Source organism: Lissotriton helveticus, chromosome 6 (assembly GCF_964261635.1).
Source record: "Lissotriton helveticus chromosome 6, aLisHel1.1, whole genome shotgun sequence".
In the NCBI taxonomy this organism is placed as follows: domain Eukaryota; kingdom Metazoa; phylum Chordata; class Amphibia; order Caudata; family Salamandridae; genus Lissotriton; species Lissotriton helveticus.
In genome coordinates this window covers 358,351,192-359,504,624 of record NC_136067.1, presented here as the reverse complement: position 1 = coordinate 359,504,624, position 1,153,433 = coordinate 358,351,192, and the positions used below count along the sequence as shown (strand labels likewise).

Genomic DNA, 1,153,433 nt, shown 5'->3' with positions numbered 1-1,153,433 from the left:
ACTGACAGGGTACGAGCCTGCATCAAAGAGGAAGTCTCGAAGATGTTTGCTCTTGGGGTGATTGAGTCCTCCAGCAGTCTTGGGGCCAGCCCAATGGTCTTGGTCCCGAAGGCTGCGACGCCCGGAGCCACGCCCGAACTACGGTTCTGTGTGGACTATCGAGGACTCAATTCGGTCACGAAGACTGACGCGCACCCCATCCCCTGAGCTGACGAGCTCATCGATCAGTTGGGGGCTGCCCGGTACCTCAGTACGTTTGACTTAACGTCTGGGTACTGGCAGATGGCCTTAACTGACGGGGCCAAGGAGAGGTCCGCGTTTTCAACCCCTGATGGGCACTACCAATTCCGGGTTATGCCCTTCGGGATGAAAAATGCCCTTGCCACCTTCCAGAGGTTGGTCAACCGGGTGTTGGTTGGACTGGACGCGTTCAGTGCCGCCTACCTGGACGACATCGCAGTGTTCAGCAGTACGTGGGAGGAACACTTGCGATACCTGTGGGAAGTGTTGGCGGCTCTGCGCAAGGCAGGCCTCACGATCAAGGCAAGCAAGTGTCAGATCGGGCAGGGTTCAGTGGTGTATTTGGGACACCAAGTTGGGAGCGGCCAGGTGGCGCCCCATCAACCCAAAATCCAAACCATCCTGGCTTGGGAAGCCCCCAAGACCCAAACGGAGGTGAGGGCCTTCCTCAGACTCACCGGGTACTACAGGAGGTTCGTCAAGGGATACGGCACCATCGTTGCCCCCTTGACCGAGCTGACTTCGAAGAAGCAGCCCCGGAAAGTGATCTGGACTGACGCCTGTCAGGTAGCCTTTGACACCCTGAAGACGGCCATGTGCACGGCGCCCGTGCTCCTGGCTCCTGATTTCTCCTAAGAATTCTTAGTGCAGACAGACGCTTCAGAGCATGGGATTGGGGCTGTCCTCTCACAGACGACTGAGGAGGGCTGGGATCACCCTGTGGCCTTCATCAGTCGGAGGTTACTTCCACGGGAACAGAAGTGGAGTGCGATTGAGCGAGAAGCTTTTGCTGTTGTCTGGGCCCTGAAGAAGCTAAGACCCTACTTGCTTGGGTCTCACTTCCGAGTTCAGACGGACCACTGGCCCCTCAGATGGTTGATGCAAATGAGGGGTGAGAACCCGAAACTGTTGAGGTGGTCCATTTCTCTACAGAGTATGGACTTTACGGTGGAACACCGCCCTGGCATAGACCACGCCAATGCTGACGGTCTGTCAAGGTTTTTCCGCCTTAGTGATGAGGAACTCCCTGGGCAAGGGTAGTTCTCCCCACATTTCAGCTGGAGAGGACACGTGTTAGACCTGGCACCTTGGCGTGAGTCTCCCTTCCACTTTTTTGCTGATGTGCCTCAGATGTTTTGCTGGTGCTCGATGCTCAGGGCACTGCGCCACGGCCAATCCGTGCCGCAGTGCAAGTGCTCCCAATATAAAGTGTATCTGTAATTGATTTCCACGATTGGCTTATTTGGTTTACTGTCAGTCCCCAGTAACGTGCACGAGGAGTGCCGGGGCTTGTAGATACAAATGCTGCTAGTGGGCCTGCAGCGCTTGTTGCGCCACCCACAGAAGCGGCCTCGTAAGACTTGACTCGGGTCCGCCATTGCAGACCCCGGGTACCGTCCCGTACTGTCACGCTGACTGCGCAAGTGCCCACACTTGCCAGTCCCTGAACCTTCCCTAACCTCCATATCAGTCGCCCCTATGGTAGGCCTATGGGCAGGGTGCATTGAAGTGTAAGGTAGGACAAGCCTAGAGTGTGGCATGTCCTCATAGTGAATTACCGCCCTTTTCGTTCTTCACTATGGAAGGGCTACCGGTTCTCTTAGGCCAAGATGAGCTGTCGGAACTATTACACGCTATAGTCCCGGCAGACTCAGGGAACACGGTAGCATGTCGAGTTTAGTATGCCTGAACTCAGAATAATAAAATACTTCCTTTAGTAAGGTTTATTTTAATATCCTGTGTTTGCAAATGCTACTTTTAGAAAGATAGCCTTTGCGCGCCTAACTATTTAGCCCGCCTCTGCCAGGATGTGTATCTGTTGTCTGGGTTTGTGTGAGTGACAGGGCTGGGAGAGTCCCGGGGACAGTTGGGACCCCAAGGTGGTGAATAGGGTGCTTGCACCAGGATGGGTGGGCGGAGTAGTCCTTGACTCTGAGTAGGGTTGTGCTCCACCACCACAATGCTGGCTCCACCCCCCTGCGGAGCGTCTGATGTCCCTGCCCGCACTCTGAAAGAAGACGGCAGCTTCCTGTAAACAGAGTACTCCAGAACCAGGTTGAACTAGGCTCAGGCCCCCTGGCCTGCAAAGACAAAAGAAATTCAGTATAAATATAGGAGATACGCTCCTTACAAATCAGATCCAGTTTTGACCACGACGAACCTCTGCCTGACAAGAAGGACCAAGAGAAGCTGAAGGACGGAAACCGGTCTGAATCCTGTAAGACTGGCCTGCAGTGGTGCCTTGCTGAGAACGGAGAGGAAAGGACCAGAAAGGACTTTGTAGACTTGTGCCTGAAACGATCTCCAAGGGCTTGATCGAGAGCTTGCCCCCTGAACGGAACCCCAGGACCATTGGGTTCTATCTGCTTGTGCCCGTCTGCTGTTGGGCCTTAGTTCTTATTCCCTCGCCGGAGTTGTGACTCGGGTGCCTTCGCCCCCTCCCAGGTCGTGACAGCTCGGAGCCTGGTCGCCCCGCCGTAGAGAGCCCGCTCATCCCTGAGTCGCTCTCCGCTTCAGTGCCGGGCCGCCCGCTCTCCTGTCACCTCGCCGCTAACGGAGCGCGTTGTGCACCTCTCATCTTCTCCCGCCGGAATCTGCACAGAGCGCATTCCATAGCCTCGGACGGTCCGTACGTCGTAATGTACCCGACTGTCTCGCTTTGCCCTCCTGCATACCAAGACCCGTGCCGCACCTCAAGAAAGGCCTCCCCGTACAGTGGTACCGGAAGCCTGGTGTTGCACCCGTCTGCCGTAGAACGTGACGCCCCTCACAGATCCACGAGTAAGACCCGGCGTGCTAAGAAGTAGTACGCCCGCAGGCCTGAACGGCGCCTCGCCCCGTGAGCTGCATCGACCCCGGATCGCCGCAACCCTCCACAGTCCTGCTCCTCCACCTCGCACCCCGAGGGGGACCTGAGCCGGAGAGATCCTCTGGAGAACCGTCGGCCTCATTCGGAGCCCGCCCTCACCAGCCGTGCCTGAAACGCCTCGGACTTCCACAAGCAAGGTACACGTGAACTCCGTCCCGAGTTCATATCGGATACAGGGTCCGCAACGTTCTTATTTCCCTGTCATCGTACCTTGCTGAACAACGAACATTTAAAGACTAAAAGCTTGCCTAGTACCATCTGTTGGCCTCGAATCGTTACATGTTACATGGTCTTGTGATAATCCTGCTTGAATCTATCTTTTATATAAAGTATACGTATTTTTGATACAACTACACGACTGGTGTCCATTTGTGGTGGGTCAGTGGGTTTACTGTGTGTGATCATAAATGCTTAACTTACTATCGCCCTGAGGATTAGCCTTGTCTGCTCGCGCCACACTACCTAGAGGGTGAGCAGAGGGTTTTTGAAGGAGTAGTTCCCTTGCCCTGATGTGGAGCTGAGGGTCCCTGCTTGTCACAATCGCATACCTTTGCCAACCAGAGACCTCCGGTTCCAACAGAATGACACCAACAACAGATCAATGGATGAAGGCTGGATGAAAACTCCTATAAGTAATAATGTTATAGACATTGTTTTAGTAAAATCAAAAGGTCTTGGTTAACACAGTCCTAAAACGTCAATCAGTCTGGTGTTAGCCATAAGTCTCTTGCTTTTGAGAAAGAAAGTAGGAAAAAAGGAAAGGAAGAAAGAAGGTAAAAAAGGAAAGAAGGAAGGGTAAGATGAGGCGAGAAAGAAATAATTCTGAAAAAGAAAAAAGGCAAGAAAGATGAAAGTAAGGAGATAAAAAAGAAAATATGGAGAGAAAGAAAGAAGGATAAAAGGAAAGAAAGAAAAAAGTAATAAGAGGTTAACTTAATACAGAACACTTTCAAATGGACACAATATGGTATGCTGTGAAACAGCAGTCAGAAAAGCAGGAGATGGAATCTGATAAAGATAGAATGTGCCGTATGGTCACATCAGAAGCGTCCTATCACATTAGGCTCTAAAGACAACACTAAAGTAATATTAAAGTATTAACAAAAATACTGTTTATAAAAACTTTCGAGGAATGTTCACCGGGTGAATCGGAGTCTGAGGCATCAGTGGCCAGTTTGAAAAGTCTCTGAGGCAGAGTCTTGGGACCTCATTTATGAAAAGTGGCGCATCGCTGCGAGAAAACAGCGATGTGTGTCTTTTCATTGCGCCCTTCTTGCGACACCAATGATGCATCATATTTACAGTATGACGCATCATCACGCAAGGAGTTACAGATACGTCAGTATTTCTGACGTATCTGTAGGCGCAAAAAATGGCGCATTGCGGGAGTGTGTTACAAAAGTGACGCAACTCCAGCAATGGGTCACTACACATGGGCAAGTCCCATGTGAAATGTGGCTGCGTCAGTCTTACGCCTGCCATGTGGCGTAAGATATTGACGCATTTGCGTTCTAGAAGTGATGTAGTGAAATCTCATAGATTTCACTGCGTCACTTCTACGACCCTTTCTTGCGTCGGAACGCCCCCCTGCATACGTTATACCTGACGCAGGTATAATGTGGCACAGGGGTTTACAAAGTGACGCATCTAACTAGATGAGTCACTGTGTAAATATGACGCAACATGGCACATTTTTTACACTGCTGGTGCGTCACAAAAAGTGACGCACTGGTAGCGTAAAAGTACCGCAAGGCCTCATAAATGAGGCTCTAAATGTCTTGTGACCTGCGTTGCCCAATTTGTTTAGGTTGAGGTATGCAGATGTACACAGCTGTGCCTCCATGCCAAAAATAGCAGATCGATCAATCATTCAATCAGTAAATTTGTAGAGCGCGCTACTCACCCATGAGAGTCTCAAGGCGCTGGAGGAGGGGGGAGAGGGCGCCGCTACTGCTCGAACAACCAGGTCTTGAAGTGTTTCCTGAAGGTGAGATGGTCTTGGGTCAGTCGTCGGTGAGCGGGGCGGGAGTTCCATGTCTTAGCTGCCAGGTAGGAGAAAGATCTTCCTCCGGCTGTGTCTCTGCAGATCCTTGTGACGGTGGCGAGGGCGAGGTTGGTGGAGCGGAGCTAGCAGGTGGGGGTGTAGAACGAGAGACGGTTGTTGAGGTATTCGGGGCCCATATTGTGGAGCGCTTTGTGCGCGTGGGTGAGCAGCCTGAACGTGATCCTCTTGCTGACGGGGAGCCAGTGCAGTTTTCTCAGGTGGGCGGAAATGTGGCTGTGGCGAGGGATGTCGAGGATAACACGCACAGTTGCACATCAGTGGTCTCTGGGATCACAGAACTAAGAGGCGGGCCTTGGAGCAATGAGAAATATGATGTTGAAGTTTTGAACTCCATATTGCACACCTGTGGTGATCTTCGCCACAGTATGTGACAGGTTCTATGAGGCTTTACAGACACAACAGCAGCATCACTAGTCAAGTATTTTATTCAGGTGCCCTACCAGGACAAGAATAACCACCCTTAGAACCAGGCTTTTCTTAAGGTTAGACCATCAGCAGACAATGGAGTCCCAGGAGAAGACTAGCTTTACAATCTAAAAGTGCTCCCTCCTCCTTTCCAGAAGACCAGGGTGAGGTCAGCAGGTCACGTGCATCCAGGGTAGTTTGCTGCCTCAAGTGCCCCTCTGTTCTGTAAGAACTTCGGGGCATATTATGAAGGGGGTTTATCTCTGCTTTTTTGGCTTTAAAAGCCAAGAAAGCGGAGATAAAATGATCTCCCTATTACCTAGCTGTCGCTAACACCAGTTAGCGACAGCTAGTAGGAGATAGCGACCATCTTGGGCCCCACTTTGCATGTCAGTGATATTTATCACTAATGACATGCAAAGTGGGCGTGCCAAGATGTTAGCGACTGGAAACAGTCGCTAACATCGCTAACTCTTATTACCAACTTATGGAGATATTCTCGCTAAGCGCGAATATCTCCAAAAGCTAACACCTGCCCTGAGCAGTTCTTAGCCATGTTATCCAATGGGAGGTGGATAACATGGCTAAGAGCATTAGCTCGGTAATGCATGAATATCACTGACTTTTCAGCGATATTCATGCATTGCGGGCGATTTTTATCGCATTTGCGATAAACCTCGGTATACCAAGGTTTATTTGCGATAAAAATCGCCGCAGCTCAGCGGTAAATTTTTGTCTCTAACCTAGCAATAGCGATAATTATCGCTATTGCTTGGTAATATGCCCCTTCATTTCATACTCTTCTGTAGGACCATATGACACCAGCGGATACCGCAGAACAGGCAGCCAGTCCTCCTTCTCTGTCCATGCCCACGTTTACCTTAGGTTTAGCATTTTCTGTGTCCTATATCCTGGAAATTTCTGAATCCTCATTAAAGCAAGGCTTTTTCTACAACTCAGTTGATTAGGGCAAGAGTGTTGCTAGCATGAACCTAACTCTCGTACAGTAGACATTCCTAGGCCAGTGGTAGCTGGGGGGAGGGTGGCGGGGTAGAAGGAATCTAGGGGCATATTATCAAGATGCAGCGATAATTATCGCTGAACGAGCTTAGCGCGCTTTTTTTCTATTGCCGGCTATTGCTGGATTATATCGTCCTGATAGCGCTGAATTAACAACGCTTAGCGCATTGGCGATATAAAATCCAGCGATAGCGGGGAAATGGGCCAACATCGGTGCAAAAGCAGAGATAATCAATGTAAAACAGAGAAAAGCTTGCTGATACGACCATGTGGCCTTAACCCTATAATCCACCTCCCATGTTAAGTATGCCTTAGTCAGGATTTTAGCAGCTGTTAGATTCCTGCGTTAATGGCGAGTTAGCGTGATTATTGTTATCGATACGATGGTCGGGGCCTCGTTGTAAATATCGCAAAGCTGCGTTAGTGATATTTTCCCGTGAAGGTTCGTGAGGCAAGCCTACTTTGCATCTCATTAACGATGTGATGCGTGAGTAAAACAGGTGCTAAAACATGGAAACATGCGCTAGCGTGTCCTTAATAATAATGCAATAAAATGATCGCCGCTTTTATCTCCCCCTCTTGATAATATGCCCCCTATAGTCTATGCTGGGGCTAACACCCCCAACCCCCAGCTTGCCCAAATCTGGAGATGCTATCCATAAGGTATTCATTCTGTGCACTGTAGTGTCTGGTTTGTGGTGCCCAGTACTTTTCAGGGGCCCTTCCGAACCAGGTAATGAATGGGTCAAATAAACCATGCACTGAATTTACTAAGGATGACTGCTGCAACATGTTATCAACTGCTGCATTATATATTAAGTTGGCAAGTGTTTACATAAAATAGCATTTATATGTGTAGTTTGTATGGTGTATTTAATGTCCTGCTGAAGTAGGTACACACAGGTGTCGTTTCTGTGTTTGCAAGTATTAATATCAGATTTACAGGGGGGTGATGTGGTCGTAAATGGGTGTCAAGAATCACTGGAGGTGCTTTTTGCTGCAAGGTAAGTATCTGCCACCTCTTGAAAGTTAAGGTGTCTCTAGAAAGACTGTTAAAATCTGCCACACTCCTATACAGTAAAATTTAAAAAGTGTTTCTTTCTACAGGTTTATATCCACAGACTGCATGCTATATAAAAATCTCACAGTTATGTTCCTAAAACCCTGCATGAAAAAAATATTCTTGACTTAAATTTTCTATTTTTTCCACCCATATTAATTTTGAAAGCCCCCCTCCTTCTCATCTACCTTCTACCTTCTGCATATATGGACTACTCTAAATTGAATGCCTAACTTAGGGCTAGATGTACAAAGCAATTTTGCAGAAGCAAACGGCCGGATTCACAGAATTTTGTACTGTACAAAGTCCAAATTATGATTACCGAATCGCAGTTTGGATCTGCAAAGTAAAACAGAATCACTATTTGGAAAGGGCATGTTCAGAGAGTCCCTTCCGAACAGGGAAACTGAATGGTATGTGACCATCTTTTGTGACCGAAATGCAGTCGCAAAACATTCATACTTGACCACCAACTAGAAGTTGATGGTAACCCATTTGTAAATGTGAAGTTGTCCCCTTGAGATCCCTTCCCCTTTGAGAATGGTTAAAAATATTTTTTAGAGCAGACAGTAGTCCCAAGAAAAAAAAAATCAAACAGAAAGATTTCACTTTCATTTTTAAACGCATATCGCTTTCCTTGAAGGAAAACGGGCTGCGTTTAAAAAAAAAAAATCTTGCTTCATTTAAAAGCAATCGAAGACATGGTCGTCTGCTGACCCCAGCAGGCGACTATCCCTGCGTTGTGAGCGAATCCTAGCGGGTCACAAATTGCAACCTTCCTCATTAATATTCATGAAGTAGGTCTATTTGCAACCCACTAGGAATCTCTTTTTTTTAAATCAGGGCTAGATAACCCGTTTGCACATTAGTAATAGCGATTATCAAATAGTGAGTCACAAAAAAATCACTATTTGGTAATCGCTATTTCTACTGTTCGTACATCTAGCCCTTAATCTCTCTTTCTTTGAAACCATATCCATGCAACCTAACACTATCTATTCATTCCATCAACCGTCTGCTTCTCACATAATCCCCTTCATTGATCAACCTAAGTAATTATTGCACAACAAAGAAACCGGGGTAAATGCATGGAATAGTTTCTTTGAGAGCATAAGACTAATTCCAATAACCAATGATTGACCAGAAAATGTGGGCTTCTGCGTAGCATGCTACTCACCATAGAGCGCTTCAACTCCTCGTACGTGGTAGTAAGCGCTATATAAAGGAAATATCAATGCAGTGCAATAAGCCTTTAAAATCCCCTCATGATAGGCCACCTCCAGTTACTGCTGGTTGCATTACAGTACAGTCTTGTTTCAAAGTCATCGTTTCTTCATAGTCACTTTTTCTGGCTAGTGGAGCACCGCAAAAATGTATTAAGGCACTTTACAATTTCTATAAGCGTCCAGCATACATATTTGAGGCCATGTCTTTATAATGAACTTAATAAGCGGCTGCAAAAATCAATAAAATATTAAATACTTCTCTTTATATTGGAGTTCTAACGAAAGAAGAAATTCGGTTTTGATAGTAAATACAGGCTAGAAGTAAGACAGTGTTTGTGTAGGGTACATTGATAGTCTCTTGAATGCTTGAAGTTTTTGATTGAAAACAATCTTATTTCAAAACCTTACAGATTTTGGCCACTAGATGGCAATGCATAACAAGCTATGTGTGAAGGAAATGTTCCGTTTCAAAAAGATGAAACAGTTACAGGACGCATGCCTACATTTAATTCACTATACTATTGGGAGGGGCGTAGCTTCCGGGAGTGTGTTTGGAGTGTGACACTCCCAGATAAATGCATTTTGGGCTTTGTAGTTGAGTCAGGGGGTCCTGAGTCGGGTCTCCTATCTCTGTGTCGGTTTTTCTATTTGTGAGCCAAAAATGAATGACAAAAGAGTGCCTTTTGATGTAAACAGGAGATACCCAGCGGGTGCCTAGATTCCAAAATGTGAAGTCAGATAACATAAAATCAATCCCAGCTTCTCTGCTTGTCCAATTTGAGTGATCCAGGTAAATATTTTATTTTACAGAGCCTCCTTTTTTTTTCTTATTGTGAAATGTGAGGCTACTTTTAAGTACTTGAGTTCAGGACGTGTGCTGTACAAGCACCTCTTATCATTGATTTAATAGACTGTAATGTTGTTCCGTCTACAACAAGACTTTAGGTCACGTTTAGGTTTACATGACTACTGACTTGCCTCTTAGTTAACTAATGACATTGTCATTAGAGGGTGAGCAGTGAATATTTCTGAAAACTTTTAATAAATGTCTATGCAGTGATATATTCATGCACTGAGGTGAAACGCTTCTGCGTATTATAGAAATACATATTTTTTCATTTTGAAGAGATTGTATCATATTTTTACATAGGGGCAGATTTACGTTGCCTGACGCATCTCTGCAAATCGGCAGAGATGCGCCAGGAAAGATACGGCACGCAAGTTCATCCTTGCGCCACCCATGATGCGCCGCATTTACAATGCGGCGCATCATGGCGCAGGAATGAACAGATGCGTGTCGCATCTTGGGCGTAAAGTTGGCGCAGTGCTGAAGTTGTGTTGCGTGCGGCACGCAACTCCAGCACTGTTCCAACTTGCCCTATCTTTAACGTGGTGCATCAAGCCTTACGGCTGCTTCAAGCAGGCGCAGGGTTTTGACGCATCAGCGTTGGGAAAGTGACTCAGTGAAATCTTGTAGATTTCACTGAGTCACTTTTCAGGGGCGTTCCTGCGACGGAACGCCCCCCCTGCACCGGAACGCCTACATGAAACCTGACGCAGGTTTCATGTGGCGCAGGGCCTTACACCGTGACGCATCTCCATAGATGCGTCACGTTGTAAATGCCTCGTAGGGATGCGCCACGTTTACGCCGCCTTGCGTGACGCAACAACGGCGTAAATGTGGCACATGGGGCTTGTAAATCTGCCCCACTGTATGTTGCACGATATCCATGCCAAATATTTTCAAGGCTCAGCATGTGCACGGACTATTGGAGCCAAGCTAGACCCATGGTTTGGCTCTGGCTTGATTTGCCCTATTCATTTTCCTGCACGTCCTCCTCTACTTGCGACTCGGGCTCAGTGCATGGGGCCATCAGTCACTCAATAAAAGTATCTATAAGAGGCGAGTCCTAGAAATCTGGAGCCCTTCCCATATGAACCGATGTAACAGCACTACCATCAATGCTTCTTTTAGCAGATTTGAAGAAGTGGGCGTGCGGCAAAAATACATTTAAAACAAGCGATCCCAGCGCAGGGACTGCCTGCTGTTGTGTTGTATGTGACTGTCATGAGTTCCCAGGGAGATCTACCTGGCCTAGGTGGAATGGGTAGGGGTGTAGCTTCCGACGGAGTGTTTGGGGGGTCGATACCGCTCAAGTACATTCTTGTTCGTAGTTGTGTCTGGGGGCCCTGAGCCGGATCTGCTATGTCTGTGTCGGTTTGTATTGTTATTCTCATGTCACTAAGAGGTTTAACTTGCTCATTTTTGGGATCAAAATCTTAAATAAATATACTGACCGGGTTACAAACAAAGTAGTAAATCTGCACCTATAGACGTGCTCCTTGAATGGGTGCAAATATATTACTTTTTAGAATTCCCAAACATTGGCAGTAGTAGGCTAGGAAAGCTGTGCCAGTCTCAAATTTCCAGGCATACGATGCAATAAAACAACAAAAAAGTGATGAAATGAATGCTTGCAAAAGGTCTGACGATTGGCAATCACTGGGAGTAGCATTCCAACACATCCCTGTGTCCTACTATGCCACTTTAGACAGAGACCCACCTAATGCCAATCAGTACTGACCTTGTTAGGCACTGAAACAGCCTATCCTGAACCTTGATCCTCTCACCCCTCAACTCTGCAGCCCACTACTTTTTTGTTGGGAAATTTAAGATTCACACCCCAGAATTTCACTGACTATGCCACACCCCTGATTATTGGGAAGATTCACTAAAATATAATGCAACTCGGTGCAGCGTGGCACAAGCGGACGAGGGCAGTTTACAATCATACTTGTTAAATATGGCCTGCTGCAGGCTTTCTTTCCCTGCACTGGCGCACACAAGCAGCCTGCCTGGGGCCCAATATGCACACACCTATGCGTCATGGCATAGGTGCTGTAAGTAGGGGTGCCGTCGTGCTGCAGCACCCCAAAAATAACCATGCTGAAATTCAGAATGTGAATGAGTAGTAAAGATGGCATTTTGTGTTTATCTTTTCATATGGGTGGTGCATTAAAAAAAAAAGGTGTAATATCCATCTATTTCTACTAACAAATTCCTGCTTATTTGGAAACTGGTGTTTACTTTTATTAATATGACTGGGGAGTGAGAGGATTTTGAAAAAGTGACCTAGGTTGCTGGGGTATAGGGAGTGCCTAATTTATAAATAAATGAGTGCCTGTGCCCAGGAGCCCGCGGCAAGTGCCATAAAATAAGAGCATGCCGAATACCTAAGCTGGTTACTCCAGATTTATCGAGTCACGCAAGGTGACCTTTCATGGCTTGGTAAATCTCATTTAAGATTTTGGCCCTAATTATAATGCCAGTCGGATGACCGCTTAACTGGCATCATGTCAGAATGGAAACCAACCGACTAGTAGTCGGTGGTTCCACAACGAAATTGGACGCGCCTGCCAATGAGATGGTCGTAAACATCCATATATCTATTGCAGCTTGTGCAGCAGCCAGAAAAGGGCAGATGTTTGGGGGGGCACCACAGGTGCCGCCAAGGCCTCTTAGCTGAGGCTGCGAGGGTACAGGGGCCCTGCTAGGGGCCCCTTGAGGCAGTTGCGGCCCGTGGTGGGAGTGCTGCCGGGCACTGACATGGGGCAGGGGAGGGGCATGGTGGGGGTAGTAAACTACGGATTTCACTGCGCCACTTCAAGTACGGCACTGCATCAAAACCCTACGCCTGCTTGGAGCAGGCGTAAGGGGTGAAGCAGTGTGTTAGGAATAGGCCTCTCCATGCATTGCTGGAGGTGCGTCGTGCTTGCGACACGACTCCAGCAATGCGTTAGTTTTGCGCCGACAGCTGCGTTAAAATTTCTGCTTCATCTGTCAATCCTTGCACCCAATTGTAAATACGGCGCATTAATGGTGGCACAGGGGTTTCGCATGCAGGCACAGGGAAACTGATGTATCTATACAGATGCATCAATTTCTTGTAAATAAGCCTCATAGTGACTAACCACTTCCTTGTGAAGGCCACCAGGATTGGGAAACATTCAACTATTCATGTGACTGGCCCTGTCCCATCCCCACCAAACTTAACAAGCATGTGTGAATGCATTAGGTTTCACCTATGTGAGTAATAATAAAGAAATGTAAGTTTTAGTTTGGTGAGCAGTTATGCAATATAATTTAAAGGAATTCCGTAAAAGTGTTATGACTTGTTTATTGAGAGAGGCAACATATTGTGCAGTAACAGGTGGTAAGGCAAAAACCGAGGGGAGTGGCTCATGGCTGAAAGCAAGGCTTGGAGAACGATGCGTTCCAAGCCTCGTAGAAGAAATGAAAGTTACGGTGCAGAGTGAAACAGAAACAAAAGAAAGAAAGAAAAGACACCGGAGCGAACAGCAAAAACGATTGACTAACCAATTAAGACTCCTAACAGAAATGCCAGTCAAAAGCACTGTGTAAACAAAACCTACAAACAAATTGTTCCACACAAATGAATTAAAGACCAGTCAGACAGTAGAAGAAACACTGCCACAACAGACAGCGTAAAGAGATGGGTCCCTCACAGGTCTGTCTGGCAGTAGTTAGTAGGATAATTGCTGCAGACAGTGTACAGTGATGTTTTCTTCCCAGGGCGTTCGCACCGCAGAGACATCACTGTGGACAGTCTACGGTGATGGACAACACCCCCCACCTCCCCATGAGTGTTAAGCACTGGACGGAAAAGTGTCAATACGCACGTAACATACCGTGATTGGCAGCCATTTGGGTGTGGTATTAGGGTCACTGAACATATTGCAGGGCCATGTCATGCACTGTTAAGTGACAAGTGCCCTCTCCAGTGCTGTTGCAACAGGGTCACTGACTCTAAAGTACAGTGATAGACCTACTCACTCCATGATGCTCGCGTGGACACTGTATGCAGGACACAGTCCTTCCAAAGGGGGCGGGGCTTGTAAAGTAAAGGTATCATGGTCAATGCAGACTCCCAGGCAGGGGCGCTGAGCTCAGCGCCCCTCCCAGGACACGCCTACCAGGGGTGGCTCTAGGCTCTTGGCGGCCCTGGGCAGGGAGTGTAGGTAGGGGGGATCAGAAGAGGGGGTCTGGGTGGGGCGGAGGCCAGTGAAGAGGGGGTTCAGGGTGTTTGGAAGTGGAACAGAGCCAGAGGCCGCCAAATCCCTACCAGTGGCCACCAGGCAAATATGTATCCATCCTCAGAGGATTATTATATTAAGGATATATTTTGGCGTGGTGGCCCCTGGGGTTTGGTGGCCCTGTGCAGGTGCACAGCTTGCACATGCCTAAGGCCGCCCCTGTGCCTACCGTCGAAGGAGGAAGGCTGCGTACCTTGTTCTGCGCTGTGTACCGACTATGGCTGTGACACTGCAGAGGTAGCAAGGTCACTGCTGGGATTCACATCTCACTGTAATTGCATTCTGTGTTGTATGGAAATAATGAATGAAGTGATCTAATTTTTTTTAACTCGACAGTCTAGATCAACAGTGTTGGCAGCGGTTCATACTCACTGGGAAGCGATGACCCGTAACTAGCATTACCACCTCCATTATGTAACCAACTTCAATGAGGCATATACATTGCCTTCGCACATATTATGTCTTGTTAATGAGTAAGTGACTCTGAAGCGAGTGCTGAGCATGATGTAGAATTAAATGGGATAGCTGTACTGATTTTCTGCTTGCGTGATGTGATATCTATTTATTCAGCAGTGACTCAGACTCTATTCAAGTGTCTGCCCGTAATTAAGATTCAAATTAAAATGAACAACTCCATTATGTTAATGTCTCTGTTGAAGGGAGCCCGTGATCAACAAAAGTCAGATACATCACAGATGGATAATAATCTCTGTGCGAGTGCTAAGAATATGCATAGATTAGTGAGATAACAGTGCACATTTAACAAAGAAAGAATGAAGGTGAATGTACCTTATGTGTGATAACGGGCACATGAGAAACGGGAAGGAGACAGGATTAAATACAAAGGGGCTTATTTAAGAGAATTAGTCAAAGGGGAAATCCCTGGAGTCGAATAGTCTACTAATCACAAAAGGCCTTTCTTGTTGTAAAAAGAGAGGTCACAGTATGCCATAGGTATTCGGACAAACATAAAAATAGGTTTCCACAAAGAAATAGTCTTGTTTACAATCTAGATTTATTCAAATTGCATATAAATAAACAATAAAGACAAGATAAAATCATACAATTCTTCCAAAACAATTAAAATCCACGATTAAGTATCTTGGAGGGATAAAAATAATTATTCAACAGTGTTACATAAACATAATATTACGGTACGCAATAAATGGAAAAGCAATCAAAATATGTTCACAATAAACAACAGACTAAACATAGTCACAACAAACCCCTCATGTGTAAGTGGCCCACTTGATATCTCTGCCACTATATTTCACTAGATCCAATGGCCATAGACAATTTGGTTACTCTAAAGCTTTAGTGGAAAGATTTGGTACCCATCTAAAGCTTTATCTGGCCCTAACTGGATTCTTTTAGACCAAACAGTGCGTCGACGCGTTTCGGTGCTTAACACTTGATATCGTGGCACCTTCCTCAGGACTTCTTGTTTCTGGGGTTTCAGGGAACGGATGGATATACCGTATCCTCGGGACCGTGTAGGAACCGTTCCAAGATGGGGTCTACTTGAAGTTTCACTTATTGGTACTACAGATATAGTTGTTGGAGCCTTCTCTCTCCTGTAAAAGGAGCTCCTTTTGATGGGGTTCCTTGGTTTTTTGTTTGTCAGGCGATTGCCCACTTGTCGTGTACCTCAAATGTTTTTAAAACGTACTTAGAACGGGCATATATAGTCGTTGGTCTACTCCTGAACTGGATATGTTCGGTTTAGAGCTGTTTGTTGGCTTCTGCCTCGTTCCTGCACTCGATCATTTAAGAGCCCTTGCGTCACTTTTGCGGCACCGGTGCGTCACTTTTTGCGCCGACAGATATGTCAGAAATACTGACGTATCTGTCATTCCTTGCGACATGATGCGTCATATTGAAATTATGCGCATCATTGGTGTCGCAAGGAGGGCGCACTGAGAAGTGGCGCATCGCTGCTTTCACGCAGCGATGAGCCACTTCTCATAAATGAGGCCCATAGTGTACATAACACTGTAAAAAGAAGAGTGATAATGTTGTAATAACGTTAAATTAAACCAGTATTCAGGAAAGTTGGTAAAGAGACTGGTAGGCCTACTACCAGGCTCAGATCACTGTGTCTAGATATTACTGAAGAGGGTCGCTAAATCAACACTATTTGTCCTAAATTTAAACGAAAAAATGCAAAGAAAAGCATGATGGAATCTCGTCATGTGATAGGGGTCCCTATCTGTGAGCCTCCGTTCCCCAGAGGTGGTGCCGGCTGTTCCCTCTGTGGAGCTTGGTGTCTGTGCAGTGAGCACCAGAATGCTGCAAAGCAATCGGTTTCACTTATGTGATTAATAATAAGTTTGTTTTTGTTGTATGTTTTAGCTTGGTGAAACTGCATAAAAGTGTTAGGACTTGAAACTGAGAAAGTCAAGTTCTAAGACTACCTAAACGTACCCCACTTTTACCGCTATTGTTACATCTAAGCATGAAGCGTACAGACCACATTGCAATCCTATGCCCACTTTCTTATTGGGTGAGACTCTGGTGTACACCAGAACTCGGAGACTATAGAGATGGCCTCTTAGAACTAATGAGTCTGGATTTGTACAATTCTAATGCATGGCTGAAACATGTCCGAACATGGTTCTGTAGAATTGGGCAGTCTCATTTTTGGGAAGAACCCTTATGTCTGACGCAAAGCTGTAAGAAACTTGTAAAACCTAAATTTTGGGCTTGTATATCATGTAATCTCCCAAATAGCCACACAGGTGGATCCATTATAAGTAGTTTTTGGCATACAAGGACCTTTCATACTTTGAGGACTTTCTAGATGAGATCCGACCACCCTTAGCAAAAAGCCTATATTTGAAATTTAGGTATGGAATACTTAAAACTAATGTAACCCTAGCAAGGTGGTCCAAGACAATAGGGCCTCCAAAAAGTGAGAAGGGTATGTGTTGTCAGTCCAGTCCTAAAGAGGATGATAATCATATCCTCTTTTTTGTGCAGCATACCTATTAGCAAGGAAAAAGTGGATTAAGCCACTGTGTAATGTCATAGGTGTACGCTCTTATAATGAAGCATATAGGATTATCAAAACTGACACCAGACAAGTGGTTGTCTTCTGTGTCAGCAGATTTTTATTGTCAGCAAGTTATGCTCGTAAGAAATTGGGTCTGGATTTATAAATGGCTAGGTCTGTGTCCAAATATTTTGTACTGGATAAGGTTGTTCTGATCATTAATTGGTTGCATATTAATGAATTGCTCCTGTGAAACCAAACTACTGGAACTGTAAAATTGTTTTTAAAGTATATGTTTTCTACATGCCTTCTTAATTAAATTATGGATTTTATTGTATTTCCTGCAAACCCCATCCGACACCATGTAAATCCTTCATTCCTCTATCATGAATGTGATATGTACTGTTGTTTTTATGTATCTTTTATGGCCACAATGTGCCGAAATAAAGATTTATATGAAATGAAAATATATTGTGCAGTAACTGGTGGTAATATTTGTGTAGGTATTCAGCAGAGTCACTGAACTATGCTTGGGAGTATGGGACCTTAGTAGGCAGGGACTGAGGCATCCTACCACCTGAGTAGCCATGAGCCCGAGACCGACTAGCTATAGTGTCTCATTTGCCCTCCTACTCACTCACAGAGAAACACGTGATTAGACACCCCAAAACACAACACTCCCGACCCTCTCAAGAATCGCGGTTGCACGACATACCCTTTCGCTCACACACAGTCATACTAGTTCACAATAAGTACTGAAAGAGACACGAGAAAAGTTTACAATTTTTATTTTTAACTGTTGTGCTCTAGTATGCAATATACGTGCCACAACAAGTAGTGCAAAACATGCTACGTGAGTCAACCTAAGCGCACACCACCCATTCAAGCAGACACTTTTAGAACCTACCTACATTGACAATCTAACACTAACAGAGCCCCTCAACTCTCAGCAAGCACCCATCACACTACACCAGCAACCCAACACTGCATGAGCATCACTGCACAAGGCAAACAAGCAAACACAACACAGATATTCAAGCACCACCCAAGCAGTCCAGCACAATAACCTGTACAATTCTGTGCGTGTATTTGTTCCTTTTTTTGGTGCCCTATTGATTTCGCAATTTGGATGTCCCTGCCTCTCTGCTAGCCATCACCCCGAAAAACTGCACCACATCCCCTCTGATGTTCCTCCATTCCCCAGTGCTTGCTTTCTGTCTCCAAGTGGAAGGACCCATTTCACAGGCACCCGCTTCCACTCATGTGTAAGGCCCATGTCCATGGGTGCACCGATTCCACCCCTTGCATGGTCCTTCCTTGACCCTTCAGATATTGAATTCCCTCTCGCTCTTTCTCAGGAAGTATTGACTCTGTATGTGTGCCCTGCTGGGCTACAGCTCAACTCCCTGGCTACAGGCGTGTCTGTGTACAGCTTTCTTATCTGTGCATGTCTCCCACGCATGTCCACATCACCCCTGTATGTGCACGTCTCCCACATCTAAGCGTGCTCTGTGCCTGGCCCTCTCTCTTCCCTATAATTGTCACTTAACAGTGGCAGACGTGATGAAAAGTGAAAGGCTGGAAACTAATTTTGTCTTCTACATTATTTTTTCTTTTTTAATAATTTTGCAGAGAGGAAAAATAATAAGTCATTGAGAAATGAGAAAGTCAGACTTTCAGACAGGTGCTTATTGAAAGGTGGGACTAGCAGTAATATGACTGTCAGACGAGGAGTGCGGCCATCAGCAGCAGTGGAGCCTGGTGGAGTGACACCCCCTGCACCCAGGAAGGACTTCACCATTTTAAGTTTAAATCAGGCTTCATTGTAGAGGGGACGCTTGCTGCCAGGGAGGCAACGGGGCTGTCAATATGTTGTCTTTATGATAGCAACACCCATCATTAAGGGGCAAGGAACGGTAAGAGGGAAGGTTTGAAGTGCTGTACAAAAACAAATTAGTGTAGTCAATTTCCTGCCACCAATGTTCCCAGAATGGTTCCTCCCCTCACCCCCCCTTTGAAAGCTGCTCCCATGGTTACTGATCAGCCATGCTTTGTGAGAGGGTACAGCCCTCTGCATCGGTGCCAGCACCCCCTGGGTACTAGCTAGGAGGAGGTTATAGGACACACTGTGGAAATAGCATATCTGACAGCAGTGACAGCTCAACAGGTGGCATTACCAGCTGTGCCAGTGTGCAGCTTCCTCCGGGAAAGCAAACAAAGCCACGCTCAGTGATCAGAGGGGGTGAGTGGTGTTGTGCCCTCTGAAACGGTAGACAAATGCTATGCAGTAACTGCCCGCGGGAGTCTGTGCTGTAGCACTCTCTGCTCCATGGAAGGCTTCAGTCACTAGACTTTGTGACTGGCCAGTGGGTGTCTGCAGGGTCGGCTTCTGACTTTGGCGAGCTGGGCCCAGGCCCAGGCACCAGTCCTCAGAGGAGACAGGTGGAGCTGTCTGCATTAAGGCCAGGCGTGTGGTTTACTATGCATTCACCACCACACTCACCTTCTTCATCCACGCGTAGTAGATGAGCCGGGCGTAGGCGCTGGTGCCGGCGATGATCAGGCACGGCCGGAAGAGGCGGGCCGTCACCTCCAGCTGCTCATAGTCCATTTGTCCGGTGGGAGGCTGAGGCGAGCACGAGACAAGGCTTCACGCGCACACACACGTGCAATGCAGGCGTGGGGCAGCAGTTCGCATCAGCTGTGCACAAGGGCCTCTCCACCAGGAGTGACACCTTGACGGACTAACCCTGCCCAGAATGAGGGGGCTTTGATGTAGACGGACCGCCTGCCAGGTAACGTTAAGACTGAAGGGGCAGAATCCAGCTGCGGAACCGCAGCCCTTCATCCCACCCAGGTTAGTAAGGCAAGCATCACAAGCAGTGCCACCCGTTATTTATAGCGCCAGGAAATAACGCAGTGTGTGCTTAGGATCTGGACTCTTGTCATGGCTGGAAGTACCCACTGCTCCAGGCTACTGAACGTATGGTACTGCAAGTTAATTCACTTCTGCCATAGGCGCTACCTTCTGTATTAGTAGAAGCTAATCTGAGGACTGCCGAACCAAGACCCCCAAAACCTGGAAAGCACCGCTTCCCAAGACGCGTGACTGCTGCCATGGCCTGCCAAGAGGCAAGGCCTCCATCGCACCCTGTGCCCGCTAACAAGAGGCGCTGACCATGCTGCCGTGAAGGGCTCAGGGCAACAACCTCCCCTCCAGACAGGCAGCACTAGGCCGCAAAGCAAGCCTTTCTCTTTCAATAACAAGCGTGCGCGGGGAAAGAGGAGGGGGCCTGCGCCTGATTCCCTTGCGGGAGCGAGCAGGAACCATATGGTTTCAAGGCTCACTCTCGCAAGGGATTGCCAAACGCGCATGCATTGCCTTTGAAAGCAATGCAACGTGTGCATGTTTTTGGGGCAAAAACTGAATCGATTACAAGAGGTCATTTTCCTATGCGGTGCATGTGCGCTGCATAGGTGAGACCTAAAAATGCCTAACACCAATACGGTTAACATAGCAAGTAGTCTCTAAATCATAAATGGAGATGTCATTATATATGTCAGGATAGCCTAGCCTCCCTCCCATTCTACAGAACCAAAACGATTAGAAGATCTTTAGGTGTTAGCAGCAGACCCTGTACCTTTCACATGCTGTCACAATCTTTTCCCTAGAAAAGTCCCTCTCTAAATGTGTGTTACCTCTCTGTGCATACCTACATGACAGAAGTATGTGTTACCAAACAACAGCTGCATTTGTGTGTTTTGTCTAGGTGCTAGGGCCTGACCAGAACAGAATAACAAGGTGAATTGTTGTTCACCTTTGTCTCCATGTTCAGACTAAATCCCAGGAAAAGAACAGAGTGCATAAAAACTGCGTGGTTTGTGTGAAAGTACATTGCAGCATAAAACATAATGTATCCATAAGGTAATGTCTGCAAAGCAAAGGACAGTCTACAACATGCTCATGCTAACATAGAGAAAATGACAATGGGCATGCACGGGACTTACGACACCGCCCCTTGGGCAGGACAGTAGGACTGAATGACAACAGAAATAAAATGATAAGCAGAATGAAGTGCGTAAGCAATTGCAGGGCAAGACTGTCTCCAAAGATTGGTGCACTGTCGAATGCGATGTAAATTTTGGTGCACATAAATATATCCGTTTACAGTGAGGTTCCGTGACAATTCGAAACCCGTGTTTTCGACGTTGTCGTAAACCTATAATTTCGGTACCAGTGAACCGTAAATGATCCATATAGTATACCCTGGTGTTTTCGCTATGTTATGAGCAAGAACACTCATGTTACAAGCACATTTCCGATACATCATGGCATCCATTTTAGAATACAGCATCCATCTTGTATTCTTGCCCTCACATAGTCAATGAGCAAACAGTGACCTCCGATCAATTCATTTCGCTAAAGGACACGTAGGCTTTAGCCGGCGATTCACCTTGTGAATGACACGTGCACCCTAGTTCAGAAACGCTGTGGCCGCATGACTCGGCAGAAGCTGCCCCCTCTGCCTGAGGCCAGTCCTGCTATACTGGTTCTCGTGCTCGTTGGACTGATCATGATTAGGCGGCCGAAAACGGCAGCCGTGCCCATTTACGACCCACAAACATCTCTTATCCTGTTTTTCTATCTTCTACACCTGGCTCTGCTCCCTTCCTTCTGGGCCTTTATTAGGGGGAGGTAACGAAATTTACGATGAGGCGGTCCGGCTCCTGAATGAGAAGATGACATGAGATTTTGATCGAACAGTGGGAACCCCTCATTCGTAATGTTGGACATCAGAAATTCATGGACGGTTCCTGTTTAACGCCAAATATTTATTGTTTAGGATACAAAGTTTAAGAAATGTACGAGTATGTGAAGGATGTTGCCTACAGCTAGAAATTGTGTATTTAAGGAACAAACCCACCTCGTACAAATCGAACAGGCTCCTAGAATCTGCCCGTGTGTAGTTTCTGTGACTTCTGTATCCCTGCAGTAATAAACCTTTGGTCTTTGACGCCACCATCGAGAAGCCCGTGTTTCTGTTTTATTTGTGCACCAAGACAGGTAGAACTCAGGGGTCTTCGGGTGTTATCCCTGACACCTCTGGACCGTAATTTAGTCCAGAACTCCAATTGGCGCTCCAACGTCGCACGACGTCATTCGGTATCGGTCCAAAAGCCTGAAGATTTCGAGAAGCTTCGTGTGAAGATTCCAGAGGGAGGCGCCCCACTTCATCGATCCCGGTATATCGCAAAAGTGGCCCGACGTTCTCTTCCACGAGGGTTCCCGTTCAGACGGCTACAAAGGTCCGCTGCCTTGACTGTCGCCCTGTCTTGGACCCGAGGTGCAGACCTTAGTACGGCGAGACGTGACGGGTTTCTCCTTGGTGACGTCTACAGTGCCTCAGTTAAGTATTAAGTGGTTGCTGGTTGTTTTTGGTTACTTTGTAAGGATTTATCAATTGGTTGCTCCTGTTCGGATGATCCTTTCAGTTCTCTGACTTGACTTGGTTTGGTAGATTATCACTGGTTGTTCTTGTTACGATAATCTTTGGTTTGGTTTGGGTGTCGATACATTGGTTCATTTGATAGGCCTAAGTTCTCGATTGCGCATCTTTGTCTGTGTTTGTTCTGTGTTCTGGTTTTTCAAAATGGTAAATCGGAAAAACTGTATGTTTTCATGTTTTGGTTGCTACAGGGATTCCCGGTTGGAGGACTCATGTCCGGTCCCTCCAATTGGAACTCCTACTTATGAGCTCTACTGCAAGCATGGTGTGGGGCCTATATCTTATAATGAGGTGTGGGTCCGCTACACGAAAAAGGATGGTGTCCTTAGTTGGCCACTACATGGTAGTTTTGAACCCGAGATCCTTGATAATTTGGAAATAAAACTGTTTGAGAAGAAAGCCCGGCCGGCAATGTTTGATTCTTTCCGTTGTTGGCGAAAAGAATCCAAACAAAGAGAGCTTAAGAAATTGAAGAAAGAGAAAAAAGAGCAAGAGTTGACCTTAATACAGTCTGCTAAGCAGCTACAACTCGATGAAACTGAAAAAGCAATAGAGATATCTGATAGAGAGCGTAATTTGGCAATTGATAAGTGCTACCCTGGCCTGCCATCATGTGCTGCTAAGCCAGTAGAGGACCCTGAAAAGGATCCCCTTTTGTCCTACTTGTTGAGGTCACCTCCACTGTATGCACAGGGTGCTACGGCCCCGCCATTACCACATGTTTTATTACCGGCTGCTGGACAGCCTGGGATACCTGCTCCTGCTCCCTTGAATCTAGCTCCTGCACTCCCTGTGGTTAACAACGTTTTTCCGGCAACCCCTCTTCCAGGATTGCCTGCTCCTCTGCCTATGCCTGCTCCGCTCATACCTGTTATTTCGCAAGTTGCTTTGCCTGCTACCCCTACTCTTACTGTTTCATCTGTTCCAACTACATCTCTACTCAAACATTCTGCCAGCTTTATTTCTCCGCATTCTGTTCGTCGGAAAATCACCGAATCTGTCTCTAATATTCTATCTCCTTTTTACAAAACTCTAATTAAGACTCCTGCATCTGAATCTACTCAGAGACGTAGTCAGCTTCCGAGTGTTGAAGAACGAGGAATATTTGATTCCACAGCCCTTAGGTGGATTTCGAAAGTTGGAAGGTATGATGTACAAGATGTATTGGATACATTTATGCAATGGAACGAACCGACACAACGTTATGTGTTCGATGTAATGTGTTCCCTTTTGCGTGAGGATTTGGAGGAGGACGACTCTGAATCAGTTCCGGATGAATTAATCCATGTTCAACAAAAATTTGCCGCAGGTATGATAGTAGGCCAGGATGTAAAAGAAGCGATGGAACTGATTTTAGGCTATAGGTTTGATCCGTCTCTCCGCTCACCAAGGGACCTAGAGAAACGTAGCTCAAAACAAGGTCGTCAATATCCGATGAGGGAGGTTCCGCCAATATGGCGCGAAGCCATTCAAGCTGATGCGGTCAATGGTATTGCAGCCGCTCCAGCGCAGTTCCAGAGAGTGTGGATACACATTCCGTGGAAACGAGCTGAAGTATTAGCAGTAAAACAGGCTTTGCCAGACCCGCGTAAAAACCCAGCTGGGTATTATAAAGAGCTGACTCAGACGGTTAAAGCTTGTGTCATGAACTTAGCAGACATCGACATGCTATTTGGCAATGTAGTGCCGCAACCTATTTGGGCTAAAATTCGTAACGAAAATCATCCAGTTGCTCTAGGTGATGATTGGCCAGCCATAATAGCGGCAGATGGTCAACAAATTGGTGGTTCCAAGCCTGAACCTGTAATTGCTAATTTGCCTGGTAGGATAATCGATTTAATGAAAACTTTGATGCCAGCATTGCGCGTTAATTGGGACAAACTGTCCGCATGCAAGCAGAAGAAAGACGAAAGTGTCTCCGACTTCTTCACTAGATTTGAAGAAACTTTCGTAGATCACAGTGGTCAGGATATGAGCACGGAGGGAGGCCAGAGATTGTTTGTCGATAAATTTGTGCATAACTTGTTACCAGAGCTTAGCAATAAATTAAAAGATTCTGAAAGTGCGTGGGCTGTCTCTACGACTGTGCAAATACTTGCAACTGCTCAGTACTATGAAAATAGGGATAAAGAAGAGAAAGAAAAGTCAGAAAAGAAAACAAAAGATTTAAAAACTAAAGTCCTTTTACAACAGGCATATCCACCTCGCACGAATCAGACAAACTCACAGCAAGGGCCACATCAGAGAACCGATTATGGTTCCCAAAGACCACAGTACCAATGGAATCAGTGTGCTTACTGCAAAAAGGAAGGTCATTACAAGAATGAGTGTCCAGTCCTAGCACAAAATAATGGCGTTCCAGCTCAGAGAGGTCGTGGTGGTTTTACGCAAACCCCTAGAGGCCGAGGACGAGGTACTATGCCTCCGCAGACTAATGATCGCCCTTCTAATTATTTCGATCAGTGGAATGGACAATCTGCACAGCCTGGTAGACCTCAACAGTACCATGTAGAAGATTACTGTGAGGTTAGCGAGGAACTTCAACAAAATGGGTACTAGGACAGCCATGGACAAAGAGAGGGAGTAGTATCAGTTCCAGTAGATCAAAGTGGGCCTTATGTCGCAGTAGCTACATCAGGTGTGGTCGAACCGTTTCTGTTGGATACTGGTGCAGCAAAAAGTTCTATCATGCATGCGAAACTCCCTGGCGCACCTTTGTCTGGCTTAACAAACGTTTCAGAGGTTTTTCAGGCGCCCCTGTTCACAATCCTGTTTCTGGTCCTTTGTCTATTTCTGTTGGGCCTCGTCAATTAAAAGCACCCTTGATTTTGTCGACCGGGTGCAATGAAAATCTGCTTGGTTTAGATCTGTTAAAACGCCTGTATGCGACACTGTACTGTTCTCCTTCAGGAGTACAGCTCACGTTGGGTAAGAGAGTCATCTCCCCAATATACTTGTCAAAGGACGCACTCCCACTGGAGCTGCGTTCTCTCCCTGATACTCTTTGGGCGACTGGTCCTAATGATGTAGGTCTTTTGGAAATTCCCCCTTATGTAGTAAGTTTGAAAGCAAATGTTAAATTCCCACGAATCCCACAATATAGGATCTCTAGCGAAGGCGAGCGTGCGCTCTTATTGATAGTACAAGATCTGATCCAGAAAGACGTAATAGAAGAAACTAGAGGGAATGTCTGTAACAGTCCTGTCTTGCCGATTCTAAAACGCACTGATCCTTCAAAACCTCCAGTCTACAGATTTGTAATTGACCTCAGAGAGGTTAACAAAATTGTGATTCCGCAGTTTCCTGTGGTTCCAGACATTACTGCATTGTTGACGCTGATTCCTGCTACGGCCACATGGTTTACAGTGATTGACTTGAAAAATGCCTTTTTCAGCATTCCGATAGCCGAGGAAAGCAGAGATATTTTCGGCTTCTCTCTAGGAGGTCGAAGTTTCAGGTTTAAACGCGCTCCACAAGGCTATTGTGAAAGCCCATCTATTTACAGTCAGGCATTAAAGAGCCAGTTAGATTCTTTTGTACTTCCTCCTGGTTCTGCCCTGGTCCAATATATAGATGACCTTCTAGTGGCTGCTGATGACAAGGAAACTTGCAAAACAGCTACAATTTCCTTACTGCATCATTTGTCGAATTTTAATCACAAGGTGTCACCTTCCAAACTACAATATTGTTGCCAAGAAGTGACCTATCTAGGTCATCTCTTGTCAAAGGAGGGAAGAAGGTTGACCCCGATGAGGATAAAAACAATTACTCAGATGAATGTTCCTAGCACACAGAGAGAAGTGCGTGCGTTTTTAGGCATTACTTCATACTGCAGGCAATGGATCCCAAATTTTTCTCTCTTGGCAAAACCATTGGGGGCTCTGACCGGAAAAGGTGTTCCGAGTCCGGTGCCATGGTCTGACGAATGTCAGCAGAGTTTCTCTGAGTTACGGAAAGCACTGTGTTCAGCTCCTGTGTTGGGTACACCTGACTACAGCAAACCATTTACACTCTATGTTCATGAACGTGAAGGTTGTGCATTAAGTGTTTTGACGCAACGATTTGGGGATAAACAACGTCCTTGTGCGTATTTCTCATCAACATTAGACCCGGTAGCCAGAGCGTTGCCAAGTTGCTTAAGAGCTACAGCAGCAGCTGCAGTGTCCATTCGACAATCTGCTGGTCTGGTCATGAACAATATGCTAATAGTCATGGTTCCACATGCCGTGGATACACTCATGAACCGAACAAAAACTCAGCACCTCACCAGTGCTAGATTATCAGGCTATGAGCTGATACTACTAGCGAATCACATTCAGATTAAAAGATGCAATGTACTGAATCCAGCAACACTGTTGCCGACTGGCCAGGAGTCGAGTGATTCTGAACCCCATGACTGTTGTTTTAGAACAGAGAAGGAGACAAAAGGACGGATTGATCTTAAGGACACTCCGTTACCAGATCCAGATGGCACGTTATATGTTGATGGGTCTTGTTTTAAATTGGAGAATGGTGATGTGACAGCTGCCTACGCAGTAACGACCTTGAGTACGATTGTGGAGACTGCAAGGGTGAGTCAGAATTCTGCCCAAGCTGCAGAATTAATTGCATTGACTAGAGCGTGTGTTTTAGCAAAGGGAAAGAGAGTGAATGTGTTCACAGACAGTCAGTATGCGTTCGGCGTAGCGCATAGTTTTGGTCGACTGTGGAAAGAAAGAGGTTTTATTACGTCCCATGGGACTAAGATCCAGCATGGTCAGCTAGTCAATGACTTGTTGGAATCTCTAACCTTACCGACTGAAGTTGCGATTGTGAAATGCAGCGCTCATCGAGCGGTTACGGATGATGTTGGTCGTGGAAATGCTTTTGCTGATGAGATAGCTAAACAGACAGCTAGGAATACGATGAGTGGGATGTATGTTGCATCATCTGCGAGATGGGTTGCTGAATCCGGAATGTGTGAAGACACAGTGGAAAGTGTGAAAGCAATTCAGGAAGAAGCGACTGAAGAGGAAAAGATTGCATGGAAAGAGAAAACGGGTAAATTGGACTCGAGTGGATGTTGGATTGACTTGTCGGAGCATCAGCGTTGGATGTTGCCTGATGCGTATGTGCTTGCGGTGGTAACGATGGCGCATGGAGCAGCGCACATCAGTTCTAAAGGGATTTGTAAAATGTTGGCCCCAGTCTGGAAGAATGATGGAATCAGTAAGTGTGCAGAAAGAGTGGTTAGGAACTGCATGGTATGCCTGATGCATAATCCTGGTAAGGGAACTCCCACACCCGCTGGACATTTCGCTCCTCCCTCTTGCCCCTTCGAAGTGATTCAGTTGGATTTCATCCACATGGACCGATGTAATAACCTTAAATATGTCCTGGTGGTAGTCTGTGCTTTTTCGAGATGGATCGAAGCATATCCGTTAAAAGATAACACTGTCTTGTCCACTGCTAAAATCCTCCTAAAAGAATACTTCCCCAGGTATGGAATGCCACGGATCGTATGGTCAGACAATGGGAGTGAGTTCGTAGGGAAAGTTATGCAGAGTGTGTGTGCAGGCTTAGGGATTAGGCAGAAGTTCCATAGTGCGAACCACCCCCAGTCAGCAGGTTTAGTTGAAGGGTACAATGGTACACTTAAACTGAAACTTGCTAAAATCCAAGCTTCCACGGGTTTGTCCTGGCCAGATGCACTACCGCTGGCCTTGTTATCCACTAGAGCGACTGTGCACTCTCGAGTAGGGCTTAGCCCATATGAGATTGTGTTCGGTCGCCCCGCAAATGTCTGGGGGGTACCGAGACCACGAGAATTTAAGCAGCTAGAGTACCCAATGTTAATTGATTACCTTTTTGACTTGACTGCTAAATTGAGCCTCATTCACCAACAGGTTTTCGATGCATTGCCAAAGCCTCCGGAAAGTCCAGGTCATCAGCTGAAACCCGGAGATTTCATCGTCATCCGAAACTTCGGACGGACCAGGAATCTCCAACCGAAGTTTGTGGGCCCTTTTCAAGTGCTCTTGGCGACAAGGACTGCTGTACGTGTGGTTGGCCGGAAAAATTGGGTCCATGCTACTCACACTAAGCGTGTACCCCTTCCACTCCCCTATGACAACTGGGTTAGACAAGGAATTGGTGCCTCTGATACAGAACCTGTTCCTAGATATGTTCCTTTCAGCGATGCAGAACTGACAACTGATTCACCAAACTCTGACTCCCCCCCTGAAGCTGTTTCTGTGATCATTGACCAAAACACTGCATCAAACAAACATTTGTCATCTACGAATACGAACATAGTTGCTCCTGCCGAAAACGAACTATTCCCGGTTCAAACAACGTCAGGAAAACTGAGATACAACCTTCGTTCTCATTCTAAGGACAAATAAAGCAGAAAACTGCCTATTTTTCATATTTTATTACATTATTTTCCAGCCAGGAAGTTTGCTGAATATTTTGTATTTCCCTGTTTTATTTTTGTTGTTTCTGTTACCTTGCCGTCTGGGTCGCCGTAGGGTCGTGGCTTTGTGCCTAGTTGAATCTGCGGGGGCTAGACACAAGGTCGGTCTTTCTGTTAGTTCTGGGAACTCCCAGGGCTGATAGAGGCATTTTCAACTACGTACAAATCATCAGTGGTCACGAGCGGTTGTAGAAGATGGAGCTTCCTGGGCTGCACCCAGAGAATGTAATTTATGCTCGCAGAAATAGATTATACGAAATTTTGCATAGCAAATGCTTTCTGATGCAATGTGCAATTACATTTTTGATTGTTTTAATAACGTTGATGGGTGGAATTGCCATTGGTATTCATTTAATCTTTGCACCGATCACGACTACAGTACCTCCCCATGCTCCTGTTTCCCCTACTGATGCTTCTTTTCATTCCTTTCATCCGTTTCCCGAACATGAGCAAGCTCGACGCTCAGAATTCATAAATAACACTTTTGTACAACTCTTGCACCAACACCAACTGGTAGTTAACACAACAGACTGCTGGGTGTGCAGTTTGATACCACACACTATGGATAAAGGCATCCCCTACCTGGTCTTGCCTTTTAGCTATAATGGATCATGTCGGGCCTTTCAGACTGTGTTCGTCTATGCCCTCGAGACCTATCCCCCGCGTCCTCCACGTTCCACCAAGTATAACTCCGCTAATAAAGCTTTGTTAAAGGGAATAACTGACATGATTAAAGATGTCAATAACACCCCATTTATACCTAAAGATGAGCTACGAGTCTATTTGAGTTGGAATACTACGGAGTATAGCATTAGTTTGGGTGAAAACAAGCATAAAAGCTCCACTCCAGTTTGGGTCGTACCTCACCGAGGTCAAGTCTGTTTGCAAGGTAATGGGAGGGATCCAAGAGCTCGGCTAGGGAAGAGTGACTGTGTTGAAACTTACGTGTATCCATCAAACTCTTCCCCTGCCTTCCTAACCGCTAAGGGTACCTACTTCATCTGTAAAGACCGGGCATATACATGGCTGCCTGCGGACTTTTCAGGCTCATGTTATATTGCTCGACTGTTGCCTCCGACATATACAGCTGCCCCAAATTATCACAGAACCAGAATGATAAGAGGTGTTTTCAGCAAGGAAGACACAGCTGGTCAGGAAGCCAGAGACTTCTTCAAAGGCTTCCTTCCGTTCTGGGGGCCTATGGCCAATAGTAGAAATCTACGTCAGCTAACACGGGTAGTTGAATCTACTATTACAGAAACTGCTGGTGCCCTTAGTAACTTAACAGCTGAGCTTCAGGCGGATCGTCTCATGACATTACAGAATCGTATGGTTCTTGATGTAATACTTGCAGATCGAGGTGGGGTATGCAGAATGATCCAATCGAGCTGCTGTGTTTATATCCCCAATAATGCTCCGACAGTATACTAAGCGATCTCTAAGCTACACAAAATTTCCGACTCTATTCACGTAGACAAGGGAAATTGGTCGCTAATGGAATGGCTTTGGACTCTATTATCAGCATGGGGATGGAAGTTTCTGGTGGTCATTGGTATTGCCTTAGTGTTCCTATTCTCGTGCTGTCTTGTTATCCAGTGTGGCCCTGCCTTGTGTAGTCTCTGTGCTGCAACCTGTTTAAGGAGACCACCTGTGTTGGGAGACAAGGTGCGAGAAAGAATAATGCTACAGCAACATATTACTGATCTGATGAACATCGAGACAGACTCTGACATAGAGTGAGTAATTGCCTATGTAAGGGCAAAAGGAGGGTCTGAGGTTCCGTGACAATTCGAAACCCGTGTTTTCGACGTTGTCGTAAACCTATAATTTCGGTACCAGTGAACCATAAATGATCCATATAGTATACCCTGGTGTTTTCGCTATGTTATGAGCAAGAACACTCATGTTACAAGCACATTTCCGATACATCATGGCATCCATTTTAGAATACAGCATCCATCTTGTATTCTTGCCCTCACATAGTCAATGAGCAAACAGTGACCTCCGATCAATTCATTTCGCTAAAGGACACGTAGGCTTTAGCCGGCGATTCACCTTGTGAATGACACGTGCACCCTAGTTCAGAAACGCTGTGGCCGCATGACTCGGCAGAAGCTGCCCCCTCTGCCTGAGGCCAGTCCTGCTATACTGGTTCTCGTGCTCGTTGGACTGATCATGATTAGGCGGACGAAAACGGCAGCCGTGCCCATTTACGACCCACAAACATCTCTTATCCTGTTTTTCTATCTTCTACACCTGGCTCTGCTCCCTTCCTTCTGGGCCTTTATTAGGGGGAGGTAACGAAATTTACGATGAGGCGGTCCGGCTCCTGAATGAGAAGATGACATGAGATTTTGATCGAACAGTGGGAACCCCTCATTCGTAATGTTTGACATCAGAAATTCATGGACGGTTCCTGTTTAACGCCAAATATTTATTGTTTAGGATACAAAGTTTAAGAAATGTACGAGTATGTGAAGAATGTTGCCTACAGCTAGAAATTGTGTATTTAAGGAACAAACCCACCTCGTACAAATCGAACAGGCTCCTAGAATCTGCCCGTGTGTAGTTTCTGTGACTTCTGTATCCCTGCAGTAATAAACCTTTGGTCTTTGACGCCACCATCGAGAAGCCCGTGTTTCTGTTTTATTTGTGCACCAAGACAGGTAGAACTCAGGGGTCTTCGGGTGTTATCCCTGACACCTCTGGACCGTAATTTAGTCCAGAACTCCAACAGTGTATCGCCAGAACCCAAGATGGAGGATGCCAAATGGAATGACATCAATTCTAGTAAATGGAATGACATCATTTCTAGTAACATATCAGTACCTTCCAAATTGGCAATAACTGTCATCTGATTGAGCAGGTCAAAAGAGCAAACATGCTCCTCATTTCCAGTTGTAGATAGAACTATCCATGGAGAACCTGTGTGAACTTCGATGAAACTGAGATCCAAGAGACGCTGTGCATTTGCACAGGGGCTACCTCCACGAAGTGTCCTTAACGCAGGGTTGTATACAAGCCGCATATCCAAGGAACAGTTCTGATTATGGGCCACTAAGGGACGGGAAACATCCTTTACAACGCAACTTTTACCACGCAGTGCCTTTACGACGCAACTTTTACAACGCAAACCATTACAACGCATTGCGCTGGGGGGCGCTCTAGGATAGGGAATAGGTTTAATTCACTATCCAACACCTTCCCTACTATCCACGGGGACTGGAGTTGGAATAGTAAATTAAACTATTCACTATCCAGCGCCCCAAAGCACTATGCGTTGTAAAGGCATGCGTTGTAAAAACAGCGCTGTAAAGGCTTGTGTGGTAAAAGCATGCGTTGTAATGTCATACATCCCTAAGGGACCCATCAACAGTTTGAAATCCAGGACAGCCCAAGATGGGGTGGCCAGGCAGACATCCAGGGCCCACTGAAAGGGGCAACGGATATAATAAAGCACAGGTTGCAGACAGGTGAAGTAAGCATATCAGAAGGTTAGATAAAATTTGGCATCTAGAGGCACTATTCCAAAAAAAGGCAGCACCCGCTCATAGTACAGTTGCAGCGATGCCTGTTCGGGCAGGACCACAGACAGAGCAGCCATTACGGAACAAAAGGAACAACACAGATCAAGGAGAGCAGCAGAGGGAACCCACCAAATACCCTGGAAAAGATGGAATGTATAAAAGCTGGAATGACTCTGAGAATAGTTTAAAAAGAAGTCATGAGGCCAGAACCCACAAGTTTAAAAAACTGTGCTTGGCTTGTGGTATCAGACGCATTAAATATTTGATGCATTGGTTCTCTTAAATGCAGGGTTAGATTTGTGTTGTGTAATTTTTGTATTTCACTAGACGTTCTAGCCACCTGCAATTCGAAGGTCTCAGTAGCGGATGTGAGAGCCACTTCTTGTTGAAACAATAGCGCTTTGAGTTTTCTTAGCTTATTAAAATCTGTTTTCAGGGTTGGAATGGAAGACCCCAACTAACTATCTACACTCCCATTTGAAGGGGTGTTGGAAATGGGGTCTCTAGTTGGCAGGGATAGGTACCTTTGTCCAAATAGGGACTCTTCTTCCTAGTCAGGATAAGGGAGTTACACTTCTAAAATAACCCCTGCTCACCTCAAAATAACCTTGAAAAACAGTACCTCGAAGTTGATAGTTCCCTCTGGGGCTATCTCAGCGTCCTGAACAAACAAATCCAAAGAGTTCTGGCTGACCGCGGCGTCATGGGCCACCTACAGGGTCGGGACAACCCGCAAAACAGCACCTTTAGGAATGCAGGATGTCAGTGACATCTCCTTGAGCTCCGAAAGCACAGTGTCCGCAGGTGTCAGTTCTGGAGGTCAGTGCAGGAGTCGTCGGGCCCTCGAAGTCACAAGCGTTGCAGATCGACCTCTTTGTGGTTTAAGTCAGGAGCATTGTCAGGCATCGGGTGCTGCAATGCGAAGTGCAGCGGCACTGCATGCGGTGCCCTCATGTCGCAGTGCGAGCAGCGGCTCGGTGGCGGTGTCAAATGGCATCATCGGTGAAGCGCTGTCGTTGACTGACGAACTGGAGTAGATGGTGCTGGCGTTGGTAGGCCAAGGCTGCAGTGAAGGATGAGGGCGGTGCTTTGTGTAACTTTACGAGAGGTGCCATTGAACCATGGTGCAGGCAGCGGCATTGAATTCGGCATGGAGCAGCGTCGTCGGGGATTCCAAGGCGGCGTCATGAGGAGAGGGGGTGCAGAGGGCGGTGCCCACAAGTCGTGGTGCAAGCAGTGGCTCGGTGGTGGCATCAGCAGTTGGCATCTGTGAGACCAGAGTTGCAGTGCGGTGATGCAGGGGCGCCCTCTGCGGTGCCTTCAGGACACGGAGTCAGCAGCAGCATTGTGTTGCTTTTTCTTCTTTTGCAGTACAAAACACACAGTTCCCAGTGCTTAGGGCAGAAGAACTGGAAGTCTTTGCTGTTCCTAAGACTTCTTGAACAGGAGGTAACAGGGGGCAAGCTCTACCTCAGGCCCTTGGAGAAACTCACAAAAAAAGATTGCAGAAAGTTCAGTCCAGTCCTTTCACTGCCCAAGACAGAAGAAGCCACTGATGGCCAACACAGCAAAGCACTCAGCAAAGTGGTAGTTCCTCCTCACAGCTTTTCCAGCTCTTCTTCTCTGCAGTCTTCTTGGTCTAAACGAGTTCGAATGTTTAGGGGTTTGGGCTCCACTTGGAAGAATCCTTTGTCCTCTCAGGCAGGGAGTGTCTGTGCCCAGCCAGAACCAGTTCTGCCCTCTCTGGTGTGGCTTCCTTGCAGGAGGTGGAGACGGCATTGTCGGAGGCAGACCAGGCACATTCAGGTGAAAGGAAATCTCCTCCCCCTTTTCTAAATGCAGCCCAGGTCTATTTAGCCCTTTCCTGACCCACCTAGACTATCTGGAGTCACTGCTCTTCCGCCAGCCCCTGTCATCCCAAAACCAGACAGTCAATCCACAAACCCAGCTGAGGCCTACTGGATGGCTGAGCAAGAAAATACCTACTTTCTAAAAGTGATATTTTCAAACACAGAATGTTAAAATCGCTGTTCACTAAAATATGCATCTTTAAATTCTGAGTTCAAGAATACTAAACTTCATTTCTTTACCTAGTTCCCAGGGACAGTTATGTTTATAAGATGTTATAAACAAACTCTCCATTCTGTCCTATGGGAGCAGGTAGCCTTGCAATAGTGAAAAACGAAATTGGCAGTAATTCACTATCAGGACATGACACACACACCAGGGCATGTCCTACCTTTCACATAAACTGCACCCTGCCAACAGGGGTACCTTGGGCCTACCTTAGGGGTGAGTGACATGTAAGAAAAGGGAAGGTTAGGGCCTGGCAAGTGGGTGCACTTGCCAAGTCAACATGGCAGCACCAGACTGCACACAGGCTCTGCAATGGGAGGCCAGAGTTACATATACAGGCTGTTTGCTTGGGTGGCACCATCCAGTGCTGCCGCCCACTAACGGCATTTGATTTACAGGCCCTTGCACACTCAGTGCACTTTACTAGGGATTGACAAGTAAATCAAATGTGCCAATCTTGGAAACTCCAATCCATAACACAGTTTACAACAGGAGCACTTGCACTTTACCACTGATCAGCAGTGGGAAAATAGCGCAGAGACACTAAACCAGCAAAAACGTAGCTAAAACCGGGAGGTCAGAAAGCAAAAACTCTGGGGAAACACGCCAAAACATGCTATGTCTAACAAGGAGGAAACAGGAAGTTGTTGAAACTGCGAAACAGACACTACATATGGGATTCCCACCCGCAGACTGCAGCCGTAACGATTATTAAGAACAAGATAACCGCCGTTTGAAAGCAATGTGATTGTGGGAATAAAAGTGGGAACCGGAGATCCTTTCAAATAACAAGCCAGATTTTTAGGGGCAGAAACATTACAGGTGTACTGGATTTTTACTTGCTGACAGACAAGGGAATGGCCAGCGTAGGAATCGCACATTTCCCCTGTTAGAAAAACCTCTTTCTCAGCCTATTGACAATGATATGTAAAAGGCAGGGACCATAATTCATTAATGTAACTACTCCCAAGGGGTTCATATCTACCTATAGGGTAGTGTTTCATACAGGCAGTAAATTCAAACATCGAGATGGACAACAAGATAACCCTGTGTAATAACCAAACTGCTGAACTAGTTTCTGTTACAGTGAAGGGAAGCTGTTCAGGTTTTTCTATATATACATGTTATAACTCGCGTCTTTCAGAGCTATTAATTGCTGTTTACGTGTTAAATTGAAGGGTAAGAACAATGCGGTACAATTCAGGTAATGCAAATGTACGCGCCCATTTTTAAGTGTCTGCAGTGTCCAACAAAATTTCATAACTGATCTGAATTGATGTTGATCATGGTACAAGGTAGACACTGAATTTTATACAACATTGATTACAGATGACGCAATGTTATCAAACATGTAAATTAGAGATGACAACGTATTAATGCTTTTGTCAACAACAGCAAGCACTTTGTCTAAATTGTCTTGATCAATTTGACGTAAACGCACTGCAGCTTTAATTTGCGATAATATCTAAAATTCATTATATGCAGCATAAACAAATCATTTGGCACGAGGGGATTTGGGGCCTAAAAGGAAATTAGAAAGGTTTATGCCAGACGATAGGAGAGAAAGATGCATTGACACGGCAGACAATGTGGAATGTTATAACCATTGTTGACACAATTTACTCACCGAATAAGTGGTAACAGTGTTGGAATGTGGGTAACATGGATTAGGACTATTTAATGTAAACACTGAAGTAGCATTCACAAAACAAGAATGACAAACATTCATATTAAGAGGCCATAAGGACCATCCAGATGGGGAAATAGCAGTGGAGTTATATGTACCATTTTGTATCATACTATTTAGCTGGTCTCCAGTATAATTGGTATAAGATTGCCTAGTTTCAAACAGGGCCAAGGAAGGAATAGTAGTAATAGTCAATTCTTTAATCTTAGCCAACCCCAGACAAGAAGTCTGTTGGACAATGTAATCAAGAAAAATAATTTGAACAGCTATCAAACATGCATGGAATAAAGATTCAATACCTTGGATCTGCCAGGACCTAGTACCACATCCTGATTTCAAATCAATGTTGTCTTACCCAATAATCGTATCCGTTTAATGCTAAGTTCTCAACAGAATGAGATGGTGATTCACGCCTCAGGTAGGCTCAAGGTACTCCTGTGATCAGGGTTCAGTGTATGTGAAAGGTAGGATATGTCTGATGTGTGTGGCATGTCCTGATAGTGAAATACTGCCAATTCCGTTTTTCCCTATTGAAAGAACATCTGTGCCATATCATAGAATAGGAGCTCAATTATAACATCTTATTAATATAACTTCCCATTGGGACATAATTAGAAGGCAAAGTTTAGTATGTCTGAACTCAGAATGTAAAGATGCATCTTTTAGTGAGGATGAGTTTTACATTCTGTGTTTGAAAATATCACTTTTAGAAAGTAGGTATTTCCTTGCATAGCCATCCTGTGTACCTCTGCTAGGGTTGTGTATTTACTGTCTGGCTTTGGAGTGAGAGGGGCTGTGGATGTGCATTCTGTTCAGACAGCGACTTGGTGGGGTGAGGTGTGTCCTGCCTTTCCAGAGTGAGTCAGGGCTAGGCCGAATAGACCTGGGCTGCATTCAGAATAGGGGGAAGAGATTTCTTTCACACCTGAATGAGCCTGGTCTGCCTTGGACAATTCTGCCTCCACCTCCTGCCAGGAAGCTGCACCAGAGAGGACAGGACTAGTTTTGGCTGGGCAAAGAGCTCCTCTGCCACCAGAGAACAAAGGCATTTGTGAGTATCGCCCAGACCCAGGACGTTTAGACTAATTCTGGAATTCAAGAGGAACCTCTGCCAAGGAGAAGAGCTGGGAAAAGCTGGAGGAGAAGTACTGCCCCTTTGCTGTGTGCTGTCTGGGGTTGGCCGGTAGTGGCAGTTTTCTGCAAAGGAGAGGACTGTGTGTGTATCCTGCTTGTAAATTGTCTCCAAGGGCTTGAAGTGGAGCTTGCCCCCTGTTCAAGAGGCCTAAGGACCAGCAAAGACCTCACCATCCTTCTGGGTACGGTCTCTGGAATGGCTGGTTTTAGTCACCCACAGAAGGAGCAGCGCACTCTGTCACCGAGTCCGTTGCAGGTTCTGTGGTGTGAAGGCACAGCAGAAGGCCCTTCCGCAATTCTCACCTTATCCTTGGTCTCACCGATGCCATCTAGACGATCGTCACTGAGCTGTTGCGCACCTCACTCTGCACCTTCTCGCCTCACCCTGCTTGGACATCACCGACACCGTGGCTGCACGACACGAACATCGATGCCTGCATCGTAGCCTACCAGAACCACATTGAGCACCGCCTCACCCGCACCGTAAGCCTTGGTCTCACCAATGCCATCTGGACGATCGTCACTGAACCACTGCCTGCACCGTGTCGTGAGAGCACTGCACAGCTTCGATTTTGCAACACAACCGCAATGGTTGCCCACACCGACTCGTACCAACGTGTCAGCCGCAACGAGAAATGTACTGTTCATGAGTCTGTCAACGCTTTAGATGCCCCATACCAATGCGGTTGGTTGGAACTGTTAGACTCTGTTGTTTTCAGCATCGCGGTAGCCCCAGACGGAGCTACTGGCTTGGATGAACTGTGTTTTGTGGATATTCTACAATTTTAAGGTTTTCTTGCAAAATGCATATTTTGTGGAACTGTAGTGTGGATTTTTGTAGTTTTTGGTCTTATTTGGTTAAGATAAAGATTTACTTACTTTTCTAAACTGGTGTGGTGTCCATTTGTAGTGTTTTCAATGTATTAATGTATGTGTGCACAAATGCTTTACACACTGCCTCTGAGATACACCTGTGCTTGTGCCAAGCTACCAAGGGGGTGAGCTGGGGTTATTTTAGAAGTGTATCCCCTTTATCCTTACTAGGAAGATTGGTCCCTACTTGGACAAAGGTGCAAACCATTGCCAACTAGAGACCCTCATTTCTAACAGTCCTGAAAAAGGTGGTAGTGTAAACCTAGAACCACTGAAACATGAGCTGACTGCTGGTGTGTCCAGTCCATGGCCACCACACCAGAAGGAGAGAAGGAAATAGACTCCGCCAGTGTATGGAGGATGTTGTTTTTTCTGGATAGTTATCTGAGGACTGGGTATGTGGTATGGATGGTATGTTAGAGAAGAATGTGGAGTAGATGGGACTAATAGGGATGTATGAGTTTTTAAAAACAAATGTTTTAAAATGATGTAAAGAATTGTTCACAGTTTGATCACAGATGAAGTCTGTGATAAATGGTTAATATTAAAGAGTAAATACATGTAATTGATATTATTTAAATTGTAAAATGTGGTTCAAAGAAATAAGTGGGAGAGAATAACAAAGAGTATATGAAATATGAAAAGAAAGAAATATGTCAAACTAAGTATAGAGTGTGATCTGGATTTGTTATAGTATGATTCAAACCTCTAAGATAATAATTTCAGGCTGGTAGGACCTCTCTTTTGACTGTAAATGTTTGTTATCCCCAGTCCTGAGCCTGCATTGGAAATTAAATCCTGAGGGAGTTCCCATTTAAGAATTATAGCTGCCAAGTTTCCCTGGTACATGCATGAGTAGTTAGTCCAGGCCCATTTTTAATTTAATAGAATTCTGGGCCTGTCTTAGAATTGTAGTACTAGTTTAATACTGGGTTTAAATAAGACCATAAGTGCCAGAATTCTAAGAAAAATACAGGACTGGCCTAACTAGTCATGCATGGACTTTGGAACCTTGGCAGCTATGTACTGGGTATTCACCCTCCTCCTGGTTTAACACCCCCATGCCCCCTCCTTCCCTGGCCCAATTCCATGGCTTTGTTAACAATAATCACCCAGGCTCGGGTTCGGAGGTGCCTTTGAACCTCCAAGGCTTTAAGTGGGCTGGGTCCTGCCGGTACTGAGCACCAGCTGTTTTTAAAAGGGGGCCTTGAAACAGGTCCCTATCTGGCTTTGATTTACGCCCTGGCACAGGTGGTTCATATTTTTTCTGGACTGCAGTGACAGCATGCACATCGATGTGTGCATGTGCATTTAACGCACTTCTCACTAGTATACAAGTTACATCATTACGTCATGCCAGGTGAGCATTGTAGGGGAAGGGAAATCCTTTCAAGAGGGTCATTTTCTCTCTGGCTTTCCTTTCTCTTTTTGCAATGCAGGAGCAGCAACATCGTCCTGGTGTCACCTGATGCATTTTAACTGAATCAGGACACCTTAATTCCTCTCTCGCTTAACCCACTACAAAGGTGCCAGTTCCACAGAGAAAAAACGACTCGCTTGCTCTTGTATCCTCAAATGTTAAGGTGTGAATGCAAGCTACATGCATAAATCCACACCTACAAAAGATCAACTTTGAACAGGAAACATCATGTTATTTGTCATGTTTATTATGTGAAGCCAAAACGTTACATTGGGGTGCATAGTGAGAGGTCCTCCTAGCACCTCTATATTTTACATGGTTGGTGGAGGCAGGAATAGTGAAAAGTTGCAGCCAGCTACCTTGAGTGATTATATATATTTGCAAATGAGTTTGTTAAAAATCCATCGCAGAGAAATAAGCGCAGGCCCTCTACTCTCGAACAAAAGTGGGCATTATCAGTCCTGCCAAGTACCACGCATCAGGCGTTATACTAATGCTTTTTTGTGTGGTGATCCGCATCACCACAGTAAAATGCATTTTTTAGCACCACTGGCGCACTGAGAGGGAGGCGATACGTGTGATCCCAAGCGTCAGAGAGGAGCTGCGTTAACAGCAGGCCGGCAAGCGCGGTGCAGGCTGTTCTGCAAGAATCGTACTGTGACATTCAGTCAGTCTGTGTTAAAAAAGTGACTCTAAACATTAGCAGCGTGTTCCCACCATTGGCCCTCAGAGATGTTACCAATGACCATTTCACGTGGCCTCCAGTTCCAGACTGAGTGAGTGTAGAGCCAGTCAAATGAATCCAACAGGGGTGGCGTCTTCCCGGCCTGTGTTGCTTTATTTCAGCAATTGGCGCCACCACACACACTCCTGTTACTGTCACTGGAACCTTTTGGCAGCCAAGGGCGGCATTATCAGCAGAGGATCACAATGGGCACTGAAGCTGACTGTTCTATCTTTAATCAACGGCCTCAGGTCTGTGCACTTGGGCAGATTGTCTCTCTATGCTGCAGGCAGGGCCGGCATTAATGCAGTGCGACCGGTGCAGTCGCACTGGGCGCTGACATGTGGAGGGAGCACTGATCTTAGGTGGGGGCCCTGTTTTTAGCAATAACTTATGATTGAAGAGATGAGGGGCACTTTTGCCTGGTAGTAGTGAGAGAATCAGAGGAGGGTTGTGGGGGTGTCGTAAATGGTTGTCGGGACTGGCACCACCATCGCTAAAGATGGCCCTGGCTGCAAGTCCCGAAGTTGGCGCAGGTTGCGGCAGCAGGATGTGTTTTCAATTTCCTGCCGATGGACCTGAGGCACCAGGAAATGCTGCAGCCAGCCGGAGTTTGGCTGTGCTCCCTAACCTCGACAGACGGACACTTCAGGGCAGCAGCCCGCTGCAGCACAGAGTTGTGAGACTATGGGCTTTCTGGGAAGGTTGCTAAGGGCTTCCCTCACTTACAAGTGCAGGGGCCTCCTTTTCGCAATAGTTTTTTGTTGCTTCAACATTTAAGGATACCAAAGCGGGGATGATGGACGGAGTGCTTGAGCAACTCAAACACTCACCCCCAGTCAACTGATCTGGGTTTAATCCATCATCATTCTTTAGCTCACTGCACCTAGACGTGGGTCCCTTGCTGACTCTACCACTGGATTCAAGATAGCCTGGCTGATGAGGATTATGAATCCCAAACCAGTCCCAGGATGCTTGTTTCCGGTCGAGGGAATACATGGCTTGGCAGTTCGGGCTGGACTGTTCCCATGAGGCACAGGGTCAGACTGATTTGCAACTGGGGTGGTGGAGTGAGCTAAAGAATGGTGATGGATTAAACCCAGATCAGTTGACTGGGGGTGAGTGTTTGATTTGCTCAAACGCTCTGTCTATCATCCCCTTTGGTATCGCTTTGTTCGCCCTAAGTTGGCAGGGTATGCCCAGACGTGGGTCCCTTGCTCACTCTAACACTGGATTCAAGATAGCCTGGCTGATGAGGATTATGAATCCGAAACCGGTCCCAGGATGCTTGTTTCCGGTCCAGGGAGAAAATGGCTTGGCAGTTCGGGCTGGACTGTTCCCATGAGGCACAGGGTCAGACTGATTTGCATATGGCCATGTCTGAACTGGGGTGGTGGAGTTAGCTAAAGAATGGTGATGGATTAAACCCAGATCAGTTGACTGGGGGTGAGTGTTTGATTTGCTCAAACGCTCCGTCTATCATCCCCTTTGGTATCACTTTGTTCGCCCTAAGTTTGCAGGGTATGCCCAGACGTGGGTCCCTTGCTCACTCTAACACTGGATTCAAGATAGCCTGGCTGATGAGGATTATGAATCCGAAACCGGTCCCAGGATGCTTGTTTCCGGTCCATGGAAGACATGGCTTGGTAGTTCGGGCTGGACTGTCCCATGAGGCACAGGGTCAGACTGATTTGTATATGGCCATGTCTGAACTGGGGTGGTGGTGTGAGATAAAGAATGGTGATGGATTAAACCCAGATCAGTTGACTGGGGGTGAGTGTTTGATTTGCTCAAACGCTCCGTCCATCATCCCCTTTTGTATCGCTTTGTTCGCCCTAAGTGTGGCAGGGTATGCCCATACGTGGGTCCCTTGCTCACTCTACCACTGGATTCAAGATAGCCTGGCTGATAAGGATTACGAATCCAAAACCGGTCCCAGGATGCTTGTTTCTGGTCCAGGGAAGACATGGCTTGGTAGTTCGGGCTGGACTGTTCCCATGAGGCACAGGGTCAGACTGATTTGCTTATGGCCATGTCTGAACTGGGGTGGTGAGTGAGCTAAAGAATGGTGATGGATTAAAACCCAGATCAGTTGACTAGGGGTGAGTGTTTGATTTGCTCAAACGCTCCGTCCATCATCCCCTTTGGTATCAACATCTAAGGAATCATTTGTTTTTTTCTTTGAATATCAAGAGTATTGTTAGTTTCAGCTGTTATTGTGCAGGGGCCGGGCAGCCGGCCCTTGTAGCATACGCCAGGTTTTCCTATTCTGACTGTTTCAGATTACTTACTTGTACTTTACATCAGGCAGTGGAGAGGCTTGAGTGTTCTTGTATTGTAAGCAGTTGAAGTGCATGGCCCACTTTTGTTTTGAGAAGGACGCTGCTCTCCCTACTCTTTGCTCTCTGCACGGATACAGCAGGTAATGGGGCCATGCTCAATTTCGGTCTCTGTAGGCGGTCGGTACGCTTGGGAATTGGCTCTTCTAACTACAATGATGTGGGGACCCCCTCTCCCCTGAGGCGGGGTGTACTCTGAAATATAACCACCTTTTGCCGAATTCCTTGTGGATCCAGAAGTTTTCAGGCAGCAATTAAAATGTCAAGATAAATCTCATGAATAATGTTCCTGCTGGAGCCATATAAGCGTTTTGTCTAGTGGCAGTTTTCACGCATCGTGAAATAGCTCAGAGGGTTAATGTGTCTGCTGCAAAGAACATGTGCCAGAGAGATCCCTAAACTGAATTTAATGGGGCTAGCTCAGTGGGTTACTGCTGTTGTCATAGAGATCCTTTTGTTACTTGGAGTTAATAATTTATAATCCTAATATAACACAATTACTCATGAACTGCACTCTTGGAGCTGCATTCAAACTGTATGGTATAGGTTACAACGTTAATGCCCCACCCACAGTCTTTTATTATCTTAATGTTTCTAAAAGGGGTAGTTTGGGTAGAAAACATTCTTTTCAGTAAAACCAACCACTGTGGTATGTTTAAAATCCTGAGTGTGTGCTTCTATCGACCAAACACACTTAAAATATACAGCCTACTAGTATGGATAACAAAGAAATTCTACAACTTGTATTCCTCACTGGCATATGTAATATTTCCTATAGACTGATTTACACACTTATGAGTGTTTGTCTCTGTATACCTACACTGGTATGGGGAGTGCTATAAACCAAATTAAACGTATGCAGAAGAGTGATTAGTGCCCTTCCATTTCAGGTGCTTTGTAGCAGTTTGAAGATCTTACAGTTTCTCATTGCTCATATTGATGTAACATCTGGTATTTATCTGATTCCATGGACTTCTTTAATTGATTTTACTCGTGAGAAAGTGTCACACATTTGGTTGTTGAATGTCACTCATAAGTACACTGAAACTATAAAAATGTCACACATAAGCAATCTAAAACCTTGGCAGCTAAGGAGTTGTCGTTATTTTAGATGGTTGTAATCAATGCATAGGTGAGAAAAAGTCCTTATGTTACCATGCTGTACATAATAGTCTTGAAGGAGGGCAACCATACTCTCTAGTCTAGTGCTAACCAAACTGTGCTTCAACAGTTGCACCGTTATATTGAGGCAGCTCACAATGCTTGTTCTCATGATGTAGGCCAAGCCCCTAATTGGATTGCCACACCTTTTTAAGAGGTTTGCCACACCACTTTTTAGAAGACCCCCAGTTGTTTTTAGGTCTAGCCTAGAGTCAGCGATCATGCGCTGCTCTGTGAGATTTTCTCTCTGGAGATTGGACACACGCCCACCCCTTTTCATTGGCTGCTTGGTCTGCCTTTATAAATTCCAAATTTTTCGTTGGTGAATGGTATACCGACCCTGCTACGGGGATCCTTTCACAGTGGGCCATATGTTTTGTTTGACTGCACTACTTTTTTCCCTTTCATTTCTCTCCTGCCAGAGACTCGCTGGCACACTGTGCTACTTGCAGTTCAATTAATCTTACCCCACCAACACCTCCTGCCCCTCAAAGCTTGTTATTGTCAGTGTCATTTTTCATGATCGCACCACTACCCTCCCGTTGCTGGTTTATGGTTGTTCGCTCTATGTCTCGTGTTTACATGTAAACAAAGCAGCTGCATCCTATCGTGTCTGGTGGCTGCACTCTTTGCTGGTTCAGTAACAATTTGTAACAGACTGCCTCAGCTCGCACACTTCGGGTGCTGCTACTACCTTCCAGGCACAGGGAGCATCATCATCTTAGAGGGCGGAAAACGCACCACGCAGCAGTGATCCCCAGCAGTCCGAGTATGCCCACCCCTGGGTGCACGCAGACAGCTCTCCGCCATTACTCAGGAATATTTTTACAAAACAGGAATATATCAAAAACACCCATTTTGTATTGAAACCGACTCCCTTACATAAAAAACAAAATGCGCTCGGCAGGAGATAAATAGAGTGATTTCATGCGTAGGAGGGGTTGAGCTGTGAGCTGATTTCAAGCCCATAGTGAAACATAATGCAGAGTTAAAGAGAGGAGCGCCAGCGATAATGCAGACTTTCCTACTCTGCTTCGATATGGTCAGATGATTAACCAGGCTCCATGATATCACTGCGTGGAAACTTTTTGACATGGAGAACATACTTTTATGAATATAACGTGCAATTCCTAATCACACACAGTTGACGTGGGAGCTTGTTGTTGACCTGGTAATAATATATAATGCATTCCGTGGTTTTCAACACTTTTAAAAAAAACGGGCAATGGGAAAGTTCAGGTTTCCATTGCAGGTCTTCTCCCCTCTCCCTGTTCTCATGTTCCCTTTATTTTAGCCCATTCGTTCGTGCTCCGAGCCCTCTACGCCACTCTCTCCCTTTTTAGCTCTACTCCCCCAGCGTGTTTGTTCTGCAGCAGGAATGTGCTGCTTGCTTAGGGCTCGGGTCCCAAGGGGGCGGCACTTTTAAATTCCCATTACCAAACTGCAACAGGACTCATCTGGTGTGGCGTAGCACATTAAAAATATGCTAAAACTTGAAATGTCTTGTTACTTACCGGTAATCTTCATTACCCCGATTAGAGTCCTCCCCGTCCCAGTCCTTACTACGTGAGGCAGTCCTTCCCACACCCAGCCAATCAAAACGGCAAAATTCAAAAGCTTACATAAGCCCATCCCACCTACCGCCATGCCTGTTATCAATGGACTCTGACACAAACACAGTGGGAGGGAGGGAAGAGGACTGGGATGGGGGACCCTAATTGGGGTAATGAAGATTACGGGTAAGCATAAAGACATTACCTCCTCATGGGTCGTCCCAGTCCTTACTACGTGAGGAACTCACAAGCAGAAAAACAAGAAAAACGCACGACACCAGGGATCTATGCAAAAGTACAAAACTTTCATCAATAAATGATCAACGAACAGCAGCGTTCAAGACGCCAACAGAAAAACTGTCAGCAAAGGCATGTAAAACATCAAGCTGATAATGTCGCACAAACGTGTGATGGGACTCCCTGGTGGCCGCCCTACAAATCTCCTGGATAGAGACCCTGCCTCCTCAGCCCAGGAAGCAGACACAGAACACGTCAAACGACCCTGCACCTGAGACAGAGGAGGTAGATTCAAAGACTTATAGGATTGGCACACCACCAAACGCACCAGCCGACTGATCGTAGAAGTGAAAACCTTCTTCCCCTTAGCCACACCTCCACAGGAGACAAACAGGGCAGGAGAAATCCAAAACTCCAGCGAACGTTGGAAGTAAATCTGGAGAGCCCTGCGAACATCCAAGGAAGGGGGAACAGGGGAATCCCCCTCAGCTGGCAAAGCAGGAAGTATCTCCTCCTGCTGCAAATGAAAACTGGAAGAAACCTTAGGCAGAAAAGCCGGATTAAGCCGCAAAACAACCCGATCCCGCAGGAACTGCAAATAAGGAAACAAAATGAGTAAGTCACCCAACTCACCTAACCGGCGAGCGGAGGTGATGGCCAGCAGAAAAAGCCACCATCGCGGACAACCACAACAAATCTGCATCAATCAAAGGCTCAAAAGGCAGCAACTGCAGACCCTGCTCATCCCAAGAAGGCACGAGCAAGGGCCGATGAAGCCGAAAGCTCCGAAGAAGCTGGCTCACCAAAGGAGCAACAGTCTCAATGGAGGCCCCAGGACCCCGACAAGCATGAACCGAACACACTGAGCAGATATAGTGGAAGGGGAAAGGCCCTTTAAAAACCATCCCTGAGAAAATCCAAAATAGAAGCAGGACCCCCAGCACAGGAACCACCCCATGGGAAGAACACCAAGAGACAAAGGAGCCCCAATGATGACCATAGCACTTAAGGGTCGAAGGACGACGTGACAACTGGATGTCACGAGCCACCACAGAGGAACAGCCTAAAGATTCCAAGGTCAACCGCTCAAGAGCCAAGTCGTCAGCTGCAAACGATGAAAACAAGGGAGAGACAGGAGCAGAAACTGAAGAGGCGCCGAAACCAAAGGAAGCCGGACAAACCGACCCTCCGCCAGCAGCAACAGGAGAGGAAACCAAAGGCGGCGAAGCCGGGAAGGAGCAATCAGTAGGACCGAAACTCTTCCACCCCCCCTCCGCATCTTCTGCAGCACTCTCAGGAGGAGGGGAATGGGAGGGAAGGCATACAGAAGGCCCGAAGGCCAGGGAATCGAAAGAGCATCCACCCCCAAACCTGAGGACACACAACCTCTGAACAAAAATGGGGGAGAAGAGCGTTGTGAAGAGAGGCAAAGAGCTTGATCCAGGGAGTCCCGAACCGAAGACAAAGGGACTGGAACAGAGAAAGAGAGAGATGGTACAGAACATAGAACGGAATATTGCAGCTCAGAGCGTCCAAATGAAAATTCAACTGTCCCAGAATGTACACCGCCCTCAACGGCAACAGTTGAGATTCCGCCCATGCACAAATCATGGAGGCCAACAGGTTCAGAGACGCGCACCTGGTCCCCCCCTGACGGCTCAAGTAACAATGAGCCACCTGATAGTCGGTACGAACCAACAGATTTGTCCCGTGGAAATGAACCTAAAAGAACTGCACCACCTCCCAGACAGCCGCCAACTTGCGCCAGTTCGAGGAGAGGGTGCTGTCCCCCCTGAGACCACGGACCCTTGGCATCCAAGGACCTTAACGTGGCCCCCCAACCCCAAAGAATGGCATCCGTCGGCAACAAAAGGGGAGGAGGAAGGCAAAACCGCACCCCCTTCTCCAGATTGGGAGTGCAAAGCCACCAGTCCAAGTCCAGAACCAGAGCAGGAGAAAGAGGAACCAGAGTCTCGTAATCCATCCGGGAGGAGTCCCACGAACCAACAGATGAGTCACCAAGGGCTTGAGATGGAGACGAGCCCAAGGAACCACAGCAGTGGTGGCACCCAACAATCCCTGGACCCGCAACCAAACACGAGCCGGGGCAGATGAATGACTCAACAGATCGCTCAACAGAACTGCAGGGAAAGGATACGAACAGGAGGGAGAAACACCGCCCCCAGAGTGGGACCCCCGATGAACTGAAATCTCTGAACAGGATCCAAATTAGACTTGGCCAGATTCACCTTGAACTCCAGATCCTGTAACAGGGTCAATGTAGCCTCCATCGCCAGAAGAGCTTTAGGAAAAGAGGAAGCAGAGATCAAACAATCATCATTATAGGGAAACACGGAAAAACCCCGATGCTGCAAAACCCCCACAGCTGGAGCCAATACCTTGGTAAAAGTCCTGGGAGCGGTGGAGAGGCCGAACAGCAGAACCTGCAAGTGGAAATGCTTCCCTTGGACCGCAAACCTCAGGAACCGCTGACTGGCAGGATGGACTGGAATGTGAAAATAGGCGTCTTCCAAGTCCAGAGAAGCCAAAAAGTTGCCCTCCTGGATGAGGGGAAAAACGGACTGTAACGTGACCATTCGAAAATGATCCAACCACACCAACTTGTTCAGGGAACGGAGATTCAGTATTGGGCGGAAGGAACCATCTGGGTTTGGCACAAGAAACCGATTGGTTCTTCCTCCACTGGAACGAGCACAACTGACCCCTTTTGCAACAACATGGCGACACCGGACAACATGGCAGACCGCCGCACGGGATCTCTTGATAACGGGGTAACCAGAAAACAATCCAGAGGGGAAGGGCAATGAAAGAAAATCTGGTAACCCCACCTGATGACTGACAAGACCCACTGGCGGGAAACCAGAGCTGACCAACGGTCCTGAAACAAACGGAGTCGAGCCCCCACAGCAGCATGGTCACTCCTGTCCCGCATCAGAAGGATTCTGCTACTGCTGCTGCTGAGGCCAACACTTAAAATGGAACGCGGACCCCCAACCACGGGCCCGACCACGACAGGGCTGAAAAGACAAAGCCCCTTGAAAAACCTGCTTATGGAAAAAGGAATTCTTCTTATTTGCAGGCAGAAAAGGTTTCAACAACTTCTCCTCCGCAGAGCGCTCCACCATCGCATTCAAAGCGTCCCCAAAGAGACGAGGACCCTCAAAAAGGCAGCTTATGGACCAAGGCCTTCTGCGCAGCCTCAAGACGCCAAGGTTTTGTCCAGAGAGACCTCCTACCAGCCACCGCCACCCCAGCAGCCGAGGAGAAGGCCCACAAGGAATTAAAAGTCACATCCGAGCGGAATTGCGCCAAGACCTCCATTTGAAAACAGATGAGACTGGGTAAGCTTTATAACTCGGACTCAGCCCGACCTCCCGGATCACGACCTAACCGATTGTGGATAAACCCTTGCACTGATTGCTCCTTCCACCGCGGACTTCGTTTCCCCCTGCTGCCGGTGATTTTTGCGCGCCAAGGTAAGACCGCTTTACTTGACAGCTACGGTCCGACCTCTCACTGGCTTACCGCCCCATCCTTGTTAGTAACCCCTGTACGTGTTCCCATTCCTTCTCTTTCTTTAGACCGCAGATCCCTACACACCGGTCTACATTTGATTGACGTCCTACAGGTAACTCCCAGGTGGGCACCTGCTTTGTTTTGACACACTGCGTCCTCACTCCTTTATCTTGACCACATGTCCCCTCTGTTCTTACAGCAGTTCCAGCCAAGCGGATTCTCTCCCCTGGATTCTCCTTCTCCCATAGTGCCATAAGGTATCCCTTACAAAAAACAACAAGTGATGGACTGAATGTGGATCAATGTCACACACTCCCCCAGTCAAAAGATCTGGGCCCAAATCCATCGTTTTTTTGCACTCCACACCACCCTGGGTCAGATAATGGCTTTATGCAAATCAGCTCTGACCCTGTTGCCCCATGGGAACAGTCCAGTCCGAACTACAACAGCCATATCTTTCCCAGACCGGAATCAAGCATCCGAGGACCGGACCGGTTTCGAGGTAACACCTCTCTTCAGCCCGGCTAGCTTGACTCCAAGTGGTGTGGAGTGCCTGGGACCCACGTCTGGGCATCCCCAGCGCACTTAGGGCGGCAATTGCAAAAAACAACAAGTGATGGACTGAATGTGGATCAATGTCACACACTCCCCCAGTCAAAAGATCTGGGCCCAAATCCATCGTTTTTTTGCACTCCACACCACCCTGGGTCAGATAATGGCTTTATGCAAATCAGCTCTGACCCTGTTGCCCCATGGGAACAGTCCAGTCCGAACTACAACTGACTGGGGGAGTGTGTGACATTGATCCACATTCACTCCATCACTTGTTGTTTTTGCAATTGCCGCCCTAAGTGCGCTGGGGATGCCCAGACGTGGGTCCCAGGCACTCCACACCACTTGGAGTCAAGCTAGCCGGGCTGAAGAGAGGTGTTACCTCGAAACCGGTCCGGTCCTCGGATGCTTGATTCCGTTCTGGGAAGGGCATGGCTTTTGTAGTTCGGACTGGACTGTTCCCATGGGGCAACAGGGTCAGAGCTGATTTGCATATCGCCATTGTCTAACCCAGGGTGGTGTGGAGTGCAAAAAAACGATGGATTTGGGCCCAGATCTTTTGACTGGGGGAGTGTGTGACATTGATCCACATTCAGTCCATCACTTGTTGTCTTTGCAATTGCCGCCCTAAGTGCGCTGGGGATGCCCAGACGTGGGTCCCAGGCACTCCACACCACTTGGAGTCAAGCTAGCCGGGCTGAAGAGAGGTGTTACCTCGAAACCGGTCCGGTCCTCGGATGCTTGATTCCGTTCTGGGAAGGGCATGGCTTTTGTAGTTCGGACTGGACTGTTCCCATGGGGCAACAGGGTCAGAGCTGATTTGCAGATCGCCATTGTCTAACCCAGGGTGGTGTGGAGTGCAAAAAAACGATGGATTTGGGCCCAGATCTTTTGACTGGGGGAGTGTGTGACATTGATCCACATTCAGTCCATCACTTGTTGTTTTTGCATAAGGTATCCCTTAATCACTTACCTAGCGCCTTCTCTGTTTTACTGCTTTTGCTCTGGGCTCTACTCATTCTGATTACCCCTTGTTTTCCTCTCTGATTCTATGCAGCACTATTCCAGAATTAAGTAACCATCGTCCTGATGATGACCTTGAATTAAATAGTTAGAAATGCCGTCGACTCCACAACGCCATTCACGGCCCCAAAGTGTCAATCGCAAAAAATGAAATTGTAGTTGCAATTGCAAAAAACATTTGTTTGACCCCCACAATTTATTGTTTCACTTTTTTTGTGCCGCTTCACTCACTTGTGTCACTGCGCCTTTCACTCACTGCAAACCATCCAGTGCACAGTTGGTTTTTATGGTTACTGCAATCTAGTTGTATTATAGTGCTACTATAACTACTTGCAAATAACAACCTTTCCACTCTACCTTGGTCTCCCTCGTTCCTTTTTTCCCCTCTTGTGTGATTGCTACACCTTCTATGAACAGTCCCCCCGAATGATATACCAGTTAAGACCTCTATTTGAGCCAACACAGGAGTAGGAATCCCACTGATCCTGAAGACAGTCAAACAATTTCTCAAAATCCTTCTGCAGGACCTGCGAGGCATAGGCTGCATAAGTGCTAGCACGCACCCCAAAGTGCACAGCGGCGTAAGAACGTTTAAGAGCAGACTCCACCTTTCACTCCACCAGATCTGTCAGGGAAGCCTCCTACGATGACAAAGAGGAAGAGGAGGCGGAAGCCATAGAAGACAAAAGAGAATTGACCTTCGGAATCGCAGGAAACTGGGAGTCTAAGTCCGCCAAGCAATACCGCTTCCCCAGAAAGCGAGGAATACCCTGCTTATCCGCCTTAAGCCGTTCTTTAGTCAGCATATCCTTCAGGACATCATGGAAGGAAAGGTCATCCACCACAGAGGAACTATACTGTGCGTAACAACCCCTCATCAGCCAGGTACTTAGGGTAAAAAGCAAGCACCTCCTGAATATGGACCAGCATATCAGAATAAACCTTGACCTGGACGCACTTCCCCTTAGGGGAATTGTCCATGTCCTCCTCATCATCCTTAGCCCTCTTCGCTACAGGTTCCAGCAGCGCAGACTGGACAGCTGAATTTATCAACTCTTGTAAACCAGCCCTTGAAATCTGCAAAACGTCATCCTCCTGCAGCTCCAGGACATTATGCTGCTTGGAAACCGCCTTCGCAGGTACAGGAGAAAAAGCCACTAATAACTAATACACGTAGGGGCCCCCTGAATCTGATGCAGGGCAGACCAGCAGGGAAGGAAATACCAAGAATCAAGAAGAATGAGTCTGCCCTATGTTTTTTGCTTAAAGGCTCGCATAGAGTCCAGAAATATTTTTTAAGTTAACACAACTTTGAGCTCACTGACAATAAGTACCGCTTACTGTGACTCAGACACGAGATGAAAAAATATATATCATTTTATTTTTAGTAGATATTTTTCATAATGTATATAAAAAAACGCAATCATCAAGGGTGTACACAAATAACAATAATTCAATCCCATGGACTTAAATAGAGCGCTCAAGTCTCCCATTCATCTTCCATTCATCATCACAGACATTCTATTGGTCTCACATCACACATTCATATTCATTTCAATCACTCCAACACACTTTAGTACATATCGTACACAGATACACTGAAGATATCCTGCGGAGTCCTCTCAACGACTTGCTGGGGAGCAAAGATGGCAATAGCAGGACATAACGTAACCACGCCAACGCGCGTTTCAGTGCTAGGCCCGATCTACGCCCGCACCTTCATCAGGGCATGTATACGATGAGAGACAAACATGGGCAGTGATACATCAGAACAGTGGCCACTCTCATATAGGAGAGTCGCACGCACTTATCTAACACCCTTGGCAGTGCGGAGTTATAGGAAGAAGCACTTCTTCTTAATGGGGGTACTCCTTTAAACAGATAGAATCATAAACAAGCCCCAAAGAAATGAGGCTTTGTATGCATCAGAAGATATATGCACAAAACTGCGTCGTGAGTGTAATTTCCAGGCGAAGATAAGGTATACAAAGACAGCTTGTATGTAAAAGCTGATATATTAACACGGTTTCGTGGGCGTGATCTCCCGGCAAGGTGAACTTTAAACAGGTCAACCCTCTGGCTGACATGCGCGGATCGAAAGTTCTATTCTTGGGATGTAAATTTCACATTTGTTCACAATTTCGAGGGATAAGCAACCGGCAGGACGAACGTCCAGGATTGGTGTGTTAGGATGCTCGGTGGAGCACCGATTCCAGTCTCGCCATTAAAAACCGTCCATTCGGCATGAGCGCGGGTTCAGCTGCTTCAGGAGAAAAAGCCCCCTCACTCATGGTGAGTAAAACTGAAGTAAACCAAACAGGAACTCACCACACAACAAAAGGAAGTGCTCAGCAACCCCCAATAAATACTACCTCAAACACCAAGTCTTGCAACGTGAGACTGGAGAATATAAATAAAAAGGGCAGCTGTGTAGTCTCCACCCACAGCCACACAATGAAAAACATGGTCGCGGGGGCCGAACGCTGCACTAAAGCACCAGCGCCGGAACGACCCGAGGCCAGGACAACAGGAGAGCTCCCAGCCCCAGCCCAGCACATGAGCGGGGAGCATCCTGACCCCAGAACAGGAGAACGGGCGACTGGAGGTCCGGAGCGGCCGCGCCGTGAGAAATTAAAGCAAAATGACACAATCAACAAACACTCACTGCACTGTGGAACCAGCAAAAGAAACCTGGAGACAGGAACCAGCAGCATTCGAATCTTGACCGCCATCGGAGCAGAAAAAAACAGGCATGGCAGTAAGTTGGAGGGGCTTATGTAAGCTTTTGAATTCTGGCGTTTTGATTGGCTGGGTGGAGGCAAGACTGCCTCGCATAGTAAGGACTGGGACGTGGAGGACCCATGAGGGGGTAATGGGTTCTGCAGGTTTAAGTTCAGCAGTTCGAAATGGTATGTTATGTCTTTTACCAAAAACAATCAGAAGAATGTCATTTAAAACACAGATACATTAAATGCTTTACATTTCTGAGCAATGGAATTATTCAATACCAACCCTACTGGCTCTGTACAACGTAAAATGTATTCAAAAATAAAATGTACCATGTCTTCTTTTGTTTAATCGTTAGCCTGGAGGTTCTTATGTAAGTGGTGTTTTTGGGGGACCTCTGTGAGTAACTGCAAATCATATCCAGGTGACATGTGGGATTTCTCATACACATTCTATGCAGACTACGATTTCCTTTCCTAGAGCTGGGCGTTCAGATGCTACAATAATATAGGAAGACTGTTGTGCTTAAGCTCCCGCCGACTCTGATTTATAGGATTTTTTTGGCTAAACTGATCTGCCCTGCGTGGCTGCCTTTCACGCTCACAGACATTTAATGGTTTGTTCACTGCATAAGAGGGTGCCTTCTTTGCCAGGTGAACCTATTTATCCAAAAAAGAAACGGGTGGGTGGTGGGGTATATATTGCACAATTTGATATACCTAAATGTAATTCAAACCCTTCATTCGTTAGGCTGCTTTTAAGGACATCGAACAACGACCACCTAACGTTGTTAACTGGGTGTAGACAAAGTCAACGCACACATACAATATCAAACAAAATCAATGTCCTGAGCAATATTCATATTAACGACAATAGTAAATCCACACAATGGTCTTCTTAAATGTTCTTCTCAATTTATTTTGCCAGATATTTGTCCGAATTCACCCAAGACTTCCTCAGGGCACGGTCCCTTTTTTCCAAAAGAACTAGCTACATCACTTTCAACAGTATAAGTTAAAACCAATTAGTAATGACATTCTCAAGTCACCAAATTTAGGAATTCCTGCAAGGTTATTCTTGTCAATGAGTCGAAGATCCGTTATATCTAGTGCAGACTACGATTTCCTTTCCTAGTGCTGGGCGTTCAGATGCTACAATAATATAGGGAGACTGCTATGCTTAAGCTCCCGCCGACTCTGATTTGTAGGATTTGTTTGGCTAAACTGATCTGCCCTGCGTGGCTGCCTTTCACGCTCACAGACATTTAAGGGTTTGTGCACTGCATACGAGGGTGCCTTCTTTGCCAGGTAAACCTATTTATCCCAAAAAAAATGGATGGGTGGTGGGGTATATATTGCGCAATTTTATATACCTAAATGTAATTCAAACCCTTTATTCATTAGGCTGCTTCTAATGACATCGAACAACGACCACCTAACGTTGTTAACTGGGTGTAGACAAAGTCAACGCACACATACAATATCAAACAAAATCAATGTCCTGAGCAATATTCATATTAACGACAATAGTAAATCCACACAATGGTCTTCTTCAATGTTCTTCTCAATTTATTTTGCCAGATATTTGTCCGAATTCACCCAATACGTCCTCAGGGCACGGTCGCTTATTTCCAAAAGAACTCAAAGTCGGAATGTCTGTATTCAGAGAGCAACAGCACTTTCAACAGTATAAGTTAAAACCAATTAGTAATTACATTCTTAAGTCACCAAATCTGGGAATTCCATCAAGGTTATTCTTGTCAATGAGTCGAAGATCCGTTATATCTAGTGTTCGTAAAAGAGAAGAAAAGGGAAGAATAGCGTGTTCAGCGGAGAGTACCCCGTTTCCGAAATCTGCGTTTTCAGAGGAGTACTTGGGTGAATTCCCATGTAAGACGAAACACGTGTTGGCTTGTTGTGGCTATCAGTTGTGGAAACAAAAAATTATGAAAGCTGAAGTACTCATCGGACAAATATGTGGCAAAATAAATTGAGAAGAACATTGAAGAAGACCATTGTGTGGATATACTATTATCATTAATATGAATATTGCTCAGGACATTGATTTTATTTGATAACCTATTTATCCTCCTGTTTGATGTTCTTGTTCAATCTGTATACTCAAGCTATTTTTGTTTTAAAATCCCAATGCCTATTATTTAACCCATGTATTTGGCGATTTTAAGCTTATTTATTTTCCCGAGTAATTGACTTTAGAAATGCCTGTGTTTTTACTGTAGAAGATACCAGGAGGACTTGTATATTTTAGGTTTCCCCCAAAACTTGTAGACGCATAAAAAAAATACAGACTGGATAACTTGGGATGGTCCTCGAAAATTTGGGGGCAGCGCTTAGTAGCAACCGGAAGAGGCATACAATCATGTTTCTGCCTGTCTGTGCCTTGGATGTCTGCCCTTTGTCTAACTCTCCCCGTCCTATGAAACAATATTTCAAACTCACTGCGCAGTCCCTTTAAACCCAGCGTCCTTTGTTGCACCACAAAACTCTGCCTGCCTCTGTTCTTTAAACTCTCTCCCTCACACGCACACTCCCTCCCAAAACTCTGTCCCTCTCTTTCTTCTAGTTTCTCCTCTCCCTCACTCCCAACTCTGTGTTTAAACTGACTGCTATCCTCCAAACTCTGTTGGTCGCTATTTATGCTATCCCATTGTCACCACGTTTACTCGTTCTGCAGAACTCTCGCCCTTTGTCACAATGCCCCAAACCCTGTCCTTAAAGTTTACCCTAACTCTGATAGCTTTTTATTCAACACAGCGGGTCTCCCCATTTCATGCCCCTCCCCTAAATGTGCTGAATCGCTAAATACGTATAAGGTCCCAAAGGCGAGACCGATTGCATTGCAAATGCTTGTTTGCTACCTCTTACATTTTGTTTGCTTTAGATACTTGCACAAGTGCCACCATTGCCTACGTAACGTTTGTTGCTGTTTGAGTGTCTGCCATTTATTGCAGTATTATACCTCTACTTGTACTTTGTACGCTTTTGTAACTTGCTCACATATCACTTTTTCCTCCTTTAATGTACCGTTTGCTACCTCTTGTATTTTGTTTGCTCACAATTGTCACTTTTGCCTCATGTAACTTAACGTTTGCTTTGGTAAGTTGTTCACTTGTAATTTTCTCCTCATGTATCATATTGTGAAGCGCTCTGATACCTTCGGGCAAAGTCCGCGCTATATAAAAACGCATAAAATAAATAAAATAAAATTTTAAAAAACTGGCCACCGGACTGTTGTACTTCCTGCATTGTATTCCAATTGTAATAACATTAGTGCATTTTCTATCTCCATGATCTGGCATCCTATGACAGATCATGGAATGTTCATTGACTATTTATATGACGTCAGCTGTCATTGTCAACCACTTAACAGCTGGCGCCCTTAATTGCTTGTTTAATCTGTTCCGCTCCCTGCGGGTCCTTTTACTTTATTAAACTACATTCTTGTGACATTCACCTTGTGTTCTCTACTATGTCACACTACAATTGGCGACGAGGACGGGAGATCGTTTAAAGGACCTGCGGGTATTTTTTTGAAAATTCCTGTCGGACCAGGTTTGATTGATGAAACCTGTCATGACGTAAATGAGGTAAAGCGGACTTGCTGTATACTTCTCAGTGTGAGTTTAGCCACGCGCATGTGGTGTCGCTGGAAGCGCTTCATTAACTATTTCAATTGAAGGATTTAACGGCGTGAGTCAAGATTTGAGCGAGCGCTCATTGAACTTAACTTGAACTGCATTCGGAGTCATCGCGGCTGTGTGTGATCATTCTAAACAAGTCAAGCTTGTGTTTGAGAGTGTAATTGATGAAGCTGAAGCGAGCGCAGAGGAAACAATCGGCGTTATGTGATGAAAAGTGAACTTACTTGCTGACGCACAGTCCAGTCAGAAGCAGGCGTTCACTTGAGTTTAACAATCTCCTCAGCTGTGACGCGTGAGGCATTCTGGGAGGCACTTCGTCAGTTTTGATTGGTTCTCTCAAGCAAATCGTCATATTACATGGCAGCGTGTGGCCATTTTGAAATTGCTTCTTACTAAAAACATCGGGAGTTATTGGAAACTCTTACAGAGCACTGACTTTGATGTTATTTTATTCAAGTTTGGAGTGAAATTAACTCTGGTGAAGTGATAATTCAAACAGATTATATTCTTTTCTTAATCTGAGCAATTAAATATTTTGGAACAAGTACTGTTGTGATTATTAATTTTTTGAGGATACAAATATTTTCATTGGCAATATTTACACAAGGAAACATGGCTGAGAGCAACAATATTTGTGCACCACCCCGTTTCTTAGAAGAGCCTGGCAAACCCACTATGAAGTGGAAGAAATGGAAAAGGGCTTTTGAAAACTATATAATATCCATTGATGGGAAAGCTTTTGACGCAGAGAGGAAATGTTCCTTATTGTTTGGCCTATTGGGAAAGGCTGGACAGGACGTTTTCGACAGTCTGCCTGAATTTGAAAACCCACCTGGAGTTTTTATACCCATGAATGAATATGATGAAGCCTTAAAAAGACTTGAAAAACAATTCGATGAGGAAAATAATATAATGGTGGCGAGACATAGGTTTGCTTTAAGGAAGCAACAGGAAGGGGAAACTGTTGATGAGTATACAGCTTGTCTGAGGATACTTGCTGTTGAATGTGAATATGATGAAATGACTGATATTTACATTAGAGATCAGATCGTTTTCTATTGTTTCTCAAAGAAAGTCCAGGAAAGGTTGCTGGCTTGCAAAAGACCTACGTTGCAGGAAGTTTTAGATATTGCTAGGGGTATAGAAAGGTCACTTGTATCTACAAGAGAATTATCTCATGCTGGGAATAACACTAATGTATTTTATTTACAGGACAAAAAGAAAAGTGATGGTAAGACTTTTGGAAAGAATGTGTGGGATAAGAAATTAGGAGGTAAGCATATGAGTTGTTTTAGATGTGGATCCAATGATCATCTAGCGGATTACAAAAATTGTCCCGCTATTGGAAAGAAATGCGTAAAATGCAAAAAATATGGCCATTATTCTACTTTATGTAAGTCCAAGTCATTTGGTAACAACATGAATATTAACATGGTGGGAAGTTTTGATGAGGAAATGTGTTCGAATATCATTCTTTATGTTGAAATGATAGATGGTAAAATTGTAGGTCCCATTGGGGATGTTAAAATAGGAAATGTTGAGCTCAAGTTTACTGCTGACTCAGGTGCACCTATAACAACAATTTCTGATGTTCTATATGAGGAGAAATGGAAAAATGTACCACTCACTGATTCTGATATTAACCCCAAGGCGTTTGGTGAGAAGGAGATTAACATGCTAGGTTACTTCAATGACACAGTGACTTTCAGGGGTAGGTCCATTGATACCAAAATATATGTAGCTGAAAAGGGGAGGATATTGGTAGGGTGGAGAGATCTAGCCCAGTTAGGTGTCATATTAATACCAGGAGCCAAGGATCCAGTTATTTTAAGAGATGATTGGGTTGATAATATAACTGTTGAGAGTGATTATTCTGATTTGAAAAGCATTTTGGGTAAACATGTTGATGTATTCAAAAACAGTATTGGGTGTGTCAAAGGTTTTACTCATGATATAAAATTGAAAGAGGGTGCCATGCCATGCAAACATAAGGTGAGAACTGTACCTTTGTCAATCAAAAAGGAGCTTAAAGATGTTCTAGAGAAACTGACCAAGGAAGGTGTGATTGAAGAAGCGGAAGAATCCGAATGGATTTCTGCAATTGTCGTTTCCAAGAAGAGGAAAACGGGAGACATCAGGTTGTGTGTGGACCTGAGATCTTTAAATAGGAACATTTTAGTGAATTGTCACCCACTACCTAAGATTCAGGACATCCTCCAATCGGTGTCCGGTTCCAAATTTTTTTCATTAATTGACTTAAGAGCTGCCTACCATCAGGTTTGTCTATCTGAGAAGTCTAAGGAGCTGACTACTTTTATTACACCCTACGGAGCTTTCAGGTATGTGAGGTTACCTTTTGGGTTAGCATCCTCTTCAGGAGTGTTTCAAAAACTTATGGACTTGCTGTTTGGTGGAATGAAAGGTGTTGAAGCCTTTCAGGACGATATTCTTTTGCATTCGGGAACTGAAAAGGAGCATTTGCAACTAATCGACAAGGTTTTGGGTGTCCTTAAAAAGAGAGGCATGACTGTGTCAAAAGACAAATGTAAATTCCTGACAAGTGAAATTGAATACTTGGGGCATGTGTTGTCTGCAGACGGAATTCATCCTAAGGATGACCTTGTTCAGGCCATAAGGGATGCTCCGGAACCAAGCAATAAAGATGCTCTTAAAAGTTTTCTGGGACTCAGTGAATATTATTCCAGGTTTTTGCAGAACTATTCTGAAAAAGTTGAACCACTCAGGATGCTTTTGAGAAAAAATGCTGTGTTCAAATGGTCGACTGAGCAAGAAGTAGCTTTCAAAAGAGTGAAGGAGGAAATAGCTACTGCACCTGCACTGAAACCCTATGATCCACAATTAATGAATATAGTGACTGTAGATGCTAGTAATGAAGGGATCGGTGCTGTATTTTGTCAAAGATCTGGAAATGAGGAAAATACTATTGCTTTTATTTCAAGGAGACTGAATGAAACGGAAAAAAACTATAGTACCATTGAGCGTGAGACTTTGGCATGCGTATGGGCTGTGCACAAGCTCAAAGACTATCTATGGGGTAAAAGTTTCACTCTTGTGACGGACCATAAACCTCTAGTTTATATGCTGAATGGAACGGGACGTGGCAACGGAAATGCTAGCTCAAGACTACTGAGATTGATGTCTAAATTACAGGAGTTCAATTATGTGATTGAACACATCAAAGGAGGAAAAAACTGCAGAGCTGATTGTTTGTCACGATTGCCAATTCAAAATTTAAAGGAAGAGTCAATGGATGATACCGAGTGTGTGGTAGCTCTGATAGATGCTACTATCATGTGTCAAGGATCCATATCGGAGGAGGATTGGCAGGAAAAATTAGCTAAGGACACGATTTTAACCAAGGTGCAAGAGTATGTGCGCAGTGCTTGGCCTCCCATTAGGAACTTACCTAGTGAACTAAGGAGCTACCAACAAGTGAGTGATGAGTTGACGATGGAAAGTGGTTATTTGAAAAGAGGCGAAGTCTTTGTGCCGCCTTATGAACTACGACAAAAAATCATAAGTCTTGCTCACAATGGGCATCCTGGCGTCACTGCCACCAGAAACATTCTCAGATTGCATTACTGGTGGCCTGGGGTAGACAATGAGATAAGGAGCTATGTGGACAAGTGTGAACAGTGTTTGAAGTCTGATAAGCACTGGAGAATGGAGAAAAATGTGTTGCAGGAGGTGGTTATTCCCAATGGTCCGTGGGCTAAAGTCGCAATCGATTTTGCCGGACCTTTTCATGTACTGCCAAATGTCAGTAAGTACCTGATTGTGTTGACGGATTACTATTCCAAATGGGTTTGTTACAAATTCGTGCACACTGTCACAACTGACATTGTCATAAATTTTTTAAAGAAAATTTTTGATAGGGAAGGACAACCAAAGATTCTGGTGTCAGACAATGGTTCGCAATTAATTTCAAGTACAATGACAGATTTTCTTAAAGTGTCAGGCATTGCTCAAGAGAAAACTCCTTTGTATAGCCCCAAGAGTAATGGCTTGGTTGAGAGACTGAACAGGTTCTTTAAAGAGGGAATTCAAATGGCAATCGCCAACAAAATGGATGTGAAAGAATTCATAAGAATGAAGGTCAATACCTACAATAATACTCCGAAAGATGCCACCAAACACACTCCTTTCTTTCTGATGAGAGGGAGATCGTGTAACAATATATTGACGCCTAAGATTGGCGGATGGAGCAGTGTTGCAACTGAATCTAAAGTGATTAATGATGAGGAGTTAGGTGTGAGAGAAAACATTGAAAGAAAACAAAGGTCTACAAATGCATATGCCGACATGGTTAATAGGGCGAAGGTGAAAAGTATAAAAACTGGTGATTGGGTTTTAGTGAAAAGACCAGGTATGGTGAGTAAGGGAGAGTCCAAGTATAGTAAACCCAAGAGAGTAGACAAAGCTACTAATGGTGCAGTTTTAGTGGAAGGAGAAGGATGGCGAAGTAAAGACCATGTGGTGAAACTTAAACCAGGACAAGAGTGCATTATAATGAGAGGTGAGGAAAACCATGAAAGTAGCGTCGATGATAGTGTTCTTGAATGGGATGACATGCAAAATAATTCTATGACAGAACATATCAACGACAGTTACAGAGATTCTTCAGAGTTTATAGTAAATTCAAGAAGAACCTCTATGGATGAAGATGACTCTGTTACAATACATGGTGGCGATAACATGTGTACTGGAAATGTTGAAACTGATGTATATAGTGAGCCTGCTCATGGTTCTGTTCAGACAACTGTAGAAGAAAATTATTCTAGAGGGGGAAGAGTCATAAATCTTCCTGGAAGATTCAAAGACTATGTAATGGAGTGATTCTCAATATATAAAGGTCGTTATTCACATGGGAAAAAGGGAGATGTTGTACTTCCTGCATTGTATTCCAATTGTAATAACATTAGTGCATTTTCTATCTCCATGATCTGGCATCCTATGACAGATCATGGAATGTTCATTGACTATTTATATGACGTCAGCTGTCATTGTCAACCACTTAACAGCTGGCGCCCTTAATTGCTTGTTTAATCTGTTCCGCTCCCTGCGGGTCCTTTTACTTTATTAAACTACATTCTTGTGACATTCACCTTGTGTTCTCTACTATGTCACACTACACGGACCAGCTGCACAGTTGGGCATGTCAGCAGGTTTGGCAGGACGCTGTACATACGTCTCCAGCAAGGCCCTGGGGCAGCATCGAGAGGCCTCCTTCGGCTGCACCCTCACAATGCCTGCCCTTCCGCCGCGTCACTGGAGCAGACCACGCCCCCTGGGCCGAACAACAACAGAGGGAGGAGCAGGAACCGGCTGGGCAGGGATGCTGCGGTCGGGCTTTTAAAGCCGCAGCGCGGGAGTGGCAGCCGGAGACGGAGGTGCACTACTTTACTGCTCCCCGGGATGATGGCGACCTCAGAGTTGCTGGTGTTCGCCAACTGGAGCACCCTGCTTGTGTGCATGGTGCTCAAGTTCCCGCAGATCCTGGCTGTGGTGTCCGCACACTCTGCCCGGGGGCTCAGCCTGAATAGCTTGCTGCTGGAGCTGACCGGGTAAGAGATCCGCGCAGCACCGCCCGAGGAACTGCAGCTGTACACAGAGCTGCACAGTGACGCAGCGCGGCAGGCTCAGTTATTCAATGTGTGCATCTCTGCTTCCGGGGCATCCTTAGGGGCAGGCCTGGGTACTTGAGAGTTAAAAGGCAAAGCTTGTGAAATGTATGCTCAGCACAAAAAACTGTCAAGAATCCAACTTGAGTACTTTTACAGTCCTAGACCACGTTGTTTCCTTTTGAATCTTTCTGGGTCGCAAGTGATTTTTTTTTTGATTTTTTTTTTTTACTTTTTCAAGTTTGTTTCACTGTGAGATCACCTTTCTGGGCACTTTTTTTTCGTGAAAAATTAGAAGCTTTCTGACTGATCAAAGTTGATGAACTGAATTTGAAGGTGTTCCTCTATTGGTGTTATCAACTATATTTGAATTATTCATATATGCAATATCCGATACATTTTCATGTAAATGAGTCAACAGTGAACTACTGTATTGTTGATGTTAGTCCTGGCTTTTCAGCTGACTGCATGTTACATTGTGGAGCTTGCAGTTTTGCTGTAGCACTTCATTATGGGCTCAAAACCCCTGTAAGCAAAGTGCTGTTGGTTAAAATGCCAGAATTGGCCAAAAGTGTTGATAAATCTTGTCTGTTATGGTTCGGCTAATTCCGCCATTTTGTGAAGTGTTATACAGGTTGGGGCAGATTTATCAACACTTTGCACCAGTGCAAAGTCACCAAACTGGTTACAAACCGGCTCAAACTGTTAATTAGGGATTTAATTGCTGAAAAGTTGCCTAAAAATAAACACTTTGCATCAAGAGGGTGTTCCATGGGTGTTGCAAATGCGTTTCCATGCAGCTACCCATGATTTTTTATGCAAAGTCCTATGTACTATATTGACACAGACTTGCGCCCAAAATCTATGCTTCCCAGAGGAAGGCGCAAAGAAGGAAAAAAGTTTTTTCTTTTCTCCAAACCAAAGTGTGAGTGAGTGCAGAGTGCAGAGTAGTGAGTCCAAAATGTGGGAAAATATAAAGGATATCTAAGCATAAATTGTGCACCTTTACTATAAAAAATGTATGTTAGACTCTCGCAGACACCTTTGCTCTATGTTGCAAAGGTGTGTTAGTGGCGCTAGGCAGCCAGGAATTGTGCCATCGCTTTGAAAGAACAGCAGGGTCATATCTTAGTAGGGATGGTGCTCACCTATTCTCTCTCTCTTGCGCAGAGCAACGCAGCGCAGCAATGTAACCGACGTTGCTATGCTGCTTTGCATGATATATCAGTAAGTCTGCTTAGACCTGTAGTCATTGAATAGCTGTGCTTTAAAATTTTATGAAACTGCCATCTTCACTTAAAAAACTATGTGTTAACCAAAAGTAAACTCTGCTCACATATTTTGTGAGGATTAACTCTTTCATGTATATCATGCATTGAAAGAAGCATTGGCAATGTAAATCATTTTGTCCTTGTGTTGTGAAAGTTGTATACCAAGATTCATAACAGTTACAACATGGACAGCATCAGTGCAACTTTACCGAAGAAAAGAGCAGGCGCCAATAGCAGAAGGAACTCAGGATTTACCTGATTTACCACTCTGGAATCTGGGCTACCAAATCATTGTATAATAAATAGTTCCTGTTAGAAATAGGGGTCTCTAGTTGGCAATGGTTTGCGCCTTTGTCCAAATAGGGACCCTTGCTTCTAGTCAGGGAAAGGGGGATACACTCTAAAAATAACCCCTGCTCGCCCCCTTGGTAGCTTGGCACGAGCAGACAGGCTTATCGCAGAGGCAGTGTGTAAAGTATTTGTGAACACCTACAATAATACAGTGAAAACACTACAAATGGACACTAGAGTAGTTTAGAAAAATAAATAATCTTTACTAGACTTAACTCAAGACCAAATAACAAAAATCCACAATACACTATTAAGAATATGACTTTAAAATGGTAGAAATAGCTTAGTTCAATGTAGATGGTAAATGCAACACTTTACTCTCAAAGTACCTTGGATGCGTCACGCAAAACAAACAAAAAGGTTGGAGGGAAAGTGATGCGTCGGTTCCTTGATTCGGGGGAGGTGATGCATTGTTTCCTTACTGCAGCGCAAGGGAGGTGATGCGTCAGTTTCTTACTGTGATCCAGTGCGATGCGACAAGATGGATCCTCGATGTGATGCAACGATCCGGTGCGCAAAAATGGCGAATTTGATGCGATGCTACAACTTGGTGGTGATGTGTGCACGGCCGTGCGGCAAAATCGATTGTTTCTTGAGCTGCGATAGGCCCTGCGACACACTTGCCCAGTGATGCAGCGGCAACCTCTGCCGTGGCGATAAACTTCTTTGGCGATGCGACACGTCTCGCCGATGCGTTGGCAAACAGCTGCTGCGGTTACATGCTTCTTCCTCGTTATGTCACGCTTCCAGCGACACACAGTCTCCAGAGGGCCCAAAACAACAGAAGGCACCTCACTGCAGGTAGAATTCCCAGCAAGGAAATTCAGGGGGAGCTGGTGGTGAAGTCCTTGTGTCCCTGAGACTTCAGAACAGGAGGCAAGCTCAGCTTCAAGCCCATGGAGATCCTCCTCATAATAGTAAAAGGACACACAAAGTTCCTTTTCTCCTTTCCTTGGCAATAAGTAACCCCTGCATGCAAACAGCACAGGGCAGTCTCCTCTTTCAGCTTCCTTGGTTTCTCTCCTTGGCAAACGGTTTGTCTTGATTCCCAGAAGTGATCTAAAGTTCTGGGGTCTGGGCCCCAATATTTATACTGCAAAATCCTTTGTCCTCTGAAGGCAGAGGGTGCCTGTGCCCAGCCAAAACCAGTTCTGTCCTCCCTGGTGCAGCTTCCTGACAGGAGGTAGAGACCGCATTGTTGAAAGCAGACCTGGCCCAGGTAGCTGAAAGGAAATCCCCTCCCCATCCTCTCTATTCAATGAAGGCTCAGGCAAGTGAACAGAAATCTCTCCCCCCTACTCTCTATTCAATGCCGGTCCTATTCAGCCCAGCCATGACTGCTGGAGCTAAGGCCCTCTCCAGTCCCCTGTCACTCCCAAACCAGGCATGTAATACACAAACCTAGCAGATGCATACTGGATGGTTAGGCAAGAAAATACCTACTTTCTAAAAGTGGTATTTTCAAACACAGAATGTAAAAATCACCCACACTAAAATATATATTTTACCATTCTGATTTCAGGCATACTAAACTTTATTTTCCTATCTTGTTCCTAGGGTCAGTTAGGATCATAAGGTGTTCTAACCAAACTGCCCATTCTGGCCTATGGGAACAGATGACCTTGCAATAGTGAAAAACTAAATTGGCTGTAATTCACTATCAGAAAATGCCCCACACATCAGGGCATGTCCTACCTTTCACATACAATGCACCCTGCCCATAGGAGTGACTTACATGTAGAAAAGGGAACGTTTAGGGACTGGCAAGTGGGTGCACTTGCCAAGTCGACATGGCAGTCCCAGACTGCACACAGGCTCTGCAATGGCAGGTCTGAGCCACACTTTAAAAGCTGCTTCTGTGGGTGGCACAACCAGTGCTGCAAGCCCACCAGCAGCATTTGATCTAAAGGCCCTGGGCACACATAGTGCAATGTAGTAGGGTCTGACAAGTAAATAAAATAAGCCAATCATGGAGTCACTAATTCATACAACAATGTACAATAGGGAACACTTGCACTTTAGCACTGACTAGCAATGGCAAAGTACCCCAAGCATCTAGACCAGCAAAAACACAGGAGGTAACAGCAACACATGAAATGTCAGGGAGACCCATGCCAATGGTTCCAGGTCTAACAGTTCCCTTTGGGATTGATTTGGTCTATTGGCAGTTTAGCTCAATATCGCATAAATCATTGTTGGTTTATTATTTAAACCCATATTTCTAATATCATTTTAAAGTGTTTTGCACCTGTGTATCCTCGGATCTCATTTGTTGTTAAAACATATGGAACCATGGCTGGTCATATTATTTACAACACAGTATAGCTCTCTCAGTTAAATGCACAATTTATTCAAATAAGCACACTGAGTTATGTTATTTTGGGAAGACTTGAAAGGCACAGCTCAGATGAGGGACAACAGAGCTTTCTGTGAAATTGTAAACAGTCCTTTCTTTTCAGATAAACTCGCTACCGGTATAGAGTGCCATATCCCCAATAGCGATTAGATTGCTCATTTCTCCCAGATATTCATCTCTAGCATTATGTTAGTGAATCAATCTGTACAAATAGGGGTTCAGATCTTGCTCCAGGTAATGATACCTGATTTGAGGGATGGATTAGTGTAGCTGATGTATCAAAGGCTTTCTTAAGTGCTACGGCTAGGAAGGCCCCTGGCCCTAACTGGGTACCAATTGGTTTATTTAGGCACAATCCAACTCTTAGGCCCCATTATTGACAAACTTGATGAGAGCTGCAATTAAAAAAGGTCCACTTCACTCCTGGAGGGAATCATATATAGTGAGAAGGGTGACAGGAGCGTCCCAGCTTGTTACCGTGCTATCTGATTGTTACATTAGTCTGCAAAATTTCTAGGGCATGTAATTCTGGGAAAATTAGAGGAATCTGTGGAGGAACACTCCTTCTTTTCAGAAGTCCAGTATGGATTTGGTCCCTGTTTAGGCATTGTTGAACAGGCATTAAATCGATCTCTAATTCTGGGGAAATACGTCAAGGCCAGGAGAGGTGCCATTCATATGGCCTTCATGGACCTCTCCTGTGTCTTTGACTATGTTGACAGGGAGAAGCAATGGGGGCTAATGGAACAAGCTGGTATCAACCCTTTTCTAGTGGAACTACTGATGCGCCTCAATTGGGATATCTCCACAAAAGTCAGTTACATACAAAATGGTGACTGTACAAACCCCATTAAGGTTACAAGAGGGGTAAAGCAGGGTTGCATTTTGGCACCTTTTTGTTTGTACTTTATATAAATGCCCTGGAGTATTTTTTAGCATCTGGTGTAAAGGATGTCCATAAGATAGGCCCCTGCCTGGACCCTGTACTTTTATGCGCAGATGATACAGTTCTTATTGCACGTAGAGCAAATGGATTGCGAGCACTTTTAGTTGCTTTTAATCATTTTATGGGGAAGCTAAATTTGAAGTTCAACCACAGTAAATCTTTTATAAAGACCTGTGGGTCTAACTAAAGGTTTTTTTTATCGGGACAACTCTGAAGGCTAAAGTATCCAGTTTTAACTACTTAGGTATTTTATTTGATGCAAACTTGATTTGGGACAGGCTAGCTGTGTTGAGAACACAAAATATGGTGGCTTCATGTGAATCAATTTGTAGATTTGCCATAAGCCCCCTGAGAGAGATGTGTACACTTTATAAAAGTAATGTTTCTGTTCAGGAACACTTGCAGTTGGTGGATGGGATATGCAGGCTTGGGTAATTCACAGACTGCTGAAAATACATTTTTGTGCAGACTTTTTACCATCCCCAAAACCACGTCTAGTTTTATCTCACATCAGGAACTGGGCCTTGGTTACTTGGAGGACCCAGTTTGATTGACCCCTCTACTACTGTGGCTGAACCTTTGGTCTACTCATGAGACTACATTTTCGTGCAATGTAATAGTGGACTGTATGAACTCTAGCCATATAATGGCGTCTTCTGGTTGGCATATGTTAATACCTTTTCCATCTTGAGTTTGAGCACTATCTTTGATTGTCCATGTAGTATTCACTCCAGGTCAAATGCATTGGTAGAAGAAAAGTTCCTGGAGGGCAGGGAGAAGGTGAGAATTGCTAAGGTGCTTGATATAGCTACAATAGTAATGTATGTGCCTATCTGTACTTCCATGGGGATTGCACCATACCTAACCTTGATAACCAATTCTGAGCATAGAGTTACGACTGAATATGGTCTCTTTTTTAGTAGCATTTCCAAAGGCAGGATCCTGGTTTGCTAAGCTTCCATGCTGCCCATGTGATGCTGTCTTTATTCAATCCATATTGCACTTCATGCTTTTGTGCACATTGTTTTGTACTATGCAAACCTGTTTCTCAGGCCCCATTTTAAGTAGTATGAAGTTAATGTAATATTTGGAAGGTTTACATTTTTATACAATGATTGTCTACCCCAACAATGTGTTTCTCTGTCTTAAATGATATACTTGCTGCTTTAAAACTGAGGAAAAAATATGCTTCATAAATTTTGATTTAATTTTTAACTTTTAGGAGTACATGTCTGCATAAAAGACGTGGCTGTAACCTTTTAATGAATTCAAAATGTGTATTTGGGGTCTTGTATTGAATTTAATTATGTATTGTCTTTTTTTACTGTGTTTTTATGGTTAGGCTCTGACTGAATGAAGAACTCTTTGAGTTGTGCTATTTTATAGCCATATACCAATTCTAATGTTATACTCTTAATAATGTCTGGCATCAAAGCAATTGGACAGAACCTTTTTTTTTTTTTTAAACTAGCTTTAAAAAATGCATTTTCTCACCTTTTACACCTAGCCAGTTTGTGCACGATCCAATGTAACTGCCCTAGAGTGTCAGGTCGAAACTTGTAATCCTTTCGTCTTCGAGAAGTTGTTCTAGAAAAAATTACTAGAATGGATTGATTTACTAAGTAAGTCTTGGGCCTATAAATGAGTGAGTTCTGAGGACTTTAGATATTGAACTTCCTCAGAATGTATTTCTGGACCCTTGAGATAGCTACATACACTCCTTGTTAATGATTACAACAGACTTGTTATTTTAAGATTTTGTGAAATCACTGCACTGTATGCAGTTGCACTTTTGATGGAAACTAGAGATATTATATGGCAGGGAGATAGTGATACTGTTATATCCCCAGTATTACATTTACATGTAATCAGTCTAGGTCCTCCTAGCTGCTCAGCCAGAGTGAGAGATGGTAACGGAATGTTGGTGTGACTGTGGTGAATGGAATGCCTGGGTGCCTGAGTGGATGAGTGGTGACAGTTAGAGATGGGCTGAGCAGCAAAGAAGGCTGCTCTTGGTGTGGCTAGTACATGGCTAGTACCTGACCAGAGTTGGCTAGACAGAGATTGATGCTACCTTGACATGGAACCAATAAAGAAGACTTGAAATAAACTACATGGCTACCAGTGTCTCTATGTACAGGGTACAAAAGTTATTCACTGTGTTTATTTAAATAAATTGTGCATGAGTGATAAGGCTATGCTATGGTGTAAATAATATGTTCAGCTAAGGTTCCTTAGCTTTCCATAAAAAGTGTGCTCTGAGGGCACACAGATGTAAAACTCTATAAATTAAAACTAGAAATAAGGGTTTAATAAATAAGCTAATAGTGATCTATTTGTTATTGAGCTAACCTGCCTACAGGGCAAATCAATCCAGAAGGGACCATTTATTATATTAGCAGCACTAACATCACACAATTATCCCGCGCGTAGATCCCCAATAGCTAACACACAACAGAGGGAGTGAAACAGTTATTTGCTATCTGTAAACAGACATAAACATACAAGATGTACCAAACTCCTGGAAAGAGCTGTGGAAACTGTCCCTAGTATCATCTTACACCTCCTAAAACTTGGGGGAGGCTGAGACGGAGGGGACCTGCCATTTGAGGTACTTAGAGGCTTTTGTAGCTGGTGATTGACCCTGGTGAGAGACCTTATGTGGCTGAGGTTGTCAACGGTAGGCACAGAAACAGCCCATTCAAGCGCATACCTGTATACGACACTGGAATCTATTGCGGCCAGAAGAAAAGACGTCCACAACTAGGAAACCAAGCTACTTTGTAGAGTTTTAGACATGTGATCTGGCAAGTCACGGGGGCCTGTGGTTGCTAATGAGAAACGGAGGAAGAGGATAGATCTTCCTGTGCTCCCTGTTGTGCAAGACCAGATATTCTAATTGACTCCAGCTACACCAATTAGAGGTCACCCGCCTGACTCAACAGCAGATGCATCCATAATCTGCACTTCTGAAGGGGTCAAGCACTGTCCGTTTCGAGCCCAAAATTACCTCCAAATTCAACGTTCTAAAAGATGCTGGGGCATTCATCTTTTCCAGTAACAAGAACCTTAAGTGCCTGCCCATCCCCTTCAGCCCCACTATGATCATCTGCAAAGGGGCCCCAGCACCCGCCCAGCTGGAAGAGATCTCAGGAACTGGTAGGGCCCTCAGGAGTCCTAAGGCCTCTAGGGACCTCTCCCATAAAGAAGGGGCCCTTTCTGCCCGGGGCAGGGACAAGGAACAGCCTGTACATTTTGGTGCAAGTACTCTCCTTAGCCCTTGGGATCAAGTAGATCAAACAGAACAAGAGGAGCCAGAGAAAATAGCCTGGGAGGCTGTCTTAAAATCTAAGACTGAACACGTTAGCTTTGTACGTAGCCAGAATCGCCAAAAATATTTAAAATCTCGACAATCTGATAAAAAGGTTTCAGGCAGATGCAGTGGGTCCCCGCCAGGTATGTAATTGTTCACTAGTTCCTGATAAGGTATGCAAGCTTCCAGAGATGATGACAAAGCTTGTGAGTTATTTGAAGAAAGCGGTCGATGTGAAACCACAAGAGAACAAAGGTTGGGTGCAAAAAGAAGACGAAGAAAAAAATTAAGATGGAAGCCAGGCCAGTCAAGGAGACAGCACAAGCATAACCATAGCAGTTGAGGCTGGGAATCTGCAGCATGCAAATTCAATACATAGTGCCATTGAAGGCAACAGTTTGAGCATATCAATCAGGGGCACCGATTTGTGGGACATATCTGCCTCTTTAGCTGGACCTAGCGATCTTGGCAGAGAACATCTCGTAGCAGAAGGAGAGTCCAAATGCAAGAGATCCAAAAAAAAAAGTCGGACAAATAAAAATCTAATTCAGAATCATAAGATGGTGTACTACCGAATCTTCCATACTAGAAAAAGTCCTGCTCTCATTGCCATGGCTAAAGAATGAAATTCCTCTAGTTACCTATAAGACCCGCCTGAAGACGCAGGCCCAACCTCAGAACCCACTACCATGTCTCAAAGGATCAACACTACGAAATCTTCCAAAGTAAGCGCCCCACAAGACATTGCTGAGCTAAACACAATAGATAAAGGAATCCTATCACAACTTATCAGTCAAGGGGGACCGGTCTAATCTAGGCTTGAACAAATCAGCTGGGGGCCCTAGCATCTGGTTGAACAGCCATCATGGCAACAAGAGCGGGATGACTGAGCACCAAAAGACCTACATCTCCGAAACCCAACCAATCAAGTGTCCTGTATAACATTAGTGGACCAGCCACAACGAGCTCCATGGAGCCTCATATATACCCGCCCCCTCTGTCATCTAGATTGGGTAGCTCAAGCCTAGACTCCAACTCCCATGAAGTGGCCCCTATTTCATCACTCAATATCGCGCCTAGCAATAAGAGTGGGGCAACAGTTACTTTCCACGATCTCATGGGGGAATCACACGATCTGCTTGTTCCACCCGCCTCTGCCAGAACCAATTTTATATCCTCCACTCATCCGGACATGGATGTTCGAACACTTACTAAAGCACATGCTGGCTGTTGTTACAAACTTAGGTCGGCAAAAGAAGATTCACTGGGCTACTATCTTTGGATAACTGGAAACAAAGCAAAGGTCTTTTGCAAGGTCCTACTTGTACCAGGCCTTGAACATACTTGGTTAACAGATGTCTGGGACTTAACCATTAGCCATCAGGAATTTAAAAGGGTGCCAAAAACTAGCACAAAACTGATCTTACTACTAGAGGACAAGGCCTGCCTCTCTCAAAGTAATAAAAACGGCTGGACTGATAGATGTTTGAAACCACAGTGTTATCTAAGCAAATTGATAGGTCAAAGGCACAGTTTATGAAACTTAGGATGGGGGTAATTCCGTACCCCATTTATTATCCTGCTTGTAAAAGAGGTGAGGAACAGGAGAAGTGTCTGTTATGCAAACAGAATAAGGAAGATATCATTCATGTACTGTGCTTGTGCTCCACCCCTATGGAGGACAGGAGAGAGCTGCTACGAAGAGGGTGGATCTCCCAGGGCTCAAGGCCCTGCAAGGAGGCAGTGGTGGCCTGCTTTGATCCGTCGGACACTAATATAAACTATGCACTGGTAACGTTTTTTTCATCGCTTCCTAAAAAAGGTGGCCTTGGCTCCAACAGCTGAAGGGATGAGTGCGATTAGACCTTTTACAGCTTGGTTTTGGTGCCCTGAATGTACAGCTAAGGTCTCCAGTCATCCAGACCTTTTGTACATGTACCTTTTTTAATGACAACAGTTTTTTGTCATTGTTGTCTGCTGTACCCGCATTTTGTAGACTCGTTGTTTGCAATTAACTGCATATGTGAATGAGCAATGCTTTGAGGCAGAGGAGTTCATCAAGAAAACTGGCCACCCTCTATTAGCTTGTTTTAATTTTTTGCACATCTCCATTTTTTGGTGAGACCAAGGGTACGATCAGGCTTGGGGCAGTTTCACCTTGATCTGTAGGGTAGGTACAAAAACTCTTTCTGGGGTTGTTTTTAAAACAAAACTAATTGCAATGGGTCCATGTGTGTGTGTTTTATAAATACTTTTAATATGTAATTTGTTGATATTACTATATTGTATTTATTTTTAGTGTATTGCAAAGGTTTTAGTAACCAAGCAATAAATATGACTTACCATAATTTCTGGAAAAGTAGCAAAACCACCTGTAGATTGCCATGCATTCATGTACTCATATAGGATGATGAATTCTCCATGCCATGTGTAGTATACATCATCTGTGGGCACCATATCTAGCTCTGGGAAACATCGGAGAGTACTACTGGTTGTACAGTCTTCTAGTTAAGGGTTCCCTACTACAAAGTTAAAAAAAGAAAATAAGGAGTATCAACCAGTGTACCCTGCTTTTATTGTCCAGTTGACAGGTTTAAGTACTCAAATATTGTCCATATGAGGTCAGGCGCCTTTCTCACGATTGTAGGCTTCCCAAATCAAATAAACAGTCCCTGAGTTGTAGGATATGTTTGGTACTTTATGCAAGTGTGTTCAATATATCCTTTGTTTTTTCACAAAATGGGGTGACTGCACTAGAAATTCCCCTTCTTAATTGAACGGGTATACCTTGAACTGAACAGTGCATGCTTCCCTCCATCAGAGTGCAGGTACAGCTATGGCAGAAACAGCACATGCTTTTCCCATCACAGAGTATGGGAAAATCGGGTGCTAGCAGTGCAAGCTTTGCTTCCTCATAAAACAGGTACAGCATTACAGTAGCAAAGCAAGATTCCCTCTTTCACAGAAGGCAACAAGGGCAATCACCATTCCCCACAGAACAAAATCAGCAGGGCAGACTAGTACAAACTTTATTTGCTCACAGAACATGTAGTTAAGGCATGAGTGACATGCAGGTTACTGACAGATGTGTTGAGCGGGCACATAACTCAATGATGAAAAGAATGTATCTGTGATTTCTGACTTAATTCTCACTTAAGTGATATTCCACTTCAGCATCCTAAAAGACTGGCTGCTGTCACTCCGAGACCTGCTGTTTGTGTTGATTCTTTGGTTTTCTACATAATGAGGGGTAGCCTTTGCCTAATAGGCCATTGTTATTTGGAGCAGTCGACGCGCGACCTAAGTATCGATGCTCTAGATTAGCGCACAGGCATGTGAATGCTTGCACACCAGACGCTGTCAAACCATATCCTTGGTGCTGCAAAATGTTGAGGGCTGCCATTGTTGCTGTGTGAGGCGCTGGTACTATCCCATTTCCTTAGACCACAGACGACATCCAGATTTCTTTTGGCTAAAATGTATTATTAGAATACCTTAATGTAATGCACGTGATGGATTTAACATTTTATTTATATAAACTTTGCACTCATGGTAATATACAATGTCTTGTGTTTTCCTAAAACATGCAGGTGTTTCCTTACAAATGACCTCCTGTATCTCTGTCAATGCTGGTAGGTTGGTGTACCCCAGGGAATGTGCGTTTAACTCATATTTTGGCTTGCTAGGAGACTGCATGAAATGCATGGATACTAACCTGCATTTTCAAGAGTGAGCTGGGCATGTACTGAACAAAATATTTAATTTCCTTTTTTTTCTTTTTTTATTAAACGTGCAATTCATATTTTTACACCTATTCACATGTAAGGCAGATAAGGCAGTTCTGCTTTCGTTTAGGCATTGTGCTTATTCACTGATTACAAGAAAGTCATAATGGCTTTAATTGCCATCTTAAAGCATAGGATTTTTACTTCCATCCATTTTTTTTTTTTAGATTCATTTATTTATTTTTAAATTTCCCATAACCATTTCAGTGGACCAAGTGTTCGGAGATGCATTTCGAGGGCAGGGCGTTTATGGGGCGCACCCACTTGGGAGCTGGCGATCTGGGTTTGAGTCTCGGCATTGGGGCAACATCCTACAATTCTGGGCAAATCACCTAGTCAGCCCATGCCTATGGACGGTGCCTAGATGCTATTGGAGGGAAAATGTATTGAACAAACACCCAAAAAACATATTGATACAGCAATATGGGTGTATTACAATACTGCAGTGAAGATCAGTCACTACAGGAGGGATCAGTTCTCCTCCGAGGAGATGCAGCTTGATGTCTGAAGTTCCAACTCCGAAGCAGCCCTATTTATTCCCCCAAACCACAAAGGAAAAGGTTACAAGTTCATCATTGACGTAAGCAATGTTCATACAAGATAGTATCGGTAAATGTAGCAATTTCTCAGAAACAGAAGCGCAGGTAGATGGGCTTAGCTTCACATGATGAGCCTGGAAATCCCCTAGGTGGGTTTCGGTTCTCAGAATTTAAGCGGAGCAAAGATCTATTTATCTAACTGCACAGCCTGTGGTTAAATTCTGCTCAACGCTGATTGGCCAAGCTTGTCTGACCCTTTGTATGTGGTTTCTTCAATCAAGCCATCTTGCGGGTTAGGTGTGGAGCTGTGGTTTCTGCAGAAGCGAGTGACCAGCTATCTGACATTTAAGTGTATTAAGCGTGCACAGTATGTACTAAGTCAGGATGTGCACCTGGTATTTCTTCCTATGTACTTGTTCAAGCTGAAGGTGTAAAAAACACAGCACTTCAGAGGAAGCGGGCTCTTATGTGATATTTGCATCTTGGCACGTTCCTCTAGGAGATGGAGGTTGTGGAACCTATTTTTGTAGCCTCTCATGTTTAGCACTACTGGTTTCCTGAGTCTGGAGGGAGATATGATCTAAGCTTCATGCAGTAGGTCAACTTGCTAACCGCAAGATGTTTCCTGACCTTCTAACAAACAATGTGACCTATTTATCTCTGCTTGACATATTGTTCTCCTAAGTTGCTACTTCTGTGCAGAGGCCTGTGTTCCTACAGGGGCCTAAAACTGTCTCTAACCTGTAAACTTTGCATGGAAATCTCAAGCCTCGGATCTGTGTGGGTCTTTGTTTAATGTATCCCATTTTCCCTATATCAATACCCATACAGGTGATAAGCTGCGCTATATACATCTTCAAACTTTAACTTTCTTATGGATGGACAGTGCATTACATAGAGAAAACACTCCACCAGAGAAATTTGAAACAGTGCCCTGCAACTAGAATTTCTCTCCACCAAAAGTTTAAATTAATTAACCAGAGCAAGTGTACGGTTTACACGTTCGGTTCAGTGATTTATGTATTTATTTTACACCTGGTCCCTCCGATATAACTTTCTTCATGTAACTGCGTAGTTCCACAGTAGTGAATGGAAAGACAATAACAAACACTACTCCCTTTTGTAACGCAAAGCAATTAAACTGATTCCTTGTCGTCACCACTTTACCAGTGATAAATGTCAAAATGCCAGCCGCCATTAACTACTAATGAAATAATGTGAGAAAATAATGATGTTTTAACTTTATACATTTTGTCTGGTGGTTGGTCTGTAGCTTAATAGTAATGTGCTTGTGGCAGACTTTAGTCTCTTCCCTGGTCAGGCCAAATAGGAATGGGTACACTTGCGTTACATCATAGTGCTATTTTTAATGTATTGAACCTATACCTTTACATATTGTCATGTATATTAACTTGTTTTGTATACATCTCTTCATTCGTCAGTTCTGCTATTTCTATGTAGTCTAAATAATAGTATCACAGGACTCGCCAGCGGTGCGCATTTACCTTGCTGAACCAAATTGACTATATATACTCTCCAAGAACGGAGTTACTACTTAGCACTTACATTTGGGCATTTACTGTAGTATCACATTCTTCTCTGCAATTTACTCAGCAGGCTGCAACGTAATTTCTGGTGTTCCTCGCACAGGCATGATTTTGCAAGGAATCTCTGTATTTCAATTCATACAAAAGCCAAACAACTGGTAAAATATAGACGCTCAGAACATTGAGAACCTGAAAAAAGCTAAACCTGCAGATTACACTACAGAGAGCCTCTCTGGGAAGAAATTGGCCAATTATCTTTCTTGCCCATTGGCCAAAACAGTGAGACAACGTTTATCCAGATCTGCTTTTTATGCACACTCCAAATGGAAACTGTCCAAAAAGCTGTTGTTTGTGCAGGTTTTTTATTGTTACATCTCTATGTACTCTTTCTCTTTTAAGATCTTGCTGAATATTTTGATGGTGCTTTTACAGCTTTTATTTAGATTAGAATTGCAATCTCTGGCCATTACACTGTAACTCATTAATTTTCATTGAAGCAAATCACATATTGTAAAATTGTTGTTCATTTTTACAAATAATACATTTCTAATAATCTAAGCGTGGTGTGTATTCCGGGTGAGATGCAACATTTTAAATAAAGGAAGCAGCTTTGCAAAATGTTGTATTCATGCCTGCACTGTGCTATCTGTAACCCTTTGCTCTACCTGTCCCTCCATGCACCATGGGTCCACAGGGCTGGATATTGTTCTCTTTCTTCAAATGGACAATAACAGGGAGTGCAACTGTAGGTGAAAAAGGACTCCTGAACCTTGTCCATTTGAAGAAAAGAAAACCTTTTTACATGTTCTGGAAAGGGCTTAAAACGTTAAGGTTTAAAATGAGTTGTCCGATGTATTTGAAGGTTGAGACAATCCTTGTACATTTGAACGTTGACCTCTACTGTGTGTGTTAATATTACGTTAATACTTAGCAATCATTTACACCTGTGAGTAATGTGTGGCAAGAGATGATGTCGTTAATTGTGTGTGTTCCCTCCTTCACAGCCCCTGTAAAGGAAACAGATTCCACTTGTTTTGGATGAAACCAAATCATTGTACAGCAACAAATGATGATTTCAGTGCATAATGTATCATGGTGGTTTATCACTGCTGCAAGTAAGGATATCCAGTATAGAATCATGCTCAAGTGAATGACTCCAATCGCCTGTCCTTTCATTAGACTTCAGATCTTTGCTAGAGTACAGACTGCCACTTGCGTTTCACAAGGGGAATCTTGCATAGAGGACTTCCTCAAAGCCCGATACATAGTGTTAAATACAGTAGGCAGACATTGTTGTCTTAGTGCATGACCGTGCAGCTCTACGACCAACCAAGTTTCGTGTGGAGAGCCACTGCCCCCCTTGCACGCTGACCCTTTACCTTTTTCACTCAAACCATGTGTGGAATCCCCAAGGCTCGATCCATCTGTCAGTAATCTTAGAACTATACATTGAGCTCATGGAAGTCTTGTTGGCAAGAATAGAAGTATTCACAGGTATGACTGTGCTCTACCTAACGGTTTCCTTGAGAAACTCCGAATCTCTTTTTTTAGCAACATCTAATGATACATATTTATACATTAAAATTAAATGCTGCTACACCCTGAAGAACCTCCTATTTCTCTTACAGACATTCGGAACTGGAATTTGTGGTTTAGACAGACGCTTCAGACCAAGGGATCGGGGCAGTGTTGTCAAAGGTGAATGAGGAGGGCCTTGATCAGCCAGTTGAATTTATTAGCAGGAGACTTCTTCCCAGAGAGCAGAGGTGGAGTGCCATTGAGAGGCGCTTGCTATAGTTTGGTCCCTGAAAATGCTGAGACCATATTTGTGTGAGATTCACTTTCGTGTTCAAACTGACCACTGGCCTCTCACATGGTTAATGCAGATGAGGAGGGAGAATCCCAAGCTATTGAGGCTGTCCATTTCCCTACAAGGAAGGGACTTTCCAGTGGTACAAGGACCTGTGGTTGCCCATGCTGATGCTTTTTCCACTTTACTGATGATGACTATCCGGGTGTAGGTTAATAACCCATCTCCTTTTATTTGGGGGGAGGGGGCATGCTATGGTGCAAAGTCATCCTGTGCCCTGGCCACCCCAATTTTGTTTGTTGACTCTTACTGGTGGTAAATGACTCTAACTATCCCTGGACTCTGCCTAACGAGGCCTAGGGCCAGTGCTATGGTGAAAACACACACACATTAGGGTACACTAGGTGTTAGGGTACCCCTATGATTTGCATGGCCTACCCTATAAGTCCGGAGTACATAATAGGGCAGGGGGATTAAAAGTACCCTTATGTCCCTAGTATATAATGGGACATGGCACTTTAGAGGCAGCAGCCCTTTCTCCACTTGCATGTATACACTGCTGAGAGCCTGAGGTCAGTTCAAAGCAGCCTTGTGTTGCAGCACTGCTTTTGGATATAAATTGTGCCCAAACTCGTCTTTGGTGGTAGGGGCACTTAAAAAGTGCTAAACTACAATATTTTGACTTATTAGGTACCCTCAGGATCTCCCCTAGGTTTTCCGGGGGCGGGGTCAGGTACTTCTAAGGAGGGTCCTTATAAAAGAAGTTTTATATGCCTTTAGGATTAGAGAAAATGCACACTTCAGTTCCCCCCCCTTGTCTACATTAGGTTTGCATATTCAGGACTCCTAAAGTCTCCCCTAGGTGTCCCAGGGGTTGAGGGGCGGGGGAGGGGGGGGGGGGGTCATGTAGCTATAAGCAGGGTTCTTATGAAAAATGTTTTATAGGCCCTGGTGTTGGAGAAATTAGACATTTTATTTTCCCCATTGTCAATCCCCAGCCACATAGGTTAACATTGCAATCGTTTATGAACTCATAACTATTGCTAGTGATTACCGAAAATATTAGTCAAGGACTTAGGAGTATGGTATTGATAAATCTAACAATATGCCAAAATTCAGCCTTCCTGCCCTCTTCACTGATTGTTTTTTCAAAAACACAAGAGAGACCCATACGTCTGATAGAGCGCGCAGAGACCAACTAGCTCAATTTTACCATACTCACCTTGGGCCCATATAACTACTCACACTTTGAACTAGTAATCCTGCCTAATCAATTTACTAATTTATTCACTCTATCAGTTTGTCCAGAGGTCCAATTTAGGACTTATACCTGTAAACCATGACTTACCAATTCTTGTCACCTTACTATAAGTCCTGTGCATCGGAGAGTTAGCATAAACAGGTAATCTTTAAACACATTTACCTTTCTTATAAGAACCAACGACTCGGTGAAAGTTTTAAAACCTTTTATCTATGATAGATTTTCTGAGTCAAATGAAAAGGGCCACAATCTCATGACCATAAATTTTGCAAACATAAATATAACCTGCAGGACATACAGTTTGTAAGAAGTCACAGTAACACTTTTAGACATTGGTACCTGGGTAGGGTAAGAATAGGAAATAGCACAAGGACATACCATTTAGATTATATTTACCTAGAATGGTGCAGTGACCAATCCTGGCCATGGGCTGGGGCAAAATTCGGACCAGGACCAGGACCAGGCTCTCGACTAATCAGGTGCCCACGGGAAAATACCGGTGCAGATCAGGACAGGTGACCTCAGCTAAGTGCAACGCAAGCGTCACACCCCTCTCTCTAGGAAAGCCAATTAATACACTGATTGGGTAATCAATTCTTCTGACGGAGTGCTCCACCAGCACCTCTGCTCTCGATCGCCTATTGAGTGCGTTGGGTCAGTCGGACAATTTCTCTCTGAGCCTACCGTAGTTATACCATTTCGAGGGCAATGTATCACCCCTAAATGTTGCAAATCTATGTGTTCCCCTTCAGTGATTGGTTGCAAAGACGAGGAGAGGTCATCACACCATACTAAGATGATGTAATTTCAATTCAAATTATATTGATTGAATCCCCACCCACAATTTTATATTCCCATGATTTTATTCCGCCCAACAATATTGGTACACATTTTGAATACATTGTATTTGGTAGCTTCCTTTCTAGAGGTCAGAAGAGCAGGTTCCCAGGCACATCGTGTGTAAGAAGCAAATTCAGAGTCAGTACGCATGTTCAGAATCATCAAAGATGGAAGATGTGTCAGTAATCAGGCCCAAAGTACGAGCTAGTAGCAAAATCAAAAACAAACATTTTAGAATACATAAATGCACTGTATACCACTTATCTCTACTCTATCCCCATTACTTTATTTTAACTAGAGCATTAATGATTAAGCGGAACAAGCAAGTTTAGTACAAGCTGCAGCATAAGCATTAGCATGTGAAATTTAAAGCAGCCATTTCTGGCGTTCGTGCGCAGAAGCAAAGTTTTCCCACCAAGCAGAGAGGTACGTCATGCCACGTAGATGTGACAGACGAATGTGCAGAAGGATTCCCGCGTTTTCCGTGGCCATTTTAATGCATTAGAGTTACTGTTAGTAAAAACACATTGAAAAGCTTCCCCATGATACTAGAAATGTCGTGAAATGTAAATATTAGTAAACAAAACATGTTGATTAATATTTTATGAGTTATTTAGAGCGGGCTGAATACAAGCAAGTTTCGGAATATGTGAAACCTTGCTTCATCAATCCCCTCTTTGATGATATTTTATATCATCACAAATTAAGGAACCAGATGCCAACTTCAACACTCTCCTAACTCAATTTCTTCAATTACTTGGGGAGTTTTCTTTTTACCATTATTCTGATAAACTTTCATTCTTTTATATATGTCTCCCTTTAACTCTTCCATTTGAATCGCATCAATTTTTCTTTTCTTCATTTTCTCATTAATAGTGTACCTTTTTCTATTTCTGCAGCATTTGCACCAAATCATTATCACTAATATTATTAGTGATATTCCCATCAATGGCATCAGTACTTTACCTACAATACTTCTACCTACATTAGATATCCAAGTAACAATAGAAGAGAGTCCATCAGTAAGCCTCTTCCATGCACTATCAACTTCCAGTGGTTTCAGTTCTTCTTCCAGATGAGTAATGTTCCTTACATACCTTCCAATTTCAACACTTTTATCTGGTATGTAAGTGCAACAATGTTGCGCTTTCAACATCCTACAGACTCCGCCCTCTTTTGCCAATAATATGTCAAGTATCAAAACAAAGACATTGCCAATACTGTTCACCTTATTTGTTCTATAAATTCTTGACTGCATATGAATTAAACACTATGTGTCATGATACCTTGTTTCTGGATTGAATCTTTTCATTTTCTCAATTGGTTACATTTTCACCAGTTCCGTATTTAGAAAACATACCTGTACAAAACATACATCACTTTGATCAAAATTCAAAAAATCCTATACATTCCTATTCATACTAATCACAAGTCCAGACCTCACTCATACCATCTCTAGCATACATACACAACAACAAATAATTTACATTACAAATGTATTATTCAAAACAATAACCATAGATCAAATTGTTTGTTTGTCAAATTTATAACAATTGGGGGTGTTCAGATACTCTTATGGCTGATATAGCGGTCTATGCATTTCGAACTCAGAGGTGTTTAGAGAGTTCTCATCAGGACCATGTTGTGAAGAAAGAAAAACCTATCTTTAGTGTTTTGATCTTGTATCAGCAGTTTCTAAACTAACTCCTCCACCTTACGTTCCCACTTCTTACCTCTCTTACAGAGAAAAACAGGGCTTGTCAGTTGCCCACGACGCTGAACAATCAAAAGAATCAATAAGGGACCACCTTTCACCACAAATGTCTAAGCATTAAACTTATCTTATTGGTCACCCAAGTCTTGACACTTACGTGAGAATCAAGCAGTCAGCATTCATACCTGTTATTTAGGTACCAACCCAGCCGTCCAAGACCTAATAGGGGGCAAGAATGGCCATTTATTATGTGCTATGTGTCTGGGTTGGTTTTGCAGCAATATAGAGACATATAGAGATAGGACATCAACAAAATCTTACTTTAAGTTGTTGGATCGGCGGTATGTACAGGAATGATTATTATGTACGCCGTCTGTAGAAAGGAACAAGAGTTGTATTAAAACTCATACCGGTACAATTTAAGTTCAATATCTGTCCCCCGTGGGTCTAAAGAGAGACTGACTGACCTCCAAGTGACAGCGATTGTCCACGAAGTGAATTCGTGTCCGATGGTCAGAATACAATCGGTGATTTGTTTGAGCCGAAGCGTTCGCTCTTCATGCATATGGGTCACTTCCTGATTTCCGACATGCTCTTGGGTAATGTAGTTTGAAGCACTAACGTTTGTCTATGACAAACACGGGCGCCATCTTTTAGTGTCAAATAATGTACTCTATGTTCTCTAATGATATGGTAATTGTTCCTTTCAGCAATGCTAAGTGTAGTTTGCTATCAATACGCCTAAACAATTTTTTTGTAAGGAGTTGTTTTACTTGCAATGGATCCGTCTTGGTTTATTTCGATCTTTGGACCAATCAGGCTCCTTATCATCACGGTACACGTTCTGTGATATTTGATCCTTTTTGGAATTCGTTGTATAAGTGCTAGAATCACTATGCGTATGCTGAGGTAGCTATACATTATAACTGCCGGCCCCTTCTCATTATCAAAAGTGCTTCTGGGTGCTGTAGTGCCAAATCCGGATTTTCTAGGGTGTCTAATACATTCGCCATATTTTACCATCCAAAGGTGGACTTGGCGCTCTCTATTAGAATCCTTGGTTTGTGCCCAAAGTGTTGTACAGCATGTGTGGATCTATTTTATATGCCGCAGCGTCTAATGTCCTCATGTTTATTTCTCTATGCTCTTTATTGTCTCCAGGGCTCTAGTCCCATGAGATTGTGATTGTGTCATGTCTATTCTATGGCTCAGGTGGATTTTAGTCCTTTACCTGACCCGACTGCTTCTCTGCCACTTCCTCACTTTTATGTCCGTGTACAGGTCCCTTTTGTCTCAAGATTGTATGAGGCCATTCATTATTAGGTCCAAATAGATTCAATTTAATTTGTAAATTTCTGTAAGTTCATTTAGGCCATGGACGACTGAATTGAACTTCACTATCAGCATGGCTTCTCTCCTTGATAATTTTGCTTCAAGATCGCCACCTCTCCAGTCTTGCTCAACTTTTGAGATTACCGTCCAGCGCAAGTCAGTGTCAGAATGGTTGTTCAGACGCCAATGATTTACCAAAGGGGCAGTTTGTGCGTTCTTTTTTTATTCTAGATTTGTGTTGTTGAATTCTTGTTCGTACTTCCTGGTTCGTTTTTCCTATTTATAATAGGTTACAAGGACATTTGACTCTGTAGATTACGAACCGGGACTTGCAGTTGGTGAAGGCCTCATGTTTCCATATCATATCATTATGTTTAAAGATGATACCTTCTTCTGTAGATGAACAGCAAATACAACCCCCACATTTGTGATGACCTTGGACCGGAGGTAAACCAATCATTGTTCTTAAAGTCGTCCGTTCTTTTTTTGGAAGAGCTGCTCGTACCAGTCCTTTGGCTATTCTGGTGTCTTTTCTAAATGCAAACAATGGTGGATTGTTCAAGGAAGCATTCAGATTCCGTATCAAGTGCCAATTGCTGTTCACTACTTTCTTTTAACATATTTGAATTTGGGCAATATGTTGATACTAATACCATTCTGTCTTGTTCTTTTTTCCAGGAGGCTCTCACATGGTGTCCACCACGCTCTTTTCAGTGATCTCTTTAATAGTTTTTTTGAGTAACCCGTTGTAATGGATTCTCAGTCAATTTTGTAGCATGCTTCATGTATTCATCCTTGTATTGGCAATTTCAACAAATTCGAAGATATTGTCCATACGGAAGATTTTCCTTGAGGCTGCGAAGGTGGTTACTCGAGAAATGTAGTGATTTATTGCGGTCCGTAGTTTTCTTAAAAAAATAATATGTCAAGAGCAAGTCGATATTGTAAAATCATTGATCTGATCACAACCAATTCGGTATTGATCAATAAGAATCCTCCAGCAGTGTCAGTCGATAAGCGATCTACCACTGTACATAATTTGCAAATTCTTTGAGTATTCCGAACCACTCCCACTGAAGGTATCAATGCACTAAATATATCGCCTACAATTTCTGCAAAACTAGCTCTTCTATAACGCGTTTGTTCTTTTTCGTGTTCATTGTTTCCAGTGATTCTTTTTACATGGTATACTTTTGGGAATGCTATTCTGTAATAGCAACTCCCATACCAATGATCAGGCAACTTAAAGTAAGCTTTATTCCCACAGATATAATAAATTCCAGGAAATACTGGATCATTTTCCCCTTTTAGTCCCCAACCACCAATTATGAGGAAATTGTGTTCACGTTCACTGGAACCAATGAATACATTGTTATACTCAGTTTTCCTTCTATGGAGACAGATTTTCCCCATATTTTCGAAATCCAAAGATATAGCAGCATGAGGTTTGCCAGTTGCCATAAATTCTTCCCTTTCAGCCCATTTGGGTATCTGGGGTTTCGTTTCAGTGGCTTTTCTATGGAAATCCTGTCTCCTTTCCCCTACTAAGTTTAAAAATACCTTTTCTTCTTTGTGTAAACTACATGTTAGATTGCATTAGCTACATCTATTTCTTTCATTGTTAGGAAAAATTCACCAAAGAATTGGGCATCTTTAGCACTAAGGACAGGATTCATTCTCCTACGTATAGGAATTTCAGGAAAAATAACATCTATGTTAGAATAATAATACTGCAACCTTCCAGTTTTGTAAAACAGACTTGTTAATGTACTATAGGAAATACCATAAGTCACGGGTAAATGATGGTATGTTACACCTTCAGCTACAGAAGTAGGTAATTTCATGCAGACATAACAATCACTAATTTGCATAGTCTCTACATAAAGTACTAATAGACTAGCAAATACATTAATTTCAGTTTCATTTCTATTTATAATGTGATGTAATTCTATCTCATCTGGTGCTTCTAAATCTACTCTATCTTGTTTATGGTGCGCTATCTTTCTGTGTATACTAGTGTCATTTTGCTTAGCAGCCATCAAGTACGGTATTGCTATTGTCAGTCCTAGCCATACTATAAGTACTATCAATACACTACAAATGCATATCCTACAGCATGTCTTTATACTACTTATTTTCGAGTTTCCAGTAACTCTTTTATAAGCCATTGTTGACTAAGGAGGCTTAACCCCCTCTTTGAGATTTTTTTCACAGAATATTCCTGTGTTTTATCTCCAGTTTGCCTCACTTCTTCAATATCTTGATCAGCAATCCATTCTTCATCACTGTCATCACTGATTTCTAGATTCTCGAAATCTTCATGGATGATGTATGTCCATTCAGGGCCTTTGAATTTATTGTTCAGCTTCTTCAGGCGTGGACTTCTTCTTTGATTGCTGGTGGATGGTTCAGTTTGACTTACTTCGTTCACCTGTTCAAGTTCTTCATCTATTGTCACTAGGCGATATTTCAGTCTTTTAACAAAACCATGCCATTTATCACCTTTTCTGAGACTTTTGACTGGCACTGTGCTTTCTGATTCTTCAAGTGTTCTTTTGTTTTCTTTAAGTTGTGGCACAACTTGATTTTCGTCAACTTCAGGTTTCCTCTCTAACTCACCTACCCCAGGGCTTAATGCAGTTGACTCTTCTGCCCATACTGATCCTTCTATCCTAATCTGCCTGATTCAGGATATGACTTTTTTGGGCCTGGACATTTTTCTTCGTCCTGAATCCTTTTGACTAATCCTGTCTGGTCCTGCACAGGTCTTGCAGATTCTTGATTGTCTTCCGCCTGTGTGTTTTGACTAGTACCTATCTGTCCCTTCTCAGACAGTGGAGTTCTGGTAGGTGTGTCGTTGGTCTGAGTATATTGCTCTTTCTTTATCTGGTCCTCCACACAATTACCATTGACTTGGGTTTCTGTAATCTGAGTACATTCTTCTATACCTATCTCGTCTTCACTATCAGTCTGACTGTCTAAGTATGTTTGGCTTCTTGTTCTCACTCTGATTTCAGGTATGTCAACCACGGGGATCCATTCATCCTGACTGGTGCTCGGTTGCTCTTCGTCAACTACTTCTGGATCAACTTCTTGAGACCCTTCAGGTGCACAACCCTTAGCCTCAAATTCGTCAGGTTCTGGTATCCGCTTGGTATGGCTTGCATGGATCCAAATTGGGATTCCCTTGCACTTTACAGCTGTGGTGGTAACCAATATCACTTACTCTGGCTTTCCCCACCTTGGTGCTAGGCAAGATTCCCGAGTATGATTCTTTATCACAACCCAAGCTCCAGGGTACAAGTCATGTGCTGGAGTTGAATGTCTGGCTTCTGCGTCTTCTCCAACTTGGTGAGAGATAGAACGCACTTGGTCAGCCAACTCTTTGCAGTACTCCAACACTAAATCATGCGATATTGTTAACAGTTGATTTCTTGGCACACATGCTTGCCTCATTGCCCTTTCCATGAGTATCTCATGTGGACTCAAGCCTGTTTCCTTGTCTGGAATGCTTCTGAGTCCCATTGTAGTAGTGGGCCTCAGCAAGGCCTACCAGTGCTAGGGGTTCGCCCTTCTCTGCACAGAGTCCTCAGACCAATAGGATAGAAGTTGGCAAAGAAACTGGAATAGAAAATACAAGATTTATTAAACCTCATGAGGTGGAACTACATTCACACAGCACCCTTCGGTAATGTATGAAGTAGCACCCTGAATGGAAGGAGCTTGGTCCTTTTATACCCACACAGGGGATCAAGAGAAGGCGGTACAAGTACAAGAAGAAGGTTTTAGGTACATATAAGGTCATACAGAAAATGCACAGTCAACAAGTGGGAGGAGCTAACAGTTGCTAATTCTGGTGAACACATCCTGACAGTTACAGACTAAAAGCAGCTGCATGGACAGCTGCAAGCTCAACTGAGCATGTGCGAAGCAGAAGAAACTAAATATAACCTGTCTCTAGGCAGATTCCAAAGAGCCGACAACAGCAAGGTAGAACAGAGCACATGGCACGCACGTGGTAGCACATGACAAACAAGATGGCTGCCAGAAATACAAAATGGATTCCACAAAACGGATAAGATAACCTTTAAATACAGAATGGCTTCTGCTAATGCGAACCCAATCGCTGCCAAATTACAACAGACGACCCTTTTAGCATTAGCTGAAGACGGTCGTTCATCTGGGGTAATCTAGATATGCATCCTGTATATCGATGCTCATCAGTTCAGTGACCTCTTTATTTAGCATTCGTTGGGCTTACATTTGTGCAACATTTCTCTTGGCAGGTGTACAAACAGTGATGCAAATAGAGCACAGCATGGGACCACATTGTATACATATACAGCATGTAAATAGTATCACCAATAGTATACATAGAATAGTCAGTAGCTTCCAGCCCCAAGTAATAAAGAGTGTCCACATCCAGTTCGAAAAAGTCCATGTACCAGTCTCTGGGTGAATCTCTGCAGCAATCTTATGTAGTTTAGAGATTGCATCATATACTTAAGGCGAGTGATCCGGAATGAAAACACAACAGCTGCTGCCGATGATGCGACATGCACCACCTCGATCAGCCGAAATCACATCTAGCACCATGCGATTCTGGAGTGCTACAATCCTCGCAACTTGCAGCTCCTCTGTAATGTTCCCAAGTGCCAAAGCTGTCTGATTGGTAACAGCTTCCACAACATGGGTCAATTGCCCTATCTTTCTGCTGTTCAATGCAGCACCCACGAAGAAAAACCGACCCAAATTGAAATCAACGTATTGTTGCAGAGTGGTGTCAGTCTGGTCCACTTCATCAGTACTTATTGTCCTCTTATTCCTGCTTCTGGAAATGTCATTGTACATTCGGAAATCACGATGATACGATGCAGGTGCCAAAAACACAGGGGGCAACAGAAAGGACACGTAGCAGACCCCTGACCACCCAACAGGTAGTTGATAATATCCCTTATTGCCACAAACAAAGTAAGATTTATGTGAGGCTGTAAAACTGCTGTTATTGGTACCTTCAATGGTTTGAATTACAGTACATTCACTTCTCCCCACTGGAATTCTCCCAACACTACTAATACATAAATCTGCTTTAGCTCTAGTAACAGAAATCACAAATGGTCCATTGTTCTTGATAGTTCTCATATTCGTGAAGACATATGGTATCGAAATATTGTCCGGTTGATACTCTTCCCATTCGGTCCCTTTAGCTGAGGATAACCATCTTTATCTTGATAGCATACTTTATTGAGGTGAAACTTAATCCCACCTACTGAAGGCTTTCCAGATGCAAACAAAAGCGCATACCAAGCTCGACAAGAACAATTGTGCGAGAATGGAAGAGGAATGAAAGGTGCTCCTCCCTTTTTCTGGTGAGCAGGTATCATCCCACACACCCAACAGTTGGTAGTATTTGTGGCATTATGAGTATGATGCAACATCTGGATGAATGTATTATTTAGGTAGGATTGTCGATGCTTCTGCTCATGGTAGGGAAGCGTAAAGTAGTGGTGTTCAACTGGCACTGGAGTAGTGGCGATCAAAAGCTGTCGAGTAGGAGCCACTTTCTCAACAAACCAAGCTATTATTGCCATAACCACCATAGCAACAGCAAACCCTACAGGACAAATTATTTTGTTATTGCAGATCTTCGCAACTGTTGATCTTTCAACAGACCTAATTACTTCGTCAAAAACAATCGTTGGAGCTCTTATCCCTGGGCAGCCGTTGATTTCTTCACCGAGGGTCAAGACGGGTGTCACTACATTATGCAGGACTGATAATACCCCTCCCCCGCCTCCCTTGCCACATCGGCATTCGGTTTCACCAACCCAGGGCGGTAGCTCAACCAATCTTTTTTGGCAAAGCAGATTCTTTCCTTGGTCTCAGCTGATATCGGGATTCTCCATCAATCGTGTGGTCTGGGAAGACTTCAGCAGATTCGTCAGGTGAGATAGCTTGACCTTTCTCCGTCTCCAGAATCTCTCTATGGTCGGTCAACACAGCAGGTTCCACCAAGGTAGGTAGTACTCTCTTGCAGTGGGTATTATGGACCCAATTCTTTCGATTCGTCACTCAAACTGCAGTCCTTGTCGCAAGGAGCACTTGCTCTGGTCCTCGTCTCCAAGCTGTTCGATCTGTTGAAGACCTTGACCATCACATGGTCGCCAGGACGGAGTTTGTGGGCCTCACCTGTAGATCTGTCAGGAAGAACTTCTCGAACCTGTTGATGAATAGAGATCAAACTGTCAGTTAACTGTGCCAAATAATCATTCATCAGACCACATGGAACATCATGTATGGGGCGTGGCTTAGGAACTCCCCAAATGTTCATCGGTCTCCCAAACACCACCTCATATGATGTAAGCCCAGATCGTGAATGTGGCACCGATCTTAAGGACAACCATGCCAAAGGTAGTGCATCAGGCCATTTCAGAGATATGGAAGCCAGTATTTTTTCTAACTTCAATTTCAAAGTAGCGTTGTACCTCTCCACTAATCCTGCTGATTGTGGGTGGAAGACTGCATGGAATTTCTGTTTGATTCCTAATCCTTTCAGAACATACTCAACAACTTGCCCAACAAAATGAGGTCCGTTGTCACTCCACAAAAGTTTGCAAACACCATATCTTGGAGTCCGTGTCCCTTTACCAGGATTATACTGCCAACAGATCAAACAGGACTGTGCTACTCTCTTAGCTGTGCTGGCAATTTCAGGATGCTCCCAAACTCGCGTAAGCAATTTCGTTATTGCTAGAGCTCCAACATGTGCCAGCCCATGTGCCATTTGAACCATAGGTTGTAAATAGGCTGCAGGTAGTTTCCATTTCTCCATGTCTTTGTTGCGTAAAAGAAAAAGGTTTCCTTTTGGTGTTGTCTAACCTGAAGACCAATCATGCCACACCAGTTCACTCAAATCAAATTCGCTAATTGAACCAGCAACAAATTCTAAAGCACTTACAAGAAAAAGTTATAATCAAAAAATCATATCACAAATATTTATATATCATTTAAAAACATAGCCCCTAATATACAAATACATTACAATTAATAACATGCGAAAATGTCATTAAAAACCACACTGCATATCTGATAAAAGCTAACCGGAGAAAAGCAGACCATTAACTTTGTCTTGCTGATGTTAATTCAGATTAACTTGGTACAACAGAGTGCATGAGTTTTTCATTCCCTGTCACCACAATACTGTTGACCCTTCCAAATTTAACAGGAAATAGAGCGTCGACGCGTTTCAGTGGTGTTAGATCGATAAAACCACCTTCATCAGGACATATTAAGTATATTCTCCTTAATACTGATGTTACCTATGCAATCGCACATGTGTGAGAGTCTTCCTTGGTGTTGTTAAAAGGGATATTTCAATATCACAGTTAAAAAATCTGTGGATTATTGCGAAATTGCTTTAGTAAGTTCTGTATTAGTTCTTAAAACTGGTTCTCTTGGTCAGTCAGTGGAATAACTTTAAAGCCACCCTGTCAGTCAAAGCATAAATACACATAAATATGATAATAATGCCCTCTAAGTTTGGAATAACCTAAATAGGCTGCACACATTTTTCATTCTGGCATTGCGATAAACAGTACGCCACAAGCCGACAGCGGGGAAAGTCGGTTGTTGGATAAAAAAGCCACTGCCATACCATACCCTTGGTCTCAGATTTATCATATGTAGGCCCATGCAACCTGGAAAAGGCAAACCAATTGATGACTGTGGGAAAAGTAACCGCTCTGCCTAGTGGTAAATAGAAGATTACCATGTACTAATAAAGAAGGTAATATTAAAAGATTTGATACCGTGCAGCCTATTTAGGTTATGCCAAACTTAGAGGGCATTATTATCATATTTATGTGTATTTATGCTTTGACTAACAGGGTGGCTTTAAAGTTATTCCACTGACTGACCAAGAGAACCAGTTTTAAAAGCTAATACAGAACTTACTAAAGTAATTTCGCTATATTCCACAGATTTTTTAACTGTGCTATTGAAATATCCCTTTTAATAACACCAAGGCAGACTCGCACACATGTGCGATTGCACAGGTAACATCGGTATTAAGGAGAATATACTTAATCTGTCTTGATGAAGGTGGTTTTATAGATCTAACACCACTGAAACGCGTTGACGCTCTATTTCCTGTTAAATTTGGAAGGGTCAACAGTGTTGTGGTGACAGGGAATGAAAAACTCATGCACTCTGTTGTACCAAGTTAATCTGAATTAACATCAGCAAGACAAAGTTAATTGTCTGCTTTTCTCCTGTTAACTCTTGTCAGATATGCAGTGTGGTTTTTAATGAAATGTTCTCATGTTATTAATTTTAATGTATTTGCATATTAGGGGCTATGTTTTTAAATGATAAATACATATTTGTGATATGATTTTTTGATTATAACTTTTCCTTGTAAGTGCTTTAGAATGTGTTGCTGGTTCAATTAGCATGTTTGATTTGAGTGAACTGGTGTGGCATGATTGGTCTTCAGGTTAGACAACACCAAAAGGAAACCTTTTTCTTTTACTAAACTGTATTTGGTGCTCTATTCCTTTTGGTTAAAAGAGCCCCTCTCCTTGTTTGAGGACATGTCTTTGTTGTGCCAACAACCCTCATCGTCCAATATTCTTTCTTTAGACCTTTGCTCAAGTTCTGCTACAGAAGCAGATCTCTGTACATCTAACACTTCCTGTCTAGCATCATGCCATTGCTCAGCGTGAGACTTCACTACGGACATAGAAGTAGTGCTTCGTTGCATTGCAGTCTCACGAGCTACGCGATCTGCAAAGGCATTGCCTTGTCCTGTCTTATCAGTTACTTTCTTGTGTGCACTACACTTCACAATAGCTATCTTCTTTGGATATGTTAGTGCAGTTAAGAGATTATGCACTATCTCTCCGTGCATTATCTGTATCCTGTGGGACGTAAGAAAGCCACTTTCCTTCCAATGCAGGCCAAAATCATGGGCCACTCCAAAAGCATAGCGGCTGTCTGTATAGATGTTCACACGCAAGTCACATGCTCGTGTTAAAGCTATTAGTTCAGCTGCTTGAACTGATTTCTTAGGTATACGAGCTGTTTCCACTACTGTCGGAAGTGTCGTAATTGCATATGCAGCTGAAGTCGTGCCATCTGGTAACTTTAAACAGGACCCATCAACCCACAATTCCCCATCTACATCTGAAAGGGGCGTAGCTTGCAAATCAACACGACCCTTTGTCTGTTCCTCAGTAAGGAATATACAATCATGAGGCTCCTGTGACTGAGACTGAGTCACAGGATATGGCAACAAAGTGGCTGGGTTTAAAGTCACACATCTCTTTAGGGTAATATGAGGGGCCAACAGTGTCAATTCGTATCCTGTCAGACGAGCACTAGTCAAGTGCTGCGTTTTGGTCTGGTTTAGAAGGGCATCTACTGCATGGGGTACTAGCACCAACAATTTATGTGACAAAACTATCCCTTCACTCTGACGTATGGACACAGCTGTGGCTGCAACTGAACGGAAGCATCCAGGCAACGCACGAGCAACAGGATCAAGTACTGCTGAAAAATATGCACAGGGACGCTGCTTATCACCATGTGTCTGCACTAAAACTGACTATGCCCATCCATCTTTCTCATGTACATAGAGTGTAAAAGGCTTTGTATAATCTGGAGTACCTAACACTGGTGCATAACAAAGAGCTTGACATAACTAATGAAAAGCATTCTGACATTCATCTGTCCATGGAAGAGGCATTGGAGTGTCTTTAGTCAAAAGCGCTAACAGGGGTTTAACAATGTGTGAAAATCCTAATATCCATTGCCTGCAAAACGAAGTCAGACCAATGAATGCATGGACATCTTTCTGAGTGGAAGGCACTGGTGTGTCTAAAATTGTTTGAATGCGATCTGGTGTAAGTGCACGGCCCTCCTTAGACAGAAGGTGACCTAAATAGGTTACCTTCGATCTACAATATTGCAATTTCTTCTGTGACACTTTATGATGGTGCGATGCAAGGAAAGAAAGCAAAGACAAAGTACATTTTTCACATTGTTCAGGAGTATCGGCTGCCAACAGGATGTCATCGACATATTGTATGAGAGCCACTCTTTCAGGTAAAGCGAAAGAATCAAGCTGTCTTTTCAATGCTTGGCTGTAAATACTAGGACTCTCAGTGTACCCTTGAGGAATTCTACAAAATCTGTACGATCGATTATTCAAAGTGAAGCCGAACAAATATCGGCTATCAGGATGAATAGGAATCGAAAAGAAAGCATTCTTCAGGTAAATCACAGAAAATGTAGTTGCTGTCGGAGGAACCAAAGTAAGAAGTGTCGTTCTGTCCAAAACCACTGGGTATTGTGGGACTACAATCTTGTTAACTTCTCGCAAATCAATAATGAATCTGTAAATCCTATTGTCAGTATCTTTTTTCAAAATGGTAAGAATAGGACTGTTGCAAACATTGTAAGGGACTTCCTCCACAACCCCCACTTTAATTAAATCATGAACAATGCATATAAGTGCTTCTTCGCCTTCCTGTGAAATTTTGTATTGAAGCAAGCATGGCAATGAAGCGCCCTCCTAGACACTAATATGCACTGGTGGAATAACCATTTGCCCTACATCAGTGTCTGAAGTAACCTACAAAGTACTAGGGAGTGAAGCTAATGCAGTATCCTCTTTAACAAGACAAGCTCTCTCAATTGTGGGGTAATGGTCACTCAAAATAACACATACTCCTTCAGGAAAACATCATATCGTAGCCCTGAAATACTTGAGCATATCAAGACCTACAATATTGTCTGGTGTGTTCGGAGAGAGCAAAAATGGATATGGAGCAGTGAACTTATCAACATGGAATGCAAGTGGTTGTGACAATGGGCTAAGGGAGGGTGTTCCATCGAACCCTATCGATGTAATGGTTGAGCCAGACAGGGGAACCCTTGGAACCAATTGTTTAGATAAGGCGCTACGAGTAGCTCCTGTAGCAACCAGAAACTGATCAGTAGAACCCAAAACATGTGCTGTAACATAGGGACCCCTCTGATCTACTGGAACTTCAACTGATTCCTTACCCTATCCTAGGCAATCCTATGCATAAGCAGAATCTTGAAAATAAGACGGCACATAGTCGGACATTTGATATTGGTTCTATCAAGTGTTAAACCCATCCTGCCCATGTGTATTAGCATCAAACCTAGCACATTCACCTGTGCTTCCTCTAGGCCCTGAATAGCCCGAACGATTCCTCATTTGTCCCCGTCCACGTGGATACTGCTGAGCACGCAGTGCTGGACAATCGGAAGCCCAATGTCCAAATTTCTTACAGTACGCACACTGGTCAACAGACAAATTCGAACGAGTATAAGAAGGAAAAGACGAACCATAAGATCCACGTTCACCTCTGTCACTACCTCTACAAGGCGGACCATAAGCCTGAACCATCATAACCTTAGTTTTTAATTCCTTAGTCTTCTTATCCTCATTACCCGTTGCTTCTAATTCCTGGCGTTCATAATACTGAGCCATAGTCAAAAGGGAAACCGGAGAAGCGGAGGTCCATGTTCTCTCACTGGCCTTTAGGCGATTAGCTATTCCTGGCAACAGGTTTGCGACATATTTATAGACCAACAGATGTCTACCCGTGTCATCTGTCAATGACTGGCCACTAAAATCGTTGAATGCCTCCTCAAAGCGTGTAAAAAAAAAAATCAGAAACTGATTCATCTGCCTTTTGCTTACACCACGCCAATCTAACTTTTTAGGGGGAATAATCGTCTTTAACTTAACTAATATAGCTGCAGGAAGATCCAAAATCAATTTACACGGTTTCTGTGCAGGTTCCCGCTCTACATCCATTTGTTCTAACTCTTTCCATAATGCCCCAAAAGTCACACGATCATCTACTTTGCGCACAGTTCTCCACATGTCAGGCGGTAATATCAACCCAAAGAACATGTCTATATCGGGCAAAGTCATAGTACAAGAGCTAATGGCTCCCTCAACTTCCTCATAAAAAGCTGCTGGATTTTTTCGCGGATCAGGCAATGCAGTTTTAAGGGCCATAACATCCGCTTTATTCCAAGGAGTGTAGACCCAATTATAAATAAAATAACCCTTTCCATCAGCAGAACTTTTATCATCATCTGTTCCCTCGCCTCTAGGAGGAACATACAAAGGCGCGGCTTCCCGCATAGGTTTCGCATGAACTATCATAGTCCTATCTGTTCCGACGATAGAAGCTTGTACCACGCCGGTCGGAGATGTTAGTGCAGCTGCTGCTGCCTTTTTCTCCTCTCGCAAACGGACTGCATCAGCACGCAGTTTAACAAAACGCCTGATTGTATCAGCCACCTGAGAAAAGACAAAAAGAGCATCACGAATTTGCTTACAATCAGTTGCTACATCATCAGGTTTCAATTCATCAGAATGTTTCCTAAACCACTCAACAACCTCTGCGGCAAATACCTCGGTAAAATATATTTGCTCCCTTTCCGGACAGTTTTTTATGTCATCTAAAAGCTCAGAAGCTGGGGCGGTACTACAAAGGGCCCTACGAGCAGTAGATCTAAGCTCAGACGAAAGCTCAGTGGACAACATAGAACGAGTTTCCCGTGCTTTCTCCTGTTCGTTAGAAGAGTCCTCATCTGACTAACGAGGGGCAGAGGGAAGAATATACGGAGGTGGAGAACGATCTAATAAAAAGAAATCATCTTGAGATTTATTAAGGTTAGGATAAAGGGGTTGCCTAACAGCATACTGGCCAGTTACCTGTAAATGACGCTCCCTATCCTCTCTCTTTCAGTTCTTTTATGTCCTTATTTTTCAACTCTAATGCTTTCACATAAATGTTCTTTCGCTGTTCTTTTTCAATCAAGGCTTGCTCACGCTTCATTCGTTCACGCACTTCTTTCTCCCACATTCGTGCACAGTCGAACATATCTTGCCTAGTCTTCCGCTTAAACATACATTGTTCTACATACTGAATCTTTCGCAAATCAAATGACCCATGCCTAGGCCAACGCAACTCAGGATCCTTACTAGTATATTTATTCCATAACGTGCTGTACATTATAGAAGAAATACCATATTTAATATACATATCCCTATTAGGGGTCTCCTCCGGGGGGGCCGGGTTTGCTTCACCATGTCTCAAACTGGTGCCACTACAAAAGCAACACATCCTACGAAGTGTGCTAGAAATAGGCATGCCAAAAATAGTGCAGAATATGCAGTATTTTAACCAAAGTAGCACGTAAGGTATTTTTAGTACGATGTGCCGTTCAAATCAATTCAAATAGAGAAAATTCTCCTCATTACCTGCCTATATAAATTGCAATTTATATATACATCACATACAAATCCAAAGCTGGCCAACACAGATCCCAAAATTGAAAAGCCACAGTAAGTGTTACTAAACTACCTTACCAATCCCAGGCATCAAAACCAACACTAAGCGCCGTAGAACGACTCTTACCAATCACTTGGTGTCCAGGTTTCAACTGCCAAGTTCTCAAAATCAACCAAATGGTCACTCCACGGCGAATTAACAGAAGAGATCTCAGTCGAGGACCGGCACCACCTGGATGGTCAGATCAGAAAGAAAGGAAAAACGCCGTGGTTGCCAAGACTCTGGTCTCCTCGGGCAGCGATAGCGTCCAAAGCAAGATTCCAATCCTTCGTTTCGACCACTCCTTCGGGCATCTGAGTCGCCGATGTGCCCCGCGTTAGGCGCCAATTTGTAGTAGTGGGCCTCAGCAAGGCCTAACAGTGCTAGGGGTTCGCCCTTCTTTGCACGGAGTCCTCAGACCAATAGGATTGAAGTTGGCACAGAAACTGTAATGGAAAATACAAGATTTATTAAATCTCATGAGGTGGAACTACATTCACACAGCACCCTTCGGTAATATATGAAGTAGCACCCTGAATGGAAGGAGCTTGGTCCTTTTATACCCACACAGGAGCTCAAGAGAAGGCGGTACAAGTACAAGAAGAAGGTTTTAGGTACATATAAGGTCATACAGAAAATGCACAGTCAACAAGTGGGAGGAACTAACAGTTGCTAATTCTGGTGAACACATCCGGACAGTTACAGACTAATAGCAGCTGCATGGACAGGTGCAAGCTCAACTGAGCATGTGCGAAGCAGAAGAAACGAAATATGACCTGTCTCTAGGCAGATTCCAAGAGCATACAACAGCAAGGTAGGATAGAGCACATGGCACGCACGTGTAGCACAAGGCAAACAAGATGGCTGCCAGAAATACAAAATGGATTCCACAAAACCGATAAGATAACCTTTAAATACAGAATGGCTTCTGCTAATGCTAACCCAATCGCTGCCAAATTACAACACCATTAGAACAAGAGGTAAAGCATCAGGCCATTCCAAATGGGTAGATTCACACATCTTTCCCAATCTTGCTTTTCATGTGCCATTCAATCGTTCTACCACTCCAGAAGCCTCTAGGTGATATGTACATTGCAGTTTGTGCTCAATTTTGAATGCTTCACAAATTAAGCTGATTATTTCATTATTAAAGTGCCTTCCTCGGTCTGGTTCAATCGTTACTGGAAAACCGAATCTTGGGATGAGTTCCCGCAAGAAAAGTTTTGCTACTGTTATGCTATCGTTCCTGTGAGTAGGGTATGCTTCTACTCACTTTGAAAATAGGCAGACAACGACCAAAATATACTTTAATCCTCGACAAGCAGGTAACTGAATGAAATCAATTTGTAGTCTAATGAAAGGGCCTTCTGCTTTACCAATTTTACCAATTTTACCAGGGCACACTACAGTTTTCTTACCAGGGTTTAATTGTTGACATGTAAGGCATCTCTGGCAAAAACTCTCTGCTATGTTCCTAAACTTCGCATTGAACCAGTCTCGTCTAAACAACCTCACCATTGCATCTCTCCCTATGTGTGTGTGTCCATGGTACATTCTAGCCATTGGTGCAAGCATACAGTCAGGTAACACTGGTAACACTGGTCTCCCATCTAAGTAGACTATTATGCCATCCTCAGGTCTCACTTGACACCCTATTTTCTGCCAGTCTTCCTTTTCTTTGAGCTCTGCTTCACCTTGTAAATCTCTCACTTCCTCCCATGTATTCACACCACACAAAAGCATAAGTTGGCAGCTGTTTTCACATGCTTCAATGTTCTTGTTTATTGCCATTTTATACTTGGCACAATGTTGAGCCACTTGGTCAACACAATAATTACTGGCTGTCACTCTGTCAGTTCCAGATTGATGAGCAGCACATTTGACCACTGCCAATTCTTTAGGTAATTGAATTGCTTCAAGTAATTCCTTCACATATTGTCCATTTTTGACAGGAGTTCCTGAAGAAACCATGAACTCCCTTTGCATCCAGAACTGGCCAAAGTCGTGCACAACTCCGTAACCATACCGGCTATCAGTGTAAATGGTTACTCTCCAATTTTTCCCAATTTTGCATGCTTTTATTAAAGCAATAAATTCGGCTACTTGTGCAGACTTGACTCCGGGTAAATAGAATGCTTCGACTATGTTTGATAAGGTACACACAGCAAAAGCAGCACTTAGTCCTCCTTCCTCATGGCGCATACATGAGCTATCTACAAATAACTCATGGTCTGGTTCTTTTAAAGGTTCTAATTCCACCCTTAATTTAAATATGTCCAATACCTTTGGTTGCGTTTTAGGCTTCTCTATGTTTCAAGTCCATCTGTCTAATTCTTCCGGACTTACTAAAGTTGCATGCCTCGTTCCCGAGGATGTTTCAGTCTGTACCTCTTTTGAACATGGGGGTGTAATTTTCCTGTTTGAGTCACTTACTGGTTCTCGTATAGGTAAATCGATAAAGGAAATTACTGACTCGCATTCACTTGCTTGATCATCAACTATTAGGGTTTCTTTTCTTGGCTGAATTATGGGTGTAGTCCTAACGGGAGGTTTAGGATTTACTTGCTTATCTCCATACAAAGGAACTACGGGACTTTTGTTACAGGTATTGACAGAGCTTCAGGGCTTGTATTTAATTGGGAGATTTTCTGAATTAATTCACTATGCTGTTTATTTAATGCTTCCTTTTCTCTTTCTTGACGTACCTTTTCTAATGAGGTTTCATGTATAATTTGCGGAACTAAAGGTGGGTGTAAAAACGGAGCACTAGGAGTAACTCTCGAAGTTTCTTCTTGATAAGATAGAGGATTTTTCATTAACAAGTCATCTAATAAATCATCATCCGAATCACCACAAGTCTTTACATATTTAGTTTTCCCTGTATCTTTACTTCCTGATGGGTTCTCTGTGGTAAAAACAGGATATAATCCTTCCAATAGCATGGACTGTCTCCACCTTTTCAATTGCTTATCTCATGTCTCCTTTGGGAATCTGGGATAAAACTTACTCCAATTACTGTCCCTTCTGGACCTGTCTCGCTCAAACGCCTCGGTCCCCCATTCTTCTAGAGCTTCGTATTGCGTTATACTTGGTCGGGGATCTAATTTATTCATACGATTTCTTAAATTGTACAAAATTCTACCATTGAAGGTACCATATTCTGGAAATGCCAAAACTCCATCTTCCTTAGTATCTTCTATCCAGTTTTCTAACCACACACAGGTGTGGTAGCCCCTTTCTAACATCATGTATGATGTGGGCGTATTAGGTGGTGGAATAATAATCCCTTCTCTAGTTTTAATAACTTTGTCTTTTTTGAAATAATTCTTTATTCTACTGAAAAGTGACATATTTCTTCTTTCTCCGTACATATTATAAGGTCTTCTTCTAATTTGTTGTTCTCTCGCAAATCCTAAATATTTTCTATCTGGACCGTTTCCTATAACTGCTGGATCTAAATTCCACATATACCGCTATTTAATTTTGTACGTAATGTCATTGAATTTGATTAACTCAGTTTGTTTATTTTGCAGAAATAATTCTCCAATACCAGCGCGTTTCTTAATTCTAATGACCAATGTAGGTTAGACTTACAAGCAGCGTTAACCAATGATTGCGTGGCTTTTCTGTGACGTGAATCTCACTCTCTACACTCACCCCTCCTTTACAATTTTCTCACGGCTACACACCCGCTGTTTCTACCAATCCCAGCACGGCTCTCTATGACATCAGTTCAGCACCCTTCACTGACTCCCTCCTTTGCAAGGTAATACGACAATTCAGTATCTTTTCAAATTCAATTATACATTTCATTAATTAACAACTTGAAACATACGCTACTGTGCCTGATTGACCAAATTCCAAGGACAGATAATTTTGTTCACAACGAGTAAACCTAATTCCGTCTACTCTTCACACACTGCGAGTAAAACAACCTTCCGTTTAATCTTCACTTACCTGCTACTTCTTCAGAATTACCCTTTCTAGGTGATATAAGACTAAAGTTTCACCAGCGAACTCTTTGCTACCAACCACTCTCACTATTATACTTAGAAAAAATAAACACTAACTAGTGCTTTAAGTTTTACCTAACTTTACGCACCTATTCCTCAAGCCAAGTAACCTCACAACAGTTTGGCTTCTATTTACCAACTGTTTTCTTTATCCCGGGATATTCCAGACAACATTTAACAATACGAGCGGATATTGGTTAGTACATAAAATCAATAAACAATCAATAGTTGATACACAACTAACTACCTATTATTAACTAATCCCTAACCATACTACTTCTACCAAGAAAAGTATACTGATCGAGCGTGCAGAGACCAACTAGCTCAATTTTACCATACTCACATTGGGCCCATATAACATTCACACTTTGAACTAGTAATCCTACCTAATCAATTTACTAATTTATTCACTCTATCAGTTTGTCCAGAGGTCCGATTTAGGACTTATACCTGTAAACCATGACTTACCAATTCTTGTCACCTTACTATAAGACCTGTGGATCAGAGAGTTAGCATAAACAGGTAATATATAAACACATTTAACTTTCTTATAATCACCACAGACTCGGGGAAAGAGTCAAATGAAAAGGGCCACAATCTCATGACCATAATTTTACAAACAAAAATATAAACAACAGGACATACAGTTTGTAAGAAGTCACAGTAACACATTGAGACATTGGTACCTGGGTAGGGTGAGAATAGGAAATAGCACAAGGACATACCATTTAGATTATATTTACCTAGAATGGTGCAATGACCAATCCTGGCCATGGGCTGGGGCAAAATTCGGACCAGGACCAGGCTCACGACTAATCAGGTGCCCATGGGAAAAGACAGGTGCAGATCAAGACAGGTGACCTCAGCTAAGTGCAACGCCAGCGTCACACCCCTCTCTCTAGGAAATCCAATTAATACCCCGATTGGGTAATCAATTCTTCTGACAGAGTGCTCCGCCAGCACCTCTGCTCTCGATCGCCTATTGAGTGCGTTGGGTCAGTGACAGGTCAGCTATTCGGACAAGTTGGACAATTTCTCTATCTGAGCCTACCTTAGTTATACCATTTCGAGGGCAATGTACCACCCCTAAATGTTGCAAATCTATATGTTCCCCTTCAGTGATTGGTTGGAAAGACGAGGAGAGGTCATCACACCATACTAAAATGATGTAATTTCAATTCAAATTATTTTGATTGAATCCCCACCCACAATTTTATTTTCCCATGATTTTATTCCGGCCAACAATATTGGTACACATTTTTAATACATTGTATTTGGTAGCTTCCTTTCTAGGGGTCAGATGAGCAGGTTCCCAGGCACATCGTGGGTAAGAAGTGGGTTGGCAGGGGTTCAATGCCAGTGCTTCAGCAAATTCAGAGTCAGAGTACGCATGTGCAGAATCATCCAAGATGGAAGATGTGTCAGTAATCAGGCCCAAAGTACGAGCTAGTAGCAAAATCAAAAAGAAACATTTTAGAATACATAAATGCACTGTATACCACTTATCTCTACTCTATCCCCATTACTTTATTTTAACTTGAGCATTATTGATTAAGCGGAACAAGCAAGTTTATTACATGCTGCAGCATAAGCATTAGCATGTGAAATTTAAAGCAGCCATTTCTGGCATTAGTGCGCAGAAGCAAAGTTTTCCCACCAAGCAGAGAGGTACGTCATGCCACGTAGATGTGACAGACGCATGCGCAGAAGGTTTCCCGTGTTTTCGGCTGCCATTTTAATGCATTAGAGTTGCTGTTAGTAAAAGCACATTGAAAAGGTACCCCCAGATACTAGAAATGTTGTGAAATGTAAATATTAGTAAACAAAACATGTTGATTAATATTTAAGTTATTTAGAGAGGGCTGAATACAAGCAAGTTTCGGGATATGAGTCCTTGAGTCCTAAAATGTTCGTGGACTCGACAATTCTCGCTCCGGTGCCTATTCGATTCACGGCTTTACACTCTGCGACTCTGGGCAATAGCTTGCTTAATCTCCACAACGGCCCCTCGCGGCGGGATGCCTGGCTTTCACCTTGCGGATACCCTGCTGGGGATATCTCGCAGGGGAATACCAGGACGGGTTCCCTAAGCAAGCACTTAGAAACCGCTTGGTGATTTTGCGCTATATAAATTCCTGTACATTTACATTTACATATGTGAAACCTTGCTCCATCACGTCCATGTGAATTGGGTATTAGCTGTTTAGCTAGCAACAATTGTTCACCAGGAACTCATTTTAGAATTTTTTTATTTTCATTTCTGCAAGTTTTAATCCTTTGCAATGATCTAATCTTAAACTGGAAATTTAAAATGAATATGATACAATCCATACACCTATATTAGTTAAATAATTGCAATATTACTTGATGTTGTGAAAAAGTTAGCCCAGACAGTATACCGATTTCTACTCACTTCAACCAAAATGAGTAATCTATTTATTCATCATTACAATTTCTTTTATTATCAAAAAACACACACATCAAAATGTATTTACAATGCATTAGCAGTAATTGGAAAATTAGTGACCATTGTGACCCCAGTCAAGTGACCATAACCAACTTGTATTAAAACATAAAGTGACTGTATTTTTTTTAAAAACAACAGGTTATTGGATGTCTTTTGTGATTTTGGTTCCCTATTCCAGATCAAAGACCAGATACTTTTGTAGTGCTTTTAAGATTATCCTTAATGGTTTCAGACGACGTTTCAACCCAACTGTGGCTATGACGTACTGTTCAGGACTGGGAATTCCTGGGGACTAGGGGCACTTAAGCTCCTGTAGCAAGCGCCGCTTCGACTACTGCATACATCTTCTTACTCACCATTTCTTTCATTAGTTCAGGCAATTCAGGGTAGGTTCATACCGTGTAAAATGAATTTCAATTTCTAGCGTGGATCGCCAATGAATGAGAATCAAGTCTGTTGTTCTAAATGTGGTCCTAAGGACAGAAGCGTATGATGTGACTTTACATGAAGGACCCAACCATGCTAAGTGCAGTGATAAGGAGCTCACCGCAAGTTGTGCAATGCAACGGCTTGTTACTGGGCATGATTAGGCTAAAGAAGACATTGGAAAATTCCAATCACCGTAGCCTCAGGAGATTCACTTCTCCGTCCGTTTTTTTTTCTGATTGGTCAGAGTTGATCGGATTAGACGGGATGCTTTGATGAAGTGATAAGTGGCACCTGGGGAGAGGGGCAATCTGGTAGGAGAGGGCACTGCTACAGAGGAATGGCAGAGCAAGGGGCTGGGTCCTAAAGCATCATCTTCAAAGGAAGAAGGGGCAGCCACAGATTGCCAGGTCCATCTACCCCCTACCTCTCTGAAGCCCAGCCAGATAACCAGCTTAAGGAAGGAATGTGCAGATGTCTGTGGGAGGAGAGTTATGGACATGAGCCATACTGAAGGTTGGTTTAACTAGTTCTTGTTCCTTTGCTGAGATTTCAGCCATATTGAATTTTGGAGGATAGTTCTTTCTGGGAGACCATTATGCCACACTTTGGAGGAAGTGGTCATCCTCTGGGGTGTTGTCCTGCACCTCATTGGACAGGAGTGCCCTCCTGCTTGATCCCGGAGAACACTGAGTAACTATCTGGGAGGATCAGGGCATCTCAGATCTGTTGCTTGAAACTAAGAAAAAAGTTCATGCTGGAAGTTTGATTTGCACCAACCAGGCCCTGCACTCTGACCTGACTGCACCTGCTGCACAATCTGGAACTATATCCCTGTGGACCTAACTTGATTCAAGAAGAATAAAGAGTGGACTCCCTGCAAGCTACAGGTTAACAGAGCTCACCTGCACCATCACCACCAAGAATCCACAGCCTGGAGTACGTCCAGTGGATTTCTAAGGGTTTTGTCCAAGTAGATTGTGGGAACTGAAGTCCCAGCCTTTCAAGGACCATCGTGGAGATTCCAGACCCTCAGATTGTGTTTTGGGACCCCTATAGGAACTTCAGGAAGAATGTCCAGAAATTTGGAGAACTTTGGGAAAAAGCTCCAGGGGGTGACGACTCAACAGCGAGAGCCAAGCTGGTGACCTTTAACCGTGAGCCGGCCTGCCCTGCTGGGTCATTCTGCTGGAAAGCTCCGGAGGTCCAACTTCTAGAGTTTGACGAGAGCTCCCTGAAAAGCAAGCCGGCGAACCCTCACTGGTGAAGAACATCAAGGGACTATTGCAGAAAAAGTTCCAGAAAAGTTTCAAAGTCCAAAGGTAAAACTTTGTACGAGGGCTAGCCGTACATGGCTCCATTGTGGTCGGCCTGAAACTTTTACTTTGTCCCGGTTTAGCGCGACCAGATGCCCCAATAGGCGCTATATGTGCTATATAGTGCTTAAATCTTTAAAAAATCCATATCCCCTGTTCCCTACGTTTTTGCTTTGTTTTAAAAATCAACATACTTCCTATGTTTATGAATTGGTGTTCGATTTTTATTGGCTGTTGTGTCTTAATTATGTGCTAAATTTGTGTTTTTAAATGCTTTACATACCTTTCTCTAAAGTTAGGCCTGCCTGCTCGCAGCCATGCTACCAAGGGTTGAGCATGGGAATACGTTTCTGAGAGCTATTCTGAACCCTAGGCTGTAAGTGGCCTTGTTGTCAGTGGCAGATGCATATTTACCACTATTAATAATCCATTTTCCAACAACTGCCACATTGCAGATTGTATGGGGAGGGACAGGACTGCATAGGTTTTTGTGCAAGGTGAAAGGGACCCTTCAAGTGAGACCCAACCTTTGTCCTCCTCGATCACAGCCAAATGTAGACACTCACACCCTTTTGTGCAGGCTTCAGGCCAGAGATCACCCTGCTGTGGGAGGCATCACCACACTAAGGCTGTGTCTGGAGAGCAGCAGGAAAGCAAATTTACATTCCTCTACAGTCGAGGTTGCTTTGTCAGTTATAAATAAAATCAGGACTTCCATTGCAGGGCACAGAGGAAAAACTAACAGTAAAGAGTTAACAACGAGATGTTTAAAATGTGATACCTGTGAATTGAAATATCTCAGTACTGCATGCTGCAAGGTTTAATAACGCATATATTTTTATACTGTCCATAAACACAAATGGTAAATTCGGTTTCAATAGAAACCATTCATAACCGGTCAAAGTGACATGTACTCTGGAAATACGCTCAGTTATTCATGATTTGATACATCACATGCTCCTTTGTTTCACATTTTAGACTTGACAGGATGTTGGCTTCCCTCGTTCTCTAATGCTGCACACAGCTGACCATTCCTTCTCAAAAGTCAATCATGTGGCATATACAACCATTACACAAACAACTTTTACCGCCCTGTTACCATGTCCTCGCAGCCCCATACCATCATCCTGCTTGTGCATACATCCAAATTCTAAAGACCGGTCAAAAAGCAGCATGCCTTGGAGGTGATGCAAAGTTAATGTTGATGACAGCAAGTAAGCAGAAGATAAGGACTCTCTTGGGGTCTATTTCCATGAAAATCTGAATGACTCATTATATGAGAAACCATCAAGATTAATGATCCCTTTTGGGATACTTTTTAAAACCTACAGAGCATGTGTAAAGGACATCAAAAGGAAGTTCCTTCTGTTGTTGCAGCATTGGAAGTCAACAGATCCTTAACACAAGGTCTTTTAAGTCCGTATGTACATTTATGAACATTAAACGAACGTGTGCTGTGCCAATAAAGTCAGAGCTGTGGATGAAGTGAGGTCTGTCTAGTTACTATGACTAGGGGATTGGAAGAAAGGGGAGGGTCCGACTTTGAATAGCATTGGCTATTCACGCACACTGAACATGTGCCTGTGATAAATACTAAAAAGTCGGTGATAATACTACATAAACATCACCCCCACCAAGGTTTCAGTTGATTTTAAATCCTCAGTACGTAGGTCAGGAAATCTTTTCAGAAAATATAGGAAATGTGATGCCAGTTTCACAACAGCAAGTAATCCAATACATACAGTGACGACAATAGTGCTACACTGCACATCCAGAAGCTACTACACATTAGCCAATGTAGTTGGAAAGCGTCATTGCTTCTACTTCAGACCTTGCAACTACTTCCAAAATACAAAAGGACATGATCTCCTCACTCAGGTTTGGAGGGAGATCTATTGCTTGCATGCAGCATAGACGAAGTGCCCCACAAGTGTCTGCCAAAAAGCCAGCGTGCTTGCAATACCTCTTTACCTATGCTGCAGTCCCACCGGCCCTAGAGTGATGGCACCAGTCACTTCCAGTTTTGTTGCCCCCTCTTCAGTGGTGATGCATCCGTACTTGACCCTAGGAGCCTGCTACTTCCCAGGCCCCTCATATTGTGCTGCACAGTTAGAAGAGACTGGACTTCCTCTGTGTATTTGACCAGACCACAGGCTTTTCAGAAACGGTAAACCTATTATTAGTAAAGAGTTTTACCTGTTCAGTTTTTCATTGCTGCTTTATTTGCTGAGCTTACTCGTATAAAAGTGTTTTCCAAGGGTAGCATTATGCCAAACAACATTTGGAAATAGCCATAAGCGATATTGACAAAACACAAAGGGGATACCTTTCCATTTACTTGTATTGATTTTTAGAGCAAGAAAAGTCAAATGAAAATGATATTTTTTCTTTTCAAACGAGGAGCCCCCCCCTTAGCAATCATGCTTGTGTTTATGTGACAGGAGCAGCCCATTAACAAGATATTCCGCTGTGTTTGGATCCAAATTTATTCACAATCACAGTTTCTAAACACTCAGAAATGCAACTGTGGCAACAACGATTCACAATGTTAGCACTAATAAAAATAAGTATGACACTGCACATCAGACAAACTGTCCCAAGCACATCCCCACCCCTCTGTACCTAAAAGTCAGACTCCATCTCGTACCTCCTCAGAACTTCAATACTCTTCGACCCCCTTCCCTTGCTGAGAAACAAAAACATAGCAACTATACAAACTATAGTAAATACGTTAATGCAGTTGGCACTGAAACAGCGGGCAAAGTCATCAGCAGACAAACTAGGTGTGTGCACATCTATCTCGAAATGATAAATACAGACAAACATACTGTGATTCAAACATTTAATCTCAAAAGAGAGTGCCTACTCATATACATCAACGTGTGGGAACCTTTCCCTGTGCTGGTGTATCCAGCATTAACAGATGCATACATGAGCATTGGAAAACTGCACTGTTTGCTGCATAGCTTGTTCACCAATTCAAAGTGACCTCAATTCACAAAAATGCCATGCACCATTTTAAAAGATCTCGGGCCGTTATCTTTCTTCGCCCCTCAGGTTCTTATTTGATGTTAAGGGGAAGGTACAGACGAAGAACAGACTTGGCTGAAAATAAACAGACTTCTTAGCACACGGTTTACCAACTATTCCTGTCTCTGTTACCCTTTGCTATTCCTTAGCTCAAGTGCGGCATAGGCCATTTGTTGCTATCACCAACTGCTGCATGTTCTGACTATGCATGACATTAGCAGTCCTTAACTCTGAATACTACATACATAATAGCACAGTAGATCCAATGGGTCAATGTATTGTGCCAAGGTCATGTGACCATGTATAGCTGGTACCAAGATTCTTAAAGCCAATTAACTGTACACCTAGGCTGAATAAAGAATAATATAGTCCCTACTTCTATATAAAGATGGAATCATATAGAGCAAAAGCAGGAGATACCACTTGTCTACTTCTGCGGTGGATGGCCTTTTAATGGCCTGTGAAAACATTGTTGCGTTACCTCCATCCTGCTTGATCTCCATGGCATTCCACAGTGACTAGCAGTGGACCCCATATCATGTGAGATTATTAGCTAGACCAACAGCATGTGTGATCTGGATCTTGTTTTAAAGTATATGTTCAAATATCCTGCTGCTGGCTAAAAAGACACTGGTGAGTTAAGGTATTACAAAACGGCACCACGTGAAGCTGCCTTGCCTAGGATTGCAGCCTTTATCCATTTTATAGTCTGTTGAACTAAGTAGCTGTTTCATATTTATCTCCTGCACACTTGATCAGGCAGTTGGGCTTGGTCTTTGTCTGTTGTCTAGTATACCAGGTGGATGCCACTGCTAACGCACTATCCATACACAGAAACCTTTGAAAACTGGGTGCAAGCTCGGTGTCAAACAAGACATACCTACACATGCTCAATCATCACTTGGCCTCTTGAATCCTTAATCCCCCTCTGTGTCACTCCTTGGCCAAACCATCAACATTTCTTATCTACACTCCATACTGTTGGGCAAGCACTCTGCTTTGACCTGAGTGCCAATCCCTTGGATTCCAAGTTCACACCTCACATTGCACATCAATATTTATGGTTGAAAGGCAACCTCATTTAGTTTCCCAAGCAGCTGCCTAGCAATGAATTAATCTATAGCCAGTCCTGCTAGAAAGTCTATTTTTTTAACATCTATTTAAGATGTAAAAGAGGTTGGCCTGTCTATATGGGACAAGGTAAGGGTGCAAGAGTTAAATGGTTATCTTCCTAAACTAGACTTCAATAAGTCTTTACTTCAACCATCTAATACTTCTCACCACAGCATACAGGGAACAGAATCACTGCCTCTCCCATATCCAGAAGTCAGAGAAACTTACACACGATTGTGCCACAGGGCACTGGCAAAGATGCCAAGAGGATCCTTCTGAAGCCCCAGTAAGCACTCTGCACATCACTAGTGATGCCCTGCAGTCCTCCTCAAATGGTTCTTGCAGCACTCACCTTTATAAATATAAGGCTGTTTAATTTCTGCACTTGCCTTAGTTCTGAAATTCTGCCACGAACATCCAATCACACTGAGAACCTAGTGAATTTCATTGAAGAGCATTCACACTCTTCTTCCACACACTCCATGCTGTAATCCAACCGCAAGTTAATCAAGGGGGGGGAGAGAAATACAGCAAACTATCCTTCCAGTAATATTGTTAATACTTAAGGAAAACCATGAGTTTTCCTAAAATATCCCTCACCCACCAAAAGGTCCCTTGGTGGCATGTTATATCATCTGGTTCTTCCTGCCCCGCTGCGGGGTGGGGCACGCTGCGACTGACAACCGACAGAGACGTGGGAGCACTTTAAGGTGTGAGCTATAAACTAATGTGAGAATGGAAGGGTCAGCGGAACTTGTGAGATTAAAAAATACCTGGGTGCTTGGAACCTAAACTTTATTGAATCCTGTGGCTGGTATTGTTAAGAAAAGGGGGCCCTGAACCCCCTTTTATAACAGTAGCAGCCACAGGATCCAATAAAGTGCTCCTGGTGGGGCTCCTCTACATGGACTTTATAACCTACAACTAAGACCTAATTAACCTACTTAAACTACATCTAGGCTACTGGACTTGATCATTACAAACTGTTTCCTTTAGTCTGTGGTGGTACGGGTGGGGCAGCACAGCATTTTCATTTTATAGGGGCACATCCTATTCAGCATGTAGTGCCAAATCCTCTTCTTTTTTATTCGAGAGGTTTCCAGCACTCGACCATGAGGCTTTCTGCACCTTTTAGCCGGAGCAGAAGTCTTTTTACAGTTGGACTCGTGCGCCCATGACTGAAGCCTTGACACTTTACCGTATTGGTGGTTAGCAGTTTCAAGAATGGCCCTGTCCACGAGGCTGCAAAGTTGTTTTTCGCTGCTGCACTTTCACATGCATACAATCTCCTGGATGAAGTTAATGACGGGGTCGACTGGGCTCCTTGGGCAAAGCCCTTGATACCTGTGTATGGATGGTCTTTACATAATTTATTAAAGCATGTTAATAATCCAAGAGAATGTCATCACCCAAATATATATCTAATGCAGATACGGGTACCGGTAGTGTGAATCAGTCTCATCAGTTGGCCCATTAGGACCTCATATGACCTAAGGCCTGTTTTTCTATTTATAGTAGCTCAAATGCTCGTGAGAGTGATGGGCAATGCATCAGGTCAGAACCTGTTCAGATCTATGCAGGTATAGTTTTAAGCAGCCCATTACGTCCCAGGTGACTGAGGGTGATAGGCACAGAGAAAGTTCTGTTGTATTTGGAGAGCCTTACAAATGGCATGCACTATTTGGGCAATGAAGTGAGTTCCATTATCACAGTTTATTAATAGTGCAGAGCCAAACCGAGAAGTAACGTCTTTTCGGGCACTAAAATCTGTAAAAGAAAAAAACACTTTACTCAGTAATACCAGATTCATACATTTTCAGAACTCAGTATTCATACTAAACACCCTGTATTTCTTGCTCATACCTTGTATCAATCTATATTCATACCTTACCTGTACTTTAGGACCCTTAGAACGTAAGAGCCTAGTGTCTTAAACCTAGAACTTTAAACCGAGCATTTAGAACTTAGGACTTTGAACTTAGCACTGCGACCTTAGAGCTTGAAACCTAGCTCTTTAAGCCTTTCACTTAGAGCCTAGCACTTTGAACTTAGCATTGTGATTCTAGCACTTAATAACTAGCGCTTTGCACCTTGTGCTTTGAACATATCACTTTAAACTGAGAACTTGTATCCCTCTTTGCATTTACAAAAACTCTTGCCATTGCATGTCCTTACCCTCTTTCCCATATGTATTCTGGAAAACTGAGTCCCTGCAGTCGTAGGACTTTAGTGCAGAGAACAAGCCTGCAGTCCCAGCAAAGTCCTCCAAGGAATGACCAACCAGGTTATCTTTTAATAAAGCACTTAACCTTTTCAAGATGTGAGCATTTGGTTGTTTAGGGGAGATTCGTCTGCTCGGCATCCCTTAAACTGGCAGCACTTGGTCACCCGAATCACTGTACCAAAATGTGTCAAAGAAAATCAACACTTTACTCAGGTGTTTTACCTGACTAGAGTGTGGGAGAACTTCAGTCACCAAACTCCTCCTGAGACTGAAAACACAGGCAGTATATATCCAGATCTCCACGGTGAGAGTTCATCTGGTTTCCCATAATAGGAGGCATGTACAAACCAAATGTTTTACAGCAAAACAGGGCTGGATGGTGTGTGGGTTATCATATGTATCTTTGTATCAGGGAAAAGGGCACACCACCATATAAAGTGGGGTCAGGCACCAGTATGAGGTTTGTATGGGTGGTACGGAGACAGGATTACAGATCTGAATGGTGGGGGCGAGAGAGCAATATAGTTGTCAGGGTCGTGTAGACGAGTGGAGACAAAGTAACAGAGGTATGGGAGTGACTGGAGGAGCTAGCACACCAAGAGAGTGTATTTGGTACTTGGCAAAAGGGCTGGTATCTGTAGGATTACTAGAAGGTTTTACACAGGGCTTTAAGTGAGCCGGGTCTTAGCACCGGTAGTTTTTTAAAAGGGGCCTCGAAACGGGTCTCTATCGGGTCCTGTTTTGTGTCCTGGCACAGGCGGTAGGTGGAAGCTCTTTCAATATTATATACATGCCATAGTTGCTGCTTATTTATCTTATGCAACGAACAACCATTGACAAAGCCAATTGTCCTGACCAGGTAAGATGTTACGTGTTGTATCATATATCTGGATGCAATGACATAAATATCAAAATACAAGCCGGACGACACACTAAACATAGATTTTTCGCCTATGTGTTTTTAAGCAACACCCTTAATTTCATTAGCCACGCCCCTTTGAGAGACCCCACCGTTTTTTCATCCCATTTTAAGCCCTGGTTTCACCCCTGGTTTCACGTAACAAACACCCTACTCTCCCACTGCTGGGCATTCATTTAAGAAGCTTTTGTGTTTCAGTAGTTGTATTCTTAGTTTCTTCAGTTGAAAATCATGGATTAGAATACCTCATAAATAACTCTTAAAGGAATACCCAGCAATGGATACTAAGGGGGTCATTAGTATGGCAGTCCGTCCGCCATACCCCCGGAAATCGGGACTGCCCGCAATGCTTGCGGCGGTCCCGCACCCACAATTAGGATGCGTCCGCCACACTGCCAGGCGCATCGCGCATTTATAACATTGGGCCGGCGGTGCTGAAAGCACTGCCCGCCGCAATGCCACAAAAGCAAGTTGTGCCTTTCAATGCACAACGTGACCGGCACCGCGCAGTGCCTGCCACGTTGTACATTGAAATGCAGGGGGGTACCATAGGTCCCCCCCATGTGAAACCCCACCCCCCAGAATCCCTGGGGGCCCGCTATGGGCCCCCAATGACGAAGATCGCATGCCTTTCCGTGGCAGCGTTGCCTCCAAGGACAGGCATGTCCCCGCCTGCATACTAATATGGATGGCGGTGTCTACCAGACACCGCCACCATATTAACAGCTTTTCCGCCCGGTAGGCAATCGGGCAGATTGCCTACCGGCAGAAAACCGGCGGACGGTCTTTCCGTCCGCCAGGGTCCACCCTGCCATAGTAATATGGGGGTGTAATTGTCATTCGGGCAGCAACAAATGTCGGGTGGATCGCCACCGCCATGTGGGCGGTGGTGATCCGCCCGACATGCTAATGGGCCCCTTAGTATTCCAATGAAATGGAGTCACTATGGAAACCCGAGTTTATGGGCGGGCACTACGATGGAGATAGAAAGAAATACCACAATGAAATTTCATGACACAAAATGTCTTTTCTCTCACAAAAAACTTTGCAACCCATGTTACAATTTCCCTGTGAGTCTGATAGCATGTAATGAAAATAGGTCACCTGTGTACATGTTTAGCTAAAAAATCTATATAATCGAGAAGAATCATTTCAGAAGAATTGGTGATAATAAAAACTCAAAAATGCTCATAAAAAGTAATTCTAGAAAGCGTGTTTTTATGATTTCCCCTTTTTCCTCCCAATAGATTCATTGTTTTTCTCAGATACCAAAATTACTATGATTATCCTATTGAAACCTATCTGGAGTATCCAATCATTATTGCGCAAGGTAAAAATGATTACTATTTCTTACCACTGACTTTATTAAATTTAATTTCTGTTATCATGTATATCCTGTATTTACTTTTATCCATATTTTTTTCCAGATGTGATTCTCTTGCTCTTTATTTGCCATTACAGTAGCAGCCTGAAACATGCTGTGCCATATCTAGTGGTGTATCCTTTAATTGTAAAATAAGCATATTTTGCCTTTAATAGGATAAAAGACGCACAGACAATGTAAATGGAAGCAGAGAGGTTTGTGGCTTACAGAACACTTTTAAGACACAGTGACAAGTTCTTGCCTTTTTAAAGGAGTAGGTGGGTGCTCATCACTAAAGACGATCTTTCCAAAAAGGTAAATAATTCAAGAAGAATATTAACTTAACATACTGTAATGCAAAGTGGGCTAAGAATCCAGGTAGAATTAGAACAATAAACATTTGTTGCTGACACATGATGTGTGGTGGAAGTCACGAGTTTGAGTTCTGGCAAGGCATACTCTGCTGTTATCTTTCCAAGGTGTGTAAATTAAGGGCCATAAATGTGCCAAAAAAAGACAAACAAAATATTACTGCCCATATTGTGGAACGTTTGATAGTTTAGAGCCTGTGGTAAGCTACCACCCATTTTGGGAAGACAGTTGGGGATGCAAAACACAGTATTTGTCCACTGCAAGAGCATACCACTAATATTCCACTCTGGTGATGGACCACATTTGTATGGGGCATGAAAATCCAGGTCAAGTCCCCCTGCTTACTCAATTTTACTACCACCCTACTCTCCTGCTGGATTATAGAGCAAGTGGAGACTGAGGAAAACATCAGAAAGAAGACCGATCTTTTGCTACTCCTATCCTGGATATGTTTTTGGTAGCAGCGTACTCCAGAAGTCCTGGGGTCCTATCATCATTCTCCTACCACCCACTGTTGAGTGTACGTCATCTGACAGAGTGTAATTCTAAGGTCCTCTCTCCATCATGGACCAATAAAAGCATACTCCTTGAAGAAAGATCCTCCCTGTTCGTCCAGTGTATCCTGCAACCTATTTCTTTTGGCAGATTACAAAGCCAAAGGAGGCCTGGAAAAACATGCTTAATGTAAAACCAGCCTTTTATGGGTCATGTCCTGAGGATTTATAGCATAGGTTATGAGTTGTCCTCTATAATGTATATTTATTTAGCGCACTTTCACCCAAGGGTATCTTGGCGCTGAATAACAGATGGTCTGTCAGACCAGCATAGTTGTGTGGGGGGGGTAAGTGGGAAGTTTGTGGAGCAGAGCAGAGCTCCAAAGATTAGTAATGTCCTCTCTTCTACGGGGACACCGTAACCCTCTGGTCATTGTGGCTGTTTTACTGCCCGAGATGTGCAGAACATGAGTGTCACATGAGGGATGCCCACCCGTGCAGTGTCTGACAGAAGATACGAGTTAGACCACAACGGCTTAATGTGATTGGATAAAAAAAAGTTTGACAATCTAAAGGCACTAAATCACACAGTGTTTACAGACTATCAGTGTCACATTTTGCTGGAGCTAAACTACAAAGGAAACCATGAAACGCTTATATTATTGTATACGATGAGCAGTCGCAGTCTAGAAAACACAAAACCTTTGCTGCAATTCAGGAAGCTGTATATAGTAAGGCTCATCATGTTAAGAATGCTGCAATTCAGGAGGCTGTATATGGTGGGCTCACTCTAAGAATGCTGCAATTCGGGAGGCTGTATATAGTAGGGTTTATGCTAAGAATGCTGCAATTCGGGAAGCTGTATATAGTAGGGCTCACGCTAAGAAGCCTTGTTGGCATGTAGACTACATTTTATAGATGGAAGAGCAGAGAAGACCCAACTCCGAGATATTCCAGTAAAGACCAAAAAAAGCAGTGTGTGATTTAGAAATTGTTAGGTCTCGCCTACGCAGCGCGCAAGCAATGCTTAGGAGGGGACCTTTTAGAATCGCTCAGGACTTTTGCTCAAACTCCTGCATGTTTTGCACTGTTCTCTATTGACACTCGTGCACGTTTGGCATTTCCCTTGCAGGAGCGAGCAGCGGCGCCATCTGTTTTCAATTATCTTGCTCGCGCTTTCGAAACAGATGGCGCTGTTGCTTGCTCCCGCAAGGGAAATGCCAAACGTGCACGAGTGCCAATAGTCAATTGCTGTCCCATGTGTTGTGTATTCACCTAGGCCATTCCTGTGCTCGTAGTTTAATTTATCCCACTACAAAACATGGATCACAAGCTCCACAATGGTTACTTTCGCCACCACATCCGCAGACCCTGCGCCCTCCCCACCTCTCTCATTCACCAGCCCCCCCTATCCCCCTAACTCTCCCTGGCCCCTCACTCGATGCGCACCACTCCCTGGCTTGTTACAATTGCGGTCTCTGAACAAATCAAAGTGGATACACTGCTTTAAGAAAGGGCACGTCGGAACAAGCCGTGCCTTTAGATCATCACTAGGGCTAGGGAATTCTGTATCTGTATTTGCCTCTGTCAGAAGATGGGAGCGGCGCATAAAAAAATCCTTCCAGGTGAGGGTCTCTTCCAGTCGACCTCCGTTTGACTTGGCACTCCAATCTGCCACGGGATCTTAAAATCGTCTTGTATTGCAGCGAAAGCTTTGGCACTTTTCTGGCTTTCTTAGAGCTTACACCTTCGGTGTGCACAGCGCAGACTACAAATGGTTTTAGCGTGGAGGTCAAGCAGAGGATGTATAGAAAGAAATTTGTTTTTTGTTTTGTTGAAACGATGCGCTTTGGTTCTATTCACCTGAGAATATAGGCTCGCATGATGGCATCAAAGCACCCAAGCCTTAACAAACTTGTTAAATGGAGAGTAGATAAAGGAGGCTCCTTTAAGGAGCTCTTTCACTGCGCATCCAGATTACCCTGGTGCCCTACCCTTTTGTTGAACTGGCTATCGGAATTTGGCCCCATTCCACTAATCTGTATTGCCCGCCTCCACAGCAAGCGTAGTCCTACAGCAAACTTACTCTGAGCTTCCTGAGCATGAGCAGCAAGGGTGTAGGAGACATCACATTTCTAGAGGGCACGCACCGCCTTGGAGAGCCGAGCCAGGGGTCTGATGTGGCCCAAAGAGTCAAAGCACAAGCCATCAAATTATGTAAATCCGACATCACGTCATGAAGAAATTTGATAAATTTGACTACCTTCCCACAAATTAACCAAAATGCCAGTTTACTTTCTCTTTTTATATGGCCTATATTCCTATTCAATGTAAAGCAAGATTGTATTATGTTAAACAGATTGCCTTACTACCTTACAAGGGATAGCTTTAAGATACTTTATATACACGAGTCAGAGATGTTGCGCATGCGCAGTCCGTGGTTAACTCTGGGTTTGCTGTTCTGTTAATGGATATCTGCTAGAATCCACCGAGTCTCTTTTAACAGGCTGGTTCTTTAGATCCTTTGTAATGTTTGCGACATGCTAAATTGCGGAATTTACATTGCTTCAACAGTCGACCTTTCCGCAATTTCCCTGTTTAGAATTAAGAGGAGCTGCACTGCGTGTACTCACGCGAGGAGATAGGGGTGCATTGAGATTGTGAGGGGCTAGGGTGGACTTGTATACACTAAGGACACTACGCTACAGTGCCTCACAGATCGTACCTCCAGAACCCTAAAGCACAAGCTATAAGTGAACTCTCCGATTCCCCGGAGGGTAACAAGAAGACGACGCACCATGATACTGATGAGATTAAAGCAAATTACACATTGTTGCCAAGTGGTGCCATGATAGGCACGTCCCTTTCCCCCAGCCAACTTCACTCAAAATACTGAGGGGCAGATTTATGTTAACTGGCGCATCCCCAGGGATGCGCCAGTTAACATGCGCCACTGCTCCGCCACCCATGGTGCAAGGCAGTGAGGATGCGTGACGCATCTCTCGGCGTACGGGCAGCGCATTGCAGGAGTCATGTCGCAAGTGCGACATGACTCCTGCAATGCACAGGAGCCACCTATTCAATGCATTGTGCGTCACCCTTACGCCTGCTTCAAGCAGGCGTAAGGAATTGACGTAGAAAGTGGCTGAGTGAAATCTCATAGATTTCACTCAGCCACTTTTAGGAGGCGTTCCTGCGCAGGAACGCCCTCCCCTGCTCAGGAATGCCTCCTTATGGCGCAGGGGTTTCCAACGTGACGCATCTCCTAGATGCGTCACGTTGTAAATAGGGCGCATTGTTTGCGCCGCCGTTGCGTCACATTACGTGACGCAATTGCGGCGCAAGGAGGCGCAAGGGCATCATAAATCTGCCCCTGAGAATTTTGTTCCTCTAAACTAAAAATCCCAAAATGCAACTGCATTTCCCACAAAACCAGGACGTGTGGATTCCTGTTGGATTAAAAACATGAGATGGGCCACCGGGCAGCTGTCCTCAGCAGATGGTTCTGTTGTCTCGGAACACCTCCCCTACAGTCGCAGCAGGCACTGGTCTCGTTTCAGAAGGCTGCTTGAATAATATTTTTACGGCCTAAACTTCCATTAATGTTGCCTGCTGTTAGCGGACGTGCCTGTACTCCAGTTCCCGCTGAGTGCCCTTTCATTCAACCCTTGATGCTCCATCACGGGGCAGACGGCTAGTGGTAGATCACAGAAACACTGTACCAACTTCCAAAATTAAAAAGTACCAAGGTTTAGAATGGCAATAGTTGCTTGTTCAAACTCCAGCTTTCTTAACCTCCTTCCATATCGTTTATCAACGCCCACCTCCCTCATCCACACAGTGCAATTCATGGGAACCTCTCCTGGATTAAATATCAGACATTCCCATTTTCTACCCACACCTCTGTTTCTTAGGCTATCTCAGCATTTGGTTTGGCAATTTGGCACCACATCAGACTCAGAACTCAAGCAATGAAAATTAGGGAAACATATACATATTGGTGATTACACCTATTTGAGCAATGAGAAACTCTAAAAAGACTTTAAAACTGGGGCAAAATAATTACAATAAAATTATGAAAATATCACACATATCAAATTTAAAACTTTGGCATTTATGCACTTAAAGGCTTCTCTTTACCAACTGACATTGAAACTATTCAAAACAACAATGTAAAGTAGAACGCGGATTACTGTGCATCATCCACGACTTGTCCATAGCCAATAGGTCTCGCTGTTGAGACCTTATAAGTATTTAGTTATGCAGCACAATATCCTTGGTGCAACAGCATCAACCGTTGCATGGCTAAACGCTTATAAGGTCCCAAAGGTGAGACCTATTGGCTATGCCAATGCTTGTTTTTCATATGGAACCTTGCTAATGACCGGCGTGGTTCTTTGCATTTGAAAAAAAGATGATTTAATGGCTAGTGAGTGCATTTAATAAAACTTGAGGTCAAACGACTGTCCATATTTAAGAACAGCAGCTTAAACCCTCAGAGCAAAATACTCTACCTCTGAAATTGTCAAAAATTCCCCATGAACTGTTCAAGCAAAATAAATCTGCCCCTCCCAGCCATGGAATCTCCTGCACTCTGTGATGAACTAATTTGCTCCTTAATAACATCAGTAACCAAATGCAAACACATGCAAACCAAACCAAACTTAACTTCCTACCTCCAAAAATATGCCGCTGCCTGATTAAAAAACATATTGTTAGATTCTTCCATCTCCTGTAGCACTGCTTATCCCTTGGCCAAAAAGCATTTATGACTGCTAGCAAGTTCATCCCCTACAAATCTTAAGAGTTTGCGTACATCTCACCTCCCCCCAATACACTATCCATACTTCACTTCAAAGTCGAGAATTTATAGCTCACTTTGCTTTAAAATGTCAAAATATTAAGACAGACTCTACGTAGAATCTCTACGTAGAATCTTTTTTTCTAATCGACATATTACTTTGTTATTCCAAAGCCCCATCAGGTCTGTCATGATAGGTGCTCCCTTGCCACCGTAGATATGTTCACAATTGCACAATTCCAAGTATGAAAAATGTAAAGAGTAATAGAGATAGAAAAAAGCCAATCTGTATTTCCTGGATCCACAGGCTATGAATATTGTAAGTGTGTGCCCCTTAACTTCAGGCCAGCTTTGCTGCAGGATGGTATCTTCTGGCTCTGCAGAAGTGGATCATTGACCTGGCAATGGTATGTACAGTGCTCCTGACCCATGACTGAAGGTGGCATATTCATTCTTAATTTCAGATGGGAAATACAATGGTCAATGAATGAAAAATGTTGAATGAAGTTAAATGTCAATTCGTCAACTAAATTAATAAATTAAGGTTGTATTGTATTATACCTTCTAGGTACAGATGTTGATTACAAGTAGTCGCCAGAAGGATCTATGCATGCTATTTCATTTTGGTTGGCTGACAGATAAAATAGGCCTACTTGTGATTTTATGTGGTTTTGTTGGTTATTTCTTGTAGACATGTTGCACCTTCATTAGTGCTGCTAGCAAATTTGTCCAGCTTCAATGTTTGTGGCAGACAAAGGATTCCGGACAAGTGAGTGCCTTGACATGGAGTATGGCCTGCTACACCTGTGCAAGTAAGGAAACTAAGTTGTTGTATTTGAAAATGGAAGTGGTTTAACACATTCTGTATATTTAAGAGGTTGCAATACTGTTTTGGCAATCTTAGTTGCATATATGTGGGCAAGGAGGTGATGGGGTGGAGCTAGTGACTGGGCTATTTCATTGCTCAACCAGGCAAGCCCTACTAGTACAGTACAGTAGTGCAGCACTAGAGCGTCCCAGGAGGACTGGCATGTAGAGGAGAGTACTAGCACTCTCAGTAGGGCTGCTATACGTTTGTTCTGCTATACTTGCTCTATCTGAAATGTCCTTCTGGAGTGTAAAGGGAAGTAGAGACTTTTAATGTCTTAAAGCTGGGGCTGACAAAGAGATTGTCTTTAGTTGATCAAATGTAGTATTGGCAATATAATCCCTTATCAAAGTTTGCCCTTTTTTCAGAAGTCTATTGATTGGTTAACGTAAGATGAGAAGTTCCTATAAAAGTTTGCAAATCCAAAAAAGCACTGAGTTGGCCATTTCATAACTGCAACTACCTTCTTTGGATCCATAGGCATATCTTCAGCAGAAAGAATGTATCCTAAGTACTCTACCTCAGAGGCGTCAAATGTAAATTGTTCTGGTTCACAAGCTTGCTGATGACATCTTAGACGATTCAGTGTCTCATTAACATGCTCAACATGTTGCTCAGGATTAGATGAACATATCAAAATATCATCCAAATGGGCAATTACAGAATGGTTTAACAACTCATAGAAGACTGGAGTGGTTGGTATTTATAATGTCCAAAACAAGTACAAAATGAAGACTTCTATTGGTCTATCTTTCTGATTCTTAGCAAGAGATAAGCCCCCCTCAAACTTTGTTTTGTAAAATTCTCTATTCTCTGTGCCAATTTTAAAATGATTTTAATAAGGAGAATCAAACAACGGTCTTTAACAGTTTCATTGAATCTGAGGAGTCTTTCTAGGCCACAAAGAAAAGATGTTCTCCTGCAAGGGAACAAGACATAACCATCAAGCCATTCTGTAAAATCTCCTCTAAATTCACCTTAAAGGTCTTCTTTTCAGGTTCTGGTAACAGGGGTATTCTATCGAAAGGAACTACAGCTTCAGGAACAAGATCGATATGACAGTTGTATTCTCTTGAAACTCTTAAAATGTACCCTGTAGGTTTTAAGAACACATTCTGAAACTATACATCACGATGAAATGTGACATCATATTGATATCGCCTCGAGAGTAGGTCTTGAGAGAATATGCCTGAAGGCCAGTATTAAACAGCTTGCACACAATGCAAGGAGCAAGATTCGAAGGGCAAAATAAGTACCAGGGTGGTTCAGTTTATATAAAGAGTTTGGTGGCTTAGATTTGATCTCTAATATTAGTGGATGATAAGGAGAAGCTAATAAGTCAAAGGAACAGATCTCTACATTTTCTCCAATGGACACAGGTAATGGTGCAGTTTTTACAGTAATAGGTCTTGAACTCAGAAACGAACCTTCTATGGCAGATGCCTCCAACTTTTTTATTAGCAAGAGCAACTTCTGTTGAATGAAAATCGTCCCAAGCTACTAATAGTATTAATATTGTACAGCTCAGACAGAATTACATTAGTGGCCATCCTGTGCAAGATTACCACACCTGATCGCCTTAGTGCAGGATTGCCATAAGTAATTTAAAAAAGACTTAGGAGCATATTTACAAGCCCCGTACGCCACTTTTGTGCCGCGGTTGCATCACTTCTGTGACGCAACAGCGGCGTAAACTCAGCGCAACGTGACTCATCTAGGGTGATGTGTCACGTTGTAAAGCCCTGAACCTCATGAAACCTGCTTCAGGTTTCATGTGGGCGTTCCAGAGCAGGGGGGCGTTCCGGCACAGGAACGCCTCGCAAACGTGGCTGAGTGAAATGTACACGATTTTACTTAGTCACTTTTCCGACCCCGCTGCGTCAAAGCCTTGCGCCTGCTTGAAGCAGGCGTAAGGCTTGATGCACCGCGTTGGACATAGGCAGGGTTGGAACAGTGCTGGAGTTGCGTTGCGCCCGCGACGCAACTCCAGCACTGCGCCAACCTTACGCTGGCAGATGCGACACGCATCTGGTTATCCTTGCGCCATGATTCGCCGCATTGTAAATGGGGCGCATCTGTGGTGGCGCAAGGGTAAACTTACGTGATGCATCTTTCCTGGCGCATCCCTGGTGATTTGCAGGGATGCCCCAAGAAACGTAAATCTGCCCCTCAGTCAACTAGAATACTTCTGCAATGATAATACACAGCAGCCACAGCTACAATACCCCCTGGCACCAAGGTAATAATACCAAGTTAAAAATGTTAGTAAGTCTCCCAATGCTACTCAATTTATCCTCCGCTTTAGAAACAGTTTGGAAATTATGGGTTCTGAAAATACATACATATTGCATATTATTTAATTCAAGCCAAACCTTCTAATTTAGTAGGCTGAGCTGCTTACTGGAGAGCGTCTCATGCATAGCTGGAGAGCTACCAGCAGCTCATGAGTTACTAGTTTGAGAAGCCTAATTTACAGTCTCCCTACAATCAAACATCTTCTTGAAAGTCTTTAGAAATGTTGGAAATGCTCTAACACATAATCATTTGTAGTTCTAAAAATGGTTGCCCAAGGCAACGTCCAACCTTGGATGTAGCCATTCTAAACTGTTGGAGTGGAAACGTAAATTTAATTGGACAGGCATTTAAAAAAATGTTTTAGTTGTTTGAGGTTGAAGGATAATCTGTCCCATAGAAGCCACACCTCCAGTAAAGTGATCTTCTCTCCAGGTAAGGTCTGAACTCACTGGTTCAAAGATTGAACTGCCATGAGTAAATCCTGCTTTTGATACGTATTGGATCCTTCAGGTTAGTGGAATCTTTGGCATCCTACCCTAGTAATGGCAAGTCGCACATCTATTATCTTCTCATCCTTCCTTGAAGGATAGAAATGGTAACCTCCTTTAACCACTCATCACTGTCCTGCAGATTCACTGTGAAGAAAAAGAAGAGACGCCAAGTAAAGCACTTAGAAAACTGTTTGCACAAGATGGACTGGCAGGCAAAGAGAAAGGCAGCGAGGAGAATAAATAGTAAGAAGTTGAAGAACAAACCTCTCTAAACCCATACAAAGTAAACATTATACAAAAATACTTCAAGCAAAAAAGATGCTGTAAAAATAACAATAACCCAAATGTGCACGAAAAAGCAGAAACCTGGGAATGCAGTGCAGCGGATGAAAAATAGAATGAAGACGTATCCTTGAAGTTGAGATTCAATAAGGGATATGACTTCATCTCATATACGAAGAGATTCTGATCCTTCCCTTGTACAAATGAAGTAATATTCTACCATACTGTATTTGAAGCTTCGATAGGAATTTTTTTTATTTCCTGTTAGCTTTATTCATGTAGTTTCTGTCCTCTGACCACTAGAGGTCTCCTATTTTTAAAAATTGCAAGTTCTCTTCCGTCTTCTCCAAGTGCCACGGAAGTGTGGATGAAGAAAAGATGGATTTTGTGTTAATGTCACCCTTGTCTTCCTTCCAAACAGGCAGGATCACCACTGCGAAAATCCCTTGAACCACCTGCGCCAACCTATAACCATGCTCTTGAGCCCCATGAAGACCGACGCTAGTTAAGGCCATGTAGTGTCTGCCATCCCACTGCCATGAATCCTCATCCCCAACACCCAGCCAGTGCACACTGCTCCCAGCAGCACAAGGTGAAACATGAAAGCCAGGACAATGTTTTAAACAACATCCAGAAGATTTCAACAAGTTCTGAAAGTCCTCCAACCTCCAGGGCCGGCACTTCAGACACCAGTCATCCTTTTTCTCAATAACCGATTCCCTAAAAACGAAACAATCTGGACCGCGAGAAATGTTCAGTCCATCTGGACAACAGGAATTGCTCAAGGAAGGCACCCAAGACCTCATCCTCTTCTGCAGCCTCCAGAGAAACATTCCACAGAGGCAAGCACAATTCACTGTAAGGACCTTGAATCTGTTACGCCTGTTGTTCAAGAGACAAGAGGCTGGAAGTAGTAGTTCAGGCAAAGCAGGAATCACACCTACTGAGGTCTCTGGCATACAGACAGGAGTTCTGTGGTCAATAATCCGAAATAGCAATGAGAGCGCGGCCACAGTAAATTTAATATAGCAGGAGATATGTCCTACTAGAAACACTGCTGGACTGCATCTCTATAGTGAAAGTGTACACATACAGCTGCCTTACTAGAGTGTAGGGTATGGCAATTTGGGAAGAAAAAAAAGTCTATCCTTTTAAGCAACGCTTATGAAGCTAGGCCTGGATAGTAGGCTGCAGCGACTGTGGCGGTCAAATCAAAAGGTGTCAAGAGCAAAAAAAAAGGTAACGGGGCAAAAATAGCAGAAAAGGATAAGTGGGTAAGACGTCTCCTGATGTTGGCTGGAAAAAATGGTCCAGTCACTTTCAGCACAGAATTCTTACAGTCCATGGTGTATGGGTACTCTTTTAGTGTATTTTGTGCCAAACCCAGTTGAGAGAACTTTGAATATATCCTCCAACAAGGTGGGCAATAGAGATTCTGTCCTTAAAACTCTTCATATTGAAAGGCAGGGTGGTATAATAAATAGTAATTATACTGACAATGTTCCTGATGCATAGAGGTATACTTTATTTTTTTAGAAATCTGCATGAGGAGGTTTATTTTAGAGAACTGGAGCATTTGCTAGTGGATTTGACCTACACACAGTGATAAATTTAGAAAAAAGTTGACTTTAAATTCTCTTTCAGATGAGCGCAGGTACTTCCTGTCCAACCAACACAATGTTCTTAAGAGTGTTGAGGGGACCTAGAGAGCCATTCACGAATATTATCTGCGTTAATGTGTAGGAAGGAGGCGAGACTGTCATTGCGTAGCTTGTCATTGCCACAGCTGAGTCCAAGAATTTGTAATCTTCTTGTAGATTTTGTTCATGAATTCTGCGACGTATTAAGGGCAAAGTTAATCCGAACAGAATAACTGACTAACTTGGCTGAATGGTTAGCCGTTTGTACCCTGTCATGCTCTTCGGCTGCCTGACAGTAGTTTTGTTGTTCTAGCTGTTGCCACTTTATGTAAGGAAAGCTCATGCAAAAAACAACGAAGCACTAAACTCTTTAAAAAAAACTCCAGGCAAGGTAATCAGGAAGACTGTGGTTGGTTACTGACTGACAGATTTCAGTGGGTGTGCAGATTGAGGAAATTAATGATTGGCAATATTACATCACAGTCCCAGATTTGCTTCTTATAGACAGTGGGCCTGGTTCACAAGGGGCCTCAGGCCCCGCACTCGGGGTGAAATCTCTGCAACGAAAATTCTAATTACGGGGATTCTGCCCCAAGTGCGTAGACCCCGCCACAACTGCGGGTCCTCCGCCACGAGTGTTGAGGTCCTTGGTGAATGTCAGGCCTTCATCCGGGCCAAAGGTATGTAAGTGAGTGGCGCAAATCACGTGCAGATGGAGGACAGAACCCCCACGCACACCTTTTGCACGTCGGGTGCCCCGCGTTCACTAGCGTAGGCAAAGCTACTGAAGGCAATTGAACATGGCTGTCTTACCCACTGGATTCACTCTCAACCAGTCTGTGTACAGTGAGTCCACAGTGCAGCTGGCAAAAGGGGAAGAGGGAACTTGAGACGGCATAAATTCGGGAAGAACCAGAGCATTGGAGGCAAGAATACGGTCCACAACAAGGGAACAAAAGCCTTGAGCGAACAAGCAGGGAGCTGGAGAAGGACAGGGGAAAGAAGCGGACTGGCAGAAACACAAGAAAGGCAAGGAGAAGAGACTGGACCTGTTCTTCACCAGTTGCAGCACCCCACAGCATGATGGGGTCCCAGAGCCATGGGAGAAGCGAACTTCACGTTCCCCACAATCCATAGAAACAGGTGAACTGGAAATTCATCATCATACAGGGTTTATTTTGAACCTACAAACTCTTAAAACAATACAATAAATGCAAAACAAGCATCACAAATCCTAATAGAAAGTTTAACATTTTGATAAAATACAAATATTAATAAAAATAACACAAATATTTGAAGCACATAAATGTGAATGGTACACAAAAGATAAAAACACCCCAGTACATCGTGAATAAGCCCTCACTCAAAGATTAAGTTTTTAATCATGAACATAATTAAAGTAAATAGGAATGTTCTTAAGAAGCATTTAGCAAAGGCTTTGGCACAGATACCATCAATAAGGCATGGCAAGATCAAGGGTGTCTCAAAAGAATTCAAAGGTGACTACAGGGCTAGCCGTGTATCTATATATGTTCAGTGCCTCACTGTGGCTGTTTATTTGAATATGAATCATAACTGGAATTATTCATTTCGTCCTGATATATGATACAGGATAGTCCGAAAATGTCCCTATATGTTCTTACTGCAAAAGACCCAAGAATCGGAAAACAGACGGCCAAGGCCCTGTTTTTAGGTTGAGCCTGAGCAGGCGCATTCGCTGCTCTGCAAGGCATGCTGTGTTGAGATATGGCATAGAAGCGCGCCCATTTTCCGCTCATCTTTTCAATTGGCTCCTGTTACTGGTCTTGCGAAATCATTGCTTTTCATTCATGAATCGGCTTAGTAGTCCCTCCTTGGTACCGCCTTATCTGCATTTGTAACCTCCCATAACAACTGGACTTTTTACTTGTGTTGTTACATGGTCTGCGTTATGAAGGCGGTAAGCACTGTTTTCTTTAATGAATAATGCGGGACAATAGCGTCCGCTTCGTGTATTTGCAGTGCAGCATGCGCGCTTTCACTTTAACAAGCATTTGCAATGCAATAGGTCATTTGCGAGATTGTGAGCTATTGGCATTGTAAATGACAATGCCTTTTTTGTGCTTAAGTAACCTGCACTAATAAAAGGCATTGTCATTTACAATGCCGATAGGTTAACTGTTTGAAAATGTGAGACCTATTGCATTGTAAATGCTTGTTTGGTATTGTTGGCAAGCAGCAGGACTCCAAATCTAAATTTCAAGTTGAGAAGTTTTTTTTAAAAGTCCTTTTTATTTAGTTTTTAATTTTACAATACAACATAAAGGAGTATGGGAACAGTTGTTCCTATCTTAGTCTTCTTAAAGGAAAAGAAGGCAAAACTTCTAAATATCTGTATGTGTTAAAACATATAACTTATTCCCACCCCTCTCTCACCTAAACAGAAAAGGAAAACAAACTTTAGAAAAGCCAACAGGTCTGGCTTTTGATGCCAGCCTTTTGAATTTATCAGTGCTTGTTTTGTTATGGTTTTTTTCAAATCTTTATTGATGGAGACTCTACAAGTACCAGCCCTCATCAAGGTAAAAAAAAACTGTCTAAAAGCAAAAATACTGTTTGGGTCTCTAAAGTCATATGTTCCCACCCTATAGTTGTCGCTAGCACCTAAGGGGATAACTTTAACTTTGTGTGCGGATGTACTCCTTGTGAAAGGACCGAATGCCATCACTCACAGTGAATTTAACCAACAGCTGAAATGGGCTGACCCTTTGCCCAATGTCGTAACCTGCAGGGGGTGGGAGAACAATGTGATGAACACAATAATAGGCCAATAGATGAAGAGGTCTTATGAAAGCCCATATGAGTAGCTTATATTAAACACATGATTTTACTAAAACCAGGTCTTGGCTATCTCCATACCTGAAAGGATTCCTTACAGCGGTGTGCCAGGAACTCATCAATTTAAAAAGAAGTACCTTTAAAAGATGTTTTTGGTTACATGTGTGGATTTCACCATGGTCGATTGTGGATATTCTACAGTCTTTCGCTGCATCACCATTTAGGGGGGCATTGGGAAATCACATTCAATAGGTAAATAGACTTGTGGCTCGCAGTAGAGGAGAAAATGGATAGCATGGTTGGGAGACCTCGTTATAAGTTATCAATGGATTTTGAGTCTTTTGAGAATGTTTGTGATGGTGTGGCTGTGATCTCTTAAGCCTCTCCATTGCCATAATCATTCACAACCTTAACCACATGCGCGCGGCAGGTTTTCCCGCTGCGCGCTGAAGTTTTTAAAACCCCGCGGTTCATGACGAGCTCAGCTCATCATGAGCGCACGACAGATAAACCTCATGACGAGCTGAGCTCGTCATCCGCATCGAGGGGGTTAAATAGCAATATGAAATTAGGGGGGGGGCTTTTTCCAGTTTGCAACATAATGTAGAATCATAAGAAAACCTAAAATTCAGTCAGCCTTTGGTGTTCTTAGAGGGTAGCTTAGAGTTACCACAAAAGCCAACAAAATTAGATATTTCAAAGTTGTTTTCATGGCTTCTTATCTTTCCACCAAGAACACCTTGATATGTGGACAGTCCCACCAAGTGTGATGGAAATCCCGAATGGGACCTCAAACCCTCCATCAGTATGCACTTGTACAGGGGAAGATCGTATTAAATTTCGCTGGGTATGCATAGCATTCACTGCTTACTTTGCAATGTGCTCCCGATCTAGGATACTATGTGAGTTTTTTTGTGATGTCTCACTACAAGTGTTTCCACTAGGTTTCTTCTATTTCCCATCCCAAGTCCTTTTTATTTTACCAGTGCAGCTTATGTGCCTGGCGCGCAGGAGAAGGCCTTCATTAAAAAATTATATAGGACCAGTATTGTCCCTCTTGTGCTCCCTCCTAATTTCACAATTCTTAAGAAGGTGCCAGGTCACAGGTGGCTGCCCCCTTGATTATTGGATCCATCACCCATCCTCAGAGCTGATCATAGTTGAATCTCTGTGCTTCCTCAAGTTTATATATTTGTTTGCATGTCAGAACCATACCCTTATGGCGCATGTTCAAAATATGAAGCTAGTTCTCTTCGTTTCACTTACCAACATTTCCAGGTCTACTGCTGGCCTAAAGGTGGGATTGTTGTGGGGGTTGTATGGAGTGGGGAATGGGGCTAAATGTGATTATTTCATCATAGTATCCTGTACCGTTAGTGTCGTGTTGGTAGGTGTGCTAACATCTGCGTTTTGGGGGCTTTCTTGTTGAGGTTTCCGCACTAGGGGCCATACGTATCAAAAAAGAGTATTGCGGTTCTCTAATTGCGGTTTTTAGCGAATTGCAATTAGAGAATCACAAAATGCAATGTATGTAGGATTTGCTAAAAAATTTGCGAATCCTACATATTCCTTATTTGCGAATCGGAAATTGAGATTTGCAAATAAGGAATACCTTCCCATTCATTCCTATGGGCTAGGAGGCCCATAGGAAGGACTGGGAAGACATTCTCAATTTGTGATTACCAATTGGAGAATCGCAAATTGAGAATGTAATTTCAAGGTTGCAAGAGTGCCAAAAGGACACCCTGTTGCACCTCTGTAATATGCATGTGTGCACATTTTGCGCACATACATGCCCTAAGGGGATTTATTTCATGATCTTTTGTGTGGTGTATACATAATAATTGTAATTCTTTCCTTGATTTGCAGCTCGAATATTTACAACCCTGATGACCACCAAGGACATGATGGGTGCGTATATGAAAATAAGAACCAAAATATTTTCTTATGCATTATGCCCTTTCTTAAAATATAGGTTGTCTGAGGAGGGCAGCGGTTAAATAGGTACAAATGCATGAAATATAAAAATTTGTTAAGTTGGCGTTGCAATCATTATCTGGGTCACTCAAAATGGAGTGAGTTGTTGAGTGGGGAACTGCTGCATCTACCTTGTACTGAAAACAGTACTTAATCCTTAGCTGTTCAGCTGAAAAGGTGTGAAATGCGCCATATTCTGTAGCGGTATTATTTCACCATATTGTAATTTTAACCCATATCAGTACTCTATGGGCAAACATTTCACCTCATTAGAACCGCTTTAACACTCGAAGGCAGCAACCAGTAACTGAAAGCTGACCACATATCCTTTGCAAAAGTGCTTGCCACGGAGTTGCACCATATGTGACACTCCTTTTAAAAAACGTTTGATCCGTTTGAGCTGACACAATGTTGAAAATTATGAAGCAAATGAAGGATTATGCGTCAAATGCTGTAAATCCATATTTATATGAAAAACTGCATGAAAATGGGAAGGTTTTGGTTTGTGTTTTTAAATTTATGATTCCACCATAAAAGATTTGGACTTGATAGCAAAAGTACGCATTTTCATAAACTGTTAAACAGATGTTGCCAACTATGGGGCAGATTTACAACACCCCTGTGCCACCAGTACGTCACTTTTTGTGACATACTGGAGGCGCATTTCACTTCTCAATATTTACAAGGAGGGGTAAAGCCACCCTGCGTGACTTTTCCTCTCCTGCACTTTGCGTGGAAGGGGCGTTCCATGGGTGTTGCTGTGGGTGTTCCCACGCAACACCCATGGAACAATACATATTTCCAGATTTACGAGCAATCGCAAATCTGGAAATGCGTAGCGAGGCGCAACGAGGAGAAATGTTTTTATTTCTCCTCGTTTTTCCTCTTCCAAAGCGTGCTGCATTCTACAGCACGCATTGAAAGAGGAACATGCCTGTAGTGATTGTTTTTGTGCAGGAAGGTGCCCCTTCCGGCACAAAAACAATCTCCCCATGATGCAGGCATTCTTGCTCCATGGTGCAAGGGTGTCTGGCTGGCGCATGGGAGAGCACAGGAATGTGACATATTGTTGTAAATATGTTGCATTCCTGTGCTTAGGAAGTGCTGCAGCGTGGCGCAGCCAAAAGGCATGCGTTCCCGTGCTGCAGCACTTTCTTGTAGATCTGCCCCTATATATTTTGTGCTGATTTTGGAGTGATATACACTACTGTTGTAAGATTAGTGAAACCTCTCTGCTGGAAGGTCTCAGCATATTACATTCTGTAAGTATTGGAATTACTCACTTTGGAAAAATAAAGAAAAACTTAGAATAAAAGACATTCATATCTAATTCAACGTTTTCTTCTTCATCTTGAGGTAGGTAGATCACCTATTCCTTGAGGTCCAAATTTACTAACATTTTATGCAGAGCAATACAGCAAGACATCTTCCTACGCTGCATCAAATGGGGAGAGTAGGAATGCACCATAATTACCAACATATAGCACATTCCTGCTTTCAGTCTGCCCTGCACCTGTGGCTGCCATGCACCCTCGCACCAAGGTGCAAGGGTGCCTGCGTTACAGCTAGGATTATATTTGTGCAGGAAGAGACACCTCCCTGCACAAAAACAGTCCCCAGAGGTATTGTGCAGCACACGTAGAAAGAGGAAATAACAAGGAGAAATAAACCTATTTGTCCTCATTACGCTTCACCTGGAAAGGCATAGCATTTTAACCCAGTCCCAGGTTTACTAGTCTTAGTAAATCTGGGAATGCGCCAAAAAGCATGGGTGGAGGGAAGGGAAGACCCAAACTCCACACATGGAACACCATCCCCACGCAGAGTAACCCAAGGCAGCCACTTGTGCTACCTTGCTTTACTCCAGATTTACCATGCCATTCAGAGCCTCACATGGTGGCTCTGCGTGGCATAGTAAATCTAACTTAAGGACAACACAAACCTTTGCTAAATCTGGGCCAAAATCTGATGTGGCCCAGCTGCACAGGGAAATAAACATATTTATTTATACGCAGATACATGGCTTATCAGGGGATCTTTGGAAATGTGTATCTTCCAGCTATTGGAACGACTCTTAAGGGAATTAATTAATTGGTTTGCACTGTGGTAGACGTGGTCACCCTTCACCAACAAATTCTGGGCAATGCAACTCTTGACTCTGCTTCCCATCAGTCACCAAGTCCGACAAGGAAGTCTTTTAAGACCAATTCCTGTTGATGGGTTTGTTCAAAAAGCCGCCCAGCTTCACTGTATGTGGCAACCACACAAGAAATCTTAGGACCATTAGTTGGTGCAACTGCTCAGTAAAATGAAGATGCAGAGTTAGCTGCAAGAAGCAGACTTCCTATAGCGGTGGGCAAGTGAAGAGAAGCTTTTGCTGTGAGTTCCATTCAGCCTGCCTGTTTAGGTCTCATAATTATGAAGTACTTTCAAAATGGGCCACCTGAAGACCAGCTTGTGCTTGTTCTTTGTTCTACATTCTGTCCATCAACTGTGTTTTTTGCAATTTTCACCCCGAGTGGGCTGGGTATGCTCAGACGTGAGTCCCAGGCTCTCCACACCACTGGAGTCAAGCTATCCAGGCTGATGAAGGCTGATAGCCACAAACCGGTCCTTGGATGCTTGATTCTGGTCTGGGAAAGACATGGCTTGGTAGTTCGGACTGGACTGTTCCCATGAGGCACAGGGTCAGAGCTGATTTGCATATAGCCAGTGTCTAGCCCAGGGTGGTGTGGAGTGCAAAAAAACGATGGATTTAGGTCCTGATCCTTGTACTGGGGTGAATGTATGACATTGTTCTACATTCTGTCCATCAACTGTGTTTTTTGCAATTTTCACCCCGAGTGGGCTGGTTATGCTCAGACGTGAGTCCCAGGCTCTCCACACCACTGGAGTCAAGCTATCCAGGCTGAATGAAGGCTGATAGCCAGAAACCGGTCCTTGGATGCTTGATTCCGGTCTGGGAAAGACATGGCTTGGTAGTTCTGACTGGACTGTTCCCATGAGGCACAGGGTCAGAGCTGATTTGCATATAGCCAGTGTCTAACCCAGGGTGGTGTGGAGTGCAAAAAAACGATGGATTTAGGCCCAGATCCTTGTACTGGGGTGAATGTATGACATTGTTCTACATTCTGTCCATCAACTGTGTTTTTTGCAATGTTCTTTGGTTGTAGCAAGGATACATGTTGTGGCCATCTTAGAGTTCTTTCTTGCAGTAACCAGCAAGTGTTTTACTTAGTTCTTATTTTCCTCAGCCCTGTGGTCCAAAATACTGTTTTGATCAGGCGACTACAGAAGTACCACCACAAAGAATTTTGGCACTTAAGAAAGTCCCATTTAGCTGACCTTGCATTAGCAGTAATGCCAGTGGCGGCTCTTCTGCTGAGGCAGATGAGCATTGCCCCACTACTCGTTGAACAGTGCAAAAGAAAATGAAAATAACAAGAAGTTATCATTTTATTTTTCTGTGCCACTCAATACCATGTTAGGTGCAGGTGGGGCTACCCGCTGTCAGAGGGGGCAGGAGTGGCTTGCACTCCTTATGTGCGCATGACGGCTTCTCCGGCCCTCTGGGGGTGGCCAAACAGTCATGCGCACTTAACATGTTCTGCACTGGGCTGTGTTGCACAGCCTGGTGAAGAACATGCTCAGCCTCCCAGGTACTGCCTGAGTGACCAAACAGACCACTCAGACCAATCATGATGCTACTCATGCAGCTTCGTGATTGGGTGAGAGAGTCCGGGAGCCTGGGTGCTTCCGGTGCTGCAGAGTGAGGACGGAGGAGAGAAATGCCTTGGTGAAGAAGGTAGGTTTATTTTTTAGTTGTTTTTTTTTATCCCTCCCCTCTGCATCACCACCTCCATTCCGTGGCAGCCGCCACTGAGTGATGCCGTACTTCATACTTCCAGGTGGAGTCTGGCACAGCCTTGCCAGTGATGCCTTGGTTGGATGCATTATATTGTCTTGCTGTAGCACCAGCTCTGGACAACAGTATGTTACATCCTCTAGACCCAGCATGGTATTCTATGACATGCAGCATTTGGTGATCCTGTGGCTAGACCATCTCACAAGTTTGAACAATAATTTGGGAAACTACTTCTGTCGCCCCTGTGAGTCTCACTAGGTGGGGATACTTCCCAACCTACACGGTTCTCTTCTGGACGGCAGCACTCTTTGAGTGGATCTTTTTTTTCTTAATGACACACTTTGGCTCAGATGTATACAAGCCTGGCATTCTGCACAATCCAATTTGTTTAAAGGCTTTCTTGAAAGCAGGCAGTTCACTTAAGCAGTGAATCCCACCACCTAGATTCGAATGTTTGTATCTTGTTTGTTAGGTCACTTGCATTTGTCGCTAATGCGTGAACATATAAAGACCCAGACACAGATGCGGTAAGATTTTCCAATTTAACCAACATCCCTGAACCGGAGTATATGTCATCTACAGAGTTAAGGTATCATTTAAGTTGGAGTGATAGACATGCCAGGAGGGTGGAGGCTATGGCTTCTGCTTCTCAGCAGAAGACAGCCCACCGGATTTAAAGGTCCTTAATTATTGCTAATCCAGTACTTGCACTGAAGGCAGTGAGAACTTTGTTGCCCCAGCTTCATGTTTGTTTCAACCATTCAGCAATGTATTAAATCAAAGAACCTCCTAAGTGGATGTTTGTTTTTGAAAGGGAACACATAGATTGCCATGACATTCAGGGATTTTTCTCTGTGTGCTGGGGCCATTAATTAATTTGGTGACCATAACAACCATACCTTGCACAGGGAAATCTAGTGAGGCAAATATCTACTGTGAGATGACACCCCTGTAAGGGATTTGCCGTCGGGTCAAATGTTTGAGGATCGGAGCGAAGCTGAGGCTTGCATAAAATCCTGCTGGGCAGTTCAGACAAACTGACCCTCCTGCTGGACCTTACTATGGGGGCAGTAGTGCTTAATTAACGTATGGAGTTACGGTGTCATAGCGAACTGGCACACCACACACTCATGCAGTTGTAGCAACCTTCACTCTGGTGGAGTGAGCATTGAAGCCTTCAGGGTGTTGCTTTGTAGCCAGTCCATAGCAGGTCTTGATGCATAACTCAATCCATCAAGTGATGATTCTGGTTTGCACTGCTTTGCTTTTCCTAGCTCCAGAGAAAATGACGAAAAGTTGGTCATGTTTTGTATTCTCTGCTCTGATCACATAAAAAGCTGGAGGCCCTCTTAGGTTTGAGACAATAGAACTGATCTTCTTTGGAAGGATTAGGCAGTGCATAAAAAGCCACCAGAGGATGGACTGCCCTATGGGCAGGAATAAAGCTTTTGTCCAGTTGTCTAATTTCTCAGGAAAGAAAGATTTGTATGATGGTACCACAGAAAATGTCTGGAGTTCACTCACTCGCCTGTCTAATGTTATGGGGATGAGAAATACAACCTTGATGGTTAGTAGATGAAGAGGGGAGCTGTTCATGGGTTTGAAGGGAGTGCACATTAGAGAAGTGAGTACCAAATTAAAGTCTGACTGCGGCATCATAAACGGTGTTGGCAGGAGCATGTTGATCAGTCCCTTCAAAATACGCATCACAACAGGTGACTTGTAGAAGGATAGATGATCCTATAAATGTAAGAAGGCCTAAAGGTAACCTTTAACCACCACCACACAGCAAGGCCTAGCTTGGCTAAGGACATACTAAACAGAAGAACATCAATTGCTGTGCATGAAGGGGATGGAAATCTCTGGAGGAACTTCAGACAACATACCTCTCCCAGCATCCTACGTAAATAGATTTAGTAGCTGGACACCTGGTTGCTAGGATGATACCAATCACCTAGAGCTGAGTTCTTCAATCTGTGGTGCACGCCCCCCGGGGGAAGGGGGGGCGCAACACGCTCTCAGGGGGGGCGTGCACTCCACCCTACACTCTTACCTTTGTTTTCCACTGTCCCTCCAGAGCAGCAGCTAATTAGCCCGGGGGTTCGGCGGTAACGGAGGGCTGTAGGGGGAGGGGAAATCGCTGGGGCCCGATGTGCCCATGCTTTTGTTTATTTTGAAGAGCTAATCTCCCAAAACTGTGTTAATTCCTAGAGCTGAAATGCTTCAGCTGCAGTAGAATTCAAAGAGTCTCAGCTGTTATGAAACCGCTGTTATGAAACCGAAAGCAAGGAACATTTCAGCTCTAGGAATTAACCCCGTCCTGGGATGGTTAGCTCTCAGCTTTTCCCAGAATGGAGTGAACGTTTCGCTATTACACAGGCATCTCCTGTGGTATCAATGCCCCTGTTTATAGCCTCATTCCAGGGCTGCGATAACTTAAGAATCTGCAAAAAACAGTGTTTGTGCCCAATTTATAATTATGAATTCTTCACTGAGAGAGCTTGGACTTTAGATTTTAACCACTTAAATTCCAGCAGGGCACTTTATATAAACCACACCCTGGAGTTCCACTGATTATACTGCAATGCATGTCCTCTTCTTCCACCTTCCACACGCCATGCACGGTTTGCTTCTATGAATGTCTACATTTCCCTAGTTCCATCTCAGTTTGCATTTTTTTCTATTCTAGCATTATCTTAAAGTGCTCTAAAGTGCCAAAAGGTGACAAGACACCATCACTGAATACAATATGTAAATAGGGAGATCAAATCTGCGGTAGCGTCCACTGTGCTACACCTGCGCCACCCGAATTGCAGTAGTTTCAAAATTTATCAGAACATTAAGTCAATAGCCTTCTCTACAGGAATAATTAGACAATCACAGAGATCCCTTTCCTTTCCACTGCTTCTGGCTCAGGTTTCTATAACCTTTTCTGTTTATTCTACCCGTACGACTTTCATACTTAAGTAAGCCTGCACCTGAGAAATACTAGGAGAAAAGGGGAGGAGAGTCAAAGTGACACAGTTGGTTTAGGTCTTGCTTTCAGTTATCGCACATCTTCCTTCAGTATAGGACAGAGGGACAGCAACACCCATGGACTCTTGTTGTGAAATGTACCCTAAACATTGGTTTACATGCCATTCCCACAATGTATTGCACATTCGAAGGTGATGTCCTACATGTGTGATGTTGTCTGTGCTTCGGTCTCAGTGCCCCTTCGACCTGTGCTGCCTCATGGAGCCGTAGGACACCATCAGGTGCGCAACACCCATAGGGCTAAAAGGGCTTTAGCCCCCCACCCCATTGTGCCTCAGCCCAGACTGCTGCAGCCAAGGCTGGCTCTTGGGTGGTGCGACCAGTGCCACCGCACCTGGGAGCTGGCTTCTGGGGGTGCTGAGTTTGCAAGTACTCTAACACTGTTGCATCCCTCACCGTGCACTCACATGGGCACTCCTGCCTCCCACACAGCGCAGAGGGTTAATGTGCCTGCTACAAAGAATGGATAGCAATGTTTGTCAGAAAGGTGCTATAGAGAGATGAGGTGCATTGTTGGTGAGTGGTACTGAGGGATTTCACAGAGGAGGAGGAAATGGGGGAGTGTACCAGATTCCAGAAATGTGTCCGGTGGTAGGAGGGCCCGACATCTAAAACAATTCAGCTAGGTGGCTCAACCTACAAAAGTTTGAAGACCTCTGACCTAGAGGGTAAGATCAAAAGCTATTGACTGTTGCCATTCAATCTCCAGGTATGAAGGTGCAGGTTTTGTATGCTCGGGTGTAAAACTCTGCCCTGCTGTTGTAACAGGAGGTTTGTTAGAAGGGGCAGTCGTATTGGAGGACACGTGCTTCTCAAACAGTCCAAAGCCACTAGACCGACCCGCCCTGTTTCTCTTGATCTTTTTCAGCACTTTGGGTACGAGCTGGAGGGGTAAAAGGCATCTCTGAGGCAGAACTACCTTCATAACTCCAGTATGCAAACTGTCACAGCATGTTCTCTGAAGTGATGACTAGATTGAGCCAGGGTTGTTCCTATTGTTGGAAAATGCTCCGTGCCACCTCTTAGTGGAACTGCCATTCGTGATCTGCTAGGCATTGTAGGCTGAGTTTGTCTGCCCTGGATTTGAGAGATCCTGGCAGGTATTGGGAAATCGGGGAAATGCCCTGTGCATTTAGCCACTTCCAGAAATGTGGATACTCCTGGCACAGGACCCAGGACTGCCTACTACCTCATTACTGCAGTACTACATGGTGGTCATATTGTCTGTGAGAACTTGTACCTGTTACCCCTTGATGGCTAGAAGGAACGCCTTTAGGGCCAAGTAAATCACTCGCACCTCCAACAATTTTTTTTTTTCTTTTTATATTTTATTTATTGGCAATGATTCAAAACATACAACTCAAGAAGCCAGCATATTATCAATACATGTCAGGATTTGAAATCATCACAGTTAATACATTGCAAGACAGTTTTCTACATGTGTCCCACTCGCCCACACCTAATAGGAGCATAGCTATTCACAACCGTATTCTAATGTCCGGTAGGAATAAGCATAACAAAAAGTTATATTCAGGGTCCAAAATTCGTTAGATGTGACTGATCATTCGTGCCGATCTCCAGGGATTTGATAAAAACAAGGGAAAAAAGAAAGAAAGAGGGAAAAAAAAAAAGAAACCACTGCCAAGTCACAGCGAATCACTTACATGAGTTTCCCCCGTCTGTGCTTCCTCATTAGTGCCCTGCTTCTCTCGAGCCCAAACAATAAATGGTTCCCAGATATCACATGTTCGTGAGGTAGGAGGCATGAGTTCCCAGAAAGTATTCAATTGTATATGACCATATGTAACATCTGATTCACCCAACCCCCCACAGAAGGCACCCTTCTCCGACCCCAATGCACTGCAACTTGACGTTTAGTAAAGAGCAGGAGAAGTGCATGTAATTTGCGCATCTTAACTGGCGTGTCTTTTACATAGCTCAGTAGGCCCAGCATGGGGAAAGGGGAAAGTGTTGTTCCAATGATTTGATTCACTGATGTGAAAATTGTGGGCCAGAATGTGGCAAGCTTTGGGCAGTCCCATGCCATATGTAGAAAGGAGGCTGGAGTGAACCCACAGTGCCAGCAACTATCACCATCCCTGAGGCCCATGCGGTGCAAACCAACAGGCGTCCTTTAAAGCCTGTGGAGGTATTTGAAATGAATCAAGCAGAGTCTATAGCTAGGGGAAAGTTCAGTAAGCTGAACACAGCTAAAGTCCTATTGATCCTCAGTTAACAGAACAGGGAGCTCATCATTCCACCACTGGAGAGCTCTAGGTCTCACTAACTGGGCAGTGTTTTGCGTGTGTGTGTAAAGACATGTAATAAGTTTGCGGGGTGATGGAGCGCAGCAGGTTCCCCAATGTGGACAGGGACGGTGGGGCCCCTGGGAAACCATCGCAGAGGGCGTGGCAGGCAGCGCACAGCTTATGATATAGGAACAGTTCGGCAAATGGGACTCCCTGATCCTCGGTTGCGACTGGGGGGGTACCTGAACGTGTTCTCCGGATACAGGTCAGCGAACGTGTGGAGGTTCATCTTCTGCATCATTTTCTTGCCAATTCCATCCTGAACGCAATGCAACATGGGATTGTGGGCCAAGGAGATGGAAGGGGCATATAGTATCAGAATGTCCGCCCTCTTGCGCAACTCGTCCCATGCCCATCGCAGTGTCTCGTAGTTATCTATATCGCTGTGTGGCCGTCGAAATGACTGATACAATGCCACCTTGAGGGGGACAGGTGCCACGACGTCAGTTTCAACTGTACATGGGGGTTGGAAAGGTGTCTGGTGAACCCAATAATGTAGGAATTGGGCATGTGCACAAAGGGCATATAGTTGCATATCCGGAGCACCCAACCACCCCTGCTTCAGCGGGAGCGTCAGCAAATCCCATGATACTCTGGCCTGCCTGTTTGCCCACACCAGGGAAACCAACTGCGATCTCAAGGACTTGAAAAAATGCTGTGTAAGGGGAATTGGATTAACAAATAAATACAGAAACTTCGGTAAAATGACCATTTTAGCTAGTGCAATTTTCCCTGCCAAGGATAACGGGAGTTTAGACCATATTCTAACCTTCTCCTCCCACCATTTGACGGCACGACCATAATTTAAATTCCACACCTCCAGCGTGTCGCGACTTACCCAAACGCCCAAGTATTTGACCGCCTCAGCCTCCTACTTCAAAGGAAACTCAGAGGTCACTTGAAGTGTGTTATCTGTCATTAGAAACATCACAGTTAATAAAGACACAGTCCAGGCCCCCAAAACATATAAATTCCTTTAAAATGGGGTCTAGGTTCACCGCAGGATCGATGATGTTTAAAGTCGCATAGAGCGAAATGAGAAGGCTTCTGGTGCTGAATCCTATTCCCAAGCCGTGTGGTGTTGTCTGATACGTGCTGCCAGGGGATCCATCGCTATCGCAAAAAGCAAAGGAGAGAGGGGGCACCCCTGCTTGGTGCCTCGCGCTATGGGGAAGGGTTCCGATAGCAGGCCGTTCACCCTAATCCGAGCAGTGGCCATAATGTATAGCAGCCGGATACGGTTTATGAAGAGTGGGCTAAATCCCATGCGACCTAGTATAGCAAATAAATATGGCCACTCTAATGTATCGACACCTTAGTGGCATCAAGGAATACCTCCGCGACTTGCACATCAGGGTGTAGGTAGTGCAGCACCGAGAATACAGTCCGCAAATGAGATGTCGACCACCCAGGAATAAATCCCGAATGGCCATAACTTGCTATGAGGGGAAGCAAGGGCTGTAGCCTGTTGGTTATTAGTTTTTGCAAGGATTTTAAACAGCTCCAACAAGTTGATATGGCCGGTGAACCTCAGCTGGAGACTAGGGTCCTCTGATGTCAACCTCTCCCATATGGTCTCCCGTACCCAGCAATGATGCAGCAGCAAGTCATTGACCAGGATATCTTAAGGATTTTGGGAGCCCTGGACCAAATTTATTTTTGGGGCCCTTGTTTTTCAGCTTTCATGCCCTCTTTGGCTAGGTCGCTGACACTGCATTGGCAGACTTGTTTAAATTCTAAGGGCATCATTTATGGGCTTTTGTCGTAGGGCAGCACCGCAGGCCTTCCTGCTCCAATGCCCTATGGTAAAAGAAAAGGGCTGGACTGTGCCATCTCTATGTGATACGGCGCATTCCTGTCCTTTAACCCAGTGCCGGCGCACACTGGGCTGCCGTGCGCCAACGCAGGCACCTTTGCACCATGATGCAAGTTTACCTGCATTTCGGGGCTGATTGATTTTGTCCAGGATGCAGCACACAAAGAAAAAGAAAAGCGCGGAGAGAAAGGTCATTTCTCTTCGTTGTGCCTCCCTTATGTCACCCCTGGAGTGGCATTAGGTTCTGACGCATTCACAGGTTCGTGATTTCTTTTAAATCCGGGAATGCGTCAGGTTCCATGGGTGTTGTGTGGGAACACCCACAACAACACCCATGGAACGCCCCTTTCATGAAGTTTTCTACGTGAAAGTGGGCACATATTTATAATGCCATGTAAAGTGGCTGTATGTGGCCTTATAAATATGTGGTAGCACATTGCGCCACCGGAAGGTAAAAAAAAGTGATGTTCCACGGGCGCAAAAGTGCTGGTAGGACCTCATAAATGATACCCTAAATGTGTTTCCATCTAATATTTAGGGATAGTGATGCGTGTTTTCAATATTGTAACACAGCAGCACCTCACTAATATTACTGCAAATAATCTGTTGAAGTGAGATCCTGGTTTGATCTGAAAGCAATTTTTTTTATGGATGATGCATGGTGGTAAAGATCAAACACAACATTTCTCACCAAAAGTCTGTAATAGACTCCCACACATTACTCGCATGAAAAATAATTTTAAAAAAAATGGTATTGAGAATAATCATTCATGGTCATCCGGGCAGGAGTGTGAGGAAAACGGTGCTGATTCTGGCCCACTAAAAGCCTGGGGCCCTGGGCCAGAGCCCACTTTGCCCACGCCTTAAAACGTCTATGTTCATTGAGGTATGAAAAGGCTGGTATCCCCAACCTCGACAGATGCGCTGCAACTGCCACCATCACTTTTGTGAACACCCAAGGTGCACTGTTAAGGCCAAAGGGGAGCACGGAGAACTGACAGTGCTTGTGGCCTGCCTGAAACCGTAGGTAACATCCGTGGGACTGAAGGACTGTAATGTGAAAATATGCGTTCTGCAAGTCCAATGCTACCCTCCAGTCTCTTAGAATCAGGACAGACAAAACTTGAGCCAGGGTAAGCATCTTGAACTTGTCTTTCTGTTGGAAGAAGTTCAGAGGGTGCAGATAGAGAATGGGAGCAAAGGCCTCCATCTTTTTTTGGCACCCGTAATAACAGGATTAACAACCAGTCTCTATCTCTGATGTAGGAACCCTCTCTATTGCTTACTTGGCTAAGAGAACCCGAACTTCTCTGTGGAGTATGGACAAGTAATCCTTTAGAGGTTGTTGTGGGGGTGATGGTGTGTCTGGGTGGTAAGAGTGGAATGATAGAGAATCCATGGGGCACGATTTGGAGCACCTTTGATCGGACATGGTGCTCCTCCATACAGGGAGGTGAAAAGTGAAGCAATATCCTACTGGGCAATTTTGAGCCACCAATGGGTGTGTTGCGGTGGCTGCAGAGGGAGTGGTTAAGAAGTTTTTTTATCCCTGGAGGCCTAGGTGCTATAGTGTCTTGTGAGTTAGAGATGATGGGACCCTTTTGGTTACTGACGCACTTCGTAGAACAGTGACGTGGGTGTGGGTAATACAATTTGTGATGTTGAATGTTCAGTTAACAGTCACACAAGGAGGAAGAAAGATGTGTAATACTAAGTTCCATGTGTGGCGTGATCATTCCCATGTATCCGGGATAGGGTAGGATGCTACAACTGATGATGAGATAGGGGATTACATAAACCCTGTGAATCAAAGAACAGAGGGGTCAGTTTACTAAGGAGCATATCAGCAAGACAATTATAATTGTATAGCCCTATTAGCAAGGTCACGCTATCGCGTGAATCCTTGCCTCAGCGCCCTTTCCCTTAACGCCCAGCTTTGCATCTCCAATGAGATGCAATGTGGGCGTTCCTCCCCAGAATAATGGGAGAAATGTGGCTAAGCGACATTTCTCCTATTATCAAGCCTCACACTAACCTGCAGAGCGATAAGAAAAGTTGCGCTAACCTCGGTTATCGCTACTTTCCTTACACCTGCTTTTCATCTGACTTAGCCGTGATATCCAATAGAAGGTGGATATCATGGCTAAGTATGCCCTCTCCTATCCCAGCGATAATTGCACATTTGGCAGCTAACTCGGTTGTTTTTATCGCTCTGGCGATAAGCATCGCTGATAGCGTGCTATCTCTGCGATGAAAACAAGCGATAGATGGCGATAATTATCGCCGGTTGTTGGTGATATGCCCCTAAGATTTTATGGCGTGTTTGCGTCACGAGAGTAACACAATGGATGCAAAAACCTTTTTTTATCAATTTTCTTTCCAGCGCTAACCTTGTTTGATTTAACTATATGGAACATATTGTATTTGTCCCTGTTGGTACCCACCTTCCACAGTTTCAGTTGCTGTTGAGAGAATTGCCAACTCAGCTGAGCCAACTCCAGAGAGCTGGCTGTAGCCTTACTCTCTTTAAATTATTTGAGGGCATAGTTCGTCTTCACTTCGAACAGCCAGGAGCTCCTCTTTTTGCGTGACTCTGCAATTTTTATGATGACCAATCTTGGAAACAAGCACTCTACTTCAACTAGGAGTGCTTCTTTAACTTACAGGGTTCCATGATGGCAAGTTATGGTTTCCAGTTGTGGATGGCCATCTTGTTCATCTTGGTGCAGCACGGACACAACCCAGAGTCTTGCTTGGAGCCGAGCCACCATAGACAAACATCATGGGTGTCTGTCACCTACATCTGTGGGTATAGTTAAAAACCTGTAGACTTAGGGGTGACATTACCTGCAACCTGAAGTCAATTTGAAGAACAAATCTTTGCCAGAAGTAACAGGATTAGAGAAACTCTGGATCCACGTCGGTAGGCACAGACAGAAAGGAACTGACCTTAGCACACGGAGGTGGCACAGATATAGTGGCCCGGATGTCACCTCCAGAGCGGACGAACCAGATGCAGAGCCACACAATACCACCTACTGACATGCAAGAGAATTGCTACGAAAACCTCCAGATTCACTCTGAAGCCTGGGGAAAATTCACAAGGTGAAATATTTGTGTTTAGAAGTCTCTATGAGAAGGAGCATTACAAAGAACGTGTTGGGACAAACCATATGCCCCCTTTTAGGTCTACTGGATGGCCTGGATTCTCAGTCATTCAGATAATAGATTTGTAGGGAATTGGCATGAATCACCCCAATATTTGTCGTATATGGGGAGGGGGTTCATTTGTTGTGTTTATGAACCTAGACGCAGTTTGGACTCCCCAAATGTGAATTGTGATACAGAACAATGATCACAGAGATATGGCACATATGGAGGATAGCGGATTTAGAGCCACTAATGCACTAATTTGTAGAAACAATAATTCTATGAGAAACAGGAGGAAACAAAACACATGGCTGTATGAGCATTGCTGAGGCAGCAGAAACTACATTGGAATCATTAATAGATAAGTGGGAAATGGATCTAGGAAGAGGTATCTTGGAATGCTAGATTCAAGTACATCCAGTACAGTGTATTGCATAGGGCATGCATGACCCTCCTAGTGATTGATAGGATGTGTGAAGCAGCACACACAAACTGTCTCTAAAGCGGGGGGAGCAGGCTGAGTTTAAACATATGATATGGCTGCGCTCAGAAGTGGTACTACATTTGCAGGAGGTCACGGAGGTACTGACAGAGGGTGGGGATGAAAGACTTAAATACAATTGAGAATATTGTCCTGGACACAGACATGCACCCCAAAATAGACGAGAAGGGCATAACATTTTTGGACCATGCCCGCTTATTATGAAAGAGAAACATCACCTTACACTGGAAAACAAACACAGTTCTGTGAAAGCTAAGTGGTATAGAGCAATAACACGATGGGCTGCATGTGAGACTCAAGCCCTTCATAAGGAAGAAGCATAAAGTCTTTGGAAACATTTAAAAGCACACAATGGGGGCCTATTAATGAACCGATTTGCTTCGCTCTTGCATCACACTACGTGGTGCAAGAGAGACGCAAACCTTACATGGAATTTATGACTCCCCACAAGGCCACTATTTGTGGCTCCATAAATCTGGAGTAAGGCAACACAGTGCAAATCGCTCTTTTGCCTTACTCTGCCTTGGGAAGGTGTTCCATAGGCGTGCATGAGTGTTCCCACGCAGCTCTCATGACTTTTTATGTGTACTGCATTCTGTAGTAAAAGAGGAATATGCCTCTCCCGGTTGTTTTTTATGCAAGAAGGGGTCCCTTCCTGCACATAAACAATCCTGCATGCAACACAGGCACCATGGTGCAAGGGTACCTGCTTTGATGCTAGGCTGCCAAAAGGGCGCCTGCATGGGGGAAAAGGCAGGAATGTGCAGTATTGCTATAAATACAGTGCTTTCCTGCCCTTTCTCTGTCATGTAGTGCAGCACAGCAACGTGACTTGCTGCACTGCATGAAATTCTCGTAAATAGGCCCCTGGGTGTTATTTGCGCAGCTATTATGACCAGTACCCCGGCTTATCTTTCAGTCAAGCTCGCGATCTCTGGAGGATCTTGACACTCCCACAGCCAGGACACTATCTAACTACAGACTAATTCCCAGTTCACGATAAATGGCACCTTTTATGAGTTTCTAGGGAATAACGTGCGGATTAGGATTTAGCTTCAAGGCCCCTCAGCTTTGGAATTCGCTTCCGATGGTTTTACGTAGCACCTCTAATTTGCTTCAGTTCAGGAAGAGCTTAAAGACCTGGCTTTTTAACCTCTAGGCCTTCTATTTTCTCTCCTTTTTAGGTTTTGCCTGGCGAAAAGATGCGCTCTGCGCATCTTTTTCGCGCAGGCGAAAACCTAATGAGAACTGTAGTGTGGGTTTGGGTCGGCCCTCGTCATTCATTGGCTGGCTCCATAAATGGAGCCTAGCCATTGGACGAGGGGCCTGTCCGTCAATGCCGGACCAGATTCGGGGGCGTTCCCGAGATTCTTTGGCTTTTGCCGACGTCACGCGACGTCAGCCGAAAGCCGGGAACGCCCCCGAATCAGGTCCGACATGGTCGAGTCACCGAAAAGGCTTCTGTTTTGGTGAGTGCTTTGTTTGCTGGGGCTAGGGGAGGCTCCCTCCCGCTACCCGTGTGTCCGTTCCCGCCCCCCCTCTCCGTGTGTCCGTTCGGAAGCCGTCGTTGAGAGTGTCTGCTGGTTTCAGAAAGTATGCCCGTGCCATTCGTAATGCAAAGCATGCAATTAAAACGATGAATCTGAGGAATTAGATGCCCATGCAAAGATAATTAATCTCACTAGTTGGGACCAAACAGGGAAAAAAGTACACAACTCCTTACCTAAGAGAACATTTGAAAATAGTGTGCTGCGTTTATCTAAAACGGGGCACTTTGCACTGTATTTTGACTCCGCCTTCCTGCCGAAGGGAAGCAGCCGTCCGTCATACAGCCAGGGCCGCGCTGGGATTGGCCCAGCCGGCCGAGCCTCCGCCGTGTCATCGGGAGGAGGAGGAGTGGAGAGCAGGAAGCAGCCTGCGTCGTCTGTCCCGAGGCTCCCGAGCGAAGGAGGAGCCCCGGGGAAAGAGCAAGTCCCGCCTCGGCCCCAGAACGAAGTCCAGGTGAGTGCTTTGTTTGCTGGGGCTAGGGGAGGCTCCCTCCCGCTACCCGTGTGTCCGTTCCTGCCCCCGCCCCCCCCCCCCTCTCCGTGTGTCCGTTCGGAAGCCGTCGTTGAGAGTGCCTATGGGAGGCGGGGGCTGCTAGGGGAGGAGAGTCGAAGTGGAAATTTCCGTGTAAGCCGGCTCCTTATAACACTAGTGGCTGCATCAGATCGCCTGATTGTCGTTGAAGGGAAAGTGAGGCATCGTTTGTGCTCTTTACACTGTCAGACGGCAAGCAGCACATCACAAAAACCAGGCAGCTGGCAATACACAGACAGTACAGCAGGCGACATTTTTTGTACCCCCTAAAACCAGAAATACCTCAAAATTAACTGCCTCGCCCGCGCCACCCTGCTTTGCTTTTTAAGACCCACCATGTCACATTACATTCATGTCCCTACCGGCTCCCCAGACGTGCCCAAGATGAACCTGACTGTAGATGAGCGCGGGTGCCGCGAAGGAGCGATGCGGCTGCTTAAGGAGCTACGGCCACATTGGAAACCGGAGGAGGTTACCACGCAGGTAAATACAAACTAATCGCCGCGGACTATAACGCCAGCAGCCCATTTGACTTTTGAGTTGGGTTACGTATAATTGGAAGTCTCGGGCACAACCGTCAGATTAGGGGCGCCACGCCCATCCCCCCACAGGATCCGCAGAGAAAGTGTCTCCTTGGAGGCCCCACCTCTCGAGTCTGAAGCACGCATGTATAGACAGCGACAGAATATTTTTAATAATCATTGTTCTTTATTTTGTCAAAGACAATTGTAGAGAGATAATCTACCCTCCACCGTTGTGAAAACGTTATCAATTGTAACTCCTCTGCTTTAAAAAATAAAAAAAATATTGCACCGATTTATCCGGAAGCATTGTTTGGAGGGTACGTGTAAAAATACTGTAAAACGTAAGATTAAAGTCGGATGCGGTTTCCGATAGTAATGACTCATTGTAGCAAGCCGACTAGCAATCGTGATGGGCGTGTGAGGCCATTGAAAAGGAGCGCTGCATTTACTTCCGCCTTAGTAACGCGTTGGATGGTGACGTCTTCTTAAAGCCCCAGCCATGTACTGGTGTCCATCCCCGTTGTATTGAAAAACGTGTTGCTATAGCTCGTCAAGTTTACTGTGTATGAAGTGGCATGTTTTCGATGTGTTATGTCTTAAATCACTTTTAAATGCTCGAACTCCGTCCAGATCGTGGGTTCTGGTAGCAAGGTGAATGTAATGCATGTTGGTCCAGTAGCCCCAGCACCATTTTGGTCACTTTGTATCACATCTTAATGCCAAACAATACCAGGCGCACACACAGAGCATGCGTAATAACACATTATAATCTTACACATGACGTGTCATTTTGACAAAATTACTCATTTTAAGTACCTTATACTTGGGGGGGCTTTGTGTGGCTGTGTGTGTGGGGGGCTTTGTGTGGCTGTGTGTGTGGGGGGCTTTGTGTGGCTGTGTGTGTGGGGGGCTCTGTGTGGCTGTGTGTGTGGGGGGCTCTGTGTGGGTGTGTGTGTGGGGGGGCTCTGTGTGTGTTTGGGGGGGCTCTCTGTGGGTGTTTGTGGGTGTCATTTGCGAGATAAAGCTAGTGGCATTGTAAATGACAATGCCATTTATTTATGTTATAAAAACATAAATAAAAATAATGTAAAGAGCAATGCCAATAGCTCTAACTTTAACAAAGGCAAAACCATTGCATTGTAAATGCTTGTTTGCTGTGTGGTTTGTTACTTGTCTGTTGTGTTATTTACACTGAGCTGCATGTGGAAAGCGCCGGGACACTCTTTTAGAGTAGCCGTGAGCTATATAAACACAATATAACATAACATAACATTGTGGTGTTGAGCACATCAAAATCCGCACAATCACCATATGCAATTCCCTGTTAAATTTCAGCAGATTTGTCCTGCCCAAATTTAAGGAAGATTGAGATATTTACCGCATCCAATAATTATTGGATGTGTTAAATAGCACACAACTCATAATTCGAACCCATGTGTAAAAAGAGGTTTACACATAGGTCAGAATTAACCAACCCACTCGTAATCGGGTTGTGAGAAGTGTATAAAAGAAAAAACATAAAAGGCTTTTTATTTATTTATTCAGATCTTGAACACCATCCTTGTATCCTTGAGGACCTCCCCATTGCTGCTCCAATTTAGAAAACATTTGAAGACTGAAGGGCATATTTACAAACCATTTCATTTTTTTGGACGCTCTGGTGGCACACAGTGCAGGCACTTATCTACAAGGTTACGTGAAGCCACCCTACGTAGCCTTGTAGATAAGGTGTAAGGCCACACAGCGCAAGTCGCTACACTGCACTACATTGCGGCAGGGAAGCATGCCATGTTTTTATTCTGTGGGTATTCCCACACAACACCCATGGATTTTGATACTGACCCAGATTTACAACTTGGGGCCAGATTCCGATCTCGCTAGGAAAGGCCTCTGTATGACTTGGTTCTGGAGGGCTTTCCTAACGAATCACGCTGTGAGAGTCCGAAAGAGTACGGTGCATCCGTATGCTGACAGACTCAGTTCGCTCGGACTCCTATTGAACTCTATGGGAGCCTGTATACTGATCGCGTACACCGGCTCCCATAGCAAAAGGGGGTGGTTGGGGAAAAGTGTACAGCCTGTGGTGGGCACCCGCTGGTGACCACCACACTGTGCATGCTTGGATCAGGGGGACCTATGGGCACCTCCCTACGACCGATTAGGAGGGCCCTGGTTGAAGGGGGGCCTGGCTCTAAACGAGTGGAACTGGCAGGTTCTGGTTCAGAAACGATTTACGATTTAGTAGACGCGGACGAGATCCTCGCATCGCACTTGGTCTTTCGGAATGATTCTGTCGGAAACATAGGCTCCGTATATGTTTAGGCAATTCCGAATCCAAGCCCTTCTGACCGAGATCGGAATCGACCCCTAAGTGTGAATCTTGGGCAGCGCCAAAAACGTACACCTCCCCAGAGCAGGCATAACAAGGAGAAATGTTTACATTTCTCCTCGTTTTTTTTACTCTTTCCACATGTGTTGGATTCTGCAGCACACATAGAAAACGCCTCTTATGATTATTTTTGTGCAGGAAGGGGTACCTCTGCCAACATCAGACACCCTTGCACAATGTTACTAGTGTGCCTGTGCTAGCACACAGCTGCAATGTATGCGCCTGTGCTCACTGAAAGGACAGAAATGCACTATGTCTTGTAAATACGTGCATTTCTGTCCTTTGGAATTGATGTGGGGCAGTGCAGCAAAATGACTTGTGCAGCTGCCCTATGCCAATTCATTGTTTATATACACCTCAGCTCTTTAAAGAACACTACATCACAATGCATTATTCATTCACATCCCAGCTTCCTCTCCTCTTACTCTATGCACTCTATGATACTTTGGTTAGTTTTGCACTATAGAAATACCATTTACATACATGCATATATATTTATTATATTAATTCACGCAAAGCACCAAAAACCAGGATACATTCAATTGTTCATCTTCCTAAGTGATGTTTATTGAACAATGCTCCCAGACTGGTGATGCATTGTACAGAACTTGTGTTAGACTGCAAAGCAGTATCTATTGATTATTTGTCTCTGCTTGGTTTATTCTTCTAATTTGCAGGCACCATTAGAAAGAATACATACTTAGGTCCTGATTATAAGTGCAGGGCTAAATTCGGATCCCTGTGCAGCACAGGGGTAAGAATTATGAGCTGTGTGATAATGATCACACCCTCTGAGTATTTCCCTAATAATTTCTGGCAGGTCAAGCCTGACGAAATTTATTGGATGGAAAAAACTTGTAAAACATGCGGAATTCAGGGGCATATTACCAAGCAATAGCGATAATTATCGCTATTGCTTGGTTAGAGACAAAAATTTACCGCTGAGCTGCGGCGATTTTTATCGCAAATAAACCTTGGTATTACCAAGGTTTATCGCATATACGATAAAAATCGGCCGCAATGCATAAATATCACTGAAAAGTCAGCGATATTCATGCATTACCGAGCTAATGCTCTTAGCCATGTTATCCACCTCCCATTGAATAACATGGTTAAGAACTGCTCAGGGCAGGTGTTAGCTTTTGGAGATATTCGCGCTTAGCGCGAATATCTCCATAAGTTGGTAATAGGAGATAGCGATGTTAGCGACTGTTTCCAGTCGCTAACATCTTGGCACGCCCACTTTGCATTTCATTAGTGATAAATATCACTGACATGCTAAGTGGGGCCCAAGATGTTAGCTATCTCCTACTAGCTGTCGCTAACTGGTGTTAGCGACAGCTAGGTAATAGGGAGATCATTTTATCTCCGCTTTCTTGGCTTTTAAAGCCAAAAAAGCGGAGATAAACCCCCTTGATAATATGCCCCTCAGTGTTTTAAATACAGATTCTTCAATTTATGGAGAGCCGGACTAGCCGCAGCGGGCGTTTCCCCAAGAAGCTGGAAGGGAGGGGACTGGTTTTGCAGTGGTGCTGCAGTTTCAGCCCTGAGTAACAAAAGCAGCTTGCACACCCCTTTGGGGACTGGTCTGAAAAAATTGCCAGGACTGGTTGTCCCAGTCCTGCCCTGATTTTATGCCTCCTTTTAAACAGCACAATTTGTAATGGGCGATAATTTGCGCAACTTTAAATTGCGATCCCAATGGGATCAGATTTATTTTAAAAGGTGCAATAATAATTGCCTTCCCAGCCAGGCACTCATATGGAGGGCCTTAGTGGTAATAATGTATCGATTATTTATTGGCAACCCTCGTTACACTGCCTCCCTTCATTCCTAGTGGGAGACTTACTAACCATCCTCCTGGTGTGGTTTGTTGTGGGTCTCTACTGGCGTTACTGCCAGGACTAACGGCTCATCCATTTGTCATCATGGGAAGAGGCGGGGCAAAAAATATTTACTAAATTGAATGGGCTGGCGTGGCTGCCGGTTTCGCAACAAGGCTCACATTCGTAGTGTAAAGATTATGATGGGGGTGTTTAATGAGGATTATCGATGAGTAATCCGACCATTATTATGTGAGATGTCATTGTTTGCACAGCTCGTTCCCTCACACCATGAGCAGAGGAGCTCTGTCATATCTCAAAATACAAAAAGAATGGTTTCTTTTTCGGTGTCTGCATTTGCATGGATTGATTGCTTGATTTTTAAAAAACAAAATGTTTTAATGTAAAATATTTTTTTCTTTTTAGTGCTAGCCCGGTTCATTATTATGCTGTTGCTGAACCTATGGGTCATTGTCACAGTATTGCGCTATCGACGGACGTCAAAGAAGACGGACTGATTGCTGGCTTCAGAAGTGCGCGGGATTTGCTCTGAAGGTGGCCGAACAAAACGAACCGTAAAATCGTATTTTAAAAGGATTATGGTCAATGTATACGGTACATGCAGTATGCATGTATGTCAGTGTTGGTATCGTTTACATAAATGAATGGCAAAAAAAGTTACAAGACCAAAAATATGCGTATAATAATTGGATCCTGGATTGTAATTGGATCATGGATTGTGGGACCACGTGCAATCTACAAAAACGGGAATGCTAATTTCTTATGCGTAATATTTCTGTGCATAATAAAATTACAACCTGTTGTTTTATTATATTCCTATTTTGTATTGTGAGATGCCAGAATATACAAAACATGTACAGCAGTTCAAAGTCTTTGTGTCATAGGTGCTGTAACTAGCAAACAGCTACAATGCGTAAGAATGTTTTCAAATGTAGGGTACGTGTTAAATGAAATCCAGTATTTGTAAAGAGTGAACAATTACCTGAGGGTGTCAAGGCGCTGGGGGTCGTCGGGAAGATTACGCGAGCTATTGCCCAGAGTCACATGGTGCTGAGCTAGCCTGCCGCCGGCGCCGTGGATCGAACACTGAAACCCTGTGTTCCGGAGTAAGGCGCCCTGGCCGCTGCACCACACCTCTTCCCTTACAAAGTAAGCGCTTACTTAACTCACAAGAGGGTTCAAGAGGTCTTCTCTGTGAGGAACCAACTTTGGGTTCCATGACTTTAGCATGACGAGGCCTAGGTACATGCTGAACAAACGCTGGGAAGATCTTCAACTTTGGACGGCATGGATTCCTTATTTTTTATGATAGCGTTCTCATGATGTCATTGCATAGACTATTTCCCAGAGACTTACATATGGGACTTTGTGAATAGTGCATATTTCTCCAGTCCAAGGGCCGCACTTACTAAAGTCTTGCACAATACAAAAGAGAACGCGTTTACTTACCATTGTAAAGGCTTGCAAGTGCAGCTCTAAATTGTGTTGCGTCCTGTGAGTGCCTGCGCGCACCTTGCTTGTATTTAAGTAAGTGGTATTCGTATAGCTTGAATCCAGCCAACACACCTGTACAGGGTGAAAGACAAAGAAAGGTACATTCAACAAATAATTAAAGCAGTAGCTGGGTTCTGGGATCAGAAACACTTGATTAGTGCAGAGGTGAGACTTCAGTTCTTTCCTATTAGGAGCAGTGTTGGGACAGTTCTGATGGTTACAGCGATGTCCTTCCAGATCCTGGGTGCATAGATGAAGATGTTGCCTTTTAAAAAAAAAATGTAAGCCTCCAATCGGATGGTGTCTTGACTGCGATATGCCAGGAATTACTGGAAATGATGAATTTGTCAGAGAGATACTCAGACTTTGTTGATGATGCAGCTGGTTTTAAAGACAGTAAGGCAACAGGAGACAATAGTATTGCATCAGGGTGGAGTGACATGGTCACCTTTCTTCAGACCATGGTTGAGATGCGCTTTGTCATGTAGGATGCTCATAAGGGTTGTGGGGGGGGCAGTGTGAAGGTTGGGAGGCCATGGGATAGGGTTGAACAGCAGTTCTTAAGTCTCCTTGTGCAAGGAAATGTTTCACTTTCTAAGTAAATCTGGATCCAAGTGATTTCTATGATTACGATTTGGTCATTGGTGAGGAAATATTTCCCAACATTGAAGCACCCATCGTATGAAAGCAGCTGGTGGCTTTCACTATTTGTGCATACTAATAGTGTGCTGCAGACAAAATGGCTGCCAATGGTCTGCAGTACACCTGGGGGTAACACTACCAAACTACACATCCAATTCTCACCCAAGTGTTCAGGGCATGTTTCTCATAATGAATTGTAAGATCTTTTTCCAGGTGCACCAGTCCATAATGAAGAACAACCTTCTAGTTATTAACCTCTGCAGCTCTCTCAGGGTTGAAACAAAATCAATACTAGGAATGATTTTCGTTCACCCCAAGCCAGGGTTTGGCTTTCCTTGATGCAGTCAGAGTGGGTGGGCGAGTAAGTAGCAATACTGTTGTAGCGTACCATACCCAGGTTGTGTCAGGTTCAAAACATACAAGAAGCTCCTGAAGAAACAAGCATTGAACCTCCACCTAAAGTTGGTTTGTGGGTGAAACTCCAGCAATGAATCCTCTGGAACACTCCTTTGGTATAAGTGGAGAGGGGACATCCCAGTTGCAGGCAGGAGAGGATTTGCATTATTTTTACTGTCCACCTGGGCCTCACTTGCCTTGTTCAAATTTTTTTTACTTCTATCAGTTGTTTTGTTTCTCAAGGACAGGATAGAACTGTGGCCGCCTGAAATTAAAGAGAAGAGGTTATGTTCTGAAGACCAATGATGTACTGTTGTGATTTTTATAGCACATTAAACTCCAAGCGCATGCTGTCTAGTAAAATGTCAGTTGTTATAGACACTTCCACAACAAACTTCCATCAACAGTCATGTGTGGTCTTTAGGTAATACTGAACTTGAGCCCGACACCTTATATAAGCCTATACCTTCTCTTTATCCAACCAGCAATATTCAAAGTTTCAACATTGTTAGCACCTCAAACATTCACACATTTTGTCATATACCATGGCCTGGGAAAACGGAGAATGACTCACTTGCTCAAATGGTTGTGTATTTTGCCCATTTTAATCTAAATGGATTTAAAAGTTTTGCAGAAACAGTCCTTGTTCCACGTCAATCAATCAATCAAGTGACTTGTAAAGCGTGACTACTCACCCGTAAGGGTCTCAAGGTGCTGGCGGCGGTGGGGTATGAGGAGGGGGCTGCTGATCTGCCGAAAGCACTGTGGTTCAGTCGAAGAGCCAGGTCTTGAGGTCCTTCCTGAGTTGAGGCAGTTACAGTCTTTGCTGCGAGGTAGGAGAAGGACCTTACTCCAGGCGTGGTCTTGCGGATACGTGGGATGGTCGTCAAGGCCAGATGGGAGGCACGGAGGTCTCTGGTGGGTGTGTGGAATGAGAGCCAGTGGTTTAGGTACGCAGGTCTTGCATCGAGTAGGGCTTTATAAGCATGTGTGAGGAGCTTGAGGGGGATTCTTTTGTTGGCTTGGAGCCAGTGGAGGTCTCTCAGGTGGCTGGTGATGCGGCAGGGGATATTGAGGATGAGTCTGGCAGAGGCGTTCTGAATGTTCGTAAGTTTCTTGAGGAGTTTCTGGTATAACGCTGTGGAGTGCATTGCCGTAGGCGAGTCTGCTGCTGATGAGTGCATGTGTGACTGTCTTTCTCGACTCGGTGGGGATCCACTTGAAGATCTTTCGGAGCAGGCGTAGCGCATGGAAGCAAGATGATGAGACGGCATTGATCTGGCGGTTCATGGGGGAGTGCGGAGTCCAGGATGAATCCAAGGTTTCGTGCTTGGTCTGTGGAGGGGCGGGAGGGGGAGATCCAAGATCTGTGGGCCACCAAGAGTAATCTCAGGTGGAGGGGGTGGGGCCCAAGATGAGGCTATCGGTCTTCTTGGAGTTGAGCTTGCGGCAGCTGTCCATCCTGGTAGCAACAATCTTCATCCGTCGTGGAAGTTGTTCTTGGTGACTGTGGGTTTGTTGATGAGGGAGAAGATCAGCTGGGCATCGTCGGCGTAGGAGACGATGTTGAGGCTGTGGCTTCTGACAATGGATGTGAGTGGGCATGTAGATGTTGAAGAGGATGGGGCTCAGGCAGGAGCCCTGAGGCACTCTGCAGCTGATCTCTGTGGGTTCAGAGTGGAACAGAGGTAGTCTGAACCTCTGTGTTTGACCGGTGAGGAAGGAGCAGATTCATTTCAGGGCTTTGTCGTGGATGCTGGAGTTGTGGAGTCTTGTGCGTAGGGTGCGGTGGGAGACCATGTCGAAGGCAGCTGAGAGGTCCAGGAAGATGAGGGCTGTATTTTTGCCTCGGTCGAGGAGGGTGCAGACGTTGTCTGTGGCAGTTCGGATGGCTGTCTTTGTGCTTTGGTTGTTTCGGAAGCCGGATTGGGAGAGGTCCAGGATGTGGTTTGCTTCAGCAAACTCGGAAAGTTGGGTGTTGATGGCCTTCTTGTTTACTTTGGCTGGGAAAGGGAGCAGGGAGATGGGTCTGAAGCTCTTGAGGTCTGTTCAGTCGGCAGAAGGTTTCTTCAGCAAGGCGTTGATCTCTGCATGTTTCCAGTCGTCCGGGAAGGTGGCATAGTTGATGGAGCATCAGAGTATGGGGACGATGGAGGTGCTGGCTCTGTTGAAAATTTGTTGAAGAGGGGTCCGTGGGTGCTCTGGAGTGGATACTCTTCATGATCTTAAGGGTGTCGGCAACAGTGAGGGGGGGTCTGGTGTTGTTGGGTGGGTGGTTGCAGGCAGGGTGCGAGGGTCTTGGGTAGCGAGGCTGTTAAAGCTGTGAAAGACCTCCTCAATCTTGTGCTGGAAGCAGGTGCAGAGGTTGTTGCAGAGGTCTTGGGATGTCTGCTGTCTGTGCTATTTGTGGCAAATTCTTTGACCGTGGCGAAAATCTCTTTGCTATTGAGTGCGTTGGCCCTTTCTCGTCACTGAATAAGTTACAGCCCATTCCCATATCACGTACAGAAATGTACCTGATTCTCTCTGGCTACTTATACAAGTTAGATAATTAACTAGTACATACATGCAGTCTATTTTTACATTATGTAATATGTTCAACTAGACAATCTAAAAGAGGGCTGCTTCTTTGGTTATGCTAATGCCTCATCCCTATACTAGTTAATGCACCTCAAGGCCCATATGTACTAACACTTAGCACCGGGTTTGTGTTACTTTTCTAATGCAAACCGGGTGCAATATGTTGTTGTCGTATTTACTTTCCAAAGCAAATCAAGATTTGCATTGGGAAGTTGGCCAAAGTAGCACAAAGTAGTGCAATGTGCTACTTTGCATCAATTGGGGGACCATAGGTGGTATTTGGAAATTCCCATGCAACAAGCATGTAAATCCCTATCTCCTAACAGTGAGAGACCGGTATTTCCATAAAAAATGTATACCTCCTCAAACCAGGTATAACCATGGCAATTTTCCGAGCTTTGCATATGTGCTGCATTGTACAGCACAAAGAAAAAGTAGGAAACGTATTAACGCACAGTTTTAGTGCTGAAAGGTCCCCCTCCAGTACCAAACCTGTGCTTGATATAATGCACAATGTGTGCATTTGTAGTCTATTATACGCCAGTTTAGGGCGAGAGGAAAACAGCGTATCTTAGATTTGGTGCTGTTCTGCTCTCTCCCTTACACGAAGCACAACAGCAAATTTGGTTGCTGTGTTACATAAAATAAGAAAAACCGTCCCTAAGGGTTTAGGCATGTCAGAACCCCTCTGAGAGGACCACAGGGGGTTATGGGGTTTTTGGGCCAAACGGTGGTGGTTGAGGCTTTTTACTCCTGATGTCCCGGGGCCCAACCTACTATGGATCCTGAGCAAATGGGCCAAGTGCCCCTTCTGCACTTGACTTTCAGTGGTAGTTGAGGACGAGCATTCAAAGTCCTTCGAGGAAGGGAGGCGAGTGTGGATACAGGTAAGTGAACTCGACTCATAACTCAAAGCTCAGAGTACTAACAGTAAATCAGTGTCCAGACAATAGTTACTTTTAAAAGAAAAATGAGTATTATATTTCTAACACCATACATTCATGATCAATAACAGAGTCCCCTTGAGGTAGGGGCTCTAGTATTGTCAGGCAAATCACTGTCCCAACGTCTTCCATATATCAGGGTAATCCCCATTCACTGATGGCGGCATCCAGTAAATGATTACTAATAGGCCGTATTTAAGAGTTCCACTGGGACTCTTCAAGAATTAGTGTTTATTGTGCCACAGCACCGTTAGCAGCGAGTTCCCACGAGGCCTCACAGGCCCAATTCTAGTCTTACTCGCTCCGGCAGTATGGAAGAATTCAGCAGTGCATAGAGTGTCCCTTCTGCGGGTGCTCACAAGTCCCAATCCTGTTTGGCTAAGTGAGGCTGCCCGCGGTACACATGATCCAGTATCCATGTATCCAGTTGCAGTGCACGCTTGTCCCAGCGATTGGAGCTGCTCCTGTTCCTCAAAGACTATGTAAGTCCCTCTTCCCCTCACAGAGAGGGGGAATTCAATCCTCTGGCTCTTGACTGGAGCCCAGTTAGGGTGTGACATCTCAGGCGGCGTCTTTCCTGGTCCTCTGGGTATCCGTCAGGGGCAGGCCTTGGTGTGTGAACTTGACTCGCAGATCACAGCAACAATCTCCTGCACAAGCAACGACCCGAACTCTTGAAAATGTAAGTAATGGCAGCCTCTTGTAGCATTGTATGCTGAAATACTCTCCACTGAGGCTCAGATGTATCTGCTATGCTCGCCTTCACCACGGCGGACACTCATAGCATATAGGGTCACTGATGAAGGTGGTAACAAGTCTTTATGCTTTTGGCAACAAATAATTCAACTGTAGCACTCGATGGAATACGGGTTCACTGCAACAAGGCGGTGCAGGCCTGACGCTTCGAGCATGGCACTGGCAATACGCATCACGTCGCAGCAGACTTTTCCTGGCCTATGCTGGGGTCGCTAATTACTTCTGCAATCTGCACACAGGCAATGACCCAATCAAAGCTCAGCTATTCCCTCACACCTCACTCAGGGAGTCCTGTCAGTAGGGATCACCACTGGGCCCTACTCCCTCCAATGCTCTCCTCTTGCTCAGAAGGCACACTGGTCTTGGCAAGCAGGGAGGAACTGGTGCTCGAGGTTCAAGGGAAGGTGATGTTGGTTTCCTTGGGCGATGCCGTCTCACTAAGCAGGAAGACCAGCAGGCCTTTGCCCTGAGTCCTGGTCACAGACAGAATTCTTGCAGGGCTTCCCTCTCCACACACAGCATGTCTGTCTGGCTGGTTGGCAGATAACGTTTGGGATCTCACCCTCCCCTTCTTATAGTCCATTTCCGGACACCAAAATGTGATTTAGGGTCGGATTCCTTGATGTTTTAAGTTGGGGTTCAGCTACTTTTGAAAGGCAGTCACAGCAGGCAACATTTACATCTTCCATGTATTGTACTGTTGCATGCCCACTTGCACTACATTCACAGCACACCAAGGGGCATATTTACAAATGTCATGCAGCAAGGAATCTGGCTGTGCTGCATGACAGGAAAAGGGCAGGAATATGCCGTATTTAAAAGCAGATGGCACATTCCTGCTTTTGTACCTGCGCTGGCGCTGTTTTGGCTGCCTAGCTCCATCACAGGCACCCTTGCACCATAGTGCAAGGTGCCTGCTTTGTAAGGAGGATTGTTTTTGTGCCGGAAGGGACATCTTCCTGCATTAAATCAACTCAGAGGTATAATCCTCTTTCTATGTGTGCTGCAGAAAGCAACACTCATAGAGGCAGTAGTAAAGAGAAATTAAGATATTTCTTCTCGCCTCCCCTGGGAAAGGCGTATCTTTCTGGCACATTAACAGGTCTACCACTTTTGGTAAATCTGGGAATTCGTTAAAAACCATAGGAGTTGTGTGGGAACACCCATGCAACGCCTTCCCAGGGCAGAGTAACGCAACAGAGATTTGCACTGCGATGCTTTACTCCAGACTTACGAAGTCATTCAGGACCACGCAAAGTGGCCTTGCGTGGCTTTATAAATCTAATTTTTGTGTTCCGTCGGTCTTGCACCACTTTGCGTGGTGCAAGAGCGACGCATCTGGGCTTATAAATATGGCCCTTACTCTTAAGTACTGTTATCTCAATGTACTCTACCACTACAGGCAAGAATACATTTAGCACATACATTCAGTTCAGTACTGTAGCTTTTCTATATTGTAACATTATGTGCTACTTGCAAACGCACACTACCACCACCACACACACTAACCATGTGCGTGCTGCCTAACAGTTCACCCTTCATGTATTGTACTTCATGCAAGCGTACATAAACCCAGCACATGCTTTCACTGCACAGCACTACATCTCTCATGCAATATATTCCTCGCAGGCATACATAGACTCTGTACGTTGCATTGTATTTTCATTGCATTTATATAGCGCTTACTACCACAGACGAGGCGTTGAATCGCTTTTTCGGTGAGTAGCATGCTACTCAGGAACCCAAAAGGATTAGTGGTGAATTAGTATAGTGAAATATGAAATCATTTGAGTGGTGGATATGTAAGTCTGTTATTTGGATTGAAAGGATAGTGGAGGGATGGAAGAGGGAAGGGTTTGATTTATATAGTGCTTGCTACACCTGATGAGGTATTAAAGCACTTTTCGTCGAGTAGCACGCTACTCCGGAACTCAAACAGGATTAGTGGGAAATTAGTATAGGGAAATAAGAAATTAATTTAAGAGGTGGACATGTTAGTCTGTCATTTGGATTGAAAAGGAATAGTGGGTGGATAGAAGAGCCAAGGGCAAGGAAGGTTTTTCTTGGGGGGGAGGGAGTGCATAGCAGTAGGGGTGATTTGGGATGAGTAAAGGGGAGGTGGAGAGAAAAGAGTCAGAGGGAAGGGTTTAGAAATGCTTGTTTGGGAGATCTGAATAGTAAAAGAGCAATGAGATGATGCAGGGTAGTGGAGGCGAGAATGTAGAAAGGGTTATTTTGGGATTGTGGTAGTAGAATGGAGTTTGGGATGAGTGAGAGAGCTGAGGTAGAGGCTATATTGAGAGGTATAGGGTGAGAAATAGGGTAGTGCATTGGAAAGTAGTAAAATAAAGTTTGAGATGAGGTAGAGAGTTGAGCCAGAGGATATATTGAGAGCAGTATAGGATGAGAAATAGGGTAGTGCATTTTAGAGAGCAGTATAATGAGGTTTGAGAGGAGTCTGAGTGGAGGTACAGGGGGCCACATTATCAAGAACGGTGTTAACATTAACATTGCTTTAGCGGCAGGAAACTGCCGCTAAAGCGGCGATAATGGGCTTGATAATATGCCCTTGAGAATTCCCATAGAAGCCCATGTTCTGGTGTGAACCTGGGCTTCTATTGGAATTCACAAGGGCATATTATCAAGCCCCTTATCGCTGCTTTAGCGGCAGTTTCCTGCCGCTAAAGCGGCGATAACGTTAACGCCGTTCTTGATAATATGCCCCAGGATATGTTACAGAATTCCCTTCATAAATGCTTGTGGAAATTGGAGGACACTGACGGAGAATAAGCCACAAGCAGCTTGTTGTGATTTCCCTCTTCTGTATGCACTGTATTACATGTTTAAAATTAATAATTTAAGATGCTCAACCCAGGAAAACTCTGGTTCATTTGACCTATTTTTTAAAGTTACAACAAATTTACATGCTGATTTTCTTATTCCTCTTTGTGAAGATGTGATTTCCAAAGTACAGTAAAAAGCAAAAAAAAAAAAAAGAAAAGACAGTAACTATCTCAAAGATAGCTCAAGATGTACCAAAATAATGAAGACTGAAATATAGAGATATGCCCGAACTTTGCAACTGGTAACCTTAATCTCCTGCCCAGAATATTAGAGGCAGCAAATAACCTGAATAATGAGGGAAATGGCAACAATTTACAGGCTAGAAACAGATACATATTTGACTAATCATGCCCAAATGAATTAGGATGAAGTTCGACAAGACTCTTCAGCAATACATTTTAGACTTTGCATTTTTTCGTTCTAGTAAAAAGAAATGTACAGAAAATGGATACTGACTGAAGAGCCCTAACAACCAATAATTTATTCTTTTTGTTTATATACGACGTAATTAGTTATGGAAATTGCTGCTCTTACTCAGATATAAGGGACTTCTGAAAATGATGGGAAAAATGTTGCTTTGGAAACAGCAATTAACTTTCTTACCTCACTTTTAATACTAAATTGTGACGGTTTTTGGCGGCTTCAGTTTGACCTCCTAACCTCACAACATCAGGGTGCTCTTCCAACATCATCTTCACGTCTGCAAGCCAAACTATAGGACATACTGACCTCTTGTCCCACATTATCAACCGTTCACAATTCGTTTATTCAGAAGCTAGAAGGAAGAAATCAGATATTCAAGCAAATTGGATCCTTTCGGTGACAGTTCTATGTCTATTATAAATAAATAACTAAACAAAACAGTGTGACTTTCCTACGGGTAAGGGAGTGCTAGGAAATAGAAGTTTCAAGGTGCCTGCATTATGAAAAAGATTATTTTTGTGTAGAAAGAGACACCCTCTGGCAAAAGGAAAATCCTTAGAGGCATTTTCTTTTCTCTATTTTGTGCTGCAGACTGCAGCCCTCATGTAAAGAGGAAGTAACGAGAAACAATAAAGACATGTCTCCTCATTATGCCTTTGTCAGGTAGGCACATCATTTAGGCGCAGATTTAGCTTTACAAGTTTTTGTAAATCTGGGTTTGCGTCACAATTCATGGTTTCATGCATGGGAAAATCCATGCTCCACCCATGTAAAGCCTACCTGCAATACTATGCCTACCTGATGCAAAGTAACACAAGGAATTGCTATGCACTGCCTCGCATTACTTTTAATTTACTAAACTACACAAATTGGCTTTCTGTGGCTTAGTAAATGCCAAAAATGATTTTGCATTGGAGCTGCACTTTAAACAAAGAAGAAACTCCAAAGAAAAAGTATCGTACATGCGTGCCGAGGCACTTAGCAGAATCTTTTTGTGAAGAACAGTCCTGCATGGTTTGCCTAAAAGGGGAAACAGCCTTTACTCTGAAGTTTTTATTACTTTGTATAACATTTGCCACACATTTTTTACATCGTAAATACTGTTGGCACGCAAGTCTTTACAACTGAAGACTGTATCACACACTTGAACAGTAGGTGGTAGCGTTTCACTATGTGAGACACTTTATATATTTTTAAGGGTAATTTAAAAAGAGGCTTGGGGCTTCTTCCCCCAGAAGTATAACATTTTATAATAGTACCAAACCTATAAACGATAAATGTAATTTGTTAAAAAAAAGAACATATTTATTGTTAATAACATTTATTAAGAATTAATGTATACTTTTTGAACAGTAGGTGGCAGTGTTAGCCTGTGACAGGATTTTTCAGTAACAGTAAGCATGGTAAAGGTATCCTTGGTAGTGGATTGTAAGGTGAAGGTGTTTCCAATGGGAGTGAATGTAAATGTCTGGTAGTGTAAGTGTGTGGTGAAGGAAGATGTGGTAATGTCATACAACCACCTAGAAGATATGTTGAAAAACACTTATAAGAAGCGATTTAAGATTACCTAAGGATATACATAATTTGTTTTGCTTCCTTCAGTAATGTTAAAAAGCTGAATCGGACTTGGAGGGATTAAGTAGTCCCCTCTAGCCCTTACTGGTCAATATCTTTCTGCCTAGTATCACCTATCCAGATCAGGGTCTAGTGAGGCAGCGCTCTAGTGTTTGCGTGCAGCCTCAAGTATAAATAAAAGGACCGCCTGCCACTTGGGGCGTATTCCAATACAGTACCTAAGTTACTACTGTGTTACTACTTTGGCTTTGGTGCCAGCGACCATCCAGGCCTTGCTACCCAGCGTGTCTGTGCCAGTAAGACCACACCACATTAGCGACGAGGATCTGGCCCTGTACCTGGCAGCCTCTTCCATGTCACAGCTGCTCTCCACAAGTGCAGCTCAGCCTGCTGCTGCCTGCTACGGTGCACTCCAGCCCACATGGTGAGGCTTCTCTGCTGGCTTGCTACTCAGCATCGCTGAGCTCCAGTGTGGTGGCACCCATGGTCCCCACAGACAGGGCAGAGCTCAGCAGGCCACACCTATGCCTCTCATTATGGGCCAGCTGCAGCCTTACACCGAGCATTATCAATGGCCCACTACCACCGATGCCTACCTGTGCCCCGCTGGGTGGATCCACCAAAACGAACACATCCGGGTGTGTTACGGCCGCCAGTGCTAATTCGCCTGCTGCGGCCCTCCAGGATGTGCTCCACCTGTTGTGACCACAGTATGTCCGAGGACCCTGCCAGGCCTGACATGTCTGCTGCTGCCCCAGTCACAGGGCCCACAACCCCTGTGCCTGAATCACACCTTCCTGCGTCGGACACCATACCATCCTTCAGTGAACTTGCTGACCCTGCCACCTGCTTGAAGACTTGGCTTAGCTGACTCACTAATTACTTCTGTGGTATGAGGGAGAAGGACCAGGTCATAAAGTACAAGTTACTTATCTTCGGTAACGATGTATCTGGTAGAAACGATTCTAGCCGCAAATATCCCCAGGCGTGAGAATGGATTCGGAAAATGTTTTGCCACATCATCTCTGTGGGCTGGGGGGCGCAGAGGCCGTCCTGATGTTGTCCGCGGACATGACGTCAGTGAGGTCACATAAGTCCCACATCGGCGCGCTGACGTCAGTTTTCTTCGGAGAACTTTTCCGCGCGCGGAGCCATCACAAACAAAACTGTGAGAGTATGGGAACTGCAAAACAATCAGTGAAGCGAATGCTGAGTGTTAGACCTGTCAGCCCTAGGGTGGTCTTACCCCTTTTTTTTGTCCCTGTCACCTTATTTTTGGACCTAGGTCTCTAGGCGCCTTACCACTGCCAAACAGTGCTGAGGTGCAGGTGCTCTCTCCCAACAACATGGCTGCCACAGGCCCCTGCTACTGCGGAGTGGCCTTTGTAGACACACACTAGTAGTTAGGAGTAGGCTGGGACATTCCGATACAGTATCACTACCATCCCGCCTTTTTGTTCCATAGCCTAGAATGTGGAAGCTCCTGGAACCTTCCAGCCATGGGAGGGGTTACGCTTTGTCACCTTTAAAGGAGGGTCACCTGACCTAGGGGTATAAGAGTAAAGGAGGGAAACCTGTCAGTTGGGGCATCACTGGACCTGAGGATCCTCTGCAGGAGTTTAGGCGGTTGGGCCTAGGGGAGGAACCTACACTACTGGGACTGACTGGGCCTAGGCACTGCTGTTCTAAGTTAGATGAGGGACTCTGCCAGCCTGCTGATCTAGCCCAGCGAGGGGGAAACCACCTCCAGTGTGCTAGAGGGAACCATCCTGCCTCTGAAGCCCACCAACTCAACCCCTCGTCTTCCCCCCCAAGAACCTACACTGGGACCTGCCATCCATCCTCCCAAGAAAGGCGCTGTGACCACTAAGTGCTGTCAGGAAGCACCTGACTGTTGTGAGCACTGCTGGGGGATCAACAAGGTCATCAGCGCTCTACCCCCTGGGCGCTTTACTGCTGGAACTGTGCCCCCCTGCGCTGTGATCCTTAGGCTGTGCCCCCTGTGTGACAGACTCCAAGCGCTGTGACTGATCCTAAGCTGTACCTCCAGCGCTATTCTGTCCAGAATTGTTGCTGCCAAAACTGTGCCCCGCCCGTGCTGTGCCCTCTAGCGCTGTGCCCTTCCAAGCGCTACCTGTCATCACCGCCGCAGCCCCGGACTTATCTTCACTGGCCTGCTGTGCAACGCCACGCGCGAGTAGCGCGCGACTATTGTCCCAGTATCTGCCCCCTAGCGCTGGGCCCCTCGAGTGTTCACCTGCCGAGGATCACCGCTGCGGCCCGGGCGCTGGGAGTCCTGAAGTGCTGTCGGTGGCCCCCCCTAATCTGAGCTGGAGTTGGACACTCCCCCGGATTGCGCCTGGGTGCCTGTCATCACGACCGTGGCCTAGTGAGCAAAGTCACCGCTGCTGTCCCCTTCACCGCTGTAGCCCCTGAAGCCTGGGGAGGACCGCCGTGGTATTCCTGAAGGCCGCACTGGGCCTCTGAAGCTGCCGCGGCCACCGTCACATGATGGGGCGTTAGCTGTGTCATAGGCCACACCCCCGACAACGCCACCCAGCCATTGGACGAGGCTGCCGTGCCCCCACAAGCCGCGCTGCCATTGGCGGCTGCGGGCACGCCTCCGGCAAACCGCTGCCTGATTGGCCCTGATGCCTCGAGAGCCCCAGAAGGCCAGGTGTCGCCCGGAACACCGGCGAGGGGGCTCACAGAAGAGCGCGAGCCCCCCGACCGGCCCACGCCTTGCCCGAAACAGGAGTAAGCCGCAAGGGCCTAACATGGGGCCGCAGATAAAGGTACCATCCCTGAGGGCGGGCGGAGGCGCCAGGAGGAAGCAGGGGCTGCCGAGGGGCCTCGTGTGAACAGAGAGGCAGCCCCGCGACCGCCCCTCCCCTCAGGAGTCTGCAGCTGGGCCCTGCAGGCACCGGTTAATCCTCGGAGGGGCCTGTTGGTCCCTAGGAACTGAAGTAAGTGGGGAACTGCCCTGAATAACACTGGGCCTGGGCCTGCTAGAGTTATGAACGTTCTGTATTCTTAATTAGCCCTATGTACTGTTTTGGGGTGCCCCCAGGCATAGGAACTGTACCGGAGTTTAACCCATATAGGGATTATCCTACTTTGAGATTGAACCTGCAGAGGAATTGTTACTGCGACATGTTGATGCTTTATGTATTCTTTTGAAATGTTACCCTGAATAATGACAGTGTTGCATGTTCATGATCCAACTCTTTTGATGTCTCTGTTTATTGGGAATGTTATAGCCTAGACTGCCCCTACATAATAGCGAGGTATTGACAGAGATATTCGCCTGATGTTTAAGAAATGTTCAATGCTTACCTTGATGCCTAGTATATAAAAGAAGTTACTTACCTGCCCTAAAAAGTCTAGATAAAAGAGTCTTGTTGAAACAACAATCTGGTGTGATGTCATTTTATTGAGTGTGCCTTCCTGTCTCAGTGTGAGTGTGTGCTGCACTTCTGCTTTACACATTACCTTCAGGTGCCTACCTGCCTCGCACCAAGCTACCGTGGTGGAATTGGTGACCCCAGTTCTAACACTGAGGAACAGCACCATTAGGGAAAGTGCCAGACACTTTGTTACTGAAACCCATGGAAGGGAAAGAGCAGAGCACCGCTCCGAGAAGCAACCTCGCAAAAAGAAGGCGATATCCTCCCTGTAGGCAGTAAAAAGCATATAAAAAATGGCATAGCAGACGTCAGAAGTCTGCACCCACAATCTATAACAGTGAGGGGCAACAAGGCAGGAAAAGATGAGTAACAACAACCTACCCCAAGACAACACCATCAAGGAATGTCATATCCCGTGTAAAGAGCCATGGGCTGAGGCACAGACAAGAGACCCCCACCCAGAGGACTGCAGAGGAGTTAGAAACGCCAAGCAATGAAAAAGGAAGAAGATTACGAACAGGCCCCACACTGGAAAAAAACAGGGTGTAGGGATGCAGAAGTACACATGAACCTACCAGGAAGGAAAGAGTGGAACAAATAAACAGAACGAAGCACCCTGCCAGGGAGGAAGTGAAAGAGGGCACTCGCAGAAGACAAGCCACCCGGAGAGCGGCGAGTACAGAAGACCAAGCTGAAGGCCCTCGTAGAACGGGGAGGAAGGGCGGGCCGTGAAGGAATCTGCAGCTAGAATCCTCTCTACCAGATACATCGTTACCGAAGGTAAGTAACTTGTACATATGATAGCGACTACTTCCCACAGATTCCTTAACGTAGAATAGATACCCTAGCCATACCCACAGGGGGTTGGGGGGGAGGGTCTGCGAGAGAAACTCACCAGCTTGGAAGAACACAGAGCCCCAACAGGGAATGTGTCATGGGGACAGGGAGGACGGCCCAGCCCCCACCAAGCAGAAGTAAGCAAGAACAAGGAGAAGGGAAGGCCAGGATACCACAAGCCTACCCGAGGGGCAAAAGGGCGTCCGCCAGAAACCCCGGAGGGGCGAACGGCACCAAAAGAGTACCAAAGGAGGAAAAGAACCACCCACAAATCCAAGGAGAAGAGGTGGAAACGGAGGCAGAGCCCGCTGCAGAAGAACACACCCAGCGAAGGGGACAGCTGAACTGGCATCCGCCCCGAGGCAGCGGGCAAGGCAGGAACGGCCCCACAGCCGAGAAATGCAGACGGGAGAGGGAGACACAGTTCCGCAAAGATCCAGCAGAGCAAGGAAAGGGGGAGCACACAGGTACTATGAAGTAGTGTGCCCAGAGCAAGCCAAACGCAAGATGGAGGCAGAGGCAAGGGAACCCCCGAACAAGCCCCAGAGAAGGACCGTCCCAGAGGCACCATCCGACCCACGAAAAGTAGTGGGACCGGCCAGAAGCTAAGGAGGAGAAATCTGTATTACAGACCTAAAGCCGTCAACCAGAACACAGGAGAATACCAGGAGTATCCCGGCCCCCCTGGAACACAAGGCAGAGGACCAGGCTGAAACGCCAGATAACAAGGCGAAAACACCACGACACAACGCTGTAGATGGCATGACAAAAGTCAGTCTGGCGATCCAGAGGTTGAAGAGGGACAAAAGGCATGACAGGCAAGCCCTGTAGACGAAGGATAGGAACACCATCGGATACTGAGCAGGACAGAGCCTGGAGCAGTGCAAGCTGCATGCACCAAGACAGAAGAAAAAAGACCACACCAAGTGGTATACAGTGACACCAGGAAAGGCGAGGAACCCAAGAAGGTATCCACACCCATCCAGCTTAAGACAGAGCTATACAATAGCTACAAGTACCCCACCTAGGGTATGACATGTCCCAAAACAAAACATGGGAACACCTCTTAGGGAATAAACCTCGCAGCAGAGGTCAAGAGCATAAAGGCCCTGTGGGTAGCACCACAGGCGGCTTACCAGTCAGCCAAAAATTACACAGATGGTCCAACCTGAGGACCTATACGGCGACACTAACAGCCAAAAAACACATAAGCTATAGGGCTGTACCAGCAGCCAACATTACATGGGAGCAAACTTAAGAACCCTGAAGGCATTCCAAGTCACACAGAACACACAGACAGGCCTACCGAAACACTACGTCCAAAGAGAAAGGTGGGATAAACGCCTCCCATAAGGCACCTGAGGACCGACAAAGCGAAGCCTATGGAGGGGGAGGAGGATGGAGCCCCACAAGGAGTCGTTGAATGGCGTAGTCCGCATGGGTGTTAAATAAAAGAATCCCATCAAAAGGCAGGTCAACAAGACTCTCCCTAATATTTTCCGGAAAGACGCCATCCTGCAACTAAGCATGGTGGTGGAGGGCCACAGAACTCGCCATTACGCGGCTGAGAGAATCAGAAACATCCGAGGCCGAACAGAGAATAAATGCAGCTAACTCCAGACCATCCAGCACATGGTGCCGCAAATCAGAGCAGGCACCTTCATTGGAGGACCGAGACAGAAGGGACTCCGCGGAATCCCAAATGCCAGAGGTAGCCCTGGCCAACACACAAAGTGTGTTGAGCACGCGCAAAGCAGCACTAGTGGAAGCAAAGATGTTACACCGCCAGGGGTCTAACCACCGGGCCTCCCGCAACAGAGGCAGCAGCACTGAAGGCAAGGAAGGAAAAGCAGATTGCAGGACAGGGCCCTGGGCCGAAGGGTGGGAAAAAAGGCAGACTGGATCGTCAAGGGCAGGTCAGTGATGGGGTAGGAGTGGCTGAGGCACCGGATCTCCCATAGCAGGACGCCCCCAGAAGAGAGTTGTGAAGCAAAGCTTCAAATGGAAGCAGCAGCTCCCTTCCACCAGAGCCCTGGTGGAGAACCTCCAACAAATGGTCCAGAGGGTGTAGATTTACCGGGGTGCCCATTTGCAAAATGCCAGCAGCCGTGGAAGTGGCCCGGACAAAGGCTACACTCGCCTCCATAGGGCGTCGTGGGGGAAAGAGCAACTTTTCCATGGGCGAAGGCTGCAAACCAAGCCACCCATCCCCCAGCCCAGCTGGAGGGAGAAACGGCCAGCCCCTGTAGGATGGAAGACCCATGGATGAGTGAGGGGCCTGAGAGGCCTGTGGGGTCTCCGGAGAAGCCTGCAGGGCAACCAACCGCGAGGTGCGGGATAGGGTCCGGGGGCTGTGGCTGCGGAGATGGCGTAGAGCCCGCCCTGGAAGACGCCGGGGAAAAGGCAACAACGCGGCGTCCAGTCTCTGGTGAAGAGTAGACAAGGAGATGACAAACCTCCGGAGACGAAGGGAATATCCGGAGACAAGTCGAGGACCCAACGCCGGGACAGCGCCGTGGAGTCTGCCATGGGCACCGGTGTGTCCTCGATCAGCGCCGAAGTGGCCCCCAGGGGCGCAGAGTCGACCTCCACCACCACGTGCTTGACAGGAGAAAGGGGCGGGGTCGGAGCGGCCAATGAACAGCTCCAAAAAGGCGCCTGCTCGACCTTCGACGAGGCAGCCGCCTGCGCAGAGGACCGAAAGGGACTCGGGCAGCGCCCCGGGTCCCGGCCTCCACCCGCGGCACCGCCAAGGAGGAAAGCCATCGGCTCGGCCTCTGGTAAGACAGCCGCCTTCCCAGAGGACCGAGGGGGACTCGATATCGAACAGGGAGTCCTGGCGACCTCCTGCGACACCACAGGGAACCCCATGGGGTTTTGCGGCGAGGCCGGGACGCCGTGGGTCAAAGAGGAGAACCCGGTAGGGCCACACCTCTACAACACCACACCTCCAATACCTACAGCCAAACTCGTCGGCCCCGGGTTCGGAGCCAAGCTCCAGACCGAGCCTAAATGATCCTGTGCACACAGCTGCACTGCGGGGCCATCCGGGGCGATACTTCACCTACCTACCACGGACTACTGCTGGCGAGTTAGGTGGTGATGGAGGAGAACCTGTTCTGGGCACGGTGAGTTGTGCCGGCTACCATTGGCATTGCTGGCGGTGGGGCCTCATCGAGCTGAGAGGCAGCGGTGCTGATGCATTGCGCTGCTCTGGGCATGTGACATGTATCCGAGCCCCTGGTGCTGGGACTAGTGGACAGCACTGGGGACGTGCCGACTGCACCGGGCGCGATTGGCTGCCACAGAGCCGACCGTGCCATGGCCTGTATAGTCAGGGAGCATGATTGATGCGGCCTACTGAGTGACGGGGCGGAGGCTCTGGACCTCTATGTGAGCCTAGAGACTTGAACTGCTGCAATGCCCTGACCGGCGGTAAGTGCAAAGTCGCCATTGGGGCGACTTTGCTGATTGAGCCGTGGAATCCCTGGAGGCTCCTTGAGAAGGCGGGCTCCCACTGCGCGGAAAACCGGCGGAATCTTTACCTGCAGCTGGGACACGGACTTCAGCACCCAGGCTGCACCGGGACCCACTCACCTGCCGCGAGTGAGGAGGAGGCGTTGCCATTGTGCTCAAAAGCGCTGCCTCTCCCCCGTGGTGTAGGCGACTTTGCTGATTGAGCCGAGGAATCCCTGGAGGCTCCTTGAGAAGGCGGGCTCCCTCTGCGCGGAAAACCGGCGGAATCTTTACCTGCAGGCTGCAGCTGGGGCACAGACTTCAGCACCCAGGCTGCACCAGGACCCACTCACCTGCTGCGAGTGAGGGGGAGACGTTGCCATCGTGCTCAAAAGCGCTGCCTCTCCCTCCGCAGTGCGGGACGACGACCGGGACGAAGCCCAGGACCAAGGGCGGGCCTGTTTGTGCCTGTTCGTGATGGGCAGTGACTGGACTGGGCCACACACTCTGGTATTTATCACTATATTTACTCAAAGCTAGGCTTTCTCGCCACTATTGTGTATAGCCCACTGAACTTGTGTTTTAAGGGTGTTACAACCTTCAAGCAATTAGTTTCCTTTCTTTTCTTTTTTTCTTGAATTTTAAGCTTTGTTGTCCTGTTACTCTGTATCCACAAGTAATCAACGTTTAGTATCATGGGTACAACCAACCCCCCAAATTCCCGCCCACTTACACGGCAAAAAGCAGCTTTAACAACTCCAGTCCCGAGTTTAACGGCTATCGATAAAATGCTACAAAAAACAATTGGGGTGGTTTCATCGGCTATACAGAATACAGAAAGATGACTTTCTCTTACACCTGCTATGCCTCCCCCCTTGCCAACCGGGAACGTACTTTCACCCACTGCCAATTCGTCCGATTCTATGTTAGTGTCTTCTTTTGCTGAGCTTCCATGCGCTCAGATTGTCCCAGATGCAGCTCTCCCATTAACCCTGCACCCCCTATAGCTCCCCAGGTGGCTAAAAAAGTACCTAAGTGCCGCTCTAAAAATAAGAAATTGAAATCATATATAAAACCAGCGAAGGCAACAACACCTCTAGACACCCCCCAGGTTGAGCCAGGTCCCATCACTACCACTCCTACCCCCCCGGTATGGGCTACTCATTTATTAATTGATTTCCAAATGCAAATGGAACAGCTCATCAAATCTCATTTTAAAATCTTGATGAGTAGAATTGATAAAGTTGTTTCATTGTTAAATATTAAGGGTGGAGGAGGAGGACAGCTACCCGTCCCTACCGGGAATAACAATATCGAGAAACCGGACCTAGGTAATATTAATCTGGTAAACCAAGGTCCAAGTATAGATGAAGGCCCTCGATCTGACAATGTGGTACCTGGATCGGATCCAATGAATACGTTTAAACATAGTAACACTACCGGCCCCGGTTCCGTTATTCCACCTAAGGCGCCTTCAGTTACAGCCACTTTTGCCCCTCAAGCACCATCCTTAATACCACAAGTAACTATTAGAAATCAGCCAGACCAGGTTATGGCCCCTCCCAAGCCTGCCATGAAATCGCCCACCAAGGGAATTCAACACTCGCTACCTTGCCCCCAGTTACCCTCTGCGGCTTCACCGTATGTGGTGATATTAACTGGAGTTCCTTTGCTGCCAGGTGAGCGAGGTGAATCATTCCCGAGCTGAAGAATAAAATCATTTTTTGGTTGAATAAATATAGACCATTAACAGGAGCGGGGCAAGGAGAAATCGTATTCGCTAGAAGAGTCAGCTGGCTGGGGACTAAACCTAAGGATATTGGAGGGGACTGTGTGATTGTTAATTTTAGGGATCCCGGAGTGGTAAAACATATTCTTCACTGGGGAGGTCCTTGCCAACTGGGCACAATCATCCCACTCCCTCTGGGGTACTTTTACACACAGGAATTAGCACCTGGTGGCTTTGGATCAACCTATTTTCACCAAGGTGGACAGGAGGTAGAATATAACTTACCTGTAGTCAACAGATTCAGCGCCCTGAATAATGTAGATTGACTACACCATCCATGTTCTAATGTAACGGGGTGTTCTGTGGAGGAGTGCCAGAGGGTTGAGGAGGGTCCACCCCAGATGGGTTTCGGGGCACAGGAAGATGGAATATTAATGACCCCATTAAGTATAAATTTACCATCTCAAGGAGATGGAAGTGAGCTGGACAACCTGGTAAGAACGCCCCCCCCTTAATGGGTTTGTATCTACTCTAGCTAGTCTGTCTAGGGCCGAACCCCACAGAACATTGATCGGGTCATGGAACCTAGCGGGGTTAGGTACTAAGCTAGCCCATCCAGAATGGGGTGAGTTGGTGGACCAGTACGATTTGTGCTTGTTCCAAGAGACATGGATGGTGGCTGCCCCTATAAGGGTGGGCTATGCAACATTCTATATACCCGCTGTACAGGGACCCAGAGGGAGAACCTCGGGGGGACTTTGTATTTGGGTAGCTACGCACTTGGGGTGCTCAGTGAAGGTCATAGAATCCCACTCCCCGGATATTCTTTGTATTGCCCTTAAATACTTGGATGGATCGAGTGTGGCGGTTTTTAATGTTTATTTGCGTCCCACACCCCATACGTTGGGGGCATCTATGTTAGATGCTCTAGATGAACTTCTTACATTATTTCCCTTACCGACACATAGAATTATCGGGGCGACTTTAATTGTCATTTTGAACCCTTGGCTGGGATCCCTTCGATAACGCAAGATGAGGATTATACTTGGCACATTCAGGAATGCTTTATGTACCTGGCAAAGCGTTTGTTGCCATTGGCTCTGCAGATTAACAAGCTCTTATTAACCCATTCCCGCAGAGCTTGTAATGGTAGACTTCCTCCCGATGTCCCAGGTAAGATTACTTACAACAGAGTTGGGAAAAGCATAACCATTGACTATATTATGGTCAATGTAGAATTTTGGTCTCAAATTAGGGCCTTTAGTGTAATCCCAAGGGTTGACAGTGACCATAACCTTCTGTCGCTTGAACTAAAACACACAGTGGGATACCGATATAGTTTGGGGGAGCCGGAGACCCACGCTGACACAAATTTAATCATAGCCGCAGGTGGCCGACGTATTAGGTGGGCCAAGTTTGTGCTAGCTCCCGAGAAAATAGCAGAGCTATATCAACACGCTGCCAGCTCCCTTGTGGAGGCTTTCGAACTCCCGGTTGCTAATTATGATTCTTCCTATTGCCAGGAGTTTGAGTCCATCCACTCTAATTTAACCTCTACTCTGGCCGCCTATTTTCACACTACAGTTAACAAGAGGCCACGGCCAAAAAATAAGGCCAATATGGTTCAACAAATCCTATAGGGCTGCTAAATGTGCACTCATTAAGGAAGCTAAAACTGGTTCTGTACCGAACATTAGAGCAGCTAGACTCACCTACAAAAGTATAATTGCGGAGTGTAAGTCAGAATGGGAGGCTTCAAGGTGGGCAGGTATAAAAGAAGCACTGGATTGACGCGATTATAGGGCTTTCTGGAATTTAGTTTGAACAGGCTCGCCAGAAGGTACGACTGCTTTAATACCTAACCTGAGCGAAGAGGTGTGGATATCACACTTTAAGCCTTTGTTTTCCCATACAGATATTGCATCTTCATTAGCCCTAGTTCCACCAATGAAGGGTACACTTGCACTAGAAGTATTGGACATAAAGGTTTACGATTACCCACCTTGCACCATGCTGGAAATTCAGGCGGCCCTCAGGAGCTTGTCCTCCAGGAAGGCTCCAGGATTGGACAGAATCCCTGGAGACCTATTCTTGAGTGAGCAGAAGGTGTGGGTTCCCTATATCTGGTTATATTTTAATGCCATCCTTCATGGTAAGGAAATCCCCCCTACATGATTGGGGGCAGAGATCATCCCTATCCATAAAAAGGCTTCCCCTCTCGACCCGGCGAATTAACGCCCCATTAGTCTGATCAACGTCTTGCAGAAACTCTTTGCCCGCCTTTTACTAACGAGATTGCAGTGCTGGATTGATGAACACAACATCCTGACCTCCCTCCAAGCGGGCTTTCATGCTAAGGTCTCTACCATCGACCAACTGTTTAAACTACAATTGGTCTACTGGAAGACGGTGACTATGGGAGCTGGTAGCCTCTATCTGATCTTTGTAGATCTTCGATCTGCATTTGATCTGGTCCAGAGGGACAAGCTATGGGCCATAATGTTAGAGATGGGTGCCCCAGTATACTTGTGCCAATTGTTTAAACGCTTACATTTTGCGAGGGTGAGGTATGGGAGGAATGGGGCGCTTTCGGCCCCCTTCCCGGTGGAAAAGGGTGTTAGGCAGGGGTGCGTGCTGGCCCCCACGCTCTTCTCTCTGTTCCTCAATGGATTGATTGACCATCTTTTGGGTGTGAGGGATTTAGATTCTCCTAGTTTAGCTGTACGTAAGATACCAGCCCTGATGTTCGCTGATGACACCCTTTTGTTATCAAAATCTTCTATGGGCATTCAGCGAACACTGGAGGCGTTCTGCTCTTTTTGCAGGACTAGAAATTTGGAGATCAATCTTTCCAAAACCAAATACATGGTCTTTAACGTTAAATCATCCAATTGTCCTCACCCTCACTTGGATGGCTTGGTGTTGGAAAGAGTCTCTACCTTTGACTACCTGGGGGTAACATTGAACGATACGATGGAATGGGGGTCGCACATGGTTAAGGCAAACATGAAGTTGGCCCAAGCCTCTGGTGGTATTTTGAAGCTTTATAATGAGTGCGCACTTAAAACCTTGGGACCGCCAGTGGAAATCTATAAAGCCCAGGCGAGAGGTGGTGCGCTCTATGGAGTAGAGCTGTGGGGCACGCTAGCGCTACCTCTCTGTCCACCACTGAGAACAGCTTCACTAGGCACCTATTGAGACTTCCCCCAGAGCACACCTTTGAACCCACTTCGTTTAGACTTGGGTTTGGCCCCTACACAGGAAGTTATGGCTAACCGTCCTCTGTTGTATTGGAGGCGACTCTGGACCACTCCAGAGCTGCTAAGTTATAGGGAGGATTTAAGGGATCTATTGACTATAAGGGGAGTGGGTAAAATCCCCTGGTTAAAACATGTTAAGCAGCTTTGTCACGCTTTGGGTAGGGGAGACATGTGGCTTTCTCCAGAACAAACTTGTGCCTTGATCCCCAAAAGGTTTTTGGTTAATGTACTCAAGCAATACCGAATGGACCTTATGCTATGTAGTCCTACTCTGGGTAAATTGACCAATAGATTACTGGAGGTCAAGGATAACTACCATTTTGAGCAATTCCAGCCCCTACTGGCGAAAAAACTATATCTACAATTTAGACATGGAACACTCCCAGTGAGGGTAGTAACAAATAAGTGGTTGAATGTTCCCCCCTCAGTTAGTTTATGCCCAGGGTGTGAAAGTAGCGAAGAGACGGATCTGCATGTTCTGCTCCCCTGCCCCTTTTACTTCAAGGCTAGAGCCAAATGGATCGTACAACTATGCAAGAATATGGGTCTCAGGGATTATAGGGAAGTATTTAGGGGCAGATTTATGAGGCCCTTGCACCACGTTTACGCCGCTGTTGCGTCACGCAAGGCGGCGTAAACGTGGCGCATCCCTACGAACGATTTACAACGTGACGCATCTAGGCAGATGCGTCACTCTGTAAAGCCCTGCGCCGCTTGTGGGTGTTCCGGCGCAGGGTGGGCGTTCCGGGGCAGGGTGGGCGTTCCGGGGCAGGTGCGCCTCCTAAAAGTGGCTGAGTGAAATCTATAAGATTTCACTCAGTCACTTTCAGGCCAATGCTGCGTCAAAAGCCTGCGCCTGCTTGAAGCAGGCATAGGTCTTGACGCAGCATTGGTCAGATAGGGCACCCCCGAGCCTTGCTGGAGCTGCGTCGCGCTTGCGACGCAACTCCAGCAATGCGCCGCCTTTACGGCACAGATGCGTTACGCATCTGTGCCGTTTTTGCCCCATGGTGCGCCGCATTGTAAATGCGGCGCACCATGGGTGGCGGAGCTGTGGCGCACGTTAACTGGCGCATCCCTGGGGACGCGCCAGTTAACATAAATCTGCCCCTAAGAATTTTTAAATATAACACTACTCCCTTGATTGTGTTTGCGACCTCCAGATACCTCTTGTCTATGTGGTGTGCCAGAGGCGCGAAAATTAAATAAAAAAATGTCAAACTGTGAGATCTGTGCTATCGTGATTACTGTAACTTAGAAGGAATTTTTTAAGCTCAAATGTGAAGGGATCGATTTTTTTCTTTTTAAACTGTACCAGGACTCCCTTATGCTTTTAATGATGTATCTTATAATTGTTTTTAAGGTGTATGGTTTTTTACTACGAGTACATTGTATTCTTTTACATTGGTATGGTTTTTAAAAAAAAAATCTGTATACATGTGCTTTTATGGCTCTTAGCCGATAATAAAGCTTTTGACTGACAGACTGGCATTGCTCCAGCAGAGTTGTACGCCGCGGCCGGGCCTATAGACTGCTCCACGCCACGCTGCCACCTGCAATTTACTGCGGTCCTTACTGGGAGCGGTGGCGGCAACGAGCTGGACATTCTTCGGAGGCGCTGAAGTGCTGAAGCTCTTACCTCCGCTCCTGGCCCCTAATCTGAGCTGCTGTGCACTCGCATGTTGCTGCACTTGGTGGGATCCTCTGGGACGCCAGTCGCCGCCTGGGCTGAGGCGAAGATCTTTGACTACTGTGCGGCGCCCCCGGACAATCGGAGACTGCGGGGCGCAGGCCTGAGTCCTGGTGACCCCCCTGTGAATGAGCAGTGGAAGGACTAAATCGCTGGCCTGCATTTTTGAGAGTGGCGGTGGCAGCGCACTGACTTTCCTGGGGAGGTGCAAAAGGGATGAATCCCTTACCTCAGCTCCTGGCACCTACACTGAACTGCTGTGTCCATCCATGCATGTTGCCGCGGTTGTTGGGACTCTGGACGCTAGGGGGAGCTCTTCCAGCATGTGCCGCGGCAAAGATCTCTCAATACTGTGCGGCACCTTGGAGACTGCGGGGCACCGGTCTGAGACCTGGTGGGCGCTGGCGAGGTCTGTGCCCCACTTGCTCCTGAGCAGTGGAAGGACTGGAGCGGTGGCCTTCTAAATAAAGACCAACGAGCAATGCCTGGGCACAAATGCCTGAAAGGGTGCCGTGATAAAGGGTGCAACTGCTGGTCTGACATTGTGCTGGCACGGCGACTGTGTGGGCGAGGAGCCCATCTATCTTCTCCCCCTGAACTGGGACACAGTTACAGTAAATGAGGGTCTGCGCTGCACCAGATACCAATCTTAGCTGCCTGTTGCGGCTGTTGGACTGAGGGAGTGCCCATCAGATAGGGGAGCACCGTTATTTCCCTCCTCCCACCCCATCTCATCTCATTCTGCTCTCAGCAGCAGACACCGGGGTCTCTCCATATCCGGCGATGGGTCGCACGAAGGAAAAGCAACATGACCCTTCGACACTGGGGGGCGCAGACCACAGTGGGCAAGATGATGCGACCCAAGTACCTGCCACAGATTTAGGGTGACCAACTGGCATTGGTGCAAATTCAGGACAGTGAGTGTAAAAATTCAGGACAAAGGGTCAAAATTCAGGACACAAATTCAGGACAGGAGGTCAAAATTCAGGACAAAACTTCAGGACAATAGGTAAGTTTTACAGACACATCAGAGGTCGCGAAATAGTATATAAGAAAGCCCAGCCATTTCCAAACATATTCAACCATTTGCAAACCTATCCATCATGTATCCTTCCATCTATCATTTCACTCATCCATCCCTTCATCCATCCTTTCACTCATCAATCCATTATCCATCCATCCACCCTTTCACCCTGTCCATCTGTACCACTTATCCATCCACTCTTCATCCCATCCATCCATTCACTCATCCATCCAGCCATTTACCCTTTCACCTATCCAGCCATCCTTTCACTTAGTAATCCTTCCACCCATCCACTCTTTTAGTCATCCATCCTCCCTTTCTCTCTCCATCGACCTTTTCACTTAGCCAACCTTCCTTCCATCATCCATCCACCCACCCATCCATCCATCCATCCATCTACTCATCCACTCATGAATCCATCCATTGACCCTATCACTCATCCATCTATCATTTCACTCCTTCACACATCTATTCATCCTTTTGTCCATCTACCCTCCCTTTCACTGACTCATCCATCCTTACATTCACCCTTTCACTTATACGTCCATGCATTCACCCTTGCACTTATCAATCCATCCATCATTTCACTCATCCACCCACCCACCCATCATCCACCCAACCATCCACCCACCCACCATCCACCCACCCATCCACTCATCCATCCTTTCACCCACCCACCCACTCATCCATCCTTTTACCCACCGACCATTCACTAATCCACTCATCCATCCATCCATCCAGCCACCCACTCATCATCCATCCATCCTTTCACCCACCCACTCCTCATCCATCCATCCATCCTTTCTCCCACCCACTCTCCATCCTTTCACCCACCCACTCATCATCCATCCATCCTTCCCTTGATCATCCATCCATCCTTCCCCTCATCATCCATCCATCCATCCTTCCACCCACCCACTCATCATCCATCCATCCTTACCCTCATCATCCATCCATCCATCCATCCTTCCACCCACCCACTCATCATCCATCCATCCATCCATCCTTCCCCTCATCATCCATCCATCCATCCATCCTTCCACCCCCTCATCATCCATCCATCCATCCTTCCCCTCATCATCCATCCTTTCACCTACCCCCTCATCATCCATCCATCCATCCTACCCCTCATCATCCATCCATCCATCCATCCTCCCCCTCATCATCCATCCATCCATCCTACCCCTCATCATCCATCCATCCTTTCACCCACCCATCCTTCCATCCATCCTTGCCCTCATCCATCCTTTCTTTCATCCATCATCCATCCTTCCCCTCATCCACCCATCCTTCCCCTCCATCCATCCTGCCCCTCCATCCATCCCCTCATCCATCCATCCTTCCCCTCATCCATCCATCCTTCCCCTCATCATCCATCCATCCTTTCACCAACCCCTCCATCCATCCTACCCCTCATCATCCATCCATCCATCCTTCCCTCATCATCCATCCATCCATCCTTCTCATCATCATCCATCCATCCTTCCCTTCATCACCCATCTTCCCCTCATCATCCTTTCACCCACCCCTCCATCCATCCATCCTCCCCCTCCCTTCCATCCATCCATCCTCCCCCTCATCATCCATCCATCCATCCTTCCCCTCATCCATCCTTCCTTTCATCCATCATCCATCCTTCCCCTCATCCACCCATCCTTCCCTCCATCCATCCATCCATCCTTCCTCTCATCCATCCATCCTTCCCCTCATCCATCCATCCTTCCCCTCATCCATCCTTCCCCTCATCCATCTTTCCCCTCATCCATCATCCAGCTACCCTTCCACCCATACATCCAGCTATTTACATTTTCTCCCATCCATCCTTCCCCTCACTCATCAATCCAACCATCCTCTCTCATTTTTCATTTATTCACTCTTTCATTCAGCCATTTACCCTTTCACCAATTCATCCAGCCATCCACCCATCCCTTCACTTACTCACTCGCTCACCTTTCTATATTAATTTTGAGCTGAGCCCTTTTGAGAAGAGGCCCATCAAGAACTCCACCCTCGCTGCAGGGGCCATTCCAGGACTGGGACAGAAGCCACCCAGGGCAGACACATGAATGATCCACCACAGGGGGGACAGGAGCCATCACAGGTGGGGGGAGGGGGGACAGGTGCCATCACAGGAGGGGGAACAGGATCCACCAGGGTGGGCACAGGGGTGGGAATGCAGTATTCTAGTATCATCTTGTGCTTCTCGCCACCTCGTGCACAAGACAAGGAAGACAGGCTCTCTGTCCAAAATGCCATCCCCCACTGTGATGTACAGTACTTACAGGAGAAACTCTAAGAGAACTGATTGACCTCCATACTTTGTTAATAAGTGTGGGTGCGATTATGCCTTTTCTTTATTTTATTACATTATACACTGCATGTTTGAAGAACTGAGGTTTGCTTACAATTTAATGACAGTAATTAAGCTCTGTGAAGAGATCCATGTGCTGCTTCGGTGTAATCTGGCAGAGTCTAGGATGTTTGGGGCCCTTGGCTGAGGGGAATGTGTGAGGCCCCCTCTAAATTGCAGTGACGTGGCCATTCAGGGCTGTTTGCATCTGAATGGATGTCCCTGCTCCTGCTCCTGCAGCCCCTCCCTCTCAGTCACCATCGAGCACCTCTTAACAGCTCATCAAGGGCTGGAGGTGTGAGGGGTGCCATCCCGCTGTGCCTTTCCAATGCTGCGGGGTATCTGAGCTTTGATACAGCATCGGAGTCAAGAAGGGAGGTGGGTGCAAGCTGTGCCGGCGTTAGGGTGGGGCGACCGGTGCCCGGCTAAAATGACGGACAAATGGCGTCCGTTAAAGAATCCTTCGCGGACAATGGACAGACGGCCAAAATTACGGACTGTCCGTGAAATTTACGGATGGTTGGTCACCCTACACAGATTGCGTACATCCAACAGCCCTGGAGGCCCCCCTCAGATAAACTGAAGATCATTTTGCAGGAGTTCTGTGACTCGGGGAAGGCAATCGAGCAGCAAACAGGCACAGTAACAGGCTTCACACTGCTTAAGGCCGATCACGACAAGCTTACCACCACTGTGAAAAGCAATAAGTTGCTCCTCACCAAGATGATTCCACAGCACAAGGCCCACACAGAACAACTGTGCAGCTGCAACGCGGGGGGGCATCCTTCAGGACAGAATCGAAGACGCGGCGGGCCATTAGCGCAGACATAATGTCCATCTTGTGGGCCTGACAGAACGTTGTGAGGTGACTAACCCAACACGCTTCGTAGAGCAGTGGTTCTGCTACATGCTAGCCCCGAAGGGGCTGACCGGCCTTTTCAGCATCGAAAGGGCACATAGAATCCCTAGAAGGGAAAATATTGCTGGAGTCCCACCCCAGTGTATTATTGTCCGAATACTTAATTACAAGGATCGCGACACCCTACTCCGTACTACCAGAGAGAAGTCCCCTATCCTATTTCAAAACCACCGCCAAAGAGCCTCCTATCTGGAAATTAAAAAGAAGCTCAGAGCCCTCAACCTCAAATATACCTTGCTATTTTTCAAGTCTGCCTCAAAGTCATGAATGAACAGAAACCATACTTCTTTGGAAGCCACTGAATGGCTGTTAGTCATGTTCTCTATCACATCGCAGGGGTTGATGCAAAACCCCAAACAAAGCTCTCAGCCATCACGAAGGGGAACAATGATTCAAAGGAAAACGTGGGGTCAAAGAAAAGCCCATCTCCAGAACAAGTCAGAGTTAAAAATCGGCTCTACTTACGGCGGCGGCGATAAATGAGCAAGAACCCCTCTCCTCAGAAGAAACTAATCTACAATCAGACTCTGGGAACAGTCTTTCTGTCTTCCCTTACATTACCTCGCAACTTGTGACTGACTACCTGGGATAACTTCCCCATCCGGATACCGAGACAGATCATAATGTACCAGAATGTAGGTGGGGTGCCAGTTTCAGCGAGCTCCCAGCCTGGCAGTGCTCCTCCAATCCTGTGATAGGCAGCGGTCCGGTCAGCTGTATTGCACCCATGCTGCCCTTGGTTCTTTAGACACCGCAGGGCACTGTACCCACACCCCCATAGCGACTGCATGATGGTTAAAGATGCACTGTTTGCAGAACTGGTTCTTCTTAGTTTGGTCCACCGTTGTTCCTTGAGTAGACCTAGTATTGAGTTACAAAAAGGGGAATTGTTTGCCATACTCACTTCTAATCATATCCTTCAGACATCCCGGTTTACAGGAAGTGATAGGGGGTGCGAATCTGCACACACATTTATGGCTTCGTTGGGAAAGTACGCCATAATGACGTGGAATGTCCGGGGCATGGGATCCGTGCACAAGCGACACAGAATATATGCCCAGCTGAACAGAAGAAAGGCACACATTGTTTTAATGCAGGAAACACACCTCACCAACTCGGAGGCTAACAAACTACACATCATACTTCGCATTTGCGAGAGGGGCTGCCATACGAGTCAGGAACTGCACTCCTTTTGTGGCTTTAGAGCAGCGAATAGACCCTAATGGCAGCTATGCTCAAGTTCATGGTACACTAGATAGTACTAGACAGCATATATGCCCCGAATTATGAGCAGGACAAATTCTTGGTTGCCCTAAACACAGTGCTAACAGACTGGGTAAGCACTCCCTGGATCTTGGGGGGTGGGGGATTACAATGCAGTCTTGGATATAGGCTTAGACCGCTCTCATCCTCCGTTACACGGGACGAGCGCCAGGAAGCAAGCGGACTTCTCTGCGGAGCTGGGCAGAAGGTTGGTCACTGTCTGATGCTTGGCACGTCAAAAATGTAGTCTGTCACAAATACTCTTTTTACTCTCCCCCCCTCACGTGCTCCACACGCTTTCCGGCCCTTATCGCTCAAATCACACACACCACGTATTTGGGGAAAACGATATCAGATCACAACCCTCTAGAGATTACAATCTCCTGGGGGGGGAGGGGGAGATTCCCGCTCTAATCTCAACGTGGAGGCTGCATCCGCAACTGCTTGAGGATCCAGTATTCCGCAATACTATGGCCACAACGATTACTATTTCTCTGAAAACAAAGACATGGCGTCCTCGCGCCTAACGGGGTGGTAGGCGTTCAAGACCATCATGAGAGGGGTTGCTATAAGCGCAACAGGGGGGGCCTGACAAATTATTAGCAAAGAGTTACAGGAAGTGGAAAATAAATTGAGGAGCTTGGAGCAGGTCTCCGACCCTACTAAGGCAATTTTCCAATCTTACACACAAAGGCAGCATGCAGAAGCCAATAGATAAGGCACGCTACTCGCTTGAATCTTACGTGACACTCCATCCCCCAACAGTGAACACGCAAGCGGATATAAACCTAGAGTTCTGGGAATACCACAAAACACCGTATGAGGCCCCTGAAGACTCGGATGAGTTAATAATAGAAGCATTTCTGGACGATGTTGAATGTCCTCAGTTATCGCGGGCAAACCAACAGGATCTAGCGGTTCCCATTTCTAAAGCTGAGATCAAGGCAGCTATTAAGGAGCTACCGCGCAACAAAACTCCGGGGCTTGATGGCCTTCCAGTGGAACTTCATGACACTTTCTCAGACACGCTGGTCCCCCACCTAGATCGGTTATACCGAGAAGCGTTGGAAACTGGGTGCCATCCCCCCACTACGATGCAGGCACTGGTTACTATACTATTCTGTTTGAGGAGGAATGGTGATACCACACACCTAGAGCTTTGATTCTACACTTAGCGGAAATAGCCTTAATGAGAAATTTCTTTGAATTTGAGGGCACGATGTACCTACAAACCCATGGTACCTCCATGGGGAGTGTCTTTGCCCCCAGTTTGGCTGGATTATATGTGGGGGCATTTGAACAACTTACCATCCTTGACACCACAGGCCCTTGGTTCTCTCATTTGAGGTTGTGGCGTCGCTACATTGAGGATGTCTTGGTGATTTGGAGAGGTGATGAGACATCTGTGGGTTGTTTCCTTGAATGGCTAAACAAGAGAAACCCCCTCCTCCATTTCACCTCGACCGTCACTAAGACCAGCCTCCCCTTTTTGGATTTGCTGCTTGAACCTAGCAAGGGCATTCTGAAAATTAGGGTTTTCCACAAACCTACAGACAAGAACGCGTTGCTGGCATCCGAAAGTTTTCACCCTAAGTCCCTACGGTAAAATTTACCGGTGGGACAATTCTTTCAGATACGCCGCAACTGTTCAGATCGTGTAGATTTTGTCACAGAGGCAAATGATCTAACACTGAAACTACAGCACAGGGGGTATCCATTGAATATCATTAAGAGAGCTAAGAAATGGGCACTGCACGCCAACCGTGACTCCCTTCTTGCCATAACAACTAGACCCAAGACAAATAAACCTGTCTTTGTCTCGACCTTCAATAGAGCATCCCAGCAGATTAGACGACTGGTGTTGCGGAATTGGAAAATTCTAAACACAGGGGGGGTTACACATGGAGAAGCCTCTTTTCTCGTTCAGACGAAGCCAGAACCGGAAGGCCTTGCTAGTCCACATGAGACCCAGAGTTACGAATGCCACCAGGGATATTGTGTCAGTGACTGGTCTTCCTAGACTGATGGGCCATACCAAATGTGGTTCCTGCAGTGTATGCACTTAGACGTCCAACACCAAACATATTGACTTGGGCGTTCCCACCCCCTGGGAACAGAGATCCCACACCAACTGTAATTCCCCGGGGGTGATCTATCTCATCATGTCGGAAGTTCACACTTGGATGGATGAGTCAGCTCTTAGGCTGAATGGCTCGAAGACAGAAATAATGCTGTTAGGGAGTAAAATCTCTTCACTCCCCCTGACCAGCTGGCCGAGTTGCATGGGAGACCTCCCTAGCTCGAAAGAGGTGATCAAGAGCTTGGGGGTCTGGTTATATCAATATTTATCGTTTAGGACCCATGCCAAGAAAACTGCAGGAGTGTGTTTTGCCCTGCTACGGTCAGCTCGCAAAATTTTTCCTCTTCTGCCTGTAACATCAAGGAAGCTGTTAATCCAGGGTCTGATTACATCAAGACTGGATTACAGTAATGCAATCTTTTTGGGCGCCCCGGAATCCACTTTGAACAAACTCCAGCAGGTCCAAAATGGGGCAGCAAGGCTGCTCATGGGCATCCCCAGGACACAGTCTGCCAGACATGCTCTAAAGGCGTTGCACTGGTTGCCAGTGCGGGAAAGAGTCAAATTTAAAGCACTCTGTACAGCCCACAAAATCCTCCTGGGGAAGGGCCCCCCAATACTGAGGAATTTAGTGGTCCCATATAAAGCGAGCAGAACGCTGCGCTCTGATCAAAAACACTTTCTCTTAGTCCCCAGAGTTAAAAGGGCCCGTACCGGTGGGAGAAGGTTTTCAGTTAACACAGCGAAGCTGTGGAACTCGCTTCCTTTTGAATTGCGTGCCGAGACTTGCACTTTGCGATTCCGCAAATGTCTTAAAACTCACTTGTTTCCTGCTTGACTGCACTAATCTTGCCATTTTTATTATCTGATGGTGTCTGGAAAAGCGCTGGGATGCCCAAGGGTAACTGCGCGCTATATAAAATTTTTAAATAAATAAATAAATCATATGCCCTTGCAATAAATTTTATGTGGGGATGACAATTAGGAGGGTGCGTACTAGGATTACAGAGCACCGGAGTACAATAAGATGTGGCAGGTCAAACACCAGACTGACAGCACATTTTTTTAGAAATGGGACATTCTGCTGATGAATTAAGATGGACTGTCATTGAGAAACTGAACTTAGTTAGGCATATGGCAGATGAACAACGCATTTTACTTCATCGGGAATAGAAATGGGTTTACCGCCTGAGAAGCCATATTACAGGTCTTAATGATGACATACCTTGGCAATCATTGGGAAGACATTAGTCAATCCATCACGAATAGGTTGGTATTGCAACACTAAATGAACCTGGATATCGTGTTGCACCTACTCAGGATTAGATAATTGATGGTGATGGCTACTGGATCTGTTGCCTTGTTACCCCACTATAATCGGGACTAGATATATACTTCCTTCTTTACCATGCTACCTGCTAATATTGTCATTGTACACTGTCGCGGGGGTCCCTCAATACTTTTTTACATGGCGGTAAACTTGGCTTTTGCATTAGGATATATATAAAAAATAACCCTGTATCAAGTACTGTTTCAGGCGATCTGAGGGGACTGTGATTTTTTTTTTTTTAAATATGTTTTTAATGCAGATTCCTAAATTGACATCAAAATAAGGCAACCTTCCAACCTCGATCAATATAAGGTACATTTCAAGAACAAAAGTACACACAGCCATTCAGCCCACATCCCGGAGGCTGGGCGGCATTCGTGCCTGATCCGTCGAATATAACAAAGAGAACCCCACACAGAGGTAGCCGGTTAACCATACATTTGAGTAACTGCTTTTTCAAAACCCCTAACCCCGGTCCCAGCACAAACCTCCAAATACAAAGTTCGAAAGGTGGTAAAGTACGTCAAGACCCATACAGCATGTTACTACCCACCTTTATCTTACGGTTGGCTCGGAATCCCTATACTACCCTCTGATCCCACCCCCCCTATCCGCTGCTGACGTGGGCCCCATTCCTATATACACGGTTAAATCTGTGCTGCCTGAAGGATCCATACCTGCTGATCTTCATGTCTCTTGGAACCTCTCCCACCAGTCATCTCCTAATCCTCCTCTGCGGTCAGACAATCCTTTAGAGCTTGTACTATCGTTTCCCAGGCCCTCGCCATGTCTAGCCCCTTTGCATTCGCTGTGCGAGTAGCCTGCTGCAGCCGCACCACCCCTTCACTCCTAGCCCATTTCTGCAATTCGTTCCTCCATCTCTTGGATGAGGGGCCCTCCTTCGACTTCCAGTGCCAGGTGATCTCTCTCTGGGCCAATATAAGTCCTAAATCAATAAATTTACTCGTAATTTTCGTCTTGGTCGTGTGAGGGAACCAAAGCAACAAACATGTTGCCATATCATATTCCACTCGTCGGTCAGTAACTGCATTAAGAAGCTCCCCCACTTCCGACCAATACGTCCCCAGCCTCGGGCAGCTCCACAGCAAATGATCCAGCTCCACCTCAGGCTCCAAGCACGGCGGGCATGCTGCATCTAACACCTGGAAATACAGTCTTATTTTCCCTGGGGTCAGATAGGCCCTATGTATCACAAAGAAATGCACTTGTTGGAAGCGGGCATTCCTGCACCCCTTCCATGTCCTTTTCAAGATTTGGCCCCAGACCATATCCGGTATAAGTTTCCCTATACTCTCTTCCCAGGTTGCTTTCAAAGACGTGAGCGGCTCCAGGCCCTCATGTAGCATTCTAGAATGGAGGCAGGTAACCGCCTTAAGTGTGCCCGTCGCCATTACTGCATATTGACAGGCCATGGTCGTACACGGCTCTGTCAATCCTGTCTTCCAGTGCTTCTGGATCGCGGCTGTCACCGCCGCATGTAGGAGGAAGCTCCCATCCGGGAGGCCCTGAGGGGACTGTGATTCCATATTTTTATCGACTGTGATGCTGTCTTAACCACTATTTCAGGCAGTTTGCAGCTTATGTTTATACTCCAAGTTATTGTGATGTCTTCACCTTTCAGAATATATTAAGTCGAATAGCATCGGTCAATTGGCCTGGTTGTTTTTCCCGGCATCCGCGACTTGGAACTCAATCTCGCATGACTACCGCGGTCTCCACGTGGGACGTAGTGACGTCGGACGTGAAGCCACGTGATGCGCGTAATGCGCAAACCAATGGCAGAACACAGAGGGTATTTTAACGAATTCCCGGAAGCCGCTGTTAACTTCGCGGCGACCCGGAAGCAGGCAGTCGTACGAGGTTCTTCCCTCGGAACAGTAAGGAGTGTGGAGGGGGGCTGGCAACTGTTCTACCTTCTGATACGGGCGCTCCTCTATGGGCTAACGCTGGGTGACTTAGCTATTCCTGGCTCACTTACATTTTAGAACCACTAGGGGTGTGGCTCCGCACTCTGTTAATTTTTATGCAAGTTCCCAATTTATTGAAATTTCAGCAGTGTAGTCGGTGCTCATGCGATACTCCCACTGAGCATGGGAGGTTCTATAGATAAGATGCGCGTTACTTGATCCCAAGCTCCCCAATCACATCGCACTCAAAAGTTCTCTTCATACAATGTAAAACATATATGTTCTTCACATATTATTCATGTTTATATCTTCTTTAATTTTCATTGTCTTGTTAATTGTTTATCATTAACGTTTCAGTAATTCACATGTTGATTTCACAATTTTTTATATATGCCCAATGCATTTCAAGCAAAAAATGCATTGGGCATATATAAAAAATTGTGAAATCAACATGTGAATTACTGAAACGTTAATGATAAACAATTAACAAGACAATGAAAATTAAAGAAGATATAAACATGAATAATATGTGAAGAACATATATTTTTTACATTGTATGAAGAGAACTTTTGAGTGCGATGTGATTGGGGAGCTTGGGATCAAGTAACGCGCATCTTATCACTTACATTTTGTCATTGTTGCCTGGATCTGAGGCTCATCATTTTTCGAGCTTGATATGATAGAGCGTGTTAGGTGCTATCCGTCTCTCTTACTTTGTTTCCCGTGCATACAGGTTGTGTTCTTGGGACACCTACCTGCAGGGCGCCATATCGAGTTTACATCCTTAATAATCTCGGTGAGTACATGAACGGGAGTCACATTATACATCTCTCAGTGACGTTGCATGTGAGTTATATATCCTGTAAGCTAATACCACTACCGGATATACGTTCCGGACTAATGAAGATATGTAGATTTCTGTATGTTTATAGCATTGCACATAATCGTTGTTTGATTCAAATTGATGGGTGATGTAAACATTATCCCCTTAAGCTACATGAAACGGACCAATCCTAGGATTCCTCTTGTCAAAATCAATGGGGTGGCTGAATAATATTGGGCACACACCCTTTTACAACATACTTATGTAGGATTATTATCATTCCAGTTTTTGTTTCCCGAGTTGTTGGGATCCCCTCCACACATGTTGATTCAATTGGAATCCCGTGTGATCAGTTATTTGGTACTTTGACCGAACTACGGTTTGACCAATAGCAGGACTGGTAGCAACATATGTGCTGAAGAAGACCGGGGTGACCTTCTTGGCGCAGTAAGTCGGTCGAAACATGTTGACACTAGCGGTATCAGGAGGGTTGTTTTGAGAACTTCATTTTCTCTTGGAAACACTTGCCATCCTTTTTTCTCCTTTTAATCCTGGTTATGGAACCTATTAATAAAGTTTTGTTTGGTATCCCCAAACCAGTTGTAAACATTTCCCTATTAACTGCACGTGTTGTACACCAGTTCTAGTCACAGGGTGACATTCACTGATCCCTTTTTGTTGAGTATATATGTTGTTTGGTTTTGTATTGTGTCCTTTGGTCTTTTATGTTTAACCCCTCCCTTATGCTCCGTCCAGAGTGTGGCTACACCTGGGCGTATTGTAAGCAGACCCGATGATGAAATATGTCATACACTTCGGTGTGTGAGTGAGGGCAGTATTTTCAAACAGTTACATTTGTTCTGTTTTGTGGCGTTATATGTGGTTCCTTTGTGTCTCTCCACCCCTTTATGTGTGTATGGCACTGGTTACTTCCCTTCCCAAGCCAGGCAGGTACTTATCTGATATTTCTGGATACCGAACACTCTCACTACTAAACACAAATACAAAATTTTAAGGAAAATGTTGTCTCACTGCTTGCTCCCCTCTTTTCCACACCATAAACAAATAGACCAATGTGGTTTTGCACCAGGCAGTAGTACCTCTCTTAATGTCAGGCGTCTTCACCATGTGATGACTGCCTCAACTTCAGACTTCCCAGGGGCTAGGTGCATCTCATTGGACTTGAGATAAACCTTTGACACCGTTAGCTGGGAGTACATGTTGGCAACACTCATGAAATTTGGCATCAGTGTTGGCAATACTATGCATGCTCTTTCATTATACCTCAACATTATCCCTACCTACACAACCTTCAGGGTGACCTTGGGCCCATTCCACACATCTTCAACCAGTTCCAAAGTGTTTCTGGCCTTACCATTAATGAGATCAAAATGTGATAAGTAGATCACTGTAAGGCGCGCTAATTTTACATGGAACCAATGGGGTTCTCGATCAGTTTCGTAGTATCTAAATAACTTTTGATTGGCTTTTTCAATAAAGGTTAGTTAAATCAGGTTCATTTTTGATGAGGGTCCAATGTTGGTTAATAATTTTCTTAATCTTTTTAGTTGCTGTAGAGAATTTTAAGACACATACTGTTCTTTGTTCTGTGGTCTGTGGCTTGGGTGTTAATAAACTCTCTCTTGAGTAGGTGGCAACTTTCTCAATTGATTTTTCCAAAATCTCATTGGGATATCCGCGGGCCAGATATTGCTGTTGTTGCTCTTCGATAGTTTTGTCCAAGATGTGTTGATCAGAAGTAATTCTTTTCAAACGAATAAATTGAGATGTTGGAAGATGTTTTTTTAAAGTTTCCGGATGGAAGCTTTGAAACAATAAGCTACCTCACCATCACGTGACCATCCCACAGACTTATAACACGCCATCCGATTGGTCCAGCTTAAGCGATTGATTCCGCGTTCGGAACACTGAGAGCACCGCGCGTTACTATCCCGGTAAGTCTGGTACGACATTTTCGCACTCGGCTGTTTATATTCATGCTTATTTTTACGCTCCTAGACCCGCATGCTACTCCCTGCACCATTTTAGATTTAAATGCTGCACGCTCACTCTGTTGACCGTTACTTGACCCACACTCGCCCCCGAGACCTCATACAAGATATACATAGGCTAGTAACCTGTAGGCTCCTTTTTGTTACGATATACGACAATGACAAATTATGATGATTCTCCCTTTGGTTAATCAATGTCACTAAACTCAGTATGCATTATGTTTTAATTTTATGACTGTTTCGTTAGCTTTAAACGCTTAAGGTTCGCACGCTGAATACTAAGGTCCTGTATGCTTTCATTTTGATTTTTTTTAGGCCCCTGACGAAGGGTTACCCCACTTAACCCGAAATGCATTGGGCGGGCATGAAGTAATGCTATGGAATGTTCATGAATAAAATGAATTTTCATCGATTCTAATAAAAATTATCCATTTGGAAATGAATAAACATATATGATACACTCAAGAATGATCAGAATGCTTTATTGAAAAAGCCAATCAAAAGTTATTTAGATACTACGAAACTGATCGAGAACCCCATTGGTTCCATGTAAAATTAGCGCGCCTTACAGTGATCTACTTATCACATTTTGATGTTATGACGTAAAGGCACTAACAGGCACAGTGCGACAAGGTTACGCGCCCAAAAATCACTTGAACTCACATCGAGTGCACGGAGATACAATAACCTGACTTACCATTAATGAGACCAAACCATACACCTTCTATTTTCATTCTGTGAAGTAATTTGAGCCTATCCGCTGTGGCCCTCTAACCCTCCCGATTGCGCCCATCACCTTCAAAGGCCTAGGCATACAAATATACAGAGGTCAACAGGAGTTGTTAGATGGCAATCTTTCATGGGTAGTCAAGACCCTCAGAACCCAAGTAGCCTTTTGGACATCACTACCACTCTTGGTGGCGGGTAGAATTGCCATTGCCAAATGGTCATGCTCCAGAGATTGCTTAACTACTTTACTAATCGTCCAATATTGATCATGACGGTTATCTTTAAAACACTAAATACACTCTTGCTGGAACGAATATGGGGCAAGGGCTGTAGGAGGGTGGGGCTCTCGAACTTCAGCTGGTATCAGACAAAGGGGCCCTTGATGTCTCTGATTTTTGGGCATACGGCAATGCGATTCAACTGCAGTGGTTGGCGTACTGGATTGCCGGTCATAAACTCCCCGAGATAGGGCGCACCCCACAAGCCTTGGCCCGTGGCGCCCTCCATTCCCTATTGTTGCCCCAGGGGCGGGCCCACATCCGCGCCCCCCCCCCACTATTGCAGGTAGCCCTTACCTACTGGAGACAAACATTGCAACACACCAACAAGTGACTCCCTTACGCCCCCAACATCCCAATAGTAGGGATTCCCACACCAAAAGGGGTAATCCCGACCGAGGCATCTCAAAATGGGAACGGGAAGGAGTGAACACAGTGGGTATGCTGTTTGGGGAGTGTATGCTACTGGGTCACAAGAACTTTGCTAGAGAGCAGGGTGTTCCACGTTCCCTATATATTCTGTATGCAAGTATTACTAAATATAATAAGAAGCATTAGGCACCAGATAATAAAGAGCCTCCCACACACGAGCCAGAGCATACACTATACCTTATGGGTGATGGCCGCCACCTGATTCAATGGTTGTACTTAGAGCAAAGTGGAATGCTGACATAAGGAGATAATTGTCAGATAAGAGCACCCCAGGAGGTTGTCCCACATTGATAAACTTAAACTCATACTGCATATGGTGTAACATAGAGGCCTACCTTATGCCGTACCTGCTAAATAAAATTTGCCCGGAAGCGCAAGATTATTACCCACGATGTCAAGCACCAGATGCTGGCCTCCTACATATACTGTGGGCCTGCCCTCTCCTCTGCCTTCTGGGACACCATCATAAGGGTCTAAAAACTGTAGCGGGAATTGCCGATGGGGATACGGCTGCATATTGTATATTAGGTCTGCAGCGCCGCCATAAGCTGCAGAAGGTACAAACCCGGTTTGCAAACCTGGCCTTGCTTATCGCGAAACGTTCTATTACCATGAAATGGAAGTCCGCCGTCTCCCCCGCTGCACTTAGCTGACATGGAGATGTTGTCAGATGGGGAAGGCAGACGGTGTGGTGATACGGCGGGAGGAACATAGGGGCTTACAGAAGACGCTGTTCTCAATGAATTGGGATGCGATGAACAAGTTACGTACCTTCGGTAACGATATATCTGTAGGAGACATACATTAGTTATGGATTTCTTACCTCAGTTATGGATTCCTTACCTTAGAATTACCCCCAGGCATCAGACTGGATAAGTAGAATTTTTCTTCAGCAGTCCCCCAGCGTGTCGGTAGGTGGCGTCGGTCTACTCCGTGTTCATCGTTGGCATCGTGAACGCCGGAATGACATTGCGGCATCTACTTAGACGCCGCCCCTGCATGCTGACATCAGTTGTTTACACAACATTCCACAACAGAAGCGCAGAGCCATGCAAGACACTGACCACTGGTGCAGAAAACTAGGGCCCTGATAGGAAGCCCCTTACCCTAGAAGTCAGTTCACAGAACAGGGAGGATGGATGGGGCGGTAAAGAATCAATAACAAATATATGTCTCTTACAGATACATCGCTACCAAAGGTAAGTAACTTGTTCATCTGAAAGAGACTATTAGTTATGGATTCCTTACCTTAGAATAGATACCCCAGCAAAACCAACCCCGGAGGTGGGTCTGCGAACTAAGTTCACACCGGAAAGTCCTGGAGATCTGAACGGCCAAAGAAGCGGTCTCTCCGGACTTGGCTGTCCAGGCAGTAATGTCTGGTGAACGTGTGCAATGAAGCCCATGGGGCTGCATTGCAGTTGTCCTGAAGGGCAACTCCGCGTCCCAAAGCAGTAGTGGCCGTTACCCTGTTGGAATGGGCACGCAGCCCAAATGGAGGTTGCTTTTTCGCTAACGAATAACATATTTTGATGCAAAGAACAACCCATTGAGAGATGGTTCGCATTTTCTCGGCCCGACCTTTCTTGGCAGCCACATAGCCAACAAAGAGCTGATCATCCACCCGGAATTGTTTTGTGCAATCCAGATAGAATGAAAGCGCACGTTTTGGATCCAAACGGTGGCGCCTCTCCTCCTGCTTAGAAGGATGCAGGGGCGGGAAGAAGGTGGGCAAACTGATGGTCTGTCCTATGTGGAAAGAGGTAACCACTCTGGGAAGAAAGGAAGGTCTAGTGCGAAGGACAACCTTGTCCAGGGCAACAGCCAGGAAAGGAGGTTTCGAAGAAAGAGCCTGAAGCTCATTCACCCTGCGAGCAGAGGTGATGGCAACCGAAAAGGCAGTTTTGAGTGTCAAAAGTTTGAGAGGACAGTTATGTAGCGGCTCAAAAGGAGTGCATATAAGGTAAGTCACAACAAGGTTCAAGTCCCACTTGGGCATAACGAAAGGAATAGGAGGAAACAGGTGGGTAATGCCCTAAAGGAACCGATTTACAATAGGGAACTTGAAAAGAGAAGGTTGATCTGGAAGGCAAATTAAGGCCGAAATATAGCCCTTGAGAGTGCCCAGAGCAGAGACCTGCTGAGCAAAAGAAAGAATGAAGAGGAGAACCTCTGAAAGAGGGGCAGAAAGGGGATCCACAGCCTTTGCTGCGCACCTTGCCACAAATGTGTTCCATCTACGATGGCGTATACTGTTTTGGTGGAGGGACGCCTGGCTGCCAAGATAAGATTATAGACTTCGGGAGGCAGGTCGAAAGCTGTCAACTGTCGCCGCTCAATCTCCACGCAAGGAGGACAGATTTGGGTGGAGGACCGTCCCCTGCTGCTGCGACAGGAGATCCCCCCGAAGGGGCAGTCTGATCGGAGGATCCATGGCCATGTCCAAGAGCTTGGGATACCAGACTCAGGTATAGGTGGCAAGGCGTATAGTAGACCGCAACTCCACTTGCGACGAAAAGCATCGCCTAGCGAGTGCCGCCTTGGAAATTCCAACATGCAGAACTGCTGACGGGCGTTCTCTTCAGTGGCGAATAGATCTAACCAAGGCTCTCCCCACTGCTGAAAGAGACCTTGCACCACCTCTCAGTGAAGATGCCATTCATGATCCATCATGCACTGGCGGCCGAGTTAGTCCGCCCTGGGGTTCAGAGAACATGCCAGGTGTTGAACCACCATGGACATGCACCGACATTTCAGCCACATCCAAAGGCGAAGTGCTTCTTGACATATGGTCCACGACCCCACCCGGCCCTGTTTCTTGCAGTACCACATGGTGGTGGTGTTGTTTGTGAACACCTGCACTACTCTTCCTTTGACAGAAGGAAGGAATGCCTTCAGTGCAAGACGAATCACCCGAAGCTCTAGAAGGTTGATGTGGAGCCCGGACTCTGCTGGAGGCCAGAGGCCTCTGACCTCTGCCTCCCCATGTCGCCACCCCACCCCAGAAGTGATGCATCCGTCACCACTGAACTCTGGTTGGGGAAGGGAGAGGGATCTGCCGTTGACTCAATCCTGGTTTGTGAGCCATGACTGCAATTGGTGTGCCGTGCCATCTGAGATCTGGACGCAATTTGAAAGATTCCCCTGATGCTGTGCCCACTGGAACTTCAGGTCCCACTGCAGAGCCCGCATATGCCACCAGGCATAGTCCACCAGCAGGTTACAGGAGGCCATGAGACCCAAAAGCCTCAGAGTCATTCTGACAAACCCGGGACAGAGGCTGAAAAATCAGAATCATAGCCCGAATATCCCGGACTCGCTGCTCAGGAGGATAGGCCTGAAACCGTGCTGTGTTCAGAACCATCCGATGAAAAGAAGCTTCTGAGAGGGAATCAGGTGTGACTTTGGCACGCTAATAGTGAACCCCAGGGAATGCAGAGGTCTACCACAGTCTGGAGGTGGGAGACAACAGCCTGGGGCGAGTTCACCTTCAACAGCCAGTCGCCGACATAGGGGAAGACTGGAACACCTGATCTGAGCAGATGAGCTGCACCACTGCCATCACTTTCGTGAACACCTGAGCGGTGCTGGTAAGGCCAAAGGAGAGCACGGTTAACTGAAGATGCTCGTGGGCTACCGTGAACCGTAGGTAACGGCAGTGGGCAGGAAGGACGGGGGTGTGAAAATAGGCATCCTGCAAGTCCAACGCTACCATCCAGTCTCCAGGGTTGAGGGCAGACACGACCTCAACATGTCAACATTTTCAACTTCTCCTTCCAGAGGAAGAAGTTGACGTCCCTGAGATCCAAGATAGGATGCAGGCCTTTGTCCTTCTTTGATACCAGGAAGTAGTGGGAATAACAACCACAACCTACATCTGGCACAGGAACGTGCTCGATGGCTCTCTTGGCCAAGAGAGACATAACTTCCTGACGGAGCAGGGCCAAGTGACCTCAGACATGCGATGGGATTGCGGTGGTATGGATGGAGGGGTAGTCTTGAAGGGGAGGGAGTAGCCCCTTAGAACTATCTGCAAAACCCACCTGTCGACGTGATGGTTTGCCAGTGGGGTAGGTTATGGCAGATACTGCCGCCCACTGGCAATTGGTGGGCGGTAAAGTCGGACTAGAAGGGCTTGGAGGCTGCTGCAGAGGGGGCGCTGGTGGACTGGCTTGCCCGCTGGCCCTCAGACCCAAGACGATGGCACAGCTTTTGCAGGCCTTTGGCTCTGGGCGGAACATGGCAGGGCACCCCACCCTAGCCACTGAAGGGGCGAAAAGCAGACTGCACGGGGCGAGAGGTGGGAGCGAGGCCCAAGGATCTGGCCGTATCCTTGGAATCCTTAAAGCGCTCGAGCGCGTTGTTCGCTTTGTCGCCAAAAAAGCAACGGTCGTCAAAGTGCATGTCCAAAAGTGTTGAATGGACATCACCCGAGAAGCCAGAGGACCTCAGCCAGGTGTGGGAAACTCAAGGTTCAAAGCCTTAGCCACCCTATGCAACACCACAGCGTAAGAGGCACCCTCCTCAGTAGCCACGGTAGGGGGAGGAAGTGTCCAGACCACTGGCCTCTCCCAACTCCTCTCTTCAGTCCGGATCTTCCAACTGGTCTGCCAGAGTGTCCACATACCCCTCGCAATCCTCCTCTGGTAGCCACTCAGAGCGATAGGGAACACCAGGAGAGAACAGAGGTACAAAAGTACCAGTCGGTGCCGGTACCGACGTTGGTCGATGTCCTGTGCCCAGTTCTCAACCAGCCAATACTGCAGGAGCGAAGATAAATTCCACTCCTCTCCCTAGCACCCGTCGCCAATACCACCAATAATCATTGTGATTGCAGACTTGTACCATAGAAGAAGGTGGAGAACACAAATGTTCGGATATCCTTGGACTAGCTATCAGGACCAGTAGACCCCAAGATACCTGCAGAAAATACAGAACAAAGAAGAAGGTATAAACAAAACATACCCACAATTAATGTCTTACCCCTATATGAGGTCCAAAATGCTTCTAATCTTTCAGAGAGCAAAGTCTTTTGTTTTTCTTCAAGATCTCGTGAACTCCTCAAAGTCGGTATCCTTCCAATATCATTCAAATGTCCAAATAGACCATCAAGAATATCCGATAGTGAATCTATGAAAAAGGTTCCTAACGTAAAAAGGGGAAAAAACGCCAATAAAGAGGACGCAAAAAAAACCTTCTTCTACATATAAATCTATCCACTTAAAGGAAAAAAGAAATAAAAAGGTTGCACCCGATCTTGCCACTAAGATACTTGGTGGCTAAACAGCTTGCTTAACAGCGTTTGCCCAAGGAAGAATGAGGGAAGAAGAAAATATAACATGACTCGCTCAGAGCAAACACAGCCGCGTTCCTCCTATAGAAGAGTCTACCGCTTACAGGATCTCCTAACCGCGGTGCACGTGGTTCACAGAATAAAAAACACGGAACCACGAGTAACGGAAAAAAAAAGAGCAACCTTATCGATCGAAATACCAGTCCTCAATCTTCAAATAAATGCCAGCAGTTTCCCCGAACAAAGTCCCTATACTCCAAGACAAAGGTGGCTTGCGGGTATTCAAACAACCGGAAGTCAGGCAACAAGATCCTCACAGGAAAACCAGAAGGAAATCGGAAGAGCTAATGCAAGACCTTCCGGGTCACAGGACCGGGTCCGGAACCAAGCGTTGATACTTTGGAAACAACGCATTTTAAACCCGAACCCAAGCTCCGCTTAATGCAAGCACACATAACAGGGACATTGAAGAAAAGAAAAGAAAAGAAAAAGGTGACTAATTTCACACTAATTCCCAACAGTCGACGCTGCTCCATTTCCATTTGGAGGGGAGGCTGGGGTCGACGTTGGTGGGGGATACAACCGGCATTGGAGGGGCGGAGGTGTCATCAATGGTTTTTGCGCCGGAGGTGTCATAAGGTTGAAGGCCTAGAACCCCCAGCTGAGTCCGTGGGGCCCAAAAGCGCGCCAGTGGAGTCAGGCTGCTGAGTATCCTTGGGATTAAGATATTACCTGACTCCTGGTCCACGCTGCAAGTGCCTAGAGACATTTTGGTGATTGGCGCTCTACAAATATAATCTAACATAACGTAACATCCAAAGCTGCCAATCCAGCATCATGAGATGATTAATCCTTCGAAAACACAGCATGAAACTCAGACATCTTGAGTGAGCTATCCCATAGCCGCGCTCAATGTATGCATGGAAGAAGTCTTGGCGAGAACCTCTATATCGCAACGCAGAGAATAGGAACATTTTACATTTTGCCCAACTCTCTCAGTGGATTAGCCTCCCTATACACCAAGGGGGTCATATCCTCGACCTAATTTGTACCAACTTTCCCATCTGGGTGGAAGATCCTTTTCCGGTCCCCTGGTCGGACCACTTTTTAACGTATTTTTCTTGGGTGGTTGCCAACGCCGAACCGCCAGCTCACTGCTATCGCAAACTAGCATTTAGCAAAATGTATCTGCTTGTGTTTAACCAGGCTTTGGCGGCCTCCAGGCCTGCCCTCCCATGTGATCTTGAGGGAGGATTTGCAGGGTTTACAAGTTGGGTTTCTAACACCATGATCCTGCCCCCCTAGGTTTTCTAGGGAGTCACCCTCCAAACCATGGTTTACGCCTGACCTTAAAGTGCTTAAACATGAATGCAAGAAGCTGGAGCTGGATTGGCGTCTTAGTGACTTCTGTTCTTTGGCCAAGCATAAATTTAGGCTTAAACAAAAAATGTACTACAATGCAATAGCCCAGGCCAAAAGGTGATTCTATTTGGCCCGCATTGATTCTGCCAAATACAACTCTAAAGAAATGTTTGCGATTGTCCAGAGCTTTATGTCCCCTACTGCCCAATCGAGTACATCACCATCCACAGATTCCTGGTGCTATAATCTCTCCAGCTTCTTTATGGATACAATCTGCATTATTCAGGCGGCTTTTACTTCCTGCAGCAGCGCTTCAGTAGTCTCCTTGCCTCTGGTGCCACCACCTGTTAATCTCATTCACTCCCTGCATGCTTTTACTCCCATTGACCTGCCAAGTTCTCTTAAAATTCTGAAGGGCTTGAAATCAGGCTCGGCTTCTGCCCCTGTGCGGCCAGATTGTTGGCAGCTGCTGCAGAAACTATCAATTTTGAAGTGAAGAGCATCATTAATCTGTCTCTTCAGGAGTCCCGCGTACCGGAGGTCTGGAAGCAGACCAAGATTCTTCCTCTTTTAAAAAAGCCTTCTCTGGATCCCCTCAGTACATAGCATTACCGTCCCATCTCCCTTTTGCCTAGTTTGGCTAAGGTGTGTGAAAAGGTGGTAAATAAACAACTCACAGAGTTCATCGAAAGTTCAAGCCTCTTGCACCTGGCCCAGTCAGGGTGTAGGGCCTCCCATAGCACCGAGTCAGCCTTGGTTGAGGTCTCGGAAGCCATTAAGGAGTGTCTGGACGCTGGCGGGAAGCGGCATTGATTTTGCTCGACCTGTCGGCGGCGTTCCACACTCACTGCTCCTTGCCGAGATTGGTGTTTCTGGCACTGCTTGGGGCTGGCTCAGGTCCTTCCTTGAGGGAAGGATGCAACAGGTCTGGCTTCCGCCATCCTCTTCATCCCCGCAGACAGTGGCCACAGGTGACCCGCAGGAGTCTTCCCTTAGCCCCCTTCTCTTTAACATATACGTTACCCCTTTGGTCTATCTGACGGAAGACTTGGGGGCTATGGTTATTGCCTACGCTGATGACACCCAGCTCCTTTTTACCTGGGGAAAAAATGTGGACTCTATCTCCTCTGCTAAACACTGTTTTTCTTCTCTTTTTTAAGTGGCTAGTGCAATGAAGAGAAGTCGGAGATTCTCCTCTATGGAAAAGTGCCCCCCCTCACCCCCAAATTTCAGAGAAATGCTTTGGCCACCGAGTTCTCTTTGCAGACATTGAAAGGGAAACCCGCCAAGAACCTGGGGGTTTGGTTTGAAGAGAGCCTCTTTCTTCACTCAGGTCAAGAAGCTTGCTGGCAATTTTTTTGGTCTTCTTAAAACCTTAAGGAAATTTCTCCCCCTTCTTCCTAAAGCTGCAAAAGAAACAAGTCATCCGTGCTGTTATTTTATATTGGCTGGACTATGCCAATGGTCTGTATGCGGGCATCCCTGGCTATCTGCTGAAAAAGCTTCAGGTTGTCCGGAACACAGCAGCCAGGCTTCTTCTAGACATTCCTATTAGAAACAATGCGAGACAACATCTGCGCTCACTCCACTGGCTTCCTGTGGCAGAACGGGTCAAGTTCAAATCCTTAGTTATTGCCCACCGCGCTCTCCATAGTCTGGGCACTATCTGCAGAAGCGGTTCTCCTTTTATGCCTCTTTGAGACAACTGCGCTCTACGTCTCAACTTCTAGCCCAGGTTCCCCGCTTCAAACACCAAATGTTGGGTGGCTGCTCTCGCCCTAAAAGCTGCATTGGCATGGAACGCCCTTCCGTTTGCTTTACGGAACATCAAAGATACCTTGGTTTTTAAAAAAAAACCTGAAAACGTATCTCTTTTGTTAGAGCTAGCTTTTCTACCCCTCTTGGTTCACGCCGGGACACTCTGGAGTATCTGTGCGCGCTACAAAATAGCATAACATAACAGGAACCGTGATTCAATTTAGAAACCATTGATCAGATCCGCACAGCGAAACCAGTTCCTATGCCACCCAACCAGGAGGCCTGCAGTGTGACTAATGTGGGCAGGGGACTCACTCCCCAGCACAAGGCAAACATGCTCCAAGTGCGACAAAGCCAAACATTTTGCACGAGTGTGCAGCATAGGTGCCAGAACACCTCGCAGATGTGCCAGGCCATGAATAAGAGCCCCTGTGTAATCCACTGATCTGGATGCCCTTGAAGCATACCACCAGCAACTATGCAAACACTCCATCACGGAGGACACATTTCTCATCTCCTACACGAAATGCAGTCAGAAATCCACCAAACCGCAACCATGCTGCCACTTTGAAATCAATGAACAGAGCGTACCAGCTCTCATCGATACAGGAGCCTCTGTTAACATTATGGACCACAGTCAAAATGGCCTGTTGCGGAACAATCCCAAACTGGCCCCAAACAAATGAGAATATTTGTCTAAGAAAGCAACTCACATTTTCCCCTGGCAGGTCTCTTTGAGGAAGTAATACACCACAAGCGCCATTGAGTGAAAGCCAAATTCTTTGTCTCCATAAAATGGAGTGACACACTGCGTAGTTCCCAGATGGCCGAAGAACTAGGGCTCATTGCATTCGCAAAGCAAGTCCACACCACAAGAAGGCGGCCTCGGATGCTTCAAGGACTATGCATTCACGTTCCACATGCACAAAACCACATGGACAAAACCATCAAGCCAGAAGCCCTGAGGCACTGCAGAGTTCCCTTTCACCTCAGGGGAAAAATCAAAGAGGAACTTGCATACCTTGAGAAGCTAAGGGTCATAGATAAAGTCTCCCGCCCAACACCATGGGTCCCCCCTATGGTAATCGCTCCATAATCGAAACAGCCAAGAGTGGTGAGACTATGTATTGACATGCGCCTTCCCAATACTGCCATTAAACGAGAGCACAAGTTTACCCCCAAAATAGATGATATAGCCGATCTGGCAGATGCAAAATAGTTTTCCAAGGTTGACCTCCACTCTGGATAGCATCAACTCCTCCTCAATCATCACAACGTTTTTGACTTATCCGGAATTGCAACGTTAAAGACATCTAAACTTTGGCATTTCCTTGGAGCTGAAGTTTTCCAGAACATTGTCCAGGCTACAAGGAGTCCTTAACATCAGCGACAATGGCCTGATTTATTCCAAAACACGCAGGGCACCATGTCCGTGCAGTCCTCCAGCGACTGGCGAAAAAGGCCTTACCCTCATCAAGTCTAAATGCTCCTTCTTAGATGATCCATAGAATTTTTGGGCTACAACTTGGCAGATGGCATCATAGTTGACCCCAAGTAATTGATGGATATAAGGTAGGCCCCAGCTCCAACCTCAGTCACTGAGGTTAGGGGTTTCCTGGAAATGGAAAACTTTTTTGGTTGGTTTATCCCCAACTTGGCCACCCTCACTGAACCACTACGAGCCCTAACAAAAGCGAATGCTCAGTGGAAATGGATCTGTAGACAAAATAAAGCATTTCAGAAGACTAAGAAGGTTCTCCTGCATGACGTCACAATGGCCTACTTTGAACCAGTACTGGAACCTGAACTGGTAGTTGACCCCAGTCCTGTGGGCTTTTGGGCAGTACTCATGCAAAACAGTGCCCAGATTGGTGGTTCCCTGTCACGTTTGCCAGCAGAGCCCTGTTGGCTTTAGAAACGCGCTACACTCAAATTGAAAAAAAAAAGAAAACTTGCCACCAAATGAGGCTGTACCCATTTTCATCTATGTCAAATAGGGCGCGCTTCAGAGTGGTCACCGACAACAAACCCTGTGAGCACCTATTTCTGGGAACTTCGCAACACCCACCACACCGTATAGAGACTGGGTCATAAAACTCAAGCACTATCAGCATGACATGTCCTTCAGGACCGGGATCTGGAAACCCCCTGGATTTCTTTTCTAGACACCCACAGCTTGACACTACTGCTGCAGACTGCCAAACAAGAGAAACTGAGCACTATGTACAGTTTTTCTCACAAACGGTGCGCCCGAGGGTGCTCTCGCTCAAACACTTTATCTAGGTGACAAAACATGATGAGTGTCTCTCCAAAGTAGCTAGTGCAATAAAACAGAACAGGTGGGTGTCCTTCCTGGACGAAATCCGGCAGTAAACCCAGTCGTCTCGTAAGACCCTCAGCTGTTAGGTTTCATATAGGTACCCTAATATAGGCCCAGAGAACATCATACCCCTTCACCTACAAAACCTATAGGCCCAGGTAACATCATACCTCTTCACCTACATTACCTACACTACACTGTAACAAGCCTTTTTAGGATTGAACCTTTTACCTAGTTCTAGTCCTGGGTGCAGAAGGAGGGTTTCTCCTAACCAATAGAGTCCTATAACTCCATCAATAGACTCAAACAGTATGAATGGATATTCATAAGAGTTCCTGGAAACCAGGGAGGGGCTACACCACCTTCCTCCCCCTATATAATTACCCTGGTTCATCCCATACGTCATCTTTAAATCCAACAATGGCTGATACAAGCAACAAGGGACAAAGGAGCCCAGATACTTTCTGTATAAATATAGCACCTCTTACTAGTGTTAGTGAGAGGGAACCGAGACTTCCAGGCCGACGCACTGACCAGAGACGCTGAGGCTCCTACATGCACACGCTCCAGCTGACAGTGGTCTGAACATCCCTCGGTGAGTGTTCAACTTGAGACCAAGAAGGGCTCCGACATTCTCACACTGCAGGTAATGGGGTTCAACTAAGTCCTAGAGGGATTCTTGGCTTCACACCTACTCACATGCTAGGTATACTTGGGTACATCTAGATAAGCATTGTAGGAGTACACACACTTTTATCATGCATTTTATATTCATGTATTTATTCATGCTTATTGCAAGATGGTAGAACTGTACTATCCTTTTATATTCACTGGACTGCTAATCAAATATCTCTGCTACTGTCTAAGGGTTGTTGCAGCTCATATATTTTACACGAGAACAACAACTGTTCAATAAATCCTTATTGAAACGCCCAGGCTGTTTATTCTGTGTATCTCTGAATTAAACTAAAAGAGAACGAGTAACTGAGTGAAAAGTAGTACATTTTTTCCACGATCTTGAGGGATCAGTGTTGTCATGTTCTAAGGTTGCTAGAAACTAATCTCTCCTAGAACATGGTTTATCAGCAAGGGGTGGCTTGGTAGCCTTTGTGACTGCGGCACACAAATCAAACAAAACAGAAGTATTCTATTTGTGGGTTACATTCCCAAAAGCAAATGCTAGAACACACACATTTCACTCTTACACAGAGGGAGATGCACCAGTGGAATATGGTCCTAGAGGTTCCACTCATGTACCAGGAACATTTTTACTGGTTTAAACGTGCCCTTCACCACTTAGGAAACAGGGTAAGATTAGGCCCACTCGGAGGAGACGGAGAAACATGGCCTGTATTAGCAGGCTACACACCACATCCTTAAATTGATACAATGCCACAACCAGAATTACTCATACAACACAAAGATTTAATTAGAATCTACAGAAACCGTACGCAATACGTCATTAGGACTTTCACAGTCCAAACCACAATAGTTGCTACAAATTGGACTAAATCTCAGGGTACAGCAATTAAAATCACTCCAAAAACGTTCCACGCAGTAATGGGCAAAATGCCCACAAAACGCGAACAAATGCGATTCTGGGTAGCTCAGAAAATAACTTGGTTTGAGGCAGTATTCACGGATACTACCCCATTTGAAAAACACAGAATGCTGACAATCTGCTTGCCCATGTGGATAACACCTCAGTTAGAGGTCTGTACCACTTCGGGTACAGTCTTTGCTGCCATATATACCAGAACCCATGGTATTCCTTCATTAGCGGTCATACCCCATGTATTGAGACAAATAAAGAACTAGTACGGAGCAGAGCCTGCTCTGGACTTGGGGGTGAAGTTATTAAATAACTACGACCAGGTATAATCAACAATACTAGCTAATATCAAAGGGGCAGCAGCCTCAGTGGCAATCCGCCAACGCCTAAAGGGAGTTCAGTCCACTGGATCAATAACACGAACTGCCCAAAAGTATCGAAACTGCATATGCAGAAGTAGGCAGAGACAGTTTGGGTGGGAAAGCTTTAAAACCACAACTGATCGGCAGTCCTTAAAAGGACACTTCTAAGCAGATACCTCCTTCTTTTTATTTGTTTTTATTTAGTGATTTTATATAGCACACGGCTACCCCAACGGGGTGTCCCGGCGCTTCTGAGAGTGTAAATAAATCTTACTCCTGAGGGATCTAGCAAAAGAGGAATGTTTTTAGTGCCTTACGAAAAGGAAGCTCCTCCTGGATCATCCGGCTGTCAAGAGGGAGTTTATTCCAGAGGGATGCGGCACAGGCCTGGAAGGTTTTCCCCCCAGAGCGTGTTTCGTTAAATCTAGAGGTGGTAAGAAGATTTTTGGAACTAGAACGCAGAGATCTGACATTCCTGTAGGGGCGCAAAAAGGTAGGCAGAGCCTTTTCCCTTAATTGCCCTGTGAGCCAGTGTGAGGGCTTTGAATTCGGCTCTCTTCTGTATTGCCAGCCAGTGAAGCGAGCACCGGTGTGGAGAGATGTGCTCTCTGAGGGAAATGCCACATACCAGATGAATTGCTGCGTTTTGGACTGTCTGTAGTCGATGGCAGAGCCCTGCAGCCAACCCAATGTACAGACCATTAGCATAGTCCAGGTGAGAGGTGCTCAGCGCCTGGGCTATGGTTCTCCTGGTGTTATTAGGGAGAAAGTTGAAATTTTTTTTTACCATCCTAATTTTGGAGAAGCAGGCTGCCGAAACTGTCTGTACTTGGTTGTGAAAGGAAAGGTTGGAGTCCCATCTGACTCCAAGATTTTTTACGGATTCCTTAGGTAATAGGGGGGGGGGGCACAGGTCGAGTGGCCACCAAAGGTTAGGGTCCAAGGGGGACGGCTGATGGAAGAAAAGAACCTCGGTGTTCCCCGCGTTAAGTCGAAGGCAGTTGTTGTCCATCCAGCAGGCAATTTTACGCAGACAGTCTTATAAGGGATCAAAAGAGGATTGAGAGAGTCTGTCATAAGAGAACAGGAGTTGGATATCGTGCGCGTATGAAGTGGCTTTAATTCCAGACTGAGCAATCATCTCAGCAAGCAGGGAGAAATAAACATTAAAAAGAAGAGGGCTTAAGGAGGAGCCCTGAGGGACTCCCCACCTTAATGGCCGGCTGTTGGAGGTGTACGGAGGGGTAAAAACCGCCTGAGTTCTGTTGGTCAAAAAAGAGGACAGCCACTTCAAGGCCTGGCCCTGAATGCCCTTGGAGTGGAGACGATCGAGGAGGACAGAATAAGAGACGGTGTCGAATGCTGCCGACAAGTCCAGCAGCACCAACATCGCCCTTGATCCTCCATCAAGTCTCCAGCGCACGGCATCGGCCATCTCTATCAGGGCCGATTCCGTGCTGTGACCCTGTCTAAATCCATGTTGCGAGTCATGGAGAGACCCGTGGGTTTCCCAAAAGTTTGCAAGTTGTTTCTGCACTAATTTTTCTAGTACCTTGGCTGGAGCCGGCAACAGGGAGATGGGTCTATAGTTAGCTGGCTCGTTGGGGTCAGCGTTGGTTTTTTTCAGAATAGGGACTAGTTGTGCATGCTTCCACGAGTCTGGAAAGATACCAGTCCTGAGCGAGTCATTCCAAATGCTATTCAGGAAAGGGTTGAGAAGAGGGGCTAGAGCTTTATATTGTTTGGCCGGCCAAGGATCGGTCGGCGATCCGGATCTACATTTAAATAGTTCTGCTAAAGAAAGATCAAGAGAGATGTCTTCAAAGTTAGTTAAGATCTGGACAGGGTCACGGGTCGAGAATTGTGTTCACTGTGGAATTGTGGGTGAGGTCAGAGCAATTTTTTTTTGGAAAGGAGTCGTGAATGGTGGCAATTTTATCCTCAAAGTAATCAGAAAGACGATTGCAAAGTGATTGTGAGACAGGGGACTGATGTTTGAGGGCCAGAGGATCGGTAAATGATCTCACAGTGTTAAAGATCTCTCTTGTGGAGCCATGGGCGCTGTTGATTTTTTCTTCTAAATAGATTTTTTTATGGTCTATGATCTTTTTCCTGTAACCTTTGAGGGCTGATTTATATTCCATTTTACTATCAAGGGAGTATGAAAGTCTCCAGCGTCTTTCCAAAAGTTTACAGGCAGACTTGCACTTGCGTAGTTCTTCAGAGAACCAAGGTGCCGAGGGGGCAGAACAAAATGTTTTAATTGGCCTCATGGGAGCGATTGAATCAATAGCAGAGACAATACAGCTATTGAAGTTGTCCAGCATAGAGTCTAGATCAGTGGCGTCCTTCGGGGCAGTGGAGCCCAGAAGACCCCCAAGGCGATCTAGAGAGATATTGCTCCAGTTACGACCGAATGTTTTGGTCTGAACACAAGGTCTTACTTGATGGAATAAACAGATGGAAAATGGGATAAAAAAATGGTCAGACCAAGTCACCGGATAAGGATCATCGGTATGTAAGTCAGGTAAATTGGAACAAATCAGGTCAAGAGTATGTCCGGCCTAGTGAGTGGGGCTGCAAATCCATTGCTTTAAGCCTCCATCAGAAAGCATGGAGAGGAAATTGAAGCTTGTGGAATCCGAGGCGTCCTCCACATGGAGGTTAAAATCCGCAAGCAAGGTGAAATTAGCATAGCGCGAGCTGGGCTGGAGAACATAATCTAAAAAGTCCGGCAGGGAAGAGGTCTTGGATTTAGGGGGTCGGTAGACAAGTAGGCCTGTAAGGGTAATGTTAGCTGGAAAATGAATGCAAAATGGGAGTGCCTCAATGGAGTCTATTTGAGTGTAAGGGAAGGAGGAAATGGTCCATACTGATCTATAAATTATAGCCATGCCTCCGCCGTGATTGCGACTTTGTCTGTTTGCACAATGAATATTGTATCCTGAAGGGATGGCCAGCGATAGTGCAGGATTGGGTTCCTCCCCTAGCCAGGTTTCCATTAAGAAAAGAATATCCCAGTTATTATCTGATATGGATAGGGCTATATCAAGCGAATGTTTAACTAGCGAATGACAGTTTATGAGGCCTGCTTTAATCCTAACATTTTTATTAGTGGGTAAAGGCCGCATCGGATTCAGGCTGAGGGGGCATTGAGATACAGGAATGCTATCTGCCTGATCATAGTTGCAGGGCACACAAGGGAAGGTGGAATTTGTAATATCAGTAGGAAGGGAATACGCAAAAGTACAGTGGGATGGTCTGAGGTTAAGTAATGTCTTTCTGTCATACCTATAAAAGGAAGGTGCAGCATGATCTCTGGCCTTGGCCACGTCCAGGTCGCGGGCGGGCGCAGACGGGCAGGACTCTGGCACGACTCCGGCGCAGGTCCGGCGCGTCCGCTGTGCGCGCCTGCTGCGCGGAGTCATGCCTTTCCCTTTTTATACTCTCCGCTACAGTGCGAGAGTAGTCTTCCCCAAACAAAGATGGCCGCACTAAAATTCAGCCCGACCGGAACACCACAAACTCAGCCCTGAGTCGGCTGATGTAGGTCCGGGTCGCAGGGGGTGCGGGGGAGGGTCGGTAGGCTCACCGTGCTTCTCTACATCAAGCAGGCGGCAGCTGGTGTAAAAGCTAAAAACCGCTTTCAATATCAGCGGATTGGCAATGGGCAAAGTGAAAAAATTAAAAGCTTAATAGTCAAGCAGACAAAAAATACAGTGCAAGTTGTTTTTTAAAAACGAGCTACAAATTACAGAGCACAAAGTAACACAACCTCTCGGCTTCCGCCTCAAGAGGGAATAAGAACACAGCTAAGATACGAGCCTTCAGCTGGGTGCCCTTCTATACTCTCCGCTACAGGGCGAGAGTAGGCTTCCCCAAACAAAGATGGCCGCACTAAAATTCAGCCCGACCGGAACACCACAAACTCAGCCCTGAGTCGGCTGATGTAGGTCTGGGTCGCAGGGGGGTGCGGGGGAGGGTCGGTAGGCTCACCGTGCTTCTCTACATCAAGCAGGCGGCAGCTGGTGTAAAAGGTAAAAACCGCTTTCAATATCAGCGGATTGGCAATGGGCAAAGTGAAAAAATTAAAAGCTTAATAGTCAAGCAGACAAAAAATACAGTGCAAGTTGTTTTTTAAAAACGAGCTACAAATTACAGAGCACAAAGTAACACAACCTCTCGGCTTCCGCCTCAAGAGGGAATAAGTGTGAGAAGTTGGCCTGATATATGATGCTCACTAGTTCTAGTGATCACCTTGTATCAGTCCAAACAACCCTTATGGTGATTGGTTGTAAGTCAACCGTATAGACCAGCTATCCTAATGGTAGCATGGACAAAGCAGTCTTAGGCTAAACTCTTTTGGCATGTGAAGCCAGCTGTTTTACCACAATATAACCCCTTGAATACCAAGTGAAAGGACACCACACAGGTTGTTATGAAAATAAACAGTATATTTATTAATAACAACACCTCTGAACTCTTTATGAGGTCAGAGGGCTAAGCACATGACAATCTCTTACGAAAAATACTACAAGTTGCACAAAATTACAATGGTGCCCTAGGGGCACGACAAACCATATACTGATGGAGCGAGACAGAGAATTTCTTTTCATTCCAACTCGCAAAGTCATACTTCCATAAAATAAAATAATCCTATTAATGATTTGTGATGTATTTGTACTAAATCAACTTAGATTAAACTTTTACACGCGGGAACATTAACATATGTGCTCATAAATGTGCATTACTGTTGCATCTTTTGTTCGTGCAAAAATAATAAATTAATTTTGTCGTTCTGTCATGTCATAACTAACTGCAGCTGAATTTTAAAAGTGGTATGTGCTTATTTTGCCTTCCTTGTCTATGTGATGTCATTCTACTCTCTATAGGTGCATTAAAGATTTCGTGGATTCTTGAAGACTGGTAGATATAAAATGCTGCTTTATCTGTTTGCTTTTTGCTAGGTAACCTTAGACTAATGGGTGGGTTAAATAATTAGTAAACAAAGGGTGGAAACAGAATGAATAATATTTATTTTATTAATTATTTTCTTGTGTTTGTTTATACATTAGAGAAATTAAATTGACTGCTTTGGGCCTAGTTCACTCGAGTTTACTAAAATGATGAATTTAATTTCTGCACGAAGCCTGAGATGTCCTTTCTAAAGTTTTCCATCGAAGTAACATTTGTTGAACTACGATGAGGCTCTGACATTATTCTGGTCGGACGTGGCCAAGGTCAGGAACCGGCAGAAGGAACATTTGATAACTTGGCATCCGAGGAAGTGGAATGAAACCAGTGAAAAACTATTACAAAATGTTGCAAGCAAAGGAAGCCTCGGAGCACGTACAGTAGAGACAATGGAGTCTAAGAAAGTGACGGATCTGATGTTTTGAAATAATGGGGTGACATGTCACTTGTCACTTTTGAACCAATGGGACTTCGACTTTTGCAGAAAGTTTTACTTTTACTTAGATTAGCTTAGTGCAGAAAGGTATAAAGATCCATGCCCCGTGGATGGGTCACGCTGCTGCTTTCTAACCTTTGGATGAGGGTGTCGTGCTGTCGGACTTTACTTGGAGCACGTAAGAAACCCAAAAGACTTTACTTTATTTCCATTTATTTAGCTTATTTAGGGACTTAGGTTTTGAAAAATGCTAAACTTATAATTCTTTGCAAATAATCTGAATTCTATATGATGCTTACAAATATGCTTACAACGATTCTAAAAAAATGCTTAAATAAAACTATATTCTTATAATTCGAATAAATAGCTAATAAAATCTTACTTTTGAAAACAAGCTGGTCTTGTCATTTCGGGAGTGCAGGTTATCATTAGCTAGATGCCATCGCCAATGGTGGCCAATTAAATAGTTAGGATTTGTTTAAATAATGTCATTTATTTACCGCGGATGTATATAAATGTATATAAATTGTATATAAGTTTAATTAGGCCACATGATTCAGTTGGTCAAAATATGTCAGGTTTTGTTAATGGGTCCATGTTTTTAAGTGGTGATTTTTAGAGTGTGTGGTGAAGTTAGGTAGTGTATTTTATGACATATTTTCTATAGGCCGCTGGATCAATTCTTCTGGTAGCAGATTTTGATGGTTGCTATGGTAATCAATGCGTTCTGATATGAATATAGGATCGATGTTTAACACATGTTGAGTTTGTTTTCGTGCTATATGTGAGTTGTACCGGTACAGATAGTGTGATGAGAAGGTAGTCACACAGTACATTTGATCTGTTTCAGTGTAGTGGTATCGCCGTGTATCACTAGTGTTGTGGCCGTGCAACACTTGTTAGGGCTAGGTGTGAATGTTGTATAGTGAGGATTATCTAAAAAATTTGAACAGCATGAGTATAGGGACAATGAGCCTGCTATAAAACTCACTGTGATAAAAGTAACAGTATATATTCGAGCTTGAATGAAGGATAGGATAACGTCGGTACATGATTATCTATAAACAGGTGAGAGTCCTGTAGGGATACATGTTTTATATCTATAAACAGGTGAAAGTCCTGTACGGATAACGTCGCTTGTTTTATTAACAGTGCATGATATCTATAAACAGGTGAGAGTCCTGTACGGATTTCATGTATGTTTGATTTTAGGGTCTTTCCGTTGAAATTGCGTGATTGTTTTGTAATTGTGTTCAAGTCGAACTTTCGAATTGTCACTTAGTTGTGCATTCTGAGGGAAAACGAGTTCATTAATTACTTGCTTGAAGGGTAGAGTAAAAAGATTACTTTACTAGCAAATGTATATTCTGTGAGAATAGCGTCGTCTATTCCACGCAAAGAATTTCTTGTGTGATTGAAATTCTGTCACTTATTAGTGAAACAGACAGATGAGTCTTTCTTGTGGTTGTTGAATTAATTTTCACTAAAAATGCGTTTTCAAAATGGCGCTGTGAAAAGATTTTGTGAAGGAGGGGTGAGAGCTGAGAGTGAGATGCGAGAAACCGCAGCTGCTGTGTACGTCACAGAGCCGCGCTGTGATTGGGCGACATACGTCACAAGCTGTGTCCTGATTGGTTCTTGAATCTCTGATGAGCTGTAAACTGATTGGCTCTTCAGGAAAACTTCATATTTATTGGTTGAGCAAAATAGTGACGTAGCTCAACTCTGATTGGCTTGTTGGTGTGTTTCGCGCACGGATTGGCTGACTTTGCGGAACATCCCGGAAATATTTTACGAACAATTTTATTAATTGAATTTGACTTTTAAAAATGAGTTATCATTTTAAACATGTGGAGAAAAAGCCTACGTTGCTTCAGAAACTTAAAAATTTTATTTCACCGGACAAGAAAATTGAAACGCGAGGTGGTAAATTACTTCATAAATATAAAACACCTGCAGCGTATATGGAAGGTGAATATGGTTATCATACTGTTTTGTGGTTTGATATTTGGAAACACTACACAAAAGATGATGGTGTTTTGACTTGGCCGGACGATGGTTCTTTTAATGTAAAGGTTTTAAGAAATTTAAGAGAAAAGATGAATGCTCTTATACCTACGCCGAGACCTACTCAATTTGAAGCTTTAGTTGAATGGGAGGATGAAATGTTTCAACTACAGAGAGAAGCGAGTGGTATTAAAAGACCTCCTAAAATACCAAGCTATAGAAGGGAAACACATGAAGACAGAATGCGAATGTGGAGACAAGGAAGCATGAGCGAAGGACTTTATTTAATTAGAGAAATGGTTTTAGGATCTCCTAGTGAAAAAAGAACTGAAAAGAAAAATAATGCCCCATTAGAAAGTGAGACTGAATGCAGTTTTAGAAGAAATTTTCCCTTCTAATAAAAGAAATGAACCTTTAAGACCTCCTCGATCATGGTCTACTCCGGTGGTTTCTACAGAGATTACACCGAGTGCACCTCTGATTAGTGAATCTTCTAAATTATATCCAAATAATTCTGAATCTTTTGAAACTCCAGAAAAATTAGAAACTGGGACAAATGCCGATGTCTGTATTGGAGGTAAACATTTTTCGCTAATTCCAAGAGAAAGGGAAGCTCCAAAAAACTATATGAGAGAAGTTAAAAATGAAGGAGTTGAAAATTCTTCTGAATATTTCCGATCAAAAGAAGAATTAATTCGGCAAATGACAAAAGGCATGGAAGCTGTGACAGTTCCAGTAACGATTGGTCCTGTTCAGCCCGTTTTTGAACAAAGGGAAATTAATAAGCCAGGTTTAACAATTCCTTTAAATGCAGAAATTCAAAAAGTTACTGAAAAATTTTACTCAGATATATCTGAAATTAATTCGGGAAAAACGAGAATGCCTGATCTGACTTTTAATGAGGGTTCTTTTTCCAAATCACCGATGGGTGCAGAATCTGATGCTGAAACTTCTGACATTAGAAGATCAAATACTACACTTGATGTTCCAAAATTAAAAGCAAATCTGGAGGAATTAATTATTGGTACAATTGGTCCTGACAGTTTAAAATTTTATCGTGATGATGAACTCCTGTTCATCTGTAAGAGTATTCAGTGGAAAACAAAAAACAAATATGATCAATTGGAAGAACTGGCAGGAGAACTTGAAATTGATTTGAACAGGCAAAAGAATTTTGGAAAATATTATAGATTAGATTTTACAGAAAAGGATATTGAAAACTTGAATTAAATGGGAAGAATAATGCATATAAAAGAATTAATTGTTTACATCAAAAAATTAGGTGAGTTGAGTAAGTGGAGAGTGAAATGGACAAGAAAGAAGGAAGATGAGAAATTAGAAAAATTGCCAAAACAGTTTCCAATGAGAGAGATTGCAGGTGGAGGGTATGTTCATGTCCCTTGGTCAAGACAAGACATTCTATTATTTACAAATGACTTTCCTAGATTAAGAGAAAAGCCTGTTGAGTGGTACCGTCAGGTAGACAGGTTTATAAAAGTTTCAAAGGTTCTGTGGATTGATCTGGATGGATTTTTTGACATTGTTGTCCCATCAGATCTTTGGACAGAATGTAAAATTTCTATAAGTTGGCCAAAAGAGGAACCTGAACGAATTAAAGAAACAGGTGCTCCAGCTCCGATAGTAATGGATTTTTATGAAAAAGTGATTTACTGGTTAAAACAAAAAATTCCGCCAAAAGAGGTTGATTGGGTTAAAATAGATAGAACAAATCAAGAACCGAAAGAATCAGTTCATTCATTTTATGAGAGGTTATTGTTAGTTTTTAAACAATACAGTGGCTATGAGAAGCTGGATGAAAAGGATATGAGTCATTTCATCTATAGATTTGTTTATGGTCTCAGACCAGAGGTTGGAGAAATGATCAGAAATAATATTGTCGGTTGGCAATCACTTTCAGTTGATGACATTTTAAGAAAAGCAAAATATTGCAGTGATGAGTTAGAAGTGAAACAGAAGAAGCTCAAGGAGAAAGCGATGTGGGCTCAAGTAAAAGTGGCTGAGCAACAGATTGCTAGTCTTGGAAATAAAAATACTAATTTTATTCAAACTCAAAATTCAAATCAGGGTCAAGGAAAATTTAAATGTAATATTAACAGAAAATTTAATCCTAAAGTTGAGGAATTAAAACAGAAATTACCTTGTTTCAATTGTGGAGAAATTGGACATTGGAGGGACGAGTGTAAGAAACCACCTAGAAATTTAAAAAGTCCATTGTTAAATCCACAGATGCAGAGTGATGTTGATCTGCAGCGACAGCTACAGTTGCATCGGAATTTAAATGATTTGAGTCTTCAGCGACAGCTGCAAAACCAATTGAATCACCAGCAAAATCAAATACCGCAACCTCCTTTTCCCAATTGTGGGGGAAGTCAAAAATATAATCCGAGTGTGGGATTTCAAGGAGATGATCAGGTAATAAGAACCCAAAGGCAAATTGTGCAAAATGCATCAGGACAGTTTTTGTTAACTGAGCAACAAGAAAGTGATTCTGATGATTATTTCTGACGGGGCCCGAGAGAGGGGGAAGAGTGTGTTATTGGAGCCACTCTTGAGGTTGACCATTCTGGTCCATTTGTAAATGGGAAAGTTAATGATGTAGACATCACTTTCTTAGTGGACACTGGTGCTACCCGTTCTACTGTTAGATCAGTGGAAATTGAAAACCTACCTCTCTCTGGGGAAACCATCCAAGTAGTTGGAGTAAGTAATCAACAGATCAGAACGGATCTAACTGATCCAGTACCAGTTGAAATTGGAAATTTTAAAGACAAACACAGATTTGTGGTTTGTAATAGCAGTCCGGTGAATCTGTTGGGGAGAGATATATTGTGCAAAATGAATTGCAGAATATATTGTTCTCCTGAGGGAGTTGAACTACAAACAATGGAGGAAGATGGTTTGTATCGAATGACTATGATGTTGGTAGAAACAGAAGAATCGAAATTGTTTCCTACATTTGAAAAAGATAATTTACCAGAAGAGCTCAAAGAAACAGTAAACGCTGAAATTTGGGATTTGACTGGAAATGAGATGGGTCTGATGAAACATGTTGATCCAGTCAAAATTACTTTTAAGCAGGGAATAGAATTTCCAAATATTCCTCAGTACAAAATGAAAGCGGAGACAATTGAGGGAGTTATTCCTGTGATCGAAAAATTTATTAAGCAAGGTGTTTTAAAAGAAATTGAGAGTAGTCCTTGTAATTCACCTATTATGGGAATTAAAAAATCGAATGGAACATATAGGATTGTTCAGGATTTGAGGAAGATTAATCAGATTGTCGTACCTTGTTGTCCTGTGGTTCCAAATCCTGCAGTTATTTTATACCAGATTCCACATGATGAGGAATGGTATACTGTTATTGATCTTTGCAATGCGTTCTTTACTGTACCATTACATCCTGAGAGTCAAGAAATTTTCGCTTTCAGATTCCAGAGTAGGACCCTCGCATGGTGTAGAATTCCTCAAGGGTATACAGAGAGTCCTTCTATCTTTAGTGAGCTGTTAAAAAGATCTTTGGAAGATCTAGATTTACCTGGCAGGTCAACGTTGGTGCAGTATATTGACGATTTGTTGATTGCTGCTAAAACTAGAGAAAATTGTGTGACAGACACGATTATACTGCTAAATCATTTAGCAGATGAGGGACATAAGGTGTCTCCAGCTAAATTACAGTTTTTTAAACAAGAAGTAAAATATCTAGGTCACAGAATTGCAAAGGGAAAGAGGCATGTGACAGTTGAGAGAATTAAAATGATTCAAGCAATGCAACCTCCAAGAACACAAAGACAGGTCAGAATGTTTTTGGGAATGGTTGGTTACTGTCGACAATGGATAAGTGGATTTTCGGTAATTGCAAAACCACTACAGAGATTGACAAAATCAGATGTAAAAGACCCAATTGTTTTAAACGAAACTGAGTTTGAGTCCTTTGAAAATCTAAAAAGAAGTTTGTGTGAAGCTCCAGCTCTAGGCATGCCGAATTATGAGAAAGATTTTGAACTGTATTGCAGTGAAAGAGAGGGATGTGCTTTGTCTGTGTTAATTCAAAGACATGGGAATCTAAAGAAGCCCATTGCATATTTCTCTGCAGTTCTTGATCCAGTTGCTAAAGCCTTACCAGGCTGTTTAAAAGCAGTTGCTGCAACGAGTGTCAGTCTTGAGCAGAGTGAAGGAATCATAATGGGATTTCCTGTGAAAGTTTTTGTGCCTCATTCAGTTGAAATATTACTGACAAGAGGTAAAACTCAGCATTTAACTAGCAGTAGATTGACTAAATATGAGAAAATAATTCTGGGAGCAGATAATGTCTATTGTAAGATGTGTGAATCTGAATCCTTCCACATTGTTACCTGATTCTGAAATTATTGATGAAAATGATGTGGAACATGAGTGCTTGGATGTTATGGAATATTGCACCAAGCCTAGGCAGGACATTAAAGATGTTCCTTTGCCTGAATCAGATTTTGTTTATTTTGTGGATGGTTCTTGTTTGAGGTCAGAAGGAGGTGTTTTAAAAGCAGCTTATTCAGTTTGTACAGTTGCAGATGTTGAAGAAGCATCATGTCTTGAAGGAATTCGTTCAGCACAGGTGGCTGAATTAATTGCTTTAATTCGTGCTTGCGAAATATCAAAGGATTTGAGAGTTACCATAATAACTGACAGCCAGTATGGGTATGGAGTTGTGCATGATTATGGACAGCTCTGGTCTCAGAGAGGCTATTTAACTTCAGCAGGGTCACCAATTAAAAATGCAGTGTTTATCAAGAGATTGATTGACGCTATACAATTACCTAAAGAAATTGCTGTGGTTAAATGTGCAGCACATACAAAAGGTGTGGATTTTACCTCCAAAGGTAATGCTTATGCAGATGAAACAGCAAAATACTGTGCAAAAAATTGTCGTGCTTACAATCGGGGGAAAAGCAAAGAATGTGATTCAAATTCATTGATGCTAACATCAGTAGTGGAAACATGGCAGGAAATTAGGGATTTGCAAAATGAAGCGGATGATGAGGAAAAGGATTCGTGGTTAAAGGCAGAGTGTAGAGCACGTGATGAGGATGGAATATGGACTTACAAAGATGGCAGAGTAGTCTTACCAAATTGTTTAATTGCTGACATGGCCAGATTATATTATCGTCCTGGCCATATTGGAAGAGATTCCATGATCAGACTTTTTAAAGAGACTTGGTTTAATACCAAATTCAGGACTAGTGCGGAGTCTTTTTGTCAGAGGTGTTTAACTTGCCAGCAAATGAACCCAAACAGAAAGTCAATTGTAGGTACAGGAATTATAGGTCGAGAGGGTGGTCCTTTCACCAGATTGCAAATGGATTTCATTGAGATGCCCCTACACCAGGGGTACTCAAAGTACGGCCCGCGGGCCAGTAGCGGCCCGGCAAGCCTTCCCTGGCGGCCCGCGGAGCTTGAGACACATCGCACCTGTGTGTGCTGTGTGTGTTTTGTTTTTTTACTTCAGCAAACACCTCGCTGAGCAGCAGAGCGAGTCAGAGACACTGCTCTGTGGGGGCCCGGGCGATTCCAGCCACAGTCAACAGTGGAGCTGCAGGGGCGCTAAGAGGTGAACAAAGCCTCATTAACAAACAAATGGTTTGTTAAAGACATGTTAAGTACTGGGGTGCCCGGGAGGCTGTGTCAGCCAGGCTGACGCACAGGGGAGAGGGGGTGGGAGGGGGGAGGTGAGAGGTGAGAGGACAGCAGGAACTGAGAGCTGGGTGAGGTGGGAGGGCAGCGCAGGGAGTGAGAGCCCGGGTGAGGGAGGTGGAGGGCAGAGCAGGGAGGAGTGAGAGCCTGGGTGAGGGAGGTGGAGGGCAGCGCAGGGAGTGAGAGCCCGGGTGAGGGAGGTGGAGGGCAGCAGGGAGTGAGAGCCCGGGTGAGGGAGGTGGAGGGCAGAGCAGGGAGGAGTGAGAGCCTGGTTGAGGGAGGTGGAGGGCAGCGCAGGGAGTGAGAGCCCGGGTGAGGGAGGTGGAGGGCAGCAGGGAGTGAGAGCCTGGGTGAAGGAGGTGGAGGGCAGCAGGGAGTGAGAGCCTGGGTGAGGGAGGTGGAAGGCAGCAGGGAGTGAGAGCCTGGGTGAGGGAGGTGGAGGGCAGAGCAGGGAGTGAGAGCCCGGGTGAGGGAGGTGGAGGGCAGAGCAGGGAGGAGTGAGAGCCCGGGTGAGGGAGGTGGAGGGCAGAGCAGGGAGTGAGAGCCCGGGTGAGGGAGGTGGAGGGCAGAGCAGGGAGTGAGAGCCCGGGTGAGGGAGGTGGAGGGCAGAGCAGGGAGGAGTGAGAGCCTGGGTGAGGGAGGTGGAGGGCAGAGCAAGGAGGAGTGAGAGCCCGGGTGAGGGAGGTGGAGGGCAGAGCAGGGAGGAGTGAGAGCCCGGGTGAGGGAGGTGGAGGGCAGAGCAGGGAGGAGTGAGAGCCGGGTGAGGGAGGTGGAGGGCAGAGCAGGGAGTGAGAGCCCGGGTGAGGGAGGTGGAGGGCAGCAGGGAGTGAGAGCCTGGGTGAGGGAGGTGGAGGGCAGAGCAGGGAGGAGTGAGAGCCCGGGTGAGGGAGGTGGAGGGCAGAGCAGGGAGTGAGAGCCCGGGTGAGGGAGGTGGAGGGCAGCAGGGAGTGAGAGCCTGGGTGAGGGAGGTGGAGGGCAGCAGGGAGTGAGGCCTGGGTGAGGGAGGTGGAAGGCAGCAGGGAGTGAGAGCCTGGGTGAGGGAGGTGGAGGGCAGAGCAGGGAGTGAGAGCCCGGGTGAGGGAGGTGGAGGGCAGAGCAGGGAGGAGTGAGAGCCCGGGTGAGGGAGGTGGAGGGCAGAGCAGGGAGGAGTGAGAGCCCGGGTGAGGGAGGTGGAGGGCAGAGCAGGGAGGAGTGAGAGCCCGGGTGAGGGAGGTGGAGGGCAGAGCAGGGAGGAGTGAGAGCCCGGGTGAGGGAGGTGGAGGGCAGAGCAGGGAGTGAGAGCCCGGGTGAGGGAGGTGGAGGGCAGCAGGGAGTGAGAGCCTGGGTGAGGGAGGTGGAGGGCAGAGCAGGGAGTGAGAGCCCGGGTGAGGGAGGTGGAGGGCAGCAGGGAGTGAGAGCCTGGGTGAGGGAGGTGGAGGGCAGCAGGGAGTGAGGCCTGGGTGAGGGAGGTGGAAGGCAGCAGGGAGTGAGAGCCTGGGTGAGGGAGGTGGAGGGCAGAGCAGGGAGTGAGAGCCCGGGTGAGGGAGGTGGAGGGCAGAGCAGGGAGGAGTGAGAGCCCGGGTGAGGGAGGTGGAGGGCAGAGCAGGGAGGAGTGAGAGCCTGGGTGAGGGAGGTGGAGGGCAGAGCAGGGAGTGAGAGCCCGGGTGAGGGAGCTGGAGGGCAGAGCAGGGAGGAGTGAGAGCCCGGGTGAGGGAGGTGGAGGGCAGAGCAGGGAGGAGTGAGAGCCCGGGTGAGGGCGGTGGAGGGCAGAGCAGGGAGTGAGAGCCCGGGTGAGGGAGGTGGAGGGCAGAGCAGGGAGGAGTGAGAGCCTGGGTGAGGGAGGTGGAGGGCAGAGCAGGGAGTGAGAGCCCGGGTGAGGGAGGTGGAGGGCAGAGCAGGGAGGAGTGAGAGCCCGGGTGAGGGAGGTGGAGGGCAGAGCAGGGAGGAGTGAGAGCCCGGGTGAGGGCGGTGGAGGGCAGAGCAGGGAGTGAGAGCCTGGGTGAGGGAGGTGGAGGGCAGCAGGGAGTGAGAGCCTGGGTGAGGGAGGTGGAGGGCAGCAGGGAGTGAGAGCCTGGGTGAGGGAGGTGGAGGGCAGCAGGGAGTGAGAGCCTGGGTGAGGGAGGTGGAGGGCAGCAGGGAGTGAGAGCCCGGGTGAGGGAGGTGGAGGGTAGAGCAGGGAGTGAGAGCCCGGGTGAGGGAGGTGGAGGGCAGGAGGGAGTGAGAGCCTGGGTGAGGGAGGTGGAGGGTAGAGCAGGGAGGAGTGAGAGCCCGGGTGAGGGAGGTGGAGGGCAAAGGAGGGAGTGAGAGCCGGGTGAGGTGACAGAGGGCAGCAGGGAGTAAGAGCCGGGTGTTGTGAGACAGATAGCGATAGAGACAGATAAAGACATATAGAGACAGATAGAGGCAGAGACAGAGACAGGGACAGACGGAGCTAGATAGGGTCAGAGACAGGGACAGACGGAGACAGACAGCGATAGAGACAGACAGCGATAGAGAGAGACAGAGAGAGACAGAGGGAGAGAGGGAGACAGAGAGAGACAGAGGGAGAGAGGGAGACAGAGAGAGACAGAGGGAGAGAGGGAGACAGAGAGAGACAGAGGGAGAGAGGGAGACAGAGAGAGACAGAGGGAGAGAGGGAGACAGAGAGAGACAGAGGGAGAGAGGGAGAGAGACATAGGAAGGGATGGAGACAGAGGGAGACAGACATAGGAAGGGATGGAGACAGACAGAGGGAGACAGACAGAGGGAGACAGACAGAGGGAGACAGACAGAGGGAGACAGACAGAGGGAGACAGACAGAGGGAGGGAGACAGACAGAGGGAGGGAGACAGACAGAGGGAGGGAGACAGACAGAGGGAGGGAGACAGACAGAGGGAGGGAGACAGACAGAGGGAGGGAGACAGACAGAGGGAGGGAGACAGACAGAGGGAGGAGACAGACAGAGGGAGGAGACAGACAGAGGGAGGGAGACAGAGGGAGAAAGGGAGACAGACAGAGGGAGACAGAGGGAGACAGACATAGGAAGGGATGGAGACAGACTGAGAGAGACAGACAGAGGGAGACAGACAGAGGGAGACAGACAGAGGGAGACAGACAGAGGGAGACAGACAGAGGGAGAGGGAGACAGAGGGAGAGAGAGAGACAGACAAAGGGAGGGAGACAGACAGAGGGAGAGGGAGAGAGAGAGACAGACAAAGGGAGGGAGACAGACAGAGGGAGACAGACAGAGGGAGACAGACCGAGGGAGACAGACCGAGGGAGACAGACCGAGGGAGACAGACCGAGGGAGGGAGACAGAGGGAGGGAGACAGACAGAGGGAGGGAGACAGACAGAGGGAGGGAGACAGACAGAGGGAGGGAGACAGAGGGAGACAGACAGAGGGAGACAGACAGAGGGAGACAGACAGAGGGAGAGGGAGACAGAGGGAGAGGGAGACAGAGGGAGAGAGAGAGACAGACAGAGGGAGGGAGACAGACAGAGGGAGGGAGACAGACAGAAGGAGGGAGACAGACAGAGGGAGGGAGACAGACAGAGGGAGACAGACAGAGGGAGGGAGACAGACAGAGGGAGGGAGACAGACAGAGGGAGACAGACAGAGGGAGGGAGACAGACAGAGGGAGGGAGACAGACAAAGGGAGACAGACAGGGAGGGAGACAGACAGAGGGAGGGAGACAGACAGAGGGAGGGAGACAGACAGAGGGAGGGAGACAGACAGAGGGAGGGAGACAGACAGAGGGAGGGAGACAGACAGAGGGAGGGAGACAGACAGAGGGAGGGAGACAGACAGAGGGAGGGAGACAGACAGAGGGAGGGAGACAGAGGGAGAAAGGGAGACAGACAGAGGGAGAGAGGGAGACAGACATAGGAAGGGATGGAGACAGACTGAGGGAGACAGACAGAGGGAGACAGACAGAGGGAGAGGGAGACAGAGGGAGAGAGAGAGACAGACAAAGGGAGGGAGACAGACAGAGGGAGGGAGACAGACAGAGGGAGGGAGACACACAGAGGGAGGGAGACAGACAGAGGGAGGGAGACAGACAGAGGGAGGGAGACAGACAGAGGGAGGGAGACAGACAGAGGGAGGGAGACAGACAGAGGGAGGGAGACAGAGGGAGGGATGAGACAGAGAGGGAGACAGACAGAGGGAGAGAGAGAGACAGACAGAGGGAGGGAGACAGACAGAGGGAGGGAGACAGAGGGAGGCAGAGGGATAGAGGGAGACAGACAGAGGGAGATAGACAGAGGGAGGGAGACAGAGGGACAGAGGGAGGGAGACAGAGGGAGGGAGACAGACAGAGGGAGACAGACAGACAGAGGGAGGGAGACAGACAGACAGAGGGAGGGAGACAGACAGACAGACAGAGGGAGGGAGACAGACAGAGGGAGTGTGACAGAAAGACAGAGGGAGGCAGACAGAGGGAGGGAGACAGACAGACGGAGGGAGGGAGACGGAGGGAGGGAGGGAGACTGACAGAGGGCAGACGGATGGAGGGAGACAGAGGGAGATGGACAGTGGGACACAGAGGAAGACAGATGGAGGGAGACGGACAGAGGGAAGGAAAGAGAGGGAGGGAGACAGAGAGAAAAAGAGAGGTAAGACAGAGAGACAGAGGGAGAGAGAGAGAGAGAGAGAGATAGGAGGGAGGGAGAGATAGGGAGAGAGAGAGAGAGAGAGAGAGAGAGAGAGAGAGAGAGAGAGAAAGAGAGATGTGTGTGTATGCTGGTCTGTTGGCTCAGTGGATGAACGCGTCAGCTGCAGGTGCCTGTGTCCAACTTCATGGTCACAGTTTTTTTCTTTCTAGCCCCGCCCCCTCCCCCAGTGACCCCGCCCCCACCGGTGCGGCCCTCGGCCACAAACCACACTGTAAATTTGGCCCCCGAGAGAAAGTTTGTGAGTACCCATGCCCTACACAATTGTTTGAAATATGTTCTTGTGATTGTTTGTTTATTTTCAAGAAGGGTAGAAGCTTTTCCTACTCGACATTGTGATTCAGTTACAGTTGCAAAACTGTTGCTAAGAGAAATCATTCCAAGGTACGGTTTTCCTGTCACTATTGAGAGTGATGGAGGAAGCCATTTCGATAAACTTTTGAAATTAATTTGTGAAGCATTAAATATTGAGCAGAAGATTCACTGTGCATACAGACCAGAGGCATCTGGAGTTGTTGAGCAAATTAATGGAACAATCAAGAACAGGATTGGAAAAATGTGTCTAGATACATGTGTAAAGTGGACAGATGCTCTTCCACTGGTTCTAATGTCATTAAGGAGTACACCTGATAAGAAGACAGGTCTGAGTCCTCATGAAATTTTAATGGGCAGGGTCATGAGACAAGCTTTTGTTCCAGTTGGCAAATTGTTGAGCATTAATGACAGTGCTATTTTAGAATATTGCAAGAGACTGTCTGACGTAGTGACTTCTGTGTCTAATCAGGTGGGAACTGAAGCACAATCAGATGAAAAAGTACAGACTCATGATTTGAAACCTGGAGATTGGGTCAGGACAAAAGTTCATCGAAGAAGAAATTGTTTGGTCCCTAGGTGGCAAAAACCTAGGCAGATAATTCTAGTCACTACAAATGCAGTAAAATGTAAAGGATTGAAGAGGTGGATACATCCAAGCCACACTATTCCAATTCCTACTCCTGAAAACTCTGATGAAGAGAGTGATTCTACAGATGATTCTGATTCTGAAATAGAAGGTGAAAGAAATCCAGATTCTGAAGATCGACAGAGAGGTCGACATCTGGAAAATCTGCAAGTGAATAAAGACTTGAATAAAGAAGATTTGGGAATCATTGAAATAGACTCTGAAAGTGATGAAGATCTGATTAAAAGAAATTCAGCAGAAGAGTCTGTCAAGAAGGTGAATGGAGTAGAGACTATTGAAAATTTTGAAGACAGAGAAGCTGAATCAATTGAAATTTCTGACCAGTAAATGTCGAAAAGCAGAGGATAAGCTCTGGAAGAAGGAACAAGAAACCAGAAACTGGGAAGTTGAAGGTAATTGAAGAGGAGGAGGAGAACGAATTGCCAAGTACCAGTGATGGAAGACAGAGTATAGTTCCTAACGGAGTGAAACTGCCGAGTAGAAAAAGTCCTGTGTCAAGAATCGAAATTTCTGACAGTGCTGGAAGCGAAGTGCAGGTTCGTTCAAGATAGCCGGTCCCACGTGTCTCGTCGCACCCACGGGTCTCAGCTTTGCTGTAGATGCAGGTAGAGGTCGGAGAGGTCTGGGAATCCGGGTCTCGTCGGGCTCTGAAGTCTGGATCCTCGAGGGAAGACGACAAAGTGAAGCCGCTGGACGCTTGATGGTGCCTGCAGTTGCAGGGTGGACACTCCTTGTCCACAAGGGAGATTCTTCAGTCTTCTGTGGAGCAGAACGTCGAAGGCCAGAGTTTCTTCTTGTTGAATAGTTCAGGATAATCTAATTTAGAATGGGACCAGCTCCTACCTTTATTCTCCTAAAGGGGGCTGCACTACTGACTAGGTCCCTCCCTTGGGTGGGACCAGAAAGGGGGGTGGTTACACCCCCTATCCTTTGTCCGGTTTCCCGCCAGAGCTGGGGCTGGGATGCCCCAGCAACTGGTTTGAACCGGTGTATGCACAGGGCACCTTGTGTGCCCCAGGCATGTCTCATTCCTTTCAGGCCTCCCTACCTCAATACACAAAATCCTGTCTGGGGTGGTGCTAGCACCTCCCAAGGCAGGAAACCCTTTGTCCAAGCCATCCTTGCTGGAAGGACTCCCAGCAGCAGGAGGTCAGACTTGTGTCTGTGGTGGCAGCATACATTTTGTGATGCTGAGGCTCGAGTTAACTTTAACCGGGGTTCACAGTTACATACATGTCGTGTCCCTCTAGAAGGGTGGAATGCTACCCCCGTCGCCAGAATTGGCGAGGGGGTAGTATTCCAAATCGTATGACACCTTACTCGACATGTTTTGATAATGTTATACCAGAGTTAGCATTTAACCGCGAGGTTGATAATGCACTTAAGAGTATATGGTATAGCGTTATCATGGAACAGCTATTAGGACTTGGTTCCGCAAGCTGCAAACGGGCTCAGCTCATGCCAGAGCACCATCTCACATAATTCCAAGCACTCTGCCTTCCGGATTGTTAAGGCCTTCCATAGGAGTGACTGATAGGAATATATGTGTCCATTTTAGGGTTAGATATAGGTATACTATATCTACAGAAAAGGGTGTTTACACCACCTTGCCCCAGCTGTCATGCAGCCAGTTGTGTCAGATTTAGATGGGCAGCCAGGGGTGGCATAATACATGCTTCAGCCCCTGGTAGGCCCTGGGTACACCTATGCCCTGGGTACAGGGACTGATAATGTGGCCCAGTACCAATTGGTAAATGCACCTAAAGTACATGGTTGTAAATTTAGAGAGTGAACAGCTAGGCTGTGGGTCTGATTATCAGGCCCACAGACAGGGAAAGTCGTAAACCAGTGAAGCAAAAAGCAAAAATCTGGGGTGACCATAGGATTGCAGACCCCACTCTCCTACATAACCCCCCAAACTTAGGGACATTAAACTAACCTTGACCAGGTGAGTCTTCCTGTTCTAAGTGGAAATACCTGGAGAGACCATCTGCATTGCCATGGTCAGTCCCTGGTCTGTGCTCCACTGTAAAGTCCATCCCCTGTAGGGAAATGGACCACCTAAGAAGTTTGGGGTTTTCACCCTTCAACTGATTTAGCCATAAGAGGGGCTTATGGTCGGTCTGAATCTTGAAGTGAGTTCCAAACAAGTATGGCCTCAACTTCTTCAGGGCCCAAACCACAGCAAAGGCCTCCCTCTCAATAGCTGACCAACGTTTCTCTCTAGGGGTCAGCCTTCTGCTTATAAAAGCAATGGGCTGGTCATGACCATCAATATTCAGTTGATAAAGAACAGCTCCCACACCCAACTCAGATGCATCTGTTTGGACAATGAAGGGTTTGGAGTAGTCAGGACTCTTGAGAATAGGTACAGTACACATGGCCTGCTTTGGGTCATCAAATGCCTTTTGACAGCTAACTGTCCACTGAACTTTCTTTGGCATTTTCTTGCTTGTCAGGTCATTAAGTGGTGTCACAATGGACCCATAATTTTTGACAAACTTTCTATAGTAACCAGACAGGCCCAAGAAAGCTCTGACCTGTGTCTGGGTGGTTGGAGGAGCCCAGTCCTTTATGGCCTGTATCTTGCTCTCTAATGGTTGAACCTGGCCTCCACCCACAAGGTGGCCCAGGTACACAACCTGACTCTGCCCTATCTGGCACTTAGTAGCCTTGATAGTGAGGCCTGCCTTTTGCAGGGCCTCCAAAACTTTCCTCAGGTGGATCAGGTGATCCTCCCAGGTGGAGCTAAAGACAGCAATATCATCTAGATATGCTGCACAAAAGTCATCCAACCCAGTGAGAACTTGGTTCACCAACCTTTGAAAAGTGGCAGGTGCATTTTTCAAACCAAAGGGCATCACCACAAATTGGTAATGACCTCCTGGGGTAGAAAATGCTGTTTTGGCCTTGGCATCCTCAGCTAACCTGATCTGCCAATAACCAGCTGTGAGGTCAAATGTACTTAAGAAAGTTGCAGAAGCCAACTTGTCTATCAGTTCATCTGCCCGGGGTATTGGATGGGCATCTGTCTTAGTGACAGCATTGAGACCCCTGTAGTCTTCACAAAACCTCATCTCTCTCTTACCATCCTGGGTGTGAGGTTTAGGCACTAGAACTACAGGACTAGCCCAAGTGCTCTCTGAGGGTTCAATGACTCCCAATTCCAACATCTTTTGTACTTCTTTCTTTATGCAGTCCCTGACGTGGTCAGGTTGCCTGTAGATTTTACTCTTTATAGGCAGACTGTCTCCAGTGTCCACCTCATGTGTGCACCAGTTTGTCTGACTGGGGGTCAGAGAAAACGTTTGCCTGAAGGATTGAAGAACCTGTTTACAATCCTCTTGTTGATGAGCAGAGAGGCTGTCAGAAAAGACTACACCATCTACTGACCCATCATCAGGGTTCTGAGTGAGCAGGTCTGGGAGAGGGTCACTCTCTTCCTCCTGCCCCTCATCTGTGGCCATGAGCAAGCCCATGTCCTCCCTGTTGACAAATGCTTTGAGCCTATTCACATGAAGTACTCTGTGAGGGCTCCTGGGAGTTCCCATGTCCACCAAGTAGGTGACTTCTCCCTTTTGTTCAAGGATGGTATGGGGTCCAGACCATTTGTCTTGGAGAGCTGCTGGGGCCACTGGCTCCAACACCTACACCTTCTGTCCTGCACGATACACAGTTAGGACAGCCTTTTGGTCATGCCAAGCTTTTTGAAGTTCTTGGCTGGCCTCAAGGTTTTTAGATGCCTTCTCCATGTACTCTGCCATCCTGGAGCGGAGACCAAGTACATAGTCTACTATGTCAAGCTTAGGCTTTTTGAGAGGTACCTCCCATCCTTCCTTCACAAGACATAGGGGTCCTCTTACAGGATGCCCAAACAGAAGCTCAAAAGGGCTGTAACCAACCCCCTTCTGTGGGACCTCTCTGTAAGCAAACAGGAGGCAGGGTAAAAGGATGTCCTGAGCTTTTCAGGTAACCCTTTTATCATCCCTTTGAGGGTCTTGTTGAATCTCTCCACAAGCCCATTGCACTGTGGGTGATAGGGTGTGGTGAATTTATAATTGACACCACATTCCTACCACATTGCAGTCAAGTATCCTGACATGAAGTTTGCACCTCTGTCAGAGACAACCTCCTTAGGAAACCCCACTCTGGGGAAAACTCCAAGTAGGGCCCTGGCCACAACAGGAGCTGTAGTGGTCCTAAGGGGAATAGCTTCTGGATACCTGGTGGCATGATCCACTACCACCAGTATAAATATGTGCCCAGATGCTGTTGGGGGGTCCATTGGTCCAACAATGTCAATCCCCACTCTTTCAAAGGGAACCCCCACCACAGGTAGTGGTATAAGGGGGGCCTTTGTTGTGCCACCTGATTTGCCACTGGCTTGGCAGGTGACACATGAGCGACAAAACTCTTTAGTGTCCTCCGACATATGAGGCCAGTGAAAGTGTGGGGCAAGCCTGTCCCAAGTCTTGTTCTGGCCTAAGTGACCTGCAAGGGGAATCTCGTGGGCTAAGGTGAGAAGGAAACCTCTAAGAGACAAGGGGATGACCAGCCTCCTGGTAGCACTAGGCTTGGGGTCTCTTGCCTCAGAGTATAGGAGTCCATCTTCCCAATAAACTTTATGGGCACCTGTAGCATTCCCTGCAGCCTCAGCAGCAGCCTGCTGTCTGAGGGGTTCAAGAGAGGAACAATCTAATTGGGCCTGCCTCAAGTCTGCCCTGGAAGGTCCCCCTGTCCCAAAAAACTCAACCTGTTCAGGTTCAAGCTCTTCTAGGACAGTTCCTTCTGGGGTCTCTGGGTCAGCCTCCTGAGAGGGCTGATCCTCAACCTGAGGCAAGGGGGAAGGCTCTGCCTTAACCCTACCATTCCTTCTCTTGGGTAGTGTCTGGTCCATTCTTCCAGGATCCAGCACTTGTTCAGCTGGGCATTTCTTGGCCTGTGACCTAGTCACAGCAAGGACATGTGAGGAGAGACCTAGCATTTCTACATGAGTCCTGTACTCCACATCTGACCACAGTGAGGATTCCAAATCATTGCCCAAAAGACAATCTACTGGGAGGTCTGAACTAACTACAACCTTTTTGAGGCCAGTCACCCCTCCCCAGGAGAAGTTAACAACTGCCATACTGTGATTGGTAGTGACATTGCTAGCATTGGTCACTAGGTAATCAGAACCTAGCATGATCTGGTCAGGGTCCACAAATGTTGGTGTCACCATGGTGACACTGGCACATGTGTCCCTGTAGGCCTGAGACATTTTTCCATTGATTAAAGGTGTTTGCCTGTATTTGCCCAGAGTACTAGGACTTACAGTAGGGGTCATATCCATGTCCCCAGTACAAACAAGAACTGCCTGAGTAGGAATTCTAACTAAGTCAGAACCCACCTCAGTTCCCAGGGTTAACCCAACTATAGCCTACACTACCACTACTAACTGTACTACGGGGTACAGGTGTCTTAGGGACAGTAGTGATAGGAGTTTGGCCTTTTTTGGTGCACTCACTAAACCAGTGAGTCTTACTTTTACAGTATTGGCACCATGGTTTCTTAGGACCATCATTCTTCTTCTTTTGGGAAGTTTGGGACCCACCCTCCTTAGGTTGTTGGGGCCCCGTTGAAGACTTCTGGTCATTTTGCTTATTCTCATTACCCTTCTGGTCTGCTTTCTTCTGGCCACCACCCTGGTTCTGGTTCTGCTGCTTGAACCTTGTCCTGACCCATCTGTCTGCCTTCTTTTCCAATTCTTGGGGAGAGGTCAGATCTGAGTCAATCAAGTGCTGATGCAACAACTGGTTCTGACAATTATTTAAGATTTGCTCTCTCATAATTAGATTATACAATCCTGTGTAATCAGTAACTTTACTTCCCAGTAACCAGCCCTCCAGAGCCTTAGTGGCACAATCAACAAAGTCAGTCCAATCTTGAGCCTGAGTTTTCTGGGTATCCCTGAACATCAACCTGTACTGTTCAGTGGTTAAGCCAAACCCATCAATCAGAGCAGTTTTCAAGACTTGGTAATCATTTGCATCCTCATCTCTAACAGTGAGGAGCTTGTCTCTACCTTTACCTTCAAAGGAGAGCCACAATATAGCTGCCCACTGACTCTGGGGTACCTGCTGTACTTTGCAGGCCCTCTCCAAAGCAGTTATCCACTTGTGGATATCATCCCCTGTCTTATAGGGGGGCACTACTTTACTCAGGTGTCTATTATCAAAACTCCTGTCTCTATCCCTAGGGATATTGCTGCCACCAGTGGGGACTACCCCACTCAACTGTAGCTCTCTAGCAAAGGCAAGCTTTTCTTTGGCAAGGGCAAGTTCTTCCCTCTGGATCCTCAGATTAGCCTTGCTTCATGCTCTCTCCTCTGAGGGGAAGTCATTCTCCTCTGGGAAGAAGTCATTCTCCTCTGAGCAGAGGCATGAGAGTGCACAGATCTATTGGAGTCCCTAGAATGAGATCTATCTCTCCTAGCTCCAAAGTTAGGCCTGCTCAGGGTCAGTACTGGGGTTCCCCCAGATCTTTCCCTATGTAGGTCCAAGTTGGCCCTGGTTAGTCTGCTGACTATCCCTGAACCATTGTCTGCCTCATCCCCAGACTGTTCTTCTTCTTCCTCCTCCTCTTCTACATTCTCTGTTTCAGGGAGGTCTGGATATCCAAGAGTACCTTCTAAGGGGGGCATACTCCTATCTGGATAAGAGGGTTCTGTGTTGGCAGCCCTTCTGGCATCATATGTCTCTAAGAGACCTAACAGAAAAGGAGTGGTAGGGTTAGAACCCTGTTTCAATTTCCTGGAGGTACACAATTGTCTCATCTCCTGGAAACTGAGAGCTGCATATCTGGAAAGGACCTGTGGAGGGTCACTAACCACAAGGGGAGTCACTGAGGTCTCTCCTGTGGTAGACATGCTTTCTAGTGAGGTGTAAGTGGTGCACTTACCTACACTATGGGTTTTCCTACTGATCCCTTGCTAAGAGTTGTAGTCAGGGTATGCTAGGCCCTTTCTACTACAACAGCTGGTTCAGTAGAACTCAGAGTATTTCTAAGCTTGTTATATGTACCTAGGTACCTTATGTGATCTTTCAAATGATATTTCAAGATTATATTTGGTAAAAACAACAGCAAGCTCAAATCCCAACCGCTGCACACCAATGTGAGAAGTTGGCCTGATATATGATGCTCACTAGTTCTAGTGATCACCTTGTATCAGTCCAAACAACCCTAATGGTGATTGGTTGTAAGTCAACCTTATAGACCAGCTATCAGTCAGTCAAAGTACTTTATTCGATAATTCAATATCATAAAAAGACAGTATTCATCAATATATAAATTACAGTTACATACTTCAAAAAAAATTGCACAGGATTTCACAAGATTTCATATATATAAAAATAGTTAGAAAAATATTAAAAAGGTCAATACATATACAGGGTAAGTGCTATACAAGGTTGCATGAGCATAGGTTATAAAAATACGATCAAGTGTGGAGTTTCAACATCTTTTTTCTCTCCCTGACAGCCCCCACCAAAAAACTTGCAACATGAGAGATGGGAGAGCAGGCCTCACCTGAATAAACCCTGCTTCCTTGAGAATAGGGACAAGAAACTTCCTTCTTGCCGCCATATAATGGCCACAGAATATTAAAAAATGCATCGTGTCCTGCTTAGAGAAATTATCACAGGAACACGGGGGCGCTTGATCGGAGGTACACCATGCCTTTAATTGACCTAAGTTCAAATAAATCAAATTAAAACGAAAGCGCGTTAAAAGAAATCTATGGTAGGGTCTGTTAACTAAAACCAGGTAGGGCTCAGGGCCTGGAGGACTAGAAATCAAAGTTGGATCTGACAGTAGTTTTTCTGAGCTCCTTCTCTACACAATGACAACCTTTGTAGCATTGCCACTTTTGTTAAAGCTACATCCTTTGCGGTTATGTTTTCTGGCTCAAAAAAGAGCTCTGGTCTTCCAATGTTCTGAAAACCTTTCTTAACGTAAGATAACCACTTAATTTTGCTTATGTTGTCTAAGTGGAGACAATCCTTGAGCATGGAGTGATTCAAGGAGAGTTCTTCATTTAGCCAGGTCTTCAGCCAGGTTATTAACGGCGCTACCTTTAATAAATCAGTAATAAAACCAGCGCCCAGCTCTGAGTGCACTGAGAAAGAGGGGGTTGACTGCGGGACTGATAAAATTGTTCTCATAAATTTATTTTCAGTAATTTGCAGGCAGTCTGTCGCGCCATGTCCCCATAGTGAACAACCATATGTCGCTACCGCCAAACACTTTGCTTTATAAATGTTTAACAGTGCTTCTATGGGCCTTCCCCCGAGCTTTTTGCTAAAGGCCATAATTGCCATAGATGATCTTGCGAAAGCAGTGTTTCTGGCTTTAATCTGTGTACTCCAAAGCCACCTCTCCTCAAAGATAATACCTAGGTAAGGGAATGTTGGGACTCTGCTTAGTTCCTCAGTGCCACAGAAGAAAGTTTTCACGTTCTTCTTTCGGGAACCTTTCCCAGTTATCATAATTTGGGATTTTTTTACATTAATTTTGAGGTCTAATGAGGTCATGAAGCCCTCAAATGCATCCAACAGATGTTGAAGCCCCACCCCAGTTCGTGAGAGAAGGACAGCATCATCCGCATACAGGAGAACCGGTATGCCCAGGTCTCCTGCATGTGGTATGTCTGCCTTCACCTCCTTAAGCATCGATTCAAGGGCGTTTATATAAATCGTGAACAAAAGAGGGGCCATGATACACCCCTGCCTGACCCCCCTATCAGAGTGAAAGTGGCTAGAACAACGCCCCTCTGTATTTACCCTGACGGTGGCCCGCAGGCCAGAGTGTAGAGCCGCCAGGAAGTTTACCAAAATTGGATCAAGGCCTAGATCAATTAGGATCTGCCACAGTTTCGGGCGATTCACAAGGTCGAAGGCCGAGGAAAGGTCCATAAAGCCTAAATATAAGGACCCTTCCCTAGCAACTGTGTATTTGTCCACTAACAGTTGTAAATTGAGACACTGATCCAAAGTACTTCTTTTGGATCGGAATCCATATTGGACATTTGATAAGATCCCTTTGTCATCGAGCCAATTCTGCAATTTACGCAGGATGACCCGCCCCATGATTTTAACAGATGAATCTATTAGGGAGATTGGGCGGTAACATGCTGGATCTGACCGATCCCCCTTCTTAAATACTGGGACGATAATAGACTCTTTCCAGGAAGATGGAATATTCCTGTAGTTTAATGCATTGAAGACCTTACTCAAGATTTTTTACCATAATTTTGAATCGCACTTAAAGATGTCTGCTGGGACCCCATCGGGTCCAGGTGCCTTATTTTTCTGCGTTTCGTCTATAGCCCTTTCTACTTCTATGACTTCAAAAGTGACATAGTGACCCTCAACTCTCTCTTTAGTCATAAATAGTGACTCTTGAGGAGTGGTACTAGAGTATATGTTACTGAAGTGCGTGATCCAAGCCTCGTCAGCAACGTTGGATTCAAGAACGCTATTCTCTACAGGAGCGAATAGGGGTTGATTTACTACTTTCCAGAATTGAGAACTGTTTTTTTAAAACATCTGGATCTAGTAGCTGTGACCAAGCATGATCTTTTAACACATTTTTTCTTCTTTGTATGGCATTTTTATAGATTACTCTTAGCCTGGCTACTAGTGCCCGATCTTTTGGATCAGACTTTAAGGCCTTTAACAGGTCAGCATGAGCCTTGGAGCAAGAGCGATCAAACCATCTCTTGGCCTAATTTTGTGGGCAGCCCTCAACCACCGTTAAGCTCTGCTTGATCTGTTTACAAATATTGTCAAATGAACTAATCACTTGGTCGGTATCAGCCTGGGAGTCTAAGCACTTTGCTACATCGTCATCCACCTTATTCAGTACATCCTGTAAGACGGCCTCTGGGTTTATATTTGCCCATTTTAGTCTGCGGCCCTGATCTGTCGGGATCACTTCCTGTTCACCCTTATGTGACGCTATATTAAATGATAAAAAACCCTTAGACAGAACCTCCAGTAAAACTGGATTGTGGTCACTAAAGACTGAGATTTCTGTTCTGTACTTAAATACCTTTCCTAAAATGTAACAAGACATAAAAATAAAGTCAATAACTGTACCATCACCTATACCTTTAAAAGTAGGGACAATCAAGTCACCCTCCCTGCAACTTGATTCATACAGGTTCCATGTCGCCAAAAGTTCTTCAAGAGCTTCCCCCCTATTTGTGTGTTCAAAGTGCACTACAGCAGAACATGGAGGACCCCCTTCTACTGAACTGGCACATGGATAATTACACGGGTGAATGTTGAAGTCCCCTAAAAGAATTATCTCAAAACCAGTTACCCTAGTTGTGTAGACTGACAAAAATGTGTCTAATTGATCCAGATTAAGTCTGGTGCTTTCGTTTACAGTAGCATTATAAAAATTTATAAATAAGATACTGGTGGAATCTGGGGGATTCAGTTCCACGATTAAACAGTTGCTACATCCTGAGTCAAGCTGAGTTAGCTTTCCTTTTAGCTCTGTTTTAAACAGAGTTAGTAGACCCCCTTTCGCTCTTCCCACCCGACTACCTATGGCAGGGATAAAAAAATGAACATATCCATCAAGCGAGAAACAGTTCAATTGGTCCCATGTTTCCTGTAAGGCCACAATATCAAAAGTTTTTAGATAGTCAATCCAAATTTCATTTCCCATTTTACCCCTTAGTCCAGCAACATTCCAGGTCATTATTCTACATGGTTGAGCTTGAATCTTTGGATTTTCTGCCAGTCAGTCATTTTCCTCCAGAGATGTTAAAGGAGCGAACCGGTTAAATAATGGCAAGATTTGCTCAGGTGGAAAGTTTGGTCTGCATGGATTGTAACAATAAGACTCTTGAGTTGTTGGATTAAAGTGACCAGAGTGGGCATGTGGCATTGTGCTTTGCACAAATGGAGATGTTAACGGATAGTGAACAACTTGTGGTTTCGTGGTTTCATTTAGGTGATTATAAAAAAAAAACAGAGGGCGGGCACATACAGAATTGTCCGTCGACGGCAAAGAGGCTGCCCTCAACAAAACAGTTGCAACATGCTGAGGGTGCCTAAAGTTTATGACACAATCTCCCCTGCTGGTCTTTTTTGAATTGCCTATCCAGCCCACTCTTCGTGTTGACAAGATATCATTGCAGTAGGCAACAGGAAAGCCACAATATTTACTTAGCCAGGCTATTACTTTATGATTTAAGGAGTCACGCGTTTCACCTCTAGCATCATTTAGATGTGAATCTAATCCTGGCACATTAGTCAACACAACTATGTAGGGAGCACAATCGGGTGGGAGGTTGACTGTTGGTTTTGGCTTTCCCTCCCTCCACCCAGTAGGTTCTCCTGTGACCTTTACCTGTGTATTGACTCGTAAGTTTGGGTGAGTAATAGGTATCTTAGTGGGAGGATGGTTGCTAACTACAGCTGAGACCAAGGTTTTGTACGTCCCACAATCTGTGTTAGCTCTCACCTCCTTCACCATTGCGTCTGGGCTGGGGGGCCTTACTGTTTTAGTGGAAGATAGATGGGTGGATAAAAGAACACTCAGTTTAGACACTTCCTTGACAACCTGGTCAAGTTTAGCTCCTTCCCCTTTACTTGGAACAGCAGGACCCTTGTGAGTTTTGCTAATTGCACCCAGATTTTGCGGTGCTGCTATGGGGGGAGTCAGGAGAGTGCTTAATCTAGAAACTTCTAGAGAGACCGATTCGACTTTTTCTATCAGTGGCCTGATCATGTCTTCCAGTTTGAGCGTAAACATATTTACTAGAAAGTCAAATTGGTCTACGGTCAAAGTGTCCGCGTCATGCTCTTTATGGGTAACAGCAGTAGACTTTAATTTAACAGCAGTGGTATCCACCTTTTTAACTCTGTGATGCACTGCACGTTTATTCTGTGTCCTTCTACAAGCCCTAACCACTCTGCGAGCAGGAGGGGACACTTGAGAAGGTGCTGGTGAAGTAACCGAGGAGCATGAAACAACAAAGAAAGAGAGGTTACTTATTTTTAGATAGCCACAGAGGGGGAGCTATGTCAGAGAAGATTGTCAACACCCAATTTGGGTGGATAAGAAAGCCCTCACACACCGACCTAGTCAGTGTCATGCTTCATCACTGGGCCCCACCGCAGAGGCCGAGTGCCTCTTTGGTGTGCTGCGACGCCAGAAGACTGCGGAGCTGGTTGTGTGAATAGGTGTGTAGTGAGGGAAGTAACCGAGGATACAGATGGTGATCTCGGAGATATATCTAACAGCGTAGAGGGCAGGGAGTTGTTAGTCTCCTCAGGATTTAATTGTGTTGAGGCAGTTGTACCTGGATCCCCTCCCAACTCAGCGCTGGAAGACATCTCTGGGACTGTTAGCTCTGGGAGTGCGACGCTACTTCTTGGTGAAGCAGGTGGACTGACACGACCCAGTGACATGCGGCGATCTGAGTTTATTTTAGAAACAACTTTAACCATGTAATTTTCTATAGTGCCGGTGGGAGTTGGCATTTTGGATGAGCGCAATTTAGTCATGACACAAACTGAAGGATTAGTCACTCACAGTTCAGCAGGATATCCCGATCGGCAAGTTCAAAGTGTGTGGCCCACCCCGGCCTCCTTCGGCCGCAGACGGTCCCGCCCTTGTCCCGGGCTTCTCTCTCGCGCGACTCGCGGGACTCGTGGAGCGCGAGCCTCTTCAAGCGCCTCCGGGCACGCTGATGACGTGTGAGGTGCGCCGGCCCCGGGTGGTGCTGGGAAGTGTAGTCCCCCGATGGGAACTACAGCCGTTGCCCTCACGGCGTTCGCGGTTCGCCTGACCGCCTGCCGTTCCCCTCACGGCGTGTGGCTGACCCAGCGTTCGACAAGCAGCAAGGTGGGTCCAATTCAGTTAAGCTCCCCCAGCCAGTGTGAGGGCTTTGAATTCGGCCCTCTTCTGTATTGCCAGCCAGTGAAGCGAGCGCCGGTGTGGAGAGATGTGCTCTCTGAGGGAAATGCCACATACCAGACGAACTGCTGCGTTTTGGACTGTCTGTAGTCGATGGCAGAGCCCTGCAGCCAACCCAATGTACAGACCATTAGCATAGTCCAGGTGAGAGGTGATCAGCGCCTGGGCTATGGTTCTCCTGGTGTTTTTAGGGAGAAAGTAGAATTTTTTTTTTACCATCCTAAATTTGGAGAAGCAGGCTGCCGAAACTGTCTGTACTTGGTTGTGAAAGGAAAGGTTGGAGTCCCATCTGACTCCAAGATTTTTTACGGATTCCTTAGGTAATGGGGGGGGGGCACAGGTCGAGTGGCCACCAAAGGTTAGGGTCCAAGGGGGACGGCTGATGGAAGAAAAGAACCTCGGTTTTCCCCGCGTTAAGTCGAAGGCAGTTGTCCATCCAGCAGGCAATTTTACGCAGACAGTCTTTTAAGGGATCAAAAGAGGATTGAGAGAGTCTGTCATAAGAGAACAGGAGTTGGATATCGTGCGCGTATGAAGTGGCTTTAATTCCAGACTGAGCAATCATCTCAGCAAGCGGGGAGAAATAAACATTAAAAAGAAGAGGGCTTAAGGAGGAGCCCTGAGGGACTCCCCACCTTAATGGCCGGCTGTTGGAGGTGTACGGAGGGGTAAAAACCGCCTGAGTTCTGTTGGTCAAAAAAGAGGACAGCCACTTCAAGGCCTGGCCCTGAATGCCCTTGGAGTGGAGACGATCGAGGAGGACAGAATGAGAGACGGTGTCGAATGCTGCCGACAAGTCCAGCAGCACCAACACCGCCCTTGATCCTCCATCAAGTCTCCAGCGCACGGCATCAGCCATCTCTATCAGGGCCGATTCCGTGCTGTGACCCTGTCTAAATCCATGTTGCGAGTCATGGAGAGACCTGTGGGTTTCCCAAAAGTTTGCGAGTTGTTTCTGCACTAATTTTTCTAGTACCTTGGCTGGAGCCGGCAACAGGGAGATGGGTCTATAGTTAGCTGGCTCGTTGGGGTCAGCGTTGGTTTTTTTCAGAATAGGGACTAGTCGTGCATGCTTTCACGAGTCTGGAAAGATACCAGTCCGGAGCGAGTCATTCCAAACGCTATTCAGGATAGGGTTGAGAAGAGGGGCTAGAGCTTTATATTGTTTGGCCGGCCAAGGATCGGTCGGCGATCCGGATCTACATTTAAATAGTTCTGCTAAAGAAAGATCAAGAGAGATGTCTTCAAAGTTAGTTAAGATCTGGACAGGGTCACGGGTCGAGAATTGTGTTCACTGTGGAACTGTGGGTGAGGTCAGAGCAATTTTTATTTGGAAAGGAGTCGTGAATAGTGGCAATTTTATCCTCAAAGTAATCAGAAAGACGATTGCAAAGGGATTGTGAGACAGGGGACTGATGTTTGAGGGCCAGAGGATCGGTAAATGATCTCACAGTGTTAAAGATCTCTCTTGTGGAGCCATAGGCGCTGTTGATTTTTTCTTCTAAATAGATTCTTTTATGGTTTATGATCTTTTTCCTGTAACCTTTGAGGGCTGATTTATATTCCATTTTACTATCAAGGGAGTATGAAAGTCTCCAGCGTCTTTCCAAAAGTTTACAGGCAGACTTGCACTTGCGTAGTTCTTCAGAGAACCAAGGTGCCGAGGGGGCAGAACGAAATGTTTTAATTGGCCTCATGGGAGCGATTGAATCAATAGCAGAGACAATCCAGCTATTGAAGTTGTCCAGCATAGAGTCTAGATCAGTGGCGTCCTTCGGGGCAGTGGAGCCCAGAAGACCCCCAAGGCTATCTAGGGAGCTTTTGCTCCAGTTACGACCGAATGTTTTGGTCTGAACACAAGGTCTTACTTGGTGGAATAAACAGATGGAAAATGGGATAAAAAATGGTCAGACCAAGTCACCGGATAAGGATCATCGGTATGTAAGTCAGGTAAATTGGAACAAATCAGGTCAAGAGTATGTCCGGCCTAGTGAGTGGGGCTGCAAATCCATTGCTTTAAGCCTCCATCAGAAAGCATGGAGAGGAAATTGAAGCTTGTGGAATCCGAGGCGTCCTCCACATGGAGGTTAAAATCCGCAAGCAAGGTGAAATTAGCATAGCGCGAGCTGGGCTGGAGAACATAATCTAAAAAGTCCGACAGGGAAGAGGTCTTGGATTTAGGGGGTCGGTAGACAAGTAGGCCTGTAAGGGTAATGTTAGCTGGAAAATGAATGCAAAATGGGAGTGCCTCAATGGAGTCTATTTGAGTGTAAGGGAAGGAGGAAATGGTCCATACTGATCTATAAATTATAGCCACGCCTCCGCCGTGATTGCGACTTTGTCTGTTTGCACAATGAATATTGTATCCTGAAGGGATGGCCAGGGATAGTGCAGGATTGGTTTCCTCCCCTAGACAGGTTTCCGTTAAGAAAAGAATATCCCAGTTATTATCTGATAGGGATAGGGCTATATCAAGCGAATGTTTAACTAGCGAACGACAGTTTATGAGGCCTGCTTTAATCCTAACATTTTTATTAGTGGGTAAAGGCCGCATCGGATTCAGGCTGAGGGGGCATTGAGATACAGGAATGCTATCTGCCTGATCATAGTTGCAGGGCACACAAGGGAAGGTGGAATTTGTAATATCAGTAGGAAGGGAATACGCAAAAGTACAGTGGGATGGTCTGAGGTTAAGTAATGTCTTTCTGTCATACCTATAAAAGGAAGGTGCAGCATGATCTCTGGCCTTGGCCACGTCCAGGGCGCAGACGGGCAGGACTCTGGCACGACTCCGGCGCAGGTCCGGCGCGTCCGCTGTGCGCGCCTGCTGCGCGGAGTCATGCCTTTCCCTTTTTATACTCTCCGCTACAGTGCGAGAGTAGGCTTCCCCAAACAAAGATGGCCGCACTAAAATTCAGCCCGACCGGAACACCACAAACTCAGCCCTGAGTCGGCTGATGTAGGTCCGGGTCGCAGGGCGTGCGGGGGAGGGTCAGTAGGCTCACCGTGCTTCTCTACATCAAGCAGGCGGCAGCTGGTGTAAAAGGTAAAAACCGCTTTCAATATCAGCGGATTGGCAATGGGCAAAGTGAAAAAATTAAAAGCTTAATAGTCAAGCAGACAAAAAATACAGTGCAAGTTGTTTTTTAAAAACGAGCTACAAATTACAGAGCACAAAGTAACACAACCTCTCGGCTTCCGCCTCAAGAGGGAATAAGTGTGAGAAGTTGGCCTGATATATGATGCTCACTAGTGATCACCTTGTATCAGTCCAAACAACCCTTATGGTGATTGGTTGTAAGTCAACCTTATAGACCAGCTATCCTAATGGTAGCATGGACAAAGCAGTCTTAGGCTAAACTCTTTTGGCATGTGAAGCCAGCTGTTTTACCACAATATAACCCCTTGAATACCAAGTGAAAGGACACCACACAGGTTGTTATGAAAATAAACAGTATATTTATTAACAACAACACCTCTGAACTCTTTATGAGGTCAGAGGGCTAAGCACATGACAATCTCTTACGAAAAATACTACAAGTTGCACAAAATTACAATGGTGCCCTAGGGGCACGACAAACCATATACTAAGTGGAATGTGAAAGTCGATAAAGGAAATGGAGCTGCCCAGAGGCTGTAGGATCGATGGGACCACACTATACTAACTTCAGGTAAGTAATAGGAGGCCCACGGAACGCGTGTGCAGAGTGTGAACTCACACGCGAGATGCGCAACAACGTCTATGGACAGTACAGTTCAAGTTAAAGGTGAGTACGGACAATCCTGACTAGATAGGACTAAAACGACTGTGGAACTGGACACTAGGACAGTTAAACTACCCTTGAGCACTGAAATGCTCTCGTTACCTCACCCACGGGCTGCGGGTGCATAGGTGTCAAAGTGCGTCGGGTTCTCGCGTTGAAGTCTATGGAGCCTGAAAGAAAAGATGCTGCAGGCGACCAGGAGGAAGATGTCCGGTGCAATCCAAGGGTGGATTGTTGAAGAAGAAGACCTGAAAGCAGAGGGGACAATGTGACTGGAGTGGAACCAGGAAGGAACCAGATGTCGTTGTCGCGATCAGGTGAAGATTGGACGCTTGACTCTGCAGCCACGTGGACCAGGAGGTGTCTTCGACGACCAGGATGGAGGCACGAGTTGTACCACGCAGGCTCTCGCTGTCGGCAGTGTTGGATCCGGGATTGGAGGCAACAGGCCTTGGCAAAGGCAACCCACGCGGTGAGTGAAGAAAGCGTCTGGTGCGGACTAGGAGAGTCCGGGGTGCCCCTCTTTTGGAAGGGAGCAAGGGCCAGTCTGGAGCAACCAGACCAGCAGCAAAGATTCAAAGGTTCGTCGTCTGGGAGCCCACTAGCCAGCCGGCAAGTGACCAGACAACGCGTCGAGCAGCAACAAAGCAGAAGGGCCCCACGCAGATCTCGTGGATGCTGGAGGGCTGATCTTCGGTGCAGGGGCTGCTCGGGGTTGGGGCTTCTCAGTCCCCAGAGCACTTGGTCGAGTTTACTTCGGGAGTCGTGCTGGAAGCGAAGTGCAAGTTTGTTCAAGATGGCCGGTCCCACGTGTCTCGTCGCACCCACGGGTCTCAGCTTTGTTGTAGATGCAGGTAGAGGTCGGAGAGGTCTGGGAATCCGGGTCTCGTCGGGCTCTGAAGTCTGGATCCTCGAGGGAAGACGACAAAGTGAAGCCGCTGGACGCTTGATGGTGCCTGCAGTTGCAGGGTGGACCACAAGGGAGATTCTTCAGTCTTCTGTGGAGCAGAACGTCGAAGGCCAGAGTTTCTTCTTGTTGAATAGTTCAGGATAATCTAATTTGGAATTGGACCAGCTCCTACCTTTATTCTCCTAAAGGGGGCTGCACTACTGACTAGGTCCCTCCCCTGGGTGGGACCAGGAAGGGGGGTGGTTACACCCCCTATCCTTTGTCCGGTTTCCCGCCAGAGCTGGGGCTGGGATGCCCCAGCAACTCGTTTGAACCGGTGTATACACAGGGCACCTTGTGTGCCCCAGGCATGTCTCATTCCTTTCAGGCCTCCCTACCTCAATACACAAAATCCTGTCTGGGGTGGTGCTAGCACCTCCCAAGGCAGGAAACCCTTTGTCAAAGCCATCCTTGCTGGAAGGACTCCCAGCAGCAGGAGGTCAGACTTGTGTCTGTGGTGGCAGCATCCATTTTGTGATGCTGAGGCTCGAGTTAACTTTAACCGGGGTTCACAGTTACATACATGTCGTGTCCCTCTAGAAGGGTGGAATGCTACCCCCGTCGCCAGAATTGGCGAGGGGGTAGTATTCCAAATCGTATGACACCTTACTCGACATGTTTTGATAATGTTATACCAGAGTTAGCATTTAACCGTGAGGTTGAGAATGCACTTAAGAGTATATGGTATAGCGTTATCATGGAACAGCTATTAGGACTTGGTTCCGCAAGCTGCAAACGGGCTCAGCTCACGCCAGAGCACCATCTCACATAATTCCAAGCACTCTGCCTTCAGGATTGTTAAGGCCTTCCATAGGAGTGACTGATAGGAATATATGTGTCCATTTTAGGGTTAGATATAGGAGTACTATATCTACAGCAAAGGGTGTTTACACCACCTTGCCCCAGCTGTCATGCAGCCAGTTGTGTCAGATTTAGATGGCCAGCCAGGGGTGGCATAATACATGCTTCAGCCCCTGGTAGGCCCTGGGTACACCTATGCCCTGGGTACAGGGACTGATAAGGTGGCCCAGTACCAATTGGTAAATGCACCTAAAGTACATGGTTGTAAATTTAGAGAGAGAACAGCTAGGCTGTGGGTCTGATTAGCAGGCCCACAGCCAGGGAAAGTCGTAAACCAGTGAAGCAAAAAGCAAAAATCTGGGTTGACCATAGGATTGCAGACCCCACTCTCCTACAATAAGAACACAGCTAAGCTTCTTCTAAAAAGAAGTGGGATGATATACAACAAACATATACAGAAAAGAGATCCTAATCCCAAAATAGATCTCCTCCACAGGAGCCCTCTGAAAAGAGGTATAATCTCAGGAATAGGGATAACATTAGGAAACCTGACAGGTATCAGGATACTGATACACGTTCCTTTCAGGGCTCAACGAAAACCTCAGAGCGAGGACGGTCAGAACACAAAGAAGAGCGTACAAAGTCCAGAGACAAGCAGCACGCTCAAGAATATACTTCCAAAAAAGAAGGCTAGCCAAACTCAAAACCTTAATTTAAGAAAAATAAAGTCGCAGGTCTAAAGATCAGACATGCCCAGAATTCGGAGGACACAGCTTCTGAACGGGCAATGGGCTCTGAGGATGCTAGACAGTGCAGCAGAAGTAACAATAGCTCACCAGAACCTGAAGGAATTTCTGGTGATAGCAGACTTGAATGATTACATCACGGTGGAAACACCAGACACGAGGGTGGGCGTCCCACACAAGTTACACAAGATAACTCTCCAAATGGAGGGGGACAAGCCCAGGAAAGTTAAGGGTCTCTTTCGGGAAAATCCGTCATCTGAGTATGACATCCTATTAGCAGAACAAGATTGACCGCCAGCATTCGTTATGGAGTACCCTAGGGGGGAAAAAGTAATTTTTCTAGCATTCTCCGACCTCGTTCCCATACACCTTAAACATGCATATGCACTAGAGTGGGCAGTAACCCTAGCTCCAGCATTATATAGAAAACATGCAGGGTGGGATGAAGAGTCAACCCACCACGTAATCCAGTTGCACAAGTTACTTACCTTCGGTAACGATATCTCTGTAAGAAACAGTAGTTAGTGTTAGATTCCTTACCTTAGAATATCCCCAGGCGTCAGACTGGATCCAGAAAGTTTTCATCAGCAGTACCCCTGCTCGTCGATTGGCGTCGTCTGGGGCTCCACGTCCGTCGTCGGCGTCGTGATCGCCGGGATGACGTCGAAGTACTTAGACCCCCGCACTCGCGTGCTGACGTCAGTTCTGTACATAGCTTTCCGCGCCAGGAACGAAGAGCCATGATAAAAACAGACACTGGTGCCATGAAACTAGGGCCCTGAAAGGGATGTCCTTAACCATAGATATCGGTTCGCAGAACGGGGAGGATGGGTGGGGCGGTAAGGAACCTAACACTTACTACTGTTTCTTACCGATATATCGTTACCGAAGGTAAGTAACTTGTGCATCTGAAAGAAACAGGTTAGTGTTAGATTCCTTACCTTAGAATAGATACCCCAGCAATACCAACCCCGGTGGTGGGTCTGCGAACCAAGATAACGCCAAAAAGTCCCGGAGAACGGAACGGCCGAAAAAGCCATCTCTCCGGACTTGGCTGTCCAGGCAGTAGTGTCTAGCAAACCTGTGCAGCGAGGCCCACGTACCTGCCTGGCAGATGTCCTGCAAGGGGACTCCCCAATCCAGGGCAGTAGTAGCTGCCGTGGCCCAAGTGGAATGTGTGCGCAGCCCAACAGGAGGCTCCTTTTTTGTCCAGGAGTAGCAAACCTTGATGCACAAGACGACCCACCGAGAGATGGTCCGTTTGTGCACCGCCCGTCCCTTCTTAGCACCCACATTAACCAACAAAGAGCTGGTCGTCCACCTAGAGCTGGCGTGTGCGATCTAGATAGGAAAGCACGATTTGGGTCCAGACGGTGGAGCCTCTTTTCCTCTTTCGAGGGATGCGGAGGCGGAAAGAAGGTGGGCAAGGTGATGGACTGCCCGATGTGAAAGGCTGTGACTACCTTGGGCAGGAAAGAAGGACGAGTCCTCAGAACAACTTTGTCCGGATGGACAGAGAGGAAAGGAGATTTTTAAGATAGAGCCTAGAGCTCACTCACTCTCCTGACAGAGGTGATGGCAACCAGGAATGCAGTTTTAAGAGTCAGAAGACGAAGAGGACAGTTATGAAGTGGCTCAAGGGGAGCACACATCAGATACGTTAGAACAAGATTCAAGTCCCACTGAGGCATCACGAAGGGAATAGGAGGAAACGTGTGTGATGCCTCTCAAGAATCTATTTACAGGGGACTTGAAAAGAGAAGGCTGATCAGGAAGCCTTAAGAAGGCTGAAATGGCCGAGAGGTAGCCCTTGATAGTGCCCAGAGCAGAGCCCTGCTGGGCAACAGAAAGAAGGAAGAGGAGAACCTCTGAAAGGGGGCAGAAATTTGTTCCACCTGCAGGCGTATACCGTTTTTGAGGAGGGACGCCTGGCTGCCAGAATCACATCGCAAACTTCAGGAGGCAAGTCAAATGGCCTCAACTGCCGCCGCTCAACCTCCACGCATGTAGGTGGAGACTGGACAGGTTCGGGTGGAGGACCGTCCCCTGCTGCTGCAACAGAAGGTCCTCCTGAAGAGGCAGACAAATCGGGGGATCGACTGACATGCTGAGTAGCTCGGGATCCCAGTATCTTCGTGCCCAGTCCGGAGCCACAAGGATGACTTGGGCCCGGTCTCGCCTGATCATCTTCAGCACTCTGGGCAAAAGTGGTATAGGCGGAAAGGTGTACAACAGACCGCAGCTCCGAAAAGCGTCACCGAGCGAGTGCCGCCTTGGAAATTCCAACGCGCAGAACTCATGACATCGCGCGTTCTCTTCGGTGGGGAATAGTTCTAACCAAGGCTCCCCCACTGCTGAAAGAGACCTTGAGCCACGTCCGAGTTTAGACGCCATTCGTGATCCATCATGCACCGGCGGCTGAGTTTGTCTGCCCTGGCGTTCAGGGAACCTGCCAGGTGTTGAACCACCAGGGTGACGCCCTGGTGTTCCAGCTATTGCCAGAGGCGCAGAGCCTCCTGGCAAAGGGCCCACGACCCCACCCGCCCCGTTTGTTGCAGTACCACATGGCGGTGGTGTTGTCCGTGAACACCTGCACTGCACTTCCCGGGACAGAGGGAAGGAATGCCTTCAGTGCAAGTCGGATCGCCCGCAGCTCAAGAAGATTGATATGGAGCCGGGACTCCGCCAGAGACCAGAGGCCTCTGATCTCCCTCTCTCCCATGTGCCCCCCCCATCCCAGGAGGGACGAATCTGTCACCACTACCAGCTCTGGTTGGGGTAGAGAGAGAGAGAGATCTGCCACTGACCCAATCGCGGTTCGTGAGCCACCACTGCAACTGACTCGCAGCGCCCTACGAGATCAGGACTTGGTCGGACAGGTTGCCCTGATGCTGTGCCCACTGAAACTTCAGATCCCACTGCAGAGCCCGCATCCGCCACCTGGCGCGATACACCAGGAGGATGCAGGAGGCGATGAGCCCCAGGATCCACAGCGTCAACCTGACCGAGTCTCAGGATAAAGGCTGAAAGATCGTAATCAGAGCCTGAATATCCCGAACCCGCTGTTCGGGGGGGAAAAACCCAAAACTGCGCTGAGTCCAGAACCGCTCCAATGAAAAAGAGCTTCTGAGAGGGACACAGGTGTGACTTCGGCATGTTGATGGAGAACCCCAGCGAGTGCAGGTCGGCCGGCCGTAGTCTGGAGGTAGGAGATGGTCTGGGGCGAGCACGCCTTCAACAACCAGTCGTCAAGATAGGGGAAGACTGAAACCCTAATCTGCGCAGATGAGCTGCGACCACCACCATCACTTTCGTGAACACCCGTGGGGCGCTGGTAAGGCCGAAGGGGAGCACGGTAAACTGAAAGTGCTCGAGGCCTACCGTGAACCGCTGGTAAAGCCGGGGGGGCTAGCAGGACGGGGATGTGGAAATACGTGTCCTGCAAGTCCAACGCTACCATCCAGTCTCCTGGGTCCAGGGCAGCTAGGACCTGAGCCAAAAGCAGCATCTTGAACTTCTCCTTCCGGAGGAAGCCGTTGACGCTCCGTAGGTCCAAGTTAGGGCGTAGGCCTCCTTTGCCCTTCTTGGGTACCAGAAAGTAGTGGGAATAGCAACCACATCCTACTTCTGGCCCAGGATTGCGCTCGATGGCCCCCTTGGCCAAGAGGGCCATAACTTCCTCCTGCAGAAGTTACAAGTGATCCCCCGACATGCGGTGGTACTGCGGTGGCATGGCTGGAGGAGTCACCTCGAAGGGGCGGGAGTAGCCCCTTTGGACGATTTGCAGCACCCACCTGTCCGACGTGATGGTACACCAGTGGGGGAGGTGATGGCGGACCCTGCCCCGCACTGGCGACGAATGGGCCTGAAATGCCGTACTAGGAAGGCTTATTGGCAGATGTTGCAGGGGCCGGTACCGCCACGGCGGTAACCACGTCCGCAACCGCAACCGCTTTGAGCCTGGGTCTGCGGTTGGGTGGTCGTGTGGGGGCGCCCCTTCCTTGGCCACGAAAAGAGCGAAAAGCGGAAGTTTGCTGGCGTTGGCCTAGGCCCAAGGACTTGGCCATAGCCCTTGAAACGCTCCAGCGCACTATCCACCTTGTCGCCAAAGAGGTGACGGTCATCAAAGGGCATGTCCATGAGGGTGGCCTGGACATCGCCCGAAAAGTTGGCGGACCTCAGCCAGGTATGGTGGCGAACCGCCACAGTCGTTCCAATCGCCCAACCCAGCGAGTCCATTGTGTCAAGTTCACACCGTATGGAATAGCGTGCTGCGTCCCGCCCTTCTGCAAGGGCTTGGGCGAGCCTTCTCCTGGCACTGTGGAAGCACCTCCGCAACCATATCCCACAGAGTGGGTGTAACGGCCGAAAAGGCACGTTCTTCCCAAACTGATCGTACCTTTTGGATTCCCGATCCGGAGGAGCGGTCGGGAATGCAGTCTGGGAGGTAGAGGCCTGGATCACCAGGCTCTCTGGGGTTAGGTGAATGGACAGAAATCTAGCTAGGGTCGCCCAGAGCCGGGCGGTGGCGTCGGGCCATGTTCCATTCCACAGGGAGGCCTGTGGAGGGCTTGGATCAGGTGCCCAGAAGAACGTAGGTGAGGGCTTCGTTGAACAGCAGTAGAGGCTCCGAGGAGCTTGCCTGCGGTTTGAGCACCTCAGTGAGGAGGTTAGTCCTCACGGCCATGACCGGGAGCTCAAGAGCCAAGGCCTTGGCCGCCCTGTTCAACACCAAGCTGTAAGCAGCCCCCTCCTCCGTAGCTACGGAGGGAGGAGAGACGAATCCAGTGTCGGGCGAAGTGTCCAGACCACTGGCCTCCCCTAGCTCGTCTGTGCAGTCCTGGCTCAACTGGCATTGCAGTGCCAGAGGGTCCTCAGACCCCTCCCAGTCCCCCTCGTCATCCATCTCCTGATAGTCAGGGAAAAATGATGGAGCCGGGTCGTAGGTGAATCGCTCACCCATCAGCGCCGGAGACACCGCCGCTCCGGTGCCGGACCCGGACTGGGACTGGGGACGACATCGTCAGGGGACGACGCCGTGGGCGCCACCCTTGGGGTTGGCGCCAGCAGAGGAGTCGTGAGGTCGACTGGCGACGACCCGGATCCGGGCCCGGGTCCTACGGCGTTGTGTTAGGAGTCATGACAGCTCAGATCGCGCAGGCAGGCGTTGAGCGGGGAAAGACTTCATTTCCCGGCCTCCTCAGCACGCCGCCTCGCGTCGAACATTTCGTCCTTGCCGCAAACCACGTGATGTGGAAGGACTAAAGGACGAGGCATGGAGATGGGCGCTGCCAATTATTCTTGTGCTTCCTGGATCTCTGTTGGCGGTATCTAGATTCCGGGTCTGGTAAGGGTGCCTGTGGCACTACTTATTGCTTTTCTGTGCTTCCTGGTGTTCTAATTTGAAGATTACTATCGCACTCTTCCTTTGTTCTTACGAGTGGAGCGTGCTGTAATCTACCCGCTGTTACCATTGTTTGAGAGCCTTGTTTTTCACTTTGGATGCTCTCATGTACAATTCCTGATTTTGTGACTCACCATTCATAACTTTAGTTCGGTGCAGATCTTTTCCTCCGGATACCTCGTGAAGGCTATATCGCTTTCTGGTGATTCATGGCTTCTTTCCCTGCGTTGGCGAACTCTGCACCAGTCTAGTATTCAGAGTTCATGCGAGGGAAGATAGCCTAAACCTTTATGTTTTAAGGGTTTCCTTTATCGACTTTGCAGTATCAGAAGGTGTCTATGGTAATAGGAGTGACACAACTCTACTGATGTAATTTGCTTTTTCTGGATTGCTATATTGAACCATTCTTGTGAGTCTCATTGAGCATTGATGAACTTCTAGCAACATATTGGCTATTGACTACATCTCACCCATATTGTTTGCCGTTTTCTTTCATCCTCCACAGGGGTGTCACTATTTGTGTCTTAATTGAGCAGAGGATCAGGTATAACATGGCGCAAGAAATGAATGTCTGAGACATGCTATTGAAACACAGGGTTGTTCTTATATGTTGTTGTGTAATTTCAGCTTATTGAATGAACGGAGGTTCTACGCTCAACACCCCTGTTAAAAAGTTACAGTTATTTTCCTTTACAGGTTAGTGAAGTATGGGTACCAAGGGTTGGTAGAGAAAGAAAGATATAAGTGATAGATTCCTTACTTAATCCTTCTTATTTATGTCTTACTACAGGTCTCCCTCCCTGCTGTCCCCATCCTTTCCTTCCCCCGCTTAACCACCCTTTAGTCTGTGTTATTTTGGTATCCAGACTTGGGGCTGTTGAGAGGTGGACCACTAGAGCATCAAGTCGATTCAGAGGATACGTTCAGGCCTGAAACACGTCAGGACTGAAGTAGACGACTGCGCCAGGGCCGAAGCACCCGACGGCGCCGGGGCCGGAGCACCCGACGGCGCCAGGGTCGGAGCACCCGACGGTGCGGGGGCCGGAGCACCCGACGGCGCCGGGGCCAGAGCCGCCGGCCCGCTAGGACTCCCAGACAGACCCGCGAGGCCCGAAGGCACCTCGACAGGGTCCGACGGAGGGAAGTGAATCCTCATAGCCACGAGGAAGTCACGTATCTCCTCCGGCGTCACGTGCAGCCCAGGGACCGGCAGGTGTGGAGCTGGACGCGGCGCTTGCGGCTCCGGTGGAGCCACGCGGGTGGTGTCGCCCGAACCCCCGGCCGCGTCGCGCGAGCGTCGGGGGGGGGGAGTCGGAAGAGCGATGACGCCTCTTCGACTTCTTTTTTGAGTGCCTCGACATACCTGAGGACTTGGAGCCCGACGAGGGCGGGGAGCCGACTGCCAGAGCTCGAGTCGCTTACGGGACCGCTCCCGTCTAGCCTTCGAGGTGAAGGCCCGGCAGTCGTGGTCGGCCCAAGACAATAAAGGCACCGACGGTGGGGGTCGGTCACCGACATCAAGCAGTGACAGTCCTTGCAAGGTTTAAAACCAGGCATCCCTATCGGTACCGCGAGTCGAAGGTCGACTCGAGAAGTGATTAAAAGTGATCCAAAAGGTTAGTCAAAAAATGACTAGGAGTACTGCCCTTCCCGGACCTGCGCTTGCTAGCGCGGAAAAAAGAACTGACATCGGCGCGCGAGGGCGGCGTCTAAGTACTCCGACGACATCATCCCGGCAATCAGGACACCGACGACGGACGTGGAGCTGCAGACGACGCCTAGCGACGCGCAGGGGTACTGCTGACAAAAACTTTCCAGATCCAGTCTGACGCCTGGGGATATTCTAACCTTTACCATGCTCATGAAGAGCTGAGCTCGTCATGAGGCACGGTGCTCCGGTGCTCATGACGAGCTCAGCTCGTCATGAGCCGTGGAACGCTCTGCTGCGGGGAGAATTCCCCTGCTGTGCAGAGCGTTCCACGGGAGCCGGTGCACCTGTGACGAGCTCAGCTCGTCATGAGCACAGGAGCGTCGCGCCTCATGACGAGCTGAGCTCGTCATGAGCATGCGGGCACTGTGCGCGCCCCCTCCACCCCAGCACAGCGGGGGAATTACCCCGCAGCGAAGGGGCTAAGGTAAGGAATCTAACATTAACCTGTTTCTTTCAGATAAAAGTTTCACCAAATTCTCAGAGGCAATAATCTATAAAGCAAGAATCTAAAAAACAAGTCTGGGAGATCTTACATCAACTTGAATACCAATGGGTGATCAAAAATTGTACCTCACCAATAACCAATCCTTTGTTTCCCGTATCAAAACCAGATAATTCATATTGTCTAGTTTTAGAACACGGACATTTAAACACTTGCACAAAGACATTTGCTGTCCACAATGCACACAGTGTTGCACTGATGAATGACATTGTGCAGAAAAAATACAAAACAACACTTAATATCTCAAATGGATTTTTCTGCCAAAATATAGTGCCTGAAAGCAAGTATTTGACTGCATTCTCGGCATTAGGGTCCTAGCGAAATGTTTGTCGTCTTCCCAAGGGGTATTAGAACAGCCCGGGGGTATTCTCAGCAAGAGTAACCGAGTTACTCCAAAATTTTGATGAGGAAGCATTGTCCTATGTGGATGATATTTATCTGACGGTCGATGACTTAATGAGGCACTTGACCAGGGTGAGCACCATTATTATGGGATTCGCTTCTGAGGGCTACAAATTTAACTTTAAAAAATCAAAAATAGCCCACCTCAGTGTCCTATTTCTAGGATACGAGCTTTCAAGTGAAGGGAAAAGCCTGCGGCAACATTTTTTTTAAAGCATGCGCTGCTCCAACCTCCAAAAACATAAAAAAACTTACAATCAATACTGGGATTCCCGAATTTCGGCAGAACATACATTTTGGATCACGCAGAAGGAGTAAAACATTTCTGCGACTTAATAAAACTTGACTATTAAGTTAAATATTGGACACAGGAAGATTCAGATATCCTACGTTCATTGCAAGAAGACATGATTGCTTCCAAACACTTACAGACATGTACACCACTTGGTGATCAGTGTAATAGCGGGTCAATGCGGGTACACTTACTTAACCTTCAATGAAGGCAAAACGGTACCAATCGGATACAACTCACACCTGTAAAGAAATGCGTTTTACTTCAACAGAAAGCAGTTCAAACTACTGTAGCAAGAGAAAGAGTACTGGCTCAGGGGAGGTGCATAATCGTCATCACCCCGGTACCAGCCTTAGAGGCTGTTACAAAGGCTAGCATTCCGAATTCAAAAGCCTTACATCCGAGATGGATACAATGGGCTAATTCTCTCACGGCAACGGACGTTGAATACAGATTTGATACAAGATTAAAAACACAAGCATTCCTGCAATACGACACGAATATCCTCTACCAAATGAACTCTTGCCTCTAGATCAGTATCAATATGTTATTTATACTGAAGGATCTGCTCAACCGGCCATAGGGAATAAGCAACAATACAGCATGGCATGTGCTATTGTTAAAGGTCGCATGCAGGATGGAAAATTATATTCAAGTTGCACTAAAACGTAATCTCTAGGAGACTGTACGGCTCAATTGGCAGAACTAAAAGCACCGATACTAGCACTCGTAAATACAGATCATGAATTCCCAACACTAATTATGTGTGATTCCTTTTACTGTGTACAGTCGTACAATGAGTACTTACATCATTGGGAACTAAACGGTTTTAAAGATGCGAAAGGTGACACAATTAAGCATAAAATGCTATGGGAACAGGTAGTTGAGTTGAAAAACAAACTACCACAGGCTCATGCGATACACACATTGAGTCATCAGCGTGATGGCATTCACCTTGAAGGGAATTCATTGGCTGATGAAGCCACAAAGGGGGCTGTACGCACAGCTTCCATAGCTGCAATCACTCGTTCTAAAAGGAAAATAGACAGTGATATTAGGATGGCTGTCATTGCTGCTCACAAAAGCAGCTCAGCAGTACCTAAAAAATGTCTACTCAAGTACTCCTACAAGTTAGATGCACAAACCATTCCATATGCTCGGATTCCTGGAGTGGGGGATAGAGTAATACCAAATATGGATAATAGGCAAGGTTTAATACTAGGAGCACACAAGGGTTTGGGCTCTGCGCACACAGGCGTTAGAGCGACTATTTCGCCCAAGCAGAATAGATTACATCATGGTTGACAAGAGGCTATGGAAATTTGTGAGTGACATGGCTGTCATTCCATCTATCCATAGCGATCATAATCCCCTGTCCCTTTGTATGCGGAACCAGTTGTTTAATGGGAAACCTCAGTCTAGTAGCAGACTGAGGATGCTGACCAGTAATAATACCTTCTAATTGTAGAAGATTTATCAAATGGCAAAAATTCATCTTAGATGAACAAAAAACCAGCGCCCTTGGGGAGATCGTAAGAGACCAGACTGAGAAGCTTTCCGCAATTTGCATCAACGAATTGGGACCCAGTCAGGTTGATGTAACCTATGCTGAGACAATTGATATGATGGGCGCTCTCCTCCTTGATACTCGGGTCACAAGCCAACCCAGGAGCAGGAAACCTGCAGCCAAGTGGTATAATCAGGATTGCAGGGGGGCAAAATCAAAATTAATATCTGCCATTAAAACTCGCGATGCCGTTGAGGTTCGCTTAGCACGATTCCTGTATAGGCGAGTATTATTGGTGGCAAAGAGGGTTTGGGACGACACTCATTGGGAGGAGCTGAAGTTGGCTAGTCAGTCTAAGAATGGTGAGCGGTTTTGGGCTTTGGTCAGAAGCTCAAATGGTGGCGACACTGATCCAATACCCAATCATATCACTGATGGGGAATGGTTTGACCACTTAAGGAGTCTGTATGAAGGGGCTGGGGTAATGGATAATAGTGGGCCCTTTGAACACGATCCATGACAAACATTTTATCCTTTATTGACCCTGTAGGGCAAAAAGAGGTCGAGGCAGCCATTAACAAAATTGTATCTGGGAAGGCACCGGGCCAGGACAGCATTCCAGACGATCTATTCCGTGTCAAAATCGAGCTATGGGCTAAGTTCTTTTCCGTTTTGATTAATGCCCTTCTTCAGGGGTCTCCGGTTCCGAGCTCCTGGAAGGGGGCTGAGGTGATCCCAATTTACAAGAAGGGACCAAGGGGAGACCCTGCCAACTATCGTCCAATCAGCCTTATTGATGCTGGTCAGAAGGTGGTTGGCAGGGTCCTTCTGGAGAGGATCCTTTCATGGGCGGAAGAGAACAACATCATCTCCCAATTCCAGGCAGGCTTCAGGGCATGCACAAGCACTGTTGACCAGGCATTTAGGCTGGTTTTGTTGCACTGGAAGATAGTAACCATTGGCAAGGACTGTCTGTATTTGGCCTTTATTGACTTAAAGACCGCGTTTGACCTGGTTCCCAGAGAGCGCATGTGGACGGTTCTGCGGGAGATGGGGTTTCCCTTGCCCATTTTGAATCTTTTGGCCCGTATGCATGATGGAAATTATGCATGCATCCGGTGGGGTACACAGGAGCAGAAAACCAATAAAATCCCGGTAAATAGAGGTGTCTGCCAGGGATGCGTCCTGGCGCCGACCCTCTTTTCGTTATTTGTTAATGGGGTTGTTTCATTTTTGTCTGAAATTGACGCTGACGCCCCTACTTTGGCTGGTGTCAAAGTCCCTGCCATGCTCTTTGCGGGCGATACGTTATTGGTATCTAAAACACCAATGGGGCTCCAGAAGCTCTTAGACCGTTTTTATACATTTTGTAACTTAAGGGGCTTGGTAATTAATACAACCAAAACCAAGCTCCTTTATTTTAATCCTTGCAGGAAAGCCAAATCTATGCTTGCAATTGACGAGGTGCCCCTAGAGCGTGTTAAAATATTTGACTATCTAGGGATAAGGATATCAGATCAATTGAAATGGCGCCCACACATTGAGAAAATGGCCTTAAATCACAAGCGTGTTCTGGGAGTCATTGGGAGGGAACATAGAGCCTCAATATCCAGTCCCATAGCACCAGCACTGGAGATTTACGCTGCAAAAGCAGTAGGTAGTGCATTGTATGGAGAGGAGCTCTGGGGTTTCAACAATGTTGATCCCCTTGTTACAGCTGAAAATAAGTTTTTTAGAGAGCTTGTTTCATTACCTAGGGGTACTCCAACTAAGCCACTCCAGTGCGACATGGGACGCCGATCAATTAAAGACCTTATTACTTTGCGCCCGCTTCTCTATTGGGCCCGTTTGTGGCGCACACCCGAGCTATTTAGCTATGCAGATGGCCTAAGAGAAGTCATGAATATGCAGGGGTCCCATAAAATTGTTTGGCTTACTAGGGTAAAGAAGCTTTTATTGGATATTGGTTTTAATATTGCATGGGAGTCAGGTGTATCGGTGTCAAAACTGGAAATTATGAGAGCTTATTGGACATGGGTTGATGCCCAAGATTTTAGAGTTACCAACCTGGGCAGGTTGACAGATGAGTTCCGCCTACACAAGACAGTACATCGTCTTGAACCCTACCTGGCTTTCATTAGGAAACCCAGAGACAGGGCACTTTACATCCAGTTCAGACTGGGAACTCTTCCGGTTCGTGAATGCACTTGTAAGTGGAAACCACCCAACCAAACACCTGTTGTACCTGAAACTATCCCACATTTTTTCTTTGTATGTCGCGCTTATAATAAACCTAGGTCGAAATGGTTAAAACCTGTTTGCCGCCAGCTTGAGACCAAGAATCACTCTTCTGCCCTCAGAATATTGGAGACAGATCCTAACACCACCCTAGCTTGTGGAGTGGCCAAATTCCTTAGTTGGGCCCGGGTGATCAGACTGAAAGACCTACGTTAATCTTAAAAGGCGACTATTTTTTAACTTTGCTCATAGCTGTAATTGGTTTAATGATCTTTTATTGTTGTATTCCTGATTAAGTGCTTTTTTGATGCCTTTTACAAATGAATTGTATTTTTAACTGTAAATGTGCTTTTTAAGATATTTCATATCGAAATAAAGCTTTGTACTACTACTACTACTACTATTTCTTTATTGACTCAGCGCTATTGGTGGCCAGGACTAAGCAAACAAACTAAAAACTATGTCTTGAAATGTGACATCTGCCAGCAGATAAAGGGGTCCACCATAACACGCCCGGCAGACACCACTATTAAAATCAGACAAACCTCTCGCATGTGATTATTTGGATCACTGCGGCCCCTTACAATCTGATGGGGCTAAAAGGTATATCATGGTTGCAGTGGATTCATGCTCCAGATTCCTATGGGCTTGGCCTCAGCGCTCGGCTGATGCTCAAACTGTTATAAAAGATTCACGAGTTTTTATAGGGACAAACGCAGTTGGCACGTTACATTCAGAGCGTGCCGGGCGTTTAGCTCTCAGGCTTACAAAGAGGCCATGGAAAGTATGGGCAAAGCATTGCGGTACTCCTCTCCGTACCATCCTGAGGGAAATTCAGTCGCAGAGAGGAAAAACCGGGACTTGAAGCAAACTTTAACAGCTAGGGTATTAGGCAAGGGCGGTAGTTGGGTCAATCACTTATATGGGGTACAGAGGGCCCTCAATAACCAGCCAAGAAGTTCTCTAGGGGGTGTCAATTTATATGAGGTCATATTTGGGACGAGAATGTTGGTATCTGATCCTGATTGTGAAGTCACAGTGGCGGATGGAAAAACGTTTCATATCCATGATCGTTTGACTGTTTTACAGGATCTAAATGAATCCAGGACAAGACAAAGTAACGTCCTCTCAAAACAGACCTCCACTGGGAAAGTCATGGCAGTCGCGGCAAGACCTGTCTGGATCCCAAAAGTCGGGGATCTGGTAGGAGAAAAAAAAGCAGACAAGAAATAATTCAGGCCTCCCTACAGACAGCCTGTACCGGTCCTAGCAGTACAAGGAACAAGAACTGTACTTCTGCCGCCTCTTGCCGGGAAGAAGGAGAAAAGATTTGTCTCAATTGACCTAATCAAACCACACTATTTGGCCAATACTGAACAGTCGGCCTCATGGACTCCACAGTAGCAGACGCCCTCCTCTCGCTAAAATCCAATAAGTTCAAACAGAAAGACTCCTCACGTTTGAGGAGCTACCTGTACAGAATGAAGGACCAAGCAACAATGCTATGGAACTCGTTCCCCTTGAACCTGAACTTCAAAATCAAACTCAAAGCAACACCCAAGTTACAATTAGACCAAATACAGACATCTACATCAACATGCCTCGACGAGAGCAAAACATAATTTCAACAAATCCCGATGCAATTCCAACAATTGATAGAAATTCTTCTGGCTACTTCATAAACTTTGATAACTTTTCTTTGGATCCAAGTGAACTGGAATCGACGCCAGCCCAAAAAACAATCAAGCTACAAATTAGGAACTTTCTTCATTTTCTTCAAAAGACATACCTGGTATCGCCTTGGGTGGAACTCTGGGTAATTACTGGGATACTGTGTTTTCTTTTCTGGCTAGGCTTAGTAATAACTTGTAGCATGCTTATTAATGGACGATATCTTCAGCAAAGCTCTACAGCCCAAAAAGTCAACTTGATTATAAAGCCACTTCAATCATCACACCGTGAACAAAGAGGCTTGTCATCAGTGAACATTACAGCAGTTCCTATACCAGACGGTATAGTATGGGACAAGGTTGATTTTGATATATTCGGCCCGACCAAACTTTTAAAAATTCCTCATTTATTTGAAATGTCATTAAGTGATATTACCACCAGTACTTTTTCTGGTGATTGGGACACTGAAACTGTTAATAACATGTTGTCTGATTTAGAAAAAACTGCAGCATTTCCGAATACTGAAATGTTATAAGGAAATTGCGATTCTCCTATTAGCATGACCAGAGAATCTGGATTTCATTAAAAACATGGAGGCTAACATTATGTTCATTATTTTTTGCACAAATCTATTTCACCTAGAAAGGTTTATGAATACCATCAATGGGAGCATTGCCCTACACCACCAAAGAGTAGTTCACAAACCTTTGCACAGAAATGTTCATACTTTTCAGGGTTTAACACCACAGACCTGACCCGATTATTAGAAGGTTACACCAACATCGGCACTGAAAATTATGCTAACACCAAATAGAATTACTTTGCTTACTTTATTGCCCAATTGTCTGAACAAGGTTATGACCTATGGAAGGATACTATAGACTTGAAATCAGTCTGGGGATCTAAGGACTGGCAAGTCCAGGGAGCAGTAGCGCTATTTAGAGCATGCCTCATTTCACAGCAGATGATATTTCGAAGTGAAACCGTGCAACCAGTTTCAGGACATCACCCTTGAACTGGTGGACAAACTAGGCAGAGCGGCTGCTACAAGCACCCTTACAGTTCAGCTTTCTGGCACTACCACTCCTAAATGGAGGTTGCAGAAGCACAGATGGAAAGGCAGGGGGAAGAGGGACTTACCCCTGGCCTCTATTCAACCCGAGGGTACAGACCCTGTGTTGAAAGACCAGTTGCAGGACAGCAAGCCTAAACTGGTGGGGGGAGAGAGGAGAAAGCATGCAATGCACCTAAGGCTAAGGCATCCCACTCTGGGAAACCCCAGAGGATAGAGCTCTGAATGGCTTGTGGCAAGGCTCTTCATCCTGACAACTTTCAGTGGTCTCTGGTGGTTGCTGTCCTTTTGGACAGAATTTTCCCTGGGGTGAGAACAGAAGTCAGACCCCAGGGGTGGAACGGGCCACCACACTTATTTAGCTTTGTGGCCCCCTAGGAGCATAGACAGAGGGATCCCCCTGGGTCAGAAAGGCGTAGACATGGCAAGTACTTCTGCAGTAGTGGGCCATTGTATAAGTTCTATTGCCCTAAGCAGGGAACTTCATCAAGGTATTGATTAAACTACCCTGGCTTTAGGCTGGGGGGTGTCATGCTGGAAAGAGCCCTTATAGCAGGGTTACCCCAAAACATTTGCCTTCCTCCTCTTTTTCTGACCTTATTTCTGTTGGCCTTTGGACTGTGAGCACTTTACCACTGCTAATCAGTGCTAATGTGCATGTGCTACTTTCCTAAGCATGTGTCATTGGTGTGCACATGATTGACATATTTAATTACTTATACGTCCCTTGTAAAGTGGAATACTATATGCTCAGGGCATGCAGGTTAAATGCTACTAGTGGGCTGCAGGACTGATTGTGCCACCACAGAAGTAGCCTTTCAAACCTGTCTCAGGCCTGCCCTGCATGGTCTGTGTGCGCAAATTACTGCCATTTCAATTTGACATTTAAAAATTACTTGCCATTTAAAAACGACTTGCCTAGCCTTAAACATCCCTTTTAATTACATATGTCACTCTTAAGGTAGGCCCTAGGTAGCCATAAGGACAGGATGATGTGCAAGTAAAGGTAGGGCATGTATCTTTATGTTTTACATGTCCTGATAGTGACAAACAGCCTATTTCGTGTTTCACTACTGTGAGGCCTACCCCTCTCATAGGGTAGCTTTGGGAAATCCTTAATCTTTTAAACTGTATTTCCTGATCAGAGAGGAGTAGCTTCTATATGTTTCATATGTTTGGAATGGCACGGATACATACTAATTACTGGTGAGGTTGTGTTTAACTTTACTATTTTAGAAATGCCCCTTTTAGAAAGTGGAATATTTACTGCACTTGTGTGCCTGACAGCCTGTCTCAAATACACGTCTGGGCTAAGTGACAGCTACATTTGTGCATTCCCTCTGGACAGCCACAACACAGGACACCCAACCGCATCTGCATACTAATGGATCATCCTGGGCAGGAGGGAGGAGAGGAGGTAGCATTTTAGTTGAATAGGTAGTGTCCTGTCTCCAAACAAAGGGCTGATTTACTCAACAACCCCCCTCCCCCCATAGCTAGGCTGGCAGAGAGGACTGGACTGAAAGGGGACCTGTGCACTTTAGACTTCTTCTGAAGTCTCTCTCCTACATCAAAGGCACTTTCGGGTAGAAGTACAGGGTCCGTGAACCCATCTAATCAGAAACTACAAGGTGCTAATAACCAGACTCTGCTGGCTCTCCATCTGCACATTGCCAGAAGGACTGCTGTGCTGCTAGGAAGGACTGCCACTTTGCAAATGTTTGGCATTGCAAAATAAAAAAGGCTATTATCAATGCATAAGTATTTAATAATACACACTTTCAAAATGAAAATACATAAAAGATTTTGTTCTCTAGTTTTTAATGCCACCTTAAAGTCAGAAATGCTTGATGGCAATACTGTGGTGTAAATGACACAATTTAAGGGTTGCTTATGCACTGATGAGGTTAGAGCGACTGAGGTAAAAGTTTGCAGGCTGAGAGCTTAGTCATATACTGTTTGTCTCTCAGCAGCCGCTGGGGCTGAAGTTATAGACCAGGACCTTCCATTTAGTTTTTTGAACAGGGCTGATCAGTAGATGTCTACAGGGCACCCATACAGCGATCGTTGGACTAAGGCACAATTCCAGGGCCACCTAAACATGTAGATGGTGTAAACGGGTTTTTAGATCCAGAAATGGATTGAGAAACTGGCTTATATATTGTCACAATAACACCCATGAAAACAGAAACATCCCCTCATGTATTCGAGGGTTTTGTAAAGTATTGGTAATAACTTGTAGAGCTTCACATAGACAGGGTCTGTAGCAAGGGTGTGAATCATGTCTCTCACCTAAAAGAAGGGCCAGACATGGTTGGAATGCACCTCAGTGACTCTTGCTGAAAGCTAGGTGTTTGGTCCCTTTCCCACCTTAATACCACAGAAGTAGGAGTCAAGCATCTCAGCAAGTACAGCTGCAGAAAGGTTAGGCTGGGGAGGCCTTGCAATAAGCAACACATTTAGGCTTCTCACGCCCACTAGTTCTAAGGCTGCTATATTTAGTTGGTGTTACGTATTGAATATTGTTCAGAAAGAACTCTGGTAGAGCAAGTATTGGCAGTCTTGCAGATGAATAAAACTGGTCCTGATGATATAAAATTGGCAGCTAAGAACTGATCACCTGATCACATGGCATGTCAAGAAAAGACCATTGCCCTAGACCACTGTTGGCTGAGCTATCTAGTTTCAATCCCCTAAACCAGGCTTCTCCAATGACGAGCCTGTGGGCTACTGCTGGCTCTCATGCTACCTAGACGTAGTTCTTCTATGTGCAGCCCAAGTTAATAAATAAGAAGCTTTTGCTTGACTGAGTTACTAAACATATAGTCTAATTGAAAAACATGTAATTGAGATGTAAATGTGTGTATTTTCAGACCTCATACTCTAGATAAATTATTGAATTTCCAGCATCTATTTATAGCTGATATTTAATTGATAAATTATTCAGGAAGACTGTAAAGCGGTCTAGGTTATTTTTCTCACTCTATCACTAGACACCCTATCCTTCTAATGCCAGAAGGCTGATTAGCTGGCACGCATCGTCAGTACATAGACAAGGCATACAGAATGAATGGGGAACAAGAACAAATTCTGCAAGTGCATTGCATACAGTTTATGAAACCTGAATAGTCAGGAGAATCACATCTTCTATAAATCAGAAGGAAAAATACAGTAAAGAGCAAGAAGATGTGCAGCGCAGTATCCATAAAGTGCTACAATAAGGTAATAATTGATGGAGAATACAACTTTTACCTATATCAACAATGCTGCAAGCATCTTCGGTAATATATGCCACCACCTTGCATCTTTTGATTTATAGGATAGCTTCTGCATTCAGTGGAGATATTTCAAAAGAAGAATGTGGTAGAAGAAAATATCAATTAGGATTGTTATGGCAAATGTAGGCGGTATATCCAGAACCATATACTACTAAATGTATGCATCTAAGGGACCAAAAGATAGAGGGCAGTTACAACAAATTTACAACTGAGCAGTTTGTTGCATTCCCAGGGTTCTCATCGTTAAGCGCTTCATGAAACTATACAAGCAATTCCAATAGGAGCAACACATAAATAAAATACTAAAAAGGAGGCTACATGTTTTCATTTATTGTCGATATGTGTAACATTTTAGCATACTGTAGCTGTATAAAACATGCATTTTCTGGGATACTTATGAATGAATGAGCCCACATAAATTATATTATTTTTTGTATAAGACCATGTAAAAAAAAGAAGAATTCTGAGTGCTTTGGAGGCTCTCCGTTCTCAGCTGTAAATTCGATAAACAAGCTAGTGAGGTTTCTTTCTATGCCTACAGCTAGGTGTCGGGAACCGCAGCAAACAATTTTAAAATACATCTACAGTATGTTTACTTGTGTGACATTCCTTGTATATGTGCTGTGAAAATGTAAAAATAGTCACAGATGTTTTCTTTAAAGAAATAAAAACACATCTAGAATAGTACACAAAAACAAGGCAAACGAAAGTCCATAGCACTTACTGAGCGTGATATAAATTCAGTGAGTAACGCGGATGTCTGAACAAGGGCTGGATTGATAATTAAATATAGTCTTAAGAGGTTATAGTAATTCCAATGCAGACTGATATTCCTGTAACAGATACAGCTTGTTTCCTCCTAAACGTTGTGCGATACATTCAAATCAGGCAGACAACAATGTCTATTGAGTGTAAAAATAGTGCACTAATAATTTCCTTCTCCTCCTTCCCCTGAACAAAAACAAATGTATACCCTGGGAGCTGGTTACTTTCTTATGGAATGGGCGAAGACCTTGAAAATTAAATTAAGGCATCAGGATAGGAACACAAGCAAAAATGAACAAAAAAAAAACAAAACCCAAAAAAATCTCATAAAAAAAATAAATTGGTGTAATTGATATACTTCAACTTTTTTCCTTATACTACTGTAGCTGCTGAGCAAAAACACAGCACTGATACAGGATCCATATATAATCTGTTCAACATTATGGCTTTTTACAAGTGCATACTTGCCACTGCAGTAAGAAATGGTATCCAATACGGTGTATAAAAATAAAGTGTGAAGTTCTCAAAACCCTTTTTGCAGTATTACAGTACAATATAAATATATACACAGTATAATGGTCACTTCTTGGAGATGCCCTCTGTTCTGGCTTGGTGGACTGTTCCTCCAGATCCTTCCGACCAGTTGTCCTTCTGGGCCGGCGGCATCCCTTGTGAAGGTTGAAACCAGGCAACATTGTCGGTCCTGATTCGCACTCTTCTGAATCCTTTCACCGGCTGTAGTGTAAATTTCTGCCAAGAGCTTTTCGCCGTGCAAACCTTTGCAAGGGCTACCCGAGGTGTCGGTGTGCCAATCCCATTCACTCCCAGTCGGATCAGTTTCCCATAGGGACTCTAGGCCACTCTTCAGGATTAGTATTTCTATATTGCATCAAACACTTTTGTAAACCTCCAATATATATAGCACAGTCTCTTAGGTTAAAATATAGATTTTATACATTTGGGGATATCTTATGTTTTTCAGTCTTTTTTTGAGCAGGAAGAAAATGATTCATCTTAATTGGAGACTGCATTCACAGAAGGCAGTTAGCTGAAAAGAAAGATAATAAAAATTGTGTTACTGTTAGAACAAAAACAATGATTGGGTCTGAAAGGTGGTTGATGCAGAGACTTCCAGCCACAAAACAGGTTAAACACATTTTACAACCAACTTTTGTTGATCCAGTTCAACTAATGTAGCCGCAATGCAGATTTAGCATTTAAAAACAGACTTGTGATCTCTCTGCATAAACCTTTTTGACTTCCCTTACAAGTAAAGTTACTGAATTGGAAATATGAAGTACCAAATACTGTCTCTTGCTGTTATATTTTTTTATTTTTAAATTAGTGGCTTTCAGGACTGAAACTCAAATGGGCCAAGGATTTTGAGTTATCCTCTTCTCGAACCCCTAGCCCCCTCCCCCCACTTTATTTCTTACATCTCCTTAAAGGAGCAAGTTTCAAAATGCTAAATGTGCACACGTTTTGTAAAATAGCGCTAATACCCAAAATAAACATCTCACACAGGTTTTGTCACACAGAAACGCTTCCACGTGCATGCTTCCGTGAGACACAGGTCACATGTAATCCAGAAAATGAGTTTTCCTGCTGTATTTTAAAAAACTTTATAACATACTCAATAATTCCAAAACTATGGTGAGAAGTACACAGCGAAAGAACAAGCATTCTAGTTCAGAGACTAGGAGAAGCAGCCCTTTGATCATCTGAGCACACAGGCAGCTTTTTATCCTGGGTTACCCCCTGTAGAGCATTCACTGGCAAAGCCCATAGGCATGGCTTAAATGTGTCACCACACGTAAACACAGGTATTTGCAAATGCTGTTCACAAGCTGCATGCACAAATGCTGTTCATAACATCCATACCTTGCGCTTTGCCTTTGCCAATGCTCAGAAAACTATATTGAAAAAAGATGTTTTTCTTATATGTAGATTGCATGGCAGAGATAAAGACGTGAATGTGACACACCGGGTGATAATTCAGTGATCATCCCAGATGCAAAATAGTCCCTCTTGCACTCCAGTGAAAGTATTTGCTGAATGGCGGAATGCTACACCAAACTGATAATAACGTGAGAGAGTTTTACTCCACTAAGTGAAGTCAAAGACCAATCTATATTTTAAAGAATTGTTAACAGGCAATACACACAGCAATGCAGGTAAGCCGGACCTAAAAACGACAGTATTTTCCTTACCCTTTGTATACCCTTACTGCGAGTATTAGCACACAAATTTTTAAGTCGGCTACTTAATTCCAGGAACCGGAGAACTAAACATTTATTACTGCATAGGACACACCCTCTCTGCTTTGGCGCCTTGGTGGGCCAACAGATTTTCTTAGTAATTCAGATTGCTCCAAAATCTAATGCAATAGACATTTCTTTTAACTGACTTCAATAAGAAGAACCAGGTCTTCAGATATTGTGTATTAATGATCTTTAGATCAGGAATGCCAAGATCTATGAGTATTTTTGGTAAATGACCATTTTATTCTCTCAAAGGCAATCGTTGAGGAAATTTTGCTGGCCGCCATGTTTTTCTAGGCTGGTCATTCATAACAAAGAATGCTGGTTCAAAAGACTCTTTTTCTTCTGCTGCTTAAAGAAGCTCTGATTCTCATGCCCAGCTTCTAACATACTACTGCATTTGGGATTAACCAATAGTGTACTTTCAGCTCACCCCATTCCCGTTTTTTCTTTTCGAGCCATTTTACTACGCCACCACCATCCCGTGCAGTTCAGCATGATATAGAATAAACAGCACTACTTTCTTGACAATTTTAAGACTGCTTCTAGCAACATATTTACATGTCCACAATCTAGATTTAACACAGGATACATCCCTCTTGATGCCCTTAAAAACACTGCTGTTTACTATGCAATGACCAACTCACACCTCCGTATTAGTAACTGAATAGACCAGCTACCTCTAAACTATTACAATCTCAACAGTATTCTGGAGCATCATAACCATTGTGGTTTTTTATATTAGTTATTCTTTTTTGCGGGTAATCAGAAAGGGTCCTCATAGAAAATTTGCATACGCATATGTTTGGGACTCATCTGGAAAAATGTTAATACTGCATAAACCGCACCTTCAAAGGCAGAGAAGAGCACCGACACATTTAACAACAGCATGTGCAGCTGAAGGCCTTTTATAAAATGTATACATTCATGAGTTGATAATTAAAGCTTTTGAATGCACAGTAAAGACAAACCGGGAAAAGGTGTGAGTTTGCAGATAATTATTTTCTAGAGTGATCGGGTTAGTGCATCTTGAGTGGAACTTGCTACAATTTCACCTCGTCTGTTTATATGTCTAGCATAAGCTAGATGTAGAACAATTCCCTAGCTCTGTGCTATAATTACACTGGCTCTAGATTCAGTGGGCACTGGTACTAGAGAAACATTATTTTGAGGCTTGTTTCATCTAAGTATCTGGTGATGGCATCTTGGGAGCATCATAGCTGGAATCTTCTAAAACCAGGTACAACAAAGAACGGCTAATGCGACTCTTGCATCTAGAAAACGTCAGAGGTGACAATAAAACTCCATTTAAATTAAGAGCAGATTTGCTAAATAACTGCATAAGTCTCCTACGAGAATCTGAGGTGCTCGTGGCTGGAACAGGTGGATAAAAGGAATGAAGCCAGGGTTGTAGGAGGTGTCAACATTGGGACTGGGGAACTAGGTCTGAATGATGGACTCTGATTAACATCTTGAGAAAGTCACAAGCTCCCTGCTTCTTAAAACGGGCAATGTCTGCTTCTCTTGTAAATTACTCTGATGTCGACGGGACAAGTTCCTCTATGTATGTATGTATGTGTATGTATACACGCCAAAACTTGAAGCAATATTATAGGTGCACAATAGCTATATTATGCATCCGTGATGTCAACTGAAAATGGTTTCCAGAGATTAACAAATGTTGCATGAATATATTATCCATCAGACACTCTTTGTTTTTAAGTTAGGGATCCATGTGCACCAGAAGATTCTACCAAGTGTCTAGTACATAGAAGAAAGAACCTGCTTTTCTAACAAAACAAAAAGACAGTTTTTTTTTAAAAGTGTATGTTAGTGTGGTTTACTGCTGTAAGACTGCCTTCAAGGAGAATTTATCCAATCATCTATTCTGAGAGAGTCTGGGGCCGATGGACTTTCCTTTTAAAGCAACTCTTGCCCAGTTAGTCACGAATTTCATTTTTCATGGTGAGATCTAGGATTCCTCTCCTGTGTGGGAGAGCAGAAACTGGAGGAAATCTAAATACCACAACTCACAAAAGTCAGTCAGAAAGCTGCATGAGATATGAATGCATCACTCTTGGACCTGGACCTAGTTGCAGGATTGTCCCCAAACTTTTTGCCTTCCTCATGTAGTTTGTCTGACCTGTGTTTGTTGGCTTTAGGACTCTAGCACTGAATATCAGTGGTAAAGTGCCCAGAGTGCACATGCTCTCTCCTTTAAACATGGTAAGATTGGCTTGCACCTGTTTGCCATATTTAATCTATCTGTAAGCCCCTTGTACAGTGGTATTCATTATACCCAGGGCCTGTAAATTAAATGCTACTAGCGGGCCTGTAGCGTTGCTTGCGCCACCCTCAGAAGTAGCCTTTTAAACCTGTCTCAGGCCTCTGTAAGGCCTGCATGCACAGATTACTGCCACAGTGACTTGGCATTTAAGCCTGAAACCCCCCTTTTACTTCATATAGATCTCCCCTAAGGTGGGCTGTAAATAGCCCTATGGACAGGGTGCAGTGTAGGTAAAAGTTAAGGACATGTGCCTTCATTGCGTGGCATGTCAGGGTTGCAACAGGCTTGCATTGGGAATTCCCTGATAAGTTTTCAGTGGCAATTTCTGATCGGAGTAGCGTTGCCATGTTTGGTATCTTTGAAATAGTGGTGATAAATCCTGCTTATATGTGAAAGTGGATTTTTTTATTACTATTGGAGAAATGCCACTTTTAGGAAGTGGGCATTTCTGTGTGCTTATGACTCGGTGCTGTGCAGGCTGACTCCAAATCCCATCTAGGGTAAAGTGACAACTGGGCTTGTACGTACTTTCCAGACAGCCACAACAAAGGAAGGGCAGTGGTGAGACAGGTGACATGTCTGTGTCCATTTGCATACTAATAGTCTTCCTGGGCTAGGAGAGAGGGAGGTGGGGCACACTTAGATTTGAAAAGGATAGGTCCAGCCCTCACCAAAGTACTGTTTTATCCCGAACTGATGTATGGTGCCAGGGCTGGAGTCGAAAGGAGGGTGTTGTGAGGGTGTTGTGCAGGTGTTGTGCACTTCTAAAATTCTTTTGAAGCTACCTCCAAATTAAATACATTTTGAGTATAAATACAGGCACTCTGACCCCATGATTTTAGACACTGCGTGGAACTTGTAACCAGACGCTGCTGGCTATACATAAAGGCACCAGAGGATTGCTATGCTGCCAGGAAAACCACCACTTGGACTCTGCTTTATTGTGCTGACCTGCTGGAAGGACTGCCTCTTTGCCTGCAAGGATCACGTGTGCTGGCCTGTTGCCTACTCTCCTGCTTGTGTGCCCCACAGTGCATTCCAAGGAGGGCTGTTCAGGCTCCTTGTCCTTGCCAGTCTAGTGCATAGTGAGCCCTGTGGACTGCTCCTGGTTTATCAGCACATCATGAGTGCTATAAATAGAGTCTTGTGGATCTAACAAGTGCAGTCTGAGCGCCTCCATTTCAGCCAGAGAGGGACCAGGATTGCTCTTCGCTTGCCCCGGTGTGTGCCAAGCACTTCATTTTTGGATTTCAGTTTATATTAAAGAGAAGCATGTGGTGGGTGCCTTCTCTTCACACAACCAGTTTGGTGCTGGTTATATTATCAGCACTGCTCCCCTTTGAAGAGGGCAGCATAGCACAGTGTGAGGTTGTCTTATAAGGCCCCCGGGACCTTTCTTGCTGCCGTCACCTTTGTAGGAGGATCGCTCTCGACTAGCGCAAGTCACAGCATTCCTTACCGATTGCCCAGGAAATAAACCTGTTCCTCGAGCAGCGGAGTGCCCCTCCTCCGACAGATGCCATCTCCTAGGTCAGAAGAGGCCTACAAGGACCTTGGGACGAGCAGGAGTGTGTGTGGGCAGCTGCACAGCAGTCCTTGGGTGCAGCCGCGACTTGTGTTTCAACTGAGGGAGAGCAGATGAGGTCTCTCCATGGTGTTCTACCGTTGGTGTCCCCCCCTCCTTTCACCAGTCTCTTCGGGATTGTCGGGCTGTTTAGTCTGTGGAATTTTAGAGGGTGGAACGTAGAGGACCCTGAGCACTACATGGAACTGCCAGGGAGAAGCTAAGCAGGTTGGGGAAATCTCTGCAATTATTGTATCCCCGGTAGCAGGCGTGCAGGTTCTCCTGCGGAATACGTGTTACATCCGCAAGCCATCGGTTCTTTTACAACGAGGCTCACAAGGATTACAGCCGTAACCCAGCTAATAAGAGTGCAGGGGTCCTGGCCTGTATGGTGTTATTGTTGCTGACGTGTTTATGGTGTTTACTCAAGTCAAGTCAGAATTTGTATAGCGCACTACTAACCTGGAGGGTCTCAAGGCGCTTGGGGCGGGGGGGGGGGGAAGGGGGGGTTTGCTACTTATCAAATAGCCAAGTTTTGAGTTGTTTTCTGAAGGAGAGGTGGTTCTGTGTAAGGCGGAGGTGGGTGGGGAGAGAGTTCCAGGTTTTGGCCGCTAAGTAAGAGAAAGATCTTCCTCCCATGGTGGTTCTTCGGATGCGTGGAATCGCGGCGAGGGCTTGATTGGACGATCGTAGTTGGCGGGTGGGGGTGTAAAAGGTCAGGCGAGTGTTGAGGTATTTGGGTCCTAGGTCGTAGAGGGCTTTGTGTGCGTGGGTGAGGAGACGGAACGTTATTCTCTTGTTGACGGGGAGCCAATGAAGGTCTCTCAGGTGACCGGATATGTGATTGTGGCGGGGTATGTCTAGGATGAGTCTGGCGGAGGAGTTCTGAATGCGTTGGAGTTTTTTCTGTAATTTGGCTGTGGTTCCGGCGTAGAGGGTGTTTCCATAGTCCAGTCGGCTTGTGACGAGTTACTAGTTCTGATGGCGATACCTGGTGTTTCATGTGTTTTCTCCCAGTAACACAACTGCTTTATTGTATACTCTGATTTATTTTGCTTATGCCTTGCAGTGTCAGGATAATGAGTATTATTTCAGAAGTTGCATTTGTTGGTGCAGTGAGGGTTTTTATTTTTTGACGAATGCAACATATATATAATCCAGTGTGGTGTTTCTTTTGTCGTGTATTTATTGTGTCACTGGGGTGTGTGTGTTGTGCAAACACTTTACACACTGCCCCTGGGAAATGCTTTCCTGCTCTGCCAAGCTACCATGGGGGTAAGCAGAGGTTATCTTGGGTATGCAACTCCCTTACTCTGACTAGAGTGGCGGGGTCTGCCTGGCTTAGGTGCATACCCTAGCAACCAGAAACCCCATTTTTTATCAATCACTGGCAAAGGCATGTTCAGAAGCAAGGGAAACTGGAGGGGGGGAGGGGTGAAGTCATACAAATGTAATTGACTACTCTACCAAAGGCTATTGCACTTGAAATTATTTTATGCGAATCGTGGTGTTATTCATTTTCTTCCATTGCAACTATATTAACTTACTGTCATTCTGATTTTGAGAAGATATTTTCAAGAACCTCATTGTTTAATACACCTTGTAGATGACAGAGTAGGTTAGTTTCGAGTATTAAGACCCTGTACGATGGCTCCAGCAATTAAGATGTTACTCACTAGGAGCAAGTGCAAGATCATATGTGCTTTTCTTCCGTGGACTTCAGCCTCCTGAAACAGCACATGATGGTGGTGCTGGTGGCAGTATTTTGTAAGAGACCCAAATTAAAAGTTATCACCAGAAGAAGAGATGTTAGAGCTAAATATACTATTTTAAGTTCCAGCACACTGTTGTCCTATTACCCTTGGTATCCACCTTCTTTTGAATCATAAGAGCATACACACCCATGCCACATTCTTTCCATTGCACCTCAACGACTATCTTTTTATCATTGGATAGTTGTTGCTATATGACTCATTACATCAGGGTTTTCTTCCCACCCACCATGAAATGCACTGTTGGGATGTGCTGCTCACTCGAAATCTTTATGCTTCAAGTTCTTTACACTACAGCACAACTGGACTAGGATTCCCGGAGAGGTCTCAGGTGCAGTTTGTGCAAGTGAATGAGACACACATCATGATGACTTAGGGCCAGATGTATCAAAGGGTTTTACCCATTCTGTGTCTATGGGAAAATGTGTTCATACATATGGCCCTAAGTGTTCTTTCCAGGTGAAAAATAGTCCCTCTTGCACTCCAGTGAAAGTATTTCTTGAATAGAGGAATGATACACTAAACGGATAATAGCATGAGGTGAGAGTATTACTCCACTAAGTGAACTCAACGACAATTCTATATTTTAGAAAACTGTTAACAGACAATGCAGTTAAGCTGGAACTAAAAAGGCCAGTATTTTCCTTCCCCTTTGTATGACCCTACTGACAATAATAGCAACAAACATTTCTGTCCTAGACTTCATCCCAAGGCCTTAGATCCCAAAACTGAGATTTGCACCTGACTGCTGGGTAAGATATTATTCAGAGGGGGTGGCACTTGTTCTGTATTCAAGAAGTGTTCTCTAAAGTAAACACTCTTTCGACCCTTGCATCTAAATCAGTTTCCAAGTACTGAATGTCTTCAGGTGGAAAGTCTGATAAGTTGTCTGCCTGATGTGGAATCCTAGGACTTGAGTAAATAATCCTGTAATGTTTGAGTAGTTGGTCATGGGGATAATGCCACTTTTCTTGTTTTTGTAAACAGATTTTATTGAAGGTGTTTATATTCAATAGGGTTAAGGCCACTTCTGACCCAAAGTACTAAGGCGACGCTGGTAGTCTTTTTTTTTGTAGCTACAGACATGTCTGTGTACGGGACAAACTGGGATACACAATTAAGTGTTTCATAAATCTGCAGATGCAAGATCTAACATCTCTACTTTCTTATTCCTGTCCCCATGTTCAATTTTATTCAGATCGGGAAACTAACAATCATTCTTTTGCACCATTTTTCATGCATGACAAGAAAGTTGGATTAGATGCCTGCAAGAGCATTCTTATCCAACACAGTCTGAACCTTCTGTATTAGTTTTAGAGGGAACTCTCTTAATCTCTCAGATCTGAGTGCTTTAGACTCCAACTTAATCTTTTGGGTTTCATCATTTGTGCGACAACAAAAGTCCAGGACTTTCTCCTAGACTTGACCATTCAAGGTATTGGTCGGCCTATGCCACTCTGTAGTTCTATTCCAGGAAATCTACTGAGTGGGTGACTGAAAAAATTTGTGAAAACTGACCGCTGCTGGTTCTAGAAGGTCAGGAAGCTACAAGAGCAAAATGTTCCTGTTATTATCTGTTTTTCAATGTTAGGCAGACGACGAATATCTGAACTTCAGGAGTGACTGTCTCAACATTCAATACCTTTGCAGCACTAATGGTGATCTCCTGAAATATCATGATGTCCCCTCTAAGAGATCACCTAAAAAGAACGGAGTCTGCTCACTTAGGGAGCCATCCCCTTTACCCCCGCCAACGTCAATTCGCCTGCTGCAAAATGGTGTTTCCCCTACGGAGTTCAGTTGCATGCCTGTGTCTGCCATCTCTATGTGTGGTACAGTGTTATTTTGATAGACCTTCCCTCAAATGTTGGTCATGGTGGGCCTTAGCGGAAGGATTTTTAGTCCTTGACATCACGTAGTTAAGCTTGGATGACATGGGCCTCTCTTCATTGTTGTGGGTTGGTGAGGAAGTAGTAGCACTGGGAAAGTCACTGGCATTGCATGCATGAAAGGAGGAGGTTGCATGTTTTTTGGTGGTGGGCATGGGAGACAAAGGGTCTATTAATCGCCTGCATCATACAGAATGAGTGTAAAATGATAACAGTTTTAGAAGGAAAACAAGAGCTTGATCCTGATTAGGGAAGAGGTGTGGTGCCAGTAGCCAGGGCGGCTGACCCCAGAACACGGGGTCTTACGGTTCGATCCCTGGCGCAGGTGACCGGTTAGCCCAGCACCTTGTGACTCTGGGCAATAGTTTGCTTAATTTTCTCGATGGCCCCCAGCGCCTGGGCACCTCTCCGGAAGTAGCTTTGCGCTTTACAAATGCTAGTATTTCTTTTTCCTCAAAGACCTTTGGATCCATACGGTGAGAGAAAGCTCTGGATTTTGGCACTCAATGTTGAGAATAACCTCAACAATAAATGCTCACTTCACAAGAAACCTTAGTATTCCTCAACATCAACTCAATGTTGACATCATGCATCAGAGATTCAAAAGCAGTCCAACCCCTGGGGGAAAATAAATTACAGACCTAGTGCTTTCAGGCAGGGGGGTGAAGTCACCCCAACTTGCCTGAAAGTGATCTACATTCCCCCTTCCTCTCCTGAACAAAAAGTACTCCGCAGGAGTTGCCTCTTCATTTAACAAGCCCTCCTTGCTTGACTCTAAACTTCACAAGCTTCCTATGCCTCAACCTATTCTAAACCGTTTCTTGACAGATGTTACAGTTCCTAATGTTGTGGGAGACCTGAAGACATAGAAAACAAGTTACTTACCTGTAACTACAGTTATCCAGTATTGGTGTCTTTCATAGATTCACATGCCTGAAGCATTCCCCGTCGTCGAGGCGGGAGTCCCACGGTAAAAATATATATACAATAGCAGTGCCTAAAACCATTAGTAGTAGGCTAGAAAAGGATAAAGGCCCAACTAGGCCCAAAACTTAGCAGCCTATCTACCTCATTATGTAAAAAGAAATGAAAATGTAGCCTCAGCCAATCAGCTAACCTCACCGTCTAGAACCTTCCCAGCCCAGGCAGTTCTCCTCAGATTTTCCCAGCACAAGTGAGAAGTAGTATCCAAAATAAAGAACTGCCCTGCCGGGGAGGAGGGTGGGTGCATGTGAATCTATGAAAGACACCAATACTGGATAACTGTAGTTACAGGTAAGTAACTTGTTTTCTTATCCAGTATTGGGGTATCTTTCATAGATTCACATGCCTGAATCAGAATAGCAAGCAGTAATAACCATATCTGTCGGTAGAGGAAGGTGGGAGACAATCCAAAACCATATATCCCCACACAACCTGGAAGGTACTAGAGCAAGAACATATTTCAGTACATATGCATAATCATGAAAATACCTTCATATAATATACAATGTATTAAAAAACAGTATTTCAGAATAAATTTAACAATAGAAAACAAGAAAACACCATTAAAGTCTAACCTCAGTGAAGAAGATGCTGCAACACTGCTTCTCCCACTGACGTATCTTCATTTACCACCGACTGCAGGCAATAGTGCTTGGTAAAAGTATGCACACTTTTCCATGTAGCAGCACGGCAAATGTTTTCCAGGGTCACTCCTGCAAATAGGGCTGTAGACGCTGACATCATCCTGGTGGAATGCGCCTTAACCCTTCTAGTCAGGGGTTTGTTCGCTTTCTCATGGCAGAAGACAATGACAGAGGGAAGCCATCTGGCTATAGTTGCCTTCGTCACGGCCTGACCACGGGTAGCTTGGCCATAAGCCACAAACAGTTGGGTAGATTTGCGCAAATCATTTGTCTTTTGTAAATAGAATTTGAGGCATCTTTGGACATCCAAGGAATGCAGCATCCTTTCGGCTGGAGTCTTGGGGTCTGGAAAGAAAGTTCTGAGTTTCACCGGTTGATTGATGTGAAACGGAGTCGGAACTTTGGGAATAAACTTAGGATTAGTTCTAAGTGTCACACAATCCTTGGAAAAATGTAGGAAAGGCTCCGATATAGTGAACGCCTGTATCTCACTTACTCTTCGGGCTGAAGTAAGGGCCAACAAAATAGCCACTTTCCAAGTCAATAATTTAAGTTCTGCTTTATGAATTGGTTCAAAGGGTCTTTTTAGCAATTGAGATAACACAATATTGAGATCCCACTCAGGAGGAGGAGGCCGCACTGGAGGGAAAACTCGAAATTAACCTTTAAGGAACTGTTTTATTAAAGAGGAAGAGCATAAAGATGGTTTGCTGTAACTCTTTCTGAATCTTGATATGGCCGCAAGGTGAACCTTAATGGAAGAAAAAGCGAGACCAGAGACAGCAGATAAGGTAGAATCTTCTCCGGAGGAGCCTGTAGTGGATGGACATCATGTTCTCCGCACCACAAACAGAATCTCTTCCATTTGAAGCGATAGGTTCTGATGGTAGATTGGGCACGAGCCTGAGAAAGAACAGCTCTACAATCTGGAGAAATCTCAAGGTCCTTAAACTCTAGGAAGTCAGGAGCCAGGCGTGCAAGTGCAGCGATTGAGGATCTGGATGCAGTATTTGACCTTCCTCCCGTGTCAGCATTGAAAGTGTCGGCTTGAGGCGCAGTGGAGGTTGATGAGAGAGTATTAGAAGCTCTTGGAACCAATACTGTCTCGGCCAGCGAGGAGCAATTAGGATTAGAGAGCAACGCTCACTCTTCATTTTCTGTAGAACCTTTGGAATGAGAGGAATCGGTGGGAAGGCATACGCAAAAATTCCGGACCACCTCATCAACAGGGCATTTCCTCTCGACCCTTGCTGGTGGAACCTGCTGGCAAAATATAGGCATTTGCTGTTCTGTTGTGTGGCAAACAGGTCCAGCGTTGGTGTGCCCCAGAGCCGAAAAATTGTGTCTACTTGGCGTTGTTCGAGTTCCCACTCGTGACATCCTGAGAACGACCTGCTGAGATCGTCGGCCAGAGAGTTCTGAATTCCCTGTACATGCTCCGCTCTGAGGGAAATTTTGTGATGGATTAACCATTCCCACATTTCCTGCGCTTGCAGTGACAGGGCCAGAGATCTTGTGCCCCCTTGTTTGTTTACGTAAAACATGCTGGTGGTGTTGTCCGTGCGCACCAGCACTGCAGAGCCTGCAATTCTTGGCAGGAAGGTTCGCAAGGACAGAAAAATGGCCCTCAACTCGAGGCTGTTGATGTGTTTGTGCTTGTACTGATGAGACCATCGTCCCTGCACTTGAAGGTCTTGTAGATGGCCTCCCCAACCCTCCATGGAGGCATCTGTCGTCAGAGTAAACTCCGGTATGGTCTGAAGAAATGTGAGCCCCGGAGACAAATTGTTCTTTGACGCCCACCATAGAAGAACCTGTTTCATCTTGGGCGTGACCTTGATGCGGTCTTCGAATGATCCGTCTATCTGCCGCCACTGCCGCTGCAATTCCTCCTGGAGGGGCCTCATTCTGAGTCGAGCTAGTGGGACTAGATGGAGTGCAGAGGAACACATCCCTAGCAGGGAAACAAACTGTCGGACCGAAAGAGACTTTCTTGTCCTTATTTGACTTGCCAGCTTTGTGATCCTGTCCTGACGAATTTGGGTCAAGAAGGCCTTGCACTGAAAAGTGTTCAATACTGCTCCCAGAAATGTCAGAATTTGTTTGGGTTGCAGTTGAGGTTTTTTGACGTTGAGGGTCAGGCCCAGATTTGAGAACATTGATAGGGCACTTTTGACCGATTGTCTCGTTGAACTTTTTGTTGGACTCTTTATTAACCAATCGTCGAGGTACGGGAACACTTGTATTCCCTGAGACCTCAACGCAGCTGCAACCGGAGCTAGAGTCTTGGTAAAGATTCTCGGTGCAGATTTCAGGCCGAAAGGGAGCACCTTGAATTGAAAATGGACACCAGCCACTGTGAATCTCAGATACTTGCGGTGATTTGGGTGTATGGGAATGTGGAAGTAAGCGTCTTCCATATCCAGGGAAGCCATGAAATCTCCTTTCATGAGGCAATTGAGGACAACCGTGAGCGTCACCATGCGGAAACTCTGCTTTTTCAGATATTTGTTTAAGTTTCGTAGATCCAAAATTGGACGCCACTCTCCTGAAACCTTTTCCACAAGGAAGAAGCGAGAATAAAACCCTTGATTTTTCTGGGATGTTGGAATTCTTTCTATCGCATTCTTGTGCAGCATCTTCATGGCTTCCATGTATAACAAATGAAGACGAGGGGGGGAAGGACCCCTGGGCGGTGATGTTGGAGGTTTCTGCAAGAACTCCAGAGTGTGTCCGTGTTTGACTATGTCCAGAACCCACTGATCTGAAGTTATCTTCCGCCACTGTTGATAAAAGACGGAGATCTTGGCGCTCACAGGGAGGGAAGGAAGGAAGGATGGTGTCCGGCAAAACTCACTGGCGCTTATTTGAATCGCGTCCCTGGTAGTTAGAACATCGTTTCCCTCCTTGACGAGAGAAACCCGCTGATGATGACTGCCGATAGGACTGTTGGTAGTACGGCTTATTCTGAGTTTGATACTGGCGGTTTTGCTGATTCTGATAATGTCCTCTGGAAGAAAAACCACGGCCCCTTGCACCTCTGAAAAAACCTCGCTTATACTGTAGTGTACCAAGCGATTTGGCCGTATCAGTATCCGTTTTGATCGCAAGCAATGCTTCATCTATGTGCTTGCCAAACAATAACTCTCCATCATAGGCCATGTCAAGTATTTTGGTCTGGACTTCAGGTCTGAAAGAAGTTGCCCTGAGCCATCCTTGCCGTCTGAGAACTGCCGATCCAGCCAATTGTCTAAAGGCTGTATTAGAGATATCTAGGGCGCAATCGATAATCTCTGAAGCCGCCCGCTCGCCTTCCATGACAACCTTCCGGACTTCTTGAACACAGTCCTCGGGAATAAGGTTGATTAATTCCGACAGATCTGACCACATTTGTCTGTCATAACGTGCTAAAATTGCCAAAGAGTTAGCAATCTTAACAGTAGCAGCGGCATTAGCTGAGAACTTTTTTCCAATCGCATCCAATCTTCTGCCCTCCTTGTCAGGAGGTGCTGAAATTGGTGCCGCTGGATTCTTGGATTTTTGTTGAGCCACCTGTAAAACTACTGAATCAGGTCGTGGGTGACCGATCAAACACGAAGGAGTATCCGGTGGTGCTCGATACTTCTTGTCAATTCTTGGAAGAACCGCCGGGATGGAAGCTGGCGTCTTCATTATGTTAATCCCTTCCTTCCAAATATATTCAATGATAGGGATAGATCTGGATACCCTTCTATACCCTTCTTTGAAATCATGGAGAAAACAGTCAGTCTGCTCAACCGAAACTGTAATTTGAAATCTAGCAGCTGCTCGGTGCATGATGTTATGAAAACCTCCAATGTCTTCTGGCGGAGAATCTGAAGGTTGTGGTAAATTAGGAGAGGGCATAGGAATGATGTAATCATTCCATGGCTCCGTAGGCGTGGAATCCGGAATTTCACCATCCTCTCTTTCATCCTCATCTGGAGAGGAGACGTCAACATCATCACCCACAGTCCCGGGGTCAACCTCCTGCCTTGGAGACTGTGAAGGATGTGGGGGGGAAGTCCTCGGCAATTCCACTGGCACAGGATTCGTATTAGGCAGAGTTGGCGGAAACCTCTGACGATAATCAGCCAGCATGGCCTGCAAATCCTGAATCAGAGAAGACGGAAGATGGGCCGTGTCTTCTGCGTGTTGTGGCTCATGATGACAAGGAGTTGCTAAATTCTCCTGATAATAATGAACATCATCATCATCTTCATCCTCTTGATATTTTATGTGCAACTGGGATGGGTGATGGGCCACTCCAAAAGGTTCTTCATCATCCCCTTCATCATCAGAGTCTTCCTCCACGTAGTTTTCCAAAATATGTGAAGGCAAAAGGGGAGATATATGAGAGTAACTCTGCCTCTGAAATGACTTCATCTGGAAATGGGTGTATTGTACCCTTACAGGAGATGTGGGCAATAGATGCGTAGACGGCACATTCAAAGAAACCAGTGCTGCTGTCGACGGTAGAAGAGAAACAGATGCGTTTGTCAACGGTATTGTCGTCGACGGCATCGTCATTGCTGTTGTAGTCGACGACGAGGCCTTCTTTGAAGTCGTCCTCGTAGACGAATCCGTCGACGGACTCTTCGTCGTCGAGCCTGTCGTCAATGGAGCTGAAGTCTTCGTCGACGGGCTCGTCGTCGACGGGGACTTCGTCGGCGGGGACTTCGTCGGCGGGGACTTCGTCGGCGGGGACTTCGTCGGCGGGGACTTCGTCGGCGGGGACTTCGTCGGCGGGATCTTCGTCGACGGGATCTTCGTCACCGGAGTTGAGGAAGCCTTCGTCGACGGAAGTGATGACGAATGCTTCGTAGACGGTGATTTGGTCGTCGACGGAAGACCCGTCGACGACGGGCTTTTCCCCGATGATTTTTTATCAGATGAGGAAATCCTGACGGACATCACAGGAGACGTAATTGCTGAGGTGGTAACCGTACTTGAAGAGGTAGAAGACGTAGAATAGGTGGTGACAGTAAGAGAGGACACCAAAGAGACAGCTTTAGTGCGGATTGTACTTACAGTTGGTGACTCTGTTGACGCAGCACTCTTTGTGGAATCAGAGGTTTTGTGAGAGAGTTTAGGTTTCTTCAGTCTCTCAGGAGAACACCTCTCTTTGGAACTGGCTCTCTTACTTGAGGTAGAGGCTCTGTCCTCGTCATCTGTGGCAGACGACTTTAACCACAAAAGAACTCTTGCCTCTCTATCCCTGATGGTCTTAGGAGGGAAGGTTCGACATATCCTGCAATCCTTCACAACATGTGAAGGGTGCAAACAGTAAATACAATCAGAGTGCTGGTCGTCCACATGTACCCTCTTCTTGAAGCAGGAACCACAAGCCTTGAAAAGAGCCTTCTTTTCAGACATCTTGAAGAAATTTGAAGAAATTTGAAGAAAAAACTGAGTAGGAACTCACGGAGACTCCCTTACACACGAAGTGCGGTGAAAATCTGAGGAGAACTGCCTGGGCTGGGAAGGTTCTAGAGGGTGAGGTTAGCTGATTGGCTAAGGCTACATTTTCAGTTCTTTTTACATAATAAGGTAGATAGGCTGCTAAGTTTTGGGCCTAGTTGGGCCTTTATCCTTTTCTAGCCTACTACTAATGGTTTTAGGCACTGCTATTGTATATATATTTTTACCGTGGGACTCCCGTCTCGACGACGGGGAATGATTCAGGCATGTGAATCTATGAAAGATACCCCAATACTGGATAAACATTATACCTTGTGGTTGTCTTTCTTAGATATCATAAGAGTAAAGGAAGGACATCAGTTGAATTAAGCTGGCAGGGCGAGTGTAAGAGCATGTGATGAAAGAAAATACACCATCAACCACAATTCTATGTTGTGCAGAAGCACAAAAAGACAAAAGTTTTTCTCAGTAAAAAAATAGCCTTTGTTGAAAGAAAACAGTGCTGGAGATTGTTGCTGAGTGAGCAGAAAAAAGGAAACACTATTTATGAAGCCACCCGGCATCTTCAAGAATCCTCAACATGGTCATATTACTGTTCACTCATTTACAACTGAATGTGTAGGGTTTGTCAGAGTTATATCAACCCTATCATAAGATCTTTGAATTGGTTACCAGTACATTTAAGAGTCCTGTTTACATCACTAACCATTGAATGCAAAGTCATTTACCGATCTTCTGATTGTTTTGGGCAGCAAAGAGTAATAGCACAAGCCACAATGTTCTCTTTGTTCAACTCATCAGGGCTTCAGGATGTGCCAAAAACCCAAGACAGTTGCCTTGGGCGGCCGAAGTTATGGCCTGGAACTCCTAGCACAACACCATCTAGCTAAAACGGTCTCTAAATGTTCTGCAAAGCATCATAATACATGCTAGTAAATCCCTTCCTCAATGTTCCTCTCCACTCTTTAGTGTACCCTTTACGGTTATGTTTCTCAATTACGCTCAAGATGCTACAGTGAATGTTGCATTCTAAATAAAATGTAACATATCGTAAGAAACGTGTTCCATTTGGGCAATCTTATGGCCAAGGAATTTGAAATAAAAGCAACCCGATAAGCCAAAAAGTTCGTTTTTTAACATTTGAAGAAAAATAACTTGAAGGTGTTGTCATTAGAGCAAGGGGGTATAAGGCAAAGTGTAATACTCTTGATGTTGTTAAGTCAGGAAGTAATAAAAATAAACAAATTCCAGCAAATTCAACTAGAGAACAAACTAACACATACATACTTGCGGTTGTTGGGCAACTCACATTTTCTCACAAGTAAAGTCAAGAAATATTTCTTTACAATATTGCAGGGAATATGTAACAGATGAAATCAAAAGACACAAAATAAAAACAAACTGCACACAATCTGCATGCCACAATCACTATGCATTCAATATTTCACTGCAATATTTCAAACCTCTAAAATGGCAAACAGCTTCTTTAATGAACACCTCCGGTGCACAATGCCACTCTACATTTTATTTCAAAAAGTATGGTGAGAACTTTTACACCAAGTCATCCTCCTCTTTATAACATTTAGACTGCATGCCCTTCAAATGCTACAAAGAGGATGCGCTCTCTTTCACAGATTATATTTCTTTATTTGCATCAATTTCTTTTGCCTTTTCTAGCATTGGTGGTTTTCATTTCGTGAATACGAATTGCTATATAGAACACACAATCAAAACTTAGAAAAATACATACACAAATCAAATCATGCTTTAAATACAACCCACATCTCACTGCATGATTACCTAGATTACCTTTTCAGAAATCAAACACATCGTCATCATCCTCATCATCAATATCATCAATTGACCAATCCCAGTCTCTAAATGCCAAATCAAGTAATCTGGAATAGGAAGTTGTAGGACTTGACAAAAAGGTTTGAGACTAAAAGCATGAGTTATAACATTTTGTATTTCACTACAATATCTTCAAAGGGGAAGGGAGGAGCAGTCTAGCTTGGTATAGAAAATAAAGGACATAATTTTCACCTAAAAATTACCTAATAACAATCAACGTTCAGATTAGTTTATTGAAACTATGTACATGACTGAAAAATGGTACATATATGCCATTCTTCTAAATTTATGGAGCTATAAATTTGAGGCATGACTTCAAACCACTCCCCAATAAATAGTACGTGGATCAACAATTTATTTGTCTTATAAGGAATATAAGATGGTGGCAGTGTTTACATTTTAAGGGAAGCAAAAACATTTAGCCACACATTCTAAATATACATTTTATTCACTTCACTGTTGAGCACAGACAGATGTTTGGTAGAAATATGTAGTCTGCATTTGCCTTCTGTAAAAAGTTGATTATAACTCAAAAATGTGCAATTTGTCCTTTGGCTTCTAATAGATCGTTCAAAGAATTGTTTGCACTTGGGCACATTCGGTTGCAACATTATGTACACCATGTTCACTTTAAGCCACAGTGCATGAAAGTTTTCTACAAAATGTAATTCGTCTGATGGACCACATTCCATAACCCCATCACCTCAAACGAAATAAATAGGTATATTGTGCGCACCTGCCACATTGCAATGTGATACGCAACCAAGGGTAGTATACATTCCCTAAGCTATTGTTTTGTTTAAACCATCTCAGCCTTCGACCATACACTATTATGTGTCACTCTGCCCTGAAATGTTATCCGTTGCTCACTCCCACTGTTTTTAAAGCATTAGGCATAATCCATGGATGGCTCAATAGAATAGCCCAAATTAACCCCACCCCAGTGTTTTCTTTGGAAAGCAGTAATGTGGAAAACATATCCCTGAACTCAAAGATGACAAGGCGATGTTTTGACATATGCCAGTGCTTTTCTTGCATATAACTCACTCAAGAAATGTTAGTGATACTACTGTTATTTGTTGAAATGCTATGAGTTAATTGTTAATTAGTAACTTTCAGACCAATTGAACATTTCTTAAATCCTCCAGGGTGTAAATAAGTGGGTGTCTTATTGTGGGCAATACTAGCAAAATCAAGTGCATCTAGTTGCAGGTCAGTGTGATTTAACCTTTACTTTTACACTAGGAAGCAATGCCTTTGCACGTAACAAAAAGATAGAGGCCCCGATTATGAGTGGGTTGGTTAATTCCGATCATCAGCGTGTAAACCTGTTTGTACATGAGTCAGAATTACGAGTTTTGTTTTATTTAGCGCATTCAATAGTTATTTGATGCTTTGAATACCTGAAGGCATGTTAAATTTCAGCAGGTCAAACCTACTGAAATGTAACAGGGGACAAGTTTACGGGATTAACCATATCATGCACATTTTTGTGCATTAAACAACCAATTCTGTTATAGGTGCTATTCTTTGTACCCGATAAATAAAGCACCCTGTGGTATTGTTTTTATCATTAGGTGCTATAAATAGCACCTACACTCACAATCAGGGCCAAAGACTTCTGGTTTGAAGAACGTTTTGGATGTATTTATTACCATTTGAAGGCTGTAACATCTTGACTTTCGGAGGAATGCAAAAAAGGTATCAAACCTAGTATTTATTTTTCCGACTCCTACAGATTTTTTAAATCTTGTATGGTGTGGGTTAATTAGAAAATCTGATTCATACCACATCTGCCTCAATACAATTTTAGCCACTAAAGACCACAGAAGCTCTGAATCAGCCCACCCTGCATTAGAAAGGTGCTGGCGAAAGAGTATCCTGAAGATGAAGCATGGCATGTAGGTTAGGCGAGGGGTCGCAATCTTTTATTTTAAATAGATTTATTTTCTGTTGTTTCTAACACTCACATTTTTGGATTCATGACCAGTGTATCAGAGCCTTCATAAGATTAATTAACTAAACTGGAGCATTAGGAGTGAACATCTTAGCCCCCTTTTGAAGGGAGCCTGCAAGACCTTTAATGTCATGTATGCCAGTAGAATAGGCAGGTAGCACTGGATTTTGACTCTTTAAACTAATCAACACCTCCCACCTCTCCCCAGGCCCCCTCCCAAACTGTTGCTGTATTACTGGGCAGGCAGGATGGCCTCACACATGAGATTCTTTAAAAGAAAGCTAAGAAAAAACACAGAATTTATAGTCAAGCACTGTCTTACCTCACCTTTGGATCTGCAATGGATTTAATGTTTTTGAGCCTCCGATCTGGCAGCCGCTTCCATGCAGTAGTGTTACAAGAAAGTGTTAAGGAATCTCCAATTAGCCGATCTAAAGCCATTAACTCTACCACTGTCCTGGAATGCACGTTAAGTCTAACTGGATGAGGTCAGCTGTCTTTGGCATAGCACACTATATTGTAGGCTATGATTCCTCACCAATCCTTTGCTTGAATAAGAGTTGTGAATCTGAAGAACCAAGAGTAACATTGGTGTGGTGTACAACAGATCCTTTTTTAATAATGATATAAAACTCCCTAAATATCCAGTCTGCAGTGTGTGCTCAACTGGAATAGACTGATTAGTAAAGATTCCAGATGGTTAAAAAAAATGTTGATAGGATTTTCTAGACAATTTTAAGGATGGATCTTCAGAATAAAAAATTTGAATTTAAGTGATGCACTGCTGTAGTCTGGGCTATTTTTTAACCTATTCAAAGGTTCAATGGGAACAGACAGTCCTAATACAAATATGTTTACCTGCACATACGGGTGTGCCTGCACACTGTGGGGGTAAAATCATAGTGCAGTTTCTAAGGAATACCTTGATAAGAGAGCTAATAAATAGGTGTTTGATGACTCCTCTACCAGGATAACGATGATATGTGTACTCGGGTAGAGGACAGCTGAAATCCAATTTCCCGAAGTTCCATAATATTGTTAGGTATTTGGTGAAGCAAAGCATGCAGGGCACACATGCTGTTGCCCTCATTTAAAATAATATTGCTCCCATTTTATGGCATAGGTACCCTTCATTAAAAGGGCCTAAGGTTGTCTATTGACCACCATGCAATTTAAAGGGATGTCCAAGTGTCCACATTCAAATAAATCAGGAGCCAGTCTATTAAGCTCAGAAAACCTTGGTCATGGTTCAGTAACTTTGTTGCCTCAGTTATGGTCAGGGTGGACTGCCATTATGATTCAAGTCGGAGTCAACATTTTAAGGGGGTTTGGAATCAAAATTGTCTGCACGCTATAATGGCATAGAGAAGCACTTTTCAAGTATATCTTGTTTGATTATACAGAATAATCTGGATTAAAGGAACGAGCAGAAAATTGTCAAAAGATCTATTCAGTTTGTGTTGTGGAGGCGGATAAACATGGTGGGACACCTTTAAGGATCTCAGAGGAAAAGAATCTTCTATAGTCCTGGGTTAGGGAGGCACTTTGAATCACTAGGCATGGGAAACATTGTACATCAGCGCTTTGCATTTGGCTTGCTGTTCCTGGCGCTGCTACACTACAATGAGTCACCTTCCTCTCCCAGGTTTCGTCTTACTGAGGGAGTTACACAATTACTTTCCTCCATTTTGTCCATCTTTGCTGGGGGACCAGGACATGGTGAGAGGGTCTCACCCAGCCTGCTGCAAAGAGCGGCTCGGCAGCCCTCTACAGCAGTGCGTGGTGGTCAGTGTTGCTGCAGTGAATATCTTAGTTGTATGTGGCTGCAGGGATGTTCATCAGCAGAAGGTGGCGTGCGATGGTGCTGTGTTCACCATTGTGATCTATTTGCTTTTGTTTCAGGAAATGGCAGGGCCAGGAGACTAAAGGCCATTGCTTAAAAAGACAGTGCAACATTTTTAAGTAGTTCAGCAACAACATATTTACATTCAAACCTACTACAGCATCCAGGAATGCCTCCTTCGAATGCCCTTCAAAAGCTCTCTTAACAAAGAGTGAAATACTGACCAGGTTTCACATAATTTATTAGCAGTTTTGTAAACAATAGACTAGATCCTGAGGGTGACACGGCTCAATCAAAGCTAGTGGAATATCTAGATAACATCAATGAGACTCGTCACAAATTGGGTTGCTGTTTTGGCAAGAGCAAAGTGGAGATTTTCTCTATATATTTAGTATGTGGAACATTCAGAAGACCGCAGAGAGGAAAAATGTAAGTTTTAAACCCTGGCGGAGTAGAACCATTATCTAGAAAACAGAATGGAGACCCCGGAAAATTTTAGGCAAAGTCTTACAATTATTGGTATAACGAGGGCCGTTGGATTTCTCTCAGATGTAGAAGTGTGTGATTTTAAGGTGGTGTCACAGGATGTCTCGCTGAATCTCTGGTGCCAGACCTTAAAACGTTTTAGACTAACAGGTAGGAAGAAAGGCTGGAGGAAAGGTGTTGATCAATTCATTACAGAATTGTGATTCAATGAAATCAGTGATTATCAAGACGGCAATGGGGAGCCAGGTGTGTATTCAACAATCTAGGATTCTCCCCTTTCCCGATGTGAGCCAACATACAAAACAGAGGTATCAGAGGATTGAGAGCCAGTGTTGGAGTTCAACAGAAGGGACCAATGGCAAGATTGTTGTTCCCAGTAAATCCGTAGCTAATTATTGATTTGACACATTATGTGTTCTGAGCTCCCGAAGGTGCAAAAGCGCTGTTGAACTTTAGGGGGGAGGGAGGGGGGTGTCACAGCAGTGCAAATATCTGCACCTTAAGCTCTCTCTCAAAGAAGTAGGACATAGATCTTTGAGCCAAAGGGAAACCTGCAGGCAGACAATGCATGAGATGGAGGCGTGGCACATAAGGAGGTGAAGGAGATAGCATTAAAATCAGATAAAATGAACACACATTGGTTAGATGTGAAGAAGGCAGACACAGAGTATGTAAAGGGGGCGGTAAAAGAAAAGACTAGAAAGAAAGAAATGGAACCTTGTTTAGTCTATTGTTTTGTGCTAGAGAACTTTTCTTGATCCAGTGTCAAGGAATTCTTTGGTCATAACTAGCTATCTCAAATCTTCCATTCTTCTTCACCTTAAAAGATAACATCCAGAATCATTCTGAGACACCATCAGAGGTTTAATCCTACCAACTGTATTCCTCAATGTTGTGCGCATAGAAAGTAATGAGGTTCTTCTTAATGACATACTCCAGGATGCTGTTTCCTGTTGACGGTGTGTAATCTGCGGTTGTTCTAGGTTATCCAAGTCAAATGATTGAAGTTTTTGATGGAGTCAATTTTGTGATTGAATACAAGAACACTCTTGAAGGCTATGTAGAGAGATGTGGAGCTGCTCAGTATTTAAGCTGGAGACCATGCCACTAGGGTTGGACCACTTACACTGATGAAAAAGAGCCTGAGTGGGAGAGAGCCAATACCAACAAACAGATTGTAGTGATCAGAAACCTTGTACAAAAGTTTCATGACAGAAAGAAAGGAGAGGCTCTGTAGCAGGTTTCTTCTTGGTCAGGGCAGACTATTCCCTTTTTTTTTAATGTTTCTTATTTATTTTGCCAGGAAAGCCTTTCTCTTGAGGGCATTAGGCAAATGTAGGTGTAATGGAGTCTACTTGGAGGATGGCCCTCCATGCCCCGTGTGCACTGGAAGACTTATACCTGTCACTGGTGACGTCAGGGGGGCGGAGCACTGAAACGCTACTGGTCCCGGAAGAGGATCGAGGCAGGTCCTCGGAGGCGAGCGTGGAGAACACGGAAGCAGAGCGGGGACAGAGGAGAGCAGCGAAGCAGAGCAGGAGATGGAGGAAGCCTAATCGGGAGGCGGAGATCGGACGACTCGGACGGAGGATGGGAACACCCAGAGGACAGGAGAGGCGTCCCCGGATTAAGGCACCAAGGGCGAAGCAGCAGTAACCCTGTCATTGGGTCACAGCTTCAGCAACTGCTGCGGGAGACAGGACACTTGCTGGAAAGAAGGTGTGGTCACAGGTGACTCGCTAAGGGCTCTAGGGAGGGATAAGGATGGAGAGGGGGGAGACGGTACCGTTCATCATTCCCCTCTCGCATAAGGAGTCATTACTGGTCTCCTTTCGCCTCGAGACCAGCACCCAGGCACCATCTAGTCAAGAAGAAAAGGGCACATCACGTAAATAACCGCACAAAAGGGGGGGAGGGCACCTTGACAAAGGGATCACATAAAGGCAAAGGACCCTCTTGAAACCGGCCCTCCCCGATCGGTGTGAAGAAACACCTAGGACCCTCACTGGTTCTAAGGAGGGACAGGGGACCCCAGGAAGGGAGGGATGGCACTGTAGTCAAAGTGTAAGAAGGGCAGAGACGAAATCACTGACAGCCTCTCCTTACTCTTTTTCCAGAGGGGATGTGTGTCGCAAAGAGAGACAGCAGCGGACACAGGTGCAGGACAAGAAGGGAAGGCCAAACAGAAAAGGAGAAGAACATGGGGAAAACACAACAGAGACTGTCGTGCCTGAACCGCGCTCCTGGCCTCCGTATTCACAATAAATCCTTTAAAATACGCAACCGGTCGTTTGTGGTACTTGGGTCGGTGACAATAGGAGACTACCAAAGGAGGGGAGGACATACCTTCTTGCATATCCTGATCAGAGTAGACATAAGCACTTTTGCAATAAGTGAAAGTTTTGTAGTCGTAATTCTAGATGGAGAAACTCAATAGTAGAGATGCCATCTGCATTCATACTTCAAGCAATAAATACAAACTTACTGATGATGCTGAGCTAACCACACTTTTTGCAATACTCAATCCAGTTTGATTTTGAAGTTTCAGACACTGCAAGTTGTAATGAAAAAGGAGGTTCTTGACAGGAGTACAGGGTCAGAGAAGAGCAGACAGCAGTCCCCACAGGCTGCTGCACGCTTTCAAAGTATCTGTGGATTATGGCAATCAAATAAAGGTGATGTATTGCACCCTTAAACAGAATTGAAAATGGTTGAATCAGGCAAAAGATAAGACGATCTACTGTTGGTTGACTGACTCGAATCAAGTTATCCTAGCCTTTGGATACAGCTTAGCCATCCAACCATACGCTGAAGTGAAATGGACAGCAGTGACCTTGATAGCATTCTGTTGTGATGTTATTTATATTGCCATTATTAATATTTATTTCCCGTCTGGGGAGTGGAACTACTTCAAATGCTTGTACATCTAGGTATCTTCCACAGATAGAGAAAGACAGTTACGTGTCTGTAAATTTAGAATATTGTTGGGAAAGAAAACTTAACGCCTAGATAAGTTAGGTTATTCTCTTGTAAACACAACTAATAATTGCCTGTGGGCTTTCAACGTGCTTTGAGGAAGAAAACTAAAACAAATGTTACCAGTAAGAGAAAAGCATGTTAAGGCACACAGGTATAGGTACGTTTTAAACCACTTCCTCTTTTAGAACTGAAGAGTAGAAATCAACCTGACCTCTTCCTGAAAAGGGTGAGCTTGATCATACTCCGTAAATCCAATGGCTGTGAGTTACACAATCGGTGCTCAAACAGAAATGGTTCTCAGCAAAACTGCCCTCAGGGATGGGCATTAAACAGTTAATAGCAGAGCACAGGTTTTTTGAGTATCTCTAAAATACTTTTATTAATTAACTAAAGTTTTTTATGAATCGAGAAGAGAACTTTTTAAGAAACTATTTTCTCAAGAGGAATCCAATGGAGTTTCTTTAAAAAGAGAGAGAAACAACTAAATCTGGGAACTATAAGAGTAACACCACGGCTTACCATTTACTGACATTGTGCCTTGATCGGATGAAGCAAATATGCATTTACACAATTTGGAGCAACTATTAGCTCCAGCCTGGCTTGATAGGCACACTGGTAATGGAACTAAAGAAGATTCTGAATAAAGTGAGCAAGTGCTAGAACTAAATCTTCTGCGTATTCATTCTGGGGAAGTTGTTCAAGAGATGGAGAGCTGGGTAGAATTGGGGGAAGGATGATCATGATCTTCTTGTACTATACTTTTTCTGATTTTTTCAATTTCTGATAGCATAATTCTTTGTAAGTTGTTACAAAAGACACTTACAATATAATGTCTAACAAAGGGAGAGACTTACAGTGCATCAAGGTACACCATTGTTGCTCCAAATAATTTAATAGATGTATGTGGTGCATGCAGTTCCTAAAGAAGAATGAGTGTCTATGTGGGTCAATGGCTATTCTGGACCCTGCAAGAATCAAATGCCCTCACACACCTGGATAGGTGTCATACTTCATCATAGGGTCTTTGCTCTTTGTCAGGCCGTCGCTTCAATGCCCAATGGGCACCCTCAATGGGGGCTCTTTGCCCGAGATCTTCTTGTCCGCCGTTTGGTGAAGTGTGGGTGTGGGGGCTTAAAGAGTAGACTGGTGTTTAGGTGTCAGGTTTAAAACAGGGAAAGAGGTACTTCTCAGGAAAAACTTTAATGAACAATTTCTCTTACTTATATTAAAAATGTGCGGTGCTATCTTCTATCAGACTTTAGTTATCTTAGATAGCTATAGGTCAACATGTTTCTAGCTTCTGTGTAGTTATAACAATGATCTGGTACCTATTCGTCAGGACCAGTATCGACCTTATGTACTTAGTGATTGGAGTTTTAATGTATGAGTTTATTGATTTTCTTCCAATCACACACACCTTGGTTTCTGTATTGATTTGTGATTCATTTAGCGATGACCCAAATTGGGTAAAAAGTCATGCCGCCTTGTGGTGTGCACAATAGCATGCTGTTTGTGCGAGTTTTGTCAGGACCGGCTCTCTGAACTACCTTCCTTGTGTGCCGACTCTGGACGTACAATATAATGCTAGACCTTGTTGCTCATAATAAACTGTATTCACAATCCAGAAGAGTAGTTTAGGAAGTCAAAATGTGCCAAGAGAAATATATTAGATATGTTTTCCTCAGTTCCAATTTATAGGCCTTCAATGTGGTATGCAAATCCTTATAACTGTTGAAACACATTATTCATCATTGTCTTTGGCTTTTCAAGCTCTTATTTTCTTTTAAGCTGTGCTTGTTGTTCAGAATGCCAAGGGCTACAATAAACGTAATGATAGATTTCTTTGCCTAAATAGATAAAATTGCACCCATAAACAATTTTATATCAGAAAACCAAAAATTAACTAATGACTGAAAAACTACAAAGAAAGGAGATTTGGAAGAACTTGGATTTTACACAATTCAAAAAAGTCAGATTAAAAAAGGATTATTTTGTAGTCTATTATAAAGTGATTCTGTATATTTACCTACACTTATCACATATTTCAGTGGTGCATTTATTTGTACACGTTAGGTGAGGATTAGATTAAATATTTAGTAAATCTGAAATTGGATTAAATGCACCGTGGTAAATGTAATCATTAATCATTACAGCATCCCACGGTCTCACTGATTACAGGGGACACTTGTGAGAATGATACATGTATGTTACAGCACACCAGGCAGATACAAAACCAGTGCATTAATAAATACCATATTTAAAACAAGCCATGTGTATGTTAGAACTCATTTTTGAATTTTACTTCAAAAACGTAAATTTGGTTTGTTTTGGAATTTTAGATGCTACCTATTCAAAGCACATAAACACCTTTAGTTAGTATACATAGTAAGCGCATGCTGATCAGGACATGACTGACATTACTTACTGTTATGAAAAATGTATGACGGAATATCAGTGAAGGATGATTCGAAGGGGAGGGCCAGAACTAAAAAAATTGCAATAAGATGTTAAAAGCCAGTGTTACTACAAGTGCTGGCAAAATAAGCAGCGGACCATTATGACGCATTATGCAGATTATCGTTTCAACATCTCGAAGCAGTTTACCAAGCCTCCGAAATCTTTTATGGACAGATCCTGATATATTATTGTTTCCCACTGAAAACATTTGTCCTTAGACAATGAAAATGATAGATGAGATGGAAATGGAAAAACAAAAGTTAATATTAGCATGCTTTGTATTGCCAAGAAAAAAACGAATCACGCGAGGTTAAATTTGCCTCCCAGTGTGATTGGAAACTGTGCAACAATTATGCTAGAAGAAAACATCTTAAACTGTGTAGATAGTCTTGGCAGCACAATGACAATTAATGGATTATTAATCTGTATCTTCTGTATCAAGGAATACTACAAAAAGAGTATGTATGCACAGCAATACCTTGCTGCCTCTAAACATCAGAAACACAGTCCCATTCATCAACTTTATGTTCCTGGTAGTAATATGAAAAATATCTAAATACATCACAACATAAAAATAAAGTGAGTAATCAATATGGACTCAAAATACATAAAAAGGCAAACTGTCATAAAATAGCCTTGGGAAATGACAGGTAGAAAACTGTCTTTTAGGGGTGAGATATCACCATTTTAGTTGTAGTGACTGATATCACTAGAAGTGCTGGTCATAGGTCAATTTTATATGTGTGGTTATCTAAGATCAGAAGGTGGGTTATATATTTGTTGCATTTAAACTAGTACTTCTACATACTTTAATTACCACGAGGCATTGCCCAAACGGAGGGCCAGACAGTGGATATAAGACCAATTTGAATTCCAGGAGAGATATTCTTATAGCTTAAAAAGAATATATATTAAGAAAGTCAAGAGAGTAAAATATATATAGTGGAGAGAAAGCTAAGACAAACGTTTTGGAGCACTCTTGAGATTAGAAGCAGCAGGACTATTCTGAAATCTATCAGTAAGAAAAGAACTGCACCATTTTAATTTTTTATCTGTGATTCACTGCGGACTAGTTCAGAAGGTACCAGTTAAATATTTTACTGTGGTTTACAATGTGAAAATAAACGAGCCAAAGTGATCCTCAGAATTCAATACAGGAGTCCCTCTGTTCTGGTGTGACAAATTGCAAATAGTTTAGACTAAGCACCAACAGGGCTAAATAAAATATTATCTTGGACGTTATGTAAAGAATGGAGTGCCCTCTATGAACATACGGGTCGTAGTGACAGGTTATGTGCAGGCAATGGACCCATCAATTCCGAAAACTGGTTCACACTAATATCAGCACCTTCTACAAAATCATACAAGATTTGTAAAGGGCAATATCATAACCCATCAAGTAATATTAAGTAATCATGTTCCATCAAGAAGAGTGAGAAATTGCAGTAATTCACCTAGCCTGAATTTGCACCTGTTTTCAGACTGCAAATTATCTAACATCACTGGAAATGTAGACCTTCTGAAGAAACAAGGGAATGGGTACCCATTGTCCAAGAGGGTTCCACGATACCTTGTCATAGTTTCAAAGATGGACTAGCCTTGAGGGCACTGCCAAGCCACATGGCTGACAAGATTTAATTTTTTAGCTTGGCCGCATTTTTCGGTATACTGCTGCATCCTGACCCGGAACACTGGCACTGACAAATCTGTGCCCTTTTCCCCTGCCCACATATCCTGAACAAGCCAAATGCAGAATTCTGCTCTTGGTTGCCCTGAAGAGATGACGGAAACAGGGGGTACTCTTGGAGGCAGTATGGCTGCCTGCTCGAGTCAAGAGGCCTCGCTAAATTTTGCGGCAGGTTATGGACAATCTGGAGGGCAGCATGAAGCAGCCACAGTTGTAAGGAGGCAGACCAGTGATCCCTGGTAGCTCTGTGTCTGAGGTTGGTCGCTATGTTGAGCGGAATGAGGGAGGGGGGATCCATGCTGATATGGTAGAAGCACTGACTTTGTCCGATGTGGCCCGCGTGGGCAGAAGTGGCCTTAACGCCATTTAGGCTGCTTTCTATCTGGGACTCTGAAACCGGGACTTGGGGAGAACATTAGCAGCGAGTGTGGCTAGCCCTTTCACCTCTGAAGCCAAGGCCTGCCGACAAAGAGAGAGGCGACCTGTATTATTGCTGGCTCCAGGGACGGTTGCTGCATTGAACTTCTTTCTCGCCTGCACATGTGGAAGGGATAAAAGTTTATTCATTACTGCAGACAGGCAGCATAGGGGAGAGAGCTGCCTGCCACCAACTAATTCTGTGGGTCAGATATCAAGGGACCGTGCTTGAGGGCAGTGAGTGCAGTGCTCTCGTGTCCGTCCAGAGGTCTGACCGTTTGGCTCGCCATGAAGTAGATATTTCCCTTTATAGCCTTTGGGGCATGAGAGCACTTGGATTAACTGAGCTAGAATCTCATTGCGGCACGCGAATGCCCTGGCAGTAACGTTGAAGTGTATATAGACTCGAGGGCTAATAGTCCAAATCTTTGGGTGACAGCCATTATTGACTATCCCACTTGTAGTAGTGTGCTGATTGCCCTTGGGGTGTACCTACCGTCCTTGTGCAATGAATGCAGGGTCCTGAAGGGGGTGCAGGACCCACGTAGGCGAACCCCAAACATGTCACTATAAGGTCTAAGCACTGAGCTGATCCCATGGGAACAGAGTACGAGACAACCTGAAGAGCACTAAAAATGTATTGCAGTTTTCATTTGTATAAAGGTTGACGGCAGGAGTTGCTCAACCTTCCAAGGGGCTTATTGACACTCTGCCCTTTGTTTTTTCATGAATGCCCATTGACGGAGACAATCGGAATGGCGCTGTACAGTCCAATATGGCGAATGATAATGCAACCAGCTCTCCAAAAAAAAATTAAACGTGCTTACGTTTGCTACTGGTACGAAGGGCACATCGAAGGCTTCGGGTCCCTTCTGGATGCAGAGGAGGAACCCACGGATGCGCAGATACTAGATGCTATTTAGAGGTCTGGCCATAATCTGTAGATAAAGATACATGCTATTGCTATATCCCTGGAGGTTAATCTACTGAGAACAGATCTACAAAAGGTTAGTGAACAATCTGAACAAGTGAAGCATAAACTCAGGGCTAAGGAATTAAAGTATATGCTTCTGTTCTTGGCCAAGCTGTGAGTACTTCACAAAAGGAAATCTAATTTTTTATGGAACAAAAACAGATTTGGGACTAGCTTAACATTGAGGCTCACACTGGCACACAAATAGTCGTTGCTAAACTGCGAGGCTCTGGACAGATGCCTCCACAGTTGATGCACCTTCGCTCCCGGCAGGAGAGGCATTGACCAGAGGTGGGCAGGCTGGTGGTTGAGCCAGATGGAACTTTGAGGCTACTGTGGAAAAATACAAACTGGGGGGGCACTACCAACCAGAATATAAGATCCTTAATTATTGCCCGGCGATGTCGCCTCTTGAACCCACAAAGAAGTTAAACTATTGAAGAGGCAGGCGCTGGAGACTGGAAGGCAGGAAACAAGGTTTTTATTCGCTCCGGAGGAGAACACAACGAAAACGGACAGAAGGTATCGTTCTGAGGTGCTCTAACTGCATCCCTGAGGCCTGGCCTCTTATACACAAGTTCATCTCTTTATTACATGTAACACATTCTCGTTGATACTTTGATGTAAGGAAAGACATCCTCAGAATCCCCCCTTCCCAGCCCGTTCCCATGCAAGGCTACAGTGGAAGTCCCCGCCCCGTTCACAACAGGTGATGATCATCGCGCGCAGCTGGGTATTCCGCCGATTCACGGAGTGTGCGGGTTTCGATCGGATCTCGTGGGATGGGGGGCTTTGATCATCTCGGGGGTCCTTTGAGGAGGGAAGCTTCCTATTGTATGGGGAGGGGCAAGAGATTGGTATCGGCAGAGCTAGGTGTCGGCCTGGGAACGGGGAAGACAAACGGGCACACGGGGAAAAGGGGTTTGCATCAAAAGGGCCGGAGGTCATGACGGGGAAACAGGGAGGTGTCGCGCTGGGAACAGGATGAGGGCCTGGGGCAGAGCAGCGCCGAAGAGGGGTTTATGACTCAAGGCAGGTGCAAGCAGGGGGGGGGTTGCCAGCGAAGTTAGGAGAGAGAGAGAGAGACGCGCTGGCTCTCGGCGAGAGCAGGGAAGCCATGGTGTCCAAAATGGCGGCTGTTTTACGCGCACAAAAGGTTTAAGGAGAGCAAGAGGGCGCCGATAATGTTGACGGTTTTCAGCCTAACTTTTAACAGTCCTCCCTTTTCAACATATCTAGCCAACTTGCTTACTCAATGTCAATTTTCATCAAATTCCTAACTTCGGTATCATATAATGCCCTCATATGTTCGCTTCCAATGTCCACAGTTTTGGGAAAAATACAACTCGCACATAAAGAACACATAGGTGGCAAACATTGAATTCCTAAGCATAGGCCACATATTACAACTACGGGAATCAGGATAATGGTGAGCAGTCTCCAGCCCCAGCTTTTGACGGTGTCCCAGAACCAACCACCAAGCGACCATTCTTCTTGCTCTTGGTGAACTTCCGAAGAGAGTCTGTGAAGATGTTCGATGGCTTTGTACACTGAGGGTGAGTTGTCCGGTATGTATGTACAACAGCTGGCCCCAATAATGCGGCATGCTCCTCCACGGTCCGCCAGAACCACATCTAGAACGAGGCGGTTCTGAAGAGCCACCAAACGGACCGCTTGGAGCTCGGCAGTGTTGTTGGCAAAGATGCCCGCTGTGATGTTCATGGTTGTCTCGACTGCCTGAGTCAAATGTCGGATGGCACGGCTGTTTGCCATCGGGCCCCAGAGGGGGACGAGTCCTTTCATAGCATCGAGGAACTGTGCCCCTGTTGAGTCGGCTTGCTCAACGTCTTTGGCTCGTTTTTGTCTGTGGTGATTCGCTGGGGCCACATAAGTTGGAGGAAGGACGAAGGAGATGTAGCAAGTGCCCCCCCAGCCTTTGGGGAGCCAGGTGTAGGCCTTCGTGCCACAGATGAAATACATGTTTGGGGATGACACAAAGGAAGGTGGATCCGTGGAGTCCAAAGTTCTGGTAAAGCGGCAAGCGCTGTGACCCACCAGCTGTGTCCCAAGTCCTTCTACACACATGTGGCCTGTGACGTTGATGACCGTCAGGGCCACAGTCAGAGTGGCAGCCGTTCGTTTCCGCAGATAGGAGAAGGTGGGTCTGGTTGGATTGTTGAACACCTGCATTTCGATTCGTTCTTTGGCCGGAATGTCCATTTGGATTGAGTCGCTGGGGGTCAGCGGGCAGAAGTGTGTCTTTGTCTTGTTTCGCTTCGCCCGGCCCCATGAGAAGAATGTGCTGCAGCTCTGCTGGAGGTGGCATTTCCCGTATAGCTCTCTTGCAGGAGGATCAGCCAGGCAAGGCAGGAGCCGTGGACGGAGAAGGGTGAAGGGATGAATGGTATTGAATGTCCAGTGGCATGGGGTAGCAGCCCACAGATCCAGCAGTTGGTGGCGTTGGTGGCAAGATTGTGCTGGTGAAGTAGCTGCACGAAAGAGTTGTTCCAAAACTCCTTTCGCCTCTCTCTTAGTTGAGGAGAGAGCGAAATTAGATAATGTTCCTTCATGGTGGTAGGCTGAGCAGTGGTTAGGAATGTTTCGTGGGCAGGTGCGTGTTCTTCCATAATCCAGAGCGTAGTCATGAGGAGAAAACAGAGGAGGATTACGATGAAGAGTGCAATTGTCTTTGAGCTATGGAGTCTGTCTGTTCTCGGATTTCTGTAGTGGGTATTTCCTGTTGTCTCAGTCGGCTTCTTGTTTGGCGCTTCCATCATCTTCTTATTTGGCGCTTCCATCATCTTCGTCTTCAAGGTGCTCGGTAGTGGGCAGGACCACAGACTCAGTCTTAGCTTCTCTCCAGGTAACCCTTGGTAGTTTGGGTCACCGTTCTGAGATTCTTTAACCTAGTCCGTGGCCTACTTAGCCGAAGCTCCCTCCTTTCGACGCAGGAAATACCCTTCTCGAGATGGCACAGTGGGGTCAGGATGTTTTGAAAGTTCAAGTGTCTCTGTATCAGGGTAGCAGTTCAACGATGGTCGGTCCCGGTTCAGGAGCTCTTCTTGGGTGTTGACGGTGTCTGTCGTGGCCAGGGCTGGAGAGACCTTTTTGCAGTGATGAGCGTGCAGCCAGTGTTTCTTCCCCTCCACTCGAAGTGCGGTCCGAGTGGTGATCAGCACTTGCCAGGGGCCCGTCCACCGGGGTTCCAAACTCTTTGATCGCTGAAAGTTTCGGATCAGCACGAAGTCCCCCGGCTGGATGGCGTGACCCGGACCCCTGGAAGCATCGGGGATGGCCTGCCGCACCTGCTGATGAAGGACAGACAAAGTTTCAGTCAATTTGTACAGATAATCAGACATTAGGACATCCGGAACGTCATGAATGGACGTTGGTTTCGGGGCAGACCAGACGCTCATGGGTCGACCGAAGACAACTTCATAAGGGGTTAAGTGATGTCGGGTGGGGGTAGAGCGCATCGATAGCAATGCCAATGGGAGGGCGTCTGGCCATTTCAGGCCCGTCGTAGCCACTATTTTGGCCAGTTTAAGCTTTAGTGTGGCGTTGTGTCGTTCGACAAGCCCAGCAGATTGAGGGTGGAAGACTGCGTGGAATTTCTGTTTGATACCCAGCCCATTTAGGATGAGCTGGATAACGTTGGCTACGAAGTGGGGGCCATTATCACTCCATAAAACACGACAGAGGCCATAACGGGGGAAAAACTCCTTTAACAGGACCTTTGCAGTGGCCATAGCGGTGTTGTCACGGGTTGGATATGCTTCCACCCATTTGCTAAATGCGCACACCACGACAAGTACATATTTCAGGCCTTGGCATCTGTCTAGCTGGATGTAGTCCATCTGCAGGACTTCAAATGGGTGGTTTGGGACCCCAAATCCCCCCCGGGGTACTACAGTTCCCTTCCCGGGGTTGTGTTGCAGGCATATTAAGCATTGTTGGACCAGGCGTTTGGCGGAATCTGGGATCTTGTCATTGTGCCAAACCCTGGAGACAAGTTCGATCATGGGGGCTGATCCTATGTGGGCTGGGGAGTGTGCCATGGTTAATATGGGAATCAAGTATGAATCAGGTAGCAACCATCTGTTCGTGTCTTTTGTCCGCCAGCAGCCTTCATCGTCTTTCAATCCCACCCGTGCCCATTCAGTCAATTCGTGTTGTGTGCTAGCCGTTTGTATGTCTCTAATTGTGTCCTTGGCGTCAGTCCAGTTTTCTGCTTGTGACCTGGTCACGTACATACGTGTTGTCGTTCTATTTTCAGCTGTCGTTCGGGCAGTGATGTCGGCTAGTGCATTTCCCTGTCCAATAATGTCTGTCACCTTCTTGTGTGCCTGGCATTTGATAACGGCAAGTTTGTTGGGGAGGAGGACAGCTTCGATTAAGGCGGAGACTAAATCCCCGTGCAGAATGGGTGTGCCGTGTGAGGTCAAGTATCCTCTCTCCCTCCAGAGGAGCCCAAAATGGTGAACCACCCCGAAGGCATACTGGCTGTCGGTGTAAATGTTCGCCGTGGTTCCTGTTGCCAGGATGCAGGCTCTCGTCAAAGCAATCAGTTCCGCTGCCTGGGCAGATCGCTGGGTGATGCGGGCTGTTTCTACTATAGTTCGAGCCGTGGTGACTGCATAGGCAGCGGAAGTGGTACCATCGGAGAGTTTGATGCAAGAACCGTCCACCCACAACTCCCCGTCGGGGTCAGGGAAAGCTGTGTCTCTGAGATCGACCCTACTCCTGGTCTGTTCGTCCGTAAGAGTCACGCAGTCATGTACGGGGTGCACATTGGGGTCGTTCTCTGGCAAGGGTAACAGAGTTGCTGGGTTCAGTGTGGTGCATCTTTTCAGGGTGATATGGGGGGCAAGCAAGGTTAGTTCGTATCCAGTCAGTCGTGCACTCGTCAGATGTTGCGTCTTGGTTTGGTTCAGGAGGGTGTCGACTGCATGGGGTACCAGTACCGTGAGGGAATTCGAGAGTACAATCCCCTCACTCTGTCGGATAGAGACTGCAGCAGCAGCTACAGCTCGAAGGCAGGCAGGCAAGGCTCTGGCGACAGGGTCAAGAGTGGCAGAGAAGTATGCGCACGGTCGTTGCTTAGGACCGATGGCCTGGGTCAGGACAGATAAAGCGCACCCCTCCCTTTCGTGAGTGTAAAGGGAGAAGGGCTTTCTGTAATCAGGGGTACCCAGGACAGGGGCTGAGCAAAGGGCATCTCGTAGTTCTGTGAAGGAGGTTTGACACTCAGGAGTCCAAGGGAGTGGGAAAGGGACGTCTTTGTTTAGGAGAGAGAGCAGTGGTTTTACAACGAGGCTGAAGTTTGGCAACCATTGTCGGCAGAAGGAGGTGAGGCCTAATAGGGAGCGAACCTGCTTCTGGGTTTTAGGGACAGGGGTGTCTAGAATGGTCTGGATTCGATCAGGGGTGAGTTTCCTTCCATCTTTGGACAGAAGGTGGCCTAGGTAAGTGACCTGGGGTAGGCAGAATTGCAACTTCTTCTTGGAGACCTTGTGGCCATTTTCCGCAAGGAAGTGCAAGAGTTGAATGGTGGCGGAAACCGCTAGAGGGGTGGTGTCGGCTGCCAAAAGGATGTCATCGACATATTGTACCAACACCACCCCGTCGGGTAACCGGACTTGGTCTAGTTGCCTTTTGAGGGCCTGGCTGTAGATGCTAGGGCTCTCCGTGTAGCCTTGAGGGGCTCGGCAAAACCTATATGAGCGGGATTTTAGGGTAAAGCCGAAGAGATATCGGCTGTCTGGGTGGATGGGGATGGAGAAGAATGCGTTCTTGAGGTCGATGACGGAAAAGGTGGTGGCAGTGGATGGAATCAAGGTCAGGATGGTGGTGATGTCTGAGACCACAGGGTACTGGGGTACCACCACTTTGTTGATCTCTCGGAGGTCGATGATGAAACGGTATGCTTTCTCATCTCCCTCTCCCTGCTTCTTGATAATGGGCAAGATAGGGCTGTTGCAAACGTTGCTAACCACTTCCTCTACCACTCCTGCGTCTATCAGTGACTGGATAATCATTACCAATGCCTTCTCGCCCTCTGGCGATATCCGATATTGTGGGAGTTTTGGGAGTGTTGCGTCTGGTCGGACAGTAATGTGCACTGGGTCAATTAACATACGCCCTACGTCCGAATCCGCTTTGGCCCACAGATACGGAGGTAGGGTGTCAAGCAGGGACGCGTCGACGTCGGTGATGGAAAACATGTGTCGGGGGGAACAATGTTTAAGCAGAACGGGGTTGTCGTAAAGAAACACTCGAACTCCGTCTTGAGAACACCTAATCGTCGCTCGGAAGTGTTTCAGTAAGTCAAGTCCCATAATGGCGTCAGGGCTATTGGAGGAAAGCAAGAACGTGGTGTCGGTGGTGTTGTTTTCTACGTCAAAGAGAATCGGGGAAGACAAAGGGTTGGTGGAGGGCGTTCCATCGAAACCTGTCGATGTTATGAGTGAGCCAGACAAGGGTGCCCTTGGAATCTGTCGTTTAGATAACGCACTACGTGTTGCGCCAGTGTCTACCAGAAATGGAGACTTGGTACCCAGGACCTTAGCAGTGACATAAGGGCCCTGCTGGTCAACATAGAGCTCGACTGGATCCCTCCCTCGCCCTTGGCTGTCCTATGCAAAGGTGTGAGTGTCGTCATAGTCAGATTGTTGATATTGGTTCTGTCTGGGTCGATCGAACGTATTCGGTCTGCTTGATCTGTCATTAGTCGCGTCATTTGGGGGCCCTCGTTGTGGTCCCTTAGGTCTCGGTCCGTTTGCTACATCCCTGGGGTCTCTGTTCCTGATCATTTCCAGGAGAACTGGGCACTGGGATTTCCAATGGCCAGTCCCTTTGCAGAAAGCGCACTGGTCATCTCTAAGGTCTGTGCGTCCACTGTAGGGAGTCAGAGTGCGGTCCTGGGGAAAGGCAGTCTTAGGGACGTTTGTCTGGTAGTTTCCCCGGTATTGGTCTCGTCCTATAGTCACCCCTTGCAGTTTGGCAATCATCACCCTCTCTTTTAAGTCTTTCTTCTTTTTCTCTGTCGCCCTATCGTTTTCATTTTTCTGATGCTCATAATATTGGGCCATTTGGAGAATCGCTGTAGGTTTGGAGGCTGCCCAACTACTCTCGCTGGCCTGTAGTTTCTGGGAGATGTCCAACGATAGGCCCTTAACATAATTCTGGACAAACAGATGGTGTCCGGTTGCAGTGGTCATGTCCTGGCCGCTGTAATCGGAGAACACCGTTTCAAACCGGGAGAAGTATTCCGATACATCCTCCTGGGGTTTTTGGCGACAGGCTGTTACTATCGACCAGTCCACTTTCTTTTCTGGGATTAGGGTTTTTAATTTCTCTACAATTTTATCTGGGAGGTCTAGAATGGATTTCAACGGCTTTTGTCCTGGTCCCCGTTGTTTGTCCAAGTCATCGAGTTGTGGCCAGGTATGTCCGAACAGCTCAAGGTGGTCGACTTTCCGGATTTGCTTCCACACATCAGCTGGTAGACATAACCCGAAGAACAAGTCGATGTCAGCCAGGGTCATGATAGTTGAACCCAGGGCTGTACCCAATTCAGTATAGAAGGCAGTGGGGTTTTTACGTAGGTCGGGTAGAGATTTCCGGAATGTCAGTATCTCTTGCCGGTCCCATGGCTGGTAGACCCAGTTGTATACTACCCTTCCCTTCGCATCTTGGTTGTTTGCATCATCGTGAGTCCCTGTACCCCGAGGAGGAACCCAGTAAGGGGCCGCCTCACGTATCGGCATCATGGTGTTAGATTGCTCGGTTGGTGGTTCGGTCACTACGGGGGCCGCGGATTTAGCTCCCGGCTTTCGTTCAGTGAGGTGGCGGAAAACCTCAAGCGTACGCGTAAGGAGGTCCGACACATCACACTCGCCCTCATCCCCGATATCGACCTTCCGGTACAGAGTCCTTAGGCTCTCGGGACCTTTGTCTCGATATCGGTCCTCGTATGCATTCAAGACATGATAACACAGTCGTACGGTAAAATGTCGCCTGTGACTCCCTGTATACGAGCTGAACATATCTGTGATGTACTCTTCATCATCCTTCCTTTCTACCAGTGTCCTTGCTATTTTGTCGATCCCCGCTCGCTCATCTTTGTCTAGCCTGTTTGTTCTTGCAAGGCCAGCCCCTCGAGTCTCATGCTCGTCTAACGTTGTCGTTGATGCGGGTTTTAATACAAGGGGTTCGGCTGGCACAGAGGCCATTGGGGCCGACGCTGCGGCGGTACCTTCGTTTGTACCTGGGGGTGGCGCGTGCTGCGCCAAGGGTCGAGAAGGGGCGTATGGAGGGGGCATGTAGATGATAGGAGGACCTAACAGCAGGTCCTCATTGGCTTGTCGTTTCGAGGGTAAATCAGGGTAGAGCATGGAGGGGGTTCTAACCGGACACTGGCTTGGCGTTTCCCTTTCTAGTTTCTGTTTAGCTTTCTCTCTTTCCTCTATCTCCTTTTTTTAGTTTCTGAGCAGCTAGGTGGGCTGCTTTTTGCAGCTCTTTTTCCAACCTACTCTCAGTTTTCTTTTTACGCTGTTCAGCTTCTTTTCGCCACATGCCGAAGCTATCAAGCATAGTAGGTGTTGTCTTGTTTTTACCTAGGGCAGTTTCTAGCGTTTTTATTTTATCATCATCGAAGGATCCTATCAGGGGCCATTGACTTTCTTGACCCTGTTTTGTATATTTATGCCATAGTTTACTATAGGCAATAGCGGTCAATCCATGCTTCATGAACATGTCCTTATTAGGGGTGCCTTCCAGTGGGGCTGGATGGTCCATCTCTAATAAGCGGTCCGGGCTAAACAGGCTACCAATCAGTGGGGAGAAGACAGACATGACGGCTCGTAACGAGGGACTAAAAAGTCAGCACTGCCTATCTTATCACTAGGTGCAAAGACTAGACAGAATATTTCTATTCTACGTTGTTTGCAGGCAGTGAATACCTCATGGATCACAATAACCAAAAGACCGACAAATGACAATGGGGAGAATGAGTAGGACCGCAAAGATCTGCGTTACCTACCCTTTTCACTATCTGCAAAAAGGGTGGTCACTTCCCTGTTTGCAGACAGGGAATCTCCAGGAAACAATATTTTGCGAACAACAGTTCAGTTTCAAGCAATTATTAAGTGGGGGAGAAAGAAATAAGCACGGCTGCTACCCTACCTATCCTCCACTGCTTGCAAAGAGAGAGACCTTTGTTTCTCCGTTTGCAGACAGTGAATCCCTCATAGATCAAGATAACAAAAGACCGATAAATAACAATGGGGAGAATGAGTAGGTCCGCAAAGATCTGCGTTACCTACCCTTTTCACTATCTGCAAAAAGGGTGGTCTCTTCCCTGTTTGCAGACAGGGAATCTCCAGGAAACAATAGTTTGTGAACAACAGCTCAGTTTCAGGTGATTATTGAGTGGGGGAGAAAAATAAGCACGGTTATCTGCCCTACCTATCCTCCACTGCTTGCAAAGAGAGAGAGCCTGTTGTTTCTCCGTTTGCAGACAGTGAATCTCCAAATAAACAAAAAGAGCAATACTAGTATTTAACAATCAAGCAATTTTTTTTCGCAATTTGTCGTGGTAACACGACCTTACCCGGACCGCATGGACAGTTTCCTGACTTCCGAATCCAGCGCCCGATCGTCCTCTCTTCTTCGTTATCCTCGCGGCACTCCTGATGGTTCCCAGTCAGGACCGTAGATCACTCGAGAGAGGTCTGTTCGGAACCAGTGAAGTTCGGATGATCGGCTGTCAGACGAGGGTCTATCGGACAGACGCGTTCCCGATCGTTGCAGTCGTTCACTTTGTCGTCAGGACCTCTCCCACTGGATCCATGGGTCGCTGATGGGCCCCACGCTTGGGACGCCAATTGTGGAAAAATACAAACTGGGGGGGCACTACCAACCAGAATATAAGATCCTTAATTATTGCCCGGCGATGTCGCCTCTTGAACCCACAAAGAAGTTAAACTATTGAAGAGGCAGGCGCTGGAGACTGGAAGGCAGGAAACAAGGTTTTTATTCGCTCCGGAGGAGAACACAACGAAAACGGACAGAAGGTATCGTTCTGAGGTGCTCTAACTGCATCCCTGAGGCCTGGCCTCTTATACACAAGTTCATCTCTTTATTACATGTAACACATTCTCGTTGATACTTTGATGTAAGGAAAGACATCCTCAGAATCCCCCCTTCCCAGCCCGTTCCCATGCAAGGCTACAGTGGAAGTCCCCGCCCCGTTCACAACAGGTGATGATCATCGCGCAGCTGGGTATTCCGCCGATTCACGGAGTGTGCGGGTTTCGATCGGATCTCGTGGGATGGGGGGCTTTGATCATCTCGGGGGTCCTTTGAGGAGGGAAGCTTCCTATTGTATGGGGAGGGGCAAGAGATTGGTATCGGCAGAGCTAGGTGTCGGCCTGGGAACGGGGAAGACAAACGGGCACACGGGGAAAAGGGGTTTGCATCAAAAGGGCCGGAGGTCATGACGGGGAAACAGGGAGGTGTCGCGCTGGGAACAGGATGAGGGCCTGGGGCAGAGCAGCGCCGAAGAGGGGTTTATGACTCAAGGCAGGTGCAAGCAGGGGGGGGGGTTGCCAGCGAAGTTAGGAGAGAGAGAGAGAGAGACGCGCTGGCTCTCGGCGAGAGCAGGGAAGCCATGGTGTCCAAAATGGCGGCTGTTTTACGCGCACAAAAGGTTTAAGGAGAGCAAGAGGGCGCCGATAATGTTGACGGTTTTCAGCCTAACTTTTAACACTACAGGAGGCCTCCCAGAACAGGTCGTCAATTCAGGCTCCGAGTATGAAGTGTGAATGGCATCAGGAAAATTCAGGAGAATGATTCTGCCTATATGAGTGGGTCAAACACAATTTCCATACCTTACATGGGGGGGGGGACTCATTGGGTTCAGCTAAATGGCACAATATAATATAATAATTAGGCTGCAGAATATTAAAAACTCAAGTTTGTTCCTCGACGTAACTGGAGTGAATGTTCTCTTCTCTTGACCGCGTTGGGGGTTGGATGACAATTACTTCCACATAATACACCAACAAATAGTAATACAGAACAACCACATTCTAATGGGTTGAGGGGGCTTTCGCCAAGAGGCAGTTTACCAATCACTTTGGGCTCCAACTGATTGAGGTAGACAGGCCACATTTACATGAACGTGAATAGTGTCCACCTGGGTCGAGGGGATAAGTTGATGGATGGAAGTTAAATGTTTTGTAAGAGGTTTGTTGAAAAGAAAAAATGCCACAGTCAGATCTCATAAGGCAAATACAAAGATACCATCACACAGAGCCTGGGTTTCTACCACTACAGTGGTTGGTACTGTTATCCTGTTACAGATTCCCGTAGAATCGCTAATTACAAGTACTGGATTACATAATGAGGGGAGCGGTCAAACACCCTTCACTATTAGGCTCCTGCAGGGAATTCTAACAGATCATGCCAGCATGGACTTATGAAACAGAGATTGGATCCATTTTAGAGAGGAGTTAAGCAACCCTGACTAGGGGAAATGTGAGGAAAGAAAGAAGGGAATGCTGTGGGGCAAGGAGTGAATGTCTAGGGTAGATACACAGGATTAAGGGGCAGCTTCAGAAAGAAATGAGGGAGCAGGAGAAAAAACTGCCAGTGGTACAACAATGATTGCTCACCTCTGCGGGAATACTAACAGCTGGGAGGGACCTAAGAGAGCGGGGATCGGCTGGACATGTTTACAATGAAGGAGTATCATCAGCAACTACATAAAGAGGGGGATGCCTGGATACTTTCACAGGAGTTTCATATTCCCCCTATTAGTGGTGCTACGCAATCCTGACGGCACAGGTAGTCCTAAACATAACACTGGCCATCCATTTACAGACTATCTATCGTAGTGCAGACTCGGTGACCACTGACAATTTCGCAGGATATTTAAACCATATTAATTTTCCACAGTTTTGCAAACCCCATTGGAAAGAGCTAGAGAAGGAAATTACTTTAAGGAAGCTGTTAACAATGGTGCTGAAGGGCAAAACACCTGGATTCTCAATGGAGAAGTATCAGGCTGTGACGACTGAGCAATTATTGGAGACTCTCAGACTTACCCTACCACAATGGGGGAAGGCATCATATGTATGATGCTCAAGCCTGGGGGTGATTCAATGGACCTGTCAGCATACCACCCTTTGACTATGATTAACTTGGACACTAAAACATTATGCAGGATACTGGCCACTCGAAAGAGTCAGGTGGTTGAGGAACTAGTACATGAGGATCAGTGTAATTTTATCCCTGGCAGGAGTATGGCAATTAATATAAGAAGGTTAACACGTGATGCATTCTGATAGAGATTTGAAATAAATTCTTGAACAAATGGTTTTTGGTTCAGTCTTTTGTAGCTGGATGAATCTACTATATACAAGGCCCACCGTCCCTTTACGCATTGGTATGGTGGCATCGGGTAGCTGTGAGGTGGGGAGAGAGACTTGGCAGGAAAGTCCTCTCACTACCCTGTTCTTTAATTTGGCTCTAGAGCCGATGGCGATTCAACTTCAAGTGGAGTTCGGGGTTTTTGGGATTATGGTTGGGGAAGTCATGCACATTGCCTCTTTCTACACCAATGACCCACTGTTTTATGTGCAACTCCTCTGGAATCCTGTAGCTCAGCTCTTCCCATATTTCGAGAGCTTCCCATGTAAAGAGAAACACATAGAAAAGTCTACTATTTCCGTTGGGGCTGATGGCTGATTGTTAAGCAGAAGAGCTGCCAAATCTGGGACTACAAAGCCAAGTGGCTACGTTTCGGTGCCTGGGTATTACAGTAGCACATACCCAGGAGAAAGAGTATGACTAACTCGGGCAGGTTCTAAAGGGTCTGGAGGCATACGTGAAATTCTGGTTTCCCTTCCTTTTTCATTCATGGGTAGCATGGCGGTGGCAACAATGGTCTTCTTTCCAACGTGTCTCTGGATCCTGACTGAAACCAGGAAGACGGTCACCCAGGCCCTCGTCACCAGCCGATTGGACAACGGGAACACCCTCTACGCGGGAACCACAGCCAAGCTACAGAAAAGACTCCAGCGCATACAGAACACCTCCGCCCGACTCATCCTGGACATCCCCTGACGCAGCCACATCTCCGGCCACCTGAGGGACCTGCACTGGCTCCCCGTCAGCAAAAGGATCACGTTCAGGCTCCTTACCCACGCACACAAGTCTCTCCACGACCTGGGCCCCAAGTACCTCAACGACCGCCTGACCTTCTACACGCCCACCCGTCAGCTACGTTCTACAAGCCTCGCCCTCGCCGCCGTACCACGCATCCGAAGAGCCACCGCCGGAGGAAGATCCTTCTCCTACCTGGCAGCCAAGACATGGAACTCCCTCCCCATCCACCTCCGGCTGACACAGGACCATCTCGCCTTCAGGAAACAACTCAAGACCTGGCTGTTCGAGCAGTAGCAGACCCCTCCCCAAAGCGCCTTGAGACCCTTCCGGGTGAGTAGCGCGCTATACAAATGGTATGATTGATTGATTGATTGATTCTTTGGGAACTCACACTGCCTACTGCTGTATTCTACTTTCAAGACCTTTATTAATCTCCCTTTTGTGGGCAGGAAAGAGAAGCAGGGTGGCGGTGGATGTCCTGAAACTGCACCTAGAAGAGGGAGGTATTGGGAGTCCCAAATATTGAGATACATTTTTATGTAACACATTAAGCATGCTGCTCGCTGGTTGGCTGACAAAGACAACCGGGGAAAACACTTGTTAAAAGGGACATGCTGAGCAGTCTTCCTACTGGAATTACATATGAGGTATATCCTGAGGGAATAACTATACATAGTACGACAGACTGGCAGCATATGGGAAAGAACTACTAAAGGAGTATTCAAACGAACACCCTCTGTGAGGAATTGAGATGTTTGGGCACTGCAACTGTTCAAGTGCATTGATGGGATTATGATGGTGGATGGAGGGAGGGAGGGGGCCCGTAGTATCCTGAGAGATGTGTACCTTGGAGAGGCTTTTATCACTTTCCACCAAGTGCAGGAGTATTTGGTGTGGACTCTGGGCATATGACACTATGCTATACTGGCCAGGATTGCGAGGAGAATCTGGACAGGATTTACCGCTACAACTACAAATACTCTGGAGGTTGTATTGCAGTTGGGTTGCAGCCGACATAAGGTTACACATCTATTGAACTATGGAACAGGAAAACCTAAAATGGCAGCTTGGGACATAGGGGCCTGTGAAGTTGATGTAGAGGAGCAGATAAGTGACAAACAATGGGATACGGCATGTGCACAGGTGAGGGCGGTATCAGAAATGTGTGACGTATATTGATCCAATATAATTTTCTGGATTGCAGCTACCTGATGCAGATTATACTGTAGCCAGGGAGATCATCCAAGTGGCACAAGTGTGACACAGCGGGAGTAAAATTCCTGCATTTAAGCTGGCAGTGTACTCTGGTTGCAGTTTTTTGGCAAGAAGTGTTTGCCAAGTTGGTAGAGTCAACAGGTATACCCTTGTAACTTGTCCCACAGTAGGGCCTGCTGGGTGTAGTTCCCAAAGTAAAGAATAAGATGATGCAATATAAGTACCCAAGACTGGTGCTAGGGCTGGCACGGAGGCGTATGGCAACAGAACCTCAAGGAAGAGATTGTTTTTCTCACAACCAAATATAAATTGGAGTGGTTAAGGGTGATCAAAACATCTATTCAGTCCATACTGTTTGATTAATAAGACTTTGAAACTTTGTAAGAGTCATTTACTGATGGACATACACTTTTAAGCTTCTTGTGAACGACACATTTGCTTTCCTTCTAGGAAAAGATAAACCACCTTCTTAAAAAATATTAACATTCAATTGGACAAGACTCCAATATATAAATAATGTCAGAATCAAATTAACCAGTTCCTCTTGAGACTGAACTTTAAAGGGAAACAAAGCAGCTTTCTGACTTTCCATGGAAAATTGTAGGTTAATACCAGAGAGAAACTGAAACTAGTTGGTATTTCACAAGGCTTGGTGAACCATCTTATTAAAAAAGCTTTAACCAAATTAAAACAAGCCAGCCTACACTGGATGATACTGTAATTAATCTTGGAGTATGAATTGGTGGAAACAGCCTTTAATTTATAAATGGACAGCAAGGAAATTGTGTGACTGGATCGGTTTTGTTTAAAGTAAATCACTATTGAAATATATACTATTCCAGTTTATCATATCCAATCACAGCAGCTGTAGCAATTGTTACTCTAGTTTTAAACCATCTTCTCTCATTTTGTAAATATGTCAACACATATACAATTGACAATTACAATATCGTCATGTACAGCAACTATGCCAGGTACGGTCTCTCAGGGTCTATTCAAAAACTGAACAAAAGCTTTCTTATTGTAGTTTAACCTTGTGATTATTCTTCTAATCATTCATATAGCTGTGTTCATTAACCATAATCCTTCAAATAGTTGTGACTGCCATATTTTATTTCTGCCAAAAGAATTAGCCTTTGCTTGCGGTTTTAAAAAAAAAACAAAAAAAGAAATTTAGTTGAAGTCAGAAAAAGAAGACACTGTGCAAAGTCATACTATATTTCCAAACTTAGCTTATTTGAGTAGAGTGTAGAAAGGAGGTTACAGTTTGACAAAAGGAAATTGGATACTAGAATCTGTGCATAAGCCTCAGTAGGGGTCAAGGATCGCACAAGTGTTTTGGGGGAGAGGGACAACGCTATTTATAGAATATGATTAGAAGATAAGCTTCTGATACCAAAAGTATATTAATCCACAATAGGAGGATAGGAAGGAAATTATAAAATAATTATTCACTTTCTGTTTAGATACAACATTAAAGCATATAAAAAACTCTAAACTGCGGCTGACCCAAGGTTCAGTACCTCAATCCCTTATATAAGAGTAATAAGTGTCCTGTGCATCCACTTCCTGAGCTTGTTAAGCTCAACTGGCATTCATAGAGATGCATTTTGTTGATAAGAGGTAGGTGCACCAGGGAAGGAGTCAAACGTCAAATTAGTCCAGCAGTTTCTTTTATTCATAGAAAAATTCCTTAAAACATGGATATCAGCCAAAGTGTTTCGTTCCCTTGGGGGAACTTCATCAGGGCTTGGAATAGATGCTGAAGGATATTCTCATTTAACAATTGGTCTCTAAGAGAAACTAATCCCATAGACACAAATCCAGAGTAAGCTGAGATAATTCTCTGACAAGTCAGGTGGGAGTCTATATCTCCAGTCACAAGATACTGTGCGTGTCAATATGCATCACGGGAACCCACACAATCATGGTCAGGATTATCCCGATTGGCCCCTTGATAAGGAAAAGGAAAGTCCGTGTCTCATGTAAGTCCGATTTAGAAAGTGTTTCTAACTCGGACTTACGTGAGACACGGACTCTCCTTTTTTAGGTCTCTCCTGGCGAATGCAGCGCTTTCGCGCTGCTGCCAGCGAGAAGTATTGTCACTGAGGTGCCACTCATATGAGACAAGAGATGGACACGGGCAAGAGACGGACTGGAAATGTCGATGCACACATGAACAGGAGATGTTCACGTGCATAGGGCTCAGCTCGCTCCCTCTCTCCCCCTCCCTCCCTGTCTATGCGCACGCGTCCACTCCCCCCCCCTCCCCCGCACCCCTGTCGGGTCCACGGAGCAAGCTTTTTTTTGCGCTTTCACTTCACATACGTTGAACTGTCACACTTTCGAACCCTCTGCTGTACAGAGGGAGTGCAGGAATGTGGTTGATGTCTGTCTGTAAGACTGAGAGAGGCCATGTCTGGGCAGGGGTTTAGTTACACTGATGCAAATCCCTTTAACCTGAATCTGTTTTAAATGGGAAGCGTGACATGGGCAGTTTGGGGAAATATAGTTGTAAATCAGTTCAGTATCCAGTTTTTTTTTTTACAACAACAAGCTGTCTTGTACGTTAGTTGTCATTATTAAGCCAACATATATTTTGGTTGTTTTCTTTTGTTAAGGCCCAAAAGTCGACAGGACAGACCTGTTCAACGTTTCCTACTAAAAGACTGCCTTAAGAGTCAAATAAATGAATTAATGTAAGAAGCATAGGTAAAGCCTTTAGGTCTGGCCTTGGCAAGTTAATGTTATGGCATTCTTTATTTGCACACCATGCCACCATTGCTACAAAAATACATACACATTTTTTGGGCTTATAATTTATAGACTTTAGTTGCAATATTTAGCAATGCCAATAGCTCAAACTTAATTAATGTGAGACCTATTGCATTGCAAATGCTTGTCCTATCAAGGGGCCAATCGGGAAAATCCTGACCCTGAACTGCTGGACTATTATGACTTTTTTTTTTACTCCTTCCCTGGTGCACCTTTCTCTTAACAACACAACATTAAAGCATGTACGATGTACATAATAAATGTAAAACATATACATAATAACTAAAATAAGTATTCAATACTTGCAAGTTTGAAATTACGTAAGTTAAAGAATGACAAAATGAAAGAATGAGATATGATTTACTTTAGGACTCATTCACCAAAGCGAAAAGTAATGAATTAAATATTAAAAGAGTGAAAATAAAAAAGTTCAAGTCAAATTATATGTTGTAGTACCAAGCAAAATGCCCTACCTTGTTTCTAGAGGCAATTTAACTATTACGGAATTCACATCGTCTTCCTTCCTGAACCACTATGTTCTTTTTTCAAAACAGTGCACATTACTTCATTCTTTATCATGCATTTACCTGGGTTTGTTTGGAGGACCCGGTCGACTTGGCCGTCGCATAGACTGGTTTGGCTGTACCTTCATGGAAGTTCTAGGAGACGATCGAGCAAATGGATCCGGCACTGGAGGCTTTTTTGGAATCTTTTTCACCAGACGGCTCACCCACTTTTGCTGTTCATCTGTGGAAGTTGCTAATAACAGTAGATTCTTTGCCGTAGAGATATCATAGTTTACTGAAAAGTAGAAAATATGGGTAAATACTTAAACAAGCATAGAATGAAAGTGTAAAACACTGAAATGTAACAGTGCATAATAGCAAATCTACCACTGCCTTGTTTCTAGCATAACCATTTTACAAAATATGTCCTGACTGGTGGAAAATAAATAACCACCCATTTCATGGATCAGGAACTATAGCTTAGAAATCCGAATAACAAAAATTGTATGTAAAAATACAACCCCCCCCAAAAAAAAGACTTGAAGAATCTAATATAATTGTCATAGCTGTGACAAAGTCGTCACATTGAAACCATGCTATGTATAATTATAATAAAAAAAGTTCAGAAAACTATAAAATGTATATTTCTTTAAAAAAAATGTGCTTTACAAATAAGATAAAACCAGCTCCAAGCTATAGTTTGCAGACACCTCTGTCTGAACCAGCTGAACTTCTGGTTAATATATGCCTCACAAATATGTTTCAGAAACTCTTCCTATTGGCACAGATGGACAAGTTCAAGTTGTTCTGTCAGTACCTTTGCAAGGTGCTATGATTTCTTCCTTCTTGTCCATGTGATCCTTGTGGCATTTTATGTGGCAGCGCCGGCATTCAAGGGCGGCCGGTGGTTTGAACATATGCCACAGGGGCTTCATGCAGGCTTCACAGTTGGTCGGGAAATGATACAAAGTTGGTATGAACTCATGTCCCTTGTGACAAATGTAATTTGATTTCTCTCCCATCGGATCCACTGGGAATTCTTGCTCTTTCTTGCTTTCTCCTTCATTTGCATATAAAATCTAAAGATGCAAAACAAAATTAAATATGCAAGGAAAAGAATTGGTTTGCAAAGAAATGAGACAATATCAAGTGCTAACCACACATGCACGTTTACACACATAAATGAACATTCCAACTAACGTTATTCCATGAAGAACTTTGACAGCTCAATAGATGCTGCATAATTTGGGGCAGCAAAACACACAAAATGATGGATGGAATGTTGCACAATGGCAAAACATTCACCCCCAGTCACAGATCTGGGTTTAATCCATCGTTATTTTGCTCACCAAGCCACCCCAGTTCAGACATGGCCATATGCAAATCAGTCTTGACCCTGTGCCTCATGGGAACAGTCCAGACCGAACTGACAAGCCATGCCTAGGGCCGGTTTCTGGCTATCAGCCTTCATCAGCCAGGATAGCTTGACTCCAGTGGCGTAGTGAGCACGGGACCCACGTCTGGGCATACCCTTCCCACATAGGGTGAACAGCAAAACACACAAGATGATGGGCGGCATCACCAAATGTTGCCATCAAGACACAGCTGGGCAAAGACCTTTGGTACATTTTTGTAAATGCTAACAAATCCTAAAATCAATTTAAAAAACAACATCCACAGAAAAATAAAATACCATGAGAATATTTACACTCAACCTTTTAGGTCATGTAAGTTCAAAAAGACAACAATGCTCACAGGAATGAATAACTTGTAGGCTGAATGTGGCCTTCATGTACCCTTAAAATACCCCAATGCAGGTCTTTTTAATAGCCCCTCTTCATGCTTCTATTAAAGGCAGTCATCCAGAGAGATGTGGCCTCAACTGAACAGGACAGGATGTGTAGAAGAGCCTTATCATGAACTAATAAAGCAGCCAATGCCATTGTATTAGACAACATACATAACAAAATGAAATGCAAACCATAAACAAAAATCAAGTAAAAAATTAAAACAAGTATTGATAGAACGGACAATCCAGCACAAGTTACTTGTATTCATATCAAGGCACTTCAGGAGTTTCAAATTATTCAAGTAGAGCAGTCGGTCTTGCGTTTTTGACACATGTGGACACCCACTTAGTCATTACTGAAATACACTGAATTATTATTAGAATCCAGAGACACAGAGTCATTATTGATTTCAGGGACTTTGGCATAAGCAATTTTGAGGATTTCAACCACAAAATACACAAAAATAGACAAATTATGCAAAAATGTGCAGATAAATATATATTTTTTAAATCACATTTTATTTTAATACAAAAGTTTACCTCTTCTAAATTCAACTGAGGTCACCAAACTATTTTCAGATAGACTGCTCCTATGAACCAATCTGAGGATACTAGCTTAATGTTTAGGCTCCAATTTCAAATTCCTTCCCATTTTTACAATTTGCATCTTCATTTATAAACATCTCATTAATCTGTTAATATTATTTAATTTTCTAAGCAGTCGGGGACCCCCTGAGTAGGCATCATGGACCCCTAGATGTCCCTGGACAACAGGTTAAGAACCACTGATGTAGGGTTTACAAGCCAGCCATTCTCTCATCTCAAGCCTTGGACAGCTTACAGATATTTTATGAACAAGAAAAGTGTTCCATCATAAGTAAAAGGCATTCTAGAAATATGCTATAGCCTTCTCATCTAGATCAGGTCCTGTCAAATCAGATACTGACGTGCTAATGAAAGACGTCAGTGCATGAAATATTCTTATCTGCAACAACCACGTACTACACAGAGAACAGGTTTTCCATCCAAACTGGCTGCGTCACTTTTCATCCTATCCTTAAACTGAGCTATGGCATGTAACTTTTAGCAGCAATCATCCTGCACAAACACAGTGAACAGTAACATTGTACGATGCATCAAATCCATTACCACAGTAAGCAGAACAGGGTGGAAAAATAGGAGACTTTCAAATTACCTCCAACTAACCCATCACAGTGAGAGCAACTATTTTCTACTGATTTGAGAAAATAAAGTCCAAAGTTGATGTATTAGCTGCAGAAGTATGTGTTTGGTGTTGTAATGAATAGGTGAACTTAGTATTTGGTTGTCACATTTGAGACAATATTTAAGAAGGATTTCCTTAGTTGCTGAATCCTTACTAAGTGGTGCCCTTCAGTTGATTACAGCGATGGGGGTCTATTAATAAGGTGGGAGGCTATATGTACACCATTGCTGCCCACTCACTAGATCACTCAGAACCTGGCTCAGGAAAAGAAAATCTGAGAAAACCCTTATATATATTTAATAGGGGTAGTCATTATGTTTCAAGTACTGTATCAGAGGAAAAGTAAAACTGGTTATAAAAGCTGCATTTGAAACAAATAAACGTAGTATAACTTGGAATTGCATAAATGTATGATGGATCATTTTTGCCCTTAGTTGGAAGAAAATTTGCTTAGAGATCCAACGCTATGAGTACCTAGCACTCATAATAGATCCTAAATAATTAGTTGCAGTGATCTTTTCATTGTTATTTGGGGTGCCTGGAGGTTTGCCAGATTCCTGGTAGCAAGTTCCAAACAATCTTCAAAAACAACTAAAATATGCAACTCCTGATAACTATAAGATTATTATGTTTCTGGACTCTGTAGGAAAATGTTGGAAGCATTAACTGACTAGTAGAAGATTTACTGTTTAATCGTACATGTGTTTGGCATTGCAGTTCACCTCTGCACAATGAATGAAGTGGATCTTTACCGGCAGGTGAGGTTTTGCTGCTTGGCAATATAATTGTGATTTATAACAATGCAACATTTCTACGTTGGGCCTTACTGATATTTTTCGAAAGCCTGAAATATTAGCCAGCCTGCTTTGGAAAGTGGTTTTGGTGTACAAGTTACTTACACAGTTGGTAATGATGTATCTGGTAGAGACATAGACTAGCTGTAGATTCCTTAAGTTGTGAATTCTCCCCAGGTGTCAGACTGGATCTGGACATTTTTCAGCAGTACCTCTGCGTGCCAGGGGACAGCGTCGTACAGCCCCATGCTGTTGACTCAGGATGGGATGTCAATGGAGCCATATTAAGCCCCCTCCGGCACGTGGATGTAAGTTTCTTCTGTGAAACGTTCCACGCAGAACGCAGAGCCACGATAGAAACGGACTGTATGCCAGATAGATTAAAATATGTTTGAAACAATAATTATGTAGTAGCAACAAATTAAATTTTAACACCAGCCAAGGACTTAAAGGCTAAGAGAGGAAGGAATCACTAATCACAAGTTATGTGAAACCTGGGCACTGGTGTATAAACCAGCATTGCAAAAAATAACATCTTTCAGTCTACCAGTCACTTCCAAATGGAAATTAATGGTATGGGAATTCCAGAACAAGACCTAAGGGGCAGGACTACGTTCGTCTATGAAGTCATACCACTTCCCGAAACAGTGATCATTGGGGTAACTAACCAGTACTAAAAAAGGGAAATAACCCATACATCATATGTCCTTTGCAGACGATGGGCAGGAAATGAGGAATCTGCTTCTAGACTATGTCTCTACCAGATACATCGTTATCAAAGGTAAGTAAGTTTTCCATCTGATAGAGACATCCGCAGATTCCTTAACTTGGGAATTAAATACCATAGATATACCCACTCGGAGGAGGATCTGCGATCTAATCCTACAAAAGTTCGAGAACCAACTCAGGTTCCGCACCGAGTGCTGATGAGGGGGTGGGGGCGGGGCGCCATATATTATGATTTTGAAAGCACCTGCTATCATGCTCCTTACCTCCACCAATTTTCAGCCAACAATAAAAATGTCAAATAAACTCCTGTGATTCATTTTCTTCCTGGAGAGAGAGAGGTCAAAGTTTTGTCTAGTTGACGTTTTTAGTCATTCTAAGGTAGGGCAGAGGGTAAATATACCTGCTGTAAAGCACGTGCATCATTCAGATCACAAAGTGCATATAATGTAAATAGGTCAGTAGGTTACTGCTTTTTTCAGAGAGATCCTATTGTTGCATGCACTTTATAAGTTAAAATCCTAATGTTGAACAGTGATCAATTAACGTCTTTCAAAGAGCTGCATGGAAATTGCAAGGTATAGGCTGGAGTGTTATGATATTTCCCCAGTATTTCATTATCTAATGTTGCAAAATGGGCTCATTTGGATAGAAATCAATTCTTATTATTAAAGAGAACCTCCCACGCTAGATTTCAATTAGTGCACTTTTATGTCCTGCATAGAGCGTACTTGACACCAGCTAAGATGAATCAGTATTTCAGTGCGGCCGCAGCTCAATGCCCGAGGTGCGACTTAGAGGGCGCCAATTTCCAGCATATGATGTAGGGTTGTGAGAGGTTAGGGACGTACTGGGCAGAAGTGATGGATCGGCTATGTAGAATAACTGATCGTACTATAGAACCGGAAAAGGGTACTTGTTTATTGCACTGGTTCCATACGGTTAAAATAAAAGTGACAAGCAAATTTATAGGTTTGGGTCTCGTATTAGCTAAGAGGGAAATTACAATACAATGGAATTCGGCGATGGTACTAGCTGTGGGGAGATGGCAGGCGGTATTCCTCAAATGAGCATTGAGCGACAGTACCTTTACACTACAGCAGGCACTCCTTACTAATAATGAAAAGGCGCAGGAAGCGGCAAGGGCATAGGAGGCCTTAGTTGCACTATTACAGGCTCCGGAAGAGGGCTCGGTCTTGGAGGACCCAGAGGATCCAACTGAGACTCTGGCGCACAGTGAGTGAAGCCAGGGTATGCTCTGTGGCACTACTATTGAGCTCCAATGACAGTTTATCATCAGCACTGCGCTTATGTTGTTACACTCTTTATTACGCACAACTCAGATGTACCTCTATTAGATAGGATATAGGTACTCAAGGCACACCAGTGGCCGGAAAGGAATGTGGGTGAGGGGTACTGAGACGAGCAGCTTGAGATTTGTCATATTAGAAGAGGTTCAATTGATATCGCAATGTTGCTTTCATCCTTTTTCTTTTGTTGTTTGGAAAAAACAATAAAAATATTTAAAAAATAAATAAATAAAGAGAACCTCCCACAACCATGGTGTTACGGTCTGACACCCTACAGTGGTACGAGTGGCGCTATAAAACCAATTAAATGAATCTGATAGAGAGTGATTAAGGAGACTTGAGGGGTACCGTGAAAGGATGGAAGTGAGGGAATCCGTGGTGGAGGTTGTCACTGGGGTGGGGACGCAAACAAACAGTGTCGCACCGGGCACCACAAGTGCTACCGCCGACCCTGAACCAACTGGTCGGATTGAACCAAGACCAGACATAGATAGGATTTATATGAAAAAGAGCATAGCTCTTTATGACAAACGTGGCAATGACCACAGACAATGTAAATAGAAAACAATCCTACAGGCACAGAAATGCCAAAGCCTCAAGGGAACCAGGAAAAACTCTGTCAGAAGACATGTAACAACAGTCAGACAATGGAATTCAATCCCCAATGGGTAAAACACTAGAAGGACCAGCAGGTGTAACTTAAAAAGAGACCAGCACCAGTAAGTAAAGTTAAACCTCTTGCAGGTACAGCAAAATGTGACTGCAAGAATTACAGGCTTCATCCATGCCCAACCATCAGCCGTACCAACAAGTACATGACCCAAAGGGTGAAGTGAAACCATGAATTAGGAAGTTCAAAGGTGAAACGAATGCCAAATCAATGTAAGGTTTCAATAGCGATAGCAAACTAGGGACTCACAACGGACCGCTGACCTTGAGGGAAATCAGCAGGAACAGGATGAATAGAGTGAAATCATAGCCCAAATGTCCCGGACTTGCTGTTCGGGAGGATAAACCCGAAACTGCACCATGTCCAGAACTGCTTTGATAAAGAAGAGCTTCCGAAAGGGAATCAGGTGCGACTTCGGCACATTGATGGAGAAATCCAGCAAATGCAGGAGGTCGGCCATTGTCTGGAGGTGGGAGACGACTGCCTGGGGCGAGCCCGCCTTCAACAACCAGCCGTCAAGATAGGGTAAGACTGAAACCCCTGATCTGCGCAGATGAGCTGCGACCTGAAAATGCTCGTAGCCTACTGTGAACCTCAGGTAACGCCGGTGGGCCGGCAGGACGGGGATATGAAAATAGGCGTCCTGCAAGTCCAACGCTACCATCCAGTCTTGTGGGTCCAGGGCAGACAAGACCTGAGCAAGAGTGAGCATCTTGAACTTCTCCTTCTGGTGGAACGCGCTTGATGGCCCCCTTGGCCAAGAGGGCGGAAACTTCCTGCTGGAGAAGTGTCAAGTGATCCCACGACATGGTGGTACTGAGGCGGCATGGCTGGAGGAGTGGTCTCGAAGGAGAGGGAGTAGCCCCTTCACACAATCTGTAAAACCAACCTGTCCGTAGTGATGGTGTGCCAGTGGGGGAAGAGATGGCGAATCCTGCTGCCGACTGGCGTCTGGTGGGCCTGAAACACCGGACTAGGAAGGTTTGGAGGCAGTGGTGGCTGGGGAGGTAGTGGACAGACCCGCCCGCTGGCCCAGTGACCCATCTCGGCGGGTCCCACGTCCGCGCTGAGACTGTTTATTTTATTTTGAAAGTTTTATATAGCGCGAACAAGATCTTTGCAGATATCAGAGCGCTTTACCGACGAAAGGAACAACGTGTGAGTAAATAACAATTGGGGTGGGGAAGGTACATGTGGGAGCATAGTCAGCCAGATACATCAATAATGATACAAGTACAAATAATTGATAGCGTAAACACTCAGGCAGGTCAATAACACGAGTCATACAAAAATGCAAAAAAAAAGATCAGTAGAACTGAATGGTACAACGCCTGTAAATATCATCCCCAGTAATAATTCAAGTGTATTTAGCCATGAGGATCGCTTTTACTTCTTTCTTAAAAAGTATGGTAGAGGATATGAGCCTGATTTCAGGGGGGAGTGAGTTCCAGATCCTGGGTGCCATTCCTGAGAAGGAGCGTTTATACGTTTTTTCCTTGCGGAATCTTTGGGGCTTTAGCAGGAGATTGTTTGTGCCTCTAGTGTTTCTAGAGCCTCCGGAAATCATCAGCTTTTGGGCGAGGTATCCGGGTGAGCTCAGGTGGACAGCCTTGTGCGTGATGCAGGCGATTTTCAGATGAATTCTGGCTTCAAAAGGCAGCCAGTTCAGGGCTCTCAGGTCAGGGGAAATGTGTGAGTGTTTTCTTGATCCGGTGATGAGTCTCGCTGCAGCGTTTAGAGAAGGTCTTATGGGTGCCGTGGTAGTTAGGGGAGACCGCAGAGGGCGATGCTGCCGTAATCTATTCGAGGGATGACTAGAGCTTGTACCGCAGTTTGGAAATCTTTGGCTGGAAGGAAGGGTTTGAGTTTCCTTAAGGTATTGATCTGGTAGTTCGCCCCCTTAGTTGCTTTGTTGATGTGTTCCTGCATGTTGAGGTTGGTGTCAAGTGTTATGCCTAGAGATTTTGCTGAGTCCACGATGGTGGGATGAACATTGAGTGCGGTTAGGTGTTTAAGCCAGATTTGAGTAGTAGTGATCTTCGCAGGAGGTGCGATCAAGAGGAACTCTGTTTTAAGAACATTGAGCTTGAGATGATTAGCGGCCAACCATGATTGGGTGCTTCTGATCGTTGAATTCAAGAGCATAATGTCTTTGGGTGATTGTACTTTGAGATAAAGTTGGGTGTCATCGGCGTACATGTGGAATTGGACATTGGATGCTTGTAGCAAGGTGGTGAGAGGTTCCATAACTAGGTTAAACAAAGTTGGGGATAGGGAGGATCCTTGTGGGACGCCTAGCGATACCGGTATTGGAGAAGACATCAAGTTGTTACTCTTGAATTTCTGCGTTCTGTTGTGTAGAAATGACGTGAACCACTTGAGCACAGTTCCAGATATACCCATTCTTGAGTTTAATAGATCGAGTAAGTTCTCATGTTTGACGGTGTCGAATGCAGAAGAGAGATCAAGAAGGATAAGGAGGCAGGTATCGTTTTGATCTAGGATTTGGAGGGCGTCGTCAATTATGTGAATCATAGCAGTTTCTGTACTGTGGTCCGCTCTGAAGCCTGATTGATGAGGGTTGAGTAGATCAAACTGTTTAATGTGTCTAGTCAATTGGGTTTGTGCGCATTTTTCCAGCAATTTGGCAAGAGTCGGAATATTGGTAATGGGACGGTAATTATTTAGGTCAGAGGGGTCGGCTGTAGGTTTCTTTAGTAGAGGTGTGACTTGTCCAACTTTGAGGGAGTCGGGGATGGTCCCTTGTTGAAGTGAGCTGTTGATAATTTTAGTCCAAAGTGGGAGGAGCGACGGGTAAGGTCTTTGAGAGTGTTGGCAGGAAGGGGGTCCGTGAGGTGATTGGCTGGTTTCACAGTGCTGAGCAGTCTACCAATTTCTTCTTCCGAGTAGGTGGCAAAGGATGACCATGTAGCATTGTTTTTTGGTTCAGTGGGTGCTGTGCAGAGGGGTTTGGGGTAGAGACTTACGTCAATGAGGAGATCGTTCTTTATGTTGTCTGTTTTTTGGATAAAGAAAGAAGCGAAGTCTTCACAGGAGGGTGCTTCGCCCAGAGTACTGAGTGGTTGGGGTTGTTCCTTGGATTGTGTTCTGATTAGCTCAAACAGCTTTCTGGGACGATTTTTGGATTGGTCGAGCTGACGGCTGAAGAAATCCGATTTTGAGCGTTTTATTTTCCTGAAGTAGGCGTTTCTCTTTTTCTTCAGCGTTTTTAAGTGCAGTGCGGAGGGAGCTGATCTCCAGGTGCGCTCTGCCATTCGCATGGCCCGTCTATCGTCATTGAGACTCCCGTCGTACCAAGGATTGGATATTTTTGTGGATGCTCTTTTTAGCTGCATAGGTGCAGCTTCATTAACTAAAGAGGTCATAGCGTTGAGATAGTGATCCGTCAAGGATTGGACATCCGTAACGCCAGTGGGAGGAAGTAATATATTGCAGCTATTGGGGGGTAGAGAGTTTGGGTTGAGCTTTTTCAGGTCTCTTTTCCAGACTTTGGGCTTGGAGGATTGAACCGGGTTAAATTTGACTTTTTCGTTGATGAAGAACGTGACAATGTGATGATCTGACCAGTCACAGGGTTTGATAGATTCGAGTTGGATAGAGTCCTCTTTGGAGATGATAAGGTCGATGATAGAGCCTTTCTCGTGGGTCGGGCTGTTGCATATTTGGGTGAGGTCAAGGGCGTCGAGGAAGTTTTTAAGACTATTTACCACCGCGTCATTATGATCGTTCCAGTGGAGGTTGAAGTCACCAAGGTATATTTGTGTGAGTTGTCGCCCTGAATTGGATGTGATCAAATCCATGATTTGTTGCGAGAAGGTAAAGTTGTCCCCTGGTGGGTGGTAAATGCCGTGAAGAGAGCATATTGGTTTGCCCTCACTGATAATATTGAGGCAAATGTATTCACAGGAGGTTGGGGAGGGTAGGGAGGGAGAGGTTACTTTCATGACAGAGAGGTTGCTCCTGTGTATACATGCGATTCCCCCACCTTTTTGACCAACCCTGTCTAGTCTGGTGATGTGGTAGTTGGGGGGAACCAGTATGTCCAATATGGGTGTAGAATATTCAGTTAGCCAGGTTTCAGTCATGATGATGAGGTCAAGGTCCAGTGATAAGATGAGATCAGCGATTGCAGAGGAGTGCCTAGAGGCCGATCTGCAGTTGAGGAGGGTGCATTTGAGACGGGGTGTGTCGAGGGTGGAAGGGGGTTCTAGAGAGAGGGGGACTTTTCTCAGGTTACTAAGGATAGAAATTCTGTTGTTTTGCGTGGGGGGTCTAAGGGGATTTGGATGAATCGTTGGAATGGCGCGGAGGGTGGAGGGTATGTTGTTAAGGGGAGCTGGGTCGTAGGAGCGGAGGAGGGTGACTGTGTCGAGGTCCGATAGTGTGTTGCAGGTGCGATGGGGACGGTTTTCCCGATTGCGAACAGGGATTGAGGTCCATTGCGGGGGGCGTGGAGTGCGAGAGTCAGCCGACCAAGTGGAGGTCCTGTTAGGAAGGGTGGTGCTGGTGAAGGCGGGTGAGGGGTGTCTGGGATGTGTGCAGAGTAATTGTTTGATGATGTGAATGTCTTGTTTGAGCTTGAGGAGGGTGGTGGGTGAGGAGTGACTGGAATGCGTGCAGAGTAGTTGTTTCATGATGTGAATGTCTTCTTTGAGCTGGAGGAGGGAGGCCATAACGTAGTCTAGTGTGGGATTTGTGTTGGTGGTGGGTATTGGAGGGTTGGGTGAGGATGACATAGTATGGAGGCGGGTATTGGTGGTAGGTGGAGTGTGCATGGTGGGGGATGGGCGTATGTTAGTGGTGATGGGGGCGCATGTAGGGTAATGGGGGTGAGAATGGGGGGGAAGTGTGATTGTATGTGGTTCTTTTTTGAGTAGGCGGAGTTGAATTGATGGAGGCGTGCTCAGTGTGGTTAGTTAATGTGTGGAAGTGGGGCTGAGGGGGGGGCTAAAGTGTGGGGATTGTCTGTGTGCGTGTCGGTCTGGTGCTGAACTCGGTTAGGCGGATTGTGGGTGGGAGCTGTGGTGTCATGGGTGAAAAGAATGGGAATGTGGGCTGGTGAAAGGGGGGAGGGGGTACGGTTGGTGTATGTGGGTGACAGATCTATGTCTGTGATTGAGGGGTGTGAGGTATCAACCGTAGGTGGGTGTATGACTAAGGTGCCGGTGGTAGAGGGGAGGTGCGTGTCCTTTTGGGGCTGAGGTCTGTTAGAGGCGTTGTGGTTGGGGGCTGTGGTGTCAGGGGAGAAAGGAATGGGAGTGGTATGAATGGAGGTCAGGGTGTTGGTGGGATGGGAGGGGGTGCGGCTGGTGTATGTCGGGGAGAGATCTAAGTCTGTGATTGAGGAGTGCGAAGTGGTTGCAGTAGGTGGGTGGATGACAACGGTGCCGGTGGTGGAGGAGAGGTGCGTGTCGTTTAGGGACTGAGCTGGGTTAGCATCGTTATGGTTGGGGGCTGTGAGGTCAAGGGTGATCGGACTGAGTGGGGTCCGCGGATTGGAGAGGTGCTGTAAGAAAGTGTGGAACAGGTTGTCTAGTAGTTCCAGGTGTCTGTCTGTGGATTGGATTAGTACAATCCCGTTGTTATAGATAGTGATGGAGGTTCTGCCTGGGAAGAGTTGGGATGGTGTGATGGAGTGTTTGGCCATGAGCGGATTTCCTGGAATTGGATACGGTGAGTAAAGAGAGGAACGTTTTTCTCCATTGAGCTCTGCGTGCGGTGTGGAAGATGATATCAATGTTTACGGCACCATTGACCGGTGAGTAGTAGGTGTCTGCAAAGGGTATTTCAGGGTGGGACCTCAGAAAGTTGTGTTTGGCGGCTTTTTTGGTGAGTGCGGGTGGGTAGTTGATTCTGTATGTGTGCTTGCCGATGAGCTCCATGTTTGGGTGACGGAGTCGGTAGGTGTGAGAGGGTGCCCAGTAATCGCCGGTTGCATGGAATGAAAGTGACACTAGTGGGCAGCCAAAGTGTATGCGGTAGTAGTCAATGCAAGCAGGGATAAGATCTGTAGTGGGTGCGGGTTGCACAGATGTAGGGTGCACAATAATGATATACTGGAGCAGAATACAAACAAATACAATAATACCCAATTGCATGTAACAACAGTGGCATTAATGAGCAGCCAGAGTATATGAGGTAGTAATTGGTGCATAAAGGAATGAAACTTGAAATGGAAGCAGGTTACATAAGTGTAACAGGTCAATATGAGCAATTAATCGGTGCATTACAGTAAAGTCGAAGTGGGTTACAAACATGTACAGCATAGAATATAGGTATAATACTGATGATATACTAGACTGAAATACCGATGCAGATAGTAAAATACCTGAATCAAAAGTGACAATAGTGAATAGTCAAAAATGGGTGTTTCCAAATAAATGAGGTGCATGAATCAGTAGCAAGATAGAGTTACAACAAAAGTTATATGCTATATAACAATAGTGAGTAGTCAAAAATAAATGAAGTATATGAATCAGTAGCAAAATACAATTGCAACCATAAATTATATGAGACCTAAAGTGACACTAGTGAGCAACCAAAGTATATGAGGTAGCAATGGTGCATAGAGGTGAAGAAAAAGTGGGATGTGCAGTATACCATTAGGAATATAGACATATAATACCACCGTAAAAGGCAGACACCCTATCATAATCTTGCGTGTAAACATATGATGTAAATATATGAGGTAGCGACGGTGCGTTACAGTTGAAGAAAAAGTGAGATGTGCAAGATACAACTAGGCATATACATAAAGTACCACTGTAGTAAGGCAGACATTTAATCGTGAGGAATGACTAGCCATGATGGTCGCCATGGATAGACAGTCTAAGATGGCCGAACCGCCAGGGGAGATAGAGAAATTAGTCCTCTGTCTGCTGCTATTACTTTGTGCACAGGGAAGGGCAGTTTCACTTTCAATTAGAGCAAGCACTGCTCGTAGCATGCTGAGAGGGAGGCTTATCTCTACTTCTGGTGGACTTGTGTGGAGGAGTTGAGCTGAAGAGCCTCGTGGACATCAGGGGGATCGGTGGTATTTATTGCTACAGTTTTATGGCCCCAGCCATTTTGAACAAAGGAGATAGTTTAAGATGTGAGCAGGCGGGTGGGGTGAAATAAATACCTTATATACCAGCTGCACCGTGTGCATGTTGAGTTTGCCAGCAGAGATTGTCAGGTTGCTGTTGTAATGTTTAATCAAATTGAATACAGGGCTGGAGGGGGGTCTCTCTCTCAGCCCTCCGCTGTCTCTGTCTCTCCAGCCTCCGATGGCAGGCTCCACTCATCAGGCGTCCCTCCTGATCCCTCCTGGTCCCGTTAGTGTGCCGCGTCTGAGGACTGAGGTGTGGGCTGATCGCAGCAATCGATACACCAGCCCCCTTCTGCCGAGGAGCGAGCAGGGGGGCCTCTCCCAGCCCTCTAATGCCGCCGCGCTTCCACCGCTGTGGAGCCGTGTGTGTGTAGCGGCACTGCTTCACTAGTGATCCCTGCTCAACCAGCGCAGCAGCCCGTGTCTCCGCCGCGGAGCGGGCGGGGGGTGGGGGGGGGGGGGGGGGGGTTAGGGGAGGGGGGTGGGCCTCCCGGTCCTCCGAGGCCGCCGCGATTACTATGCTGTGGTGCGGGTGGCTCCTCTCTGCCAATCCCCGCCGGTCGCAGCAACCGGCGCAACAACTCGCGCCTCTGCCTTGGAGCGGTCGGGGGGCCTCCCTCAGCTCCCCAGACCCGCTGCGAATCCTCTGCTGTGGTGTGGGCCGATCACAGGGCAATCCACGGTGCAGGCTCAGCAGGTTCCCGGAGCCCCAGCCGCCCAGACCCGGCGGCGCGAAGGGGGAATGTCCAGAGGCAGGTCGCGGGGCTTTGCAGGCACCAACCTCCGCCAGGCAGCCTGACTCGTCAACCAGCTCTGGCTCTGCAGTCTCGCGGAGCCCCAGCCGCCCAGTCCCGGCGACGCGATGTGGGTGCCCGAGGCGAGTGTCCAGTGGCAGGTCGCGGTGCTCCCCAGGCTCCAACCTCCGTCAATCCGTCGATCAGGTCAGCAATCCAGTTACTTGTGGTAATCCAGTTACTTGTTGACTATTCCAGTTACTTTTTCTGCGTTCTGGTGTGTGCTAACCGGGATAAAGCCCGAAACAGGATCCCCAGCACTGGGAGCTCTTCACAGGAGCTCCTACCAGGCGGCCATCTTGGTTGCGTATACTGTTGCTGCGCAGGCCTTTGGCTATGAAACTAATGTGTCTGGGCACCCCTTCCATGTCTACGAAAGGAGCGAAAAGCAGACCCCAAAGGAGTGCGCGTGGCCGAAAAGGCCCAAGGACTTGGCCGTAGCCCGCAAGTCTTTAAAGCGCTTCAACGCACCATCTGCCTTGTCGCCAAAAAGGCAAGTGCCATCAAAGGGCATGTCATTCAGAGTGTTCTGGACATCCCCTGAAAAGCCAGAGGTCCTAAGCCAGGCGTAACGGCGTAGCGCCACTGCCGTGGAAATCGCTCTGCCCAGCGAGTCAGCGGTGTCAAGGCCATAACGAATCGTGAACTTGGCAGCATCTCTCCCCTCAGCAATAGCTTGGGAGAGCACCGTCCGGGCCTCCTCTGGACACTGAGGCAGCACCTGTGCCACCGTATCCCACACGGAGTGGGAATAACGGCCCAAGAGGCATGTGTTCACAGACCGCAGCCCTGAACTGGCAGAAGAGAAAAACTTCTTCCCAAACTGCTCCAGTAGCTTGGATTATCTGTCCGGAGGTGCGGAAGGGAATGCGCTTGGGGACACAGAGGCTTGGACAATCAAACTCGTAAGAGGTAGGGTGTTAGGAGAGGATAATGGGGTCGCCCGGGGCCGGGTGATGGCGTCGGGCCACGTTCCTATCCACAGGAGCCCCTGTATTGGACCTGGACCAGGTGCCCAAAAGGACATCTGAAAGTGCATCATTAAAGGGCAGCAGCGGCTCCGCAGGGGAAGCCTCCGGCCAAAGCACTTCTGTCAGGAGGTTAGTCCCGATGGCCATTGTAGGGAGATCGAGGTGGAGAGCCTCCGCTGCTCTACGCAACACCACTGAATAAGTACCACCCTCCTCCGTAGGCACGGTAGAAGGAGACAGTGCGCCAGGTTCTGGGGAGTAATCCAGATCACTGGTGTCCCCCAAATCCTCTGCCCGGTCTGGGTCTAACTGTCATTGCGTTGTGAGAGGTTCTTCAGACTCCTCACAGTCCTCCCCGTCCTCCATAACCTGCTGGGCAGGTGAGAAAGATGCAGGAGGAGGGAGATCAGGCTAAAAATTTCCCATCGGCGTCGATCGACACCAGTCCGGCACAGTCTCCACGCCGGGGTGGAAGGTGGGGACGACATCGGTCAGGTAGCCGGCGGATGCCAATGGAGGTGCCATAGACGTCGGTGGAGGTCAATCGACATAGGCTGGGATCCTTGCATGGATCCATGGGGGTCTCACGGCGCCGTTGACGTCGCTGGGGCTGGAGCAGCCAATGAAGGAGGGCGAGGACCCCCAGTCAGACCAGCGGGCCCGAAGGTGCACCCCGACTGGCCAAAGCGGACAGAAATTCCCGCAGCTGGGCCGAAGTCGCCGACGGACTCGGCAAGGGTGGGTAAGCCGACTGCGTAGGCTCCGCCGTGTCGTGGAACAGGCTAGGAGAAGGCGAAGAGCGACGTCGCTCCTTCGACTTCTTGTGCTTTGTCTTTCCTGACCCCCAGTGCGAAGACTTCGTCGACCTCCCACAGGACCGGGATCGTGAACAGCGGCCGACACCCGGACCGCAAGCAACATTCAGGACCGCTCCCGCAAAGTTTTCGGAGCCATGGCCTGGCAGTCGGGGCACAACATGGGGTCGTGGTCACGCCCCAGGCAGTAGCGACACTCGCGGTGCGGGTCCATCACCGACATCATGCGGGGACAAACCTCGCAAGACTTGAAACCGGGCATCCCTATACACCAGGAGTCAAAGATTAAAAAAAAGACAGAAACAATAGAACCAAAAAACTCAGTCAAAAATTGACTGGGGGTACCGCTCTCTCCGGATCTGTGCTTGCTGGCGTGAAAAATGAAAGAACTGACGTCAGCGCGCGAGGGTGGCGTCTAAGTAGCTGCCGCGACGTCATCCCAGTGATCACGACACCTGCAACAGACGCGGAGCCGCACAACGCTACCTTCCCACGCGCATGGGTACTGCTGATGAAAACTTAACGGATCCAGTCTGACGCCTGGTGGTAATTCTAAGGTAAGGAATCCATCAATAACGTGCCTCTTTCAGATATACTCACTCTAAAAATAGAAAGGAGAGAGAGCTCAACAACAGGACATAATAACAGAACACGTAAGGGAGAAACGGAGAAGAGTCCTTCCTTCAAACAACTAAATATCTTTAGCACATCAGGAACTCAGATGAAGATCACTCAAAGAAGGAAGGAAAACATTGCCACCCACAAAAAGTGGTAATTGGCAGCAACCTAGCATTTTAAACTTGAGTGATAAGTGTAACATGTTCTTAAGGAATGACACTAGAAAAGATATTTCCTGTAAAAGAAACCACCAAAATAAAACACAAACAATGTAAGTAAGAAATATCAAAAACCACATAGATGCATACACCCTTTATCCTAAAGAACGAGCATGGCAACCCTGCAAGAATAAGAATATTTTTATGTCATACAAATGGAAGGCATCAAGAATAAATAGGTTGCACTCTGCAAGGATTTAAGGATACACCTCCGAAATAAGCAGAGGAAAAAACGCGTAACGTATAACACTTGCTGAAGTAGTGCAATAGGTTAACAACAGAAACCTTGATCCAAGAAATGAAAGTTCCAATGAAATAACAGGTCGGGTCCTGCACCAACAGGGACCCATACTTAGTGAAACGAAAAGGCAATTAGCCTACTGCAAATGCTTCTACAATCAGGTAACACAGGTAATCGATCTCACTAGAGAAAGGAATCATAGAATCACATCTCTTCTGTGAGGCTCTCCTCAGCAGTGATAACCAAAAAACCTAGCTACGGGTGGGCAAAAACCCAAGGAAAGAACTTGTCATCGACAGCAAGAATACTCCTAAAAAAATTAAGACCTGCAAAGCCAGGTACATGATATCTGGGGACGTTACGTTATGTTAAGAATTGCTTAGTACAGCGCACAACTCATCCTGGAAGGGATATCTCAGCGCTTGGAAGGCAGATAGCTAGCATAAGGATGGTGTTTTAGAACAGCCAAGGTTTAAGGTGTTTCTTGAATTGCATAAAGCTAGGACGTGTTCGTACTGTCAGTGGTAATTTGTTCCAATGAAGTGGGCTCAGGTGAAAGAATGCAGGCCTCTGTATTTAGCCATAAGAATTCAGCAGAGGTGTAGAAAGAAAAAGTTGTTGGATCACCAGTTTCTGCTGGGAGTATAGGGAGGGAGCCTTTTATGTTAGTACTTAGGGCCAGAGCCTGAGAGGAAAGTTGTACATAGTTATTGGAACAGGGCACTCTTGTGGATAGGGAGCCAATGTAAGGGTCTGGGTGTGGGGGCTGATAGAATCCTTGAAGGCAGGTTGTTAATCAGATGAGCCGCTGAACGTCACACTACAAAAAGCATACCATAATGCAGTTTTGAACCAAATTGCAAACCAAGAGAAGCCTTCGACTCAGGAACAGTTGAAAGAAGGGAACAGGGCTAAGAGTCTGGGCCACACCGACTGTCCCTAAACCTATACAAAGCAGCATCTGCATGGGCATCAAACAAATGAACACAAGCAAATAGCATGTCAATTGAAGCTGACTGGACTGCCTCTTAAAATCCAGAAGAACGAAGCCAAGCTCACTGATGTAACATCACAGTAGACGCCATGCCTCAATCAATCAAATCGGTGGTGCTCATTCCACACCTAATGATTAACCCAGCCGCCTGTTGCCAATCTGAAATCAACTGACTCAGTTCGTTCCTATTAGCATCCAGAAGCAATGGTAATATTTGCAGCAAAGAATCCCATAAGGCTTGAGAAAAACGACTACGGACGCTACCTGTGTTCATGGAACAGAACGCCGCACTGGTGGAGAACATACATTTTCCACAAGTCTTGCTTTCGGGAATCTCTGTTAATCAGAGTGCAAGGAATCTTGAGGTTTTTGTGGGCAATAGTATGGTTCACAGGCGCACCAGTATGAGGTCTAGCCGATGCCCCCAGTAAAATATCATAAAAGCCTCCCAAAAGCGTAACACTGGCCCAGTCGCTGACTGGCACGGATGAAGAACCCCGATGAGGGGGTCTATAGACTTCTCCACCGAAGGCAGAGTTAAATACAGAACATCAGCCACCCTTTTTAACATATCTGCCAAGGAACAGCTGGCTTCCAAGGTAAGGATGTGGAAAGGGTCTTGAACCATTTCTGACGTTCACTGGATGGAGAGCAATGCCCACGAGTCCGCCCTATGGAGTGGCTCCGTTGCCAAACCGCAGTAAACCGACTTGTAGAAGAACTGGAAGTCCTCAACAACAGCGCTGTTAGGAGCTTCATCTGTTGCTCCCGCATGCCTTTGATTTTAGCAGCTGGCAGGCCAAGCATCACATGCATATGGAATGAGGATCCATACCCAACATCGGTTGAGTACAAGTCCCACAGATTTAAATCCAGAAGGCATAGAGAGCTGGCACACTGTTTCAGTCACAGCAGTCCGAAAAAGGGCCAGGAGATACGCTTCTCCGGATCCGGGTAGCAGCCGGAAAAGAAGAAACAGACTTCCGCACACCGGATTGGATTTATAAGTATCAACTGACGTCGCATCAGAGTCAACGTCATCACAGAGCCGCACAAGACTGTCCCCCGGCATGCAGAGGCTGTGCTGAAAATTTTCTGGATCCAGTCAAATGCCTGGGAAGAATTCACAAGCTAAGGAATCTGTGGCTAGTTGTCTCTATCTGATATCCTATGCTAGGACTATGAAGGCTAGCTAGGTACATGGCAAATCCATCATCTTACTCAGCAGGGGATGGAATGAGTTGAATAAGTCGGTTACCAGGAAAGGTTACAAGAAATATATCACTTTTTTCTTTCGATAACCTAAGACTGACAGCAAAGATGAAATCTAGACTATTAGTTGTTAACTCATACTTTGATTTAAAGGTGAACAAGTTCTTGTTAAGCACAAATATTAAGCAAGAATGTTTGAGGTTCAAACTGTTAAACTTGCCATTTAGTTCTTTTAGCTCAGGACCAAATAACGGTGAGTTAAGATATGGATTATGCCAGATGGCAAAGGAAACTAACTCCGATATGGTTTTGTGTTGCTACAGTTAATGCTGAGAAAGAAATATTGCAATCTTGTCAATGGAGGATTTGACAGGCTTGGCAAACAAATGGCATTTGTGCCACACAACGGAAATGCGGAAGTATGGCAAGTAACCTGTTTGCGGATCATGGTGGCCTGCCAAATTAAATATCATGTGGAGGCAAACCATCAACAAAGGTAGAAGGTAGAGTTTAAAGAGGATTGAGTATGTGTTTACATTTTTTTAAGTAAATGTATCTACGGGACTCTTTCCCTGGCCATGCTTTAAATACATTTTGGAGTCAATTTAATTGAAACTGCAATTAAAGTAACTAACTAACTGCACGGTATAAACAATGTTTCACAACTTTATCTAGTTTTTAGTATCTATTTTTTCTATAAAATAAACGTTTGTGTAAGACAAACAAGGTTAATTTTACCCAATTAAAAAATGCAAAAATGCCTCACAGTAGCCATTCAATTAATGAGGTCAGAACCCCACATTCCACAACCATGGTATGTTATGCAGATGCGATGGAATTTGGGATAACTAGGAAAATAAACTGTTGTTGTTCACTGGGACTGGACCCACCAGGTACAATACATTTTAAGCCTGTTAGGCGATTGCTAACCTAAGGCATTTAACCTGCAGCCACTCCGCTCCGAAGTCATAAAACTCCATAATCAAGCAAGAGCCACACTTTGTGAGTTTCGTGGCATTTAATTTCAACGTTAAAAACAGAGATTGACAGTGATGCTAACTTTAGTATTAAAAAAAGAAAATCAATGCATAGACTACACTTTGGCAAGTCAGATGAAAGAATTAAGTGTCTTTATTTTTGATAAGTCATTGTCTATTTTTCACCATCCTGTTATGGGCAAATATATTCTTGTAGTTGACAAATTACATCCATAGAGTGCGTCATGCCTATATTTGTGCAACTTACCCTACTCACATGGTGGAGGTGGAACTTACTGATAGCAATGACATATTCAGGAGGCACTTGCATGCACAAGTGACAGATGATGCATTTAACACACATTAAACGAGCTTCCAACCACAATACATTTCAAAGCAACATATACACATCTTTAAAACCGCAATAATGGAAGCCTTATCAATGAAAACATGATGTACGTCCTCCTATTGAGACACTGAAATGAGAATACAAATTGTTAACTATTTACCTGAAATATCCTAGGGATTTCTTTGGAATCTGCTCTGTACACGTCAGTCTGAGTCACTGGTCGCACATGGAATAATTTGCTGTAAAAGTAGAGCATTGTTTAAATGAATGCACAATGCCAGAGAAAGAAAGATCACCCACACTGCGATGTTACAAAACTTTGTGTAACAACACATTCATAAATTGGATCTATAGTCTACATATTGAGGCTAGTCCACTTTTGTAAGCGTTGGAGACTTCGCTTAAAGTGTCCAATACTGTACAGCTATTTCCTTAACACCCAACAAATGCATCAGTCATTCTCTCTTGCTGTGATTGAAAAACACTTTGTTATCAATGTTTTAACATGGCTGACAATCAAACAAGAAAAAATTGACATTACAAGTTACACAGTCTAGAGGCTCCTTCCTCTAGACATTCTTGTACAGTAGAGTCACGTTTTGGGAGGCTTGCGCGTAGATGTTCCATGCCCTTGAGTGCCTGTCTGCTCATACCTGTGGAAATTATGAATTATGGTGCTAATAAAACATGCATTTGACTTAATTCTGGCGGTGGATTCATTTCAGAGAAATATTCATTACAAAGAAGAAAAAAAAAGATGAGTTTTTGACGTTCTGGGGTTTTGGAAGGGAGAGGTAATCAGTCAGACTCTAAAGAGAGACCATTCTACTGAGTAGCAGCACAATATGGGAAACAGTGTGCTACGTCCCGTTAATAGAGGACACAGGAACAAAAAGAAGGCCCTTAGTGGTAGATCTCAAAGCACGGAAGGAGTGCAATGCAAAAAGTTGCGAAGCAGGTAGGTGAGGCAGCAAAAGTGTATTACCTGGATTATTACACCCAGAGACTAAAATATGGCATGATTCTCGACCACAAGCCAATAACGTGTGCCAAAATGAGAGAAAAAGAATCCTGTATGTTTAGCTCCAGAGAAGATGGGGCAGCCACTTTCTTTACAACAGGAGTGGACTATGACCAACAAGGAACATACAACTCACTCATTCAAAGGTGAGAACAACAAGCAAGAGCTAAACCTTAGCACCACTGGTGACCAGCATTTCAAAAGTGTATGAACCAAACTACACGGAGGTCTCCGACTATGGCATTCTCCTTCCAATTTCCCAATGGCTCCTATTGCTGATGAGCAAACAGTGTTAACATGACCATTACCTAAAACAACAATGTTTATTTAGTAGCACATCCACCTTATTTGAAGCAACCCGGACTTCAGCCAAAGAGGTGGAAGCATCAGCGCTCCTATTCCTCTTAGAGGCCACCATAGCTCAGATTTCAATGCACAAGTGTGAGAGGAGTATATAACAAGCCTCTGACCAGGGAGGAGGGACGCTTGCATGTGGACTATATAAAAGATTCACATTTTAGAGAACTGGAGTTGCAGGTAACTAATTTCTTCTCCTACAGTGGATCTTTTATATATTGACGTGCTAGAATCAGAAAGGTATCAGTAGACCTTATAATACATAAGAACGTGGAAGCAGGCTCACCTTTATCAAAATAGGTTTCTGAGGAGTGCCTTTCCCACTGCCGTGTCAGTAGGTAGTAGTGCTCCATGAACGTGTGCTAGCTCTTCCAGGTGGCAGTACGGCAAATCTCTTGCAAGAGCATACTAGCATAGAGTGATGTAGTTGAAACCATGCTCTTGGTGGAATACACCCTCACTATTCCCTGGAGTTGCCACTTGGCTTCAATGTGACAGAAGGCAATGCAGGTTGAGAACCAACATGTTATCCCCTGTTTGGAGAGGAGATGACCTCTTTCTGGCTGCAAGACACAAATAGCTGATTAGATGTATGTATGTCTTATCAATGCAGATCCTGAGTTATCACTGCTAAGTCCAATGAATGCAACTATGTTTCTGCTGACGTAGATGGATTTGGAAAGAAAGATCTCAGAAATATAGGTTTAGTCATATGAAAGTGAGCAGGAACTTTGGGTATGAACCTGGGATTGGCTCTCAGGATGTCGCTGTCGTTTATGAACCGGAGGAAAGGTTCTTTGAGGATGAATGCTTGCATCTCCCCAGCTCTCCCTGCAAAGGGTAATGTTAGAAAAAGCGTGCCTGAGATAAAATATTTATACAGTTCTGCGGTAGATCTAAATGATCGCACTGCAAGTACTCAGGTGACATGCTGGCAGGTTATGCAATTTAGGGTCATGGTGCAGAATCTCTTGATGGTGTCTGGAGAGGAGATTGGAGTGCAACTTCAGATAGATGACCGGACATGCGGACAACTACAGCCGACCGCTGTATCAGTATCGGCATGGACATGCCAGCGCAATAAGGGTCAGGGTGCAATGATCCATCTTCCCCTTCTTCAGCACTCTGGGTATCAGGGGAAATGGAGGGAAGGAGTAAGCAAAGATTTTAGTTGAATTGATTAAAAGGGCATTGTCCATTGTCCCTCCATGCCAAAATCTAATTCCAAAGTATTGGTATTTCTTGTTGCCTGGTGTGGCAAAATAGATTGATGTATCATAGTTCGACCCCTTTACCTTAACATGTAATCCACCTAATCCTGGTGTAGTTACCACATGTGGCAGTATGAAAGTTATCAGCAATAGTGCATCCATCTGATCATTTTGGCATCTAGACAAGTGCTCCACAGCAACGTCGATCTCGTGGGAAATTGTCCAATCCTATAGCAGTTGGGCTTCTTCTGAAAAGAGGCTGGGACAGCCTGTTGAAAATGACAATGTATATGTACATAAGCAGCGTTCATTTGTGTTCACTGTACCCCTTGTTGTAAGCAGAACGGATATCGCTAAACACTGACTGTGTTATCCCGCCAGCATAGACCCATGCACACACGTACACGACAGCCATTTTAGGCACCATGGCCTCTCTGCCCGTTTGTTAAACCCTCGGCACCCCTCCCCGCGCGCACTGCTCATGCATCGGCCATAAGACCCTCTCCCTCTGCGTGACCCTGCTCTAGAAGTAGCACTCCTGCTTGACCCACACCCCCCCATTTCCTCCCAAGAACACCCTTCCCCCTCAGCTGACAACCCCCCCCCCCCCAGGCTGCACTTGGCCTCTCGACCCAGTCCCAAGTCCTGAGACCAAACCTCGTGGATGTACATCCCCCTTTTTCCTGCCCAGCATAACAAAACTGTGATACACCAGCCGAAGTGCCCGATCTTATCGCCTGCCTAACCTTTGATCTGATCATCCCCTCCTGCCCTCGTGTCCTGTAGGAATGTCCGGCTGAGAGATCACAATCTCTTGTTACATTCAGGAGGGGAGGATGACATCTGAGCGACTGGTATGGGAATAGGCCCGAAGCTGGGATTCCAAGCATGCCTTTTCCTACTTCTAAGCGTCTCTATTGTAATAAGGAATGTTTGTGCATCATAAACATGTGTATAAAAGACGAAGCCTCAGAGAAACTGGTGTGTGTGGCGTGGGTAGGAAGGAGAGAGCTCCTCCTGAAGACACTATGCGGGTGTCCGAAATGACAGGCTCTCCTCATGAGAAATAAAACTCTATTCTTGTTTTCCTGCTTCCAGCGCCCGTCTCTTTATTTGGTAATTGCTCAAGATGGGAACTAAGAGGCGTCCTGCGCCAGCAGCCTGGGCATCAGGTGCGTTATGGGCTGACTTTTCCACAATCCTACCCCTGGTTTGGCTTTGTAGAACATCAATGTTGTATTCTCCAGGCTTAATAGAATTGCTAATCTTGAAAGGAACACTTGCAGGGCCTAAATGTATGGCTTGAGCTCTAGCACACTGATTTGAAGTATCGTTTGTGCATCTGACCAGGGGACTCTTGTTCAGGGTTCTTGCAGATGAGCTTTTTATCCATCCACTGATGCATCAGTTGTCAGTACAATTCTTTCCGGTGGAGTTTGAAAAGAGACCTGCTTTGAGATTTTCTAGAAATCTCCACCACAACAGTGCATGTTTCAGTCGTCTTGTGACTTGGACTATGGCATCCCATGAGCCTTTAGCTTGCTTCTATTGCATGTCCACTTCTTGTTGGATGGGTCTCTTTTGGAGTCTGCAAAAGATAAGGAGGCCTATACACAATGACATTAGGCTTTACAGAGACGTGTACAGTCTGACTAACAGATTGTTTTGTCAATAGACTTTCTGCCATAGCTTGGAGCTTTACAACTTTCTCTAGTGATGGAAAAGCCTTCCCAGCTATGTGTCGAGTATAGCACCCAGGAAATGGATTTTCATCTGGAGTTGTAGAGACAATTTCTCCCTGTTCACCGTGAGACCCAGGTTCCAGAAGAGGTTGATTCAGGCTGTCGTAGAAAAACTTGCCTCTTCCCTTGATAGCGCTTTAACGAGCCAGTAGTCCAAGTACAAACAAATAAAGTGTATTTACTGGCCAGTTAATTAAAACTTCTACAGGCGAGCATCACGTCATATATCCAGCAGTTAAAAACGGACCTTAAACCACTATTAGGACACAATAAAGATAAAAGGATACCCCAGGACTCCCATAGTGATTAGATAAGACCTTAAGAGGGCAAAAGCAAAACAGAAGTTTTTTAACAGTGACTTAGCAGCAGAACAGGAGAAGCGAACCTCATAAAAACAGAAACTTAGCAGCAGAAAAGGTGAGGAAGCACAAAACAAGGTGCCGAAGGGTGCAGGAAAAAGTGCAAGTGCAGAGACAACTTTCTTTTTTTGGCCTGTGCTGTAGTTCAGATTTGGCTACGCGTCCCCCAAAGCATTCACTTTTGGGAGTGAACGACAGCCAGTTAGTCCAGGATTGCTTCTAATGCTGGCTCAGAGTCATCATTGAACCCTTGTTCTCCCAAAGGGTTTCGATAGAACCTTACGAGGACAAGAGTGAAAAACATGTAGGTTTTGTAGACACAAATTAACAGTAGAACAGTAGAAGTGGTCCTTATTAACAGGACAAGAGTGAAAAACATGTAGGTTTTGTAGACACAAATTAACAGTAGAACAGTAGAAGCGGTCCTTATTAACAGGCTCTTAGCAGCAGAGTAGCTAAAGGAGCATAGAGCAAAGTGCCAAAAAGTGCAGGAAAAAGTGCAAAGACGAGTTTTTGGTCTGTGCAAAAGTAGGTATTATTGCCCTAACGACCCCAATAGCATAAATCTTTTGATTGCCCAAGCTGATATGCAAAGTACAAATGCAAAGGCTGCACAAATTACCCCAAGGCTGCTGCCAACGTTTCATATTTAGCAGTAGCCGAGCAGCATTATTGTCTGTGACCAACTTCTTGGGAACTTGTGTGATAAAAGTGCAAAGTGCATTAAGGCAATTGATTGTCCCTGTAATGTTTCAGATACTCAGTAGCAGTGTGTTTAATGTGGAGGGCTGATTTTAATACCAAGTTCTGCAATACAGGAGGTGGTTGCACGGCCCGATTTTGCAACATCATCGGACAGTCATTCTTATGGCCCGAGCCAATATGGAAGTGCAAATGCAAAGGCTACACAAGTTACCCTAAAGCTGAGCTGATGTTTAATGTTTAGTAGTAGCCAAGCAGCAAATTTGTTTGTGACCTTCCTCTTGGGAACTTATGCGATAAAATTGCAAAGTGCATTAAAGGAATGGATTGTCCCTGCATTGCCTCGAGTACTCAGTAGCAGCTAGTTAATGAGGAGGACAGATTTTAAAGCCAAGATCTGTACCAAAAAAGGTGTTTGCAGGGCTCAATTTCGCTACAGTCATCTGGAGTAATTTTACTGTTTTTAAGGTGAGTGTGATATTCTCTGGGTTTAGCCTGGCGATTACAGCCTGACGGAATGTCCGGACTCCCAAGCGAACATATTCTCTGTGTAGTAGATGTTTCCCTAGATGTATCAGGAAAGGACAAATGCATAGTATGTGAAGAATGGTTTCCTCGCTTAGGCCGCAAAAACGACACATTGCTCCTTGAGTTGCAGTGTTTCAACATGGAGGGAAATGAGCCCGCAGGTTCCACTACCCCAGCCGAAGAGCTGCAAATCTGTCTTTTAGCCATGGCGGACAGGTGCAGGTGATGTATTTCTGCTTATTCTCGGGGTGCATGAATTGATTACTGCCCATATATGTGAGTATTTGCTCAGTGTAGCCATGTCTTCTGGTCTTGGCAATTTTTTCGCGGAAACCACAGGACGCTTTTTGAATGCCTGCAGAGGGAGATTTTGTTTCCCCCCCATGCAAGTTATTTTAATTCTTCTTGGGTATGGCGTTTGGATGAGGATGGAGTAGTTTCTTACCTGTAACTCCAGTTCTGTAGTAGGGGTATCCCCGGAGCAATCAAAAATAATCTCTTAAACTGTCTTCTTTGCAGTCCTGCATAGACACTTAAGAGAAAATCAAAGACACATAATGCAGCCAATAATAACAAGGCTACACTGGCCAGCACTTCAACTTAAAGTGAAAAGGATAGCCAAATAAAATCAAATTTTACACATATTGCCAAGTTTCACCCATAGAGAAACTTCCCTTCACCAAAATCCTTGAAATGATAGAGAAGAAGGGTTGGACAGACAAGCCCCCATAGGCTGCCATTATGTGTCTGGAAAAGGGATACCGTGCCTTAAGGAACATTCCAGAGACCCTCGGCATCCCAGGATGCACAGCCAAAAAGTCCTTTTACTTTCAGTTCTTTTTGAAGGTGTATAAAGCAAGGCCTGTAGCATACAGTACATTATTATTTTCTCCACCGTGGAGGAGGGCGGGCGCTTATGACTATAACAGAGATACCCCCTACTACAGAACTGGAGTTACAGGTAAGAAACTACTCCTTCTGTAGTAGGGGATCTCTGTGTCTAGTCATAATCTAGTGAATAGAATGGCAAGCCCATCCCAACAAACCAATCCGGTGGTGGAGGAAAGACAACACCACTACTGTGCAAACAGATTTCTCAACGAAGCCTGCCCAACCTACGCATCTGCCCTGGCATCAGAGTCCAGACAGTAGTGTTTAGCAAAGGTATGGACCGACTTCCAAGTGGCAGCCCTGCAGATATCTGCAATGGGAACATTACGTAGCAAAGCCGTTGTAGCTGCTTTGCCCCTGGTTGAATGAGCCTTAGGCTTACCCCCTATGGTCTTGTTAGCTTTCTGATAACATAACTGGATACAGGATACAATCCACATCGAGATGGACTGATTTGAGGGGGCAAGACCAGTCCTGACCGACCCATAATTGACAAACAATTGGTCTGACCTACGAACGTCCTTGGTCTTATCCAAGTAGAATTTCAACACCCTTCTGACATCCAGGGAATGAAGAGACCTTTCCGCTGAAGTGGAAGGATTTTGGAAAAACGTAGGTAAAGTTATAGTCTGATTGACATGGAAATCAGAAATCACCTTAGGAAGGAACTTAGGGTGAGTACGCATCACAACCTTAGCAGCATGAAACACAGTATAAGGTTCTTGGCAACACAATGCCTGAATTTCACTCACCCTGCGGGCCGATGTAATGGCCACGAGGAAAGCCGCCTTCTACGATAAGTGCTGTAGTGAAGCCGTATGAATAGGTTCAAAAGGTTCCTTCATCAACCTGGACAGCACCACATTCAGCTCCCATGAAGGCCAAGGACGCCGAACAGGAGGAAACACTTTCTTCAATCCTTCCAAAAAATCTTTAATCACAGGAATCTGGAAGAACGATGTCTGTGAAGGGCATTTCCTATGCGCAGTTAATGCTGCAAGGTGAACCTTAATCGAATGAGAATTAAGGCCAGACTGAGCCAAATGCAAAAGGTATGGAAGAATTACATCTTCCTTGCAGGTCGTCGGATCATAGTTCTTGGAAGTGCACCAGATGCAGAACCTCTTCCACGTGTAGGCATAGGAAGTCCTAGTAGAAGGTCGCTTAGCCTCCTTGAGTATATTCATGCAATCGTCAGGCAGATTCAGGTGTCCATATTGCACTATCTCAGGAGCCATGCCGCCAAACTCAACGATGAGAGGTTGGGGTGCACCATCTGCCCCCGAACTTCGTGAGAAGGTCCGGCCGACACGGCAGCCGCAGGTGGGGTAGGAGAGACCGGTAAAGCAGGTCCGTGAACCACCACTGTCGGGGCCACTCTGGAGCAATGAGGATCATCCGTGCTCTGGACTGAGACAGCTTGAGGAGTACTGCCGGAATCAGGGGAATGGGTGGTAAAGGGTACAGAAAGCTGTTCGACCTGCTGATCCATAGCGCGTTCCCCAGAGTCCCCAGTTGGTAATACCTGGAGGCGAAGTCTCTGCATTTTCTGTTTTTGGCGGTGGCGAACAGATCTACGTCCGGAGTGCCCCACCTGTCGAAGATGTTTCCTAGCACTTCGTCGTTTAGAACCCACTCGTGGTTTTCTTGCACCAGCCTGCTGAGTGCGTCCGCCTGAGCATTCTGCACACCTGGCAGATGGGTAGCCGTTCTCATCAGTCCACTGGCTAGCAGCCAATGCCAGATCGCCTGCGCTCCTTGTGACAGTGTGCGCGATCTCGAGCCCCCCCTGCTTGTTGAGGTAATACATTGTGGTCGTATTGTCCGTCTATACAAGCAAGGAGTTGGTATGGCAGGACGGATGAAAGGCCTTCAGTGCCAAGTGAACAGCTCTGAGTTCCAGGAAATTGATGTGATACGTGGATTCCGCCGGGGACCACATTCCCTGGATCTGTAGATGGTCTGAATGCGCTCCCCAGTCGTGGAGAGAAGCATCTGTGACAATAGTCTGAATGGGAATGTCCTTGTGGAATGGAACCCCTTTGAGGAGATTCTCTGTTGAACACCACCATCTCAGGGACTGTTGAGCGTGAAGGTACAGCCGGATCCTCCGCTTCTGGTCCCACTGATCCTCCAGACATTCCTGCAGCGGCCTCATGTGTAAATGTAAATGTATGTAAATGTAAATGTATAGGCATTTATATAGCGCACTACTTACCCGTAGGGTCCCAAGGCGCTTCGACCGCTGCGAAACCCTTCCTGGCTTCCCTGAGAGATGGTCCCTTAATGGGTATCTCCAGGGTGAGACCAGGCATCCCCGGCAGTCTGGTGGGGCCGTTAGTGAAGATGAGGCAAGCTAATGCCCAGAGTTGCCGAGTGTGAACGCTGATCAGAGTGGGCACCGAGGCGAGAGAATTATCGAGTCCGCTGACCCTGGTCCAGAAACCTGCCGCGCCGGGAATCGAACCCTGGTCCCGGGCCGCCCTCTGCTCTCGGGTCTGCCGCCTCTAACCAGTGAGCCACACTACTTCACGAGGCGTGCGTGTGGTGTGAGGAAGATGCAAGAGGCCATCGACCCCAGTAGAGAGGACACCGTCCTCACTGTCATAGATGGAACAGTTATGAGAGCCTGAGCCTTCCGAAGGATCGATAAGCGTCGCTCCTCCGAAGGAGACACGCTTGCTGAAAGAGTATCGATGGAGGCTCCCAAGTACTGTAGGCACTGGACAGGAATCAGAACAGACTTGGACATGTTTATGTGCAACCCCAGTTGGTTCAACAGAACGGCCGTCCTGTTGAAGTGCAATTGCGCTTCCAGGAAGGTGGAGGCTTTGATCAATCAGTCGTCCAGGTACGGGTAGCCAAACACCTTGTTCTTTCTCAGGTGCGCTGCCACCACCGCCATGCCCGTTGAAAAAGTCCTGGGTGCCGACTTCAGTCCAAACGGTAGTACGGTGTACTGATAAGTGATTGGTGCGGATTAGAAAGCGCAGGAACTTCCGGTGTTTCCGTGCAATGGGCACATGGAAGTACACATCCTGTAGATCTATTGCGCAAAGCCAGTCTCCTCTTTGTAGCTGAGGATAAATCTGGTGCAAAGACAGCATGCAAAATCCATTTGTTTGCTTGTCGCAAATCCAGAATGGGCCTGAACTCGTTCTTGTCCTTCTTGCGCACCAGGAAGAACCGTGAGTAAAGACCCTTTCCCCTTTGAGACAGAGGGACGTCTTCTATCGCACTTTTTCTTAACAGGGTATTGGCCTCCGCTTGGAGCTTGCGCAGCTGGAACTGCGAGCGAACCAGTGGAATTGCTGGAGGAGGGCTGACAAAACGAAGACTGTATCCATTGCAAACAATATTCAGCACCCACTTGTCCGGAGTAATTTTTCTCCACTCTGGCAGGTAATTTTGTATGCTTCCCCCCACCGGAGCGGGTAACGGACGAGGGGGAAGTAGCACCTCAGGGCTTAGACCCAGCCGTGCCCTGCTTCGCCGAGGACTGCTGGCCGCCTCTGCCCCTCTGGCCCTTCTGGAAAGGCTGCCGCTGATACTGCTGCTGCTGTTGTTGCTGCTGGCCAGCCTGACAACCTTGTCCTCGCTTCTGGGAACCATATCTCCTCTGGAACGGGCGGAAGGACTTCCGTTGTTCCTTTGGTTTCACCAAACCAACGGCCTTCAATGTCTCTACTTCCGCCTTCATGCGGGTTCCTCCAGTCCTGGCACCAAGGGCAACAACGGGCAAGAGAGATGCCGTTTGTGCAAAGTCTCAAAGATCACAGAGGTAGATGGCGTGGGTACCGTCAATGTGATCCCTAACTTCGCTGCCCCCGTCAGCAGCACCTCCTGAAATGTCACAATGTCATCCACAGGTGACACCCTCGTAGGAGGGGAATCCGATAATGTTGGAGAATACCTCCGGTCACTTGAGGAGCCTGTGTACCGGGACCGCGACCTGTCTCTCCGATGGCGGTGACGGGACCTTGTGGAGGAGCGGTGTCTACTGCGAGTGCGACCCCTTCCTCTAGATCTTGATCTAGATCTCTTGGGCCTCGCCGGAGCCGCCAGTCTTAGAGGAGGCAGAAGCGGAGAAGTCTGAGCCGGAACCTCAGGCCGAGGTTGTGGAGGCGGTGGAAGAGGAGGCAGGGGCGGTGTAGGAGGCGGTGGAAGTGGAGGAGGAGGAGGAATCGTTGCTGGAGGAGGAAGCTGTGGAGGAGGCATCCTCGGAGGCAGCGGTGGAGGTGGAGGCGTCCTGGGACTAGAAGGTGAGTAGGTCCGTGAACCGAGTCCGATGACCTCACCACTCTCCTCTTCTTCTGAGCAGGCCTCGAAGAAGATGTTCTGGAGGCAAACCTCTTCTTGGCCGAGTGCCGGCGCCGCCGCGACCGGGAGCTCGCCAATGAAGATGTCTCCTCGACGTCGAATTTTCCTTCCTCGATGTCGACCTCTTCGACTTTTTACTTTTCAACGTCTATCTTCTAGACTTCGACGCACTCCTCGACGTCGAATGTCTTCTCTTCGACGTTGACTTGTCTCTTCTCGACGTCTACCGTCATGTCGACGTTGACGGCAACTGGCGGTACAGCCTCGACGGCGAACGCCGTCGCCTCCTGGACTCATCTCGACGTCGATGGTGTGTCGACGCCGGTGCAGTCCTCGACGACGACCTCGTCCGAGGTCTCGACGTTCTGCCCCTCGACGTCGAGCGGCAATGCCGCTTGGACCCAGAGCCCTGGGTCAACGGGGAGCATATGGTGGTCATACCTCTCGACGCCGAAGCTATTGACGTCGACCTGGATCTGTGCCTTTTCTGGGCCTTTTCTTATTTTTTTTATTTTTGGAATTTATACAGCGCACTGTTACCCGTAGGTGTCCTGGCGCTAAGTAATACTCCAAACGCAGAGGCCAGAAAGAGATTTAGCGAGCAAATAGCCAAGTCTTGAGACCTTTTCTAAAGGCCATCAGATTCGTAGCCTTCCTAAGAGCCAGGGGCAGGGCGTTCCAGGCCTTGGCTGCTCCCAGCACAAAGCTTCTGCCCCCGCCAACGTGCTTTTCTAATTCGAGGCACCGCAATCAGCCCTGCCTCCGATGATCTAAGGCGTCTTGCAGGAAGGTAACAACGAAAATACTGCTTAAGAAAAGACGGCCCTAGGCCTCGCAAGGCCTTAAATACCGTGCAGAGAGCTTTGAAAGAGATCCGCTTTCGCACCGTGAGCCAGTGAAGTTTAACCAGCTCCTGAGTGACAGAGACGTACTTAGGAATGCCCGTAATCAAACGAGCTGCAGCATTTTGCAGAACCTGCATTTTATTCAGGATGCTCTGTTGCGCATTCAAAAACAAGCTGTTACAGTAATCAAGACGCGATAATACCAGCGTGGTGACAACTATTTTCTTGCAGCTTTCTGGAAGGAAGGGGAGAATTTTACGGATTGTCTTGATAAGAAAAAAGATGGAGGACAACGCGTTGACCTGAGGACCGAAGGAAAGCTGGTCGTCCATCAGTACCCCTAGGTTCTTGACCTTGGATACAGGTAAAGGGGCATTGCCCATGCCTCAAGGCCACCAATTTGGACTCCAGAAATTAGCGTTTGAACCAAACACTATAACTTCCGTTTTAGCCGAGTTCAATTTCAGGCAATTTCCGGCCATCCTGTTCCCCACTGCCAACATGCAATCCTGACATTTGTTTGCAACTCCATCCTCTTTGCCCAGTAGCAGTGACACCACTATCTGGGTGTCATCGGCATAAGAGGTAAGTTCAAAGCCAAAAGCTCGAATTACTGGAGCTAGTGACGTGACGTATATATTGAACAGAGTGGGGCTCAGGGACGAACCCTGGGGCACCCCACAAGGTAAAACGAAAGGTCTAGAATCGTATTCACCGAGTGCCACTCTCTGAACTCTGTTGGTAAGGAAAGCTTCCAAGAGGTCCAATGCTTTCCCTTGTACCCCACAAGCCTTCAAACGGTCCAACAATATTACATGGTGGACCGTATCGAAGGCCGCGGAAAGGTCCAAAAGGACCAGCGCTGCCCTCCCCCCAGCATCGACCACTGCTCTGATCTCCTCAGTGGCTTTAATTAATGCTGATTCAGTGCTATGACTGGCTCTGAACCCGTGTTGCGATGGGTCTAACGCCCGAATGGCCGTTAAGAACGCACTGAGTTGGGCTTTCATCACTTTTTCTATGGCTTTAGCTGGGAGGGGGGAGTCTCGCTATAGGGCGATAATTGTTGGGATCCCCAATATCCAGATTTGTTTTTTTTAGTAGAGGCAAAATAGATGCTCGTTTCCAACAGGACGGGAAGTCTCCGGTCGCAAACATGTTATTAAACAAGGCCGTCAACGATGTAGCAATCGGGGTTGAAGCCAACTTAACAGTAACCAGGCATGGGTCTGACAGTGAGCCTGACTTTAACACTTGAAGCAGTCCCTTTATATCCTCAACCTTCACTGGGGTAAAGCACTCCAATTTTGCCCCCAGGGGATCTTCAGTAGTATTTTCCGCTCTAGTGAGCGGGCGCTTCAACCTATCCAGGCAAGAAAAGGCCTGGAAAATGGTCTCTACTTTGTTAGAGAAGAACTTTGCCAGCTCCTCACAAAGCTCGAGGCTCGGGCGTAGCTGCGGATTTGGGGGGAGGCCAAACAGGAAACCGTTTTGAACAGTTCTTTAGCGGAATTTTTAGCTAGGTTAATACGGTTGGTGAAGAAGCCTTGTTTCGCCGCTGTCACCATTTTTTTTTATAAACTAGCAGACTGTCTTTGAAGGGCCTTTTATCAGTGTTCTTATAGTCTTTGCGCCATATCCTTTCCAGTCTCTTGCAACCTAATTTCTGCATTCTTCCGAGAACCAGGGAGCTGAAGGCTGTGATCTGGTGGGGAGGCAGAGTTTGGGAGGGGCAAGGGTGACACAGGCCTTTTCAATCCATTTTGTGTAGGCCAAAGCAGCCGCCTCCACCTCCAGTGAGAGTGCCTCTGCGGATGCGGACAGGAGATCCTCCAATAGTGACCCATCTATTTTGTTCCAGGCCCAAAACGCCTTGGCAGGTTTAGGTGTTCGATCCGACCTCAGTGGCTTCAGAACTGTGATAGTAAACAATACGGCCGCATGGTCTGACCACGTAACCGGTATTATATTTGTAAATTCTAGGGCTGAGTAGTTAGAAAAGATACCATCCAAGGTGTGGCCCGCCTTGTGGGAAGATCCCATCACCAATTGCTTTAATTCAGCGCCTTCCATCAAATTAATTAGTGCTCTAGAATCAGCATCGGTAGGGTTTTCTAAATGATAATGAAAATCCCATAACACCGTAAAGGCCTTGGCTCACAAGCCCTCCTCCAAAATATTTCCCACTGAGCTAAGAAAAGTATTTTTCGGACTAGGAGGTCTATATACTAGACATCCTCTAAAAAAGTGGTGATTAAAAAGAGTAAAGTTAAAAGCTAAGGCCTCACATGTGTCCAAGACTAGTGGTTGAAAATTTACGTTAAGAGATTTGTGGTAAATTATTGCCAATCCCTCCCCTTTCCTCTGTGGTCTATCCAATGTAAAGATGAGAAAGCCTGGCGGAGTGGCTTTAACTAAATCCGGACCCGAAGCCTCATCGGTCCAGGATTCCGTGATAAACGCGATTTTAATCTCTTCATCCTGCAATAGCTCAGTGCAATCCAGACTATGCCTCACCAGAGATCTAGCATTCAATTAAAGGCATTTAAGATTCTGCACTGTTCTCCCAGCTCCCTCTTCTTTGGCTTTAAGCAAAGCCTGGATCGGGGACCTTAAAATTGCGGGAATAGGCGTATTACAAGCTGGACAGACCAAGAAACTTGTAATTAGGCCTTTGTCCAGTTCCAGGCAAAATACAGTTTATTTTCCTCCCAGCAGTAATACATGAAGGTATCCAGCAATTACCGCCATCAGGGGTCCTGGCGCTAAGCGCGGGCCGAGCGCGGACAGGCGAAGACGGGCTTGCCTTCGCGCCAGCCCTGCTTTTACCTAGTTCAATGGTGGAGGACTAGAGCGCTGACCCTGGACCACCTCCAAGATGGCGTCCGTCCGGGTCCCTACACGCCCGAGATCCTTCCCCTTGAAACCTCAGGAGCTGACTGGGACCAATTTAGCAGCACAGAGCCCAGGTAAACATTAAAATCATGCAGCTCTGATTTTAAAAAACGAAGTTAAAAACAGCGAAAATGTGCAAAATCAAATGCGCTTTACAGGGTGACTGTTACAGCCTAACCTCTCCCGGCTCAAGCCTCAGGAGTATACTTGACTGGGGAGCCCCCCAGAGGCCAAAGCACGGGCAGAGGACGATGACTGAGTCCCTCCATGCCCAGAAGTCCCATCTGGTTCTTCATGTCTCCTCTGCTCCAGGCCTTGGAGACGAATCTTATCCCTGTCACGCAGGGTCCTCCTGGAGAAAGAGTGACAGATATCACAGGAGACAGGGACATGGGTGGAAGGAAGACAGAGTATGCATACTCTGTGTGGGTCAGATTTAGCCTTCTTCCTACCACACTCAGGGCACTTGTCGAATAAAGCTGGCATTTTCGACAAAAAGAGGTGGTAAAACTGGTTAAAAAACACAGCAAATGGAAGAGGAAGACCCCAGACGTCGAGTGAAACACTCAAAGCACTGGGAAAGTGCCAGAAATTGAAAAAATACCCCAAAAGGGAGAGCTCAATGCTCCAGGGTCCTGCTACAAGGAGCCGGAAAAAAGAACTGAAAGTAAAAGGACTTTGGCTGTGGATCCTGGAATACCAAGGGTCTCTGGAGAGTTCCTTAAAGGCACGGTATCCCTTTTCCAGACACATAATGACAACCTATGGGGGCTTGTCTGTCCAACCCTTCTTCTCTATCATTTCAAGGATTTTGGTGAAGGGAAGTTTCTCTATGGGCGATGTGTAAAATTTGATTTTATTTGACTATCCTTTTCACTTTAAGTTGAAGTGTTGGCCAGTGCAGCCTTGTAATTATAGGCTGCACTATTTGTCTTTGATTTTCTCTAAAGTGTCAATGCAGGACTGCAAAGAAGACAGCTTAAGAGATTATTTTTGATTGCTTCAGGGTACCCGCACATGGGCGGGACGATTCACTAGATTATGACTATACACAGAGATTCCCTACTACAGAACCACAGCTCTCCATCTCTGGCCAGAGTGAGACATTTATAGTGCCTTGCAGAGCAAGTTGAAGCCTATGGCACAAGTTTAGAAATGCGCTGCTTCTGGCCCAGGACTGCTTTGTTATGATGAACTCTAGCCTCATTTGTGCTGGTGAAGCGGTCTTTGGCAGCAGAAGGGCAGCTTTATAAATTTGAGTGACAGAATTACCCAGCTGCATAGGCTCCAAGCCCAAGACGATTTCACTCCCATATGACTGCGTGGGAGTTCCTTTTGCCTTCTACACAATTAAGGAGTCTAGGCTAGATCCCAAAGTTTCTGGGCAAGATTAGTGCAAACGAACATCAGGCTAGTACCTTTTTTTCAGGGAGAGCAAGTGGGATTTGAAAGTGCCTTGACTGTCCAGATAGATACTCAGATATTTATACTCAGTGCCATGCTGGAGCCATTCCCCGTTGGGGTGCCACCTGCCATGACCTGCTTTTTTCCTTCCGACTGTAACCATCATGGTTTCTGCTCGGTTTATTTCAAGGTTATACCTAACAGTATAGGAGTGCAGGGTGGAGAGTTGGGGCTGAAGGCAAATATTGCTTTGGCTTAGTAGCACAAGGTTGTCCGCGTACAGCAGGTGTGTCATACGCTAGTTTGAGCCGTACGCCAGGTGTTTGAATAGAGCTGCTCAACTGATCTCAAATTAGCCTGAAGACCCTAATCCTGCAATTTACGAATAATGGTGGCTCTGGAGATGCTGTCAAATACAGCTTTCAAATCTTTGAAGCAAGTGTAGAGCGCAGATCCATTCCTGAGAGCTTTGTCGCACATTAGGGCTAGCATCATCAACTTTGTCACGGTACCACAGTTGTCTCTGAAGCCAAACTGATTTCTAGGAATAATCTGTCCTTCCTCTGCCCAAGCTTTGAAGTCATTGAGCAGAAGACTGGCGAAAGGTTTAGCATAGTTATCGAGGAGCGCTATAAAGCGGTAGTTGCAAGGTTCCGATTTCAATCCACCTTTGAAGATTGGCCGAATAATCAATCCTTTACAGGAGTCCGGAATACAGTTGATTGCCAGGCAGAATCCTACAAGAGGTGACATTGCCATGGCCCAGAATGAGGGGTCAAATATAAAGAGGGTTGATGGCAGCCCGTTTGGGCCAAGGGCGCGGTCTTTCTGCATTCTCTCAAGTTTGAGTCTGCACTAGTCTTCTGTCAAAATTTTACAGTTCTTAAGGATTTTATTCTCTGAGCAGTCCTCTGGTAGGTCAGACGCATCGGGGTATCCGAGTAATCATTGGAACATAGCTAGGGAAGAAACGGGGTCACAGGTATATTGTCAATTGCAAAGTGCAATGACAAAATTGAGACCTAAACAGTTTCAGGAATATTTCCATTGGTGCCCTTCTAGCCTCCAGTTAGCTTTTGGTTGCCCATAGACCAGAACTCTTTGACATTCTTTTACTTGCTCACATACAAGAGCAGAGCCCAAAAGTCATCTTTTTTTTTTTTTTTAGACAGCCAGGTCGATTTTCTAAAGTTTGCCCTGGAGCTTTTTAGATTACGTTGCGCAGCGGATGTAGGATTCTGTAAGAGGAAACGCATGCTGTGACTCACTACATTCTTCAGGTCCTCCAGAGTCCTTGTTAATTTGAATCATACAGTGGGCTTGGAAGACTTTGTTTTAACATTGTGCGTGTTGTGGAAGTTCTGGGGCATACGATCTGTGAGAGTCCAAGTGCTGATTTTAGTGTGAAAGAAAGTGCCTTGAACTGGTGGTGGTGTCCTGCTACCAAACGTACAGCTATTTCCTGTAATTTCAGTGGATGGGTATGTGGAAGTATGAGTCCTGAAGATCCAAGGCTGCTATGAAGTCGCCTTTCTGGATCATAAAAAAGAACTCCTGAACAGAGTTCATCAGAAATGATTATTTTTTTAAATACTTGTTCAGCTGTCTTAGGTACAGAAATGGTTTCCAGTGTCCCATATTTTATCTTATTATCAAAATTAAACTTGAGTGAAATCCGTTTTTTTTGGTAGTTGGAGACTTTTCTATTGCTCTCTTGAGGAGGAGAATTCCCAGTTGCAGTTCCCTCGGGTGGAGATAATTATCTTGTTGGGTTGACATACAGGCGGTCAATGAACAAATTCTATGACTAGTGTAAACAGTTTGCCTCACCTATTTGTCAGATGTCATGGACACCGAAGCGGGAGCAAAAGGAGAAATCCACCCCCTCCCCCCACCTTCGGCCCCCAATTCTGTGTATGAGATGGAAGGGAGGGGCAAAGGTTGAGAGTCAAGCCCTCTTTCGGTTGTCACTGAAGCATGACTGGGAGGGTCTTCCCTTTCTTCCTGAAGATCTTCCATAACGTTGTTGATTGGGGTAGTAGGTATATCCTTGGACGTATTGTCTGACCAGAGTTGACTTCCATATTGAATGAAGCGTCTTCTGTAATTTTGTGATCTTCAGGAGCCCAAACAATTTGATGATCTTGCTCTGCGGTGCCTTTAGACCAGACATCCTTGGTGGGGTCTTGCCCCCAACCTTTTGCCTTCACCCCTTCTATTTCCAGAATTAGTTTTTGTCGGCATTAGTACTCTGCACTTTACACTTTTAACCAGTGCTAAAATGCATCTGCACTTTCTTTCAAACATGGGAAAATTAGCCTATACCGGATTGCCACATTTAATTTACTTGTAAGTCCCTAGTAAAGTGGTACTCCAGGGCCTATAAAGCAATTGCTACTAGTAGGCCTGCAACACTCATTTGGCTACCGACTGAAGTAGCACTTTAAAACAAGTCTCAGGCCTGCTTTTGCAGCCTTTAGTGCAGTGTTAAACTGCCAATTCGACCAGGCAAAATAAACCTTTTGCCAGGCCTCTACCTCCCTTTTTAATATGTATATGTCACCCCTAAGGTAAGTTATAAAGGCAAATAAGCCAGGGTGCATTGTATTTTTTTTTTTTAAGTAGGATATGTAGTTTCATGTTTTACATGTCCTGGTAGTGAAAAACACCTACATTATATTTCGATACTGTAAAACTTATCTCCATTGGATAACATTATGTTAAACAATTTCATATTTTAAATGCGAACTGTTGATTGGGAAAGTAGAAATGTCATGTTTTGACTAAACTGAATTGTAATTTAAAATCCTCTGTAATGGTAAAGCCAGATTTAAAGTCACTATTCTGAAAATGCCACTTTTAGAAACGTTCTTGCCCATTACATCTGGTGCCTGCTGCCAGTGTCCTGGGTCATGTAACTGAATAGCTCTGCTATTGGGGCGTGCGTATTTCCACCAGACAGTGAGATAAAGGGGACTTGGTGTAAGCAGGATAGGCAATCCTGCCACAGTGGCTGGGAGCAGAGCTGTTCCCTGCCTTCCTTACACTCCAAAGGGCTTGCCTCCAGCACACACACTCAAACCAGAAACCAGCCAGAAGAAATGCGTTACTTACCTGTAACTGCAGTTATCCAGTATTGGTGTCTTTCATAGATTCACATGCCTGAATCATTCCCAGTCGTCGAGACGGGAGCCTCCGGTATATAAAAAAGTAATGTCCTAGAGACATACATAGAAAAGAATAGGCCTAAGGGTCTCACCTTAGTAGCCTATCCACGTCCTTTTGCAGGAAGGACCAAACAGAGCAGGCCCCAAGGGTCCTACCTTGGTGGCCTATCTGGGTCCTTTTGTAAAAAGGACCAAATAAAGAAAAACAGCCAATCAGCTACTACCTCCTTCTAGAACCTTCCTGCCAGGAGCCCAAGTCTCTCAGATTTTCGTACGCACCAAGCTAGTTAGGCGTAAGCACATTAGAGAGAAAGGTGAGCCCTGCCAGGGGAGGCGGGAGGGTTGCATGTGAATCTATGAAAGACACCAATACTGGATAACTGCAGTTACAGGTAAGTAACGCATTTCTTATCCAGTATTTGGGTGTCTTTCATAGATTCACATGTCTGAATCAGAGTAGCGAGCAATACATTATGCACATTCTGTATGGAACATCAGGTATGAGTATGTAGATAATACATATCACGTGACTATAAAGCACAAAATGCAATGGCATATAAATACAGTCAGAGAATGTGCATACCAGTAAAGGATGGAGGGATGTAGGAAGGCTCACCTCACTGGAATAGATGGCGAAGCACTGCTCGGCCAACTGCTGCATCCTTCATCAGCTCAGTATCCAGGCAGTAGTGCCTGGTGAAGGTGTGCGGGGACTTCCAGGTCGCCGCTCTGCAGATGTCCAGTATCGGCACTCCGGCGAACAGTGCCGCAGACGTGGACATGGCTCTCGTCGAATGAGCTTTGGCTCGTGAGTCTAAAGGCCGTCCGGCCTTGTCGTGACAAAAGGTGATCGCAGAAGAGAGCCATCTTGAGATACTCTGCTTTGTCAGGGGCATGCCTAGCCGTGGTCTACTAAAGGCAATAAACAGTTGGGATGACTTCCGGAAGTGTTGTGTCTTGTCAATGTAGAATTTAAGACATCTCTTCAGATCTAGTGAATGCAGTGTTCTCTCGGCTGCAGTGGTAGGATTTGGGAAGAATGATCTAAGCACCACTGGTTCGTTAAGGTGGAAGTCCGAGGGGACTTTTGGAATGAAACGAGGGTTAGTCCGCAGAATGACTCTGTCTTCCCTGAATTGCAGAAAGGGATCTTGGATGGAGAGAGCCTGCAACTCACTGACCCTTCTGGCAGAGGTTAACGCCAGGAGGAGGGCCGTTTTCCAAGAGAGGAACTTGATCTCCGCCTTATGGATGGGTTCGAAGGGATGCTTCATTAGTTGATGAAGAACCACATTGAGCTGCCACGAAGGAGGAATTGGTCGTGGTCGTGGAAAGGATCTGAATAGGCCTTTTAGGAATTGTTTGATGAGTCTGTCCGCCCACAGAGATGGGCCCGTAGACGTCCTTGTGAACCTTGAAATCGCCGCTAGATGTACTTTGATGGATGCATGCGCAAGGCCTGATTGCGCAAGATGCCATAAGTATGGCAGCAGCTGCTGTGGAGTGGCATGGAAGGGGTGCAAACCATGATCCACACACCAGAAACAGAATCGCTTCAATTTTAGTGAGTAGGTTTTGTTAGTGCTGTCAGCTCTAGCTTTCGCAAGGACATCTCTGCACTCCTGCGGGATGTTCAGGTGGCTGAATTCGCGGTATTCAGGAGCCAGGCTGACAACTTCAGAGAGCTCAGATTCGGGTGGAGGACCTGCCCTTGGGACATCGTGATCAGGGCCGGAAACTGCTGCAGGCGAAGAGGGGGCCGGGCAGAGAGGCGATGAAGCTCCGTGAACCAGTGCTGCCTCGGCCAAGACGGAGCAATCAGGATCAGAGTGCAGGGTTCTGATTTCATCTTCCTGAGAACCCTGGGTATCAGTGGGAATGGCGGAAAGGCGTACGCAAATACGTTGCGCCATGCGATGGAAAATGCATTCCCGAGGGTTCCTGAGTGGTGATGCCTGCTTGCAAAGCTTGGGCATTTGGCGTTCTCCCTGGTGGCGAAAAGGTCTATTTTCGGAGTGCCCCACTCCTCGAAGATACGGTCCAGCACCTCCATGTCCAGTTCCCATTCGTGGGAAGGAGATCTCTCCCAGCTCAGTGCGTTCGCCAAGACGTTGTCCTTGCCCGGGACATACTCCGCCTTCAACGTTATTCCATGCTGCAGAAGCCAGTTCCAGATTCTTTGCGATTCTCGAGATAACGAGATCGAACGCGCCCCCCCCTGTTTGTTCAGGTAGTGCATCGTCGTGGTGTTGTCCGTCCTGACGAGCACTGGGGAGTGTTGAATGCGTGGTAGAAACGCCTGTAGAGCCAGGAACACCGCTCTTAATTCCAACAGATTGATATGGAGCTTGGTTTCCTGTGTCGTCCATTTGCCGTTGATCTGGAGTTCCTGGAGGACTGCTCCCCAACCTTCCAGGGATGCGTCCGTAGTTATTACATGTGGTTCTGCTGGGAGCAGGAACGGCAGACCCTTTGACAGATGGTTGAGTGATGTCCACCATTTCAAGTGGTTGATAATGGGTCGAGTGACTCGTATGCGATCCTCGAAAGAACCTGTGGCTTGCGTCCATTGCTTTGTCAGTTCCTCTTGGAGTGGACGCATTTTCAGGCGGCAGTGGGGAATGAGCAATATGCATGAAGACATCATGCCGAGGAGGGACTTGTACGTGCGGACCGGTAGAGTCCTCCTCGAAGCCACTGCCTTGGCCAAGGAGATGAGTTTGACCTTTCTCTCCTGAGAGGGGAAAGCTTTGACACGCTCTGTGTCCAGAGTCGCACCAAGGAACGTGATGACCTTGGTGGGTTCCAGAGTCGACTTCTCGGTGTTGAGGGTCAGACCCAGGCGGTGGAAAATATCCAGACAGGCGCTGGAGGATGAGGCTGCGGCGGCCGCTGTCGGTGCCTTCACCAACCAGTCGTCCAGGTATGGAAACACCTGGTGGCCTTGCTGACGAAGGAATGCTGCCACGGGTGATAGGCATTTGGTAAATATCCTCGGGGCAGATTTGAGGCCAAATGGAAGGACACGAAATTGGTAGTGTTGTCCTGCCACCGCAAACCTGAGGAACTTCCTGTGCCCTTTGAGAATAGGTATATGGTAGTAGGCGTCCTGAAGGTCTAAGGACGTCATGAAGTCCCCTTTCTCCAGAAGACCAAGGATTTCTTGCAGAGTCACCATACGGAACGATTGTTTCTTTAGGAACACGTTGAGTGCCCTGAGGTCCAGGATTGGCCGCCACTTCTTTCCTTTTTGGTGGATTAGGAAGAAGTGAGAGTAAAAGCCTTGTCCCTTGCGGGCCCGTGGAATCTATCGCTCCCTTCTTTAGCATGGAAGCAATTTCCTGAAGAAGTAATCGTAGGTGCCTGTGGGATCGGTGTCGAGGTGGTGTCGTTGGGGGAATTGAGGTGAATTCTAGGGAATGTCCAAATCGAATGAGTTGGAGTACCCACCGATCCGTTGTTATAGTTTGCCAATTTTGTAGGAAGTATGACAGCTTTCCTCCAAGTCGTAAAGAATGTAGTGGTGGAGGGGCTGGCCGGGGAGACAAGTCATTGTCTGTTGACCGCAGGTCGTTTTTGGCCCTTTCCTCGGTAATTGGATTTGCCGTAGGAAGACTGGCGTCCCTGTTGTGTTTGCCTCTGTTGAAATTGCGGCTTGGACTGTGAATATGAGTAGGAAGACCGATTTTGATAGGAACCTCTGTACGCAGGTTGTCCTCTTCCCCTGTTGCCACGAAAGGACTGGGTCCGGAATTGTAGAGTACCCAGAGCCTTGGCGGTGTCCGTGTCCTTTTTAATGGTGGTGAGGGCTGCGTCGATCTGTTCACCAAAGAGGTGCTGGCCATCGTAAGGCATATCTAATATCCTGGTTTGCACCTCCTGGCGGAAAGTGGTAGCCTTGAGCCAACCCTGTCGTCTCAGGACTGCAGCCCCTGCCAGTTGCCGGAAACCAGTCATGGCGGCATCAATGGCACAGTCGATGAGCTCTGAAGCAGAGGTCTGGCCTTCTAAGAGAAGTGAATGTGCTTCCTCTCTGAGATCCTCCGGCAGATTCGAAAGATAGGGCGCAATGTCCGCCCAGAGTTGGCGATTGTAACGGCCCAATAGTGCAATCGAATTAGCCACTTTCACCGTCATGGCCGACGTGGTAGTGAAGCGTTTGCCAACGGCGTCCAGTTTCCTGCCCTCCTTGTCAGGTGGCGTCGACAGAGGCGAGGCTGGATTTCGTGAGTTCTTCTGCGCCGCTTGAGTCACCACGGAATCTGCCTTGGGGTGACCTTTCAGGCATGCTGGTGCCGATGAGGTGGCCTTGTACTTTTTATCAAGTCTGGGCACTACCACCTGTATAGAAGCAGGAGTTTGCATGAGTTGTTTGCCCTGCTTCCATATAAAGTCAATGATAGGGATTGACCTTGTGGACTTCTTAGTGGGCTCCTTGAAATCGTAAAGGAAGCATTCAGTTTCCTGAGTTTCCATGGACATATGGAACCTCTTGGCAGCCCGCTCAATGATGTTGTGGAATCCACCGATGTCTGCGGGTGGAGACTCCGAGGTCTGTGGATCCGGAGAGGCTGGAGAATGTGCCACATAGTCCTGGTCCGCATCCGGGTCCGACTGGTCGTCATCGACTTCACCTTCCTCCTGTTCCCTCTCCTCTTCGTCAGAGGAGGGAACGTCCTGAATTGGTACCTGTGTCTTTTCAATGACCAGGGGAGCTGGCTTATGGCGAGATGAAGGAGCTGGCGCCTGTGCAGCTGGAAGTGCAGGCGCAGAGTGTTTCTCCTGGAACCTTTCCTTATAATCCTTTATGAGGAATTGCAGGTCTGAGACGATGGATGCGGGGAGACACACCATAGGAGTAACATGTGTCTGTGTTGGAGGTTGGACCGGTTGTTGTACAAGGTCTTCCTCCTCTTCCGGCTCCTCGTCTGTAGTTTGGCATTTCAGTACCAGGTCAGATGGACTAGTAGCCTGCGTAAAGGAGTCCTCGTCCGACTCCTGACCTTGCAATAGACAGGCCGGAGGTAGTTGTTGTACCCTACCGGGCGACGTCTGAAGTGGCGTGATAGGCCGTTTAGTAATTTTCACCGTGACATGGCTCACTTGCGGTGGTAAGGCATCCATGGTGTGTGACAAGAGTGCAGACTCCTTCCACGGTCCTGAAGACGTCGACGCTGGAATCGCCAGCGCCGTGGCAGGTATTTTCGCCGACTGTAAGCTACTAGTCGTCGACGGTGGTTGCGACGACGGTGTCTTCATCGGCACCATTTTCGTCGACGGCAATGTCCCCGCCGGCGACGGCTTTCCCACCGTCGACGGGATGTTTCTCGTCGACGAGGTAGACTTCGTCGACGGCGTTGTTTTCGTCGACGGTGTCGTCGTCGTCGGTGTCTTCGACGACGATATCTTCGTCGTCGATGGAGTGACCGGGATGGTCGACGGCGTAGGTCTACTCGCCGACGATGAATGCGTCGTCCTCGTCGTCGAGGAGGAAGCCGACGATGCCGTGGTCGTCGACACTGTCGTCGTCGACGTCGAGACAGTTTTCTGCGCTGAATGAACCATTGACACTGTCATCGTTGTCGGGACCAGCGGCTGCTTCCTGGGGACAGGAAGGTCCTTGCCAGACACGGATGGCTTGCCCTCTGAGGACTTTTTAGAAGTCTTCATAGGAGGGGTGTCTGTGGGGCTAGGGGAAGAAACCCTTGGCCTCTTCAAGGAAAAATGCGACGCTCCACACACACTCTCACCTTCCGACACCAAGTCATCAGTCTTGGTCTTGAGTCTGTTGAGCCATAGTAGAAGTCGACCTTCTCGGTCCTTGAGGGTCTTGTTGGAGAAGGTCCGACATATTTTGCAGTCCTTTGCCTGATGGTGAGGGTAGAGGCAGTATAAACATGTTTCATGTTTATCCTCTATATGAAGTCTTTTCTTGCTGCAGTTGGAACAGGCCCGGAAAATACCCTTCTTCTGGCTATCAGACATAACTTTATAAGACAATTAAATGCGGTTTGAGAAGAAAATAGAAATTCCTGAGGAGAACTCAGGTGGAGACTCCCTAGCACAACGTGCGGTAGAAAATCTGAGAGACTTGGGCTCCTGGCAGGAAGGTTCTAGAAGGAGGTAGTAGCTGATTGGCTGTTTTTCTTTATTTGGTCCTTTTTACAAAAGGACCCAGATAGGCCACCAAGGTGGGACCCTTGGGGCCTGCTCTGTTTGGTCCTTCCTGCAAAAGGACGTGGATAGGCTACTAAGGTGAGACCCTTAGGCCTATTCTTTTCTATGTATGTCTCTAGGACATTACTTTTTTTTATACCGGAGGCTCCCGTCTCGACGACGGGGAATGATTCAGGCATGTGAATCTATGAAAGACACCCAAATACTGGATAATTCCAGAATTCGATGTGGGTGTAGCCCAGAACGCCCCCCAGTTCAAAGGCTGCCACCAGTTACAGATCAACTGGTCAGTATACTCCCGGACCTGTGGAAGACTTCAGAGAACTGACTGGACCCCCAGAGCACTGCCCAGCTGCCTGAAGGCCTGTCTTGCTGCTTGAAGGACAATTGGACCATCTCCTTGAACCCAGGACCACCAGAAATGACTACAAGGACTTTCGTGGCTGTCCTTCAAGACTTCAGGAACATGACAGGCTCCAGAGACCTTGAACTATGCTGCTGGCCTCTGCTTGAGTGAGTCCTACACCCCCTTCCTCCCCAAGTGGTGCCCCCAGATTCTGAACCCTTGGAACTGCTGCTCTTGCCCAACCCTAAAATGTGAGATTTATAAAAAGTGTCACCAAAAAGTGTCCTGAGAACCGTCCAAAGACCAGGACCTATCTGCCAGCCGATTCGCCAGTAGTGGATTGCCGGCAGGCCTGACTTCCCGCTACGTTCTGCAGCAGCAAACCCTGTCCAGTGGAACCTCTTGGCAAAAATATGCAGCCTAATGGAGCCCTCACCAGCTACAGCTTCCTCCTGTTGGAGATTTTCAACTTCCCAAAAAAAAAAAAAAAAAAAAAGTTAAAAGTTAAAAGGGAAACATCTTCAGTGCGACTACGCCCAGTGGCTCCTCCACAACGCCATCGTCTGCTGCCTTCTCAAAAACTTTCCTTAAAATTTCTTCTAAGTCCAAAGGTAAGCCAAGACTGGGCCCAATCCACCTTGTGTATCCAACCCGCACTCCATCGCGGTCAGCCTTCACTTTTAAATTTGCCCCGGTCTCATGCGGCCAGATTCCCCGCAGTTGGCGCCGTCATCTTTTATGCGCTATTTTGCACAAAAACATTTAAAACTCATAACTCCAGTTCTAGTTATTGGATTTGATTAGTTTGGAATCATTTCATTCCTTAAACTTCACTCCATTTTTAGGGCTCGGCCTCCGCCCACGTAAGTGGGAGGAGTTTCGAGATCCTAATGTTAAAGAAAAAAAAAAAGTATCTCCTAGGGCTTTGGCGAGACAAATTCCACACATTCCTTAGTGTGTTATGTCATCTGGCCAGTGATTCGTCTTCGTTGTGGTGTCCCACAACGAAGTCCCGAAGGCCCCGCCGGAGAAGACCTCGCCCTCATAGCAATGAGGAAGGCCTCGATCTCCTCACGCGACGCGCCTTCCCCAGGGACCGACGGGTATGGGGTAGACGGCGTCGGCGACCCACGCGGGGCCGCGGGGGTGGGGTCACCCGAGCCCCCGGCCGCATTACGCGGGCGTCGGGGGGAGTCGGGGGTGCGATGGCGACGCCCCGACTTCTTGTGCTTACCTGACGAGCCGGAGGAATGGTGGCGACTCCCGGAGCGCCCATGGCGGCTCCGCGATCGTTCCCTCGACCGCTCCCTCGACCTCCGACCGGACCGGGACCGCTCTCGACGCGGGGCCGACACCCGGAGCTCGAGAAGCTTGCGGGACCGCTCCCGCCTAGCTTTTCCAGTCAAGGCCCGACAGTCGACGCAGGACTCCACGTCGTGGTCCGCGCCCAGACACCGGAGGCAGAGTCGATGGTGGTCGGTGACCGACATCATGCGGTCGCACTCGTCGCAGCTCTTAAACCCAGGCATCCTACCGGCACCGTAGAAAGATTAAATTTTTTTTTTTACAAACACTTGGTCAAAAGACCGGAGTACTGCTCTTCGGATCTGCGCTAACTGGCGCGGAAAAAAGAAGAACTGACGTCAGCGCGCGGAGGCGGCGTCTATATACTCCAGCGACGTCATCACGGCGCACGACGCCGACGACGCGGAGCCGCAGGGGACGCCTGCAGACGACGCCTACCGACGCGCAGGGGTACTGCTACGCAAAAGTTTCCGGATCCAGACTGACGCCTGGGGATATTCTAAGGTAAGGAATCTAATACTAACCTGTTTCTTTCAGATGTCGTTTTAATAGCCTTGAAGTGATAGGCTAAATGTCGTTTTCGTCGGGCATGTGTAGCATTTTTCGTGCGTGTGCGCGCAAAGAAGTACATTAATTATAATTAGGAGCTGTCAGGGTGCCTCCGTAAGTGAATCCAGATGGCCGGGCGTGTTCACCATTCAGCAGCGCTCAGCGCGCAGCTGCTCCATGCCAGGCCGGGAAAGGGCTTCATTAGTTCAAGAACAAGAGTCTGACGTTCTGTCATGGGCTGTTCTTTTAATCTCAGTTTCATTTTTTTTCTGGAATGGTCCGTGGCCGGTGTGAATGGAATTGTTCTCTCGAGTTTATAATGTGTTTCTTTGCAGCAGCTTTTGTTTTCGGAGCTGAGGTAATGAATAGCAAGCTGGCAGGCAGCGCCTTTTAGAACGGTTTGCTTTCTGGGCAGAGTCCTGCAGCGGTGTTGAACTTCAGCATAGTCTGACAGCCTGCTGTATTGTTTGTATTTTCCCATACCGCCTGCGTCAACTTTTTTCCACACACGAATTTCCAACAGTTTTGTTCTCTCTGAATAATGCGCCTTGTTACTTCCTTCAGACAGCAAGCAGAGTTTTAAAGGAATGATTCAAGGAGCCCGTCAGTTGTTGACACAACGAAAGGTGAGGTAACTGTTTGCTTGCAGTTACGGACCTTCGTTTGGGGTTTTTATTGGTATTGTTTTTCCTAATGGGATTGGTGTTTGCGAGAAAATTGACTGCCCACAGCTGCGCTTGTAAGACGCGCCTGGCAAAGCGTGTCACGAGGGCTGCGTGGGGCTGATACAGATGCTCGCGCCCTATCAACATTGGGGACTGTATATTGACCGTCGTGCTGAAAGGCGGAGCAGCAGAAGTAGATTTCCGTTCTTGACTTAAATTCTATTCTTCCGAGCTCTGGGAGAAACCCCGAATGGAATCTAGGTATCCTGCTAGTTGCAGCGTTTGCGCGATGGCAAAAGAGGAAGTGTGCTAAGTTTTATTGTTTTTATTTTTTATAAAGTAAAGAACATTGGTAGGAAAGTTTGTAGAACTCCCCAAGTCTAGCAACTCGGAACACATACTTTGATTATGTCGTTTTTAGAACAGTCTGCCAAAGAATTCATTTCACAACTTGTAAATGCAGTTTGAGAGTTGAGAGTGCAGTTTGAGAGTGCAGTTTGAGAGTTGAGAGTGCAGATTGAGAGTGCAGAGTGCAGTTTGAGAGTGCAGAATCAGAGTGCAGTTTGAGAGTGCAGTTTGAGAGTGCAGTTTGAGAGTGCAGTTTGAGAGTGCAGTTTGAGAGTGCAGTTTGAGAGTGCAGTTTGAGAGTGCAGTTTGAGAGTGCAGTTTGAGAGTGCAGTTTGAGAGTGCAGAGTGCAGAGTGCAGATTGAGAGTGCAGTTTGAGAGTGCAGATTGAGAGTGCAGATTGCAGATTGAGAGTTGAGAGTGCACATTGAGAGTTGAGAGTGCAGTTTGAGAGTTGAGAGTGCAGTTTCAGAGTTGAGAGTGCAGTTTCAGAGTTGAGTGCAGTTTCAGAGTTGAGAGTGCAGTTACAGAGTGCAGCATGAGAGTTGTGAGTGCAGTTTGAGAGTTGAGAGTGCAGTTTGAGAGTGCAGTTTGAGAGTGCAGAGTGCAGTTTGAGAGTGCAGAGTGCAGTTTGAGAGTTGAGAGTGCAGTTTGAGAGTGCAGTTTGAGAGTGCAGTTTGAGAGTGCAGTTTGAGAGTGGTGTTTGAGAGTGCAGAGTGGAGATTGAGAGTTGAGAGTGCAGTTTGAGAGTGCAGTTTGAGAGTGCAGTTTGAGAGTGCAGTTTGAGAGTGCAGTTTGAGAGTGTAGATTGAGAGTGCAGATTGAGAGTGCAGATTGAGAGTGCAGTTTGAGAGTGCAGTTTGAGAGTGCAGTTTGAGAGTGCAGTGTGGGAGTGCAGTGTGGGAGTGCAGTGTGGGAGTGCAGTGTGGGAGTGCAGTGTGGGAGTGCAGTGTGGGAGTGCAGTGTGGGAGTGCAGTGTGGGAGTGCAGTGTGAGAGTGCAGTGTGAGAGTGCAGTGTGAGAGTGCAGTTTGAGAGTTGAGAGTGCAGATTGAGAGTGCAGATTGAGAGTGCAGTTTGAGAGTGCAGTTTGAGAGTGCAGTTTGAGAGTGCAGTATGAGAGTGCAGTATGAGAGTGCAGTATGAGAGTGCAGTATGAGAGTGCAGTATGAGAGTGCAGTATGAGAGTGCAGTTTGAGAGTGCAGTTTGAGAGTGCAGTTTGAGAGTGCAGTTTGAGAGTGCAGAATCAGAGTGCAGATTGCAGTTTGAGAGTGCAGTTTGAGAGTGCAGAGTGCAGAGTGCAGATTGAGAGTGCAGATTGAGAGTGCAGATTGAGAGTGCATTTTTAGAGTGCAGTTTGAGAGTGCAGTTTGAGAGTGCAGTTTGAGAGTGCAGTTTGAGAGTGCAGTTTGAGAGTGCAGTTTGAGAGTGCAGTTTGAGAGTGCAGAGTGGCAGTGAGTGCAGACTGAGTGCAGAGTGACAGCGAGTGCAGACTGAGTGCAGAGTGACAGTGAGTGCAGAGTGACAGTGAGTGCAGAGTGAGTGCAGAGTGAGTGCAGAGTGAGTGCAGAGTGAGTGCAGAGTGAGTGCAGAGTGAGTGCAGAGTGAGTGCAGAGTGGCAGTGAGTGCAGAGTGGCAGTGAGTGCAGAGTGGCAGTGAGTGCAGAGTGACAGTGAGTGCAGAGTGACAGTGAGTGCAGAGTGACAGTGAGTGCAGAGTGACAGTGAGTGCAGACTGACAGTGAGTGCAGACTGACAGTGAGTGCAGAGTGAGTGCAGAGTGAGTGCAGACTGACAGTGAGTGCAGAGTGGCAGTGAGTGCAGAGTGACAGTGAGTGCAGAGTGACAGTGAGTGCAGAGTGACAGTGAGTGCAGAGTGGCAGTGAGTGCAGAGTGACAGTGAGTGCAGAGTGACAGTGAGTGCAGAGTGACAGTGAGTGCAGAGTGACTGTAGAGTGCAGAGTGACAGTGAGTGCAGAGTGACAGTGAGTGCAGAGTGACAGTGAGTGCAGAGTGGCAGTGAGTGCAGAGTGACAGTGAGTGCAGAGTGGCAGTGAGTGCAGAGTGACAGTGAGTGCAGAGTGACAGTAAGTGCAGAGTGACAGCAGAGTGACAGTGAGTGCAGAGTGACAGTGAGTGCAGAGTGACAGCAGAGTGACAGTGAGTACAGAGTGGCAGTGAGTGCAGAGTGGCAGTGAGTGCAGAGTGGCAGTGAGTGCAGAGTGGCAGTGAGTGCAGAGTGGCAGTGAGTGCAGAGTGGCAGTGAGTGCAGAGTGACAGTGAGTGCAGAGTGACAGTGAGTGCAGAGTGACAGTGAGTGCAGAGTGACAGTGAGTGCAGAGTGACAGTGAGTGCAGAGTGACAGTGAGTGCAGAGTGACAGCAGAGTGGCAGTGAGTGCAGAGTGGCAGTGAGTGCAGAGTGACAGTGAGTGCAGAGTGACAGTGAGTGCAGAGTGACAGTGAGTGCAGAGTGACAGTGAGTGCAGAGTGACAGTGAGTGCAGACTGACAGTGAGTGCAGACTGATAGTGAGTGCAGACTGACAGTGAGTGCAGAGTGACTGTAGAGTGAGTGCAGAGTGAGTGCAGACTGACAGTGAGTGCAGAGTGACTGTAGAGTGCAGAGTGGCAGTGAGTGCAGAGTGACAGTGAGTGCAGAGTGGCAGTGAGTGCAGAGTGACAGTGAGTGCAGAGTGACAGTAAGTGCAGAGTGACAGTAAGTGCAGAGTGACAGCAGAGTGACAGTGAGTGCAGAGTGACAGTGAGTGCAGAGTGACAGCAGAGTGACAGTGAGTGCAGAGTGGCAGTGAGTGCAGAGTGGCAGTGAGTGCAGAGTGGCAGTGAGTGCAGAGTGGCAGTGAGTGCAGAGTGGCAGTGAGTGCAGAGTGACAGCAGAGTGACAGTGAGTGCAGAGTGGCAGTGAGTGCAGAGTGACAGTGAGTGCAGAGTGACAGTGAGTGCAGAGTGACAGTGAGTGCAGAGTGACAGTGAGTGCAGAGTGACAGTGAGTGCAGAGTGACAGTGAGTGCAGAGTGACAGTGAGTGCAGAGTGACAGTGAGTGCAGAGTGACAGTGAGTGCAGACTGACAGTGAGTGCAGACTGACAGTGAGTGCAGACTGACAGTGAGTGCAGAGTGACTGTAGAGTGAGTGCAGAGTGAGTGCAGACTGACAGTGAGTGCAGAGTGACTGTAGAGTGACTGTAGAGTGACTGTAGAGTGAGTGCAGAGTGAGTGCAGAGTGAGTGCAGAGTGAGTGCAGAGTGAGTGCAGAGTGAGTGCAGAGTGAGTGCAGAGTGAGTGCAGAGTGAGTGCAGAGTGGCAGTGAGTGCAGAGTGGCAGTGAGTGCAGAGTGGCAGTGAGTGCAGAGTGGCAGTGAGTGCAGAGTGGCAGTGAGTGCAGAGTGGCAGTGAGTGCAGAGTGGCAGTGAGTGCAGAGTGGCAGTGAGTGCAGAGTGGCAGTGAGTGCAGAGTGACAGTGAGTGCAGAGTGACAGTGAGTGCAGAGTGACAGTGAGTGCAGACTGACAGTGAGTGCAGACTGACAGTGAGTGCAGAGTGACTGTAGAGTGAGTGCAGACTGACAGTGAGTGCAGAGTGAGTGCAGAGTGAGTGCAGAGTGAGTGCAGAGTGAGTGCAGAGTGAGTGCAGAGTGACAGTGAGTGCAGAGTGACAGTGAGTGCAGAGTGACAGTGAGTGCAGAGTGACAGTGAGTGCAGAGTGACAGTGAGTGCAGAGTGACAGTGAGTGCAGAGTGACAGTGAGTGCAGAGTGACAGTGAGTGCAGAGTGACAGTGAGTGCAGAGTGACAGTGAGTGCAGAGTGACTGTAGCGTGAGTGCAGAGTGACAGTGAGTGCAGAGTGACAGTGAGTGCAGAGTGACAGTGAGTGCAGAGTGACAGTGAGTGCAGAGTGACAGTGAGTGCAGAGTGACAGTGAGTGCAGAGTGACAGTGAGTGCAGAGTGACTGTAGAGTGAGTGCAGAGTGAGTGCAGAGTGACAGTGAGTGCAGAGTGACTGTAGAGTGCAGAGTGACAGTGAGTGCAGAGTGACAGTGAGTGCAGAGTGACAGTAGAGTGCAGAGTGACAGTAGAGTGCAGAGTGACAGTAGAGTGCAGAGTGACAGTAGAGTGCAGAGTGACAGTAGAGTGCAGAGTGACAGTGAGTGCAGAGTGACAGTAGAGTGACAGTAGAGTGCAGAGTGACAGTAGAGTGCAGAGTGACAGTGAGTGCAGAGTGACAGTAGAGTGCAGAGTGACTGTAGAGTGCAGAGTGACAGTGAGTGCAGAGTGACAGTGAGTGCAGAGTGACAGTGAGTGCAGAGTGACAGTGAGTGCAGAGTGACAGTGAGTGCAGAGTGACTGTAGAGTGAGTGCAGAGTGAGTGCAGAGTGACAGTGAGTGCAGAGTGACAGTGAGTGCAGAGTGACAGTGAGTGCAGAGTGACAGTGAGTGCAGAGTGACAGTGAGTGCAGAGTGACAGTGAGTGCAGAGTGACAGTGAGTGCAGCGTGACAGTGAGTGCAGCGTGACAGTGAGTGCAGCGTGACAGTGAGTGCAGCGTGACAGTGAGTGCAGCGTGACAGTGAGTGCAGCGTGACAGTGAGTGCAGAGTGACAGTGAGTGCAGAGTGACAGTGAGTGCTGAGTGACAGTGAGTGCAGAGTGACAGTGAGTGCAGAGTGACAGTGAGTGCAGAGTGACAGTGAGTGCAGAGTGACAGTGAGTGCAGCGTGACAGTGAGTGCAGAGTGACAGTGAGTGCAGCGTGACAGTGAGTGCAGCGTGACAGTGAGTGCAGCGTGACAGTGAGTGCAGAGTGACAGTGAGTGCAGAGTGACAGTGAGTGACAGTGAGTGCAGAGTGACAGTGAGTGCAGAGTGACAGTGAGTGCAGAGTGAGTGCAGAGTGACAGTGAGTGCAGAGTGACAGTGAGTGCAGAGTGACAGTGAGTGCAGAGTGAGTGCAGAGTGACAGTGAGTGCAGAGTGAGTGCAGAGTGACAGTGAGTGCAGAGTGACAGTGAGTGCAGAGTGACAGTGAGTGCAGAGTGACAGTGAGTGCAGAGTGACAGTGAGTGCAGAGTGACAGTGAGTGCAGAGTGACAGTGAGTGCAGAGTGACAGTGAGTGCAGCGTGACAGTGAGTGCAGCGTGACAGTGAGTGCAGCGTGACAGTGAGTGCAGCGTGACAGTGAGTGCAGCGTGACAGTGAGTGCAGCGTGACAGTGAGTGCAGCGTGACAGTGAGTGCAGCGTGACAGTGAGTGCAGCGTGACAGTGAGTGCAGCGTGACAGTGAGTGCAGAGTGACAGTGAGTGCAGAGTGACAGTGAGTGCAGAGTGACAGTGAGTGCAGAGTGACAGTGAGTGCAGAGTGACAGTGAGTGCAGAGTGACAGTGAGTGCAGCGTGACAGTGAGTGCAGAGTGACAGTGAGTGCAGCGTGACAGTGAGTGCAGCGTGACAGTGAGTGCAGCGTGACAGTGAGTGCAGAGTGACAGTGAGTGCAGAGTGACAGTGAGTGACAGTGAGTGCAGAGTGACAGTGAGTGCAGAGTGACAGTGAGTGCAGAGTGACAGTGAGTGCAGAGTGACAGTGAGTGCAGAGTGACTGCAGAGACAGTGTGTCAGGGTGCACATTGTGTGAGTGTGCAGAATGAGTGTGCAGGGTAAACAGTGTGTGACTATGCAGGGTGACATTGGGAGTGTGCGGGTGAGCAGTGTGTGAATGTGTAGGGGCAGTGTGTGAGTGTGCAGAAAACACCACACACACATACACCACACACACAACGCACACACAAACCACACACCTCAGTCTCTCAACACCACACACTTGTCACCACTCAACACAACACACTCACCACCACACTCACTCCCCAGGCTCACCCCCACAGACTCACCACCACACACTCACCAGCACACAGAAAACAACACACACAACAACACACCCCCAGCCGTCAATGAATGCTTTCACCATGCACAAACACCAACAACCATCATCCATCTGTGCACGCTTTTACCAAGCACACACCCACCAGCCGTCAGTGCACCCTTCCACCAGGCACACACACCTCCAGCCGGCAGTGCACTTTTCCACCAAGCAATCGCAGTATGGTACACTTTACTTTTAAACATATTCATATAAAGCACAGCATGCCACCATTGGTAAAATTACAATTCAACCAAGATACTTCCACTACACACCACATGCACACACTCCATAACACATGGCAAAAAGACATTGGCATTTACAATGCCATTAGCTCAAACTCAAATAAATCCGAGCCCGATTGCATTTCTAATGCTTGTTCTAAATTGGTATGGCATTTATTTTGTGCTGTGTTTTCACTTTATTACGGTTTGTGAGCTGCAAAAGTACTTTACACATTCCCTCTAAGTTAAGATTGACTGCTTTTGAGCCAAGCTACTAGAAGGTTAAGCACAGGTTAATCTGGAACATAGCACACATCAAATACATTGGGCTATGTGCAGTCTGTGAGGTCTCTAGCATCCTCTTCCTATTCAGCCTCCAGACTTTGGGGTCGAAGAGATGCGGACATATTTAAAGGTAAAAACATAGGTATAGTATATAAAATAGTGGACGGTGCTATAGTCAACCTTGTTGGTGTTGTCATCAACATCGCCATAGATAGGCTCAACGTCAGGGGTTTCATAGTAATCGAATCCAACAGCATAGGCAACAGTGTTACATGAGACATACATAGCACTGCTTTTGCCGTTCTCTGCATTGACTGTCTCGTCTTCGATGAGGTCTTTCTTGCAGTTGTTACTGACAAAGATTTCTCAGGTTTCTTGATTTCTTTGCAGCGGGCTGTTCATCTGTTCAGCAGGAACCAGCATTCTGGCTGAGAGACAGACACAGAACTAGGCCCTTTTGTTGGAAAAGAAAATCCAGAAAAGCAAAATCAGTTTGGTTAAACAGAGGTCAGCAGGGTCATGAAGCATCCAGGGGGGGTGGAGGGTTTCTGAAATGCGGATCTTGATTGGGAGAGTATTGCTTGAAACTGGTTGCTGCGGGCAAAAACAAAAAGTAAGGCACATCTAAGGAAGTAGGAAACAAAATGATGGGGAAAAGGCATAAAACATTAACTTTGCAGTTTGAGGACCTCAAGTTCCGGAAACGACGAGGCAAAGGAGGGAGCATGTCCTAGAGGGGAAACCGCATGTGGTGCATTTTACAGAACAAGAATGTTTCATAGAGGAGGAGCTTCGCGATCATCCAAGATGGTCGCGTGAGCACAGAGCTCCCGGGACCCTCGCCGCCCTTCGCAACTGTCCTGAAATATATCCTGATTTCGAAGATGGGCTTTTGAAGACGTGCTTGGCTGATCTCAAAACTTTTTCGAGAATTTCATTTGGACGTCGGGAACCACTGCTACGTCGACTTCGACTTTTGCGGCCTGCCCCAGGACGTGGCCAGTGGCTCTCTTAGCCAGCAAGCCGTGGAGTAGTTGAATAACATCGGCCGAAGGGGTTTTCCCCCAGACGGCCTCATCTCAACTTTCGGTTTCGCTTTCCTACTCCGGGCCTCGTTCGATTGGAGAACGGCTCAGATCTACCCTTGATCCGGCCTGGCTTCGCCCCTCCGCAACGTGTTTCATCTGTGAGCATTTTGCCTTCAACTTTACCGGCACTTATCCCACTGTGGCTCACTTTTGCTGACTTTTGGCCTCGCCATAAACAGCAATTTTCACCAGGTCTCGCGGGCCCCTTCGGGGCACCCTTTTCAATATGGCCACCAGACCTGACCCAGAGAAGCGCAAGACTAAGACGCCTCTCCGAGGGGGACAGATTCAAACCAATGTTATGGATCGTTACACCCATCCTAAGGGATCCCCCTGGTGGTACCGGCCGTACTCCTGAAGATCCTGGGGCTGAATCTGCCGCTTCTCCTGAACTTTCCCTACAGGATGTCATGAGTGCCATCGCCAGCATGAAGGCTTCGATGGGTCAGCAATACGAGGCCCTTGCCTCGAAGATCGACACGGTGGCCGTCGACGTCACTTTGATTAGAGCGGACCTGGCGAAAACTAATGAGAGGGTCAAGTCCTTAGATTTGAAGACCTCCAGCCTAACTACCGACGTCTCCGACATAGAGACTGAAGTCGGCAACCTACGTTCCTCGAACGACTTGATGGCACACCGGCTTGAGGATTTTGAAAATAGGGCACGGCGTAATAATGTACGCATTATTGGAGACCCTGAGAACCATGAACATTCTTCGATCGATCTCCTGGTGGAAGAACTTGTTTTCAATCATCTCGCCCCCTCTGGGCTCAGCAAATTCTTCGCCGTTGAGCGAGCCCATCGAGTTCCGGGTGGAAAACCGAAACTGGGTGCCCCACCGAGACCTGTCATTGCAAAACTTTTTCACTTTCGTGATAGAGACGCTATCCTGCAGGCCTCTCGGGTGGGCGGCCCGGTGAAGTTCGAGAATACGTCCGTTCACTTCTACCCGGATTTTACTCAGTTGGTTCAAAGGCAGAGAATGGGTTTTCAGGGAGTGAAACGGCAGCTACGTGACTTGGGCCTTAAATACGCCATGCTGTTCCCAACTAGACTTCGGATCGAATATGAGGGTCGGACATTTTTCTTTGATCGCCCGGAGAGTGTCTGTGACTGGCTTGACTCTTTGCCTAAAAAGGATGATCGATCCGAACACCCTGGTGGTGCCGAGGGTGGTTTGCCGGAGCAAGAGTGACACTGTGGTTCCCGATGTCTGAACTTTTCATTCGTATTTCAGCTGAGTCTAATATTTGGGTCTTCTTATGTCCTGTTCTATATTGGCCCGGGGTGGCGGGGGGGTAAATCGGGACTCTTTCCTCCTCCTAGGTTTCTTTGTTTAGATTAGTTTAATGACTGGGCGACAGTTGGGGTGGCTATTGAGTCTCACGCAGGGGTGCAGGGTGGGGGGAGTTGTAACGGGTTCCAGTTAGGGGGTGGTGGGGGGTGTTTGTTCGTTTTTTTTTCGCAAGGCATCGTATTGTATTCCTTATTGTTTCGATGGATGTGTTCTTTGTGGGGTGTGCTCTGCAGTCTCTTCGGGAATGGGGGTAGTGAGTTGAGACTGCTGTCTTGGAATGTCAACGGGTTGGGGGACAGGATAAAACGAGGGATTGTGCTGCAGTTTTTGAGACGTCATTCTCCTGATTTTGTCCCTCTGCAAGAGACACACTTAATTGGTAACGCTTGTCAAGCCATTAATAGACGAGGCTATCGCTTGGTTGCTCATTCCGGATTTACTTCTGGCTCTAGGGGGGTGGGTATTCGGGGGTGGGTATTCTGGTCCGGTCTTCCCTCCCCTTTGAGAATGATGACGTAATACTTGATGATAGGGGGCGCTACGCCGCGCTCACTGGTAGATGGGAGGGGAAGACGCTCTCCATACTCACGATCTATGTCCCCCCTGGCCTGCAGACTCCCACCTTTGCTGATATTGAACGGGTTGTTCTAGGGCTTCCTGAAGGTCTTTTAATCCTGGGTGGGGACTTTAACTCTGTCGTCTCTGGCTCCTCGGATCGCTACCCTCCCAGAGATTTGGCTAGATCTCAGTTATGGATGAGTGGGTTTTTGGAAACTTTCGGGCTGGTGGATAGTTGGAGGTTGATGCATCCTGTGCAGTTACAATATACCTTCCATTCAGGAGCCCACGGGAACCTCTCCAGGCTTGATTATCTCCTAATGCCAGCGGCTCAATCCTCCTCTATCAGGGAAATCCGACACCTTCCATGGGGCATTTCAGATCATTCCCCCTTGTGGCTCTGTGTGGAAGCTGGGGTGTGCAGTGAGGGCAGGGTTGCTCCCATCAACCCCTGGTATCTCCGGAATCCTAAGATCCGCTCGGAGCTGATAAAATCTATTGATCATTACTTCTTCGATAATGTGGGATCTGTTTCTTTATCTGTGTCATTGTGGGAGGCTTTCAAGACTGTTATACGTGGACATTCTTTGTCGTTAATTGCTGGCACCAAGAAGGCCAAATGTGAGGAACTGGTGCGCATTGAAGCTGACATAACTGTCATTGAGAGTGACCTCGAGGCGGGTTTCACCCGTGCTAAACTCCACTCCCTCAGCTTAAAACAATCTGATTATAAAGCTCTGGTGACCGACGCTGCCAAAGTAATGGACAGAGAGCAACAGGGTAGGCTGTATGATGTGGGTGACAAGGCTGGTAAATTGCTTGCGTGGCTTGATAAGAAGGAAAGAGCGAATCGTGTAGTTCCTGCGATTGAAAGGTCGGATGGAGTGTGTGTGAATGACCCGGCTGGGATCATTGACTGTTTTATGGATCATTTCCGCACTGTGTATTCTTCAGTTTGTGATAGGGACGTGGAGGATTCCCAGTTGTTATTGCGGGACATTGCATTGCCCTGTCTCTCTGATGTTGATAGGGATTTTATGGACTCACCGCTTACGACAGATGAAATAGCGATTGCCATCCGCTCCCTTCGCTCTGGTAAGGCTTTGGGCCCCAATGGCTTGCCTATTGAATTGTACAAACTGCGGCCTGACAAAATGGCGCCCTATCTGAGGGATATGTTCCTTGAGGCGCTGAAATCTGGTTCCCTCCCCGCGGATCAGCGGCTGGCCTCTATCGTGGTAATACACAAGGAGGGTAAGCCGCGCGACCTTTGTGTCTCTTATAGGCCCATCTCCCTTTTAAACGCCGAACCCAAAATTTTAGCCAAATTGTTAGCTAACCGCTTGGTTAAGGTGATCTGTGATTTGATCCATCCGGATCAATCCGGTTTTATCCCGCATCGCAATACTGCCCTTAATCTTCAGCGGCTTCATGGAGTTTTCGCGAGAGCCGGGACCCTCTCTGAGCCGGCCATTTTGGCTTCCTTGGATGCCACTATGGCTTTTGATACTATCGAATGGCCTTATCTCTGGGCGGCTCTCGCCAAATTTGGTTTTGGCCCTATATTCATTGCATGGGTGAAACTTCTTTATGAGAAGCCTCTGGCTCAGGTGGTGGTTAATGGGAAGGTATCTGGCATTTTTACTCTTGGACGGGGCACTCGGCAGGGCTGCCCGTTGTCTCCCTTGCTTGTTGCCCATGCGCTCGAACCGCTGGCCTCATGGCTCCGCTGGGAGCCCTCGATAAGGGGCATTAGGTGGACCCCTGACTTCGAGGATCGTATTTCGCTTTATGCGGATGACATCCTTTTGTACCTCACATCCCCCCAGAAATCCCTGAATGTGCTTTTTGACGTTTTAACTTCATTTGGGAAGAATTCAGGTCTTGTTATTAATTGGACGAAATCCTGTGTCTATGTGTTAGCAGGAGGGCTTCCCACGCTGCCTCGCAGATTCCTGATCCAAGTCACCGAGTCAGGGTTCAAGTATTTGGGGATTTAAATCTCCCTGGATCCTGTGGTTCGCTACGAGCGCAACCTGCTTCCCCCACTCCAGCGACTGAAACTTATTGTCTCGCGCTGGCGTCGGTTACCTTTATCGCCGCTCGGGCGTGCTGCTCTTTTTAAGATGATGTCGCTGCCGAGATTCTTGTACGCACTCCAAAACTCCTTTGACCCTATTCCCTCCGGGTTTTTTCGGGAGGTGGAGAGCCTACAGCGTCGTTTGTTTTGGGACGGACGCGCGCGTATTGCTCTCCCAAAGCTTACGCTCCCTTGGTACGATGGGGGCATCGCTTTCCCAGACATTAAGCGTTACTATTGGGCCTCTCAATTGAGTGCGATTAACCATGCCACCTATGCACCGGGTCCTTCACCGGCTTTCGAGATGGATAAACACCTTTTACCGGGCGTGAATTATAGTAGGGCGCTTTACTCCAAAGGGATTTGCAGGACGTTAACTGGGCCCACTAAGAATGCTGTGCGAGTTTGGCGAGATGCGAATGCGGCTTTGGGATGGGGTGATAGATTGACTCGGGCGGCTCCGTTGTATGACTCTGAACGTTTGGGTTACTTATGGAGAACGAAAGGTTTTGAGAAATGGGACATGATTGGTATCAGCAGAGTGGGTGACCTCTGGACCAAGGGAAATGTTAAAACCTTTGAGGCGCTGAGGACGGAATATGAGCTCGGAGACAAGGAATTTTTCAGATACGTGCAGGTGCGCCATGCCTTGCTGTCGGTTTTCGCTGCAGTCACTGACGTCCCCGAGTCCTCTCCTCTCGAGGACCGTATACTGGACGGTTATGTCCCCGACAGCACGATTTCATTGATTTATAAAAAATTGATCAATAATCGGACTGATCTACTTGTGCTTCTCAGAGCGGTATGGACTGAGGATGGATTGGAATTAGATGACGAAGACTGGCAATCCGCGTTATCGTCACCCAAGGAGGTTGCTATTCCTGCCCGTCTTCGCTTTGTCCAACTTAAGATCCTACACCGTATATATGTTACTGGTCCGAGTCTGGTGCGAATGGGCTATTCTCTGGATGGGTTGTGTAAACGTGGTTGCGGCATGCCTGGAACCTTCCTTCACATTCTGTGGGAGTGTTCGGCGGTGGCGGGGTTTTGGGCCCGAGTGCATGCGGTGATGGAAAGAGTTACCGGAGTGCCGTTGTTACCCTAAGCTAGGCGCTGCCTGCTGAACGTGTGGGAGCCGAATGATTACACTGTTGCTCAGATCCGTTGGGCGACCCTTGGTAACATGATAGCGAAGAGAGACATCGTACAGTTGTGGGGTTCCCAGAGGTCGCCCACAGTCTTGGCGTGGAAGGAGGGCATGGATTGGTGCATGTTTAGGGAGAAAACGGTGTATCTGGCTAGGGGTAGACCTAGGAAATGGAACAGAGTCTGGTCTCGAATGCCTATCGTGGGAATATATGTACTCCCCCGCAAGACTTACTACCTGACATTCCCTTATCCCCCTAAATGACGTTCCATGTACTGTTTAATACTATGAGTGCTGCACTGTTTCCCCACTGCCCCCCCTCTCGACGGATTAGAAGTGTAAGATTTTTCCTGAATATTTGGAGTAACACTCTATGCGGACACATGATCGCTAGTACTGTATATAAAGCCTTGATTGTTGTTGTTGTATTTATTTATCAATAAAAGTTAAAAAATAAAAATAAAAAAAATAAAAAGAATGTTTCATACTCTTACCAGTGCTCCGGCATCTCATGAATCTGGAGGATAGTGAGACTCAACATATCAGTAATTAATGTAGAGCAGATTAAACATTCTCAAAGAGGAACTCAAAAGATTCATAACTTAGAAACAATTATTTTCCTTAGAAAAATGGTCTAAGACTAGGTAACGGAGAGGTGCTAAATTGAAATGTAATGGGGTAATAAAATGCAGCCTTATTGTTTGAAAACTAGCCACAGTTATCGAACATTCAGCACAAACACCTTTATAACAGTCTTCCATTACTCTTGGGTGCTATACTCCCTAATTTACGACCCTACCATCTATAGAAACATTCCACTATTTTTTTTAATGAATCCATACCTTCTGCATCAGACAATGTGTGGATAATGAGAGATCTAGAGTAGCCTGCATCAAAGGGACAGGCCCAAAATCGCTTATGCATTCTAGAACCTGTATGTAACCCGTGTATAAATTAACCAATATTTGGTTCTGAAACGGTTTCATAACACACACCGACAAGCATTCATTTTCCTGATGTAAAAGAAATGTACACAATGATTAATATTCAACTTCAAATGTTATAAACATCACGTTTTAAAAACTGTAGAACAGGGCATTCTTTTAACAAGCACTTGCCATAATATAGGATCATAATAATATGTTTTAATAAGCTCTGTCAAAATACTCACTCAATATCCAACACCATGTATGGGTTTGACTGCTCTTTATCCTGTTCGCTGTCATAGAACAAAATCTTCTTGCTGCTTACGACAACATACTATAAAGAAAAATAGCAGGGAATGGGTTTTACTAACACTCAGCTTTTTCAAACAAACTTTGTTCTCATGAGGATTAAAGAAATATGATAAAAAATGTTAAGTAATACACAAGAGTTTATGTTCTTGTATTCCATCTTTGTACTTTAAATGTTTTGTTTCCATAATAAAATATTTTGCGACTATACAAAAGCTAGATTACAGCTCCACTCTTTGGGGAAACAGTTGCAATGAAAGTCATTCAAGGTTAATTGAATACAACACCCTACCTTTATTTGCGGTCTGTAATTTATTTCGGCTACGTGGCCTTAAATCAAAACTGGGGTAATGAGCCTCAAGTATTTTGTTGTTATCCAAACAAAGTGAGTGTTAGTGTCTGCTCAACTGGAGGCCAGTCCTGATATGCCCCATCGTAAAAAAGCTACTTTTATGAATTTGAATGTCACCCTGAAAGCTTGCCACTGGTTAGAATATTTGCAAGTATTCATCCCATCTCCTTTGTTATGTTACAGGCATTTATGGTGCGCACAGCTGCTCCAGCAAAGGAGCGTCCTGGCGCAAAACAAGGTAAAACACAACACCGCTAAAAGCAGGAACAGAAAAAGGACAACTGAGGGGCAGAGTTAAAATAAGAAAGTTTTGATAGCCTTACGAAACTGCAGAAGATCCTCCAACAAACGAATCTCAACCGGAAGAGAGTTCCAGATAGCCGCAGCTCTCACTCGAAAGGATCGGCCCCCGGCACGGCAAAGCTTGAACCGGGGAACCACGGCGAGAGCCTGGCCCAAGGATCGGAGAGAGCGTGTCGGGACATACAAAGATAAAAGATTAGACAAGATCTGAGGGGCAGTGCCTTTCAAAATTTTGAAGGCCAAACAAAGGACCTTAAAATGGATTCTCATCCTCACCGGTAACCAATGTAGAGAGCGAAAGGTGTTAGAAACGGGTCAAAATCTGGGCAAGCCAACTATCGCTCTGGCAGCAGCATTTTCGACACGCTGCAGGCGGGTGATTTCTGCTTGGTTAGCCTCCACCAGGAGAGAGCTGGCGTAATCAAGCCGGGAAATTACCGTCGCCTGAATCACCAGCTGCCTGGTCGGGGCATCAAAGAATTTGAGGACAGGTCTTAGGCCCCGAAGAACACCAAAACAGCAGGCCGCGGTTTTCTTTGTATGGCCAACAAAGTTAAGGCTAGAGTCCAGCCAAACTCCCAGGTTTCTTAATTCCGAAACCGGAGTCGGAGATGGTCCCAATTCCGAAGGCCACCACCTGTCCCCCCAGAGCTCCGCTCTCTTACCGACAATCGTGATTTCTGTCTTCCTTGCGTTGAGCTGGAGACAGTTCGCAGTCATCCAGCTAGCCACCGCCTTCAGTCCGTTCTGAAACCTAGGGGCATCCAGCTCCGCATCCCCACTGAGAGTAACCGCCAGCTGAGTGTCGTCGGCATATGAAACCATAGTCAGGCCCCACTGCTTTACGACCTCAGCCAGCGGTCTCACGTAGAGATTTAATAACGTGGGACTCAGCGAGGATCCCTGCTGAACCCCCATGGCCAGAGGATGGAATTTGGACTGATAAGGTGGGATGGCTACGCAAAAAGAACGATTGTCAAGGAAGGAGCGGAACCACTGCAGAGCAGGCCCCCCGATGCCGATCTCCTCCAAACGGTGCAGCAGAATGCGATGAGAGACGGTGTCAAAGGCGGCGCTGAGATCTAATAGTTCAAGCGCCGCCGTCTGACCAGCATCCAACACCGCACGCAAATGCTCCACCATGGCGAGAAGGGCCGTTTCCGTGCTGTGACCGGCACGGAAGCCGTTCTGCGTGGGGTCCAGGACATTGGCCCGAGTGCGATGGTCTGAGAGGGCCAGATTAACATGGGCCTCCGTAACTTTCGCCGGCCAAGGGAGTAATGAAATAGGGCGGTAGTTCTCGGGTTTCAAAGGATCCAAAGAAGACTTTTTCAAAATAGGAGAAACCACCGCCTGCTTCCATTTGGTTGGTACCATACCCGAGGCCAGCGAAAGGTTAACTAGGGAACACACCGTAGAGCGTCCCAGAAAAGACTGGTCTCTAAAGAGAGCAGGTCTTAATGGATCCGCGGGAGAGCCGGACTTAATTTGCTGGGCCAGTTTGTTGAACCCCTCAGGTGAGAACGGGGGGAAAGAGTGCAGGATGGTATGACCTTGAGCGCAATCTGGGACTCCCGGAACTGGCCCAATACTAGGGAAGGCCTGGTAAATAACCTGGACCTTCTCCAGAAAAAAAGATGCCAGAGCCTCACAATGAGAGATGGAACCGGTTGCCAGAGAGGAAGTCCTTTTCGCCAGAAGATCTTTAACCACTTTAAAGATAGTTTTAGACGGGTTCGAACTGTTGCGGAATTCCAAAGCATAGAACGCCGCGCGAGCTCTACAGATGGCTCGATGGTAGAGCTTAACGGAGGCAACATATGCTGCTTTCTTATCGACCTCATAGGCCTTCCGCCATGCTCTTTTCGCCCATCTACAAGAACCCTTCAAAGCACGTAAGGCACTATCATACCAGGGACTCGACTCTCTAGAGCTCAATTTGCTCAAAGTGATGGGTATCAGAGAGTCCAGGGCCCTGGAGATCCACCTGCAGAACTGATCATAGCCCGTTTCCACGTTATCCAGAGGGCCTAACGGCTCTTCCACCATGATACGATGCAGATCATCCAGCCTGAGTATCTTCCAATGCCGCCTAGGGACCTGTCTGACAGATGGAATAGAAGGGGTCTCAGGCAGAGGGTACCTAATGGACACAAGGAAATGATCCGTCCACCCTAATGGGGAAATGGACAGAACACTAGCCTCGGCTAAGTTAGTAAAAAAAGGGTCCAGAGTATGGCCCCCTACGTGGGTAGGCTGAGATACCTGTTGGGATAGCTGAAGGGCCTCTAGGTCAGCTAAAATACTATTAACCGCCGGGATGGTGTGGTTGTCGAAATGAAGGTTCAGATCCCCCAAGATGGAAAAATTAGCACATCCCATAGCTAACGCACTAACAGGGTCTGGAAAGGCTTCTCTAAACACTACATCACTACCCGGAGGTCGGTAGACAACCATCCCAGAAAGCGTAAACTGGGGGCTGATTAAGATCTTAAATGAGGCACTTTCGCAACCAGCGATGTTAAGGCCATTCCAATTACAGGAAAAACAGGACCTAACTATGAGGGCAATGCCACCACCTCTGGTAGGCCGGTTCAGAGTGTAAATAGAATACTCAGGGGGACAGGCCAAGTTGATAGTGGCCACATCAGCCTCCTGAAGCCAGGTTTCTGTAATGGTAAATATATCCGGAGACTCGTCCTTAATGAGATCATGGATGGCTTGGTGGTGTTTCACCACGGACCTAGCATTCAAATTCAACACCCGAAGCGTACGCACGGAGCAGTTGCTCCGAGGGACAGATATAATATCCCTCTGGCGAATAGGCATAGGGGAGTCGAGCATCCATCTCTTGCAGGCACAATGGTAAGGGCCGCATAGAGGATGAATTGGTGCAAGGTCACATCTCGGGACGGCCTGCCCAATAGACCAAAGGCTCTCTCTAGAATAGGTGAGCATAGCGATACACAAAGGAATTTTACCTCAGATGGCCATGTAGCCCGCTGTGCCCCGCGCGTCCTTAGCGCGGACGGGCGCAGACGGGCAGGACTCTGGCACGACTCAGGCTAAGCGAGGGCGCTCCCGCTGCGCGATCCCGCTGCGCTAGCAAGGGAGCTTTATGTAGGCGTGCCTGAGAACACCCGGAGCGCTAGTCCGCTCGTGGCGACGCCCCCCTCACACCAAACACCATTCCAAGATGGCGCGCGATGTTTTCCCACCCCAAGAGCCGGACCCGCAAAATAGCGGTGCAGTACTATTATAATGCAGGTAAGGGGGCAAGGAGCAGCCTGTAGTTAAAAACAGGGAAAAACGAAAATGATATCAAAAGCAAATATTCTCAAAGGTAGTTTTAAAATAAGGCGCGATGGAAATAGCGCGCAGCGCTATGCAGCAGTAGGGGTTTACCTTGGTAAGGGAGAGCTCTGAGGCAGGTCGCCTTATGTAGGCGTGCCTGAGAACACCCGGAGCGCTAGTCCGCTCGTGGCAACGCCCCCCTCACACCAAACTTACACCAAGCTTACTACTGCCAATGAACATATATATATATACATATATATATTGTTCCTTGAATGAGTGACTTACTACTTTTTAAAATTCACAAACATTGGCAGTAGTAAGCCTGGAAAGCTGCACCAGTCTCAAGTGTCCAGGCATACTACTGGCAATCAAACACCCAAAAAGGAGATGGGATGAATACTTGCAAATATTCTAACCAGTGGCAAACTCTTAGGGTGACATTGCAATTCATAAAAGTATATGAGTATGTATATACATACAGGAACAGTGAGAAAAAAAACCAATACAGACATAGCAGACCTGACTCAGGGCCCTCATACCAAACTACACAACCAAGAATGCATTAGATGATGGTTACATCCCAAACACCCCCGCTGAAGCTATCCCCCTGTCCATTTCACCTCATCTTAGCAAGAGACTGAGGGCTCCATGTACAAAGCCCAAATTACAAATCGAGAAGGGGGCTTATGCAAGCCAAGCCAGAGCCAAGCCATGGGCTTTGCTTGGCTTTAGGAGCTCATGCACGAGCCATGCCATGAAAACATTTGACACGTACATTGTGTAACAAACAATGTAAAAATATGATACCATCTCTTCAAAAGCGTAAGTACTTCTCCTTAGTACATCAGATTATATCACTGCCTCGATAGGCATTTATTAAAAGTGCTAGTCTTTAGAAAGATTCATGGCTTGCCCCCCAATGACAATGCCATTGGTGAACTAAGTCAGTTGCCATGTAAACCCTAAATGTGCCTAGATTCTCTTGTTTACATCAAAGATCACGGTTTTGTATTTCATTCGGGTCTCATGCTGAGAAAAGCCAACACAGATAGCAGGCCCGACTGTGGGCTACTAAGCTAAGAAAAATGTATTTGAGGAGGTGCTGCACCCCTACCTCCCCAACACCCGGAAGCTACGCCCCTGCAACTGATTGACAGACACAGCCGTAGGCTTTTACCTTACCACTAGAAGATGCTTCTACTCTGGCGAATTTCTCTTTCACCTTAAGCAATGCCATTCCCATTTGGTGTATCAAAATGCCTTCTATGAAGTGTTTGCTGTGTAATGCAGGAGAAACTATTTTACATCCACAAAGTACAGTGAATCATTACACATTAAATTACTCATCCCAAAGGTACACAGGATACAATGTTTTTTATTCAATGAAGTAGACATTTAAAAAATGCTTTGGTGAGAACTCAAAATGCAAGCCAGATGTATTGCTTTGCAAATGTTTGCTTTGGAATGCAACTTGCATCGGCACCATAACTCGGCCAGGAAACAATAGAAATAGCTTAACTGGTTTGACTGCTTGGCACTCCTGCTTTCAGATCTGCCTGTATATAGCTCAACTCTTTCTCATGGTGACTAGGCTATATGGGGTCCAGTCCAAATTCCAGTACCCATTCACTTCTTTGTCAGGCAAAAGGAATTCCCATATTGGAAGTCTGGCCTTTTTTCTCCTGAATAAACATTCCTTGTACACTTGGCGCATACACCTCTACTTTTCAAAACGCCCCTAGAGATGTGCCCTGCTATGGATTGGTGACCATGACTTCCGAAGGAGGAACTCTTTCTCACTGGCCCATAGCTCCCTTCTCCCATTAAATGGACAGGAAATGGTCCCCTACGTAAGCTCACTGTATTTACTCTGAAAGTGGAAGGAACTCTGCTGTGCATCGCCAGGAGCAGGATACCCAAGGATGAAGTATCACCGCCGCCTCTTCAGGATGGTGCCCAGCATGGGGCAGTAGAGCCCTCCTGTTGTGTCCTGCCTGTAAGGGAAGACGAGATGATGGACTTCCCAGAAAAGAGAGGAGTAAACCAGACCAGTTTAACAAACCTAACTGAAGAGATGGGCAAAGGATACCTTACAATGTGAGCTGCTCAGGAACTATGAGGACCTTGCTAGCTGTACCAGAACAGAAGTCTCAACATCCAGAGTGTCAAGCACATCCTGAGACAATCAAGGATGAGGACTATGAGGAGCCTGGAGTACCTACGCACTCCTCATTCCACAACTTGTCCAAGCCTTCAATGTCCCAATTCCTGGCCAAGAGAAAACCAGGGTTTTTCTCTTTTTTAGCTTCAGGTACACTGAGTCAATGTATCACTGGCTGATTGTGGTCCCTCTGATTTTAGAATGTTCAAAATCATCTATCCAAGGCCTACCATTCTGGAGATAATGCATCATAGAAGGAGCATGTGGACCCTAGCCCTTTATCACAGATCTCAAGTGACAGATGGCATTCAGTGGGCCCACCGGGGACCAGAGATCCAATGTGTGTCCACTATCAAAAACAGAAATCTGAAATTATCTTCACAAGGTATGAGCGCCTGAAGTCTGAAATATCCAGGTGCCCCAGTGGGTACCCTGGTCTATTTCTATTACTAGAATGAATTAGGACTTTGCAGCCCAAGTGGAGCAAAGATTGATCTTCATGAAATGTGCCCAGTGTCCATTTGACGTGATAGACCAGGTAGACCAGTCATCTCAACATTGGACCTAGTGCCATCTTAGAGGTTTTTGGGGCCCTAAGCAAGACAAATTTTGGGGTCCCCTGTTTAGAACAACTTTATAACAAGATAATGTTTTTCAAGAGCAATAGTAATACATATACAAATAGGAGTTGTGCTTCAAATGATAATACTATGCCATTGTAACTAAGAACCCAAATTCCCTGTAGTTATAAAACTATAGTTCTCTAGTAGAAGGAGGAAGTTGAACCCTCAACTTTTCCTCCCAACCCTCAAACCTTTCCCCGCCCACTCGCACCTCTGAGGGAAGATGTGTCCATAAGAAGACAAATATATAACTGTGTCAACTGTAACCACAGAACAACGAGTATCATCTCTATAATCTAACGACATTAGGCAGACAATACCTCTGTCTCAGCAAGTTTTAGTAAACTAACAGTTATCTAGTATCGTCCTCCCTAGATCAGAAGAGATTAGAACTTTTAGTAAGGCTGGCTAGGCTCTCACAGGGGATCTCTCTGATAGTTAATTAAACAATCATTCCAAACAGGACTCGCAGGCTGTAGTGGAACACCTTTACATTTATTACACACTTTCAGCCAATTCAAACCTAATGATGCTAAAACATAATAAATGATGTTACAAAAAAAAGGCAGAGCTCAAGCTGCCCACAGTCTGCCAGCCACATGGTGCTAGAAGAAAGCTTGAACGTACATTAAAGAAGAAAGCACTTTTTATGTTAATTTCATGTTATTTCAAACTACAGTGCCTAACTGTGTTAGCACTAAAACTATTTGGGAATCCTATCTCAGACAAATAAGGTTCTAGCACCTTTTGTTTTGTATTGTAAAAAATGCTAATTTTGCAGAGAAAATGAATTTAAGAAACTGTGACACTGAGTTTAGACATACAACTTCTTTAAGCATACAGTGTTATGAAATGAAGTGCATGCTTCCACTGGGAAAGGTTACAACAGACCAACAGGAATGAAACGGTAATAAAGGTATCAGGTAAAGAGAGGTAAAGTAAAAGAAGATGGAAATTAATTTTGACTCAACTTTGCAAAGGGTTTGAGTAGTTGGTGGGGCAGGTAGATTTCTTTTAACCATTTCTTGCGGTGTGATAAGATTCAGACAATACTCAACATTATTGTTACCATAACAATTGTATTTAATTTGCTGATCGTCAAAATTGCCTTTTTATGTGAAGCTATCATTCATTATAACTTCATGAAACAAAAGTAGCAAGTCCAACAGGCAGCTTAGCCTCTCTTACCTTCTTAACCCATCCAAATTTCTTCGTATTTCGGACAGGGAGGGAAAGCCAACCCTCTAGCCTTGACTCTACAATAAAGCCATTAAAAAAAGTTAACTTTTAAACTGTAAGTTAAGGGTTATATTATGTCGTTAAACTATTTTTAGTAGCTTCAAAGCAGACAAGACGGACGCCACAATCTGCAACAAAAGTGCTTAGTAAGATACATTGCAGACAATTTTCAGGAACACAACTGTAATGCACAGCCAAAAACAACATAATGCAAACCAACCCCGCTTCAACAAAACTGAATAAAATGCACAAACAGTGAAAACTTAACTCTGGGCATTTACTACCAAGTATATAATCTAAGGGAACACTGTGTTGTAACATTAAACATTCTATACATATAATAACTCTACAGCACAAGCAAAGCGAAATCTTGAATAGTCATAGAATTTTACACTATACCACACCTGCGGACTACTCTGCAGGCCTTACCTTGAAAATTTGGCTGTGCACAGATGCAAGGATGAAATATATGGTAGTCTATCAAAGCTGAAGGAAGTTTAGATAGCTTGAGTTTGCCATTAGAAAATCGGAGTTAAATGGTTCTATTTTCAGAAATTTGGAAACAAAATAAAATACCACAAACTGATATGCTCTGGACTGAGAGCTTTCAGTTCGGTGTATCAGCTCTTTTATTCTCACACAGCTAAAGTAAAAATTATCTTCTGAGAATTAGGCAGGTTTGATTTTGACACATTCCAAAATGAGCTGCTATCAAAATATATATAAAAACGTATTCTAGTCATCTTTGTTCAACTACACTAAAACATCAGGTACAGTTGGTCGTCCATACTGCATATCATGCTGTGCACAAGGGCTCGGCCAGATAAACCTAACTGTAAACTGCAAACATAATTTTACAGGGTTTTATTGATTGGCTCAGTTAGCTGAACAGATGTCTTAGAAAAACGTTTTCAAGCCACAGACCACACTTATCATAAAATATAATGTAAAAAATAATGTAAAAAAGGTAGCAACTTTGAATACACCATGCCTGTCAAAAACTGTGGCAATAAAATTCACAACTGCTAGAATGTAGTTTCTGAACCTGCAAAAAATAAAATTAAATGTATTATTAGGAATTGTGTACTGCGCCGAGTGCCTTGTTTGTAGAGCACTGACAGAAAGAGGATGTCAAACTTGATGGTTTGGTGGAACCTTTGCTCAGGTAGGTAATATAATCCAATATTCTTCAGGTACAACCACTGTGCTATGTTGAGTTCAACTGAAAGCAAGCTTGAGAAGTGCAGTTTTCAGAAGTTTCCCAACTTAATGTAGTTGAATTAAGCTCGCAGTATAGTGTTATGGGCATTCCAGAGTCTCGGCCCTTGAACTAACATAGATTTGGTTCTATGTGTTCATGAGCTTCTCCTCTTTAGCTTAGGGGATGAAGCACATAACTTGAAATGTAATCCCGGTATCCTCTGGGAGCCAATCGAGTGACTAAAAGGCAGGTTTTATGCAGTCCACCTACTGGTAGTTAAGGCAGACTCTGGCTGCCTTGATATAACGTGTTTGGAGCCTGTTAGTGATCTTCTGGGGGAGCCCAGAGCAGGAGATGCTGCAGTAGTCAAAGAATGTCAGAACAGAAAAAACTCCTTGTGTAAGAATGAAGGACAAGGTTAAAAGTCCGGAGAAGCCAGAACTGTAAATTCATATCTTTGAATACAGTTTTAATTTAGGTAGCAAAGGGATGACCAAAATCAAACAGAAGTCCCAGGTTCTTTACTTCTGCTGAGGTGTACAAGTTATTCAGAACCCTGACGATTAGTCAGAAGTCAGTGATATGGGCACAGGGCACCCAATCACTAGAATCTCACTCCTAGTGTAATAATGCATAGAAATATACAGGAAGGTATCTCTGGAGTGAAACACAATCATACATAATGTATTTTCTTCCTGTTTATTCATATATTGTGAATGCTCCATGACTAACTGAACATAACACTAAGCTACATATTTATATCAAACATTATTAAAAGTATGCAACCCTATTTTAAAATCTTGGTATGTTAAAATGAAATGAGTGGAGGAAAGCCAGATTACCAATACAACTGATCCATGGAAAATGAAACAAAAAAGGACTCATTACCGAACAAATGCCAAGTAAAAACACCAGATACAAGCTAAAAGGTTATAAAGTTCTACAATGTCCTGAAGCAGGCCTGTAAAGTTCTAAAGGGCCAAAACGTATCAATCATATTAGGAGGCTGTGACAACCTTTACAATTGTACATATTTTACAATTATCAACATTAAAAAATGTATAATTAGGGTCATTGACTCTAGATGTACACCAGATAACACTTGCTTAATCTGTTGTCTGCTGACCTCCTTTGAATAGGTATTATAATAGGACTAACATGTGTTCCCTTCCTTCAAGTAGTGTAGCCTCGAAAGACTGTGTGGAAACAGCATGATATTGAATTTAACACTTGCTTAATCTGTCGTCTGCTGACCTCCTTTGAATAGGTATTATAATAGGACTAAAATGTGTTCCCTTCCTTCAAGTAGTGTAGCCTCGAAAGACTGTGTGGAAACAGCATGATATTGAATTTAGATTGTAATTCTTTTTATGTTTAAAATACTACAGAAAATTAATAAACCCTACACATGGCGACAAACTTTATTAAAAATGATGTACAATTTACAATAACGTTTAATAATTCCTAGAATTCCTAGACTCACATTCTGTTGTTTTTTGCATAGTTAAAGTCACAGAGAATGCACAATATAGGAAGAAAGAAAATTCAATTATAGCATGAGGCTAATGCCACACTTTATGTATGTGAGCTGGGTTTAGACCGTCGTGAGACAGGTTAGTTTTACCCTACTGATGATGTGTTTTTGCAGACAAGTGTGTGTGTATATATATATATATATATATATATATATATATATATATATATATATATATATATATATATATATATATATATATATATATATATATATATATATATATATATATATATACACACACACTCGTCTGTTTTTATACAGAAGAAGTGAAGGCGGGTATTGGAGTGATATATATATATATATACCACAAATACCCCTCCTTGTAGAGAAGAGCAGAGGACACCAGGGGAGGATTTCAGCTGTTTTAATGATGAACAAACGGCAGACTGGTTTCGGCTTGACGCCTTCTTCAAATGCCTCAGTTCCGTAGCAAGTGTACTGGAAAGTTCCTAAAATAGGCTCCTCCTATCATGTGAAGAAGGGCTCACCTGCAACCACTTGGCTGGAGTTGTGTCATCACAGTTCAATGCCAGACTGCAGCTCCCACAATGCAGCGGGATGGCAAATACCTGGTTGCAGCAGTGAAACTCGCGGAAATTGCTGGACTTTAAAACAGCCTCAGGTCCCCAACTTTCAACCAGCCCATTGCCAAGGCTGGAAAGGTATGGCAAAATCCAAGCGTCTCCCCAAGCAATCCTGGGCCACCCATTGACGCAGTCTCACGGTATACAGTAGAAGGGCATGGCGCGCCTCGAGTATCAATCCCTCGGCTTAAAATTAGAACAAAGTTCATTTTTGCCCATGCACTCGAGACTGCTTTGCGAAAGGGTCACACTGTTGCGCACCATGAGCTGCGCACCAAATATGCCACAAACACTCCTCCTTGCAGAGAAGAGCAGAGGACACCAGGGAAGGATTTCAGCTGTTTTAATGATGAACAAACGGCAGACCGGTTTCAGCCTGACGCCTTCTTCAAATGCCTCAGTTCCGTAGCGAGTGCACTGGAAAGTAAAATAGGCCCCTCCACTTGGCTGGATATATATATTAGAAACTTCTTCTTCAGAGGCTCGGATACAATGAAGACGTGCACACTCTGGCCCCGCCCACTCCTCAAGTACAATTATTGCCCACCCTGGATGGGCTGCTCAGGTGAGTCTCTGGACTACCCGGCTCAGAACGCTTTGCACAAACTCACCTGAGCAGCCCATCCAGGGCAGGCAATAATTGTACTTAACAATATATATTTTTTTTCACCACTCCTGGGATCCCTTACTATTAAATGTTTGCATCTGATTTCCAAAAGAACTACAGGGGTACCATATACTGTTATGTTCATGCATTCATGAACATGTATAGGAGGCACTTCTCCAGCCTGAGGAACATGCAGTCGAAATACGAGATAATGATCGCTGGGTTATTTGAACCGTTTTCCAAGTGGATAAGTTTAAGGGAATTTGTGCATCATCAGTGTATATTTGGAGACTCAATCGGATTCAATTCAGAAAATGTACTTGTGGGCATTCAGGGATCCTGAAAAGGCATGTCAGGGATGATCAATGCATACCTCATGCTCAATGGACTACGTACACTCCAGAGGTGTTGGCAGAAAACACGTCACTTCCTGCAACAAAGTATTTCTCGATTGTAAAAAAAAAAAAAAATGAAAAAGAACAGAGGGACCTTCAACTGCAATCACAAAATATTTTCTTTTTTAAACTTGAAATGACATTGTGAACAGGTAATACTCCATAATAGAATTGCTTGTTGAAAGGGGGCCACACCTTACTCTTTTTGTGGGCAATTTTAATAAATAAATAAATAACCACATGATAAAACATCACTAGTTTGGAAATTAGAAACCACCTTAGGACGAATTAAACCTTCGTACTGTAAAAATAAAAAACAGCATCATCTGCCTCTTTCCTCTTGGAGGAAAAATAGACCATTTTAACAGATACGTATACTATTCCAGGATATACCAATCCAATACATTGGAATGTCAAACAATGTTCAACATAATTATTTACTTCTAGCATAGATTACATTAGTTTGCCTCAAGACTGCAGTAGTGCGAGGTAGATGTATGTAATCAGAATGTTTAGGGATTGAAATGGAACGAGACTTAACCAGTTGAAGACACTGAAACGTGCCAAAATTGTCTTGAAACCATTAGGATGTTGGTCCCTCTAAGGCTTAGCTTATGATCACTTTGCACCATCATTAGAAAAGTATGAGTGAAGAGCTACAAAACTCATTCAGCTAAACAATATGTTTAGTTAAGTTAAAAAGAAGTCTACAGAAAGCTTGCATTTCAGACTTCCAGATAACATTCTAACAGCCTATATATTAGAAAGTAGCTGGATGGGAGCATGTGAGGGGAGGGACGGAACGATATTCAACCTATGATATTTTTCTTGTGTTTAGAGATTATTTTCTATGTCATATTGAACTTGTAAGTTTGCAAACCCTAATAAAATGTGTCTATAAAAAAGAAAGAAAGCAGCTGGATTGTGGTAATTTTGATCCCAACATTTCCAAGAATAATGTTCGCTATATGAATATTTAAATGAAGGTTGCCACCAATTCTGAAGGGATTTCAATCAAAGACTAAATTAATTTTAACCTTCATGTTTATGTGGTCCGAATATTGTTGCATGGTTACTAGGCCTGGGCGGTAAATTCCGTTCTGTTCGCGAAATTTGGTTAATTTCGCGTTCCGCGGAGAACGCGAAATTGCCCAAACTTCTGTGTTCCGCGACTTCGCGAAATCTTTTGCTTGTTCTCGTTCTCAAAATGCGTGTTCACAAGAGATTTCCCCCCCGAGCACGCAAACCGCGAACAGTAAAAAAGCATCGCAAACAAGCAATTCCGCGTGTTCGCCGAATTTCTGCGTGTTCGCGGAGATTTTTTACCGTTTCGCGGAGATTTGCGTAACGCGATTACGCAAATTCCGCCCACCCCTAATTGGTTACCATGAACATTTAATATTTACAAATAACTAACACATTAAAACACTATTCTTGGCAGCTACAAAAATACTTATTTAAAGCCTCTGCAATGGACCACAACTACTTTTAGATATATTTACAGGAGAGTAAGGAGATAAAAGGACTTGTTCAAATGTGTTCTGAAAATAAAAGATGACGTCAAAGAACATTCCTTGTTATTAGTCGGGTGTGATAGAAAATCTGTTGCCTAATGCTAATCAAGAAAGGATTACTAAAGAGGTTCCCAAGTGTGCAGTGCTTCAGTCAAGCTGTTTTAATACACTTCTAACAGGTTATCATTGGTGCAGTACTTCACATGGAATTAGAAAGTATTTGAGGCACATGCAACAGCATGAAGGAAGTCATTTATATATTCAGGTACAATAGTCTTAGCTGAACGGACATTTCAAATTGTACACAGTGTATGTGTATTACATGGTAACTAATATTTGGAAAAAATGTAAGCTTCCAAATTAGGCATGCAAGTTGAAGTTACTTTGTGGCAAACAAACGCTTGACATGTGAATCTTATGTGAAGAATTCTTTAACTGGAAACTGTGCTATATTTTTACTGAATTTAGATGATTTATAATTATGACTCCAGAGAGAAGTCGTCTATTGCACTAAGACTGGATAAAGGTACTTTGAATAGCAAGCATTTCCATAACACAAACAATTCTCAATCCATGCATCATTCTTTACAACAAAGTCCATTTTAGTGGTGGGACATCAGTGCTTTCAACACCGTGCATTAAAACAGTGTTAGCAATGGATGGACGTTTAGCGTAAAACACACAGTGCACTACAATATTTTCAGGCATGTCACCTGCACTATCTGGCTCTGAAGGGACTTGAGAATCTTGCTCATCATGTGAACAAGACTCTGGCTCTTCATCTGAGTCAGAGTAAGGATCGAGAAGAAAGTGAGACCTGGAGGGTTTAGTGGCAATGCTGTAAGAGGTAGAGGAGCGCTGGTAGGAGAGAGACATGGACTCCATAGTCCGGGACTGAGTGATTCGAACTGAAACAGTAGCATAGATCGATGGGGAAAAAGTGCAGACAAAGAAGTTATCAACGAAAGAAACAACAGATTAGTCATTTATAATACAGGTTTTATACTACATCAAATTGTTGAGTTTCATTTACTCAAAATACAATGCTACAGGTAACAAAATCATTGATTAAGATCCATATAGTAGGTACTCTACTGCAGTAATATATAGGCTGTGTAGACACAAGTGCATTCATACATTTACTACACCTTGAATCTCACGCAACATCTAGATACAAATGAAATTTACTATCAGAATTCCTCTTAAAAACTGTATTTGCACTTGAGGTCTTGGTAAAGTGTAAACCTAAAGGAATGTCTGTGCTCTTGCTTGGACAAAAATGGCTCACGCAGGGACTCTGGGCCATGTGAATGATGAGGTAAAATGTACCATATTTATGTCATCAGCACCATCCAGAATGTATAAAGGTACACTTATGTTCTCATCTGAATTAGGATCTTGTGCCAAACAAGTCACCAAGTTAATGTTGATATTGTGTCCCTAACTACATATCTGGGATGGTTGGGTTAGAAGTGGTATGGTAAACGTAAGAAATGCACAGGGTTATACATATAGCTCTTAAATAATATGACATCTGTATTAACCTCATGTGTAAGGGTTTGCAGTTTAAACGTTATCTGGCCGTGAACGGGATATTGTGAACCTCCTTAAATCTCTAGGAAGCTTTCAGACGGGTTTGCCTCCTCTACATGACGGTGAGGCTGGTAGCAATTTGGGGAGACCGAGTAATATTTCCGTATCTAGCTGCCACAACTGAAATGCAAATGGCAGTAGTGGCACATATCATTGATTCCAATATTAAAGAATATCCTGGTTATAGGATGTGAAAATACAGACTGTAAAAACAAACTGCAAACACATGGAAACAAAAACATCACCTGCCACAGGCCCACAAATATAATAAGTCTGGATTTACGATAATAAATAGCAAATTGATCAGATCCTACAACAGGTTTGAAAAGGAGGCAGTCGACAATTCTAGATATGTAAAAAGGGTAGGTTTTTACATACAGCTATATTCATGTATGATGAAGACTTTGGCAGTTTATACTTATGTATTGTACTTTTTGTAGTTCGCTTTTTGCTGTAGTTTTAAGATGGGACATACATGGGCTGGGTCAAATGTAAGGTTGTTAGCCATCTGCTTTCTGCACTAAAAGGCTCGGTGCTTTATGGTGCAAAACTGAAACATCCAACAAAGTGTCATTAGTATTTGAGTACTTTTGTGATCGGACAGTAGATCTAAAAATAAATAAGTTTGCCTGCACAAAATATTTTGTGTATTGTGAATTTCTGCAAAAGTTTCTAATCATTCCACCCACAGAGGTGAAGATGAGAACCATACCAGGGAAGCTGTCATCAGCATCTGCATCCCCATGTCCACTTCCTATGCTGGTGCTGTCAAAACCAAGCATCTTTGACCGAAGCTGTTCAATATCACTGTCTTTGCTGTCAAGAGCCATCTGCAGCTCAATCCGTACCTGGCTTTCCTCTGCTATTTGCTGAAAAACAAGATATTTTAGCAATAATTACTGCACAGTTTTGTCAGGGATGATAAACAAAAGCAACACTCAACATGTACCAGCACTTCTTGTCTGTATTCAAAAATAGCAGATGGAAAGTATCCAACAAGAAGCATAACGTGTTGAAACAAAAGCATAAAGTAATCTACAAAGTATTTTAAAACGTAGAGCAATACTCACAAATAAACTATGTTTTAAAAAGCAGATCAATACCAACAAATAAACAATCTGAAACAAAACTGTAGCACACTACAGACAAAAGAAAAGACTTGATTAATAAACAAATGAGAGAGAGGAGTTAGAATATAAAACGATTCAGCAAAACATGACCACAATTGCTGTTCGAAGCAGAAGAACAAATCGCACACCTAGTGTTTATTGCACATAATGGGGCACATCGTCTACAGAATGGCAGTCCCTGAAACGTAATCTTCAAATGGTTTGAGCTCTCCTAGTACTAAACAACAGTAAGTGTGTGTTCGACTGATGGATGTTCATTTTCAAATTAGCTATAAAGGCACCAAATAGATTTTAAAAAACTGTGACGCTATGTAAAATGTATATTTTGAGCATGCTATGACTATACCAAGAATATTTTAAGACAACAGAAAGGTTAACAATAGAATAGCTCAATTCATTTCATTCGCTTTGGGAGTAAAAACACAACTCTCGAACGTAGCTCAGAGTAATTAAAATTGTCTAAGGTTAATTTAAGAACTCATTCGATCACCTTTCTAGTTTTAGATATTATAAATGCTACTCATATGTCCAGACCATAATTTTTTGGTTTTCAAAGAATGCTGCTTTAAACCAGGTGTCATTTTTCAGGTGCTATCTAGACACAGGGGCAGCTCTAGGCTCATGGCGGCCCTGGGCAGGGAGCGTAGGTAGGGGGCCCCGGAAGAGGGGGTCCGGGCGGGGCGGAGCCCCCCAGAGCTCAGGAAGGTGTTTTAATAAAACGTCCAGAAAAGGTGTTAGATGACCAGTACCTGCAGCTGCTCCTACCCTTCCGAATTAGTCTCAGAACGATAAAATTTAGGTGGAGGGTATTGTGACACACGACGTGAGGGAGTGGGTAGGGAAAAAAAGAAGCCAAGAAGCCAATCAGGAACCAGGAGGAACGCAGGTGCGGAGGCCAGTGAAGAGGGGAGGGGGGGGGGAAGGGGGGGAGGGTGTTTGGAAGTGGAACAGAACCGGAAGGCCACCAAATCCCTGCCAGGGGCCCCAACGCAAATATGTATCCATCCTCAGAGGATTATTATATTAAGAATATATATTGGCGTGGCGGCCCCTGGGGTTTGGCGGCCCTGTGTAGGTGCACAGCTTGCACATGCCTAAGGCCGCCCCTGCTAGACATTAGTGACCCAAAAAAGGCAACATAACAAACATTTTTGCATCCTGAGTAGGCCATTTGAAAGACTCACTAGAAAGAAATGTATTTCTTTCTACTTGGCTCTTAGAACGACACACCTTACCATACATGTGGCAGAGGTTCTGAAAGAGCATCTTACATGGAGAGACAGTCTTCCATCCTATCTCAAGCGTCTGGAGGTAGGGGAGTTGGTAATGCACACATGCCACAATTACAAGAAGGATGAACATCTTTTCACAAACACGCTCAGGACACCAGGCATAAGTTACAGAGTACTTCCTGGTCGCAAGCTGCATGCCTGGTATAAAAGACTGCCAGAATTCTTTACGAAAAGTATGGCAATAATAAATGTAATGCGTGTGACCCTTAACATCAACTTCAATTATTATTTTGCTCCACTTCCTCCTCCCCCCCCCCCCCGTTTCTGCTGCTCTGCCTACAACTATCTGATTTGGTGATGTCCTTCCCAAAGATATTCTTCGAATACTGGATCCTATTTGATGCCTAGATCCTGAAGAAGCTCCTTTAGTCACATTATATGCTCTAGATATACTATGAAAAGACTTGAGAAGAGGAAGCCGGTAGGTGAGCATTATTATGTCAAACAGACCAGCATTTCTGGTTTGGTTTTAGAGTTCCAGTGTATTCCATTGCCCAGGTTTCACCATGCTTCTGATAACAATTGTTTTCTGTTTAGAAATGTGTCCGACATCCTTTTCCAGAGCACTTATTGTGAACTAGACAATGCTTAACGGACAAGAGGTAGCAGATGTACAAGTAACACAAAACATACACTCTCACAAAAGAACACTAAAGCAATGGCATATATTCATGAACTCCTTACCGCCTGCATCTCATTCATTTCCTTCTGATACTTGATCACCAGGTGTGTTAACTTTTCACGCTCTGACTTCAGGTCTAACTGGAGCTTCCTATTTTCCTTCTCCTTCCGCCGCACGTCGGTGTCTGCTCCACGTTTATGCATAGGATCCTTACGGTTCATGATCTCTGCCAACTTGTTCACAGCCTGCAATAATTAATTCAGATTGTTAGGATGCAGAACTGGAGTATTATTACAAATTAAAAATTTACAAAAGTTCTTTATCTGTACTTTAACAATAAATAATTGATCCTAAGGTACACTTTACAGAAAGCCCTGAGGAACTGATAACTTGACCACCGGATTAAGTTGATAGTTGAGGAATGAAAATGGAAACCACAGTACCAATCAACAGAAGTGAACATAACAACACACTTCTACAGCTAAATGTTAGAGGCTGCATTTAACACCATATACACTCAACATTTAAGCAGCACACTATTAAGGTGAGCTAGTATGATGTATTTGAATTTCAGTAGTTTAAACTAGCCTTAAAGTAATCCACTCTACAATACTGTGTTTAAGATAGAGGAGGGGAGAGGGCTAGACCGATGTAGAGAATGCCCTCCTTCAAAGAGCTCTCCAACCAACCATTAGGTCACCCTACTGCAAGGTGTAGCTTGAAGGGTACGGTTTAAGTGGGTTTTTTTCTCAAGTGAAAATTTGGTGCCTGGTGGATTTTGACTGAGATCCAGTTCTACACCTTTGCACCTGTAGGGTGAAGGCGTAGGTTCAAGTGTTTCCATTCCTGCTCTTCCTAGATTGTAGCTTGTGATGTTTATTCTGCGCCTCTTGTAGTAAATCACTTCAGATGTCTTCAAAGTGCCACTGTTCACTAGGATCAGACTGGGACAGAAAATAGGAACAGGCACCAAATTAAAAGTGGCCACCTTTAGTAAATCAGATACCCCCAAAACAGTGGCACACATTTGCATATCAGGGCAGTTTTAAACCTTAAAGACAACCTGTATAGGTTTTTGGTAAGGTATAGGAGACTGCATGCATTTGTGCTTTCTGCAGTCAATGTTTCTTGTCTTCTTTCTTGGTTAGGGGAGGATGTAAATAAAGGTGCTTTAGGATAAGCTCTAGGAGTCTTATAGTATCTCTCCAGACACTTTAACACTGAAAATTCCCACGGCACATAATGGAAAACTTTCCAAGTTTGTGAACCCTGCTCCTATCCTAAAGAAAGAGTAGCAACATCTTGAAAGTAGACATGAACTGCAGGGACTGGGCAAACAATGTATTAACCCAAGCTTTGAGGAAAATGGAATGATGAGGAACTGAGAATGTTTCACCCCAAATAGACTCAGTCAAATTAATTGTTGTAATATGGCACTCTCCTAATCTTTCAGACTCTTTCTATGTTGCAAAGAGAATCCGCTTTCTGAATATAGCAGGCAGTCCATTACTGAATTGCAGTAAGGGAGTCCGATCATTTGGTTTGAATATGGGATCAGATCAGTACGATGCCTACAAGGCAAGTATTCTGCTTGTGCTTACCAGGAAAGATAGGATGGATGAGTGTGGAGTGATCCACAGGAGGATTTGATGGGACTAGGCATTCATAAGAAATTGAGACACATTGTTGACCACCATTTACATGCACGGCTAGACGGTTAGACTACATTATGGAAAGAACATTTTAGCTGAACTCTTATTTACCATTTTACTTCTTTTCAGGGTCCCTTGGAGCTGATATTAAAAATAGCTACTGACCAGAAGACTTATTAATATCCAGTTAAAGTAGATTCCTGATGGTGGGAAACTGAGCAGAAAAAGATAGATCCTGCATCTTATGTGAGGTCGATTATGGTTATTTTATGGAGGGTTTGGACCTTACTTCCAAAGTACCGAAAGTATACGGGGGGTAATCCTGGCAACAGATTACTTACTGATGGATTAGTTAAATACTTTTGTGCCAAACGGGCTGCCTTTGATCCAGTTCACCTCCAAGAGCCTGTAGGAGAGTAGGGTCTGCTTCCTATGGTCACCCCTACTTTTTGCTGTGATTCTCGGGTTTTTCGACTTTAGTGTGGCTGTGGGCCTGCTAATCAGACCCACAGCCCAGCTGTTCTCTCTCTAAATTGATACCATGTACTTTAGGTACATACCAGATTAGGTATTGGGTCACCTTTGTGAGCTCCTGTATAGTGTACCATAGGTACCCAGGGCATAGGTGTATCCAAGGCCTACCAGGGGCTGCAGCATGTATTATGCCACCCCGGATGGCCATCTAAACTGACACCACAGGCTGATCACTCAGCTTGGGTAAGGTGGTGTAATCACCCCTTACTTAGATATAGTATATCTATATCTACCTTATATAACACATATAGAAACCTATAAGTCACTCCTATGGCAAACCAAGAGTGCTTGGTTTTATGTGAGAGGGTGCCCCCGCATGAGCTGAGCCACTCTGCAGCTTTCGGAACCATCTCCTTATAGCTGTTCTATGATATAGCCATACCATATACTCTTAAGTGCATTATAATCCTCGCGGTTAATGCTAACTTTGGTTTGGCTTCATCAAAACATGTTGTGTAAGGTGTAAAACACTTCGGAATACTACCTATACCCCCCCAACCCCCACCAGTCCTGGCGGCAGAGGTAGCATTCCACCCTTCTAGAGGGAGAAGACATGTAGTTACTGCTTTACCCGGTTAAAGTTAAACAGAGCCTCAGCATCACAAAATGGATGCTGCTGCCACAGACACGAGTCTGACCTCCTGCAGCTGGACGAAACTCCAGCAAGGGAGGCCTGGACAATAGGTTTCCTGTCGAGGACCTCCCCAGACAGCCTGTAGTGCATTGGGGCAGGGTGGGTTGAATGGAAAGATGCTTTTCCAGACACTGCCTGGAGCACATAAGGTGCTCCATACATAGCCCGGTTCAAACCAGTTGCTGGGGCACTCCAGCCCCGCTCTGGCACGAAACTGTACAAAGGGAAAGGGGTGTAAGAACCCCCTTCCCAGGTCCACCCATAGGAGGGACCTAGCAGATAATCCAGCCCCTAAAATCAGTATAAAGATAGGAGCTGTGTCCCCAGGACCTTAGATTATCCTGGAACGAAACTCGGATACGAAACTCTTGGACCTTCGACATTCTATTTCGACTAGAAGACTGAAGACATCTCCCTTGTGGTCACAGAGTGACCACCCTGTGCAAACAGGCACCACCAGTAACTTGCCGGTTTGCTTTGTCGCCACTCCTATCGAAACCCGAAGACTCAGCGACACAGGAACTGGACTTCCAGACTTCTCTGACTCCGATCCACCTCCACAGCAAAGCTGAGACCCATGGCGGACACGACAGATGTGGGACCGGACACCCTGGACTTCCTGCATTTTGCTAACGGCATCGACTCCTGAGGTAACTCGCAGTTGTGCATTGGGGTTCGAGAAGCCCCAGACCAGAGCGCCATTTGCACCAAAACTCAGCCCTCCACACTCCACGAGTGCCGTGTGGGTCCTGCTCCTGCATTTCAGCTCGACGCGTCATCCCGGTTGCTAGCCCGCTGGCTAGTTAGCCCTCAGAAGACTTCTTTTTGAATTTACACCGCTGGCCTGGTTGCTCCAGCTTCCCACCAAAGGAGAAGCTCCCCAGACCTTGCTGGTCTGACTTGAGGCCAATCTTCACTTCTTGCGTGGGTTGCAGTTGCCAAGGCCTGTTGGGTCCAATCCGGATACCGACGCCGCAGTCAACTAGATCCTTTGTGGGACAGCTCGAATCCAGCTCCTGGTCGTCGTCGATGCCTCCTGGTCCTCGTGGCTGCAGAGACAAGCTTCACCTCTACACCTGAAAGAAACTCGACATCGCCTGGTTCCTTCCTGGTCACTGGCTAGTGACCAAGACTCTGTCGCCTCTGCTTTAAGGTTCTTCAGTTCCTTGAACCACCCTTGGATCCTCCCGGACACTTTGCATCTGGTCACCTGCAGCACTTCTTTGCAGATCCCCATTGAAACAATCGACGAAACCCGACATCAAAAGGCACCTATGCACCCGGCTTCCCTGTGTGAGGTAACACGAGTACTCGGGTGCTCCCGTGGGGCTTGACTCTCGAAGTGTCCTACTTCAAAGTGGTTTTGTTGTAGTCCATCTGGAAGTGCCCTAAATCTTTAACTTTGTAACTTTTACGTTCTCCATTGTAAGTCACCGGTAACTGGCGACTGAGTTCAGACACTGCATGCGTCTCCCGTGGGCCTCCTACTTCCTAACCTTTGGTTGTCTAGTGTAGCCCCAGAGATTTCCTAGGCCATAGGCCTATTCACTATTTCTGAAGTGGTCCTTATACCACTTACTTAGTATATGGTTTGTGAGGCCCCTAGAGCTTAACTGTATTTGTGCAACTTATAGTATGCTAATTGAGTAACTTGTGATGTACTTAGATCTCTGACCTCATAAAGAGTGCAGAGGGGTTGTGTTAGAAATAAATACATATATATTTGATATATACCTTGTGTGGTGTCCTTTCATTTGGTATTCAAGGGATTATAATTGGCAAAACAAACAGCTTCACATGCTCTTTGGAGTTTAGCCTAAGACTGCTGGTCCATGCTACCACTAGGATAGCTTGTCTATAAGGTTGACTTTACAACCACCATCAATAAGGGTCGTTTAGACTGGTGCAAGGTGCCCACTAGAATAGTGGACATCATATGCCAGGCTAACTTCTCACAGAGCCAATGAAGTGACTTATCAGCAAAGTGGAGAGTTTTCAAGCATAAATGTATCTTTATTTATTTAGTGATTAAACATCTTGGAAAATAAACGTTGTTCATAGGATAAGTATGCCAACTGAGCGTAAGAGTGAGAGTGAGAGTGAGAGAGGAGAGGAGAGGAGAGGAGAGGAGAGGAGAGAGAGAGAGAGAGATTGAGAGAGAGAGAGAGAGAGAGTAGACGGACAAGTAGGAAGGCATGTGGCATAGCAGAGAACTTTACTGTAAGGCAAAGTGACAGAACAGTAATAAGACATTCGCAATGGTGGTGTTTGTGGTCTTCGAATAGTGAAATCAGATAAAGGTGAAGCTAAAGAGGAGGGGGCTGTGATTAAGGATGGCAGGCAGATGCAGTTTCCATAGTGAACCCTTGTGTGTTTCCATAATGTCAATGAGATAAGGGATATGAGATATATTGTCCGGTGTTTGGAACAATGAGTGCATGGTGGACATACAGTATCAAATTACAGTGAATGACAGGGAGGGCAAGAGATAATAATGTGGTATGATCAACTGTAAGATACAAATAGGATACATGTTTCAGGATGGTAGTGGTAAAGAATCTGAAAACACTGGTGAATGCTAATTACATATAGTGGAGTTGGCCGAAGTCTCATTAAAGAGATTATATTTGCTTAGAGGAGGAAGGAGGATCTGTTAAATAGTAGTCTGCCAGGATTTAAGCAAGCATTAAATAGATGGGAAGGTCATGGTGTGAATGGTGGAATCCGCTGTATTTGATGATCAAGGGGATGAAGATTCCTGATCTGAATCAGCAGAAGGACTACTGCAGAAATATAACAAACAGGGCAAGACTATGTGCAGCTTAAGGCTCTGATTAGATTACATGCATGGGCAAGAAGGGTCGGATGGATCTGCAAGGAAAAACTATGCACAGAATTTGATTGAACTGTCCAATATTAGAAAAACTTAAATACATGAAATGTAATTTACAACATGTTTATATCAACACGAGTTCTTGCTTTAAGTAGTCATGTAAAGATTAATAAATTATTGAAACAAAAGAAAAATGGGAAAGCAATGATGGCCTTTACCTGTGTTTTCAGAGTTCTCTCATTAATCAGCTGCTTCTCCAGCTGCACTTTAGAAAGTCCTATGTTTGCTTCTTCTTCCATAACACTCTGGATTTCTGAAAGCGAATAAAAAAAAAGTAATTGAACAAATACACATATTACATTTAATGCCAAAATTACTTTACTAAGGAGATTGCAACTGTGCTAGTGGATACACACCTTCCTGGAGATCTTTAACTTTATTGTTAAGTTCTTCCTTTTCGTTTGCAAGATTGGCAACGTCGCTAGTTAGGGTTCGGTTTGCTTCCTCCAACTAAGGTGATAAAAGAGGCAAGATATAATGGTGCTGAAAAAAATTCAACGTTTTTACAGAGAAAAGACACGGATGAAAAAGTAACGAAAGATAAAACTGAGATAGCATGTAAGCAGATATAAGTAATTAAATGTTGACTGCGGAAGGATGGGTAAGCCTTGAAGCAAAGTGTCATGTCCTGAAGAGATCCATTCTGTGCGCAGCATCTCCACAGTTTCCATTCTAACCGTATGCTCCACACCTAGACCTTTTCTCACTTGTGACAAGCATTTAACTCCTGGTTGACCCGTGGTCTGAACCTCCGTGTTTGATTAACGTAATATGATGTCAGATCGTAGTAAATGGTTTACCAAAAGTTAATTGATCAAAGAAGGCTATGTTCAACCTAAAGAGGAAGGACCAAACAATCATTCTATTGTGATACCGCTTACAAACTTAAATCCAAAACATGTGAAGTCAATACAGCAAGCAGAAAGGTTTCTGGCATCAGTAATGCCTCAATACCAGGCATCTGAAAACACAAAAGCTTCAGGTTCTTAACTTTAATGAAACAGCAGGACGCTGCCCATGGAAGGATAAATAAACAATTGAGGGACGCTTCAGAGCCTAGTTGATGTTGTAAGTAGTTAATCCGCAGAGTGCTGCGATTAAGAAATCTCTCCCTTAACAGGCACTCACCTTCCATGCAGATTACCAGATCCTCAAATTCACTCAGTCTTACCACAGAGACGTTAGGAACTCTCAAAGTATCCATTATCATACCATTAAAAGTGAACATGTCAAAGTGGTTAAGTTTAGCACAAATAGTAATTTTATTCGGTGGTTACACTCCTAGCTACAACCTGGGCCTTGTGCCAACATATTATCAGGATGGAGTCTTCTTCTTTATCCTAATCCAATCTCATGTAATCCCTACCTTCCCTCATCTACTCTGCATCTGCACCTTGAAGCAGTTTAAGCTACTGCTTTACATTACAGTAGACCCTGTTAGGACAGTTCTATCTGAAGAGATTAAAACGTTTGAGAAATGGTACGATGGTGGTAATAGCCACCATAAACATTAAAAACTATTATTGGGCGGCTCACCTAGCCTCCATCAACCACGGTACATATGCCCGACCCGAGGATCCAGGCTATAACATGGACAGATGGTTGCTTTCTGGTGGGAACTACAATAGAGCCCTTTATTCCAACCCGCAACGATTTCCACTTCCGGGGCCCACCAAGCACTCAGTACCAGTGTGGCACGCAGCCTCTAAGGGCCTGGGTTGGGGCCGAAGACTCACACTTGCGACACCACTATGGGACTCGGAACAGCTGGGTAGTTTGTGGAAAAGGATTAGTTACTTACCTGTAATCCTAGTTCTCTTCCAGGGGTATCCTCATCAAAGTCATAAGCATTAGAATATTCCCGCCCATGCGCGGGACCCCGGAAACAATATATTATATGTGCCCCACATATATATAGACATATATATAAATATACGATGGACGCCCAGCCGCTGTTGTGGACCCGGTTCATGCCACCAGGTGTGTACTAATGGGACGAGGTGGTGCTTTGGGGACTGGCCGAATCAACATCGTTTGCTGCACCAAAAGGACAGCCACCCACTGGGGATTTAATTTAATTCACTGCATGAACTCACGTTATTGAACTGAAGGACTCACTCACTTGAGGAATACCAGGTAAAACTACCAGTACCAGGATGCTGCAGGCGCGGCAACGCCCATCAGGGCGGGTACTTGAACTTAATAGAGTCCTTGCAGACTGCGTGTGCTCATTTGAAAGTCAGCCTGTGACGAAGGGCGGGAGCCCGAAACGCGTCGGCGTTTTGACTTTTATGAACTGTGTGCTGCTGGCGGTGCATATACCCTGTTGCAGTCTCCAATAAAAAGATGCACAAGATTTCACCCGTGTGGGCTCCATCTCTTGAGGCAACTCTGTGTGGCAATGTTTAGCGGCGAGCCCAGCCGCGATGGACGCCCAGCCGCTGTTGTGGACCCGGTTCATGCCACCAGGTGTGTACTAATGGGACGAGGTGGTGCTTTGGGGACTGGCCGAATCAACATCGTTTGCTGCACCAAAAGGACAGCCACCCACTGGGGATTTAATTTAATTCACTGCATGAACTCACGTTATTGAACTGAAGGACTCACTCACTTGAGGAATACCAGGTAAAACTACCAGTACCAGGATGCTGCAGGCGCGGCAACGCCCATCAGGGCGGGTACTTGAACTTAATAGAGTCCTTGCAGACTGCGTGTGCTCATTTGAAAGTCAGCCTGTGACGAAGGGCGGGAGCCCGAAACGCGTCGGCGTTTTGACTTTTATGAACTGTGTGCTGCTGGCGGTGCATATACCCTGTTGCAGTCTCCAATAAAAAGATGCACAAGATTTCACCCGTGTGGGCTCCATCTCTTGAGGCAACTCTGTGTGGCAATATATATAAATATATATATATATAAAAATAAGCAATTGCAGCCAAATAAAACAATAGAGCTGGAATATGCCGTGAAGAATTTCCACCATACAGTGTATTTTGCATTAGAAACATGAGAAACAACACCAATGCTTGTTTAGAAACTGTTTTAATGCTTAGAAAACAGTAGAAATTCTCATAACACACTGTAAGCATATACAGCTCCCAGGCTGCATTGCAAATCCCCAGTCTAAAAAAACTGAAAAGCTAACCTGTAGCTGAATGTACTAAAACTGACGCCGTGCCTTTAAGGCACCTCTGCCCCTAGCTTCCCATCATGCCTCAGGGGTTACAGTTAGGTCAGTTGTTCTTTTCGGAGACTGAAAACCAAACCATGGTAATAACAGGTTAAAAAACATCTCTTATGTAATAAACAAAGTCCTTTGCCCGGGGAGGGTTGCTTATGACTTTGATGAGGATACCCCTGGAAGAGAACTAGGATTACAGGTAAGTAACTAATCCTTCTCTTCCAGGGGATCCTCATCAATAGTCATAAGCATTAGAATAGAGTAGCGAGTCTCACCTCATCCCTGCGGGCAAAGGAATCAACAGATAACATTCATATCCGTAGGCCCAAAAATAGGCCTTATTCTACCCAAATAGGTTTCTCAAGGAGGCTTGCCCTACTTGAGAATCCGCTCTGGAATCAGACTCTAGGCAATAATGCCTTGTAAAGGTATGGACTGATTTCCATGTCGCAGCCTTGCATATTTCTGACATAGGAATGTCATGCAAAAAAGCTATTGAGACTGCTTTCCCTCTAGTGGAATGAGCTTTGGGTGATTGCAACAAAGGTTTGCCAGCCAGCTGGTATGCTAGTTTGATACAAGAGACAATCCATCTGGAGATGGATCTTTTGGCTGCTGCAAACCCGGTCCTCATTGCACCATAATTGACAAAGAGTTGGTCTGTCTTTCTGGTGTCCTTCGTTCTTTCTAGGTAAAACTTTAGCACCCGTTTAAGATCTAACGAGTGCAACGACCTCTCAGCTGGGGTCGATGGGTTAGGAAAGAACGAAGGAAGGGTAATCGTTTGATTTATATGAAAATCCGATACCACCTTTGGAAGAAAAGATGGGTGAGCCCTCATTACCACTCTGTTGTGGTGAAACACAGTGTAAGGTTCCTTGGTGCAGAGTGCTTGTATCTTGCTAACCCTGCGCGCAGAGGTTATTGCCACCAAGAAGGCCGCCTTCCAAGTGAGATGCTGCAAGGAGGCCTTGTGTATAGGCTCAAACGGTGCAGACATCAGTCTGGAGAGAACCAGGTTCAACTCCCAGGGAGGAGAAGGATTTCTCACAGGGGGATAGACCTTCTTTAATCCCTGAAGGAAATCCTTCACCACTGGGACCTGAAAAAACGATGTTTGTGTAGGTGATTTTCTGTACGCTACTATGGCGGATAGATGAACCCTAATAGAAGCGTATTTCAACCCTGATGTCGCCAAGTATAGGAGGTATGGAAGGACTACCTCTTCTTGTCCTTTGGTGGGATCAAAGCCATGGTCCTTACACCAAATGAAAAATCTTTTCCACTTGAACGCATAAGACGCCCTTGTGGAAGGTCTCTTTGCCGCTCTTAAAATATTCATACATTCCGGAGGCAGATTTAAGTGTCCATATTGCAAGACCTCAGGAGCCATGCAGTCAGGTTCAGCGACGGGAGGTTGGGATGCAGGATCCTCCCGTTCATCTTGCTCAGCAGGTCTGGCCTGCACGGCAGACGTCTGTGTGGACACAGCGACAGATGTAACAGGTCTGGATACCACCATTGTCGCGGCCAATCCGGAGCAATTAGGATCATGTCCATGCTCGATCTGATGAGCTTGGCCACCACCTTCGGAATCAGTGCCAGAGGGGGAAAAGCATAAGCGAACATTCCTGTCCACTCCAGCAGGAGAGCGTTCCCTTGCGTCCCTGGCCGGTGGAACCTGGACGCGAAGGCGTGGCATTTGGCGTTTTCGTCGTCCGCAAATAAGTCTATGTCTGGACGACCCCAGCAACGGAAGAGTTCTTCGACTACTTCGTCGTTTAGCACCCAGTCTGGCTGATCTTCGAAGTGCCTGCTGAGTGCGTCCGCTTTTGTGTTTAGCTCGCCTGGAAGGTGTACTGCCACCACCGACAGTCCCCGAGCCAGAAGCCAGTGCCAGATTGTCTGGGCCTCCAGAGACAGAGGGCGAGATCGAGTTCCTCCCTGCTTGTTCAGATAGAACATAGTTGTAGTGTTGTCCGTCTGAACCAGGATTTTGTCCGTTGTTATTGCTGGAAAGAACACTTTGAGCGCCAGATGAACTGCTCGAAGCTCCAGCATGTTGATGTGGCATGTCTGAAGGTTGGTCGACCAGCGACCCTGAATCTGAAGATGACCCATGTGCGCACCCCAGCCTTCTAGAGATGCGTCCATTACCACAGACAGCGAAGGAAGAGGTTGCTGAAAAGGGACTCCCTGCAGGACATTCCGAGGGCGAGTCCACCACTGTATTGAGGTCAGTGCTGCTTGAGACAGGATGATTCGATCCTCCCAATCCCCAGTCGCTTGGTCCCACTGATCCTCCACAGACTCTTGTAGAGGCCGCATCCTCAACCTGGCGTTCGGTATTAGGAAGATGCAGGACGCCATGGAGCCCAATAGAGACGCTACTTCTCGCACCTTTGGACGAGGAAACTGAAGTAACTTTTTGTATTTTTGCCCCATGGAAGATAGTCTCTCCTGCGAAGGAAACGCTCTTCCTAACTTTGTGTCTAGAACTGCTCCCAGATAGTGGATAGTTTGCGTGGGCTGCAGGACCGATTTTTCTGTGTTCACGTGGAGGCCGAGCCTGTGTAGTTGTTGGAGACACAGGTGACAGTCTTTGGTGGCTTGACGAGGGGACGGACTCTTCAGGAGCCAGTCGTCTAGATATGGGTACACAAAGAGACCTTTTTTGTGTAGACACGCCGCTACCACTGCCATGCACTTGGTGAAGACCCTTGGTGCGGATTTGAGTCCGAAAGGAAGCACTTTGTACTGGTAATGCTTGGTCCCTACCAGGAACCTCAAGTACTTTCGATGACCTGGTGTAATAGGAATGTGGAAGTACGCGTCTTGTAAATCCACCGAACACATCCAATCTCCGATTTGTAGATGAGGACATATTTGGTGGAGTGCCAACATGCAAAACTTCTCTTTGACCACCACTTTGTTGAGGAGTCGAAGATCCAAAATCGGTCTGAATTTGCCTTTTTGATCTTTTTTGGGGACAAGGAAATATCTTGAGTACACTCCTTTCCCCCTTTGGGATAGGGGTACCTCTTCGATTGCGTTTTTCTTTAAGAGGACGCTCACTTCCCTTTTGAGGAGCTCTAATTGGTACGAGCGAGGCTTTTTTGGAGGAATCGGTTGTGGTTTCTTCCGGAAACGTAGCGCATATCCATTGCGCAGTATATTCAGCACCCACCGATCTTTTGTGATGCTGACCCACTCTGCCAGGTGTTGTGCAGCACTTCCTCCCACTGGAGTGGGTAACGGCGCCAGAGGAAGCCAACGCTCAGGCCTTGCCTCCTCTAGGCGTGGTAGAGGACTGATGATGTCCGCCTCTGCCTCTGCTCGACCTTCCTCCTCTGTATTGCGGCTTTCCTTGTGGCTTGTTTTGAGACCATTGAGGGGTTTGAACCCTCTGTTGGCCTCCCCGGTTCTTGTTGGTCTTGAAGCGTCGTTTGAACGGCCCTTTCTGTTTTTCCAGACCAACTGCCTTCACTGTGTCTAACTCAGTCTTCATACGGGTCATTTCCTGATCGGCATGCTCCCCGAAGAGTGAAGATCCGGAAAAAAGTAGATTGAGGATGCGCTGCTGGGCATCTGGTTTGAGTCCAGTTAAACGTAGCCAAGAGGATCTCCTCGCACATATCCCATGTGAGTAGGCATGTCCTGCTAGAAGGGCGTTATCTGCTGATGAACTAATCATTTGGTTTGCCACCAAACAGCCCTCCGTCACTGTCTCCTCAAAGCCCTTCTGGTCCTCCTTGGGCAATTTCCCTTTGAATCGTTCCATGGAGTCCCACAGGGCTCTATCGTACCTTCCCAGAAGGGCTGATGCACTAGAGACTTTCAGGGATGAAGCTGCTGTGCTGCATACCCTGCGTCCCCAAGAATCTTGCGTCTTGCTGTCTTTGTCAGGAGGAACTGACGAAGAAGGAGCGACTGTGTGATTCTTCTTAGCTGAGGCTACTATAACTGAGTCCGCCGCAGGCTCTCCTTTAACAAAGATAGGATCTGAGTCGGCCGGCCTATATTTCTTCTGGATACGTGCCGGTACTGCCCTGATCGTTGCTGGCGTGAGGAAAACCTCTTTGATTGGGTCCATTATCCCTGGAACCAATGGGAGCAAAGACCGTGTATATGATTTGTGATGAAGGGTCTCAAAAATCACAGTAGTGGACACCTCTGGAATAGCCATCTCTATATTAAGTTTGTGAGCACCCCTTTGCAAGACGTCCAGATACGTGTTGACGTCGTCAAGCGGGGAAGCTCTTGAGCGAGGGCTGTCTGCCAGCGTTGGAGAGTAATCCCCTTTAGAAGATCTAGATGAAGATGAAGAGGAGGATGATGGAGTTCTTCTTCTCCTGTGGTGAGAATTCTCCTTCCTCACTGGTGATCTCCTAGGTCGTTCCTCCCTTCGAGGAGAACGTGATTCCCTCTGATGCACTGGAGATCTCGATCTCTCAGTCCATACCTCCTTTCTCGGTGTTCGAGATCTGGGTTGTTCCCTCCTTGGTGATCGGGAGACCCTGGGGGTATGCGACCTGTCCGCTCTTCTCTCTCGTGAGCGTGATCGGTGAATGGTAGGACTCTGTCCATCTGCCTCTTCTGCCAGCTGCTGAAGAGGGGACCTGTGGACTGGACTCAAGTACCTTTGTAGTCTCTCCGTTGCTCCAGAATCCTTCCATTTACTCAACGGACCATACCATCTTGGCGAGAGTCTTGCCTGTGTGATGTACCGCCGCTGGGGACTCTTTTGCACAGGACTCCTACTCCTAGAAGAGGACCTCGATGAACCAGAGGCACTTAAGGAGGAATGGTGCGAAGCAGATTGTGTCACTAGGACTGTCGAAGGCACTGAAGGAGATCTCCGTCTCACCGGTGTTGGAGGACGTCTCAAAAGCCTTTCCCTCGACGTCGAACGCCTCTGCGGCGTCGACGGAGACATAACCTTCGACGTTGAATGCTTCGACGTTGACCTGTGGTCCCTCGACGTCGATCGGCGATGATGAGCCGACGACGGAGTCTTCTCCCTTGACGTCGAACGGCGTCGTTCTGCCTTCGACGGAGGTCTCGACGTCGAACGGCGTTGCCCTGCCGTCGACGGAGGTCTCGACGTCGACCGACCTTGGTCTGTCGGCGACGGAGATGTCAATCGACTTTGTCCTGTCGTCGACGATGCCCTCGACGTTGACCTGACATGTGGCGACGGCGGAGGATCGGACATCCTCGACGTCGAGCGCCGACGTGCCTTCGATGACGATCCCTTCCTCGACTGCGAGCGTCCGAGGGGGCTCTTACTCCTCGACGCCGAGCGCCTCCGTGGAGACGTCGGCGGAGGTGTCACACTCTTAGAAGCCTGTCGACGTTGAGACGACGGCGGGTGTGATCTGTGCCTCGACGCCGATCGTCGCCTGGTTGACGACGGCGGAGGTGATTTAAATCTTGACGTCGATCTTCTCGTCGACGGCGATCTCGTGGCTTCTCTCGACGCCGATCGTCGCCTAGTTGACGACGGCGGAGCTTTCTTCGTCGTCGGTGAACTTTTCGACGACAACTCCCTCATCGACGCCGGTCCCGACGTCGACTGAGCTTTTTCTCTCGAACTGTCTATCAGATGCCGTTTTTTCAGCGCCGAGCCCGGTGCTGAGGTTGATGGACGCTCTGACTTGCCTTTGGAGGGAGTTCTGGGTCTCTTTGAACTCTTCCTCTCTGTAGATCTTCCTCTCATGGATCTCTGGGCCAGACCAAAGAGCCTGTTCCTCTCTCTGTCTTTAAGAGTCCTGTCAGACAGATTTTTACAATGTGAACAGTCTTTAGGATCATGATCCTCTGGCAAACATAAAATACAGACCTCATGAGAGTCTGTTTTTGCCTTCTTGTGGCCACAAGAAGGGCAATCATCAAATAATGAGGGCATCCTGACAGGAAAACCTCACAAAAAATCGACTGCTAAGCAGCTATTTACTTGACCCTGATGTTAAAAGTCAAAGTAAATCAAAAAATTGTTCTATAGAAGATTTTCTGACTGAAAAAGGCAGAAAAATGTGGAGCTGTGTATCCAGGGTCCTTCCTGAAGGAGCCGGAAAGAACAACTGACCTAACTGTAACCCCTGAGGCATGATGGGAAGCTAGGGGCAGAGGTGCCTTAAAGGCACGGCGTCAGTTTTAGTACATTCAGCTACAGGTTAGCTTTTCAGTCTTTTTAGACTGGGGATTTGCAATGCAGCCTGGGAGCTGTATATGCTTACAGTGTGTTATGAGAATTTCTACTGTTTTCTAAGCATTAAAACAGTTTCTAAACAAGCATTGGTGTTGTTTCTCATGTTTCTAATGCAAAATACACTGTATGGTGGAAATTCTTCACGGCATATTCCAGCTCTATTGTTTTATTTGGCTGCAATTGCTTATTTTTATATATATATATATTTATATATATATGTCTATATATATGTGGGGCACATATAATATATTGTTTCCGGGGTCCCGCGCATGGGCGGGAATATTCTAATGCTTATGACTTTGATGAGGATCCCCTGGAAGAGAAGTAAGGGTTTACACAAATGGGACCTAATAAGCCTCTCTTATGGGACAGATGTTAAACCATTCTCGGCACTGCAGAAGCAATTTGACTTGGCTGATTCGGAGATCTTCCGCTACACACGTTAGGCACGCCCTGGGCTCCTGCTTGCAGCGTGGAACTGCCCCTCCCGAATCCTCCCCACTGGAGGACAGAGTTTTAGATGGTCACATCCCAGATAGGACTATCTCGCTGATATACAAAAAACTCATCAATAACATGCCAGACCCTCTTCACGTACTTCGAGAGAAATGGTCCAAAGATGGTATTGAGATGGACAACGAGGAATGGCAAGATGCAGTTTCCTCGCCCAGGGTAACTGCGATACCTGCTCGCCTCCGACTGGTCCAGCTTCAGATCCTCGATAGGGTGTATGTGACTGTACATCAGCTGGTACCGATGGGGAGTTTGGACGGGGGAGAGTGCAGGCAGGGGTGTGGTCAGGAGGCCACCTTTATGCATAGAATTTGGGAATGCGAATCTATACAATCTTACTGGCGCCTCATACACAACACCATTAATGCAGTCTTGTCCACACATCTTCGCCTAAAAGCCCGTAGATGCTTATTAAATATATGGGAGCCGACTGATCTTAATACCTACACGACACAGTGGGCTACTTTGGGGCTTATGATTGCCAAGAGAAACATTGCTCAGAGGTGGGGGGCGCTACTCCCGCCTACAGTGCGAGACTGGGAGAAAGACTTGGACTGGTCAATGTTCCGGGAGAAAACAGTGTATGTGCCCCGAGGGTGCCCTAAGAAGTGGACTCGAATATGGGGTTTGTGGAATGCTTATCGGGGGGGATATATGTCAACCTCCCCTTGCTACATGCAAAGAAGATCCCCCTTCGGCCTAGACTTTCCGGGCTATATTACGTTATGATTCCAATTGCCTATTGTAGTCATGACGACAGATTCCTCCCTCCTCTGTAATGCGATTATAATGCTGATGTTTGTTAATAAAAAGTATTATAAAAAAAAAACTTTGAGAAAAGAAACTCAAGTAGTGTTTAAACCTAAAATGCAGCTTTGACAATGGTAGAGGACTGTTATTCCAAATAGTTATTAAGCAATTGGAAACTTGTTATCACCACCTACAGGAATTTCAGTTATGAGACCTTGAGAATATGAAAGGGTGCGCTTCAGAGCATTAAATTTCTGAGGCCTTTTGCAATGGTTAGATGGCTTAAACATCAGAGAAGATGTCAAATCTTCAGCAGGTTGATGCTAAATTTGTTTATGAAGTAAATATGGATGCTAGCACAACATCTGTACCCTCAAAGCTGGCATGGTTAGGTTGATTTAAAGCCCTTTCTCCAAAGGAGATTATGATCACGCATCACTGTGGAAGATGCAGGCATGGCTGTGAAAATCTATACAAAATGTATTCATTTTTAGGGATTCTAAAAAGCACTAGACAAACAGAAAATGCAAACACTGCAACTACTGCACATGACGTAGAGGCCACAGAGAAATAAGTATGCAAAGAAGAAATGTATGAAAAATGCTTACAGTTAAAGAAACAAATACATCTACCCCTTCTTTGACAGATGAAATGTCACAATATTAAGGGTCAAGAACTTAATAAATCCTTTTATGAAAATATAGCTGTTCATGCCTGTTTGAGCAAACAGTAAATATTGTAATTCTTGAATTGTGAAGGTTTAAAGTTGAATGAGATCAAATGTTAATAGGTGGATATTGAAGAGGATAAGCATTGTTCTGCTAGATAACAGACTTCAAGAGTCAATGAAAATGATGGCACATTAAATCCTAATTTTTCTGTTCAATTTGAGCCGGATGTATAAGATACTGGTTGCAGCACAATTTCTGCATCTGATGCAAGAAGCATATTCCTTAGTAGCGAGAGGAATGCTCAAAGCCCTGCAGCATTTAAGGGTCTTATTACAAAAGTTGCAAAGTGCCCAACTAATGAATACTAATTGAGGAGGAACTCGATTTGGATGTCCAATAAAAAGTAGTGAATACTGAAGTGGGACAGAAAACCTTAATTTCAAAATTGCAACAATTCTATACTATGCAGGCATGTTAAACTTGTGCTCACTTATCCCATTCATGATAGAGAACCTAACAGCGGGTGTCCATTTCTATGAATCAGATAACTAATGTGACCCAGGAGCTGAGAGTTTACTTTTCAAGAGTGTTTCTGTTATAGGATTACCTAGTTTTTAAAACACTAGGTTTTGTGAATGATTGAATAGGAAAAAGATCATAATTCTAAACAAGCAGTATCTATCCACTGTGGGTAACAGTCTTCTTACCGAACCAATAGTAGCATCTTTCTCTGCAAGCTCCTGCTTGTGCCTGGCCATCATTTCTTTTATTTCTAGCTCTTTCATAATCTTTTCCTTCTCCAGGTCAGAGTACTGCTCTTCAGCAATGGAGCGAGCCAGCTGCTCAGAGTCTGCTTTTGTCAAGGTGATCTCCAGCTGAGCAGCCAAGGAATCCCTGCAGGACCAAAAGATACACACCGTGACCATCAGATATAATTCGTATAGGCTCACAAACACTTGCACTTAATGTCTATGCAACACTGCCGCACCTCTCATCTTGTAATTCCTGAACCTTTTGCTGGATTTCTTTGCAAATTTTGGCCTTCTCTTCACACTCTTCCTTCAGTTCTCGAACCTGTGTCTTGTATAACGTCTACAGACAAAGATGGAAAAGAAAATGTACAATTACAGTTTTGCCATGACACACTGCTCCACTGAAAGTCATGTTATGCCTCTATTTAAATCAACTGGCTGTAAAATAATGCAAATGCGATGCCTTGGGTTTAGTCACAAGTAAATTTCAAGGGAACATCTAAGTAAGAGAAAAAGGTTGGGTCAGAAACTGTAGCCTTGGCAGGAAAAACTATTTTCAAGCTATGAAATCATAAAGTGCAATACCGGAAAATCTGCTTCAACATGGGGTGGGGGGGAGAGGAGTCAGAGGGGAGAAAAAAAGTGGGCTTTGGAGGGGATAGGCCACATTTGTCCTGCACTCCCTGCAGGTTAGTGAGGTCTTTCAAGCAATCTGGTACTGCCAGGGGGGCAGCTTCAAAAGGCCAGTGTGCAGGCTATATATATTATCTCTGATATGGCCCACAGAACCAACATTCAACACACTGGCCTCTTTAAGCTTGACCATTTCAGTGCCAAGCTGCCCAAAAGGCCAGTACAACACTGCATCCTGATAGGTTTTCGTCTCATTGACTACTGCAGAAAGCGGAACAGCCATTAAAGATCAAGAGCTTGGAGTTCACGTTTATGTTTAAGTGGGTTTGAAATGCGTGTCTATGATATTAGAGGTCCCGCAATATTTTTTCCATGGGGCCTCATTATTATTGGGATATCTACTGTGTTTGGCAATGGGAGCTGCTGCTTGAAGGTGGTGTTGGCCCTAAAGACCAAGAAGCTGCTAGCTCCAAAGGACATGGTATCTGTGTGCCCGGATGAGACTCCCCTGGCCCTGCAGTCGACATGACGAGGATGTACTTTGTGATAACAGCAATGAAAGGTAAGTGGGGAGTGACTGAAAAACCTGCGACGAGCAATAGTATACAGGGGAAAAGGAGAGTGGTGGATGGGAAGGGATAGTGGTGGATGCAAGGTGGGGGGGGGGTGATACATATGATGGGAGGCTGTTGGTGTAAGAGTGGAGGAAGACTTAAGCGGAGAGTAGTTAAGGTGGTTGGAGGTTGATAGAAAGGACAAGTACGGGTAATGGGACTGATGCAGTGGTAAGTGGAGAGTGCCAGGGGTGAACTGAAGTAGACCAAAAGTAGACTTAAAAGTAGACTTAAAAGTTGAGAAGACAGCTAAATGAAGGAGAAGGGGAAGTGGATAGGGAATGTCATACGGGGCTATGGACAAATGATGGATGGGGATTAATGGAGAGTAAATACAGAGGAAAGAGTGGTAGGGGTCATGAGATGAGTAGTGAGGGGTACTGGCAAACAGGACTGGGTAGCGAAGAGATGGTATTGGGTTTGGGGTGGGTAGTCACTCTGATTTTTTTTTGGCCTACAAATGTTTGTAAGATATACAATGCAGCCCTTGTACTGAAAAGCTTGGTGGCCCCTTTTCTAGCCAATTAAGAAACATGCTTATCTTTTATGCGATTCCAAACAATACAGATGACAAATCACATACAAGATGCAGAACATACAAATTGAAAGGGGGAAAGGACAAGAAACTCAATTTTGAACCACCATCAGATTTTTGTTGAAATTTCTGTCCCTCTAGCAAGGCTTCACCTCATGAAATACTGCTGTAGGGACCAATTTGCAAAACTTTCAACACTCATGTCAAAGAGGAGTCATTTAGTCTTCTGTTTTACCTTCCACAATTTACGTTTTACATACTCTGAGTTTCATGGTGTTTTATAACTTAATTTACTATAAATAAAAAGGTGGTTAGCCAAATCCGATACTTGTTTTGAAGCAAATCCCAATTAAAAAACAAAAGCAAAAACAAAAGCAATACATACTGAGAAATACTGTTCCGCTTCGAGCTGGTCCTGAAGTTCTTTCATCTGCCCATCTGCTTCCTGACGTTCTCTAAAAAAAACAAAGATTGTAAAAATTGTAGCAATGAAAGTAGAAGGGGTGCACCATTGTGTTCACAGTTTTATTGTGAACAACCAAATTCTGTATGCATTTTCAACATGACTTTGGTAATAACGTTTTAACTACCTCATTGCTAGTGATGGACTCTGATTTTTAAAATGCCTCAATTTTCAAGTTGAAAGCATATCTGCATTTTAATGCTAACCATATGAATCTAAGCACAGAGACCTGTTAAGGCACGAGGGTTGGTGCTGTAAATGGGACCATAAATAGAAGTTGACAACTCTAGTCGGATTTTACTCAGATGCTTAAATTGTCCAGTTTAAATGCAAGGTAAAACATGCAGCAAATGGTGCAAAAACACTGATTCCCATGTTTTTCACCATTCCTCCCACCAAGTTAGTGTGCGGTGTCTAATTCCTGGGGAGGGAAGAGGTGGATATAATTGGACCATTTTTCCAAACACTAATGATACCCTCTTCACCACTGCTTCTCCAGGGCATTTTCAACAGCAGTAAGCCTTTATAGCAGAGAACCTAATGCTACCTTGGAATGAACTTTGCTTTTTTCATTTTTCTTAACAACCATACATTCACATAAAAGTAGACGGACATTTAGCACCAAAAAGTGATGTAAAAATGCAGGGACCAGCATAAAAAGTGGCAAGGACATTTACAACAATAGGTTTAGAATAAGAAATAATAAATTATTTAAATAAACAGCGTGGGGGGGCCTAAAGAGATAGAAAAGGGAAATATGGCATGGGTATGACAAAGAAAGGTAGGTGCAGAAAGTAAATGAACATGGTTTTTAAGAGGATGGAACATTTTGTGCTGATTCTTGTATCTGGTGCTAGCCCCATCTGTCCACTCTATGCAGAAGCAAGTCATCCTTTCATCAACTCAATACTGCATTTGGTCCATTCATAAATGTCTGATGCAAATATATATTGAAGTGTCACACTCCACCAAATCATGACAGGAAGAGGGTTCTTTCCGAGTCCAACACAGCAAACTTTGGAACTACCTAGCCCTCCACATAAGAGAAACACAAAACCACCTTGCTAATAGGAAGGTTATAAAAGCCAGCCCTACATGCTTTAGATCCTGGTGTGATTATTATTATTTTCTTTAAGTAGCTTTTATCACATTTTAAAATCTTTTCTGGTGATACTTCCAGCATCATTGAATAGTGTCATAGCCTGAAAGGATCGCTTGTTAGTCACTTGTTCACATATATTTGTTAGGCATGCTCAGTCTAATCTTCATGCAGTTTACCAGCAGAACATCTGTATGTGTAGTATGGTGTCCGGAAGAATTGGTAACAAAATGAAATCAAACTTATAACAGTGAACGCTGCCATCGAGGCATTCTTTTTCCATACTATCTTCCCCTGCATGGGTTCTTCTTCATGTTTAGTATATCCGATCACATGTGCATTCGCTGTTAGTGCCTGTCCAGGTGTGCCACTCTTGTCAGGGGAACTGTGGCTCCCATTTTCATCTCTCAAGGAAGTCTAGGAAGTGCTCAATCCTCCGTCAGCCCGTGGAGCACTCTATTTTCCTCATAGCGCAGTGCTAATTTCTCATTTCGTAAATTACATCCTCCACCTGATGTGCGGTGGTCCTTCCAATGCATCAATACTTTTCTCTTGCCAACTATGAGACCCAGGTCTATGAGCCTAGTGACTGAATTGCGGGGTGAGGGCTTAGGGCCTGACCCAGCATGCACCTGGCCAGCTCTCCTATGTGTGGGAGCCCCGTTGCGCTCTTAAGGTCTTTAGTGAACTTGCCCCAGAATGGGACTATGGTTTCGCATCTCACCATGTGTAGAAAATCTGCATATCCTCTCCCGCATCTGGCACATGTTTTACCCATTGCACCTGCTATGATGTTCAGTGTATGTTGTGTCAGGTATGTCACGTGGAGGTGACTAAATTCAGAGTATTTGAATTTGGAGTTCCTGGACACCAGACAGGTGGACTGTAACGTGGCATTCCATTCTCTGTCAGTCAGGTGTTTTCCTAGGGATTCCTCCCAGGAGGCTCTAGCTTGTTACATGGGTGCCAGGGTCATCGAGAGCATAGTCTTATAGAGAAATGAGATTAGTTTATGACCCTCGCCGATGTGAGGAGTGTCTGTAGGGTGCCATCTGTCCGAGGTTCTGCTGATCCAGATTTCCATATGGCCCATATTGCCCCACTGACTGCCCTGTAGGCTAGGAATTGGGATTGTGGCAGGTTGCCTTGGTCCACTAGGGAGTCAAAGCTCCGAAGTTCCCTGTTGGTGGATATCTCCACCTCCCATTCAGCTCTCCAGTCTCGGACTTTGGGAGTCCCACTAGTGGCAGACATAAAGACGCTAGTCTTTTGATTCTTAATGACCTTCCTACACGTCCATAGCACTATAATTAGCAGTTTGGGACGTTCCATCGTGGCTGTCTGTCTACCTAGTAAAAGCGCCACATGAGCTATTTGGCCCAATTCCTCTCCTCTCCAAAGAGCTACCAATGTATCTGTGCAATGGCGTAGTCCTAAGGAAGATCCACCGTGATGTTTTCATAATTACACGTGCATCCTGGGTCAAAATGTCGATGCACAGGTACTTTACGTCTCAAGTCACTTACACTTTTAGACCAGTGCTACATAAAAATAGGGTGGAAGTTGAACTGCACTGATTTGTCACAATTCATGTCATGTCAGTTTGTTAATTTCCTTTTGCAAATTTGACTGTGTACCAGCCATATATAACACGATACATTCAAGTGATATATATAGTATACTAAGTGTGTGGTGTACCTTTGACTTATCCTTCAATTGTGAATTACTGAGGAGATTGATTATGAATTATCATCATGTAAACTAAGCAATTGAATGACCCAACAGAACACATTGAAGTACTTGTCTACTATACCCAGGTTCCGAGGGTTAACATCACAAATATTCTCATCTGAGTGATACACTTTCACGCCCAAGTATTTCAACATTGTTGGCTCCCAGAAAATACCCTGTTCAGTGACCGTTCTCGGAGCTGCCCCCGTAGTGGGGTGCACAGAGAAAGCACATGTCTTGCTCCAGTTCGCAGACAGACCCGAAATTAACCACACCGATTTCAGCTAGCATTTGTATTCTGCAAGGTAGGAATAGTTGCAAGTCATCTGCATACAGCAAGATGCAGTGCTCTCGCCCTCTCAGTAGGATGCCCCGTCCCAGGCACACTGCGAGGATTATGGCCACTAAAGGGTCAATAGGAATTGAGAATAATATCGGTGAAAAGGGACATTCTTCCCTAGTGCCTCTTCTTATTTCAAATCGGGTTGTAAATCAGGTGCCCTGTGCATGGTCTAACCAGCGCCTGTATATAAAAGCATCACCTACCGTGTCCACATTTTACCCCGGTTCATGTATCTCATGATGGCCATGAGGTAGGGCCAGTGTACTGTGTCAAAGGCTTTGTGTAAGACGAGAAGAGAACCACTGCAGAGGCGTGGTTGTCCAGTTGAGACTCCCATATCACCTCGAACAGTGAGCGTACATTAAGAGACGAATTTTGGGAGGGAATAAACCATCTGGTACATGTAAATTAAAGTCCCATTAAAGGGGTAGAGCAGACTTGCAAGAATTTTAACTAGCATTTTGTAATTTAGGTTTAGCATAGAGATTGACGTGTATGAAGCCATATCCGCAGGGTCTCAATAGCGTTTGGGGACAAAGACCAAAAAAGCCTCCCTCATTGTGCTGGAGAGGAGGCTTTGTTCGTAAACCTCCGCGTACATACCAGTCATCCTAGGAGCCAAGAGTGTGGCATACTCTCAGTAGAATTCTGCAAGGAAGCCGTTGGTTCCTGGCATTTTCCCATTGGTCACCCAGGGTGCTCCAAAATCTTCACCTCCATAAGGGGCCACCTGCTGTCTCTCTTGCTTCCTCCGGAAGCTGTGGAAGTGTCGTCCTGTCCAGAAAGGCCTCTATTGCCTCATCAGGGATAGTCTCTAGAGGCTCATATAGTTCTGCGTAATGTCTTGTGACTACCTCATGGATGGCCATCTGCGTGTACCTCACTGCTCCCCCTTGGTTCTGATGTGCAAAGCAAGGGTGCCTTGATAAGTGTCTTCACCAGCAACCAGGGAGGTGTTAAAATACTCCTGGCTCGCATGCAGCCGCTGTTGTTCTTGCAGTGCCAGATACTGTTTCCGCTCATCTCCTAGTGTTTGTCCGGTCATCGCATCATGAGGAGTGGATCAGTCCAGCCATCTTATGCCACCCTCTAGTTCCAGGAGTTCACACTCTAGGGACCTACTCACCTCCACCACCTGCTGATTGAATGACCTCCTCAACACCACCTTAAATGCTTCCTATTCTTTATGGGTGTGGTCTGTGGACTGCTAAAAATAGTCGCTAATGGCTTTGGCGATCGTGTCTCCGGTCACCACTTCATGTGGAAGTTGTCGGGAAAAAGGGCATGTCGGGATTAGTGCTTTATGTCTGCCCAACTGCATCTGCTTGAATAGCAGATTGTGGTCAGAGATGGTGCGGGAAATATATTCAATAGACGTGGTAGCCACTCCCAATGTGTGCGTTTCCAGCAGGGCATCTAAACATACGTAAAAGGCATGTGCAGAGGGGAAAAAAAGCAGTATTCCAGTTGTCCGGGATAGTTTGCGCACAATATATCATGGAGCTCCCACTGTGTGAATCACTGAATGAAATCCCAGGCCTTCCAAACTGAGGGCTAATCTGAGAGGAGTGGGGTCGACCTATCCAGGTGCACATCGGCTATACAGTTATAATGTCCTCCTAACAGTGTTGGCAGGCACTCCTCTCTGGCCAGGGTCTTAGTGATGGTTACGAGAAAATGTTGTTGTTAACATTGGAGGTGTAGAGACTACTCAGGAACACCTCAGTGCCATCTAGTCTCCCTTGAACTAGAACATACCGCCCCCCAATGTCTATGTGCATAGTGATGACCTCACAGGGGTGTCCTGGTTTGACCCAAATTAACTTACCCATGGCAAATGCCGAGCATCCTGCGGCAAACATGTCCTATCCAGCATCTCCCCGATTTTAGTATTGTGGTGCTCACCAGGTGCATCTCTTGTAATAGTGTATTATCCACCCTCCGTCTCAAGTTGACTGGTACCCTGCAGCGCTTCCCACGATGGCACATTCCCCATATGTTCCAAGTTACTTACCTGGTGTGACTGCCACGTGGGTGGTATGATATGGTATGTGATGGAGGTTTTGTGAGTGGCACAGATCTCATTTGTGTGTGCAGCATAGTGGAATAACGACTTAAACAAACTTTCACCAACTCCTGCTCCCCAGTGCCAACTGGCCAAACTTAGGCAACTTTACCAATAGTCTATTCATCCTCCCAACCACTTGTGCACATGAGTCTATGGTGCAGCAGGTCATCCGCCAGGGGTCATCAGTACCCAGCCCCCATAGGGAGTGATCACAAAGTCAGAAAGGGGGTGTGGTAGTCCTCTAAATAAGAAGCCTTCAGTAGTTCAGTGCGCATGCTTGGGACCTGCATAAGGAGCGGTGTCATCCAGGGTCATTGGCTGTACTATTAGCGTTCTCCAGTCACCAGCATGTGGCTTCTTCACAGGTCATCCTCCATTTGAGGGGGTCAAGAGTTGTCTGTTCCAATGTTCCTCATAGGATTAATCCGTTGTGAAACCGTCTGGTTGTACGTCCTCTGATGTGTCACTGTGAGAGTGCGTTGACAGGCAGCATATGGTGGAGGCCAGATCCACCATATCTGTCTGGGCTGATTTCCAGCCGCAAATTGCTATTGATCCGCGCCTTCTGGATGATCGGGTGTATGCCCTTGTAGTGGAGGAGGTGGACCAACATAGGCGTTGATGAGGTCCCTGGTGGCGTGCAGCGCGCCAGGGCCCCGTGGGCACGCTCTTGTGAGAAAAATGGGACAGTCCCTATGGGGTGGTCTCTGCTGACAACCAGGTCTCAGAGAGCATGTCTTTACCCTCCACATTCTCAGGGAGGCGAGTCACTCTGATATCACCATGGCTGCGTTCTTTCACGTTCTCCGCGCCTCTTATCCAGGTGTGCAACCCTACTTGTAAGGCCTGCTACCAGTTTCTAGTGCTCAGTCATCATCAGGTGCCTCTCCCCTATTGCGTCTTCATGACGCTTTAACTTGTCCACGAACCGGAAATGATCGTCGTGGAGGACACTCAAGTTTATCACCACCTTATCAATTCAAGGACTTCTATAGAGGTTCTGGCCGCCTCCAATATCCCATCCAGTTTGTCAACCATGCCAGTCCTAGGCTGATCAGGGGCTCATGTGGCACATCACTGTGGGGAGGCATAGTGTCCTGGCACAATTGTGTACCTGATTCCCTTGGAGATCTGGGTCTCCCACATTGGGGTGTGCTTCGCTGGCCCCCACTTTGTTGTAGTATACCCAGGGCGACCCACATCCCACCAATGTCTATCCAAGGCCTGCTAGATCGGGGAGTTCGAGGAGCTAATGTGACTGCGTGGGGAATCTGCCTCCCACTTGGCTTCACCATCGCAGAAGCTGGAGTATGCGAGCCAAATCGGGTAGAGGGTCCAAAGCACAGCGCATATCACTCCATCCATTCTTCTCTACCCCCAGAGTAAATCAGCCAGCCCGGCAGTGCCTGGGTCCCCGCTTCACTCTACTTTAGGGCACTAAATCATCTTACACATGGTGCAGCTTGGCATCCCATGGCCGCCACTCCGCCTCCCAGGCCTCGGACAGCAGAGCTGCTCTGGAGGTCCATGCCCCACCAATCCAGGCCTCAGCAGTCACAAAGCCTCTTCGATCCTGGCAGGAGCCTAGGCAATCAGTCACCTAAGGGTCCCCAGCAGGGGCAGTGAGTCACTTTCCAAACCCTGGGGTGTGGGTGTCATGTTAGCTCCTCCTGCAGCACTCCTCCAGCTAGAAAACGTTTGCTTACAGTTCCACCCCAGTCCCAACAGGTATCAGATCTCTACTCTGCACCAACAACCGGGCACTCACCATGTAGTGCTGTCTCTCCATGCTCTGTGCCTGTTCCCCAGAGCCTCAGGCAGTAGGGCCTTCTCAGTTTGAAGCTGCTGAGGCACTTAAGGTAGCAGATGGACCCATGGGGAGAAGGGGTTCAGCTGATATCTAATCCACGTTGGTCTCCAGGCTTTCTCACCATGGATGCCGCTCCGAGTCTCAATTGGCGAACCACTAACAAGGGAGGGTACCCCCGTGTAACACCAAACCATTTCTGCAGTCCGTCACTGCCAGCCCCTCAGACCTTTTTGCTGCACCCAGTCATCAAAGGCCACCATCTTGGACCACTGGGCCGGCTTGGCTCGGCTCGAATGTGCCCACTGTGTCTCCAAACCCTGGAATCGGAAAATCCCAAGAAAGCTCCAAAAAACCCAGAAAAAAAACACAAGCTAGCCAGTAAATGGTTGCTAGGAACACATTGTTTTTAAGTTGCCTACTCTGCGCTGTTCACTTCTGAATATTGATGAAGAGGAAAAGGCTCAACTGTGACATGCGAAAAACGAAAGAAGAAAACCCTCACATGTATACATTTTTCTAGACCATTCTTAGTCATAATTAGTTTGCTGTAGTATGAAAAGGGCAAACAATCCTGTGGTTGCTCATTTTTCAGAAGAACAGCAAGGCACAGGTAATGTAACATGATGGACTGAAATGGTGTCCAAGAGCAATTTTTGATATTTAAATTTGGAAGTGCTTGAAATGCACTAAAGAAGCAGCTGGATTGGTTCTGACTGACCTATTTGTGACAGATAAAGCTGTAATTTTGGTTTAAGGTGGTCATGTTCTACTAAGGGTAAGGAAGAGATTTGTGTATACATGGTCCACTGTCTTAAATTACATAAAGCCTAAAGGCTCCACATATACACATATTAGTTGTTTGACACAGGATTGCAGAGGTTTATTACAAAACATTTTTAGACATTTGAATGGTCTATACCATTTTGCATGGCCCAGAGTATCTCCTCAAGAAAGAGATATTTAAAGATGTCCTCTAACTAGAGGTAAAGATATTATGTTAATAAAATCCATAAATAAAGTTTGGACAATGAAACAATAATGTGCAGGATGGCATCACATGCTGATTTGTTATTAGTTAATGTTGTCTTTGGCTGCTCTCTCCGCAGTGAAAAGATTCAGAAAATAGTCCTCACCTTCAGTTCAGCCACAGAACTGCAAATTCAACCGGTTTTATTAACATGGAAACTGAATACTTTTCCTCAATTGACTTATTGCACCCACCTGAGCTGGTTTTCATTTAGAAATTTGGTAGAGAAGTTATGTCTGAATGGCACTGTAAAAATTGTGCTTTTGTGGATGTTCACTATGGTTGCATATAACTTTATACAGAGTGCCATGTACTACTCTTTTCCAACTATTAAGTGTCAACATCTGGAATGTTCATAATCTAGAGCATGGAGTTGTACAGTGAAAAAAGGGATACAGTCATTTTAAAGGAAATCAAAAGTCAACTCACTTGCGTAATTCTCCATTTTGTTTTTCCAAGCTTAGTTTGATCTCAGTGAGATGGTTAATCTCTTGTTTTAGTTGTTTCTCTGACATTTTCAATGTGTTCACTTGCTGAACTTGCATCTTTAAGTCATTCTGGGTAAGAGAACGTTTCTGTGTTTCCTGCTCTATTTTCAGCGTTAAGTTTTTAACCTGAAACAAACAGAACCATGTGAGCTTTAGTTAAAGAAAAACATTAACAAATTCTGCAGATTGACCAATGATTGTAAGGTCTAGATCAATTAAATAATATTTATTACAAAACAGTCACTAATAAAAACTGACATTCAGAAAACATTTTTAAAACAGTCACTAGATTGAAGTATTATTCAACTATTTCATGGAGTGATGCCAAAATTGCAGACCAGCTGGTGTTAATTTACTGAAAATTAGATCCTCCCCATTCTTTGCATTCTTCTGATTTAAAAATCTCTTCAGAAAATTGGCACTATGCCAAATGTCGAAAACGAAAAGAGTCAACTTAAAATGTTTTATGAAGCGGCACATCAGAAAATTGACAGGAATTATGTTTGTCTACTTACCAGGCCAGGGATCAGGAACTCCTGCACCTGTTCCTTCCAAGGGTTATATCCTAGATGCATGCCTAACTGCAATCTAAACTGATGGCAACTTTTATAGAGAAGTAATTGTGAACTACAACTCAACACTTGGAAGCTGCACAGTATACAAGTGTGGTTGTTCACTCATATGAAATGTGCTGAGGGAGATGGAAGACTTTTGCAGGAACATCACCTTTAAGTCCATTCCAAAAGGACTACAAAGTGGGAAAAGGGCGAGTAATTCCCCCTGTCTACTGAGAAAATATTGCTGCACTAAAGTTGTTTAGATGTTGGTAATGAGTGACAAGAGAGAAATCTTAAAGTAAAATTACTAGGGGGAGGAATGTGTGACTTGGAAAGGGGGTACTTTGTGTTAATATACGACTTAAGTTGGTGCATCAATAAAACTTTTTGTCAGCAACACACTGGGGGGTCAGATTCCTTATCAGCAATAATATTGTGTTGCAGGACGTCTTGATTTTTATTGGCTTTCCTCTGCAAGCCTCACAAAGAAATTGGCTGTAGCTAAAAGACAACCAAAAGAGAGAAATTGTAACGCCATGGGATTCAAACAGTTTGAGGAATAGGAAGCACGTTTCAAGGGTCAACATCTTTCTACCCTGTCTTTGCATCTTCTCTACTAATTTATAGCCAAAAAACACAGAATACTGAAGGCACTCTAACAGCCATCACTGTAGCAGTACCAATTCAATTAGAGGTTCAATGTCAGACTCTTAGGTCTCGGCTGACAGAACAGAGTATGCATTTAGTTAATAATACCCCACCACATAAGGGCAAGTATGAATTGGAGATTTAGAGAATGGCTTTATCTTTGCTCCGAGAGCTGAGAAGCAACTGATAAGGGCAGATTTTGTTAGACAAATAGACCTGGTCATTTGAAGTAGGCCTTTAAATTATAGACGGGACACATTGACGTGAATTATATTGGTACAGGAGGTCAGTCAAGGGCATTCTGTAGAGCAGAGATATCATACAAACCCTCCTGTTCAGGCCATTAATGGCTCTCACCACTGGAATTTGGACTCAGTGAATGAATAAATTAGGCACGTGTATAGCGCGACTGCCACCCTTCAGGTCTTCGGGCGCTTGGATTATCAGGTAGATACCACACAGCCGAATCAATTGTCAATAAGACAGTCTAAGAACGGCTTTTTGGGAAATAGCCACATTTTCAGGCTCTTCCTGAAACATGTCAGGGAGTTAGCCTGTCTGAGATCCAGAGGTAGCTCATTCCATGCACACGAGGCAGTCACACCAAAAGCTCTGCCCCCCATCCGAGATCTCTTAAATCTAGTGGTTGTTATCAGATTTGCATTTGAGGATCGGAGCTGCCTCCCAGGGCTGTACCAGGTGAACATCTCCTGCAGAGGGACAGGGCCCTGCCCGTGTGCTGCTTTGTATACAATGCAGAGAGACTCAAAACAGATTCTCTCTTTGATAAGGAGCCAATGAAGGTCTCTCAGAGCCGCAGTCATGGAAGACCTGCGGTGTTTGTCAAGCACCAACTTTGCTGCCACAGATTGGACTCTCTGCAACCCCTGCATAACATATTGTGGTGCCCCCATATATAGGGAGTTGCAGTAAGCCTACTCAGGATTATACTCCTCACTACGAGAGATCGAGTATCCTTTGGGGTAACGGAGGACCTTCCGTAACATACGCAGCAAGTTGAAACATACGCTAGCTGTTTAATTAGCTTTGGAGACCATTTGTAGATATCATACACCATCACCCCCAGATTACGCACCACTTTAGCCGGAATCAGGGGCTCACCCAAGGGGGTAAGCTCGAATTCTACCGATAGATGGCGAGACATTCTAGTGGCAGTACAGTACACCACCTCTGTCTTCCCCCCATTAAACTGTAGGGAGTTTTTCCTGAGCCAACCAGCCGTCTGGCACATGCGCTCCTGAAAGGTGTCCATTGATACCGCTTGTTTCCCCTCTAGAGAGAACACCAGTTGGGTATCATCTGCATAGTTGACCAGGTCTATCCCATAGGATTTAATGATGGGGACTAGAGGGCGCAGATAGATATTGAAAAGAATTGGGCTGATCGCTGAACCCTGTGGTACCCCATGTTGTACTGGGGACATGCCTGAGGTGAACGGCATCAAGGACACAGCCTGTTGTCTTCCAGACAGATACGATGTTAACCACTGTAAGGCCCATCCATTTACCCAGATGCCTTTCAGTCTCTCCACTAGCACAGTATGGGTCACCGTATTGAATGCTGCTGACATGTCCAGTAACACAAGGACAGAGGAATTCCCATTGTCAGCACGCATTCGTAGATTGTTCATTACGGTTGCCAGTGCAGTCTCTGTACCGTGTCCCGGGCGAAAACCATATTGATCCCTATCCAGCAGAAAATTGTCTTCCAGATAGCACGATAGATTTTTGCTAACAACCTTCTCTAGAATTTTAATAGGGTATGGCAGTAAAGAGATAGGTCTGAAATTTGCTGGATTAGTAGGGTCCAAAGATGTTTTTTTTTAGCAGAGGAGTCACTACTGCTTGCATCAACCTGCTTAGATAGAACAAACGTTTTGACAATTTATTTTACTTGGAAAGCAAGAGAGGGGTCATGATATAGAGCAGATACTGATTTTTAACTGTATCAGCAAAATATTGGGCACTTTAAGAGGAGAAATAGAAGATTAGCCACTTTAGCCAAATACTATGAATAGTGTCTTACAAGTTTTAAGCTTCAGGCCATTATTAGTCATCTAGGCTTGGATTTCTTTAAGCAACTTTTCAAGGTGACGTACAGGAGCAGTGACTTGTAAAAATCTAACATACGGTTGGGAGTGATCAAGAGAAAATTAGATTTAACAGTTAATGGAGATGTATACTATAGAGGACAGTGCACACTCACAGTAACATCACAGCTCTTAGTGGAAACTTTACAGGGGGAAAAACCAGTTTAACTTGCTGGTGAAAGGAAGGAAAACATTTACATTTAAGAAGTTACAGACTAGTTGACAGATGAGTGGTGATTCGAGTCATCAGATAACAAAATCAAGCTCTCCTCTGATACAGTGGTGTCTCTAAAGTAAACAAATATGTTCTTTCTGTGCAAATTTATGAAGTTTGGTTTTGAGAGTACTGCAGAAACTACATTTTCACACCGGGTAAAAATAACTCAGCTAATGATCTACTTCAGGTTGGTACAAAACTAATGGACAAAGATGTACAGTGCAGAAATTTGCAGAATCATGAATAGCTGCATTAACAACCAGGATGTTGGCAAAAGCAGCTGGCTGTGCACTATTCTGGCATTAGCTAGTGAATCGCTGTAGCGACAATCTAAAGGACACTTCATTTTTCCTATCATTTTATAGGTGAACTACAATGTCTAAGATCCACCTGGTAGGTCTCCAACATGCTTTTATCTCAAAGAAAATGGTCATTAAAAAGTTTGATATTTTTCACGGCTGCAGATATTCTTATAGGTTTTCTGCTAAGGCTGCAATATACACTGACTTCATATGCAGAGATGATCTTCCAGACGTCTATTTTCAATTGCCAGAGAGTAGAACATTTGTCATAATGGTAAGACTCTTTTGAAACAGCTTGACTTAGAGCTATCCAAACCATAACTGGCAAATGGTAAAGCTAAAAAGCAGCCAAAAATAACAGACAGAATTCTGAAATGATACTATTGCATCTGAACAAGGACCATGATCTTGGCTTATCTCTGGCATGGAACCGAGTCTTCAAATAATACTCTTATCTCTGATTATTGGAAAAGGACAGCAGGCTTTTTTTCAGCCATGTCTACATATTTAGATTTGCAGCCAAGGAACAAAATGGTGCTTGCCGAACAAACAGGGCATGCACTGGAAAAAAAATAGTTGTAAGAGAAATATGGTTGAGCGTTTTTTCCAAGTTTTGTAGCCAGGTATTTCTAGGAGTTAAAAAAAAATGAAATGTGAGAAAATACAAAAATGAGATTACAAGGGGGCTTTCCACAAGCTCTAAAGGAAAGAATCTTGAAAATCACTCCAATGAAATAATAGATTATACAAACACCAGTGTTAAGAAATGGCTCTTTGCAGGTTCACCCTACCTTTTAATTTGCCGGTACTGGTTTAATGGCTCTGCGATTCACTGAGCCCTGTTGACCAGGCCTCCAGTACATGCGCTCTAACCCTATTATTTGAATATTTAATTGGATTATACCCAATTGGATTAGGATAGATTACTATAAATCCCTAATATAAGGTACCAGGGGTACCTATGGCCTGTAAGTTAAAGTATCCTTTATGGACTACATTACTTAATGTTCCACCCTGAGTGTGACAAAGTAAAGTATGTCTCCCGGCCAGCCACTGAAGACTGGCAGAGCAGTTTAAACTGCGAACTCGACTTTGCCATTTGAAGTCATGGCAAAGCCAAAAGCTTCCTATTTAATGTATATAAGTCACCCTTAAGGCAGGCCTATCGAGCACTAACACATGGTGCTGTGTTTTCAAAAGTGTGTTTTTAGGTCTCGCCTGAGACATTTAGTAAGTGGCTTTTAAAAGTGCCACCAGAGGCTTTTGCTGGCCTCCAGCTTGCATTCACGAGCACGTGCACAGCTGCCATCTGTGTTTTTATTGCTGTAATCAGGATCCTCTGCTCGCACTCCCCCCTCCCGCTTCGTCAGTTTCATTTGTGTCTTCTATTGCTGTGAATGCTCCTGCTTCCACCAGGCACACACACCACCAGCCAGCAGTGCACGCTTCCACCAGGCATATACACCACCAGCCGACAGTGCACGCTTCCACCAGGCATACACATCACCAGCCATCAGTGCACGCTTCCACCAGGCACACACACCACCAGCCGTCAGTGCACGCTTCCACCAGGCACACACACCACCAGCCAGCAGTGCACGCTTCCACCAGGCATATACACCACCAGCCGACAGTGCACGCTTCCACCAGGCATACACACAACCAGCTGTCAGTGCACGCTTCAAACAGGCACACACAGCACCAGCCGTCAGTGCACGCTTCCACCAGGCACACAAACCACCAGCCATCCGGGCACGCTTCCACCAGGCACACACACCACCAGCCGTCAGTGCACGCTTCCACCAGGCACACTTCCACCAGGCATATACACCACCAGCAGTCAGTGCACGCTTTCACCAGGCACACTCACCACCAGCCGTCAGTGAACGCTTCCACCAGGCACACACACCACCAGCCGTCAGTGCACACTTTCACCAGGCACACACACCACCAGCCGTTAGTGCACGCTTTTCCACACTACCAGCCATCAGTGCACACTTCCACCAGGCACACTCACCACTAGCTGTCAATGCACGCTTCCACCAGGCACAGCCCCCCCAGCCTTCAGTGCACACTTCCACCAGGCACACACACAGGCATCAGTACACGCTTCCACCAGGCACACACACCACAAGCCATCAGTGCACACTTCCACCAGGCACACACACCACCAGCCGTCAGTGCACGCTTTTCCACACTACCAGCCGTCAGTGCACACTTCCACCAGGCACACTCACCACCAGCCATCAGTGCACGCTTCCACCAGGCACACACACCACAAGCCATCAGTGCACGCTTCCACCAGGCACACACACCACCAGCCTTCAGTGCACGCTTCCACCAGGCACACACACCACAAGCCGTCAGTGCACGCTTCCACCAGCCACACACACCACCAGCCGTCAGTGCACGCTTCCACCAGGCACACACACCACCAGCCGTCAGTGCACTTTTCCACCAGGCACACACACCACCAGCCGTCAGTGCACGCTTCCACCAGGCACACACACCACCAGCCGTCAGTGCACACTTCCACCAGGCACACACACCACCAGCCGTCAGTGCACGCTTGCACCAGGCACACACACCACAAGCCGTCAGTGCACGCTTCCACCAGGCACACACACCACCAGCGGTCAGTGCACGCTTTTCCACACTACCAGCTGTCAGTGCACTTATCCACCCGGCACACACACCACCAGCCGCCAGTGCACGTTTCCACCAGGCAGACACACCACTAGCCGTCAGTGCACGCTTCCACCAGGCACACACACCACAAGCTGTCAGTGCACGCTTCCACCAGGCACACACACCACCAGCCGTCAGTGCACACTTCCACCAGGCACACACACCACCAGCCGTCAGTGCACGCTTCAATCAGGCACACACACCAACAGCCGTCAGTGCACTTTTCCACCAGGCACACACACCACCAGCTGTCAGTGCACACTTCCACCAGGCACACACACTACCAGCCGTCAGTGCGCACTTCCACCAGGCACACACACCACCAGCCGTCAGTGCATGCTTGCACCAGGCACACACACCACAAGCCGTCAGTGCACGCTTCCACCAGGCACACACACCACAAGCCGTCAGTGCACGCTTCCACCAGGCACACACACAGAGCGGAGTATTGGTAGAATGAAAACTCCTGCTTGTTAACGTCCAGCTCTGCGGTCCGGAGGATTTCAATGGCGGGCGTTTGCTTCAGTGCAGACGACAATGGTGTGCCGTGAGTTCGTCAGCGTGATGGCAGGAACTCACAACACACCATTGCCGTCTGCACTGAAGAAAACGCGCGCCAACAAGCAGGAGTTTCCATTCTACCCATACTCCGCTCTGTACTCCTAATGACAGCACACGCAAACTGTTTTTAGTATCCCCAGCCACAAGGAGAGGCTAATCCGCTCCAACTCCTCGGCGCACCCGTCCTAACTAGACTGTGCACCGCAACCATTTCCCGTATTGACTGCACAACGGAGAAGCTTTCCTACTGTGTTCCATGCCGCACCTGTCCACATTGGACCGGTACTTTACTATATACCAGGGAATCGTAATTTTTTAGTCCTGATGATGATCCCTTTAATTATTGAGCTTGGAATCGAAATGTCGTCGACAATGCAAAGTAGTACCACATGTTTCCAAGTGTATAATTATTGTGGTCACTATTTGGTTTAGCTTGTTGTATTATATGGTTATTACAAGCTTCCACAGCTCCAGTTTTGTTGCCTGTAACTTGTTTTGTTTAAACCCTTCATTGGTTGTTTCGTTTACTCCTTTTCCTTTGTATCGGGTGCAGGATTGCGTCCCGTTTTCTTGGATATGTCTTGTTACCTATAAATACATTGTCGTATTAAAATTCCTTGTCCGGCTGGATATAGGACATATATAGTACCCATTTAGGTCTAGATCCTATTTTTTCCTTGTATACTGTCATTCTAAGGACCATTGTTTACGAAAATAATTGATACCCGGGGTCCTTAGTTACTCATCGGGGCACCTTGTTTGTCTAAAAAAGACATTATGCATTAAGTCATCATCAGGTGGAAGGGTACCTGGTAGCGGATTGGCTAGTAGTCACCGCATCCCACGAGGGCAAGTCCTGGGCATAAAAGTGGCATCACTGGCAGCCAGACCTCAGTTTTTTTAAAAACAAAGTTAATTGCTTCTACATTTACAGTCAAATACCTATATCTGGCAAAATGAAACATTGCATTACGTGTGTTATTATTCATAGTCTGAAAATGAGGTTGGAACTTGACAATAAGCATAATACAAGGTGTTGGAATAAAGAAAGGATCCACTGTGTTATATATAGGGATATTTTAAATGTATTGGAAAAAGTTTTTATACATAAGCAATAAACTCACACTCCACCCTTTCAGCAAGTCCTGCAAAGCATACATCGTCACAAGCAGGCAGGTGTACATTTATGTCATGCCACTGGGTGTATAAACCTGGGTGGTGATTGGTGTAATAATGTCCGCTACTTCCCCAGGAACTCTCATAAGGTCGGAGTGCACTATAAATCATAACCTATCTCCCATATTATAATGTTACTACATCATAGGGTATTGTGGCAGCGTTGCCTCTCAAATCAAGGACGTGATAACATATTATAGAGAATTCAATCCAAGCTAGGTTAAACATCAACAGGCTCCTGGGCAGCAAAGGCCTCAAGCAACGCATCCCATTCCATAGAGATTGGTCGCTTCCTAAGCCTCTATATTCCTCTCTGCATAAGGCACCACTCTCAGCTGCTCCCCATCGCGTCACCTTATCACGCCACTGTGAAATAAGGGGCACTGTCTGAGATGCCCAACAAATTGTAAAGAGGCGCCTTGCAATTAAGAGAGCCAGATCAACTAAGTGTATTAACACCTTATTGCCCTTAGGCCTGGGGCAGAGTCCAAGAATGCAGACTTCCATTTTGTGCTAATAATCAAACTCAGATAGCTCCAATAACGTCGCAGAGATATCTGCCACATAAGAGGATAGTGAGGAACTGGTCCATAACATATGTAGGAGATTCACGTCTTGATTGCAGCAACGGGGACAGGCAGAGAATGTTTTTGGCAATATAGTGTGAAGTTTGTGTTGTGTGAGATTAGCTCAGTTTAGAATGGAGAACTGAATACATTTGAAGCAGGCCTTATGTGAAATATGCCCCGGGTATGTAAGGAGGAAGGTCCATTCCTTGTCGCAGAGGTTATGTGCGAAGTCTTCCTCCCACTTTGTTGGCAGGGGAACCCAGGAAACTAGTAGGTGCGTAAGCAGACTCCGATACAGCTAACGGATGAGAAGACAGCTGTGTCCCATGGTATGTATCAGCTGTATACAATCATGTGCATTCAGTTCAGAACAGTCTAGTGCCCAATGTTGACGAATATATCGGTTTACAGTAGCAAGGGTTAAAACAGTGTTTCTAGTAGGCCATGTGTATGTGCAAAATCTGTGTGAGACATGAGAGTGCAGCCCTCAGACAATGCTCCTACCATTGTCACTGTGGTTTGTTTGGATCTAAGCCTGTGTAAATATCCATGAATTTAGATTGAAAGAAGGTGGCCAGTTGGACGCAGAATGCTTGTGAGATCTCTGGTTCTGCTATGGGTTGAGAGGTCAAGAGCTGTTGTACTAGCTTGAATAACTCTTTAGTGGAAGATGAGTTTTCAATTTTATATGTACAGTATTTGGATTTTTCATCCGACAGTACAAGTTTGTGTTCCTCAATACTTGATTTGTAAAGCGCTCTTTCCTGTTCCTGTAGGGTTGTTCTCCAAGCTCGCTCAGAACGACGGCAGGCTTGTTTTAACAGTTGAAGTCTGTCATTATACCAGGGGGCAGAAGGCCGAACTTTTTTACGGGTATGTAGCTTCAAAGGGGTCAGTTACTAGCTGCAGATTCCAGCCATGTTGCAAAGTCCTCCGCCCCAAGATCAGGATCCTCATGGATTATGTAGGGAGTATTGATTAGAGTGTTGATTAGGGTCTCAGCTGAGACTCCTTTCCAGCTTCTGGATCTGTTCGGGGATGAGGGGGTTCTGGGGTCAGCAGCTATAGATGGGGGTAAAAATCAAAAGACACTGCACTGTGGTTGGACCAACAAATAGGTATGGTATTTTGATAGGTGATTCTTAGACCATCGGAGGAGATGCCATCCAGTGTGTGGCCCGCTTTGTGAGTTGGAGCCTTTACTAATTGATGCAGACCGATGCTGGAGAGCATCTCTAAAAGAGCATTAGAATCTTGGCTGTCCCTCTCCTCGAGGTGGAAATTAAAGTCCCCAATGATAGTCAGCCAGTTCTCTGCAATAACTTGTCTAGAAGCTTTTTTAGTTATTGAAGGAACCTGGGGGTATGTAAATCAGTAGCCCTCCAAAATCGCAGGTGGCTGGGAGAATGAGTTTAAAGTGAGTGGCTTCACAGGTGTGGGGATTCAATCCTGATTCAATGAGGCATTTAAATTGTGATTCAAAAACAATCTCCAATTCACCCCCCTCATCCGTCCCACCCTATCTACCCTTTGGATAGAGTAGTTATCCGGGATAGCATCAATTAGGTGGGTCCTGAGGCTACATTAGCCCAAGTTTTAGTGATAAAGACCCCATCAGGTTCCAACTCCTATTAATGTCGCAAAGAAGGATGGCCTGGCTGTTCCTTGGACCCGACAAAGAGAGGCTGGACCTTCTATTGGAAAGCACCTGCTGATCTTTAGGCTAGCAAAGAGGACTGTGCCAGTAGTGCACCCTGCTCGAGGAAAAGTCGTCCCAGACAGAAGAAGTGACTCCAAGAGTCAGTTGGTTGACTTGCTGTTACAGCTACATAGACACAAAGCTGAAGAATCATGTCTTGGAGAGTTTGAAGCCAAACAGCAGCCTGGGAGACTGAGTCTCCATGCTCAAAAGTTGCAACCAAATCTGCTGGACCAGTGAAGTTGTCAGAGTGCAATGTGGTCCCCAAAATGAATACTAGCCTCAGGTAAATGGAAGCCCTGATTTTGCTGGAATCGGGGACCAGTAATCAGTGGCAACTGTTTTTTGCCTGGAGTTCAACCAGACTTCGAGGGGCAACGACCTCTGTGACCTAAGTCCCCTCGCCATGTGCAAGGACCGAGGAATGGCCCCAGAAAGATCCCCACCAGCCGATCATCACCCTGTATGCCATGCATTAGGAACACTCCAATAATTGTGGTCGTTAATCAACTGAACCTAGAACTGGATTAGAGACTGCTTTTACTGCAAGGTAACTGCCCTGCCAAGACCCATTGACGCCTGTGACTTACTCCCGGTCAGATTTGGTCATCCAAAGTGGGCCAGAGTAACCGAACATAACTTCATAAACGTTTTCCATGTAACCGCTAACTGTGGTAGTTGCAATTTAAATGTAAAGCAGGGATTTATTATTTGCTTAATAATTTGTACCACCGGAGATCTCTGGGGAATTTTGTTCAGTTTGGTGTCTAAAAATTCATAAAAGAGCTATTTTCATAAATTGGTGTCCGATTTTATTTGCGTCTTGTTTCTTTCTTATTCAGCTGTCTTGGCCCTTCGAAATGATTTGCACTTGTTCCTTTTACAAGCGGGACTGTTTGAAGCCACAGTTACCCAGAGTTGTGCAAAAGTTTTGCAAACGAGCCTGACTGGACTCAACATGGGTTTGTTAGTTTAATAACTGGTGAGGTCGCACGACCACACTATATAATAAACCACTTTCCTCACAACCAGTATAGAATTATTTTGTTAAACAACGCAGTGCCACACCATAAGGAAACAACTCTGTGTCCTACGGCCACAAAAAGATAGTGATTACTGTCATTGCAGAGATGTTCATGGCCAATAAGGTTATCACTTGTTAGAAGCATCTAGAAGCATCTATCATTCACTCCATTTTGAAAATAATATTAGGAAATGTGTGGAGAAAAGACAGTAATCATGAGTAACCCTAATTAAGGAAATCTTATTTGCAATTTGAAGGTTTCTACTTTTCTGAAGAATCTATTCAATGGCTTGCATGTTCTATAATATAAGATACTAGCAGTTCATATAATCTAATCAAGTAAAAGAGACAACAGTAAATCATTAACAGCTCAGCAATGTGAGGGGCTTGACCAGTATTTCCTTTGTCCTCACATCTTCATACTAGCTGTTGTAAATTGGCATTAACTCAGTTAATTGTACCCAACTGTCACATCACACGAAAACCAGGTAAGTTTAGTTTTTGAAGATACAGAATTATTTGTATGATTATTTCAAGGTCCAATATTTAGTCTGTTTAATTGCTGCCCATCACGATCCAGATAGAAATGAATTGAGGGCATATAATTCTTAAGGTAAATGTCCATTTTTCTGTACAGTTCTTAACGCTAGTATTGAATCAGTTTCCAAGTGTTAAAACATTCGGCACATAAAGGGACAGAAACATGGAACGTTAAATTGATGCCACAGGATCACACAATTGGATAAATTAAAAAATGTGGTGCACTGGTTCCGCAGATTAAATGAAGGTTACATATTCTCACTTGTTGACTCACTGAAGGATGTTCGAAAACTTTTGAAAACCTTTTAAGTAGGCACATAAGCACACATTGAATACACACCCTGTACAAATGGTGCCAATTTACTGCATCAACTATACTTACATCCTCGTGCAGCTTCTCCTTTCGCTTCAGCAGCTCTTCCATTTTCTGATGCGCTTGCTTAAGGTCACAGTCGAGCATTGAACACTGCTTTTCTGCTTCCAGCAAACTGTTCTCAACTCTCTGCTTTGACATTCTTTCCTCATGAAGTTTTCTTTCCATGTCTGGTGAAAACAAAAGTAAACACATTTTACAGAATAGTATTATGAAATTAACATTCACCGGGCATTAGTACCATTATCCTGCATCTTAGGTGCCACTGGCTTGCACATCAATGTTAATAGAAGCAAATCTTACACAGAGACAGTTGACTTGTCTCGAGGGTGACCCAGAACGAGACACACACCAAAGAGCATTATTTATGCAATGCAAATTAAATATGACCTTACTACAAAAAAGCGTTGTCCAGCGACTACCAGCCTTTGCTCATTGTAGTCTCAAGGAAGCATACTGATCAAGGTTACTATACCCTATCAAGCATATGTGCCATGAAACTACCACAGAAGATGCTTCCTGCTAGTCTAGAATTGGCTTCTATTCTACAGGAGACACTGCTAGAAATCAATTGCTTTTGGGAATTTTTGCATTTCCCCCAAGAGAACGGCAATTATGTTAATTACTATATTAAACTGATTTTTGCACACAGTACGAAAAGATTACCTTTCATGGCTTCAGACTTTGTCTCTTCGATGGACTCGTAGATCTTATTCTTGTCTGCCAACCGTGCTTTTGTGGCTTTGTGCTCTGCCTCCTCCTGCTCCAAGCTTTGCTGTATAACCTTTAATTTGTATGTCATGTCTATCTCCAAATTATTCTTTTCCTGTTGCAAAATGAAGAATTTAGTGTTCAGAGACATGAGTGTGGATATACGCATAAGTGATAAGGTCCCTAAATTCTAACCTCCATTGTATAAATGATCAGCACATCTTACACAACCCTAGTTCAGTCAATAGAAGGTATTTATCCCGACGCTACAAAAGAACGGGGAGAAAATAAAAAGCAAAAGTACTAACAAAGGTGTAACAAGTGATAACTCCCACTAATGTAATATGCACATTATTATAGAAGGGTGACTTATTTAGACTTGAGACTATGGGTGCAGCATGCCTGAACAGAGATTCTGCCACAAGGCATGTCATAAAACTGACCTTCATAATGGCTTTGAACTCCATATATGCAACCTTAAATCTCTATCCATTAAGAATGCAAGTGATTCTGTCCCTTACACAGTGTATACAAATTCATGTTCCGTATGTGTAAAGAGGACAAGTTTGAAGAAATGAAAACGTTATATACCCTGTAAGTATCTCTTTATGGTATGCACTGCTGTAGATTCACATGCTCTGCATACTCTTGTCATTTAGTATTGGGCTTGTATGTGTACAATTTCTTTTTCTTCGAATAAGTCTTTCAAGTCACAAGGTATAGAGACTCCTCCCTGGACTGGTAATACGCATGGGCATCAACACCATAGTTAGATTGTTTTCCACACAGCAGGTGTGGCTGGAGATAGAGAATAAGAATGCATAAAGAAGTCCATGCTAAAGAAAAGAAAGTTAGAGAGAAGAAAAGACATACGCAACAACCGAGGGCATCCAGGGATGAGGGTGGCATATTTTAATCTACAGCACTACATGCCACAAACAGATGCTTAAAGGGTAACTTTTTCCATTTGTGGCATATGTAGCTGTAGATACACATGCTCTGCACAGAAAGTAAAGCAGTTTATTTGTAAGGCGGTGGCTAGCCAGAGGATACTACAGAAGATTTTAAAAAGTGTACGTAGTACAGCCTGGCGCACTTGCTGTCAAGCTAGGACATCCACACAATAGTGTTTGGTGCAAATGTGTGGTTGCATCGAGAGCACACCTGATGGAAGTATTGGAGATAGTCTGCCCTTCAGTCACAACCTACCTGTATTGGTACAGGAAATGTTATATGAGCTACCCCATTTCATACCAGTGGGCACGGTCGTACCTCGCCAACAACCCAACAGAATAGGTGATACACCAACGAGTCGCAGATTATGAGGCAACTCTTTTCCCCGTCGCGTCAGTCTTTTCAATTACCCAGTCAGGGGGCGGGTCATCCCCAGTATCCTGAATGTTGGCCCTTTTGAGGGTGCCACGCACAACCGATGAGTTTGGTGGGAGCTGGCCTCTAATGTAGAGTGAGTCAGAGGGTGAGGGCTCTTTGTCAAACCTCTGGCCTTAACTGGGTCCTTGAACACCTCCGGCTTAGGGTTAAGCATTCCCTAAAGCATAGGCAAGAATTGGGAGGCACGCAGAGGGTGGGAGAGCATTTCCACCAAGAAGTCCTCCTCTTCTGTTACGGTGTGTAGATTCACTTTGTGAACGGTAGACGTCCTGTGTACAACCTCATGATCTGAGGTGGTATCATCAGGATGAGAAGGTTTGGCAGGGTACCAGTCAGGGTCCCTTGCATCTGGAGGGACAACCCCATAATCATCTTATGGGTCATTCTGGAGTTCCTGGTCATCAGGAGCCGAAAAAGGATCTATGGGTGGAGGACACCCTTCCCTGCAAGATGAATGTGTAGACCCTCCTGGCAAAAAAGGTGGGAGCCCTGGCGGAGGAGGAGGGAGGAGGAGATGGAGGAGAAAGGTGAGGAAGAAGAGTTAAAAAGTAGGTCTTGGGGCAACAAACTTTTGCCTCTATCTTGATGTTTTTTCCACTTTGGAGACGGTGGGGGTCCCAACGCCAGTGAAAGGTGTGCTTCCTCTTGCAAGGGAGAGTCTACTGCACCTGTGGTGTGGGCTTTGCGATGATTTAGCCCGTGTGAGGATGAATAAACAGTCTTCCCTGGCAAAAGTCCAACTCCTCCTTGAAGCATTGTAAGATTGGTAGCTCCTGATATTTAGAGTCTGCTGTGGACAGGCGACTGGATGACAAAGTCTGTTTCGGGTTCGGGGCCATCTTGAACGTCGGGCATTTTTTCGGCTCCAGTCGCATCGAGCCACCTGAGGGTGCAGATGGAGCTGTCAGCACCAAGGCAGGACAGGTCTTTTCTAGCTGGCTTGGTGCCAGAGACTAGGTCAGCTTCAAACCCTTAGATTGGTGCCGGCCATGGCTGGGAGACAGTGGGGGCTTGGAAGGCTGTGTCCCCCTGTTGCAGGCTCGATGCCCAGCTCCCTGAGGGGCGATGAGTGCTGCTGTATAACAGTACTCACTGCAGTTGTCTTTTGATACTGAGATTCAGGTTCTGTGCTCAAGGATGAAGCTGTTTCAACATTGATCTCTCCGTCCATTTTCCTAAAGGATGTCAAGGGAATAATCTGCGATGTTGTTCCATGGCATGCCGACCTAGTCTATGGTCACAACGATTCCGAATTGCCTTTTTCGACCACAAGACGAGGACATGCAGAGGTTGCAGACCGTGTGTTGATGTGCCCACAAGTACTTTGAATGGCATTTTGGACAACACCGAAAAAGTGTCTTTTGCATCACAGTTCTATCTTTTTACGAGCACAAAACTTGATGAGGGCGGCCCGAAATGAGTGAAGGTCCGTGCGAGTCATCAATGAAACGGACTACCCAGATCCGATGGAAGGACCACAACAGTAAAGAGAAAACATTGGTGTAACAAAGGATTGTTCAAAGAAAAACTCGAGAAGCTCAGACGAACAGCGTCACATGACGTTGACTCAGAACCCCAGCAAGGAACATCCAATCCCAACGGGAGACGAAAACAATCTAACTATGGAGGTGATGTCCATGTGCATTACCAGTCAAGGCAAAAGTCACTATACCATGTGATTCGAACCACTTCTTCAAAGAAAAACAAGATATACACGTTCGAGCCCAACACTAGATAGCAGGAGTATGCAGAGCATGACACAAACGTAAATTTCAGAAGAGCTAGATTCCCTTTTCTTAAGGGCTAGTTTTAACACCTCTGCTTCACTCTATTCATTGTGAGGACCATCAATTTGGTACTTGGAATTACACCCAACCGGTACAGATTTAAACTACAGACCACTCAAAGCAGTAGAGTGCTAAACAAACTGGTAGAGGCCATTAAGGCGAAGAGCATTATTCAACTTGTTTACTATGATGCATTTAACATGCAAGAATTAATGTGGGAGAATGTATGTGTGTTTCTGGACATTTGAAAAAATAAAAGACATTTAAGTATGTGTAACTGGACACAGCAGCATGTTAATATTGTCCATTTTGAAACTCCCCTTATGCTGTAAAGCATTTCCATGTCATCGGGATTTAACTTAATTATTGTTGGTAAGTAGATTTAGTAGCAGTGACACCTCCAGAACGCTGTTTTGTCCTTGGCTGGCTATCGTGGTGGGAATTGAGCTAAATCCACTACATAAGAACACGTTTATATCCACGGAGCGGTATAGCCCGTTTGGTGTGCAAATTTGTATTTTAAGTTCAGTGAAGTTGAACTTATGTTAGTTGCTGGACTGTTTAAGGTAGTCGCATTGCCCGATGCCTGATATCGAAATATTTTATGGATTTTCATTTTAGAGTTTTTTCTAATTTGAAACGCCGGGTGTGACGTATCTACCCGTGATATTGTAGAAACTCGAAGTTTCTGGAGGCAAACGCTCTATACCCCGAATACTGACAAAGGTATGCAAGGCTCTCAGCGCTGATGAGACCCTTCAGTGGCCCATTGTATTTGAGAAAGTATTTAGAATGACTTTCGTCGATCGCAGTTTTCTCTATTTATTTTTTTATTTTATTTTGAAAGTTTTATACAGCGCGAACAAGATCTTTGCAGATATCAGAGCGCTTTACAAGTAAAAATACAAAGTAATAAAGCGTATATACAAAGTAATATATGAGGTAGTTAGGTACAAGGTGCTAGTTACAAAGGTAGGTCACAGGTGTGGTAGTGTCGGTACACTGTGTATAGACAAACAATTGCGTCAATTGCATAAAGTGCAATAATAAGGAGCATATACTTGCTGAGCGTGTTTAGAATATTTAGAGTTTAAAGGAGGGCAAAGTTGAGGTGGGTGTACGCAGGATGTATAGTCCCACAGGTGCGACAGTAGAAGGGAAGTAAGGATAGTTGGGGTGGAGAGGGTAAAGTGTGCAAAGTCAACCAGGTGCGTCAACAATATAACAATATACATAATCAACCAGGTGCATCAAACATTATAACAAAATACAAAGAGTGAGCGTATACAATTAAGTAATTCGATAATACGGGTGGTACAATAGTCCAAGGTCGGGCAGGACTTACAGAGCAGATTCATGAGTGATACGGAATAATAGGTCATGTGTATTTTGCCATGAGGATCGCTTTAACTTCTTTCTTAAAGATTGTGTTGGAGGAGATGAGCCTTGTTTCAGGAGGGAGTGAGTTCCAAATCCTGGGTGCCATTCCTGAAAAGGAGCGTTTATAAGTTTTTTCCTTCTGAAATCTTCGAGGTTTCAGCAAAAGATTGTTTGTGCTTCTAGTAGTTCGGGAGCCACCCGAAATTGTCAGCTTTTGAGTGAGGTAGGCGGGTGAATTCAGGTGCACAGCCTTGTGTGTCATGCATGCGATTTTCAGTTGAATTCTGGCTTCAAAAGGTAGCCAGTTCAGTGATTTAAAGTCCGGGGAGATATGCGAGTGTTTTTTTGAGCCTGTGACGAGTCTCGCTGCGGCGTTAAGGGACGCTCTTAGGGGTGCCGTTGTAGTTAGGGGGAGCCCGCAGAGGGCGGTGCTACCGTATTCTATGTGCGGGATGACTATAGATTGTACTGCAGTTTGGAAGTCTTTGGCAGGAAGGAAGGGTTTAAGTTTTCTCAGGGTGTTGATTTGGAAGTTCGCTCCTTTGGTTGCCTTGCTGATGTGCTGCTGCTTGTTGAGATCGGTGTCAAGTGTTATGCCTAAAGATTTTGCTGAGTCTACTACGATGGGCTGTACATTTAGAGCCGTTAATTGCTTAAGCCATGTTTGAGCCGTGGATATTTTAGCGGGAGGTGAGATCAGGAGGAACTCGGTCTTCAGAGCATTGAGTTTGAGGTGATTCTCAGCAAGCCAGGATTGGGTGTTTCTGATCGTGGTGTTCAGCAGCATGATGTCCTTGGGAGATTGTATTTTGAGATAAAGTTGCGTGTCGTCGGCATACATGTGAAAGTGCACATTAGATGCCTGTAGCAACGTAGTGAGAGGTTCCATGACTAGGTTGAACAGTGTTGGGGAGAGGGAGGATCCTTGAGGGACGCCTAGCGATACAGGTACCGGAGAGGACAGCAGGTTGTTGCTTTTGATTCTTTGTGTTCGGTTGTGTAGAAATGAGGTGAACCACTTTAGAACAGTCCCAGATATGCCCATTCTTGTGTTTAACAGATCGAGTAAGTTCTCATGTTTAACTGTATCGAATGCTGAGGAGAGATCCAGAAGGATGAGGAGGCAGGTATCGTTTTGGTCTAGGATTTGGAGGGCATCGTCCACTATGTGAGTCATGGCAGTTTCGGTACTGTGCCCTGCTCGGAAGCCTGACTGATGAGCGTTTAGGAGATCAAACTTATCTATGTGTTTAGTCAGTTGTAGTTGTACGCATTTTTCCAACAGTTTAGCGAGAGTGGGAATGTTTGTAATAGGGCGGTAATTGTTTAGATCAGTGGGGTCTGCTGTTGGTTTTTTTAGTAGCGGTGTGACTTGCCCTACTTTGAGGGCGTTGGGGATGGATCCTTGTTGAAGAGAGCTATTGATAATCTTAGACCAGAGTGGGAGAAGCCAGGGGGAAAAGTCTTTTACAGCGTTAGCAGGAAGGGGGTCAGAGAGGTGATTGGAAGGTTTCAAGGCGCTGAGCAGTCTGCCAATTTCTTCTACGGAGTAAGTGTCAAAGGATGACCAAGTAGCATTGTTCTTTGGTTGAGGCACTGCTGTGTGTCGGGGGTTGGAGTACAGGATAGCGTCATTGAGGAGATCGCTTCTTATTCTCTCAGTTTTTTGGATAAAGAAGGCAGAGAAGTCTTCGCAGGAAGGAGTAACGTCCATGGAGCTGATTGTCTGGGGTTGCTCTTTGGATTGTGCTCTGACTAACTCAAATAGTTTTCTTGGACGGTTTTTAGCTTGGGCAAGCTGGAGGCTGAAGAAGTCTCTTTTTGAGCGTTTTATTTTCCCGAAGTAGGCGTTTCTCTGTTTCTTTAGACTTTTTAGGTGCACTGCAGAAGGGGCTGACCTCCAGGTGCGCTCTGCCATTCGCATCGCCCGTCTATCCTCATTGAGGCTTCCGTCATACCATGGGTTGGAAGTCTTCTTGGACGAGACTCTTTTCAGTTGCATGGGCGCCACCTCATCGATTATTGTGGACATAGTATTGAGATAGTAGTCAGTCAGAAGTTGAACGTCTGTATCGCCGGGAGGGGGAAGTAGACGATTGCAGCTGTTAGGTGGTAGGGAGTTTGGGTTGAGTTTCTTCAAGTCTCTTTTCCACACTTTGTGCTTAGGGGGTTGAACTGAGTTAAGTCTGGTTTTTTCCTTGATGAGGAAGGAGACAATATGGTGATCTGACCAGTCACAAGGTTGGATTGACTCCAGTTGAATAGCGCCCTCTTTGGAGATGATAAGGTCAAGGGTAGAACCTCTCTTATGGGTCGGGCTATTGCATATTTGGTTGAGATCAAGTGCGTTGAGAAAGCTTTTGAGGCTGTTTACCACTGTGTCACTGCTGTCATTCCAGTGGAGATTGTAGTCGCCAAGGAAAATTTGGGTGTGCTGCCGTCCTGAGTTGGCTGTAATTGTATCCATGAGTTGTTGGACGAAGGAGAGATTGTCCCCAGGTGGGTGGTATATAATGTGTAGTGAGCATACCGGTTTGCTTTCGCTGATGATATCAAGGCAGAGGTATTCACAGGAAGTAAGAGAGGAGACGGCCACTTTGGAGACTGAGAGGTTGCTTCTGTAGATGCAGGCAATTCCACCGCCTATCTTTTTGTCCCTGTCAAGTCTAATGATACAGTAGTTGGGAGGGACTAGGATATCCAGTATAGGTGTAGAGGAATCAGACAGCCATGTTTCAGTCAGAATGGCTAGGTCCAGTTCCAGGGACATGATGAGGTCGGCGACCTCCGTGGAATGTCTTTGGGCCGATCTGCAGTTGAGAAGTATGCATTTAAGGCTAGGGGTGCAAAGGGTGGAGGATGATTCCGTAACGAGGGGTACATTAGTGAGGTTGTTGGGGACAGCGCCTCTGTTATCCTTTTGGTACCTGAGGTGGTTAGATATAATCGTTGGGATGGACATGTTGTTGGTAGCTAGTGGCTTTTGGGGAGCCGGGTCGTAAGAGTGGAGAAGGGTGTGTACGTCATGGTCAGAGATCGTGTTGGTAGTGCGTCTGGGGCGATTGGTGATATTGCAGGAGGGGGTAGACGTCCAATGTGGGAAAGATGTGTGATGAGGCGAGTAGGAGGTGTGGAGGAAGTGTTGTTAGGTGTAGAAGAAGGAGGAGTATTGCGCTTGGTAGTAATGAGATTGCAATTGTTATTGCGATTGTTGGTATTGCGAGGGGGGATAGAGGTCCGGTGTGTGGAGTGTTGTGTGGTAGGGCGAGTAGGAGGTGAGGGGGACGTGGTGTTAGGTGTGGTAAGGGTGGTGATGGGGGGGTGTCTGATGGGGTGTGTGAAGAGCAACTCTTTAATGGAGTGTAATTCTTCTTTCAATTGGAGGAGGGTGGACATAATAATGTCCAAGGTGATTATGGGCGCGGTGTTGGGGGGGGGGGGGAGGGGGGTACTGGCGCTGAACCGGCGAATACGTTGACAGGGGGCAGTCCGGGTGGAGAGGCGGAGCTGATGAGGGTGTTGGGGGCATAAGCGAGAGGATAGGTGTTATTGGGAAGCGCATCCGTGCTAGGGGGGGGGAATAAGGGGGCGATGTGAAGGCTGGCTGTAGTGGGGGAGGAGGTGGTATATTGAGGAGTGAGCGAGGGGGGTGGGATGTTGAAGGAGGGATGCAGGCTAGGCGTGGCTGGAGTGCTAAGTGTGGGGGGGGCGGAAGTCGGAGAGAGAGTCATGTTGTGTGGGGTGCCATTGGGGGAGGAGGGGTGCTCTGAGAAAAAATGTGCGGGGGAAGGTACGGGAGTGCAAAGTGTGGAGGGGGAGACAGGAGGTTGAGCGGAGGTACGAAGGTTAGTAGGGGGGCTGGGAAAGCGAGTGGTGTGTGGAGGGACCAGGTCTATGCCTGTGTATGAGGGGCGGGGAGGGGTAGCTGAGACGGGCAGGTGATTGACTGTGGCGCAGGGTGTGAAGGTGAGGTGTGTGTCTTCTTGCTGCTGAGCTGGGTTAGGAGAGTTAAGGGTGGGAGCTGTGACGTTAGGGGAGGTAGGACAGGGGGTGATATGCGTGTAAGTCCGAGGATTGGAAAGGTGCTCTTTGAGAGAGGGGAACATGTTGTCAAGTAGTTCCAGGTTCCTGTCTGTCGCTTGAATTAAGACAATCCCGTTGTTGTATATAGTGATGGTGGTTCTGCCCGGGAGGAGTTGGGACGATGTGATGGAGAGTGTTAGGCCATGTGCGGATTTCCTGGTGGTGGAGACGGTGAATAGGGTGAGGAACACTTTTTTCCATTGCGCTCTGCGTGTGGTGTGGAAAATGATGTCGGTGTTCAAGGGTCCATTGACCGATGAGAAGTAGGTGTCGGCAAAGGGTGTTTCTGGGTGGGACCTAAGGAAGTCGTGTTTAAAGCGTTTAGTAGCTTTTTTGGTGAGCACGGGAGGGTAGTTTATTTTATATGTGTGTTTGCCGCTGAGCTCCATGTTGGTATGGTGGCAGTATAGCGCAGGGGTGGGTGAACACTAGTGATATGCCGGAGCAAGATGCACATGCAAACACAACAGGTTATCTAGATCAGAGATGGCACTAGCGGGCAGAGAATACACTAGTGAGACGACAAGCATATGCGAGGTAGCAGTTGATGCATTACATGAAAAAGAGGTAAAGTGAATACAGGTGAATACAGGTAATGCAGTGCGGGTTGCAGAATTGCGTAAAGTGGTAGTGCAGAGTACAATTGGAGGAATAGTTCTGAAAACTATAGACCTAAAATACATGCGATAGCATAACAGGGGAGATTGTGCAGAGTAGTGCAGTGTCCAAATGGGGAATAGTTGTGTTTACAGGTAAACCTATAAATAATATATAATACTTGTAAAGCAGAATGCAGATGCAGGCAGTCTGTTACATGACACAGATAGGTGTGCATCAGAGTACAATAGATCACAGATCCGTAGTTCAGAGTACAGTAGTGGTAGTAGTTGGGCTTAGCCTAAAAAAGTGAGTTCTTGATGCACCCAAATAGTGAAATAAATTGATAGGCTAGCAACGACTAGTCCAAGATGGTGATCCGAGAGAGAGACTGTACCAAAATGGCCGCCACATAGTGGGAAAAGAGACATAAGTCCTCTTTTTATTTTCATGCTTTGTGAGCAGGGAGAGCAGTTTCGTTTTCACACTGTGAGGGAGACTCTCATCCCGAGGGAACCTCATGGGCACAGTAGGTGATTTATAGCCTTAGCTTTTTTGTTTTTCAGACCCCGCCATTTTTTGCAATACAGTTTTAGGGATGAGAACCGGGCAAATGCACATAAATACCTTCTTTTGTTATTAGAGACTGTGTCCGCTGGGACCGCTGCACGCTAATGTGCCTCCCCAGTGTCTGCATCTGATTACCAAGCCGGCGTCCCCCGCTCCTCTCAGCCCTCCATTCCGCTGGGGTTCCTTTACTGCGGAGCGGGCGGGAGAGGGGGGGGTGATGTCGTGGCCTCGTCCCTGTGTGCGACCGGCGTCTTCTGGGTGGGGGGGGGGGGGGTCGCTGCTTCACCTCGTGTGTGGAGGTGGGGTCCGGTGTTCGTCCTGGTGCCAGCTATCCCGCGGTGCTCCGCTGCCACGAGTGTTGACCGTTGTTTCCTTGTCCCCGAGTAGCGGCCAGCATCTGCCTTTGATCGGGAGGGGGGGAGGGGTCCGGTGCTCGATCCGCTTTGGTCCCGGTGCTGCTGGGGTGATCTGTTGATTACTGGTCCCAGTGCTTCCACCACGCCACGAAGAGGGTGTCCGGAGACCTCAGCCGGGGTGTCTGGAGTCCTCTGCTGCGGTGGTGCGAGCGCGGGACAATCCTCAGAGCCGACTCAGCAGGCTCCTCGGGGCTTCAGCTGCGCCGCTATGGGGTGTCTGGAGGCACGGGTCCCGTGGCAGGTAGCGGGGGCTCCGCAGTCGTCAATCCCCGATGAAGAGTGCCGGCTCAACAGGCTCCCAGTTCCTCAGGGTCTGGCCTCCTTCATCAGGTCAGACTCTGTCTCGGTGGGTGCGCGAGGGCTTGAATCCACCGGCTCCCGCAGCTTCAGGCTCCAACCTCCGTGCGAGGACCCCTCGGGCAATCCAGTTACTTGCCAATCCAATTACTTTTGCTCCAGTTACTTTTCTGGCTCACGTTCCGGCGAGCTGGTGTGTGCTAACAGGGATAAAGCCCAGTATGGGATCCCCAGCACCAGGAGCTCTTCACGGGAGCTCCTGCCAGGCGGCCATCTTGTTGTTTTGCATATAATTAAGGACAACGCTCTGGGCATCATACCAGTGAGATGTTTGTTGAATTTAACAATATTATGAATCTTTTCAAACCGAGACTTGCATTGCAAGTCAATCGACAAGAGTAAAGCAGACGAATAGGTTAGTAATCACAGTGTACATTGCCTCTTGGCCAAATATGCATTATTACAACACTGTTTTTTCTGATATTGAATAACGATGATTTTAGAATTATATGTGGACCTAACATGAACTACTGTCTGGACAAATAGAGAATAGAATATGTATCTGTGTCCACTTTGGAGGTAGAATTACCCCGATTTCTAATATATATGAAATTAGCCAGATTATTTGGAGACTTTAGCTCATGGCTACTAATGACTTCTTATAAATGTGGCTCCGAAATTGTATGATGTTATGTTTTGATTGTGGCTGGATTTGTATCACACTGTGTAAAGAAGAAAAAAGAAATTAGTTTGAACATTGAGGTCATGTAACTTATAGTATGTATGTGTTGTTTACATGTTCAGTAAAAATGTGTTTTTATTTCTACAGACATATAATGTTTTAATGGGAATAAATATAGCATCTTCCTGAAGGAGGTGTTGGCTGCTTATCATATTGCCCACCGAAACGCGTCGATGCTCAAGCAAGGGATAACTACATAAAGTCAGTGGAGACAATAATCCTGACGGGGAATTGAAATGTCGATCAGGATAGATCTCTTTTTGACTCCTGTATTTCCTTTTTTGCAATAGGAATTACTTTTCCTTAAGTGATATTCCCATCCCTGTTTTATTTTATTCTGTATTGTTTTGTGTGAAGGTATTTTATATTGTCCAAAAGTGTATTTTATTGATGATAGGCTTTGATTATGTACTGTTAGATAGTCTATATTGTTTTTAAAACTTGCTTGAATAAATTGTATACATTTTTTATTTACATTTTTTATATTTCCTCTTTGTTCATTACACTGTGTGAATTCAGATTCCTTGATGTTGTGGATTGAGTGTTTGTAAATTGCCCAAAGGGGATCTCATTTTTTGACATTTGTCTTGACGGTACCCTCTCCCTTTGGCTGTTGGGTCACTCTCTCTTTTATTAGAGAGTCTTTTGATACTGACCCAGCATTGGTTGCGGGTCTTGGATCTCAGAGTCTGAAGGAGATTCAGGTTCTGTGCTCAAGGATGAAGCTGTTTCAACATCGATCTCTCCGTCCATTTTCCTGAAGGATGTCAAGGGAATAATCTGCGATGTTGTTCCATGGCATGTCGACCTAGTCTACGGTCACAACGATTCCAAATTGCCTTTTTCGACCACAAGACGAGGACATACAGAGGTTGCAGACCCTGTGTTGATGTGTCCACAAGTACTTTGAATGGCATTTTGGACAACACCGAAAAAGTGTCTTTTGCATCACAGTTCTAGCTTTTTACGAGCACAAAACTTGATGAGGGCGGCCCGACAGGAGTGAAGGTCCGTGCAAGTCATCAATGAAACGGACTACCCAGATCCGATGGAAGGACCACAACAGTAAAGAGAAAACATTGGTGTAACAAAGGATTGTTCAAAGGAAAACTCGAGAAGCTCAGATGAACAGCGTCACATGACGTTGACTCAGAACCCCAGCAAGGAACATCCAATCCCAACGGGAGACAAAAACAATCTAACTATGGAGGTGATGTCCATGTGCATTACCAGTCAAGGCAAAAGTCACTATACCATGTGATTCGAACCACTTCTTCGAAGAAAAACAAGATGTACATGTTCGAGCCCAACACTAGATAGCAGACGTATGCAGAGCATGTTCATCTATTACACATGCCACAAATGTAAATTTCAGAAGAGCTAGATTCCCTTTTCTTAAGGACTAGTTTTAACACCTCTGCTTCACTCTATTCATTGTGAGGACCATCAATTTGGTACTTGGAATTACACCCAACTGGTACAGATTTAAACTACAGACCACTCAAAGCAGTAGAGTGCTAAACAAACTGGTAGAGGCCATTAAGGCGAAGAGCATTATTCAACTTGTTTACTATGATGCATTTAACATGCAAGAATTAATGTGGGAGAATGTATGTGTGTTTCTGGACATTTGAAAAAATAAAAGACATTTAAGTATGTGTAACTGGACACAGCAGCATGTTAATATTGTCCATTCTGAAACTCCCCTTATGCTGTAAAGCATTTCCATGTCATCTGGATTTAACTTAATTATTGTTGGTAAGTAGATTTAGTAGCAGTGACACCATCAGCAGAAGCATGCTGTAGATTGGCATCTCTAAAAATAGTGAAAACCGAGCAAGACGTCTAGGAAGCGTGCTGCCCATAAATGGACCAGTTCCAACATGACAACACAGAATGGCAGAGTGCTTCTTGCACTTTGCCACATAGGGTATGATGGTGAGGTTTTAGAGCGCATCTAATGCCCTAATCACTCCGAATTACATTCTCTATAGTCCTTTTGCAACCGGATATAGGCCTGTCACAGACAGTACAGCTTAAGTTTTCTCTCCTGTGAACCATCAAAATATTTTCCCCAAAATAGAAATTCCTCCACACCTGAAGGCCCAGTTGATTAACATTTTACTGTCATTACCTACTGAAGCAATCCTTTACATGCAATATAAATCATGCCCTGGCTGCGGTTTTGCTAATGTTAGCTCGAGATTCCATTACAATCCTGTTCCTGGGTACCATGGTGGCCTTTCTATTGGCCAGTCCTACCCAATACTTTTAAAGTTGTTTTCTAATATTTGCACCCGTTCCAACAATGGTGGTTTGCTGCAGAACGGACACTGCAACACAATCTGAAAGTCATAACTTGTTTGTTCTTTCCACACCATCTTCCCTAGAGTCTATCCCCAAATTGGCAAATTCTTGTAAGAACAGAGGAGAGACTGTAGAGAGATACCCTAATGCATTGGCTCTTTGTGACTTCTGTGGACCCACACTTCATAATTACTGGAATCCAGGGGCCCCTCACTTATTATTAGAATCCGGGGATCCCCATAGCATCTTATTTGGAATCCATGGCAATTTTAAGGATTTGAACCAGAAGACAACACACACAAATATGGACACAAGCATTCATACAGCTACACAGCATTCTTTATATTTTATTTAAAATTCACAAACGCATATAAAAAAAATATTTTTAATTTTAATATAAAGGTTGCTACTCTTCTAAATTCAACTGAGGCCATCCATTTTCCATACTATACTCTGTTTGACTGCTCCCACAAATCAATCGGAGGATACTAACAACTTTTAGGCTCCAAATTCACATTTTTAGAATATTTTAAAGTGTCAATTTTACTTCTTTATTTATAAATACCTTATTAATCCATTACTATTCAATTGTTATTTAATTTTCTAAGCAATCACTCACCCCTGAGTAGGCGTTGTAGACCCCCAGGAATCCCCAGATAAAATGTTAAGAACCACTGCCCTAACCTAAGCCCATTTTGACATTTAATGATCTTAACAAGTCCCTCCTAAACAAAGGATGAACAATGAAAGGCATAAGCGCCATAGTCACACTACTTTTGATCCATATTGTATGTCTTCAACATACTTTTTACCTTGATGAAGCAAAGAAATGGGGTACTGAAGGCTATCAAATGTAATTCCCTCTATTTTGGTTTAAGTAATGGATCTCTTGTGCAGTCGACTTATTTACTAGTTTTCCCTTCATGACATATGTAAACAAGCACTATTCAAAGCGTTGGACTCTACTCCTACGTGCATATGAAACATATTTTGTTAGTATCTTCTTTCCTTCAAAGGCAATTGTACTGGTCAAATGTAAACAAACTGACAAAATTGGCAACTAGATAAGTTGCTCTAATATAGTGCTTGTTTAAATATGTCATAAATATTACTTAGTATCGCCAAAATGCCAATGCACTCTTGCCTTTGAAATAAAGGGGTGAGACAGGTATGCAGTGATCCAAACTTCTAACTTGCAGATTGCACATAGTTCTCAGCAGCAGTACCTAACTTAAGTTATTCTACAGGCTTATTATTGCAAAGCGTTTTACATTTCCAGTATATTGTACCTAAAAAGGTCCATCAGAAACTTGCTAATTTCATTGCTTTATTCTAGATAATCTACATACAAAACATTTAATGTATTTTGTAATGAGAAAATTAGAACATTCACAAAACGTCATATAACAAGCCAGAAACACGATGTTATGCCATTAACTGAATGTCTGTCAAGTCTTACCTTTTCCAAACCGGACAGCCTCTCCTGCAACTGTCTCTTCTCCAGGTCAGCCTTCGTCAATGCCCCTGTTCCATTTTTTAACTCTTCTTCCAGACCAGATATTCGTGCTAATTTATAAATAACAAGATAATAAGGAACCTTCAATATTGTAGCAAACTGCTGCCCCAACTCTTTTCTAGTCTGTATTCTTGCATAGAAAGTTATGTCATGTGGGATTTGTTTAGGTGCTACATATACATCCTGTACAAAAGGGGGCGGTGATGGACGGAGCATCTGAACCAATCAAACACTCACACCCAGTCAACAGATCTGGGTTTAATCCATTACCGTTCATTAGCCCACTCTGCCACCCCAGTTCAGACATGGCCATATGCAAATCAGTCTGACCCTGTGCCTCACGGGAACAGTCCAGCCCGAACTGCCAAGCCATGCCTTCCCTGGCTGAAATGCCAGAAACCTGTCTTCGGAAGCTTGTTTCCGGTCCAGGGAAGGCATGGCTTAGCAGTTCGGGCTGGACTGTTCCCATGAGGTACAGGGTCAGATTGATTTGCATATGGCCATGTCTTAACTGGGGTGGCAGAGTGGGCTAAAAAACGGTGATGGATTTAACCCAGATCTGTTGACTGGATGTGAGTGTTTGATTGGTTCAGTTGCTCCGTCCATCACCACCCCCTTTTGTACCACATATACATCCTGACAGCCCCTTCAAGCATATTAAAGTACCTTGTTTTATAATCAAGAGGGTGAAACTTAATACTAACTTAATTTATATTGCACTGTTCCAAAGCATTGCACAACAGCAATAACCCCCAAAGGGTGCTTAGAAAGGCACAGTGAGAAGAAACGGGTCTCTAGGCATATATTATAGGGCATCGCAAGGTCCAAGTCTCTGAATATCTTACTTTCTAGTCTTGTGTTCGCCATTTTAAAATGAATTAAATTTTGGAGTCAAAACTATTATAAAACAGCTATGGTAATACGTATTCAATGTGAGGCTGACCACATCACATTAGGAAATACAATACGCAATAGAATTTAACAATTAGAAATCAGTTAACTTACATCATATCAATGAGTAAGATGCACCCTTTAATGAACTTCTTTGCAAATATAAGACATCAAAATGCAAATCTAATGAACGGTTGGGCAAATGCTACATTTTTGGATGATATTGAACATAGTAGACATACGACTGGGGGTATATTAACCATGTATTAATCCATTTGTATAACTTGTATTTATCCCCAAACTATTTTAATAGCCTGTTCACTTTTCCAGAGCTAATAAGTAAACACAAATTGGTTATATCAGTCCTACGTCATTTTGTTGAATTGACCAATGATTTCTCCTGGTAGGAGTACCACATTTGTTGGAACAAATAACGCTTTCCTGCAGTGTTGGCTCAAATACCTTGTAAATCGGTGATAATCTCGGAGCCATGACTTCGGTCTCTCCTTTCGGACTCGAGGGCAGACTGCAGATTAATGTAGTCCTTCTCCAACTTGAGTTTAGCACTTTCAAGCATGCAGTATTTATCCTGCATTTCCCGGTTGTTGCTTTCCAACTGTTGGATCTGCTTCGACATCTCAGTTTGGTTCTTTCGGAGCCTGGCAGCGGTGTCCGATTCTGTCCTTAAAAGTGCATTGGCTTCATCTAGCTGCAGGAGCGGTAGGATGACATATTTGACAGAGAAATTATTTTTAAACATTGCCTAGCTTACCAGGTAAAGTTTCATTTATTCTTGAGCGAAAGTGAGACAACAGCATTGGCAAATTAAAACGTAAAAGTTGCAAAGTTGGCTTCATGCAACTATTTTTAGCGCCTTTGCCCGAGACAAACACCTGATTTTGGAGTCATTAATTGGGTTTGTAACATTCAAGCAAAACCACAATAGTCCAACACAGACTACAAAAGAGGAAGGAAGGAAGGAAATTCAGCATTGTCATGAGGAGGCTCAATGACATGAACCATGACAGCATTGAATCCCAACGTTCACTGAATCTGAAGTCAAGTCAAGTCAAGTTTTACAAGCCTTGGCACTTTCTGTGCAGCGCTCGACCAGGGTGCAGCTACTGCTATTTTAAAAGCCCCGTTTTTTTGCATTTTCGTTTATTTTAAGTTTTATATTCTACCCTGTTTTTAATATTGTGGCCCTACTTACCTGCACTGCTGTCCTTCTAACCCGCATACTAATTGGATATCTCACCGCGTTTTTCGCGGGTCCCTCGCCCTTATCACGGTGGCGGCCATCTTTAGTGAGGGGCATTCCACTCGGCGGTCTAGTCCTCATTTAGGAGGCTCGACCGGTATAAAAATCAGGTAAATTAAAAGCGCGCTCCTTTTACAAGCCTTGGCACTTTCTGTGCAGCGCTCGACCAGGGTGCAGCTACTGCTATTTTAAAAGCCCCGTTTTTTTGCATTTTCGTTTATTTTAAGTTTTATATTCTACCCTGTTTTTAATATTGTGGCCCTACTTACCTGCACTGCTGTCCTTCTAACCCGCATACTAATTGGATATCTCACCGCGTTTTTCGCGGGTCCCTCGCCCTTGTCACGGTGGCGGCCATCTTTAGTGAGGGGCATTCCACTCGGCGGTCTAGTCCTCATTTAGGAGGCTCGACCGGTATAAAAATCAGCCATGCATTCGCGCAGCGTTATCGCGCAGCGGGATCGCCGGTCTTCCGCCGGAGTTACGCCAGAGTTCAGCCCGTCTGCGCCCGTCCGCGCTGAGGACGGGCTGCTGGACGGGCTGTTTCCTTCCATCATGCCCTGTGGTAAGCAAGCTCTGGCTGGTCGTGTATACTATTCTTCTTCGGCTTTACTTTCATTGCGACCTTGTATCCCCACTTCCTGCATCTTATGTACCTTACCCCGTCACTACTTTCTATGCTATGTGCTGGTTGTGGTTTCGCTACTGGCAAAATGCAGCTTTCCAAGACACAACAGAGTGTTAAACACTATAGGGGAAATAGGAAGTCTACTAAGGGTCATTCATCTTCTCTTCCCTCGCTCCATTTTTGGAGTTTAAACTGTAGATCGCTTCCCAAGAACAAATTAAACATCTTCGATTTCATTACTGAGGAATCTCCTGATGCTTTGTTCCTGACCGAGACTTGGATACATGCTAGCTCGGGTCCTGATATAGCCGCAGCCATTCCACCTAACTATGTGGTGCTGCATCAGGATAGACCCTCAGGTAAAGGTGGTGGAATTGCAATCATCTTTAAATCTATTTACCAATGCAAACTGGAACCCTTACATCTTCCAGGCAGTGAGGCAGCATTGTTCAAACTTATGATTAATCCTCGAATGACGCTTTCCGGTCTGCTAATTTATCGGCCGCCCGGAAATGCTGCGTCATGGATTACCTCACTCGTTGATTGCCTTTCAGCAACACTATTAAAATCGAATAATTTCACCATTCTTGGCGATCTAAACATCCACTTAGATGATGTTAACAATCCCCTTAGTAAATCTTTTCTTTCCGATCTTGAGGTTTTTAACCTCAAACTTTGTAATTTTGGAGCCACTCATCTTGCCGGTCATCTCCTGGATCCTATTATTTCCACTCTGTCATTTAACTGCAGTCACTTGGCGCGTCCGCTCGTTTGGTCTGACCATTATGCGGTACACTTCGAGTTACCACCTGGTCTATATTCGGCCAGTGTTTATGTGGAGGAAATTAAATCATCCTATCGCTGGGACAGGCTTGATGTAGCCGCTTTTAACCTGCGTCTGACCGAGACTATTTTATCTTCCATCAACTCTGAGCAGAATTTAAATGCTCCTATTTCTGGTTGGTTGACAGATGCAGTGTCGGCTCTTCTTCCCCGGTCTAGCAGCAAATGTAGATCTTTGCGCCCACCAGCACCTTGGTACTCGGATGAGCTTAAAACTCAACGTGCTAAATGTAAAGCCCTGGAGAGGAAATGGAGGATGCTTTATTCTGCTCCTTCCAAAGTGATTTATAAAAAAGAACTAAAAGTTTACCATGCAAACTGTAAACGTGCCAAGGCCTCTTACATCGCCTCTACAATCACTTCAGTGCAAAATTGTCCTCGGACTCTTTTTGCTACTGTTAAGAAACTTACAGGAGCTGATACCACTCCTGCGCTGCCGGCTTTGGATGGTACACAATGCAATGCCACTGCAGATTTTTTCATAGCTAAGGTTGAGAGCATTTACCAATCTTTGTCCTCCCTTTCACCCCCTAATGATTTTTCTCAACCCAGCTCTCCCTGCAATGCCTTTGCTTCCCCCACTGAGTTCATTTACAACTGGACATTATTTGATGACTCTTCTTTCCTGTCTTGTTTGAAAAGCATCAGGTCAGGCTCTCCAAGGGACCCTGTCCCTATGAAGATATTGAAACTACTTGACCTTGAACCTCGTCGATTCTTAATGAGACTACTTAACATCTCTCTCATTGAATCTCGCGTATAACAAGACTGGAAACATGCCATGGTCGTTCCCCTGCTTAAAAAATCAGGTGCTGACATCACAAATCTTGCTAATTTCAGGCCCATATCCCTGCTGCCAGCCTGCTCCAAAATACTGGAGCGTCATGTTAACACCCAGCTCAATGAGTTTGTTGAAAACGTGGGATATCTCCATCCATCCCAATCAGGCTTTCGCGCTAACTATTCCACCGAATCCGCACTCCTTGGGGTGACTGAGCGACTCCGACACGGTATCGATAGCGGTGAGACCTTTGCGCTTATTCTTCTTGATTTAAGCGCTGCTTTCGATACCGTGTCCCACTCCATCTTATTGGAGTCTCTCTGCTCCCTCGGTGTTGCTGGATCAGCGCTCGCCTGGGTGGCCTCATTTCTTAATGAGCGCACTTTCCAGGTTTTCTCGAACAAAGCTGAATCTGCGGTTTATTCCTCTGCTTACGGTGTCCCTCAAGGGTCTATATTGAGCCCTCTGTTGTTCAATATTTACATCAGACCACTTGCTTCTATTGTTGAGGACGCCGGTTTGTCTATATATTCATATGCAGACGATACGCAGATTGTGTTCTCTTTGTCTAGCAGCAGGACTCAGGACATCTCTGCCCTTAAAATTGGCCTTTCTCGTGTTGCAGCTTGGATGCAAGCACATCTGCTAAAGCTCAACGGAGATAAGACCGAGGTGATTATACTGGGTAAACATAAAGATCTGTGGGGCTCTGGACACTGGCCCAGTGATATGGGTCCGTTGCCTATCCCCGTGTCTGTCGCCCGTAACCTCGGTGTCCTGATTGACGACAATCTTTCAATGAGGCAGCAGGCAACAAAGGTCGCTGCAATCTGCTTTAACACTCTACGCTGGTTGCAGAAGATCATTTGGATGTTGCCTGAGTCCACCCGAAGAACTGTCGTACAGGCTCTTGTGATGTCTCGTATCGACTATGGCAATGTGCTCTATTTAGGAGCAGATAAAGCCACAATCAATAAACTCCAGGTTGTACAGAACTCAGCTGCGCGCCTGTTGCGTAATGTCCCACGGAGAACGTCCGCAACGCAAGCTTTGCGTGACCTCCATTGGCTAAAAATCTCTGACCGTGTGGTCTTTAAAACTCTGTGCTTTCTATTTAAGATTCGTCAGGGTTCTGCTCCCAGCTACTTGCTTAATCTTGCCCAGCCATATCAGCCTGGCCGCTCTCTTAGGTCATCCAACAACAACAATCTTGTGATTCCTAGGATTCGATTGACAAAAATGGGAGGCCGCTCATTCGCATACCTGGGACCCAAGATGTGGAATGCTCTCCCGTTGGCGCTAAAAACAGAAACTAGCCTTTCTGTTTTTCGTAAAAAATTAAAGACTTTTTTGTTTTAAATTTCCTTATCTTGTTTTTATCTTCTGCCACTGCTTGTTTTTTCTTCTCTAGTCTGTCCCTGGCGCCGGGAAACCCATTGCGGGTATCTGTGCGCAATATAAGTTCAATAAAATAAATAAATAAATAAATAAATAGAATTCACCCTGGACACCACCTCACACTCCAGGAACACACTGCCAAAAAAACATAAAAAGGCTAGCTTTTTCCTCTAAAGAAAGTGACACCGTTTTTTTCTGAAATGACTTGACAACTGCTGTTCAAACCCTTGTACTATTGCAACTGGATGGTGGTAATACCGTGCTCCATGGCTTCCCAGATTCCACACTAGTATCCTACTCCGGGCCTGAGGAAATGTAACCACATCACCACCACCCTGGTGGCAACTCCATTCGCTATACTTTCCAGGATGCACTATGTCCAACACTAGCTGAATGATTTAGAGACCATCACGACCAGTACCCCCGCTTACAGTCAAGTTCTCCATCTCCGGTGGTAATTGGCATAGCCAAGACATCATTAGACTAAGACATGTAAAAAAAGACTAACAAAGCACCTAAGCAGAAACAAGGTGCATCTACACACCCAGTATCGAACAACATCCACATAAATCAATCAGGACGGCCCTAATGCTGCTCCTATTTTGGAAAGAGTTGAAGACTCACCTCTGTAAAGAACACTACATCACAATGCATTAACTGTCCACAACCCAACTATCCCTCATATCACTCGTTGACTATGTGTTTCTCTTTGACCGGGTATGGCGCTGCACTGCATTTTAGCTAGTTTCGGGCTACAGAAATACCATACACATGAGGAAGCATAAGAATGTATAATAAGTAATCAGACTATCACCATTCTCTACCTTTTCCCATCACAATTTCAATACCAAAGATATAGCAAGCAATGGCAGGTATTCGACCAAACCACACAGCAGACACCCACAAGCCATGTATGTACAGGTCAGCTGCTAAAACCATTAAATCAACAACTATAAAAGACTGCCCATTAAATCTGATACCACGGAAGCCTGCCCTTTTTGTTTAGGGTCCATGAAAGCAACCCTACACTGCATGCACAGCAACTGGCAAAGCAGCCACAGAAAACCATACTAGTTTAGCCTTCAATCGCCATACAGTATTAGAATGCTCAACATATAACCTAAAACCAGAAAGGTCAGAAGCATTATCACAGGGTACAGAATGATGAAACATCTTGGGGTTTAAAAGAATGACTTTTCTTAAGATCACAGCCTCCAAATTATTGACTATTAGTCTGGCATCAAGCACAGCATGTCCCAGCTCCTATCTGCTGAGAATAACATACATAAGCAAAGAAATCAACCGTGGCATTAAAATCCATTGGATCAACTCTTTAAAAATAAATTTTTTAACAGCACCACTACATACAGGCAGAAAATATCAGAACAGAATGTAGGGGCACAGAAGCAAATGGAAGAACGGACAGTTCTCCACATGGCCCAAGAATGCAGTAACACATTTTGAGTAGTATAATACAGCTTTCAGACCTGAAACATTTCAGCACAAAGGGGTGCTAAGCCTCGATTATCTTTACTCCTAGCACTTCAAACAAACTGTGAAAAGCTTCCATTTTATAGGAAGGGTGGTGGTACGAAGCACTTGCCAGTAAGGCCAATCTTTCAATAGGAACTCTGTAAGGATGGTTATAAAGCAACGTAAGACTCCTTCTGCTTCCTGAGGGAAGGCGAAAGTCAGGCAAAGGCAAAACCTACATATCTAACAAAAAACCTAATAATTTCAACAGACCTACCCCTCTTCCCAGAATTCCACAGAACAGGTACTAAAAAGATAGGTCAGAGAGGGCCAGGGTCTTCCTGCCAAATTACTTATAAAAGGGGTGTGGCATACAGTTATCCGTATATTATAACCTCAGCTCCGGATCTTGACGCAGGAGCCATTTCTATAAGATGACGAGTGCTGGTAAGGGAAGAAGAAATAAAGGCATTCTAAACCACAGAATCACTACCTTCCTTGATGTAGACTTAATAAAATATACTAAGAGGGGACTGGAAATAGTACAAATCCATCAACTGGAATAAAACAATTTAAGAATGACCTGGTGCTATGCTTCACAATAAGCAATTCAGGGAATGCCAGGCCTCTGGAATATCAGGCTGCATAACACGTTTTATTAGTTTTCATTAAGAAAAGCGTGAATAAAAGCCATAAAAACAATAGGCATCCTGATACTGCTCAATATTAAGCCCTTGAAAGTAAGCTGACAAATCACATGTATTGCAACCATGTTTATTGCCTAGAACCCCCGCATTGGAGAAATAGTTTAACCACATACTTTAACATATTTTTGATGGCCATCCTATTATTTATAAACCTATTCATCCACCCTGGAACAACAACCAATACCATGCAACTACTGTCATTCAGGAAGAGCACTCTCAGAGCGCCAGTGACAACCAATGTCACGTTTTGCAAGTAGAAGTCCTAAAGACACGAAGAGCCTGGTACCATGAAGGCCACCCATTCATTCTCAAGACGAATCTTTTATTCCTTTTGTGGACAACACAAAACAAAAAAAAGGTTACAAATGTATACCTTCTTCAGAGCATATTTACAACAACTGAATAAAACAATGCAAAATAAAGCAAGAGTGAAAGTACTGCTTGAAACAGCTCAAATACTAGCATCTAGAACACAGTCTGCAGCAGGGAAATAGGCAAACAGAACTTCTGGGTGAGAGGACAGATAAGTCATTAAGCAGAGGAACTAAAATGCTTTAGGAATTTGAAGTCTGTCCTGAGGCTGACACAAATCATCCTCCTAATGCACATATTGAGGTAAAGGAGAGGAACAAAGTACTACAAGACACCTTCCAGTACCATTTCTTGAGTCAACCGTGGCTGGCGAAGCAGCAGCTTATCTCCTTTAAAGCAAGGTTTACTTCATGGCCAGGGATGCCAGAATGGGCTGCAGAGCTAATTTCAGCCACAGATATGGTGCACTACTAAAAATCCCGGCTAGCGAAGTGACTGCTTGGTTGAGGTGTTCTGCTAGTGAGGCTTTCACTGACATAACTTCAAAGAGCGAGGAGCCGCTCATTCATATTCGGGTGTCAAACTCCCAGGCTAAATAAAGTCGACAGTTTCCGAACATCTACTCTAAAAATCTGAGATTGGCTCAGGCAATCACAGTGCTAAGAATTCTGGCACTAACTACAGTTTACCTGCAATCCATGCCAAGAGAGTGTGTGTGAAGGAGAGCAGACTACCAAATCTGAAGATATGCGCTGGGAGAGATTAGGGAAATTGTACCAATTACCTACATGCAATTAGAAGTTAAGCGTTAGTTGCCCCACAATTATCTGCTCTCCTTTTAAGATCAAGCCCACAATTTTGGGCAGGCAATTTTACAGTGGGTCAGGACTTGATTAATGAAATTTCCATTACTCCAACCCAAGCTCTGCTAATGTTTTCTATTTCTTTCACTGAAAACACTTGCCTGTCTCTGTAGCTGATTGATTTTCTCGTTGGATATCTGGGAGTTATGATTTCTTTTTTTAAGGTCATCCAGTTGATCTTTCAAACTGTTAACTGAAAGAAGGAGCAAAAATAATACAAATTGTAAATTCTTGCAACAAGGATGTAATCAATATTTGGAAGGATCAGAAGTTCAATTGAGAGCATTAAAAATCACTTACCATCATTTTCAAGGCTTCGCTTTTTGTCAGCCTCATTTTCAGCTTTCCTTTGGTATTCTGCATGTTTGTGTTGAAGCAGGGCTTTTTCCCGTTCTAGCTGCCTTGATATGGATTCCAGATTTTTTCTTACATTAATCTGCAAACAATCAAAAGAACGGAATAAGCTTTTACGTTGCTGGTAATGAGATGAAATATTACAGTTGTGTATATATATCCTCTGGAAAGGAGGTCTCTTTGTAGATAATGGTAGTGTTGTGCAATGAGATGTAACAGAATTTTGTTAAGCTGATGTGAAAAAACACAACTGGTATCATTTTCTGCTTGGAGGTACAAAGTGTTTATGCCTTTCTGTCTAGCATCGAATGAAGGGATAAAACGGGAATGCATGGGACATTGGGTGACAGGTGCGGTCAAAGGCCATTTTTCATTTCTTTTTTATTAAACAATGAAACAAAATGAATTGCGGTGACATTATACAATGCAGCTCAGAAAAAACGAAAAAACAGCAGCAGTCATTGACCGAGACCTGGAAGGATAGCAACCCTGCGACATTGGACCATGAAAATCTGTACTCAACAGGTCAGGTCGGCAGTTAAATCAGTAACTTTATCGTTACATTACATCATCATCAATTCCACCCAGAGGTTCACAGAGGCCCCCCTTGTACTCACTCCACTTGCCCCACAGTTTAAACCATTTATTCGGGTACTCCCTTCACACATATACCATCTTCACTACCAGCATGCACCAATCCATGTTGTTCTTCGAGTCCTCTAAGCTCAGACTCGATTCGGCTTTCACATTCGAGCTATGTTTCGCTTGGTCACCATCAATCCCAAAGGTGGTCCATACGAGTGATGTCTGATTCGTCCCACACATTGAGAAGACACCATTTGGTGGACAGTGCCAAGTTACTTCCCACCACTTCATTGAGACATGCAAGTACCACCTCCCAATAATTATGGAGCATGGGACAACTCCACAGCATATGGAAAAAGGAACCATCCTGACTACACTTCCTAGGGCACCCAACATGGTTGGATTCACACATTTTAACCAGGGTAGTAGAGTATTTTCAATACCAATCGAAATCTGGAGGATATGGCCACCTCTCTAGGGGAAGCCAAGGCCTCTGGGCACTCTTTGTTCTCCAAATCCCCAACTGTCTCTCCTAACTCGCTCGCAGCTTGGTTATGAGATGAGGGAAGTTATTTATCAATTTGCGGTAGGTAAGGGAGATAGCCTTTCTTGCCATGTGTTCATCTAACAACTGATCCTCAAGTGGAGAGGACTCTGGGAGACCCTCCCCCTTTGACTTGCCCTCCAAAGGGCGCTCCTGACCTGTATGGAGTGAAGGGTTTCAGTTAGGGCCAATTGGCATTCTTCCTGCAGCTCAGAAAAGGAAAGTATGTGTCCCTGTGTCCACAAATCACCCACATTTGACAGACCTATGAAGCCTATTTATCAAACTCACAGCGTGTGGCCAACTCGTCGCATCCAACAAGTGGGTGGCTTGTGCGATTTTGTACCTCCACCCCGGGTTGTGAGGTGTGGTATGCCAAAGTGCAACCATTGTAGCAGTAGGGCTAAGTGTAAGCACAACCCTAGGACCCTGGTAAATGGTTCTGAGATGGCCACCAGGCCTCATGTTATCCGCGTCCATCCTCTGTGCCGGTTCCTCCTCTGGAGATAAACCCAGTGATTTATGGCCATTAGCTGTGCCACCTTGTAGTATTTTTTTATATCAGGAAGGCATATACCACCCGCAAACCAGCTCCAGGTCAGTTTTTGCAGAGCAATAGGTAAGGGACCCCTATGCTAGAGAGGGCTACGCCCCTCATTAGCAATGATCTGGAAGCAGGCCGCAGGAACCAGGTATGGCATGTTGCGGAGCGCATACAAGAAGTGGGGCACTCCAATGTTGAACATCCACTCTGACCCTACACAATGGTAGATCCAGATTACAGGTGTAAAAAGCCCAGGATCACATGTGACAAATCCCCAAAATCTGAATCCATTGGCCTTCACATGGGCCTCACAGGCAGTCAGCAATACCGGAGTCTCGCCTCTGAGAACATATATTAGTGATTTATGCCAATTGATGGTATAGCCTGAATACCACTGGTGTATTTGAATACTTGCATGAGTCTCTCAAGGGACTCAGTGGGTTCTGCCACATACAGGAGATTATCATCTGCAAAGAGGGAAATTCTATCTTCCCATTCTGCGGTCGAACTCAGGCCTCTAATCATTGCATCTGATCTTACCCATGCCACCAATGGTTCCAGGATCAAGGCAAAGGCTAAGGGGGAAAGAGGTGCCCGTCATAGCAGAAATGATGCAGACGTGGTCCAATTCACCGCCACCTGGGATAGTGGATCAGAGTGTAGGAGGTGGAGGTGACCGTCCTGACTTGCTCAGAAGCGGTCGCTCCTCACGCTCCCTGGCCATCTGGGTATCGTAGCGCTATACTGCTCACTAACGCTTAGAATTATTTGTGCATTGCTCGCATTGACGATCTCATAGCGCTATACTGCTCACTGCCGCTTTTAATTAATTGTGCTTTACTCTCATTGACTGTATCGTAGCGCTATACTGTTAACTGCTGCTTCTAATTAATTGCATTGCTCGCATTGCTTATTTAAATTATCTGTGCCTGATTGTGCCGGTGCCACTGCCACTGCCCATAGCATAGCGATATTATAGATTGTGCCCCAATCTCGTCCTGTTTCGCTTTTGTTATTGCTGCCATCTTGTTGTTTTGCCTCCTAGCCCATCTCTCCACCCCGCTCCCGCCTCCTAGCTGCTCCTCCCTCGCTCCGCCCCCCTCCACTACCCACTAATGTCAGAGCAACATACGCGCAGCGGGCGCGCACTATGCGTGCCGAAGGCGCGCCAAAGGTAAGCCCGTCTACGTCCGTCCGCGCCTGGACCGCGCCCAGCACCAGACCCCCTGGTCCCCGCTAAGTCCACCCCACCGGCATAAGCTACGACGCTGCAACCCTCTCTGCACTCAACTCCGGCCGTCTCCCAGACTGCTACCAAGCCGCCCCAGGACGCACCCATGGACCCTTCATCTGCCACTCCTGCAAGTTCGACTGTATCAGGACCCACACTAAATCCACAAACGCCAAACAGAGCTCCGACACTAACCACCTGAAGTGCATCCTACTCAACACCCGCTCTGTCCACAAACACGCCACTGAACTATGGAACCTACTGGACACCACTACGCCGGACGTCGCCTTTCTTTCAGAAACTTGGATGAACGGCTCATCAGCACCCGACATCGCCATAGCCATCCCGGACGGTTACAAGATCATTCGAAAAGACCGCATCAACCAAACAGGAGGAGGCATAGCCATCGTCCATAAGAACACCATCCGCATCAAAACCAGTTCCGACGACAACCTCGCAGCCGCCGAACACCTTCACTTCCAGATTCACACCGACCCTAAGACCACACTCAGAGGCACCCTCATCTACAGACCTCCAGGACCCCGCACACAATTCAGCGAAGACATCACCGACTTTATCAGCCCACACGCCCTCCCCTCCGAGGACTACATTCTACTAGGAGACCTCAACTTCCACCTGGAAAAGAACAACGACAGCAACACCCCCACCCTTCTGGACAACCTCGCCAATCTCGGACTCAAACAACTGGTAAACACCCCCACCCACTACGCCGGTCACACGCTCGACCCAATCTTCTCCTCCAGCAAACACATCTCCTTCAACCACGCCACAGAACTCCATTGGACGGACCACAGCTGCGTCCACTTCAATTACAGAAAGACCACGACCCACCACCACCCACAACAAATCCCCCGTAGAAAGTGGAACAAAATTACCACCGACCAGCTCACCACGTCGCTCTACCAAAACCCTCCCACCAAATCACTAGACCCGAATAAAGCAGCCATCAACTTCACACAATGGATCACACATAGCGCTAACGAATTAGCACCCCTGAAAAGGAATTAGCACCCCTGAAAAACAATCTAAACAAGCCAGGTATCAAAAAAGCCCCCTGGTTCAATGACGAACTCAAGAAATCCAAAAGGATCTGCCGCACCCTCGAGAAAGCCTGGCGAAAAAACCCAACCACAGACAACATGACCGCCCTCAAGAACGCCACCCGCAAACACCATCAGCTGATCCGTTCCACCAAGAAAACAACATTCAAGGATCGACTCGACAACAACGCCCACAACAGCAAGGAACTCTTCAACATCGTCAAAGAGTTTACCAATCCCAGCGCCGGCACCAATGACATCACTCCCTCTCAAGACCTCTGCGACTCTCTAGCCTCTTTCTTCCACAGCAAAATCTCTGACATACATAACAGCTTCGGCGACCAGCCCACCCCCCCTACCTCCGAACCGAAGCCCCCCACCACCTACCTTTGCGCCTGGAACCCAATCAGCACTGAAGACACCATCCGCTTGATGAACTCCATCCACTCCGGATCGCCAACCGACCCATGCCCCCACCACATCTTCAACAAAGCCGACTCCATCATCGCACCCCATCTCCGAGATATCATCAACTGCTCCCTCAACAGCGCCACCTTCCCGGAAAGCTGGAAACAAATGCCGAACTCAGCGCCCTCATGAAGAAACCCACAGCAGACCCCACCGAACTTAAAAACTACCGCCCTCATTTCGCTCCTTCCATTCCCTGCCAAAGTCATTGAGAAAACCGTTAACAGCCAGCTCGCCACCTTCCTCGAATCTAACGTCTCCCTAGACCCATCACAGTCCGGCTTCCGAGCCAAACACAGCACCGAGACCGCCCTCATCGCAGCCACAGACGACTTTCGAACACTACTTGACAACGGAGAAACAGCGGCCCTCATCCTACTGGACCTCTCCGCAGCATTCAACACGGTCTGTCACAGCACCCTCATAAAACGCCTCAGCAATGTCAGGATTCAAGGAAACTTTACACCACAAAAAAACCTAGGTTTCTGTATCAATTTAACCTCCTATTTATTTTCAAGGAGAAAAACCACACTATTTTCTGTTGGTGGCTGGGTTATTTATTTTGCCCAATATAAATTAATTCATTTAACATGTAAGAGGCAACTGTTCTCCACAGATTCAAGGAAAAGCATTGGACTGGATCACCTCGTTCCTCACCGGAAGGACCCAGAGAGTCCGCCTCCCCCCTTTCAGATCAGACGCCACTGAAGTCATCTGCGGCGTACCACAAGGATCATCGCTCAGCCCCACCCTCTTCAACGTCTACATGAGCCCCCTCGCATCCATCGCGCGACAACACAACCTCAACATCATCTCCTACGCTGACGACACACAGCTAATCCTCTCCCTCACCAAAGACCCAAACACTGTCAAAACCAACCTACACGAAGGGATGAAAGACGTAGCAGAGTGGATGAAGAACAGCCGTTTAAAACTAAATTCAGACAAGAAGGAAGTCCTCATCGTCGGATCCTCCCCTTCTTCCTGGGACGACTCATGGTGGCCACCGCACCAAAACCAACGGACCACGCACGCAACCTGGGCTTCATCCTTGACTCCTCCCTCTCGATGACCAGACAAGTCAACGCCGTATCATCATCATGCTTTAACATCCTACGTATGCTCAAAAAGATCTTCCGTTGGATCCCCACGGAAACAAGAAAGACGGTCACCCATGCTCTCGTCACAAGCCGACTGGACTACGGAAACACCCTCTACGCCGGAACGACAGCCAAATTACAGAAAAAACTCCAACGCATTCAGAATGCCTCCGCCAGACCCATCCTTGACATCCCCTGCCACAATCACATATCCGGTCACCTAAGAGACCTCCACTGGCTCCCAGTCAACAAGAGAATAACGTTCCGTCTCCTCACCCACGCACATAAAGCCCTCTACGACCTAGGACCCAAATACCTCAACACGCGCCTGACCTTCTACACCCCCACCCGCCAACTACGATCGTCCAATCAAGCCCTCGCCTCGATCCCACGCATCCAAAGATCCACCATGGGAGGAAGATCTTTCTCCTACTTAGCGGCCAAAACGTGGAATTCTCTCCCCACCCACCTCCACCTTACACAGAACCACCTATCCTTCAGAAAACAACTCAAAACTTGGATATTTGATAAATAACGTACCCCCCTCCCTCAAGCGCTTTGAGACCCTCTTAGTGAGTAGTGCGCTATACAAATTCCAACTTGACTTGACGCCGAATCCACGACAGAAAACCTGGACCAAATCCAAGCTTTTCCAGCACTGCACAAATAAAGGCCCACTTTATCGTGACAAAGGCCATAAGCTCATCCAAGAACAGTATGACTGAATCCTCTCGGATCTGCTCGACCCAAGACACCATGTAAGCTGTTCTTCTTCCCGGCATGAAGCTGGACTGGTCTGGATGGACCAGTGGGCTAATCACCTGAATCAGACGTGTGGCCAAACGTTTTTTTGCGATTATTTTAGCTTCCACATTCAACAGTGAAATGGGCCGGTGAGAGGCCCCATTCCTCAATCGGCTTGCTATCTTAACTATAGTGGTTACTCTTTGATCTTATGACTGTATCCCGGCCTCTCGGCTTTCCAGGTACATACGCAGCAGGCTGGGCACCAGCTCTGCAAGTTTGTACAGCTCTATGGGAAGTCCATTGGGCCCCGCCACTGTATCAGAGTTGAGAGCACTAATGGTGCCCGCCACTTTCTCCTATGTTAGATCTCTATCCGTCATATCCTTCTACATCTGTGACAGGCACAGCATTTGGATGTCTGCCAGAAGTTCTCATGATTCCTCAAGAGTTGCCATGTCAACCGAGGGATAGATGCAGGTATAAAAATCTCCAAACACCGCAGCTACCACACCTATCTCGAACATAGTCCCTTGCATCGTTTAAGATTACAAGAACCCAACGGGACCTCCGTCCCTTCTAGCCAACCAAGCGAGGAGTTTCCCAGCTCCATCGCCCACTTTTTACAGGCAATGTTGCTTAGCACGGTAGCAGTTTCTGGCTGCCTCAGTTGCCATACATCCCTGTATTCCCTCTGCTTCAAGACCTGGTTGTAGTTGAGGTCTCCCCGGTCCCCCACAGCTAGCCAGCACGGGCCCTCTTCTCTTTATTGTATCCCGTAATTTGGGCTATTCCCTGACCTCTGATCACTATTTTGTAAGCCTTCCACAAAGTCTGGGCCGAGATCACATTCTCCCCAAAGTAAGACTTCGTAGTTTCGTGCAGACTGTCACAGATATGAGGTACCTTAAGGTATGACGGGTCTATACCCACCTGACAATTATCGCTGCGGATTTTCTGTCCATAAGTGTACTGCTGCGTTGTGGGATTAAGGGCTTGCCATGCATCAATAAGTCCTTGGGCCTACATAAAACCCACTAAGGGCCTACGTTGCAATGTGGACTGGTGAGGAGGCCAGCGCTCTACCTCATCATGGATGGTGGTAAAGTCTCCCCCAAAACGAAACCCACCCTCAGGGAGAGTGTGCAATAGTGTACCAAATTCGATAAGGCATCATAATGTTGTTGGAGGGCGGGGGGAAGAGACATAAATGGAAGCAATATTAATTGTGGTGGCCTCCCATTGTCCCTTCACAGCTAAAAATCTCCCATGGGGATCAAGTTATGTCTTCTGTATGGTAAGCAGAATGGTCTTATGCATGAGAATGCCCACACACCTTGGGCCCCCCCCCCAACTATGCAAAGCACCTGTCGCTCCAAAACATTAGACAGACTTAGGGGAACTGTGATCCCTGCCGTGCCTGCTCACAGAAACTCCCCACATAAACCCAAACATTAATTTTACCGTTGACAAGTTCAATGTTCGAAGTGTCCCAGTAGCCATGTTCAATGTATCCCACAAGAAGACCCAAAGGATAAGATTCTCCCCAGGCCAGACAGCTAACAAAGGGGATCAGCAGGGCGACGCAAGCTTATTGACCTGCTGATCTGGTGTTTGGTGTGGAGGGTCAGCATCAGCGTACTGCCCTCCCCACCACCCACAGGGTCCAGATCCTCCATCCTTTTTTCAGCCCTCCAACCAGTCCCAGGCCTCCTCCGGTGTCACGAAGTAGAATGTCTTTCCCTCCGCCACCACACATAGTTTTGCTGGAAACAATATGGAGCATTTAATTTCCCTTTCCTCAAGAGCTCTTTTGACCTCCAGAAAGGATCGCCGTTGTCGCTGAACCTTGAGAGTAAAGTTCAGGAAGAAGGTGATGGTGTGGTTGTTATTCTTGACAGGCGGGGCATTAAGAGTGGTCTGCAGGATGACATCCCTGTTTCTAAAGCAAAAAATATGCGCTCTATGATGGGACGCAGAGGGGGACTCCTGGTTTTGGTGGGGTGCCAGGGACTCTGCGTGCCCTGTACCTAGGAAGTAGTTCGAGAGGCCACGGGGCAGGAGTTGTTTAAGTATGAGATCTTCAGGACACCCATTGGTTCCTGTCCCTGGACGCGGAAAAAGCCTTTGATGCAGTTCATTGGCCGTTCCTTGAAGGGGTGTTACTGAAATTTGGTCTTGGGCCAAAGTTCCGGCAATGGGTTCGATTGTTGTACACCGAGCCGCGCGCCAGAGTACGGGTGAATGGCGTCCAGTCACGGGAATTCCAGGTGCAAAGGGGGACCAGACAAGGTTGCCCGCTGTCCCCACTTTTGTTCGCCCTCACTATCGAGATTTTGGCGACTAGGATTCGCCAAAACATGGGCATTAAGGGATTTAGAATGAGTGAGGGGGACGTGACCGAGGAAAAAATTTCGCTGTATGCGGACGACGTTCTTCTGTATGTCACATCGCCGGAGACGTCGATCCCAGAGTAGTTCCTTGAACTAGAGCAGTACGGTAGATACGCTGGCTACCAAATAAATTGGCATAAGTCAGTTCTGTATGACCCCAGGGCGCGGGACGACTGGCCGGAACTCCCAGGAAGGTTATTGACGACAACAGAGGGTTTTCAATACCACAGGCACTCGACAGGCACATAGCGTACCAACGAAACATAGACCGCATCATGGTGAACTCCATAGCCGATATGGACCGCTGGAGGCTGCTCCCGCTCACTCTTTTGGGCCGCGCGGCTATGTACAAGATGATCATCCTCCCCAAGTACTTGTACGCTCTACAAAATGAGTATTATCCACTGCCCCCGAAAGTTTTTACCAGAATACACGCAGATTTGCGTGCCTTCCTCTGGTTGGGCAAACAACCTAGAGTTGCGTTGACTACGCTTCAAAGGCATCAATACAGCGGGGAGATCTCACTCCCGAATTTGGAGGCTTATTATTGGGCGGAACACCTGGCCCCGATTAAGGACTGGTTGCACGCGCCGGCTGGCCATCCCTCATACGCGTTAGAGCGCCACAGATTAGCACCCCGTCACATATTATCTTATCTATATGGGGGGACTGGACTCAGACGACTTCTGCCGGCAACGGAGATCACTCTGCGGGTATGGCACACTGCAGTGAAGCGCACGGGTTGGGATAGGAAACCCACGAGACAGACGCCAATCTGGCATTGCACATGGCTGACGGAATTACACAAGCTGAAGGGTTACCAAAGGTGGGATGATATAGGAATTTCCACCCTAGGGGATATTGTGACCAAGGGGGAACTGAAATAGTTTGCTGCACTGACTTCAGAGTTCGGACTTCACCCCTCACAGCGCTATAAGTACATAAGACTCAGACACGCCTGGGGGGCCCAAAATGTCAGGACTGCAGAACTGGTGGAATTTGCCCCACTTGAAGGCAGACTCCTACAGGAACACATTCAGCAAAAGGCGGTCTCCCTAACGTATAAAACTCTCACAAATAACATGTTAGGCGATTTCGCCAAGCTTAGACAGCAGTGGGTGGCATGGAGGACATTGGCTGGGAATTGGTGCTAACACATCCTAGGGAGGTGGCCGTAAAATCCCGACTTCGATTAATCCAATTTAATATTTTGCACAGGACTTACTTTGATAGGGTGCGGCTCCAGAAGATGGGGAAGATACATGATGCAAGATGCCTAAGATACCAAGACCCCAAAGGAGACTTTCTCCATGTCTTGTGGACATGCACTAAAATACAGGGATACTGGACAGACATTTTTACGGAACTAAATGCAGTATTGGAGAGCCAAATTCAAACCGACCCTAAGCTGGCCCTCCTGGGCATGACAAACGATGTAGATTGGACACGTCCTCTATTGATCTTTCTTGTGCTGGCTATGGTAGAGGCCAAAAGGGACATAGCAAAACACTGGGGTGCACCGGAGATACCAACGTTAGAAGAGTGGAGGAGAGGTTTGGACTTATACATGGCGGCTGAGAGAGTCACATATAAAGCGAGGGGATGCCCGAGGAAGTTTCGCATGGTGTGGGGGAAATGGCGACACTACCATGGCCTGGATATAGGGGTGTGATAGGGCAAGGGTGGGGGCCGCATGGTGGGCTACGGAGGGGTTGCAGAATGGATTTCATGCTGACGACATGGGGAAGTGGTAATCTGTAGGTCTTTGTCATTTGGAAACTATTCGAGTCAAATTGGGCGGGGAGGCGGGGGAAGGATGTAAAACGTGTGCTATGCTACCGACATGATTGTATTGTTCAACTATAACAAAATGCAAATAAAAATAATTTTTTCTTTTTTTTAAAGTATGAGATCTTCAACAAACAGGTCAACCTCAGGCCCCTCCACACATTCTGGCACATCTATTATTTGGACATTGTTCCTTCTGGAGTGGCCTTTGTAATATTATAGGGGGGCCTCCGGTGTGCCTGTAGTTGAGGTCAATTCCATGGCACTGGTTTTCCATGTCTTAGTCTCCGCCTGCAAGGCGATAATGGAGTCCTCGGTTTCTTTTGACTCGTGCTCCTATTTTCTGGAGATCGGCCCTCATCAAATCGACATCTGAAGACCCTGGTCTATTTCCCAATCAAGGGCGGTGCGAATCTCTTGTATCACTGCTAAGATGTCTGTTAGAGTCGGGGTCTCCACAATCTCAATGGATTGTGCCATGGATGCTTACTGATCTCCCGGTGGAGATTTAGGAGTGGCTTCTTTAGTTAATGTGAATTTGGCCAACTTAGCTTGATGTACAGCTCTTAGTCCCTTACCGCCCGTCATCATAGGGGACAATGGCTCCGCCGTCCGCACCTGCAGTCACCGCTGTATGCTGAATGTGGGGAGGGCGCGGGGGCCTCGAGAGAATAATGCCGCCTGCCAAGGGAGAACAGGAGAGTCCCGAGAGGTCTGTGGGTTTTCCCTGCCAACCCCTGTATACTCTGATAAAGTCTGTAGTCCCCGTGCCTCTAAAATTCTTCCCTTAGCGTTGGTCTGGCTTCCACACCCTCAATGGCCAACAGCGTCCTTCCTGGCTCTGAAGGTCCTCCAAAACGACTCCTCAGCAATGTGAGGCCTCAGAGCACAGGCAATAACTCTGTTAGGGGTCAACTGAAAGAAATTGCTGGCAACCAACACCCTTTAGCAGTACCCCTCCCGCAATCCATGGGGTGTTTCTGGCAAGGCGAGGTAGTGGCCCCAAGAATCCTGGCAGGGTTATGTGCAGGCCGTGGGGGCTGTGAGCATTGCGTTGCTGCAAGTTAGTGGAGGCTGAGATAGAGATTCTCTCCCCCCGGCAAAAGACTATCTTTGTTATTAAGATCACAGCAGAAACCTCAACCCTACCTGTAGGATACCATATTTTAAAGATAAGCAAGACCCCTTGATGTAGGACTGAAATATTGAAACTAATATGGACATCTACCTATTGTGACAAGAGTGATGCTACAGGAGATAAGATTCAACTGCAATTATAAATGCAAACAATACACCTAAACATAGAAAACTTAGTATTATTTCTGTATACCATATGAGGTATTCATGGAACAGAGCATTCTGCATAATGGTGTACGAGATCTTAGTTCTAGATTTATAAATGTTTAAACACTTTACCTCTTCATCCAATTCCTTCATTGTCTTCTCTAACCGAACATTTGCTGTTCTAATAAATAGAAGGACAAAATAGCTGCATTATATAATTTCTAGAAAATAAGCATACTTAATATTCTTTTACATGGAACACAATGAGCCATTTTTTCCCAATAGCATGCAGTTTTGTAAGCCCGGTGAAATATTCATGAATATGTTATAATATTTATTTTAGATTTTTTCTTAGTGCACCTTGCCCCCTTTACATCTTGTACAACACATTATACTGAAGAAATATGTATAATCTTACCTGAACTTTTGCTCTATCTCATCTTTGGACTGCATTTCATTGTGGAGCTGTTCTTCCAACTGGTGCAGCTTCTTTTGTAATTGTACAGACTGACAAAAAAATATATATTGTCTTAAATATTCATTACTGAACCAAATAGGCAAGAATTCTTTCATCTCCCACTTCTCATAGCACATAATCTAAACTTTACACTTCTCTGTCTTTTAGAATGACAGTAGAAGTTCTGACTCATTTTGATTTACACCCTAAACATTCAGAGGCTCATGATATAGCTAATAGAATATCACAAGCCCCCAAGATAGGGAGTTCTGGGAAAGAGAGACTGATGGGAAATTAACAGTAGTGACATGGAAACATGAGGCAGGAAGACATGCACAGGAAGGAACAGAGATACTATGGAACAGAGAAACACTGGGTTCTCATAACACCAAGCATTTGACAGTCTGACAAAAGGAGACACACAAAGATAGGGCAACATCTGCCACAAAAGGCGAACTCTCATGCCTTACAGAAATAAGACTTGCGTAAACAATAAAGATATATTTAAAAAATGTTTTAAAAAGAATGGTCTCTCCTCAAACGTTCCCCGTCTGTTAACTGAGTGAAGCCTATCACACTGAAAACTGAGAACAGATTACATGGAAAAGCAGGACAAATCCAGTCAACAGTGGGAGGATGCTGGGACTCAATTCAACAGGCACAGCCGTACCTCAAATAGGTTAGGTGGAGGCCTTTAAAACTTGAAGCAACCCACCCACTGCCCCCCTCTATCACCACATGGAACAGGTCGCCAGAATTATCTAACATATACTTCCACCTCAAGAAAGTTGACACTCACACAGATTAGGTGAAAAGATATGATGCAAGATCTGCACCCCAACCCTCCTTTCAGATACAAAAATCAACAAAACATAGAAGCATGCTGGTAATTTCCACTTTCATATATGCTCTTATATTTTTATAAAACAGAATGTATAACCTGACTATAGATCTGATTCTAACTTCACTTAGCTCTATTTTAACATACATGTTATCTTGACTTCGCTCTGATTTAACATACATGACACTTTAGTATAAGGTTACAATTAGCACAGTGTAAATACTTCTGTTTATGTGCCCCTAGCAAAACTGTTAGAGGGCAGAGCTTCCGGACTGTTTTTAGGCCATCCACCAGAAAGTCTTCTCTATTCTCGTTCTAATGGGACAAAGCAAACTGTGAACTCCACGCTTGGTTTGATGTTTAACTTAATATCTAGGATTATTATTAGCATCCGCTGGTTTCTCATCCTAGAAAGAGATACGCTTCCCTGTGCTACAATGGATGCAGTTTCCGAATTGAATCCCTGTTTATGAGGTTCCTTCTTGAAACCCACTAAATATGCAACAGGCAATCACTGAAAAAACTCCAATTATATCTAAGGGCCTTGAATATATGAATTCTGAGTATCACCCGGGCAATTTTTACTTCCTTCTTAACCTATGTTACAGGATCAAATAACTAATATGCTAAAATAATGCCCTACTAGGTGCCAAGCAGCTTCCTGCTCTGTGCGTCCTAAATTACATGAATTGATTTATTTGAAGACTGCACATCCACACATTGACAGCATTCTACCAGAACCCTTACACAGGTTGAACAGAGAGCACAGATATGGAAGGCACACACGAAATAGGTCTCAACACCTCTCCCACTACTACAACACAAAGGGTGCACTTGAACATTCCATCACATGGAGGATAAAACATAACCCACAAGTAAATATCCAACGAGGACTCAAAGCCCTGGTCAAGAACCATTAAACACACAAAGTGCAAGCCCTTGCCTCCAACCAACATCAAAATGAGTAACTGATATGCCATACTTTGCCTCATCCTCATCCAATGCTTGTCCAATATCCTTCTGCCCAGAAAGGCCACACACCCCTACACTCCCGATGGACAATGTATTTTGCAGGCTATTATAGGCTTCCACTCAACCAGTAGGACACAATTCCTTCTGCACAATATACTGTAATCTCATTACTATTTTAGGAATTCAGTGCAAATGCAGAAAGAACTTTGAAAACTTCCACTATGCCAGTGGTTCACCGAGTTCACTGGATGATAAAAACTCTCCCCCCTATCTTTAGGTATGCAACACACAATGAACTACAAACCTCCCACATGTCTATCATATAACCAATAAATTGTACAAACATGAAATTGGCCAATTCTTCAAAGTGTCAACAAATCTCGAAATCACACTGCTAAAGTATTTTACATATTTAGACAAAAATACTCATAAAATATTTCCCTTTGCAATACTAATCACACTCAATATGCATTCCATACTAACATTAGCAGAGTCAATATTCCAACATAGAACCATCATGCAGGCTAGGAAGCAGAACATAAGTGAAAGCAACAGAAGAAAAACAAGCAATGGAAATGCAATTGGTCTCGGATTTATTTGAGTTAGAGCTAATGGCATTTAAATTGGCAAGGTCTTTTAGCCATGTGTTATGAAGTGTATGCATGTGGTGTGTAGTGGAAATATGTGGGTTGAATTGGAATTGTAGCAATGGTGGCATGCTGCGCTTTAGATGAATATGTTTAAAAGTAAAGTGCACCATACTGAGATTGCTACAATAGTTAATTGTGGATGCGTTAACAATTGATGTGTGCACTGATGGCTGGTGGTGTGTGTGCCTGTAGAAATTGTGCACTGATGGCTGGTGGTGTGTGTGCTTGGTCGAAGCGTGCACTGCCGGCTGGAGGTGTGTGTGCCTGGTGGAAGCGTGCACTGACGGCTGGAGGTGTGTGTGCCTGGTGGAAGCGTGCACTGACGGCTGGTGGTGTGTGTGCCTGGTAAAAGCGTGCACTGACGGCTGGTGGTGTTTGTGCCCGGTGAAAGCGTGCACTGACGGCTGGTGGTGTTTGTGCCCGGTGAAAGCGTGCACTGATGGCTGGTGGTGTTTGTGCCCGGTGAAAGCGTGCACTGACGGCTGGTGGTGTGTGTGTGTGTGGTTGTGTGTGTGTGGTTGTGTGTGTGGTGGTGAGTGTCTGGTGGTGAGTGTCTGGTGGTGAGTGTCTGGTGGTGAGTGTCTGGTGGTGAGTGTCTGGTGGTGAGTGTCTGGTGGTGAGTGTCTGGTGGTGAGTGTCTGGTGGTGAGTGTCTGGTGGTGAGTGTCTGGTGGTGAGTGTCTGGTGGTGAGTGTCTGGTGGTGAGTGTCTGGTGGTGAGTGTCTGGTGGTGAGAGTGTGGTGGTGAGAGTGGTGTCTGTGTGTCTGGTGGTGTGTGTGTGTGTGTGTGTGGTGGTTGTGTGTGTGTGTGTGTAGTTGTGTGTGTGTGTGGTCTTGTGTGTGTGGTCTTGTGTGTGTGGTCTTGTGTGTGTGGTCTTGTGTGTGTGGTCTTGTGTGTGTGGTCTTGTGTGTGTGGTCTTGTGTGTGTGGTCTTGTGTGTGTGGTCTTATGTGTGTGGTCTTATGTGTGTGGTCTTATGTGTGTGGTCTTATGTGTGTGGTCTTATGTGAGTGGTCTTATGTGAGTGGTCTTATGTGAGTGGTCTTATGTGAGTGGTCTTATGTGTGTGGTCTTATGTGTGTGGTCTTATGTGTGTGGTCTTATGTGTGTGGTCTTATGGGTGTGTGTGGTGGACTTAGTTCGAGTGTTCGTACCCTGCACACTCACACACTGCCCACACACACTGCTCACGCTGCACACTCGCACACTGCTCACCCTGCACACTCACACACTGCTCACCCTGCACACTCACACACTGTTCACCCTGCACACTCACACACTGTTCACCCTGCACACTCACACACTGTTCACCCTGCACACTCACACACTGTTCACCCTGCACACTCACACACTGTTCACCCTGCACACACTGTTCACCCTGCACACACACACACACACTGTTCACCCGGCACACTCGCACACTGTTCACCCGGCACACTCGCACACTGTTCACCCGGCACACTCGCACACTGTTCACCCGGCACACTCGCACACTGTTCATCCAGCACACTCACACACTGTTCACCTGGCACACTCACACACTGTTCACCCAGCACACACACACACTGTTCAGCCTGCACACACACACACTGCTCACCCTACACACACACACACACACACACACTGCTCACCCTACACATTCACACACTGCTCACCCTACACATTCACACACTGCTCACCCTACACTCACACACTGCTCACCCTGCACACTCACACACTGCTCACCCTACACACTGCTCACCCTACACACTCACACACTGCTCACCCTACACACACACACTGCTCACCCTACACACACACACACACTGCTCACCCTACTGCTCACCCTACACACACAGCTCACCCTACACACACACACACACTGCTCACCCTACACTCACACACTGCTCACCCTGCATGCTCACACACTGCACACCCTGCACACACTGCTCGCCCTGCACACACTGCTCACCCTACACACACACTGCTCACCCTACACACACACACACAATGCTCACCCTACACACTCACACACTGCTCACCCTACGTAATGCGAAAAGACTTAGCTCTGCCATTTGGCCTGTGTTGTAATCGTACAGTAGGTTGTGAGTAGTTGCGCTTGATTGGTTGGGGCGTCCCCTCCTTGCTGCTCCTCTCACAGCGGGCAGGCTGCCTCAATGAAGCTCCCAAGTTACGTGTTCAGCTGTTCTTTTTTATAGCTCCTGTGTGTCAGTGCACCGTGTACGCGCACAAGCATACCCTGCTCTCTCTGGAACACTCACACTGCTGAGTCACTCTCACTCTGCAGTCACTCTCCAGTCACTCTCACTCTGCAGTCACTCTCCAGTCACTCTCACTCTGCAGTCACTCTCCAGTCACTCTCACTCTGCAGTCACTCTCCAGCCACTCTCACTCTCCAGCCACTCTCACTCTCCAGCCACTCTCACTCTCCAGCCACTCTCACTCTCCAGCCACTCTCACTCTCCAGCCACTCTCCAGTCACTCTCACTCTCCAGTCACTCTCCAGCCACTCTCACTCTGCAGTCACTCTCCAGCCACTCTCACTCTGCAGTCACTCTCCAGCCACTCTCACTCTGCAGTCACTCTCCAGCCACTCTCACTCTGCAGTCACTCTCCAGCCACTCTCACTCTGCAGTCACTCTCCAGTCACTCTCACTCAGCAGTCACTCTCCAGCCACTCTCACTCTGCTCTCACTCTCCAGTCACTCTCCAGTCACTCTCACCCTGCAGTCACTCTCCAGTCACTCTCACTCTGCAGTCACTCTCCAGTCACTCTCACTCTGCAGTCACTCTCCAGTCACTCTCACTCTGCAGTCACTCTCCAGTCACTCTCACTCTGCAGTCACTCTCCAGTCACTCTCACTCTGCAGTCACTCTCCAGCCACTCTCACTCTGCAGTCACTCTCCAGCCACTCTCACTCTGCAGTCACTCTCCAGCCACTCTCACTCTGCAGTCACTCTCCAGCCACTCTCACTCTCCAGCCACTCTCACTCAGCAGTCACTCTCCAGCCACTCTCACTCAGCAGTCACTCTCCAGCCACTCTCACTCAGCAGTCACTCTCCAGCCACTCTCACTCAGCAGTCACTCTCCAGCCACTCTCACTCAGCAGTCGCTCGCACTCCGCACTCGACGCTCGCGCACTCACTCCGCACTCTGCGCTCGCGCACTCACTCTGCACTCTGCGCTCGCGCACTCACTCCGCACTCTGCGCTCGCGCACTCACTCCGCACTCTGCGCTCGCGCACTCACTCCGCGCTCTGCGCTCGCGCACTCACTCCGCGCTCTGCGCTCGCGCACTCACTCCGCGCTCGCGCACTCACTCCGCACTCACTCTGCACTCACTCTGCACCTGCACTCACTCTGCACCTGCACTCACTCTGCACCTGCACTCACTCTGCACCTGCACTCACTCTGCACCTGCACTCACTCTGCATCTGCACTCACTCTGCATCTGCACTCTGCACCCACTCGCACTCTGCACCTGCACCCACTCGCACTCTGCACCCACTCGCACTCTGCACACGCACTCTGCACACGCACGCACTCTGAACACGCACGCACTCTGAACACGCACGCACTCTGAACACGCACGCACTCTGAACACGCACGCACTCTGAACACGCACGCACTCTGAACACGCACGCACTCTGAACACGCACGCACTCTGAACACGCACGCACTCTGCACACGCACCCTGCACCCACTCGCACTCTGCACCTGCACTCACTCGCACTCTGCACCTGCACTCACTCGCACTCTGCACCTGCACTCACTCGCACTCTGCACCTGCACTCACTCGCACTCTGCACCTGCACTCACTCGCACTCTGCATACGCACTCTGCACTCACTTGCACTCTGCACACGCAACTCACTTGCACTCTGCAGTCACTCTCCACTCACTTGCACTCTGCAGTCACTCTCCACTCACACGCACTCTGCAGTCACTCTCCACTCACACGCACTCTGCAGTCACTCTCCACTCACACGCACTCTGCAGTCACTCTCCACTCACACGCACTCTGCAGTCACTCTCCACTCACACGCACTCTGCAGTCACTCTCCACTTACACGCACTCTGCAGTCACTCTCCACTCCACTGTGCAGTCACTCTCCACTCTCGCACTCTGCACACACATGCACTCTGCACACACACGCACTCTACACGCACTCTGCACACACACACACACTCGCACTCTGCACACACACACACTCTGCACTCGCACTCTGCACACACACACACTCTGCACTCGCACTCTGCGCACACACACACTCTGCCTGCACACACACACTCTGCACGCACACACACTCTGCACATGCAGGCACTGCACACGCACGCACTCTGCACTCACTCGCCCTTGTCAACAAATAACTCCATGGATCCGGGGGTGTGACGTGGAGCGCACTCACTCTGCACTCACACTCACTCTGCACTCACACTGCAGTCACTCTGCACTCACACTGCAGTCACTCTCACTCTGCAGTCACTCTCACTCTGCAGTCACTCTGCAGTCACTCTCACTCTGCAGTCACTCTGCAGCCACTCTCACTCTGCAGTCACTCTGCAGCCACTCTCACTCTGCAGTCACTCCTTGTCAACAAATAACTCCCTGGATCCGGGGGTGTGACGTGGAGCGTGAGTGGAGGAGGGAGGTTGCACTTTAAGCAGGGGCGGGGGGCACGCACTACAAGGGTGTTTCACACCTGTGAGGACTCCGTACTGGCAGTGGGTCGGTTACATCACAGGAAAGGGGTATTTCTGGCCATTCACTACACATTCTGAAGTGGAGACCTGTCCTTCCTGGTAACGTCACCAAAGATGGCACGCACCAATTCAATGCAAAACATGCAGTGCAATTCTGAGAGCTTCCGTTTCGGATCTGACACCCAAAATTTCAAGAACAACAAAGTTTACATGGCAAATCAACAGGTATTTTTGAACTGTTTCTAAAATTGAGAAATAATTTACAATTTGCGTTGTTAAGAGTCCTTTCCTTCAAATAGCTCAAACTGTATTTATTCTCAGACATTGGTTATCCTTGGACAGGACAGTCCCATCCGATGGATGGCACCTACATGTAATTAATTTCGTAATGCACGCTATCTAACAAGCACACACATTCAAACAACGGACGGACATACTCCCCTTCCCCGACCCTAAAAAAAAAAAAGAAGAAGAAGCAGCTCGCGAGTGGTGCGCGCGCGCCACTGCCAGCATATGTTTTGAATTATCGTGGCTGTCATGCCGCGATAATTCAAAACATATGGCCTCGGGGAGGAGCCAAGCCGGCGACCAAGATGGCTGCTTAGGCTCCCGGCTCCGTAAACCTCCTCACCCTGCTACGACATCCTGCCTGTTATCCTGAGCCGCTGCGACTCCCCCGTGTAGATGACTTACTACGGTGCAGTATTGTGTAGCCCCGGAGGTTCCATGTCCTCTGAGTGCTGAGAAACGTCGTCTCGAAGTTTTCGGCCTGCGTTGGCGTTTCAGCCGGGACCCTGGGTGGGAGTGCGCCCGGCCAACAGTTGAATAACATCGGCCATCGGACCGGGGTGGAGTCGGCCCATCGGAGCGGTGGAGCAGTTTGGTCCCATCTCGTGCTGACGGCGCAGTACTGGAATGGCATAACTACACTGAGGGTACAAGTGGAGTGATATAAGTACGGAGTTCTATAACATGCCCGGCTGGGAACCGCCCGCTATGCGAACTGATGCTCGCGTATATATCCTGATCAGGGCTCCGACCTATCCTGGCACGCAGGCGGCTTAAACTACGGGCCCTCACTCTTAACGACTGGGGGGTCTCTCTCTCAGAGCCCCGGGGACTGACCCTGTACGGAGAGCACGACATGGCGCCTGGCGTTGATCCTAGTGTGAGTCGGACCCGCTCCTCAGAGGCGTCCGCACACGGCCATGCTAAGGACCGGGGAAGGTGCGCCCTCTATGCGGGATTGCCGACACCGGATCAGACTCTAGTTTGCGGGAGGCACCGTCTGGAGCGGCTCGGTGTTGAGCCCACGCTCGGAGATCTAATGGTGGCGATTTGTGGGCTCCACTTTTCCTTGAGCCGAAACTTCCGAACCCTGGACAGAAAATTGGACACCGCTGCTTTCGGATGGGGGCATATGAAGGCGGATGATACACCATCTAGCTGCACTGAGAGATTAGCGGAGTCCGTTGAGCCCGGTTTCAATGAGGTCGTCGATCCTGTGACACGAGGGATGTACAAGACTCCAGACGGTACTTCTGTTAATGACCATAAATTGGAGGTCCTGACTGTGTCAATGTGTGCGAAGTTGAGGTGGATGGGAGGAAAACCGCGCTACGTGTGGAGGTCGCCTACTGTGAAGACTCGGGGGTGGCGCAGCAGAGTAGTCCACTCATCCTTTTCGGACTTGGTGCGACTGGATCTGCAGCGCCGTCGAGAGCTCTTGGTGTGGTTGGGACCTAGAGACTGTGAGCTTAAACCTGTCAAATCGCTTTGGGTTCGCCTTTGCTTGCATTCAAACGTATTTCTCCGGTTCATTGACTCTCTCAAGATGGCGGCTGTCCGGATGAAGTACTCACGTATGCCTAATCGTGCGGGTCAAGGCTGAGAACGACTTATTGTTTCGGGACGGTGGGCTGAGTGGTAACGATGTGGGGTTCACTCTGAATGTTAGTGCCGGGAGACAAGATAGGCGCGTATTGATCCCCGTTCTTAGCGTAATAGTGTGCTTTCTACTTTATCTGGACTTTGGGGGAGGCCAAGAGTTAGCGGGGGGGAGGGGCTGGGAGCCTGTAAGAAGGCCCTCCTCCATACACCCTCTTTTAGATTTAGTTATTCCTTTATATTTCTTCGTTTCTTCTATATTTCGGGTTCCACTTCTTTGGGGCGACAGGCACACTGCTAGGGGGGCTGGCCGTAGTCATCTGCAGGGGTGCAGGGTGGGTGGTTGGGGGAAGGGATTTTTTCATTTCGCCTTCTTTGGTTCTATGGCCCTTTTTCTTTCGTTTTCTTTCGTTTTCCTCTTCTTTCGTTCCTTCATCTTTTGGGTCCGTATAGTGGGTCCACTTTTGTGTTTCCATCGATCCTTCCTTACATGTGCCCTCCTGCAGAATAACCAGTATCAGGGGCGGGCGCTTAACTGGTGCGAACTGTGACTTTCTGCTTGCTGTGAATCGTATGCCTTAGCGACACTGTCTAACTGCGATCGTTCTAATTGTGGATGTTTTATTATTTGCCTGCCCTTTACGTGACTTTATGTTATTGTGTGGCACCTGATCCTTTCATTTTCATATTATAAAATGGAGCCTTTGCTTCCTGTGATTGGGCTTAGTAACAAGTTTTACCCGAATTAATAGTGCCCCCGATTAACGGGCTGCCGAGTCGTGTCATAACTGATTTGCCTTACTGAAAACTGACTAGCGGCCGGCCCTCGGGGTTGTAGGCCCATACTTGTAAGCGTTCAAAGCAACAATAAAGGTCTTTAAAAAAAAAAAAAAACATATGGCTGTTGGACAGGCCCCACGAAGGGCTCGCTCCCTCCCCGCACGACAGGGCCCAGACACCGGCTCTCCGGGGGCTACCCGCAGAAGCAACCCGCAACCCGTCCCCTCCGGGACGCCTGCTCCCGGATATCTCTGTGTCACGGGCCCGATCCCCCGTCAGCCCCATTGCCCGGCCCAGCCGCCATCTTGGACACTGCACCACGCGGCCGCGTGGCCTCAGCTCGACCCCAACCCTGGGCCCGGCCAGGCCCCGCCATCCCGGCACCACCATCCATCCAGGAGGTGAACGGACCACTTGGCAGGCTAATGGGAGAAAGAAGTGTCGATGGCTCTCCCCCGCCAGGTGCCGATCGCCCCCAGCCTCCCCGGGTGCTGGCTCCACCCCCCTGCTGGGTGTCTGGACTCCCTCATCCCGGACCTCCCGACCTCCCAGTGCGAGGGTCCGGACATCAAAGGGCGCCAGACCTATAACCGAGGCAGCCCCAGAGCAGGAAGGCAGTTGTATCCTGGAGTCGAGAGACACCGAGAAGAACTCATCCTTGACGGACTGCTGGCGCTGCCGCAGCCCTGCCTTGTGAACTATCGTCCTGCCTGCTGGCGCTGCCGCGGCCTTCTGCAACCTTCATCCTTGTGGGACCTGCTGGCGCTGCCGCGGCCCGTTGTACCTTCCATCCTCGTTGGGACCTGCTGGCGCTGCCGCGGCCCGTTGCCACCTACGATCTCTTCGGGACCTGCTGGCGCTGCCGCGGTCCGACCCGTCCGACCACCGAGCTCGAGGATTGTGAGCTACCGCCGTTTCACCTCAGTACCCGTAGGTACCAAGACTGTCCCGCTACCCCCTTCCCCTACTAGAGACTAGAATTGAGAGGATCATCATGTCCTGATCTCCTTGTATCGTACTACCTTACTTCAAGAACTGCCTATAAAAGGTGTTACTCTGATCTTCGTGTGGTGTCCATCTGTGGGGGGGGAAGTTACTTGTCTGTACGATCGCTGGAGACGGCCCTCACCGGAGGCCTCTCCCCTTGTGCTCGGCCGACCCTCCAGGTCCCCGTCTAACATTGGTGGCCAGCGGCGCGATCCGAACCAACGCGTAAACCGTACAGAGAGTAACTCACCCTACGACTAATCCACAATGACGACCAGAGAGAGCGGATCTGCAGAGAAATTCCAGATGGAAACACTGGAAGAGTACAACCACCGAGAGCTAAAACAATTTTGCATAGAACTAGGCATTGCCACCACCGGTCTGAGCACGAAAGAGGACTTCAAACACGCCCTAGAATCCTGGGCAGAGACAAATATCGCCAGACCCCGGGACCCCGAAGCCCCGGAAACAAACACCACTCTGACGGAAGAAAGGAGAACGGATCTCTCCCGGGAAGAGATCCGAGAACGAGAGAAAAATAGACTACACGAGTTAGAGCTGGCACGGCTCAAATTAGACGGAGAATTGAAACTGGCAGAACAAAAGATGAACTTAGAACACTTACGGCTCCAAGAAGAGCGAGAGGAAAAGCAGAGACAGAGAGAACTCGAAGAAAAAAGACTGGCATACGAACACGAGTGCAAGCTAGCGGAGATAGAAATGCGCAAACAGAACAAAGACCTAGGGGTGCCCGAGCAACCGCGCCCCCCAGGTACTACCGAACAGAAGGTCCACATCCCCAAGGATGTGGTCCGTGAATACTATCGGAACGACGACATACAGCAGTGGTTCAAGGCCTACGAGATCGCCATGACTGCCCACCGGATCGCTCGAAGTGACTGGGGAGCCGGTCTATGGGGGAGATTCGTCAATGAAGGCCGGGATGCCCTGCTGCAGCTTCCGGACCATCAAATGACGTCCTATGACCACATGAAGGCCGCCCTCCTCAGTCGATATGGGCTGACGCCCGAGATGTACCGCCAGAGGTTCCGCAACTGCACCCGGATCCCGGGTACAACCTGGATAGAATATGTAAACTATTTCAGCCGAGCCTTCGAGGGATGGATCAAGGGTAGCAACGTAACAACCTACGAACAGCTCTTCAACCTCATTGTGTGGGAGCACCTCTCCAACAACTGCTTCGTCGAGCTCAGGCAGCACCTCCTCGACAGTAAATTGACTGACCCACGGCAGCTCGCCGCCGAGGCTGACCGATGGGAGAGCACCCGAGTGACCCGGAGTGGGCCAAACGAGCAGAACAGAACCAACCAAGGTCATCATCGTCCCCGAGGAGGAGGAGGAGGACAGGGCCGGGGCAGGGACGCCGCCCCGGCCGCTCCCGTCAACAACACCCCGCCCCCGGCCGGCCGGGGCAACCCCCCGATGCGCCCGGGGTTCCGAGCCAACGTTACGTGTCATCGATGCCAGCGAGTCGGCCACTATGCCAGTGACCCGACCTGCCCAAAGAACCAGACCCCCGGACCCTGCCAGGTGGCTGCCGCCGCCCTAGGAGAAGAGCAAGTCTCCGAAGAGCCTGAAGAGTATGAGCAGGAGCAGCCCGAGTGGGAACCTGCCGCCATGACCCTGGCCTGCCTAGGGGGAAGAGACCTGATCCCGCGGGCTCCCCTACCAGCCAACACCAGGAAATACAGCCAGTGGGTGAACATAAATGGGCGTAAGGCCGAAGCCCTGCGTGACACAGGGGCCAGTGTGACGGCCGTCCGTTGTCACCTGGTGACCCCAGAACAAATCCTGCCAAACGTTCTTTGCCCCGTCCGATCGGCCGACAATTCGGAGAGCCTGTGTCGGATGGCCTGCGTCCCCTTCGAATGGGGAGGAGTCTCCGGTATGTTAAAAGTGACTGTCCGCGACGATGCCCCCGTGGACTGCCTCCTGGGGAACGATCTCGAGAGTTCCCCGTGGGCAGCCGTTGAAAGAAGAGAGCACCTGGGGATGTTAGGCCTCCCGGGCTGGGCGTGCGTAACAACCCGGTCCATGGCCGCCGACACCATCCCTAGATCTGAAGAACCCGAATGGCCAGCACCTCCTCCCCCGATCGCTTCAGAGGGAGACTCCATCCCTGCGGACACCCCGGTACGAACCCACGAAGAGCCCGCTCAGCCCCAAGACCTCCCGGACCTGGCTCAGTGGCGTCAGGAAGGGGGGCCCACCCAAGAACAATTCCGGCAAGAGCAAAAGACATGTCCCTCCCTCGAGGGAAAGCGACAGCAAGCGCTCGCCCAGGGCACAGGAGACACCGCAGGGGCCCACTGGATCTATTGGGACAATGACCTACTGTACAGCGAACAAAGAATAGCGGAGCTGGGGGCCAGTCGAGTGCTGGTGGTGCCCCTCCGTTTCAGAGACTTCCTTCTGAACTTGGCCCATGATGTCCCCCTGGCTGGACACTTGGGGCAAGACAAAACATACAACCGCCTGGTGACTCACTTTTACTGGCCGAAAATGAGAAATGACGTCTCCACCCACTGCCGGTCCTGCCAGACCTGCCAGGCCAGCGGGAAGAGCGGCCGCAAGATCAAGGCACCTCTTCAACCATTTCCCGTTGTGACCACCCCGTTCGAAAGGGTGGGAATAGACATTGTGGGGCCCCTGGACCCCCGAACAGCACAAGGGCATCGATTCATCCTGGTCCTGGTGGACCACGCCACCCGCTATCCTGAGGCGGTTCCCCTTCGAACTGTAACAGCACCAGTGGTAGGTCGAGCCTTAATGGGGATCTTCTCTCGAGTGGGCTTCCCCAGGGAAGTCGTCAGCGACAGGGGCACGAACTTTATCTCCAAATATATGAAAACCCTATGGCAACAGTGCGGAGTCACCTACCAATTCACAACCCCCTATCACCCGCAAGGAAACGGACTGGTCGAGCGATTCAACCGCACTCTCAAGGGGATGATCATGGGGCTGGAAGAACCCCTACGCCGCCAGTGGGACGTGCTACTACCGTGCCTCCTCTTCGCCTACCGAGAAGTCCCCCAGAAGTCCCTCGGCTTCAGCCCTTTCGAACTCCTGTACGGACACCCTGTTCGCGGGCCTCTCAGCCTAGTTAAAGAAGAGTGGGAAATGGCCCCCCTGAAGACCCCTCCAGACGTCTACAAGTACCTCCTGACCCTCCGTAATCAGACCCGGCGATTCAGAGAGCTCGCCAAAGCCAATCTTGAAGCCAGTCAGGAGGACATGAAGAAGTGGTACGATCAACATGCCTCCTCCATCGAATTCGAGCCGGGCCAGCAGGTATGGGTGATGTCCCCCATCGAACCTTGTGCCTTACAGGACAAATGGACGGGGCCCTTCAAGGTGATCGAGCGTAAGAGCCCCGTCACCTACCTCATCGACATGGAATCCCCCCGGAACCCCCTCCGGGTCCTCCACGCCAACAGACTCAAACCCCACTTCGTGCGCTCGGAGCTCAGCCTGCTGATGGCTACAGACAGTGGGGCAGAAGAGGACTCCGAGCCCCTCCCTGACCTACTGGGGGCCGGGGAAAAAGATGGTTCGGTGGACGGGGTCCAACTCTCCGAGGCTCTGACCCCGGAGCAGCGCCAAGACTGTCGGGCCCTCCTGCTGCAATTTGCAAACCTATTCTCCCTCACACCCGGGGTCACCCCCTGGTGTCTGCACGACGTGGACACTGGCGACAGTCCTCCTATCCGACACCGGCCGTACCGGGTACCAGATCGGGTACGCACCTGCATCCAAGAAGAAGTCTCCAAGATGCTCGCACTCTGAGTCATCGAACCCTCTGACAGCCCCTGGGCCAGCCCGGTTGTACTGGTCCCCAAAGCTGCGGCCCCGGGCACCACACCCGAGCTCCGGTTCTGCGTCGACTATCGGGGTCTGAACGCTGTCACCCGAACCGACGCTCACCCCATCCCCCGAGCCGACGAACTAGTTGACCGCATGGGGGCGGCCCGCTACCTAAGCATCTTCGACCTGACGGCGGGCTACTGGCAGATCGGCCTCACCCCCAGGGCACAAGAACGATCTGCTTTCTCCACCCCGGATGGACACTACCATTTCAGAGTGATGCCATTCGGCATGAAAAACGCTCCAGCCACGTTTCAACGACTTGTGAACCAGGTATTGGCGGGCCTCGAAGAGTTCAGCGCCGCATACCTGGACGACATCGCGGTGTATAGCCGCCACTGGTCAGACCACCTCCGCCACCTCCGAGGGGTCCTGCAGGCCCTCCAACGGGCCGGCCTCACAATCAAGGCCAGCAAGTGCCAAATCGGCCAGGGGTCCGTGACCTACCTCGGACACCAAGTGGGGAGCGGTCTGGTGGCCCCCCTCCAGCTCAAGATCGCTGCCATCCAGTCCTGGCGCCCCCCCGTAACCCAAACCGAGGTCCGAGCCTTCTTGGGGCTCACCGGATACTATCGGCGGTTCGTAAAGGACTATGGCAGCATTGTGGGGCCCCTCACGGAACTCACATCCAAGACCAACCCAAAAACAGTCAACTGGACTCCCGACTGTCAAGCGGCCTTCGAGAGGCTGAAGGCCGCCATGTGCACCGCTCCTGTGCTCCAGGCCCCCGACTACAGCCGTGAGTTCATCGTCCAGACTGATGCCTCAGACCATGGCATCGGGGCCGTCCTCTCCCAACTGAACCCCGAGGGAGTCGACCAACCAGTGGCCTTCATCAGCAGACGCCTCCTGCCCCGAGAACAGCGCTGGAGCACCATTGAGCGAGAGGCCTTCGCAGTAGTATGGGCCCTCAAGAAGCTCCGGCCTTACCTCTTCGGAACCCACTTCCGGGTACAAACAGATCATCGGCCCCTGCAATGGCTAATGCAAATGCGGGGGGAGAACCCCAAACTATTGCGATGGTCCATCTCCCTGCAGGGGATGGACTTCACTGTGGAGCATCGCCCTGGCCAAGACTACGCCAACGCGGATGGCCTGTCCCGCTTTTTCCGCCTCGACGAGGAGAGTCCCCAAGAGGATGGGTGACTCTCCCCGCCTTCAGCTGGGGGGTACGCATGTTGGACAGGCCCCACGAAGGGCTCGCTCCCTCCCCGCACGACAGGGCCCAGACACCGGCTCTCCGGGGGCTACCCGCAGAAGCAACGCGCAACCCGTCCCCTCCGGGACGCCTGCTCCCGGATATCTCTGTGTCACGGGCCCGGGCCCCCGTCAGCCCCATTGCCCGGCCCAGCCGCCATCTTGGACACTGCACCACGCGGCCGCGTGGCCTCAGCTCGACCCCAACCCTGGGCCCGGCCAGGCCCCGCCATCCCGGCACCACCATCCATCCAGGAGGTGAACGGACCACTTGGCAGGCTAATGGGAGAAAGAAGTGTCGATGGCTCTCCCCCGCCAGGTGCCGATCGCCCCCAGCCTCCCCGGGTGCTGGCTCCACCCCCCTGCTGGGTGTCTGGACTCCCTCATCCCGGACCTCCCGACCTCCCAGTGCGAGGGTCCGGACATCAAAGGGCGCCAGACCTATAACCGAGGCAGCCCCAGAGCAGGAAGGCAGTTGTATCCTGGAGTCGAGAGACACCGAGAAGAACTCATCCTTGACGGACTGCTGGCGCTGCCGCAGCCCTGCCTTGTGAACTATCGTCCTGCCTGCTGGCGCTGCCGCGGCCTTCTGCAACCTTCATCCTTGTGGGACCTGCTGGCGCTGCCGCGGCCCGTTGTACCTTCCATCCTCGTTGGGACCTGCTGGCGCTGCCGCGGCCCGTTGCCACCTACGATCTCTTCGGGACCTGCTGGCGCTGCCGCGGTCCGACCCGTCCGACCACCGAGCTCGAGGATTGTGAGCTACCGCCGTTTCACCTCAGTACCCGTAGGTACCAAGACTGTCCCGCTACCCCCTTCCCCTACTAGAGACTAGAATTGAGAGGATCATCGTGTCCTGATCTCCTTGTATCGTACTACCTTACTTCAAGAACTGCCTATAAAAGGTGTTACTCTGATCTTCGTGTGGTGTCCATCTGTGGGGGGGGAAGTTACTTGTCTGTACGATCGCTGGAGACGGCCCTCACCGGAGGCCTCTCCCCTTGTGCTCGGCCGACCCTCCAGGTCCCCGTCTAACAATGGCCTCTGGTGCGCGTAACAGACACCAATAGGCCATAGGCGGAGCTACGCGACCGCCTATGGCGTGTTCTGTTTAAAAACAGCACGCACTCGAAGGCCAATGAAATTGGACCTTGGATTCCACAAGGGCACGAGCGTTGTGGAATGCAAGGTCCATTTCCAAAACGCTGAGAAGAGGACTCTGGGCTACGCCCACACTGCTTACGCAGTGTAGGCTAGGCCCGAGACCTAAAGACTCAACAAAACGGCAAGTGGTAGATAGTAAGTATTAGAAAAGAACCTAGCTCTGATATAGATGACCAGTATATATTAGGCACAAATAAAAAAAAAAAACAAGTCTTCTGCCAGTCTTTGAATTAGACCTTAAAGAACATTCATATTATCCAATTGAGGATCTATCGTGGAGATTTCCTTCTCTAAACATAGCTAATATTTTCTAGTCTTTTCGTGTTGCAGAATTAACTTTATGTTCTTGAGTATTCTGTATAGCATCATTTATTTTCCTCCTTGGTTAGGAATTAAAGATGTGCCAAACTGAAGAACCTCAGCATTAACAGTGGTCTTAGCAAGCAAACAAATGTTAGACACTTCAGAGGAGAGAATGGTGTTCCTAGCAAAACAAATCTACTATAAACAAACGTGTTTCTAAAGAACCTCAAATTGACAAGGATATTCCCACATATAGTTCTGTACTAAGAAGACTAAGATTACATCAAATTCACATTTACCATCGCTGACAATGTGAAAAAGGTCCATTTCTGCTGGTCATGGTGTTGCTGGGTTCTATTTTATATAGCAAAAACTTACCTCAATGGCAGGTTGCTTCTGTGCCTCATGTTCTCTACGGGACAGCGGTGTGTCACTTAGCAACCTGTATAAGAAAAAAGACATCCACTATTCAAAGAAAGCAACAACACTGGGCACAGTTAAGAATGCTATATTATGTTCCTTTAAGCCTAAACGTCCCTGTATCACTTAATACTCAGCAAAAATCTTTTTGCTACATTGTTTTTTTGCTCCGCTTAAAGATATCAAATGTTTTAAATATCTGGATTTTCAGACAACTCTGCAGGTCCAAATGCCAATGACAGTAAATACAATAAAATATGGCTCAGATCTGAAGACATAATATTAAATATCTCAATAGTTTAGGTAAGGAGATTATAGTTGTACCCCATATTTTTAAACAGCATATTTCCTTTCCTTGGTATATGTGATACTGAGTTTTGTTCAATATGGAGACTGTGATACCACATACCATATTCGCAAGAAACCTCAAGAGGGCTCATGATTTTAGGATGCACCATGTAAAATGATGGTTAAAGGCTTTTGTAAAAAGCTCATAACAAATATCCTTCTAAAAATAATAATATAGTTAATATTAAATAGCAAAAGCAAACCAAATTTGATATAAAACGGAAATATTTAATAGACTGACTACGAAGATTTCAATTGATCTGTACATCAATTCAATAGAATACATGTTTTAATGATTGTTCTTAACAGGACGCTGCATACACAGAGTACAGGCAGCTAATGAAAGCCCGATGGAAATAAAAACATAAATAAATAAAAACACAGAATGGGCTTGCAACTGTGTCCAAGGACAATTGACTTAACAAAACACCCTTATCCAGAGAAAGTATTCTAATTTCCCTTTAGCAGAGGCACACACCGATATCACTACGGAAAAGCATGTGTTGATGCTGCAGTGATTTTAGATTTTCTGTGCTGCTCTCTTATTTCTACTTCTTTGAGTAATGATTTGCTGATGCTGCTACAGCCCTTGCTTTTCTATGAGTCGGAGGTTATTAATGCTACTACAGCTTTTGCTTTTAAGCGTGCTAAAACAAGCTTTAGAGCATCTTTTGAGCTTGTGGATTTGCTATAGCAAACTTAATGACGCTCCTGTTGTCTATGGTTTAGGTGTGGCTTCAAAGCAAAGTTCTGCGTTGTACAGAAACCAAGCAGGGTGGGACAAAGAATCAGTCCCACAAGTCACTCCATTAAGGAATGAGCCACAAGTGCAGGCTCAATAGCCTATGAAACAAGAAGTTAAAAGCGACTTCAAAGTTATTTTTGTTCAGCTACAATATCATAGTATAATAGTGCAGTGTTGTTCTATTATGAACACCGTTCTTTTCCAAGAATTAAAACCTGAAGCATCATATGTTATGTTATGTTATACGTGACTTGTAACGCGCTCAATTACTCATGAGTGTCCTGGCGCGATATGAACATGCAATAGTTTTAGATCATAGAAATGCAAATATGCATACACAGTACAGGACTAATGATGAACCTAGTGCGACTACTATACGAGATTGCCTATGGACTATAAGAACGGTCCTGGTTTGTTTGCAGCAAGAATAATCAAGATCTTCCAGGGAAACCCTGAGCCCCTATCATGTTTACATGACGTAGAAATCACAGACAATTACCTGAACAAACACCTGGATAGGGAGGACTGGATAGTGACATTGTTCGCCTGCTATGGGTACAAAATGTATTTTAAAAAATCTAAATTGAGTATTTAAATGTGATTTTCTTGGATACAAGTTATCCAGTGAGGGTAAGGGCTTGGCACGTGTTTTCTTACAGATGTGTGCTACTTTGCAACCTCCAAATGGGTTAAAAGAAATTACAAGCCATGATGGGATTTCTTTAACTTCGGGAGAGCTTACTTGCCACATTATGTTGAGTGAATGAAGCTTTTGTATGATTTGATTACTCTCACTGTTTCTGAAAAACACTGGATGAAACACTATCTTAAGCAGTCTGCAAGCAGTCAAGCTACAGGCTAAATTACCAAATTACTCAAAAATGGACAGGATTATGCATGCGTACAATTTTGAGCTCTGTAAATATCCTCTTGTACACTTAACCATATAAATTGTTTGACTGTCACACGTAGACTGGTCCCCGCTCACAAAAATATATATCTTTTTTAAAACACAGAAAAGCCTTCCAAGGTGCTGAATTAAGATATCACATTATCATATACAATAAAGTTCAAAGAACAGTAATGACTGGTATGTGTAGGTTCACATACAGATTTTCTCGGTAGTAGGTGAATCCTATAAAAGGCAGCTGGTTTCCTGAAAATGCTTTAGGGATTGGGAAGGTCTCCACGTCGCCTTTATCGTCCTCAATTTCATCGAAATTACTGCTATCGGCATCACTGCTGAGCTCTGGTACGACAGGAGCAGCCGCTGAAAAAGGAAACATTTAAAATACATGTAATCAATAAGCATACAGCGAGAGGCAGCACCACTTACAACTCAAAAAAGAAAAAGAGCAAAATGATTTAATCATTACGGACTAGTATCCATGTGCTTCAAAATAACATACTTATTTATAAACATAGTCTAACAGGGTTATAGAGTGAGATACTGTGCTAGTTTACAGATAATGAACTATAAGGCACATTTTTCCCATGCAGGACCTATTTGCGATTTCAGAGGACACTTAACTGAGCTTCCTTAGAAATGTAATAACGAAATTTCAATATTCTAGGGCACACTGAATATCAAACAGGATTTCTACACTGGGGGTATGGTAGATGAGCTTCAAAAGAAAAGACAATACCACCACCATGCAAGTCAATTTGACTAGAAGATTTGTGAACTAATTTGATTCCTTCTGTTGGTCTAGTAGACAAAGTCCTTGGTTTGCCAAGACACATATCCACCACATGGACCTTTTATAACAAAGAAAAACACTAATTATGCAGGGACAGCTTCCATTCTATGTAAGATAAAACACTTTCAAGGGCGTCTAAGGTGGGTGGATCAAGGATTTCAACAGCTTACAATCGTGTTTAGGTGGAAGACAAAGACAGTGAAATGCAAATGATGATATATTAAAAGAGCATTTCATATATTCAACCGTGGGAGAAAAAATGGCAACAAAGAAGTTGAGTTTTAAAAAACATAACATTGCCTGCTAACAATAAATTAGCCCGTGTATACTGGGGAATTACATGCATTGTGAAGGGCTGGAAACTAAGTGATCCTTGAGGTCTTGTGAACAGCTTCCCAATGCAAATTAATACCAACCATTCAAGATGTCATAACTAGGGGGTCTGAGGTGCTGAGTTTTGTCCTGGCAGCTACCATGGCCTTTCTGCTTGAGTGATGGCCTAAGGGCCACACCACCCTGCCCCCTACTCGTTGTGTGGGTTCTAGATTTTTTGAGAGGATTGATACAGCATAATACAGGTCATGAAAACATTGCGGCTTCTGCTTGGGTAACCACTCCATTTGCTACTTCAACTGACCTGTCAAGACCTTCACAACATTCGTATCTCTAACCAGGTTCATTTAGTCTGAATGATTAACGTCATGGGTAAGGTCAACAAGAAGAAAAAGAGGATTTGGAGAATAGCTCCTCCCAGGTGATGGGCTCTCAAGAGATGGCAAGTCATCTCCAGTCGAGGAGACCCTGAGCAGAGAGCGCTCAGGCCCTACTCTGGAAACAGTCGTGCATGCAATTGCTACCTCTAGAGACGCTTGAAATAAAAATGTACTCGAAAGTGGCAGACATGGGTCTTTTGCTAGATCATCAGAGGTGACTGCCTTAGCGTGCTATAATGACTTTGCACCCAAAATTACTACAGAGCAAAACAGTCTATCTACCATGGGAAATAGTTTCAAACTTTAAAAACCAGAGCTGAAGATGCAGAAAACGAGCATGTTGGAATAATATTAGAACCATCGGGCTTCCGGAGTGTATTGAGGGCTCTACTACCAACATGATTGCTTTTCTGGAGAAATTGATTAAAGAAAACTTAGCTCTGGGGGGCCTTTCTCCTTACTATACCTTAGAACAAGCCCATTATTTCCCCTCACAGCCCCCACTGCTGGTGCAACTCCCCAACCAATAATAGTGAAACGTTTGCACTATAGGGACTAAGATCATATCCCGATTACAGGCCAGATCCCGTGGAGGCAAGGCTGAGAGTCATAGAATGATGCTCTTTCCCGACTTAAGTCCAGAAACTAAGGGCCCCTTGACCAATGGCACAAAAATGTCTCCATCTACTAGGCATCACATATGCTATGTTGTCCGCTGCCAGACTGCGGGTGACCTTGAGCGAAGAGGCGCAATTTTTCACGTTGCCTCAGTCCCTATGGGAATGGATAGACCACCTTCCTCAATGAAAGGGAGACCTTGCTCTGAAGAACAGACTACACGTAGCTGGCGAGTACCTCCCAAGAAGCTAGAATTGGCCAAGAGGCTGCTTCATCTCAGTAGCAAGTGTATTATGAACGCCGGCGAGTTTTGGAGGCAGTGGATGCCTTGAGTAGAAGGCTCTCCGCTCCACTGTCTGCCAATGGAGAAAGTCAACTACATGATTCTGATCAAACATCAGTCTCATCACTGGGATCTGCTGAATCCTTGTCAAAGATTACCCCAGGCACATCAGAGGAGATAATCTAAAATAATTACTTTAGTTTGGTTATGCATGAGAGCTGGTGGAATGTCAACGAGAATACTGTGATGCCAGGCGAAATGTCATGCTCAGCTCAATCTTGAGGTGAATATCCTGTATACAAGGCTCAAAATTCTGTATGCATGGCCCAATCTTGGGGCAATTATTGTGTTTGTATCCTGCAGATGTTTTGGTTATGCATGAGAACTGGTGGAATATCAACAGGAATACTGTAATGCTGGGCTAATTGCCATGCTGGGCTCAATCTTGTGGTGATTATCTTGCATGCAAGGCCCTATCCTGAGGTGATAATTCTGTTTTGTATCTTGCAGATGGTGTGCTGTGGGGCTTGTGAGCGCCTCGGTAGGTATCCCCCTTTGTGTTGTTGGATGGTTTTTAACTGGTTTTGATCGGAAGTCGCTTGCTTCTTGTCCTGGGGAAGGGGAGTTGGCTTGGTTGTAGTTGTTTATGGGATTTTTATTGAGTTACACCTGCCTGCTGCTCATGCTGCTCCTGGTTATTAATGCTGGCTGTAACGGTCTCCCCTCTAGATTACCCCACAAGTGGACTTTCATGAGGTACAACTTAATCTCCTGGAACGTCCGGGGTCTTAACAGTATGAAGCTAGATCCTTGTAAGTTATAAGATGTATGTTTAGTTAGCTTAGTTACAGGTTACACGTAACACCCCACCAGGAGCAGCATCCTTGCTTCTCAAGCCCACTTGACCAACTGACATTCACACCCACCAGCCACTCATCAACATTCTGTGACACACACACACCCACACACATCAGGGAACAGAGAAACTATGGGGAAAATATATATACACAACAAGTTAAAACATATTCCTATCAAATAGCCCTGCTGCAGCCAACCCATCTTACTAGGTCTGAAGGACTGGCTCTCCACAAGAGGTGGTGGGCCAGGTGTATGCCATGACTTATTTGCCTTTTCCCAGAGGTGTTTTTCTTTGGGTTCCATTTCAGAAAACGACTGAACTTGTAGATCCGGAGGGTAGGTAGGTGGTCATCTCTGGGAGGTTGGCATGACTCGACCTTGCTATTGTAGGAATCTATGCTCCCAATAAAGACGGGGGGAGGTTTGCTGATCTGTCCGGGGCCTTGGCACCTTACCTGACTCGGACCATATTATTGGGTGGGGATTTTAACTGTGTTGCAGCTTCCATACTCGATTGTTCACATCCGCCACTGGGAGATTCCCCAGTGACCCAGTAGGGTCGCATTTTCTCTGCATGTCAATAGCAGTGGGGATGGGTAGATTCTTGGAGGATGCCTCACCATGTGGTAAGAGACTACTCCTTTTATTCAGGCTTGCATAAACTTCATGTTTGGCCTGACACCTTTTTATGTACCCAGACTGTCCATATTGCAGTTCATGGAATAGAATACCTGTGCCGAACTGCTTCAGATCATAAACAAAGTGTTAGTCTCTCTAAATTGGGAGTGCGAGCGACCTCGCATTCCGGTTTGGAGATTGCGGTAGACACACCAGATGACCTGGTCTTTAAAACTAATATCGGAGATGCCATAAGTGCTTACTTTGTAACAATGCAGGGACTGCTACATCCCCTTTGATTGAGTGGGATGCTTTTAACAAAGTGAACAGAGGTCGCTGTATTGCAGATGTGGTTGGGGTGCGTAGAATGGGTGTAGGTGAAGTAGAGGAGCAGGAAGAGGTGCTTCGGGACCTTAAACAACAGAGACCGGGTAATCCTGCTCTTAAGTATCCGTTGGTTGAGGCTAAGGAATTACTTATCGCACTTTGAATTATCTCAGACAACTTGAGATCAGGGATCTGTTATTTTGCAATAGATTTTTTGTCAGTTCCACTGAAGCCACTCTATAGGCCTCTTGATGTGAGGGTTCACACACACACAAATAATTATGTGGTATGAAAGGAAGACAGTGTGAGACCTTTAATAAACGCCAACTTCAGACTGACATTTTGACAGCACGAAGTAGAGTGAACTGTCGCTTTTAGCACTGATAAATCTGTCAAAATTCAATGACAGTGAAACCTGTCAACCTATGTAAAATTGGCAAGTGCATGACCCAGTTTTGTGCAAGTAAGAAGCACGTAATAAATTGAGTTTATCTTGATACGGAGACAATATTTCTGCTGCCATGTTACAAGACACATTAATTTCTACTATCACATAGTGCACTGAACCTATACTTTCTGATATGACATCAAATGGAAGTAACTGCATTTGTGCAATGTGAAAAAACACTGTTTAGCATTAAAATGGGACAGCATAAAAAAGCTAGCAGAAGGGACAATCCCTGGCAAAGCCTCTCCATATGAAAACTTCCACACACAATACAAATGAAGAAAGCACACATTCATGTTGTATTGTTTTCACGCACAAGGTGTGCATCTGAGAACACACTTACAGTAACACATGCACAATGCACACAGTATAGCCCAATTCAGTAATTTAGAAATTCTTTGTTTTCTATTACGGTAGTGACCATCCTAAAACCACTGTTATTTTACTAGCGTTCCCTGACTTGCCCTCTTTTGATTTAGCTAATAGTTCATGAATTAGGATGAAATTGAGCCTGTGCTCCCTTGCATTCCACTTCACTTGAACACCTTGCAGAAGGACCTGAAGCTGATCGCCAAGCTCTGCAGGTGCCTACATCACGACCCTTGGTGAGATTAACCTGTCATCATGACCCTGCAGCAGAATGTCATATCCAAGAGGAGTAGGTGATAATCTACAGCCTGCATTTAGCCTCCTGAGAATAATTTCTATTTCCGAAAACAAAAGGTAGTTTGGGTTGGTTGGGGAGGCAGGGGGGGAGGGGGGGAGGGGAAAAGGGGAGGGTGGATAATCCTTTTTATTTTTATTTTTTTTCTTGTGGCACTTTTTTTTGTTGAAAATTTGTTTTGTTTTCAATCCAAACATTGGCATTAATATCAAAATACGCACAGTTATACATTACAATTAGGCTATATAATATACTCATTACTTCATTAGGTCTCAGTGTGACTTGGCTGGCAGTAAGAAAAACATTGCACAATTCCCTTGGCATGTGTCCTTCACAGATCCCCGAGTTCATCATCAGAATCGTCCTCATCGACATCCGATATCGGCTCACCGATATGTGTTTCATGCCACCCAAATCTTAGTCCATTTCTGGGGGCACTTACGGTTTATATAAACTGTTCTCTCAGTCAACATAATGAGAGACATGTCGCGACACTAGGCCGTCTGTGTTGGTACACCTACGGCTCCCCATTTCTGCGCTATGTTTCGTTTTGCGACTATGAGACCCAGCGTAACCCATGTTTGCCCATGTCTCGTGAGGTCATTGGGGTCCCACACATTTAGTAGGCATTTACGCGGCTCTGATAGAAGCAACACTCCCATCGCCTGTGATATCGTACGCAGTATCTGCTTCCAATACTCGGCTATCTGTGGGCAGTCCCATATTGTGTGGAAGAATGATCCCTCCTCCCCACACCCCCGAAGACAATAGGGGTGTTGTGCCCTGCCCATTTGGAATAGCGTGCTACTAGTGTAGTATGTGCGGTGGAGTATTTTGAGTTGTATGAGACGGAACCTCGAGGGTATGCCTATCTCCTTGGGTGAGGCAGAGGCCTCCTGCCATTCCGTGTCGTCCATGTCTCCCACGTCAACTGCCCATTTCTCTCTTAATGTAACCGTGGGGTCAGGTAGGTTGTTGATCAGTTTGCGATAAGTGAGGGATGTAGCGCGCTTTGGCATGTACTCCGTAAACAATCTATCTTCCAGAGGGGAAGATTCAGGGACCTTCATTGTCCATTGGCAGTGCCGCCAGTAGTGCATGTCTTATCTGTGTATATCGAAAAGCCTCAGTGGGGGCCAGATCATACTGCAGCCGAAGTTGGGCAAATGGCAGTACATTCCCCTTATCCCACAAGTCCCCCACCGTGGAAATACCTATATTGTCCCACTGTTCAAAGCCCTTGCTCTTTCTTACAAATCCTAGTTGCTTTGTGTTCCAAAGTGGGGTAAGTCGTGTAATCACACCCTTCCATCCCAGCCGTGCATGTGCTGTGTGCCATATCATCGCTGTATGTTTAGTGGGTCCCATCAGTTTATGGCTTGGCCTCTATTATACAAGGCCGCAAGCATGCATCCCGTTCCCAACTGTGCCCTGTCCGCCGGGTCTGCCTGTGAAGCATGGATCCACTGGTTGATGACCTTGAGATGAGCAGCCAGTAGTATATTAGTACATTGGGGAGCGCTATGCCTCCGTTGTACCATCCGCGGTGCAATTTCGCTTGGGCTATGCGCGCTGGCCTACTGCCCCACAACAGTGTGGATACCTGTGCAGCTATTTGTTTGAAATATTTTAACGAGACGGGGAATGGTGTATTTTCGAGGGCGTATAAAAACCTGGGCAAGGCCATCATCTTAAATAAGGCTGCTTTCCCCAGTAATGTCAGAGGTAGCGAGTCCCAATGCGTCACATCCCGTTTCAAGCGTTCTAGAGGGGGCACCAAATTCTCAAAATAGAAAGTCGCCGGGTCTGAAGTAATGTCAAGACCTAGGTACTTGAAAGTGCCCTGCGAAATTACCAGGGGACAGGTGACAGGGAGCCGTGGCGGAGGGCCCCTCAGCGCGAGTAGGATCGACTTGGCACAATTGATCGAGTACCCTGATAGCTTTCGGAACTCATCACATATCTCAAGGAGCACTGGAATGGAGTACTCAGGGTCTGTCAGGTATACCAAAATATCAAAAACACAGGAAGGAGGTAGAGCCAATCGTTGGATTTATGCTCCACTAGGTATTTAAATAAACAAAAGAAATCCAACATATAATGGGGAGGGCGAGTGATCAATGAATATTGAAGCACTCAGTGTTTGTGAAAATACCCCTCACACACCAACAGGCCCCTTGGTGTCATGCTTCATCATCGGGGTCTTCGCACCCCTCTATCGGGATGCGGCGTGCTGCGACCGACGGCTACGTGGGAGCACTTAAGGTATTGGCTATGTGTGGTGTACAGTGTGTGGGTTATGTTTTAAAGTGAGTAGGGTGTGTGGTGAAAAAAAGTTAAAAAGTACCTGGCGCTAGAGTGGAAAAGAAAAAAGTTTTTATTCTGTACTCTGGCTGGTACCGTTAAAAAGAAAGTGCAGGGCGAGGTCAAACCTGTTGTATTAATGAACAGGACCTCTGATGTGCTTTTGTGTCGACATGTTTCGGAGACAAGCTCCTTCTTCAGGACAGGGGCACAGACTCCCTTCCCTACTCACGTCTTCTACTACATAAAAATGTGTATTTACAAAAAAGTGAAATTTATTCGGCTAAGTGTGCCTACAGCGGTCTGCTACAAGCACAATGACCTGTAGAAAGACAAAAAAATATATGTCACCTAATGGTTACCCATGTAGCGGGTAGTTCATGCAGGTGCAGTCACCTGGAACCTCACCATTTGCTTTTAATAAGCTTACGGAGAAAAAGGGGGGGGGGGAAACTCACAACACATACAACATAAAACACATAGAGAACTAGGATTTTTACTGTAAGTTGTATTCATACTTGTGAAGCTTGGTTGTTGGCTTCATGAGCAAAATAGGAACGTCGGGGGGCTGCTTCAATGGCTATCTGCAGTGAAGAATGGTGAGGCTTTTACAATTCATTCTGTAACACTTACTTATATAGATGGTTTCAGATGTTCGTGGCCTATTGGTACTCCATCATTATCATACTCACAAAGTCAGGATGCTCTGATCACCGCCTTACCCCGCACGCTGCTCCGCTGTTGTGGAGTCAGGTAGCGGTCATGGTTATTTATAGCCCGTTTCGCTAATTGGGCGGAAGGAAAACTGTTCCCATGTATGGGTAATCCGCTCTGTAGCCATACAGGGCGTCTGTATGTTGCAGACGAGTTAACACAGGATTAGCGTCTGCGAGCGCCGGTGGTTGCTTCTGAGCATGCGCGGCCGCCTGCCACTATTCCGCGGCGCATGCGTATTAGGAGATGTCTGTTCCTAGCGCATGCGCACCTGACACACGCATGCTAAGTTCAGTGTCTACAGTACGCGTGTTGCCTACCAACTATCGATCTTATCTCGGTCCGACTGGTGATACCGGTATCAAGTAGAATAAGAGAGATTAGCCTTATGTTTAGTGATAGATTCCTGATTTAGACCCAAAGTCTCCCCAACTAACAGACTGACACTGTCATCTCCTCAATGTCTACAGTGCGCGTGCTGCAATTAGAGTTTTATAACGTTGCTGTTGTCCAAGTGGGCAAGACCTGTTTTAGAGGGATAAATAAATAAATAAATATACAAAAGGAGGGCCGTACGTATGATTACAGATTTCAGATATCAGGATTCATGGTCTTTTCATACTGCCTGGCGGACACTGTCATTTAGAGTGGACACTCATTATTTGTTCAGTGAATGTATTGCACAGTGATAGTCTCTTATGCTGATAATTGACTCCATGGGACATCATCATTGAGCCCATTCAGATGGGTACCCAGACGGAACACCCACCGCTGTTCTTTCTGGAAGAGGCCCACATCAGAGGGTAATTGTTCAATGATGGTCCATTTTAAATCGTTTACGCAATGTTGGGATGTCAAAAAGTGCGTGGCCATTTTCGTAGTACTTTTTTTACAACGCACATTGCTCTTATGTTCATTCATTCGCGTTTTTATGGCTCGTGTGGTCATGCCCACATACTCCAGGTTGCATGGGCACTTTATAAGGTAGATCACGTTTTTGGAATTGCAATTCGTGAACCTCCTTTGTTCCCATGTGGAGCCATTGCTGAAGTTGAGTATGGTACTTTTTGCAGTCAGATGACAGCTGCTGCAGTTCCCGCATGGAAAATGTCCCCGGATGCTTATGGTTGGTTGTGAGGACGCCATCGTTGGTTTTGGTCGGGTGTGTACCAAAATGTCTTTGAGGTTACGTCCCCTGCGGTGTGCGAACATTGGTTTTTCCAGGTCTAGTTCACCACATGTTAGTATCCTCCAATGTTTGTTAACAAGTTTGGACACCTCGTTGGACATTGTGTTAAACGTCGTGATACAAATGGGTCGTTTATTTTCCGTTGGATCCCTGATTCGTTCCTCTAACAACGCCTCTCTGTTATTGTTTTTTGCCCTCTTGAAAGCTTTGTTGATAATCCTGTTGGGATACTCTCGTAGTTTGAGTTTTTCTTTCAGGTCATCCGCCTGCCTCTTGAATTGGGACATGTCTGTACAGTTGCGCCTTAGGCGTAGAAACTGACCGTATGGCAAGTTTTCACGAAGATGTCGAGGATGAAAACTGTCATACCTCAATAGACAGTTTCTAGAGGTTGGCTTGAAGTGAGTTGTGGTTTTTAACATCCCTGCTTCTGCGTAAATGTTGAGGTCCAAAAACACCAAAGTCTGGTCTGAAATGGTGATTGTGAAGTTCAGGAAAGGGTTTTGGTTGTTGAGCCATTCCAGAAAGTTCTCAGCGGACAGGCGATCACCTTCCCATATGACCAGGATGTCGTCAATATACCTCTTCCAGCATTTTATATTCGACCTGTTTGGGTTTTGCTCGTGGAGGATTACAATCCACTGAATATTATGACAACGAGTGTCTGAGACTCCTGTCGGATAGACGCAACTACATGGTACTGCAACAAGACCCCACGGAAAACCTCAGGATTAAAATCGGAGGGATGATTGAGGAAGGCCTAACACATGATTGGTTGAGCAAAAAGGAAGGAGAATTCCTGGAGCAGAAAAAACCACGCATCCCTTATTTTTACAGTATTCCTAAGATCCACAAGGATCTTAACCAACCACCTGGCCGACCAATAGTCTCTGGCATTGGCTCAATTTTAGAACCGTTGTCCAAATTCGCTGATGCTTTCTTGAGACCTTTAGTACAATCTACTAATACCTACCTAAAGGACACAAAGGCCGTCTTACAACTACTGCAGGAAACACCATTTGACCCAAACACCCAACTACTGCTGTCCCTCGATGTGGAGAGCCTCTACACCAGCCTTCCTCATGATGAAACATTGATGATTATTGAGGAGGTGCTTTTCTCCACACCATGGAAGTATCAAACGCCACGAGGATTGGTTCTGGAATGCATTTCTCTTGCATTGCAAAAAAACTTTTTTCAGTATAAAAACACGATCTATCAACAATGCCATGGGACCAGCATGGGAAGGACATTTGCTCCAAGCCTGGCTGGTCTCTATGTGCACCACCTTGAGACAAGCAAAATCCTCCACGAGCAAAACCCATACAGGTCGAATATAAAATGCTGGAAGAGGTATATTGACGACATCCTGGTCATATGGGAAGGTGATCGCCTGTCCGCTGAGAACTTTCTGGAATGGCTCAACAACCAAAACCCTTTCCTGAACTTCACAATCACCATTTCAGACCAGACTTTGGTGTTTTTGGACCTCAACATTTACGCAGAAGCAGGGATGTTAAAAACCACAACTCACTTCAAGCCAACCTCTAGAAACTGTCTATTGAGGTATGACAGTTTTCATCCTCGACATCTTCGTGAAAACTTGCCATACGGTCAGTTTCTACGCCTAAGGCGCAACTGTACAGACATGTCCCAATTCAAGAGGCAGGCGGATGACCTGAAAGAAAAACTCAAACTACGAGAGTATCCCAACAGGATTATCAACAAAGCTTTCAAGAGGGCAAAAAACAATAACAGAGAGGCGTTGTTAGAGGAACGAATCAGGGATCCAACGGAAAATAAACGACCCATTTGTATCACGACGTTTAACACAATGTCCAACGAGGTGTCCAAACTTGTTAACAAACATTGGAGGATACTAACATGTGGTGAACTAGACCTGGAAAAACCAATGTTCGCACACCGCAGGGGACGTAACCTCAAAGACATTTTGGTACACACCTGACCAAAACCAACGATGGCGTCCTCACAACCAACCATAAGCATCCGGGGACATTTTCCATGCGGGAACTGCAGCAGCGGTCATCTGACTGCAAAAAGTACCATACTCAACTTCAGCAATGGCTCCACATGGGAACAAAGGAGGTTCACGAATTGCAATTCCAAAAACGTGATCTACCTTATAAAGTGCCCATGCAACCTGGAGTATGTGGGCATGACCACACGAGCCATAAAAACGCGAATGAATGAACATAAGAGCAATGTGCGTTGTAAAAAAAGTACTACGAAAATGGCCACGCACTTTTTGACATCCCAACATTGCGTAAACGATTTAAAATGGACCATCATTGAACAATTACCCTCTGATGTGGGCCTCTTCCAGAAAGAACAGCGGTGGGTGTTCCGTCTGGGTACCCATCTGAATGGGCTCAATGATGATGTCCCATGGAGTCAATTATCAGCATAAGAGACTATCACTGTGCAATACATTCACTGAACAAATAATGAGTGTCCACTCTAAATGACAGTGTCCGCCAGGCAGTATGAAAAGACCATGAATCCTGATATCTGAAATCTGTAATCATACGTACGGCCCTCCTTTTGTATATTTATTTATTTATTTAAGTCTCTAAAACAGGTCTTGCCCACTTGGACAACAGCAACGTTATAAAACTCTAATTGCAGCACGCGCACTGTAGACATTGAGGAGATGACAGTGTCAGTCTGTTAGTTGGGGAGACTTTGGGTCTAAATCAGGAATCTATCACTAAACATAAGGCTAATCTCTCTTATTCTACTTGATACCGGTATCACCAGTCGGACCGAGATAAGATCGATAGTTGGTAGGCAACACGCGTACTGTAGACACTGAACTTAGCATGCGTGTGTCAGGTGCGCATGCGCTAGGAACAGACATCTCCTAATACGCATGCGCCGCGGAATAGTGGCAGGCGGCCGCGCATGCTCAGAAGCAACCACCGGCGCTCGCAGACGCTAATCCTGTGTTAACTCGTCTGCAACATACAGACGCCCTGTATGGCTACAGAGCGGATTACCCATACATGGGAACAGTTTTCCTTCCGCCCAATTAGCGAAACGGGCTATAAATAACCATGACCGCTACCTGACTCCACAACAGCGGAGCAGCGTGCGGGGTAAGGCGGTGATCAGAGCATCCTGACTTTGTGAGTATGATAATGATGGAGTACCAATAGGCCACGAACATCTGAAACCATCTATATAAGTAAGTGTTACAGAATGAATTGTAAAAGCCTCACCATTCTTCACTGCAGATAGCCATTGAAGCAGCCCCCCGACGTTCCTATTTTGCTCATGAAGCCAACAACCAAGCTTCACAAGTATGAATACAACTTACAGTAAAAATCCTAGTTCTCTAGGTGTTTTATGTTGTATGTGTTGTGAGTTCCCCCCCCCCCCCCTTTTTCTCCGTAAGCTTATTAAAAGCAAATGGTGAGGTTCCAGGTGACTGCACCTGCATGAACTACCCGCTACATGGGTAACCATTAGGTGACATATATTTTTTTGTCTTTCTACAGGTCATTGTGCTTGTAGCAGACCGCTGTAGGCACACTTAGCCGAATAAATTTCACTTTTTTGTAAATACACATTTTTATGTAGTAGAAGACGTGAGTAGGGAAGGGAGTCTGTGCCCCTGTCCTGAAGAAGGAGCTTGTCTCCGAAACATGTCGACACAAAAGCACATCAGAGGTCCTGTTCATTAATACAACAGGTTTGACCTCGCCCTGCACTTTCTTTTTAACGGTACCAGCCAGAGTACAGAATAAAAACTTTTTTCTTTTCCACTCTAGCGCCAGGTACTTTTTTAACTTTTTTTCACCACACACCCTACTCACTTTAAAACATAACCCACACACTGTACACCACACATAGCCAATACCTTAAGTGCTCCCACGTAGCCGTCGGTCGCAGCACGCCGCATCCCGATAGAGGGGTGCGAAGACCCCGATGATGAAGCATGACACCAAGGGGCCTGTTGGTGTGTGAGGGGTATTTTCACAAACACTGAGAGCTTCAATATTCATTGATCACTCGCCCTCCCCATTATATGTTGGATTTCTTTTGTTTATTTAAATACCTATTAGGTATACCAAAATGTCATCGGCATATAGGGAAATAGGGTCTTCCCATCCCTCCGTCCACTGAATACCTCGTAGTAGTGGGTGCCCTCTAATCCAGGTTGCGAGAGGTTCTAATACTAGTGCAAAAAGGAGTGGCGACAGGGGGGCAACCTTGGCGCGTCCCCCTCGCTAGGGGTACAGTGTCCGATAAGTGGCCATTGACCGTCACATGTGCCAGGGGACTGGCGTAGAGGAGGCGGACCCACGCACAAAACTTAGGGCCAAATCCCAAGTGGGAGAGTACTGCAAAAAGGTAGTTCCATTCCACCATGTCGAATGCCATCCTTGCATCCAGGGAGATGACAACCGCCGGACCAGATAAGGCTGGCGCCTTCGCCAGTGCCCCATACAGGCGTCTGGGGTTGAGCGCGGTGTTTCTATTCGGCATGAAGCTAGATTGGTGGATGGATTAAATGAGGGAGGTGCACCAACAATCTGGTCGCCAGCGCCTTGGCAAGAATCTTGGCCTCAGCATTAAGCAAGGATATCAGGCGATAGGAGGCGCATTCACACAGTGGTTTACCTGGTTTTGGGATTGCCACTATTGTTGCCAGTCGCTGGTCAGGCAGTAGCTCGCCTCTTTCCAGGCTGTCAGTATACATTTTCAATAAGTGCGGTCTAATGGTGTCTGCCAGTGTTTATATAGTTATTGGGATCCTGTTGGGTCCCAACGCCTTATCCGACTGTAGCGAGTTGATAGCGACGCTTAATTCCTCCACTGTGAGATCTGCCTTGAGTTCTAAAGAGTCCTCCCGCATGAGCCTGGGCATCTCAATGTCTTTTATGGATGCCGCAGCCTCCGATACGTCCGACGTTGATGTGTAAACATCCCGAAAATAGTCCGCCAATGCACGCACTATGGCACGTGGGTCCGCTGTGAGCTGTACCCCCATCGGTCGCAGCTGTGCTACTGTCCTCGTGCCCCGCTCTCGCCTATCTAGCCAGGCGTCTCCCCGCTTTGTCCCCCACATCATACACCCTATGTCTGGACGCCGTGAAGTTGGATACTGTCTCCTGTCGTAAATGGTCTCTGTATTGTTGCTGTTTAAGGTGCAGAGCATGTTCCGACTCAGGCGTGGGTTCCGCCGAGTGGTGAGCTTCCGCCGAGTGTAGGTCTAACTCTAGTGTAGCTAGGTCTTTCTGTTTTTCCCGTTTGTGCCCCGTGATGGAGACTATCACCTGCCCCCTAATGATCGCCTTATATGCCTCCCACAAGATCGAGGGAGAGTCAACAGACGTTGCGTTTTCCGCAAAGAAGTGTTTTGTGGCCTTACGAAGTTCCCTTCGGATAGCTGGGACCTGTAAGTATCCAGGGTATATAGGGTAAACCCTCTTACGGGACCTATGATGACGGGAGTAGGTTAATATTATTGGTGAATGGTTCGATATCCCTCTGGGTTTAATCACTATGTCAGTCACGTTCTGTAAAGTTGTTACCGGTGCCATGAAATAGTCTATGCGGGAAAGACTGTTATGGGCGTTGGAGTGAAATGTATATTGCCATGTAGTGCGGTGGGCATGCCTCCATACATCTGCCAGACCTAGCACGTCTGTGAAACTCTCTAGGCGAGAAACCCCACCCGTCTGTGCCCTTTCTGGGTATCTGTCCATGCTCGCATCCATTGTTGCATTAAAATCCCCCCAAGAAGCAGATCTCCCTCCGACAAAGACAATAAAAATTCACTAAGAGCCGGGAGTGCCACTGCGTGAAGCGCCGGGGCACGTATACGGATACCACATTAATGATCTTACCCTCCCATTGGCCCTGTAGTGCTGCAAATCTACCCTGGTCATCTTTTTTGGTTTGGAGTACTATGAAGGAGGAGTTTTTGCGCACCAGGATACCCATCCCCCTACACTAGCCTGTGGAGAATTCTGAATGCACCACCATCTTGTATCCCCATCTGTCCAGTGCCTTGCATGCTTGACCCGTGAGGTGTGTTTCCTGCAGGAGTGCTAACGTGGGAGCTTGATGTTTCAAGGCTTGTAGAACTAGGCCTCTCTTGATTTTGTCACCTAATCTGTGCACATTCCAAGTGAGTAGTGTGAGGGGGGGTTATCTGTACCTCAGGGGTCGTATCTTGTGTATTATCTGCTGTAGTGTGTGTCGCTATGGCAATGAGTAGTAATAAGCATTAGTCGCAGTCCAACCGTGCCTAGTGAGAACCTGTCAGCCAGAGCATAAACCTGCATTGTATCATAGCCATTATTTACTGTAACAACAAATCTGAAAACCCCCATTCCCCAACCCGTGTCCCCAACCACCCACCCTGCCTCCCTGCCCGACGGACTCTGAACTGCCCGCCACCCCAACTCAGCAGAGTGCTTCATCCCCACCCAAAACATTGTACTTGCGTGTAGGGGGTAGGAAGTCCAAGGAGATGCGCAGACCTCCCCTTCCCTCCAGAACCCACTGTGGCCAAGTGTCCAATGTCGGTGCAGCCGCCGCCTTAATTATGCATGGGTGTCTCTTGATTAGCCAGCTTCCCTTAGTCTTATTTTAGCCTTGTCCGAGGTCCTCTGTGTCAGGCCGCTGTGTGTACTCCCAGCCTACGCGTTGCTAATCTTGACTGCACTCGATCCCGCTTTCTTCTCTACTGCAATGGTCTCTATTTCCGCGACGCAGCCCATCCACTCTCCGCCAGCCTTCAAGCCAGTCGTGGGCCTCCTCAGGCGTCTCAAAAAAACATGTTTTCCCGTCGGCTACAACTCTAAGCTTTGCTGGGAATATCATCGAATAAGGCAGGTCCTTAGCCCTCAATGCTTTTTTAACTTCCAGGAAGGATCTTCGTCGCCGTGAGACTGTTGCCGTGTAGTCGGGGAAGAAGGATACCGTTGAATACAAAATGCGGATTGGCGGAGATATCCTTGCAGCTTGAAATATAGCATCTCTGTCACGGAAATTGAACAGCCGTGCGAGCACTGGTCTGGGGATGCTCCCGGTTTAGGCCGTCCACCCAGGACTCTATGCGCCCTTTCTACGGAGAAAAAGTTGGAGGCCCTTCTACTGTAGCCGGGTCTTTATAATGTCCTCCACGTAGAGATCCATGGCCGGAGCGCCTTCACTCTCTGGAATTCCGAGAATTCGGACGTTGTTTCTGCGAGAGCGTCCTTCCTGGTCGTCCAGTTTGTCCATCAGCAACTTATTTTCGGATTCGAGTCTGGACATCGTCTTCTTCAGTGCTGCAGAGTCCGTCACCAAAGTTTCAGTGACCTGTTCGACCTCTGTGACTCTGGTCGTTATTTTCTGAAAATCAGCCCTTAATAAAGATACGTCCGACGATATTGAGCCCAGTGTAGTCTGGACATTCATGAGGGCCGCCATTATGTTCTCCAGAGTCACTTTGTTAGGACCGTCACCTTCTGCAGCTTTTCCAGGGGAGTTTTTGCCCTCGGAAGCGGTGGAAAATCCTTTCCGTAAGCGAATTTTTCTACTTTGGCTTGAGTGTTCTGCGATCGTGGGGTTCTGCCCGCCATGATGTCTTCCAGGGCCGGTAGAGAATGGCTCTGTGCAGCAGCGCCTTCACCACTGGGGTATTCAATCCACGGGGCCCACAGCTCGACGAGGTGCTCCCCTCAGGCGTGGCGGTCGAGGAGCTATGGCAGGAAGGGGGGGGGGGCGGAACGCACCCGCCCGGCACCCCCACTGTCTGGTCTGGATCTCAGCTACGGAGGCCAGGCGCACGTCCTCCTCCTGGCACCTGCCCCCAACTACAGGCCGCTGTTTTCGGGCCCCCAAGGTCCCCCCCCCGGGTCGCGGGGTGTGGAGCCCGTGGGGCGCTCCGGCCGGGCGCGACTTACCCCCAGCGCAGCTACAGCACCTCTGGGCCCGCCTTGGATCTGGGCTCCTGGAACTCGAATCCCCGGCTTCACCTCTGGGAGTAGGCCTCACCCCTCCTCCGCCCCCTCCACCACTGTGTGGGCCGCTCGCTGCCACCGCGCAGGTGAAAATTTAGTCCCCGGCGTCCGCGTGTGGATTAGGCCGCGATAGCCTGCGGACCTTCAGTGCCGGCACCCGGTTTCGGATTTTCACCGGAGTTGCACAGGCGGCTGCCGCTTGGTCCTCGGCCCCATGTGTGGCTCTGGGGAACTGTATCAGGACGGATTAGTGATCGGATTAATAAGGAAGGCTACGTCGCCTCCGGAGCGCCTTCAGGCAGCAGCCATCTTGCACGCCCGCTCGGGTCATCATTTAAAAAAAAAAAAAATGTTTAAGCTGGAAATCACCTGCAAATATAGCAGTGAGTTACTGGGGATCATCAGCATCTGCAGAGAGAAGTAATCTTAGGGTTCTCTAGCATGAATGCATCGTCACGCTCAGCAGTATCAGCACACTTGCATGAAAAAGTGGCGATGAGGAGTGTCAGCCTGAGGAAAGCATGTGCAGGGACAGCTAAGGGGAGGCCTCATATGCAAAGATCTCATGTCTTGTTCTGAACACTGGAAAACAGACCAGCTGTGAATAACTAGGCGTCTTTGTCTGGAGAGACAGGTGTATACCAAGTGGTATTGAGAAAGGCAAGTGCCCCCTGTTGTATTAACCTTCCTTTCACCTCAGGCTATTTCCTTAGAGCATCCACAGCCATGCAAGCGACCAGGTGCTCTTTCGTAGTCACACGGCCATCCCGCTGCATGTACGGCAGACGTACCTTATAAGTTTATTGTAAGAAATTAGATTATTATTCAGGGTGGGTGACTTCAAATCTCAAGGAAAAATAACGCCTGTCAGACTGATAAGCTCAAAGTCACTAAATTAACCTGAGCTCAACTCCTGAAAGCCACGTCACAGAGAAAACAGGCGTAAGTTTAATTTAGGGCAATGTGTAAAGTATATGCAGTACCAAAACAGTAATAAAGTCGAAATGCAAAACAAAAGAAAACAATCCCAAACTGAATTAGAAAAGAAGAGCAAAATGTAAGTAGAAATAGTGCCAAGAAGCACTAAGTGCCAATGATAGTCAATGGCCATGGAAGACCAGGACCTAGGAACAATTTGCGAAGGAGCTCCGTCGGATACACTAGCCAGGTTCATCATGGTCAAATATTTTACCTTCTGACTTAGTTCTTTAAGTACCAAGTCACCACAGGAGTACACTTCTAAAGCCCCCAGGACCTCGGTGGAGGCACTAAGACTCACAGGGTGTAAGACAGAGGCCAACAGCAGGGTCCATTTCAGGCTCAGTTGCCACTGGTCAGTCAGCTTGACAATTACCGGAAAGGCTGCATCTCTGTAGCTGGAACAGGAGTTCAGCCTTATGACACTTCGAGTTCACTACTTTGTCATGGGTACAAGAGGGAGCAGGTCCAGTCCTTCAGGGCTCCTCTCGGGTCACAAACAACAGGTCCAATCCTCTTCTGTTCTTCCTCCGGTCCAAGAATGTTCTCAAGTGGGTTCCTGGAGGTGTCACATTTATGCCTAGCTTAGGAGGAGGGAACTGCTAATTTCTCCTAACACACCCCTGACTGGCACAACAGCTTCCTCCAAGAGGAGAACGCCTGTGCCATGTTGGATTTCCCTTTAAAAAGTGGACATTGGGATTGATTACAGTAAGGCAAAAAGGATGTTTTGAACAAGTGGGTAGGGTTGCCCCTCGAACTTTGAACATTGAACCTCCTGATTTCTGGAGCACTGGGACCAACCACCTAAGTTAATCTGCCAAAGATGCTACCTCACTGGGCAAGAAAAACAAGTTGGCCCCACACTGAGCTTTTTGTCACTCGAAAAGCCTGTTCAGTGGATCCTCACGGCAAGTCTACCTGATTTAAATGAGACCTTCCCAGACACAGACTGCAGATTTACCGACCCCGCTGGTTAATTTTGTGCTCCAAAAGACACCCAGACCCAGACTGCAGCTTTACTGACCATGCTGGTGAATTTTGTGCTCCAAAAGACACCAAGTCCAAACAAAGAACTCATGACTGGCCAGAGGAGTGAAAAGTACCCCGAAAAATACTTTACCTCTCTAGATGCAAAATCTGAACTTTTCCCACCAAACCCAAATGCTTCAGAGGGAACTCGTCCAAAGCCTATCTAGCTTCGAGAGGACTTGCCCTGATAAAATCTGCAACCTTGCCCAGCGGAAGGATTTTTTTTACTTATTTGAGAGACAAAGTCCTAAGGTAAAATCTTTGACTGGGATGAGCCTGTTTGGTGTAACCCATTGCGGTGAGCCTGAAATCGCACTTAGTTTCCCGGTAAACCTCAAAGAATGATTACTAATTGGCATTTTACTTTTTGTTACTTTTTTCCTTTAAACTTTAAAAATTCATATCTCCGGTTTCCTTACTGCATTTTTGTCATTTTGTTTATTCATTTGTAAAAATGTTATGAATTGGAGTGGGATTTTTATTGTGTTGTGTTTTGGGATTTTTACTTTTTTGAGTAATTCTGAATGCCTTACACATTTTCTCGAAGTCAACCCTGTCTGCTCGACAGGACCACCGGTTGGGCTCACATTTAAATTATTGAAATCTTTGCCTAGAACGTACAGTTTGGTGATGTTATTACTTGTGGTGGTCGACCACCCACCCCAATTATGAATCCACTTTATTATGGTTTCCTTTTTTTTTTACTTATTACCAAAAACTATGCATTATTCCTGCCCTGTGGATTGATCCAAATAGGTCACACTTCAATAAAACAATGACTAAAGGGACCGGTCCAAGGCAACCAATGGCTTAAGTGAGGGGCCCAAGGGCCCTCTTTATTGTTTCACAGCATTAGGGTGGCTCTGTCATAGCAGTGGACATCCATGGCATATTGTGAACATTTGAGACACTATTCGGACTATCCTTGGCATATGGTGGTAGACTCCCTGCCTTATAGGATTAACAATGAGCATGAAAAGCAAAACCTGTTGATGTGTTGTTGTCATATGTGTGGGTACTTAATTAAAATAACCAAACCAGCACTTACTAAAAAATGAACAGCTGGATTTTGAAAAGGACAAGCTTCGGTTTGTGGAATAGTGGCATATTCATCCAAAGTGTCATTTTATATTTGATAAAAGAATGTGTATATTTTCAGAATAAGATAAGCTGATATTCCAAACACAATCCTTACATTTTGGGAATATTATTAAATCTGATGCATGAGCGACAATTTATGCTGATTTTGTCTCCTTGGTAACAGAGAGCACTCCCTGCAATGGCTATTATTTTGAGGCTTGTGTGATTCTTTTTTATCTATGTTGAGAACATTTAAATAATAGAATGTGTACTGTGGTCTGTGACCTGGGCAAACAACGGTGTACCTCGTCTGCTGTTTTAAGGCCTCTGTCGCTTTGATGTAAGAGAATATAAGATTTGTCTAATTCTGTCTTCAGCCAGTGATTGAGAAATTAGTATAACTTTAATGTTTACTATCGCCCATTGCAAGTAATTTCTTATACTTATATACTGGCACTCTGGGAAACTACTTGGAAGGGTCGGGATGAAAATACAAAAAAAGGAAGTGGAATGTTGAAGTTAAGAAACATATTCATGCTGCAACATGACAGGTCACGTGAAAATGTACACTTAAATTTTGGAACTGCCTCCCAGTAGCTCTTTACCCAATCGTTAGGGCAATTGTGCTACAAACTGTATTTTGGGGACAATCATTCAAGGTGTTCTTTGCAATGATGTATGTCTGACAACTTTGATGCACGTAATGATTGCTTGGCACACACAAACGTTTTGGGATATTTTATCAAAGCTTTTACAGGTGCTCTGTATTTAGGATTGTTGTCATTGTTTTTCTTTTTTTTGGGAAGGTGGGGAGATTTGGGGGTTGAGTTGAGGACTGCCCCCAAATCCCCCTAGATGAAGTTGGGATTACTTGTTTCGCTCGCTCAGTCGAACGCAAAGCATGATTTACATTCTGCCACTTTCAAAGTTCATTAGCCACCACAAATCTTTGCTGCCTGTGTTTAGATACAGGATGATGGTGAGAAAGCACCTAGAGTTCCCAAATAGGTTTTAAGAATGAGACATTTCTATTTTGTGGTACACTATGTGCAAAGTTTCCCAAACGTGGCTGCAGAGTGCTGGTAGACGGTGTGGAAAGGGTGGATATTTAAATGAGAAGGGTCTGGTCTTCACTATCCAAGGTGAAGCTTATAAGAAAAAGTTGCAAAATTGGTTTTAAAGATGATTTGAGAAGTTTGAGAAAGCATGTGGTTCAGGGTTGACCTTGAGTGGGTGTGTATGGGTTAGTAATGCTAGAATTCCACAATGTGAGAGAAGCGTTAACTAGAAAGGGTGACAATATGTTGATAGTTACTAAAAACTTAGCATCCTGGTTCAAAAGAGAAGGAATATAGCCTCTCCAAAAGGAGTGCACAGCAGACTTATCCACATAAAAATATATTTTCCCTGTGTACATTTGTCTTAAAGGATTGAGCGCCCTTTGGCACTATCGATAAGATGCGTTCATTCAGATAGCCACAACTGTCAACTGTTCTGAATACAAGCACTGCCCTAAGCAATTGGCAATAGATTCCCTAGGTCCAGTTTTGGAAAACAGGGTAGTTTTTTCCCCATTCAAACATATTTAGGTGTAGTATGCATCCTCTTCATTCCTCCCAATACTGCTGCTGATTCTACTGCTGTATCGTATCTCAAAATGTTCCCTACCACACACAGGTCATTTTCAAAGACTGTCAAGAGAGAGGCCTTTTCAATCATAACACGGAATGCATCAGCTCTTGATTTCAAAGTCAGTGCTCTGTAGTGTGTTTATCTAGGTACCTATATTGATACTCCTATTTCTGACCCTTGTCCGGTTATTAATTTACTAATGGCCATACACCGGTACAGAAACCCGTCTTCAGATTAGGTCATAGCGCATGCTGTCACATTAAGCAAGCACTATCCCTTCAGCCCCCTAGAAAGCACACCGAGTTCTCAAAACAAATCAAACCTCCAACAGACCTGGGAAATCCCACGCAGCCATTGTTTTGATTTCGCTCGAGAACTCCTGCAAAGAATGTAAGAACGACCAGTCCTTATGACATTCTTGCTGACGTCTTATGTCCATCCTTACGTCAAACACGGCACCTTTCAGGTATAAATATACCGACGCTGCCCTAAGCTAAGACACGGTGGTGACGAGCTTGGAACAGCGCTACTTGCCGGAGAGCCCAGCTGATTCAGAAAGCCCATGGACGCTGCCCCTCCCTTTTGACGCGCTGAGAGAGACGCTGCCTTTTCTCCTGCCGAGAAATCCAGCCTCCGGCGTTTCCAGCCGCCCTCGCGGGTAACTGGGATATCGAGTCCTGAGACAGAGATACCAACCCTCCAGCCTTCTAAATCCCAGGTACTGAACTGACTAACCCCTTACAGAGAATTCTTGAGTCAGATTCTTGGCAACACAAACTTAACTTAAACTGCTACTTACTTACTCCCTCCCAAGTATTAGGCTTAGGTCAGGTACACCGGGGTAGGCGTAGTAAGAAGCACCAGTTGAGTACGATTAGTCAATGTATATATGTATGTATATCTTTGTGACGGTTCCCCTAGAATCTTTTATCCATTTTAAGTATCATATGGCTAAGAAACCATATAAATGCTTTTACAGTATTATTTTATAATTCTGTTTTTACTGTATGCACTTTACTTAACTATAAGTATTGCAATAATAGCGATTCATTTCTCTTGTATGAGAAAAAGAGACTGATCAATAAATAACATCTTTTTATTGAAACACGCCCATCTCTTATTTCTCTACAAACTGGTGAAACTAAGAATGCACGTACTGACTGAGTAAAATAGTTGTCTTTTGTTTTCACATGACTCTAGAGATATACTCTTGATTAGGGGAGAGCAAAGTTGTCATGTTCTATGGTTGTCAGAAACTAAATCCCTTCTTGTCTATCCAGGGAGGTGAAACTCCTCCTTGCCTATTCGAGAAAGTTTCTAGTGAACTCTGAGCTAGCTGGCACACATAACTTTAAGTCTAATATCGTCAGTAGAAGACCTAGTTAACCACAGTCCTACGTCTATACTATTGAAGATATTATTCCAATGCGCAGAGCCTATTGGGATAATAGGAACTACACTACAGCTCCATCTGCAAAGCAGTGATTCGAGGTAACCAGCGTAGCCTGGAAGACTGGAAAGTTCTACACCATTAACCATTCTTAGAGCTGTATTATATATAAAAATGTATCACTCATTTATTTTGACATTTTCCTGGAGAAACTGTTATAAAGCAGGGTAAAAACTTCTGTGAGCCTCCTCCTAATTGGATTTAGTCTACTGATGAATATACTGCCACAATCCAACATTTATGTCACATGTTTTATTGAATATTGTTCCACCTGACACAAAAATGATTTGAAAGAAATTTCTTTATAAAGTAGATTCCCTGAGTAGATGTGACATAATCGGAGTAAGCCGATCTGGGAAAAATAGCATTCTGGATATATTCAAACAGGACTATTCTGAGGCCGGCTGATGATATCAGGTAAGTTTCAATGACAAATCAACAAAACATTACAACACTAGTGCTCTATGACTCGTGGCCAAAAATGATGTCATAGTAAATCCATTTTACATGTCCCATGGCACCTTCACGTCATTTGAGACTGGAGAATTATGAAGTGAAATACTGAATGTGTGCCAAAACAGAACCTTCAATCAGAAGTTTGCTTAACCTACTGACCCATAGGACTTGGAGATCTTTACTATCCTGAAGGGTGGTAATATTTTAACAAGTATTCAGAAATAAAATGTTTTATGCATAGCTAAAATATATTAAACAACTGGTTTTGCAGACCTGGGGAAAAAATTGGGTGCCCAACACAGAAGACCTTCGCAAAAGTCATGATGTAATAGAATAATCCGATAGCATTTTAAACACTGTGTAGAAAAAGCAAGCAGAAAAAGTCCCCTTTTAAAGAAACCTTGCACCTCACTCTCAGAAGCTCTTTGCCTAGAGCCAGGGTGTTTTCAGACATCAAGTCACAAAGAAATCAAATTGCAGAAGACAGCAGGAAACAGAGGGACAAATCTACATTTATAGATTAAATCACTTCTGGAAAATCTCTCTATTCAGAAAGCCCCATTTTGTAAGTGTCCGAGGATATCCTAAATTGGTTGATGCCTTTCCAGAAAACTAGATCACATTTAAAAAAAAAAAAAAAGATTTCATGACTAGCGGCATCAGACCATTACAGAAAAACCTTTAAACTAAAATGCAACTATTCATCGGGTGTAACATGGGTGCAAAGTAGTCAACAAACGGATAAAATATGCACTAAAAATCCATCGAATTGTGCAGGTAATACATTCTGGGCAAAGTAACATGATAACATTTGCTTAAAATTAACCAAAATGCCTGGAGTAACAGAAGTGACATCACATGTCCTCTGACCTTCGCTTTCATTCACACACGCTTACACATACACACACATTCAAGCTTATAAACACACACTCTCATTAAAATACCCTCATCTGCAGGCACGTACACAGCATACATTTAAAAACATGTTTTACTTACTTTAGATGCCATTGAAGGTATTATTCCTGCTAATTGTACTCAATTGTTTAGTGAATAATATAATATTCATATATACTAATAGTGAATATATTATTCACTATTAGTAAAGTAAAATATTTACAGAAACCAAAGAGTGGAGCCTCAACTGATGTATTTAAGGACGAGGTGCCACTGGGTTCCTTGCTCGGATTTTGCCACCTCTGAGGCCAGAGGTTGCAAAGGCAGTGCTGGGGGTTGCAGCTGCGACCCCTAAATGACATCCATGCTTTGAACTTACACACACAAAATGAGTGTGCCATTTCGTGTAGCAAAGTTGTACTGCTTCTGAAAGGAACTGCGTCTCAGCAGCACACTTGTCTATATGTTCGCTACCTCATTTATTTGTTGGTTCTTCGATATAAGCTACTTCACGATGTTGCACTGATTATTACTACCTCATTCACTCGTTTAGTCATGTAAGCTGCACCCAGCCACATTCTACACCTAGACTACACTGTTGTTACCTAGTACATTCTGATATGTAAATTTTGATTCCACCTAACCGGTTCTACCTCTCATATTTCGTATATGGTGTAAGCTGACTGCTACCTCGCATATAGGATACATTAGGTAAGCTGCACCTACGCACTGTTCTGTTTTTGGATTGCACTGACTTCTACCTCTTATACATTTGGTCACTCACTAATGTCATTCCTTTGCCCTGTAACTAGCGGCTGACAGTTTTTATTGTCGTCCTATCTCCTACACCCAACATCACTTCATTCTAATATGGAGCTCAACGGCAAGCACACTTTTAGAATTAACTACCCTTCCACTCTCTCCAAAAAAGCCACTAAACGTTTTAAACATAACTTCCGGAGGTTGCACCCTGAAACACCCTTTGCTGACACCTACTTCTCACCGGGTAATGGAGCCCTGAATACTGATATCATCTTCCACACCGCACGCAGAGCCCAATGGAGAAAAGCGTTCCTATCCCTACTAACCGTCTCCACCACCAGGAAAACAACTCATGGCCTAACTCTCTCTATCACACCTTCCCACCTCTTCCCTGGCAGGACCACCATTACTATCTACAATAACAGGATTGTCCTAATTCAATCTACGGACAAGAACCTGGAACTACTAGACAACCTGTTCCCCAAGTTCAAAGAGCACCTTTCCAAGCTGAGGACCCCCACCCAAAAATCCACAAGCACTATCACCCCTGACGTCGCAGCCTCCACCTACAACACCTCTACCCCCAGCACCCCAGTAAATGGCCCACCTGCTGTTAACGCCCCTCACTCCCCTAGGACAGTCACAAATCTCCCCACCTCATATACTAGCCGCCCATCTAACATGACCCCTCTTATCCCCACTCATACTCCCTCCATCCCACTCCCCCTGACATAACAACTCCCACCCACATCACGCCACCATCTGAACACACTACCGCTCGGAGTTTATCCACCCCCCCTCCCATCCCCCCCACGGCAGACCCCGCTCCCTCCCCAGCCCCCTCCCCACTCCCACCCACGAGTCTCTCACACCTGACACAACAACTCTCACCCACAACACGCCACCATCTGAACACACCACCATTCGGAGTTTACCCACCCCCCCTCCCATCCCCCCCACGGCGGACACCTCTCCCTCCCCAGCTCCCTCCCCACTCCCACCCACGACACTCTCACCCTCCCAACAAAAGATACAGAACATACCGTCTCCTTTACCTTAGCATCCCTCTCTCCCTCCTCCTACTCTCAGCCCTCACTACCCTCCTGTCTCCCCCACTGTCTTCAGCCTTCACTCACTCTTCTATTCACCGGCACCGTCTCCCACTGACGTCACTACCTATGCCTCCCACCCACCGCCTACTTCACCTACTTCACCCACACCCCTCGTCCACAAACACGCCCACACTTTGAAGGTCATCCCACTCATTAGCACCGCAGAACCTTCCAACAACGCTAGTATATCCCCCCTTCGATACCCTGCCCGCTTTCCAGCTCACTACACAACCATTCACCAATGGCTCTCATCACCAACGCCATCCCCAATGCTCCTCCTGACCTGACTTTATCCACCCTCCAACAAGTCAAAGAGGATATTCTACAAATCAAAAAAGATGTCCTCTCAATCAAAGACCTTCTCTCATCACAGCCCAGTCTACCTCCCATCATCCCTCTTCCCTACAAACGACGCACCCGCCCTACATACCCTCGCCTCCAACGACACCCGCGCTGGCCGACTATCCCCGTTCGCAATAACTCCCACCGCCCCCGTCGTGTCCTCAACCCATTGTCGGACCGCGACCTATGCTCTCTCCTACGCTCTTATGGCCCAGGTCCGGTAAAACACATATCCAACACACACATCCCCATACCCACAATTCTTACAAACCCTCTGAGGCTCCCAACACTCAACAACAGAGGTTCCGTCCCTAACAACCTCAGAAAAGTTCCCCTCACTCTAGAAAGCTCGACCACCCTTCTCTCTCCCAAACTCAAATGCATCCTACTCAACTGCAGATCGGCCCAGAGACACTCCTCCGACATCGCTGATCTCGTCTCAGCTAGGGATCTGGACCTAGCCATTCTAACAGAAACTTGGCTTACTGAAGCCTCTATCCCGATTATGGACATACTAGTCCCCCCCAACTATCACATCATTAGGCTAGACAGGTCTCCAGGCAAGACGGGCGGGGGAATTGCATGCATTTTTAGGAGCAACCTCTCCGTTACTAAAGTCACCTCCCCCTCCCTTTCCTCCTGTGAACTCCTCTGCCTCGACATCGCCAGCGAGGGCAAACAAGTTTGTGCTTTACATCTCATCTATCACCCGCCTGGTGACAATCTCATATTCACCCAACAACTCATGGACATGATCACTTCCAATGCCGGTCGGCAGACCACCCAAATCTACCTGGGTGACTTCAATCTCCACTGGAACGATCAGAAAGACACAGTGGTGAATAGTCTCAAAACTTTCCTTAATGCGCTTGACCTCACCCAAATATGCGATAGACCAACACACAACAAAGGCTCGATACTTGATCTCATCATTGCCAAAGAGAATTCTACACAACTGGAGGCGATTCTACCCTGCGACTGGTCAGATCACCACATTATCACCTTCTTTATCAATGAAAAAGTTAAACCAATCCCGGCTCAACCAATCAAATCCAAAACATGGAAAAGGGACATGAAGAATCTTAACCCCTCTACCCTGCCTCCCCACATCGACAATCTCCTCCTTCCCCCTTCAGGTGCCTCGGATGTTCAATCACTGACTGACCACTACCTTGAATCTATGAATACAATAGTCAATGAAGTCGCCCCACTGCAATTGAAGAGAGTCTCCACCAAAATTTCTAACCCCTGGTATGACGATAGACTCAATGACGACAGGCGTACTATGCGAATGGCTGAGCGCACCTGGAGATCGGACCCTTCAGCACTGCACCTCAAAAGGCTTAAGAACAAGAGAAATGCCTACTTCAGGAAAATAAAGTGCACAAAGTTAGACTTCTTCAGCCGCCAGTTAGACCAAGCAAAAAACAGGCCAAGAAAACTGTTCGAACTAATCAAGACCCAAACAAAGACACAACCCTTACAATCAAACAACACAACAAGCGACACCCCACACTGTGAAGCCTTCTCTGCCTTCTTTAAGCTAAAAACTGACAACATAAGAAATGACCTCATCATGGATGTAAGCCGATTCCCCAACCACACCAGAATGGCTAACACTCAACCTAAAAACAAGGCATCTTGGCTGTACTTCAATACCTACTCGGAAGAAACAATACACAAACTGCTCTGCACCTTGAAGCCCTCTAATCACCTCACAGACCCTCTACCTGCTAATGCTGTAAAAGACTTCATCCCCTTGCTCCTCCCTCTATGGACCAAAATCATCAACTGCTCCCTGCAACAAGGCCTCATTCCAGACTCCCTCAAGGTGGGGCAAGTCACGCCTATACTCAAGAAACCTACAGCTGATCCGTCTGACCTAAACAATTACCGGCCCATCACCAATATCCCCACCCTGGCCAAACTGCTGGAGAAATGTGTCCAACTCCAACTAACAAAACACATTGACCAATTTGACCTCCTCAACTCTCATCAATCAGGCTTCCGAGCGAAACATAGCACGGAAACAGCTATGACACACATAATTGATGACGCCCTCCAAATTCTTGATCGCAATGAGTCCTGCCTCCTCATCCTTCTTGACCTCTCGTCAGCGTTTGACACGGTCAAACATGAGAACTTGCTGGAGCTGCTAAGCACTAGAATGGGTCTATCGGGAACTGTTCTCAAATGGTTTTCGTCCTTCCTGCACAACCGGTCTCAGAAGTTCAAGATCGACAATGTGCTATCTTCACCTGTGCCTGCAGATCTAGGTGTTCCACAAGGATCCTCCCTCTCCCCCACATTGTTCAACCTCGTCATGGAACCGCTCGCCACCTTGCTCCAAGCTTCCAATGTCCAATTCCATATGTACGCCGACGACACACAACTTTACCTAAAGCTTCAATCCCCGGAAGATATCAAACATCTGAATTCCACGCTTATTAACACTGAATCTTGGCTAGCCGATAATCACCTCAAACTAAATGCTCTGAAAACTGAGTTCCTACTCATCTCACCCCCGGCGAAAATTTCCACCACCCAAACATGGCTCAATAACCTAACAGCACTCAATGTCCAACCCACCATCGTGGACTCAGCGAAATCCCTAGGCATCACACTCGACGCCAAGCTCAACATGCAGCAGCACGTCAGCAAAGCCACAAAAGCAGCTAATTTCCAAATCAACACACTGAGGAAAATTAAACCCTTCCTCCCTGCTGAAGACTTCCAAACTGCTGTACAAGCGTTAGTCATCCCTCGAATAGACTACGGAATTGTGGCCCTCAGCGGACTCCCGCTATCCACAACAGCACCCTTAAGAGCCTCCCTGAACGCTGCCGCGAGACTCATTACTGGCTCAAGAAAACATTCGCATATATCCCCAGACTTAAAGTCCCTAAAATGGCTGCCTTTTGAAGCCAGAATTCAGCTAAAAATTGCAGTTATGACACACGCGGCCGTGCACCACAATGCACCCAACTACCTCGCTCAAAAGTTGTCTATATCAGGAGGTTCGAGATCCAATAGAAGTTCAAAAAATCTACTCCTGAAACCTCGTAGATTCCGGAAAGAGAAAACATACAAGCGCTCCTTCTCAGGAATGGCACCCAGGATCTGGAATGCGCTCCCCCCTGAAACCAGGCGCATCTCCTCCACTGCACTCTTCAAGAAAGAGGTGAAAACCATCCTTCTGGCCAAGATCTCCTGAACCTTATAGGTGCTGGATCAGAGACCCTGCACTGCTTAGTATCAATGCTCACCTTGTCCTTTGGCACTATACTTCTACTTGATGGGGACACTACTACGCTACTTTCTTACTACCGACCAATATATGATACACGTTGGTTCACTGATTCACTCTCCCGATGCCCCCACTCAGTGCTCTCTCTATACTAAAACATTGGTATAAGCCTTCCACACATCCAAGGTGTACCTGAACACCTCTGTAGTGGGATCAATGACTTGTGCCGTCTTATATTACTGGTTTACCTGATTGTATATTGATATGTTTTATGTATGTTATTCTTATCCTATCATGTTAGTGACTACTACACTGCTCCCATTACCTCTGTTAATTCCTACTGCCCCTACCCTGTCTTTGTGAAGCGCTCTGATATCTGTAAGGATCTTGTTCGCGCTATATAAAACTTTGAATAAATAAATAAATAAAATACAGGGTGACAAAACAAAAGGCACACAGAAGTGAACAGACCAGAACCCCACAAAAGCTAATGGTGTAAACACTCCCACAACTGTCTGAAACCCAGACATCTCGGGTTGTCATCACCTGGACACATATGATGATGGACAGGCAGGTTATCTCAGACATTAGCTGACCACAGGCGTCATCCAACTACAGAGTCACAAGTGGGACTTGTAAAGTAGACTTCAGCTACTGCGAAGCAGAGTCAGTGGGGAAATGGCTATACTCATGAACCGCCTTTAACAAAGTCGACCACAGAAATGACAAATAGTGGTATACACTACTGACCTCAGCTGGTGTCTAACCAGTTACCCTCCACAGCAGCAGTGTTTTTGTAATACTTTCGAGCACATATCAAATGTATTATAAAATGAAAATAAAAAGTAAGCAAATTAACCATTCTACCCAATACATTGAAACATGCTGTCAGAAAGCACTTACTGTCGCGGATGCTGTCCCAGTTCCACTGGTCGTTCTTGAAGAACTGGTGTTGCTTGATTTCTTCCACCCCGTTTCTTCCTAGTCGCTTCTCCCTAAACATAGCAAGGCATCAGCATTAGGAGAACAAGTCTGCTTTGGGGGTTCATGACATTGTCGGACCAAAGACAAAGCAGTCGCGAGGCACCTTCACAAGCCTACCCTGAGAGAGCAAGGGAGCTTGGCCCTCACCGGCCACCGTTATGGCCTGACTAACCGGGGCCTCCTCCCATGACCCCCGCTCTGGGTGTGCGTTTCACTCCCTTGGACGCAGGGCACCGACTGGGGCTCGCTTCCTGCCACGTGTGGTGGGGGGGGGCTGTGTTCCTTGTACATTGCGTGCGGCGAGGGCACTAGCATTTTAAATAGAAAAAAATCTCCTCTAGAACTGCTGGCACCCACGATGCTGCCAAGCCATAGGGCAAGTCTTAGCGACAGAGGGGAGGGCGCAAGAATGTGATAATTCATCGCCAAGTGCGGCGGCACAAAAATGCAAAAAGTAAATACATACACTCTGTACAGTCCCAGGATTTAACCCTTGCGCACCAAATGAGAAACTCCTCAAAGGGCGAACAGCACGGGCTGTGTTGGAAATAAAGAGCATTTCATCCAGCACAAGAGCCACTTGAGACCCAAAATTAAATAAAAATGAAAAACAGTAAAGAAACCAAGTCATTCCACGTATCACATCCAGCGCGAAACGGGTAATCAAGTGGACATGAAGCGCCCATCAGTTTTACACAAATCCCTCGGGGACTAGAACTAATATACACATGAAAGATCAGACAAATAAAAGGAAAGCCAGCGTCGCCCTCTGACCTCTCGCCTCCAAAGCTACGCATTTAACCTCAATGCACGCGGGTATGCTCAAGCAGCTTTGTCCTCAAGGTCTATGTGCGACCAGAAAGAACTGCCACACAACCGCCCCTTAAAATAAATACAAGATCGCAGAATTACTTCACTTTCACATCAATGTTTTATGCTGTAATATTTTGCCACTCAATGATAAATGGCTGGTAAACAGGGGCGACCGAAAGTTGTTTTCTTATAGGGAAACCGGGCACAAAAAAACACCACATTTTGCAAAACCAGCACTTTTTTGATCGACTTTGCATTTGGCTTAATTATACATGTGAAATGTTTTTATAATTTTTGTTTGCCACAAGTGTCTATGTGCATATTTTGCAGCAAAATAAGTGAGAATGTTTCAATGTATAGATTACTGCGGCAAAACAATCAGGGCATTACTTTAACTGCAATTCATATCTGTTTCAAATTCGCACACCCTGAAGTACAAGCACTCCCTCCCTCAGACAACTCACAACTGCCCGTTTTCTCTCCAATAGCCAGTTAATTAAAAGCAATTAAAGAAATAACATTACTAGAAGATTTGTAAACGTCTCTTTGTGTGTTAGTTTGTTTTTGTTCCTTTGCTTGGTGCCTGTTCTCCCCTCTTTTTCGTTTGTTCAGTTTAAAATTCTAGTTCACCAGCTACAAATGGCCACTACTGGATGCAGCTATTCTGATATCCAGCAGAGAGAAAAAACAAGGTAAATTCTACTGGTTTAGATAAAAGTACCAGGCAAAAAGCAATTACAAAACAATCACATTATTAAGTTCGGACATGCAATCGAAATCAACTATAATTTTCTCTAGAAGCAACCCTGTTCAAACTAGGGAGGGCCCTTGCACATACAAGATTCTCAACAACAAAAAAATATGAGACTGGTTCATTGAAAATGTTGCCACAGACCACAACCCCACAAAAACAAACCACCACTCAATTTGCAGGTGTTATCAGAAATGAAGGCTTAAAACAGGCAGGTTTCTATACATACCGGTCAGTTAAAAAGGCACAGATTAGGTCCTTGGCATGCTTCGAAATTTCGACATCGTCTGGGAAATTGAGCGAGTTCTTGTGGTCCATGATCTTGCTGTATGTTCCCACTAAGGAATCTGCATAAAATGGAGTATCCCCTACAAAGAAGCAAGACACATCATATTCACACTGTGGTGGTGGGAAAGGTACGTCCTACAAGATGAGTGATACTCAGTGTAGCGGTGGTGGCAATAAGATCGGTTTAGCTGCACATAAATTGAATTTACTCTTTCAAAGTAAACATTCTTGAGCTCGCTTATGTAGTCAGCACAGGAAATACATTTTCACATGGGGAGAGAGCTTTTTTCAAGATCCAATTTCCAAAATGTTTTGCTTGAGCTTTGCAATCGCGAGTGGCACAGAGCGCCCTTTGTCAAGCCAACCTGGTTGGCCAGGTTGGGATTTAAAGCCTCACAAACTTGGCTCCAAACTCCTGTTAATAGAGACACCACATCTATATGTTATCCCACAGAGGCGACGGCGAACAGAGTACCTGAACACTGTACCAGCTGTCCTGCTGCGCCCCTTTCCATTGGCACAGAGATGGCAGTGTTTCAGGACGGATTTTAAGACCCAGGTGAATTTCTCATGGAGGAAAAGAAGCACATGCATGCCTTTCGAAAGACCAAGAGGGTGTAAAGCGGGGGTCTCCAACCTGCTCTGTTATGAGAGCTACTTATGATCAATAAACATCATCCAGAGTTACTAATATAATTAGTATAGTGATAACAATTACATCAGAAAACATTGTTAGTGCCATCCTATGTAAAATTACCCGCAGTAATCACCTCTGCATCAGATAGGGTAGCCAGCAGTAATGTAAAAAAGGCTTTATCAATTTGCAATGCCTTTACAAAGGCAATACATACCAGCCATAGCTTAAACACCCTTGGCAACAAGGTCATCATATTAGTAACAAACCTCCCCAATACAACATGGTTTATCACTCAAATATCAGCTTTAAATATATTTTGGAAATTCAACCCTCAGCTTATCAGTTCTGAAAATACACACATTCTAGTTTTGAAAAATCTCCGATTTTGGTATACATATTTTAATTTGGTCAAGGGAAAGCTTCTAATTTAGTATGCTGGACTGGACCCAGGAAAGCTACTCTTAGGCAGCTGAAGAGCTACCAGTGGCTCACGAGCTACTTGTTGCAGAAGCCTGGCCAGTACGTGACTGGTTGGTCTGTCGCAGGCCAGCCAATGTACTTAAAGCCTACAACAGCACCAACTCGCTACACATTTTGAAAACCCAAAACGATCCCAGCACTTTTTTTCACTAGTGTTTTGTGCATGTTTGTGTGTGTGTTGGGGGAGGGAGGGTACGCACACATTACTCCTCTGAAATGGAATTTACATTCAAAAATAAGTGGACGGGACAAGTTTTTCTTAGCATTAACCAATGACGTGACCTAGCCTTGATTCAGTAACCCTTAGCTAAATGTTTCTTTTTAGCATTTTTCTTTATCCCTTTTCTGACTTCCTCTAGATCAAAATCTAATGATGAAAGTTAAGTTTGAGCCCTCAAAAACAAGCATTGGGAAAGCCAATAGGGCTGGTGTGGCCTATCAGACTTTTGGTTTTGTCAATGATGGTTTTGTTTGAACAAGCTTTTCGGGAAACTTTATTTGGGGGGGAGCAACTGAGTCCTCTCCGATATAAAAAATTACTAAAGGCACCATTTTATTGGCCTCATAACCACTAACTGACAAAGTAGTACTTGGCAATGAAGAGAACTACAATGTGTGGATTCGCTCCTTGCGAAAGAGCATTCAGTGAAATCAGCCGATGGCTTAAGTGGCCTGACCCCAATGTGAATCTGATGCAGTCGGGCCAAAGGCTCAAGACGGCTGGCTGGCTAAAATATACCTAGAAGTAATAAATATTTATTTTCCATGGAAAAAAACAAAGGTGAAAGTGACGTTACAGTTAGGTCAAATGTACCAGTTATAGTTAACTCAAATAACTTGTGCTCTTGTCATGCATACTTATGTCATCAATGATGTCATTTCAGATGTCATCCGTAGTGTTACCAATGATGTCATAGAACGCCATGAGTGATGTAATATATGAGGCCATAAGCAGTGCATGGAGAGGGTGCAAGTTAAAGTTACTTGAGTGAACTATAACTGGTGAATTTCAGTCAAATGTGACGTTTTAACTCAAAATTTCACCTAACTGTAATGTCACTATGATGTAATGTAACCCTTGGTTTTGGAGAAAGTTTCTGAGGATATTTTTAAGGTAGATGAAATAGTTCCATACCCAACTATATCATCACTTCGACCTTTGCTATTTTCAGTGAATTTCTAGTTTTTTTTTATTGCAACATATGATTTAATTACCATACATCACTTAGCCAACCCCAGGCCATGCGTGGCATGTGGATGGGTGCCGGGCCTGGCCTGGCCTACTACTGGCCCGGCACCTAACCCTTTCCCACACAGCCAGCTGATCCTCCCGACTCCAATGGAAAACAATCCCTCTCCTTTTTTATAAAAACAAAATATCCTGTGGGACTTGCAGGAGCCATGCTAGATCCCGTAAGACTTCCGCAGGAGTTTGGGAGGACAGCACTGGCTCCCGCAGGACTCATGCGGGATTGCAGCTCCCCAAAAACAACACTTTTTATTTGACCACACATGGTCCAGGAGCTCAGGGTACCCCTATCCTGCCCCTTACACCTTATGTTTATTTTCAGGACAATACCACACTCCGGTAATGGCGGCAGCAATATTAGTGTGCAGGTTGCGGTCAGCCAGAGTGAGTGTGCAAGCTACTGCATCTTTTCATACATGTCTGTAGCACTGTTTAAAACCCCCTAAGGCAATTACATGGGGAAATACACTTTGAGACACTCCCCTCCCAATGCTTGGTGGTTCTCCCCAAAACCTTCCAGGAAGAAGGTGAGATTGGTGAACTTTTTGGGGGTGGGGGTTGTGAAGATGAATCAAACTGTGGCAAAGTTATTTTCAAAACAAAAACATCAATTTCCTATTGTTACTAGGTCCCAACTATAACATTTACATATATATACATATATATATATATACATATATATATATATATACACACACACACACACATATATATATATATATATATATATATATATATACACACATATATATACATATATATTTATACGCACAAAACTGTGAAATAAGATTTTTGATTGCTTACAATAAACATTTTTGCTAGGAGACTTCACAACCCTAGGTTAGAGGGCAATAGTTTGCCTCTAGGTCTAGGAAAGGCCAGCTGATGACTTAGCATGGATTAGCTATCCGGGAGTGGACAAGAACAGCTGGCAATACAACAGATAGCTTTAGCACTACCTCTTGACTTGGACCCACCTAGCAAGTTAGACTTTTGCCAGAATAGGTGTAAAAACTGTTTTGATCCTGTCTTGTAGGGGATTGGCCTAGAAGCTGAAGACAGGCCTATCTGGTGGAAGCTGGGTCCTTCCATCTTCAAACAGGGGCTCCTGGGTAATGTAAAGTAAGGCAAAAAGACAATTCTGCAAAATGAGATGGGAACTGCAAAAAAATTGTAAGAATTAGGCAGTAGAATTCATCCAATCATGTGCTACTACACAGGATGAATCTGGGGCTCTGCCCCCCCCCCCTTAGAACATTCCTGGACTTTGGAAGACTCCATCAGAAGAAGGCAGGCCTGCTTGAAGAATCCAGACTTCTGCTAGAAGAAGAGTAATCACTCAAGGACTGCTGAATCCTGCTGGCACCCAGGGCTAGAACTCCACTACAGTGGTCAGGCTGGCATCCTGTTTACATGCTTCACGGACACAAAAAGCAGAAAGACTACAGAGAGCCCAGTTAATTAAAGAGGAGCAGGTCCTGCAGGAGACCTGGCTGGAGAGAGACCTAGTGCTCAGAAGTCTGCCCTGAGGAGCTAAGGCTGTAGGACTGACCATAAGAAGCTTTCCCAGAACTTGGAGACTTCAGCCTGAAGGTAAAACCTTTGACTGGGACAAACTGCTTGGTGTATTCAACCTCTGCTCCATCATTGCCAGCTAAAGAAGAAGTTCCTTACCTCAGATAGAGACTATCTAGCCACAGATTCCTTACCATAGAATATTACTCAGGCATCAGAATGGATCCGCAGGTTTTCGAACAATTCCCTTGCGCATGTTATTTGGAGTCGTTTGGCTCCGCCTCAGTCTTGGCGAAGCCAGAAACTACCTGAGTGGTACCCATAAAGGCACCACAACGGAGCGCTGACATAAGTTACTTTTGAAACTTTCCATGCACGAAGCACAGAGCCAGGATGTGAACTGACCACTGGAGTGAAATACTAAGGTCCTGAAAAGGGTGTCCCTTACACTGGAATCTGCTCGAAAAGCGGGGAGGAAGGGAGGTCTGGTACAAATCTGCAACTACATAGTCTATACCAGTGAAGTGTTACCTAAGGTAAGTAACTTTTTTATCTGATAGAGACTTCTAGCCGCATATTCCTTGCTTTAGAATAGCTACCCAAGCAATTCCTCCCAAGAGGTGGGTCTGCTAAACCAATTTAAACCTTACAATCCTGCAGGACTGAACAGACAAAGTGCCCGACGCGACAGACAGAACTGTCCAAACAACAGTGCTTGGTAAACGTGTGCACAGACGACCACGTCGCTTACTAACAGATATCCAGCACAGGGACTCTACGAGCGGACGCATTGGTCATAGCCTTAGCTCTGCTGGAATGAGGTGGTCAGTTTCTGCAGAGTCTTCCCTTCCTTGGCTCCTACAAACCCCACAAAGAGTTGATCATCCACCCGGAGCTCTTTTGTGCGATCAATGTAGACGGACAAGGCTCTTTTTGAGTCCAGGCAAAGGAGTCTTTTCCTCCTCTTTAGATAGATGAGGCGGAGCAAAAAAGGTAGGCTGGGTGCCTTTCTTGCCTACATGCAAAGGAGTCACAACATTCGGAAAGAAGGAGGCACGTGCCTGGAGCACCAGCTTGCCCGGAAAGAAGCTGGTGCAGGGAGCGTGCACAGAGAGTGCCTGCAATTCGCTGATCCTCCTGGCCGATGTAATGGGCACTAGAAAGGCAGTTTTCATGACCAATAGATTAAAAGGGAAGCTCAAAGGGTGCACAAATTAAGAACGTTAGAATAAGAGTCAGTTCCCACTGGAGCTATGAGGAATAGCCTGGGGGAACCATGGCCTGCAAACCTTTGAGAAACTTAGCCAAAACGGAGGACTTGAAAACAGGTTGGCCTGGCAATCGAAAACATTTCGAAATGGCTTATAAATAACCCCTAATTGTGCCTAGAGCAGAGCTTTCCTAGGCCAAAGATATAGCAAACAGAAGAAACTTAGAGAGAGGTGTAGAAAGAGGGTCGATGTTTTTAGAATCCTACCATGCCACAAACGTAACCCAATCTCAGGCGTATACCGACTTGGATGGGAGACACCTGGCTGACAGCATCATATCACAGACTTCAGGAAGGTCAAAAGCGGTCAGCTGTCGCCGCTCAATCTCCATGCATGAAGGTGAAGGGTGTGCAGGTTTGGGTGCAGAACCCTGCCCTGTTCCTGTGACAGAAGATCCTCTTGAGAGGCAGTCTGAATGGCAGACCAATGGTCATGCTCAAAATCTCAGGATTCCATACTCTCCGTGACTAATCCAGAGGCACAAGAATAACTTTGTCCAGTTGTTTCTGATCTTCATGCAAAATCCGGGCAGGAGTGGTATAGGAGGAATGGCGTAAAGGAGGCCGGAGAACACTAGAGATGAAGTGTCTCACGGGCGAGAGTCGCCTTGGAAATTCCAGTGTGCAAAACAGCTGACATTGCACGTTCTCGGTGGTGGTGAACAGATCTAACCAAGGATCTCCCATTGTTGAAAGAGACCTTGAACAACCTCCAGATGGAGATGCCATTTGTGATCCGCAAGGCATTTTCGGTTGAGTTTGTTTGCCTTGGTGAACAAAGAGCCTGCCAGGTGTTGAAACCCCAAGGTAATGCCCTGGTGTTCCAGCCATGTCCAGAGGTGCTGAGCCTCCTAGCAAATGGTTCACGAACCTACCCTGCCCTGTTTGTTGCTTTATCACTTAGTAGTGGTGTTGTCCGTTAACACCTGCACCAGCCTTCCCTTGATCGAAGGAAGAAAGGCTTTCATAGACAAGCGAATCTCCCAAAGCCCCAATAGGTTGATGTGGATACTAGACTCCACTGGAAACAAGGGCCTCTTATGTCCACCTCTCCCAGATGGCCGTCCAATCCATGAATTGACGCATCTGTCAGTACAGTCAGCTCTGGTTGGGGAAGGAAGAGGGTTATGCCCCTGACCCAATCGTAGTTCATCAGCCACCACTGCAGATCTTTCAAAATTCCCTCAGAGATCTGGACCATGTCACAGAGATTAACCTGATGCGCCAACTGGGACTTCCAGATCCCACTGCAGAGCTTGCATTTGCCAACAGGCATGTGTTACAAGAAGTATGCAGGAGACCATGAGGCTCAGCAACCTCAGGGTCATTATCCTCAAAATCAATAGAGGATGAAACATCGGTATCATAAGCTGAATATCCCAGACTCTCCTCTTGGGAAGATAGGCCTGAAACTGCACTGCGTCCAGAACAGAATAGTTCAGATGAAAGGGAGCATAAGCTATTTTGATGACATGGGTATCTTTTCGTTTATTAAAGTCTTCTATACTTTTCAAATTGGTTTGGTAATTTTACTGTGTTGTGTTACCTTGCTCTGAAATGGTTGAACTGTGTTTTGACTCTTCTAGTGTGGAATTTTGAGTTAATAGGGATGCCTCCTACCTCAAATTAATTATCCCATTTCTGACAAAAGTGCCTCAGAAAGAATTTGTCTTTGCACAAAGATTTGAGACTTACTTGGGGTCCAATGAAATCAATGACCTTCACAACTCTTAACTCTACCAGGTCCAACTCCAACTTGATCCCACCGAGACAAATTCAAACCATCCATTCCAACCCATATAAAGAACCTCTTCACCATCTTGGAGTCATCAATAAAGACAACCTCACAAGAGTGATCATCATCCAGACTCCCTCCCACACTAATCCACCACGACTTAAGTGTGTACTACTCAATTGCAGGTCGGCCAGTAAACACGCCTCCGACATCTCCAACCTCATCCAACACATGGGTTTAGATATTATTATCCTCAATGAAACGTGGCTAAATCCCGCCTCCTCTCCTATCTTAGAGCTCCCACTAACGACATAATTAGGCTAGACAGAGCTCTGAAGCTGGGGGTGGCCTAGACTTCTATTCATAGGGACACACTCTCGATTTCTCACTTGGAGTCTCCTTTGTCCTCCTCCTGTGAATCCCTTTGTCTCAGTATCTCAAGTAATAACCTGCTGATTTGCAAACTTCACGCTTTCTATCACCCCCGGGAGACAATCTCCCCTTTATCGAGGAACTAATGGAAGTAATCTCTGTCAATGTCGACTCAGCCATGCCCCAAATCTTCCTTGGTGACTTCAACCTTCACTGGTCTAACCCCAATGACCAGGCGGTATCCTGCCTTAAAGCATTCCTGAATGAACCTGAGCTGATCCCGCACTGTGACTAACCAACTCACACTAAAGGAGAAACGCTAGACCTCATTATCTCGAAAGGGCACACCATCACATTGGATACCATTACCCCTTGCGATTGGTCCGACCATCATTGCATCCTCTTCTATATTAACAGGGAAGTGTCGATGAGGAAGGCTCAGCCAACAAAATTAAAGATCTGGAAAACAGACCTTAGATCAATAAACGCAACTGAACTAGCAGCCCACTGTAAATCTGCCCTCTCCTCCCAAGCTGACTTAATTGATCTTCAGTTACTCACTGACTCCTACAATTCGACCGTCTCCAACATCATGGATGACATCGCACCATTCCAACAAAAAAAAACCTTCAACAAAAATATCCAAACCATGGTACGATGACAATTTAAACACGGAATGCCGTAACCTTAGGGCAGCTGAACGCTCCTGGAAATTCAATTCCTCCTTGGAACAACTAAAACTCCTTAGAAATGTTAGGAGCTACTATAACAAAGAAATCAAGAGCACCAAGGCAGATTATTTCAGACACCAACTTGATCAAGCTGCAAACCACCCCAAGAAACTTTTCGAATTGGTCAAACAGCAATCAGTGGAAGGCCCAAACTACTCAGATTCCAGAGTTATCCCACCTTCTTGCGATGAGCTTGCTGCTTTCTTCAATGAGAAATCAAGACTCATCACCATTGAACTTGCCTCTAAGAAGGCTTTACTGCCATTCCTTGACCTCTTAGATAAGCGCATACCAATCAGTCTGACGGTCTAAAAGCAGCTCAGGTGTCACCTATACTAAAAAAAAAAAAACTAACGCAGATAAAACTGACCTCAATAATTTCTGCCCTATCTCCAACATCCCTGCGCTAGCCAAACTACTGGAAAATGCGTACAATCCCAATTTTGTGCTCACATAGAAAATTTCCAACTACTAGACCAACATCAATCCGGCTTTAGGAAGGGGCACAGTACCGAATCGGCTCTCACGCATGTTATAGATGACATTTTAAAAATGCTTGACCAAAATGAGTCCAGCCTCCTAATCCTCCTTGACCTTTCCTCCGCAGTCGACATGGTTAATCACGACAACCACCTATCCATTCTGACAAACAGGATGGGTTTCTCTGGTCTGGTGCTACAATGGTTCTCCTTCTTCCTCCACCACAGATCACAAAAAGTCAAGGCTAACCACTACCTCTCCCAGCCCTCTCCAGTACTCATGGGTGACCCCAAGGGCCCGTCCTATCTCCTATCCTCTTCAACCTTTTCTTGGAACCTCTAGTGAAATCACTAAATTCCACGAACATTCTCTACCATATGTACGCAGGTGACACACAACTTTCTTTGAAAATCTCATCCCCAGATAACATCATCTCACTCAACACTCCCCTTCAGGCCACACAAAATTGGTTAACTGAGAACCATCTACTGCTCAACACGTCCAAAACTGAATTCCTTCTCATCTCTCCCCCAAACCACATCCCCAAGCTAGAACTCTGGCTGAATCACCTCACGGCTTTCAACTGCACCCCCTCATAATTGACTCAGCCAAATCTCTCGGAATCACCCTGGATAAGCACCTGAATATGAAAAATCATATCAGCAATGTGTGTAAGGGAGCTAACCACTTGATGAGGACCCTGAGAAACATCAAACTATTCCTGCCACAAAAGGATTTCAAACAGATGGTCCAAGCACTGGTCTTGTCGAGGCTAGACTACAGCAGCTCTGCGCTCTGTGGCCTTGCCAAATACACCCTGGCTCCACTAAGGGCATCACTGAACGCTGCGGCCAGACTGGTTACAGGTACCAAACGAAATGAGCACATATCCCCAGTCCTAAAACCTCTCAAATGGTTACCCTACGAAGCTCGAATTCAGTTAAAGATTGCTGTTCTGACGCATTAAGCCCTGCATTTCAAAACTCCCAGGTATCTAGCGCAAAAGCTTGAATTATCCTATGGTGGGAGAGCCTCAAGAAGCGATAACACTTTCCTCCTGAAACCACTCATCCTTAGCAAAATGTGAACTTGTAACCGAGCATTCTCTGGCGCGGCCCCAAAGATATGGAACTCTCTTCCACCGGAAATACGCAGAATCTTCTCAACGACTGCTTTCCAACTGGAAGCCAAAAGATTCCTAATGGGCAAATTCCTACCTTAATCTGGGCTAGGTCCACTGGCTCGAAATAATTGATCCTACAATCACTGTTCCATCATGTGTCTCTGCTCTTCTTTACGGCATTGTGCCCCCCCCCCTCGTACCACGCTATATACCCAATTACTGTGCTACTCTCCTTTGTGTCATTTTTATGTGAATCATGCGATTATTCATGTTGTGTATTCTTACTTGATGTCGATATTGGGTTTTTGACCTTCCTTCCACCCTTTTGTAAAGTGCTCCGATATCTTTTGGGATCTTGTTCGCACTATATAAAACTTTATAAATAAAATAAATAAGATACCCTGAAACCTTCAATCTAAGACTCCCAGAAATATCCACCGAGCCAAAAATGCTATATCACATCTAAGAATTGAAAAAACTTATTTTATAGACATGGAATTATAAAAAACAAAAACCAGAGCAGTTAACTTTTATTTATTAATCTCCACATCCTTGCCATATTATGTATTCTTTTGTATGCATTTTTCTACGCAAATAAGGTTTAACTAATATAAGGTGAAATAAGCGTGGCTGAGATTATTTTTGCTGACTATAGCATTTGCCACGTTTGATAATTAAAAACGTAATGAAGCAACCAACAATCAAAATGCTTGCAATACATTACTATGAATGAATAAATAGTTTATTAGTCAATTAGAACCATAACGACTCAAATCATACCGTACAAAACATCTAAAAAGAAGCCTAAAACACATTATACATCAGCTGCAACCATTGCACATCTAATTGGTACACCTTCTCATTGTTTGCTGCCTTTCATGAGTATATGAATAAAAATGTCGGATACAAATGATAAAAGCCAGTTGGATGAACCAGTGGGCCCAGCGCCTTCCTACGACTCAAGGGTAATTGGTTGCAGACCGATCTTTCCCTGGTTGATTATCATGCGAGTTCTTTATGATGTGGCAAGTTGTGATTCTGCAGATGATTATAATTATTCAAGACTATGAGCGGGTGAAGTGCCCATGTGCAAGTCCATGGAGCGGCTAAAATATATGTGCTTTACTAAGTGGTCAGTGGTGATTCTACAGATAAAGTGCCAGTGTGCAAAACTATGTGCTGTTAAAGTGCCAATGTGCATGCAAAACAGGATAGGGAGCAGCTACTATAGTTATCCCTAACATCCCGTCCTTGTGTATCCATTTTAACCACTCAGGTAAGTTTACATAACTTGACGGGATTGGCAAAACCTTATATCAAGCACTCTGTCAGCCCTTAACAACCGATCCTGGGGCCTACTAGGAACTTATCCGTGTTGTCACAGCCCACCCATGTTCACACATCATCCGTCCTATGTACTAATCAGTTTTTTAAAAATAGCAAGGAACTGTATTACTCTAATGTTTAACATTGTATTGCTTGGGTCCATTGACTCCACTTGCAGGACCAGATTCCCCGGTCAAGGAACTCTCTTCTTAACAGGCTTCTTCGTTAGTAGACTAAAACTGGGCAGATACATATAATGTGGAGCGGAGTCTTGATCCCCTGATGGCATAGTGAGCAGTTCTGGTCTTCAATTAGGCTGCCTTTCCTCCATTTTGCCAGGAAGTCTAATGTGGGTATCTCACCAAGTCTACGGGCCAGGAATTACTGTTTAACCTTCCGATGATAGGGTGCTGCAAGCAGTAGAGATTCTCGTAAGATTTAAGATGATTTCAACACCAGCCACCCATGACGACGTTTGGTCAATCTTTCCTTGTCTGCAATACATTACAAGAATCAATGTTTGATGAAACCCCCACCAGTTACTCCTCAAATCTATTCTTCAAATACAAGAGCATGTGGAGTTGAATCTACTCCCTACAGATAAAGTTTATCAACACTCCAAGATATTTCTGCTGACAAGATACCGTCGCTCATTCAAAACCTAGGACTCTTATGTCTAATGTCAAACATCAATGTTCAATTTTGAAAGACTATGCAACATTACTGATACGTTTGTTTTTGAAATATGGACTCATGCAAGCTTTCCCTAAATCACCGATCATAGACCACTGCTACATAAACTCATAGGACTATCTGCTTCCAAGTACGGGCTAGAGCAATATATATCAAACAACCTAATGTGAAAACCACAAATACTGATATCCAGTCTTTTATTTAAGTTTATAATGTATATGAAGATAATCAATCAGGGGTTTAGACAGGAATAAGTACAGCAACTGATGCACAGCCTTCCGCTGCTTTGTAGCAGGGTCTGTGCAAAATAAATCACATGACTAGATAAATACTTTAGTGAGACATTCATGCTGAAAATTATTGATACAGGAAGATCAGCTACTTTAACTTTTTAGGTTTTGCCTAGCAAAATGCGTACGAAGTACGCATACGCTAGCAAAATCCTTATGTTTCTCTGTGGGGTCGGGTATCCGCCCCCTCCTCGCCCCCTCCTCCCATTGGCTAGCTCCATAAATGGAGGCTAGCCATTGGGAGCCGGATCTGTCCGTCAAGGCCGGACCAGATTCGGGGGCGTTCCCGACATTTTTTCCCTCTCCACCCACTTCGGATCGTCATCGCGGCGGTGGGTGTGTGTTTTTTTTTTTTTTTTAGTCGGCCCGTTTTCGTCTTTTTACAAGTGTTTGTTGTTGGAGTTGGCTGCAAGATTCGAGTTCCCACGAGGCAATCAGGTAAGGAGCATTTTTTAAATATAATTTTTCCCTGTTTCCCGCCCCACCCCTCCCGCTGTCCGTGTCTGTTCCGCCCCCTCCCCATGTGTCCGATCTGCCCCCCTCCCAGTGTGAACTGAAGCCTTTGCCCGGTATGTTTTTCTCATTTTTGTGAGTGCTTGCTGTCTTCTCCCGCCCCCCCTCCCACTGTCGATGTGCCCTACCGCCCCCCCTCCCGCTGTCTATGTGTGCCCGTTCCCTCCTCACCCTGTGTCTCTGGCATTGTAATGCTTGCTGGGCTTGTTTTGGTAGGACGAATGTTTGTTTTGGGCTTCTTTTGAAAGTGAGTGGGGCCGGGAAGCCATTGGAAGGCTGCAGGGAGAAAAAGCGGCCGAGGAGAGGAGCGAAGTCCCCGAGGAGAACGCCTGGTGAGTGATATGGGCTGGGGGGAGCTCTGGTGACGCTGTGGTGCCTGTGAGAGGCACAGTGTTGGCAGGCAAGGTGAGCAGCACCGTCTGGTCAGAGGGCCGCTCCCACAGGAGGCCCCTTTTCTTCCTGAGTCCCCCGAGCGGGACTCCATCGTAACGGCAGCAGACGAGCAGCCCTGTGGCAGCGGGCCGCCCGCTCCGCCAACGTGGGGCATTGTTTGTTTTAAGAGCCTAGTGGCAGGCTCCGGGGGCATTTTCATTTACAGAGAGCCCAGAGGGGCTCAGCGGGCACCTTGGTGATGTCGAGCCCCCAGAGGGGGGGCTCCAACGACGGCCGCATTTTTGTTAAGAGCCTGCTTTGACTTGTAACTGGGGTGATTGTTTGGGTTCTAGTGCTACAGATCACGGTGGGCCTGATTCCCGTGCTTGTCGTGTGGATGATTACCTGGCTGGTTCTGCGGCTTGCTATTAGGATGTTTGCTAGGTGGGTTCTTAAAGGGAATTTAGGTGGATTCTCTGCATTGAATGTGGTTTTATGACGATGGCTTGGCTGGGTTCTAGATTTTGACCTTATGATTACTTTGCAGGATATGGTACATGTCCTTAACATGATTTATTAACTAAGTGTCCTGTTTTGCAATGATTTCACTGATGGGTCTGGTGTTGTCCTCTGCTTTGTGTCCATCTCATTGTGTGTCCTTCTAAGGTATTCTGGAATGTGAAGTGTGGTGTCAGGTGTGTCTGTGCCGTTCTGCCCTCCGTTACAACCATCCCCCCCCCCTCGATTTTGTGTCCTTCTGCCCTCCGTCTGCCTAGTGTTTTGTGCCGTTCTGCCTACCCTTAGAATCACCCCCCCTCGTTTTTGTGTCTGTCTGCCTCGTGATTTGTGCCGTTCTGCCTCCGTTAGAATCATCCCCCCCCTCGTTTTTGTGTCCTCCTTCCCTCTGTCTGCCTGGTGTTTTGTGCCAATCTGCCCTCAGTTATAATTTTTTCCCCTCGTTTTTGTGCCGTTCTGCCCTCCGTTAGAATCATCCCCCCCTCGTTTTTGTGTCCCTTCTTCCCTCTGTCTGCCTGGTGTTTTGTGTCGTTCTGCCCTCTGTTACAATCATCCCCCCCTCTTTTTTGTGTCCTTCTGCCCTCTGTCTGCTTCGTGATTTGTGCCGTTCTGCCCTCCGTTACAATCAACCCCCCTCGTTTTTGTGTCCCTTCTTCCCTCTGTCTGCCTGGTGTTTTGTGCAGTTCTGCCCTCTGTTACAATCATCCCCCCCTCTTTTTTGTGTCCTTCTGCCCTCTGTCTGCCTCGTGATTTGTGCCGTTCTGCCCTCCGTTACAATCACCCCCCCTCGTTTTTGTGTCCTTCTTCCCTCTGTCTGCCTAGTTTTTTGTGCCAATCTGCCCTCAGTTATAATTGTTTCCCCTCGTTTTTGTGTCCTTCTGCCCTCTGTCTGCCTTGTGTTTTGTGCCGTTCCTCCACCTGAACTGAGCCCTTTAAAATAAGGCCATGCTCCAAAAAGTACCGCAGCCCCCTGCCCTGAACCATAAAAAACTGCCCCCTACCTCCGTGAAGTACTCTGACTCTGCTCCCTACCCTCCCTTGGCGCCTAAAACTGTCCCCTGCCATGCACCCTACAAAGCCTCGACTTAGTAAACAGTCCCTTCTCTGTGTGCTTCGAGGCCGTAAAATGTAAGCCTAGGCACAAATGGATGGTTGGATTTGTAGGGTAAAGTTTTATTTAATGTGATTTTATGTAGCGCGAACTTTACCCGAAGGTGTCGGAGCGCTTTACATAAGAACCAGTTGCCAAACCTAAGGACTTTGGATTACATGCGTTAAGTAAAAGATACAAACAGGAAAACAATTGAAATGTACTAGATGTAGTCACACAAAGAAGAGACTGTTGATTCTCGTTATATTTCTATATACATATAGAAGGGATATGAATAGATGTACTGCAAGAGTCACATAGGAATGTTAGAGTAGAAAGGTCTACTGCATATACTAGTGAATACAGTCATCTCTATATACAGAAAAACTAGTTATATTTAGAGGGGTCGGAGTGGAACGCAGTGGGTGGATGTATGTATGCATGATGCATGGATGTATGGGTGGATGCATGGATGGGTTGTTGGTTGGATGGGTTGGTGGATTGCATAAATTGTTGAGGGATTGGCTGTATATATGCATCTATCCATCCACCCATCCATGCATCTATCCATACACCCATCCATACACCCATCCATGCATGCACCCATCCATGCATCCACCAACTCATCCATGCAAGCATTACAACAAGAGCCCGCAGCTCTCCTTCGTCTCTCCTCGCCCCCCCTTCCCTGAGCCCGCAGCTCTCCTTCATCTCTCCTCGCCCCCCCTTCCCTGAGCCCGCAGCTCTCCTTCGTCTCTCCTCGCCCCCCCTTCCCTGTGCACTGCCCTGCTATTGTAAATGACAATGCCATTTATTTGTTAATAAAAAAAAACATAAATAAAAATAATGTCAAGAGCAATGCCAATAGCTCTAACTTTAACAAAGGCAAAACCATTGCATTGTAAATGCTTGTTTAGACTAGTACTGGGTGACTAACTTCTGAATAGAAGCTTCAGAAGGCCCACAACTTTTCTTTAAAGAATACATTGAAACGCTTCGCCTAAAACCTATATCAAGCTCTGCCTCCAGTTTGGCTGATCGCTTACTTAATCCTATTTTCTCTAATTGGGACTTACTTGAAGTCTAAGAGCCTTTACCTCTAAGTTGGATTGATCATTTAGAAATGCCATTCTGTTTTTCAGTTAACCCTCCAGTTATTAAAAGATGCAGTGATAGCTTCGATTTAGGGTGTATGTGGAAAGACTTCTGTCTGCAGTCATTTGGAGAAAATATCTAAACTAAACTTGTTCGAAAACTATTTGATTCTAAAGATTTAGATTTTAATTCGAAGCTCAGTTGTCTTAATTATACTATTGTTTGGTCTCTTGATGATGACATGTTACCTTTTAAATCCATTAAAAATATATCAGGAGGGAAGAAAATAAAACCCTGGATCTCGGATGCCCTTTGGAAAAGAATACAGAATTTAAGTAAGGCAGAAAGATAATGGGGTCATTCCTATGATCATATAATTTAAATCTGACTGCTTAGCTCTAGCAAAAGTACATTGGGGAAAAACAGTGCAAAAAAAACTATATTTCACTAGTCGCCTAACTACAATACCAAATGTATCTAAATTATTGATAATTGTAAATGAATTGCAATATCCAATTGAAACTAAAAGTGATATTATCCCATCCTTTGTTCTTTGTGAGCATTTGTAAACTTATTTTATAGAAAAAAAATACTAATATCAGAAGTGAAATTGAAAATGGAGGCATTGCCCTCCCCACTGGCCTAGACATACTTAAACAAAACAATATACAAACCTTCAACAGAGAAAATGACAACAAAACCTAGACAGGTTTATCCCCCATCTAAGATGCAGACTTCACTACAGTAATTACTCAAAGTCACGCTTTGTATTCGTCATTGGAGACATGTATTTCCAAATATTTTAAACAACTTATGCCTTATCTAGTTATTGTAGTGAGATATGAATTTGAAGATTTTTTCAATACTGCCTATTGTAGAGAGATATTTATTTGAAGATTTCCTCAATAACAGCCTAGTTCCCTCAGGCTTGAAGGAAGAAATAGTTTGTTCACTCGTGAAAAAACCCTTCACTAGTCTCTTCAGAACCAGGAAACAGCCTATTTCACTTTTGCCTTTCCTCCTAAATTGCTTAAGAACAGTATATTTCTTCAAATACATGAACATGTGGAGTTGAATCTACTCCTCTACAACCAAGCAAGCTCTTGCCCAGGCTGTGGTATGCAACTGGTTGTCGTCTCAGGATCAGACTGTTTGGTCGGCCATGGAACAGACCAAACAGTCAGGACCCACAACAGTGGGTAAGCCGCTCCCCCTGCCCTTGAGCAGGACCGCCCACTCTCCATTTTTCTCTATGTAGGCAGCCTACATCAGCAGGGAAACATCAGGTGCAAGAGAGAAGGCCACTTGTATGGGGATCAGAACACACTGCGTTGCAAACACTGGAACAGCCGGCACTAGTAAAGCTAGAACTAAGCGGGCCAACAATATTCTGCTGGGACCCCAGAAGAAATTCATAGTCCGTTGAATCATATATCTCTTTAGATTACAAGCACTTCAGGGTTATCTGCGGGCCATATAAAATAAAAATAGCCCATTAAGAAGCCTACCAAGAACGTGTCCCAGTATAAATAGGCCAAGAAAGCACCCGAAAATAAGACTGCCAAATTTACAACACAAGGGCACACAGATAGGTGGACAAGTGTCTTAGGTAATGAAACAACACTCAATAACATAATGGTTTAAGATCGGCTATGAACGAAGACAATGCAAAACAAGTTTCATCGTCAGGGTACCAGCAAAAATAAAAAAAGATCATTGACATTAGGCTGCTGTAGGCTCTCTTCCTCTTCTTACCTCCTAAACGTTGAGACATATGCTTGCAGTACAAAAAAACACGAAGAACTGAATAGCTACTGCTTATAATTTTAATAGGACAGCAAGGGTCATTTCGAGCGGGCAGGTGTACTCAAGCAAAGGTACAGAAGTTCTTTTTTAGTTTTAATTTAATTGGCTTAAGGAAAGTGCTAACTTCCAATTGTAACCTTAAGACATAGTTTAAACACACAAGGATGACTCAAAAAGAATCTTTTTAGATAGATGTCCATATGCGATTTGGTGATGCCATCACTCACAGAACAAGAGAGCTAATAGTTTAAGTGGGCTAACCCGTTCTCTCCCGTGGTGAATACTGCAGGGAACAACCAAAAGCGAATGACAATTTACAGACCAACGGATGAAGAGGTCTGAGCCAGAGATAGGCTGTGTGTGTATTTTTTGTATTACATTGGTTTCTTTTTTTACATGGGCTAGCAAATGGGCTTGTAAACGCTGTCTCAGTCTAGGCATAAAAAAAGCTTACAGAATGTCTTTTTCAGTAATCCCGATTAAGTGCATTTTAATGCAGTGAGATAAAGCATCTAAACCTGTACAAAATCATTTGTAATGGAACATTCATTCAAACACCACCCACAAGAGGGCGCAAATGTACTAGAAAAATGCTAACAACATGTTTTCAGTTTGATGCACAAGCGTGTATCTTTTCAAACATCGCTCATACAGTTAACTCGTTTGCTAATTTATTTTTTAATTAAAATTGTCTATAGAATGAACTTAAAAATGAATAATCATCATCGTTACATGCTATTTATGCGATGAGTATGCTCGTCTACATTCCTTTTTGTGTTTTATTCTCCATCTATCATCATGCCCTTCTCAATGTTGGGGGGAGGGGGGTGCGCGTGTGTGTCTGTCAGTCTGTCTGTCTGTCTGTCCATGGGCAGGGGGTGGACAATTTAGGGAGTTGAATTGCTGTTTCAATGAAGCAGGCATCTCCAACGAGTAGCTAGTGGGCTACTGGTAGCTCTCCAGCTACCCGCAAGAGGCTCTCCTGTGTGCAGAGCAGCCTAATAAATTAAAGGCTAGTGCTTGGATGAATTAACACACGTACTCCAAAATGGAAAAGTGCAAATTCAAGATGTAATGTGTGTACTTTCAGACCTCACAGGATGATGTTTGGAGAAAAAACGGCTGAACGTCTAAAACATATCTACATTCCAAGTTGATAAAACCTTTCTTGCATTACAAATGGCAACTGTGCCTGATCCACTGGGGTAATCAACGCTATGTTGTCTATACAACACTAATACTATTAGTAGCTAAGAATACGTTTTACTGAACATAAGTAGCTTTTGTTACAGAAAATGTGCCGGCCTGCTAGTTGTGTCTGGGTAACAAACAAGCAAAGAGTAAATGATCTTCCTAACAGCAGGGCTCTCTCTGCAAGACTACCAATTCCCTCTACATGTGTTAGAAATCTGAGCTGCAGAAGCCTCTGAGGAGAGCTGGAGTCCGAGGTCTATTCACCTCTTTGGCCTTAAATCGGGCAGCATAGTGAGGTGGGGAGGCTGTTCAAGAGTTAATTGAGCGAACACAGCTGTTTAATCACTGCGGACTGTAGATAATTTCAAACCGGAAAGCAGAACATCAATCAAAGGACCAATGCTGGAGAAGCATATTTGATCTAGCGTCCCCCATTCGTCAAAACCAGATGCACAAACTAATACACTTCTAACTTGTATCAAGTTTAGTTCACAACACACCCTAGCTAAATCATTATTACTCAAATATATTCTTAGCAATGGGCAACTCCTACACATTGAATTACGATAAAACTTTCAGCATCATTTCAGAGTGTATCGCAAATGTACCCATTTTCCAACCAAACACACCTTCAATACACATTCTGCACTACAGAGGTTATGAAACATATTTTCTTTGAATAATATGACGAAATAGTCTCTAAGCCGAAGCATCCTCTTTCTACCTGCCTTAACTGGCAAAGCTGTTTTCACGAGTAGAATATTGTGAACAAGATGAAATATTGTGGAGGGCGCCAGGAATCCCCTCAACATGTCACAATATATCCAATGTTAGACCTCATGGTTGCATAAAGGGGGGCAAGGGTGATATCGTCCGGAAAAAAAGGGGGGTTCATAGTTTATTCCTATTTTTGCACTATGACATATACAATTTCAAACACTATGAAAGCATTCAACTTCCCTTTTTAAAGTCATATTCTACCATGTACATTGACTAAATTAAATTCGTTTACATAGACACAAGTTTTTGTAGCCAACAATCCCGCTTCCACAGGCACTCGCCACATCATGCCAGCGGAACCCAACCTGTAAAAGGACAGAGGGTCGCTTTGGTGTGGGATCCTCACTGCCGTGGTACAATTCCTGAAGACGATTATAGAAGATGAGAAGCCTATACACCACAAGCGGTTACAATGAAATCGAGGAACTGTGGACGCCTAATGGTTTAGCACAGTTGACCTAAGTTTGGAAGAGGAATAGCATTTTTCTCAAGGAAAGTTTTAGGGATGCTTTCAAAGGAGAACTTTTGCATGAGGCTTTGAACGTCAATGGAGCGAGGATGAGGAACTTCAGGGTTATCTTCCCTGCCTAAAAAGACTGAAATAGGCCACAATAGCTAAAAACACACCTGCTGCCTTCCCTACAGTTAGATCAAGAACGGATCCTCTTGTGGACCTTTTTTTTGGATCCATGTCAACTGTCTGAAACAGAAGTGGATGATTGAGACACCCCGAGGACAGTATCCGAGCAGACTGCAGATGAGAGAATCCCTTCTTAGCATTAAGAAATGCATCTACATCACTTGACTAACTCCACCCAAGTTTGTGGTCCTTTTTGGATCCCATTGTTTCTTGCAGAAAAGGGTGGAACAAATATGAACTGCACACATTAAAAAGTCCGAATCTTTGACCTTTTTTCTTAGGCAGTCTGACATACGGCAGCGAAAGGCAAGGTGAAGGGAAATCGTCCAATCAAACCCTTTCTACAAAGGGAGCTTTAATGTTCTCTCCACACGATACTTAATGGGGTTGCCTTCCTAAATTCTCAACGAGGATATCATGTATCACTTTCGACAACCCTCGGTTGGCTTGGCACTCTCAAAGCAATCATCACATTGGCCATCAATCTGCTCCAATAGACCCTGTGTAGCTCCAGGCACAACATCCCACCCCTATGATGATAGCTTTTGTTAACATTTTGTTCAGGTATTCCTTTGATGCTCTACTCTTAAACTAGCTCTGCTTTCTAAGTAATCGCTCATCAGTCTACACTGTTGTCTATGCTAGTGTTTGCTACAGCTGTTGAAGGGCATGCACTAAGTTGAGCAACTGTTCCCTGATGCTTCAAGAGTAGCAAACAGCTATAACACATGTTATCGATGAAAGTAAAGGAATACTACCCTCCATCATTCATATCTACTCTTCACTATCATGCCTCTAATCACTGGGAAGTAAGTCAGTAAGAGAGTTCAGTGGACTTCTGGAACTGTAGAGATATGAGCATTAACGGAATATTCAAAGTAGGTCCACTCAAGCCTTTCATTCTTCTGACGTCAATAAAATGAGTCCCATTAAGTTCGGCATCAGAGCCTAAGATGGGTCATTCACAAAATAGTCTTCATCACAAATATTACAAAAAGGTCAACTCTACAGCTCCCACTTTGAAATGTAAAAATGTTCTCTTCAAGTTAGGCCTTTTAAATAAATATAACTTCATGTCATTTACCAATTTCCAAAAGAAAAGTTAACTTTATTGATAACCTCATTAAATCCATCACGGAAACATAAGCATTCTGCCCAAATACCGCTTTGTAGGCCGTTTGAGCCTTATTACTATGGAAACAATAACCGATTTGCTTGCGAAACTTAAGGCTCTGGGGAAACAATTTGATCTCTGTGAGTTCTCGCACATCCGCCACTCAGAAACAAGACAGAACATCATTGGTCTAATCTTCTCTGGACTCTCAACTGTCTTGTGGACACTCCATAAAAAGGGAATTATTGTATTAAACTACGTCCACCTCAGATTTCAAATCATGAATTCAAGGTATACTAACAAACTCAGTATCTTTCCTCCTCTTGAAAGCCAATACTCTGACTCACAGATTAACTCATTACGCATGAAGAAACCAAATAAGAAATTAAATGCTTAAGGTTTTGTCAAAGGCTCTCCAACAACTCAGATACTGAATTCAGAAATGCAGAAACAAATTACTCAAGTAAAATCATCTTACCTTCTGAAATAAAATTATACAGCCTCTAATCTCAAGGTTGGGTCTAAAATTACAAGCGAATTAACCCACCTTATCAACAAAAGAGACACCTACAATGAACCCACCAAAAAATAACTGATTTCTGTTCTCCTAAATTCAAGCATGAGTGGCTGCGGCTATCCACGGTCTCCAAACCTGACCTAAATAAAATAATTGGAAACCTTAAACTCACTTGCCTTTTCTTGGCCCTCACATGCGTCTGCACTGTCAAGTACTCTTTTAAACTCCTGGATGATGCTTGGCACCATCTTATAAACGTCATCCAATCACAAGCTTTTATATGAATCTTTACAAATGGACAAGTGACTCTGTTCATTAAACATCCTAGTTGATCATGAGATATTAGCTGACTTCATACCTATGTTTGTTCTCTTCTCAGAAAAAGCCATTGCAGCACATACATCGCTATAAACAGGGGAACCTCTTACAACCCTCCCAATCAGGGTTTCGGCTGAATCCAGCACCAAAAATGATGGCTCTAAATATAATGTTGATACCTTACAAATACAGGATAGTAGGGTAACCTCCTTTCTGACCCTCTGATGTCTCTGTGGCATTCAATAGAACAGAAGATTAATTTAAAAAAAACCTAAATTCAGGCATTTCTTTTTGCAGAAATGTTCTCAACAGACGTGTATCCTTCCTAAATAACAAACACTGATCGGTCACAGAGCCAACATTCCTACAGAAGCAGCTAGCATGACTAGGTACATTCAAATTACAATGTTACCTCAAAGGTTTAACCCACAATCATGTAACTAAATATTACACAAAGATGCTTAAACATGTTTTGGTTACCCAAGATCACACAACCACTAGATTAAGCAATTCACATTCTCAAAATAAGAATTATAATGGGATTATATAACTCAAGGGATTAAAACAGCAGCAATACGTGTTTTACTTACCAACAAGCATTTCAAAAAGGAAGACGCCCACAGACCACCAGTCACATTCTCGTCCATAGTAGCCATCACCTCCTTGGGATTTTAGTACCTCTGGGGAAATGTAGTCTGGAGTTCCAACAGCAGTATCACAATGCACCATACCTGTCTGAGTTAATACAGAATGAGCGAAATTGAATAAAACGGACAGAATCTTTAAACAGAGGTGACGTGCGGACAATAACATTAGCAATCATACAATCCTAAATTGATATTAAGCTGATTCTACACAAGAGCTCTAGAACTAAGAATGATATAGTTCACCACATATGAGAAAAGAAGATATTTTGCAAGACAAGTTGCTACTTCACAAAGTGAAAGAAAAAAACAATCTTATCTTGAACAAACACTAATATGAATGTCTTCCTGTCCACAGGTAAGTGGAAAAACACCACTTCACAATGCAATTCACAGAATCGGCTTTCCGTATATAAAGTTACAGTTTCTCTCCTGCTGCTAAGTACAACTCTGATAAGGGATCTTATACAAACTGTTCAATTGTATTTCAGTGTATGCTCAATTGAGATAATGTACAAGGGATTTAACCAGATAGAAAAGCCTGTGCAGGCGGAAAGGCACGTATTCTTCCTATATCAGTGATTTGTTTTCTGGCTCACACACAGGAAATGCCCGCGCAGTAAATGTAAATGCGCCTCAAAGTTGCATTAGCTGTCAAGAGACAAAGTTCTTGGATTCACCTCACCCTGTAGGTGGGGTGGCTTTGCTTCCATTCTGAACCCTGGCAAACCTCTCGGCTAATCTACCCTGGCCCGTTAGGAGTGACACAGTGAAGGAACTTACAGGCCCTTTAAGGACTTTGGGATCACCACATACACAGTCCAAATAAAGGTGCTGCTTCATCCTACTGAACAGTGGTTTTCATGAATACACCCAAGTCTGCAGTTTCAGCATACTGAGGTTATTCTGTGATCAGAAGTCAAAGCCAAAAATGGCATAAGATTTTCAACAACACATGATTTATCGATGGGCGCTAGGATTTCTTAGCAACATTATATATGATACTCTATTTATTCACAGTAAACCAAATATACACAAGCCACCCATTTTTCTTAGAAGCAGAAAAGACATGTAGGCCAGTAAAATGCAACAATTCCAATACTCTTAATTTAATTTTCTTGTTTCAAAGATCCCTAATTTTGGATTGCCTTCATTTCTACCTAACTTGGGAATTTTTGGAAAATCAGAACCAATGGATCTAAATAACTACAGATGGAAATTAATTAGCCAAAGTATGGGTTGGGGTATACTTGAAGACAGAACTAGGGCAAGTCAAAGTCCCTACCAAGGTCTAAACTACACAGACTACATTGGTCCACTGGTCGACCTGTCTCCGGCATCTGTCAATCAATCAAGACTACATTTATTTTGGTATATGCAGCTTATTTATCTTTAGCAAATCAATAAAAGCTTCTCAACTTGCACATCACAAGTAAAAACTTCCATCTCCAATTCCATTGCATGCCAAAAACCCAATTGATCTATTCAGCAAGTAACATTGCCGGCTAATACTTATCAAAAAGTACCTCGTCAAAAGCGCCCTGCTCATGGCCCACCCTCCACACTGCTGCCCTTAGGTCAAAATCATCTACACACCTCCCTCCTAACTCAGTTTAATAATATAAGTCAGTAAACCACCCTTGTGTCACTCCAATTAGTCCGATAATCAAATCACCAAGGATTTAGTATTTGCTTCTGAGCTCTTCCACCATGCTCTTCTCACTAGAATCCACCACAGTGCATCAAATAAGAAGTGGCTATCCCACTTAAGACACCAAAGGTGGAGCCCTCCACATACCCTGATTCCATATCAGTCTGCCATCGTATTTCTTACCTAATGGTTTTGAAATCTTTAGTAAAGCAAACTCACCTGCTACCCAACATCCCTCACCCTATTAAATGTCACACCATGTGCATTATGTCAACTGTGCTTCACTGAGCTTGGCCTCACTGTTGTCCTAATTCTGATGCCAATAATAACCTATCCTGATACCTCATTTTCCTTTAAAACTATGTGGTACCACTGTTAAGCACTCCACAGTAAGGGTCCCATTCTTTGTTCACAGCTATCATATGCAACGTTAAGACATTACATATTTCCCTTTAAAAGTACACAACCAATCCTCATACACCCTTGCAAGTCCATGCACATTTTGTGCAGTGACGGAACCCCATCCAACAATACGAGCTGCACTTACAGTGACCCTGCCTTCAGAGAACTTTTCATGATATCCGGAGGAATTGCACCTCTGGTGACGTTGGCCATGATTAGGTCCCTGTGCATCCAGTTGACTGAATCCTGAGCACACCGTGTCTGGCGCAGCACAAGCCCATTAACTCCACACATGACGAAGTCCCTGCACTGCCTGGCCAAATAAATTCCAAATGCTTTACCAACGCAAAGTATAGTCACCTAAAGCTGTGCCACCTAGTAATAATTTTTGTGTACATTGGCTTAGCAGCATGACCCTTATCTACTTTTTAGGTACAGCATTTTTCCATGAACACATTCAAGAATTTCAAGCTCCACCGGGTAGGTACCCTCAAGCAAGTGGGTGCTGTTAAATTGTGCGTGAACCAAAACACTTAAAAATCATAACCAGATTTGCACCATCAGTCCCCTTTTTTCCCTATAGATGGAAAATCTTGCATAAGATACCACACCCCACCCCAGTCATATTTCAAGGTATGAAACACCGGGGTTTTGCACATGAGCTTACTCCTAAAAAATTTCAGTTACTGCCCCTTTTCTAAAATGCATTATACCTCCCATTTTTGTAGTATAAATACCAAGACCACGTCCTTAGGCTACCCAGAAACAAGTGGGTCGAAATGCGTCCAACACAAAGGAAGAAAGGAACATGCACGTATAACCAGATGCAGGAAAGAAATATTTTTAATTGCCAAAGATTTGACCACACCTACAGCTGTCACTGGAAACAACCCATTACAAGATTTGTGCAATGACCTTCTTTTGCAGCAAAATCGCAACCCTATACAGAAACTACCCCCTGCAACTGGACGTCCTGGTTCTCTCTAGAAGGCTCCCAGTGATGAAGAAAGTCAACACTATCACCACATGAGACACCGTTAACACAGAGGAAACCACAGCAACCATGAAGACCGTTCACTCGGGCCCCAGCAGACCCCTGCTATCACCACGCATTCGACAAAGGAGCAATCCTCCTCTCCTTCTTGACCTTCGTAAGAAACTGAAGACCTGGCTTTTCGAGTAAGACCCCAGGGCGGGCCTCACACACCTACTACAGGTCAACTGGGTACTCTCACGGGTACACCAATCACACAGCAGACATGGAATTAATAAGAGGATCCAACTACAACTAGACTTTGCCTCATCTATGACCAGTGCTTCCCTTGCCATACCATTTCTAAACTTTGGGGAACCTAAATGAATCATGTGCTCCTTCTTGTATTCATTGACCATAAGAAATGCTTATGGACTGGTGCTTTGCTATAGTTTTTCTTCACATGTAAAGCACTATTGAACACTTTCACATCACAGGTGAATTTTTTTATCTTAGTATTTCTCTCTTAAATGTTTTCTGCCCTTCTCATGTATCTACTGGAAAACCTTTCTTGAAAACCAACTATGAAAATGCCTTGTGAAAGTAATACAATGCCGGTTAATTCAATAATCTTGGACGTCAGAATTCAGCTTTCGTTCTTTTCAATTAAGTATTCAAATATTCCTGGAAGGGTTGTGTTTTAGTTATTTTACATACAGGAGGTGGGCTAACATTCCCAAGGACTGTAGGCCCACCCCTTCATCTCACTTGACTGTTCTGGCCACACCTGCCTTACTGGACAACAGTGGAGCACTTTAAGGATTCTTGTGTCAACTCTTTGCCCACTCCTCCATGTGGTCCTCCCCTCCACAATGAATTCCGAGCCTATACCACAAGACAAATTCTGGGTCCTATGCTCTTTTCCATCCATTCTGTACTACCTCCCTTGGAGAAATCACCAGGCTCAGCTCCTTTTGCTGCCTCTTTGATGATCATCTTGTTTTTCAGAGAACCTCTGACATCCTTTCTCTCGTTCTAAGCATACAGCAACTCTTTTAAGCAGCTCCTCCACTGCTACTTCTTTCATGTTCAAACTACTTAAAAACCTTAGGTTTTCCAATGAACACCCTTTCTATTTAGTCAAATCCCCTATTAATACAATAATCTTGGATCCACTTTACTATGCACTTTAATTCTCAAGCCTGTACAATTGCCCTACGGCCCACTTCTCCAGTTGACAAGACATAGCATGCTGAACCTTCATGATTGTTAAAACCCTCTCATTACTACAACCCCTACACCTTCTAATCTTTGGCCAACTGTAGAATAAGTAGTTTATACTACTTTGACATTAACTGCATATACTGTCTTATAGTTGTCCCACCAATCCCAATCACGCCCATACCAGTTTTATATAGTATATTACAGATGTCTACACCTGAATCGGACATCTTTGGTTAGACATACAGTGTCCCTCATCAAAATCCCTAATTGACAATAAAATAATAATTCTAAAGATACATTTTGTATCCTGCTCTCTAGCAATGCCATACAGTTCTGATATATTAATCATATTTTCTGTCAGTGTGTCTTGATTTGAAAAGAATGCTGAATTTAATCACTTACTTCATCCATTTTCATACATGTGCCAAAATCTGCTAATTTTAAATGTCCGTATTTATCTAAAAGCATATTGTCTGGTTTCACATCTCGATGTATTAGTCCCATGGAGTGGATGGCATCAAGAGCAAGGACAACTTCTGCGGTGTAGAATTTGGCCCACTTTTCAGGCACGTCATAATTGCTCATGAGGTTTACTAGGTCTCCGCCTGGCATGTACTCCATCACCATGTACAAATATCTTTCATCTTGAAAGGCACAAAAGAGCTGGGGGAAAAAAACATGTTAGGGGTCAGCAGTTCATACAAAATTTCAATCACTGTCAAATAAAATCTTTCATTGCATTAAAACAGTAAACCATTTATGTACTTAGTATGCTTGAGTGAGTCAGCTGGTACAAGTGTACGGTCCTGTGCAAATAAAGCTAGAAGGGAAGATGGGAGTAAAGAAGCACAACTAAATAAACAATTGCGACCAACACTGGATATTAGTACAAGGATCAAAACAATTACTGAGATTTTTTAACACCTTCGCCGCAGTGCTAACGGGGCGGGGGGGGGGGGGGGCGCGCGGCGCTCACACGCTGGTGACGGAACCGCTCCGTCACCAGCCTCGGGTGAGCTGTGCTGATGACGGAGCGGTTCCATCATGGCCCCACCCGCTTAATAGAACGCGCAGCGCAGGCGCGAAATCAGCGTCGGGCGGGCCATGACGGAACCGCTCCGTCATCAGCACAGCGCCACCGCGGCTGATGACGGAGCGGTTCCGTCATCAGCGTCAAAGAGGTTAAGAGGTCTCTGAAATGACTATGAAATGAAATGAATACGAAATGAAATCCAGTATTTGTAAAGCGCACAATTACCTGAGGGTGTCAAGGCGCTGGGGGCCGTCGGGAAGATTAAGCGCGCTATTGCCCAGTCACATGGTGCTGGACTAACAAGCCACCGGCACGGGAATCGAACCGTGAACCCCGTGGTCCGGAGTCAGTAGCCCTGGCCGCTGGGCCACACCTCTTCCCCTAGATATATATATATCCATAAATATATACATGTATCTATCTATTATATATATATATATATATATATATATATATATATATATATATATATATATACACACATATATATATATATAAAAAATACTTAACAATGATGACTATCCAATAACCCTCTTTATCCGTCAGACTGCTACTGTCATTTAAATTTTTCTTCCACCAGCTAAAGCATATGGCGGTAGGTTCGCCTACTTCAGCCACTGGCTAACATCACTGTGAAAGACCGATTTCTGTCCTCGTGCAAGGAGCACATCTACAGACAAAGTAGTTGCCTTTAGTGGTTGGAACTACTTATGGCAATGTGTGCTTTGAGACCAAAAAATGCTTGCTTTTAGTTTTTTTTCTTTTTTTTTTTTTTATATATTGACGAGGTCCGGACAGCTTCCCCAGCAATAAAGTTTTTTTTAAAACCATGAAAATATATTTGTTCTGAAAAAAAAAAAAACATGAAAATACAAAACAAGTACCAACAAAGCCAAACGGCTGGTAGCTAATACTAGAACTTCTGTCTTTGCCAATGCTTGTTCTTTTTGCCTCACCTGACCTGTTCAACAAGCATTTACTTTCTTTTAAAAAAGGAACCTAGCGGAGGCTATTACATATTTTCAGCAAGGGCAGAAGACTCAATGAGTAATATGGACCTTTTTGAATAAATATAATACAGGCTGCCTGGATACAGTGGCAAAATAAATCTAAGGGCCCACTCGCAAACCATGTTCAGGTGCACCACATACAGACTGGGGTTAGCACCCCACTGAGAAACAAAAAAAACAAGGGCATATCTAGCACACGTGGGAACACAGAGAATTAGCACATGTGCAGAAATAAAATCAGAAGATAGAAACATGGAGTGACATTTCACCCACCACTCTGTGCTTGGTGCCCCAGCAAACCTTAATGATCACAAGAGGGATCCATTAGGAACTGGCATTCAAGATATGTACAGGAAGATCCAATGGTCTACTTTTGGAAGAGGCTTAGGATCCTGGAACCCTCCTTATTCCATCCCAAAGGACATAAAGGGGAGGAGACTTAATGTAGTACACATTTTGCAAATATAATGGACTTTCTGCCTGTAAGCATGTTTCAGTAATAGAGGAAGCATTTGCAGAAACAAAATGTTGTTTGCCTTGGGCCTCACCCAACACCTACTTGCCACTGGTTGCCAGTGCTGAGCACACGCAATGGCTATTAGAGAGGTGCTGTGTGAACAGCTGCTGACCCTTCTGTAATGCAACTGCCCCAGAAGTGCAGAAACAGGCGCATGAGCCCATCACCCTGAAGCATTTTTATTTTAAATATGGTTCAATGTCTCTTTTCTCTGGTTAGCTATAAAAGGTCTACTTAATTATGCGCAATCAAATGGCTTTTCTGATAGCAGATAATTAGGGCCAAGTGAGGCCTTGTGGCCAATAGAACAAAAAATTTCAGTAAATAAATCATGTGTTAATATGGCTATCACTGTGGCTCCATCATCAAGAGGGATTCAATAATTATGTGTATGGGCCCGATTAGCTGGAAAAAAAACGATCACTAAGATTCAGCTGAGATTATAATGTTGACACTTAAGACGCAAATCTTCTTTAGTTGTTAAGCCTCGTTGCCCCACCTCCAATCGCCCCCTCCCCCAAGAAAGTCCTGGTATTCAACTTGATTTGTAATTCTGTGATCCAAGAGCTTTTCCTATGGCTTGCCATTTAGCTGAAGACCCGTCCATCATGATGTAAAGCGGTGCCATCTTTATAATATTAATAATAAATGTCAGCACACGTAGCTAGATCAGGCGAGAAGGTAAATCTACACATTAAAAAGAATAGGGGAGAGCAAGGATCCTTGATGTAGCCACCATGTCATCCAATTAAAATAGCTCCGACCCACTGTTTGTGCTATTGGTGGTGGTAGGATAATTCTTGCTTCCCAACAACATAACTGGCTTTCAGTCCTATTTAGCTGCAACATGGTAGAAAAGGGGCATGAAATGCATATACATTCATTACTGCCCAGAGACAAATGCAATGGCAATGATTATGATAACCAGAGCCCATGCCGAGAATATAGCCCAGGACACAAGAGAAGGCACACAGTTAACAAGCATTTGCAATGCAATGGTCTCACAAACCTCAAAAACCTGCAAGCACTGTAAACACCACTTGCAGTTTTTGTAAACACATAAATAAAAGGAATTGCCTTTTACAATGCCAATAGCTCAAACTCTTGCAAAAGCGAGACCTTTGTGGCACCAGCGCTTTAGTTTCATCGTAAGCTCAAGCGCAGGTGCCGCAATGGCTTCAAATGTTGAGAAATATAAAAAAAATGTTTTTTCTATTTACTTTTGAAGCAATCGTGGCACCCACACTTTAGCTTAAAATGTTGAAGGCTAAAGCACGGGTCCCGCAATTGTAACAAATTTAAATAAATAGAAAAAAATGGTAGCCGTACGTTTTTTTCTTTTTTTCTTTATTTACTTTTGTTACTATCACAGCACTTGCGCTTTAGCTTTGAACATCTGAAGCTAAAGCATGAGTGCAGCGACTGCTTTAAAAGTGGACAAACATATATTTTCTATTTGTTTACTTTTGAAGCAATCGTAGCATCTCCACTTTAGCTTAAGATGTTTAAAGCTAAATCGCAGGTGTCGGCAATTTTGAAAAAACATAAATAAACATAAAAATTAAGGCAAGGGGCCGTATTCGGGCAGCTAATAAAAGAAAAGTGCAGCCCCCATTATCCTGAGGCGTGCTGCACTGAATAAATTAAGGGGAAAAAAAGCATTGAGGGAGATTCTGTCCAGCTTGCAAAGCAAGCTGGACAAAGCTTTTTAAGAAAATAGTGCTCGGAGGCTGTTATTAACGTCTACCGAGTAACAATACATGTAACAGGGGATGTCCTCTTGGGAAGTTACAAAAAGAGAAAAGGTGGTACTAAGGAGGGACTACTAAGCCTATTGAACAATGAAAAGCCACCATTTACAAAGAACGGGGACAGGAGTCAATTAAAAAAGATGAGCAGAAAGTGGGCAAAGCTTCATGCCCTATCCTGAATACAGCATGTCTCGAAGAGACAGCGCAAGCGCAGCCTAAGCAAGACCTTAGAATGGCACTTGCGTGCAGAGTTCTAATGCAGTGTCTGTAGGGAGTGCAACAAGAGCCATAAAAAGCAATTTGTCTATGGGTGGAAGGGATTGGAGCAAAGCAATAGCCATGCAGTTTTGACCAGCAAGCAGTTAGAACTTTCAAAAAGCAGCAACATCAAAGGAAGAGGAGAAGACAATGCTGTGAGAGTAACTAAAAGACAGAATGTTAAAAGGGTTCCCAAAATAGACCAAGGAAATGCAATAAATCTACAAGAAAAGAGGCTAAAAGAACAGCAAGGAGAATACTTACTAAGTATAGATCCTGGGAAGAAACAGTACAAAAGGAAAGAAATGGGGAAAATTGAACCAATGTTTGACTTTCCCACTCAAGAAATTGGTACTGCCTGTGCACCAAAGCCTGTGATCACCAATAAAGTAGGCTTTAAGAACAATTTCTTATTGGTGACCCACTAATGCAAAGAGTGATTTTCTTCTCACTGTACGTTTGTCTGCGCTTACCCATTTGCACTTTCCTCTTTTGACTTTTACCCAAGACTTCTCCATTAAGGGTTTTCTGTTGACTGGGTTGAGCTCAGTTGTAAGCCTAGAGCAGCAATGCTATTTTTGGAATAGCTCTACCTGTAATCATGCTCTGTTATTTCTTCAGATGGGTAGCCTCCTCAGTCTGCAATGTTATAGCAAGCAAGTATGCAAGCAGGTATCCCACTCTCAAAGATCTCTCTTTGAGATCATTACGGTAAGGCTCTGATTGGTCAACATTCCACATTTCTGCGCAGACCAAGACTGGCTTACGTATTAATCTCTACCCTTTATCTTGCGTTGACACATTCTATTCTTATCAATGAATGTCTTAGGACTCATACTATCTCGTCAAAGCCTTTCACCCCAGCTCAACAGGAAAAATTCCTATCCCTCTTTCCTTCAGGAAACCCCGCAGAAGGGAGTTCTCTCCTACCTTGCTTCACGAGGGCATGTTGTTAGCAGGCACTGATATTTCTACCTTTGCTCATGCTACTCAATAGACCATGGCCTCAAGAGCCTTTCGACCAAATGTTTTGAAAGCTATTAACATATATGTGACTCTTTCTCTACCTTAAAATTGGGAAGTTCCAAGCTCTGTGCATGGAATATCACACATTTTGTCTAAGATAAGGAGATGGAAATAATCCCCTCACCTACAGCCTCACCCTGCCGGATGTCTGGAAACCGAGTTCAGGTGGCATCTTTCCTTGAGGTTTAAACATTGTTTATTATTTGTTTTCCCGTGTACAGCTTGCTTGCAACCACAGCCACAGAGTCGGTCCTTACAGAACTTCATTCCGTTTTGTTTTGAAGGTTCCTAAATCACACTGCAGCCATGTTTCTGGTTTCTTATTTGGTTTCATTTCTCCTTCTGGAAACTTTGCCATCCTTTTTTGCCACGTTGTATTTCTTCCTAGCAAAAAGGTTGCAGGGAAGTGTACAGTGGTCTCTTGTTTTGGGTCATCATTGACATTGCATAGTGTCTTTTATTGCTGCTGAGTGTTTAGTTATAAGAGATAATAAGAATGTATCTGCCTCCTTGTATTTAATAAACTCACAGACTTTCTCTTCCCTCACACTGGTGATTTTACTTTAGAAAGCAGAACATTTACACTGAAAAGAGTGAAGAATTAGGGATACCTAAGATTTTTAGTATTATTTTTTCTTCAAAATACCGCTATATCTTCTTCCCCTATACTTCATTAGGTCAACATACCTTTCGATGTTGTGCCCAGCATAACCAAGATTTTCCACAAACAATGGAGATGCAAAAGAAACCTCATCTCTGTTATAATGAAAGTCCACATTATTGTCAACAATTTGGTCATTTACACCATAAGTTTGGAAAGCTTCAGATAAAACATCAATTAAACAAAAAAACCTTCCTGCAATGTGGTTTAGGAGACTCGGAATCCAAAAGTAGTAATAAGCCCAGCAACTTTTGAACCATCAAGCAGAGCCATTTACTGTGATTCGTGCTATAGTTCATTTGAATCCTGCTTTCGTTGGCCTCTTGTTCTATTTTCAAATTTAATTTTCATTATTATCACATATAAGCTTAGGAGGCACCAGATAGGACGACTAGTTCAAGTAATTTATTAACAGCCTCCTTCTGGTGTTGCTCTAAATCACAATAAGGCAGCGTGGCCCATTAAAGTGGCATGTATGCACCAGGCACAGAATACCTTCACACTTCATTCCATGTTGGGTCCACCTTCATGCATCATGGAGCTCAGCTGAATTCCACCCTTCCCTACTGACCCTAGGGCAGTTAGTCAACTTCTAGGCAGAGTCCTTGTTAAGTACTTTTGTTTAACACTGGTGTGCCAGGCCTCGGGTATTACTGCCCTCCGGTTAGATAACAGAGTTGCTTTGTTTGCACACTTGGAACTCCAAAAGAAGCCAGGTCGAACAGTCAAGGATTAATCCAGGGATTGGCAGAAGGGCTAGGACTCACAGTCCGTATCACCTACTGTCTAGCCGCAGCTCATCTTTTAAAAACTGCCAAGCATATTCAGAACAATCATGTGGAAAGGCACTAGTCTCCAAATAAAATTATGCCCTATGAACAATGTTATCCTTTGAAGGACGGGTGTGCGAATTGTCCGCTATCAGAGGTTGCCTTTAGGTCTAAGATGTCTTACTATGACTCAGTCTTTGAACAATGGAACAACAGATACATGTTCATCATCAGATGTTATCTTGTATGCTTTGGTAAGTCTGCTCTGTGAAGTTTGTTAGCAGTCTTCTCTTTAAGAGGCAGAAATGCACAGGAGTTTGTTAAAGCGCGACTACTCACCCGTAAGGGTCTCAAGGCGCTAGGGGTGGGGGGGGTTGGGGGGGTGCAGGTTCCATTCCATCAAGGAGGGGGTCTGTCGAAGAGCCAGGTTTTGAGGTTTCTTGCGAAGATGGGGAGCGATGTTGTCTGTCTGAGGTGGAGCGGAAGGGCGTTCCATGCTTTGGCCGCGAGGAAGGAGAAGGAGCGGCCTCCCGATCTGGTCTTTCTGGTGCGGGGGACCACAGCGTAGGAAAGCTGGGCTGATCGTAGGGTCCTTTGGGGTGCGTGGAATTTGAGTCGGCTGTTCAGGTATGCTGGTCCGGTGCCGTGGAGGGCCTTGTGTGCGTGGGTGAGCATCTTAAAGGTGATTCTCGCCTCAACGGGAAGCCAGTGGAGTGTGCGCAGGTGCTGGGAGATATGGCAGTGTTTTGGCAGGTTGAGAACCAGTCTTGCGGCAGCGTTCTGGATGTTCTGTAGCTTGCGGATGAGGTTTTTGTTTATTCCGGCGTAGAGTGCGTTGCCGTAGTCGAGTCTGCTGGTGACCAGGGCGTGAGTGACTGTCTTTCGGTGTTCGAGGGGGATCCATTTGAAGGTCTTACGAAGGAGGCGGAGGGTGTGGAAGCAGGAAGATGAGACAGAGTTGATCTGGCGGTCCATTTTGAGCTCGGAGTCCAGGATGATTCCCAGGTTGCGTGCGTGGTCTGTGGGAGTTGGCGGGTTTCCGAGGGCGGTGGGCCACCAGGTGTCACTCCAGGCGTCGGGGTTTGGGCCCATGATGAGTACTTCTGTTTTGTTGGTGTTTAGTTGTAGGCAGCTGTTTTTCATCCATTTGGCGACGGCTTCCATGCCTTCTCGAAAGTTGCGTCTGGCGGTGTTGGGCTCGTTGGATAGGGAGAGGATGAGCTGGGTGTCGTCTGCATATGACACGATGTTGAGTCCGTAGGTTCTGACGATGGGGGCAAGTGGAGCCATGTAGACGTTGAAGAGCGTCGGGCTGAGGGAGGAGCCCTGGGGGACTCCGCAGGTGATAGGTGTGGGGTCCGAGAGGAAAGGGGGGAGTCTGACCCGCTGCGTCCTGCTGGAGAGGAAGGAGCAGATCCAGTCGAGGGCCTTGTCCTGGATTCCTGCATCGTAGAGTCTGCGTATTAGGGTGCGGTGGGAGACTGTGTCGAACGCCGCTGATAGGTCGAGGAGGATGAGGGCTACTGTTTCTCCTTTGTCCAGTAAGGTGCGGATGTCGTCTGTTGCGGCGAGGAGGGCGGTTTCCGTACTGTGGTTTTTTCAGAAGCCGGATTGGGAGGAGTCGAGGATGTTGTGTTCTTCAATGAATGTGGCGAGTTGGCTGTTGATGGCTTTCTCGATGACTTTCGCTGGGAACGGGAGCAGGGAGATGGGTCTGTAGTTTTTGAGGTCGGTGGGGTCCGCTGAGGGTTTCTTTAGGAGGGGGTTGACCTCGGCGTGTTTCCAGTCGTCGGGGAATGAGGCGGTCGCCAGGGAGCGGTTGATGGTTTGGCGGAGCATGGGTGCGATGGTGTTGGCGGCTCTGTTGAAGATGTGGTGGGGGCAGGGGTCCGTGGGGGCCCCTGAGTGGATTGACTTCATTGTCTTCAGTGTGTCTTCGGTGGTGAGGGCTGTCCAGTCATCAATCGCTGGTTTCCGGGTGTCGGGGGTGGTTGGTGAGGGTTCAGTGTGTTGGTTGTCTTCGTCGAAGTTGTCGTAGATGCTCTTGATTTTGTGGTGGAAAAAGATGCTGAGTTTGTCGCAGAGGTCTTGTGAGGGAGGGATGTCAGTAGACTCGCTGGTGGGTTGGGCGAACTCCTTGATGATGCTGAAGAGTTCCTTGCTGTTGTGTGCGTGGGGGGAGATTCTGTCTTCAATCGCTTTTTTCCTCGTTTCTCTGATGAGTTGATGGTGGGCGTTGGTGGCGGCTCTGAAGTTGTTGTGGGCTTCTGTGGATTTGGTGTTTCTCCAGGCCTTTTCGAGGCGGCGGCATGTGCGCCTGGACTCTCGAAGTTCGGTGGTAAACCATCTGGCTTTCTTGGCACGGGTATTGTTGTTTTTCTTGAGGGGGGCTATGGTGCTGGTGCTGTCCGAGATCCATCTATGCAGGGTTCGGGCTGCGGTGTTGGGGTCGTCGTTTTCCGCGATGGTTGGGGTGGAGTTGTTGAGTGAGGAGGTGAGCTGGTCATCGGTGATTTTGGTCCAGTTTCTTTGTGGAAGCAGGTGCTGGTGTCTGTGGATGGTGGGTGTTCTGAAGGTGAAGTGGACGCAACGATGGTCGGTCCATGGGAGTTCGGTGGTGTGGCTGAAGGTGATGGAGTTTCCTGTAGTGAAGAGGGGGTCGAGGGTGTGTCCTGCTGAGTGCGTGGGCTCGGTCACGATCTGGCGGAGTCCAATGTTGTGGAGGTTGTCCAGGAGGGATGTGGTGTTGGGGTCCAGTTGATTGTCGAGGTGGAAGTTGAGGTCTCCCAGCAGGGTGTAGTTGGTGGATGCGATGGCCTGCGGGGAGATAATGTCCGTGATGGAGTTGGCGAAGGGTCCGCGGGGTCCAGGGGGTCGGTAGATGAGGGTTCCTCGAAGGGCGGCGGTGGGGCTGGCCAGTATCTTGAAGTGAAGGTGTTCCATCAGTTCTGTGGACTCGTCAGGGAGTGTGCTCAGGCGGAGGCTGGATTTGTGGACGATGGCGATTCCTCCTCCTGGGTGGATGGGGCGGTCCTTCCTGGAGATCTTGTATCCTTGGGGGATGGCGATGGCGATGTCCGGTCCCGAGGTGGTGTTGGTCCAGGTTTCGGTGAAGAATGCTACGTCTGGGGTTGTGCTGTCGAGGAGGTCCCAGATTTCTGTGGCGTGTTTGTGGAGGGATCGGACGTTGAGGAGGATGCATTGCAGGGTCTTCAGTTCGGTTGTGTTCTTGTGGGCGGGTTGTGCTGGATCCGTGTTCTTGGCGGTGCTGCAGGTGTGCCGGCAGCGGTGACAGCTGAAGGGTCCATGGGTGTCGGCTGGTGATGCTAGCTTGCAGTTGTTGTTGCAGCCTGGGTTGAGTGCGTGGAGTGCTGCTGGCTCGTAGCGTTGGCGGGGCGGAGGTCCAGGGTTCCTGGTGCTGGTCGCGGACGGGTCGCAGACGGGTCGCAGACGTGCTTGCCTTTGATGCGCCTTCGGTGCACCAGCGGCGCGCCCGCAGCCCGCGGCCGCCATTAAGTAGGGGTCGGGGAGGGCTGGACAGCTGGGAGGCGGGAGCGGGGAGGGGAGCTGGATTGGGCCGGTCGTGCTGGGGGGGAGGGGCCGCGGGGGCAGCAGCGGCGGGGAAAGGTAAAGGGAGGAAAGAAGGGATAAAGAAAAAAGGGAAAATAGGCAGAAATAAGGCACAAAAGAGCAGAGATGCAGAAAAGAGCAGAAAGGTGAATGATAGAAAGTGTAAAAAAAACGAGTGAAAACGAGAGAAGGAGCAGAGGGAGAGAAAGGGAAAATGGGCAAGAATAAGGCACAAAAGAGCAGAGGTGCAGAAAGGTGAAAGATAGAAAGGGGAAAAAACGAGTGAAAACGAGTGAAGGAGCAGAGGGAGAGAAAGGGAAAGGAACCAAAGAACCTGCCAACAATTGCACAAATCCCACTAGATTCCCACCCAATAGTCTGGGATAGGCTGCCTAAGAATGGGCTAAAATTCAAAGTTCAAATAAACAGTTAATTGAGGTACCAGATATTGATGATGGTGCATCAGACGTTTCAACAGTTCAAATTGGTCTGAAAAATCTTAAGTCACTGCAAAAAAATAAAGAGTACGAAGCACGCTGTGTGAACCAATTAAAGTGATTTAAATGCATACAAGACACACAATCCAACTCGCATCTCCAAATGCAAATTCTGGTCAGCAACTCCTCAAACACAGAAACAAGGCAACATCTAAGGTTCCTTCATCATTGAAAAAGTAAAAAAAAAAAAAAAAAAAAAATCAGATGTATGTCCACTCACCAACCCCGCTTCCTACACAGCCACAAACCCATAGCCCCAATCAATAGCTGCTTCCTCATCAATATCACTGAGTTCGGCGATTACACGAAGCAATTTCTGCTCCCCCTTTTGGCCAGAGCATACGGGACTCAGACATATCGCCTTTTCAGGCCTGGATCCTCTCATTACCACCGATAATTTGCCCCCTCGGTCGCGGATGGGACACTACCTTCTCTTCTCCTCCGCCGTTCATCTGCCACCTATTGAGGCTTGCAAATATACCGACCTTCCTGCAATTCTGCCCAATTAGTCCCGGACGGGACATCACCTCCTGCCGCCTGTGCAGGTGCATCCCCACCGCGATCACCCCTCTGGCCCCCCTGCCGCTCCATTCCTCTACAATTTGGGATATGCCCGGACCCTTTGCGACTCATTTTTATAGCAACTTCCCAGGCACTTGTTTCATCACTTAGTCCTGATGAGATAACAATATCTAGCTGGGATCGAACCGTCGTCGACACATACATCTTTAACTCTATACTGTAATTTGTATCTAATTGTGGAGTATGAGATGTAAATTTGATTGTGACTTTTTGCTTATTTACATTTTCACAAATTGAAAAGTCACTTTTTACGTCACTTGCCTGCGGTAAGGAAATCGGCTGATTTCCCATTACCCTGTCAGGTCCTGCTCACTCACCTTTCTGTATAATAATCTGTGCGTTGAATTTAATGGTTAATAAATATTTCTATCTTTCCATTTGATACACTCGTAAATCCCAGTTTTGATTGTAAAATTGTGATATTGTAACTATTTACCTTGTATGAGACCACTGTTTTTCTTAAGATATCTTCACCAATGTCAAGCAAAAAGAAATACTACTCCAGCTGAAAAAGAAAGACTGAGAAAGGCGGTGGAGGTCCTTGCCAGACAGCTACTGCAGACCCCTGCTGAGATCCTAGCAGCGATAATAGTCAATCGCTGAGACAACTTACAAAAAGCAGGTAAACTCTCCTTGAAAACTAGAACTAGCATCAGCGTCCTATGATAAAGCTAAAAAATCATGCAGAAATGTGTTGCTCCATACATTTTTATTCACATAGGTTTATGTTCACATAAAAACCAAATCCTAGACGGAAAGCATTTCGGTTTCATGTCAAACCGCACCATTCATTTATAGGTCGACTCACTAAATGTGGATGCTTTGGTATCACTAAACATGCTGACCCACCTTACCTACTCTTGGATTGTCAACTGCATATTTCTACAACATCTATAACAAAGGTATAAGAAGTGAGTTAAACCCTACATCGCAGTATGTAGTTAGAAAGTACTGATAGGGGAGACAGTATCCCCATATAAACCCTACATCACGGAGTGTAGTCAAAATGTACTACTAGAGGACATCACATCCCCACCTAGGCCAGTTAAATGCAAACCCCCACTAATCACCCCTCTCCAATAATTAGTTCACGTCATTCAATTGATGATCTCAGGTGCCATGATGTCGCATAATACTCCTGTGGCAATAACACAAATATATCGGCGTAGCATAAGAAACAGTACTAAATGTATCAGAGGACCTCAAGGACGTAGAAACAAAGAAGAGCCCACACAGTCTAAAGCTAAGTGGCTCCACAAAGGCAAATTCCGGTCCTTAGCGAACCCATAAAATCGATCAAATTAACTAATTATATTCACCTCCAGCTTCTTTCATAATGTCGTGTCCATGAAAGCCAAGGCCAGGTACCTAGGATTATGCAAATAATAAATCTGAACGCTAGTCACAGCAAATTTCACGCAAATAAAATTCATTAAAAAGTCTGTCTTTCTTACTAAAATGCCACAAAGGCTCCAAAATCCTGAAAAGGCAGCAGTTCACCTGGTCTTCAAATTCTGTCACCCAGCCCCCATTTAAGACGCCTTCACTGGCTCCCAAAGCAATCCGTAAATAAATATGGAGTTCTGCTAACCTATAAACAATTCAAAGGCTCAACACCCATATACTTGAGTAACAAACTCGCTCAGAAACCTAGTTGTATCTAAAACACCCTTGCTTATATGCGCTTTAGAGTAAAGTGTGGTATTGGTTGTATGTGTAATGTTGTGCGCGTGTCTTGTCTCGTGTGTGTGTGTTAGCGCGTGTATGTGTATGCGTGCGTGGAATGTATGGAATGTGGGGAGTAGGGAATGTAGCGAGAGGAGAAGCGGGCTGGAGGAGAAGGGTGGAGGTTGCTGTTGTTCGGTGTCGCTGTTAACCTGTACTTATTAAATAAAAGAAGAAGTGCGGAACCTAAACCTGCCTACGAGTTTCCTTGCAACATATGGCGACGAGGAAGGGATTTGAAACCTTCCAGCGGCACTGAACACGAGGAAAAGAAGTAATTGTGAAAGAAAAACCTACGTAACAACAAACCTACGTATTGATGAGGATTACCGGACCTCCTAGCATTCAGCCAACCCGAAAGTAATGGTCAAGTTGAGCGCTTCAACAGGGTGGTTAAGGAAGTGATTGAATTAGCATTGAGCGCAGGCTTACCCTGGAGGAAGGCGCTACTAGAAAGATTAACTGCATATCGTGTGACTCCGCATTCTGCCACAGGGAAGACGCCTTTTGAGAGGTAGGAAACCATTTACTGGGTTGGTTCCTTGGTGGTTGAGGAAAAGAAATGAGAGAATGCGGTGCAGTAACAAGGACACTGATAAAGAAGTTAGGTCTAAAGTCAAGAAGTATCAGGATCGTAACCAGAGGTATCATGGAGGTAAACGTAATTGGCCTTTAGTGAGAATTGGTCAAATGGTTCGGGTGAAGAATCCTAGGATTGTGTTGAAGGGTGAAAGTGTATGATCCAAACCCTTAAGAGTAATGAGGGTGTTTAGTGGTGCAGTGGAATTAGAAGATGTAAGAGGTGGAATTTTCGACAATTGAGTTTTTGTAATGAGAGGGGTGGTGCGGTAAGTTCATTATCTGGTTCTAATTCTGGTGGAGTTGATGAGGGGACGTGCAGTGGATATATGTTAGGTGATGATTTTGGACTAAAGAAGGATGAGACGTCAACTGGTATCATGATTGATTGTGATGCTAGACGTGATACAGGAAGTGGTGTTAGAGACACTGTTAATGATGTTTCATCTCGTTCTGATATTGGTGTTGAGGGTGGCAACTTACGTCGTGGCAATAGAACAAGGAAGTTGCCTGCCCGGTTTTCTGATTTCAAATTAGGGTAGTTCTTTGTGGTAGTGTCTTTAGTTGTTGAGGAGGAGGGTGTGTGGTATTGGTTGTATGTGTAATGTTGTGCGCGTGTCTTGTCTCGTGTGTGTGTTAGCGTGTGTATGTGTATGCGTGCGTGGAATGTATGGAATGTGGGGAGTAGGGAATGTAGCGAGAGGAGAAGCGGGCTGGAGGAGAAGGGTGGAGGTTGCTGCTGTTCGGTGTCGCTGTTAACCTGTACTTATTAAATAAAAGAAGAAGTGCGGAACCTAAACCTGCCTACGAGTTTCCTTGCAACACAAAGCTCGACTAATACCTAGTCACACTCTGACAGAAGAATGATCTAAGAAGCAGTACATGGTAACTGGTAAGATAATGTGATACAATAGGACAAAGCAAAAGTGTTTGGGGTGCAGGTAGAGGGGCATGTAAGGCTTGGTAACTGTGCAAAGCAATTAAAAGCCCCACGGTGAATCATTCACAAAATTTGAAGTCATAGTGGCCTAACCCAAATAGAACACATGCGCCAAAATGAAAAGCTCTATCATTCACTGCAGCCTCCTTACCAGGCTGGTCCCCTATATAACCTTTTGCTTTGTACAGCCAGAAAATTGTGGGTTTTGCTATGTTCTAAAATCATTTTTCCATATACACGAATATTGGACAAACCCAACTAGCCAAAGAATCTGTAAAGCAGCACCCCCAAGGACGCTTCTACCTTCCTTGACTTGCCCATCACTGGTGGGAAAGAAGAAGGAGTTGTTGGTAATGGTTAGTGGCTTTATACATGGTGACCGGACAGGCCACATAGGTAGGGACAAACGGAGGGATGTGATCATGCAGGGCGGTGCATCACATTCATTCACTTGCCATGCCCTGCAACACAAAAGAGAATGTTGTTGCCTAGCCAGTTTTGGGCAATCTGCAGCGGCTCATGTGAACTGCACTGAGGAAAGAGCAATGGGAATTGGAAAGATAGGTGGGGGAATCAGTATTAACATAATAATTTACTACCTCAAGATATGTGCGGATTTTTTTGCATAAGGAAGAAAAGAGCATCCATTCTCGGAAATCTAAGTTCTTGTCTGTTTCTGAAGGTTTATTGCATTTTTTCGTGCTCTCCATAAGTCTCTTATGAACAAAATAATGTTTACCCGCAGCCACTTGCTGTTCGTGCTTCCTGAATCTTTACACTTACAATGGCGGTAATTGCTAGTTCACTCTTCGGAGCCTAGGGCCCTTTCTGAAGTCACCAGAGAGATCTCACTCTCGGTTTACAAGATGAGCTCAATTACGTTACCAGGAAAAAACTGCTTCTGAGTAAGAAACAAGCTAAGGAAGGTAGTAAATGAAAATTACAATTCCCCTGTCAGTATTCCTTTCCTTGATGCTGGAGGGCATCATAAAGAGCTGCAAAAGTAACAAGATAGAAAAAAAATCCCTTTGTCAAGAAAACAAATCAGGTCTACCAATACTCTCAGTACAGCAATAATAGCACTACAATGTCACCTTTGTATAAATATATGTTCATCTGTGGACTTTTGAGACAGCTCACATAGCCAGGCCTAAAGCCATATTTAAGACACAAATTTACATTTGTCATTTGGGCCGAAAACGCATTTTAATCACAATCATGTTCCAAACTTATAAGAAGGATTTACCCGATTAATCAGTTTGTGCTACGGAACAGGGACTCTTCCAATTTTCTTACTTTAGTAGGCTGATGAAGAAAACCTATGCATGTTGATGTTGGTAACCAACTCCAGTTACCAATGGGGCTGTTATAGGACCACTTGCCGATTAAAGAGACCACATAAGCAAGGAAGGTTGGTGCATTAGGATAAGACTATCAAAGGATAGTAAATAGAACGCATTTGGCCACATGAAACAACAGAAATAGATCGCGTAAATCCACTATTATCAACTACCTACATTAGTATAAAGGAAGCATTTTTGTCCTTATGTCCAAATCGCAATGAATGAAAACGCACTTCAAACCAGAAGAAAAGAGGCAAGCTTTGTTGAGCACCAACGGTATGCAAATAGGACACTACCCCGCTGCCCAGATTTAGCTACTCCCCAACAGAATGTTAGTCATTTTACCAACCTTGGATGAATGATTGACTAAACCTTGTTGCCATTCAAAAAGGCGACTGTAAGAATCTTGGGCAGGCATTTAGCCACAAGCCTGTTTGACTGTCTAGACCAGAAAAGACTGCCATTGTAATTGCCATTAAATTCTGATTTTCTGAGGTGCCCTGAGAAAAGCACCCACCTTTCTAGGTGACTTCTGTGAAGTAGTAACTTATAAGCAGAGTGAAGGTACTAGAGGGATCTTTATGTTGAGCTGTTCTCAGAGGTTCCTCAAGGAAGATTGTTCTGTTCTTAAATTGCCATTTGCGCTCTAAATGAATGTGTGCAATATTTCACTGGACTTCATTGCAAAAGGCATTCTGGCTGAGAAGCCTTTTTCGAAAAGTAAATCTATTCTTGGGGGTCTAATAAGCTGAACCTTGTCAGGGTGAAGACTTTGCTCCCCTCAGTACTTTGCAAGGGGATAAAGTTGCTTTTGTGGATGCAGTTCAAAAGTCTCAAGTCACGGGATGCCATTTTAACAGTTCCCACAGTTTCTTTCTATTCTTGGGAATTAAGTAAGAGTAGCCATTTTTTAATGTCTCTATGGGGTGCATGATGTGATTTGAGTCCACAAGAGAGGACAGATGTAGAGATAGGCGTAATGTTCTCGATTTTTGGGCTACCTGGTCTTTCTTTCTGCATTTATTAGTATGGTTCATGTATTCTGTCCTACCCAGATCTATCAGATGGGATAAACATGCTGTGATGCATTTAACCGGGTATTCCACCATCTTTTTTGTCTAGGACGTTCAACTGGGATATATGCGCAGTGTTTTTGTAGAGCATCTTTTGGTGTTGACTGTTATATGGAGCCAAGCGTTTAGGCATTTTCCCTATGAATTAACCATATGTGTAGAGCATATTCATTTTTGCTTTGGATATGGATAATGTCGAAAATTGACAGCATTCCTCCAGTAGAGAATTCCTTTAGGAATAACTTCCATCTTCCCGAATGACTTCTCCAAGAGTAGACACAGCAAAATGTATACACAAATAGGGAAACATCGCAACTCTTTTAGTAAATTTGCTTACAACTTTTCTTCTTCATTTGTGGGCCCCGAGCACAGAGCCTACCTTTTCATTTGTTTACTCAAATACTATTCTTTCCAATAATTGTGTGTGTGGGAGCAGTTATTAGAGAGCATTTGAGGTAGAGACAGAAGCATAAAATAAGATAGGAACAAAGATGTTTTGAATTTGTGGTGTGTTTGAAACCTTTATCGAAATAACCTCAGGTAGATCATTTACACAAATGTTGAAAAGAAAGGTTTGCAAAAGAGGTTTGCTTTATCCTTGTTTTATGGGGCATTTTGTTGTCAAAGGTTTATTTCCTCCAGGCCGCACTCCTGCTTACGTAATTTTATGATGCATAGGCTCAGGTATGGGTTGACAAATATTTTTTCATGTTTTGGCAATAATTTGTTCTGGTTGATGTAACCAAACCTGGAGTAGAAATGCAAGGAAGTGGCATATAGGACTTTTTCGTTGCTTCATCTATTTTGAACCCAATTGTTGGGAGGATGAAGGCCTGGTCAATGGTGCAGAAGCAGCTCTCCACTCACCTTGGTAGATAGTCCAAATGCCTATTTCTTCTTCCCATTGCTGAAAGTTTTTGAAGATTATGCTGGTAATGATTTTGGCTTCCAAATTCAAGAGACAGAAAGGCCTGTTTAAATTGGGCAAGATGCCTTTCCCTTCTTATGTACCAGCGCTACAATGCTGTTCAGCCAAGAAGAAGGGAAGGTGCATGTTTTAAAATAATGAAGAAAAAACCCTGATAACCTACTAGGAAACCGATCTTGCATTGTAGCAGCGCACGTTTGCAGCCAAGCTAACTTGAAACAATTGAATCAACAGCACTGCGATAGGATCAAGGATAAAAGATGACACAGAAGGACTGAGTCCATCCGTGAGCCTACGATGCCTCCTTATCATGCCGCCCATTATATCTGCCCCGCTGCAGACATTATGATGGCCCTTAGCTCAACTCATTTGCCTTCCTGGGACCCCGGACTGTGGAAGACACAAGAACAACGGCAACTAAGAACTGTTATGTTGTAGTTTTCCTAGGTCATCTTTGTAAATGTCCTAATTTTTTTGTTTTTTCAAATAAACACCTATTCCATTCTTGAAGTACAACTCCAGTAAGAATCGTTCTGTTTAGAAACCACTGTATTAGTCACTATATAAAAAACTAACAAGTTATTTACCTTGGATAATTCTCTTTCTGGTAGAACCTCTTATGTAAACACACCTTTACCACCTTTAAAATGTCCACAGGCACCACACTGGATACAAAAGACTTATTCTGCATTGCTCCCACGTACCAGTCGGTGCACTATGCAGCTCCGCATTGACTTCACTACATCCATGTAAGTGCCACCGATGAGTGTTGATGCCAATTTTTTTCTGGACACTGTCCGCTCCCACGGACGTGGAACCACAAACAATTAGAGGTACTAGTGTACAGAAACGGGAAAGCAGGGGAGGAGCTTGAGGTTAGATATGTTATTTACCAGAAGGATTATGTTACTTACCCTGAAAGCATCTGTTCTTGGCATGTAGTGCTGTGGATTCACATGCTGTGCATAAGTCCGCCATCTAGTGTTTGGCTCAGATGACTAAAAGTTATTTTTCTTCCAAGAAGTTGTTTGAGTCATGTGATTGTGTGACTCCTCCTTTTGGTGATAGTGTGCATGGGCATCGACTCCATCTTTAGATTGTTTTACCGCAGGTGGGTGAGAATGGAGTTTTAATAAATATTAGTAATGTTTTGTCCATGCAATTAATGTGAATTCTTGTAATTAAACTGCAACCCACACAGGTTTCTGGGGAGGAAGGACGGCACATGTGAATCAACAGCACTACATGCCGAAAACAGATGCGCACAGAGTAAGTAACAATCTGTTCAAAGCACATGTGTTGTAGATATATATGCTGTGCATTTACTGTAAAGCTGTCCCTCTCCCAAAGCTGTGGTTATCCAATGGTGATAGCAGTTGTTTGAAAAAGAGTCATTAGAACGGATTGGCCAACACTGGCCTGTTGAAGTGCAAGTACATCCACACAATAATGTTTTGTGAAGGTGTGTGGTGTGGACCATGTTGCTGCTTTGCAAATGTCAGCAAGGGGAATATTGCCTAAAAAGCCATAGAAGCCCCTAAGGGTTACAGGTAAAAATATTTTAGCTTTAGTATAACAGGTTTGGATAACTTTTACTATCCATCTTGAAATTCTGCTCCTTGCGATAGGATTTCCAGTGTGAGGGGGTGAAAAAGCAATAAGTAATGGCTTAATTTTCCTAAAAGTCTTGGTTCTGTCAATGTAGTACATTAAAGCTGGTTTAACATCCAGTGTTTGTAAGGCTCTTTCTGCAACACTCTGGTTGTGGAAAGAAACCGGTAACTCGATTGCTTAATGTGAAAAAGAGAAACTACTTTAGGTCGAAAGTTTGGATTTGTCTAAAGGACTAATTTGTCTCTGTGTAGCTGGAAGAATGGTTCTAACATGCCAAAGTGAATTGATAGTTACTAGAAAAGGAATTTTCCATGATAAATATTGCATTTAGCAGGAATATAGTGGTTCAAACGGAAGTCCCACAAGTCTTGTTAGTACAATATTAAGATTCCATGTTGGTGCAGGTAGACACCTAAGTGGAATGGTTCTTATGTCCTTCCATAAACGCCGTAATCACAAGTATCCTGAATAAAGACAAGTGTTGTCTATTTTGTAAGTAAGCTGCAACGGTTGCTAGGTGTAAGCATATTGAGGTACATGCTAGACCAACATTTTGGAAATGCAACAAAATCAAAAGGATTGTTTGTATTTGTGCATGTAGAGCGTTAACCTGCTGACAGTGTAGAAAAAATCTTTTCCATTTGGCAGCATAGCATTGTCTGATTGTAGATGTACGCGTATGTTTAAAAATATCCATACATTGTTGAAATAAATTTAAATATCTAAATTCTATGACTTCAGGAGACAAATCGCAAGGTTCATTTCCTTGGGATTGGGGTGTCTTATTGTGCTCTGGTTTTGTGTGAGAAGGTCTGTGTTGAGGGGAAACTTCCTGTGTGGCACTACAGAGATTTCTAGTAGTCTGGTGAACCATGGTTGACGCACCCATTTTGGAGCAACCAATGTTTCTATTACCGATGCTGTCATCAGATCCAGAGGGCACACAGTATATTAGGCTCTGTTTGTACGCCCTATGGTGCCTACCTCATTGTCACACCTGTCACATTTATATAATGCTCCACAACACCGTACAGGACACCTTCTCCGACAGAGTAGGGTTCCTGTCACTCTTGCGGTAACTCACTAGACAGCACAGGATACCCTGCTCCCCTGCAGAGGGTTCCGGATTTTTTGCCATGCCTGGGTAACCTAGTTTGCCACCCAGCGTGTTGCACTGTGGGGCAAGCAAATTCAAATTCAAATTCAAAATGCTTTATTCGGTATATAAAATATAACCATATAGCAGACAATAAAATTATACATTGTAGTACATTTGAGGAAATACAATTACCATACTGTACAGGGCATGAGATTATTCTCTAAAGACAAGATAAATTTAAACATCTTACAGGTGTGCAAATTTCGCAATAGTCAATCTTGCCTTTTTAGGGTTAATTGCGTTAGTTCATATAAACACTATTATAAAGCGTCTAAAAATGAATAGTCCCAATTTATAAAGTGCAATATTAAAGTGACCTATGCTAATAACATTAATACAATTTTCATCTAGAATGTACAATTTTGATTCGAAAGGTGTAATTTTAAAGTGGCCTGTGCTAATAACAGTACTCAGACACATTTCTCTTGCTAAATTTGACAGTGGAATCATATAATTCATAGTCATACAATAATGGATTTCCTTCTTGAAACACATTTTAAAATATATGTGGCTACATAAAAACATATATCCGTACTATTTAGTTCAAACATTACCCGCAGAGCATCTTTAGTTGTTCTTTTGTTATACTTTAAAAATATGGGCTTTAAATACAATTTCCTTAAAAAAATATAAAATTTACAGAATTACAAGCAACTTCTATGTTTCTATTGCTGATGCTGGGATGCAGCCCCATTTATGGGACCACATCTCCTATGAGAGATGGACGTACCTTAACGCCCACGTCACTGGCACATCACCACGCTGCTCCTACTTGTGTATTTCTATAGGACACAGCCAGTGGGCTGGTTAGACTCTAGCTGGGACGTCTCATAGCTCTAGCCCTAACCATAGCAGGTTAGACGCGTCTTAAGACTCCCGTACCCACTTTATCGGTTGCGGGATACAAATTTTGTTTAGAGCAGCACAATGGGGCCGTGTCTCCTATCTGAGACCCAGCGGTCTCCGGCACCTTTAGCCTGCTATCGGAGATTGGGCTCCTTGTGCCCAGTATTAGTCCTCCCCACTCCCACTTGCGGCATGGGTTGAAGACCCCATGTGGTCCCATTCGTGGGACCATGAACTGTTAGGCGAGTTGGCCGCTCTAACCAAGGCTTCTCATTTAAGCTTTGATCAGGGTCCTTATCACAGGCCTAGCTTTCATTGTGGCCCTCATTTGAGCACCTGATGATCTCACCATTCTCCTAGTATGGATTACGGGCCTCATTATGGACCCAGTCCCATGCTATGGTACCCAATATTGCCATAAGGCCTGCATTACCCCCCCACTATGGGGCTCATTCAGTCTGTTCTGTAGCTGGTTGTCTCTCTGTTTACCCTGGGGATGGTAGGCTTGGGCCAGCCCAACACCTCTTAGGCACAAACTGTGTAGAGTTTTATATACAAGATACACTGCACACACAGGATACAGATCATTACCATCTGAATGGCCATCTTCTAGTCAAATACTTGATTCATTTTTAATATACTCCTTCAGTGGGGACTGTACCTGCAAGTGTGAATGCATACTCTCACAGGCCTTGTTTCAGCTGATGTGTTGGTTTCCCTGTCGCTCCATTTTTATGCTTGATTTTGTTCTAGCTTTGCATTACAGGTGTACCTAGTGGCATGAGAGTGGACCTTCTTCTCACTGTAGGTTAGATGACTCAAGTAGAGTACTCACTGGTCATCACCTTGATCTGTGATATGCATTAGCTAATCATGTTAACAGCATGAGCTTAGACCATGTATAATTGTCTAATATAGCATGTCATGCGAGAGCTTTTCCTTATCTTTGTATTAGTAATAGTCGCTTTGTTTATAATTTTTTCAAGAAAGACAGTGGACTCAGAATACATACAGGCCATCGCCATCATTAACTTGCTGACCTTTTTCTTGAATTATCATCTTTTTTTTTTTTAGCAGAGTGACAAATTTTCTAGGTCCTTACGAATGCCCATGAACCCATCTTGGGGCAAACATGGGCAAAAACATGTTAAAAACCTACAGGGGTGTATTTGATTAAATCCCCGAGTCCTCTCACTTTGGACCCTGTCTTAAAAGACCATCAAAAACAGCCGATTAGGCCCTCTAAGTTTTAACTGTGCTTTCTTTTCGTATTGACAAAACCCACATACAAATCATTTGTTTTACGTTCTACAGAATAACAAGTTGTGTCAAAAACCAAAGAGATCTAATACGCTTAATCAACATGCTTTGAAGGCAATTTATATATTGAATTTTGCCTGATCTATACATAGGCCAGGAACTCACCAGCTGCTGGAAAATGAGGTACTCCTGAGCATAAGTTTCAGCAAACAGTCAGTTGAAATAAATTAATAGCCTATGGTGCTACTGAAGTCAACTCAATACTAAAAACATCTACAAGGTCTAGGCAGAAAGAGAACAGTACATTGAGAAGAGAGGGACAATGCTGCGACTGTATATCAAGAAATGGAGATGAGTGCGTGCAGCACCTGGTCTGACCAAATGTGCATAAGGGAACTCTGTGCATTAGTCACTAGCTGAGCCGTACATAGGATAAGCACAGCTTAATAAAAAATAGATGACATTGTAAAAGGTGGCCCCAGGATCCCATGGAATGGAGCAGTATGAATAAGCAATATTAATGGTAGATGTTAGCAACTAAGTCTGTCAGGTTCACTGCTTCCTGCAGTCCTAGAACACAAACTATCTCAAGTTTATGCGACAATTATGGCTAATTTCTCCTTGGTCAACCCGAACCCTTTATCTGCATTTTACCAAAAAGCACGGAAGAGTCAGCTTAGTTCCTGTGGAAAGGAGCCATTTCCTTCTGTAGGTGGGCTTTGCTGAATGAGATAAGCTCCGGCTATAGAGCACATGGCAGTGATAAATAATGCACAAAGGGATGGATAATGCATGAGAGCATTCTTTAGGTTACAGGATGTGATGCTTTCTGAAAAGGGAGGAAAGACGTCGTCATAGAATGAATACCTCAATTACAGAAAATATTCTTCCTTTTGTTCTCTCGTGCTCCATTTGCCAGCTGCTATATTTTAAAAAAAGAGGAAGAAATACAAACAATATAGAACTACGTTCAGCGTATCACAATTAGGTCTCACATGGTGTGGGTAATGAAATCCTTTGAGAAATAAGGAACTAATATTTACTTAATCACCATTTCTTGAGATACCCTCTGAATTCATGGTGTCTGACTGGAAAACGACCACTGGAACCAAGTTACACCTGACTGAGGAGCCCAAATCAGGTCGAAACCGGCCTTGGGTTGCTTGTGTTCCGGTTCAAGGAGGACCTAGCCTGACAGTTTGGGCTGGACTTTTTCAATTAGAGTAGGATAAAGACTGATTTACATATCGGTGGGTCCATAATGAGGTGGCATTGTTTGCAAAATAACTATAAAAAGGGATGCGGCTGAGGGTAATTTCTAGTGGCTGAGATTAATTTAAGCATTCCACCCATCACTTTTTTGCATACTTCAGTGGAAAAGGACCAGAGGCATTTACTGGCCGATCAACACAAGAGTGGATGTTCATCCGCTCAACCCTTGGAGCTTGTCCCACTGAAGGAAGCATAGATACAACAGGAATGAAAAATGCTTGGAAGAACCAAGTATATATTCTAGTGAGGTTATGTGATGACAAGCCTCTGCTTTCACGTGGCCTTCGCTACAGTTCTCAGGAATGATGGGGCGGATCCTCTTGATAGTATAGCAGCAGCAGAATACAAAGGGTCTTTTTTGGAGCTAGGTGAACAACCATGGTACCAGGCAAAAATCAGTAAATTAGACTTGAATCTAAAATCCCTGAGCCAAGGTTATTGAAGCTGCAAAAGATCAGAAGTGCCCCCGCCTGCACAATCTGTGTAATTGGGCTCAGCAGGAGCCGACCTCTTCCGAAGTTGCGCTTGAAAACAACATAAGTGCATCTGGAAAGAAATGTATTTTACATTCGATTTGTGCTCACCATCAGCATGACCACTAAGAATGAAGACTGACTTAACTTAGTTGGGTTGTTATATTATATACCACGTTGTGCCGTGCTGTGCAGAAACGATGCAAGTGATGTTACTGAAAAAAGTGTAACATTGATTTCTGAGGCTGACTCTCGGTAGCTGGTGCATCACCTTGCATGTCCTCTACTAGCACTGCCATGGGGGTCACTGGGCCAAAGCACCTGTCGGATTCTGTGATAACATCTACCAACCCCACCTGGCTTTACAGTACCGAATACAATACTTGTAAATGTATGTAAGACTAGTTCCCTTATATTTCAATCTGGTATTTCAAAGTAGTCAGCCCTCTCTCTGACAATTTAAAATTGCTCTAACTCAGCCACCACAAAACAAGGGCCTCCTCTCCCCACACCCACCGCACGATTTCTACCACCCAAATGTATGTGTGTATAATCTATAACTGAAGTATCATGTTAATTTATGCATTGTTTCATCTTTACTTTTTACATTCATAATACACAACTCATAATACACAACATACTTTCAACTTTCCAGTACCACATATCTGCTCTGCCAATCGCCTGCGTTTGCACAACTCGATTTGCTGTTGATAGTAATTCCTGTAGAAATGTTACTGCTATTTAATATACAAGTAAAATGCAGCAGTTATCAACTACTGTCACATACTGATGACCTTGATGGTCTGAACAAAATTAAATTGGTTGGGGGTCTGGGTGGAAGAAAGACGTGTGACCTTCAGTCTCAAATCAGTAAGGTAAGGGACCTCTCAAATGGTGTGCTTGCCATTGAGGTCCTCCACAATTTTTTTCTTAAACGGTCTTAATTCTTTATTCTTACAACCTTATTAGCAACCATTGGCGTACCCACTAAATCTGGGATTAATGTGATAAGCATGCAGCTTTAGCACGTCAGAATGAAACTGGAGAAAGCCAGCAAAGAGGTGTATTGTTTTAAAATAGTACTTCATGCACTTCATTGCAAACACTTGAATGGAGTGGACGGATACATCCAAACAGCTAATAGCATTAGGTGAAACAAATATTCTATTGTGCTAAATGTGACTGACAAAGCCTCAGGCCAATGGCTGCAAGAGGCTGATTGAAAAAAGCCAGTGGTTGAAAGGCTGTGACACAAAGCACACTTTATGTATATTGTTAGCATTGTGTTTGCTTAATACTTGCAATGTCAAAACCCAGAGCTAAAAAGGAACCTGCCCACGATTGTTAGTTGAGGAGCATCACAACAGTTAAGTGCTGATTCCAGGATTGCTTGAAAGTGAAAGTATTGCTCTGCAGCATTCTCTGTGTTACTATGAACCCTCAAGACTATCAGTTCTGAATCAACCATAAGTATCTTCATGAGTTACTCTCTTCAAGGAATTCCACTGATATCCCTATGTTCCTCTGCTTTACCGAGACCGCCAAACACAGCACGCACTCAACAACTCTAATCAGTCCATCATTAAGAAACCTCTTCAGTGCAGCCAGCTGGTTCAATGCTCTGGCAAATAGAGGGTACATTTGTAACCAACACCTAACCTAGGATGTCAACATTGGCATTTTAACTAAGTACATGTTTTTGAAGGTCATCGATTTACAGTAAATACTAGAACCCAAAAGGTACAATGGTTATCTCCCAGTACTCAAAATAATGGTTAAATTAAACACATTTTTTGTTTCTTTAGTAGTTCTGATTGCACTCTGTGAGTAATATAACAATTTAAAAACTGAAAATATTTCCACGATTGTATTTTCTATAGCTATAGACAAAATGTGGAAAAAGAGCTTCACCAACAAAATGTTTCATGACGCGCTGAAATCTGCGCTACTTACTTGAACTACCCACGGACTGTTCGCGAAGGCCATTATATCTCTCTCTTCCCAGAAGAACGCAGAGTCAGACCTTTTAATCATTTCAAATTTACTTAAGAGTTTCATTGCATACACTTTCTGTGAGGCTTTATGTCGGACCTAGAAGAAAAGAAACTTACAGTTACAAACATATGGACAATTTTGAAACGAAAAATTATATTCACTAAACTAAATGTCTTGCATACTTCAGAAAGGACCGGGTCGAAATGGTGTTTGATATTTAAATTTGAATTTGAATTTAAATGTACAGTCTGAGGCTTAGTCTTTTATTAAGTCATGTAACAATCTTTGATAAAAACTCATAATTACACGACATCTGAATGAAATTCAAGCCATGCTTACTAAAAGTGTGTGTACTCAATAATATATGCATATATACATACACATATTATATGCATGTTTGAACATATGCACACATATGCTTACTGTTAGAAATGGGAGTCTATATTTGGCAATGGCTTGCACCCTGTCCAAGTAGGGACCCTTCCTTCTAGTCAGGGTAAGCAAGTTACACATCCAAGATAACCCCTGTTCCCCCCACCCCTGCTAACATGGCACGAGCGGTCAGGCTTATTTGAGAGGCATGTGTAAAGTATTTGTAGATAAACACCCACTAACACTGTGACAACACTGCAAATGGACACCACACCAATTTAGAAACATACCAATTCTTTATCTACGTAGCACAAGACCAAAACGACAAAAATCCAACATACACTATTTAAGATATCACTTTTAAAAGGTTTAAAATAGTTAAGTCCATATAAAACTATGAATGCGTCACTTTTAACACAAAGTACCTGGGTTGCATCAAAATCAAAGACAAAAAAAGGCGCAAAGGAGGTGAGGCACCGGTAAGCAAATCGATTAGTCTGTACCTTACACTCAGGTAAGGTGATGCATTGGTTGTTTAATCCCAGGGGAGATGATGCATCGGTTCCTTACTGGCACATAGGGGAAGTGATGCGTCTGTTCCTTACTGGGAGAGGAGGTGATGAGTCTGTTTCTGCCTGTGTGAGGAGGTGATGGGTAAATTTTGCAAGGCTTTGTGTCGTCTGGGGCCTGTTCTTGGGGCTGCACAACAAGGCTTCATGGGGCTTCCAGTTGTCTAGCGTCGGTTCCAAGGGGTTGTCAGCTCTGCGGCGGGACTTGGCGAGGCTTCGAGTTATCCGGCATCGGCTCCGAGAGGCTGCCCAGGACGGCTTTGCGAGGCTTCGCATTGCTTTGCTCCAATTCTTACAGAGATCCACTGCAGAACCCAAATCGGAGGCCCTTTGACTGGAGGGAGGCACCTCAGGCAAGGGTAAGACTCTCAGATGCCAGAGTCTAGTAGCCCCAACAGAGTTGCAAGAAGTATTTTGTGCGCCTGAGACTTCTTAACAGGAGGCAAACACACAAGCCCTTGGAAAGCCTTGGCAAGCAGGAGAGAAGAAAGCAAAGTCCAGTCCGTCCAATCTGCAAGGTAGAAACAGCAATTCAGCCCAACACAGCAACAAAGTGGCAGTTCCCCTCCTACAGCTTCTCCAGTTCTTCTTTTTGGCAGAATCTCCTCTTTATCTAGAAGTGTTCTAAAGATGTAGGGTCATAGGACCAATTCTTATACCCAGTAGCTGCTGTGATGGGGCAGTAGAAGTGGGGCAAGGGCGTGTTTAAAAAATGAAGAAAAAAAAATTAAACTTAACTGCTAGCCACCGCTTCTCCTCTGTCCTCTTCTTCCATCGATGCAGGAACAGGAAGCACCCAGGCTTCTAGACTTACTGAGCCAATTACGACGCTGCTGATAGCAGCGCCGTGATTGGTCTGAGCACCATGGTTTGGTGCTCCAATGGGTACTGGGAGCCTGGGCATGTTCTCCTACTAGTGCAACAGAGCCCAGTGGAGAACATGCCAAGTGCTCATGATGGTCATGCACACTTAGAGGGTGCATACCACCCCTCCCATGCTCTGTGGGCAGTCCAGAGGAGTACTTAAAAATACAATAATAACATGATGTTATTATTGTGTTTTTTTCCTGTGGGGTGACAATCCTCCGCCTTAGCAGAGGAGCGACCCCTGCTTTTACCACTTTTGGCCTTTGAAGTAGGCATTCTTTAAAAGATAGTCTCTTCAGTGCACAGATCCTGCATTGCCCTGTCCTGGCTCCAGACACACTACAAGGGGGTGGAGGCAGCACTGTGAGAGGACAGACAGTGTCCTATTCAGGCATCAGTGACAAGTCCTCCCACCACTCAGGAAGGCCCAAGAGTCGGGTGATGGGCAATCAGGATATGCAGGGCACACCTCAGCTCCATTTATGTGACTCTCTACAGTGAACGCACAAACAGCCCAACTGTCAGTCTAAACCAGACGTGAATTCCACTGGCAGGCAGAGGCACAGGATGGTAAAGCAAGAACATGCCCTCTTCCTAAAAGTGGTACAAAAGGGGGTGGTGATGCCAGTGGATTCAAGCAAGCCGGGCTGAAGACGGCTGAAATGCCAGAAACCGGTCCTCGGAAGCTTGTTTCCGGCCCAGGTAAGGCATGGCTTGGCAGTTCGGGCTGGACTGTTCCCATGAGGTACAGGGTCAGACTGATTTGCATATGGCCATGTCTGAACTGGGGTGGCAGAGTGGGCTAAAGAACAGTGATGGATTAAACCCAGATCTGTTGACTGGGTGTGTTTGATTGGTTCGGATGCTCCGTCCATCACCACCCCCTTTTGTACCACTTCGTTCACCATAGTTTGGCAGGGTATGCTCAGACGTGAGCCCCTTGCTCACTTTGCCACTGGATTCAAGCAAGCCGGGCTGAAGACGGCTGAAATGCCAGAAACCGGTCCTCGGATGCTTGTTTCGGGTCCAGGGAAGGCATGGCTTGGCAGTTCGGGCTGGACTGTTCCCATGAGGCACAGGGTCAGACTGATTTGCATATGGCCATGTCTGAACTGGGGTGGCAGAGTGGGCTAAAGAACGGTGATGGGTTAAACCCAGATCTGTTGACTGGGTGTGAGTGTTTGATTGGTTCGGATGCTCCGTCCATCACCACCCCCTTTTGTACCACTTTGTTCACCATAAATTGGCAGGGTATGCTCAGACGTGAGCCCCTTGCTCACTTTGCCACTGGATTGAAGCAAGCCGGGCTGAAGACGGCTGAAATGCCAGAAACCGGTCCTCGGAAGCTTGTTTCGGGTCCAGGGAAGGCATGGCTTGGCAGTTCGGGCTGGACTGTTCCCATGAGGCACAGGGTCAGACTGATTTGCATATGGCCATGTCTGAACTGGGGTGGCAGAGTGGGCTAAGGAATGGTGATGGGTTAAACCCAGATCTGTTGACTGGGTGTGAGTGTTTGATTGGTTCGGATGCTCCGTCCATCACCACCCCCTTTTGTACCACTCTTCCTAAAAGTGGTATTTTCAAACACACAACTTAAAAAACACTTTTGCAGAAAGATGTGTTTTTAAAATCCTGAGTTCAGGGAACCCACACTCCAAATCTCTATCTCTCTTCCAAATTGAAAGTTAAACTTGTAAGATGTTACAAGTTAGCTGCAATGATACCCTAAGGGAGAGATAGCTCTTGCAAAAGTGTAAAACGACATTGGCAGCATTTCACTCTCAGGACATGTAAAACACACCAGTACCTGTCCTTCCTTTCACATACACTGCATCCTGTCCTTGGGGCTACCTTGGGTTTACCTTAGGAGTTCCTTACAAGTAATGAAAGGGACGGTTTGGGCTTGGTGAGAGTCGTCAGGGGGGTTTGAAACTGCACTTGCAGACTCTGCAGTGGCAGGTCTGAGACATGTTTACAGGGCCACTGCTCCTGTGGGTGGCACAATCAGTGCTGAGAGCACTAGGGCACTTTACTATAGACTTACCAGTAAAACAAATATGTCAACCATGGAAAGCCAATTACCAATACAATTTAGACATAAAGCATATGTACTGTCCAGCAGTGGTAAAGTGCCCAGAGTCCTAGAGCCAACAAAAACAAGTCAAAACAAAATAGGAGGAAGTAGGCAAAATGTTTGGGGATAACCATACAAAAAGGACTAGGTCCAACACTTACATATGTATGCAGATGCGCAGTGTAATTTGCAATTTATTTTCAACTGCTGAGTGTGGGGAGGGGGCATGACTGACAAGCGATGAAGCCACAAGTGTGACATGATGTTCGCCACTCTTCCAACAACTATTATAATTAACATATGACAACCTTCATATATGCTTTATGCCATGCTGTTTTTCATGAGTATTTATTTTGAAAGAATGTATCCAACCAGAACTAGGATGCAGGGGGTTGAATGTGTGCACTGAAAAAGCCTGGTCAATTAGAGTTGATTTCCTGTGTAAAGTCATTGTAACATGCAATCTGTGAGGCAATAAGTATTTTCCCATGTTAACTTTTGGTGTAATGAGATAATAGGATGGCACTTGACCTTTGAACTGTAGTAATGAATGTGCATTTATCAGTACAGTTGTTGCCACTGAATACACGTGCACCCTTGCCCCGAGTGCCCAACTGTACTGTTATCTGGATCCCCAATGCTGATTTTTGTTGTCCTAGGCAAATATGAATTATTTGTGCCTCTCCTATGGACAGCATTCTTGTTGAGCCGGGAGAGGCGCCCAAAGCGATACCCTCATAGTGGTGAAAGGCTACTTCACCAGGAGTTAAGCAGCACAAGTGTGTTGGCGGCAGCATACTGTGTAGTGATCAGTAGGAGTGAATGTTAAAAGTTAGGCTGCAAACGTCAACATTATCGGCGCCATCTTGCTCTTCTTGAACCCATTCGTGCACGTAAGCGGCAGCCATTTTGAGCACCATGGCCTCCCTGCCCCTCGCTGATAGCCAGCGCGTCTCTCTCTCCCTCAACCTCGCCGGCATCCCCCCCCGCTCTCACATGCCTTGAGTCGTAAACCCCTCTTCAGCGCAGCTCTGTCCCGGAATCCCATCCTGTTCCCAGCGCGACACCTCCCTTCACTCCTTTCATGGTCCCAGGCCCTTTGATACAAACCCCCTTTCCTGCGCGCCCGTTTGTCTTCCTCGTTCCCAGGCCGCCACCTGGCCCTGCGGATACTGTTTATTGCCGCCCCCGTACAGTAGGAAGCTTCCCCCATTAAAGGGCCCTCGAATTGATCAAAGCCCCCACCCTATGATATCCGATCAACCCCACACATTCCGTGAATCGGCGGAATGTCCAGCTGCGCGATAATCATCACCTATTGTGACCGGGGTGGGGACTTCAACTGTAAATGTGTGTGGGAACGGGCCTGAAGGGGAGATTCCGAGGATGTCCTTTCATACTTCAAAGCATTGCAAGAATGTGTTACCTGCAATACAATTCATAAACTTGGGTATAAGAGGCCAGGCCTCAGAGATGCGGTTAGAGCACCTCGTGACGATACTTGCTGTCCGAACTGATGTGTTCTCCTCCGGAGAGAATAAACCCTTGTTTCCTGCCTTCCAGTCTCCAGCGCCTGCCTCTTCATTGGTTAATATCTTGTGGGTTTAAGAGGCGACACCGCCGGGCAATACTTAAGGATCTTTTATACTGATTGGTAGCCTGACCTTTTTACAATTGGCGTCCCAAGCGTGGGGCCCATCAGCGACACGTGGATCCAGTGGGAGAGGTCCTGACGACAGAGTGAATGACTGCAACGATCGGGAGTGCACCTGTCCGATAGACCCTCGTCTGACAGCCGATCATCCGAACTTCACTGGTTCCGAACAGACCTCTCTCGAGTGATCTACGGTCCTGACTGGGAACCATCAGGAGTGCCGCGAGGATTACGAAGAAAAGAGGACGATCGGGCGCTGGATTCAGAAGACAAGAAACTGTCCATGCGGTCCGGGTAAGGTCGTGTAAACACGACGAATTGCGAAATGATTGTCCAATTGTTTAGAAAATACTAGTATTACTCTTTGTTGATTTATTTGGAGATTCGCTGTCTGCAAACGGAGAAACAACAGGCTCTCTCTTTGCAAGCAGTGAAGGATAGGTAACGCAGCCGTCGTGCCTATCTTTCTCCCCCACTGATTAATTATTTGAACCTGAACTATTGTTCCCAGACTGTTTTCTGGAGATTCTCTGTCTGCAAACTGGAAGGCACCCCCCCCCCTTTTTTGCAGATAGTGAAAGGGTAGGTAACGCAGACCTTTGCGGGCCTACTTACTCTCCCCACTGAATTGTTTTGATTGACCGAACGTTGACTATTTGATATTGGTTCATGAGGTATTCACTGCCTGCAAACAACGTAGAATAGGAATATTCTGTCTAGTCTTTGCACGCAGTGATAAGATAGGCAGTGCTGACTTTTGTCCCCGTTGTGATCCGTCATGTCTGTCTTCTCCCCACTGATTGGTAGCCTGTTTAGCCCGGACAGCTTATTAGAAATGAACCATCCGGCTCCACTGGAAGGCACCCCTAATAAGGACATGTTCATGAAGCATGGATTGATCGCTATAGCCTATAACCAGCTGTGGCATAAATATACGAAAAAGGATCGAGAAAGTCAGTGGCCACTGATAGGATCCTTTGATGATGACAAAATAAACGCGCTAGAAGCAGCCCTCGGTAAAAACAAGACAACGCCCACTATGCTTGATAGTTTCGGCATGTGGCGCAAAGAAACTGAACAACGTAAAAAGAAAACTGAGAGTAGGTTGGGAAAAGAGCTGCGAAAAGCAGCCCACCTAGCTGCTCAGAAACTAGAAGGAGAGATAAAGGAAAGAGAGAAAGCCAAACAGAAACTAGAAATGGAAACATCAAGCCAGTGTCCGGTTAGAACGTCCTCCATGCTCTACCCTGATTTACCCTCGAAACAACGAGCTAACGATGATCTGCTGTTAGGTCCTCCGACCATCTACATGCCCCCTCCATATGCCCCTTCCCAACCCTTAGCACAGCACTCACCACCCCCAGGTACAAACGAAGGTAGCGCCACAGCTTCGGCCCCCATGGCCCCTGTGCCGGCCGAACCCCTTGTATTAAATACTACACAAACGACAACGTTAGGCGACCCTGAGATCCGAAGGGCTGGTTCTGCAAGAACAAACAGACTAAGCAAAGATGAGCGAACAGGGATCGACAAGATAGCAAGGACACTGGTAGAAAGGAAGGAAGATGAAGAGTACATCACGGATATGTTTAACTCGTATACAGGGAGTCACAGACGACATTTTACCGTACGACTGTGTTACCATGTCTTGAACGCATACGAGGACCGATATCGAGACAAAGGTCCCGAGAGCCTAACGACTCTGTACCGGAAGGTCGATATCGGGGATGAGGGCGAGTGTGATGTGACGGACCTCCTTACGCGTACGCTTGAGGTTTTCCGCCACCTCACTGAACGAGAATCGGGAACTAAACCCACGACATCCGTAGCGACCGAACCACAAACTGAGCAATCTAACACCATGATGCCGATACGAGAGGCTGCCCCTTACTGGGTTCCTCCACGAGGTGCAGGGACTAACGATGATGCAAACCACCAAGATGCAAAAGGAAGGGTAGTGTACAACTGGGTCTACCAGCCATGGGACCGGCAAGAGATTCTGACATTCCGGAAATCCCTGCCTGACCTACGTAAAAACCCCACTGCCTTCTATACTGAATTGGGTACAGCCCTAGGTTCAACTATTATGACCCTGGCTGACATCGACTTGTTTTTCAGGTTATGTCTACCAGCTGATGTGTGGAAGCAAATCCGGAAAGTCGACCACCTTGAGCTGTTTGGACATACTTGGTCACAACTCGATAACATTGATAAACAACGAGGACCTGGACAAAAGCCTTTAAAATCCATTCTAGACCTTCCAGATAAAATCGTACAGAAATTAAAAACCCTGATTCCAGAAAAGAAAGTGGACTGGTCGATAGTAACGGCCTGTCGCCAGAAACCCCAGGAAGATGTATCGGAATACTTCTCCCGGTTTGAAACGGTGTTCTCCGATTACAGCGGCCAGGACATGACCACTGCAACCGGACACCATCTGTTTGTCCACAATTATGTTAAGGGTCTGTCATCGGAGGTCTCCCAGAAACTGCAGGCTAGCGAGAGTAGTTGGGCAGCCTCCAAACCTACGGCTATCCTCCAGATGGCCCAATATTATGAACATCAGAAAAATGAAAACGATAGGGCAACAGAGAAAAAGAAGAAGGACTTGAAAGAGAGGGTGATGATTGCCCAACTGCAAGGGGTGACTATAGGACGAGACCAATACCGGGGAAACTATCAGACGAACGTCCCTAAGGCTGCATTTCCCCAGGACCGCACTTTGACTCCCCACAGTGGACGTACAGACCTTAGAGAGGACCAGTGTGCTTTCTGCAAAGGAACTGGCCATTGGAAATCCCAGTGCCCAGTTCTTCTGGAAATAATCAGAAACAAAGACCCCAAGGACATAGCAAGTGGACCGAGAAATAAGGGACAACAGCGAGGGCCCCCAAATGACACGACTAACGACAGATCGGGCAGACCAAATACATTTGATCGACCCAGACAGAACCAATACCAGCAATTTGACTACGATGACGCCCACAACTTTGCATAGGACTGCCAAGGGCAAGGGAGGGATCCAGTCTAGCTCTATGTTGACCAGCAAGGCCCTTACGTCACTGCTAAGGTCCTGGGTACCAAGTCTCCATTTCTGGTGGACACTGGCGCAACACGTAGTGCGTTATCTAAACGACTGATTCCAAGGGCACCCTTGTCTGGCTCACTTATAACATCGACAGGTTTCGATGGAACGCCCTCCACTAACCCCTTGTCCGCCCCGATCCTCTTTGACGTAGAAAACAACACCACTGACACCACGTTTTTGCTTTCCTCCAATAGCCCTGACGCCATTATGGGACTTGACTTATTGAAACACTTCCGAGCGACGATCAGATGTTCTCAAGACGGAGTTCGAGTTTTCCTTTACGACAACCCCGTTCTGCTTAGACATTGCCCTCCCCGACGCATGTTTTCCATCACCGACTCTGACACATCCCTGCTTGACACTCTGCCTCCGTATCTGTGGGCCAAGGCGGATTCGGACGTAGGGCGCATGTTGATTGACCCAGTGCACATTACTGTCCGACCAGACGCAACACTCCCAAAACTTCCACAATATCGGATATCGCCCGAGGGCGAGAAGGCATTGGTAAAAATTATTCAGTCACTGATAGACGCAGGAGTGGTAGAGGAAGTGGTTAGCAACGTTTGCAACAGCCCTATCTTGCCCATCATCAAGAAACAGGGAGAGGGAGATGAGAAAGCATACCGTTTTATCATTGACCTTCGAGAGATCAACAAAGTGGTGGTACCCCAGTACCCTGTGGTCTCAGACATCACCACCATCCTGACTTTGATTCCTTCTACTGCCACCACCTTCACTGTCATTGACCTCAAAAACGCATTCTTTTCCATCCCCATCCACCCAGACAGCCGATATCTCTTCGGCTTCACCCTAAAAGCCCGCTCATATAGGTTCTGCCGAGCACCCCAGGGCTACACAGAAAGCCCTAGCATCTACAGCCAGGCCCTCAAGAGACAACTGGATCAAGTCCAGTTACCCGATGGAGTGGTGTTAGTGCAATATGTCGATGACATCCTTTTGGCAGCCGACACCACTCCATTAGCAGTTACAGCCACCATTCAACTCCTGCACTTCCTTGCGGAAAATGGCCACAAGGTCTCCAAGAAGAAGTTGCAATTCTGCCAACCCCAGGTCACTTAACTAGGCCACCTTTTGTCCAAAGAAGGAAGGAAACTCACTCCTGACCGGATCCAAACCATTCTCGAAACTCCTGTCCCTAAGACCCAGAAACAGGTTCGCTCCCTACTAGGCCTCACCTCCTTCTGCCGACAGTGGTTACCAAACTTTAGCCTCATCGTGAAACCGCTGCTTTCTCTGCTAGGTAAAGACGTCCCCTTCCCACTCCCTTGGACCCCTGAGTGTCAAACCTCCTTCACGGAACTACGAGATGCCCTTTGTTCGGCCCCTGTCCTAGGTACCCCTGATTACAAAAAGCCCTTCTCCCTTTACACTCACGAAAGGGAGGGGTGCGCTTTATCTGTCCTGACCCAGGCCATTGGCCCAAAGCAACGACCGTGCGCTTACTTCTCTGCCACTCTTGACCCTGTAGCCAGAGCCTTGCCTGCCTGCCTGCCTTCGAGCTGTAGCTGCTGCTGCAATCTCTATCCGACAGAGTGAGGGGATCGTACTCTCGAATTCCCTCACGGTACTGGTACCCCATGCAGTTGACACCCTCCTGAACCAAACCAAGACGCAACACCTGACGAGTGCACGACTGACTGGATACGAACTGACTTTGCTTGCACCCCATATCGCCCTGAAAAGATGCACCACACTGAACCCGGCAACTCTGTTACCCTTACCAGAGAACGATCCCAATGTGCACCCTGTACATGACTGCGTGACTCTTACGGACGAACAGACTAGAAGTAGGGTTGACCTCAGAGACACGGCTTTCCCTGACCCTGACGGGGAGCTGTGGGTGGACGGTTCTTGCATCAAACTCCCCGATGGCACCACTTCCGCTGCCTATGCAGTCACCACGGCTCGAACTGTAGTCGAGACAGCCCGCATCACGCAACGATCTGCCCAGGCAGCGGAACTGATTGCCCTGACACGAGCCTGCATTCTGGCAGCAGGAACCACAGCGAACATTTACACCGACAGCCAGTATGCCTTCGGGGTGGTTCACCATTTTGGGCTCCTTTGGAGGGAAAGGGGATTCTTGACCTCACACGGCACCCCCATTTTGCACGGGGATCTAGTCTCCGCCTTGATCGAAGCTGTCCTTCTCCCCAAAAAGCTTCCAGTCGTCAAATGCCAGGCACACAAAAAGGTGACAGACATCATTGGGCAGGGAAATGCGCTAGCCGACATCACTGCCCGAACGACAGCTGAAAATAGGACGACAACACGTATGTATGTGACCAGGTCACAAGCAGAAAAATGGACTGACGCTAGGGACACTATTAGAGACATTCAAACGGCTAGCACACAACACGAGCTGACTGAATGGACACGGGTGGGATTAAAAGATGACGAAGGCTGCTGGCGGACAAGAGACACAAACAAATGGTTGCTACCTGACTCGTACCTGATTCCCATACTGGCTATGGCACACTCCCCTGCCCACATAGGATCAGCCCCCATGATTGAACTTGTCTCCAGAGTTTGGCACAATGATAAAATCACAGACTCCGCCAAACGCCTGGTCCAACAATGCTTGATATGCCTGCAACACAACCCCGGGAAAGGAACTGTAGTACCCCGGGGAGGATTTGGGGTCCCAAATCACCCATTTGAAGTCCTGCAGATGGACTACATCCAGCTAGACAGGTGCCAAGGCCTGAAATATGTACTTGTCGTGGTGTGCGCATTTAGCAAATGGGTGGAAGCATACCCAACCCGTGACAACACTGCTATGGCCACTGCAAAAGTACTGTTAAAGGAGTTTTTCCCCCGTTACGGCCTTTGTCGTATTTTATGGAGCGATAATGGCCCCCACTTCATAGCCGAAGTCATCCAGTTCCTCTTAAAGGGGTTGGGCATCAAGCAGAAATTCCACGCAGTCTTCCACACCCAGTCTGCTGGACTTGTTGAGCGACACAATGCCACACTAAAGCTTAAACTGGCCAAGATAGTGGCTACCACGGGTCTGAAATGGCCAGACGCCCTCCCACTGGCATTGCTATCGATGCGTTCCACCCCCACCAGACATCACTTAACACCTTATGAAGTTGTTTTCGGTCGACCCATGAGTGTCTGGTCCGCACCGAAACCAACTTCCATTCATGACGTCCCGGACGTCCTAATGTCTGATTATCTGTATAAATTGACTGAAACTCTGTCTGTCATTCATCAGCAGGTGCAGCAGGCCATCCCCGATGCTTCCAGGGGTCCGGGTCACGCCATCCAACCTGGAGATTTCGTGCTGATCCGAAACTTTCAGCGGTCGAAGAGTTTGGAACCCCGGTGGACGGGCCCCTGGCAAGTGTTAATCACCACCCGGACGGCTCTTCGTGTGGAGGGGAAACGGCACTGGCTGCACGCACACCACTGTAAGAAGGTCTCCTCGACCCTGGCCACGACAGAAAACATCGACAACCAAGAAGAGCTCCTGAACAAAGACCGACCGTCGCTAACCTGCTATCCAGATACCGAAGCACTTGAACTTTCAAAATTCTCTGATCCCACTGTGCCATCCAGAGAAGGGTATTTCCTGCGTCGAAAGGAGGGAGCTTCGGCTAAGTAGACCACGAACTAAGTTAAATCTCAGAACGGTGACCCAAAGCAACCAAGGGTTACCTGGAGAGAAGCTAAACTAAGTCTGTGGTTCTGCCCACTACCGAGCACCTTGAAGATGAAGATGATGGAAGCGCCAGATAAGAAGATGATGGAAGCGCCAAATGAGAAGATGATGAAGGCAACAGGAAATACCCACTACAGAGACCCAAGAACAGACAGACTCCACAGCTCAAAGACAATTGCACTCTTCATCACAATCCTTTTCTGCTTTCTCCTCATGACCACACTCTGGATTGTGGAAGAAAATGCACCTGCTCACGAAACATTCCTGACCACTGCTCAGCCTACCACCATGAAGGAACATTATCTGATTTCGCTCTCTCCTCAACTCAGAGAGAGGCGAAAGGAGTTTTGGAATAACTCTTTCGTACAGCTACTTCACCAGCACAATCTCGCCACCAATGCCACCAACTGTTGGATCTGTGGGTTGCTACCCCACGCCACTGGACACTCGATACCATTCATCCCTTCACCCTTCTCAGTTCATGGCTCCTGCCTTGCTTGGCTGATCCTCCTGCAAGAAAGCTATAAGGACAATGCCACCTCCAGCAAAACCGTAACGCATTTCTTCCACGGGGTCTGGCGAAACAAAACAAAGGCACACTTCTGCCCGCAGACCTCCAACGACTCAATCCACATGGACATCCCTGCTAAAGAACGAATTGAAATGCAGGTGTTCAACAATCCAACCAGACCCACCTTCTCCTACCTGCGGAAACGAACGGCTGCCACTCTGACTGTGGCCCTGTCAGTCATCAACGTCACAGGCCACATGTGCATAGAAGGACATGGGACACAGCTGGTGGGCCGCAGTGCTTGCAGTTTTACCAGAACTTTGGTCTCCACGGATCCACCTTCCTTTGTGTCGTCCCCAAACATGTATTTCGTCTGCGGCACAAAGGCCTACACCTGGCTCCCCAAAGGCTGGGGGGGCACTTGTTTCATCTCCTTCATCCTTCCTCCGACTTATGTGGCCCCAGCGAATCATCATAGACAAAAACGAGCCAAGGACATTGAGCAAGCCGACTCAACAGGAGCGCAGTTCCTTGATGCTATGAAGGGACTTGTTCCCCTCTGGGGCCCGATGGCAAACAGCCGTGCCATCCGACATCTGACTCAGGCAGTTGAGACAACAATGAACATCACAGCTGGTATCTTTGCTAACAACACCGCCGAGCTTCAAGCGGTCCGCTTGGTGGCCCTCCAGAACCGCCTTGTCCTAGATGTGGTTCTTGCGGACCGTGGTGGAGCATGCCGCATTATTGGGTCCAGCTGCTGTACATACATCCCGGACAACTCACCCTCAGTGTACAAAGCCATCGAACATCTTCACAGACTCTCTTCAGAAGTCCACCAGGATCAGGAAGAATGGTCGCTTGGTGGTTGGTTCTGGAACACCGTTAAGAACTGGGGCTGGAGACTGTTCACCATTATCCTGATTCCTGTAGTTGTAATATGCGGTCTATGCTTAGGAATTCAATGTCTGCCACCTCTGTGTTCACTATGTACAAATTGTATTTGCCCTAAGACTGTGGACTTTGGAAACGAACGCATGGGAGCATTATATGATGCCGAGGTTAGGAATTTGATGAAGATTGACATTGAGTAGGCAAGTCGGCTAGATATGTTGAAAAGGGAGGACTGTTAAAAGTTAGGCTGCAAACGTCAACATTATCGGCGCCATCTTGCTCTTCTTGAACCCATTCGTGCACGTAAGCGGCAGCCATTTTGAGCACCATGGCCTCCCTGCCCCTCGCTGATAGCCAGCGCGTCTCTCTCTCCCTCAACCTCGCCGGCATCCCCCCCCGCTCTCACATGCCTTGAGTCGTAAACCCCTCTTCAGCGCAGCTCTGTCCCGGAATCCCATCCTGTTCCCAGCGCGACACCTCCCTTCACTCCTTTCATGGTCCCAGGCCCTTTGATACAAACCCCCTTTCCTGCGCGCCCGTTTGTCTTCCTCGTTCCCAGGCCGCCACCTGGCCCTGCGGATACTGTTTATTGCCCCCCCCGTACAGTAGGAAGCTTCCCCCATTAAAGGGCCCTCGAATTGATCAAAGCCCCCACCCTATGATATCCGATCAACCCCACACATTCCGTGAATCGGCGGAATGTCCAGCTGCGCGATAATCATCACCTATTGTGACCGGGGTGGGGACTTCAACTGTAAATGTGTGTGGGAACGGGCCTGAAGGGGAGATTCCGAGGATGTCCTTTCATACTTCAAAGCATTGCAAGAATGTGTTACCTGCAATAAAATTCATAAACTTGTGTATAAGAGGCCAGGCCTCAGAGATGCGGTTAGAGCACCTCGTGACGATACTTGCTGTCCGAACTGATGTGTTCTCCTCCGGAGAGAATAAACCCTTGTTTCCTGCCTTCCAGTCTCCAGCGCCTGCCTCTTCATTGGTTAATATCTTGTGGGTTTAAGAGGCGACACCGCCGGGCAATACTTAAGGATCTTTTATACTGATTGGTAGCCTGACCTTTTTACAGTGAACAGGTCCTTTTTAACCTGTGTCACTGTAGTGAGGCCTACAGGCTCACTCACTTTTTAACATTCTGTTGCTATGTCCTTAACTCACCCTTGGCATACATCAGGTTCGTGTGAAGTGCTGCGTAGCATAGAAGGGGTGTATCTGTGCCGAGGGTGTGCACCTGGGCAGGGCGCAATACAGGAATAATGCAGTACTGAGTAGTGCATGCATGGTGTATGCATATGATGGAGGTGCTTGTTCCTGAGAGTGGTACTGTACCTGAAGGATGTAGTGCTGTGCAGGATGAGTTAATGTGCTGCGTGGATGTGTACCTATGAGTGGTAAAATACATAAAGGATGCAGTGCTTGCAGTGGACACTTGTAAGATGCAAGTTCTGGATATCTGTGTGCCTCGGAGTGGTATTGTGAAAGGAGGATACAATACTGTCACGTGAGTGTATGTTGTATTTATACACTGAGCATGGGTGTGCCTGTGAATGGTGCAATACATAGAGGGCCGTGGGTTCCATTTTCGGAGACCCAGTCGTGCATGTTAAAACATGGATTGGAGGTAGAGATCCCCCAGACTGATTTGTGTATTGCTGCATTCCTGTAAGCTGCGTAGGACTCAAACTGGGTAGGAGAGGACTTTGCCCCCCCTCCCATACACTTCAAAGGGAGCTCTTGAATTCAGCGAGAGGTCACAAGGAAGAGCCTGGGTACATCAACACCATATTAGCCAGTGGTGGCGCTACATAGATGACGTCTGGCTCCTGTGGCAGGGGAGCCAGACTGATCTGGTGGCTTTTCACAACTGGCTGAATGCCAGACATGCCGACATTTCATTTTCTATGGAGTCAAGCACAGCACAGATGACATTTTTAGATGTCACAATGATGGCCACAAATGAAGGATTAAAATCTTCCCTGTATAAAAAGGCCACGGATAAAAATACAATTTTGCACCACAAGAGTGCCCACCCCAGGAATCTAAAAGCTAACCTGCCATTTGGGCAACTACTCCGAATTAGACAGAATTGTTCTGAACTGAGTGAGTACGATGTCCATTCGAATGTATTCTGTGATGAAATGGTACAGAGGGGATACCCTAAAAAACTATTGAAACATTCGCGTAAGAGAGCTAGGTTCTCCCCCGTGAGCAATTGTTGGAAAAGAAACAAAAGAAAGAACTCGACAGGCTGGTGTGTGTCACGACCTTTGGCCCGGACACACACAAATTCAGGCAAACAATACTAAAGAATTGGCATCTCCTTGAGGGACTTGAATGTCCATTTCCACGCCCAATGTCCGCCTATAAGAAGAACCAAAGTATAGGCCAACAATTGGTGAGAGCAGATATAGGTACCACCAGAGTCCAAAATGACTTACGGAGTCAACTAAAAATGAAGCCACTGGAAGGACACCATAGATGTGGCAACTGTGTAGCCTGTGCCAGCACACTTGAGGGGAATGAGTTCCAGCATCTGGGCAATAAGTGGAAACACCAAGGTTTCACAACGTGCAAAACAAAAAATGTGGTAGTTTGCCCATGTAGTAAGATCTACATCGGCAAAACGAGCCAACAGGTGAACTTGAGAATTTGCCAACATAGGTCCAGGATAAAGAAAAAAGTGGTAACAGCACCCATGGTTGAACACTTCATCGAGAAAGGCCATAGCGAGAGCGACTTTAAATGGTCGGTTCTCTTTTCAACAAATCAGATGTACTTGACACAGAGAGGGTTTTGCTCCAGAAAGAAGCTTACCTCATCTTAAAATTCAATAGCACTGTCACCAGATTAAATAATTTGTCCGAAGTATCAAGATTATAAATACAATATGTTCAAATCAGGTGTCTAAAGGTGCTCTCTAAGCGAGCTGAATTGCCTTCATGATGTGACTCATAATGACCTTAGTACTACATGTCCCATAATTCCCACAAACACCACAAACATAAATGATGGTAAAATCCAAAATGGCCCCTCCACTTCAGCATTGAGTGAATCAGTGAAACACAGTCGGGAATTGAACAGGTACGCACGTAAAGATTTGAGCCTTTTTGAGGAATCCGCACTCTAGCGTGTATTCGCTTTAAAATAATTTCGCTTGCCATTGTTGCAGATATCGTATCTGGAAAATGTGGATGCGCATACAAACGCACTTAACAGGGGCGCGGCGCACGCCGCGCGGGCAGCGTTGAAAGGAGGTACCCAGCGGTAGGAGCACACGTCTCCAGTCAAGGTATGTCGTGCACTAGCCCCCCCCCGGTGTCACTGGTAGATGAGGGTGAGCACATACTGTGATTTTATGGAGTAACAGTAGTTTTTTAATATCAACAGACTCGAGGCAAATTGAACCCGTAAAAGAAACCGCTGCCATTGAGCCTTCCTGCTACAATAGACAGGTAGGAGATAAGCCGGCAGTCTGCCCTTTAGAACGATTTATGACACATGCTTAAGACATGACCACTGAAACGCTACCATTCCGTTTCCCTCCCTCAGGTTGAGACCCCGACCAGTAATTCAAAGGAAAGCGACAACAGAAATCGCAATCTCAGATTTTGGTTTTTCCAAAGTAAACCCAACAGGTATTCCCCAGTGTACATAAAATTAGCGGTGCGATCATTTAATTATCCATCACCAGAATAGAGTGCAGAAATAATAAAACATTGTATTGTTTCTTTGCATATTAATACAGATAAGTGACAGAGCCCTGATGACAGTCTAAAGATTGATCTCTTTGGACCAGAAACGCGTCGGCACACTGGAAGGAGCCATTTATAAACATTAACTGTTTTTAGAACCAAACCATCTCTCCTTCCCCCATTTTGACTTTGTCTCTTTTCCGTTTGTATAAATATCGATTTGATCGTTTATACACAGGATTGTTCTACTGAATGTTGTATATGTTTTGTATTATATGTAGAATGGTTGTGATTGTACAATATGATTGGATTTAATTTTGTGGTTTGTAAATATTGATGTATATATTCATTGTGAAGTAGTTGATGTACATATTTATGGTGAAGTAGCTGAATGTTCTGTTTTTCTTCTTTGCACAAAAGTATAAAAAACAAAAAATACTGAAGATATCAGGTACAAATAAAAGTACCAGGTCGAACAAAAGAAAGGTGTGTTTGTCCTATTGCTCCTAAATAACTGGCATCTTTTCAAAAATTACAAGTGGGTGGTGGCATTTTCGTGCTTTTTCTGATTTAAATAGGGTCCAGCCCCCCCACTCCTTACCCCAGGACCTAACTCCTTTTGTTTGTAAAAAGAATTCATATCTATAGCATAGAATAAATAGCAGTCCCTCCATTAACGGCGGCCGCCTGTGCCAGCTGCAGATGTCTGAAAAAGTGTCTTTAGAACAGCCTGCCCCACAGCTGCTTGGAGTGCACATCTACACAGTAGTGTTTAGTAAATGTGTGTGGGGTAGACCATGTGGCTGCTCTACAAATGTCTTCCAAAGGGATATTACCAAGGAAAGCCATAGAGGCCCCCAACTTGCGGGTGGAGTGGGCTCTGGGGGCGACCGTTAAAGTGCGCTTAGCCTTGTGATAGCAAATCTGAATACACTTAACGATCCACCTGGCTATACCTGCTTTGGAAATGGGGTTGCCTTTGTGCTGGGCTGAAAAGGCAACAAAGTTGTTGTGTCTTCCTAAAATCCTTTGTCCTATCGATGTAGTACATCAAAGCTTGTTTGACATCAAGAGTGTGGAGCATTCTTTCTGCCACTGTCTCTGGGTTTTGAAAGAACGCAGGCAGCTCAATGGTCTGATTGACATGGAACTGCGAAACCACTTGAGGAAAAAATGTAGGGTTAGTGCGCAGCACCACCCTGTTGGAGTGAATTTGTATGAATGGCTCCTGTACAGTGAGCGCCTGTAGCTCACTAACACGTCGCAGAGACGTAATGGCAATGAGAAATGCCACTTTCCATGTTAAGAACTGAATCTCACAGGAAAGTAGAGGCTCAAAAGGTGGGCCCATCAACCTGGTGAGGACCACATTGAGGTTCCACACAGGAGCTGGAGGGGTCCTGGGAGGGATGACCCGTTTAAGTCCTTCTAGGAAGGCTTTAATGGCAGGCACCCTGAAGACAGAGAGATGCTGCCTGTTTTGGAGATAAGCCGCTATGGCGGATAAGTGTATCCGAATGGAAGCATATGCTAGATTGCATTTGTAAAGATGTAACAAATATCGGATGATGTTGGGAATGGATGCATCTAGCGGGTTGATGTTGTGTTCAGTACAGTAAATGACAAACCGCTTCCATTTCGCTGCATAGCAGGCCCTGGTGGTGGGCTTTCTAGCCTCCCGTATGATATCCATGCATTCAGGAGGCAAGTCAAGGTAGCCAAACTCTAAGACTTCAGGAGCCAGATCGCCAGGTTGAGCTGTTGCGGGTCTGGATGCTGAATGTCGCCACGGCTCTGCGTCAAAAGCCTGGGTGTGAGGTGCAGCCTTTGATGCGGTACCACGGAGAGTTCTAGAAACGTGGTGTACCATGGTTGGCGTGCCCACGTTGGAGCAACCAGGATGAGTGTCATCGAGTGTTGCTTTAGCTTTCGTGCCACCAGCGGTATGAGAGGTGCTGGGGGAAAAGCGTACGCAAATCTGCCTGACCAGTTCATCCATATCGCATTGCCCTGCTACTGTGGGTGAGGGAACCTGGCGGCAAAGCTTTGGTATTTTGCGGTTTCCCTTGTGGCAAACAGGTCTATCTCTGGATGACCCCACTGCTGGAAGTACGAGCGGAGTACTGATCGATGTATCTCCCACTCGTGCATCTGGTGGCTGTACCTGCTGAGCAGATCCGCCATCTGATTGTCCTTGCCCGGGAGGTGTTCCGCCATGAGGAAGATGTTCCTCTGAATGGCCCACTTCCACATGCTCTGAGCCAGATGAGACAACTGCGGAGAGTGTGTACCTCCCTGCTTTTGAATGTAGTACATGGCCGTCATGTTGTCCGTCCGGATCAACACGACTTTGTTGCACAGATGTACTTTGAATGCCTTCAATGCCATGAAGATCGCCATCAGTTCTAGGTAGTTGATGTGCATCTTCTTCTGCTGCGTTGTCCATTGTCCCTGCACCGTGTAGTGGAGTACATGAGCTCCCCATCCCTGGAGAGATGCGTCTGTCGTCAGGATAATCTGTGGCACAGGCTCCTGGAACGGTCGGCCCTTGCAAAGGTTGTGTGGATTCCACCAATGCAGGGAGCTGTATGCCCGACCGGTCACCAACACTCGGTCGTTCAACTGTCCTTTATCCTGAGTCCACTGATGAGCCAAGCATTCTTGGAGCAGACGCATATGTAGCCTCGCGTGCGGGACTATGAAGATGCAGGAGGCCATCATGCCTATCAACTGCATGAACACTCTTGCCGGAAGCGAGTGTTGCGGTCTGAACTTTTGGATCAGTGACTGAATGCTGTCGACCCTCACAGAATTCGGCTGAGCTGTGGCTGCCAGAGTATCGATCGTCGCACCCAGATATTGCCGCACATGGGCTGGCTGAAGGTGCGACTTGGGATAATTCAGTGAGAATCCCAGATCGTGAAGGAGGTGAATGGTGTGGGACATGCTGGCGGGGCACTGCTGGGCCGACTTTGCTTGGACAAGCCAGTCGTCCAGATAAGGGTAAACGTGGACGTTCTGCCTCCTGAGGTGCGCAGCTACTGTCGCCAGACATTTTGTGAACACCCTGGGCGCTGTGGTCACCCCGAAAGGCTAGACCTTGAACTGATAATGCCGACCCTGAATAGTGAACCTGAGGTATTTTCTGTGTGATGGATGCAGTGGAATGTGGAAATAGGCATCCTTGAGATCCAAGGTTGCGAGGAAGTCTCCCTGATTGAGCAACGTGAGAACCTGCTGCAGTGTGAGCATATGAAAGTGTTCTGATAGAATGTACTGATTCAGGGGTCTGAGGTCCAGTATGGGTCTGAGGGATCCGTCCTTTTTTGGGATTAAGAAGTACAGGGAGTACACTCCCGTGCCTTCTTCCTCCACTGGCACGAGCTCGATTGCCCCTTTTTGCAGCATGACTAGTACCTCCTGCTGCAATAAGTGCAAATGCTCTGTGGACATAGGACGGTGTTTTGGTGGCATGTTGGGTGGAGTGGATGTTAACTCCAGACAATAACCGAACTGGATAAGTTTCCTGACCCACCTGTCTGTGGTGATGGATTTCCAGACGGGCAGGAACTGCTGGAGTCTCCCCCCGACAGGTGTAGTATGGTCGGGGGGCAGTGACAGGGCGTCACTGTTTACCGGTGGCGGAGGAGCGGGAGTTGTTGTTTCCACGACCCCTGCCCTTGGTGCTGTTGCCCCGATAGCCGCCTCTACTTTGCTTGGTGTAAAAGGACTGCGCCCCACCTTTATTGTATTGCGTTTGCTGGGACATCTGGCCTCTGGAAACACCTCTATTGCTTGAGCGACGAAAAGTGCTTCCCAGAAACTGCTGGGAATGGAGAGCCCCCATGGATTTTGCAGTTTCGGTATCCTTTTTTATCTTCTAAGGTGGTATCCACCTCAGGACCAAATAACCGGTCTGGGTTTACTGGCTGCTTGAGGATGGTAGTTTGTATCTCCAGCTTGAAACTGGAGATTCTGAGCCAGGCCTGACGTCTCAACATGACACTGGTGTTAATGGCTCTGGCCGCGGTGTCCGCCACGTCCAGTGCACACTTAATCGAAGCGTTGGAGATAAGCTTCCCTTCCTGAATAAGCATCTCAGCTGCCTCTTTATACTGATCTGGAAGATGTTGTAACACGGTCTCTAGTGTGTCATAGTGGGCCCTGTCATATGTGGCCAGGAGCGCCTGAGTGTTAGAGATACACCAGATATTGGCCGCTTGAGCCACCACCCTCTTCCCTGATGCCTCCAGCACTTTAGATTCCTTGTCTGGGTGAGGAGCATCACCAGTGGTCTGAGAGTTCGCCCTCTTCCGGGCATTAGAAACGACCGGAGAGTCCAATGGCAACTGGCCTTTGATGTAGGTGGGGTCGCCAGGCACCGGCCTATATTTTTTCTCAATCCTAGGGTTGACCACCCTGGCCCGTGTGGGTTCCTTAGAAATGTCTGCAGCATGTTTGAGAACCCCTTTCAGCATGGGGAGAGTCTTGACAGTCTTTTCTGCTGTGGAAAAAGTATCAAAAAGGAAGTCCACTTCGATAGGGTCAGTGTGGAGCTCCACGTCGTGGTTTTTTGCCGCCCTCTCAATGAGAGCATTAAATGCAGCCGAATCCTCAGTAAGAGAGGTCTTGACAGGGTACACCTGAGGGTCCTGGGCAGTTTGCTGATCCCCTGGGTCACCTGCATCAGCCCATGAGTCGTGGGGATCCTCAGGATCAGTGTTGGCAGGAAAGCTATACTCCTCGTCATCACCATCTCCACCCTCCACATCCGAATAAGTGGGTGAGGGTGTAGCCACTCGTGGAGTCCGTGGAAGAAGAGGCTCCACCAGAACTGGGGATTCCGCAGCAGGCTTTTTGCGCTTTAAAGGAATCGTGTAGGACTCCAAAGGCTGGGTTGCCGTGATCTTCCTCTTGTAGAGGGTGAGTTTCCCAGTGTTGGCGTCGATATAGTGTTCCGACTGCTCCTCCACCGAGGGTTGTCGAGGTTTCAAGCTCCCAAGCGGCTGAGAAGGCTTCGGCGCCGTAGACACAGGTACGGGCGCTTCGGTGCCCGACCGTGGAGAGAAGGCCTTTGGTGCTACCTTCGGCGGCAACGTAAACAGGAGTGGCGTCGAAGACTTTGGCGTTGTGGCAGCTGGCTTCGCGGCGGAAGCATCCTTCGGTGCGGACGCGGAAGCCTTGTTCCTGATGCGTTGAAGAGAATCCGACACCTGCTTCGTAAAGGAAGCGGACGGTTTCGTCGATCCGACAGACGTCTTCGGTCCACCAGCGAGTGAAGACTCGAGCGTCGATGCCTTGTTTTTATCCGGTACAGGATCAGCCTTTTTCGGCACGCTGTGTCCTCCTTCCGTGCCGACGGCCTTCTGCGCCGACGGTTTCGTGCCGGTGACCTTGACTACGGGGTGCGGGGCCCCAGTCTTCGGTTCGACGCCCTTTGCCGATTTTGGGTCGACGGCCTTGACCGACTTTGACTCGGCACCCTTGACCGACTTTGGATCGGCGCCCTTGGTCGACTTTCCCGGGTCGACAGCCTTCTTCGGCTTCGGCTGCCCCGACGTGTCTGAAGACGAGGAGGCGGCCGGAGGGACAGACGTCTTCTGTTTCGATGGAGTCTCAATTACTTTCGCTTTTGTCGACACCGAAGGTTTCGGTTTCGGTTTGACCAACGTCGGCTCCGCAGAAGTGTCCGTAGCCGGGCCCGTAGGCGAGGCCGTGGATCTGGGTGGAAGGTCTTGGGTAAGGCCGTGTGGCGATCCCTCGACCTGAGCCATAGTAATTGTTCGTACGGGGCTTAGCTCTTCACACAAGCTATCTTCCGTGGCCCCGTAGGCCTCATTGTCGTCTCCTACCTCGTCGACGACTTCTCCTGCCTCGACCACCTCGACGTCCGCGTCGTATCCGTAGTCGACCTCCTCCGCCGGAGGGGAAACTTGCAGATGAACTCCTTGCTCGCCTGCTTCTTCTCTGTCGAAGATGTCTATCGGTGCCGGGGCCGACTGCCTTGGCTTCATCGTGGTCCGGCGACAGGCACTTGTTGCACACAGGGTGGACGTCGATGTGTGGGTACTTAGATCCGCACACAGGACATTTCTTGAACGGACTCCGTTCCATGATGTCGTCGAAAGTCTTGCTGCGTCGACTGGGCCCCGAGTACCGAAGAGCCACGCGACTCCTCTGGACGTCCGACTCGGAAACTGAGCCGGAACAGAGCTGGGACCGAACGCAAACAATACTGACGGTATAGGATAAGGCCTTCGGGCCTTAATAAAAGTCTATATCTATTCCGAACTGGAGATGTCGAATATACATCCGAACCCAATGGCGGAAAAAAACCATCTGGGGATGGAGTCGATGCCCATGCGCGCTGTAGCCCAGGGGAGGAGCCACCTATCTCGTGATACTTCGAAGACTCTTCCAGGACAACAATGTGCAATCATCCGGACCCAACACTAGGCGGCGATCTATGCTATAGATATGAATTCAGCAGCCCACATGCCTCGAACCTGCTGATGCATCGATCGGGTAGTTGCCCATGTGCAGGGCTGAGTCGATTACCCCCCTGTGCTAGGATGAGGCCATCGTGAAGATAGCCATGTGAATAACCGCCGTGCGGTAAGTGTTGAAGCCTTGTGCGGTAGTGGCACAATGACTATGCATGCCAGGAGGAGCCACCGGGGGAAAGACTGCAGTGCGGTGCGGTAAAGGCAGAAGCTTTGTGTTGTAGCGGCGCTATGAAAATGTATGCCAGGAGGGGCCGCTGTAGATAACTTCACTGCGTTGATTGGGCCGGAGCATGTGGACAGAGTTGCGGTGACCCCGTATGCTGAAGGGGATCACCAGGAGCAGCAAGGACTGCAACTTGTTCTTTCTTCCCTGCCAGAACAGTGAGGGCGCCATGGGAGCACTCGTGCACCTTCACCTGGGCAAGGGATTCAAGACAGGATCATCATAGCCACCCCCCCCCATCAGGAGCTGAAGGAACACTTACCCGCAGGAGGATCTGCAGGATGCTGCTGGTCACTTCAGGAGCATAACTGTGAGAATATGCACCCGATGAGTGCAGCCAACTGAGCCACGTGCATACAACTTACCCGACCTTGCATGCAGCTGCTGAGAGTGCCAGCAAACAGAGCAAACTCCGAAACGTAAGACACTCCACCCCAGGGAAATATGCTGCCAATTTGAGCGTGTTTATGCTGGAACACTATTGACTTTAAATCAGAGTCGCAGTGGACTCTTGAGACTTGGACTACTAATGGGGCATACCTTGGATGTTACCAATAGGGAATGGACCCAGTAAGACCAGCTTGCACTGTGGCCCACTGAAAGGTGGACTTACAATGGTTGCTCTAAATTACTTGTTACCAGATTACATTTATGTTCACTCGTATGGTGTAAATATATATGGGGCTATTGTAAAAGCACAATTTAGTAAGCTGGATGTTTGCTGCCCATTGTAAAAATATGGGCACATCTTTAGATCTAACCAAGAGACAAGCATTATTGCCTCACCAGTTGCATGTAGAAAAAAAAATCAAACATATATACACAGATACTCTTCATGTATTGCTGTGCTCAACCGTCATTCACATAATTATTCCACTCAACACAGCTTACAGCATGGTGAAAGTGGTCAGTCAACTTTAATCACAGGTGGTCTTACACCGGGAACCATGGGCTTTTGCCTGTGCACATGTGCCTCAAAAGAAGTGCACTCTTCAGTGCCATGGCTTATTGGACAATGTTAACTTACCAATGCTTTTTTCCTTTCTATTCTTTATTCTTTCTATTTTTTGTCATGCTTGTGCATTTAAATTAGGTCTTGAGGCCACAGTAATAGTACCTTTTCTTCGTGCCAATCAGACATTTTTTCCTTTGATTAGCATCAAACTAAAAACGGTTTCTATACACTTTCCTGCTAGGCAGCACCTGTACTGCTTTATTAAAATTATATTAGATGGTCATTTTTAAAATTTTAAATTGCCGACTTCAAGCATTCGGCCAACACCTTCAGACATTTTTTATTTCCTGTTTTCTTCACTGCACCTGCTTGCCACAAACAGGCCTAGCGACTTTGCCAATGCTGTCACGGTGGGATTCGATATTCACACTATATTGATATGTCACTCCTGGAAAGATGTTGTGATTCATTTTTTTTAATGTATTGCTTTTTGTGCACACAAGTGGTGGTCAACTATCATGCTGCTTCACAGATCCAAACTGATATTGCAAATATGGGAGGTACTCGAATTACCTAATCCATTAAATGTTAAATGTTAAATGTTGTATACTTGTAAAGCGCACAGCTGCCCCAGCAAAGGGGCGTCCCGGCGCTGTATACCACTGGGGAACTCGTCCTGGCTTTTCCCTGTGACATGGTCCCTACTGGGAATCCCCAAGGTGGAGCCAGGCATCCCCGGCGTTGATGGGGCCGTTGTGGAGATTAGGCAAGCTAATGCCCAGAGTTGCCGAGTGGGACCCCAGGTTAGAGTAGGCACCGAGGCGAGAATCGTCGAGTCCGCTGACCCTGGTCTACGACCCTGCCGCGTCGGGAATTGAACCCTGGTCCCGGGCCGACTTCTGCTCCCGGGTCTGCCGCCTCTAACCAGTGAGCCACACCACTCCACGTTACTATTGTACAGCCGTGGATATCTCAGAATTAAAGCCCAGAAGGTTTAAAATACTTAGGAGGAGGATTAGCATTAAATCATACACATAAAGGTTTGAAGTTAATTGGCCTGTTTTTAAAGTAGTAGAAAAAAAAAAGAAAAAAGTGCATATCTGGAGTCTTTTTCCATCTGCTTAACTTAGCCAAGATCATTGCTTTGCACAAGAGGGTAGAGGACCTTCAGGCAACACCGCAGAAATGTGTAGTAAGCATATGCTTCAATCTGACCCACCTGATGCCACCCATCATCAAATTTGTGAGAGCCTGTATCACCCATTTTTCAGCCTTGGGGATGAGTGAGGGATCTTACCCTATAACCCTAGGTCTTAAGCTGTGTCCCATTGCAGGTGGATGATCGCACTTACTTCAGAACAGTTTGAACCAATCTCTCTGGTCCAGAGAAATTGTGGCTCATTGATGTGACTAAGATGTAACCAATCATCCATGCTGGAGTTGGGAATAAGAACCTGTTGGTCTAGTAGGTGCTCCTCCAGTTCTGTTGTGCTAGACATCTGGACTTCTCAACCGTGAAAGCCTTTTAAAGGAAAAGGTGCACCCAGCAGGTCTACTGTTTTATTTATTTATTTTATTTGAAAAGTTGTATATAGCGCTGGCTACACCCAGAGGTATCAGAGCGCTTTACATGAGTAGGTAGAATTGCTTCAAAACATAGTTACATAATAACAACAGTTTCAAGTACGTCGGGAGGTCATCAAAAAGGTTTAGAAAAGAGCTTCTATCACAGTGTGCAGTGCTTAGTTACCAGCAATAATAGGAACAATCCCAAACCTCCGCTATGTGTGAAACCCTTAGCACTCTCTCAGAGGGGTATCTGAGACTCAAGGGCATAAATGCAGGATCCCTCCCCAACAAGGGAAGAAGGAGTGCTTCGGCAAGGGGCACCTAAGAGGAGGCCAATAAAGGCCCTTTTCCGCTACGTGTGAATCCCTGGACACTGTGGACTCTCTCGGAGGGGAACCTGAGTCTCCGGGGCAAAAATGCTAGATCCCTCCCCAAACAAGGGTAGAGGGAGTGCTTTGGCAAGGGGTACGTTCATACCAATAATCCCCTTGTGTGAACTGCAACACTGGAGACCAGCGGAAGCAGTAACGGTTGTCTCATTGAACTGGGTCACCAACTAATGGAGTGCTGCAAACTAGGCACAAACTTTAAAACAATCCATTCATGCCACAAAGTCCATGATTTTTCTGTGGATGGGAATACAAATTATCTTCTGTGTGTCTAAGACTGTGTAAGCATTTTGGTGCTTGGCAACATTTTTATATAATAAACCTGGGTTCAAACCCACTGACGTGTTACACTTTGCACTTGAGTCATTGAGAAGAGGCATTGTAGTATACCAGGTACTTTTCTCAAATTGAATGGGGACAGTTCAAGCCACAGAGAAGGAACCAGGACAGACTGTATGCAAAGAAAGCTCAGAAATCAGTTTCTCCCGCATGTGATAACATTGTCGAGGAAAGATCATGATGTTAAGAATGTAGCGCCTCAATGTTCATGTGCTACTAAACTCTTTGGTGTCGTATGTAAGCCACAATTTGGCAACGGCCTACTGATTTAGTGTCCATTATTTTAACAGTCCTAAATTTCCTGAAACTGAACAAATGTATTAATACTAAAATATACAGATATGACTAAACATTTAGTTTGTGTGCAATTACTGTCTCTGCGTTCTAAACTATTACCCTGGAAAACAACAGTACCCTCCCATTAATACTGCCCATTAACAAGTGAGGGCCTTATGTTGGCTGGCAAACGGAGTTGATTATTAGTTTCAGACTTTAGAAGACATGTAATAACAATGGAAATCGAAAACACTTGTGGCAGGCCAGTTATGAGATGGCCTATGCACAACATTTCGCAGAAAAAGTGGTGCTGAGATAAAAGAGTTGGTGAGCTGCAGAATGAACGCTCAGGCCAAAGCAATATGTACGCTGGACTTTGCACAGACCAGCTCACAAGCAGAATTCTTCTTGATAGATTGGTCCAAAAGGACATTGTGATGGGGTCGGCGGCAGTCAGGGGTCCACATAACCTGACCAATTAGAGACCCTGTGCTTGTCCTTGTAACCATTGCAGTTTCTTAGGATTAAGTGCCTCGAGCAGGAAATGTATATAAACATGGTAAGACAAGATGATAACGCTAGTGAGTTTCAATGAATGATGCTTGTGTGCAGCAACAGAATGAAAGGGTTGGGAAACTGAGTAGGAACAGGATAGACAAGCTTTGTAGAGAATGCCTCCCTGTTAGCTTTGAAAAAGAAGGTGTCCACACTGGAAGGATGAAGACAACCCAACTGCACCTCTAGCCACTCTTACGCTAAGGGTACCAAGGATCTGCTAGGGAAATGTCCTAGTGTGAGAAATGCAGAAACAGTGTGGAGAAGTGAATTCACAGAGTCTTCAAAACTGCGTGGAGGAGTGAATTTACTGAATCTTTATTGAACTGAGGAAGAGTTACCAAGTAGAGTAGAATAGCAATAAAGATACCGTCATCAGGAGGTCTGGATATAGAACCGCTTGAAACCACAATAATTTTAAGAATGGAAGGGAGTCAGGGATTCCCAAAAAGGATAGAAAGAGAAGGATAAGCACCAAGACAAACCCATTGGGAGGCACCTTCCAGCAGTACGTCCAAAAGGCTTTTTTTCTAGGGACAGAAGCCCAAGATGAATGTGACCTTCCACTAAGGTCAGAAAATGAAAAAGGCAAGAATGCATAGAGTAAGTACAAAGTTGGTTGCTTTAAGTATGGGGAAAAGGGGCGAATAAAGCAAGATTGCCCTGGATGAAGAACCTCAACTCCACAGATTGCCGAGCCTGCTTTGCCAGACAGACAAGATGCACGCCAGTGTCCTTAAGGTGGCAGGGGCCTTTTCACTGAATGTGTGGGAGATAGATCCGAATGTCCATTCGAAGGTGCCAACAACAATCTGTATACAGATTGCAAAAAAAGAAATGGCTGCTCTCTGGGGTATCTGAGCAAGCATTACCATATCTGACCATGTGTTTGTGGACTCCAAGAGATACCTCAGTAGTGCAGAAAACCACAGGATCAAAGAGACCATAGATGGGTAGGATTTTCATTATGGCAATGCACAGGCATAACTGACAGCTGGAAACAGAATTGAGACAGGTATGGAAGGTGTCAATACAGAGTTCAGCATGGACTGCCTGCTGGGGAAAGACATCTGGATTGATTTTTAAATCACCCAGTTGGGAGGTTATCTGGAAAATAGTATTTTTTTTTTAACTGGTAAAGTTGGGAATGGATTATTAGGCTTCCCGTTATATAGCTAAATTATATTTTCTTACGTGCTTGAATTTTGAGAAATATACAATAGCAGCATTTCCCACAGCTATACAATTTTGTCTACCTTTATTGTAATGGTAAAGTAAAGCTACTAATGGCATTTTGATTATCATGAAAATTTAAGAAAACAACTATATATGTGCTTCCACTGATTTTGCTGGTGTTAAATCCGAGTAAGTTTCTCACTTCTCGGGAGAGCTCACAAAAAAAGTTTCAGAAAAGAAACTGCCAGTCCTTACTGAGCAAGAATAATCCGCACGATATGTGCTGAAGTATTCCAGCAATACTGCAAATCTAATTAAAACTGCACACTATCCCAAGAACGCCAGGCTGTCTCCGATTATTCCATTCTTTTTTTATATAATGTGAGGTACTTAAAATAACATATGTAACGCCAAGAACATGCAAGGTGCTCTACAGAAAACATTGTGTTCATTGCAACAGGAGCACCTCAAACAAAAGATAATGCAAGTGTAACAGTAATGAGAGTGGTGGGGGAGTGATGGACACCAGATTATACAAACTGAAAAGTGAGGGGGGTTAGAACACGAAATCACGGGAAATACTAGGCATCAGACAGTACAGTTTCACTTCACACTGTTACTCCACTTTAAACATTTATATAATCTGAAAAAACTCAATAGGCCGCGATTCCCGAGAATCACATTATTTACATTCAACTGCCAAGGTCCGGATTAGATCCCAGATAGCTTATCCGGGTCAGCAAGGCATCGATGATCATAATGCACGGTCTGTTATTATATGATAGTGCTCTTCTACCATACTCTCTGTTCATCTAGGTTGATTCGGTGCAAAAGGATGTAAGCATGCCAGCGCCAAGACGCCTTTTTGGTATTAGTGCGCCTTATAAAACCCTAAAAACATATACCATAACTAGACCACAATGTCGCAATGGATGCAAACGTACACATTACGGGGACTATACCCTGATGGCCAGGCCTACATTCAACTATATGATGCTTTCAACACAGCTCAATGCTGGTACATGTTAGTGGCATCTGCAAAGTTTCATTTAGGTTTCTGTTTTTCTCATTTTCAATTTTGCAGAAAATGGTTTGAAATCTAGGCCTTTCATTGAGCCTCACGTCACCACATTGTTCATTTCACACTCTTCAGGCTACACTGTTCATCCGTCTACCTAACCTGGCAGTTGCCAAGGCACTATACTTGTATCTGTTCTCTATGGTGATAAATCTTCAGTGGAAAGGTGATGAGGTAACTACTTTCACAGTACTCTTACCAGCTGCACCTCTCCAAAAGCACCTCTTCCAATAACTTTGACGATGTCGTAGTCTTCTGCTTTCATCTGCAATTCCCGGACTTTCCCCACAACTTTCTCATCTAAGAAAAGCAATTGAAACATTTTTGTTAATGTCAAATGGAGACAGGATACTTCAATCTGTGCGCTTTAACATGAATACATTTAAATAATGTTAACTATTACCCACATAGGAATGAATGGTCACTATCAAAAGCTAAGGGGAAGCACTTAGTTGCTAAAACCTATAGATTCCTTATGCTTCAAAGGATCCCTCGCAAAACAGGCCAACAAGGATGGGAGGCTGAGCTGGGGAGAACGCGGGTGGACGGATAAGGAATTTACTCTAGCCCAAGAACGAGCACATCCATTCTCAGCCATTAAAGAAACTATAACTTATGTTGCCTCCTACTGGTATAACGCCCAGTAGAATGAATACACTGCTGGGACTGGTGCAAAAGCGGGGACTGCTAAAGGGAGTGTGAGATCCCTGGTAGCTCCCTTATACATTTGCGGTGATATGGCCTTAGAGTTAAAAGATACTGAGGGGAGGTTTGGGATGATACTGATCTGATGACTAACATCTCCCCGATTAGATTTCCGACACATTTCATTCTATGTGTAGCTGATCGGCTCTCATACCCCCAGTGATCCCAGAGAGGTCCTTTGATTGCCTTGCTATTATATGCCGCTAAGCAAGCGGTCCTGGGACTGTGGAGTAAGGGAAAGTCTACCCAGTCAGAGTATGGCTTTATTGAGTCTGGGAACTGATGCGTATGGAGAAGATATCGATTACCATCAAGGGAATGGGTGAACAATTGAAAACACTGGAAACAACGCTTAACATGATTGCCTCAGAGTTCTTGGTAGTCACTTGTCCCATGTTTCTTAGTGTGGTGCACATTTCAGAACTGGCCTCATTGGTGGGCTGGGATTCGGGGCATCCTTCAAGTAATGTAACAGCCGGCAGTGGGGCTTCTGGATGGTAGACTATTTTCTAAGAGGCAGAAGTGATCTAAAAGGAGACTAATTTGGGGAAATGGGAGGGAGGTGGTAGTTATATGGAGAGGTATCTATTTTTTGTTTGTTAGTTCAACTTGTTAATTAGTGTAAAAGATGAGCAACTAAACATCATAGACATTAGATGTACATGATCAGTGATATAATACAACCCGCCAGTTGTAGGTGGATGTCGTGTATCCCTTTAAAACAAATAAACAAAATTGATCCTAAAATATTATTAACAATTCTGCATTATACCCATTACTACTTAATCAGTTAATGGACAAAACCTAATTACCTGCCTCCTCACAGCAGCAAATAGTGGGGTGTGTATGTTCATTGTTAATAAACAAAATCAAAATTATGACATTAAACAAAGCTTTCTTTGCGCTCTATTTGGACACTACTCCCCGATCTCAACCAGCTGCATACATTTTAATCTTGCCAACCTGCAGGACCACAGAGGTCCATCCTTTAAACCCTCATCAATAAAATGCAAAGCCAGAACAAAACATAGTTGGGCTAATCACATTTATTTGTAACTCTTGCCCATCTGAATTCAAAGAATGAACTATTTTTCAATGAAAATGGGTGGGATGAAATAGGTAGGCAGATTTAAAAACAAATTTATCACGAGTAATGTTGGAGGGCCTGTTATGGCACAGATGAGACAACAGGGAAACCTACACAGAGGAATTCCTCGGCATAACCCAGTTGACAAGCAGATCTCCAGAGAAACTAATGCACTGTGACACGCCACTTGTTGGCTGGGAGAGGATTAAGATGCATGAATTTATTGTATGGACTTAAAGAAACCACCAACCATTTGTTATTTTTACAATCGTTTTTTTTTGGTTGGCTTGTCAAGGAAAACAATAAAAAAGATATGTTTTAAAAGCTATCCCATTGTGTTCTCAATACAACCATTAGCACATATCTTAAACTCCACCCTATAAAGTTGTCAAGGATAAAAGAAAGAATTGGTAAACGTGTGTTTTTGTGAGCGTGCAGAGGAAGCTTTCACAGTAAACACTAGGCCAACATAATCAACATTTCACGTAGCATTTTCCAAACATACAAATCGGGTACAAATGGCCAAGGGATAGAGAAATGCGATACCTAGAAATACTGTTTGTTGGAATTGGGGGTTGCCCAAGTCTCAAAGGGGGTAGCATGGCATCAAGCGGGCAGGCCAAACTTGGAGGACATGTGAAGCACTCACGCAGTACCCTCAGTCAACACACCAGGCACACCACAAAAGAGGCAGGACACCAATCTGAGTTGGAAAATTAAGCAGTTTAGTATCTCCAACCTGCAAGGCAAAAATGCATTAACAGTGTCGTCATAACATGGCGCCAACTGGCACCAGAGCCAAGTATTTCAGTGGGGGATTATTTACATGGGATAAAAAGGGTTGAGTCCAAAGTCCATGCTGTAAGGAAAAAGGATGATTAATAAAACATTAGACCTGGGGCCAATCTGGCGGGGCCAACTCAGGCTCTCATCCTTAGGGGGTTGTAAATGCAGAATACCACATTAGCATAGGTATATATATCATGCACAATCACACCAACCCACCCCTGTGAAAGAAAACATCAGGGCTTCATAGTACCTCTTAAATAGGAGCCCCTGTAATAAAAGGTACAATCACCTGCACGGAGGCACAAAAACATGCAATTAACAATTAGATAGGAAAGTGGCCTCACTATAAACGTTTAACCGGTAACCTAAGAGCCAGGCCTAACCTCAGGGACCATCTGGCAACAGGTAACTATGGCATTTCATCAGGCATGTCACCGGCTAGGTGTATCAAACATCAGGCGGAACATACATCGCCTAGCATTATCATCAGGTAGGGCCGTGACTCATAGATAAGGAACACCTGTACAGAAACGGGTAGGCTCCCTCTACCATCAACCTAGGGCAACCCTCCTCGGGGCATACTTATAGAAGTGGGAGGTCAGGCCTAAAACACTTCAGGGAAAATTAGGCAACAAGCAAGAAAATGTGCATTTCATTAGGCATATCACCTGGCTATGCATATCAACATTTCCCTGGGGTCAGATAACCTTTCTTTATGCTAGGGTGCTCATTTCCCTAATCAGGAAGAACATTTCCTTGGACATTAGATGAGGGCATAACATTCCTTTCCATGGAAAACAATTTCCTTAAATGCAACCACTTTTCCACATGGAACACCTTTCAGTAGCCGCAGCATTAAGAGGGAATTACTCTTCCCTTGTCCAGGAGCAGACCCCTTTCAGAAGTCAGGCCACATTCACCTAGTGCCTTTGCAGTCCCATTACAGATGTCCCACACGGGATCAGTCCGGGCCACCACTGAGGTATCTGGGGCCAACAGGGCCCAATCCCAGTTTCCAACAGGGGGGGGGGCGCCGAGCACCGACCTTGTGCCGCGTTGCCCTATTCACCCCCCTACACAGTTCAATAGAGGCCCCACTCACCGGCCTCTGGCAGTCCTGCAGGCGTCCCCCAGATTTCGAAGGGGAGGGGCCAGGCACCGGCAATGTGCCTCGGGGCCCCCTCCGTGCTCTGTCAGCCAGTCGCAACACTTGCGCACTCCTGGCACTGGCGGAGGCAGGGTGGCTCCAGTCTCCCGGGGTCTTCCTCACTTCAATGCCGGCCCCTCGTCTGAGAGGGGGCCGGTCAGGGGAGGCCTGCGCAGCTCTGGCGCTCTTCTCGGGGGCCTCCCGGCTGTTCACCCGGCCAAGCGCGGATCTCCACAGCGGAGGGGGCAGGCACCGACAATGTGCCTCGATGCCCCCTCCTCTCCCCGACAACCGGTGCTTCACCTGGGTTTCCCCCTTCCTCACGGGGACCCAGGGCTACAGGACGCTTCTCCTCTCGGGCTGCCGGACGGCAACCAATCCCTGCGCGGCCTTCAGGTCACGGCCGCGCAGGCCAATCCGCTCGCGGTGATGGCGGGGGCGGGCCGATGACGCGGTCAGGCCCCCGTCACGTGATGCAGGACACAGCGGCCTCAGGGCCTAGCGCGGCCCTCTTTCCACCTCGGCGGCCCCCTCCTGACACCGGGGGTCGCTGCAACGATGCGCTGGCGAGCGGGGAACGGTCTCCTCACGATGCCGGGTTGCGGCGGTGATTCCGGTGGCACAAGGGGTAGGCTCCCTTTTTATTAATTATTTATTTAGCGACAGCGCGATGACGCGAGGGTAGGCTCCTCCCAGTATGATTCTCCTCAGGAGAATAGCGCTATTCACAGCGCACTGCTCCTTGCGCCCACACGTCAGTTCTGGGGCAGATTAGCACTTCCAGAGTATAGCGCTTCCTAGGGGGAACACAGCAGGCCCTCAGAACCACACGTTTTTCTTCCCACAGCGCTATTTCTCCTCACAATCTTCTCAGCACTATGGCGCTTTTCACAGCGCACTGCTTGTTCAACAGTCCAGGGGCAGGTTGACTGAGGCAGGTTAGTGAGGCACAGTTCCTCGGGGGCACTATCCTCCCAGTCCAGCGCTTCCACAGGGGCCGCAACTTCCCAGTTCAACGCTTAAGGCAATGCAGCAGCAGCACTTCCAAAGGGGGCCACAGCTTCCTGGGGGCACCAACCTCCCCAAACAGCGTCTGACAGGCGCACCTCACAGAGGGGGGCGAATAGTTCCACAGCCAGCCCCAGGGGCACACTCCTCACCTCCTGGGGGGGTTCAAGCCCACAGCATTCCTCCTCATGGGGGCACCTCTTTCCTTCAGCGCTGGCGTAGTTCAAGGTCCCACAGCGTCAGTGTCCTGGGTAGGGGCCCTCCCTTGTCAGGGGCCCATGGGGACAGTAGCAGGGGGGGTTTATAGGGGTGCAGGGCCCAGCTCACAGGCCCATGTGGCGGTAGCACCTCACAGCAGGTCCCCTCTCTTCTTTGTCCCTGCGCTGACTGACTCTCTGGTGACACTTCACCCTATTTATACCCTCCTCCCAGGCAGTGCCAGGACCTTCTAGAATGTTGGCACATCTAGCCTAAACTGGTTCTAGGGGAGGGGGTGAGCACCCTGGGTGCCAGGCTTTCCCTCCAAAACTAGGGGTAGCTGGGTAATATTATCTAGACCGCTGACCTATGTCAGTCCAGTGGCAAACCCCATGGCCATGGCATCCATTTTAAAAGCAATACATTTCAGTCAGGTACATTTCCAAAATGGGGGTGCAGTTTTAAAATGGGGGATTTTACAAGTGCTCACATTATGTCAGGTAATAACATTTTTCAAAAGATGTCTCACACCACTCATGGCCTATACAGGTTTAATCCCATGGGGGAGACAATCTAGATGAGGGGGTCAAAAGCGAAAAATTTTGGGGGGAAAAGGCCAAGTCCAACACTGTTCAATTGCATATTTTTACACAGGCTGCATTAGAGCAAATATGTGACTTACAAAACAGTAATGTAGTGGTAGGCAGTTCTAGTGGTGCTCTAAATTGTAATAAACAAAGAGTATGTTGATATTTTTCATAAAAGTGTCTAGAGAGAAATCTGGATCTTAGCTTACTTATATCAATAATTAACAACAAATACTAGTAAAAGTAAATTTTGAATTAACAAAAATATAGTAAATAAAATCTTGGAATCCCATAACAAATTTCCATTAAACGAGCTGGTAATTATTGTGTATATTTAGAAGTCAAATATATCTATGAAGTAGTTCCATATGTTTGTGCATAATTCTCTTCGATCTTCCAGTTTGAGCAATAATTTCGGGGTTAGATTTGCCATGCTGAGTAACCATGTTTTTAAGGATTAGGTTCAATTGTGGGATTCCAGTTTTTTAGCACTTTATTGCTGGCATAACTCCTATAGTAGCTCTATTATACCTCATGAAACAGTAAGGGTCTCGCTGGCCATGAGATGATCCACTTTCTGGCTGTTACCTTGTGTGGAGGGTGAAAAACTTTGCCAGGCGGCAGCCAAGGATGCCCTTTTAAACAGGATCCTTTTGGAGTACACTGCTCCGAATCCATGATCGTACAGAGTTCAGAGTACCAGGTTAGAGCGGAGTACTCCTTCCTCGACTTACCCCTCTAAGATGAGAATTGCTTAAGTAAATATTCCCTGCAGTCAAAGAAAAGCGATAACTGAGGACACATCCTGGCAAAAGCCCAAGGAAAAGCAGGGAGAGGACACAGCTGTGCCTTGTAGAGGTGCTACAGGTTTTCCAACACAAACTTCCAATGTTCAAAGGATGGCACAAAGACACAGGCATCCTTACAGTCCACTGAGTGTAACCAATTGTTATTTTAGATAACTGCTAGCACCGGAGGAGTGAGCATCTTCAACTTCTCAAAATCTAGTTTAAATTGTAGAGGACCAGGATGTGGAGGAAACCATCTCCCTTTTCCCTCCAAAGAAATAGCAGTAGCCTTCACTCTTCTGGTGGCAGAACAAGCTTGATTGCCCTTCCTCTCCAAACAAAATTTAGGGATGCCTATTTGGGCAGAGGCATCTTACATGGCAGGGGCTTCGAAGCAGTACAGCACAACAATTCTTCACCAATGAGAGGACACCAGAATCTGTGGTTATTTGGTTTCATTGGTGGAGGGGAGAAGGCACTCCTCTTCAACCAGAGTAGAATGGGCATCCTTAGATATTGCCTTTGGTCCTTAAGAGCAGACTGGTTCTTCCCTCTGCAACTCCTCCTCAAATGTCTCTTTCTTGAGGAGGCGGGTGATGTGGAGGCACCAGCTTGGCGATTTATGGTCTTGGAGTAGAAGGGCTAGTTAGCTTTAAAAGAACTGAAAGGGCTTTGTTGGAAGGGAGGGAGTTTAGTCTCAGTGGTACTTACTGAATGGAGATTGATAACTTTCCTGTGATGTGCCTTTCATCTGCTGTAGAAGGATCTCACCCATTGAGGAAAGGAGTAATTTCTTCCAAATGAAGGGGAGATTGAAGACAAATGCAAGTACTTGAACCAGGAATGCTGGTGCAAGGCCAGATGGGAGTTTATTTCTCTGGAGGCAGATCAATGAAGTACTGCCACATCCTTCCTTTTGTTGTGCTGCCTCTTTGCCCAGGTTGAGCAAGAATGTTTGCCATAGTCTGGAAACAAGTTACAAGTATACTATTCAATCTTGTGTCATGGAGATAACCTCAATCAGACAATGGTGTTGTTAGGGGTCATATATCGCAAAAAGATTTAGAAAAGCCAATCAATACATTTTCTTTTTATGTCTCTAGACAGCTAGCCTCCGTTCCCAGGTAGTTGCTTAGCCCTGCAGGGAACCAGCGATCCCCAACGAAGTCTGATCTAGGGTCCCTGACTTAAAGGGTTTTGCTAAACTTGGGGGCCTGGTTCTTTATCCAAAAACTTTCAGATGGATGGCTCAGATTAGTACCAGCAGCACCAGGTGAGACAGGTAAACAATGCCATTGGAGGTCCTCTGGCCTCAAAAGTTGAAGAGTCTGCAGCAGCTTCAAGACAGATGATGGGAGTTTCATTGGAATGAGGCCGAACGGCTAGGAGGAAGGGAGTTTAACTAGAGGATCAATGAAAACGGGGCACTGAACCTTTATTTGTATTTTTTTATTATATTTCTTAGGCACACAAATCATCCCCGAGGAGATCTCTCGAGGCCTTCAAATGCAGGTCACAGTCCAATATGGTGATTAAAGATCAAACAACTATGTTTTCAGGAGTGTCTTGAAAATGATTAGGTCTGAGCAAGAACGAAAGGGCAAGGGTAGCTGATTCCAGTATTTGGGTGCCAAGAAAGAAAAGGAGCGGCCACCATATCTGGCAGTATGGATACGTTTGGGGCATAGTAGTAAAAGCTCGCTGGATCTGAGCTGGCGTACCGGGATATAAGGCTTTAGTTTGTTTTTTAGGATCACATGGTCCCTTCCTGTGTAGTGATTTAAAGACCAAACACACAAGTTTGAAGAGTGCACAATTTTTTATGGGAAGCCAATGAAGGGAGCGTCATACGTGGTTTCAGATGGAGATCGTGGAGAAAGAATACCGACTAGGCAGGCTGCAGTGTTCTGTACCACCTGAAGTCTGGAGAAAAAGCCTTAATCATTCCCTCCATAACGGAATTCCCATAGTCCAGGCAACTCACTATTGACATCTGGACCAGGATTTTTAGGTCTCGGCCTGCAAAGACTGCGCACATGAGCTGGCGTGATTTAATGAGATAGAGGGATTTCCACTAGCGAGGTTAAGCCCCGCCCCGCTTTTCCATTGGCTGGCGTCACCGTTCATGCTAAACAGTGGTCAGCCATGGGAGAAGAGGTCCTAGTGACGTTCTTCTTTCCCTTTAAGCCCGGCCTTTTCAGACTGGCTTACTTGACTTACTGGTGGCGTAAAAGCTTTCCTATCTTCTTTATGGGTCCAGATGGCCTCATAAAGAAGATGAGGAACCTTTTACCGCAGCAGTAAGTCATGCCGAGCCCGTCTGAAAAGGACGGGGCTAAAAGAGAAATTTCTTTTATTTTAGTATAATCGCGGCACCCGCGCTTTACTTTTCAAATGTTACAAGTAAAGCGCGGGTGCCGCGATTATACTAAAATGAAAGAAACAGAAAAAACATCTATTTCTTTCACTTTGGTATAATCGCGGCACTCGCGCTTTACTTGTAACATTTTAAAAGTAAACCGTGGCTGCTGCGATTATACTAAAATAAAAGAAATAGATGTTTTTTCTATTACTTTCATTTTAGTGTAATCACTGCACCCGTGCTTTACTTTTGAAATGTTTGTTGTTTTAGGAAATAGCAGTCATGGAAGTGTTAAGGCTAGTCCTATCAAAGGGACTCCTAGTATGGTGGAGCACATAAACTGGTCAAAAAAGCTTAAATTCATGGTCAGTTTCAGGGTTGTGTTTTTTCTTTTTTTGTATTTTGTGGTGTTGGTTCATTTTGATATTTAAAGTTGTTAATTTTAGCAGTTAGGATGGTTAAGTAAATAATTCATGATGTTAGGAAAATACAAAATCATGGGCCAGGGTTGAGTTGTGGCATGTCATTAAGGGTGGTTGGTGGCCACCGGTCTTTAGCTTAAAAGGCTATTGCTTATCCGTGAAAGCTTCTTAATGATGCTTCTAGTATTGATGAAGATCAGTTTTGAAAGTGGCTCAGGGGTGTTGCCTCTACAACGATTGGTATAAAACTATGATTTGCCCCGCAGATTTCAGAGCATTGTCCGTAGAAGACTCCTGGACGGGATGCAATAAAAAGTTGTTTGATTTAACCGTCCTGGTTTGGCGTCTGTTTTTACTCCTATTGAAGGAACAGCCCATGAGTGAAGTACGTGTTCTGCAGAAATGAGCATTCGGATTGGGGATTCTATTGGGACTACCATACAGTTGTCTACTTCTAGAAGTCGAAATTGTCCTGGAGTGAGGTCTTGGGTTGGCAACATATACGAGTCAAATATAAGATCTTCATAGTTTGTGAACTCGTAGCTTCAGTATCACTGGTGGCCAATTGCTTAAACTGTTAGACGAGGGTCACTAATTTAGTCTATTAAATACAAGATTCACAAAGAAGGAAGAGTGCTAACAATTAGAATAATTGCTGGCATGATTGTCGTTTTTTTTTCTATTTGTTTCATTTTAGTAAAATCGCGGCACCCGCGCTTTACTTTTCTATTTCCTTCAATTTGGTATAATCACGGCACCCGCGCTTTACTTGTAAAATTTCAAAAGTAAAGCGCGTGTGCCGCGATTTAACTAAAATGAAAGAAATAGATGTTTTTTCTATTTCTTTCATTTTAGTATAATCGCGGCACCCGCGCTTTACTGTTAAAATGTTAAAAGTAAAGCGCGGGTGCCGCGGCTGCCTGGCGAGCAGGGGAAATGCCGAATTGCTTAGCCAGACTCTTTCAGTGGCTCCTGCTCCTCCCAAGCCCGTCTTTGGGATGCCCATGCTTTGGCACTTTTTGGACCGTGCAGATTGATGGTGTGGTCGGAGTTGCGCCGAGGAGTTGCCCGTAGTAGAAGGCTTTGCAGGGAACACTCAAGGGGCAATCGAGATGGGCAGAGCGGGTCCCGAGGTCTGTGGCTGAGGGACCCGAGGGCCCGCGAACGCTCAAATAGGGAGCCCCGGAGAGGCAGTGCTGAGAGGGGAATCCGGGCCATGCAGCGTCCCTGCCTGAATAGGAGCAGTGCGGGGCCCTTGTGAGCACGGTTCGGGGGTGGCGGGCATTCCCCGGTGATAGGATCAGGGGCGAGAGTGGAGCAGGGATATCGGGGAATGCGTCCCAGAGCCATAACTGCAGTTAGACATCGCACACCATGGTAGCCACCAGGCTTCACGTCCCTGCGTCTTTCCCATCAGCGCTGTCACGTTTCTTGTGGGACTTAACTCCCCAGACGGGGTTCAGATACAACCGTGGACACACCAGTTCTGCACCCACACCCCAGTCCCTACACTCAGCCCGCCCGGGTCAGCGGCGGGGATTGTCACAAACAACGGCCGCCATGTTAGGAAGAGCCCTTGTCAGAACTTGTCTGGGTGGAAATCTCAACTCCTAACCCTTGTCAGCCCTGACCCCAGCCACCCGCCCCCAGCTCACGCCTATGCTCTCTCTTTCTGACAATGACTTTAAAGCTGGGCCTGGAGGAGGCCGCCAAGAAGCTGCTGGGCAAAAGGTGTGTGGCCGCAGCGCTGGGAGAGGAGCCCACGGAGGAGGAGGAGGAGGCAGCTTCCCGGGACCCCCAGGAGGAGGGCGAGCAGTATTTTCAGCCATCTGTGCAGCCCTCCCCGGACCAAGGACACTTTCTGCGAGCGAGAGATGAAGGTGAGGGGCAGCGGCTGTGGAGGGCAGAATAATAGCCTGCCGGGGGGTAAGCAGGGTGCAGAGGGATGCTGCAGCTTGGGCTCGGTGAGTGGACGGGGTGCCGAGGAGTAGCCTGGTGTCCTGGCCCGGTGAGTGGACGGGGTGCAGGCAGTAAGAAGACGCAGGCAGCCACCGTGCATGGTAAGATAGACATCATGGTGTCCTGGTCCTTGTGCCTAACTGCACTGTGCATGTCCTGCGCTTGGGGCCAGTCTACATATAGCATGGGGGTGGAGGTGGTGGGTGCAAGGAGGTGTCATCACAGCCAGTGCGGTCCAGGGAGGGTGCCTGCCTGCAGGGTGTCTCGATGGGGTGCAGGGATGTCATGTCACAGCCCGCAGGGTGTATGGATCATGGATGGAGGGCGGGTAAGCACATCGTAATGTTCTGTTGCGGGTACAGGGTCTTTGGATGGTTTGAAAGCGGCACAGCCTAATGTTCAAGGAGCTTGTTTGGGGGGGTACACCCTAAGTAGTAGTGTTCGGATTGTTATAGTGCTGACACGCTTGGCGGTTGAAGGGATCATGGAACTGAGGAGTACAGTTGGTTCACGAGAGCTTTAGGGGTGCTTTGTAATTGACACAGCAGTTTTAGGGGCAAGACCGGAATGCATAGTGCACAGCCATGTGGTCTCTCGCTGCTACTTCACCCATCCTCCCTCGTGTCCCCTTCCTAGTCATTGCTTGTTAATCCTTGTTATGCTTTGAATTAGAATTAAAATATATTTTTTTGCCATCTTATAACATGTTTTCAGTTGTGCAGTTATAATGTCAACCTGTTATGCTTTGGTTTAGAATGCAATGATTTTGTTTTTGCCGTCTTATAACGTGTTCAGTTGTGCTGTTATAATGTCACTCTGTTATGCTATGCTATACTATTTTGTATGCTTCTTTGATGTTATGTGCTATGATGGTGTGTCATTTGTTATAGTGCTTTCTGATGCTGTTTAATAGAACTGGACTCTTTGTTATGTCTCATAATGTTATATTATCGCATGCTATACGTCAATTACTAGGGAACATATGTATTTTTATTTTGCCGCTTGGTTATTTACGCGAGTTTGAGCTATTGACATTGCAAATGACAATGCCATTTATTTATCTGTTTTCAAAACCAACATATAAACAAAAATGTTGTCATTTACAATGCCAATAGCTTTAACTTTTTTAAAGGCGAGACCGTTGCATTATAAATTATTGTTTTAGCATGCAGAGGAGCACAGTCAAAAGCCTTCCTAAGCATGCGCATTAGACCAAAACCGGTTCCAGAGATGGGTTTAACCTGTTCATTCTTAGAGAGATTATTGTCCAGAAAGACACCCACATTTGTAACCAATTTTTCTAGATGTCGGGTGCGATACAAGTTCAGATGGCCACCAGTCAGCGGACCAAATTGAATTAGCCTTCCAAAAAAGTAGGACCTCAGTCTAACTGGAGTTGAGTTGAAGGAAGTCAGCAACCATCCATGATGCAATTTTTAACATACAGTGTTTGCATTTGACTTCGGTAAGTTCCTGGTTGGAACCCATGGTAATGACCAATTGTGTGTCGTCGGTGTATGAGATCGTGTCATAACCACATGAACTGATAAGCCTGGCAAGGGGAGCCACATATATGTTAAAGACAGTAGGGCTCAGAATCGTCCCCTGTGACACCCCTTTATAGAGGGCCCTGGATTTAGAATGATAAGGATCCATATGTACTTTATGAGTTTGTTCTGATGAAAGTTTTCCACCCATTTCAGAGCTTTGCCGTTGACACCAATCTCCTCCAATCTTTGAATTATAATTGGGCGGGAGAAGGTATCAAAATCAGCTGATAGACCAAGGAGAATAAGAAAAGCTAAGTTCCCCTGATCTAAAGTGACTCGGATTGGGTCGGTGACCTCCATTATTACGGACTCCGAGCTATGAGAGGCACAGAAGCCTGACTGGGAGGGATCTGACTGGGAGGGATCCAACAAAGAGTTGGATTCCAAAAAAGACACCAATCCTATGGAGTCCAGATCCTAGAGAAAGTGGGAGTAATTCAGAAACGTATTGCCTAGCTACTCATGGTCTGATCAGTTAGATGAGTGAAACCTAACTGCTATGGTGTTCATTACCCATGAGGAATGTTAAACCAGGGGTGACTGTAATAGAAAACGAGACCTGAGAAGACAGACCATCAGCACCAGTGTGGATTCCTGACAGCCTTGTGGCTGCAATAGCGATACGGGACCAAAACCTGCTCCTACAAGAACTCAACCAGTAGAGATGGTGAAGACATCACATATTCATGCGGTACACTTCCTATACTGGGTGACCCCTCATCAGGACTTTGGTGACTAAGTACATGAAGAGCCTAGACCATCAAGGACGACTGATGATGCGGCATGCTTTCTCTGATTTCTTTTGGACCAAGAGTTTCCATTCATTGACTGGGTAGGCCCTCCTCTTCAGCGGTCACCAGCACCATGCTACTGCTGGGCTCAACCGGACTCCCCAGAGCTAATCTCCAGAATGAATAAAGCAAATGGAGATAGATCCTAGGACTATTACCAAAGGAGAGAGATTGATATGAGCACTTCAAGTGACAGGTCTGCTACACCATGCCCACAAAGTGCAGAAGAGGCTTGGGATCTCTGCTCCCTGTTGAGGTACTGGACTTCAGGATGAAATAAAGTATCAAGAAAATAACTGTGCATCCCCTGAGGGGCTTTGAACTCTCAGACACCATATGACCTTCTCTACAGCATAATAACCAGGTCTGGCTGGAGAAAGTTATCTGACCACTGATTTATTCGCACCAACAGCATAGGGCCAGTTAGGATGAACTCTGCATAGGAGAACGATGGTCCAGTGGGGATGTTGGGGGTAGAAGAAGGGGAAGAACCTTCAGGTGCTGATTACTAATAAGGAACTCCAACCTCTCCTTAGGGACCAATTCTCTACATATAAGCCAGGTGGTGCAGGAAGGACCACATACCAGCAGCGCAGCCACAACAGGAAAGCTCTGCTCTATTTGACTGTTCTCTGATCAAGAGAATCAGAAGTTACATATGATAGCAGCTAATGGAACACAGTAGCAGTTGTGCTGGAGGATAGAGTAGAAGGGAAAAACCTTGCAAACATGATCTATAAATATCCATGAAAACCAGAGCTAAGGCCAGTTTTAAGAATGGTTGAGCATGAGAAAAGCAGGTTTTGATCCACACAATGCACAGAAAAAAAGTAATGGTTGAGGATGCCAGGCTGTACCACAGAAGAGGCACACATGAGTGTGCGTTACTCATGCACAAATGCTCTCACTTAACAACTATGGACGAATTCTCCAGCCCCAACATCAGCCTTTGGAGTATGGGAAAGATCCAGAAAGGGAGAGTGCAAATAAGTTGCTAATTCATAAATTCATGACTTCAATTTGCAGATGAAAATTAATTTTAAATAAATAAATAAATTCACTCCAGTTACACTCCAACAGCCTGTTTAAACCAGAGTGCTGAACACATGTTATTTCGAGCAGGACCCTCAGCATTAAACAAGCATTGGCATAGCCAATAGGTCTCGCCTTTGGGACCTTATAAGTGTTTAGTTATGCAGCACATTATAAACAGGCTATGCGCCATGGGTGGGACAAAGAGATGCTAGATGCTGGACAGCCTCAAATAAATGAAGCCAGCCAACAGAAAGCAAGCAACTGTGAATTACAAAACATGAAGCCAACTGTAAGTAATGGGCAGAATGCATTCCCTAGGAGGTTTTTAGAATTAACCCAAGAAGAACTTGGCAAAGCACACAACCCAACTTTTCCATCCCACTTAAAGCCCTGTGTATATGTTTGTGTGCATGTGTATATAGTGTATGTGTGAGCATACCTTGTGTGATATGTGGGTGTTTGTGTCTATATGTGTGCATGTGTACATATGTTGTATAAGTGTTTGAGTGCGTGCATGTATTTGTGTCTCTAAGTATCTGAGTGTAGGGGTATATGCTTTGTAAGAGTCCGGAGCCTGTTAGTGCATTTGTGCAACAGTCTCTGTGTGTGCGTGTACAGGCCTACATGGGTGTGCACATGAGTCAGTGTGTGTATATCTATGTAAGCGTATATGGATGACTTGGATGTAAGTGGGTATGTGTGTGCACGTTTATATGGCCGGACTGGGATGTAAGTGGGTATGCTGGGATTGGGGCGAAATGTCGCCCCGTACAGTATGGTGTCTCCTATTATGACACCTGGGATCCGAAGATCGGTTCATAGCAACATGTTCTCATGGATTGGAGATCTGTCCTTTGCAGCTTGTCCTGAGGGCGCTGGACCAATATCCAATACCTATAGTCCAACAACATTGGTCTTTAGACCTGGGTATTTAGCAACCCTAGTATTCATGCTTATCAGATGCAAACATGTTATCCTAAAATCCAGGTGTGGCTTAAGGGGATTGGACGTTTCACTGCTGCACCCAGAAAAAAAAGCAATGGAAATTTCACAGGTTGAATGGTACCGAATAAAACCAAGCGGTGCTAATTACTAGTTACATGATACAACTAGAATGACAAAAATTATTATTTTCCCATAGCAATTAATTACGTCCAAAAAAAAGTATACTGCTCAAATGGAATATGCACTACAACCCTAACTCCAGATAATTCTTTATAAGATAGCTTTTAGTGGAGGCGGTGGGGTATAGTATGGATTTAGCTCCAAAGAACAAACCACTTTACAGAGAAAACTGTGCTGTACACAGAGAAAATGGAATATGTGGCGACCTGTTGAAACAAGACTACTGGAATCATAGTATGATACAGGAGTGAAACGCCACCTAGGATGTTACAAGATCGCATAAAGTAAGGTTCAAGTTATTTTGTCTTACAAGTACACATGTATCTTCAAATAGTTTCGTTCATAATCAATATATTTTGGTCAAGAGGTCACAATTTGAATCAAACTATCCTGGTTAAAAAGCAAGCAATTTATCACCCAGGTACAAATGTCAAACCCACGATGATACGCACCAGATTTCTATCACAACAGTGTAGGGTCCAATAATAATACTATAATTTCCTAGCCTGACAGTCCCGATCGCATCATACGGGTACTGGTTAACTCCCAAGACCAGTGTTATGACTATGGGTTGCAAGTCTCATGTATTTCCTCACCTTATAGTTGCTGAAGTTAACCTAGTTGATGAGCTCATCAACTATCTTGTCCAGGCGTTGCTTGTCCTGTTCTAGATCCGGTGAACGACGGGGATCGCACACATACTCCAATAGCTCCGGCCCCACCTGCAAATGGCAGCCCACGTCCTTCTGCTGCACCTGCTCCTGGAAGTAATCCATGTGGGGGGGATCAGCCTCGACAAATGTTAGAGCACTGGTGGCCGTCATCCCTTGGTGCCACCCCATTCCCTAAAAACTGTGTAAAAAACTTGGGTGTCTGGATGGATGCTAACCTTAGCTTCCAGACGCACACCAAAAAGGTGGCTGCAACTTGTATAGGTCTCCTGAGAAACCTCAGGCCTATTCTCGGATTCTTTGACTCTAAGGTTCGCCAGCTGATTGTCCAGGCAACCATCTTGTCACGCCTGGACTATGCGAACATCCTTCTACTAGGAGCAAACAAAGCAGAAACGGCTAGGTTCCAACGAATCCAGAACGCGGCAGCGAGAACGCTGGTCGGTCTCCCACGCAGATGCTCAGCCAGAGCCACCATCCGCAAACTCCACTGGTTGCCTGTGGAACACAGAATTAAATTCAAAGCGCTCATCACGATCTTTAAAATCGTCAAACTGGGAAACCCCCAGCTGCTGCGAAACCTGGCCTGCCCCTATGTCCCTGGCCGTAAATTACGCTCCTCTAGCCAACTTCTCTTGGAAGTTCCCAGAATTAAGCTCTGTCGTACTGGAGGCCGATCCTTTAGGGTTCTCGGTCCCAAAATATGGAACGATCTCCCTCTCAGCATACGCTCCATAGAATGTCTCTCTGTCTTTCGCAAGACAATCAAGACCTTCCTTTTCCCCCCTCCCTAGTGCATTTCTAATTCCCCTCCCACCTCCCCGTCCTGTAAGGTGTGTGTCTGTCTCTCAGCGCCGGGACGCCCCATTGCTGGGGTAGCTGTTGCGCTTCACCAAACCCAGAATAGAATAGATGACAGGGGGCTGTGGGTCCCTCTTTCTGCTGCTGTGTTGAGGGCGAGACTGCGCCTGAATTTGGGTCAAAAGATAGTTGCACTGCGGGAGTCAGTGCTCACGGGTCACACGGAGCCGCCGCTCGTCCCAAGCAAACTTGTCTAGAACGCCTGAGGACCCTACCACTGCGCCATGGCCGCTGCCATGCTAGGATCAGGTATATTAACATAAGTTACTAACGTATGGGGAGAGGCCCTCCGCAAGGAGGAGGGCACAGGGGGCGTGCTTCAACACTCACAAACACTGCCAGGCTAAATCACGTCTGGCTGTTCACAGTCCCTACGGACTACGGAAACATGCATGCTGTCTGCTATGGACAAATGGCAAGAGCAACCATGTTTGTCCATGCTGACGCGTGCACGCAAGCCCTTCGCAGAATCGATTCCAAAAGGTACTCGCAATAGCGAGAGTAGCGCATGCGCTGCTTATGCTAGGCAAGACCTAAAAAACAGACTGAAATGCTGAACCCACCTATCCAGGCACAAGATGCATTACCTGTACCCATCTTACTCCTCCCAGTCCTAACAAAGCCCGTCTCGATTAACCTATCCTAGAGACTAGAGTACGAGTTTCACTTTTCTTCTCCAAGTGGATGGTGAACTGGCAGCTTATTCAACTGCATAAATTAGTTGAAGAAAACCTTTAAGGCTTAAAACTAGATGAGATGAGATGATCAGCTTTGAGATGTATAATGTACGATAAGATAGCCATTCACCCGGCATTTAATGGTTTTCAATGGAGGAAACGGTGATTGGATTAAGCACAAAATATTTACCGAAATATGAGATAGAAAGTGGGAAAGGTAATAAAATGTACTGCTGCAAGATTCCACTAAGCTCCATTTAAAGCACCAAGAGCTAGAAAACCTGGAACAATTCTGGCTTCTTTTTCCAGGGATACACCAGGCTCAGGAGCCCAGAGCTCTGAGAGCATGGCTGGAGTTTGCTTTGTCTCAATCTCAGTAATGCTTTGCTGTGACTGAAGTCCTTACTCTCCAGCTCATTCCAGAGATTAAAATAGCTCAAGTTGCAGAACGTGGTTACACAAAATGGTCCTGGTGAAAGACCTGATATATTTTAGATGTTAAAGGCTACCAGCCACAGTTTTTCACTCAATATGGGAATTCCCGGGGTTAAGTAAACTTTGGTTAAAAATATATACTTAATTGGTATGGGCCATGGGTGTAGTACTATTTGACTTCTGTCCCGAGATGTCACAATTGAAAATGATGGGAGATTTACTTAGAAGATACAAAATGATGTTGTACAGCATGGGTTTGATGACCGTTCGTAGGGACACTTAACAATTGGAGTAGTGACATTAACCTGGACTTGGATATGTGGAAAGGGGGATGGGATGGTGTATGAAAATTGAAAAGTCTATTTACACTGGGTGTGGCTTCCCACAGAAATGACATCATATCTGGAAAGCCTGGCAAGAAAGTGGGAAAGGGTAGTGAAGGGAACAGAATAATAATCCTCAGGGCCAAAATACAAGGGAGAAATTATATTAAGGCAAAGTTAAAGGAATTGATGTGTGCAATCTATAATATTATATTTAGCCTCAGACCAAGGGAATCAAGTTTTTCTCCTATCTAGATCCAATAATGCAATTACAAATACAAATTAACTGTTAACCGATTGTCAGATGGGATGTCTGTCCATATGTAATTTTTAATGTGTTATGCATATTATGCCCTTGTTTTATGAGGAGCAGAGGCATGCAATTATGTTTCAGGAAATTCATATTTCCAGTACAGGTACGGAGGCTCTCTACTGGGTTCATCGGTACAGGTGGGTACACAAATGGATGTGCTGGTGCACCACATGTTCTCTCTGTGATGTCACAACTGCAATGAAGTGGAATGTAGATTCTCCAAGTTTGTGAAGAGAGAATCTGCATTTCATTAAAGACACGGAGGCTAGCATTATGCACATTACTTGTATTGCCACCTCCTTGCAGCACTTCAAAGTATTACATCACTTAATATCTAAAATCTAGAACTTAGAATGTCCAACACTATATAAACCCCAACACAGCAGCCATCTTCCTCTTTTAAGCTGCTCCGGAAGCAAACTTTAACAATTCATCATGAACAACACGTCTTCATGACCTCCTGTACTGGACATCTGACAAATACAGAAACCCATCAATAAACCAAACTTTCCGTAAAATTCCCAAAATTCACATACATTTCTCCTAAAATTCCTAACCACTCCACACCCCCTCCAATAACTAAAACAGGAGGGTGGAAGGGATAATGCTAGCCTCCGTGTCGTTAATTAAATCCAGTTTCTCTCTTCACAAACTTAGAGAATCAACATTTCATGACAAGACCGGAGGCTATCATTATGCATGTTCAAAGCTGTGATAAAACCACAGACGAAACATGAGCCATAGGTCTTAAATATCTGCTGCACGCACAATTTCCTCCGAAAGTCCACCAGACAAGAAAACCTTACTTGCCATTGCACCCCTTACTGAATGTGCACCATATTCTTGCAAACTCACACCAGCTTCAAGCATATAAAATCTCACCCATATAGCAATAGTTCATGTAGATACTGGCCGGAAAGGTCTCACGAAAGAAATCAACAACTGGACATCCCCATGCCTCCTGAACTCACTAAACTTACCCTCATACTCTCTCAAGCATCTAACCACACACAACTTAGGATGCTCCTCAAATCTAGGAAGAAAAACTGAAGATGACATGCATTTAGTCCTTTTGGTAATTGTAAATATCACCCCGACTTGATTAAAACACCTGTTATTAATATCCAATGCTCTTACATCAGAAACTCTCCTGAAAGAAATAAGACAAAAAAGACTCACCGTTTCCCAGATACCTGTTTTAGAGTCAAATACTTATTACCTCGCCATCCTTCAAACAAACTTAAAAGCTTGTTAAAACCCTACACAAAATATCTTGGCTTAGGGGGGTCTCCTAAACTTAACGCCTTTCAACACCCTACAAACCAACGGCTCTCTACCAATAGAACAACCCCCTACCAAACTATGTCCTGCAGCAACCGCAGACCTATAACAATTGATAGCCCTGTAACTCAAACCCTTTTCAAGCAAAGAAGGTAAAGAATTAGCCAACTCTATGGCAGATGCCTCCACGGGATCCAAATTCCTTTCCATGCACTAACCAACCCATTTCCTCCATGCTCCCTATTATTTTTTCCTTGTTCCTGGAGCCCAAGACTCCCTGAGCAACTCCTGAGCCTGATCCGAAAGAACTTCGAACTGTTCTCCTCTCCTGAAATCCTCCAAACAAGAAGGCTCATAGCCCCTTCTAAAACCAAAGGATGGAGGGGCGTGCCAAGATGGCGGCGGAGTAGGACGTGCTTTACAGTCCCTCCGGGGCCGCCTGCACATCGTGTTGTATTTCGCCCTACTACTGCTCATCTGTGCTGGCCGCAGGGGTCTTCTGTCTCCCCTCACATCCTAGCCTTTGGAGGGGGCCCCATTTCCGCGCCCGGTGCGGCGTTCTGCCCTTTGGGGAAGTGCGGCCCTGGCGGCGCGGCGGCCTTGGCTGGTCAGGGCGCTTGGAGCGGCTGTTGCTCGGCAGAGACCCAGCGGTGCAAAGGGGCGGATTCTGCCATGACGGGAGCGGCGGTCTCCCTGCCTGAGCGGCGGACCGAGGAGTAAAGCAGTGGTGTGGTGGCGGCGGCTGCCATTTTGTCCCTCTGCGGCCCGGCCTTGCGTGTAGTGATGTGCTAAGCCCGGGCCCAGCTGTGACCCTGGACGGAGGGGCCTAGTGGACATGATGCTGTGGCGGCGGCTGCTGCTGCACGTGGCGGCCGGCTGAGTGCTCCTGAAGAGCTGCGGTGCTGTACGGAGCGGCTAAGCGGAGGCCTGAGTGCCGGGAAGTGAGGTGCGGCGAGAGGAGGCGGCTGGCTGGCCTGGGGCCGAGATTTTGGTCCACGAGTCGGCGGACGGCGGGGGGGCCTACCGGGGTGAGCGGGGCCCACACCCCTTCCTTCCTGCCCTTGGCGAGCCCCCGATGCCTGGAACGCTTTGGTGGACCCCCCCTCGCCTGATTTGCAGTGAGGCCCGGCGCTGTGAGTAGGGGGGCACAGTGTGGCATCAGTCCGACCCTAAGAGTCTGCGGCAGCGCAGCCTGGGGGCCGGCAGCGTGGGGGGAGTGGCCCTCTTCTGTGGAGCATAGCTTGTGGGGGTGCCTGCACGGCTGGGACCTGGGAGGCCTATGGGGAGTGTGCGGCCTACCATCGGCCCGCTGGTCGGCGGGCGGTATCCTTGCACCTGCGACAGAGCCCCGCCTTGACTGGCATTTGTGTGCGGCGCGTGGAGTGAGCCTGCTCTCCTAAGGGGCGCCTGAAGCTTTATCTCTATTTCGGAGTGGATGTGGTAGCATAGGCCGCCTACTCGGTCCGTGTATCGGCGGACGGCGGCGCAGCATGACTCAGCACTGGGGGCGGCCCCGCCTTGAGAGGTCCTGCTGTGGGGCGAGTGGTCGACCCCCATCTGCTTCCCCTACACATGTTGCTGCGCTTACTACCTGGCCTCCCGGTGGTGCCCTTCGCCCCCTGACAGACGATCGCCGTGGCCTGGGGAGGCTGCTGGGCCTCTGAGGCATTAATCGGGGCCCTGATCGTATGGTGGCTTCCCTCCCCCTGGAGGGGCATGAGGCCTAGGTGGTACTTTGGCGCGCAGAGCTCACGTCTGGGCTGGCGTTTGGGCGCGGACATGTGGGCCCTCGGCTGTGCCTCCTGAGAACTGACTACAACTTTGCCCTATCTCTGTGCTTTGGGGCACGGGCACCTCCCGGAGGAGAGATGGCGGCTGCCAGGAATCTGAGAGATAAACCTCTCAGGGATCTGCTTCAGAAAGCGCCGGGGCAGTCTGCCTCTCCGCCTGCTGACAAATCCCCGCGCTCTGAGGACAATAAGTTACCGGTGACCAAGGCCTTCATGTTAGAACTGTTCTCTGCCATAAAGGAAGACATTTTAGAGCTCCGCTCGCAGCTCACCTCGGATCTGCGCGAGATGCGGCATGATGTGGATGCTGTTGGAGAGCGAGTGGCGACACTGGAGGAGCATGCAGGGGTGTGGAATTTAATTAAATATCTACTTGTCCATGGGGCAGGCTGCTTAATAAATCTACTTGTCCTGTAACAAAATCCACTTGTCCCCTTTGTGCCATGTAATGCGGCAACAAATTACGCAGCAATCTCATTATATAAGAGTTCTGATATAGCTTCTCTGATTATGCCAGGGTTCATACCCTAGTTGTGTTTGAATACTAGCAATTCACTTATGCTGCTATGTTTCTGCAGGTCTACATACTGGGGCTGAAGGTAGTGGTAAGCAATAGTTCCAGGGTTGGAATGCCCTTTTTATTCTGACCAAACCTACTAACACGCATGTTTTAAGGGTTTTCACCAATTCTTCTGAGAACGGTCGGATATTTACTACTGACAGTGAAAGACTTAAAACTTCTTCCAGGGTTGGGAAAAAAGTGGTTGGAGGAAAAGTGAACTTGAAAACATTAAGATTTTCACATAAGCAAATCTACACCTGCAAATTTGCTAATGCTAAAACGCAGTTCACAAATATTTTCAGGGAGTACTATTTCTTGGCCTATTTCTATAAATTCTTGTGAATTCATGGAAACTGTACATATGCACTTATTAATGCAAGGATATAGATCATGGATGCACTTTTGAGACTTTCTTTAATAATTGGGCCTCTAATTAGGCCTGGCTTAACCATGACCTTTTGTTTTGTTTTTTATTCTGTCTCTCTCCGTCTGTCTATCAGCTGGCGTCCCTGTAAGTGACAGTATTTTGCTCTTTTAGAAGAAGCATATTGGCACACAAAGTAGTTTTGTTCAGTGCCCAGAACCGCTGTGGCTATGTGTGCTGAGACCAACATTTTTTTGTTTTGCTTTTGCCAATGCTTGTTAGAATGTTGAGGACCCAGCAGCTCCCACACTGTTAAGGTTTTACAAAAACCATGCCTAAACAAGTCACGCTTTGACAAAACCAAAAGGCTGACCACCAATTTCAGACCCACTAGCTTTGCCAATGCTTGTTTGTTCTTGTTTTCCATATTCATATTTAAACTGGTTACACTGATATTCCATTCTGAATATTTTTGGGAAATACTAACCTACATCAACATGTTACTAACTGATGCTGCACAGATACAGTACCTAAATTCTTACAGTAGTTTAGCTAAATGTTTCCTTTTCTTACATGCATTTTTTTGTGAACGTTTTATTTTGAAAGCAAAGAATCATTACTCTTGATTTCAAGCTTCTGCAAATATTTGCATATAATCAGAGAGCATTCTGGGTGCATTATACAGAGCCTCATATTATTAAACTTTGAAAATGTGTGTACACTTTTATACTGGAACCACTGTCAGTAGTGCAGGCTGAGCTTAAAACATTTACTTTTAGTGCTCACCCTAATAAAAAAGGTTTTGCGTTAATGAACTATATATACAAGTTCGAACAGCATTAACACACATATTACATAGAACACACACTTTACCTTAATTGTAGAGAAAGCCCTTCCCTGAGCCACAATGTGGTACTGTAAACTGGCAGCCAAAGGGTTTGTGCTGCAGGGGGTTGGGCCTACTTGTCCCAAGGACAAAATGCACATTAAAACTTGTTGCCCTTGACCCCAAACAATATGTCCCGAGCTCCAGTCCCGGCGGGCGGTTCCGTGGAAAGGAGAGGGGGATGACCTGCGTGAGTATGTTGGGGCACTTTTTTCGTCAAATACTTGGTGAGGAGGAGCTCCAGGACATTCAGATGGATCGTGTCCACAGAGTTGTGGTGCCCGGGCCCCTCCCCCGGACATACTGGTGTGTGTCCATGACTTTCAGATTAAAAAGAGGATTCTCCGGAAGGCCCGTGATCTCAATCCCATATAACTCTGGGACCACCAACCAGCGCTTTTCCAGGATTTGGTGGCCTCCACCCTCGTCAACCTTAGGGACTTTAAGCCGATCACTAATCACTTGCTGGAGCAAGGCATCCCCAACTCATGGGGCCACCCGTTTCGACTTATTTTCAAATACAATGGCAAACTGGTCCAAGTTCGCTCACTGGACTCGGCCTTCGAGATCTTGGGTCTGGAGCGGACCGTATCCACGCCTGGAAGCAGCAGGTCGCCTGCTAGACAGCGCAGGCGCTCCACGGAATGGCAGCGTGTTGGGAAGCCCTCTACATCTGCGAAACCGGATATGTCCGCAAGTATGCTGGAGAGGGAGGCTGCTGTCACCTCAGTGGCACTGGTAACCGATAAACCTGGGGTCTCTTGAGGCCCATCAGACTGGCACTAGTAGGGTCTATATCTGGCGCCGGAGGGCGTTCTCCAATGAAGAGTTGTTGCACTCCTATGTCCTTGGAAGTTAGTGTGTCCTGTATCCGGAACCGGAAGTGTTCGATGAAGGCGCCATGTTCTCCTGCTATTTGGGCCTGTCTGACAGACTGTTGTTACTTGTGGCGAAATCGGAGTCTTCTTTCCTTTGGGGTTTTCTTGTGGTTGGGGTTGGGGCGGGGGGCTTGGTTGGGGGTTTGGGGCTGTTTTGGGGGCTCCGCATCAGTTTTCAGTGGACCTGGCCGAGGACCCCGGGTGCAGTCGGGGCACCATGGCACCATAAGGGGCACTGGCACTAGGAGTTGCATTAGTTATGCCCCCCTCTTCTAGGTGTTATGGGTAGGGACTTAAAAATTGTGAGCCTAAATGTTAGGGGTCTAAATAGCCCTGTTAAGCGCTCAGCTATCCTCTCCCTCCTGGAGAATGCGTAAGGCAATGTGTGCCTGCTGCAGGAGACTCACCTCCTCTCTAAAGATATTAAGCGCATGGCAGATATACGCTTCCCACTGCAATTATGGTCCTCAGGTCCGGCTAAGAAGATGGGGTGGCGATTCTTTTTAGCGCGTGTGCGCACTGCAAGGTTTTTTCTCAGGTTGTGGACATTAAAGGAAGGTTTTTGGCTGTCCGCGTCCAATGGGGGTAGACGCAGCTCACAATAGGGTCCATATATGCTCCGAACGAGAGACAGGAGCCTTTCTTGTGGGTGGCCCTTTCTGAGGTGTTAGCGTCGCCGGACGCATTGATTCTTGTTGGTGGAGATCTGAATATTGTGATGGACTCTGGAGTTGACAGGTCTGAGCAGAGGTCCCACCAGGCGGGGGCAATGTCGCAGGGAGGGAGACAGTGACTTCTGGAGGGAGGGTTGCATGATTTATGGCGTGTTCAGCACCCCCTAGAGCGCGATTACACCTACTACTCTGCAGCTCACAAAACGTACGCGTGCTTGGGCCACTTTTTGGCCACGTCCTCTCTCTTACCTCATCTGTCAGTGGCCGAAATCACGCCACGCTCCCTGTGAGATCATGATCTTATCTCAGTTTTGCTAACCTCCCATGGCGATCGGCCGCCGGCGTCTGGCTGGCGCTTTCGCGACTCCTTGCTTCATTCGGACTCAGTGGTCACGCGGATACGAGACACTATTACCCATTATCTTGCCGATAATGATTTGGAGGGTACGCCCCTAGCATCGGTCTGGGAGGCATTGAAATTAGTGGTGCGGGGAGAGTTTATAGCGCTTGCAGCGACGTATTCTCGATTGCGCAAAGTGAAGCGCGCTGAGTTGGAGAAGGAGATTGGCGACTTGGAGGTGATACATAAGAGGACTGGGGCCTGAGGGTCTGGAGGGAGTTGGGGACGAAAAGACGCATGTTAATGCCCCTTGATCTAGACAGAGCTGCACATGCTCTATTGCGCTTGCAACACAAGTTTTACCTCAGCGGGGACAACGGGGGGTGGGGGGGAGATGCTGGCGCACAGATTGCGAGCACAAACTCAGTTGACGACTATCCAATCCATTAGGGACCCTCAAGCAGTTGAGCAAGCCACTGATGCCTTCATTGTGGACTCCTTTCGACAGTTTTATCAGACCCTATACAGGAGGGAGGACGCGGCCTCTGGAGGAGTGGCAGACTACTTGGCGTCTTGTGGCATTACACCCCTGTTCCAGACGTCGGCGGATGCTTTAGATTCAGCGATCCGCATAGAGGAGGTCATATCCGCGATTGCTCGGCTGAAGGTAGCTAAATCCCCGGGGCAGGATGGCCTCTCTGCCATATTTTATAAAACTTACTGTGTGGAGCTGGCTCCTCTTTTAAACCGTCTGTTTAACTCCTTTCTTGATACAGGAGCAGTGACTCCTTCCATGGCTGAGGCGGCGATTATGGTCATTTTTAAACCTGGGAAAGACCCTAAGGATTGCGGTGTGCTGGCTGCGAGACTCAGCCCTTTAATGGATGGGATCATTGATCCGGATCAGGCAGGATTCACCCCAACGCGGCAAGGGGGGACAACACCAAACGGCTGCTCCACCTCATGGATTTGGTTCATCGCTCTCGGACTCAGGCCTTCTTGCTATCTATTGACGCGGAGAAGGCCATTGACCGGGTAGACTGGGACTACCTGTTCGCTGTTCTGAAGGCCTTCGGGGTGGGAGACAACTTCCTGCGCTGGGTTTGGTGCATCTATGCGGCCCCTAGGGCGGCGGTGCAGGTGAATGGCTGTAAATCAGCCCTCTTCCCCATCACTAGAGGAACGCGACAGGGATGTCCCCTATCCCCATTACTTTTGGCACTCTATATGGAGCCCAACGCATTCGGTCCAACATAGGTATCACGGGGATTAAGTTCGGCGCCGACACTCACAAGATTAGCCTGTATGCAGACGATGTTGTCCTGTTGCTAACCCAACCTCACTCCTCCCTGCGGTATCTGTCGGCGGAACTCCTCGAATTCCAAAAGGTAGTAGGCTTTAAAGTTAACTTCACAAAATCACAAATCCTTAATGTCTCCTTCCCTGATGCAGACGTACAAGACCTGCAGCAAGACTTTGCCTTTCAGTGGGTGCACTCCGATATTCCATACCTGGGTATCCGATTGTCCCCCTCTATCGCTAAAACGGTGTCCCTTAATTATAGGCTGCTTGTTGAACAAACTGCCAAGGCCCTCTCTGACTGGTCCCGCCTCAACTTGGCCTGGTACGGGAGTTTGGCAGCGGTGAAAATGACTGTGCTCCCGCGGGTCCTTTCCCTCTTCCAAATGCTACCCTTGAATCCCCCGCCGTGCACTCTTCGGAAACTGCAGGGGCTTCTTAATAGGTTTCGGTGGAACAATAAGCGGCAGCGGCTAGCGATGTCCCTCGCCACTAACCCGAAAGTGGGGGGCGGGCTGTGTTTTCCCCCTGTTGACGGCTTACTATCAGGCGTCCTGTCTGTTATTTAGCAGAATGGAACAGGCCCTTGTCTAGAGAACATTGGAACTTTATGGACCAGACGGTGGCAGGTTGTAACATCTGGCGGGAGTTGTGGTTACCGCGCAAATATAGGGCGTGGGGCCTTTACTCTTCCCAGGTGACCTCCCCGACCCTAAAAGCATGGGACCAATTGGCGCAGCACAGGGGGTGGGCTACCTATCCCTCCCCAATGACTCCTATTGTATGATAATCTGGACTTCCCGCCGGGAGGTGCGTCTCCAGTCTTTCATCGCTGGCGAGAGGAAGGCTGTATGAGGGTGGGCTCCCTCTTGGACCTTGATGGCCTGATCCCATTTGCCCAATTATGTAAGGAGTAATTCCAGCTGCCGGAGTCAGACGCTTTCTACTATTCGCAGCTAGCACACTGGGTGACCCAGCCAGTCAATCTCGCCTCTATGTCTCGCACCTTGTCGGTGTTTGAAAAATGGTTACTTTGCAAGAAGGATGACCGCAAGATCATCTCTGAGTTATACGCAATGATTCTGCGCCATCCTAAGAAGCAGCGTACGAAGTCGCTAGTCCGATGGGAAACAGAGTTGGGGCGTCCCTTGACGAGAAAGGAGTGGGAGCACATCTTTTACCGCGTACACCACACTGCGTCTAACACTGCGGGTACCGAGTCGGCCTACAAAGTGGCCGCTTATTGGTACTATACCCTGGCGCGCATCCAGGCGTGGGATGTGGCGAAGTCAGGCCTCTGCTGGCGAGGGTGTGACCTTTCAGGGACTTTGGTGCACTTGTTGTGACATTGCCCGAAGTTGGTGCGATATTGGAAAATGGTTATGGATGATCTGGATGAGGCGTTCCAGATTACATTCCCCGGGCACCTGAGCATGTGTTGTTGGGGCTTCCCCACCCTAAGTCCTTTCCCTTGCGCTCACTGAGGGGTAGACAGATCGCATTAGCTTTGCTAGCGGCGAGACAGGTCCTTTTGGCGCAGTGGGGTTCCCCTGTCCTACCTGTCCCTCGGGATTGGATACAAAGGCTTTGGCACATTTTAGCTATGGAACGTCTCTCGCTGGGCATGTATGGAAAGGGTTCTGAATACGCAAAGCTCTGGTGTCCGTTCTTACAACTCCTTTCTAAAGACCTGCGAAAAGTGACGTGCCCGAAATATCAACAAATTCTGCAACTCATTACTTTAGAGCCTAGGGGGCTACGAATGCTGTGTGAATGGTGATATGAGGAATCGGTGGGTCCTGGCGGTAGGATAGTGGAGTTAGAAGCTGGTGTGGAGCGGGGTGGGAGGATTAAAGGGGGGGGGTTGGGGTGTTTGTTTCTTTTGTTTGTTCTCCTACTAAAAGTGGTGGCTATGGCATTGGAGGGGCTGTTCTTAAAGCTCAAATCTCTTACTTGGGGTCGCCCTCCGGGTTGTAGGCCAAGACACTGTGTCGTTGCCAAGAGAATACGCCCTGCCGGCAAGTTGATGTAGGCAGCTGGGCTGTGTATTAAGTTTCTTCCCCACACAATAAAAATGATTGACTAAAACCAAAGGATGAAAACTTCCTTCCTCCCCTAGAAGCACGTCCTCCTTATCCGCAATCAAAAATGGCTCCTCTATTGCCATCTCCAAAAGCCCTGGAAACCAGACCTGACTAGCCCAAAACAGTGTCACCAACACCAGTTGACATCTCTGCCTCCTTACCATCAACAACACTCTCTGAATCAATGCAAAGGGGGGAAAGCATACCCCGAACTTTCCAGTAATCATGCTAGAAAGCATCCACCTCCTCTGCAAACGGATCCTGCCTCCAACTCTAATAACCTTTCACCTGGAAAGTCAACTTTGACACAAACAGATCTGCCTCCAGTGGGCCCCAAACTCATAAAATTCTTCTGAAGTAAAAACATTCAGCTCCCAATCGCTGTAATCACCGAGATACCACGAATTCCAGTCCGCTACAAGATTGTTCTGACCTGGCAAATACTCAAGGCGCTGGGGAAGGGGGGTATGTTACTGCTCGAACAGCCAGGTCTTGAGTTGCTTCCTGAAGGAGAGGTGGTCTTGGGTACGCCGAAGGTGAATGGGTAGGGAGTTCCAAGTCTTGGCTGCCAGGTAGGAGAAGGATCTTCCTCCGGCGGTGGCTCTGCGGATGCGTGGTACGGTGGCGAGTGCGTGGCTGGTTGATCGTAGCTGGCGCGCGGGCGTGTGGAAGGTCATGCGGTCGTTGAGGTACTTGGGGCCCAGGTCGTGTAGAGCCTTGTATGCGTGGGTGAGGAGTCTGAACGTGATTCTCTTGCTGACGGGGAGCCAGTGCAGTTCTTTCAGGTGTCCGGTGATGTGGCTGTGTCGGGGGATGTCCAGGATGAGTCGTGCGGAGGCGTTCTGGATGCGTTGGAGTCTTTTCTGGAGTTTGGCTGTGGTTCCGGCGTAGAGGGCGTTCCCGTAGTCCAGTCGGCTGGTGACGAGTGCCTGGGTGACGGTCTTCCTGGTTTCAGTGGGGATCCATCTGAAGATCTTGCGGAGCATGCGCAGGGTGTTGAAGCAAGAGGAAGAAACGGCGTTGACTTGTCTGGTCATTGACAGGGAGGAGTCCAGGACGAAACCCAGGTTGCGTGAGTGGTCCGTTGGTTTGGGAGCGGTGCCCAGGGCTGGGGGCCACCAGGAGTCGTCCCAGGCGGAGGGTGATTATCCCAGGATGAGGACTTCCGTCTTGTCTGAGTTCAGTTTAAGGCGGCTGTTCCTCATCCAGTCAGCGACGTCTTTCATCCCTTCGTGTAGGTTGGCTCTGGCGGTGGTGGGATCGTTGGTGAGTGAGAGAATCAGCTGGGTGTCGTCGGCGTAGGAGATGTTGAGGTTGTGTTGGCGTGCGATGGCTGCGAGGGGGCTCATGTAGACGTTGAAGAGGGTCGGGCTGAGAGAGGATCCTTGTGGTACGCCGCAGATGACTTCGGTGGCCTCGGATCTGAACGGAGGGGGGCGGACTCTCTGGGTTCTTCCGGTGAGAAACGAGATGATCCATTCCAGCGCTTTATCACGGATCCCGATGTTGCTGAGGCGCTTCACTAGGGTTCGGTGGCAGACCGTGTCGAACGCTGCGGAGAGGTCCAGGAGGATGAGGGCCGCTGTTTCCCCGTTGTCGATCAGGGTTCGGATGTCGTCGGTGGCTGCGATCAGGGCGGTCTCGGTGCTGTGGTTGGCCCGAAATCCGGACTGCGAGTGGTCGAGGGATCCGTTCGTCTCGAGGAAGGCGGTAAGTTGTTTGTTGACGGTCTTCTCGATGACTTTGGCCGGGAAAGGAAGGAGCGAGATGGGACGGTAGTTCTTGAGGTCGGTGGGGTCTGCCGTTGGTTTCTTCAGGAGGGCGGTTAGTTCGGCATGCTTCCAGCTCTCCGGGAAGGTGGCGGTGTGGAAGGAGGAGTTGATGGTGTCTCGGAGATGGGGTGCGATGGTGGCGACGGCTTTGTTGAAGACGTGGTGTGGGCACGGGTCGGTTGGTGATCCTGAGTGGATGGAGTTCATCGTGCGGGTGGTGTCTTCGGTGCTGATCGGGGTCCAGTTGCAGAGGGTGGTGGTGGCGGGCGTTGGTTCGGTGGTAGGGTGCGTGGTCTGTGAGTCGAAGCTGTTGTGTATGTCGGCGATCTTGCGGTGGAAGAACGAGGCGAGGGAGTCGCAGAGGTCTTGAAAAACAATTGACTTGGCTCCTTTAATTAACTTGGCATTTCGCTAAACTCCAAGATATTAACTTTCACAGTATGAATAACCCAACTGTCTCTTGTTATTATCTCATAATTTTCCACAAACCATCTCAACCTTCTCCCTACCTCACCTGTGGAAGAACCAAAAACAGACTTCATACTTACCCTCGGACACTTGTGCAAACTGCGCTCAACCCCTCAATTGACGCATCCTTCCTGCTCTTCCTCTTTGGGGATAAAATCCAGTCGCGGACTGGAAACCCCTGAAGTTGGCACGCCCATTAGATTTATACTGAGCCCTTGTGTAAGAACGGCCAGGGAAACACCTCTTCCAAAGACTCTTTTCAAAGATGTTTGTGCCTTTTCCAAGCTGGTGAAAGTAGACACATACTTTTCTACCCCTTTCACCAGTCCTTCTCCGAAAAGATATTCTTTAGGATCCTCTGTTGGTTCCTTTTATTTTTGCTGTAAAGTTCCCCAACTTGGGACTAATCCTCATCAGGATAGCCTTGCAACTCTCCGATGACAAAGCCACATTTGCATTACCTAGCAAACAAACAGCCCTTTGAGACCAGCCCCTCAACAGACCATTGTCCACTTGCACACCCTTCATCTTTGCCTCTTCTGCCATATCTAGAATTCTGGCCCAAGGCCCCAAAACAACCAACAACCTATACTGACACTGTTTGAGTGCTTTCTCTAAACAACCCTTCCTTGGGTCATGCAACATTTACCCTCAACCTCAGGTCTAGAACATTCTGGTCGCATGACCGCTCTTGCCTCTTTATCCAAAGGCCTTCTTATTCAAAGTTTTAAATACTCCGCAACGTATGGCAACAGCCACCAGTTTGAGCTCCTAGGGTGTCTAATCAACTCTGGACTAAACATGTTCTCACCCTGTAGATCTTTAATTAGTCCCTTCTCTTTTCTTTCCTTTTCCAACTTATTCTTGTCCATATCCCAGCCATCATCATAATAATCATTTAAAATGAATTCATCATGTTCAATTTCACTCTCTTGGTCCATGAATTCATCTTGCCCTTCATCAAATATCTCTTGTGCCTATTGGGACACCTTCTTTGGCACCGCGTTGGACACCTTCTCCTTTTGTGGTGCTAGGCTCACCTTTTCCTTTTGTTAAAAATGTAACACCTACCTCTATATTTTTTTACTTTCTCGTTCTCTTTCCATAACTTCTATTTTCATTACTTTGCTCATCCTTCATAGACCAATACTCATCCTCAGAGCATTCTTACGCTCTCCTTTTTCTCTTCAATACACGCTGCAAAGCCTCCTTCATTAAACTCTTTACCTTTTCTTGCACTATTTTCCATATAGTCACATCCCCTGTGCCGGACGATTGAGCATCTTTATTCACCTCCATGGTTATCTCACCACTAACCACTACGTATTCAAAACAATACTCCAATAATAATTTTTTCTTTTTTATTTCCTGCTCTTTCTTTTCCCCACTAAATGCTTCCTCAACTGCCCTTTCCACTCGACCATGTCAACCTCAAACCGCCAGCTAACTCATTACAGCTGAATCGGCAGTTAAAACTGACACCGGTCGAGCACTTCGTAACCAGATGACTGTGAGGAACCACAGTGCATTGGTTGGCGTTCTAGCCTTCCTTCAAGATGGCCGCGATGCGACCCCACACACATACACGTGATGACGCACCTTATCCTTCCGACTCACCTTTACAGGTACCTTGAGCCACTCCTAACAACGCGGCTCAGTGATAACGTACCAACACACCGCGAGCTGTTTAAAAAACGCGAGCTCGCGGCGCAACGGTACTCTAAAAACAAACTCTTTTCCCTCCTTTATAACCTACTTAAACTTACAACTAAACCCTGATAATACTGCCTAAAACTTACCTGACCGAACAACTACATCAAACCCATAAATTGGGTCAAAACAAAATAAAACACACAACTAAAATAGCTATAAACAGCTAAATACTGCTTATTTACTATAATTAACCAAATATCCTCAAAATATAACATTAATACATTACATCTTACTCCATTATATCTACCAAATTCAAACACACAACAGCATACTTATCTTGCAAGGAGCAGCAAATAAAAGAGGAAGATGGCTGCTGTGCTGGGGTTTATATATTGTTAGTCATTCTAAGTTCTAGAGTTTAGATTTTAAGTGATGTAATACTCTTAAGTGCTGCAAGGAGGTGTCAATAAAAGTAATATGCATAATGATAGCCTCCGGTCTTTTCATGAAATTCAAACTTGAAGACCAGAACTGGAAAAGGCTCAAGCGTCCATTTGCTGACTGTGGTCAAATCAGGGCCTCCTGAGACCAGCATCAGGCACAAGTTATGCTTGGTGTATTACCGAGCAACAAGAGACCTACCCGGTGATCGTGCGCTCTACAAATAATCAATAACATAACAAATGTCTATAGTTGGTCAGTCCTGGCTACTAAATCCTGGAACAACTTCCACCTGCACATTAGAGCCACAGCTCAGTCCTCGAACTTCGCAAATAAACTGGAAATCTGGCTTTTCAATGGACCCCAGCTGGGGTTACTCATCCTTCTTGAGGTGCCATAACACCCTTCATGGTGATATTCATGGCACACAAATAAGCATCGCGTATCAGCTATACCAGCTTTGATCACTCTATGCTCGTGAAGACACATTGAACAATGTGATCTTAATGTATCATAGACATTATATAGGACAATGCCAAGTTGGAAAAAATGGCATCAATGCTGCATACAAAAAAACTGCTACTGTAAGCACAAAAAACCCTAATTAATTCTGCTTTAGGAATTTAGTAATTGCTAGTAATTAAGGAAGGATTTTTAATGCAAGCGTCTAAATGCATTTCCTCATAAAGTGGAGTTAAAAAAAACAGCCCCTGTAGCCTTAAATGCTCTTAAGTCTTGTGATGGGCTATTTTTTATCAGTCTGTGTATTGTTTCATATTGCGCAATACCGCCTCAGTATCATTCAGACAGCAGTCAAATGACCAATTTTTGAACCATTACAACAAGAAAAATAACTATAATGGAGACCGTGTCTACATTTCACCACTGATCCTCTTTGTGCCTGTATCCTATGTTGGGGCAAGCAAAAATCTGGAGTCTGAAGTTACAAAACCGGTCTACAAATTAGAATAAGCATCATCATGTGTGCTACTGAAACAAGCATTTGCAATGCAATAGGTCTCGCATTTACATACTTTTGAGCTATTGGCATTGCAAATGACGATGCCTTTTATTTATGTTTTGATTTTCAAAACATAAATAAAAGACATTGTCATTTACAATGCCAATAGCTTCAACTCGTGTAAATCAGAGACCTATTGCATTGCAAATGCTTGTTTCATCCCAGCTACTTGGCGCTGCCCTGCATGGGAATTCCTACCTGAAGAAGAACAATGCTGTTCAGAACTGCCCATTCCTTCCAGACTTCAGTGACCTTGCATGGCCTCCACTTTTACCCTTACTTTATCAGTACCACAGAATCAGTACTTCGAGGTGATTTGTTGCCCAAATATTCTTCTGGGGGACAGTTCCATGGATTTACAACACTCAGTAAATCAAGGACATTACACTACAAGGCTTTGCTCATAGGCAGGACCACTGGAATAACGCAATATTATGGATGTCACGTTCTCGGAGTATTTACATATTTTCCACACTTGCTGCATGATCCAGAGCTTCTGTATCAGTTGCAAACATGGATTCTAGCTCAGACGGATCCAAAGAGGCTTTAAAAAGCATCAGCCGTGGTACCTCGTGGGGGACAAACACTTTGCAAAGACTGTCACCATTTTGTAGCTGCCGGCCGTATTCGGTTTTAGAGTGCTGCTAATGAGGAGAAACGTTTGCCCAGACAGTACTACTGTGTTGTAAAATGACAAAATAGCAAAATATTGCGACAGAATGTGCCATAGTGAGCTACATCATTGTACCTCTTCTGTGTCTGATTACGTTTGTACCTCTCCAGTCCCTGCAGCACCTGTTATACCCTGGGTCACAAGCTCTAAAACAGCTCTGCTGACCTGGTTCTATGGCTCTACAACGGCTCTGCTGACCTGGTTCTCAGGCTCTAGAGCGGCTCTGCTGACCTGGTTCTCTGGCTCTAGAGCAGCTCTGCTTACCTGGTTCTCAGGCTCTAGAGCCGCTCTGCTAACCTGGTTCTCTGGCTCTACAGGGCTCTGCTGACCTGGTTCTCTGGCTCTACAGCTGCTCTGCTGACCTGGTTCTCTGGCTCTACAGCAGCTCTGCTGACCTGGTTCTCTGGCTCTACAGCAGCTCTGCTGACCTGGTTCTCTGGCTCTATAACGGCTCTGCTGACCTGGTTCTCAGGCTCTACATCAGCTTGCTAACCTGGTTCTCTGACTCTAGAGTGGCACTGCTGACCTGGTTCTATGGCTCTAGAGCGGCTCTGCTGACCTGGTTCTCTGGCTCTAGAGCGGCTCTGCTGACCTGGTTCTCAGGCTCTAGAGCCGCTCTGCTAACCTGGTTCTCTCGCTCTACAGGGCTCTGCTGACCTGGTTCTCTGGCTCTACAGCTGCTCTGCTGACCTGGTTCTCTGGCTCTACAGCAGCTCTGCTGACCTGGTTCTCTGGCTCTACAACGGCTCTGTTGACCTGGTTCTCTGTCTCTACAACGGCTCTGCTGAACTGGTTCTCTGGCTCTACAACGGCTCTGCTGACCTGGTTCTCAGGCTCTAGAGCATTTCTGCTGACCTGGTTCTCTGGCTCTACAACAGCTCTGCTGACCTGGTTCTCTAGCTCTACAGTGGCTCTGTTGACCTTGTTCTCTGGCTCTACATCGACTCTACAGACCTGGTTCTCAGGCTTTACAGCAGCTTGTTGACCTGGTTCTCTGGCTCTAGAGCAGCTCTGCTGACCTGGTTCTCTGGCTCTAGAGCAGCTCTGCTGGCCTGGTTCTCTGGCTCTAGAGCAGTTCTGCTGACCTGGTTCTATGGCTCTACAGCAGCTCTGCTGACCTGGTTCTCTGGCTCTAGAGAGGCTCTCTCCTGACCTTGTTCTATGGCTCTACAGCATCTCTTCTGACCTGGTTCTCTGGCGCTCTACAGCAGCTCTGCTGACCTGGTTCCCTGGCTCTACAGCAGGTCTGCTGACCTGGTTCTCTGGCTCTACAGCGTCTCTGCTGGTCTGGTTCTCTGGCTCTACAGCGGCTCTGCTGACCTTGTTCTCTGGCTCTAGAACAGCTCTTCTGACCTGGTTCTCTAGCTCTACAGCTGCTCTGCTGACCTGGTGCTCTGGCTATACAGCGTCTCTGCTGGCCTGGTTCTCCTGCTCTACAACAGCTCTGCAGACCTTGTTCTCTGGCTCTAGAGCAGCTCTGCTGACCTGGTTCTCAGTTTATACAGCCGTGCGCTAATTCCCGAACACAAATACCAGACAAGCTATAGCCATTGTGAAAAAAATATAGTGCTTACCGACTAATGAAGGAGAAAGTGTAACGCCGCAAGTAAAAGATCCAGTCCTGATGGGCGGTTCAAAAAGGAGACAAGGCGGTAACAAGGAGGGACTAAGAAGCCTCATTATCAATCAGAAGCCAGCATTTACCATGGACGATGACGCCAGCCAAAGTAAAATATGGGCGGGGCTTCCACTGCACTTCTAAAACATACCCTAATACAGCATGCCTCACAAAGCGAGCAGCGCAGGCGCTGCAACGCCAGACTCGACCTAAAAACAGACCAAACTATTAGTAGATACGCCAGGTATCCTGAGGTTTGCACTTCTCCAAGTACCTTGTACACAACCGGACTGTTCATTCTCCCTGGTAGGCAACAGGCAAGGAGGATGCTTTCAGAGCAGGATGGATTTTCATGATCCAACCACAAAATCCTCTATACCTCATTCTAGCCAGTGTCCTGCAGTGAGGGATGGCTATATGCCAGGATTATTTTTGTTTCCCAGTCCCTGGCACCAGGCTGCTTTCAACCAACCTATTTAAACGTCCTTGCTAATAACAAAGTTGCACTCTCCAGAGGTGGGCTTCACAGGCCTCTCATCCAGGGTCCGTTGTCTTCTTCGTCCCATCATATTCCTTTAACTTCTCTCATCTCCTTATAGCAGAACTCATGGGTATATTCAAGACAACAGCTATGCCCATTGTTTTCTGTGTATAAATCACATCTCTTACTGATTCTTTTTCAGTGAATTAAGATATTTCAGTCCCGTTTTAAATTACTTAATTTCTTGTCATGAACCAGTTTTTAAAACTAGCACTAATGCATTTTCAGATTAATGTACTGGGATACTAATGCAACAGGTTTATATACTCAATGATTGCTTAAGTAGCATCTGCATTTGATAGTGTGTAAAACACAACTGTTATAATTAAAATAAATTTTGTTTATCCAATATACACTATTATAATCAGACATCCATCTGAAAAAACACAAAGTAACAAAGGTCCAATGTAAGCTAAGGTTGGATTATTCTGGGTTCTAGATTTAGAGAGGACAGCCAACACGCGGTTTGCCCCGTAGCGGTGAGCAGGCCTTGGGCCTATTCAAGGCTCTAAGTCGTGTGAAAAGGTGTCGAACCATTCTCATCGCTTGTCATTAAAAGACCGCAAGTCCAAAGAATCTGTAGGGGTTCAGTCCAGATATTTAGGTCCGGCAACAAAAGATGCTGTTAAGGAAAACCTTTCCTTTCTGAATCTCATACCACAAATGAAGGTTTAACATGCTCAGACCCGAATAACATAACACGGAAAAAAATTCTTGACTATTACAGCATCTACTATGTCGACTGACGTAAATATCTGGACTAAACCTAACAGATACTGTGGACTTTCTCTCTTTTGATGACAAAGGATGAGAATTGTTACACACCTTTTTGCACCATTCTGAGCCTTGAAGTCTCCAGGCCTATACGCCACTACGTGGCGAAACACATGTTGGTGTTGTCGCTAAATGTTGAAGAACACAGAAGAAACCAACCTAATTTATGTTGGACCTTGTTGGACCTGGCCCTTTTGGCAGGTTCACCCCGAAACTTTTTGCTTTTTCCTAGCCTGTTGCTGGAACCTGGTGTTGGTGATTTTAGGCCTTTGCGCACTTTTTCACTGTGGTACAGTGTAAAGTGCGTAAGCTCTCTGTGTATGTGTGGTGAGTGACCTGCCCTCCCATAGGAGTGCAGGGTCGAGTTTGGTATGTGCGAACTCGTGAGATTAAATGCAGCGTAATGATGTATGTGGCATGAAGGTGTCTAGTGTGGAAGTGCCACTTCTAGACATGGGTGTGCTTGTGTAGTGAGTCTGCTGGCACGTGATTGGCTGGAGCCTGGCTCCAGGAGTGTGCCTGGGCCTGCTTGTGGATTGACTGTCTGGTTTGAGGGTGACAGGGGCTTTGGGAGCCCCCAGGAGGTTGTCTGAGTCAGCCCTTGGTTGAATGACTGCATCTGCAACTAGAGTGGTGGGAGGAGATAGCACCTGGGAGTGAATGGGGCTGGGTTTTCCCCACACAATGCTGGCTCCGCCCCCTGTGGTGCGACTGATGTCCCTAGCCTGGCCAGTGAAGGGGAGTTCCCCATAACCAGTTGTAGCTGGTTCTTACATTGCCTACACCCTGCTAGACAAAGGGATTTTTGTGTATAAAAAGGGTGCTGTGACACTCTGAGAATGTTCTTGTTTCTGACTTGAATCCTGCCAGGGGCGTGCTGCTGCTTGGGCCCAGGGGAAGGCTTGCCTCCCTGGGCCCTGCCCAGCCCCTGGATACCTGATGGACTGCTTGAGGCTGGGACCCCTTTGCTATTGGAGTCTTTGCCTTGGGGGCTTGATGGACTCTGTCCCCCTTAGCCCCTGGGAAGTGCTTTATTTCAGGAAGGACCTTGTTACTGGACCTTGCAGCGCTTTGGAGCGCTGTATTCACCCCTGAAGCGCATGGAAGCGCTTTATCTTTACAGAGCGCTTGGGAGCGCTTTTTGCTTTATTGTGAGCGTTTCTCCACCCCGCATTTTGTGTGAGTAATAGCAGGTGCCCACCCTGCGTGTTGTGCGTTTTTATTATTTAATTGTCTCAGCCGGTGCCCACTCGGCATTGCCCCAGAGATTGCCGCGCACTGGACGGGAGCTCACCCCGTTTATTATTTAACTCGAGGGAGCCCACCCCTCGGTTAATTCAGCCCCCGCCTACAGTGCCTGGACGGGCCGCCGCACTGCCCGCGACGACCCGGAAGCAGCTTGCTGGCCGGCCAATCACGGCCCGGGAGAAGGACCGGAACTCCCGCCCGCCGGCCTGAGGAGGAAGCCTTGGCGACGTTGCCGGTCTCCCATGCGATGGAGGGAGACCGGAGATGTGCCCGGGGTGTTGCGGCCTGTGGCGGGGCTCCCCTGTGCTGAGGGAGCCCCGGAGAAGAAGAGAAGGAGCTGAGCAGTGGCGGAGGGGGCGCAGGGCACATTGCCGGTGCCCGCTCCAAGTCAAGACCCGGGTGAAGAGGAGGACGGGGCGCTCTTCCGGTGAGAGAGTGCCCCGCCAGCATGGCGCATCCCGACCAGCAGCCGCACCGGATGACGAGGAGTTCCCCGAGAAGCCCGGTGAGTGAGGAAGGGCTGGGGGGACTCCGTGAGGCCAAGTGGTGGCTGTGCCAGTGCAGGCACAGAGTCAGAGCGGCCCGTGTGCTCAGTGGGCCGCACCAACGATTGGGCATTATTGTTTAAGAGCCAGAGAGGCTCAGGGGCATTGTTTGTTTTGAGCCCTGCAAGGCTCCAACGGCGGGCCATTTTGTGTTTAGAGCCACGGAGGCTCTAGGGGGCACATTGTTGTTTTAGAGCCCAGAGAGGCTCCCCGCCCACATGGTTGTTTAGGGCCCAGAGAGGCTCTTGAGGGCCATATTCTTTTCTACAAGCCCTGTGAGGCTCCCACGTCGGCCCCTCATTGCTACAGCTGCCCAGCACTTAGTGGGCAGCTGCTACGTTTAGGCCCCTGACATTGGGACACAGGGCGTCCTAGCCCCAACAAGGCCAGTTGGCCTAGGGACTGCCACAGGTGGTGGCTTATGTGTTATGTGTTTTTGCGCTATTGAGTTTTTCTTACACCTCTGAATGTGTTGGTTATACATCATGTGTTTTTACTGTGTTGCACCTCTGAATGTTTTAGGCATCATGTGTTTTCCTTCCCTGCACCTCTGAATGTGTTTTTGATACATCATGTGCCTTTTCCCTACACCTCTGAATGTTTTTATGCATCATGTGTTCTTGCCTATACCCCTAAATGTATTTTTATTCTTAGGTGGTTGTGTCCTAGTATAGTTTATACTAGAGAGGTTATGTGACCATGCGTGATCTAGGCCTATGGTTATTAGTATTGCGTAGTGTGTACCTACCTTTACCAGTAGTTACTGGTTGTGACCTATGATTGTTCATTTGTGCTACACTTATTCTATGATCTACAAAGTGCTATTTCTAACAGTATTTCTGCTAAGTGCTGATTCTGACAGTGGCCCATGTGGCCCTGTCCTGGTGTAAATAATCCCTTGTGAATATTGCCCGTGCCAGTTGCCACAATGTATATTGTGTGATTACTATCTGATGTGTTTTGACAATACAGAAGTTATTTTTATATAACCTTGTGTGGAGTTCCTTTTGTGGTGTGCCTAGGATGTTGTTGCTGTTGTGTGCGTGCGCAAATGTTTTACACATTGCCTCCGGGATAAGCCTGTCTGCTCGTGCCAAGCTACCAAGGGGGTGAGAGCAGGGGTTATCTTGGCGTGTGACTCCCTTGCCCTGACTAGAATGGTGGTTTCTACCTGGCTTTGGCGTAAGCCTTAGCTAACCAGAAAATCCCAGTTCTAACAGACCTTCATTACTTTGCCTTATTCAAATGGATGTCTGATTATAATTGTGTATATTGGATTAAAAAAATATTTTTTTTATTATACCGGTTGTGTTTTCCATACTAACAAATGCTACTTAGGTAATAATTGAATATATAACTTGATGCTTTGGTATACCTGTACATTAGTCTAACCTTGTTGAATCATAGTGTGAGGGGTTTGGGTCATGCCCTCAGGGGGATACGCACAAATTCTATATTAATAAAGTATAACAATACCCGAGATTCTTGGGATCTGAAGACCACCTATCGTTCACTGTATCACTAGAGTGTTTTTGATGCCAAAATAACACACCTAGAGTACAGTCCTGCAATAAAGTCGATAAATGGTGAAATGTAAACAGAACAAAACAGACCAAATCCCAATGCACCCGTTTCCAATCGTTTGTCGATAGATGCTTACCACTGTGTGTATGGGATTGTGAAATGTTTGTACTCCTGCGCGGGAGGTGTGTGTGGGTGGGTGTGGGAGGTGTGAGCGCTGGAGGTGTTTGTGTGCGTGTGATGGGACTGAGTACATAAACCAGCTTGACTTACTACGCACGTGCTGGAGCGGTTCAGTGATTGACAGTAAGCGACGATGCTCCACCAAGTGCTGTAAGAAACTTGCACCACTAGTGGGCAGTTGTGTGTGTGTGAAGCAAGCTTGGACTCTGCAGTTAATCTCTTGCATGCGACAAAAGCTTGCACTAATACTGAACCAACTGTGAGTGTCTGAATCTAGCTTATCTTGTTTCTGCCTATTTTGAACCTGTGCTGTGGCCGCAAAGAAAGCTTGAACCTTTGTTGTTAGTGTTGCACAAATTTTACCCTGTGGTGCGTGAAATAAGCATGAAAAAAAAAACAAAAAGGCAAAACTACTGACTTTGTCAATGCTCGTTAAACTATGTCATAAATCTGGAGAATAAATTGCATGTAAACATGCAGACAAAAAAAATGGTCTGGCAACTGGTAAACCTATTATATTCTCATTTGTCGTTTTCACAATATTATCTTTAGCACTTGGTTGCGCTATAAAGTTTTTTGTTCGCAAACAAGAACAAGTGACAGGTAGAAATAAGACAAATACTATGCCAGATAAATATATCTGCCGTAGAGTTCCTAAGCGGTTGTCAGATCAGAGAACGGCATGCACACACTGTGCACTGCCCGCAGTCCGGAGAAACCTTGCAAGTGATGCAATAGTTTGTGAAGTTGGGAAAATGTTGGCTTGCGCAGGTATTTACAGGGGATTTGGCAAGAAGATGCAGGATCTGATGGCATAATTGTAGTTAAGAAAGGTCACTGCTTAACAGAGGTAAATGAATATGGCAATTACCTGCATGGTTAACTGAGCAAAGGTAGCTCCAAGCAGAAAAGGATCAAACAAACAATCCTGTTTGATGTAAATGCAGAGACAACACACAAAAAAGTGACCAATTGTGTGCCTTGAGAACAGCAGACTGGCTGAATCCTGTGTCTCCGCTCCCCAATGATTTGCAAGTTGCTCATGCCACACACCGCAGGCTGTGACACTGCTGAGCATTCTCCATTGTCCCGAATGGTGCTTCACTGGAACTTAGGCAGTGACATTTGTCAAACACCCGCACCTCATACATAAACCGGATCTCCCTAAGGCACAGATTTTCTATTGGCAATTGGTAGAGTACCAGCACTTTAAACTGTCCAATCAGCTACAAGGCTCAGTCTTGCAGATGGTAAAGTGTAAATAAAGAACGCTAATACCCTACTTTGGATGTTCGTCCTTGCTCTTTGGGCAGTCATTAATGATTTGCTCTGAGCATGTTAAACAATTTCTAGCTAAGTTCCACTCTGAGAAAAAAAATAACCACTCTTAACGTTACTAATGCAACTTGAATTAACTTGTCGGTACCTGCACATGATTAGACCTTAATGTGGCCAACATGGAACTCAACTTTTCCGGGTGGTGAGTTCCCTTGTAGCACATCACCGCTTCAGGACCAGCAGTGGTGGTCAAGGGTCACAAAAGGGATGTATTCTGTAATGCCAGATCTCAGGGGTCTGTGAGACTCGAGGGCAAGTACGGAATCCAGTCACAAGTATTGCCATTGCCCTGGGAACCACAAGAATCAAGGGCTACTGCAATCTCACTGAAATACAAAGTACCTCATCTGTGGGCTTTGATGTTCGGTGGGGTACTCTCATCGATCAACTGAGGCTTACTCTGGGAGGGTGGTGCAGGGGGAGAGAGATCAGTTCAGCCCGCAGAAGTATCACTCAAAATAATCATAATGACCAAGCAGTGTCATTATTTGAGAAAAATAACTAAGACTTTATTTACAATTAAGGTAATAGGCTTGGTAACTTCGGAAAATCTTTTAAAGTAACTTCCAGTAAATATTGCTTTAACTCTGTAGGTAATCCTACATCTCGTGGACTACCGGACAAAGGAAATAAAGATAAAGTGGATGCAGGTCAGAGTACAATTGTGACTCAAATCTACATGGCACTACTAAAGTAAAGGAGAAGTAAATATAAGCATCTTCCTAGTCTTGGAGAAATAGGATTGTGTGAAAGGCCATCTGCAAAACCATGCAACACAAAAACTGGTTACAACATGCACCACCTTTAAAACTTCAGCAAAATAGGTTTACCCCAAATGGGCATGGAAATTGCGAGGTTTATGCTTTGCTTATTTTATGCAAAACTCCTGGATGTCATATGCCACAAGCCATATTTTCTTTAACTTTATATCGGTTTATAGTTTGCTCTGCCTCTACGGAGAAATCCATTACATGCTCCGGCCTATAGAATGCTTAAATGTAATCTGGTGATATGCAACAAGTAGGCATTGTCGTCAGTATTGCACGTTGAGCCAAACTATGTTATTTTCACATCGACAATGGTCGATGAGTGGGATTTGGCAGCATGACAGCACACACTTATCTGGAAGGGTGTCAGAGTAAAGAAAATAATGGGGAGCAATCAATGGCAATACTGTGTGATCCAGAGACATGCAAATAACATGAAACTTACGGAGGGTGAACAATCACTACAGAATGCCTTCTTATACAGAACCTGTGTACAGATCAGCAGGCGGGGTCAAGTGATAACCCAGTAAATTTAACATGATAAATTTGAAACTATGGTTGACAAAACTCACGATCCTATAAACAAATTAGTGCTCACAAAGGCCATGTGTAGTTATTTCAAAGGCACAGCGCGTGTGCAGGATGTGGCCTTCCCGCACCCTACATCCAATACCTGCTATGGACAGCCGGAAGCTGTGATATTGAAGCGTGGTGACTGGGACAGGACAAGATCAAAGCCCATGCCAATTGCTTGCTCTTAAGAGCCAAAGGCCCTCCCTCGGTAACTGGTTCCAGGGAAATGATGACTGGACAGAACAAATGACTGAATATAATGCTCAGAGACCAGACAGACTATGTCTGCTTGCCAACTGAAAAGAGTGGGACGGTGCACATGGAGTAACCAAAAGCCATGCCTACTAATAATGGCCATCTTCCACATGTGGCACAGAGAGTCTCTGCTTCTTTATCCAGTTTAAAATGCAAGGACTAGCAAAAAAGACATTAAAATTCGTCTTTAAAAAACTTCAGTTAAAAGGATGGAATGGTAATGATCCAAAACATACAAACCACTTATATGTGCACTGTATGTTGAGCTTTGTCACGATAACGCCCCTCCATTTCACTGGTCACAACCATATATGTTATTATGTAGGGCATCATAAATTATATGTGATGTGATGTGAAAAGGCACTTATATAGCGCGCTACCACTCCAAGGAGTATCTTGGCGCTTCGAATCCTAGTTATCAGTAAGCAGCGGAGTATCCATGGTAAAAACTACCAGTCTGTGGGGGGGATCAGATTAACGCCAAGCATCCGGAGTCTGATAGGGAATAGATCCATGTTTTTAATCGTTTTCTAAAGTTTTGCTCTGTTGCAGATTGACGCAGGGACGGGGGTAGTTTGTTCAATGACATCGATGGTGAGATTATATCACATCACCATTCACATTAACCACTGATGACATCAGTGAAGCCACTATAGCAGGTCTTCCAACTGTTTTACTCTGTGCTCCACTTACGAAAAATATTTTGAAGTTAGGACCCCTTTCAAAACTTTAGGGCAAGACTCGGGGGAGTGGGAGTAGCAGGGCTGAGTGCAAGGGATAGATCTTATACAATTATTTCGGGGGTACTTTTTGTAGTTCAAAATCTGAGCTAAGTGTGAGAATTATAAAAGAACAAATGTCAAACAAAATCAGAAATTGACAAAAAAAACACGATCTCACATAATTGGGGTGCTATGAGCCCCTCTCACTTGTGGTGCCAATGCCAATGCAACTGCACTAATGACAGCTGCAACCCTGAATAGCAGGCTGTCTTCACTGACGCTTTCACCCCTTGTCCGCCATGCTTATCCATCACTCCAAACCTGAAGCAGACTATCAGCTAGATTCATAATTGGAAAATGGGCTCGCAAAGGGGCAGATTCTCAGAATCTGGCCCTTTGCAAGCGCAATTTTTGCATTTGGGATTCATCATCCCAAATTTAAAAATCGCTAATAGCGAAATCACATATTTGCGAGGAATTGCATTTAAGGAATCTCTATTTGAGATTCCTTAAATGCAATTCATGAAACTTTTAAAATATGCGAATTCGCTATTTCCGGCCGCTATTTACCACGAAGTCTGACTTCGTGGTAAATAGCGGAAAAATAGAAAAAAGCACTTTAGTGCATTTTTATCAGTTGCATGTTACACACACACATGTCCTTTGGACATGTGTGTGCGCAACACCTGTGCACATTTTCTTTTCAGGGGTGCTACAGGGTGTCCTTTGGACACCCCTGGCACCCTTGAAATCGCATCCTTATTTGCGATTAGCAAATTGCTAATCGCAAATAAGGATGATGTAGGAATCGCAATATTTTGTGCCATTCCTACATGAATCCCGTTTTGCAAGTCCTTAATAGCGATTCCTTAATAATCGCTATTAACCTGATGCGTGCGGGCGGAATTCCGCCCGTACGCTGGGAATCTGTAAAGTGCATGTTACATGACGAGCTGGGCTCGTCATGAGCGTGCGAGGAGGCTACCTCATGACGAGCCCAGCTCGTCATGAGCGTCGAAGGGGTTAAGGACTCGCAAAACAGGACTATGATGAATCTAGCTGTCAGTCTCTTTCAGAAAAATATGAGCGTGCACACATTGTCCCCTCTTTGCAGCGAGTTTTATCAACTCCAATGCTAGCAAAGCCCCATGCCTCTTTTTGGAAAGTAAGACAGTCATGATTGTGATGCAGTAGCCCCTCACCTCCATAGACCCCATGGCCACCTTGCCTCATCCACTAATAAATGCTACTGCCTTGCGAAGGGGGTAGTCTCTTCTATTCTGTTAAAAATATGATCCCCAATCTTGCCCCATCCCCAAAGAGTGCAAAGGGACCACCAGGGCCTCGGTGCCAATGCACCTGCACCACCAGCGACACCTACAGCCCTACGAAACAGGCTTCATCCTCTACCCACTCCACACCGGTACATCACTACCAGGCCTGATGCCCAAGAAGGCCGTCTGCCCCTTTGTGTAATTAAAAAATGAAAAGTCCCACAACTCTCCCAATACTTGTGGCCTGTTCCCTATGCAACAAGGGTGACCAGGGTAGTATTATTAGTAAGGAAAATGGCTCCACACTACTTTATGCTAGTAAAGCCATAATTGGGGTGCTCTGCCCCCCTCACAGCCTTGGTCCCAGTGCACTGCACTGTGTAGTGCTGGCCCTTTGTAAAAAAACGCAAAGAGCCCTCCATACCGTGTCATCTTCCTCAGGGCATCTCTCTGAGAAAACGGTCTCCGTTTGTTTGTAGATGGAAACATTAGCCTCCAGGTAGCACGCCCCTCTATGGAACTCTCCCCTTTCCTCTTTCTCCTGGGCCTTTACTCTGAGGCACCAGGGGTGCAGATGATCAGGGCTCAGCGTCTGAACGCAACCCTGCTGACCTCCCTGCCACACGCAACTCACCTGAAAGAACATTTGCATGCCGAAGCAGGCAAGATCTATGGGGACCAATGCGCCCATGCTTTTTTAACTTTACAAAAACATTTCCCATACTTTTTGTTAAAAACACAGCCGCCCTTGAAAGGTTAAAGTGGAAGAGGGTAGGAAAGAGAACTAAAGACCAAATAGGCCTTTTCATCAAGGTAATCGTCAAATGTAAAGGCTGCTTGGGACCCAGGATAGGCTTTATTTGATTGAGTCACTAAGTTTCATGAGGACAACAATTTATTATTTTTGAAATATAACAAGGCTGTCGAGTTCTAGAAATTGCACTTTTAGTGGACCTTTATAAATTGCATGGACTAGGTACAGTCTTATTACCTATTACAAAATATACACTATGAAAGCACTTGTTTTATATTAAACACTAACTTATTCTGCAGCAACCTATCATCAACTGTGTGTAACACATGGTTTAAAATAGGACTAGCATATTCACAGTGTTTTCTGTTGCAAGCGGAGACCTTATAGCATTATAAATACACAAGCCCCTGTTCCCCGCTGCACCAACAAGGATCTGGTTTCACACTCAAACATCGGCAGTAATTGCATTCACTAAATAAGGTTTCATAATGTAAAATAGTGATTAGCCTAACTTCCATTTAGTTTTCATTTAAGGTCGGTATCTTCTTTTATCTGCAGTTACCTGAAGGTGGAAAAAGAACACAATAGTTTCAGAATGTTTTTCTTCTTTTTAGTCAGGTCTTTGACCCTACCACCATGATGTTCAGTGTCACAGCTCTCATACGTTTTATTTGTAAGCACTTTAACTGCGCTTGTAAATGAAAACAGTCTGGAAAATTAAAAAATAAACAAAGTTGCACTTCGAGGCAATCTTCAAATCTAAGTGCTTACTGCGGCATCTGCCCCCCCCCACCCCTCCCTTCTTGGAATAGAACCACAAAGCACAATGGGGGTGCGCAGCACCTTTTGAAGACCTCTGTACTATAGAAACTATGGCAATGAGCATCAAAGGGCTGGCCCTGGGCACAGAATTATCTTGGATTAGACAAAGAACAGTGGGCACCAGGTGAGGAAGAGAATAAGGCCATGCCCAGTGAACTACTGGGGAGGGAGCGGTGTTGTGTACAGACTGAACTAAGAGCCCGCTGGTCAGGACCGGAGTGGAGTCCGAAGTGGAGTCTGACCTTAGCACTACCCCCAACTCAACATAGGGCCAAGCAAAAAGAAAGTATCTGTGCCAAGGGTCTTATGAGCAGTGCATAGCAGGATTTATGGTCAAGTATGTCAGCATAGCCGATCTATTTCAGTGTTTTTCTCAGTTTTGAATCACAACCATAACATTGCAACAAATGAATTGTTGTTTTGGGTGAATTTCTTTTTTAACAGGCATTTTCCGATAGTATCCACATTGTGGCTTTGAAAGTGTTTGTTTTCAGTGACAAAATATGTATTAAGTGAACTTGTGGTTTCTGATAAGCTTCATTAGGCAGACAGTTTTCTCAAATAAAAACATTTAGAACGTTGCACCAAATGGACTAACAGAAGACAAAGTGGCGGGGGACGGGCAAAACAAGCCTGGAATTAAGCAATTGTTACAGCTTATAAAATTGAGGCTTTCCTCTAAGTAATATATAAAGCAGGAGCAAGGGAAATCACAGGACCATCAATAGGCCGCAATGTGAAGATTAAACCTCGAAGGCTGGTCGGACTTATCTGCACCTGATAGAGCACAACATTCTTAATTGGTCTACTCTAATTAATAAAGAATTAATAGCAACAAAGAAATTAATAGCAAACAAAGAAAGCTACCAAATCCTAAGGCAACAAACCTTTTTACAAATTTATAACACATTTTTAAGGAAATCTTAATTGGCCTCCCTTTGATCTTTCATGTGCAGACCAGCAGGAAAGGGCAGACTCATGAGTGTCACCAAAATTAACAACCTAACTAAAAGAGACTAAAGAACATTACCGAAGCATACAAATCCAAATCAAGCTCTCAAACTGTCAGGTCACAGAACACAAATACATGCACTTTATAATTCTTTTTTAACATTTCCAAAGTCAACTGAAAGGTTCTTGAGGACTCTTTTGCTCTGGGAGACATACAACTAGTTGTCAACAAATGCATTAGGGAGGCCATACTATAGTCTTTTAGATCCGGGTTTGGCAAGCATTTGGGTTGGAAGAGTCAACAAAAGGCCCTGCCTGGGGACTTATTCATTGTTCAAGATAAATGAGAAATATGCCACAAACTACTTAGTCAAGTTGAAAAGGCGGCAATATCAAACAGGGGTTACTCAAGAAAAATGTGTCACAATAAGTCTAAGGAATTCCAGTCTAGATGCAGTTTCAGTCAGTACAAATACTTCAGTGGTTAATAGCGGTAGCAGGAACAGTAGCATTGTACCGAAAACAGATGACAAATCCCATTACAAAACTACAACGGCAATCGCTCAGGATAGCATGAATAAATAAACTGTACATGGACATATGCAACTAACTACGTGTTACACACATTAGGCACTGAAGAACATTTCAATTTGGTTTTTTTAAAATAAGAAATCTCATTCACCTGAATACCACAAAAATGTACAAGCTCAGAAAAGATTCTGGTCAAATTGACTTCCTAATCAAAAGTATTCTAATCGCTTAAATAATACGACCCTTAATAACTGTACTGAACTCACACTTGCTGAGGCCTTGAAAGAAAAAAATAATGAAAACACCTGACAAATGTCAACTAAAAAGGTAACTTTTAGGTTAGAACAGCAATCACAGCTCCTCGAGCTGTAGCACCTAAGACGAGTATTCGACAGGCTGCGTCATCATCAATCAAAGAGGGACTCAAACTAGGAATGAAAATCAAAACACAACAACAAATCTGTTGGAGCAAAATAATCACACTCTAACATTAATGGCAACAAGGGTAGGGAAAATAGGACGAGAAAAGGGAACTGCATAAAGCTGCCATGTGCATGGTGAGGTATACTTTGCAGTAAGGTCTGGTACCTTGATCTATGGGAGTATGAATGCCTGTCCCCATCACAATCCCCGAGAGACATTTGTGCCAGGTAGTCAGCAAGAACCCATGGTCGCCGCAACTGAATAAATGACAGTATTTGGCGCGATAAGGTAGAAAGGGCGGGGAGCTAATTACAGGCAGGCACAAAAAAAAGGTAGCCAACAGCATGTGGGCTGTGAAAGAGTCTGGGGTAACGTCTGAGTCAGAGGCCTGCTGCTTGGGGATATCCATGCAAAGGGTGTGCTGCTGACAAGCCCTCTAGAGCCTCAGTCCAGAGAGAGCAAGAGAGCCTGCCTGCCATTCACTGCTGGAGGAACACTGAACCCAGAGCAGCACTCAAACACGCCCCATGTACGTGCTCTCAGGACACAGCGAAGCATTCATAACATACTTCAGGAAAGTCTTGAATGCATGACCCACATCAAAGCAACAGTTTGCTCTTAGTGAGACAAGCAAAGTACACAAACGGTTACTGGAAAGGTGGTCTCAAATATAGAAACAGAAAGACTACATGGCCCATGGAAGCGCAAAACCGTCTACAGGACCGGATGAAAACCAAAACGTTGTTTAGGTTTAGGTCCACAAAGCAATGGGCGAGATAGAATATCTGTATCCCAGCAGGTCCTGCAGAGATTCACAGGAGGGATGCAAACAGTATTCGCACAACGCATCGTTAAATCAGGGTGACTCAAAAAAGGCATGCAATACCCTGCTCTATCCTGGCATGAACTTTGTGCATAAGAACAAGACACAGCAATAATAAGCCCTGACAGGCGGGTAATACAGTCTCAGTCAAAGAAGATTAGTCAAGAGTTTCCATGTACTTACATCTGTTGAGGAAATTATCAATGTTCTTATTTTTCCGTAATGCAGGGAAATCCAGGTCGAGAACCAATGAGTTGAGGCCATCCTAAAAAAACACACCAAAGAAAACAAGTTAGAGTGGCACTAGACTTAGAGGGAATCCAATGTTAAAACGCATACGCTATAGCTACAGAGAATCTTATGATAAAAATGCATACAGTGCTTCTTTTGAATATAAGGAATTACCTGTGTACACCTTTCAATGAAATCAGAAAATAATTTGGCAATTCTACTATTTAATATACAGAGACTTTCTGAATTTGTTGATATTTTAGAACTAGGTAAAGTTATGATATTAGTGTCTGAGTGGCGCTAGCAGTCATTACATGGCACTTTTTAAATCTGCTCACAAAGGGATTCTGGGCTCACATTTAATATTTGAGTGACCACTTGAGTCTCCTTGATGAGGGGGCTCACTCAAGTGTTACATAAATGCACAAAAGTATTGTATGAATCAAAAAGTGTACAATTAAAACTAACTACCAAGCTGACATAAGAGTCCTAGTGTGAGCCTGTAATTGCATCAAAATCATTAAAAATAAAATACACGAGATGTAGAGAAGGCTACCTTCCCCTTTGTAAAAAAAAAAAAGGCCCTGGGTGTGGGGGAGCAGGTTTGCACATAATGGAGGGTGCCCCCTAAAACCCTACTGATGCAAGTGTGATGGCACCTTCAGCATATCTTGCAGAGGGGGGGGGGGGTTGTTATGCCACTGATTTGTACAGAGATAATTACAGGCAGGGGGTATTCTACATTAAAACACTTGTATATAGGCCCTCTTTCAAATATATATGTGCCTACCCTCTTGAATGCTTTCTTAAATCTTAGCACCATTTTCTATACATCCTGGGGATCCACTCTAAGTGCTAAAGTTGTGTGTGGGTGTTTTGTTGCATGCGTTTGCAGGAAGTTGGTCAATGTTTGTATTAGAAATAGTATGCATTAGAACTTTTAGTGCCTTATGTGTATTGATAGTGTTCCAAAGATCTTCTGTTTTTCTTTGGCTTGCTTGGTCAGTGCAGGCTACTGTCTATATACACATCACAATCCAGATACAGTATGATTCACCCATGAGAGCCTGAGGGAGTGCTCGGTTTGCTTTAGTTTTCTAAGGGGACAATAGGAGCTGTTGATTTGGCAGCACTTTGGTATTTGGCTTTATAATCTGCTTCAATCAGTAATGGGCGAGAAAGCAAGACACAAATGATGGAAGGAACGTAAAACAAATCAAAACATTCACCCCCAGTCGAGAGATCTAGTTTAAATCCATGGTTCTTTTTCTCACCAAGCCACCCTAGTTTAGACCCATAATGGAGGGGGCCTCCTCAGCCCCTACTGATGCAAGGGCATACTCGGCGCACTAAGGGCGAGAAAGCAAAAGACACACAAATAATGGACGGTATGCAGAACAAATCAAAACATTCACTCTCAGTCAAGAGATCTGGGTTAAATCCATGGTTCTTATGCTCACCACACCACCCCAGTTTGGACCCAGCCATATGCAAATCAGTCTTGACCCCGGCCCTCATGGGAACAGTCCAGCCCGAACTGCCAAGCCAGTCCTCCATGGACCGAAAACAGGCATCCTAGGACCAGTTTTGGGGTTTCACCCCTCATCAGCCAGGCTAGCTTGCATCCAGTGGCAGAGTGAGCCCGGACCCACGTCTGGGCATACCCAGCGCACTTAGGGCGAGAAAGCAAAAGACCCCGAAACCGGTCCCAGGATGCCCTTTTGTGAAAGAAGCACGTAGGTTGCAAATGCTATGTTCTAGGTACACTGTGCAATGGCAAGACCAGTAAGAGTGGACAAACATTTAAAAATAGTACAAAGCTTATATAATAAGCATAATGGGCAAATAGAGACGTACATGGTAGCACTAATACAAAAGGGGCACATTTACAATATTAAATCCCTGGATGGACTAGACTATCCCTATTTCCTTCAAAGCTTAAAGTGAGTTCTTAGTGCTGTTTTTAATTCCTTCAGAGTAGGAATAGCCCCAAAGGTCAGTAAAAGAATCAGATGAAAGGAGGACCAGAATCAGGAAGGCAGGCAGGGTGGTTTAGATGGGGTTGGAAGTGCCGAGTATATGATTATACGCTGTGGGGTGTATACAGATGGGTAAGGTATCAAAGTTAGCCTAAGGACATTCCATGAGAAGCTTTGAATCCTAAACGTCTGATTTTTACCAGAAAGCCTGCGAGCATGATGAGGATAATGTTAAGTAGGGGTGCTTCCAGCGAGACTGTATAATATTACCCTATGGTTCTTACTGCTCCTCTTCAGTGGGCAGGCCTATGTCCCACCATGCTGAATTCAGCTAAGACATGTTTTATTCTTTCCACAGGTTTAACGACTTCTTGCACACCTAGCTCTATCTGCTTCCCTCCTGACACACGGACTTTTGCAGTTTTCACAAGAAACCTTGGTGTTCTTTCCAATCCCTTAATGAATTTGGTATCTTTCATGATCCCCGCAAGCACTGCAGCTAGATAGCAAATCTGAAATATTGATAAAAATCCGTCCTCGTGTCCCATTCCACAGCGCCGAGGCACGGAGCGCCTGGCAAATTATCTGCACACTTGATAATTAAAAATGTTTTGTATGTAGCATTTATATAGCGCTTGTTACCCCTAGGTGAAGTGCTGAGGAGCTTGCTTATATTGCTAGCATGCCACTCATAATCTTCCAGTGGGCATTCCCCTTGACAGTATTTGCGGCCAAGCACAGATACGTTAATCCAATACCCGTTACAAAAAATATATATTACTTTTTGTTATAGATACAATGATGGTTGGGGGCTAAGAAATGGAAAAACACAGGCACGATAAACGTTTCCGTGCGCTTTTCATTTCACTGCTCATCACTGCTTGGCAGGATGTTTTCTATTCCAGTGAACAATAAATGTAAAAAAAAAAATCATACGAAGCGAATCCCACACGTTCCATAAAGGTTCAAGAAAAGTACATATAAGGTTGAAGGAGAGCAAACAAACAACGACGGCATCTGTAGGCGCCGACTCATCTCAAGCAGGAAACGTGTTACCACAATGATTTCACTGCTCACTTCCGCTTTCTGTTAAAAGGGTTGAGAGAGCAGCCACGCGGCTAAATATAGCGTCGGGTAAGCAAATGCACCGTAGGAGTAAACGTAAAAAACAGGGCGTGCGGCTGGGATGCCAGACGGGACGCCCTCACACTGGGTGTGCGGGTCCGGACAGCTCGGCCCCGGGGACACACGTCCTCCGCGGTGAGCAGGTGTCTGCGGCGGTGCTCACCCGGCGCAGCCTCCTCAGGCGTCCTCGCGTGCTCCCGCGCCGTCCTTTACATTCACATTCCGAGGATGCCTGGACCCCATGTGCCGATTACAAACCGCAAAGTATTTCCACAACTCCCACAGTATTTCAGCTGCCGCCTTGTTTTAATTTTAAACATCTATTTTCAATGAAGGGGATCCCAGGGGAACGTATCGTCTAGAGCGCATGTGATGGACAGTGTATAGTAAATATACAGCAGGCCCGGGAAGCCCGTTTTTTTTCTTTTTACTGTAATCGTTTGTGTCTTAAATTTATTTCGATGTATTCTCTTTCAATTTTCAGTTCTTTTGTTCCTGTGTTTTTGGGCTCCGATATTTTCTATTGTCATAAAATTGCATCACTTTTTGGTGGTTCTTTGCTTCGGTCTGTAACGCGAGGTTTCTCTCCTCCCTTTAGTTTCTCTACAAGCGGTCTGGGTACTACTTCATGAAGGAAACATGGAGATTTGCATTCATCAATTAATGGAGATTTGCATTCATCAATTAATGAATATCCCCCTTCTTTATTGGAGTGAGGGGTGATTCTGTTTAGCTTACCATCAGGCCCGGTTCCAGGAGTTTTCATCTGGATGGGCCAAGAGTTCATTCGGGTGGGCCCAATTTTTGTCAATTCTGTAGGTAGCCTACAAGCCCAAAATTGTTATCATATCTTCTTCCAAACAGGCATACAGTATGTTTAGAGCATTATTTGAGAGTAAAAGCTGATGTAAATACTCAACAGGCCAACTCTTACACTTTCCAGCAGCCTAGTCTTTAGCACCAGGATTCCAAGCAGATTATAATAGTGGTAAAGGGTTAAGGAGTTCCCTATTACCACACCTAAGCCTTGACATTATGCTCTACGAAGACTGGCACTGAAAACTTGATCTGGGCTTAGCATGACGCAACAAACAATAAGCAATGTTCCAAATCCACTATAACCGAGTTCCTAAAAGCAAACCACAGTGCAAAATATAAGCAGATATTCAAAAGGATTTGTTTAGGAGGATGGCGCAGATGCTGGCCACTGTTTTAGCCAAAGTGCAGTTCGCATGATTTTTCAATTTTTTATTAGGGCTCGGGCCTGCCGTACACTGCGCATGCAGTGTCGCGCAGCGAGAGTCCTTTTCCCGGGGATTTGAAAATGGACCTGGAAATTCCACGCAGTTCGTTCGTGTTATTTCCAAGGTCCATTTTCATTGGCCTTCGCGTGCGTGCTGTTTTTTAACAGAACACGCAATAGGTCATGGGTAGTCCCGTAGCTCCGCCCATGGCCTATTGGTGTCTGTTACGCGCACCAGAGGCCATATGTTTTGAATTATCGAGGCTTGACAGCCGCGATAATTCAAAACATATGCTCGCAGCGGCGCGAGCACCACTCACGGGCTTTTTTTTTTTTTTTACAAAGGCTTTCGCAATCGCTTTCAGTGCTGCGCTTTTTATTTGGAGTCCTTTGATGCTGGTTTCCTAAAATGCAAACTTGTAATCCAACGCAACAAGACAATTCATGACCTACACAAGGACAATAAACAATAACAAAATGTACCACCAAACTGCTCTTCTGAAGCAGGGCCAAGACACCCCTGATAACACAACTGTGCAACGCAGTGAGGCAAAACGCCCCTTCCAGTCAGCAGTTCGAGGACAGTAATCTACCAGGTCGTAATTCGCTACCACACCACCAGTGCACACACCTTTGCATGGCAGCACCGAGACAAATACCACCCACTTTACGGTGCAGTACCGCCTCCTCAGCAGCAATACCACCACATACACGGCAATTAAACGGCATTCACCGCCAGCTAAAGCACTCATTCATCCGCACTCAAGGCATTAACAACAAAAGTCTCTACACTGTTTCACTGCATCAAGTGTAACCCCCACCCATTTTCGCTGTAAAGCAACCCATCACCATTCCTGGTTAAACATTACCTCCAAATGATTCCTCGGAGCGATACGAAGGTACAGAGAGAATCCCGGTGAAACAGAACTGGAGGAACGGATGCCCGGGCCCAGTCGGTGTACACGCGCACTGCCCTAGCACAGATCCAGTCAGACACTCAGCCGTCTGGTCCAGCAGGTGCGGCCTTTCCACCACCGACCTCGGAGATCCACGAACAAATCCAGTCGCCGCCCGCCTCCTTCCACAGGGCCTAGGCACCAACCTATTGCCACCTCCGCGGGGCGCGCGTCCTCCCTCCGCAGCCGTCCAACGGCTGCAGCGCGCGACCAGCAACCTGCCAGCGGCGCAAGCCGGGCGCGCGCCCAACACTGCAGCCCTCTGCTCTCCGGCGCGGTATGCGCAAACTGGACCCTTAGGACCCGGCGCTGATAAACCACTCAGCTGCAGCGTCAATTAATCCCCCGCGTTCCGATGCACTGATTTCCAGACTCTGGCCTCTCCTCTAGCCCTCTCGATTAACACTCTCTCTCAATCTTCGACTCCCTCTACTCTCCCCACCTGCGCGATTGGTTTGCTCTTCCTGGACCGAAATCCCGCCCACATTTTGATAGACACACCTATAAGCCCCGACCGCAAAAGAGTCTAGTCTAGCAAGTCTCGCCCATTCACAGTGACAGCAGAGTCGGTGAGAGTGACAGCAGAGTCAGTGAGAGTGACAGCAGAGTCAGTGAGAGTGACAGCAGAGTCAGTGAGAGTGACAGCAGAGTCAGTGAGAGTGACAGCAGAGTCAGTGAGAGTGACAGCAGAGTCAGTGAGAGTGACAGCAGAGTCAGTGAGAGTGACAGCAGAGTCAGTGAGAGTGACAGCAGAGTCAGTGAGAGTGACAGCAGAGTCAGTGAGAGTGACAGCAGAGGGAGAGCGACAGCAGAGGAAGAGCGACAGCAGAGGGAGAGCGACAGCAGAGGGAGAGCGACAGCAGAGGGAGAGCGACAGCAGAGGGAGAGCGACAGCAGAGGGAGAGCGACAGCAGAGGGAGAGCGACAGCAGAGTGAGAGCGACAGCAGAGTGAGAGCGACAGCAGAGTGAGAGCGACAGCAGAGTGAGAGCGACATCAGAGTGAGATTGACAGCAGAGTGAGAGCGACATCAGAGTGAGAGTGACTACAGAGTGAGAGTGACTACAGAGTGAGAGTGACTGCAGAGTGAGAGTGACTGCAGAGTGAGAGTGACTGCAGAGTGAGAGTGACTGCAGAGTGAGAGTGACTGCAGAGTGAGAGTGACTGCAGAGTGAGAGTGACTGCAGAGTGAGAGTGACTGCAGAGTGAGAGTGACTGCAGAGTGAGAGTGACTGCAGAGTGAGAATGACTGCAGAGTGAGAGTGACTGCAGAGTGAGAGTGACTGCAGAGTGAGAGTGACTGCAGAGTGAGAGTGACTGCAGAGTGAGAGTGACTGCAGAGTGAGTGTGACTGCAGAGTGAGTGTGACTGCAGAGTGAGTGTGACTGCAGAGTGAGTGTGACAGCAGAGTGAGTGTGACAGCAGAGTGAGTGTGACAGCAGAGTGAGTGTGACAGCAGAGTGAGTGTGACAGCAGAGTGAGTGTGACAGCAGAGTGAGTGACAGCAGAGTGTGACAGCAGAGTGTGTGACAGCAGAGTGAGAGTGACAGCAGAGTGAGTGACAGCAGAGTGAGTGACAGCAGAGTGAGTGACAGCAGAGTGAGTGACAGCAGAGTGAGAGACAGCAGAGTGAGAGACAGCAGAGTGAGAGTGACAGCAGAGTAAATGACAGCAGAGTAAGTGACAGCAGAGTGACAGCAGAGTGACAGCAGAGTGAGAGTGACAGCAGAGTGAGAGTGACAGCAGAGTAAGAGTGACAGCAGAGTGAGAGTGACAGCAGAGTGAGAGTGACAGCAGAGTGAGAGTGACAGCAGAGTGAGAGACAGCAGAGTGAGAGACAGCAGAGTGAGAGACAGCAGAGTGAGTGAGAGTGAGTGGCAGCAGAGTGAGAGTGACAGCAGAGTGAGAGTGACAGCAGAGTGAGAGTGACAGCAGAGTGAGAGTGACAGCAGAGTGAGAGAGACTCAGCAGTGTGAGTGTTCCAGAGAGAGCAGGGTATGCTTGTGCGCTTACACGGTGCACTGACACACAGGAGCTAAAACAAAGTACAGCTGAACACGTGTCTTGGGAGCTTCATGGAGGCACCCGGCCCGCTGTGAGGGGAGCAGCAAGGAGGGGACGCCCCAACCAATCAAGCGCAACTACTCACAACCTACTGTACGATTACAACACAGGCCAAAGAGCAGAGCTAGGTCTTTTCGCATTAGGTAGGGTGAGCAATGTGTGAGTGTGCAGGGTGAGCAGTGTGTGAGCGTGCAGGGTGAACAGTGTCTGAGCATGCAGGGTGAGCAGTGTCTGAGCGTGCAGGGTTAACAGTGTGTGAGCGTGCAGGGTTAACAGTGTGTGAGCGTGCAGGGTTAACCGTGTGTGAGCGTGCAGGGTGAACATTGTGTGAGTGTGTAGGGTGAGCAGTGTGTGAGTGTGCAGGGTGAACATTGTGTACAAACACCACCAGCCGTCAGTGCGCGCTTTCACCGGGCACAAACACCACCAGCCGTCAGTGCACGCTTTCACCGGGCACAAAACACCACCAGCCGTCAGTGCAGGCTTTCACCAGGCGCACACACACCACCAGCCATCCGTGCACAATTTCACCAGGCACACAGAACACCAGGCGTCAGTGCACGCTTTCACCAGTGACACACACCACCAGCCATCAGTGCACACATCAATTGTTAACGCATCCGCAATTAACTATTGTAGCAATTACAGTATGGTCCACTTTACTTTTAAACATATTCATCTAAAGCGCAGCATACCACCATTGATTGCTACAATTCCAATCCAACACACATAATTCCACTACACCCCACATGCATACACTCCATAACACATGGCTAAAAGACATTGCCATTCATAATGCCATTAGCTCTAACTCAAATAAATCCTAGACCTATTGCATTTCCAATGCATGTTAATTATCCACTGTCCCAATTCCCCCAGGCCTCAAAGCAGCTCCTAATTTGGGAGCAAGTGCACTATATAAGAACGTTAAATAAATATGTAAAGAAATAAATATATGCAGTGTGAGTCACCCCTTTTGGGCTTATCAGTTGTGAATAGTGGTTACTGCGTCAATTGTGATAAACAAACATCAACCCTCCTGAGCGTGTTTCATCATCTTAACTCCATAAACAAAAAACAAATCATAATCTGTGCCTCCAACATAGCAGAGGAAACAGTGGTTAATTGGTCTAAAAATAATAATAATACGTGTCGGGGCTCTCATCAGGAGGCAGTTTGCACCAGCCCCTTTCTCCTGTTAGCGCAGCCCAAAACAGAACCAACTGCTTACCAGGAATGTGGGGAGAGGATGGGACATAATGGCCAGAGCTGCAGACTTCAGAACTGGGGGACCAGGTTCGAGTCTGGCGTTGGCTCAACATCCTGTGATTATGGGTAAACCACTTAATCTCCCTGTAAATTAATGTGTGTCCCGTTAACTGGTGCTCATGAAAAGGTCAGTGTTGGTGATTAAGTGCCGTTGTGGCCGGCTCAAATTAGGCACTGATGAGGAAAACAATTCACTGTGAACAGAGGATTCAGGGAAGTCAGTTTCCTACGTGGCAGCTTTTCTTATTTTCGGGTTAGACTTGTAAATTTCAGGAGAAATTATTGCTCATTGCGAATTGCCCAGCCTACAAATGTAGCAAAAGAGCCATTAGGCGTGATCAAAGATCTTAAATCTCCTTTATCTCAACAGTGTCTTGTTGAGCCTTCACACAACCTCTGTAGGGGCCTACGTTTTTGTTTCTAAAGATTAACAAAATCAGGATTCAGATACAATAAGATTTAGTACCTCGACCCAGAGGGACTGCGGTGAAAGAGGACTTCAAGGAGGGCTCGCCAACTATTGTGACAGACACCATCAATACTACCAGGCCATCACACACTCCTCATGATATCTGCTGGGCTAAAATTATGCAACAACTAATTCATTGCCTTTATCTTGTTACTCTGTTCACTTTGCGACTGAACTACAGTGGAATCCCTCTATCATGGAAACCTGATTGGTTACACCTCTGTTTAACAAACCTTCCCTGGTCACAGATGAGCTTAATAATTTTCACCCAATCTCGCATTTGCACTATCTCAGTGAAAATTGTAAAAAGTTGTTTTTGCTCTAGCTACAAACATTTGTTAAGACGATAATGTATCACACGCTTTTCAGGCAGGATTTAGACAGGACCAACACCATGGAGTTGGGGGGTGACCTCAGTGCAGGATGACTTTCACAGGCTCACAGGGAATGGTAATATTGGAAATTTAGTCATACTGCACATTACAGTAGCCTTCACATCTTTGAACAATCTGCTTCTTTCCAGTTTGGAGAGAATTGGTCTTGAAGGCTTTGCTCTCAAATGAATTACGTTAGTCTCGTCCAGACCACTTTTATTACACCTATCAGTTCCAAAGCCAGTCACGTCAAATGTGGTGTTCCAAAGAGATCTCTGCAATTCTCTCTAGTATTTGGTATCCTTCTGATGCCACTAGCTACCCTCCTACACACTGTAGAAGTGCAACACCAAATGCTAGCAGGTGACACCCAGTTGGTGTTGCCTGGATGGTGGAACACCTGAACAACATCATCTGCATGATAAACATTCGTAGATGCACTAACCAAACAGTGGTGGCAGATCCCCGACAATGTAAAAAAAAAAAACATGCAATACACCAAATATGTCCCTCTTTATTACTAGCAAAACTTTCCTAAAAGAAACTGCTCCATCTTGCCAGAAGTTATGGGCCCTCTATTCTTCCCCTTCAAAATAATTCCCCAATCGAAGTATCTATATTGATACATACCTCTCCTGGAGTTCCCAGTAGCTTAAGTATACAGTACCTGTTTCGGGAAATTCAGCTTTTAAAAAAATGCTAGACTATATTGACACAGAGCACCACATCCCATGTTCAATTCATTAGTGCGATCATAGCTTGAATACAGCAGATCATCAGCCTTGGCCTAAAGGACAATCTCTTAAGGTGGCTACAGTCGGTGCAGAATGCCGCTGCTAGGCTCATTACAGGCAACAAAGCACAGGGATCACTCCTATTCTGACATTTATTTGTGACTTCCTGTTAAAAATAGAATACCATTTAAGTCTCTAGTTTGTGGTAGGAAGCACAATTGACAGTACTTCTACAATCAAAACATTCCATACTTATGTCCTAAAATTTACTCTCCATTCTTCTAACCAATTCTTTCTCAACCAAGACGAAGACTATTTCATTTGGAGACAAGGAAATGAAAGTGTGGACCAATCTGCCAACAGAGATACATGACCTTTCATGTTTGCATGTGGCTTGCAAAAAAAACAAGCAATTGCAATGCAATAGGTCTCGCATTTACCAGAGTTTGAGCTATTGGCATTGTAAATGCCAATGCCTTTTATTTATGTGTTAAGCAAACCCTCAAAGTACAAAGCGCATGTTTACGCAGTGCTGCCTGCAGGTTTTTAAAACACATAAACAAAAGGCATTGTCATTTACAATGCCAATAGCTTTTTTATGTATTATTGTTGGAGCAGCTGCTTTATGAATGTTTACGTATTTACAGTTCATTAAGTGAAAAGTTATAGCATGTTTAGACACTAACTTCAGTCACACAAATATTGAAATTACAAATCTTGCTCAAGGCAAATGTCAATTAACATCAGCAACAGCCATGAAGTATTCCAACAATGTCAAAGTCTGCAGTCGGCAGTCAGAAAAACACAACTTTACCTTGTCACTGACTTTGCTCCTTCACCTTTTCTCCTTGAAAGACTCCTATGATGCCAAAGCGGTCCTGGCAGTACAAGCGTGGGGGGGAGGGGGGGTGGGGTGCGGGGTCTTGGGCCTGCAATCAGCAGAGTGAAGGTGCGGGGGTTCTAAGAAGGAGTGAAACAACAACAAAGCCCCGTTCACAAGAAAATGGTCTTTTAAAGACCTGTGAAGTACTCGGGTGTAGCTGCGATAAGCTCAACAAGCATTGTCAAAGCCAATAGGTCGAGCATTAATAATGCTTCAATGTGATAGAATATTAATCCCAGGCTTAATGGTATTCCCAAAAGTCAGACACACTTACTTGCCAATCAATTAACAAATCTGCAATTAAGAATCAAAAGTTATAATCCTTTACTTTTGTGAAATACTTGATATGGCAGTGCTTTGCTTTATAAACTCATTAGTGCAAAGCAATTATGTGCTCAGTTTCAATAGAGGATGTAAGTGGTGTGGGTGTAAAATGGTAGGCAGCGCATGAAAAGACCTCCGCCGTTGCATCAGAAGTGGGTTTGCAAGCACTATGGCACGGAATTAGCAACAGACAACCGCTTAAAGCTCTTTGCACAAGTCCATAACCCTCCCTCAGTGCTTTCAAAGGGTAGGTACTGTCAAGTCCCAAGTACCAGCCCTTCTTTAATTCGGAAGGGAGAGTATCAGCACTTCTCATCTTTGGTCCAATACTTTAATGGGAGAATACTGCCACTACTCAGTGGCAAAGAGGTGCTCTAGCATAGTGAGTACTCACGCTTCTATATTTCCATTTCAAGTACTGTCCTCTCCCTCTTACAGATGAGGCCATTTCCGACCCCCTGGTCAAAGAAGTGTGACCCCTCCAGATCTTCTAGTGGGCCAGGTCCCTCTGGGTCCAAGATCCGGTAGTAATTAAAAACGGGCATTATAAGGGGTCCCTATCAGGCCATATATTCATGACTTTTTGCCAGTAACGTTAAACACATATCGATTTTCTAGATACTGAATGTAAAACTTGTTATGATCATCAATGTCAGAGTTCATTCCTTTTTATATTCCGTATGTTTTACTTAATCTTGTATTCTATTTTTGTTTGCGAATTCCAGGATGCTGTGTTTCTTTATTTTTTCTTCATGTAGCATAGTAATCTTGTATACTGCATACTTTGAACGGAGTCCCACCATAACAGGTCATGATTGAGAACTCTGGAGTTGAAGGCCTGTTTCTCACAATATCTGTCAGTGAGTGAGAAAAATGTTCAGAATACTGGGCCATTCAATCCTTGGCTTCTGTGCAGAGGTCACGTGCTCCAGTTGCAACTGTGATTTTGTGCAAGTAGGTATGAAGGAGGTACACGCTTGTCAAAATATTGAGACGGTGAAAATGAAAGAAAATTCATTGCATACAGGTGAGTGGGTGTGTTGCATGTTTGAGGGTGTTGAAGTGAGGGAGATACGAGGAAGTGCATTGATTTTAGAGTGAAAAGAGGGCGCTAAAGAGGAAAGAGGTGAGGTGCAGATGGACGAGATGTGAAGAGAAAAAGGACATACATGCCAGAGTGAACATGACAGGAGTGATTGAGGCAGTCTGAAGACCACTACCCCTCCCTCATGCCTCAGCATTCTTTAATTAATAGTTTTGTACTTTCAGGTTGAAAACATTTCCAAGATTAATTATTTACAACATAATTATTGTTGTTACTCATTTCTCTCAATCAAATAACAATCATTGACAAAACCAGTAATCCTGGCTGGTGTTATGTGTAAGTCAATTGTATTATATAACTGGATGCAATAATAGAAAGCTCAGAGGCATCAAAATACCGGTCAGGTATGTAAATCACAAAAATGTAGTTTACATGTTTAAGTCACGCCATTAATTACATAGGCTACACCCATTTTAGAGACCCCATAGACTTTTTTTTTCCATCCCACTCAAAGCCCTGGACCCATTCTCGGGACACCCCGGCCTTTTAAAGAGGCCTGGTTAATGAGTCTGTGATCCGTTGCAGTATTGCATTTTTGGTCGATTTACATGAGGCACTTAAACAAGGTCAACACCTCATCAAAGAAGACCACTTCCGGGGTGATGCAGAGCACTGCAGCTATACAGGAAGTAATAGGAACACCTAACCCTGTCCGTAGAGCACCATTCATGCAAAAGATTTTCGGTTACGGAGGAAGCTCCCTGGCCTTTGAGTCCCCTGCGATCGAAACAGGCGCATTGGTTTATTGGAAGCATTTTTTTTCATCTAAATTAATGGCAATGGTTATAGCTTAAAAGTGTTGTGATACAGACAGCGCTTTACATTTGCAACTGCGCGTGGCATTATACCCCGTTACTTAACGGCTGACAAAACGTGCTGTTCATGTAAACAGGGTTATTTCCAAGTTGAGGAAGTTAGAAAGCAGGCTGCAGCTGGTGCGCCTGGGGAGCGCACATGAAGGGGTGACCTCCCTCGTCCATGACCGGATGGAACCCGCACGGGTGGACATCTGCTCAGCACACCCAGGGGACCAAGCAGGTGAGTCTCTGCGTGCAAACCCCCAGGCTAACGGGAGAAAATTAGGAATCCGTGAACTTGCTGTAATTCAGACCCCCGCTAATAATAAGCGGCCAGCCACACCACAGCGTACCACAGTTACAGAGCCATACATGGAACCGCCTCTGCCTCCCGAGAAGCTGATAACAGAATAAGGGCGTAAACACCAAGCAGCGCCCTGCGGAGCACTCACCAGTCTGCTGCAGCGCCGCGCGGATCTCCAACGCCCAGCTGTGCACCGACTCCCAGCTGTCCTCGGATGCAGCGGTGGCAGAGGGCTGAGATCTGTCAGTAATCCTTTGGCTGGGATGCTAGTGTCCTCCCGTGACCCGGCAGGACAACAGGTCTTCCCATGCCCGGATCTGCGGCTTCACACCCCTTCAGTACCCGGGTTCACTGTCATGGCGTGCAAGGACCTCAGTGGTGTTTACAAACACTAATAATAAAGACAACAGGAGGTACTCTAATGTACACAAGCTGTCGCCATGACGCAAATAAAAACAAATAGTGCTTACCCCTTAGTTAAAGGAGAATGTACGCCGCAAGTAAAGCACAGGAAGTCCAGCGAGGGCCGCCAGTCCAGGAGCAGCGGCCGCCGGGCGGGGCCCGCGCACATAACTAGTGGTGCGCGCGCACCATAGAGGAGCGGGGGGAGGGAGCACAACAGCGAGGCTAACGTTGAGTGACGGCTGCCGCCGCGCTGTGATTGGCCAGCGCCCGCCTGGAAGAAGAAGAAGGGATGTCCTCCCGCAGCCCGGGGCTCCCGTGGAGTGTGGAGAGCCCGGGGCCGCCAGCCGAAAGGAGACACAGCTTTGCGGGGCTCCCATGTACTGGAGGGAGCCCCGGCAGAGGAACCAGCAAGCATTGTTGGACAGCGGAGGGGGCGTGAGGCACATTGTCAGTGCCTGCCCCCACCGCGAGAGCCACAGACGTCCTGCCGCCGTCAGAGGAGCACCCCCCTTGCAGCCGGTGAGTGTTTAAAGGCAGGGGGAAACAGGGGCTCGCATTGTCGTTAGAGAGGTGCGACGGAGGCGGTCACGCTCTTTAGGCGGGACGGCACGATCACGCCCATGCTGAGAGAGGTGCTGAGAGAGACAGGAGATGTTGAACGCGCGCGCGGCCTGATCGGATTACGGCAGGCGGCGCGTGCACATCTCTTGTCGCTCCCTGTACCTCCTTGAAAGTAAAAACGATTGCAATAGAGTCTCGCAGCGACGATCGCTTAGCGATCGGTTCGCAGGTGCGAGACCTAAAAAGGAAATTTGCTTTATTGCCAAAGATTTGTTTTAATGGTTCTCCTAGAATGCATGCCAGCTTTCAAGGTGTTACGTTATTTTTCCCTGCAGCACCATGAAACCTTGGTGTATGTGCTCATTATAAATAACGTCATTGACAGTTATGTTATCAAATAATCTTCATATTCAATGGTTTCCCCCCTCTATTTGTTTTGTTCTAGAGCACTTCTTTATTATTTTATGTTTGGATAACGTGTGTCCTGCAATTGCTTGTATTTACAAAACTGCTATCCTCTGGTACTCCACAGTAGTGCATGTGTTTTCTTGTTCTCTTTCCTTTAACACTTCCGCCCCCTGAAATTCTCCACTAGATCTCTGTGTTGTCCCAGTGCAGTTTTTAGGTCTCGCCTAGTGTTAGTAGCGCGAATGGGCTGTCTCGCCTTGCGAAGGCTTCTTGGAATTGATATGATTCCAGAGCTCGCTTTGTGCTCTGCTCGTGTTTTGCATTGGTGCGTGTCATTTTGTGTCACCAATTATGCAAAACCGGGTGTTATGATTGTCCAGGAGCGTTTTTAGTCCCATCTGGTTACCACCCTGTCCGCTTTTGCCCTGCCCACCGGGATTGCATCTTTTACTGGTGGAGGGACACAGTGTCTCCTAATTAGCCGCTACACACTTTTTTGCTCTCCTTCGGCTGTGGCAAAGGCAGCTGCGTATTTATTTTTGCATCGCGCTTTCACTTAAAGTGAAAGCGCAATGCAATCATAAACACGCGGATGGCTTCGCGCAATGCCGAGAGCTTGTTTTTTTCCCTGCACTTTATAACTGCACGCAAGGACAGCTTACCTTGCATGTAGTCAGTTTACCTCGCATGTAAACAGCAGGCAGCGCAACCACCTAGGCGTTGCTTCTGTGTATGCGCACAGCCTGACATTCCACTGACTGGAGTCTCCCTTTGCACCGATATTTTAGCGGGCAGCTTGTTTCCACATTGCTACTGGTCCCGCCCTCCAAACCTTCCTGGGCTCACCAACTTCCTCACTGTCTTCCTGGGATAGATTGTAGAAATACAGGCCCTAGTTTACATCAGTGTGGAAGTCGCTTGTCAGACCCTTGGCCTTGCCTCTCTCTTTAGCTTTCAAGTTTTCACCCCTCTCTTTCCCATGTCCACCTCGCCCAGAGCGCCCTCCCAGGGGTTCTCCATTTTCCCACATGGCTCCACCCCCTGCTTTGGACGCTCCTACTTGGCTGTAGATACTGAGCCCCGCAACTCCTTGCCATGTAACGGGATCTGGAGAATAACCTTCCAGGAGCTGGGGCTGCGAAAAGTGAAATAAGATCCTGTATGGGACAGGGAGCAGGCAAGGAGCAGCGGCCAGTAGTCTGGAGAGCATGTTTAAAACGTGGGTTGGGGGGTTACATTGAGCTGGGGAGAGGAACTGGGGTCGCTACTCCTTATAGCGCCTGAATTTTCCCATGCCCTGTGTGCACCTTCAGATAGTTATAACTTCGTAGCCAGCAGTATATGTGTGTGTATATATATATATATATACACATATATATATATATATATATATATATATATATATATATATATATATTTATTTATTTTTTACATTTTTCTATAGCGTGAACTCGAGGCAAAGGTATTGGAACGCTTTGTGAGCACCTGTTACACAAGGACACATTCGTTTATGTAGCCACAGGAGATAAAGTGAGTTGCCCAGAATCGCAGGACATTGAGCCAACGCCGAGACCCGAACGTGGTTCCCGGCAGAGTGGGCAGCTCTGGGGTTATGCCACACCCTGTCCCCCAAAGGAATGTGTCTTGCTGAGCTGCCACATGTGGAGTGAGGGATTTTGAGTGCGGGATGGGGGGCTTGGTAGCAAGGAGCTGAATTTGTCCTACTCCCTCAGCCTAATCCGGCCCAGCCCCCCCCCCGTGGCTTTGTTATTCACTTCACATGTCTATTGTCCACTCGAGCTCCTCCAGGCAGCAGAGGCCTCTTCCTTAAAGGCCTCAGTGAATGGTGTAAACAAGGTATTTGGGTATTTAGGTGACTTGAATAATCAGTGATGGACGTTGATGCCGCGTGTGACGTTGCGGTCCTGATGTGCTTTATTAATAGTGAGTGTAACACATAGCCTGGATTACACTCCTTTTTAACCTGCACTACACTCTATTTTAAAAAGGTCCTGAGGAAAGCCAGATTTAGTTTAAGGCACTGGCTGAAACATGTCGACCAACTGATGGATGTAGGAGGTAGTAACTCGCCTCCCTTAAACATCCCCAAGCCTTATTTTAACCGCTGACGGGGGCCCAGTTATTAAAATGTAATTTACCCTCGGGTACTGGGACCCTCGCCAAGCCGTTTTAACTCACACTTCATTTTACACCTCACACTGCACTCTCAGTAAAATACCAGCTCCGCTGTAATCAGGCGTCGCAGCCCACCCGGGACACATTAGGTCTCACTGGGTGGGCCCGATGATTAAGCATGCCACCAACCAGGTTGGTGGGTGAGGGCTTCATGAACTCACCAACGAGGTGCCCATGACAAATCTAATCAGAGTCCTAACAATATTGGTCATATTTAAGCTAGTCTCTTTTGATAACACACTTTATTAATAGTGCACATCTGACACTTGTAGTTGTTCAGCGATTAGGTGTATTTAATGTTGTAAGGGATATGCATTTCTTAATTGCTGGTGTTTTTTGTGGGGGGCAATGAACACCTTTACTTACAGGGCACAAGGCCTAAAAAAAGTGGGGGGACGCGGACGTCACGGCAGGAAGTGACGTCACGAAAGGTGGCTTGCACCATCAGACTCATTGCCTCCCCTCGCTCACTCCTTAGATGCGGTTGCATCAGAGAAGCCAGCGTGTGAGCAGCGTTCTGAATGAACTCCGATCTCTCCCCAGAGAGGCCAAAGAGTGAATGTGTGGCTCCATTTCCTCCAGTAATCGAGCTCCTGGTAAAATAAGTGGGGGGACGCCGTCCACCCACGTGGTACCCCGACTCCAGCCCTGTTTACTTATACCCTTTATATATTCTGAGTGTTTCGGTGTACAGCTGAACATGAGTACTCTTGTGTGACATATAGTTGTATCTAAAAAGTTCTGAGGAGCATAAAAAATGCAATAGGTCTTGCCTTTGATTAACCCCTTGCATGCTGGTGACGAACCCCAGCCGTCACGCTCTGCGGTGCTCGTGTGCGGATGACGGCTGGGGTTCGTCACGGCCCCGCCCTATTCGTTTGTTTACCGCACAGAGGCGGAAACGGGCCAGCATCGAAGGAGTTAAGTTAAAGCCATTTGCTTTGCTAATGGTATTGTATAGCAAAGCAAATGGATTTAACTTAATAAAAGGCGAGACACATTGCATATTTAATGTTTGGTTGTTATTGTTTTAAAACCACTTCTGCCCCTGTTGCTCGTGCTGCGTACCCCAATGGGCCTCTGTTGCTCCCCATTTTATTTACTTTAAGAGCAGGATTCTCCAAAGTCGGTCCTGGAGGGCCGAGTGCATGCCAGATTTTTAAGATAACTACATTCATCTAAATGGGGATACGCTAAAAAGCATGCATGGATCCAGCCCTGCAGGGCTGACTTTAGAGAACCCTGCTTGAAGAGGTTGACTGCTGTAACTTGCCGCCTAGCCACTTCTTTCTTGATGGGCACTTACACATACATCTTATTTTAGGTTAAAAATTTTTAACTGCTCCATGACAGGAGTCTGCCATCTTGGGATAGTGCAGAAGGAGAAAAAATTAACTACAGCCTTACCGTAAGCGTGCGCATTGACTTATAGGTTATCAAGCGGGTCAGTCGTATCGTCGTTAAGCATCGTTGTTTTTTTTGTGCTCATCGGCATTGCCATAGAAGCATTAAAAAAATGTTGCCAATGCCGAATAGCATGAGCAAAAAGTATTACCAAAGCCAAATAGGTATATATTTCTTTTAATAGGCGAGCTAAATCGGCTATGCCAATACTCGTTATTAAACTAATTCCTAGGAAGAAAAAGACCTACTCTGAACCGGATTTAACGAAACAAAAAGATTTAGCTTTTTAACGAAACAAAAAGATTTAGCTTTACCATGTGTAGATCTGGCACGAATCTGGTCAGTGTACCAAAGATGGGCAGCCTTGAAGATGTTTACTAAAGGTTAGCTATTTAATCAGAGATTCACTTTGTTGGGTGTTACATAGTTTTGAAGCAACGAATAAGAAGGGGCTGTAATAAAAAAAAAAAAATGGTTTGCTTGACTTTTGAAACCCCAAACCGTAATTTCCAATAGTTAACTCTATATGAAATTTCCGATAGTCTATTATGAACAAAATTAACTACGACTCAATGGTGCTGGTCTAACAAAGAATGATGCAGTGTCTGCTAGGGGAACTTCAGATTCCACCCTTCCCAGCTCCACAAGCCTTGTTCTGATGCGAGTCATATTATAGTGGCCCTGTTAATGGCTTTTTGCACTTCTTGAGTAAATCCACAATTCTAAATATAACATTACTAATTTTAAATAATTTATCAGCTACGGGAAGAAATCGAGACTGTAAACAACCACAATGATAGTCGTGTGTAGTGCAAACTTTACTACATACGTAATATCTTATCCTAAAAGGGCTGAAGGTCACAAAATGTCTCTCACCTCCATGTAAACATACTTGTTAGCTCTGTGGGCCAAAGTGCACTCATAACTGTCAGCTAGAGTTCTACACGGGTCACGTGCGAACTAAGTGAGAAATCCGACGTTCGTTCCATCTTTCAAATGTCGTAACGGCTCTCCGTAGACAAACAGTCGCCGTTATAAAAGAGGAAGTGCGCGTGCGTTTCACAGAGCTGTGACGTCTGTGAAAGTTGTATACGGAAGGAAAGATGAGTTATGGTGAAATCATTTCATAAAACAGGTAGTGTGATTAAACCTCTACCCCAGGGCATAGACCGGAAATATCTGACAGGTCTGTTTGATGAATGTACTCTAAATAATGTGTTCTGTTTTAAAACGATTAGAAACTCGCTCGTGCACTTAGGGTACTTGTGTAAACTATGCAGGCGAACCAAGGGGGCCAAGATTCAATGCTTTTGAATAAGGATTAGACAACCTCATGCCATGTTAATGACGGAGTGAAGCCTCCTCAAAAGCCGATGCAACATTCCCCCATGTTTGTATTGCATTTTCAGAGGACACACCAGCACCCAACAAAGCACAATCAACAGACAGACCTCCCAGCACCATATGTATATGGCAGGAATCTAAAGTCATATTGTTGCCACCCATCATCACCTCAAAAGCAAATCCTTCGCACAGACACCACCTTGATTTACAAAGCCAACAAATTATCTCCAGTCACAGCACATCTTATACTCATTATTGCATGCAATACAGCATCTGAGCCCTACAACTGCCCAAGCGTTCTCGCAACAACGAGAAGCATCATTCATGACATAAACCTAAAGTCTAAACAAAAGAAAACTACCAAGTAGACTGCAGGTAAACCGTTCAATCTGGCTGCACAGAGTAAGCAACAAGGTCCTCTGGTGCAAGCATCCCTGCACATATTAAGCTATCACTAAACAACGGATTGATATACTTGACGATATAACGATGAGCTCTTTGATATATGATAATTTGTTCAGCCATAAGTTGGAATGTCCTGCTCGCATCTTTAAACATGGCCGTAAATTCCACTTGCTTGCATCGGTCGAAAATATACACCTGCTGTGACTTTGTTAAAAAGATAAAGGTTATAAAAAAAAAAGTAAATTAAAATCACTAGACAAAACACCATCTGTTCAATCTTCACCTCACGGACAATACACAACATCTGAATACAATGACTGTGGTCAATGAGAAATCTAAGAACCATGTTGAAACAGACCGCGCTTTACAAAAGTCTACATACCCACGATACACTATGTAGTCTAAATTACTCATGAAGGTCATCAAGAAAATGAGCCTAACAAGACCCTGAATACCAGGTTTAGAAGCCATACATACATCTACAAAGCGGATATACTTAAAAGCTGGAATATACATTTTATCATGAAACTGTACTGCTGATATTAATTTGTTATGAAATATATTGTACACCATACTGTATGCTAACTCTTAACGCACAATTGCCTTTGTCTTTTTGGGTAGCGGGGGTGGTTAATATAGCACCTCTCTTGCAGTCGTGAGTGTTTCATATTATGCCTTCAATACCATGATCTGAGCACTTGGTGGGTGTGCTGTATGGTCTGGAACTCAGAGGCGGGACTTGAAGATTTACTTACTTATGGTTAATCTCCATTACTGCATTTTCTCTCATCCTTGTTGTATGCATTTCTACCCAGTTCCCATTTTCTTCTCTTTCCCTGATGTTTTTTGCCTCCGCTTCCTCTGTTCTTAGCTCCCTCTTGTGTGACGAGACAGTCACATGGGCTCATTTTTCCAGGGATATTACACACTGCAACAATACATCGATAAACGTTGCAACTGTGTTTCTTCAGCAAACTGCTAAATACATCTCAACGAGCAAACTTTCGACAGGTAGCAGAAGTTGCTGTTCTGTATTTTGCCAGATCGTACTGGCATGGATTGCACGAGTGCCTGAGCAACCCATTCAGTCCGTCCCTGCTTCAAGCCCCAGCAGGAAGCATAGTATTATACGAGATTAGAACTTGTATTACTGCTAAGGCGGAGGAGCGTCGTTCCACTGAGCAGGTAAAAGAGGAAAAAATAAAAGAATAATTAATTGTTATATTATATTTTCCCTTGCTCACCTGGGTTGGGGCAGGGCTGCTCTGCTCACAGAGCAAGGGAGGAGTAGTTTGCCCACTCCAAGTGCACAGGAAGCTTTGTCCGGCTGTCCTAGGCCGATCAAACTGCCCTGCTCACTTTGCATGTTCTCCATGACCCAAAGACTCATCGTAATTTCACGGGAAGAATCTAGAGTAACCAGGCAAGATTTCTAACCTAATTAATCTAACGCAGCTACGGAAAAAATGTCTGGGCATCAGCACAAGCAACTATGAACAAAGAGTGCAGCTTCTTCTCCACCCGAAAAGGAGCAGACCCCCCCCCCCCCAAAATACCAGCTCCCAAACTAGACCAACTGGAGATTGTCAAGAAAGAGAACCACCTCGTTAGAACTCAGACTTCAAACCGTGGAATGAAATCACCCTAAGGGAGGTGGTGGTGGTTTTGGGGTGGGGTGAGTTGTCAAGAAGGAACGTCCAAGGGGCGTGGCTTAGCAGGCAAGCATGGTGGACGCTGCCTAGAGGAGCTCCGTCCGGCCCGTCATTTATCCGATCAAATATCCTGTCTCCCCGGCCCTTGCTGCTACCCAGAGCGGCGGTCAAGCCTGCGGAACCCTTACGACACCCTCCGGTGCGGTTTTCCGGGGTCTGGGGGCCCAGGTCACGGAGCGGCAGAGAGGGACGGATCGAGGCCTGGTTGGGTGCCATGCGGCCGGGACCTCGAGTTTGGCGACGCCGAGCCCGAGCCATACTTCGTGGTGGAACCCGGGGGGGGCGGGAGTGCCCCGGGCTCCCCTGGTGTGCTGCGGAGGCTCAACAGACATCCGGCGCTGGCAGTGGGGGCAAGCGGAGCTCCTGAGCCCCATAGAGTGATGGTGCTGCGGGGACCTCCGCAGCGCGAGGCCTGGTGGCCCATGTGAAGCCGGGGATTACATTTTGGCAACAATCTTGGGAGAGCCCGGGAAGTGGGCGCCCCTGGACGGGAGGCAGTCGGCCCCTCGGGGAGCTACGGCAACACAATTGGCCCAGGACTAGCAGCGACGGTGGGGAGCGGCCACGCTGGCACATACAGGCCCACCTGATTCAATATTGGAGGTGTGCAGCCCCTGGGCCAGAGAAGCTCGGCGGCTACGCCGTTACAACTTTAAAGAGGCCCTGAACGTATCGACGAGGACAGACAGTGGAAGGAATGGCCTAGGCTCCTGGGCAGACCGGAGGTGTGGTGACCTGCTGTGGCGGGGCCGGACAGCCAGTGGTGCCTCCTGCAGGGACGCCCTCAGTACCGCAACGTCGTGAGGAAGGTGGGTGACGGATCGGCCCCCGGGGGAGGCTGGAGCTGTGCACGAGGTCGGAAGTGGAGGTCGCCGCATCCCTTGGGCCTGAGGAAGGGCCGTGGCCTATGCGGGGGTCTAGGCGGAGAGCTGGAAGGTGATATCCGTGAAGACAGCAAGGGGCCAGGAGCAGTGGTGAGCAGCGGAGTGACGCAGAGTGAGCCCGAGCGGCGGTGGCCCGCCTGCCCCTGATCGGTCCTGGTGAGCCTGTCGGGCAAGTCAAGTATAGGACGTGGTGAGACCCCACTGGCTCCTTCCCCCCAGCGGCACAAGTGCAGACATCCAGAGGTCCGGGCACTGGGTCCCAGGGCGACTGCCCCAGCCGCGGACCAAGATGACTAGAGGTGGAAGTGGCGGAGGGACTTCAAAGCAGGGTCCCATTGATAAATTCACGGGGCCGAGTGGCGGAGCTGGGCCCGCCGGAGGCCCACAGGGCTCGGGGCCGGACAGTGCAGCAATTCTGGCGGCGATAACCCAATCCCGGGATATGTTGGATGCGAAAATAGGAGCAGTGGGGGCAGATGTCACGCTGTTGCGCCAGGACCTGCGCAACGCCGTGGCCCGCATCACGGAGGCTGAAACCAGGATATCGGGGGTGGAGGACGATGTGGCGGTCTTGAAGCAGAAGGTAGCCAGTATGGAGGGGATCCAGAAAGGCCTAGCGCTCAGAGTCGAGGATGCGGAAGGGCGGGCCCGACGGAACAACTTGAGATTTGTAGGATTTCCGGAGGGCTGCGAGAAGGGCTACATGGAGAGTTTCCTGACCAGGTGGCTGGAGGGCTGGCTCCCACCCGATTCCCTCTCCAGTTGTTTCATCATAGAACGGGCACACAGGGCTCTTTTACAAAAACCGCCTGAGGGGTCACGCCCTCGGCCAGTAATAGCCAAACTATTGAACTATCATGATCGGGACACTATTCTGCGAAAGGCGCGGGCAAAAGAGCCCCTCGTGTGACAACCACAAGATCCTGATCTTTCCGGACTACACCAGGCTCGTCCAGCAGCAGAGGCAGACCTTCACGGTGGCCAATGCACGTCTACGGGATCTTAAGCTCCCCTATGCTTTACTATACCCGGCCCGCCTGCGAGTGGTGTACCAGTCCCGCACGTTATTCTTCGACACCCCGGAGGAGGTGTTCCATTGGACCGATGAGATGGTGAAAGTGAGGGTGCATACTCCGCCGGGCCGCGACTCGGATTCGTCATCAAGCGGGGCACTGGGGCAGACTCTCAGACACTCTCGGAGCCAAAACAACTGGAGATCCAGATCTCGGGGGCGCTCTAACTCCGGGAGGGCGGCGGATGGGAAGACGACTGCCCCTGACCTGCCGCACACGACGGCTTCTGTCAGGATAGCGGGGGAGATGTCCTCGAGTTTTGTCATCGAGAGGGGCACCATACAGGGTTGCCCCCTCTCGCCCTACCTATTCGCCTTGGCCATGGAGCCCCTGGCTGCTTGGGTCCGGATGGATGCACAGATGAGGGGGTTCGAGTGGGCGCGGGGCCTGTCTGATCGAATTGCGCTCTATGCGGATGACGTCCTGTTTTTTTTTTACAGATCTTAATAGGTCGGGGCCTCGTCTCCTATGCATCCTGCAAATATTTGGCGAGACATCGGGCCTATATATGAACCCGCGCAAATCTACGCTCTGGGTGCTGGGGAGTGGCCCGGCAGTTGGAGTTTGGGCATCGGAGCTCCAGAGGGCAGTCGGGGGCATCAAATATCTAGGTGTGTTCCTATCCGAGATCCCCGCAGTCTCATGGGAGCGAAATGTGGTGCCAGTCTGGGACCGGACCCGGGCAGATATCAAAATATGGTCCCGTATGCCACTGACCATCTATGGTAGATCAGCCATATTCAAAATGGTGGCCCTGCCTCGACTGCTATATCAATTGCAAAATCATCCGCATTTTATCCCGCCTGCTTGGTTTAAGCAAGTTGACTCAGTCCTGGGGCAATTCCTAGGGTGGGCGGTTCGGTCTGGGTGGCGCTGCGTACATGTTTCCGTTCAACGTATAGTGGGGGTTTGGCGACTTCGGATGTTCTTTCCTATTACCAAGCGTCACATCTCTTAGTATTGAATGACTGGTGGTATGGGGACAGGGGAGACCTGGCATATGCACTGGAGCGGTTTCTGATGGAGCCGCATACTCCACACATTGCTCTATGCGACGAGTCGGCGCAAGGCCTTACCGCCAGTGACACAAGTTGTATTTGATGTTTGGAAGCGAGCGCTGCGGCGGATGGGATGGTGGCAGACCCTGACCGAAGAAACTCCTCTTTGGCGTAATGGCCGCCTACCCAGCCTAGCAGCCCTTTCGGGATTCACGGGGGGTGAGACGACATTGGAATTTCTAAATTGGGCGACGTCATGACGGGGACGGCGCTCAAGTCGTTTCAGGATCTCAGTGAGGAATATAATATGCCTCGCACACAATTCTTCCGCTACTTCCAATTTCGCCATGCCCTGGCCCCTGACCTGGAGGGATTGACCTCGCTTCCTGAATTAAGTCCATTGGAGGCCCGAGTTTTCATGGGGGAGATTGAGAATAAAAAGATTTCACGCATATACCAATCCCTGGTCATACACTGTTCCTCTGATTTGCAAAAACTAAAGGAGACCTGGGAGGCTGATGTTGGGACACTGGAGGAGGAGGACTGGAATGAGGCGCTGATGGGTCCTAGGAGTGCGGCCATTTCGGTACGCCTTCGACTAATTCAGTTTAAATACCTCCACAGGGTGTATTACACGCGGCGGAGGCTGTGGAGGGCGGGCCTCATTGCGTCCCCAGAATGTACTAGGTGTGGATGTGAGGAGGGCACTTTCTTTCATACGGTGTGGAGTTGTGGACATCTAGAGGGATTCTGGCGTGGAGTTTGGAATGGTTTGGATGAGGCGCTGGGCTGGGTGCTCCCGCGCACATCGCGACTGGGATTGCTGCATGTGCTAGATGGAGTGGGAGGCAACCTCTATAAGAGACACCTATTGTTACTGGGACTCACGGTGGCCAAACGAGATATTGCGAGGGCATGGAAGGACCCGCGGGCCCCGTCACCTGTGGCATGGAAAAGGGGCCTAGATTTTTGTATGGGGATGGAGAAACCCATATTTCTTGCTCGAGGCTGCCCCCGTAAGCATTACAAAATTTGGAAGCGATGGGCTGACTACAGGGGGCCTATGGCTAGAGCCTCCACCAGAGCAGGACCCGGACTTGGATGTTTGAGCGAGCTGTGCCACTGTGTGTGTATACGGATGGTCGGAATTATCTGAAACCGTGCAGGGGGCGGAGGGATCCGGGCGGGATGGGGGTTGGGGGTAGTTGGGGGGGGGGGGGGGGAGGTGGGTTCATTATTTGCAATAATACTACATGTTAAAATCACGATGGATTGCATTGCTTTATATATGTACTTATGACTGGCAGATGCCTCTAGGGTACAGGGTTCTGCGATTTCTGTGTGATCTATCAATAAAATACGTTTTGAAAAAAAAAAGAAGGAACGTCCAAGGGTGCCTCAGTCACCCTTGCTACCTAAACCCCTGCGCTGAGACAGTCCTCAGTTTAAGGCAAGAGAGGATAAAAACAAGAGTGAAGCAGAGCCAAATAGAATTAACACTTCAGAAACAAAGCCATCTATATTCGGCTCAAATTGTAGAAAGGATACAATTCAACCGGAGCCAGTGAAACTAAAACTTTCTTCCTCCCTAACCTGTTATTTGGGACCAAAAAAAAAAACTCTCTAACAGATACATCAAACTGGAGTACTAGTGACAAGGCCCAGTATACATTCCTCCTGATTCCACCTCAATAGCAGAGCAGAATCAGAAAAAAAGATATCCTCATGGATCTAGGGTGTACTATGAAGTATCTTTTTGACCCATGATGGCCTCCCCAAACCACGGTGAGGGTTGGTAGCAGAGCAGCAAGCATGGTCGGAACGTCACCATTTCTTTGAAACTCTAGACCACTGTTTAATACATCCCAACTCTTGGCTAGAATGTTATCACAGATTTTCACACAGACCCTGCCCCCAGGTATTGGAAATTATACCCTGAGCAGGGCAGCAAAAGCAGTAGCGGTGCCCCCAAGAGAAAAAAGAAGCACCACCCGCAATCAAATTATTTAAATTTTAAGGGTAGCCAGGTAAGGGAGTGATAGAATCTCTGCTATGCAGTGTCATTATGACTCATGGGAAAATATTGGTGACAACACGTTCAAAACTGAAAGAATACATAAACATCGAACGTCTAGACAAGGAACAGATGAGCAAATAAAACTCTTGAGAGAGTCTTCTATGCCAGACCTTCACAGAGACACTCTAAACATATTCACATTTTTATACCACCACCATTTAGTGTGCAGAGCAGCGCTATACAAGCTTCATGATTGTCTCCTATTAATTACCTCTGTTTGAAGAGAATATATGTAACTAAGATTCTTCGAAAAAGGAAATTCCACCCTCAGTCACCCCTAGCTCTAGGAAAGCTAACTGAGGTCTAACCTCTTATCACCGCTCAAAGCATCCAGAGCATTTGCCCCTAATGAGAATAGTGCTTTCGAGCACTGGGAGTGCTGGTGAACAATCAGAGCCACTTACTAGATTACGGATTGCTATGAATGCTACAATCGGTGAAAGGTTATAGCCATTGGTCTCATTGTTAAACTGAGGGAGCAATAGCTGTACCATCACAGCGTTCATATTTGCAAAACATAACAGTTCAGCGCTCACAAGATACATTAAAACACGAGAGTAACAAAGCAAAACACACTCACCAATAAATATGTCCATACCAATTTACAACCTACATGACCCTTTATCGAATCCTTCTTTCAGAGGTATCCCCCAATCAAACGTTCCTTCAGTAATATAAATGTATTTTGTTCAAATTATCCAGTTATTTAGTGAAGACACTTTATGCATTTACTTTAACATACACCTTACTCCCAGACTTGACGTGCACTGCCTAGTCTTCAGCGGAACAGTCATAGATGTTTCTGGCAAATAACTGCAAGATTTCAAGTGTACTCTATTTCCTACAGATCAGAAATATGCATTTCACTCCACAAGTGACCTTTATATGGTGGAAGCCAACAGAATCTTAGCTTATCAGGAGCAGCTGCTCAGCCTCATATTCCCTATCTCCTACCAAATATGTATTTTTCCATAGAATAGATCAGGAAATAAATGGATCAGAGTTCCACCACTTTACACCTTACAATTGTATTGAATTATTTTACTCATGGATCATCTGATGCAGGAGGAATCTTAACGAATCTATATTAACTAACAAGAAAAGTTAAACCAATGTAAGAACAAACCAGCACTATTTGTCTACTTCACTCCCATGGCGATCTAGACATCCCCCAGAACCCTCAAACAGCGCGTTCCAAATTCACTCACCACTTTCAAAAATGTTCCTTCTGCTAATCACTCCTGTAGCACATTTGTGGCTACATTTCAGCCACACCCAGTTCAGGCAGCTGTAATTAATACAGAACGGTTAACGTAGGTTTGCCACATTTTCTGCGTAACCTGAATTCAACAAGCACAGAATTTAACAAAAATCTGTTCTGATTCATTTGGCCACTATGCAACCAAAAATGCAGTTCTCCACGTTGCCTCATACAAAAGCACTTGCATAAAATTAATTTAATCCCAGAATGCAGACATCAGTCTGTCTCCCTGTATGCTCAAAATAGGCCCCATGTGGCATTTTCAGATCTCTTTACAAAAAGTAGGTTTGTGATAAAAAAATAATCGGCAAAAACAGTCACGGATTACACAACAGCCATTCGTTCCAAAAGTGATAATTAATCCTTAAGAAAATAAATCGTGAACCATGTCTGTACATCTAGCCCTGCGGATTGCAGATTAGTTGCACAACCACTCCACATATGCTTTTTATCTAATTCACAAAATACAGCCTTCGGAAAGAACATTATCAGTCAGAAATTGTTCATACTGTGCCCTGGGGCTTTTTTCCACTGACTATCCAATACACTGAAAAAGTCACAGGAGACTACACTAATTATGTAAGACCAACCTATTTTACAGTGCAAATAACCGCTGTGCAGCAACATCTTAAAGAAACGCACTCACTACCGCCAAATGTTTACTACATAATGACCATACAACAGCACTGTTTGAGGCATTTAAGTGCAGTTAATTTATTTTGACATTATGCCCAGGCAGTAGCGGTAGAAACATTCAGGGAGTGCGTGCTTACATTCTGGCCTCCATTCTTACAAATGTATATTGTACTTCACTCTCACATTAGACTTCCTTCCATGTCCAATTTAAGCATCTTCTATTGTATATTCATGAACTGAGGACAAAAAAAGGCTCCTGCAAAGACTAAACTACTACTTGGCCAGTATGGCCAGAGGTACAAGGAAGACACGCACTCTCAGTGCCGTTTTTTGCGGCAACAGGGAAGAAACTTTAATTCATGTCATACATTTGTAAGATCCTGCGCCGCTTGCAAATTTTTGGGTTGAGTCCAGTTTGGCATATCCTCAAGGTGCAGACATGCCATGAGGCCACAGAGGAGAGCATGAAGGATGACTCTGCTCAGATGGCCGCCCGTTTTGTAAAATTCATGGCTGCAATAAAATCTATTCTTCTTGCAGACGCTCACTAAGAAGTTCAGCCACGCCCGTCACACGCTTTTTTTAAAAATAGAGAATGAAAATCGATTTGAACAGCTTTTTGTAAGAATTGCAATGATTTTAAGTAATTGTGCAAAAAAAGTATCTATCCTTCTGCTACTTGGAAGGATCAAGGTGCGATAGTTAAAAGCTATACAGATCCTGCGATCAGAGGCCATAGGCAGTAGACAGAGCCGGATCTTACATGTTCATACAGCAATGCTACTGCTCATGTTCAGAAACCATACAGGTTCAGACAATATACGCCAGCGATATAATAAAAAGCTTTATCAACATGCATGATGAAATGCCTCCACACGAGCCATGAAATGACACTGAACAGGAAGTTCCCTCACACACCCAGGAAACCGCATCAGTGATACACCTCCAAACCCAGCGTGAATTATTACTGAAATATCTGCTAAAAAGTTACTTAGGAAAATCAACTTGGTCTGCAAACATCAACTTGTCAGTTTCTGAAAATGTGCAGTATGTGCTGTCAACTACAGGACTTTAATTGTACTTTTGGATAAAGTCAATTCACTTCTCCTAAACAATATCATGGTATATTCAAACACTATCTTTGCCCTATTTCTTTTTTTAGTACTGCACCTTTATTATCCAAACATCACATTGCCCTATTAATCAAGGACTCACATGTCCTACTGCAAAACGGACACATTCTGCCTTATACAGTCAAGTTGATAAGCCGGGAGGGCCAGCATTATTATAGCCTTATAGCCCGCCGTAGAGGGCTATACCGGCTATTAAAGGCCCTCTCCAGCGTTAAAGGCCCCGAGCCGAAGGCGAGGGCCTTTAACAAGGGAGAGGGACTTTAATAGCGGTATAGCCCATCTACGAAGGGCTATAAGGCTATTAGAACATTCTGTCACTAGAGGACAGAATGTTCTAAGAAAAAAACAAAGCCTTTTGGGACCGTGAGGGGATTGGAATCCCCTCAGGTTCCCTGAAGCGTTTGTTCACAGCCAGAGCTGTGAACAAAGAAACATTGGAATGTTGGAGCTCCAGGCTTATACCAGCCATTGTAAGCCCGGAGCACTCCATTGTTTTCAATGGAGCTCCCAACATTCCAATGTTCTAATATACATTATGCATTATGCTAGCGGGAAGTCGCAAGGGGAGACCTGATTAGCTAGGTGTCAGGTGACCGACAGGATGGGACATTGCGATACCCAAGGACACCAGATGTACATGCATAGATGTGAATTGACACACACACAGCCAATGCATCATGTAATTATAGTCGTATGGTTATTGGCTATTTCGCAGGCCCTGCTCTGTAAATCAACCAATCAAATATGAGTGCATAGGCTTTGACACAGTCCCATTGGCCAGCAAGCGCAACGGAGTCAAGTGGTACCACAAGCTATCTTTGCGACTCGTAGAAAGCAGGTCCAAGAGACAGGAACTGCATGACCTAGCATCTTCCAACCAAGAGCCAAAAAAATAGGGGCTCACGGGGAAGAAAAACAAAGACGGTGGAGACAGCTGCGCTCCCACGCTCCTTTGTTCCAGAACAAACAGTAGACACAAGCTTCATTGTAGACAGAGCAGAAATAAAATACAAACAGACCAAAACATAGGTAGTTTCCTTCAGCATCACTTTACATAGGTACAACTCACAGCAACAGTGAAATGATCCCTCACACACAGTGTAGGTTTCCCCGCACGAGTGCTAGCAAAGCAAGTGCAGCAGCAGTGAAACAAGAGTCCATTCCCAGCAGAGACATCATTGAAAGTAAACGTACTGAAATGTTATAACGCATCTAACGAGCATAATTAATTTGCATGATGGCTCACAACAATTTGAAAACACTTTCTCCAGCTCTTCAATAAGAACAACATTAGTAAGGGTGCCTGCAGTATGTCTGATCACAAAGAAAAAGTTCCAATTGAATGCAGTCACAGCACAAGCCTAGCTAACAGGTAGGTGAGTCCTAAGATTTCAGAACCACTGAAAAATCTTTGCAGACCAGCAGCATAGCAAAGGGCTTGAAGTTTGGGTTGAGGAAGGGAGCTGGCAGATGTGTACCCAGAAGCACAAGCACCGTTTGAAGTAAGCAAAATTGAAACTGACCCCTTAACTTCAAGATCAAGAGTCAACCTTGCCGGCTTACCACAGGCGACTTCGCTAACTTTGCGGCAATTGGTTTCACGTGCGCGAGGTTCTCATTACAGACGACCCCCGTCACCTTGAGGTAGGGAGTGGAGGTGCACAGGCCTCACCTCAGTAAAATTTAACTCACATCTATAATTTGCTTTTTCTGGGTTGCCATGCAGCAGAAAGACGACAAAACGATGGTCTGTCTGTGCGTGTATGCGTGGACAAGGGTGGTGGTCGATACATTTTTTACCACACACACGGGAAAAATACTATTTTTATCAAATGTGTGCAAATTAGGAGTACTGAATTATTTAATTGACAACAAAGACCGATTCCAACTGCATCTAGAATACCAACGAGCACCATACACTCTTCAATAACAAAGCAAACCTGTGTTCACATTGAATAGCATATATATATTTTTTTTGCAGATGAATCACTCGGGATTTTCTCCCGCCTAGGGAAGTACATTTTCTGCCAAAGAAGAAGCAATGTTTAGATTTCAATAGCATTTTGTCCGACCCTTTTCCAGCATGCTTATGAGTCACATTACCCTCCAGGCACTCTCTTTATACAGGTTCCTCCTTTCATAGAGCCATATTGCTGTAATTGTATGGTTTATCTCCCTATTCTCTGTTTACCAGTATCTGAGAAAGGAGCAGCATTTGACTATTGTATGTGTTAATCATACAAAACAGGAAGCACTCTTGTAAGCAAAAGTGTCAGGCAAATTAAGTTTTCATTTTATGGCTAAGCAGCAGTGACTGTTACAACAATACTTATACCAAAGTTTGCCTCAATGTCTATTTATCTGGCGTTTTGTTAAATTCATTTGTATTACCAATGATGATGCTGAATAACAAGCTAGGAGGAAAACAGACTGATAAGTCATGTTTTATGCAAATGCGGCTTTCCACACAAATATGTCCGCAGTTTTGTTAAATACATAAGGCACTGAAGAACATTTTCCATTATATTAGGGGACTCCCAGGTTTGGAGTTTCCTGGACAGTCCAGTATTAGAGGATTAAAACCACTCTACAGGTCATCTCCTGTAACATATATTTTGTCATGTAATGATGGTCAGCACGACCAGGCCTGTGGTATCCAAGTGCTTACAGCCAATCAAGTAGGTGAAAACCTACTTCAGTAGTGGTGGAAAGTGTGAGGACCCCAGATTCGTTGGGGAAACATGGCACAGGATTGGACAAATCGTACGTCAGTTGTTTAATGGCCCTGTCATTATAGGTCGGTGAACAGAGAGAATGCCTCTTTACCTTGGGAGTGCCTCTGCCTGCCCATCCTAATGAACCATCGAATGCCCGAGGCAGCAAAAGTCCTCGGGCTGCCTATGTGCAGTAAACTGACATAAGCACAAATCACTACAGAAAGCGGTCCAGCCAGTATCTTCTGCACAAGCAAAGACAAACGTTTATACCACCGCCTATACCGCTCAGCACAAGAACATCTCTCTCCAGCACAGGCCACTTCCTGTGCCACTGGTGGAGGAGGAGCACGAAGGAACCTTGCATTACTCGGGTCGTACATTTTAGGTGCCTCAAAACAATACTTGAAAAAACCTTTTCACTAAATTAAGCCAAAACTCACACTGTCAAGGTTTTCTGTTCCTTCACAGCCAAGTGTGAAACAAATATGAAGTCAGCTTCCTTTATACCAATTTGCATTATATTTGTTCAAGGTAAAACCAAGGGCATACACATGGGTGATTTCTTATTGTATTTCATTGCAAATCATTGTTTTATCCCTCGGTTGCATTAGTTTACTACATTTCCAAATAGAGGTGCTTATCACTGCTTCTGCTAACCAACTCCTCATATTAGGGCAACTAAATAAGGCCCTAAAACGTCCCAAAATCAGCCCTAACTTAAAGGTTCCTATGTCCCCACTTTTTCTACATATATTTCTCACTAATATATTGTCAGTTTATTCAATCTACGCAATCCGCCTTTGATGCCACCGAGAAGAGAACAGGATTATTTATTGGCATCGATATCCAGTGATGGTTGTCCGTATTTGGCTGCCTATTCTGGAGAGTACATGAAGCTGATTCAGGTAGAGTAAGCTACAGCAGATTGACTCAGAGACTAATGGTAATAACTGTATAGAAGGGGATTGTTAAGAGTGGGAAGCAATCCCTGAGCTCCAAAAGAGTTAAGCAAGCTTGTTCACAGTAAAACAGTTTCTGTGAGGAATCCTGGGCTTACCATTGGCGGCTGAGGTTCAAGCCTGTGAAGTATTTTAGAAGCATCAAAATAACATTAAAATAAACAGAATACCCCCCAAAATAGTAAAAATACAAATTAAATCACCTCAAAAACACAAATGATTTTTTTTTGTTTAAATAAAGGCAAAACGTTAAACCAGTATGGATGTCAAAAGTCAATGTTATCGAATGGAGCTATGCATTTCACAACCTCAAATATGAGGCAGGAGTGCATTCGCTTTTAGCACCCTTTCTTAGACCCTCTCTGACAATAGTTTTGAAACAATTCAATTTTTAGGAAAATGCCCTAATTCCAAAAACAGCCTCTTGTGGCGTCTAGATTGGGTACAGCCCTCATGCCTCCCCCCCCCGTCATCACCCTCCTTTCCTTCCATGGTGGGGTGGCAGGAGGGACACGCACACACCACAGATTGCTGGTTAGGAACCTGAGGGTTCTCGAACTGTTCTATTGTTTATAGTTTAGATTATTGTTTTCATGACCTGCTTTCCCTGAGTACTGGTGTAACCCAACAATGACCACTGATTATGCTGCCTTAGCCTGTTACTTAATCATCAAGATGCGTCTCCCTGATGACCTCCTTATCCTAATACTGCAGCACCGGAAAGATGCGACAGGACAGCCACAAACTACTTCTAAATTACATTGACTAAGCTGTCAATAAAAATATGTGGGGGAAAAAAATCCAAAAAGCATTACAGAGCTTGAAACAAAACGTTTTCATCTTCTGATCCGATGTTTTAAAGGTTTCCAACTTTAAGGAGCACCCGCCGGGGTGTCACCTCATAAGGTCTAGAGAGACTGGATTTTCATCTACTCTCTTTGGAATTACAGACAATAGCCCAGTTCCAACTGGGCCTGATGTTTTTCTCCAAGGTATCAACACACCATCTGGTCATCAGACCTTATTATCTATATTGTAAAGACATGGTGTGCAGCAAGGGCTCCCCTGGATAACCAGTGGGCCCCCCTATTCTTGAGTTGTGCAAGAAGCCAGGACTAACCTTACAAAATTACAATCTTCCAGCACTTCCTGAATTATGACTAAAGTAACCCTAGAAGGTGTTTTCCAAAATGGCAGAATGCAGTCGTAGCTGTATGAGCACCCTAAACCAACCCATAAGCTTGCACTTTACAATGATACCTCCATCACCCCAATCACTCTGGACCATTCCTCATTACCACCTCATCAAAAAGGTACTAGTGAGTCACTCAGAAGGCAAAAGTCAAACACCTGTTCATGTTTTATCCATCTTTTAACACAATTTCTGTAAGGTCCTGCTGAGCTTGATGCAGGCCAAATGGTCTCAACTTACCTATTTCCCCTCACAACCCTCATCTAAGTATAGATTTCCAAAGAGTGTTCTGTAACTGTTCTTTCACTGTCTTGACTGTTCTTTATGTGTCTTGATATGGATATTTCCAAGCACGAGCAGCTGCACCTGAATGGCTAATGTCCTCCGGGTAGAATCAACAATGATATGTCATACTTTAATGGGATGTGCTTTAACCTGAGAGAAACTGAAGATCAATGCAGAAGGTGGCGGTCTGTCAGAACCGATTCAGGGGCTACTACATCATAGTTAGAGATAAACAACTCTTTAAAAAAAAATCTTTGTGACATTTGTACAAAAATCTAAGTTTGCCAATTAATTAAAGTTCAATACTGAGTATTAATTTCTAGGTGATCCCTAAGCCAACTTACACATTAGGAGTATTTACAGAAAATTAGTCTTCATCAATGGAAAAGCTACTTTCATCCTGCGTAGTACATAGCACTTTTGTGATTCCATTGCTGGAGATCAACGCATAATAACATCCTCTGCATACATAAGTTCCAAACATTATACACAGGGCTTTGCGGACTTTAGTGCACATTTTACAGGTGACTGAGCTAATGTTGCAAAGAAAGCTTTAAACTTATCACAAATGACTCAGTATGAAATGTCAAAGCTGCAACTTGGAATGCAGCCACTCAGGGCTGCTTGACAGCCCCCACGTAATGTTTTAAAATTATCTTGCAGGGCAATGCAATGCAGCAAACTACCTGAGAAAAGTGACAGCTATAACAATTATGCACGTTCTTACACTAGAATTTTCTAAAAGCCAAACACGCCTATTGGGGTAAGCAAATTAACCACTGATTTTTGAATAATGTGTTCATGAATTAATGATTATGTAGCATGCAACAGGCTCCTGCTTGCAGACGCTCCAGCTGACTGTGGTACGAACACCCCTCACGGGGTGTGCAACTCGAAACCAAGAAGGGCTCTTGAATTCTCACACTTCAGGGTATGGGGTTTGACTAAATCCTAGAGGGATTCTTGGCTTCACACCTACTCACATGCTAGGTACACTTAGGTACATCTAGATAGGCATCGTAGGAGTACACGCACTTTTATCATGCATTTTATATTCATGTATTTATTCATGCTTATTGCAAGATGGTAGAACTGTACTATCCTTTTATATTCACTGTGCTGGTAATCCTATATCTCTGCTACTGTTTAATGGTTGTTGTAGCTCATATATTTTACACGAGAATAACTGTTAAATAAACCCTTATTGAAACGCCCAGACTGTTTATTCTGCGTGTATTGGACCTAAACTAAAAGAGCAGGAGTGACTGGGTGAAAAGTAGTACATTGTTTCCACGATCTTGAGGGATCAGGGTTGTCATGTTCTAAGGTTGCCAGAAACAAATCTCTCCCCAATAAGAGACACTAGTGGTACTGTAAACTAGCTTAAATGCAAAGAGGCTAATATTTCTCGGTGGGGGTGTACGGAACCAGTCTGCCACCAATCCCACATTTTATGTTATTCAAACGTGCAGGTCCTGCATGGGTACGATAGGAACTACACAACACCTCAATGTCTATTCAAGGTTTGTATGTGAAGTATATGCTTAACCTATAAACTATTCCTTGACTGTGGAAGCAAGATCAGGACTGCACATTGGGGCTAAACTCTAGTGTATCTGTAACAGGCCAATCCTCTTTTCACTGGCTATCACTACTGAGACAACATATTATGGTCACTGACTCGACTGCTGATATAGCTCACACCAAATATATCCAACATGTAGCTCAATATCCTTTCGGGTGTCCATGTGAAATGCTGACACCTGGTCCCAGAATTACCAGAGGATCTCAATCAGGCTCCAGTGTGCACATCAATTTTCGAAATGATCTCACATTTCAAGATACCATACTGCTGCAAACTGCTACAATTTAAATCACAAGAGGACATGTTTCTTAAATATGTAGCCTTTAAGGACTTGAAATAACTTCCTGAGGGTGAGCGGGTAGATGCAATGACTGCTTAAAGGAAATGTTATTTCTTCAATGCAAGCAGTGAATGCTTTCTTTCTCACTTTTACATCCTTCCCCTAAATGCTATAATAAAAAGAAAATCTGAAATAAGTTGACTTGCAGCATCTCTGTTTGAATAGTCAGGGCGTTAGATGAAAATAAGAAAGTTGTAACATCTTCTATGCAATATCCTGTATTGCAACATATCTAATGAACAAACTACAAAACAGAGATTAACAACACTAATCATATTGGCTTTTGATGAGTGGAAAGATTACAAAAACCTTCACAAGAGCACACAGCACAGTTTCGACATATACAGAGGTAGAGCCAGCTTCCAACATACCCAAAACATGTACAGAACGTACAGCTTCCTCTCAGTTTGGAGAACAATTTAAATGAAAAACCCCATTCACCATTTGGGTAATTTTTTTAATTAGGATAACACGTTATTCGAAAAAAATGTAATTTCAACCAAAAAAATGAAAACAGAAATATTAGAACATGCAAGATATGGAAATGGCACAAGACAACAAATGGGCAGGAGTAATGCAGAAGTTAGTGGTATTAGAGCAGAAGTTTGGGATATGCGGAGGTAGAGGACACTGGAATATGATTTGTGAGTGGACATACTACAGTGTAGATATGTGAAGGTACTAGGGGAAAGGTTGGGGAAAATGTAATAGGATGTAGTCAAGGGTAGAGTAGTCTAGTGCTACTAGTGTAGATGTAGTAGTTGAGATGGTAGATGCAGAAGGGCAATGGAATAGGCAACAGCAGTGGTACAATGGTAGAAACAGGGGTAGAGGTACTAGTTAAAGGTGGAGTTACTAGCAAATAGGCATGGATCATGGTTCTAGGGTTTAGGTAGGGTATGGCTAATATATTAGTATTTATATAGGAGCAGTGGTGCTAGGTTCGGGTTAAAGGTACTAGGTCAATGGCCAGGGTAGACAGGAAGTAGCCAGGGGGAGATGTTCTAAAATTGAGGGATTAAGATACTAGGCTATATACAGTGGGTAAAAGAAAAAAACACATAGCTCTGGCAGCTAAGCAGATTAAAAAAAAGGGGGTAAGTCCCGTCCACTTCACACAAACGAGATAACAAGAAGGTAAACCGCGAGGTGTAACGGGGATTTCCTCAGTAAAAGTGACCAAGCTAACCATGGAGATTTTAGGAAAAAAGGTGGAGGGAAATTTTAACATGAATGACATGTTCCAGGATGGAAGCAATCTTCTAAGAAAACATGAGGAAGATGGTTTGTGGCGTTTCCCTAGAAAATGTTTCCTAGGTCAAGCTCAATCAGCACCAGTAGGAGCTACCCTACTACTTTTATATCTTAGCGTTCTCATACTGAATGATCTAAAAACAGGTAAACAAATATGGCAAGCCTGTGTGAAGTAATTAACCCCTTGACCGCGGCGAAAATTCCGCCGCGGTGCGGGTGATTTACGGCGTGGGCGTGGTTCGGACGGCCCCCGGCCGTCCTCCGCACACGCCCACCGTGACGTCGGACGGCCGCCGGCCGTCCGACGCATGGAAGGGGTTAATGAATATTGGGGTCGAGTGTTTGAGAGAGAAAAAAACAGCTTAAAAAGAAGGTGGTACTACTACAGCTACAGAACAATCTGCAACCCACCTATCCGCAGTCAGAGAGAACTGCCAAAACCTACACACCAGAACCAAATACATTTTACATTGGTGTATACAAACCACGAACAGTACACTTAGGAAAGCCTGCTGGCTTTAGAATGTGCACAGCACAGCACCAAAGCAGTATGCCCCTTAGAACCAAAGATGCACAGATATAACTAAACAAAATAATGACATCACTCTCTCTAGATCTCGGAAAATAAGAACTCCTAGAATGAACTTATAATTATAATAATAATAATAATAATAATAATAATAATAATCTTTATTCAGCAGTAAATACAGCCATAAAAGAGACAATTTAAACAAGAGACACAACATCATATTCATTTGTTGACTACATAACGACCTAATGCGCAAATTTGCAAGGTGTCCATTATGTCACGGCTGAGTTCTTAACTTCACTAGACTACCTAAAAACATCATAACATTAAGACAGAGTGGGGCAAGCCATGGTCAGGAGTTGCTAAACAAGGAGGAACAGCACAAATAGTCAGCAAAAATCACCATCAGTTCATTACATTTATAGCAACATAGCAATGTGCAAACTCCCAACTAGTCTTGTGACCTTCAATCACCTCTAGTGTTTGACCTTAAAGCAGATCTTAAAAGGTTAGTGACACCGAAAAGTGTGTGAGCATTAGGTACAAGCTGTAAAAATAATAGAGCAACACGAGCATGCCTAAATCTCAGATCTTTTAAGAGCCCTTTAAGGTACACTCGTCTGGGGTGCCAAAAATATTTGCAGACAAAGACGAAGTGAAGGGTATCCTGTCGAGACCTATTGTCGCAGCCACAGGGACCTCTATCTTCTATATCTGGGGCAGAGGGCAAGGCCAGTATGTAGTGAAATTGGTTCAGTCCAAATGAGTGATTAAAAATCTATTGTGCGCACTTATTAAAAAAGATAGATAAGGCTCCAAGCCCTGCACAGACTTTACTAGAGTGTGAACTCTGGCCATGCGTTTTCTAAGCTCCTTACCCTCTTGATTGGCCGTGGCATGTTTAAAAAACAACTCTTTGATAATGTTCTTATCCTGGGGCTTCTCATTATATCGGTAGAACATATCTGCTCTGCCTAAGCAGTGAAGGTGTCCTTAATGGATTTTAGGCATGGAATTTTAAACACGTGATCAAGTGAGAGGCAGTCCTGAATTACTAGTCTGTTAAAACCTGCCTCCTCATTGGAACAAATCTTCACTCGATAAAAGAGTAGAGAGGGACCCCTTAAAGCCATCAAGGGAAATGAGGTACTTATAACCAAAACAAACAAAATTCCCTTGACTCAGTAATTCAAGAATGTTTGAGTACAATAGTTAACATACATTAGAATATTGAATGCTATATCCAATACGTTGTAGTGACACTATTATAAAAAAAAATTATTCCATTCACATTCCATTGTACAAAAGATAAAACCGCATAAAGCGGGGGAGGAGCCATGATGGCGATCGGAACAGTCGCATGAACGCTTGGCTCCGAGGTGCCCTTCCTCCCCGCACGCCTATTCTGCCGATAATCCTGAGCGAGGCTTGTCGATCTATGTTTTTGAAGAGAAGCGATCCCTTACCAGCTATTTCTGGGGCTCCACCGTGCAGTAGATTCGAAGATCTGTCCCAGTCTCCTTGCCGGACTTCGCGACGCTGACGCCGGGGCCTCGATTGCAGAGCTCGCCCGGCAGTGTTCGTAGTGTTGGCGGCCCCGGTTTGGATGAGAAGCCGGTCAGTGGGAGCCTGAGAGCCGCGAGCCGAGAGAGTTGGTGTCAACCCACTCCCAATAGTGGGTTGCCCCGTGAACCCGAGATATCGCCGAGCCGGAGAGAGGCCGTGTCGTCCGGTTCCCCCTGGGTGTGACGCCCGGCCATGTTAATAATCCCGTCCGGGAACCGGCGTCTGGCCCCCGGCGAGATGCGGGGAGCCCGCCCGGCCTTTTGTTGACTCTCCTTTCTGCACCAAGCACCGCCTATCGACTTTCAGCCGTGAGACCTGTTGAATCTGATGGTCGGACTGGACTCGGAGGTGGAGGGGAGGTGACGGAGAACGAAATGGCTGCAATGGCGGATGGCGTCTTGGACTGCACCCCTCTCGGGGCCGGAAAAAACGCTGAATTTGGGACCCCTGGAATTGGCCCACATGGGGAAACGCTTTCGCGTAGCCACGTACTGGCTGCATTGATAACCCTGCGGCCTGCTCTGCTCCGGAGATCCCGGGACTTGGAGGGACGAATCGTCACCATTGCTGACCCGCCATTTTGTAGCGTAGTGGTTTGCCCCCGAGTCGGTGCCGAGGAGTCTCCTTCTGCCGTGATGCCATGCTCCCAGGCTGCGTCTGCAGTCTTGGGGGCGAGAATGGATGTGGTTCCTGACCTAGTTGTCGTCACACCTGTTCCGCAGGTGGTTGTCTCATCGGGGCCCCCCTTTTTTGACCAGCAGGTGGAGAAGCTCCAACGATCCATGGCGCATGGGGCCCGGGCTGTGCTGCGATGCTTCCCGCGTCCCCCGCTTTCCTTTCCGTGCTTTACGGACCTGTTTTTGGGTTTGGAACTGTTGTTGATCTGTGTATTCCCAACAACAAGAGTACCAGAGGGTCAAGATAATAACAAGGAATATTAGGATAATGGCTGGGAATTCGTACTACTGGCTGTCTCCCAACTCTTCTTATTAAGATAAAAATTAAAATAATCCAATCAAGTGTATGGTCTTAAACACCCATCAGTCACCACTCGGAACCGCCCATCATCATTTGGGGTTCTGGGGACCCACACACAAAACTGCCTGATCTTAACCAGAAAAGGGACTAATAGATGATAAACGGTCCCTCCTGTGGGCAGTGTGGGGTTCACCTTTTGTCAAAAAGTAGTTGGTTATATATATATGTATATGAGTGGCATGGCTAATGGGGTAACAGAAAATTGTGCAGTGCCGATGAAATGTGATACCAAACCATGAAAATAAAGTGGTTAAAATTGGTTAAGGAAGCAAAAAATTAATTTAATCGGATATAGCTTCCAATGCCAACATTAAAAATAGCCAAGACAGAGAAAATTGATAAACGGTCTAGTAGTGGAACGTGGTCAACATGTTTCAGCAAATAATGGCCAAGTGGCCTTGCTTTCTTCAGGACCTTGTCAGAACGACTACTGCTACTGCAAACAAAACCAAAGTGTGAACTCAAACAGAAATAGTGTTCTAAAAGTGAAACAACTCAGATACTGGTATACAAGTCACCTGGACCTCCTAGGTGTACTCTTTCGTATCTTCTTACAGAATCGGTTGTTCACTAAAAGAGTAAAAAAAAATAGCATGAGCACATCACACACAACCTGTCTCCAAACATCCTTGTCCACATTATCATAAGTAAATTTAATCATTGATAAGGCCCATGACGAAAATTAGGCCAATTGCACTGTATGTACTAGTGTTTCCCAGTGTGCATAGAACTTGAAAATGTTCAAATTTCATATAGTACATCTTACCCGATTTGTAAGATGTGCAGACCTCACCCCACCTGGCTGCGGCTCAGGACATAAGTGAAGCACCGCTCTGTCAAGGTGAATAAATGCAAGAATGAATCACTCACCACAAGCGTATTAAAACACAGCATAGAAATCGCTCCAACTCATAATCTCCATTTAAAATGGTGGACATCACCATGGGGAAATGTATTAAGAAGTAATGATCCCATGGGGGTCCTCCCAGTACTTTGCATAAGACAATATTGCAATGACGATATGAATAAGTTTTTCTGCAACTGTAGTCCGTTGCAGGAATCACATGACCTTCCTCGTTTGTATATGACCCTCCTCGTTTGTATGAACTTGGTCCGATAGGGAGAGCGATATTATTCTACCGTAGCCAGTTTTTCAAAGAAAAAGACTCTTTCAACTCTGTCGATCAACTAGTGTGCCCGGAAAAGACCTGACATCAATAGGAAGAGCAATGTTATCAAAGCTCAACCGGTTTTACACAGGCACCGTGAAACCCCTCTTATCTCCCTACGATAATTCAATAGTGCGGTTAAAAGCTTGTACTAACGCGCTAGAATATCAAGGCTCAGCCCTACCTCTCCGTCGGTACTCCAACGCGGCATCTGTGCCGTCTGGGGAGGTAACGCCGGCTGGCTGGGGATGGATTTAAGTTAGTCTGCCCCGGATAGGCAGAATACCCCACGTGATGGACGGCCAAGCGTCGCCATAGGTCACATTCACGACGGCAATGTACCGAGTACTCTGATTGGTTGAGCACTCGAACCATTATCCAATCACAACCCGATGGTTCGTATTCATGGTGTAGTTGATAAACAAGGATCGGCACTATCGTATAATAGGGGATATTCACACTATATTGCATAAGTTAACCGGACGGGAGTGATGATTGTCCCTGGTTAGTGAAATTATATTAAATGTATAGAATGTAATACTCCAGATAAGAGTTAAGTTGACTAAAGGAATAATGATCATCACGCCTCATTGGGTCATATAAACTAAACATTAGTCATGGGGAAGGCATAACGTCAAATTGCAGAGTCCTGACCTCATAAAGAGGACCAGGGTATGTCATCGTTGAGCCCTCTACGGTCAGTGCCAAGTTTCAGCACCCATTTCTGTTCCTTCACTAACAAAAAATTACTCACATTGGTCACATGTGATGGAATGAACGGTTTCTCTAAAACCGTCCATTGGAAAGAAGTCGGTGAGTGATTCAAGTTAATGAAATGAGTAGTGAGTTTTGTCGCCTGCTGTTTACAGTTGATGGTACTTCTGTGTTCAGACAGCCTCACCTTGATTTTTCGGGTTGTCATCCCCACGTATCTAAGTCCGCAGGGGCAGGTGATCAGATAAATCAGTTTATCACTGTTACAATTGGTAAATTTTGTTTGTCTCCAGGGCCTGGATGTGCCAATGTCACAGTAATGTAATAGTTACAGACTTATCTCTAGATAGTGATTTCAGGGCCTGATGTTCGGCTTTCGGGAGGTTGCAGAACGTTCTATTGTCCTCTCTACACATCTCCTCTACGTCGCGCTCAATAGCCTGTTCAAAAGCCAACACATGGGCCGGCATAAGGTGAGTGGGTGGATTGAACGTCGACTTTTGTTTCAAGCCTGTGTTAGTCACCTGATCGTACTGTTCTGATCCTTGTTTGTCAGCGAAAAAGAAGTGTAATCTCACTTTCCTGATGAATCTAGCCAATTCTAGTCGAGTCTCAAAATGTTCGTTCCGATGTGTCGGAACAAAACCAAGTCCTTTGTTTAAGGCTGCTTGTTCAGTCTGAGTCAAAATGTGTTTACTCAGGTTGATGACGATGCCCCCTCCATGTTGTTCTATTCCTTGTTCTTGGCTGTCGTGCTCCGCAGGTTCCTGGTCGAACCCGATGCTGTTGCGGGGCTGAATTGTACTTGAGGTTGTATTTGAGGGTGACCTCTCCTCCTGCCCCGTGACCTGCCGTGGCCATGCCCCGCCTGGTACGCCGTGCTATGAAACGTGCGAGCAACAACAATCGAGCAGCACTACTGGAACCGTCCCCTCTAAAGGAACCCTTGGAAAGGCTCACGTTTGTGCATACCTTTGGTACATTATCCAATAACATCAAAAAAGCTGTGAAGAGACGTTGGCCTATTTTGAATTCAGGACCCCAATCTATTCAACAGCCGTTGTTTGCCTTTAAAAGAGGACCTAGTCTAAGGGATAGGATGGTTCACACCAGACCACGAGAAGAAACAACTAGTTTGGTAGGCACCTTGTGGGATTTACCTCCAGTGTCTGGCCACCATCCATGTGGTACCTGTCAATCGTGTGCGCAGACATCTAAAACCATTGAGATTGACATTGGCACATCCAGGCCCTGGAGACAAACAAAATTTACCAATTGTAATAGTGATAAACTGATTTATCTGATCACCTGCCCCTGCGGACTTAGATACGTGGGGATGACAACCCGAAAAATCAAGGTGAGGCTGTCTGAACACAGAAGTACCATCAACTGAAAACGGCAGGCGACAAAACTCACTACTCATTTCATTAACTTGAATCACTCACCGACTTCTTTCCAATGGACGGTTTTAGAGAAACCGTTCATTCCATCACATGTGACCAATGTGAGTAATTTTTTGTTACTGAAGGAACAGAAATGGGTGCTGAAACTTGGCACTGACCGTAGAGGGCTCAACAATGACATACCCTGGTCCTCTTTATGAGGTCAGGACTCTGCAATTTGACGTTATGCCTTCCCCATGACTAATGTTTAGTTTATATGACCCAATGAGGCGTGATGATCATTATTCCTTTAGTCAACTTAACTCTTATCTGGAGTATTACATTCTATACATTTAATATAATTTCACTAACCAGGGACAATCATCACTCCCGTCCGGTTAACTTATGCAATATAGTGTGAATATCCCCTATTATACGATAGTGCCGATCCTTGTTTATCAACTACACCATGACTACGAATCATCGGGTTGTGATTGGATAATGGTTCGAGTGCTCAACCAATCAGAGTACTCGGTACATTGCCGTCGTGAATGTGACCTATGGCGACGCTTGGCCGTCCATCACGTGGGGTATTCTGCCTATCCGGGGCAGACTAACTTAAATCCATCCCCAGCCAGCCGGCGTTACCTCCCCAGACGGCACAGATGCCGCGTTGGAGTACCGACTGAGAGGTAGGGCTGAGCCTTGATATTCTAGCGCGTTAGTACAAGCTTTTAACCGCACTATTGAATTATCGTAGGGAGATAAGAGGGGTTTCACGGTGCCTGTGTAAAACCGGTTGAGCTTTGATAACATTGCTCTTCCTATTGATGTCAGGTCTTTTCCGGGCACACTAGTTGATCGACAGAGTTGAAAGAGTCTTTTTCTTTGAAAAACTGGCTAAGGTAGAATAATATCGCTCTCCCTATCGGACCAAGTTCATACAAACGAGGAGGGTCATATACAAACGAGGAAGGTCATGTGATTCCTGCAACGGACTACAGTTGCAGAAAAACTTATTCATATTGTCATTGCAATATTGTCTTATGCAAAGTACTGGGAGGACCCCCATGGGATCATTACTTCTTAATACATTTCCCCATGGTGATGTCCACCATTTTAAATGGAGATTATGAGTTGGAGCGATTTCTATGCTGTGTTTTAATACGCTTGTGGTGAGTGATTCATTCTTGCATTTATTCACCTTGACAGAGCGGTGCTTCACTTATGTCCTGAGCCGCAGCCAGGTGGGGTGAGGTCTGCACATCTTACACATCGGGTAAGATGTACTATATGAAATTTGAAAATGTTCAAGTTCTATGCACACTGGGAAACACTAGTACATACAGTGCAATTGGCCTAATTTTCGTCATGGGCCTTATCAATGATTAAATTTACTTATGATAATGTGGACAAGGATGTTTGGAGACAGGTTGTGTGTGATGTGCGCATGCTATATTTTTTTGACTCTTTTAGTGAACAACCGATTCTGTAAGAAGATACGAAAGAGTACACCTAGGAGGTCCAGGTGACTTGTATACTAGTATCTGAGTTGTTTCACTTTTAGAACACTATTTCTGTTTGAGTTCACACTTTGGTTTTGTTTGCAGTAGCAGTAGTCGTTCTGACAAGGTCCTGAAGAAAGCAAGGCCATTATTGCTGAAACATGTTGACCACGTTCCACTACTAGACAGTTTATACATTTTCTCTGCCTTGGCTATTTTTAATGTTGGCATTGGAAGCTATATCCGATTAAATTAACTTTTTGCTTCCTTAACCAATTTTAACCACTTTATTTTCATGGTTTGGTATCACATTTCATCTGCACTGCACAATTTTCTGTTACCCCATTAGCCATGCCACTCATATACATATATATATAACCAATTACTTTTTGACAAAAGGTGAACCCCACACTGCCCACAGGAGGGACCGTTTATCATCTATTAGGCTCTTTTCTGGTTAAGATCAGGCAGTTTTGTGTGTGGGTCCCCAGAACCCCAAATGATGAAGGGCGGTTCCGAGTGGTGACTGATGGGTGTTTAAGACCATACACTTGATTGGCTTATTTTTATTTTTATCTTAATAAGAAGAGTTGGGAGACAGCCAGTAGTACTAATTCCCAGCCATTATCCTAATATTCCTTGTTATTATCTTGACCCTCTGGTACTCTTGTTGTTGTGAATGTTTGGAAGGGCGTGTATCCAGAGCACGGTCATTAAACTAACCCTAGGGTCCCCCGTAATTGTATGTGTTATAGTTGATCTGTGTATTCCTGCATTCTGGCCTCCGCCATTCCTCGTCAATTGTTTCTCGGTGGCTGGAACGATGTTGGGCGGCGGCGCTACCTGATTTGCTTGGGGCGATTGACTCTTGAATCGAGTCGTTTCCCGACTGCAAGGCTGTATCACATTTCTACTATTAATAGAAGTGGCCAGGGGTGACCTCGTTTGAGACTTGGAGGGGCTTCTTTCTGGTTCATGGTGATTCAAGGACACGTCTTTTGGGACTGTAATTGATTGCGTTTTAAGTGCTTGCTGATATTTGTACTTTCTATGGCTTCGGTTTATATGATTTTAGTATGCGGGGGTGGGAGGGACTGGGTATTTGAATCGCCGGCCCTTCTCCTCATAATTTTCTTTCTTGTTTTCCTCTCTTTCTTATCTTTATTTCCTTTCCTTAGGGTAATTCTGGGGCGACAGGCACGCTGTTAGTGGGGTAGGCCATAGCCATTACAGTGATGTAGGGTGGTGGGTGTTGGGGGGTGGGGGGGGTTTGTTATTTTAGTTTGTTTTGTTCTATGGTCCCTTTTTCTCTTCCTTCTTAGTGGGGTTGGCTGTATTTCCCTCTTTTATTTCTTTACTGCCGGCATCTGCCTTTGTTTCTATTTTCTTGTCTTGGACGGGTGGGTTTTCCATATGATGTTTTTGCTAACTTGCTCGCCATTGTTTGACCTTTACTCCTGGCCTGCCTTCGGCGGGCATAGTGCGGTTTTGCCTTTATTGCTTGACATTTCTTCCCGATTGCATGGAGGGATACGCCCCTCCCGTCTCTTTCCCTTTTTAGTATATTGTGTAGTATGATGCCTCTGATGATATCGCCTCCGCTTCTTTTTCAATATTATAAAATGAACCTCTCTTATCCTTGTGCTTTGTTGTGCTACAACCACGTATTATGTCTGAAATGTGATTAATCCTTGAACCGCAAACGTTGGCACTGCTCCTGTCTCTATCTCCTGAGTTTGCGGCCGGCCCCGGTGGTTGTAGGCCTGCGCCAGTATTGATTTGCTTGCCTCAATAAGGATTTTAAAAAAAAAAAAAAAAAACGCATAAAGCTTCACAATTATAACACAATAAAATGAATTCTTCCTACAAAAAAAAACGTACAGTACATATAAATAACCGGGAAATTGATTGCCAACATATTACAATTATGACCAGCATAATAGAGACAAACACAGAATGTAAGACACAATCCTTGTCAAATACAAATGCACATCAAATTGGACTCAAGAACACTTCAGTTAATACATTGATCCAATCAGTATTTAACCCTGTTTGTGTCAGTCCTTAGATTGTACTCTCAACAGCGTCAAATCGTTTCGATGGTTTCACATATATTCTACCATCTTTATCAAGACACAATGTTTCTGTCTCTGTATTATTTCAATTTCCGTATTCCTTCTCCCTTAAATAAAACAAATTATATAATCAGTGACCAAATCTACATAATCAGTTCATCAACATCCTCGATATCCTAATATGTTAGACCTATCTGCAAACTCCAAGATTCCTGTGGGCAATAGTAGGCAGTTTTCTACATTTGACAGAAATATTTGTGGTTTCCCCAAAGATTTTCAGGGGTTTAACCCTCACCCTCCCATTAATTGTTTCTGGGGAGTGCCCCTCACTTATTCGTTTTATTTTGCCTAACTCATAATTGTATTAGGTCTAACTGTTTGAAGTAAACGCCAAAAATTTTAGCAATTGAGTCGAAAACACTAGTCCTAATTAATAAGGTATTTTTCTTCAAACAGTTAGACGTAATAAAATTATGAGTTAGGCAAAATAATACGAATAAGTGAGGGGCACTCCCCAGAAACAATTAACGGGAGGGTGAGGGTTAATCACTTGGCGCTGGGAATACATCTCATGGTCTTTACTATTTTATTCTACACTCCTATGGCATTACACATAGCAGTTTGGAAGAATGGACCATTCAACAGAGACTAATAGTAAATATGTGTGAGCACCTGTTGCAAATTTTCCTTGTATTGAGATTTAAAACACCCCTTGCTTTTAGTTTATGGTCTTAAATGGGGCACCTCCTTACAGTGAGTTTCAGTAATCTACTGGAGACCAGGCGAATGCTCCTTAAACAATGGGGTCACATTTAACTGCGAAATCCACCCAACTTCTTGAAATAAATGCTGTAGGCTAACTGAAACCTGGTGAAATCAGGTGTAAAATGTCGGCAGAGTCATTTATTTTCCAAAACATTTTCAGCTATTTTGGGATCCCCCGCTATCCTTCCCATTCTTTACATAGGGGGACCCTTGAATGTAGACGAGGAACCACCACTGGGCTGTAAGAAGAGGGAGGTCTGAGGTGCTGAGTTTCTCACACATGAGCTGAGTGGAGATGACAATCAAATGTAATCATTCCTTATAACCTCAACATTCATTCGCCTAGGACCTTCAATAAACTACACCACCCATTCACCCAACATCACCCTCTTTGCCAGTGGTTAATTTGTAAAAAAAAAAAAAACAAGTGTAGGCGGCTCTCGTCAGGAGGCAACTTGCACCAGCCCATTTCCTAATAAGCATGAAAGTGGGCAGAGGAGGTGGCGTAATGGCTAGAGCTGCCGATTTCAAAGCTGTTCAAGTCTCGGAGTCGGCTAAATATACTGCAATTTTGGCCAAAGCACTTATTCTCCCTGTGCCTACCATAAATGAATGACTTCTTAACTGGTGCTCATGAAAAGCTTGTTGATGATTAAGTGCCCCCGGCTCAAGTTAAGCACTGCTCCCTGCCTGCACCCATCTATCTTTATAACAGTCTCAGACTAGCCAAAGATACTTCTTTGTCGAATACATTTCACTGCCATTTTCTCACTGTGCCCACCACACATGGAACCAGCAGTCTAGTCATCCATAATTTAAGGACTCCACGGTCAGGAGTGAAGGTCGGTGGCCTAACAGTACAATTGATTTTCCCCCAAAGGGCACAACACAAGAGAAGCCCTTCACACTCCTAATTACAAACACTGCTGAGCATCCTTTATAATATCAGTTAAGCTTGCACCCTCGCAGGTATATGTAGGCATTGGGCCAAATGGGGTCCCTATGTCGTGAATGGGGTCCCTATGGAAAGAATGGAGTCCCTATGTGTAGAAGGGGCTCTGGGGATGTGCTTACTGTCCCTTGATTTCCCATGTTATCGAGCGCCTCTTGGCACAAATGGCTGGCAGAAAACGTCTGTAGTAGAGCAAATGGTACAGAAAGGGGGTTTGCTTTATCACCACAATAATGTAATTGCTTTCTGTTAATTATTATATTATAATGAGTTAATGCCTAAATCAGATGCAAAACTGGTGAGGCGATAAAGCTAGTGACTCATTCGCTTAAGACACCAGATCGTTCCACGAGAGTCCCGGGTCAGCTGCTGGGGTGACGCGGATGAAGGATGCTGAGAAGACACTTATGAGCGGGGACACCGCAAACCATGGCTGCAAATCTTCCATAAGATGTTAAACACGCCACTGAAAACGGAAGCGAAAGGACGCAGCAAAGTTCCGCAGGCTCGGTCAATTTTTTTTTTTTTTACTGCAGCAGAAAACCGACTGCAGAGCAAGCAGACTTGCTCAGAAGAGGTCCTTCTACGTCTGGAAATTGGCCACCACCCAGCACAGCGCTGACAGAAGGGCTGTGGGAGTGCGGAGATGCAGGGCTGAACCTGAAGGCATCAGCAAGAGGCAGGCGGTCAGAGAGCTACTGCAGCAGGTAGCTCAGACCTCATATAACTCGAGTGCAAATCTGAGGATGCAGAACATTCAAAAGAGGTGGAGGTCAGACAAGTACGTCCTTTTGCATCTCTTCTCGCCGCTATTTCTGCAGTATCAAAGCGTAGCAGCTCACTAGCCCTTCACTCATGCTGGAGCACAGAGCTCTCAAATTCCACACAGAGGAGCTGGCAAAGTGAAAAGGTTTAACTTTTGCATAGTGAAAAATGCTTTCAAGAAACAGATAGTCAGGCACCACATGATCAGCAGCTTAGAATGATGTTCTTAAAAATAAACATAAAAAAACATCTTTAGTTCCAACCAAACAACTGAAGAAAGAATACCTGTTCGTTAGACCTTGAAAGGACCAAGGGTGAGTGAGTTCCTCTACCTCAAATAAATTACACAAAATGCGTTCTAACATCCCACGACCCCAACCCAACCACGTATAAATCTGCACAGCACGTTCAGCACCACAACCTCATACATGTTCAACTCATCGTCATAACAATCTCTTTAACATGCAGACACTACCTACACTTTGTGTCCACAACACACACACCACTGTGCACAATGGTTCATAAACTGCAGGCAGCAACACTACCAACTCTGTGGCTATGCAGCATATCTTGTACTTTTATATAGTAAAATAACGCAAAAAATATTATTTTAAACATTTTCGGGACTTTATTTCATGCAGTTGTCAGAAAGGTTGGCACCGGGGTGGATACCACTTTTACAGGGGTTGTTATTCAGAGGTATACGGGAACAGCAGCATCAGCTCTTGAAGTGTTGTAGTCTGATGCTTTTAGGAACAGGTTAGACTAAAGCGTAGATAATCGCATCAGTACAGAGGAGGAGCATTTTCCCACCAGCCTGCTCCCATCTCAAAGCACTAGTCTTTAAGTCTGTCCCCTCCCAATAACATCAGCTCTTATTTGTGGAGGTGGACTGCAGAATGGGCTATGGGCAGTAACACCTTGTTACTGGTAGCGTTGGTCTTGGATTAATCTCAGTTTTTTTAGATCTTTCCTCCTAGCCGGCGCATCCACGGTCTGTTGCGAGACATTGTTAGCTTACAGTGGACTTACAGCATGCCTGTTGGTTGGCTTTATTGTCACTCATTTGTTTGCTTCTTATTAAATGGCAAGTGTGGGAATTCCTTCCTCTGCCCGTGGTTGTCCCTCCCCATGAGCATGGACGCATCACACTGCTTCCTTTTCAAGCAGTACTTTTTTCTTTTCGGGAAAATGTGTTTTCCAGCTATCTCCTTCGTGTTATAAATACACCTCCTTCTGCCGCTTTTGTTTATTCTCTGCTCACGTGCTTCTCCCCGACCCCTCTGTGATGCGCTTACATTTGTGTACTTTCCCCGTTAAGACTGTGTGCTTTACCCCATCACCATGTTACACTCTGTTCCCCGTTGGCTTACCCTCTCTAATTTGCTTATCTCCCCTTGCCTACTGTGTTGCTTCTGCCCCATGTTGCTTACACGCCCCCACTGCTACTTTGTTTCTCCTGCTGCTTCTTTTTTGAACTGCTTACATGCTTTTTTTTGTTCACCAATACAGCTCTGACCACAAACATTAAGAAATAAAAACAGACACGTCCCAAAGACAAGACCTATTGGTTTTTCCAGTGCTTGTCCTACACCTTGTATCTACCTTTGAAGAAAAAACATTAGGTTGTTTTTGCATAGCCCAAATTAGACCCTCATGCGGCGGGGCAGAGTGCTTTGCAACAAGAGACCTGTAGGACGACAAACAGGATTGAGATGCTCTATTCTTCCAGACACAATGATTTTATTTTTAAGTTATTCTGGTGTGACAAGGATATGCATTTAGTCATTGTCCTAAACACACCCTTGTGGCAATCATCTCTGTCTCAATGCTCAAGCCTGGCCACCTTACTGCTTCTAAACCACCTCTAAACTTAGAAGGATCAAATCTGCAGCCTGGTAAAACTTGCACACTGCAGCTGCTTTGGCAGGTATTGCATGACTTATGCAGAAGCGTTTGATCATCTATTTCAAGATATTCTGAAGCTTTCCTGGTAACTGTAGCTAGATACAGTAGGATTAGTGTAACCCAAGACATGCCTGCTGCCTGAACCTGTGAGATTTCCAACCCTGGAGGCGCTCTTCTCATTAACTATAATGGATATAAGTCACATTAAGAAGAGGTGGGAAGAAGTCTAAATATTGTATGGAACAACATAAGGAGGATAAGTGTGGTTGGGAGATTTTGGCCAACAAATCTAAAACCATATATATGGGCCAAGCTTTTTTTTTTTTTTTTAAACATAATTTGCAGCTCTGCCCCGAGACGTCTTTCCAACGAGATCCTTGGCCCATCACAAATTTTCTCCACACGTCTCCCACAGCAATCTTGCACCGCCTCAAAAAGGTAGGCCACACTTAACTGCCAAAATGGCACGCACCCCGTAAACTAGTCTCACGGTCAAGGACTTGCCTGGCTACAACCCCTGCAGTTCAAACTGTATCTGCATGACTCAGCCTTTTTCACCTCACAGCACACTTGGGGAAGAGCTATGGGTGGTGATGAGCAGTGTGTTTGTTTGTGGGACCCTGATGCTTCCCCAGCAGACACGCTTAGTCGCCAAATTGAAAAATCATGTTGAGATTTATAGGATTGAGGTCCTTTAACGAGTACATGTGATTAAAACAAACAAGACCATAGGTAAACTGAAACCAGGAGCACAAGTCCAACGCTCAACATTATATTATAAACATCTGGTGTAATCTAACAAAACATGGTTCTCTCTGCAGTGACATTACGGGCAGACAAATTGAAAGAAACACTATGCTATGAATACTATATGCATATGCTATCCATGGTATGTTGCAAACCATAGATGTTTGGCCCCAAAAAAACTCAAATGCATAAAACACTAAAAAGAAGGCATGCCAGTGGAAGGTAGACACAGAACGATGACATGGAATGGAATGCAAAGCAGAGACTAGGATTTTCAGAGTAAGATGTGACTCGCTGTCTTAGGTAAGCGAATGAGCAGGCCTGGCATGGTACTGCTGTGATGAAATAATGAATTAGCGAAAACATTCCAAGCAGCAAGGACACTACCTGAGGTAGCATGAGAGGATAAACTTTCAGTGGAATCACTGATCAAACCGGAAATGAGCAGGACCAACAAGTCTTTGTTAAACACCACCATAATGGGAGCCTTTTCCACTAAGACCACTGAGGCAAAAGGGAATAAAACCTATTTAGATCTAGCTCAGATGTTGAAGTATGAGAACTAGAATCATTCTCAACTTTAAGAGTAATCATACGTTATAACTCACAACTTAAGCAGCTCATGTTAGCATGCAAATGTACAAATAAAAAGAATCTGCAATTCCGAAGGGACATCTATGGATGACAATTTTACACAAAGAATTTTCCAACACTCTTACTTGCTATTTCAAATGCTTCCAATAAAAAAACTGACAGTAGTTTTGTGTAATAATAAAAATATACTTACTAGGCACATCAATTTACGAAAAGCCATTGGCGTTCCTAAGACTGGCAGTGGTTTTTTAATATAATTTTCAAGGTATGTAAAGTACTTTTATGGGTAGAATAAGTGAATATTTTGATACCTCGGGTATGTTTTGAAAATGGGATGAAAACGTTTGTGGGGGAAAATCACCTAGAAAAGCAGGAGCCTTTTCTATTTATGCTAACCTCGCTACTTAGGATGAGGATTCCCGATCGTCTAAAACAATGATCTTTGTTGGTTTTTTTATTTCACTTTCTACCACTTAAGATATCAATAGGTCTGATGAAAGTCAAAAAGAATGGGCCATATTCAATCCCTTTTCGCAATGAAATCTCCCTCTTCGGTGTCCTCATATGTTAGCATGTACGCTATCCAATTAATCTAAATGCTTTCCAAAAGCATGATTTTGGTGTCTCTCTCTGTTGCACAAGTTACTACTTGTGTAACGATATATCTGTAAGAGACATTAGTTAGTATTAGATTCCTTACCATAGAATATCCCCAGGCGTCAGACTGGATCCCGAAATTTTTTGCGTAGCAGTACCCTTGCGCGTCGGTAGGCGTCGTCTGCGGCTCCGCGTCCGTCGTCGGCGTCGTGGTTGACGTGATGACGTCGTCGGAGTACTTAGACGCCGCCTCCGCGTGCTGACGTCAGTTCTTAGACACAGCTTTTCCACGCCAGAAGCGCTGAGCCATGTTAAAAGCCAACACTGGTGCCATTGAAACTAGGGCCCTGAAAGGGGGTAACCCTAACCCTAGATATCGGTTCGCAGAACGGGGAAGGATGGGTGGGTCGGTAAGGAATCTAATACTAACTAATGTCTCTTACAGATATATCGTTACACAAGTAGTAACTTGTGCATCTGAAAGAGACACGTTAGTATTAGATTCCTTACCTTAGAATAGATACCCCAGCAATACCAACCCCGGTGGTGGGTCTGCGAACCAATAATCACACCAGAAAGTCCTGGAGGACAGAACGGCCAAAGAAGCCATCCCTCCGGACTTGGCTGTCCAGGCAGTAGTGTCTTGCAAACGTGTGCAGCGATGCCCACGTAGCTGCCTGACAGATGTCTTGTAATGGCACTCTCCGGCCCAGGGCAGTTGTAGTCGCCGTGGCTCGGGTGGAATGAGCCCACAATCCAACAGGGGGCTGCTTTCTAGCCAAGGAATAACATGCCTGGATACGCAACATGATCCACTGGGAGATGGTCCTCTTGTGCACGGCTTTCCCCTTCTTAGCGCCCACGTAACCAACAAAGAGTTGGTCATCCACCCGGAACTGACATGTGCGATCCAAGTAGAAAGAGAGCGCACGTTTTGGGTCCAGACGGTGGAGCCGCTCTTCCTCTTTAGAGGGATGCGGTGGCGGGAAGAAGGTTGGCAAGGTGATAGACTGCCCGATGTGGAAGGCCGTGACAACCTTGGGCAGGAAAGATGGCTTAGTACGCAACACTACTTTGTCTGGATGGACAGAAAGGAAAGGTGGTGTACAAGAAAGGGCCTGGAGCTCACTCACTCTCCTGGCAGAGGTGATGGCAACCAGGAAAGCAGTCGTCAGAGTAAGAAGGCAGAGAGGACAGTTGTGAAGTGGCTCAAAGGGAGCGCACATCAGAAATGTAAGAACCAGGTTCAAGTCCCACTGAGGCATCACAAACGGAACAGGAGGGAACGTGGGTGTGATGCCCTTAAGAAATCTATTTACAATGGGGGACTTGAACAAAGAAGGTTGATCAGGCAGCCTCAGAAAGGCTGAAAGGGCAGAAAGGTAGCCCTTGATAGTGCCCAGAGCAGAGCCCTGCTGGGCAAGAGAAAGAAGGAAGAGGAGAACCTCAGAAAGAGGGGCAGAGAGAGGATCCACAGCCTTTGCTGTGCACCATGCCACAAATCTGTTCCACCTGCAGGCGTATACCGGCTTTGTGGAGGGACCCCTGGCTGCCAGAATGATAGTACAGACTTCAGGAGGCAAGTCAAATGGCCTCAACTGTCTCCGCTCAATCTCCAAGCATGGAGGTGGAGACTGGACAGGTTCGGGTGGAGGACCGTCCCCTGCTGCTGCGACAGAAGGTCCTCCCGAAGAGGCAGGCGAACCGGGGGATCGACTGACATACTGAGTAGCTCTGGATACCAGTACCTTCGTGCCCAGTCCGGAGCCACAAGGATGACTTGGGCCCGGTCGCGCTTGATCTTCTTCAGCACTCTGGGCAGAAGTGGTATAGGCGGAAAGGCGTATAACAGACCGCAACTCCACTCGCGACGAAAAGCGTCTCTGAGCGAGTGCCGCCTTGGAAATTCCAACGCGCAGAACTGATGACATTGCGCGTTCTCTTCGGTGGCGAATAGATCTAACCAAGGCTCTCCCCATTGCTAAAAGATGCCTTGTGCCACATCAGAGTTCCGACGCCATTCGTGATCCATCATGCACAGCCTGCTGAGCTCGTCCGCCCTGGCGTTCAGAGAACCTGCCAGGTGTTGAGCCACCAGGGTCACGCCCTGGCGTTCCAGCCATTGCCAGAGGCGCAGAGCCTCCTGGCAAAGGGTCCACGACCCCACCCCGCCCTGTTTGTTGCAGTACCACATGGCGGTGGTGTTGTCCGTGAACACCTGCACTACACTCCCCCGGACAGAGGGGAGGAATGCCTTCAGTGCTAGACGAATCGCCCGTAACTCCAACAGGTTGATGTGGAGCCGGGCCTCCGCCGGAGACCAGAGGCCTCTGATCTCCGCCTCTCCCATGTGCCTCCCCAGCCCTGGAGGGACGCGTCGGTCACAACTACGTGCTCCGGTTGGGGAAGGTAGAGGGATCTGCCACTGACCCAATCGCGGTCCGTGAGCCACCACTGCAGCTGTCTCGCAGTGCCCTCCGAGATCAGGACGTGGTCGGACAGGTTGCCCTGATGCTGGGCCCACTGAAACTTCAGGTCTCACTACAGAGCCCGCATCCGCCACCTGGCGTGATGCACCAGTAGGATGCAGGAGGCCATCAGCCCCAGAAGCCGCAGCGTCAACCTGACCGAGACCCGGGATAACGGCTGAAAGATGGGAATCAGAGCCTGAATATCCCGGACCTGCTGTTCGGGTGGATAAACCCGAAACCGCGCCGAGTCAAGAACCGCTCCGATGAAGAGGAGCTTCTGAGAGGGGCACAGGAGTGACTTCGGCACATTGATGGAGAACCCCAGCTGGTGCAGGAGATCTGCCGTAGTCTGAAGATGGCTGACGACTGTCTGGGGCGAGCCCGCCTTCAACAACCAGTCGTCGAGGTAGGGGAAGACTGAAACCCCTAACCTGCGCAGATGAGCTGCGACCACCGCCATCACCTTTGTGAACACCCGTGGGGCGCTGGTAAGGCCGAAGGGGAGCACGGTATACTGAAAGTGCTCGTGGCCAACCGTGAACTGCAGGTAGCGCCGGTGGGCCGGCAGGACGGGAATGTGGAAATAAGCGTCCTGCAAGTCCAACGCTACCATCCAGTCTCCTGGGTCCAGGGCAGCTAAGACCTGAGCCAGTGTCAGCATTTTGAACTTCTCCTTCCGGAGGAAGCCGTTGACGTTCCTAGGTCCAAGATAGGCCGTAGGCCCCCTTTGCCCTTCTTGGGTACCAGAAAGTAGTGGGAGTAGCAACCACACCCTACTTCTGGCCCAGGAACGTGCTCGATGGCCCCCTTGGCCAAGAGGGCCGTAACTTCCTCCTGCAGAAGTCGCAAATGATCCCCCGATACACGGTGGTTCTGCGGTGGCATGGCTGGTGGAGTCGCCTCGAAGGGGAGGGAGTAGCCCCTTCGGACTATCTGCAGCACCCACCTGTCCGACGTGATGGTGCGCCAGTGGAGGTGGTGATGGCGAACCCTGCCCCCCACTGGCGTCACGTGGGCCTGAAAGCACAGACTAGGGGGGTTTTGAGGCGGATGCTGCGGGGGAAGGTGTGGACAGACCTCAACGTTGTCCCCGACCGCCACCACGGCGGTTTCCACGGCCGCCACCGCGTTGGGTATTCCCCTGTGGAGCGTGGCTGGCAGCACGTGTGGATACACCCCTTACTTGGCCACAAAAGGAATGAAAGGCAGCCGATTGCTGGTGCGGGGCCGAGAGGCCCAAGGACTTGGCCGTAGCCCTGGAGTCCTTAAAGCGCTCAAGCGCATGGTCTGCCTTGTCGCCAAAAGGCGACGGCCATCAAACGGCATGTCCATCAGTGTGTTTTGGACATCGGCCGAAAAGTTGGCGGACCTCAACCAGGCGTGACGTCTAACCGCCACTGTCGTAGCCATCGCTCTACCTAGTGAGTCGCTGGTATCCAGCCCACACCGGATAGAATATTTGGCTGCATCCCGGCCCTCCACAAGGGCTTGGCCGAGTTTGGCCCATACCTCCAACGGACACTCTGGCAGCACTTCCGCAACCGTATCCCACAGAGAGTGGGTGTAGCGGCCCAAGAGGCATGCGGTGTTGGAAGACCGCAGTCCCAGACTAAGGGATGAGAAGATCTTTTTACCATACTGCTCATACCTCTTGGATTCCCTGTCCGGCGGAGCCGACGGGAACGCGGTCTGGGAATTGGAGGCCTGGATAACCAGGCTCTCAGGGGTGGGGGGGTGGACTGGAAACATGGGTCGCCCGGGGCCGGGCGGTGGCGTCTGGCCACGTTCCTATCTACGGGCGAACCCGTAGCGGGCTTGGACCAAGTGCCCAAAAGAACGTCGGTTAAGGCCTCATTAAACGGCAGCAGAGGCTCGGCTGAGCATGACTGCGGCTTAAGGACCTCAGTGAGGAGGTTAGTCCTCACGGCCGCAACGGGGAGCTCAAGGCTCCAGGCCTTGGCCGCCCTCATCAACACCACACTATAGGTTGCCCCCTCCTCCGTAGCCACGGTAGGAGGTGAGACAAAGCCAGTGTCAGGCGAAGTGTCTATACCACTGGCCTCCCCAAGTTCATCTGTCCAGTCCTCTTGAGACTGGCATTCACGTGCCAGAGGGTCCTCAGACCCCTCCCAATCCACCTCATCACCCATCTCCTGGTACTCAGGGTTGGGAAACGATGGGGCCGGTTCATGGAAAATGAATTCTCCGAACGGCGTCATATGCGGCGCCGCACCGGCGCCGGACCCGGGTCGAGGGGGGCGTCAGGGACGGCGCCGCCCGAGGATGGCGCCGGAGGCGACACCTGAGGGGTCGGTGCCGGGGAGGTCGTCAAATCCACCAGCGATGACCCGGATCCGGAACCAGATCCAGCGGGGCCCTGCGGCGCCGGGCCCGAAGGCGGCGTCAGAGCCGAAGCACCCGACGGCGTCGGGGCGGAAGCCCCCGACCCGCTAGGACCTCCAGACGGGACCGCTGGGCCCGAAGGCGCCGCGGAGCCCGTCGGAGGAGAGAGGGACCTCATGGCCATGAGTAACCGCTCGATCTCCTCCGGCGTCGCGTTAGGCCCAGAGACCGGAGGGTATGAAGCCGGACGCGGCGCCTGCGACTCCGACGGAGCCGCGGGGGCGGTGCCACCTGAACCCCCGGCCGCGTCGCGCGAGTGTCGGGGTGGGAGGTCGGGGGGGGGGGGGGGAAATCGGAGGAGCGATGACGTCTCTTCGACTTCTTGTGCTTACCCGACGACTTCGACCCGGAGGAGTGATGTTGACTCCCGGAGCTATGATGGCTCCGCTCCCGCGACCGGTCCCTCGACCTCCGTCCGGACCGGGACCTCTCTTGGCGCGGGGCCGACTGCCGGAGTTCGAGTCGCTTACGGGACCGCTCCCGTCTAGACTTCGAAGTCAGGGCCCGGCAGTCGGAACAGGCCTTGTCGTCGTGGTCGACGCAGAGACAGTGGAGACACCGACGGTGAGGGTCCGTGACCGACATCAGCCGGTCGCAATCCTCACAGGGTTTAAAACCAGGCATCCCTATCAGCACCGTTTCGGAGTCGAAGACTCGAAAAAGGAGATCAAAAGATCAAAAAAGATTTAGTCAAAAAGTGACTAAGGTACCACTTTTTCCGGATCTGCGCTGCTGGCGCGGAAAAAAGAAGAACTGACGTCAGCACGCGGAGGCGGCGTCTAAGTACTCAGACGACGTCATCACGGAGCCCACGACGCCGACGACGGACGCGGAGCCGCAGACGACGCCTACCGACGCGCAAGGGTACTGCTACGCAAAAAAAATCCGGACCCAGTCTGACGCCTGGGGATGTTCTAAGGTAAGGAATCTAATACTAACGTGTCTCTTTCAGATAAAGGGATACATAAATAGGTCTAGCCTATAACTGAAAGTGCCTCTTCAGTAAGTGGGTGATGTGTCCTGATCATACATGCACTCCAACTCCTACATACACCAACGCATCCATTCATCCGACTTCTCCTCATTGTTACATTCAACCACTCACATTGTATCACAAACTCAACAGGCATATGCAAGATAAATTTAAAGAATAAAAGTAGAAAAAGAATATGGCTCTGCATTAATGTAGCATGTGCTTTCAATATTAAAAAGAAGTACAGAATTGAACATGGCCTTAAGCGGCCACCTTGGAATGGTATAGTGTATCGTGATTAATTGCTTCAGATAGAAGACATGTTGCTTCGAAATGTGATCATCTTAGAATGATAAACTACTGATACACAAAGGAAAATAGAATTCCTAGATGGTCACATGGTTTAAAAGCAGGGGCTGTGCAGGATTTGGTGCACTGCAGATGTAATGAGAAGCAAGTGAATGGCCCGGTAGCACTCTCTAAGGAACGGACAAGCACTCCTAAAAAAAAAAGAATATATATGTGAAATAAAAGACAAAGATAGATAAAAACGGGACCTATGCAAAACTGAAATCACAGATGCCAAAGCCATAACACTTAAGCACACTCAATTTCAACCGGATGTTCATTTGTGATCAAGCCAAATGACATCACTCAGAGGGCAATGGTGTCAATGGCTGAAGTGAGTTCAGCATTGGCCCTAGCTATATTCTGTCAAAGGCGGAAACAGAATGGAAATGGCACTCAAACAGCCGAATGGCCGAAAAAGGCCAGACCTCTAAGGCCCTCTATGTATACATGGATTTTTATCCATTTATTAAAGTGTCACAGACAGCTACAACTGTTAGTATGTTAATATATCACAGCTAAAAGCTATGCATCCAATTACATATACATACAAAACTTAATATGGCAAAACAATTTACAACTCCTCCTAAGAAGATCTACAAACAATGTGTCTTCTGCCCCCAAAGGCAGAAGAGTTAACCAACACAAAAACTCTCGTCTACAATGATCTCCCAGATTCCATGTAACAATCTTCCCACCTGCAGGTTTGAACAAAATTTAATAACAATCAACTGTTTAAGGTCCATTGACTTTAACAATTTCTCAACTATAAATAAGCCAACCCTACTGCCTTGGTTATAACTTTATAAAATGAATAGATCAGAGTTGTAGCATCTTACATAACTTTTCCAAATGAACCACTCATGCTTCTAGCCTTTGCCATTGGCCGGTCACCACCATAACACACTCAGGCCTACAGGATATAGCTGAAGCTCTTTCACACAACAACCATCAGGCACACAGTCTTAAAATTACAAATATGTACAACATTTGCAGTTGGTAAAAATATGACAAGAAGGGTAACAAACATCAAAACCCTTGCCTACAACCACGGTAAACCGTTCAATTCCATGTAAGACAATGCCGGTCTAGAGGCCTTATCACAGTGTAGTAACAACCTACCCGTAAATTATTACATACCAACCTTACAGGCCTATTATCTTTAACATGTGCTTTTCACAATAAATAAGTCAGGCCTACTGTCTTTTTGTATCTTTTCAAAACATATCAGTTCTATGGCATTTGACAGGAACCCTACTTTCCACCTCTACTCTTCCCCCCTTTGTTTCTGATATTTGATCAATTGCATCAGTAGCTACCATTATAACCAATTGAGGCCTTCTATTTTTAACATAAATTTAAACACGGCATAATGTGCAACACATGCACTCTTTCGGCAGAAACACACAACTTCTGCCTAATCAAATACTGTAGTTAGGACAATAAACAAGCAGGCAGCGGCAAAGTCCCTCTCCGGAAGTTTTTCTTAAAGCTCTTGTTCTGTTAATAACAAGGTTAAGCGACACAGAGCTGCACTATCAAGCCAGACCTAAAACCCAATCTGCATTCTGTCTGCTGATAGAATATCTGCACGTCCTGTCGCCACACTTCAGCAGCAGGTTCTCAGAGTAAGCAGAAACCTGGACCTGTTCCAAAGAAAACAAGAGAAGCACAACTCGCTTTCAGCACCCAGCCATCTTCAAGGTGTGCAACTTCCGATCCGGAACCCGAGGCAAATGAAAGGCAAACTACAGCAACTGTGGCTTCCTCAAATACCTTATCTAGCAGGTATCGCCACGATAAGATACACAAATACACCTAGGAGTAGTTACCAATGCAGCGGGTGCAGTGTCACCAGAGCACCGATTATCTCTACAATGTATTGCCATACCAGTAGTCAAAGGGTCCATTGTACTCTCCTGCGTTAGAACTATGGCACAATCGCAAAGACACCGCAAATAAGTTAAACTTTATTTTAAAACTTCAGCTATTTCAAACATGCACCTGATCAGAAAAAATACCCTATGTGAATAGTTTTCATAGCTATCAATGGGGTATGTGGCGCCCACCGCTGCTGATGCCCTGGATGGACATGGGCGGCTAGTAACATTTAAAAGTGGTAGGAGTGTGATATGCTGAAAAAAATCAAAGATGATGGCCTTCTGTCCGGTGACTCTCCTCTCCCGGGATCACAAGGGTGACGGTGACTAGCAGGAAAGGGAAGCAAGGTGGTTGACTTCCTGCCAATGAGAACCCAACCAATCCTGGAGCTGCTTTCATGCTGTTTTCAGCGAAAGAGAGAAGCACAAGGATTTGTAGGAGCAGGCTAACCAAGTGCTCATTCAGAGGTTGGGGGCTTGTGTTTACAATGTCCCGGCTGTTTCACAGCGCTGGGATTGCTGGGTCTGAAGTGCACATCGGGCTGGCCGTTGCAAGACAGCCGGCCTGCCAGTCCTCACTGGCAGGGCATCAGTCATGCTGCAATCAGCAGGAATCAGACCTGCCCTCACACTTGCAGTAGAATAGCGGGGGCCGGCGGCACACAGATGTGATAGAATGGTAATGACCATTTTATTAATCAGAGTTTACCTGCTGTACTTGCAGCGGGCGAGGCAACGCTCCTCCGCCCATTAGGAGGAACCACCACTGGCCCTAGATCCAGCTGGCCTTTCTTATCCGAGTCATACACGGAACTGTTGTGTGTCGCCATTTCTTGTAAGAAGAGTGAGCAGAAGAATGTTTTCACGTCTCACAGTAATGACAGCTAGCATTTTGTGTTTTTCCATTACAGCCCTTCTGAGCTGCCCCTTCACCAGTGTAGAGTGGGGTGACGATCCATATATCCTGCGTGCCCTTGGTGGAACCAGTGAAATGGAGGCTGGGCAGTGAAAACACCCTGGTTCTGTTGGAGTATGTCTACGTATACCATGTGTAATATGAACATACCAGTATACCTGCAATGACAACACATACTTTAACTGGTGACGAGCATACTTTTCAGAGAAGGGGATATTTGTCTTGGAAGTCCCAGCAGTGTCCTCTTCCTCTGCCCCGGCGCAGCTCCTGGCAGTGAGGACAGAAGGTCTGCTTTGGCACATTAAAGGCCTTGCCAAGCCCATGCGTTGGCGGATCTCCTGAAGAGAAAGGAGGGTGCGGCTGTTGCTCCGTTGATACAATTAAGGCATCGGTGACCTGTGTCACATGTCAGGAGGTGGAGTGCATCAAACAGAAACGGACCGAAAGGGAAGTACGTTGTAGCAGCTAGAAGCAAGCCCCGGAAGAAAGGGCCGACTCTTAGCCGCACTTACGTCTTGTGCGTCACAGAGAACTGTAGAACTGCTCTGTCGTGTGTAGTTTTAAAAAGGTCCCACTGTCCCTCAAGTACGCACTGCACGGTGGAGTGCAGGGAAATGCGTGGTGCTCATGGGACAGGAGGCCGCTTAGCAGCAGCATGAGAAATGACAGGAAAAGATGGAAGAAGGAAGGCAGACTGAAGTGGAAGAAAAGAGACCCACTGGCTGCGGGCGGAAGCTTTTCTCCACTTTCTTTCGTTATTGTTGGGTCGCTTCTTCCTGCACTGCTGGCGTCGTGCAGGAGTATGCTGTATTCTTGGACAATTGTGTAAGCACTGAGGTTTGCGTGATAGTTCTGCAACTCCGTTAACCCATTTCCGGAAATGCCTCCATTGGATTGTACAAGGAACTATTTTATGTCTGAAAAGTACAATGTTCACACTGTTAAGGATATTCACTCTTTATCTCCTGTATGTGCTCTATACAGAAAGCAAAATCGTTTTATGCTACTTTGTCCCCAACTACTGGCAAATCCAGGAGAGCAGATTTTAATGTCAACACATCCAGAACGCCTCTGCCCGACTCATCCTAGACATCCCTCGACGCAGCCACATCTCCGGCCACCTGAGAAACCTACACTGGCTCCCCGTCAACAAGAGGATCACGTTCAGGCTCCTCACCCACAAGTCTCTCCACAACCTGGGCCCCAAGTACCTCAACGACCGCCTGACCTTCCACACGCCCACCCGCCAGCTACGCTCCGCTAGCCTCGCCCTCGCCGCCGTACCACGCATCCGAAAAGCCACCGCCGGAGGCAGATCCTTCTCCTACCTGGCGGCCAAGACATGGAACTCCCTCCCCATCCACCTTCGGCAGACCCAGGACCACCTCGCCTTCAGGAGACAACTCAAGACCTGGCTGTTCGAGCAGTAGCGGCCCACCTATCCCCCAAGCGCCTTGAGACCCTTCCGGGTGAGTAGCGCGCTATACAAGTGTTATGATTGATTGATTGAACAATATTTGTCAATTCAACGAATGCAAACACCATGTTTTCCTGCAACTAATGTCAGCAGCATGTATGAATGCCTTTGTTTACATGAATCAACATATTAAAGACAGTTCCACAAGCTTTGTCAATGCGTGTTATTCTGGTATGCTCTGTGTCCAGTCAATGGTTCAGAATGCTTAATGCTTTTACAATGTATAGTTCAGGAGTATTAGGTGTGCCATTCTTATTTGGCTAAAAACAACAAGTGATGGACTGAATGTGGATCAATGTCACACACTCCCCCAGTCAAAAGATCTGGGCCCAAATCCATCGTTTTTTTGCACTCCACACCACCCTGGGTCAGATAATGGCTTTATGCAAATCAGCTCTGACCCTGTTGCCCCATGGGAACAGTCCAGTCCGAACTACAACAGCCATATCTTTCCCAGACCGGAATCAAGCATCCGAGGACCGGACCGGTTTCGAGGTAACACCTCCCTTCAGCCCGGCTAGCTTGACTCCAAGTGGTGTGGAGTGCCTGGGACCCACGTCTGGGCATCCCCAGCGCACTTAGGGCGGCAATTGCAAAAAACAACAAGTGGTCCGGTCCTCGGATGCTTGATTCCGTTCTGGGAAGGACATGGCTTTTGTAGTTCGGACTGGACTGTTCCCATGCGGCAACAGGGTCAGAGCTGATTTGCATATCGCCATTGTCTAACCCAGGGTGGTGTGGAGTGCAAAAAAACGATGGATTTGGGCCCAGATCTTTTGACTGGGGGAGTGTGTGACATTGATCCACATTCAGTCCATCACTTGTTGTTTTTGCAATTGCCGCCCTAAGTGCGCTGGGGATGCCCAGACGTGGGTCCCAGGCACTCCACACCACTGGAATCAAGCTAGCCGGGCTGAAGAGAGGTGTTACCTCGAAACCGGTCCGGTCCTCGGATGCTTGATTCCGTTCTGGGAAGGACATGGCTTTTGTAGTTCGGACTGGACTGTTCCCATGCGGCAACAGGGTCAGAGCTGATTTGCATATCGCCATTGTCTAACCCAGGGTGGTGTGGAGTGCAAAAAAACGATGGATTTGGGCCCAGATCTTTTGACTGGGGGAGTGTGTGACATTGATCCACATTCAGTCCATCACTTGTTGTTTTTGCAATTGCCGCCCTAAGTGCGCTGGGGATGCCCAGACGTGGGTCCCAGGCACTCCACACCACTGGAATCAAGCTAGCCGGGCTGAAGAGAGGTGTTACCTCGAAACCGGTCCGGTCCTCGGATGCTTGATTCCGTTCTGGGAAGGACATGGCTTTTGTAGTTCGGACTGGACTGTTCCCATGCGGCAACAGGGTCAGAGCTGATTTGCATATCGCCATTGTCTAACCCAGGGTGGTGTGGAGTGCAAAAAAACGATGGATTTGGGCCCAGATCTTTTGACTGGGGGAGTGTGTGACATTGATCCACATTCAGTCCATCACTTGTTGTTTTTGCAATTGCCGCCCTAAGTGCGCTGGGGATGCCCAGACGTGGGTCCCAGGCACTCCACACCACTGGAATCAAGCTAGCCGGGCTGAAGAGAGGTGTTACCTCGAAACCGGTCCGGTCCTCGGATGCTTGATTCCGTTCTGGGAAGGACATGGCTTTTGTAGTTCGGACTGGACTGTTCCCATGCGGCAACAGGGTCAGAGCTGATTTGCATATCGCCATTGTCTAACCCAGGGTGGTGTGGAGTGCAAAAAAACGATGGATTTGGGCCCAGATCTTTTGACTGGGGGAGTGTGTGACATTGATCCACATTCAGTCCATCACTTGTTGTTTTTGCAATTGCCGCCCTAAGTGCGCTGGGGATGCCCAGACGTGGGTCCCAGGCACTCCACACCACTGGAATCAAGCTAGCCGGGCTGAAGAGAGGTGTTACCTCGAAACCGGTCCGGTCCTCGGATGCTTGATTCCGTTCTGGGAAGGACATGGCTTTTGTAGTTCGGACTGGACTGTTCCCATGCGGCAACAGGGTCAGAGCTGATTTGCATATCGCCATTGTCTAACCCAGGGTGGTGTGGAGTGCAAAAAAACGATGGATTTGGGCCCAGATCTTTTGACTGGGGGAGTGTGTGACATTGATCCACATTCAGTCCATCACTTGTTGTTTTTGCAATTGCCGCCCTAAGTGCGCTGGGGATGCCCAGACGTGGGTCCCAGGCACTCCACACCACTGGAATCAAGCTAGCCGGGCTGAAGAGAGGTGTTACCTCGAAACCGGTCCGGTCCTCGGATGCTTGATTCCGTTCTGGGAAGGACATGGCTTTTGTAGTTCGGACTGGACTGTTCCCATGCGGCAACAGGGTCAGAGCTGATTTGCATATCGCCATTGTCTAACCCAGGGTGGTGTGGAGTGCAAAAAAACGATGGATTTGGGCCCAGATCTTTTGACTGGGGGAGTGTGTGACATTGATCCACATTCAGTCCATCACTTGTTGTTTTTGCAATTGCCGCCCTAAGTGCGCTGGGGATGCCCAGACGTGGGTCCCAGGCACTCCACACCACTGGAATCAAGCTAGCCGGGCTGAAGAGAGGTGTTACCTCGAAACCGGTCCGGTCCTCGGATGCTTGATTCCGTTCTGGGAAGGACATGGCTTTTGTAGTTCGGACTGGACTGTTCCCATGCGGCAACAGGGTCAGAGCTGATTTGCATATCGCCATTGTCTAACCCAGGGTGGTGTGGAGTGCAAAAAAACGATGGATTTGGGCCCAGATCTTTTGACTGGGGGAGTGTGTGACATTGATCCACATTCAGTCCATCACTTGTTGTTTTTGCAATTGCCGCCCTAAGTGCGCTGGGGATGCCCAGACGTGGGTCCCAGGCACTCCACACCACTGGAATCAAGCTAGCCGGGCTGAAGAGAGGTGTTACCTCGAAACCGGTCCGGTCCTCGGATGCTTGATTCCGTTCTGGGAAGGACATGGCTTTTGTAGTTCGGACTGGACTGTTCCCATGCGGCAACAGGGTCAGAGCTGATTTGCATATCGCCATTGTCTAACCCAGGGTGGTGTGGAGTGCAAAAAAACGATGGATTTGGGCCCAGATCTTTTGACTGGGGGAGTGTGTGACATTGATCCACATTCAGTCCATCACTTGTTGTTTTTGCAATTGCCGCCCTAAGTGCGCTGGGGATGCCCAGACGTGGGTCCCAGGCACTCCACACCACTGGAATCAAGCTAGCCGGGCTGAAGAGAGGTGTTACCTCGAAACCGGTCCGGTCCTCGGATGCTTGATTCCGTTCTGGGAAGGACATGGCTTTTGTAGTTCGGACTGGACTGTTCCCATGCGGCAACAGGGTCAGAGCTGATTTGCATATCGCCATTGTCTAACCCAGGGTGGTGTGGAGTGCAAAAAAACGATGGATTTGGGCCCAGATCTTTTGACTGGGGGAGTGTGTGACATTGATCCACATTCAGTCCATCACTTGTTGTTTTTGCAATTGCCGCCCTAAGTGCGCTGGGGATGCCCAGACGTGGGTCCCAGGCACTCCACACCACTGGAATCAAGCTAGCCGGGCTGAAGAGAGGTGTTACCTCGAAACCGGTCCGGTCCTCGGATGCTTGATTCCGTTCTGGGAAGGACATGGCTTTTGTAGTTCGGACTGGACTGTTCCCATGCGGCAACAGGGTCAGAGCTGATTTGCATATCGCCATTGTCTAACCCAGGGTGGTGTGGAGTGCAAAAAAACGATGGATTTGGGCCCAGATCTTTTGACTGGGGGAGTGTGTGACATTGATCCACATTCAGTCCATCACTTGTTGTTTTTGCAATTGCCGCCCTAAGTGCGCTGGGGATGCCCAGACGTGGGTCCCAGGCACTCCACACCACTGGAATCAAGCTAGCCGGGCTGAAGAGAGGTGTTACCTCGAAACCGGTCCGGTCCTCGGATGCTTGATTCCGTTCTGGGAAGGACATGGCTTTTGTAGTTCGGACTGGACTGTTCCCATGCGGCAACAGGGTCAGAGCTGATTTGCATATCGCCATTGTCTAACCCAGGGTGGTGTGGAGTGCAAAAAAACGATGGATTTGGGCCCAGATCTTTTGACTGGGGGAGTGTGTGACATTGATCCACATTCAGTCCATCACTTGTTGTTTTTGCAATTGCCGCCCTAAGTGCGCTGGGGATGCCCAGACGTGGGTCCCAGGCACTCCACACCACTGGAATCAAGCTAGCCGGGCTGAAGAGAGGTGTTACCTCGAAACCGGTCCGGTCCTCGGATGCTTGATTCCGTTCTGGGAAGGACATGGCTTTTGTAGTTCGGACTGGACTGTTCCCATGCGGCAACAGGGTCAGAGCTGATTTGCATATCGCCATTGTCTAACCCAGGGTGGTGTGGAGTGCAAAAAAACGATGGATTTGGGCCCAGATCTTTTGACTGGGGGAGTGTGTGACATTGATCCACATTCAGTCCATCACTTGTTGTTTTTGCAATTGCCGCCCTAAGTGCGCTGGGGATGCCCAGACGTGGGTCCCAGGCACTCCACACCACTGGAATCAAGCTAGCCGGGCTGAAGAGAGGTGTTACCTCGAAACCGGTCCGGTCCTCGGATGCTTGATTCCGTTCTGGGAAGGACATGGCTTTTGTAGTTCGGACTGGACTGTTCCCATGCGGCAACAGGGTCAGAGCTGATTTGCATATCGCCATTGTCTAACCCAGGGTGGTGTGGAGTGCAAAAAAACGATGGATTTGGGCCCAGATCTTTTGACTGGGGGAGTGTGTGACATTGATCCACATTCAGTCCATCACTTGTTGTTTTTGCAATTGCCGCCCTAAGTGCGCTGGGGATGCCCAGACGTGGGTCCCAGGCACTCCACACCACTGGAATCAAGCTAGCCGGGCTGAAGAGAGGTGTTACCTCGAAACCGGTCTGGTCCTCGGATGCTTGATTCCGTTCTGGGAAGGACATGGCTTTTGTAGTTCGGACTGGACTGTTCCCATGCGGCAACAGGGTCAGAGCTGATTTGCATATCGCCATTGTCTAACCCAGGGTGGTGTGGAGTGCAAAAAAACGATGGATTTGGGCCCAGATCTTTTGACTGGGGGAGTGTGTGACATTGATCCACATTCAGTCCATCACTTGTTGTTTTTGCAATTGCCGCCCTAAGTGCGCTGGGGATGCCCAGACGTGGGTCCCAGGCACTCCACACCACTGGAATCAAGCTAGCCGGGCTGAAGAGAGGTGTTACCTCGAAACCGGTCCGGTCCTCGGATGCTTGATTCCGTTCTGGGAAGGACATGGCTTTTGTAGTTCGGACTGGACTGTTCCCATGCGGCAACAGGGTCAGAGCTGATTTGCATATCGCCATTGTCTAACCCAGGGTGGTGTGGAGTGCAAAAAAACGATGGATTTGGGCCCAGATCTTTTGACTGGGGGAGTGTGTGACATTGATCCACATTCAGTCCATCACTTGTTGTTTTTGCAATTCTTATTTGGCTGGCTTTTTGAGAAGTGTGTGTATAATCTTGTGATATATAGGTGTTCACTGTTGTTTGTCTGTGCAGTGCCCTGATCATGCATAAGAGGTGGTGTTACTGAGTAGGGTGCAATGCGGATGTGTGGGGGAAGTTGTTCGCACGATGAGCCGTTAAGATATCCAGATCCTGGTAGGGCATGAAATGGCTGCTACTGATGCCAGTGTAACTGGGATGAAGACGTGCACCATCCCTGTTCCTTAACTGTCATCACAGGCAGCAGCAACGTCCTATTAGTAGACTAGTTGCTCATAAATCACTGCAGTACACAAATGCACCTATTGTAACCTCCAATGCATAAGCAGTACATGTGCTGATTTATGTTCAGAGATATATTTTTCTTATTCTTTAGCACTCGTGGTCCTATCTAAGTCTACACAATCTCTCTAGTCTCTATAACTAGGCAAACTTACTACAGGTCACTCAAGAGGTTAGCAGAAACATTGCTGGAATCCAACAAGACACATTTTGAACAATCTGTAGCCACAACAGGAGCTGCAGAACAGAAGACACCATTCCTTCTTACTTCATGTAGCACAGGCCTGTACTCAAGTGGGTACAAAAGACAAATCTAAAGCTAATTAGAAACAAAGCAACTTGAGGTTGCCCGTTTTCACCTAGAATCTCTCTCATCCCCTCCAAAAATCACTGCTGCCACCAAACCATCCAAAATTATATATCTGCTGTTAAATGCAAAGTTCGGGGACTTGGAATGCACAGCAGGTCCAGGGTAACCCAAAGCTATATGGTCTTGTACAAAAAAGGCCTCACAAAGAGACGACCTATTGAACAAAACACCCGAAAAGCAGCTTCAATATTTCAACACAGAATAGTCAAGAGGAAACAGAGGTCACTCTTCTTTGAAGCCCTCTGGCCAAGGGTGCAGTGTTCCCAACTCCAGATTGCTAGATACATGCATTCAACACTGAATGACTAAGCATGTCAACCAGCTCTCACACAAAGTTACTTCTTAGGGCATGAAATTCTAACTAGGGTACTGCACAGCACTTTGACCACTGAGAGAATGAGTGTGTCCCCTATGTGAATGGGATTCGGCACGGTATAATAGTATTTTTAATCAATATACAACTTTGATCTACATTGCCTAACAAAGCCTTTCTATAGTAATACAGCAGCAATGGGGGAGTTGTTAAAGTCAGATGACTTATCTTCTACCTGGGAAACTAACGGTGCATAGCAGCGTGTACAGGTGAATGTAATAATTCCCTGTGGTTTCATGGCCTCCTTCCTTTTTACTGTGCTCTTAGACTCTTTGAGAATCGGGAGTCACAGTGATGGGGTCATGTGATGTCTCTTATAGTCCTCCAAGAGCTACAAATGCTTGGTAGCACCGTGCCTGGTGTCTGTGCAGCGATCACTGGGTGAGCCAGTTCCAGTCACTCTACACCTAAGGAGGCCTTTGTGGTGCATACGAACCGCAGGGCTGAGCGTGCATAATACAACAGGGGCCACGTGCTTCACAGCACTACCATTTAAGCAATGTGGTTACCAAGTTTCACCATTCTACTGCTAAACATCCAAGTATCATGGCCAACATAAAATTCCTTTCACAGACTACTCCGATCAAAAGGAGTGTGACACATTATAAAAGTTACCAGTCTTTAAACTGTTTGGGATAGCTCTGTAAACAGCAGGTTCACCTCCCCATGGTGTGTATTAAAGAATACAGAAGTAGAAGTGAAGATTACCAAGGCATCCCACAAACACCTTGCCTGACACCATGGACTCCTGTTGTAAAGGTCAAAAAAAGGACCCCGTTGACACCGGGACTCAGACCTGCAAGAAGATTGAATACACTGAATCAGCTTTCGTAGACTGACAAGTCAGGCTCTGGAAGCCTATCGCTGCTTTTATGCATGTGTCAATGTATATAACGTGCAAACCCACCTAGACAGCCACAGAGAGCTGTGCATTATTTTATCTTGCAATTACACAATAACGTTTCCACATTTTTATTTGCATTACACTTATGTAAATTTTTTGATCACAGGGAAAATATGAGATCTTCCCAGGAACATACGTTTTTCCATTAAGTCCCTGGGCCTGGATGCAAACCTAGTATCACAGTTGGCAATTTAGTCCCAGAGCACATTCCCTATGGCGCTCTAATACGATTAACGTAAACAATCAGCTATGAACTCCACAAAGCGTAAACTGGAGGCAACCTGCACCAGGCCAATAATGCTAGCAAGTCACCTCTCCTAGACCATCAGCAATCCGTAATATTCCAAGTAATAACAAATACTCCAGGATCCATTGAGGTAAATTTAAGGCACAGCAGAGATCTGGTCTAGTGGCTAAGCTGCTGACCTCAAGGAACTTTGAAACCTGATTTCTAATACCCCGTTTTAGTATTTTGTCAAATCCCGAGCAGTTTTGGCCAAACCTTTCCATCTGTTTCTATGCCATCTACTGAAAAGATGTAAAATATGAAGGCGTTAATGTGTTTAATGTTAATCATATGTAAATGTAAATGTATGTATATTTGTAAAGCGCACTATCACCTTTCAGGCATCCTGGCGCTGTATACCGCTGTGGAACCCTTCCTGGCTTTCCCTGTGAGATGCCCCCTACTGGGCACCCCCAAGGTGAAACCAGGCATCCTAGCGCTTTCGAGGCCGTTGTGGAGATTAAGCAAGCTATTGCCCAGAGTTGCAGAGTGGGACCCATGATTAGAGTAGGCACCGAGGCGAGAATTATCGAGTCCGTGGACATTGAGCCCCAAGACCCTGCCGCGTCGGAAATTGAACCCTGGTCCCGGGCCAGACCTCTGCCTCAGGGTCCGCCGCTCTAATCGGTGAGCCACACTTCTCAGACTGTAATGTACCATCACTGCATGATGTAAGAAGTTGTTTAATAATGCTGTACACCAGCTGTTGTTTCAGTCTTGTTACTATGTAAAGCGTTGTTTAAAATATATGTTGAAAACCCAGAGGCACAATGCATTTAAGTATTTACTTTACCAAACCCAAATAACACAATCTTAAGAAAAAAGCTGAGTAACTGTAGACCAGGTCCACTGCCAAGCTCAATATTGCTAAAAATATTACTAAAGGGAGAGAACACAGTGTGAATTCCACAGACTTCCGGTGAAAACATTTCTCTTAGGAACAATCAAACCACAGTGTAGCCAACGACTGTGTGCAATGGTGTACCTATCCATGGTGCAGTGGCACCAGGGGTCAGAGGGGCGAGGGGACCCAGACTTCCCTGCCCCCGCTGCAGTATATTTTAGTGGGTTTTTTTTTTTTTTTTTTTTTAAAGAGAGCCTAGATCTTTTACAAAAAGGGTGAAAGACAGGAAGAGAGCAAAATAGGAGAGGAAAATTACAGAATGGGTGAAGTGGATGATGACTAAAGAAAGGCGATAAAGGGCAAGGGAAGAAAAAGGAGCAAAAAATATGAATGTCACAGAGAGGAGGGAAGAAGGAAATATGGGCGTGCTAGAGATAGAAAGGGGAAGTGGAAACAGTGAAAGGGAGGGTGGAGCGGAGAGGAGAGAGAAAGTATAGAAGAAAAGACAGAAGAAGGAACTTGGAGACCCAAGAGCAGGGCCGCAGCTATCATCAGCGTAGCAGAGGCAGTGGCACCGAGGTACAGGTCTTTAGGTGATTACTGCACCCCAATTTGGTTTATATTATGTGTACAGACAGCGTCCATTTTCCTTGCTTGCAATAGGGTCCATGACACCTGGGTTACATCAATGCACGTGTAAACAAGAAAAAAAGAATCAGTACATGTCAGAACCTAGATGCTTTAGATGCACATTTAGAAGGTAAAGAAAATGAGCGGAGACTGGTCAATAAACCAGAGCTTCCAGGCCTTGTTGATAGACGTCAACCCTGTTCCTGCCCGCTACATTAAGACTGCCCACTCCCACCAGAGTTTGCTCAGTATTCCAATAGGGGGCACTAGAGTGTATATCAGAGCAGTAGAGTAGAAAGGGGGGTGCGGGTTGCCCCGGGTGTCATCACTGATGGGGGTAACAAAATGGCAAAAATATAGGTTTTAAACACATTTTTGCCATTTTGTCAAGCCTGTGGTAACAAGAAATGTTCTGCACCAGGTACAACCTGAACTCGCTACGCCACTATATCAGAGGTCCCCAAACCCCACCAAGAGCACCCAGGGGTGATTCCAGAGGAGAGCGGGGTATTCTCAGGCTCCACTCTGATTCTCCTCCTGTCCACCTTCATTACAGTGACAGCGAAAACAGCCTCTACAAAGACAGGCACATGGTGTGACCCTGCCTCCGCTGCTTCCCTATCGCTCTACCGGCAGAAAAGAGACAGCAGGCAAGAGGAGGTCACTGCAATGGACCTGGTCACCTCAGAGCAGCTGGTCTGGATGTGACATCAGGAAGAGTCTGCAGAGGAAGATTCTAGCTAAAGAGGAATGGGACAGAGTGTGTGTGTGTGTGTTTACAGGAGCTAAAAGCTGGCCTGTGGAGGCTTGCACAAATAATGCCCATGTATTGCCTGTGTTCATGGAGGTTGGGTGGTTTTGGCGCTATATTTGCCCTGATCTTGGAGCCTAGACGTTAGGGGTTGGTACAGAGAGGACCAAAACCAACCTTGTTAACGGCCTTCTATAAAAGAGTGTTTCCCTAAAAGACACAGGACACACAGCAGCAGGATTTCAATGAAGTCCTGTCACTTCAAGGAAAGATCCTAGGAGAGCAGGGTGGCGGAAAGCAAACATTTGAGAAATGCTTTAACATTTTCATCAGAAGACAACAGACAAAGTCTCAATGTTGGACCTGAACTGGAAAACTGTGAAAGAACTAGAGATTACGCTACAAGAGGCAGTGAATAAAATGTAGGTTTTGAAAAGCATAATTGTTGGAAAGCAAATCCATTAGTCCCAGGGACAATTTCTCAAATTCTTTATTGCAGTCATCGTTTAATTTGTAAAAGTAAAATTTTACAAATACTAGTCATCAAGATACTACTGGGCATCTCAGCTGAGCGCTGTGAACCATGCCATGTACGGTCCAGCTCTGAATCCTGCCTTTGAGATGGATCGGTGGCTGTTGCCCGGGGGTGATTATTATAGGGCGCTCTATTCTCGAGGCGCCAGGAGGAACCGGACGGGTCCCACTGGAGTGGCAGTGCGAGTGTGGGGTAGTGCGACCACGGCTACGGGGTGGGCGGATAAACTGACCAGAGCGACCCCATTGTTTGCCGCTGAGAGACTGGGGGATCTATGGACGTCGAAGTGTTTTGATAGATGGGACCTCATTGGTATTAATAAAGTGGGCGATCTCTGGGCTAAAAATAGAGTTAAGACCTTTGCTGAATTGAAGCAGGAATATAATTTGAATGACACGGAGTATTTTCGCTACTTCCAGGTTCGACATGCCATTGAATCGGTCTTTCCAGCCGGATCTACTATCCCAGAGTGTTCTCCCCTGGAGGACAGGGTGCTGGACGGGCATGTTCCGGACAGCACTATCTCCCTTATCTATAAAAAACTCATCAATGATCGTTCGGACCTGCTTGTTCAGCTTCGGAGTGCTTGGACTAACGATGGGCTGGAGTTGGATGATGAAGACTGGCAGGCTGCGATATCCTCTCCTAAAGAGGTCGCGATCCCGGCGCGTCTGCGACTCGAACAGCTGAAGATTCTGCACAGAGTCTATGTCACGGGTCCACGATTGATGCATATGGGTTTTTCTGTGGATGGGCTGTGTAGGCGTGGCTGTGGTGTGCTTGCTACTTTCCTCCACATCATATGGGAATGTCCGGAAGTGGTGTCTTTTTGGACTAGAGTGCATGCGGTGATGGGTGAGGTGACGGGCGTTGAGTTGTTGCCTGAGGCCAGGCGCTGTTTGTTGAACATCTGGGAGCCGAATGACTGCACTGCTGCTCAGACTCAATGGGTCACGCTAGGGAACATGGTTGCGAAAAGAGACATTGCTCAATTGTGGGGATCTCAGAGGGCACCATCAGTTTGCAACTGGGAAGAGCACATGGACTGGTGCATGTTCAGAGAAAAAATTGTGTATGTCTCCCGTGGCAGGCCCAAGCAGTGGGGCAGGATTTGGGACCAATGGAACTCATATCGAGGGGGGATATGAGATCCCCTCCTTACTGAACCTCCCGACACTCCTTGTTCTCCTTGACTGTACGTTTCGGTTTCCTAATTTCCCGTGTTCTACGATTTGTTTCTTGCTCTGTGTCCCCCCCCCTTCTCCTGGTATCTCTTCTGTTTCTTAACACTGTTCTTTGTTCTCCTCTCCCCGCGCCATATGGAACTGATACTATATTGCAGGGTACAGCCTCGACTCTTTTTTCGATTACGTTTTCTTGTTTATTTGTATAAAATGTGAAACCTTTTCAACATCCTTTCATCCGTAGCATTTTGAGTAATGTCATGCAATATCGCTGCCGGACCTTCGGTTGTCGGCTGATGAGCCGTGTTCTAATGCGCTACTGTTATTTTGTGTGACTGGCCGGCCCTGGCGGTTGTAGGCCTGTAATTGTATTCCTTTCTTGCTAAAGGTTTTAAAAAAATAAAAAAATACTAGTCATCGGCAAGGGATCACTGGAGCTTGCATCACTCATTGCATCTCGCTCCGGTGCCTGCCCTAATCATAGGTTCTCACTCTGCAACTCTGGGCATTAAGCTTGCTTAATCTCCACAACGGACCCCCGCGGCGGGATGCCTGGCTTTCACCTTGGGGATGCCCTGTAGGGGCTATCTCACAGGGAAAAGCCAGGACGGGTTCCCAAGGCAAGCGCCGAGATGCCTCCGGGTGATTCGAGCGCTATATAAGAACATACAAAAAAAAAAAAAAATTGCTGCAGCCAGCACTGCCAATGACAACCACTAACCATCACAGTTACAAGAGGGACAATTCAGACTATTCCAGGCCCCCAAAACTGCAAGAACGGTTGGGTGGCACTTGCAAGTCATTTTAATGTATATAGATTAATAAACAACTTGTGCTCATCTCTAAATAAGACTACGCCACCATGTGGCAGACTGTAAAACATGTCCGTGATGACAATTAAGCGCTGGTGCCGAGCACTCGAAACCTAGCTCAAATTAAGCACTGGAAAATACATCCATATTACATTTGACTTGTTAATAATTAGAAATGGAATACGTTTTTAACTTTAAAACTGGATACAAGAACAGAGCACTTTAAAGAAAACTACTAACTTAAAGTGTTTACTTTCCAAATAAAATGTCATTGTGTGATTTTCTAGAAAAACTGAGTTAAATAAAGAAAACGTGAAGGCATAAAACGTGGAGTCACTGTTTAACGTGGCAAGCAACTAATCAGAAATCAGGGCAAGTAAAATGAGGCAATATAGAAGAAGAGAATATAAAGAATGCAGAAGAGGAGAATCGACATAACATAATATTGAAGTAACGATTACCAGAGCACCATGTGTATCGATCAGAGTAGACCTTTAAGATTCTAGATAGATTTCAGATTGCCTCTGTGACCAAATAATGAATTAAATGGAACCAGGATCGTATCAAACAATTCAAAGATGTGTATTCAGAACATGTGTATTTTTTGTGAGGGACACCAAGATTTACAACAGAGTTCACACAGCCAGGGGGACACCAAGAGTTAAGGAAGTCAAATACAAAGTCACCTATCTCGGGGAGAAAACCACTGAAAGCAAATATCACGATGAATGTATAAACTCTGAGGCTGATAAGAGAAGTTATACAGGTTGTATCAGGCAGAACACAAAGTGCAAAATGTGTCGCACAACGTGACATGGTCGAGGGTGACAACCAAGGGACGTGAAAGGGCACCCAATAGGCAAAAAGGAGACATTCTAATAACATTTCGCACAATTGGTAGCACTTCCTAATTGGCCCCCCCTAACCCCTAAAATGAGACCAGGTATGCCAAAGGATGAAGAAACATCAGAACAACCTAAGGGAGAGTAACCAAGACACTACAAAGTCTACACCAAACGTCCTATTAGGAGAGACATCAGGACACAATATATAGTTAGAAAATGAGACAATATAGAATAGAAATATTCATCAGGGATAGAAAAATAAACAGCTACACCAGCCGACACGTGTTTCGCCCATCATGAAATCAAAATATGTGGACAAGGGCACAAAATCAGCCACGTTTTGGTGGGACCAGATGTAAGAAGGAAATAAGGATAGACAGCAACGTGCAGGACGTGATGGGGGAGGCGTACAAGCATATGGAAAGGTGTAGTTGTTGATAGGAAGGGATAATGCGGCGTGCAGAGGATAAACATTCAAGGTAGATAACCAGACCTATTGGATTTAAGATGACACAAAAGTGGGCAACAAACTACTCGAAGTTGAGAGGATGCCAAGACCTGCCTAATAAGGGTGCTTGAGACATGTAAAACTGAGAGTCTAAACAAATGACTCAAGACAAACAAGGCCTATTTGTTGGGCAGACAGGCAGCGCATGAGGCATGTTTAAAAAAAACAGGCAATGCTTCAACAGAATACAAACAGAAAGTTAGGTCCAGAATGTTTACTACATATTGTGCAATTGTTTAAACACGTTCTTTTAATGGATTTTACAAACATTTTGAATGACAAGTTCTTTGAATAACTCCTTTTCCTTCTAAAGGATTTTAGACCGCATTGCCTACACGAGTGCCACCGTACGTATAAGACATATTGACAGTATGAATACACACTTCATTAGCGAAAGTTCCTTAAACCCCCAACAATGCTGCTTGGAACCACGTGAAATCTGAAGGGGATAATATGTGTAATTATCACACACCTAGAGTGCTTCAAATAAAGGAATGTCTCCTTAATCTGCTGTGAACGCGTTTTCTAAGCAAAACACTGTAAAGTCGAAATTGAGTACTTCTATACTCCATACTCGTTGACGTTTTTTGTGCTTTGTAAGTTGTATTTTCAGCTGTGCTGACTTCCCAGTGGCTAGAATGACAGATGATACTGTTTCCTTCATCTGCTTCATCTTTGGAGAACACAATGTCAGATGTTTTAGGACAAAGCTGCTTTCAGAAATATTCACAAATTCTATTAGAAAATACGACCCATCTATTTTCAAAGCACAAAGGCAATGTGAATTATTATTGTCGGTTTGGGGGGGAACCTACGACAAGGTGTGAACCCAGAAAAAACAACAAAAACGAGAAATTCTGCAGTTCACAGATAGGCCAAACATCATCTACGCAGGACTTGGCCCATGTAATAAAACGTTCACACACTCCTTGGCTTGTGTAATAAAACTTTCACACACTCCTATGCTAAATGCACGATAAAAATTAATAGCCCCAAAGCATTTAGGGGAAGAGCACAAGGTTAACCGGGGACTCCACATTTTAGATTGGGCTAACAACGATGCATTTGTGATTAGGGTCAGATGTACTATTACACTGTCCATTGTATTGTCGGTGGTTATAGAATTACCTGACTACTTAATATGCATTTGGAAGGTCGCAAATTGTAACTACCCTGCACTTTCGGGAAAGGTAATAATCTTCGAGATTTCTTTTCAACCATAAGGTTATACTTGCAAGACAAGTTAAAGGCAATACCATCAACCACTGCAATCATTTTATTCATATATTAGTAAAGTTGCCAACCTTGTTGGTCCAAAAGATTACAGCTACAGCTGTCAGACCAATCACAGGTTCCCACACTGACTGGTGAGGGCTTTCTTTCAGTAACACTGAAAAAAATAAAATATTATGCAACCAGAAGATTGTTAAGGGCCACCAAATTCGAATTTGTTTCCCATACACAAAGATGTGTTCATCAGCTCCTCATCAAAACTAGAGCAGTGTTTTCATTCCCTTACTTTAGATTTGAACTTGCTCCAGTCCAGTCGAAGACCTTTCACCAATCCGGATTCTTCTACAATACTAATTTCCCCAGAGTGTACTTTAAAGGTGCCCCATTCTATCTCCACATCATCTACAGGGGCCAGCTTGTACCCAAAGGGTTCAGCGATTTCTTTGTACAATACTACCCTTAAAATAGAGTAGGATATGTGGACTTTGTGACTTTTTTTTTTGGGCTGACTGACATTTCGCCACCTGCACTGCAGTGCTGCAGTTGGAGGTTGCAAAATGCCAGAGGAGAGTGGGGGTACAGCAGACACCACCGTTAAAATTAAAAAATACATCGCCGATGTCAAAAGCGTGTCGGTGTTTGCCCCCACAGTGAAATGTATGTAAATCGTGTTGGACTATTATGTTTAAAGCACCAGGTGCTCTTTCCCAAATTCCCTTCGGGTTTCAGGAAGCCTGGTTTCAGGATGCCTGTTGTGATTCTAACACCAACAACCTAATATAACACTATCAGATAGCCATATCCGGTACGGTTTGGTTGGTACTTCCTCTACAGCCGAGAGAAGGCTGCTTTGCAAGGTTGATTGATGAAGGTATTACGATAAGCGAGGTATTGCAAAACCTTCAGCCGATCTGTGGTGTTGGCTTATTTGGACAATGTGTTAGACCTGCATTTAGATCTATCCAGCGTTTGGGCTCGCTGGTGGTGTAAAATAACCCTTTCCTTTGGAATAAGAGCTTACATATGCTGTGCATTTGTGTAATAGCTGTCCATGGGCTTGTGACTAATGTCTATTATGAGAATAACTGTTCTCCTTTTTAACAGTGATGTCATTTACTTACTATTCACTTCTATAAACCAGCCCTCTGGTTTAGTGATCTCCTTTCCATAAAAGAAATAAAGACTTTAGTGTAGCTACTGGTGAGTATGATTGAAATAACAACTACTGTTTAATATTCTCGGTTAAAAAGTTAACATTACCGCAGCTCAGACTTGATGTTTCCAAGTTTAAAGATCGTGTGCTTTTTATTTCCCTTTTTACCACATTGTCTACCTGCCATATGTGGACATATCTTTGTAAAAGGAGCCGAGCCTCCCTTAATCCTGGCATTTCCATATCCACTTTACCCGTTCATGAAAGATCCACATGCTTTATTGACAACTCACCGTATTAATGTGCACATATAAAATAGTACTGATGCCAAAATCGCGATCTGCTTCTCCGTTAAAATTAAAAACAGAATGGTGATGCAGAGATTTCATGTGCTGAGCTTTTGAGGCCGCTCCGGACAGAATTGGATTCTGTAAGCAGCACAGATGACTCTACGAACCCAAAGAGGTTATTTTTACTATTAGATTAGGTGTGAAGCTTCACAGGAAACACGTCCCATATGTTGTTGTGCTTTACCTTATCAACGGATTCATCAGCGGTCTACATATAAGCAATATAATCCTGGATGGTCCATTTCCGAGAGCCCAGGCAGAGCAGCTCTTCTTGATCCCAGGCCAAACTTTGCATTGCAGAGGTCTCTTAAGGTAAAAAAAAATTGCAATGCTGAACCGATGGAACCTAGTGTTTTTCTGCAACTCTGAGGACGGTACGCACGTATGCTGGCAGACCTTCAGCACAAAACAGGGCTGCAATAGCTCTTTGTACATAATTTGCTCAGTAATGGGTCATAATCGTCTCAGACATTCCAGTGATCCTAAACGTTGAGTCTAGAGCGAACGTCAATGTCATAGGATTTAGCTTTCATCCGTTTTGATCAAACATTTTCAGAATTTGTCTTTAATTCAGTGGACATTTGTAAAAGGTCGGATACAGTGTCTTGTTCCCTGGGTGACTTTTCATTCATGATTTCAGACAGTATGCCGTATATTAAGCTTTACATCCGTAATCATTTAGTTTCATCTGTTGCTTTGTCTCGTCTTTCTATCGTTGGCAGCTTGTAATGAAAGTCTAGGAACTGTACTTAGGACAAAGTGTTTATGCATCTAAGGAACACAAGACTCTTCTCATGACCACTCAAAGGTAAGTGGTGAAGTTAGGTAATGAAATGGATTAAATGGTGCAGATGGTTAAACAGCACCCCCAGTAAGTAGTTGGCAGCAAAGTTTTCCTTTTGGAAGAGCGGGTAGCTTGTTTATGGTATTTCTAACTTTTGTCATAACAGTGGCTCCTCTCATTCTTCACCAACTTTACAATTGCCAGATGATCCTGCAAATCAGTTGTCTTCGTGAGATGGAAGGTGCTAAAAGTACTTGAATAGAGTGGTCCAAATAAGCAGCCTCTTCAGCCTGATATGCAGGTAAGAGCTCACAGCAGCCTTCATAACTTCCTCTACACCCCACCACCAATTTGGGAGAGCAGCAGAGCCACAGCAGCAGGCTTCACCATACTAAAAGCACTTGCAGCTGCCTGATGCAGAGGCATGGACCCTTCCTCTCTTCTGCCAATGATGCAGCAGGTGCTTCTGGGCATCAGAGAATCAAATATTGAGAACCACAACGACATGCCGCTCAACGGGTACAGCTAGTGGGCATCAGCTGATGAGGTGTGTTGATCAGTGTAAGAAATGGCAAACACTGGTGCCAGTACTCTTGTGGGCTGAAGTCCCCAAACCTGCTAAGTCAAAGACTTAAATGACAGTTCTGTCATCTTACCAGTCTGCCAAGCAAATTCTATTAGTTTTCCATCTGAATAAAATAATTTGAGCAGACTGCAGCCAGTTGCCAAAACTTAGAGTTCAAGCCGCTGGGCAACCAGCCCTTTTTATGCGATAAACAATTCAGACCTTTTTGCTGTGCTCTTTACTACACACAAATGGGAGTACAGTGTAATATTGCTTTTGTGAGTATTGGAAAAAGTAAATTGCCACTTTCGAACTCTTAAGACCAAATGAAGTTTGTTGAATCAAAGAGGCAGATTCATAGCCAGCCTTTTGTGTTTCCCACTTATTTGATTGCATTACTGTCTGGATATTGTTCGCATTTTAATCCAATGCTTGCTGGCACATTTTGGATAAGCTACACTTAAAATAATTTTTGGGGAAAGCCATGTTAAACTGAATTACACAATTCTTTGTAAGAATCAAGACATATGCTTATTTTTAAGTATGTATGAGAAAAAACAAGAAAGGAAGAATTTCTCAGAGATGTCTCAGGTAATGGAAGCAATTTTTGGGCACGAACGAGATTGGATTAGCTACAGTAATGTCTGAATTAAGTAAAACCACTTATTTCCAAAGTACAGTTGATAATATGCGACAGACTTCCATTGAACGGGCATAAAAAGTGAAGTCCCAAGGCATGACTGTATTGGGTCAAATGGAACTTCCAATTACAGATTCCTCCAACAGTCCTCTTTAGACTATCCCAACATAGTTGTTCTACTTCAAGTTTCTATAGTACTTTATCAACAAGCCAATGATGCTTACGAAGCCCAACTCCGGAAAAAAGCACATCAAACCAAATTAATATGGTCTGGCAAAAAAGAAGAGATAAAAGTGAAGTACCGATACTGCCAAGCTACAGCAAGGGATTACAGGCCATTGGATATCCTACCCACCTCGAGCCTCTTCATCCTCACAATAATAGTGGTTTAAATTTTTCTAAGATCAATTGTTTTAGAGATGAATTGTTTCAAGAAATTCTCTCTGTCAACCCAGCCATTCATTGTCTGTTCAGGCTAGGTTAATGCAGTCATCTGCAAAAGAAGGCCCGAGGCAGCAGCGGGGTTGATTTAAGATCATCAGTTGGTAGGGTGTGGCAATATTGCTAAATAGACTAATGTTGCAGCAAAACGCAGTACATGGCAACCCTTACGTAATAAAAAATGATGCTTTGGCTTTGCCTTAAGTGCACTAAACCACAAACACAGCTTCACATTGGTGAAGATACCCTTGCATTAGTAATTAATGTTCAGGCAGAATCCAACCTCAAAACACGAAGGGCCTCCATGAACTTACCATCGGCTGAATGAAAAGTTGCTTTGAAATCAAGAAAAAGCAAACTACTTTAGAGTTGTACCTATTTTTTTTTTATAACTAGAGTGTAACAGAAGCATACAACTGAAAAGTTGCAACCCTCAGACTTTTATGCACTCTGGAAGCGTTTTCCCAATAAGCTTGGCTACAGCTGCCAACAAAAAGACCAGCATTATTTAGCACAGTTAAGAGTTCACGTTGGAGGCTCTGCAGGAGTTTCCCCAAACATGTGTCAACATCTGTCTCTCTGAAAACCAAAGAGGCCACAATACGTCATCCCTAAACTAACCTACAGGGGATCTCAATCACGTCCACTGGCTACATTGCATTTTGGGTCAGGTAGAGCTATCAGGATGTTACTGGATTTGAATGGGAACATGTTACAGTGAATAGAATTACTCTTTTACTTGCGGTATAAAGCTTAAGCACAAAAAAGCGGACTTCTTCTGTTGAACATGAACACCCCATCCCTTTGTAGACCATCACACATAACTTCTCACTACTACTTGCTCATACATCGCTCATGCTAGTTTCTCAGTTGCAGAATTGTCTATTTTATTTACACTTCCCCTTCCAGTGGCAAAGGCTTTTTTTTTACAAAACAATTTAACACATTCTCAAATTTGATTAGGAAGCAAGTAAAATAGTTTTAGCAACTACCCTAATTGAAAAATGCAGACCAAGCAATTATTCTGCAACCACCGTCAACCAGAATGTGAATTCCTTCTGCAGAATTCCTGTGGTTAACATCGGCTGGTCTGCGGCTGGCGACAGCGCTTGGGAAATTCTAGGTTAGAGCTCTCCGGACTAAACATTACCAACACACAAACAGTTTATCACACTAGGTCAATTGTATTTATGTATTTGGGCATCATTTATAAAGGAATCTATAACCAGCCAATATACATTTTAACCTTCTGCTAATCTCAACAAGGCTGTACCTAAGCCACAAGCTGATAAGGGAAGGGCAAATAACTTTGCAAGCATACATAAATCCCTTAGAAGGTTAACTACATTGTAAAGAAAAAAAAAACTTTTCAAGCACGAGATGATACCAGAAACAAACTTACTTCATTAGGTGGTAACAAAATGCTTAAAACCATATGCCTGAAGAGGACATATTTGAGTCTTTCAAGTTAAATAAGAATAATACACATTTTGAGGGATTTTTGTTGGTGGTGCGCACAGAAATTACTGTTACTAGGGAAATATATGAAACTCTGAGGCGATGGGGTATGCTACTGGTCAATCTGAGAAACAAGACCTGAATTGATCCGAAAAAGTGCGTTGCAATCAGTAGTGTCACTTTAAGGTTGAAAGGAGGCTCTGTCAATCTGCATGACTTAGTATAACACATCTGTTGGTGATATTTAAACTTTGATGTTGCTTTGTAATGTGCCCTATAACATCCCGGCTGCTTTCACGTCTCAGAGAGTGGAGAGAGAAGACCATTCATTAACCTTTTGTCTGGTGTACTCAGACATTAAGAGGTGAGAATCTATCTCCAGTGGTGCATTAGTAAATGGTCACCATTGCTGGAAGGCCATTAACAGTATTAGCATGATGGGAAAGGCATTAATGTTCTGCATTTTTATTGAAAAGACATTACTTGGAGTACATATCACTATTTCTCCCAATGCCTATTTTGAAGAAGACTCTGAGGGCCTTATTAAGAGTTCCGGCAGTCGTGGAGCAGATGGCACGCCAGCGATTCACTCCAGGACAGTCGAAAACCACCACCGCCTGCCAGATTAAAAGTAATTTTGTGGTTGGATGGGCAGCGTGGCAGTGCTGCAACCACCATGAAAAGGGTGGCAGTGAGGCAACTCAAAATATGCTTGAAGGTGCCGCTGTGGCACCGTCAGCATATTGTGGCCTCCAAACACACTGCCAGACTGCCAAAGGATCCTTGATGCGAAGCGGTAACAGTGGTTCAGCGGCGGTCCGACAGCTACACTTATAATACTACGGGCAGTGCTGCAGTGTGGTGGTGGTCGGTCCATGGGAACGCTCAGACCAATAGGTCTCTCCTTTCAATGGCATTAGCAGTCCTTTAGGCTTGGAAACAAAAAAAGAAAAAAAGCTTGTACACCAAAGCAGTGAAGACAATTGGAGAGGAGGGAGAGAAGGAGAGAGGGGAGGAGGGAGGAGAGGGGAGGAAAGAGGGAGGAGAGGGGAGGAAAGAGGGAGGAGAGGGGAGGAAAGAGGGAGGAGAGGGGAGGAAAGAGGAGAGAGGGGAGGAAAGAGGAGAGAGGGGAGGAAAGAGGAGGAGGAGAGGGGAGGAGAGAGGGGAGGAAAGAGGGAAGAGGAGGAGGAGAGGGGAGGAAAGAGGAGAGAGGGGAGGAAAGAGGAGAGAGGGGAGGAAAGAGGAGAGAGGGGACGAGAGAGGAGAGAGGGGAGGAAAGAGGAGAGAGGGGAGGAAAGAGGAGAGAGGGGGGGAGAAGAGGGGAGGGAAGAGGAGAGAGGAGGAGAGAGAAGAAAGGGGAGGAGAGAGAAGAAAGGGGAGGAAAGAGAAGAAAGGGGAGGAGAGAGAAGAAAGGGGAGGAGAGAGAAGAAAGGGGAGGAGAGAGGGGAGGGGAGGAGAGGAGAGAGGGGGAGAGGGGAGGAGAAGAGAGAGGAGGGGCGAGAGGGGAGAGAGGAGAAAGGGGAGGGGAGTATACGTGCATATATTCTTATCAGTCTCAACAGTGAGATGTGTGTGTGTGTGTGTTTTTATTTTTTAATACCATTTCAACATGGCATACATCTATCTTGGAAAACAAATATAAATTGTGAGCCAAAGAGCAACTAGGCCCTCACAAAAAGAAAGGGTGAGGAAAGGAAATGTGGAGTGGTAAAGGGGATGGAGGAGCTGGATAGGGGTATATAAATTAAAGAGAACAAAAAAGGCCAAACAGGACCCAGATGCGGAGGAGAAAGCAACGGAAGAACTGCGGGTTGAGTAACACGGATCGCTCAGGGCCAAGGCTTTGAGGAGGAAAGCAGCACACAATGGAGAGAGCAAGAAAACACATTCTCTCCAAGATGCCTAAAAAATAGTTCCATGAATATAAGCAGTGGAAGGATAAACGTCAGCTAGACACAATATTGGCAGAGAAGCTCTGCTCCAAGGGAGACACAAATGCAAGAAGAGGAAAGAAAGCCACTGAATAAGAAGCAAACAGACCCTATTCAGAAGAAAGCAAACCAATGGAAAGCAATGGGCTGACCAAAGGCCCACTATTGGTATTGTTCACAATAGGTTTTCAACAACAGACAGCAAAACTGTATCTTTAGGGAAGATCCATAAATTGGCGGTACTAAGAGAAAGTATTGGCATGTTATCAACAGGGATTGGAACTAGGAATTACTATCCAGATCCCGGGAATTCAAACTACTCTCACTTTCTGTTGCACAAAGATGCTGTGGGCCTCCACTGCACTATGCTGGCATGCTTCATTTTTGTGGACCAAGTGACGCAAGCAAATACATCAAAGCGATTTAGGTACTAGGTTGCCCTAGCCATCCTAGCATCAGCCATTCTAGTGAGATTGAAGCCTTGTATTGTTTCAATGAGAAATATCTGCTAAAACGTGTGTCAAAACTTTTACTCCGAATTCCACATTTAATAATTTTGTTTGGTGGAAATAGGGCAACTGTTTTTTGTGTGTTTTAGAACTGTACCAGAGCAGTTGCACTCCACCACTTGCAGGAAAATATAGGTGCTACAGAACAGCAAAATATAGTACATTCAGCATACTCAAACTGATAATGGGCTAAATTAGGATTATGGGTGGGCCTAACTCGTACCTTTTTGCGGTCGCGAAATTATGCGAGATTACAGCAAAATTACACGTAATTACGCAAGGAGAGTAATCCTGCATTTTGATCTATTTCCTTTGAGAAAACTGCACCCTTGCGTCCAAAATGAACCCGAGGATGCATCTTGCACTAAGAAAATAGCGCTAAATGCAACTAAGCCGGAGGCCGCTCGCACTCTGTTCCTGCGCTCTAGGGCAGGCATTTTTTACTTAAATTACACAAACAGCCGTAATCGTGAAAATGTCGCTAATTTTGCATCACAAGAGTATCACGATATTACTGCAGTATAATTAAAACGTGACCCAGGTCTAATTATGATTCAGGGGGTAGAGGAAAAAAAAAGACCCAATACGTAGCGAGGGCGGTATAAAACTATGGGGAACAAGCAACGTTTTGCGTTTTTTCACTAAGGTAGGTTGCTGAACCTGTAAATCAGCGTACCACTTTATGTATGCCAATATACTGACAGCAAGATACGTTTAGGTGTCAGAGGAAGATGTCTGCAGGGTCTCAGCTGTAGAATAATCATGTCTCGTGAGACAGCCCCTGCCACAATTCCTTCCTGAAGCACAAACCGAGTCAGTAGAGGATTAACACGTCCTTGAAAACCAGTGCCCTTCAGGGCTGAGGTGAGAGGGCATGTGTGTAAATGCTCTTCTTCTAGACAGAATATATGGAAGGAGTTTTAACCGATTTCAGTGCAAGTGTAATGTAAAGAATCTGCAGTGTAAGGCCGCACTAAGCCATAAGGACACCAGGATCCTGGCTGGGGATGGGTACTTAAGTTACATTTTATAAATCAGCTTTCACACTCTGAATCTCTACATCAGATAATTTACAGAGAGTCGCAGAGCAAGCATCCTCTGTGCCAAATAGTTGTATGTTAACTAGACAAAAATCCATCCTGACAAATGTATTTTGTCTAAAACATTGTTGAGAATATTTCTTTTGGACTGGTTTTCACCAGGCTGCCCAAACCACATTCTTAAAGAAACTTTCGTTTTGTAGCTTTGAACCTTTACTTTCCCTCCTGCTTTACTCCTTTTTCTTTGTATGAACCATTTACTCACCTCCTCAAGCTCCTCACCCACGCACACAAGGCACTCCACAACACCTGACCAACGTACCTCAACAGACTCAGCTTCTACACCCCCACCCGCCAACTCCGCTCCGCCGACCTCGCCCTCGCTACAGTCCCCCGCTTCCGAAGAGCTACCTCAGGCGGCAGATCGTTCTCCCACCTTGCCGCCAAGACCTGGAACACCTTCCCCCATCCACCTACGGCAGACCCAAGACCTGCTGACCTTCAGAAAACTCCTCAAGACCTGGCTTTTCGAGCAGTAGCAGTATTACCCACCCCAGTGCCTTCAGACCCTCACAGGTGAGTAGTGTGCTTTACAAATGATATGATTGATTGATTGATTGATTTACTCCTAACTTCACTCCCTTTTTCCCCCAACCCTTTACTCCCTCTCCAGTTTTACCATCTCTATTAACCTGCCATTTACAACCTACCATGCCTGATTTAGGCTTTTTTGTTTTAATCACACTCTTTACTGCCCCCCCTGCTTTGCTTCTATTTTTTGGGGAAACCCATTACTCTCCTTCAGCCTTACTCCCATTTTATTAATTGTACAAACCTCACGTTACTTCTTTTTCAAAACCCTGTGCTCTCTTCCCACTTTACACTCCTTTCCACTCCAATCCCATTGTTTTTTAAACCCCTTCTTTCCTTTTTTCCTAACTACTTTTTTTAACAAACCTCCATACTCCCTCCTAATTTACTCCATTTAAAAAAAAGAAAATCTTTACTCCATCTCTTCTTTTATTCTTTTTTTTACTAATCCATTACTCTCCACCTGATTTACTCTTTTTTGTAAAAAAAAAAAAAACAACCTTACTCGCCTTGCCGCGTATAAACACTTACTCTCCATCCTGCTCCACTCCCTTACTCCCATTTTATTCCCTTTTTAACCTCTACTCTAACCTGTCCTATATAAATACCCCTTTACTTTTATTACCTCTTGAGCACATTGTCTTTCTTTACATTTGCATTTTCCATGAAATATACTTTCGAGGAAAAGGTATTTTTTCATTTTAACTTTTCTCAGAAATGAAGTTTTGTCATCCTGTTTTCATCAGACTTAGGTTCTTCATTTTAGAAATTCGTCAAAATAAAGGATCAACCACAAAAAGTACTAAGGACAGTCAGCAACTCTTCAGCGTTCATTTCTTTACGTTTTGAAGTCAGAGCCATACTATACTGCAGGGGTTCTTGACAAACTGGGAGGGGATGGCGGAAATGCTGTATTCTTTTGCAGTTACTTTCTGCAAAACTGGTCCTCCTGCTGAGAAGTGGCCTGTATCAATCACGCGGCAGAATGGCGCTGCTGTGTGCTTGATTCAAATCCAAACAACTCTACTAGAAGAGGGTTTTGGCATCAATCCTCACCCACTCCACTGAGCTCTCTATTCCTCGGTCCCTCCATCACCACTTACATGCAACCCGTTAAGCTCATCGCAAAATCAAGCACAAAAGATGGACGATTGAACGGCTGCCCCAATGAATAGAGTATGAAGCTGAAGACTAAGTGACTTTTAAAAATGGGATACCGCTGGTGATCAGTTTCTACCCAAAGCACCATCGGTCTAACACAAATATGGCACTTTCTGTGGCAATAAGTAATTCCTTGCAGCTCCCCAGTCCAATCCTTCTTGGAAATTTTACATACCTGATCACAGGGTGGACAATAACCTGTGAAAAGCCTGTGAATACCGCCAAAGTTGCAGTATCCTGCATGGCCATCTAGACGCGCACCGTACCTGCCAATAACCCCAAACTTAGAATAGTGGAAAATCCATTTTCCTTTGGGATTTTCTGCAGTACGAATTCCAAACTGCAGGCGTGCATTTGAGTAGATCCTAATCCTGTGACAAAGGATCAGAGAATGTAGTTTGGACCTTGGGCCCACTATGGCCAAGGATAACTAGCACCTTGGTTTGCACAGATGTTGCCAAAACACAACCGCGTGAGCGAGTCCACAGACCAACCAGGCCATCCTGCCCACTTTGTGAATGATAGGGGCTTTTTTCTACCAGTTTGTTTCAGTTCTAAAAAGGAGTTTTCTTGTTTCTTTTTTGTGTGCTCCGATGCGGATAAGTTGAGCGATGGATCATTGAGCCATCACGTTCAAGTTTGTGGTTTTGGCTGATGAGCAAATTACATTCTGCGGAAACAATGTCTCAAGAGAGCAGCCTGGCACCCTCAGCAGCCTGGCACCATCCACCACAGTATCTATTAAGCCAATTATCTCTGCACCTACAGTAAGATCCTGGAGGGTCTCTCTACAAATCTTAAACTAGGCGTAGGCTTTGCGGTTGACACAGCAGTGCTTCCGTCCTATTGAAATCGAGCCCTCTGACGATCACACTTATGAGAAAGATACTAAATACTTTTGTAAAGTGTTAACATGGGGTTGTCGTAAAACTTTACAAAAAATAGTTCCACCAAAATATAGGGTACACGAAAAATAGAGAAAATACCACATGTATTGGGAGATACAGCTGGGAAATAGGGTGGTAGGGGTGTAACAAAAACAGCCCTGCCTTGACAAGCGGTGGGGGACGGCTGTTGTATCTGGCATAAAGAGGACAGAGAAGTAAAAGGGATAATAGAGGGGCACAAGGAACATGCTTCTCTCCTCTCGGGAATAGCAAAAGAGGCGGCAATGTACCCGTCTGACACAAAGTGAGTGTATAGTCAAACAAACCTCAGGCAACCTTCCTTGATTTAAGCACAACTGACATAGTTAAAGAAATGTACTTGAAGAGAATGGCTCACAGGTTAAATACCACAGTACCAGGAGTGGTAAAATCAAACTACCCAAATGACGTCATCCACAGTGAGCCTAAACAATTTTGGAATTACAGGGGGGCTGGGCCTTGTGGGACTAACGTTCCCCAAGCATCTAAAATCAACATAAGTCGATTCATCTTGCTCTCAGTAATGCCCTTCGCTGTACAGAAATATAGACGGTTTTTGGCTTACCTCTTAGAATTTTAAAATAACTTTGCTGCTTCTAGCGAGTTGAAAAATGAGGTAAAATCGAGCAGACATGCATTAAGTTCTTGAAAGCTGAATTCAGCATAACAGCACCGCTGGACAAAGTGCCAAGCAGCGCTGGGCACATCATGTTAACTTTGTTCAAACGAGCAATATACTTAATCAGGCCATTACTGCATCAGCAGAAAATGCACAGTCATCGCAGGCCCAAAATAGCCCTGCCTGCAGAGGCAGAGCAGGAAAATAGGCGCGCAGCGGAGCACGATTATTGCTGTCGCTCGGCAAAAGCCTCCCGGGCCGCCGTGCCATAAAGCCCGATCCCAGCAGCCGCCTCGGCCGAGAACAAACGGCCCTTAAATCACCGCCCCTCGGAGTTATTCTTCTGTCGCTGGAATCACGACGGCCGCGCTGGTGATACGCTCTGGCTGTCAGAAACAAAGGCCCAGCACCCCACCGCGCACCGCACGCGACCAGGGCGCGCGCACTACATCCAACAATATCAAACAAATGAGTTCAACCATCGGGGTTTGGTGATGTGAACGCACCTGTAGGGCATGCAGCCCACAGGCCTTTTGAATTACTTTGGAAAGGAGACCTTCTCAATCTAGGAGGTTTCTTCTTTATTTCTTGTTTTATTTTATTTATAATATTAGCCTCCCTTCGAGAACTAAAGTAACATTTCATATATTGCTTCCAAGCGCCTTTGAGAGGTTAGATGAGAGGTGAGCCTGTGTGATGAGAGTGACACTGTGTGGCAGTTGAGTCTAGTCTACAATAAAGTCCACTGTTAGGCCACAACTGTCTACATAGGTGCAGCCCAAACAGCTTTCTCTCCCTGTACAACCATGGCCCTGCGTAGAAAGCTCTTATTGCATGGCAGAATTAGCAGCAAAAGAGTTGTGAAGACCAGGGAGGTCCCTACGGTGCACACTGAGTGCCATCGTAAGACACCTAAAATGCATAACGGCCTCTTCCTGGCAGAAAAGATTGGGCACAGGAGAAAATTTGTAATCCCTCTCAGTTGTGACAAAGTCTATTGTCTCCTCTTCAGAAAATTACATTGAAAATTGGAGTTTGCAAATACATATTTCCTTGATGACCAGTTTGTTGATTGGCTTTCCAAATTGGTAGTAGATTTCTATTTTCAGTAGTTACCTATAGCTATCACATTCACTGCATTTTTTCCTACAAAATAATTTCCTAGTGTAAAAAGCAATAAATAGTTGGACTTCTAAAATTAAGGACGAGAGGGCAACTGGAGTTTGGATTTGCCACTGCCCCTGCTTGAGTTTGGGCCAAAGGTCACTCAGAATGTCCGTGCACGAAGCAGGTATAATACACTGAACGTGGCATCTGGTCACAGGGAGCCAGATTAAATTGTTGGTTGACAGTGTGAGGTTATTGCTCTGAGGGCGAAGGATGGCATTGGACAATTTCTACAGTCATGTCATAATTACAACACTGCGAAGGCTTTTAACTGGCAACATGCTCCATGAAATGTGGATTCACCTCCCCAGTGACTCACCCAGCTACTCCACTTCCAACTAAACATTTCTGACTGCTAGCTTTCCTCCAGGGAGTCACGGTGGCTTCCTCCCTCACAGTCTCTAGGTGGCTGCCTGAGATCATGGCCAATTTTGCAGCAGGACAAAGACGTCTAGTTTAAAGTCATGATCTCCTAACCACACACGCATGCAAAGGACGAGACCCACATTAAGCACTTCTTTGAATAGCTACCTTTTCAGCTTCTTAACCCCTTCGACGCTCATGACGAGCTGGGCTCGTCATGAGGTAGCCTCCTCGCACGCTCATGACGAGCCCAGCTCGTCATGTAAAGTGCGCTTTTGAAAAAGTCAGCGTAGCAGCAGAATTCCAACCGCACGCATGCGGTTAACAGGAGACTCGGTGCAAGCCATACAAACTTAGCCTAAACAGGCACTTTTGTGTAGATCCACAACCCATTACTACTCCAATTTCAGCTCTGAGGAGCGGCAGTACAAAGCTCCTCCATGGATTGGCCATAGCACCAGAGACATCGCGGGTGACATTTCATAGACATTAGCACTTGTCACATCTAGACTCACTACCTTTGCCCACAGTGCCCAATAGGCGCTTGGCACAGGCTTCAATAACACTTTGTCACGCCACATGGACTTCAGGTAGCAATTTTTACAGTCTCACTTTAAATATTTCACTATTGGAATTTCAAGGACAAAAAGTGGATTTTGCCCCCTCTTCCATTATAAAGCCCCCTTAACCAATCTTTTGAAAATACGTCCAAGTACGTGGACTTCTTTTTACAGGAATTTGTCAGGACATTGCCCTCCTTCATACAAGATTCTAGAGACTTCTTAGCCAAACTGAATGAAGTAAAATGGGAAAATGAATATCTGTTAAAAACTTTGGACATCAAATCACTTTATACGTGTATCAAGCATACTGATGGCCTATTAGCAGTAGAATATTATCTGAATCTACGCAATATTGAATACTATGGCCACAATAAAATGTTGCTTAGTATGATACATTGGTGCCTCCACAACAACAGGTTTCTATATGATGGCATAATCTACAGGCAAAAACAAGGTGTTGCTATGGGGGCATGCTTCTCCCCCAGTTACGCATGTTTACATGTGGGCTGGTGGGAGGAGCATGTCCTCACGGGGGGAACATAAAGCCCTTTATGACCATCACATTGTACGTCTATGTAGATTTATGGACGACATATTTATTATCTGGAAAGGTACGAAGGTGGAGGCAATTGAATTCATAAGTGTTATTAATAACAATCTGTGTAACTTGGAATTCACACACCATATAAATGCTACCACCATTAGTTTCCTTGACATTCAGGTCAACATCAAAGCAGGGCAAATAGAGAAAAGTTTATTCCAGAAACCTACTGCAGGGAATACCCTGCTTCATGCAAGTAGTTTTCACCCTAGCCACACCATAGCGAGCCTACCATACGGCGAATTCCTCAGAGTAAAAAGAGCATGCAGCACAACACTTGCATGTGAGGAAGCTCTTACTTTAACTAAACACAGAATGTTGGAGAGGGGCTATAGGGAAAAGAGTGACAGCCACTCTAAGAAAAATTGCCTTAATCAAAAGAAAAACCCTTTTACAACCCAGGGTAGATAGCAACATACAAGAAACCCCCCTCACATCAAACTCAGGTGAAGAGCAAGAAAAGTCAAAAAAAACTTGCAGGTTCATCACAACTTTCAGTAGGCAATCCAAAGTCATTAGAAGAATTATGAACAAAGAATGGCCAATAGTGATGACGGATGGTATCCTGAAAGATATATATACTAACAAGCCCAATTTCACTTTTCGCAAAGCCCATTCAATGAAATCTGATCTGGTAAAAACCAGTCCTGAGACTTTTAACAAAGACAACTGGCTCTCATCCCGTAATGGCTTTTTTAAGTGCTCCTCTTGCCGAGCCTGTAAATTTGGCTCCAATACCAAAACTTATACTAGTGCATTCTCTGATCAGCCCATAAAGATCAAAGGGCATTACACCTGTAAAACAGAGTATGCTGTATATATTTTAACCTATATTTGTGGATTAAGATACGTCGGGAGCACTAAGCTCCCGGTACAAGCAAGAATTTTACAGCACCTGAGGGCCACAGTAAATTCGGACCCCACGTACCCTGTAGCTAGGCACGTAAGAGCTGAACATGGATGTAATCTCAATGTTCTCAGTTATTTCGTGATAGATCATATTCCTAGCACCAAAAGGGGTGGGGACAGGGAGAAACAACTCCGACGATTAGAAACCAGTTACATAGACAAACTAGAAACTAAGAGTCCTCTGGGCCTTAACATTTGCGAAGACCTCCATCACTTCTTAGGATAATTACGAGATATTGTGGATGTTTACAACTTCACCTGTCCATCCACACAAGGGAGAATTAGTATGCATTAAAGGTTGCATATTGGAAATCATGTAGAACACTCCTCACATTTGTAAACAAGGCTTTATATCTATTCATATATTCAATTTTTATACGGTATTCTAATTAGATGGGATACTGTGTAGTAAATGAATAATATTAAATTATTCATTGAAGCCTTAAACAACATACAGGAGAAGATACTATGAATGGTAAAGAATATGTATGATAATCCCAGATACAATAATTCTCATTAACAAATTATAAATAAAACGATGTGATGATAGAAAGAAACACTAAATTAAAATTGGAATATTTATACTAGGTAATATTGGTATAACAAGATCAGTATCAGGAACCATACACGTTGTCTATTAAGTGAAATGATCAATGTATTTGTACAGATATAATTTTTAACAATCATATCAAGGATCGTCTGCCTCCTCACCCTTAACTCCCCCTCAGTATGTTAATACATACATCTTAAATTCACGTACAACCTTGTCTCTGCACTCCCGGCTGGGAGATGTAATGATAGAATTTCGACATGTAATAATTTTAAAATAATTCTTTTGCACTTTGCACATATTTGGGTGGATTCCATGGACACACGATTAATTCAAACGACAAAGCATAGTAACCACTATAATATATGACAGTCAGATTGTAGACAATTTGTGCTGATCTTTATAGAGATTTGTAAATTGTTTTTTGTTCATTTTACTGTCAGATCCATATATAAAAATCATAAATGTATATATACTTACAATGATAAAGAGGTAGCAATTTAATAATTGGGATATGTTTTCTACCAATTCGTCCCTATTGGGACAACTAATGCTCTGCAGTATGTCGTTTATGTCGATTGTATCAACCATGGCCAATCACGAAGGTTTTTTTTTTTTATGAAAGTAGGAGGGTTTCCCCACACAGAATACCAGCGAACAAGGCATCAGGGAACACCAAAACGCGTTTGGTTTTTTGGATACAGCAATGCACAAAATATTAAATAAATAAAATACCAGCGGCTGCTACACAAAGCAAGAGTCCGTCTCTCTCATTTTGGTGAGCGCTGTATGAGAATGCGGCGTGGAGAGTGGAATTTGGATATATATATATATATATTCACTGAAAAAACCATAGGTTATAGACCATATATAGTTAGGAATTAGCATTTACAAAACCTTGAAAATTCACTGAAAAAACCATAGGTTATAGACAATATATAGTTAGGAATTAGCATTTAAAAAACCTTATTTTACTCACACAAAACCATTGAAATTCCATATATAGTTAGTTGCACTAACTATATATCGCGCACCCGCAATCCACTGCTGATGATGTCACATATTACATCATTCATGACATGGTCAGTGACATCACTGATGACATCTCAAATGACATCACTGATGACATCATCCAGTGACTGTGTGTTTCTGAAAAGTTTAAATATGTTTTACATATTGAAGCATGAGTAGATGTAGAAGTGTCTGGATGAAGGATTTAGTAGGTGCGTGACTGACTGTATGAGTGAGTGATTAAATGTGTCTCACTGAGTGCATGGGTTAGTGACTAAACTGTCTTAATTTGTGCATCATTATGTCTGTTGTTCTGTAAACTGCTGCATGTGTTGGTCAGTAGCTATATGAGTAACTATATGGGTTATTGATTGATTGCCCAAGTATTTGTATGGGAGACTGAGTGTGTGTGTGGCTGGCTGGGAGGTGTGTGACTCTGTGCAGATCAATGTGTACTTGTATCAATGATTGTATAAGAGAGTAAGTATGTGTTAGTATATGTTTCAAAATGTAAGGTGCTCTATGTTTAACTGTATAGATTAGAAAATGGAAGTGTGATTGATTATTTACAGGACTGACTAGGTGTGTGAGTAACTCCATGGATGAGTGACAGAGTGTGAGAGTCTGTATAGGTGTATGAGTGCATATGATAGTGTTGTAAAGATGAGTGATTGTATGTATGAATGATTGTATGGGTAAATGAGTGAATGTGTGTGTAAACATAGGAATCACTGAGTGCGTATGTAGTAACTAGTATTGGTGTGTCAATGGTTTCAAAAATTATACTCTGTATTTAACACTGGGTGTAACAGAGGTTATATTAAAGTGTGAGGAGATGCATTGTATTGTCACATGAATGATATCATCAGTGATGTGGTCATTGATGTCAAATGAGATGTCATCAGTGATGTCATTTGAGATGTCATCAGTGATGTCATTTGAGATGTTATCAGTGATGTCATTTGAGATGTCATTTGAGATGTCATCAGTGATGTCATCAGTGATGTCACTGACCATGTCATGAATGATGTAATATGTGACATCATCAGCAGTGGATTGCGGGTGCGCGATATATAGTTAGTGCAACTAACTATATATGGAATTTCAATGGTTTTGTGTGAGTAAAATAAGGTTTTTTAAATGCTAATTCCTAACTATATATGGTCTATAACCTATGGTTTTTTCAGTGAATTTTCAAGGTTTTGTAAATGCTAATTCCTAACTATATATGGTCTATAACCTATGGTTTTTTCAGTGAATTTCAATGGTTTTTTAATAGCAAATATCATAAGCTGTCGAATGTCAAGTACGTGGTAAGTGAAAACATTTTCGTGTTTATGCACACTGATCTGCTTTGAATGGTGCCCCCCCCCCTCATTTCTATTAGGAGTACTCTCTCTTTGCACATAGTGAAGGGTAGTTAACGCAGGCCTTTGCCCCCGTTGTAATACGTCGTGCCTGCTTCTCTCTCCATTTGATTGATTGTTATCCAAGTATTTACTGTTTTAGAATTGGTTCTCTTTGGTTCATTCTCTATTTACAAACAAACACAGAGTCGCAATACTCTGTTTAGTCTTTGCAGATAACGAAAAATCGTGTAAAAAAAAAAAGAAAAGAAATCGAGCAAAATCAGTAGGCCACTAATGGGATCTCTTTTTGACCTCGCTAAAATAGAAACATTAGGAACAACCCCTCATGACAAATACAAAACTAGTGAGATGAACTGAACTCCACACAATGATGGCTGCAAAACAGCTCGGCTCCGCCACCCACCCCGCCCAAAATAACGATAAAGAGCGGCTGCCATGATTGGTTGCGGAATGGCCACGACGGAGCTACGAAATGGTGCTGCTCTCATGCTAACCCCAGCTTCAGTCTGAAACATCCAGAAACACTGTAGACTACCAATTCGATCAGTTCCGGTAGCGCCCCAATGTAACCCGGTAGAGAAGAACTAGCCCTCCCCTCTTTGACTGATGGTTCTTGTTGCCTGTCCCTTCTGTTGTCATTTAACAGAACTATTTAGCCTGCTGAAAGGGGTTGTGTTCCGACCGCTGGTTGGTGGAGACATTTTGACTATATTCTGGACCTGCGTTGTCGCGTAATGCGTCATATGACGCGCCGCGTTAGCGCATCCGGAAGTCATCCGGGGCGCGCAGCGCGTAACGTAAGCATAACAAGTCATGTGACTTGTTAATAAAACTTTTCATTGGTTCATTTTACTTTTCTTATTCTAATGATGAAAGGCTTGGTCATATGACCTAAAAATTACGCTTTTTATTACTTCCGAACATTATTTTTTCTTAAATATATGTTATAATGTTCCAGGCTAATGTACTTTCCCGGAAAATTTACAACTGTCCTGCAAGTAAAATATATTCTTTTTTCGAGAAAAAGAGCGTTTCTTCGTCCCATGACGGAGCCGTTGAGCAAAAGAGGGTCGACCTGCTGTCTTAGTCGCCGATACGCCTGAATATGAGATTCTTATCGATCACTTTATGTTGCAGGAGTAGAAAACACAACAGCCCTTGACCATTTATCTTTACTGCGTTCCTTCGTATTATACCTTTTACCCTTCATGTAATTGGTCTGCTTTATTTCACTTGCCTTTTAATGATTCTAAAACAGTGACTATTATTAAAAACTTTACCAATGTATATACTACTACCATGTTTTCTTTTAAAAACCTTTATTGTGAAAATTTCATTATACAAATACGAGCCTATAACCACGTGGGCCGGCCACGGAGCAAACTGTAATCGTATATGATGAGTAGACATTTACACTGTAGAGGAACGTAACGGGCGGGCCATTAGTTTGCAAGAACTAAGGTGTCTAACAGTTACGGAATCGGTGGACGTACATTTTATAATTAAAATACGACAGGGCCAGTTACAATAAAATTATCTAGATATACATTTGCGGGCAAGTACCATGGGTGACGTTAATTCGAACTTTCAACAGTACAGTAATCAATAACACATCAGAACTTAATATCAATAGGGATGTCGAAATATTCAATCAATTCTCGTCCCCGCCCGCCATGTGCTTCAAAACTGCATACGTATCTCGTGATTTCAAGGTTCTGCAACCAGTACACAACAAGGAGTTACGAGTCCCATTTATTCCGGCGCCATTTTGGGCGAGGACGGGCAGGTCCAGGATATAGTCAAAATGTCTCTACCAACCATCGACTATGATGATGTTCATATGCTGTATTTATTAGAGTAACACTCATCTGTCCACATGAAATTAATTTGCCACAATCTAAACATGTCATTTTAATCTTTCCAAAGTTCTTCTAAATATTTGGGACCGTTTCCCTTGCCTCTGATGCTGTCAGTGCCACTTCTTTGATGAATGTACTAGCAGGTCACGGGTTCTCCTCCAAATCTCTCTTTTATGCAGCACTATAATTAATTGGTGCCACCTCTCCATATGACGATGCATGGTATAGTTACCATAACTATATTTTTTTTCGGTTCCTCTGGAGAGTTCATCGTGGCAGATGAAGCGTGTAACGTACCGGGCATTTACCTTTTTTTGCATGTACAGGAAAGGAAAAAAAAAAATCGAGCGTCCGAGTTCTAAGGTGTCCCAGGGCCATTTTAGTGGACCAGGCCCAAATCCAAAGAACAGGCCGCCATTTTGAGAGTCCTGTTGCAGCCACCTGTCGCTGTAGCATCAAGAGCAGCCGAAACTCAGCTGAATGGCAACTGAAACGGTAAAGGGGCGCCCCACTACAGCAGACGAGCCTCCACCTAGGAAGGCCCGTTCACGCCGCCTCCCCCCCCCCCTTCGGGCACCCCACGCCGTTATTCGGAGCAGTATTGTAGGATGGCCACACCAGTGCGGCAACTTGCTAGACATCACCTCGGTGGTAACCGAATCTCAGCGCCTTGTGGTGTCTTCTATTCAGAAAACATTGTTGTGCTGCCTTCGACCTATTCGCCGCAAGTGCGCACGCAACTCAGCTGCATAGCTTGCTAGACACCACCTCGGTGCTAACCGAATCTCAGCGCCTTGTGGTCTCTTCTATTCCAAAAATATTGTTGCGCTGCCTTTGGCCCCATTCGCACATCGGTCCGCTACTGCCGCCATCTCACAGGCCAACGGGGCGCCCCACGCCGACTTTCAGCATTGTAGGATGGCCACACCAGTGCACCTTACTAGACACCACCTCGGTGCCATCCGGATCTTGGCATCTCAGCGCCTTGTGGTGTCTTCTATTCAGAAAATATTCTTGCGCTACCTTTGCCCCATTCACACATCGGTCCGCTACTGACGCCATCTCACAGGCTAATGGGGCGCCCCACGCCGAGTTTCAGCATTGTAGGATGACCACACCAGTACAGCAACTTGCTAGACATCACCTCGGTGCCATCCGGATCTCGGCGCCCCACTGCAGATGAAGTGCCTCTCAACTATGAAACCACCACGGTGACATCCGGATCTTGGCGCCTTGTGCTGGTTCCGGCCTATTCACACATCGGTCCGCTACTGACGCCATCTCACAGGCTAATGGGGCGCCCCACGCCGAGTTTCAGCATTGTAGGATGACCACACCAGTACAGCAACTTGCTAGACATCACCTCGGTGCCATCCGGATCTTGGCATCTCAACGCCTAGTGGTATCTTCCATACAGAAAATATTGTTGCGCTGCCTTTGGCCCCATTCGCACATCAGTCCGCTACTGACACCATCTCACAGGCCAACAGGGCGCCCCACGCCGACTTTTACCATTGTAGGATGGCCACACCAGTGCCACAACTTGCTAGACACCACCTCGGTGCCATCCGGATCTTGGCATCTCAGCGCCTTGTGGTGTCTTCTATTCCGAAAATATTGTTGCGCTGCCTTTGGCCCCATTCGCACATCGGTCCGCTACTGACGCCATCTCACAGGCCAACGGGGCGCCCCACGCCGACTTTCAACATTGTAGGATGGCCACACCAGTGCGGCAACTTACTAGACACCACCTCGGTGCCATCCGGATCTTGGCGCGTTGTGCTGCCTTCGGCCTATTCGCACATCGGTCCGCTACTGACGCAAACTCACAGGCCAACGGGGCGCCCCACGCCGACTTTCAGCATTGTAGGATGGCCACACCAGTGCTGCAACTTGCTGGACACCACCTCGGTGCCATCCGGATCTTGGCGCGTTGTGTTGCCTTCGGCCTATTCGCACATCGGTCCGCTACTGACGCCGCCTCACGTGCCAACGTATTTTCTCCGCATTTTATACCCTATGCCGCATAACAGGTCATGTGACTTGTTTATAAAACTTTTCATTGGTTCATTTTACTTTTGGTTTCCTAATGATGGAAGGCTTGATCATATGACCTAAAAACAACACTTTTCATTGGATGAAAACTTTTTTTTTTTCCCCAACGATGAAAGCCCCACCTTGTTTCTGGATGTTTCAGACTGAAGCTGGCGTCAGCATGAGAGCACCACCATCTCGTAGCTCCGTCGTGGTCATTCCGCGAGCAATCATGGCAGCCGCTCCCCACCAGAAGCCTACAGGAGTTGGGGGCCCCCAAAACTTTTGATGAATCCTCAAGGCGGAGGGGACGCTTTCGAGAATGGGGTCCAAGACCTAGCAGACAAGCGTCCGATTTCCAAGGTGTCCCAGGGCCATTTCAGTGGACCAGGCCCAAAAAGGAAACAGCCTGCCGCCATTTTGAGAGTCCTGTGACAGCCGCCTATCGCTGCACCGCAAGAGTGGGCGCAACTCAGCTGAATTGCGGCTTTTGACACAGTGGACCAAAAGCGGACGGAATGGCAACTGAAACGGTAAAGGGGCGCCCCACTACAACAGACGAGACTCCACCTGGAGAGGCCCGTTCACGCCGCCTCCCCCGGGGCGCCCCACGCCGTTATTCGGAGCAGCATTGTAGGATACCAAAACCAGTGCGGCAACTTACTGGACATCACCTTGGTGCCATCGTTCTGCTGCCTTGGAACTATTCACACAACAGTTTGCTACTGATGACCCACCCCCCGCGACGCCCCACGCCAGAAATCTGGACGTTGTGCTGCGTTGGGACTATTCGCACAGCCGACCGCTACTTCGTTGTTTTTCCTTAAAAATGTTTATATGTTATTACTGTTTTTGTTTTCTTGTATATATTTATAAGTTATTAAAGTTTTATAATCTTACTACTTTGTTGGAGTGCTATATATTTTTAATGTGACACATAATTGTAAAAACTTTGATGTACAAAGAGTCATCCCTGGAATCTTCCGCTTCAGGCTCGGTCCCCTCCCCAATCACAATACAGGATGGTTTTCAGATAATAGGAACGCGTCTGCTGTGACGGATCTCATCGAGTGTGGGCCTTGATCTACTATAACTCCTTTGAAGAGGGGTGATTCTTTACAGCTGGGGCCATAAACTACATCTGCAGGGCTAGCTGATACCCTAGGACCGGCCTGGACAATCGGACACAGAGGAAAAGGAGTGTCAGAGGGTGCGGTAGTGAATAGGGCGAAAGGGAGGTGTCGGGCGGGCACAGGGTGTGATTCTCAGGGAAGAGCAGCGCAGATGGGGGGTGGTTTATTACCCATGCATAAGACAGAGAGCGGGGGTGACCACTGCCTGGGGGAGATGCTTGCGAGGGTGGGGAGCCATGCTAAGGATCGACAAAGTGCACAGAGTGGGTCTGGTCAAGGCATCTAAAATGGCTGCCGTGCACGACAAAAGTGTGGCATTTGAAAAAAAGGCAAGATGGCGCAGACAATGTTTTTCAACACTTCCTGATTTCCTTCGAATCGAACGTTAACAGACGTTGGGGCATATTACCAAAGTTAAGCGATATTTATCCCTAACGATGCTTAGCAACGATTTTTTTACCGCTAAGCATCGTCAGAAAGTATCGCAGATAAACCTTGCTATTATCAAGGTTTATCGCAAATACGATAAAAAACGACCGCAATGCATTAATATCGCTGAAAACTCAGCGATATTCATGCATTACCGAGCTAATGCTCTTAGCCATGTTATCCACCTCCCATTGGATAACATGGCTAAGAACTGCTCAGGGCAGGTGCTAGCTTTTGGAGATATTTGCGCTTATCGCGAATATTTCCAAAAGTTGATAATAGGAGATAGCGATGTTAGCGACTGTTTCCAGTCTCTAACATCTTGGCACGCCCACTTTGCATGTCATTAGTGATAAATCACTCACATGCAAAGTGGGGCCCAAGATGGTCGCTATCTCCTACTAGCCGTCGCTAACTGGTGTTAGCAACAGCTAGGTAATACAGATATAATTTTATCTCCGCGAAGCGGAGCGCTGTTACAGATATATATCTTGTTTTTGAACGTTAATTTCTCAAAATCCACTGAAGCACATATATTGAGACCTAGCAAAGGCACATCGAGCTACCAGTCCCTACAATTTTGCCAAGTTTCGTGCAAATCCATTCAGCCGTTCGATTATTATTATTTTTTTTGCCCCGCGGGGCCCTTTTAAAACCTCCACATCAACCTAAGAGGTCAAGGAGGATCTACTATGCCCCCTTATGGTCATTTGCCCCTTCGCTTTGGCCTCCTCTTGTCTCTCGATCCTACCGAGAGACAAGATGGCGGCCGCTACGGACTGTTTGCAATGTTTACAGACGCCGGAGAACCAATCAGCTTCGCAAACCTCCGTTACGCGAAGCGGAGCGCTGTTACAGATATATATCTTTTTTTGAACGTTAATTTCTCAAAATCCACTGGAGCACATATATTGAGACCTAGCAAAGGCACATCGGGCTACCGGTCCCTAATATTTTACCAAGTTTCGTGCAAATCCATTCAGCCGTTCGATTATTATTATTATTTTTTTTTTTTGCCCCGCGGGGCCCTTTTAAAACCTCCACATCAAACCTAGGGGGTCAGCGAGGATCTACTATGCCCCCTTATGGTCATTTGCCCCTTCGCTTTGGCCTCCTCTTGTCTCTCGATCCTACCGAGAGACAAGATGGCGGCCGCTACGGACTGTTTGGAATGTTCACAGACGCCGGAGAACCAATCAGCTTCGCTTCACAAAGCTCCGTACCGCGAAAAGTCCGCGAACCGGAGCGCTGCCCGGTCCGCTGTTACAGATATATATCTTTTTTTGAACGTTAATTTCTCAAAATCCACTGGAGCACATATATTGAGACCTAGCAAAGGCACATCGGGCTACCAGTCCCTACAATTTTGCCAAGTTTCGTGCAAATCCATTCAGCCGTTCGGGCTAAAAGTGAGGCCAACCGCCCTATGGAAAACTCAATGTTAAAAACACGTTTTGGGACCCCCCTTTTTTCTCGGCCCCCCCTTGACGAACCCCCCCCAAATTTTCAAGGGCTGCTCAGAAACAAAATGTGCCATTTTCCTGAAAATTTCAGCCAATTCCGTCCACAAACGCCAAAGTTATTAGACATAGAATTTTCAAAAATCCCATAGAGAAAAAATCCTAACTATATATACCTACTGGCGACCGCCAGTAGGTAATATATATATATATATATATATATATATATATATATATATATATATATATATATATATATATATATATATATATATATATATATATATATATATATATATATATATATATATATATATATATATATATATATATATATATATATATATATATATATATATATATATATATATATATATATATATATATATATATATATATATATATATATATATATATATATGAAGAACACGATTCCTGCAATGAAGAACCGGAGGGACACAGCGGGGTTTCAGGAAAGGTATTTATTTCAGCATGTGTGGCATGACGCGTTTCGACAACCAATGTCTTTATCAAATGCCGGTAACACACTTCTCTCTGCCAATCCGCTTTAAAATACAACAAGTCGTCTTGCCATTGGTGGCAATCCAGGTGGGCCAGGTTAATTTGAGGAAATGCGCTGTAGCTGCGTCGGCAAACTACAACTCCCAACATTCATCATTCTTGGAAAGTCAGGTAAGTTACTCCCCCTGGCACCACTGTGTCTCATCTTGAGTGCTGGATGATTTTAGACGCATGAAAAACGAAATGACTGTGCTGCTGCTGAAACCGTCTCCTCTCCAGAGTCCCCAAGACGCCTCAACCGCAAGTGACTTCTGCAGCATGCCCTGAATCCATGAATACAGTGATCCTGGCTCCTCCGTGAAGTCACAGACTGCTGGGTTGCAGCGGAAGCCTTGCTGTATGAGAGTGCGGTGGGCCAGAGTGCTTCCAATACCTTGGATACTGTATAACGTGCCGTAGCTGCCCTTATGCCTCTGGCCACTTGAAAAGACGGGTCTCCTCCAGCGCGCCCAGGGCTGGCGCGCATTTAAATGAAGAACACGATTCCTGCAATGAAGAACCGGAGGGACATAGCGGGGTTTCAGGAAAGGTATTTATTTCAGCATGTGTGGCATGACGCGTTTCGACAACCAATGTCCTTATATATATATATATATATATCCCTCCAATCCTGCTTTGTTTAAAAACAGGTCTGACACATGCTGGGGATGTCAAATACAGATTTATTGCCACCAACTGCACTTAGCAATTTTCACGATGTTCCCACCGTCAGATCCTGGCAGACGCGTTTCAGCGTTTGCCTTTCTCAATGCCTGGTATCTGCTGTGTGTGCCGAGATGACATTTTCGCGGGTTTTAACTTAAGTCATGTCGAGGGTTTTCATTGGCTGCATGGTGTAACAGTAGAAAGCGGACAGGGAAAGTTTTTTCCGATGGTATCTGCCGCTTTCCTAACCAACAATCCTCGTCTGCAGTGCTCAAAGTCCCGCAATTGGAAACAGAACAGTTCAATCCAGAACAAGGTACAGTGACCCGTCTTTGCACACGATAATGCCTTATGACTCTTCTGTTTCTTTAATTTTGCGGGAACTGCTTGGTGGATTTTCCATAGTTTCCGGACATCTCCTTTAGCAGACACTCTGCTCCCTCTCACCAATACCTTCGCCAAAGTCCAGGTTGGGGGGGGCGCCGTGTTGTGCCTTCCAAGCACCACAATCCACAAAGTTTTGCCGGTTGTCACGGAGCTCCTGACCGAGGGGCGTGCAAGAAAAGCGGAGCCGGCCTCCGCTTGCAAACATCCCTCCAATCCTGCTTTGTTTAAAAACAGGTCTGACACATGCTGGGGATGTCAAACACAGATTTATTGCCACCAACTGCACTTAGCAAATTTCACGATGTTCCCACCGTCAGATCCTGGCAGACGCGTTTCGGCGTTTGCCTTTCTCAATGCCTGGTATCTGCTGTGTGTGCCGAGATGACATTTTCGCGGGGTTTAACTTAAAAGTCATGTCGAGGGTTTTCATTGGCTGCATGGTGTAACAGTAGAAAGCGGACAAGGAAAGTTTATTCCGATGGTATCTGCCGCTTTCCTAACCAACAATCCTCGTCTGCAGTGCTCAAAGTCCCGCAATTGGTCGCCAGTAGGTAGTTCTAGTTAGGATCGTTTTCCATAGGAAATCCGCAACATTCTATTGGGAATAACTTTGGCGCCGAATGAGGGATCTGCCTGTAATTTTCCTTAACTTTGCCTCGCTGCGCTCCGCTCCTTCCCTGAAAGTTTCGGGGGGATCCGTTAAGCGGGGGCCGAGATAAAAGGGGGGTCCCAAAACGTGTTTTCCCCATGTTAATTTCCATAGGGCGGTTGGACTCACTTTTAGCCCGAACGGCTGAATGGATTTCCACCAAACTTGGCAAAATTGTAGGGACTGGTACCCCGATGTGCCTTTGCCATGTCTCAAGATATATGCTCCAGTGGTTTTTACGAAAATTAACTTTGAAAAAATATATATTGGGCTACATTGGGCTATATATATGTTAGAGCCCAAATGTAGCCCAATGTAGCCCAATGTAGCCCAAAGATGGCCACCAGAGACAAAAAAAAACAAATGTAGCCCAAATATCAGCCAGATGTAGCCCAACTATAGCCCAATGACAGAATGTCCCAGAGTGTTCTAAAGAACAACTAGGGGGTTCATTTTGCCATAGAAATTATGATTAGTGCTGAAGAAAGAAAAATTAGGGCACATTTTGAGTGACTTCTCAAATCCTCTTATATTTCATTAAAAAAATTCTGATATGCAGTCTCCCAAGATGGCCACCAGAGACAAAAGAGCCCAAATGTAGCCCAAATATCAGCCAGATGTAGCCCAACTATAGCCCAATGACAGAATGTCCCAGAGTCTTCTAAAGAACAACTAGAACGCTAACAGTCTTACTTATGACAAAAGTATGGCACACCTGAAGTCATCTTGATTGGAATAAAGTGGTAACACTTAATACATTTAATTTGAAAAAGGAACAAAATGAGGGGTTTCATTTTGCCATAGAAATTATATATATATATATATATATATATATATATATATATATTAACAACGCTTTGTCTTGCAATTCACCACGCTCTCAGACACCAAGTAAACGCCAGAAAACAGCAGGTCCAAGGGTGTTTATTGACACCTTACGACATGTTTCGGCTTACAAGAAGCCTTGTTCACGTAAGTTTGTGCATCGCGTGTGAACAGTGTAAATACTGAACAACAACAACAGAAACAAAGGACTCAGGTCGCAGGTCAGGTGACACAAAATATGGGTCGGCCATCTTGGAACGGTCAAATAATACTGTTAATGCGTCTTAACCAACATAGAAATGCACATATATGAACATTCAAATTAAATCATATGGTCATGATCATGAGATTGAAAAAACTGTGTTAAGTCTCGGCTTATCGTTTTGCCCCTCAAACCCTTTTAATTTTTGTGAAACACGCATTGATCTATTTAAATATATTCGCAAGTTGAAACTAAAAAAATGGCACAGATTAAGACACCGTCCAGGCACCAATGACACTGTGAATGAGAGAGGCGATACAGATACCTTTCTTATAAGTGATATCGATGCCATTGTCAACATTGCTGAACTGGAACGCAACTCTGTCCTGCCTAACAGCGAGTCTGTCCAAGAAGAATCTGCTAGACCAGAGATGACCCACACACAGCTCCTCTGTGAAGCAGGTTTCACTATTGATAGCAGCTCAGCCTCATTGTTCAAGCCCAAGTCCACCTTTATTCCCATTATGGCACATGACGCCATCGACACATTCCATGAATGTGTCAACAAACAGCTCAATAACCACAGGTCTAAGAACAAAAAACGGATCTGGAAACGGGACAATTTGTCCAAGAGCCAAAGAGAAGCCCTGAACTCTCTCACAGATGACCAGTCCATCGTCATACGCCCCGCGGATAAAGGGGGTAATATTGTCATTTTAGACAAGGAACAATATACCAGGGAAGCCCTAAGACAATTATCGGATGCAAAATATTATGCTTTAAGTAATTTTGGAGCATATAACGACAGTATAACTTCTATGTGGGAAAAATTGGAATGTTGGAAGGATAAGGGAATAATTGAGTGGGAGGAATACAAATATCTGAGGAACAACAACCCGACCCTGCCCGTTTTATACCTCCTTCCCAAGGTTCACAAGTGTAGAGAAAATCCTCCTGGAAGACCGATTGTCTCTTCCAGAGGCAGTGTGACAGAACATGTGTCAAAGTACATTGACCATTATCTTCAAGAATGGGTACAGGGTCTCAACAGCCACATAAAAGATACCAAAGATTTTTTGACTAAACTGGACACCCTGACATGGAATGAAGACTATCTACTCATTACCATGGATGTCCAGGCTCTCTACACCATAATTAACCATCAACAGGGTGTAGAGGCCTGCGATTACTTCCTCAAGAACCGTCCCTTACGTTTCAGAGAGCATAACAAAATGCTCCTTGAAATGTTGGCATTCTGTCTCGCAAATAATTTTTTCCTATTTGATGGTAAGATCTATAGGCAAGAGACGGGTACGGCGATGGGTTCAAGCTTTGCTCCAAGCTTTGCGAACCTCTTCATGGGGCAATGGGAGCAGGAGATATTTGCGGATCCATCATACACAGATGAGATCAGCCATGTCATCACCTGGTGGAGATACATAGACGATCTCTTCCTGGTATGGCAGGGAACTGAAGAACAGGCTTCTGGCTTTATTGACCGTCTTAATCTCAATCACAAGAACATTAGATTGACGAGCAATATAAGCAAAGACTTTGCTGAGTATCTCGATGTCAGAATTGACATTGTCAGCAATCAGATCCTCACATCTCTCTTTAGGAAGGAGACAGCAGGCAACAGCATTCTCCATGCCCTCAGCGGCCACCCTGAACCACTCAAGTGGAGCATTCCATATGGGGAGTTGCTGAGGGCAAGGAGAAATTGCAACACTGATGCCAGCTACCAAGTGGTGGCTAGGGACATGCTAGAAAGATTTAAACAGCGTGACTACCCTGCCTGGGTGCTCAAAAAGGCTAAACAAAAAGCTGACGCCGTTAAACGTTGTGACACCCTCAACAACATTGTTAAGGAGGATGTCTCACCCAGTGACGGTGTCACACGCCTTATTCTAACCTTCAATAAGGAATCCAAGCAGATCCAAAAAATCATCACCAAAAACTGGCACATTCTACAGAGTGACAGCATTATCGGTAACTTGATCCCCGATAGACCCAGCATCACATATAGAAAAAGCCGTAATCTGAGAGACATATGTGTCCGCAGTGACATCACTGATTATTCCAAGAACAAAGGCATTGGCCTCAAGGGATACTTCCCATGCGGGCACTGCAAAGCATGCAAGAACAGCGTTCTGGTCAAAAGAGTAGAATATAATGGCTTAAAGAAAGAGATCACCCAATTTCTGACATGTAACACCATGTTTGTTGTATATGTGATTGTCTGTCCATGCGAACTCTGGTATATTGGCAGTACCATCTCCCATGCCAAGAAACGCATCCTAGAGCACTACCGTGCTATCATCCACAAGGATGCGAAATACCCTGTGGCACGTCACTTCAGTGAATTTCACTTCTCTGACCCTACCCTTATGAGATTTTTCATTCTGGAACAAATAGAGAGAAATCCTAGGGGTGGGAACCGTGTCCTCAAAATGAGACAGAGTGAATCTAGATACATAATCAACTTCCAAACTAAGGCCCCGGGGGGGCTCAACCAAGATGAGGAACTGTCAATTCACCTTAAAAATGATTATGTTTGATTTCCCTGTCGATGTTCCATTTAATGTACTGTGATATTACATGCTTTCCATGTCCTTATCTTCCCTTCCTAGCGCCCACCATCATGTTTATTGACAGGATGCATACGCTGTTTTCATGTTAGATTTTAACATCTGCTATTTTAAATTCACAGGAACATCACTGGGATTGAGACCCTTCACTGCACCTGCACCAGTCAACTTCCCTGCACGTTCCTGATATAAGATAAGAGCACGCCTTCACTGGCTTCACTTCACAGATATTGACTTTTTTTGACCAGGCCGCCTGTTAGAACTGTGGCGCTTTGCTGCCCACTGTATCACTCTGTAAGCACTATGAGAATCCAGGTATTTTACCTAGTAACTGGTTTAGACACTGTCACTATTTGGACAGTCCTCTTATTTTTGCCATGCATGTTGGTTACTTCCAATATATCATTCACGATATAAGCCGGCTATAAAACTCGAGCGCCAGCACTAACTATATTTGTCCCATTTTTGGTGCACTGAACAATATACATTAATCGGATTATTTATGTCATGATCATGACCATATGATTTAATTTGAATGTTCATATATGTGCATTTCTATGTTGGTTAAGACGCATTAACAGTATTATTTGACCGTTCCAAGATGGCCGACCCATATTTTGTGTCACCTGACCTGCGACCTGAGTCCTTTGTTTCTGTTGTTGTTGTTCAGTATTTACACTGTTCACACGCGATGCACAAACTTACGTGAACAAGGCTTCTTGTAAGCCGAAACATGTCGTAAGGTGTCAATAAACACCCTTGGACCTGCTGTTTTCTGGCGTTTACTTGGTGTCTGAGAGCGTGGTGAATTGCAAGACAAAGCGTTGTTAATTGAAGTTACCGGCGTGCTCTGCCGGCGTCTACGCCACTTCCCACGGGGCCGACCGCAACCCTTTGGAGCAACCCAGGAACTTTGATATATATATATATATATATATATATATATATATATATATATATATATACGCATTTGCAATTTTGACCACCTGCTATATCAAAATCCCACAAATTATTTTACCATCAAACTTCAAATACGATTTATGAAATGTATTTTGAACATTACTAATTTAAACATGGTTTATTGTTTTGATGTTGATGCGTTGTTTGTGGATATTGACACTAACTACAAATAAGAATGCACATATATCCATTACTGCTCCTTAAAAGATGGCCGCCACAGTGGTTTGTTATTTTGTCACAATATTGGGTGTTTGTTGTCCGTTTTCGATATTACTGAAAAGAGTAAAAGGACAATTGTTTGGCATCTGGGTGTAAACGTGATCAAGCTGCGAAGCGAAACGCGTTGTTTTCCTGCCATTAAATTTTCGTGCACAGCATTTTCCTGAGTGTCGGTGACATTTTATTCTGATGAATGAAGTTGCTGTTTGGATATATTGGGTGACCGGTAACCCTACGCCGACCCACCCGCGAACGTGACTGGTTCTAACCGGAACTTTGGTGCTGTGATATATATATATATATATATATATATATATATTCACTGAAAAAACCATAGGTTTCACACCAGTTATAGTTAGGAATTAGCATTTAAAAAACCTATTAAATTCACTGAAAAAAACATAGGTTTTACACCAGTTATAGTTAGGTGGAAATTTTACTCGCATAAAACCATTGAAATTCCCACGTTATAGTTAGTTGGACTCACTATAACTTGCGCGTGCAATGCACTGCTGATGACGTCACATATTACATCACTCATGACATGGTCAGTGACATCACTCATGACATCACTGATGACATCTCAAATGACATCATCCAGTGAATGTGTATCTTTCTGAAAAATAAATATTTTTTATATATGTATATCTAAAGGTTGATGGAAGAATAAATGGGTAAATAAATGTCTAAATGGTTTTTTTTGTGTAAAATTAATTGGTTAACTGACTTATTAAATGTATCTTAGTGAATACATATATTAGCGAGTAATGTTTAAATATTTAAATATCTGTATCTGTGTCTCACTTTGTGTATAAGTGGCTGCATGAGTTGGTGAGTAGCTACATGAGTGTGTATATGGGTTATTAGTTGTTTTTTTGAGTATCAGTATCAGTGTCTGTATGGTACGGTGGGGGATATTACTTAGAGCACAGATGCATGAATGAGTGACTCACTATTTGTATGTATTTTGAAGACAGCATGTGTGCAAGATTGTATGGGTGGATGATTGTGTGTATGGGTGGGTTAGTGAGTATGTGTTTTTATAATTGATTGTTTAAGAGAGTAAATATGTTTCCGTTTCTGTAGAAGTATGTGTAGTGGTGTGTATATAGCAGTATAATCAAGTAAATGGTTTTTTGATAGTTTATTTGCATGTATGAATTTGTGTGTGAGTAACTATATGGATGAGTATTAGTGTGTAACAGGATGTATAGGTGTATGAGTACATATGATGAGTAAGTACATGCATGAGTGACTATATAGAACTGTTGGTGAATGAGTGGATGTGTATGTAGATGTTGGAATTACCTAATAAGTTGTTGTAATTGGTATTGGTTTCTCCTTTTTTAAGAAAATGTTAGTTTCTATTTTTGAATGTGTGCGTCAAAGGTTATTTTATGCTGATAGGAGGTCTGCCACTTTGTCACAAGGATGTTGTCATCAGTGATGTCATGAGTGATGTCACTGACCATGTCATGAGTGATGTAATATGTGACGTCATCAGCAGTGCATTGCACGCGCAAGTTATAGTGAGTCCAACTAACTATAACGTGGGAATTTCAATGGTTTTATGCGAGTAAAATTTCCACCTAACTATAACTGGTGTGAGACCTATGGTTTTTTCAGTGAATATATATATATTTGTAAACTTTGTGCAAATTCACTATTGCCGGGGCAATGAATAGTTTATCTATGGCTGCACAGAGTACCAGTGCCAGCTGATAATGGGGCACGGCGTAACTCAGTAGGTAATGGTGCCCGCGCAGAGTTAGACAGCACAGTGTTCATGCTATGGCATTAAAGCTGCTTCACTTTAAATTTAGCATTGATGTAAAAATGTGTGAGCGGCAAGACTAAATTAAGTCATTTTATCAGGGAAAAATGTAGATTGCCAATTTACTGAGTGCTAGCTCAGCCTAGTGTTTGGGGTGTGTTCGTGTTGCCACCACACAAACTCAATGACCGCAGGACCACTTCGGCTCCAAAACATTGCCTCTTAGTCCATTGCTCTCCCAATTAATTCTAGTTAAATGAAGTTCTCTGGCTTTACACGTGCCTTAACAACTAATTAGTAATTAACTCCAAAAAGAGCAAAAAACGAGCAAAAAAAACAAGCTAGACCCATACTAATTTCCTGTGAATGATCACTAATTTCAGGGTAACACCATATATGAACTTTGTTGCATCAATAAGCAAAATTCCTAGGAGAGTATAGGACCCACTCTAAAATTACCCCCCCCCCTTACTCCACAGCCAATATGAGTGAAATTTTAAAGGAGCAATTTTGACACGTGCATAATGTTTTGAAACTTCTGTGCAGATTTATCAAAGGGCGGCAAAGATTCAAAAAAATGTCTTTCAGTGTCACATACAGAGCCCCAGATCTGCCGCTGTAGCGGTTATATGCAATAGGGCAATTACCTCAGACAGTAATTCGTCTATTTTTTTAAGTCAATTAACAACATTCTTTATTTGCAAGCTTTCCTAACCAATAGATTTGGTTACCTGAACTAGGGTAGTCACTAGCTGCACTAGTTACTGGATACACGTTTGTTTGTTTTTTTAGATTAATGTCGTTAACACACCACACACAGCCTGAACCCTTAGCACATTTTTTCACCACAATGTTTTAGCAGAGGTGCCCAAACCTAAACTTAAAGCCTCAATCAACTTAAATAAGTCTAGGGTCTTCGACCACAAAAATGTTTTTTTAAAGAAGGCTTACTGATTGCAAAAATCTGCAGAGCGAGGTTCATGTTTTTGCCCAGGGTCACGGGGGAAGCAGCAGTCAGCGCCGTGCTTGCTCAGGCGATAACATCAGTCTGGGTGATAAAGAAGCCATCTTTCCCTTAATTGAAGGCGCACTCGGCCTTTGCAGCGTTCCTGACCTTGAATGCCTAGGATTGTTCGGTCATCCAGTGTGCCCGCCTTTGCTGGAGCAAACGTTTATTTTTCTTGCTAATCTTAAAATGTTATCTGCAGCCTCGGAGACCCTGGTGTCACCGGGGTTCTCTGGAGAACATTCCTTTCCAGAAAAATGCTCATCTGTCCGTGTCTAGTGATCTTTACAAAAATGTGGATACGCCCTTGCCATATTTGTCACTTCGGTAACCACCTAACTTTTGCAAGACTACAGAACAAAACAAGCATTGGCAAAGCCAACAGGGTTTGCCTTTGAGACCTACCAATGCTTTTGTTAATGCTTTACAGAATGGGCATTGCAGACTTGGCATAAACATGTGGTCATTCTGTATAGCGTGGCAAAAAATAATTTTTAAAAAGTGCTAAGACACATTTTCACTTGTGCATTAAAAAATATATTTTTAGCCATGCAATCCCCATCCTCTCTCGCATCTCTCCCCCCACCCCCCATACTTCATCCTCACACCCACTTCCCAAACAAACAGGGGAGTGAGTTGGGGGGAACAAGGCAACGCAGATGGAAGCATTGCAACAAGAAAGAGGGGGAAGAAAAGAGCACAGACAATAGAGGGTGGGCGACAGCGGCTAGGTGGAGGACAACGGAGGGCGGGCAGACAATTATGGGCTGAGGGAAGCACAGGGACAACAGAGGATGAACAGGAGGGGTTAGTCCGAGCACATGGACAATGGTGAGTGGCTGGAAATGACTGGGTTTAGCACACGGACAACAGAGGGTGGGCTGGAGGCAGGCGCTAAGGCAAGCAAAGGGACAACACAGGATGAACGGGAGGGTCTAGGGCAAGGACATGGACAATGGAGAGTGGCGGGAGGCGAAAGAGTGAGGAACACAGGATGGGGGGAAGTACAAAGGGGAGACAGCTGGTAAACAAAAGCACTCTAATAGAGTCATTATAGAAAAAGAAAAAAGTAGGGCCTGAAAAAGCGAGCAGCAGCAAGACACAGTACGGCTTCCATGGTACAGAGGACAGACAAACACGATTAGAGGAAGGGAAGCCTAAGGACGCTGACAACTTAGAAGCAAGCAAATGAGAATGACAATGAAGCCAACCAGTGATAAGCAATGGGTGGGCTCTAAACCCATTGTAGCATAACAAAATGTCTCACAATAGACAGCACATGCACTGTCCGAGGCAAGACCTAAAAATGATAGGGATTCAGGTCTTTCAAGCAACCCAGAACTATAGTTGGAATAAGGCAAAATGGCATTCAAGAATTTAAGAAGTACATTTAGTTACAATCCCTGTAAAGAGCGATTCTCATTTGGAAGGACAATGCCTTAAGCAATGAGTATAGGTGGAGGAAATCTTGCAACGTTCCTCTTAAGTTACACAGCAGCAGTGAGTAAAGTAAGGTGAATGTTTACGTACTTCCAATTGAGAGTAACAAATGGAAAAAACAGGCATGATGATGCAAAGAGAAAACCAATGAGCCAGGAACCCTCTGATCAAATATGTGCAGGAACTTGATCAAAATTTACAAAAATACTCACTTTCAAAGACATTAGTGCTCCAACAAGTCTGACCCATTATTAGAGAAAATTCAACAGAGGTGTTTACAGCACAATCTGTCAAACTATTCAGAAGTCACCCTGCAGCCATGCTCCCATGCAAGCAGGGGACACATCTTCCTTTCCTTTTTAAAATCATTGCGCATTAATGCTTACATATGCAGGTTAGCAGTGCACACAATATTGTGCAAGAAATAATTGTAGGGTCTGGTCCCAAGATCTCTTGAATAATCGCATTGGAAAGCACAGGAATTAACTGGATTTATTTTGTTAATTGAGTGTAAAAGACCCCAGAGAACAGATTGTCAAATCTGAAAATTAGAAAGATTGGAAGCTTATAGATTTTTTCATTTGTATAGTCTAGTGATAGGTTCTTTCCTACAGGAATGAATTAAAACATGTATAAAATAAATAAGTTGCTAAAATGTTTTACATTGAGTTTCAATAAGAAAAATGTAACATTTTTCCAAATCTGAAATAGAACATTTAACAGTGTCAGGCGATATTGGAGTTATTTTATTTAATCAGCATGTATTCCGGTACTGGCCTTCTAGATTTATTAAAATACATTTAAATTAGGCACACTACTAAGTGCCTTCCCATGCACCACTAAGCTCACTTCTGACAAGTTAAAAGAATGTTAAAAGAAGACAGTTCCAGCACACATTTACATAAAATAGAAGACAATTCCAGCATACATTTACATAAAATAGAATCCGTAACCAAAAAGCAAACTAGTTTTTCTTAAGATTTCAGAAAGACATCAGAGCTGCAAGAATAGGACATACTAGGAAGTGCCTTAGTGGATTCTTCCAGAGAAAACTATTATCTTTTAAGATAACATATTTATCTGTACCAGGGTTGAATTGGGTTCAATAAGAGGCCCAGGCACCCTAAAAAAAGCGTGGATTGTGCCTTGTCGCAAAACACTGCTTCCGTGTTTTAAGTATTATGAAAGGGAGGGTGGAGGTTCTCTAAAAGAGGCATGTTTTCGTAACTTCGCTGAGATAACTCAAAGGTCTCTTTGTGCACAGATTAGTTCACAGTTGTGAACCACACCTGAATATAAGTGAGGCCACTTCTGCTCAGGCCCTCCCCTGCTCAATCTGCATGCATTATTGGGCTGGCCCAGCGAGATTCTGGAGATGAGACCTGTACCCCGATGGTAAAAGCAGGTAAGAGAGGCCCATCTGCCTCCGGGGAGCCCGCTCAAGGACCCAGTGGGTTTCTGGCAACACCTGAACAGCACAGGAACAGCCTAAATCGGCCAGAAATATGGCAAAAAAAGCAGTCCATAGCTGCGACTCCGAAACCGGACCATGGCCCGAGTGCCCGCCTTACCAACACGACCTTACACTTAACTGAGGTACTGTCTGGTATCTTTAATTGTTCAGATGTGCAGCACAAGTTAAATTCCAGGTGCGGGACAAACATGTGCATACTTTTTGCCACTAACCACTACTGCCACCTGTAATTATTCCATGAATATAAACCAAATTATATTAGCTTCCCTTCTGTAGCTGAAACAACTTTATTGCAAAATAATTCACAATACAACAAGACATGCACACAGAAATACCTATAAAATATCATTTTTAGAGGTTCACATTACAATTCATAAAAGTTAAGAAGAGCATTCAGTGTACAAAACAATTACTAAAACAGCATACAACGGACAGGGATGATCCTGCTCATCACTGCCTGACAGCATCAATTGTTTCAATCACTCCCCAAAAACATAATACACGGAGGTGTTTATTTAAACTGCTACGGTAAAATAGTGGTAGAACTAATGCAATTCATTTGAATCTATCATCCGGGACAATTAAGTCATTCAGATATTTGATCTTGTGTCGTTTTAGATCCAAGCACCCCAGCAAGCCAGAGATAGCGATCTCAAGCTTGGCAGGACCACAATCCGGGACCGGGACCAACCATACGGAGGACTTCCTTCCCGATCACCATCACTTTTTCCTATTTAGGCCAGACAGCCATCCCCGCAACCCAACCCTGCAAGTAACTCTGAAATTTACTTTTCATGCAAAGTAAATAGTGTAAGGCCCTTCTTTGATTCCTTAAAATAGTGACACAATAAGTGTTTCCCTCTAAATCAATCCAAGAAGGCACAACTAAATGATATGGATAGGACACAAGACTCATTACACAATCTCTTAATCTAAGACTGAATCAGGCTACTAGCACACGCACTAGTAAATTGTAGCACAGGAGAATATATCAACCTAAGTCTGATAAAGCGGTCCTTCGGTTCCAGAATATGATTGGCTAAAATAGTTGATGACTCGATTTGACAGAAGATTCAAACACAATATGTCTAACTGTTAGGTACAAATCCATCCAATTCAGTCATTCCCTCATATAAATCACACCTTTCCACAAAAATCCCGATTTATTTCTCATACCAAAATTTGTTAGCACCACACTGTAGATTACCTTTTCCACACGACTGTCATTAAACCCCACATTTCACTCGAGTCCACACGGTGGCCTTTAAGTTAATAAGAGAGTATCTTGGTTAGCCAAACAAGAGAATGGTTAGCCAAACTAACTACACCGGAGTAGGATGGCAAATTGTTCAGGTTACCCTTGCCACAAAATATTAACAAAGGCCTTGCATATAAGCATCATAATTTGATCTCAAAGACTAACACCTTCATATATTATGATAGACAAGTAAAGAAATATTCTCCTGGTATTGAGACCTATGCAGCACTAGTGATAAAAATCAGTTTATAGAAGTGAAAACAAGCTCAGTGTGATCTTCATAGTCTTGTGTAAAGAGGATTCATTTTTAAAGAATGTCTTACCAATTCTCCTTCACGAGAACCATAGGTAACCTGCTCTAGGGCTACTTCTGGATAAATAGCAATGCATTTTGAAAGGACAGGCACACTCTGAAAGGAAAACGCGGGCACTGCAGCATGACTGAAAGTAGGTGTAGTGTAGGTCACCTCTCAAATATTTTAACTTCCTTCTGGACAGACAGGAACACTTCTCAAAACTGCAACTTTAGTGTCTCAGACAAGCCCGCTAGGAATCCTTACTAACTGACTGCAGCGTTAGTACATTCCTTTCTCTTTTCCACGTTTTTTCCAGTATTCTATTAACTACCTTTTTCATCCTAGTGTATGTTCTTTGCCCTCTTGCTCAAAGTTGGATATGGATAAATTAGTGCCGGCCCCCTGCAACCATTAGCTCAAACTATGCACTGCTTGTCGCAGCAATCTGAGAATCAATAGGATTCAGAGGGGAAACTAAGTTTTTAACTGAACATGAATTTTTTTTATACACAAAATCCCATCATCTTAGAGGCTCCTCGAACACACGGCAGGTATTAGGACCCGTGCTTAAGGTGTAAAAACGATAAGTGCTTTGACCCTTGTCAAGAAGGCATGGAGCGGACACCACCTATTGCGCCGGACAGGACTGCAAATTACATTATCAACTCAACTACTAACCACCATACTCCTGTAAGTGCGACAATTCAGACTACTCCAAGCCACCAAAAGCTATAAGAATGGATTGGGCGGAAGGTATTGGTAATTTTAATGTATATTAATTTATTAAACAACTGTTGTAGTGCTCAACTAAAAATTAGACAAACACTACCATCATGCGGGGGACTGTCATAAGTGTCGGTGCTAATAATTAAGTGCTGGTGCCGAGCACCAGAAACCACCCGCTCAAATTAGGCCCCGATTGACACATGGCAGAATAGTATCATTTTACATGTCACCAGAAGAGAGAGAAAAGAAAGCCTGAGGCCTCATCAGAGCAGCCCACTAAGCAAACATGGATGAGGATTCGAACATCAGACCATACTATACGAGGCCTTCAGCACCTTGTGAAGGGCTTCTCCTCAAGGCGTGGTGCCCAAACACCTACAAAAAATGTATCCCACCCTGCTATTCCTCCAATTCCTTCAAATGAATGAAAGGTTGGACTGAAAACTGCACAGCGGGGGAGGTCTACCGCCCCAGGGCCTCTTTCCGGCCTTTCCAGGATTTCTCAAACTATGAACCATCTCTTTGAAGGCCGATGCATCAGATTGTCAAGCATTACCTACTCTCAAAATCTACACCCTAACCCTATCTGTTACTCCAGGTCTAATCTGCTCCCTTCCTCCCTGCTTGCTGAGCAAACACCAAGTGCTGACTACAAGACACTACTGCTGCCTCCGGTGAGGCACAAGGGCTTTTTGGAGGGGGGTGAAGTTCATTCCATCTACAAATCTCTTCACTTATTCCAAGGACAAGACAGGATAAAGATCCTGGTGATCAGGGTCATCTTAAGAGACAACAGCGGGAACAGTAGCGGACAGATCTAGCCTGTGTCAGCACTGGAAGAGTAGTAACTTCTCAAATTCCAAAGCAAAATACATGACTGAGCAAGATGAGCCTATCAGCAAACCACAAATGATAACCAGCTCAGTGCGGGACAAACAAATTATTGTGCGAACAGCTTGAACTTTCATACTTTCAGCATGTTTAGGCTCATCCTGGAATGGATGCAGAAATTCACAGAAATCAGACTGGTTATTAAATGTTCCAATAACTTAACCTCAATATATTGGAGCAGCTACGTCCTGCATTAAAGGTCTCTTACGAAGCCAAGAAGAGGTCAATGTAAAGATGCTACTTATGTCAAATATATATATCAAGATAAAATAAAAATAAAAAAGGTAACAAATGCAGATCAGCAAGAGAAGGAAAAAGACTCCGTCCATGTAACAGCTGAAGGGAAAATAACCACAGCTTCCCTTAAATGTGCGTTCATTTTGTTATTGAATATCAGAATTTGTACAGCATCCCCTTTGTCATTTGTATGGCAAATTTTGGTAGTCCGTTAAATGACTTTGCAAAATTTCCTCAAAGACAAAAGCCTGAATCGGTTTTGTGAAGTTAGAAATGCAATCAAAAGCACCCAGCAGTAGCTCAGACAGGCAGCAGATGCCCCAAATATCACCAACGTTTGCACGCGAGCCCGGCATTTGGCATGGGTGAGCTAGACCTAGGCACAGGGCACCAATCTTCAGAGGGGCACTTGGCTCCAGTGACACATGCAACAGTGGTGTTTTTAACACTTCCTTAGCCCTTTATTTGCCCCCCCCCATCTCCCTCAAACCCTGCCGCAAAACACCAGCAGCCCCATTCCCCAGACAAACAACAGCATGATGGATATTTGTGTTCAGAGGCCAGTTAATGCTCTGATGTGAGCAGACTGGGGGCCCCCTGCTGCAGCATTTTATTCACTAGCAGAAACCAAGGTGCAAAATGTCTTTCTGCCCAGGGTGCATGGTGGCCAGCTCTTCTGCACGCCTGTCACAGGTACAAAAGATGAAAATGTTACCTGGTGAGCCCTTACTGAAAAAGAACGCGAGTGAAGAAAAACAATGGCAGGAAAGTTTATATTCACATGCATTATAAACCATTTCAGGCTGTTCATTAGAAACCGTAACTATAGCGGCCTCTAGAGAGGCTCATCATACTGGGTGACGTTTGGTCAATTAAATTGAGGTAAATGGCCTACTAAACAGACTAAATGTTCATACGGCGTACTGCTTGCTGTAATGTTACCCTGGAACCCCATCTTAACAAGCACTTGCAATGCATTTGTTAAAGTTAGAGCTGTAGGTGTTGAAAATAACAATTTTTTTTACTTTTTTTTTATTTGCAGTGGAGTTATTATATTTGCATAGCACTATTGCCAATGGTATAAAAAAGCTAAAGTAAAAAACATTGTTATTCTCTATGCCAACAGCTCTAACTTTAACAAATGCAAGAACTATTGAAAATGCAATCGGTCTCGCATCTGTTGGCGTTATTGGCATTATAAATGCCAATCTAGCCAAGTTGCAGGATGCAGTACCATATTTGGCAAAAAGAGGTACCATGGATCCGCTTTTGGCAACATATGGTACTGCACCTTGCAGAAGATATGGTAAATCCACCCTGCCCCTAATGCATTGCATGCAAGGCAGTACCAAGAACCACATTCAAATAGCTATGTCCATATATACAATAAGTAGCTTTGAAATGTGACAAAATCATGATTATATTAATTCCGGATTAGGTTTTGCTCTGTGCGGAGCAGATGAAGGGAAATTTCTAGAAGGTTTCATATAAATGTGAGATGTGCTAGTGAGTAAAGTAACCACTACCAGCCTTGCCTAAGACTAAGCGTGTGTCCTGCCTGAAGCCCTTTAAAAAATAGTGCTCTGAGGCTGTAATTAAAACCTAGGGAGTAACAACATATGTAACATGGAGTGTCATCATGTGAGGTTACAAGAAGAGACAAGGTGGTACAACGGAGGAACTACTAAGCCTATTGACCAATGAAAAGCCACCATTTACAAAAGGACAGGGACAGGAGCCACTTAAAAAGATGGGTGGAAAGTGGGCAGAGCTTTATGCCCATATCCTGAATACAAAAACAATAATTGATGGACAGAATGCAGAACAATGTCATACATTCACCCCAGTACAGAGATCTGGGCCTCAATCCATCCTTTTTTTGCACTCCACACCACCCCAGGTCAGACATGGCCATATGCAAATCAGCCTTGACCCTGTGCCTCATGGGAACAGTCCAGCCCGAACTGCCAAGCCATGTCTTTCCTGGACCGGAATCAAGCATCCAAGGACCGGTTTCTGGCTATCAGCCGTCATCAGCCTTGATAGCTTGACTCCAGTGGTGTGGAGAGGATGGGACTCACGTCTGAGCATACCCATCCCACTCGGGGTGACAAATGCAAAAACAACAATTGATGGACAGAATGCAGAACAATGTCATGCATTCACCCCAGTACATATCCTGAATACAGCATGGCGAGACCTACAAATGGAGAATGATTTTAACATTTGAACCTATTAATAAAGCAACAGTGCTGGAGAAGAACTCATTACCTCAAAGGCTGCTCTGAAGGACTCCTCCTGTCAGTGTGGTTACAAGAAGCAACCTGTGAGTGTGTTTGTTCACTTTAGATATTTGCTGGAAAAGGCCCTGAAGGTACTTTTAAAACAGGGCATCCAGTAGCTTCTGTGCAGGTACACAAGCAGGAGATTGAGACCTTCTTGACATGATTCAACACAGCACTCTGGAGCAAGATTAAAAGATTGATAGCTTGGATGATAAACCACAAAATGATCCAGGCTTCAGTGCACAAGCTTGTTCACTTAAAGTCTGGTGGCAGTGATAGAAATATGCTTTAATCGGTCCGCCACACATTTATACTATTCAGATGGATTTTCAGTAAAGCTGTAATTCTTTTATCTCAATTCAACTTTATTTGATCACATAAAAATGGATCCTAGAAGGAGCATGATAAATTACGGTATAACATTTTATTTCGTTTAAAAAAAAAAAGATGGAACAATAATAAAAAGGCACTAATTAAAATACATTTAATTCCATTTGAGGGCTACAATATTCTTAAGAACAAGATAAAAATAAGCTTTAAAAACATACAAAAAAAATCAAATTCAATCACTTGCATCTCAGAACGTACCACACCAGCAAAAGGTTAGTGGTAACGTGTATCAAAAAAGCATAACAGTGGAAGAGCAGACGTGATTTGTGCACCACACCTCCAAATGCTGGGTGTTAAGGTGCCGCCCCTTTGTGATAATGTTATCACTGTATCCGAGTATTGCCGCATCCTAAATGAAAAGTAATGTTACTGTTTTAAGAGTCATCAGACCCGGTGTCACTCGGCGGCCTCTTTTGAGACCTGGGATGCTGCATGGATATACTCAGCACCATCACAGTTCAGTGTTGTTAGATTAAAACGCAGCGAGGAGCAGAGCAATTAATGAAGATTATCCAGCACTCACAAATCACTGCAAAGAGTTGGAGATAGCTTGGTAGAACTGCCAAACTACGTGCATTGAAGCAGCCCACGCGAGCCTGTTAAATGTGTTATCGTTCTGTAATAACAGAAAATGATGTTAAGCAATCTGTGCAGTTTACCCTTTGCTCACCCTACCTCAAAAGCCTAACTTGTGACTAATTTGCATAAAAAGAAAACTGTAGTTGTGTTCCAATACTAAATAAACGGCGTTTAATATAAAACGAGGAGCTTATAAGATCTTCCTTCATTTCTGCACTATCTATAGAACATTATAGGCCTATGGACGCCTCGGAACACTGTACAAACAGGCAGACACAAGGAACATGAGTGAATTATAACCAATCTTACTTAAAAACATAGTGTGCTCCTGGTTTATTCACATTGGTTAGACACCACTATCAAGATGGTGGAGTCTTGAGAACGGGAAGCCCTCTAGCATCCAACATATATTGTGTTTCACCTCCTGGGCAGTTCTGACCTGCAATTTGGGATTCCCAAGAAGGCACAGCTTGGGTTTCTTCGGTGTTTGTACCCAAAAGGCGCTTCTGCCCGAGCTCTCGGGCCCACAATGGAAGAACTGTGCTGGGAGAACCTGGTGCAGGGGATACAAGGAGGCAAAATGAATGCACGTTCAGCAGCTGACACAGATTCTAGCTGGACCGCTCATCGTCACTGTGTAAATGCGCAGAACGGACAGAGAGGCGGGGGAAAGAGGAGTTACGGGGGGAGCGGTGAGAAAGAGGGGCAGCGGGTGTGATACATGGGCCGGATCTTCCCCGAGCATTGGGGGTCCAGATTCTGTCTTCAGTGTGTAGAGTTCCCCCAATCGGATTGAGAAATTAGGGTAGATGACACTTGGCTCAGAGGAGCTGTGGAAAAAAGAGACCCCCATCACCCCGTTTCAAGTACTGGAAGTGATTTTAATTGCTCTATAAGGTAGATTTTAAAAACTGCCATCATCAACCTCGAGCTTCATTCTAAGAAGGACAAAAAGAATTGGACGCAAGGTTTTTTTCACAGCACAGTAAGCGTCCAAAGAGGGGAGACCGGTTTCCCCTGATTTTGCTGAGCTGTCTAGTGGTAAACAGGCCGGTCTTAGCTCCATAAACTCAATACACCCTGATACGCATCGGAGAAATGTAGGGTTGAAAATGCAATGAGATCAATGGAGGAGCGAAATCGATCAAGCAAATCATGATGCATACTGATGGAGCATGAATCTGAAACGCTTTGTTGGCTGGAGGGCAAGGAGCCACAGGTTCTGCGACAGCTGATTAAATGTAAAGATTGTGCTACAGGATGGGTAATTAAACTGCTTCAGAATGCAAGGTAATTGACAATTTGAGGAGGGACTCCCATCTGAGGAAGCAGTAGCGATGAAGCAGGTATTGAGTGAAGAGATGACCAGTACAGGATCCACAGAGCCTACAGACTTACTACGAGGATAAACAAAGGCCCAGAGTGGCACAAAATCATACTGGGCTTTGCTAAGAGCCAATATCGACAGCAGATAGGTGGAGAAAACTGTCGAGTTGGAAAATAGAAAGTTGCCTTTCTGGTCCTTTCCGAACTAGTGCGCCAACACTTGCCAGGAAGCGGTAATTGGCAGTGGTACATTTTTGGGCATTTTAGTTAACAAAAACGTACTGCCAAAAACATAATACAGAATAAATACAATACGCATACATTTCAAAACATTTATAAAGTATACTGTTACAAAGAGTAATCTTTATAGATCGAAAATAACAGCCACTCTAAATACTACAAAAAAATAATCATATTTAACAGTTAAACACCAGCAACCCTACACAAACAATCATTTGCAAATCTGTTGATGATAATTCATTAAACACCGACACTTCTAAGTATCCTCGTAAAGCAAAGCCTAACAATCGAATGAAACATACATGGTACTGATTCCAATAACTAGCACAAAACTGAACTGTTGAGCTAATAGTTTTTAGATCATGTGATACAACTGCTTTCACTAATTAGTGGTATCTAATATAATCTAGCCCCAAACAACTATATCCGACATGGACCACAGTTTCATCGTCCACGTTACGGTATTTGTTTTACTTTACTCATTGTTTGAAGAACAACAAGGTGAGGTTGTAGAGAACAAGTCTAGTTGTCTAAAAAGAAATCACATGAGGCCATATTGAATGTTTGGAACGAGAAGTAGTTCAAGGTACTTTTGCAACACAAATAGCACCTGAAGCAGCTCCATCGACTCATCAAGTTAAATAGAGAACACAGATTGTCCTCCACACTACAAAGATGGAGTCTGCATTTTATTTCCATTCAATCATTTTTTGGTTCGTAGCTCATCAGATCATGCATCATGGAGAACATACTTGGTAAACTAAGAGATCAAATAGCTTTCTCTTAGTAGTTTCCGTAACACTGTTCGTTACCCAAATGTGGTCCAGAAGTGCGTCAGCTTGCAACCATTTGGCTCATAGATAGTACAATAAACTCATAGAATTTGCTCCTAGCTGGGTAACGCCTCTTCCAGTCTAAGCAGTGCTTGTGGTTTAGAGCTTCTTAAACTCAACAATGAACATAAAGCATTGAGTCTTTGGTGGTTAGATGTATATTTAGATACCTTGGACACAGCACACAGAAACACAATAATGTAGAGTCTGGTTTCATAGTGATAGCTTGTGAAAGGGGGTTAACCGATAATCCACCATGTTTAAACATTTTAAAACTTTTTGTAGTTGCACCCACTCTGATTTTGGAAAGAGTGGGTGATGTAAATGCCTCAGTAGAAGTCGCTTGACAAGGCCATCAAAAAGGCGCTCTTGATACTCGAGTTTGAACCCCCGTTTTTTTTAACTAAAGGTTGGTATTTAGTTTTCTTTAAATGTGTAAATAAAGTTATTATTATACAATACGAGGTTGGTCTGCAAAATTTGCATCCCAACAGGATTCTGATGTATATTGGTTACATCATCATCACACACAAGAGGACTGATAACGTCAGCTAACGTTAACTAAACTGGGAGGAAACCGATCACCACTGCTGCAAATTGATTGTGGCGGTCAGCCATAGAAAGGTAAAACAAAGTTTGTTCAAGAATAGCCTTGTTTTAATATATTTATGGTATTCATCCTCTAAGTGCAATTTCTATTGCAATTAGTTTGCACTTTTATCCAAGTCCCATTATGTAAATGTGTGATTAGTTTACGTAATCCAATTTCAATCCCCAATGGTACAAAGCTGAGCCCAAAAGCAATTTCTACTAATCCTGCCAAATGCTGTTTAACAGACAAACATGATGTTCATAATGAACTGAAGACCAAAGGCACCAACTAAAATGTGCCTCCTTGTGGTGGGGAAATGTACTGAGCCCCTCTATTCTCGTTTGATAAAAGTGGTCAATATCCTGGCCAGGTACAGTGAGTAGTCATCAGACGCATTTACTGTTTGCCCTGTTCAACCAGTAAGGCAGAGATTAGGCTACAGTTCGGGATCCTCAAACAGGATGGGTGACTGATGGTGAATTAGTGATACTTGCTCACAGGATAAGAGGTACCGAATTCTTGAACACATTTTTAGTCAGGGCAACAAGAGACTCCTTCAAAGCCAATGACTCGAGCTATGTGCCACACTCATGGCTCCAGAGTTAGGAAGATAGTGGGTACAGGGCCAACAGTATCTAGTATATAAAGACAAATATGCTTTTATACATTATTGAGAATGGATTATGGAGTTGATTACAAAAACCTTTCTAGCAATACCATAAACACATGTAATCTTTGAGCAATTCAAAGCAACTCTTCTTAAGGGCCTAAGACACTATATCAGCAAAGTTATGTTTTTGCTGCTCCAGTTTGAGAAGTTACGGAGCAGTTCATAGCTTATTCATACAAAACCAACATGTACAAAGTGTGCTCTTTTGGGAAAGAATGATTATCCAAATATTTTGTCTCTGCGGGCCTTAAATCACGCAAGGCATTTTTACCAATGTTGGGGGGTCTGGGGGGGAGGGGAGGAGGGGGGAGTTACATAAAATTATTGCTTTCTTTCGAAAATACATAGAGAAGACTCAATGTGAGAAACCACGTGATTGTGTGCACCGTTTAAGTGTAAGACAGTCCATTATGTAGTCCGTGGCAAGCACTTCCTGAAAGGTGAAATTATATATTAAACAACCAATAGCCTGTGGGGAAAGGGAAACTCTCTGACTATAGCCAAAGCCCGCTCTATGCGAGTATGCATACCCTAGAACTACTGCCTTATCTGGCTCAAAATAAATTCTGACTAAAAATTGATCACATACCATCACTAACCTTCAGAATGCAGTGCATTGCCGAAAAAGGATTACAGACTATTTTGTTTATTCTAAAAAAAGGACTAGAGAGCAGACAATGCTCCCTCATCAAAATGATGAATGAATCAATTAGGAACAGAAAAAGTAACGAGAAAAGGGACTTCACATATTAGGATACCTCACTCACACCTCGCAATCAGGAGCAGGGTGTCTGCTATTTTGTAAAGCTTCACCTCCTCAATGGGCTCCACGCAAATGGGACGAGAGTCATCACCATTTTAGGGAATCAAAAAGACTACTGGGCTTTTGCCAGAATACACTGGACAGGTGTCTAGTCCAGGGTCAAATCACAACTAGAGGAGCCCCAGTCAGAAGCTCCTTAGATCTCAGCTCCAAACTAATGGGAATTTCATTGACTTACACTTTCAATACACATGTGACTCTCAACCATAAGTAATGTAATTTGCATAAGTAGCAGCATTTAATGGCAGTGTAGTCCAAATCAGAATTAGCATGTTTTTATTTTTATCACATGCAAACAAATTACATACCTTAGGTAGTGTTCTTTCTGATGAACACTTCGAACCACGGATTCCTCACTTTACAATACTCCCAAGGCACTAGTTGCACCAAACGACAAGGCTAATTGAATCGACCGACCAGCTATGGCGCCTGCTGTGTGTCACGTATTATAGTTGGCAACACTCAATTAACGACGGTGCCCCAGAAGGGAGGAATAGCCTGAAACCTCCCAATGGACCTAGGTCCTTAGATACAAAACAACATGGGATCTGTGCACACGTCAATTATTACAATATACAGTCTTGATAGACAAATCATGCACAATATAACACCAAATCAATAACGTTGAAGTGATCTTGATTGTTGTAATCTTCAATTCAGATTTTATTCGCAACGCCCAGCCAACACGTGTTTCGTCAGGGTGGTAAACCCACAACTTTGTCAGGGCTCTAAAAAGTACAATGGCTGCATGTTACATACATGTACCTACACCATACATGTTACAAACTCATCTTAATCATAATAAAGTACTCAAGGATCAGTGTGAGTCTACAAGACCAACTTGAAGAGAAGGGTAATACCAAGAAATGTTCCCTATAGCACAGCCTATTAATAAGCCATACCAAAGGGCAAGGGTGCCTTTTCTCAATAAGTTGCAATGGGGGAGGACGGTAAATACTACTGTTTGGTAGTGCTATTTTAACAAAAGATGTAGACTGGAGTCATTAACAGCCTGCACAGCACGGAAGTTAGTAAATCGCGGGACGTATGGCATGCTGAGATTGTGCCGACATTGATGAATGGGGCAACTCCGTGATATTTTATTGGATCAGTGCAATAGATTACTGACAGATATACACTGTAATTTTGCTGTATACCTTCAACTTGCCATATTGATAAACTCGGGCAGTAATGGAGGCAGACATATATATATTGGCATTGGTGTAAAAGAGCATGTAGGCGTATTGGCGTTTGTGCTTAATTCTAATATAGATAAATGAGCCTTTTATGGATGAGGAAACGTCGGTAGTAATATTTAGAATAATTTTATCGGATGAGGATACACATGATTAAACAAATATAAACAAACATTAGGTACAGTGCAGATAATACACTAGTGGTTTGAAGAGCTTGTAATTGATGGTATATAGTACCAGATTTGGCTTTTAATGGTAACAGTAGTTCCTTCTCCCTCCTCAGCGTCTTACAACTTAAGGACACCATACAGAACGTGAGCTGCTGGACAGACGCAGTGTAGACTTTCACTCAGCTTTAACCCGACAGCCGGGACGGAAGTAAAACCGGCGGAGAGGTGAGGCACTCCCTTCAGACATTTTGGTACAATTCCAGTGGTATATATCACATGATATGTTCTGACTTAGTACTTATTTAGTCCATGTATTAATATCCCCTGCAGCGTAGTGATCACGCAACTTACATTGAAACACCACTGCCCACTGGGTAAGAAGCACGGCAGTGCTAAACCTTTTATTATCGCATTTTAGGTCTTTCTTCTTCCTTTTTTACTTTGCTCTCTATGGGGCCCTTCTTAAGTGGGTGTCCATTGGGTCACGGACAAGATTTGGTGAAGTATATATCTACTTAATTAGATGTATTTTATGATGGTAATAATAAAAGTGCACGCTGGCGATAATACTGTTACATTGAGTGTATATCACGTTGGTGATTTGGTATGGCTTATTAATAGGCTGTGCTATAGGGAAAATTTCTTGGTATTACCCTTCTCTTCAAGTTGGTCTTGTAGACTCACACTGATCCTTGAGTACTTTATTATGATTAAGATGAGTTTGTAACATATATGGTGTAGGTACATGTATGTAACATGCAGCCATTGTACTTTTTAGAGCCCTGACGAAGTCGTGGGTTTACCACCCTGACGAAACACGTGTTGGCTGGGCGTTGCAAATAAAATCTGAATTGAAGATTACAACAATCAAGAACACTTCAACGTTATTGATTTGGTGTTATATTGTGCATGATTTGTCTATCAAGACTGTATATTGTAATAATTGACATGTGCACAGATCCCATGTTGTTTTGTACTCCCAAGGCACTAGACTGGATCTGGAAACTTATCGAACAATGTCCCTGGGAGCTGCTAGGTGCCACAGAGCGAAAGAGATTATAAACATCACTCATGCGTGCTGACATCAGTTGCTTTCTTTCTATGCGTGGATCAAAATTTCATCAGCTTACGATGACTTTTAAACTTAATCCAGTGTGTTAGTGAACAATGTCCCCTCCTAAAACAACAGGATTCTAAACACGCTGTGACGGTTAGAAAGCAGATGTTGGACACACAAACCTGCATGGGTTGTGCCTCTATCATTTGGACCTGGGACACGACTTGAAATCGTGCGACAAATGTGCCCTTAATGTACCCAGAGGCAATACGGGACTGACGAGCTAAGCCGTATATCGCCGAACATAAGAAGTCTTGCTCCAAACTGTGGGCGTGGACTATCTTGCTCTGAAGGCAGTTCCCACGAGAGGTCTACTTTGTGGTCCAAGTCCTCCAGTGAGCCGAAACCAGAATCCAAACAAACACAAGAGAAGAGAATAATCCTGCCACTCAGTTTTCTAAATTGAGGAATCTGTGGTTAGAAGTAACCAACAGAAAATATTTTACTAAAGCTTTCTGGTTACTGTAATAAAGGTTTACTTTATAAATGCAGGGCAAGTTGCTAGTCGTTCTAGCTCCATAAAACATCTATTGCCCAAGGTGCATCACGGAAATCTAGGATATTGCCACGTTTCCTTTATTCTTAGCAACGCAGCAGAACCAGTGACATTTCCCCTTTAAATGTGCCTTGTATTGCCTTTAAGCCTCGCTCTGCACCTCGTTTATGCAATTCAATTCTTACACCAAGGATGTGAAGCTTGATGTGAATTACATGCATGTTTAATTGCCCAGCCAGCTGGCATCAGTAGATAATTGGAGCAGAGTCAAAGTCTGATAATCAACGTCCTGACAGATGACCAGGGCATGCAATTTAACAAGCACCTGGGTGAGAATTCGTCAGTCGGGGCAGGCAGCAACTCTTTATAAAAGGCCTAACATACTGTAGAGTAACTGAATTCAATAACTCGTAATAAGAGTTAGTGCAACATTTCTAAACTCTGAAATTCTTGTGCATGAAATCTTCTTTCTAACAACTGGTGTCATTTGCACTAGTGTCCCTTGCACATGACAAAGTAATCAGAAATGTTGCCTCTTTTTATGATCAATGTCATGTTTAAACATGTTAAGCTGACACTTGTGGAGGAATTTTTACATTGGTATGAGTCTTTGCATTTTCAGCATTAGTCGACAAAGTAATTTATTAAATTCTACAATTATACTTTGCACTGCTGGGCTGCAGTGAGCGGTAAAGAGATTCAAAGTATTTTTGGTACATGGCTGACTGAGTATCAGGAGTATTGGCCATTCACGTAAGAGGGATACAGGTTATATTGTGACTCAAGTCATGTGAACTAGATGGTCTGCCTTAATGGCATTATGTTCTCTTGTGAAGGAGCCATGCACTGCTCCAAAATCCACAATCATTTTTGGCCCTGTATTGTTGCTTCCTCTTGGGCTCCAAGAAGTGTTTTCGGCCCCCTTGGCTTTGGTGTTCCAAACTCTGCAAGAATAAAGTGGAATGCATTCCTCCTATCTAGACTGAGCCAGGGTAAGCTATTTGATGGGAACACCCCAAAAGGTGGCCTGATCTCCATAAAGCATGTTGCTCTGTTTTTAGGTTTGACGTTTGCCAAGACCTTTTGTTTTTTCTCTAATTCTAAGTATAATATGCTTATTTATAGCGGCCTTGAGCAGGCCCTCTTTATCCATAAGTGTGCTATGGAGTCATTCACATTTTCTTCTGCCCACTGCAGCATCCAGCACGGGGTAGCGGGCCAGCCCACTTCAGTCAGGTCCTAAATTCTCTGAGTGATGCATATGACTGTATCAGGAGAAGCAAATCCACACACAAAGTACTTCCACTGAGTGACAGAGACTACTATGGCAATGAGACTTCTTGAGACCCCTAAAATAACTTTTTGCTTTTAACATTTTTGTAAATTGATGAGGGCCCAGCAACTTCCCAAACAAAGTTTTTGAAAAGCTGTAACAAGACAAAATAAACACTGACAAAGGCAAACGACTGGCAGCTAAGATAACGGCCGACCTATTGGCTTCGCTAATGCTTCTTTAAACTATGCTCTGAAGGAAATAGCAGAAGTTCTGTGTTCAGACAAATGAGAAACTTTACACCTCCCCATCCCCCAATTATGCAGCTCGGAAGCATTTTTAAACCAAATAATATTTTGTCAAGGGACAGGTCGTGGATAATAGTGGTACACAACACATTTACCGATTTTAGTCATTATGAAAATTACTCAATTTGCAATTAGGGAAACAGCAAACAGAGCTCTAGTTACAGGTTGAAGTAAGCGCACGCCTGGGTGTGTTAAGCTTTCGCTCCAGGCCTACTCTCAACCCATGCGCCACGTGTCTGGTCCCTTACAAAGATTCAATTAATTCAATGTTGAATCATGTCTTTTTCTGCACAGAAGTTTGCCAAAGCGGCTGGAGGATAAGTTACCATAGCTACTGTTTCGAGATATGCTGCAATTATGCAACCACATTTTTTTTACCAAAGCTAGCGTTAGATCAGTACCAAAGAGGAAATGTATTGCTGTTTCATGAAGGTAATTATGAGGCAACTGTTACTCAATTCAATGCATCACAATGCAAAGCAACGCGTTAAAGAGGTTATGTACCCTGGGCAGCGTTTACAGGTCTCGCCTTTGAGACAGCTTTAGCTGGTACGCCAAACTACTTTTTTTTTTTTAAATGAATACACACTGTATGTATGGCCCAGTCCACTGTACTTACTGGCTCCCTTCACTTTTGAGTAACTGCACAAAGCCACTGCACATTGCTAATGTCTGCCTTAAAATAGTTCCCTTCAACGAAAAAGCAGTTTCAAAGAGTGTATTTTAAAAATATTTTTGTTTATTCACTTTCAACACTGGCTATTTATTTTGCCTGCACTTCGGATGCTCAGTTAGATCATTTATTCCCATCCCCTTTTTATAGTTGTTGTTATAAAGAGTTTGCGTGACAATGTAGCTGCCGGCAATATGACCGCTGGGTTAGGTCGTAATTTAACCCGAAGTGTCATCTTTGTAGGTTTCACTAGTGAGTGGGCGGCGGTAACTTCTAGACACTCTCTGACCAATGTGGGAAAGTTCCCAAAGGCAAGCCTTCCCTTTTTTGCAGCACATCCTGTTTGCCTATGGCAAACTATCCCGCAGTACACTATTCTGAGGCCAACCCTTCATGTTAGCATCTTTCTGCACCCTGAGGGGAGCTTGTGTGCCAGTCAGGTGTGCTTTGAGAAAGGAGTAGTCTCCTCTTCCTTACCAATGCAAAACTGGACTGGAGCTAAACTGGCTACAGAGTGCCTATAGAATAATTGGCTTCTCGTCCCCAGTCCCTTTACGTTAGTCTACGAATGGACAGGCCTCAATCTGGTCTCTTTCAAGTTAATGAGGTTCCTGGACCCTCCGCAGCGGTCCTTCCTGAGCGGATATCTGTCCCATCCCTCATACCCAGATTTCCCTCTGAAAAGGCTTGACCCATCATTCCCACTCTGGGTGCAGTTTTCCAACCTCATTAAGGGGAAGCATTGGCAGGGAGATCTGCCTGCAAGCTAATGCTAATTAGCCTTTGGAGGTTCAGGCAGGTAAAGTTTAACATTTTAAAAGTCACTTTTTCCAAAGGTTTGTTTAAAATCCGACCACCAATTAATTTGATTTTTGATAAGCATTTACAATGGTACTTGAAATATTTCAGTAGCTTGTCCCAAACAGAAGATTGTACGGTCATGGTTTTATTTTCAACTATAGTTTTTATCACAGTCATTTACAGTGAAAAAAGCTTTTGAGAGTTAGTCACTGTAGGTACATGTCACATTAAATTCTTGCATATTACACTTTTAACCCCTTCCCTTGGTCACGAATTCCGGAGCAGCGCGGGAGGGGCTGGGAGTGAGCATGGAGCTCCCGTACTTATGACGGCTGCACACCGTCATGAGTCACAGGCGGCATGTGCTCATGACGACGTGGAGCCGCCATGACCCTCGCCCACTCACTAATTCGCCCCCAAAGGCGGGGAATTAGTCCCACGTGGGCGGAGCGGCATGACGGCTCCACGACGTCATGAGCACATGCCGCCCGTGATCATGACGGCGTGGAGTCGTCATGAGCACGGAACGGGTTAAATACTAGGCACCTAGCTTGTGGGCCTACTTAGGGATAACTTATTCAATATTTTAAAGTAGCGGTCTATCCCGTCAAAAAGGATTATTTTCGCCTGCATGTTTAAAAGAGGCAGACAGGCTACATAAGTAGGCCGGGAGCCATGTTTTCTTAGTCACTTTAGAGGATAGCACAATAAATGCTGGAGTCCACAGGTGACATTTAAATTTTCTTGAGATGGGCTATTTTCCTGCACCATATACTATGACATTACGGTAAAGCTAAATATGTCAATTGACCACATTCAGCATGTTTTAGGGGTTACAGCACATACACCAGGGCCTGGACAGCAGTGCCCCAGTGTGGAGAGTTTAACAACCAGTCGGCAGCAAATGGGAATGACCATGCAAAATAGTAATTTTCTTACAGTATTAGACGATACTTTGTCTTTTGGATGAATGTCTCGACCGTGATCAGCCCAGGTTATACAATGCCACCCCTTGAATTATTTTTTTGTGATTTCCAAGAAAAGATCATTCTCAATTACATTCTAAGTTAAATATTCCATATAATGCATATAACAAAACAAAGGATATCTGGTAGAGCTATCAATATCTAACCTCACAGGAATAATCTTATATAATCTTTGTCAATTACAGTCTAAATTAGGAATTTCTTGAAAATACAGATAGTGAAAAGTAATGTGATACAAATAGATCAATAGCAGAATTCCTCCAAATAAACTTATATGATCAGAACCTTCAAGTGTTCATATTTATAAAGTGCATAAAATAGTACCAGATCATATAAAACTCCTTCACCTGACACATTTGGGCACACAGATTTTCTTTGCTGTAAACTAGATGGACGTTCCTAAGCCACACCACGAAATATGGGGGTTCAGTTGCTTTCCAGTGGTTTGTAATTAATGAACACATGTTGCTATAAACCACCAGATTCTCAAATTCCGGGAAACAGTCTTTACAATACAATTTTTACATTGCAGTGCCTTTGCCACACATTTATTACCACACACGTTTTTACCACATATGGGCCTTTACCAAGCATTAAGGTAAGTATGGGAGTTTGCCCCCCTCCCCCACAAAAAGATAAAATCTATATATATTTAAACTTCCCTTACTAATACTCATCTTAGTTAGACTAACCATGCATGGTAATGGCATGCAAGTTAGAAGCATATGCGTGCTAAAACTAAATGTGAGGTAAAAAATGCGTTGTAAAGGCATGCAATGTTTTTACCTGCGTTGTTCCGTCATACAACACAAATTCCTTGTGATCACCCCTTCTACAAAGGGAGATTCACCTCCTGCTTTGCTGTCATAGTATTGCCTATTTGGTTCGCGCTCATTGGGGGCTGGGGCTGCTGCGGGAAACAATTCAACTGGCAGTCTGACAGTAGTAAGTAGGAATGGGACAGAAAAGGGACTGGGAGCCGAGTATTGAATATGTGCAACACTACAAGATTGTGGCAAATAGGCAGATGAGTGCAAACCTGTTGCACTGTGGAAACAAAGCAACTATGAGCATCTTCTTGTTTACCAAAAGCTTAAAGAATACGAACTTCAGCCCCAAAAGTGAATGGAACTTAATTACTGAAATCACCATGCACAAAGTTCAGTCCAAGTGCTATGCCAATCGTGCTACTGGCTTTAGTCAATGGACAAAATCACAGGACGTGTAGAATGTAAGTCTGAAGCCAGCTGTGGCAAGCAGGTAAAAGATCTACCAATATCTTATATTCCTTTACTCTCTCAAGGATGCAGTGCACAACCAGAGCGGCCTAGGAATACCGGATTAGGACCATAGCAGAAGTACATCGCATCAAAATACAAATTGGTATCTAGCTTCTCTGAAACCAAACCATGAGTTGCCTTTTGGGCAGTCTGAACCAGTGAGGCAGGGTTGGATTGGGATACAAAAATAGGGCCGGGGAGACTTTAAAAAAGTGGCCCACATTTGCATATTGCCTTTCCGCAAAACACTGCTTCGGCTAAATGTTATAAATATGTTAGGGGGGGGACCGGGGGGGGGGTAAAAAAATGCACTGATTAGTTTACACTGGTGAAACACACCGGAAAACATGTGAGGACACTTTTGCTCATGCCCCCTGCCCCGTTCACTGTGCATATTTTAATGGGCCTGCCCAGCGAGAGAAAGGGAGTGACACCTCTGCCCGTTGATAAAAGGGAGGTAATGGACGACCATCTACCTCCAGAAAGGCCACTTAGGGACCCACTGGGCCGCTGGTAGCATCGAACAACGCAGAAACCACCCAAATCGACCCCCCTAGCCTGCTCAAAAAGCAGCCCACAGCTGTAATTCAGATGCCGGCCCCTCGGGCATTGCCTGAGTGCCCACGTTACCAATCCGACGTTGCAGTGATGCAAAAGCCCAAGGAAGGAGGTGGCCTAGTGGAAGAAAAGATACCACTGGCGGTTAATTCGGTTGGCCACAACCTAGATTTGCTTGAAGGAAAAAAAAAGGCATAATAAACGCCATGTCAAGGAACTCTTCAGAATACACAAATTTCAGAAATTAAGGACACACTGCCCACCAAGTTTGTCTCAAGATGCTTAAATCCGATTTATACAGCAGATTAGCCTAATTTAGTGCAACTACCTTACAATTCTGTTGCCAGGTTAGCGTCTCTACACATCTCATGACCGGTGTATAGTCAGAAGAGTGAAAGGCCACCACTTGAGCTACTCAGGCAAGGACTTGCAATGACTGCATCCAAGAATTGTCCACACTCTGCATTTCAATTTTTTAATTTTCGTCAGTTTGTTTTTCACCCATTCCCCAGGAGCTAGCACAAAATCTCAAGGCGATGCCTCCAGACAAACGCCATGAGTATCTCCCTGCATGTAAAACGCGAACGGGTTAGAGAACTATGTTCTACATTGCATTCAGCAAAAGTGGACGAGATGGCAGAGTGCCATGAATAAGATAACCCTGTTATTACCATCATCCTGTATATTACATTAGTTTGACTGTGGCCTCCAGCAGTTAAAATGCGTTTAACAACAGATCACTGTTTGAAGTTCTCACCTTTATATGGCAACCACCAGCAATAACAACTTGCCACATTTTGTACTGCGGATGATAAACCAGTAGCATTTCTCACGTACCATATCTATACCACTTGAAACTGTACTTACTTTAATTTTCCTTACAGAAACAAGATCATAAAGCAAGGAACAGGATCTTATAAACATTCCACGAAAACACCACTCTGTCAAAGCCCTAAAATCCCATACTATGGCTTGCCTTCTCCTGAAAGTTCATGCAAAACCAGTTAAATACACTTGTGTCACAAGGAGAAAAAAAGGCGAAACCTGCAACAACAACAAAAAGAAACAAAAAACAACTATGAACCGGATATCAAGTTGAAACTGCAGCAGTCAAACTGCTAGCATAAAATTAGACCCCTTAAGGCACACTGGGTTTCCTTATAGACAAGCGCTGGTTAGAAAGATGTTGACAAAAGCAAAATTGCTCTACTACAATCAAATCATCAAAAAAGCTGAACACGTAAGGTATACCAAAAAGTTATCAGGCAGAAAAATGCCATTCAACATAGCCCTTCCTGTATGAACTTTACTACCATCTACACAAATGTTAACTGTGCGGGCCACACAGACTGCATTAACAAGACCCTAGTATCACATATTCCACTCTACACCTGAATTCAACACCCCTGAAACTTTACACTATTTTACACAAATGTTGTTCTCCCTGCAGTGAAGGCTGCAGGGCGCATTGTTTTTGCTCAGTCCTAGGCATGCTAGTCTTCAATATCCACTGTCCTGAAATTTTCCTAATTCAAAATCCTAATGATAAAGTCAGCCTCTCTCACCGTAGCAGAAATTCCAGGTAAACCTCACCATTCCACAAACCAGTCAGGTCTTTGGGAGCCTCTGCGGGAAACACCTTCAATTAAGTATTGAGAACCAGCACCTGATCCTTAGCCAGAGCACCGGATGAATTCAGATTTGCTTGATGTTTGCAAATCCTTAAAGACGATTACGTTCAGCCATCCATTCCCATCTTCCTGGGACTGTCCAAGTTCTCTAACACAGTCAACCAGGACCCAGAAACTTGGCTTGGCATATCAGACGATGCCCTCATCAGACTCAAATCTTTCCTAATACATCACCCGAAATGGGGGGAAATTAGATAATGGTCTTTAAAAATTCCCCTCTCGATTGTGCTGTTTTATTAAATTCATTACATATTTTGTAATGACTGCATGAGGGCCCTGAACTGTCTCATAAAAGCTATTAACTAGAACCTCAATTTATGCAGATGACAATTAGGTTCCAAGTTCTTCGGGACTTCAGATGACAGCAAACAGCACTTTCCTATAGTAACAGTAGGTACAGCAAAACAAATTCCCTGTGAGAAAACAGATCATAGAATTCCTCAGGGTGGCATTCAATAGCCTGTTCTTTAAACCTTAGAACAATCTGCTATTACAGAATGTAATTCACACCATAACTTGTGAAGGGCTTAATTCTATCCTTGGCTTTCCACCAGGAAGTCTCACCATTCAGGGTCGTCAATTTCACTAGGTAGGATTTCACAATCTCCTGTGAGAGGCGGAGAGAGGCAGAGAGAAGCAGAGAGGCTGCGAGAGGCTGAGACGAGATGCTGTAAGGTGCGAGACCCTGTGGGGAGACGCGACCCTGTGGGGAGACGCGACCCTGTGGGGAGACGCGACCCTGTGGGGAGACGCGACCCTGTGGGGAGACGCGACCGAGCGGGGAGACGCGACCGAGCGGGGAGTTTTGTGGCGGCATGCTTGGCAGATGGTTAGCAGTCCAAAGACTGCCTAAACTACCGCTGGCCTCCACCTCAAGTTGGCCCTCGTCTACCCATCGCACACCCCTCTGCCATAGCCTGCCTGGAGGCAGTAGGCAGGGGGAGGGTGGCGTTTGTGGCAGATGGAAGGGCAAGAAGGCTTGGGACAGCGGTCACAGCGTCGGCAGCGAGAAGCACTGGCAGGCTGTTAAGCGCATTAAGCATTATGTGCGGCACTCCTCTGGTGCGGAGGTGGCCAGCATTAGGATGGTTTGACTTGCCCCTGGTGGATTGTGCACCTCGAGCCTAGAATGGTTACAGCCCCCTTGCTATTATCCTTATAACCTGTGCAATCTTTTGGTGACCGCCAGCACCTTTCTAAGCTAGTACCTAGGCTCTAATTGCCTCAAGATTTACCACAACTGTTTACCTGTGGATGCACAACGCTTCTTGCACCCCCCCCCCCCCATCCCCATACCACCCTCTGGCTGCTTGAAAATTGGTGGCAGTTGGTAGCAATTTGGGGTTTGTGAACCTTTTCTAGGAGAGACCTAGCGGGGGCTTTGAGCAGAAAGAATTGGAAATCGAGTGCCCCATCAACGTCCTACTGATGAAAGACACAGTTTATGTCCTGATTCGGATTCTTTAAGCCACTTGAGACCTCCTGGGCCCGGAACTCCAGATTCCAGATTGAGAGCTAGTGGAATTGTGGGGACTGAGGTGATCTTGTCCGCTTTGTTGAAGTGAATTCATCAGCGTTGTTCCGGGCCACTATCTTCTTGGTTCTGTGTGGACAACGTTAAAGAAGAGCCAGGTCTATTGAGGACTACTAAGACCTAGGTCTAGCAAGGCTACATTAAGTCTCTGGCATGGCTCCCAGGAAGCAGAGAACAACATGTTGAGGTGTTACCCCCCAAAGCTAATCAGAGTACATCCCCGAATCACTGACAGAAAGACAAAAAAACGAGTTAAAAGGTTCAGAGCATGTCCATAACCATGCGGATCTTTGTAGCAGCATATTTTAATTTGTCGAGGCAAGAATGGTGTCATTGGGGATGCTGCGAGGTCAGTGTTCAAAGGGGACATACAAGCGGATATGGACAAGTTACGGCAGTTGGGTTTAGGAGGGGTGACTGATCAGGGGGTAAACTTAGTGGAGGTGACTGGAAAATGAGCGTAATGGAGGGGAGGGACACCAGGCAACTACGCATCTCACAACCTATAAAATCTTAGTATGGAATATTCATGGAAGGAATCGAGTGTCATTAGCTCAATCTTAGAGGAATATTCAGTGTTAAAGCTGCAAGAGACATGTTTGCGGGAGAGCCCTCAGGTAAATGGGTTTGTTGTATTTAGTAAGTGTGCAACCCCTCCAATGTCCACTGGTTGAGCTATGGGAGGGCTGACGACTTTTGTATGTCTTACTGTTAAGCAGGTTCCCGTTTAGAGGCAACATGTTCCTGGCTATTAGCTTGTGCAATCTTGCTGTCAAACGCTGCTAATGCAGATGAATTGTTAATATGTTTAAATGTTAACATCCCGCCTAAGTGCAATATGTTTGAGACTGGATTAATGATGTTGGAATAGAATATACCATTGATTTACTGTCGCTTTGCATCTGCACAGATATTAGCAAGTGACTTTAATTTAAGATTCTATCTTAATGCATCATATAAACACTCATCAAAGGTACTAAGTGGCTAGGGTATTCCATCTGCCTTATGCCCGACAAAGGTCACCTCTTCAAAAGCAACCCCATGTGCATTAGCCCTTGTACAATACAATCTAGTCAATCTTAATGGGCGCATTCCGAACGAAAGATCAGCAAGACAAACTGTCAGGTATGGTAGGAATAGAAGTCCTATTGACTATATTTTTACACATCCATAGAGCATTTGGTGATGTGTGCTTTTGCAATACGAACCTAGGACTGAGTGACCACTTTGCAGTGAAACTGAGGATCCCTTTCCTTGTAGAGGGCAGACAGTTTATTTTCCCTTGATTTATAATAAGAGAATAAGGGTTTTTATAGCCGAGCATGAACTGTAAATTAGAAAAAAATTGAATTCAGGTTGAACTTGGATCTGCAGATGGAAAGGGAATGGAGTGGTATGAGCGTTTGATTAAGAAAGTCCAGTCTCTCCTTGTAGTCTGCTCATCGAAAAGAGCTGTAGAAAATTTGCAAAATGAGTGATCTAATTAAGAATGCCGTTCACTACGACAGGCTGTTAATAGAGCAAAACAACTGTTTTCCCTAGGAGGTGAAAGAAGGTCGCAGCAGGATTGGAGGTCCCTAAAAAATGTTTGTATCTTATGTAACGCATGTAATCCTAAATCCTTATGTATCGCAACTGGTTGTTATGTAAAGCGCTCTGACACCTTCGGGTAAAGTTTGCGCTATATAAAATGGCATTAAATAAATAAATAAAAATAAATTAAAAGGACCTACCGTTTAGTGTGTTCCCAGAAAAGGGATGAGATTTATGAGATCTATTGGAGCGAAATGCAGGAAGCAGAAGTAAAGGGCAATTCTCATTTATTCTGGAGGTTGGTGAATAATGTCCACCAAAAATACCCATCAAAATTAGAAGTGCAGGTCTGCGAAACAAAGTTTATTACGGAGCTGTATATGTCGTCAGATAAAAATGAAAGAAATGACAGTGTTTTCAATCAGTTCGAATGCCAACATTTTCTCCAAATCCAAGAGACAGGCCTCATAGCAAAAATTACTTGAAACATTGTCATCAAGGGTTAGTGGCCCAGATGGGTTACCAGTAATGCTCTATAAGACAAACTCATTATGGTGGGCAAATGCTCCAAGCCACTTTTTTATATGGGTGACAAAAAATGGCGAAATACATTATTCATGGAGAGGGGCCATAATTAAACCCATCTATAAGAAGGAAGCCTATGAAGACCCTGCAAATTATCGACCAATATCTCTGCTCGATGTGGTGTGAAGATCTATGCCCAAGCTTTACTGGTTGCTCTAAAGGTCTGGGTCTTCAGTAGTGGGCGCATTCTAAAAGAGCAAGTGAGTTTTTGGCAGGGCTATTCCACATTTGATCATTGCTTTGCTCTATGGGGTGCTGAATCAAGAGCAGATGGTTCATGAGGAAAACTATGTTGCTGTTTGGTTATTTCAGGGCAGCTTTTGATAGAGTTGATCGTGGGTTCCTGTGGGAGAAGTTGACTTGTTGGGGAATAGGCCATGGTTTTTAAAAATGATACAGCACCCGCATGAGAATAAATGGGTACAGGTCGATTTGAATGGCCTAGGCCCTCTAACGGAAATAATCCCAGTGAATAACTGATTGAGGCAAGGTTGCCTCTTAGCACCCTTGCTCTTTAGCCTTTTCATCACAGATCTTCCTGAAATTCTAGACACTTCAAATTCGTTCTCCCCAAAAATAGGAGGTTTGCATACCTATTGTGTGATCTATGCAGATAACTTGGCTCAAGTAAATGTGGAGAAAACTAAAACCTTATTTTATCAGAGCAGAAGGTGTCGTTCACCTGGTTTCTGGACAATGTCCCACTAGATCAGGTTGAATATTATAAATATATGGGGATTACTTTCACTTGAAACCAGAGGTGGGATAGTCATACGAAGAGGGCAAAATCTGGGCTCCTAATGAAGGTAATTGTACTGAGCAGGTTTGATCTGAGGTGCGGTGCTCTATCAGTAGAGCCTTTAAAGAAGGCAGTTGGTAGGGAAATTAATACTGCAGGCCCTTTAAGGAGCAGAGTTGTTGGCTCTGGATCGTCTTGCTTGCTGGGCCCATGTTTAAGGCCTCCAGGGGAGTACGATAATACAGGCTCAAGGTATCTTTTACCTCCTGGGCATTGTTGGCCAGTTCGCTCGCAGTTAGATTTGTGCATGGCTTAATGCATGAAGGTACTAATGACAAAATTTCCTGTGTAATGTTGCAAGATTCTGGGCAGTCCATGGCACAATTTTCGAGAAACTTCTTAGTGTCAGTAGGCAAAAAGGGAGAGAGCCTCGGTATTGCTTCATTTGCAAATACTCTCAGGGCAAATGCCCTGAAGAGGTTCCTCGGGGAAGAAGCCGTACGAGCTTCTGAAATAGCCTAAAGAGACTATCGAGCCTCCAAAATGTCAGTGGCCAACTCTCTGGAGTTCCTAGGACCAGAGACCTAATTCCCATATATGTCCCATGTTCCGGAAAGGCAGTTGAGACATACTGTTCTTCGCCTTCGAGTAAGTATTGACTCTGGTTGGAGAATAGCTGGTTTCAGAAATTGAGTTATGGTTAATAATGACTACTGTTTCAACACTTTAAAAATGAAGTCTTTTGTTATCTATTTGTTGTTAGATTATACCCTATTTTTACCTATTTTTAAGTGAAAGGAAAAAGATCTTTTGCCGTCTATTTTTGAGGCACAGAGTTCGATCACGTAGTGAAGCACTTTATCTGCAATGAACCAGTTTGATTTTGTGGTGTAATTTGCTCAATACATTCGACACATACAATATATGTTACGGGCAAACTGTGGTATCAGAACATAAATATTGATTCTTATGTATTTTCTTAATCTTTTTATCTGATTTAAATATTAATATATCAAATTCTGCATGTTAAAGTAACGAAATTGTAATGTAGCAGCTTGAGGGGTCATGGCTATGCACATAGTTATCTTTCCTTGTTTATAAAATGAATGAATTTGAATGCTTTTAATTCTTTTAAAGACATTGTAACGTGTATAAGATAAGTCTTGGAAATAAATATACACTGATTGACTGGCAATATCCTTTTACATGGGCTCTTCCAACTGCTTTAGCAAGAAACTAGATAATGAATAAAAGAGCTACAAGACTTGCACACAGACAAACTGTTTTTTCTGATCTCTCTAGACTTTTCTAAGATTGTACCTGGTTGCCTATTGAAGCATGCATTCAAATGTATTCCCTCTATGTAATCGACATCACCACATATAAAAACATCTTGCGTACCCCCATTCAGTCATTATCAAACACATACTTCAGACCCTCCTGCACAACCTAACTTGCTACCCCGAGGGTCAGTATACAGATGTGAGGCAGCTACAAATTTAGAATGATTATTTCAACTCCACGAACAGTTCTGCCATCGCGTGTAAGGCAAGAGTCTGTGCTCCTACGACTCAGGGTCAAACTATTTAACAACTTTCAAAGTGCTTTGGAGATGATCTCAACATCCTATCTTTGGAACTCTCAGACTGTTAAACTTAGTTTGCATTACTCATCTGCTTGTCGACCATTACTGCCCTCCCCTTCTCCTCTTCCACTCCCTTGCATGCTCTGAAGGGGCAGGTTCAACTTCATGAGCATAATAACAAACACTTGGTAAGGACACACGAATTACAACAGGAGTAGATTTTGAACGGAATTCTACTATGTGTTCATCAATCAAATATCTATGCATTTTTTAGCAATGCTGGAACAGACTGCGTTCCATTCAAAACAGGAATCCCTTCAAAACAACCCATCTGGAGTCTACGAGAGCATATTCTATGGAAGACATATGTCAAAGGAAGAGGGCCGGCCCGAGCAGAACTAGTCTTGCATGCTCAAGCCTGCTAACCGCTCTCTCCAATACGTGATTCTTTGCTAGGCTCTTTGATAACCAGATCAATGCATCAGAAAGGCACTGGGCAGCTTCAAGGCAAAGGCGCCACGGGAAACAACCGTTACATCGCAACTTTTACAACGCACTTCTATTACAACGCAACTTTTACAACGCTGGATCCATTACATCGCATGCCTTTACAACGCATGACATTACATAGCAGATGCTATTACAACGCATGCCATTACAACGTAAGTATAGGTAAGTATATAATTTTATTTTATATTTTATTTAACATTAACATAAATAAATAAATATATTAATTTATGTTTTTTTATATTGGGTTTGGGTTTTGGGGTACAGGGGTATTTTTAGGTTTCAGGGTTGGGTTTTGGGGTACAGGGGTATTTTTAGGTTTCAGGGTTGGGTTTGGGTTTTGGGGTACAGGGGTATTTTTAGGTTTCAGGGTTGGGTTTTGGGGTACAGGGGCATTTTTAGGTTTCAGGGTTGGGTTTTGGGGTACAGGGGCATTTTTAAGTTTCAGGGTTGGGTTTGGGTTTTGGGGTACATGGGGTATTTTTAGGTTTCAGGGTTGGGTTTGGGTTTTGGGGTACAGGGGTATTTTTAGGTTTCAGGGTTTCAGGGTTGGGTTTGGGTTTTGGGGTACAGGTTTTTTTAGGGTTTAGTTTTAAAATACAATCTTTTATTTTAATTTAAAAAATTAATTTTAATAATTGTATTATTTATTAAAAATAGTTATTTATTATTAAAAGTTCTTTTAAAAATAAACTTAAAGTATTATATGTACTAAATATTTATTTAAAAATAATTTAATTTATTTAATTAAATTTAAATTACTTACATTTTAAAAAAATATATATATACATACCTATACTTACATTGTAATGGCATGCGTTGTAATAGCATCTGCTATGTAATGTCATGCGTTGTAAAGGCATGCGATGTAATGGATCCTGCGTTGTAAAAAATGCGTTGTAACGGAATGCGTTGTAATATTTTGCGTTGTAACGTCATACATCCAGGCGCCACTCATGCACATCAATGCAAGTTCCTGACCGCGTCCAGATCGCCTCTAGCACTGAAGTCCTAGAGGTGGCTGCATCGGTCAGTTCACCGCTCATGAAGAGAGTGGTCCTGTCGCCTCTGAAGGCCACATTTATTACCAGAAGCTGTACCTACCTGGTGCCTAATCGCAACAGTGCCCGAAGAGGCCCTTTCAGCTGAAGCCAGACCTGCCAGCATCGCGAGTGCTTGTGTTTTACTTCACCGCGTTCACCACTGCATCCACAGCCACTGATCTAATGAAAGGATAACGCGGTTCTGATGGTGCACAACTTTTGTTTCCAGGAGCGCGTGAGTTTTAACTTCGACGAGATGTACAGCTTCCGTACCCACCAGCTGTTCTCGAGAACAGGGGTTGTTTTTTTTGTTTTGTTTGGTGGGAACCGTTGCCAAAGGAGAGAGAGTTCTGTTATTGCAAAGGCGGCCCTTAAAGCACTTCTCTCCTCATTAACGCAGTTTATAGATGCCCTATCGTGGGCTGCCAAGGACAAATACAGCCGGACCGGAGTGCGCCTTTCTGCTTACTCTGGACGGACGGCTTAAACACCCAGGGTCATTTTACCCTGTTTGCATTCCTTTCATTCTCGCTTCACCCCTGACCAGTTCACGCCTGTCGTCCCTTCTCTTGTGCGATATCTCGCGGTGGTGGTGGTGGGGTTGCAATGCCGCTTCTCGGTGCTTTTGGCTGTGAAACCTGCATGCTGCTGTCGTGTGCGTTAGGTGACAGCAGCGGGTGAGTGACATCTCTTGGGTGGGGCCCGACAGTGCTACTCCCCAAACTGGAAAGGTACTTGTTCAGAAAATAAAACATCAGAAAAACAAAAATCTGTTTTCTTGTAAAACACCTTTAAGCGAATACGAAACGAATAACCACGACACTGCCTTGCCCCTGATTTGCAGACAGCACTGATTTTATCAGAGGCTGCAAACAAAAGACGAGAAGATTTAGAATGACAGGAAAGGTGAATCTTCACAGTGTATGAAACCGAAACAGACAGTAAATCAACATACCCACAAGCAACAAACAGGGTGCCACATTACAGCCAGGGCACACATTTAAGTGTGAATGCCGGCGGCAGATGGTGACATCAAATGTGCTGTTCTTAGTTCAGGTGTGAACTTGTGCCTGCACTGGAAACAGCGCATCAGTGAAAGATAGGCAACTGTTTCAAAACACCAGTCTGTCTTTACCTGCAGGAGACATCTGGCCTCCAGTTTAAAGGGGAGGGAAGCAGTCCCTCTGCAAGAGGGGTGGTGGGGGACAGTGAGTGACGGGAAGATGCTTGGAAGGTCCTTCTAAACTTGTGCCGTCCTTACAAGGGGCACCTTCATGGCGCAGACCCTGGGCGGCTCTGGACTGCCTTTTTAGGTCGAGCCTGGGCAGCGCATGCGTGGCTCGGCGAGGCATGCTGTATTCGGGTATGGACTTGAAGCTCCGCCCACTCTCCAACCATCTTTTCAATTGACTGCTATGATGGTCCTTCCTAAATGTTGGCTTTTGATTTGTTAATAGACTTATTAGCCCCTCCTTAGTACTTCCCTGTCTTCTTTTGTAATCTCCCATCAGGACTGGACCAATTGCGTGTGAACTTAAGGTTTTGATTGCATTAGCCCTTCGGGAGAACTCTTTGCTTAAATAATCTAAAGAGCAAGGGAGGGACGCCAGATTTAGCAATGGCGGACACTTTTTTTTTTTTTTTTTTTTTAGCAGCTCGCAATGCGCCTTTTCAATTTCACAATGAGACCACGCACAACTCACGGGACGGGTTGGCAAGCTCGCCCAACTCTTTTTTGTTTTTTAACATTAAATCATGGCGGCCGCGCAACTTGTTTAAGGACTGTTACTGTGTATTACAGACAATCTTAGTGTTTGCATCCAGATAGGGTGGCTGCCAAAAAATATAACGCTGTGGCTATGTTGTTGTTGAAAAGCTTTAGTCCAAGCACCTGATAGTACCGAGCATAAGTAAAGACAGCATCCCAAGAAAAATGAAAACAAGTATTTGCATTATAATAGGTCTTGCATTTGCAACATTTTGAGCATTGGCATTGTAAATGACAAGTGTAAAAATAACAATTGATGGACAGAATGCAGAACAATGTCAGCTTGTAAATGACAATGCCTTTTATTGATGTGTTTAAAAATCCCTACAAAAATAAAAGGCATTGTCATTTACAATAACAATAGGTCAAAGTTTCGAAAATGTGAGACCTGTTGCATTGCAAATGCTTTTAGTCTCTGCACCTAGGTCTGTAATATAGCCTTGGGGCAAAGTGTTCCTTCATTTGCATGGGCCCTTGGCAAGCCCCTTTGAGATCGCAAAGGCGCGCAATTTAGTAGCAGAGAAGCTCCTAGTTTCTGAACACACAATAAGATCAGCAAGAAACAACCCAGCAGAAACTGCACTCGCCAGCTGTTATTTTTTCATTTCATTTGCAAAATACCCCTCACATCACTTCCCCATCCTGTTTGGAGTTTTTGAAACTTTTTCCTTCATAATAGGCAGAAACAAAAACAACGCTTAGGCAATCATTTTTATTTGTTATTCAGATGTGCTATGCCGAAAGCCAAATAACTGTCGTTATTATTTGTTTCACAAACTTATGAGGTTTTTATATTACCAGTTTTTACTGTGTATTATTCAATTAAATAACACACGGGAATATCAAACAAATTGGCAAAGACAATAAAATATTCAAAACATTTGTAGCTAGAAAGAGCAAACCATAAAAGGCTTGCGGAAAAATTGCCAAATTATTATTGTGTGTCAAATCTATATTTTGTAATAAAGGTACTGTAGATCAGCAGCAACAATGGTAACATTAGTGTTTTTGCAGCCAAAGTTTGCACAATGGTAGCCAGGTTAGTGGAATTGCCTATGAGCACAAAACTAAAGGGGAAAAGACATTAAAGGAAAGGAGCTATTGCAGAACACAAGCATTGACAAAACCACAATGTCCGACTTTAATATGATAATGCATGCAAAGGTATGAACAAATCTGCATAGATGTGTCTTTCTGTTAAGTCCATTTCAACGTCTCTCTTGACTGGATTCTTTTTACTCAAACATGCTGTGCTGTTGCAGAGAGACATGGCACAAATACTATGTGTACGCGCTGTTTATCTATTACCATAAGTTAGCCAAGAAAGGCAAACTTATTTGCTTTAGAGGTGCACCTGCTTGAAAGAGAGCATTCAGTGGTCCCAGTGTCTATTGAGCAGCAAACTATTCGGTACAATATGGACAGTACAAGGCGGGGAGGGAGGAACAGAGGTTGATGAATGATAGACAGGGCCTGAGTTTTCAGAAGCAGGTGAGGTGGAACAAAGCTGTATGAAACATTATGTTCATTGGGTCCTTGAAGGACAGGGTCACGGCAGAATAATGCCTGGGTCTAGGGATCCACTGGAACTCACTGATGAGGATGAAATCAGCCATAGAGTGGTCCAATTCCAAGAAGACAAAGGAATGATAGTGTATTAGTACTTTTAGGCATAGGTATGCGTCATTTGTGTACTGATGAATGAAGAGGCCTTGGTTAGCAAGAAAAACTACTACCAATTCAATAAAGGTCAGAGATTACTGGTAACAATCCTGAACTCGGAGTACAGCACCGAAGGTGGTCACCTAGCAATCATCACCAGGAGACTTTAGTGCTGGCTTTATAAGAATAGAGGAGAACCATTCCAGGAGTCTGTGTGGTATCTCCTGCAGGACTAGTGAATGAAGAGGAAGGCCTGAAGTGTGAATGGAAACTCATTTTTCTATGATCTTGAGGGTATGTTTCCACGCCAAAGCCAGATTGGTACCCATATTGGTACATATGGAAACATTTGGTAACGTCTAGGTATATGTCTAGAAAGACGGGGAGGTTGGTAAGAGGGTGTTAGCTAGTTTGTCAGGTTTATGGTTGCCATTTTCAGGAGCAGGAATAGTCAGCAAGTTTGTAATGAGAAAGGGAATTGACCTAACCAGAAATAACAATTGACAAAGTTAAAAATATAGTGAGTAAGACTGGAGAACATAATTTTGATGAAGTGTGAGCGTATTCATCTTTCTAATTGGATCTGGCTTTCAGGGGCCAGATGGTCAGAGGTACAAAGGACTGCCAGGGGGCATTTTTATGAGTTATTAGAGGAGACATTTGTGAGGTCCATACCGCATCAGCATTGTGTTCTTTTTGTTCAATGAGTAAGAATATATGTCAGAGGTGTCTTGCAATTAGAGCGAGATGATAAATAACATGATGGAGTGTTTAAAGTCTTGAAGAGGGAGAGGAGGAGCTTGGCGGGCATCCGAGATGGCCGCTTGAGCACAGCGCTCTCCGGACCCTCGCCGCTCCCGGCATTTTATCCTGGCTGAATCCTGATTTCTTGCAAGAATTCGTGTGGGGGACGTTTGGCTGATTACCCTGGCACTTTTCAGAAATCGATTTGGATCTCTTATTCCTGAGATATGGTGCTCTGAACTTTTGGGCTCCGCCCTTGAGGTGCGCCCGGGACGGGGTGCGGTTCTGTAGCCGTCCTGCAATTGAACAACAACGGCAGGAGATCTGGCCTTGTGGGTCCCCCCTTCCTAAGTTTCGGTTTCGATTCCGTTTCGACTTGGGCCACGGGTGTGGATGTCGTGTTGCGACTGAGACTTGGAGGCAGATCGGCTGTTGGGCTTTCATGTGACCTATTTGCTGGCTTGGCGACCTCTACCCGAGTTGTGCCCCCGTTTTCATGTACTTTTGATCCTGTACTTTGAGTGTCGGGCCCGTCGAACCTGGTGGCTTGTCCTGTGACGCATCTTCAAAATGGCGGGCAGAGGGGACAGGGAGACGCGCAAGACGAAAACACCTCTGCGCGGAGCTCCAGTTCAATCAAATGTCATGGACCGTTATACCCATTCTAAGGGGTCCCCCGGAGCTGCCCTGCCTGGTTCCAGTATAGCGTCCGAACGAGTTTTGGAAGAGTCGGCGGAGCCCTCCCTACAGGATATCATGGGCGCCATCTCGGGTGTGAGGGAATCCATCGGCCTACAGTACGAGGCCTTGGCCCATAAACTTGACACCGTGGCTATTGAGGTGAATCTGATTCGTGCTGATCTCGGCAAGACGAATGAGAGGGTACAATCACTGGATATTAAATCTTCTAGCCTTACGAATGACGTCTCGGAGCTTCAAACAGAGATTGGAAATCTCCGTCGGGGGAACGACTTCATGACCCGTCGCCTGGAGGACTTTGAAAATAGGGCGCGTCGCTGCAATGTTCGCCTGGTTGGTGTACCGGAGAACCCTGAACCCCACTCGGTGGATCTCCTGGTTGAGGATCTGGTCTTGAACCATCTGGCCCCTTCTGGTCTCACAAAATTTTTCACGGTGGAACGCGCACATCGTGTTCCAGGGGGCAAAGTCAAGCCGGGAGCCCCGCCGAGACCCATTGTAGCGAAGCTTTTTCATTATAGAGACCGGGACGCTATCCTGCAGGCCTCGCGGGTGAAGGGCCCGGTGGCCTTTGAGAATGCTACGGTGAACTTTTACCTGGACTTTTCCCAACAGGTTCAGAGACAACGTATGGAGTTTCGTGGTGCCAAGAAACGTCTTCGGGATCGGGGCCTACGTTACGCCATGCTCTTTCCCACCAGACTTCGGGTCGAATACAATGAGCGTACCCTTTTCTTTGATCGGCCAGATGCTGTTAATGACTGGCTGGACTCATTGCCTGACCGTCCTCCTGAGACTGACTCCGCCGCTCACCCTGGTGGTGCCGAAGGTGGTGTGGAGATCTAACTGTTCGGCTCTTATGTCTTATTTTGAATACATTCTCAGGAGTGTTGGCCGGCGTCCCTCTACATTGTGATCATTCTGTCTTTCGTTTGTTATTTTTGTTCTTGCTGAAGTCGGGGGGAGGGTGGAACAGAGACCTTTCCTCCTCCGGGGTCTTTGTGTAGAATAGGGGTTCTTGGGCGACAGGCGCACTGCAGGTTGGGGTGGCTCTTTAGCTTTTTGCAGGGGTGCAGGGTGGGGGGTGTTTCTCTTCAGTTTGGGGGAGGGGGGTTGGGAAGTTTTTTCTTTTCTGTGTGTTGTTTTCAAGGCGAGTTGCTCCTGTGTTTGCTGCTGTTTCTGATGTCTAGCTCATGGACGAGGGGTCTTGGCTCGGGCGGCTGGGATGGGGGGTAGAGGGTTGAAATTTCTTTCCTGGAACGTTAATGGCCTGGGAGATCGTATTAAGCGCAGTGTGGTCTTAAAATGTATACGACGTTTGTCACCGGACATTGTTTTCATGCAAGAAACCCATTTGATTGGTAATGTTTGTTATGCAATGAATAGATGGGGCTACCGCTTTGTGGCGCACTCGGGGTTTACCTCCGGATCTAGGGGTGTGGGTATTCTTGTTCGAACCTCCCTCCCCCTGGCGATCGATGAGGTGATTCATGATGACCGTGGGAGATATACTGTCCTGGTGGGTAGGTATGAAGGCCGCACCCTATCTCTCTTCAATGTTTATGTTCCCCCGGGTTTGCAGGCCTCTACTTTTACTGACTTGGGCCGTGTTTTGTTAGATCTCCCTGATAGTACTCTCTTTCTGGCCGGTGATTTTAATTCGGTGCTTTCCGGCCTTCACGATCGCCATCCCCCTAGAGATACCCCGCAGGCTCAGCAGTGGTTGGGTGGGTTTTTAGATACTTTTGGCCTTGTGGACTGCTGGCGACTGTTGCATCCTACTCAGCTCCAATACACCTTCCATTCTGGGGCTCATGGCAGTCTGTCTCGGCTGGATTATTTCCTGATGCCCGCAGCCCAATCGTCGGCGGTTCGTGAGATTTTACATTTGCCGAGGGGTATTTCTGATCACTCGTCGCTCTGGCTTCGTTTCGAGGTTGGGGTAGAGGCGGCGGGCCGAGTGGCTCCCATTAACCCTTGGTATCTTTCCTCCCCTGAGACTCGTACCCTCTTGCTCAAGTCCATGGATGCATATTTCCTGGAAAACGAGGGGTCGGTCTCTTCGGCTGTGTCCCTGTGGGAAGCCTTTAAAACTGTGATTCGTGGACAGGCCCTTTCCTTGATTGTTGAAGCTAAGAGGGCTGGGAGGAGGGAGGTGGTAGACCTTGAGGGGGAGATCTCTGCTTTGGAGGACGAGTTGGAATCTGGTGTCACGCCTGAGAAACTCCATGCCCTGGGTCTAAAACAGTTTGCATATAAATCTCTGGTCACTGACGCTGCAAAGGTGATGTTTCGTGAGCAGCAAGGCAGATTGTACGATGTGGGTGACAAGGCGGGCAAACTCCTAGCGTGGTTGGACAAGAAAGAAAGAGTTAATCGTGTGGTGCCCGTGATTCAGTCTGCGAGTGGTGAGAATGTGATTGATCCGACCGCCATTGTTGATCGTTTTGCGGAATATTTCCGTGTGGTATATGCTCCCGTGTCTGTGAGGGATGTTGCCGATTCCCGCCTTCTTCTGCGTGATATCACTTTGCCCTGTGTCACCGACTTGGACCGTGTTGCTTTGGACTCCCCTTTTACGAATGATGAGATAGCCAATGCAGTTCGATCGCTCCGTTCGGGCAAAGCATTGGGCCCGAACGGTTTGCCTATTGAGTTGTACAAGTTACGCCCCGATAAGGTGGCGCCGTATCTCCGCGCCATGTTTCTAGAATCTCGTGAGCGGAACATACTTCCTTATGATCAGCGTCTGGCGACAATCGTCGTCATTCCCAAAGAGGGTAAACCGCGTGACCTCTGTTCCTCGTATAGGCCCATATCCCTATTAAATGTTGAACCTAAGGTGTTGGCTAAACTTTTGGCGACCCGTCTCCTTTCGGTTCTCGGGGAGTTGGTCCATCCGGATCAATCTGGCTTTATCCCGCATCGCAACACTGCTCTGAATTTACGTCGCCTCCACGGCGCGCTGGCGAGGGCGGGGCTTTTGACTGAACCGGCCATTTTGGCGTCCCTGGATGCCTCCATGGCCTTTGACACTGTGGAGTGGCCCTATTTATGGGCGACACTTGAGAAATTTGGATTCGGGTGCGAGTTTATTAGCTGGGTTAGACTGTTGTACGCGGAACCTCTGGCGCAAGTTGTAGTGAACGGTAGAGTGTCGGCCCCCTTCTCCTTGGGCAGGGGTACCCGTCAGGGTTGCCCCTTGTCCCCTCTGTTGTTCGCGCTCGCTCTTGAACCGTTGGCGGCCTGGCTCCGTTGGGAACCGTCCCTTAAAGGTATTCGTTGGGCCCCGGATTTCGAAGACCGCGTCTCGCTTTATGCGGACGACATCCTCTTGTATCTTACTTCCCCTCGCAAGTCTTTATCTGTTTTATTTGACGTTCTTGCGTCCTTTGGCGCTAACTCAGGCCTCGTCATCAACTGGTCTAAGTCCTGTGTATACGTTTTATCTGGTATCTTGCCTCCGTTGCCGAGTAGACTTCCTCTTCAGGTGGTCCGGGATGGTTTCAAATACTTGGGGGTTTTTGTTACCTTGGACCCGTCCCTTCGTTTTGATCGTAATCTCCTTCCCCCGTTGCTTAGGCTCCGTTTGGACGTTGCCCGTTGGCGCAAACTTCCCCTGTCTCCACTGGGTCGGACGGCCCTGTTTAAGATGATGTCACTACCGCGGTTTCTCTACGCTCTCCAGAATTATTATGATCCTATCCCTAAGACCTATTTTCGGGAGATTGAGAGCCTTCAGAGGCAACTTATTTGGGATGGGCGACCGCGCATTGCTCTCGCGAAACTTTCCATCCCGTGGTACGATGGGGGCATGGCGCTCCCCGATATTAAGAGATACTACTGGGCTTCCCATCTGTCCGCTATTAATCACGCTATGTTCTCGCCGGGTCGTAATCCGGCGTTTGAGATGGATAAACTTCAGCTTCCGGGAGGTGACTTTAACAGAGTGCTCTATTCTCGCTCCGCTGGGCGCCATCTTGTGGGACCTACTTTGACTGCTTTGACGGTGTGGCGTGCTGCGAATGTGAGCCTGGGCTGGGAGGATCGCTTGACGTTGGCGACGCCGCTTTATGCTTCGGAACGTTTGGGCGGTCTTTGGTCTTCCAAGGGTTTTGACCGTTGGGACTTGATTGGGATCTCTAAAGTGGGGGATGTATACTCTAAGGGTTCTGTGCGCCCGTTTCAGGCCCTCCAGGCTGACTACGGCCTGAGTAGTCGGGAATTCTTTCGTTATTTACAGATCAGGCACGCTTTGGTTTCGGTGTTTGCTCCTGGTGAGATTCCGCCTGACTCTTCCCCACTTGAAGACCGTATCCTTGACGAACATCTTCCTGATAGCACTATCTCCCTGATCTATAAAAAGTTGATTAACAATCGGACTGACTTATTGGCCCGACTTCGGGAACAGTGGATGGGAGATGGGTTGGAACTTGATGATGAGGATTGGCAATCGGCCCTCTCCTCTCCGAAGGAGGTGGCTATACCGGCTCGACTCCGTCTGGTCCAATTGAAGATCCTTCATCGGGTGTACGTGACGGGACCGCGACTGATGGTGATGGGCTTTTCCTCCGATGGACTGTGTAAGCGTGGATGTGGTTTGCGTGCTACTTTCCTGCATATTCTTTGGGAGTGCCCGATGGTGGCTGCTTATTGGGTGGCTGTGCTTGATCTGATGACTGTGGTGACAGGGATATCCTTACGTCCGGAACCTCGTCGCTGTCTTTTGAATGTTTGGGAGCCCACGGACTGTTCGGTGGCACAGACTAGATGGGCCACCCTGGGCTATATGATTGCGAAGCGAGATATTGCGCAACTCTGGGGGGCCTCCAGGCCCCCTGCCCTCTCGCAATGGGAGGATAACATGGATTGGTCCATGTTCCGTGAGAAAACTGTCTATGTGGCCAGGGGCAGACCCGGGGCATGGGTGAAGGTGTGGGGTCAATGGAACGAATACCGTGGCGACATTTGTACTCCTCCCCTTGTGGACACTATCGAGATTACCCTGTCTCCTTAGGCTAGCGTTCCCGGAATCTTCATATAGGGACTGAGCTGGTATCTCCGGCTCTCCCCCCCTCTTCTTCCTGATCTCTGCGCCCCTCCCCCCCCCCCCCCTCCGAACTCCTTAGTGCTTAGAATATTGCTACTGCACTTCCGTTGCTGTCCCCCCCTTGCGTCCCTTGGGCTGACCTTCAGTGATACACTCTCGCCTTTTTGTATGTTTGTTCTTTCATATATATAAAACCTGTTTTTGTCCTGTATATAATGTGGAGTATTGCATTGTTGATTGACGGTTACCTCTGCGGGCATATATGATATGTGTCTACTCCTTTTTAGCGGCTGGCCCGTGTGGTTGTAGGCCCATCCTTGTACCTTCTTGCTTGCTCAAATAAAGGTTTTTAAAAAAATAAAAAAATAAAAAATAAATAAAAGTCTTGAAGAGGAAAGAAGTTTCAATTTTTCTTGTTTTGGGATACAGAGTTCATGTAGAAATCGAATTTGTCATTGTTACTGTTGAGTGTGTGGGTTGTGCAGGCATTTTAGAGGGTAATCATGTCTTTGTGTGAATTTCTCCATTCTAGATTTTTAACTCAAGTGTACAACGGTGCAGATGCGATGAGTTTCAGACTTTTGTAGTTTGCAAAGGGGAGCCACTGTGCAAAGATTTAGGTAACAATGGTTCTCTCAGGAGTAGTTTTGTGTAAAGCATAAATATAAAATGTGTTACCCATTTTGTAGACGATTTCACAGGTTTTGTAATTTGCTGTCAAAGGTAGAAAAAAACAAAAGTAGAAACACAGCCAATATTGACCGTGGGTGCTCCTAAAGACGGCACAGGGAAAGTGATTGGTGACAGAAGGGAAATCAATGTGCGCTGATGGAAAGTTCCAAAACACACTGTGGACCGAACAATACCAAGTGTTCAACATTGGGACTCATTGAACTACAAGCTGAAATCAATTGCATTTCATAGTCAAAAGAATGATATGTCGATGTTTCGACTTGTCAAATAATTTGTTGCGGGGTCTTCATCACAACATGGATAGAGGTAGCAAACTCCAGAATGTAGAAAAAACATGCATAAAGGGCTGCTAAACCTTGAAATTGCGGACAAACTGCGCCCCCGATATGCATACCCATTCCCAGACCACAAATGATCCATAACTTTAAATATTCAAATGGGCCACTGAAGTCAGTAGCAGATGTCGAAAAGGGAGCAGGTGACAAGGGTTGTGGTCGAGAAAGTTTCGTTTTATAGTGTGGTCATGCTAGAAGCAATGTGTATGGAGATGATGAAGTCCAAGACATTCTTTGATTTTCTTAGTGGTGCCTAAACCTAATGCCCTTCATGTACAATCAGACCCTCCAGCTTATCGCGATTTCGCGATTTGCAAAAAAATCGCGAAATCGCGCGATCTCCGCAAATGCCGCGATATTTGCCCTAAAGCCCGCGAAATTTGCCGTTTCCGCCCGCCGCCCCCGTTTCCGCCTTAAAAGAAGGCGCGAGGCACCCATTCAGTCATTTGCGGCGAGAGGCGAGCGAAGGGAGAAGAAGACCAGCACCACACCAAGAGGGGGAGGAGAGAGCACGAAGCTGCAGCGACGACACAGACTCTTCCAGAGACCGGGGCTCGGAGCAGGAGGAAAGCCGGCCGGCAAACAGAAGACAGGTAAGTCCGTCCTACGCTGGTGGGGCCTCGCCGCACACATAGGGGAGAGCGCTGCCCTGGTGGGAGGGGGGCAGCGGAGATGTGGCCTTCAGTAATAGCCTCCGCTCGCGCAATTACTCACACGTCCAAGTAAATGCGATGCATGCTAAGAGCTCGTCACCTAAAATGAAACTAAAAACGCCGCTCAGAACTAATCTTTTGTCAGGCTTCTCATGGCAGGCTTTTAAAGCATAAAAGGCTGTCTCTTTATTCAACAGTGCCCCATTATAAACAGAATTGAAAGTTACTGATGTAACGTTAATGTTTGCATTTCTGTTCTGCTGCAGAGCTAATGTGAAATATATTTAAATCAATACTAAAGCCATATTTCCAGCGCGAGAACACTCACTCCCTGTCTGTGAGGTTTGATTCTTATGGAAACGATTAGCAACTCGGAGGGGTGGGGAACACAACATTTATGGTTTCCTTCTGATTAACCCCTTCTAGACTAGTGCTTTACTTACAGGCTGAGCTCTTGGGTAGGAATCCTATTTTTGGTTACTGAAAAATGCAGACAGCACACGTCTGGAAAATTGATTTCAGAGACGGGGCAGACTTGGGTGCTCAGTAATTAAGTACATAACGCTAGTCCGTGTGCCTGAGTGTCTAGCACCTTTTGCAGTATTACGCCTCAAATGATACTGTGTTCTTGTAACTGCACATTTGTCACTTTTTTCTTCCTGTGCACTTTTTACTACCTCATGTATTTTTGGCTGCTCACAATTCTCACTACCTCATGTATTCTGTGTGCTCACAATTGTTACTATTACCTTTTACTTTACTACCGCATGTGTTTTTGGTTGCTCAACATTTTTACTACCTCATGTATTCAGTTTGCTCACAATTGTCATTATTACCTTTACTACCTCATGTATTTTTGGTTGCTCACAATTTGTGTTCCATTTATGTTCCTTTTGTGAAGCGCTCTGACACCTTCGGGTAAAGTCCGCGCTATGAGTCACAGTGGGTATCAGGGTTGCAAAGGGATTTTCTTGCCAGGGAAAGCTCTGAGCATTTGCAATCCCTGCCATGCTAGGAAAGATACCAAGAATATTTCTCTAATTTTACGTGTGGGAAATTTTGTATGCACCTGGGAAAATGTTTGCGGATTTTTTAAAGTTTATCTTTATTGGCTGAGCTCTTCTGTGCACACTGCCAGAAGAACACCATCATGGCCCGATCACAAAATGTGATGTATGTCATTCCATTATTTGTTGTAACTGTTCTCTTTGCAGGGGATGGTGTTGGGGTGGGGGAGTGTGTGTGTGTGTGTGTGCGCGCACCCTGCTGCTGCCTGTGCTGTACCGGTTATGCAAGGGAAGCTTGCACTGCTGCTGTCTGTGCTGTATCTGCTCTGTGTGTGAGGGAAGCTTGCACTGCTGCTGTCTGTGCTGTATCTGCTCTGTGTGTGAGGGAAGCTTGCACTGCTGCTGTCTGTGCTGTATCTGCTCTGTGTGTGAGGGAAGCTTGCACTGCTGCTGTCTGTGCTGTATCTGCTCTGTGTGTGAGGGAAGCTTGCACTGCTGCTGTCTGTGCTGTATCTGCTCTGTGTGTGAGGGAAGCTTGCACTGCTGCTGTCTGTGCTGTATCTGCTCTGTGTGAGGGAAGCTTGCACTGCTGCTGTCTGTGCTGTATCTGCTCTGTGTGTGAGGGAAGCTTGCACTGCTGCTGTCTGTGCTGTATCTGCTCTGTGTGTGAGGGAAGCTTGCACTGCTGCTGTCTGTGCTGTATCTGCTCTGTGTGTGTGAGGAAACTTCAGTTTCAAGAGCCATTTGGCCCAGCTGCCGCAGCGCACTGGTAAGTTTGGTGTCCTGGGCACCTGGTGAGTATCCTAAGTCTTTACTTGTGTTCTTTTGCAGAGCATCACTGGGAAGAATCTGCTTTTGCAAGAGCCAGAATTGGGTCAGCTGCCGCAGCGCACTGGTAAGTTTGGGGTTGTGGCCACCTCTGGGGAATTTCATAATTGTTTGTTTTTGGTTCTGGGGAATTGTTGTGTTCTCTGGACTGTACTGCATTTTTTTGCTGAATCTTGACCCTTTGGCCTGATTTTTTACTGTCACTGTTACTGATTTTTTTTGTCCTGAATCCTGACCCTTTGCCATTAATTTTTACTTGCCATTGGGCCAGGTGCCGCTGCGCACTGGTAAGTTTGGGGTTGTGGGCACCTGGTGAGTTTCCTAACTCTTTACTTGGTTTCTTTTGCAGAGCATCACTGGGAAGAATCCACTGTTGCAAGAGCCAGACTTGGGCCAGGTGCCGCTGCGCACTGGTAAGTTTGGGGTTGTGGGCACCTGGTGAGTTTCCTAACTCTTTACTTGGTTTCTTTTGCAGAGCATCACTGGGAAGAATCCGCTGTTGCAAGAGCCAGACTTGGGTCAGCTGCCGCAGCGCACTGGTAAGTTTGGGGTTGTGGGCACCTCTGGGGAATGTCATAATTGTTTGTTTTGGTTCGGGGGAATTGTTGTGTTCTCTGGACTGTACTGCATTTTTTTGCTGAATCTTGACCCTTTGGCATGATTTTTTACTGTCACTGATTTTTTTGTCCTGAATCCTGGCCCTTTGCCATTGTTTTTTACTTGCCATTGGGCCAGGTGCCGCTGAGTAATGGTAAGTTTGGGGTTGTGGGCACCAGGTGAGTTTCCTAACTCTTTACTTGGTTTCTTTTGCAGAGCATCACTGGGAAGAATCCGCTGTTGCAAGAGCCAGAATTGAGTCAGCTGCCACAGCGCACTGGTAAGTTTGGGGTTGTGGGCACCTCGGGGGAATTTCATCGTTGTTTATTTTGGGGCAATTCTTTCTTTCTTTGCACGTGGCTGACTGGACACGTTTTGGTCGAATTTGCACCACCCATGTAACCGTTGGCATGTTACATTTTCTATTTTCGGGCACTTAATTTGAGCTTCAACAATTGCTATGGCTTTTTCCCCCTGCGCTTTTCACACTGTCTGTTTGCTCAACACCGTTCGGGGACTGGCATTTACCATTGCAGTTATGGCCCAACACGTTTGTCACTTTACTTGTGCCTCAGGGTTGCATGCATTTCTTATCGTTGAGCACCGGCGCTTTCTGAACTTTCCTTTCAACAATTGCCTTTCCCCCCTTTGAGGTGTCTTTAGTAATACCAACTATCTTTGTAGGTGAGTTAACTGACTGCGCCACAACCGGGAGATCTTCTGTTTTACAAGGGAGCAACAAGCCACCACAAGAAAAGCAGAATGGAGAAGTTTATGCAGGCTGCAAAGGGTGTGAAGCACAGATCACATCTGCCCACCCAGATAACCGCAGCAGACCGGGCCAGAGACTACAGCAATGTGATGCACGCTGATGGTGGGGTGCTGTTTTGCAGTGTGTGCAATGTGGCGGTGGACCACATACGGAAACACACTGTGGATATGCATGTGCGGTCCCAAAAACATTTGAAGCGCTGTTCAGATGATCCTGACCTTCAATCTTCGCCGAAACGTGCACGCCAGATGACAGTGAACTCGCTATTCACCAAGAGTACAGCTGCCGGTGCCGCAAACCACGAAATGATAACTGAGTGGGTTAATGTCTGCACCGCGTTGAACATTCCGCTCAGCAAAACCGACCACCCTGTGTTGCGCAAGTTCCTGCACGAGCGAGTACGGAATGGTGGAGCGATACCTGGGAGTCATCAGCTGCAAGAACGGTATCTCCCAGAGAGATATACAAGTGCCAAGAACGAGCTGAAAGAGCTATTGAAAGATCAGAAGATTAGCGTTATCTTTGACGAAACACCAGATGTCGAAGGTCGGTGTGTTTTGAATGTGCTAGTTGGAGTAGTCTCTCCGCGGGGTGACCGTCAGATCCAAACCTACCTGGTGGACACAGTCTTCCTATCCCAGTGCAACCATGGGACTGTAGCGCAAGCTGTTGTAAAGGTGCTCACAGAGTACAGCATAGACTTCCAGAACGTTGTTTCCTTCAACACTGACAATGCGGCATACATGCTCAAGGCATTCAACACAGTGTTGAGGAATCTGTACCCAAACTCCATCCACATCACCTGCTTGGCACACATCATGAATCTTGTTGGGGAGTCATTTAGGAAGCCTTTTGTGGAGCTGAATGCTTTCCTGCTGTACTTCTCCCGCATCTTTTATATGGCTGGCAGCAGAAAGAGAAGGTACCTGCACCATCTTGCAGAGAACCATGGGATGAAGGCACGGGTGGCACCTGACCCTTGCAGTACCCGCTGGAATTCTTGGTTCGCCGCAGTCCAGTACCACTGCAAGCACTTTCAGGCCTATGCTGGGTTTGTGGAGTCAGAGATGCAACTCAGCAAGTCTCCCCCAGATTCCCTTGAAAATCTACAGAAGATTTTTAACACCGACCAAAGGGAGTGCATTAAAGTCCAATTGGACATTGTGGCAGAAAAATGCCAAAGCATTTTAAACCTGATGGAGCTATTCCAGAGTCAGACTCCAGTTACCATGAAGGTATACGATTATTTGGAGGACCTCCACATGAACTTAACCAACAATTCAGTCCTCACTGTGGAGTCACTAGAGCCGTTTGTACAGACCACTGCAGGGGCAAAACTAAGCCTGGCACAGAAAAAAAAAATTACAGCCCAGCTTAATGAAGCTTTTGAACATTCATTAGAAAAGGTGGCCAAATACATGGGGGAGGCCCAGCCAGGCATACAATTCTTGAAAGAAGTGCGCCTCTTCAACCCTGCGCGACTCAGCATCCTGCCTAATGAGAAGAGTGCCTATTCAGCAATCCCTGGTTTCAGCGAAGTTCCCGATCAGGAGCTTCGCCTCTACTTTGACAATGTAGGGCCAGAAGCAGTGCAGGTGTCTGTTTCTGGACTTATTGACACCGACCTCTTTTGGCGTGGGCTGGCTGACCGCCTTCCAGCTCTTTCCCAACTTGCAGCTGTGTATAAGGACTGCGTCACAAGCTCTGCAGATGCTGAAAGGAGCAACAGTATATACAAAATTATTCTCTCTTCCAGACGACGGTCCCTTTCAGAGCAATCAATCCGGGCATTATTGTTTTTACACTACAACCAGCAGCAGAATACTGGTCTTGATTTGGAGTGCTCCGAAGAACTTACCGTACTTGCCCAAGATTAACATGCCTTTTACTTAAAACAAATGGGCTGAATTGTAAATAAACAAAATGTACATAGCTCCATGTTGTCAAATAACTCAAACAGTAAGATATCTGTGTTTGGTGTTGCAAAAACCACAAAATAAATTGCCGCTAAATGCCGCTAAATTTCCATTTTTGTGCCGCTAAATTTTCATTTTTGTGCCGCTAAATTTGCCTATCCATGCCGCTATATCCTGGGGGGTCTGTACAATACAAGCTGAAGTGTGAGTGTTGGTGGGGAATTTGCAGTGTAAGTTTGTGTTATAGAGGGTGGTCTGTAGATGAGGTAGATTGATTCTGTGTAAAGGAGAGATTCAAGTGGGCTGAGAGAGATACAAACAAAGTGGTGGGCGGCAGGTGAGCGCAGAGAATGGCCTTGTGGTCTTAGAGATGATGGCGAAGTTGCCTCCAGCTTTGAGGGTCTGTGCTCGTTTAACGATTGGGTAATCATCTGGAAGAGTGCATTAAAGATGCGGATGAGATGGGTGAAAGCACCGTTTCTGCAGTGAATAGTACATTCTGGGCATTTGGGTTGTGAAGTCTGCTATGCGCAAGGCATTTTAGAAAGTTGAACAGACTTTGATGGGCATGAGCGATATGCACACACTAGCGTGGCACGTTGTAAGATACATGTGTGATGGGCAAAGGTGTGGATGAAGTTGTGTTGGTGAGAGCCTCATCAGGGATTGAAAGCACTTTATAAATGCAATTAAAATACACTATATACATTTACGAAATATGCACATTTATGGTTGTGTGTGTGTTTATACAAAATGTATACATATATATACATGCGCAGAGTGGCTTTCAGTCAGCCCTTCCCCCATTGGTCTGTTGAAACGTAATTCACATTTTTGCTTCCACCCACAACAGCATGTATATATAACATGGGGAAAGGGTCCACCTACCTCCAACCACTAGCTGAGTGCGACTGCGTTTCGCTTGTGCACAAAGGAGCATTCCCCTAAAGGAAGTCTCCTGCAGTAGCATAACTGGTGCCGGCCCCCCTCCCCCCTGTGTTACTGCATTTATTTCATTCATTTAGTTATTTATTTTTACCTCGGGTCGCTTCTCATTTTTTTCCATACTTTACCAGAAGCAATTTTATTACGTTTACACGTTTAAAGCTTTTCCATATGTTTGCAGAAAAAAAGGAAAAAAAATCGCAAGCGTGCCAAGTCCAGGTCAGTTGGCTTTGCCAGTGCTTGTTTTCCCCTTGATGATGAAATCCAAGTGCAATGTACTCGTAAAGCCCTGCCACCACGAAGAAAGCTGGAATGTGTGTACCCTGCTGCCCGAGGGTGAATAAGACAGGGAGGGACAAAACGTATAACGCGAAAGCAGCTATGCAAATCACTCCTTTACGACTGTTTTTAAATAACTCCATGCATGGAATTCTAAACACTGCTCAAGAGAACAGAAAGGAAGCGAGGCGGTTTTCAGAGCTCGGCGGGTGACCCAAAACTCTGCAATTCATCCGCAGTCCTAAAAATAGGTAATAGAAGCTGCGTGGAGGTGGGGACTTTAAAAACTGGCGACACATCAGCTGGGATCTCTCCGTACGGACATGGCAGCGGCTGCGACCAAAACGAGAAGTCAAACCAGCAAGAAATGGAGCGGGTGCACTCGGCGGGGCTGGACGATCGCCCCGGCTCGGCCCCTCGAGACTTCCCCGGACATGTTCCCAGGCTCGAAAACTGTGCAATGAAACGAACGACTGAAATGAAACAGTCCTAGAGCACGCGCCTTGGGAGGTATAAAACCAACATTCAATGAATACTAACATCAAGCCCCCAATGACACCATATTTACTAATCAATCGATTAAGTCAAAGAAATTGAGCGCATTTCTTTGAAAACAGTTCTTTAAGCGGGAGTATGGAACATTATCGAGCTTATAGTTCGGACCTAATCCAACCCTTATTGCTCAACCTCTGGCGAAATCCTAAAATTATCCTGATGCAGCTGACCCGGCCATCGCTCTAATGGAATACGTTTTTTTGTACCCAAAAGGCACTTATAATTTGTGGTTCTTTTCTTTGGAGTTTTGACCAACAACAAAAACATTTTTGCGCATGCCTTAAAACAAGCACGGCGAGGGGCACAAGTGAGATGTTCTTACCCATAGATGCCAGTCAGTCAATTAACTTGTTTAAAATGACCCAATAGGGCAAGAAAGAAAATGAAGTAATCAGCTCTGCAGAGCTCGGCTTTGAGAGATTATGTATAGCGTTACACACCCTCTTAGGCAGGCTTGTTTGTAGGGGAACTAGCAGAGGATAGAGGGGAGTTCTGCTACCCTTTGATCTACAAGATATATTAATAGATGCATTTAGCTGGCAGGATGGCTCAGTGAGATGAACATGGAGAGCTGAAACATGCAGTGATCTGCAGGGCGAGAGTTTGAATCCAGCCCTTCATCCTTCTGAGATGGAAGATCTCTTACAATAGCAGAAATGGTAACTACTGATTCACGATCAAAAGAACAGATAGTCACAGTTTGTAAATAACTGGGAAACTAGGTAAAATTACCTGTTGAGGCTGCCTGGTCCAAAGGTTTACCCTGCCAACAATGTGTTCAGCACAAGCATGGAAACACTGCAGATAGCTGCTAAAGGTGGTTACACAGAGTACCATTAAATTGGGTAACAACAATTCCTCTTATTTCCAGCTCTTCGAAATGGCAGAAGTGCTGAGTGCTACAAATAAATTTTAAATCTGCTGGAAAGTATGGACATCAAGAACATCTTTTAAAAATAACTCATGAAAAAAACAGTTCTACTCTTTCCAGGGGCACTCTATGTCAGTGAGGGCGTCAGTGCCCCGCCCCTGCCTCCCCAAGGCGCCATGAGTGTTTGGGGCCCATTGGGGAAAGGGTGGGGGGGGGAGAAAAGCACCGACCCGAGGCTCAATGTAGGTGTGATAAAGGCCGCTTTATTGGAAGCAGGTGCATCCTACACAATACCATCCTCGGCCTGTGCCGCACAATCTAAACCTCATAAATACGTAATTTTCTGACTCACCCCCACCCCCTCCCCTAACTTATTCCCACAATCCACAAACAGTAACAATTAGCATAACATAATAACATAGCGTAATTAGCATAACAATTAGCATAACGTCATTTTGCCTCTCCACCTGGCTAAATACTCTATTGTGTTTGACCTACCCCCGATAATCCCAACAGGTTTTCTACTCTTCTCCCATATAATAGGAATAACCGCCCCTACATGCAGGATGCACCCCACCTGCTCCAGCGACATGAGAAACCCCCCACCCAATCATAAAACCCCCCTTTTGCACCAGCCTCCAACAAAAACCGCCCAAAATCCTATGTAATCCCCCAAAATACCCCGGCCGAGAAAACCCCCCCCCGACAAAGGGGGGTGCCTGCCCTTGAGGGCCCCCCCTAACACGTCCCAGGGAGGGTGGGAGGGGAAAAATTGTCCCTCCGCCAAACCCCCGCCCGCCGGCCGAGACACCACACTCAAAATGGTGTCTCGCCGCGTGGCCAGCCGGATACCATCCCCCCAGCCCAAAAGAAGCCCAACCAAGCCCCGCCCCCAGCCCAAAACTACTGAAAAAACGCCCAACCCACCCCGGGCGGTGCCAGCTCCACCCCCCCCCCCTCTCCCCGGCCCCCAAATTCCCCCGGGCGTGGCAGGCCTCCCTTTGGTCGGTCGGCCCCCCAGGGCCCCCATTGGGGCCCATTGGGGAAAGGGTGGGGGGGGGGGAGAAAAGCACCGACCCGAGGCTCAATGTAGGTGTGATAAAGGCCGCTTTATTGGAAGCAGGTGCATCCTACACAATACCATCCTCGGCCTGTGCCGCACAATCTAAACCTCATAAATACGTAATTTCCTGACTCACCCCCACCCCCTCCCCTAACTTATTCCCACAAACAGTAACAATTAGCATAACATAATAACATAGCGTAATTAGCATAACAATTAGCATAACGTCATTTTGCCTCTCCACCTGGCTAAATACTCTATTGTGTTTGACCTACCCCCGATAATCCCAACAGGTTTTCTACTCTTCTCCCATATAATAGGAATAACCGCCACTCGAGGGACGTGCTAACGGTCCTCGACCCCCCCTAGGACTCCCCCCGCTTAAACCCGGGATGTGCCGCACGGCCCAGCCGGGAGGACCCCCCCCTAACCATATGGCGCGCCGCGAAACCCCCCTCAACACCGCGCTGCCATGTCTCTGCCTTCTTACCGCCGGCAGGTCCACCCCCTAACCATGGGGCCCTGCCCTCCGTCCCAACGTACAGGGCCATGCCCTCCGTCACCATGTATATAGCCATGCCCTTCATACCGCCGGCAGGTCCACCCCCTAACCATGGGGCCCTGCTCCCCGTCACCACGCCTAGGGCCATGCCCTCCGTCACCACGTATAGGGCCATGCCCTCCGTCACCACGTATAGAGCCCTGCCCCCCGTCACCAGCGTATAGGGCCATGCCCTCCGTCACCAACTTATATGGCCATGCCCTCCGTCACCACTGCATAGGGCCATGCCCTCCGTCACCAATGTATAAGGCCATGCCCTCCATCACCAACCGTATAGGGCCATGCCCTCCATCACCACCGCCGGCAGGTCCACCCCCTAACCATGGGGCCCTGCCCACCATCCCAACGTATAGGGCCATGCCCCCCGTCACCATGTATAGGGCCATGCCCTCCGTCACCACGCATAGGGCCATGCCCTCCGTCACCACGTATAGAGCCATGCCCCCCGTCACCAGCGTATAGGGCCATGCCCTCCGTCACCAGCGTATAGGGCCATGCCCTCCGTCACCAACTGTATAGGGCCATGCCCTCCAGCACCAACTGTATAGGGCCATGCCCTCAGTCAACGTCACCCCCGGGGCGTGCTTCCAGTCCACGGAATCGAGCTCTCTACCAAATGTGACCGCACCGACAACGGGCCGTACCCTCTCTCTGGTGCCCAGGGCCCCACCCTGTCACCACAAGGCCTGGGAAGCCGCCCAGCGCCTGCAGGCAGTCCGCCGAATCCGGCCGTCCCACCAGAGAGAAGCCCTCCGGATGGTGCGTCGCACACCGGAGCCCGTCCGCCCGGAAAACCCCTGCCGCATCGCCCCCCACCCCCCCCGTCACCCACCATACCCCGCCGCCCCCGACATAGCCGCGTCACCGGTCCGCGTCAGACCCCGCCGTACTTCGCGACCCCCCCCTGTCCTCCGGCGGGCGTGTTCCCTGACCATGGAGTCGAGCTCACCACGGAGAAATGACCACACCGACACGGGAACGTGCGTCCCCCCTGGCGCCCAGGGAAACGTCCTCCACACAGTGCGTCACCCCCCAGAGCCTGTCCACCAGGAAAAAGCCCACTACAAAGAACGTACCTCTCACCCACGCACGACCCCCACACGCCCTTGAAATGCCTGCGGCCTAACCAAGCTGCTTACCCCGTTACCGCCTATACGCCAGCACCGTCCGCTCGAGCCTCCCAAAACCTGTACCTAGGCCGGCACCCCAAAATGTGTCAGCACCTAAAAACGCCCCACGCGCACCCTGACGGACAAGAGAAATATACTACATGCATACATAACCATGTCCTTGTGGTATGTACTATGGAAAACATGCCGTGGCACCTGTGCGAGAGGTTGTGGCGTAATGGCTAGAGAGCAACTAACTTCAGAGCTCAGGAAGCCGGGTCGAGTCTCAGCATCCGCCCCCCGGCCCAGCGCCTGCGAGCAAATCAATCGCCCGTGCCTGCCAAATGTAATGACTATTCCTTTTCAGCTCAGGGAACGCCCTTAGCGTTTCACCATATATAACCGCACCAATAACTTACGTCAAAACAGCGTACTGCTGCAGAGGTAAGATTTCTGTCCATTTAAAGCTAGGAGACATCTCAACCCCTCCCTGTGTCAAAACTTCAGCCCGGCCTCCCCCATTCCATCCTATAGGCAGAATGGCCTTACAGCAGTGGAAACCAAATGGAGTGTTTTTTGCACAGTCAGGACATTACACACACCGTAGCACCTGTCCGTCCCCTTACCCACACTCCACCATGCCCAGGGATTACCCGGGACCAACCATAGGGGTGCCCAAATTGTATGAAAGAAAGGGGGGGCAGGCCTGACAAGTGGTTGCACATGTCCTGAACACGCGCCGAGTTAGCAAACTGTGCCCAGCTCCTACACTGCATCCTCGAGTTCCCTCCTCCACGCACCCTCGACTTACTAGCCCGGCACCCACCGTGCACCCCACAAGGGCTTTACCAGGAAGGCAGACCTAGCAAACATGGCCCTCCCATTACCATTACACTTCACATCGGGAAAACTTATACCTTGACACTGATCAGCAGCGGCAAAATACCCAAGCCTCTAGATTGGCACTCTAAGCCAGGTAAATGACCTACGGCGAAAGCAAAACATTGAGAGAACTTTCACTAAAGGGGGAACAAGTCCTACAGGGCCCTAATTGGTTAAATAATCCTGAATCACCTCAAAGTTATTTCCGTCTAAAGTTGCCTACGCATGATCAATTCCCAGGTTTTTTCCCCAAAAGGACTAGCTACCCATGACAGGAACCCGTACCGGCACCCGCTGTGGGCTTGCGCGTGATGTAACCGTGCGTGACCACAGAGAAACGCCGAAATCACAGGGACGCGGCAGAAAACACCGACATGGCGTGGCCACCCCGCCCCGCTGCCAATCCGCAGCAAGCCGTCCGCGTCCAGTTATCCCGCCCACACTTTGCACCCTTGCGGCCCGGCCACTTTCCACCAAGGCGGCGTCATGTGACGCAGCCTCGGGGTAAAGAAGGGGCACCCGCAGAAAGCAGGTGTCTAGAAACGAGTAACTGAATCTGGGGCCCGGCGAGCAGAGCACGGCGACTGCTCGGGCAGCCCAAAGAATGGGGGGATTCACAGAAACATCGCGTATGCAGGCTTAGAATATGCCAGTTATAAAACACCTTTCATCCATGAAATGTGCCAGTCAGAATTACCTTTACCATGATAATGCCATCACAAACTGTATTATAGACACATTCATTACAATTAATGTTCCAGAAAAATATACTAGACATCTTTTACTTCCGTAGTGAAATGTGCTGTCAAATTAACTAGTTATTATAGGAATAACAGGACAAAACCCATAGACCTCGTTGGGATGGGTGTATCGTGTAGGCAAAAACAATTCCCAACAGGTATTACGTAGAGACAGTTTCAGTTATGTATGCCATAGGCATTACAGGAGGAACAGAAACAAGGAGTCAATTGATTTAGGAAAGGGTGGTATTATTCACCAAGGAACAGAAAGGATAAATTCTTTCATATGCAGTTACAGTTTAAACAGCACTGTAAAGATCAGATCTTGTGACAACCCAGTGGCACTTGGTGCAAGGTGCTATATACAGTTAGTGAGGTGAATGTGCAAGTGCTTTAAAAACAGCATTGGCGACGCATTAGACACAATATATACATCAGTTTAAGGCTCCAAAAAACAAGTTACAATCACTTGGAAAAACAATTATTTCTATAGGAGCTTTAAGCGTGGTATGCGTCATATGATTCAGGCTGTATGGTCAATCTGATCTTTACAGTGCTGTTTAAACTGTAACTGCATATGAAAGAATGTATCCTTTCTGTTCCTTGGTGAATAATACCACCCTTTCCTAAATCAATTGACTCCTTGTTTCTGTTCCTCCTGTAATGCCTATGGCATACATAACTGAAACTGTCTCTACGTAATACCTGTTGGGAATTGTTTTTGCCCACACGTCAAATTAACTAGAGCAGCAGAACATGACCACTAAAATTATTGGCCAGGAGAGATGTCTAACACATTTCTTAAGACACTGACTAGGTCTATCACACATACTAGTCCAGATAAAATGGCCATCGCAAGGATCACTCAAGTGAATTTGGCTTTTATAACCATTGAGCAAAATAAGTGGTACATCACAATTACTGGGACACCATAAATCAGTGTCACGCATATGCCCTGAACGACAACCCTAAAGAATATTCACAGTGTCGTTTCGCTAAATGCATACCCCTACCCAATAATGTGCCAGAAACAACGTCCTTCTGATGTGGCAGACAAACGCCATCACTTTTGTGCACGTGAGCATGCCCATCACAATTATTGCACCCGAGTACCCGTCAATCTCAGTTCCTTCAACAGGGAACATAGCCCTTTACATTAGGATACCACAGAATATAACTTTTGCAAGCCATGTGCCAATGAATCAACCAAGCTTAAAGGGCCTGCAAATAAAACATTACCAACGAAAATAGTGCACAGCATACGTCACGTTACATAAGGTAATGGTGACAAATGTGAGCCAACAAAATTACCCGAGGCAGTAAATATCTTGCGCAACCACAAAGCCATGAGGTAGAAAAGATAACAGTGACACTCGGGAGCAAACCAAATACACGAGGTAGTAAAATGTGCGAGCAACCAAATTACACGAGTTAATAAAAGTGCCCAAGCGGAAAAATTGACAAGCATGCCTTCACAAGAGAAAACAAAGTATAATGTTAGGTATAATACTGCAATAGGTGCGAGACCCTCAGGCACATAACCATCGTCTCTCTCCCTCCCAACAGGAACAGAAATGAAACAGAATGTGAAACATTACAAAAGAACATAATACCGCATACAGGTAATAGCGACAATTGTGAGCAAACCAAACACATGAGGCAGTAAACATTGTGAGCAACCAAAAGTCCATGAGGCATTAACGAGCACAGCGACAATTTTGAGCAACAAAAACACGAGGTAGTAAAGTCTTTCGAGCAACCAAAATTCCAGGAGGTAGCAAAAAGTGCCCAAGTAGAAAAAGTGACAAGCAAAGTATAATTTTAGGTATAACGGCCCCAAAAAGAACCCCGGCGGCCGTAGGGACCCTTCGGGTATGGGCAGCTGGGACTCACCTAGTCCCACGTGGGAGCCGACCGCCCGCACCAGGCAGAGCCGGCCCATCCGCTCGGCCGCGTGGAGCCGCATGCTGCTCACCCGAGCTTCACCGACATCCAGCGATGAGTCCAGCATGCCCAGCATACCTCCCGCCTCGTCCAACGACCCATCGTCTCTCCACACAATCTAAAGTCCATCCTTCCTCAGGTGAGTGAAAAATTGTCCCTCCGCCAAACCCCCGCCCGCCGGCCGAGACACCACACTCAAAATGGTGTCTCGCCGCGTGGCCAGCCGGATACCATCCCCCCAGCCCAAAAGAAGCCCAACCAAGCCCCGCCCCCAGCCCAAAACTACTGAAAAAACGCCCAACCCGCCCCGGGCAGTGCCAGCTCCACCCCCCCCCCCCCCTCTCCCCGGCCCCAAATTCCCCCAGGCGTGGCAGGCCTCCCTTTGGTCGGCCGCCCCCCCCAGGGCCCCCATTGTCAGGCTGAGCAATGGAGGCACATCATGTTAGGGTGAGACAGCCAGGTGCTTTACGTGCGCTAACGAAATAGCACTAGGCAGCCACGATTTGCCGGGCTGATTGACTCACATACCTGAGGGCAATGACATCCCCAGCCTGGTGAAGCCCTGTAAGGATCAACTTTCTGCTGATAAAGAGGGGCATATCAATCCCTGCCTAGGGCTGACAATCAATCAGTGAAGCCTCACACAACCCTTACCAACTCAGAGTGAAGTGGGATCAGAAAGTCTCACTGAGCCCACGCCACCCTGAGACAAGTTAGGAAAGGTCCTCTTCTCATTGGCTGACACTTGACAAGATTAGCTAATGAAATGAAAAGTAGTTTTCTAGAGCGCAAACTGCCACTCCCAACGGAGTCTCCTGGCGCTGTAAGTAGAAACGGATCAGATATGTAAAATAAACCTATATAGGCTTTAGGCAGCAAGCATCCGATATTCCGAATATCCACGTCTTTAACAATTTCCTAAACTGCCCCTCCTGTTCAGCAACTCTGAGTTCCTTAGGCATACTATTCCAGGCTTTTGCTCCCAAAATGATAGCTGATCTTCCGCCTCTAGTGGCTAATTTAAATGCTGGAACTCTGAGCAGATTTGCAGTAGTAGACCTCAGTGTTCTTACAGTGGTATGAGGCCTGAATGAGAGATGTCTTGGGCCCAGGTGACGGTGGGCTCTAAAAGTTGTCAGTAAGAGTTTGAACAGGATTCTTTTGTGGACCGGGAGCCAATGAAGAGCCTTCAACGCGGCAGAGGCCGATGCCCTACGCGGTAATCCTAAAACCAATCTGGCTGCTGCGTGCTGTACCACCTGTAGTCTCCTCAGGATAGTTTTGTTAATTCCTGCAAGGAGTCTATTACAGTAGTCCAGCCTCGATACTATAAGGGCCACCGCCACTGTCTTTTTGGCGGCCAGGAGGATCAAATTAAAAAACGTTCTCAAAGTTTTTATATGCCCAAATCAGGTCCCGGTCAATTTCAGAACATGGAGTTTAAATGAAAGGGCAGAGTCAAACCACACGCCTAAATTCTTTGCCACTTTCACCGTCGATGGAGGCACTGTGGTGTTATCTGGCCACCAATCCTTTGGTTGAAAAGGATTATTTTTACCAATTGGTAGGATTTCTGTTTTATCTGTATTACAGCATAGATGATTCTCCCTCATCCATTTTAATACGGCTGTAAAACAGGATTTAAAATTGTCCTCTACGTTGGTAGTAGTCTTGTCTAAAGACCGGATCAATTGATTATCGTCGGCGTCCGACGTGATTTCGATCCCATAGTTCGAGATCAGTGAGACAAGAGGGGCCATATATATACGTTAAACAACAGAGGACTTAAAGAAGCCCCCTGGGGCACCCCCATGGCGATGACTTGTACTGATGACAGAAAAGGTCCCAGCGAGATCGCTTGTTTCCTATTTGCCAAAGAGGATGTGATCCATGCCAGTGCATGATCTGATATACCACAAGATCTCAATCTGGCTAGCAGAATTTTGTGTGAGATGGAATCAAACGCTGCTGACAAGTGCGAGAAGAAGGCGGCGGGATATACCTGCTCCTGCTGCTTGAGGCTGCCGGATGCCTCCAACTTCCTCTGGATCATCCTGTTCCTCTCTCCCACCACCTACTGGTCCTGCCAGGATCATTGAATGATTGAGTGTGTTAGTCCATATTAGTAGATGTGTATTTACAAGAGTGTGTTTGTGAATGTGTGAGTTTAAGAATGTGAATGCATGTTTTTGAATGGGTGGGTGTGAGTATGTACGCATGTGAATGAATGGGGGCACCCATGTGGGCTTGTGGAAGCAGGGCTTTAAGGGATGAAAAACTGGGGGGCGTCTCTCAAATGGGCATGGTCGATGTAATTAGGGTGTGGCTTTAAAAGTATGCTAAAAATCGATGCTTAAAATAATGCTTTGCCGAGAGGTAATTTGCTGCTTCTGTCATTGCATCCAGATATATAATAGAAAAAGTAACATTACGCCTGCAAAAAGCCAGAACTATTGGCTTTGTAAATGGTTGTTAGTTGCATAACATAAATAAGCAACAACCATGGCTTCGTAGTATAGCATATTGAAAATGCTTCAGTTCTGAGATGATGAGACTTTGAAAGACTTACAACTAGTGTCTTCGAAGTTACATCAATTGCAGTGAAGGGTGGTACTGCTGCAGAGTTGAGGTTTTTTTCCATCCTGAGGATGCGATCAAAAATGAAGAGCCCGAAAGGGACCCGTCTAAGCACCTGCTTTTTAGAACTGCTGGGGCTGAGCACCTAAAGCCCTGGGTGGAAGTGAGCATGTGTGCCCACCACACAACTTCTACAGTTAAGCATCTGGCACAGCTTTTAACTTGGGACAGTTGTCTTGAACTGTGCATGTACCTGTTTTGCAATAGTCACAAGGGTGGTTCAGAGTATTAAAGTAATTTCCATGACTAACCTAACCAGGAAGGAACAGAACAGTACACTTCTAACACAAACCGTGCCATTTACAGCTTACAGAAAAAACAAACACTAGTACAATGGAATCGGACTACCTGTAAGCCTGAAGCGGGGAAGGTGAAGCTTGAACATACTCTTAATGAATATTGACCTGTGTTAGGAGACCAATCAATATGGAAAATGATTAACTGTGACACTTGCACACAATGAAGGAGTGGTAAAAGACCTCAAACTGAAAAAACAAGGCAAACAGTGCAAAGCACGGCAATTCAGATTGTTGTAAGTGACCTTTACGGACTTTTAAGAAATAGCAAAATGATAATCACTGCAACATTAATAAGACCAATTAAAATGTAATATATGTGCTGCTTGTAGCAAAGCTCATTGGCACAAACCACTTACTAGGTCTAAGACATTTAATTAACACAGTAACCTTAAAAGTGGTTTTAAACGAAGGGATTGTCCCTACCGGAGTGGGTTGAGCTACTGTGGTATTATATTGTGCATTCAGTTACATGAGAATGGTTGTGCACTTTATGAAACCTTATATCAAGGCGACTCCCTCGCTCAATGATTACTGGTTGTTTTGTCTTTACATGTATTCTCGCAAAAGTTGTATGACCTAAATGCTGCCAATCCTTCTGGTAATTATTATTCTGCTGCAATGAGTACCTATTGCATACGTTTGTTAATGATTTCTTAAAATGGTAAATAAAGTTTTAAAAAAGTTGTTTTAAAGAGATGTAAAATATGAGAGAACTATTCCTATGTGTAAAGGCACGGGGTGAGAGAGTGAATGTTTGGATACAGCATCATTAGGAGAATAAAAACTCTTCCGCACTCTCAACACCGCTCATTCTGATCTGCCACACATCCTTTGCACTCACTCCCATTTCATCACCCAAATCGTTCTTCTCTTCTCTCCAACTCCTTCCAGTCTCTCATAGCTGCATCTTAAGCTTCCTTTAATCTCTCTACTTGTCCATCTAAGATAAGCACACCTCTCACCCCTTCCCCAATAATGACTCACCCCCTAAACCATACTAATCTACTTCTATTCACAAATCTTACACTAAATGCTTGGGACTTATGAGAGCACAAGAATAACCAAATATCTACTCTCCTACCCTAGTACAACTAAACTTGGCTTCCAGAGGCGCGTGTTACTCACCATAAAGCACTTTAACACCTCCTCAGGGATAGTAAACCCTATACAAATGCAAGTACAATAATATACTGCACATAGTATTCCAAATGTATCAATGCTTGCTGGGGTCTTTACATACCCTTTTTGTTCCAAACATGTTCCTTTTTCTCCGGGAACAATTTAATACACTCTTTACCTGAAATTTTAACTTTGTTTTTAAATCACAAACCCGACTTCAAACTGCAATATTTGATTTTTTGCCTTATTATTTACGTAGCCACACAGTGACTCACACTACACTCCTAGGCCAACTGTCAGTAGCATTTAGTATCTTTCCTTACAAACGTAAGATGGGGTTGATTGCACATCTTATGAAAAAATCCAATCTGGACTACTCCATTCTCATAAATGTTTGTCCTTTCACAAGGTTAGTCATCTTTTCTGGGAAAATTATCAAGAAAGCAGTGATTAAGTGTGCTGCAGATTTATCAGTCAGGGTTTCCTCTCAAGCGCTGTAAAGGGAGACAGCTAGGCTTCAGATGGTTAATGATATGTTCAGGGCATTTGATTGGAAAACTCGTGGGCTTTAACTGTTCGGTTTCTCAGCAGCGTTCCAAAAGTGTTTAACAGTCATTAGTGCGTTCAATCCATGGTGCATGTATAAGTTTGAGAAAAAAGGTCCTGGACTCATCCAGCACATTCACTTCTCTGTCCATGGAGTGAAGAGTGCTCAGGTACCAATCTTCCAGTATATTTAATTGTTATGTCAAGCTGTGAGATGAACTGGTACCCGGTTATGACATCTCCATCCATCAGTGTGATTATTTAACTCAGTTATGCCTTTCAGTGGCACAGAAGTCTTCAGATTAACTGCCTGGTGATAAGCCTCTCAGTCAATAAATTGGTCTGTTTGAAGATCAATATCTTTAAAACAAAAGTACTGCTTACCCCCACGAGGGCGACTAGACCCACCACCCTGGGCATCTATTTTGAGAAACAATGGGCTAGACTCCTGTTTTTGACTCTGCTAATTCACTTTTTTAGATTCTAAGCTTTCCATTTGCAAACTCACAGTAAGAAAACAGAGGAAGGCCATTTTAAATATCTCTTTAGGCATATCAAACCTTTTATTCGCTCCTACGTATTTAAAGGTGCGTGTTAGAAATGCAGATTTGTCTGAATTTCCCAAGAGGTGAACAGTTCAAGTTCAAATTATGGAAGAAAATTTGATAGATTTACGTTTATCATTAAGTCTCGATTATATCATTTGCATTTGCCTGCATACCTATAAAAACACCAGTGCCTGCAAGAGGTCCAAAACTCTGTGGCCCACATCACACTAGCATCACCAGATGGCAACACATTATCCCTTTTTCTTAAATACCCTTAAATGGCTGCTCATTTGGCCCAGGAGTGCCTTCAAAGAATGGACTATTGTGCATAGGAACATTCACAAGAAATAGTAAAAATCACTTGGCTTTCTGGCTGCCAATTTGCTTTTCTTTTACACTCCTAGAGTCATCATCTGCTTGTAGCTCTCAAAGTAAAATTTGCGACCTTTGGAGAAAGCACCTTCTCAATTGTTCCAGCCAAGCTGTGGAACTCATGACCTTGAAACCAGCAAGTTGAATATAATTTCTGCATCTTTAGGAAAAGCCAAGAGGACAAGCATTTTAACAAATAGAGTATGATGTATGTAATCATTTAATTCCCTCCTGATTTCGTCTTTCCTAACCTGTTTATTTCATTCTATTCGTACCTGAAATTTGATATGTGTTGCCCTTGTTGTATGAAGCTAGGCATAAAAGCAATCAAAAAATGGTTAACATAATGCTAGCATAAGAGTGTCCGCTGGTTGCCACTGGAGGTTCATCACCAATTTAAATTTGTCTCTCTTCCTATTTTACGCTGAAACAGTAATTTTATTTATTTGAAATAAAGTTACTATTTGCTGATGGCTCTTGTAAACCGCAAGGGTGAAGAACGTCATCGGTCTCAATATCACACAACTACTAAACCATCACCTATTAAGGGTTTTTGGTCTCAACTTCTAGTTCTAAAATCAGCTTCCAAAATGTCATCTCTCTCCTTGATTACAAGCCATTAAAAGATAAATATAATTTCTTCTTAAACATAACGGTTTTAGCTAGCATTAAAGATTGAGATTACCTGCCTTTGTTCTAAACTGTTAATTTTGTACAAGTCGATATTTCTGTATTATTTTTTATGATGTTGAGCACTACACAAGCTGGGTTCACAAGTTTCATACGCTGCTAAAAATCTTTTAAAAAAAAAACAAAAAACATAAGTATTTGAAACTACTACACAAGCATTCAGGACTTCATGTATGTTCGTTTATTGTTCAGAATGAGGAAGAAACTGGCAGATAGGCTAATTATCAATGACAAGTTCGACATCTCTTAGCGCCAGAGTTATTTCTCCTCATTGATAACCATTATTCATAGCCATTCAATGAATCAGCAGTGTCATTCTACATAAATTAATACTAGAAGTTAGTAAAATGCATCAATTAATCAAAGGAAGAAAAACACATGTTGAGTCATAGTTGGCTATTTTGAAGTTTGATATTCAGTTGGAGTTCCTGAATCCAATTAAACCAGACTTCTGCTGGGGGTCTCGCAATCACAAGTCACGCTCCTATCTGTAGAGACTGGGATTGCTTCTGAAGATTTTCCAGTAGCGCTCTACGAATCTCTCTAAACCAGTCTTTGATCTTGCATGCAAATACCAGCACAAATATGACTGACACTCGAGAAAGGGAAATTTCACAAGTCTCTTAAATTTGCAGCATAGATGTCTTCAGTAAGACAAGTATATGCAGAAAGACTTAAATATTGTCAGGAAAGGCACATCTGGGATTCCCAGCAAGGTAACAGAGCACTTATGTTTTAGCTTTCTTCTCTAAAATCTTACATTTCTTATAGGTCTGCAACAAGCAGCAAAAATTGTTTGACCGGATTCGAGCTTGAAAATATACATCTACCTTCCGATCACATAAGAACCATGAGTTTATCTATTTTATTAACTACTACATTAATGAATTTATACCGGATATCAATTCATGTTATTTTCCATCTGCGTGGGGGGCGGGGGGGTGGAGGGTCAGAGGAGGGAGTTCCCAACAAGACAAAAATAAAACGAGGTTGGCTTAAAAATAAAAGTTGCGATGGAGCCTCATCCACCAGTGAGAAGTCCACCCTTTTGTGGATGAGAGCTCCAAAGACAAGGCATTCAACCAGATACCTGCAGAACCAGTTCACTGTGCCTGCAAAATGAGAATGACAGCATCACTTGCTTTAGTGAGGCCCTGTTTTGAGCTGCAAACGCTTTTCGCAGACGCTTTTCTAATGGAAGCAACTAAGTCCCTGTAAGGCCAGGGCAATGTGTTCACAATGTTCCATTCGTGTGAATAAGCTCGCAGGAACATTCTTCAAGGTCTAGAGTCATCGGAGGCCAATTGTGAAATACCCAGTACCTACAGAAGAATTTTTTTTTTCTAAGCTCACACGGCACTCCCGGGAAGCTTGTGAAGGCTGGCAGCGAGAGAAAGAAAAACAGCAGGCTGGAAGTTACCATAACCAGCTTGAATGAATCCACTTTTGCCTAAAGTGGCATCGAACCAGTGAATGAAAACATGACTATCTTACCAAGTCCGCGAGAGCCAAATGAGGTGGAACATACGATAACAAATATAGATAACATCCAATTAAAAAAGCATAACAAATAAACTATCAAGAGATGAAAAGAAAAACGCGGCTGTAATTAAATAGAAAACAGAGGCCAACAATTAGCAAGGCAGACTTAAAACAAAGTCGCTGCAAAGTAGGAGTGACAGCATAACTAATTATTATTATTAGAAGAAAAGTGCAAATGTGAAGCGCTCCTCAAAAAGGCCCCGCGCACGAGAGAGCGCGAGTGTGTGTGTCAGAGAGAGAGAGAGAGAGAGAGAGAGAGAGAGAGAGAGAGAGGCCAGTCCCAATAATGGCACCGCTGCACGCTTCCCACAGTTGTTTCGATCACGGCCGCCAGTTTCTCTTTCCCCCCTCTCACGGAGAGGTTACGTTTAGAGAAGAGCCATTTAGGGAGTTGCCAGCGGCTTTGGAGCTCGGAAACGCGCGCTCTTTTCTCATTCCACCAGGCCCGCCAGAGGCGCGCGCATGTGCCAGGACCACGCAGGCACTTGATTTAATGCGCGCGAGGGAGAGGGCGCATTCATTGCAACAGGGCCAATCACCGAGGCCCTTCTTATGTCAAAGTCCGGGCCCCCGGGGGCTGCTGTCCACAGAGTCATCCGGGCACCGGCATTTGATGCATGATGCGGGCACCTGTTCCCAGTACCTTTTCCGGACTTGTGATTTCACCTAGCTGTGCGCCTCCAACGTGCTATCTATTTTTATGATGACATCCGCCCATCTCCAGAGACATCCCCCTCCATGGAAACCTTTCCATTGCACACTCGAAATAGGCTCGCCCGCGTCGCAACAAGCGTTGCATCTGAAGGGAAAAAAGATTTCTTTGAAGCAAGCCCCCCCATCTATTTTTACCGCAGCGCAAAAATAAACGGCACACGACTGTTCATTTGTCGAAAAAACACGTCGTGACTGCGTGTGGTGACGAACAGCGACGTTCATTCGGCCACAAAGCATTTCCTCCAGAATCCTGAACGCATGAAACAAAAGCTAAACATGGCACATGACGGGAACCCCCTGTTTCTACTCTAGCAGGATCTGCTTTCCTGGCGAGAAATTTGACATACATTCTGGAAATGTGTCAGTCTCTACTGCAGCAAGAACATGACTCCGCGGAGAAGTCCCTGCCACAGAATTTCATAATAGACAGCTCGTCTTTTGACATGCTTTAGAGGTATTATTAAGTGGATTGGAACTTTTTGTTTACGCTGGCCCAATTGCTCAATTGGAGACATTAATAAAAGCGTTGAAGTACTTCGGGTAGGCGAGTGGTTATGCAGAACGCCACCTCACCATGTAACCTGCACTGTTCGGAGCCCGGAACCCGCTGTGCCCAGGAGCAGAGCTAGCACTAGTGCAGCAGGTGCGGTGGCACCAGAGCTCAGGGGTGTGAAGGGCCAACTGCACCTTAATCATGACTCATTTACCGTCTACACCGGGCTTACATTGCTTACCAGCGGGCCCGCAACTGGAAGGCTCCACTCAACACTTTCCAGGTATCAAAGGCTTTCAAGGTAACAAAAAAATTAGAGAGAAATGGATTTTCGAAATGGGCCTTTTTGGAATGAAAGGGATTGACAAATACACCAACATTCTTTCAAAAATGCGACTCCTGCTTAAGAAAGTAGAAACTCAACTTGTATCACTTTTCTCGAGAAAGAATGTCAGACCCTTCATATCTTATCATACTGGCCTGCATTTGCTTCCAAAGAAAATGCGTTCAGGGTTAGCTGGTCGAAAAACTAAATGAGTGAGTAAGGCAATCAAGTTTGCCCTACTTAAAGAGATGCACCTTTACCCCCTACTGAAGGGCCCAAGCCCGCTTAGGGTGACCAACCTTCTGTAAATTTCAAGGGCCGTCGGTAATCTGGATCTCACGTCCGTGGTCCGTGACGATCCCTTTTATGGACGCCTTTTGTCTGTAATTTTGGGCATTGGTGTGGCTTCCTCCTGCCTCGGTCTAGGGTGGGACATTCAGTCAGGTGGAAGAAAGGAACAAAAACGCCCATGTAAATGTAAATGTACATGTATTTATATAGCGCAAATCACCGACCCGGTATCTAAGCGCTTGCTTAGGGAACCCGTCCTGGTATTCCCCTGTGAGATACCCCGACAGGGTATCCACAAGGTGAAAGCCAGGCATCCCGCCGCGAGGGGCGTAGTTGAGATTAAGCAATCTATTGCCCAGAGTCGCAGAGTGTGACCCCGTGAGTTGAGTAGGCACCGGAGCGAGAATTATCGAGCCCGTGGAATTTTTTGAGCCCGAGACCCGCCGAGGCAGGGAATCGAACCCTGGTCCACGGCCGATCTCAGCTTCCGGGTCTGCCGCCTCTAACCACTGAGCCACACTTCTCCACTTGCTCCACTTCTCCACGCCCATGCTGCTAGGTGAGATTCAATTCATGAAAAGGTGGTGAAACTAGTAAAACAAAAAGAGTTTTGTGTGGCTTTCCCTGTCTCATCATTTAAAACCGATACACTTTCAATGTTATATTCAACAAAGCCATGTTTGTTGCTTTTTTTATTTTATGCAACTAGCAACCATTGACAAAGCCAATAGTTCTGGCTTGTAAGTGTAACACTGCTTGTTGTGTTATACATCTGGATGCTATGACAGAAGCAGCAAGTTACCAGTCGGGCAGCACACTGTGCGAAGCACAGATTTTTAGCTTAGATGTTTTAAGCATGCCCTTAATTACATCGAACACCCCCTCTGGAGAGACCCCACAGTTTTTCCATCCCACTTAAAGCCCTGGAAACAACGCCATGTCACAGTGGCACTGTCTATCATGCATGACTCAGGACTTCCACTTTTTCAGATTGCCTATGCACAGGGTCATAGTGAGCCCACCCCTCGCCCCAACCTTGCTTTAGAAACTACAGCAGGGGTGAAGTCCTTGATGGGCCACTTCTGTCTGCAACTCAGCAGACAAAGGCTAAGCTCATAATTAATGTGAAAAGGTGTGTAATAGAAGGGGTGGGTGGATGGCTGAATGGATTAGTGAAAGGGTGAATGGCTGAATAAAAAGGGTGAATGGCTGAATAATAAGGGTGAATGGATGGATAATGAGAAAGGATGGACAGATGAGAGAATGGATGGATGAGAGATAAGGTTAATGGATGTATGGGTGGAAGGGTAGATGGACGGGTAAAAGGATGGATGGATGAGTGAAAGGATGGAAGAGATGAAAGGATGGAAGAGATGAAAGGATGGAAGAGATGAAAGGATGGATGAGCGAAAGGGTGGATGAGCGAAAGGGTGGATGAGCGAAAGGGTGGATGAGCGAAAGGGTGGATGAGCGAAAGGGTGGATGAGTGAAAGGGTGGATGAGTGAAAGGGTGGATGAGTGAAAGGGTGGATGACAGGTGAGTGAAAGGGTGGATGGATGAGTGAACTGATGGATGAATTGATAAGTGAAAGGGTGAATGGAAGGATGAGTGAAAGAGTGGATGTAAGGCTGGATGAGTGAGTGAAAGGGAGGGTGGCTGGACAGAAGGGTGGATAAATTAGTGAAGGAGTGAAACGGTGGATGGATTAGAGAAAGGATGGCTGAATGAAGGAGTGACATTTTGGATGGATGAGAGAAAGGATGGGTAGATGAATGAATGAGTGAAAGGGTCGATGGATGAGTGAATGGATGAGTAGATGGATGGGTGGATGGAAGGATGGCTAAATGAAAGAGGGATGTAGAGAGAAAGGGAGAATGGATGACTGAAAGGGAGAATGGATGACTGAAAGGGCGAATGGGTGGAAGGATGAGTGACTGGGTGGATGAATGAATAAATGAAAGGATGGCTGCATGGGTTAAAGGGTAGATGGATGAGTGGAAGACTGGATGGATGAGTGGAAGGGTGGATGACAGGTGAGTGAATGGGTGGATGGATGAGTGAACTGATGGATTGATTAATTGATTGATGAGTGAAAGGGTGGATGGATGGATGAGTGAAAGGGTGGGTGTAACACTGGATAAGTGAGTGAAAGGGACAGAAGGTGGATAGATGAGTGAAGGAGTGAAAGGGAGGATGGATTAGAGGGTGGATGGATGAGTGATAGGGTCAATGGATGGATTTATTAATGGATCGTTGGAAAGAAGGATGGCTAAATGAAAGAGTGATGGAGAGAGAAAGGGTGAATGGGTGGAAGGATGAGTGACTGGGTGGATGAATGAGTAAATGAAAGGATGGCTGCATGGGTGAAAGGGTAGATGAGTGGATGGATGGATGAGTGAAAGGGTGGATGACAGGTGAGTGACTGGGTGGATGGATGAGTGACTGGGTGGATGAATAGTAAAGGATGGCTGGATGGGTGAAAGGGTAGGTGGATGGATGAGTGTACAGATGGATAAGGTGAAAGGATGAATGGAGGGATGGATGGATGGAAGGATAGATGATGGATGGATCGATGATGAATAGGTTTGCAAATGGTTGAATATGAATATGGATGGGGACACAGATGGAAGGACAGAATGAATGGTGAAAGACTGAATGATGGACAAAAGAATGATTACACCTTCTAACACCATTATCTTAAGTACATTTCCTATAGATTGACTTTCACATTTATAGGAGTCATTGTCTCTATATAATATGTGTGAGTTGTAACACACTCCTACTTACTTCAGATGAGTAGCACTATAAAAGGAATTAAATACCCATGAGAGAGGGTCTATGTGAAGAGGAGGGTCACTATTGGAGGGTGGTAGCAAGGCCGGACTGGCCGGACTGGGCATAGGGCATTTCCCTGGGAGGCTGGAAAGGTGGGTGGCGGTTTTGTTACCACAAAAAGGCCTGCATATATGCTCAAAGCTTGGCGCATACTTAAACACCATGAAGTGCACAATTGTCTCAACCTGGTATAAACTTTTCACTTGTACTTAAGTGGTTGTCTATTTACTTACATATATACCATTGCCCAAACTCGTCTGATGTGCCTGTAAAACTTATCTTTTGTCCTGAATTTTGACCTCCTGTCCTGAATTTTTGTTCTGAATTGTGACATTCGCCATCCTGAATTTACACCAATGCCAGTTGGTCACCCTAAGCCCGCTACTGGGGTGTGTCAGCCAGCTATACAAATGAAAAATTGTTGCCCTGGAAGTGATGTTCTCATCATTTCCTGTATGAGTGGTAAATTCCTTGCAAAATCTGCCCCAGCCTATACAGAATGGCCCCTTCTCCTCAAGCAACTTCTGCTTTGGCCAGAATAGTTTCTAATAAAAAAAAATAGACATGGTCCAGTAAAAAGAATACCCACAAATTAGTTTACCAAGAGCAACGTTTCTGGCTCAAGACTACTACTGTGCGTTTTCAAAATAAGAAAAGGAGTAGGGCTGTAATTTATGTTAGGGATACTAACACACACTATGTATATGTCTTGGTGGTCAGAGTATATGCAAAATAAGAGAGACCTGAAAAAAGTGATCGGACAAGACAAGAGAGCACTTTGCTGTTAGGACGAGAACCCTCACTCACCCAAAGGTGAAATGCTTAATCAAAGGGTTCCGTCCTCACACTGGGCCCGCAAGGAATCCAGTGTGGGCTACAACTCCCCAAAGAGCACAGAGGCCCCAGGCCATATTCAAGAAAAGAGCCCCCCTCCTTGAGCCTTAAGAGGCCCGGGGGACTCTATTCGCCAGGGCCGTAACATAAGTTAAAATGGGAAGGGGGCCCATGCGGCCCCCCTTTCTGAGCCACTAAAGGCCCCTGGAAATCCATTCCCAGAGCCGGCTCAAGTATTCTGTCCCCGGAAGTCGAGACCCCGGGAGCTAAAAAAAAAAAAAAAATACATAGAAATTCACCAGTTATAGATAGCAGAGCTAACTATTACTTGTGCCCCCGCAATGAACTGCTTATGACCACACATATTACATAAATCATGACATGTTCTATGACATCATTTATGCCATCACTGATGACACCTCAAATGACATTTCATCCATTTTCGAACTTCACTGTGAGTAACGGCATTCTGCTCTGTGACAAGGAGCACATGCACACACAAAGTAGCTCCGTTCAGTGCCAAGGACTACTATGCAATGTGTGCTTTTTGGGACCGAAAATATTTTGCTTCAAGCCAACGGTACACCTACTGGCTTGCCGATGCTACACAGCAACGGTAAAAATATTTGCCAATGTTGCATAGCATCGGCAAAACAAATTGCTCAATCAGGCGAAAACTATTGGCTTTGCCATTGCTTGTTTATACTGGCACAATGATAGGCAGCAATCACTCTTCAAAAGACCATTCCATAGAACAAAATAACGCTGCCAGCTGTCGGCATAGAGGTTTCTCGAGTTACATGCACACAAAATGGAATTCTTAGACAAAATTTCATTTCCTGAACCCCAAGATGAACTACACAGACTCAACAAACTAAAAAAGGGTTATGAAAACATCTACTTATTATTTTCAGCCGTCGCAGTATGTGCATCGTCCACTCAAAGCCATTCAGAAGAACCTGCAGAAAGAACAGAAACAACCTGTACATTTCACACATGCAAGAGAAGGGGTCAACTAAACTTGTGGCAAATATTAGGTTCTCAACAAAAAAAAAAGTAAAAAAAGGGGAAGTAGTTTTTTTCATTTTACATAATGTTCAAATGGCCCACAATAAAACATCATGCTAGCAGTATATTTGGAACGCAGGGAAACCCTATTTACAAGGCACAAACTTATAATGTCTGGAAATGCTGGCAAAAAATGGCTGCCAAATATGACATTACAGTTTGAAACATTTTCTGAAGAGGAAAGCTTATCTGAGAGGTTGAAGCAAGACTCATCTCACACCCAAAAAATTCAAACTGAGCATCAGTCAGTCGAACAAGCCACAAGTACATGAACCCAACTCAAAGGTGTTATCAACCTGTGAGTCATCTGTCAAATAAAAAACAGGTAAGTCCAAATAGCATACACTAATATACACTCTATTAATCTGAAGTTTTCATGTTAGAAGATGTTAATATATTAGACATATTTAGGATATATACACGAGGTAACCATGTAACATGGTTCAGAATTGCCAGTGATGTGTTCTGGTAATGCCATAAACCAGGAGGTCAAAGTTAGAGTGGTCTGTGTCACCAGAACACTGATATGGTAATATAGAACCATATTACATACCTTAGTAGTTATGGAGTTTTAGAATATATGTTATTTTTGGCTATTGAGCTTGAAAAGTCGTTTTTTTCCCTGTTAAATGTTTATTAAAAAAATAGCACCTGAAATACTAGATTATACTGTTTGGGTCTATGTAGTAAAATGAGGCGAAGAATACTTCGTTATGTAGTTAAGACTGGAGAATATATATTTTGTTTAAACACCTTTTCCTTTATTACAAAAATTACATTTGGTTTGTTGAAGGAAAAGATTGTTAAAGCTGTTCTTTTCAATTTAGACTCAATCATTGGCACACATTGGAATTCGAATGTTTAAGGGCTTTTTCGCTTTCATGAACAGATTGCTGATTAAAATAGGCAAAGGTCAGGGCCGGTGGCATTATATAATTTGGTGGCTGTAACATACAGTTATGTATTTACTACACTTTGCAGATTTCAACAACGAATGTAATTTCTGGCTCAAAAAGATCAAAATCATACGGTCATAAAATGTGCCACACAATGCTGCATAATGTTCCTTTACCTGTTGAATATGTTATATATGTTACATCATTTGTTTCTCTCAGAATCCCAGTGGCATTGGCAATGGTAAAGGTCAGCCCATCAGTATGAGGGATGCTAATAGGACAATGAAACAAATATTTTTTTTAAATGTGTGAAAATGCTCCCACAAAATATGGGTATTCCGACTACTGCGTTTTGTGCAATAAAAGCACGAAAGATTTAAAATATACAATATAAATTCATTGTATTTACATTACAAGCCGGGAGATAAGTGATATATTTGCCGAAGCTAAAATGATTGGATCTAGCTTATAATCTAGGCAAATTGGTTAAACACATTTTCTTTAATTTTGGATTCTTTTCATTGGAATATACATTTTTCGACACCCCGTTTCGTGCCTTTCTCCTCCCTCGGACAGGATGTACTCACCACACCCTAGGACAAAATATCTCACACAGAAGTTTGCAAACCGGGAGAGCTGGGTTGTGAACTGAGAAATCATAGGTGGGAGAAAATCGCCATAGGAAATCATACTAGTTTTAAGTTCAATTTTGGAGTTTGCGACACAGTTTAGGTCACCAACTGTCAATATACTCTTCTAAAATTCAAAATTTCAAAAACCAATTGACGGATTTACGGCATACAAAGAAATGATTTCAAGATTCAACAGGCACTGCATTCATGCCAAACTTACAGCCAGATTCATGAAGGTGAAATCGGCTCGCAAAGGGCCAGATTCTGCGAATCTGGCCCTTTGCAAGCGCTTTTTTTGCATTTGGGATTCATCATCCCAAATGCAAAAATTGCAAATTGCGAAATCGCTAAATTGCGAGGAATTGCATTTAAGGAATCTCTATTTGAGATTCCTAAAATGCAATTCATGAACCATTTTTGAATTACGAAAATCGCTATTTTTGGCCGCTATTTACCACGAAGTCTGACTTCGTGGTAAATAGCGAAAACTTAGAAAAATGCACTTTAGTGCATTTTTCTAAGTTGTATGTTACACACACACACACGTCCTTTGGACATGTGTGTGCGCAACATCAGTCTACATTTACATTTCAGGGGTGCTACAGGGTGTCCTTTGGACACCCCTGGCACCCTTGAAATCGCATCCTTTAAGGAAGCTGTAGAAATCGCTAATAAAATTGCGATTTCTTAATAATCGCTATTAAGGACTCGCAAACGGGACAATGATGAATCTGGGGGTTGGTTCTGCAATTAGGGAAGTAATGTTGAACACGATATTGGATTAAAAAAAAAAAATAAACACATCAGAATACCCTCCCTAGAACGGCGCCGCCCCTGGCACGAATATATGAAACATAGCAAAATCACTTCAAGGTGCATGTTTATTTTTTAGGAAAGTTTCTTGCAGATTCTTCAAAAGGGGCTTTGGTCATCAGAAATCAACAAAGTGTTTTGTTTGCGGTCTCATAGTTTCAACCAAAGCTTAGAATCTCTGCTGGCACCTCTGTAACTTACACCCATAAAGTTACACTATGCAACTGCTACACTTAACAATGTGTACTCTACGATAACATGTTATTAGTCTATTGTAATATGTGCAAAATGAACTTTGTCCTAAGCAATTCAGGAACTTATAAAGTTCCACTCCAAAGCAAACAACAGCGAACCATATGTAAACGATTAGTTTGCTCCCTGGCTCTGGCCCATAGGACAGTGGCCAATTACTCATCAGCAAAGGAACGGGTATAATAATCAATTTACAGATAAAAAAATTAAAATACCCTCTGTAAACAGTAAGTTAGACCATAAGCTTACAAATCAAAGGGTAACCCAAAATATTATTTTTCTCTAGGACAGGTGAGGACTCTGGGGAACATTCATTGAGCCAGTCAATCCTTAAGACTTTCTTGACTATATTTAATCTCAAATAATAAAATGAAGAAATACCTAGCCCCCATTATTTCTGGGTTTCCCACTGTTCAAGTTCAGTAACCCAATAACAAATGTTCTGTGAAAGTCTCCTGGTTATTGTTAGACCGGACATCATTGGCGTGAGTCTCCCTTCCATTTTTGATGGATATGTTTTTGCTGGATTTATGCTTTGGGCACTGTGCCACTGCTAATCAGTGCCACAGTCAAGTCCTCCCTATGTTAAATTGATGTACCGATTGGTTACTCCACAATTGGGTTATTTGATTTACTGTCAGCCCCTAGTACAGTGCACCATGCGTGCCCAGGGCTTGTAGATCAAATGCTGCTGGTGGGGGGCTTGCAGCACTGGTTGTGCCACCCACAGAAGCAGCCTGTAAAGTATGTCTCAGGCCTGCCATTGCAAGGCCTGTGTACAGTCTAGCACTGCCATGTCGACGTGGCCAAGTGCACCCACCTGCCAGTCCTTAAACCTTCACTTTGCTTCATATTAGACACCCCTATGGTAGGCCCAAGGGCAGGGTGCATTGTAAGTATAAGGTAGGACATGCTCTGATGTGTGTAGCATGTTCTAATAGTGAATTACAGCCATTTTCGTTTTTCGCTATTGAAGGCTACCTGTTCTCATACGCCAGAATGGGCAGTGAAGATTATTACATTCTTATAATCCTGACTGGAAGAAATTCGAATTTAGTATGCCTGAACTCAGAATAATAAAATACATCTTTTAGTAAAGTTTATTTTAATATTCTGTGTTTGCAAATACCACTTTTAGAAAGTAGGTATTTGCTTGCCTAACCATTTGAGCCTGCCTCTGCTGAGTTGTGTATTCCTTGTCTGGGTTTGTGTGTGACAGGGCTGGGGAAATTCCAGGAGACAGTCTGGGACAGCCCAGTGGTGAATAGGGAGATTTACATCCAGATGGGAGGGGGAGAGTGCACCTGGGACCTGAATAGGGCTGGGCCCTCCCGCTACAATGCTGGCTTCACCCCCTGTGGCTTGTCTGATGTCTCTACCCTGCACAGTGAAAGGAGAAGAGGAATCTTGTCAACAGAGTGCTCCAGAGCTATATCTTCCCTTCCCTGGCTGGCTCCACCTCATGTGGGGCGGCTGATGTCTCTGCCTGCACAGTGAAAGGAAGGGAGAGCCATGTTAACAAAGTGCTCAGGAACTGGTTTGAACTAGGCAGAGGCCTCTCTGCCTTCAGAGAACAAAGGATTTTGGGGTATAAATATTGGGACCCAGTCCCACAGACTTTAGATCACTTCTGGAACAAGAAACCTTTCTGCCAAGGAGAAGAACCAAGGAAGCTGCAGGAGTTTGGACTGCCCCTCTGCAAGTGTGCTGTTTGCTGGGTTGGCCTGCAGTGGTTGCTTCATTACCAAGGGAAAGGATAAGGAACTTTGTAAGGACTTTCAACTACAGAATATTCTCCAAGGGCTTGAACTGTGCTTGCCTCTTGCTGAAGTCTCAGGGCCAAAAGACTTCACGCCCAGCTCCCTCCTGAATTTCCTTGCTGGGAATTCTGACTCCAGTCACTTGCGTGCCGCTGGGAGCTGAAAGCGCGATGCATCAAGAAGAAGCGTGTTGCCGCCGCAGCTGAAATCGTCGCAACGCCGGAGAAGCGAGCCTTCTTCGCATCTCCCTGGAAGCGTGTGGTCATCAAAGCTGCCTGCTGTCGCATCACCGGAGAAGCGCGACGCCATTGAGAGAGTCACCATCGCATCACCGGAGAAGCGCGTCGCAGGGCCTGTCGCGGCTCCAAAGTACAGAGTCGCCGCAAGGCTGCCAGGGCGTCATCGCGTCGCCGCATCAAGGGCGCCATCTTCTCGCATCGCAACTGGATCATCGCATCGTCGTCGCATCAAGGCGCCATCTGGCGCACCGCAACAGGCCGAGAATCTACGCATCACCTCCGCACCGGTAAGGCTCACGACGAGTCCCCTACTCTGCGCAAGCATTGAGGAAGGACGCAACTGTTCCCCCGGGTCACGGAACCGAGCATCTACCCTTCTGCAAGTCCTTTTGTTTACTTTGCGTTACGCATCAAGGTACTTTGTTGAGAACTTTGTCGCATCTACCATCAACTTGAACAAAGAGACTTTAATCATCTTTTAAGTAATCTTAAGTGTAGTATTGTGGATTTTTGTCGTTTGTGGTCTTGTGTAGACTATATAAAGAATACTTATTTTTATAAAACCTGTGTTGTGTCCATCTCTAGTGTTATTACTGTGTATATTCACAAATGCTTAACACACTGCCTCTGAGATAAGCCTGTCTGCTCGTGCCAAGCTACCAAGGGGGTGAGCATGGGTTATTAAGGAGTGTAATCCCCTTATCCTGACTTAGAAGTAAGGGTCCCTATTTGTACAAAGGTGAAAACCATTGCCAACTAGAGTCCCCCAGATCTAACAGTTATGCAGCCTCAAACAAGGATATTCTAAATCTTTCCTCTAACAGTTCCTGGCATCGAAAATCTCCAAAGGAGCGCGGCTGCTCTTCTTTAGCTGAGCAGCACTAGCTCCTTCTCCGACTTACCCGCTACACACAAGGGTTTAAGTGACGAGACAGAAAGCAAATGGTTAGCAAAACAAAGGTGCATCTGCCGCTGCAGGTGGACAGAAAAAAAATACTCTCCTGTTGCTGCTTGGAGTAGGAGGACAAGCTCCCTCTCCTGAAGCGAGAAGAGAAGGGTCTGTGCATGGGGATAATGGTGACGCCGGCGCTTGCTAAGGCTGCCTTTAATGGAGGGGAATGGTCCTGCAAAGGCAGTTTCAGCAATATCAGTGGCAACTGAAGCCGGGATATTTTTTTCTATTTTTATAATAAAAGGAGGGACTTAATGTTCTCTTATTATGGCGTTCCCGCTCGAATTTCACTCCTGCTCTTATAACCAACCTGAAAGAATGGGAGGCAGGCAGGAAGTGGTAACCTTAGAGTGAACAATGATGGGATGACCAAGGTAATATCTAATTATTTATTGTGTCTTGTCATCACTTAATAAAAAAGATGAATATATTAGTAGGGTTAAAAAATAGAACCAAATGGGAATACCAATGCTGGATGGCAAACCCAAAAGAGGAAGGATTCAAATCCTAATTCTAATTACAGAACAAGCAAACTGCAAATTGATAAGGACTTCTGTAAGTATCTCCCATTGATTAGGAAAACACACATCCTAAGTGAAATACCACTCCTTAAATTGCTTCTAATCAAACAAATATTATTACTCAAACAAGATGTGATCAAGTCTGATTCTGTTAATCATAAATAATAGCCCAATGTGTTTCAAGATATTCTCTTCTATTGAGGCAAATTACATTTGGTGATAAAATAACACAGCTATGTCATTAAATCAATCTATTGTTTCACCCTTTGCCAACATAACATTAACATCAGAATAATTTCTACCCCTCTTTGTTCCTTGCAATACTTTGCCCATGCACCTCCCAATCCGGCTTTAGAGCCAACCACAGCACCGAGACAGCTCTACTTGCAGCCACAGATGACATCAGAATGCTGCTAAACCACTTGGAAACAGCAACACTCCTCCTAATCTACCTCTCAGCAGCCTTCGACACCGTATCCCACCATATACTGATAAACAGTCTCCACCAGATCAGAATTCCAAGGAGCAGCCCTCAAGTGGATTGCATCCTACCTCACAGGAGGAACGCAGAAGGTCATCCTCACTCGCTCCCTAAGAACATCACCTGCTGAGTACCTCAAGGCTCATCCCTTAGCCTAACCCTCTTCAAAGTATACATGACACCCATTGACAACATTGTCAAGAGCCACGGACTCAACATTATCTCCTATGCCAACAACAACCAACTCCACCTCTCCCCGACTAAAGACCACTAAGGACAAGTTCCAAAGATGCATGTAAGACGTGGCATCTGGATGAACAACAATTGTCTCATACTCAACACCGACAACACAGAAGTACTCATCTTCGGGAAAGGCAAGGATACCCTCCGGAACAATGAATGGTGGACACCAGAGTAGGGCCCAAACCCACAGAACATTCCCGCAACCTCGGTATCATCCTCAACAGTCAGCTATCCAAGAGGTAACAGGTCAGCGAGCACAGTCTCGCCCTTTGAATGCTCAGGAAGGCCTACAGATGGCTCCCACTCAACACCATGCGAACAGTCACATAAGCTCTCATCAACAGCAGACTAGACTATGGCAACTCTCTATACGCAGGAAGGACCAACCAACTCATGCCAAAACTCCAGACTAACCAGAACACAGCAGCTAGGCTCTTCCTCAACTTCCACAGAAGGACTCGCATCACCTCTCATCTCAGGAAACTCCACTGGCTACTTGTTGCAAAGAGATGCCAGATCAAGTTGTTCACCCACACTTACAAGGCACTGCACAGAGAAGAACTGGCTTACCTCAACAATCGAACTAATTTCCTCGAACCTACCAGCAAGCTATGCCCTGAATTCCGCTCCCTTGCAGCCAGCCGGCGCATTCCGCTAGATGAACAGTGAAAGGAGCTCCTTCTCCCATCTGATGGCTAAGACCTGGAACAACCTCCCCTGAATGTCAGAGTCCTACCAACGCTCCAGCAGCTCAGGAAGAACCTCGAGACCTGAACGCTCAACCAATAGAAGAACAGATAGCAAGATCTCCCAGCACCTTGAGACCCTCACGGGTGATGCAGTTGCACTCTACAAATCTTATTGATTGATGCATAGATGTCAAACCACCACTGCTACCGAGGTCATCCACGAAAAGTTTTTTCTTTTTCCCAATAATCCTATCCCGACCTTATCTTCCTCCTCCCCTCTTGCTATAGACGTGTTAATTTCTATTGCAATTCAATAAAATCCCTTTTTTATCAATCCTGTTGTCTTAGTCTCTTCGTCCATTGTAATTGTTATAACAAACACGTCAAATCAAATCTCTCATTTTATACCGATGGCTGGGCTATAGTCAGTCAGTCTCTGTATTATATCGGTCAATCTGATACATGGGTCTTCACATCAAGTCATTCTTTATCAGATACCACCAAATGTAGCTGAAAAGGCATTGGTTTGATATTGTATTTATTTATTTTTAAATGTTGTGCAACCAGTGATTGTTCATTCTGATTTATTTTAATTCTATGTTCACTCCATTGTAGTCTGAGAAGTCTGTTACTTTATGGTGCATACAGTAATCCATATAGATATGTAATACAGTGTAGACAACTCTTGCTGTGACACACTGCATATCGTTTAATGTAATTTTCCTCCAGAAAGCAGGATTACTGCAATGTGGAAAAGTAAACATAGAAACATGACTGTTGTTGATTTATGATCTTTTTTGGCTTTTAGTCCATTGCTAGACCTTCTAAATTGCCCCCCTCTTGGTAAACAAATGTTGGATTCTCATTAGTTTGTATCATTCTGAAGTACTGTCCTTTGCTCACTGAAAATGTAATCTTTCCACTCAATGTTGACATTGTTTAGACCTAAGCAATCCTTCCGCTGGTCAGATTTGAGTGGTCTCCTTGATAGATTTTCTGGTTTGTTCTTTGCTTTTTTACTGCAGTTGCTAACGCCTCATCAGAATACAGTCACTTTCTAAATTTAGTCAACATCTCCTTGTTTTATCTATCATACTCAAAAGTTTGAAATTATTCTTTAGCCTCCAATAAACTGAGAAAATTGTAAATGATGCTTGAACGTGTCTGGTTGAAACTATGGTGCACCTGTCGGTCACGAGTTTCCTGACCAGGATCTGACCTAAGTAGACATCTTACGTGCAATACTTACTCATGATGGTCAGCTACTACAAGAGAGTTTCTGACTAGCATAAAATTAATCCACAAACTAGGATTATATTTTGGGATCTCAGCCATTATAGAACCTAGTCTTTGATACCCATATGGTATGTTCATTTCTAAAAGACTAAAGTGTAAGCAAGATAAATTACACTTGGTTTGCCCCAAAAAATGTTGAGCTGCACTCATCTGAGTGGCGGATTGTCTACCTAACAAAAAATGCCACTTACAGAGGATAAATACTGGCCCTCTCAGCAAGGCAAATGTGTCCACATTTGTGTTCATTGGAAGCTCAAGAGTAAGCCTTGATTTCTCACAAATGCTACCATCTGAGGAGCAATTCCTAAAAAGCAGGTACTTGGCATACAGCGAGCTTGCAGTGCAGGAGTATCTGTTTCGTGAGGTTCTCGAGACAACAGGCAGTATTTTCCACAGGGTGAATTTCTATCACACCATTCCTAGTTTGATATCTTGTACGACTGTGCAGCAATGGGTGGTGAGAAAAATAGCAATCTAATGCTGCGAAGATTAACCACTACTTTCTTTGCCATTTACAACATTTATAAATCATCCAAAATTGTTAGGAAAAAAAACACTTAAAACGTTTCAGTACAATACAATACATAAAACGTTGTTTTCCTCCAAAGAGGCTTTGTCACGTGTTAACACTGCTTTGTGCGTGCTAAGTGAAATGATGCATACACACAGTGCTTTAAATGAAATGTGGGCGTGCAGGTTCCATTTAGAGTGCCCGTTTGCGTCTGAGAAGTGCCGGTGCTCTCCCATTTACTTCTATTCCAGCAGTGCTGAGAAGTGCAGGCACTCCGTACTGGAGAGTGCCTGCCCATTTAAAGCACTGTACAGGGTTTCCAGAGCCTCCTCAATTAAATCGCTTTTCAGGCAGATTTCACTGTGCGACTGATTCGAAGAGCCAAGGCAGGAGGATTAAGAAACCGCACTTACAGATTCAACAGGACAGTTTTTAGCAGGTGAGGGATGCTACAAGAACTGGTTCGGGGTTCCCGCCTGTCCTGATTGGTTAAGACGTCGCACACAGGGCTGCATTCTTGGCGGGATACCTCACTGCTTACATACTTGCGGACTGCGCGTCTAGAAGTCGCCCTGCGCTGTATAAAGGTTCATTGTTTGGTTTGACGCATTACTTCACCACAGAACACCTCCGACACGGAGCAGTCTCGCCTATGGGGCCACCTGTGCCTACAGGGAGGGAAACCAATCCGCGGCGAGGACGGCCTGCTGGACACCGGAGTGCACGGGGTCACCTGGGGCTCCAGTCACCCGGCGCATTTAGGAGGCACAGCATGCTTTAATCTGGATTTTACATTTTATTTCATTTGTTTTTTTTAGGGGACGCTCTCACTCTGCATTCCAGAATCTAGGGCTGAGGTGAATAACTCATTTCTGTCAAACATTTTTTTTTTTTATTCATTCAGACAGATATCGAGGAAAAGAGAGGCACCGTTGTCCCTACCCTCAAACATGGAATCTGCGCTTGTATCTGAGCGAGGTTTGCTGGAAATGGAAGCGGGCCCTGCACAGTCCAGGGAGGCAGGCGCATGCTGGTTTTGTCTGCCTATGGGCCGTGTAAGTTACCGTGCAAAGCCGCCCTACGCAGAGCTCTAAGTGGGATGAAAAGTGGGGGAGATGGGTTGCCCTGGAAGGGGTTGAGCCGATATAATTAAGGGCGTGGCTTAAACAAATACACAATTCCTAAAGAGTGCCACCTTCACAAAAAATTGGCAATCATTGCTCTGTGCTCTTTGCAGAGCGGCCAAGGATGGAAAGAGTACGTTTTCTGTACACCTTTTGTGCCCCACTGACAGGCACCGAGAGAAACTCGCACTGCCTTTAGCCACAACTCAATTGTGGCCCATTATAAACACAAGGATGTGAATCAATTCCAATTATGCACTAGAGACAAGAATAACATGCTGCGTGGGAATAAAACCGTAACCAGCATCATGGAGAAAGCAAACACAGGGCATGCACGATTAAGTAAAGTGTGTGAAATATAAGCAGCAAGGACATGGATTACCTTAACGTTTCTTTACATTCATTGTTCTGAAATCGATCAGAGTTTTTGCACGAGGAGTTAAGGACTTGAATACAGGGCCCGAAAGAGACCCGTTTCAATGTCTGTTTTAGATTACTACTGTGACTGATATCCGGAGGGACCCGCCCCCCTTAAAGTCCTGGCACTACTATTACCCGTTTCTAAATGCCAACCTGCCTTAGTGTTACTGCCATGTTCACTGCGTTCGTTCTGCATGTTTGAGATGAAAAGGGAATCAATGGGTCATGCTGAACAACAGAAAACTCCTTCACATGAGATCACTGCTTTCCTGTAACAGCGGCGACACAGCTATGCGTTTTGCATGTTGCACTATTTTTAGATCAGCAATGCTGAACCCTGGAAACTAGACTGCTTGCGTCCAAAACGCGCTCTTGGGCATCAGTGGCTCGGTAGGGAACACGGACACTGCCCGGTGTTTCCGCTGTGCCAGAGGTTGAAGACCTCAAACAAACACTGGCTATCCAAGGCAACAAGGCCTAAAGGAGAGCTTTACAATGTAACCTATTGAAATAGTTTAATGCTTTTTCCTATTAAGACGCCCTTGACAGGCTTAAAACCATGCTCGACAAGTCACTGTACTGTTTTATGGTAAATAAGCAGAGCTTAATTTGAGCAGGTGGTGGACACTGGTACCTACTTTTGGATGCTAAACCTAAGGGTCATTTCCATCATGAGGTTTTGACCTATGAAGAAGAGAGGGAAAGGATAAAAAGGGAGAAAGATTAAAAAATGCAAAGGTTGAAAAAGGATAAAAAGGGAGGTTTCTAGAGTGAAACACAAAGAGATGTAGAATCAACACTAACAAGAGGGGGTTGGAGTTTTATATAGCGCGCACTAGACCCGAAGGTATCAAAGCGCTTTACATGAGCACCAGTTATGTTACAGACGGATATGTTAATTTTTGCTAGGCACAGGGAGATTAAGGGATTTGCCCAGAATCACAGAATGCTGAGCGTCCCTGCCAAGACTCAAAACCAGTTCCCCGGCTCAGAGGTCGGCAGTCCTAGTCGTTAGGCCACGTTCTCTCCCCATATACAATAAGCACAACTGCGCTAGATAGGAAGAAAAATAGTACCTCAATCATAGTGCTAGCTACAGAAAGACCATTATCAAGTTGAATCAATCAAAACTTGGTCCTAGCTCCAAAGGAAAGAAAAGGAAGTGAAACCAGCATGCACTGCCCAATTAGGAGACAGCAAATGTGAGTGACAATGAAGCCCATAAATGGTAAGTAATGGGTGGGCTTCAAGCCCCTTGTAGAAAACAATATCTCTTGCAAGGGAAAGCACATGCGCTAGAGCATGCTCTGTAGCAGGCGAGACCTAACAAACGATGGCCATTTAATAGAGCAACAGTTGCTTGACTCTAAGGCAATGGAGCCACACATTAATACCATAAAAATGTTAGATTCAGACCTCTTACTTCTGCAAAAGGTGGCACTGGATTTCTGGAACAGAAGTTTGTTGATCTGTGCACAATGAACGCAGGTTAAGAATGTGATGGAACCCAAGCTAGCGAACACTGGCATCGGTGGTACTCAACTCCCAGACTAGTCTCCAACAAGACCAACAGTTTTTAAATACAAGCCTCACTGGAAATAACTTGTACAGTGAGACACCATGTAGAGAGGGGCATGTGTGGCACATAGGTAATGTACAAGAGACAGGCATGGTTAGAGGCCGATGCATAACCTTCGACCTCACGGCACTTTAGCATTTATATTTTCCAACTATTAATATTCCCCTTGTCTTTTTACTGGTGGGAAATGGATTCCGGAATGTGAAAGAGTGAGAAGCAGGGATGCAGAACAAAGGGAGCCAGGATTTGTTCCAGAGTTTAAGAGCATCTAGGAAAATAAAGACTAGAAGGCCAGTGAGCTAATTCTGGCACAGGTTAAAAGTGGGTCATCTCTGAGAAGCGGGGCTATTGTATTTGATTATTATGCTTTTGCTATTTTAGGATAAAACAAAGCATGCCAGCATTTTCAACCTCAGGGTAAATTGTAAATTCCAATCCTTCCACTCATTTCCAGTTCAAAAACAAATTTACCTCTTCAGACACTGGACTCTAAGGTAGACAGATGAGGGAGTACCACAAGGGAGGAGCTGTGGCAGGAAGGGGTATTTTACCTTCCTTGCTGTACTCGAGGATTCAAAAGTTGACACATCCAGACATTTCAGGGTGGACCATTCTTAGGGTAAGTACGTTTTGTTAATAATAGTAAAGAAACTGTGAGTACCAGGCAATCACAACCAGGGTTTACTTCGAGCTCGAAAAGGCAAATTCTTTAATACATTAATCTGCAGAAAGAATATTCCTACAAAGTCACATGCCTGTGCTTCCCAGGCTCACACTTCTATCACCCATCGACTGTCAGTGTGTCCAGACTAGAAATCAGATGAAGACATGCGAGCCGGAAGAAAGAAAGAGATTTGTTTGCAGTGGACTGAGGGCTACAATAAATCCCTCTGGCAGCAATTTGACAATTGATTTCCAATTTGTTTCTTTGGCGCAACAGTGCACATGGATGAATTGGTACACGTAAACACAGTGTGTAAAACAAGTGCCAATCTGTAGACTTGAGATTAATAAAGTAGCTTTTCCTATGAATTAAAAAAAATGTTTAAAAAAAAGAGATACAACAGGGCCGCATCATAGCGCTTTTTCCCCTATGGCAAGTGGGGTTGAGCAACAGCGACAATTGTGGTGTAGGGGTTTCAGAAGGAAGGGGCACAAACAACAGGAGGGAGGGTGGGAACAGACAACAGGATGTTAATAAAGAAAGCGCTATGACGTCGCCTGCCCTGGCACGTCATAGTGCTTTTTAGGTCTTGCCTGGGGAGCGAGGGGGAGAGGGGGCGAGGGTGCAGAAGCAACATACAGAAAAAGCGGAAGGACAGCAATTAAGCTGAAGCAATCTGTATTTGGTCCATGCTCCAGCTGAAGGGAGGCGGTGACGCTGGCCCACGCTGCCCAATTACAAGGCATCAATAAGAGTGAAAAGGAAGCCAAAGAATGGTAAGCAATGGGTGGGCTTCAAGCCCCTTCATGTACACAATGCGTTTCACATGCGCTGTTTCAGACGAGACCTAAAAAGAAAAAAAAAAGCAATGGAAGGTTCTTCACAGTGCTTCGAAATGCATTTTAAAAGTCATCTATGGATACCGCAGCCAACATCTCCAAGGGATCATTTCAGGTGACTACCAACTAGAAGGCCCTTTCCAAGTCAAAACAGGCTCACCCTTCTTAAAGTTATTACTGAGCGGAATAGCAACATAATATCTGTGGCATAAAAATATGCATTGCACCCTAATGATCCAGAGGAAGCAAACCACAGGCATGTGTACGATGTGGGTACAGGCGTCTGCTTTACGTTAAAAATTCAAGCAAAGAACTGTCATGAAAAACATACACGCAAAGGATGTGTCCAAACCACTGGGGAACAAAAACAGCAGTTGAGCAATTTAGGGAACATTCAAACAGAGCAAACACTGAATCCAATGAGAAAGTGTACAGGGAACATGGAAAGTGATTACTCCAGTAAGGGACGATTTTAGGGCTTTACCATCAAGTGAACCAGTGTTCAGAGATCAAAAAGTTGCACATTTGAGCCCTTAAAGTAGAACCTCGCCTGCCTCTGCATCGAAAAGCAACAGCAGAGACAAAGAAGCTAAGTAAAATGCATTGCCATCGTGGTAAAAGGCAGAATGCCATCACTCACCATGAATAAGCCAATGGCATAAGTGGTCTGAACGTTGCCGCATATTGTATACTGTGTTGGGCGGAAGGAAAGGTGGATGACACATTGGTCTAATGGATGAAGCATCTAATTTTAGTCAAAATCAAAATATCTTGGTTGATGTCAAACCTATAAACGTCAGAACTTGCTCACTAACGCAATATTCGTTTTTGTTTCCATAAAGCTTTGATAGAATTTAAAATCGCACTCTCCACAAGCCTAAATATACCATCACATTAGCAAAAAGCAACTATGACCTGTGCATTCATATTTTAAATGCTTTGTAGTCTGACCCAGCAGCCAATCCCATCATTTAAAAAAATGATCAAGAACAAGACTTAATTAAATCGCACTCTCCACAAGCCTAAATATACCATCACATTAGCAAAAAGCAACTATGACCTGTGCATTCATATTTTAAATGCTTTGTAGTCTGACCCAGCAGCCAATCCCATCATTTAAAAAAATGATCAAGAACAAGACTTAATTAAACTTAGTACAACTAGAGGCACAACATTTTGCACATTCTGCAATCTGTTCGCCTGGAAACCCAGATACACTGGATTGGCATAATCAAATTTACTGAAGTCCCGACAACATCTTAATGGCGTCACAAGCTTACAATACACTTGCTGAAGTTGAAGTAAAATGACGGTTAAATGTGAGCTTCTTGCCTCAAACAGCCTCCCACGTATTTTGCCTTTTAACACACATTTTAGAATAACTTTTGACCTCAGTTGCAACGGGGCAGCAAGCCACTCTAAGCATCTCTGGTTGATAAAAACAACCACAATATTACTCAAATAGATAACAGATCCGAAGTCCTCGTCATTAGGTTCAACAAGGAGTGTTGAAATGTTTCAAAGTTGTAATAATGCATTTATTTGGCAGTGCTTTATCTGTTGTACCAACACACCATCAATCCTAGTCACCAAAGAAAATGGTATTCCCCAGCCTGCTTAAACCCAAATAATAGCCAGTGGTCCATCAGCTGCACCCTCTGCATAGTTCCACTGCTGGTGAACGACTATTATCAAATATCTTTCACTGCCATTATAAATGAGCCATCGGACAATAATTTCTCAAATTGCTGGAGTCACATTAGTTTCTCCCCCCCCCCATATTTTTGCTTTTAAGCGAGGTCAGAAAAGATCACTTTTCAGACTACAACTCCACCTTATAGATGAGAGAAGTTACCCAACTGAATAATGACTTGGAATTAAATCAACAATTCATTAACTACTAGTGTCAGAGTATAAATACCCAGACAAGAGTGTAGTAGGCCCTTGAGTAGGGTAAAGATGCACAGGACAAGTGTTATACCTTGAACATAGTTCACATTAACGGAAGGGGTCTAAAATTCAGCCAATTCACAAAAAAGGTCACAAAGACAACCCACTCAACTTTCAAATGACAGACTCACTCAACGCAGAAGGCAAACTATTTGCCAAGCATATAGATTACTCCAAAAAAAACACACGGCACATGTAACAACGACGAAGCACTAACGCACGTAATGTGTATTTGCCTTAAATGCCAAAATCTACAGAGGAAATATTTACTTCCAACATTTAAATAGGTAAGTAATAAACTGCTGCTTTACCATACAAACCAGATCTTTTATTGGGGAATTAAAGTTTTATGGAAGCTGAAAAGCCAGCAGCTAAACCTCTGAGACGACTTCTTCTAAGAAGTCTTAGGCTAGCTGCAATTTAAATACAAAAACTTCTAAGCTGCAAAAAGTTAAAGATAATGCGTTATCTACTACAACTTTAATCGTTCGATTTTGTGAGAAGATGATTGAAATCAAAATTATTTACTCTCAGATGAAAGTATAAATGGGGTATGGATTTTAATTGTCCTTACTTGTATTTAAATTATACAATAAATGTAACTTACAACCTCCCTAACCACAATACACTAAGTTTAACTGTAAAAATGTAACAGGCATGTAATATAGTCAGACAGCGGCACCAATAACAATATATTTAAATGGGACGAGAAGAGAAGCCTTTCTTTGCACATAGAAGTGTAAGCTTTGAGACAGACCCAGGTTTTAAACAAAACTACTGCTTTTACTGAAGGTGATGTCACTTAGTGTCCTGGTACATTAACAACAGGCAGCTCTCTCCCTATTTGCAGTGTCCACAGAAGCGACTGCCTTCTGACCCAGCAGGGCACCCCATGCCTTTCTACTGACCCACCAATACTACCCTGCTGTTTGCTTTAGTGGAATTACACTCCTGTAGTCGTGGTTTACTTAGGAGCACACACACACTGAAGAAGAGTTCTACCACATTGACTCTAGAGCAGGGGTCACTAACCTTTTCTCTATTAAGATCTACTTCTCTTCAATGAAAATGATCCCGCACTAGTGTTGTAAAAGTGACCACAACAGACAAGATTACGCAAGTGGCCACGATATACAAGATGTTCAGTAGTGATCACAACACAGCTTCAGACAGGGTTTCCAGCACTTATGTAAAAAAGGTTTTTTCTCAAAGTGGAGTGCCTCTAGTGTGGGCAATACATAACAGCCAACGCTGCAATACACCTAGCCCCAAGGAAATAATTAGAGTAATAAGTATCCCTGGTGCTGCAGGATTTACTACTCAAATACCAACTTTAAATATATTTTGGAAATACAAACATTTTGTATGTATGTATGTATGTATGTATGTATGTATGTATGTTTGGATTTATATAGCGCTTATAACCCAGGGGTCTCTAAGCGCTTTGCCTTGGGAACCCGTCCTGGCTTTTCCCTGTGAGATAGCCCCTACAGGGCATCCCCAAGGTGAAAGCCAGGCATCCCGCCAAACATTGACTTACGAGTTTTGTAAAACACACACATCTTGGTCTCTAATATATGCTTTTCAATTGTGATAAGCATACATTAATTCAACCAAACAATAGCTTCTAATTTAGTAGACTGAGCCTACTTAAAGGTAACTGGAAAGCTACCAACAGCTCACGAACTACTAGCTGGAGAAGCCTAATCTAGCGACAGAGAAACTACAGCTGAGGTAGAAAGGGAGGGATGGCACTTGCACACGAAAGGATTTACACAGCATAATGTAACAAAATGGTCTAGTTCAGATTTTTAGAGTTTATCCCTGTGTCCTATTCAATTCTCTATAGATTCAGAGCACATAAACGGCACAAAAGAGGCATACATATTAAGCCACAAAGCAATGTTGTTTATGCTGGGGTAACCTCAGATTTTCTGACACTTAGCATTACAGTTATTATGCGAAACGCCAAAGATTACACCACGCAGCATAACAGATTTTGTTCAAGTAAAAATCCTAATATCACCAATCTCACTGGCATGTCTCATTGACAAGCAAAAGCAGCCTTAGCAACATATGGGGTACAGCCTGTTAAAGAAAACAAGCATTTACAATGCAACGGTTTCGCCTTTGGAGAAGTTAGAGCTATTAAATTTGTATTTATGTGTTGGTTTTGAAAACAGATAAATAAATGGCATTGTCATTTACATTGCCAATAGCTTTATCTCTCGCAAATGTGAGAACTATTGTACCCTACGGACGAGCTCAGCAGACAGCAATTACTACCACACACACACCCACCCAGAGCCACAGACACACACCCAGAGCCAGCCACACACACCCAGAGCCAGCCACACACACCCAGAGCCAGCCACACACAGAGCCACACACACACACCCAGAGCCCCACACACACACAACCAGAGCAGTCACATACACACACCCACTGGAGCAGTCACACACACACACACACACACACACACACACACACACACACACACACACACACAGGAGCAGTCACACACACACACACACACACTGGAGCAGTCACATACACACACACACACACACTCTATGGAGCAGTCACATACACACACACACACTCTGGAGCAGTCACATACACACACACTCTGGAGCAGTCACACACCCAGGAGCAGTCACACACACACACACACACACTCTGGAGCAGTCACATGCACGCACACACTGGAGCAGTCACACGCACACACACTGGAGCAGTCACACACGCACTGGAGCAGTCACATACACACACACCCTGGAGCAGTCACATACACACACACACTGGAGCAGTCACACACACACACACACACACACACTGGAGCAGTCACACACACACACTCCGGAGCAGTCACACACACACACTCCGGAGCAGTCTCACACACACACTCCGGAGCAGTCTCACACACACACTCCGGAGCAGTGTCACACACACACACACACACACACACACACACACACACACACACACACACACAACCAGAGCAGTCACATACACACACCCAGTGGAGCAGTCATACACACACACACACACACTGGAGCAGTCACACACACACACACACACTGGAGCAGTCACATACACACACACACACACACACACACTCTATGGAGCAGTCACATACACACACACACACTCTGGAGCAGTCACATACACACACACTCTGGAGCAGTCACACACACACACACACACACCCAGGAGCAGTCTCACACACACACACACACACACACACACACACTCTGGAGCAGTCACATGCACGCACACACTGGAGCAGTCACACGCACACACTCTGGAGCAGTCACATACACACACTGGAGCAGTCACACACACACTGGAGCAGTCACACACGCACTGGAGCAGTCACATACACACACACACTGGAGCAGTCACACACACACACACACACACTGGAGCAGTCACACACACTCCGGAGCAGTCTCACACACACACTCCGGAGCAGTGTCACACACACACACACACACACACACTCTGGAGCAGTCACACACACACACACACACATATTCTGGAGCAGTCACATACACACACTGGAGCAGTCACACACACACTGGAGCAGTCACACACACACACATTCTGAAGCAGTCACATACACACACACACACACACACACACACACACTGGAGCAGTCACACACACACACACACTGGAGCAGTCACACACACACACACTCCGGAGCAGTCACACACACACTCTGGAGCAGTCACACACACACTCTGGAGCAGTCACACACACACACACACACACACTGGAGCAGACAGAAACAGGGGGCTTGGAGAAGGTTCATGATGGATGGACTGAGGCATCAGGCAGTAGTTGGGGGGAATCTGTTAGTGAAGGTTGAAAGTGATCACTGCCGCATGTCTTGTGCCCGCCAGGTCGTCCACCAGCCTCTGCAGTGTGCATGTTGACGTGCATACATCTAGGAGCCTATATCGCTGCCGGACTGTGCAGTCTCCTCGGCACGCTGGTGGTGCCCGAGCCTATTTTCTGTCCCAATCTGACCCTGGATAGCTGCAATACATTAAATCCTTTAACACCACCAATTGTAACCACTGTATTGTGCCTATGCCAAAAACTACACATCTGCACAAAGCTCTAAACACAAGGGGCTTGGAGCATTGGCAAGCCAACTATTTACAGTGAAAGGAACGGAGGCACTGGTACCTAATGCACTTTTAAGAGGATGCCAAAGTTGGAGGCCCCTGACTGGAACAAGTCAAAAACAGGGGCAGCCTTATCATGATGCTCTTGCACAGAGATTTGGTACTGCATTTGGGAAAGGGTACAGGACTATCATCATATTGTAAAAACTCAACTCCACTGAGTACTAGAGAGCAACGAGAGGAATGAGCTAGTGGAACTGGAGGGGGGCGGGGCAAAAAAAAACAGAGTTCGATGGTTAGGAGAAAGCAACAGAGGAGGGCCAGGGGTGCAATAGAAAAAGCAGCACAAGGGAACAACAGCAAGAAAACACACACACACTCACATAGAGGGCTCAAACAAAATACATGAAGTAGCTCCCTGAACCTAAGCGGTGGAAGGATACCACTCGTTCAGTCAGAATGAAGCTACAGATGCTTTGCATCAGGGGAGGGACAAACGATGAAGGTGGCAAGCCATCAAATAAAAGGCAAACACATGCGACTGACATGAAAGCCAACCAATAAAAAAGCAACAATCTTACCCAGAGCACAGTGAAAGTATTGGTATAGTACAATGTGTCTTTCGACAGCAGACAAGCTACAGCGGTCGTGTAAGTGGGACCTTAAAAGGTATACTCTGTTCTAGGAACACCAATAACAGAATAGGAGTAACCGGTTTAGCGAGCGATCTTCTCTTCCTAATATCAGAAAACGTGTTTCATTGAAAAAATGTTGCAAAATGCAACTAGGACTGATGACGTGGCTAGCATATTTAAAGCCTCCTCATCTGCAAGAATGCTGCATAATGTCAAACAGGAGGGAGGAACAGAGACAACACCACGGAGACAGACAACAGCACCAACACACGCAAAGACTTAGCACAGAAAGGACATGAGACAGGGGGGAACAGAGACAACACCACGGAGACAGACAACAGCACCAACACACGCAAAGACGTAGTACAGAGACACGCAAAGACTTACCCTGCAAGGCGCTGGACAGTAACAACAAAGACTTACCCTGCTAGGCGCTGGACAGTAACAAGACGGGGCAAGTCGAAAAGGACATGAGACGGGAAAAACAGAGACAACACCACGGAGACAGACAACAGCATCAACTTACACGCAAAGACGTAGCACAGAGACACGCAAAGACTTACCCTGCTAGGCGCTGGACAGTAACAAGACGGGGCAAGTCGAAAAGAACATGAGACGGGGGGAACAGAGACAACACCACGGAGACAGACAACAGCATCAACTTACACGCAAAGACTTAGCACAGAGACACGTAAAGACTTACCCTGCTAGGCGCTGGACAGTAACAAGACAGGGCAAGTCGAAAAGAACATGAGACGGGGGGAACAGAGACAACACCACGGAGACAGACAACAGCATCAACTTACACGCAAAGACGTAGCACAGAGACACGCAAACACTTACCCTGCTAGGCGCTGGACAGTAACAAGACGGGACAAGTCGAAAAGGACATGAGACAAAAACAACGTAAACATGCCGAAACATGCCGACAAAAGCATTCCATTGAAAAGGACATGAGACAGGGGCAACAGAGACAACAACACGGAGACACAGGATTTTTGAAACAAAACGCTGCTTACCTGATCGGATCGCAAATATACAGAACATTGTCGGGAACTTAAAATTCGCAGTCCACTCCAACAGAAGACACTCCGAAAAAGAGAAAAACATGACCGAGAAAAAAAAAAAAAAAAAACACGCCCACACACGCCCACCGCTGCATGACGTAGGGAAAGGGGTGGGATGAGTAAAAATAGCGGGAACGCCCACGAATCTGCTCCGGTAATGACGGACAGATCGCTCTTCCAATGGCTAGCCTCCATTTATGGAGCTAGCCAATGGAAGACAGAGGCGGGAGAAAGCTCCATACTGTTTACAAAAGTTTTTGCCTGCGCGATACTGCTTGCGCAGTAAATGCCAGGCGAAACCTAAAAAGGTGTCAACAGAAGTCAAGTTCTACTCTGAGATTTTGTCAATACTCCTAGATCCGATCACGCCAAGGGCGTAATTCAAGCGGTAATACCCACTCCATACAGCCACGCACGGTAGCTCCACCCTCTAAACCTAAAACTACTGCAAACCTGTCAGTCGAAGAGGCGCGTGGAGCCGCTTCCAAAAATAAAACTATCCCAATCGGTGGGAGTTGCATTAAACGTTAAATATACAAGGCCCTTCCTTTGGAGTTCTGTCCTGCAACCCTGTGAAATTTCACAGAAAGCAACGAAAATTCCCCTGGCCCAGCAGGCCTGTGGTATGAATACCAGACAACTTCCTGCATGACTAGCAAGAAGTCTAAATGTCCCTTTCCATCGCTTCCCCTGGGGAACCCCTCTCATCGCAAAGCACACCACCGTCAATGTAAAGGCAATCTAAAAACAAAAGGACAAGCACTTCAAAATAGTTAATTGATCCAAAAAGAAAAATGTCTACATTGCCCAAAGAAAGAACCTTTTTTCGTCAAAAAATGAAACTGGAGAATTGTGCCATTCAAGGGCTTGCAGCATTTTATTTCCTTCATCTAGTCTTATTTGTCCACCCAGTTACCAAAGCAGCGCTCACAAACACGGAATGCAAAGCCATAAATATGAGCTGCACAAACTAAAGCCAGGCCTCGAGAGAAACGAAAGGGCTTTCCTAGAGCAAACATGCAGCATACCGTACATGCTTTCCATTTTATTACAGTATAAAAAAAACACGTGGCCAGTTTTCACAGAATCATTAATTAATTACATTTCCGGAACTTAAAGGCTGCACCAACTGAATGAAACTGGACTTAAGACGATGCACCGTTGATGCTATCTGTCAATATTAATTAAATCTCCGTGTGGTACTACCTAATGCAGCTTTAATGGGACCCTGGTTAAAAACCGATATGCAGGCAAAAGTCCTTAACGAAGGCGCACCAAAAGTGCAAGCTACCAACACAACTAACCTCATTTGAATTTAATATAGAAGACGTGTTAAAACCTGGCTGTTTCCCTAAGATCTAGACAGCTCCCCCAGCCGACTCACCCTAATTTCAGCCGCTCAGCGCCAGGATACCTGCAAGGTGACAGTTGCGCTTAACAAGTTGAATAAATAATAAAACATTTGTGCCATTATTTCAGAAGGCAAAGAGCTCAGTTCAAAGTACTAGGGACCGTATTACATATGGTGGCCCTGGGGCGTGAGTGCTCGCTTTCTGAGCCGCCCAGGGACTATGGTATTACAGAAGAGGCCATAGATGCTTGTGGGGCCCCTTCCAGAATACTGTTAGTGCTATTGAACAGGTAGGCAGTGCTACCCTGAGAGGGCATTATCTTATTTGCATGGGGGCACGGACCTATGCAAATGAGGGAATCACTTTGCCTCTGCACCCGCAATGTATTACAGGAACGAGTGAAGACAAACATGCCTATATGAGGCTCATTGTCAGTGCGCCCCCTGAGGGCAGCACTCTTGAGGCTGAAAGCGGACCTCTTCGCAGAAATCTCCATGCATGCGGGTGCAGTCACTCACTGCACCCACCTGCAGGGGGGATCTCGAACCACTCTTTAGAGTGTAGGTGGGTTGCCACCGGCACAGAAAAACACAGAGCGGCTTTAAAACAGCCATTCAGTCTTTCACTGTATGTGCAGCCCCCAGGGCAGTGTGAGTTTCCGGCAGCCCTGGGGGGCTGTACATTCATTGCAATAGGGCACATTATCCATGTTTGCGCCTGGCCCACCTACTCCAAACTGCACAGTGGCACAAACGAGGACAGTGCTAACCTAATACGGCCCCAGTAGTGAGCCCGTAAAATGCACCAAGATAGAGTTTACTATCCATGTGTTTGTGTCACAATTGCAGCAGCACCACATCTTACGGACCCAGGTTAGCAAAATCGCCACACATGCGAAGGAGAGCCCAGCTCCTGGGCCCAGTTATATGCAGCCTCAAAAGAAAAATGATGACTCTTAATGCAGCACATTTTTTTCCATAGTATTACTTCATTATTTTGTCATTTTCATACATATTAACACTGGGGGAAACGTTTTACCTTGTTAGTACCTTTCAGCACCCACATAAAAAATAAGCAACGGACAGGTGACGTTTAACACCCACATACTTTACAATGAGAGAGGTTCCCCAAGTTAACCAACTGAAATGACATTTAGCAATAAGAAACTGAAAGGCGACCAGTCAACCTTTGCTACAGACCATCCACTGTGAGCCCCATTTTTGAGTAACTTTTGATTTATTTGAGCTAGAAACATTTTATTTTTCAGTTAAAAGATGTTACCTGCATCAGGTGGCTGGGCTGCAGTGGTTCCAATGTTCTGACTATATCTGCACCCCTCAGCAATGAGACATACCTAATGAGAACACATTTAAGCCCTTCACTGATCTCCTGGAAGAGTTTGATCTCCACCGGAGCCAATTTTATAAATATTTACAACTCCGCCACACACTTACACCCTATATCACACACCTGGATGATATCCTATAGTTCTGCCCATTGGAAGGTAAAATACGTCTGACGGACATTCCACAACAAAAGAATTCCAACATTTATCAGTCCACAGTCCTTAATGCCTCGGAAGCATTTGTGCCCCTTCAAGAGGGTTGACTTGGGATTTAGGCCCCATTACAGATGAGGACTGGATGGAGGGAGGCACCTGCATCTCCTCGAGAGGTGGCCATTGCCTCCCAATGCTGCCTTATACAGCTGCGCTATCTGCACTTCACAAGGAAGAGACTGTGGCGAAGGGGGCTGATTGACTCTGCCCGGTACTTGCGCTGTCAGACTGAGACAGGCGACTTTAAGCATACGGTCTGAAGTTGCGATATCTTAGCTCCATTTTGGGAGGGGGGGTGTTCCATTGCTTGGAGGAGGTGGTGCGGCTGACCCAGCCGAGGACCCTACAGTAGGACTAGCTACACATCACACAGAGGGAATAGATGGAAAAGTGTATAGGTGGCCCTTGCTTTGGCTTGGCTTTACAATCACCAAGAGAGTTATTGCAAAAGTCTGGAAGGATAACAGTGCCCCTTCCTTGGAGTGTTGGGAGGTGGGCTTAGATCGCAGTCTGGGGTTGGACCACCCCCACTATATAGCTACGGGATGCCCTAATAAGTACCACAAAATATGGGAAGGATGGGCAGCCTTTCGTGGGATACAACTGGAAACATGTCCAGAACAGGAATAATCCCTGGCTGCCGTGGTCAGATCATTCGCAGCATGAATGTATCACGGGTACGGGGAAGAAGGAGATGGGAGGCGTGCCTGTTGCAGAGTGTGAGTGGACGAGTTACCCAGGGAGGGTAGCTAGTCCACCCATACTCTTCAGCAAGTACCCCTGCTTCCATCAGCGCACAGCGTGGGTTTTCTGACAAAAAGGAGAGGGCAATATGACTGCACAACATCATCACAGGCCTTAGGCCAGAATGGGGTCCGCTGCTATAGAATGGTATTGTTGCATTTCTCTAGCACTTTCCTTTCTCTCGTTGAGGCCCTATCACGCTTTTGAGGCGATCAGGTGAATATTTACTACTTATCTAGAACACGAATGGGAGAAGACTGTTGGTTCATTGGTATTAATTCCTTTTGGTGCCATGCGTAGAGGCTCAAAGTGTGAACTCTACAATGGAAACCTCCCCAATTAAAGTGACAGGAGGTTTGATTCCATTAAAAACATGGCGGCAAAGATTAAGACTCCTCTTCATTACTGCTGAACTCAAGCAGCAAAGAACATCCATACACATAACAGGTATGAAATAAAATTGCACAATGGTTTTCTAGGGCACTGCTTGAGCACAATAGGATTAGTGTACTCTACTAAGAACATAAGAAAACTATACAGAAGGTGAGCTTTAAGTGAAACACAATGATACGAGCAGATGCTACCGATACTGATTCAGCTTTGGATTAAATCAAACAATCAATTAGGATTTATAAAGCACAGCAAATCACCCATGAGGGTCTGAAAGCAATGGAGTTTCTAGCTGCTTCGTGGGGATCTGTTCATTCGAATAGCCAGTTCTTGACTCCTTTCCAGAATTTACCGACCGATGGGGCGGTCTTGCAGTGCAAGGGAAGGTCGTTCCAAGCTTTGGCCCCCAGGTTTGAGGAGCGTCCGCCGCTGTTTCAGCAGATATAGGGGGGGTTCTGCAAGGAAGAGGGAGGCTGATCATAGGTGTCTGGTTGGTTGGAGGAAGGTCAGAGTTTGTTGATGTATGCTTGTCTTTCATTGTACAGGGCTTTGTATAAGTGGATCAGCATCTTGAACTGGCATCTCTTCTGGATCTGGAGCCAGTGTAGCTTCTTGAGGTGCATTGTGATAGTATGTCTGGAGAGGTTGAGGAGGAGTCTTGCAGCTGAATTTTGAATTAACTGTAGTCTCTTCAGAAGGCCTGCGGTGATTCCTATGTACAGTTTGTTCCTGTAGTCCAGCCTGCTGGTGAAAAGGGTCTGCATGATGGTACTTCTGATGTTGACTTGGAGCCACCTGAAGATCTTACATAGCATGCGTAGGATGTGGAAACAGATGGATGAGACAGCATTTATCAGTTTCTTCATAAATGGGTTACTGTCCAAGATGATGCAGAGGTTGTGGCCATGGTCCTTCGGGGCAGGGGATGGGCAAGTTTCGCAGGTCACCATGTGTTATTCCATAGCAAGGTGTTATTCCTAAAGAGGAGGACTTCCACCTTGTCAGAGTTGAGCTTGAGATAGTTGTCCTTCATCCAGTCAGCGACGTTCAGCATACATCTGTGGAAGTTGGCTCTGGTGGTGGAGGGGTCTTCTGACACCAATAGAAGGAGCTGGGCTTCATCAAGGCGATGTTGCATTTGTGCGATCTGACAGTGTTGGCCAGGCAGGATCATGTACATGTTGAAGAGGGTGGGACTGAGGGACGATCCTTTGGTGACGCGCCACAGATGATCTTCTTGGGTTCAGAGGTGAAAGGTTGGGCGACAGATTGTCTGAGCTCTTCTGGGAAGGTATGAGGCGGTCTATTTGAGGGTGTCTGCTTAGATTCTGATGTGGTGGAATCTGTCGACCAAGATATGATGGGAGGCAGTGTCCAAGGTGGCTGAAAGGTCCAGGAGGATGAGGGCTGCCATATCGCTGCAGTCCAGGAGGGCCCCGATATCGTTGTTGCGATCAGGGCTTTCTCGGTGCTGTGGGTGGTTCGGAATCCAGATTTAGAGGGGCACAGGAGGCTGTAATGTTCCAAGTTTTTGGTGAGTTGCTGGTTGATTACGTTCTCGAGAACCTTTGCTGGAAAGGGGAACCGGTAGCTGGGCCGGTAGTTCTTTGGCTCTGCTGGGTCGTCTGATGATTTCTTCAGGAGAGGACTCGCTTCAGCATGTGTCCAGTCCTCAGGGAATGAGGCCGAGATGATGGAGATGTTCAGGACTTTCTGAAGGTCGTCCCTAATTGTCCTGCTTCCGCAATTGAAGATGTAGTGGTGACATGCAAGTTGGAAATTATCGTCAATAACTTGTGCACCAGTATAAAGTATAAGGACAATTAAGGAGAATGACATTCTAGATGTAATTGGGTAGGGCAATTTTTCTTGGAGTTGTAGACAAACTTTTTTAAAAAGGAGCCTAAAGAGGGAGGGTTTTAATGGTACTGGACAGCATGCAATGAGGGAGGAGTTCTTAAGGCATCTTATGGTGGTGAATTCCACAAACTTGTAGCTGTCGCCGCAAACAACTGGCTTTGTGCTTTTAAGAGTTCGAACTTTGGAAGTTTGAGCTGCAGCAAATTTCTGCTTCTCAGTCACTATTGGACTCTCAAGATGGTGCATAGTTCTTATTTAGTGCACTGACAATGGAGGCTTCCTGGTGCTACAAGAACCAATAAACCGGGCACGGCAAGCAAAAACAAACTGGCTAAGCCGGTGAGCCTTGGCTACCTTTCCATAACTTATAAAGTATCTCACTTACTTTTAAAGGCAGATGATTCCAGATTTAGGCACCAAAAAACGGAGAAGAACACCCTTCATACTTGTTTTCAGTGTCGGTACGTGGAAAAGCAATACATTCTCAAAACAATCGGCAAGAACCTTCGAGTCTGATTAGTTCAGTCAGGTATGACCAGGTCAGCAAGTAATAAGACTTATGAACTAGGCTCAGACACTAACTGTACTCTGCGATTCAGTCAAGTTCCTCCTGGCCTCAGGTACATGGTCGAAACTTACACATTCTGTATTCTTTGAAATGTTGATATGAGATCAGTTGTAAGGCCCAAGCGTAGATTATTACAGATGCACAGAGGTGGCAGCAGTCAGGGAATCATGCTGTATGGAGGGCATGACTCTCCCAAATTGAGTGGGCAAGCCGTTCCGGCATTATTATTTGCAGACGACACAATTTTAATCTCTCAGACACCTAGGGGGCTCCAAAATCTTTTAAACACATTTAGTTTGTATTGTCGTGACAAGCAATTAGAAATTAACTCCTCAAAAACAAAAGTTATGACAATCAACCCCCATAAAGGTTTTAATAAGGTTTTTAAAATAAACAATTAACCTATTGAAGAAGTTCCTAATTTTAAATACCTGGGCATTATTTTAGACAGTGATGTAACATGGAAAACACAATTGGAGAATTCAAAACTAAGGCTAACCCAAAATCAGGTACCAATCTTAAAGAAGCACAAGAATAGCCATTTCAAAGCGGTCTCACCAGCCATCGAATTATTCAAATATAAAGCGCAATCTTCTTCACTTTATGGTGCGGACCTTTGGGCCTATGCTTTAAAGGATACCTTCCGAGTGAGGGAAAATTCCTTCATTAGGCAACTTCTAGGGATACCTGGGTCAACACCACTGACACCCGTATTATGGGACCTTAATTTTAGGCGTACTGATGACTATGCTTCTCTTCGCCCGCTACTATATTGGGTCCGCTTGTGGTCCACTGAAGAGCTGGTCGATTATAGAGAAGCATTGCAAGAGATATTGGCTATAAAGAATACTACGCACTTGCCATGGCTAGAATATGTTAAAAAATGGCTTGAAAAATTAGGGTTAAGTGACTTTTGGTTTGACCCTGATTCTCTTACAAATAGTTCAAAAAACATCTTGAAGCAAAGGTACTGGGACTATATTAGAGACTCAGTGCTTGCAAATCCCAGAACAGGGACTCTGACTTCGAAATTTTTTTAAATCAAAATGAATATGCAATTAGAGCCCCTCATGGATGAAATTCACCCTCCACTGGCTAAAAGCCTATATTTAAAGTTCCGGTATAGCATTCTGCTATTAAAGGATAGAACAACTAGCTGGAACCGTAATAAGGGGTTGACCGGGGTCGTTGGCTCTAACATATGTGAGTTCTGTGAAATGGGGATGAAAGAAGATGAGTCTCATGTTTTATTCATATGCCCAGCATACCTTAAAGCAAGGAAAAAATGGCTTAAACCAATTTGTAACAGGTTAGGCCTTAGACAAATTAAGGTTGGACTTAGAATATTCAAAGGAGATACTGCACAACCGATTGTGTTTAGCCTAAGTCGTTTTCTCCTGTGTGTCGCCTTGATTAGGAGAAAGAAAAATCAGAAAATCTGAATGTAATGGGCTATTTTACCATGTTATTGACTGTTTATTAGTTATAGTGCTGCCTGTCTTATTGTTATGGTGTATACCACTTTTTAAACAAAACAGAAATTTAATTTATTATTTTACCATTGTGTATATCTATTTAGTGTTCTTTATAGAAGGGGGACCGACCAGGATCTAGCTAATCCCAGTTTAGAGGATTTCTGCGTACTTTTGCACAAATAAGATGTGATGATATTTTTTACCCACTACTGTTATTTGCTATGTACTATAATGATGTGTTATGATTTTATGTATTGTATCTTACAAGGTTTTTTAAACCGAATAAAGATTGAAATGAGAATGAGAATGGGAAAAGCAATACATTCTCAAAACAATCGGCAAGAACCTTCGAGTCTGATTAGTTCAGTCAGGTATGACCAGGTCAGCAAGTAATAAGACTTATGAACTAGGCTCAGACACTAACTGTACTCTGCGATTCAGTCAAGTTCCTCCTGGCCTCAGGTACATGGTCGAAACTTACACATTCTGTATTCTTTGAAATGTTGATATGAGATCAGTTGTAAGGCCCAAGCGTAGATTATTACAGATGCACAGAGGTGGCAGCAGTCAGGGAATCATGCTGTATGGAGGGAAAGGAACGGCTTCTTTCAACAGGGGTCATGCATAGTAACTAGAGTTACAGTCGGAGTTAATGTGCGAGCGTAAGGACGGGTCACTGATCCTTACGATTCCGGAGGAGGAGTCTTTAAGCAAATTGATTTGTATGGTACGCATCTCATCTTCAATTTATTTCAAGCATTTAAGGGCAACTAGTGTAATCGCGTAGTGTCAGGACCATGTGGCCCTACTATTTCAGAACAGTTAAAAGTTCTATCGTGGGGCGAAAAGCAGCATTCAGTGGTGTTGTCGAGATCTGCGGTTGGCCAATCAATAATGAGTTAGCAAACTCAAGGCGCAAAATGATCAGTGTGCGCATTGCCATTTTCAAGTGTATAGAGACGTTTAATCTTCTTTAGCAAGTATTCTATGCATTATACAACATGTGGCCAGGGCTGCACAGTGGACAATGTTGACTTACACGGGGACAGGGAGCGCTTACTCATAACGGTGCGAGGATGCAGTACAGCAAGAGGTGCTCTTTATCTCATTATAGCACTTATGTGTGGTGCATTAGTTAATTGCATCATAGACACATGGGTGCAAAGATAGGTAAATACTATAAAATGTTATTCAAATGCAGTTACATGCTTGGATATCGTTATTGCAAATACAACAGCTAATTTAAAACCCAAAGTTCACATAAAGGTAATTTATTTGATGTAGTTCCATAAAATTCCACCATTCCTGCGTTTTTCTTCTAAATAGAGCACTAGAAAATTAGATTTTGGGTATGAATACATTGGCGAGTCTTTTTTAGACGCAACGTGTGGGAATCCAGTTAAAGAAGGGCATTAAGATATACTAACGAACTAGCTTCACCTACTCCCTGTGTTTCATCAGCATACTCTGTATAAAGGGGAAGAAAATGCTGACATTTCCATTGCAATCCGAGCCGCATTATTAGCTGAACACTGAAGAAAGCTGCTGCTAAACCCCTCACTTCAATGGACAAATCTGTTTCCCAGGCAGCAAATATCCTCTCCTCAATACTGCACCTTCAGACTACAACAAATCTACAGCTCTATTCTTTTGCTACAAAAAGTACAGCCAAGTAACTTCAAGTGCAATAAACATTTGATAGTTTAAAAAAAGGCGTTTAATGGTAACTGCACCACAATTATTATACATGGTAAGTAAGGATTGTTATTGTTTAATGATTGTCATGGTTTAAAGAAGTAATCGTCTGGTTGTGGTGTCATTTACAAACCACTTTGATTCGGCATCATGGCTAATTAGGTCACTAGAACGCATCAATGGCGTTAGTGGAGCACAATAGTCCCTAATTATGTATCCTCTGTATATTGCACAAAAAATTGGAATTGAGAATGCAAGCAACAGAGCACACACAAAAAACAGCACTGCACAAAACAAGGAGGATGTCAAATTAACTAATCAACAGAAGCCCTCAGACAACTACCAGTAGTTCAGTTTCTAAAGCTTAACACACACAGCCTGTGCGAATGGACACTGAGGTTTGAAAATAGCCCCAGAAACTGTTGGTGCACCACAGGCAAAGAGCATGGTCTGGGCACAGGTTGTATAACCCTGTCCTCAAAGATAATTTCTGGTACAAAAGCTCCCAAAAATGCAGCGACTAATATTAAGTGTGATTGTGAACCAGTGCCAGATTGAACACCATAAAACCGTGCAAGCCAATGGTGATCATGAAGCTAGCAGCTTCCTGGCAAGGTCCCGCTGTACTTCCTTTAGGTGAAAGGTCCATGTGGCAAGACTGAGGTGGTGGGATTTCCAAATTTCACAAACCTTGAGAAATACTGGGCTCACTTCGGTCTAATGGAAAGGACCATGTTGAATACCAAGGATAAATTCCTATTCAGTAGCACAAGGACTCCTAAATGATTTGTTGCTGAAAAAACAGATATTACCCGGAGCAACACCAAAAAGGTTTACATTAAGTAGGGAGCTCCCAGTTTCAGGTCCCTAAAGGTCTGAGCGCAGTAATATCCCAATAAGGCAGGCTGTTCCACCGAAACACGAGGGAAATTAGGATGAGACTAGCAACTAACCCAGTTGTAGAATTCCCACATTGAAAGAAAATGGAAAGCGAGCATAAGCTAGCAGCACTCCCACAACGAAGGTGGAAGCCTGGGATATGCACCAGATACCCAGCACCTACAACCTTTCAACAAAGAAAGCATCAACACCATGGACCACTTATGAAGACTGGTGACCAACTACAAACTGCGGAAAAGAACGCCATGATTATCTTGGAGGCCATCATGGAACCAGTTTAGGCTTTCAAAGTCCCACTGTAGTGTAGTTCTGATAGTACCCTTTCATGCAGGACCTACGCTTTTTACGGATAACATATACTGTGGGCTTGGTGGCAAACGGACTCTGTACACCCCACCGAATATGTCAACCTATGTTTTCGCATTAGCTAGCTCGGCGGGCTACTAGAATCTCCTGTTATCAGAGAGATTCATTTTGGCAAATTCAGAACATAAGAACCTCAGATTCGTCGAAACAATATACCACGTTTCACCCAATGACTCGTGCTGGCTTGTTTTCCTCTCAGAGAGATTCACAAAAGAAACAGTTGAGCGTGTTTACAATAAAAATGTATTGTACCGTTGTTCTTCTCATGTAAAATAAGTGTGCAGCTACAACTGTAACACAGTAGCAGAGATATAGAACCAGCAGTACAGTGAATAAAAAGGAATAGTATTGTTCTACCATTTTGTAATAGTCATGAACACATACATGAATATGAAATGCATTTATAAAATAAAGTGCATACTCCTAAGATGCCTGTCTAGATGTACCTAAGTGTACCTAGCATGTGAGTAGGTGCAAAATAACCTAAGTCTATGAGGTAAGTCTAAGAGTCAAATTTTAGAGCCAAGAATCCCACTAGGCTTTAGTCGAACCCCATACCTGAATATTGAGAGTGTGGGACTTCGTCCTGGACTTGAGCTGGACAACCCGTAAGGGATCGTAAGACCACTGTCAGCTGGAGCGATGGCATGCCGGAGCTGCAGCATCTCTGGTCAGGGTGCCGGCCTTGAAGTCTCAGTTCCCTCCTGCTTGCGGATAGCAAGAGGTGCTGTATTTATACAGTCTATGTGCGTATGTGCCCCATTGTTTATTAGGAGGATGACGTTGGGGATTATACCTTGTGCGTCAATGGGAGAGGTGAAGTGGACCTCCTGGAGAGTCTACTCATAAATTATTCATATGTGCTAAGGAAGACATCTTAGCAATATCGATTGGCAACAACCCACCCTCTGCATAGAACTAGGTGAAAGGTTTAGTCCATAAAAGGCTACAGTCCATATAAGGCGTTACGTCCATATAAGGTAGTCTATTCTTATTTGGAGTTATGTCCTTATATGGCCCGTTCATATGATATGACGGGGAGATGATGTAGGGAAAGTGTAGGATGATCCCTAGACCTAGATCAGGGTACCAATATGAAATATAAACACCACTGTTCTGGAAGGTGGTCACAGTTCCTCCCGGCAGACTGCAGGAGCCAAGTTACCAGGCAGCATGCTTAAACTCTGCATTTCAGTCTTTTTTTTAAAACTTCTCAGTAACTATATCAATAAGGAAAAGGGTAGAGTGAACACCTTTTCATGATGAACTATCAGCTCGAACCTTTATTCTACACCTCATTTGTGCAAAGGCGCTGCTTTGCTGCAGCTTGCTATTAACTCAATTAACACCATCAATGCTGCAGCAATTTCCCCTGAGCGCTGGCCCTCATTTATTCCCATTGTTCATGACGAGCTCAGCTCGTCATGAGCACACGAGCAGTGTACTGCATGACGAGCTGAGCTCATCATGAGCATGGAAGGGGTTAAGACTCCTAGAGAGAAGTGATATTAATAAAAAACACACATTTCATTTTTACTTAGCATTAGTTTCGGTCACCACCATCCCGCATACTCCAGACAAGGTCACTACCAACTACACCACTGTCTTAATCGACTATTGTAAATCAAACAAGAATCTTCCACCAGCCTACGTAGATTTCCAATACAGTCTAGTAGTACTGGTCTAGCACTGCACGGATGGCAGATCACAGCTCTGGGAAAACTTGTACCAGAGAAAGCACCTCCTTTCCAACACTTTTTGCCCAACTAGGAAACTACCACCAGCTGCCCCTAAAGTATCAGGGACTCTAGACCACAGGCGCTCCTCCAAATTTTGCACGCCTGGGCTTCGGCCACAACAGTCTCCATCCACACCATACCTCCGATCTGGTGTGCCACAGTTCTCCTGTGTTCTGCGATTGTGCGAACTGGTTCTGTTCAACACAGGTGCTCATGCCCTAGCCATCACTCTACCCTCTTGCACCAACCATACTGGGATTGGTTCTACAATGCTAAAATAGGAACTACCCTTCCAGGCTTTTAAGGAGCAAGCTTCTAAAGATTATAATTTAGGTCATCGATTAGTGGTACTTCATTTCTCTTTGAATTACCATTTTAAAAAAGAGGTTAATTTCATGGTCTTTTTTTTATTTTTATTTTTATTTCTCATTTTATTAGCAATAAAGAACATCATACAGTGACAAGCGTATGCATAGGGCTACCCAACAGTACATTACATGCTTACAAGGTGGTACCCAAAGAACCAGATACAGGCATTAGTGACAGAGTGAACGTCCAGAGTAACACACATCAGCATATGTATGATATCATACAAATTCAGCATTAACCATGTATGCTTAACGATAACAGGTGTCCGTCCCATGAGATGATGAGCTAGAACAGGGAAAACAATGCATGCATTCAATACATTTTTAATCTTCCTCAGAGTGTGCTAGTACATACGCCGTATAGGGACCCCATATGTCCCTGGGTTGGGACGCTCCAGGTAAACTTTCTACATAGCAAATGAGCTGGTCATGACAATAAGCCACATCTTTCAGCCATTGAGCCAGCGTGGGGACCAGTCTGCCATCCCAACACATGGCCACTCTGCGCTTAGCCAACTGCAGGGACAATACTACCAACTTACGAACTCCAACCGGGCCTTTTGATGCAATACCCATCAAACATACCCTCGCATCTCGTTCAATCTGCACACCCGACATGCTTGTTAATGCCAAGGTCACCTCATCCCAAAACTTTAAAATTCTAGGACAGTCCCATGCCAGGTGCATGAAATCAACCCCTTCCATACCACAACGCCTGCAACAAAGAGTCTCTTAAGTCATACTTATGGAGCTGTGCCGGGGTATAATACATTTGGTGCAGGAACTTATAATGAATAAGTTTAAAATTGCCATTAACTGCAAAACTCCCAGTCATTCGGCAGCTTTCTTCCCATTCCTCAACCGTCAATGGCTGCTGTAAACACTCATCCCATTTGGCCCTAGAGCTATGCTGTGCAGCACCCTCATCAACTTGCAAGGCATAATAAAGACGGGAGACCAGCTTAGCCTTGGTGGTTGCCGTGTATAATAATTGTAGAGCCCCCTCAATGTAGCCGGTTCGTCCGGAAAGCTTGGATACAAACTGCGCAATGCCGCCCGAAGCCTTGCATAAATAAACGTGGGCATAGCCTCATTCATCCCGGCTGGAAGAAAGGTAGGTAGCGAAATAAACTTTCCCCCCACAAACACGTCACCCATAACACGCACCCCGGCAGCATGCATACCCTTGAGCGCCCCAGCTTCACCCGTTAATGAAAGGTCCACATGGTGCAACAGAGGCATCGCCGGAGCATACAAGGGCAAGCATTTTGCTCTCCTCCCCAGTTCAGCCCATGCCTTGGCCGTACATTGCACCGTGTCTATCTCCCCCCGTTCATATACCGTATATGGATTGACTATCATGGCCTATAAGGGAATGGGACGCACTGCACCCGCTTCAACAGCTACATACGGCATGAAAGGTGGTGCGTTCCCCAGTCGCAAGCCTGATACCATCTGTAGGCACCTAGATTCTTTGCCTTGTGGCCTGTTGAATGTGAGATCTCTCAGCAAGCATTGTGAAGAAATTGCGTTACTTATTGAGTTTCATGAGTTAGACGTACTCCTCATGACAGAGACTTGGACTAGAGCGAACAGCATGGTGGAATTGGGTACAGCCTGCCCTCCCGGCTTTAAAATAATACACAATCCCGGGTGGGGGCCAGAGGAGGAGGAGTCGGGCTAATTTTTAGGGAGACACTAGACTTCTCCCAGCTCAGGGAGGTGTGTTATATACTGGGCTGCTGTGCTATAGACCCCCGGCTAGTGCACTGCCTGCTGTGTCTGAGCTCATTGACCTAATTTATGATCTATCTCACTCTCACACAAGGCTTATGGTGTTAGGGGGATTTTAATCTCTGGCCGGACGGACCGACTGACTGCATTTGTAGAGTTGGTTCAGGCCTGCCGCAACATCCAGCTACAGCAGCTCGTACTCTCCCAAACCCACTCAAAGGGTCACATCCATGATCTGATCTTTGCTGACGTACGTCAAGTGACCTTACGGGATATTCTACCCCAATGCTGGACGGATCATGCGCTCGTCCTTTTTTCTCTCTCCTTTACTGCCGCTTCAGTGAAGAAAGGCAGTGTGGGAGTCACTAAGGTGGGTAGACAATGGTCTAAACTCCTTAAACAGTCAACTCTGCCTACCCTGCTTTTGGATGGTTTCACCTCGGGAGACAGTGTGGACGTTAGCTATGAGACCCTCTGCCAGCGAATCTTGGTTTCACTGGACACTTTGGTCCCGTTGCGAAAAATTAGAGTTAGGACTAATCACGCCATGCCGTGGTATTCAGGGGAACTTCGGCAGCTCAAACTCCAGTGTAAACGGGCTGAGCGTGTCTGGAGAAAGCAGTACCTTGAATCAGAGAGAGTTCTTTTTAAACAGGCATTGGCGACCTATAAAGTTCAGATTAAGCTTGCCAAAGCTAGATTCCTAGAGGAATCGCTGCTGGCAGCTGCAAACAAGTCTCAAGCCCTATTTAAGATCGTTAAAGACTTGTCGCGTCCTGCCTGTACTGCAAATAACATCCCTGCCTCCCAATCTCTTTGTGATTCGCTGGCCAAGGCCTTTGAGGACAAGATTGCTACCATCTTGAACAATCATGCCTCTTCGTCAGGCTCTGTCTCTCAACCCCTGCTTAATCCCACTCCGACTGTCACCACGGAGAAAGTTGTTAAGCTAGCCCGGCTGAACAACTTTCCTCTGCCGTCTTTTGAGGATTTTTGTGTATTGGCTGACGGTGTTTCCTCGGGCTCGCCGCTCGATCCTCTTCCACACAAATTTTGGATATTGTTCCGGGAAGAGCTTTTTCCCCCACTTTTTTCCATCTGCTGTCAGTCCCTCAGGTCTGCACGGGTCACGGATTGCTGGAAGCTGGCTGTGGTTTCCCCACTTCTAAAGAAGGAAACTTTGGATCCCACTTGTCCAGCGAATTACAGGCCTATTTCCCTACTCCCATTCCCAATTAAAATTCTAGAGAAACTGGCCACAAAACATCTTTCCAGCTTCCTTGAGACCAACGATTGCTTGGATGTGGCTCAATTTGGTTTTAGACCAGCCCATGGGACGGAGGCAGCTTTGGTGACTGCTCTAGATGATCTTCGGACGCGTGCCGACCAGGGTCTAGCAGCCTTTTTAGTGCTGCTCGACATGTCGGCCGCGTTCGATACGGTCAGCCACACGATCTTGATCAGGAGACTGGAGGAGGTGGGGGTATCTGGCTTGGCCCTCGATTGGCTGGTGTCTTACCTTGGTAACAGGCACCAGGTGGTGGCCCTGCCACCCTTTAAATCCAACATCAGAAGGGTTGGACAGGGCGTGCCTCAGGGGTCGGCTATCAGCCCCATTTTATTCAATCTCTACCTCCGTCCCCTGGTCAAGCTGATAAAATCTTTTGGCATAGCAGTCACCAATTATGCTGACGACACCCAACTTATCTTCTCGTTTGAGGGTAAGGAGGCTGTGTCACAAGAGATCTTTCACCGCTGCATGATCACCACGTCGGAATGGCTGAGCCACAACTCCTTGCAATTTAACAGCTCCAAAACCGAGGTGTTACACTGCTCCATGGATCGCACCCCTAGGCCTCTTCCAGAGGATTTTTGCCTCCTTCTTTTCAGGGCACTAGTTCACCGGCTGAATCCGTTCGGAACCTGGGGGTGATGTTCGGTTCCAGCCTGCAGCTAGACGTGTCCGTGAACAAGACTGTGGCCACCTGTATGGCGCTGCTTTGCACGCTACGGAAGATTCTACCCATGCTCCCTGTGCAGGTCAGGCCAGAGGTAGTGCGGAGTATCATCTTAAGTAGGCTTGACTACTGTAACGCACTACTCCTAGGGGCGCCCGTGACCTTGGTGGGAAAATTGCAGCGCGAACAGAATTTTGCCGCCAAACTGGCCCTTTCGCGCCGACGTTCTGACTCTTCTGCTACGGCACTGAGGGACCTTCACTGGTTGCCAGTCCCTCAGCGGATCGATTTTAAAGCATTGTGTTCGGTATTCAGGGCTCTCCATGGACAAGGTCCGTCTCCATTGCAGGACTTGTTCTCCTGGTATACCCCGTCTAGATCTCCCCGCTCGGCCTCGGCTTGCTTGGTAGTAGTGCCCAAGATTCTGAGGTCCCGGATGGGAGGTCGGTCCTTTAGGTTCACCGCAGCGAGACTGTGGAATTCTCTTCCGTTGTGTTTGAGAGGTATGGGAGATCTCCCTTCCTTCAAGAAAGCCTTAAAAACACACCTTTTTCCCAGAACAATGTAAACGGACCAGTAGCTGGAAACATCATGTATGGGTTACAACAGTCTAAAACGCCAGGATACCCGTTGGGTGACAGCCACTGCGCTATATAAGTATGCCAATACATACATACATACATACGCGAAATGTGCCTGTGCACACAAATAGTATAGCTGCACATCCGGCACCGAAAAACCACCCAGTGCATAGGGTTTTGTCAATGTCTCCCATCCAATGCGAGATTTTTTGCCCCCCCACGTGAGGGTAATCAGAAGTGAGCGCAATGTCGCAAAAAAATGTCGCGTCAATAGTATGGGAACATTTACAAATATATATAAAAATTTCGGCAATACCACCATTTTAATCAAAGCGACCATGTCTGCAAACGTTAAGGGGAGCCGCATCCACCGAGCCACTTTGTCTTCAAGTTGTGATACTGCCACTCCATAGTTAGCCCTTATAATTTCTTGTGGGTTTTGATGCACCCAGATACCGAGGTACCGCACGGGATCAGAGGCCAATTCCAGAGGATAATTCAATGTGAATGGCACCGTACTCCGGGTGAGGGGTAAGATGACAGATTTATCCCAATTAATGGCCAAGCCCGAAACCCATTCGAAACGAATGTATTCCCGAATGACCTGTTCAAGATACTGCGCCGGTTCTTTAATATACAGGACCATGTCGTCTGCATACCTAGACACGGCCAACGGCCTCTGGTGAAACTGCAATGCTGATTGAGCATGCCTTTGTCTGAGCACACACGCAAGAGGTTCTAAAACAAGCGTGAAAATCAAGGGCGAAAGTGGACACCCCTGTCAGGTGCCCCTTTGAATCGGGAACACCTCCGAGACATGGCCGTTCACTCGCACTCGGGCCACCGGGTCTGTATAAAGCAACCTTATCTAGCTAGTAAAAAAATAAGGCACACCCATACGGTGCATTACAGCAAACATATAGGTCCACGCAATTGAATCAAACGCCTTTAATTTCATGGTCTTAGAGCCACGGAAGCAAAATGGCTGCCAAATCTCCCCCCAGTAAAGGCACCCAAGAACTAGCAAGATATTCTACCTAGCCCCAATAAAATCTTGTTCTGACCACAATCTAATCGGTCATATGGTGCAGCGGCAACCATGGACTACTGTGCAAATCTGGTGTTTGTCAGTGTTTCCACCGCAGTAATCCTCAAATAACTGCAAAAAGAAGCTAGATGCCGGATTCAGCAGAATGAGGGAAATTCAAATACAGTTTCCAGGGTCTTATGAATGACTGGGCTGATCGGGTATGGAAAGCAAAAATGCCACACAACGCTTGGTGTAACTGAATTTGCTACAAACAGACTGAATACAGTGAATGTGTGCTCTTTATAGTTCAGTATCAAACAAAATACATTATGGTCACCTTTTTACTTCCTATATATCTAAATCAGTTTCCAAACGTTAACAGAAGTCTCCCTACAGGTAATGTTTTCAAAAATGTATAAAATCTCAAATATCAGCAAATGTGTTACTTTTTTTTTTATACACTTTCGTTTACAGTTTATTTCAATATGAAAATAATTGAATATGAGCATACATTTATTTGTTTATTGATACATCTTATTCTATATTTGGTATTCCGTTTTTAAGAATATGATCATCATCTGCCTTCTCGCTCATTTTCTCCTTGCTTACAGTATTTAAATTGCAATTTGTATTTATATTACTTGTCACCTTATTAATAATATTAGTTAAAATTGTAACTACATTTTATTAGGCTATTTTGTGTGTTGCATTTCAATTAATAATCTGGATAATTCGATTTCGTAGAAAAAAAACATGCATGTAACCCGTTTTTAAAATGTACTCACAATAAAACTTTTTTAAAGTGAAAAAATAAGTCTTTCCTTTCATTACAAACTTTAGGATAATATGTTTTTAGACTGCTAGATTTAAATGTTCTACATAAAATCTGGACTGGTGCATTTCGAAGCTATCAGGGCACATGCCACGAGCACGATCAAACCTCATTACTTTGATTAAACTTTAAGGAGCCATAAAATATTTGCGCTGATTATTTACACAGACTGTCAGATACCGTGGTTAGGCCCACTGATTTACCATATTAGCGGTCTAAAACACAACTTTAATATTACAATTGACAGGTGTCCGTTCACTGTACTAGACTCACAACATGGTGCCCAAGAACGCTCAAATCAATGTAGAGCAATCACCTACCTCAATACGAAGAGACGCTGTTACAACACGTCCAGAGCAATGCAAGACCGTAAATAGCTGTCTCGTATTTGAGGACCACCTTTTATTGAAAGCATAAGAATCAAATGACTAGACTATGACCATAGTCTGGCTAGAAAGCCAATAACTAGGACCAATTGCTTGAGAAAGCATTTACTCTACAAAACAAAACAAAACCATCTGAGCTGCTTCCGAGTGAAAACCCAAAGGAGAATTTATGGTTAAACCATAGAGTGATCAAACATACTGAAGTGCACAGATAAACAGGCTTAATTTTACACGTGTAACTGTACCCCATAGCAAACTCTTACTTATTGACAAAATTAAGAGGCGCGATGTATTAAAGTGGAGGAGAAAAACTAACGGAAGTAAAAAAAAAAATCTTTTGTGAACCACTTTAAATTTAGGTCTTGACAGCAGGATTGCCAGTGCCTCAGGAGATCAGTGTTCAACTCCTACAAGAACTCGGATGGCCACCATGTTTATACCATTTCTTCATCGAATTCCTTATTCCAGGCTAAGTAGCGCTGACTGGTCAAAGACCGTCATTTTCTGAGGGCCCTCACTGCTGCGCCTCCTACCAGTGTGCTCGCCCACGTCAGGGCATCAGACTCCACTTACATTGTAGACTGTAAGTCTCTTTACAACGGTTTTGTATAAACCTCCACAGTAAGGTAAAGCTTCTCTGCACTTCGAGAATTCCAGAAAGCATTAACATTGTCTCCAACTTCTGCTGCCAATGGAAGCACACCCTTGAATAGGTTTGCCGGAAGGTTCAAACATAACTAAGGGCACTGGTAGGAGGTCATCTTGTTGTTGATGCCCTTCAAACATCTCAACAAGACTCCCTGGACAAGCATGACCTGAACTCTGGAGAATCCTTCTTGCTCCTCCTTCCATAGTCGCAGGCGTTAGTCTGGCAGCTAGAGGGACTGAACCACGTGATCAGTGTCCCCTTTTCACTGCTCTTTCCCATTGGCCTGCACTTCCTCAGATACCTGCTCAGCATCTGCTCACAGATCTATGTCAGTTTGGGCACTCTTCCTAAGTCCATCTTGCTCCAAAAGTCTTTGATTCTGTCATTCTGAAGACTCACAAGCAGAATTGCTGAACACAAGCCCAAGGTAAGTGCAGTGCACTGGCAGATATTCTGTTTTCCATTGTGAGCACTAGGGGAGCAGATCTCCAGAGATTTCAGCCTCGGTAAGCATCCTTGGGATTTTAGAAAGTAGATGTTTGCTACTCCTACAGCTCCCTATTGGATTACGGTCTAGCCAGAAGCACTCGCCTCCGCTATGCTTTATAGCACTGTAAAGACTGAAGCCTTGCACCAAAACACAGATAAAACGAGAGAATGGGACTGTCAGGGGGTCCCCTGCTCGGCACAGGCTGAGCTAACTGCCTCTTCGTCTCCCCCACAGACTGACAGCTACGGGCCCTTTAAGGACAGCCTGGGGTTTCGTGTGAAGGACCTCGCCCCCGGACCACCTGACTTTGTGGGCCTATCGGGTTCGACTTCGCGTCTTATGGGGGAGGACCCGGAAGATGCTGACGCTGGTGTGCTCCCGAAGGACTCGTCTTGGGAGGAAGAAGTGCAGCGCCAAGAGTCCAACGCCAGCCGGTACGAGGACAGTAGCAACGAACCGACAGGACCAGAAGCCGAAGACAACGCGGAGGAGTCCCTTCTGAGAGCAGACACGGGTGCAGAGAAGCCGGCAAGGAGAACCAGAAGGCGGATGCAGCGGTAGCAGCGAAGCCAGGAGGCCAACGTTTCTATGTTCCGCCCAGCCACGCGAAGGAGGACGCGTGGCTTCTCCAGGTGCGTGGCCGTTTGCGTTCTTTATTTCAGTTCAAGAGGGGAGGGACAGGGTAGGCCGTCGAGGTACCGTCTGGGCACCGTGTTCTTCATTCTGCACCAAACACGGGTCTCTGTAAGGAGTGGTCGTAGCATTGATGGTGGTGGTTACCTGTTCCCTCACTCCCTGTCCTGGCCAGTAGCTTAGAAACGTGAGTCTACTAAAGCCTCGTTGTTTTCCTTTTCCTTTGCATGCGCTGGAACCCGGACGTCCATGACAAGGGGATAAGAACCTGAAGAACAATGGAACTTGGACCCTTATTATTATTGTGTTCTACCCAGTACTTTCTTTTGTGCTAAATAAATAGTTGAACTGTCGTCCTCCAGTATTGGCTCCTTCCTTCTTGTGACCCCAAGGGTGACAGGGACCAATGATACAAAAAAAACGAAAAAACTGCTGTCAACTGATGTATTGTTACATATTAACATAAGTGAATCCTTAGACACAACTTCAAAGAAATGTCCACGTTGTATGAAAATTATATACAGCATGTAAAGGTTGATGCATTGAATATCTATGAACTGAACTGACATTCAGTGGTTAATAACTATTTCAATGCGAACACTGAATATAATACACCTGATTTAATCAGGATGTCCACGATGTTCGCTTGGGGGCGGACGGGGGGGCGGACGGGAAGCACTAAGCACTGTGCCACTACAACCAAATGTTAACCCCCATTTGTTTGGTCTATCTTTAGCATATAAAACTCTCTCTGTCCCAACCACACCCCTCATCCCCTGTGTTAAACCTGGCACCATTGGCGTGGGTCTCCCTTCCATTTTTGCTGTTGCCTCTTGTTTTTGCTGGTGTTACATGTTTTGGGCACTGTGCCACTGCTGTCCAGTGCCAAAGTGCGAGTGCTCCCTATTGTAAATTAATGTATGAATTTGTGATTCCATGATTGGATGGTTTGGTTTACCTGTCAGACCTTAGTACAGTGCATTGGGTGTACCCAGGGCGTGTAAACCAAAAAACCAAATGCTGCTAGTGGGCTTGCAGCACTGGTTGGGCCACCTACAGAAGCGGCCTGTAAAAGTATGTCTAAGGTCTGCCATTGCAGATCCTATGTGCAGTCTTGTATTGCCATGTTGACTGAGCACGTGCACCCACTTGCCAGTCCCTAAACCTTCCCTATTATTCATATCAGACACCACTATGGTAGGCCCAAGGGCAGGGTGCATTGTAAGTATAAGGTAGGACAAGCCCTGGTGTGTGTGGCATGTCCTAATAGGGAATTACAGCCATTTCCGTTTTTCACTATTGCAAGGCTACTGTTCTCCATAGGTCAGAATGGGCAGTTAGACCATTACATCTTATAATCCTAACTGACTCAGGGAACACGGTAGAAATTCGAGTTTAGTATGCATGAACTCAGAATGATAAAATGCATCTTTTAATGAAGTTGATTTTAACATTCTGTGTTTGAAAATACCACTTTTAGAAAGTAGGTATTTTCTTTTCTAACTATCCAAGCCTGCCTCTGCTGGGTTGTGTATTCCTTGTCTGGAGTTTTGAGTGACCGGGTTGGGGGATTCCAGGAGACAGAATGAGTCAGCCCATTGGTGAGTAGAGAGATCTGCATCTAGATGGGAGGGAGGAGTTGCACATGGGACCTGAATAGGGCTGTGCCTTCCCTCCACAATGCGGGCTCCACCGCCTGGGGTGCGGCTGATGTCTCTGCCCTGCACAGTGAAAGAAAAGAAGGAATCATGTCAACAAAGTGCTCCAGGGCTGTGCTTTCCCTCCCACAATGCTGGCTCCACCTCCTGTGGGGCGTCTTGTGTTTCTGCCCTGCACTGTGAAAGGAAAGGAGGAGTTGTGTCAACAGAGTGCTCCATAACTGGTTTTGACTGGGCAAAGGCCCCTCTGCCTTCAGAGGACAAAGGATTTTGGAGTATAAATATTGGGACCCTGAACCCAAGAAATGAGATCTCTTTTGGACAAACAAGAAGAAACCTTTGCTGAGGAGAGGAACCTGAAGAAACTGAGGAGAGACTTTGTCTAAGCTGAAGTGCTGGTTAGGGGATTGGCCTGAAGTGGTTGCCTGACTGCCAAACAGAGAAGACAGGGACTTTGTGTACTTTTATCAACTTGTAAGGATCTCCAAGTGCTTGGAACAGAGCTTGCCTCCTGCTGAAGTCTCAGGGACAACAGACTTCAAACCCCAGCTCCCCAGAGTTCCTTGGGAAGTGCCTGCTGCTGTTTATGGGCCTTCTGAGGGACTGTGTGTTGCAAGGAGCTAGAAGCGTGACTCAAGAGGAAGAAGCGTGTCTCCGTCTCAGCTGCTGCCGTCGCATCTCTGAATAAGGGTGTCGCCGATGTAGCTGACGCATTGCACCGCATCGAGAGAAGCGTCTCGCACCGAAGAAGAAGCGTGTCGCTGTCGCAGCCGCTGCATTTCTGAACAAGGATGTCGCCGCTGTAGCTGACGCATTGCACCGCATCGAGAAAATCGCCTCGCATCCACGAGAAGCGTGCCGCCATCGGAGCCTCTGTCGTCACATCTCTGAACAAGGGTGTCGCTGCTGCAGTTGTCGCATCAAGCGGAAGAGTCTCGCATCGCGGAAGAAGAGGGTCACCGCCAAAGCCGCCGTCATTGCATCTCTGAACAAGGGTGTCGCTGTGCAGCTGACTCATCAAGCCGAGACTTCTCGCAACATCGGAGAACCGTGCTGCATCTGGAAGATCTTCATGTCTTTATTTCTTTGCACCGGAACTTTGCCACATTTCCATCGCTGCAACACTTTTGTTGTGGCAGCGTAACGCATCGTAAGGTACTTTGACTTAAAGTGTTGCATTTTAAGAACTGAAGAGAACTAAGCAAAAACTACCATTTTAAGTACAGTATTGTGGATTTTTGTCGCTTGTGGTCTTGTGTTAAGTCTATATAAAGAATACTTATTTTTAATATACAACTGTGTGGTGTCCATCTGTAGAATTGTCACTGGGTTACTGTATGATGTCACACAGGCTTTACACACTGCCTCTGAGATAAGCCTGTCTGCTCATGCCAAGCTACCAAGGGGGTGAGCAGGGGTTATTTTAGGAGTGTACCCCCTTACCCTGACTAGAGGCAAGGGTCCCTATTTGTCACAAGTACCTACCTGTGCCAACTAGACACCCCCAAATCTAACATCCCTCATAACGCTGTTTAGTAATCTGAAGAGCATGTGCAGTGTCCACACTGCACGCCGTACCCGGTCTAAGACTGGGGGCAAATGGGATTACAAAAGGACCTGCTTCATTAATAAGGACACAAATTGGCACCATAAACACTGCCATGGGTAACCAAAAAACCAATGAGAATATCAGACATGCATTAACCCCTTCCGTGCTCGCGTCGGCCAACGGCCGACGCCAGCACTACCTGCTGGGTGCTGCGCATGACCGTTGGCCGACACAGCCCCACCCACTCTGTCGAACGCCCGCACTGCGGCGGAATTGCCGCCGCGGTAAACGGGTTTAAACTCTAATGGATAAGAGTCTGGTATCAGAATGAATTGGGCAACTAATGGGAAATGTGAGAGTGTTGAAGAATAAAGTCACTGAGCTGGAGATAAACATTTGAATTCAGCATGCCCCAACACAGTTAGCTGTTGAGATTTAATATGCATAGCGCTGAGAGTTCCTTACAGAAGTAACATATTTAAGCATTAGTAATAAACAAAAACACCACATGCATTTACAGGTACGTTTTTGTTGAGACTTGAATTACAGATTGGGCAAGGCACATTTTCAGAGATAGTGTTATCGGAGTTTAAAATATGCTCGTTTTCTAGACAGAAAGCAGGAAACAAAGTTCAAGCTACTAAGCCCTCCCTCTCGAACAAAGGTTAACCTTGTAGGTGCGCAAAAGGGAAGACAGCATCCTGGTTAGGGCTTAGGTTAAATTGTATGCTGGTTCCGCTTACTTCATAAACAAATTGTGCTGAAACAGGAAACCTACCTACACCACAAACATAAAAAGAGCAGAAGGTCTCATTTAAGGCCACGTTTTCACATTTAATTTAGAAAACGGTACCTACATATCAGTAAAAAGAGTATAACTAGAACCAGTATTAGCAACAGGTATTGTTTATCTAGAAGTCAACATTTCCAGATCACCAACACGTGCATAGAATGGATATGCAAAAGAACCTCTTACTCCTTCTCCACACTTGATCATCCAGTTGCACCTGGTTGCAGATGCAGCATGTAATATATAATCCAGACCAAAAACACAGAAGAATGGCCCTCACTGGTGTGAGAGTGAGAAGCACTGTCCTTGGAAAACAGGGGCCAGCTGAGCGCCTATATTTAGATGGAACTGGCCTAAAACCGAAAGGTCTAAGCTATGTAGTCTCAATATTAATCCAACCAGATCTTTCTTCTGGTTCTCATGTCAGCCGAACAGTTGGCACCAGATGTAGCTAAAAATCTGGAACACCAAAAATAAAATTGGATTCTCCTTGAAAACTCACACAACTCACCCACAACCTTGCCATTCGGCTTTGCGCTTTGTTACATACTTTGAATCAAGTAAAAAAAAATGTAGGGCTCCCAATAAAACACACACACCTTTACTATCTTATTTTTGTCCCACTCAGTCAAACAACTTGAAGAAGTCACATACACAATAACTTCCAGGCTCAACACATACCTCACAACCCACCTGCAAGTCTTAAATATCCCTACATTTTCTTGCAATGTATGCTGTAGCGCAGTAGCCTTAAGCTGTCTTGCATTTCATTGCAACATTGCTGATTGACTCACTAGGTTTTCCTGCACAGAAGACGAATATCACAAGATCACTGGTAGGTGCTTTACATGTTTTGAAACAAGTTACACACTTGCAGAGTACATGATCAATGCATACATTCTTTGAACATGGGTGACACCAGTCCACATGCACAGGTCATGATGAGACTAACAGTGGTGACTGATTAATTGTTCTCGGACACATAATTTTTTATCTGGACACCAAATTGCAAAGGTGGTCTACTACTTAACCCCCTCCACACTTCCGCCCCATCACCTCAGGAATATCCACGAAGTGCCTGCATGACTGGGACCCATCGCACCCAGCAGAAAGGATGTTGTGACGTTCATAAGGGCATAGGACATGCACCGGAGGCTGCAAGAAAATGGGTTGCCATGTTAAACCATTAAAAGCTTTGAGATAACTCTCTGCCTGTGCCTTCCTTTGATGCTCATTCTTATCAACCCCAAACAAGCAACGGTACCCAGCATATTCTGTCCTTGGTTTGTACCAACAAACCTTTCAATATAACAGAGCGAAACAGATTGTGCTCAACTCACTGGATCAGACCAGTTTAGATAGGGAATCCTCTAGTACCCAAAAAATAGCACTACCTTGATAAAGACTATGGCCATTAGCTATACTACTGTGGTCATTCGGCAAAAATGATGGAGCTGGCTGGCAGTTGACACTCCCCTGTGGCCAGCGCTGGCAGAAAAGAACTGAAACCAAGCTACTGTACACACCTGCCTGGCGAGAGAAGGAAAAAAAACATTCCATGGAGGTACCATGGACTATCTCCCATCACCATGTAATCAAATACGCTGATAACATTATGGAATGTTAGTAACCGAGTAGCTGAACTGTACCTGTATAAAGATGCCCCCTAACCCAGTTGGTTTCACCCAAACTCTCAAGTGCAGTACCCATTCCGAGTGGCTGCTTGGGTGTCTAATAATGTATATAAATAATGGCTGACCTTGTGCCCCGTGTATTTATGTTCAACTTTGACACTCAGAGAAAGCTCTACATGCCAAGAGGAAACATTCAACCAGGGGCAGGAAGCCTATACAGTCTAACCCAGATTCGAAAGACTGAGGCTAAGGCTCGCAGCTGCCCTGCTCTAAAGGAGAATGAGGTAGACTGCCCTGCTTGCTGAGAATCTCTGTAGGTCACCTCAAAAACTACTTACTCCAGCTTTTAAGAGTGCAGCTAAGACCACTACAGCTGTTATTGCCATTATAGATGACATACACACGACTCTGGACAGAGGAGGTGCTGCAGCATTCATCCTCCTGAACCGACCTCTACGCAGCATTTGGCACAGTCTCTCACCTCATCCTTATCCAATGCCTACACATCATCAGAATCCCAGGACACACACTCTGATCGATCTGCTCCTTCAGCACTGGAAGGCCCAGTCAGTCAGCCTGTCACCGTACACCTTGGATGCCCATGACCTCATCTATGGACTTCTGCAAGGATCCTCCCTGAGCGTGACCCTTTTTCAACGCATACATGATCCCTCTAGCTAGCATCATCCGCTATCCCACCATCAATGTCCTCTCCTATGCTGATGACATGCAACTCATCCTCTTCATCACGGACATTACGCCCAATACCTGGATCAAGTTCAATGCCTGAAATCACCCACTGGATGAAGACCAACTGTCTAAAGTTGAACACCGACAAGACTGGAATAATGATTTTCGGGAAGAGCACTACACCATGAGACTCCACCTGGGGGCCAAAAGAGTTAGGACCAACACCCACCTCCCACAGTGAGAACCTCGGATCGTCGGATAGCAAACTCGACAGGATCACCCAAGTCAATGTCGTCACCGCCTCATGCTTCCATTCCCTGAAGATGCAGTGGAAGATTTTCAAATAGTGCCTAATCAGCACCTTCGAAACCGTCATGCACGTCTTGCTCACAAGCAAGCTGGGCTACCCTGTATGTCTAGATCAAAAAAAAAAAAAAAAAACTTACGTAGGCCATTCAGAACTCGACAGCCAGAATTACTCTCAACCTCCCACCCCACACTCACATCAGAACACCCCATACCTGAAGGAGCTTCACTGGCTCCAAATACACAAGTGAGTACAATTCAAACTCCTCACGCACACTTTCAAGGCACTATATCATACCTCAAGAACTTCACCTGCTTTCATAAACCTTCGCTCCTCTGGACTCCTACTTGCACAGATCCCAGGCATATGGAAAACCAGATCCAGAGGTCAAGTCTTCTCCTACATTGCTCCTAAAGTGTGGAACGACCTGCTACCAAAACATAAGAGCCTCCTGCTCCTCACCTCTTGAATTTCGCAAGAAGCTGAAGACCTGTCTTTATGAGTAGTTCCACTAGACTTACATCTGCTCAGCTCTAGGATGCCCTACCGGGCGATTGGGCGATACGGTGCTCTACAAATCTACATAACATTGCCAAAGTAAGGAATAGTCTGGAATCACAAACATATTGTTACTGCGCAGCCCAAATCCAAGATGGGCATCGGCCCACAGAACATCATATAGCAGTCACTGTATGGCCACCAGTATTTATGGTCTCAGGAACAGAAACGTAGACTTTGCAAGTGCAGTGGTGACAAGAGTGTCCAATATTACTCAATGATCAGATCACCTGTGGAGGGGGTCTTCTGATACACGGACAGAGTTTCCTGTGGCAGTCACTTCCATTGCGAGAGTCGCCTCTAAAACATGCACAAGAATGCACAGACACTACTGCACTAACTTCTTTCACGGAGTCGTGGGATCTAAAGAAGTGTAGGCTATTAGGTCGCAGAAGGAGATCGTGAAAGTGGGCTGATGGTGGTCCAAGTGTTTTCACTTAATTAATACCATTGGGATGTTCTACAATTGTTCATGTTTTAAGAGTGTTTTGTCCCATACTCAACCGGTCACCTTTATGCATTCCCAGGGGATTTATCCTTATATGTCCTAATTCCAAAGTGTTATGGATATACTATTCTAGGATGGAATGCGGTACAGGACGAGGCACGGTGCCATACTCAACAGAAAGTTTGGGTGCTCACCTAATTCTTTTAGGAGCAGCTATGTGCAGAGTGGAATGACTAGCTTAGTGTTTGTATATTAAAGTTTGGGTGTGGTCTGTGTCGAGCTAGGGTCTTTCGAGTGTACATTAGTGGGGAGATCACAGGTGAGCCAGATCTGTTTTTAGTAGCCGGATGGCTGGCCTACAATACTACTAACCGAGTAACCGAATAACAGTATGTATCTTCCATAATCTGACAACGCCCTGGAAGGTTCGTAAATCAAGCATGGCCAAGGGTCAATGCACTAATAATCGCTGCTTTACAATGGACTGTTTTGCATATAGCCAGCGTCTAACCCAGGGTGGTGTGGAGTGCAAAAAACGATGGATTTAGGCCCAGATCCTTGTACTGGGGTGAATGTATGACATTGTTCTAAATTCTGTCCATCAACTGTGTTTTTTGCAATTTTCACCCCGAGTGGGCTGGGTATGCTCAGACGTGAGTCCCAGGCTCTTCACACCACTGGAGTCAAGCTATCCAGGCTGATGAAGGCTGATAGCCAGAAACCGGTCCTTGGATGCTTGATTCCGGTCTGGGAAAGACATGGCTTGGTAGTTGGGACTGGACTGTTCCCATGAGGCACAGGGTCAGAGCTGATTTGCATATAGCCAGGGTGGTGTGGAGTGCAAAAAAACGATGGATTTAGGCCCAGATCCTTGTACTGGGGTGAATGTATGACATTGTTCTACATTCTGTCCATCAACTGTGATTTTTGCAAATTACAATGGACTAAGGCAGCCAGTCAAGGCGAATTGCTCTGCTGACCTTAATAGGAAGTTACATGGGGAAAGGGGCATGCAAGCACATTTTAAAGTGCATGTGAAGGTAGGGAAGACAGGTGATGAGGTCTGTGCAGCCATTAAATATGTGCTTCTGTGGTTTCTTATCCGAGGCCACACGGGGAAGGCATGTGCCAAGCGCATCAGTGTTTTGCCTACATCTGCGGCCAGAAGAGAGTGTAGATTTTCATTATTGACTACATGTCTCTTTAAAATGAATTAACGTTTGACATTGCAAGAAGGGCACCCTGGGAGCTTCCGCAGAGCATATCTTACCGCAGTTCAACCCCACTACCAAGCGGAAAGTGTGAGAGCAGCAGAGCACAGTAGTCCTCAGGGCTATTCATATTTAATCAACTACTTAATATGTTTCTTAATGTTGAAACACAAGTAAATATGTATCTATTTAACTGTCAATGGCAGGACCGAGTCTACTACACAGAGATCAAGGCCTTCATATTCTCAATAGCCACAATACTGGAAACTATGAAAGAAAAGATATTATTGTTTTAAATAGTGTTGCAGTTCTAAAATTCTTCATGGAGTCATTGTGTCCATAAATCCTCAAGAGAAGACAGATAAAGGCGTCCAGCTCCACTATGAGCTCGTAAACTCATTCCACTGATTCTGTATAATTCCTATTATCACTAGCAGTATGCAATCATTCTGCTGTGTATTGGCACAGACAATGCTATCTCCTGTCACACATAAGTGGGTGATGTTCAGAGACTACAATTCGGCCAGTGGTTGAAACACACACAGTAAGTCAGCACTACAACAAACTTCGAAGAAAGTCAGAAACTTAAACTACTTCCAAATAACGTAAATGCCTTTTTGTGTAGTACAAATCGGTAGGTTTATGCCCAACAGGCAAAAACCACAGTCCAAGAGGCCTCTCTCACAGCTGCGTATATCTAAAGTGGGTGCACTGCAACCTACAACATTGGCTCCATGATTTTAGTAAAGTACACACATAATTCAATGGAAACCCAATTAACTTTACAATTCAGCTGCACTGAATATGACAGAGTTATCCATGGTACTTTGAGAGTGGGTAAGTGCTGGTTCCCACCAGATGTTATAGATGACCACAAAAGACATGTTTGCATAAAAATTAGGTTAACTAGTGTCCTTTACATATTCAGAGGTTCACCTGAAAATCGTGCAGGGTAATTTACAAAGGACCAAAGCTGGGCAGCCAGGTACCACAGCATCTGCATTCTGAACATTACCCTGGGCAATTCCTTCATGATGAAGGCAGCATCCTCATTTCACTACATTAGAAGGGTATACCAGGCATGTATACATCAACGAGAAAATGTGCTTGCAGCAAATACTATAAAATGTGAGACTCATGCGTGAACCTCAGTAGCCTGACTCAATCATTCACTCATCAGAGGTCAAATGAGTACACCAGCCATCGGTTCATTGGGAACAGCGTAGAGCATTGGTACTCGCAAACATTTTCCAAGGGCCCACCTAGTCACTGGCGTAACGAAAAGTGAGGGGGCCTCCCTGCACAGTACTTAGGGGGCCCCCTCCAGGCTCAATCAGGAGCTCTCCGGCCAGACTGCAGGGCCGATGGGGCCCCTTGGAGCTAGGGCCCCCCCCGCACCGCGTGGGCTGCGGGGGCCTGTGTTACGCCCCTGCACCTAGTTTGGTCTGTGGTCTGACCAAGGTGTAAAGTGGACTTAGGGAAGCAAAGCATACACAAGGTGTGGACTGTGAGTTGGGGAGTTATTTTTAGGGTTTCTTTCCATGCTCCCATAAGCCCTTAGTATTGTCACTATCTGTGTCTCTTCCAGAGACTGTCGTATGTTGCATTCGAATTGCTATCCCTCTTCTGCATCCTGAAATCGCCAGGTTAGGAGAGTCAAGTGTGCAAAAGAAGTGACTTGTCCAAAATGAAATATTTGTTATTTGGGAAGAAAATGCATGCATTTTCAGATACCAGCAAATTCATTTTGCCGCTAAAATTGTGACATTTGTTATATTTTATACAACTGATATTTCAGGTATATCTCATGTTGAGCCACAGAGGCTTATTGCTTATCTTGGATCCTTTGTACCAGAGAGCACTTACTGATATAATTGTGTTGTCTTTTAACTTTTGTTCAGGTATTCTATCATCTATGTGGAAGAAGTTATAGTCAAGAGCAGCACTCTACCTTTGCTGAGTTACTCCCGATTGCTAGTAGACCGAAGGACATACGGGGACCGCTAACAACCTACCTACTGGCCCAAACTGGGAATGACGCTTGTGATGATACCGATGCCCAGATATGACATATATATCCCCCTAGGTGGGATCACGAATGGAAGACGTTCATTTACACGCACTAACGTAACCCTCATGCACTTGCTCTCCTGATAGACATAGATAAATGGTAATGGCCAAACCGGTATTTGTGCACCACTTCCGTATTCTCCTACCTCCTATTGTTAAGCAATGTATCACGACCTCCCGTAGATATGAGCTAGCCCTATGGACTCACCCTGATAGCCAATTATACTGCTAACCCTGTTGCTAAGTACGTTATAGATCTACTGTATATCCATTGTAATATGCTGTGAATGTTTTATGCTCTTGATGTTGCCCCGTCGACTGTACAGCCGTACTCTTGCATTGTAATATGTTGAAATGCCAATAAACAAAGTTTTCAAAAAAATCTATGTGGAAGAAGCTTTTTGAAATGATCATAAGTTGGAAACATGAAAGGAAGTGTATTGTAGAAGTGAACTGAGAAATTATAAACATTTTAATAGCAATATATGTGAAATTGCTTACCAAGATGATTAACAGCCAAAAATCAATAGCAAGATTTAGGGAACGGTGTTGAAAAATGCAGTTTTGCCACACTTCTTCTGTTTCTTTGGGACTTTTTGGCTGGCACGCAATCAAAGTATTGAAAAAATTCCTAACTGCACATTCATAACCTGGATTTTTAGTCAGTTTGTCTAGATACAATTCTGAAATAATGACCCTCCGGGGGAAGTCTGGCCCGCTTTTTCATGTTGGGGTAGGTTTTTATGCACTACTACATTTTAAGTTCAACAATCGCCACAGGTGTGCTCCTCTCTGATCCTTAAAACCTCTTTCCAGAGAGGACACAATTCTGACAAATGGCATTCCAGAGAAAGAAAGGGATCTGGGGTGCCTTCCAAGTCAAGTGGAGGTTCTAAACCTGGAAAGTCTTGAACTGAAATAGAATCTTTGTATATAAAAAGTTTGAGACTGATTCCTCGGAAGACTTTCCATCCCACTATTTCCCATGTGAGACAATGCATTTACCTAGTAGAAGTGTGAAGAACACAGAGTACATACAACAGCATTGTTGAGAAAGCTTCAGCGTGTATACAGACAAAGGCCTGAGCCTCACACACAACATGAAGTCCCTTTGTTCCTCTCACTTGAGACACGAGTCATACACAAATAGTCTCTCTTTGCTCCTGCAAAGGAACTGCAGCATATGTATGTTTCCCTATGCATAGCTGAGAGACTATCCCCACTTGCATCTAGGCTGGCCACTTAGATTGAAATTGGAACATCAACTCTTGTGCGTGTTACATCTACTGAATCCCACAATTTAATCTGGTCTCTCATAGCTTCATTGCTCGATCCTTGAGTGTTTGTTCTGTCTATGGAGGAATTTCTTGCTGCAGATTCGAAGTAGCCAATGTCATGGTTTTAACAATGGCCTTCTGCACTCAGTCACTGACACTGGACTCTGTGCTGCCAGAAGAGCCAGGGGTGGGGTGTCATCATTGACTCCTCACAGTCAAGCTCAACGGAAACGTCAGAGAGATATGCAGGGTCATGCTGTGTATATGCAATGCACAGCTTGTAATGAATGGCTTTACCGGAGATAGGTTGCAACACTGGCTATTAAGAAACACAACGATGCTAATCAGTTACTGGCCAGACTGCTGCTCCAGTGCTAGACATAAGTTAGGTCATGTACTAGTCACTGCAAGGACGAAACAATTGAAACACTGAGGATCCTGTATTTGTGATTACAGAGATGAGCTACGAAATGCAACATAAAAGAAGAGCGATGCTGGACATCCAAAAGAAATGCCAACTGCCGATGTACAAGCATCGGCACAACATCTCGCATGCCAAATGTTCACGCAAAGAGACGAACAAGTGCACACAACTGGAAGGCAGTTAGGAGGGCTGTGGGCAAAATTAGATGAGTGAAAAAGCAGGAATAAACAGAGGACACAAAAGCTGAAGGATGCAACTTGAGCAGTTACTTGTCGAATCAGCTTGGAAAGATTCTTATTTAATGCGTTTGGTGGTGGGCATCCTGGTTTAGCGCGGGAAGAACTGGCCTATATTGTGTGCCTCTGCTCCAATAAAAGTGGTAATACTAGGAAGCGGATGAGTAAACTGGGGGAAAATGCAATGTTGGAGGTACTGAAGAAGACAAGATGGAAGGAAGACGGTAAGATGCTATTGCAGGTGTAAACTGAGTGGTTGTTTTTATCTAATATTACGTATATTCCTTTTTCCATAAGAATATAGATATAGCAGCTGGTAAGAGGCTATAACGTGATGAGTTACAAAACAAAATCATTCATTAATGTTAGTCATTACAGTACCTGAATGAAAAGACTCCGTGCCCACTACACCGTTGCAGACAAGCTGTGTGCAGCTGGAGAAGCAGAACCAGGGCTCGACTTGTACAGCCAAGAAGATGGAACAGGGGGCAACATGTCAAGAATGAGTGAGCGCCTAGAGGGTGCTGCGCAGAGGACCTTTCCACGCCCCTCGACTGGGACAAAGGCTAGCACTGAACTGGAGAACGGGATTGGTAGATAAAAAATTGGATGGCTGCTAAGAAACTTGTTTTCATGACTTCTTAACATTGTATCACTGCTTAAGAAGTTCATTCGCTGCTCCATGCAAAGTTCACATTGTATCTGGTAGTGTGTCTGTGTCCACTTTACTTTTTTCGATAACGAAACTACGCTGGGAGCGACCAAAGTCTTTGTAGAAATTCTTCATTTTGTCAATCTTAACTTTTTTATGCATAAAATCACAAACGCACAAAGTGTTCACACACTGGAGTGCTCTTTTTTTAGTAAAGACTAATTTTACACCAAATGATACATTCCGATCAGAAACACTGATGAGATTTATCTTGTGCGCGCAAAACTACTTTTGTGGTAAAAAGATTTTAAATATAAATGACATTTTAGTCCTGGAATGCCTCAGGACTTTGTGAACTCCTCTCAGACCCCTTTCCCAAACCAGAAAAGGACAGAAATGTACTCCAGACATAGACAGAAGTAAATCGTATCTTTTCCAGAGTGAGAAGCGGAAGAGAACAGCCTCAAAACTGGTGAACATGGGAGATGGACATTCATCACAGATAAAAAATATTTTTGCTGTGAAGGAAACAGAAAAAAACAATCATTGCCAAAGCAAGTAGACCTGGATTTAACAAGTTGGTATGGTGGTTATTTTATTATTGCAAGAATATGCCCCAAAAGTAAACACAAAACAAGAAATGTATTACGTAAAAGTGGTCGTCTTATACTTGGAATAGAAAGGTAAAAAATATTCACTAATGCTGCGAAGAGCACGCACTGTCCTAGAGAGCTTCACACAATAGAATAGAATAGTGATTTGAAAAACAAGCAAATGGAAGAAGAAATGCCAGCCAATCAAAATGATGGTAAAGAGGCAATGCTCCATGGCAAGCACAAACTTGCACCAATAAGAAGTTGGAAAATTAGGGCAACAAAAGAAAGCCAACCAATTGGTGAGGAAAGGGTGGGCTCCAAGAACCTCTAAGTACTTAGTATCGAACCCATAATATGCCTTGCAACAGACACAGCATGTGCTGCCTTCTAGTCTCGACCTAAAAACGATCATAAGCAATATAAATAAAATAAAGTTCACATAACAAAAAAATAACATTTTTAGAAAGCACTGTTTGAATTTTGCAACTGAGGAGAAAGTAACTTATTTTAGGCGAAAGTGAACAATACGCAGTCTTTGTGGAGTTCGTTCAAGTTCAAACGAACTTTATTCGGCCAGTAAAAGCCATAAAAGTAAACAATTAAGATGCATTAAAACATTAAAATACGGTTTATACATTGAGAGAGAATACACTTGCCCATAACAGAGAACCTATCAAACACATATTACATGTGCCGCAAATAATTCAGAAGGATATCAAGTTATCGGGAGTGATTCGGTTAAGGTGGTCAGAGGCCAGAATCAAAAATCAAAGATTTTCAACAAAAGTTCTGCCTCTGACATCAAGGATCATACACTCTTATTTTGAAAACAGAAGTCCCTTTTATTGACTCTGCAAATCTTATTGCTTTTTTTACTTTCTTTATATACAGTTTTTCTTATAGGCTAGGTATTACTTTCTTTATATACAGTTTTTCTTATAGGCTACGTATGCTTACAATCTATACACAGAAATTCACTGACATTTCATGTCTCGATTTTTTGCACAAAAAATATATACACCGCATAACATTTACAAACAGCAAATAAGTGCAAATTTATACATATATTGAGATTACAAACAATGAAACGTGCTCTTACAAGCATAACCCTATATCAATTCCTCGGGTTAGCGTCCTACTCTTTTGCCAGAGTTACAATGTTTTTTTTCTTGGCGATTCCTAGTAGTTCGGTCCTGTTAGAGTTCAAAGTCTATTCCTAAACAATATCTGGGTGGGCTCGGAAAGTCGGGCTCCACTTGTTTATTTAAACATTGTCTTTCATGTATATTGTACTCTAATCCTCTATTAATAATGCCAAAGCGTTTCGACCTCTGTGATTATGGACCTCTTATTTTGTAGAAGGTCTTCCTCAGGGCACGATCTATATAACGTAGGACAAGTTACAATTTCAATTTGTGATTGAAAGGGGGTGTTCTTAGAGTGAGATGCTTTCTCTTATTCGGATCTGATCAGTGGGGTTCTGACCTACCACTTTGTTTCAATATGCTCGTTCTTCTTTTATGTGGAGGTTTGTGTTTCTGTGCAAAATCGGCACAGCCCCTTTTCCGCAGGTTCGTTTTCTTGCTTGCTCTTCGGACTGGCTCGTTTCTCCTCAATCAAATGCAGCTCTCTTGGCGTCTGACATCATCTCAGTGTGCAGCGCTGCCGCGATCGATTGAGGAGAAACGAGCCCGTCCGAAGAGCAAGCAAGAAAACGAACCTGCGGAAAAGGGGCTGTGCCGATTTTGTACAGAAACACAAACCTCCACATAAAAGAAGAACGAGGATATTGAAACAAAGTGGCAAGTCAGAACCCCACTGACCAGATCCAAATAAGAGAAAGCATCTCACTCTAAGAACACCCCCTTTCAATCACAAATTGAAATTGTAACTTGTCCTACGTTATATAAATCGTGCCTTGAAGAAGACCTTATACAAAATAAGAGGTCCATAATCAGAGAGGTCGAAACTCTTTGGCATTATTAATAGAGGTTAGAGTACAATATACACGAAAGACAATGTTTAAATAAACAAGTGGAGCCCGACTATCCGAGCCCACCCAGATATTGTTTAGGAATAGACTCTAAACTCTAACAGGACCGAACTACTAGGAATTGCCAAGAAAAAAAACATTGTAACTCTGGCAAAAGAGTAGGACGCTAACCCGAGGAATTGATATAGGGTTATGCTTGTAAGAGCACCTTTCATTGTTTGTGATCTCAATACATGTATAAATTTGCACTTATTTGTTGTTTGTAAATGTTATGCGGTGTATATATTTTTTGTGCAAAAAAAAAAAATCGAGACATGAAATGTCGGTGAATTTCTGTGTATAGATTGTAAGCATACCTAGCCTATAAGAAAAACTGTATATAAAGAAAGTAAAAAAGCAATAAGATTTGCAGAGTCAATAAAAGGGACTTCTGTTTTCAAAATAAGAGTGTATGATCCTTGGCTTCAGAGGCAAAACTCGCAAATAATTCAGATGACACATTTTAAAAAGTCAAACAGCACATATCAGTACATTGATAAAAATACGACAAAATAAGATGCATAAAAGTGAGTAGTTAGTTAAAAATCCTCTTAATTATACAAATAAAGTATGTTAAAAAAAGGCAAGTAATACCATTTCTATGTTTAAACTATGTTACATAGCTACTGCAAGGGCATCTTCTCCTTAAGTTTCGTGGCCCCTAGCAGAAAGCTTGAGACTCCAGAGCATACCACGGGGAGGGTAACATTTGTAAAAATAATAATGCAGGCCTAACTTGGACAAAGTTGGCCTCTCTCAATAGTGGCAGTATACATTTCTTATAAAATGGGGGCATAAAATTCACAAAAGAAAATAAAATGCAAAGTATTCTGTTCTGAAAAACAGTCATAGGGGTACGGCTTTAGGGTACCTGGCATTGGATTTCCATTAGGAAAGGCTAAAGTCCTGGATACATGATTCACCGGGAATCTTGTTAAGACAAAGCAATTTTGTACATTGGTAACTAATGACAGTCCATTCAAAGTGAAAGGAGCCAGAGGGTAAAATGGGCTGACCCCCTGCCACACGCTGTATGCTGTGGTGGGTGCAAGCAAAAGGAGAAAGGCGATTTAACAGACCAATGGATGAAGCCCACTGACTAACAATCCCTCTATGTATGAATATTTTGTATGATGAAAATAGGAAAATAGTAGTCAGTGAAAAGCCTAAAGCTGTTCCAAATGCCTGACCTAAAATAAAATTGCAATACAGTTACTCAGCAGATTTTGGTATGAGTAAACAGATTATTTTATTGGCAGAAATAAAATTCACAATACTTTCCAGGTGTGCGCGGGGAAAACATGCAAATGCTGCAGGTTTCTAAATGTACTTCTGGGGGAAAAGAATTTCTACACACATTGTATAGTCGTATAGTAGTAGATGCATATTTACGTATTTAAGAACTGAGCCATCAAAATATCTAGTGCTCAACCCTGGAGTATACTCCCCAAACACGGTGTTGAGAAACCTCTAATAACTGCACTGAAGCAATTGTTGAAACATGTAACTATAGCAAACAAAAATATAAAATGTGTCTACAATATATATGGAGCACAAACCACCAAATAAATGCACTACATTAAGCAATAATTATTGTACATGACAGCACAACTCAACTGGCTTTGATTGAAGGGTATATCTTAGTAAATTAACAATCTTTGCTGACCTAACTGGTGCATTCAAACACACCAGTGATGGAGTGAAGTAGCAGAATATTGGGATATTTCTGCCTTAAAAGGGGGAGTACCATCCTCCACTGCAGCCACCCACGTGTGACATGGTATAGACCTCCATCATGGGCAGCCGACTTCATTAATTACAGCAGACTGGGGTATATGTCATAGGGCCATTGAGCGCTACAAGTAGTCCACACACAGTGAAAACTCTGTGCACCAACAAAGGCAGCACAAGGGGCCATCAGTATTGGAGGGGACTAGGCCCCAAAACACTTTGCAAGAAAACACCACCCAATTAGCCAACAAGAAAAAGAGCCACCGCACCCAACCTGGGAAAAGTTCAAAAGAGAGCCTTAATTTTTGCTTGGTTCAATCGATTTCATGCAAAATGTTAAATACTTTCCAGAGCAATCGCCCAGCGCATAATTACATCTTGTAAAAGGGAGGACAAAGCTGCGTTTCACAGACATTTCTGACTCACAGGCACACATGATAGAGCAACCAAGTATTCAATTCAGACTTCTGTTTACACAACTGAACACTCATCTAAAGATTAATTCCAGAAAAAAATCTGCCAAAATAAACAGCCTTCTGACGCTTAACTAAGGCCTTGCTGTACAGAGGATTTCCTTTTAATGCTAGGACCAAATAAAAGGGTCTTACTCTCAGATGACACGCGCCTAAGAGAGGGGTGTGTGTGTGTGGCACAACATTCAAGTGAGCTCAACAAGCGCCAGGTAAGGGGCGGGACTTCAAACACTCGAAGCACAGCCCACAACACAAAGAGCCAGCCCCACATGCACAACATTTCAGGGGAAGGGGAAGGGGAATGGGAAGGAGGAAGGGAAGGGGAGGGGAGCAGCTGGTATCAGGGAAAATTGGTAGTGCAGCGCGGGGGGAGGGGACAAAAACAAGCACAAAATAATGGAATACAGCCGGGAAAGGGGGAGGGGGGTAATTACTAGTGGTTCAGACTTTTTCACGCATTCCCATGCATACCTTTTGTATTTATCAAACGTGAGTATAAACTGTGTCTGCTCAAACTAACAGAGCCTTATGAAAAGGAATATATTACACAACGCAACAAAAGCAAACAAAGTTACGCACACACAAGTGCCAACGAGACTGGATTGCATGCCTTCACCTACATTACGACACATTTGCAGAAGTACCTACACAGTACATATATACACGTTTTCCGACAGCTGCCCCAGGCGCACACACACAGGTTTATATTTTTAATAATTTAGATAGTGGAGACTTCATCCAGAAGGGTTTCAGAATGATTTGCAATGGTAAGTGTGAAAACACCAGGGACTTAAGTATTTTATTATACAAAAAAGTTGTCTCATAAGTAAAGTATCCACAAAAGCACAGATAAGACTACCCGAGCGTCACGAGTACACGCAACTATGGAGGAGAAGTTTACGAATCTACAAAGAGACTAGGGCACACCATGGGTTACCCACATATCATTGCGATCCCAAGTACAGCAAAGGAATAGCACACCTGCAGTTCGACAGCTCCTTAAAACAACAAGCACGGGAGGTATAATAGGCAGGAGTAAAACGTCGGAACAAGTGCTCTGACGGTAAGGGGAGGGTGGAGCCTTCACAGGATGACTACTGCTATTGCACAGGCAGTGGATCCCAGAATACCCTACACCTAATCCAGAGGCTGCTGTCATGCTGGTAATACCATTTGTTACCCAGAATTAGAGAAGCGCCGGGACTGGCCTGAGCGGGCCAGTTTTGCGCTCCCACGGGGACTGGGCGCATGTGAGTTTCCACCAGGCAACGCAGCTGGGTTGGAGCGATCTCAGTTTGCATGTCGGTTTGGTCGTCTAGCCAAACCGACATGCGCACTTGCAACAGTGCCCACTTCCTCCTCCCTGCTGCTGTCGTCCAGATGCCCTCGCCCCAAAGACTCAGAGCAGTGAGGAAAAATGATAATAAAACGGTTTTATCATCATTTCAGTTTACATCTACTGGAAGGGGGCGAAGCTCCTCCGCAGTTTGTGGAGTTAGGATAGTGGTAAGACGATTGTTATGGTATTCTTCTACATGTGTTAGTATGTGACGAAAAGTTAACTAAGGGAATGTATGTGGCGATGACTGCACAAGGATAAGAGAACAGAGAGTTTATTCTATGGGATACATGTTTAGGAGATGGCTGAAGTCACTCACCAAGATCTTGGAAATACTGGACTTTATTTTTATCCAGAAAACTTGTAAGAATGTTTAAGACCTGGTTGAGGGTCTGTTTTCTGAAAAAGCACTGTTGGTTCTAGCTATGTAAACAGGTATGCACCTTAGTTTCAAGAAAGATGATGGCAGAAGAAATCCAAGGCTGGGGTCAGGATGCTGCTGGGATAAAGCTGCAGACCGGGTTAGTGGGCACCCAGAGTAGAGCTCAAAGAATAAGTAAATGTTTCAAAGTATAGAGAATTTTCTGGTGGGGCAAGGTAATTGTTACTGTGTTGAAGATATGCTAGAGTGGAGGCAGGCGGGCTCTACATTTAGAGACTGAACATTTGGAGTTAATGAGGGACAAATACTTCTCTGGGAATGTCTCAAATGTGGGGGATCTGATATTAGTTGAAAGTGGTTAAGATGGGCATAGATGAGAATGGCATCAACAGTATGTACCATGAGAACGGGTTGGGGATGTGTGCATGTAAGCAAGGGAGTCATAGGAAAAAATTAACAGAAGGAAAAAAAGATTTGAGTCATATTCTCTAAGTTTTACGTCAGGACGGTCAAGTGGATCGAACACAACATCAAGATTATCAAAGAAGGAATTAATTGATTCATGCTGCATAATATATGTTCTGGATGCTTTAGGAACTGTGTTTGCTCAATTCATAAGCACCAGCAGTAACATATCAATGAAATTGTCCTAACAGCTGTTCTTGAGCTTGCTTTGAAGCCAGGAAAGCTGTGAAGCTGACTACGTGGTACTATATGAAGACCAGCCACCATGAAGATGAATTCCTCATAGTATTTCCTAGGCATAGCTATTCTAAAGAAGTCACGCATTTTCCCAGATGTTCAAGTCTCCATCATGGTCATTGAGGGTTGGAACACATTTATGACCTTTTCAACCACCAATCATATACATGATTAACAAGTCCTGGCAGCTACCACAAGTCTGAAAGGGAGGTGCTACTAGCGGGTTCGACGTCTTTAAAGATACATAAGCAACACAACTTTGAGATAGTCCTCCAAGTCGCATACCAATTCTTCCTTCAGTGAAGTGGGGATATAATATAAATGTAATCATTTTACAACAAGACAAACATTCGGAGCAGAAATGCAACTACAGCAGTAATTGAAGTCTCCATTGTGCATTAGAAGACCTCGTCCTCTGATGGATACAAATGCTTAATTTGAAACAAATCAATAAGTGCTTTTAAAAAGGTTGTGGGACTTCAAAGAAATTACAGATTGTGTTATAGTGAAAACTCAAGCCACTAGCAGCTGGAGGGTCTGAATAACGAGCCGAAAGAAAATACAGGGTTTTATTTTAAAACTTTGAACCAAAGATTAACCTGCATGGTGGCATGCCATGTTGAACTACAGACTGGCAGCACTACAGCCAGGTCTCTCAAAGGCAATCGATGAATAAAACTGCACAGTTTAAGGTCATGTATGTTACATTAGATTATCTAGTGACTGCAGAACGCAAGAGTTCCCTAGGAGAGCACAATGGTGCTACCCGAGAATCATCTTTTTCAGTTCTCAGTCCTCAACAAATAACAAGATGGACATCCCAATTACTCCAACACAGTAGAAGCCAGCTTAAAACACTGGTAATACCTGAAGAATACCCCACTCTGTGCTTTTCAAAGACTGTGCTTAGTTTGGTGTGGGATACTGGATACAAGCCTAAAGTCTGCTAGGGCCGCCAAACCATTTATTTATTTTTATCGGAAGTGATGACAGTAGCATGTTCACCTGTACAGTGAACGACCTCAAAAGACAAGCAAGCTTTGAAAGCTTGCGAGAACATATTTGTCAGTGGAAAAATAGCAAAACAGATAAAAGGTTTTTGGTGGCCATGGGTCCGTTTGGGTCCAGGGGTATTAACCATTTGTGACGAATGGTTGAAGGTTCTTCCATGAAAGGTGCTGAAATACAGAGGATTTCGATTAAGAGCCTAGAGCCTCCAAGTAACAGATGGTATAATACATGGATTAAAGGATCGCTTCAGTTGATAGAACAGGCCTTTTAAAATACAGAGCTCGTCACAAACTTTGAGAAGGAACAACATTTAAGACAAGTCACTATCAATGTTCAAATCATTAGGATTTTAAAAAGTTCGATTTCAACAAGTGGGCCTCAAGGGAGTGTGGAGGTCAATAATGTTCTTTTGGTTTTTCCTGAGCATACATATAATAATTATGTTAGAGGATGCACGAGTAGAATTGTGATACCCAAAGTAAGAATTCCTCTGTTTCCTCTTGTAACTACTCAAAGCTCCCTCTTGCTCTGAGGCTGGCAGGTTACCACTTTGATTGAACCTTGTGGGGATTGGAGGAGACCATGGATGCTTACTGATGCTCTGAAAATTAGTAAAGTAAGATAAGTCTTCAGGTAAGAAGCAAGCCAAGTTCTTTGGGGAACCAGGAAAAGCAGGGATGTATTCATTAAGGTTCAAAGTTTGCTTGAGAAGAGAAATCTAATGGTATAGGAGCATATAGACGTTAGTGTAAGGTGCTCTTTGGGTTTGCATTATTTTGTGTAGTTGAAATAAGCGAAGTGAGCACAAAATCAACTGACCAGACACCAGAGGAGGAGAAGGCTACCCTCTTCCAGTGGACAGAGAGGCCCATTAAAGAATATGTCAAAAGCAGCAACACGCATGCTAGCAGGTTCCCACCAGGCCCGATATAGAGCAATTAACATTCCTGCTACATATACTATGGGTAATCTATCTAGCAAGATCCCTCCAAGCATGTCATATATAGGACTTAACATTTCCCCACTAGGCTGAATGTGGGATAACATGCATCCCTGGGTGCCTGGCGGGAGTGTAGGCCAGGGAAAATCCTCACTACCCAGCTTTTTGGGCTGGTGGCACGGTCCACTGTGTCACTGGGGAAGGGACTAGGTTAGGGGCCACAGGGAGGGCTTAGTGGGACCTAGAACTGGGGCCCCCAGCATGCAGGACAGCCTCTTTTTTTGGAAATCCTGTACATTTGGAAGCTGTAGTCTTACTACAGTCCCCAATATCTGCCTAATTTTGTTTTCTGCTCCTGTGGGGTTAAGGCTTGGGTTTTCTGGTTAGGTTACGTCTGACTAAATTTGCAGACTTTTTTGATGGAACAGGTCCGAGTTATTGGGGGGGGGGGCATTATTGCTGGTAGGACATGTTCTGAAGTAGTTAGGAATGATTAAAAGAAGTGGATGGAAGGCTACTGAGGGTTGGATCCTAATTGATTGAAAGAGTCCATCTCAGTAGGGGCGGTGGACAGCAATGGACAGATAGGGAAATAGCTTTAAAACGATTAGCATTGGGGGGGGAATAAGATATAGAAGGGGAAAGACATGTAAGGCCACTTTAGAGTGTATTTAAGAGAGGGAGAGTGTGTGGTTGTCTGAGTTTTGATGGAAGATAAAGGAAAAATGTTAGGTTATAGTTTGCTTTATTCTTGAGGTGGGGGGTTTATTACGCTGGACTTTGGAATTGCCCAATACACCTTTCGATATACCTGTATATGTGGTAATCATTTTGTATATAAAATTGAACTCTTTAATATAGATTGCATGAGGGAATTAAATAAAACAGAGATATTTAACCAGAACCCACTGTAAACCAAGATATCATATCCAAAAACAGAAAAAAGTGGATGGGATAGGATGAAAAGGAAAAGCATCTTTTTCAAAAACAGGTGTCTAGTTAGGTCAAAATAACGGTTTGACATTAGGGCTGCAGATTTCAACTTGAGCAATCACAAGATTAATTCACGGTTTTCTACCGAGAGGTAATGCGTGACCAGCCAACAGACTAGAGAAACTTATGCAACAGCGACCCCATAACCACTTAACAACACTACAGAAGCACGATTTTAAGGCCTATAACTGTCAGGCTTATTGCGGACAGGCCACATAATATCAAATGCAGGCTTTAGAAAGACAAAACCACAATCCTATGTGGCGGGGGTTTATCTTTGCTCCTACTCAGCCACATTTGTCCACTCGGACAACTGAGAATCCACAAAAAAAGTTCATATGGACCTGAAAATGTGCCATGCCCACATACGCGGAGGAGGAAAGGGTGTAGTGCAAACATCACCATACAAGAAAATAGAAAAAGACTCCATGAGGCTAGAAATTTCACAATGGATGCCTTTCAGAGGCCGTAAACATATTTACACTTTAATTGTTCGCTTATCGCAGAACAGTGATTTGCCCCGTCCTCCAAAATGTAGTTGTTTAGGTCATATTGGTGCATGTCCAACCAGAAGCACACTTTTACTAAGGTGCCTTTGCTGGTCATCCTGTCTGCACAGCCGCTTCAAACAAGCTGCAAAAAACATGCAACAGCTGCAGAACTAAAGCGTGAACAAAAACCAATCGAATGTTTTAGGCCTGGTACGTACTGCTATTTATAACTCCTCCTGGCCACAGGTCTAAGTTTTCCTAGTTCAATTCCAAAAGACAGCACACTTGCGCTCGGCCCAGCACACTTCATGTGCAGCCTAGGACAGGAAGTGGCGTGCCACCACCGCAATACTACAGGTATCACAATGAGAAAGTGTTAAAGTGAAACTCGCGTCATTCACACTTCCAAATGCGTGCAGCGACGTGCTGAGGAACTGGCACAGATTGTTATAACCCGCTCTCGCACGAGCTGCAGCCAGCCACTGACATTTCGAGCCCATCGAAAATCCCATGGTGGTTGGTGCCCGTCCCAGCACCCTCGGACAGCTGTTTGTATAATCCTTTACAACGCAGCAATATTCGGCTCTGAGAAGCACGCAGCGACAACGCGGCCATGAGGTGGCCTCTCTGCGCCAGCGCGTTTCTTATCAGATCCTGCGGTGGCACAAAGGCCAGGAGCGGACAGGCCACCTCCGACACTGGCTGGTCCTGGCAGCTAAACAGGGTTCTCCTCCCGTGAAGAAAAAAAAAAAGATCAAACTGAATACGCGTCGTGATGCCCGTCCATGGGCCGCTGCCAACGCTGGCATCGGTGGAGATGGCAGCGCGCGTGGGCGCACTCTGAGAGACAGCTCTGCAGGGAGGGCAGCTCGTGGTGGCAGCTTTGTGACATAGGCCCGACTGCGCTGTATGTCGAGACAGTGCATGGGATCGAAACAGTGCTTACATTTCTGTGGTACAACACCATTGAAACCTGTGGCTGTTGCAGTTAAATGTATATTCGCTATTCAATGACAACATTGAAACCAAGTCCGCCGAGCAGCTCTCGTGTTTACTCTCCGCATTCCTGAAAGCGAGCTAATTGAATGACGTCAGGCCTCCCGCAGCCCCGCTGTGCTCACTGATACCAATATCTGCCCCTGTGACGCACTTGTCTCCTGGTCCTGTGTGTGCCACCATGCCAGTTCTCTGCCCGCCACACACCTCACCTGAGCCCTGTAGTGGCGCTGGAAACAGGGGGGCGGGAGGTTATACAGTACCACCATAAAACAACCTTTGCAGATATGTTTTAGCCATGCTGTACACCAGCGTGGAGGCTGTACAGCATGGCTAAAAGACAGGGGAGGGGTAAAGGAGAGTGGAGTGTCGGCACGTGGAGTACAGTGGAGTGTTATGGAGTGACGTAGAGTTGCATGCAGTGGTGTGGCGAGAAGTGGCGCAGTGGAGCAGTTACGTGGAGAACAGTAGAGTAGTGTGTTGTAGAATAGAGTTGAGTAAAATGGCAAGGAGTAACAGAAGGAGAGTGGAGTAGTGTTGTAGAGTGGAGTAGAGTGTTGGAGAGTGGAGAAGTGCAAGGTAGAGCGCAGAGGTGTAGAGTACAGTGGCGTGGAGTCGTACAGACTAGATTACAGTGGTGCAGAGTGTAGAAGCGTACAGTGCAGTAGAATGTCACAGAATTGAGTGATGCAGTGGCAGAGTGCAGTTGTGCATAGTAGAGTGGGATAGAGTGCTCTGGCATAGATTAGAGAAGCGTAGAGTTAAGGGGCATAGAGTGCAGCGGTGCACAGTAGATTAGAGTGGCCTTGAGAAGATTGGCGCAGAGCGGAGTGATATAGACTGGATTGGCCTAAAGAGCAGTAAAGTGGTGCAGAGTAGAGTGGCGCAGAGTGGTGTATAGTGGCATAAAGTGCAGAGTGGAGTACAGTGGCGTAGTGGGTAGTAGCGCAGAGTAGGGTATAATGGCGTACAGTGGTGCAGAGTATAGTGTCGTAGAGCATTGCTTTTGAGTAAAGTGGAGAAGAGTGTTTTGGTTTTCAGTAAAGTTGAACAGCATATTGGTTTTGGGTAAAGTGGCTTACGTTGCAGTGACAGAGTGCAGTGGGGTAGTGTGGGGTGGTGCAGGGTATAATGCAGTGGTGTAAAGTGAAATGGTCGAAACTAGAATAGAGTGGCGTACAGTGCAGTGGTGTAGAGAAGATTGTTTCAGAGTAGTGCAAAGTGACGTACAGTGCAGTGGCGTAGAGTGTCGTACAGTGCAGTGGTGCAGAGTAGCTTTTAGGGGACTGGCGTAGGGTGAGCAGTGGTGCACAGTAGAGTAGTATGTGGTAGAGTGCATTGGCATACAGTAGAATGGTAAAAAGTAGAGAAGCATCGAGAGAAGTGGCGCACACTGCAGTGTTGCAGTTTGGAATGGAGTATTGTGGAGTGATACAGAGTAGAGTGCAGTGGCGTAGACTGTGATGAAGTGGAACATGCATGGTGTGGTAGCACAATGCCACTACAGACAACACAGACAATGCATCTTCAATTGAAATTACTGATACATTTTCACAGACTTCCAGTTTTACTGATAAAAGTATACAGAGCGCACAGTCTATGAAGTATCAAAATGTCATCACCTAGTGTATTGATTTGATCGTTTTAAAATATTTGTTTCCACCACACTTCAGAAACACACAAAAATGTGCTACATTTGTGCTTTCCATATTCTGAAATAAGTGCAGTTCGCCTACATTTTGTTTTGTGCTAGGAAATAAATAAATAACATCGTACAGCAAACCCCGAGTAGCCAGCATGATTACCACATAAATCCTCTCACTTTGAGCTCAGAGAAAGAACAGAAAACCCTGAGCTCCCTGGAAGACAAAGCTTGACATTTGACCTTGGTCTTTGAATACACAGCAAATGTGACAAGAACAAGATTTAAATGCTTGTTGACAGAAATTCAATGCTGGTGGAAGAATACAGTAAAAAGTTTTTGGGCAAGTGAAGGGATGAACTCAATCTGGACAGCCTGAAACAAATAAAGCTAACAAATGGAATGTAAGATAATGTGAGATACAAACACAAAGCCAATGGTAAGCAATGGGCAGAATGCAATCCTGAGGAAGCTTTGCGAAGGTACCCAAGATGTTGTTAGCAAACCAAACAGCTGTGCTGTATGGTCGGCTTCGACCTAAAATTGAGAGTGCCCTTCAAAGGTTTTTCTTCCAGCATTATTTTTTGTGCTGTAAAACAAACACTGTCAAATGTCCCATTAGTCTTTTTGGTGAGGTAACGTAATAAAATAGCACCCCCTCACTTCCTCCCCACCTCCAACTTTAACAAGTAGCTTGTGACGAAGAAGCCTCTAACTGAAGAGTAAACGCCTGTTGAATTCTCAGGTTATCCAAGCAAAGCCATAAGTAACTAACTTTAAGGGACCTTGCATTCTGTAAACCAGTGGCAGGGCTGGAAAATTTCACTTGACCGCTCGCATATGCGAGCTAAATTTAACAAGGTCGAGCTGTTTTTAGGTCCTACTCGCCCTTTCTGACAAGTAGGAAAACTAACCAACTTTTGTCCTCGGTCTGTGAAAACAGAGCAAATGTGACAAGATAACAAGATTTAAAGGCATTTTTATTGCTCACAAAGTTAATGAGCAATAAAGATGCCTTTAAATCTTGTTATCTTGTCACATTTGCTCCGCCTTCAGAGATGGAGGTCAAGTAGGTTGCAGTTAGGTCGACGACATTTTTTAAGGTACTAGTCCTGCAGGACTAGTACCTTTTTTTGGATTTTTCAAGCCCCGAGTGGTGCACGCGCACCACAGAGGAGCGGGGGAGGGAGCACGGCAGCGGTAGCGAAGCAAAACAAACGCGCACTGCTACGCGTGCTAGACACAGACGGGAATGGGCGTTACAAAGGCGGGACATGCGCCCGCCTTTGCCCAATCCTGTGCCGTTTAAATAAAAAAAAACGCTAAAGCCAATGGCGGGGGGCGAAAGCCTGCTCACACGCATGCAGCTTTCTAAACCCCTTACAAAAGGGCTCTCGTGCTGCACGAGCAGTGCTGCGCACTGCAACGCAGGAGCGAGCCCTAAAATACGTTCCAGCATCTCTACAGACACAAGCCTGCCAGTTACATTTAATCAGAGGGACCAAGAAAGAGCTCTCATTAGGTAAAAGAGTGAATGGTACTAAGTGACTTAAAGGCAAAGACTAACAGCAGGTGCCCAACACTCAGTGCAGCCTGCAACTTCGCTCAGACGTCAGTACAGGAAGGTAGTGCCAACCCCGCTTCTAGGCTCCTGTCATGGCTTTCAAATTGTCTCTCTTTCTCCCACATACCTCTCCTCTTCCTGCCTCTCTTTTTAAATGTTTGTTTCTTAATTCAAGAACAAAAATAGAAAATAAGTGAAAGGTAAAACAATGTCCAAAAAAAATGAGTAAACTTAAATCTGTGTTACCTACAGAAATGTTGGTGCAGCATACTTGCTAGCTACAGGAAACAGCCCCAAATTGATGTACACTTTATCCTATGCATTTGTTAAAGGTTGCTCAAAAGGGTCTTTTTACAACCTCTCCCTACGAAAACTTGCAAGAATGCCCCCGAGAACCACAAAACATTATAGTTTAACAAAGAAGACCCCGGTGGTTATGCACAGAATATCAGTAGAAGTTACGAGTTTGAAACCAGACACTTCGGCGATCACTAGAACCATCATCATTGGCCGGGTAAAACTTCACCAATAAGTGTCTCTGGTGATTTTCTAGCCAAGATACACTGAACTTTCATCACGATATATGTGTTTTTGTACATTTGTTTAAATTGATCGTCCGCTTATTTTCGGTCTAGGAATGCTGTAATTTGAATACATTATAATTTTGTTTCAATACACTACAATGTTTATTCTCTGTATCTGTAATAGATGTATTTACGCACTCTGCTACCCACTGGGTCTGGTCTGTATTCTTTAAAACTGCTAATAAATAAATGATTAGATAAATAAAGTGTCAGAGAATCCACTTCAGTAAAAATGAGCACAGCTCCTCTCCAGCTCTGGTGCAGACGAGCGCCCACACAGGCCTACTGACTATACATATGTAGTTAAAGCTTTCAGAATACATAGGGACTGATTCACTAAAGCACTTACGAGCACGGAAAGTAGCACTACAAAACTGCTCTTGCATACCTATGTGATTTGACCCCAAAAAGTCCAAACCTCTATTAGTAGAAGTACAAAGCGCGCAGTCCTTTGTATATGCGAGAATTGTATCTGAATATTCCCATTTTCGATGTTTTGGGCCCAATTCACAAAGGAACAAAATAGTATATGAGAAGTACTACAGTGAGTGCCCAAAATGTTTTTGTGAATAGGCCCATCAGAGGCCAATACCAAATCAAATTTGAACATATATGTCCATAAAATGCTCATCAGAGGTCCTGGTTCAATCACACACCCCACAGTATACACAACTAATGCACAGCTGTATTCGGGGATGGTCACAAGAAGGCAACAGGTTTTTTCCCATACTTCAGGGATCTGCTTCTAAACATACGGGAGCTTAATCTCCCGAGGATCTTGAAACTGACTAACTAACTAACTAACTAATGTTGCGAACTTGGCACGTACTGACAACCTCTGAATTGATTATAAGTTTGCTTTTGGATTTTATGGACATAATTTGGACACAAGACCTCTTGAAAAGAATTTACGCTTGAGGAGATCGTGACTTTGAACTTATTAGATACCCTAAGCCCTGAGGAAGTCGTAGGGTTGATACCCCTAAGCAACGAAACGCGTTGGCTAAAAGGAGTGGATGGAATAAAAAGACCAAAGAAGATACAAACAAGATACACAGTCTATATCATTGTTTTGACATTACTCAATTGTAGTATATACTATGATTGGACTTGAAATGCGTGTGTTTCGAATAGGGGAAATTGTCATTTTCAATCTTAGATTGATGGTTGGGGAAGCAGGGTGCATCTCCCCTTTCTGAACGCACCGCTAGGACACTACCTGTTTAGGACTGATTGATATTTGCTGTTGCAATTTATATACGAGTGCCTGTTACTCCTTGCACCCAACTCAGTAGACACACCCGTCATAATAGTTAACACAAAAATGGAATCCCCACTCCACTGTTAAACAATAAAACATATTGCTTAGGGGATGCAATTTCAGAGTGTTTTTCCAATCGCCTGAGCTCTCTGGTAGTCAAATGCTGTAGTTAGAGGTAAAAGAACTTGAATCGGATTGAGTAATTTCAAGTCCTGCTTTTTTCCCTCCTTGCACGTATATCACAAGTCTTAAAGCAAATTACGTTTTAGCCACTGTGTGTCAGGTTCCTCAGCTGCTTAGGAGTCTACTTAGCGTGGACACGGAGTTTGTGGGCATGTTTTAAAGCCAAGTAGGCATGGAGGTTTGGGTATGCAACTTAACGATACTCGGTGTCAACAGAAGAAAACTAGCCTCAAATACATTTATGAGATCTTGATGTTACTGCAAAAGCCTACTGCCTCCAACACAACACAGCTGAGTGTTTCAGATTTAAAAACAGACAGGGATGGGCATGTAGTGCAGGTAGTGGGCACCGGTACTCATTTTTGAGGTCCAAGAATTATTTTTCGTCATCTGACTTTGGCGTAGAGCACGACAGAGAAAGGCTAAAAAGAAAGAAAGGATAAGAAAACTGGTACTAAAACAGCAGGGATAAGAAAAAGAACCTGGAAAGTGAGGTATAATAAGACAGGAAGAGTAAAGTGGTGATAGAAAGGTTGATGGGGTGGAATCAAAACTAGGCAGCCTCAGTATTCAACAAACCCAGCATTCAGTAGAATCTGTGGTCAACTCCTGAGAAAACTGAGCTCCGGCACTTTTATGTATATATTTTTTTACAAATTAAGCACCGGAATAGAGGTTTAGCTAGACTCTTTTCATTGAGTAAGTGTTACATCATCCTCCGGCTCAACAGCCACATCTCTACTGGTAAAGAAAAGAGAGCAAAAGAGCTTCCAACCACACCCACACACAGAAGGTGCTGACTCGTTGTGCAAGTCTGCTTGTACATAGCTGTGCTCAGTCACTGAGTTCAAATACACTCCCTTGAATAGAACCAGAGAGCAGGGAATCAGGAGAACCAGGGATGGAGCTATGTGCGTCCACCTTGTTTCTGGCAGCAGCAGGGTAAAAGGATGCCTCTTGCACCTGGAGTGGAAAGGAAGCATGCGAGAGAGGCCTGGGGTCAAATGTCATGAACTGCCACCCGGAACAGTTTACAAGACTCAGAGGGACGATAGTGTCCCACACCAACGCACGAATTCCAGACACATGAAGCCACAAAATAAACAAGAATGTTTCAGCCAATAAATTACGCAAATTCTCCATGACTTGAAACGTGAGAATCCCCAGCTGTGAGACTGCATGAATATCAACGCCACCAGAGACTGGTCGGAGGCGGGGACACAGCCAATGAATGACACGCGAAGCGCCATGACACTCCCCATAAGAAAGCATTGGATTTAGGGACTTTTAGGAAGAGGTGAGTAAGTCACTAAGGTGCATGATTGGTAAGTCACTAAGGTGCACGGTTAATAAAAGGGGCAGGGGAGCCACGTCTGCGGCAGCCGTGGCCTGCGGGGTTGGCAGTCATCATGGCAGAGTGGGAGGCTGCTGTGGGGCCTCTTCTGCCCCAGGGCACCACTCCCAGCTTCCCCACCCATCAGACTCGGAGGTACATTTCACACCCGAGAAGCGTCCTCTCCCGGTCATGCTTTCATTAGAAAAATGTTACCATTCCTGAAGAGGAGCCGCCTGCCAGACTGCACATCCGGGTGAAAGTGGAGGAGGAAACTAAACAACCGAGACGAGGAATTAATATCACGAGACAAGTCGTGGCGTTGAAGGGCGCGCTGGGATCGTGCAGGTCCTAAAAGAGTCAGCACCGAGCCAAGCAAAGTCCTCCAACTTTTGGGGATCAAATGACAGCACTAAAATGTTTTCAACAATTCCCAAACGACATGAATGGCACAAGGCCGGGCATGCTAGAGAGGGGCACTCGTGGTCCCGGTAGAACCCGAGAGAAGGTGCCAGCACCGAGAACAACTACACACATCACATGCCAGTGAAATGAACTTTGGAACGCAAGGTACAGAAGGGGGCTCCGCCTCCGTGCTGCTGCAGGGCGCCAGCAACGAGAGAGACGTGAGCACCTCCCACAATAATGACATTAATATTGGAAGGCAAGTCATGGAAAGATGGGCGGGGGTCTCATGCGCGGGGCTGCGGCCGGCTGAGAGGAAAGTGTGAGTGCTGCGAGGAATCTAAACACAGCACAGAACTATTAATGTTGGGCAGCAGTATGGGGAGGGAGAGCAGCAGCCCGTGCTGCTTCAGGGCCAGAGAACAGAGAAAGTAGGCTATGTATAACTAGAGAGCTCTAGCCAGGCACAGGGTCGGACTGGCCTTTGGGCAATCAGGCAGTGTCAGACGGGCTGGTCTGACAGGCCAGTGTGCCAGCCGGCTGTTTGCAGTTTGTGGGCATGTTTTAGGGCTAACTAGACCTCTTAACTTTTGATGTCCTTGTTATTACTACAAGCATTGGCAGCAGCATACACGTGCATGCAGTCTCAGGAAAGCATGCGAAATACCCAGATAGCGTGTCTTCACGAGTTCCCATCTGACCTGATTTTGTAGCTATTTTCTTCGCTAATGAGGGGCATTTTTATTTGGATGTCCGAGTCTAATTTGTGTCCCAACCTGACCCTGCTCAGAAAGCTGAGGGCTGTCACTCGGGACAGATGGAAATGCCAGTAGTGACAGGAAACAGCCCACCAACAGACTGAATTAGCAATGTCTAAATGCAAGTCACCCAGGCGAGGGGCTCCCCCGGGTCTCTGCAGCGCAGGGAAACAAGGAAGTGTCAGCACAGAAAAGCGGGGGAATAAAATAAAACACAACTTTTACACATATCGAAGTCCTGTGTGCTGACGCGGTGCCCGGGGTGACGTGTCTACAGGCAGGAAAGGGTTGCAGGGCTCACATACGTGAGAATAGTGGCAGCAGAGAGGATGTCACGTGGGGAGGGGCACCCCCAGCTTTGCACTTCTGTGGGAGTAGGAGGAAGCCTTGTCAGAGTAAACTGAAAGCAGGGCGGCGATTGTACATGTTTGGCAGCGTCTGCACAAGCAGGGGGCACTGCTCGTGAAGCCTAGAAAGTTTGGGCGGACAGAGTCGTGCGCGCACACACACACACCTAGACGTGGTACTTGTGGGAGAACTTTGGTCATCGGATACAGCCCTCCACCCCTGGGCTGCTGGGGAGTGTCAGCAGGGAGGGGGCTGGGGTGTGCACACACCGAGGCTTGCACAGGACTGGGTGTAAGGGGGGGCACTGAGGTTCACGACCCCCCGGACCCACAGCACTCACCAGCAGGCTCTCCACATTGATGGGGGACTTGGGGTCCCGGATGAAGGCCTCCAGCTTCCTCTGCCGGTTCACCATACACTCCCCGGTGGAGGCGGACATCTTCCCGGTCCGGGAGGGGGCGGGCGGGCCCTTCCTGCCCAGGCCTGGCGGCGGCGGCGCCCTCGCTCTCCCAGGGGGGCACGGCGGGGAGAGCCGCTCTGCTGCCTCCTAGGGGCACATCGACCCCCGTGGGCCCCGCGCCGCTCCGCCTAGGCTCCGGGGGAGAGCCCCGGCTGCATGGCAGAGCCCGCCTCTCGCTTCCTGCAGCGCGGTGTCCCTCCGAGCTCTCGGCTTCCCTTGCAAAAGTTGGGGGTGCTGCTCCTGCAGAGTGCGGGTCCCGCCGGGGTCCTGCCCGCTCCCTCACTCCTCCATGCCGCTGCGGGCGGCGGGGGCGCGCTGCTGCTGCTGCTGCTGGTGCCTGCTGCCCGCCTCCTCCATGCTCGGAGACCGTCTGACATCAGCCTGACTCGGCCCCCTTTACCCACAACCCTCCTCTGCCCTGCGCACAGACAGACAGGCAGGAGCAGGAGCCAGTGCCCCTCCGCCGTCCCGGGGCGCACCGCCGAGGCCGTCCTGCCCGCAGCCTGCACAGCACTGGACTGAGGTGGGATCAGGCGCGCAACACCCATTGGGCTCACCGGGCTTCAGCCCCCCCCGTCATGTGTGTCAGCCCGGGCTGACACAGCTTCGCGGCTGGCGACGTTTTAATTGCAGCCCCACCAGAGTACTTCACAGGTCTGTAAAAGACCATTTAAATGTAAATGAGGCTTTTGTTATGTGTTTAGCCCTTCTTACATCCACTCTGGTTACGGCTGGAAGAATTAGCCCCCCCCCCCCCCGAAATTTGACTCTAGTTGCCCGCCTGCCTCCTGTAGTCGCCTCCACCCACACACCTCTGCTGATTATTTAAAGTGGGATTGGTATTCTCTGGGGCACTGTAAACCCAGTCTGATGGCGTGAAGCGAGACTTTATTTGCTGGGAGGTGTGAAGGTTTTAACGTGACAGTGGAAAGAAAAAAAATTTGACTACCCAGAATCGTGAATGTCCTGAAAGCTGTCTCGTAGTAAATAGGCAATAGGAATTACGTGAATAAGGAAATTATGCAGTATTCTGCTTCAAGTTAAACAGGTCAAATTTGCTTGATGATGCTGAATCTATTTTGTTCTAAAAATAAACATTCCCTTGTGTTCAGGTTCTTAATAGCAAAGGTTGCTTAATAAAGGGGTTTCATCTCTGGCCAGAGCAACAATTCTTAAGGCTACAGACTACACTATTTAGTGCGCCTTTTACTGGAAGTAGTGCGTACCTAAACATATAGATAAGAGGTTATAGGACGACATATTGTAGATGGTAATATGACATTTCAAGTACCATCCCAATTATTTCCGCAGACTAAAAAAATATAATGGACAGGGTGCAACAGTTGCTGAAAGAATGCAAGTCGTGGGATAGGGGTGGGAGGTTACACTTCCTTACCCACATATGACACAGGCGTCCTACTGAATGAATCTCAACCAAATATACATTTGTTAGAAAGGAGGCTAAGATGTTGAAGCAAGTATCGTTTTTCAGTTCAGATGAGTTATGCGCCGCCGATAAAAAAAATAATGCCCCTCAGAAAGGTATGGGCTTTGGTTTTATGAGCACAAATACTATCCAGAAGTAAACTTAAGAGAATATGTTACAAACACACTTAAGTTTTCCCCAACTACATGTTTAGACTTTTGACGTTTCTGAAATCAATTTGACAACTATATCGATTAAACATAGAAAGAAAAGGCAAGAAAATTTGGCAAACTGAGCTATTAAAAAGCTTCTAGGCAGGAGGCAGATGGGAATTGGGAATGCATTGAAACCCAGAATAAAAGGTGGCCATCTTTATTTAACATTACGCTTAAAAAAATTGAATATGATTAGGCAAGGTGTCCAAGCAAACTTTTGGATGGAATTGCTTCTCCTAAAACCAAGAAACAATTTATGTAAATGCACTCAACAACTGGTAAATGCCTTTTACCATTCAGTGGCATTACATTGTGTCATAAGACCAACAAAAAATCACTAATGTATTTCCTCAAGTGGTTCTATGACAGGTGGTTTATTAACATCAAAGCAGAAAGCTACCCCCAGAGATTTGAGAGGAACTAGAGCAATAAAGTGGCAACGATTTACCTTACTAGTATTTATTTTAACATACAAATACTCCTATGCAAAAGAACACTTCTAAGGGAAATCTGTAAAAGTTGCAAGGAGATACAGGGATGAATCCTCTACCTCCCCCACACACCCCTCAGTTAATTGGACTTCATATACGTCCAGATAGCCTGCATGACGTAAAGTTACAACAGCCCTTTTATTAAGAAGCAGACAAAGCTGAAACATCTTTCCAAAATGGTCACACCGCCCTCTGTGCCAAATTGCATTGACTGAACAATGATGTTGATTTTACCCAAACGCACGTCTAGACATCTAGAAATGGTGAATTTGTAGAGCACTTACTACCCCTATGTGCGATGCTGAAGCACTTGTCCATGCGGGTAGCAGGTTACACCTTATGCTTGTGTGGTTGGAAGAGTGTTGTCTTTGCTTTGAGCCTCTGTGGAAAGTGTCTCCATGCGGTGCATGATGAATACCAGGGTGCAGTTTTGTAATGCGGAATCGCCACTTCTGTTTCTCAGGTTGGCCTGAGCATTACCTGATCCTGATTGTCTGCCATTTTAGCTCCGCCCCCCTTGATTACCTTTAGCCACGCCCCTTATTTGCTATGTTAGCCACCCCCGAAGTTAAGACCTAGTTGCGCCCCTGGGTGGGATACACCCCGCGGCGGCCGCAGACACCGCAGGGCTCGCCTAATACCGGTGTGTGCTGCACTGCACAACACACCCTGCGACCTTAACTTTTATTATTTTCAAGTGAATGATGTTCTGAGAGTCACCTGAAGTTACATCCAAATTCTAGTTAAAAAAACAAGCATCGGCAACGCCAACAGGTCTGCGTCTTGACAATTCTTATTTTGTACTTTCTGGAACTTTGCACAACTTTTTTTGTTAGGGAAACGGCCAGGCCTTCAGTAACTAAAAATAATAATTGGGCAAATGCAAAAATATTTTTTATACCTAAAAAAAAATACCCACAAATTCGTAGGGTGACCAGAATTTTAAAGCCAAAAACTGGGACATTTCACAAAAATAGAAGGAGGACTACAATTTTACTTCAAGCGATGAGAGTGCTCCTCAGCAGAGAGTTCCAGAACAGGCAGTAAGAACATACATAAAATACATTTTTTAAGCCCAGTAGCTTGCCTGTTAATTAAATTGCTTTCTTTAAACAACTGCTCAGTATCTCTGCTTTGTAAAACATAAAAAACACCTCCCACCATTTTCAGTCAACCCTCTTCAAAAACAGGGACATGAGCTAAATTTCCTGAAATTTGCTGGGACAGCTGGTTAAAAACAGGGACCGTCCTTGCAAAACGGGGACGCCTGGTCACCCTAACAAATTGCCACAAAAGTCCCTGGCACTGAAGGAAGCTACTTTTTGTGTGGATGTGTTCAATGTGAAAGGGTGGCATGCCTTAACTGATAGTGAAATTGGCCAGTGACTGAATTGTGTTGACCATTGCCCTATGATGCATGCTGGAGTTGGTGGACTAACAATGTGAATAACAGAACCACAGACTAATGGACGAAGTCTGGCTGAGAAACCTAAGTTAACTAAGTTAACACATCATTTTGTAAAAATCAAACGATCTTTGCTAACACCAGACTTAAAAAAGCCAAAGTGTCTGCCTTTATGAATGCTTTTTTTTGTAATGGTTTGGTAAATCTTTATTACAAACCAATATGCTTGCCAAGACCGGCATAACGAATTGCAAAGAAAGATAGTGAGGCTTGCAAAGCCAGGCATATAGATACGATAGAAAATATAGATAAGAGGTAGGTTAGAGATGGGTAGAGTTGCTAAGATAAGCATAGAAAGATAGGCTTGCTAAGATAAAGACTGATAGGGTTGCTAAGATATAGATAGATAGATGGATGGATGGATGGATGGATAGATAGATAGATACATAGATAGATAGATAGGCAGAACAACATGTTGGTAGACAGATAGAGAGTAGATAGATAGACAGATACATAGACATAGTTAGGTAGACAGATAGATAGATCAGATAGATAGGTAGACAGACAAATTTAGATAGGGTTACTTAGATAGGCAGACTGATAGATCTTCAAAGATAGATAGATAAACAGATAGGTAAATAGACAGACAAGTAAGTAAAAAGACCAACGGGCAAACAGCTAGGGAGAAAGACTGACAGGTAGATACATAGACAGATAGACAGACAGATATGACTGTATATAGATAGACCGTTGGACAAATTAGACAGATAGAGTTGCGAAGAAACATAAAAAGATGTATATACAGACAGATAGACCAATTGAGCTTCAAAGATAGATAGCTAGATGGACAGACAGATATCCAGGTAGGTAGACACACCAACGGGTACATAGACAGGAGTATAGACAGACGGACAAGTAGCTAGACAGGGAGCTAGATAGACATACCCAGGCAGACAGATAATACTGGAAGACAGATGGATAGGCAGGTAGAGAGATAGACAGACAGATAGGTTTGCAAAGATAGATAGCAAATTGGAATAAACAGAACAGCTTTATTTAGTTATGTAATAGTAAAAGGTCGATATAATTGTAGGAATCTCCAGTGGGAGAGTAGTCCGATGGAGGTCCATACAGAAACACGGTGACCCGGGAGTACGCGGCTTCGCTGCACTCATACTCGCCAGAATTACGGCACTTTGGCTGCCCACTCATTGAGTTTGTACCCGACTCCAAGTGATTTGATTCTACTTGACGCCATCCTAGAACTGAACTAAAGTGCATTAAGATTGCGCATCTCGTCACCTACTATTAGGAAGATTGCTCCACCTGACAACTCGCGCTGGCGAAATCTTATGTTTTGGCAGTACGGGGCTTTGTCCCGCCTCTCTGTTCCATTGGCTAGCTCCATAAATGGAGGCTAGCCATTGGAAGAGAGATCTGTCCGTAATTCTCGGAGCAGATTCGTGGGCGTTCCCTAGATTTTTTCGCATCCCGCCTCTTTTAGAACGTCATTGCCGCGGTGGGCGGTACTTTTTTTTTTTTTGGCAGCCTTTTATTTTACCATTTGCCCCGACCACTGCCTCTTGCTGCTGTGCTGCCCCCCCCCCCCCTTGTTATTCGTGCTTGCTGTCCTGCCTTCCCCCGCCCCCCCTCCCGCTCCCCGTGTCTCCGTTCCCACCCCCCTCACCCTGTTGCCGTTTGCAGCTGCTGCTTCGAGGTCGCGTTGGGCCACGAGGTTAGTGTAGTGCAGGCCTTATTCATTTCCCCCTCCTCCCCTGCCCAAGGAGGGGCCCCACCACGCAGGCATCGCCCGTGAGGGGCTCTGTCCCAGCTCCAGCCTCGTCCCACTCAGTCAACTGTTGTTGTGATTATGGGTGTTCGGTGGTTTGGGAGCGGGACGGGGTTCGGGGCGGGAAGGGTTAGGGTCCCGCTGGTAGCAGCTGCCTCAGGCCTAGTTGGCATGGCCGCTACCTTGCTCTCGGTGGATAGGCCTTCCATTTGTTATGTTATGTTATGTTATTTGGGTTCTTCTATAGCGCAACGGCTACTCCAGTAGGAGTGTCCCGGCGCTTTGGCGAAGAAGTCCTTTAGGGAAAGGAACATAACTGCAGAATAAACGGGACAGCGAAGTTAACTGGTAAAAAGCCAGGTTTTTAATGCCTTTCTGAAAGACAGCAGACTAGGGGCCTGTCTGAGAGAAATGGGAAGCTCATTCCAAGCGCGCGGGGCCAGGTAATGAAAAGAGCGCCCCCCTTGTCTGGTTCGCTTGATGGACGGAACGACCATTTTAGACAAGGTGGCAGATCGCAAAGCTCTGCTCGGCTTGTAAAGAGCAAGACGCTTCCTAATGTACCTAGGGCCTGAGTCGTGAAGGGCCTTGTAGGTCAGCGTCAGGCTTTTGAAGAGAGCCCTCTTGGCTATAGGAAGCCAGTGCAGTTCCTTCAACAAGTCAGAAGCACTAGCTCGTCTAGGGAGTCCATAAATAGCCCTGGCAGCTGAATTTTGGACTACTTGAAGTCTCCTCACGAGATATTTAGGGAGTCCTAGATAGAGGGCCTTTGCATAGTCTAATCGCGACCCGACAAGTGCTTGAACAATGATCCTTCGATGGTTCATAGAAATCAGGGGGAGGAATTTCCTGAGCATCCGCAGGATCCCGAAACATTTCCCCGAGAGACAGGCTATTTGAGGCCCAAAGGTTAACTCATTGTCAACAATAATACCTAGGTTTTTAGCCTTGGTACTTGCATTTGCAGGTGGAAACAGGTCTTGTGGCCACCAACTTTTCCAGTTTGGTTCCGAGACACAACCAAAAAAGAGCAGCTCCGATTTATCGGAGTTGCATTTTAAGCCGTGTCTTTTGAACCAATCAAAGACTGCTTCTAGGCAGCCTCTGATACGGATCCCATCGAACACCTCATTCTTGTCATATGTGAACAAGAGCTGGGTGTCGTCAGCGTAAGACACGATCTGAGCGCCAAACGACTCCGCAACCTCTGCAAGGGGGGCCAAAAAGATGTTAAAGAGCAGGGGGCTAAGAATAGACCCCTGAGGGACCCCCACTTCCAGAGTTGCCATAGCTGCGGAGTGAGGTGGCGCCCAGATCGTTTGTCGACGGCTAGCTAGAAATGATTTGAGCCAGTTCCACACCGTCCCCCGGAGACCACAATCCCAGAGTCGAGTTAGGAGGGTGTCATGGGGAACGGTGTCGAACGCCGCCGACAGGTCCAACATGACCAACATGGCCTTTCCTCCAGTATCCAAGACCTCTCTGATGGCGGTGGTGACTTCAAGTAGCGCGGTCTCTGTGCTGTAATTCGCACGAAACCCAGATTGAGTAGTGTGCAACAGATTGTTATTCTCGATGAAATCAGAGATAGATCTGTGCACATGTCTTTCCGCCACCTTCGCCAGAGCGGGGAGGAGAGAAATAGGCCTGTAGTTGGCATGTATGATGGGATCCAAAGCTGGTTTTTTATGAGTGGAAGGATGAGAGCACTCTTCCAAGCCTGGGGGACAACGCCAGAAGACAGTGAGGAATTAAGAATGGAATTGATGGTGCCATTTAGCACAAGGGCTATTTTGTTGAGGCAAGAGACCGGGCAGGGATCTATAGGAGAGCCCGACTTCAAGCCTGTCAGATGGTCTAATGAAGCAGCAAGGCTCAGCTGCGGGAATTCCCAGAGGGTGGGTTGTGAAGAGGAGAGGGCACCAAGAACGGCATCCTGAGGCTGTTTAGAGTAAATAGCAAGAGAGGCTTGAATAGATGTTATTTTATCTACAAAATAATGTGCCAGTTCAGTCAGCCAAGGTTCTGAGTGAGACTGAACAGAGATGCCTAGGGACGGAGTAGTAAAATCCTTAACAATTTTAAAGATTTCCTTACAGGAGTTTTCAGATTCGTCTATCCGACGTTCAAGATAAGATTTTTTCCCACTCCAAATCATCTTGTGGTAGGATCTAGTTAAGTTTTTAAATTTTTCTTTCTCAAGAGGATTGTAGTCTTTCCTCCAGGCTCTTTCTGCTCTCTTGCAGTTTTGACGGGCTTCTCTGAGCTGAGCTGTGAACCAAGGAGCGGAAGGACGTTTGTTTCCGGGTTTAGCGGCTTTCTCAGGCACGAGATCCGCCAGTATAGTCGTGAGCCATTCAGTGTAATGAGCTAGATCGATTTCCACATTACCTGACAAGGTGCAGGGTGAGCATGACATGGCCTGTAATAGCATCTCATTAGAGAGCAGATGGAAAGGCCTGGAAAGTCGTTTAGCAGAGATAGTGGGATTTGGTCTAGGGGGAGGGGTACTTAATAGGAAAAAAGAGATTAAGTAATGATCCGACCATAATACTGGCTGAGGAGCAAGTACATTAATAGGGACGGTGGAAAAAACTTGGTCCAGAGTATGGCCCTTATTATGCGTGGGATCGTGAATGAAAGGTAAAAGTCCTAATGCTGTTGTGATCTCCATGAGTTTTATTGTGTCAGGATTTGTGGCCTCATCCATGTGTATGTTTAGGTCGCCTAGAAGTAAACAATGTTCCGATTTAAGACATGGGACTGAAAGTGCTACCTGTAAATCATCCAGGAAAGAGCCTAAGGGACCGGGAGTTCTATATGCGAGAATGCCGGTACATGCCTGGTGGGGAGACAAATGAAGTGTGAAGCCGAGCGCCTCGGTGTCCTTAATGTTGTCTATAGGGAAGGTAGTGCAGTGCAGCTGGTTGTTGACTATAATAGCCACACCACCCCCGCGCCCAGATGTTCTGTCCCTCCTGATGATGGAATAATTAGGTGGGATGGCGTTGACTAAGTCAGGGGCCGAGGTACCACTAAGCCAAGTCTCTGTGAGAAAAAGGCAGGATATATTAGAGTTATCGAGCAAATTCCAAATATCTAGCGCATGACAGCCTAGGGAACGTGTGTTAAGGAGTAAGCAAGTGATAGTGATAGATTGATGGATCAGTTTCGGCTTGTTGTGTATAGGAAAGCGCCATCCGCACTCAGTGCAGCCTTTTCTAAGGGCACGGCAACCAGGAAAGACAGAGTGGCAGCGACCTACCGGAGGACGGATATTTAAGAGGGTCTCTGACGAGTAAGAGAAACACATAGCTGAAGCCGAGAAGAGCAAAGCACCAACCAGAAGTAAATGCCAGCCAGCCGTCCTGCCCCGTCTGCTACCAGAGCGCTGACGGGCGCAGACGGGCTGACTCTGGCGTGACTCCGGCGCTGAGGAGGCGCGTCCGCAAACGCGACCGCTAGCGCGGAGAACGACCGTTTCCTTAAGTACAGGAGACTGGAGCGCTCTCACCGCTCTCGCCCCCTCACCCAATATGGCCGCCGTAGAATGTGTTTACTCTGCACCTCGATCTTCAGCCCTAAAATCGTCTGGGATCGTCAAAACAAGGCGAAAATGGTGCCAAGTGGGTGCCAGGTGTGCTGAGTGCAAGCAGAGTGGAAATTCAGCAATTTAGAAATAAAATTCGGCGTTTTTTAAAAGTACAGACACGTTGCACGCAGTAGCTCTAAGTTGCTCCTAGCGTGTTCAGATAACAAACAAAGTGTTGGCAAGGCGTTGGAATCACGCGCCTGCCTCCTAGGGGCTCCTTAAGTACAGGAGACTGGAGCGCTCTCACCGCTCTTGCCCCCTCACCCAATATGGCCGCCGTAGAATGTGTTTACTCTGCACCTCGATCTTCAGCCCTAAAATCGTCTGGGATCGTCAAAACAAGGCGAAAATGGTGCCAAGTGGGTGCCAGGTGTGCTGAGTGCAAGCAGAGTGGAAATTCAGCAATTTAGAAATAAAATTCGGTGTTTTTTAAAAGTACAGACACGTTGCACGCAGTAGCTCTAAGTTGCTCCTAGCGTGTTCAGATAACAAACAAAGTGTTGGCAAGGCGTTGGAATCACGCACCTGCCTCCTAGGGGCTCCTTAAGTACAGGAGACTGGAGCGCTCTCACAGCTCTCTCCCCCTCACCCAATATGGCCGCCGTAGAATGTGTTTACTCTGCACCTCGATCTTCAGCCCTAAAATCGGCTGGGATCGTCAAAACAAGGCGAAAATGGTGCCAAGTGGATGCCAGGTGTGCTGAGTGCAAGCAGAGTGGAAATTCAGCAATTTAGAAATAAAATTCGGCGTTTTTTAAAAGTACAGACACGTTGCACGCAGTAGCTCTAAGTTGCTCCTAGCGTGTTCAGATAACAAACAAAGTGTTGGCAAGGCGTTGGAATCACGCGCCTGCCTCCTAGGGGCTCCTTAAGTACAGGAGACTGGAGCGCTCTCACCGCTCTCGCCCCCTCACCCAATATGGCCGCCGTAGAATGTGTTTACTCTGCACCTCGATCTTCAGCCCTAAAATCGGCTGGGATCGTCAAAACAAGGCGAAAATGGTGCCAAGTGGGTGCCAGGTGTGCTGAGTGCAAGCAGAGTGGAAATTCAGCAATTTAGAAATAAAATTCGGCGTTTTTTAAAAGTACAGACACGTTGCACGCAGTAGCTCTAAGTTGCTCCTAGCGTGTTCAGATAACAAACAAAGTGTTGGCAAGCAGTTAATGAGCCATTGAGGTAAGTGCTCTCTGCACTAGGAGCACTCGAGGCGCACAGAGGGATGTGTGACCCATCAACACTATGCCAAGGGTCAGCTGCTCTCTCCCCCATCGTGGGTAACCCGCCGAGGGAACTTGCTCGCCAGCTAGGCAGGCCCCTTCGAATGACGCCATGTGATGACCCCGACTCCTCTGCTGCACTCGAAAGACCACGAGTGGAGTGGCCGTGCTGGGGATGGGGGTTAGCTCGAGACCTCGGCGACTGACGGGCCGGGCCGCACGGCTGCGCCTTGTGACCCATAAGGCTTGCGCTTTTAAAAGGCTCTTTATTTCCGGCCTTGTCACCTCCCCACTCGACTTGTCGCAGCCCTCTCTGCGGGACAACAAGGTTAGTCTGTTACCCCTCCGCCCCCCCCCCCTTTGGGGTCCCAATCACGCGGGCCATGCCCGGGAGTGACACCATCGCACGTACTCGTGCCCCCCCCCATCTCCGTGCCTGTCTGTACAAGTGTGGCTACGGATTGGGCCGGGGGTCTGGGCGGGAGGGGTGTATGTCCCGGAGGCAGCAGCCGTGCGGCCCGGCCCGTCAGTCGCCGAGGTCTCGAGCTAACCCCCATCCCCAGCACGGCCACTCCACTCGTGGTCTTTCGAGTGCAGCAGAGGAGTCGGGGTCATCACATGGCGTCATTCGAAGGGGCCTGCCTAGCTGGCGAGCAAGTTCCCTCGGCGGGTTACCCATGATGGGGGAGAGAGCAGCTGACCCTTGGCATAGTGTTGATGGGTCACACATCCCTCTGTGCGCCTCGAGTGCTCCTAGTGCAGAGAGCACTTACCTCAATGGCTCATTAACTGCTTTCTCTGTGAGAGCCGCTTAGGGTTAAGGAGGCCAGCCATCGTTTTGGGGTCGGGGGGGGCAGTGGTGGCCAAAACTGTTGATTTCCTCAAGTATTGGAGGATAGCATAGCATGTATAGCACCGGTTAGCAGGAGGAGGCCAGGCATAGCGTAGCAGCATAGTGGGTAGGACGCGGGTAAGAGCTAGAAACACAATTTACCCGGAGGCTCCTAAGGTGGCGAATCCCCCCCCCCTTGGGGAGAATCTAGCATGGCATTTCTTAGTCTCAACGCAGGTGAGTGTGATTACCTCGGCGTCCCTGCCTCTTTGTCTACCTGGCAGCCCTGCAGTAATCCGATGTGCCATCTAGTCCGTCATTTATGTCAGCGACAACTGTACCACCAGTACGTGCGCACACCCTAAAGCTGCAACGTTTGGAGATGGTGGGCCGGGCACGGGTGCAGTCGCTCCTCCGAAGGTACCGGCTACTACTGTTCAACGCGTTGCTGATCCTTTTGCTACAGGCGCTTCTGGGATGGAGCTTCCAGAGCCTGGAGGAAGGGGGCGAGGAGGTGAGATCGGGAGTACGGTAGTGCATCAAGAATGGGGATTGGAGAATCTAAGGAAGGGTTGGGGGTGCTTGGGCAGTGATAGGTATGTTTGCAAGTTATGGCTGAAATAATGATTGGCTTACTATTAAGGTGCTGGAGATGACCTCGGAATGGAAGTCACATTTGAGATTGTATGTCGACCCACATGTAATTGATCATAAATTGGAATTGCAGGAGTCGCGGCACAGACATTTGCAAGAGATTAAGCTATTGGCATTGTAAATGACAATGCCATTTATTTATCTGTTTTCAAAACCAGCACATAAATAAAAAGTTTGTCATTTACAATGCCAATAGCTCTAACTTTTGCAAAGGCGAGACCGTTGCATTGTAAATGCTTGTTTACACACTGTCTTTCATTTGGAAGGCAGAAATGCATCACAACTCAATAGGTAATAACAGTTACTTTACAAATCTGAATTACCCTAAGTCTCCCGATAAAAATGGTACCTCACTTGTGTGGGTAGGCATAGTGTCCACGACCGGAAAGGGCTCAAAACCCAACGTGAACACACCTCATTTTTACAAAGAAAATGTACCCTTTATATGCGAAGTGTGTAGCTGTCGTTTTTTAACCCTAGCTGTGCCGGCACCTAGGGAAACCTAGCAAACCCATACATTTTTGGCAACTAGACACCCAGGGGATTCTAGAATGGGGTGATTTGACTACCTGCCACCAGGTTCTTTTGCCCAAATCCCTTGCAAACCTAAAATTTTTTCAAAAAAGCCACATTTTCCCCATATTTCTGTGGTGGAAAGTTTTGGAATCTGCGTGGATCCACACATTTCTACCCACCCTGCGTTCCCCAAAGTCGTAGGAGAAAAACGGTACTTCACTTGTGTGGGTTGTGAGCACCTTGCACCAGTCCAAACAACCCTTATGGTGATGGTTGTAAAGTCAACCTTATAGACCAGCTATCCTAGTGGTAGCATGGACAAAGCAGTCTTAGGCTAACACTTCAGAGAGCATGTGAAGCCAATTGTTTTACCAATAATAATCCCTTGAATACCAAATGAAAGGACACCACACAAGGTATATATCATATATATATGTATTTATTACTAACACAACCCCTCTGCAATCAGAGTTCGAGATACAGCACAAGTTACTCAATAAGCATACTATAAGTTGCACAAATACAATTCTGCCCTAGGGTCCTCACAAACCATATACTAAAGAAGTGGTATCAGAACCACGTCAGGAAAGGTGAGTAGGCCTAGGGCCTAGGAAATCGCTGGGGCTACACTGACCAACCAAAGGAATGGAAGTAGGAGGCCCACAGGATGCGTGTGCAGTGTCTAAACACACACGCGGGTTACCATAGACTTTCAATGGGAACGTAAAGTTTACAAAGTAGTTGATTTCGGACACTTCCGGGTTAGCTGCAGGAAAACCCAGTTAAACTAGAACACTTGGATAGTTGTTACCCACGGGAGCACCGGAGTACTCGAGTTACCTCACCCAGGGAAGCCGGGTGCATAGGTGTTCTTTTGTGTCGAGTTTCGTCGTCGAATCCTATGGAGAGCTGCAAGAAGATACTGTAGGCGACCAGGAGGAAGATGTCCAGGTGGATCAGAGTCGAGAAGAACCTGAAAGCAGAGGGGACAGAGTCTGGGTCACTAGCCAGTGACCGGGAAGGAACCAAGAAGGAACCAGCCGATGTCGAGATGCAATCAGGTGAGGATGCAAAGCTTGTCTCTGCAGCCACGTGGACCAGGAGGCGTCGACGATGACCAGGAGCTGGATACGGACTGTCCCACGAAGGATCTCGCTGTTGGCGGTGTCGGCTTCCGGATTGGAGTCAACAAGCCTTGGCAAAGGCAAACCACGCAGAAATGGAAGATCGGCTTCTTCTTCTAGTTCAGACCAGCAAGGTCTGGGGAGCTTCCCCTTTACAGGAAAGCAGGAGCAAGCCCAGAGCAACTAGGCAAGCGGTGTTGATTCAAGGTGATGTCTTCAGGAGGGCCACTAGCCAACGGGCTAGCAACCGCAAAGACGCGTTGAGGAGAAATGCAGGCACAGGCCCCACGCGGCACTCATGGGGTGTGGAGGGCTGAGCTTCAGTGCACTTACTGCTAGGGGTTGGGGCTTCTCAAACCCCAATGCACAACTTCGAGGACGCCTCAGAAGCTGCACAGTTAACAAAAAGCAGGTTCTGCAGCATGTCCGGTCCCACGTCTCTCGTGTCCGCCACGGGTCTCAGCTTTGCTGTGGGTGTGTGTCGGAGTCAGATAAGTCTGGAAGTCCAGAGGCTGCGTCGCTAGGTCGTCGGGATCCGGCTGGAGCGTTGACGAAGCAAACCGGCAAGTTACTGGTGGTGCCTGTTTGCACAGGGTGGTCACTCCTTGACCACAAGGGAGATTCTTCAGTCTTCTAGTTGCATTAGAATGTCGAAGGTCCAGAGTTTCGTTTCAGAGTTTCAGTTCAGGATAATCTAAAGTCTCTAGACTCAGCTCCTAGCTTTATACTAATCTAAGGTTCTGTTACCCAGAATCCCTTGCAAACCTAACATTTTTTCCAAAAAAACACATTTCTCCTACATTTCTGTGGTGAAAGTACTGGAATCTGCAAGGATCCACAAATTTCCTTCCACCTTGCGTTCCCCAAAGTCTTCCGAGAAAAATGGTACCTCACTTGTGTGGGTCGGCCTAGTGCCCGTGACAGGAAACGGCGCAAAACGCAACGTGGTCACCTCAATTTCGCAGTGAAAAAATGACCCTTTTTTGGCAAAGTGCCTCGCTGTAGTTTTTGAACCCTAGCTCTGCTGTCACCTAGGGAAACCTAGCAAACCTAGGTTATGTAGGACAGACAGGCAGGGCCCTTATGTCAGACTGACAGAACATAGGTCTGCAATAAGAACTAAGAAGTTAACAGCACCTATGGTGAGTCACTATGTGGAACATAACCATACGCCAGAGAATATGGCATGGTTTATTTTAGAAAGAATACATGCAAAAGCAGGACAGGATCAGGACAAAATACGCAAAATGAGAGAAGTATTTTGGATATTTCTTCTGGGAACTGCGATTAATGGGTTGAATGCTGAAATACCTTGGGAGCAAGCAATTTTATAATAGGAATTAACTGAGTTAGGAATATCGAATAGGCCAATTGAGAAGGTCTAGGTGAAATGGAAGAGAGACATGTTTACTGTAATTGATTCCAAGGAGAAATGTAGAAAATAGATGTGTTGTGATAATTTGTATATTTACTTTCACTGAATTTTATCTACTGTTTGCAGATGGCAGCAATTTAGTTACCATAATTGTCACTCCGTAAGGTGTATAAAACGATTATATTGCCAATTCAAACACATTCAAAGATGGCGACTATATAGCAAGACCAAACAAGTTAAATCCCTCATGGACCTTTGTAAATACGAATGTATGATCTAGTTGTAAATAAGACTATCATTGTAGACTCTTCTTCTATGAGATATACATAGTCGATAATGGTTATTAAAAAAAATTCTAAACATAAATAAAAATCGAACGTTTGAATAAGGAAAAATAGCAATATAAATAGATCAGAATTATACCCAACGTAGAAAATAAATAATATATCATCTAGAAATAAAGGCGAGTCAGGTGGATAGTTATAACACACGCAAATATCATATATTTGCACTACTTTGTGATAAATAAGGCAACTACAAGATGGAGGCGCTGAATTCGATTCAATCCATCATTACGCGATTGGGTGTCTACAGACTCCCATCTCGCGAGACTTAGGCAGTCAATTAGCCGGTAGCCGGTAGTGGCGCCAAAATTTAAACTTAAAAAGAAAGTCTGGCCAAGCAAACTTAGCGGAGCAGCAATGCAGGAGTGAAGAATTCATGTTTGCATCGTTTATTCAGTCGACAAGGTAGGATAAAATGGGAGCATGCGCGTAGTGACCTCAGAGCGATAAAAATGTAAAAATCTATCGAACTTAAAATATTTGATGTTTAAATACATCTTATGCTTTACATCTAGTTTCCCGAAAGAAAGTAGACGCAACATAATATAAAGAAGTGATTAACCGAAAGTCGGTCGAAGCGAGCACAGCAAAGCAACCGCGTAGAACCGAGGGCTATCTATGGTGCATTGTTTTTTCGTCGATTAAGGTATGAAATAGTAGAAATCTAAATGCAAAAAATAAGAAATCTTCTAAAATGTAAGAATCGCTAAATTTCAATAGCTGATGTTGAAACACGTTTTATGTTGCATTTAACAGCTAGTATTTCATGAGCCGATGGAGGTGATGAAACAATAATCACCAGTAAACTGTGGCGCCCTGACAGCTACGCATCCAAGATTGGACCACAGGAAACTTCTAAAATTCAGGTATATCAACAAATAGCTTCCATTAAAAAAGACAGTAACCTGGCAGAATAAAATGGATTCCTGACACCGCAACTTATGAATTTTTTTTTACAGATGACCCTTGAGAAAGATCAAGGAATATAACTTTAAAACCTGCTAAACCGGTAGCGGAACGATAAAGCTCCCAAGTCTGCGAAACAGGTAGAAACCCGCTTTTTAACCATACTGAGCTTTGTAATGGCTTAAATAGATTCAAACAGATAGTAATGTAAATTATCTCCACTCTAGGATCAGTCAAATTGGACTTAGATCATTTGCCTTAGAACATTGCAATTTGAATTTCACCCCACAAAATATACAACTTGGCTGTAAATACTGCCTGAGAAACCACCTATGCAATACAGGTATGGTAAATTAACTTAAAACACCTAAGGTGAAAGTTAACGTACTTAGAAACCAGCATCAAATATAGATAAGATCTCCAACCTCAAGCTACGTCATCTCCGTTTCATTTATTAAAAAAGTAATATGGCCTTCCCCACCCAACATCCAAATTTGGTATATTCCTCCGGACGCTATGGCCACATCCCTTGTCATACCACAGCTTCCATCTGCAAATATTAGAGTGAGAACAGACTATGAAGTGAAATAACTGTTGTAAATATTGTATATAGAGTTTTTTATATAAAAAAACGGATGAGAGAATTGTATAAATTGTATATAAATGTATAGTTTTATATGTAAATATACACAGATGTATAGAGTGTTATCTAGCCCAGTAGGTAAAGATCACTGGACAGTAGGGAATGATCACAATATGCAGATAATATGTGGATAAAAAGGAAAAAGTAAATGTTAGACGTTGTTTGTATATTTAGATTCTATAGATAAATCACTAAACTACTATCTTTCATTATTGTAGCATGCAGTCTATGCAAAATATGAAAATACAGATTTCCTGAGGAAGGCAACTGGCCGAAACGCGTTGGAAGGGAATATATTCTGTATCTATAAAAATGAAATCATGATATGCTAAGTCATTTATGAGTTGATTAGTGTATATCTAATGTCATGTGTTATCTCTTTTTATATATAAAAAAAATTGCACTTTATAGAAAATGTGTGTTTGAAATATGAAAATGAAATGAAAATATGTTACACACTTTTTTGTATTTGGCAAAAAAAATATGAGTATAATTAAAAAGAAATTTTCAATTTAAGTTAGTTGGTGGAAATCAATCTATTGAAAAACAACGTCTTGTTTACTTGAGAGTTAATGTGCACGTAACCCGGTGTGTACGGTTCAGTTTTTCAAATGGAACCTAGCAAACCTATACATTTGTGAAAACTAGACACCCAGGGGAGTCCAGGATGGGGTGACTTGACTGCCTCCCACCAGGTTTTGTTACCCAGAAACCCTTGCAAAACTAAACATTTAAAAAAAAAAACACACATTTTCTCCACATTTCTGTGGTGGAAAGTTCTGGAATCTGCGTGTATCCACAAATTGCCTTCCAACCTGCATTCCCCAAAGTCTTCTGAGAAAAACGGTACCCCACTTGTGTGGGTCGGCCTAGTGCCTGCGACAGGAAACGGCGCGAAACGCAACGTGGTCACACATCAATTTCGCAGTGAAAAATGACCCTTTTTTGGCACCTAAGGAAACCTAGCAAACCTATACATTTTTGAAAACTAGACATGCAGGGGAATCCAGGATGGGGTGTCTTGACTGCCTCCCACCAGGTTCTGTTACCCAGAATTCCTTGCAAACCTAAAAAACTGACAAAAAAACAAATTTTCCCCTTATTTCTGTGATGGAAAGTTCTGGTATCTGCGTGGATCCACAAATTTCCACCCACCCCGGGTTCTCCAAAGTCTTCTGAGAAAAATGGTACATCACTTTTGTGGGTCGGCCTAGTGCCTGTGACAGGAAACGGCGCAAAACACAACGTGGTCACACCTCAATTTCGCAGTGAAAAAAGAACCTTTTTTTGGCAAAGTGCCTAGCTGTAGTTTTTGAACCCTAGCTCTGCACATGCCTGTCGCGGGTACTTGGGCCTCCCACACAAGTGAGGCACCATTTTTATCGGGAGGCCTGGGGGATCGCTGGGCGGCAGGAAATTTGTGTGAGCCCGATGATGCCACACTTTTCCACACGAAAATGTGTGAAAAAATTGATTTTTTTCAGCTACAATTGAGGTTTGCAAGGGATTCTGGGTAAGGGAACATTGGGGGATCCACGCAAGCCATACCTCCTTGGAAGCCCCCTGGTGTCTACTTTCCCGAAATGCATGGGTTTGGTAGGTTTCCCTAGATGGCCGTCGAGCACGGGGCCAAAAACCCAGGTGAGCCCCTTGCAAAAGCAGGTGGTTTTGAAATAGGCACATTTGATGTCACCTCACTACGTTTGGGGCCCTTGCCTGTCGCGGGTACTTGCGCCTCCCACACAAGTGAGGCACCATTTTTACCGGGAGACCTGGGGGATCGCTGGGTAGAAGGAAATTTGTGTGAGCCCGGTGATGCCACACTTTCCCACACGAAAATGTGTGAAAAAATAGATTTTTTTCAGCTAGTATTGAGGTTTGCAAGGGATTCTGGGTAAGGTAACATTGGGGGATCCACGCAAGCCATACCTCCTTGGAAGCCCCCTGGTGTCTACTTTCCCGAAATGCATGGGTTTGGTAGGTTTCCCTAGATGGCCGCCGAGCACGGGGCCAAAAACCCTGGTGAGCCCCTTGCAAAAGCAGGTGGTTTTGAGATAGGCACATTTGATGTCACCTCACTACGTTTGGGGCCCTTGCCTGTCGCGGGTACTTGCGCCTCCCACACAAGTGAGGTACCATTTTTACAGGGAGACCTGGGGGATCACTGGGTAGAAGGAAATTTGTGTGAGCCTGGTGATGCCACACTTTCCCACACGAAAATGTGTGAAAAAATTGATTTTTTTCAGCTAATTTTGAGGTTTGCAAGGGATTCTGGGTAAGGGAACATTGGGGGATCCACGCAAGCCATACCTCCTTGGAAGCCCCCTGGTGTCTACTTTCCCGAAATGCATGGGTTTGGTAGGTTTTCCTAGATGGCCGTCGAGCACGGGGTCAAAAACCCAGGTGACCTCCCTTGCAAAAGCAGGTGGTTTTGAGATAGGCAAATTTGATGTCACCTCACTACGTTTGGGGCCCTTGCCTGTCGCGGGTACTTGCGCCTCCCACACAAGTGAGGCACCATTTGTACCGGGATACCTGGGGGATTGCTGGGTGGAAGGAAATTTGTGTGAGCCTGGTGATGCCACACTTTCCCACAAGAAAATGTGTGAAAAACTGATTTTTTTTCAGCTAAAATTGAGGTTTGCAAGGGATTCTGGGTAAGGGAACTTTGAGGGATCCATGCAAGACATACCTCCTTGAAAGCCCCCTGGTGTCTAGTTTTCAGAAGTGTGTGGGTTTGGTAGGTTTCTGTGAGAAGTTGGCCTGATGTATGATGTCTCTAGTTCTGGGGGCACCTTATATCAGTCCAAACAATCCCTTATGGTGGTGGTTGTAAGTCAACCTTATAGACAAGCTATCCTAGGGGTAGCATGGACTAAGCAGCCTTAAAGGCTTAACTTCAAAGGGCGAGTAAAGCGAGCTGTTTTACCATATACAATCCTGTAATATCAAATGAAAGGACACCACACAAGTTATATATTATCAAAATATATGTATTTATTCTTAGAATAATCCCCACTACTGTTTATGAGCAATGAAGCACAAGCATTTAAATAAAAGCACAGTTAAACATAGACAAGTTGCACGTTTTGGATGAATAAAGTGGTATAACAATCACTAATCGATCTGGGGTAAGGCCTATGGCCTTGGGAATCGCTTGGACTACGATGCACTAACAGCAGTTAGGGCGGGAGTAGCCCGCGGAATTCGGGTGCAGTGCAGAAAGCACAAGCATGCACCAATGCAAAGTCAATGGTGCGTAAAAGTTATCGAGTTACAGTTTTAAGAGTCTTCCGACTGGCCTAGAAGGACAAAACTTTAGATTTAGACACTAGAGGTGTAAAACACTACAGGAGCACCGGCGTTCAAGAGTTACCTCACCCACAGGAAGCGGGTGCACAGGTGCAAAGGTGTGTCGGGTTTCGTCACGAAGATCTAGGGTGCCTGGAGATGAAGATGCTGCAGGCGTCCAGAAGAGAAGTGTCCGGTGCGATCCAAGGGTGGATCGAAGTTGTAGAGTACCTGAAAGCAGAGGGGACAGAGTCTGGGTCACTAGCCAGTGACCAGGAAGGAACCAGGCAATGTCGGGCGCAATCAGGTCGATGTCATATAGCTTCTCTCCGCTGCCACGTGGTCTCGGGGGCACCGAGGATGTCCTGGAGTGAATCACGCGCTGTACCACGAAGGCTCTCGCTATCGGCGGTGTCGGCTTCAAGATCGGAGTCAACAGGCCTTGGCAAATGCAACCCATGCAGGAATCGAAGTTGGCTTAACACTCGGACCAGCAAGGTCTGAGCGGGTGCTCCTTTTCAGGGGAGCGAGTGCCAGTGTGGAGCAACCAGACTAGCTGTGTAAATTCAAGGTTTCGTCGGTACTGGGGCCACTAGCCAACAGGCAAGCGACCGGACCAACGCGTCGAGCAGAAAGATGCAAAAGGGCCCCACGCAGCACTCGTCGAGTGTGGAGGGGTGAGCTTCGGTGCACATGCTGCTCGGGGCTGGAGCTTCTCAGACTCCAATGCACAGCTTTGACGGGGCCTCGGATGCTGCACGGTCAGCGCTTGGTTGTTTCTCCAAGATGACCGCTCCCACGCTTCAGGTAGCCTCCACGGGTCTCAGCTCTGCAGGGACTGTGGATCGAGCTGTTAGAAGGCAGGCACGCTGGGTCTTGTCGATCTCTGTCGCTCGACTTCTGGCGGGAACTGCAACAAAGCAAACGTCGAGGTGCTGGATGGTGCCTGTTTGCACAGGGTGGTCACTCCTTGACCACAAGGGAGATTCTTCAGTCTTCCCCGAGGAGTGGGATGTCGAAGGGTACAGAGTTTCGTTTCATAAGTTTCAGTCAGGATAATCTGATGTGCATTGGCACAGCTCCTACTTTTAAGTCGAATCAAGGGGCTGGATTACCTGCTAGGTCCCTCCTATGGGTGGGACCTGGGAAGGGGGTGGTTACACCCCTTTCCCTTTGTCCAGTTTCGCGCCAGGACTGGGGCAGGATGGCCCCAGAACCGGTTTGACTGGAATCTGCCCAGGGACACCTTGTGCGCCCTAGGCAGTGTCTAGTTTCATTCAACCCTCCCTGCTACAATCCACTATCTCCTGTCTGGGGTGGTGTGACACCTCCCTGTGACAGGAAACCCTTTGTCCAGGCGTCCTCTGCCGAGTTTCGGTCAGCAGCAGGAGGCCAGACATGTGTCTGTGGCAACAGCATCCATTTTGTGATGCTGGGGCTCTGGTTAGGATTAACCGCGTTTTAGTAAAGTAACATGCCTGCACCCTCTAGAAGGGTGGGATGCTATCCCCACTACCAGGACTGGCAAGGGGATAGTATTCCAATGTGTATGACACAAAACACAACATGTTTTGATAAAGCCAAACCAGAGTTGCAATAACCGTAAGGATTATAATGCACTTAAGAGTATATTGTATGGCAGTATCACTGGAACAGCATTAAGGAATTGTTCCCAACACTGCAGTCAGGCTCAGCTCATGCTAGAGCACCATCTCACATAAAACCATGCACTCTACCTCCAGGCCTGTAAAGGCCTGCCATAGGAGTGACTGATAGGTATAGATGTGTCCAGATATAGGTTTAGACATAGGTATACTACATCTAAGCAAGGGGTGAGTACACCACCTTGCCCCAGCTGTGGGAACAGCCAGTTGTGTCGATTTAAGTACCAGCCAGGGGTGGCAAAAGATATGCTGCAGCCCCTGGTAGGCCTTGGATGCACCTATGCTCTTGGCACCTAGTGTGCACTGGATAGGGGTTGACAAGGTGTCCAGTACCAAATTGGTTATGTACCTATAGTACATGTCTGTGAATTTAGAGAGAGAACAGCAGGCTGGGGGTCTGATTAGCAGGCCCACAGCCACATTAAGTCGAAAACCAGTGAAGCAAAAAGCAAAAATTGGAGTGACCATAGGATAGCAGACCCTACTCTCCTACACAACCCCCTCCCCCAAATGCAGGGACATTAAGCTTAACCTTGACCAGATAAGTCTTCATGTTCTAAGTGGAAGTACCTGGAGAGACCATCTGCATTACCATGGTCAGTCCCTGGGCGGTGCTCCACTGTAAAGTCCATCCCCTGTAGGGAAATGGGCCACCTGAGTAGTTTGGGGTTTTCACCCTTCATCTGATTAAGCCACAAGAGGGGCTTATGGTCTGTCTGAATTAGGAAGTGAGTACCAAACAAGTATGGCCTCAGCTTGTTCAGGGCCCAAACCACAGCAAAGGCCTCCCTCTCAATGGCTGACCAACGTTTCTCTCTGGGAGTCAGCCTCCTGCTAATGAAAGCAATGGGCTGGTCTTGACCATCTACATTAAGTTGTGAAAGCACAGCTCCCACCCCAACTCAGAAGCATCTGTTTGAACAATAAACTGTTTGGAGTAGTCAGGACTCTTAAGGATTGGTGCAGAGCACATGGCCTTCTTCAGGTCATCAAATGCCCTTTGACAGCTAACCGTCCACTGAACCTTTTTGGGCATCTTCTTGGATGTCAGATCATTCAATGGTGTCACAATGGACCCATAGTTCTTTACAAATTTCCTGTATTACCCAGTCAGGCCCAAGAAGGCTCTGACTTGTGTCTGGGTAGTTGGAGGAGCCCAGTCCTGTATGGCCTGGATCTTGCTCTCCAATGGTTGAACTTGACCCCCACCTACTAGGTGGCCCAAGTACACAACCTTGCTCTGCCCTATCTGGCACTTGGTAGCCTTGATAGTCAGGCCTGCCTTTTGCAGGGCCTCCAGAACCTTCTTCAGGTGGATCAGGTGATCCTCCCAGGTAGAGCTAAAGACAGCAATATCATCTAGATATGCTGCACAAAAGTCATCCAACCCAGAAAGGACTTGATTCACCAACCTTTGGAAGGTGGCAGGTGCATTCTTCAAACCAAAGGGCATCACCACAAACTGATAATGTCCACTGGGGGTAGTGAATGCTGTTTTGGCTTTAGACTCTTCAGCTAACCTGATTTGCCAATAGCCAGCTGTCAAATCAAATGTGCTCAGATATGTGGCAGAAGCCAGCTTATCAATGAGCTCATCTGCCCTTGGAATGGGATGAGCATCTGTCCTAGTGACAGCATTGAGACCTCTGTAGTCCACACAAAATCTAATTTCTCTCTTTCCATCTTTGGTATGAGGTTTTGGCACAAGGACTACTGGGCTGGCCCAGGGGCTCTCTGATGGCTCAATCACTCCAAGGTCTAACATTTTCTGCACCTCAGCCTTTATACAATACCTGACATGGTCGGGTTGCCTGTAGATCTTGTTCTTCACAGGCAGACTGTCACCAGTATCCACCACATGGGTGCACCAGTTAGTTTGACTGGGTGTAAGTGAAAACATGTGTCTATGGGCTTGCAGAACCTGTCTGCAGTCCATTTGTTGCTGGTCAGTGAGGCTGCCTGCCAAGGCTACTCCTTCCACTGAGCCATCATCAGGGTTTTGGGAAAGCAGGTCTGGGAGAGGGTCACTCTCTTCCTCCTGATCCCCATCGGTAGCCATGAGTAAACCCATGCTTTCCCTGTCAACAAATGCTTTCAACCTGTTTACATGGAGCACTCTGTGGGGGCTCCTAGGGGTTTCAAGGTCCACCAAGTAGATGACCTATCCCTTCTTTTCCAGTATGGTGTAGGGTCAAGACCATTTGTCCTGGAGAGCTGCTGGGCCCACGGGCTCCAACACCCACACCTTCTGCCCTGGCTGGTACTCAGTCAGAACAGCCTTTTGGTCATGCCAAGCTTTCTGTAATTCTTGGCTGGCCTCCAGGTTTTTGGATGCTTTCTCCATGTACTCAGTCATCTTGGAGCGGAGACCAAGTACATAGTCCACAATATCAAGTTTAGGCTTTTTGAGAGGTAACTCCCATCCTTCCTTCACAAGACACAATGGACACCTCACAGGGTGGCCAAACAAAAGTTCAAAAGGGCTGTAGCCAACCCCCTTCTGTGGGACCTCTCCGTAAGCAAAGAGTAAGCAGGGTAAAAGGATATCCCATCTACGCCTGAGCTTTTCAGGTAATCCTTTTATCATTCCCTTTAGGGTCTTGTTGAATCTCTCCACAAGCCCATTGCACTGAGGATGATAGGGTGTGGTGAACTTATAGTTCACACCACACTCTTTCCACATTGCTTTTAAGTATCCAGACATGAAGTTAGTACCTCTATCTGAAAGTACCTCCTTTGGAAAGCCCACTCTGGAGAAAACTCCAAGTAAGGCCCTTGCCACAACAGGAGCTGTTGTGGTCCTCAGGGGAATTGCCTCTGGGTACCTGGTGGCATGATCCACTACCACCAGGATAAATCTGTGCCCAGATGCTGTTTGGGGATCCATTGGTCCAACAATGTCAATCCCAACTCTCAAAGGGCACCCCCACCACAGGTAGAGATATAAGGGGGGCCTTTGTGGTGCCACCTGATTTGCCACTGGCTTGGCAGGTGACACAGGAGCGACAAAACTCCTTGGTATCTTCTGACATGTGAGGCCAGTGAAAGTGAGGGACAAGCCAGTCTCAAGTCTTGTTCTGGCCTAAGTGTCCTGCAAGGGGAATATCATGGGCCAAGGTTAGAAGGAAGCCCCTAAATTGCAGAGGTTTAACCAACCTCCTGGTTGCACCAGGCTTGGGGTCTCTAGCCTCTGAATAAAGGAGCCCATCATCCCAATACACTCTATGGGTACCTTGAGCATTCCCAGCAGCCTCAGCAGCAGCTTGCTGTCTGAGGGGTTAAAGTGAAGGGCAAGTCAACTGAGCCTGTCCCAGGTCTGCCCTTGAGGGTCCCCCTGTCCCCAGAAACTCAACCTGATCAGGTTCAAGCTCTTCAGAGACAGTCTCCTCTTGGATCACAGAATCACCCTCCTGTGAGGTCTGATCCTCAACCTGGGGCAAGTGGGAAGGCACTGCCTTGACCCTCTTGCTCCTTCTCTTGGGTTGTGGTTGGTCTATTGTTTCAAGATCCACCACAGGTTTAGGTAGGCACTTCTTGGCCTGGGACCTGGTTACAGCAAGGACATGGGCTGAAATCCCTCGCATTTCTGCATGAGTCCTGTACTCCACTTCTGACCATAAGGATTCCTCAAGATCATTGCCCAACAAACAGTCAACTGGGAGGTCTGCACTAACAACAACTTTCTTGAGGCCAGTTACCCCTCCCCAGGAGAAGTTAACAACAGCCACACTATGTGTAGTAGTGGCATTGCTTGCGTTGGTCACTAGGTAATTCTCACCTAGTATCATCTGTTCAGGGTCCACAAAGTTAGGTGTCACCATAGTGACACTGGCACAAGTGTCCCTGTAGGCCTGAGCCAGCTTCTCATTGATTAAAGGCGTCTGTCTGTACTTGCCCAAGTTATTAGGACTTATAGTAGAGGGCATAGCTATGTCCCCCTCACAGATCAGGACTGCCTGAGTAGGGATTCTGACTAAGCCAGATTCCATCTCAGTACCCAGGGTTAACCCCACTATAGCCTTGGGTTGTGCACTACCACTGCTAACTGTACTAGGGGGTGCAGGTGTCTTAGGGACTGCAGTGGTAGGGGCTGGATTTCTCTTAGTGCATTCACTTCCCCAATGAGAAGTGGACTTGCAAAAGTTGCACCAAGGTTTCTTTGGGCCATCATTCTTCTTTTTCTTGTTACCATTCTGGGAACCACCCTGCTTATTACTATTTTGGGGGCCTGTAGAAGACTTCTGGTCTTTTTCTTTCTTATCTCCACCCTTCTGGTCTGCTTTCTTCTGATTACCTCCTTGGTTCTGGGGTTTCTGCTTAACCCTTGTTCTGACCCATTTGTCTGCCTTCTTTCCCAATTCTTGGGGAGAGGTCAGATCAGAGTGTACAAGGTGTTGATGCAACAGCTGGTTTGTACAGTTATTAAGGATCTGTTCTCTCATTATAAGATTGTACAATCCTGTATAGTCTGAAACTTTACTTCCCTGCAACCAACCCTCCAGAGCCTTAGTGGCACAATCAACAAAATTAGTCCAGTCTTGAGTCTGTGCTTTTTGGGTGTCTCTGAACAACAACCTGTATTGCTCAGTGGTTAGGCCAAACCCTTCAATAAGAGCACTCTTCAAGACAGAGTAGTTTTTAGCATCCTCAGGTCTAACTGTGAGGAGCTTATCTCTCCCTTTCTCAGAAAAGGAGAGCCACAAGATTGCTGCCCACTGTTCCTGAGGGACCTGCTGTACCATGCAAACCCTCTCAAGAGCAGTTATCCATTTGTGGATATCATCCCCATCTCTATAGGGGGGCACAATCTTACTCAGGTTTCTATGATCATAGGACCTGTCTTTATCTCTTCGGATAATGCTGCCACCAGTGGGGATCTCCCCACGTAACTCTTGCAAAAGCTAGTCTAGCTTGGGCCAGGGCTAATTCCTCTCTTTCTATTTGGAGATTCACTGCTCTCATCCTGGCCTTATGCTCTCTTCTTTGAGGGGAAGTCATTCCTCTCTGTGATTCTCTTGAGGCACTAGAAATGTGAGAATCCCTGGAAGGGCTTCTCTCTCTTCTATTGCCTGGGAGAATCCGGTTATGTACTCTGGGGAGGTGCTGGTCCTCTCCATTTCCATGTAGGTCCAAGTTGGCTTGGCTAAGCCTTACCACTGGTACCTGGGTATCCCCTTGACCATGATCTGACTCTTCACCTTCTGATTCAGGGTCTACCTCCTCATTTTCTACTTCTGGGGGGGTGTTCTCAGTATCTAGGGGGTTCACTCCATCTCCTGATCCTGAGGGAGCTACTCTAGCTTTCGCAAGGTCATCCTTTTCTAGGATGGCTATCATGATAGGAATGGTAGGGTTGTGACCCTTTCTCAGCTTCCTTGCAGTGCACAAGGCACTCAAGTCTCTGTGGCTGAATTTGTCATAGTTGGAGGTTGCCTCTGGAGGGTCAACCGTCACAGGTAGAGAGCCTGTAGCTTCACCTATGCCAGACATGACTCTAGTGTGGTGTAAGTGATGCACCTACCTACACTAAGTGTTTTCCTACTGTACCTTGCTAGTGAGTTGTAGTCAGGGTGTGCTAAGCCCTTCTACCTACAACTACTAAGTTCAGTAGAACTTAAATATGCTAAGCTTTTATTTATATGTACCTATGGTACTTAATGTGATCTTTCAATTTGATATAAGATTGTAAAGGTAAAACAACAGCAAAGCTCGAATCCGTACCGCTGCTCACCAATGTGAGAAGTTGGCCTGATGTATGATGTCTCCAGTTCTGGGGGCACCTTATATCAGTCCAAACAATCCCTTATGGTGGTGGTTGTAAGTCAACCTTATAGACAAGCTATCCTAGGGGTAGCATGTACTAAGCAGCCTTAAAGGCTTAACTTCAAAGGGCGAGTAAGGCGAGCTCTTTTACCATATACAATCCTGTAATATCAAATGAAAGGACACCACACAAGTTATATATTATCAAAATATATGTATTTATTCTTAGAATAATCCCCACTACTCTTTATGAGCAATGAAGCACAAGCGTTTAAATAAAAGCACAATTAAACATAGACAAGTTGCACGTTTTGGATGAGGCCAGTGGCCACTTAAACCATATATCAATAAAGTGGTATAACAATCACTAATCGATCTGGGGTAAGGCCTAGGGCTTTGGGAATCGCTTGGACTACGATGCACTAACAGCAGTTAGGGCGGGAGTAGCCCGCGGAATTCGGGTGCAGTGCAGAAAGCACAAGCATGCACCAATGCAAAGTCAATGGTGCGTAAAAGTTATCGAGTTACAGTTTTAAGAGTCTTCCGACTGGCCTAGAAGGACAAAACTTTAGACTTAGATACTAGAGGTGTAAAACACTACAGGAGCACCGGCGTTCAAGAGTTACCTCACCCACAGGAAGAGGGTGCACAGGTGCAAAGGTGTGTCGGGTTTCGTCACGAAGATCTAGGGTGCCTGGAGATGAAGATGTTGCAGGCGTCCAGAAGAGAAGTGTCCGGTGCGATCCAAGGGTAGATCGAAGTTGTAGAGTACCTGAAAGCAGAGGGGACAGAGTCTGGGTTACTAGCCAGTGACCAGGAAGGAACCAGGAAGGAACCAGGCAATGTCGGGCGCAATCAGGTCGATGTCGTGTAGCTTCTCTCCGCTGCCACGTGGTTTCTGGGGCACCGAGGATGTCCTGGAGTGAATCACGAGCTGTCCCACGAAGGCTCTCGCTCTTGGCGGTGTCGGCTTCAAAATCAGAGTCAACAGGCCTTGGCAAATGCAACCCACGCAGGAATCGAAGATGGCTTAACACTCGGACCAGCAAGGTCTGAGCGGGTGCTCCTTTTCAGGGGAGCGATTGCCAGTCTGGAGCAACCAGACTAGCTGTGTAAATTCAAGGTTTCGTCAGTACTGGGGCCACTAGCCAACAGGCAAGCGACCGGACCAACGTGTCGAGCAGAAACATGCAAAAGGGCCCCACGCAGCACTCGTCGAGTGTGGAGGGGTGAGCTTCGGTGCACAAGCTGCTCGGGGCTGGAGCTTCTCAGACTCCAATGCACTGCTTCGAGGGGGCCTCGGATGCTGCACGGTCAGCGCTTCGTTGTTTCTCCAAGATGGCCGCTCCCACGCTTCAGGTCGCCTCCACGGGTCTCAGCTCTGCAGGGACTGTGGATCGGGCTGTTAGAAGGCAGGCACGCTGGGTCTTGTCGTTCTCTGTCGCTCGAGTTCCGGCGGGAACTGCAACAAAGCAAACGTCGAGGTGCTGGATGGTGCCTGTTTGCACTGGGTGGTCACTCCTTGACCACAAGTGAGATTCTTCAGTCTTCCCCGAGGAGTGGGATGTCGAAGGGTCCAGAGTTTCGTTTCATAAGTTTCAGTCAGGATAATCTGATGTGCATTGGCACAGCTCCTACTTTTAAGTCGAATCAAGGGGCTGGATTACCTGCTAGGTCCCTCCTATGGGTGGGACCTGGGAAGGGGGTGGTTACACCCCTTTCCCTTTGTCCAGTTTTTCGCCAGGCCTGGGGCAGGATGGCCCCAGAACCGGTTTGACTGGAATCTGCCCAGGGACACCTTGTGCGCCCCAGGCAGTGTCTAGTTTCATTCAACCCTCCCTGCTACAATCCACTATCTCCTGTCTGGGGTGGTGTGACACCTCCCTGTGACAGGAAACCCTTTGTCCAGGCGTCCTCTGCCGAGTTTCGGTCAGCAGCAGGAGGCCAGACATGTGTCTGTGGCAGCAGCATCCATTTTGTGACGCTGGGGCTCTGGTTAGGATTAACCGCGTTTTAGTAAAGTAACATGCCTGCACCCTCTAGAAGGGTGGGATGCTATCCCCACTACCAGGACTGGCAAGGGGATAGTATTCCAATGTGTATGACACCAAACACGACATGTTTTGATAAAGCCAAACCAGAGTTGCAATAACCGTAAGGATTATAATGCACTTAAGAGTACATGGTATGGCAGTATCACTGGAACAGCATTAAGGAATTGGTCCCAACACTGCAGTCAGGCTCAGCTCATGCTAGAGCACCATCTCACAAAAAACCATGCACTCTGCCTCCAGGACTGTAAAGGCCTGCCATAGGAGTGACTGATAGGTATAGATGTGTCCAGATATAGGTTTAGACATAGGTATACTACATCTAAGCAAGGGGTGAGTACACCACCTTTCCCCAGCTGTGGGAACAGCCAGTTGTGTCAATTTAAGTACCAGCCAGGGGTGGCAAAAGATATGCTGCAGCCCCTGGTAGGCCTTGGATGCACCTATGCCATTGGCACCTAGTGTGCACTGGATAGGGGCTGACAAGGTGTCCAGTACCAAATTGGTTATGTACCTATAGTACATGTCTGTGAATTTAGAGAGAGAACAGCAGGCTGGGGGTCTGATTAGCAGGCCCACAGCCACATTAAGTCGAAAACCAGTGAAGCAAAAAGCAAAAATTGGGGTGACCATAGGATAGCAGACCCTAATCTACTACAGTTTCCCTAGATGGCTGTCGAGCACGGGACCAAAAACCCAGGTCACCTCCCTTGCAAAACCAAATTGTTTTGACATAATTATGTGTTCATTTCTGCAGCGTGAGATTTTTGGCACAATATTGCATGGAAATTGTGACAGACATTTTTAAGTTTGCAGGACATTGTAGATAAAAAAATAAGTTGGAATTCACAAGAGAGACATCACCATGTACTCTCATGGGTTAACAATAATATCTACATTTGGTAGTTTATTCTTTGATGGAATGTACACCTTGACAGAGAGACTCAAATGACAAACATTCCAGCACAGCTGTCTATTCCTCAAACACACACACATACTGGTTGGATTTGGCACGAGGGTGAGTGATGGATCAGTACATAAAATGTTATTAACAAGAGATCTCACAAAAATGAAATGCACTGTCAATAATTAAATGCATAAAAACCGAACCAGTAACTCGCAACTCGTGAGCTGTAAAGCCACGACAAGGCACCAACCGTTTTACAGGCCATTCATGCACCTTTCATACCTGATACACACAAGACCATTCACACCACCAGGCACAAAACCAACACATTACAACATTCACAAAGAGGCACAAGGTACACCCTGCTTCAGAAAGAGAAAAAGACAAATATTACTTCACAGCCATCTAATCCTCAAGCACACACATATACTGGATGGATTTGGCACGAGGGTGAGTGATGATTCAGTATATACAATTGTATTAGCAAGTCATTTCACAAAAATGAAATGCACTGTTAATAATTCAAAGGACGAGAAACTGAACCATTGACTCACAGTTCGTGAGCTGTAAATCCACGTCAAGGCACCAACCTCTTTACAGGCCATTCATACACCTTTCATATGTGTGACACATACAAAACATTCCCACCGCCAGCCGCGGGCCCATCACATTACAACACTCACACCAGCAGACAGTGCCATTCAAGGGCCCATCACTTTCCCACGCCCACATTCCTGACACAGCAACTACACAAAGTGATGGACTTCGTGGAGTGGCGCTCAGCTAGCAGTGTGTGTAGTGACCAACAGAAAGTAACTGCTCACACACCGCCAGCCGAGCATCAGTCCACCCACACTGCCATCCAAGCACCAGTCCACGCACTCCGCCAGCCAAGAACCAATCCACACACACTGCAAGCTACGCACCAATCCATGCACTCCGCCAGCTAAGCGCCAGTCCACGCACACCGCCAGCCAAGCGCCACTCCACGCACACCACCATCCAAGCACCAGTGCATGCACACCGCCAGCCAAACACCAATCCACACACACCACCAGTCAAGTACCAATCCACGCACTCCGCCAGCCAAGCGCCAGTCCACGCACACCGCCAGCCAAGCACCAGTCCACGCACACCGCCAGCCAAGCGCCAGTCCACGCACACTGCCAGCCAAGCACCAATCCACACACACCGCCAGCCAAGCGCCAGTCCACGCACACCGCCAGCCCAGCACCAGTCCACGCACACCACCAGCCAAGCACCAATCCATACACACCGCCAGCCAAGCGCCAATCCACGCACACCGCCAGGCAAGCGCCAGTCCACGCACACCACATCTCTCCTGTCTGAAAACTTCACAGCTAGAAGCTCCTCACATCGCAACGCACTGCACTGTTCCCGCACAAGCTTTTGGCAAACAAGTTCTTTTGGGAAACCTTTACGGTTACAGTGCATTGTGCCAAAAGCAACAGTGCCTACTTCGGCCAATTCCTTGAACAGCCGCACACCAGTGTAGAAGGTATCTACATATAAATGGTGGCCTTTGTTAAATAATCCTCTACCTAGTTCCATTCCAAAAGTGAATGGACAACCAGGGGGTTAATGCTGGACTCCTCACTGGTATACACCCTGAAATTAGAGACATATCCAGTCCCACTGTCACACAGCATATACAGTTTAATTCCATAGCGTGCCCTCTTACTAGGAATGTATTGCCTAAAAACCAAGCGGCCCTTGAAATACACCAAAGACTCATCCACTGCTATTTGTTTTACAGGAACATAGATCTCAGAAAAACGATCAACAAAGTGATCAAGGACAGACCGAATCTTAAAAAGACGGTCACAATCAGGCTGATCTCGTGGCAACGCAAAACCATTATCGACAAAATGCATCATCCGAAGCAGAAGTAAATACCTATCACGACTCATGACTGCCGGAAATATAGCCGTTGCTATCAAGGGACTAGTAGACCAATATGAAGACATTGATGGCTTCCTTAGCAAGCCCATCAAAAAAGTGAATCCCAAAAACTTCTTCATCTCTTCAAGATTTGTGGGAGTCCACCGGGTAGCTCTAGAATGGGGCTCATGGCTTGCACTGTTGTCCCTCAAAAACTGTTCCGCATACAAATTAGTCTGCTCAACAATATCTGCCAAAAACACATCGTCCATAAACAACTGAAAAAAATGTATTTGTAAAAAATTCTCAGTATTCACTCTACACCCTGGAACACCAGTAAAGTCTGGCAATGCCGGCTGCACCATGCCAGGGGCAACCCAGAGGCCAACAATTTCAACGGGAAGTGCTACAGCCCCAGCCTGCAGCCCAGATGCCTCTTGCCGCACTACACCAACGGGAAGCCTAGCAGCCTCAGATGCTTCTTGCCGCACTACACCAACGGGAAACCTAGCAGCCCCAGGTGCCTCTTGCCGCACAACACCAACGGGAAGCCTAGCAGCCCCAGATGCCTCTTGCCGCACTACACCAACAGGAAGCCTAGCAGCCCCAGATGCCTCTTGCCGCACCACAGTAACGTGAAGCCTTCTAGTCGCAGCCTGCAGCCCAGATGCCTCTTGCCGACCTACACCAAAGGGAAACCTTGCAGCCCTAGGCAAAAGAACAATGGATTTAACCCAGATCTTTCGACTGGGGGAGAATGTTTGCATTGTCAGCATTCCGTCCACCATTTGTGTGCTATACCCACATGTCGGTGGTGCACAAGACCCTTCATTCATTGCCCAGATTTGGGTTCTGGTGACGGATGTCCTTCAGCTTATGGCGATTAGGAACTTTCCCCCTCCTTCTTCGGTTTGGCCCCCACAGCAACCCTACGACCTATGTGGCACATTAACGCTTTTTACAAAAGTGCCCGCGAAATCAGGGCTTGGCGTCTGGGCGGCAAAAAGCTGCAGCAGTCCTGTCTCTTGTAGGATGAGTAGAGAAAGTAATTATGGAAACTAAATTGCCTGCAGGTCAGTTGAGGAATTCCTGCATTTTTTTTATAATTTGAACTGTCCGTGGAACTGATGAAAACATTCTTGTAATGTATGCAGAGGCACGGGCTGTGACATTTCCCCTCTGACGTATACATCTCCTCTGTTGCATTTCTCTAATGATGGCTTGCGTGCACCACACAAGATGCAAGACTCGACCTTTTTACAGGTGGTTTAATATTATTTAGGCTTTATTGATGGGGAAGCTTCAGTTCACGGTGTTGCGCTCTGCCTGCTTCAAGGAAGCGGGTGCCATATTTTAAATGCCTAATGTTTCATGCATTTTAAGAGAGATCTCGTTTGTGGCCCTCCGAGAGCTGAGACTCACCTCTCTCTGTGTCTTTTATTTTGCCGAGTGGGCGGGAGGACTCTGCGACTTTACATGTAAATGACACTGAAACATATTTGGCAGCTTGGAGAGGTATGGGAATGTACTAGCCTTTAATAGTACTGAATCAACATAGCCATAACACCCTGTGTTCCTGGGTTTACATTTAGAACGTTCCAGGCCTAATTTTTACTCGCCAGGTCACCACATTGCAGTAGACACACACTGCACAGCCTGACTAGCAATCTCCACAGAGAGGCCCAGCATTGAATGAGTATCTAGCCACAGTAGCATACATCTTGGTGCAGGTCTCAGACCCACTGGCGGGCAGTGGGAGAGGCTTCCATTGCTATGGTGGTTGTGAGTTCCAGTGTACCTAATTTTTCAGCAGCACCAGAGCCAGAGTCTAAATGCGCTCAAGCGCCTAGAGGCAGTGAGGTTACATAGTGCTTTGTACAGGACAACGCACTCATATGTCTACCTAGAGTTAAGCCTGTCACCACCAGCTGCCATTAAACACAGTGTATTGTATTGTATTATGCAGCGGCCTGGAATCTCACTTAAATGCAAATACAACGGAGGGGAAACAAAAGTAAACAGCTTGTTATCTCTTCGCAGGTACTTAAGAGAGGATGCTTCTGAATTTGTTTACTCCCTTTATGTAAGTAAGTACATGCACTGTACTAATGTCCAATGTGTTGGTCTGTCAAAGTATTTACAAAAATATTTTAAATAGTACTATTTTATTTCATTATACCGCTCCTCATCCTAATTCAGGGTGTCAGAGCGCTTTACATAACATACACATTAGACATTGATAATAAATCATGTGTGTAAATCAATGTACCATAGCAAACAAGTACTCTCAGACACTTTAAACATGCCTGTTTGAAAGTGGAAAGCTCTGCTAAAACAGTTTCTATTGATTTAAGACTGAAAAGGAATGACTACGAGTAAAATAAAAGTGCTGCAATAATGCCGCTAAATTTCAATTTTAGTGCCGCTAAATTTCAATTCTTGTGCTGCACAATTTGCAAATCTATGCCGCAATATTCTGGGGGGTCTAAGGAATGCTCTGACTTTATTGAAATGGAGATCTGCACATTTCGAGGTGGGCAGCTTGAAAACCCACCTTTAGGGGGTTTATCAAAGAATATGTCCAGGGTAAGGATGTGCAAAAACTGTCGCAGATGACGGCTCTGGAGGCCTGGATTCTTTCCCTTAAGCGGAGGGCTCATCGACGACACTCTGATGACTTTGACCAAACAGTTGATACTCACAAGATCACGGTTACGTCAGACCTCTCTAAAGGAAGCCAGACAATGCTGGAAAGCATTGACACAATGGGTATGTGAACAGGGAGATAAATAGGGGAAGCTCTTATACTGCCCACCAGGGTTGTCATCTCTAGAATGGTGCATTCGATTAGGGATGCCTCCATGAGCAGTAAGCGGCGGTGGCGCAAGTTTTTGAATACCACTATCATGCATTTTACTCAAGGACACCCTGACCCCTTCAGGAGATTTCCCAGCTAGTGCTGAATTATATTCTGCTACTTTCCCACTTGTTAGCACTGTATACTGAGGTGGCAGAGCGAGGGATATTTCCCGAGGTTAGATATGTAACAATTGTTGTGAGCTAGGCCCATCAAACAGGCCTATCTCTCAGATCAATGCCGACGTCAAGGTATTTGGCAAAGTATTGGGTAACTGACTATGCCGCACCCTGTCCAACTAGGTCCACCATGAGTAATTTGGCTTTATGCAAACAGGTACTCGGCATTGTATCCAAAGGGTCCAGGAAGCCTTCTACTAGGCCCATCAACTACGATGTCCCTCAGAACTACTCCTAGTAGATTTTAAAAAGGCCTTCGGCACCTTTGACTGCTCTTTCTTAAATACAGTGTTGAAGCAGGTCAGAATGGTACCTCAGGTTCGTACACTTATCGGCCTCCTCTATGCTAACCTCACCGCCCAGATCAAGGCTAACGGGACCCTTTCACCGCAATTCACAGAGACACCCATCAGGGTTATCCCCTCTCACCTCTCTTATTTGCCATGCTGACTGAGCCCCTGGCATGCCTCCTCTGATACAATGCTTGTGTTTGGGGGGTCTTGGGACAGGTAGCCAGAGGAGCGCATAGTGATAAATGTGAATGACATTTTGGTGTTCTTGGTGAACCCGCAGGCTTTAGGACCATGCTGTATGGAGATCCTACATTTATATGGATAGGCATTTGGTGTCTGGGTGAAAGAATCCAAGTACCTGTTGGTACCCATTGCTGAAGACACGGAAATCTGTTCCTGGCAATCAGCGATCCTGACACTGCGCTTGCCCTTTAAATACTTAGGCCTCTATATCTCATGCCACTCAGACGTGGCCTGGAGCCATAACATGAGCCTCTTGGTTAACAGGATGAATAGAGACCTGCAGAAGTTTGGCGGTCTGCCATTGAACGCCCTGGGGAGAGTGGTCCTTTTTAGGTCTCGCCTGTCAATGCGCTTGCGCATTGAGCTTGCGAGAATATAGGGGCTTAACCAGCGCTTAACCATCGGGCGATTCCATGCAGTGCCCGTGAAAAGCGCGTCCACATCAAAGCCATCTGCCTCCTTCCCACAGGCATCCCCCAGCGTGCGCTCTGCCTCAGGCATTTCTCCTCCCCTAATTATTCACTGCCCACGGCCGGCTGGCCGTACTTTCACTTTGACGGCCGCCAGGCCGTCTCTCGCGTTTCTCCTCCCCCCTCCCAGTGTACTTTTATTTTTTTTTACTTGTTTTTCTCATATTTTCCTGCCTCTATGCTCTTACTCCCATCTGTGTTAAGAGTTCTGATTGATGTATACGTTCTTCAGCAGCCTGTAAACAATCTCACGGTACATAGACGTTTCCTGCTTTATGCTTTATTTATGTGGCTTGCTACCCCAATATGTGCTAATACTCCCTTTTTTCTCTCTTGATTGTTTTTTACGCAGCTTGTAACCTTCCTGTCAGTGTAAAAAAATATTTTCTTGGTGCATGCTTACTGACCTGTCCTTACTTTCCCTTTCTGGTCTTATTCCCATGTGCGTCTGTTTGTTGTGACTTATCCTCGTGTCCTTCCCGCCATCTATTTTCTGTCCTGAACCTGAAGTGCTAGCATATGCTATCTGTCTCTCTCTCTCCGCAGGCCCCGGTACAGCTCAGCACGTTACCTTGCAAGTGTTCCCTTCCACCTCGTCCTGTGCCGTCCCTTGGATGAAATACTAATGTGCTGTTCCCCGCGTCCTAGCCCCATTCTGTCAGTCCGCTGGCACGCGCGTGACATACACATAAGCTGAAGGCAATCGGGCGCGGGCCGGGAGCTGCAAGGAGCCGTGGATTGATGCGAGCAGTTAGTCCTCGTCTGGATCCGCTCTGAGCCCAATGCCTTCCTCGCAAGTGCTCTGCATGGATTCCTAGCGCCGGCATCCGTGCTAGGCGCTTTGTTCACCTCTCGGCTCTAAAGGTAGCAATGCGCTTAATTCAGACTTAAATTAACGCCTCTAGTCGCTAAAGGTAACTTTAAGCTGCATCAGGCAATGCACTTTGCCTCTCAGCGCTAGAAATAACAATGGATATTGAGAGTAAGGGTCTCCATGAGCTACTCATCATTTTTTTAACAACATTGAGTTTGGCATCTTTGAGGCCTCTGTACAATTCATGGCTGATGCGGATGTGGCTTGAAACCACGTGACTCTATTGTGAAAAGTGTGCTTGGTATTTCATAGATCTATCTATTGATAGGCTTGCTGTCTCTCAATATTTGCAGAAATCATGTCTGTCATCAGAGTCGGATTGGGACAGAACATAGTCCCGAGCACCAAAAAACTGGCACCATTAGTGAATTCGTTGCCCAAAAAAGTGGCCCATGTTTGAAAACTGGGCCAGATTGACATTTGCAAAGATGAGCGGTATTAGTGTTTTGCAAGGTATGGGACACTGCACGGATTTCAGTTTACTGCAGGCAATATTTGTTTTAATGTCTGGGAAATCACAGAAAAACCATCTCAGCAGACCTTAAAACAGGTCCAAAACTGCCAAAAAAGTGGCCTACATATTGACATTTCAGACTAGCCAGTCTGGAACTGCTTCTGCCTGATTGCGCTTTAGGGCAGTCTGATCCTGGGTGTTATGATTAGGACTCGCTCCTTCTTGGCACCACAAAGTTGATCTGCTACCAGTGAGGTCCACGGTTTCTATGTGCTGTGGTGATGGTGAGAGTATTTCTGAGGCTGGTTACATGGGTGGTCTTCTGGCTAGACTAAACGTGGTGGATTAGCAGTCTAATCCTGACTAAGCCAAAGAATGAAATCCATCTCCCTCTGCCTCTGTTGCTTAGCTATCAAGTGATGGGAGCGCTTGTTTTTTTTCTGTTGACTCGACGTCCGTCCCGCACCACCTCCTGCTGCGTAACCAATTTGATTAATTCACCTAGGCATCACTCCTTCTAAAATGCCCTTTCCATGCCCCTGCTCGAGCCCGCCAGGTTTGCTCTCTAATGTTTTGTTGAAAAACAACAACATTTCAGTCTTGCTGTCCCTCCCCCACAGGTACTGCAGCTCGAGTTTCACAAGAACGCCTGGGCCCTCTTCCCCCAGCACCTCGTCTTCCCTCCCTCTCTCCGCTTCCCTCCCTCTTCCAAGACCGCACGCTCTTCTTCTCTGCTGACCGGCCTTCTCGGCTATCAGTCACTTCAGAAATCCCGCCCCTCTCTCCCCTCCCCTTTTCCCTCCCTCCTTACTCTCCCCCTCCCCCTCTCTCCTCACTCCCCCTCTCCCCTCCATCTCTCCACTCCCTCTATCCTCACTCTCCCCTCTCCTCAGTCTCCCCACTCTCCTCTCTCTCTCCCCCTCTCTTCTCTCTCCTCCCTCTCTCCCCACTCTTCCCACTCTCCCCTCTCACCTCTCTTCCGTCTCTCACCACTCTCCCCTCCCCCTCTCACCTCAATCTCCCCTCTCCTCACTATCCTCACTCTCCTCACTCTCTCCTCTCACACCACTCTCTCCTCTCACCACTCTCCCCTCTCCACTCCCTCTCTCACCTCCCTCTCTCACCTCCCTCTCCCCTCTCACCACTCTCCCCTCTCCCCACTCTCCCCTCTCCCCTCTCCCCACTCTCCCCTCTCTCCACTCTCCCCTCTCACCACTCTCCCCTCTCACCACTCTCCCCTCTCACCACTCTCCCCACTCTCCCCTCCCTCCACTATCCCCTCCCTCCACTCTCCCCTCCCTCTCTCACCTCCCTCTCTCCCCTCTCCTCACCCTCCTCTCCTCACTCTCCTCTCCTCACTCTCCTCTCCCTCCTCTCTCCTCCCTCTCCTCTCTCCTCCCTCTCCCCTCTCTTCTCTACCTCTCCCCTCTCCTCACTATCCTCACTCCCCCACTCCCTCCTCTCTCACCACTCTATCCTCTCTCATCACTCTCCCCCTCATCACTCTACCCTTTCACCACTCTCCTCTCTACCCCCTCTCTCCTCACTCTCCCCTCTCACCTCTCTCTCCTCTACCATCCCCTCTCTCCCACCCTTCCCCTCTTCCCTCTCTCCTTACTCTCCCCTCTCTCCTCACTCTCCCCTCCCCCCTCTTTTCACTTACCCCTCTTTTCACTCTCCCCTCCCTCTCTCCACTCCCTCTCTCCTCCCTCTCCCCTCTCTCCTCACTCTCCCCTCTCCTCACTCTCCCCTCTCCTCACTCTCCCCTCTCCGCACTCCCCCTCTCCTCACTCTCCCCTCTCCTCACTCTCCCCTCTCCTCACTCGCCCCTCTCCTCACTCTCCCCTCTCCTCACTCTCCAATCCCTCTCTCCCCTCCCTCTCTCTCCTCACTCCCCTCTCTCCTCACTCCCCTCTCTCCTCACTACCCTCTCTCCTCACTCCCCTCTCTCTTCACTCCCCTCTCTCCCCTCTCTCCTTACTCCCCTCTCTCCTCACTCCCCTCTCTCCTCACTCCCCTCTCTCCCCTCTCTCCTCACTCCCCTCTCTCCTCACTCCCCTCTCTCCTCACTCTCCTCTCTTCTCACTCTCCTCACTCCCCTCTCTCCCCTCCATCTCCCCTCTCCCCACTCTATCTATTGCCCTCACTCTATCTATCGCCCTCACTCTATCTATCGCCCTCACTCTATCTATCGCCCTCACTCTATCTATCGCCCTCACTCTATCTATATATCACCCTCACTCTATCTATATATCACCCTCACTCTATCTACCGCATCACCACAGCAGCACTCAGCACCACCACCGCATCACTCGGGGGCACCACAACATCACTATGCGCCACCACTGCATCACTGAACGCCACAGCATCACTCAGCGCCACCACAGCATCAATCTGTGCAACCATTCAACAACAACTGGTTCAAATATGTTCTCTCAATGTTTTAAGCTTTATTACAAATGTCACAAAAAGATGTTAATATTTCACTTCTGTTCTTGGATTTTCGTCACAATAAAATACACTGAACATAATCTTCACAAAAGTTATTTACAAAAGTTTAAGCTATTGCCATTATAAATTACAATAACTTTTATTTAAGTATTAATTATTTAAAAAATGAAAAGCCATTGTTATTTGTAATATCAATACATCTAAGTCACATAAATACAAAACATGTTGCATTACAAATGCTATAGGTGTCACATTTGCAAAAGATAAAAGTATTGGCATTGTAAATGACAAAGCTATTAATTTCGCTATTTTCAAAACCAACACATAAATAAAAAATTTGTCATTTACAAGACCAATAGCTCAAACTTTCCTAATGCGAGACCTATTGCATTGCAAATGCTTGTTAAAATTAGGGTCCTGTCCCGTTTTTTTGCATATATTCTAAAATGTTCCCCATCCTATTCTTAGACGGTGGTTCCAGACCCTTGCTGCAAAGATTAACGCTTTTCTTTGGGCGGGAGCCAACACTCCTCTTATGACAGGGGGATTGGAATGGCAGACATCTATGGTTATTACCTGCCCTCGCAGCTGGTCACTCTTAATGACTGATTCAATGGGGTGGGTGGGATGACCCGACCTACCGGGTGGAACTGGCCCTGCTGCGCCTGGATGGCTGATGGGTTAATCTTTCAGGCCCTGATTCCCTGAACCCTCACTGACTGTACACAGGTAGTGCTGCTGTGCTGGAGGGCGGCACGCCGCTTTATAGGTTGGGATTGCAAATTTAGTGAGCTGAACCCCCTACGGCAAGGGACATTGTTGTACCACTCTGCTGGTCTGGAGGGGTTTACACAATGGGATAGAATAGGCATCACTCACCTTGGGGTTGTTCGGCCAGACGGTGGTGTGCAGACATTTCAAGAGCTGCAGGAGCAATGTCAGCTCTCCCCCACCCAATTCAATTGTTACCTGCATCTGCGCCACTACCTGTCGGCCAATATTCCCCCTCACACGCAGATTCCGAAATTGATCCCCCTCGAGGCTAAACTGTAGATGGGAAGGCTGGATACAGGATCTAATCCCGGGATTTTCCATTCTCTAACTATACATTTATTTAGAAAGTTTTATATAGCGCGAACGTGACCCTTGGGTATCAGAGCGCTTCACAGATACATATACATGAGGTAGATTTGAAATACAATTCACATAGCATTACCATATAGGGAATGAGGTAGGTAATTATAGCTCCATATACTAAGCGTATCACACTGCTACAATTCACATAGCATTACCATATAGGGCATGAGGTAGGTAATTATAGCTCTAAATAGTAAGAGTATCACACTGATATGAGGTAGATGCGGTATATGTCAAACAAGAGATATATTCTGACTATGTACACTAGTTTGTTACAATTAGGCTAGTAATAACAATAGATATATTCTGACTATGTACACTAGTATGTTAAAAATTAGGCTAGTACTAACACCGGGATTACACAGTTCTATATTTTGTCAATCTGCGTTTATCCCCCAAGTTATCATAAACGTTATTCTATATCCTACTATATTGCCTGCTGTATTCCTGTATAAACCGTTCTGACTTGGCTTTGTTTGTGCAATCTTCCTCTAGTTCTAAGCGGGTGTAGCGCCTCTAGGTTGTTACCGTTTACTGGACATTTTTTCTTGCTTCCATTCGATGATCCGTTTTGGCACCTTTCAGCTGCGGTGGCGGTGAAGTCCGTACTTGACTATGTAAGGAACTTACTCATTAGGAAGATCTTAGCTTCCTTTTTGAATGAAGATATGTTAGTAATTTTCCTGATATTCGGAGGGAGTGAGTTCCAAACTCTGGGGGCTGCCCCAGAGAACGCTCTGTCGTATGTTTTCTTCTTTCTGAAGATGTGTGGCCTCAGCAGAATCTCCTTGGCACTCCTGGCTGGGGTGCATCCTCCCGAGATCTCAATCTTCTGGGCCAGGTATCTCGGTGTTTTGTAGTGGAGTGCTTTGTGGGTGATACATGCCATTTTAAATTGGATTCTGGCTTCATATGGTAGCCAGTTTAACGCTTTTAGGTGAGGTGAAATATGGTCGAATTTCCTCGATCCGGTAATGAGCCTTGCAGCTGCATTGAGGCATGCTTTTAGTGGTGCCGTGGAAATTTTTGGTAGACCTGCTAAGGTTGTACATCCGTATTCAATCCTTGAAATAACTAAAGATTGTATTGCCAGTTTGAGATCTGCCGACGAGATGAAAGGTTTCACTTTCCTTAAGTAGTTCAGATGAAAGCGTGCATTTTTTGCCATTAATTTGATGTGTGCTTTCATGTCTAGATTCTTATCCAATGTGACTCCTAATGATTTGGCTGAGTCCACTAGCGTAGGGGTGCAGTTTAGTGCTGTGATCATTTTGGTCCATTCTATCGCCTCTGTGTTGTTCTTTGGCGGTGAGATTAATAGGAATTCAGTTTTTTGTGCATTCAGCTACAGGTGATTACTGGTTAACCAGTAAATTGTCTTTTTTAAAGCCTCATTGATTGACTTGATGTCCTCCAGAGATGCTACTTTGATGTAAATCTGCGTGTCGTCCCCGTACATGTGATAGGATATGTTTGCGTCTCGGAGGATTTCTGTCAAAGGTTCAACGTATAGGTTAAAGAGTGAAGGAGATAGTGTAGATCCTTGAGGGACTCCGATCGAGTTTGGACAAGATTGGGATAATGACTGGTTGACCAAGAATCTTTGAGATCTGTTCTGAAGGAAGGATTCAAACCATTTCAGTACAAGTCCCGACATTCCCATCCTCTTCTGTAGTCTGTCTATTAGTTTTTCATGATTTACCGTGTCGAATGCAGATGATAGGTCGAGAAGGACTAGTAGGCATGTTCTATTAAGATCTAGGGCCTGTAATGCATCATCAACGATATGTAGAATCGCTGTTTCCGTACTGTGTCCTGTTCTGAATCCCGATTGGCAGTTGTCCAATAGCCTGAAGTTCGTGATGTGTTGGCTTAGTTGGTTTTGTACACATTTCTCGATTAGTTTGGCCAGTAATGGAATATTGGTAACTGGGCAAAAGTTATTAGGATCTGCTGGGTCCGCTGTTGGTTTCTTGATGATCGGTGTAACTTGGCCTGCCTTTAAGCATTCTGGAAGGACCCCTTGCGATAGCGAGGCATTTATTATTTTTGTCCATATTGGGATGATGATGTGGTTGATGTTTTGTAGACATTTGGTGGGGAGTGGGTCATTGTAGTGGTTATGTGGTTTGTTGTCCGCTAGTGTTTTGGCGATGGTATTCTGATCATATATTTTGAAGGTATCCCAATGCGCTTTGTTTTTAGCTTCCTCAAGGTCAGTTGTCAGAGTGGTATTGTACAGTCTGTGTGGTTGGATGTGCAGGTTGTCCGCTTCCAATTTGAGCTCTGTATCCAATATGATGGCCTTGTCGGTAAAAAAATTAGAGAATTCTTCACAGCTCAGATGGGTTTTAGTGGTTTCTTGGGCCGATTTTGCCGATTTGTTGGATTGTTGCTTTAATATCTCAAATAGTTTCCGTGGTCTGTTTTTGGCGTTATCCAATTCTGATCTAATATATTCTTTTTTAGACTTTAGGATCTTTTTGTTGTATTCATTTCTGATTTTTCTTAATGATTTCAGCTCTGGTGTTGCCGGATGTTGTCTCCATTTCCTTTCGGCCATTCTTAGTTTCCGTCTATCATCGTTCAGTGAATCATTAAACCAAGGGTTTTTGTCTTTTTCCGAGACTCTTTTTAGCTTTAGTGGCATAGTGGTGTTAACTATATTTGTAACTGTCGTATTGAAGTGGTCTATTAGGTCATTCACGTTCCGCACTTTCTTCGGTGGCTTAAGTTCTTTCTCACAATCTTCTACTAATCGTTCAATATTCGACTCTTTAATCTCCCGGGTCCACTTTTTGAGTTTAATAGGCTGCCTGATCTTTCCCCTTTTCAGTGTTGGTATTAGGAAGGTTATGGCGTGGTGATCCGACCAGTCGCACGGCATAACTGAGTGGATCTCTATGTTATTGTTTCTTGATAGTATCCAGTCTAGTGTACCTCCTTTTGAATGTGTTGGCTGTGTGCAGGCTTGGGTAAGGTTTAACTTTGACAAGAAGTCTTTCAGAGTGTTGATCAGTTTGTCCTTACTGTCATCCCAGTGTAAGTTGAAATCACCCAGGAATATGTCGTTAGAGTGAATGTTAGAGTTATCCGTGATAATCTCCATTAACTGGTCTATAAAAGTAGCATTATTTCCTAGAGGATGCTATATGGCATGCAGGTTGCATCTTTGAATGCCTGTTGATCGTACATTAAGGCCTAGGTATTCAAAGGATTCCAAACGATCGGATTGTATTTGGTTGATTTCTATGTCTGATCGGTGGATGCAGGCTATCCCCCCCTATCAATGCTCTAGACTGCTTCCCTGGGCTGCGTGGGAAGTGGAAAGTCTGAGTGGGTGAGCTTGAAGACGAAGAGTGGCGCAAGGGTAGTTTGGCCCCCAAGGAACTGGCTATCTATGCGCGCCTCCAGCTGGTCCAGCTTAACTACATACATCTTATGTACATATCTCCCCAACATCTCCATCGAGCTGGCAGGATCTCCCAGGCCCACTGTGCACATTGTTTAGTACAGGAGGTCGACTTCTTCCATGTTGTGTGGTCGTGCCCGGGAGGCAATTGGGAGCGAACTGTCTGCAATTCTGGGCCACCGGCTTTTCCTCACCCCCAGGGTTGCTCTATTGGGGTTGTTGGAAGACGTAGGGGGGCAGGGCAGAGGATGGAATACACTTTCATTGCCAAATATGATATTGCTTGCAAACGGAGGTCCCTGACCAGTGGCAGAATGGAGGAAGAGGGTGGATTGGTTTACCCTGCAGGAACGGCCAATATATAAGGCTCAGGGCTTCCCCAGTTACAGTTAGGAATTAGCATTTGAAAATCCTTAGAAATTCACTAAAAGAAAACTAGGTTTCAGGCACGTTATAGTTTGTTGAACATTTGATTCATATAAAACTAGAGAAATTCGCCCTGTTATAATTAGTTGTGCTAACTATAAATCGTGCGTCCGCAATGCACTGGTGATGACGTCACATATTACATCACTCATGACATGGTCAATGACATCACTGATGACATCTCAAAAGACATCACTGTTGACATCACTATTGTATTGTATTGATGACATCACTAATGACATCTCAAATGACATCACTGGTGACATCACTATTGTATTGCATTGATGAGTAACTGCATGTTTAAGTGAATGGATGTTTGTACAGACCTAGGAAATAGTGGGTGGTATGTAGTTTCTGCAATTGTTGTGTGTATGGTTTCAAAAATAGCAGTCTGTATTTTAAAATGCGTGTATCAAACTTTATAGTAAGGCATCAGTATATGCATCAGATTTTCACGTGGATGATGTCATCAGTGATGTCATCAGTGGTGTAATTTGAGATGTCATCAGTGATGTCACTGACCATGTCATGAGTGATGTAATATGTGACGTCATCACCAGTGCATTTCGGGCGCGCGAGTTATAGTTCGCTCAACTAACTATAACAGGCGAATTTCTCTGGTTTTATATGAGTCAAATGTTCAACTAACTATAACGTCCATGAAACCTATGTTTTTTTTTAATGAATTTCTAAGGTTTTTATATGCTAATTCCTAACTATAGCGTCTGTAAAACCTATGGTTTGTTCAGTGAATTTCAAAGGTTTTTTAAATGTTAATTTCCTATGTTAATGTTTATAAAACCTATATTTTTCTATTATATTTTTAGATATTTTGGAATTCTATTATGCTTCTTATTTTTTACTTTAAAAATTATGTCATGTTTAATATCTTCCCCCAAAAATATGTATCTTTTTTTTTTTTTGATGAGAAAACTGCTCTTCCATACTAAGCTCCATCACCAGGCGAATCCTATCCACCATATTGCTAAACTCGTAAATGATGCGCATTTCGTATCCAACGGGTTTGTGACACCACGTCACACGTAACATCATATACGAATGAAGTCGCCCCAGCTGCTACTTTGGTATCCGACGGGTATGCAATACCAAGCCATGCGTTACGTCATGTACGTATGGGGTCGCGCTCGCTGCGCGTTGCGTATGCGACGAGTGCAAGCCGCTAGGCCCTGTGTTACGCCGAGTACGCCATTCCCTCTGTTTTTTAGTCTCAAAAGTATATCTAAATAACTTTAAACAGTATATGACAGCAAGCGATAATCTAAAATATTTTAAACATTTATATACTTCTAACTGTAATAAACTTATATTATGATAAATATATTTTCTCAAAATCCCGTCGGAGGCAGCCTCCTTGCACGCTCGGTGCGCGATTGCCATGTGACCTTAAAAAAAAAAGCATTTGATTGCTTCATAACATTTCCCATTGTAACAGTTGAACGACCCCACCCATTTTAGTCATTCTCTCTATAGCGTTTGATGAGAGACACCTCTTCACATTAAACAGCTTGTTTGAAAAGTTTTTTTTCTGTGTACACATATCTTATACTACACACAACATGCAACAATCATCTTGATCAATAATCATGGTCCATACATTAGCCTTCCACATGTGATGGCCATGCATCTGAAATGTTACATCAAAAACAAATGTGTGTTACACAATGCCCCTGGTGTGTGTGTGTGTGCACATTATTGTGCTGCCTTTCGGCCTGAGTATTGGTGGCTCTAAGGAGTATCATCAGCCACGGGCAGAGTGCACATCCTAGATCACATGTGACAAACAGTAAACAGTAATGGGTAGATTTGTATTGCTGTACGCTCTTTTGTCAGGCTTTATCAATATAGTAGTGCCTTATATGTGAGACTTTCAGATTCACGTTTGACATACATTGCTTGACTGTAATGAGCGTTGATCCTCCCTCCATCCGAGCACATTCACATGTGTACGCTTCGCGATAGCAACACTTTCAATAATACCGCACACCATTGAGATGCATGTCTGCAAATGGTCGGACCAGCCCGGGCTCAGGAAGAGGAGAATCAGAACAGAAGGCAGCCCATGATCGCTGTGCCAGAATGTAACAAACTGATTGTAGCAGTTGAGCTGCTATCAGATAAAAATAAGGGTGAAGTGGAGAAAGAGCCCAGTGATTGTTTCTTTTCTGTCACGGAGGGAGCGGAATGGTCGGATGACATTATGAGCACGTCGCAGGGGGCTAGTAGCTTAGAGTCAGACCCTGAGGATAGTGTTGAGGTACTGGGTTTTTCAGAACCGGTGCTTAACCGGTAACCCAGCGGTGTCAGGAAATACACACCCAAAGACCTCGAGTCCTTTTCCTGATTCAGACCACAGAAACTCAGAGTCTTCTAGGTGAAGTCAAAGATCGGTTTATTGGCTGCAACCAAGGTAACAAGTGTCCTAGAAGTACAACACATGGAAGTATTGTTGGAAATATAGAAGTACTGAGACACAGGACACAGCTGAAGCAGTACAACTAGTTTAATGGTTATCCACTCTCCTCACTGGAGAACACTTGAACATTCTATAGTAAGCTTCACAGTGGGAGAACCCAACAGGGGTCAGGGGAAAGGGGTGGATGGAATGTACCAACCCAGGTTCTAACACATCTCCCTTCCTTACAAAGAGTTCCCACTAGACATGCCCCAAAAGGATGCTGATGCACATGAACAGGCTAACAGGCTTCCCAAGGGGGTAACAGTGATTCCTGAAGGGAAGGGTTATGGCTGCACTTTCACAATGTTGTCGCAACTCCACCATTGACCATTTTCAAACTGAACAACATTTTTTAACACTTTGACAATTCTGCTGGGAGAATAGAACTTGCTGATGTCAGTCCCCCATTTAACGTTCCTTCTGGCTTGCGCCATGTCCCCCACTTCCCACCTTTGAAACTTCACACCATGCTTCTTGTTATGTTATGTTATGCACATTTATATTGCGCACAGCTGCCCCAGCTAAGGGGCGTACTGGCGCATGTCATACCATTGTTTGTATACATTTTGGTGCTGTTTGACCTTCTCTCCTGCCTCCTCCCTGTCCACTTCCCTGACATCTCCTCCATTTAACCAACAGGGGTTGAACTTGGTACTAGGCTCCCTCCCGCGCAGGGACACAAAAGGAGAGACCCCAGTTATTCTATTGGGCGACGTGTGGTATGCCCACAAGCATTCCCTCAGACAATCCTAAACTTCGTGTCCATTTATGGTGGCCAACTGGATATTCTCTTTGATTACTCTATTTGCCCTTTCTACCATTCCATTGGCTTTTGAGCAATAAAGCGCTGTGGTCTCATGTCTGATGCCAGACATTTCCAGAAAATTCTGCATTTCTTCGGAGGTGAATTGTACCCCATTGTCGGTAACTAGAATGGAGGGGATGCCCTCTTCACAAAACACCTCCTTTAGGAAATGGATCACTGCTCTGGTGTTGATGTTATGTACACATTTTCTCTTCACCCAGTGGGAGGTGTAATCTATCAAGACTAACATGAATCTCTTTTGTACTCCAAGGTTTTGCATGGGTCCGATGATGTCTAACGCAAGCTTGTTCCATGGCTTGGTTGGGACTTCCACTGGGGACAAAGGTGACTTGTGTACTATTCTAGTCTTGTCGCTTTTAGCACATGCTCAACACTCTTTTACAGTTTCTTCCGTCATGTTGTCCATCTTAGGAAACCAAAAGTTCGTTCTTATTCTTCCTTTTGTTGCGCTTCGCCCAAGGTGACCTTCGTGTGCCAGGTCTATCACTCTCTTCCTTAATCCCTTAGGTGGAATTACTCTGTTGTTACGGTAGACTTTCCCTTCAATGACACACAGTTCATTACGTACTTCCCAGAACCCTTCTAGTTCTGCTGCAACATCTCTTTTGTTTTTCGGCCATCCTTTCTTTATCTGCTCCTCAAGTACCCTAAATTCACTGTCTTCCTTCGTACTCTCTTCCCACTCTTTCTCTGTGATGGCCGGGAAATCCATCATCATTATGGGACTGTCCAGTGCTTCCTCTGGTCCCTCTTCCTCCGGTAGCGGTGACCTCGACAGGAAATCGGCGATGATATTTTCCTTGCCCGGCACATGCTCGATCTTGAAATTATAATGTTCTAATCCCAGGATCCACCTGCTAATGCGCGGGGTGCAGTTCTCTAAACCTTTCACAGAGAACACATATATGAGGGGCTTGTGATCCGTCCGTATCGTGAACCCCACTCCCCATAGAAAAAACTTGAAGTGCCTGACCGCCCAAAAACACGCCAGGGCTTCTCGTTCTATTACAGAGTAGTTTTTCTCTGGTGGGGAAAGGCTCCTGGACGCATAGGCAATCACTTTTTCTTCACTTCCATCCTTCTGTACTAGGGTGGCCCCCAAACCGTAGTTCGATGCATCTGTTGCCAGGATGGTTCTTTTGGTAGGATCGAAAGTACCTAGAGCAGGTGAGTTGATTAGATCTTCCTTCAAGGTGTTGGCAACAGCTTCCTGCTCCTCACTCCACACAAATTCTTTGTCCTTCTTTAACATTTCTCTCATGGGCTCACACTTAGTTGCAAAATTTTCCATGTACTTAGACATGTACTCCATGAGTCCCAAAAAGGATTTAAGTTCTTCTTTGTTGCGCGGACTAGGCGCTTCCTTTACTGCGCGGATCAAACTACCTTTTGGTCTGAACCCTTGCTCTGTGATGGAATGGCCCAGGTACTCGACTTGCTTCACCTTAATTCTGCACTTTTCTTTTTTTACCGTTAGGCCTGCATCCATGAGTTTTTTGAAAACTTGCCTTAGTACCTTGTCGTGTTCCTCTGAGTCTTTACCGTACACCAAAATGTCGTCTTGGAAGCACAAGGTGTGTTCTACTCCCTCAAGGATCTTCTGCATCACTCTCTGAAAAATGGCTGCCGCAGAAGCGAGGCCAAACGGCATTCTTTTGAACATAAAGGCACCAAACGGCGTAATAAACGATGTGAGGGGCCTCGAGTCTGGATGTAATTCGATCTGGTGGTACGCCATGGACAGGTCTACTACACTAAAATATTTTGCAGGGCCCATCGTGCTTAGCATCTCGTTTATGACTGGCAAAGGGTGTCTTTCTACCCAGATGCAGTCGTTCAAACTGCGCAAATCCACACAGAGGCGGATGCCATCACCACTGGCTTTTGCCGCGAGAACAATTGGGGCTAACCACTCAGAGCATTCAACTGGTTGAATAATGTCCAAGTCGCATAGCTTGCGCAGTTCATTTTCTAGGGGCTCCCTTAGTTTGAGGGGCACAGTGCGCAACCCGTGCACTACTGGTTTGGCATTTTGTCTTAGCTTGATCCTGTGTTGGAAATTGTGCAGGCACCCTAGTTCTTCTCTGAACAGCTGGTTGAATTCTTCGCAGATCTTATTACCTCCCAGGAATTTCTCCGTAAGCAGCACTTGTTCTGCACTATTGGGATCCAGAATAATCCCCAACTCCTTTTGATGGACCCATCCCAACAGGTTTTACCCAGACTTGACCACATATATAGTTCCATGAGTTTTCCTATCTTTAAACTGTAGCTGTACCTCCTTCATCCCTAGCAGGGGTATACTGCCCCTATTGTATCCTGAAGGCGAGATATCAGGGTTCTGTAGATCGCTAATTTTGTTTTCTCCCATGGACACATAGTCATCTTTATTTATCAAAGTGAACGGAGAACAAGAATCAGCAAACATTTCAATACGTTCATCATCAACTAATACTTCACATTTTGGATATATGGAATTAACCGTGTCATCAACATCTTTCACCTGTAAAATAAGCTTTTCCATTTTTTGTTCAATGCATTTCACTTCTCTATTAGCACCTCTTTCAGTACCTCTCTCATTCTCTCTAGGGTGTAATTCACCATCACGGCATACCCTGGCAAAATGCCCCTTCTGTTGCACTTCTTGCAGGTGACATATCTTGCTGGGCATTGGAAAAAAGTGGCAAAATGGGTATTACTGCCGCACCGATAACACTTTGGACCTTTCTCCCTGTGCTCTGCTTTAGTACTAGTATTTTCCCTGAACTTCATCTTGTATACCTCTACTCTCTCCTCTGCATCATTTATAGTAGCTACTATCTCTCCCTCAGGTTTCATTTCCTTAACACATCTAGCTGTATGTTCCACTGACTTTGCTATCTCAATGGCTTCCTTTAGCCCTGGATTCTTGGCTAACAGTTTCTCCTGGATGCGTGGGTTATTGGTACACCTCACCAACTGGTCTCTTATTAAGGAGTCAGTGAGATCCCCAAATTCGCAAAGCTGAGACAATCCCCACAATACTGCGACATAATTTTGTACAGACTCCTGTTTCCCCTGACATTTTTTAAAGAACTTATGACGCTCCAAGACCACATTTATCCTGTCCCCAAAATGCTTCTCTAATTTCTCCATGGTCTGCACAAACACATCCACCTCCCCCACTGCATTCTCATCTCGCTCCGGTACAGGTAAGTTCTCATATACTTTTCGCCCTTGCACCCCCAAATTGTGTAACAGGATATGCTGTTTCCTTATAGAGTTAAACCTCTGTCCCCCAATCGCTATAAGGTAGGACTCAAAAAGCTTCACCCATTCTTTCCAGGTTATCTCGGGTTCCCCTATGTCATTTAAGAAGGGCGGGGGTTGGTTCATGCTTGCTGCTGCCATGGTGGACTGCGAAAATTGACAGAACGGACCTTGCTACACAGGGGGGGGAATGGAAACCTAAGGGAACTCTATGCCTTTCTCAACAGAACTCTCCGTTCAACCAGGGAACTACAGGAAAGTTGACCACAGTTTGACCCTCTGAAGGCAGGGCGGAAAATTCAGTCAAAACAATATGCGGACAAGGTAGATCACACTGGAATCCCTCTCCTCAGTCTTATCCAATGGAAATGTAGCAGGCTAAATAGCAGTCACAAAAGTTACCTCCGTTTGCACTGACAGGAGGTCACACAGGAGTGAGCGCTTCGCTTCCCTCACCTCAAAAACTCGGCCCTCTATGCAGGCTGCCTCGTCACCATACACTCGTGGACACTACCTCTGAAACGCTACCAGACAGGCAACGCTGCTGGGCCTCGATCGTTGTTGCCTCAGAGACCTCTGGCAGGAAAGGCGGGCTGATTACCACTGTGGCGTCGCAGGCGTGAAACACTACTCACGATGCTTCGCGTTACACACACAGACGCAGGCGCTGGAAGGAACCACACTGGGCCCCGGATGACTGAGGTCGCTGACAGGAAAGGCGGGCTGCTGCGTACTGAGGCATCGCTGACGTGAGATACTACACACGATGCTTCCCTTTTCCCCTTGCAGGCGCAGGCGCTGGGAAGAAACACTGCTGGGCCCCGGATGCACACAGTCACGATGACACTGAAGGTAGGCGGGCTAATTTCCTCAGAGGCGTCGCAGAGCTGAGACGCTGCTCGCGGACCCTTCAACCAAAGTCTATCCTCGCAATGCTACAGGAGAGTACACTTCCAAACCGCCACCAAACTAGATGTGTACGTTGGCCAGGCTTTCTACTCACAGGCTCGCAGTGGGACGTCGAAACGCTAGATAGGGATCACCGCCTGAACACTGTAGCAGACCACAAGGAACTTCTCTTTCTCTCCGCATACAACTGCTGCGCTGCCCCCCTTCACGCAGGTACACTTTAACGATTGGGTGACCTCTTGGCATACGCATGGACGACACACATGCTCCTTCGCATTATCTTCTTTCTCAAATAGCGTTAAAACCCCAGAGAAAATCAATCCTCCACAGCTTCTTCTCGATCCACACAGGGATAGACCGTTTCCGCGCTACAGAGCCTTACTTCAACTTTTCCTGGTTCCGTGTGGAGAGAGCACACAAAGGGGAGATAACCACCACTGTCCCCTGCACAGTTTCCGTCGCCAGTGTTGGAAATATAGAAGTACTGAGACACAGGACACAGCTGAAGCAGTACAACTAGTTTAATGGTTATCCACTCTCCTCACTGGAGAACACTTGAACATTCTATAGTAAGCTTCACAGTGGGAGAACCCAACAGGGGTCAGGGGAAAGGGGTGGATGGAATGTACCAACCCAGGTTCTAACAAGTATGTTCTCAGGAGACTGCTTCAAAATCACGAAGTCAGGCTTCTCTTCTTATACAAAATAATAAGCTTCAGGCAAACATTCCTAGATTTTCAGGATACTATTCACATATTTCGACCACAAATAAGTAACAGAGTTATGATGACAAGCTCACATTTCGTTTGTCTGGTACATAATAAATTACTCGGCAAGGTCCGGTATTTCAATCAGATATCGGTGTTCCCCAATAGAATGAGCACGTTCTCATCATAAAACAAGTAGGAAAGAAGGAGCGGGGTCAGGTGTGGGCAAGATTCGGCAGGGTGAGAATGGGATGAAGGGGCTTTATGGCCGGGTGCGCCTAGATGCTATCTTGACCAGCCACTGGGAGAGGAACTGACCAAATGGGTTGGCCTGGGGCGATGGTTTAAACCTGCCCAGGTCACGAAAAAGTCAATCAAGGAGTGCTTGTCCTTATGATATTGGATTAAGCCTATGTGAAGGGCAACATACAAAATGGCTGCCGTATACAAAATGGAGCCAGGGGTTCAGGGTATAAGTGATGATTTAGAGGTGAAAGCAACCTTCGAATGCGATGAAAATGTTTGTGCATAATGTACTCGCCATTCTCGGTCTTTTGATACTAAATTTATCGTGGTACGATGAAGTTTTATTCTTGCGTCTGAATGGTTATACGAGTTTGGATTTTCAGTACTACAAACCCTCCTTTTGCCCTTACATAGGCAATTTAACCTACTCTCATGCTAATCTGAGTTTAGGTCGATATTCCTAAAGTCATTGAGGTGTTGCTGTAACATCATCCTAGTACTTAAATGTAAATGTACAGGAATTTATATAGCGCAAATCACCAAGCGGTTTCTAAGCGCTTGCTTAGGGAACCCGTCCTGGTATTCCCCTGTGAGATAACCCCGGCAGGGTATCCGCAAGGTGAAAGCCAGGCATCCCGCCGCGAGGGGCCGTTGTGGATATTAAGCAAGCTATTGCCCAGAGTCGCAGAGTGTGAACCCGTGAATCAAGTAGGCACCGGAGCGAGAATTGTCGAGTCCATGGACATTTTAGGACTCAAGACCCCGCCGAGCCGGGAATTGAACCCTGGTCCCGGGCTGACCTCTGCTTCCAGGTCTGCCTCCTCTAACCAGTGAGCCACACTTCTCCACTTAGCTCGTCTCTTGATACAGGTTTCCTTATACATGATGTGACACAAAGGCCACCTATTACAGGAGCACACTGTACACACAGACAGAACAGGAAAAGGATGGCTAAGACCATCCCAATGACCATCAGGATTTTCCATCCCCAGCTGGATATTAGTTCCCAGAACCATCCCATTAATGACCAATCTCCTTTATCCACATGAATAGATTCGGAAATCTTATGCAGTTTGGAGATGGCTTGGTACACCGTCGGAGCGTTATCTGGGATAAAAATGCAGCAACTAGATTGGATCAATCTGCATACCCCACCTCGGTCTGCAAGTATGACGTCTAAAGCAACCCTGTTCTGAAGGGTCATAAGACGATCCGACTGGAGCTCAGCAGTCAGGTTACTAAGGGCACCAGTAGTTTCAATCACGGTAGCCTCAACTACCCTTGTCAATTGCCTTATGTCCCTGCTGTTTACCATGGGTCCCCAGAACGGCAGAAAACCTCTTGCAAAGTCCCCAAATTCTTGACCTGCAGTGTCTTCTTTACTCAAGACACCTCTAACTACCCTTGTCCTGTGGTAATCCGCCGCTGCTGTGTAGGTGGGAGGTAACAGGAATGAAACGAAACATGAGCCCGAGAAGTCAGGGGGCAACCATGTATAGGCTCTATCATGACAGATGAAATAAGTACCCTTAGCTGCTAAAAACGCAGGGGAAGTCTGAGACCCAAAAATATATGTTTCTGTACAGATACTTCTCCCTAACTGAGCTCTGGAATTCCTGCCAATGCCTTGCAGACACAAGTTACCTTGATGGGGTACAATCCAGATCGGGGAAGATTTCTTCGCTTGCTGTTTCTCACTTAAAGTAGCTCCATATCCGGTCACGTTCCAACCTACATATGCAAGTATCTCGTCATTAGGGGTATTTTCATAAGAAGTTACTTCCTTAATCATGTCAACTATGCCTTTTACTAGGGCGCTAGTCTTGAGGTTGTCTTTTACAGACCGTAGGGGTTGGATTTCTCTTGCATATATGAACATCGTTCTGTATGCCCACACGGAACCATTATGACTGAAAGGTAGAACTAGATAAGGGATACCTTTATCCGTCGTGTGAGGCATAAGTCCACATACCCAACAGTTAGTTGTGTTCATTACTAACTGGTGCTGGTGCAGGAGCTGAATGAAGGAGTTATTAATGAATTCTAATCTCCTGTGGGATTCGTGGCCAGGAAGGGAGTGGAAAGAATGAGGGGAAACAGTAGTAGGAGGAGGTGTAGGGGATGCAGGTGGTGCGAGTGTCACATGAAGAGAGAATCCTATCAGAAATATCATCATACTGGATATCATGCAAATGCACATTATTAGAAAACGTTTTCTTGTCGTCACTGTACACAACTGGCGTCTAGAGTTCGTTTGTTTGGCAGGCCTCTCCATTTCAGAAAACTCCATCCTCTCTAGAGTGCTGCCCGCGGTGGTAGGTTGATTCTGCTAAAAGATACTTCTGTCAGTCCAGGGTAACTCCCTTAGACCAACCAGAACTCCCGACCTAACGTCGTTAGCTGCACCCAAAAGACTTTTTAGGCAACCGCGGCCCTAGCAGCGGAACCCGGATGGCGGTTCGAAAAACAAAAATGAGCAAGTTTTCTTCTGATGGAGGAGCTGCCTTTTCAAAAATAGTACTTGGAGGGAAAAATAATCTTTTATTAGTCCATAGGTTTTTTTCTCTTAAAGTGGAAAAAGAAGTTTAATTTATTAGTTCGTATTTCTTGGTCTCAAATCGTATCTTTGTCTTCCCGGTACTGTGTTGTTCTGGAACAACAGTTCAGGCTCTGAAGTGTTCAATCGTTTTGACGGTGGCACACCTTCCTGAAGAATGTTCTCGTTTTCGTGCTCAGAGTTAGTTCCTTTTACTTGTGCATCACTGAAAGGTATGAACCGAGGTACTGTGTCTGTTTCTGAGTCGCCGACACCTTCCTGGACCCACTGGTCATATGGCAGAGGAAGAGGTACCTTCTTGCAGTGGACCCCGTGGATCCAGGCCTTTTTCCCTTCCACTCGCACTGCCGATCTTGTAGAGAGAAGGACAAGGTGTGGCCCTGTCCACCTGGGCTGGTCGTTTCTGGTCCTCTGGAAGTTTCGCACCAGTACCCAGGATCCAGGGTCAATGTTGTGTCCCGGAGTCTCAGAGACTGGAGGCAGGGTGTCGTTGACCTGTTGATGTAAAACACGCAATTTAGCCGTCAATACATACAGATAGTCAAGTAGAACGGGGTGCTCGAGCTCGCTAAACTTTTTGGGCCTAGGCACTCCCCATATGTTGGCCGGGCGGCCGAAAATAATTTCGTAGGGGCTGAGTTTCACTCGCGAATGCACAGTCATTCTGGTGGATAGGAGTGCTAAGGGTAGAGCGTCAGGCCATTTAAGACCTGTGCTCGCTTGGATTTTGGCCAATTTAAGTTTAAGCGTGCCGTTGTAGCATTCTACTAATCCAGCTGATTGGGGGTGATTTGCAGCGTGGAACTTCTGCCGGATACCTAATCCTTCACACACTCTCTTCATCACACAACCCACAAATTCACTCCCATTATCAGACCAGACCATTCTGGGCATTCCGAATCTAGGAAAGTACTCTTTCACAAGGGCTTTCGCTGTGGACAGGGCAGTATTGTCTTTCAGGGGGTATGCTTCTATCCATCTCGAGAAGGCACAAACAACAACGAGCACATATTTTAAACTGTTGCACCTTTCCATATGGATGAAATCTAGCTGCAAAACCTCGAACGGATACGTAGGAGGTGCAAAATGACCAGCTGGAGTTGGGGTTCCCCTACCAGGATTGTGTTGCAGACACACCATGCAATTCTTGACCACGTTTTCTGTACACTTGGGAATCCCTGAATTCTCCCATACTGGAGCCAGCAACTTGCAAATCCCTTTCACGCTGATATGAGCCATACCATGAGCCATTGTGACTACTGCAAGCACATATGCATCGGGTAACAACCATCTCTGATGCTCTGATAATTCAATCCAGCAACCACTCGCATCCATTCTACCCGAACTTTCTCTCCACGTACTCAACTCTTTCTCTGTAGCTTCAGCTTGAATAGACTTCACACTCTCTATCGTGTCTTCAAACATTCCTATGTCACCAACCCATCTTGCAGGTCCTGTAACATACATTCGGCTCATCACATTCTTCGCAGTTTCTTTAGCCGTTTCATCAGCGAACGCATTTCCACGACCAACATCATCAGTCACTTTCTTGTGAGCGCTACATTTCACAATCGCTACTTGTAAGGGCAAAGTCAGTGATTCTAGAAGCTCATTTATCAACTGACCATGCTTAATTTTAGTTCCATGCGAAGTCAGAAATCCACGTTCTTTCCACAATCGTCCAAAACTATGGGCCACGCCGAACGCGTACTGGCTGTCGGTGTAGACAGTTACTTTCATTCCTTTCGACAACACACATGCTCTCGTGAGTGCAATTAGCTCCGCTGCCTGAGCTGAATTGTGTGGGATGCGTGTAGCTTCAATAATCGTGTGCAAAGTCGTGACAGCATATGCTGCAGTCGTATCGCCATTCGGAAGCTTGAAACATGAACCATCCACCCACAATGTACCATCACATTCAGCAAGAGGAGTGTCGAAGAGGTCTACTCTTCCTTTCGTCTCTTCCTCTGTTCTATAAAGACAATCATGCTGTTCTGAAACATCTGATTCTTCTATGAATGGTAATAACTTGGCTGGGTTAAGGGTGTTGCACCTTTGAATGTGCACATGACTTGCTAGCAAAGTCAGTTCGTACCCTGACAATCGAACACTGGTTAAATGCTGTGTCTTGGTTCTATTTAACAATGTGTCTACTGCATGTGGGACCATCACGATTAGTGTATTATTCATGACCAGGCCAGCAGACTGTTGAATAGAAACAGCTGCTGCTGCTGTGGCTCTTAAACAACTAGGCAATGCTCTAGCCACTGGATCCAGAGTCGAGGAAAAGTAAGCACATGGACGCTGTTTGTTCCCAAATAACTGAGTCAGGACTGACAATGCACAACCATCCTTCTCATGGACATACAGTGTAAAAGGCTTACTGTAGTTGGGGTTACCCAACACAGGAGCCGAACATAAGGCTGTTCGTAATTCGGAAAAACTCGTTTGACACTCTTCAGACCAAGGGACGGGATTGGGTGTATCTTTACACGTTAACGCCACCAAGGGTTTGGCAAATAACGAAAAATTAGGGATCCATTGTCTGCAATATGATGTAATGCCCAAGAAAGCACGCACTTCTTTCTGTGTTCTTGGCACACTCAATTTCGCTATTGCCTGAATTCTTTCTGGGGTCAGTTTCCTTCCCTCCTTCGATAAGAGATGACCTAAGTAGGTCACTTCTTGTCGACAGTATTGAAGCTTGGAAAGTGACACCTTATGATGCAAATCGCACAGACGGTGTAACAGTGATATGGTTGCTTTCTTGCAAATTCCCTCAGTATCCGCAGCTATAAGCAAATCGTCGACGTACTGTACAAGAGTAGTACCTTTTGGCAAAACAATTGTATCAAGCTGCGTTTTTAGAGCTTGACTGTATATTGACGGACTTTCACAGTAGCCCTGAGGAGCGCGTTTAAAGCGGAAACTTCGTCCTCCTAAACTGAAGGAAAAAATATCCCTGCTCTCCTCGGCGATCGGGATGCTGAAGAAAGCATTCTTCAGGTCAATCACCGAAAACCACGTTGCAGAAACTGGAATCATAGTCAATAATGTAGTGATGTCGGGGACAACTGGAAATTGTGGCACAACTATTTTATTCACCTCTCTGAGATCGATCACGAATCTGTACACCGGTGGCTGAGATGGGTCAGTTCGTTTTAAAACAGGTAGAACGGGACTATTGCAAACGTTACCTCTTGTTTCTTCAATCACATCTTTTTCAATTAACTCGTGAACGATCGCTAGCAAAGCTTTTTCACCCTCACTAGATATTCGGTATTGCGGAATTCGTGGCATTTTAACATTGGATTTCTCCCCTGCCTTCCGCGGGAGCTACATTTTGAAGCCCTGATTATTTTAAAAATTATTTGGTTTGCACAGCGCTCACCTCGCGCTTTATTTAAACTTACCCTTCATTCAGGGACCTCGCCCACTCTCCCGGGCCACGCCCGTTACAAACAGGAGCTGACTACGAGCTCTTTCAGTTGGATTTCTCCCCTGCCTTCCGCGGGAGCTACATTTTGAAGCCCTGATTATTTTAAAAATATTTGTCTTGCACAGCGCTCGCCTCGCGCTTTTCATTTAAACTTACCCTTCATTCAGGGACCTCTCCCTCGCCTGTCAGTTTCCCGCGCAGCCGAGGCAGTCGCTGCAGCGGCCCCAGGATCCCTCGCTCGCCGCCTTCAGCAAGCCGCTCCCCCAGCCACGCCCACTCTCCCTGGCCACGCCCACTTTGGGCTTCACAAACAGGAGCTGACTACGAGCTCATTCAGTTGGATTTCTCCCCTGCCTTCCGCGGGAGCTACATTTTGAAGCCCTGATTATTTTAAAAATTATTTGGTTTGCACAGCGCTCACCTCGCGCTTTTTATTTAAACTTACCCTTCATTCAGGGACCTCGCCCACTCTCCCGGGCCACGCCCACTTTGGGCGTTACAAACAGGAGCGGACTACGAGCTCTTTCAGTTGGATTTCTCCCCTGCCTTCCGCGGGAGCTACATTTTGAAGCCCTGATTATTTTACAAATATTTGTCTTGCACAGCGCTCGCCTCGCGCTTTTCATTTAAACTTACCCTTCATTCAGGGACCTCTCCCTCGCCTGTCAGTTTCCCGCGCAGCCGAGGCAGTCGCTGCAGCGGCCCCAGGATCCCTCGCTCGCCGCCTTCAGCGAGCCGCTCCCCCAGCCACGCCCACTCTCCCTGGCCACGCCCTCAACGGCCCTTTAAATCATGTGCTTCCCCCGTACGCGCAGCGGACAGGCGCAGCGGGCGCGCCGTTTGCGCGCCAAAGGCGCGCCTAAGGCAAGCCCGTCTGCGCCCGTCCGCGACCGGCCGGGACCAGGGGCCACAGACCCTGCTCAAATCTTGACTTACTCCCCTGCTCAATTATATGCACTGAAGACCCCCAGTCCTCTCTCTCCTTCACTGACACTTCGCCTTGACTCACTTGGTGTCCTCGCGGCTCACTGCCCTTGCTCACTTCCCTCCTCCCCCCCTCCACTTCCTCACCTCCTGCCCTACCGACCACTCTCCCCCCGTCACCTCCCCCATCCGTAGCTTCTGTTTTTCTGCTCAATACTCGGTCGGCAGTTAAGCACCAAATCGAACTCTCCAATCATCTTTCTTCTGATTCCCCCGATTATCTTTTTCTGACCGAAACCTGGTTCACGACAGACTCACTCCCTGACCTTCTAGCTATTCTTCCAGACACCTACTATGCTCTCCGCATGGATCGCCCGGCGGGCAAAGCCGGCGGCGGTGTGGCGATGATCATTCGCTCAACGCTCAGATTCCAGCTTCTTGACCACCCTCCCATACCTCATGTGGACTCTTTGGTTGCCCGGTCTACCAATCTCACTGATCCCCTCACTTTTGTGCTTGTTTATCGGCCTCCCCAGTCTATGCCTCAGTTTGTTCCCCTATTACAGGACCTTTTGGCCACCCTGGCAGTAAACAACTCGTCTGTAATCCTGCTTGGGGATTTCAATTACTGGCCCGACGATCCCAGAGAATGTTCTGCCTCCAAAGACTTCTCTGCCACTCTTCAATCACTGAACTTCTCTCCCCACATCACTGTCCCTACCCATGACAAGGGCCATATTCTAGACCAAATTTGGTCATTGCGTCGCCAAATTTCCCTTCCCTCTATCCTTCCCTGTATCTGGTCGGATCACTTTATGATTTCTTTTAGTATTTTTTCCGCCTCCCCTGTTAAAACCCCTTTCTCTAAGAATGTGCCCGTCCGATGTTGGAGCAAGACGGACCTCGCACTTCTTTCCTCTTCTCTGGCCTCTACAGTGCCTGATTTGACGGATCTCTCTCTTGAATCCCAAGCTGATGCTATCAGCTCTTGGCTTTCTTCTTCCTGTGACATCGCTGCTCCCCTTAAGAAAGTCAAATCTGTCCGGCCTCACGACGCCAACAGATGGTTCACGAGCGAACTCAAAGATCTCAAACTCAGTCTCAGGCGCTCGGAGCACCATTGGAGACGCAAATACTGTCCCTTGCTCCGCTCTAGGTACAAACTCTTATTGAACAGCTATAAGAAAGCTATTGTGTCGGCCAAAACAGCTTACTTTTCAGAGAAGGTTGCTCTCTCTATTAATAAACCTCGTGAGATCTTCTCCCTGGTCAAGCAGCTTGCTACCTCTGACCGCACAAATATCAGTTCTGCCCCATCTCAGTCTTTTTGCCTCACTCTTAATAATTATTTTATTGATAAGATTACTGCCATCAAAAACAATATTTCCACAGTCTCTCAAATTCAAGTCACCTTTTCTCCCCCTCCGCCACCTGTGCTGCTGGATTATTTTCTCCCTATCACCTATGATCATTTTTTTCTTTTGCTTGCTAAGGTTAAGTCCGGCTCTCCAGCTGACTGTGCCCCGGCTCGAATCCTTCAAACTCTCTTCACCTCCTGTCCTGGACCTCCTCTCACCTTGCTTAACTCCTCCCTGGCCCTTGGCTCCGTCCCTTCCTCCTTTAAAAACGCAATAGTCCTCCCGATCATAAAAAAACCGGGCTTGGATCCCTCTTTACCCCCCAATTTTAGGCCCATCTCCCTTCTCCCCTACCTGGGAAAGATCTTGGAAAGACACGTCACCTCTTGTCTGTCCTCCCACATTGAGGAACACTGCCTCTTAGCTTCCCATCAGGCGGGTTTCCGCCCTGGCCATTCCACTGAGACTGTTGTCACCGCTGTTCTGGACGACCTCAAGGGCAAGGCGGACCTTGGCCTCCCCCAGGCGTTGGTGCTCCTCGACCTGTCGGCTGCGTTCGACACGGTCGACCACGCCATTCTTCTCGACCGTGTCAGCGCGGCCGGCATCAGAGGTGTTGCACTCTCTTGGATAGCATCTTTCCTCCAGGGCAGAACCCAGGCAGTCCATCTTGCAGGATTCTCCGCTCCTCCCCGCCCTCTAGTGTGTGGAGTTCCTCAGGGTTCCTCTCTCTACCCCCTTCTTTTCAATCTTTATATCTACCCTCTTATTTTTTCTCTTCAGGAGCTGGGGGTCTCCGTGTACAATTACGCGGATGACCTTCAGCTCATCTTTGACCTGTCCACTCCTGACTCTCCCTCTTTTCTTAGTTCCACCCTAATCTTCATTTCGGATTGGATGATCACGAATCATCTCAAGTTGAATCCGGACAAGACGGAGCTTGTCCTCACGGGTGGTCCCACCAATCCCTGGTCCCCCTCTCACTGGCCCCCCTCCTTTGGCCCCTCCCCTTCACCTGTTCCCTCTGTTCGTACCTTGGGCATCAAGGTTAGCAATGACCTCTCCATGCATGCCCAACTCAGCTCCGTTGTTTCATCCTGTTTCTTGTCCCTCCGTCTCATCCGAAAAATTTCCCGCTTCTTTTCTACCACTGCCCTTAAATCGATCATTATGGCCCTCATCACTTCCCGTCTTGATTACGGGAATTGCCTCTATGTTGGCATCCCGGCCTTCGAATTACGACGGCTACATGCAATTCAAAATCAAGCAGCCCGTCTCATTTTCCATCTCCCCAAATTTTCTCACATCACGCCCGTTCTCAAGTCCCTCCACTGGCTCCCGGTGCATCTCCGCTCCTTCTTCAAATTAGCCTGCCTAGCCTTTCTGGCCTACACCCACTCTGCTCCTCTCTTTATTGTTTCTTTAGTCACTCCCTACACCCCGTCTCGCACCCTTCGTTCCTCATCTCTTCTTCTCCTCCAAGTACCCCGCTTTCGCAAATCTCGAACTGGTGGCACCCGCTTTTCGGTTTTGGCCTCCCAGTTCTGGAACAGCCTTCCTTTGTCCATTCGGTCCATTCCCAACTACTCCTCCTTTCGTAAAGCCTTAAAAACTTTTCTTTTTTCCCAGGCCTTCCCAGTCTAGTCCCTTGGTAGCACTGTAGAATCTGACTCCCCCAGCGCCAGGAAGCCGCTTGGCCGCAGTGCGTTTTAGCAAGCATCTTTTTCATTCATTCATTCATGCTTTCAATGTTACAACATATGGTGGTATTTCTAAGAGTCCCACATCATTGGGACCAACTGCCCAAAGTATGTCTGGAAGAAGCGACAATTCTGTTGGAAGTTTATCTCTCGATAAGTACATTGGAGAAACCGCTTTCTCACCTAGGGTAAGTTGTACTCCTGATGGAGAACAGTACAAAGTTGCATACAATCTTTTTAGCAAATCTAATCCTAGCGAATTTTTGCCACAACCTGTTGTCAGAATAAGGGGTGCTTCAAATTCGCAAGGACCAACAGAAAGAGACAACGGGTCAGAAATCGGGTTCCTAACCGGGGCGCCAGAAAAACCTACAGAAACGTTCGTTTCGCCAGACAAAGGTGCGCCAGGGAGTTTGGAGTGCATAATAGAACTCTTTGTAGCACCAGCATCCAAGAGAAAAGGTTCTGACACACCTGATGTGATCACCTCAACGTATGGTCCACTCTGATCTACTGGAACTGAAACAACTCCCTCTCTTTGTCTATGGCTGTCCTAGCAATCATTACTACTCCACTGCTCGCCTTCTGTATAGTAATCATCTGTATAGTACTGAGCTGTCCTACCAGATGCGTGGTTCTGCTGATCGAATTTATTCATAGAATTCTGTGGTGGAAGAGACTGCGCATTCTGGGGGACGTTTCCACGTCCTCTACCTCTAGGTGCTTGCTAAACGCCTTTACCTCTTGCGTTCGAAACACCATTCGCACGTTGTAACAAGATAGGGCAACTATACTTAAAATGACCTTCCTCCTTGCAATATGAACACTGGTTGGGACCTATATTGACACGTGGCTGATTATACTCGACTCTTTGTGAGTTCCCTTGATACTGTTGTGGCTGCTGATAGTTATTCTGATAGGTGTTCTGACCACCGTTATTCTGGCCATTACCACCACCACGTGGCGGATAGGCTTGCTGCAGTAAAACCTTCGTCTTTAGTTCTCTAGTTTTCTTTTCTACTCTATCTTTCTCATCTTTGTCTCTATTCTCGTAATATTGCGCAGTGGCTAATATCTGTGCTGAAGAGGAGATAGCCCAAGAACTCTCCGAATCTTTTAACTTTTTACACAATTCTGGAAGCAGATTGTGTACGAACTTATCGACAAATAATCGCTGACCACCTTCTGTGGTCATGTCTTGGCCACTGTGATCGACAAACGTTTCTTCGAACCTGGTGAAGAAATCTGAGACCGTCTCGTCTTTCTTCTGTTTACATGCAGATAACTTATCCCAATTCACACGTATTGCAGGCATTATCGTTTTCATGTAATCAACTATTTTACCAGGAAGTTCTGCTATCAATGGCTCAGGTTTAGCACCACCAACTTGTTGGGCATCTACAGCAGCGATATTGGCCCATGTATCGCCTAATTCCTGATCATGATCTGAATGACGAATCTTACTCCATAAAGGCTGTGGAACAACGTTCCCAAATAACATATCGATATCGGCTAAGTTCATTATACATGACCCAGCAGTCTGCGACAATTCCTTGTAATACCCTGCAGGATTCTTACGCGGATCTGGTAATGTCTGTTTAAGTGCTAAAACTTCAGCACGCTTCCATGGGACATGTACCCATACACGCTGAAAGTGTGGCGGAATAGGAGGTTCAACAGATGTGTCACCCTCCCTCCATTGCGGAGGGACTTCTCTCATGGGATACTGTCGTGCTTTTTTCCTAGGTGTATCGCGCTTAGACTGTGAACCAGAAGTGTTCCCTTTACTCCGATAAGACAACAATACCTCAACGGCTTTTTGGACATCGGGACCTACGATCATTCCTTCTCCAAACTTGAACCGTACATGACACAACTCCTGCGGGTTACTTTCTAAATCATTATCTTCCAAATCCTCACCGAGAAAAACGCACATTTGTTCAAAAACATATCTTTGTGTCGGTGCTTCCCACTGAAGGAAGACTTTCGTGACAGATTCAACGTCATACTTTACAGTATCTATGATCCATTTATGAGCTAAACGATTCAATACATCTCTCTCTTGGTAGTCAGGCAGTTGACTTCGCAACTGTCTTCGTTCCGTGTTAGGGGTCGTTTTAGGCGACCGAAAAAGGGGTGAAGGAATGTTAGTGACAATGCTGGCCATTTTATGCCAAACGGAAGGTGACAGTGAGGGAGGAACGGGTGGAAAAACAGTGTGAGATAAGGCTGAAGTAGAGGCAATAGCAGAGGGGGCATTATGAGAGATCGAAGATGCATTAGGCAAAGTCATAGAAGGTGTAAGCGAAGTAGATGTAGCCGGTGTGCCTTGTGGAGGCTGCACCGGAGGAGCGGAAGCCAGCTGAAGAACAGCTGGTGGGTGCTGAAGAAAGGCAGGCATAACGACCATGGGCGGCGCAACTAAGGGTTGCGGAGGCGCCGTGGCTGTTTGCGCATAGGGGGGTGGTGAACTTAATAAATGCGACATTAATGGGTCTTTTTCATGTTCTTTGGCTGTCTCTTGCTGAAGAGACGGCAAAACTGGATAGCATTTATCTATTGCCATTTTGTGCTGCCTGTGCAACTGCTCACTCATCTGTACCTCTTCTTTGTCTTTAAACCGCATAGCAGCTTGTATTACTGAAATATTCCCTTCTCTCTTATTTTTCTTCTCTAATTTAATTTCCTTCTGTTTGGCCTCTTTACGCCATAGGCGGAAAGAGTCAAACCTCGCCGGCCGGGCTTTCTTTTTAAAGAGTTTAACTTCAAGGTTATCTAGGATTTCGGTTTCAAAGCTACCATATTGGGGCCATTTTAAAACACCATCTTTCCTGGTGTATTTAATCCATACTTCGTTGTAGGTGATGGGGCCTACCCCATGTTTCACATATAACTCGTAAGTTGGAGTTCCAACCGGAGGAACCGGACATGAGTCCTCCAATCGGGAGTCCCTATTATTACCACTGAGACAAAACAAATTTCCAAGTCTAAGACTAGGCATCTCTGCTCTCTAGTCTAGTTCCAAACGTCAAAGGATTATCGATTACGATATTTCTCGTGAATACACGAGTCCTTCGGTTTTGGTGCTTGCAAGTACCAACACAAAACTTTCCCAAAGAATACCCAAAACTAAGACCAACTAAGGACTGGGAGACGCTCCACTTATACTTAACTGAAATGTCGATGACGTCACTAGAAGACTCGTCTTAGTGTTTCGCTCTACCAAACTTCAAGGGTCCAAATCAGGGCGATAGCCAGGGCAGCAGTCTTTTGTAGCCGTCGGGAAGCGGGGAACCTCGCAGCAAAGACCTTCGGACCACGTCGACATGCAGGGGTCGTTGAAGTGGCGGCCTTCCTCCGGAATTTTCACACGAAGCTCCTCACGAACCTCTGGCAGGACCGGTACCGCTGGAATCGCCCCAAACGTTGGGCGCCAACTGAGGTACTGGGTTTTTCAGAACCGGTGCTTAACCGGTAACCCAGCGGTGTCAGGGAATACACACCCAAAGACCTCGAGTCCTTTTCCTGATTCAGACCACAGAAACTCAGAGTCTTCTAGGTGAAGTCAAAGATCGGTTTATTGGCTGCAACCAAGGTAACAAGTGTCCTAGAAGTACAACACATGGAAGTATGTTCTCAGGAGACTGCTTCAAAATCACGAAGTCAGGCTTCTCTTCTTATACAAAATAATAAGCTTCAGGCAAACATTCCTAGATTTTCAGGATACTATTCACATATTTCGACCACAAATAAGTAACAGAGTTATGATGACAAGCTCACATTTCGTTTGTCTGGTACATAATAAATTACTCGGCAAGGTCCGGTATTTCAATCAGATATCGGTGTTCCCCAATAGAATGAGCACGTTCTCATCATAAAACAAGTAGGAAAGAAGGAGCGGGGTCAGGTGTGGGCAAGATTCGGCAGGGTGAGAATGTGATGAAGGGGCTTTATGGCCGGGTGCGCCTAGATGCTATCTTGACCGGCCACTGGGAGAGGAACTGACCAAATGGGTTGGCCTGGGGCGATGGTTTCAACCTGCCCAGGTCACGAAAAAGTCAATCAAGGAGTGCTTGTCCTTATGATATTGGATTAAGCCTATGTGAAGGGCAACATACAAAATGGCTGCCGTATACAAAATGGAAGCCAGGGGTTCAGGGTATAAGTGATGATTTCGAGGTGAAAGCAACCTTCGAATGCGATGAAAATGTTTGTGCATAATGTACTCGCCATTCTCGGTCTTTTGATACTAAATTTATCGTGGTACGATGAAGTTTTATTCTTGCGTCTGAATGGTTATACGAGTTTGGATTTTCAGTACTACAGTGTTGAGGACCGCCCCTTAACAGCCAAGAAATCCTTGGGGCAAAATGGCACGCAGAACAGAGGGAGGAAAGAACTGACATGGGACTATTCGTCGGGCACTCCGCTTTCAGGTTCTTCTGCAAGTAAAGTACCGGTGGTAGCGCATGGTTACCCCCCACGCTGGATATAATACATCAAGCTATCCTGGCACACAGAGAGGAAACGAGACAAGATAGTCGAAAAGCTCAGGCGGGGATGAGGAAAATGCAGGGGGTTGTAAGGAAGCTCTCTAAGGCCTTCTCAAATATGGGAAAGAGAGTTGCAAACGTGGAAGAGAGAATCGTGGCTACGGAAGCTGAGTCGACAAGTGCTATAACCCTGGTGGAGGCCCAAGGTGCTCAAGTTAAAGACATACAATGGAAACTAGAAGAGTTTGAAAATAGACAAAGGAGAAACAATCTCAGAGTGCTGGGGGTTCAAGAGGGCTTAGAAGGGTCGGACACTAGGAGTTATATAATTGACCTTTTTAAGGCGGCTTTTCCCGAACTATCGGAGTGGAATTAGGCGGCAGAAATCCAAAGAGCGCATCGCATTTCGCTTAAACTTCGAGCACCAGCAAAGGAGGGTGACAGACCACGGGCTACATTAGTTTTTTTCGGGAACTTTCTCCTGCGGCAAACTATTTCTGACAAAGCAAGGCCTGATGCTAAAAGATCAAGTGAAGGGGTCTCATTTTGTGTACGGCCCGACTTCTGCCATGTAACGGTAGAAAGGCGCTGGAGGCTGAGGCAGCTTATAAAACCTTTCCAGGACAAAAAGATCCAGGCCTATCTTGTTAATCCAGCACAACTAACATGATCAATCAGGGGATTATGCGATACTTTTCATCAGAGTTAAAAGCAAAAGAGTACCTGGACTCCATGGACAAATAATGCTGCTTTTGCTGCTTCTCACTGTGGTGGGGGAGAAAAGGATGGATTCTGTTCACTGGTGTATATAAAGAAATGCGAGGGGGGAGGTTATGGGATAGGAGGTGGGGAAAAAAAGAGTTGGTATTTCAGAATTGGAGTGGTTTGAGAATTTGTTCTTTTTTGCGGAAGTTATAAGGGTCTATTATAACCTAGTCAATGTAATGTCTGAAAGGATCCACTGTCCACTAGTACTGCGCACATCACATGCACAGACTATGGTCTGAGCATTCCTATGGGGTGGAGGGCGGAGGGTGGGGTGGGGGGTTGTACTTCACTAGGAAGGGAGGGATTAAAAGGGGGGAAGGAAATTACCTGGTGTTATGCTGTTTTTGTTTGGTTTAATGTATCGATTGTAAATCATTGGTTTTGGCTGAGACAATGGTCAGGTGTTATCTTACTAGAGAACAATGGGGAAGCTTAAGATCTGCTCAATTAATATAGGGGGCTTGAATGATTGGAGTAAGAGACAAAGACTGGGGTATTTTGCTAGGTCAAATCAGTTAGACATGATTTGTTTACAGGAGACTCATTTACCCTGGGCTAAAAAGCATTTGTTGAGTATTAAAGGGTTTGATTTGTTGGTATGCTCCACACAGACGTCTACTGTTAGAGGGGTGGCAATACTGGCTAAATCCAGTCTGGGTGGTGCTAGACGCTGCTTGGCATATACCTTGGGCAGGTGGGCAATTGTGGAACTTGAGTTGGGGTTTACACTGTGTACAATCTATGGTTCCAATCAGAATGAACCGGAGGTGTTTGATAAACTCTAGGTAGAATTATTGAACTGGCCATGCCCCCTCGTAGTGTGTGGTGACATTAATATCTCTACAGGTGTGGTGACTTTAATATCTCTACAGATCTCATAGATATTGACAATAATGTAAATTATGCTGGCCGTAAGCCCAAGGTATTTAGAGCCTTGCGCTCCTTAATTGAATCACATAGTATGTTGGATGTGTGGGGGTATAAAGAACCTCATAATCCAGGGTTCACCTATTTTTCATGCCCCTTTAGGAAGTACACTAAGCTGAATTACTTTCTTATTTCTTCTACGGAGGCGCGGAGAGTAGGTATTAAAAAATTACCAAAAGTGATCTCCGACCATAGCCCACTAATTTTATTATAAGAAATTGATAAGGTTAATAACTCTCGTTCCAGTTGGACTTTTGAGAGGAGATTGCTATTGGATCCCAAATTTGTAGAACATCTAAAGAATTGGGCCCAAGTTTTATTTGATATAAATAGGTATAGTGCATCTCGAAATAGTGGACTATTTTAAGGCGGCGTTGAGAAGGGAGACGATCAGCTTCTCTGCTAGGCTGAGGAAAGAGGTTTGAGAGGAGCAAGAGAAATTGATGGGTCAGATGGCAGAGGCAGAAGAGCAACATTTGAGGGATATTACACGTGGAAATGAGGCCCATGGTAGTCAGCAGAAGATACTGGCTATCAAGGCGGAATTACATAAGTGGATAGCTCAGAAAAACGCCGATGATTACCAGATACACAGGGGTAGGATGTACGAGATGGGAGAGCAGGTGGGTAAACTTCTTGCATTAAGGATCAGGCAGGGCTATAGTAGAAATATAATAACGAAAATTCATGAAGGTAACCAAGAGTATGTGGAGCCAGAGGATATCCATAATGTTTTAAAGAATTTTATCAAAAACTTTATAAGGAAGAGGACAGGTCAGAGTTTGCTAGTTTGGAGTTTGAAGATTTCGGCCACAATTTGGTCGAGCAGGATAGAGTGGCATTGGATAACGATCTGGCACTAAGTGAAGTGGTAGAAGCATTGTAGGAGTTATCAGCAGGGAAGGCTACAGGGCCAGACAGTATCCCACTTGAATTATACAAATGCTTACAGACTGTGATGGCTCCCCTGTTGTTGGATTTATTTAATGGCATAATTTGCTCTGGGATAATTCCAGACTCCTGGAAAGAAACAAATATTATTGTTTTTCACAAAAAGGTTAAGCCTAAGGAGGATCCGGGTTCGTATTGTCCAATATCCCTCATAAATAAGGAAACTAAAATCTATGCTAATTTCTGGCTAAAAGGCTGGGAGGGAGCTTATAAAACCTTTCCAGGACAAAAAGATCCAGGCCTATCTTGTTAATCCAGCACAACTAACATGATCAATCAGGGGATTATGCGATACTTATCATCAGAGTTAAAAGCAAAAGAGTACCTGGACTCCATGGACAAATAACGCTGCTTTTGCTGCTTCTCACTGTGGTGGGGGAGAAAAGGATGGATTCTGTTCACTGGTGTATATAAAGAAATGCGAGGGGGGAGGTTATGGGCTAGGAGGTGGGGAAAAAAAGAGTTGGTATTTCAGAATTGGAGTGGTTTGAGAATTTGTTCTTTTTTGCGGAAGTTATAAGGGTCTATTATAACCTAGTCAATGTAATGTTTGAAAGGATCCACTGTCCACTAGTACTGCGCACATCACATGCACAGACTATGGTCTGAGCATTCCTATGGGGTGGAGGGCGGAGGGTGGGGGGTTGTACTTCACTAGGAAGGGAGGGATTAAAAGGGGGGAAGGAAATTACCTGGTGTTATGCTGTTTTTGTTTGGTTTAATGTATCGATTGTAAATCATTGGTTTTGGCTGAGACAATGGTCAGGTGTTATCTTACTAGAGAACAATGGGGAAGCTTAAGATCTGCTCAATTAATATAGGGGGCTTGAATGATTGGAGTAAGAGACAAAGACTGGGGTATTTTGCTAGGTCAAATCAGTTAGACATGATTTGTTTACAGGAGACTCATTTACCCTGGGCTAAAAAGCATTTGTTGAGTATTAAAGGGTTTGATTTGTTGATATGCTCCACACAGACGTCTACTGTTAGAGGGGTGGCAATACTGGCTAAATCCAGTCTGGGTGGTGCTAGACGCTGCCTGGCATATACCTTGGGCAGGTGGGCAATTGTGGAACTTGAGTTGGGGTTTACACTGTGTACAATCTATGGTTCCAATCAGAATGAACCGGAGGTGTTTGATAAACTCTAGGTAGAATTATTGAACTGGCCATGCCCCCTCGTAGTGTGTGGGGACTTTAATATCTCTACAGGTGTGGTGACTTTAATATCTCTACAGATCTCATAGATATCGACAATAATGTAAATTATGCTGGCCGTAAGCCCAAGGTATTTAGAGCCTTGCGCTCCTTAATTGAATCACATAGTATGTTGGATGTGTGGGGGTATAAAGAACCTCATAATCCAGGGTTCACCTATTTTTCATGCCCCTTTAGGAAGTACACTAAGCTGGATTACTTTCTTATTTCTTCTACGGAGGCGCGGAGAGTAGGTATTAAAAAATTACCAAAAGTGATCTCCGACCATAGCCCACTAATTTTATTATATGAAATTGATAAGGTTAATAACTCTCGTTCCAGTTGGACTTTTGAGAGGAGATTGCTATTGGATCCCAAATTTGTAGAACATCTAAAGAATTGGGCCCAAGTTTTATTTGATATAAATAGGTATAGTGCATCTCGAAATAGTGGACTATTTTAAGGCGGCGTTGAGAAGGGAGACGATCAGCTTCTCTGCTAGGCTGAGGAAAGAGGTTCGAGAGGAGCAAGAGAAATTGATGGGTCAGATGGCAGAGGCAGAAGAGCAACATTTGAGGGATATTACACGTGGAAATGAGGCCCATGGTAGTCAGCAGAAGATACTGGCTATCAAGGCGGAATTACATAAGTGGATAGCTCAGAAAAACGCCGATGATTACCAGATACACAGGGGTAGGATGTACGAGATGGGAGAGCAGGTGGGTAAACTTCTTGCATTAAGGATCAGGCAGGGCTATAGTAGAAATATAATAACGAAAATTCATGAAGGTAACCAAGAGTATGTGGAGCCAGAGGATATCCATAATGTTTTAAAGAATTTTATCAAAAACTTTATAAGGAAGAGGACAGGTCAGAGTTTGCTAGTTTGGAGTTTGAAGATTTCGGCCACAATTTGGCCGAGCAGGATAGAGTGGCATTGGATAACGATCTGTCACTAAGTGAAGTGGTAGAAGCATTGTAGGAGTTATCAGCAGGGAAGGCTACAGGGCCAGACAGTATCCCACTTGAATTATACAAATGCTTACAGACTGTGATGGCTCCCCTGTTGTTGGATTTATTTAATGGCATAATTTGCTCTGGGATAATTCCAGACTCCTGGAAAGAAACAAATATTATTGTTTTTCACAAAAAGGTTAAGCCTAAGGAGGATCCGGGTTCGTATTGTCCAATATCCCTCATAAATAAGGAAACTAAAATCTATGCTAATTTCTGGCTAAAAGGCTGGGAGGGGTAATTGGCGGTCTGGTTTCCCCGTGGCAGCATGGGTTTATCCCGGATCGAGAGACAACGGATCATATCAGGCGGGCCATCACGTTGTTTGATGTGCAGGCTGTCACGGGGGGATGGATCGCCATGATCCTTCTGGACGCGGAAAAGGCCTTTGATCGTGTCACATGGAAATATTTGTGGGGGATATTGGAGAGGAGGGGTTTTGGCCCTAAAATAATGAGTGCTATAAAAGCTATGTATGCTGATCCTATAGCCAGAATTCAATTAATGGGAGGCAGCTCATATGAAATATATATTTCTTGGGGCACTCGACAAGGGTGCCCGTGCTTGCCAATCCTATTTGCCCTGTTTATCGATCCACTGGTACGAAGGATATTAGGGTGTGAGGGTATTAAGCCAGTGGTTTGTAATGGGTTTGAAACCAAGCTGCTGGCTTATGCTGATGATTTGGCTATAACCCCTATAGAACCAGATACAGCTATGACTGCCCTTATAGGGATAACTACGGAGTTTGGTCGGTGTTCAGGGTATCTTCTTAATGAAAGTAAGACCCAGATAATTTGCTTGAATAATATTATAAAGCAGGATGGAAGATACACGGATTCAGCAGTTTATCTTGGGGTTAGGATTAGCCCCGTAATGGATACAATTATTAAAGAGAATTGTATCCCCCTTGTTAATTAAATGGCGGCAGAGTTAAAAAGAATAGACTCTATACATCTGTCTATAATAGGGAGAGCCAATGTGCTCAAGATGACCATGCTCCCCAAATTACTGTATCTTTTTCGCTCTATCCCACTTATGGTGGGGGATGGCATGTTAAATTCTATTGAGGCAGTTTTTATGAATTTTATCTGGCATGATGGGAAAACTAGAGGTTCTCTGAAATATCTGTCTCTGCCGCAAGATAAGGGAGGGCTGGCAGTCCCCAATTTTAGATTTTATCTTGTGGCTTGTCTCTTTAGTCAGATGGCGATACTATTAGATTGTGCCACAAACTTGTCTGACTGTCCGTTTGGGAATGTAAATCTCCCATCCATCTTTGAATTGCTTTTAGGTAGGGAAGCCGTGGGGTTCTTACTGCGCAAGACTGACAGACACTATTATAACAAAAAGCAGTATAAAGTACTGGACAGTGTCTGGAGGGTCTGTAAAGCCATTCAGAAATCGTTGGCAAGCCCTAAACTTAATTATTATACACCCCTCTGTAACTCCAGTATCTTTCCACACCTTAGCAACGATATGTTGTGGAGATCGTGGGAGAATCAAGGATTTAGAAGATTAAGGGATTTATTTGAAGGGAATAACTTGATGTGTTTTGATGATGGTACAAAAGGGGGTAGTGATGGACGGAGCATCTGAACCAATCAAACACTCACACCCAGTCAAAAGATCTGAGTCTGCCACCCCAGTTCAGACATGGCTATATGCAAATCAGTCTGCCCCTGTGCCTCATGGGAACAGTCCAGCCCGAACTGCCAAGCCAAGCCTTCCCTGGACCGGAAACAAGCTTCCGAGGACCGGTTTCTGGCATTCCAGCCGTCTTCAGCCCGGCTTGCTTGAATCCAGTGGCAAAGTGAGCAAGGGACTCACGTCTGAGCATACCCTGCCACACTTATGGCGGCCAAAGCGGTACAAAAGGGGGTGGTGATGGACGGAGCATCTGAACCAATCAAACACTCACACCCAGTCAAAAGATCTGGGTTTGATCCATCACCTTTCTTTAGCCCACTCTGCCACCCCAGTACAGACATGGCTATATGCAAATCAGTCTGACCCTGTGCCTCATGGGAACAGTCCAGCCCGAACTGCCAAGCCATGCCTTCCCTGGACCGGAAACAAGCTTCCGAGGACCGGTTTCTGGCATTCCAGCCGTCTTCAGCCGGCTTGCTTGAATCCAGTGGCAACGTGAGCAAGGGACTCACGTCTGAGCATACCCTGCCACACTTATGGCGGCCAAAGCGGTACTGTTCCCATGAGGCACAGGGTCAGACTGATTTGCATATAGCCATATCTGAACTGGGGTGGCAGAGTGGGCTAAAGAACGGTGATGGGTCAAACCCAGATCTTTTGACTGGGTGTGAGTGTTTGATTGGTTCAGATGCTCCGTCCATCACCGCCCCCTTTTGTAACGAGTTTTGATGATGTTCATCGGAAATTTGAAATCCCAGCTAATCAAGGCTTTAAGTTCTTACAAATTTATCAAACGTTATCGAGTATTAGGCCACGGATTACCCCAGGGGGTAAAATCAATATGTTATTGTATGTGTTGGGAGGGGGTATTAAAATCAATATGATATATAAAGCACTAATTTCAACAATGCAAGATGATTTGGATAAGGTTCAGGCCTCTTGGATGTTGAAATGAGGGGATTCGGGTGTGGACTTAGATAAGGCACTACAATTGGCTGGGAAACTGTTCCGCTCTACGAATCTGAGAGCTCAACACTACAAAACAGTGTTTAACTTATACTTTACACCAGCCAAGCTATTTGATTGGGGTAAGAGGGAAGATGATAAATGCCTAAGGTGTCACGAGGGGCCCGCTAATTTGGTGCATATGTTTTACTACTGTAATAAGTTAAGCGAGATTTGTGCTGAGATTGAAAAATTCTGTGAGGTGCTGCTAGGTGTTAAGATCAACCTATCCCCTACTCTAATGATAATAGGAACCAATTGCAACCTGAGTTTGAATAAGGAGGAGGAAGCTTTTGTTTTTATATGTGTGGCGGTTCTCCGGATATTGTTGGCTGCAGGCTGGAAGGATACTACGGTCCCCTCCTTTCAGATGTGGCTTTCTGGACTCTTCGGGATTCATAACATCGAATCCTCCCTCTATACCCGGAGAGGCAGGAGAATGAGGGAGATGGGGCAGAACATCTGGGCCCCCCTTAAGGGTTGGAGGGATTCCCGTCTATAAATCGGCCTTATGCTAATATATTATGTTTTTTTTAACTATTCTCTCCCTGACTCTGATACCTGTGCAGTAACGCTATGTATATATTTTTAAGTCTCCTAGTAGCGAAAGCCTGATTACTGTTTACATATTGACGTATTGACTGATTTTTATTGTGATAAATAATTTGTGTATAATGTGTTTCTAAATGAAGTATTTATGTATTGTATTGATTGTTGATTGCACCAGGTATTTAATAAAAATAATTTCAACAAAAAAATAAAGAGTTGCATGTCTGCGCATATCCACAACCTTGACAATGACATGTGATGTTAGCCATTCAATCTTTTCGAATAGCATCTCATTAGCGATAGTTGCCGCCTTCCCGATACATGCTACAATAATGTAAATTGCGCATTCTGCGATGTCAAAACTGCAAAAGAAACACACATAAGTACACTTCCTGGCCAGTAGGAACTGAACAACGCCCAGATCCCTGTGTACGTATAAATAGGATAACAACTCGCCACATGTCCCAGTTCTTCCACACTGCCTCAGGTGATATGGCAGCATCCATCTTGCATATCACAATGGGCAATAAAAAAAAGGAATCCATGAGGTGTACACCATCCTGGCAATCAAATCTGGTTCTAAATTGTGAACCCTACTGCCCGTCATGATTCCTAAGGGATCCATGAGGTGTACACCATCCTGCAATCAACACTACAACTGAATTGTGAACACTGCTGCCCATAGTGTTTGCACACACAACAATGACAGCAGGTGAGCAGTGGGGCCTGGGTGCACAGCGGCTCCAATTGAGTGCAGTGCTGCGGGAGGGGATGGGCTGCATCAGCCTGAGTGCGCAGGTACGAACAAGCGATGTTGCCATGTGTAATGATGTGATCTCTGACCTCATTCAGTCACATCTCTGTGTCATTTTAAAGACCTGCTGGACCGTACTGTAGGCCTGAGCCAGCGGGCAGCGCTGCCCTACAGCGTTGGCTTTTAGGGCACTGTAGTGAGCTCATTACTAAGGGTACATGCGCACAGGCTTCCGCCACTGCATTACACGCACACATTATGCTTCTAGCATGCGCTCTGTTCCTTTTTATGTGAACCTTGGTATAACATATTATTATTTAACCTTGTGTATTGTCGTGCATTCCAACACCTCTTTGAACCACGATTACCACTAACGGTTGGTATATCGTACTTCAAAAAGGAAGGATGCACTCAACCGGTGTTTTCGTTTAGGCTTGAAATAAACCTTCATTTACCTCCTGACTTTTCCACCCTTAAATTATTTCTCTCTTTTCAGGCACTGAATTAATTGACCAGAAATGGGCGGAGCGGGTGCTTACCCAGTAATGATGCCCTCGGCATTCTGACGCCTTCCATTGTGGTATCAAGACACCGTCCCCAACCGGAGACCTGCTCTCCCACCCTACAAAAGTACCCCGGACTCGGAGCTTGCACCGGCACGTCGTTGCGCACAACCATGGTGGCAGGTGAGTTGTGAAGCCTTGGTACACAGGACCTACAATTGAGCACAGTGCGGGGAAGCGGCAGGGGTGCAGCAGCTGGGTGCACAGGTGCAGGCAAACAATGTTCCCATAGCTAATAATGTAATCTCATATGTTTCATTTTCAGGATTTGCTCGACCACATTCTTTCCCGCGAACCCTAGCGTCCTAGACAAACGGGTGATGGGACGTAAACACTGAGAGCTGGGTGCAGTAGGCCGACGTTCTGTCTCCTCTTCCCTCTGTTCCTTTGACTCTCACTCCCCTTCTCCCTTCCACCCATTCCCTTTCCCTCCCATTCTCACTATCTTCCTTTCATCCGGACTACCTTTCTTTTCCTCTTCCACATGGCACACATATTTATGTTTAATTTTTGTCTTTCAGGTTTTGTATGCTGCTTCCGGAGGAATCCCACCCACGTATTCCATGTTATACTGTTGTTTGTTCGAATAAACTTGCGTTTCCATTTATTTGTGTTGTTTTAATAAAGAACATTTTTCCCCACAATAAATAAGTGAGTGTATAGGTCTTCTTTTTTTGACAACACTTGTCTGTAGTGTATTGTGAAAATCGTCTGTTTATAGGAGGTTGTGAAGGAAAACATTTGTAATTTTGCGGTGCACCTACCAAATATAAACCAAAAGACTATTACATAAATGAAGCCTACGTAATTCTACAACTGCAAGAGTTCTATGCGTGTATCACTTTATAACACCATGAGTACTGCCCGTGTGATTACAGAACCAATAAGGCACTGCCTAGCACCACGCGGCTTCAGGGACTGCCGAGGCCCACCCTGCTTATTTAAGTAAAGCCCCGGAGGGTGGCGATCCCTGGACTTCTGTTGGCCTCGAAGCCCCCGAACAATTAGTAAACAATACCCGGGAAGGTGGCGATTCCCTAGGCTGCGAAACGTCTCTGTGCGCTTCAGTGCCTAATTTACATGTGCAATTAAGATCCCCAGTCCTACAGAGACCCCGCAATATAATAATAGGATTAGCCACGGAACATTACCCATCAGGAGCCTCATTTAAATCAACGAGTGAGACCCCGCTTTTTTTTCTCTTCATTTTTACCACCCGGATCCGCTCTATTAAAGCGATATGAGGTTTTCCGCCACTCGCTTCAACTAGTCAAACAAGGATTTGCTATCACAGGGTGGAAGCCATGCACCCGCCCTTTAATAGCAAACATAAATGTCCCGCGGGTGCAAACCCCGGGACATTGTATGAGCTATGCCTGGGAGGTCGCGCTCCCTAGGCCCATGATGCATTGGTTAATATAAACGCAAACTAACAATACTTACACAAGTGTAATACAGCGACCAGAGAGTAGTGAAAAGGCAGAGGTAGCGCAAAATCTAAAAATATAAATCCTACCAGAGGTCAGATGACATAGTTCAATGAGCCGACGACCCTGGGATGAGTAGAAACAGCTACACGAAGAAAACGGGTCTTCAGCACAACGCAAGCTACTTTGAAATATTGGGGAGTGCTGCCTTCTTTTTACCCTCTACCGCTCGTCGCCAAATTTATGTAGTGAAGAGGCAGACAGCAGTGGATCTGATAAGTAGATTTATTGCAGGAAAACAAGACATCCTAAACACCCACCAACAGGAGCAGACAGCAAGGCAACCATCTTCTCCAGCACTGTGTACAAACTCCCCAAGGTTCCCCTCATGACAGTCCTACATTCTAACATTACATACTTACATTCTAGTTCAATAACATACTAACATTCTACTATGTCTTACATTGGAATACTACACAGAGCACATAACTTTACAGCAATGAGCTCAAGGTTTCATCAAGGAGTCTTGAGACCGGTAGGGGTGAGTAGTTCGCTTCCAACTCCCTGTATTATATAAACGCTAACTAACACTAGTTCCACAGGTATACTACAGCGCCCAGAGCACATCACTTTACAGCAATAAGCTCCCGATTTAGGTTCACGGTTTAATCCCCGAGTCTTCAGACCAGTAGGAGAAAGTAGATCGCTACCCACTCCCTATATACTATAAAAGCATACTAATACTGCTTACACAGTTATACTACAGCGGCTAGTATCCTACAGCACCCAGAGCCCATCACTTTACAGCAATCAGCTCGGTTTGATCTCCTAGTCTTCACACATGTAGGCGTGAGTACCTCGCTTCTGGTATAGTATAAACACACAGTAGCGGTCAGTAGTTCGCTTCCCACTCCCTGTATAGTATAATCGCCTACTAACACTACTTGCACATGTATACTACAGCGCCCAGAGCCCATCCCTTTACAGCAATCACCTCGGTTTCGTCCCCAAGTCTTCACACCTTTAGGCGTGAGTACTTCGCTTTCCGCTTCCGGTATATTATAAACCCACGATAGCGGTCAGTAGTTTGCTTCCCACTCCCTGTATGGTATTGATAGAGCAAGATTTCGCATCGCGACTTGCTCGAGTCAAGAACCTCGAAAATCTATTATAATCTCGTAACTTCAATCGTTGGTTTACTAATTTTATGTATTTTGCAGACCCCCCAGGATATAGCGGCATGGATTAGCAAATTTAGCGGCACAAAAATGGAAATTTAGCGGCACAACTATGGAAATTTAGCGGCAATTTTGCGGCATTTTATTTGGCCATTTTTCCTACAACAAACACAGAAATCTTCGTTTTTTTAGTTATTTAACAACATGAAGCTATGTATGTATACTAATGTAAGCATTCCTCCATAGAAACACTCTTGATTGTGGGTTTAAGTAATTCCCTTTTCCTACAGCTTGAGGCCCGCATAAGGCTCGAGTGCCCCCTTCTACATGGGCATGCCATCAATATTTATATATAGGTACCCAACCTCACGTGCCCGCGCTCGTCAAACCGGGCACCTTGGAGTACAGTACTCGAGGTGCTACAAAGCAAAAATACTTTATGGCCGCAACACGTCGCACATCTTTACAGGCGCACGGATGGGCTCGGGTGTCATAACTTTCCTTCCGGTCCGTTGCCGATGAAATTCGGAGTTTTCCGTGTTTTGGCTTGCCTGGAAACATGGAGCCACGTTTGCATCATATTTCAAAGACAGAACAAAATATAAGTAGGTAGCTTTCCAAATTAAAACACCAGGTGATCGTATTCTTTGATTGTAGAAAATGTTGGGGGAGAGGATGTGGCATAACGGCAAGAGCTGCCCATGTTGGGACAGGCGAACCAGGTTCGAGTCTCGGCGTCTGCTCAACATCCTGTGATTCAGGGCACATAACTTAATCTCTCCATCCCTACCCAATTTTTTTTTTAACGAAACTGGTGATCACTTATAGCGTTCTACTTCTTATATCTTCGGTCGTGGTCGCTATATATTAAAAAAGCATCAAAAGAAGAGGGAAAAGACGATGGGGGAGAGATACGGAGTTATTAAATGATAGAAAGAGACACTGACAGGGTAGAGCATGATCGAGTGACTGTCAGCGGATGATAGCGAAAAGAGATTGGAAGTCGTATTGAGAAAACCTGCAATCATTTGGAAAGAAGAATAAGATGCAGAGGGAGGGGGTTCGGCGTGCTCAGCACTCTCCTCCCTCACTGCACACACAGAGGCACGAACAATCCCCCCACACCTCCCAAAATAGCCCTTCTCAAAATAAGGAAAAAAACAGCAGCAGCTTTTTTATTTCAAAGAGTAAACACGGAGGCTGCGGGGGTCTGGAGGTTATGGAAAAAGAGGAAACCATGGTGCTTAATCAACCGCGCGCACACTTCCCTCCGTAAAATTAACCAGACATGCATCCCTGGAGCCCATCCAAGAGTTAACCCCCGCAGTAACTGTAGTAGCTAGCGTTCTGATAGCTCACCGTGCCTAATTGAAACCAGTATATATGATCTATGAAATCTGCTATTCACCAAAAGACTTACAGAACAGTTGTGAAAGTAATTGTCAGACCCCATTCGGGTGCACGAGCAGAGAGAGGGCAGACGGGCTACTGCCACCAACTGGGGTGATTACGGTAATTAGGCAAACACAAAGAGATGTACGGAGCACTGAAGCTTTTCAGCCACTCGCCCCCAGTCACGGCGGAGACAGACACACCCTCCTTTCCATTGGCTCACGGCAAAATGGCGGATTTCGCGGGCGTTTTTGCAAATATCGCGGCATTTGCACGGATCGGCCGATTTCGCGATTTTTTTGCAAATCGCGAAATCGCGATAAGCTGGAGGGTCTGATTTTGAATGTGTGTAGGTATCATAGAGACGCTTGCATATGTGTTTTACTAATACGATTAATCCGTGTCCCTAAAATGGCCGCTGCTTGACTTTCCTCTTCTGCGCATGCGTCAGTCCCACTCACGTGACTACACTTAGAGATAGTTTTGGAGGGAAAGGGTGCGCATGCGTAATAGCCACAAGATGGCGTATCTCTGTATTAACGTGGTGAAGCTTCCTGCTGCTGCTCTTGTGACATTGTTCGTTGCACTTACCATTAACGCATAGTATAATTTTATAATGATGAAGCTAAAGTACGACATTATGACATGAAGTACATTCTTTTATTTCCATGTATTAATTTGTTTTCGCTTACTTTTCATGTATCCTCGGCACTGAGGGGTGATGGGGCTGGGGAGTCCATCTTGGAGGGCCCGTCTGCGCAGAATCAATTGATGGTGCGGTGGCATTGAAACCAAGCCAAAGAAGGTTGATGCCAGAGCCTGCCTGGGAACATGCACCTTCACCCAGCAAGAGCATCTAGATTGTATTATATTGTAACACATTGTATTCTTTTGCATTGTATTCCCTGCGACTTCTCGTGGGAACCCCAATCTTGCTAGGCGGCACCTTAACATGCAAATTAGGCCTTAGAATAGTCTGTTCTGATTGGTGTGTTAACCAAATCCTACTTTAGGACCAATTGAAATTTGGGGATTCTGACACTTTGCAACATTTGGGGGGTGGTACCCTGTCCCAAAACAGTATATCTAGCCTAGGTTTAGCTAGAGAATTTGTCCGACTTGTCTGAATAGCTGACCTGTCACTGACCCAACGCACTCAATAGGTGACTTGATACAGAGGTGCTGCGGAGCACTCTGTCCGAATTTGACCATAGACTAAGGTTTTACTAAACCTTAAGTGCTGGCGGAGCACTTTGCTGAGGAGTTCGCTGACCCAATCGGGGTCCTGATCGATAGCTGCAGAGAGGTCGGAGCGCAGGCGTTGCTTCCGAACTGCGGGTGCTGGTCGTATCCTGGTGGTCCTGTCCTGATCCTAATCTGGGTTTCCTGTCCTGTCCTGGGGTGTCCATTCTGCACCTGCTGTCCCACTGAGGGTTATCTTTCCTTGAGGGTTTTCCTGTCCTTAACTGACCCGTGGCAGGGTTGGTTTTCACACCAGTCTAGGTAAATATTGCTCTAAGTTCTTAAACTGCACCTTTCTATTTTTTCTGTCTTTGCTTCAATAAAGACATACCTTTGCACGTGAATAATTTTCCATGCTTTCTCCTGCAACCATTGCATTTCATAAAGTCATTTGCATTTGATTTCATAGCGTGTTCCTATGTTACCCTACCTTTTAGAAATCATTTTCTGTATTGCAGTTTGCAACTTCCTGATATGGTCTTGGTTTTTCTCTCGTAAAACTGACTAAAGTAACTCAGATTTATAGCGTGTTCACTTTGCCCTTATCTTAGTTTTCCTCTCACTTGGCGGGTTCCCTGTCGCACTAGTATTCTTTTGATAAAGCTGTATGACTGCCTTTTACTTGAATTTAAGATAAACTTTCAAAACTTCCAGTTGTCCGTGGTCATTTCATAAAATAAAGTATAAAAGTTGGGTTTGTATTTTGCTGCCTTTCCTTTTACAGCTAGCTCCCTGACCCATTTGTGGTCATAGGTACCCATAACGGTGGATGGTAAGTTGGGTACACTGGAAATAATCGAAAAGGAACTCACAATTATTGATAGTAGATTGTGTGGTCATCTGATCAATGTATATGATAAAGTAAAGTATATGGGCCCGAAGCCAGAAGTGGCGAAATTATTGGTCGGGTGACCCGCGATCTCTAGCAGTATAAACACCTACTGACACTACTTGCACATGTATGCTACAAAGACCAGAGCACATCACTTTACAGCAATGAGCTCACGGTTTAGACTCTTGGTTTCATACCTGAGTGTAGCACCATATCATCTCAACACCATGTCACTCTGAGCAACACCACACTTTCAGACTGGTAGGAGTGACCGCTTCGCTTCGCACTCCCCCACAGAGCTTACAGTGCTCTTACCCTCCTTTCCTACTTTTTTTGCCCCTTTTTCCCCTTCCTCGCTTCAATGGAATCACAAAATGGTGGCCAACACTTCCTAGTTGCAATCGCTCGCAGTGCTCGCAACCAATAAGCAGCAAGCTCGTGCTCATAACGCCTCAGCCAATCAGATGGCAGAATGATCAAATATTGATATCTGTAAATTTCGATATTTCTCAAAAACTACTGAACGGATTTACACAAAATAAACAAAAGTGTGCTGTCTAGAGCAAGACCCTTCTCCCTACCAAATTTGGGGTAATTCCGTTCACCCGTATGACCTGTAGCCTTGTCTAAAGTTTCCTATGGAAATGAACATGGAGAAAACACGTTTTGGGACCCCCATTTTTTCTCAGCCCCCCCTTGATGAATCACCCCCAAACTTTCAACATAGGAGGTGATATGAATTTTGAATTAGTTTGGAGAATTTCAGGAAGATCCATCAAACGACGCCAAAGTTATAAGCAAAACAAAATGCTCTTCCTATGGACACTAGGTCCCAACTATAGCTACCTACTGGCGATATATATATATATACGGATGAAATATATTCCTCATATTGGCAATAAAGTGTTCTGACACTTACCTGGTTGTCCGTGTGCTCTTTCAAGCTGCAGGAGACTCGTTGGAGGGAAAAAGTGTGCACGGCTGCTCCTGGCCGTGGAGAGAGGCACCACCTGTGAGGCGAACGCCAAGAAAGCGGGGGCTGTGGAGGCATGGAACTATCTGCCTTAACCGGCGCAGCAGGGGCCTATCAATCATGAGGAATCCGTCTCATCTGGGGCGCAATGGAGTGCCTTTTATGTAGAGGTTTCAGACAGAGCCTCCGAACCCCTTAATAATATTTGGTGCATTGAAGAACCCACTAAAGGTCATAACTATAAGCAGACAGAAACTACAAGTCCCAAAATACCCGAAAAGAAACGGGATTCGTTCGTTACAAAACGCAATGAATCATGGGAAAAAACTGAGAACTGCTAATCAGCTTTGCATCGTAAGCCCAAGAAGAAGAAGCGGACAGCTTTGAAACGCGTTGGCAGAAGGGATGCAATTACGGATGAAATATATTCCTCATATTGGCAATAAAGTGTTCTGACACTTACCTGGTTGTCCGTGTGCTCTTTCAAGCTGCAGGAGACTCGTTGGAGGGAAAAAGTGTGCACGGCTGCTCCTGGCCGTGGAGAGAGGCACCACCTGCGAGGCGAACGCCAAGAAAGCGGGGGCTGTGGAGGCATGGAACTATCTGCCTTAACCGGCGCAGCAGGGGCCTATCAATCATGAGGAATCCGTCTCATCTGGGGCGCAATGGAGTGCCTTTTATGTAGAGGTTTCAGACAGAGCCTCCGAACCCCTTAATAATATTTGGTGCATTGAAGAACCCACTAAAGGTCATAACTATAAGCAGACAGAAACTACAAGTCCCAAAATACCCGAAAAGAAACGGGATTCGTTCGTTACAAAACGCAATGAATCATGGGAAAAAACTGAGAACTGCTAATCAGCTTTGCATCGTAAGCCCAAGAAGAAGAAGCGGACAGCTTTGAAACGCGTTGGCAGAAGGGATGCAATTACGGATGAAATATATTCCTCATATTGGCAATAAAGTGTTCTGACACTTACCTGGTTGTCCGTGTGCTCTTTCAAGCTGCAGGAGACTCGTTGGAGGGAAAAAGTGTGCACGGCTGCTCCTGGCCGTGGAGAGAGGCACCACCTGCGAGGCGAACGCCAAGAAAGCGGGGGCTGTGGAGGCATGGAACTATCTGCCTTAACCGGCGCAGCAGGGGCCTATCAATCATGAGGAATCCGTCTCATCTGGGGCGCAATGGAGTGCCTTTTATGTAGAGGTTTCAGACAGAGCCTCCGAACCCCTTAATAATATTTGGTGCATTGAAGAACCCACTAAAGGTCATAACTATAAGCAGACAGAAACTACAAGTCCCAAAATACCCGAAAAGAAACGGGATTCGTTCGTTACAAAACGCAATGAATCATGGGAAAAAACTGAGAACTGCTAATCAGCTTTGCATCGTAAGCCCAAGAAGAAGAAGCGGACAGCTTTGAAACGCGTTGGCAGAAGGGATGCAATTACGGATGAAATATATTCCTCATATTGGCAATAAAGTGTTCTGACACTTACCTGGTTGTCCGTGTGCTCTTTCAAGCTGCAGGAGACTCGTTGGAGGGAAAAAGTGTGCACGGCTGCTCCTGGCCGTGGAGAGAGGCACCACCTGCGAGGCGAACGCCAAGAAAGCGGGGGCTGTGGAGGCATGGAACTATCTGCCTTAACCGGCGCAGCAGGGGCCTATCAATCATGAGGAATCCGTCTCATCTGGGGCGCAATGGAGTGCCTTTTATGTAGAGGTTTCAGACAGAGCCTCCGAACCCCTTAATAATATTTGGTGCATTGAAGAACCCACTAAAGGTCATAACTATAAGCAGACAGAAACTACAAGTCCCAAAATACCCGAAAAGAAACGGGATTCGTTCGTTACAAAACGCAATGAATCATGGGAAAAAACTGAGAACTGCTAATCAGCTTTGCATCGTAAGCCCAAGAAGAAGAAGCGGACAGCTTTGAAACGCGTTGGCAGAAGGGATGCAATTACGGATGAAATATATTCCTCATATTGGCAATAAAGTGTTCTGACACTTACCTGGTTGTCCGTGTGCTCTTTCAAGCTGCAGGAGACTCGTTGGAGGGAAAAAGTGTGCACGGCTGCTCCTGGCCGTGGAGAGAGGCACCACCTGCGAGGCGAACGCCAAGAAAGCGGGGGCTGTGGAGGCATGGAACTATCTGCCTTAACCGGCGCAGCAGGGGCCTATCAATCATGAGGAATCCGTCTCATCTGGGGCGCAATGGAGTGCCTTTTATGTAGAGGTTTCAGACAGAGCCTCCGAACCCCTTAATAATATTTGGTGCATTGAAGAACCCACTAAAGGTCATAACTATAAGCAGACAGAAACTACAAGTCCCAAAATACCCGAAAAGAAACGGGATTCGTTCGTTACAAAACGCAATGAATCATGGGAAAAAACTGAGAACTGCTAATCAGCTTTGCATCGTAAGCCCAAGAAGAAGAAGCGGACAGCTTTGAAACGCGTTGGCAGAAGGGATGCAATTACGGATGAAATATATTCCTCATATTGGCAATAAAGTGTTCTGACACTTACCTGGTTGTCCGTGTGCTCTTTCAAGCTGCAGGAGACTCGTTGGAGGAAAATATATATATATATATATATATATATATATATATATATATATATATATATATATATATATATATAGTTAGGTTCATGCTTCCATAGGAAAAGCATTCTTTGACTTTCCTATATCTTTGGTGCCAATTGACGAATCTTCATGAAATGTTCCGAAAAAAAGTGCCCTGGTGATTCTTGTTGTGCATGGAAAGTTTTGGGTCGATTCATCAGGTGGGAACCAAGAAAAAGGGAAACCTAGAAAAAGGGGAGGGTAAATTTTTTAAAAAAAAATTCTTATGTTAATTCCCATAACAACAATCATTTGCAATGCAATAGGTCTCGCATTAGGAAAGTTTGAGCTATTGGTATTGTAAATGACAATTTTTTTATTTATGTGTTGGATTTGAAAATAGCGAAATTAATAGCTTTGTCATTTACAATGCCAATAGTTATAATGTTTGCAAATGTGACACCTATAGCATTTGTAATGCAATATGTGTTGTATTTACGTGACTTAGATGTATTGATTTTTCAAATAACAATGGCTTTTAATTTTTTCAAATAATAATACTTAAATAAAAGTTATTGTAATTTTTAATGGCAATAGCTTAAACTTTTGTAAATAACTTTTGTGAAGATTATGTTCAGTGTATTTTATTGTGACGAAAATCCAAGAACAGAAGTGAAATATTAACAACTTTTTGTGATATTTGTAATAAAGCTTGAAACATTGAGAGAACATATTTAAACCAGTTGTTGTTGAATGGTTGCACAGATTGATGCTGTGGTGGCGCTGAGTGATGTTGTTGTGGTGACGAGTGATGCTGTGGCGTTCAGTGATGCTGTGGTAGCGCATAGTGATGTTGTGGTGCCCCTGAGTGATGCTGTGGTGGTGCTGAGTGATGCTGTGGTGATGCGATAGATAGAGTGAGTGCGATAGATAGATAGAGTGAGGGTGATAGATAGATAGATAGAGGGAGGGCAATAGATAGAGTGAGGGCGATAGATAGAGTGAGGGCGATAGATAGCTAGATTGATAGAGTGAGGGGCGATAGAGTGAGGGCGATAGATAGATAGATAGATAGATAGATAGATAGATAGATAGATAGAGTGATGGCCATAGATAGATAGAGTGAGGGCAATCGATAGATAGATAGAGTTTTGGCGATAGAGTGAATGCGATAGACAGATAGAGTGAGGGCGATAGATATATAGATGGATAGATAGATAGAACAGCACATGCCTGGTCTCAGACGAGACCTAAAAACTCCTTAACCCATTACTAACGTGAATATTTTTGTTCCTTTTGGTAATGCAAATGGTACCTTTAACTTACATTGTAACCGTCTGTTGGTTTAATGTGTACGAGTTCACAAAGACACACACAGTACCCATTTGATGTGGTGTGCTATGTGAAATGCAGAAATTACAGCTACAAATGTGTTCCATAAACATAAAATATAGCCTTACAAAAGAGGCCTGTCAGAGTAAGCTACTTAGGGCATGTTTTAGTTCTATCTCGTTGCCAGGTGGCTACTGTTTAAGAAATGTGGCAAGTGTCAGAGCTGCCAAATTTGGAACTGGGGAACTAGGTTCGAGCCTAAGCCTGGGCTCAACATCCTGTGCAAATCACTGAATCTCCAGTGACTACCAAAAAAAAAAATGTATCCTTGTGCAATTGAACTGGTGCTCATGTAAAGTTCCCCAATACGTTCGAGTCGAGTTAGAGCTATATAAAAATGCAAACACAAGAAGAGCAAATTAGGGAGGTTGTAAGCAATAAAAATATGAATAATGATACCACCAACGAATACCGCATCAATCACAGACCGACAGGGGTCGGAGTTAAAATAATAGGCGTTAATCCCTTACATTGGCAGTAGTGTAGGATGAAAGGTTATATCGGTCTCAGGATTTAAACCTGCAGGAAACTAACACACGTATAACCCACTGAGCTATCTCATTTGCTTCCCTCTAGCTGTGTCCAGAGCTCGCTAAAGAATGCTGGACAGGCTGTGAAATGCGAAGGAGTGAATCTTTATTTTGGGAGGGCGGTTAGAGGTTTTTTGCGCCTGGTACATCCAGCTTCACAATGTGAATCGTGCACTTGGCTACACGTGGTTTTGTTTACCGCGTTATCGGTGACCTCTGACCCCATCGTTTTAGAGTATCCACCAGTGCCAGGAGCCCGGGCGAAGAATCTGCCGCACGGCAACAATAAATGTGATTTTTGGTTCACCATTCATGCTATTTTACCACAGTTCTTGGAACCAGACGGGCTAAAGGCAGCAGCAAGGGCCGGACGGGGCTAGGGTAGGATATGGCGCTGGCGGCTGATGTTGAGAAGGTCCCTGAAAAAAAATGAAATAAATAAAAGTCCACTGCGATTACTGCTCATTGCTGTTTGGGAGGTGGGAGGGGAGCTACGGCGGGCGATCGCTGCTCGAAGCTGTTTGCGAGGTGGGAGGGGTGTTCTTTCCAGGCTAGCATTACAGACGCTCTATTACATAAATAACAAGCTGTACAAATGATAACCCGATCCCGGCCACGGAGTCAGACCCTTAAAGGAAACTTATAAAACAAGTAGTTGTATTAATGGGGTGTTGACGGGCAGAAATGAGAAGCGGCCGTGAAGCAGGGGGCGGGGCAGTGGAACCCTTTGATGTAGCTCACGGCCTGGCGGCCGTGAAAGTGCAAGCAATTAGGGGGGAGGAGAAGTGAGGCCAGCGCGCACTGCACACGCTGGGGAAGCCTGTGGGAGGGAGGCTGATGGCTTTGATGTGGGGAAATGCTCGTGCTTGTGTTCACGTGATTTCACGTGAACTGTTTGAGAACAGTTTGAGAACTTATTTTGCCCACTAAAATTCTCCCCTATCCATTCCTGCGGAATGGGATAGGCTCGACCTAAAAATGAATGTGTCCTCATGTAACGCAACGGGTGCTATGTAAAGTGCTCTGATACCCGATACTTCGGGTCAAGTTTGCGCTATATAAAACTCTGTAAAAAAACATAGAGCTTTTAGTTGTTACTCCAACCCAAACTGTTGGACAGAATTGCACAAAGTTTGGCATAATGGTAGCTCTTGGTCCAGTAATAATGTTTTTTGTTATTTGATGTAAATCCGTTCAGTAGTTTTTGAGATAGTAAAGAAAAAACAAATTTGTACATAAAGGGACGCAGGTCTCCAAGGATGCGACAGTCCCCATGCTGAAATCTGATTGGCTGCCAACACTTTGAAGAGGAAGGCTTGGCACCACCCACAAAAACAGTTACAAAAAAGAAAAGGGGGCATGGTAGACAATACCCTTACCCCCTAACTGTGGTCCAGGGGTCCCTGTGACCCGACAGGGCCAAAAAGCACTTTAAAAAACACGTTGCCAGAGAAATGCAACAGAGCTGCAAATTTGAAACAGGGATAAAAAAAAAACAAGTGCAGGCTTGAAGCCCCTGGTTGGGCCAGGTCCCGTGGGCATTTATATTAAAAAAAGAGTGGGCGCACTGGGCGCCCATCCTAAGGCTCTTAGAGCACCGGGGCCCACCACCTCCCCGGGGCTTTATTTAAATAAGGAAGGGGGGTGCATTGGGCCTTCCTCTTCAGGCACTTTTAGTCATGGGATCCACCACCTCCCTGGGGCAAGCAAACACTGTTGGGGAGGCTGCATAGACCAGCCTCCCCCCGAGCATGGGAGAGGGGACGTGCGACCCCTCTCCCTGGCTGTTCTCGGCCCTGGGGATCACCACTTCTCTTGGGTGGCCTGTGCACAAGAACGGAGGAGGGGCATGTAGCCCCCCCCCTCCTGGAGCCATACATCGCCCTGGGGTACGCCACCCCCCAGGGTTAGCTCCTGCTATGTCCAGGGGTGACCACCCCCGGGACATAGCTGTTTGCATTTCTTTGGCAGGAGATTCGACAGCTCCCGCCAAGCAAAAATGAAAACTCCGGTTCCAGCGGGCGGGAGCTGTCAAAGTGCTCCTGCCTGCTGGAAGCAGAGGTTTAATCTATTTCCCTGCCCACGGACATGAAGGAGATGAATTGATTGCTCCTGCATGAAGAAAACTGCCTTTCAAGCAGCTCCCTCCGTGCAGCAGGAATGCCGGCTTCCACAGGAGGCAGAGAGCTAGCTGGGATCACAGAGACTTTGAGTCTCTCCCTACGTTCCTGGTGGAGAACAAAGGAAAGAGGCAAAATAAAGGTCAGAAACAAACAGAAAGAGCCAGACGAAAGGTGAGAAATGAGCCGAAAAAGGCAGAATAAATGTCACCAAGAGCAGAAAGAGGCAAGATAAAGGTGAGAAACGAGCAGGAAGAGGCAGCATAAAGGTCAGAAACAAACAGAAAGAGGCAGAATAAAAGGCAGCAAGGAGCAGAAAGAGGAAAAATAAAGATGAGCAATGAGCAGAAAAAGGCTAAATAAAGGTGAGCAAGGAGCAGAAAGAGCAAAATAAAGGTGAAAAATGGGCAGAAAGAGGTAGAATAAAGGTCAGCAGGGAGCAGAAAAAGGCAAAATAAAAGTGAGAAACGAGAAGAAAGAGGCAAAATAATGATCACAAATGAGCAGAGATAGGCAACATAAAGGTGAGAAACAAGCAGAAAGAGGCAGAATAAAGGTCAGAAATGAGCAGAAATAGGGAGAATAATGGTCAGAAACAAGCAAAATATAGGTGAGAAACGAGCGGAAAGAGGCAGAATAAAGATCAGAAACTAGTAGAAAGAGGCAGAATAAAAGGCAGCAGGGAGCAGAAAGAGGAAAAATAAAGGTGAGCAATGAGCTGCTGAAGGGTAGGAGCAATGCTGACTATCAGAAGCGGTCACTAAACCGTCGATTAAAACCCTAAGATGCAGACTCATGGGGCACGCTGCATGTGAAACAACTGGACCACAATAGGTCAACCTTTTTACGCTTCACCGAGGGCCTACTCAAGCCCAGAAACAATACTTAGTAGCTGATTTTTGCTACCAAGTTTAGGACTTTAGGCATACAACATTTATTTAGAATTGAGTATTGTTAGTAGGGACCAATATAGGTCCTGATGAGTAAGCAGGAGGGGACTGCTTACGAACCATGTCATGTCGACCAAGTAGATAACGTACTTTGTTCTGCTTTCTTTAAACCCCTTTTTACTGTTCCCAGCCAGAGAAGTTAATAAATCATTTTTTCTACTAGCCAGGGAATTTTTATTTTTATTTTTATATCAGCACTACACTTAAATAGGTCCCTAGCCCCATCACTTACCACTGTCCTCACATCACACATAGCCTATCGTCAATAACTAAGTGCTCCCGCGTAGTTCGTAGGTCGCAGCACGCCCGCCCCTTAGAGGGACGGGAAGACCCCTATGATGAAGCATGACACTATGGGATTCATAGTGTGTGAGGGGTATTTTAAAAGCACATAGGGCTCTCCTTTTGCCACTCGCAAAGAGAGTTCCTCTCCCTATCTTTAGACACTAAGCCTTCACCTTATAGCAATAAAACGAATAAAATATCCACTTTCTTCACATTGATAGAATCCTATTGGTTATCTACATACTGCAAAAACTCCTGTATCTGAAGTGCAGGGTCAAAGAGGATGTCAAAGACGTAGCCCATTGAATCCAACTGGGATGTAGGTCCTTCGAGTTAGGTACACTAGCCTTAGTCATGGTCTCCAAAGCAGGGAAGGGCGTGACCATAAGAATGCGTTTACCCTGCGCCAGTGAGCGTTCTTTCATAACCGCCATCTGTACCGCCGTCAACATTTTTAACATTTGAAAAACGCATTTCAGCTGAAGTGTATAAATGTGATTTGTATGCACTAGGTACTGTGTCTCCCTAATTGAACATCAAGTAAGTGAAACCCACTGCCCCTGGAACTATATGTATTACCAGGTTCGTGGTGTTATCACGCGTCAACAAGAAGTTAGTTGCAAGCATGTCAGATTGCAAGAAATGTAGGGTAGAGGTATGTTCCATAAGCCAGCTGGCAGAAAAATATGTGGGTTGTATCAACTCATAAAGCGGTTTGATACGCTGGGCATAATCGGGAATGTATGTCCTCCTGAAATTCAAAAATCCCAGCAATGACTGAAGTTTCTTCAGTGTATAAGGTGGTTGCAATTGTGCACATTTCTCCAGGAAGTGGGAGGCTAACCCCTTACCTTCATTATTGAGCTCATAGCCGAAAAGAGTACCGCCAAATGGGCGATGTGCAATTTTGAAAAATTGAACTTGTATCCATATTCGGCAAAGGATAAAATAATTCTGTAAACTCGGTCTAGATGCGGCATAAGTTCGTCGTCCGTTAGATAAATGTCATCAACATACGAGAACGCATCTGGATCTATGTCGTGCAACAAAGACACAACACGTGCTGCAAATGCCCCGTGGCTATTTTTATACCCCATAGGCAAATGCTTACATTTTTCTGATTTCCCACGGCGGTAAATGCTGTCAAGTCACGGCTTTCAAGAGTGAGATTATGACTGCATGCATGCATTAATGTTTGACTGGGTGTGGAAGAGTCTGTATTAGTATCTACTTGGATGTGTCACTGGCTGTATCAGTGTGTGTATGGGTGTTTGAGAGGCTGCATCAGTGTTTGGCTCAATGTCTAAGTAGATGTATCGATATATGACTGGGTTTGTCATTGGCTGTATAGGTATGTGCCTGGTTGCGTCAGTTTCTGTATTGGAGTGTGGCTGGGTGTCTCAGTAGCTGTAGCTGTGTGTGTCGTACGATGTCAGCCGCTACATCAGTGTGTCACTGGCTGTGTCAGAGATTGTGTCAGTGTTAGCCTAGGTCTCTCAGAGGCTGCATAGGTGTGTGCATGGATGTGTCAGTCTGTGTATGGTTTTATCAGTGTATGTGAGTAGCTGTATTGGTGTATGTGTTTGGGTGTGTGAGTAGGAATATCAGTGTATTACTGGGTGTATGAGTCACTGTACCGGTGTGTGGCTTGGTGTATGAGTGATTGTGTGAGAGGGTGTGCAAATCGCTGAGTCTAAGTAGCAGGTTGTATGTGTAAATGGGTGTGTAATTGTCTGTATGGAATTTTGAGTGGGTGTATGAGTGTATGTGTGGGAGTGTCAGTACCTGTGTAAATGATTCTATAGGTGTGCAAGTTCATGCATGAGTAACTATATCAATGTGTTTGTAACCCTTAACTAAAATTACTAAGATACATTTTTTATAACTTTGCAAATACATGTTATTAACACATTACAAAACAATTTAAACCAAACAATTAACAAATAAACATAACATAACATAACTTATTGAACTATTTAAAAATACATTTTTGTGCACAAGTACTTCAGGAAGTACAAAACAAACTAATGTTTAAAGCATCTTATAATACCGTCAAGGGGAGAAAAGGTTATATAACTATCTCTACTGCAAAACTTGCAGCAAGCAGTTATCCTGAGGCTCTGCAAATAATAGATTTACATGGGACGACTTCTATGTGAAAAATACTTAAAAACAATTCCAGAAAGGGTCCACAACTAAATCATGCGGGACAAAGTAGTTGCAGCAGGACAGTCTACTTGTACAGCACCCTTGGGAGAACCACAATCAGCTGCAGTCGTTATAAGAGCACCTGCCTTCAAAAATTTAAGTGAGATGCTTACTCAATGTGTGAAATGCTATATGCTTGTCACCACACAATTATCCTCTGTGGGTGCATTTTCTTTTTATTTACTGCTCTCAGGTTCTATTCTCCTAGACCAAAAGTGATATACTGTTGAAAGAATTATCAGTGAACAGTGGGAAAAAACAATCATAAAGATTATACAAAAACAAAACTTGTATTCTAACTCAGAGCTGTGCAGTATATTCATGGGATGACTTACATGACTTTTTCACGCTAACAAACTGTAACAATAAAGACATCAAATTCAAGACACCAGGAGAACTTTGCTGTTTGCATCCATCAAATACATTGATTTAAAATTATGCTGTTCTTCATCTACAACAAAAAAAAAACACTTCTTGGAGAAATTATTGATTTATTTTCCCAAAAAGAGTACAAAGCAAGAGGTGCTCCTCGTAGTCATATGCTGTTGTAGGAAAAAGATGCACCTACATTTGGAAAAGACACAGATTAGTCTGTATATTCTTTCATAGAACAGTATATTACATGTAGCATTCCAAAAGACACTGAGGAAAAAAGCAAGAGGTGCTCCTCGTAGTCATATGCTGTTGTAGGAAAAAGATGCACCTACATTTGGAAAAGACACAGATTAGTCTGTATATTCTTTCATAGAACAGTATATTACATGTAGCATTCCAAAAGACACTGAGGAAAAAAGCATAAAGCAGCACGTACTGCATTTCCATTTATATAGATGTGCAAAGTACTTCCAGCAGGAATATTTAATTATTTTCTTAGCTCCCTATTGAACGTTCATGTTTTTCATAGTCTGCAGCCAGTTCCCCGTTCCCAGTTCTCTTTGAAAAAAAAAGAAAAAGTATAAAACTGTTTGAAAAATCTTCTTAAAAACAACAGTACTTTTTACATACATTTCGAAAGTACCCCACAAAATCCTCCCAGGGCTGGTGACACATTTTCTTATTTCGCTCATATTTCAACCTGCACTCCTCTGGTGTGAATTCACACTTACTGGCAAGGGCCTCCTTCATGGTGGGATACCTAAACCTCTTCCCCTTCTCTAGAGCCAGTAGGGTGTCCCTTCAATCACCAGGAATACGACTCCAAATGCCAGCTCCCCAATCCTCATCAGAGATCATCTGTACCACTAGAGCTACTTCCTATGCCTGAAACAACCTGTCAGGCACCAAGTCTCTGGGTATATGGGCTCTTTCTTCTACATCGGACACAGTACAAGTTCACATGTGGATGAACAACAATTAAAAGGATGTGAAAATGAGAATCAAAAGAGATGGGCCATAAGGAAGAGATTGTTGAAAGTGAAGGCATATCGAAAGCCAACACGGCACACTGGAGTCGTGCAACAGTTTGGGGCGAATTCACGCCCCTCTCCATGATTATTTGCAGTAAAACACACTGGACCTTTACCCCAGTGATAAGGGAGTGGCCAGGAGTTTCCCCCAACCACTGGATGGAACTGTGCATAAAGGTGGCACCCCGTGCACTCTTCTTAGAATACTTTCTAGACCTGGAGAGGAACATAAAAGGACTGGACCTGCTGTCTGTGACCTGAGTAGAGCCAAGAAGACAGGACTTGCACTCCCTCTTGTATCCAGGACAAGGATGTGGGCTCCAAGGATCTCTTAACTATCACTTAATTCTTTAAAAATCGATATTTCTGGCATTACTTATTGGATTTTTTGTCAAATAAGTTATGAAAATATAATCTATTGTTCTAAATTGGTTTGGGATTTTTCTTGTATTGTGTTTTCACTTTATTACTTCCTGTGTGCTGCAAAAAGTACTTTACACATGCACCCGATGTTAAGCCTGACTGCTTGTGTTCCAAGCTGACCAGGGTTAAGCACAGGTTAAATTAGCGATTTTTGGTAGCTCGCCCTGCAAGGGAATTTTGGCTGTTGCTAAACCATGGTTCACACTCCAGTCAACCAATAGCCCAATTTCTCACAACTGACCTCAACCAATAATCTGATTTCTTATACTATGTGTAAGAAATAGGGGTATTAGATGAGGGTTGGTAGGTATTCAACTCAAATAATAATCACAATCCTTGTCTGGGTGTACATACACTTTACAGCTAGCATAGTTCACATTATCGATCAAGCACAGATATATGGGAAGCCCTCATTGAGAAGGGTGTTGAATCTGTGTTGAATCTGTATACAACTGGTCAGAGAAATCCCAAATTGTGAATGTCTATTCCAAATACAAATGCCCTACTACGGACAGCTTTACCTGTATCAAACCGCTGATACACACCGAAACTACATAAAGAAATTAAGTTGATGTCAGTAGGAAACTGAGGGGCATATCTACAAGGACGGCGATAAATAAATGCAAAGCGTGCTTAGCGGTTTGTTATTTATCGCCGTCTATCTCTGGAATCTCTCGCCCTGGTAACGCGTTATTAACAACGCGTTACTCCAAGGCGATAAAAATTCCAGAGATAGCGGGGAAATCGCCGTTTTGCAGGGAACATCGCTGGTGTTTCCAGCGATGTTCTCTGCAAAACGGCGATAACTTTTCTGATACGACCCACAGGGTCGTATCAGCATAATCCACCCTAATGTCAGAGATAGGTAAGTCTGCATTTTAGCAGACGTTAGTTTATGGTTTATTTAGTTAGTTAGTTATGGAGAAAATAGCGTTTTTCTCCAAAAACTAACGTGTGCTAAAATCCTGTGGGCTGCCTTGTAAATATTGCAATGTGAACATCAGCGATATTTGCAAGGTAGTCCATCCGGGGTACGACCAGTTACGCGTACCCCGGATGCCAAGGGAGGCGTTGGGAAAAAGGGTGCTAACATGCGATTAGGCATGTTAGCACTCTTGTAAATAGGGCGATCGTTTTATCTCCGCTTGTTTGGCTTTTTTAAGCCAAATAAGCGGAGATAAAACCCTTGTATAATAGCCCCTGAGTACTGTAAACAGTCTTTACTCTATGGAAATAGTTAATTCTTAGCACTATGTTTCAAATAGTGAAATTCCCATGAGAAATACACCACACAGTACTGAAAACAATCTACTCAGACAGTGTGTATTCTATGCAACAGTTGTAAAACAGTTGCAACTAACCTGAGCTCAACACCACGTAGCACTGGCACAGAACAGACATGCTTAACTAGGAGGCAATGGGTAAAGTATGTATGCTGTACTCAAACACTAATAAAGTCAAACCAGAAAAATAAATCTCAAACTAATTTAGAAAAATAGAGTACATTTTAATAAAGAAAATGATACTGAAACAACAACAATCTAACAAGTAGAACTGGAGTTATGAATTTTTAGATATTAGTATTCAAAAGTTATGACTTTTTAGATATTAATATTAAAAATTGTGGTAAAAAGCGCCAACCAGGGTCATCTGGTGGTGCTTGACCAGTGCCTAGGCGCAGGTTTAGTCTGACCCGAATGGAGTGTGAGTTGGATACAGAAACCAGGTTCGCTCCTGTTGGAAGTTTTATCGTTTGACTTAGTCTCTAAAATGGAAGTCAAAAATCCTCAGCGGGGCAAGGAAGCAGGCTGTGGCTGAAGAGGGCTCCACTTTGTCCAATAGCCATTGAATAAGGCCTCGTTGAAGCCACTGACTTTTGCGGGAATGCTCAGAGTGGGAGAAATTTGAAGTTTGTGCCCAGAGAAGGTCCTTTGTTGGCTGGATACTTATGCCACCTTCGCACAGTACAGATTTCTACCTGTGAACTTAGTCACTTTTTGGAGCTCAGATTCTTCCAGTGACTCCAGGCTGCACGCTGTAGCTGAAGAGAGCTCCACAAGGTTGGTTCCCTTCTCCACGATATCCTGCACAAAAAAGCTATAATCACCAGTAATGGACATCTGGTCGCGTTGGACTGGCACAAAGTCAAATCTTCAGGATGACTGCAATAGAGCACAGCTCGGCTACAAGGACCATGTTTGGCCCGTTGAGCAAAAGTACCTTAGTCCAGGTTCCATGGACATCAAGGATTCTGTTAACGATGAGGATGCAGAGCGCAGATAAGGCGATGCCCTGTTGTCAATCCACATGGCGATGCACTGGTCCTCGTCACACAGAAGTGGCTTGGCTCTTCCGAGCGGGTTTGTCATAAGCAACCTACCTGGATCCCAGGTGATTCAGATGGGGCAGCAACGCTAGTTCCCGAATCCTCCCAAGACTTGCCCTCGGTTTACAGAAGGCGACAATGCTCTGGTGGCAACTGTCAGGTGGAAGGGGGTGGGGATGGAGAGATCATGTGAAGTCAAAAGATGCTTTGCCTCACCTACTCGTATTTCAGAGAACAAAGGTCCTGAGCAAATAGTAATAGTACACAAAATAATAGAATATAGATCACAATGGGTTACTATATACATCCAATGTCCAGCCGGACATGGAGTTTTATTCATACAATAGAGAGAATGAGGTCAAAAACTGCTTTGAACAACAAAAGATAGTGGGGCACAAGCCTGTACCCTGGTACAAAAAGGGAAAGTGTGGGGGAATAGGGTAACAATACAGACAATAAAACATAAAATACAGGCAAAGACTTTGAGCTGTGGTAACTTGCAAGCAGAGGTAAGTGACAGCAAGTTCAACCAAAATAGAGACCACAATAGTTAAACACAATGGAAAGTTGTGGCACTATTTAGAAATGTCGACGTTTCGATCCCATGCTCATTAATAAAAACGGGATCATCATCAGGACTACAATATTACATTTGCCTGGTTTAGAACATTTAATGCCTGTCAGAATTAAAAACAGGGAGAAAGAAGAAGGAAACGGCCTATGAGAACCAATACAAAACAATACATAATTGCACAGCAAGCAGCAAGTGACTTATTCAAACGTTTGTGGGTGGACCCGAGTAGGATCAGAAGAGTGAACAGGTGACGGATGATGGTCATGCAGTAATGGTTGAAGCTTGGGGGTCGTGGAATCAGAAGTGCGGCGGTAGTGCGGCGTGACGCGGATATAGATCTTGGGCCGCGGAACGTGTAGGAAATGTGGGGCATTAAGATGCAATCCCCACCGAATTAAAAACAGTTGGAACGAGTGCGGTTGGTACCAAGTGGTGGCAATCGCAGGTGAGCATTCATACGCATCATTAGAACGAGTACGATTGGCAACATGTGGTAGCAGTTACAGGTGAAAACTCATACACATCATGTCGTAGGTGCTAATACGCCTGATGTCTTAGATATACCTCGGGTTGGCCCAATAGTGCACGCCTGTGTATCTAGTGCTAAAGTGTTGCTAACCCGAGAATGTGATTTTTCGGGTATGGGACAGGGGCTTAGGGTTCATGACTCGTGCTTAATTACAAGGTAACGACAGCTGGATGTGCTTACCACTCGGTGGGAGTAACAAGATTTCTCGTGGGTGGAAAGATAAGGGGGCGTGGAGACGATCAGTTCCGCTGAAAAGAAAAGGTATCCGTGTTACAGAACTGATTGTCATAAAGGTGATGGGCATGTGGAGTTGGTGCAAGGGATGCATACCTATAGTCTAACACGCTAAGATGCAGGCGACCACCGAAGGGGTGTCAGGGCTGGTAGGAGAAGGCATCCGCCGTTCTCCTCATGTGGCTCGTGGGGCCACAATTACGGTGCTGGTAGAGTGCCGTTCTAGATTAGTCAGTAGGCACGCTGCGAAGAAAAAATAATGAGAAGTAATGTATTTAACTACGCAGCCGAGTTAGAGGCACGCTGCGAAGAAAATTAAAACTAATCAGCCAAGAGAGTCCCTCATATTAAGTGATGGACTGTGGGTGTGGACGCCAAGCAGACTCGATGGTGGGCTTACCTAAGGAAGCGCAATGGTTGGATCCTTAGACAGCAACGGTGTGCTGTTCGTTACTGGGCATGATTGCAGGTACTGGGAACAGTTAGAGCAACACTCGTATAAGTAGAGCGAGTGTAGGCGCCATTGTGGGCGAGTGTCAGAGTTCAGAAAAAGAGGAAGGCCTAACAAACGCTACGTGTGCGTCGGAGTCGCCATCCTAGAATGGTTTGATCTAATTGAAGAGTGGTGCTTTGGTGGTGAAGGAGGTGAAGTGGCTAGCGCCTCTCATGCATAATGTCTCAAAAAAAGGGAAAATAGTATAGCCAAGAGTGTGATGAGAAAACATTTGGCATGGTGACTGTTAAATATATTTACATACGAGGGTGAAGTGTAAAGCAGACAAGTTATTATTCGCGGTTTTTCATATAATAGACAGCAAACTTGAAAAATAAAAAACTTTACGCAGAGAATATTCACTGTAAAGTGGCAAGAAGGAGGAATCAATAGCTGGAGGGTTTTCATTGGAGTGATTGAAATTCAGGAGTCAAGGGTGTATTTGTAAAAAGTTCATAGCAATGTGGCCCAATCTTCGTTTCTGTTCAGGCCAGTTCTGATTGAGTCAAAGAGGATTATGGCCTTTAGTTCTTTACGATTTAGTCGTTATGCCATATTGCCTCCTCTTTGTGGTAATTTGAGTGCTTTCAAGACAGTCCAGCGGATGTCGTCTTCAACATGGTTGGCTTCCATGAAGTGCTCGACCAGTGGTGCGTTGGGTGTTTTACACCTGACTCGGCTCCTGTGCTGCCCAATTCTGGTTTTAACCTTTTGGGTAGTTTGACCAATGTACAGTTTCATACAGGGACAGTGAATTAGGTAAATGACATTGCAGGTATTACAATTTGTGAATGCACGGCTATTGACAGTGATATTATTGAAGGTGAAACTTTTTCCTTCAATAGTGAATTGACACACATTGCAGCCACCACACTTCACATGCCCCACGATGGGAGCCAAACACCGGACAGATTGAAGTGTTGTGTTGGTCTCAGGGTGTGGTAAAGCTGCTCTGACCAGGTGATCTTTCAAATTCCTGCTCTTGCGGAATGCGAACAGAGGTTTTTCAATATTGAGGTTGCCTGCATTGATGATTGGCCAGTGCTTTGTTATCATTTTGCGAATTTGATGGGATACTGGCGAAAAGGTAGTGACACAAGCTATTCTTTCTAGATCACCTTTAGGTTTAGGGGTTAACAGGACATCATGTGGGCAATACCAAGCCTGTTTGGAGGCGTTTCTGACTATCTGTTTCGGATATCCCCGGTCTTTAAGTTTGGATGAAAGAATGGCTGCTTCTCTGAAGTAGTCTTCTTTAGAGGAGCAATTACGCCTGATTCTCAGGAATTGAGAATAGGGGAGTGAATCTCTTAGGGCTCTTGGGTGGTTACTGGCATAGCTCAAAAGTGTGTTGCGCTCTGTGGGTTTTCTGTACAGCCGCGTAAGCAGTTCCCCCTCAGAGTGAAAAATTGTTAGGTCAAGAAAGGGAATTGTGGATTTATCAAAAGTGATGGTGAATGATAAACCAGAGCAGTTATTGTTTAGCCAATGGAGAAATTGTTGTAATGCATTGGTGTCATGTTTCCAGATGATAAAAGTATCATCGATGTATCTCCGCCATAGGGCGATGCCAGAGAAGAAATGGTTGGTGTGGCAGAGAATAGAGCTTGTCTCTAATTGGTCCATGAACAGAATAGCCAGGTTTGGTGCGAAAATTGCTCCCATCAAGGCGATGTGAACGAGGACGTGTGTCGAGTATCTTCTGTATTACCAGTAGAGCTGCTATCTGGGGTATATTAGTGTACAGAGACTCGACGTCCATCGTACAAAGTGTATCAGATGCGGGGTCAAATGGTTAATGCTCAATCAGATTTATCATAGCCATGCTATCCCTCACATAGCAGGCAGTGTTCGGGACAAATTCCTTAATGAAAAAATCCACGTAAGAGCCAAGAGGCTCCAAATTGAGCCACAGGCTGACACGATTGGTCGTCCGGGTGGATCAGTAGTATTTTCGTGGACTTTTGGGAGGGTGTAGATGACAGGTGTGCGTGGTGATTTTATGTTTAGGAAATTGAACTCCTTTTTGCTTAAATAGCCATCAGTAACGGCTTCAGTGGTCAGTTTACGTATAGTTTGTATTGTTCTTAGTTGGATTGTTGGGCAATCTTTGATAATGATCAGTGTTTCCTTATTGGCGCAGAATTTCTGCCTTGTAGGTGTCTATTTCCTGAAGGACTATACCACCCCCTTTGTCTGCACTTTTTATGACCAAATTGTTGGAAAATGGCAGTCCAACCTCTGTAGTGCACAGGTCCTGGAGTATACAGAAAAGTGGTTCAGAAGGTCCAAAATGTATACCTTATGCCCTCCTTTGAATTGGGGGTGACATCCTAGCAACCCCTACATCTGGTTCTCCCAAGGTTCCAAGTAGTCTAGGGTGAAAAAAAGACTGGTGTTGGGTCCCTGTGTGTGTGTGTGCTGGAGGCAGCCCTTTGAAGTATAAGTGGAGCAGGGACCAGCTCTGCCCCACTCATCATGACAGGATCGTCCACGCTGCCAACACCTAGTCCATTTTGTCTCACTCTCTGGGAGGGAAACACAAAGGCCAAATGTCAAGCTATATACAGTCATGTGACCCAGAAGACAGGCAACAGGCACCAAATGGTTAGGTCAAGAAAACGCTAACTTTCTGTAAGTGGCATTTTCAGAATTGTGACATAAAATCTGACTTTACCATTAAAGAGGATTTTAAATTAGAATTTGTTTGAGACACAACATGGCATTTCTACCTGTTCCCAATCAAATGTTAGCATTTAGTAACTGTAATCCAATGTTATCCTCTGGGAGAGGTAAGGCTCACAGTGGTGACAAATAAAGTTGGGAGTACCTGCTGCATGTGAGCAGCTCCAAGGTTGGGCAAGGGAATTCCAGCATTCGGTTTCAGTTCCAGCATGAAGAAGATTCCGGTGCACGGACGTCATGTTACGTAAGGTATATATTTTTTAATAACATTTTGCGGGTGTCCCTGCCCCCCCTCCCTCCCCGTAGATGCCAGATGCCACTGGAAGACTGTCGTAGAGTGCAGTGGTGTATAGTAGAGTCATGAAAAGGGCATTGGCATAGATTTCAGCGAAATAGAGTGGTGCAAATTAGAGTGGATTAGAGAGCAGTAGTGTAGAGTACAGATGTGCAGAGAATAACAGAGTGGATTAGCGTGCAGTGGCATTAAGTACAATGGTTTAGAGTGCAGTGGAGTAGAATGTTGCAGAGTAGAGTATAGTGACGTAGAGTGCAGTGGTGCAGAGTAGATTAGCATAGAGTGCGTTTTTCTTTTTTAGTAAAGTGGTGTCGAGTGTATTGGCATTGAGTGTAGTAGCTGTAGTAGAGTGCAGTGGCTTAGCGTAGAGTAGTACATAGTAGAGTAGAGTGGTGCAGAGTGGAGTGGTGTAGCATAGATTGCAGTGGCGTTGAGTGGAGTGGTGCAAAGTAGAGTTTTTCAGAGTGGGATGGTGCACCGTAGAGTGGAGTGGTGCACCGTAGAGTGCAGTGCCATAGAGTGCGGTGGCATAGAGTGTGGTGATGCAGAGTAGATTAGAGTGGCATAGAGTGGACGGCATAGAGTGCACTGGTGTAGAGTGGAGTGGAACAGAGTAGAGTGCACTGGCATACTGCAGGGTTACAGATTAGAGTGGCATAGAGTGGAGGGGCATAGAGTGGAGAGGCATAGAGTGGAGTGGTGTAGAAAGTTGCAGAGTTGAGTGCTGTACAGATCGGTGGCGTACGGTAGAGTGGTGCAGAGTAGGATAGAGTTACTTAGAGCGCATTGACATAGAGCACAATGGTGTAGAGTGGAGTAGTGTGCAGTAGCATAGAGTTCATTGGTAGAGAGTGCAGTCTTGCACAGTAGAGTGTCTTAAAGTGCAGCGGTGTAGAGTGCATTAGCATAGACTGTAGTGGCATAGAGTGTTGCAGAGCAGGGAGTTGTACAGCGCAGTGGCATACAATACAGTGGTGCTGAATAGAATAAAGTGAGGTAGAGCTCAATGGTGTAGAGTGGCGCAGCATGCAGTGGCATAGAGTGCAGTGGTGTAAAGTGTTGCAGAGTAGAGTATAGAGGTGTAACGTGTAGTGGTTTAGAATAGTTAGCACAGAGTGCATTGGTTTTGAGTAAAGTGGTGCAGAGTACATTGAGTAGAGTGCAGTGGTTTAGAGTAGAGTGGCATGGAGTGCAGTGGCATAGAGTAGATTGTTTCAGAGTAGAGTGGAGTGGTGTAGAATGGGGAGCTTTAAGGTAGATATCCAGTGGAATGGCCTAGAGTAGTGGTGTAGAGTGCACTAGTGTAGAGGGAAGTGGTGCAGAGTACAGTGGAGTGGTTTAGACTTGAATGGTGCTGAGTGCAGTGGTGCATAGTAAAGTACAGTGTATTGTCATAGAGTGGGGAGTAGAGTACAGAGACAGAAGACAGGAGAGTACAGAGGTGTAGCGTGAAGTGGCATAGAGTGCAGTGGTGCAAAGTGCATTGGTACACAGTAGATTAGAGTGGCATAGAGTGCAGTGGCATAGAGTAGAGGGGTGCAGTGTTGCAGAGTAGAGTGGCACAGAGTGCAGTGTTGCAGAGTATAGTGTCATAAAGGGCAGCGGTGCAGAGTAAAGTGGTGCAGAGTAAAGCGGCATAGAGCAGCAGCGTAGAGTACAGTAGTGCAGAGTAGAATAGAGTGTCGTGGTGTAGAGTGCAATGATGTAGAGGGCAGAGGCATAAAGTGTTGCAGAGAAGTGTATAGTGGCGTACAGTGCAGTGGCATGGAGTGCATTGGTTGTGAGTAAAGTGGTGTCGTACAGAGTAGATTAAAGAGGTTTAGAGTAATTTGCATAAAGTGCAGTAGTGTAGAGTGGAAAGTTTCAGAGTGGGGAGTAATTGGCATGGAATGCAGTTGTAAAGAGTGGAATGGTGCAAAGTGGAGGGTAGTAGCATAGAGTGTAATGGTGCAGTGTGCATTGGCATAGAGAAGAGTGATGCAGAGTAGACTGCAGTGGCAAAGAGTGCAGTGTTGTGAAGTAGACTGTCGTAGAGAGCAGTGGTGTATAGTAGAGTGACGTAGAGTGCATTGGCACAGAGTGCAGAGCAGTAGAGTGGTGTAGAGTAGAGTGGTATAGAAAGCAGTGGCGCAAATTACAGTTGTGCAGAGTAGAACAGAGTGGCGTAGGGTGCAGTGGCATAGAGTAAAATGGTATAGATTGCAGTGGCGTAGAGTGTTTCATAGTAGAGTATAGTGGCGTATAGTGCAGTGGCTAGAGTAGAGTGCAGTGATGTAGAGGAGAGTGGTAAATAGTAGAGTAGAGAAGTACAGCGAAGATTGTAGTGGCATAGACTGGAGTGGCACAGAGTAGACTGTTTCAGAGTAGAGTGAATTCACATTGAGTTGAATGGTGCATCATACAGTGAGGTGGTGCAGGGTGGAGTGCAGTGACATAGAGTGCAGTTGTGTAGAGTGCAGTTATGCAGAGTAGATTAGAGTGAGATGGATTGGATGGCATAGAGTGCATTGGCGTACAGAGGAGTGGTACAGAGTAGAGTGCACTGGTGAAGAAAAAAGTGGCATAGTGCAGGGTTGCAGAGTAGAGTGGCATAGAGTGGAGTGGCGTAGAGTGGAGTAGTGAAGACTGCAGAGGCGAAGAGTGCATTGGTGCATAGTAGAGTAGAGTCAGGTAGAGTACATTGGTGCATAGTAATGCAGAGTAGAGAGGTGTAGACTGAAGTGGCGTAGAGTGCAATGGTGCAGAGTAGAGAGGTGTAACGCAGTGTGGTGAGTCGTAGAGCGGAGTGGCATAGCGTGAGTGGTGCAAAGTAGAATGCACTGGTGTGAAGTGGTGCAGAGTAGAAGGGAGTGGGGTAAAGTGGAGTTTGCATGGTGTGGGAGCTCACTGCCATTGCAGACAACACATCTTCAATTGAAATGAACGTCACATTTGCACAGAAATAAACGTTTAACTGATAAATTATACAGCACACACTCTATAATGTGTGGAAATACACCTAGTGTATTGATTTGTTTTGATGATATTAAAATATTTATTTCCGTCACACTTCAGAATCACCTCAGTAGCCATCATGATGTCACATAAATCCTCTCACTTTGATGTCAGAAAAAGAAAGTAAACACCAACCTCCCTCTGAAGAAGTAGCCTAACATTTAACCTCTGTCTTTGAATGCACAGTAAATGTTAGAAGATAAGAATAAGATTTAAAAGCCTGTTTATACAAATGAGCTCTCAGAAGGATACTGTAAATAAGGTTTGGGCAAGGCAAGGGAATGGACTTCCTAGCTGGACATCCTAAAACAAATAAAGCCAGCAAATAGAAAGCATGAAAATATAAGTTACAAACCAAAAGGCCAATGGTAAGCAACAAGCGGTATGCATTCCCAAGGAAGCTTTCCGAATGCTCTCGAGATGTCATTAGCAAACTAGGCAGCTGCGCTATCTGGTAGGCTTTGACCAAAAAAAGCCCACTCGTCCAATCAGAACACTCTATTTTTGAAGTTGCATGGTCGAGGATTCCCATGAGAGTCCCATGAACCAAACCGTCTAGATATACAAATATTTGTGAACCTGAATTCCTCAAAAATTATTGAATGGATGTACTCCCAAACAGAAAAAGCACACTTTCAGACCAAAATGTAGCTTCCTGGCAAATTTGGTGTCAGTCTGTTCAGACGTTTTGGCTGTAGCGCGTTCCAAATATTCGTATGGAAACTGCATGGAGAAATTGCATTTTGGAACCCCTACAACTCCCCTTTTTGAATGCCCGCACTTGACTGATTACCCAGATATTTTCCATGAAGAAGCTGAGTAAAACGGAGCACTTTTTATGGAAAGTTGTATGAAGATTTATCAAATGGCACCAAAGTTATTAGCAAACCAATAAAGCAATTTCCTATTGAAACTATAACTACAAGTGGCACCCGGCCTGTGTAATGTGTGTATATGCATAGCAGCAGTCCCCACTGGGTAGTTACAGTTAGGATTGCTTTTTCATAGACAAGGCATTTTTTGGTTTACAATTAACTCTGGTGCCATTTGACCAATCTTCACAAAACATTTTTTTTAAAAGCAAATTCACTTCAGCTCCTTCCTAGAAAGTGTCAGGGTGATCCGTCAGGCATCCTTAAGCAGCACTACAGGAAAAACTGCTGAACGGAATTACACCACAATTGGTAGGACACAAGATTGAGATTTTTGTTATTTAGTATCAATCCATTCAGTAGTTTTTGAAAAATTAAGCAACAAAAATATTTATATACCTGGACAGTTGAGCGCCAATTAGAAAACAGAGCATTCTGATTGGCCCAGAGCACCTTGAAGTACATGGTTTCAGGATGTGTGCTGTACACATCCTTCTCCTGTGTTTGATTCAATAAACTGTAATGGTGCTTGAATTATAATAATAATGCGGCAGCATGAGTGTTTCTAAGTTCATGTTTAAAAATTATCACTTCTAATAAATTCTTCTCAATTATCTTGAATTTATTGTTGAATCAATTGGTCAGAGTTAAATTTAACTGACACATATGTAACTGTATGCATTGTGTTCTCTTAGGGGTCTTTGCTAGATGCAATATCTATTGTCCTGAAGATGCTCTGAGGGATCTATACCACGGAAGACCGAACCGTCGACTGTATCATCCACTTCCTTAATATTTAATGGATTTTAAGTGATTGTTTTGTATATCAGGACGTAAAGTTGCATTCACGGACGGCCCCTGTAAGTAGCCGCCAGGGGTGACCGTAGAGGGCGGGTCCCTCAAGCTCCTGCTGTTCCAGTTGCCCTAATTTGCCTAGGAGTCTAACAGTCCGGGGGACTGTAACGTTACCTTCCGCACCGCTAAGCTCCAGTTATTTGTGATTTTTATGGGGGACAGGACTTCAATCCCCAGCATCCTCTCTGTGGTGCCAGACACGGCGTCAGCTAGGAAGCGCCAGGGGTCACTTAAAGATGCTCAAGGGCTCCCGCAGCGCGGGACACGTGCGGACGTGCCCGGGCCAAGGGCGGGCCCGTCCGCGCCTGTCGAAGCCAGGAGGAGGCAGGGCAGGGCCACCTCTCTTTCACCGGACATTGAGAGCTTCAAAGGATTTGGTCAGTGCCTCTGAACATAAATTGTAATTGTTGCCCTTTTGTAATTTACTTTTAGTTTTTGTATCCTATTTCTAGTTATTAATAATGAGCAGGGGCAGTCGCAAGGAGGCAGGGGGGCAAGGTGTTGTTTGAACACTTGATGCATTCCTTATGAGGGCTGAATCTGTTCTTTTTCATTAAATTGAGCTTACGCAAAGGAGACTCTCTCTAGAGCCTCGACGAGCCTCCTCTAAAGTTCTCCCAGTTGGTCCTCTGTTAATTACGGATCCACTTGTCGAATGATCGCCGCAACAGGCTCCCTTGTCTCCAGTAGTATTACTAGACGATCCCTCCATTCCAGTTAGTGTCCCCACTTCCACTCCCCCATCCCCAGCTCAGATTCTTACTCGTAATCAATGATCAACACAGGAAAGAGGGTGGATTGCCACTTACCACACACCAGGCCAAAAAAGTGGCAAAAACCAGAGGGGCGGTTTGTGGTAATAAAGCAGGTCCCTTGGGGTTGCAGACACTAGTACCTGTAGCATATTAGTGTCTAGCGCTCAGTCCAGTCCTCGTGAGGTGCCATGTGACTCTGAAGATCGTATTTTAGTTAAATTTGAAGAAAAATTTATGGCAATGCTTAAACCCATAATTACCAAGTTGTCAGATATTGACTCCAGACTGATCAAAATTGAGTAACAGCTTTCCCTTCCAAAACCCACTTCATCTAAAGGAGCTTTTAGTGGACCTATTGATCGTAGCTTAGCATCAGCCCCTGCATCAAATGTGCCTACTGCTGTTGTCGGTGTCGGCACTATATGCTATGAGATTGGAATCGTGCACCGCTGGTAGTCTTGTCTTTACTGCTTTTTACGTGCCTCCAGGGTTCGTCCCCCGTCTGGGGCGATAAATCTATAGTCCACAAGTAGCAGGGATACCTGATCGGGTATTCCTGTCCCCCTGGGCACCGATTTGTGCTGAATACCCTGCTCTGGGTTTTTTATTTCGAAGTTATGGATCCAATGATTAAAACATGATGCCTCTTCACAATGATTTGTTACTCCATACTTTCATTTATTACACTTATATTCCAATGCATTTCGGCAGCGTTTACTGCCTTCATCAGGGAAATGAATTCTTCGCGTGTATGGCGCCCTGTGCTGCAGTCCACCCGCGGGTTCGTTTCTCTTCCGGTGTCGGCACTATTCCAGTTGTGCAAGCTTCTTTTGCAAACCCCAGTAGCACACTTCTCACCCAACCTAAGGTCGTCCCCATGAGGGTACCATCTGGGGGTAAAAACAAAGGGATGACCTGGGGTGGTTTGGCCAGCCATAACGACTATCTTAACCTACCCCTGATGCCACGCCCTACACTATCATATTATCCAATGTACCACAATTACAATCTGGTAATGGGGAACACTGGGCATTGCTTAGGAATAAGGCCCTTCACTTTCTAAATACAAAACCGGGCTGGGTGTACACCTATTCCAGGATTTTAAAATGATTCGCAGAATTCCATTGATAGGGAAATCACCAAAAACTAGTAGAGGTGATTGTGTGGTGTTGAACTTTGAGTCCTCCCAACTAGTGAAAACGATCTTAGATAGGGCTGGGACTAGGCAACTGAGTGGGGAAGACATCCGTATCCTACCATTGTTTTTTTTTAATCGAAATCTCCCCATGCCATCAATTGGGAAGGGTGATTATACGGCAACTATGAATACAATGTACCCACCCACAATAGATATGATTTACGTTCCAAATTGGAAGACATAGACTGACTGGGCTGTTCGTCCTCCTATGAAAATACCCCTCCTCCAGTGGCCGACCCGAGCGAGGGCGACATAGTTTTGGGTCTAACCCAAAGCGATCTTCCTCCTTCCGATGCTACCTTTGCGCTAACACAGCGCATAAATCTAGGCTCGTATGGAATCAGCAGGGAACTATATTGTGGTATGGAATTCACAGATAACTCTACTACAAAAGCCGTCGATTCTCTTGTGGCAAGGTGTGGTCCTTGTCTTCAACCTAGAATTAGAGTCCCCACGGACAACAGTGCTGGCTTAAAACTTGCTTCCTGGAACATTGCAGGGCTTGTAAACAAAACAGCCTCCTCTGATTGGTCTACATTTATTGAGGAACAAGAGATTCTGTTTTTCCAAGAGACATTGGCTGTGGACCAGGTATTCCGCCCGGATCACTGACATAATATCGTCGACCATAATATCGAGTTGCAAAAATATCGGCGACACAATATCGACTACCATTATATCGACATCCAATACTTATTTAAGAACCTACTAAAATATCGACTACTAATTATCGAATATAATATTTATCGACAACACTAATATCGAAAGACAAAATATCGAATAAACAAATATTGTCTATTAAATAATTAAACAGTACACAACAAAAATATCGAAACAAAATATATAGATGACGCTAATATCGAAAAAAATTGAATATCGACTCAATAAAAAAATACCTAAAACGTTTTAAATACAATACAACTATATATTTTAAATATATAATACACTGCACAATAGATATAATACAAAGAATAAACATTTTTTAAAACACATACAATAAAAATATTTTTTTTAACATATATCATTCAAATATTGCAGTGAATAAATAAATAAATAGGATAATTTTCACATAAATGTGCAAAATATTATTACATACATTTTAAATAGAAGAAAATCAAACCTGGTTTACTGCAAAAGTGTTAACTAAATTGCATTACCACAACACCAAACATAGCAATTAAATTAAAAAAAATTCAAACCAACCAATGAAAAGCTCCCATTCTTAAATAAACCAATCAAATGAAGTAACTAATCAAATACACACTATAAAAGGATTATTTTGCTACTGCTATTTCCTGCTTCTAACTGCAAAGAAAGAAGAAGGTGACACTCTGACCAACTGTTTCCTGAGAAGACTACTTTTCCAGACAAGACTCCTACAGAAATAATTAAAGTAAGTTAAACTAATTTTTAAAAAAAACAAAAGTAGTAGGCTAGAAGTGTAACAATTTCTGTAAACAGTTTAAATAAAATTTATTTTTTACCTTTTACATTTCATCTACAGACATCTCCAAAACACAGCAATAAAAGTTGAACTGATTATTTACTACTAAATCCTTATTGTAAGTATTTTTAAATGTTCTCTAACACACCAACTGCATTTATTGAACCCAAATTTCTAATACACATTTTATCTTTATTCTACCTTCTTCACAGAAATATCGAAGACATCCAATAAATTACTCCATCAAAGCTAAAGACTACACAAATTTAAAATGTAAGTATATTTTGTGTATTATTTAAAAACCCTAAAATGCTAACTACAAGACAGCTTCCCCCTAGAAACCGCTCAAAATGTAATTAAATAATAGATTATCTAATTATTTTAATTTTCTACCAACAGAAATATAACAAAGAAATACAAGAAAAAGCTTGAAAACACCTTCTCAACATTTCGAATTACAACAAAGAACAAATGTAAGTATAATCATAGAAATATGAATGCATTAAAAACATGTATAGCAGTATTTAAAATTAAAATATATTTATTTCTAACCTTTCCTAGCACTATAAATAGAAACATGACTGAAGGTGCAGAGTTTGTTATGTCACAGAGAAACAAGCTTTTACTATGTTATATGGGGTATGTTTATACCCAAGAAAAACAGTCAGGACGGAAAGTATTCTGGAAATGTAGTAAATACTACTCTAATAAATGTTATGGTAGGGCTACAACAGAAGAAGCTAATGTACTATCTACCAAGGAACACAATCACCCCCCTAATATAACAGAAATTGAGGTCAGGGATGCCCTTGAAAGTATAAAAGAAGCAAGTACAGGGAGTGACAAACCAACAACCCAAATATTAAAAGAGGAACTCTTAAAAGTTCCTCAACATGCTTCTGGCCAACTCCCCTCAATTGACTCCCTAAAACGCACATTTGCAAGACAAAAAAGAGTCACAACAACTACTCAACCTAACCCCAAAACGTTAGAAGAAGTTGTTATTCCCCCAGAACTGAGTATAACACATAATAAGGAACCATTCTTACTATTTGACAACAAATGCCCTAACAACCGAATTATAATGTTTGGTACTGCTAACAATCTAAGAAAATTACAAGAGTGCCAACATTGGATGATGGATGGGACTTTTAAAACATGTCCTAAACCATTCTACCAACTCTACAGCATACATGGATTGTACCATCATTCTAACATCCCATTAATTTACTGCTTGTTGCCCAACAAACAACAAAATACTTACACAGAAGTCCTAAACACAATAAAACAGGAAGCAAATAATTATTTTCCACAAAAAATAATTATTGATTTCGAACTAGCTATGATCAATAGTACATTAAAAACTTTCCCTCACACAGCAATACAAGGTTGCTATTATCATTTTAATCAATGCATTTGGAGACATCTCCAAAAATCTACATTAAGCATACAATATGCTACAGACAGCACCTTTGCATACCAGATCAAAAAATTAATTGCACTATCATATGTCCCTGTTACAGACGTAGCAGAACATTATAACATCCTAATCGACAGCCCATATTACAAAAAATATGAGGAAAAACTAGCACCACTCCTAGACTACTTCGAAGATACATGGGTGGGAAGGCTACATAGATCGGGACACAGACGCCAACCTAAATTTCACATACCGTGGTGGAATGTATATTTAAGTACACTGAATCAAGAAGCTAAAACTAACAACAGTGTAGAAGGATGCACAATGCATTTCAAGCTACCACTAGCAGAGGAAAACCCACAGTCCAAAAACTAATAGAAGCTTTACAAAAAGAACAGAGCTACCAAGAGCTACGTATACAACAATCAGTAACCCAAATAGGACCAAAACTAACTAAACAAACAAACAAATGTTTAGACTACTCCAAAGCCAAGTCACCCTATATCCTTCTACAAGAGGCCTAGACTATCTATCCTTAATAGCTAAAAGCCTACTGTGAATTATCTACACACAATTAACAATACTCTCATTTATTTAATAAAATTGTGACGAGTAGCATATCAATTTTATATTATAATAAATATTCCATAATTGTAAACATATTTATGTACCAAAAAAAGAATTGTAGACAATTAAGCAATATTTGATATAATATAAAATATAACAATAATAATAACAATCACATTTCCCACCCAAATAACATAAAAATAAGAAACTTACAATTCATGTTGCAGAAGAATACGTAATCCAACCACTTGTAATCCGTGTACTCCACTGGTAATCCATTACAAATCCAATTTGTGAAACCCTCAAAAACCCGAAAACAAGTAAAAATAGAAAAAACGCTCCAGGAAATCCCGATAAAAGAAAGTATGTTAACTTTATTAATTTAAGTGACATACACACACTTTTGGGCGTCGATTCCGATCCGGTAAAATATTCTTTCGTGCGATTCTCATTCGTATCCGAATCCGTACGAATGGGAACTTTCCGTCCGACCTGCTAATTCCGATCCGTTCCCGTCGAATGCCGTACGAATATCATTGAACCGTACGAATCACAGTCGATGATCCATATGAATATGCATCGGAAATTCTACCGTACGATTCGTAACCAGGCCGTACAAACACACTAGTACGATCCTGTACGAGAAGCCTGACAGCGATTCGTACGGAACAAAGTTTCCGCACTTCAATAATGATTCGTACGGCAATATTCGGCTCGCATCAAGCAGCGTCAACACATACCACACGTGTACCCCTCGCTCAAGCACAAGTACAACACGCCCCCCCAACAAGCCCACGTGAACCCCCCCCACCCACCAACGGCCCGTACCAGTCAATTGCACGCACAAGTACGACACGCACACCCCCCCAACAAGCCCACGCGAACACCCCCACTCGCCAACGGCCCGTACAAGTCGATCGCACGCACAAGTACGACATGCACACCCCCCCAACAAGCCCACGTGAACCCCCCCACCCGCCAACGGCCTGTACAAGTCGATCGCACGCACAAGTATGACACGTACACCCCCCAACAAGCCCACGCGAACACCCCCACCCGCCAACGGCCCGTACAAGTCGATCGCACGCACAAGTATGACACGCACACCCCCCTACGCGAACCCCCCCACCCGCCAACGGCCCGTATAAGTCGATCGCATGCACAAGTACGACACGCACACCCCCCCAACAAGCCCACGCGAACACCCCCACCCGCCAACGGCCCGTACCAGTCAATCGCACGCACAAGTACGACACGCACACCCCCAACAAGCCCACGCGAACCCCCCCACCCGCCAACGGCCCGTACCAGTCAATCGCACGCACAAGTACGACACGCACACCCCCCAACAAGCCCACGCAAACACCCCCACCCGCCAACGGCCCGTACCAGGCAATCGCACGCACAAGTACAACACGCACACCCCCCCAACAAGCCCACGCGAACCCGCCAACGGCCCGTACAAGTCGATCGCACCCACAAGTACAACACGCACACCCCCCAACAAGCCCACGCCAACCCACCCCACCCGCCAACGGCCCGTACCAGTCAATCACACGCACAAGTACGACACGCACACCCCCCAACAAGCCCACGCGAACACCCCCACCCGCCAATGGCCCGTACCAGTCAATCGCACACACAAGTACGACACGCACACCCCCCAACAAACCCACGCAAACCCCCCACCTGCCAACGGCCCGTACAAGTCAATCGCACGCACAAGTACGACACGCACACCCCCCTACGCGAACCCCCCCACCCGCCAACGGCCCGTACAAGTCGTACGCACACACAAGTACGACACGCACACCCCCCCAACAAGCCCACGTGAACACCCCCACCCACCAACGGCCCGTACAAGTCGATCACACGCACAAGTACGACACGCACACCCCCCCAACAAGCCCACGCGAACCCCCCCACCCGCCAACGGGCCTTACAAGTCGATCGCACGCACAAGTATGACACGCACACCCCCCTACGCGAACCCCCCCATCCGCCAACGGCCCATACAAGTGGATCGCACGCACAAGTACGACACGCACACCCCCCCAACAAGCCCACGCAAACCCCCCACCCGCCAACGGCCCGTACAAGTCGATCGCACGCCACCCCCCTACGCGAACCCCCCCGCCCGCCAACGGCCCGTACAAGTCAATCGCACGCACAAGTACGACATGCACCCCCCCAACAAGCCCACGCGAACACCCCCACCTGCCAACGGCCCATACAAGTTGATCGCAAGCACAAGTAGGACACGCACACCCCCCAACAAGCCCACGCGAACCCCCCCACCCGCCAACAGCCCGTACAAGTCAATCGCACGCACAAGTACGACACGCACACCCCCCTACGCGAACCCCCCCACCCGCCAACAGCCCGTACAAGTCGATCGCACGCACAAGTACGACACGCACACCCCCCTACGCGAACCCCCCCACCCGCCAACAGCCCGTACAAGTCGATCGCACGCACAAGTATGACACGCACACCCCCCTACGCGAACCCCCCCACCCGCCAACGGCCCGTACAAGTCGATCGCACGCACAAGTACGACACGCACCCCCCCAACAAGCCCACGTGAACCCCCCCACCCGCCAACGGCCCGTACAAGTCGATCGCACGCACAAGTACGACACGCACACCCCCCTACGCGAACCCCCCCACCCGCCAACGGCCCGTACAAGTCGATCGCACGCACAAGTACGACACGCACACCCCCCCAACAAGCCCACGCGAACACCCCCACCCGCCAACGGCCCGTACAAGTTGATCGCACACACAAGTACGACACGCACAACCCCCAACAAGCCCATGCGAACACCCCCACCTGCCAACGGCCCGTACAAGTCGATCGCACGCACAAGTACGACACGCACACCCCCCCAACAAGCCCACGCGAACACCCCCACCCGCCAACGGCCCGTACAAGTCGATCGCACGCACAAGTACGACACGCACACATAACGCCAACACCCAAACCAGCACAAGGACTTTGCAAAAAAGTCGCACAACAACACTGAACCTGTCTCCTGTGTACACACCATTGAGAATCAATGTCCTGGTCACAGGCAAACAGAGGTCAACACTAACACCCACCCCATATAACACACACACAACCAATTCAAAGTAAGCCACACCCACTATTTGACCAATAAAAGGGTCCACACATACAACCCATCATCCTTTGCAACATACCCATTATTGCGAAGAAACAGAGAGCACACCAACAATTGCAGCCACATACCTTCACACATACACCCTATCACATCTACACCCACACCACCCCCTTCACAATCACAACCACACACCCTCATCCATACACACCATCCCCCCCTCAATCACATACACCCCACACCATGACCACACCCAAGAATCCAAAGTTCACTAACCCGGAGAATGAGATACTTACAGATTAAGTCATCAGAGTCGAGCCACAGCTGTTTGGCGCATTGGTCAGACAGACCAGCATGGCTGAAAAAACACACCTGTGGGAGAGGATCATAGACCGGGTCAATGCTGTTGCACCCATCAGGCGCACCAGGGGGGAATGCCAGTCAGGGTGGTATGATCTGCGGAGGATGGTCAAGAAGAAAATGGACCAGGACTACGCCAATGCACACTACACTGGAGGTGGTGGTCCCCGCAGACCTCCTGTATACCATCCCTGGGAGGAGAGAGTCATGGCCCTGCTGTCACCGGTGGGAGTACATGGAATAGAAGGAGCCGTTGAGTCTGGTGAGTGTACAAAAAAAACATGTTACATGGGTGGACTTACAACAATGCCCAGCAGCATGGGGTGGGTGGCCATGAGTCCCAGCAGGACAAAACAAAATGTGGTGTGTTGCAAGGGGGAGCCACAAAGGGTGGAAGGTGGAGGGTAGGAGGCTGCTCTCATCCCATATGTCCCAGGGCCTCACCCAAGCACCATGCCCAATGTACAGGGATAGGGAAATCTCACACAAGATAGTAGACCACAGCTCCTAAACAATTTCATGTTGCGGACACACCTTCCAGAGATGCAATATTTTGTGACACAGTAAGGCAGTGTAGCAAGCGAGCAAGCACAAACAACCTGTCTCCATCCCTGTCTCCCTCTGTCGCCCTCTCCCTCTGTCGCCCTCTCCCTCTGTCGCCCTCTTCCACTGTCACCCTCTTCCACTGTCGCCCTCTCCCTCTGTCGCCCTCTCCCACTATCGCCCTCTCCCTCTGTTGCCCTCTCCCTCTGTCGCCCTCTCCCACTGTCGCCCTCTCCCTCTGTCGCCCTCTCCCTCTGTCGCCCTCTCCCTCTGTCGCCCTCTCCCTCTGTCGCCCTCTCCCTCTGTCTCCCTCTCCCTCTGTCACCCTCTCCCACTGTCGCCCTCTCCCACTGTCGCCCTCGCCCTCTGTCGCCCTCTCCCTCTGTCGCCCTCTCCCTCTGTCGCCCTCTCCCTCTGTCTCCCTCTCTGTCGCCCTCTCCCACTGTCGCCCTCTCCCACTGTCGCCCTCTCCCTCTGTCGCCCTCTCCCTCTGTCGCCCTCTCCCACTATCGCCCTCTCCCTCTGTTGCGCTCTCCCTCTCTCGCCCTCTCCCTCTGTCGCCCTCTCCCACTGTCGCCCTCTCCCTCTGTCGCCCTCTCCCTCTGTCGCCCTCTCCCTCTGTCGCCCTCTCCCTCTGTCGCCCTCTCCCTCTGTCTCCCTCTCCCTCTGTCGCCCTCTCCCACTGTCGCCCTCTCCCACTGTCGCTCTCTCCCTCTGTCGCCCTCTCCCTCTGCCACCCTCTCCCACTATCGTCCTCTCCCTCTGTTGCCCTCTCCCTCTGTCGCCCTCTCCCTCTGTCGCCCTCTCCCACTATCGCCCTCTCCCTCTGTTTCCCTCTCCCTCTGTCGCCCTCTCCCACTGTCACCCTCTCCCTCTGTCGCCCTCTCCCTCTGTCGCCCTCTCCCTCTGTCGCCCTCTCCCTCTGTCACCCTCTCCCTCTGTCGCCCTCTCCCTCTGTCTCCCTCTCCCTCTGTCGCCCTCTCCCACTGTCGCCTTCTCCCTCTGTCGCCCTCTCCCTCTGTCGCCCTCTCCCTCTGTCGCCCTCTCCCACTGTCGCCCTCTCCCACTGTCGCCCTCTCCCACTGTCGCCCTCTCCCACTGTCGCTCTCTCCCTCTGTCTCCCTCTCCCTCTGTCGCCCTCTTCCACTGTCGCCCTCTCCCACTGTCGCCCTCTCCCTCTGTCACCCTCTCCCTCTGTCGCCCTCTCCCTCTGTCGCCCTCCCTCCCTCTGTCTGCCTGCCTCCCCCTGTATCCATCCCTCAGTGTTCCTCCCTGTTAGAAGGGGCAGTCTCCGAGACCCACCTCTCCTACAGATCCTGCCGAGTCTTATTGGGAGGTCCTCACCGGGGAGGGCTTCGAGCCTAGGATCGTACACACGGAGCCCACACCACACCTACGAACAGACACCACGCCGTTGGATTCTAGTAATAAGTTCTTTATATGAGGGATTAAACAAGGAAGCACTCTTATTTACACAGTAATCGAAGTACCACAAGGTCTTGGAGGGTTCGGAAAGGGGAAAGCGGGACAGTCTTTTAGTTTCAGGGCTGGTACGAGGCGTATCCAGCGCACAGCTCTCAATCCTCGAGCCGGGGGATACGGAAGATGGTGGTCGTACTGGCTGCTTCACTTGCGTCGAGTCGGCTCGGTCGTGATGGTGGTCTCGATGGTCCAGCCGGACCCGAGTACTCCTCGAGCCGCGACGAGGTCAGCAGGGCTTGACCTGGAGAAGTTCGGGAGGAGCCGCGACAGCGTCAGCAGGGCTCCGATTGTTATAGTTCAGCTTGAGCCGCGACAGCGTCAGCAGGGCTCCGATGGTTATAGTTCAGCTTGAGCCGCGACAGCGTCAGCAGGGCTCCGATGGTTACAAGATCAGCTTGAGCCGCGACAGCGTCAGCAGGGCTCCGATGGTTACAGTTCAGCTTGAGCCGCGACAGCGTCAGCAGGGCTCCGATGGTTACAGTTCAGCTTGAGCCGCGACAGCGTCAGCAGGGCTCCGATGGTTACAGTTCAGCTTGAGCCGCGACAGAGTCAGCAGGGCTCCGATGGTTACAGTACAGCTTGAGCCGCGACAGCGTTAGCAGGGCTCCGATGGTTACAGTTCAGCTTGAGCCGCGACAGCGTCAGCAGGGCTCCGATGTTCCAGATGAGTCCTTCTTAGGGTCAGCCGTGATCAGATCAGCAGGCTTCAGGTCCAAGATACAACTGCCCGCTAGTTGTCGGGCGGGCCCAGATATCGTCCAGGGGTCCTTTGATGTCCGGACCCTCGCAGGCGGATGTCTCCAGCCCTGGGGGCTGGTCGTCGGTGAGGTCCGGCGGTTGGCCCTTTGATCCTTTGAGAAATGGGTCCGGGAATTCCCAGACGCCCAGCTGGTCTGGAGCCAGCACTCAGGGGGGCCAAAGGTGCGATGGAAACTGCCTGGGTTATCACACTCGGGGAGCCCTTTACCCCCCAGCCGGGACTGGCGAGCCTTCGGAGTCTGGCTTTCGCTGGGGCCGGGGTCACGCTAGGCCCAGGGAGACAGGGATCTCGGGATGGGAAAATGGCTGCCGGGCCTTGTGGGGCATGCCAGGTTAGGCGCTCGGAGCCGGGAGCGGGACGGGGACAGGCGGGCCTGGTCGTGGTTTACGGGGGGGCTCGGGCTTATCGGGGGTGAGACGACCAGGCTTCGGGGTGCAGGCTAAGCTCGCAGCGCGTGGCGGGACAGGTGCGGACCACGCCACGAGGCCGGGTCCAACACTCCCTCTGTCACCTCACTGCATCTCCCTGGGCACACACACAGTTGCACCCAAGCACTGCACAGGCCTTACAAACACCATAGATCAGAATGTTTAGGGATGTCTCCTAATTACCAGCAGTCATCTACTAAGTGCCTGCAACACACACACCATTTGCAGACAACACTGTACTGTGTCAGTACACACATCTCGGAAAGCTCTGTAGTACACAATGGGCACAGGTGTAGGCAGCACAAGTCCCTCCTGTGATCACTGCAAACACAAACACCAGGACAAGGTCACACATCCTGTGCATGAACACAAAACCACGATTATGCCAGCATGCTACATCAGGGGGCAGCCAAATCATGAACGATGGACGCTTGCAAATCACACGCAAACTACTAGCATGGCCTATCATACACCCACCTTACAGAAACTCATCCCCTGGGGACAGGCATTGGAGTGCAACACTGTCCCAATTGTCATGTATCACAACAAAACACTCATTTGAATACGCATACAACTCATACATGCACATTGCAGATGCTCCAGTCCATTGTACCTCTCAAACAATGCACGCGGCCCATCTCATGAACGTTGTGGATGCACTTAAGTACCAACATGGACATGGGTATTGACAAGGTGATGCGTCTTTGAGAAGTGCCAAGTTCAAAAGCCATGATCTATAAGTGTGTGTACAGGTCCAGGGGTGTTGGCATTGTTTGGCCATCACGGTACAGCAAAAGACATTCAAAGTAGTAGATGTCATGCAAATTAATGATGCTCTGTCTCTTACATCAACATGCTGCATCTAAACTCTGTGCATGCTTGACGCAGACATAAGGATTTACACCGTATCCTGGATGTTGCGTGAACCTGAGCAATTCTTTACATGTGTTGTGCCGGCAAGACAAGACACAGCAATGGCTGTGTCAGTCATTGTCAAGAGAATGGAAGAATGAAAATACCCCAGAGTACATGTCAATTTACTACCACTACATACACAACTGAACAATGTCAACAATGTAAAGCTTGTGGAACTGTGATGCTCATAATGGATAACTAAACAAGATGTCACTTGATAGTGCCTTAACAGTGTCTGTCTCTCCCACACACAGGGGAATGTGTGGCGCCCCCCCCAACCAGGGGGGAGAAGGATCCCAGTCCCAGGCTCAGCAGGACCCAGACCCCACCGACAGCGACGCCACTCAACGCACTGTGGATGACCCCAACCAACCTGGCTCCTCTAGATCCCAAACCCCTGCAGCAACTGTACCAGCTACATCTCAGCCAACCACCGGACCCATTCCCACCACATCCCAGCAGACAGGTCACAGCCCTGCCCATGATCCACAAGAGAGCCTGTCTGAAAATGAGGGACCCCCTTTGTCGGGCGCCCCTGAGGTTGCAGACAACCTCCACCCTGGCAGCACTCGGGGAGCCCGTCGACCGGATGTGCCCACAAGCGCAGGCTGTGCTCGTGTGGGTCAGGGTGGTGGGAGTGGCGCAAGGCGGAGGCGAGATTCTGGCCAGTCAGCTGCAGCACCCGGTATGCCTGAACTCGCTAACATCCTGGAGGCATACCGGCGGGACACCAGGGAGGTAAGCCAGTTGCGGAGGCCCTCAACCAGGTGAAACAACAGCAGGCAGAGCAAATAGCCAGGCAAGACCTACATTATGGACGGGTGGAGGCAAGTCTGGCTCAGCTCTTGATGGTGCATCGGGAAATGAGCCAATCGCTACGTCAGATAGCTGCCAACATGCAGCACCCTCCCTGTGTCGCAAGGCCAGCAACATCACGGCAAAGTGTGACACCAGCCACAGGGAGGGAGGAGGAGGAGGAGGAACTCTCTGACGTAGCATCCCATGCATCGTCCAGGCCTGCACCTGAGGGTCCCCCTAGGAAGGTGGGTCGTCCACGGCTAAGACGTTGAGGGGCAGTGGGCCATGCACATCTCCCAGGACACTGGACCTGGCATATTGCCCCTGGGTGCAACAGCATCCCCTATGAGACTCTCCCACATGGACTTGCTGGTCACAGTCTGCCCAATGATGCCAAGCACTGTGGCCTGGACTCTGTTGACTGAAAATGTAAGGCATCTCATCTCCAGCAGTGAACTTTGGATTCCACCCCTTTCTGTACAGCACCTATTCACGTTTCCTGCACAAGATCACCCAATAAATATTCTAAACCTCATACGCATTTGGTGAGTAATCTTTGAACCACAGCATAAATTGATATGTGTGTGCAAATGTATAACATGCAAGGGTATCCAACCAACAGCAGCCAACCACACACTTGGATCAGAATCTGAGTGAGGACACACATCGGTCAGAAATTCCTAACAACTAGATACATGGATGGAAAGACACACCTGTGTGGGATAGTAAATGCTGGAGGGGGGTTTGGATCACAAAACTGCTATCACAGGCAGGCCCAGGAGAGTCACTTTGAGGTGTACAGATCAGTGTGACAAAACTAGTTGTCCACGTAGGGAGTACCTACAACTGTGTCCTCAGGTATGTGAACTATCATCAGCATGATGCAGTACTGTGGATGTGATGAATGGCGCACAGGACAAGGGTGGCAGGACAGACTGTGGGCAATGGACTGTAGCACTCTACACAAGCACACCTGAATAGGTGACCTACCCCTATGTAGCTACAAGTACTATACTACTGTAATGGGAGAAACGCATACAGAACAACTACCCACGTCTGACCAATACCTACACCAGAACGGGGAAATCACACCACACCCAAGAGACGTGGTCATGGTGTGTGTCCCCTGTGGCTACTTGACTGACAGTGACAGCTATGTTTTTGCTGCTGTGGTGTTGACAAGGTAACACTGTACAATATTGTGCCTATGGAAGGTGTGTGCGTGCTGTACACGGCACATGACCTGGTGGTACGTAGACCCAATGTCATGTGAATCTGCATAGTCGTGCCAGTAAGTGTTGCACACACAGGCATAGAAGCTACAATGGCTGAGTTAGAAGCATTGTGATACCAGGAGGGTGATTGTCTGGTGTTGTCTGTGTGTAGGGTGGCAGGAGCATGCTCTATAAATGGATGGAAGGAGGTTCATCCTGTAGGTCTCTGTGTTCCTGGATAGTGTGCGTTGCATGGTGGGTGTGTATGCAGCAGCAGCAATGAGTGAAGACATGACGGCAGGAGGGGTGTGACAACTTGCAAAATAAGCACATACCACAAGAGCATTGGCAAGCCACAAAGTGACATGTGTATGTGAAGGCAGGAGTGTCTGCCTCACTCAGGGTCACTGAAAATAAAATGGCACAGTAATCACCAAAGATCACAGTCACTGGATCAGGGCCCTTACGGACAAGTGGGGCACAGGACACACAGCGTCAGCAGGTGTAGACTACAGCTAGTGTTTTCAAAGCTAAACAGCAGCTATAAAGCCATCTACCTCACACACAACATAGTATTCTAGCCTTCCCCAACACCATGCGTGTGGTCACTGTACACGTAAACACATAACAAGCATAAGCTTACTTCATGCCAAATAGTATACATGCACATTAGAAGGACATGTGCGTTGACATCAAGGCGGCATAATATTCTGTAGAAGTCAGACGTCATGCACAACACGATTATTTACATTGTGAGCCCATGGAGCATTATCAAACATACATGTGCATTGGCAAGAAGTCCAAATAACACTATTAATGATGTCACCTGTAATGCAGCAGTACTATTAGCTACAAGCCTGTAAAGGACTGCCCGTACCTTCCTTCATCAGAGTGGTGTGATGCTCAAAGGGTTCCACCTCCAAATAGCCCCTTGGTCTGAGTACAAATGACAGACACAAAAGGGTGATCAGGCGAGGGAAGGAGAGGATGGGAACTGCTGGGAGGGAGACCTGAAACAGAGGCAAATAACCATTAGGAGTACATTCTCATGTCACTGACACTACAAAAACCTCATTTGATACACTGTACCAGTCACACCTGTGAAGTGTACTGACTGGAGACAATTTTAGATTAGTAATCATGCTATCACATGAGATCCGATGCTATGACACGGACACATCAAACATAGGACAGTCTGTCATCCATTAGAGTCTTGTGTAACGCTCACAAGTGAGCTACCATGCTATGAGATCTATGTTGTTAAAAACTCATTCACTGGCTCAGATGAGGTGGACCTTACAAACAAATGAAAACATATGGCAGTTCTACTTACGCAAACTGTAATACTTGTATTTGATTATGGGTACCCATAAGGGCCATGTAGGCAAACTTGACTTCACCCACAACAGCTGTAAGAATCACATATGATGAGGAAGCTTATGACCTACATTCAATTAAGGCACTCTGTAGCCAGTCTTTTGATCTGTCAAGTTTGCATTACTATGCTAAACATGATATGCAGGTAGAAGAAATATCAACTGCAAGTGATGTTGATCCAAGCCACATAATGAGACCCTACCATTGCACAGAAATGCTGCACGGGACTACAGATTTATGTGAATGACCTCACTCCACTGGTGCAACACAATAAATCACATATGCATCATCCCAACATTTTCATTTCTCATGCAAAACATACATGGCATCATGTGAATCAAAACAGGACTGCTACTCACTGTGAAGGCTGGCGTAGCAGTATTTTCAACCTGCACTGAGGTAACGACATGACAGTGACATGATATACTGCAACAAGGGGCAATGTATCCATGTAAACAGAATCACAGGACAGTTGTCAAAACATGTGGAACATACACTGGGCCACACCTACACGACATGGTTTGATGGTAATCAAACTGGACTGGCCCACAAGGTGGAGGTGAGGATCCAGTCACATTCTAATGCACACAGTGAGGCTGCAATCCCCCACAGAGTCCGTGGTTGTGACCTCTGACACAATGTCAAGCCATGGTATATGTAATGTTGCAGTGTCAATGTCTACACACATTGATGCATTCACCAGAGTCTCAAACTACAACAGATGACAGTCAGATGGGGTGACTATCCTGTCATGGGAGTGGGCATACATGTAATAAGTAACATAATGTTGTAGCATGTATGCATGGTCTCACTACATGCACATGAACATGTTCCACACGTTTCAAAACATACCAACGCTAAACAGCCTCATATGAGTCCTTACCCAAATTGACTTCTCCACATGTCCATGCATGCTCCGTTGATTTGGCTGACGTTGCAATCATAATGAGCAATAGCAGGATGACCACGATGACCCCAACGGACAACAGGCAGGGCGAGCTGTGGATGAGAGTGGCACACAAGGGGTCAAGTTCTGTATAATGTAATTTTGACAATGTCCTGTTGAATATCCAGATGTTGTAGTACACCTGTACATTCCAAGTACACACATAGCACGTATGTGTGTTGCATTACATCTGCACCTGTGTGACACTGCACAACAAACATCCAAGTGACCTTGCATACAGTCTGTTGCATACACAGCATGCTACCCATGCAACTCTATAGTACATGTTTTACATAAAAGCTGCTATGACTCACCATTATGAAAAGAAGTTGCGATGAGGTGACTCCGGATATCATCTTCACCCTCCTCGTAGCTGGCATCCTGGGCAAGGCCTTCATCCTCAACGGGCGGATGTTCCAGCTCATCAGGATCAAGGTAGAGTGGCACGGCCTTCTCCACTGCCATGTTGTGTAGCATGCAGCACACAGTGAAGATGTCACACACCTTGCGTGGGCTGTATTGGAGGGCTCCGCCTGTCTTGTCCAGGCACCTGAACCGGCTCTTCAGGAGTCCAAATGTTCGCTCGATCACCCACCCGCCTGGTCTTCCCATGAGCATTGTTGTGCCGCTGGTCTGAAGCTGTCCTGGGGTTGCGTAGCGGAGTCATTAGCCACGGCATGTTTGGATATCCAGCGTCTCCTGCAAATTTACATCATGGAAATGAGTGTGTAATATGATGCAGATCATGAAGTTGTAACATACTGACATACATAGCTGACAGGGTATACTCACCAACAAGACATGCCCGGTGGTTGTGCAGCTGCAGCATCATCTGTGGTACCCTGCTACGCCTCATGATGAAAGCATCGTGGCACGATCCTGGATAACGTGCACAAACATGTGAGATAATCATGTTGTCAAGACACACCACCAGGGCATTTATCGAGTGGTAGTGTTTCCTGTTGCGATACGCTTGCTCCTGAGCCTATGGTGGCACCAGAGTAACATGTGTACCATCAATTGCACCAATTACATATAGCATGCGTCCCAGGGCATAGAATTCCCCCTTGACATCTGTCAACTGTTCTGGAGTAGGGAATGTGATGAATTCATCAAGGTGGAGCAACATAACAGACAATACATCCGTCAATAAACGGCTGAACATTGTCTGAGACATCCCTCCCACATCAGCTATGGTAAATTGGAACGTACCTGTGGCAAAGAAATGGAGGGCTGCCATCACCTTTACCTTGGGTGTCAGCGCAGTTGGATACCTGTGGCGTGGTTGTAGGTGAGCCTCCAGCCTGTCCGTCAGGTCCTTGATCAACTGTCTGTTGAAGCGATAACGACGGATGCAATTGCGTTCCCTCATGGCTTCCAAGTGAGGCAACGGCCTTTCCAGAGGGGGTGCCCTGCAATACACAATTTATCGAAAATGTCTTCAACTGTCTGACTAAGACAATAACAATGTACATGGCACAAGCAACACTGCTTCAAAAAATCTAGACAATTTTGATTGTGGCGTGGGATACACACTGATGTAACATGTGCCACCTCCCAGCCACTCCTCCGTGAAAAGTAAAAGACCTGTGGTGTGTGGAATGGATATGACATGCATACAAATGATCTGATGGAAAGGTCTTAGTGAGCATGACAATGTATCATGTCAGTGACACACGTCATGTGAATGTCAGTAGGAGGTTGTCTGCACATCCAGACAGCTGACAGCAATACACACACACACACCACATGTGCCATCATTTGCACAGTTCTGACATAGTCATGTTGCGGTGTGAAATTTCCCTAACTATTATATGACCATCATCATACAGCATAAATGTTTGATTTGTCACAAATGGTCTGTGATGCCATCACACATATGAGTGGTTCATTAACACAAGTGGCATGGTGTGCGTACATTAGAAACACGGTCATCACGCCAAGGACACAACATAGATGCTCCTACAGCAGATGTACTGAACTGTATGAACTAGTTACTTACCTTTTGTAACAAAATATCAGTAAGGAACAGTAGTTAGTAGCATATTCCCGACTTTGAATACATACCAAGCTTTTGACAAATTTGCCTCCCTGGATGCCATAGATCTGCCCAGTGAGTCTGGGCTATCCAGCCCACACCGGATAAAATACGGTGTCGCTGATTGGCATCCTACAAGGGTTTGGCCAAGTATTGCCCGTACCTACAACGCACACTCTGCCAGCAGTTACACAACCATGTCCCACAGAGAGTGTGTGTAGCGGACAAAGAGGCATGTGATGTTGGAAGACCTCAGTCCCAGACTCAGGGAGGATGATGACATCTTTCCGTAGTGCTCATACCTCTTGGATACCCTCTACAGCGGAGCTAACGGGAATGTGGTCTGTGATTTGGAGGCCTGGATGCCCATGCTCTCTGGGGTGGGGTGGGAGGACAGGGAACATGGACAGTCCGGGGAGGGGTGTGGGCGTCTGACAACATGCCTATCTACAGCCAAACATGCTGCGTGTCTGTACATGCTGGCCAATATAGATACAGTACATTCCTCAAGATAGGCCTGCAGAGGCTCAGCGGAGCGTGACTGGAGTTTAAGGACCTCAGTGAGGAGGTTGGTCCTCACGGCGGCAACGGGGAGATGAAGGGGCAAGGCTCCGACCGCCCACGTAAACACAACACTGTACGTTGCCCACTCATCCAAAAACACGTTTGGAGTAGAGACATCACCAGTGTCTGGCTAGGTGTCCAGACCACTCGCATCCCCCAGTCCACCTGTCCTGTCGTCTTGGGACTGACACTCACGTGTCAGTGGGTCTTCATGACCCTCCCAATACTCATTAACACCCATTCCCTGATATTCAGGGTTGTCATGAGCTGTGCCCGGCTCGTTGAAGTTTAACTCCCCATGCAGCATTAATAGCGGTGTTCTGCCGTACAGTTTCCACGCCGGAGCCGTACAGTGTGTGGTATCGGGGACAGCACCACCCGAGAACGGCGCCAAGGCTGACACCTGGGGGACAGTTGCCAGTGAGGTTGTGAGGTGAACCAGCGAGGTCCAGGATGAACATTCAGATCCTGTCTGTCCCAGCGGTTCCGGGACGTATGCGCCGCCTGCGTCAGGGACAAAGCGAGTGATGGCGTCAGGGGCAAATCACCAGACGCGCTAGTGCCCCAGACGGGTCCGCTGGGCCAGAATCCACCGCGTAGGCCGTTGGTGGGGTGAGGGACATCATGGACATGAGGAAGTGCACTTAGTCCTCCTGCGTCACATGCAGGGCAGGGACCGGAGGTCGTGGTGCAGGCTCCGACGGCTGCAAATTTGACGGAGCCGCGTGGGCGGTGTGTCACCCGAATCCCATGCAGCATTGTACGTGCATTCTGGTGATTTGGAAGTGCGATGACGTATCTTGGACTTATTTGGGTTACCTGACGACTTAGCCCTGGAGGACTGATGTCAAATTCAGGGGCTCTGATGTCTCAACACCCACGCCCAGGCACTCGTCCTACGTCCAGACCATGAGCTATTGTGGTGCAGAGCCAACTGCTGGAGTCTGAGCGGCTTGTGGGACCAATCACACCTGGATTCATATGTCTGGTCCCGGCAGTCGGGGCAGCTCTTGTTGTTGTGCTTGACGTGAAAACAGTGGATACACAGACGGTGAGGGTCAGTCACCAACATGAGTCGTTCGCATTCCTCACAGGCTTTGAAACGGACATCCCTATTGGCACCGTCCTGAGTCAGACAATCCAAGTGAAATGGTCAGAAGTGATCGTACTATGATTTTGGGGCAAAAAGAGTAAGGTTTCACTTATACGGGACCTGCGCTGGTATTGTGGAAAAAGAGGACCTGACGTGTGCACGCAGAGGTGACGTATGAGTACTCAGACAACGTCATCACAGCACACACAACGCCAACGACACATGCTGAGCCGCAGGACATGCCTACCGACACACAAGTGTACTGCTGAGCGGAAATTGCCATATCCAGGATGGCACGTGGGGATATTTATTTATTTATTTTTTTTGTTTTTTTTTTTATTTCAAGACCTTTATTCATCAAGTATGAAAGCGGTGACACAGCTCTACGCCTACAACCTTAAAGAAGGCCGGCAGCGTCGCAAAACAAGAATCGGCATATCGTTGGACTACAGAGCAATAGTATTGTTACACAGCAAGCCGCCTACAACCCTTCCGGGCCGGCCGCGTCAACAGTTAATGAGGTCTTGACTTTTATGTACTTTAAAACATGAAACATTAACCAGTTTGAATCAGTCCACTACCGCACTCCGTCCCCCCCTGACACTACTATGACGTATGGTTGAAAAGAGCCCATTTATCAACATAAGTGACACTATTTACAAAAGTTGCAGCGGTACACATAGCGAGATAGCTTTCACTCATCCATTTGCGCATTAAGGTATGCAGTTAAGAACACCCAATAATCCTTTGGCCTGGACCTAGCCGGTAACAGTTCTTCATATGTGCGTAAGGTATCGCGACAATAGGTCATATCCCTGAGCCAGTGCTTGACTGTAGGCACCGTTGTACTCCCCCAGCACATTGATACTCTACGTTTAGCTAGGAGGAGGGCTACAGCACAGAATCTGCGTGGCATTGGTTTCATCTTACCCAAAAAACCCAGGAGACAACAGCGAACAGTACAATCCAGTTGTATTCCCACCATCGCGGACAGTGTGGTAGTAACTTCCGACCAGTAGGCCCGGATTTTCTCACAGTACCAGGCCAAATGTACAAAATCCCCATGCTGAGAGTGACAACGTTTGCAATGTGCATCCTCCCTGAGACCGTACCTGTGCAAATAAACTGGGGTGTAATATGCTTGGTGCAATTATTTAAAGTGAATTATGCGCAAATTTCCATTTGGTGTTAATAGTGTCGTTAGCATGCATGTGGTTTCCCATTCCTTGTCAGTAAGGCGGTCATCCAATATCAGGTCCCAACGCTCTCGAGCTTTAGCAGTGGTATGTCCTATTTCTGTTTGGGCAGATGCATAAAGTCTGGACACTAGATGAGACGTGTTAGGAGAGACTATGAGCATCTGCAGTGTGTCCAGTGTGGGTGGTTCCTCAAGGAAAGCAGGATATAGATGTCTAAGTGCCATTTTTAATCTATGAAACGTGAATTGAAATAACAGGGTCGGATTGTGTATGTAGGCCAGATCAGCTTCTGTGAGGAACTGTCCTTCCTTAAATAAATCTCCCATTGAGACCAATCCTACCTGCGCTAGGAGATCCATACCCACCGGTTCCGCTGTCACCGATAATGCTGGATGATCATGTAGGGGAAGAGCTGGAGCATAAAGTGGTAGTTTACGGGCCAACTGCCCCAGTTTCCTCCATGCTGCAGTAGTAGCATCAATGGTGTTTATATCCCTGTTGTGGAGTGGTGTCCTTTCATGTGTTATAATGGCATCGAGCGGGATAGGATCTGCATCTCCCTCCTCGACCGCTACGTGGGACATGTACGGGGTTCTATGAAACCAGAATGCTGCATATTGTGCCTGAGCACACAAGTAGTATAAAAAGAAATCTGGGACACCCCACCCCCCTTTAGCCGTTGGTAATGTTAAGGTGGTTAGATCTATGCGCGCCTGCTTACCTGCCCATATGAGCTTCAGCACCATCGTAGTTATACGTCTGAATACTTCTCTCGGTGGCTGAATGGGTATATTGTTGAAGAGGTATAGAAGTTTCGGGAGTATTACCATCTTTACTATTGCTACTCGATCGGCTAGGGACAGTGGAAGCTGAATCCATCTTTTAGTTTTGTCCTCAAGGGCATCAATCGCTGTGCCATAATTGGTTCTGATGACAACTTCGGGGTCTCTGTGAAACCATATACCTAAATATCTTATGGGGTCTGTTTGCCATTCCAATGGGTATTCCACCGTGTGCGGTGTAGTGGTGTCTGTGAGTGGGATAATTGAGGACTTCTCCCAGTTTATTTGCAGACCCGAGAAGCCTCCAAATCTAATATAAGTACGTAGGAGAGGATCTAAGTTAGTCAGCGAATCGCGAACATATAGTAACATATCGTCCGCATATAGCGAGATGTGTAGGGGCCTGTTTGGAAATTGCAGGGCGAGATGATGGTTCTTCTGCCTCACTATACAAGCCAAAGGCTCCAGAGCCAGAGCAAATAGTAGGGGTGACAGTGGACAGCCCTGTCTGGTTCCCCTTCCTATCGGAAATGCTTCAGAGACATAGCCATTAATCCTAACTCTAGCAATGGGTTTAGTGTATAGTAATTGGATCCAGTGAATGTAGATCATTGGAAAACCCATTCTGTGCAGTATCGTTATTAAATAAGACCACTCAATAGAGTCAAATGCCTTTGCGGCATCCAACATCACTGCCACCGCCTGTATCTTTGGCTCTAGATAATGTGAGATCGCAAAGAGCGTACGTGTGTTGTGTGTGGTATTGCGGGATGGTATAAAACCTGACTGGTCTGGTAGAACCAAGTTCGACATAAGCGGCTGCAGGCGCACAGCAAGTACTTTAGCCAGGATTTTAGAATCTACGTTGAGTAGGGAGAGGGGCCGATATGAATTACAGTTGTCTGGTTTGAGAAGGGCCACTATCATTGCCTCTCTGAGTGTTGCTGGTAGTAACTGAGCCTCATGTGCAGCCCCGAACATAGCAACTAAGCGAGGTGCCAGGAGGTCTTTGTAGGTTTTGTAAAATTCGCATGTGAAGCCGTCCGGGCCAGGGCTCTTGCCATTGGGCAGGGATTGGATCACTTCGGACACCTCTTCGACCGTGATCGGCAAAGATAGATATTGCCTTTGGGAGTCAGAGAGCCAGGCAATAGCGATGTCGTCTAGATATTGAAGTGTGTCTTGTGGTGTCGCTACTGGTCTTGACTGATACAATTCCTCATAGCTCTGAGCAAAACATTTGTGAATGGCTGTAGGGTCAGTGTGTACTGTATTATCTTCCCCTTTAACCTGTGTGACAGTATTAGGCAAGCGGCCTGTGCATATTTTGTTTGCTAGGACTCGCCCGGGTCACCCACCCTCTCCATATGTGCGGGCTATGTGTCTCTTGGTCAGGTACTTAATCTCATCTTCCGCAAAAGACTGGTGTTCCGTTAAGGTAGTTCGAATTTCTGCCAGCGTTGCCGGAAGGGGTGATACTTCATACCTACGCTCTAGCGTACTGAGTTTGGCTTCGCATCTCGCTAATTGTGTTCGTATGTCTCTTAGTAGCCCTGCTGCAGTGCTAATGCAGATACCACGTTTGGTCGCTTTGAAAGCTTCCCATAATAGGCCTGGATCTTCCGTGGAGCTTTCGTTTAATTGGAAATATTCACTAATAGCCCTTTCTATTGTCTCTGCATAAACCGGGTCGGTCAACGCTGTGGCGTTGAACCTCCAACTGTATGGGGGCGGCACATAGTCTGGAAAATTGAGCGTGAGTTTAATAGGGTTGTGATCTGATAGCGTTTTGGGCATATGTGTAGTAGCCCTTGTCCACAGAAGTAGGTTGTCAGTACCCAGCCAGTAGTCTATGCGCGACCAGCTTCCATGTGCTGCTGACGTGTGTGTCGCCTCTTTAGTATCTGGATGACGGGCTCTCCAGATATCCGAGATGTGTAGGTCTAGCATCATGTCTAGCAATTTGGAGCGGGCTTGAGTGTGATGCTCTGTTGTGTTTCCCGATCTGTCGAGTTCGTCCTTTAGAGCTAGGTTAAAATCACCACCCCAAAGTATCGTGCGTGTGTCCTCTGAGTGTAGTAACTGCCATATCGCATGGTAGAAATCAGGAGCATCAATGTTCGGGCCGTATGTATTCACCAGTGTGAGCGGATGACCCCGTAGCCTACCCTTTAGGATGACATATCTACCATATACATCTAGGTGCGTTGTATCTATCTTGAAGTTCGTCCCTTTTTTGACTAGTATGGAAACCCCTCTAGAATATGAGGAATAGCGCGAGTGGTGTGTAGATTCTGCTCACCGTCTTCCCACTTGAGCTGTCGAGTGTGGAGCTTCATGTGTCTCCTGAAACAGTACGATGTCTATGTGCCATCTGTCTAGACACGCAAATATCAGACGCATTTTTTTTGGGTTAGTGTAACCTCTAATGTTCCAGGTAAGGAAATTTAAGGGTTGTGTAGTCAACGGAGTACTAGCCATCGTATCTTACAGTGTAAAGTAACAACAAACGGATGGTGCATTAAGTGGATCATTTGTCGATTGCAACTAGAAAGACTGAAATAGGCATTTTCATAATAGCAATAGGTACATGTCTGGTAGGTATAGGCAGTGCATCTCAAGCGGACAGATTCAGAATCAAAAACAATTCCCACAACAATTCCCTTCCCACCCACAACAGCAGCCCAAACCTGCTGATGCCATACCCAACCCAACTTGTCCAAACTTAAGAACATTTTGTGGGGTTTTCCCATGGGGGATTCTATCTGGGCTACACATCTCCGTCCGAAATATCGGATGTGGACGGGCTATGTTAAGGACAGACACCTTAATGCTCAGGGTACCAAGGATCCTGAATAAAACATAGTGATGCAGCATAGAAAAAAAAATACAACTGGCAATGTGCAGGCTAGGACATCAATCCAATGCAAGTCTGTTCATCCAGGGACAGGTCTATGCCTCCAATAGGCATGGAGAATAGCGTTTCGCCCGATGTCTAGGCCAGGTATTCTTTGGCACGGAGGCGTGGCATGTGAACGCTGGCTGCATTATTGGCTGCAGGAGCCAGAGGTTAACGACCACAGAGTAACCCACAGCTTCCAATGTCCAGCTCTGCAGTGAGACCCATATCAATGCATCACATGGCAACAGTTCACGACAGTGTTTATGGCGATGTAGTCAGTAGTTAGGACCTAGCTATGGTCATGCAGATGTTATATGGTGCGAGGCAATGGGTTCTTGAGCATCTCAGGAGGTGTACCCCTGAGTATTAACACAAAACTTCATACAGCCATCTCTGTAGTTCTTGCCCATGAGAAGTGTGCATAAACACCTGAGTATAGTCTATTATAAATGTAACACACCAAAGGGGTAGAGTGGGAGATAACTAGCTTGTCCCGGGATTATAGCGTCCTGTCGTAAAGCATATCTCCAAGACATTTGATAGTAACTGAATAGTGACGTACCAATGTATGCTACCTCTATCTCCTAGATCAGGGCACTACCTGCACAGTATTAAACCTCTGCACATTGCTGGCAGCATGTATCATACAAAATCCGTCTCTACTAGTGGTCAGCAGGCTCGATATACTGGCTTATCAGTTCAAAGAATCCTTTAGAATGTACTCACCACTCATGCAGGGGTCATCCCTACCCAAAACAAGTCATATCGCACCATTAGTCGACTCGTCGTGATTGCTAAGGATGGTCTCAGGTAACTACCGCTTTTGCTTGTGATATACCTTGAAGTCGGTTCATTCCTGTTCTTTATCTTGCTCCTGTCTGTCTCTGGTCCGCCGCGTGTTCATGATGGTTTTAATGTATTCATTGGCCGCCTTCGGTGTAGATAAGACCGTTGATTTGCCCTCCCAGGTCACCTTTAGTCGTGCAGGATACAGCATCGCGTAGTCCACCTTCAGGTCCCGCAGTTTTGCCTTGGCTGGGTTGAATTATTTGCGTGCCTGTTGTACCGCTATTGTATGATCAGGGTAGAATTCTAAGCGATTGTTCTGGAAGACGAGTTCTTTGCGCTCCCGTGCCAGTCGCAGTATCGCATCCCGGTCTCTGTAATTTAGGATGCGTGCCACAATGGGACGTGGGGGCGGTGGTGCCAGGGTACGGTGCGCCCTTTCTACAATGAAGATTGGTGATAGCGCTTCCTTGCCAAACAGCGCCAGGCATAGCTCCTCAACATATAGTTCCATTTTGCCAATGTTTGTAGTTTTGGGCACTCCCGCGATGCGCACGTTGTTGCGTCTTGATCTAGCTTCCAAATCCTCCGCCTTGGACCGTATGACAACAAGAATTTTCTCAAAGCCCGTGCATTTGGATGTACTGGCACGCGCTTCATCTTCCACTGCCGCTATTCTGTTCTCCGCCTCATCCAGCCTCTCGCCGTGCTTGTCCATTTTGGCCGCCATATTGTCCACTCGGCAGGTTAGGTGGTCTAATTTCCCGTTTATGTCCTGCAAGCTGGACTGGATAGCCTGGAGAATAGACTCCATCCCATGCGTCGCCTCTGTTGTAGTATCTGTCTCTGTATACGACTGGGACACAGGGCCACGTACTGTCCTACGCTGTTCAAAATTAAGCTTAGGCTGCTGCCTGTCCGGTTTGCCCATGGTTGAGTCCCGGTTGGAGCACTAACCAGCGGGATGGGGCACTACCGCCTGGTCCAGCAGTTATGTCAGTGGGCGCACTTGGTGTAAGCACGCTGGCGCGGGACAAGAGTCAGATCTTCGCCTATTCAAAGTGGTCTCCTACTCAATCCAGAGACAGGCTCCACGCGGCGGCGCCGTTGGGTGCGTAGTATTGGCGGCAGGACGGAGGATCATGCCGCTGAGGCCGCCACCAGGCACGAGCCACTCGCAACGCCCTAGCCCCAGCAGAATTAGATTTGGTGCGTGGCCATATGCGATTTGCAGTCAGTAGTACTGGTTCGGCCCTGAAGAGCGCTAAATACCTCAGAGCTGCTCCCCGTCACAAAGCCATGGAGTTGAGCTTGCGGATCCTCGCTGGAGCCAAATAGGATGTCGTTGCGAGTACATGGGAAACAGCCACTGCTGCCGAGAATTCCTCCGAGTAAATCGTGGTTCATAAGTTGGGGCTGCCTCCCGTCACACAGTGTGTAGACTCAATGCATGTGTGGGCAAGTAGTGTCCCAAAGCAGCCGATGCCAGCCGTCTGGATGTTCGCGGCATCTCAACCGTCCCGTTGGGCTCTAATGGGCGCCGCCATTTTGTCGCTGTTGTTTCGCGCCTAATGGCGTGGGCGGTCTAAGTGCTTTGTGCTGGTCGCAGGGGCGCGTGTTTCTGGTCAAGGCGAGGGGTATAGATTTGCAGGACACCAGGCGTCTCCGTAGGGAGGCTTGTAATTGCTTAGGGCAGTTCCGTGCGTTGGTCAGTGCCCCGGGCGGGAGCCGCGATCTCGGCTGTCATACCGTCCCGCGCTCCTCACAAAAGGTGCTGCATGAATGATAAGGAACAGTACCCAAGGAGAGATTCCTGGTAGGGAGCGTGCTCAGAGCTTACGTCTCTGTGTCTGTGGCCGGAGCGCAGAGCACATCACGCCAGGCCGTAGTAGAGCCAGGCACCGGGGAGCAGCAGCCGCCACCTTACCCGATGTCCGTCAGCGAGCGCTCCAAGGTGTCGGGCGTGATTACTCCTCATTCGTTCTCCTCCTCGGCTGACTCATATGTTCCTTAGGTGCCCGGTACCATCCTCTGTCAGCTGGTGGCACGGATTGTCAGCATTGGTCGTCTTCAGCGGGTCATATTACGTTTTTCAAAGCCCGTCCGACGGAGCTGTCTGGTCAGGCAGCCATTCCGTAGTGCGCCCTCTAGCACCCCCACACGTGGGGATATTCTAAGGTGAGTAATATGATACTGACCTGTTCATTTCATATGCAAACTGCATGCACAATGTCGCACATGGCACACACATGACGTGGTCACACAGGGTCATGCTGTGCGGCTATTACACCTCTGTGACAGTGGGCATGTTGGTGTCATCATGTGCCAGTTCCCTGTACTGAATGGTGTGCCATTCCAGTGTTGATGTGCATCACAATATGTTGCAGACGTTACTCCGGTGCGAAGTGTTGAATGCATGTGATGCACATGTGCAATATGATTGATGACATGTCTCGCCAGCTCTTCACACATCAACTGAGGCACAAGGTCACAGTCCCTGTGCTTCTTCAATGTCTGCCACACCCGGGGCATGCTGATGTATGGATGCCATGCTGATGTATGCATCCACATCCTCGACATGAGTGTAGACTACATCCCTGCTATGTGATTTCCTGGAGTCACTCTCCCAATGGTGACATGAAGGAGGACAGGGACGCGGCCTACACAATCGTTCACTTGAGCATGTCTGACGCACTCTACCCCAATGGTACGTGCGTGTATACGCCTCGTTTCCCTATTGCATTTCAGCCATACGCAAGCCAAGCGTACCCCAATGGTACGTGCGTGTGTAGGCCTCGTTTCCCTATTGCATTTCAGCCGTACGCGAGCAAAGCGTACCCCAATGGTACGTGCGTGTGTAGGCTCGTTTCCCTATTGCATTTAAGCCATACGCGAGCAAAGCGTACCCCAATGGTCCGTGCGTGTGTACGCCTCGTTTCCATATTGCATTTCAGCCATTCGCGAGCAAAGCGTACCCCAATAGTACGTGCGTGTGTAGGCCTTGTTTCCCTATTGCATTTCAGCCATACGCGAGCAAAGCGTACCCCAATGGTACGTGCGTGTGTACGCCTCGTTTCCCTATTGCATTTAAGCCATACGTGAGCAAAGCGTACCCCAATGGTACGTGCGTGTGTACGCCTCGTTACACCATTGAATGGGTTGCATTAGCAACGGCAATGTCATCGTACTTGTGTGGGTATTTGAATAAATACATAGGGAACATCTAGGGGAACAGTGTACCGATCAAAATGCAACCAGGTTGTCATGGATACAGAGTTGTTTGAGCCTCCTACATGTGTTCTAGAAAATTCAGTTTGGCAAAAGTATACAATGTTGCAAAAGTTGTTGTTCAGCTCAGGCTCAGTTTTCAAACCATGCATATGTGTGTAATGGCCTTATGTTTGATGTGATTGGATGGAACATAGGATGCTAACTATGGTGGCCTATCACACACTACTACTTGGACTCACAGACCCTCTGCAGCACAGATATAAGGCAGCATGTGGCTGTGGGAGGGCACTTGCCTGCACAACTTTGGTGTGGTAACCACAGCTGCTGTCTCTGAATCCTCTGGACCCTGATTAGCTGAGCATGGAGAGGGCACCTGCATTCACTGATGGTGAGAACAAGTTCCTGCTGGATGCCCTCCTGCCCAACTACAGCAAGCTGTATGGGAGACCAGAGGATCAGGTGAGTGATGTGTGCAATACCTTGGAGTGTGCACCTGTTGTGTGTGTGACATTATAGCCACTGTGTATGTATAGTGTATAGATGCAATGTTGTTAGGAGTGAGTGCCAGGGTGTACAGTGTTGTTTCAAGAGGGTTCTTTGTTGTAGTGGGGTGTGTGACAGCGTGTCACGTGCTGCAGTGCACCCAGATGTAGCATACATTGCTCTGTGAGTGCCATGCTCTAAGAGTGTTTAGCACCCATCATGTCATCTGTAGCCTTTCAAAGGCATGTAATGCAGTAGTGTTTGCTCACAGGCCACATACTCCTGGACAATGATGCAAATGTGTGGATCCTACGATGCCATGTTGTCATCAAGTATTTTGTGCACATATGTGTGTCTTTGGAACATGGACCAGGTGTACTGATGCTCTTTTACTTTACATTTGTGACAGGTATCTGCCTATGAGAAGGGTGAAATCTGGGTGGACATCGCCAGGGCTGTCAGGAGTGAGGGGGGGCCTTGCAGGAGGCTCAGAAACATCAAGAAGAGGTGGCAGGACATCCGGTGCTGGACCCGCTGCATCGCCAGAGTACAGCTGAAGCTGGAAGCTCCACGCCGGCATGGCGGCACCCGCCACCTCACCCCCCACATGCTCCGGGTCCTGGAAGTGGTGTTCCCAGACCTCCATAGGCAGTTGCAAGAGGGACAGCAGCAAGAAGGGGGTAGGTACATGTCTGTTTGTTGTCATGTGTGTCACATGCTCCCTACAGTGCTCCAAGGCATGGTAACACTCCCATAGTTTGAGTGGTGTGGTCAGACAGGCACTCCATGCATTGGCATTAGAATGTCCCAGTTTCTGCAGCTGCTTCTTTACATGCCTTGCCCTACTCCACATTAGCCCTGCGCTTTGGCTGATGTTTGTTTTTCACATGTACTCCTATGGTGCAATGTCTCAGTATGCCTCTTCCTTTGCACATCATCATGTTGGAGGGGGGTCTGTGACACCTGTTGGTACATTACATGTAGCACCACATGTGCACTGTGTCTGCCATTCTTAATATTTTGGCACTGATCTTGAGTCTCAACATGTGTTTTCTGCACGAGTCAGCCTCAGTGGCCTTTGTCCATGGTACTCTTTCGAATTGTCATGTGTTGGCTACAGGTGCACAATGTTCATGTGCAATATTTTGGGCTTATGCATACTCACACTTGGCAGTGCGTGTGTGCATATTCGCCAAATAAGTAGAATGTTGTTTCTAACTAATAATGATGGTCAGCCACAGGACAAGGCTTTGGGTGTCAACAGCTGTGATGCCAGTGTGAGGTGATGTTACACTTGGTTCAGGTCCCAGGATGGCATCACATTTCAGTTCAGGCAGGACTTTTCCCATGAGGCACAAGGTCTAAGCAAATCAAACATGTCCAGGTCTGGGTTTGGGTGGCAGGGTGGGTAAATGGGCTGTGATGCATCATCAGCTATCCTGTTGTCAGGCAGTGGATCATCATTGTGTCTCTCATACAAGTTTTTGCCTTGCCTGTTGCTTGTATCCTAGTATACATTGAGCGTTGTGTCTCTCACAATTGGCCACAACTAGACTTATCATTGTGCAGAGTTCAGTGTCATGTGACTCATGATGCATGCCATGTTTAGAAATGAGCCCAAATGATTTGTAGCTGATATGTCTGATGTGTACAGGTGAATGATATGTTTTTATTCTTCTCCTTGCCCACAGCATCATCATCTGAATCTGGAGGAGACACAGGCGCGGACCAGGCAGAGGGCCCAGCGACAGTGCCACCTGCTTTGAGGAGTCAGAGGGAGGCAGTGGCACGGAGGATGAGGAGAGTCTGCAGGCCGGACGACATGTGACTGACACATCTTACCAATGGTCACTTCTTCATCTTTGGCTGGCCGCCCCTCCTCCAGTACCATCTCCACCCTCCCAGTCGTTAGTGTCCCTAGGGTCCGTGCTAGCCCCCGTGTCTCCTTTGTTCCCGGCACCGCAGCCCCTGCCCCTGTGTCCCCTGCTGCCCTCAGTGCTGAGACTGTGGACCTACTCCGGCAGATTGCAGTAGGTCAGACATCCATGCTGACTGTCCTCCATGGACATACACAACTGATTACACAGTTGGTGTCGTTCATGGAGGGCATGTCATCGGCCATGTCTGATCTACGTCGGAGTGTGGCTGCCATAGAGTCAACACTGACGGCAGCTCTGTACACCCAGCAGCATCTGTCCCCCCCATCCTTCAGACCCATCCACCTCTGCCTCTCACATACCTACACAGCATACACGCATACGCCACAGGTCAGACACACCCAGCACACACACACAGCATAAGAAGCTCAAAGCTCCACGCACCCAATCTCAAGGGGATGTAGGCACACCCACAGGGAGAGGGGAGACACCTCACACACGCATCCACACACCCAGGAGAACAGACTCACAGCCCTCTACCTCCACCCCCAATGTGTCCCCGGGTTCAGGTGGTAGTTTTTCCGCACTGGCTGAGGTGTGCAGCCAGGTTTTTGAAGCTACTTTCGGTGATGCACCAACCAGTGTGGATGAATCCACTACACCTGCACCCACTCCACCTGTCCTTCCCTCTCCTGTCCATGCGGTGCCGGAGGATTCCACAGATGGTGCCCCCATAGTTTCCACAGCTGATTAAACGCCATGTGCAGGCAAGTTTGGGTGTGATCACACCCATGGAGGCACAAACTGTTGCTCAGACTTTTTTGGACTGGCCATTGGCCTTTAATGAGCAAGGACTCTTATTTGGATTTCTATTTTGAACCAGCTGAATAAAGCGATTCTTTTCCTTTTCTGAACTTTAGTTTGTGTGATAATGTCTGTGACTGCTGTGTGCCTGGGAGCTGGTGTGAGGTTCAAATATAGGTATGTTGACAAGTGTCAATCTCCTGATGGTAATGTGGTTAACAATGGTATGTTTTTGATGTAAAGGCTGGGCACTGGTGGGCAGTGGTGGGGGTGTTATCCACACACACACTCTGATGCTGGGCACTGGTGGGGGTGTTATCCACACACACACACTCTAATGCTGGGCAGTGGTGGGCAGTGGTGGGGGTGTTATCCACACACACACACTCTAATGCTGGGCAGTTGTGGGGGTGTTATCCACACACACACACTCTGATGCTGGGCACTGGTGGGCAGTGGTGGGGGTGTTATCCACACACACACACTCTGATGCTGGGCACTGGTGGGCAGTGGTGGGGGTGTAATCCACACACACACTCTGATGCTGGGCACTGGTGGGCACTGGTGGGCAGTGGTGGGGGTGTTATCCACAAACACACTCACTCTGATGCTGGGCACTGGTGGGCACTGGTGGGCAGTGGTGGGGGTGTTATCCACACACACACTCTGATGCTGGGCACTGGTGGGGAGTGGTGGGGGTGTTATCCACACACACACACTCTGATGCTGGGCACTGGTGGGCAGTGGTGGGGGTGTTATCCACACACACACTCTGATGCTGGGCACTGGTGGGCACTGGTGGGCAGTGGTGGGGGTGTTATCCGCACACACACACTCTGATGCTGGGCACTGGTGGGCAGTGGTGGGGGTGTTATCCACACACACACTCTGATGCTGGGCACTGGTGGGCACTGGTGGGCAGTGGTGGGGGTGTTATCCACACACACACACTCTGATGCTGGGCACTGGTGGGCAGTGGTGGGGGTGTTATCCACACACACACACTCTGATGCTGGGCACTGGTGGGCACTGGGGGGCAGTGGTGGGGGTGTTATCCACACACACACACTCTGATGCTGGGCGCTGGCGGGCACTGGTGGGCAGTGGTGGGGGTGTTATCCACACACACACACACACACACTCTGATGCTGGGCACTGGTGGGCAGTGGTGGGGGTGTTATCCACACACACACTCTGATGCTGGGCACTGGTGGGCACTGGTGGGCAGTGGTGGGGGTGTTATCCACACACACACACTCTGATGCTGGGCACTGGTGGGCACTGGTGGGCAGTGGTGGGGGTGTTATCCACACACACACTCTGATGCTGGGCACTGGTGGGCAGTGGTGGGGGTGTTATCCACACACACACACTCTGATGCTGGGCACTGGTGGGCACTGGTGGGCAGTGGTGGGGGTGTTATCCACACACACACTCTGATACTGGGCACTGGTGGGCACTGGGGGGCAGTGGTGGGGGTGTTATCCACACACACACTCTGATGCTGGGCACTGGTGGGTACTGGGGGGCAGTGGTGGGGGTGTTATCCACACACACACTCTGATGGTGGGCACTGGTGGGCAGTGGTGGGGTGTTATCCACACACACACTCTGATGCTGGGCACTGGTGGGCAGTGGTGGGGGTGTTATCCACACACACACTCTGATGCTGGGCACTGGTGGGCACTGGTGGGCAGTGGTGGGGGTGTTATCCACACACACTCTCTGATGCTGGGCACTGGTGGGCACTGGTGGGCAGTGGTGGGGGTGTTATCCACACACACACTCTGATGCTGGGCACTGGTGGGCAGTGGTGGGGGTGCTATCCACACACACACACTCTGATGCTGGGCACTGGTGGGCACTGGTGGGCAGTGGTGGGGGTGTTATCCACACACACACACACTCTGATGCTGGGAACTGGTGGGCAGTGGTGGGGGTGTTATCCACACACACTCTGATGCTGGGCACTGGTGGGCACTGGGGGGCAGTGGTGGGGGTGTTCTCCACACACACACTCTGATGCTGGGCACTGGTGGGCAGTGGTGGGGGTGTTATCCACACACACACACTCTGATGCTGGGCACTGGTGGGCACTGGTGGGCAGTGGTGGGGGTGTTATCCACACACACACTCTGATGCTGGGCACTGGTGGGCAGTGGTGGGGGTGTTATCCACACATACACACTCTGATGCTGGGCACTGGTGGGCAGTGGTGGGGGTGTTATCCACACACACACTCTGATGCTGGGCACTGGTGGGCAGTGGTGGGGGTGTTATCCACACACACACACTCTGATGCTGGGCACTGGTGGGCAGTGGTGGGGGTGTTATCCACACACACACTCTGATGCTGGGCACTGGTGGGCAGTGGTGGGGATGTTATCCACACACACACACTCTGATGCTGGGCACTGGTGGGCACTGGTGGGCAGTGGGGGGGTGTTATCCACACACACACACTCTGATGCTGGGCACTGGTGGTCAGTGGTGGGGGTGTTATCCACACACACACTCTGATGCTGGGCACTGGTGGGCAGTGGTGGGGGTGTTATCCACACACACACACTCTGATGCTGGGCACTGGTGGGCAGTGGTGGGGGTGTTATCCACACACACACTCTGATGCTGGGCACTGGTGGGCACTGGTGGGGGTGTTATCTACACACACACACTCTGATGCTGGGCACTGGTGGGCACTGGTGGGCACTGGTGGGCAGTGGTGTGGGTGTTATCCACACACACACTCTGATGCTGGGCACTGGTGGGCAGTGGTGGGGGTGTTATCCACACACACATACTTTGAAGCTGGGCACTGGTGGGCACTGGTGGGCAGTGGTGGGGGTGTTATCCACACACACACTCTGATGCTGGGCACTGGTGGGTGTGTTTTCTACACACCACTTACACTTACACTGACATAGCAGACGTATGTCCCACACGTCTATTACACTGGTGAAGTGCGGTGACGTACTTCGATGACGTAGGTGCGGCACGTTTCCGTATTACACTGGTGTAGTGCGGTGAGTACCGTACCCCGAGCTCGATGACGTACATGCGGCACGTATTACACTGGTGGAGTGCGGTGACGTACCGTACCCCGAGGCCGCTGACGTTGGTGCGGTATGTCTCCGTATTACACAGGTGGAGTGCGGTGACGTACCGTACCCCGAGGTCGATGACGTAGGTGCGGTACGTCTCTGTTTTACAATGGTGAAGTGCGGTGACGTGCTTCGATGACGTAGGTGCGGCACGTCTCCGTATTACACTGGTGTTGTGCGGTGACGTACCGTACCCCGAGCTCGATGAAGTACATGCGGCACGTATTACACAGGTGTTGTGCGGTGACGTACCGTACCCCGAGGTCGATGACGTCGGTGCGGCACGTCTCCGTATTACACTGGTGTAGTGCAGTGACGTACCATACCCCGAGCTCGATGAGGTACATGCGGCACGTATTACACTGGTGGAGTGCAGTGACGTACCGTACCCCGAGGTCGCTGACGTCGGTGCGGTACGTCTCCGTATTACACAGGTGGAGTGCGGTCACGTACCGTACCCCGAGGTCGATGACGTAGGTGCGGTACGTCTCCGTATTACACTGGTGAAGTGCGGTGACGTACTTCGATGACGTAGGTGCGGCACGTCACCGTATTACACTGGTGTTGTGCGGTGACGTACCGTACCCCGAGCTCGATGACGTACACGCGGCAAGTATTACACTGGTGTTGTGCGGTGACGTACCGTACCCCGAGGTCGATGACGTCGGTGCGGCACGTCTCCGTATTACACTGGTGTAGTGCGGTGAAGTACCGTACCCCGAGCTCGATGACGTACATGCGGCACGTATTACACTGGTGGAGTGCAGTGACGTACCGTACCCCGAGCTCGATGACGTACATGCGGCACGTATTACACTGGTGGAGTGCGGTGACGTACCGTACCCCGAGCTCGATGACATAGGTGCGGCACGTATTGCACTGGTGGAGTGCGGTGACGTACCGTACCCCGCGGTCGATGACGTAGGAGCGGCACGTCTCCGTATTACACTGGTGAAGTGCGGGAGTGTGTGGCGCAACGTACCCAGACATTACAGTCGTGCAATGGAGATGTGCACGTGTGGCAACACGTACAGGTATGTTGGACTTCGTAGTACTCACCTTCTGCGCCGTCGTCAGTTTCTAAGTACGAGGTGGTGGCCGTACAGGATAGGGATGAGACGGACAATGGCGTTCATGTCCTGCTTGTCGCGTATCGGGGTGCGGGTCGTGCCGGAGTGTGGTTTTACGGTAGTTTTGAGCTCTCGTAGAAAAAGAGCCGTACGGAGTGTGTTCTACACGGATCGTACTTCCTGGTTCGGAAGACGCGGTCTTTTTACGTTCGGACATAGCGTGGAGCGTCGGCCGACTGCAATTCGTATGGACTTTCGATTCGTACGGCGTTTTTTACGAGGCGTACGGAGTGACGCTTTAGATTGTGATCGTACTTGCAGATTCGTACGGGGACGCCTACAGGTACGATTCGTGCGGGGAAAAACTCTCCGAACCGCAATTCGGAGCGCTTTTTACCGTATCCGAATCGGCCCACAGGTAAAAATAAAACGCATAATCTTCTCCAAATCCAAATCGATAAATCCCAGAAAATTAGATTAAAAATTTAAAAATCGCACCAGTAAATCCCGACAAAACAAAGTGTGGTAAGTTTATTCATGAAAGTAACATACACACACTTTTCTTTAAAAAAAACCGCATGGTCTTCTCTCAATCCAAATCGATACCCTTAAAAACCCAAAAAATAATCAAAAGGAGTAAAAATCGCTCCATGAACCCACGAGAAAAGGAGAGAGAGTATAAAAACAATACTTTAATAAAGTAATACAATCTCTTCTCCCAAAAAAAAAACGCATCCTTCTCCGGAACGAAACGGCGAAATCCCGGAACCTGTAAAAAAATGGAAAACAAAACCACCCACACAAAGCCCCCAAACATTTCCAAATACACCTAAACATTACTCTAAAACATTAAAATACACATATTTTAACATCAAAGTCAGAAAATACACTAGGCCTCAAACACTCACGACACCTCCGTAAAAGACAAGTAACACCTAAAACATACCAAAGCCACAACTGAACACACACAGTAACACTACACACCTCCAAAATACACTCAAACACTAGTACTCTATAACATATAATATTAAAATTCACCTTACCTTTCGCAACGCGACGCAGCATCCAACCGCGAGCTTCTCCCGTCCTGAATGAAGCAAAATAACCTTACGCGGTTAAAAAAGTAGTCCCATTTAAACAATAATAGAAAGTTAAACATATTAAATACAATGTTCTAAGTAAAAATAAAATATACTACTAAACTTAAAATGTTAAACATTTTTTCTAACACTTATAAAAATAATCTTACATTTAATCTCCTTAGTAAAATAATAATAATTAATAATTACGTATTATTAATTATTATTAATACTTAATTTAATTTATTAACATTGTAATAAATACATCCAACAAATAAAACCTGAGTTTATATATTATTTAAATTATGTTTTATTTTTAAACTTACTATACAAATATGTAACATTTGTAAATTAATAATAATAATAAATAAAAAATATTATTTATTCTTATTATTAATCATATTTATGTATATATATTGTAAATAAATAGAAATCCTAATTTACACTTGTGTGATTTTTCCAAAATATATTTATGTTATTTGTTAAGATATTTAATAATTAATTTGCATTTGTAAATTAATAATAATAATTAATCTAATATATTAATTATTATTATTAATAATAGTATGTATGTATGTAAATAATTTAAAAATACATATTAAACATTGTATGCAACTGTATATATGATTTACTATTTTATATTGTATAAAATTTTTTTTTTATTTAAAAGCTTAGTATATACTTAATAATAATTAATTACAAATATTAATTATTATTAAGAACATTGTATTTAATATGTATACATAATATACAAAATATATTTAGCATGTAAATGTAGAAAATATATACTTACCTGTTTATTATTTTCTGTTCATGTAAATAGTCTAAATATTTAATTAATACAATTAATATATTATATATTAACATTATTAATTAAATATTTAATGGCCATTTTAAAAAAAGTTTATAAAAAAAGAATAAATTGTTAAAAATTGTTGGCAAAGTTTATAAAAATCCAGAAACAACACGGTATATATTTTTATAAAAATACTGTTAAAAAGATTTTTTATTTCAAATGTAAAACATTTATGAATATTAATAAATATAATGTAATACATTCAATTTACCTAACTGTTTATAAAAATGTTTACATAATTTGTATACTGTACTGTACATATAAAAAATACAATCTGTCAATAAAAATGTTGAAAAACTGCATGTCTACTTATTTTTCAAATAATAATAAAATGTTATTTTCAAAGTGTTATTATAATAAAAAAATTATATTTACATCTACCTTTTTCCATTATAAATATTTATTCTACAATGATAATACTACCTCATATGTTATTTACATTACTTTTGCAACATTTTTTTAAAACATATATAACTTACTATTCCCACTACATTAAAATAACACTTAAGTAAGGTGCTGTACACTGACCCAATATAATTTACTATTCCAACTCCAGTCAGGTGAAAAACAGGGAAGGTGCTGGACACTGACCATATATAATTTACTATTCCAACTCCAGTCAAGTGAAAAACAGAGAAGGTGCTGAACACTGACCATATATAATTTACTATTTCAACTCCAGTCAGGTCAAAAACAGGGAAGGTGCTGGACACTGACCATATACAATTTACTATTCCAACTCCAGTCAGGTCAAAAACTGGGAAGGTGCTGGACACTGACCATATATAATTTACTATTCCAACTCCAGTCAAGTGAAAAACAGGGAAGGTGGTGGACACTGACCATATAAAATTTACTATTCCAACTCCAGTCAGGAGAAAAACAGGGAAGTTGCTGGACACTGACCATATATAATTTACTATTCCAACTCCAGTCAGGTGTAAAACAGGGAAGGTGCTGGACACTAACCATATACAATTTACTATTCCAACTCCAGTCAGGTGAAAAACAGGGAAGGTGCTGGACACTGACCATATATAATTTACTATTCCAACTCCAGTCAAGTAAAAAACAGGGAAGGTGCTGGACAGTGATCCAATATAATTTACCATTGCAACTCCAGTCGGGTGAAAAACAGGGAAGGTGCTGGACACTGACCATATACAATTTACTATTCCAACTCCAGTCAGATGAAAATCTGGGAAGGTGCTGGACACTGACCATATATAATTTACTATTCCAACTCCACTCAGGTAAAAAACAGGGAAGGTGGTGGACACTGACCATATACAATTTACTATTCCAATTCCAGTCAGGTGAAAAACAGGAAAGGTGCTGGACACTGACCATATATAATTTACTATTCCAACTCCAGTCAGGTGAAAAACAGGGAAGGTGCTGGACACTAACCATATACAATTTACTATTCCAACTCCAGTCAGGTGAAAAACAGGGAAGGTGCTGGACACTGACCATATATAATTTACTATTCCAACTCCAGTCAAGTGAAAAACAGGGAAGGTGCTGGACAGTGATCCAATATAATTTACTATTGCAACTCCAGTCAGGTGAAAAACAGGGAAGGTGCTGGACACTGAACATATATAATTTACTATTCCAACTCCAGTCATGTGAACAGCAGGGAAGGTGCTGGACATTGATCCAATATAATTTACTATTCCAACTCCATTCAGGTGAAAAACAGGGAAGGTGCTGGACACTAACCATATACAATTTACTTTTCCAACTCCAGTCAGATGAAAAACTGGGAAGGTGTTGGACACTGACCATATATAATTTACTATTTCAACTCCAGTCAGGTGAAAAACAGGGAAGGTGGTGGACACTGACCATATACAATTTACTATTCCAACTCCAGTCAGGTGAAAAACAGGGAATGTGCTGGACACTGACCATATATTATTTACCATCCAACTCCAGTCAGGTGAAAAACAGGGAAGGTGCTGGACACTGACCATATATAATTTACTATTCCAACTCCAGTCAGGTGAAAAACAGGGAATGTGGTGGACACTGACCATATACAATTTACTATTCCAACTCCAGTCAGGTGAAAAACAGGGAAGGTGCTGGACACTGACCATATATAATTTACTATTCCAACTCCAGTCAGGTGAAAAACAGGGAAGGTGCTGGACAGTGATCCAATATAATTTACTATTCCAACTCCAGTCGGGTGAAAAACAGGGAAGGTGCTGGACACTAGCCATATACAATTTCCTATTCCAACTCCAGTCAGGTGAAAAACAGGGAAGGTGCTGGACACTGACCATATATAATTTACTATTCCAACTCCAGTCAATTGAAAAACAGGGAAGGTGCTGGACACTGACCATATATAATTTACTATTCCAACACCAGTCAGGTGAAAAACAGGGAAGTTGCTGGACAGTGATCCAATATAATTTACTATTGCAACTCCAGTCAGGTGAAAAACAGGGAAGGTGCTGGACACTGAACATATATAATTTACTATTCAAACACCAGTCAGGTGAAAAACAGGGAAGGTGCTGGACACTGACCATATATAATTTACTATTTCAACTCCAGTCAGGTCAAAAACAGGGAAGGTGCTGGACACTGACCATATACAATTTACTATTCCAACTCCAGTCAGGTCAAAAACTGGGAAGGTGCTGGACACTGACCATATATAATTTACTATTCCAACTCCAGTCAAGTGAAAAACAGGGAAGGTGGTGGACACTGACCATATAAAATTTACTATTCCAACTCCAGTCAGGAGAAAAACAGGGAAGGTGCTGGACACTGACCATATATAATTTACTATTCCAACTCCAGTCAGGTGAAAAACAGGGAAGGTGCTGGACACTAACCATATACAATTTACTATTCCAACTCCAGTCAGATGAAAATCTGGGAAGGTGCTGGACACTGACCATATATAATTAACTATTCCAACTCCACTCAGGTAAAAAACAGGCAAGGTGGTGGACACTGACCATATACAATTTACTATTCCAATTCCAGTCAGGTGAAAAACAGGAAAGGTGCTGGACACTGACCATATATAATTTACTATTCCAACTCCAGTCAGGTGAAAAACAAGGAAGGTGCTGGACAGTGATCCAATATAATTTACTATTCAAACTCCAGTCAGGTGAAAAACAGGGAAGGTGCTGGACAGTGAACCAATATAATTTACTATTCCAACTCCAGTCAGGTGAAAAACAGGGAAGGTGCTGGACACAAACCATATACAATTTACTATTCCAACTCCAGTCAGGTGAAAAACAGGGAAGGTGCTGGACACTGACCATATATAATTTACTATTCCAACTCCAGTCAAGTGAAAAACAGGGAAGGTGCTGGACTGTGATCCAATATAATTTACTATTGCAACTCCAGACAGGTGAAAAACAGGGAAGGTGCTGGACACTGAACATATATAATTTACTATTCCAACTCCAGTCATGTGAACAACAGGGAAGGTGCTGGACATTGATCCAATATAATTTACTATTCCAACTCCATTCAGGTGAAAAACAGGGAAGGTGCTGGACACTAACCATATACAATTTACTATTCCAACTCCAGTCATGTGAAAAACAGGGAAGGTGCTGGACACTGACCATATACAATTTACAATACCAACTCCAGTCAGATGAAAAACTGGGAAGGTGCTGGACACTGACCATATATAATTTACTATTCCAACTCCAGTCAGGTGAAAAACAGGGAAGGTGGTGGACACTGACCATATACAATTTACTATTCCAACTCCAGTCAGGTGAAAAACAGGGAATGTGCCGGACACTGACCATATATAATTTACCATCCAACTCCAGTCAGGTGAAAAACAGGGAAGGTGCTGGACACTGACCATATATAATTTACTATTCCAACTCCAGTCAGGTGAAAAACAGGGAAGGTGGTGGACACTGACCATATACAATTTACTATTCCAACTCCAGTCAGGTGAAAAACAGGGAAGGTGCTGGACACTGACCATATATAATTTACTATTCCAACTCCAGTCAGGTGAAGAACAGGGAAGGTGCTTGACAGTGATCCAATATAATTTACTATTCCAACTCCAGTCGGGTGAAAAACAGGGAAGGTGCTGGACACTAGCCATATACAATTTCCTATTCCAACTCCAGTCAGGTGAAAAACAGGGAAGGTGCTGGACACTGACCATATATAATTTACTATTCCAACTCCAGTCAATTGAAAAACAGGGAAGGTGCTGGACACTGACCATATATAATTTACTATTCCAACACCAGTCAGGTGAAAAACAGGGAAGGTGCTGGACAGTGATCCAATATAATTTACTATTGCAACTCCAGTCAGGTGAAAAACAGGGAAGGTGCTGGACACTGAACATATATAATTTACTATTCAAACACCAGTCAGGTGAAAAACAGGGAAGGTGCTGGACAGTGATCCAATATAATTTACTATTACAACTCCAGTCAGGTGAAAACAGGGAAGGTGCTGGACACTGAACATATATAATTTACTATTCCAACTCCAGTCAAGTGAAAAACGGGGAAGGTGCTGGACAGTGATCCAATATAATTTACCATTCCAACTCCAGTCAGGTGAAAAACAGGGAATATGATGTACACTAATCCTATTTAATGTAATATTCACACTCAAAGAATGTAACATTCAAGTAATGTGCTGAACACAGACCCATTATAAATTACTATTCCCACTCCTGTCATATTTAATTCTGAGAAGGTGCAGAATAATAATCATATCAACTTTAGTAATCCTAATACCATAAATTTACATTACAAATAACATTTTTACATCTCACTCTATAACTAATAACCCACATTAAACAAACCTCACATTGATATATAGTATTATTTTATTAAAAATTTATATTTAAGTTTTTAACATTACAATTTTGTTATATATTATTATAAATTTAACACTTTTTTTGCATTTAGAATGACATTTTTAAAATTTGAAAAAAAATGTACTTTTTTTATTATTTATTTTACATTATTTATGAATTTAATTTACAATTTTTACATTTATTTGCAAAATTTTATAATTTTTAACAATAGTTTACATTTTGTAAATTTTAATATTAATTTATTAAAATTACAAAAAATAAAACATTCAAAATGTCAATAATCTCCATTAAACACAATTATCCCGATATAAATATATTTTTAATTTCTAATTTTTTTCTCAAATTTTAAAATTTAAACTTTCATTTTTGCATATATTTAAAAAAAAATTATTTTAACATAATATAGAAATAAATTTATACATAGTTTTTTTTTTCAAAACCAGATTTTATTGACATTTCAAATATGGATTGCGGAAACATTCACAGCACTCCAGACACTGGAGAGGCTGTAAGCAAAGAATCAAGAATCATAGTGGCAGCAATCAGCAGATAATCTATATAAGACGAATGGCATTAACCTCCCGGATCCCTCCCTCCAACCCCACAACAACCCCCCACCCGGTTCCCACCCCCGTCCCGTTCACGATGGTCACCAGTATCTAAAACAACATGAGCTGTACAGAAGCATGTATGCACTCTCACTCCCGCCCCGGTATACATGGCCGTTGGTCCACTAACGAGTCCTGCTGCGGCGGCGGCTCCAGCCACAGTCCCCTATATTCTGCCCATCTCTTCCATATTTTATAATGTTTTCTGGTGCAGCCTCGGGCCTCAAAGACGGGGCGTTCCAGTCCCATACAATAGTCCATGCCCCGTTTCCAGACTTCAATCGGGGGCGCCCCCGGATCTTTCCAGGCACGGGCCACATCCCGCTTAGCAACTGTAAGGCCCAAGAGCAAGAAATGTCTCTTATAGATGTTGCCGCCCACCTGCTCCAAGACATGCAGAAGACCCAGCTGCGACGTGCGCGGGAGCTGCCAGCCCAGGACCTCATCCAAGCAATCCCAAACACGCTTCCAATAGCGGGCTATAACCCCGCATGACCACACCATGTGCAGAAACGTGCCCATCTCCCTACCACACCTCAGACAGTCAGGGGAGGCAATCAATCCAGCCCGCCACAGCCTCTCTCTCGTGTAGTATGCCCTGTGTAAGTATTTAAATTGGATAAAGCGCAGCCGCACTGCGACAGCTGCCTCCCTCGGGGCCGCAAGAGCCTCCCTCCACCCTTCCTCATCAATCTCACCAACATCACTCTCCCATTTAGAATTTATACATAGTTTTAAATAATCACCACCCTTATCCCCTATTAACCCAACATCCCACTCCTAAAATGTTAAAAATATTTTAAATTTTTTTAATTTTTTTTATAAAAATCCTAAAGTTTATCAAAAAATTTAATAAATTAAAAAAACATTTTTTAATAAAATTCTTAAATTTTTAAAAAATTTACTTTTTTAAAAATGTTTTAATTATTCTTTTAAAACACTCCCCACCCTTATCCCCTATTAACCCAACATCCCGCACCTAAAATTTAAAAAAATTTATAATTTAAAAAAAAAATCAAAATAAAAATCCTAAAATGTAAACATTTTTTACTTTTTAAAAAAAAAATTCAATAAAATTATTTAATTTTCAAAAATTTTACTTTAGGAGGAGCTTGGCGGGCACAGCGCTCCCCGGACCCCCGCCACTCCCGGCATGATATCCTGAATTAATCCTGACTTTTTACGAGGATTTGTGTAGAGGACGCTGGGCTGATTGCCCTGGACTTTTTGAAATTTGATTTGGACCCGGGGTGCCGGAGTTACATCGATTCGAACTTTCGGGCTCCGCCCTCGAGGTACGCCCGGGACTGTGTGAGGCTCAGTGGCCGTCTTGTAGTTGAACAACAACGGCAGGGGGATTCGACTTGTGGACCCCCCTCTTAAGTTTCGGTTTCGTTTCTGCCTCAGACTGAGACATCTGGCAGAGGAGCCTGGCCTGGGCTGAAGTCGGGACACGGAACGGCTGTCGGGCCTTTGGCTGGTTTCTTCTCCTGTCTGTTGGCCCTCCTAATAGTGGTACCCTGGCTGCGGTTCTCTTGTCCCGAGGCCCTGCTTTCCGGTGGCCATTCCATCGAGCCTGGTTGATCTCCTGGTGACGCAGTTCTATTATGGCTGGCAGAGGGGACCGAGAGACTCGGAAGACCAAGACGCCCCTGTGTGGGGGCCCGGTCCAGTCCAACGTTATGGACCGCTACACCCATTCCAAGGGGTCTCCCGGAGCCGCCCTGCCCAGATCGAGTACCGGTGATCACACTGTGGATGCGTCAACGGAGCCATCCTTGCAGGACGTCATGGGCGCCATTTCTGCCATGAAGGAGACGATAGGCCAACAATATGAAGCTTTGGCCCACAAAATTGACACCGTGGCCATTGACGTGAACTTGATTCGCGCTGACCTGTCGAAAACCAATGAGAAGGTGAAGTCATTGGATCTCAAGTCATCCACTCTCATGGAGGACGTTTCGGAGATACAGACGGAGATCGGCAACCTTCGTAAGGTGAACGACTTCGTGGCCCGGCGCTTGGAGGACTTTGAGAACAGGGCCCGTCGCTGTAACGTGCGCGTGGTCGGAGTGCCGGAAAATCCAGAACCTCACTCTGTTGATCTCCTTGTTGAGGACTTGATCCAGAACCACCTCTCCCCGTCTGGTTTGACTAAGTTTTTCGCAGTGGAACGTGCCCATCGTGTTCCGGGGGGCAAGGGTAAGCCGGGTGCCCCGCCGAGGCCTATTGTTGCGAAACTCTTCCATTATAGGGATCGGGACGCTATCCTGCAAGCGTCGCGTGTGAAGGGCCCGGTGGCCTTTGAGAACGCCACGGTGAACTTCTATCCGGACTTTTCTCAACAGGTCCAGAGACAGCGTATGGGCTTCCGTGATGTCAAGAAACGTCTCCGGGACATGGGGCTTCGCTACGCCATGCTTTTTCCGAAAAGGCTGCGCGTCGAGTACAACGACCGAACCTTCTTCTTTGATCGGCCTGACTCTGTAAATGACTGGATAGACTCCCTGCCTGACCGACCTCCTGGGACTGAGTCCGCCGCCCACCCGGGTGGTGCTGAGGGTGGCGTGGAGAGCTGAACAATCCGCCTACACCTGGGCCCTCGAATAGAGTAAACTCTTCGGGGATTTCATGCCTCAGTGCCTCTACTGTTTGTGTGTTCTCCTCATTGTCTGTCCTACTCGGGGTGGCGGGTGGGCCAGAGCCTTTCCTCCTCCGGGGTTCTTTTTGTAGAATAGGGGTTCTTGGGCGACAGGCACACTGCATGTTGGGGTGGCTATTTAGCATTTTGCAGGGGTGCAGGGTGGGGGGTGTTTTCTTCATTGTTGGGGGGTGGGTGATTGGGTTGTTTGATGTTTTAGTGTTCTGTTTTCAAGGCGAATCAATCTTGTTTCTGATATTTTTTATGTCATGCTCATTGCGGGGGGGTTTCGGCGTTGCTGTGTGGGATGGGGGTAGCGGGTTGAGGCTGGTTTCGTGGAATGTTAATGGTCTGGGAGACCGCATTAAGCGGAGCGTGGTGTTAAAATGTCTACGCCGTTTATCTCCAGATATTGTTTTTTTGCAGGAAACTCATTTGGCGGGCAATTCTTGTCGTGCGATGAATAGGTGGGGATATCGCCTTGCTGCACATTCGGGGTTTACCACTGGTTCCAGGGGGGTGGGTATCCTTGTTCGGGCTTCCCTCCCCCTAGCCATTGATGATGTGATCCTTGATGATCGGGGGCGTTATGCTGTCCTTGTGGGTCGCTATGAGGGTCGTACCCTCTCCTTGTTTACTGTTTATGTGCCCCCCGGCCTACAGACTTCCACCTTTTCCGATTTGAGCCGTGTGTTGCTGAACCTTCCTGACAGTACCCTTTTTCTTGCAGGCGATTTTAATTCTGTGATATCCGGTCTGCAAGATCGCTACCCCCCTAGGGATACTCCTTCGGCCCAACAATGGCTAGGTGGGTTTTTGGACACATTTGGTCTGGTGGATTGCTGGAGGCTCATGCATCCTGCCCAGCTCAAATACACCTTCCATTCGGGGGCCCATGGGAGTCTGTCTAGACTGGATTATTTCCTGATGCCCGCGGCGCAGACGCCAGCGGTGCGTGAGATCAAACACCTCCCCCGGGGCATCTCCGATCATTCTCCGCTCTGGCTTTGTTTTGAGTTTGGGGTGGAGGCGGCGGGCCGAGTGGCTCCTATTAACCCCTGGTATATTGCCTCCCCTGAGACCCGAAACCTTTTGACTAAGTCTTTAGATGCCTATTTTTTGGACAACGAGGGGTCGGTTTCCTCGGCTGTGTCCCTGTGGGAGGCTTTTAAAACAGTGATACGTGGGCAGGCCCTTTCCCTTATTGCTAAATCCAAGAAGGCTAGGAATCGGGAGGTGGTGGACCTTGAGACAGAGATTGCGGAGAGGGAGGCCGACTTAGAGTCTGAAGTCACCTCTGATAAACTCCACGCCCTGGGTCTGAAACAATTTGCTTATAAATCCTTGGTCACGGATGCGGCTAGACTGATGTTTCGTGAACAGCAGGGTCGTCTGTATGATGTGGGGGACAAAGCGGGTAAATTGCTGGCGTGGTTGGATAAGAAAGAGAGAGCGAATCGTGTGGTGCCTGTGATTCAGTCGTCGAATGGTGTCGAAGTGACAGACCCGGTTGGAATAGTGGAATGTTTTGCAGAATATTTTCGTGTGGTTTATACCCCTGTGTCTGGACGGGATGTGGCTGACTCTCGCCTTTTGTTGCGCGATATAGCTTTGCCCAGTGTTTCCGATTTAGACCGTGTCTCGTTAGAGTCCCCTTTTACTACGGATGAAATAGCGACTGCCATTCGTTCGCTCCGTTCGGGCAAGGCCTTGGGCCCGAACGGGTTGCCAATTGAGCTGTACAAGCTACGCCCTGACAAGGTAGCGCCCCATCTTCGTGCTATGTTTTTGGAGTCCCGAGAACGGGGTATTCTCCCGTAGGACCAGCGTCTTGCTACGATAGTTGTAATTCCCAAGGACGGGAAACCGCGAGACCTTTGTTCGTCTTATAGGCCCATTTCCCTGTTAAATGTTGAGCCTAAGGTACTGGCTAAGCTCCTGGCGACCCGACTGCTGACGGTCATTAGCGACTTGGTTCATCCGGATCAGTCCGGATTTATCCCGCATCGCAACACGGCTCTTAACCTACGTCGTCTCCACGGTGCTGTTGCGAGGGTGGGGCGTCTGACGGAGCCGGCCATTTTGGCCTCGTTGGATGCCTCGATGGCTTTTGACACGGTCGAGTGGCCCTATCTTTGGGCAGCTCTCGAAAAATTTGGTTTTGGACCTGAATTTATCGGATGGGTGAAGTTGTTGTATGTGGAACCCTTAGCGCAAGTGGTGGTGAACGGTAGAGTTTCTGTCCCCTTCGGCCTTGGTAGAGGGACCCGTCAAGGTTGCCCCTTATCTCCATTGCTTTTCGCGCTGGCCCTGGAACCGTTGGCTGCGTGGCTTCGATGGGAGCCTTCACTCAAAGGGATCCGTTGGTCACCGGACTTTGAAGACCGTGTCTCTCTTTACGCGGACGACATTCTTCTATATCTTACATCCCCGCGTAAATCCTTGAACGTCTTATTTGATGTTCTTACTTCGTTCGGTGCTAACTCGGGCCTTGTTATTAACTGGGCTAAGTCCTGCGTGTATGTTCTCTCGGGTGTTTTGCCCTCTTTGCCGGCCAGGTTCCCTATCCAGGTGGTCCAGTCTGGCTTCAAGTATTTAGGGATTTTTATTACCCTGGAACCCTCCCTCCGGTTTGAGCGTAATCTCCTCCCCCCGCTTCTTCGATTACGACTGGATGTGGCCCGTTGGCGTAAGCTACCCCTGTCTCCTCTGGGTCGGGCGGCTCTATTTAAAATGATGTCCTTGCCGCGGTTCCTCTACGCCCTTCAGAACTCCTTCGACGACATTCCCGCTACTTATTTCAGAGAAATCGAGAGTCTGCAGAGACAATTGATTTGGGACGGGCGCCCACGTATAGCCCTTGCGAAACTTACTATCCCTTGGTATGACGGGGGCATGGCGCTCCCCGACATCAAGAGATACTACTGGGCTGCCCAGCTATCGGCCATTAATCACGCGATGTACTCGCCGGGTCGCGATCCGGCTTTTGAGATGGATAGGCTCCAGTTGCCGGGTGGGGACTTTAATAGAGCGCTATACTCTAGATCAGCCGGGAGCCATCTTGTGGGCCCGTCCAGGGCTGCGGTCAAAGTGTGGCGTGCTGCGAATGTGAGTTTAGGGTGGGAGAATCGACTGACGCTGGCGACTCCGCTTTATGCTTCTGAACGTTTGGGATGTCTTTGGTCTACTAAGGGTTTTGAACGCTGGGATGTGATTGGGATTTGTAAGGTGGGTGACGTTTGTGTGAATGGTCGCGTGAAGTCATTCCAGGCCCTTAAGGCGGAATACGACTTGAGTGATAGAGAGTTTTTCCGGTATCTGCAAGTCCGACATGCCTTGGCCTCGGTTTTGACTCCTGATGTGACCCTATCCGAGTCTTCCCCCCTTGAAGATCGTATACTAGATGGACACTTGCCCGACAGCACTATCTCGCTCATCTACAAGAAACTGATTCATAATCGTGCGGATTTGTTGGTCCGACTCCGGGAGATGTGGGTCGTGATGGATTGGAACTGGATGACGAGGACTGGCAGTCGGCACTCTCCTCCCCAAAGGAAGTCGCCATTCCCGCCCGTCTTCGTTTGGTGCAACTTAAGATCCTCCACCGGGTGTATGTGACTGGTCCGCGTCTAGTCGTGATGGGTTTTTCCCCAGATGGTTTGTGTAAGCGTGGCTGTGGGATGAGCGCTACTTTTTTGCACATACTTTGGGAGTGTCCTGTGGTGGCGGCCTATTGGGTGGATGTGCTTGCGATAATGACTGTAGTGACGGGTGTTGCCCTGCGACCTGAGGCCCGACGATGCCTGCTGAATGTGTGGGAACCCTCCGATTACTCTGTGGCCCAGACTAGATGGGCGACCCTGGGTTACATGGTCGCGAAGCGCGACATTGCGCAACTCTGGGGCGCATCCCGACCTCCTGACGTTTCGGTGTGGGAAGACAACATGGACTGGTCCATGTTCCGAGAGAAGACAGTCTACGTGGCTAGGGGCAGACCAGGGGCGTGGACGAAAATCTGGGGTCAATGGAATGCATACCGTGGAGAAATTTGTACCCCTCCCTTAGTTGCCACCTCCGATGTTACCCTGTCTCCTTAGGCCGACGTTCCCGGAATTTTTCACTCTGTTCTAGGATCTTCCTGTCCTCCCTGCTCCCCCCCCCCTCACGGCCTTACCGAATCTCATTGATTTACGTCTGTTCTCCTGTTTAGTGACCTTCCCCGCTGCTTTTTGGGCTGACTTGATTATTGCACTCGCCTTGTTTTTGTGTTCGTTATTTTCATGTTTTATATAGAAAATTGTTGTATCCTGTTCTCTGTCTGGAGCAATTTCATTCTATGATTTGGCCTGGCCTCGGAAATGATTGTTTAATTCATGTGTAATGCTATGTGACTTAGCGGCCAGCCCGTGTGGTTGTGGGCCCATCCTTGTATTTTATATGATTGCTCAATAAAAAATTTTAAACAAAAAAAACAAACAAAAATAATAATAATTTTTACTTTATTTTTTAATTTAAAAATTATTATTTTAAAACACTCCCCACCCTTATCCCCTATTAACCCAACGTCCCGCTCCTAAAATTTAAATTACTTTTATCACATTTTTTTAATAAAATTTAATTAAATTCTTTAATTTTCAAAAATGTAACTTATTTTTTTATTTAAAATGTATTATTTTAAAACACTCCCCACCCTTATCCCCTATTAACCCAACATCCCGTCCCTAAAAATAAACATAAAATACACAACTAAATTAATTATTACATTTAAAATATTTGACAAAAATTACACATTCTACAATATTAACACTTTTTTTATATTAACATTATATACATTTTTCGATATTTTTTACTAACTATATATTTTTTTATATTTTTAACTTTCTATATATATTATTTCGATATTTTAAACTACACTAACAATTCGATATTAACACTAAACGATATTTTTGATTCGATATTTTTGACTTTGATATTTAGTTAGTGAAAACTATAATGATATTTTTTACATCGATATATTTTCTTTCGATATTTCTATACTATCGATATTTTTGACTCGATATTTAGTCCATTCGATATTTTGAAGTCGATATTATGCCCAGTTACCATTCCGCCCAGGTTATATCAATTTCTCTAAATTTGCTGAACAGGGTGAGCGGGGTAGACCCAAAGGGGGCTTGACAATTTGGGTTAGACAGTGTCATCAATATAAGCTAGAGGAGATTTACATTGATTCTAGGGACATTCTTATCATCAGGTTACTCCAGGGAAATTCTCCTGATCTCCTATTTATCAATGTTTACTCCAGGGGATTGCAAGGTGGGAAGGCCTCAAACACCATAGCACTTCTCAACGTTTTTTTAACAAACCAAAGAGGTCAAAGCAATACACTAATAGCCGGAGATGTTAAACTGTACTTTCGAACCCCTGGATTTTCAGGATATGAATTTTAGTGTAGAGGAGGATGAAGAATGGTTGATCCCCTCCCTGGATCTCACTCCAATAAAATGGTGGTCTAGAGCAGCACTCCAACTAAAAGTATTTTGTTTGGAACATGGGGTGAGAGCAGTTAACGGGCGAACCAGATCAGATAAAACTGGGATGCCAACATACATTAGAGGGCAATGTACCAGCCGCATAGACTATTTTATCATTAACAAGGAGTTTTGGTCTAACTTGTTAGACATGAAGGTTCACTCTCGTCCAGAAAGCGACCATAATCCTTTACTTCTTTCTGTACGGCACCTGCACTCAAACCATGGAGAAGTTTTGATCTCAAGCCTAGACTCCGTAGAAGCTCATTTGACAAACGACACACAACGCCTTAAATGGGCTAATGTGGCAAATAAAGTAGACCACGTGAATCAAATGAGTATACTGGTAGCCAACGCTATCTCTATTCTCCAGGCTGATGCTGCGCATGATGTATCCACCCTCAGAGCTGCTCAGGTTCATGAGCATCTTTTTATCGAATGTAAACATTTTTTTATCACCAAACATAAAAAATTGGCTAAACCCCCATGTCAAAATGCTGCTGTCTGGTATAATTCTTCCTGCCGTAATGCTTATAGATCTCTGGCGGTAGCCATCAGGACTAAAGATGGTGACTTAATAAGAGAGAAAAGGTCGGCATATAAGGCAGCACAATCCCAGGCCAAAAGGGACCGGGATGAAGATCATTGGGCTGATTTGCTCAAAGCTTGTTCCGGGAGGGATATGGCAGCATTCTGGCATCTGGTGAAGTGGGGGAGCGGGGACCAAAGAAAAGTTCCCACGAACCATGTGGCGCCAGATCAGTGGGTCCTACACTATAAAGGCCAGTTTGCATATGACTCAGATGTCCAAGATATTTTTGTAATGCCGTCTCCTTGCCCCGCCATACACATAACTAAGAAAGAAGTGGAAAATGCCCTCCTCCTGGTCCCGAAAGGTAGGACTCCCAGGCCAGACTGCATCCCTGCGGACTTGTTCCTCTAAGATCTTGATACCTGGGCATTGTATATCCAGTTCCTAGTGAATGCCATCGCTAAGGGAGCATTGTTGCCCAGTACCTGGGCAGGAGCAGTTATTCTTCCTATTCACAAAAAAAGGGATCGTTCGATACCGGGTAATTATAAGCCCATAAGCCTGATTGACTGCATCCAAAGGATGTCAGCTAGGGTGGTGCTATGTAGAATTCAGGCATGAATGGAGGAATGTCATATCCTCTCTGATCTTCAAGCGGGGTTCCGGCAATGTATTAGCACAGTGGACCAGGTTTTAAAGTTTATTCTTATTTAGTGGTGCACTGTAACTTTGGGGAGAGGTACTATCTACGCTGCCTTAGTAGACCTCAAGTCGACTTGGTCCCACGACCCAAGTTGTGGTATACCCTGTTAAAGTTGGGTATGCCGCTGGATATCCTGGCTTTTGTTGTTAAACTACACACGGACAATTCCACTCAGGTTAGATGGGACGCGGCTGGTAGTACCACTGAAAAGTTCCCGGTTGAGAACAGGGCGAGACAGGGGTGCGTCCTAGCACCAACCCTCTTCTCTTTGTACATTAACGAGGTAGTGAAATATTTCAAAGATTTCCCAACAGATGCCCCGAATTTAGCTGGGACTAAGATCCTGCTACTAATGTTCACCGAAGACACTTATTCTCTCAAAGACAAGACAGGGACTCCAACGTGCCCTCTCAAGATTTAAAGAGTTTTGTGCGGACCACGACCTCATTGTAAATGTTGATAAAACGAAGTACATGCACAACTCTAAAAAAGTCATCGGCGAAGTTAGAATGAAGGAAGGGTCTTTAGATCAAACGGAGATCTTTTCATATTTGGGGGTTTTAATAGACCGAAAACAAAGTTGGAAGCCACAATTAGACTACCTTTCTGTCAAACACGCTCAACTTTCTGGCGCCTTGCTTAAGGAGCACAGACGCTCATACACCAAACCCATAGTTCCTGTGCTACAGATTTATAATGCCAAAAATTGGCGCCTCAATCTGATATGGGGTGGATTTGTCGGGACATGCCAATTTGGACCCTCTAGTGGTGGGCCAGAATACATTTCTAAGGTCTTTATCTGGCCTTCCCCAATCCACCCAACTAGTACCTCTTTTCTTGGATTTGGGATGTCACTCAATTAGGGATGTGGCACATTATAGGCTTGCAGCATATTGGAGGAGACTTTGGGTGACTCATGAGCTCGCACACTACGCACTGGCCCTTTTAGAAGTCAGGGATCTAGATGTTAATAGGAAAATTGCGTGGTTCAGTTGAGTTAAAAACATACTTTATGAGTTGGGGATGAGCCGTCTGTGGACCGCCCTAGCCGGAAGTGTATTTCCAAGCAAAACTGAGCTAAAGGCAGCCTATTGGACATGATTAATACGAAACACTTTCTTCCAGCCTTACTCTGTCTAAAGCTTTTCTTGATATAAAGCACAAGCCCAAATTAGAGGGGTATTGTGACTTAATTACTTCAATTCGAGACAGGAAATTATTCCACCAGTTTAGGGTGGGTTCCTTGCCTATAAACACCTTCACCTGTAAATGGTGTAAAACAAATACCAGCAATTGCCCTTTCTGTCCGGACAGGATTGAAACATTGGGTCACATCTTTTTTGTCTGTCAAGCCTATACTAAACCTAGACGTACTTGGCTGAAACCCGTATGTTTTAGTCTGGGCACTAGGTCCAGTAGTGAGGCCTTCAGGATCCTAAAAACAACAGTGGAAGGCCCGATTGTGGTTGCTACAGCAAAGTTCCTGGGCTGGGTGTGGGTGATTCGATGGATTGAAAGGAGACACTTGTAACAGTCCATGTTCTGTCTCATACCTCTGTATTTTTAGTATAGCACTACGCACTTTATTGTACTGTTAGTATGCTCCCCTACAAATATAAAATTAATTGCCAATTTATATGTAGGTTGCCCAATATGGGTTTGTTTTAGAGTCATTTTTAACTTATTTATTGTTTTATGAAGAATATCCAGGGTGTTAGTTTTAAACTATATCCAAATTAAGAAGTCTCTTGTCTTAGAATCATGTTGTATTGTCTCATCTGGCCCTCACGTCTATGCTGTTTCAACTTTTGTAATTTTTTTTTATAAATCGAAATAAAGTTTATAAACTGAAACTGTATATCAGGAGATACGTCACTTCGTTGACTATTTGGGAATGGATGTTTTTACTCATGAACTATAGGTTAAGTTGCAATACACCTTTTTCAGGCTTTGCATTGAATCAATTTCTGTTCTTTTGTACCCTTCTTAATGTGATTTATATATGAAAATACATTTATATATTGACTATAAGATATTCTCGTGTTTGTTCTGTTGTTTTTGTTTCTCTGCGCATTTATTGCATAAGAAATGTATTTAACTACTGGTTCAAGATCTGTTTAAATTGAACTATTTAATTATTTCAACACAACTAATTAGAAATCATACTCCCTTAAATAAAATAAAATCTCTTGTTGGCACATTTGACCTGACACTAGGTTCATCAAGAGTGGCGCTTTTAAAAGAGGGTAAAAATGTGTTAATTTGGTAATAACAATGGCATTATTCGACGAATCCACGTGAAATTTGGTAGATATTGAGAAAGTTTAATCTACTGTGGCTGTGGCAAGTTATGTGCACACCCATTTGGGCAGACCAAAGTAGAAGGGTGTGCACAAACGAATATATGTGCTAATAATTTTGGTGTTCTTTAATGAATCTACATGAAATTTGGCAGGCTCTTAGCATGTGTAACACAGTGCAGAAATCCCAGGTTTCATGCCGATCTGAGAAGGTTGTGAAGATAAACGAAGGTGGGGGGGTTTAATAAATAATTTATTTGCTAATAACTTAGTACAGTTATATAGATCTGCACACCACCTGGCAGATACTTAGCATGTTTAGCTTACTTGATATTTGTTGAGTTTCATGCAAGCCCATCAAGGTGGGAAACGCTTAAAAGGGTGGGATTGGGAAAAACTTGTAATGTATCTAAAACTATACTAAGGGAATTGCTGTTGCTTGATTTGGAGTAAATCTGTTCAGTAGTTTTTTAAAGAAATTAGCATTACGATAATGACTGTCAGTGTGCTTGAAAGGGTTAAAAGATGGAAATTGCTGGACCGTTAGTGTGAGGAAAGTCCTCAAACCCAGGTTTACGGGCTTCTCATAGACCTATAGTTAAACATAAAACCCAATTTGACAAGGAAGTTTGTAGCACTTGTTATCTGTTTCAAATCCGCAATACCAATTTTTGGTGTATAAACCAGTTAAAATGAGGTCCAATAATAAAATTTGCAGCCAGGTCCCAGAGCCAACCATGCTACACATGTTTGAAGGCCATGTCGTGGGCCATTGGTCTAAGGTTTGCCAAACTTTAAATTGGAGAGGATATGGCCTAACAGCTAGAGCAGTCGACCTCGAAGCTGGGGAACCTGGTTCAAGTTTCGGCAGGGATGCTCAACATCATGTAATTCTGGACAAATCACTTAATCTCCCTGCGCCTAACAAAATGAATGTATCTGTCTGTAACGCAACTGGTGCTCATGTAAAATGATCTGATAAATACGGGTCTAGTTTGCGCTATATAAAACTCCCCAAAAATAAATAAAAGTAAAATAAAGTGGGAGGGCAGGAGTACCTTGTCCGCCAAACTCAAAATAAGGCCCTTAGATCTTAACATCAATAATCAAGCTAGAGAACCCAATCGATGAGCATGGGCTTCAGCAGTATACAGGATGCAGGTGGAAAGCACTGGATCAGCAGAGATCTTTTCAAAAAGAGTGCTTGACAAATTAAATATGCATAAAGTAGGGCTGCTTAAACATAATACACACTGCCATGTTAACGGTCAGTTTAACATATGCATGTCAGGAACCAAAATTCTAGGAAAGATTTAACAAAGGACTTGAAGACAGTTTATACTATGTGTAATAAAACAGTAAGACTTTGCTAGTTAAGGCGGGAATAGTCAACACAATGGTAATTGTCTTTAGCCACTGGATTGTAGGTGGGCTGGACAGGTAGCTATTATAAATCCAAATAACAACGGGTCAATTTAGATGCTGAAGGCTTAGCAGTTAGCTTTCCAGGGACTGAAGAAGGACTACTGACAATCTACCACATGATCTAAGTGCCATTTTGAGATAAAGGAATGGGAAGTGATGATACACTGCAGCAGGTTGAAGGCCTACAAAAATCCCAGGGCCTTATTTATGAGGCCCTGCGTCACTTTTACGCTGCCGGTGCGTCACTGTATGTGACGCACCAGTGGTGTAAAAAATGCGCCATGTTTCGCCATATTTACAAAGTGACGCATCTAGGGAGATGCGTCACTTTGTAAACCCCTGCGCCACATTATACCTGCGCCAGGTATAATGTATGCAGGAGGGCGTTCCCATGCAAGAAAGGGTCGTAGAAGTGATGCAGTGAAATCTAAGATTTCACTGCGCCACTTCTAGGACTCAAATGCATCAATATCATATGCCTGTCTCATGGCAAACGTAAGACTGATGCAGGCAGATTGAACATGGGACTTGACCATGTGTAATGACCCATTGCTGGAGTGTGTCACTTTTGTGACACACTCCAGCAATGCGTAATTTTTGCGCCTACAGATACGTCAGCAATACTGAGGTATCTGTAACTCCTTGCGCCATGATGCATCATACTGTAAATATGACGCATCATTGGTGTCGCAAGGAGGGTGCAATGAAAAGTGACGCATCGCTGTTTTCACGCAGTGATGCGTCACTTAACATAAGTGAGGCACCCTGTTTTTAGCAGCACACTTGTGCTTCTCTACTAAATATACCCATGCTTACTACTGTCAAGTGACTTATTTTCATTCCAACTCTTCCAGCGCTCATGGCCCTAATTGTATACCTATTGCTGTTCTAAAGATCAACCCTCCTTTCTGAGAAATAAATATATTTCCATAAATTTTGGAGGTGCTGAGGTTAAAAAAAATTCCACGGCCACGGCAGGGTATTCAACGGATGCCAAATTTATAACAAGTGTTCAAGAGCCTACTCTGCATATTTTCACTTAATAACAGTACTAGATTGCAAGAGCAAGGTGTAAACAAGACTGCTACTAAATCATCTCCTGGTGTGGCTTGAAAGACACCTGCTGTCTATTGAACAAGCTGGTTTAATATCAAGGCGATAATATGTTTGGCTAAGAAAGTCATTCGGGCAGGGAAAAGTCTGCACTGTTGTCTGGTCAATTAATCAGCTATACTAAGTGAAGTACATAGAAATCAACTGTGGTAAAGATGGCGTTTATGGGAATACATTCCGTCCTTCCTTTTTAATGCAAACTATCTATAACAATACCTGGATTAAGAGCTGTTATTAGAGGAATACAGTTTTGTTAGGTAAAATTATCAAGCGTAATGGATTAAAACAAGGCTATGTGATGTCACCATTCTTATTTAATATATATCTACAAGTCTTGTAAAGAATTCTTAGACAATCAATATATTATCCCCCCTAAAACCGAAAGGATTACAATTTTCATTGATGATGGAAGCACATATCTTATTATGAAAGGGAACACCAAAGGAGATGACTTCCACAATCTCTCTATGAATAGCCAGTTTCACGAAAAAACTTGACAATATTTTTAGGCTGAAGCTTTCCAGACAGTGCAGCTGTCTGCTTTGCTAAAGACATCTTTGGGGACATTCAGAAAGCTGACCTAGGAATCCAATCCACCCGCTGCTTACCATTTGCTTTGTGGTTTGTAACTTACATTATCTTGCTTTCTATTTGCTGGCTTTATTTATTTTAGGTTGCCCAGTGTGAGTTCGTCCCTCCCGTTGCCCAAACCTCGTTTACTGTATCCTTCCTCGTTTACTGTATCCTTCCACAAATTCGCTTTCTGTAAACAGGTCTTTAAGTCTTGTTCTTATCTTGTCACATTTTCTGTGCATTCAAAGACAGAGGTCAAATGTCAAGCTCTGTCTTCCAGGGGAGCTTGATGTTTACTTTTCTTTCTCTGACTTCAAAGTGAGAGAATAGAACTTACGTGACAATCCTGCTGAGTACCCATGTAAAACAAGAGGGTGTAGGGTGTTTTTAGGTCTCGCCTACGCAGCGCATATGCGCTGCATAGGCAAAAAGACCTTTAGTTATCGCTTTGGCTTCAATGGCAACGTGTGCACGTCTGGCGATTCACTTGCAGGAGCGAGCGCCGCCATATGCTAGCAATTATCGCTCTCACAGGGGGATCGCGAAGCCCCCTCTTCCCACCTGCTGCCGCACAAGGCGCGAGCACCTCCTCCTGCTGCCGGCAGCCTGCCGCTCTTGTGCTTGTTATTTTCTTATTACAGGAGCTTTCGGACACTTGAAGTATGAGTCACTTGCATTAATGTTTTACAAGTGTCCTAGGCAGCAGCGCCTGAACAGTGTTTTTCTTATCAGAAATCGCAGGGAAGCTGGGTGGGGGTTAGTCCAAGCACTGTCTATGCATCGTCACCAGTTTCCAAATACACTGATATTATTTCCAGGAAACATTAACAGTGCTCAGGTTTCCACGCACAGCTGTCACTTATAATCCCGAGCGCAGGGCGGCACGCAGGCAGCCTGCCTGGGGAACGTTATTGCAAACATCCTCTATTAAAGGTGATCGGCAGCGGGAGGAGAGAGGGTGGGGACCGGCGGCAGTCGCAGAAGCAGATAATCTGGTGGAAGATACACATGTAGGCTCCCACGTATTCGCCCAGAGCTCCAGCTCCCACAGAAGCAGCAAACTAGTGCCAGAGCTAAACCTAGGTTCCGTTGCTTGGTAGAACTTTTTTTCAGAGTTTTATATAGCGCAAATTGGGCCCGAAGGTATTAGAGCGCTTTACATGAGCACCAGTTACCTTACAGAAGGACACATTCAATTTTTGGTAAGCACGGGCAGATTAAGTGATTTGCCTCGTTTTTTTAGCGTTTCCAAGTGAAACTAAAGATCGCTCCCGCGGGGAAACTTGCACTGTTTGTTATTGCAAATCCGATTTTATTTTTTCATTTGAGATGTTATGTCTCAAACACACATTTTAATTAGGCATGTTAAAACATCGTGTAACACAATTAATTGTGTTGCAAGCATTCTTCTGCGCGGGCTCTCTGACATTGTTCCTGTGTGAATTTTTTTTTCTTTTCGCAGTCCGCCCCATGGAGATACAAAGACAGGTTCCAGTATTCTTCCACCAGTAAAATCAAAGACGAACTTCATCTCATCAAAGCAGAAAATTTCTTCTTACCGTTTGAGCTGGCATGTCAGTCGAAGTGCCCCCGGATTGTTAATACATCTTTAGATTGTCTGCAGGTCTGTATGACGTTCTCTGGCTCTTTGTCGTGAGTTGTATGTCAAACTGTGTTTATTGCAAGCATTTTTAACAGAAATTATTTGGAGCTGGTCAAACAAAATGCACGTATTTCATGTTTCAGTGACAAGACAGCAGTTCATTAATCAAATTTCTGATGAATGAAAGAAATGTTGATGTGTTCTGCCATGTACACTTATTGCATTTGTCTCAATAATGCACAGTGTCTTCAATGCTTGGTATCAAACCTTACCTTTAATGTAACATAACATAACATATGTATTTGTAAAGAGCACATATACCCGAAATTTTATCCTGGCGCCTAGATGACATATGTTTATTGTTACCCAACTCAGTGGTACTTATTTCATCGTCCTCAGAACAATGAAAGTCCGAGCCAACCTGCCATGATTCGCACCTGTGACCAATAGGCCAAACACAGAAGCCTGCAGTGGATGCATTAGTCCACTCAGCCATCAGACCCCACATAAGAATAAACTCTGTTTTCTTTGGGCCAAAACACTCTTAATCTATTGTCTCTTTTCCTCATTACTATCCTATTACCTAATCACCAACCTTACTCTTTTTGAGCTAATCTCCCACTCTGGAGACCAGCACTTCTCTAAACTAAGTCTACAATGTGGCCTTTTTGAACAAGCCCAGCCTCTGTGGATTTTTAGATATTGGGTTACACCTCACCACCAAACAACTATTTTCCTATGTGCCTTTGGGACAGGATTCTGCCCCGTGTTCAGCCTATCTGTCTGCAGGGTTGTTATCTCTTGTGTTTGTTTTTAAGGGTTGGGTAGAGCAGAACCCACGTGAATGTCGCAGGCCCTGCAGGGGTTTGTCTGAATGCCCTGGAAGGACTGTGCCCTCTGGTGCTTCCCTGTAGGTACTGAGGCCTAAATGCTCAACCCATATCTTGGTGATGAATGAGCCTACACAGATGCACTCTTGCTTGTGCAACCCTGGCAGTGACAGTAGGTCCATTTTCACTTGCCCATCAAGTCGTGCAAGGTTTAACTATCACTTTTTCTGATGATCTACACATGAGAGGGCTTAGCAAGCTGGTCTCCAGTATGCTCTTGACTTGCCCACGCACCCTACGCATTAAAGGATTGACACGAAGAGTGTCAAGAGTGCTAGACAAGAGATTCAATTTTTGGCACGTGGCAAAGGTTTGGTTATTATTTAACTTATGTAGTTTTCTATAGTATGAACAATACCCAAATGCGTTAGATTGTTTTCCAAAAGAATCAACATAAAACAGAGATATTAAATATGGGTGAATAAACAAGTGATAACAGGAGCATATTAGGGGCATATTATCAAGCACGGAGTTAAAATGATTGCCGCTTTAGCGGCAGAAAACTGCCCTTGAGAATTCCAATAGAAGCCCATATTGACACCAGGACATGGGCTTCTATTGGAATTCTCAAGGGCATATTATCAAGCCCATTATCGCCGCTTTAGCAGCAGTTTTCTGCCGCTAAATCGACGATAATTTTAACTCCGTTTCTTGTTAATATGCCCCTAAGAGTCAAAACGTTTTTGTTTTTTTTAATATCTTTATTAATTTTCTTCGTACATTGTAAATCAAACCATAAACAATCAAGGTATACAATCAAGACCATCATTTTAGCTAGATGCATTCCATCGTCATCAGATCGCTCCTGCTGACCAATAGTCACATAGAAAAATGCCAAACAAGACCAGCTCCTGCCTCCCTCCCCATGCCAGTTGTGTCTCGGGCCCTTCAGCCCTCCTGTTTCTTGGCAAAAATGGCCCCTCCACGCTGCCTCACTCCTGCGATGCATTTCCGTCCGGTTGGAATCGCTGGTCTAGCCCCCCCTCCATATCATAATATGTTCTCCATTTCCCCCACACTTTTGTGAATTTTTTGGGGCAACCTCTAGCTCTATACGTGACCCTCTCAGCTGCCATGTATAGGTCCATCCCTGACTTCCATTCCCCCACCTATGGTTCCTGTGCTGATCCCCACTTCCTAGCGATGTCTTGTTTAGCGACAACCAGCGCCAGGGCAGCGAACAGAAGGTTCCACATCTCTAGGTATACACAGGAGGATACATTTCGGGTCTAGTGACAATGCCTTGTCCAGTACCTTCCCCAACTCCACCATCACCATTTTCCAATATTTCTGTAGGACAGGGCAGCCCCACACCGTGTGATAAAAGTCCCCCTGTTCATAGCCACATCGTAGACAACATGGGTCGCTCGCTCTGCCTATTCTGTGCAGCCGAACTCTGTCATAATAGATCCTATGTAGCATTTTATGCTGTATAAGTCTCAATCTGGACTTGATTGCCACTTCCCGGGGATGCATAAGGGCCGATTCCCAGTCCGTGGTGTCAAAAGTCTCCACATTACTCTCCCATGTCTCTCTAATTTTAGTCAGGCGATCTGGGGCATTATTAATCAGGGTTCTGTAGGTGTGTGACAATGCTTTTTCCTTTGGTGTTCCTGGAGAAGTCATCCCTCCAGTGGCGCGTACTCCTGCAATGGGGAGGGAAAGGGACCTTCCGCCTGCCAAGCGTGTTTCAGTTGATATCTATAGTGTTGTGTGGTGCTAAGTCCAAAGTCTGCTTGGAGTTTCCGAAAGGGTTTAAGGGAGGTGTTCGTCATGACGTCCCCTAAAGTGGATATGCCCAGATTATCCCAAGGTTGGAATCCACGCAGTTTGTGGATTTCTCGTAACCATGCGCAGTGCCAGAGTGTAGTTTGTCTCGTGGGTTTGCGGTGCCATCCCATCGTTTTATTAGCACTATGCCATAAGGTGATTGTTGTCTGAGTGGCCTGAGGCAATCCTGCATGCTTTTTCCCACCATATAAATAATGTAGAGGGGAATGTTTACACATTTTGTAGCGTTCTAGTCTATAAGTGGGGTGGGTCGCTTCCGTATGGAGCCAGTCCGATATCGGGGTAAGATGGACCGCCCTATAGTAAGCCTCTATGTCTGGGAGCGATATTCCCCCGTTGTATTGATTCCGCCATAGCGTAGTGAGGGCAATTCTGGGTTGTTTCCCCAGCCACAGCAGAGACTGCGGTTCCGCGTTGATTGTGCGAAACACTTGTTGTGAGAGGGGGAAGTACTCATTTTGGAGGGCATATAAAAACTTTGGAAGTGTGATCATTTTAAACATGGCCGCTTGGCCTAGTATGGTGAGGGGGAGCGCTTTCCAGCGCTGGGCATCCTCTTTGAAAGCAAGCAGGATTCGGTGCATATTTTCTCTATAGGACCACTGTTTATCCGGCGTGAGATAAATCCCCAGACACGTGAAACCATGGGTTGCTATCTGTAGTGTGTGGGGCAAGGGAGGGCAGTCGTAGCCCATCTTGGGACTAAATATGGTTGATTTATGCCAATTGATGGTGTATCCTGAGTACATACCGTACATGTTTAGTGCCTCAAAAAGAATGGGGAGGGTAGTCTCCGGGTCGGTGACATAGAGCAGTATGTCTTCTGCGTACAGAGAGATTTTTTCCTCTGTCGCATCTGTCTAACCACACATGCTATTACTTCTATTGTTAGAGCGGGGAGAGGGGACAGCCCTGCCGGGTGCCCCTCTGGATCGGGAATTCTCGGGACAGGCGGCTGTTCACACTCACCCTCACCATCGGCGCTGTATAGAGCAATCGTACCCAGTTGTGATATCTTGGTCCAAACCCGAACCTAGTTAGCGTCGCTTCAAGAAAGGGCCAGTGGACCGCATCAAACGCCTTTTCGGCATCTAGGGAGAGAAGGAGATGCGGTGGCGTACGGGATAACGCCTTCATCATCCAGTTGTGGGTTCTATGCAAGTTCATCCGAGTCGCCCTTCCGGGCATGAAGCCCGTCTGGTCTTTGTCTACCAAATCGGTGATAACCGGCCTCACACGCAGGGCCAGTACGGTTGCCAGGATCTTAGCCTCCATGTTGAGGAGTGAGATGGGACGGTATGAGGCACAGTCCACCGGCGACTTTCCTATTTTGTGTATAGGCACAATGATGGCTTTGCGCAGGTCAGGTGGGAGGATCTCCTTCTCCAGCACGCTCTTAAACAAAGATAGCAGATGGGGGGCCAGTAAATCTGATCCTTTTTTTTTTCATTCTGCCGGCAAACCGTTGGGTCCCGGTGTTTTGGGATTTCTTCGAGTGTAAGGTCTGTGTCCAGGCTATCCCTATCTTCCTCCGACAGGGGAGGTAAGTCCACTGCCTCCAGGTATTCCACTATGGCCGTAGTCTCCCTCAGGTCCCGGGCTTTATAGAAATTGCCGTAGTACGTGGCGAACGTCTCCCTACCCCTCATCCTGGCGTATCTGCATGCCCGTCTCGTCTAGTATTTCCTCAATCCAGCGAGCTTCCGTTTCCCTACGGCTCAGCCACGCCAGTAGCTTTCCTGACTTATCACTGACATCATAGAGTCTGTGAAGCGTAGCCAATCTCTGTGTCTTCGCTTCTCGTGTCGCTAGGGCCCTGTACTTAAGTTGTGCGTCTTTCAGACGATGCCTGTATAGGTCATCGTTTTGGATTAGGCACAGCCTTTCCAAGTTCAGAATCTGAGCTTCGCATTCTTCTATCTCTTCCCTTTCTTTCTTCTTTGCCCAAGACACCCTGTTCTGCGCCCGGTCTCTAAGAACCGTCTTATACGCCTCCCATATCATCACCCCCGACTGGACCGTGTCTACATTCTCAGCAAAATACACTTTCGTGTCTGCCCGGAGTCCATACAGTACTTCCTTATTCTGTAGGTCCCATGTTGAGAGGCGCCACTGCCCTTTGTTTCTAAATGTGTCTTTACCAATAGTGGCCTCAAGCGACGAGTGATCCGATAGACCGCGAGCTCGATACTCAGTCCGCCTGATCTGTCCCCTTACGCCTTGCGTTACAAAAATGTAGTCTAATCTAGATAATACTTTATGCGCCCCCGAATAATATGAAAAACAGGAGTCTTGTGGGTGCATAGTTCTCCAGACATCGATAAGACCCAGGGATTTGGTGAAATGCGCTAAATGTGTCTCCGTCCCTGACCGTGTTGGGTTCCCGGACCTGTCTAAAGCAGGGTGCATTAAATCGTTGAAATCACCTCCAATCACCAGCAGGGCATTCGGCGTATTAATCATTATATCAGTGACTCCTGCCAGGGTTCTGGCCTACAGGTGGGTGGGGGCATATACAGATATATATATATATATTTTTTTTTAAAAACCTTTATTTGCAAAATAAGGACATATACAGACCTACAACCACCAAGGCCGGTCAGTAATACGAAACAGTAAAAATAAAGCAGTACACAGCTCATCAGACGACAACCCGAGGGTCCGGCAGCGGAAAAGCATGACGTGGTTAGGAGCGTCTGGTAAATGAGGAGGAATAAAAGGTTTTCATTTTATAACACACAAGGAACAAAAAGAAAAACCCAGAAGAAAAAGAAAAGAGGCAAATTTATCAATATAAGGGCTGCTACGTGTGATATGAGGGGGACAACAAAAAGCAAGCATAAGGAAATCATGGAGGTGGGGTGTGGGGACCAAGGGCGAGCAATACTTTACATTGAACAAAAATTCTAAAATACCGGAACGTACAATCAGGGAGAACCTGTATCATAATGGGACTCTACAAAAGGAGGGTCACAAACCCACCACGATACGAATTCCACTGACCCCAAATCCTACCCCACTTCTTAGGCCTACCCCGGGAGACGTACACAATTTTTTCCCTGCACCAGTCCATATTCTCCTCCCAGGTCAAGACCAGTGGCGCCCTATGCGACCCCCAGAGTTGAGCAATATCTCTTTTGGCCATAATATTTCTCAGTGTGACCCACTGAGTCTGGGCAACGGTGCAGTCATTCGGTTCCCAAATATTCAGCAAGCAGCGCCGGGCCTCAGGAAGTAGCCCGACGCCCGTCACCTCTCCCATCACCTCATGCACTCGAGTCCAAAAAACCACTACCTCCGGGCACTCCCATATAATATGGAGGAAAGTAGCAAGCAAACCACATCCACGCCGACATAGCCCCTCCATCGAGTAACCCATATGCATCAGTCGTGGACCCGTGACATAGGTGCGATGAAGAATCTTTAGCTGCACCAGTCGGAGACGCGCCGGAATAGCAAATTCCTTTGGGGAGGAGACTGCAGCCTGCCAGCCTTCATCGTCTAGCTCCAGCCCGTCACCAGTCCATGCCTCACGCAGCTGTATAAGAAGGTCCGAACGGACATTAATAAGTTTCTTGTATATGAGGGAGATAGTGCTGTCGGGGACATGTCCATCAAGCACTCTATCCTCCAAGGGAGAAGACTCAGGGATCGAGGTGCCAGCAGGGAAAACCGAATCGAGCGCATGGCGGATCTGAAGGTATCGAAAATATTCCCTATCACTCAGCTTATATTCCCGTTGTAACTCATCAAAAGTTTTGACTCTATTGGTGGCCCAAAGATCACCCACTTTGCTGATACCGATAAGGTCCCACCTATCGAATCCCTTCGAGGACCACAGACCACCCAATCTCCCAGATGCATAGAGAGGAGTCGCCGTAGTGAGTTTATCAGTCCAACCTGTGGCCGATGTTGCACTATCCCAGACACGCAGTGCCACTGCAGTGGGGCCTGTCAAATACCTCCTGTCACTCTTGGAATAGAGCGCTCTATTATAATCGCCCCCCGAGAGTTGCCACTTATCCATATCATAAGCGGGATTAGGGACAGGGCCATACATGGCGTGATTAATAGCACTCAACTGGGACGCCCAATAATAACGTTTGACATCCGGTAAAGCTATCCCACCATCATACCAGGGCAAAGTCAATTTCGCCAGCGCTATACGCGGTCTCCCGCCCCAAATCAATTTCCTCTGGAGACCCTTGATTTCACTAAAATAGCCAGCTGGAACCAGGTCCAGCGTGTTCTGGATTGCGTATAAGAATCGGGGAAGAGACATCATTTTAAACAGGGCCGCCCTCCCAAGGGGGGAAAGAGGCAGTCCACACCATGCCGCCACATCCGACCGAAGTCGGGCAAGCGGAGGCAGTAGATTACGCTCAAATCGAACCTTAGGGTCCATAGAGATGTAGATCCCCAAGTATTTGAAACCACCACTGGAGACAGGTATAGGGCAGAAGCGAGGCAGAGAAGGTTGTCCACCCGCAAGCGGGTAAATACAGGATTTAGTCCAGTTAATAACCAAACCAGAATTCTTCCCGAAAGAACTCAGGACATCAAACAGGACTCCCAATGACTTACGGGGAGAAGTGAGGTACAATAGAATATCATCAGCATAAAGTGATACCCGATCCTCAAAGGTAGGAGACCACCGTATGCCCTGGAGCGAGGGCTCCCAGCGGAGCCACGCGGCAAGGGGTTCAAGAGCAAGCGCAAAAAGGAGAGGCGGCAAAGGGCAGCCCTGTCTTGTGCCACGTCCGAGGACAAAGGGATCCGAGGCCCTTCCGTTAACCACCACCTGCGCAAGCGGTTGTTCATATAACAGTTTAACCCATCCAATGAACTTAGGACCAAAGCCAAATTTAGCGAGGGCAGCCCACAAATAAGGCCATTCCACCGTGTCGAAGGCCATCGAGGCGTCAAGGGAAACCAAAATGGCCGGTTCCTCAAGAGACCCCGCCCTCGCCAGAACACCGTGTAGACGGCGAAGATTGAGTGCAAAAATGTCCGACGAAGGTACGGCGCCATTTTATCAGGACACAACTTATACAGCTCGACCGGCAAACCATTCGGGCCCGAAGCCTTACCAGAACGAAGTGCACGGATAGCTAGCGTTACTTCATCAGTAGAAAAATCCGCCTCCATAAGCTCTCTGTCCGAATCCGAGAGACTAGGCAACGCGATATCACGGAGCAACAGGTGCGAGTCCTCCTCAGGTCTGTCCGAGACCGGCGAGTACACCTTCCGAAAATGCTGGGCAAAGACCTCAACGATCTCGACCGGGTCCACAACTCGCACACCATCCACTCGCTCAATAACAGGCACAACACGATTCACTCTATCCCGCTTATCAAGCCAAGCAAGCAATTTCCCCGCCTTATTACCCAAATCATACAAGCGTCCCTGCTGTTCACGATTCATCGCTTTAGCCGCATCAGTCACCAGAGCTCTGTATTCAAACTGTTTAAGCGCCAAGGAGTGTAGGCTATCAGGCGTAATCACAGATTCCATCTGTTCTTCCAATGCAGAGATATCGTTTTCAAGCCGTACCACTTCTTTGGTTCTGCGCCCCCTTTTGCCGGCAATCAAAGAGAGTGTCTGACCCCGGATCACAGTTTTACACGCCTCCCACAGAATAACAGGGGAGGATACTGACCCTTCATTCTCAGCAAAATAATAATCCATACATTTAACCACTTCCTTGCTAATGTTGGGGTTACGAAGATGCCACGGATTAATGGGAGCAACACGACCCCCGGACTCTAGCTGTACATCAATGGTGAGCCATAGAGGGGAATGATCTGAAATCCCCCTCGCAAGATGTCTAATTTCTCTCACGGAGACCATCTGTGCCGCTGGAATAAGAATATAATCGAGTCGCGATAAACTACCATGGGCCCCCGAGAAAAAGGTGTACTGGAGCTGGCCAGGGTGAAGTTGTCTCCAACAATCCGCTAATCCCAGTGTATCCATGAAACGGCCCAACCACAACTGCGACGTGGGGAGGGTTCTACAAGGGTGTCGATCCTCCTCTCCACTGACCACTGAGTTAAAATCTCCACCCACTACTAGCAAACAATCGGGGAGCCCCAGGATTACCCCACCCAAATCCGAAAATGTAGTAGACTGTAAACCAGGGGGAACATACACAGACAAAATGGAAATCGTCTTCCCCTCCCATCGACCCACGACAGCAGCATAGCGACCCCTATCATCCAGCACCTCGTCATCTACCTCGAGGGGGAGGGAGTTCCTAACCAAGATACCCGCCCCTCTCGACCCAGTGGTGAATCCAGAGTGGGCCACCAAACGGTAGCCTCTTCTATTCAGCGCTCGGCACGTATTGCCCACCAAATACGTTTCTTGTAGTAGAACAATATCCGGGGAGTGCCGCTTCAAAAACTGCAAAACTATCCCCCGTTTAATGCGATCCCCGAGACCATTAACGTTCCAGCTTAGCACCCTCAGCCCCCTACCCCCCATCCCAGACAAAAAACAACAGCCCCCCTCGCCACAGAGCAAGCACAAAGGATAAAAGAGCGACCAAGTCAGAGCCTCGAAATAAACAAACAAGAAAAGACCCCCCCACATGGGCGTCCGCAGGGGGGGGCAAGGAGGGGTGCTTGCCCCCCCCTGGAGTGCCCCTTCTTGCTGAAGCACACATGCTTTTACGAACGCCTTTTGTCTGTAATTCTGGGCCCTGCAGGGAGCAGAGCTGTTCCCTGCCAGAGGCCTCAACTCCCTGTTGGGGCGCCTCGCACTCCTCCTCGCAGCCCCTCCTGCCCATTGTCATTCTGTCTGTGGCTGATTGTCACATACAGAATGACAATGGCCAGTCTGAGCTGCTAAAGCATACTTCCCACCAGGCCCGGTTCTAGAGAGGCCAAGAAATATCATCAACACTCCTGATCGGGCACACAGCTGGATATTATGAATAACATGTTTTAAATTACATCTTTTTACTGCTTTGATCACACAACTGCACTTTGTTTTTTCATAACCATTTTGTTATACTTTTGACATTGACATGGTAGATGACATCTGCGGGTAGGCGGGGTAATTATGTGAGTTGCTCAGGGTAGTTTTCTTTCAGGAAGTAGTGGATTATGGTTCAAAATGATGATTGGGGAATTTGTGTGAGTCTGAAATTTGCCGCATTGGATTATGGATGAAGTAGGTATTATCAGGGTGGAGGCTGTTATCATTGGTTGTTTTGAAGGGGAGGGCTAATGTGAAGATTTAAAACGAGTTGGTGAAACTGAGTTTCCATTTGCGTATGGAGGAAGGACTTTAGAAAATAGGATCACGAAGGTGTGAGGTGTCAGGTATGGACGTTTATTTATACTGCTCGCATCACAGGGAGATGCCTATTACAATAATACCATTGTTGAGGGAAGGGGGAAGAGTTTCCCATTTCGGGACCTGAAATCAAATAATTTTTGGAAAAAACGTTGCTGGCTGTGTGTAATGGGGGTAAAGGTTAGTGAGTTCTCGCTACAATAACGAGGCGTTAAAATGCAGCTAATGGCGCATAAAATACAATGGATTCGTTTCAGGCCTGAGGAGTGGTAAGAAATTCTGCAGGGATAGTAGCTGCTTAGATAAACAAATGAACATCACAGACATCTGAACACTTTCACTCACGCTAAAGAGTCTACAGGCTCCCATCACAAGGTTCCTAGGAGCTGAAAACAGTGATGTAACAGAAACGTATTGCAAAGGATTTTCCTTTCCCCAGAAAAGTGAGTACAAATGTGTACACAATTAGAATACAGATTCACTCGGGGTATGCTTTATTTTCTTCCTGCTTTGAGGCTATTAAAAACTTGCAGCATTACATGAAAAATACATTTATGGAAAAAGTTAACAAAAGAAAGGTTTTATCTTGTCATTAGCTAAATGAATTAACATTCTATGCATAGTTACATTAATTCATACAATATTCATATGTATGTTGATGGTTTCAAATGATAGAATGATTCCTCCTTCAGGGACCTATGGGCCAGGCTACTGGAATTATATGATTGTGCCGATGCTGTGTTTTTCTCATATTTGTTGATTTGCCAAATAATCCATTATCTGCTAAATAATCTGCAGATTAAAAAAATATATATTCTGGCTCAAAACCGCAGCAACATGTGCTGGCGCACAGTGGAAGATCCTTTCCAAAGGTTGATTAGTCTAAAGAAGTCAAAATAATTAAATAATACTAACAAAATGTGCGGCATCATGCCACATAATTTACATTTTCTTGCTGCATTCTTTAGTCAACCCTGACCCATGATTTAGCCTTCCCCTGCCACATAATTCCAGTGGCCCTGCCTACGTGTAACAGGTAAGACACTTTAATTATTCTCAGCATGGTCACCTCAGGATTTCATTTTTATGAGGCTGATAAAATAGGTGTCTCATGGTCGAATAATAGGAACTCTTGTAGCTATATGTAAGGTTTGCATAGAATGGAATGGCAAAAGAAGCAACATCTCAGACAAAAAGACCTGGACAGACTCAAAGCCAGATGGGAGAACGAGAGGCCCAATACAGTTAGATTAAAGGAGGTGTTCCAGGGGATAATATTAGCGTTCTGAGGGGGTATGGGTTTTGGGGTACCAAGGGGGTCATTTTAGGGTTCAGGGCAGGTGTGGGTTTTAAGGTGCCAGGGGGGCAATTTTAGAGTTCAGGGTGGGTATGAGTTTTTGGGGGCAGGGGTAATTTTAGGGTTCCAGGTGGGTATGGGTTTTGGGGTGCAAGGGGGGGACATTTTAGGGTTCAGGGTGGGTATGGGTTTTGGAGTGCCAGTGGGACAATTTTAGGGGTCAGGGTGGGTATGGGTTATGGGGTTTGGGGTGCCAGGGGGCTAATTTTAGGGATCAGGGAATGTATGAGTTTTAAGGGGTCAGGGGGTAATTTTAGGGTTCATGTGTGCTCTAATTGTTGTCCAGTTTCAAATGCAGAATTCACCACTTTTTTTTCTCAGCTTGGCCTGAGCATTACCTGACCCTGATTGTCTGCCATTTTAGCCCCGCCCCTATTGATTAACATGAGCCACGCCCCTTCATTTGCCTGGTTAGCCCCCCCCTGGAAAAATTTCTGCGGATGCCCATGCCCCCCCACCACTCCCCAGAGAACCCTCAACACACAAACCCCCTCCCTGCACCCCTGCGGTAGACCAGAAAGCCACCCCAACTTGCAGTGTGCCTGTCGCCCCATTGAACTAACCTACAAGAAGAGAGAAAAGTGTCCCCTGAGGAGGAAGAGTCCCGAGTCCAACCACCCCCGGGTATCCGTTGCGTATAAACATCGCTATCACAGAGCCACTGCAAAGCGTCCAATAATGGCTCATCGGCACCGACTCACTACTCCAGGTCTTCCAGGCCGCCCTCGGCACCCCTCATATTCTCCGAGCTAGGATGCTGTGTCGGCAAAGTGTCCAGCCAGTCACTGGCCGCCTCAGGGCGATCAAAGAAAAATGTACGTTCGTTATGCTCAATCCGCAGGCGAGCCGGAAAAAGCATGGCATATTTCAGGTCCATGTCTCTAAGGCGTCGTTTCACCCCCGTAAAGGCCATACGTTGCTTCTGCACTGCCTGGGTGAAGTCCGGATAGAAGCTGATCGAAACATTTTCAAACTTAGTGGGACCATTGACACGGGAGGCCTGCAGGATAGCGTCTCTATCCCGATAATTAAAGATCCTGGCTATGATAGGCCTCGGAGCGGCCCCAAGCTTGGGCTTCCCGCCTGGAATCCGATGAGCGCGCTCCACTGCAAAAAGACCACTAAGACCCTTTGGTGACAAATAGTTCTGGATAAGGTCTTCAACCAGAAGATCCGTCGGTACGTCCGTGGAAAACTCCGGAACGCCCACGATGCGGACATTATTTCGTCTGGCCCGGCTCGCGAAATCATCCAGCCGACGGGCAAACGAGTCCCTGGCCATGCGAAGATCACGGACCTCGGTCTGAAGATCTGAGACATCTGTAATTAGGCTCGCCGTCTTCACACCCAAAGATTTGACCCGTTCGTTGGTTTTCCCCAGGTCTGTCCTGATAAGGTTGACCTCAATCGCAACCGTATCCAACTTAGTAGCAAGAGTTTCATATTGCTGCCCCATCGCAGTCTGGATATTGGCAATGGCGCCCATAACATCTGCCAAAGTCGGCTCCTCATTCACAGGGGACTTGTTCGATCCACCCGGGGATCCCTTCAGGCGAGTAAAGCGGTCTATAGTCTGGGTCTGAGCGGCTCCCCCTCGATTCGGGCCTCTGGTGTTGCGCCTCTCGGGGTCCGTCCTGCCCGTCATAATGGTCGCCGAGCTCCAAAGGGTCTTCCGAGATCTAGTCAGAATGATTCCCCCTATGGCAAACTGAAGGAAGCGAGAGGTCGAGGAACGACAGCCGAATGAGAGTCTGCGACTAGAGCAGGGCAGCAGTATCTACCAGCAATGATTCGGCACCAACAATGACCGAAATCGAAACCGAAAGTACCACAGGGGCAGCGGAGGCGTCTCTCCAGCCGTTGTTGTTCAATTGCCACCTGGGCACCTCGGGAGCTCGAGCCCCTGGATGGCCACTGCCGTAGGCCTCAGATTATGGAGTGCAACAAGTCCAGTTCCCGGCGGCCAAATCGAATTCTGGAAGAAGCTTTCGATATCAGCAGGGCATTAACAAGAAGCACCCGTCGTCTAAATCAGGATCTGTGTCAGGATAGATAAGGGTGGCGGAAGGGGTCTCGGGAACCCTCTGCTCACGCGTCCATCTTGGATCCGCGCCTCGCTCCTCCGGCATATACAGATATGATCGTGAGTTCAGTCCTGCCCCATCGCCCGTTGACTCCCACATAGGTGCCCTGTTCGTCTTTCCATGTGCATTGGATCTTGAAGGGGGGGTCCTCTTTATTAAAATCGCCACCCCTCGGGACCCTGTTGTGTATCCCGCATGCGCTAGGACAGTGTAAGGTTTCCTACCCAGGAATCTGCATTTACTCCCTCGAAGGTGAGTCTCCTGGAGGAGTACTATGTCAGGGTGGGCACGTTTGATGTGAGCCTGCACTAGACTTCGTTTAACCCTGTCACCTAGGCCATTCACATTCCAGGTGTAGACCGAGTAGGGGGAGTCTGAGTCTTCTCCACTAAGTGATACTTGCGGGGCCATGCGCATTCCGGCAATCTATCCTTAACCTTCTCATGGCGATCCATGCATCATCAGCTATTTGTGTGACATCACCTTGTATAAACCCAGCAAATATATCAACATATGTAAACAAACTGACCAGATCCCTCCCCTGAACCCTCACTGCCCCATCCCCCCCCCCCGCTGAGGCCCTATCGCCAAACGCTGGTGGTCCCCTGCAGTGGTGGGGGCGGCCTGTCGCCCACCCATGGTCATAACCCTTCGCACTACAGTTTCAACAAAACACCCTGCAATGCGTCCCACAACTTTTTAAACTAACTCCCGCCAGGCGGGAAACAGTGCAGTATCAGTCGGAGAGGCGACAACAGAAAGTACAAGAAGAAAAGGGTAAGAAGAAGGAAGGGAGGTAAAGGTAAGCGTAGGCTACGAAAGAAAAGAAGAGGGGGTGTGTAACCATCCTTCGTGGGCCCCGACGGGCAAGGTGATGCTAATGCCATTCGGCTGGCTTTCTGAATCACGAGTGGGAGTCCGGCGGTTCTTCTTATGAGTGTTCTATATTAATGTCCTAAGAGTCAAATCTGGTGACAGAACAGAAGAGGTATCCACAACAAATGCTACCAAGGAGCGACCAGCAGATTAATCCAGTGCTAAGAAGGGAATGAGAATAAAAACTAGGATACGTCCTTCTGTCTAAACATGTCCACCAAAACATATCCTATTGTACAAGGTATAATGCTTGACCCTAACAAATTCACATCATTTTTCATTTGTTTATTAGACCCTCACGCAAATTATTGGTGTCATGCTTCATCATCTAGTCCCTTAAAACCAGGATGGGCTTGACTATATTCCAGAGAGCACTTTGGACATTCTCCTGCAGAGGTCTTAAAATAAAAATACCTCAGAATACTTAGGTATCGCTTTATTTGTGGGGTTCCTAGTATGATTAATGAATGAAGAAGGGGGTGCCTATGGAGTTATTTATCCTACAATCTACATACAAGTCAATATGTTTCAGCCCTAAAGTATAAAGGCCGTAGGGTCCCGGACTTTTAGCAGGACTGGATGAGCTATATGCCATGGAAAAATTTCAGTTAGAGATGTTAGTTCACCTAATACTACTCTGTCATGACAAATACACAACTTATAACATAAATAGCATGCAATGGGCAGAGGTTCTCTTTCCCCATGACGCTCTATTCCTGGGTCCTGTAATAGTAAAAAACAAGCATTGGCATAGCCAATAGGTCTTGCCTTTTGGTCTTTATAAGTATTTAATTATGCAGCACAATATCCTTGGTGCAGCATCACCTTTTGCATGGCTAAACACTTATAATGTCCCAAAGGCAAGACCTATTGGCTATGCCAATGCTTGTTTTCCTAGCACACACAAAGAAAAATGAACGGTGCTGATGTTTCAGAATATATCCACATTAGTACAAATGAAGCACATTTTTTTTGCAATTCGGAAGTGTGGTTGAAACAAACATTTGAATGTGATCAAAACACATTAATACACTAGGTGATGACATTTGCAAACATTATCGTTTTTGTGCAATCAAACTGTATTTAGGTGCAAACGTAATGGTCATTTCAGTTGGAACTGTGTTGTCTGGAAAGGCAGTGCACTACTACACCATGCATACACTACACTAAACTACTCCTCTCCACTCTATGCCACGCCAGTCCATTCTACTCTATGACATGTCACTCCACTCTACATCCCTCCATTCTAAGACACTCTACGAAGCACCATGCCACTCCACGTCATTCCAATCTACGCCACTCACTCTACCATACAACAAGCCACTCTACTTAATGCCCTTCCAACCACTTACCCCACTCCACTGTATTGTACCCCACTCCAATCTACCCCACTTCAGTCCACTCCGGTATACCCCAATCTACCTCAACCCTCTCCACTTTGCTAAAATATACCCCAATCTACTCCACTCCAATCTCCCCACCCCACTCCAATCCACCTCCTCTAACCCAATCTATCACACTCTACTCCAATCTACCCCAATCTACCCCAATCGATACCACTACAATACAATGTACCCCACTCCATTCCAATCTACCCTATTGCACTACACTCCAATCTACTCCACTCTACTCCAATCCTCCCCACTCAGTGTAACCCAATCAACCCCCCCACTCCAGTCTACCCCAGGTTATACCAATCTACTGCACTCCACTCAGCTCCAATCTACCCCAGTCTACCCCACTCCACTCCAATCTACCCCAATTCACCCACAATGTACCCCAATGCAACCCACTCCTGTCTACTCTACCTGGATCCACTCCAGTCTACTCAACTCCACTGTACTTCATTCCACACCAATCTACCCAGTCCAATTTTCACAACTCCATTGCAATTCACCCACTTCACTTCAGACTCTTCAGCAATCTATCCAACTCCTCTATACTCAAATCTACCCCACTTCACTCTGAATCTATCCCACCCCACCCATCGCAATCTACCGCACACCACTCCAATCTACCCCACTCCCCCAATCTACCCCACTCCAATTTATACCACTCTACCTCCACTCCATTCAATTCTACCTTATTATAATTCACCCAATCTATCCCTCTCTAATCTACCCCACTCCACTCCATTCTACTCCACTCCAGTCTACCCCACTCCAAACTACCCCAGCATATCCCACTCCAGTCCAATCTACCCTGATCTACCCATCTCCTATCTATCCCACTCGAATCTACCCATCTACTCCACACCAATCTGTCCCACTCTGCCCCATCTACCCCACTTTAATCTACCACGCTAATCTACCCAACTCCTCCACTTTAATTTACCCCACTACATCCCACTCTAATCTACTCCAATTTCATTCCATTACATTCTACCCCCACTCCACCCTAAGCCAATCTACCCCGCTCTATACTGTGCTTCAAACTACTCCATTCCCCTCGATTCCAATTTACCCCCACTTAATTCCATTCTACCCTTAGATAATCACCCAATCTACCCCACTCCATTCTACCCCACTCCACTCGACCATACTTCAAACGACCTCAATATATCCCACTACACTCTACTCAATCTACCCTATCCCTATCTATACAACTCCAGTCTACCCCAGTCTACTCCACTCCAATCTGCTCCAGTCCACCCAAACCTACCCCACTTCAATCTACCATGCTAATCTACCCAACTCCCCCACTCCAATCTACCCCACAACATCCCACTCTAATCTACCTAAATTCACTCCATTTTACCCCCACTCGACTCTACGCCAATCTACCCCACTCCACTGTACCCCAATCCAATCCACTCCATTCCACTCCACTCCACTCTACTCTACCCCAATCTACCCCACCCTAATCTATCCCAGTCTGATCTACTCCATCCCATCATACTCCACGCCACTAACTTTTACCTATGCTGAACAGCAACCACACTGGTGTAGGACATGGCTAAAACACATTGCTAAAGTCAATATCTCTTGCATAGGTGAGACCTACTGGCTTTGCCAATGCTTGTTTAGTTTTTACATAACGCGTCCTGGAAAACCTGTGGTTTTATGGCCATATTCTTTGCAAATTGAGCTTCGAAAAGCACCATTTGTACAATTATTTAAAAACATACCTTCAAGCTTGGGTTGGGAGGGGTAATCCCCCACACCTTACTAAAGAGTACTGAGCTTCATTCACTGCCATTCTGGATATGGTTCAGAGTGGCTGCTCACATGTTCAGGGAACTGCTCTGGAACCTGGACTTATTACATTTCCTCTCAAACCTTTGTTTTGCTAATCCTTTTTTGACCACCAGATTCCATTTGTGTTTTTGTAGTCTTATTACATGCCTCACATAAATCCAAACTGCAAAATGTGAACCCGCATATTACCATTACTTCAGGATATATTAGTTAACGTGTGTGCAATTAGCACCCAACCCCTGTAATGGAGCATTACATGCAATTTGACTTGAAAATGATGTCACTCGGTCTGAGGATATACACACACCGAGGTTGCAAGTAATTTGCACCATAGGCCCGGGAGGTAGAGGTGCGGGAGTGCTGCAGCATCCCCAGAAATACCCATGATGGAGTTTTTATTTTGTTTGTCACATTTGCTGTGCATTCAAAAACAAATGTCAAAGATCAGGCTCTGTCTTCTCGTTTAACATGGAGATTGGTGTTTACTTTTCATTTTCTTACTACAAAGAGAGAGGATTTTGTAAAGTGAACTATGTGACTATCTTGTTGGAGTACAGGGAGCGTGAAATGGGAGGCTGTAGGATGGCAATTTTATTCAGGCATTACAAAATCTAAATACCCGTAAATGGACTGTACAAATATTTCAGGAAATGTCACCAGTTAAGAAAGCACAAATGGAGCACTTTTTTGTAATTCTGAAGTGTAATGTAAACAAACATTTTTAATAGGATCAAAACAAATCAACAATGTATTTAGCCATGTGAAAATTATAATTATTCACTGAAACCTGATTTCCACATGATGTTTGTGCTCTGTATAGGTGCATCAGTAAAAGTGCATGTCTGTGCAAATTAAGTGCCTATTTAAATGAAAAAAGTACTGTCTGTTAATGACCCTGAGCTACCACAACATGGTTTAGTAATATATTTGAAAAGTGTGCTCCAGAATGCACACCAGCTGTCTTCCTATATATCATACCCTTACCACTCTCCTGCTGAATGGACGTAGCTCAATTGCTACCCTCGTTCTTTGTGTGGCGCTTGGGTTTTTCACAATCCCTGTGACTTGGGAAACGTAACATTGATGGCACTGTGAAAATTATTTCAGCACCACTGATTTGCAGCAGCAATTTGTGACAAATGTAACCTGTTTGCAACCCGCAGGCATATGTGACATAACCCTGGAAAAGAAAGAACAGGGTTGGCCTTTAACAGAAAATAGGCCGAGGCACTAAAATAAAAGTGGCCCCCATAACTGGAGTAGAAAGGTAAAAATAAGTGCTCTATGTTTGCAAATTGGTGCAGTTTTGAACTTGTAAAGACACTCCGGGCCTCATGTATATTATTTTGCCGTACGGCAGCGCTGCAAGCCTTTCTGCTGTGCTGTTGTGCTGCTTGGCTGTGCAGATACGGCGCATTCCTGTCCTCTTTCCCTGCTCTGGCACTTAATTGGCTGCCATGCACCAACGCAGGCACCCTTGCACCATGGTGCAACAATGTCTGAGTTGTAGGTATGATTGTTTTTTTGCGCAGGAAAGGGCTCCTTCCTGCACAAAAATAATCAACGGAAGTGATTTCCTCTTTCATTGTGTGCTGCTGAATAAAGCACCCATAGATATAGGAAAAAACTAGGAGAAATAATGCATTATTTCTCCTTGTTGCGCCTCCTCTATACCACCTCTGAGGAAGCGTAGGGCTTTGATGCATTCCCAGGTTTACAGCTTGTTGTAAATCTGGGATTGTGTCAAATGCCATGTGTGTCACGTGGGAACACCCTCTGTAACGCCCATGGTATGCTTCCCCTTAGTAGTGCGGACAATGCAGCGACTTGCACTGGGTTGCCTCACTCCATATCTACAAGGCCATTAAAAGCCACGCAGGGTGGTTTTATGTGGCAGTGTACATTTGGCTAAGCTCTGTGCGCCACTAGAATGTCACAAAAAGTGACGTTCTGGCGGCGCACAAGCCTTGTAAATGAGCCACTCTGTGTATAACTGTTTTGCAAAGGATCGGAGACAGTATGTTCAGGGCTTTAAGTAGGCCGGGTCCTGCCGGTGCTGAGCACCATATGTTTTTAAAAGGGGCCCTTGAAACGGGTGCATGTCGGGCTCTGTTTTGGGCCCTGGCACAGGCGGTCCGTTTTTTTTCCGGACTGCAGTGACAGCAGGCACATCATGTGCGCGTACTCACACTGTGTACTTCCCACTAGTGGAGAAGTTATGTCATGACGTCATGTAAGGTGAGCATTGTAGGGGAAGGGAAATCTTTTAAATAGAGTCATTTTCTCTCTGGGTTTCCTTCTCTTTTTGAAACGCAGAAGCAGCAACATTGTTGTGGTATCACCAGGGCTTTATGTGGAAGCTTTTTCAATATTAAATACTATAAGCCATAGTTACTGCTTATTTATCTTATGCAACTAACAACCATTGACAAAGCCAATAGTCCTAACTTGTTGTAGGTATGATGTTACTTGCTGTATCATATCTTTATGCAATGCCATATACAGCAAAATACAAGTTGGGAAGCACACTACACTAAGCAAAAAATGTTATGTTATGTGTTTTTAAGCCCCACTTTTAATTACATCGGCCATGCCCCTTTGAGAGACCCCCCAGTTATTTTAACCCACTTAAAGCCCTGAGTTTGCTTTCATTCTTGCTACAGGCAATGTTGGTGTTAACATCAGAGAAATCAACAGTCAAAACCGGTCCACTACACCATAAAACAGGCCCACCTGTCAATCAGACCGTCGGCCATCGCCTGATTGCTCTATAGTCCAGTCCGACCCTGTGGTTGCATCTAATAATCAGGATTAATTTACTGGTGGCCATTCATTCACTATTAAATGATAAAGCTATTGCTTCTGAGTGTTACTATCATGAATAAGCAGCGCGCGGTCTTCCCTCACATATAAGTCATATTAATGGACACCCACCCATCACATCCTCCTATTCTACTTAAGAAAAAAAATCGCATTTAAAGAAATCTGAGTTTAATCCGCATTTCAGGCTATCTGGACAGGCAGGAAGAATCATTAGCGCGGAGGTCATGCTGGAAAGCACATTGGGCCTTAATCCAAACAAATATTAATTAGCATCAACAAACAATCAGATAATTGGCATAAACCAATTAGTTCAAGCTGGACAATGCCGGCGGAAGGCACTGGCCTGGAGAAATCCCGCGATTGCCTTTTAATTACAGCTCAAAGGCCGAGGGTAAGTGGCAATGAGGAACAAATTGAGGATAAAGAAAACTAAATTGGCCCCAAAAAAAATCACTCAATGAGTGTTGCAGTGCTTGATCATAATTGTAAATCTAAATTACAGCCAGACATCAGGAAGGTTTTGGAGAGAGACAGAAAAAGTGAAGCAAATAATTGACTCGGTGCTGTCATGTACCCACAATAGGTATTTGAAACATTTCTGGTCTATCTGCTCCAGATTCAGATAAACACATATACAAATTGCCTGTCGCATTTCTGAAATTCCAATGGAAGCGAAGGTAAAAGAGGAGGCTTTGAAATAGCAAGATTGTGGGACATGTTTAAAAAAAAAATCTCCAAGACGTAGAACAGTCCAATATCGCAAACAGCCCGAGGAGGTTGTGTGGCTGGGTCAAAGGGCAAAGTGATGGCTGTGGACTGTCCTTGCTAGAATCCAACGCTCAGGATTGAAGGATCGACTGATCGATAAGGTTTGGTGCCCACTACTCCTGAATGTTTTTAAGGCGGTAGTGCTCGGGCAGATACCGACCTCATGGACAGAGGCGGTTGTGGTCCCTATTTTTAAAAAAGGAGATAAGTCGAATCCATGCTGTTATAGGCCAATATCTCTAATAGATGCCTCCTGTAAATTAATGGGCAGAGTGATATTGGCCCGTTTGGAAACCTGGGCGGAATCATCGGGGATTATTGTAGAGTCCCAGTATGGGTTTAGAAGAGGGAAGGGCACTACTGAGCAGTGCCTGAATTTAGCACTGATTATGGGCAAGTACATGGGTGCCAAAAAAAATCCTATTTGCTTGGCATTTATGGACTTGTCAAGCGCATTTGACACTGTATGCAGGGAGAAATTGTGGTGTATGATGGAGGCGATGGGGTTTGAGGAACCTCTGGTAACTTTGCTCCGCAGGTTGCATGCTGCTACAACAGTTAGGATCAGATATGGCCCTGGAGGTGAAAAAACTAGACACATTTGTTCCACCGAAGGTGTACGTCAGGGATGTATATTAGCTCCCTTTTTATTTTTGGTTTATACAAATGGTTTAGAAAGCTTCTTGATCGAAACTGGTGCTGATTTCCCTAAGATTAATGGCAAAAAGATCCCAATGTTGTCATATGCAGATGATACTGTCCTAATGACCCTTACCCCCAATAGCATGCAGACTTGTCTGAATGCCTTTGATACTTTCATGGGAGATTTAGATCTTGGGGTCAATTTTACTAAATCCTTTGCCATGATGTGTGGTTTAAAGAATGTAAAAACCCGCAAATTTAAGGTAAGGGATTTTAGCATTGAGAAAGTTGATAACTTCAATTATCTGGGTAACCTATTTAACAAAAAACTGAATTGGGAACCGTTGTTGTTAAACCGAGTCCTAAAGGTTTCACAGTTAAATGAGGCTCTCTTTCGCTTTGCCAGTAAGTTAGGACAACGACGCATTTCTGAAATGATATCTTTGTACCAAGCCAAATGCGTTTCTGCTATAACATATGGTGCTGGTGTCTGGGGGTCACAGAATTGTGACAAAATACAGATTATGGAGAATAAATTTTTAAAACGTTTATTATGCGTTCCTTCGGGTACTTCAAACTCTTTCTGTCATGGTGAGGTTGGAATTGAGTTTGTCCGTGATACTATTCATGTTGCACCCTTAGTACTATGGTCTAAAGTTTGGCAATCTGATGACTTGAAATTGACGAAAGATATTCCTACAGATTGTCTTAAACTTGAGCATTTTGGGGAAATCCCTTGGCTCCGATATGTCAGAGATACCTTTGATAAAATCGGGTTAGACATTATGTTTAAAGATCCTGATATTTTGAATAAGGATTCTAAGAGAATCATAAAAAAAGCATATAGCCAAAAAATGGGATCCTTGAAAACGAATGAACAGGTACTACGTGTTCAGGGAAGATTAGTGCGCCCATTTTACTTAACATACATCCTGAATACGCAAGGGCGTTTCTATCTCACTAGGTTTCGTCTCGGAACCTTACACTTCCTTTTTGCTTTCCCAAAGCAGGGGGGTTGGAAAGTGACATTACCTTGTTGTCCCTGTAATAATAAGGTGCTACAGAATACCTTGCACCTTATTTTATTTTGTACCTTGTACAAGGATCCAAGAAATTCCTTCATTAGACCATTATTATTATCCCTTGGAACGCCTTATTACAAAGAAGCTTATGAATATTTGTTATCATTGTCAACCGAAAAAATCTGTAATGCTGTATTAAGTTTTATTAGATCGGCTCTTGCAATCAGAAACCGGTATTGATTTATCTTGTGTAAATCAGAATTATGTAATAATGTATTATGATGTATTGTGATTTTTTGTTGGTTTATTCTCAAATATGTTGTATACTTTTATGATTTCCTTTGAGGAATCGAAATAAAGTTATTTGAACCGAACCGACTGATCGAGTCTGGACTCAGGAGTTCCACGGCCAGATGTGGAAAACTGGACGATGGTGAAATTTTCTTTCAAACTTATTTTATAGTTACATTTCCGTTTCAATAAGTTATTTAAATAATTAAAATTGTTATTTAATAATATATAACTTCTTTAAAAAACATATGATTAAACTTTTGTCTCACACCACAAAAATAACACAATCCAGTAATAAACATACATAATTACAATAAAATATTTGCAGTTCAGCAATGTCAAATATATTTGATTTATTAGTTTTATTTGATTTATGTTCCGTTCTTGGAATAGCGCAACGACTCGCTCCGAGGAGTATCTCGGTGCTTGTGATGTCAGACACAGACAGGGGAATCAGAACAGCCGAAGGGCATATTATCAAGACAGGTGATAAAATTATCTCCACTTTAGCGGCAGAAAACTGCCGCTAAAGCGGCGATAATGGGCTTGATAACATGCTCTATGGAATTCCAATTGAAGCCCATGCTAGATGTCCTTCACATCTAACATTTACTTCAATTGGAATTTCATAGAGCATATTATCAAGCCCATTATTGCCATTTTAGCAGCAGTTTTCTGCCGCTAAAGCGGCGATAATTGTATCGCCTGTCTTGATAATATGCCCCCAAGTTTGGAACCGCTTCTTAAGGATCTGTAAGTCAGACCAGAAAAGCATGTGAAAAGGAAGGTTATTCCAATGGTAGGGGGCTAGGTAGGAAAAAGATTTGCCTCAGCCGCGGTCCGTGCAGAAAACAGTGATGGGGCGGTTGGGGGGGGAATTCGAGGGACGATGCCTAAGGAAAATGAAATAAATAAATAATTTTCCCTCGAAATTCCCCCCACCGCGGCCCCACCGCTGTTACCTGCACGGACCGCGGCTGCTGCCTCCATATCTGCTAGTACAGATACGCAGAGGATGGAGAAGGGCCTTAATAGATGACCTAAGCTGCCGAGAAGACTAATAGTATCCAAGCTTGGAATATAAGAAGGCCAGCTGAGCTGTGGTGAGTCAGGCAGCAGAGTTTGAAAACAGCACGCTTCCTAATAGGCAGCCAGTATAGTTTTTCCAAGATGGGTGCGGATGGAGATCGCGGAGGTAGATTACAAATAATATGGGCCGCAGTGTTCTGCACCACTTGCAGCCAAGCCACGAGAGAGTCGTCGGTGACTACCATTAAGGCATTCCCATAAACCAACCTGCTGACTATCAGCGCTTGAACCAGGCTTTTCCTGGATGAGGAAGGAAAGATTTCTTAAGGAGCTTCAAGGTCGAAAAACACATGACACAGAGTTTACTTGATCTTTCATAGATAATGTGTGGTTAATTTTAACCCCAAGATTCTTTACCACATTTTTGAGCAATGGGGCAGGCTCAAATTCAGGCGGCCACCAATCTGTCGCCCAGAGCTCTTGTGCTCTGCCGAAGAGGACAATTTCATATTTCGTGCTCAATGTCATCCAGTTAGCAACTTCTTTTATGCAGTGCGTAAACTGAAGTTTTACTTTGGCAGGATCAGGACCGAAAGTAAAAAGAAGTTGCGTATCATCGGCATATGACACAATCTCCACCCCACATGTTTGCACGATCTGGGCCAGGGGTGCCACATAGATGTTAAAAAGTGTTGGGCTCAAGCATGAGCCCTTAGGGACCACTTTGTTAAGTGCATTGTTCCTGATTCAAATGGACCCAGACCCACATTCTGGGTACATTTGCCTAGGAAGTCCCTCAGCCAGCGTAGTGCTCTTCCATAAATGCAGGCAGCGTGCAATCTGCGGATGAGAATGTCGTGGGGGGCTGTGTCAAATGCCACGGATAGGTCCAGCAGCACCAGCATTACCAGCATTACTGGGGAACCGGTGTCAAGGGACATAGGGATGTTGCCAGTCACTGCCAGCAGTGCAGTCTCCGTACTGTTATGTGATGGAAAGCCCAAGTCCAAGATCTTATGGGTTTCCAGGAAGACTACAAGTTAGCTGTTAATGAAGTTTTCAAGATTTTTTGCCAGCAAAGGAAACAGTGAGATAGGTCTGTAATTTGTAGGAACATCCTGATTTAAGGAAGGGTTTTTTAAGAGAGGGGGATACTGTTTCCACTCTAGAGGGTGGTTTGCGGAGCTGATAGAGAGATTAAACAGTGTCGAGATAAAGGGGCTAGGTGATACGCTAGACTGGACGTGATCTTGGTGGGGCAAGTGTCACAGAGGGAACCCGATTTGGCGCATATGAGCCAGCTCATGACATGTTCAGTAGTGCAAAAATCAACACCCCTCCCCAAGGCTAGCTGAAGCCGCGGGGTGTGGAAAGGCCAAGTAGGGTACAGACTCTGGGCCAGGCTCACATGTTTTAACTTGTGTTTTAGTAACATTGGAGTCCCAAAAGCTAGGTCACCTTCAGTGCAGCATAACAACCTATCCACCGGTGCCTATGTTGGTTGTTCCTCCCACACAGATCTCTTTTGTGTTCATACTTTGAATGTCTCTCCAGGTGTCCATGTCTCCCGTTCCTTATTAAATTGTCTTTCCAGGTGTCAATGACTCCCATTCCTTATTAAATTGCCTTTTCAGGTGTCAATTGTCTTTCCAGGTGTTAATGACTCCCGTTCCTTATTAAATTGTCTTTCCAGGTGCCAATGACTCCTGTTCCTTATTAAATTGTCTTTCCAGGTGTCAATGACTACCGTTCCTTATTAAATTGTCTTTCCACATGTCAATGGCTCCCGTTCCTTATTAAATTGTCTTTCCAGATGTCAATGCCGCCCATTCCTTATTAAATTGCCTTTCCAGGTGTCAATTGTCTTTCCAGGTGTCATTGACTCCCGTTCCTTATTAAATTGTCTTTCCAGATGTCAATGACTCCCGTTCCTTATTAAATTGCCTTTCCAGGTGTCAATTGTCTTTCCAGGTGTCAATGACTCCCGTTCCTTATTAAATTGTCTTTCCAGGTGTCAATGACTCCCGTTCCTTATTAAATTGTCTTTCCAGATGTCAATGGCTCCTGTTCCTTATTAAATTGGGTTGAGGATTGGATACAGACATGTTGAGTCCACATTCATATCTACTTGGAAGTTGTAGCAGAGACAGGGTGGCACTCTACAATGAGAACTATATCCTTCTTAACCATTGCAGTACTGTCTTCATTATAATTTATAGGATACTGAATACTTCACTTCTTCATCTCAAGAGTTTTTCCATGTTTCATCGGTCATCTCTTTAATGAAAGCTTCCGCTGTTCGGCACCTCGGCCAACAAGCCTCAATGAGTTTGTCCTCCCTCTGTGTTTTTCATAAGATTTTTGCTTTAGTTTGGGCAGTCCAGTTTCAGCCCTATGTGCGCCCAAAGTGACAGGGTGCCCTGCATGTGTAATCACAGGTCACAGTGTGTCTGTGATGGTTAACTTTATTGATCTTTACTCTGCTGTTTGCAGATGGATTTCAGATTCTCTTCAGTAAGACATATTGTCAAGGAAAATGAATGTATCTTAAATATATTGTCCTCCTATGGACAGGGCCTCTTTTTTAGACTTCACTATGTCATGCAGATGAATGTACTTCCGTGCTCTAATCTTTAAATCCTTTTTATATGTCTTATCTATGACTAGTATGACAGTGAGTCTCAAATTTCCCCAAAGTTTCCTGTCTTACAAAAGTCAGCTCAAGCAGATTTGGAGTATGGTCACCTATCATTATTGGCCCTCTGTCAAACCCTACAACTTCACCCATATATATATATTTTTTATAAAGTATTGTTTATTGTGGGGCAGTCTTGCTAGATGTGAAACAAAATTGTGAAGTTCTTGGATGCTGGCTGCAGTGATTGCCATACATTTTACAACCTCACCTTGGTAATTCTCCTCTCTACCTGTCCGATGCTGTCCAGGTCTCAGTGTTACTAATTGTCATTCTATCAAGTGTGTGGTCCCCAACAAGGATACTATCCCCTGCCATAGCCATATGCACACCAAGAGGTTTTCTAACCTATTAAGTTGATCACATAAAAACCTGTAGTGTGTAAATAGAGACCAATTTGAAATTCTTGCCCTCCACCTCATCATTCAGGATTATATATCATTCCTTTACTTTGTCACTCATGTTCCTTAACTTTGTCACTCATGCTTTCATGTAGGCCAGAGAGTAAATCGCTAGTCCCAGCTGTGGCCCGATGGCTAATCTTAGTAACTCTGTGATAAAAATTACTTCTGATCCGTTTGTAACAGGTGGGTGCTAGGTAAATAAAATATCTTAGATGGCTCTTTCCTCGCCACGTTCCAAACCATACTCTGTTTTCTGCAAAAGCTGAGACCACAACCAAAAATAACAATGTACTCCTAGTATCAATTAAAAGCCCATGTTCTGGTGTGAACATGGGCTTCCATGGGAATTTTGTACGGCGTATTATCAAGCCCATTATCGCTGGTTTAGCGGCAGTATTCTGCCGCTAAAGCGGTGATAATGTTCACGCCGTTCTTGATAATATGCCCCTTAGTGTATTTAGGGTTCGATATTTGGGTGGAAGACCACACACCGTGGCAGTTCTCCAGTAGGATCGTGGTGAACTTGGGCGATCTCATCAACAGGATAGCTCCCAGTACTGGCCTTCTCCCCTTCAAACCCCACCACCAACACATGTGTATCTGTAAACCTGCCCATTGATCCCAAGGCTCAGCTACAATATACTTAGGTGGGATCAGGGTCCAATGTCTTTATTTTTCTCAAGGCTTAACAACTCAGGTATGTGTTTCAAATCAGAATACTCAGGGGCATATGTACAAGCCCCTATTGCCACCACAACGCCACCTTTACCGATGTTGAGGTGGTGATAGGGGCTGCCTCTTATATACAGGAGGGGGGCTGAAACGTCTGTAAAGCTCCGAAGTGCCATATAATCCCAAGAGGTGTCCTGCAGGGTGGCAGCCTCGCAACGCTGCATCCTGTTAACTGACTCAGGGGACTCCAACTGCCTCCGCCCACAGGAGGAGGGCTGCAACGTCTGTAAGTTGCCGGAGTGCCATATAATCCCAGGATGCATCCTGCAGTTTGGGCCAAGACCGGGCCCGTCTGTGCCCGTCAGTCCCAGGAGGTGCTGGGGTAGGCCAACCCCCCTTAAATCTGCCCTCTAATGGTACTATGGGGCATATTATCAAGAACTGCATTAAAAATTATCGCCGCTTTAGCGACAGAAAACTGCAGCTAAAGCGGCGATATAGGGCTTGATAATATGCCCTTGAGAATTCCAATAGAATCCCATGTTCTGGTGTGAACATGGGCTTCTATTGGAATTCTCCAGGGTATATTATCAAGCCCATAATCGCCGCTTTAGCGGTAGTTTTCTGCCGCCAAAGCGGCGATAATTTTAACACCATTCTTTATAATATGCCCCCGAATTTTATGTTGTTACACCCAGTTTATTGAACTGTTGGCTCTCTGAGACACAGCGCCTTGGTTTGCATATTAAGCTTTTCTTAGCACTACACTACCCTGCACTACACTCTTGTGTATTAATGGGGAAATGGAGGGCCACTCCTGCGAAACCTACCCAAGCTTCCACCCTAGACGGCTTTCTGCAAAGTGCTGTGGGGGTCATCAGGAGGGAAATTGACCTGGCGGAACAGCGTCTGTCTTTTCCACCCCACCCAAGCCGTTTCCAGAGCTTTCACAGGCTTCCATTGAGCCCCATGTGACCATCAGGATGTCCCCTCCCCCCACTTCCCCCCAGCACAGATCCTCTTCTGCAAGCCTTGGGCCCTGATCAACTGGCCAGTCCCACCGGTACTAAAACCATGACTGCTGTTACTACTGAGGACTGCTGATGACAATATGGGGCGAGAGCAGCCATCCATGTGCCCAACTAATTTGACCAATTTTGGTGCAACATATTACAGAGGGGACAAAAGGAAGAGATTGGACAGGAATGCCCAATCAAAGAGACTACTTACTTTGCTCCAGCTCCAAACTGTAAAATCAGTTCTCGACTAATGAGCTGTAATCGGTTCTAGCCAGGGAAATGCCCTATTATAGATAGATTAGGTAATGTTGAGGATGCTTTGGCTAAGTTGAGGGACACTTTGCTGGTGCTGCTCTCTGCAAGATTCTTACTATCTGGCCCATTAGGCTGCACTAATGATTTGGCCTACTCCTTACACCCCTCATCACAACCCTCAGCCTCTGGTGGTATGACTGATTCCTCCGTGGCTATTAAGGGTACAGCCTGTAGTTCTAGTCCAGCCATGCCTATTCATGTATCACTGGCATGTCCGCAAAATTCTTCTGGAGGCACTCGTTCGGACTGGGCTCAGCAAGCTAGATCGTGTGGCTCTGGAAGCATGATCCTTGGCCCTACTCAGCGCACTGGTCTCTCTAGGGTCACATGTTGCATGTACCCCTCAGGCGACCCTTTTTGTTGCGATTTTAAGAAATGTACCCCATCAAGCAGGAGCTCACGTGAGGTTCACAACCAATTGAACAACAAAGCCGTCCACTGGGCTAGCACCCGACTCATTGGTTTCATGCTATGTTACAACCAGATTAATCTTGTGAGCAGAGTTCCTTGGGTGGGTAATACTCCAGAACCAGATGACACTGACTGTATCGTTATTAATTTTAAAGATAGAAGGGTGGCTAACGACATTTTGTCCAAGTTATGTTTTGTCCGCCTTATTCCATTTGCTATCTAGGCCCTCCCGCTTGGCTATCTTTATAAACCTCACTGCCGTCTGCCTACTCCTTTACCATCCAGGCCTATTTTCCCAACCTTTAACAGGTTTATTCCTTGTTCGCAACTGGATCAACAGAACTGACTCCCTGGTGCAGTTACTTCCTTGAGTCTAAGCGATATACCAGTAGAGTGTGTGCAACTAAGGATTGATATTTAATCTACACCCCCTGTGTCCTCCAGCTGAAGGCCTATTCCCATTGAGGACATTGAAAGCCATATAAAGCAATCACTATCCATAGCCTCCTGAAACACTGCTGGTTTATCTAGCAAATGGAATAGTCACAATTGGGTTAGGTTCATTGAACGCCATGCTGTTATTTTTCTCCAAGAGATTAGGCTTATTGACACTATTTATGTGGACGCGTATGCTATTTACTGCACTCCAGCAGTGGCTAGTAACATGGGCAGGGCCAAAGGTGGTCTAACCACATTAATTTTAATTATATTTTCGGCGAAGGTGTTATGGTCAAATTGTGATTCAGTATACTTCCAGTTTATATTATTTCAGTGTTCTGTTACAAGATTGCTGCTGATAAATGTATATAATAATGTATTTGGCCATTTTAGGGTTGAGCTAGTGTGCTCCCTGCTTAAGGATATCGAGAAATGCATTAACAACATTCAATGTGGCTGTTCTGTGGTATTGTTGGAGGATTATTACTTAAATGCTTGTCAGTTCTCTCAGGAAAATATCTGTGGGTTGGAGGATGAGGCTGGGGTTCCTCTTACCCACTTTATACATTGTACTCTTGACGACTAACTCAATGTACTGCTGGCTAAATTTAATCTCATCTTACTCCAAGCCACATTGATTTTATTCTTTTTTCCAAATCATTCAGGATTACAATCTTGCTGATTCCCCCCTCAGCGACCACAGACTTCTGTCTCTTTCTCTATATGTCTCACTGTTTTCCATAATGTCTGTAGCGGTCCATCCTCCTTGCCTATTATTTTCTAGGAATCATGGGGTGATCAAGGCCTGGTCCAAGGTTGATGAACGGCGCCTTTAGTGGCTTCTACATACCCCGACATTTTGGTCTGTTTATCAGACGATCACGTTCAGGGTTGGGGTCCTATGCTTCTCAATAGTTTTGCTAAGATCTGTAGAGCAGCAAATGACCTGCTTCTGGTTCCAATTAATATGGGTCATGAGCCACCTGGAAAGAGGTTTGATGTTAACTGCACCTATGCACATAACCAGTTACTTGCTGCTTTGAAAATAAAGCCCCAGAGAACAGGAGGCAGTGCTGCGATGCAGAGCCCTGTATCGAGATGCCCTTAGAACCAGGAAGAATACTATTAGAGAGGCAGCTTTTACCTCACGGGTCCAAGCAAGTGAACTATAGGATTGCAAGGCTTTCTGGGCGACAGTGAATTGCAGCTACTTTGAGGCCAAAAAGTTCCTGGTATTGATACTGTTATTCCTCCTGATATTTGGGTCACCCATTATACTGTTCCTTGCTGAGGGCACTCAGATACCCCTGATAATACCCCTTTAGTTTCACCTCAGCTTCCGACCAGCCCTTCTACTGTGTCCCAGCCTTCTGCTACGTTTTTTGCATGACCAGCTATTAAATTGGGTGAGGTTTTGCAGGCAATGGCCAGCTGTCCGGTTGGGGAGTCCCTGGTCCAGATGGGATTTCCTCTGATATGTTTAAAGCTAACACTCCATTGTGGTCCCCATTGCTGGCAAACACCCTTAATGCTGCCCTGGCTCCTGCCCCCGCCCCCCAAGAACTGATCGCATGCGACTATTGTCCCTATTTTTAAAATGGGCTCATAAAAGGATCCCCCCACTGCTACCGCCCCATCTCATTGATCAATTCGACTGCAAAGATCATGGGACTAATTTTGCTGGACCGTCTGCAGTTATGGGCCGAGGAGCGTAACATCCCCTTGGATCTCCAATTTGGTTTCTACTCCGGCCTAGGCACAGTCGAGCAGTCCTTAAATCTATATTTGCTAATTGCCAAGTATTCTGTGGCAAAGCGTGGCAAGTTGCATTTGGCTATCATGGATTTAAGTTCTGCCTTCGACTCTGTCAAAAGGTTCAAAATGTGGGGCATTATGACTGATATTGGTGTTTATTTGTATATTGTTAATTTTCTTAGAGAACTGCTCAATGATGCCCCGGCCAGTGTACAGCACTGCTTAGGGGGAGAAACTACGCCAGCTTTTACACTTGCAAGGGGGGTATGCCAGGGCTGTGGTTTGGCCCCCTTCCTCTTTTCAATTTATATGAACCACCTGGAGGATAAATTGATGGAACTTAGGGCAGACTGTCCTCTTGTAGGTGACCTTAGTATGCTCGCAATAATTTATGCAGATGACACTTCTTAATTGCCAGGACTGTGAATGGCTTGCGACGCCTGCTGGACTGTTTCAGTGAGTTCATGGCCAGTCTTGATCTCATGGTTAAGCAAAATAGATAGTTTATCCTTCTTAGTAAACAGCAATAAAGTTGGCTCTGTTCCCACTTTTTCCTATTCTGGCATCCCCTTTGATACACGTCTCTAATGGGGACCCATGAAGACCAGCAGAGCTGTTGCCTTCTGTAAATCAGTGGAGGCTGTTCTCAATTTTGGGAGCAGACTAGGCTAGAAGCCCATAAAGGAACTTTTAACTGTTTACAAAGCCAAGTGCTGTGCTATTGCTTCGTAAGGGGCAGGGGCGCGGAGCATTAAAGATCAGGGGGGCCTTGAAAAAAATTGAGAATGGCTTTATTAAGAGGTTCCTAGCTGTCCCCCAAAGTACTAGCCACACAGAGGCGGGGATTGGATACATTAGTGACGTCTTTAAAGTTCAACCCCCTCCTTCTGTGGCTTGGACCAAAAACCAGACTTCCTTTATAAGGGCTGTGTTGCGGACTGCTTGAAACTCGACCACTGTCTGAGTATTCCTTGAATTATGTATATTCAGAACATCTGTTGTAGTATGGAGGGGGGGGTAGGACTTGTTTACCTCTCCCAGCAGTGCGCTAGCCAGCTCTATTGTAACTTTGAAGAATGCGTTTTTAGAGGGATGTCTTGAGGGCAGAATGTGGAGGGGTGTAGATAAGCCCATGGTCCAGGCTTTTATGGGGATTAGTCCAAGCATCATTCCTGCGCCATACTTAATATGGGTGGGCAATAAGCATCACAACTGTTTACTAGCTAGGTAATGCATTGTGCAGTTTTTGGCCGCTTTTCCGTCACAAGGCTCCTATTTTATACAACTACCCCTGTGTCCTTGTGCCAATCAATCACCTCAACCTTCTTTAAATTTTATGTTATTTTGTAAACTTTACTCCCTGTTGTGGAAACGCTACCTATTGCCCATTCTTAGGTCAGCAAATATTTGCTATTGCAGTACGGCTTTTACCTACCTGCAAACTTTGCCTACTATTAAGATCTCTATTTTTGTTGCTGTATACATTGAAAGTGCCATTAAGCAGAGGGCCACTGTTTTTATGTGATGTTTTATGAATTTTACATGGATATTTAATTGATTATTGTATATAGATTTTCCTTTTTGGTCTCGCCTGGCATTAGCAGCGAGCATGCGCTGTCTCGCCATGCGAGGGCCTCTTGGAATCAATACAGTTACCGAAGGGGACTTGAAGCCCGGCCCCTTCTTTCCATTGGCTTGCATTATAGCTTATGCTAAACGCAGCCTTTCTGTTGTGAAGGAGGCTTTTTATTCCCTTCTTGTTGCCGCTCTGTCCGCTTTTAGCCCCGCCCACCAGGACTGGATCTTTTACTGGCAGAGTGACACTCTGTCCTTCATTACTCCGTGTAGGCACTTTGTTTTTTCAGTAGGGACAAAACGCGATGTAAACAAGCGTCTGCAATGCGGGAGAGCTTGTTTTAAATGGATTGTGCTTGTTACGACTGCTATGCATTTTACGTTGTGAACATATCTTTGCCTGGAGTATTGTTTACTAGTGAAACACTAATAAAAAGACTGGGTGTGGTTTGTTGTCGTGATTCCCTGGCCAGTCACGGGCATGTGGTTGATTAGTTTGGAAGGTTTCCAGTTTCTCTTTCTACTGCTTGCCAGTAGGCATCTAACAGAGTCAATCAGTAGCAGCAATATGGATCCAGTTAAAAGAAAACACTGCCAAAATGTCAGCCTGTCATGCATGCATGTTCATGCCTCGAAGACTTTGTGCAGCTGAATCGATTAAAATACACTGGTGCAGCCTAGCAATGTGTTTACACATAAACACACTCACACGCATTTTCAAACACACACCTACAGACACATACAGACACACACACTCAAACACACACATACAGACACACAACACACACAATCATAGACACAAAACACACACATACAGATACACAGCGCACAGATACAGACACAGCACACATTCAGACACACAGAGACATACAGCACACAGACACACACATGTGCACATAAATCAGGACCCGAAAGACGTGCATGCCCGGCAGTGCCTGTGTGTGCGTTGGCTGGTGCTGACTCTGCAGTGCAGCTCGCCGGCCCGGCTCCACCACCTGTGAGGCACACGCAAATTGGACAAAGCGGTCATATGGGGCTGGTCACATGCACAGGAAAGAAAATGGGGTTTGGTGTAAGCCTAGGGGAATAATGTTATCATATTTCACGCTACCTTGTAAAACCGACACTGGAGCCCACCAAACAACAAATCACAGGTCAAAAATATGAGTTCTTCGTATTATGTGAACACTCTTTTTAGCAAGTATTTGGCGGGGGCTTCCGCGCTCTACTTAAACATGCAATAGGTCTCGCCTTTAATTAAGTTAAAGCCATTTGCTTTGCTATACAATACCATTAGCAAAGCAAATGGCTTTAACTTAATCAAAGGCGAGACCTATTGCATTTTTCAACGCTTGTTATATATGCTTTGATTTAGCAGGGTCCCACTGTACAGAGTCTAAAAAGCAAAAGAATCAATAAAAAAAAATGGGGGTGATCATGCAAAAAGATGCATTTTCTCACAACATGGACCAATATTTCACGCTTGACTAGCAAGACTCCTCTTTAGTTTAGCCACAAAGGCTATAGTCCTCAAATGCTGTCAGTTATGATGCCTGCTTTGAATACATTTTGTATCTTCTTTTCAAAGCTCTATACAAGAGTTGTCCACTATCTATTTCCTCTAGTCTTTAAACTTTCACTTGACCCATTGCCAATATCAGCCCACACTCATGAAAACATTTAGGGGGCCAAGATAGGTGTCCATATCCACATATGCCTTTTCTTTGCATGTGACAAGCTACTCTATTTATCATCCTTCAAGTTCCACATTCTTACACTATTAGGCTTGTCGCCAAGTTTAAAATGTTCCATGGGTACGGTATTATGCTTATATGTATTGAGGTTCTCTGATTATGACTTCTAGTGGGAATCAATGCAATTCAAATAATTAGTAATATTCATTCCCAGGGATCCGAATCACATAATCAGCACTGAGTTAGGTAAAGCCTTTTAAGAACATATAGGCAGGGTCTGCAGAGAAAGCAGGAACTAGTATAAAATGTACGGGCAAAGACAACTTTGCTTACTATTGGTGTGTGTTGGTTTAAATCAAGACAAACAGAAAAGGGCTCCTTCAAAGTTCATCTGGTCAAGAACTCGAGCGAGGGCAAACCACCTCCTGGTCTCTAGACACTGACGGGAAATCGTTAAAAAAAACCCACAGCTTCTAATAACCAACAGCTGTCTTGATATTTCTTTATCACATGAGACAAAAGTCCAGTTTATAAGACTACACTTTGGAATCTTTGAAGCGCAGAGATAGCGCAAACATGCAAATACAAGAGAACAACAGTAGCTTGGTGAATCTGCTCCTACCACAGAGAGTCATTTGTTCACACTGTTTGCACTTGACCTTTATACAAAGAAGAACAAGCATTTACAATGCAATAGGTCTCGCAAATTGAGAGATTTTGAGCAATTGGCAATGCCATTTATAATAGTAAAAGACATTGGGGGATATTCTCAAGAATGTGTGATAACCATCGCAAAAGTAACTTAACGCAACACTCAACATTGCAGTCTATCGCGGGAAAATTACGCTGTGTTAACTAAGTATTCACAACACGGCGGTACCATGCGATAGTCTCCAGATAACGCATCAAATGACCACGTTAAAATCAATGCCACACTGCAAAAATGCAAAACCCAAATGCAAAAAAAGTTGCGATAAGGCCAATCGTGATACAAAAAGCAGCGAAAACCAGTGGCAGGCCTGCAAATCCCACGCGTCGGGTGGGAAAATGCACTATAAAAGCTACAAAAACAACACACCAGAAACAATCCAAAGTGCGTAGCAACATGGATGCACCCTGACCGAGCGCAGAGGCCAACGCGAACCCCCTCAAGCCCCACAGACCCCCAGCAAGGAACAATGGGGTCAGGGAAGGCCAAGAAGAAAAGGGAGAGGAAGACGGGGTGCAGTCCGCAGTAAACACGGAGGTGACAGAACACCACCATTAACTGACCCACAATTAGACTACCGTGAATGCAGTCGGAGTGTCGACACTGTCTGCCACCGCACCCTAGTCCAGCGCCTCAGCAGCATCGGTATCCAAGAGAAGGCACTGGAGTGGATCATCTCGTTCCTCGCCGGAAGAACACAAAGAGTCCGCCTCCCCCGTTTCGCTCCGAGGCCACCGAAGTCATCTGCGGCGTCCCGCAAGGATCTTCACTCAGCCCCACTCTCTTCAACGTCTACATGAGACCGCTTGCAGCCATCGCACGCCAGCACAACCTCAACATCATCTCTTACGCCGACGACACACAGCTGATCCTCTCCCTCACCAGAGACCCCGACACCGCCAGAACCTGCCTACACGAAGGGATGAAAGACATCGCCGAGTGGATGAAGGACAGCCACCTGAAACTGAACTCGAACAAGACGGAAGTCCTCATCCTGGGATCTTCGCCCTCCGCCTGGGACGACTCCTGGTGGCCCCCAGCCCTGGGCACCGCACCCAAGCCAACCGACCACGCACGCAACCTGGGCTTCATCCTGGACTCCTCCCTCTCGATGACCAGACAAGTCAATGCCGTCTCCTCATCGTGTTTCAACACCCTGCGTATGCTTTGCAAAATCTTCCGCTGGATCCCGACCGAGACCAGGAAGACTGTCACCCATGCACTCGTCACCAGCCGACTGGACTACGGAAACGCCCTCTACGCCGGAACCACAGCCAAGCTACAGAAAAGACTCCAGCGCATCCAGAACGCCTCCGCCCGACTCATCCTGGATGTCCCCCGACGCAGCCACATCTCCAGCCACCTGAGGAACCTGCACTGGCTCCCCGTCGACAAGAGGATCACGTTCCGGCTCCTCACCCACGCACACAAGTCTCTCCACGACCTGGGCCCCAAGTACCTCAACGACCGCCTGACCTTCTACACGCCCACCCGCCAGCTACGGTCCACCAGCCTCGCCCTCTCAGCCGTACCACGCATCCGAAGAGCAACCGCCGGAGGAAGATCCTTCTCTTACCTGGCTGCCAAGACGTGGAACTCCCTCCCCACCCACCTTCGGCTGACCCAGGACCATCTCTCCTTCAGGAAACAACTCAAGACCTGGCTATTCGAGCAGTAGCACACCCCCTCTCCCAAGCGCCTTGAGACCCTCCCGGGTGAGTAGTGCGCTATACAAATGGTTTGATTGATTGATTGATTGATTGAGTGTCGAGGAGGGCAAGAGGCGGTGACATGATTTGAAAAGCCACACCAAGTACGAACCCATTGCCAACAGGAAGGCAGCAACGGCGACAGGAGGTTGGAGTCCTGCGCCACAGGAGGAGCTGGAGGAAATGGAGGCCACAGTCATCAGTGTGGAGACGGTGCAAGGAGGTGGGAGTCGGGACACAGCTTGAGAAGACCGGACACAACATCAACACGGTAAGCAACGACCAGGGACTAGGGGAACAGAGGGAGATGGGCACAACGATGTGTAACACACAGCACACCCACAATGACCCTGGATCATGTCCCTGATTCCCGTGGCACACTGCAGCACACACACATAGCAAGAACAGCACATCCCATGACAATGCTGTACTAAGTGCAACACCAAGACTGCAGAACAGGGGACACACTAGGTCCGCTCATTAGCAGAAACAGGCCAAACACATCGAACAGAGCAGGAAACCGTTAGATTCATACGTACGCGTACAATCTCACATTCATCACGTAGTCCTAAAGTCCACTGTCCCGCATCAATTTGGCAACACCACCCAAACAGTCACAATGTACATTGTCATACAGTCTGCATGTCAACAAGAACAATGCGCAAACATACATGTCAAAACAATGTCAACATGCATCTCCCCTTCACGTTGCAGAGGGACAAACAACACCTCCAGCAGAGCAGACCAGACAACCCATCAGTGATGCTGAAAAGTACCACCACACCTTCGACACCGACGCCTTACAACAGGTCATGGACATCCCAGGCAACCCACCACCACGGAATATAAGCTACATGGAGGAGAACCCAGCCCCTGCACAGACCACACAGCAGGAAGCACCCGACCCACAAGCACGGCTGGCACCCAACATGCCAGCGAGGCACACATCGCATTCAAATGCCAGGTGTCAGAATGCCGAAAGGAGTTGGTCGAATAGGAGCAGATGGGGTCAGGGCTCATGGAAGCTGAATAACATTACATATGGGGTCTCCAAATCCAATCAGGGCAAACCTGCACCCCACAAAGGAGACCCACACTGCGACAGAGACACATGCATTTGCACATTTCCTGGACTGAGCCACGCCCAGAGCCCCAGAATTACCATTCACACATGCACGCTGGACCTCCGTACAATCGCCCAGTACACTCCCCTTACATAATGAGTAGCTGATGACAAAGATACATGTCCAAGCACTAACACGCTGCCTGCGAGGACATGGCTGTGTCCGCTGTGCACAGCACAATGTAATGTTGTAGGGCCCGGGGCCCTCATGCACACATCATAACCACACGGACACACGCAGATAGTTTGTGGAACTGGCTGCGGGCACGTGCGCCCTCCCCCTTTATTGGCAGGGTCAGTGTAAGCCAGCCCTCAAGGAGTGGTTGGTGCTGGCAACAACTTGAACAGTGAACACTATGAAGACGGAAACAGAAAACACCAGCATTACAGAGACAACAGCTGTGCATTATGGTGGTAGCCAGACCAAGTACAGAGGTCACCCAATGAGCAAACAGAAGTGTCCGTGAGTTGCAGTGCACTGAGGTTGGGGCACCAGAGCTGAGCGCGCACATGTGAACAAAATGTCTAGGATTGAGTCCCTTTGTGATATTCCTGATGCAGCTGCAGGGCGGGAAGTCACTCCTGCATCGTCTTACTCATCATCATCTCAGGTCTGCCACACTGCCTGAGGAGACATTGCTGCGTACACTCGCCACAGCACATACCCAAAACAGTAATGGACGATGACTCGTGGTGCACTGAGTTAGTGGCACCTGGAGTGCTGAGCAGGGTATCAGGCAGATTATGGCATCCGCGACAGGTGTGAACAACTCGGTTAGTCTGCCAGTACCACTGTTTAGACTCTGGCAGATGGTGGTTGGAGTTGGTCCTGGCAATGGTGGCGTGTGCCTCCTGCAGGGATGCGACGCCGGGCCGGTCAGGACTCGATTTGATTTGTGAGCCCTGGTGGGCGGCAGTTGAGGCTGAAGGCAGTAGACAGCGCAGGGTCACATACACATGGCGTCGATGACCCCAAGGCCATCATCTCAGAGGCCATCCAATATCTAAGAAAAAAGGGTCCCTGACTTGACTAGCACAGAGTTAGTGGCCCTGGATGCACAGCGGCCGGCACAGGCACCCCACCACGGGACGGTGCCTTGCGGTGCTCTGAGGCAGAGCCACGTGGACTGAGCGCGTCCTCATCGAGGTGAATGTGGTGAAGGGTTGCGGGGGAGAGTGGAAGGTGTCTCCCAGGGCATTATGCAGAGGGCATAAGCCATCCAGAAGAAGCAAATGGAGGAGTGGAGTGCTACAGCCTCGTTTCCACCAACATTTCAGTATCAGCTACATGAGTATGAAGACAACTCCCCAGTCCATTGACTTAGATGCCGCCAAAGTTCAACCAGAGAGTGACTATGAATGTCGGGGAACAGACTTAGTGGCACCGGGGCTGGGAGGAGATGCAGTCTGCGGTGATGCCGGTTCAATGATATGAACTCCGCCATTGCTAAATCAAGACTCAGTCCCAAATGTGTGACCTACTAGACTGCTGTGTCAGCCGGTAGAGTACGTAAACAAGAAAGGAGTACTGCGGGCCATGCTCGCGGAGCCCATGATGGTCGTATTAGGTTGCCAGGGTCGCTGGCCTCGGGCATGCCTTGGCATCTGTTACCCTTCATGTGTGGCTCTGGCTTTGTCTCTCTTTTCTGGTGCAGGCTGTTGTCCGACTTTACACCAGGTCAGAGCAGGTGTTAATTTCCTGCTGCTAACTCGCCTTATCCCCTGTTTTGGGTTCTCATCACCGATCTGGCTGGTTGTTGAGAATGTTGTGGAGTTGTGTTGTCGCAGCTTTTTGCACGGTAACACCTACTCTGCATCTCATTAGCGATAGTTGCGGGGGTCATCTGTGGCGATGTTTTTTACGGCTGCTATAGCGGGTAATCTGGGGCTATGGGCTGTTAGCACCAGCTTGTGAATGGGATGATAGATTTATCGTGACTTTGGCTGCAATAAAGTGGTGATAACCCGGCAATAACGCCTTGAGAATATGCCCCACTGTCGTTTACAATACTAATAGATCAAACTTTTGCAAAAGCAAGAACTATTGTATTGCAGAGCGGGGTGTCCGTGAAGCGGGCGCCACGCTCACCAATAAAGTAAAAAAAAGAAACAGAGTGCGGCGTCGCTGAAGCGGGCGCTCACTATTTAAAGTTTAAAAAAAAAATGAAACAGAGCACAGTGTCCATGAAACGGGCGAGGTGCTCAACATTATGGTTTAAAAAAAAAATTAAAATGAGCGCGGTGTCCCTAAAGTGGACGCCGCACTCAGCATGCACTTTTATTTAAAAAAAATAAAAGCTGAGAGTATGCGCGGTGTCCCTGAAGCGGAGGCTAAATTAATCTCAAAAGTAATAAAATACAAAAAAAGTGTCGCCATTGTGTACCTTTTAAAGTTAGAGCGGCATAGCGTATGATGTGAAAAGCGGCCGCCATTGTCCTGTGTAGACGTGCTGCAAATGCATGAAGCAGCTGCCACTGTCCCCCTTAGTTAGTTAATAAACAAAATCATGCTCACCGACTTAAAACGGAGACAATGTAACAAGCCAAGTAAAAGGGCCAGTCGCCATGGGAGGGTACAAATGAAGACAAGGCGGTACTACAAATGGACTAACAAGCCTATTTACAAGTTAGTATTTACTAAGGTCAATGACACAAGCCAATGGCAATATGGGCGGAGAGTGGGCGGGGCTTCCACTGCATACTCCATTACAGCTTGCCTCGCAGAGCGAGCAGTGTATGCGCGCTGGCGCTAGGCTCGACCTAAAAATGTAAAATTTAGGAATGGCAATTCCTTATGCAATCTCCCTGCTTCCATGGGTGGCTAAAATCCAATCTCCCTGCTTCCATGGGTGGCTAAAATAGCTGAAGCTCATGTGAACGAGATGTTGGCTCGCTATATGACCCTTAATAACATTCTGGACCCGTCTCAAAACGGCTTCAGAGCGGGTCATAGTACCGAGTCAGCCCTGTTGGCCTCCACTGAGTACTTAAGATCTACCCTTGACGCCGGTCAGAGTGCAGCGCTTATATTATTAGATCTTAGCGCTGCCTTTGATACGGTGTCCCATGACATCTTGTTGTACCGTCTGGAGGCTATTGGGATCATGGATCAGGCCCTGGAATGGTTCCGTGCATTCTTGACGGATAGATCCTTCCGGGTCTCGGCACCACCTTTTCAGTCTCAAGTTCATTCCATCTGTCAAGGGGTTCCGCAGGGTTCTGCGTTGAGCCCGACGTTGTTCAATCTGTATGTTCAACCCCTCGCGGCTGTGGCTAGAGAATGGGGCCTAACGTTAGTTTCGTACGCTGACGATACTCAGCTGATTGTTACTCTGGCTGAAGGTCCCTCGGCCACGGCCTCGAGGTTCCGAGATGGTATGACTGCTGTTGCCCAATGGATGGCTGAAAACGGCCTTCAATTAAATGCCACTAAAACGGAGGTGATGTTGGCAGGGAAAAACACCTCCCTCTGGAACGAACATTGGTGGCCAGCCTCCTTAGGCATTATGCCTTACACCAAGCCAGTGGTCAAGAACTTGGGAGTGTGGTTGGATGCAGATCTTAATTTCCAGTGCCACACGAAGAAGGTGGCAGCGACATGTGTGGGCCTGTTGAGGGGCCTTCGCCCTATTTTGAAGTTTTTCTCAGTGCCTGTTCGGCAGCTTATTATCCAAGCGACAATTCTATCGCGTTTGGACTACGCCAGCGCGTTATTTTTGGGTGCTAACAAAGCTGAGATTCTGCGTCTTCAGCGAGTACAGAACTCAGCAGCCCGAGTTCTTGTCGGACTGCCTTGCAGATGCTCTGTTAGAGCCACCATCAGAGCCTTACACTGGTTACCGATTCAAGCCAGAATCCAGTTTAAGACGCTCTGTTTAGCGTTTAAAATCTTGAAAGGTACCAGCCGGAGTTACTTCGTCCACTCTTAACTCCGTACACTCCTCAACGTAATTTGCGCTCCTTAGGGCAACATCTGGTAAATATACCCAAGTTCAGACTCTGCCGCGTCGGAGGTCGCTCCTTCCGACTGCTGGCGGCCAAACTGTGGAATTCTTTGCCTGTTTCCATTTGTGGAATCAATGAGCTTCTCCCTTTTCGTAAAGCCATTAAGACTTTTCTTTTTCCTTTAACTTAGGTTTTTTCTTTTGTAGTTTCCTTTTCCGGTACTATGTTACGGTCAGCGCCGGGACGCCCCTTAGCTGGGGCAGCTGTGCGCTCAAACAAACCATTAACATAACATAACATAACAATCGCAAAAACATGTGCAATTCCTACACATTCCTCATTTGCAACTCGCAAATTGCGAATCGCAAATAAGGAATTGCTTCCCATTCATTCCTATGGGCCTAGAGGTACTTTGCAGTTTGCAATTTCAAGAGTGCAAGGGTGCCAAAAGGAGACCCTGATGCAGCCCTGAAATTGTGTAATTTAAAAATATGTTGCTCACACACATGCCCCAAGTCCATGTATGTGTGCAACATAGAACTTTGAAAAATGTACTTTTGTGTTGAATTGATGGTAATTTGCATTTCTTAAATACAAATTTACATTTTTTTTGTGTTGTGTTGCATTGCATTTAGGGAATCCCAATGTGCAATTCCCTAAATGCAATAGCAATTTAAGTAATCGCAAATTTAACGATCCCAAATGCAAAAATTGCGGTCGCAAAGGAGCAGATTCACAGAATCTGCCCTTTTGCGACTGCAATTTCCAATGAAGCATGTGCCCCTACATATCTGCGGCCTCCCTGATAAATTTACACAAACTCGAATGCAAATCTCTGAAAACACGCACTGAAACCTCTGAGGGCAATCTAACAGTCCACAAATATATCAGCTTAAAGAACAATCCTTGCCACTTCATTTCTTAATTTTTGGAATCTTTAGCTAACCCTTGTTGTGTAAGTGAGGTACATCGCGAACAGAACTGCAATAGGTGTTCCTTGTCACCATTTTGAATTAATTCACCGAATTGCATCTCGATGTAGTGACGTGCCACATTTAAAGGGAAAAACGTCCGAATGTTTTACTTTGTTGTAATGGTTTTAAGTAACTATTCAAATAAACAAACACTGCACTATTGGCGTGTGTTTCAAAATGTTTGTTTAACAAGTAAGAACTAAACATATAAAAGTTTGGAAAACGTATTAAAAGATTTTATTAGGTTTTCTGAGATTAAATCTACTCCGAGGAATGAAACTCCTCTTCAGCAACGCAGGAGTTGAATCCCTCAACTTACTAAGGAGCACTGCTCTCCCTCAAGAGCAGTATTGTTGTACTCTTCTCTTCATCTGATCCTTGAGGGTAGGTGGAAACCGAGAAATTGAGAGCTGACGATGGGCGCTTGCCTTACCTGATTGCTAATTATTTTAGACTACCCTTTGCCATGTTGCAGTGATGCTTCTATATCACATTAAACTACTCTCTTCCTCAGTTCTCTGAGATCACATCCTCTGACAAAAGTCACCTTTCAAGATATTTTATATCCGTTTGGTGACAAAAAAGACCATACATCCGGCAGCTTGTGCCACCACGATTAGAAGCTCATTTTGAATGTTGAAGGCCATGTTAATAACAACTGGGGAAAGATCGGTGTTCTTACACAAGACTCCTGGAAGTAATACTTATTTGAGGCACAAACGTTTAGGTTCAATTTAAAAACGTCTTTTGAGATCTCGATGGACGCCAGAGTCAATGTAAACATTTCCAAAGATGGGGGTTGCTGGAGGTGCAATAGCCTTAATGCAATTCAGGCTCCTGTGTTTCTTTAGCTTGATACATGGTGGGATGGCAGCTGAAAGAATGCACTCCACAACTTAGGTGGCAGTTCACATTTCGAAATCTATAATATAACTTTATAACAATTGGGGGAAAACTATTACTGAAAGCTACCATATTTTATTTTCTGATAACAGGCACATTCTGCTGCCAGAGCGTGCCTGTATAAGTAAAGTGCACCACTAGTTTCATGTAATAATGTATTACAAGTGACTTGGGACATCAACATGCCTTCTAATCCTTAGCTGCTGTATGGTGTCAGGCATGGACACCCCCCTTCCACCTCAGATACCTCACCTGCTGAAGAAGAGAGCTTTTTCAGAGCTCAGCCTCACTGGCAATTTCATAGCATCTTCCTGCCCGCTCATGCGCAGCACCTCAAGTGGCTTCCATCTCCATCGATGTCTCTAACCAAACACGAAACCCGGCAAGATGGCTGGCCAGGCAGATTGTTACTACACACAGCTCTGACATTGTTTTGAAGTTGGGGGTGAGGCCATGCATCAGGCAGTCTGGTGCCCTCATGCTGCCTCCCTCTGCAGCATTGAGGACTGCAGCATGCATTTACTTGAAGAGAGGGGCCATCTTTCTGGGATCAGATGACCCTCACAGGGCGTAAACAACTGATGGCAGCAACAACGACTGTCCCAGGATTGTGGGGCATATTATCAAGGACGGGCGCTAAAATTATCGCCGCTTTAGCGGCAGAAAACGACCGCTAAAGCGGCGATAAGACCATTATCGCTGCTTTAGCGGCAGTTTTCTGCCGCTAAAGCGGCGATAATTTTATTGCCGTGCTTGATAATATGCCCCTGTGTTTTTTTACTGTGAATGTTGGCGCTGCCGGCTACAAACTGCCTCTGTCAGTCTCGCCTCTTCATGGAGCTGGCTCTGTGTGCTGCCTCTGAAGGGTCTCTGACACCAGCTGTTCTAGGGAGGCTGGGAGCAGTCCTTCCAGATTCGGTGGGATCAGTGCCCTGGATGGGGCCAGCTTCACTGTCACACCGAAAGTGAGCGTACATCAGGGCTGACTTTAACTTGTGAGCAGTTATCAAGGAGTTTTTACATATTGTCTAGCCTTATAGCCCTCTGCTGAGAGCTAAACCGGTTGTTAAAGACCCTGAACCCGAGTTTTAGGCCGATATACAGGCAAGGGCCTATGACGAGAATGAGAGCCTTTAACAACAGGAATAGCTCTCAGCAGAAGGGCTATAAGGCTATTAGAGCATTCTACACACTAACGGTAGAATGTTCTGAATAAAAATGGGAGAAACTGAAAGCCAATGTGGAATGTTGGAGCAGAAAGCATATAACAGCCATTATAAGCCCGGACCCACTCCACTGTCTTCAATGGAGCTACCAACATTCCAATGTTCTAATATGGGATAATGCATCTCGTGCCTTTGTAAGGTCATTGAACTCGTCGCTGAGTTGCAATATCCTCATAATGTATAGCTGAGGGTATATTATTCCATAGGTAGTTTGCAACAGTGGGGGTACATTGGCAATTAAAACACCAGTCCAGCTTTATCGGTCTAAAAGTGAGGGACAATAGCAGGGAGCAAAACTTGAATGGCATGTATACCCCACTACAACACACGTCTATAAGAACTACAAGGCTACCAGGTTATAAGAACATTCCTTCCCATGAAGTAGAATAACCTAAATAAATAAAAAGGGCTCGCAGTGAACACAAGGGGCCTCATTTATGAGGCCTTGCGTCAGTTTTGCGCTTCCGATGCGTCACTTTTTGTGACGCATCGGCGGCGTAAAACATGCCTCCTGTTGCGCTCTATTTACAAAGTGACGCATCTAAGCAGATGCGTCACTTTGTAAACCCCTGCGCACATTATACCTGCGTCAGGTATAATGTATGCAGGGGGGGCGTTTCCCCGCAAAAAGCTTCGTAGAAGTGACGCAGTGAAATCTATGAGATTTCATTGCGTCACTTCTAGGACGCTGTTGCGTCAAAATCTTGCGCCTGCCTCACAGCAGGTGTAAGACCGACACAGGCCCTTTCACATGGGGCTTGCCCCATGTGAAAGGAAGCATTGCTGGAGTTGCGTCACTTTTGTGACACCCTCCAGCAATGCGTCACTTTTGCGCTTACAGATACGTCAGAAATACTGACGTATCTGTAACTCCTTGCGACATGATGCGTCATACATTAAATATGACGCATCAGGTATGTCGCAAGGAGGACGCACTGAGAAGTGACGCATCGCTGTTTTCACACAGCGATGCGTCACTTCTCATAAATGAGGCCCAAGGAGCTGAACATCCCCGTGGTTCTGGACCGCTTCTCCCTCCTTTCACAAAGTCATACACATGGTCACCACAGTAACTGGCACATATGGCCAGCAGGAACTGTGAAAGGAGGGAGAAGGCTCTGCAGCCCCTGCTTCTTTCTTGTCTCAGCTCTGCCAATGCTTTTCTTGATTTGGCAAGGCAGAGTGTGCGAGTGAGCCCGAGTACTGAAGCCATTGCCATCTGGTTTGGATGCCCTTAGTTTGAGACTACACAAGGTTGAGGATGAGAGCAGCTTCTCCAGACAGTGGAAGTTAATTGCTTGCAATCTTGTAGCTGAAGGATGGAGATCCAGACATTGTAGTGAGGATGGACACATAGCTTCTTTTAGAAATTCCATGAGGACGTGTGTTAGCAAGGGGCTGCTGCTCTTTAGTTCTTCCTGAGAACTGTAATTTAGTGGATGGGATGTGTGAAGAGTGGGACTGCCGTTTCGGTCACGGTAGGTGAGAAATTTTGAAGGTCAAGCCTTCCTTTCTGTCTTACTGCTTCTGACAAGCCGATGACAGCCAAGCGCAGAAACCTCACACTTCCTTGTCCTTGTGTCATGGCTGCTGCAGTCTGCAGACAGCCCCAGTGCTACCTGCTGTGAAAAACATCACTCTGCACATGGGCACTTGAAGGGAAAACCACCACACACCTGTTTCGAGGTTTGAAACAGGATACCCCCATCCCCTGTCTAGCAGTTGTGTATAAAGAGAGGGCCCAAACTACCAATATTAGTTTCAGTTCCAAGTCCTTCAAGAATAAGGCAGGGAGGACTCCATAAAGTACTTGAAAAACTACTATGTGACCAGACCAGGGCTGCTGTCTGCCTGTCAGCCAGTCTCCCAGAGGTGAGCGGACATCACCTGAAGTCTGTGCTTTCTGTCAAAGGAGCTGAGGGTCTGCCAGAATGCCTAGAAGCCTGCCTGCCTGCCTGATGAGAGAGAGAAGGAATCTGCCTGGCTCTGAAGGAGTAGAGACTGCCCATGAGCAGAAGACCAGCACATCCACAGGATGAATGACATTCTAGGTAAGCATTCCACCCAGAGCGACCAAGGGGCAACCCCTGCGGTAGAGGGTCCCCGCTGTTTCTTGATCTCAGTTTCTGGTTGGAACCACTTTAAACAAGTGCCTTTTTGGCCTGACTGGGGATGCATCTGCTATGTGATGACATCAGCTCGGTTGAGCTTCAACTGCCTGTTTGGCCTGAGCAGGGACAGCATCTGTTGTGTGATATTGGCCTGGTCGGGCTGCAACTGTCTGTTTGGCCTGATCGGGGCTGCATCCGCCTTCTGACATTGGTCTGATCGGGGATGCAGCAACTTGTTTGCCTCAATGAGGGCTGCGTCTGACAAAAGACATCAGATTACCCAGATCTGCATCTGCCAAAGTGTCTGACTGGCCCAGTCGAGAGCTATGACTCATTTTGCGGTCCAAGCAGAACAGCCATAGGCTGGGCCACATCTCATTTCCACACAATTGAGCCAGTCCACCTCAAAGTCAAAGTTGGCCAGCTGCTTGCTCACAGACGGCCAACAAGGCAGACCCTGAGACTGTCCTCACCTCCCTCTCAAATGGCTCACCACATTAATTGAAAACAGCCATTTTCAGGTTCATAATGAATCCTTGTTTTCGAAAACCTACCCCTTAAATTGTGGGGTGCCACAGGGCTCATCCCTAAGCCCCCACGCTTTTCAACCTATACATACTTTCACTGGCGGAGATACTGCAAGAGCATGGTCTCACATTGGTCTCCTACACAGATGAGAAACAGATAGTCACCTAACTCACTTGAAAAAAGCGCTTTAACACCCCATCAGGGGTAACAAGCGCTATATAAATGCAAACCTTTTTACCTCTTCTATCCATCCGCTATCCTTCTGAATCCAAATAACTAACTAATCTATCCACCACTCAAATTACTTTCACATTTCACTATACTAACTCAACACTAATCCTTAATGGGTTCTGGAGTAGCGTGCTACTCACCGAAAAAGCGCTATGACGCCTCGTCAGAGGTAGTAAGCACTATATAAATGCAATTACAATACAAAACAATACTTATGACACTAACAAAATCTCCAATCAATTAAATGCCTGTTTGAAACAGGTAACAAACTGGATGTCCACCAGCTGTTTGAAGCTGAATGGGGAAAAACCAGAGGTTCTAGTTGTAGGTAACAACCCTTCTTGCGGAATGAAACTCAACAGGCCTGATTGCCTTAGTCTACTCCCTCACATTCCTCCGCAGTTAAGAGCCTTGGATTTTGGATCGATGTTAGGCTATCCATTGGGGTTCAGGTCACAAAACTTACTGCGTGCTGTTTTGGACTTCTCAGAACCCGGAGGAAATTGTTAAGTTGGTTGCCCCACTGTGTAGCATGGTTGTCCAGTGACTGGTCAACTCAATGTCTGGACTACGGTAACTCCCTCTCCCTAGGCAGCTCCAATTACTTGACAAGGTGGCTTCAAGTAGTCCAGAACACCACCTCACGGGTTCTCCACTAAATTCCTGCGCCCTAGTCATCTGCACCAGTGTTAGCAGTCTTGCACTGGTTACCAATTCACAAGAGAATCCAGTTCAAAATAATCTGTCTGCTCAATTGTGCCATTCACAAGAAGGGTCCACAACTAATTTAGCATCTGGTGACTTTGTATACTCTGCAAAGACCCCTATGCCCGAGGGTCTCAAGGTACTGCAGGTGCCCAATCAATCAATCAATCATGCCATTTGTATAGCGCACTACTCACCCGGGAGGGTCTCAAGGCGCTTGGGGGGAGGGGTATGCTACTGCTCGAACAGCCAGGTCTTGAGTTGTTTCCTGAAGGTGAGATGGTCCTGGGTCAGCCGAAGGTGGATGGGGAGGGAGTTCCAAGTCTTGGCAGCCAGGTAAGAGAAGGATCTTCCTCCGGCGGTGGCTCTTCGGATGCGTGGTACGGCTGCAAGGGCGAGGCTGGTGGACCGTAGCTGGCGGGTGGGCGTGTAGAAGGTCAGGCGGTCGTTGAGGTACTTGGGGCCCAGGTCGTGGAGAGACTTGTGTGCGTGGGTGAGGAGCCGGAACGTGATCCTCTTGTCGACGGGGAGCCAGTGCAGGTTCCTCAGGTGGCTGGAGATGTGGCTGCGTCGAGGGACATCCAGGATGAGTCGGGCGGAGGCGTTCTGGATGCGCTGGAGTCTTTTCTGTAGCTTGGCTGTGGTTCCGGCGTAGAGGGCGTTTCCGTAGTCCAGTCGGCTGGTGACGAGTGCCTGGGTGACCGTCTTCCTGGTCTCGGTCGGGATCCAGCGGAAGATCTTGCGAAGCATACGCAGGGTGTCGAAGCACGATGAGGAGACGGCGTTGACTTGTCTGGTCATCAAGAGGGAGTGTCCAGGATGAAGCCCAGGTTGCGTGCGTGGTCGGTTGGCTTGGGTGCGGTGCCCAGGGCTGGGGGCCACCAGGAGTCGTCCCAGGCGGAGGGCGAAGATCCCAGGATGAGGACTTCCGTCTTGAATTAAGACGCCCAGGATTAAGAGAGCAAGATGTGGAGGAAATTCCTTTGCCTACCTGGCACCCAAGCTCTGGAATACTCTCCCAGTGTATATTAGACTTGACCAATCAGAACTTAGCTTCAGAAAGCATCTGAAAACCTTCCTTCTCTAGTTCCGTTCAGGGTATGCATGCAGTACTGTTGGTTCATTTTTGCTATCAGCCCCGGGAGGCCCATTGGGTAGCCATGTGTTCTATAAATGCCAGAGAATAGAATAGAATTGCGGGCTCATCACAGGACAAACTATGTAACTGAAGGATATGCTCTGGAGGAAGTATTTCAAGCATCTGCATACCCACTAGACCACCGGGGGTTAGAAATTTGAATGAAAGTTTAATGTGTGCATATGAGACTTGCAGGGGACACTAGAGACTGCACCTCTGTCTGATTCATGCCTTTGACATCAATGCTGGAGTGATCCAGCATCACCTGAGCTGGGTTCAGCACAGAGTGGGTCAGTAGGTGTAGCGCCACAAGGGGAAGGCGTCCACAGGGTCACTAGCTTGTGCCTTAAGTTTAATCGTGTAGTATTTATTACTGTTGTGTGTGCTTATATTTGTTAAAAGGCAAGCACTGCACTAGGCTAGACATTAAGTTAATATGTCTGTTGGTTGATCCTGAAGAAGCCTGTGACTGATTGCCCACAATACCCGGAGAGTCGATGGCAGAAGGGGTTGTACTTGGCCCACATTGCAGAGCCCATAGTCAGATGAACCCCAGAATGGCAGTGGTAAATAAAAATGTACCAATTGTAGGATACAAAAATCTATTTAGCAGAAAATGAAGGACTTTGCCTTCTGCTGCAACTTCACATAAAGTTAATGAGCTAAAACAATTTACAGAGTAGTTGTGTTAACCCTAGTGAAACAAAAACAAACTAGTGGTGCATACTTGTTCCCTGAACCAGACAAGGAATCCCATGAAAGGAAAGATGGGTAAAGGGATGTTGATGTTTGTAAAGCAGCATTAAGGAAAAGGCTCTCCTGCAGATAAAGCTATCCAGGAAACCACCTCGGATGCATGAGTCTTAGTCGAAACAAGCCACAGACAGCAACACGGAAGGCTGATCATTGTAAGCTCAGAAAGCCCTGGTATAAGCTGAGAATAAAGAATACCTCAGAGATTGCCCACTACTCATGTTCCAAAGGTTCACAGTGCTGAACTAATTGTCACTCTAGGGCAAGTAGGTATTGGTGGACACAGAGCTTTCCTTCTTCCTCTCAATAGTTCAGCATTGTTCAATTCGAAGATCTCCAGACTATCTCTATCAGCCTGATTCATCAACGGCCCGTTTTGCGAGCCCCTAATAGCGATTCATAGCGAATCGCTATTAAGGACTTGCAAAACGGTATTCATGTAGGAATTGCTAAATAAATAGCGATTCCTACATATTCCTTATTTGCGAGTAGCAAATTGCTAATCGCAAATAAGGAATAACTCCCCATTCATTCCTATGGGCCAAAAGGCCCATAGGAATGAATGGGGAGTATTCCTTATTTGCGATTAGCAATTAGCTACTCGCAAATAAGATAGCGATTTAAAGGGTGCCAGGGGTGTCCAAAGGACACCCTGTAGCACCCCTTAAATGCAAATTGAAACAGGTGTTGCGCACACACATGTCCAAAGGACATGTGTGTGTGCAACATGCAACTTAGAAAAATGCTTTTAAAAGCATTTTTCTACGTTTTTGCTATTTAGCGAGAGGTCTGACCTCTCGGTAAATAGCGGCCCAAAATTGCGAATTAGCAATTTAAAAATGGTTGATGAATTGCATTTAAGGAATCTCAAATAGGGATTCCTTAAATGTAATTCCTCGCAATTTAGCGAATTAGCAATTACCGATTTTTGCATTTGGGATGAATCCCAAATGCAAAAATTGCGCTCGCAAAGGGCCAGATTCTCAGAATCTGGCCCTTTGCGAGCGCAATTCGGCTTGATGAATCAGGCTGTATGTCTCCAACATGGGGCGCAGTGGAAACAGAGTGCCAAACTGGAAGAGAAGCCAGGGAAAGAGAAAAACCAACTCTGAATTCAATAGATGGGCAAGATAAAAGGACAGGAACGTTGTCTGTGCGGCCAAGACCATTGTAAACACACTGCTCTAACCTCACCCACTTGGAACTCCATGTGGACAACTGTTGTTTTGCCTATGAAACCTGCTTGCCACCACAGTGGCCTTGTCTTCCTATATCTGTAGGGAAAGGAGATTATTTATTGTGTTCAGTATGGTAAATTGCATTTTTCTATCTCTGCATACATTGTGGGGTGCCCTCTTGTCTAGGTGATTTGTTCACCGACATTCTTTCCCATTGCAGGTGTCTGATATTAATATCCTTGAGGGGGTCTGCTCAGTAGGAAATCAACATCAGAAGTATAGGTGCTAGGTGGGCCAAATTAAAGTTACATTCCACGCAGGGGAAAACTAGTTGGCCATTCAGGGCTGGCATTATTTCAACCACACATTAAAGTGTTCCTAATCTGGGCTTTAAAAGTAGGGTTGCGATTAGCGATGCCAGGGTGCTGTTTTAGGAAGCTTTTTTGGTTTTATGTGGTAGTGCCAATGTAAGGGCATACTATACAAAAAGTACAGACGACCCTTATTGGTTTACAGAGCTTAAATTAATAATCCCAAGTGCTCTGTTTCTGGTAGTTTGGTGGAGCATTTTAGGCTTATCAGAGGGTAGTGTTAAGCATTTGTTGTACACACGGGCAGATTTACAAGCCCCTTGCGACACTTTTACGCCGCCGTTGCGTCACTTATGTGACGCAGTGGTGGCGTAAACAATGCGCCACTATGCGACACATTTACAACGTGACGCATCTAGTGAGATGCGTCACGTTGTAAAGCCCTGCACTACATTATACCTGCGTCACGTATAATGTATGCAGGGTTGACGGTCCGTCACAAGGAAACGCCTTAAAAGTGATGAAGTGAAATCACAGTGAAATCTACAAGATTTCATCGAGTCACTTTTACATCAATGCTGCGTCAAAACGTTACGCCTGCTTGTAGCTGACGTAAGGAGTGACGCAGCACAACAAGTGTAGGGCACGCCGGAGCGGTGCTGGAGTTGCGTCGCACTTGTGACACACAACTCCAGCACTGCGTCACCTTTATGCCATCGGATGCGTCACGCATCTCTCTATCCTTGCACCATGGTGCGCTGCATTGTAAATGCGGCGCATCCATGGTGGCGCAAGGGGTTTCAACGCAAAATAACTGGCACATCCCTGCTGATAGGCAGGGATGTGCCAGTTATTGTAAATCTGCCCCACAGAGTCAATAAACGAGACACACTCAAGAAGAAACTCGAGAACAATTTAGAAAAATAACACAAATTTGTATATAATTTTAGACATTAAGATCATCGGAATCAGGTAAGTACTTTCGGAGTTAGAGATTTTTGCAGTATTAGAAAAATACAGTCAAATAACAGTTTTGAAGTATCAGCCTCGAACACAGTAATGTTATCCTACGGGAGAAACTTACACTGCATAGATATACTTGCGAACGATTTCTGGGGATACCTTTAGGGGCCAAGGTCCAACAAACCACCAGCATTTAGGGATCACCTGCCAGGGTGAGTCCGGGTGCAGAGGTGCTGGTCGCAGTGGTAGACTCGAGTGCTACGCGGTAAAGTCAGTGACAAGGTACCTGCAAAAGAAAGACTGCAAGTAGGGACTTGGGGACAACTCTGGCAGAACCCAAAGGGGGGCTCAGCTCTTGGGAGTCTCTGGGGCACAGTGACACAGTCAGTTTCCATGAACCCAGGCTGGAGGGCTTGGTACAAAGGGGTTATGGCTGGCGGGTCGTTGTGGTTAGAGGCTCTCTCTTGGGTTTGGTGACCTGGAGATGGAGAGAAAACAGGACATCAGGGACACTCTCAATGTTGGCGTTGGTGATCCTGAAGTCCCTTGCAGGCAGGTTGGTTTTGGTGTTGATGGTGTCCGGGCTGGAGACACAAAAAGCCTTAGTTGTGGCAAATGCTCCGGTACCCAGGGTATGGGTTCTGGTCAACTCCTGGAGGGTCTGGCATCTCCACTCTCAGCAGGGAGATGGATCTGACCTCTTTAAGCAACAAAGACTTCTTCCTGCTGAGGTGCTCCCTCAGTGAACCCGATGGTCGACAAGACGGGGTACAGGGTAAGTGCGGTCAGTGCCTGCAGCTGCAGGGGTATGGCTTCTCCACACTGAGGGAGATGCTGCTTGGTTGTTGAAGTGCTGGATAGTCCTCCACAGTGGTGGGAGGATGCACTGCTTTTAGACGAACAGGTTCGGTGCAACTGTCGAGGTATCATCAGCAAGGCAGGGTTTGGCGCCACGTTCAGGGTAATCCTCAGTTCTCACAGTGACTGCTCTCTTCAGTCCTTCTTCGGTTCCCTGGTAGTCGGATCCGAGTTCCTGATGTCAGGGGGCCACCTAAATACTGAATTTAGGAGTGTTAAGGGAAATGTAAGGTAGTAGCCAATGGGCTATTTACCCCTATATGACCACTTCCTATGGAGAGTGAGAACAAACCTGACACAGGGTTCCTAGTTTCACCAAAACCAAGATGGTGAAACCCTTCTTCGAGTGTCCATTTCAGGTGGCCCACCTTAGGGGTGTGCCTAGCCTGATAGTGCAACATGCCTACTGACTAGCTAACTTTCCCACCTGCTATGGTACCAAATGGGCACCAGGGCTGGTGGTGGCATCTTCCAGGTCTGGAGGAATCCGGGGTCACATATCAAAGGCAGCAGTGGCTTTAAAGCCTCTGTCCTTGATATGCTAAATTACTAGCCATCCGGCATTATCACATGTAATATAATGCATCTTGCCTTAGGACTCTAAGGCCTGCTGTAGAGGGTGACTTACATATAGTATATGCAGTGTGTATGGGCATGGCACACAGGGAGGGTGCCAAGACGTGTTTTCAAAATGTTTTTCACCATTTCACGCATCCTGCAATTGGAAGCTGCGTGCAGTTTTTGTGTGGGTGCCTTAAGGTGGCGCAATACATACTGCAGCCCAATTGGACTCTCTTTAGTGCCCATGCCCTGGGTACCAGAGGTACCATTACTAAGGACTTACAAGGGTGCTAAAGACTTTGTTAATTGAGTTACAATTAGTCATTTACCTGTTTTAAGGGACAGAGCACTGGCACTGGCGGCCTGGTTAGCAGGGACCCAGTGCTCTTTCAGTCGAAAAGCATCAGCACTAGGGCAAAAAGTGGTAGTGACCATGTCAAAAAGGGGCACTTTCTTACAACCGAACACTAGAAGGGTGGTGGAAGTAAAGCAATCAATCTGCCACCATGTCTACTTCTCTAATATAGCGTGACTCGTGTTTGGGAGACAGTCCTCCGTAAGCATGTAGGGGCATATTATTCATAACAGCGTTACAAATTATCACCGGTTTAGCGGCAGAAAACTGCAGCTAAAGCGGCGATAATGGGCTAGATAATATGCCCTTGAGAATTCCAATAGAAGCCCATGTTCTGGTGTGAACATGGGCTTCAATTGGAATTCTCAGGGGCATATTATCAAGCCCATTATCCGGTTTTAGCGGCAGTTTTCTGCTGCTAAACCGGCGATAATTTTAACGCTGTTCTTGATAATATGCCCTCCTGTTGGCTACGCCTGATATGATTTATATAAGAGCAATTGTCATTAAATACGCATTGGCACATTTTTATCACTTTCGTTCTAGCTATATTTAGCCATGAATGGCATGAGATGTTGGCATACAGTAAAATGAAGCTATAACTCAGCTGTTTCAACAAATAAAGATTTTTAAACTATCCCAACGGAATAAAATGCATATAGTGCTCGGTTGGGCAGTTTCTTCTAAACCCGAAACTTTATCTGTACTGTGAAGATTGTTATTGTACATTTTGGAAAAAATACATCAGATTCTGACAAAAAAACACAGCATACATCTGACCGATGTTCTTCTACCAGTCGCCAAAAACAGGGCAGCTTGCATTTTTTCCATTTGAGTGGAAACTCTATACTTTTTTGTTTTTATTGGACTGCGCAATCACTTCTTCTGGGACATTTTTAGCATCACAATTAGGCATTAACCTGCCTGGTTATGTCATGGCCGAAGCATGCAGCACGCACAAGCGTTAAAGTTCTGGGCACATTTCTGTCAAATGTTTCTGCTTACTGATTAAAAGGGAGATAATAACGCACAGGCATTTCCTATGCTGACCTCATAGGATGGGATGTTGCTGTGCTTTCTACCCATCTTTACAGAGAGAACACACAAAGGATATTAAAAAAAACGACTCATAATTCCCGCGAGAGCCTCTGCAGAAATGTATGTTCACAAAAGCACATTTTCAATACACCGTCTTCTGGACACAAACTCCAGTTTATAGCAACTGGCCATTTGCTCATCAAAACGTGAAATTGAAAACAATTCAAACGTTCTGCAAAAAGCTGAAATGCCTAAAAAATATTCAATATCGTTTTGCTCCTGCATGACCACGGCTTGAAATCATCTTCTAAATTAACCAAGTATCTATTTCGATATCTAATTATGATTCACATATTTCTCTATTGGGACTCTGTTTTTCAAGTGAGGGATCAAAAGACTACGGGGCAGATTTACAAAATGCTCGACGCATCCCTGCATATCAGCAGGGATGCGGCAGTTATTGTGCGTCACGGCTCCGCCACCATGGATGCGCCGCATTTACAATGCGGCGCACCATGGGGCAAAAATGGAAAGATGCGTGACGCATCTGCTGCCGTAAAGGCGGCGCATTGCTGGAGTTGCGTCGCAAGAGCGACGAAGCTCCAACAAGGCTCGGGGGTGCCTTATTCTTAAAATGATGCGTCAATCTTAACGCCTGCTTCAAGCAGGCGCAGGGTTTTGACGCAGCATGGCCTTAAAAGTGGCTGAGTGTAATCTTGTAGATTTCACTCTGACACTTTTAGGAGGCGTTCCTGCACCGGAACGCCCCCCCCCCCCCTCGCCGGAACGCCTACATGTGGCGCAGAGCTTTACAACGTGACGCATCTCCCAGATGCGCCATGTTGTAAATACCCCGCAGCATGGCGCTGGCTTTGCACCGCCGCTGCTTCACAAAAGTGTAACATACGGCGTAAAAGAGGCGCAAGGGGCTTGTAAATCTGCCACCCAGTTTGTGGAATTACATACATTTAACCCCTTCACCGCGGGGCTAATTCCCCCGCGGTGCTGGGGGGAGTGGGCCGCGCGCAGAGCCACGGTGCTTGTGACAAGCTCGGCTCGTCACGCTGCACGGTGGCGCTGTGCTCATGACGAGCTGAGCTTGTCATGACCACGCCCGTTTCCGTAGAACGCTCAGCAAAGCAGGGGAATTATACCCGCGTGTGAGCGCCGCGGTAGTCATGACGAGCTCACCTCATCATGAGCATAGCGCCACCGTGCCTCATGACGAGCTGAGCTCGTCAGGAGCACGGAAGGTGCTAATATAGATTTCTGAGCTTTTCATGGACTTGATCGAAAATCTTCTAAAAACCTGTATGAAGGTACGGTTTCTATGCTTGATATTTTGTCACTCACATTAGTATAGCGCTCATCTGCCGCTATTGTGCATTCATAGCACTTTGTCAGCCAAGCAGTGCTTTTATGTAGTGTCAGAGGCTCAGTCTCTGAAAGGATATGTGACTGCCTTGGTGTTGCATGGAAGGAGACTTACATTTGTTGGCAATCAGTGCGGAAGATGATGATTTGCAAGGGTTTCTGCCCTGTGGCTATTAGATTCACTTGTACCTAGAAGCGAAGAATAGAGCTTGTTCACTGTCACATGAAGGAGTCTGGCATGGTTGTTTGATGCACTTGTACTTAGAGGAGAATAGAGCTTGTTCACTGTCACATGGAGGAGCTGGGCGTGGTTGCCTGATGCACTTGTGCCAAGAGGAGGACACTAAAGCTTGTTCACTGTCATATGAAGGAAATGGGGTGTGACTGATTGATGCACCTGTGCCAATAGGAGGAGAATAGAGTTTGTTCATTGTCACATGGAGGAGCCGGGGGTGGTTGCTTAAGGCACTTGTAACAAGAGGAGCAGAATAGAGGTTGTTCACTGTCACATGGAGGAGCAGGTGGTGGTTGCTTGATGCACTGGTATCTAGAGGAGAATAGAACTTGTTCACTATAACATGGAGGAGCCGGGCCTGGTTGTTTGATGCACTTGTACCATGAGGAGGGGAATAGAGGTTGTTCATTGTCACATGGAGGAGCTGGGCGTGGTTGCCTGATGCACTTGTGCCAAGAGGAGGACACTAAAGCTTGTTCACTATCACATGAAGGAAATGGGGTGTGACTGATTGATGCACCTGTGCCAATAGGAGGAGAATAGAGTTTGTTCATTGTCACATGGAGGAGCCGGGGGTGGTTGCTTAAGGCACTTGTAACAAGAGGAGCAGAATAGAGTTTGTTCATTGTCACATGGAGGAGCCGGGGGTGGTTGCTTAATGCACTTGTAACAAGAGGAGCAGAATAGAGGTTGTTCACTGTCACATGGAGGAGCGGGGGTGGTTGCTTGATGCACTGGTATCTAGAGGAGAATAGAACTTGTTCACTCTAACATGGAGGAGCCAGGCCTGGTTGTTTGATGCACTTGTACCATGGGGAGGGGAAAAGAGGTTGTTCACTGTCACATGGAGGAGTTTGAGCCCTGGTTGCCTGATGCACTTGTGCCAAGAGGAGGAGAATAGAGCTTGTTCACTGTCACATGGAGGAGTCGGGCGTGGCTGCTTGATGCACTTGTACCAAGAGGAGGAGAATAGAATTTGTTCACTGTCACATGGAGGAGTTGGGGCGAGGATGCCTGATGCACTTGTGTCAAGAGGAGGACACTAAAGCTTGTTCACTGTCACATGGAGGAGTCAGGTGTGGCTGCTTGATGCACTTGTACCTAGAGGAGAATAGAGTTTGTTCACTGTCACATGGAGGAGTTGGGGCATGGATGCCTGGTGCAGTTGTACCAAGAGGAGGAGAATAGAATTTGTTCACTGTCACATGGAGGAGTTGGGGTGTGGCTGCTTGATGCACTTGCGCCCTGAGCTCCTTTGTGGAGATGCATGGAGCCCTTGCCCCCCGCCAGGCCGGCTTTCGCCCCGCACACTCTACGGAGTCCGTTGTCATCTCGGTCTTGGACAACCTCAGGGAGGGTATGGACACCAACCAACGCCAGGCCCTGGTGCTCCTCGACCTCTCAGCCGCTTTTGACACGGTGGATCACACCATTTTACTCTCCCGTGTCAGGGCGGCGGGGATCGGGGGGACCGCTTTGGTCTGGCTTTCCTCCTTCCTGAGTGACCGCACCCAGGCTGTCCGCCTGGGTGACTTCACAGCGGACGTCCGGAAAGTACATTGCGGGGTTCCCCAAGGCTCTTCCCTTTCTCCCCTTTTATTTAATCTTTATATTGCCCCTCTTATTTTTTCTTTGCAACAAATGAAGGTCGCCGTGTTTAATTACGCGGACGATCTCCAGCTTGTTTTTGATCTGTCTTCTTCTCCCTCTTCTGTTC

The 1,153,433-nt window shown here is 45.7% G+C and overlaps 2 protein-coding genes and 1 long non-coding RNA gene across 5 annotated transcripts; 2 read left to right on the top strand and 1 right to left on the bottom strand.

The window, feature by feature from the left end:
- The first annotated feature begins 62,506 nt into the window (after nt 1-62,506).
- SLC66A3 (solute carrier family 66 member 3) lies at nt 62,507-152,503 on the top strand. Its single transcript, XM_078647800.1, has 7 exons — nt 62,507-62,769; nt 114,029-114,111; nt 114,209-114,278; nt 120,161-120,218; nt 120,503-120,623; nt 130,074-130,115; nt 152,101-152,503. Exons 1-7 carry the CDS (start codon nt 62,621-62,623, stop codon nt 152,190-152,192), a joined length of 615 nt encoding a protein of 204 aa, XP_078503926.1. The 5' UTR covers nt 62,507-62,620; the 3' UTR covers nt 152,193-152,503.
- Nucleotides 152,504-261,862: 109,359 nt separating this feature from the next.
- Nucleotides 261,863-925,237, bottom strand: ROCK2 (Rho associated coiled-coil containing protein kinase 2). Of its 2 annotated transcripts, XM_078647798.1 has the most exons (34): nt 924,596-925,237; nt 660,076-660,157; nt 609,410-609,510; nt 578,679-578,816; nt 552,241-552,501; nt 547,535-547,679; nt 525,030-525,168; nt 523,156-523,247; nt 491,963-492,122; nt 489,718-489,781; nt 471,932-472,020; nt 471,646-471,694; nt 459,718-459,853; nt 459,519-459,610; nt 451,614-451,860; nt 450,204-450,310; nt 435,129-435,288; nt 434,472-434,632; nt 421,940-422,124; nt 413,355-413,424; nt 411,424-411,527; nt 411,143-411,329; nt 399,469-399,562; nt 399,271-399,365; nt 393,462-393,644; nt 391,068-391,224; nt 389,476-389,670; nt 382,874-382,941; nt 374,886-374,974; nt 332,451-332,529; nt 312,294-312,555; nt 311,558-311,771; nt 280,967-281,055; nt 261,863-263,365 (listed from the first exon to the last, which is right to left on the bottom strand). In XM_078647798.1, exons 1-33 carry the CDS (start codon nt 924,692-924,694, stop codon nt 280,971-280,973), a joined length of 4,389 nt encoding a protein of 1,462 aa, XP_078503924.1. In that variant the 5' UTR covers nt 924,695-925,237; the 3' UTR covers nt 261,863-263,365; nt 280,967-280,970. The 2 variants fall into 2 exon arrangements, with proteins under 2 accessions (XP_078503924.1, XP_078503925.1); XM_078647799.1 differs by lacking the exons at nt 280,967-281,055; nt 389,476-389,670.
- LOC144762571 (uncharacterized) lies at nt 679,758-902,248 on the top strand. 2 transcript variants are annotated; one of them, XR_013596108.1, is made up of 5 exons: nt 679,758-679,857; nt 696,062-696,161; nt 772,021-772,192; nt 791,397-791,508; nt 901,734-902,248. It is a non-coding gene; the product is annotated as an uncharacterized LOC144762571 (long non-coding RNA). The 2 variants fall into 2 exon arrangements; XR_013596109.1 differs by lacking the exon at nt 791,397-791,508 and having other exon boundaries at nt 772,021-772,213.
- Nucleotides 925,238-1,153,433: the final 228,196 nt, after the last annotated feature.

Excerpts from the sequence above, each read along its gene's own strand:
- ROCK2 (XM_078647798.1), bottom strand. The coding sequence starts at position 924,694 with ATGTCCGCCTCCACCGGGGAGTGTATGGTGAACCGGCAGAGGAAGCTG. Across the intron at positions 413,425-421,939 it reads CAAAATGGAGAATTACGCAA|AGAACGTCAGGAAGCAGATG; the intron begins GTGAGTTGACTT and ends TGTTTTTTTTAG. Across the intron at positions 311,772-312,293 it reads AATCATAGCACCTTGCAAAG|TAAACTATGATATCTCTACG; the intron begins GTACTGACAGAA and ends TCTACTTTTCAG.
- SLC66A3 (XM_078647800.1), top strand. The coding sequence starts at position 62,621 with ATGATGGCGACCTCAGAGTTGCTGGTGTTCGCCAACTGGAGCACCCTG. Across the intron at positions 62,770-114,028 it reads TTGCTGCTGGAGCTGACCGG|ATTCATTGTTTTTCTCAGAT; the intron begins GTAAGAGATCCG and ends TCCTCCCAATAG. Across the intron at positions 130,116-152,100 it reads GACCACCAAGGACATGATGG|TGCTAGCCCGGTTCATTATT; the intron begins GTGCGTATATGA and ends TTTTCTTTTTAG.